Genomic DNA, 1,153,433 nt, shown 5'->3' with positions numbered 1-1,153,433 from the left:
GTAAACTTTGCAATTTCAAAAGTACATGTCAGGCCCAGTCTTTTGCTGTTATCTATGAATTAGGATGTAAAAAACTCAGCTACAGGTTTATGCCTTGCCTGTGTGCCACCATGATGATGATTGTCTTAATTAGGATTTTTATTGCTGTGAAGAAACACCATGACCCTGGCAACTCACATAAGGGAAAATATTTAATTGAGGTACTAGTGTGCACTTTCACTAGTTTGATCCATTATCATCATGGCAACAAGTATAGCCACATGAAGGCAGACATGGTGAAAGCTACATCATTATCAGAAGGCAAGATGAAGCGGACTGTCACAAAGAGTGAAGCTCAAGCAAAAGAGACCTCAAAGCCAGCACTCATAATGATGCATTTCTTTAAACAAGGCCATACCTACTTCAACAAATCTACACTCCAAATAATGCCATTCCTTAACATATGAGCTTATGGGGGCCAATTAAATCCAAACTACCACAGTGATGATGGACTAACACTCCTTATTCCTATTTATTCTTCTTTTATTTTTTATTTTATTTTTTAAAAAAGAAAACAAAGTATCTTTTTTCATTTTACATAACAATCCCAGTTCCCACTCCCTCCTTCACTCTCCCCCATTTTTTCCACCTCCCCCTCCAAGCCCCCATCCACTCCCTAAACAGAGCAACATTGCTATGAGGAAGAGCCAAGGCTCTCCCCACTATATTCTGGTTGAACAAGGTATCCATCCAAAGAGAATGGGTTCTAAAAAGCCAGTACAAGCAGCAGGGACAAATCCTCGTGCTACTGCCAGTGGTCCCACAGTCTGCCCCAGTCATATAGCTGTCACCTACATTCAGACAGTCTAGCTTGATCTTATGCTGGTTCTTTTCCTGTCTGGCTGGAGTCACTGAGCTCCCATTAGCTGAGGAAAGCTGTTTCAGTGGATGTACCCAACATGGCCTTGACCTCTTTGCTCGTATTCTCACTCCTCCTACTCTTCAACTGGATTTTGAGAAATTAGACCAGTGCTCCAATGCAAGTCTCTTCCCTTCTCTCCATCAGTTGCCAGATGAAGGTTCTATGGTGACATTTAAGATAGTCATCAATCTGACTACAGGGAAAGGCCAGTTCAGGCACCCTTTCCATTATTGCTTAAGATCTTACCTGGGGTAATCCTTGTGGATTCCTTGTTATTCCCCTATTTCTTCTGATTTCCTTCATTGGACTATAAAATAGTAAACTAAAACTGTAAATAATCCTCCAACTAAATTCTTTTATAACATTTTCTCTGGTTATAGTGTCTCTTCACAGCAATGGAACATTGACTAAAATAGCTGTATCAATGGGTCCCTTATAAAATGTATGAGTTTCACCTCTTCTAGCTTAGCTCTTTTCCCCTCACTTCTCAGTTCCACCATGGGATGTCACAGCAAAAGAAAACTCACCCAGTGTGAATTATTTTGAATCTTGTGAAGTGACTACATTGTATTATATATAGAACTGAACTGAAAGTCCTAGATAATGCTGTGATAATTTTCTTTTCGGATAATAGTGGTGTAGAAAGAAATTTTACATGGAAACATTCCACCCTATCATATTACAAATGATCACCTGGGCAGTATCCATTTGATATTGACACATTAAGGAATAGAAAAGTCTCATGAAAGATGCCCATAGCTAAAATTAATGTCCAGAGTTTGTGGCAATAAAATGTTGTACATAATGGACAAACAAAAACAGTTGATAACAGACATAAAAATGAAATTTCATCATAGTAGAATAATGTTCCATATGAACATCAGTATACAACTTTCCTCTCAAAGACTTATGGCCAATGATATCTGCTTGCTCTCTCTTTCTCTCTGTGTAAGTAGAATGGGAATATTGCTTAATAAGTGGCTTGCTTTTGTGATAATATGAATAAAATGAAAGCATCCCTGCTTGGACACTTATTTCATACAACTATTCCTGCAGTCCACTGACAGCATCTTTGATTTATTTTTTTCTAGTAAAAAATGGCCATGTGAGGCCAAGTATTTTATTGAAGGGAATATTATTTAAAGAACATTGTTCTTAACAACTTTACCATAAGAGAGAGTATCAAATAAGAGCACTAAAATGTCAGTGACAACTAGTTAGAAAGATACACATAATGTGAAACAAATCAAGTAGTTGACAAGTAAATACATAAAACTTTTATGGAAGAAAAATGTGATAAATGTTTAAGAGAATAAGAAAGTGAATCAGGTTTATTATTATCACTAATCTTTCAAATGATCTGAACAATTTTTTTGGTTTTGGGGTTTTATTGGTTTTTTTTTGTTGTTGTTGTTGTTTTGAGACATGATTTCTTTGTATAGTCCTGGCTGTCCTGAAACTAGCTCTGTAGACCAGGCTAGTCCCAAGCTCACAGAGATCCACCTGTCTCAATCTGAACAATTTTTAAATGTCTATTTTCTTATCAATACTTCTAATATTTGTTCTGTGAATTTGTAAATGCATATTCATTTGCGAAATTTTTATAAATACAGCTAAAAATAGAAATGACAGAATATTGCTTATATTCTATTACTCATACATTTACAAATGTGTGTGTGTCTGTGTGTGTGTGTGTTTGTTTGTGTACATGAATCCTTTAAGTAGATAATCCACCTTCTAAGAAACATAATGCTGGGTCCTGGGAAGATCTATTAATACATCTGTTTAAAGACTGTATTTTGGAATGAAAGTTGACATGTAAATACGGAAAAAATACAGCAATGATTTAAGTCATACTGTCTTAGGAATTGTTCATTCCTACTTATTCTTATTTCCTTCTATAGGCCCATAAACAGAAGAATGCTGAATTATTGATATAGATATAGGTAGCAATTCATAATATAAATATAATATAGATATACATAGCCCCTTCATTAAATATCAGTTTGCCAGTCAATTTTATCTGATATGATATTCCTGTTTCATATTTTCCTTATTTTTCTTTCTAATTATTTAGGTAAGGCCATGTAAGATGAAAGGCCAGGCCGGCTTGTTTGTTGTTGAGGTTTTTGCACACCCAGTACCCCACAATTGTTTAGCCCCCAAGAAAATCACACATAGGTCTCCATAAATTATATAGCTGATTGGCCCATTAGCTCTAGCTTCTCCCTGGCTAACTCTCACATTTTGATTAGCCCATTTTTCTGATCTATGTTAGCCATGTGGCTCAGTACCTTTTCCAGCAGAGCCGGTCACATCCTGCTGCTTTGGTGGTCTGGGCAGGAGTGGGAGAAATCAACTTCCTCCTTCCCAGAATTCTCTCTGTTCTCATGACATCATTTCTACTTCCTGTCTGGTTTTCCCACCTATATTTGCTGCCTGGTCAATCAGCATTTATTTAAAATATGACTGACAATTCTGCACCAATTCCCCCTCTTTAAAAAAAAAAAAAAAAAGGAAAATATCCATAGTCCATTTTCGGGGAATGTGGGTGTAGTATTCCAGGCTACTTCCAGCTGGTTGGGGGCGCTGATAATTCTATGGGGACCTAAAGAAAATTTAGAGTTATGATCAAGTTCTGACTGAAGTATCCTGTGAGTCTTGATTATCTCAGGCAGTAGTCTTGAACCTGTTCTGTATGAAGAACTCAGACATCTGGGCCATCTCTTTCCTACTGGAGATTTTTCAAGAGGTCTTCCTTGATCAAAGCTGATTTTTCTTAACTCTGAATAAATCCACAGCCTCTCATTTTCTGTGGAAACAAAAGCAAAATCTCTTCTCCAAAGTAATATACCTTTTGACTTCAACTGTGAAGTCAAGGTATTTTTAAGATACCTATCTTGGATTAATTCTGCAGCATTTATAAGCAAATATCTTTTAGCAGCTGTTGCTGCTTTCTCAGCATTCAAACAATTCAAAGAGAGCATAATAACATACAGTATCAAGATTCTCTGTGTATTTTCCATCTTTATGTGGCTTTATTTTAACTTCTATTTCTTTTATTTTTACTTTTAACTTTTGGCTTTTTGAGACAGGTTCTCTGTATATCTTTGTCCTGGAATTTCCTCTGTAAACCAGGCTATCTTTGAACTCACAGAGATCAGTAGGCCTCTGCCTCCCAGGCTACTCTCTTTCTTTCTTTTTCTTTTCTTTTTTTTTTTTGAGAACTTTAATCTTTAGCCTGTATATATTTTTAACACACTGTAAACCGTTTAGAGGTATTCTTACTCTTTGAATCTCTCTTTACTGTATATCTCTCTTTTGTTGACCACATGGGTCTTTAATTTGCTAAGGAATATGGAAAGTTTTTTTGTTGTTGTTTTTTTTTTTTTTTTTGCCACAACTCTATGGCGTTTTAAGGTCCCTGCCAGCAAGCATAAACAACACTCAAAAGCTCCTACGGAGTTTAAAGGTCCTTGGCAGGAAGCAAGCTGCAACAGTGTGTAAACAACACTGAAAAAGCTCCTATGGCATTTTCTTGCCAGGAAAAAAGCTGCAACAATGTATCCATAGCTCCATAGTCCAGACCGCCTGCTTGAAAGAGTCAGTTTTCCCTGGCAGGAAGGCCCAGAAAGCCGGCATTTTATAACAGCTCAGCTTTTTTTCCTGCTACGGCTGAAACCAGAAATGCTTTACTCTAGTCTTTCCCAAGCTTTCTCAGGCTTTCTGTGGATGTAGTTATCCATGTTGGGCACCATTCTGTAACATGGAGGGTCAGGCCTGTTCGTTTGGGTTTCTGTTTCTTTCCTCCCACCAGGTCCCCACAACTGTTTAGCCCCAAAGAAAATCACACATAGGTCTTTATAAGTTATAAAGCTGATTGGCCCATTAGCTCTAGCCTCTCATGGCCATACTTTCATTGCCATCCAGTATCCATATCTTCCTACCCATCCATGGTTCCACATCTACTCTCACAGTAATTTTGTTCCACCATGTTTTTATTTCCACAAATATTTTATATGAATATTCATATATACGTTTTAAATTTAGGATAAAATACCAATGGAATGATACTTAGTTCTTATGTTAATTTTCTGCAAATATTTTCAATTGTGTTTTGAATTTCAGTAGGATAAAACTAGCTCAGTTTTTTTTTCCTAACAAGAGTTAGATAATTATTGTGAAGAAAATGTTCACTTCATACAATTATCACTGTTATTTTTGACAGGTTGTTTATGTCATATATATGTGTATATATATATATATATATATATATATATATATATATTAAAGATATATGTATGATATACATATGTTGATGGAGGTTACTCATTTTGTTTCTGACAGCTGAGGCCCGAAATAATTACACCTAATTTTTATTAATTAAATCACTGCTTGGCATAGTAGCTTGTACATATTCCTAGCTAGCTTTTACATCTTAAATTAATCCATCTCTTGATGTGGGAGTGATTTCTTTATAATCTGTTGCTTTCATTGGTTAATTAATAAAAAAAATGCCTAGGCCCATTTGATAGGCCAACCCTTAGGTGGGTGGAGTAAACAGAACAGAATGCTGGGAGAAAGAAGCCCAGTCAGGCAGTCGCCATGATTCGCCCACTCCAGACACAGACACAGGTTAAGATCTTTCCTGGTAAGCCAGCTCGTGGTGCTACATAGAATATTAGAAATGGGTTAGATCAATATGTAAGAGCTAGCCAATAAGAGGCTGGAACTAATGGGCCAGGCAGTGATTAAAAGAATACAGTTTCTATGTAATTATTTTGGGTAAAGCCATGCGGGCGGCTGGGTGCCAGGGACGCAGCCTCGGCACTCCCACTTCAACAGAGTGGCACCCAACGTGCTAATGAACTCCACATAAGACCTGAGAGGGCTTAAAAAGGAGAGAGAGAAATTTTAAGTCAGCTTTTTGCTGTTTGTTGATTGCGTGCTGCAAAGAAATTGTCCTGACTCAGCAGCAGAAAAAAACTGGCTGTTTTAAAATGCCGGCTTTCTGGGCTGTGCCGCCATTGCAATCTCTGTCTGGCTCCTGCGGGAGACAGAGTCTTTGAATGGAGCATTTGGAGTAAAGTGCTATGGCTTGCTTGATGGCAATGTAGACTGCTGTGTGCCTGGAACGGTGTGTGGCTCAGGGGCACCAAATGGCTCTGAGGCAGGAGCGGCGCAGCTCCGCCATGCTGAACTGTGCTGGTCTCAGGCAGGAACTACCGTAATTACTGTAATAACAGGGCAGTTAAGGTTTCGACTGGGCAGGACATAGGCGGTACCGTATTATCTGTACATGATGCAACTTAAGTTTTTAAGAAATGCTTAACATTTTAAGAAATGCTCCTGGATAGTAAAAAAAATTACAGATTCACAATAAAACAGATTCAGACATAAAAGACCACAGTGTTGGTGACTGTATGTAGGCTTGAGAGAGAGTAGAAACAAATATAGAGAATAAAGTTAATGGTTTAAAAAAAAGGGTAAAGTCTTTAAAGAGACAAAGTACAGATAGTTGTAGATTAAAAGAAATAAAGAAAAATAAGCCATGTAAAAATGGAAAATTCACAGAGAGTCTGGATTCTTTGTATTATTGTGTTTTCTTTAAAATTTTTGACTGTGAAGAAGCTAAGTACAGAGAGACATTTCATTACATGGGCTGCCAAGCTAAACCAGAATGGATATAAGGGTATTATGATTTCAGAATTTGGGACTAAGGATATGATGCTTTGGAGAGGGCCTTCTTTTGTTTTCACAGAGGATGCGACCTTGTGGATTTCTTCTATCCCAATATGGTATGATTGACCATGCCCTCCTGAAAGGTTACTGTGAACACCCTCAAAAAATTACTTCACTCAACTGCCAACTGAGATGACCCTGGCACACAGGTTATACCATGAAAGACCTAATTAATGACGCCCCCATTCAGCAGGAAGCAGTTTGGAGAGAAAAAACTGTGCCCATGTTCCCAAATATGGTTTATAAATGTTCTTTTACATTTAAAGGGGGATATGATATAGATATAAATAATTTGCATTGGTGTTGATTTTAAGGTCAATTTTGTTATATGTATATGTATTTCTGATATTAATTAAGGTGTTATGTAGTTCATTTAAAAATGTAACGTATATAGGTTGTTAATGGATAATCATCAATAATAGTCAAGCTTGTAGTCATGTTATTTAGATTTTCTAGATGTGCATAGATATATTTTAAATAGGCATTATTCATATCTTTCAAAGACTGCAGAATATGGCATTTAAAATATTTTAATAACTTAGGGCTTTTCATGACAATGAGACACGTCTGCTTCTGGCAGCACCAATCTACTTCAAGAGGAAGATGGGCATCGAAGAGGCTCCTTATGGAGTTTTATAGCCATTTGGGCAAGAAACTGCTCTTGCCTTGACTGAGGCATAAACTGGACACAAAGAACCCACAGAGAGAACTGCTGAACTTGCCTAAAGGTGAGATGGTCTTTCGGGGTTCCTGACCTATGAAAGAGTCTACGAGACATTCTGCAGGACACAGCAGAAAGTGAATGAACTGCTTTAGAATTTCCTGCTTCATGGAAATGTCTGCTGGATACTATGGGCCTGAAGGCCGAAGATGGATGCCCCAACGGTACAGAGGAACTTTGGGTGATTGTACAGGCAGCAAGATGTCTCTGTCATTTCTAGAGTTTTGGATTTCTTGTTTACTTAGGTAATATTATATCCTTCTGGAGTCTTTGATGGAGTTGAAGAATGGTTAGTTATAGTTATAGTTTTCCATTATTATGATAAAGAAAAGTAGATGTAAATATTGTAACTGTAACTCTCGCTTGATTACTGTTTTGTTATATGTAATTTTACTATGTTAAAGTTAAAGCCTTTCTTTTTTGTTTAAACAGAAAAAGGGGAAATGATGTGGAAGTGATTTCTTTATAATCTGTTGCTTTCATTGGTTAATTAATAAAAAAAAACTGCCTAGGTCCATTTGATAGGCCAACCCTTAGGTGGGTGGAGTAGACAGAACAGAATGCTGGGAGAAAGAAGCCAAGTCAGTGAGTCGCCATGATTCTCCCACTCCAGACAAACGCAGGTTAAGAGCTTTCCTGGTAAGCCAGCTTGTGGTGCTACATAGAATATTAGAAATGGGTTAGATCAATATGTAAGAGCTAGCCAATAAGAGGCTGAAACTAATGGGCCAGGCAGTGATTAAAAGAATACAGTTTCCGTGTAATTATTTTGGGTAAAGCCATGCGGGCAGCCGGGTGCCAGGGACGCAGCCTCGCCACTCCCACTTCAACAATCTCTATCAATCTGTGTATTGCCACTTGGCTGTCCCATAGTAATGTAACGTTCTGGTATTTGTGTTCTCCAGCAGCTATGAGGCTTCTCCCTGATCCTTCCTTCTCTCTGTGTGTGTAAATCTCTGTTCAGATTTTCTGCCTGGGTTACTCTGTTAACCCATTGTCTTAAAGCAGCTTCTTCATTAAACAATGGCATTCACCACATAAAGCACCTCACACATCATCTCTCTTTTTCTTTCCAAATAAAAATGAAGGTTTTAGAGGTGCTGAGAAGTTCCATCTGGACGGGTGAGTGTGTGCTATCCAGGGGCAGACTGTCCCGGAAGAGAGCACAAACCCCCCTCCCCCAGCTCCTGCTGCAGGGCTTTCTTTCCTAAACATGCCCCCCCACACCAAGCCTGCCTTGTCGGCAAGGTCCTTTGCTGAGGAACAGCTTCCTGCTCCTTCACTAAGGCTACCCACCCAGAGCAGTGAGTGCCTGACTAGCTGGCAGGCCTCAGGTCCCCCGCGAGGGAGTGCAGGCCCCTGCTGCTGGAGCTGCAGGGTCTGCTGTGCTCTTCTGGACCCACCCTGCCTGCTTCGTTCTTCCCATTGTCCCTGGCTCATTGGGCTACCAGGTGTCCCTGTGTAGGTGCTGAGAAGTTCCATCTGGACGGGTGAGTGTGTGCTATCCAGGGGTGGACTGTCCTGGAAGAGAGCACAAACTCCCCTCCCCCAGCTCCTAATGCAGGGCTTTCTTTCCTACACACACCCACCTCCAAACCTGCCTTGTCTGCAAGCTCCTTTGCTAAGGAACAGCTTCCTGCTCCTACATTAAGGCTACCCACTCAGAGTAGTGAGTGCCTGCCGACAGAGCAGGCCTCAACAACCCCCGAAGGGAGCACAGGCACCTCCAGCTTGTGCTGCAGGGTCACCTGTGTTCTAGTCGAACCCGACCTACCCCCCACATTCGCCCTTCTGTCCATGGGTCATTGGACTACCAGGCGTCCATGTTTTGGTGTTGAGGAGTCCATCTGAAAGGGAACAGTTCCTGCCCCTACACTGGGGAGATACACCCAGGGAGTTAGTCACAGCAAAGACTGGACCAAGACACCAGGCCTCTCCTGGCTCCATTTGAAGGAAGAGATGGGCAGGCACCAATGCAAGAATACCTCCAACAACCTGAAAGGCAACGTGACATCACCAGAATCTAGGAATCCCAAAATAAGAAGAATTGTATACCCTATTCCAGAAGAATTCGACTCAAAAGTAAATTATATGAAAATAATAGAGGACCTTAAACAGGAGGTGAAAAACTGCCATAATCAATTAGAGATTACAAACAAAAAGGTAGAGGAAATGAATAAATCTCTCAAAGATACCCAAGAAAACCAAGAGAAACAAGAAAAAGCAATCAAACAGGTAAGTGAAATGGTTCAAGACTTGAAGAATGAAATGGAAGTAATGAAGAAAACACAAACTGAGGGAAGGATGGAGATGGAAAATTTGGATAAATGAACAGGAACTACAGAGACAAGTACTACCAGCAGATTACAAGAGATAGAAGAAAGAATCTTAGAAACGGAAGATACCATAGAGAAAATAAACACACTGATCAAAGAAAACAGCAAAACCAACAAATTCTCATCACAAAACATTCAGGATCTGGAACACAATAAAAAGACCAAACCTAAGACTAATAGGGATAGAAGAAGGAAAACAAGTACAGCTCAATGATCCAGAAAATATATTTAATAAAATTATAGAAGAAAACTTTCCCATCCGTAAGAAAGATATTCCTTTGAAGGTCCAAGAAGCATACAAAACACCGAATAGACTGGATCAAAAAAAAAAAAAACTCCTCGTCATATAATAATCAAAACACAAAACATACAGAATAAAGAAAGAATATTAAGAGCTGAAAAGGAAAAAGGTCAAGTAACTTATAAAGGTAAACCTATCAGACTTACACCTGACTTCTCTATGGAAACCATGAAAGCCAAAAGGTCCTGGATAAATGTACTGCAGAAACTAAGAGACTGTGGATGCAAGCCCAGACTACTATACCCAGCCAAATTTTTGTTCACTATAAATGGAGAAAAGAAAATTTTCCAGGATAAAAACAAATTTAAACAATACGTAGTCACAAATCCAGCTTTACAGAAAGTAATAGAAGGAAAATCACAACCCAATGAGTCCAACAATGCCACAATAACTCAGACATCTAATGACCCTTCACCAGCACAGCTTTAAGAAGGGAAATACACAAACTCTACTACCAAAAAAAAGAAAGAAAAAAAGAAGAAATGACCTGAATTAACAACCACTGGTCATTAATATCACTTAATATCAATGGACTCAACTCACCTATAAAGAGGCACAGGCTAAGAGATTGGGTATGAAAACAGGATCCAACATTCTGCTGTTTACAAGAAACACACCACAACCACAAAGACAGACATCTACTCAGAGTAAAGGGCTGGGAAATGGTTTATCAAGCAAATGGACCTAAGAAACAAGAAGGGGTGGCCATACTAATTTCTAACAAAGTTGACTTCAAACTAAAATCAATCAGAAGAGATGGAGAGGGACATTTTTTACTCATAACAGGAACAATTCATCAGGATAAAATCTCAGTCCTGAATATCTATGCTCCTAATATAAAGGCACCCAAATATGTAAAAGAAACATTACTAAAACTCAAGGCAGTCATCAAACCACACACACTAATAGTAGGAGATTTCAACACTCCTCTCTAACCAATGGACAGGCAATCAGACCGAAACCTAACAGAGAAATGAGAGGATTAATGGAGGTAATGCATCAAATGGACTTATCAGACATCTATAAAACACTCCACCCAAGTAGGAAAGAATATACCTTCTTCTTTGCAGCTCATGGAACCTCCTCAGAAATTGACCACATACTCGGTAACAAAGCAAACTTATACAGTTACAAAAAAATATTGGTAACCACCTGTGTCTTATCAGATCACCAAGGACTAAAGTTAGAATTCAACAACAATGCTACCCCCAGAAAGCCTACAAACTCATGGAAACTGGACAGTCAACTACTGAACCACACCTGGATCAAGGAAGAAATAAAGAAAGAAATTAAAGTCTTTCTTGAATTCAATGAAAACAAAGACTCAACATACTCAAACCTATGGGACACTATGAAAACAGTGCTAAGAGGAAAGTTCATAGCACTAAGTGCCCACTTAAAGAAAACGGAGAAAGCACACATTGGAGACTTAACAGCCCACCTGAAAGTGCTAGAAAAAAAAGAAGCAGACTCACCTAGGATGAGTAGAAGACTGAAAATAATCAAACTGAGGGCTGAAATCAACAAAATAGAAACACAGAAATCAATCCAAAGAATCAATGAAACAAAAGCTGGTTCTTGGAGAAAATCAACAAGATTGATAAACCCCTATCCAAACTAATCAAACGGCAGAGAGAGAATACGCAAATTAACAAGATCAGAAACGAAAAGGGAGGCATAACCACAGACACAGAGGAAATTCAGAGAATCATTAGATCTTACTACAAAAGCCTGTATGCGACAAAACTGGAAAATGTTAAAGAAATGGACACTTTTTTAGATAAGTACCAGATAACAAAGTTAAACCAGGACCAGGTAAACAACCTAAATAGACCTGATAGTCGTGAAGAATTAGAGGCTGTTATCAAAAACCTCCCTTCCAAAAAAAGTCCAGGACCAGATGGTCTTAATGCAGAATTCTACCAGAACTTCCAAGAAGACCTAATACCTATACTTCTTAATGTATTTCACAATATAGAAACAGAGAAGTCATTGCCAAATTCCTTTTATGAAGCTGCAGTCACTCTGATACCAAAACCACACAAAGACCCAACCAAGAAAGAGAACTACAGGCCAATCTTACTCATGAACACCAATGCGAAAATCCTCAATAAAATACTGGCAAACCGAATCCAAGAACAGAAAGAAAAATTATCCATTATGATCAAGTAGGCTTCATCCCAGAGATGCAGGGCTGGTTCAACATACAAAAATCTATCAATGTAATCCATCATATAAATAAACTGAAAGAAAAAAACCATATGATCATTTCATTAGATGCTGAAAAAGCATTTGACAAAATTCAACATCCCTTCATGATAAAGGTCTTAGAGATTTAGGGATACAAGGCTCATACCTAAATATAATAAAAGCTATTTATAGCATGCCGACAGCTAACATCAAATTAAATCGAGAGAAACTCAAAGCTATTCCACTAAAATCAGGAACACAACAAGGTTGTCCACTCTCTCCATACCTCTTCAATATAGTGCTTGAAATTCTAGCGATAGCAAAAAGACAACCTAAGGGGATCAAAGGGATTCAAATTGGAAAGGAAGAAGTTAAACTTTCATTATTTGCAGATGATATGATAGTGTAAACAAGGGACCCCAAAAACTCCAGCAAAGCACTCCTACAGTTGATAAACACCTTTGGTAGTGTTGCAGGATACAAGATTAATTCCAAAAAATCAGTTGCCCTCCTATACACAAAGGATAAGGAAGCAAAGAGGGAAATCAGAGAACCATCACCCTTCACGATAGCCACAAATAGCATATTAATATCTTGTGGTAACTCTAAACAAGGAAGTGAAAGATCTATTTGACAAGAACTTTAAGTCTATGAAGAAAGAAATTGAGGAGGATACCAGAAAATGGAAGGATCTCCCTTGCTCTTGGATTGGGAAGATCAACATAGTAAAAATGGCAATTCTACCAAGGGCAATTTATAGATTCAATGCAATCCCCATTAAAATCCCATCACAATTCTTCACAGATCTTGAGAGGATATTAATCAACTTTATATGGAAAAATAAAAAACCCAGGATAGCCAAAACAATCTTATACAATAAAGGAACTTCTGGAGGGATTACCATCCCTGACTTCAAACTCTATTACAGAGCTTCAGTATTGAAAACAGCTTGGTATTGGCATAAAAACAAAGAAGTCGATCAATGGAATCGAGTAGAAGACCCTGTTTTTAAGCCACAAACATATGAATCCCTTATTTTTGATAAAGGAGATAAAAGTATTCAATGGAAGAAAGAAAGCATCTTCAACAAATGGTGTTGGAAGAACTGGTTGTCAACCTGTAGAAGAATGAAAATAGATCCATACCTATCGCGATGCACAAAACTCAAGTCCAAATGGATTAAAGACCTCAATATCCGTCTGAATACACTGAACCTGATAGAAAAAAAGTGGAAAGTACTCTACAACACATGGGTACAGGAAATCACTTCCTACGTATATCCCCAGCAGCACAGACATTAAGGACAACATTGAATAAATGGGACCTCCTGAAACTGAGAAGCTTCTGTAAAGCAAAGGACACTGTCACAAAGACAAAAAGGCAACCCACTGACTGGGAAAAGATCTTCACCAACCCTGCAACAGACAAAGGTCTGATCTCCAAAATATATAAAGAACTCAAGCAACTAGACTTTAAAATGCTAATTAACCCAATTAAAAAATGGAGCACTGAATTGAACAGAGAATTCTCAACAGAAGAAATTCAAATGGCCAAATGACACTTAAGGTCATGCTCAACCTCCTTAGAGATAAGGGAAATGCAAATTAAAACAACTTTGAGATACCATCTTACACCTATCAGAATGGCTAAAATCAAAAACAACAATGATAGCCTTTGTTGGAGAGGTTGTGGAGTAAGGGGCACACTCATCCATTGCTGGTGGGAATGCAAACTTGTGCAACTACTTTGGAAATCAGTGTGGCAATTTCTCAGGAAATTTGGGATCAACCTACCCCAAGATCTAGTAATACCACTCTTGGGAATATACCCAAGAGTTGCCCTATCATATGACAAAAGTATCTGTTCAACTATGTTCATAGCAGCATTGTTTGTAATAGCCAGAACCTGGAAACAACCTAGATGCCCCTCAATGGAAGAATGGATGAAGAAAGTGTGGTATACATATTAGAGTACTACTCAGCGGTAAAAACCAATGACTTCTCGAATTTTGCATGCAAATGGATGGAAATAGAAAACACTATCCTGAGTGAGGTATCCCAGACCCAAAAAGAGGAACATGGGATGTACTCACTCATAATTGCTTTCTAGCCATAAATAAAGGGCATTGAACATATAATTTGTGATCCTAGAGAAGCTAAATAAGAAAGTGAACCCAAAGAAAAATGTATAGTCATCTGCCTGGATAGGGGAAGTAGACAAGATTGCCGGGCAAAAACTGGGAACTTGGGGGTGATGTGTAATGGGGCTAAGGGGAAATGGGGTGAGAAACGTGAGAAGGGGAAGATGGGAGGAGCTTGTGGGAACGGGATGTTTGGGATATAGGAAGGGTGGATACGGGAGCAGTGAAATATATATCCTAACTAAGGGAGCCATCTTAGAGTTGGCAAGAGACTTGACTCTAGAGGGGCTCGCAGGTGTCCAAGGAGATGTCCCCAGCTGGTACCTTGGGCAACTGTGGAGAGGGAACCTGAAATGATCTTATCCTATACTGATTAATATCTTGCATATCACCTTAGAACCCTCATGTGGCGATGGATCGAGATAGAGACAGAGACCCAATTTGGAGCAACGGACTGAGCTCTTAAGGTCCAAATGAGGAGCAGGAGGTGGGAGAACATGAGCAAGGAAGTCAGAACCACGAGGCACACCCTCCCAATGTGGCAGTGGAACTGATCTATTGGGAGCCCACGAAGACCAGCTGGACTGGGACTGAATAAGCATGGGTTGAAACTGGACTCTCTGAACATGGCAGACAATGAAGGCTGATGAGAAGCCAAGGGCAATGGTACTAGGTTTTGATCCTAATACATGAACTGGCTTTGTGGGAGCTTAGCCTGTTTGGATGCTCACTTTCCTGGACCTAGATAGGAGTGGGAGGAACTTTGTCTTCCTGCAGGGCAGGGAATTTGGACTGCTCTTCAGTATGGAGAGGGAGGGGGAGTGGAGTTGGGGGAGGTGAAGAAGAGTGGGGATAGGGGGAGGGGAGTGGGGGGAGGGGGCAATATGTGGGGAGAGGGGAAGGGAAATGGGAAACGGGGAGGAGGCGAAAATTTTAATTAAAAAAGAATAAAATAAAAAAATGAAAGTTTTAACTTTAACATAGCAAGATTGTATACAACAAAACAGTTATCAAGCAAGAATTATAGTTATATTTATAATATTTATAACTATTTTACATTTAATCATAACTAAGGAAAACTATAGCTATCTAATCTTCAACTCCTTCAACAACTCCAGAAGAATATAATGTTACTTAAGTAAACAGGAAGTGCATTGTGAGCAACTTCCAAAACTCTAGAATTGACAGACATATCTCAATACAAAGAACTCAAAGTTCTTTTGCAAGACTGGGGCACCCATATTTAGCCTGCAGGCCCACAGTATCTGGCAGACTTTTCCATGAAGCAGATTTCAAAGACTGTTCCACCTATATTGGCAGTTCTTCAGTCACTTTCTTTCATACCCTGCAGAATATCTGGCAGACTCTTTTATGAAGGAGAAACCCCAAATGACTGTTTCACCTTTATGTGAGTTCAGCATTCTGTTTTATGCTGCTTGTCCATTTCAAACAGCATCACATCAAGCATTCTAGGCAAGAGCAATTTCTTGCCCAAATGGCTAACAATCTCCACAAGGAGCCTCCTCAATTCCCATCATTCTCTCTAAGTATATTGGTACTGCCAGAAGAAGATGTTCTCACTGACCAGAAAAGTCTAAATTCTTAAATCATTTTAAATGCTATATTTCATAGGTCTTTGAAAGGTTTGAAGATTATCTATCTAACTGAAATATATCTCTATATATCTAGGAAAACTAACATGACTACAGTCTTGACTATTGTAGATTACGATTTATTATCCTATATTTCTTAATTATACATTACATTTTAATAATGCGCTGCATAATAGCTTAATCAAGAGCAAAAATATACATACAACAAAATTTATCTAAAATTTGTATTAATAAACCAAGATCCATACCAATACAAAGTATTTATCTCTATAGTATATCCTCCTTTAAATGTAAACAAATATTTATAAACAATATTTTGGAATTTTGGCATAGTTCTCTCCAAACTGCTTTCTGCTTTGTGTTGGAAGAAGTAACTTTAGGGGTTTACAGAGACTTTTCAAGGGGTCTTGGTCCAAAAAACTACATTAGTCTGGAGGGAATCCAAAGGTTTTCATCCTCTGTGAAAACAAAAGCAGAATCTCTTTTCCAAAGCAACATATCATTAGACCCAAATTTTGAAGTCAATATACCTTTAAAATATATATGTTAGTTTAGCTTATCAGCTTGTCCAATGAGGTGTCTGTGTATTTAGCTCGCTCACATTCAAAAACTTCAAGGAAAACACAATAATAGATATAATTCAAACTCTCTGTGTATATTCCTACTTTATGTGGCTTATTTTTCTTTTTACTCCTTTAATCTATGACTGTCTGTACTCTGTCTGTTTAAAGGATTTACATTTTTAAGCAATTTACTTCTTTTTAAAAAACTATTTCTTACCTTTCCCAAGCCTATGTACATTTATTCCACAGAATGACCCATTTAGAGGTCTTTTACACTGAATATGCCTTTATATTGCATATCTGTAATAATTTTCTGACCAGGAGTGCTTTACAAATGGTAAACAGCTTGTTCTCAGAAGCCGTGGATGCTGGCCCACTTCTCTCAGCCTTTCAATATAGTGGAGGTAGTTCACTGCCTGCCCTTATGGGAGCCATTCTCATCACCTCAGCTTTGGGTGTGCAGCCCAAAAACACGTTTTATCTGAGTAAAAGCTAAATTTGCATACATTACAATACATTACACTGTGCAGCCTAGAAATCTCTGCTTATGCTAGTGGGAATCTGCCATGCGCTCCTGCCTGTGCATGCTCTCAGCTATTTTTCTCCTAACCCCCAATGGGCATACAAGCATGCGAGCCCACAAACACCATTCAAGTGTGCAGTCACTTGAAACAGCCAGAGCTGTTTGTGCAACTAGCAGGAACCAGTAAGTCACCATTTCAAAACCATGCATTTTTTTCCTGCTAATGCAGAATCAGATGGCCTCTCTTAAAGGAGCCACATCTCTGCTTAAAGACAGCAAACAGAGCAAAAAGCGGTGTTAGACTCTTTCTTTGTGTTTAGAATTCCTTATCAAACTCTTTCAGGTTTTAAGTGGATTTAGTTAGCACACCAATCTGTTGATGGAGGCTGCTCATTCATTTCTGGCCACTCAGACCTGAAATAACTATGTAGAATTTGTATTATTTTAATCACTGCTTTGCCTATTAGCTTGTCCATATTTCTAGCTAGATCTTACATCTTAAATTAACCCATTTCTATTATTCTGTGTATTGCCACATGGCTGTGGCTTACTGGGTAAATTCTGGCATTTGATTCCTCCGTCATGTATATGGCTTCTCCCTGACACTGCCTTCTCTCTCTCTACATATCTGTTCAGATTTTCCACCTGGCTTTACTCTGCTATGTCATTGGTCAAAAGCAGCTTCCTCATTAAACAATGGTATTCACAGCATACATCACCTCCCACACCATACTTATATGATACATCCCTCATAATATGATTTTAAGTAATGATGGAGGAAGGTCATTGGCTAATAAAGAAACTGCCTTGGCCCATTTGATTGGCCAGCCTTTAGGTGGGTGGAGTAAACAGAATAGAATGCTGGGAGGAAGAGGAAGTGAGCTCAGATGCAGGGCAGCTCCTCTGAGAAACAGACGCCATGCTCCCCTCTCCCGGGCAGATGCGATGAAGCCTAACCCAGGATGGACGTAGGCTAGAATCTTCCCGGTAAGCGCTCCTTGGGGTGCTACACACATGAATAGAAATGGGTCAAGCAGTGTTTAAAAGAATACAGTTTGAGTGTTGTTATTTCGGGTATAAAGCTAACCATGCGGGAACTGGGCTACGGGAAGAGGCCCGCAGCTCCCACTACAAAATGGCGCCCAACATGGGGCTCGAACCCATGACCCTGAGATTGAGTCTCATGCTCTACCGACTGAGTAATGTCTTTTCTAGTATTTTTCATGGGAATACAGCTTATAACTTCTTTTATCTTATTTAAGCTACCAAGAGGCTAATCAATTTTATTTATTTAATTTAGTTTTTTCTTTATTTTATTTTATATGTGAACCAGAGTTTCTTCTTCTACTCCCATTCCTTCTCCCACCTTCTGCCTTTCATCCATTCCTCCTCTATCTTGATTCAAGGAAGACCTTGTGACTAAACATAACATGATATATTAAGTTGAGGGAGGACCAAGCTCCTCCTCCACTGCATCAAGACTGAACAAGGTATCCTACTATAGGGAATAGGTTCCAAAGAGTCAGATTACACATCAGGGACCAGTCCTGGATACACTGATAAGGGACCCACAAGAGACCAGGCTACATAACTGTCACCATAAGAGAATGAAGACTCTATCATGACAATCAGGATAGTCATCAGTCTGATTGCAGTGGAAGGCCACTTCAGGAACCCTCTCTACTATTGCTTCGAGTCTTAGCTGGAGTCACCCTTGTGGGTTCCTAGGATGTTCCCTGGCACCAGATTTTCCCTAACCCCCTAATGGTCCCCTCTGTCAAGATATCTTACATTACTCTCCCCTTCCATCTCATCCGCAACTGGACCAAACCAATTCCTCATGTTCCAACCCCCCTTCTCTTTCCCTTTACCCCTGCACCCAGATTATCCAGAAGATCTCATCTATTCCTCCTTCCCAGGAAAACCCATGTTTTCTACTTAGTGTCCTCCTTGCTACCTAGATTCTCTGGGGCTATGGATTGTTGCCTGACTATCCTTTGCTTTACATCTAACATCCATTTATGAGGAATTCTCAATAGAAGAATCTAAAATGGCCAAAAGGAAGTTAAGGTACTGGTCAATATCCTTAGTCATCAGATAAATGCCAATCAAAACCACTGTAAGATATCATTTCACACCTTCTAGAGTAGCTAAGATTAAAAACACTTATGACAGCCTATGATTGAGAGGATGTAGAAGAAGGGAAATACTTCTCCACTGTTGGTGGAAGTACAAACTTGAACAGCCACTTTGGAAATCAGTATGGTGGTATGCTCCCTCTGTGCCCCACTGATGACCCCGCCTTTCTTCTTTTCCAAGACCTCTCTGTACCTAGAAGTCCTGACTAACCTCTTCTTGCCTAGTTGTTGGCCATTCAGCTCTTTGTTAAACCAATCACAGTGAAACATCTTCACATAGTATAAAGAATATTGTGCAACAGAGTTTTGCTCACCCATCAATGTACTTATGACTATCCTATTATTTCACTTGATAAAGTTTCTTAGAACAAGCTTATATTTGCCCCCTCTATATTTATTTTTCCATAATTCACTTTAACTTTATGTTGTATTAAGAGCGGCAGGGCGCCACTCTGTTGTAATATCTGCAGCGGGGCTGCGTCCCCAGCACCTGGCTGCCCGCATGGCTAGCTTATGCCCCAAAATAATTACACGGAAACTGTATTTTTTTAATCACTGCCTGGCCTATTAGTTCCAGCCTCTTATTGGCTAGCTCTTACATATTGATCTAACCCATTTTTAATATTCTGTTTAGCACCACGAGCTGGCTTACCAGGAAAAATCTTAACCTGCATCTGTCTGGAGTGGGAAAATCATGGCAACTCACTGACTCAGCTTCTTTCTCTCAGCATTCTATTCTGTTTACTCCACCTACCTAAGGGTTGGCCTATCAAATGGGCCTAGGCAGTTTCTTTATTAATTAACCAATGAAAGCAACAGATTAATACAAGACCCACCTCCATCAACTTTATACATTTCATCCTAAATTCTTTCAGAAAGAGCTGCCTCATTCTCATTATTTAATACTTCTAACAATAATCTAGATATCATTCATAGTTCTTTTTCTTTTATTGTCTGCATACTCACATTTAGAAACATTTTTAAATAGATTTTTTCATATAATATATTCTGATTATGGCTTCTCCTCCCCCAAATATCATTTCTGTCTTTCCAACCCCTGAACTCCACAACTGTCCTTTATCTCTCTCATTAGAAAATATTCATCTAAAATTAATAATGATGATAAGGTAAAATAAATAGAAACAAAACCGAATAGGGCAAAATAAACAGAGAAGTAGCCAAAGACAAAACACAAAATCACATAAAGACATATACATTTGAACAAGCAGAAATCCCATAAAGCACAAAATTACAAGCCCTAGCCGGGCTGTGGTAGCACATACCTTTAATCCCAGCACTTGGGAGGCAGAGGCAGGCAGATCTCTGTGAGTTTGAGACCAGCCTGGTCTACAAGAGCTAGTTCCAGGACAGGCTCCAAAACCACAGAGAAACCCTGTCTCGAAAAACCAAAAAAAAAAAAAAAAAAAAATTACAAGTCCTAATCTATGAACAAAAACTTGTAAGGTAAATATATACCATTTACCTTAAATCATTATGAGACAAATTAACATTTAAATTACTATTGAATTTATTTTGGTGGTCCATCTACTTCTGGGTATGGGCTAACCCTTCAGTTTGGTTTGTACACTCAATAGGAGGAAACTAATTTTCCCTTTGTGAACAGTTATCAATTGGATATAATTTAGGAATGGGGACTGGTAATCATTTCCTCCTCAGCACTGGGATCTTAGCTGGCTTAGACCTATGAAGATTTTGCATATCCACCACAGTTCGTGTGATTTCATATGTGTGTCAATCATCTTGTGTCTAGGTGGCCTTGTTTCCTTGGGGTCTTCAATCCCCATTTGCTCTTGTAGTCTTTCTCTCTCCACTTGCACAGATTTTCCTGAGCCATAAGTGGAGGGATTTGATAGAGACATCTCATTTAGCACAAAGTGCTTTAAAGTCTCCCATTTTCGGCATATTATCCAGTTATGAGTTTCTGTATTTGTTCCAACCTACTGAAGATGAATGACCAAGATACTAATCTATGGGTATAGAATGCCATTGGAGCCAATTTTGTGCATATCTTCCTTTAGGAGAACAGTAGCATTCATTTATCCCTATGTCTATGGCCTATCTAGTCTCTGATTCTTGGCCATGCAAGCAGAGTCAGATGTCAGTTAAATCTCATGGATTGGACCTTAAGACTAATCAGACAGTGGTTTGTTACACACACAAATTTTGTGCCATTATTGAACTATCATACTTCTGAGGCATGTCATCAATGTAATTGACAGGTTTGCAGCTGGATTAGTGATTACCTTTTTTTCTCTGGTACATTTCTAATACTATGAACACCAGTCAGTAGGAATGAAGGATATAAGTAGGCACCATCTCAATCTCCAAGTTCAATAAGTTAAGTAGGCTTTGTTTTTAGCATCTAGGGTCTTAACATTTTGCATATAATAACTAATACCCTTAGCAGTAGTCTTCCTTGTTTTAGGATGTCCTTAGGAAACTTTTAGCTAATACCATGATTAGATGTCACTGAATCCCAGAACTGAAAGTTTTATTTGGTGATCAGAGATATCCAGTTAGGGTTTTGTCTTTGTTATTAATGATTCCCCTTGTATTTCTTCCATACATCTGTATATTTTAAGATTCTTCCATTGTGTTAGATTTTTATATGACACTACGAATGGCCCTTAGTTGTCACTGTTCCTCCCTATCCTCCCTCCCTTATCCTTCTCATCCCCACTTCCCATTTAACACTCCCATTCTTTTCCCTATGCTCTCATCCATCCTTTACTCTATTATATTTCCTTTTCCTAAGGAAATATTTTCTTCCTTCATTGTCCTTTACTGTATGACCAAACTCTATGGTTACATGGATTGTAGGTTGTGTATTGAAGACTTAACAGATAACAAGTATACATAATAAAATACATAATATATTTGTCTTTTTTAGGTCTATGTTACCTCACACAGGATAATTTTTTCTTGTTCTTTAAATTTAAATGTGAAATTGAATTTCAACATCTATTTTTGCATTTTTTAGCAGCTGAGCAATATTTTATTGTGTAGATCTAACATTTTATTTCCTTTTTCTGTACCAATTCATCTATCGGTGTATATCTAGGCTATTTCCAATTTCTGGATATTATGAATGAAGAAGTAATAAATACTGTGGAATCATTGTTTCTGTAGCAGAGTGTAGAGTCCTTTGGGGTTATGCTCATGAAAAGTGTAGCTGATTCCTGGGTTAGATCTATTCCAAACTTCCTAAAAAACCACCATACTGGTTTTACAGTGACTGCTCAAATTTGCATTTCAACCAGCAAAGGATGAATGTTTCCATTACTCCCAAATTATTGACAGCATGTTTTGAAACTTGTTTCATTGATCATGAAAATTCTGGCTGGTACAACGTGAAATAGTTTTGCATTCAACTTTCCTGTATTAAGGATATTGAATATTATTTGGTTCTCAGCCATTTTGTTTCCTTTTTTAATCATTTTCTGTTTAGATCTGTACCACATTTTAAACTAGCTTTGTTTTAATGATGCACAGTTTTTGAGATTTTTATGCAACACACACACACACACACACACACACACACATATATATATATACACACAATATATATACACATTAGATCTTAATCTTCTGTTAGATGTAATGTTGTTAAAAATCTTTTCCCATTCTGTAGTGTGATGCTTTGTCTCAATGATGGTGTGTTCTTTGCCATACATAAACATTTCAATTTCATGTGGTCCAATTTATTAATTGTTCTTGGGGTCTGTTCATGTGTCAATGAGTTCAAGACTAGTTCCTACTTTATCTTCTATCAGGCTCAGTGTGACTGACCCTATATAGATATCATTGATCCCTTTAGTGTTGAATTTTGTGAAAGGTATAATTATGGATATTTTTGGATTCTTCTACATGCAGACATCAAATTTGAGCAGTACTGTGTGTGGAAGATGTTGTCCTTTTACAGTGTGTATTTCTGAGTACTTTATTAAAAATCATGTGGCCCTAAATGTGTTGACTTATGTCTGGTTCTTCAAATGGTTCTATTAGGGTATTTGTTTTTAGCTAATATCATACTGTTTTATTTACTATAGTTCTGTAGTACAATTTCAGATTACTGAGGTGATACCTCCATAAGTTATTTTATTATTCAGGACTATTTTTGTTATTCTTGGATTATAGCATTTCCATATGAACCTGAATATTATCCTTTCTGAATCCATGAAGAATTGTGTTGAATGTCTGATGGGGATTACATTGAATCTGTAGAATGTTTTTAGTAAGATGGTCACTTTTACTATACTAATTTTAGTGATCTTTTTGCACTGGAAATCTTTCCATCCTTTGATATCCTCTTTTAGTTTCTTTATTTAATGTCTTTAAGCTGTTTTATTATAGAAATGTTTCATTTGCTTAGATAGAGTTACTAAAATTATTTTTGAGTCTATTGTGAAAGGTATTGTTTCCATTTCTTTTCATTCCATTTGTCACAAGACTAATGATTTTTGGTGTCCTGCTACTTTGCTGAAAGTGTTTATCTGATATAGGAGTCTCATGGTGGAGTTTTGGTGTTATTCATGTATATAATCATTTCATCTGCAAATAAAGATACTTTGGCTTCTTCCTCTTCTGTTTGTATCACATTTATTTCCAACAGTTGTCTTCTCTTATTGCTGTAGTCAAGAATTAAAATCTTATATTGATTAGGTACAGAGAGTGAAAATCTTTGAGTTGTTCCTTGTTGTTGTGAAAATAGCTTGACTTTCTCTCCATTTAGGTTGATATTGGATGTAAGCTTGTCAGAAATCACACTTATTATCTCAAAATGTGTCTCATTTACCTGTAGACTATCCATAGCTGATCACCATGTCTAGTTTTCACTCTGAAGGCTCATATTTACCAATGCATTGAATCATTTGAGAATGTGTATACTATGATGATCTCTGTATGTTCATATGTAAATCAGTCTTGTGTCTAGAAAATACCTTTTCCTTGGAATCATTCATTCCTCAAACTCCTTCAATCTATTGTTTTCCTCTTCTCCATAGATCTCTAATTCCTATGGTCAAGAGATTGATAAAAATATTCTACTTAAGATTGTGTGCTCCAAAGGCACAGACTGTAAAAGCACAAAGCAGTTCAAGAGGTGAGTGACCAGCTTCCCAATTGGACACCCAGTCCCTAGGCCCTAAGCCCTAGGACAAACCCCAGGACTGGTGAGGGAAATCCTTCTATATATGTGTTGCTTTTATTGGTTAATGAATAAAGAAGCTTCCTGGCCTGTGATAGGGCAGAGTAGAACTAGGCGGTTGTGGGGGGGGGGTACTAAACTGAATGTTGGGAGAAAGTAGGCAGAGTAATGAGAAGCCATGTAGCCACCACCAGGGACAGACATAACAGAAACTTGCCTGTAAGTCACAACCACGTGGTAATACACAGATTAATAGAAATGGGTTAAAGTAAGATATAAGAGTTAGCCAGGAATATGCTTAAGCTATTGGCCAAACAGTATAGCAAATAATATAGTTTCTGAGTGATTATTTCAGATCTGGGCAGCGGGGAATGAACAAGAAGCCTCCTACAACACAGGACTTTTCCCTATATACCTCAGATTCACTAGCCGTCCAGCAGGCAAGCATCCACCAGGTAGGCTGCTCCACCCCTCCATCTATAGAACCTTGTAATATACAAGTCCCATTCCACCCCCAAACCCATCTATCCTCTGTGACCTCAGAGGATCTCTGAAACACAGATGGCAACGTCAAAGAGAAGACCAAGAAGTGAGTGATCAGCTCCCCAGCTGGACAGCAGAGTCTCTAGGCCCTAGACCCCAGGATAAAACCCTGGGACCCTGCTCACATGCCTCAGCTTCACTAGCCAGGCAGCAGGAATGCCTCCTGCAGGTAGGGTACTCCAAGCCCACCCCCCCCATAGATTGAACTATGTGATTTAGCAGTCACACTCCACCCCCAAATCCACCCATTCCCCATGAACTAAGAGGACTCCTGAAGCACTAACTGTGACCCCACAGAGCAGAACAAGAGGAGATTTGACCAGCTCCCCAACTGGAAAGCCCAGTCTATAGGCCCAAGGCCCCATTGCAAAACCCTGGGTACCTGCCTCGTCTTCAGTATCTGGCCAGTAGGCAAGTCACCTACACGCAGGCTGCTTCAACACACCCATATTGATTTTAACCTGCAATCTATAAGTCCCACTAAACCCCCAAGGCCACCCATTTTTTCCAACCTCAGTGGCTGTCTGAGGCACAAACAGTGACTACACAGAGCAGACCAAGTTCAGCTCCCTAAGACACAGACAGAAACTGCAATGATCTGTCCAAAAGACAATTACTGAGACACAGACAAAAACTACAAGGATTGGACAAAGAGGCAAAGACACTGTCAGACCAAATTGGAGGAAGAGAAGGGTCAGCACTAATGCAAGAATATATTCAACAACCTAAAATGCAGGATGGAAGCACTAAAATCAAGTAGTCATACAGCAGAAAAACCTGAACATCCTAACCCAAAAAAAACAGAGGAAAATGACCTTAAATATAGCTTTGTGAAGATTATAAAGACCTTTAAAGTATAAATGAAAAACTTCTTTAGAGAAATGGAAGGAAAGAGAAAAATAGAAGAAGTCAATAACTCTTTTAAAGAAAGCCAACAAAACCAAGAAAAAGCAAATGGGTGAAGCAAACAATTCAAACAGTTCAAGACTTGAAAGCTGAAATAGAGACAATAATGAAAACATAAACCATTATGGAAATGGAAAATCTGGGTAAATGAATAGGAACTACAGATGCAAGAATAACCAATAGAGTACAAGAGATGGAAGAGACATTCTCAGGCACTGAAGATATGATAGAGAAAATAGATTCATCAGTCAAAAAATGTTAAAATCACCAAATTCTTAGCACAAAACATTCAGGAAATCTGGGACACCATGAAAAGACCAAACCTAAGAGTAATAGGGATAGAAAACAGAGAATTCATGCTCAAAGGGACTAAAAATATATTCAACTTTCCCAGCCTAAAGAAAGTTAGACCTATGAAGGCACAAGAAGCTTACAGAACACCAAACTGGACCAGAAAAAAAAAAAACAAAAACAAACCCTTCACCATATAATAATCAAAACACTAAACGTACAGAATTAAGAAAGAATACTAAAAGCTGCGAAAGAAAAAGGTCAAGTAACATATAAAGCCAGACCTTTCAAATTACACACAACTTCGAAATGGAAACCATGAAAGCCTAAAAGTCCTGGACAGATGTGCTGCAGATACTAGAAGAACACAGATGCACACCCAGACTACTATATTCTACAAAGCTTTCAATCATCATTGAAGGAGAAAACAAGATATTCTATGGCAAAACCAGATTTAAGCAATATCTATCTACAAATCAAGCCATACAGAAGAAACTAGATGGAAAATAGAAGGAAAACTCCAACCCAAGGAAGCTAGCTGCACCCACAAATACATAGGCAACAGATAACCTCATAACAAGAAAACCCCAAAGAAGGGAGGCACAAATACTACCACCAAAAAAAAAAAAACAGAAATTAACAATCATTGGTCGTTAATATTTTGTTGGGAGCTGTGAACTCCCCAGATCCTGAATTTCTTGTAAACACTTGTTTTCCCCTGATCTGAGTGCCCTAAACATGAGACCCTCAGGAGTTCATGATGGCAGGAGAATGTTTTCTGGTGCATTTGGCTAGGGCATGGCTATCCCTATATAAGCTGCCCTGAACACAATAAAGGAGCATTCTTGGAGCATTCCTGTCTCAAGGATGACCCGTGTCTCTCTCTGTCTCTGTGTGTCTGTGTGTTTCAGTCTCCAGCCCCTTGTCCAGCTTGCGAGACTACATGTCACAATATTACTTAATATCAATGAACTCAATTCACCTATAAAAAGATACAAGCTAACAGAATGGACATAAAAACAGGATCCATCCTGCTGCATACAAGAAACACACATCAAGACAAGTTCTCCTGAGTAAACTGGAAGCATGGGGACCTTGGGGGAGGGTTGAAGCAGAGGGGAGAGGCAGGGAGGGGAGCAGAGAAAAATGTAGAGCTCAATAAAAAATCAATAAAAACAAAAAAGAAATACACCTCAATATCAAGGACAGACATAATCTCAGAGTAAAGGGTTGGGAAAAGATTTTCCTATCAAATGGACCTAAGAAAAAAGTGAGTGTAGATATCCTAATATCTAACAAAAACAGACTTCAAACTGAGAACGATCAAAGGTGCTGTAGAAGGACACTTAATACTCATCAAAGGAAAAATTCATCAAGATGAAGTATCAATCCTGAACATCTATGTCCCAAATACAGGAACACCCACATATGTAAAAGAAACATTACTAAACCACAAATTGCAAATCAAACCCCACACACTAATAGTGGGAGGTTTCAACATCCCACTCTCACCAATGAACAGGTCAGCCAGATAGAATCTTAACAGAGAAATAAGATGGCTAACAGATATCATGAATCAAATGGACTTAACAGACATCTATAGAACATTCCACCCAAACACAAAAGAATATTATTCTCAGTACATCATATAACCTTCTCTAAAATTGAAGACATACATACTCAGTAACAAAGCACACCTTAAGAGATACAAAGAAATTAGAATAATTCCCTGTATTTTATCGGATCACCATGACTTAAAGTTAGAATTTAACAACAACACCAATTGCCAAAACCCTACAAATTCATGGAAATTGAACAGTGTTTAATTAAATCAGCCCTGGGTCAAGGAAGAAATAAAGAATGGCATTAAAGGCTTCCTAGAATTCAATGAAAATGCATGCACAACATACCCAAACATATGGGACACATGAAAGCAGTGCTAAGAAGAAATTTCATAGCACTCAGTGCCTACATAAAAAACGTGTAGAAATCTTACACTAGTGACATTACAGCACATCTGAAAGCTCTTTGAAAGTGAGAAGCAGACTCACCCAGGAGGAATGGAAGACAGGAAATAATCAAATTGAGGACCAAAATCAATAAAATAGAAACAAAGAAAACAATACAGAGAATCAAAGAAATAAAGAGCTGGTACTTTGGAGACATCAACAAGATAGACAAACCCTTATCCAAACTAATCAAAACATAGAAAAAAATCCAAATTAACAGAATCAGAAATAAAAATGGGGACATAACAACAGACACTGAGAAAATCCAGATATTAGGTCATGCTTCAAAAACTTATATTCCACAAAATTGAAAAATCTAAATGATATGGACAATTTTCTGGATCGGCAACACATACTAAAGTTAAATCAACACCAGATGAGCATTTTAAATAGATCTTTAACCACAAAGGAAGTAGAAGTATTCCAACAAAAAAAAATGCCCAGGGCTAGATGGTTTTAGTGAATAATTCTATCAGAACTTCAAAGAAGAGATAATACCTTTATTCCTGAAAATGTGACACACAATAGAAACACAAGGAAAATTGCCAGACTCTTTTTATGAGGCTTCAGTTACCCTGATACCCAAACCACACAAAGACTCAAACAAGAAAGAGAATTATAGACCCTCATGAATATTGATGCAAAAATACTCAGTAAAAAAACTGTCCAACTGAACCCAAAAACACATCAAAAAAAGTCATCCACCATGATCAAGTTGGTTTCATCCCAAAGATGCAGGGATAGTTTCACATACAAAAATCTATCAATGTAATCTACCATATAAATAAACCGAAAGAAAAGACCATATGATCATCTCATTAGATCCTGAAAAACCATTTCACAAAATCCAACACCCCCTTCATTATGAAGGATTTGGAGAGGTCAAGGAAACAAGGAATGTGTCTAAATATAATAAAAGCAATATACAGCAAGCTGAAAGCCAACATCAAATTAAATGGAGAGAAACTCAAAGAGATTCCACTAAAATCAGGAGCAAGACAAGGTTGTCCACTCTCTCCATATCTTCTCAACATAGTACTCGAAGTTTTAGTTACAGCAATAAGAAAACAAAAGATCAAAGGTATACAAATTGGATAGGAAAAATAAAAACATTTGCTATTTTCAGATAATAGGATAGTATATATAAATGAGAAAAAACTCTGCCAGAAAACTTCTACACCAAAAATACAACTTCAGTAATGTGACAGGATACAAGATTAACTAAAAACAACACTCACCCTCCTATATACAAATGATAAATGGGCTGAGAAAGAAATCAGAGAAACATCATCATTTCAATAGCCACAAATAACATAAAATGTCTTTGAGTAACACTAATCAAAGAAGTGAAAGAACTTTATGACAAAAAATATAAGTCTTTGACTAAAGAAACTGTAGAATATATCAGACAATAAAAAGATCTCTCATGTTCTTAGATAGGTGGGGTCAACATAATAAAAATGGCAATGCTACCAAAGGCAATCTATACATTCAAAATCCCAACCCAATTCTTCACAGACCTTAGAAAAACAATACTCAAGTTCATATGGAAACACACACAAAAAAATTCAGGATAGCTAAAACATTCCTGTACAATAAAGGAACTTTCAGAAGCATCACCATTCCTGACATAAAGTTCTATTATAAAGCCACAGTAATAAAAGCATCTTGGTTTTGGCATAAAAACAGATAGGTGGACCAATGGAATCAATTCAAAGACCCTGATATTAATCCATACACCTATTAACACCTGATTTTTGACAAAGAAGCTAAAATTTTACACCTGAAAAAAAAAGCATCTTCAACAAATGGTACTGGCATGACTGGATATCAACATGTCAAAGAATGCAAATAGATCCATATCTATCCTCATCCACATAACTCAAGTCCAAATGGATCAAAGACCTCAATATAAATTCAACCACACCAAAAATCATAGAAGGTAAATTGAGACATAACCTTGAACATGTTGGCACAGGAGACAAATTTCTAAATCTAAAACTAGTAGCATAGACATTGAGAGCCAAAATCAATAAATAGAACCTCCAGAAACTGAGAAGCTTTTATAAGGCAAAGGACACTGTCAGTAAGACAAAACACCAACTCACTGAATGGAAAATATATTCACCAACCCCACATCAGACAAAGGACTGATCTCCAAAAATATATAAAGAACTCAAGAAACTAGACATCAAAATACCAAATAATCTAATTATAAATGGGGTACAGATCTAAACAGAGAATTCTCAACAGAAAAATCTCAAATATCTGCAAGACACTTAAGGAACATCCTTAGCCATCAGAGGAATGCAAATCAAAATGACTTTGAAATACCATCTTACACCAATCAGAATGGTTAAGATAAAAAACACTGATGATAGCTTATGCTGGACAGGATGCAGGGAAAGGTGAACATTCCTCTATTGTTGGTGGGAATGCAAACTTGTAAAGTTGCTTTAGAAATCAGTATGTTGTTTTCTCAGAAAATTAGGAATCAGCCTACTTCAAGACCCAGCAATACCACTCTTGGTCATATACCCAAAGGATTCTCAATCATACTAAAAGAACATTTGCTCATCTATGTTCATGCCAGTATCATTTGTAAAAGCCAGAATGTGGAAACAACTTAGAAGCCTCTCAGTTAAAGAATGGATAAGAAAATGTCATACATTCGCACAATAGAGTACTAATCAGAAAAAAAAGAAAAAAAAAACAGTGATGTCTTGAAATTTTCATGCAAAGAGATGAAACTAGAAAAAAAACATAATCCTCAGTGAAGTAACCCAGACTTAGAAAGACAAACAGTATGTACTCACTCATAAGTGGATATATTAGACTTAAAGCAAAGGATAACCAGCCTACAGTGCATAAACCCAGGGAAACTAGGTATCAAGGAGAACCCTAAGAGAAACATACTTGGATCCCCCTGGGAGTGGGTAATAGACAAGATCTATGAGGAATATTGGGAGCATGGGTGTGGAAGAAGGAGAGAGAACAAAAGGAGAGAAGAAGAGAAGAGAAGGGGAAGCAAGAGGAGAACATGAGAGAATGTTATGGTTGAGATGGTGGAAGGACAGAGAGGGGGAACAAAGAAAGCGGTATCTTGATTTATGGAGCCAACATGGGGTTAGCAAGTAAACTGGCACCAAGGAAATTTCCAGGATTCCCAAAGATGACCTCAGCTAAGATCCTAAGCAGTAGCGTAGAAGGTACCTGAACTGGCCTTCCCCTGTAATCAGATTGATAACTACCTTAATTGTCATCATAGTACATTCATTCAGCAACTGGCAAAAGCAGATGCAGAGATCCACAGGGAAACATGGGGCTGAGCACCAAAAGTTCAGTCAGAGAGAGGGAGGAGTGATAATATGAGCAAAGGAGTCAAATCCGTGATGGGGATACCCACTGAAGCAGCTCTTCTAGGTGAGGGAGCCTCACTGACTCTTGACTGACAGCTGGAGGAACCAGCATAGGACCAAACTGGGCCCTCTGAATATGAGTGACAGTTGAATGACTGGGGCAGTCTGGGGTACAACTGGCAGTGGGATCAGTGTTTATCCCTACAGGTTGAATTAACTTCTTGGAGCCCATTCTCTTTGAAGGGATACATTGCTCGTCCTAGATATAGTGGGGAGGGCCTTGGTCCTGCCTCAAAGCATTATGCTGACGTTGTTGACTTCCTATGGAAGCCTTATCCTCTTTGAGCAGAAGATGGGGGTCAGTGGGGTGGGGTGGGGCAGAAGGTAAAGAGAGTGGGATGAGGGGCAGGAGTGGGAACTGTGATTAGTATATAAAATGAGAAAAGATTGGTTATTTTAAATATTAAATTACAAAGATTGAGTCCTCCAAAGTCTATTACTGCCTGCACATTGTCTGGTTGTAGGTGTGTACATGCGGTATTTGGATCTCTAGAATTTTTAAAATTTGTCAAATACTTGTCTATATGCCAAAGAACTTTTCTCTGTGGGACTAAGAGAAAGTTCTATAAGCAATAAATCAAGGAAATTATGAAGAACAACCATAAATTAGACTTGGTTGTGTCAGATTTGTTCAGCGGGGTGAGAAATGATATGGTTTGGAGTATTCAGGAAGCTGTGCTAAAATTCTCATTCTGTAGCTTTGTTTTCTAAAATAATAAATCTCATGTTGCTGGATTTCCTGTTTCTGATTAATAATAATTACAAGAAAACATAAGATAAGACCATTTTCCAATGTAAATTTCTGGGAATCCTTATTTATCAGGGAAAGAATTCTTGAGATAAACATACACACCGGTGACAAAACAATAGAGCTTAACAAATAAATACATATAAATAAATGAATCAAATGACCATTTTTCCCTAAAAAGAATCTGTACATGGACCTAGCCAAAATTTTTGCTATTCACTTTTCATTCCATTGTACAATAAAAAGAGAAATCAATGAAAACTCCTTCATTAAAATACAATATTATGTGAGTAGTAAACGTTGAATATGGAAATAGACAAATTAAGATTTTTCTAGTAATATGAAAGGAATTTGACTTCAGGAAACAGTTTTCATAAAAAGGTATGGATAGTGAAAGCACATACAAAAATCTTTTTTAAACAAATATGCTGTGGGATACCTCTTCTCTACATGCGAATATATGCTGTTCTCATTGGTTGATAATAAAAAACATGTTTTGAACTACAGTGAGGCAGAATATAGCTAGGCAGGAAAACCAAACTAAATACAGGGAGAAAGACAGGCAGAGCCGGGAGAGATATCAGCCAGTTTCCAGAGGAGCAAGATGTATTATAGCACATGTAAAATCATGAGACATGTGGCAAAACATAATTAATAGAAATGGGATAATTTAGAAGTAAAGAGATAGTAATAAGCCTTAGCTGTTTGGCCAAGCAGCTTGCAATTACTATTAAGCCTCAGAGTGTTTGTTTAGAAGAAGCAGGGATGGGATGGGATGGGACAGAGAAACTACCATTTACACAAATAATTTACTAGTAACACCTAAAATATATTTCTAGAGTCTAGAGATATGGCTTAACAATTAATAGTACTAGCTGATCTTGCAGAAGACACAAGTTTGATTTCAAGAACCCACATTAGGATCTGATACCTACTTGTGCCTCTGTAAAATCTGAATGAATGTGCATACACACAGAGACACATAAATAGAATAAATCATTTTGATTCATCTTCATCATTGGATAAAAATACATTTATTCTGTTACTCTTCTCTTTAATTGATATAATTAGTGTTCACCCCATTATAGTAACCATTTTATGAATGTCAGGTTTTCTTTATACCATGTTCAAAGTTTTTTTTTAATCTCTTTGTAACTATGCAACTGTAATCATTAACAGTTCCATGATGATATTTCCAACTCTATAGAATTATAATTCCTCATCTTACAGTATTTTAGAAAGTATTACATTTTTATTATTTTTAATGCATATTGAACAGTGATTATTATATAGTTCAGTGTCTACATAATTTCACCTATTAGTTTCAATTTTATTTATTGCATTTTAGTGGGGATAAATTACTTTGCCTTTCCAGATGTGAAATATATTTCACATAGACTAGGTTCATTCAATAAATATATTCAATATTTATGTACAGTGACTGTACCAATAATGAGTACATTATTGAGGATCTGCTACTCAGAACCAAAATTGCAATGTCTACTGAAATTACTAGAATGTGAAAGTTCTATTTCCATTGTGTCTCCTGAACCACAGTAATACAACTGTGAAGTTACTGATTACTGTGTTGTCCTTTTGTGAAAAAAGTCCACCTGAAAGAAGAAGCAGCACAGATGCCAGGAAAGTCCTGCCATGGTCAGAAAAATTCTCATAGTTTTTTTCTAGAACTTAGTTCTAGTAATTCCTGAACACATATTTTCCTGGGATGGACTATTACAGAATTGGATTTATCACATAAAAATGAAAAGATTTAGATCACTATGATCAATTTTATTCTTCCCTTATTCTGTGTTTTCAAGTTGTTTGTGACAACCAAGAAAGTTAGCTGCAAAAATACAATAGGTTAAAAATGTATTTATTTACCTGTTTGGGGAGGGCAGGGTCATAGTCACACTGATAAATATCTTGAATATCACCATAGAACCTTCATCCAGTGATGGATGGAGATAGAGACAGAGACCCACTTTGGAGCACTGGACTGAGCTCCCAAGGTCCAGTTGAAGAGCAGAAGGAGGGAGAAGATGAGCAAGGAAGTCAGAATTCTGTTCTGTCTTCCCGGCCTACCTGAGTTCCGCCCTATTAACTAGGCCAAGGTAGTTTCCTTAATAACCAATGAAATCAACACAAATTCAGAAGGACTTCCTGCACTAGTTGATGAAATGATGTATTACTCTTCAATATCCTGAAAATAAGTGGTTGTAAATGCTTAGTCATAGATGAGACACCAATATTGCTGCTCTAAAGGTTTAGGGAACATTTAATAAGAGAGCACAAAGAAGTTGTAAGACATAGAGAACGGGAAGGAGGGATAAAAAGTCTGCCCTCTAGACATGATATAGCTAGTTAACATATAAACTCACAGCAACCTTAGATACTAGCATAAGATCTGAACAAGATCAAGCCAGCTAAATCTTTCAGCATGAATTATACACATGTCCCTGAGATCCCAACATGTTTCTGGGAGCTATTGGTTGTTGGAGGCTGCTGGGGGAGAGATAATCATTGTTCTTTAGGGGGCATGGTTACTAGTAGTAGACTCTATATACCCCTATGAATGACCCTATCCCCATGTGCATACAGTAAGCACAAATTAAACCTAATAGGTTAAAAATGTATAAAAATTATAAAAGGAAGACATGAACTTGGAAGAAAGATATGATGGCAGATTGCTTATGGTAAAAAGAAAGATAGGAATGAGAGTAGATATGATCTCAATACATTTAACGCATGTATGAAAATTTGCAAGAATAAATTAAATGTTAATTGTGGTAATTGTCAAATTAATGAACAATCCTTTATCTAGCTTTTGGGTTTTTTCATATGATTGAATTCTTTTACTGAAGGATTTCAGGATCAAGTGAAGTGTTTTAACTAAGTTATAAGAGGGGAAGTTCTCATTAAATTTTCTTGATTAGTGAAAGAGACAGATGAAATTATGGAGTTTGATTCATCACAAGAATATATCTGTTCTTCATTTTTTTACGGTATGTGTTCCTTCAGATCTATTGTCAATTTAGTCAGAACTTGCAATTACAACAAATCCTCTGTTAAAGTAATATTTATAGGAAATTTAATAAGTGACAAACAGCTTTCTAATTTGAAGATAGAACAGAAAAAAGGACAAATTTCTTTGGTATTATAGCTTCTCTTCTAGGAAGAGTATGTAAACAATAAAGATACATAATTAAAACTCAAAATGATAAAGAGCTAAAAAATAAACATGCTCATAAATTTGAAGAAGGTAAAATTTCATGTAAAATATGAAAAAGAATATCATCTCCCTTCTCATTGACCTGTTTTTAGCATTTCACTGAACTCTAGCTTGATTTCCAATAATCAGCATCAGCATTTTATTTTTAACAGAATTTATCCTCACAGATAAACCGAAGATAGCCTACTGTTCTCTTAAATGAGATCTCTTGAAGTCCATATTGAATATTATCTCTGAGATTTCCAAAAAGATAAATTCCAAATACCTTTATTGTAAATTATTTGATTAACAACACTATTTTCTTCCTGGGTCCCTTTTCTTCCTTATTAAAAGGATTCTGAAAACAATTCCTAAGTGAAGTGCTAGCTTTCAGAATCTTGTCTACAAACTTTCTCTCTTGGTGAGTTGAAATGAAGAAAATCTCACATGAAAAGACATGGAATTCCTACAGAAAATATTCTATGAACCATATATAGTGTTTAATACTAGTATTTCAAATTTTTAAATTATATATTTCAATATTTCTGTCTTTATATAATACAGTAAAAATAGTATAAGCATATGTCATCAGAAGTATTATTATTGTAGAAGTATTCATTAAACTCTCAACAATCACAAATAGCATTAAAGTATTAGAAATAATTCTTTTGAGTAGTGAAAAGTTCAGAAATGTATTTCCAGATTATCATCTCTCTTTAGTTAATAAAATTTTGAAATTAATCATCCTGGAAAACAATTTAATTTATGTTGACATTTTGTGTTTTCTATCATTCTCATGTTTTTTAAAGAGTAATTTAAATATTCAGTACATTTTTATCACATCTTATAAAATTAGACTATTCTTTTTGTCTATTTTATTAATATCATAAATACTTGAATAAAACAATAACAATGGATTAGAATTTTTTAAAAAATGCATTACTTACACTCCTTTTGCTGTGATAACAGACCGCAGTCAAGGTAATATACAGAAGAAAGCAATTAATTGGGTTCAAAGTTCCAAAGGCATGTGGGAAACTTGGCAGCAGGAAGTAGACAAGACAAGGTGGCAGGAACAGATGAAAGCTCATTTCTTGAACCATAATGGAGAAACAGAGAGAGAATTCATAAGAATGAGAGACTGGAAACGTCAAAACCTATACCCAGTGACATACCTCCTCCAGTGAGGTCATACTTCCTAAACCTTCCCAGATAGTCGCCAACTTGGGACTAAATATTCAAGTGCCTTAAGCTATGAGGAACATCTCATTCAAATAGATACAAACATTATACATTTTTGGTGTTTGTGTGTGTGTGTGTGTTTAAAGGTATGTGGGGTATAGTGTGTGTGTGTGTGTGTGTGTATGTGTGTGTGTAATCCCCGTGTTGATATCAGATGCCTTCCTTAACTGATAATCATTTCAGTTACTGAGGCAAGGGGCCTTGCCAAACCTAAAATACTTCAATTCTCACTATTCTAGTTTGCCGGTTGTCAGCACATCCACATCACCCCTGTGATTCCATGTTTCTGCTTTCCTATTGCTGAGATTACAGGTAGTCATCATGTATGCATAGCTTTTAAACTTGTTCTGGAAATTTCAACTACACTCCTTATGCTTCCACTATAAGTGTTTTTTTCTCCTGGGACATGTCTCTAGACCTTGAATGATTTACAAGTATCATTTTAAAAGTTATTAAGAAAAATATGTAGTTTTGAATATTCTATCTATTAATATTTGAGCATTAGTAGTAATATCAAAAGGAATGTAGTGAGACAGAAAATAATCTCTCTGTCTTAGCAGTGTGTTTTACTAACTAGTTTAAAAATCAGCTGCATAATTTGAATTGCAAAGTATATAATGAGACTGGAAAAAATATCTCAACAGTTAAAGATGGGTGCTTCTCTCACAGAGGACCACAGTTCTTTTCCAAACACTCATATCAAGTAGCTCACAACCATCCTTACCTCTAGCTCCTGGGAGAACCCACACTGTGTTCTGACTTCTACAGACATGTAGCATTCACTCTGATTTACATACACATATACTTTTTAAAAGATAATAAACAAAAGTATTTATAAACATAAGCATATTTTAAGAATATACTTTGAAATTACAGTGCATCTAGACTAAAATGAGAGTCATTATCTGGCTTTCCAGTTTCAAATATGCTATTTTTGGAATTAATTCAAATTGTCCTTCAATTATTGACAATGGAGTGTATACAAACCCTTAAATAATTCTAAGTAGTAAAAAGAGAAACACCAAGAAACAAAACAGATAAAAAGATAGACTAAATTTGAAAACAGCGTTTTTAATGAAATTTAATAATAATTCAAAAAGCCATGCCTCCAGTTATTTGTCTATCATTACAGCTAAAATGGGTAGGGCAGACTTAAACCACTAAATACAAAGTCTGATTTCACCCAGTATTCAGTTAGCTGCCAAATATTGGACAGAAAACAAAGTGAGGAAACAGATGTTCTTCCGAACAACTCTTAAAAAAATAATTGCTGACTTCCCAAGCTATTAATATCTTATTGCCGTTATGTTATTTTAAAATGTTTCTAATAAAAGGTGCATTATTTAAATGAAAATTTCATGCCAAGTTTCCTAAATTTTTTGTATTATTTTCCCCAAAATTATTTGTACTCTACAAATTCAACATGTCTATACTTGTTGAAATTTCTATGGAGAAAGAAAATCTATCATTTTTCATTAAAAATTTTAAAAGGTATAATCTAGACTGATATATATTCAACATATTAATGAAATCATGCTTTAATTACAGAAGATTGAGAATGGATAATAACCTTTGTGTCATAAGTCAATGATCTAATATTTGTGCAAAGTGGTTCAAAATTTCTGACAAACACTACAAAAATAAGTACTATAGAAGTTCAGAGAAAAGTAAATTAAGATAAAGTTATCATTAAAAAACTTATCAACCAATTAAGGCTCAAGGTGGACCTTTAAGTCAGATACAGGAAGAGAAAAATAAATAGTGTAATTGGAAAGAAAGTAGTATAAGGTCAGTGAACTGGGTAAGATTTAGGAAAGTAATACATACCAATCCCTCCAAAATATCATTATAGGTTACAATAGCAGCTTATGAAATTAAATACCAACATATAAATGCATCATTGCATTTTGTGCATATAAAACCATATCATGAACTTGGAAGTAATAATCCTATTTTGGAACTGGTAGAACTAAGGCTCAAAAGTAATGTATTATTAAAGAGAAAATAGGGATTTGAGTTCATGTGGTGGTTTGAATTGGAATGGCCCCTATAGGCTCATAGATTTGAATACTTGGTTATCAGGGAATGGTGCTATTAGATGGTGTGGCCTTGTTGGAGTAGGCTTGGCCTTTTGGACAAAGTATGTCACTGAGGGTGGAATGTCAGGTTTCTAATGTTCAGATCAGGCCCAGTGTCTCTTCCTGCTACCTGCTTATCCATCCTCATGTAGAACTCTCAGCTACTTTTTCAGTACCATGTTTGCCTGTGTGTTGTTATGCTTCCTGACATGAAGATAATAGACTAAATTTCTGAACCTGTTTGCTAGACCCAATTAAATATTTTCCTTTATAAGAGTTGTCATGCTATGTTCATGGTGGCTTTTCACAATAGAATACTGACTAAGACAGTCCATACCTATTCAGAATTCAAATTCCTTGTTCACAATACTACCAACTCCTATGGCAATATGTAGTCTTAAAAAATGTTTTGAATAATGAATATAAATTTCTTACCTAAAAAAATTTCTTACCTGATGAAATAATAAAAGGTTTTTCTAGTAGTCTAAATTCAGCAATTTTTTCTTATATTACCTTCCAAAAGCTTTAAGAAATATTTCCTTAAAATTTTCAAATTATTAATACATATTATGTTCTTTTCCTTATAAAACAAAATATTTAATTGGGTGCTTACTTGGAGATTTAGTGGTTTAATACATGATCATTAAGGTGGGAAACAGACAAGAATGGCACTGGAACAGTTGCCAAGAACTTTACATTCTGATGTGAAGGTGGGAGTCTCTCTCTCTGTCTCTCTGTCTCTGTCTCTCTCTCACGCACACACACACAGCTCTCTCTTTCTCTCTTTCTCACACACACACACACACACACACACAGAGAGAGAGAGAGAGAGAGAGAGAGAGAGAGAGAGAGAGAGAGAGAGAGAGGAGAGAAGGGCCTTGCATGTGCTTTTGTACTCATAGGCCATCTCTCAGTAACCTATTTGTTTCAACAGGGTCACCCCTACTCTAATATACCAAGCTTTCTAACCTTAGTTCCACTCACTGGGGAGCAAGCATTCAAACAGATGAAATTATTGTAGCCATTCACATCCAAATCACTACATTCCACTCCCTTTCCTGCTCCAGCAGGATGGTAGTCTTACCATAATACAAAATGCATTCAGCCCCAAACAAAAAGTTACCATACTCTTTAACAGTCTTAAGACAGCTGAAAAGTACAAATTCTGAAATCTCTTCTGAGACTCAAGGCAATCTCATATTTTTTGTTGTTATGGTTTACTTATTTATTTTTCTTTTTATTGAAAACTTTATTTTTTTCTCAGAAATGCATACTGATTATGGTTACTACTACCTCTACTCTTCTCAGTTCCTCCCCATCTCCACACTTCCAGATCAACCACCTTTCTATTTCTCATTCAAAAACAGACATCTAAGAGATAATAATATAATATAATATGGATTGAAAGCAAAACTTAGCACATTTGAAATGGACAAAATAAACAAACAGAAGGAAAAGACACCAAGAGAAGTCACATGAAACAAATTTACTCATTCCCTCAATCAGGAAACTTATAAAAAAAAAAAACACTAAACTTGAGGCAATGATATATATGCAGAGGACCGGGTGTAGACCCAGGCAGACATAAGCATGCTGCTTAAGTCTCTGTGAGATCATATGTGCCTTAATCATGTTGATTTAGTGAACCTTTTTTTCTTGATGTCCTTTGTTAATGGCTCTTATACTTTTTCTGCCTCCTCTTCCTAGGTCTTCCCAGAGCCTCAAGGAGAGGGATTTGATGGAGAAATCCCCTTAGAGTTCAGTGTTCCAAAATCTCTTCCTCTTTTAGTAATATATGAGTCACTGTATTTGTTCCCATATGCTGCAGGAAATACCTTCTCTGATGATGGCTGAGCAAGGCACTGACCTATGAGTATAGCAGAATTCTAAGAAGTGTCTTTTATTACTACCTTTTTTTTAGAACAGTGGTATTTGGTTTCACCATAAATCACTGGGCTATCTACCCTGGGGCTCTTAGTCACCAAAGCAGTGTCCTTTTATAGTTTCCAACTGTTAGAATCAGTCTGAAGTCAAATTAGATATTGGTTAGTCACAAGCTTTGTGCCACTCTTGCATTAACATATATTGCAGGCAGGACAACATATTAGATTAAAGGGTTTGTGGCTGGGTTAGTGTTTATATTTCTATTTTGGCAGTATGTAGAATGCCTTCATGTCCCAAACCAGCTAGAATGTAGGGGTGAATGCTCTATGCAGGCACCAGTTTGACTTCTCTGGTCAATCGGTTGTGCGGAAATGGGTAGTATTAGCTCTCTCCCTACATTTCACTTCCTTGTCATCCATTTTCTGCCTTTCCACTCATAATCCTCCTATTCATGTCATCCCATCTATCCATAAATAATCATCTGCACTTCCTATTTTATGTGCACATAAATTCACATAGGTGTGAATTCTATGTTCACACCTATACCTTATTTTATTTTATTTTAGCTGGAATAAACTTTATTATTTTATTAAAAAAGACAATAGAAAAGTACCTTTACATAGTTTATAAAAGCACAGTCAGTGGTGAAACGGCTCTCCTTACAGCAATCAGTCTCAGGGGCGGGGGGGCTTGAGCAGTCCCTCAACACCAGTGTGACTGTCTGAAGGCACACTGCTGCCCGCCCCCCTCCCCCCGCCCCCTTCCTCTAGTGAAAAGCCCTTACTCCAGGCCTTAGTGTTTCTTTTTCCTTTTTCTCTTTTTAATAACCTGTAAAAACTTGACATTCTTATTTCTAATGAAAAATAATAAACCCCCCACCAATGATATAACTATTAAAACATGACGTTTTCAACACAACAAGTAGATCGATAACAAAGATACAAAGACCGTGATTATGTTAGCTATACCAGCAGCTGGAAATTCTCTGAGGTCACAGTATTACACATGGCTCTTTTCTGAGGAGCAGGAGAAGCTGCCCGTCACCACCTCTGGAAATGTGTCGGAATACAACACAAGGCTAACTTTGGGCTCAGAAGAAGTCTTGAAGCAACGGTAACTGCATTCATTGCAAATGGCTGTGGTCACATGTCCCACCCAGTGCAATGCAGTAGGTAGTCTCGGGATGAGCAAACAGTATTCTGGAGAACATGATGGACGACTGCCAGACGTTAGAACCACCAGCTCAGGTAGGTCATACTTTGCAGAATCACTTAGGATGTGATGTCCATTGTTCCCAAAGTATCTGGGTGGGAGGCCTGCTTCTCCTGAGGCCTTGTTGGCTTCACAGGTCCAAATCAAGGTCCCTCCACTTAGTGGGGTGGACTTTATCTTTCCACTGGGAAAGAGAACAGTTTATGGAAGGTGAGTGATACATTAGGTCCCACGCTCTGAGGGTGATATCATAAATGGTAACAATATAATAAATACAAGTATAAAATGGCAATACCTCACTTGGCACAGTTTGTATTGTTGCAGCCATAACTGCCCATGGGTTTCAGATGGCACACTGTGCTCAGGAGACATTACCTAAGTAGTAATTACTGCCCAGCTGTGAACACTGTGGTGGGAGATGCTCCTGGGGCTTTGATTGTCTTGCATAGCTCACTTCTACACCTGACTCGGGTCCAGGCAGATGGAGTCCACACATTCACAACACAATCATGGAAATTTCAATGCTATTCAGAGACATGCCTCAAACATGCAGCTTATTTTAGAAGAAAAACAAGATAAATGTCATTAAAAAATATTCAAAATTGTCCTCTCAAGATCTGTGAAGAATTTTGATGGGATTTTAATGGGGATTGCATTGAATCTATAAATTGCCCTTGGTAGAATTGCCATTTTTACTATGTTGATCCTCCCAATCCAAGAGCAAGGGAGATCCTTCCATTTTCTGGTATCCTCCTCAATTTCTTTCTTCATAGACTTAAAGTTCTTGTCAAATAGATCCTTTACTTCCTTGGTTAGAGTTACCCCAAGATATTTTATGCTATTTGTGGCTATCGTGAAGGGGGATGCTTCTCTGATTTCCCTCTCTGCTTCCTTATCCTTTGTGTATAGGAGGGCAACTGATTTTTTGGAATTGATCTTGTATCCTGCAACGCTACTAAAGGTGTTTATCAGCTGAAGGAGTTCTTTGCTGGAGTTTTTGGGGTCACTTATGTACACTATCATATCATCTGCAAATAATGAAAGTTTAACTTCTTCCTTTCCAATTTGAATCCCTTTGATCCCTTTATGTTGTCTTTATTGCTATTGCTAGAATTTCAAGCACTATATTAAAGAAGTATGGAGAGAGTGGACAACCTTGTCGTGTTCCTGTTTTTAGTGGAATAGCTTTGAGTTTCTCTCCATTCAATTTGATGTTAGCTGACGGCTTGCTATAAATAGCTTTTATTATACTTAGGTACGACCCTTGTATTCCTAATCTCTCTAAGACCTTTATCATAAAGTGATGTTGAATTTTGTCAAATGCTTTTTCAGCATCTAATGAAATGATCATATGGTTTTTTTCTTTCAGTTTATTTATATGATGGATTACCATTGATAGATTTTCGTATGTTGAATCAGCCCTGCATCTCTGGGATGAAGCCTACATGATCATAATGGATAATTTTTCTAATGTGAAACGGGGAGCAGGTGGAAATATTAATTAAAAAAGAATAAAAAAAATAAAAATAAAAAAATAAAGTATTCAAAAATCAAGTGCAAAAGTGATCTAACCTAGTGAAGAACTTCTCCCTCCATTCATAAATGCCTGCTAGAAAATACTAGTCGTCTTGGCTTTACTGTTGTCTGTGTTCCACCTGAGTATGTCTCCAAACTGTACAGAAACGTCAGACCATGCATTCACAAATAACACGTATCTCTTAAAATTATACAGTGTAAAAGAGTAAAACACATTTTATTATATATTTTTTTTCTTTGAGGAAAACCGATGTGTGATAAAGGCTGTAGCAAAGTCTTGAAGAGATCAAAACTGGGCAAGGCGTTTTCAAACCAGCAAAGCTCCAGTTCTGCAGAACAGCTGGATGACAGTCGCCACCAGTGAAGATCGCATTAATACCCACAAGACAGATTGCAGCCGCCATCACACACCCGAGACACAGCCTTCAGCAGAACTGTCGGGACTTCCAACCCTGAGAAGTAGCCTCGGAGGGAGGGAGCCAGAGCATCTGGGCATGCAGTGAGGCGGGATAGGTGAAAGCAGCAGGAGGAGGCAGAGCAGGCGCTAACTCTGCTGGGTACAGAGGGTATGGGGCCCACACTTCAGGGCTACTGGGGTAAAGTGCAGGCACTGTGAGCTCATATGGCTCTCTGGCAATGAACTGAGGTACAGTGTTGGGCAATGGAGTACTGGGGTTCAGAGTCCCTACGAGCTTGTTCTTGGCCATCTTCGTGTTTGCCTTAGCAAACTCTAGTCGTAGTGTTTGCGGGATTTCAGAATCGAAGCGGATGCTGTTCAAAGCATTCTTTGCAGCCTCTGCTTCTGAGCGACTGTCAAAACTGACAAAACCTACAGGCTCAGCTTCTTCATCTTTTAAAATGCAAAGAGAGGGATGGCTCAGCCGTTAAAGGCTAGGCTCACAACCAAAAATATAAAATGCAAAGAGAAACCAAATCACCCTTTGGTTCACTGTTTAGATGTGAATTTGATAAGAGAACCCTCATAGCCCTTGAATGGTCTGAAGAGCAGGTAGAGCTCCCGGGGTTTGATGTCCAAGGGCAGACCACTGACAAATAGGGTCCGGTCAAAAGTCTCTCGGGAAAGTCCTTAAAAAGTTATGCAATGGGAGGCACGAGGACACGTGTGGACACAGCCCCGCGCCCGCGGGACGCCGCGTCCCTTCCTATACTTTATTTTAAATGGGTTATTTATGTTTCTGTTTTTTGTTTTTATTTTTGGAAGGGAAGTTCTTTACATATTTTGGCTACTAACACTATTTTGAATGTGGAGTTGGTAAAAAATCTTTTCCCATTATGTAGACTGCCATTTTGTCCTATTGAATGTGTCTTTTGCCTTACAGAAGTTTTTCAGTTTCATGACTTCCTATTTGCTAATTTTTGACCTTAGTGCCTTTGCTGCTGCTGTTCTGTTCAGCAAGTCGTCTCCTGTGCCAATGAGTTCAAGGATATTCTCCAATTTTTCTCTAGTCTTTGTTGCACTTTTAGTTCAGTTATGTGCAGGGTGACACATACGAATTTATTTTGAGTCATCTACATGCAATCATCCAGTTTGACTAACACCATTTGTTGAAGATGCTGATTTTTTTCTGGTGTGTACTAATGGATTATTTAAGAAAATTCAGGTGCCCATATATATCTGAATTTATGTCTGTGTTTTCGATTATATTTCATTGATTGATGGTCTGTTTTTGTGTCCAAACAATTCTGCTTTTATTACTATATCTCCATACAATTTGAACTTGGGAATGGAGGTACCTCCAATAGGTTTTTTTTTTTTTCATTATTATTCAGGATTGTTTTAGCCATCCTGGGTTTTTATTTTATTTATTTATTTATTTATTTATTTATTTATTTATTTATTGGTGTGTGTGTGTGTGTTCCTTTAAGAAGCTAAAATTATCTTTTCAAGATCTGAGAACTGTGTTGAAATTCTAAGGGGGATTGCATTGAATCTGTTGCTTTTGGTAGGATGGCCATTTTTATTATGTTAATCTTGCCAATTCGTGAACATGGGAAATATTTTTATTTCCTGGTACATTTGTCAGTGTGTCCATCTATTTTAATGAATGTGTCTATCAGCTGTAGGTATTTCCAGGCAGAATTTGTAATGTCACTTATATATACTATCATATCATCTGTAAATAAAGATACTTTGATTTCTTCCTTTCTAATTTGTATCCCCTTGATCTCTTTGAGTTTTCTTATTACTCTAGTAAGACTTCAGATACTATCTTGAATAAATATGTTTAGAGTAGACAACCTTGTCTTTTTCCTGATTTTATTGGAATTACTTTGTGTTTCTCTCCATCTACCTTCATGTCAAATATGTGCTTGGTGTAAACTGCCTTTATTATGTTGAGTTGTGACCCATGTATCCCTAATCTCTTCAAAGCATTTTTTATTCTCTCATACAATAATCCCTAAGGCAGTTTCCCCTCCTTTCCCTCCTCTCAGTCTCTCCCCAACTCCATTCTCCCCAGATCCTACTCCTCTTCCCTTTCCCTTCAGAAAAGAACAAACATCCCAGGGATATCAAAACCAAATATGGCATATAATAAGAATAGGTACAAACTCTCATATTAAGGTTAGATGAGACAGCCCAGTAAGAGAAAAAATATCTGAAGAGAAAGCAAAAGAGTCAGAGAGATACCCACACCCACACTTTTATGACTTCAACTAAAACACAAATATAACAACATAGCATAAAAGCCAAGGGAAGACCCATTCAAGCTCCATGGTTGCCCCTTCCATCTTTGTATGCCCCAGTCAGTCCTGTTTATTTGACTCTATAAAGGTGTGTTTAATCTGGTGTCCTTAACCCCTGTGGTTCCTATAACTCTTCCTTTCTTATGCAGTGTTCCTGGATCTCCAAGGGGAGAGTCCTGATGAAGATCCCTGATATGGGCTCCCTCTGATTAATGTTTAACTGTGGGTCTCTGCATCTGCTCCCATCAGATTCTGAAGGAAGCCTCTCTGGTGACGATTGGGCTAGGCACTGAACTATGACTATATATAGAAGAACAGTATTAAGAATCATTTTGTTGATTTTTTCTATCTTAGGTCTCTGAGCTAAGCAGCCTCCAGATCCTGGTCATCCAGAAAGTGTTGGGTCAGAGCTTATTCTCATAGTTTGGGTCTCAAATTAGATTAGTTGTTGACTGACCAATCCACCAAGTTCTGCACCTCCATTGCCCTAGCACATTTAGCAGATAGGATAGATTGTAGGTCGAAAGTTTTGTGGCTAGATTGTTATCCTAGTCCCAGCAGTGAAAGCTTTGTGTGCCTACAGAAGATTGCTCCTTCAAGCTCCATACCCGCCTTTACTAGATGTCTTCCCTAAGGTACCCCTTGTAGAATCCTGGAAAATTTTACTGTATTAGGTTTCCACATAACCCAATAAATGCCCTCCAATTCTAATCATCTCTCCCCATATTCTATCCCACCATCTTCCCCTACCCTATATCCCCTGTTCCTATTCCCACCTACCCACAGTCCACCTGAAAATATCTATTCTATTTTCCCTATCCAGGGGATATCCTTGTATCCCACTTAGAGCCCTCCTTGACTTTTAGCCTCTGTGAGGTAGTGGAGTGTATCATGATTATCCTTTACTCACAGCTAATATTAACTTATAAGTGAGTACACATAATTTTGTCTTTCTGGGCCTGGGTTGCCTTGTTCAAGATGATTTTATTCAATTACAACCATTTGCCTACAAATTTCATAGTGTCATTTTTTAACAGTTAATCAATACTCTATTGTGTAAATGTATTACATTGTCTTTATTCATTCTTCAATTTACAGATATCTAGGTTGTTTTACATTTCTGGCTATTAAGAATAGAGTCCCTATGAACACAGTTGAGCAAATATCCTTATGGTAGGGAGGAGCATCGTTTGGTTATATATCCAAGACTTGTATAGCTAGGTTTTTGAAGTAGATCAATTCCCAATTTTCTGAGAAACATAATATTGATTTCCATAGAGGATGTACAAATTTGTACTCCCACCATGAAGGAGTGTTTCCCTTGTTCCACATCCTCATTAGCATAGGCTGTCATTTGTGTCATTGATCTTGATCATTCTAAGAGATGTAAGATTTTCAGAATGTCAGAGTCATTTTGATTTGCATTTCCCTGATGGCTAAGGATGCTGAATATTTCTTTAAGGGTTTCTCAATCATTTGAGATTCTGTACTGACAATTCCTTGTTTAAATCAGTACCCTGATTTTAATTGGATTGTTTAGTCTTTTGATGTCTAGTTTCTTGAGTTCTATAAATATTTTGGCATTTAAACCCTTATTGGATATAGAATTGGTGAAAATAATTTTCCATTCTGTACGTTGTCATTTTGTCCTATTGACAGTGTCCTTAACCTTACAGAAGCTTTTCACTTTTCATGAGGTCTGTTTATTAATTGTTTATTTTAGTACATGCACTATTATTCTGTTCGGAAAGTTGTTTCCTGGGCCAATGTATTCAAGAATATTTCGCACTTTTCCTTCTATCAGGTTCAGTGTATCTGGTATTATGTTTATGTCTTTGATCTACTTTGACATGCGTTTTATGCAGGATGGAAAATATTTTCATTTTCAGTCTCATACATGCAGACATCCAGTTAGATCAACACCATTTGTTTAAGATGCTTTCTTTTTCCCTTGTGTCTTTCTGGCTTCTTTATCAAAAGTCAGGTGTTCATAGATGTGTGGGTTTATATCTGGGTCTTCAGTTCAATACCATTCATCAACTTGTCTGGTTTTATGCCAATATATTATAGTATTCATTAGTATAGTACTTTAGTGCAGCTTGTCACCAGGGATAATGAGACCTCTGGAAGTTCTTTTATTTTACAGGATTGTTTTTGCTACTCTGGGATTCTTTTTCATATGAAGCTGAGTATTGTTCTTTCAGGGTCTATAAAGAATTGTGTTGTAATTTTGATGGGGATTACAATGAATCTGTAGGTTGCTTTTAGTAGGATGGTCATTTTTATTATGTTGATCTTACCAATCCAAGAGCATGGGAATTTATCCCATATCCTGATGTCTTCTTGAATTTCCTTCTTCAAAAATTTTCATTTTTTTTCTTAAATAAATCATTGATTTTCTTTTTTACAGTTGTCCCAAGATATTTTATATTATTTGTGGCTATTGTGAAAGTTGTTGTTTCCCTGATTTCTTTCTCAGTCCATTTGCCATCTGTCTATAATGAGGTCACTAATATTTTTGAGTTAATCTTGTATCCAACCACTTTGTTGAAGGTGTTTATCAGCTGTAGAGGTTTACTGATAGAATTTTTGGGGTTGCTTATTATACTACTGCACCATATGAAAATAATGATACTTTAACTTCTTCCTTTCCAATTTGTATCACCTTAGTCTCCTTCAGTTGTCATATTTATCTAGCTAGAACGTCAAGGACTATATTGAGTATATATGGAGAGAATATAGAGCCAAAACTTGGTCTGTAAGTTTAATGAAATTGCTTTGAGTTTCTCTCAATTTAATTTGGTGTAGGCTATAGGTTTCCTTTTAAATTGCATTTATTATATTGAAGTATATTTCTTGTATCCCTACTGTCTCCAAGACTTTTAATAATGAAGAGATGCTGAAATTTGTCAAGAGCTTTTTCAACATCTAAAGAGATGATCATGTGGGTTATTTTGTCTATTGTGGACGACATTTCTTGATTTTTGTATATTGAGTCATCGCTGAATGTCTGAGAGGAAGCCTACTTGTACATGTTGAATTATCTTTTTGGTATTTTCTTGGATTCAGTGTGGAAGTATGTAATTAGGAATTTTTGATTCTAGTTCATAAAGGAAATTTTTTTGCAAATCTCCTTATTTGTTGTATTTATATATGGTTTAGGTATCAGGGTCAGTTTGTCCTAATAAAATGAAATGAAAAATGGTCCTTATATATCTATTTTTGAAATAAATTTAGGAATATTGAGTATATAGTAGGAGAACATTAACTCTTCCTTGAAGACATGGTAGAATTCTTCACTAAAACATGTTTTTGGCCCTAATAGGTTCTGCTTTGTGGAGTGAGACTTAAATCCATTGGAAAGTATTTTGTTACTTCCATGACATTCATGCCACCATTGTACCAGTGGTTATATCTTGCCAGGCCAACTCTATTAGTAGTTTGCTGTGTTCACAATTGGGTAAGACTGATGATTACTTTTCTCTTCTGGTAGTATATATAGCACTTTCCAGCACTAAGAAAGCTAGATAGGATGAAGATTACAGTTCACTACCAACTTAATTTCACCATGGTCTATAACTCATCCATATTGTGACTTCTTCAGAAAAATAACATTACAGGAAGAAACTACATACCACACCAATATTTATGGGCTTCATATAGAACACTCTACTTAAATTTGTAACTTTAACTTCATACATTAAAAAAATAAAGAATATTTGAGGAAGACATTAAGCTATCAAGCTCTAATCCTTCATTAGTCCACAGAAACACTGAATTAACAGGAATATATTAGAAAATTCCAGTAAATATATAAGTAGCTATATAACCCAAAGCAATATAAAATTATATAATGATGAAATACTGAGAAAATATATTTTACATTCTAAGCAACTGGAATTTTGGCTATACTCACCACTAAATTTAATAACACAACTTCAGGTCACTTAAGAATTCTAACCTACTGCTTACTCAAACTGTTCATATAACCTGCTTTTAGGAAAACTCTGTAGTAATAAAGCTAACTTTCCTTGACTTTCCTATGAAATCAGCTTTTAAAACCTAAGCTAATCATAGGTTTACAGCTAATGCATGGCTGTAATCTTAAATCATGTATTTTTCCATGCCCATGACTCAGATAATACATGCATATCATTTGCTGAAAGCAGCAAACACAGAAGTTGAAAGTAGCTTACTGAAATCTACCATAAATATTGAAAACAGACATTTATGGGTATTGGTTGAGAAACAATGATGTTTCTTTTCTGGGTCAGTGGGGATCTGTAAGAGTCAGTGACGTAATTTCTTGTTGAACTCTATTAAATATTTCTGTAAAGTATCTCCATGTGATGATTTCTATGATTTTCAATAAAATCAGAGTCTAGCCTCTTTTTAGGGACAGATACACACAGTTACATGTTAAACACACAGGAAGAAGACACAAACATTGAAACAGATTCAGAATCACACAACGGATATAGGACATAAGACAAATCTGGACTTTTCTTGGTTAAATAACTTCAAGGAGAAGTGCTTTTATTTCTTTTCTTAGTGACACTATTATTGTCAATTCTGAGTTAAACATTATTGTATAAAATCCATGCAAAATTTAAAAAGATGTCATAGGAAAAGAACTAGAGGAAGCTGTCTCTGATGTATGCTTGTCCATACATTTCTTAATATCCAACCCTGCACTGTAACATCAGAACAAAACTTTTCACAGCTGTGACACTCTCCCAGGATATAGACAAAGAAGTGAAGAGTTTAAGGTCTTGATATTTTTTATGCATCCTTTAGAACACTTATTCAAATGTCATTCTTATTTGGAGACTACTTGAAAGCATTTAGGAGGCTCATAAGAGTATAATAGAACATTATTTACTCAAAAGATACTGGTATGGGGAACTATGCTTCTATAGAAAAATGAGAAACAGAATACTTAGGAAATTTGAGAGAACTAAAATCAAACATATAATCACATACATACGTAAAGCATAAGTAAGCTTAAGAATTGATATGAGACACTTAGAACATCTAGTAGAACTGATTGGTAAAAGGATATCCCTTTTTAAAATCAGTTTATATAGGCTGAAGGAGAATATTGGTGTTTTCAGAAGCTTCACCAGAATAAAACTATGATAAAACATTCAAAACATGAAAACAGAGAAACGCACCCTACTGGAAGGATAAAATTGAAATTCTAGAAACAAATGATGAATAAATTCAAATCTATGGACTTTAAAACATATTGATATGCAATAACACAAAATTTGTAAAATGATACACAAATAAAAGTTCAACCATAGTAAAACTTTAAAATGAGATGACATAAATATTCATAGTTGTGATATGTAATTTAAATGACAGACTCTCTGCGTGCATTGAAGAAGAAAATTAAACAGCCTGACTTCAAACTCTATTACAGAGCTACAGTATTGAAAACAGCTTGGTATTGGCATAAAAACAGAGGAGTCGAACAATGGAATTGAATAGAAGACCCGGATTTTAACCCACAATCCTATGAACACCTGATTTTCGATAAAGGAACCAAAAGTATACATGGGAGAAAGAGAGCATCTTCAACAAATGGTGCTGTCAGAACTGGTTGTCAACATGTAGAAGAATGAAAATAGATCCATATCAATCACCATGCACAAAACTCAAATCCAAATGGATTAAAGACCTCAATATCTGTCTGAACACACTGAACCTGATAGAAGAGAAAGTGGGAAGTACTCTACAACATATGGGCACAGGAGACCACTTCATATAACTACATATAAGCCCAACAGCACAGACATTAAGAGCAACATTGAGTAAATGGGACCTCCTGAAACTGAGAAGTTTCTGTAAAGCAAAGGACACTGTCACTAAGACAAAAAGGCAACCCACTGACTGGGAAAAGATCTTCACCAACCCCGCAACTGACAAAGGTCTGATCTCCAAAATATATAAAGACTGTAAAAAACTAATCAACCAAATTATAAAATGGGGCACTGAGCTGAACAGAGAATTCTCAACAGAAGAAGTTCAAATGGCCAAAAGACACTTAAGATCATGCTCAACTTCCTTAGCAATCAGGGAAATGCAAATCAAGACAACATTAAGATACCATCTTACACCTGTCAAATGGCTAAAATTAAAAACACCAAGGATAGCCTTTGATGGAGAGGTTGTGGAGTAAGGGGTACAATCATCCATTGCTGGTGGGAATGCAAACTTGGGCAACCACTTTGGAAAGCAGTGTGGGGGTTTCTCAGGAAATTCGGGATCAACCTTCCCCTGGACCCAGCAATACCACTCTTGGAAATATACCCAAGAGATGCCCTATCATACAACAAAAGTATATGCTCAACTATGTTCATAGCAGCATTGTTTGTAATAGCCAGAACCTGGAAACAACCTAGATGCACTTCAATGGAAGAATGGATGAAGAAATTATGGAATATATACATATTAGAGTACTACTCAGCAGTAAAAAACAATGATTTCTTGAATTTTGCATGCAAATGGATGGAAATAGAAAACACTATCCTGAATGAGGTAAGCGAGACCCAAAATGAGGAACATGGGATGTACTCACTCATATTTGGTTTTTAGCCATAAATAAAGGACATTGAGCCTATAATTCGTGATCCTAGAGAAGCTAAATAAGAAGGTGAACCCAAAGAAAAACATATAGTCATCCTCCTGGATATTAACCTTCATCAGGCAATGAAAGGAGACAGAGACAGAGACCCACATTGGAGCAACGGACTGAAATCCCAAGGTCCTATGAGGAGCAGAAGGAGAGAGAGCAGGAGCAAGGAACTCAGGACCGCGAGGGGTGCACCCACATACTGAGACAATGGGGATGATCTATCGGGAACTCAGCAAGGCCAGCTGGACTGGGTCTGAAAAAGCATGGGATAAAACCAGACTCGCAGAACATAACAGACAATGAGGACTGCTGAGAAGTCAAGAACAATGGCACTGGGTTTTGATCCTACTGCACATACTGGCTTTGTGGAAGCCTAGGCAGTTTGGATGCTCACCTTACTAGACCTGGAAGGATGTGGGAGGTTCTTGGATTTCCCACAGGGCAGGGAACCCTGACTGCTTCGGGCTGATGAGGGAGGGGGACTTGATTGGGAGAGGGGGGAAATGGGAGGCAGTGGCGGGGAGGAGGCAGAAATCTTTAATAATTAAATAAATAAATAAAGCATAATGCAGAGAACACACATAAAAAAGAAACTAGACTTTAAAAGGTTAATTAACCCAATTAAAAATGGGGCACTGAACTGAACAGAGAATTCTCAACAGAAGAAGTTCAAATGGCCAAAAGACACTTAAGGTCATGCTCAACTTCCTTAGCGATCAGGGAAATGCAAATGAAAACAATTTGAGATATCATCTTACACCTGTCAGAATGGCTAAAATCAAAAACACCAATGATAGCCTTTGCTGGAGAGGATGTGGAATAAGGGGTACACTCATCCATTGCTGGTGGGAATGCAAACTTGGGCAACCACTTTGGAAATCAGTGTGACACTTTCTCAGGAAATTTGTGATCAACCTACCTCAGGACCCAGCAATACCACTCTTGGGAATATACCCAAGAGATGCCCTATCATACTACAAAAGTATTTGTTCAACTATGTTCATAGCAATATTATTTGTAATAGCCAGAACCTGGAAACAACCTAGATGCACTTCAATGGAAGAATGGATGAAGAAAGTGTGGAATATATACATATTAGTGTACTACTCAGTGGTAAAAAACAATGACATCTTGAATTTTGCATACAAGTGGATGGAAATAGAAAACACTATCCTGAGTGAGGTAACCCAGACCCAAAAAGATGAACATAGGATGTACTCACTCATAATTGGATTTTTTGCCATAAATAAAGGACATTGAGCCTATAATTCGTGATCCTAGAGAAGCTAAATAAGAAGGTGAAACCAAAGAAAACCATATAGTTATCCTCCTGGATATTGGAAGTAGACAAGTTTGCTGGGCAAAAAAATCAGGAACTGGGGTTGGGGTGGGATGGGGGAAAGGGGAGATGGGGAGATAAAAGTGAGAAGGGGAGGATGGGGAGAGCTTGGGGTAATGGGATGGTTGGGATAAAGGAAGGATGGATATGGGAGCAGTGAAGTATATATCTTAATTAAGGGAGCCATTTTAGTGTTGGCAAGAGCCTTGACTCTAGAGGGGTTCCCAGGCGTCCAGAGAGATATCCCCAACTAGGTCGTTGGGCAGCTGAGGAGAGAGAGCCTGAAATGGCCCGATCCTATAGCCATACTAATGAATATCTTGCATATCACCATAGAACCTTCATCTGGCGATGGATGGAGATAGAGACAAAGACCCACATTGGAGCACTGGACTGAGCTCCCAAGGTCCAAATTAGGAGCAGAAGGAGGGAGAACATGAGCAAGGAATTCAATACCGTGAGGGGGGCACCCACCCTCTGAGACAGTGGGCCTGATCTAATGGGAGCTCACCAAGGCCAGCTGGACTGGGACTGAAAAAGCGTGGGATAAAACCGGACTCTCTGAACATGGTGGACAATGAGGGCTGCTGAGAAGCCAAGGACAATGGCAATGGGTTTTGATCCTTCTGCATGTACTGGCTTTGTGGGAGCCTAGCCTGTTTGGATGCTCACCTTCCTAGACCTGGATGGAAGCGGGACGACCTCGGACTGCCCACAGGGCAGGGAACCCTGACTGCTCTTTGGATGGAGAGGGAGGGGGAGGGAAGTGGGGCGTGGGCAGTGGGAGGAGGGGGAGGAAAAAGGGAGGCGGGGAAGAGGCAGAAATTTTTAATTAAAAAAATGAAAAATTTAAAAAAATTTTTAAAAATTTAATAAAACGAATTGAAAACAATCATTCAAATGAAACTTGAAAACAGCCATTTAAAATTATTAGTCAGAAAAGCTATATAAAACTTGTTTAAAGCCGGGCGGTGGTGGCGCCCGCCTTTAATCCCAGCACTTGGGAGGCAGAGGCAGGTGGATCTCTATGAGTTCGAGACCAGCCTGGTCTACAAGAGCTAGTTCCAGGACAGGCTCCAAAACCACAGAGAAACCCTGTCTTGAAAAACCAAAAACCAAAACCAAAACAAAACAAACAAACAAACAAAAAAAAACTTGTTTAAAGCATAGCAACTTAACTAATATTAATGGGTAGACAAATATTCTCATTTCAGTATTCAGAGAACAAGGGGGAAAGGTCATGAGAGCGTCTTTCAGGAAATAGTAACTCAAGTCTTCTCAAAGAGGGTAGAAAGGATGTACATATTCAAAGACCTCATGTAATTCTGTTACCATTGAAACGGGTCTACAAAGAATGATCAGTAAAATTCTGAATGATCATAGTTGCATATCCCAATCCCACTCCCAACATGTATTAAAAAACAAGCCAGGTGTGGCAGCATATGATTGCAATCCTAGCACCATGAAGACATGAAAATCCCTTTATTAGTGATGGCCAGCATCTCTAGTGGAATCAATAAGCTTCAGGTTCAGTGAGAGATCTTAAAAATTATGGTGGAAAGTGATTGAGGAAGACATTCAACAGCAACCTCTGACCTTGAAAAGTACAAGCACATACAAATATTATTACATCAAATGCAATTGTACACTCTACGTGCACGTGCATATCCAAACGAATATGTACGTACTCACACACACATGCACACACATACACACTAAAGAACTGAAAGTATGTATGAACAGGCATGTGATATATAATATGTATATTTATAATACTGTGCCAGCTAGTTTTATGAAAAATACTTAATTTATTTTTTTTTTTGTAGGATGTCACAGTTGAGAGACTTTAAATATTTAAGAAAGAGACTTTGAACATTAAAGGAGCCTAGATTTTGTTTTGTATTGTTTTGGTTTTCTGTTTTTTACGACAGGGTTTCTTTGTGTATTCCTGGCTATCCTGGAAGTTGCTCTGTAGACCAGGTTGGCCTAGAATTCAAAAGCGTTCTGCTTATCTCTGTCTCCCAAGTGTTGGGATTAAAGGCATTTAAAGAGACAACTTTTAAAGATTTAGATTTGTAGGACTGTGTGCCATTTTAAGTTTGTAAAATGTTTTATACTCTGATGTCTATAATAATGTGTGGTCTTTGGGATGAACAAGAACTGAAACATTGCGGAATAATTGTGATGGTTTTAAGTGTCAAGTTGACAAGTCATCAGTTCTGCTGGCTCTTTTTTGGCAACTTGATACAAGCTAGAATCATCAGAAAGGAAGGAGTCTCAACTGAGAAAGTGCCTCCATAGTAATGGGCTGTAGGCAGGTTTTGAAGGCATTTTCTTAATTAGTAACTGATGTGGAAGGACTCAGCCCATTGTGGATGGGGCAACCCTTGGGCAAGTGGTCCTGCAAGCTAGAAATCAGGTTAAGCAATACCTGAGGAATAAGCCCATAAGCCATACTCTTCTATGTCCTCTACATCAGCTCCTGCCTCCAGGTCCCCCCCTGTTTGAGTTCCTGCCCTAGTTTACTACAAAGATGAATATGATATGGAAGTATAAGCTAAAGAAATCTTATTTTCCCGAAGTTGCTTTGGTCATGGTGATTCATCACAATAGTAGCCTTAACTAAAAAAAAAAAAAAAAAAAAAAAAAGAAGAAGAAGAAGTAGGACTAGAGCTATAAAGAAGTATGTTTCTACTTAATTCTTTTAAAATAAACTACCAAGTCTTTAAGATAATTTATATTCTTGGAGTTGGATACCCAAATAATATATCTACTATGTATACAGAAATAGAAATATAATTTAGTTTAATATTAAAACATATTAACCATGAACACAGAGTTTAGCAGAGAATAAACTGGTATATAAACTGGTAAAATATACAAAAAAAAGAATAAAAATGGTAGTAGAAAACTATCTCCAGTTTGATGATTTTAAATATAAATGAACAAAACTCCGGAATTGAAAGAAATAGACAACATAATACCCAAATAATCAACACAAAACTAAGTAACAACAATGAAAATATATTGTAAAGCTATATAACAAAAACTGCATGGTACCAGCACAAAAAACCATGCATATTGATGGTAAAAAAGAAAAGACTCAAATTTGAGTTTATGTAACTACAGCCATCTGATTCTTGACAAAGAAGCTAAAACTATACATCCTCAAGAAATAGTTGGAAAACTAGATGTCCATGTGTAGAAGAATAAAATTATAGAGAAATCTACCACCTGCAAAAATCAACTCCCAATGGATCAAAGGCCATAGTATAAACCTTGAGACAGCTAGAAGAAACCATAGGAAGTATCTCACAAATGATGGATATAGAAATGCACTTTCTATATAGACCTTGACTTGGCATTAAATAAAGGCTAATAATTAACAAATGGAATTCCATGAAATTAAAAAGCTACTATATAACAAAACATTCCAGTGAAAGGTGAGTCCATGTAGTAGAGAATCTTGGCTCATTATATATCTGACAGGGGATTAATATTGATATTTAATATAAAAGAGCATGAGGAAATATTCTGTGTCCTTTCACAATAAAATACTCTGCAAACTAAGACAAGAATTGAGTTCAGTAGACCAAAGGCCAAATATGCTAAGTCTACATTTAGTATAATCAGTTTTGAAAGATTTATTACTATTTCTTCTAGGAACAAACTCAGGATGCATACTTTGTCTATTAGAACACTTACATTCTTAGCCAGAATACATAGGCTAATAAAAACAACAAAAGATATTGAAATGGGCAAAAGAATTAAAAGTATGTATCTTGTTAGGTGGCATCAAAACTTTTAAAACAATCCCTATTTAACACCCCAAAATTATACTTAATAAATTAATGTTGCTAGATAGAAGAAACATGAAAAACAAGACAAAATTCTAAACACTGACAAGGAATAATTAGAAAATTATATTAACAAAACAACTTTGTTTATAAAGCATGAAAAACAATAATATCTTAACAATAAGCTTAACCATGAAGGCTAGAAGCTTTTATACTGTAATGTTGCTAAAAGTAATTAAATCACATTTCTCAGCAACTCATTCCTTTTACAAAAAATTAGATAATATCAATTTGATGCTTTCCACATAAATGATAATGTCTATGAGATTGAAATCCAATTATCCTGCTTTATTACTCATTTTACACATCTATCAAATTCTCATATAACTGTAATTTTTATATCATGCATTTTTTTAAAAGTAATCCACCAATAAATGGCCATCTCCTGTTCATTGACTGAAGGCTGAATATTAAGATATCAGAAATCTCCAGATTAAATACAAAAAATCATGATATTCTTTCTTTGTAAAAGAAAAATTAAATACAAAATTCATATCAAATATAGTTATGTCATAAGTAGCTCATGTAATGTTGAAGAAAAAAGAAATTAGAAGACTTCTGTCTTTGAGTTTCAAAACTTACCTGTGGTTATGGGTGGTGATTCATATCTTTAATCCCAGGACTTGGGAGGCCAAGGCAGAAAGATCTCTTAGTATTTAAAGTTGGTATACACAGTAATTTCCACAGTCTATGATGCTGTATCAAAATCAAAACAGAAGAGTACAAAGAAACTTTTCTATGACAGTTTATAGTAGTTATTAAAATGTGATCCTGATCTATTGACAAACAAATAAATGAAGTGAAATCATGACCATCCAAATAAAATCTTACTTATAAAAACCAATAATTTTCAACAAAGATACAAATCTTATTTGTTATAGAACAGATAGTCCCTTCAACAAATAATGTTGAGAAAGCAAGTAAACACAAGATAATAAAATCAAGCCATTGCTTTATAACCTTTTAAGTATGAACTAAAAATAGTAAATGAAGAGCTAAATGTATTGTGTAAATCTAAAGAATTGTCAGAACAAATCAAGAAATGTTTCATTATATTTTTAGAAAAGGGATTTTTTGTACGTATTAAAAGGGTCGAAAGCAAGAGAAAATGCAGATTAACTGGATTCATCAAAATTATAAGGAGGAAGGTCTCTAACAGTTGAAAAACTGTCAGTTGGGCATAGAGAACTCAAGTGACCAATTTGATTGGCAAATGCCTCTATCTTTGCTTTTCTACTTTTCTCTCAGATTCAGAGATTTGGGAGATAACTCTCTAAATGTGGCTCCAAGGTCTTTGTTTAAGAGTTTAGGAATCACCTATAGTTTTTCCATCTGCATACTAGAAAACCAGTGCCCATTACAAAGCATATTTTATAAATCTGTAGTAAGTGTTTTTATACAAAATCTCATGCCTTTTACCTTTTTAAATGTATATGGATTAAAAGCTCCTTAGTATAAGAAAAGGGAAGTTATTTTTATGAAAATTTAAAGAGAAGTTTTTGCAAATGAGCTGTTCAGGATCAAAAGAATCCATACACCACCAAACTCCTCAGTGTTTTTATCCATCATTGACATTTGATGCCAGGCTTCGAAACCTGAATGTCCTGCCTATCTGCATTTTTTTCTCTCTTTCTTCTTTCTGCAAACACATCCACAGTTTCCCAGAAGGTTCAAATACAGATGGCTGCCTTATTGTGACAGAAGCAAAAATGCTACATTAATGTTTAACGGGATTAAAAACCCTCTTGGCAGCAGTGCCATATGTTACCAGTTAATTGTTATACTGGAAGGTTCCCTGCTGTTTGAAAACATGGGCTCATTTTACATGCTTTCTGAGGAGCAGTATGAAATGTCATATTTGTTGGAGAAAGTTTTAGATTGAGTTTGACAAAAAAATTAGTCATAAAGAAGACTACACTTACTAAGTCTTTGAGGACTTAATTAAAAATGGATTTTAGTATCATTTCTGCTTAACAAAACATCCTGGCTTTCTATTTAGAAAAGCTTATGTAAAAGTCAGATACTTTGGGGATGTTCATTGATTGTTTTGTATTAGTTGTACACAAATTTAGATACCTTGACTACAATAGCTGGATATATGACAGAAGTAACTCAGAATGCAGAATGATTTGCACATAAACTATAGAAATAAATGTTGACAAAGGAATTATCATAATTTGTGTTTGTATTTTTGCAGTAAAACACATTTACCAAAAGCAATTTGAGGAGGAAAGACCATATTTTAGCTTATTGTGCCCAATCACAGTTCATCATTAAAGGAAGTCAGAACAGGAACTAAACAGAGCAGGAACCTAAAGACAGGAATTCAGAGGCCATAGAAGAATGATGCCTAATGACTTGTTCCTCTTGGCTTGTTTGGCCTGCTTTTCTATATGCCCCAGGAATCACCACCAGCCCAGAGGAAGCACCATACACCACAGACTGGGTCCTCCCACAACAATTACTAAATGAGAAAATACCTTCAAATCTTTATACTTTCTTAGCTGAAAGTCTCTCTTCCAAATTACTTGAACTTGTGCCACATTGGTAATAAACTAACAAGTATAAATATCTTTAATATATTGACAACATTCATTATTTGAGATATTGACCTAGAAATTCAAAAATCCATGTGATCAGGTAATGAATACCATATAAAATACCACCCATTGCTAATCACTGTTCTTTTACTAACTTCTAACAATGATTAGTTGATATGGACCACATGGCAACCAATGGTACTTGACAAAGTTCTAGCATTTTGACTTTACAGATCATAATTCTCCAGAACCCTTTTACTTTCATTTTTTAGTGATTTTCCCTACATGTTATGGGATTTTCTTTATGCCTTTTCCTTTGGGAATTTTTGAAGAATGAAAATGTGTAAAATGTTAACCTCTATAAACAAAATAATTCTTTGGAAAAATCCCCTCCTATGTGGAACCATATTGGTAATAACTCTGCCTACTCACATACACCAAGTTGCTAGAAAATTTATATAAGTAATATATGCTTGTTAAATAAGGTATATTTGATAATCAAGATTTATAAATTTCTAAAATCTACTCAGGTTCACAATAATATTTGTCTAGCTTTATCCTTGCTTTTTTTAAGCTTCATATATTTAGATAAACTAAACCACACAAAAACCCTTCAATATTCTGTAATGGAGTGTATGATCCTTTAAGAAAGTCCTTTTCCAGGCAGGAGAGATGGCTCAGAGGTTAAGAGCATTGCCAGCTCTTCCAAAGGTCCTGAGTTCAATTCCCAGCAACCACATGGTGGCTCACAACCATCTGTAATGGGGTCTGGTGCCCTTTTCTGGCCTGCAGGCATACAAACAGAGAGAATATTGTATACATAATAAATAAATAAATAAATATTAAAAAAAAAGAAAGTCCTTTTCCCAACATCGAGCATTTAGACAAATATCCCCACCTGGCAGAGACTTGAGAAAGTTCCCACTTGCTAAGAAAGGAGACAGTCTTGTCTCTGACAAGAGGAACTTGTGATCCTTTCATTAACATGTGAACGGTGCTTATCAACTTATCAAGATCAACCCCTGACTACAAGTTGTATCCAAGGTCACGTGCTTCCTTTCTCTCATTTAATCCTTTGTGCAATTACAGAATGTAATATATTGTTTTTTCAATAAAAGAGCAGCCATCCTGATCACCCTTGGATCATGTCAGTCTCCTCCTTCCCTCAATGACTACACACTTCTTTGGGACGTGAACTCTGCTGGAGCAGGTTTCCAGAAATTAGTTGTAACACATGAAGCAATTCTACCTCAGTTACATGTTTCACATAGGCAAAATCATACGGAGAAGAATGGAAGTATAGAAAGTTGAAAGTTACTTTTCATCATTTTCACTTCAGTTGTCTAGATTTTAAATTCTCTAATTGTTTCATGAACTTTGTGCATATTTTTAGTTACTATGATCTTTACCTTAGGACTAGCTATCTTTTTAGTCATTCACTAATGTAAGAAAGCATATAGCACTTTACTAAATATTTTTCTACTCATAAGCAAACTGGAGTAAAAGGATAATATGCAAAACCCACTACAAAACAACATAAAATTATAAATCTACTACATTAAAAGACAGAAAAATTTCCAGTATATTAAAATTAGCCAATACTGTCTATATTTCTTAAATGAGAATATAGAGAGAGCTGGGAGTCCATATGAGCCAAAAATGGTTAGAATTCAGAATGCAGTCCTGCTTCCACCATGCTCAAATGGTTCTTTGAGACAAGATAGTTTTGTAACATATATGCACTGGCTACTACTCCACTAAATGCCAGTCAGGGTATCTCAGAGTTCCGGAATTCTTTTCCCATGAAATACACCAATTTTTGGGTGCTACTGATGCAAAAAATGTTGAGTATTTAATAAAAAGAAAGTATCTTTTGAGTAAAAAGATAGTATCCACTCTACAAAGTCTATGTAACAAAATGATATTAAATGATATGAAGCAAAATAATAGACATAAGCAAACGCTCAAGTACAGAGATTTAAAATAACCTCTCTTCATAGCTCCTAGAATAAATATTTCAGAAAATATTTATGAATTATAATATTTGATTGATAACATTAAGAAATGTGGCCAAATAACAACTTGTAGAAGATTATACTCAATCATAGTTAAAGATTGTGAATGACTCCAAGGAAAAATTGTGTCTCCGGATACAACAGAACTAATATATATAAACTTTCAGAGATTATGACAGCATGTACAAGCCCTACACTGGTTCAAAACAGGTAAAAATCCAAACACTGAGAAGGGCAAGTAGATACAAAGCCCACCCAAAGCAAGAAGCAATTTGTAATTGGTATCTGCTGGGAAAGGGAAAAGTGTTTTTCTCCAATAAGTGGTACTTGGCATAACAATCACAATCTGGGGCAGGACCTATGTCCAGGAGTAGTTTATCAGTACAAAACAGACACAATGTATTTTTGTGGTATTTTTTTCTTATTTATTTTTTATTCTAAGAAAACATGTTTATTTTAATTGTAGTTTTTTGTTGTGTTTTCTTTAAGCAAGAGAGAGGGGAAAAATGAAGAACATAAAGCTTGCTGGGTAGGGAGAAGGGGAGCTTCTCTAAGGAGTTGAGTCAGGAGAAAGAATATGATGAAAACGTTGTACGAAAAATTAAATAGACATAAAATGAAATATAAAAATGAAATGAAACAAAGGTAAGAAAAAATCTCTAAATGTATATGAACGAAATAATACTTTTTCATTTTTTAATTGAAAATATATTCTTCTATTATATAATACATCCCAATTATTTTCTTCTCTATGTTTCTCCCAGCTTTTTCCAATCTCCCCTCTGTTCCCTTTCAAAAAAAGAGCAGGCTTCCAAGAGAAAACCACAAAACATGGCACAACAAAATCCATATGACAAAGCAGAAGCACTCCATCACATACAGGACAAGGTAATTTGACAAGAGAAAGAGTCCTAAGAGTGGACAAGAGTCAGAGAAACACTGGCTCCCTAAGATAGAAGTCCCACAAAAACACTAAGCTAACAGCAATATCATATACACAAAGGACCTAGTGCAGACCCTTACAGGCCATATGTATCCCCACTTAGTTGACTCAGTGTGCTGTGTTCTCCTGGTTTTCTCCATTCTTTCTGACTCCTACAATCTTCTACCCTCCTTTCCTGGGATTCCTCAAACTCTAAGGGGAATGACCCAAAGAAGACAGAGAGAATAAATAATACTTTTAAAGGCACATGAGGAAAAAAAATCAAGCATGGAGTTTTATGCATTTTTAAAGAAGAAAACTGAAAACACATTTAGAATATATTAGAGGATGATATAAAATATTTAGAGGAAAATAGAGCAAAGAGGAAAATCACAACATCACTGCAATTGAGAAGAAGGCATAATTGAAATGAATTGTATCAACCTCTGCTATGAGAACTCAAAGAATATTGATGCACATCTAAAAAGAAATATATATATATATGTGTGTGTGTGTGTGTATGTATACATATGTATATATGCAGTAATTTTATATGAAATTCTCAAATAAAGGAAATGTAAAAAGAGAAAATAAAATTTCAACAATAAAAAGGACTAATAAAACTATTGCTGTTGACATATTAAGATCCTATTGAGAGAGAGAGAGAGAGAGAGAGAGAGAGAGAGAGAGAGAGAGAGAGAGAATATATATATTTGTCTCCTTGATTATTTGGTATTGTGAATTCTTAGGACATAATACTATCAATAACTATAGTTGTATAATAATTTAAGAATTTAAATTGTGAAGAAAATGATTCTTAATAAAAGTATTTTGTCTAAAATTCCTACCACAAAATACTCAGAAGTGCTGGTCTCTTTACTTACAAGTGTTACCCTTTATTTGAGGAAGAAAAATACAAATGTGTGTTCCAGTTATTGAATATGACTAAAAATTAAAGAATATATTAAAACTCATTCTAAGCAACTAGCATTCCATAGGTAATGTAGGCTGATATCAGACAAAGATTTATAAACTGAAGAATATCCCTCAAAAAATTCATGCCAAATTAAAATCAAAGGACTACATATTCAATTGTAAGAGTAAAACAAGAAAAAGTAAATTTAAACCTGTGGAAGAAAGGGAGGAAAGACTGTAGGGGTAAGAGGGAATGGAGAACACCAGGAGAGCTTGGACCACTGAATCAAATAAGTAGGACTCATATGGACTCACAGAGATTGAAGAAGCAAGCACAGAGCCTGTATGGGTCAGCACCATGTCCTCTACATATATGTTATGACTGTTAGCTTAGTACTGTTATGGACCTCCTAACAGTAGGAGCAGGGCAAAGCTGTCACTATTTTGCCTGTTCTTAGGATTCTTCTTCATGTTGGGTTGCCTTGTCCAGCCTCAATGTGAAGGTTTTTGCCTTTTCTTATTGTAACTTGCTTTGTCATGTTTGGTTGTTGTATCTTGGAGACCTGTTCCTTTCTAAATGGATACAGAAGAGGAGTTTAATTAGTGGATAAGGGAGGCAAGTTGGGGATACTGGAAGGGGTAGAGCAAGGGAAAACTGTTGGTGAGATGAATTGTATGAGAGAAGAATCTATTTTCAATAAAAAACAAAAAGGAGTACTAGACAGTAGAGGCTAACAAAAAGCCCAGTACTGGGAAATGGGCTGCTTCTTTTGGAGTTCTTGGCCAGTAATGTCCTACAGGCACCCAAAAAGTATAGGCTACATTCCATAATTAATTGTTAAAATCCTATTCCTGTAGAAACTACATACCTGAGAAATCAAGCAGGTAATACCAAATTTACACAACCTTGTACCCTGTGAGCTACAATATTTACTGGACTGGAGGACATGACCATTTGAGTAATAGTATCATAAATATCATGGAAGTAACCAAGCACTTTCTGATTTGATTTTAGTCCCATTTCATAAAATTATATATTTATGTTTTGTTGTGGGAACTCCTTTAGCCAATAGCCTTTAAGATACCAGTACACTTTGGGCATAGTCTCATGTACTATAACTGCAGACAAAGAGTGTGTGGCCCTCTTTTCTGTTGTATTCGGTTCCAGGTCCCAGCATACGCAGAACACTGCTGCTGGCAACACTTACTGTGAGTTTATCCCCACATAAATAAACCTTTGCTATACTCCATTCCACGCTATTGTGAAACTCTTTGGTACAGCTAAAAAATGGAGTCCAACGTTGCCTGAGTCCATGTCATTGCTGGGCCCTGACATGACTCCCTTCATTTACAACCTTTTACTATTATCAGACCTGGGAAAGAACATACTACTTCTACTTTGGCAAATGGATAATCTGCTTTCATTTCATCCAATTTGTTGGATGAAAATATCCTCTGAATGTTTTGTTTGAATTTTTTAATTTTTCAGGTCAAATTTCAGAGATTCTTTGCTAAATTATTTTTCACATCTTGATTTGTTTCCATCATTTTATTTACCTCTGTATTTCTGTTTTTGTGGTCTTCATTCTAGCATTTATTCATATCCTCTGCATTTTTTTTTGAGACAGGGTTTCTATGTAGCTTTGGAGACTGTTCTGGAACTAGCCCTTGTAGACCAGGTTGGCCTTGAACTCACAGAGATCCACCTACCTCTGCCTCCCGAGTGCTGGGATTAAAGGCATGTGCCACGACCGTCCGGCTCCATATCCTCTGCATTTTTAAAATTATGTTTGTTTCTTTGTATGTTTGTTTGTTTTTACAAATTGTTGTCTTGTATATCATTGTAATAACTTCATAGGTAACATTACTAGGGAAGTACCAATTTTGGTGGAGATCTGTGATTTTGGTTAGTCATATTTGTGTATTTTTGACAAGACCTAGTCATCTAAAGTCACTGGTATTGTTTTGTGACCCGGAAATCTTGTATTTTTGTTTTTGTTAAGTAGATGCTTGAAGGTATGTTTTCTGTTATCCCAACTTGCTGTGTAGACAGAATTTACTTGTACTGACCATCTGTTCCCAAATAACTGACACAGAGGCTTAATGTTGTTTATAAATTCTTGGCCAATAGTTCAAGCTTTTTACTAGCTAACTCTTACACGTAACCCACATTTCTTACCTATTCTTCACCACATGGCTCTAGACTTGTTACCTCATTTTCTATATGTCCTGCTTCCTTAATGGCTGGCTAGTTTCTCTCCTGACTTCACTCTTCCTCCTCCTAGAGTCTTCTGTGTCTGATTGTCTCATATATACTTCCTGCTCAACTACTGGAATGTCAGTTTTTTATTAAAAATGAGAGCAATATTCACAGTGTATAGAAGAATTAATTCACAGCATGTTGGGTAGTTGATCAACTGTATGTGGAATAATTGATGAGGTTGAAGCTGAGTTTTAAATATAGTCCCAGCTCATGGTGAACTAAGTGAAGTACAGGAGCAGACGTTCTGTAAGGTTAGAGGATTCTTATAACCAATACTGAGGAATCTGAGGGAGGTGCTCAGACAATACAGGATACAGATTGGGGTAATATTGGTACTTCCAGGATGAAGTTGGTAATAAAATACAGGGATTTTCTGTCTAAAGAGAAGGACTAGGAGAGTGGGGGTGGAAGACAGGCACAGGAAATGAGAGCCTCATATGTTGCAGATGTGGGGGGGATTTGCTAGTATGGGTCTCTCTCATGAGCGGTGTGATCATTATGTCCAGGTGATGGTTGCAGTTAGTGTTGGGCATCTGGTGTCTTCTGTGAGAAGGGATCTACTGTGTGTAGCAAGAATAAATGGACTTGCCAGTGTTGCTGGAATTGAGTAGAGGGGCTTCTAGGATCTCTTAGAGCTCTCCAGCAGGTGTTCATGGGTTTAGCAATGTGGCTTGGTCCTTTCTGCCCGATGAGCATAAATGGAAAGGGGTGGAGAAAAATGTACACATTGCATACACAGTCCTTAGGCAGGTCAAAGGTTGTGAGGGATTAGTTTACTTAGCTTTGATAATTAAAATTTGTAGCATTGAGAGTATATATTATGATGTTTGATATATAAAATATTGTGAAGTGATTATTGTAAAGTTATTCAATACATTTGTGAATATATGTAGTCATTATTTTCTCTCTGTAGTTAAAGCAATTAAAGTGTATTTTCTTGTTGTAATTTCTATAGTCATCAAGCTGTATAATAAATCTACAAAAGTAATTCATCTTATACATGGAAGTTCACAAATTTTGGAACATACTTTTTCGTTGCTCCAAACTCTCATCCTTTGGTAATCCTCATTCTATAGTATGATATTATGAGTTTTACTTTTTTTAAGATTTTACATAACAATGAGCTTAATTGCAGTGTTATTTAAAATGATACCATCAATTTTTATCTATATTGTTACAAATGATAATATTGCCTCTTCTTAATGGAGAAGCCACTTGTTGGTTTCCTGATGCCCCATTATCTTTGACCCAAAATAATCACACTGAAACCATATTAATTAAATCATTCCTTGGCCCATTAGCTTTAGCTTCGTATTAGCTAATTCTTACATTAATATAACCTATTTCTATTCATCTGTGTGTCAACACATGGCTGTGGCTTACTGGGCAAAGTTTCAAGGTGTCTATCTATGGCAGCTCCATGGCTTTTCTCTGATTCCACCTTCCTTCATCCCATGATAGAGGCCAAGTCAGTTCTTTATTCATTAACCAAAAAAGGCAACACATAGACAGAAGGACCTCCCACACCATTTTCTATAATGTTGAGTATACACAGAGATATGCAACCACCATTTATATATATACTCTATTAATTGATATTTAGGTTTTTATACATTCTTTGAGAGTTTCATACGATGTGTTTTTTTTATCATATTTATCCTCTCCCCCAAATCTTCCTGAGGTCACCACTGTTGTGTACCTACTAAATTTTACATAATTTAAAAATATTTTTCTAGACAAATTTGTGTTTCCCAAATATTCTTAGATATGTGATCTCCTCCTGGAACATAGCTGACTTATCAGAGGATACACTCTTAGAGAAAACTATATTTCCCTCTCCTCACACCTAATAATTCCTAGTAGCTCCATGGTTTTGGTGGAATTATGTTCCCAACTCTTTCCACCTTGCTAGCATTTGGTATGGCTTAGGCTTGCAAAGGTTTTAGTCATGCTGTTTCAATAACTTTGAGTGCATATGTACAGCTTCCCTGCTGTACAGGAGATATTATTTCCTTCTAGTCATCTACTGTCTCAGTCTCTTACACTGCTTCCTCTCCTGAAATGACCCCTGAGTCTTGGGAGCAGTTTTCAGGACATATGTTCCCTTTAGGGCTGAACATTCTGCAGTGTCTTATTCTCGGAAGCTTGAGCAGTTGTGGGTCGCTGTGTTTGTCATCACCTATTTTAAATAGAAGGTTCTCAGAAGAGTAATATATAATAATCTACGGATACAACAATAAGTTATTAAGAATCAGTTTAATACTGAACCCATTTAGCAGCATAATAGTTATAGGTTCTACCATAGTGTCTATGAACTTTCTAACTTTATGTTCTTAGCCTCATAATGCTTTCTGGTATGGGATCCATCATGTGTTTCAGTCCTTATATACAATCAGAAAATTGTTGATCACTTCAGTGATGTTCATAGCACTATTGCTCAAGTGATCATATCTAGCCTTGCCAGTTATTATCACAAGGTTCGTAGTTCAGTATGATTTAGATTCCTTTCTCCTCCATTAGCTTGCATAACAACTTCCTACAGAAAGAAAGTTAGCCATTAGGGATTAATCTTCTAGGCCCATACCAGCTTGATCCAGCCATGTTTATTTGTTCATTTGGTGTTTTCAGCAATAGGGTATTACCACAAAGTTCTGGAGAGTAAGCCAAAGCAATGGCATTAACCTATTACTGTGTGGGGGACTATGGTACTTCACTGCTCCAAAACTACAAAAGATGCAACTCATGCCTAAAATTGGGCAGTGAACTAAGGATTCTCTTTTCTCTCCATGATGTTCAATAAGGAATTTCTATTGGACATGTTTTTTTTTTTTTGAGAGACATTTAAGCAGGTTCGATTAATAACTGAATCAAATATTTCAACTAGTGCCCTAAATGTCTGGTAATATTGTTAGTCATAGACTTTCCTTTTCCTTCTAAATGAACCTCAAGTTTCAGTGATAATGGAAACAAAAAGTGATTTTCTTATGGTTCATGTGTAGTTATACTTGAGTTTTTATTTCCTTTTGTACTGATTGACGTTTCATAATTTTTCATCATATATATTTTGATACTTCCTCACTTGCCTAGTTCCTCACAGATGATTCTCCAACTACCAATCTAATTATTTGTTTTTTTCTCTCTTTATCGAAAAAAAACCAAACAAACAAACCAAAAAGACAAAACTCCCAAACTAAACCAACCAAGCAATCAAACAAAAAGCACATTTTTTTGAGCTTAATGTTGTTCTAGAAAATTGTAAGAGCCCTTATATCTGATTTCTAAACTGAAAGCTGTTGCTAGGGTGAAGCACTTCAACTAGGATTCAGAAAATTTGTTGTAATATCAGTTTTTTGTCATTCATATGAGATTTATCCAATGATGTAATCTCTAGGGACAAATGATTCTTTCTCTGAAAAAAAATAGGAAAACATGAAAAATTATAAAAAATAAAGAAAACCATGTAGTCCATGTTTACAATATGTTTTCATAACTTAACATACCATTAGTTACACATCTATTTACATAAATTTTGAGGTTAATATTTCATGTTCTATATAAAAAGGAAGGCAAATTAATTTGTATGTAAATTGTCTAGGAAATAAAAATTTGTAAAAATTATTACTACCTCAATATTTCAAGAGCTATAACTCTACAGAATTACATATGAGATGTTTCTATAAATTGTTCCTGAAGATGAATGTATTAAATTATTTTATGATGTGTTCACTGTCATTTTATTTCCAATATATAACATTTTATATAACATATGTAGAAGCATTTCATTCACATTTGCTAGTAAAATATGGATATGAATTTCTACCTCAGCAAGTATGTTTTGGCAGCAGATGTATTTCAGAAAAGAAGAAACATTTTACAATAGAAAAAGCATAAATTATATTTTCAGGAATATGTAATATTTTGGTTTGAAGAAATTAAGTCTACATACTTAAATATCAGAAACACAGGTACTCAATTGATACAACCCTTTTTTATATTTTTAAATCCTTGAAATTTCAGAATTTCATAAGAACTCCCCCCATTTTGTTTTCATCCAAAGAATGTTCCAATCATTTAAATCTAGCAACTAGTTAATATTGAAAATGATGATTCACTGTCAGATTATTTTATAGTAGTCATCAATTTACTTATTTGACTGGATCATGACAGTAAAATTAGTGTACACTTATAAAGAGCAACAGTGTACTGAAACAGGCATAAGTAACCATGGATTTGGTGATGGAGGTGGGTCATCTTTCTATCTGTTGTTTCATTGGATAAGTAATAAAGAAACTGCCTTGGCCCCTTTAATAGGACAGAAAATTAGGTAGGCGGAGTAGACAGAACAGAATGCTGGGAGAAAGAAGCTGAGTCAGGAGTCGCCATGATTCTCCCACTCCAGACAGACGCAGGTTAAGATCTTTCCTGGTAAGCCAGCTCGTGGTACTACACAGAATATTAGAAATGGGTTAGATCAATATGTAAAAGCTAGCCAATAAGAGGCTGGAGCTAATGGGCCAGGCAGTGATTAAAAGAATACAGCTTCCGTGTAATTATTTCGGGGCATAAGGTAGCCATGCGGGCGGCTGGGTGCCAGGGACGCAGCCCTGCCGCTCATATTACAACAGAATGGCGCCCAGCGTGATAATGAACTCCACGTAAAACCTGAGAGGGCTTAAAAAGGACACAGAGAGAATTTAAGACAGCTTTTTGCTGTTTGTGGTTTGCGTGCGGCAAAGAAATTGTCCTGACTCAGCAACAGGAAAAAACTGGCTGTTTTAAAATGCCGGCTTTCTGGGCTGTGCCGCCATTGTAATCTCGGTCTGGCTCCTGTGGGAGACAGAGCTTTTGAATGGAGCATTTGGAGTAAAGTGCTACGATTTGTTTAATGGCAACTCGACTCACTGTGTGCCTAAAAGGAAGTCATTTTGTGCTGCGGCTCAGAGGCACAAACAGCTCCACCATGCTACTGGTGCAATGTACAAGGATTAGAGGCACGAGCGGCTCCGCCATGTTGGACTGGGTGGGGCAAGCAGGCAGTACCTGTTTTTGACCTAGGAATGTCACAGCTTAGATTCTTAAGTGCTTAGCGATTTAAAAGCACAAAACAAAGTGCTCCTGGATAGTAAAAAAATTAGATTCACAATAAAACAGATTCAGACATAAAAGACCACAGTGTTGGTGCCTGTAGGTAGGCTTGAGAGAGAGAAAAAACAAATATAGAGAATAAAGTTAATGGTTTAAAAAAAAAGGTAAAGTCTTTAAAGAGACAGAGTACAGATAGTTGTAGATTAAAAGAAATAAAGAAAAATAAGCCACGTAAAAATGGAAAATTCACAGAGAGTCTGGATTCTTTCTATTATTGTGTTTTCTTTAAAATTATTGACTGTAAAGGAGCTAAGTGCAGAGAGACATTTCATTATATGGGCTGCCAAGCTAAACCAGAATGGATACAAGGGTATTATGATTTCAGAATATGGGTCTAAGGATATGATGCTTTGGAGAGGGTCTTCTTTTGTTTTCACAGAGGATGTGACCCTGTGGATTTCTTCTATCCCAATATGGTATGATAGACCACGCCCTCCTGAAAGGTTGCTATGAACACCTTCAGAAAATTACTTCACTCAACTGCCAACTGAGATGACCCTGGCACACAGGTTACACCATAAAAGATCTGAATAACAGCGCCCCCATTCAGCAGGAAGCAGTTTGGAGAGAAAAACTGCGCCCATGTTCCCAAATATGGTTTATAAATGTTCTTTTACATTTAAAGGGGGATATGATATAGATATGAATAATTTGCATTGGTATGGATTTTAAGGTCAATTTTGTTATATGTATATGTATTTCTGATCTTGATTAAGGTATTGTGATTGTGTAGTTCATTTTTAAAATGTAATGTATAATTAGGAAATATAGGTTGATGGATAATCATGAATAATAGTCAAGCTTGTAGTCATGTTAGTTAGATTTTCTGGATATATATATTTCAGTTGGATAGACATTCTTCATATCTTTCAAAGACAACAGAATATGGCATTTAAAATATTTTAATAACTTAGGGCTTTTCATGACAATGAGACACGTCTGCTTCTGGCAGCACCAGCTACTTCAAGAGGAAGATGGGCATTGAAGAGGCTCCTTATGGAGTTTGATAGCCATTTGGGCAAGAAACTGTTCTTGCCTGGACTGTTGCATAAACTGGACACAAAGAACCTACAGAGAGAGGACTACTGAACTTGCCTAAAGGTGAGATTGTCTTTCGGGGTTCCTGATTTATAAAAGAGTCTACGAGACATTCTGCAGGACACAGCAGATAGTGACTGAACTGTCTTTGGAATTTCCTGCTTGATGAAAATGTCTGCTGGATACTATGGGCCTGAAGGCTGAAGATGGATGCCCCAATGGTACAAAAGAACTTTGGGTGACTGTCCAGGCAGTGAGATGTCTCTGTCATTTCTAGAGTTTTGGATCTCTTGTTTGCTTAGGTAATATTATATCCTTCTGGAGTCTTTGATGGAGTTGAAGAATGGTTAGTTATAGTTACAGTTTTCCATAGTTATGATAAAAGATAAAATAGATATAAATATTGTAACTGTAATTCTTGCTTGATAACTGTTATATGTAATTTTACTATGTCAAAGTGAACGCCTTTCTTTTTTGTTTAAACAGAAAAAGGGGAAATGATGGAGGTGGGTCATCTTTCTATCTGTTGTTTCATTGGTTAAGTAATAAAGAAACTGCCTTGGCCCCTTTAATAGGACAGAAAATTAGGTAGGCGGAGTAGACAGAACAGAATGCTGGGAGAAAGAAGCTGAGTCAGGAGTCGCCATGATTCTCCCACTCCAGACAGACGCAGGTTAAGATCTTTCCTGGTAAGCCAGCTCGTGGTACTACACAGAATATTAGAAATGGGTTAGATCAATATGTAAGAGCTAGCCAATAAGAAGCTGGAGCTAATGGGCCAGGCAGTGATTAAAAGAATACAGTTTCCGTGTAATTATTTCAGGGCATAAGGTAGCCATGCGGACGGCCGGGTGCCGGGGACGCAGCCCCGCCGCTCCTATTACAACAGATTTGGCACTTTCAAAAATAGCCAAACAAGAAAAAGTAGATGAAATCTATGGAAAAGTTGTTGTACTGGAAACTATCATCTGGATTTTATTCTGTATAAGAAAACTCTTTCTTAATACTTATATAAGATTAAGAAAATAGAGTACAGAGATTATCATGAGAATTTATGAAAGCTACATTGTGTAAATTCCATGCTTTTTAAAAGAAAGCTATTTCTTAGAAATAAATATATAAAATTAAAAAGAGAGTCCTAGGATAATTGTGAGAAAATTAAAATAGAGATTTTCATTTGAAACTGCCAAAACTGTAATTCCCTACAATCTGCTATAGTTATTATAAGAAGAAAATATGATTGTGCATATGCACACATATGTTTGCTTTCTGATGTGTGGTGTCAATTGAATGTTTTGCTGCCATAGTTAATATGTTCAAGTTCTAATATCATTATAACTATATTCAGAAGCATAAGTTTGTAATAATAAGTAACTTTAAATTGATGCATAACAATACGAGTATTAATCAGATGTGATGGGTATCCTGATATGGATTTCTACCTGCATGAACTGAGAAAATGCCATGAAAGGAGGATAATGAAGATGCAGCCATTGGATAACCAATATAAATGCCCTCCCCCAAATTTGGTAATTTGAGCCTTATCTCAGACCTCTATCCTTCAGAATGTTGAAAAAAAACAAATATATGTACTGTAGCAATTAATGTTATTTTTATTGCAGTGGGAACTGCAAAAATATTGTGTGATTTTAGAATGTTTATATTAGTAAAGGAATAGGTATCATTGTACATAGCAGACATGCATGACAATAGTCGATTTATGCTTTTGTTTCATTATTTCTGAATATATATATTTACAAATATATTCCACCTAAAAACATATTCTCATTCATGATAAATACAGTTGGTGGACTACAGTTTTAAAATACATGGTAAAAAGAAGCATCAGTACACTTTCAGATGATAATAAGCAAGCATAAAATTTGTGCTAAAACAATTCAGTGATGGCTAAAGATATTGAAAGTATTTGAGAATGTTTATTGCACTTTTATCTGTTATTTGAAAATCTCTATTCAGAACCGTGGTCAATTTTGATTGAGTTGCTCAGTTTCTGTTTTTGTATTTAGTTGATGGAGGTGGGTCTTGTATTAATCTGTTGCTTTCATTGGTTAATTAATAAAGAAACTGCCTAGGCCCATTTGATAGGCTAACCCTTAGGTGGGTGGAGTAAACAGAACCGAATGCTGGGAGAAAGAAACCAAGTCAGTGAGTCGCCATGATTCTCCCACTCCAGACAGATGCAGGTTAAGATCTTTCCTGGTAAGCCAGCTCGTGGTACTACACAGAATATAAGAAATGGGTTAGATCAATATGTAAGAGCTAGCCAATAAGAGGCTGGAACTAATGGGCCAGGCAGTGATTAAAAGAATACAGTTTCCGTGTAATTATTTTGGGGAAATCCATGCGGGCAGCCGGGTGCCGGGGATGCAGCCCCACCGCTCTTATTACAACATTTAGTTTTTGTGTATTATACATATTAACATTCTGTTAGACCTGGAAAATATTTTCTTCAATTATTTAGACTGCTTCTCTACTTAATTGACAATTTATTTTATTGTACAAAAGCTTTTTTTATTTTGTAAGGTCCCATTTGTAATTTGTCTTATTTCCTGAGTAGTCTGGATTCTATTCACAAAGTCTTGTTTTATCTTTATTGACATAATTGAGCTATACATTTTTCTATGCTCCTCTCCCTACCTCTCCCTTATCCTTTAATCCTCTTTCATGGTCCCTATGCTCCCAATTTACTCAGGAGATCTTGTCTTTTTCTACTTCCCATGTTGATTAGATCCACATATGTCTCTCTTAGAGTCCTCATTGTGATCTAGGTTCTCTGGGATTGTGAATTGCAGGTTGGTTTTCTTTGTTTTATGTATAAAAGAAACTTAAGAGTGAGAACATATGATACTTGTCTTTCTGCATCTGGGTTACCTCACTCAATATGATATTTTCTAGATCTATCCATTTGTCTGAAAATTTTAAGGTGTCATTTTTTTCTGCTGTGAAGTACTCCATTGTGTAAATGTAACACATTTTCCTTATCCATTCTTTGGTCAAGGGTCATTTAGGTTGTTTCCAGGTTCTGGCTATAACAAACAATGCTTCTATGAACATAGTTGAGCACATGTCCTTGTAGTATGACTGTGTATCCTTTAGATATATACCCAAATGTGGTATTACTGGGTCTTGTGGAAGGTTGTTCCCTAATTTTCTGAGAAATTGTCATATTGATATCCAAAAGGGACTCTACCAGTTTGTACTTATACCAGCAATACAGGAGTGTTCCCTTTACCCCATATCCTCTGCAGCATAGGTTGGCATCAGTGTTTTTGATATTTGCCATTCTTATAGGTATAAGATGGAAGCTCAGAGATGTTTTGATTTGCATTTCTCTGATGGCTAAGAATATTAAACATTACCTTAAGTGTCTTTCAGCCATTTTACATTCCTCTGTTGAGAGTTCTCTGTTTAGGTCTGTACTCCATTTTTTGATTATTTGTTCTTTGATGACCAATTTCTTGAGTTTTTTTTGTGTATTTTTGAGGTCAGCCCTCTATCCCATGTGGGGTTGGTAAAGACCTTTTCCCATTCTGTAGACTGCTGTCTTGTCTTGCTGACTGTGTCCTTTGCTTTACAGAAACTTCTCAGTTTCAGGAGGTCCCATTTAATAATTGTTTCTCTCTGTGCTCCTGGAGTTATATTTAGGAAGTGGTCTCCTGTGCCAATTTGTTCAAGTTCACTTCCCACTTTCTCCTCTTTGAGGTTCAGTGTGATTGGCTTTATGTTGAGGTCATTGATCCATTTGAACTTGAGTTTTGTGCATGGTGATAGATATGGATCTATTTTTATTCTTCTACATGTTGATATCCATTTGTTGAATATGCTTTCTTTTTTCCATTTTATGGGGATTTTCTTTGGCTTCTTTTTAAAAAAAATCGGGTGTTCATAGTTGTGTGGAGTAATATCTGGGTCTTCGATTCAGTTCCATTGGTCCTACTGTCTGTTTTTATGCAAATACTAGGCCATTTTCAGTATTGTAGCTCTGTAATAGAGTTTGAACTCAGGGATTGTGATGCTTTTAGAAGTGCCTTTATTGTACAGGATTGTTTTGTCTTTATTTTTTCTTTCTTTTCTTTTTTTATTATTAAAAATTTCCGCCTCCTACCCATCTCCATTTCCCTCTCCCTCCCCCCCTCCCCTCCCCCTCCCTCTCCAGTCCAAAGAGCAGTCAGGCTTCCCTGCCCTGTGGGAAGTCCAAGGTCCTCCCCACTCCATCCAGGTCCAGGAAGGTGTGCATCTAAACAGACTAGGGTCCCTCAAAGCCAGTACATGCAATAGGATCAAAACACAGTGCCCTTGTCCTTGGCTTCTCAGTCAGCCCTCAGTGTCTGCCATGTTCAGAGTGATGGAGGAGTTACTTTTATTTAATAAAGAAACTGCCTTGGCCCATTTATAGCCCTGTCACTCTTATTACTACACAGAGAGTCAGAGAGTCCAGTTTGATGGCATGCTTTTACAGTTCCAGTCGAGCTGGCCTTGGTGAGCTCCCATTAGATCAGCCCCACCGTCTCAGTGGGAGGGCGCATTACTCGCAGTCCTGACTTCCTTGCTCATGTTCTCCCTCCTTCAGGTCCTCATTTGGGCCTTGGGAGCTCAGTCCAGTGCTCCAATGTGGGTCTCTGTCTCTATCTCCATCCATCGCCAGATGAAGCTTCTACAGTGATATGCAAGATATTCATCATTATGGCTATAGGAAAGGGCCATTTCAGACACCCTCTCCTCAGCTTCCCAAGAAACTAGCTGAAGACATCTTCATGGATACCTGGGAATCCCTCTACAGTCAAGTCTCTTGCCAACCCTAAAATGGCTCCCTTAATTAAAATATCTTCTTCCCTGTTCCCATATTTATCCTTCGTCCATCCCAACCATCCCATTCCCCCAGAGTCTCCCCATCCTCCCCTCCTTACTTTTCTCTCCCCATCTTCCCATCTCACCTTATCCCCACCCCACCCCCACCCCCAAGATCCCAATTTTTGCCTGGCAATCTAGTCTACTTCCAATATCCAGGAGGTTAATTATATGTTTTTCTTTGGGTTCACCTTCTTATTTATCGTCTCTAGGATCATGATGTATAGGCTCACTGACCTTTATTTATGTCTAGAATCCACTTATGAGTGAGTACATACCAAATTCATCTTTTTGGGTCTGGGTTACCTCACTCAGATTAGTGTTTTCTATTTCCATCCATTTGCATGCAAAGTTCAAAACAACTTTGAGATACCATCTTACACCTGTCAGAATGACTAAAATCATAAACACTAATGATAGTCTTTACTAGAGAGGATGTGGAGTAAGGGGTACACTCATACACTGCTGGTGGGAATGCAAACTTGGGCAACCACTTTGGAAAGCAGTGTGGCGGTTTCTCAGGAAATTCGGGATCAACCTACCCCAGGATCCAGCAATATCACTCTTGGGAATATACCCAAGAGATGCCCTATCATACTACAAAAGCATTTGTTCAACTATGTTCATAGCAGCATTATTTGTAATAGCCAGAACATGGAAACAACCTAGATGCCCTTCAATGGAAGAATGGATAAAGAAAGTGTGGAATATATACACATTAGAGTACTACTCAGCGGTAAAAAACAATGACATCTTGAACTTTGCAGGATTGTTTTTTCTATCTTGGGTTTTCTGCTTTTCTATATGAAGTTTGAGTACTTTTCATTCAAGGTCTGTAAAGAATTTTGATGGGCATTGCATTGAATCTGTAGATTGGTTTTGGTAAGCTTGCCTTTCTTACTATGTTAATTATACCTACCCAATATCATGAAAGACCTTTTTTTTTTATTTTCTGATGTCTTCAATGTCTTTATTCAAAGATTGAAAGTTCTTGTCATACAGGTGTTGTAGAAGCCTGCTTGTTGGTTCCCAGCTGCTCTGCCCCAAAATAACTACGTGGAAACTGTATTAATTAAATCAATGCTTGGCCCATTAGCCCTAGTTTCTTATTGGCTAACTCTTACATCATAATTTAACCAAGCTCCATTATTTTGTATTTTACTATGAGGCTCATGGCCTACCAGCAAGGTTTCCACATATCTGTCTCTGGCAGCAACTTCATGGCTTCTCACTGACTCTGCCTTCTTACCCCCCAGGATTCAGCTTAGTTTTCCCTACCTAGCTAAGTTCTGCCCTGAGATAGGTCCAAAGAAGTTTCTTTATTCATTAATGGTAATCACAGCATACAAAGGGGAATCCCACATCATACAGGTCTTCCACTTGTTTGGTTAGAGTTACCCTGAGATATTTTATGCTATTTGTAGCTATGGTGAAGGGTGATGTTTCTCTGATTTCTTTCTTAACCCTTTTATCATCTGTGTAAAGGAGGGCTAAAGATGTTTTTGAGTTAATCTTGTATCCTGATACATTACTGAAAGTGTTTATGAGTTGTAGACGTTCATTGGTAGAATTTTTGGGTCACTTATATAAATTATCATATCATCCACAAATAGTGAGTATTTGACTTCTTTTCCAATTTGTATCCCCTTGATCTCCTATTATTGTCTTATTGCTCTAGCTAGAACCTCAAGAACTGCATTGAATAAATATGGAGCGAATGGACATCATTGTCTTGTTTTTTTTTATTTCAATGGAATTGTTTTGAGTTTCTCTCCATTTAGTTTGATGTTAGCTTTTGGCTTGCTATATATTGCATTTATTGTGTTTAGTTAAGTTCTTTCTATCCCCCTTTCTCCACGACCTTTATTATGAAGACATGTTATATTTTGTCAAAGACTTTTTCAACATCTAATGAGATATGTTCTGTTTTTTTTTCCAGTTGGTTTATATGGTGCATTACATTGACAGATTTCCCTATGTTGAACCATGCCTGTACCTTTGACATGAAGCCAACATGGTAATGTTTGATAATTTTTCTGATGTGTTCTTGGTTGTGATTTGCCAGTATCTTACAGAATATGTCTGCATCAATGTTCATGAGAGATTGGTATGTAATTCTCTTTCTTAGTAATGTCTTTATGTGGTTTGCATATCAGGGCAATTTTAGCCTTATAAAAAGAGTTTGGTAATGTTCCTTCTGTTTCTATTATGTGTAACAATTTGAAGAGTATTGGTATTAGTTCTTCTTTGAAAGTCTTGTGTAACTCTGAGCTGAAACCATCTAAGTCTGGGCTTTTAGTGGTTGGGAAACTTTTGATGACTATTTCTATTTTTTTTTTTTTAGCATTGATAGGTCTATGTAATTTACTTATCTGGTCTTCAGTTAACTTTGGTAGGTAATATTTATTTTCCATGTACTTTCAGTTTTCTAATTTTGTGGAGTAGAGGTTTTTTTAAAAAATGTTTATTTATTATGTATACAATGTTCTGTCTGTGTGTATGCCTGCAGACCAGAAGAGTGTACCTCATTACAGATGGTGGTGAGCAACCATGTGGTTGCTGGGAATTGAACTCAGGACCTTTGGAAGAGCAGGCAATGCTCTTAACCACTGAGCCATCTCTCTAGCCAGGAGTAGAGGTTTTTGAAATATGACCTAATGATTCTCTGGATTTCCTTTGTGTTGTTATACCTCCCTTTTCATTTCTGATTTTGTTAATTTAGATATTCTCTCTTTGCCTTTTGGTTAGTTTGGATAAAGTTTTGTCAATTGTGTTGATTTTCTCAAAGAACCAACCCTTTGACTCATTGATTCTTTGTATTGTTTTCTTTGTTTCTATTTTGTTAATTCCAGCTGTCAATTTGATTAATTCCTGCTGTCTAGTTCTCCTGGGTGAGTTTGCTTGGTTTTGTTCTAGAGTTTTCAACTCTTCTGGTAATTCACTAGTGTGGGGTTTTTCCAGCTTCTTTTTGTAGACATTTATTGCTATGAACTTTCCTCTTAACAGTGCTTTCATTGTGTCCCATAAATTTGTGTATGTTGTATGGTCATTTTCACTGAATTTTAGGAAGCCTTTAATTTCTCCCTTTATTTCTTCCTTGATGCATTGATGCTTCAGGTGAGCATTGTTTAACTTCCATGTGTTTGTGGGCTTTCTGAAATTAGTGTTGCTGTTGACTTCTAGTTTTGAGACATGGTTATCTGATAAGATACATGGGGTTATTCCAATTTTTTGTACCTGTTGAGGTTTGCTTTGTTACCTGGTGCTAGCTTCTTTGAGCCTCCAGTTGCCAGGCTTCTTGATCCTCCATATTCCCCTAGTCATTGCTAGGTTTCCTTATTCCCCTGGGAAAGGTGAGTGCACTATCTACCCATTCCGAAGCCCCATGACTTAGGATGCCCTTCTACAGCCTTGCAATGCAGGACAATCAGACATGATAGGGAGTTGAGTCAAGCAGGAACTCAGTTTATTATTGTGAGCATCAGCTTATATAGCTTAAGTGATATGGTACGATGTGGTGGTACCTCCATCCAATGAGAGGCATCCAAACCCTCCCTCTGATTGGAGGGGCTTCTACCTAATTTCTGCTGTCTCATCTTCACTCAAACTTGAACTAGGCTTTTCTCTGTCCTACAGACCTCGAATTACTCAAGCTAGGCTTTTCTATGTCCTATAGGCCTTGAGTTACAGGCTCTGAGACAATTTTGGCCCAACAACCTAGTGTGTGGTCAATTTTTGAGAAGGTTCCATGAGGTTCTGAGAAGAACGTATATTTTTTTTTATGTTTGGACAGAATGTTCTATAGATGTCTGTTAAGTCCATTTGAGTCATAACATCTGTGATATCCCTTATTTCTCTGTTAATTTTGTCTGACTGCCCTGTCCCGTTGATGTGGGAGTCTCCTCTGTGTGCTGTGATTACCACTAATAAATAAAGAAACTTCTTCAGACCTATAGCAAGGCAGAACTTAGGTATGCAGGGAAAGCTAAGCAAAATGCTAGGAGAAATAAGGGAGGAGTCAGAGAGAAGTCATCGAGCACCACAGGAGACATATGTGCTGAAATTTTGCTGGTAGGCCACAGCTTCATGATGATGCACAGATTAATGGAAATGGGTTAAATTAAATTAAGAGTTAGACAATAAGAAGCTAGAGCTAATGGGCCAAGCAGTGATTTAATTAATACAGTTTCTGTATGATTATTTTGGGTATAAGATAGCCAGGCAGCCAGTGAGAGTAGGGTATTGAAATCTCCCACTATTAGTGTCTGGGGTTTAATGTGTTATTTAAGCTTTAGAAATGTCTCTTTTACATATGAGGGTGCCCTTGTATTTGAGGCATAGATGTGCAGTATTGAGATTTCCTCTTGATGGATTTTTTCCTGTGACTAATATGAAATGTCCTTCTTTTTCTCTTTTGATTGACTTTGGTTTGAAGCCAATTTTGTTAGATATTAGAATAGCTACATCAGCTTGTTCTTAGGTCTATTTGCTTGGAAAAATTTCCCTCAACCGTTTACTCTGAAGTGATGTCTGTCTTTGAGGTTTGTTGTAATAGGAGCTGCGGGCTAAGTTCCTGGCACCCAGTCACCCGCACGGCTAGCTTTATACCCGAAATAATTACATGGAAACTGTATTCTTTTAAACACTTCCTGGCCCATTAGTTCCAGCCTCTTATTGGCTAGCTCTTACATATTGATCTAACCCATTTCTAATATTCTGTGTGGCACCACAAGCTGGGAGAATCACGGCGACTGACTGACTCGGCTTCTTTCTCCCAGCATTCTGTTCTGTTTACTCCACCCACCTAAGGGTTGGCCTATCAAATGGGCCTAGGCAGTTTCTTTATTAAATAACCAATGAAAGCAACAGATTAGAAAGAAATCACTCCCACATCATTATCATTTCCCCTTTTTCTGTTTAAACAAAAAAGAAGGCTTTCATTTTAACATAGTAAAATTACATATAGCAAAACAGTTATCAAGCAAGAATTATAGTTACAATATTTATATCTATTTTATCTTTTATCATAACTAAGGAAAACTACAACTATGTATCCATTCTTCAACTCCATCAAAGACTCCAAAAGGATATAATATTACCTAAGCAAACAAGAAATCCCAAACTCTAGAAATGACAGAGACATCTCGCTGCCTGTACAGTCACCCAAAGTTCTTTTGTACCGTTGGGGCATCCGTCTTCGGTCTTCAGGCCCATAGTGTTCAGCAGACATTTCCATGAAGCAGGAAATTTCAAAGACAGTTCAGTCACTATCTGCTGTGTCCTGCAGAATGTCTCATAGACTCTTTCATAAATCAGGAACCCCAAAGAATCATCTCACCTTTAGGCAAGTTCAACAGTCATCTCTCTGCTGGTTCTTTCTGTCCAGTTTATGCATCAGTCCAGGCAAGAGCAGTTTCTTGCCCAAATGGCTATCAAACTCCATAAGGAGCCTCTTCGATGCACATCTTCCTCTTGAAGTAGATTGGTGCTGCCAGGAGCAGACGTGTCTCATTGTCATGAAAAACCCTAAGTTATTAAAACGTTAAATGCCATATTCTGTAGTCTTTGAAAGATCTGAAGAATGCCTATCTTACTGAACTATATCTCTATATATCTATAAAATCTAACTAACATGACTACAAGCTTGATTATTATTGATGATTATCCATTAACAACCTATATTTCCTAATTATACATTACATTTTAAAAATGAACTTCACAATCACAATACGTTAATCAATATCAGAAACATATATATACATATAATAAAATTGACCTTAAAATCCATACCAATGCAAATTATTCATACCTATATCATATCCCCCTTTAAATGTAAAAGAACATTTATAAACCATATTTGGGAACATGGGCACAGTTTTTTCTCTCCAAACTGCTTATTGCTGAATGGGGGCATTGTTAATCAGATTGTCTAGGGTGTAACCTGTGTGCCAGGTTTCATCTCAGTTGGCAGTTGAGCAAAGTAATTTTTTGAAGGTGTTCACGGCAATCTTTCAGGAGAGCGTGGTCTATCATACCATATTGGGATAGAAGTAATCCACAGGGTCTCATCCTCTGTGAAAACAAAAGAAGATCCTCTCTAAAGCATCATATCCTTAGACCCAAATTCTGAAATCATAATACCCTTATATCCATTCTGGTTTAGCTTGGCAGCCCATGTAATAAAATGTCTCTCTGTACTTAGTTCCTTTACAGTCAAAAACTTTAAAGAAAACACAATATTACAAAGAATCCAGACTCTCTGTGAATTTTCCATTTTTACGTGGCTTATTTTTCTTTATTTCTCTTAATCTATAACTATCTGTACTCTGTCTCTTTAAAGACTTTACCCTTTTTTAAGACATTAACTTTATTCTTTATATTCTTTTTCTTCTCTCTCCCAAGCCTATGTGCATTCATCCAACAGTGTCTGAATCTGTTCTATTGTGAATCTGTAATTTTTTTACTATCCAGGAGCACTTTGTTTTGCGCTTTTAAATCGCTAAGCGCTTAAGAATCTAAGCTGTGACATTCCTAGGTCAGAAACAGGTACTGCCAGCTTGCCCCGCCCAGTCCAACATGGCGGAGCCGTTCGTGCCTCTGATCCTTGCACATTGCACCATTAGCATGGCAGAGCTGCTTGTGCCTCTGAGCCACAGCACGCAATGACTTCCTTTTAGGCACACAGCGTCTAGTTGCCATCAAACAAATCATAGCAGTTTAATCCAAATGCTCCATTTAAAAAGATTCTGTCTCCCACAGGAGCCAGACAGAGATAGTAATGGCGGCACAGCCCAGAAAGCCGGCATTTTAAAACAGCCAGTTTTTTCCTGCTGCTGAGTCAGGACAATTTCTTTGTGGTATGCAACCCACAAACTGCAAAAAGCTGTCTTAAATTCTCTCTCTGTCCTTTTTAAGCCCTCTCAGGTTTTACGTGGAGTTCATTAGCACTTTGGGTGCCACTCTGTTGTAATAGGAGCGGTGGGCTAAGTTCCTGGCACCCAGCCACCCGCACGGCTAGCTTTATACCCGAAATAATTACATGGAAACTGTATTCTTTTAAACACTGCCTGGCCCATTAGTTCCAGCCTCTTATTAGCTAGCTCTTACATATTGATTTAACCCATTGAGGTTGAAGTGTGTTTCTCGTATGTTACAGAAGGATGGATTTTGTTTTCATGTCCAATTGGTTAGCCTGTGTCTTTTTACAGATGAATTGAGTCCATTTGTATTAAGAGATATTAATGACCAGTGATTGTTATCTCCTGTTATTTTAGTTTTCATTGTTCTGATGCTATTGTGTGTGTTTTTCACTTTTTTGGGATTTGCTGCTGTGAGAACATCTATTGCTTGTGTTTTTGTTGATGTAGCCAACTTCCTTGGCTTGGAGCTTTCCTTCTAGTACTTTGTGTAGGGCTGGGTTTGTGGCTAGGTACTGGTTAAATCTGGCTCTCCCATAGCCAATTCACAAAGACTTACCTATACCTATGGATATATTTTATGATTTAGTCTTTACATTTTTCTCTAATAGTTTAAGAGCCTTAGATTTTAATTTAATGCCCTTGATACAATTTGGAGTTGTTGTTGTGTGTAATCTGAGATGTATACTTTCATTATTTTACATGTAGTTATGAAGTTCTACCATCACAATTTGTGGATGAATGTATCTTTTCTCCAGCCCATCATCAAGAAAACAAATGACAATGAGTGCTGACAAGGATATGGGGAAAAGGAATACTTATATAACATCAGAAGGAGTGACATCTTGTATATTACATTTGGTATATCTGGTATAGGTACATTAGAAATCAATGTAGAGGCTTTACAACAGAAATTGAGGTACCATGAGATCCAGCTTTAATGATTCTGGTTATATACCTAGAGGACGTTATTCCTCATGACAGATATAACTACACATCAAAGTTCATTGTTATTCTACTTACAATACCAAAGAGATGGGTCAGTTAGATCTCCATCAGCTTATAAATATAAACAAAAATCTAAACATTTACACATTAGTAGTCTATTCAACACCAAAGAGAAATAAAATTTTAAAAGTTGTTGTGAGAAGCTGCGGGCTGTGTTCCTGCCGCCCCAGCTCCTGGTTGCCTGACTAGCTTATGCCCCGAAATAAAAACACACAAGCTGTATTCTTTTAAACACTGCTTGGCCCCTTAGCTCTAGCCCTTACTGGCTAATTCTCATATCCCGATCAACCCATCTCTAATAATCTGTGTAGCACCAGTCTTACTGGGAAAGATTCAGCATGTCTAACCTGGCGGCTTGCTTCATCGTGTCTGCCCTGGCAATGAGTTGCTTTGTGTCTCTCTCTGAGAGGAGCTGCCCTGCATCTGAGCTCACTTCCTCTTCCTCCCAGCATTCTGTTCTGTTTACTCCACCCACCTATGTTCTAATCTATGAGGGCCAAGCAGTTTCTTTATTTTTTAACCAATGACCTTCCTCCATCAAAAAGTTCCAGGAAAATTGATGTAACTTGAAAATATAATACTTAATGAAACAATTTTGAATCAGGATGACAAATACCATATCTTTCCTCACATATATAATCACTAGATTAAAATTTTTAGATTTCTTTATTCAAGTCTGAAGGAATATTTAAAAAACAACAAATAAGAAATGATTCATGTGGTAAAGGTAGTAGTAGTAGTAAGAATGATAGGGGTTGCATAAGAAAATATGTGTAATATCAGAGTAAAGAAAAAATGTTAATGATAAAAAGAGTATAGAGATAGAGTTATATAAAAAGATGGGCATTGGTAAGAGTGCCATCCAAAGAAGGATGTATGAAGAGGCCATATAGGAAAATCTTTACAAACCAACTTAAAATATGATTTAAAAAAACAAATGAAATTTGAACAGATTTACTCTGTATGGGTGAATAATGTTGACCAGAGAAGTTCTAAGTTTTCAAATCAAAAACCCAGTGCTAGAGTTATAAGTTTTAAAACCAAAATCCCAGGCAAGATATGAGATATCTTCCCCTCATAAGTTGCTGGCCATGAAGGTCCCATAAACTCCCAAAACATAGAATATATTCTGTCTGTCCTTAATTGTTTACCAGACCTATAGAGTGTGTGCTGGAAAAAAGCACAACCATTTTAGAGACCAAACACAGAAAAATCCACCTGGAACTGAGCTACAAGTTTCTCCCTTACGGTATATTACTCACGGTAATCTGAGAAGGTGCTATGAAAGTTGCTGAAGGATAAAAGTCATCAGCATTCTTACTGGGGTATAGACTATGTATAATATAATACTGACATTCCAGGAAAGATAGGTCCACTGCTACAATGGTGGCATGGTTGTTTTAGTGAAAACCAATGACTTAAAATTTTTATTTGAGCTGGCTGGTAGTGGCACATGCCTTTAATCTCAGCACTTGGGGGAAGCAGAGGCAGGCAGATCTCTATGAGTTCAAGGCCATTCTGATCTACAAGAGCTAGTTCCAGGACAGACTCCAAAACTACAGTAAAACCTTGTCTCAAAAAACCAATTTTTTTTTCATTTGATATATTCCAGAATGTGTTGGAGTGCATTCCTGATACTGTAAACCTAATCAAAAATATTTAACTAAGAAGCAGTTATATATGTAGTGATACTTCATTTATATTTCAATAAATAAAGCTTGCTTGAAGATCAGAGAGTAAAACAACCTCTCTGGTTAGCCTTACAGACCAGGTAGTGGTAACACACACCTTTATTGCCTGTAGCCACAGTAATTTTCCATAAAAACAGGATGGTAGTAGTGCATGTCTTTAATCCTTGCACTAGAGAGAAATATAAAATGTTAGGAGACAGCTCTCACACATAGTCTCATTCTGAGATTCCTGGAAACAGGATTGCCATTTCAAACTGAGGTAGAGGTAACGGCTGAAGGTTAGCTGTTTTGTTTTTCTGATCTTTAGGTTGAAGCCCAGTATCTATCTTCGGGTTTTTATTAATCATGCTACAGAAATGTAACAAATGAGTGTTCAATACTAAGTGGATCCTCTGTTTTTCCTCCTCTAATACACAGAACACACCTCAGACATTAGCACAAAACTGTGGGCCAATGATAGGAGCCCATGTCAAATTCCCCTTTAAACACCAGAACCCTGTCTGGTTTCCACCTGTACATTTTCTGTGAGTGTTATCAAAGTTTCTGTGAATTCGTATGTGTAGCAGTTTTCTTGTGTCTTGAGAACTCTGAAGGACTATGTTCTGAGATTTTAAAGATAGATGCCACTCAAAATCCTTTCTCACTCTGTTTACTGCTTGTGGTTCAAGATGTAATGCTCTCAACTTAACACACTAAATTAAATCTTGCCAGAGAGAAAGCACAGGTCAGGTGAAGCAAATTTTATTTCATGTATATGAAGGTATGTACAATCATTATGATAGAAATGTTTATATAATTAAGTGAAATAGCATGCCCTTAAATATCAGCCATTGTTGCCTTTGACATGAAAAACTGAAGTTACAAAGAAATGATAGAAAGTTATCATATTTTTTCCATACGTGTTTACCAAACTTTTGTAACTAAAATTATCATACCAAATCCAACCATTATTTGCATAAAATAGTTTAACATAATACAAGTTTAGAAATTTACTTATAAGCCGTCATTTTCCACCTTACATATTAAGCTCTCAATTGACTGTCATTGTCTTATTTTACTTAATTGAAAGGTAAAATGTGCTACATGCATGGCCAGAGGTTAAGTCTGCTTACCTGTAAAGTAATAAATATCTTAGGTTTTGAGTGTCTGGAAAGCTTCTGTAGAAGCATTACATTCAGTATCAAAAGTACCCTTATAATTGGGTATAATAAATGGTTATATGTGAACAAAGTCAGTAGGCATGTGTCACAATTACATTATACATAGACAGCTATTTTGTCTTTTTACTTCTATCTCTGGTCCAAGTCCTATTCCCCTTCCCAAACAGTTGGTCTCCTATTTTCTAGTGAACAATTTTTTAATTTGTTTATTTTATTCTACATGTGAGAGAAAACATCTGATACTAATTTGTTTATGTATGGTAAAATTTTGGTTTTGTTTTTCAAGAGAGGGGTTCTCTGTGTAATCCTAGCTGTCCTAGAACCCACTCTGTAGACCAGGCTGGCCTCGAACTCAGAAAGGTTTTTCCATCTCTGCTTCCCAAGTGTTGGGTATAAAGACATGCACTACCATGTCCTGCAAACATTTTAAATGGTGACTTTGAGGTGTTCCCATTTTTTCTCCCAGTGACAGATAATATTTCATACTTTTATTGTTGAATAACACACACACACACACACACACATATATATATATATATACATTTTATTCATTAATCTTTTCACCATCACCTCGAGTGATTACTATGGGTATTGAAGAAATAATCGTGAGTAGTATGGTAGGACAATTGTACATTGACTTCATTTTATTTTATTTTTTATTTTATTTTTATTTTTTATTTTTTTATTAATTAATTTATTTAATTATTAAAGATTTCTGCCTCTTCCCCGCCACCACCTCCCATTCCCTCCCCCTCCCCCAATCAAGTCTTCCTTCCTCCTCAGCCCAAAGAGCAAGCAGGTTTCTCTGCCCTGTGGGAGGTCCAAGGACCACCCACCTCCATCCAGGTCTATTAAGGTGAGCATCCAAACTACCTGGGCTCCCACAAAGCCATTACGTGCAATAGGGTCAAGAACCCATTGCCATTGTTCTTCAGTTCTCAGTAGTCCTCATTGTCCATTATGTTCAGCGAGACCGGTTTTGTCCCATGCTTTTTCAGTCCCCGGCCAGCTGGCCTTGGTGAGTTCCCGACAGAACATCCCCATTGCCTCAGTGTGTGGGTGCACCCCTCGCAGTCCTGAGTTCCTTGCTCGTGCTCACTCTCCTTCTGTTCCTCCTTTGGATTGTGAGACTTCAGTCCAGTGCTCCAATGTTGGTCTCTGTCTCTGTCTTCTTTCATCGCCTGATGAAGGTTAATATTCAGGGGGATGCTTATATGTTTGAACATCTTCTGAAGTGTTATATCTGGATGTGATGGTAGAACCATTTTTACTATTAAGGAGTCTCCATATTTTTAAAATATTAGAAAGACTAATTACAGTCTTGATAACAATCAACCTTTTCCCTCACAACCACACCAACATTTGTGACTTTTCATTTGCTTTATTTTGTTTATAGCTGTACAGACAAGTGTGAGATGGTATCTTGGCAAAGGATTGATTTTTTCATCAGTGTCAAAGGATGTTGAACATTTGTCTACATATTTATTGACCACCTGAGTTTACTCTATCAAAAGGAGGTTTTTCGGCTTATCATACCATATGCCAATTAGAATATATTTAAATTTATTTGAATTCTTCATATTCTGTAGTTATTAATCTATTTTAAGTTGAATAGATGTCAAAGATTTTCTCCTAATGAATAGGTTGTCTATCCATTCTGTAATTTATGTCCTTTGGTATGTAGAAATATTTATTTTGATGAATTTCACTATTTAAATTTTTATCTATGTGAACTGGTGTATTCATACTCAGGCAATCATTGCCTATGCCAATATCGTGAGGTGCTTGCTTTATGTTCCCTCTTAGAAGTTTAATCCTTTTCTTACAGTAAAATCTGTGTCCATTTTGACTGAATATTAAGCAGTGTAAGAGATACAGATACAGTTCAAATTTTCTACAAGTGCTTTTTCAGGTTTTCCAGGATCAGTCGGGGAAATGAGGTGAAGGTGTCAACAAATACATTTTTACATGTTTTTGTTTTAGAGATAATTATCCCACTGATACAAAAATTATTTTGCAGGCCAAATAAAAAATTTACGTGTTTCTTTTATCATTTTACTACTGAGACTTTTGAGTAGAGGACTATTGCTCGACTTTATATTTATTATTTTCCTTCAAAATGTATATATTATACATTATATAAAACTACTTTTAGTCACTGTGCTATGATGTTCATTTGTAAGGTCCTTTCCATGAGGACATACCTTTGGTTTTATAAATTGAACACTTGTATAAATACTTTTCACTTTGACATTAGTTATGTTTGCAGAGTACTACATTCCTGTATTCTATAACATAAGAAATATCTGTGATTTACCAAAGGATCTACTTATTGAACATCCTAACCTAATTAAGTTTTATAAGGCTGCCACTAAGTGGCAGTGCAACAACATGCTAATGCATGGTATTGGCGCCTATCTTTCCAGTTCAGATATCATCTTTCCTTTAGAAGTTTCAAAGTTTTCTTTAACTATTAGTGCTAATAGGAAGCAAATGATATTTTTATTCTTAACTCATGTTAACTTTTGGTTTTAACTGCATTGAACAGCATGAAAATCATGCAATTAAAGTTCTATGCCAACCTTACAGAAAAAGAACTAATATATATAGTTTGCCAACCTTATCAACATGAGCAAGAAAATGAAATATTTAATTTAAAACTGGCCTTTTCTTTGATTTAAAATCAGATAAACATATTATTTCAGCTTTTAAAGCACATATGTGTCGCAGTCAAAAGGATGGTATGTTCTGTATTTTATCACATGGCAGAGCTTGGGGGCATATGTTACTAAATGGAGTTTCTTTGCTAATGAATGACAAATCTGCTAGACAATATTCTCTTAATATCAGAACTAACTTCAAAAATTGCATAATATGCTGACTCTTCATTTTACATAGGAGGATATATCTTCTCAAAAAATAGATTCTCAAAATATTTATGAGATTTACTGTTTCCTTAGCTTGTTTTCCACAAAACTAAGACTAGAACTTAGCTGCTTTCATTCTCAATCCAGATGTTTTTATAATTTTAATATTTGAAACTTAATCTATGAGGGAAAATAACTTCATATTAAGAAAATACAATCAACTATCTGAGTTTGTACAGATAGCCACATATTTGGCAGACATGGTGAGCCTTAAATTTGTTTCTCCATTAGAATAATCAATGTTATGTAATAATAGGTAGAAAGATGCAATTTACCTGCCAAATTAAGCTTAATTTACTCTTAAGTAGTTCATAATGAAATAGGTCATCACCGAGTTTCAAAAAGGAATATTTGAAATGTGCTTAAATATTCCAATTAGTATTAATGAAACTATAATTACTGTAAATTTAAATGTTGCTGGCCATGTTTCTATTAAAATAGGAATGACTCCTCCTTCTCAAAGCACACTGGATGTATATTCACACTAATATACATATACATATACATATAATAGTATTTACATTTCGTCACATTATGGCTGCTGTCAACTTGTGCCAATTTTGTCTCAGGAAAAAATGTATAGGGTGAGTTTTCAATTTTACTTTCTTAAAACCAGAGTAATTGCAATAGACGTTTTTAATAGTAAATCATATTGTAATCTAGATGGTTTCAGACCTCCTTATGTAAATATTAGAGATAGATATGCCTTTACAAGATTGCTAAGGAAAAATACTAAAGAAGAACTTGTTGCTTATTAGATGAAAGACAGAAATTTCAGTGAAGTGAAGCATGTGGTTGCTCTTACAGTATACAGTTGTAATAACCATGTATCAATAGAAAAAATCACTTAAAAATCATAGTTTTGGTTTCCAATGTAATAAATACATAGATAACTTAATCTATGAAAATGTAATGTATAATTATTTTAATGGTGGTAGTGTGCTATATATTACTCTGTAACAGGAGCGAGAGGGCTGCTTGTAATCACAGCCGTCCGACTAGCTTACACCCAAAATAATCACATAGGAACTGTATTCATTTAAACACTGTCTGGCCCATTAGCTCTAACTTCTTATTGGCTAACTCTTATGTCTTGCTTTAACCCATTTCTATTAAACCTGTGTATTGCCACATGACTGTGGCTTACGGGCAAGATTCTAACTCCATGGCGTCTCCATGGTGGCTCTATCACTCTGCTTTCTTTTTCCTAGAATTCAGTTCTGTCTCCCCACCTACCTAAGTTTTGCCTTATCACCAGGCCCAAAGCAGTTTCTTTATTAACCAATGAAAGAAAAAGCAAAACAAAACAAAACAAAACAGAAAGACCTCCTGCACCATTACTTAAAAATTTGAAAGTTCAAAAATTTTAAAGTGTAAATAATGTTCTTTATCCCACCAATGTTTATTTACCTAAAATCTGATTTATGTACTACATTAAGATCACCTTTCTTTACTTGAGTAGTAAACTGTGAATAGATAAAGCTATATAGCTTGCAAAAAAGTGATTGCCAGCATATCATTATCAAAACAATTAATCTTGTATTGATGCTTTTTACATTATGGAGAATGTATTATATGCTAAATAGAGTTTCTTTTTAAAACCAATATCATACATTAGATTTACTAACAATAATGTAATGAAATAGAATGACAATTATCACATGTACTCACTCATAAGTGAATTTTAAACATAAAGCAAAGAAAACCATCCCACAAATCACAATCCCAGAGAGCCTAGACAACAATGAAGGCCCTAAGAGAAAGATACATAGATTTAATCTACATGGGAAGTAGAAATAGACAAGATCTCCTGAGTAAATTGGGAGCATGGGGACCTTGGGAGAGGGTTGAATGAGAGGGGAGAGGCAGGGAGGGGAGCAGTGAAAATGTAGAGCTCAATAAAAATTAGAGTTTCATGTACACATGAAAATAATATGTGCTTAGCTATATCCAAGAATTAATGAAGCTATTATAAGATAAAATTTGCATGGCAGAAAAGTTCACCATCGTTTTTTAGGTTGAAACTCTATTCTTATTCCTATCTATCCTTTAAATTCAACCTGGGTACTCATTCTTTTCTGTACTGCCTGAAATAACAGTTACTAACCAAAATATCTACTTAAAATTAGTTTTCATTAATTAAAAAGAAGTTATATTACATATATAATCCTTTGATTTATAATGCTGATATTTCAATTTGTTTACAGATATATTTAATTAACAGCTTTTGTGTATGAAATATTCAAAGATATAAAAAATCTTTATCACAGAAATTACAAATAGATGATGATATTAATTGATCCACTTAGCTTAAAAATTTTTATCTACCTCATTATCGTCCTAAAATGGATCAAAACTCTCAAATAGCTACCTCTGTACATGAATTTTAACACATATTAATGAAGAATGATAAAATTACCTACAAATATAATCATTGGGAGGATTATAGTTAGCAATACACATAACTACTGTAAAAGCACAACAGATTAGGCCATCAATTTGTTTTAATAAAGAAAAATGTCTTCAGCACTAAGGTAGGAGTGCTACTCTTGTATATATGGCCACTATACCTTTAAGAGGTCTTGAAATGATGATTATTTTTGTAGTTTATGGGTTTCGCAAATTGGTATTAGGACTATGAATTGTTTCCTTCTGTTGGCAGCTCCTCTAGCACATTCTGGTATTATAATAGCTATACCTCAGGAAGGAGACTTTTAGTCCATATCCATCTCAGTTCCTTCAAGTCCTGTTGTCTGCTGCTGGTGGTGTCTTCAGCAATGGAGACTTACTTTTTACCTCTGAAAGGGAACAAAAGGTAACAAACAGTAATATCTAAATATTACTTGGATAATATCTTAGACAGCCCTGACCCAAAACTCAAAAGGTGCTTTCAAATACGTGGTACTGTGGTTCTTTTTGTTAGTTTATGGCTCTTATGAGATGCATTTTCAGCCTAAGTGACATAACCTCATCTCTAATTGGACAACAGCTTACTTAACAGGTAAAATATAAGCATATCTAGTACTGAAAAACTAACCAACTAACCATGCTCATGAGTCATGGGTCTTAGAGGAGAACTTAACTACCACAAATTTATCAGGACAGCATAATTTCTGATTGCATCCTAAAGTTTATTTTTATTCTCGCAGATAACTGTAGTACTCGCTCCTCATCAAAGAAGCTTCTCTTTGCAACAGAGATGTTACAGAAAATCTCAACTGGTCAAAATGCAGAGAACAAATAATCATGGGTGTCCACACCTAAATGGTATATTTACAGCACAAATCCTGAATCCAAGGTTTAGGGAATATCACAAAAGAGGAGACAAAAATTGGTAAGATCCAGAGAACCAGAAAATTTGATATGACATTATGTTTCCTAGAAATTAGTGAAGCAATAACCATGATTCCCAACCCATATTGATGTCTAACAAGTCCTAAAAATGACAATCTCAATATTTAAGCTAATATGGAAACTGGAAATATTGCTGAGTCCCACATCTAGACAAAGAACTTTAAGCGACTAAAGAATTTTGAAAGTGGAAGACAGTATTTTCGTCAAGAACTCCCTAGTTAGTTATCCAATACCAAGTGCTATATGCAAGCAACAATTAACTGGCATATCAGGGTTAATTTATATATTTCTGTGTACCAGACACTGAGCTTCAGAATTTGAATTTCACTACTGGATTGTTTTGCTTTGCTTTTATTGTCTTTGATATTTGAGTTTTTCTCTTTCTGAATAAGAAATTATATCATCTTTTTCCTTAAATTAGCCTACAGTTAAGGGACTAAACATTTGAATACATTTGGCTTCTAAAATATCAAAATTAGCCTGGGCAGTAGCGGTGCACACCTTTAATTCCAGCACTTGGGAGGCAGAGGCAGGCAATCTCTGTGAGTTTGAGGCCGGTCTCATATACAAAAGCTAGTTCCAGGACAAGCCCCAAAAGCTACAGAGAAACCCTGTCTTGAAAAAAAATGTCAAAATTATTTAAAGACTGCAAGACTTTTAAAGTTGTAGGTGTCTTTATACTATAAAACTAACATGAAATTATGGAAATGCGGAATTGAAATTGTATTTTTCAATAGTGGCATATTTCTGATATGAAGTGGTGAAGGAGTGGAGTGTTCAAGCGAGTATTAATTGTCAACATCTCACAGCCTGGAGTCATCAGAATAGGAAAGCTCAACTGAAGATTTTCTAGATTAGATTGGCCTGTGAGCATGTGGATTGCATTTCTTCAATGAAAGAGAGTCCATTCTATTCCTACTCAGCTGTTATGCTGAGCATATTCTAGTTATTCATGAACCAGAGAGAAAGCCACAAAGCAGTTTTCTATGATTTCTACTTCAAGCTCCCCTTTGAGTTCCTGATCTCGCCTCCCTCAATGGCAGAATATAACCTGTAAAATAAATGAACTTTTTCCTCCCCTAAGTTCATTTTAGTCATCTTTTTAAATCACAGAAATGTTTTTAAAAATGTTAGAATATAAAGCTTACTTTTTCAAAGAAATATAATTTTACAGAAATACAGATCCACTAAATGGTGATTTTGTGCACAAATTCTCTAAATTAATACCATAACAAATGTTTCTTTGGATGGCAATCAGTATTCAAGAAAGAAATAACTTCTAGGTCAGATATATTTGGAAATAATAGGATAATAAAAAATAAAAAATAGGATTTTTTTTATTTTGCTATGCTTTGGGTTTTTTTATTAATTAATTTATTTAATTATTAAAGATTTCTGCCTCTTCCCCGCCACCACCTCCCATTCCCTCCCCCTCCCCCAATCAAGTCTTCCTCACTCCTCAGCCTAAAGAGCAAGCAGGTTTCTCTGCCCTGTGGGAGGTCCAAGGACCACCCACCTCCATCCAGGTCTATTAAGGTGAGCATCCAAACTACCTGGGCTCCCACAAAGCCATTACGTGCAATAGGATCAAGAACCCATTGCCATTGTTCTTCAGTTCTCAGTAGTCCTCATTGTCCGTTATGTTCAGCGAGACCAGTTTTGTCCCATGCTTTTTCAGACCCCCACAAAGCCTTTATGTGTTAATGTTAACTGAAAGTTCTCAAGATGAAATAGCTTATAAAATGTATATTTCTGAATTATCCTGAAGGATAATTTCTTTTTCTTTTAGTTACTTTAGGTGCTTATGATGTGAGCACATAAAATTTACTGATTGCTCTTTGATTTATCACCCCAATTGTTTGCTTTTTACAGACATTGAAATGATTTTATAACTATACATTGTATAAATATGTCAAGTTAGCATACCTCTTTATGTCCTAAGGATGCATGAATATATCTCATTAAAAATGGTTCCATCTTTGTTTTCCAAATTACTTGTTCTCATTTTTTTGTAACTTTTATTGAAATCTTCATAGAATGTATGCTTTATCTATATTCTCCTTTTTCAACTCCTCAATGATCCATTCTGCCTTCCTCCAGACACCCAAACTTGTGCTTCTCATATTCTCCTGGATGTGTGGACTTCTGTTGGAGCATGGTTGACATACCAGGGGCTTTTCTCTTAACCTTGATTATCCCTGTCCTAGAAAATTGTCAATAGTTCCTCAGTTAGAGAGTGGAACTTCATGCCAACATTCCATCTCCTCGATGGGACTGTTTATCTGGCTTAAACTTAAACAGGTAATGTTTTATGATGCTACAATCACTTTGAGTTCATATATTCAGCTAGCCTGCTATGTCAGGCATATAATTTTTCATTGGAATTGTCCACCATCTCTTCCTTGCTCTTGCAATCCTGTTGTCCTCTCTTCTGCAATGATCATTGAACTTATGGAGGAGATGGTTTGATGAAGATATACCAGTTAAAGCAAAGCATTTTATAGCATCTTATTCTCTGAAATTGACCAGTTGTAGGTTTCTATGTTAATTGTGATCTACTAAAATCAGAAATTTCTCTGAAGAGATTGAAAAGCAGATTAATATACAAGTATAATGAGGTTGAGCTGGTTTTATTTCACGTCATTTTGGCAAAATAACAGAGGTAGCTTCTATCCTAGGGCCTGTCTAGACATAGGTTCTTTGCCCAGTAGTTGTGAGAGGCTGGAGTTTCATCTTGTGCAGCTGGCTTAGACCTAGCCTGGGTGTGGTTGGTGTCTCCTATGATATTTATTCCACTATTACACCAGTGGTCATGCCTTGCAAATCTGGTCTTCTAGAGTTCACAGCTGGTTAAGACTAATGATTACATTTCTTCTCTGGTAGTGTGCCTAGCACTATGAAAGCTGGTCTACACAGATAAAGCTTTCACGTGAGTAGCTTGATTTCTTCACATTTCAGGACTCAATTTGTTAGTATCTTCAGCAATAAGATCTTACTATCAGTTTTTGGAAGGTAACCAAGATCAAGGGCAATAGCATATATTCTAGGTATCTATGGGATCTCGCCAACAAATAACAATAAAAGAAGTAACCCATTTCTGGAATTAAGCTTTTTCTTACCCTGCAGTATCTAGTAGAGACAGTCTCTCCACAAATAAAATAACTTCAATTTGACAAAACATATATATTTCATGTGGAAATCTACTATTGTTTATTACAATGACATTTTTGAAAAGTATTTAGTGATTCTACAATAATAAATTTCCACATGAGATTTTTGAAAAATACTTAGTGTTCTTTATACCTTTCCATATCAGTATTTGCAACCCCTCCTCCCATGACAATTTAACCATCCTTATTCCATTATGCCCAGTTAACTTCCCCTTTTTAAAATCACCACTTTCTATCTCTCCTCCAGAGAAAGCTCACTTTCTCTCATGTAACTTTACAAATTTTCAGACTTCCAGTGGCATTCCAAATGAAACACATATATCTGAACACTTAAATCTGAAACATCCACAAATGGTAAAAAAATGTATAATATTTGCCTTCCTGACTTTTGTTTGCTCACTCAAAGTGAATGTTTCAAGTTCCATCTATTTGTGTACAAAATCTTATAGTTTTCTTTTCCTGCATAATATACTACTTATAAATGTACCCAGAAATGAAGGGGTGGTTAAACAAAGACAAATAAATTATGATAATCTACCACACAAAAAGACTCAAGGACAGAAAACACATAATTTTCTCATTAGATGCAGGAAAGATTTCTGAAAAGGAAAGCCAATATCACCTCACCATAAAAAGACCCAGAAAATCAATAGCAACAGGAAACATACTTCCATTTAGTATAGATAATATCCAAAAAGTTCATAGCCAACAACTTGTTAAACATATTTTCACTAAAGTCAGAAACAAAACAAAGATGTCCATTCTTGGTTCCTCTCCTTTTCTGTTCAATATAGTACTTGAATCCTTATAGTAGTAAGACAAATGAAAAACAGACAAATAGAAAAGAAAGGAGTCCAAGTATCCTTACTTACAAGAGATATAAATCTATACATAAAATAGTCTAATGACTCCATCAGAAAACCCCTACAGATAATAAATACACTTAATACAATAGCAAGATAAAAAATTAATACACAGAATTTGGTAGCCTTCCAATATTAAATGACAATAATATTGAAAAATAAATCAGGGAACCAGTACCATTCTCAACAGTTTCAACTGTGCCTATGTCTTGGAGTAAACCTAGCCCAGGAAGCAAAAGACTTGAGCACTAAAAATGTTAAATCTATGGAAAAGTAAACTGGAGAAAATATAAGAAGAAAGACCTCACATGTTTATGGATTGGTAAGATCAATATTGTTAAAATGTCCATGCTACCAAAATCTGTCTATAGATATGACATAATATCCATTTGAAATGATTTGTAGAAGCATACATTTCACTTAATTTATACATAAGAGTATTGATTTGAAATGTCTACTATTTATATTTCCTTTTCTAGATATTCAGGGACTGAGAATGCCTAAAGAAAAATTACATGCATTAAAATTTTTATTTTTCTTCCATTGATTGTTCATAAGGTTACAGAATAATAATTAGGAAATCTCCCAGATATGAAAATTATTTAAGCACACTAAAGAAACAAGTCAACTGAACTATTTCTGTTCATAGGTTAACTGTTCTGATTAGGTTTCAGAAACTCTTTTCCAAAAACAAAATGTAAATTATAGAAAAAAGTCATCCCAATTAACTCTGATGGTTTGAAATCACTATATTTTTCTCCAAGTTCACATTTTTGTAACCTGTTAAAAATCTTTGTTATAGGCAAAGTCTATGAGTGAATAGCAGCTGTTATTGCAAGTAAAATAATACTGATTCTAAAACTTAGTTGCTATGTGAAGATTAAAAATTATACTCACTCAAAAAAGGATTTATTTCAGGAGTTATTATGGTTCTTTTCTTTGTGAATTTTTTTATTGAATATTAGGTCAGTGGACAGAGCTGGAAAGCATACTTAGTGAGAATACACAGACTGAGAAAGACAAATATGACATGTTCTTACTCATATATGAATCTTAGCATTGAAATTTGAGGTTTGCATACTTAATTTGGAGTACCCATAGAATCCAGAAAACTAGGAAAGGATTACTGATGCAGGGGATAATAGAACACAGCACCCTGCTAGCTGCTTTTGGGAGGTGATGAAAAGCAAATGTCTAGTGACAAATGTTCTATTAATTAGGGTAACTTCCTCCCTTCTTTCTAACTTTCACTTGTTAGTGGAGAAGAAAACAGCTTTGACTGATAAATCCCTCAAATCACTATTGCTGTCTCTTTCTAGATTGGAGGTGATAGGCCAAAATCAGCATCCTAAAAACACTGTAATAAGTCCAAATTGTCTCAAAGGAAGAGGAAACAACGTCTCTCATCATAATTTTCTTTTCATTCAGAAACAGACTACACTATTTTGCTTTAATTATTTAAGTATGCAAAAGAATATACTTTCTCATTTTAAATTTTATCCTTGTGTCATTTATCATTTATTTGCCACCCAACATCTGAAGTCAACAAATATTTACTGATTAGCCATAATTTTCCAAATTTCATTCAAATGACACTGTATATTAACAAAGCCTTCGAGAACTGGCTTATTGTGTTCAGTATAATATCTAGAACATAATTCCTATTGATTTTTATAAGAGCTTCTTAATTAAATATCAAATATCATTTCTCAAAACAGATTAAATGAAATACCTCAATATATTTATTAATTTAATTATAAATTTTTTACAGCTGCATACATGAGCATCACTCCCAAGTCCTCTGCCCCCAAATTCATACTCTACAATTATTATTATTGTATGTATATACAATTGTTTACAGTTGGTGAGGATTTATATCACAAACAAGTTAATTATGAACAATGGTGTTTTAAAAATATTCTATGAGGATTTTGGATGCGACATATATCCATACACTTTACTTTCCTTTTTTATTGGAAATAGTTTTTATCCATAAAATATATTTTTATTATGGTGTTTTAAAAGGCTGCTTGTTTGTTCCCAACTGCTCATTCCCAAAATAACCACTCAGAAACTGTACTATTAAATCACTGCTTGGCCCATTAGCTCTAGATTCTTAATGGCTAACTTTTATGTCTTGATTTAACCCATTTCTATTAATCTGTGTATCGCCATACAGCTGTGGCTTACCAACAAGATTCCATCCTGCATCTGTCTCTGGTGGGGCTACATAGCTTCTCCCTGGCTCTGCCTTCTGTTTCCCAGCATTCCATTTAGTTTTCCCTGCCTAGATCTTTCTGCCCTGCTCCGCTATAGACTCAAAGCAGTTTCTTTATTAATCAATGGTATTCACAGCATGCAGAGGGGAATCCCACATCATTGTGGTTTTGCCTTCATCAATTTCTTCAAGATCTTCCCACTTTCCCTCCCAAATAAATCCACACCCTTTTGTGTCTCCTTAGAAAAATATCAAGTATCCAACAAATAAAAACGAATAAAACAAGAAAATAACAACACAAATAAATAAACCCTAATAGGTCAAAACAAACAAACAAATAGAAGAAAAATATTTTCTTTACACCAAAGAAGAAACACAAGCAGCATACAGTGATTGCTTCCGGGTTAGGGATGGGGAAATATGTCTACTTCTCTACTCAGCACTACCCTCCTATCTCTTTTAGACCCATGCACACATTTTGCATTCTGCCATAGTTTATGAGTTCATATGTATATCAGTTCTGTTCTATTTAAAGAGCCTTGTTTTCTTGGATTTCTTCTATCCTACTTGTTTTTAAAATCTTTTCTCTTCCTCTTCTGCTGTGTTAAGTGATCCCCAATGGGAGGGATTTGTTCTGGATATCTCATTTAGGACTGTGTGTTGCAAGGACTCTCATTCTCTGTGCATTGTTCAGTTGTGGGTCTCTGTATTTGTTCCATCTGCCACAGAAGGAAGATTTTCTGATGATTTATGAGTATAGCAGAATGCTGCTAGGAGTAATTGTATGACTATTTCTTTAGCAAAATAATAGTGTGTGGTTTTCTCTTAGGTCTCTGACATATTAGGTCTCAAGTTCTTGGTGACCCAAGCAGTGCAGGGTATAAATTTCATCTCATGGAGTGAGATTTAACTACCATTAGATATGTTGGTTACTTACACAAGCTTTTAGCCCCCAGTGCACTAGGGTATCTTGTGGGCATCTCTTCATTGTGGATCAAAGAGTTTGATGTTCATTTCTACTTTGGTACCATACAAAATACCTTCCAATACAATAAACACTAATTGAAAGTGCTGAAGGCTCTAGATAAACACCAAACTTGAATCCTACACGTTCAATGAGTTGTGTAGGTGTTATCTTCAGTAGTAGGACCTTTCTATCAGTATGTGGAGAATAGACAAGATCCTTGGAAATATTCTGTGCTGTTTGGGAGTTTCAGTGGGAGTCCCTTTGTCACTGGAAGCTTCATTTGGTGATGAGAGATGTCCTGCTGTAGCTCCATCCTCCCACTACTTGGCAATTTCATTTGTATTACCTTTATATATGTTTACATTTAAGGAGCTTCTACTGTAATGGGATTCCATACAAACCCTCAAATGGCTCTTAATATTAGCTGTGCCTCCCTATATTTCCTCACTTTCCCCCTCTTTACTTCCCTTCCCTCTTTGCTTCTCCTGTTCCTGTTTTTTCTTTGTCCATCTGCAGCTGTCTATTCTATTTACCCTTCATTAAAAGAACAATACTTCCCCTAACATTACTTTTTTCTGTACCTGAACTCTTCTGTTATACAGATTTTTAGGTTGCTAATTGAGGACTTAACAGCTAACATCCACATACAAGCAAATATATGCTATATTTGTCTTTTTTGGTATAGGTTATCTCACTCAGAATGATATTTTTATTTCTACCTCTATTGATTTACTTATGAATTTCATATGTTTAATGGTTGAGCAATATTTCATTTTGAAATGCATCACATATTTTAAAGGTATTTTTTAGATTGAATAATAATATACCAATATTTTAGAAATAACAGAGCATTTAGAAAAGCATAAGGGTGCTTTCTAGTGGAAAAGCAAATAAAATCATGTAAATTTCATATGCTAATTTGGATATTTGGAGGGTCTTGTGCTTTCAGCAAACTGCTAACTTTGTACAATTTGATATAATTTTAAAGATCTTAGGAATGACATTGATTACTATCTCTTGGATGTGTATTTTTCCAATTACCAACACACCCAGAGAGTATGGAAGTCATCTAGATATTTCTTTGTCAACTCAAACACATTTCCTTTTTTCCTATTCCTTTTTTTAAAATTTATTTTTTAACATGATCTTTTCTCATGTTATATACCTATTCCAGTCCTACTCCCTCTCATCCTTCTGCTCTACCATTTTCACCCCCCCTACCCTACCATCCGTTCAATCTCAGAAAGGATAAGGCTTGCCACAGGGAGTCAAAAGTCTGACACATAACTTTGAGGCAAGATCAAGGCCCTCTCCTTTATATTTAGGGTGAGCAAAGTATCCCTCCAAAAACAATGGACTCCAAAAAGCCAGTTCAAGCACTGGGGATAAATCCTGGTCCCTCTGTCAGTGGCCACGAAGACTATCCCAGCCACACAAGTGTCACCCACATTCAGAGGGCCTAGTTTGATCCTATGCATGTTTCCTGACTATCAGTCCAGAGTGAGTGAGTTCCCACTAGCTCAGGTCAGTTGTTTCTACAAGTATCCCCATCATGGTCTTGAACTCTCTGTTCATATTCTTACTCCTCCCTCTCTTGGACTGGTCTCCGGAAGGTCAGCCCAGTACTTAGTTCTGATCTCTGCATCTGCTTCCATCAGTTGTTGGATGAAGGTTCTATGATGACAGTTAAAATAATCATTAATCTGATAACAGGGGAAGGCCAGTTCAGGCACCTTCTCCACTCTTGTTTTGAGTCTTAGCTGGGATCATCTTGTATATTCCTTAGCATTTCCCTGTTGCCAGTTTCCACACTAGCTTCATAATTACTCCCTCAATCAAGATATCTATTTCCTTGTTCTCCCTCATTGTCGTTACTGCAACTCGACCATCCTGTTCCCTCGTGTTCTTCTCCTCCCTCTCCCTTTCCACCCTCCCTTCTTTCTCACTGCACTCTCAGTTTTTTAAGGATATCTTGTGTATTTCCCATTCTCCAGGGGATCCCGTATTACATCTTCTTTACCCACTCATCCACTGATGGCTGTGTCCAATTTCTCATTGTTATGAATAGAACAGTAATGAATATGGTTGAGTAAATGTCTTTGCAGTAGGATAGTGTCCTTTTGGGAAATGCTCAAGAGCAGTATAGATGGATTTTGAGGTAGATCTATCCTCATATTTCTGAGGAAATGTCACACTGATTTTCATAGTATCTGAACAAGTTTGCACTCCCATCACCAATAGATGAGCATACTCCTTATTCCACACCCTGACCTTCATCATTTGTCATTTGTTTATCTTCTTAGTGTAAGATAAAATCTCAGAGTAATTTTTATTTGCATTTCCCTGATGACTAAGTTGTTGAGCATTTCTTTAGGTGCTTCTTGGCCATCTCAATCCTCCCTCCTTCTCTCTCTCTCTCTCTCTCTCTCTCTCTCTCTTTCTCTCTCTCTCTTTGTGTGTGTGTGTTTCTCTTTACAATTTGTGTTTGCATCTGTCCTCAATATATTCTATTAACTGGGTTGTTTGTTTTCCTGATGCCCAACTTTTTAGGCTCGGTATATATTTTAGATACTAGTCCACTATCAGATATTCAGTTAGTAAAAGTATTTTTCCATTCTCTAGCCTGCTGATTTACCTGAATTATGACATTCTTTGACATATAGAAGCTTTGCAGTTTCATAAGGTCCCATTTATCAAATGTTGTTCTTGGTATTTGTGGTACTGGTGTTCTTTTCAGAAAGACTTTCCCTGTGACAATGAGTTTAAGACTATTCACCACTTTCTTTTTCTATCACACTCAGTATATCTGCTCTGAAATTTGGGTCATTGATCAGCTTGATGTTTTTATGCTGGCTGACAAGTGAATGTATTTGTACTCTTTTTTTAAAAAAAAATATTTAAAATTTCAACCTCCTCCGCTCCTTCCATTTCCCTCCCCTTCCCCCATCCTCTTACCCCTCCCTCTCCAGTCCAAAGAGCAGTCAGGGTTCCCTGCCCTGTGGGAAGTCCAAGGTCCTCCCCCCTACATTCAGGTCAGGGAAGGTGAGCATCCAAACAGACTAGGCTCTCACAAAGCCATTACATGGTATAGGATCAAAATCCAATGCCATTGTCCTTGGCTTTTCAGTCAGACCTCATTGACCGCCATGTTAAGAGAGTCCAATTTGATCACACGTTCCATCAGTCCCAGTCCAGCTGGCCTTAGTGAGCTCCCATTAGATCAGTCCCACCGTCTCTGTGGGCGTACTCCTCATGGTCCTGATTTCCCTGCTCATGTTCTCCCTCCTTCTGTTCCTCATTTGGACCTTGGGAGCTCAGTCCAGTGCTCCAATGTGGGTCTCTGTCTCTATCCCCATCCATTGCCAGATGAAGGTTCTATGGTGATATGCAAGATATTCATCAGTTTGGCTATAGGATAAGGCCATTTCATGCGCCCTCTCCTCTGCTGTCCAAGGAACTAGCTGAAGACATCTCCTTGGACACCTGGGAACCCCTCTAGTGCCAAGTCTCTTGGCAACTCTAAAATGGCTCCCTTAGTTAAGATATATACTTCCCTGATCCCATATCCATCCTTCCTCAATTCCAACCATCCCATTCCCCAAGCTCTCCCCATCCTCCCCTTCTTACTTTCTCTCCCCATCTCTGCTTACACCCACCCCAACCCCACCCCCACCCCCGAGCTCCCAATATGTGCCTGGCAATCATATCTACTGCCATTATAAAGGAGGATAACTATTTGTTTTTCTTCAGTTTCACCTTCTTATTTAGCTTCTCTAAGATCATGAATTATAGGCTCAATGTCCATTATTTATGTCTAGAATCCACTTATGAGTGAGTATATAGAGTATTTACCTTTTTGGGTCTGGGTTACCTCACTCAGGAAAGTGTTTTCTATTTCTATCCATTCACATGCAAAATTCAAGATGTCATTATTTTTTGCCGCTGAGTAGTACTCTAGTGTATATATGTTCCACACTTTCTTTATCCATTCTTTGATTGAGGGGTATCTAGGCTGTTTCCAGATTCTGGCTATTACAAATAATGCTGCTATGTACATAGTTGAACAAATGCTTTTGTAGAATGATAGGGCATCTCTTGGGTATATTCCCAAGACTAGAATTGCTGGATCCTGGGGTAGGTTGATCCTGAATTTCCTGAGGAACCGCCACACAAGTTTGCATTCCCACCAGCAATGGATGAGTGTTCCCCTTACACCACACCCTCTCCAGCAAAGGCTATCATTGGTGTTTTTGATTTTAGCCATTCTGACAGGTGTAAGATGGTATCTCAAAGTTGTTTTGATTTACATTTCCCTGATTGTTAAGGAGGTTGAGCATGACCTTAAGTATCTTTTGGCCATTTGAACTTCTTCTATTGAGATTTCTCTGTTCAGTTCAGTGCCCCCCTTTTTAATTGGGTAAATTAGGATTTTAAAGTCTAGTTTCTTGAGTTCTTTACATATTTTGGAGATCAGACCTTTGTCTGTTGCGGGGTTGGTGAAGAACTTCTCCCAGTCAGTAGGTTGCCTTTTTGTCTTAATGACAGTGTCCTTTGCTCTACAGAAGCTTCTCAGTTTTAGGATGTTCCATTTATTCAATGTTGCCCTTATTGTCTGTGCTACTGGGGTTATACATAGGAAGTGGTCTGCTGTGCCCATTTGTTGTAGACTACATCCGACTTTCTCTTCTATCAGGTTCTGTGTGTTCCAGTTAATATTGAGGTCTTTAATCCATTTGGACTTAAGTTTGGTGCATGCTGAAAGATATGGATCTATTTTCATTCTTCTACAGTTTAACATCCACTTATGCCAGCACAATTTGTTGAAGATGCTTTCTTTCTTCCATTGTATACTTTTATCTCCTTTGTCAAAAATCAGGTGTTCATGGGTTTATGGGTTAATATCCGGGTCTTCTATTCAATTCCATTGGTCGACTTCTCTGTTTTTATGCCAATACCAAGCTGTTTTCAATACTGTAGCTCTGTAAGGAAGTTTGAAGTCAGGGATGGTAATGCCTCCATAAGATCCTTTATTGTATACGATTGTTTTGGCTATCCTGGGTTTTTTATTTTTCCATATAAAGTTGATTATTGTTCTCTCAATATCTGTGAAAAATTTTGATACGACCTTGATGGGGATTGTATTGAATCTCTAAATTGCCTTTGGTAGAATTGACATTTTTACTTTGTTGATCTTCCCAATCCAAGAGCAAGGGAGATCCTTCCATTTTCTGGTATCCTCTTAAATTTCTTTCTCAGAGACTTAAAGTTCTTGTCAAATTGATCTTTCGCTTCCTTGGTTAGAGTTACCACAAGATATTTTATGCTATTTGTGGCTATTGTGAAGGGTGATGCTTCTCTGATTTCCCTCTTTGCTTCCTTAGCCTTTGTGTATAGGAGGGCAACTGATTTTTTGGAGTTGAACTTGTATCCTGCCACATTACTAAAGGTGTTTATCACCTGTAGGAGTTTTTGGTGGAGTTTTTGGGGTCTCTAATGTACACTATAATATCATCTGCAAATAACGCAAGTTTAACTTCTTCATTTCCAATTTGAATCCCATTGATCCCCTTATGTTGTCTTATTGCTATTGCTAGAACTTCAAGCACTATAATGAAGAGGTATGGAGAGAGTGGACAGCCTTGTTGCATTCCTGATTTTAGTGTGATGGCTCTGAGTTTCTCTCCATTTAATTTGATGTTAGCTGCCGGCTTGCTTTAATAGCTTTTATTATATTTAGGTATGACCCTTGTATCCCTAATCTCTCCAAGACCTTTATCATAAAAGGATGTTGAATTTTGTCAAATGCATTTCCGCATCTAGTGAAATGATCATATTTTTTCCTTCAGTTTATTTATATGATGGACTATATTGATAGATTTTTGTATGTTGAATCAGCCCTGCATCTCTGGGATGAAGCTTACTTGATCATAATGGATAATTTTTCTAATGCATTCTTGGATTTGGTTTGCCAGTATTTTATTGAGGATTTTAGCATCGATGATCATGAGTGAGACTGGCCTGTAATTCTCTTTCTTGGTTGAGTCTTTGTGTGGTTTATGTATCAGGGTAGCTGTAGTTTCATAATAGGAATTTGGTAATGACTCTTCTGTTTCTATATTGTAAAAACCATTAAGGAGTATAGGTAATTGGTCTTCTTGGAAGTTCTGGTAGAATTCTGCATTGAAACCATCTGGTCCTGGGCTTTTTTTTTTTTTTTTTTTTTTTTTTTTTTTTTTTTGGTAGGGAGGTCTTTGATAACAGCTTTTAATTCTTCGCGACTAACAGGTCTACTTAGATTGTTCGCCTGGTCCTGGTTTAACTTTGGTATATAGTACTTATCTAAAAAAAAAAGTCTATCGCTTTTACATTTTCCAATTTTGTGGCATACAGGCTTTTGTAGTAAGATCTAATGATTCCCTGAATTTCCTTTGTGTCTTTGGTTATGTCCCCCTTTGCACTTATGATCTTGTTAATATGTGTGTTCTCTCTCTGCGTTTGATTAGTTTGGATAGGGGTTTATCAATCTTGTTGATTTTCTCCAAGAACCAGCTTTTGGTTTCATTGATTCTTTGGATTGTTTTCTGTGTTTTTATTTTTTTGATTTCAGCCCTCAGTTTGATTATTTCCAGTCTTCTACTCCTCCTAGGTGAGTCTGCTTCTTTTTTTTTCTAGAGCTTTCAGGTGGGCTGTTAAGTCTCCAATGTGTGCTTTCTCCATTTTCTTTAAGTAGGCACTTAGTGCTATGAACTTTCCTCTTAGCACTGCTTTCATAGTGTCTCATAGGTTTGAGTATGTTGTGTTTTTATTTTCATTGAATTCGAGGAAGACTTTAATTTCTTTCTTTATTTCTTCCCTGACCCCGGTGTAGTTCAGTACTTGCCTGTTCAGTTTCCATGCTTTTGAAGGCTTTCTGGGCATAGAATTGTTGTTGAATTCTAACTTTAATCCATGGTGATCTGATAAGACACAGGTGGTTACTAATATTTTATTGTGTCTGTGGAAGTTTGCTTTGTTACTGAGTATATGGTCAATTTTCAAGAAGGTTCCATGAGCTGCAGAGAAGAAGGTAAATTCTTTCCTATTTGGGTGGAATAGTCTATAGATGTCTGTTGAGTCCATTTGATTTATTTTTTTAAAGTTCTTTTATATTTTATTTTTTTTATTAAAAAAAAATTTCCGCCTCCTCCCCAACTTCCATTTCCCTCCCCCTCCTCCCGCCCCTCTCCCCCTCCCCCATTCCTCTTCTCCTCCCTCTCCAGTCCCAGGAGCAGTCAGGGTTCCCTGCCCTGTGGAAAGTCCAAGGTCCTCCCCGCTCCATCCAGGTCTAGGAAGGTGAACATCCAAACTGTCTAGGCTCCCACAAAGCCAGAACATGAAGTAGGATCAAAACCTCGTGACATTGTCCTTGGCCTCTCGTCAGCTCTCATTGTCCACCATGTTCAGAGAATCCGATTTTATCCCATGCTTTTTCAGTCAAAGTCCAGCTGGCCTTGGTGAGCTCCCAATAGATCGGCCCCACTGTCTCAGTGGGTGGATGCACCCCTCGTGGTCCTGACTTCCTTGTTCATGTTCTCCCTCCTTCTGCTCCTCATTAGGACCTTGGGAGCTCAGTCCGGTGCTCCAGTGTGGGTCTCTGTCTCGATCCCCATCCATCGCTAGATGAAGGTTCTATGGTGATATTCATCAGTATGGATATAGGATAGGTTCATTTCAGGTTCCCTATCCTCAGGTGCCCAAGGAACTAACTGGGGACATTGCCCTGGGCATCTGGTAGCCACTCCAAGTTCAAGTCTCTTGCCAACCCTTAGGTGGCTCCCTTAACTAAGATATGAGTTTCCCTGTGCCCCTATCCAACCTTCCTTTATCCCCAATCATCCCGTTTCCCCAAGTTCCCCCCATCCTCTACTTCACACTTTTCTCTCTCCATCTCCTCTTACCCACATCCCACCCCACACCCAAGATTCCAATTTTTTTTGCCCTGCAATCTTGTCTATTTCCCATAGCCGGGAGGATAACGATATTTTTTCCTTGGGTTTACCCTCTTGTTTAGCTTCTTTAGGACCCCAAATTATAGACTCAGTGGCTCCCTATCCATGGCTAGAAACAAATTATGAGTGAGTACATCCCATGATCTTCTTTTTGGGTCTGGGTTACCTCACTCAGGGTAGTATTTTCTATTTCCATCATTTGCATGCAAAATTCGAGAAGTCATTGTTTTTTACCGCTGAGTAGTACTCTAATGAGTATATATTCCACACATTCTTCATCCATTCTTCCATTGAAAGACACCTAGGATGCTTCCAGGTTCTGGCTATTACAAATAATGCTGCTATGAACATAGTTGAACAAATGCTTTTGTCATATGATAGGGCATTTATTGGGTATATTCCCAAGAGTAGTGTTGCTGGGTCGAGGGGTAGGTTGATCCCAATTTTTCTGAGAAATCGCCACACTGATTTCCAAAATGGTTGCACCAGTTTGCATTCCCACCAGGAATGGATGAGTGTACCCCTTTCTACACAACCTCTCCAGCAAAGGCTATCCTTGGTGTTTTTGATTTTAGCCATTCTGACAGGTATAAGATGATATCTCAAAGTTGTTTTGATTTGCATGTCTCTGATTGCTAAAGAGGTTGAGCATGACCTTAAGTATCTTTTGGCCATTTGAACTTCTTCTGTTGAGAATTCTCTGTTCAGTTCAGTACCCCATTTTTTAATTGGGATAATTATCATTTTAAAGTCTAGTTTCTTGTGTTCTTTATATATTTTGGAGATCAGACTTTTGTCTGTTGCGGGGTTGGTGAAGATCTTCTCCCAGTCAGTAGGCTGCCTTTTTGTCTTAGTGACAGTGTCCTTTGCTTTACAGAAGCTTCTCAGTTTCAGGAGGTCCCATTTATTCAATGTTGCCCGTATTGTCTGTGCTGTGGTTATGGGGTTATACATAGGAAGCGATCTCCTGTGCCCATATGTTGTAGGGTACTTCCCGTTTTTTCTTCTATCAGGTTCAGTGTGTTCAGATTGATATAGAGGTCTTTGATCCATTTGGACTTGAGTTTTTTGCATGGTGATAGATAAGGGTCTATTTTCATTCTTCTACTGGTTGACATCCAGTTCTGCCAGCACCATTTGTTGAATATGCTTTCTTTCTTCCATTGTATACTTTTAGCTTCTTTATCGAAAATGAGGTGTTCATAAGTTTGTGGGTTAAAATACGGGTCTTCTATACGATTCCATTGGTCGACTTCTCTGTTTTTATGCCAGTACCACGCTGTTTTCATTACTGTAGCTCTGTAATAGAGTTTGAAGTCAGGGATGGTAATGCCTCCAGAAGTTCCTTTATTGTATAAGATTGTTTTGGCTATCCTGGTTTTTTTGTTTTTCCATATAAAGATGATTTTGTCCTCTCAAGATCTGTGAAGAATTTTGATGGGACCTTGATGGGGATTGCATTGAATCTATAAATTGCCTTTGGTAGAATTGCCATTTTTACTATGTTGATGCTCCCAATCCAAGAGCAAGGGAGATCCTTCCATTTTCTGGTATCCTCTTCAATTTCTTTCTTCAATGCCTTAAAGTTCTTGTCAAATAGATCTTTCACTTCCTTGGTTAGAGTTACCCCAAGATATTTTATGTTGTTTATGGCTATCGTGAAAGGTGATGATTCTCTTATTTCCCTCTCTGCTTCCATATCCTTTGTGTATAAGAGGGCGACTGATTTTTTGGAGTTGATCTTGTATCCTGCCACATTACTAAAGGTGTTTATCAGCTGTAGAAGTTCTTTGGTGTAGTTTTTGGGGTCTCTTATATACACTATCATATCATCTGCAAATAACGAAATTTTAACTTCTTCCTTTCCAATTTGAATCCCCTTGATCCCTTTATGTTGTCTTATTGCTATTGCTAAAACTTCAAGAACTATATTGAAGAGGTATGGAGAGACTGGACAGCCTTGGCGTGTTCCTGATTTTAGTGGAATGGCTTTAAGTTTCTCTCCATTTAATTTGATGTTAGCTGTTGACTTGCTGTAAATAGCTTTAATTATATTTAGGTATGACCCTTGTATCCCTAATCTCTCCAAGACTTTTATCATAAAGGATGTTGAATTTTGTCAAATGCTTTTTCAGCATCTAATGAAATGATCATATGGTTATTTTCTTTCAGTTTATTTATATGATGGATTACATTGATAGATTTGTGTATGTCAAACCAGCCCTGCATCTCTGGGATGAAGCCTACTTGATCATAATGGATAATTTTTCTAATGTGTTCTTGGATTCGGATTGCCAGTATTTTGTTGAGGATTTTTGTGTCGATGTTCATGAGTGAGACTGGCCTGTAATTTTCTTTCTTGGTTGAGTCTTTGTGTGGTTTTGGTATCAGAGTTATTGTAGCTTCATAAAAGGAATTTGGCAATGACTCTTCTGTTTCTATATTGTGAAATACATTAAGGAGTATAGGTATTAGGTCTTCTTGGAAGTTCTGGTAGAATTCCGCATTGAAACCATCTGGTCCTGGACTTTTTTTGGCAGGGAGGTTTTTGATAACAGCTTCTAATTCTTCGCCACTAACAGGTCTATTTAGGTTGTTTACCTGGTCCTGGTTTAACTTTGTTATCTGGTACTTATATAAAACAGTGTCCATTTCTTTTACATTATCCAATTTTGTGGCATACAGTCTTTTGTAGTAAGATCTAATGATTCTATAACTTTTCTCTGTGTCTGTGGTTATGTCCCCCTTTTCATTTCTGATTTTATTAATTTGCAAATTCTCTCTCTGCCATTTGATTAGTTTGGATAGGGGTTTATTAATCTTGTTGATTTTCTCCAGGAACCAGCTTTTTGTTTCATTGTTTTTTTCAATTGTTTTCTGTGTTTCTATTTTGTTGATTTCAGCCCTCAGTTTGATTATTTCCAGTCTTCTACTCCTCCTAGGTGAGTCTGCTTCTTTTTTTTCTAGAGCTTTCAGGTGGGCTGTTAAGTCTCCAATGTGTGCTTTCTCTGTTTTCTTTAAGTGGGCACTTAGTGCTATGAAATTTCCTCTCAGGACTGCTTTCGTAGTGTCCCATAGGTTTGAATATGTTGTTTCTTTATTTTCATTGAATTCAAGGAAGACTTTAATTTCTTTCTTTATTTCTTCCTTAATCCAGGTATGGTTCAGTAGTTGACTGTTCAGTTTCCATGAGTTTGTAGGCTTTCTGGGCATAGCATTGTTGTTGAATTCTAGCTTTAATCCATGGTGATCTGATAAGATAGAGGTGGTTAATAATTTTTTTTGTAACTGTGGATGTCTGCTTTGTTACCAAGTATGTGGTCAATTTTCGAGAAGGTTCCATGAGCTGCAGAGAAGAAGGTATATTCTTTCCTATTTGGGTGGAATAGTCTATAGATGTCTGTTAAGTCCATTTGATTCATTACCTCCATTAATTCTCTTATTTCTCTGTTAGGTTTCTGTCTAATTGACCTGTCCATTGGTGAGAGAGGAGTATTAAAGTCTCCTACTATTAATGTGTGTAGTTTGATGGCTGCCTTGAGTTTTAGCAATGTTTCTTTCCGTACGTGGGTGCTTTTATATTAGGGGCATAGATATTCAAGATTGAGACTTCATCCTGATGAATTGTTAATGTCATGTGTAGAAAATTTCCCTCTCTATCTCTTCTGATTTATTTAAGTTTAAAATCAACTTTGTTAGAAATTAGTATGGCGAAACCTGCTTGTTTCTTAGGTCCATTTACTTGATAAGCCTTATCCCAACCCTTTACTCTGAGTAGGTGCCTGTCTGTGTGGTTGAGGTGTGTTTCTTGTAAACAGCAGAATGTTGGATCCTGTTTTTGTATCCAATCTCTTAGCCTGTGCCTATTTATAGGTGAGTTGAGTCCATTGACATTAAGTGATATTAATGACCAGTGGTTGTTAACTCCGGTCACTTTTTTGGTAGTCGATTTTGTGTGTTTCCCTTCTTTGAGTTGCACTTGTGAAGGGTCTCTAGATGTCTGAGTTATTGGGGTCATTGTTGGACTCCTTGGTTAGTGATTTTCCTTCTATTACTTTCTGTAAGGCTGGATTTGTGGCTACGTATTGTTTAAATTTGTTTTTATCCTGGAAAATTTTGTTTTCTCCATTTCTAGTGAATGAAAGCTTTGCTGGGTATAGTAGTCTGGGCTTGCATTCACAGTCTCTTAGTTTCTGCAGTACATCTATCCAGGACCTTCTGTCTTTCATGGTTTCCATAGAGAAGTCATGTGTAAGGTAAGTCTGATAGGTTTACCTTCATAAATAACTTGGACTTTTTCCTTTGCACCTCTTAATATTCTTTCTTTGTTCTGTATGCTTTGTGTTTTGATTATTATATGGTGAGGGGATTTTTTTTTGATCCAGCCTATTCGGTGTTCTGTATGCTACTTGAACCTTCATAGGTATATCTTTCTTTAGGTTGGGAAGGTTTTCTTCTATAATTTTATTAAATATATTTTCTGGACCATTGAGCTGTACTTCCTCTCCTTTTTCTACTCCTATTATTCTTAGGTTTGGTCTTTTTATTGTGTCCTATATTTCCTGAATGTTTTGTGATGAGAATTTGTTGGCCTTGCTGTTTTCTTTGATCAGCGTGTTTATTTTCTCTATGTTATCTTCAGAATATGAGATTCTTTCTTCTATCTCTTGTATTCTGTTGGTTATGCTTGTTTCTGTAGTCTCTATTCATTTACCTAGATTTTCCATGTCCAGCCAGACTTCTGTTTGTGTTTTCTTCTTTGCCTCCATTTCAGTTTTCAAGTCTTGAACTGTTTCCATTATCTTTTTGATTGTTTTTCCTTGGTTTCCTAGGGTATCATTCACTGATTTACTCAATTCTTCAAACTTTCTGTTATACTTCTCATCCATTTCTATTAGGGCATTTTTTACATGCTGTTTTAGGGCATCAATCACTTTCATAAAGTCAACTTTTTCTACTTCTTCATGATTAAGGTGTTCATGTCCTCCTGTTGTGAGGTCGCTGGGTTCTGGTGGTTTCTTATTATTTTTCAGATTGTTGGGTGAATTCTTGCATTGGCGCCTGCCCATCTCTTCCTCCGAATGCTCTCCTATGGATCTTCTTTTACAGGATCAGGTCTCCTTGCCTGCTGATGTACCTTCCCAGTGATGGTATTCCTCAGTGATGGTTCTCCTGGTGCTCCAGTGATGTCTCTCCTGGTGCCAATATCAGATCTCTGTGCCCAATGATGGCTCTCCTGGTGCCGAGATTAGCTCTCGGTGCTGGTTGGGTAGTTCATAAACAAAGCACCTACCTTGCTTGGTGTAGGCAGGCCAGAGTAACAAAGGAACTACTGCCTGCCTGCTTGCCCTGAGGATTTGCCCCCAGCGCCCAGACAGGCTGAGCTGAATGGTGTTATGTGCCCAAAAAGGGAAGGGGGCAGAAGGGAGGAGGGTTCTGGATGCAAGCTGGGTGGGATAGGTAGAGAGAGGCAGTATGCGGGGAGTAGAGTCCCTGCAAGGAGCCCAGGAAGGATGGGGGGGGGATGAGGAACTTCTGAGTTCCCTGTCCCGGGCTGCTGCTGCTGGTCACAAACTCACCACAATGTTGGCTCTCCTGGTGCCGAGATCAGATCTCCGTGCTGGTTGGTTAGTACGTAAACCTCCATTTGATTTATTAATTCTCTTATTTCTCTGTTAGGTTTCTGTCTGATTGACATGTTCATTGGTGAGAGAGGCATGTTGAAGTCTCCTACTATTAGTGTGTGTGATTTGATGACTGCCTTGAGTTCTAGTAATGTCCCTTTCACATAAGTCGGTGCTTTTATATTAGGGGCATAGATATTCAGGATTGAGACTTCATCCTGATGGATTGTTCCTGTTATGATTATAAAATGTCCCTCTCCATCTCTTTTGATTGATTTTAGTTTGAAGTCAATTTTTTTTAGAAATTAGTATTGTCACACCTGCTTGTATCTTAGGTCCATTTGCTTGATAAACCTTTTCCCAGCCCTTTACTCTGAGTAGATGTCTGTCTTTGTGGTTGAGGTGTGTTTCTTGTAAACAGCAGAATGTTGGATCCTGTTTTAGTATCCAATCTATTAGTATGTGCCTTTTTATAGGTGAGTTGAGTCCATTGATATTAAGTGATATTAATGACCAATGGTTGTTAACTCTGGTCAATTTTTTTTGGTAGTAGAGTTTGTGTGTTTCCCTTCTTAAAGTTATGCAGGTGAAGGGTCACTAGATGTCTGAGTTATTGTGGAAATTGTTGGAGTCCTTGGTTTGTGATTTTCCTTCTATTACTTTCAGTAAGGCTGGATTTGTGGCTACATATTGTTTAAATTTGATTTTATCCTGGAAAATTTTGTTTTCTCTATTTATAGTGAATGAAAGCTTGGCTGGGTATAATAGTCTGGGCTTGCATCCATGGTCTCTTAGTTTCTGCAGTACATCTATCCAGGACCTTCTGGCTTTCATGGATTCGATAGAGAAGTCAGGTGTAAGTCTGATAGGTTTACTTTTCTAAGTTACTTGTCCCTTTTCCTTTGAAGCTCTTAATATTCTTTCTTTATTCTGTATGTTTTGTGTTTTGATTGTTATATGGTGAGGGGATTTTTTTTTTTTTTTGGATCCAGTCTATTCGGTGTTCTGTATGCTTCTTGAACCTTCATAGGAATATCCTTCTTTAGGTTGTGAAAGTTTTCTTCTATAATTTTATTAAATATATTTTCTGGACCGTTGAGCTGTACTTCTCCTCCTTCTACCCCTATTATTCTTAGGTTTGGTCTTTTTATTGTGTCCCAGATTTCTTAGATGTTTTGAGATGAGAATTTGTTGGATTTGCTTTTTTCTTTGATCAGTGTGTTTATTTTCTTTATGGTATCTTCAGAATCTAGGATTCTTTCTTCTATCTCTTGTATTCTATTAGTTTTGCTTGTTTCTGTAGTCTCTATTCGTTTACCTAGATTTCCCATATCCAACCTTCCCTCAGTTTGTGTTTTCTTCCTTGCCTCCATTTCAGTTTCAAGTCTTGAACTGTTTCAATTATATATTTGATTATTTTTCCTTGGTTTCCTAGGATATCATTTATGGATTTACTCATATTTTCAAACTTTTTGTTATTCTTCTCATCTATTTCTTTTTTTTTATTGAAAAAATAATTTTCTGCCTCCTCCCTGCCTCTCATTTCCCTCCCCCTCCTCCCGCCCCTCTCCTCCTCCCCCACTCCTCTTCTCCTCCCTCTCCAGTCCCAGGAGCAGTCAGGGTTCCCTGCCCTGTGGAAAGTCCAAGGTCCTCCCCCCTCCATCCAGGTCTAGGAGGTGAACATCCAAACTGTCTAGGCTCCCACAAAGCCAGAACATGAAGTAGGATCAAAACCCCGTGCCATTGTCCTTGGCCTCTCGTCAGTTCTCATTGTCTGCCATGTTCAGGGAGTCCGGTTTTATCCCATGCTTTTTCAGTCACAGTCCAGCTGGCCTTGGTGAGCTCCCAATAGATCAGCCCCACTGTCTCAGTGGGTGGGTGCACCCCTCATGGTCCTGACTTACTTGTTCATGTTCTCCCTCCTTCTGCTCCTCATTAGGACCTTGGGAGCTCAGTCTGGTGCTCCAGTGTGGGTCTCTGTCTCTATCTCCATCCACAGCTAGATGAAGGTTCAGCTTTTGTTGAGATGAACAAACTGATTCTGTCATTCGTGTGTAAATGTCAGATCACAGTGATGCTTGACAGGGCTTACACAGCAGTGCCATGTAGAATCAACAGCTCATTTACCTGGAGACATTGAGGTATCTGTGACATCTAGAGATAGGAATTTGTTTTCTCCCTCTACTATGTGGGTCCTGAGATTGAACTTAGGTCATCAGATTTGATGGTAAGTATTTTACCTATGGAGCCATTTCTGGCCTAGTGCCATTGTCCTTGGCTTCTCATCAGCCTTCATTGTCCGCTATGCTCAGAGAGTCCAGTTTCAACCCATGCATATTCAGACCCAGACGAGCTGGCCTTGGTGGGCTCCCAATAAATCAGATCCACTGTCACAGTGGGTGGGTGCATTCCTCGTGGTCTTGATTTCCTTGCTCATGTTCTCCCTCCTTCTGCTCCTCATTTGGACCTTAAGAGCTCAGACCGTTGCTCCAAATTGAGTCTCTGTCTCTACCTCGATCCATCGCCAGATGAAGGTTCTAAGGTGATATGTAAGACATTCATCAGTATAGGATACGGTCATTTCAGGTTCACTCTCCTCAGTTGCCCAAGGTACCAGCTGGGGACATCTCCCTGGACACCTGCGAACCCCTCTAGAGTCAAGTCTCTTGCCAACCCTAATATGGCTCCCTTAGTTAAAATATATACTTCGCTGCTCACGTATCCACCCTTTCTATATCCCAACCATCCCAATCCCCCGAACTCCTCCCATCCTCCCCTTCTCATGTTTCTCATCCCATTTCCCCTTTCCCCCATGCCACCTCCCCCGCAAGTTACCAGTTTTTGCCCTGCAATCTTGTTTACTTCCCCTCTCCAGGCAGATGACTATACGATTTTCTTTGGGTTCACTTTCTTATTTAGCTTCTCTAGGATCACAAATTATATGCTCAATGTCCTTTATTTATGGCTAGAAACCGATTATGAGTGAGTACATCCCATGTTCCTATTTTTGGGTCTGGGATACCTCACTCAGGATAGCGTTTTCTATTTCCATCCATTTGCACGCAAAATTCGAGAAGTCATTGTTTTTTACCGCTGAGTAGTACTCTAATATATATATATTCCACACTTTCTTCATCCATTCCTCCATCGAAGGGCATCTAGGTTGTTTCCAGGTTTTGGCTATTACAAACAATGCTGCTATGAACATAGTTGAACAGATACTTTTGTCATTTGATGGGGCATCTCTTGGGTATATTCCCAATAGTGGTATTACTGGATCTTGGGGTAGGTTGATCACAAATTTCCTGAGAAATCGCCACACTAATTTCCAAAGTGGTTGCACAAGTTTGCATTCCCACCAGCAATGAATGAGTGTGACCCTTTCTCCACAACCACTCCAGCAAAGGCTATCATTGGTGTTTTTGATTTTAGCCATTCTGACAGGTGTAAGATGGTATCTCAAAGTTGTTTTAATTTGCACTTCCCTTATCGCCAAGGAGGTTGAGCATGACCTTAAGTGTCTTTTGGCCATTTGAATTTCTTCTGTTGAGAATTCTCTGTTCAGTTCAGTGCCCCATTTTTTTTATTGGGTTAATTAGCATTTTAAAGTCTAGTTTCTTGAGTTCTTTATATATTTTGGAGATCAGACCTTTGTCTGTTGAGGGGTTGGTGAAGATCTTCTCCCAGTCAGTGGGTTGCCTTTTTGTCTTAGTGACAGTGTCCTTTGCTTTACAGAAGCTACTCAGTTTCAGGAGGTCCCATTTATTCAATGTTGTCCTTAATGTCTGTGCTGCTGGGGATAAACGTAGGAAGTGATCTCCTGTGCCCATATGTTGTAGAGTACTTCCCACTTTTTCTTCTATCAGGTTCAGTTTGTTCAGACTAATATTGAGGTCTTTAATCCATTTGGACTTGAGTTTTGTGCATGGTGATAGATATGGATCTATTTTCATTCTTCTACAGGTTGACAACCAGTTCTGCCAGCACCATTTGTTGAAGATGCTCTCTTTTTTCCATTGAATACTTTTAGCTCCTTTATCAAAAATTAGGTGTTCATATGTTTGTGGGTTAAAATCCGGGTCTTCTACTCGGTTCCATTGAACGACTTCTCTGTTTTTATGCCAATACCAAGCTGTTTTCAATACTGAGGCTCTGTAATAGAGTTTGAGGTCAGGGATGGTAATGCCTCTAGACGATCCTTTATTATATAAGAATGTTTTGGCTATCCTGGGTTTTTTGTTTCTCCATATAAAGTTGATTATTATCCTCTCAAGATCTGTGAAGAATTTTGATGGGATTTTAATGGGGATTGTATTGAATCTATAAATTGCCCTTGGTAGAATTGCCATTTTTACTATGTTGATCCTCCCAATCCAAGAGCAAGGGAGATCCTTCCATTTTCTGGTATCCTCCTCAATTTCTTTCTTGATAGACTTAAAGTTCTTGTCAAATAGATCCTTCACTTCCTTGGTTAGAGTTACCCCAAGATATTTTATGCTATTTGTGGCTATCGTGAAGGGTGATGCTTCTCTTATTTCCATCTCTGCTTCCTTATCCGTTGTGTATAGGAGGGCAACTGATTTTTTGAAATTGATCTTGTATCCTGCAACACTACTAAAGGTGTTTATCAGCTGAAAGAGTTCTTTGCTGGAGTTTTTGGGGTCACTTATGTACACTATCATATCATCTGCAAATAATGAAAGTTTAACTTCTTCCTTTCCAATTTGAATCACTTTGATCCCTTTATGTTGTCTTATTGCTATTGCTAGAATTTCAAGCACTATATTAAAGAGGTATGGAGAGAGTGGACAACCTTGTCGTGTTCCTGATTTTAGTGGAATAGCTTTGAGTTTCTCTCCATTTAATTTGATGTTAGCTGACGGCTTGCTATAAATAGCTTTTATTATACTTAGGTACGACCCTTGTATTCCTAATATCTCTAAGACCTTTATTATAAAGGGATGTTGAATTTTGTCAAATGCTTTTTCAGCATCTAATGAAATGATCATATGGTTTTTTTCTTTCAGTTTATTTATATGATGGATTACATTGATAGATTTTCGTATGTTGAACCAGCCCTGCATCTCTGGGATGAAGCCTACTTGATCATAATGGATAATTTTTCTAATGTGTTCTTGGATACGGTTTGCCAGTATTTTATTGAGTATTTTTGCATCGATGTTCATGAGTGAGATTGGCCTGTAGTTCTCGTTTTTGGTTGTGTCTTTGTGTGGTTATGGTATCAGAGTAACTGCAGCTTCATAAAAGGAATTTGGCAATCACTTCTCTGTTTCTATATTGTGAAATACATTAAGAAGTATAGGTATTAGGTCTTCTTGTAAGTTCTGGTAGAATTCTGCATTGAAGCCATCTGGACCTGGGCTTTTTTTGGTGGGGAGGCTTTTTATAACAACTTCTAATTCTTTGAGACTAACAGGTCTATTTAGATTGTTCACGTGGTCCTGGTTTAACTTTGGTATATGGTACTTATCTAAAAATGTGTCCATTTCTTTTACATTTTCCAATTTTGTGTATTACAGGTTTTTGTAGTAAGATCTAATGATTCTCTGAATTTCCTCTGTGTCTGTGGTTATGTCTCCCTTTTCATTTCTGATTTTGTTAATTTGTGTATTCTTTCTCCGCCGTTTGATTAGTTTGGATAGGGGTTTATCAATCTTATTGATTTTCTCCAAGAACCAGCTTTTTGTTTCATTGATTCTTTGGATTTTTTTTGTGTTTCTATTTTTTGATTTCAGCCCTCAATTTGATTATTTCCAGTCTTCTACTTCTCCTAGGTGAGTCTGCTTCTCTTTTTTCTAAAGCTTTCAGGTGGGCTATTAAGTCTCCAATGTGTGCTTTCTCCGTTTTCTTTAAGTGGGCACTTAATGCTATGAACTTTCCTCTTAGCACTGCTTTCATAGTGTCCCATAGGTTTGAGTATGTTGAGTCTTCGTTTTCATTGAATTCAAGAAAGACTTTAATTTCTTTCTTTATTTCTTCCTTGATCCAGGTGTGGTTCAGTAGTTGACTGTCCACTTTCCATAAGTTCATAGGCTTTCTGGGGATAGCATTGTTGTTGAATTCTAACTTTAATCCATGGTGATCTGATAAGACACAGGTGGTTACCGATATTTTTTTGTAGCTGTGTAAGTTTGCTTTGTTACCGAGTATGTGGTCTATTTTGGAGAAGGTTCCATGAGTTGCAGAGAAGAAGGTATATTCTTTCTTATTTGAGTGGAATGTTCTATAGATGTCTGTTAAGTCCATTTGATTCATTATCTCCCTTAATCCTCTTATTTCTCTGTTAGGTTTCTGTCTGATTGACCTGTCCATTGGTGAGAGAGGAGTGTTGAAATCTCTTACTATTAGTGTGTGTGGTTTGATGACTGCCTTGAGTTTTAGTAACGTTTCTTTTACATAAGTGGGTGCTTTTATATTAGGGGCATAGATATTCAGGATTGAGATTTCATCCTGGTGAATTGTTCCTGTTATGAGTAAAAAATGTCCCTCTCCATCTCTTTTGATTGATTTTAGTTTGAAGTCAACTTTCTTAGAAATTAGTATGGCCACACCTGCTTGTTTCTTAGGTCCGTTTGCTTGATAAACCTTTTCCCAGCCCTTTACTCTGAGTAGATGTCTGTCTTTGTGGTTGAGGTGTGTTTCTTGTAAGCAGCAGAATGTTGGATCCTGTTTTTGTATCCAATCTCTTAGCCTGTGCCTCTTTATAGGTGAGTTGAGTCCATTGATATTAAGTGATATTAATGACCAATGGTTGTTAACTCCGGTCATTTTTCCTTTCTTTCTTTCTTTCTTTCTTTTGGTAGTAGAGTTTGTGTGCTTCCCTTCTTCAAGTTGTGCTGGTGAAGTGTCATTAGATGTCTGAGTTATTGTGGGCATTGTTGGACTCCTTGGTTTGTGATTTTCCTTCTATTACTTTCTGTAAGGCTGGATTTGTGGCTACGTATTGTTTAAATTTGTTTTTATCCTGGAAAATTTTATTTTCTCCATTTATAGTGAACGAAAGCTTGGCTGGGTATAGTATTCTGGGCTTGCATCCATGGTCTCTTAGTTTCTGCAGTACATCTATCCAGGACCTTCTGGCTTTCATGGTTTCCATAGAGAAATCAGGTGTAAGTCTGATAGGTTTACCTTTATAGGTAACTTGACCTTTTTCCTTTGCAGCTCTTAATATTGTTTCTTTATTCTGTATGTTTTGTGTTTTGATTATTATATGACGAGGAGATGTTTTTTTCTTGATCCAGTCGAATCAGTGTTCTCTATGCTTCTTGGACCTTCAAAGGAATATCTTTCTTAAGGTTGGGAAAGTTTTCTTCTATAATTTTATTAAATATATTTTCTGGACCATTTAGCTGTACTTCTTCTCCTTCTTCTATCCCTATTATTCTTAGGTTTGGTCTTTTTATTGTGTCCTATATTTCCTGAATGTTTTGTGATGAGAATTTGTTGGCCTTGCTGTTTTCTTTGATCAGAGTGTTTATTTTCTCTATGGTATCTTCAGTGTCTGAGATTCTTTCTTCTATCTCTTGTAATCTGTTGGTGGTACTTGTCTCTGTAGTTCCTGTTCGTTTATCCAAATTTTCCATCTCCATCCTTCCCTCGGTTTGTGTTTTCTTTATTACTTCCACTTCATTCTTCAAGTCTTGAACCGTTTCCCTTACCTGTTTGATTACTTTTTCTTGTTTCTCTCGGTTTTCTTGGGTATCTTTGAGAGATTTATTCATTTCCTCTACCTTTTTGTTTGTAATCTCTAATTGATTATGGCTGTTTTTCACCTCCTGTTTAAGGTCCTCTATTATTTTAATATAATTCACTTTTGAGTCGAATTCTTCTAATTCTTCTGGATTAGGGTGTACACTTCTTATTTCGGGATTCCTGGATTCTGGTGATGTCACGTTGCCTTTCAAGTTGTTGGGGGAATTCTTGCATTGGTGCCTGCCCATCTCTTCCTTCAAATGGAGCCAGGAGAGGCCTGGTGTCTTGGACCAGTCTTTGCTGTGACTAACTCTCTGGGTGTATCTCCTCAGTGTAGGGGCAGGAACCGTTCCCTACCAGATGAACTCCTCAACACCAAAACAGGGATGACTGGTATTCCAATGACCCGCGGAAAGAAGGGCAAATGCAGGGGATGGGGCGGGGTAGAGTAGAACACAGGCAACACTTCAGTACAAGCTGGAGGTGCCTGCGCTCCCTTTCGGGGGTTGCTGAGGCCTGCCCGGTAGGCAGGCACTCACTGCTCTGGTTGGGTAGCCTTAGTGTAGGGGGGTTTGTGCTCTCTACTGTGACAGTCCCCCCCAGGATAGCACACAATCACCCGTCCAGATGGAGCTTCTCAGCACCTACACAGGGACTCCTGGTAGCCCCAATGAGCCAGGGACCAAGGGAAGTAGGGCTCAGGCAGAGCTGCAGCAGGAGCTGGGGGAGGGGCGTTTGTGGTCTCTACCGGGACAGTCCGCCCCAGGATAGCACACACTCACCCGTCCAGGTGGAACTTCTCAGCACCTACACAGGGACTCCTGGTAGCCCCAATGAGCCAGGGACCAAGGGAGGTAGGGCGCAGGCAGAGCTGCAGCAGGAGCTGGGGGAGGGGCGTTTGTGCTCCTCATCTATTTCTTTAAGGGAGTTTTTCACCTCCTGTTTAAGGGCCTCTATAACTTTTATGAAGTCAATTTTTTCTACTTCTTCTTGATTAAGGTGTTCAAGTCCTCCTGTTTTAAATTCGCTTGGTTCTGGTGATTTCATGTTGTTTTTCAGATTGTTGGAGGAATTCTTGCATGGGCTCCTGCCCAACTCTTCATCCTAATGCTCCCCTATGGGTCTTCTTTTATAGGATCAGGTCTCCCTGCTGGCCAGGGAGCTCGCAAACAAAAGGCCTACCTTGCTGCAAGCAGGCTATTGAAACACTGGTACTCACAGGTGCCCGGTTGCACTCAGGACTCGGTCCCAGTCCCCAAACAGGCTGAGCTGGGGAATGGTATGGGCCCGAAGAGGGGAGGCAGAAGCTAGGGGATTTCTGGATGCAAGCTGGATGGGGAAGAAGAGAGAGGCAGTATCCAGGGATAATAGCCCCTACAGGAAGACTGGGAAGTATAGGGGGATGAGGAATGTCTGTGCTTTGTCTCCAGCTGCTGCCTCGGGTTGGCAACTCACTCACCCCACTGATATATCTTCTGTTAGTGAGATCAGATCTCCTTGCTGGCCAGGTAGCTCACAAACAAAAGCTCCAAAATATTTTTCTAGATTTATTCTTCTCTCATTTATTTTAACCTGACACATTTTCCCTTCATTCCACTCCTCCCAATTCCCCTGCCTATCCCTTTCTTCCCCAGGTCCACTTCTCCATCTCCCTTTAGAAAGGTGCAGGCATCCCAAGGATACCAACCAAACACAGCATATCATGTTACAATACGACTAGGCACAAACCATCTTTTTTTTAATCAATTCTATTGAGCTATACATTTTACTCTGCTCCCCTCCCTCCTTCTCCCCTCCCATTAAACTCACTCCCATGGTCCCCATGCTCCCAATTTACTCAGGAGATATTGTCTTTTACTACTGCCCATGTAGATTTGGTCCATATATGTCTCTCTTAGGGTCTTCATTGTAGTCTAGATTCTCTGAGAAAGTAATTTGTAGGCTGGGTTTCTTTGTTTTATGTTTAAAAACCACTTATGAGTGAGAACATATGATAATTGTCTTTCTGGATCTGGGTGACCTCACTCAATATGAAGTTTTCTAGTTCCATCCATTTGCCGGCAAATTTCAGGATGTCATTATTTTTCTCTGCTGTGTCCTACAGAATGTTAAAAGATTTTGACCAACCCCACATCAGACAGAGGTCTGTTCTCCAAAACATAAAAAGAACTCAAGAAACTGGTCATCAAAATAACAAATAACACAATTTAAAAAAATGGTGTACAGACCTAAACAGAGAACTCTCAACAGAGGAATCTAAAATGGCTGAAAGACACTTAAGGAAGTGCTCAACATGCTTAATCATCAGCAAAATTGAAAAAAAAAATAGAGATTCCATCTTATACCTTTCAGAATGGCTAAGATAAGAAATACAACTGACAGTTTATACTGGAGATGATGTAGAACAAGGAGAACATTCCTCCATTGCTGGAGGCAGTGTAAACATGTCTCTTCACTTCGGAAATCAATATGGTGTTTTTCAGAAAATTGTGAATCAATCTACCTCAAAACCCATCAGTACCATTTTTGGGTATATATCCAAAGGATGCTCATCATACCACAAAGACATGGGCTCAACTATGTTCACAGCAACATTGTTTGTCCTAGCCAGAACCTGGAAACAACCAAAGAATGGTTAAGAAAAATGTGGTACATTTACACAATGGAGCACAAACCATCTTATCAAGACTAAACAAGACAACTCAGTAGGTGGAAAATGGTCCCAGAGCAGGAAAATTTTCAATTATAAACAAAATATGAAAAGCATTGTCATATGTTATTTTATAAATTCAAATTTATGTTTATTAATTTTATAGCATTTTATTATGCTTAAATATTTCATTTTCATATTGATGGTTGACACCATTTGCTTATTTTATAGTACTCACTTGTCTGCTTATCTATTAATTTGTGAGGTTATTTAATCTTTTAGTACATTGTTCAATTTCTTTCATCAGTGTTTTATAGTTTCAATTCTAGGATGTTTCACCTACTTGGTTATGTTTATTCCTATGTATTTTATTTGCTAAGGGTATGATAAATTTGATTGATTTCCTCATTTACTTCTCAGCATGTTTTTTATTGGCATTCATAAAAGTGATTCATATTTATTCTTAATTACATATGCTCATATTTTGTTGAAAATACTAATCAGATTTGTAATATTTCTAATGCAGTCCTTAATATTTCTTCCAATACTGAATCATGCCATCAAAAATGGGGATAATTTTATTTTTTTCCTTTCCTATTGTATTCCATTTTCTTGTCTTAGTAATCTGGTTAAGACTGTAACAATTGACAAACCCAGAGAACTTTGACAACAATGAGAATACTAAGAGAGACATACATAGATCTAATCTACATGGGAAGTAGAAAGAGACAAGATCTCCTGAGTAAACTGGGAGCATGGGGACCTTCGGACAAGGTTGAAGGGAAAGGGAGAGGCAGGGAGGGGAGCAGAGAAAAATGTAGAGCTCAATAAAAATCAATTTAAAAGACTGCAACAATTATATTAAATAATACTGAGAGTTGACACTTGTACATTATTCTTGATTTTAAAGAAAAATAATAATTTTTCTCCTTTAGTGTAATGTATTTACAATATTGTTATATGTGTATTTCTATAATGATTTGTACCCCATCATTCTATTTTATTTAATGATATTATCATTAATTGATGTCTAATTCTGACAAAATGTTTTCTACATCTATTAAGATGTTTATGTGAATTTCTGTTCTTGAATCTCTTTATGTGATGGAATTACATGCACTGATTTGTAGTGAAGAATTGCGGGCAGGCCTGCTTTTCATCCTGCCCAGCTGTTGCATGGCTAGCTTTACACCTGAAATAATTACACGGAAACTGTATTCTTTTAAACAGTGCCTGGCCCATTATCTCCAGTCTCTTACTGGCTAACTCTCATATCTTGATTAACACATTTCTATTAATGTGTGTAGCACCACGGGGTGGTGATTTACCAGTAAGATTCTAGCCTACGTCCATTTTGGGTCAGAGCTTCATCACATCTGTCTCACTTCCCTTCTTCCAAGCATTCTGTTCTGTCTACTCCATCTATCTAAATCCTGCTCTACCAAAAAGCCATGACAGTTTCTTTATTAACCAATGAAAGTAACAAATAGACAGATGACCCTCCACCATCACTGATTATCATATATTGAGTTATCTTTTTATTCCATTAATGGAATCATCTTCAATGTCAATTATGTTATTTTTTTCTCTTTTTTTATTCTTTTTTAATTAAAATTTCCAACTGCTCCCCGTTTCCCATTTCCCTCCCCCTCCTCCCACATATTGCCCCTCCCCCCGCTCCCCTCCCCCATCCCCACTCCTCTTCTCCTCCCCCAGTCCATTCCCCCTCCCTCTCGATACTGAAGAGCAGTCCAAATTCCCTGCCCTACAGGAAGACCAAGGTCCTCCCACTTCTATCTAGGTCCAGGAAGGTGAGCATCCAAACAGGCTAAGCTTTTAAATATGCTGTTGAATCTCGTTTCCATTTGTTTTGTTTTCTGTGTCTTGATTTATGAAGCCTAGTATATAACTTTCTTTCAGTTGCTGTTGTGACCTTACATAGTATTGTTATTAAGATAATAGTTATCATCATATAATAGAATTTTTTAGCATTCCTTCATTTCTATCTTATGGAAAAATTTTAGTACATTGATATTAGTATTTCTATAAATTTCTTGTAGAACTCAGCAGTAACTATATCTGTTATTTGGCTTTCCTTTTCAATCTCTTCTTGCATTTCAGATCCAGTTATATTGATTTTATTAGTGTCATAATTTCTATTGCTGCAATGAAAGACCATTATCAAAAGGCAAGTTGAGGAAAAAGGGGGCTTATTTGGTTTAGACTCCACATTGCTGTTTAATATTGAAGGAAGTCAGGACAGAAACTCAAACAGGGCAGGAACCTAAAAGAAGGATCTGATGTCAAGGGCATGCAAAGGTCCTAATTACTGACTTGATCCTCATGACTTGCTCTGCCTGCTTTCTTATAGAGCCCAGGGCCACCAGTCCAGGGATGGAATCACCCACAATGGACAGGGCACTCACATCAATCTCTAGTTAAGAAAATGACTTACAACTATATTATGTGGAGACATTTTCTCTTATGCCTCTTTTCAAATAACTTCAGCTTTTGTCAAATTGACATAAGACTATTCAGTACAGTTACACTGGTTCAATTTAAGTATGTCATGTTTTTAGATACTGCTTTATTAATATATATTTCCACCTTCTATCAATATAATTTTTATAATATTCCATAAGGAACCCTTGGGGTATATTAATATTTGTAGTAATATTTTGCTTTCCACCTCTAATTTTTTACATGGGTATCTTATTTCTTTCCTTTTGTTAATGTGGTTACATGCATATCTGTTTGCGTTTTATTTTTATTTTATTTTTGAAATCATAATTTAATTAGATCATATCTTCCTTCCCTTTCCTCCATCCACACCCTCCTATGTAATCCTCTGTAGAATATTATTTTAAGTGTGTTACTTTTGTTTATGTTGTGCAACATTTGTGCGATGATGTAAAGATGTGCTGTTTCTGTTTATGGTGTATTTCTTTAACTCTGCGAAGCTGTGATGATTTCTTGCCTGTCTAAAACATCTGCTTGTCTAATAAAGAGATGAAAGGCTAATAGTGAAGCAATGGAAAGGATAAGTGTGGCAGGCAGGCAGAGAGTATAAATTGAGGGAGAAATGAGGAGGAAAGAGAGGAGCAAGATCAAGGGAAGGAGGAGTAAGAGAAAAAGGAGAAGGAAGGGTAAGAGTACAAGGAGAGGAGGATGTCAGGGGCCAGTCACCAGACATGCAGCTAGCTATGAAGAAAAAGGGAAAGTAAGATATTCTGAAGTAAGAAAAGGAAAAAGGCTGGAGGCAAAATGAAGATGGGATAGTTTAAGATAAGAAAAGCTGGCTAGAAATAATCCAAGCTAAGCCTGGGCATTTATAAGTAAGAATAAACCTCAGTGTGTGATTGATTTGGGAGCTGGGTGGTAGGCCCCCCCAAAAGAGGCAAAAAGTAAGAGCAAAGAGTCCAAGAATTCACAACATTTTGGCATACAAATGTGGGGCTAGAGTAAAAAAATATTCAACAGCACTCCTCCTTGCTCTTTTCTCTCCTTCAAATTCATGGAATCTTTTTTTTTTCATTAATTGTCATATATACATATTCATACACAAAACTGTTCAATCTGTATGTGTATTTCCTGGGTTGACAGTTTGCTATTGAATAATCAACAAGTATGCTCTTCCTGGGGAGAAGACTATTTCTACTCTCAGCATTCCTTAGTTGCCTGTGTTTCTTTGTGTAGGAGAGTGGCATCACAGTACTGTCTGCCTACTTTAACATGTCTATTGTTGTATTTGTTCAGCTCTTGTACAGGCAGTCATGTTGGTGAAACTTTGTGGGTGTAGCTTATACAATTACTAGAGAGAAAGTCTTACAAATGACTCTGATACCCTGGAACTTAAGTTTCTTTATCCACTCTGCTACAATAGTCCTAGATTCTTAACTCTTCTACAATAGTCCTAGATTCTTAGATATGGAAGCTGCTTTTTAGAAGTATGCTTTGATATTTGTAGTAATATTTAGTTTTTTACCTCTAAATTTCTAAATATGTCTCAACTGTCCTTATTTTGGTTGCTGGAACTAGGTGTTCATCAATTTTACTGTGTTTTCTTTGTTTTTATTTTTGTTTTGATTTTTAAATAATCAAGTTGTGACAAGTGTGGTTATGAACACATATAATCTCACATAGGAGGTAGAAACAAGAGGATAAGAAGATCAATGCCAGCTTTGAGTATAGCTTTGAGTGCATAGTGTATTTGAGGCCACCTTGGGCTACATAGAACCTTGTTCTAAATGTACCAACACACAAATAAAACTAGCCAATTGGACTTCCAAGTAAGAAGATTGCTTAGGAGCTGAATCTACATAACTCAATGAAGAAGAAGAATCAGGACTAAAACATAGACATTATTCTTAAAAGAGAAAAATCCAAGGGAACAATAAAATAAATAATCCAAGGTGAGACCTATGAAAGCTACCAAAGGAGAGCCACAAAAATGGCTACCATCTGATAACTACCCAAATTAATAAAGTTAACCCACTATTTAAGTTGCGCTTGGGTCAGCAGCAGCAGCTGGGAACGGTTTGCCATCTTTTGAGCAATGTGACCATATGAATAAATAAAAAACTGATCAAGTTGTAATTCCATCTCATAATGCTATATGCATAGTAGGTGGAAAGACACCCAGAGTGGAGAGCTGGATGTGAAAACTGCAAAACAGCCCATTGCAGGAGCATTAACTTAGGTAACCAGAAGAATCCTAATGTGAATACTTAATAAATGCTCTACCTTAATGGATAGAAAATATAAATCTGAGGGCTAGTCATGAAAAATAAGCCTAGCAATTGAAGAAATCAAGAGCCTGTGAAAGGCTTCTCCAAGAGCTCAGTGATTTAGAGACAGATATCTCCAAGTAGAAGATATCCTTATCAGCATCCAGAGACACAGTTGGAACTGGCCGGCAGGAGAGCTGAGACCTGAGAATTTATGCAGAAACTGGCACTGCACACCATATTTCCTTCAAAAAGGAAGAAAATGCCTAACTAACATGTGAACCACTAAGACTAGCAGCTGACCCTACCTCCCACTATCACAAGTCTTCAGAGTTTACTTCACAAAATATCCAAGAGTATGAGAAAAACCACAGTAATCCAAGGACAAGGAACTCTTGAACAATGTTATAAGGCCTTCCAGTTCATTTTTTCCAAAATTGTTATTTATATTTTTTGTACAACACTTGTGGTTTTATCTAGATATGTAAAACAAGCTCATCAAACTTTCAAAGACTATTCACAAAACAAAACAAATATAATACTCCCTGGGACATCCTTTCTAATATTCTCTTAACTTTTTACTTTTTGAGTTGCATAATCAAACATTGGCTAGTCAGTGGCACTGGCAGCCCTATGGCTCTACTCATTCAATGATATGGTGGAAGGATGTGCTGATTGGAGCATAAAAGGGACCTGATCCAGTCCTCATACAGGGACATGGAAACATATGTATGTTTCCGCAAGATGCTGAAAACCTCATTTGGATTTCTAAGTGACTTGTATGTCCTGTGGATGGTTCTCCTGACCATCAGCCACGACAAACAGGTACAATGGGGCCTGGTCAAGAATTCATCGGTGCTCATGCCGGTGGGTCTGTATAGTCCTATGTAGCCATATTTTCTTTCCACTGATTGGGCTACTGGACAGGCAGCCATTCCCATTAATTGGGAATGCAGTAATGTTACTGGTATGTGGAACCTATCTGACAGTCTGTGTTTTCAGAAAACAAGTAATTTATCTCTGCTAAATTTTCCTTCTCTTTGTGTTGTTATTAGCAATGCCTCTATAAACAATTTTGCCCCCAGTTCTACCAATGCTTCTGCTATTGGGTTTCATAATATATGGATGCCATTATATGATATGCACAATGCCACCTCTCATGAGGCTCCAGCCACTAAATGTTGACCCAGTCCTACAGATTATAAGTTTGTAGTACTAGCATTATGGCCAGAATGCATTACCAATACTCCCTATATTTTATATAATTCATTATGGTGGTAGGGATTACAACCACTTTACAAGAATACTAACAACAATTTCTCAAGAGTTTCATTTCTAAAATCCAGCCCAATATGGGATAGTGCCTACCTTCACAGGGTGGTACCTCTGTGGAAGTCATGTGGAAGTCTAAATTTTGGGTCCTTGGCTGTGCAAGATTCTACCTTGTTTAATGACACAGCAAAATAAAATGCACAAGTATCTTTAAAGGTACCTTGCAGATAAAATAAAACCAAAGAAAAACTTTTCATACAGCTGTCTATATGTCAGGGCCATTTTGACTTCTTTTAACTAACCATACCTTAAATGATTCTGCCCATAACTGCTCTCAAGTTTCATGTTATTTAAACAGCTGTTGGGTCAATGACACAGCCACTGTTATAGTCTATGTGCCAGGCCTGGTGTCCATGCCAGTAAACATCACCCACAATGATCAGCTGGTGCTGAGTCGCCTTCACCAAGACTTTGAAATCACTGCAGTTGTAGTGATCACTACTGTCACCTCTGCGGCCTCTGCTGCAGCAGCCAAAATTGCCATCAGTCAGGGTGCTGCTGTGGCTAGCACTGTTGATTCCCTAGACAGACAGGTTGCCATTGCTTTAGAGACCCAAAATTCACTTAATGATTACCAGGGCATTCTACAACTTAACTTACAGACTGCCCTTTTACAGTAACAGACTTTTTATGGGATTTACAAATGGTTAGTTGTTTCCCTTTTTTCCATCACATTTGTGTCACAACTGGGCCAGTTAAGAATCTTAGTACTACTGTCCTCCAGTTAAATTCCTGTCTTAAGGGGCTGTAAAACATGCAGTTTCTTAATTTTACTACATCCCTAGCTAGAGATATTCTCAAGATTAATATGAATTGTATTCCTCCCACTACCATTGATTCTCTCACTAAGGGCATTCTTTATGGCCTAGGCTTGCTAAAGATCTGGTCTGGGACTGTTGCCTTAGGAACTCTTGTCCCGAGGGTTTCTATTTCTCTGCCTTTACAACAGGTGTCAGTGACAGCAACAACAACAATTTAATATCATTACTAAAAACTAATGCTTGCCTAATTAAGTGGGCTTCCTCTGAGAGCAGTATGGGTCAACATGCTATGGAAAGGCCAGTGATGCAAAGACACACATGACAGGAGCCTGTTACAATCAACCTAAGACAGAGAACTTGTGTGTAAAGGCAAGTGTTCTGGTTGATAGGTAAGATGTAAATTTACCCTTCTACAACCGTAGACAAGCTTGGTCTAATTATATAGAAAAGTGGGAGCTATTGGGAGCTGCAGACCATCAGACCCTGAACTTTCTATGACCTTTTGCCTGCTGGAGTAAAAACTTGTTTATCTGTGCTTGCAGTTGTTCTGAGCACTGAATGGTTTGACCCTCATGAGTTCCTGAAAACAAGGAAGAGGTTTAGTAATCTGATACCTTGTGGGCATGCAGTGGAAATTTCTCAGAGCTAGGGCAAGGCTACTAGTCAAGGAGAGTGCTATATAACCTGACTGTGAACAAATAAAATTGAAATTCTTGCTTTAAGAGTGACCCACATCTCTTGTGTGCTCTTTAATTCCCAGACCCTTGCTCGATTGCAGTTCCTGGTGGTGCAGGCACCACAGATGTATAGCTATATCTGTTTGTGGGACTCCTAACAGTGGAAACAGTAATTATCCCAAACAATTTGGCTGGCGTTTGGGAACCTATTCTTTTTTATTTTTTTTTTTGTACAAGATTTTTTTTTAAACACTTGATACTAGGTGAAGATTTTGAATCCAACTCTCAATCCCTTTGATAAGCTTTATATAATTATTTAGTCTGCCTTTAGCTTGTCTTTTTTGTTTTATTTTTTTTAATTTTCTTTTTTTTTTATTGAAAAAAAAATTTTCCCGCTTCCTCCCCGCCTCCCATTTCCCTCCCCCTCCTCCCGCCCCTCTCCCCATCCCCCACTCCTCTTCTCCTCCCTCTCCAGTCCCAAGAGCAGTCAGGGTTCCCTGCCCTGTGGAAAGTCCAAGGTCCTCCCCCCTCCATCCAGGTCAAGGAAGGTGAACATCCAAACTATCTAGGCTCCCACAAAGCCAGAACATGAAGTAGGATCAAAACCCGTGCCATTAGCCGGGCGGTGGTGGCGCACGCCTTTAATCCTGTCTCGAAAAACCAAAAAAAAAAAAAAAAAAAAAAAAAAAAAAAAAAAAAAAAAAAAAAACCCGTGCCATTCTCCTTGGCCTCTTGTCAGCTCTCATTGTCCGCCATGTTCAGAGAGTCCGGTTTTATCCAATGCTTTTTCAGTCACAGTCCAGCTGGCCTTGGTGAGCTCCCAATAGATCGGCCCCACTGTCTCAGTGGGTGGGTGCACCCCTCATGGTCCTAACTTTCTTGTTCATGTTCTCCCTCCTTCTGCTCCTCATTAGGACCTTGGGAGCTCAGTCCGGTGCTCCAGTGTGGGTCTCTGTCTCTATCTCCTTCCATCGGTAGATGAAGGTTCTATGGTGATACGCAAGATATTCATCAGTATGGTTATAGGATAGGTTCATTTCAGGTTCCCTATCCTCAGGTGCCCCAAGGAACTAACTGGGGACATTGCCCTGGGCACCTGGTCTCCGTTCGAAGTTCAAGTCTCTTGCCAACCCTTAGGCAGCTCCCTTAACTAAGATATGAGTTTCCCTGCTCCCCTATCCAACCTTCCTTTATCCCCAATCACCCCGATTCCCCCAGTTCCCCTCATCCTCTCCTTCACACTTTTCTCTCCCCATCTCCCCTCACCCCCATCCCACCCCACCCCCAAGATTCCAATTTTTTGCCCAGCAATCTTGTCTATTTCCTATAGCCGGGAGGATAACGATATTTTTTCCTTGGGTTTACCCTCTTGTTTAGCTTCTTTAGGATCACAAATTATAGACTCAATAACCCCTATCCATGGCTAGAAACCAATTATGAGTGAGTACATCCCATGATCTTCTTTTTGGGTCTGGGTTACCACACTGAGGATAGTATTTTCTATTTCCATCCATTTGCATGCAAAATTTGAGAAGTCATTCTTTTTTACCGCAGAGTAGTACTCTAATGTGTATATATTCACACTTTCTTCATCCATTCTTCCATTGAAGGACATCTAGGTTGCTTCCAGGTTCTGGCTATTACAAATAATGCTGCTATGAACATAGCTGAACAAATGCTTTTGTCATATGATAGGGCATCTCTTGGGTATATTCCCAAGAGTGGTATTGCTGGGTCCAGGGGTAGGTTGATCCCAATTTTTCTGAGAAACCGCCACACTGATTTCCAAAGTGGTTGCACAAGTTTGCAGTCCCACCAGCAATGGATGAGGGTACCCCTTTCTCCACAACCTCTCCAGCAAAGGCTATCCTTGGTGTTTTTGATTTTAGCCATTCTGACAGGTATAAGATGATATCTCAAAGTTGTTTTGATTTGCATTTCTCTGATCGCTAAGGAGGTTGAGCATGACCTTAAGTGTCTTTTGGCCATTTGAACTTCTTCTGTTGAGAATTCTCTGTTCAGTTCAGTGCCCCATTTTTTAATTGGGTTAATTATCATTTTAAAGTCTAGTTTCTTGAGTTCTTTATAAATTTTGGAGATCAGACCTTTGTCTGTAGCGAGGTTGGTGAAGATCTTCTCCCAGTCAGTAGGCTGCCTTTTTGTCTTAGTGACAGTGTCCTTTGCTTTACAGAAGCTTCTTAGTTTCAGGAGGTCCCATTTATTCATGTTGCCCTTAATGTCTGTGCTGCTGGGGTTATACATAGGAAGCGATCTCCTGTGCCCGTATCTTGTAGGCACTTCCCCTTTTTTCTTCTATCAGGTTCAGTGTGTTTAGATTGATATTGAGATCTTTGATCCATTTGGACTTGATTTTTGTGCATGGTGATAGATATGGGTCTGTTTTCATTCTTCTACAGGTTGACATCCAATTGTGCCGGCACCATTTGTTGAAGATGCTTTCTTTCTTCCATTGTATACTTTTAGCTCCTTTATCGAAAATGAGGTGTTCATAGGTTTGTGGGTTAAAATCCAGGTCTTCTATACGATTCCATTGATCGACTTCTCTGTTTTTATGCCAGTACCACGCTGTTTTCATTACTGTAGCTCTGTAATAGAGTTTGAAGTCAGGGATGGTAATGCCTCCAGAAGTTCCTTTATTGTATAAGATTGTTTTGGCTATCCTGGTTTTTTTGTTTTTCCATATAAAGATGATTTTGTCCTCTCAAGATCTGTGAAGAATTTTGATGGGACCTTGATGGGGATTGCATTGAATCTATAAATTGCCTTTGGTAGAATTGCCATTTTTACTATGTTGATCCTCCCAATCCAAGAGCAAGGGAGATCCTTCCATTTTCTGGTATCCTCTTCAATTTCTTTTTTCAATGCCTTAAAGTTCTTGTCAAATAGATCTTTCACTTCCTTGGTTAGAGTTACCCCAAGATATTTTATGCTGTTTGTGGCTATCGTGAAAGGTGATGATTCTCTTATTTCCCTCTCTGCTTCCATATCCTTTGTGTATAAGAGGGCGACTGATTTTTTGGAGTTGATCTTGTATCCTGCCACATTACTAAAGGTGTTGATCAGCTGTAGGAGTTCTTTGGTGTAGTTTTTGGGGTCTCTTATGTACACTATCATATCATCTGCAAATAACGAAATTTTAACTTCTTCCTTTCCAATTTGAATCCCCTTTATCCCCTTATGTTGTCTTATTGCTATTGCTAAAACTTCAAGAACTATATTGAAGAGGTATGGAGAGAGTGGACAGCCTTGGCGTGTGGGAACCTATTCTTTATATTGAGTTGATTTGTCCAGGCTTAATACAAGGGGAGGTGCTTAGTCTTACTGCAACTTGATATGCCATGTTTTTTTTATATACATGAAAGGCCAGCCCTTTTCTGAAAAAAATGGAGAAGCACTGGATAGGGTCGGCAGAAAAGAATAGGGGAGGGAATGGGAGGAGGGGAGGACGGGTAAATGCAGTGGTGATTTGAAAGGAAGAAAGGAAGAAGGGAGGGATGAAGGAAAGAAAGGAAGAACGGAAGGAAGGAAAGAATATTCATATGCAAGCAGGGAACTAGAGATGATAATCCAAATATGATGTATTTTTATTAGATCTGAGTTTAATAGTTTATTTTGAAAGTTTATTATACAGTCAGGCATATTAGCACATATATAACAAACCAGAATTTATAAAGTTGAGGTAAAAATATTAGGATTTTTAAACCAGCCAGAACTACATAACAAGGCCCTGTCCCACTGAAATAAATCAAACTTTATGGAAGGTTGTCAGAATAATTAGTTCTTATTCATCATCAAAAGAGACATGTTTCAAACACATAAACAGGTAAAATCAGTTTTCACTTTTTTTACTAGTGAAAACCTATGCTGAATAGAGAGGTGCACATGATATGGAAGCAAAAGGTTCTTAATCATCTAGTATTCTGAAAGATTTGGAATGGCCCTCCTTCAAAACACTTGGGTAATGTTAATAGCATAAAAGATGCAAGGGACCAAATTGCACTTTAAATCTTTTTTTGTCAAAAGAAAACATTGACTTCTTCTACTTACAAGTCAGTTTTTAGAGTGATTACACATATATTTACACTTCATGTTAGAACTTCTGTGTAAATTATAATCATTTTAAAAATTCCTAATGTGAATTTCTATCACTATCCCAGTCTTTTTCATCTATACAAGACTAGAATTGCTTATTTTATCTTAAAAATATTCTGTAATGTCCATAAGCAATTCTCCAAAATGAAATACTATAATTCAATTTAGCACTTTCTCTAGCGACTTTTAAGAGATGTTTTACAAGTGGCTCTAATTTTATCAAGGAATAAGATCCTATTCTGCACTTTTTTTTTTACTATAGTTGCTTTTTACTTACAGGATTAACAGATTTTTTATGTCACTTATTAAATATCATCAAGAAGAAAAAAGATTTTGTTGCATTTGAACTCAAGGGTAAGATAAAAAGTGATAAAGAGTTTTGCAATTATATCTGCATCTTGCAGGTTTTGCAGTTTGAAACAATACTAGAGAATTTCACAAACTAAATTGTGTGGCTTAATATGTATGTATATTACAAATAGAAGAACACCTGCTATAGCATACCAATGTCCATTTGATATGTAAGAAGATAATAAAGTATTGCATGCATTACATGCTATATATTACTAATATATTACTATATATTACTAATATATTAAAACCCATACGATCATTAGCAAAAGAGATTATTGGAAATTCTCCTGTTTGCTTTACTGTTCTTTCCAGCAAAAATGGGTACATATAAACTAAAAAACTAAGTTTAACATAGTTGTGGTTCAAAGACACAAAACTTAGTAAGAGGAAAAGCATATAATATAAGTAAATGGTAAAGAAAATGTTGACTATAGCTTTAAATCAAATTTCTCAAAATATGTTTTTACTCATGAAAGAAACAAGAGCTTAAGCATCTCCTGCTGTCTTGTTGTTTGACATCCACTATTGCCCATCTGCCTATTGATTGGTAGGAAACTCCAAATGGGAATTTTATCTCATTAATCATGTCATATCGCAGGGATTAGGACAAAAAAATCCCTTTATGCTTCACAGCAGACGTCTACTGCCCAGTACGACAAGTGAACAAATGATATATGGATAGAATATCTTCACACTAATTAAAGGTCATCTGCTATAAAATTGTGAACAGAATTGTTTAAATTAGGCTACAGTCATTATGTATATGATGAATCATATGAGAAACTCTAGATTTTAAAGTTCCTGTTATCTTACTATTACTATGACAATTTAAAAATTCAAGTTGAAATATCTAGTCCATATATACTTTTACATGCCACATCATTGCCTTCAACATAAATAATAAAATTTTGCAAATACAACATAATGGGTAAAGTAAAAGCTGAACTGATATTGTACTTTTTTTTGTATTTTCAATGCCTTAATTTCCACTTAAACACACACCATTTATTAGGGGATTAAAACCAAACCAAAATTATGATGATATATGTGTTTATTGATCAATGGCAATTAACAAGCTTTTGTATGAATTTTTCAATGATCTATATTACTCTATCCAAACTCAAATCTTTGGAAGAGTGCTTTACAACAGGCTATTAATCATCATAACCACCAAAGGCATCAAGAGGGTGACATGTGTTCATATGTTGATCATTTTACAACTGCTTTTCATATTTCTTTATCCAATACATTCAATGTCCTAGTCATGCAGAGTTTTGCCAGTAACAACTGAGCTTTCGTCCCTTAATATACAGATAGCTTTTTCTAATAGGAATGTAAAGGAATCATTATGTAAAAATGTAACTGTAGGCAAAGCTTTCCTGATTAATACTTTCAGAGCATTAATGTATCAAACATGCTGCACAAATTTTATGCTATGCAATATTAAGTTAACATGTGCCAATGTGAAAACAGTATGTGGGGAAAATTGGTGACTGGATTGAAAAATTAATTAGTGCCAATAAAGCTCAAACAAGCTGGCAAAAACTTATAATATATGCAAAGAATAATGTAAACATAATCTATTCTTTGACTATTCCCCAAACATCAGTTCCTGAAAACCCACACATGTGCACATGCACAGACACCCACACCCACACATAAACAAATAACAAATACTTTCTTTGATGCAGAATTTTAAGATAAACCTCCAGATGCCTGCCTCTAACCTTGTGGTAAAATATGAATAAGGAATGTTATTCTAATAATTTAGCTACTTTATACTGAATACAATGCGCTATAATGATCTCCAATGAGTCGATTGTGAATAAATAAAATGAAAAATCATTGTGAATAGGCCTGGCCTAGTCAGGTGAGCCCATAAAAGACAGAAGGAACAGCAGATGTTTTCTGTATGCTTTGAAGACCAATGTCAAATTTGAGAAAGTCATAAGGGAGAGCACAATAGGTGTCCCTAAGTGCTAATATTCTCAACAACTATAAGACTTTAATACTACCATTAACCAGGAAGCTTGGAATTGGGCTCCAATAACTTGGTAAAACAACATTTTTTTCCAAAAACTCAAAGATTACTAATCAGATCAAATAAAATGGCCCCAAATAGTTCATGCATAGACATCTGATTCACATAAGATATTAATGTGCTTTACTAAGCAGTTAAAATTGTAGTAATTAGTTATGCACAAATGCAAAATCAATTTATATGTACACTCATGTGTATGTGTTTTTAATCATGAAGAATCTCTCATATACTTATATGTGGATATAATCTCAATATTTGGGAGGCTGGCTCAGGAAATTCATTATAACTTTATGGGCAATCTGTAAAATAGTAAATTCAAAGAATATAATATCATATAAACAAGAGACTAAAAGGAGGGTCAGAAATTTGAAACATATATAATCACAATCTATAAAAATGAGAGTTTCTAGTCAGCAAAAGATGGGGTAGTAACAGTAGTTGTGTGAATATGAGAAGACAAATGTTTCATGAGTTAAGGATGTCTTGTCATTCTACTAGGATAGGTATCCAGTGGTTTATCTTGACTAGAATAATGGTAGCAGCCTCTCTGGCAGATAGATCAGCCTCTAATTTCTCATCTATGATTTCAGTTAATCTTCCCAAATTGATGAGATTTTCTGGGAAGAGATCCATAACAAATGTGTTACTCTTTGCTTGTTATAATTGGGTATATGAGAACTAAGGAAAAGACTCTTCCTTGTACTACCATTTCCAACACAATTTCAATTCATAGCAATCAATGTTTAGGAATTTGTTTCTTAAAATTTGGTTTCCAAATTTCAATGATTTTTCTAATAGATGCAGGACTCAGAGAATGTTTTCTTACATAGGTCAGCTTATTATATTATAAAATATATGATATAGATATAATAAACTATTAGCTTTTCTTTTTATGGATTTTGTCTTCAGTATAATTTTCCAACCAGATGCAGGAAAAAAAAATAATGCAATCCTTTTCAAACTATCCACACAAATCGTAGAGATAATAACAGTTCTGAAAATCCAAACAGAAAATTAGGGACCAATATCATTGATAAGCATAGCTGAAAAAGTCTCAATAAATTACAGTCAAATCAACTTTAACAAATCACTTGTAATATCAACAATTTTCAGCTGAGATTTAAGAATTCTAAGATAACTCAATATAGATAATGCAAATTCTAAAATACAAATGTATAGTACATCACATAAGCAGAATCAGGGACAAAAAAAGACCAAATTAGGTATATGCAAAATGTATTTCAAAATAATAAACTCCGTAAATAGAAAATACTATTGCTAATATCCTAAAATGTAATCAAAACCTTAAAATATTTCCTCTAAATTCTGGAAGAAGAAAACTGTCCTCTCACATGACAATAGTTCATCTCACTGTACTAACAGGCTTAGACAGGACATTTGTTAAAGTGAAAGACATTAAAGGAATAAATATATGAAAGAAATGGAAAGCATCATGGCTTATTGATAAGATAACCTATATAAAAAGAAAATGTCTATAATGAGGACTGGTTAAATAAAAAATCATTTAGTTAATGAATGAACATATAATATGTGCTTAAAATATGATGGTGATTACTAGAACCAGTAAGGCTTGAGGAGGTATAGAGGCAATTTATAAAGGGTACTAGACACTATCACTTAAGAAAAAATATTTGTTATGTCCTATAATATGGTAGGAAGAGTGAGGGTTCACAAATACTTTTACTTTTATTACAAACTCAAAGTATTTGAAGGCTCCAAAGGTAAAGAACTTAAAAAGTGACATACTTCTTCAAAAAAGAAAAATGGCCTGACTTAGCAAAATTGCTCTTAGTCTATATATGCTTTATATATTTATTAATATATCACCATGTATACAACCATACATGATTATTACATTTCAATATTAAACAAAAGTTGGATTTTAAATTTACAACTATCTCTAGGCCAGAAAAAATTATCTAAGTAGGTGAGGGTCTTTGCTGCATATTTCAAACATCCCTTAAACAGAAAGAGAAGGCTAACTTCAGGAATTATTTCTTAGACCTTCAAATGCTCACTACATCCCTCCACATACACACACAGGAAATAGATAAAAATTATAAAAAGAAAAACAAGTTTTTTAGCCAGAATTGGACAACACCTACTGGTCCACTTGTAACTTGCAACAAAAATGGGATAGTTACTGATGAATTGGTAATGAATATGCAGTATACATATACACAATGAAATTTTATTCCAAGGTAATGAAAAATGAAATCCTGAAATTTGACTTAAATAGATGTGCCTGGAAAAGTGTGAAAACTCAAACTCAGACAAACACAGAATATTCTCTCTCTTATGTGGATTTATGTGTTTAATTTTAGAGTAAGAAAACTAGAAAGAGGCAATTAGAGGGGTTAAATGTATCGGGAGAGCAGAATAGAGATTATACGTAGGCAAAGAGAAATAATGTTGAGACTTTTAAGTGGAACATGTTGGGAGGCTTAGATAGAAAGGGTTGGTAGGAGGGTTGATAATATTAAGAGTGTTGAAAAAGGCATAAAATCGTGTGGAAACTGACTACTTTATAAACCTCCTAAAATATGTATTCACTTCAAAGGGAAGGTTCACTGATGAGGTTGTAAACTGTACCCATCTATAGTTGTAAAGATGTATTTAGGGACTCTTTGGTCCTATGTTTATTGAGCAGAATAATAAATTAAGTCATAGGTTCTTGTTCCAGTTAACAGTAGCAGAATGGGTTTCCATCTTGAATAGCAGGCCTAAAATTCAGTCAGAAAGTGTTTGGTTAAATCTATTAGCATTTGTGCTATTGAACCAGTGGTTATATATCACTAGGCTGCTTATCATTGTGGCTGGAGAGGCATCATCCTTTGTTCCACATAGGGGAATCATAATGAAACTTTTTTTTTTTTTTTAGAATTCAATTAAATATTTATTGAACAAATGCAGAATAAATGAACCAGGGCTGTTTTAATCTGAAGATACATTAACCACCTCAAATCTTCAAGGGCTGTCATACAGGAACAAAAATGGATGCACTCAGCATTTCTACACAGGATGGGGAGAGGCAGGAAGTCTGCATGGGCCACCCCAGCTCTGGAACTTCCTTCAGCACACAGCGCACTCCATGCCTTTCCCTTCTTCTGAAAGGAGACATCAGAACTTAAGAGTTTACGCGAACACATCAGCTGCATTCTAACTGTGCACCGTCCACCTCATGCAATGGATGCTTGCGCATACGGAAAAACTGTAGCGCTTACAAGCCCCTCATCAGGAGACGGTCTTTGCAATCCTCAGCGATTTCTGATCCTACAGCAGTGATTCCTTGTTCTGGGGTGGGAAGAAAGCACATTCTCCAGAGTGTGAGAGATAATGAGGGTTGGTCACTGCCTAGGGACAGTCCTCTGCAAACCCCCAGCGCATCACTCCAGCTGGAGGCCAATGGTACGCAAGAGTGTGGTGTGTGCCACAGCACCCTCTCTGCTCCCTGCAGCAGGACAGCTTGTGTTCAGAGTCCAGTCGCTGACAGAAACTAGCTGCATAATACTGATGGCTCCAACCTAAGTGATCAATACAGATGAGAACTGTTTCAAGGACATTCAGCAGTGTCTGAGGAGGAAACTGTTCAATCCGTTTCATCTTCTATGTGCATTTTATCACACCCAAAGGACACCGAGGTGCTCGCCCTGTTCAGTAAACTCGGAATAAAACTCCAGGTCTGTTTGCCAGTGACAGGGGCTGAAGGTGAATCTTGAACTCACATCTATCAGTTTTCCAGAAAAGCCACGTAGTCGGTCAGCCTGGCGAGCTGCTGCTCGTTGGGGATTGGTGGGACTGGGGCAGGCTCTGATAAGGGAATAAACCTGTTAAAGGAAACATCCAGGGCTCCTGAGGCTGGCTTCCTGGGAAGAACCATTCTTGTGGCAGAGTCGGCTTGCCATCCTTGTTCCAATACACCTTTCACAGCTTCCTCCACAGGGAGGCCGACAAAGGCAGCGAAGTCATCTGCGACTATGGAGGTGTACGCCTGAGAGACCAGGGCGAAAGCACGTCTCCTCGTTGCATCTCTAAGGGCTTCCATGATTGGTTGCACAGTCTCCGACCACTGGTGGGCGTTGATGGTAGTATAGATCCCGGGGAAATCTCTCTGCCAGATTCACTGTCCTACTGACCAAATTCCCCCAAGTTCAGAATTTGCAGACTTTATAGCAGGTGGAATCCTCTTCCAAAGATATCTTGCATTATTCATGTCATTCTGAAGCAAATACAAAGCCAGAAGCTGGCCGTACACTGGTGGTGTGGCAATTCCTCCAGGAGCCTCAAGCTCCTGGTTCTCGCACTGATCCAGCAGCTTTCTGAAACTGAAGGCGCTGTCCTCCATCACCGCCACTGGCATCTTCCCAGACGCTCTCGCCGCCACCGCCCCGCCAGACCAAAGCCCAAGTTGGCCCTCCATAATGAAACTTTTTATGTATATCTTTTAGAAAGCTTATAAAATAGTAGGTTTTTATGTGGCTTTTTTCAAATGTTGTGGAAGAAGATTGGAAAGATGATAAACATGGGAGGTAGTTTATGGCTATGGTTTTCCCATCATCTAACAAAAAACAACAGAATAGCACACAGTTTTCTTGGCATTATACTGTTTTTGAACATATAAATTCACAGAGGCTATGACTTCATGCAGAAAACCTTCACTAGACTAAGCCAACCAAACTTTCAGTGTGGATGGGGGAAGAGCTTAGGATATTCTAACTGTAACTGAAGAACAATTGGCAAGTGGTAACAGTAGGATATAAAAAAAGAGTTTCAGTTTGCTCCAGGAATGGCACCCCATAAAATCTGTCCATGATCTAGAGGATGACCCTACATACATACTAGCATCACTAAGTAGACTCACTAGCTTTAAAACTATGCATGGTGTTGAGAGAGAAAAGTGATAGTGGTAATATGCGAGGAGTTTTAAGAGAGGGAAAGGAAGGAGGATTTGACCAAAACACATTATATGCATGTGTAAAAAAGATAATTGAATACACATTACCTAGCAAAGGCGTAAATGTTCTTCCTAAAATACAGGTTATCAAACAAAAAGTTCACTTCTAGGTGTGAAATAACACCCCCCTTCAAGTTGTCAGTCAAGGGAATATTAAAGGTTATACAAACAATAAAGGCTATTTTCATTCCTATTGCTTACAAACCAGACCTTGATAATGATTCTTTTGCTAAAGACACCACACACGCTGGTCAAAGGACACGAAGAAATCAAACTGGTACTGATCTAGAATTCTCTCCCATGATAGCTAGCTCCTGAAAGTTCTATGTAGATTATTGTGGGAAAAAGTCATTAAATGTCTTAGCAGATGTGAATCCTCCAAGTTATATTGACTCACCTGGCGTGATCAATCCAATGAGGCAAGAGTATCATGATAGAAGGTCACTAACCAGTGGTTGGTTTTAAGTCCTCTTATACAAGAAGGAATTCATAGCTGTTACTGCAAATCCTGTAGATAACCCAAAGCTGAGGTAACTGGGAGGTAATTTGCCCCAGAAATGAAACTACTATCATTTTACTAAATGCTCATTATAAAATGATCAATAAATTTATACTTTCATCCCCATATATTATTACAGCTCCCAAATAAGCTAGTCTCCTGAGAATCAATCAGACACCTAGATTTTAGGAAAACTAAAACAAAAATTATGCAGGTCAGGCATATTACAAATTATCATGATTAATATTCAGGAGCCTAATGGAACTAGGGTTTCAGCTTATCAACACTTTCTTAATAGAGACCACTAAGTTTGGAGGATAACATAGAAAAAGGCACTCACTAATAGAATTTTTGCTAGTACAAAATAAGTATAGGATATAGGATTGATTTTATTTAAATTTTATATATCACTGTGTAAAAAATTTTGGTAAGTTACTCAACATAAAGTACACTGACTACTTAGGAGTCATGTATTACATAGAAATAATATAAATGACACCAAATTAATTATTGTTTATTAATTTTTGTAAAGAATGTAGAATGTGTTTCCTTCTTTATCAGTCATATTTGTGATTAATATTTTTCTGTCCAAAATATTTTTATCTTAAATATTTTCATAATAAAATGAAAACAAAATGTTCTGCTATGCTTGACCAGGTGAGGTGAGGCTTTCTTACAGTGATGATACTGTGGCAGATGAGAGGGACAAATATATTCTTGGAAGTAGGCCAAGTTCTTAATAGAATTTGACTATGCAAAACTTGTTAAAATCCCAGTAGAACATCAAATGCCACATTATAATATCCTTACAGAAGTGTCTAGCATCCTACTATCCAGATAGTATTTTCTTCTATCCTTCCATGTCTTATTCACATTAAAAGTTTTAATACTTGTGTTGAATCATTCCACATAGCATTCTAGTGTGGTGTGTTACATGTATAGCTCTAAGACTGTCTTTGCTGTCAGTGAAGGAACCCATCAACTCATGTATAAATAACAAGATGATTTTTCAAAGAGTTGGTTAAAACATAGTTTCACAATTAAATAATGAACATCAAAATTGAAAGCAATACGTGCATGGTTGGAGTAAGTTCTAGGAGCATCAAAGAAGAATAAATCTAAGCAATGGACAGGGTGAACTAATAAACCTGGAAAGAACAATGATATAAACAGTGTGTGCCAAAGGTGCTAGAGAAGATTTGGTGAAAAACAAATGTGAGCATGGATAAACATTTAGATAACTAATGGGCTAAGATTTATATAATGCATTATGTTTGAGTCATATTCTCTATCATCTTCTCCTGCAGCTTTTTTAGTCATCCATCTCTCCCATATTTATTTTCATCTTTGCCAAGTAGCTTCCCATTACTTAACCATCTTCTGCATCTGATAATGTAAGTCACAAAACAATCCCACACCAGTTTAGAATTATGAATAATAAAGGGTTATTTATTTAAAAGGAAAACTTAAAGATCACTGTTCTAGACAACAGTCCTCTGAGTGAACAGGAATAGGGTCTTGCAGCTGGAAACAGGAGCCGGAAGCATGAGAGTGGGAACACTGTTACTGCTGCTTTTTACAGTATAAGAGACCATGCCCAAGTGGGCTGGGAGGGAGCAAAATGTGCTCCCACAGCACCTCCCCATTTTATTTAAGTAAGAGAGTTCCAAACCCAATGTAAAACTATATACACTACAAACAGGTATCAAGTATAATTAGAATTACAACCAGCATAAACAGTATTATTAAGCAAGGAACATATGCTAAATGTTTTAATAAGCATTCTATCCTATGGAGTATAATTCTTGTATAAGAAATGGCTTGGCTAGATCATAAGAGTACAGTAACTATGACTAGCTAATCTTCAACCCCATCAATTCATCAAAGGCCTGAGAAGGGAGATAATATTACTTGAGCAGACAGGAAGTACAATCAAGTAGCTTCAAAAGTGAGAAATATATGGCAGAGACAATTAGCTACCTGATCAATCAACCTAAGTCTCATTTTTCAACATCAAAGCAACCAACTTTAGATAAGTCCTTACAGATCATTTTCAGACTGAGGAAAATTTTCAGAACTGTCTTACCTTGTCTTGGCAAGATTTGACAGTCCTTCTTATCCATTTCCAGATATCATGTAACTTGTCAGTGGTTGAGGCATTGTCAGTTCCTTCCCCAAAGACCAGTTTTGCCAAGAAGAAAACAACGTCCAAGTGGAGTGTCTTCGGTGCTCAACATTCTCTTGGGAATAGATTGGTGCTTTCAGAAGCAATCATGTCCCATGTCAACACAACCCTAAGTTATTTTAAATACCATGTTCCACAGATCATTGAAGTGGTTGAAGATTACCTATCTAGACAGAATACAATCTCTATGTATCTAAAGAACCTAAATGATCTGAGGGTATGTACAACAAACATGAACAACTATTAACCTATAATAATTAATACCTGTATAACTTAGACTAAAACTTCATGTCAGAATATTAAATAATCTGTAAACAAATGTGCAACAAAAGAGGACAATGACCTCAAAATGTAAACAATCTCTAAGTATCTTGATCAGAAGTAGGAGTAATATATAATGCAATATGAAAATATATATTAAAAGTTGTATCAATATACAAAATGTCCTAAAACAAGGTAAAAACATGCATATATACAATGTGACAAAATAACTTGTAAGTGTACAAATGTAAACAAAACTAACAAATATAATTTGAACTTATATTAATATATGAAAAATATAGCAATGTAAATTATCCATAAAAAATAGCTCACTAGTATTCACTCTATTACCCACTATTACTATCCTCTCTTTTTTTGAACAAACATAGTTTTCACCCCAACCCTCTATCTAGTACAAATATTCAGCAACCCCTAAACAGTGTTCCCAACCCTATGGACAAACTTTTTTGGGGATAGGAGGCATCGTCTTCTAGAATTGCTTCCTGCTGTCATGGGGGTGATGGTCTCTTAATGGGATCCTGCAAAAATAAATAATGGTTATGTTTCAAAATTACTGTCTAGTATAGTTGCAAATAATTTCCGAGCAGTCGATAGGTGGGGGTTGTTGTTGTTGTCCTTATTTGGAGTTCTGGCCAGAAGGTCATGAGAAGGTGCACCGTTTCAGCATCTGTGGTCGCCAAAACAGTGATCTTATAGTAGTGATGTCTATATCACGATGTAATCTCAACTAGGTGGAGTTGTTGCTGTGGGGCTCCATCTTCTTCCTGGAGACATCAAAGACCACTGCAGGAAAAGGATCTGTAGGAAAATCTACTGTTCATTGTGGAAAACTTAAACATCATTCATATAAACATACATTCAATGAAGAATATGATATAGACAAAGTAAGCATGGAGAAAATAAAATTTTTCCCAAAGTCTTCCTTCTGTCCCATACCATATGGTTCCTGATATGAGACAGCAACTCTGAATGTTCCTTTTAACAATATGCTTGGATTTAGAGAAGTACAGAGCCACTGTCCAACTCCAAAACCAGCTGAATATATGTGTGTGTATGTATGTATAAATGTGTAAATGTAAGCATAGCTAGTACCTTTATACATAATCCATATTCCTTTTTCTAGATGATCTTTAGTGGATAGTTATTTTACCTTCTGTCAGCATTCAAATATCCAAGGTCTCTTAAATTTTTGATGACGTGTAATCTTCCTGCAAAGATAAGAGCAGAACCCTGCCCCAATCCCATATGTCTTTCCTTACCACCTGTATGGTTGTCACCATTGTGGATGAGCTGTCATTTCTTTGTTTCAATAGGTTTCTCCTTTTCAAAGCAAATCTTTATTAATTTTGATGGTATCCATAATTTTTCTTCTGTGGAAACAAGAGCGAAACCTCTTCCCCAACATAGCACATTTCCTGGTTTTTATTATGAGGTCAACACATCCTTGAAATATATTGGTTGACTCAATTTAGAAGTTTTTTTCCATTATCCAATGCCTCTCTGCTGCTGTTGTTCCTTTCTCATTAGCATTAAGAAAATTCAAGGTTAATAAAGCATTACGCAATCTATTCTGGGTGTATTTTCCATCCCTTTCTGTTTGTTTAGCATATCCTTTAAAGTACAATTTGACCTTTCTATAACTGCCTGACCTGTAGGATTATTTGGTATACCTGTAATTTGCTTTATATTATAAGCAAAAAACCATTTCATTTTCTTAGATACATATGTTGGATCATTGTCTGTCTTTACTAAGTGCAGGTATACCCATGATGGCCATAACTTCCAATAAATGTGTGATTACTGAATCAGTTTTTTGTGAGCTCAAGGCAGTTGCCCATTGAAAACCTGAATACATATCTATGGTGTGGTGTACATATATTAATTTACCAAATTCATAAAGTGGAACACATCCATCTGCCAGATTTCATTCCTTTAAGTACCCTTAAGGTTACTTCCTGCAGGCTATGGTGTTTGATTATAGAGAGAGCAAGTACAACACCTCTTTATAATCTCCCTAGCTTGTTGCCATGTAATAGAAAACTCGTTAAACCTTCTCTATTCACATGATTTTTTTATGAAATTCAGAGGCCTGCAACACAATACCAATCAATATTTAATCAATTTCTGTGTTACCTTGTGCTAGAGGATCTGGCAGACCCATATGGGATCGGATGTGTGTTATGTATATAGGACAAAGCCTATTCCTGATTATGTCTTACACCGGGATGAACAATGAAGTCAATTTCTTATAATCTGGTATAAATTCAGCAGTTTCAATATATAAGACAACTCTTTCTGCATATTGTGAATTGGTAACTGTATTGAGAGGTTCTTTAAAATCCCTTAGTGCCATAAGAATAGCATATAATTCTGCCTTCTGGACAGAATTATAAGGGATTTGTTCCAACTTACATAATTCTTCTGATTTGTAACCGGCCTTACCTGATTTATTTGCATCAGTATAAAATGTACGGGATCCAGTTATTGATGCATCACATACAATCCAGGAAGATGCGCCATTTAGGTTTAATTCACATGTGAATATGTTATGTTGTGATATGTTATTCATGTAGTAGTGAGAAGACAACCTGCAGGAGTTATTTCACTCTTTCCAACTTGTGAATCCCAGGAATTAAATTCTGGCTATTAAGATTGGCCATAAACAGTATTATCTTCCAAACCATATCACTAAACCCAAATCAGCTCTTGATTTCTCATTTTAAATTAAACTTTAAATAAATGTAAATACTAAAATTGATTTAAAAATGTGAAAATAAGTGATTTTTTTCTAAGTAAAGAGAAAATAATTATATTTGAACTGATACTATAAGTACAGGTATTTTCCCCCAAATTTTCCTAATAGTAAAATTATTTAAATGTAGATTTAGGGTATTACTATGAATATCTACAATGGAATGCTTGCCAAAGGGATAACTTTTGTCTCAGAACGAATGATTGGGGACATGCCTTCCCCTTATTTTTTGTGTTGTAACACTTTATATATTTTTGGTAACACATTAACTATTTAAAATAGAAGGATTTGTTGTGATATTTTGTATATACAACATAAAATGTACTCACCTCATCAGTTATGCTCCCCTTTAAATTCCACTGATACTTCTTCTTCCCAATCATTGCAGTATCCTTTCTATATTCATGTCTGTTTACTTTTCATTCTCTCTCTCTCTCTCTCTCTCTCTCTCTCTCTTGTTGTTTTTTTCCTATTGGTAACCCAATGAATTTCACTGGGGTTACTTACAGGCCCAAGGGCGTGAAGCAACTATGAAAAGCAAAGTCACCTTACAAGTTAAAAATGTCTCTCTCTCCCCTAGCAACTGTTACCTACCTACAGTGATTCAGGGAGGGATGGAACCTATTGAGCCCCAACTTCATCTATGATGTAATAATTATGGCTCCTGTCTGGCCTTGTAAAAAATCACAGATGGTTTGCACACCAGATGTTCAAGCACAACAAGGCCATATCAAAGCCAGAATGCAATGATCCCCAGTAATCTATCATATCTCCTAGCTCTTACATTCTTTATTCACTTTCTTTACTTTCTTGTTTATTAAATCTGATCTGAGTGGGTTTTAACCACATGCATGTTGCCACACTTAAATATGTAATATTTCTGTATGATCAAAATTATGCATAATGTAAAGGCTGAGTATTGTAGTATGTGCCTGTAATTCCAGCAGCTAGGAAGCAGAGTTCAAGAGGCCAGTCTGTACTACAGACTATATATATATTCATAGTCTTTGGTTTTTGACAATATATTTTCCCAGTTTGGATTCATTGAATTTTTTGTAAATTTTAAGCACATATAGACAAGAAATAAAATATGCCATAGTTTTTGAAGGCAAATTTCTGACATTAGTTTCATTCTCAATTTTTCTCCTATTTACTTATTTGTGTACGTTTATATATGTCTTTGTGTGTATATGCACTTTCATGGTCATGCCACTGTACACGTGTAGAAGTCATATCACTTGTACGGGTTGACTTTACCTTTCCAAAATGTTGATCTTAATATTAAACTCACATTATTAGGCTTATCAGCAAGAATCTCTACCCAATGAAACATCTGGTCCTTTTAAAGTTTGAATATTATGATTGTATATGTTTTTATATAGCATTTTATAACTGAGTTCCTGTTTATGTTACATTTTTGTTCTCAAGTACTTTTCTCTATTTCTTTGGGCTTGTTCTTGCTTTAGTTTGCTTTCTGTTGCTGGGATAAATGCAATGAACAAGAATAGCTTGAGAGAGAAGAAACTAAAGAGAATAGCAGAGAATATTATTTCACTGGTTTGCTGGCTTTCTTGGCTACCTGTCTTATACAGCCCAGTCTCACCTAACCAGGGACAATACTATCCACTATGTGCAGGGATCTCCTATATCAATTAGCAATTTTAAAAATTCCTCAGTATTGTTGGTTTTTAAAATCTTTTTACTCTTTTACTCTTTCAGGGGCCCTCCACACAACTCCCCCCTCCCCAAAAGAATCACACACTAAGAATTGTCATTACTTATAAATGCCCAGTCTTAGCTTTGCTTAATTCTTGTTAGCTTTTCTTAACCAAATTATTTCATGTGTCTTTTGTCTCTAGGCTTTTATCTTTCTCTATTCTCTATACCTTTCTTTAATTCTTACACTGTGCCTTACTGTGTAGTTGAGATGCTGGCCCCTCGAGTCCTCCTCCTTTTCTCACTTCTAGATCTTTTTCTCTCAGGTTTCTCTTTCTATTTATTCTCTCTACCTGCCAGACCCACGTTCCATTTCTCCTGCCTTGTTATTGGCCATTCAGTTCTTTATTAGACCAATCAGGTGTTTTAGATAGCAAAGTAGCACAGATTCAGAGTTCAGCTAATGGAATATTTAAAAAAATTAAGCACATCTTTGCCTCAGTAAAATAAATATTCCACAGCATAAATAAATGCAATACATTTAAAAATAATACTTCACAACACACCACCGACATTATCACAGACAATCTCAATTTCCTCAGTTGAGATTGTTCTTCTTCTCAAGTATGCCAAGTTAACAACTGTAACTATGAAATTCCATCACTTGTCAAATTAGATACACAAATTAATTTAAATTATAGCCTTCTCTTTCCTGTTTACCTCAGATATCTTATGCTAAATATTACACAGTCTAAACAATTTCAACATTTTTAAAATTTGGTGTCTCATTTAAACTCCAAAGTTTCTTAGCCATGACATCCTCTAAAATTTAAAATAAATTATGTACATTCTTGCTCCAAGAGGGAATAACCGGAGTACAACTACCATCAAATAAGCAAAAACCAAAATCAAACAGTAAGTAAGTAGTTCATTGCCAAGTGTCTGGTGCTCTCTACCAATCTTTTGTGCTCCAAATGACTACAACAATTACATAGCATACCCAGCTTGTCTCCTAGGGTCAGACAGCTTCCTTTGATACATGAAACTCCCCTTCATAATCATTAGATGATGTACTAGTTAGGGTTACTATGGCTATAATGAAACACCACAAAAGCAAGTTGGAGAGAAAAGAATTTATTTGGCTTACAGTTCAACAACACAGACTATCAATGAAGGAAATCATAATAGAATCTGGAGGCAGGAGCTAGTGCAGAGACCATAGAGAGGTGGTGTTTACTGGATTGTTCCCAAGGCTTGCTCAACCTGCTTTCTTATAGAACCCAGGACTACTGACCCAAAAGTGGCACCATCCACAAAGGTCTGGACCCTATTCCACCAATTACTAACCAGGAAAATGCCTGGCAGGCTTACTTACAGTCGTATCTTATAGATAATATTTTCTCAAGTGAGATGTTCTCCTCTTTGATAACTCTAGCTTGTGTCAAGTTGACATAAAACTTGCAAGTGTACCTGGCATTCTTATTTCCAGGATCTTGGATTAGCCACAGCAAACTGCATATGAATATGATCCTTCAGCAATGTCATTCTTGCCTATCTTCACAGACTGCAATCCTGACATATTGTGCCAAATGTCAGCTATTCTCCATGACCCCTTTATTCCTGCGATCTTTACTGCAACTGGGGCTACACTTCATTAATATTCTCCCCAATCATCTCAGAGTATCAAGAAACTTGAAAAAAGAAAGGTTTATTTAGCTTACATGTTTTAGACTATAAGTTATAGAAACCAAGGTAGGAGCATAAACTGAAGAAGTGGTCATGGATAAATGCTGCTTACTGGCTTGCACTGCATGATTGTTCAGCTATCTTTCACATATATCTCAAACCCATGTGACCAGTAATGGTACTTCCCATGTTGGAGGCTACTCCCAAAGCAATTACCAATTAAGGAAATGCCTCACTAACCAATGTTACGGAAGTAATTCCTCATTTGTCATCCTCTTTTTCCACTTACATTAATTTCCCAACTGTTGTGAACTATCACAGTTCCTTTCAAAGATACTTCGTAAGTAAGCCTTAAATTAACACAACTTGTATATACCACGAGCAACTTAAAGATTTATCAGTTCTATTCAGAGCTTAAAAGTGGACATAACCAATTATTGACTGCCTAAATTGTTGTGAAATATTAGATTAAGATGTATTACATTCATTTATATTGTGGAATATTTGTTTAATGATTCAAAGATGTTGCATTATTTTATTTTGCATTTGTTTAACTCTGTAAAGCTATGTTCTTTGCCTGTCTAAAATACAAATTAGTCTAATAAACAGCTAAATGGTCAATAGAGAGGTAGGAGACAGAAATATGTGGGACTGCGCTGGCTTCGAAGAGAATAAGCAGGAGGATAAATCTAAAGAAGAAGGATAGGGAGTGAGAAAAGGAAGAGGAGAGGAGGATTCTAGGTGCCAGCCACCCAGTCACACAACCAGCTATGAAGTAAGAAGGAAAGAATAATATATAGAATAGAAAAGGTAAAACCCCAGAGGCAAATGTAAGCAGAATAATTTAAATTAAGAAAAGCTGGCTAGAAATAAGGCAAGCTGAGGCTAAGCATTTATAAATAACTCTCCATATATTTATTCGGGATCTGGAAGGCAGGTCTACAAAGAGAAAAAAAAAAAAACTATTACAATTCGGCATTTCAACAAGAGGCTCAGATTTTCTTAGGGCCTGAGAATGCTGGGAAAAAAATGAATGTGGCTCCTTTTAAGAAGTCCTGTTGTATAGCAGAGCACGTAAACATCATTTTTTCACACTAAGCAGAAACAAACAAACAAAAAAAAAAAACAAAAGTAAAAATGCCTGCCACAGTGCAGGTCAAAGCTGGTATTCCAGAACTTTAAGCTTAGTTTTCAAGGACTCAAGAAATGGTTACAGCCAGCTCCTAAAGCCACAACAGAGGTCTTAGCCATGCTGCATAGCTCATGTCACTGAGGATTATAGCCCAGTTATTCTTTGCTTTACATCTAATATCTATTTCTGAGCAAGTACATGGCTTAGGTAACAATGAAGATACTAAGAGGGATGCATGAATCTTCATGGGAAGAGGAAATAGATTGGATATCTGGGTAAACTGGAGGAAGCAGGTACGGGGCAAGGAGTGGGGGGATAGTAACTTTAGGGATCAGGATGGTCGAGTTGGAGTGAGACAAAGGGGAAGAATAATGAAAGAAAGAGATATCATCATAGAGAGAGCCATTATGGGGTTAGACAGAAACCTGGTACCAAGTAAACTCCCAGGAACAAGTCATTTCATAAGGATGACTCCAGCTAAGACTCCTAGAAATATTGGAGAGGCTGTAGGAACTTTCCTTCCCTTGTAATCACATTGGTGACTATCCTAATTGTCATCAGAGAGTTTACATCCAGGAACTGATGGAAAAAGGTGCAGAGATCCACACCCAAGCACTCGGCCAACCTCCAGAAGTCCAGTTGAATAGAGGGAGGAGGGATTATAAGAGTAAGCGGGGTCAAGGTCATGATGGGGAAACCCACAGAGACAGCTGACCAGAGCTTGTGGGAGCTTGCAGATTCTGGACCTAAAACACCAGAGTCAGCATGGGATCAAAGTAGGCCCTCTGCACGTGGGAGACAGTTGTGTACTTGGTCTTTTGTGGGGTCCCTATCAGTGGGACCAGAACCTTTATGTGTGAACTAGCTCTTTGGAACCTATTCCCTATAGTGGGATTCCTTATCCAGCCTTGAGGCAAGGGGGGCAGTTTGGTCCTGCCTCAAGTTCATACACCATACTTGTTGACTCATATGGGAGACTTTACTGCTTCTGAATGGAGAAAGAGGAGGAGTAGATGGGAGATAGAGAAGGGGGAGAGGGAGGGAACAGGACGGAAGAAGGGAGGGGAAACTGTGGTTGGTATATACTGTAAGTAGAGCTTAATGGGTCATTCAAGGGGAGCTTGAATTACTGTTAACAGTAATGTAAATGGTGGAAACCCAATTAAAGAGGTTTCAGAGAGGAACAAGACTATGTCAGGAATTAGGCTAGGGCCTATTTATGTGATATTTAGGTGAAGAATGTGGTTTCATTTTTCTCAAGCCTTGAGTATCCGGAAAAAGTTGAATTTAGAGAAAGGCTAGTTTGCTTGACAGAGCAAATTTAAGGATAGAAGTTCATACAAGCTGGTTCTGAGAAAGCAATTGTTATTGTTAATTGGATCGGCACCTTGGAAGTGAATCCTATGCTGTACTGGAACAAAATGGAGACTGTTGGGATGGAAAAACTTCAACTCCTGTTTTTTCACTCATGTGCAGATTTGAATTCATTTAAAGGCAGATAGCCCCAAGTTGATGGAAATCTCTGTTACTCAAAAGTAATGGACTAAGAAAATATTTTTCCAGGATCAGCACACAAAAGCTTATATTACTGTGGTCTCTGGAGGCTAGCTATACCTCAAGTTGACACCATAATTTGACAGTACTATGTTTTCTATGTGTTAATTTTTTTGTTGTTGTTTGTTTCTCCAAGGTGAAATGATTGACACTGTATTGAGAACTCTGTAAGTATCGTCTGATTAGTAATATCTTTTTTCTTTCTTTTATTTTCTTTGGTGATCCCCCTCCTTGTTAAATTGTGCTTTGATGTGATTATTTTTAGCCCCAGTTCTTCTTTTGGAATAAGAATATTTATATTGCACAATTATATCTTGAATGAATATAACTTGTTTGGATTTTGTAAGTGCTCACAATTAAGAGTATTGGAATTTTTAAAGGCTTTGGAGATTTTTTCAGTTGCATTGTACTTTGTATTATGGAACACATGAATCTTGGGTAGACTGTCATTTTAAAATGTTTTTGCAAGCCAAGTTGACAAGGGGTAGAGTTTTAATAATTTTAATTATCAAATTGACCTAATAAAAATTACCTGGCAAGAAAGTATCATTGAAGGATTATGTAGAACAGGCCAGTCTGTGGGCATAACTTTGTGGGATTATATTGATTATATTTGTTGATGTGCAAATATTCATCCATTAAGGGTAGTACTAATTACTAGTCAGGGCATCCTTAACTGAATAAGCATAGAGAAAGTGAACTGAACACAAACATTTATGCATTTGTTCCTCTTTCTTCCTGACTATGGAGTTCCCTCAAGGACAACTCCCTCAAGGCTCTGATGCTTTGAGTTCTCAACCATGACTTGTTACAACATGAAATTATTGTAAATTATTGCCTAAAATAGTTTCTCCCCTAAGTTGCTTTATCACAACAGAAAACAGAAATTAATATAGATACGTAACAACTTTTAGAGCCAGCTTGAAGCCTGGAGGAGTTGATCTTGACCTAACACTTAAGCAGATCTTAAGCCTGGTGCCTTTAAAACTTACCTCATGCTGGAAAGGCATGAATCTGATGGCTAACTTAGTAGTGTGAGAGTTCCGATGCCCAGTCACTGGAAGAAGCTCACTGATGAGGCATTTTATCAGCTAGAGGCCACTGAATTCACCCCAGTAGTGATAAAGAATAAAAGTTTCATGTACTAAACACAATTGAAGTTTGGAGCTATGGAGTCTATCTGGCACCAGAATATTACTGGAAGCATAGTCTGCAGGCCCTGATCTGAAGACTGGAATCCTGAAGGCCTGCCTGGTGCTATATATATATATTTTTTTTTATCAAAGTTGATGATGCATGGTCTTATGACTACTTTCCTTTCTTTCCTCAAGCAAAAGACAACTTTCCTGACTGTGATAATGGATTGAGGAAAAGTAATATAGCTACGATAAGTCGTCCTTTATGTTGCCAATAATGTGCCATTTTATTACTACTATGCAAGAACTAGGTGACCCAATACCTGATTTTCTTAACTCTTATAAAGATCCTCTTGCATGGATTGTTACTTAAAATGATGTTTCTAGGGGAAGAGAATTGATAGACAGTCCTAATACAACATATAGTCTACTCATTCACCTGATAATTATTTTTTTCTTTCTCCTTTATTTTCTTCTTTCCCAAGCAACATTTATTTATTCACTCATTCATTGGCTTATGAGTTTTGTTTCCCATTTTTCAGCAGATTATTTTTTATTACTTTATAAATAATACCAATCAAAATTTCCACTTCCTCCCCGCTTCCACTTTCCTCCTGCACTCCCCCATGCACTCTCCCTCATCCCCCTCCAATCCTAAGAAAGGGAAGGGTACACTGCCCTGTGGGAAGTCCAAGGCCCTCCCCCCTCCATCCAGGCTTAGGAAGGTATGCATCCAAATAGAATAGGATCCCCAAAAGCCAGTACATGCAATAGAGACAAATCCCAGTGCCATTATCATTGGCTTCTCAGTCCGACCTAATGGTCAGTCAGCCACATTCAGAGGGTCCAGTTTGATCCCATACTCATTCAGTCCCAACCCAACTGGATTTAATGAGCTCCCATTAGCTCAGGCACACTGTCTCAGTTGGTGAACCAACCCCTTGTGGTCCTGACTTCCTTCCTCACATTCTCCCTCCTTCTGCTCTTCAACTGGACCTTGTGAGCTCAGTCCAGTGCTCCCTTGTGGGTCTCTGTCTTTATCTCCATCTGTCGTGGGACAAAAGTTCATGGTGATACTTAAGATAGTCATCACTCTGACTATGGGACAAGAGCAGTTCAGGCACCCTCTTCTCCACTGCCCATGGTCCTAGCTTGGGACAACACCATGGGCTCCTGGGAACCCATCTAGAGACAACTCTCTTGCCAACTCCAAAATGGCACTCTTAATTAAGATATCTCCTTCCCTGCTCCCATATCCTTCCTTCTTCCATCCCAACAATCCCACTTCCCCAAGCTCTCCCCAACAAGTAATACTGTTATGAACATAGTTGAACAAATGCTTTTGTAGTATGATTGCACATCTCTTGGGTATATTCCCAAGAGTGGTATTGCTGGATCTTGAGTTAAGTTGACTCCTAGTATTCTAAGTAACTGCCACACTGATTTCCAACATGGTTGGACAAGTTTGCATTCCCACCAGCAATGGATGAGTGTTCCCATTACTCCATATCCTCTCCAGCATATGACAGGTATAAGATGATATCTCAGCAGGGCGATGGTGGCGCACGCCTTTAATCCCAGCACTCGGGAGGCAGAGGCAGGGGGATCTCTGTGAGTTCGAGACCAGCCTGGTCTACAAGAAGAGCTAGTTCCAGGACAGGCTCCAAAACCACAGAGAAACCCTGTCTAGAAAAACCAAAAAAAAAAAAAAGATTATATCTCAAAGTAGTTTGATTTGCATTTCCCTGATAGCTAAAGCCAGGCAGTGGTGGCGCACACCTTTAATCCCAGCACTCGGGAGGCAGAGGTAGGTGGATCTCTGTGAGTTTGAAGCCAGCCTAGTCTACCAGAGCAAGTTCTAGGACAGGCTCCAAAGCCACAGAGAAACCCTGTCTCGAAAAAAAAAGCAAAAAAAAAAAAAAAAAAAAAAAAAGAAAAGAAAAGAAAATGTCCTTAAGTATCTTATAGCCATTTGAAATTCTTTTGTTGAGAATTCTTTGTTCGGTTTAGTACTCCATTTTTTAATTGGGTTATTTAGAATTTTAATTTCTAGTTTCTTGAGTTCTTTATATTATTTTGGAGATCAGACCTTTGTCAGATGCGGGGTTGGTGAAGATCTTCTCCCATTCAGGAGGTCGCCTATTTGTCTTAATGACTTTGTCCTTTGCTTTACAGAAGCTTCTCAGTTTCAGGAGGTCACATTTTTTCATTGTTGCTCTTATTGTCTGTGCTACTGGTGTTATAAGTAGGAAGAGGTCTCCTGTGCCCATGTATTGCATGCTACTTCCCACTTTCTCATCTAGAAAGTTCAGTGTGGTCAGCTTTATATTGAGGTCTTTAATTCATTTGGACTTCAGTTTTGTGCATGATAATAGATATGGACCTATTTTCATTCTTCTACAGGTTCACATCGAATTATGCTAGTACCATTTGTTAAAGATGCTTTTTTTCTTCCATTGTGTAATTTTAGCTTCTTTCCCAAAATTAAGGTGTTCATAGGTTTATTGATTAAATCCAGGTCTTCAATTCGATTCTCTTGGTCAACATGTCTGTTTTTTATGACAATACCAAGCTATTTTCATTACTATAGCTCTGTAATAGTGTTTGATGTCTGTGATGGTAATGCCTCTGGTAGTTCCTTTATTGTATAGGATTGTTTTGGCTATCCTGGGTTTTTTGTTTTTCCATATAAAGTTGATTATTGTTTTCTCAAGGTCTCTGAAGAATTTTGTTGGGATTTTGATGGGGATTGTATTGAATCTATAGATTGCCTTTGGTAGAATTGCCATTTTTACTATGTTGATCCTACCCATTCAAGAGCATGGGAGATCCTTCCATTTTCTGGTGTCCTTTTCAATTTCTTTCTTCAAAGCCTTAAGTTCTTTCAAACAGATCTTTCACTTCTTTGGTTAGTGTTACCCAAAGATACTTTATGTTAATTGTGGCTATAGTGAAAGGTGATGTTTCTCTGATTTCCCTCTCTGCTTCTTTGTCCTTTGTGTATAGGAAGGCTACTGATTTTTTGGAGTTGATCTTGTATCCTGCCACATCACTGAAGGTATTTATTAGCTGTAGGAGTTCTTTGGTAGAGTTTTTGGGGTCACTGATGTACACTATCATATCATCTGCAAATAATAAAAGTTTGACTTCTTCCTTACCAATTTGAATCCCCTTGATCTTCTTATGCTGTTATATTGCAAATACTAGAATGTCAAGAACTATGTTGAAGAGATATGGTGAGAGTGGACAGCCTTGTCTTGTTCCTGATTTTAGGGGAATGACTTTGAGTTTCTCTCCATTTAATTTGGTGTTAGCTGTTGGCTTACTGTATATTGCTTTTATTATATTTAGATATTATCCTTGTATCCCTAATCTCTCCAAGACCTTTATCATAAATGGGTGTTTAATTTTGTCAAATGTTTTTTCAGCATCTAATGAAGTAATCATAAGATTTTTTTTCTTTCAGTTTATTTATGTGATGGATCATATTGATAGATTTTTATATGTTGAACTAGCCCTGCATCTCTGGGATGAAGCTTACTTGATCATAGTGGACGATTTTTTTTGATGTGTTCTTGGATTCGGTTTGCCAGTACTTTATTGAGAATTTTTGCATCGATGTTCATGAGTGAGATTTGTCTGTAATTCTCTTTCTTGCTTGTGTCTTTGTGTGATTTTGGTATCAGGGTAACTGTAGCTTCATATAAAGACTTTGGCAATGACTCTTCTGTTTCTATTATGTGAAACACATTAAGGAGTATAGGTATTAGCTCTTCTTGGTAGAATTCTGCACTAAAACCATCTGGCCCTGGGCTTTTTTGGGGGGGAGGAGGTGGGAGATTTTTGATGATAGCCTCTATTTCCTCGTGACTTATAGGTCTATTTAAATTGCTGAGCTGGTCTTAATTTAATTTTGGTATATTGTATGTATCTAAAAACAATTCCATTTCTTTTAAATTTTGAAATTTTGTGGCATACAGGCTTTTGTTGTAAGACCTAATGATTCTCTGAATTTCCTCAGTGTCTGTTGTTATGCCCCCCTTTTAATTTCTGGTCTTGTTAATTTGAGTGTTCTCTCTCTGCCTTTTGATTAGTTTGGATAGGGGTTGGTCAATCAAGTTGATTTTCTCAAAGAACCAGCTCTTTGTTTCATTGATTCTTTGGATTGTTTTCTGAGTTTCTATTTTGTTGATTTCATCCCTCAGTTTGATTATTTCCAGTCTTCTACTCCTCCTGGGTGAGTCTGCTTCTTCTTATTCTAGAGTTTTCAGGTGTGCTGTTAAGTCTCTAATGTGAGATTTCTCTATTTTCTTTTTTTGTGTATTTATTTATTTATTTAAATTTATTTATTTATTAAAGATTTCTGCCTTCTCCCTGCCACCACCTCCCATTTCCCTCCCCCTCCTCCATCAAGTCCCCCTCCCTCATCATCCCTAAGAGTAATCCAGGTTCCCTGCCCTGTGGGAAGTCCAAGGACCACCCACCTCCATCCAGGTTTAGTAAGGTGAGCATCCTTTCTGTGGGCACTTATTGCTATGAACTTTCCTCTTAACACTACTTTCATAGTGTCCCATAGGTTTGGGTATGTTGTGTCTTCATTTTCATTGAATTCAAGGAAGACTTTAATTTCTTTATTTCTTCGTTGACCCAGGGGTGGTTCAGTAGTTGACTTTTCAGTTTCCATGAGTTTTTAGGCTTTCTGGAGGTGGAATTTTTGGTAAATTCTAACTTTACTCCTTGGTGATCCGATAAGATACAGGTGGTTACTCCAATATTTTTTGTATCTGTGGATGTTTGCTTTGTTACCAAATATGTGATCAATTTTCAAGAAGGTTCCATGAGGTACTGAGAAGAAGGTATATTCTTCCTATTTGGGATGAATGTTCTATAGATGTCTGTTAAGTCCATTTGATTCATTACATATGTTAGTTCAATTACACCATTTTGCTCCTGTTTTCTCTTTTCAAAATCTCCCACTCCTCCCTTTATTACCTCTCAAATTCCTGGCCTCTTTTTTCTAATTATTATAGTAACACACATACACATATAAATACAAATATATTTGCACAAGTATATAAAACAACATGATGGGGCTGCTCAGTGTTGCTTGCATATACATGATTTCATTTGGGACTACTTGATATTGGATAACCAAATAGGATGCTCCTCCCATGGGGAAGACTTTTTCCCATTCTCAGCATCTCTTAGTTTCCTATATTTCTTTCTACATCTGTGGGGCCATGTGAGATTTCCTCTTTCACCATTACCATGTCTATTGGTACTATCGTTTGGATCTTGTTAGGCAATCATACTGTCGAGATATTGTGGCTTGAATAAGAATGACCCTCATAGACTCATGCATTTGAATGCTTGGTTGTAAGGAGTGACACTATTAGGAGGTGTGATCTTACTGGAATAGGTCTGACTTTGTTGGAGGAATTCAGTTCCAGGCCCTGGTTTGATTTCTCATTAGCTCAAGTCAGGCCTAGTGACTCACAGATTCTCTTCTTGCTGCCTGTGGATCCAGGTGTAGAATCTCCTTTACCAGTTCCATGTCTGCATGCATGTTGCCATGCTTCTTGCCATGATGATAATGAATTAAGGAGTGTCTACTGCTAACTGCACCTTAAGCTCAGTTTGACAGGTATTGGTGACCAACATGAAAAGAGTATCACTATTGTAGTGACAGGGATAACTTTCTGGTAAGTCATTGTTGTGGCTCACAATTATGGGTAAGGTTAATGAGACTTTTTCATCCCCAGCAGCTTGCATAACATCTGCGAAAGTGAGGGTTAATCATTATGGATAAGAATCACAGTTTAATTCCATTTTTATTTCTGTATGTCCTGCAAATGAAGTATATGAGATGTCTTCAGCAATAAGGTGTTATCACCTGGTTCTCGTTGGCAGCCAATAACTGCAATAGACTGTATTGTTTGGGTTTCTTTAGGGGCTAGCCCAACCAATAATTCCTATGGAGTCACCACTGCTAGCACTGGTATTTTCATTTAATAATCTATGGCTTCTGGTATCAACATTATCCACCTAAGCACAATATATATGACTATCTGATATGGTCAAGTTTATATTCTAGCAGGAGGCAGCAATCTGACACATGTTAGAGCAAAGTGGAGATAATTGTATAGGAGAAAATCGAATAATCAAGAAAGGTAGTTCTATCAGCAGTGATGCATAATAAAGCTTAAAGTGGGGTGGTAAGAAGAGATCTACTTAAGAATATGAAATTTGTCAGTTGGCCAGATAATTCAGTCAATAAAAGTACTGTATTCCATGTTTGAAAACCTGAGTACTAAACACAGGACTCACAATAAAGAAGGAAAGAAATTAACCCCTGTAAATTTTCTGCTAACTTCTATGTATACACTATGACAGGCATGTACATGCACACACATGTAAACAATAAACAATTAAATAAAGAAACAAACAAACAAATAAAAATGTAATGATTACCATTTTTAGAAAGAATGTGGCATTTGTATAAAAATATAACAGAAACAACAGAACGAGTCAAGCATATAAACAAGAAATAGTAAATTGAAAATGAGGTGGTAGCAAACAAATGTTTCTAATGTTTCTGAGAAACAAGAAGAAAATTTGTATACTGTTGAGAGGGTGGCAAAAAAATAAAGTAGGAGGCAGAATGTGATAGAGTAGACCATTTGAAGTCTCGAAGAATTGTTTAGGCTTTGAGCTTTACTATAGAGTTCTGCAGTAAAAAAGGCCTGAAACAAGTTTTACATCACCAGCATCAGTAACTATTGTTTTATTAAACATTTGAACAAAGACAAGATTGGAAAGCAAAATTAGTTAATTTATTATTATTATTATGTAGGAAAACACATGACAATGATTAAAAAATTATTGAAAGGGTTTGCATTAATTTTTGACTTAATTTATGTAAAGATAAATGTGCAAACTGACTTTTTAAGAATGAGGTATAATATTTAATCTTAAGATATAGAATATACAGCATATAATATTTTCACATTCAAACTTTTATATTCTTTAGTAAAATTATTCAATATCTTTATATGTGTTCTGAGTACTTATCATTGCTTTTTGATATAGATATTTTATAGTTAGAAGCTTGGATTAATCAAATATGTTACACTAAAAGTTTTGGACTGGTAATTTTAAGGATATAGGAAAACACTACTGACATATTCTTGATGTGCTGTAAGTTAATAAGGGCTTCTAACGACTTTATATAATCTTTTATTTTGAAGAACTCAATTATAATATCTATAAAACATGCCTTGCTCTTATCTTTGGCACTATTCCTAATTTTTCTCTTCAATAGCACATTGGAATTGTAGGTAGTAAAGGCTTCAAAAACAGAGACTTGCTCTAATCAGTATCCCTCACAGTTTGATGGAAGAAGGTCATTGGTTAACTAATAAAGGAACTGCCTTGGCCCATTTATAGGCCAGCCCTTAGGTGGGTGGAGTAAACAGACAGGATGCTGGGAGAAAGAAGCTGATTAGGGAGTCGCCATGATTGTCTCACTCCAGACAGACGCAGGTTAAGATCTTTCCTGGTAAGCCAGCTCATGGTACTACACAGAATATTAGAAATGGGTTAGATCAATATGTAAGAGCTAGCCAATAAGAGGCTGGAACTAATGGGCCAGGCAGTGATTAAAAGAATACAGTTTCCGTGTAATTATTTCGGGGCATAAGCTAAGCCATGTGGGCGGCCGGGTGCCGGGGACGCAGCCCCACCGCTCTTATTACAACAACAGTTTCTTGGACTTCTGCCTTGAGTCGCACCATTAGCTACGTTGCTTCATGGGGCTTTAAACTCAGAAAATATTAATGGATTAAGGCATTATCTTTCTCATTTAATTATTTGAGAACTTTATATGATATATTTAAATCATATTTGCTTCCTTCCCTAACTCCTCCCAGATCCACCCACACCTCACTGTACACATAAATTTATGTTCCCTCTCTCTTTTCTGTTAGCCCAAATATTTGTGTATATGCTCTATTCACAATTCTGGGACCACAAACCAAGGAACTTTCCACTCTTTTCTTCATTTCTTCATTTTGGTTTTACTCCCATTGTGTCTCATCTGAATGATGTAATGTTGTAATCTCAGTCTAAGATTTCCTCAATGTTTACCCTCCTGGAAAGAATATATACGTACATATATATATATATATATATATATATATATATATATATATATATATATTTATGAATGATCATATATATATAACCATTCATACAAAGAAGACATCAAGAAAATTGAAAACAAGCCATAGCAATAAAATACCTATTATGCAAACACATATACATAGGAGCACCTCCAAATTAATTCAATAGGTTGTGGATCTGTGTACATATATGCATAGCTCCATGTTCCACTAACAATCAAAAAAGAAGAGATCATGAACTTGAGATTAGTTTGCAAATAAGGAGTTGAAGGTGGGAGAAGTAGTTGTGGAAATAATGTAAATGTAATACTCACATATGAAATTCTCAATGTATAGTAATGTCGGGGTCTAAATGTCTCTTCCAAAATTTGCATTGAAGTTTATTTGATACTAAGGAATATGACATAGGGTACATAGGAATAGAAAGTGATTAGCACAAATATCATAAATAATGTGATTCTTGTAGCAGTGGGTTATATAAAAAAGGAGAGAGCGCGATCTCAATTTTTCTCCTTTGTGTGATATAGCCAAATTATAGCTTCCATTATGCTACAATGCAAAAGTCCTTCTCCAAATGTGGCCTCTGAAAATTGATCTTCCTAACCCTTGACATTCTGTTAGGATAGCAGGGAATGAAGGAAAGAAAAAGAACATTCACCATGGTTAAGTTTATCTAAGGACATTTCCATAGTCTCCAAATATTTGATTTTTTTAAAAATAATTTTACCAATATAAACACAAGTTAACATTCTAGAAAACATCCACTTACTGAATCTTTATTATTCTATCATTGGCTACAACTTCCAGATGAATAGTAAATATTAGTTATAAAAATATTTATTTTTTAATGACATATTACTTAAATTTATATTGCTGTGATAGCACACCATGACCAAGGCCTTATAGAAATAAGATTTGATTTGGGCTTACATTTCCAGAGATTATAGTCCATGATGGTGAAGAGAAAGTGGCAGCAGGAGCAGGAAGCTGAGTGCTCTCTCACTTCTTGAACCACAAGCAGGAAGCAGACAGATTGACACTGGTTCATGGCTTTTGAAACTTGCCTGTCCCAGTGACATGCTTCATCCTGCAAGACCTAACCCTAACCAAACTGAAACTTCAACTAGGGACCAAGGCATCAAGCATGTGTATCAATGGAGGACATTTTCATTCAAATCTCCACAAATATGACAGAGATCATGATGTTTTGTCTTCAAGCATAACAATTACTAAAGAAACAATGTATCAGAAAATAATTGTGCTCCTGTTTATAATTTAACAAAACCTCACTTAAAACAATAAAACCAGGGCTAGAGAGAGTGTTTAGGTGTTAAGATTATTTGATTCTGTGTTTGTTTTTCACCACCCACATGGTGGCTCACAATAATCCATAACTTCAATTACAGAGACTCCAATACAATCACTCTTCTGACCTCTGTAGATACCAAACACACATGTGTTACACATATACACATGCACACAAAACTCTCATACAAATGAAGTAAAAATAAATGAATCATAAAAAATAAAACCAATTAAAAAAAAACCTTTATAGAATAATATATCCTTCTGCATAATCATAATTCTTCATTTAAGACACTGGCTTGATGAATGATTTTATTATATTTTACATTGTATTTCTCCAAAACTATTTCAACTTTTCTGAATTACATTTACTTATTATGCAGCTATAATATTTCTTAATGTGTGGTTGAGAAAGTTGCACCTATATCTTCAGAAGATATTATACAATTTATGTGTGTTTGGGAAATTTTTTAATATTTCTGGGATTTTACCAAGCAAACAAACTTGGTGTTTATATTTATGCTCCTTAATACTCTTCTTAATTCATCAGTTAGTATTCCTTTCTTTGATGTCTATGCATGTAAATCATAGCTAAAATATTTAATTTGTTAATATTATTTTCTTTCTTCCATTCACTTTTTGGAAGCTTTTGTTTTTTATTATCATGAAGCCTTCAGAATGAAATATATAGCTCTATTAACAAAACATATTTCAAGTTTTATTAATTTTTCCTCTAAGTTTTAAATTTACTCTTTTTATACTTTATAATAGACGATATCTATTTAAATTTTATTATTGATTCTATTATTTAAATATGCATTTTTCGTTTATATATGGAAAAAGAAATGCCTATTTCAAAATTGCATCATACTTATGGAACCCCCTTACATATATACTTAATTATTTTTAATATATACATATATTAACCATTTAATTTCAGATTATCAGGAATGCTATTTGTAATTAATTTTAAAAATTTACAAACTAAAGTGCTTTGACTTATTACAACTTGATATACCTTGTTTTGTCGAGATCAATGGGAGACCTGCTCCTTTTTTTTAAGAAACTGAGGAGTAGATGGGGGTGCAGGGAGGAGGCAGAGGGGAATTGGATGAGAAGAAGGAAAACAGTCATGATTAAAATAATTAAATATTTTAAAAATTTCAGATTTTTTTCTTTTTAGTTCATATAATTAGTCAATACTGCATGGAATGCATTGATTATGATTATATAGTTTTCATCACTGTAATATCTTATTTTTCATGTTTTGAGTGAAATAACTATTTAAGACTCTAATAGCCTAACTAAGAATGAGAAAAAACTATTTTTGAAGTTTGTCACTCAAAGTATTGTCAAAAGTGGACTCTTTATGGTAAGCCTCTATCCCCAGAGAGGTCATGGCCTAGGACAAGTAAGAATCCTAACATTTTGTGAGGAAAAAATATAAATTTTCATGACCTTTTCTTCAGTTTTATAATACAACTATATATAGCTGTTGCTAATGGCTTGTGTTTATGGAAGCACAGAATTGTTTATATTTATCAATATAAATATAAATAGTTTGACATACTCAATCTATTCTTACAAAATCCACTTGGTTAACTTTAATAAAATCTAGAGAACACCTGATAACATCAGCTAAGTCTCAATTATGGCTGAACATTCTATAAACAGATTGGATATATTTTAAATTCATGATCATATGCTTCAAGTAACCTTTTAATGAAGCAAACAAATTTGTCTCATGACTCTATTAAACACTTTTTTCTCACTGAGCTAGCTATTTTAAAACATGTTATTTTAAAATAATTAGCATTTTCATTAGTTCCCTGCCTCTCAGATGAGAGATTTTATTGATGTTATATTCATTTTTGTCAAATCAAATTCAGAACCTTATCCTCAAACAAATATTCGACTACTTCATAGCATCTATGTCATTTTCTTCAACAATAGACTGAAATTATAGATATTTCATGAATAGAATTATGTAGATTGAAGAAACTAAATGTTTATTAAGCTCAGGTTGTTTTTACACAAAATATGTTCATATTGTTTTATATATTAGCCATCATTAACATTACCATAATAATTTCATGTATTTTAGAAAAATATCTAATTGAAAACAAAAATTTTTAATTTTTTATTGCACAATAATCTATCCTTTCTTTACAATGTCTTTACCATTTTTCTAAAACTAGGAAATATATACTGTAAGTTTGCATTAAAAAATACTTTCCTGTAAATACATTTTCCCATCAGCTCTGACTTTGTTTCTTTGTTCCTCTTTACAACCATTTCAAAAAATTTATCTGAAATTACAATTCCAACACCTTTGTTAGAAATAAATTTGGTGGCTAGGTTTTATTTTATGTTATCACTTGCCAAATGTCCAGTCTTTTCCCCTCTTGCATGATTACAATATACTTTTTCTTTAATATTAGACTGTCATACTGTATGTATGTTCCTTAATAGTGGAAATTTCTATGTGACTTTATTATCTCAGTAAGTTATCATCAGATATGACACAAGAACCAACTTAAAATATTTTATAGTTGCACTTGTTTTCTTAAATTTATGCCAAAACTATAAAAAAGAACATATCATGAATTTCATAGGACTGATTCTTGAACAAGAGATGAGAGGTAGGTAGCAGATCTGAAACCAGTATTAGCCATGGAGTGAAGACTAGTAAAACATTACATGTTGATTGCTAGTCCATGTACCTACAATTGACTGACTCTATATAATTAATTTCAGTGACTGATTTGTCTGTGAAGACAGTTGTGCGGTATTATCATAGGAAATATTAATAAACACAAATTATATATAGGGTTGAGATATTCTGTAACAATATTGTTTATTGGGTCTTAGAATAATGTGATGAATTAGTATAGACTGGTGCAAATAACAGCACAATACATTTTCCAAAGTGCTGGAAATGCTTAACTTTTTGTGAAATAGTGACGGATTTGATAAAAATTGTAATATTCATATATATGTGAAATATATATTATATATACACACACATATATATTTGTGTGTATATATATATATGGAGAGAGAGAGAGAGAGAGCAGAGAGAGTGAGAATGAGTCAGAGATGAAGTATAATTAATAAAGTGAGAAACTGGGTTTCCAAAAAACAAAATTAGAAAATAGCATAATTGGATTGGAAAGAATGTTAATAAAGTAAAAGTGTGACTTAATCAGTTAATCCAATGAAAACTTTGGTTTAGGGCAAATACCAATTTTTGGATTTTATAAAATTATCTCATATCCTGTGAATATTATATAACCAGATCTTGAGACTGTCTATGAGCTTATTTCAGCATATTACTGGTAAGAGCAGATAGATTTTTTTGTTTTGTTTTGTTTTTTCGAGACAGGGTTTCTCTGTGGTTTTGGAGCCTGTCCTGGAACTAGCTCTTGTAGACCCGGCTGGTCTCGAACTCACAGAGATCTGCCTGCCTCTGCCTCCCGAGTGCTGGGATTAAAGGTGTGCGCCACCACCGCCTGGCCAAGAGCAGATAGATTAAAACAAGATTATGTACCCAAAACATATTCAGTGATATTAACAAAAGGAATATTTAAAGAACTGACATGAGTGCAAAAAGTAACCATTTAAAATATTTAAGCTCATTGACAGTAAATATATGCACATTTTTGTATAACCATTAGTACCACTATTCACTCCAGAATATTTTAATTTTTCAAAACTAAAGCTCCATGTTCAATGGAACATAATTCTTCATCATTTTCTGCACCCTGTGGATACCACTATTCTACTTTCTGTCTCAATGGATTTTAGTATTTTAAGTCTTCATATGTGAGGAGAATTATATTACATTTATAAATTTGTAATTAGCATAGCAGTCTGTCTTAAATGTTCATTGACATTAAATTTCAAAGGATCTTCTTTTTAAATGTTTATATTTAGTGATGAGTATCAGATTTTTATTAATTACTTTTACTTTACAGGTTTTCAGATTTGGAAGATCAAGATAGAAATCACTATTATTTGGCCATTTGGGGAAATCTTGCTACATAAACACTCACTTGCAAGAAGGTAGAATGATAAGTTAGCTGTGTACCATGAAAACACCTTTTCTTCTTGCTGGCATGCAAAAAAAGTCATACATTCATTAATTTTTAATTAAAACAGTCAGTTTTTTTATGACATACCCACCAGTGAATTTTGGTAGTTAGATATTTTAGGAATAAAAAAGACAAAAAACAATAGTGTTTACCAAATGCTGGAAGATTGAAGAAAAGGGGAGATATTCAGTGAATGTAAAAATATGTTTGTAATATGTAAATGAGGATAACATTTGAAAGTTTTTTAATATACTTTTTCTCTATTATTTGTTTGTTTATTTAGTTAGTTAGGCAGTTCTGTGTTTACTTGCATGTATATTTGTGTGCCTGGTATTACCAGATGTCAGAATTGGGTGCTGGATCTTTAGAAATTGGTATTACAAACAGTTGGGAGATGTCATTTGAATGTCTGGAGTTAAATCCTGATCCTTGGAAGAACACTCACACAAGTGCTCTGAAGTACAGAAACAGTCCCTCACCACTCTCTTTCTAATATCTATTCCTTGATATTTCATGAACCTTAAAGGATATGGTATAAGTGTTCCCCTTAATCCTATTCTCAATTTATTCTCATACCTAGAGCAAGCAAGGATCTCTAAATTTACTAATGTACACTGTGGAAAGAAGTTTCTCTGAGTAAGGTTGAGACTATCACTTTCTGATGGGTATAAATTTAAGTATTTAGAATGCATTTTGGTTACATATAATTTAGTAAAACAATAATAGTGTTCTCCAACCTAAAAGAAATGACCTCCACAGCCACAAGTATTTGATTAAGATTAAAGTACTAGTCATGTATTTCCTCCTATAGAAATGTCCTCAAATTGAAACTCAGACTTATTTGTTACCCCTTTACCTGCCATGCCACTATTGACAGATCAGCATATCTTACATGACAGATTGGCCTTGAAGTTGTAGATTTCATAACTAGATAAAATCACAAATTCTTTCATCATCCCTGCAGATTGTATACATTTCATGTCATGATGAAAGCTATTTATCTGTGAAGAAGATTCCAACATAATGCTTGATTTCTCTGTATTTTGCAACCACAATATGTAATATTGCAGGAGGAAAGAGCTGCTTGTTGGTTCCCGGCCATTTAGACCAGAAATAAATACACAAAAACTGTATTAATTAAATAACTGCTTGACCAATTAGCTCTATCTTCTTTTTTTTTATTTTTTTTTGATTTTTTTATTCAAATATTTACACTTCCACCCCTCCTCCCAATCCACTCCAGCTCCCCGACACACCCTCCTTCTTCCCCCTCCCTGCTTGAGAGAGGGCAGGTAACCCTGCCCTATGGGAAGTCCAAGGCCCTCCCCCCTACATACAGGCCTAAGAAGCTGTGTATCCATATAGACTAGTGTCCCAAAAAGCTGGAACATGCCATAAAAACAAGTCTCAGTGCTTTTATCAATGGCTTCTCAGTCAGCCCCCATTGTCAGCCACAATCAGAGAGTCCAGTTTAACCACATGGTCTTTAAGACCCAGTCCAGCTGGATTTGGTGAGTTCCCATTAGAACAGGCCCTCTGCCTCAGTTGGTGAACCAACTCCTTGCGGTCCAGACTTCCTTGCTCATCTTCTCCCTCTGTCTGCCCTTCAACTGGACCTTGGGAGCTCAGTCCCTTGCTCTGACGAGGGTCTCTGTCTCTATCTACGTCAGTTGCCTGACAGATTCTATGGTGATATTTGAAATAATCATCAGTGTGTGTGATAGTGGGGCAAAGACAGTTCAGGCATGTCTCCCCTGTTGCCCAAGGACCTAGCTGGGAACATCCCCGTGGACACCTGGGATCCCCTCTAGAGCCAAGTCTCTTGCAAACCCAAAAATGGCTCCCTTAATGTATATATCTTCTTCCCTGCTCCTATATCCACCCTTCCTCCATCTCTGTAGTAAGAAGCGGTTGGCTGTGTTCCTGCTGCCCCAGCTCCCGGCCACCTGGCTAGCTTATGCCCCAAAATAACAACACACAAATTGTATTCTTTTAAACACTGCTTGGCCCATTAGTTCCAGACTCTTATTGGCTAGCTCTTACATATTGCTCTAACTCATTTTTAATATTTTGTGTAGCACCACGTGCTGGCTTACCAGGAAAGATCTAAACCTGCATCTGTCTGGAGTGGGAGAATCATGGCGACTGCCTGACTAGGCTTTATTCTCCCAGCATTTTGTTCTGTCTACTCCACCCACCTAAGGGCTGGCCTATCAAAGGCCAAGCAGTTTCTTTATTAATTAACCAATGAAAGTGATAGATGACACTCCCACATCATTTTCCCTTTTTCTGTTTAAACAAAAAGAAGGCTTTAACTTTAACATAGTAAAATTACATATAACAAAACAGTTATCAAGTAAGAATTACAGTTACAATATTTATATCTACTTTATCTTTTATCATAACTAAGGAAAACTATAACTATCCATTCTTCAACTCCATCAAAGACTCCAGAAGGATATAATACTACCTAAGTAAACAAGAAATAAGAAAACTCTAGAAATGACAGAGACATCTCGATGCCTGGACAGTCACCCAAAATTCCTCTGGCATCCATCTTTGGCCTACAGGCCCATAGTATTCAGCAGACTTTTTCATGAAGCAGGAAATTTTAAAGACAGTTCAGTCACTATCTGCTGTCCTGTAGAATGTCTCGCAGACTCTTTCAAGAATCAGGAACCCTAAAAGACCATCTCACCTTTAGGCAAGTTTAGCAGTCCTCTCTCTGAGGGTTCTTTTTTTTTTCTTATAATGGAAAACATTTAATGAAGGTGGCAGATTACAGTTGCAGAGGTTCAGTCCATTATCATCAGGGTGCAGAGCAGGGCAGTGTGCAGGCAGACGTGGTGCTGGAGAAGGAACTCAGAGTCCCACATCTTGTAGGCAACAGGAAGTCAGCTGTGACACTGGAAGTAGCTTGAGCTTAAGAGAACTCAAAGCTCACCCCCCACCCCAGTGACACACTTCTTCCAACAAGGCCACACCTCCTAAAAGTGCCACTTCCTTTGGGGGCCATTTTCTTTCAAACCAACACAGCATAAAAAACAATGCATCTAATTATGACATTTTCATACATATTCATACATATGTGTCCATGCATTTCATTCTAATTCACCTACCATCTCCATACTCCTGCCCATTCCAGTGGCTTCCTTCTCTTCTCACAAACAGGCCTTCAGCTTCCACATTCAGTCAGTAATAGTTTCTTCCTATCCCCTTAAGATATTTCTCCCCTTTCACAATCCTTTTTTTAGTTTCATCTCTCTGTCTCTCTCTCTCTCTGTCTCTCTCTCTCTCTCTCCCTCTCCCTCTCTGTCTCTCTCCCTCTCTCCCTCTCTGTCTCTCTCCCTCTCTCCCTCTCTGTCTCTCTCCCAGCAATAGCACTCTTGGGAATATACCCAAGAGATGCCCTATCATATGACAAAAGCATTTGTCCAACTATGTTCATAGAAGCATTATTTGTAATAGCCAGAACCTGGAAGCAACCTAGATGTCCTTCAATGAAAGAATGGATGAAGAAAGTGTGGAATATATACACATTAGAGTACTTCTCTGCGGTAAAAAACAATGACTTCTCGAATTTTGCATGCAAATGGATGGAAATAGAAAATACGATCCTGAGTGAGGTAACCCAGACCCAAAAAGAAGATCATGGGATGTACTCACTCATAATTGGTTTCTAGCCATGGATAGGGGCCACTGAGTCTATAATTTGTGATTCTAAAGAAGCTAAACAAGAGGGTAAACCCAAGGAAAAACATATAGATATCCTCCCAGCTATGGGAAATAGACAAGATTGATGGGCAAAAAACTGGAATCTTGGGGGTGGGGTGGCATGGGGATGAGGGGAGATGGGGAGAGAAAAGTGTGAAGGAGAGGATGAGGGGAACTGGGGGAATCGGGGTGATTGGGGGTAAAGGAAGGTTGGATAGGGGAGCAGGGAAACTCATACCTTAGTTAAGGGAGCCACCTAAGGGTTGGCAAGAGACTTTAACTTGGAATGGCTACCAGATGCCCAGGGCAATGTCCCCAGTTAGTTCATTGGGGCACCTGAGGATAGGGAACCTGAAATGAACCTATCCTATAATCATACTGATGAATATCTTGCATATCGCCATAGAACCTTCATCTAGCGATGGATGGAGATAGAGACAGAGATCCACACTGGAGCACCGGACTGAGCTCCCAAGGTTATAATGAGGAGCAGAAGGAGAGAGAACATGAACAAGGAAGTCAGGACCATGAGGGGTGCACCCAACCACTGAGACAGTGGGGCCGATCTATTGGGAGCTCACCAAGGCCAGCTGGACTGCTACTGAAAAAACATGGGATAAAACCGGACTCTCTGAATGTGGCGGACAATGAGAGCTGACGAGAGGCCAAGGAGAATGGCACGGGAACTTTCATCTGGCGATGGATCGAGGGAAAGACAGAGACCCAATTTGGAGCAACGGTCTGAGCTCTTAAGGTCCAAATGAGGAGCAGAAGGAGGGAGAACATGAGCAAGGAAATCAGGACCACGAGGCGTGCACCCACCCACTGTGACAGTGGAACTGATCTATTGGGAGCTCTCCAAGGCCAGCTGGACTGGGACTGAATAAGCATGGGTTGAAACTGGACTCTCTGAACATTTCGGACAATGAAGGCTGATGAGAAGCCAAGGACAATGGTACTAGGTTTCGATCCTAATACATGAACTGGCTTTGTGGGAGCTTAGCCTGTTTGGAGGCTCACCTTCCTGGACCTAGATAGAAGTGGGAGGACCTTGGTCTTCCTGTAGGGCAGGGAATTTGGACTGCTCTTCAGTATCGAGAGGGAGGGGGAATGGACTGGGGGGAGGAGAAGAGGAGTGGGGATAGGGGGAGGGGAGCGAAGGGAGGGGGCAATATATGGGAGGAGGGGGAGGGAAATGGGAAACGGGGAGCAGTTGGAAATTTTAATTAAAAAAGAATTAAAAAAATGAAAAAAAAATATTTCTCCCCTTTCACAATCCTTTTTTTAGTTTCCTCTCTCTCTCTCTCTCTCTCTCTCTCTCTCTCTCTCTCTCTCTCTCTCTCTCTCTCCCTGTCCCTCTCTGTCTCTCTCCCTCTCTCCCTCTCTCCCTCTCTGTCTCTCTCCCTGTCTCTCTCCCTGTCTCTCTCTCTCTCTCTCTCATACACACACATACACACACACTTCCACACATGAGGGAAAACATGAGTTATTTCTCTTCCTGAGTCTGACTTACTTTGCTTAACACAATGGTTTCCAGCCCCTGAGAAGTCTCGGCTTCATTGTTCTTTATGGACACACAAAACTCTTGTGTGCACTTTCTTTTTATTTATTTATTTATTTATTTAAGATTTCTGCCTTCTCCCCGCCACCACCTCCCATTTCCCTTCTCCTCCCCCATTAAGTCCCCCTCCCGCATCATCCCTAAGAGTAATCCCGGTTCCCTGCCCTGTGGGAAGTCCAAGGACCACCCACCTACATCCAGGTCTAGTAAGGTGAGCATCCAAACTACCTAGGCTCCCACAAAGCCAGTATGTGCAGTAGGATCAAAAACCCATTGTCATTGTTCTTGAGTTCTCAGTAGTCCTCATTGTCCATTATGTTCAGCAAGTCCGGCTTTTTCCCATGCTTTTTCAGACCCATCCCCATTGACTCAGTGTGTGGGTGCACCCCTCGCGGTCCTGAGTTCCTAGCTCGTGCTCTGTCTCCTGCTCTTGATTTGGACCTTGAGATTTCAGTCCGGTGCTCCAATGTGGGTCTTTGTCTCTGTCTCCTTTCATCGCCTAAATGTTTTTCTTTGGGTTCACCTTCTTAATTAGCTTCACTAGGATCACGCATAATAGGCTCAATGTCCCCTATTCATGGCTAGAAACCAAATATCACATCATCTGCAAATAACAAAAGTTTGACTTCTTCTTTTCCTATTCAAATCCCCTTGATCTCCCTATGTTGTCTTATTGCTATTGGTAGAACTTCAAGCACTATGTTGAAGAGATATGGTGAGAGTGGACAGCCTTGTCTTGTTTCTGATTTTAGTGGAATGGCTTTGAGTTTCTCTCCATTTAATTTGATATTAGCTGTTGGCTTGTGGTATATTGCTTTTATTGTATTTCGGTATGATCCTTGTATCCCTCACCTGGGAAGACCATTATCATAAAGGAGTGTTGAATTTTGCCAAATGCTTTTTCAGCATCTAATTAAATGATCATATGTCTTTTTTCTTTCAGTTTATTTATATGATGGATTGCATTGATGGATTTTTATATGTTGAACCAGCCCTGCATCTCTGGGATGAAGCCTACTTGATCATAATGGATAATTTTTTTATGTGTTCTTGGATTTGGTTTGCCAGTATTTTTTTGAGAATTTTTGCATCAATGTTCATGAGTGAGGTTGGTCTGTAATTCTTTTTCTTGCTTTTGTCTTTGTGTGGTTTTTGAATCAGGGTAACTGTAGCTTCATAAAAATAGTTTGGCAATGACTCTTCTGTTTCTATTATTTGAAATACTTTAAGGAGTATAGGTATTAGCTCTTCTTGAAAGTTCTGTTAAAATTCTTCATTAAAACCATCTGGTCCTGTGGTTTTCTTGGTTGGGAGTTTCTTTTATGACAGCTTCTATTTTCTCACAACTTATAGGTGTATTTAAATTGTTCACCTGGTCTTGATTTAATTTTGGTTTGTGGTATTTATCTAAAAAAAAATTTCATTTCTTTTACATTTTCCAATGTTGTGGCATATAGGCTTTTGTAGTAAGACCTAATGATTCTTTGAATTTCCTCAGTGTCTGTTGTTATGCCCCCCTTTTTATTTCTGATCTTGTTAATTTGTGTGTTCTCTTTCTGCCTTCTGATTAGTTTGGATAAAGGTTTGTCAATCTTGTTGACTTTCTCAAAGAACCAGCTCTTTGTTTCATTGATTCTTTGGATTATTTTCTATTTTCTATTTTGTTGATTTCAGCCCTCTGTTTGATTATTTCCAGTCTTTTACTCCTCCTGGGTGAGTCTGCTTTTTTATTTTTTTCTTGAGCTTTCAGGTGTGCTGTTAAGTCTCTAATGTGAGCTTCCTCTATTTTTTTAATGTGGGCATTTAGTGCTATGAAATTTCCTCTTAACACTGCTTTCATAGTGTCCCATAGGTTTGGGTATGTTGAGTCTTTATTTTCATTGAATTCAAGGAAGACTTTAATTTCTTTATTTCTTCCTTGACCCAGGGGTGATTCAGTAGTTGACTATTCAGTTTCCATGAGTTTGTAGGCTTTCTGGGGGTAGAATTATTGTTAAACTCTAACCTTATTCCATGGTGATGCCATAAGACACAGGTGGTTACTAATTTTTTTTGTATCTATATATGTTTGCTTTGTTATGTGATCAATTTTCAAGAAGGTTCCATGAGATGCTGAGAAGAAGGTAATTCCTTTCCTATTTCTGTGGAATGTTCTATAGATGTCTGTTAAGTCCATTTGATTTATTACCTCCGTTAGTTCTCTTGTTTCTCTGTTAGATATCTGTCTGATTGACTTGTCTATTGGTGAGAGAGGAGTGTTGAAGTCTCCTACTATTAGTGTGTGGGGTTTGATGTGTGCCTTCAGATCTAGTAATTTTTTTTTACATATGTGGGTGCTTTCATATTAGTAACATATTTATTCAGGATTGAGACTTATCCTGTTACTGTTATGAGTATAAAGTGTCCATCTCAATCTCTTCTGATTGATTTTAGTTTGAAGTCAATTTTGTTAGATATTAGTATAGCCACACCTGCTTGCATCTTAGGTCTGTTTGATTGAAAAACTTTTTCTCAACACTTTACTCTGAATAGATGACTGTCTTCATGGTTGAGGTGTGTTTCTTATAAACAGCAGAATGTTGGACCCTGTTTTCACATGCAGTCTCTTAACCTGTGCGTTTTTATAGGTGAATTGAGTCCATTGATATTAAGTGATATTAATGACCAGTGGTTGTTAACTCTGTTTTTCTTTTTTTTTGGTGGTAGAGTTTGTGTGTTTCCCTTCTTTGAGTTGTGCTGGTGGAGGGTTGTTAGATGTCTGAGTTATTGTGGGTATTGTTGGGTTTCTTGGGTTGTGGTTTTTCTTCTATTATTTCTGTAAGGCTGGATTTGTGGCTATGTATTGTTTATATTTGTTTTTATCCTGGAATATCTTGTTTTCTCCATTGATGATGAACAAAAGCTTGGCTGGGTCTAGTAGTCTGGGCTTGCATTCATGGTCTCTTAGTTTCTGCAGCACATGTATCCAAAACCTTCTGGCTTTCATGGTTTCCATAGAGAAGTCAGGTGTAATTTTGATAGGTTTACCTTTATTAATTACTTGACCTTTTTTCTTTGCAGCTCTTAATATTCTTTCTTTATTCTGTATGTTTTTGTTTTGATTATTATATGGTGAGCGGATTTTTTTTATCCAGTCTATTTGGGGTTCTTTATGCTTCTTGTACCTTCCTAGGAATATCATTTTTTAGGTTGGGAAAGTTTGCTTCTATAATTTTGTTCAATATATTTTCTGGGCCTTTGAGCTGTAATTCTTCTCCTTCTTCTACCACTATTATTCTTAGGTTTGGTCCTTTTTTTATTAATTAATTAATTTATTTAATTATTAAAGATTTCTGCCTCTTCCCCGCCACCACCTCCCATTTCCCCCCCTCCCCCAATCAAGTCTTCCTCCCTCGTCAGCCCAAAGACCAATCAGGTTTCCCTGCCCTGTGGGAGGTCCAAGGACCACCCACCTCCATCCAGGTCTATTAAGGTAAGGATCCTAACTACCTAGGCTCCCACAAAGCCATTACGTGCAATAGGATCAAAAACCCATTGCCATTGTTCTTCAGTTCTCAGTAGTCCTCATTGTCCCCTATGTTCAGCGAGTCCGATTTTGTCCCATGCTTTTTCAGACCCCAGCCAGCTGGCCTTGCTGAGTTCCTGATAGAACATCCCCATTGCCTCAGTGTGTGGGTGCACCCCTCGCGGTCATGAGTTCCTTGCTCATGCTCTCTCTCCTTCTGCTCCTCCTTTGGATCGTGAGACTTCAGTCCAGTGCTCCAATGTTGGTCGCTGTCTCTGTCTTCTTTCATTGCCTGATGAAGATTAATATTCAGGAGGATGCTTATATGTTTTTCTTTGGGTTCACCTTCTTATTTAGCTTCTCTAGAATCACGAATTATAGTCTCAATGTCCTTTATTTATGGCTAGAAACCAAATATGAGTGAGTACATCCCATGTTCCTCTTTTTGGGTCTGGCTTAACTCACTCAGGATGGTGTTTTCAATTTCCGTCCATTTGCCTACAAAATTCAGGAAGTCATTGTTTTTTACTGCTGAGTAGTACTCTAATATGTATATATTCCATACTTTCTTCATCCATTCTTCCATTGAAGGGCATCTAGGTTGTTTCCAGGTTCTGGCTATTACAAACAATGCTGCTATGAACATAGTTGAGCACATACTTTTGTTGTATGTTAGGGCATCTCTTGGGTATATTCCCAATAGTGGTATTGCTGGGTCGAGAGGTAGGTTGAACCCGACTTTCCTGAGAAACCGCCACACTGCTTTCCAAAGTGGTTGCACAAGTTTGCATTCCCACCAGCAATGGATGAGTGTGCCCCTTTCTCCACAACCTCTCCAGCAGAGGCTATCATTGGTGTTTTTGATTTTAGCCATTCTGACAGGTGTAAGATGGTATCTTAATGTTGTCTTGATTTGCATTTCTCTGATTGCTAAGGAAGTTGAGCACGATCGTAAGTGTCTTTTGTCCATTTCAACTTCTGTTGAAAAGTCTTTGTTCATCTCAGTGCCCCATTTTATAATTGGATTGATTAACCTTTTACAGTCTAATTTCTTGAGTTCTTTATATATTTTGGAGATCAGACCATTCTCAGTTGCGGGGTTGGTGAAGACCTTCTCCCAGTCAGTGGGTTGCCTTTCTGTCTTAGTGACAGTGTCCTTTGCTTTACAGAAGCTTCTCAGTCTCAGGAGGTCCCATTTATTCAATGATGTCCTTAGTGTTTGTGCTGCTGGGGTTATACGTAGGAAGTGGTCTCCTGTGCCCCTGTGTTGAAGAGTACTTCCCACTTTCTCTTCTATCAGGTTCAGTGTGTTCAGACTGATATTGAGGTCTTTAATCCATTTGGACTTGAGTTTTGAGCATGGTGATAGATATGGATCTATTTTCATTCTTCTACAGATTGACACCCAGTTTTGCCAGCACAATTTGTTGAAGATGCTCTCTTTTTTCCATTGTATACTTTTAGCTCCTTTATTGAAAATCAGGTGTTCATAGGTTTGTGGGCTAAATTCAGGGTCTTCTATTCGATTCCATTGGTCGACTTCTCTGTTTTTATGCCAGTACCAAGCTGTTTTCAATACTGTAGCTCTGTAATAGAGTTTGAAGTCAGGGATGGTAATGCCTCAAGACGATCCTTTATTGTATAAGATTGTTTGGGCTATCCTGGGTTTTTTGTTTTTCCATATAAAGTTGATTATTGTCTTCTCCAGGTCTGTGAAGAATTTTGATGGGATTTTGATGGGGATTGCATTGAATCTATAGATTGCTTTTGGTAGAATTGCCATTTTTACTATGTTGATCCTCCCAATCCAAGAGCAAGGGAGATCCTTCCATTTTCTGGTGTCCTCTTCAATTTCTTTTTCAATGCCTTAAAGTTCTTGCCAAATATATCTTTCACTTCCTTGGTCAGAGTTACCCCAAGATATTTTATGCTATTTGTGGCTATCGTAAAAGGTGATGCTTCTCTGATTTCCCTCTCTGCTTCCTTATCCTTAGTGTATAGGAAGGCAACTGATTTTTTGGAGTTGATTTTGTAACCTGCCACATTCCCAATGGTGTTTATCAGCTGTAGGAGTTCTTTGGTAGAGTTTTTGGGGTCGCTTATGTATACTATCATATCATCTGCAAATAATGAAAGCTTAACTTCTTCCTTTCCAATATGGATCCCCTTGATCCCCTTATGTTGTCTTATTGCTATTGCTAGAACTTTAAGCACTATATTGAAGAGGTATGGAGAGAGTGGACATCCTTGTCGTGTTCCTGAATTTAGTGGGATGGCTTTGAGTTTTTCTCCGTTTAATTTAATATTAGCTGTCGGCTTGCTGTAAATAGATTTTATTATATTTAGGTATGACCCTTGTATCCCTAATCTCTCCAAGACCTTTATCATAAAGGGGTGTTGAATTTTGTCGAATGCTTTTTCAGCATCTAATGAAATGATCATATGTTTTTTTTCTTTCAATTTATTTATATGGTGGATTACATTGATAGATTTGCATATGTTGAACCAGCCCTGCATCTCTGGAATGAAGCCTACTTGATCATAATGGATAACTTTTCTAGTGTGTTCTTGGATTCGGTTTGCCAGTATTTTATTGGGGATTTTTGCGACGATGTTCATGAGTGAGATAGACCTGTAATTCTCTTTCTTGGTTGGGTCTTTGTGTGGTTTTGGTATCAGGGTAACTGTAGCTTCATAAAAGGAATTTGGCAATGACTCTTCTGTTTCTATATTGTGAAATACATTAAGGAGTATAGGTATTAGCTCTTCTTGGAAGGTCTGGTAGAATTCTGCATTGAAACCATCTGGTCCTGGGCTTTTTTTGGAAGGGAGATTTTTGATAACTGTTTCTAATTCTTCACGACTAACAGGTCTATTTAGATCGTTCACCTGGTCTTGGTTTAGGTTTGGTATATGGTACTTATCTAAAAAACTGTCCATTTCTTTTGCATTTTCCAGTTTTGTGGCATACTGGCTTTTGTAGTAAGATCTAATGATTCTCTGAATTTCCTCTGTGTCTGTGGTTATGTCCCCCTTTTCATTTCTGATCTTATTTATTTGCGTGTTCTCTCTCTGTCGTTTAATTAGTTTGGATAGGGGTTTGTCAATCTTGTTGATTTTCTCCAAGAACCAACTTTTTGTTTCATTGATTCTTTGGACTGTTTTCTGTGTTTCTATTTTGTTGATTTCTGCCCTCAGTTTGATTATTTCCAGTCTTCTACTCCTCCTGGGCGCTTCTGCTTCTTTTTTTTCTAGAGCTTTCAGGTATGTTGTTAAGTCCCCAATGTATGCTTTCTCCATTTTCTTTAAGTGGGCAGTTAGTGCTATGAACTTTCCTCTTAGCACTGTTTTCATCGTGTCCCATAGGTTTGAGTATGTTGTCTCTTTGTGTAGTAATAAGAGCGGCAGGGCTGCGTCTCCGGCACCCAGCAGCCCACATGGCTATTTATGCCCCGAAATAATTACACGGAAACTGTATTCTTTTAATCACTGCCTGGCCCATTAGCTCCAGCCTCTTATTGACTAGCTCTTACATATTGATCTAACCCATTTCTAATATTCTGTGTAGCACCACGAGCTGGCTTACCAGGAAAGATCTTAACCTGCGTCTGTCTGGAGTGAGAGAATCATGGCGACTCTCTGACTCAGCTTCTTTCTCCCAGCATTCTCTTCTGTTTACTCCACCCACCTAAGGGCTGGCCTATAAACGGGCCAAGGCAGTTTCTTTATTAAATAAAAGTAACTCCTCCATCATCTTTGTTTTCATTAAATTCAAGGAAGACTTTAATTTCTTTCTTAATTTCTTCCTTGACCCAGGTGAGGTTCAGTAGTTGACTGTTCAGTTTCCATGAATTTGTCAGCTTTCTGGGGGTAGCATTGTTGGTGCCTTCTAACTTTAATCCGTGGTGATCTGATAAGACACAGGTGGACACTGATATTTTTTTGTATCTGTGGAGGTTTCCTTTGTTTCCAAGTATGTGGTCAATTTTCGAGAAGGTTCCATGAGCTGCAGAGAAGAAGGTGTATTCTTTCCTATTTGGGTGGAGTGTTCTATTGATGTCTGTTAAGTCCATTTGATTCATTACCTCCAACAATTCTCTTAATTCTCTATTAGTTTTCTGTCTGATTGACCTTTCCATTGGTGAGAGAGGTGTGTTGAAGTCTCCTACTACTAGTGTGTGTGATTTGATGTCTGCCTTGAGTTTTAGCAATATTTCTTTTACATAAGTGGGTGCTTTTATATTAGGGGCATAGATATTCAGGACTGAGACTTCATCCTGCTGAATTGTTCCTGTTATGAGTATACAGTGTCCCTCTCAATCTCTTCTGATTGATTTTAGTTTGAAGTCAGTTTTGTTAGAAATTAGTATGGCCACACCTGCTTTTTTCTTAGGACCATTTGCTTGAAAAACCTTTTCCCAACCCTTTACTCCGAGTAAATGCATGTCTTTGTGGTTGAGATGAGTTTCTTGCAAACAGCAGACTGTTGGATCCTGTTTTCGTATCCAATCTCTTAGCCTGTGCCTTTTTATTGGTGAATTGAGACCATTAATATTAAGTGATATTAATGACCAGTGGTTGTTTACTCTGGTTATTCTTATTGCTTTTGGTAGAAGAGTTTGTGTGTCTCCCTTCTTTGAGTTGTGCTGTTGAAGGGTCGCTAGATGCCTGGGTTATTGTAGGCAGTGTTGGCAATGTTGGTTTCCTTGGGTTGTGATTTTCCTTCTATTACTTTCTGTAGGGCTGGATTTGTGGCAACGTATTGTTTAAATTTGTTCTTATCCTGGAATGTCTTGTTTTCTCCATTGATAGTGAACGATAGCTTGGCTGGTTATAGTAGTTTGGGTTTGCATCCATGGTCTCTTAGTTTCTGCAGTACCTCTATCCAGGACCTTCTGGCTTTCATGGTTTCCATAGAGAAGTCAGGTGTAAGTCTGATCGGTTTACCTTTATAAGTTACTTGGCCTTTTTCCTTTACAGCTCTTAATATTCTTTCTTTAATCTGTATATTTTGTGTTTTGATTATTATATGGTGAGGGGACTTTTTTTTTTTTGATCCAGTCTGTTTGGTGTTCTGTATGCTTCTTGAATATTCAAAGGAATATCTTTCTTTATGTTGGGAAAGTTTTCTTCCATAATTTTGTTAAAAATATTTTCTGGACCTTTGAGCTGTGCCTCTTCTCCTTCTTCTATCCCTATTATTCTTAGGTTTGGTCTTTTTATTGTGTCCCATATTTCCTGAATGTTTTGTGATGAGAATCTGTTGGTTTTGGTGTTTTCTTTGATCAGTCCGTTTATTTTCTCTATGTTGTCTTCAGAATCTGAGATTCTTTCTTCTATCTCTTGTATTCTATTGATTATGCTTGTTTCTGTAGTCTCTGCTCGTTGACCTATATTTGCCATATCCAACTGGTCCTCAGTTTGTGTTTTCTTCCTTGCTTCCATTTCAGCTTTCAATTCTTGGACTGTTTCCATTACCTGTTTGATCGTTTTTTCTTGGCTTCCCAGGGTATCATTTACGTATTTACTCATTTCTTCAAACTTTTTGTTATACTTCTCATCCATTTCTATGAGGGCGTTTTTTACATGTTTTTTAAGGGACTCTATTGCTTTCAAAAAGTCAGTTTTTTCCTCTTCTCCTGTGTTAGGGTGTTCAAGTCCTTGTGTTGTTATATCATTGGGTTCTGGTGTTTTCATGTTGTTTTTCAGATTGTTGGGTGAATTCTTGCCTTGGCATCTGCCTATCTCCTCTTATCAATGCTATCTAATGGGTTTGATTTAATTGTAGCGGGGCAATCTGCTTTCAGTGCGGGCTTCTATATTTCTTGCCCGCACAATCCCGCATCCAGTGCCTCTGCCGCCTGGGCCCGCCTGCCCGCCAGTGCCTCTGCTGCCCGGACTTGCCTGCCTGCCGGTGCCTCTGCCACCTAGGCCTGCCTGCTTGTGCCTCCACGGCCTGGGCCTGCCTGCGCGCAGGTGCCTCCGCCGCCCGGACTTGCCTGCCTGCCAGTGCCTCCGCCGCCTGGGCCTGCCTCGGTTTGGTCTTTTTATGGTGTCCCAGATTTCTTGGATGTTTTGTGATGAGAATTTGTTGGATTTGCTCTTTTCTTTGATCAGTGTGTTTATTTTCTCTATAGTGTCTTCAGCATCTGAGATTCTTTCTTCTATCTCTTGTATTCTGTTGGTTATACTTATCTCTGTAGTTTTTGTTCATTTATCCAGATTTTCCATATCCTGCCATCTCTTTGTTTGTATTTTCTTTATTTCCTCCCTTTCAGTTTTCAAGTCTTGGACTGTTTCCCTTACCTGTTTGATTGCTTTTTCTTGATTTTCTTGGGGATCTTTGAGAAATTTATTCATTTCTTCTAACTTTTTGTTAGTCTTCTCATCCATTTCTTTAAAGGGGTTTTTATATCCTGTTTAATTTTCATCATTTTATGTCTAAAGTCAATTTCTTCTGCTTTTTCTCGGTTAGGTTGGTCAAGTCTTCCTGTTTTATGTTCACTGGATTCTGGTGTTTTTGTGTTGCTTTTGAGATTGTTGGAGGAATTATTTCATTGGCGCCTGCGCAGCTCTTCCTTCAAATGCTGTTAGGAGAGTCTTGGTGGCTTTGTCCCATCTTTGCTGTGGCTACCTGTGTACTTCAGGGTTTTTCTTGATCTGCCTTCTCTTAGGTCCCCTTAGCACTGGAGTTGTCTCTCAGATCCTCTCCACCCTGAAGTAGTCCCTCCAAATCGATCATCTTGTACAGGATCAGGGCAACTTTCTGGGCAGGGACCTTGCAGACAAAAGGGCTGGCTTGCTGTGTGCAGGCTCAGTGAAACAAAGAAACTCCTGCAGCAGTTGTAATCACCACTTTGTCCCCAGACCCTCAGCCCCGAATCAGGCTGAGTTGGGGGATCCTATGACCCTGCAGATGGGAAGGGGTGCCTGGGGGCAAGCTGGGACAGGATATGAAGAGAAAGGCAGTAGCCTGGGATAGAAACCCCCCACTGAATGAACTTGCAGGGCTACATGGCTTTTGTCTAACTCCTCCTCATTTCTCCTAGTATTCAGTTTAGTTTGCGCTGCCTAATTATGTTCCCCTATAACTCTGCTATAGGCAGAAAGAAAGAAAAGATGTGTTAAATTTGGTTGTGTTGCAGAATGATTTTTTTAACTATTGCCATGGGAACTCCTTCAGTGGGCCTTTAAGACGCTGGCCCACTTTGGGCATGGCCACACGTACTATATAGAGAGATATAAAAATGTGCACAGCCCCATAGCTGGGATTCAGTTCCTGTTCCCTGCTAGTGCAGAGGACTGCTGATCTGTGAGTCTACCCCTAAATAAAAAAAAAACCCTTTATTATACTCCGTTATGAGCTAGTGTGAGACTATTTTATTATAAATAAAAACAAACTACAATAAATGTGTTGCATTTGTTCATACTGCATTACTGTAAGTATAAAAAGGTGTGTTGCTTTGGTTTACATTGCATTTGATTATGTAAAGATGTGTTGTTGTTTTACCTTGTCTAATGTACTTTTTTATCTAATTAAAAGCTGAACTGCCAAATATCTAGGAGAGAATGGATGGGCAGGGTTGGCAGGCAGAAATAAAAATGGGGACAAATAATAAGGGCTAGGCCTCCAGGATTCAGAAAGATGGTGGGAAGACATGGAGGAAGTACAGAAGTAGGATGGACGATACATAGATGGACTGACTATGTGCCTGGAAGTGGGGTGATGTGCATGACTCTCAGAAATGGAAATCAGCTCTGCCATGCTGGTCTGGGCAAGGCAAGCAGGCAGCAGCATATTTCCCCTATCAATGGCACCACTTAAGTTTTTAAAAAGTGTTTAGCATTTTAAGAAGTGCTCCTGGACAGTAAAGATTTTCAGATATACAATAGGACAGATTCAGACACAAAAGGCCTTTAAATGAGTCACAGTGTTGGATAAATGTACTTAGGCTTGGGAGAGAGAATAAAAAGAGTACAAGGAGTTATGAAAAGAAGTAAATGTTTTTTTTTTTTTTTAAATACTTCTGTTCTCATCTGCCTCTACTTCCTGTCTGGTTGACCCACCTATACTTCTTACCTGGTCAAACAGTGTTTATTTAAAACATGATTGACAGAATACAGACAATTATCCCACACCATGGCTCCTTTAAGAGACAGATTCCTAGCTCAGTGTTAGTGGCAAAAACAGCACAGCTTTTCTGAAGAGCCCCTGCTGCCAAACACTTAAATTAAGTCTATGAACAGTTGGAGGCATGCTACTCTGTGGTGGTGTGGATCCAGAAACTTTCAGATTTGGGGCAGTAAACATTTCTGCCAGAGCTGGTGGTAAATGTACTTCCACCATGAGACTAGGCTCTTAGGGAACCAAGGGGGAGGAGACAGCCACCAGCATGCCATGATTGAAGTTACCCAATAGTTTTAGTTTTGCTCATGCAGATCAAAAAGGTTAAAGATGCTCAGCAAAGGACATATTCAGATGAAAAATAACTCTTAATAGGTTACAGTGTGATTAAAAACTGATAATAGATACTGTGTTTAAGAGGTTCTATATTAAACCAACCTATATTTTTAAAATATTTTGTGTTCAAAATTTAAGTCAAAAGATACATTACTTTGGGGAAGAGATTAAACCTTTATTTTCAAGGAAAATAAGAGGTTATAGATTCATTAAATATCAAAGATGATCAGGTTTGATTGAGGAAGACCTCCTGAAATCCCTGGCTGCAGGCATAGAAAAATCTTTAAAACTACAAAACATGTAATGTATATTTTACCTCCTCAAACAAAAAACAAAATTTTAACTGACTTGTTCACACCGTATATTCCATACCTGCAATGTATGTTACCTTGAAAATTTTATGTATTTTCAGAACAAGGGGATAAGACACCAATAAAATGGATGGCCCAGGTGATCCAGTATCCAGAACAACTTCAAGGCTGTTGACTGAGATGATCCAGCTTCACAGAATATTCCAGCCAAGATTAAACAACATTCTGATTTTCTCAATGTTACTTCAAAGGCGTCAAGACCTCCAAACAACAGAAAGTAGTCTAGAGGACAATGCATACATTCTCAAAAAATGGGTTATATGCATTTATTATCAGCTAATGGGGGTAGGGTGGCTACAAGTTGATATTTGTAATTATCAGGAAATAAGCCAAAAAAGAGAAATTAGATATCAATATTTCATTCTGAAAAGAATAAGGGGAGATAAAGAAATTATAGGATAAAAGGGTATATTATTGAATCTACTTTTAAACCAAAAAAATAAAAATAAAACTACTAGTCTTAGATATTTTACATTGGTATGGATTTTGGTATATTGATACAAATTTAAAGTTATACTGTTTGTATATTTCTCCTCTTGTTTATGATATTGTGTTTATGTAGCTTATTTAAAAGTGTAACATGCAATTAAGAAATAGATTAATAATCATCAGTAATAGTCAAGCTTATAGTCATGTTAGCTATGTTTTCAAGGTCATATACAAATATATTGAGATAGATGATCTTCAACCACATCAAAATTGACAGAATATTGTATTAATATATTTAATAACCTAAGGCTTTTCATAACAAAGAGATATGTCTGCTCCTGACAAAACTGATCTACTTCAATGAAGGTGAAAGACATAAAAAAACATGTATGAAATAGGTTTTCTTTATGATAAAAGCTGGTCATACGGGCAAAATAACTGCCTTGCCTCAATTGCTTACAGTTACTGTCCAAACTGGACCATCAGGATGTAAAAAATAGCAACTTGAAAACTTTACCAAGGTTAGGAAGGACAGTTTATCAAACCTTACTACTTTATAGTTAAATATCCTAGGCCTATAGGCCAGGGATTCATGACCTAATTTTAAAGTAGAAACTTAGGTGACTGTCTAGATAGCTACCTGTATAGATTGTTTTGGTAGAATTGTCTTTTTCAATTCATTTTATCCATTCATGAAAACATAACAGGTCTTTCAATCTTCTAATATTTCCAATATTTTTCTCCTAATGTTTTTCCTAGATATATCTTTTATATCTTTATTTAAATGTACTTCAAGGTACACCTTTAGAAGTTACTGTGAATGAGACATCTTTCTCAATATATTGTCATTAAAACAAAGGAAGGTTACTGACTTATGTATTGTCATTTTTTTTAATCTGTTAATTTTTGAAAAAATGTTCAGAAACTATAAGAGTTTTCTGATTTGAGTCTTTAGAGTTTTTTGTATAGATTTGTAATAACTTCAAGGGATATTTCATCTTCTTCCCTTTCCTACTTATATTCCTTTTATGTACTTCATATATCATATTGTTCTACCTCAAATTTAAATTACTATACTGAAAAATAATTGAGAGAGTGGAAACACTTGCCTGATTCTTGACTTTGGTATAAATGTTTTTGGCTCTTTTCTCCATTTAGCATGATTGGGGATATAGCCTTGCATATTGCTTTTATCACTTTTAGAAATGTTTCCTCTAGATTTAAGTTTTACAGGGATTTTAATCATTAATGATTGTTAATTTTCTCAGGTGTGATGGTACATGCTTTTAATCTCAGAACCCAGGAATGTGGAGGTTTTAATGACAATGGACCTAAATGTCTATATATTTGAATTCTTGGTACCCAGTTGATGGAATAGTTTGGGAAGATTAAGAGTATTGTAATGTTGTTGGAGGAGGTGCATCACTGAGGACAGTCTTTGAGATTTTAAAACCCCATGCCACTCCCCATTAGATCTCCCTGTTTTATGTTTATAGATTAAAATGTAAGCTTCTAGTTCCTGATCTAGATCCACCTCTGAATGCCTGTTACTATGTTCATCACCATGAAGGACATGGACTTTAACACTTTGAAATTGTACACTCCACATAAACTTTTTCTTTAATAAGTTGTCTTGGTCATGGTATCCTATAACTTCAACAGGCAAGTAACTAAGACAACTTGAAAGATAGGTTCACTTAAGAGGAGATAAATAATGATATATGAAAGCTAGTCATCTTTTCATAGTTTTTGAGGTCATGTGTTATAGAATATTTAACTATGCAAAGATGTGTTGCATTTATTTGTGATGCATTTGTTTAACCATATAAGGATGTCTTACATTTGTTTTTGATGCATTTGTTTAATTATGCAAAGGTGTGTTGCTGTTTCACCTTGCCTGCCTAAGGCAAGTGCTTGGTCTAATAAAAAGCTAAATGACCAATAGCTAGGCAGTAAAAGGATAGGTAAGGCTGGCAGACAAAGAGAGTAAATAGGAGAAGAAATCTAGGCTCAAGAATATTGAGAAGAAGAGATAAGAGAATGAGGAATATGCCTCATTCTCTCATGAAAATTTAAACAACCTCAAGGCAAAACATAGATAAAGAGAAACAGGTTAAGATAAAGAGGATAGCTAGAAATAAGCCTAAGTTAGATCAAGAAGTCATAGCTAACATGAAGTCTCCATGTCTATTTGAGAGCTGCTTGGTGGCCAAAAGAAAAAGCCTGGTATAGTCATGGGCCTTAGGAAAGAATCTACCATTGCCATTTTGCTAGACCAGAATAATTCCTCACTGCATACTAAATATATTATCCTTATGCCCATAGATAAATGTAGCTGCCACCCTTATTAAAGAAGCCTTTCTTTATAGCAAATCAAGACCACCTCTGAAAAGTCACAACTGAAAACAATGAAGAGATGAAGAGATTTAGGCTCTTCAAGCCCCAATGAATCTCCTTCATCTATAGTTCAAGAAACTATGATAGACAAGAGTGTGGGAAGGTTTTTAAGAGGTAAAATATCAGGAAGTGCTTGTTGAAATTCGCTCTCATAGAAATAGCTGTATAAACAAGACTGAAACATTAGTAATAAGAATGGACATGATAACATGAATGGGAGAATTTTCACAGGATCACACACGTTCTCACAGGGATGAGCACTGTGCTGGTTGTCGAATAGAGTCATCAGCCCTCAAACCATATACATACAAACAACAAAAATAAACTCAGCAGGACATATATTGCATATACATATTGGCTGTGAAATAGACAGTGGTCATCTGTATAATCATATATGTATAAGTAACATTATACTGACTGAACAGATTTTATTTACATAAGAACAATTAAAGAAAAAGAGGTCATGAACTTGAAATATATCAAGGGGTATACATCGTAGAGTTTGGAGTGATGAAAGAGAAAGGCTAAATACTGTAATTATATTTTAATTTCAAAAAAAGAGAAGTCACAGAAAAATTATAACATAAATTGATACCCTTTATGAATATACATGAAAATGTCTTTGCTATCCCACTAAAGAACTGTATATAGCATATCTAGAAAAAAAATTTAAATTGTGATCAATTGATAATGTTTTTCAGGAATATATATTCTGGTTCAACACTAAAATTGTAGTAAACATAATTTTGAAAAGCAGAATTGAGTTCAAGGACTATATGGTCATCTTGGAAAAATAATTTGACAAAATCTATTATTTTTCTGTGATTCAAAAAAAACAGTGAACTTTTTTACCCTGATAAAGAAAATATATTTTATTAAACATGGAAAACCTAGAATTTCTTTGTTTTTTGACTTCATGATTAGGACTAATAAAATATTTTCTCTCACCCTTTGCATTAAGTATTGTTCCCATATGAAAAGCGAAAAGATTATAAATTTTTTTTCATGAACTTATTTCAAAATTTGTATGTAGGAATCATTTTTTACAACACATACAGACAAGTAGATATTTCTGTTTTTGTTTTAACTCCCAACTCTATCATTCAAAAAAAACCTTCCTTTTGTTCAAACTTGACATAGAAATTGAAAACTGCTTTGGAGGCCCTTGGGCCAAGCCCTTTTCCTAAGCAGACTCCCAATTGTTGTCAATAATTTCTGATGGGAGAAAAGAGCTTTGTTGAAAATCCACCTTCTTTCATCTTGCAACTTGAGGTTATACTATGATAATTGCTAACAAGAAAATAATTACTGTATTTTTGTTTCTTTTCCAGTAAACATCCCTTCAAAAATTCTGCTACATCAGTTATTATTAGCCCCCCTTACTATCAGACTAATTAACTACCTGTCACGAGGTTAATAACTATTTCAGAGAAGGCTTGTTAATTCATTTCATGAAGTTGGAAAAGTGCATTCCCTTTCCATTTAAGCCAAATGGCTGATTTCAGTAAAGAACTGTGGTTTTATTGTCCAGGATTTTCCTATCTCTTTTGTGCCCTAGAACCAATGCTAAAAATTTTTAATCAAATCTGGCTACCAAAATAGTCTTTCAGTACAATACTATTTTAGTGCAATAAATTGTGCAATTGTTTCTCAGTGAGATTCCCGATAAAGTAACAGCATTATACTTAAAAAATACTTTGTTTATAATTACTCGGTTAAATATGATAAATTTCTATAAATGCTTTTGCTCTAAGTACTGTATAAATAGTTAATCAATATCAAATTGAGATTAATAGACAACTATCCAATTTGTTCATAGAAAATTTTAAGAGGTTGATTCATAAGATCTCTGGAATATTGCAGTTGAAATCCATCATAGAGTCTATGGTTTATTTCAAAAGCATAGGAACACAAATATCATGCCTACAATATATAATGACTTATACCTTGAATTTTATGTACTTAATATCTTCAGTTTTCATGGATTTTTTACCTCTAAAATTTTCCTCATCTAGGAAAATATTTGAAATAAAAATTGATAGATAATAAAGTTATTAGCTAGTTGCAAACACTGATAATAAAATTATTAGCTAGTTGCAAACACTATTTTAATATCAGACAGCTACTTAGTATTTATAATTTATTATTACTTGATAAACATATTATTTCATATTGATGCTATAAGCTGTTTATCAATGTTCACAAGTAGCATTAAAAGTGTACAGGTACATATGAAACAAGTTTTGAATCACCATAGTAATCTTTCAATCAGAATAACTGGGTCAAGCAAAGTCAAAAGAACCTGAAATAGTGAGAGTGTTTGTTTGATTTGGATTTGGGTTTTATTAAAGCAATTCATTCAGTTATCTGATAAAATGACATTAAGTGAGACTCTATATTCTAAAATACACTGTGTTCAATATGGCTGTCAGCATGATAGGCAAGAATTTAGACATCTCTCTATTTTCATGGCATGTCAGATGTAGTAGATCATTGCCATTATAAAAAATGGAAGGAAAGTGGGAAACAACTACAAATTATAAAGGAATTCTGGAATTATAGTGACATAATAAGATTTTTATTGCTTTTAAGGAACAAAAGAAGGCATACATCTTCTTTATAAATACATAGATAAAGTGATTATATATAAATTTATACACATAAATATAAAAATTAAAAATTATACTAATTTGTTATACATTAAAATAACATTATTGTTTAAGCAACACATAATGACAATAACTAATTTTTATTTAGTACAAATGTTTAAAGGATATGAAAGTGAGCATTTCCAGTATAATTCTAAGCCAAGAAGAAAGGACTTGAAAGTGACATTCAAGATTAGGCAGCTGTGGTACATGCCTTTGATTCAAACATTCAGGAGGCAGTGGCAGGTAGATCTCTATGAGTTTGAGTCCAGCCTAGTCTACAGAGTGAGTTACGGGAAAAGCAATGCTAAACAGAGTAAACCCTGTCTCAATAAACACCCCACAAAAACAAAAACAAAACAAAGAAAAAAGTGTGGAATATTCCTTTATACAGTGTAAATATATGTCTCTGTGAATGGCTCAATAAAGAAGCTGAAAGGGCAATAAGTGGGCAAGATAAGATTAGATGGGAAAGCTTGTCTAAGAACACTGGGAAGAAGGGTAAAGTTAGAAAAGATACCTGCCAGACACATAGAGAAAGCAGTAGGTGCAAGATTAAAAAAAGAGGTAATTCCATGTTGTAGAATATAGATTAATATTAATGGATTAATTTAAAATATAAGAGGTAGAAATAAGCCTGAGCTATTGGCCAAGTATTTACAAAGAATACTGTCTCTTTGAGCTCTATACTAGCCTGTTATCAATATTCTAGCCTGGCAGTGGTGGAATATGCCTATAATCCCAGAATTTAGGAAACAGAGACAGGCAGATCTCTGTGAGTTTGTGGCCAACATTGTCTACAAGTGCTGATTCCAGGACAGGATCCAAAACTACAGAGAAATCTTTTCTCAAAAAACCGGAATATAAAACAAAACACAAAAGGCTCTGGACAAGCCTCTTATCAATATTATTAATCAAAATAGTATCACAATTGTATACCAGAACAATTAGGAATTAGAGAGAAATAAATGGAATCAAATTCTTCATAGATATAAGTAACATGAACTTCTGAATCCAAGATTCCAAAAAAAAAATATTTTTAAAGCATAAGAATAATTCAACAACGCTGCAAGCTACAAAAATTAACAGGGAAACCTCCATGATATTTCTATATTCCCATGGAAAATAATAAAAAGAAACTATAGTTATAACAGCTATGAAAAGAATATATAGTAAAAATCTAAAGAAGGATGATATTTTTTTCTGAAAAAATTATTAAACACTGGTGAGATAAAAAGCAAACAAGACAAAAAGTTGTATATTATTCATATATTAAAAAATAATATTCTGAAACTTTTTATACCATCTATATATTCAGCAATATCCATATCAAAAGATCAAAACAATTCTATAAGAAACAAATTTCTAAGCTTCACAAAATCAGATGACCCCATTGACAATGAGCTAAGGAAGGGAGAGTTGTTAACAGAGTCTTAGTCTTTGCCTCTTAATTAGTATCTATTGCTATTGTGAGGGATGACAAATACATTTTTAGCTATATAGGTAATAATGAGCTCAGCAGGCTCCAAACTGATCGTCATACAGGGGCCCTTCTTAATTTCAGTACGTCACAAGGGAAAGCATAGGCATTAACATTAAAGGGAGTCTTGCAGGGAGGTTAGAGGGTGAAGGAATAAGATAGAGAAGAAGGATGTGAGAGTGTTTAGTATGCATGAAACACACTGGCAGAATTGTTTAAAATTGAATACAAATAATTAAATGCATGAGTAATGTCATAAGCAATTTTTAATAACTAAAATAATCCTACACAAAAGGAGCAACACATAAGTTTTATAATTTTACTTCAAAATTTGTTACACTGATATAGAAAGAAAAATATCATGATACTGATTAAAAGAAGTAAATAGAAAAAATGGAGAAATATATATATATATAGATATATACAGAAAGCTCATTACCAACAAAAATCACAAAGAATAGTAAATCATGAACAATATGCTTAATAAATACTGCTGGGGAAACTGCATTCATATGCCAAAGAAAGAAATTGAGCACCGACCTCTCCTATTTATGAAAATCTACTGCACATGTCAGCCCCAACAGAAAATGAGCAGGTAGGAGTCATGATACCAGGCTGCTCCACCACTGTCTCCACATATTGGCACTGTAATCTACAAGACCCACTCTGCTGCTCAAACCTACTGAACCTTTCATTCTTTCCCTGGACAAACACGCCCTGCAAGACCAGCAAATCTTAGAGACAGAAGCACCGCTTGCACCAATTTGAAGAAGAGGTGAGTGACTTGCCTCCCAGCTAAACTGGCCCAAGCTCTAGGCCTCAAGTGCCAGGGAATATTCCATGCCCTTACCCTCCTGTCACAGTCCCAGGAGCCAACTAGGAGATAGAAGTCCTGATGACAGGCTACTCCACCACCTTCCCTACCCACTGTATACTGTAAACTGTAAGAGCCACTCAGCAACCCAAACTCACTCTCCCCCTGGTCAAACATCCCCTGTAAGATCTAGAGACCATAGAGATACAAGCATGGTTTGTTTCTATTAGAAGAAGAAATGTGTACATGGCAGTGGTTCTGGAGACCCTAGAGATACCAATTAGAAGAAGAAATGTGTATATTGCAGTGGGAAAACTCCAAGAGCAATAGGACACCACCAAAACCTAGTGGTTCTACAGCAGCAAGACATGAACATTCCAACACAAATGAAGCAGAGGAAAACAACCTTAAAAACAGCTTCATGTGGATGATAGAGTCCCTTAAAGAAGGAATGAGAAATTCCCTTCAAAAATGAAGAAAAAGACAAACAAAAATGGAAGAAATAAATAAATTCCTTAAAGAAAGCTAACAAAAACAACGAAACAGATGAAGAAAACAGTTCAGGAATTGATAATTGAAATAGAGGCAATAATGAATTCTGGAAATAGGAAATCTGGGTACACCAACAGAAAATGCAGATGCAAGCATAAACAACAGAATACAAGAGATGGAAGAGAGAATCTCCAGAATTAAAGATAAAATCGAAGAAATAGAATCATTAGTCAAAGAAAATGTTAAATCCAAAAAATTCTTCACACAAAATATCCAGAAAATCTAGGACACTTGGAAAGACGAAACATAAGCATAATAGGAATAAATGGAGAATTAATCTTAAAGAACAGAAAATGTATTCAACAAAATAATAGAAGAAAACTTTCACAACCTAAACAAGGACATGCCTATGATGATACATGAAGCTTACAGTACACCAAATAGACTGAACCCAAAAAAGTCCCTTTCCAACATAATAATTTGGCTGAAGGAGCAGAAGAGCTTAAAAGGAAAACAGCCAAGAAACATATAAAGGCAGACTTACCAGAATTACACCTGACTTCTCAATGGAGATTATAAAAGCCAGAAGGTCCTAGATAGACATTTTGCATACATGTTATGGATCGCAGCCTAGACTATTATACCCACCAAAACTTTCATTCACTATAGATGGAAGAAACAAGATATTCCATGACAAAAACAGATTTAATAATACCAATCCACAAATTTAGCACTACAGAAAGTACTAGAAAAAAAATGCCAATGAAAGGAAGTTAGCTGCACCCACAAAAACATGGGCAATAGACAATCCCACACCAAAAAATCTCAAAGAAAGAAAACACACACACACACACACATACCTACTACCACCAATAAAAAAACCAAAAAAATAATGGTAATTAACAATCCCTATGGCCCTATGGCCAGAGCAGGACAGCAGACCTCATTACAGTTGGTTGTGTGCCATTACATGTTTGCTAGGAGTTGAACTCAGGACCTTTGGAAGAATAGGCAGTCCTCTTAACCACTGAACTATCTCTCCAGCTTCTTCTTTCTCTTGCCAGAAGAGAGCCCCAGACCTCGTTGTGAGCCAATTTGTGGTTGCTGGTAATTGAACTCAGGATGTTTGAAAGAGCAGGCAATGCTCTTAACCACTAGCCATTTTTCCAGCTCCTTTTCCCACCTTTTTAACTAAACCAGGTTTCCTCGATGTGGTGCGTGGGTCACATCTGCATTCCCCTAACACGTGGAGCACAGGGGTCTCCATGGGCCTATTGGCCGTTAGTGTACCTCATAGAGGAGGTCTAGATAGTTTCTCTGGCTTTAAATTGGATTAACCTTTTGCTGGTGTTTGTAGTTCCTTGTATGTCTTGAATGTGTGTTTTTCATCAGGCATGTGAACGGACCAGTATTTTATTCTTCTAGCCATCTAGCCTTGCTCTCCTTGGTGGTGTCGCTGAAGCACACTGGGGCATGGTAATGGAGCTGTTAGGCTTTAATGTCCTAACACAGTTTTGCCTGATGAAGCTCATTAATATCTCTTAATATCAATGGACTTAATTTCACCTATAAAAAAGCGTAGCCTGACAGAATAGATACAAAAAGGAGCCATCATTCTGCTACCTACAAGAAACATACCTCAACTTCAAAGACAGATATTACCTCAGAATCAAGGGCTGGGAAAAGACCTAAGAAGCAAGCAAATATCTAATAAAATAGACTTATTACATCTAATTAAACAGACTACAAACTGAAATTAATCACAAGAGATGGAGAAAGACATTTTGTATTCATCACGAGAAATATCCATCAATTTGAAGTCTCAATTGTGAATATGTATGATTCAAATAAAAGGGCACCCACATTTGTAAAAGCAAAACTATTAAAGCTTAAATCATACACCAAACCACTCACAATAATATTGGGAAAACTATACATCCCATTCTTACCAATGCATGGGTCTACTAGACGGAAAATTAAAAGGGAAATAAGGGAACTAAAAGATATTATGACTCAAATGGACTAAGTAGACATCTTTAGAACATTTCACCAAAATACAAAAGAATATACATTCTTCTCAACACCTCATGGGACCTTCTCTAAAACTGACCACATACATGTTCACAAAGCAAATCCCAATAAATACATAATGGGATAAACCTCTGTATGTTATGGAATCACTGTGTGTTAAAGATAGAATTCAACAACAACACAAACTACAGCAAACTCATGGAAACTGAACAATTCTCAACTCAATTACCACTAAATCAAGGAAGAATAAAAGAAAGAAATTAAAGACTTCTTAGATTTCAATGAAAATCAATACACAACATACACAAACTTATGCAATACTATAAAAACAGTGTTAAGGGGAAAAATTCATATCACTAAGAGCCCACAGAAACTATTTGGAGGACTCTCACTTTAGCGACCTAACAGCATACCTGAAAGCTCTAGAACAAAAAGAAGCAGACTCACCGAGGAGGTGAAGATGGCAAGAAATAATCAAACTCAAGACTTAAATCAATAAAATAGAAAGAGCCCTCTCTCCTCCAGCCCGGCAAGATGCCCAAGGGAAAGAAAGCCAAGGGGAAGAAGGTGGCCCCGGCCCCCGCCGTCGTGAAGAAGCAGGAGGCGAAGAAGGTGGTGAATCCTTTGTTTGAGAAGAGGCCTAAGAACTTCGGCATTGGGCAGGACATCCAGCCCAAGAGAGATCTCACACGCTTCGTCAAATGGCCCCGCTACATCAGGCTGCAGCGGCAGAGGGCCATCCTCTATAAGCGCCTCAAAGTTCCTCCTGCCATTAACCAGTTCACCCAGGCCCTGGACCGGCAAACAGCTACCCAGTTGCTTAAACTTGCCCACAAGTACAGGCCAGAGACCAAGCAGGAAAAGAAGCAGAGGCTGCTGGCCCGTGCTGAGAAGAAAGCTGCCGGCAAAGGGGATGTCCCAACTAAGAGACCACCTGTCCTTCGAGCGGGCGTCAATACAGTCACCACTTTGGTAGAGAACAAGAAGGCTCAGCTGGTGGTGATTGCCCATGACGTAGACCCCATTGAGCTGGTGGTCTTCCTGCCTGCCCTGTGTCGCAAGATGGGGGTCCCCTACTGCATCATCAAGGGAAAGGCCAGGCTGGGACGGCTGGTCCACAGGAAGACGTGCACCACTGTTGCCTTCACACAGGTTAACTCGGAAGACAAGGGTGCTCTGGCCAAGCTGGTGGAAGCTATTAGGACCAATTACAACGACAGATATGATGAGATCCGCCGCCACTGGGGAGGCAACGTCCTGGGTCCTAAATCTGTGGCTCGAATTGCCAAGCTGGAAAAGGCAAAGGCCAAAGAACTCGCCACTAAACTGGGTTAAATGTACTGCTGAGTTTTCTGTACATAAATATAATTATAAAACTTCAAAAATAAATAAATAAATAAATAAATAAATAAAATAGAAAGAAAGGAAATGTGTATTGTTTTAATGAAACAGAGTTGGTTCTTTGAGAAAATCAACAAGATTGTTTAACACTTATTGAAACTAACCAAAAGGTAGAAATAGAATATCAAAATTAAGAAAATTTGAAATGAAAGGGGGGACATAATCACAGATACTGTAGAAATCCAGAGAGTCATCAAAAACCTGAAAAATATAAAAGAAATGGACAAATTTTGGGATAGGTACCACATTCCAAAATTAAATAAAGACCAGATAAACAATTTAAATAGACCTATTATCTCTAAGGAAATTGAATCAGTCATCAAAAGTCTCCTAACCAATAAAAGCGAAGAGCCAGATAGTTTCACTGTAGAATTCTACGAGAATTTCAAAGAAGAGATAATACCAATACTCCTCAAATTGTTCCACACAATAGTAGAATGATATTATATATGTGTTTTAATAAATAAAGCTTGACTGATTATCAGAGTGCAAATCTAGCCACACTAGTCATTAATATAGGCCAGGCAGTGGGGGCAAACACTTTTAATCCCAGTAGCCACACTACTCAGCCATACAGGCCAGGCAGTGGTCCTCACTAGCCACACTAGTAACCATAGACACTGGACAGTAGTGGTGAACATGTTTAAGCCCATCACTAGAAAGGAATATAAGATAGGAGGAGACAGGAACTCAGGGTATCAGTCTCATTCTAATGATTTGTGGAGACAGAATCACCCATTTTGGTCTGAGGTAAAGGTAAGAGCTAGTGACTGGGAACTTTGTTTTCTGATATTCAGCTTGAACCCAAATATTTCTTTGGATTTTAATAATTCATGCTATACAATAGAAAAAGAAGGAATATTACCACACTCTCTTTGTGAGGCTGCAGTTACTCTGATACCACACTAAGAAACAACATAACAAGAGAATTATAAACAAATCTGCATCATAAACATTGATCCAAAAATACTCAATAAAATACTCACAAACTGAATCTAAGAACACACACACACATACAAAATCACTCCCTACAACTATGTAGGCTTTGTCTTAGAAATGCAGGGTTGATTCAACGTATGAAAACTTATCAAGGTAATCCACCATATAAGCAAACTGAAAGAAAAATCCGTGTGATCATCTCCTTATATGGTGAAAAAGCCTTTGACAAAATACAACATTCTTTTATGATAAAGGTCATGGTGAGATCATGGATACAAGGAACATATCTAAACATAATAAAAATCAATATAGAGCAAACCAACACCCACTATCAAAGTCAAAGTGATGCCATTAAAATCAGGGACAAGACTGTGCTACTCTCTCTATAGCTTTTCAATATAGTCCTGTAAGTTCTAGCTAGAGAAATAAAAAAATAAATGGATATCAAGGGGATACAAATTGGAAAGGAAGAAGTCAAATTTTTGTTATTTGCAGATGATATGATAGAATACTTAAGTGACCCCAAAATCTCTACCAAGGAACTCAAACAACTGATAAACACCTTCAAGTTTGTGGCAGGATACAAGATTAATTCAAAAAATCAGTAGTCATCCTATATACAAGTGATAACTGGGATGAGACAGAAATCAGAGAAACAACATGCTTTTCAAAAGTCACAAATAAAATAATATATCTTGGGCTAACTTTAAACAAACAAGTGAAAGACCTGTATGACAAGAACTTTAAGTCTTTAAAGAAAGAAATTAAAGAACATATCATGATGTAGGAGGTCCTTCTGTCTTTGTATTGCTTTCATTGGCTAATAAGGAAACTGCTTTGGGCCTGTTGATAGGGCAGAACTTAGGTAGGCAGGGGAGACAGAACTGAATGCTGGGAGAAAGAAAGCAGAGTCAAAGAGATGTCATGGATCCACTGGAGACAGACACTGGGAATTTTACCCAGTAAGCCACTGCCATATGGTGATTGGCAGATTAATAGAAATGGATTAAAGTAATATAAAAATTATTGAATAACAACATAGAGCTAATGGGCCAAGCAGTGTTTTAAACAATACAGTTTCTGTGTAGTTATTTCAGGGCTAAGCTAGATAGGCAGCCAGGAGAAACAAGCAGATCCTTCCTATAAAAATATCAGAAAATTGAAAGATCTCCCATGCTCATTGATAGGTAGGATTAACAAGTAAAAATGGCAATCTTACCAAAAGCAATCTAGATTCAATGTCATCTGCATCGAAATCCCAACAAATTCTTCATACACCTCTAAAGAACAATATTCAATTTCATATAGAAAAGCAACTTCTAGAGGAATCACCATCCCTGACTTCACACTCTACTACAGAATTATAGTAATAAAACAGCTTGGTATTGACATAAAAAGAGACATATGGATCGATGAAATAACATAGAAGACCCTGACACAAAACCACACCTATGAACGCCTAATTTTTGACAAAGAGCCAAAATTATACAATAGATAAAAGAAACCACCTTCAACAAATGATGCTGGCATAACTAGATATTGGCATGTAGAATATGAATAGATACATATCCATCACCATACAGAAAACTCAAGTCCAAGCAGATCAAAGTATAAATCCAGTTACACTGATATTGATAGAAGAGAAAGTGGGAACTAGACTTAAATGCATTGGCACAGGAGGCTAATTTGTAAATATTCTAGTAGCACAGACACTGAGATCGACAATTAATAATAAGGAACAGGAAAGATAAGATTATGGAGAGGGATGGAGAAGGAAAGTACCTAAAGAGAAAATTGGAAAGGGGTGGCATTCCTGAGTCAGGCAGAAAGCTGGGACAAGGGAAACTCCCAGGAATCTACAACCACACTGTAGGTCAGGGTATGTAGCCACACTTGACAACAACTTTGAACAAGCTGAAATTCTGACCTTCAGACAAGGTGAAAAAGACTAGCATTTTTGGGCCTCCACATATTTTTCCATTTTTATTAATTTTAATAAAGTCTGTGCTTCTGCAACAGGACAGATGATTGCATCTGTCTTAAGTGAATATTTTTCCACATTCCAGACATAACCATCTTTGGTCATGCATTCCAATCATGTCAGGGACCTCCATGGGAGTGGACCCAGGCCAGGAACATCTACAGAAACAGGTCTGAACCAGTGACCTCCACTGGAGCAGGCCTGAGGAAGAGAACTCCACAGGAAGCAGGTACGAGGGGACAACTACCTTGTAGTTGGACCAGGTAAAAGTGAGCCTCTGATAATAGAGCAGGCCCAAACCAGAGAATTCTGTGGGACTGAGTGTGAATCAGGGACCTCTGAGGTAGCATGCCTGAGCCAGTGACCCTCACTGGAGCAGGCCTGAACCAGCCAGCGACCTCCACTGGAACAGGTTTAAGTCAGAGACCTCTGCCAGAGCAAACCCAATGCAGCAACCACAGCAGAAAATACCCCAAGCAAGCAACCTTTAAGGGAGCAGGCCTAAATGACCCCTGTATTGCAAATCAACTCACAGGAGCACAGAGCAACCTCCAGGAACATGGAGTGACTGGAACCATGGCCATGACTGCACCAAGAGGAGCAAACATTTGAGCCTTAAATACATTGGCATATGAAGATTGATAACCAAAGACACAGCCCCACCTATGGCAATCAGTGGGAAAGATGGGTAGACAAGCTAAGAACACACACAATACCACAAAGAACAACACAACACCAATAAAAACTAGTGACACTACAATAGTTAGACTTGAACACCCAAATATAGATGAAGCAGAAGCAAATGACTTAAAAATAACTTTAGTAGAATGTTTGAGGCCCTGAAAGAGGACATGAAAAATTCCCTCAAATAAATGAAAGAAAAGACAAATAAAAATTGGAAGAAATCAACAAATCCCTTAAAGAAAACTAAGAAAAGGCAATCAAACATATGAAAGAAACTATAGAAGACTTGAAAACTGAAATAGAGACAATTAAGAAAACACAAACCAAGGGAATTATAGAAATGGAATTTATGAGAAAATGATCTGGAACCACAAATGCCAGCATAAACAGCAGAATACAAGAGATAAAAGAGATAATCTCATTGCTAAAGATGCAGGAGAGGAAATAGACTCATCAGTCAAAGAAAATATTAAATCTAACAAAAGCTTAACACAAATTTCCAGGAAATATAGAACACCATGAAAAGACCAAACCTAAGAAAAATAGGTATAGAAGAAGTCCAAATCAAAAACACAGAAAATATATTTAACAAAATTATAGAAGAAAACTTTTTCAACCTAAGGAAAGATATGCCTATGAAAATACAAAAAGCTTACAGAGCACCAATAGACTGGATCCAAAAAAAAGAGTGCCCTTGCCACATAATAAAACACTAAACATACAGAATATATATAAAAAATTAAGAGCTGCGAAGGAAAAAGGCCAAGTAACATACAAAGGCAGACATATCAGAATTACACTTGACATCTTAGTGGAAACAACGAAAGCCAGAAGGTCATGATCAAGCGTTATGTAGACATAAGGAGACCATGGATGCCAACCCAGACTACTACATGCAGATAAATTTTCAATCACCATAGATGGGAAAAACAAGATATTCCATGACAGAACCAAATTCAACCAATACCAAGCCACAAACCCAGCCCTATACAATGTACTGGAAAGAAAACTCCAACCTAAGGAAGTGGGTTACATCAACAAAAACACAGACAATAGATTATGCAGCAAATCCCAAAGAAGGAAAAAAAAACACCCAATAATATCACCACCAACAAAATCTAAATAATAGGAGCTGTCATCACTGGTCATTAATATCCCTTAATATAATTGGACTCAGCTCACCTATAAAAGGACACAGGCTAACAAATCAGATATGAAAACAGAATCCATCCTTTTGCTCCATAAAAGAAAATCATTTCAACCTCAAAGTAAAGGATTGGGAAAAATTTTCTAATCAATGGACTTAAGAAATAAGCTGGTGTAGTTATCCTAATATCTAGCAAAATAGGCTTCAAACTAAAATCAATCAAAAGAGACAAATAAGGACATTTCATATTAGTCACAGGAAAAAATCCATCAATAGGAAATCTTAATAATGAACATCTTTGCCCCAAATACAAGGTACCCTCATATGTAAAAGAAACATTTCTAAAGCTTAAATCACACATTAAAACTTACACACTAATAGTGGGAGACTTCAACACCCCACTCTCACCTCTGGACAGGCCTATCATACAGAAAATTAACAGAGAAATAAGGGAACTAACAGATGTTATGACTCATATGGACTTAACAGACATCTATAGAACATTCAATCCAAACAAAAGAACATACGTTCTTTTCAGCATCATGTGGAACCTCCTCAAAAATTGACCACATACAGGTAACAAAGAAAACCTCAAAAGACACAAAAATAATTGGAATAATGCCATGTATCTTATCAGATCACTATGACTTAAAATTAGAATTCAACAGCAACACGAATTCCAGAAAGCCTACAAACACATGGAAATTAAACAATGCTCAACTTAAGTATCAATGGATCAAGGGAGAAATATAGGAAAAAAATAAAGACTTCTTATAATTCAATGAAAATGACCATACAACATACCCAAATTAATGGAACACATTGAAAACAGTGTTAAGAGCAAAGTTCATAGCACTAAATGCCTACATAAAGAAGCTGGAAAGATCCCACATTAGTGAGTTACCAGAACATTTGAAAACTCTAGAATAAAAAGAAGCAAACTCACCCAGGAGAACTAGATAGCAGGAAATAATCAAATTGAGAGCTGAAATCAACAAAATAGAAACAAAGAAAACAATACAAAGAGTCAATGAGACAAAGAGTTGGTTCTTAAAAAAATCAACAAAATAAACAAACTTTATCCAAACTAACCAAAAGGCAAGGAGAGAATCTCCAAATTAACAAAATCAGAAATGAAAAAGGAGACATAACAACAGACATGGAAGAAATACAGAGAATCATTAGGTCATATTTTGAAAAACTGAACTACACAAAATTGTAAAAATTAAAGGAAATGGATAATTTTCTGGATAAATATCACTTCACAAAATTAAATCAAGACCAGATAAGCAAATTAATAGATGTATAACTGCTAAAGAAATAGAAACAGTAATCAAAAGTCTTCCAAACAAAAAATTTCCTGGACCAGACGGTTTCAGTTAAGAATTCTATAAGATTTTCAAAGAACTAATACCAATACTCCTCAAATCGTTTCACACAATAGAAACAGAAGAAACATTGCCAAACTCTTTTTATGAGGCTACAATTACCCTGATACTGAAACCACATAAAGACATTACTAAGAAAGATAATTACTTTCTTTATTTTGAATTTTCATTTGCTTTTTCTATTTTTTTATTTTTCCATTCAAAAATTTACACTTCCTCCCCTCCTCACATTCCCCTCCAGCTCCCCTACACACTCTCTCCCCTCCCCCTCCCTCCTTAAGAGAAGGCAGGGAACTCTGCACTGTGGGAAGTCCAAGGCCCCTCCCCCTACATCCAGGCCTAGGAAGCTGTGCAGTCAAATAAACTAGGGTCCCAAAAAGCCAGTACATTCAGTAGAAACAAGTTCCAGTGCCTCTATCAATGGCTTCTCGGTCAGCCCCCATTGTCAGCCACATTCAGAGAGTCCGGTTTGATCACATGCTTGTTCAGTCCCAGTCCAGCTGGATTTGGTGAGCTCCCACTAGAACAGGCACACTGCCTCAATGGGTAGATCAACCCCTCCTGGTCCTGACTTCCTTTGTCTTCTCCCTCCTTTTGCTCTTCAACTGGACCTTGGGAGCTCAGTCCGTTGCTCTGATAAGAGTCTCTGTCTCTATCTCCATACATCAGCGGACCAAGATTCATATTCATCTTTTGGGGTGTGGGTTATCTCACTCACGATAGCGTTTTCTATTTCCATCCATTTGCATGCAAAATTCAAGATGTCATTGATTTTTTACCTCTGACTAGTACTCTAATGTGTATATATTCCACACTTTCTTTATCCATTCTTCCATTGAAGGGCATCTAGGTTGTTTCCAGGTTCTGGCTATTACAAATAATGCTGCTATGAACATGGTTGAACAAATAATGCTTTTGTAGTATGACTGGGCATCTCTTGGGGATATTCCCAAGAGTAGTATTGCTGGATCCTGAGGTGGGTTAAAAAAATAAGAAAGAATTACAGACCAATCTCACTCATAAACATAGATGCAAAAATACTCAATAAAATACTGACAAATCAAATCCAAGAACACATCAGAAAAATGATCCACCATGATCAAGGCGGCTTCATCTCAGAGATGCAGGCATGATTCAACATATGAAAATCTGTCAATGTAATCTGCCATATAAACAAACTGAAAAATAAAAACCACATGATCATCTCATTAGATGCCAAAAAAGCTTTCGCCAAAATACAACATCCCTTCATGATAAAGGTCTTGGAGAGAGCAGGGACAAGGAACCTACTTAAACACAATGAAGTTAATTTGCAGCAAGGCAACAGCAAACATCAAACTAAATGGAGATAAACTCACAGAAATCCCACTAAAATCAGGCACAAGATAAGGTTGTTCACTCTCTCCATTTATAATGAATATAGTTCTTGAGGTTCTAGCTAGAGCAAGAAGACAACAAAAGGAGATCAAGGGGATACAAATCAGAAAAGAAGAAGGCAAACTCTCAGTATTTGCTGATAATATGATAGTTTACCTAAGAGTCCCCAAAAATTCTACCAAGGAACTTCTACAACTCATAAACACCTTTCGTAATTTAGGCAGGATATAAGATTAACTCAAAAACATCTGTAGCCCTCCTTTACACAGACGATAAATGTGATGAGAAAGAAATAAAAGTAACATCACCCTTCACGATAGCCACAAATAACATAAAATATCTTGGAGTAACTCTAACCAAATAAGTGGAAGACCTGTATGACAAGAACTTTAAATGTTTGAAGAAAGAAATTGAAGAAGACACCAGAAAAAGAATAGATGTCCCATGCTGTTGGGTGGGTAGAATTAACATAGTAAAGATGGCACTTACAAAAAAACAATCTTGCAAAAAGCAATCTACAGATTCAATGCAATACCCATCAAAATTCCAGCAAAATTATTCACAGACCTTGAAAGAATAGTCCTCAGTTTCTTGTGGAAGGGCAAAAAGCTAGGATAGCCAACACAATTCTGAAGAGTAAAGGAATATATGGAGGCATCACAATCCCGGACTTCAGACTCTATTACAGAGCTACAGTACTAAAAACAGCCTGCTAATGGCATAAAAATAGAAAGGAGGACCAATGGAACTGAATTGAAGACCCAGATATTAATCCACACATCTACAAACACCTGATTTTTGACAAAAAAAGCAAAAAATATAAAATGAAAAAAGGAAACCATCTTCAACATTTGGTGCTAGCATAACTGGATATCAACATGTAGAAGAATGAAAGTAGATCCATATCTATCACCATGCACAAAACTCAAGTCCAAATGGATCAAAGACCTCAATATAAAGCCAACCACACTGAACTTCATAGAAGAGAAAGTGGGAAGTACACTTTGAATGTATTGGCACAGGAGACCACTGCTTAAATATAATCCCCGTAGCACAGACATTGAGAGAAACAATTAATAAATGGACATGGTCAACAAGAGGAAACAGCAGCCTACAGAATGGGAAAAGATCTTCACCAACCCCTCATGGGACAGAAGGCTGATCTCCAAAATATGCAAAGAATTCAAGAAATTGGTCATCAAAAGAACAAATAATCCAATAATAATAGGGTACGGATCTCTTGCCACAAATATTCAACTCATCCTACTATCAACTTTAAGTTCTAAATCAATCATTAACTAAAACAGATAAAGGTATATTCAAGGTATGATTCATTTTGAAATATATTTCTCTTGTATCATGACCCTGTAAAATCAAACAAGGTAAATTTCTTTAAAATGTAATAGTTAGGTATAAGCTAGATAGTGCTTTTTTTTAAAAAAAAAAAAAAAAAAAGAAGAAAATAGCTTCCATGTGAGACTTAAACACAACAAGACCGAAAGTACTGAGTCTCAAGGATTAAAAATAAACTTATTTAATATTAAGTCCCACCTCTGAATACACAGAACTGTAGCTGGATCCAAAATTCCTCATTGAACCTTACTCTAATGTCTTTGATTTGTTCAAGCCTTATGCATTGTAGTCATATATCTACAACTCTTTCAGCCTAACATTGCATGCTTGTGGCTTTGTAGTGCTGGAGTGTCAAGATTAGTACTGCTCTCATGCCTCCTTCAAACAGATCTTAACTAGATTTTCTCTACAGTGACTCTGATACCAAAGCCCATAGCCCTATTGGTGGCACTCTGCGGTAGCCTTGTTTCCCATAACTCTACTAGGAGTTGTCATTTAAAGACTTTGTGATAATCTCAGCCTGTGGGCCTTTTCTCTTTAGGCCCTGGGGATCATTCATTCATCTTATGAAATCTAAATAAATATATATTTACTTCACACCTCTTAACATTCTATTCATCTGTCGAGTTCATACTATATATACATTACAAGTTGTTTGTTTTAACTTTTTATAGTGGTACTTATTCACAAATAGGTACATTTTAAGCATAGCTGAGGTACTACCCTAACTCTCAATATGTTGTTATTTTCACAACTTTGAGACATAAAGCATTGGTGTCCTACTCTGTTAGTAGATTTTCCTCAAGCTTATAATCGCATTAATTTTTCCAGTTTCATCACCAAGCAGTTTGGAAATGTTCAAAATATATTTTGTATATATTCTATTTTTAAGACAATTTTTCCTTCATGATTCTATATTTTTGTTAATTCTTGTGTCACACACACACACACACACACACACACACACACACACACACATATATATATATATATATATATATATATATATATATATATATATTGGGATTATTCACTTGGGATATGTCTTAATTCAATATAACTTTTACCCCAAATCTTTATCATTTCATAGTGGAACATTGATGTAGTGTATTGTATATAAAAATGTTTTACCACTTGTATAGAGACATGAGTTATTCTGATGGAAGATAACCTTTTCTTTCTGTAGTGATTTTTTAAATTAATTGGCCTTTTATATATTGATTCCCTTAGTTATTCCTATTTTTTGTTTCATATTTTCACATTACTAACATTATATTTTTATCTATGTGTGTTTTGATTCTTGTTCTTCTAGTTTAATTATTAATTTAATGGCATTGTACTGGCCCTTAATTGTTAACACAAGTAAATCTCATTTCTGTCTCTCATCAACTAGGTTTGTAAAAAAAAAAAATTATTTACCCTTTGCCATTTTAGCCTACATAGCAATTATGTACATTGTCCTTCTTGGATTATGCTTTAATTCTAGTATTTTTTTCTTTCTTGGCACTTTATATTGGTAGTTATTTGTGCTTTGATTGCCACAGAACATAGTTTTCTATAGCATATCTCTTTTAGCTTGGTTACACTTTTGAGGCCATAAACCACAACCCAGGCCAGATCTGTCTTCTCTTCTACATGTCCCCCATAGGTAACTTTAACTCCCTTACCAATCGTTCATAAATTGAAACACACTGCTTCTAAACTATTCTGTCCTGGGGCTACGAAGCTGTCTGCATGGTTAAGAGCACTTGCTGCTCTTGCAGAGGACTTTGGCTTGATTCCTAACAACCACATGGCAGTTTACAACCATCTATAAATTTCCATGGGGCCCAGTGCCTTCTTCTAACATTTTCTGGCACTGCACACATAGTGCATATGCATACATGTAGGCAAACAGTCATACTCAGAAAATAAAATAATTTTGCTAAGTTTTATCTTTTTACTGTTCTTGATATCACTTGCTAAATATCCATGCTGTATTTTCTTATCAATTTTGCCTTTTAAAATTTAATTTTCTTTTTTATTAGGAATGACAAGTTAAAAAAAAATAGAGTTTAGCTGTCTTTCCCTTCCACTAAAAACTGAAAATGTAATCATTTATGTGCTTTTATGTGGTCCAAATGCTGTGTTATTAGACAATAAGAGACAACTTTGTTTCTGAGAAAAGTGTTGTTAAGAAAGCATCAATGTAAATAGTATCTTCTGAACTGTTTTAAAGATGTATAAAGTATCATTACTGGAGAATTTCACTATCATAGAAATGATGCAAATCTTGATCAAACAAAATTATATAAAAAGGATTTTTCTCAGAGTATATTTCATATGTATAAATAATGTTAGAAAACTTATTTAAAGCTAGAGACTAAAGGAAGTATAGTATCTTCTTTGGAAACATTTATATTTATTTTTCATTATTATTTAATTTTGTTCCTTGTTCTGTATTGCTATCATAGTATTAAAATTTCATATTATATAATGCTTCATTTTTGTATAACCTAATATGACAATGTGAACAGATGAAAAAGATCTAGGATGTGATAATATAAATTAGACTTGAAAAAGAAATACTGATCATCTCACTCAGCTTCTGTTATTTCTAAGTATATATCTTGTTTTAATAAGAGACATGGTTTTGCTGTGAAACTGAACACACATTGATTTGGTTTTGTGCTGAAGGTTTAGTAAAATTCACCCCTACTGAAACAATACAAAATCCCATTTTAAGCTATGATCTTTAGCTGATTTCATGAGTTATTACATTTTTTTTTCCTAAAAGTCGTGTATGTATCTTACATTTTTCAATGAGAAAGTGCTATGGATGAGTTATAAGTGACCCTAATGCCAAGTAAATCTGAACAAAGTAAAAGTGATAACAGGAAGAGAATGGTCCGTGCATTAATTTGTTGCAACTCTTATGTCTAGTTACCATTTTTTCATTTAATTGCTTTCTGAGATATACATTTTAAAACAGTATATTAAATGAAAAGACAGTACAATTATTTTTGTTTAACTTCATTTCCCTTTCATTTATTTTAGTTATTTAACCTTTTGTTTCCCTATATACAGAAAACTAAATATCAGCAAACACTGAATTTTCATTGAGAAAATTATTAAACTATGAAATTTTAAGTATAGTTTATAAATATAAAGCCAAAAATAAGAATCTAATTTTTCAAATGTACATTAATATAAGAGGTACAAGTCATCCAAGTAAAACTGATGATGCATAATATCAGTTAGTCATGGACAGCTATCCCTGACAGCTGCAATGCCTGGGAGAGCAGGCCCTGTACCTCTCCAGGGCAACAGAATAGAGCCACCTCTGTTAGTGCAGGTGTTGGTTAGAAGGTCCCACAATTATTAGCATGGAAGAACTGTCCAAATTACTCATCTGTCTTGTTGTGGCATGGGCAGGGGAGAATTGCCCTCCTTTCCTGGTTCCCTGTCTATCAATGACTGAGGCAGCTGTAAAAACTGACCCTGAGTTACAAGAGCCTGAGAGCTGTCCCTGCCCCTCATCAGATGCAACATTTGGAAAAACAGGCCCTGCACCTCACCTGAGCAACAAATTAATACCAACCTTGTTGCAAAGGTGTGGGTGAACCAGCCCCAAAGTTGTAAGTATGGAAAAGCTGTCCCCAATATGTGTCTATCATTTGGCAAGGTGGAGTATGGGAGGTGAGAAAGTCCCACATTTACCCCTCATACATTACTGCCTACAACAGACAAGAGAGTTGACCCTCCCCCTTATCAGCTTCAGCACTAAGAAAATAGGCCCTGTCCCTCACATAGGCAGCACAGAAGAGCTACCTGGTGTTTGAAAGTGAGGAAGACCCAGCTCTGATGTAATGAGCAAAAGAGAGCTGATCCCATTGTCTGACACGTGGTAGCGTGGAGAGATGCTCTCCCCTCTCCTATCAACCATCAATGTCTGAGACTGGTGGAGAAGCAGATCTTGTGCTTACAAGTGTGGGAGGGTTGTCACTACCTCTGACTCACTTTAGTAATCATGAGAGCGGCCACTGTACCTCACCTGGGCAACAGCTGGCCCTAATGGTACAGGTATGGTCTGACCTTGAAGTCATGAAAGCAGGAGAACTGGGTCCACCCCTTGCTCATTGCTGCAAGAAGTGAATTAGCCACAGCAATACTGAAGGGCTCAACTTGGTGGTGAGGACAGAAGAGAAGTGGCTGGTAGAACAACTCTACAGATGCCCAGGCCCAAATCCAGGGTTATGTCTTGTCCTGCCCCTATATTCACCCCATCTATAATCTGGTAGAGCATGTGAAGTAACCTGACCCACAGGTCCACAGCTACGAGATCTCCACAACATAGGGAAAAAACTGGATATCCAAGAAGAGTCCTAGTGAGGGCCCAAAATTGATAGTATCATAGAAATCAGAGACCTGGAACCAGACAAATAACACTTTGTAATGAACATTTGCAACTAAAGATGTATGGATGAAGGGGTTTATAGTGTGACTTCTTAAGTCACACTGGAGCTTCCATTATGAGATTTACTTTTTTCCTTTTTCTTAACTTTTTTCCTTTTATCTCTATTTTTTTGGGGGGGTGTAGTACAGGTGCTTAGGAAAGATTCAAAGGGGTGGGAAAATGAATGGAATTAAGACACATAAATCAAAAGACACATAGGATAAATAAAAAGATAACATGTCAATTAAGTACTTAAAGTCAACAAAAAAGTTAAAGAAAAGTGGATGGGGAATTAGAAGACATGACATCAAAGGAGAATTGGAAATTATTTCTGGAGGGAAAAGGTGAGGTTGTGATAGTAGTTTACAGAACTAAACACAAACTTGTAAAAAAACTGGTATTATTCTCTAAATTTTATATTAGAATTGTGCATATTCTAGTATAGTAGAAATAATACTATATGCCAGGTGGTGGTGGCACATACCTTTAAACCCAGCACTCAGGAGGCAGAGGCAGGCGGATCTCTGTGAGTTCGAGGCCAGCCTGGTCTACATGAGTTAGTTCTAGGACAGGCTCCAAAGCTATAGAGAAACCGTGTCTTGAAAAACCAAAAAAAAAAAAAAAAAGAAAGAAAGAATACTATACATTTTGGTTATGTTAATTTACTGTGCAAATATTTGTTTTCAAGCATGAAAGACATATCAAAAAGATAAAATTTATGAATTGAGATCTTAAATGATAAAGAAATTGTTTCTTTACTTTTTAGATGAGTCTTGATGCATCCAAATGTTGTCCATTAGATATGAATGCAAATACATGATGGAAAAATACAAAATTTTCTTTGAAAAATTGACAACATTGTAAGTTTAAAATATGTGTCTATTTCTAAATGTTTTGCATTTTAATATGGCTAAAGTTAAGGCAGTAAGTAATTTCAGACATTTTCCCTTGAGCCACGTAGTTCTTTTCATATGTAATTATTTCCTGAGTGCATTAGATGTTATTTCCCACAGCTGTATACACATCTATAAATCATTAATGAGGCAGTTAACTGAAACAAAACTATAAAAGATTAGCATTACTTGGCAGAATTCAGCTTTAATTGACTTCTAGTTATTTACAATTAATTTTTCCTTTTGGAATAATAATTGTGTGATTTAAGTTTTTTTGTTTGTGTATGTGTCTGTCTCGAAGAAACTAAATGTTTTCTATTCTTCAAGTTTTGTTTTGTTTGTTTGTTTGTTTTTATAGCAAATCCTCTGTTAGTGACCATTATAAAGCCTAGGGTAGCATTTATATTTTCTTTTATTGAAAAAAGTTTCTTTTCTCACATAATATATCATGAGTACAGTTTCCCTTATATCTCCTCCTCCCAGGGACACCCCATACCAACTTAATCCCTTTTCTGTCTTTCATTGAAAAGAACAGGCTTCTACGAGGTAATAATATAATAGAACGAAATAAATAAAATAAGATAAAACAAAAACTATTACATCACATTTAAAGAAGACAAACTAACACAAAGAATAGAGCCCAAGAGAGCGCACAAAATTCAGAGAAGCACACATTTGTACACTCAGGAATTACATATAAGCACTAAATTTAAAGTCATAATATAGGCAGAGAAGGTCTGGAGCAGATCCCAGCAGGCCCTGTGCTTTCTGCTTAAATCTCTGTTAATTTCGAAGAGCTTTGCACACATGTTGATTTAGAGAGTCTTGGGTTTTTTGCAGGGTTGGGGGTTGTTGGTTTTCTTTTCTTTTCTTTTCTTTTCTTTTCTTTTTTTTTTTTTTTTTTTTGGTATTAGGCATACCCTCCAGCTTTTGAACTCTTTCTGCCTCATCTTCCAAGGTGTTCTCTGAACTCTGACATGAATGCTTTATTGGAGATATTTCATTCAGGACTGAGTGTTCCAAGGTCAATCACTCTCTGTGCAGTGTCTGTCTGTGGGTCTCTGTATTTGTGAGGCTTATGCAAGAGGAAGCTTCTCCGATGGTAGATAGCAAGAAACTGATCTATATGTATACCTAAATAACATTAGGAGTCAATTCATCATTACATTTTTAGACCAGTATTAATTAGGTTTATCCTAAATCCCTAGGCTGTTAAGTCTCAGGTTCCAGGCTGTCCCAGGTATGGGTTACATCTCGTGGAGTCGAATCAATTGTTGGTTGGTTACTTCCACAAGCTTTGTACCACCATTGCTTTAGCATACTTGCAGGAATCATTGTAGACCAAAGTGTTTCTGTCTGGCTTGGAGATAGCATTTCTCTTATGGTAATTTGGAGAGTAGCAAAGACACTAGAAGCTATGGGTAACGACTCTATGTAGGCACCATCTCTCCTAATTGAATGAGTTGTAGATGTATTGCTTCAGCAATGAGACATTGCTATCAGTTTGTAGAGATCATCTTATAGTCTTATCAATAGCATGTGCTATTTGGGGATTAGTGTGGGACTCCTTAAGCCAATAGCTGAATTAGATGCAATCAAATCCTAGCATTGGATGCTTTGTTTGGTTACAAGAGATGGCCAAATAGGATTTTGCCATTATTTGGTGATTTCATTTGATCATTTTCATATATGAATATATTTTAAAAGTTTTTATTGTATTAGGTTTCCATAATACCCTTTAAGTGCCCCCCTTTTTTAGTGGTCCCTCTCTGTATTTCCACTTCCTCCCCCTTCCCACTTGATTCTCCCATTTCAGTCCCCAGTCTGACCATAAATATATATTCTATTTCCTTTTCCTGGCAAGATCTATCTGTGCCCTCTAGACTCTTACTCTATACCTACCCTCTGCATTTCTATGGATTGCAGCTGGTTTATTACTGATTTAACAGCTAATATCCACATATAAACTAATACAACTATATTTGTCATTTAGGGTCTAGGACACTTCACTCATTATGATTTTTTTCTAGCTCCATCATTTTTAAATAACTGAAATGTTCTTTCATCAGTATGTCTATTTGTCTCCCTCCACCTAAATGGACAGGAAGGAGAAGAATTCAGAAAGAAAGGAAAATAAAACTGTACCCAAATGGCATTAGGAAAACAGATGAGCAAAGTACATACTTTGGTCTACATTTCTTGTTTCATTTATAATTTTAAAGTAATGTACATTCCATTGTTTGTCAATTTATGAAAATAATTCTATGTGAAACACAAAGTTGTTTGAATATATATATCAGTTTAAGGAGTTATTATACTATGCAATGAATGTTTTCTAATAAGAATTTGTTTTCAAATACAGTGAGCCTTCTTTACTGTATATCAATTCATTTACCCTATTTTCTATTAGTGTGTGTATATAATACTGGAAGGTTATTATATGTTTTATATATTTTATATTGTAATTTTTATATTGTAATTGATCTGCAAGACTACTGATACGAAACAGTGGTATTTTGATGCTAAAGGGATGGTTCTTCCTCGTTGTAACAACAATAATAAAGGAAATACAATGAACAATAAAGGAAACAGGTAGAAAAACAAATAACTTTTGCTTACGGATTCATTTAAATTTTGCTGCCTGGGTAATCAGCCTCCAGGAGTGCAAGGCTCAAAGGGAAGTAACAGAGAGGGAATATACTAACACTTTTCTGAGGGGGGTAAGGGAAAAAGACAGTCATATACTCTCTTGATAGCTTTCTTTAGACATTTTCTTTATTCTTCTTTTCTAGTCTCTATTCTTTATATTTTCTTATGATTCCCTTCTCTCACTCTTGATGTTTTCCTTAACACTATCTTTATTCTTGATGTTTCTCTTTGAGTTCTTTCTATTTCATTCTTGGTGTTTTCCTTTTTTTCTTTTTCTTTTTTTTATGATTTATTTTTTCACCACTATACTAACGAAGACATTTTATTTTTTAAAAAAGAAAACAGACTATTGATGTGGGAGTGTCAGCTCCTATTACAAACTATCTTTTTTATTTTACATGCCAATCCCAGTTCCTACTCCCATTCCCTCCACCTAGTCCCTCATCCCACCTCGCATCAACTCCTCAGATAGGGTAAGATGCATTGCTTTGGGGAAGGTCCAAGGCCCTCCCTACTATATTTAGGCTGAGCAAGGTATCTATCCAAAGGAAACGGGTTTGCAAAAAGCCAGTACAAGCAATAGGGACAAATCCTGGTGCCACAGCTTGTGGCCCCGCAGTTTGCCCCAGTGACACAATTGACACCCACATTCGCCTAACTAACATCCAGAGGGTCTAGTTTGGTCCTATGCTGCTTCCTTTTTTGTCTGGCTGGAGTTGATCACCTCCCATTAGCTCAGATAAACTCTTTCAGTAGGTGTCCCAATCATAGTTCTGACCTCTTTGCTCATATTCTCACTCCTCCCACTGTTCAACTAGACTTTGAGAGCTCAGCTCGGTGCTCTGCTGCACGTCTTTGCCTGTTTCCTTCAGTTGTTGTATGAAGGTTCTATGGTGACATTTAAGATATTCATCGGTCTGAGTATAGGGCAAGGCCAGTTCTGGCACTCTCTCCTCTATTGCTTAAGGTCTTAGTTGGAGTCATCCTTGTGAATTCCTGGGATATTCTCTAGTGCCAGGTTTCTTGCTAGTCCCATAATGGCTCCTTCAATCAAAAATAAAAATAAATCAATAAAAAAGAAATAAAGAAAGTGGAGAAATCTCACACTAGTGACTTAAGAGCAATCCTGAAAGCTGTAGAACAAAAAGAAGCAGCCTCACTCAAGAGGAGTAGATGACAGGAAATAATTAAATTGAGTGCTGAAACCAATAAAACAGAAACAAAGAAAAAAGCAAAAAGAATCAATGAAACAAGAGCTCTCATCTTTGTACTTCCCCCATTTTGAGTATCCCATTCCCTCAAGTTTTCCTCCTTGCTCCCAAACTTCCCTCTTCTTCCCCTTCTTCCCTCCCTTCTCCCCACACTCTCATACTCCAAATTTTGTCAGTCATTCTTGTCTATTTCTCCTTTCCAGGTGGATCTATATATGTTTTCTTAGGGTTCACCTCGTTACTTAACTTCTCTAGCGTCATGGACTATACACGCAATATTCTTTGCTTTACAGCTAGTTTACACTTATGAGTGAGTACATACCATGTTCATCTTTCTGGGTCTGCGCTACCTCACTCAATATTCAGCTTCTTTCATCAAAGACTTAAAGTTCTTCTCTAATAGGTCTTTACTTCTTTGGTTGGTGTTATCCCAAGATATTTTATGTTATTTGTGGCTATTATGAAGGGTGATGTTTCTCTGATTTCTTAGTCAGCTTGTAATTTGAATATAGGAGGGCTGCTAAGTTTTTGAGTTGATCTTATATCCTGCCACATTACTAAAGGTATTTATCAGCTGTAGGATTTTCATGGAAGAGTTTTTGGGGTCATTTAAGTATACGGTCATATCATCTGCAAATAGTGAAATTTTGACTTCTTCCTTTCCAATTTGAATTCCCTTGGTCTCCTTTTGTTGTCTTATTGTTTAGTGACAATTTCAAGAACTATGTTGGATAGATATGAAGAGAGTGGCCAACCTGATTTGTTCCTGATTTCAGTGGAATCTCTGGGAGTTTCTCTTCATTTAATTTGATATTGGCTGTTGGCTTGCTGTATATTGCTTTCATTATGTTTAGATATGTTCCTTGTATTTCTGAAACCTTCAAGACCTTTTTCATGAAGGGATGTTGGTTTTCTCATATGCTTTTTAGCATCTAATGAGATGATCATATGTTGTTGTTGTTATTGTTTTTTATTTCAGCTTACTTATATGGTAGATTACATTGATAGATTTTTGTTTGTTGAACCATCCCTGCATCTCTGGAATAACTCAACTTGATCATGGTGGATGATACTTTTTGGTATTCTTGGATTTGGTTTGCCAGTATTTTATTGAGTATTTTTGCATCTATGTTCATGAGGGGGATTGGTCTGTAATTTTCCTTCTTGGTTGAGTCTTTTTGCAGTTTCGGTATCAAGATAACTCTAGCCTCATAAAAAGAATTTGGAAATGTTCATTATGTTTCTATTATGTGGAACACTTTAAAGAGTATAGGTATTAGCTCTTCTTTGAAGTTCTGGTAGAATTCTACACTGAAACCATCTAGTTCTAGGTGCTTTTTTTTCTGTTTGGGAGGCCTTTAATGACTGCTTCTAATTCCTTGCATGTTATAGGTCTATTTAATTTGCTACTTGGTCTTGATTTAATTTTGGTATGCGGCACCTATCCATAAAATTGTCCATTTCTTTCAAATTTTCCAACTTTGTGGACTACAGGTTTTTGTAGTATGTCTGTTGTAATGTGCCCCTTTTCATTTCTTAATTTGGATGTTCTCTCTTTGCCTTTTGCTTAGTTTGGATAAAGGATTGTCTATCTTGTTGATTTTCTCAAAAAAAAAGGCTCTTGTTTCATTGATTCTTTTTGCTTTTTTCTTTGTTTCTGTTTTATTGGTTTCAGCAATCAATTTAATTATTTCCTGTCATCTACTCCTCCGCAATGAGGCTGTTTCTTTTTGTTCTACAGCTTTCAGGATTGCTCTTAAGTCACTAGTATGAGATTTCTCCACTTTCTTTATTTCTTTTTTATTGATTTATTTTTATTTTTTATTGATTTTTATTGAGCTCTACATTTTTCTCTGTTCCCCTCTATGCCTTTTCCCTCCCCTTCAAACCTCTCCCAAGGTCCCCATGCTCCCAATTTACTCAGGAGATCTTGTCTTTTTCTACTTCCGATGTAGATTAGATCTATATAAGTCTCTCCCTTAGGATCCTCATTGTTGTCTAGGTTCTCTAGGATCATGATTTGTGGGCTGGTTTTCTTTGCTTTATGTTTTAAAAACACTTATGAGTGAGTACATGTGATAATTGTCTCTCTGTGTCTGGGTTACCTCACTCAAAATGATGGTTTCTAGCTCCATTTGTTTTCCTGCAAAATTCAATATGTCATTTTTTCTGCTGTGTAGTACTCCATTGTGTAAATGTACCACATTTTCCTTATTCATTCTTTGGTTGAGGGGCATTTAGGTTTTTTCTAGGTTCTGACCATGACAAAGAATGCTGCTATAAACATAGTTGAGCACATGTCCTTGTTGAATGATTGAGCACCCTTCGGATATATACCCCAAAGTAGTATTACTGGGTCTTGAAGAAGGCTGTTTCCTAATTTTTTGAGAAATCACCACACTGACATCCAAAGGGGCTGTTCTATCTTGCATTCCCACTAGCAATGCAGAAGTATTCCCTTTACCCCACAACCTCTCCTGCATAAGTTGTCATTAGTGATTTTGATCTTAGCCATTATTACAGGTATAATATGGAATCTCATAGTTGTTTTGATTTGCATTTCTCTGATTACTAAGGATATTGAGCATTTCCTTAAGTGTCTTTTAACCATTTTAGATTCCTCTGTTGATGGAGGAAGGTCATTGGTTAAGTAATAAAGAAACTACTTGGCCCTCATAGGTTAAAACATAGGTGGGTGGAGTAAACAGAACAGAATGCTGGGAGGAAGAGGAATTGAGCTCAGACTCGACAGCTCTGCTCTCTGGAGCAGAGGCCATGCTCCCCTCTCCCAGCCAGATGCAATGAAGCAAGCCGCCAGGTCAGACATGCTGAATCTTTCCTGGCAAGACTGGTGCTACACAGATTATTAGAGATGGGTTGATCAGGATATGAGAATTAGCCAGTAAGGGCTAGAGCTAATGGGCCAAGCAGTGTTTAAAAGAATACAGTTTGTGTGTTGTTATTTTGGGGCATAAGCTAGCCAGTCAAGAAAGTGGTCATCAAAAGAACAAATATCCAATAAAAAATGGAGTACAGATGTAAACAGAAAACTCTCAACAGAGGAATCTAAAATGGCTGAAAGAAAGAAATGTTCAACATTCATAATCATCAGAAAAATGTAAATCAAAACAACTAAGAGATTCCATATTGCACCTGTAAAAATGGCCAAGTTCAAAAACACCGATGACAACTTCTGCTGGAGATGTTGTGGGGTAAAGGGAACACTTCTGCATTGCTGGTAGGAATGGAAGCTGGTGCAGTCCCTTTGGATGTCAGTGTGGTGATTTCTCAGAAAATTAAGAAACAACCTCCTCAAGACCCAGTAATACCACTTTTGGGTATATATCCAAAGGATGCTCAATCATGTCACAAGGACATGTGTTCAACTATGTTCATAGCAGCATTGTTTGTCATGGCCAGAAGCTGGAAAAAACCTAAATGCCTTTCGATCAAAGAATGGATAAAAAAAAATGTGGTACATTTAAACAATGGAATACTACACAGCAGAGAAAATAACGACATCTTGAATTTTGCAGGAAAATGGATGGAGCTAGAAAACATCATTTTGAGTGAGGTAACCCAGACCCAGTAAGACAATTATCAAATGTACTCACTCATGAGTGTTTTTTAAACATAAAGCAAAGAAAACCAGCCCACAAATCACTATCCCAGGGAATCTAGACAACAATGAGGATGCTAAGGGAGACATACATAGATCTAATCTACATGGGTAGTAGAAAAAGACAAGATCTCCTGAGTAAATTGGGAGCATGTGGACCATGGAAGAGGTTTAAGGGGATGGGAGAGCTATGGAGGGGAGCAGAGAAAAATATAGAGCTCAATAAAAATTTTAAAAAAGTTACAAAAAATAATGTTATATAATGTTATGAAGATGATAGAGACACTTAAGGAGGAAACTATCACCAAAAAAGAAAACAAAACAAAAAGGAGGAATTAACAATCACTGGTCATTGATATCCTCTAATATCAATAGACTCAACTCCCCTATAAAAAGACACAGGCTAACAGAATGGATTAAATCCATCCTTATGCTTTATAAAAAAACACACCTCAGAGATCTGATCTAGGCACCAGAAGAGACAGCAGCCCGGTGAGTTTGTGACCAGCGGCAGGGGAAGCAGCCCTGGACGGGGAACTCTGAAGTTCCTCATCCCCCACCCTATACTCCCTGGGCTCCCTGCAGGGGCTCTACACCCTGCATACTGCCTCTCTCTTCTTGTCCCACCCAGCTTGCACCCAGAACCCTTCTTCCTTCTGCCCCCTTTCCTCTTTGGGCACATAACACCATCCAGCTCAGTCTGTCTGGCGCTGGGGGCAAATCCTCAGGGCAAGAAGGTAGGCGAGACTTCCTTTGTCTCACTGGCCTGCCTGCAACAAGAAGGTAAGGGCTTTGTTTACAAACTACCCAACCTGCAGGGAGATCTGATCTAGGCACCAGGAGAGACAGCAGCCTGGTGAGTTTGTGACCAGCGGCGGCGGAAGCAGCCCTGGACAGGGAACTCTGAAGTTCCTCATCCCCCACCCTATACTCCCTGGGCTCCCTGCAGGGGCTCTACACCCTGCATACTGCCTCTCTCTTCTTGTCCCACCCAGCTTGCATCCAGAACTCTTCTTCCTTCTGCCCCCTTTCCTCTTTGGGCACATAATACCATCCAGCTCAGTCTGTCTGGTGCTGGGGGCAAATCCTCAGGGCAAGTAGGCAGGCGAGACTTCCTTTGTCTCACTGGCCTGCCTGCACCAAGCAAGGTAAGGGCTTTGTTTACAAACTACCCAACCTGCAGGGAGATCTGATCAAGGCACCAGGAGAGACAGCAGCGGGGTGAGTTTGTGACCAGCGGCAGCAGAAGCAACCCAGGACAGGGAACTCTGAAGTTCCTCATCCCCCACCCTATACTCCCTGGGCTCCCTGCAGGGGCTCTACACCCTGCATACTGCCTCTCTCTTCTTGTCCCACCCAGCTTGCATCCAGAACCCTTCTTCCTTCTGCCCCCTTTCCTCTTTGGGCACATAACACCATCCAGCTCAGTCTGTCTGGTGCTGGAGGCAAATCCTCAGGGCAAGTAGGCAGGCGAGACTTCCTTTGGTTCACTGGCCTGCTTGCACCAAGCAAGGTAGGAGCTTTGTTTATGAACTACCCAACCTGCACAGAGATCTGATCTTGGCACCAGGAGAGCCATCAGTGGAAGAGCTAATCTGGGTACCAGGAGAGCCGTCTTTGGGCACGGAGATCTGATATTGGTACCAGGAGAGACATCACTGGAGCACCAGGAGAGCTATCACTGCAGGGTGCCATCACTGGGAAGGTACATCAGTAGGCAAGGAGACCTGATCCGGTAATAGAAGATCCATAGGGGAGCATTCGGAGAAAGAGATGGGCAGGCGCCAATGCAAGAATTCACCCAACAATCTGAAAAACTATATGAAACCAACAGAACCCAGCGACCTCACAACAGGAGGACATGAACACCTTAATCATGAAGAAGTAGATAAAATTGACTTTATGAAAGTGATTGACGCCCTTAAACAGCATGTAAAAAATGCCCTTATAGAAATGGATGAGAAGTATAACAGAAAGTTTGAAGAACTGAGTAAATCAGTGAATGATACCCTAGGAAACCAAGGAAAAACAATCAAACAAATAATGGAAACAGTTCAAGACTTAAAAACTGAAATGGAGGCAAAGAAGAAAACACAAACAGAAGGCCAGCTGGACAGGGAAAATCTAGGTAAACGAATAGAGACTACAGAAGCAAGCATAACCAACAGAATACAAGAGATAGAAGAAAGAATCTCAGATTCTGAAGATACCATAGAGAAAATAAACACGCTGATCAAAGAAAACAGCAAGGCCAACAAATTCTCATCACAAAACATTCAGGAAATATGGGACACAATAAAAAGACCAAACCTAAGAATAATAGGAATAGAAGAAGGAGAAGAAGCGCAGCTCAACGGTCCAGAAAATATATTTAATAAAATTATAGAAGAAAACTTTCCCAACCTAAAGAAAGATATACCTATGAAGGTTCAAGAAGCATACAGAAGACCGAATAGGCTGGATCAAAAAAAAACATCCTCTCGTCATATAATAATCAAAACACAAAGCATACAGAATAAAGAAAGAATACTAAGAGCAGCAAAGGAAAAAGGCCAAGTTACTTATAAAGGTAAACCTATCAGACTTACACCTGACTTCTCTATGGAAACCATGAAAGCCAGAAGGTCCTGGATAGATGTACTACAGAAACTAAGAGACCATGGATGCAAGCCCAGACTACTATACCCAGCCAAGCTTTCGTTCACTATAAATGGAGAAAACAAAATTTTCCAGGATAAAAACAAATTTAAACAATACATAGCCACAAATCCAGCCTTACAGAAAGTAATAGAAGGAAAATCACTAATCAAGGAGTCCAACAATGACCACAGTAACTCAGACATCTAGAGACCCTTTACCAGCACATCTCAAAGAAGGGAAACACACAAAATACTAAAAAAAATGACCGGAGTTAACAACCACTGGTCATTAGTATCACTTAATGTCAATGGACTCAATTCACCTATAAAAAGGCACAGACTAAGAGATTGGATACGAAAACAGGATCCAACATTCTGCTGTTTACAAGAAACACACCTCAACCACAAAGACAGGCACCTACTCAGAGTAAAGGGCTGGGATAAGGCTTATCAAGTAAATGGACCTAGGAAACAAGCAGGTGTGGCCATACTAATTTCTAACAAAGTTGACTTCAAACTTAAATCAATCAGAAGAGATGGAGAGGGACATTTTCTACTCATAACAGGAACAATTCATCAGGATGAAATCTCAATCCTGAATATCTATGCCCCTAATATAAAAGCACCCACGTACGTAAAAGAAACATTGTTAAAACTCAAGGCAGCCATCAAACCGCACACATTAATAGTAGGAGACTTTAATACTCCTCTCTCACCAATGGACAGGTCAATTAGACAGAAACCTAACAGAGAAATAAGAGAATTAATGGAGGTAATGAATCAAATGGACTTAACAGACATCTATAGAATATTCCACCCAAATAGGAAAGAATATACCTTCTTCTCTGCAGCTCATGGAACCTTGTCAAAAATCGACCACATACTCGGTAACAAAGCAAACATTCACAGTTACAAAAAAATATTAATAACCACCTGTATCTTTTCAGATCTCCATGGATTAAAGCTAGAATTCAGCAACAATGCTAGCCCCAGAAAGCCTACAAACTCATGGAAAATGAATAGTCAACTACTGAACCATACCTGGATTAAGGAAGAAATAAAGAAAGAAATTAAAGTCTTCCTTGAAGACAATGAAAATAAAGAAACAACATACTCAAACCTATGGGACACTATGAAAGCAGTCCTGAGAGGAAAGTTCATAGCACTAACTGCCCACTTAAAGAAAACAGAGAAAGCACACATTGGAGACTTAACAGCCCACCTGAAAGCTCTAGGAAAAAAAAGAAGCAGACTCACCTAGAAGGGGTAGAAGACTGGAAATAATCAAACTGAGGGCTGAAATCAACAAAATAGAAACACAGAAAACAATTGAAAGAATCAATAAATCAAAAAGCTGGTTCCTGGAGAAAATCAACAAGATTGATAAACCCCTATCCAAACTAATCAAACGGCAGAGAGAGAATTTGCAAATTAATAAGATCAGAAATGAAAAGGGGGACATAACCACAGACACAGAGGAAATTCAGAGAATCATTAGATCTTACTACAAAAGCCTGTATGCCACAAAACTGGAAAATGTACAAGAAATGGACACTTTTTTAGATAAATACCACATACCAACGTTAAACCAGGACCAGGTGAACAACCTAAATAGACCTGTTAGTTGTGAAGAATTAGAAGCGGTTATCAAAAACCTCCCTTCCAAAAAAAGGCCAGGACCAGATGGTTTCAATGCGGAATTCTAGCAGAACTTCCAAGAAGACCTAATACCTATACTCCTTAAGGTATTTCACAATATAGAAACAGAAGAGTCATTGCCAAATTCCTTTTATGAAGCTACAGTAACTCTGATACCAAAACCACACAAAGACCCAACCAAGAAAGAAAATTACAGGCCAATCTCACTCATGAACATCGATGCAAAAATCCTCAACAAAATTCTGGCAAACCGAATCCAAGAACACATTAGAAAAATTATCCATTATGATCAAGTAGGCTTCATACCAGAGATGCAGGGCTGGTTTAACATACGCAAATCTATCAATGTAATCCATCATATAAATAAACTGAAAGAAAAAAACCATATGATCGTTTCATTAGACGCTGAAAAAGCATTTGACAAAATTCAACATCCCTTTATGATAAAAGTCTTGGAGAGATTAGGGATACAAGGGTCATACCTAAATTTAATTAAAGCTATATACAGCAAGCCGACAGCTAATATCAAATTAAATGGAGAGAAACTTAAAGCCATCCCACTAAAATCAGGAACACGCCAAGGCTGTCCACTCTCTCCATACCTCTTCAATATAGTTCTCGAAGTTTTAGCAATAGCAATAAGACAACATAAGGGGATAAAGGGGATTCAAATTGGAAAGGAAGAAGTTAAACTTGCATTATTTGCAGATGATATGATAGTGTACATGAGCGACCCCAAAAACTCCATCAAAGAACTCCTACAGCTGATAAACGCCTTTAGTAATGTGGCAGGATACAAGATCAACTCCAAAAAATCAGTCGCCCTCTTATACACAAAGGATATGGAAGCAGAGGGGGAAATAAGAGAATCATCACCTTTCACGATAGCCACAAAAAGCATAAAATATCTTGGGGTAACGCTAACCAAGGAAGTGAAAGATCTATTTGACAAGAACTTTAAGGCATTGAAGAAAGAAATTGAAGAGGATACCAGAAAATGGAAGGATCTCCCTTGCTCCTGGATTGGGAGGATCAACATAGTAAAAATGGGAATTCTACCAAAGGCAATTTATAGATTCAATGCAATACCCATTAAAATCCCATCAAAATTTTTCATAGATCTTGAAAGGACAATAATCAACTTTATATGGAGAAACAAAAAACCCAGGATAACCAAAACAATCTTATACAATAAAGGAACTTCTGGAGGCATTACCATCCCTGACTTCAAACTCTATTACAAAGCTACAGTAATGAAAACAGCGTGGTACTGGCATAAAAACAGAGCAGTCGACCAATGGAATCGTATAGAAGACCCGAATTTTAACCCACAAACCTATGAACAACTAATTTTTGATAAAGGAGCTAAAAGTATACAATGGAAGAAAGAAAGCATCTTCAACAAATGGTGCTGGCACAATTGGATGTCAACCTGTAGAAGAATGAAAATAGACCCATATCTATCACCATGCACAAAACTCAAGTCCAAATGGATCAAAGACCTCAATATCAGTCTGAACACACTGAACCTGATAGAAGAGAAAATGGGAAGTACCCTACAAGATATGGGCACAGGAGATCGCTTCCTATGTATAACCCAGCAGCACAGACATTAAGGGCAACATTGAATAAATGGGACCCCCTGAAACTGAGAAGCTTCTGTAAAGCAAAGGACACTGTCATTAAGACAAAAAGGCAGCCTACTGACTGGGAGAAGATCTTCACCAACCCCGCTACAGACAAAGGTCTGATCTCCAAAATATATAAAGAACTCAAGAAACTAGACTTTAAAAGGATAATTAACCCAATTAAAAAATGGGGCACTGAACTGAACAGAGAATTCTCATCAGAAGAAGTTAAAATGGCCAAAAGATACTTAAGGTCATGCTCAACCTCCTTAGCGATCAGAGAAATGCAAATCAAAACAACTTTGAGATATCATCTTACACCTGTCAGAATAGCTAAAATCAAAAACACCAAGGATAGCCTTTGCTGGAGAGGTTGTGGAGAAAGGGGTACCCTCATCCATTGCTGGTGGGACTGCAAACTTGTGCAACCACTTTGGAAATCAGTGTGGCGGTTTCTCAGAAAAATTGGGATCAACCTACCCCTGGACCCAGCAATAGCACTCTTGGGAATATACCCAAGAGATGCCCTATCATATGACAAAAGCATTTGTCCAACTATGTTCATAGAAGCATTATTTGTAATAGCCAGAACCTGGAAGCAACCTAGATGCCCTTCAATAGAAGAATGGATGAAGAAAGTGTGGAATATATATACATTAGAGTACTACTCTGCGGTAGAAAACAATGACTTCTCGAATTTTGCATGCAAATGGATGGAAATAGAAAATACGATCCTGAGTGAGGTAACCCAGACCCAAAAAGAAGATCATGGGATGTACTCACTCATAATTGGTTTCTAGCCATGGATAGGGGCCACTGAGTCTATAATTTGTGATCCTAAAGAAGCTAAACAAGAGGGTAAACCCAAGGAAAAACATATAGATATCCTCCCAGCTATGGGAAATAGACAAGATTGATGGGCAAAAAATGGGAATCTTGGGGGGTGGGGTGGGATGGGGATGAGGGGAGATGGGGAGAGAAAAGTGTGAAGGAGAGGATGAGGGGAACTGTGGGAATCGGGGTGATGGGGGGTAAAGGAAGGTTGGATGGGGGAGCAGGGAAACTCATACCTTAGTTAAGGGAGCCACCTAAGGGTTGGCAAGAGACTTGAACCTGGAATGGCTACCAGAAGCCCAGGGCAATGTCCCCAGTTAGTTCATTGGGGCACCTGAGGATAGGGAACCTGAAATGAACCTATCCTATAATCATACTGATGAATATCTTGCATATCGCCATAGAACCTTCATCTAGCGATGGATGGAGATAGAGACAGAGACCCACACTGGAGCACCGGACTGAGCTCCCAAGGTTATAATGAGGAGCCGAAGGAGAGAGAACATGAACAAGGAAGTCAGGACCAAGAGGGGTGCACCCAACCACTGAGACAGGGGGGGCCGATCTATTGGGAGCTCACCAAGGCCAGCTGGACTGCTACTGAAAAAAACATGGGATAAAACCGGACTCTCTGAATGTGGCGGACAATGAGAGCTGACGAGAGGCCAAGGAGAATGGCACAGGAACTTTCATCTGGCGATGGATCGAGAGAGAGACAGAGACCCAATTTGGATCAACTGTCTGAGCTCTTAAGGTCCAAATGAGGAGCAGAAGGAGGGAGAACATGAGCAAGGAAATCAGGACCACGAGGCGTGCACCCACCCACTGTGACAGTGGAACTGATCTATTGGGAGCTCTCCAAGGCCAGCTGGACTGGGACTGAATAAGCATGGGTTGAAACTGGACTCTCTGAACAAGGCGGACAATGAAGGCTGATGAGAAGCCAAGGACAATGGCACTAGGTTTCGATCCTAATACATGAACTGGCTTTGTGGGAGCGTAGCCTGTTTGGATGCTCACCTTCCTAGACCTAGATAGAAGTGGGAGCACCTTGGTCTTCCTGTAGAGCAGGGAATTTGGACTGCTCTTCAGTATCGAGAGGGAGGGGGAGTGGACTAGGGGGAGGAGAAGTGGAGTGGGGATAGGGGGAGGGGAGCGGGGGGAGGGAGCAATATGTGGGAGGAGGGGGAGGGAAATGGGAAACGGGGAGCAGTTGGAAATTTTAAGTAAAAAAGAAAAAAAAAGATTATGTTCATGGCTGCAAAAAATATTAAATGCTTGAAAAATTAAAAAAAATTATTACTAACAGTTAATAATGTAAATAAAATGCTATTAGAGATTTCAGGTACAGTTTCTAAGAAGATATCTTAAGCCAATACACAGTGAGACGCAGGAAAGGTTTTTTTGGTTATTTTTAATTTAGGTGAGACACAAATATGGAAAATTCCAGAAAAAAACAACAAAATGAAGTATAAACCTTAATTGAACTAAAGTATTATTAAAATGTAATGCCAAATCACTGAATAATGGCACTGTGCAGGAAATTCCTCTTAATTGAGATAGTCCATTCTTGAGGGATATTCCTAAGACACAGGAAGTAAGTAAAAAACAAGTTTCAGGAGGTTTCTGAAACTTATTAGCCTCTAAAAGTGTTTCTCCAGGCTTATACAAGCAGTAACGTCTTCTAGAGCGGTGTCAATCCAACTTTCAGCCAGTTTTATAGATGAAGTTTGGTGATTCAACACTCTTGCTGGGATGGACCTTTTGATGTATGACCATGTTTAAGTTACTCATGCTCCTATATGTAACCCCTTCCTCAAACTCCTGTAATGAAATTCCAATAAACTCTTGGCTTCACCAAGTTTATTTGATTGGAATCAATACTTTGTTCCATTATTGGTACCCTACTAGGAGTGAGTAGACATTTGTTCATATTTATCCAGGAAAATAAAAATGGCTAGTCTTATTTGGTACCCTCTTTCCTAACTAACTATGCCTATTTTAACTTAGCATCATTTTTTTAAAAGGACATATTTTCATCATTGGTAAGTTTTGTAGGGCTAGTGATATGGTTGAGTAGGCAAATCATGATAATCAGATTCTGAGTCCCTAGCAACTGAGTGAAAAGATTGCCATGGTAACCTCAACTCTGGGTATGTGGAATGCAAAGACAAGCAGATTCTTAGAGCATCCTGTCTAGCCAATTTAGTTAAATTAGTGAATTCCAGATCTATAAAGAGACCCTGTCTCAAAAGTTAAGGTAAATCTACTAATTTTTAATCAAGAAGAAATAACAATGTAAACAGACACTAGAAATAAGATGATTGGAACAGTAATAAAAGTCTTCTGGTTGAAAAAAATCTCAGATTCATATGAATTCATGGAAGAAGTCTACCAGACTTTCAAAGAAGAACTGCAAGAAATACTTCTTAAGTTACCAAACACATAACTCATCATCTATCTTGAAGATAACATGGCTACAACTTGCTACAGCATAGTTCTACTTTGACATGGGTCACTTTGATGGTATTTTATGTTTAGGGTAGGGATCTTATTCTTTGGCAGTATATCTTTCTAACAGAAGTTTAGCTAGGAGGAAAACACATTTTCAAAGGATTGCCATCCTTTGTAGGACAAAAATGCTATTTTAAGACTTTCAGTTAAACTAATATGAATTTCAAGAAGTGTCGCTCAAAATATTGTCTTTCATCATCATCATCATCATCATCATCATCATCCATATCATAATCATATCCTTAGAGTTCACATCTCCCAAACAAAGAAAACCTGATTGCTAACAAGGCATTACCTTAATCCTATGCTCATTCTAATATAAAAGAATACTATTGGCCTTAGAGTTCAGTAAAGTTCATGCCTGGGTGGGGCACAGTAAAGCTAATGGGAGAATTACACTCAACAGTATAAAATCTATCAATGACACACAATTATTTACATTTGGAGGATCTGTCTATTCCCATTCTTTTCTTCCTACCCTCAACTCCTACTTTTTTCTAACTTATTAATAAATATAATTCTGCTAAAAAAGTTAAGGTAAAGAGCACTTGATAAAGACATCAATGTCAACTTCTGGTCTACACACATTCTCTCTCTCTGTGTCTCTGTCTCTCTCTGTCTCTCTTTCTGTGTATGTGTGTGTGTGTGTGTATTGATGTCTTGTTTCACTTATAAATATTGGGAACTTCTCTAGAAGAAGGAGTTCTGTTTCAATATGAATTTTGGAACTAAGACTACAAAGGAAATTCTTGCTGGTATTGTTAGCTTGACAGCATGATCAGAAGCTCTGGGCCTTGATTAATTCCACATATGTGCTCACAATGCATTGGTTTCCTGTTTTGATTCTTTGGAAGCTCATGACTAATACAAATATAAATTTTAGTACTGAGAATGATTGTAGAGGAAGTGAAGCCAGAAGCTCTTCTCCTTTCTTAGCTTCCTGAGTAACTGAGACTGTAAACAAGTGCTATTGCAGTAGCAAGGGAGTTAATTTTAAACATAACTTCTTAGATCTTAGATTGGATTTTCAGAAATTGATTCACTATGGTTGCTTTGTAAGTTTGAAGTGAAAATGGGAATTGCTGCTGCTAAATTAGAAAGCATAAATATAATGAGTAATTGGATAGTAAGGAGGTAGGAGTCTGCCTAAGTTTGCCTATCTGTTTTTCTGGTTTGCTTGACCTGCACGAGTTTTCCAAACTGTTGTGCTCTGCACCTGTTCTTTTGACTGGCATGACATAATCGTGGGCAGCAGAAGTCTACCCACATTGGGGAAAGAGGCACAGTAGCCAGGAGGTGGTGGGGCATGGTGGGAGGGTAGTGAAATGGGTCTTTGAGAGCTGAATCTAGGGAGTAGGGAACTGTTTTCTGACTGGTGTGGCCTGCCCATAGGTAGCAGAAGTCTGCCAAAAAATATTTTTAAATATAAGCCAGATCATATCATGTATCTGTCTCAAATCAAGAAACCTTTTCCATCTTACTCTGAATGAAATTTAAATTTGTTCTGCAACTTACAACACTCAGACCTCAACCAGACCAGTCTTTGTAATATTACCACCTAGCACAAATCACTTCACAGTAAGACTAACAGCATCCCATTAATTCTTTTGTTACCTTTGTGAAAACACACATACATACTTTTCACTGTTAACTTTTTTTGTGTCAGTACTCAAATATCTCAAAGAACTTTATGTTCCTGAACTATGCAGATGTCACACTTTACATCTCAATTTCATTACTCTGTTTCTTAGCTTAGGTTAATGAATTTCATATGTATCTAATATTGTCTTTCTTAGTTACTGTTCTATTGCTTTGAAAAAAAACATCACGACTAATACAACTTATAAAACAAAGCCTTTAATCAGAAACTTGCTTTCAGTTTCAGAGAATGAGTCCCTGGTCATCATGGTGAGAAGCATGGTGGCAGATAGGCAGTCAAAGTGCTGGAGCAGTTGCTGAGCACATCTGATTTGCAAGTTGTAGGCTGAGAGAGAGACTAGGCTTTTGTAACCACAAAGTCAACCTCCAATGACACACCCTTACCAAAAAGGACGCACTTCCTCCAACAAGACCATACATCCTGATTCCTCTTAAATAGTTCTGCCAACTGGGCACAAAAGATTCTAACATAGAAAGGACAGGGACCATTCTCATTCAAACCACATGTATCTTTTTCTTGCATTTTCTATATACTATATAAACAGTTAGATTTTCTTAAGATACAAATCTTGCCAGATGGTTGCAGCACATGCTTTTAATCCCATTATCACAGCAGAGGCAGGCAGATTTCTGAGTTCAAGGCCAGTCTGGTCTACAGAGGGAATTGGGCATTTCAGGACAGAGGGTTATACAGATAAGCCTTTTGTTTTTTGTTTAATTTATTTTACATTCCAACCACAATTCTTCCTCCCACCACTCCTCCTACCTGCCTCGTTTCCACCACAGCACACCCCCAATTTTCTCCTTCCAATGGGTAAGCGCTCCCACTGGGAGTCATCAAAGTCTGACTCATTAAGTTAGGGCAGGACCAAGCCACTTCCCCCTCCCCTGCATTAAGGCTGGACATGGCATCTCACTGAAAGGAATGGGCTCCAACAAATTAGCTCATGCACCAGGGATAGATCCTTGTCCTACTACCAGGGACCCTTCAGATAGTCCAAGCTTCAACACTGTCTCCCACATATAGAGTGCATAGTTAAGTACCATGGAGTATCTACAGCTGTTGACTTATTGTTCATGAGTTTCCATGAGCTTAGTTGAGCTGTCTCTTTCGATGTCTCCATCTTGAACATGACCTCCCTTGCTCATATATTCCTTCTTCCCCCTCTTTGGATTTCTGGGGTTTGGCTTGGTGCTTGGTTATGGATCTCTGTGCCTGGTTCCATCAGTTACTGAATGAAAGTTCTATGATGATAGTTGGAATAGTCACCAATTTGATTATAGAGGAAGAACAGTTCAGGCACCCTCACCACTAGTGCGAGGGGCCTTATCTGGGGTCATCCTTCTGGTTTCTTGGGAATTTCCCTAGCACCAGATTTCTCCCTACACTTATAGTGACACTTTCTATCAAGATCTCTCTTTCATTGCTCTCTCTCTCTGTCTCTTTGTCCCCCTATTAGCATCTCATTTCCTCATATTGTCATTCCCCATCTCCTTTACTGCCCCCTTGATCCCAGCTTACCAAGGAGATCTCATCTAATACCCCTTCACAGTGTGATCCATGTGTCCCTCTTAGGGTAATTCTATTCCCTATCTTTCCTGGATCTGTGAATTGTGTTCTTCTTATCCTTTGCTTTACATCTAAAATCCAGTTATGAGTGAGTGCATACCATATTTGTCTTTCTGAGTCTGGGTAACTTACTCAGGATGTTTTTTTCTAGTTCCATCTATTTGTTGCAAATTTCATGTTGTAATTGTTTTGTTTTTACAGCTCAGTACTATTCCATTGTGTAAATGTATCACATTTTCTTTATCAATTCTTCAGTTGAGAGGCATCTAGGTTGATTCCAGGTTCTGGATATTGTGAAAAATGCTGCTATGAACATGGTTGAGCAAATGTGCTTGTGGTATGGAATATCATTTGGGTATAAACCAAAAAGTAGTATTGCTGGGTCTTTAGGAAGATTTATTCCCACATGTCTGAGAAGTTGCCATACTGATTTCCAAAGTGGCTGGCCATGTTTGTACTCCCATTAGCAGTGGAGATGGGTTCCCCTGACTCCACATCCTCCCTAACATAAGCTGTTTTCAGTATTTTTTATCTTAGCCGTTCTGATAAGTATAAGATGGTATCTCAGAATCATTTTGATTTACATTTTTCTGATTATTAAGGGTGTTGACCAATTCCTTAAATGTCTTTCAACCATTTGAGATTCTTCTGCTAGGAATTCTCTGTTGAGCTCCGTACCCCATTTTTTAATTGGATTATTTTGTATTTTGATGTCTACTTTCTCGAGTTCTTTATTATTTTGAAGATCAGCACTCTGTCAGAGGTGAGTTGATAAAGATCTTTTCCCATTCTGTAGGCAGTCATTTTGTCTATGTCCTTTGCCTTACAGAAGCTTCTCAGTTTCAGGTGATCCCATTTATTGATTGTTGCTACTGTGCTACTGGTGTTATATTTAGGAAGAGGTCTCCTCTGCCAATGTGTTCAGGTTACTTGCTACTTTCTCTTCTATTATGTTCAATGTAACTGGAATTATGTCTAGGTTCTTTATCCACTTGGACTTGGGTTTTGTGCATGGCGATAGATATGTATTTATTTGCAGTCTTCTATATGTTGACATCCAGTTATGTCAGCATCATTTGTTAAAGATGTTTTCCTTTTTCCATTGTATAATTTTGGCTTATTTGTCCAAAATCAGGTGTTCATAGGTGTGTGGATTACTGTCAGGGCCTTGATTCAATTACATTGGTTTGCATGTCTGTTTTCATGCTGACACTAAACTGTTTTTATTACTATAGCTCTGTAATAGAGTTTGAAGTCAGGGATGGTGATACCTCTGGCAGTTCCTTCATTGTCCAGGATTGTTTTAGCTATTCATGATTTTTATTTTTCCATATGATGTTGAGTATTGTTCCTTCACGGTCTGTGAAGAATTGTGTTGGGATTTTGATAGGAAATGCATTGAATCAGTAGACTGCTTTTGGTAAGATCACCATTTTTATTATGCTAATTTTATGGATCCAAGAGCATAGGAGATCTTTTCATTTTCTGATATCTTCCTCAATTTCTTTCTTTAGAGACTAAAATTTCTTGTCAGATAGGTCTTTCATTTGTTTGGTTAGAGTTACCCCCAAGATATTTTATATTTGTGGTATTATAAAGGGTGATTTCTTTCACAGTCCATTTATCACTTGTATATAGGAGGGCTACAGATTTTTTTTTCCTTTGAGTTCATCTTGTATCCCACCACATTACTGAAGGTGTTTATCAGCTGTAGGGATTCCTGGGTAGAGTTTTTGGTGTCACACATGTATGCTATCATATCATCTCTGGATAACAAAAGTTTGCCTTTTTCCTTTCTAATTTGTATCCCCCTGATCTCCTTTTGTTGTCTTAATGCTCCAGGAAGAAGTTCCAGTACTATATTAAGTAGACAAGGAGGGAGTGGACAGCCTTGTCTTTTTCCTGATTTAGGAAATCACTTTGAGTTTCTCACCATTTAATTTGATATTGGCTGTTGACTTCATTTAAATTGCTCGTTTTATGTTTAGTTATGTTCCTTGCATTCCTGGTCTCTCCAAGACCTTTATCACAAAGGGGTGTTGGATTTTTTCAAAGGATTTTTTCAGAATCTAATGAGATGTTCATGCATTTTTTCCTTTCAGTTTCTTTATATGTTAGATTACATTGTCAGATTTTGGTATGTTGAACAAACCATCTCTCAGATAAAGTCTACTTGAACACGGTGAATGATTTTAGTGTTGTGTTCTTGAATTTGCTTTGATAATATTTTATTGAGTATTTTTTTTGTCTCTATTCTGTTTGCCAGGATTTTATTGGACAGTTTTTTTTATTAATTAATTTATTTAATTATTAAAGATTTCTGCCTCTTCCCCGCCACCACCTCCCATTCCCTCCCCCTCCCCCAATCAAGTCTTCCTTCCTCCTCAGCCCAAAGAGCAAGCAGGTTTCTCTGCCCTGTGGGAGGTCCAAGGACCACCCACCTCCATCCAGGTCTATTAAGGTAAGCATCCAAACTACCTGGGCTCCCACAAAGCCATTACGTGCAATAGGATCAAGAACCCATTGCCATTGTTCTTCAGTTCTCAGTAGTCCTCATTGTCCATTATGTTCAGCGAGACCGGTTTTGTCCCATGCTTTTTCAGTCCCCGGCCAGCTGGCCTTGGTGAGTTCCCGATAGAACATCCCCATTGCCTCAGTGTGTGGGTGCACCCCTCGCAGTCCTGAGTTCCTTGCTCGTGCTCACTCTCCTTCTGCTCCTCCTTTGGATCGTGAGACTTCAGTCCAGTGCTCCAATGTTGGTCTCTGTCTCTGTCTTCTTTCATCGCCTGATGAAGGTTAATATTCAGGGGGATGCTTATATGTTTTTCTTTGGGTTCACCTTCTTATTTAGCTTCTCTAGAATCACGAATTATAGTCTCAATGTCCTTTATTTATGGCTAGAAACCAAATATGAGTGAGTACATCCCATGTTCCTCTTTTTGGGTCTGGCTTACCTCACTCAGGATAGTGTTTTCAATTTCCGTCCATTTGTATGCAAAATTCAAGAAGTCATTGTTTTTTACTACTGAGTAGTACTCTAATATGTATATATTCCATACTTTCTTCATCCATTCTTCCATTGAAGGACATCTAGGTTGTTTCCAGGTTCTGGCTATTACAAACAATGCTGCTATGAACATAGTTGAGCATATACTTTTGTTGTATGTTTGGGCATCTCTTGGGTATATTCCCAATAGTGGTATTGCTGGGTCGAGAGGTAGGTTGAACCCGACTTTCCTGAGAAACCGCCACACTGCTTTCCAAAGTGGTTGCACAAGTTTGCATTCCCACCAGCAATGGATGAGGGTACCCCTTTCTCCACAACCTCTCCAGCAGAGGCTATCATTGGTGTTTTTGATTTTAGCCATTCTGACCGGTGTAAGATGGTATCTTAATGTTGTCTTGATTTGCATTTCCCTGATTGCTAAGGAAGTTGAGCACGATCTTAAGTGTCTTTTGGCCATTTGAATTTCTGGATAGAATAGAAGACCCTGACTTTAGCCCACAAACCTATGAACACCTGATTTTCGATAAAGGAGCTAAATGTATACAATGGAAAAAAGAGAGCATCTTCAACAAATTGTGCTGGCAAAACTGGAAGTCAATCTGTAGAAGAATGAAAATAGATCCATATCTATCACCATGCACAAAACTCAAGTCCAAATTGATTAAAGACCTCAATATCAGTCCAAACACACTGAACCTGATAGAAGAGAAAGTGGGAAGTACTCTACAACACATGGGCACAGGAGAACACTTCCTACGTATAACCCCAGCAGCACAAACACTAAGGACATCATTGAATAAATGGGACCTCCTGAGACTGAGAAGCTTCTGTAAAGCAAAGGACACTGTCACTAAGACAGAAAGGCAACCCACTGACTGGGAGAAGGTCTTCACCAACCCCGCAACTGACAAAGGTCTGATATCCAAAATATACAAAGAACTCAAGAAATTAGACCGTAAAAGGTTAATCAATCCAATTATAAAATGGGGCACTGAGCTGAACAGAGACTTTTCAACAGAAGAAGTTCAAATGGCCAAAAGACACTTAAGATATTGAGTATTTTTATGTCAATATTTATGAGGGAGATTGCTCTGTGGTTCTCTTTTTTGTTGCATCTTCGTATGTTTGGGGTATCGTGGTAACTATAGTCTGGTAAAAGGACTTTGGTGATGTTCCTTCTGTTTCTATTGTGTGAAACAATTTGAGGAGTATTTGAAGTAGCTTTTCCTTGAAATTCTGGTAGACTTCTGTGCTAAAATCATCTGGTCCTGGACATTTTTTTGGTTTGGAGACTTTTAATGACTGCTTCTATTTCCTTAAGGGTTATGGTTTATTTAAATTTTTTTATCTGGTTTTGATTTAGTTTTGGTATGTGGAACCTATCCAGAAAATTGATTTTTTTATAATTTTCCAATATTATGAAGTACAGATTTTTGATATATGTTCTGATGATTCCCTGAATTTCCTGAATGTCTTTTGTTATGTCCTCCTTTTCACTTATGATTTTGTTAATTTGAAAATTCTGTCTGTCTTTTAGCTAATTTGGATAGGGGTTTGTATATCATGTTGATTTTCTTAAAGATCCAATTCTTTGCATTATTTACTTTGTTTCTATTTTATTGACTTCAGCCCTCAATTTGATTATTTCCTGGCATCTACTCCTCCTGGGTGAGTTTGATTCTTTTCGTGCTAGAGCTTTCAGGTGTTCTGTTAATTCACTATTGGGGTATTTCTCCAACTTTTTTTTTTTTTTGATTTTTCAAGATAGGGTTTCTCCATAGCTTTTGGTTCCTGTCCTGGAACTAGCTCTTGTAGACCAGGCTGGCCTCGAACTCACAGAGATTCGCCTACCTCTGCCTCCAGAGTGCTGGGATTAAAGGCGTGTGCCACCACCGCCCGGCTTCCAATGTTTTTTATGTAGGCATTTAGTGCTATGCACTGTTCTCTTAGTACTGCTTTCCATAGTGTCCCATAAGCTTGGATATGTTGTATCTTCATTTTCCTTGAATTATAGGAATTCTTTAATTTCTTTATTTTTTCCTTGAACGACGGATGATGCAGTTGAGCATTATTCAGTTTCCACGGGTTGGTAACCTTTCTGTAATCTGTGTTGTAGTTGAATTCTAACTTTAAGTCATGGTGATCCGATAAGATACAGTTTTTTTTTAACCAAATATTTTGTATTTGTTAAGATTTGCTTTGTGAGGGAGTATGTGATTATTTATACAGAATGTTTCATGAAGTGCTGAGTAGAAGGTATATTCTTTTGTTTTTGGGTGCAATTTCCTGAAGCACATTTGAGTCATAACATCTGTTAGTTAGTTTCCATGTATCTCTGTTAATTTTCTGTCTGGCAGACATGTCCATTGGTAAGAGTGGGGTAGTGAAGTCTCCCACTATTAGTATGTGGGCTTGATGTGTGATTTAAGCTTTAGTAATGTTTCTTTTACAAATGTGTGCCTTTTGTGGGGGCATATATGTTCAGATTTGAGACTTCATCTTGATAGATTTCTCCTGTGATGAGTGTGAAATAACATTTTTCATCTCTCTAGATTACCTTTAGTTTGAAGTTATTTTGTTAGATGTTTGGATAACTACACAAGCTTGCTTCTTATGCCCAATTGATTGGAAGCACTTTCCCCAACCCTTCACCCTGAAGAAATGTCTGTCTTTGAAGCTGAGGTGTGTTTTTTTTTTTAATGTACAAACAAATTTATTTATTTATTTATTTTTATTTTTTTTATTCTTTTTTAATTAAAATTTCCAACTGCTCCCCGTTTCCCATTTCCCTCCCCCTCCTCCCACATATTGCCCCCACCCCCCGCTCCCCTCCCCCTATCCCCACTCCTCTTCTCCTCCCCCTAGTCCACTCCCCCTCCCTCTTGATACTGAAGAGCAGTCCAAATTCCCTGCTCTAAAGGAAGACCAAGGTGCTCCCACTTCTATCTAGGTTTGGAAGGTGAGCATCCAAACAGGCTACGCTCCCACAAAGCCAGTTCATGTATTAGGATCGAAACCTAGTGCCATTGTCCTTGGCTTCTCATCAGCCTTCATTGTCCACCTTGTTCAGAGAGTCCAGTTTCAACCCATGCTTATTCAGTCCCAGTCCAGCTGGCCTTGGAGAGCTCCCAATAGATCAGTTCCACTGTCACTGTGGGTGGGTACACGCCTCGTGGTCCTGATTTCCTTGCTCATGTTCTCCCTCCTTCTGCTCCTCATTTGGACCTTAAGAGCTCAGACCGTTGCTCCAATTTGGGTCTCTGTCTCTCTCTCGATCCATCGCCAGATGAAAGTTCCTGTGCCATTCTCCTTGGCCTCTCGTCAGCTCTCATTGTCCACCACATTCAGAGAGTCCGGTTTTGTCCCATGTTTTTTTCAGTAGCAGTCCAGCTGGCCTTGGTGAGCTCCCAATAGATCGGCCCCCCTGTCTCAGTGGTTGGGTGCACCCCTCATGGTCCTGACTTCCTTGTTCATGTTCTCTCTCCTTCGGCTCCTCATTATAACCTTGGGAGCTCAGTCCGGTGCTCCAGTGTGGGTCTCTGTCTCTATCTCCATCCATCGCTAGATGAAGGTTCTATGGCAATATGCAAGATATTCATCAGTATGATTATAGGATAGGTTCATTTCAGGTTCCCTATCCTCAGGTGCCCCAATGAACTAACTGGGGACATTGCCCTGGGCATCTGGTAGCCATTCCAGGTTCAAGTCTCTTGCCAACCCTTAGGTGGCTCCCTTAACCAAGGTATGAGTTTCCCTGCTCCCCAATCCAACCTTCCTTTAACCCCAATCACCCCGATTCCCTCAGTTCCCCTCATCCTCTCCTTCTCACTTTTCTCTCCCCATCACCCCTCATCCCCATCCCACCCCACCCCCCAAGATTCCAATTTTTTGCCCATCAATCTTGTCTATTTCCCATAGCTGGGAGGATATCTATATGTTTTTCCTTGGGTTTACCCTCTTGTTTAGCTTCTTTAGGATCACAAAATATAGACTCAGTGGCCCCTATCCATGGCTAGAAACCAATTATGAGTGAGTACATCCCATGATCTTCTTTTTGGGTCTGGGTTACCTCACTCAGGATCGTATTTTCTATTTCCATCCATTTGCATGCAAAATTCGAGAAGTCATTGTTTTCTACCGCAGAGTAGTACTCTAATGTATATATATTCCACACTTTCTTCATCCATTCTTCTATTGAAGGGCATCTAGGTTGCTTCCAGGTTCTGGCTATTACAAATAATGCTGCTATGAACATAGTTGGACAAATGCTTTTGTCATATGATAGGGCATCTCTTGGGTATATTCCCAAGAGTGCTATTGCTGGGTCGAGGGGTAGGTTGATCCCAATTTTTCTGAGAAACCGCCACACTGATTTCCAAAGTGGTTGCACAAGTTTGCAGTCCCACCAGCAATGGATGAGGGTACCCCTTTCTCCACAACCTCTCCAGCAAAGGCTATCCTTGGTGTTTTTGATTTTAGCCATTCTGACAGGTGTAAGATGATATCTCAAAGTTGTTTTGATTTGCATTTCTCTGATCGCTAAGGAGGTTGAGCATGACCTTAAGTATCTTTTGGCCATTTTAACTTCTTCTGGTGAGAATTCTCTGTTCAGTTCAGTGCCCCATTTTTTAATTGGGTTAATTATCCTTTTAAAGTCTAGTTTCTTGAGTTCTTTATAAATTTTGGAGATCAGACCTTTGTCTGTAGCGGGGTTGGTGAAGATCTTCTCCCAGTCAGTAGGCTGCCTTTTTGTCTTAATGACAGTGTCCTTTGCTTTACAGAAGCTTCTCAGTTTCAGGAGGTCCCATTTATTCAATGTTGCCCTTAATGTCTGTGCTGCTGGGTTATACATAGGAAGCGATCTCCTGTGCCCATATCTTGTAGGGTACTTCCCATTTTCTCTTCTATCAGGTTCAGTGTGTTCAGACTGATATTGAGGTCTTTGATCCATTTGGACTTGAGTTTTGTGCATGGTGATAGATATGGGTCTATTTTCATTCTTCTACAGGTTGACATCCAATTGTGCCAGCACCATTTGTTGAAGATGCTTTCTTTCTTGCATTGTATACTTTTAGCTCCTTTATCAAAAATTAGTTGTTCATAGGTTTGTGGGTTAAAATCCGGGTCTTCTATACGATTCCATTGGTCGACTGCTCTGTTTTTATGCCAGTACCACGCTGTTTTCATTACTGTAGCTATGTAATAGAGTTTGAAGTCAGGGATGGTAATGCCTCCAGAAGTTCCTTTATTGTATAAGATTGTTTTGGTTATCTTGGGTTTTTTGTTTCTCCATATAAAGTTGATTATTGTCCTTTCAAGATCTATGAAAAATTTTGATGGGATTTTAATGGGTATTGCATTGAATCTATAAATTGCCTTTGGTAGAATTCCCATTTTTACTATGTTGATCCTCCCAATCCAGGAGCAAGGGAGATCCTTCCATTTTCTGGTATCCTCTTCAATTTCTTTCTTCAATGCCTTAAAGTTCTTGTCAAATAGATCTTTCACTTCCTTGGTTAGCGTTACCCCAAGATATTTTATGCTTTTTGTGGCTATCGTGAAAGGTGATGATTCTCTTATTTCCCCCTCTGCTTCCATATCCTTTGTGTATAAGAGGGCGACTGATTTTTTGGAGTTGATCTTGTATCCTGCCACATTACTAAAGGCGTTTATCAGCTGTAGGAGTTCTTTGATGGAGTTTTTGGGGTCGCTCATGTACACTATCATATCATCTGCAAATAATGCAAGTTTAACTTCTTCCTTTCCAATTTGAATCCCCTTTATCCCCTTATGTTGTCTTATTGCTATTGCTAAAACTTCGAGAACTATATTGAAGAGGTATGGAGAGAGTGGACAGCCTTGGCGTGTTCCTGATTTTAGTGGGATGGCTTTAAGTTTCTCTCCATTTAATTTGATATTAGCTGTCGGCTTGCTGTATATAGCTTTAAATTTAGGTATGACCCTTGTATCCCTAATCTCTCCAAGACTTTTATCATAAAGGGATGTTGAATTTTGTCAAATGCTTTTTCAGCGTCTAATGAAACGATCATATGGTTTTTTTCTTTCAGTTTATTTATATGATGGATTACATTGATAGATTTGCGTATGTTAAACCAGCCCTGCATCTCTGGTATGAAGCCTACTTGATCATAATGGATAATTTTTCTAATGTGTTCTTGGATTCGGTTTGCCAGAATTTTGTTGAGGATTTTTGCATCGATGTTCATGAGTGAGATTGGCCTGTAATTTTCTTTCTTGGTTGGGTCTTTGTGTGGTTTTGGTATCAGAGTTACTGTAGCTTCATAAAAGGAATTTGGCAATGACTCTTCTGTTTCTATATTGTGAAATACCTTAAGGAGTATAGGTATTAGGTCTTCTTGGAAGTTCTGCTAGAATTCCGCATTGAAACCATCTGGTCCTGGCCTTTTTTTGGAAGGGAGGTTTTTGATAACCGCTTCTAATTCTTCACAACTAACAGGTCTATTTAGGTTGTTCACCTGGTCCTGGTTTAACGTTGGTATGTGGTATTTATCTAAAAAAGTGTCCATTTCTTGTACATTTTCCAGTTTTGTGGCATACAGGCTTTTGTAGTAAGATCTAATGATTCTCTGAATTTCCTCTGTGTCTGTGGTTATGTCCCCCTTTTCATTTCTGATCTTATTAATTTGCAAATTCTCTCTCTGTCGTTTGATTAGTTTGGATAGGGGTTTATCAATCTTGTTGATTTTCTCCAGGAACCAGCTTTTTGATTTATTGATTCTTTCAATTGTTTTCTGTGTTTCTATTTTGTTGATTTCAGCCCTCAGTTTGATTATTTCCAGTCTTCTACCACTTCTAGGTGAGTCTGCTTCTTTTTTTTCCTAGAGCTTTCAGGTGGGCTGTTAAGTCTCCAATGTGTGCTTTCTCTGTTTTCTTTAAGTGGGCAGTTAGTGCTATGAACTTTCCTCTCAGGACTGCTTTCATAGTGTCCCATAGGTTTGAGTATGTTGTTTCTTTATTTTCATTGTCTTCAAGGAAGACTTTAATTTCTTTCTTTATTTCTTCCTTAATCCAGGTATGGTTCAGTAGTTGACTATTCATTTTCCATGAGTTTGTAGGCTTTCTGGGGCTAGCATTGTTGCTGAATTCTAGCTTTAATCCATGGAGATCTGAAAAGATACAGGTGGTTATTAATATTTTTTTGTAACTGTGAATGTTTGCTTTGTTACCGAGTATGTGGTCGATTTTTGACAAGGTTCCATGAGCTGCAGAGAAGAAGGTATATTCTTTCCTATTTGGGTGGAATATTCTATAGATGTCTGTTAAGTCCATTTGATTCATTACCTCCATTAATTCTCTTATTTCTCTGTTAGGTTTCTGTCTAATTGACCTGTCCATTGGTGAGAGAGGAGTATTAAAGTCTCCTACTATTAATGTGTGCGGTTTGATGGCTGCCTTGAGTTTTAACAATGTTTCTTTTACGTACGTGGGTGCTTTTATATTAGGGGCATAGATATTCAGGATTGAGATTTCATCCTGATGAATTGTTCCTGTTATGAGTAGAAAATGTCCCTCTCCATCTCTTCTGATTGATTTAAGTTTGAAGTCAACTTTGTTAGAAATTAGTATGGCCACACCTGCTTGTTTCCTAGGTCCATTTACTTGATAAGCCTTATCCCAGCCCTTTACTCTGAGTAGGTGCCTGTCTTTGTGGTTGAGGTGTGTTTCTTGTAAACAGCAGAATGTTGGATCCTGTTTTCGTATCCAATCTCTTAGTCTGTGCCTTTTTATAGGTGAGTTGAGTCCATTGACATTAAGTGATATTAATGACCAGTGGTTGTTAACTCCAGTCATTTTTTTAGTAGTAGATTTTGTGTGTTTCCCTTCTTTGAGATGTGCTGGTAAAGGGTCTCTAGATGTCTGAGTTACTGTGGTCATTGTTGGACTCCTTGATTAGTGATTTTCCTTCTATTACTTTCTGTAAGGCTGGATTTGTGGCTATGTATTGTTTAAATTTGTTTTTATCCTGGAAAATTTTGTTTTCTCCATTTATAGTGAACGAAAGCTTGGCTGGGTATAGTAGTCTGGGCTTGCATCCATGGTCTCTTAGTTTCTGCAGTACATCTATCCAGGACCTTCTGGCTTTCATGGTTTCCATAGAGAAGTCAGGTGTAAGTCTGATAGGTTTACCTTTATAAGTAACTTGGCCTTTTTCCTTTGCTGCTCTTAGTATTCTTTCTTTATTCTGTATGCTTTGTGTTTTGATTATTATATGGCGAGAGGATTTTTTTTTTGATCTAGCCTATTCGGTGTTCTGTATGCTTCTTGAACCTTCATAGGTATATCTTTCTTTAGGTTGGGAAAGTTTTCTTCTATAATTTTATTAAATATATTTTCTGGACCGTTGAGCTGTGCTTCTTCTCCTTCTTCTATTCCTATTATTCTTAGGTTTGGTCTTTTTATTGTGTCCCATATTTCCTGAATGTTTTGTGATGAGAATTTGTTGGCCTTGCTGTTTTCTTTGATCAGCGTGTTTATTTTCTCTATGGTATCTTCAGAATCTGAGATTCTTTCTTCTATCTCTTGTATTCTGTTGGTTATGCTTGCTTCTGTAGTCTCTATTCGTTTACCTAGATTTTCCCTGTCCAGCTGGCCTTCTGTTTGTGTTTTCTTCTTTGCCTCCATTTCAGTTTTTAAGTCTTGAACTGTTTCCATTATTTGTTTGATTGTTTTTCCTTGGTTTCCTAGGGTATCATTCACTGATTTACTCAATTCTTCAAACTTTCTGTTATACTTCTCATCCATTTCTATAAGGGCATTTTTTACATGCTGTTTAAGGGCGTCAATCACTTTCATAAAGTCAGTTTTATCTACTTCTTCATGATTAAGGTGTTCATGTCCTCCCGTTGTGAGGTCGCTGGGTTCTGTTGGTTTCATATAGTTTTTCAGATTGTTGGGTGAATTCTTGCATTGGCGCCTGCCCATCTCTTTCTCCGAATGCTCCCCTATGGATCTTCTTTTAACGGATCAGGTCTCCTTGCCTACTGATGTGTTGTAATATGAGCTGCGGGGCTGTGTCCCCGGCACCCGGCCGCCCACATGGCTAGCTTATGCCTCGAAATAATTACACGGAAACTGTATTCTTTTAAACACTGCCTGGCCCATTAGTTCCAGCCTCTTATTGGCTAGCTCTTACATATTGATCTAACCCATTTCTAATATTCTGTGTAGTACCACGAGCTGGCTTACCAGGAAAGATCTTAACCTGCGTCTGTCTTGAGTGGGAGAATCATGGCGACTCCTTACTCGGCTTCTTTCTCCCAGCATTCTGTTCTGTCTATTCCGCCTACCTAATTTTCTGTCCTATTAAAGGGGCCAAGGCAGTTTCTTTATTACTTAACCAATGAAACAACAGGTAGAAAGATGACCCACCTCCATCACTGATGTACTTTCCCAGTGATGGCACCCTGCAGTGATAGCTCTCCTGGTGCTCCAGTGATGTCTCTCCTGGTACCAATATCAGATCTCCGTGCCCAAAGACGGCTCTCCTGGTACCCAGATTAGCTCTCCGACTGATGGCTCTCCTGGTGCCAAGATCAGATCTCCATGCAGGTTGGGTAGTTCGTAAACAAAGCTCCTACCTTGCTTGGTGCAGGCAGGCCAGTGAACCAAAGGAAGTCTCGCCTGCCTACTTGCCCTGAGGATTTGCCCCCAGAGCTAGACAGACTGAGCTGGATGGTGTTATGTGCCCAAAGAGGAAAGGGGGCAGAAGGAAGAAGGGTTCTGGATGCAAGCTGGGTGGGACAAGAAGAGAGAGGCAGTATGTAGGGTGTAGAGCCCCTGCAGGGAGCCCAGGGAGTATAGGGTGGGGGATGAGGAACTTCAGAGTTCCCTGTCCAGGGCTGCTTCCGCTGCTGCCAGTCAGGTCACAAACTCACCAGGCTGCTGTCTCTCCTGGTGCCTAGATCAGATCTCCCTGCATGTTGGGTAGTTTGTAAACAAAGCCCTTACCTTCTTGTTGCAGGCAGGCCAGTGAGACAAAGGAAGTCTCGCCTGCCTACTTGCCCTGAGGATTTGCCCCCAGCGCCAGACATACTGAGCTGGATGGTGTTATGTGCCCAAAGAGGAAAGGGGGCAGAAGGAAGAAGGGTTCTGGATGCAAGCTGGGTGGGAGAAGAAGAGAGAGGCAGTATGCAGGGTGTAGAGCCCCTGCAGGGAGCCCAGGGAGTATAGGGTGGGGGATGAGGAACTTCAGAGTTCCCTGTCCTGTTAGTAATAATTTAAAGTTCAATATACATAATACATATCAGCACCTTTATAAAGCATTCTCTTACACTATTCTGTCACATGTGATGTCCACATCCTTGTTTGTTTGTTCATATGTTGGTGTTTTGAGACAGTTTCTCTATGTAGCCCTAGCTGTCCTGGAACTTACCCTGTAGAACAGGCTGGCCTCAAACTTATAGAGATGCACCTGGCTTTGCCTTCCAATCCCCTGCTGGGGTTAAAGGTGTATACCACCACCACTTAGCATTAACTATTCATTTGCATTTTCTCTTTTAAACTATGTTTACTAAAACTCTGAGACAAAATAATGCTCCTTATTATCATGGTATAGAGTAAATTATGATACATTGTGATTACTCAAATTATTTTAAATAAAAATTGATACTTATTACAAATCTACTTCAATATCAATTATTTTCTGGTAAACTAAAAGAAGAGACAGAAAAATACTCACCTTTAATAAATTTACATGAAAGTTACTAATTCAACATACAGGACCAAATAAAAGTACATGAGTATAATGAATTAGTTATATTTTAATAAAAGGTAAGTTTTGGACAGTCTAGACAAGAAAAATCTATTGACATATCTACTAATCAGAAGTTAGATATATTAATATATACTTATATATGTATGTTTATATGTATACATTATTTATTTACTAGAGTCTATATATTATATCATCTGGACTGGCATTCTACATTATCGTAATGAACAAATAAACAAGATAGTGCAGTTCTTTTGATGAAGTCTGATTAGTAACTGGAACATTTCAAAGCACAAAATACAGTTTCATGATTGTAGGTATGAGTGGAGCATTAGTATCTTGAGTACCTGACTGTAGCCTAAGGAAATGGAGCCTTGAGGGCATAGCATTTATAAGAGTTAGTAGAAGAGGCCTTCTAAGGCAAAAAACAAAACTGTGACATATGTAAATATTTTATTTACCATGTATACATCTTTTTTTACCTTTTTTTCTTATTCTATGTCCTCCTTCCTCCTTTCAACGCATTAACATACTCAAAATTTTCCCATTTCTACCTCTGTAAGTGACCTATTACCATTACTCAAAGTGTAAATTGCACTTAGATAATAAATCCCTATAATAAGAAAAGATTCTTTTTCTTGGGCTGTATTTTGCTCCTAACTTGCCCATGTGCAAACATTGAATTCTAAATAATAATCCCATAACCTGAAATCACCCATAAAAGATACTGTGAATGCTTAAAATGCATACAATTAGAAACTAAAGGATACATTATCTTGTCAGCTTTCTTCTCATTTCATTTAGTAAATTGCTTATTTGTCAACATATGGAAACACTGAAAACATACTTCACCTATACCATGTATTTAACTCAGGTTAAATCTGGTGTGAATAATTATGGATGTAATTTTTGTCTTAGATTTTACATATTTTAATTCAGATATCTAAAAAAATTATAACATCATATTTACTTTAGAAAGTGTTAAATACTTCCTCTATTGCATATACAGGAATGTCTTGTTTAACATGTCTAGATTTTTTTGTCTGGGTGCAAAATTGAACTGGGTTGTTGGCAATAATTCTTCTCCAGCAATCTGCAAATCATCTTCTGGTACTATGAATGTCCGTCACTGTGGGATGGATGGGGGTTTCCAGAATATTCCAGCTCAAATTCTTCCTGATTCATGTTCATAGCATGCAATGTCTTAAGTAATAGGGTTTTACCATCTAGTTCTGACATGCAAACAAAATTAGCTGTGGGATCCTCTGGGATCTCCATGGCCAGCATCTCATGAGAGACCATCTCAGCCATGGCACTAGGGTTCTCATTTTGAAATCATATCATTTCATGGAGGAATTTCTTCCACCTATGTATTCTTGTTTTAACAATCCATTTTTTTTTCTCCCAATTAGCCCTGCCATTTTATGATTTTAGGGGAGGTGTAAGTACCGTTATACATTAGTGTCTCCAGTCTAGGTTTGCATATTAATGTTCCTGAAATGTGTGCCTCTGTCACTATCAATTGTACATAGGTATCCATACATAACACTGAGTTGGGTAAGATCCTTCATGGTAGCTTTATTTCTCTTTTGCAGGGAAAGGCCTGTTTAAGTCCTTTGACAAAATCTACACAGGAGCAAACATACTTAAAATCTTTCTAGATAGCAGGAACTATATATAATCCATGTGTGAATTCCTTGTAGTGTATGCGTCTTTTGTACATGTCACATTTTAGCATCCATCTAACCATTCTGTTAATGGGCCAGGCCTCAAAGGACTAGACAGAATTGTGCATGAATAGAGTATTTTACTGGAATACTAGCAACTTTTTCTATTTTCTATCCATGCTAGTCCCCAGACTTTATGTGAATCCAGTGATCTGCTTGAAGTGTCACCTCGGGGCATCTGGCTTTCTCCTTTGTAAGGTTGTCAGTTTCATGATTTCCCACAGGACTCAAACAATTGTGAGCTGACACCTGAAAATTCACCTGTGGCTCGGGCTCCTGTTGAAATTTATGGTACATTTCTTTCTACAACTGTTACCCTGATGAGGTCTTCGCCCAACTTCCCAATTTTTACTCTTTCATTGGACCATCAACATGGTCAGACATTTACATACCACACAATTATCAGTACAGATCATCATGGTCTTATGCTAATACTAGCCATACAGCTTTTATTTGAACCCACTTTCAACTTCCTCCTTCCCTTTCTAGACACATAATGTCTGTGTTTATTTATGTCTTCACCACCACTCATCCCTATTTTAAGCCCTTGCTGGTACCATCCTTATACCTGACATCAGTAAGAACTGGGTTTGTTCCTTCTAGAACTTGATAGGATGGCCAGTTACAGGAGGAATGTGGGGCTACTTGATGACTTGAAACAATACTGTCTCAGAACTGCTCGAATGTCATTGGTGATTGGGGTTTTTGACATTGCCTTTAGCTGCTGTAAGTATACATGCCACCTTTGTAGTATATGGCTTTTCAGCAACCTCCTAAGGCCTCTAATTCACCCTTTATGGAATATGCAGTTTTAATGTAAATTGGAGTATGTAATGGACTTCTCTTGTTTTGTTGTCATATGTAGTACAATTGCCACTCTAAAGCTGTATGAGTGACTGCACCTTCCCATTAGCAGGGCGAAAACCCTTTTGGGATATTTGCCAAAATCCCAGAGTCACAAACACAACCCACTGGGTTACTAGTGACTTCTAGTAGGATGGGAAACTAGTAGATTTGGGGTCATGGGTGATTAGCTTGTTCTATAAATATCTCATATTTCTGGAAGGCTTCTTGAACCTTCACACCCCAATACCATTTATAGCACCTCTTTTAATCAGATTATACTGAAGCTTAATGACCTAGGTGAGGTGGACTATGAAAACTAACCAATATCCTAAAAGACTCAAAAACACCTGAAATTGTTTTGCACTGATAGGTACAGGATGCTTCAAAATCTTTTCAATAGCCTTGTCATGTATATCCTTCCTGACTACAGGACTCCCCAAAATTTGCTTTAGTACTGGGGCCTTCTACATAATGGGGACTGATTTCTTTTTTTTTTCCTTTTTATTTATTTTTTTATTCTTTTTTAATTAAAATTTCCACCTGCTCCCCGTTTCCCATTTCCCTCCCCTCCTCCCAAATATTGCCCCCTCCCCCCACTCCCCTCCCCCTATCCCCACTCCTCTTCTCCTCCCCCCACACCATTCCCCCTCCCTCTCGATACTGAAGAGCAGTCCAAATTCTCTGCCCTGCGGGAAGACGAAGGTCTTCTATCTACGTGGGGACTGATTTCTTAACAATGTTCCATCAGATTCATTTGTAAGACTCCCAAATGGCTTTCAAAATCTGCAGAGCACTCCGACATTAGCATTACATCATCTATATATTGAAATCCCATTACAGAGCATACATAGGGTAACAAGGTCAAATCCTAGGGCACAATTTCATGATAAATGGTGGATCCATGGAGATTAATCTTCTTGAAGTACTCTGAAAATTTGTTGTCATTTTGTAACATGTGAATACAGATTAGTCTTGGGTAGTTAAGGGATATTGAAAACCATTGTCTATAAAAATCCATAGCCACATGGAACAACTCCATTACCTGCACCAACTGCTCAGTTAAAAGAGTAATATTGGACACAGCTGCATGAATAGAAGAAACTAACTTCCACAGCTACGTGTATGAACCCTTATTCTCCAGGTGCCATCTGGGTTCCTTATTTGCCCCACCATGTTTTTGTGAAAGGGTTGCAGGTTGAATAGATGACAGTGATCATTTCTAGCTTTTAGGTAGTTTCTGTAATTTCGTCTTGATTCCAGGAAGCCTACACTATTTGATATTTACTGTTCTTTGGGGGTAGGAAACTTTATGGCCTGCCAACTTACCCTCCCTCTACAGTTTCTTTTACCTTTCACACCCTAAGTTGACTTTTCTCCAAAAGTAATCAGGGTATGTTTTAGTAAGACATGTAACACCAGAACATTTTCTTATAAAAACAAGGTACACACAGTATATTTCTGGGGACCATAATTACCAACCCACATAATTAATTCAGTTTGAGTAACCCAAATGTTTTTATCCATACCCAACTGCTACCACTCATTGGCCACAATGGTTACCTTAACTGTGGACCAAGTATTCTTCATAGTTGTGAGAAACCAGTATGCAAGGCCCTATTCCCCCTAAATGGACCCCATTTGTTGGCAACCTTTCCCACTCCATCAAAAAAGGAACTGGAGAGGTCTTCCTCTACAGCAAGTCTAGGTAGTAGGAATCACCTATAACTCTTATTCCTCTTACATTGGTGGTGAGTTGCAGGCCTGGCCTTAAGGCTTCCAAAAGACTAACCAAAACAGTATTGCATTGCCCATCAATTTTGTCCCTAGAGACTTGTAATAAAAAAAATCAAGCCACATGCATGTGTTTTGGTGACATGGAAAGGACTTTTTGCTTGGTCACTTTCCCTCTGCCTCATTCAATCTTGGTTTCACATATTACACACCCAGTTTACATGCTGGTCTAGATGAGTAAAAGCCTCTCCTAACTTATACAGGTTTTGTCATTGCCTCCAATGCTCCATAATAGTCTTTTGGTCCTTACTGAATCAACTTCTTTCTTAGTTCTCCCATAAGCACAGTCTACTCTGGGCCTGAGAACTGAGCATTAGATATTGCTTGCCATATGCCCAGGTAACCTAGGAGTGTCTGCCCTTCTATTGTTTTCCAGTCCCCAATAGTCATAGATACTTCCCCTGAAGATAACCAGGTATTCCCCCTAATGATTCACATGAGCCAATCCATCAGTGACTAAGTCTCCATGTACTGGCTTAGATGTTAAAGCCTTTGTCTCAAGGAGGGATGGTTATATTGCTTCAGCTGATTCCATCTGTCCCACAAACTCACAAGTCAGGTTGCAAGGATCTCCTTTATTGTTTGTTTGAAAGTCTTCCCTAGCTCTAACAGTTCTGATTCTGAACACTCTCTAATTAACAAGGTATTCTGCACCAGCTCATAGTTAAAATTTTGAATTCTCTAATTACCATAGTTTCTGCACCAGACTATTATTAAGGCCTCCATCAGCATGCTAGCATACTTTCTCTTTATTAAAGGTCAGTTATAAGGGACATTTACTGTCAGTTCTAGGTTACACCTTTCTCATCCTCCCCAACTCCCACCAGCAGGTGTCAGGTTTTCAGATCCCAGGAGGGTCTCTGTGTTACTTGTCAAATCTGGGACTTCTTTTCCTTTTAACCCCTAGATTTAATGAAAACATGACAGACCAACATCTCCATTCTCCACCTCTTTTATGCAGTTTACCTGGAAAATCAAAGGCCAGTGTTGAAGCTCTTACCTCCATATCCCTTTCTCACTGCAGTTTTTCCCTTGTACGTACAATATCCCTCTGAGTTCTTCTTTCGGTCTCAGAGAGATTTGTTATTACATATGGCAGCAACCAAGTTGCCTCTGCAGCTGCTTGCTGACACTCCCATCTCTGATGTGTTACTCACATGGTGTATAATATCTGTTGTAGGCCTTTTGCAGTTCTCAAAGCATTTATGTACTCTGGAGGCAAAACAAGAATGGTACTCCATACCCCCTGGAATTTCCCCAACTTGTAGCTTCTGCCTCAGTGACCACAGCTGAGTTACGTGTCTCACTACTCTCTGCTCTTTCCATGCCCTCGCTATTACCCCCACAAACCACATGAGCACAAACTACCGGCCCAAGATTTCTTCTGTAAACACCACTCCACCTCAACCAATTTGTCTGTGTCTATGTATCTCATTCTCTATATCACACATACCATTGCTCTTCCTCAACTCATCATCAGATTTTTTAACATATTCTGCCAAATATGCCAAATACTGCTAAAATACTCCCTTGTAAGAAGAGAGATATCCAATGTTTACCCCTTTCTCTAAGGTACTGATGACAAACTGAGGCAAGATTCTAATAAGGTTCACCGTAGAAAACCATGGGCTGTTTGTAGAGCACAAGTGAGGGGTGAATTACAGGGGTATAGGTATTCCTCCTCCAATGGACTAGACCTAAAATACCTAGAATGGATAATGGCTTCCCTGTAGCCACCTAGATAGAATATTGCTCCCCTAGTATTCACTTAACTCAATACTCTATTTATTTCCTGAGGCTACATACAGTTAATGCAGAATTGTGTACAATAGGTGATCAGAAACAGCAGGATACTCAGGCTAGGGTCTTCTGATCATCCCTATCCCACCACAAGGAAATATAAACAGTTAACAAGCCAAACTAGAATGATCTTTTACAAGAGGGAGCAGATGAATGCCCAAAGATGTATGTTTTGCTATAAGACAGTCACTCATGACATACAGAGAAAACGTGTTGGTGGAGACTGCTCATTCATTTCCTGCACACCCAAACCCGAAATAATCACAAAGAAACTATATTAATTGCAACACTGCTTAGCCTTATTAGCTCACACTTCTTATTGGTTATCTCTTATATCTTAAATTAACCCATTTCTATTAATTTGTGTATTGTCACTTGGTTGTGGTCCAGCATCTGGTGTCTGTCTCCTGTGGTGGCTACATGGCTTCTCTTTGACTCCACCTACTCTCTCCTCCTCTATCTGCTTGAAATCCCTGTCTATTATGAGTTGCAATGGGCCAAAGCAGCTTCTTTATTAACAAATTAAATTCACAGCATAAGAGGGGATTCTCACATCAAAAATGAGTAAATAGATATCTAAATTTCCTATTAACTAATCATAAAGAAAACTAACAAAACATAAAAAGTAACTGTAACAACCTGACCCCTTTAAAAGCTATAAGTCATGTACCTCTTGAAAATATCTACAAATAAAGGAAATATGGTCACCATATTCCCTCTTGTAATGTGACAACAATGTGTAATCAGAAAACATACTGGCCATTTCTCAAAAATGGAAGCTTGTCTTTTATGAAAAGAAAGAAGGAAGAGTGAATTTGAAGAAAGAGGAGATGTGGAAGCATGGGAAGAGAGGGAAGAGGGAAAACTGTTGTTGGGATGTAATATATGAAAGGAAAATAAATTAATTTTAAAAAGAAAATTAAATCGCCTCCATAAGACCAGGTTGTAGGCAGGGAGAGGACCCAAACCTTGTGGGAGGTCCCATCCCTGGGCTGGTGGTCCCAGGTTCTATAAGAAAACAGGATGAGGAAACCAGGGTAAGTAAGCCAGTAAACACCACTCCTCCATGCCCTCTGCATCTGCTCCTGCCTCCAGGTTTCTACCAGGTTTGAGTTCCTGTCCTGACTTCCTCTGCTGATGAGCTGTGATATGAAGTGTAAGCCAAATAAACCTGTTGCAGAATACAATATTTGTTTAACAAAGTAAAGTTGTATTATATTTGTTTATGTTGTAGAATAATTATTTAACTATGTAAAGGTATGTTATTTTTATTTATACTCATTTGTTTAACTATGTAAAGTTGTGTTGCTTTTGTTAGTGCTACATTTGTTTAACTATACATAGATGTGTTGCTTTTGAACCTTGTCTACCTAAGAAACCCAATTGGTTTAATAATATCTGAACAGCTAATAGCTAGGTAGAGGATGTATAAGTATGGTTGGCAGGCAAAGAGAAAAGGAGCAGCCAGTCTTGGGCCAGACAGACAGACAGACAGGGGAAGAAGGAAAGCAGGATGGACAGTACAAACATGAGGTAAATGAGCCTCATGGCAGCATATGTTTTAATAGAAATAGGTTAATTTAGGATACAAAAAGCTAGTTAGCAGAAAGCCTAAGCTAAGGTCAGGCATTTATAATTAATAAAAAGTTTCTGTGTCATGATTTGGGGACTTGTATTCCAAGAAAGCCTGAAATATTTGGTGGCCAACATGGGGCCCAAATTTTCATATCGTGACATAGAAAGCTAAAAAAAAAAATGATTATGGCTCCTTTAGGAAATACTGCCATGTAGCAAAACATATGAACAGACAGCAGTTTTAGGAGAAACAATATGCTAAGTAAAATGTCTGCCATAGTATAGGTACCAATGTCCTAGAGGTAGGTTCATTAAATGCAGATTATGGGTGAATGCAACTCCCAGCTAACTGCAGTTCGTGGGCTGTCCAAAGATACATAAATCTTGGCTTGGAGCCAGTCATCAGCACAAATTCACACAAAGAGTTTAAGGTTTGGCTCACAAGGTCAGAGAATGCTAGAGGTGAACAATAAAGCATGACCAGACCAATATAATCTCTAAACAGTTTATAGTGTGTTTTAAAATGTATGTAGGTGCTTAAGAAAGAAAAGAAAATGGGTATAGACCAACATAAAAAAATAGCTCAAAACATAATTAATTATTGAAAGAGAAAGTTGTAACTGGTGGTTTCTCTCCCTTTTGACAGTTCCCAAATAACCACTCTACAGTTTAACATTGGTTACACACTGTTTGATCTATTTGCTCAAGCTTATTATTAACTTGCTCTTACAACTTAAATTAACCCATTTATTTTATTTTGTATTTTACCATGAGGCTCGTGGCTTGTTAGATTTTATCTTGTCTCTCCAGTAGTTTCAGAGGTCTCTCAGACTTTTTGCTTGAATTTCCTGTCTGGCTCTATTCTGCCTGGCTATTGGCCAAATTAGCTTCATTATTAACCAATGGTAATAAAGTACATTTACTGCATACAAGGCATATCCCACATCAGACAGTAAAGATATATAAATGAAAAAGTGGTGTGATGATAAATATATATATATATATATATATATATATATATATATATATATACAGAGAGTCTGGATAATGCATGTTGTTGTGGTGACCTTGAATTCTTTGAATGCTGATGAGTGAATGACAGATGTTGACAGATATTGAATTAAACCAGATTAGAACTTTAGGGATGTCTTAACTTTAAAATGTAATTCAGAAAATGCATTGCATTGGGAAAGACGTTTTGATTTTGTTTTCACGAGAAATGAAGGGTTGTAAATTCCTGCAAGGTTAATAGACATTTTATTTAATCGGGGAGACCTGCTCAACATTTTGACTACAAGCATAAGGAAATAAATAATGAAAAACAACAAGACAGGTGATATATAACAACAAATGTTACTAGTTTTCCTGCCCATATACACAAAAGGTAGGATGGGTGGATTTTGGACATTTTGTCAGTTATGAACACTTGTTGATGTTTAGGATGGTTTGTTCCAAATTCCTACAGTTCATGGTAATGTTGGAAACTAAGCAGGGAAGTAGGACTCAAGAATCTCTTTATGAGAAAGAAGGATAATATGGAATGAGTAGGATAAAAGAGTAGATTATTGAATCTAAACTAAAAGCAACTATTAATCTCGAATATTTTACATTGGTATGAATTTTTGTATATTGATACAAATTCAATAATATTTTTGATAGATTATTGAGCCTACTTTCAATCTAAAAAAGCAACTACTAGTCTCAAATAATTCACAATGGTATGGATTTTTGCATATTAATACAAGTTTAAGGTTATTTTTGTTATACTGTGTATATATTTCCATTCTTGTTTAAGGTATTTTACCTATGCAGTTCATTTAAAGATGCAATGTATAATTAAGTAATACAGACTAGTAGTTAGTCATCTATAATGATCAAACTTATAGTTATATTAAGTATGTTTTCAAGGTGAAGTACAGATATATTAAGATAGATAAGTGGTCTTCACACATTTTAGAGACCTATGGAACATATTTAAGATGTTTAATAACCTAAGGCTTTTCATGAAAGTAAGACTCATATGCTACTAGCAGCCCCAATCTACTTTATAAAAGGACATTGGGCATTAAAGATCCTTCATATGGAGTTTGTTTTCATTTTGACAAAGCTAGCCATTTTGGAAAGAAACTGCCATTGCCTCAACTGTTGAAAGTATAGCATCCAATCTAGACAAGCAAGACACAATCTAAAAAGACTGCTAAATGTTGCCAGGAGAAGGTAGGAGGGTCGTTCAATATTCCTGCATCCTAAAAATGTCTACCAGATATGCTTGGCCTGTAAGCCAAAGATGGATGCCCCAATGTTGCAGAGGAAACTTGGGTGACTGTCCAAGCAGTCAGATGTCTCTGTCATTTCTATAGTTTTGGAACTGTCTTTCACTACACTTCCTATTTAATCAGATAATATATCCTTTGGGATGTTTGATGGGGTTGAAGACTGGATAATTATAGTTAATGTTTTCCTTAGATATGATAGGAGATAAATTAGGAACAAAACTTTAGACTCACCAAGATAGAGTAAATATGAAGGATTTTCTCTGAGTTTACCAAATACAAATGTATTGAATATTGTAAATGTAATTCTTTTTTTATGTTAATATACCAATTTATTTGTCCACTGTGCTGTGACAGAGAGGGATTCTAGGCAAATGCACAATAAAGTGGTAATTCCTTAAAACAAAACCTGATCTTTAACCTTTCTTATTCACTAATATGAATAAGATTGTTTGGAAGATAACTGAAAATGAAGCTAATGATGTTTGTATTAAAATAAAATAAAATGCTATAAATATAACTGTTAAATGTGTAATGTAAATGAAATTCTTACTTGATAATTGTATTGTATATAGTTTTACTATGTTAAAGTTAAAACTTTTCCTTTTTATTTAGACATAAAGGGAGAGATGTTGTGGAATATAATATTTGTTTAACTAAGTAAAGATTTGTTACACTTTTTTTAATTAATTAATTTATTTATTTCTTAAAGATTTCTGCCTCTTCCCTGCCACCGCCTCCCATTCCCTCCTCCTCCCCCAATCAAGTCTTCCTCCCTCGTCAGCCCTAAGAGAAATCAGGGATCCCTGCCCTGTGGGAAGTCCAAGGACCACCCACCTCCATCCAGGTCTAGTAAGGTGAGCATCCAAACTACCTAGGCTCCCACAAAGCCAGTACGTGCAATAGGATCAAAATCCCATTGCTATTGTTCATGAGTTCTCAGTAGTCCTCATTGTCCGCTATATTCAGCAAGTCCGGTTTTGTCCCACGCTTTTTCGGACCCCGGACAGCTGGCCTTGGTGAGTTCCTGATAGAACATCCCCATTGTCTCAGTGTGTGGGTGCACTCCTCGAGTTCCTGAGTTCCTTGCTCGTGCTCTCTCTCCTTCTGCTCCTCCTTTGGATCGTGAGACTTCAGTCCGGTGCTCCAATGTGGGTCTCTGTCTCCGTCTTCTTTCATCGCCTGATGAAGATTAATATTCAGGAGGATGCTTATATGTTTTTCTTTGGGTTCACCTTCTTATTTAGCTTCTCTAGGATCACGAATTATAGTCTCAAGTCCTTTATTTATGGCTAGAAACCAAATATGAGTGAGTATATCCCATGTTCCTCTTTTTGGGTCTGACTTAACTCACTCAGGATAGTGTTTTCAATTTCCGTCCATTTGTATGCAAAATTCAAGAAGTCATTGGTTTTTACTGTTGAGTAGTACTCTAATATTTATATATTCCATACTTTCTTCATCCATTCTTCCATTAAAGGGCATCGAGGTTGTTTCCAGGTTCTGGCTATTACAAACAATGCTGCTATGTACATAGTTGAGCATATACTTTTGTTGTATGATAGGGCATCTCTTGGGTATATTCCCAAGAGTGGTTTTGCTGGGGCCTGAGGTAGGTTGATCCCGACTTTCCTGAGAAACCGCCACACTGCTTTCCAAAGTGGTTGCACAAGTTTGCATTCCCACCAGCAATGGATGAGTGTGCCCCTTTCTCCACAACCTCTCCAGCAAAGGCTATCATTGGTGTTTTTGATTTTAGCCATTCTGACAGATGTAAGATGGTATCTTAATGTTGTCTTGATTTGCATTTCCCTGATCGCTAAGGAAGTTGAGCATGATCTTAAGTGTCTTTTGGCCATTTGAACTTCTTCTGTTGAGAATTCTCTGTTCAGCTCAGTGCCCCATTTTATAGTTGGATTGATTAACCTTTTACGGTCTAGTTTCTTGAGTTCTTTATATATTTTGGAGATCAGACCTTTGTCAGTTGCAGGGTTGGTGAAGATCTTCTCCCAGTCAGTGGGTTGCCTTTTTGTCTTAGTGACAGTGTCCTTTGCTTTACAGAAGCTTCTCAGTCTCAAGAGGTCCCATTTATTCAATGATGTCCTTAGTGTTTGTGCTGCTGGGGTTATACATAGGAAGTGGTCTCCTGTGCCCATGTGTTGTAGAGTACTTCCCACTTTCTCTTCTATCAGGTTCAGTGTGTTCGGACTGATATTGAGGTCTTTAATCCATTTGGACTTGAGTTTTGTGCATGGTGATAGATATGGATCTATTTTCATTCTTCTATAGATTGACATCCAGTTTTGCCAGCACAATTTGTTGAAGATGCTCTCTTTTTTCCATTGTATACTTTTAGCTCCTTTATCGAAAATCAGGTGTTCATAGGTTTGTGGGCTAAAGTCGGGGTCTTCTATTCGATTCCAGATTTGTTACACTTTTGTGTTGCAGAATAATTGTTTAGATATGTAAAGGTTTATGCTGAATTTGTTTAACTATGTAAAGGGGTGTTGCTCTTTTGTCTGCTTAAGACATCTGATTAATTTTTTAAAAAGCTGAATAATCAATACCTAGGCAGAGGAAGGATATGAGAGCCTGTTGGGAAGAGAGAAAGGACCAGAAGTTTGAGATCCAGTCAACTAAGGGTCATACAGACAGACAAAAAAGAAGGAGAATAGCAAGATGGGCAGTATTTAGATGAGGTAAATGAATCTTGGCACAGTACATATATTAACAGAAATGGGTTAAGTTTAAAAAGGCTAGTTAGAATCAAGCCTAAGCTAAGGCCAAGCAATCATAAATAATAAATGTCTGTGTCATGATTTGTTAGCTGGCAGTCCAAGAAAGCATGCTATATAAATACTTTCCTCCTGAACTTTTTTTTGGCCATGGTGTTTCACTGAAACAATAAAAACCCTAAGACACTTAAACTTCCATGATCAACCATTCCAAATGAATTTTCATGTGTCTAGTACTAGTAGAGTTGTGCAGATAGAATAAGGGTAATTCCTAGTATTTTCACTTTAAATTGTCACCCTGAGAAGAAGTTATTTTCTTCTAGAAAACTAAATTTAATTTCAGTCAGTAGCACTCTATTGTTACAGTGTGTCATTAGCCATGAAAAGACAGGTCACATTACAAAGTAATATATTGAACATTAAACTTTATAATGCGTAATAACTGAGGATGGCAGTAGGTAGATTCATATCTTCTATGACATTCTATGACATGAAAATTGCTATAGTGCCGTAGGCCTCTACAAATGACAGTTTTAGACTGCAATCACTTTGTTTTCTACATTCATCACTGTGGGCTACTTCAAATAGGGAAGTATTTACCCTGTTTGAAAATTTCACCAAAAAGCATTCCTACTTCAATACTCCTTGGCATCCTTGAAATTGAATTGTTATTTATTGTTCAGAAATATTTCAGCAACATGTTTCACATGGGAGCTATACAATGTTTTGGTGCTTATTAATTAATTTTAATGTCACAATTTGGAATTAGTGCCTGTTCTCATATACTCTTAACTTACTAAAGTTGGCAGTATGTAGCAATTTAGCAATCAAAGCATTAGTTACACATTTCATTTGGTAAAACAAAGATAATTTAATTTCTTGGATTGTCAATACTTCTCAGGGGGAAGTTAATGCAAATTTATAAGCATATTTGTTCTGCAAATCTTATCAGTTCTTTAAACTTTATTTTCCAGTAGGTTGACATCTAAAATCCGTCTTTGAAAGGCCGATTAGAAATAAATGACATACATATCATACTTATTACAATTTTTGAAATGTGAAGCAGATTTGAGGAAAAAATAGGATGATAACAGTTATTAAATGCAAACAAAATTTAAAATACTTGACTCAAAGTTCTTTGTGAATGTTTGTTATCACAAGTGGCTAACCTTTAGTATTTTCATAAGACAAGATCTGCAAAGGAGCAAATAAGGAGAGTTCACACATCAAGAGATTCTAATGGGCTTTGATTTGGACATTTGAAAATATTCTCTGTTCTGATTCCTCCTGGTTCTCTGCCTAGATCAAGTAATTCCAATAACACTTACCTTTATATCTCCTTCACATCATTTCCTCCCTAAATCTAACAGTCATGAAAGTAAAATTACTGATATACTGGTATACTTTGACTTATTTTTGATAGCTCTCTTGAGGGGTACTGCAACTACCACATCTGATGTACCCACTCATCATAAGACTCCAGATCATACACTGACTGAATTCTGTAATGGCCACAAGGTTCACTTCTTTACTGGAAAGAATGATGAAAAAGAAAAGGTAGAAATTAAGTAGGTAGTTTAATCGCCCCAAAGAAAAGTGAACAGTTTCTATCTTGGCTAAAGGCCACAAGTATCCTTTTGGCAACATCTTTGACAGAGGTCAGAGAAATCAGAGGTACTTGAAAGTTCTCATTCCTGATATTATTCTTAAATGATTTACAGTTTTTCCCTTAAGTGGGGGGGGAGGCATTAGAATAGTAGTTTTGGTGATATTTTGTTTGTACTCTAACAAATAAAGATTATACAGAGATCGGAGTGTGGAGCTAGCCACTAGTTAACCATAGAGGCCAGGCAGTCATGGCACACACCTTTCATCCCAGCACATGGATGAAGGAAATGAAATGATAAGGTTGAGTAGAAAGAGGAAGTTATAAGGCAGGGTGGAGACAGGAGTTTGGCCCCTTTTCAGCTGAAAAGTTGGCAAGGTAAGAAGTAATGTGGCTTGTTCCTTTGTACCTTTGAACTTTCAGCATTTACCCCAATATCTGACTCAGTTTTTTATTATTAAAACTTGTCGGGGACCAGCTTTGACAAAAATACCTTTCTTCCAGAGTGGAGGCTTGGGAATTTAGAAATATAGTAAAGAATATAAAGACTCCAATGAAAATAATAAAACGTAGAAACACATAGGATAGTATCGGGATGTAGTTTCAGTGAGTACTGAAAATTCGTCTGTGTTTTATTTTCCAACAGCTTAATGTACCCCCAATTTCAAAAGGTAGAGTAGAACAAAAGTACTGCATTAACATACAAATTGAAAGTCATGGGGTATGTTCATTGCTCATGCCCTGTACTTATGCCCTAGACCAAACATTCTATAGGCAAACCACTCCCTGGGTGGAATCCCAAGTTATTTCCATAAAGGGAATTAGAACTTAGTTGGATCCTTAGACTTTTGTTTTAGGTAGGAACCAACCTCTTCCCCATTTCAGGAGCAAGCGGTCTGTTGATAATGGCCTTGAGAGAGCAGAACTCTGCTTTACAACTAAGTGGGACCTTTGTTTGAGTTAGGAGTGCAATATTCTTGAATGAACTAAAAACAAGTCCCAAACTATCTGACCTTTGGCCTCTTTGGGCCTCCACAATTCCTCCCCTTTTATTAATTTTAATAAAGCCTGTGCTTCTGCAACAGAACAGATGATTGCAGCTGTCTTGGGATGAACACTTCTCCATTTCCTAGTCTTACCCATCTTTGGAATGTGAATTCTAACTGATGTAAGTTGGCGTCTTAGGTGGCTGGGGGAAGGGAAAGGATCAAATCCCATCCTTGACTGTGACCTCTGTAAACCAAGGGTTAAAGGGGAAAGTACTGGACTGTGTCTTTGAGCCATATTTCTGTCAAGAGAATTCATTAGCATTGAGCTAATTAATGGTAAACAAGCAATTAATACTTTGTGCTATGCATACTTCAATGGCTAATATATCTCCTTATTAAAGTAATAGAGGATCACCAGGATTGGAAATGCACACTTGTGAATTGTTCTAGAGGATTCACCTCTATCAAACTCTAAATTTGTCTTATCAAACATAAGATTCAAGAATTCATTGCTAGTGTCAACCTTTTGTCAGACAAGTTCTATACATTATCTAATCATTAACATATTTTTAATTGATTTTTATTGAGCTCTACATTTTTCTCTGCTCTCCTCCCTGCCTCTGCCCTCACCTTGAACCCTTTCCCAAAGTCCCCATGCTCCCAATTCACTCAGGAGATCTTGTCTTTTTCTACTTTCCATGTAGATTAGATTTATGTAAGTCTCTTTTAGGGTCCTATTGTTGTCTAGATTTTTGGCTGGGTTTTTTTTTTTGTTTCATGTTTAAAAACCACATATGAGTGAGTACATGTGATAATTGTCTTTCTGGGTCTGGGTTACCTCACTCAAAATGATGTTTTCTAGCTCCATCCATTTTCCTGCAAAATTCAAGATGTTACTATTTTTTTTTCTGCTGTGAAGTACTCCATTGTGTAAATATTCCACATTTTCCTTATCCATTCTTCAGTTGAGGGGCATTTAGGTTGTTTCCAGGTTCTGACTATGACAAACAAAGCTTTTATAAACATAGGTGAGCACATGTTCTTGTGGCATTATTGAGCATCCTTTGGATATATACCCAAATGTGGTATTACTGGGTCTTGAGGAAGGTTGTTTCCTAATTTTCTGAGAAATCACTACACTGACTTCCAAAGGGACTGTACCAGCTGGCATTCCCACCAGCAATGCAGATGTGTTCCGTTTACCCCACAACCTCTCCAGCATAAGTTGTCATAAGTGTTTTTTTTTTTTTTTTTTTTTTTTTTTTTTTTTTTTTTTTTTTTTTTTTTTTATCTTGGCCATTCTTATGTAGAACTCTAAGACAACTCTGAAGCCATTTCTGACAACTCTGAGGCCATTTCTGAGGCCTCTCAGAGTTAGTGCTTCCCCCCTCCCCTGGGAAGCTAACAACTACACATGCATGTACTAGAAAGTTGTAGACTCTCCATCTCCCTGTGTCCTTGTGGATGTTCTCCAAATAGAGCTCCATTCCTAGAATTGGAACAAGATAACCCACAGATGTCCACAGATGTTTTGACTCAGTCCAGGGAAAGGGGTCAATGTAACCCTCAGATGTTCCCTTTTACCTCACCTGATCTGTCAACTGCTTTCCAGCCCTGGCTCAGACCAATTATTGTTAGCAGCCTTTTGAATAAGCCAATCCTAATAGTTGAAAAACAACCCCTGAGTTTCTCCTCCCTTGTTTCTTATGTCTTTTTACTTTAAAAGTAGCTGTGACACTCATTCAGGGTCTTTTGGCTTCTGGAATGCTGAAGGACCCTGTCACGACAGAATTAAATCCTCTTGCTTTTGTATCAACTGTGATGTGAGAATGGTCTCTTGGGGCAACTCCTCCTCAGTAACTGGACTTTAGGGTCCGTCACTTACAGGTGTAATATGGAATCTCAGAGTTGTTTTGATTTGCATTTCTCTGATGACTAAGGATGTTGAACACTTCCTTAAGTGTCTTTCACCCATTTTAAATTCCACTGTTGAGAGTTCTCTGTTTAGGTCTGTACTCCTTTTTTTTATTGGATTATTTGTTTTTTTGATGACCAATTTCTTGAGATCTTTGTATATTTTGGAGATCAGACCTCTGTCTGATGTGGGGTTAGTGAAGATATTTACCCATTCTGTAGGCTGTTGTTTTGTTTTGTTGACCATGCCTTTGCTTTACAGAAGATTTTCAGTTTCAGGAGGTCTCAATTATTATTTGTTTCTCTCAGTGTCTGTGATGCTGGGCTTATATTTAGGAAATGGTCTCATGTGCCAATGTGTTCAAGTGTACTTTTCACTTTTTCTTTTATAAGGATCAGTATGGCTGGCTAAATGTTGAGGTCTTTGATCCATTTGGACGTGAGTTTTGTGCATGGTGGTAGATATCGGTCTATTTTCATTCTTCTACATGTTGATATCCAGTTATGACAGCACCATTTTTAAATATGCTTTCTTTTTTCCATTTCATATTTTTTTGTTTCTTTGTTAAAAATCAGTAGTTCAAAGGTGTGTGGCTTAATATCTGAGCCTTTGATTTGGTTCCATTGGTCTTCCAGTCTGTTCTTATGACAATACCATGATGTTTTCAGTACTGTAGTTCTGTAGCAGAGTTTGATGTCAGAGATTTTAATGCCTCCAGAATTTCTTTTATTGTACAGGATTGTTTTGGCTATCCTGGGTTTTTTTGCTTTTCCATATAAAGTTGAGTACTGTCCTTTCAAGGTCTATGAAAAATTTTGCTGAGATTTTGATGGGCATTGCATTGACTTTGTAGATTGCTTTTGGTAAGATTGACATTTTTACTATGTTAATTCTACCTACCTACGAACATGGGAGATCTTTCCATTTTCTGGTGTCTTCTTCAATTTCTTTCTTTAAAGTTCTTGTCATACAAGTCTTCCACTTGTTTGGTTAGAGTTACTCTGAGATATTTTATGCTATTTGTGGCTATTGTGAAGGGTGATGTTTCTCTGACTTCTTCCCCAGCCTTTTTATCATCTGTGTACAGGAGGGCTACTGATTTTTTTTGAGTCAATCTTGTATCCTGCTACATTACTAAAAGTGTTTGTGAGTTCTAGAAGGTCCTTGGTAGAATTTTTGGGATCACTTATGTAAACTATCATATCATTAGCAAACAGTGGGAGTTAGACTCTCTGAATTATATCCCCTGATCTCCTTTTGGTGTCTTATTGTTCTAGCTAGTACCTCAAGAAATATATTGAATAGATATAGAAAGATTGGACAACCATTTCTTGTTCCTGATTTCAGTGGAATCACTGGAAATTTCTCTTCATTGCTGGTAGGCTGTGACTTCATGGTGATACACAGATTAATAGAGATAGGTTAAATTAAGATGTAAGAGTTTGTCAGAAATATGCTTACACTATTGCCCAAACAGTGTTTCAAAGAATATAGTTTCTATGTGATTATTTCAGATCTGAGATACCAGGCAGAGGGAAATGAACTAGCAACCTACTACAACAAATTGGCACACAATGTGGGGTGACTAACTCCAGTTAAAATCTGAGAGAGCTTGGAAAGTAGTTCTAGATAAAACAACGAATATGATTTAGCATGGCTTCTTTTTTTATCAGTGGTGGGTTCTGTTTGCTAGAAGCAAATGTGTCTCATTTAAGAGAGACTTCCTGACTCAGATTTAGCTGCAAAAATCTTGCAGCTCTTTTAAGAGCCCCTACCACCAAACATTTAGGTGGTGTTGATGAATAGCCAATAGCATGCTTCTTGGTGTTGGCAGGGACCTTGAAACCCCATAGCATTGTGGTGATAAACATGGCTCCAGCCAGTACCTCCACCATGAGTCTAGACTCTCAGAAGGCTAAGAAATGGGGTGGATCCAACCATCAAAGTCACAGCTTTAATCCTAGCCATATCACTTAGCAAATTAAAGACTCATGTGATCAGAAAAAGAGAGATATACAGTAATGATAGAGTCAGATGAACAAACTCTTTACATGGTTTACAGTGTGTTTAAAAATATACGTAGGATTGGGAGAAAAAAGGATAAAGTCTTTAAAATAAAAAAGAAACAAAGAGAGTAGTTGGGTGTGGTGGCACACACCTTTAACCCCAACACTTGGGAGGCAGAGGCAGACATATCTCTGTGAGTTCAAAGACAACATGGTCTACAGAGTGAGTACAAGGACATCCAAAGACACACAGAGAATCCTGGTCTCCAAAAAACCAAAAATTAAAAAAAGAAAAAAATGTAGAGTTTAAAATAAAGCTGCATAAAGATGGAAAATACATCAGAGTCTGGATACTGTATGTTACTGTTTAGTCTTTGAATTGTTTGAATGCTGAGGAAGGAGCAACAGATGCTAAAACATATTTGATTATAAATGCTGCTGGATTAATCCAACATATGTATTTTGAAAATGCCTTGATTTCAATATTTAAGTCAAAAGATATGTTATTTTGAAGAAGAGTGTTTTTTGTTTCCAGAGGAGATGAAAAGTTGTCAATTCATTCTGGGTTAAGAAAAAATCAGGTTTAATCAAAGACTACCCCCTGAGATATCTCTTATAAGAGCAGATGGCCCAGATGTCTGAATTCTACACCCAGAACAGCCTCAAGACTTCTGTCTGAGCTGATCCAGCCCTCACAGGATATTCCAGTCAGGACTTGACCATAATTCAAAATTTTCTTTAGTTCCCCATAAGATTATCAGCAATCCCAATCAGCAGGAAGTAGCCTAGAAAACTATGCCCACATTACCAAAAATGGATTATGGATGTTTTTCTTTGTTTAGAATGTTGATTACAAGTTGTTATAGATAATGGTCAGGAAAAAAAGCTAAACAAAGGATATTAGATGCAGAGTTCTTGTTTTGAAAAAAATTGGGGGGTGGTGCTGTAGGACAATGATCTTGTACCCTTTAAGGATTTGTCAGTTGTATTTTAATAAAACTCTGATTGGCCAATAGCCAGGCATAAAATATAGGTGGGACAACCAGGCAGGAAGTATATGGGGCAACAAGAATATAAGTATTCTGGAAAGTGAAAAGGTTCAGGATACAGTCATGATCCACACACAGAGGAAGCAAGATGAGACTGCCTCGCTGATAAAAGGTACCAAGCTATGTGGCTAAAACAGACAAGAATTATGGGCTAATATGAGTTATAATTGTTAATAAGAAGCCTGAGCTAATATGTCAATCAGTTTCTAATTTATATAGACCTCTTTGGTAATGGATGGGACAGAAACCTTTCTCAACAAAATAGTCAGGCTTGTAGTCATGTTAGATTTTCTACATATACAGAAATGTATTTCAGATGGATAGGCATTCTTCAAGCCTTTCGATGAATACAGAATATGGCCTTTAAAATGTTTAAGAATTTAGGACTTTTCATGGCAGTGAGACACATCTGTTCCTAGCAGCACCAATTACTTCAAGAGGAAGATGGACAACGAAGAGGCTCCATATGCAGTTTGTTAGCCATTTTCACAAACAACTGCTCTTGTCTAGACTGTTTGATGCTATGCTATATGAACTGGGCATGCACAATGCTTTGCTAACTTTCAATTTTGTAAATTCTAATAAAAACAGAACAACAGCTGTAAAGAGTTATTGGGTAATAGAAAAATCTATGGAACTAAATTAACCTGTATATTTTAATGTGTAGACTTCAGAATGCAAACCAGGAGATGTGTTGTATTGGTTAAGGGTTTTGCTTTTGTTTCCACAGAAGAGAAAAGGCTATGAATAACATCAACATTGATAAAGTTTTGATTTGAACACGAGAGACCTCTTGATTATAGGAGGTGATAGTTCCTCAACCAATTTCAACTAACTTATATGAATAACAACTGCTTCTCATTTGATCAGACAAAATTTGCCAAAAAGGACCTCCCAAAAGTTAGGGTTGGGGCAGGGTTTTCTTTTTGTCTTTTCAGGAAAGTACGAGAAGGAGTCTGAAGACCACTGGACAAGTGAGACATCTGAAGAAATAGGACAAACTATCCAGAAAAAAAATGTTCAAGGAAAAGGAGTAAATTGGCCTATTGGTATATCACATTTCAAAATCTTCCAAAATGTTCATTTCTGCTATTGTCTACAAACATATAATTCAAATGGTCTTTTTGTAGTCCAGTGTAATTAAAGATTAAAGCTAGATTTGGAGTTGGAGTGTGACTCTCCTCTTCTCTAAACCCAAGTTTGCTTGTTAAAGCAAAATCTAAATCTCTGTGTCATCTCAGAAGAGCCTCCTGATCTGGGACAGAAGAAAAACCAAATTTAAGAGACTATTTTATTTCCACTAATACTGATTATTTTGACTCTTTAACAGCATTTTAAGGTAGAAATATTATCTCAAAATTTATCAGATATTATATATATATATATAATGTATTTAAATTTTGTCATATTAGTGGTCATATAGAGTGCTAACTAATTCTAGAAAAATGCTTCATTTAGCTTCCTATACATGATTTCAGGTTTGAGTCTCTATCAGGTATTAGAAATTACGTTTTTGTACTTGATGTACATAACAAAGTATAGTCCTTTGACCTCTTTGAGATCTGCTGTATATGACATTTTAAATGTTACAGTTTTTTGCAGTGAACTAAGACCATGCCTAACAGTGGCTTTTGAAGTCTTCAAAAGGAGGATGAGGACCCACAATATTGATTCCACCAAGACTTTGCTAAGACCACTAAGCTGACACTACATCACCTAAAGATCTGCTTTGGACTACAAACTTCTCACAATAATTTTGAGGTGGCTAGCTGAGATGACACAGCATCACAGATTACTCTAGGCAGGACTTGAGGTAAGTCCTGAACATTACATAAAGACTAGACAACAATTGATACAGCTACCTCTCTCAGGACTTGACAACCCAAATTTTTCTTTTCATGATTCCCTGAAGCTGCCATCACCTCAAACAGCAGCAAGTAAATTTAAAAACATGATGCCCACATTCCCAAGAGATGGGGTGGCTAGTTTTTATCTTTAATTGGGTTATGGATATTTGTCATTGTTTAGAGGGGTCAGTTACAAGTTGTTATTGATAATGGTCAGGCAAAAAGTTAAACAAAAGAGAATAGATTCAGAGTTCTAAAAATGTTCAGAAAATCAGAACTTTAACCATGGTAATCTGTAAGGATAATATTACAATTATCATCTTCAATTTTAAAATAAATATAAATTAGATAAAACACCATGGAGGTAGAGAAAATATGGTATATACATACATACATACATATATATACATACATATATATATATATATATATTTAGTTGACTTCTTAAATTCAAAGAGTACTTCTCCCAATATTTTAGCACTCCAAGGTATAGTTTTAACCATTTGAAAAATTTAGTTTTATGTCTCATCTTATTCCCTGTCAAAGATTAATTCAAATTGGAAAGTGTTAAACAACTTCAATGTAAATTTCATTGATTAGAATAAAGTATATTTTTATAATGTAAAATCTTTTATTTAAAGTGTTTACTTACACAAACAAGCAGAACTACCATTATACTCATAAAAATGTGTGCCTATACAAATATATGTGGTTTCAAATTCCAACTATCAAACACAGAAATCTTGTCAATTAGAAAAATAACATCATTTTGAGTTCTCTATCTGACCCAAAGATGTGATAACCAATCAATCTTTGTGAATATGGGGTGTAATAATTTCTTCTTGATTTCAGTCTTCTAAGTTGTGGGAATAACTAATGTGTTGTTGTGATGACTATTTCAGGAACACTGATTTTCATGTTAGTAGGTGCAGAGAACAGGAGTGAGGCTGTAAAGATTTGTTCAATTGTTCTGAGACTGAGGACAAACTTACATATCATAGGAAAGTTTATTTGGAGGAGAAAAGTTTAAGGTAGTATGCCATTCAACTTGTAGTATGGTTTTATTGATGTTGGTTAGTGAAATTCACAGTGAAAATCAAAGTCACTGCAAGATATCACTATAGTTTGGAATATTTTCATTTTTTTCAGATAAAGAACTAATAAATCATATATATATATGTGTGTGTGTGTGTGTGTGTGCGTATTTTTAATGTATATATACCACACATATATATATATATATATTGCTTTATTTCAGATAGTCTTCAACTGAAAGTGAGTCTAAAAGAAACTTTTGGAAATAGATATACAGAGATTTCCTGGTTCCTAGTTCTTCATTTATGGCATTTCTCGACTTCTGATTATAATCCTCTGTCCTAGAAGTAGAATCATTAAACATACACATGCAGGAAGAGTAAATCTAGTGTAAGTCACTAACACAATTTAAAACAAGTATATTGGCAATTTTAAACAAGTGAAATGGAAAAAAGTGCTATAGTGTTATATTTTTGAACATAACACTAAAGAAAGGCATACTAGCATCTTCATCCTTTCTAGATGTTGATTTTAATGTTTCTGCTATATTCTTCAATGATTGTAGTTGGCAATATGAAAATAAAAACTCAGTGATAACTGACAAAGTCAAAATGCTTTTATTTATACTGAAGTTTAGCAAGTACATTTTAAACAAAATTGTACTTTAACTTAACATACGGTAGAACAGAGAAACAATACATGTAAGTTTCTATTCTCTAAGACACTACTGTATTTTTTTCTTTGAAGGACAAAAAGCCAAGCAGAAATTAGCATAAAAATGCATCAAATATAGTCAAGTTAACATTAGTCAGGGTTTAGTTCATGTTCTTAAATTGGTCAATCTAATGCACAAAGTTTACATCACTGCTTTTAAAATATGCACATGTTCCTTCTTCCTTAATATAACACAGAAATGATAATTCAGTAAACAAAACTTTCCTGATAAACACAAGTGAAATAACTCGATGATGAATATTTTCAGATATATACTGGAATCACAAGCATCTTCATTAATGTAAAGCCAGGAAGTTCAGGCTGAACACAACTGCTGTGCCATTGCTAAACAGTCATAGTTACCTCCTTTAAAGAAAAGAAAAAGTGTTAGTTCTTCTGTGGAACATTACTGAAACATAGGTATGAAAGTTCTAAAACATCTATCTTCAGGAATGTAAAATGCTTTGATGTAACAGGATTGATTTAATATTGGTAAAATTTAACTTAACATCTCTTTATGTTAACACATCAGATTTCAAAGATCCTTCAAGTAAACTTCATGCTACAGCTTCTTTTCTTTACATAGCATTGAAGACATGGAAAACTGATAAAGACTCTTTTCATAAACTAATTTATAATGTCTATAGGTATCTATATTAGCTTTTCCTTTTGCACATAAAGTTATACTTGAAGCTCCTGTGCTTTACAAAAACAGAAGGAAAGATATTACCTGGTTTGGCCCTAAAATAATTATAGCTTTGTACATTTAGAATTTTCATTCCCCATCTTAACTGTAAGACTATGTGTACCATATAGAGACAAGTACTTGATATCATTTGAACCTTAAGTGGTAAAATCAATATTCATTTAAATATTTGTAATATAGAGTCCATATCATCTGGTAGTTAGATATCATTTGATTGATATAGGTAAAGTTTATTATTGACAATGAAAACAAAATTCTATTCTGCCTCTTTGGGCTTAAAATTGCTCTTTTGCATTGTAATGACTTATGACCTGCATGTTTAGCAACCTAAATAAATAGCCTTTGGTTACAAAAGAATGCATCTATAAATTAGCACAAATCCATTCCCTGTGCTCAAGAAACACTTAAAATTACATCTTTTTAAAATCACATGTACTCTCTGTAGAAGGAAGCAAGCATGACCACACTTGGCTGATACTGCCTTTTTAAAATCATCTCAGATTGGAAAAGATTTTAATTGTAAGGGGTAAAATATGGAAATCTCTAAAATATTTTTTCTGTGTATAGGTTTTCATGTTATTCTGTGGGAAACATTTTACAACCAAAAATCAAGAAGATATAAGATAGCAAAATAAAATAATTGGATTTTATGTTAATCAGAAAATCTAGAGTGTTAGACTTCATTAGAAGGTAAATAGAAATTTGCCCAAAAAAGAAATGGAACTGACTTGAATGTTGCAGGGACTAGAAAATAAAACACCTATTCATAAAAATTGTTCTTTAATCTTTAATCTTAGAAAAGTGTTTAGGCTAGTCTTTTGGAGATAGATTCTGAGCACAGTAGTGAAATTCTTGTCTCTAGACTGTTCAAGCTGTGACAAAATTAGTTGCTCAGTTCTACAATCCACCTCATCCTCTGTACACACAGTCTCAATATTAATGGAAAGCTCATAAACATCCATTCATTTTTACCAGGATTGAAATTTATACAATAATAATAAGACTTGAATCATGCAGTGCAAATTGTGAACATTACAAATTTTAAAGCAAGAGTAAAACAAACCATGTCATCTAAAGAGTTATATAAACACAGAAATGAATGGAAAAAAACAATCACCATTTGTCTTTTGGAAAAATGCAGTTTTTGAAAAATCTTTCACCTTATTATGTTTAATTCTTATCTTCATTACAAGTGACAAACATATCTGTCATCATCTTTCATTAAACGTGCCACTTACAAAGAAAAGCCTATATGGAATAGTTTTCACATCAGCTTGCAAATCAGAAACACTAGGCTACCAAGAAGACAATATTATTATGTAAATCAATTTTGGTTTACCCAGAATGAAATAATTTGAGAGTCCAATAGTAAAACTTCTCCAAATTTGGATAGTAGGGCTTAAACAGTGTGACATATTCTATAATATTGAGACATCATCTACTACTTTTTTGAATATTCCAATACAGACTGACGATAAGAAAGGAACAAGTATTGACCTGGTAATCAGCACTGCTCCTTGGAACAGTCTCAAAGTTTGCCACGTTTCAATTCAAAATGCATGTCAGCTATAATATGAGTGATTTATCATTTAGTAGTAGCTGTCAAAGTAAACTCCTAGATAAAATAAAAACATCTGGAAGCATAAACAGAAGAGACCTGCTGCTGAATTTTAATCCAAATTTGCCATGCTCACTTCATTAGGAATAGGCAACAGCTAATTAGTAGTTGACTGCTTCATGTTTTTAAGAGAGTTTACACTTGAACCTCAAACAGAGATGATCTTAGATTCATTCTATGTGTAAACATAATTATAGATTAAGAAAAGCAATCAAAATCCCTCCCCAGAGTAATGTTGGGTGCTTTGAAACTTGTAAGAAGGACACATACATTGGTACTTGGGGATAGCTGGCAGTTAGTTTACTGCTTTAATATATATTCAATGGATAAAATGAGGAATTACATGTGTGTATATATATATATATATATATATATATATATATATATATATATAGCAGTGCTTTAAGTAAAAATACAAGTTTGTGAAATCCTTCCCTTATTGTAGAAATGTGTCACTTGGATGGCACAGGAGGTTGGTATGGTCTTCTCCATATAGGACCCTCTCTAATGATAGGTTGACTACTTCAAAAGCCACATTTAGCTGTCCTAAATACAGTAAGTTTGAAACTTCCCTCCCTCCTGTGTTATACATTTAAAGTTTATAGATAGGAATAACTAACATAAGGCATCATAAAGAGGGAAAACACGTGGGAAATGCAAACAAAAAAGAAAAAGATTCGTACCATTCACCTAAAATAGTTAAGAAGACACACTACTATATGTTTAACTGATATAATTTGAAAATACTATTCTAATTTTCAGTACCATTTGGTACATGTTCTTTGTCTATATGATGAAGAGATGATTCTCAATATTATACTTTTAGTCATTAATCATGGCTATTCAGATTATATATTTGATATTGCCAAAATATTTTACTTCAACCTTCATAAATAATTTTTAACTTGGCATGACTTTTGATGCAGTTGGCGGAAACATTATAGATTGTATACAATTAGATCCTGGGTACATCACCAAAATCAAAATCTTTATAGCTTAGAAAATATTCTTCAGGATGTGAAATAACAACTACATCATATTGATATGGATTAATGTATTATTTTAAAAGTTATTTCAGTTTGCTGGTCATTCCAAAGGAAACTACATGTATAGCCACAAGAACTGAGAAACATAAAATGAACAAAATCTCAGCTGGCAATTTACATGAGTAGAACTTTCATCATGACAGGATTTAGTTCTAGGGCAGATACTACACAATGAATAAGATTTTGCCTGTCTAGTAAGAATATTTGGTACTTGAGAAGTGTCATTAAATGTTTTTGATCACTTAAGTACTGATTATTAGATTCTTAGGAGGTGTAAAAATGGTAATAATTACAAATCACCAATTTGTGGCCTGGTCTTTAATAAGTAAACTTTTAAAAATATTTCAGGATATTTCCTGAGCAATTCAGGTCAAATGAACTATTTCTAAATCTCTTGAAAATGCTAGTTACCTGATTATGCTTAGAACAGAGTATAAAGTGTGTAAATATTCTTTATGTTAATGAGCTCATCATATTTGCCTTACTCCTTGGTTTTGTCTGTCATTTTTATTCTGAAAATTATTTCTGTTTTCTGTTGCTAGTATAATAAGGAATAATCAGTGTTTTGAATGAAAAGGGAAAAGAAAAGAATAAAGGAGGCATATTTGGTATGCTGGGAATCATCTTTTATCATTGTCTTCCTTAAAGACAAGGGATGTGCTAGTAGCAAGGGAGTAAATAACTTGCTCCACCATCATCAGTTCAAAGGAAAATGTAGGCATGTCATGATCTAGAAATTAAAGCTCTCTGTTTTCTTAGAGAACAAATCAGGCACAATTTTACTACAAAGTGAGCTCACAGGGCATAACAACAAATATTAATCATTTGTACCAATAAATTGTCTGCTAACATAGGTTCTATTAAATACCATATTGGAGAAATAGAAATCTATTTCATAATAAGCACAGCTCAAAGTAAGTATTTCTACATTTTATTTTCTCAATACATCTAGAAATAACATTTTATCCATCTTCAAAATTGTTCCACCTACTTAGCCCACTATAAACCTGCAGTGTGGATAAATGTGATAATGTTTGTGAAGTACTATGAGCTCATTTAAAGAAACTGGGCAAAGAAACTATGAAGTAATATGTTCGGTAATTTGATTGCTCCCTAAAAAGTTGGTTCAATCTTTAGTGAATTTTTCCTATACCTTCAAGGTTCTATTCATCAATTATGAGCAAATAGTAATTGAATGTTCCATATTTTAAAAGAATCTGAGTACGAATTCTAAAGAATCACAACACTAGATAGCAGGTAACTGCTACAGCACCTATCCATGTCTTTGATCACTTGGAGTTCCGGCATCAGTGTTCAGGCTGCACAGAAAAACAATAAGACCTGGTAAAAATGTCATTCCAACAAAGAATGCAAAATTTACTACAAAATCAATTTATAGTATTTCATGTGATAGATATACATATAAATTATTCAGCATTTGAATAATTATGTGTACAATCCATATTCTATTTTGTTATCTTTATCTTTTAGTAGAAGCTTAATTTAAAAATAAAATTTATAAAAATAATCAAAACTGTAATTTACAATAATTTTTAAAACTTAATTTTATTCTCTGTGGGTGATATTAATAATATAAAAATGTTCTATTCTAAATGATAGTCCACAACTAAAACATGCTCTACTACTTTATAACCTGTAGTGAAAGGCATGGTTAGCTTACTAAATAAGCATTTAGGAGGTTTTCTGTTTTCCTTCACTATTTAAAACATCTGTAAATATCCATACCATTTTCTTCTGTGGCAAAAAAATCTCTGAGAAAGGTTGCAGTATTCCTTTTAGATGACATTTCCTTCCCTGGCAGGATGCTTTCTTAAATGTAACTGCTCATGTTGAACGTTACAAAAGTGAGTGTCTGCAATGTCTTTAGAAGTTTATGTTTTGAGCAAAATGCATTTCTCATTTGTCCTACACAGCTTTGATGTTTGCTTTACAGTGTTTGCTTAGCACTTTCTAACTTATATAATGAAAAGACTCTCTAAGTACTAATAAGCTTCACCAGAGGAAAACTAGGTTACCAGATTTTCTTTTCTAGTGGATACCTTATTTTGAAACTTTTCAGATTATTTTTTAAATGAGTTCAAGTCCTAAGCCTAGTGTTTCTTTAAGTTGACGTATTATTGGTATATTTCTAAGTTTCAGATGAGAACTAAATTACTTGATATCAGAATTACCCTGATGGGTCATGGTTCCCTAACCTAAATAAAAAGAAAGAAAAAAAATGTGGGGTTACTATCAACATAATTCTATTTTAAGGTCATTTAATCCAAATGAATTGTAAAATTAATTTGTATGAACTTCATTTCATTTGTAGAAAAAATCTTAATATGTGTTATTGTCACTAAACAACAGTAGCCAAGTTATCTTGAATTGTAGTTAGTTTGTATAAATATAGCCCAACTTATTTGAGAGTATGAAAGTAGACCAAAGCAAGTCAATTCAAATAAAAAATGCCATAGGATCTGATTCATTCCATGTGTTTGGAATAAAAGCACTTGACACCATATTTCCATATATATATATAGATGGTGTTTTAGGAACTTAACTTTTAAAACCAATTTTCTTAAAAATATTAACTGGGAGAAGATCTTCACCAATCCTGCAACAGACAAAGGTCTGATCACCAAAATATATAAAGAACTCAAGAAACTAAACTTTAAAATGCTAATGAACCCAATAAAAAAATGGGGCACTGATCTGAACAGAGAATTCTCAACAGAAGAAATTCAAATGGCCAAAAGACACTTAAGGTCATGCTCAACCTCCTTAGCGATAAGGGAAATGCAAATTAAAACAACTTTGAGATACCATCTTACACCTGTCAGAATGGCTAAAATCAAAAACACCAATGATAGCCTTTGCTGGCGAGGTTGTGGAGAAAGAGGTACACTCATTCATTGCTGGTGGGAATGCAAACTTGTGCAACCACTTTGGAAATCAGTGTGGCGATTTCTCAGGAAATTTGGGATCAACCTACCCCAAGATCCAGTAATACCACTATTGGGAATATACCCAAGAGATGCCCCATCAAATGACAAAAGTATCTGTTCAACTATGTTCATAGCAGCATTGTTTGTAATAGCCAAAACCTGGAAACAACCTAGATGCCCTTCAATGGAGGAATGGATGAAGAAAGTGTGGAATATATACATATTAGAGTACTACTCAGCAGTAAAAAACAATGACTTCTCGAATTTTGCGTGCAAATGGATGGAAATAGAAAACACTATCCTGAGTGAGGTATCCCAGACCCAAAAAGAGGAACATGGGATGTACTCACTCATAATCGGTTTCTAGCCATAAATAAAAGACATTAAGCATATAATTTGTGATCCTATAGAAGTTAAATAAGAAAGTGAACCCAAAGAAAATCATATAGTCATCCGCATGGAGAGGGGGAAGTAGACAAGATTGCAGGGCAAAAACTGGGAACTTGCAGGTGAGGTGGCATGGGGCAAAGGGGAAATGGGATGAGAAACATGAGAAGGGGAGGATGGGAGGAGCTCGGGGGATTGGGATGGTTGGGATATAGGAAGGATTGATACGGGAGCAGCGAAGTATATATCCTATCTAAGGGAGCCATCTTAGGGTTGGCAAGAGACTTGACTCTTGAGGGGTTCGCAGGTGTCCAGGAATATGTCCCCAGCTGGTACCTTGGGCAACTAAGGAGAGGGAACCTGAAATGACCCTATCCTATACTGATGAATATCTTGCATATCACCTTAGAACCTTCATCTGGCGATGGATCGAGGTAGAGACAGTCTCAATTTGGAGCAACGGTCTGAGCTCTTAAGGTCCAAATGAGGAGCAGAAGGAGGGAGAACATGAGCAAAAATTCAGGACCACGAGGGATGCACCCACCCACTGTGACAGTGGATCTGATTTATTGGGAGCCCACCAAGGCCAGCTGGTCTGGGACTGAATAAGCATGGGTTGATTCCGGACTCTCTGAGCATGGCGGACAATGAAGGCAGATGAGAAGCCAAGGACAATGGCACTAGGTTTCGATCCTAATACATGAACCAGCTTTGTGAGAGCTTAGCCTGTTTAGACGCTCACCTTCCTGGAAGTAGATAGAAGACCTTCGTCTTCCCGCAGGGCAGAGAATTTGGACTGCTCTTCAGTATTGAGAGGGAGGGGGAATGGTGTGGGGGGAGGAGAAGAGGAGTGGGGATAGGGGGAGGGAAGTGGGGGGAGGGGGCAATATTTGGGAGGAGGGGAGGGAAATGGGAAACGGGGAGCAGGTGGAAATTTTAATTAAAAAAGAATAAAAATAAAAAAAAATATTAACCACTTCACATTCTCATTTGTGAAAAAAATGTTTTACTCAAACTTGAGATAAGATACAGTTCACCTCTTTCTCTGGAAATGATATGATACAGAATTTAAATATTTTTCTCACTTTTAAAATAATTTCTCTTAAATTTTAAGCTTTTAATATAATTATGTCTTTCCCTATTTTATTTCTTTCTTCTAAACAATCCCTCATAGGTATACCTTCTTGTGCTCATTCAAATTCATGGTCTCCTTTTTCAGTATTTGTTGCATTAATCATCTATTTATATACATATATATTTTTAAATATATAAATACTAATTGTTCAGTCCTGATAGTGTGTTTTATATGTATGTTTTCAAGTGTTCCTCTGACTTTGTGAAGTAATAATATACTATATACTTTCTCCATTTTAAAACTATAGTCCTTGCATGATTTATCTTACAAACAGGATATGAAAATTTTTCTGTCCTCACCGAGGGCAATGTACAGGGATCTGTGTGCTATAGCTACATAATAAAGAGCCCAATTTGACAGAATATTTTAAATGCTACTTATATGTCAAATATTTCTTCTCTACTCAAAGCTACATATGTAAGCCCAAATGCTTACTTCATGTATATTTAATAGAACATAGCAGTAATGACAATGTCTACTTGTCATTTGGTGTCAGACTTTGGATCAGACATATTGAAAGTAAAATGCAGAGAGGTAGAAAGACTTAGTATTTGTATTAGTATTGGGTTGGGTAGATATCAACTGAGAAAACCTGGCTACTTTACCAGTGCTCTTTAAGCAACTTTATTTTACTTCCTACATGCCTGTTATAAAATGGCAATAAAAACATATATGATTAGGAAAGACTGGTAATTCTTGAATCTTATCAAGAAGTTTAAAAACACTTTAGTTCTGCTTTCCAGCAGAGAAAGGGGAGGCTACTAAACTAGGTCAGGAGCCACTTGAAACATGCATGTCACTTGCTAAATGTCATACTCTTTTACAGTTTTCCTGTAGAGAGTAATTTTGAAATCTGATGCTCATTTTTTTTCTAGGACATTAATCTAAATAATCTATTATTTCACTTTCTATGACTATGTAAATCATAAAGGGTATAATGATTAAGTTTAATTTTAAATAGAAGACATAAGGAAGCATTTTAATATATTTAAAACTATAATTAATTTCACTACTACTTTATTTGCCAAACTAATAGAAAAACATTAAGGAATTTTATTTGAAATAAATCAGAATACGGGGAAGAATGAAAAATTAAAGTAATGTAAAAAGATTAAACTATAACTTGTACAACTTTTCAAGTGACATCAGATATCCCTCATTGGAAAACTAAAATGCAATTAATAATGGGGTAGTTGATTTTATCACTGTTTTAGGTTTTGCTTCACTCACTAAACAACTGTTCATAGCGTCTAAGATTCAAATCAAATCTAATTATTTTGACAATTTAAGAAAAATGAAAGTAGTCAAACATTTACTGAAAATTAAGTTAAGGAAAAAATACTTGTCAGGGAATTTATGTTCTGGAAAGTTATTTGAGGCACTGGAAAAATATTGTCTTGATAATTATTTACATTGGTGACAAAAAGATTACAGCATTATTATAAAGTTGAGTGTAAATGTTAATTTTCATATATTGAAAATATAAAATATAAGCTTAATGAAACGATGAGATGTGTATAAATTCTAAACTATATTTTTATATCAGTTTTATTTCCAAAATATAATGTCAAACTAATGAGAAACAAGCTTGCTAGATCAAACAGATACAAATTTTATACTAAAACCCTGCAGTAAGGAAATCTCTGTACATAATTACATAACTAATGTTCTGTTGACAGTGTGGAGTGACTTTGATAATAAAACAATCCTATTATTATTTCTGCTACTCTTCACAGATTTAAATAAAAATGTATAACATTTATATTTTTCTGCAACTAGTATCCTAGCATTTACGCATTGAATTTGCAAGTGTTTATTATTAAATTATTGTTAGTTTTAGGTAATCTTAACTATAGACTGAATAAAGCCAACAATGTGTTTCTATGAATAACTTAGTACTGGGGTACTACTAAATCTCTTAGCTAACTAGAAGACTACAGACATTGATTAATAGTGATGTAAAATGAGAGCAATTAATTAGTCACAGGACCAGTGTTCATTCCCATTGTCTATAGCAATTTAAGTTCTTTTGGGTTAGTTCCATACTTTTAAAATTAGCTAATCACAGATTTTTAAGCAACCACATAAGCATAATATTACTAGGGCAATTTAATGTCAGAATCTGATACAAAAGATCATATTGCTACACATATACTATAATTTTATTTGTTCCACGACTCGAATTTTAAGGTATAAATTCCTTATTCAGAAATAAAAAAAAATGTTGGCACAGAAGCACTGTATAACCACAAGGCAGTTTTTTATCAATTCTAAAATTTGAAATTAATAAGAGGATGGTGGTATGACTAGAATTGTCTATGAAAACCTTATATATTTTGCTTATTAAGTTTCAAAAATGAAAACAGAAGTGAAACTTTTGTTCGAAGACTCTAACAGCTCTTCAGGTGTGTATAGATTAAACACAAGGCAGGGTAAATTCCAGTTTTTAAAAAAATAGGGGCTGGAGACATTAGTAAGTGATTAAGAGCACTGCATGTTCTTCCAGTGAACCCAAGTACAGTCCCCAGAATTGGATTTTAGTAGTTCACAACTGTAGGTAACTCAGTCTCTGGAATATCTAAACCTTCTGGACTCTGTTGTGACCTACACTCATGTGTATATACACACACAGATATACAAATATACACACAATTACAAAAGAATAAAAATAAATCTTTAAAAACATGTGTTTGTAAAGATGAGGCCTAAAATAGTAGTTACTAGAGAGAAGCTGAACAACTTTCCCTCTCTGGTAGTGAAAAAAGACCTGTTTATTAACGAACTATTTATGTAACTTGTGTAGACTCCAAATGCCAAGGACCAGAACAATATGTCTTGGTTTAAAAGTCTCATTATCTTGCTATCACTGTAATTTCCTCTGTTGTATAAGAGAAATGTAGCTGGAATTAAAAGTGTGGAAGTCTTATATCTGTACAAAAGATTTAATGATATCAACATGATAAGCATTGAAGTTGTTGGATCAGAACAAGTGATTTTGTTAACTCTGCAATGACATGGTGTAAGCTACCTATGACAAGGCCATAAATGAAGTAGTTCCGCATCCTTCTAAAGAAAGATCTAGAAACATGACGTGTGTCATAGTAGAAGAGTTTTTCACAGTAGAGTGGCATGATATAATATGGGAGGCATGGCTTACCAAGGTGAAAATCCTGAATGCTTAAAATAATTAAAATGTATTCCTCCTGACGGTAAAAGCAGCAACAGTAACAAAAGACTCAAGGCACTTAATGAAACTAAATTAACATTCTTATTTGCTACTTTAGAGAAAGACACTCAGACTTTCCAGGACTTTTGGTATAACCTTTCTTGATCTATGATGGCAGTTGCAGTGGTATTTCTGCAGGTAGTTGTGGTGATTTGAAGAAGAATTGCCATCATAATATCTTATATTTGAGTATTTAGTCACCAGGCACTGGAACTACTTGAAAGGATTAGGACGATTAGGAGGTGTGGCCTTATTGGGGTATGTGTTGTCTTTTTGCAGGAAGTATGTTCACTTGGGCTGGGCTTTGAAGTTTCAAAACCACCAAACCAAGCCCAGGTTCGTTCTCTCTCTGTCTCTCTGTCTCTGTCTCTGTCTCTCTCTCTGTCTCTGTCTCTCTGTCTCTGTCTCTCTCTCTCTCTCTCTCCATCTCTCTCTCTCTGTAGCTCTTAGCTACTACTTTTTCATCATCTTCCTGTCGGCTACCCTACATTCCCTGAATTATGATAATGGACTAGGCTTCTGAAACTGTAATCAAATCCTCAATTAAATGCTTTATTTTTAGAAGGGTTGCTTTGGTCATGGTATCTGTTCAGAGCATTGGAACACTGACTGAGATAGTAATACAACACTTCTAATTTCAAAGAAAATATTTGATAGGAGTTCTTTAAGGTGACTCATATTTCTATAATCTCTTAGTAGCTAGAGCGTTAAACGCCTCTATAAGAGAGTATATGTCCACTGTTTATAGACAGCATTAGAGAGATTGTGCATACCAACGCAGTAGAAGACATCACATGAAGAGAATTAATTGATGGGATTAAAACAAGAAACAGTAAAATTTCTAAAGAGATACTGAGAAGACACTGTGTTTGGGACTTATTAAAGACCTTTATTAGATAAATTCTTTGCTATTTTAAAAATCATACATGCATGATAAGAATTCATAAGAAATCTTTCTTATCTTATCATGTTTTATAGTCATACCATCAATTTTCTTACCATTACACTAAATTGTGCAACCACAGTTCTACAATGAGGGAAATTTTTCTGGTAATTATCAGCATGTACCTTTAACCATTTGTAGGAATGGTTATATTTACTTATACTCTAAGTATATAAATAACAAAGAGAAAATATAATAAGTTTCAGGAAAGATAAATACTGTTTAAGTTGAATTTGTGATTGGGTAAGAATATATATGATGCATATTTAGAAAAAAATATACATTTCTAAAAAGTTCATATTGAAGATATATTTTGATATATAATGTACAAGGTCTAAATATGTTGTAAGCAATGTTCTTTCAAGATGTAAAAGTTAAAATTGTACATTCTGTCAAATGTACTTTGCTTTTTAAGTTTTCATTGTCATCATAGAGTACACTATTTAGAAGAAATCACAAATTTTGTATCATTCAGTGGTGAGTGCCTGTTCTGAAGAAACTTCTAGGTTTCATGTTTTTGAGCTAAAACTACTTTGAAAAAACATAATAAGCTTATTTTTAACATAAAATTTTTAATTTTGGTAAAAATTCTGAATTTAATATCTGCTAGCGGTGTAGGTCACAACTGAAAGGAAATTATTGAGAATTCCTTTGCATTAGAGACAAATATCAGAATAAAAACATTTTGCTGTTCAAACATCTTATACAAACCAATATGAAGTGAGCAAATGCAAAAATTATTCATAGGGGCATCTCACTTAACAAATATCAGCCCTTAGCATATTCTGCTGTTTTCTTTTTATGCAAACTAATGAAATGTCCAGCACAGACAAAGTGGCTCACTATGCCCTTGCACATTCTGATGATCTCTTTTCTGAATTAATTTTTATTGCTTTATTTTATTACTCAAAAGTTCATATATACTACCTGCTTTTAACTAAAATTTAGTAGTTTCATATTATGTGTGTGTTTTACTTATTATTATTAAGATGATAATGATATCATTGTTTTAAAATTTAAGAAACTTGCACCATCAACTCTACCAGTCACTCTTAACAATGAAATACGGTCATACAAAAGTTAACTAAAGTATAAACATGCAAAAGGAGAAGTCTCTCTGCGATCATAAAATGATGTTGTTTTCTGTTCAGCAGTTCATGTTACTGCTGTTCATGCTAATTAATTACAGGAACGGTTGCAGAAATGTGCAAACAGGGAATCTGAGAAACTGAGAGGGCTTTTAGGTCTCCAAGTGAAGTTAAGTCAATCTGGGCATGGGCAATCAAATATAATGAAATCACTTGTCAGTGCTAAGCTTGCAAAAACTGTGAAGTTTGACTGGGGAGTAAAAGGATTATAATTAGATTTCCAATAGGATAATAACTAAATGGCAAAATGCAGTAAAGAAAAAATATTACTTTGTTAGCTAATGGTACTGCTGTTCAGTTTTAGTTTTTATCAGCTCACTTGTACTTGTGCTAATTTAGTTTGCCTTTATCAGCAAAAAATGCACCACACAAATGCCACTTAAAGATCATTTGCAAAAATCATTGATCTGAAGGTACACTTAATGACACCTGGTATGTTTATTTTATGTGAAGTAGAGATTGACTGATAAGATTGTTGATATGCTGTCTTACAGGTCCCCAGCTGAGTTAGAAGATCTTGAATTGGACCACATTTGGTCATATGCTCCTCTCAAAAATTCAGGTCCTGAGACTGCGGACATAATCATCAGAGTGAGTACTTTACACATTGTTGACCACCTTGAAACCTTTAGGTGGGGGTATAATCATAGACTGCAGAAATACAAAATTCTGAATTCTGTTAACTGAGATTGTCTATGTGTGCTATCCTTTTTGTCAAACAAAATTCAAAGTGTTTTAGAAATAAGCTGATGAGACTTACAAAAAGTATAATTATCCTGAGTAGTTTGTCTTCATTCAAATTTATGTGGACACTATGGTAAAACTAGATATGATTTCTTTGCTTCTAACAATGGCCATGCAATCTTTTTATCAAGTTCCCTTTATATCTTCTTAAGAAGATGTCATGGCGAAACTAATTGAATTTCAAAGACAGAGCACTAGGTTAACGATAGATTTCTAACCAGCAGAGCTATCAACAATAGGAAGAGAAAGAACATCAATGAAGCCTGAGCTGTTTCCTATGATGGAGATATATTTTTGGCAATGTCATTGCATTGGCAAAAATGAACTGATTCTCACAAAGAGAGAAAGTGATCTTCCAACCTACAAAAGTGAGTAGGGCAGGAAGGTGAAAAATATGTAAGCAGTTCAAGGCAAATAAAAAAGAAACTATAGCATACAAAAACCAAAACTATTAGCAAGAATAGGACATAATGGCTAAATTTACACTTCATGTTTTTTTATGTAAAATATATGATGTATATTTAGAAAAAATACATATTTACAAAAGTTCATATTGAACATATATTTAGATATTATATAATATACAAGTACCTAATATATTGTAAAAACTGTAAACAGGCATTAAAGAGTTTCTAAAGATTATTAATGAAGATAAAGTTAATCTTTCAATTGTGAATACTTAAAATGATAAGCTAAATGATTAAGGATCTTATGCAATTATTAGAGTTTACTTTGCTAACTATATTTTTGATTGATTCTGTTCATAATTTCAAATATATATTCCTCTAACAAATTTTTTTTTCTAACAAAATCTTTTGTTTTTGAAGATAGGATCTATCTATGTAGTGCTGGCTGCCCTGGGACTTAAAATGGAGAGCAGCCTGGCCTGAAAGTCATAGATATTCACCTGCCTCTAATTCATGTATGCTAGAATTAAAGGTGTGTTCCACCACACATGGTCTAAAATTCTGTTTGATATGTTGAGATTCTACTATAATTTTAACATAAGTTATTCACTTTAGTTTTTCCTAAAGTAATAATGGGAATTTTGTCATGTATAGTGCTTAAATGTGGGACAAAAAGATAGGAGAACGGATACTTTTCAAGATTTTCACATATTTATTGTGAATGATATTTGATGTAGTTTAAAAGTCTATATTATATCTAATGAGTAATTATTAAATTACTATATTTTCTTATATGTGTACAATGTTGATCACAGATACTAAGAAATTTTATTTTTTTTATTTTTGAAATGATCAGTTTTCTTGTTTTAAAATAAACTACCACAATACTTACAATATTGCATCTGATTCTGCTATTTTTAATGAACTTAATAAAAATTTGTTTGGAAAAAAGTCAATATAAAATGTATGCTTCTTTAGACATAAATTAATATGAAAAAGCTATTTAATGAATATGGAATGAATTCATTTTTACTTATGTGACTATGTTGATCACACTTGAATAAGATAACTGTTGTTTGTTATGTGAAAATAAAATAAATTGATGACAATTCAAAATCTACTTATCTCAGAGTAGGAAAAATGTTATTCCTGTCATCTAAAGGCATCATAAAAATAAAGAAACTATAATAAACAAGTCCATTTGTAGTGTTTACAAACACAAAAGCAGTGAAATATATGTCACATTTACATTATGCTTATGAAATGTTTCTTTTAGATGTAAATAACATCTAAATATGTATCCTGTCAGTAGTAAACCTGGATGAACTTTGCTCACATTATATCTATGAAATTCCTAAGTAATTTCACTGTTAGGAGTTTTAAAGTCATATCATATGTTTTTCTCAAATGAAGATCATTGTAGATTGCTAATTAGGTCAGAGTATAAAGGATTATCTTTATTTTATCTGAATGAACTCTATCAACATAGAAATTTTTGCCACCCTGCTTCCATGGAGCACACATTGCACACTTATAGTAAGGACAATGTTATTTACTGTACCTTGCATGGCAGCACTGTCATGAGGAGTCCCATTGTTTTCTATTTCAATATCTGGAATTCCCGTATCTGAAAGAATTGGCAATCAAAATTAAGGTACAATTCATTGTTTTCTGTCTAAAAAGAAATTTCAGCAAAACAATATTTTGATACTATACATAACTATACATAACACAAGATTCTGAGCAGTATTATTTATTTCTGCAAACATTGTCTCTCTTATTTTTGTTTTTTACATTATATATATATATATATATATATATATATATATATATACATTCTGCCTTCACATTCTGTCCTCCACATATACCCTTTCTTTGTTTCCTTCAAATTCAGCCTCTTTTTTCATTAATTATGATATTGTTGTTGTGTGTGAGTATATACATAGTTTTTGCTTTGTTTAGTTTTCCCCTTCCATTTCCTTTCTTTCTTTTGGCATTTCTATTGCTAACGCTAGGAAGGAAGTTTACATACTATAATTCAATTATGTAGTTAAGAATGTATTTCCAAGTACATGGAAAATATTTTTTTTATCACTTGACAATCTAAAGATGTATTCTAGGAAAATAAATGTCTATATAAAAGGAGAAGCAAAACCTCTAAAACTATTCAGTTAGCATACTCTGATGACAGGACAACAAAAATTATAGTAGATACAATTGACTAAATCAAAGCAATCCATCATTATAGTGTATTTCCCCTATGTAAGTTATAATAGTGAATGATACTGGCTTATGTTAAGTGCAAGTGAAACCAATATTCACATAGTGACTTGTAATTTTATTTGAGTGGATGAATAAATGTGTTATGATTGTGCTCAAATAATTTACAGAATCTAGTGATTATATTGTAAAACGTTTATGTGGATGGGGTTACTTGAAAATTTAATTCATATTGTGTCTGAATCAACTAAAGAAATCTTATGTGATTAACAAGAATCTTAACTTAAAACTGGAAAATTTTTGAATTACCATCCCTTGATTCATGCACCACTTTACATCCCTTTAAGTAGAATCTTCAAGGATTCATTTAGAATTTCATTTCACACTGATTATCCTTGTGGACCTCATTATTGATACATTTGGCATTAAATATCCACCTACATTTTTTTCTTCTACCTCCCAGAGAAAGGGTTATTTTGGTTTGTTTCATGACGTATAACACGTGACCTAAAATTATATTTCTTGACAAAGCCACTTTCTTCGTTTCTCTCTTAGTTCAGGTTTTCATTTGTGTGCCTTTTAAGTGAAAATCAGACATTACCTTTCAACATCCTCAGACCATTGTCACTAGCTGTAGCTTGTTTCAGTGCTTGCTCCACTTGCTCTCGGCGTTTTGATTCGAACTCCAAGGCTTCCTGAAGTTTCCTCTTAGCTTTTTTCTCCTTTTTCAGACGTTTTTGCATTGTATCTAAAATGTGGAAAAGTAGTTTACAAATGCGTGCTTAATGCAGTATTATTGCTGAGTTTAATAATACAAGTATACATTGTATATAGTTACAAGTATAAAATCAGAGAGACATGAATATAGCAGCTAACAAATGATTAGCTTCTTTCGGTCCCAGTCCTCACCCATTTGGTGTTTGTTGACTGTAGTTGAATAACACCACTTACTTATTGTTACTTTCACATTTTTAATATGTGTGCTATCTCGTGCACATCCATCTATACAGTGCTGGCAATTTCCCTGGAGAATTATTGTTTAACGCCATACTACATCATTTAATACTATAACACATTTTATAATTCTCTGAAGAAATAAGATACTATTGTTAGTCATATTTCAAAATTCAAAAAAGTAAATATTTATAAAGTATTGTTTTATTCTTTAAAACTGAAATGTTACCAATTAAAGAGGCAAACAAATGGCTATTCACTTAAATAATTATGTATCTCTCCCTTGTTCCTTCCCTTCCTATACACAGACACACAAACTCATATACATATTAGTGAGAATAACTTTCAGGAGTGACTATATGAGCAAGCTATAAAACTGCATATGAGCCGGGCGGTGGTGGCGCACGCCTTTAATCCCAGCACTTGGGAGGCAGAGGCAGGCGGATCTCTGTGAGTTCGAGACCAGCCTGGTCTACAAGAGCTAGTTCCAGGACAGGCTCCAAAACCACAGAGAAACCCTGTCTCGAAAAACCAAAAAAAAAAAAAAAAAAAAAAAAAACTGCATATGAAGCCTCTGGTAAGCAAGAAGGATAAAGAAGAGCGAACTAAGTTCCAGCTTAGTTCTCAGCTTTCTATCTCAAAGAGAAACTTTATAGCCATAATATAAACATTAATTCTAATCTCTGAAAACTTACTATGATAGATCCTCAAACTGGATCATTGGTTTCCAAGAAAGTGTTGGTTCATAATGAGATTCTAAGCAAATCAACCATCATCTTATGCCATTTTAAAAGTACATTATATTCCACAGTTTCAAGTACTACTCTGCGGTGAAAACAATGACTTCTAGAATTTTGCATGCAAATGGATGGAAATAGAAAATACTATCCTGAGTGAGGTAACCCAGACCCAAAAAGAAGATCATGGAATGTACTCACTCATAATTGGTTTCTAGCCATGGATAAGGGCCACTGAGTCTATAATTTGTGATCCTAAAGAAGCTAAACAAGAGGGTAAACCCAAGGAAAAACATATAGTTATCCTCCTGGCTATGGGAAATAGACAAGATTGCCGGGCAAAAAATTGGAATCTTGGGGGTGGGGTGGGATGGGGGTGAGGGGAGATGGGGAAAGAAAAGTGTGAAGGAGAGGATGAGGGGAACTTGGGGAAACGGGATGACTGGGGATAAAGGAAGGGCGGATAGGGGAGCAGGGAAACTCATATCTTAGTTAAGGGAGCCACCTAAGGGTTGGCAAGAGACTTGAACTTGGAGTGGCTACCAGGTGCCCAGGGCAATGTCCCCAGTTAGTTCCTTGGGCACCTGAGGATAGGGAACCTGAAATGACCCTATCCTATAGCCATACTGATGAATATCTTGCATATCACCATAGAACCTTCATCTAGCGATGGATGGAGATAGAGACAGAGACCCACACTGGAGCACCGGACTGAGCTCCCAAGGTCCTAATGAGGAGCAGAAGGAGGGAGAACATGAACAAGGAAGTCAGGACCACGAGGGGTGCACCCACCCACTGAGACAGTGGGTCTGATCTATTGGGAGCTCACCAAGGGCAGCTGGACTGGGACTGAAAAAGCATGGGATAAAACCGGACTCTCTGAACATGGTGGAAAATGAGAGCTGACGAGAGGCCAAGGACAATGGCACGGGGTTTTGATCCTACTTCATGTTCTGGCTTTGTGGGAGCCTAGACAGTTTGGATGTTCACCTTCCTAGACCTGGATGGAGGGGGGAGGACCTTGGACTTTCCACAGGGCAGGGAACCCTGACTACTCTTGGAACTGGAGAGGGAGGAGAAGAGGAGTGGGGGGAGGGGGAGAGGGGCGGAAGGAAGGGAGGGAAATGGGAGGCGGGGAGGAGGCAGAAAATTTTTTTTTTCAAAAAAAAAGTGCTTTATGGCCATCATACATAAAAAATTTTAGTGATAAGTTATTTTTTTATTTCCATGGCAAAAATGTATCTCAAATATTGTAGATCTAGTATAGTAGTGATTTTCATTAAATGCAGGAAAGGAAATGAGAAATTACCTAAGCCAAGCCCTCTCAAGAGAAAATTAAGAATCTGAATGCATATATAAAAGCTGAAATGAAGAGTTAAATGCTTTAAAATATTCTTCATACCCTGTACAAGAGCATCCTCGCAGCAGTTGAAGGCTTCAGGAATCATGTGCACGTTTATTAATATTGAAGTTAAATTATCTGAAAGGACTATAACTACCAACAATCCTCATTAGACTTATTGTATGTTAATGTATGTATAATCCATTTATTTTTCATAAATATTTTTACATTAAAAAAGTGCATTATAAAAGTAATGAATCTTACAACATTTAAAATGCTAAAAGAGTTTATATGTATACTATATTTTCAAATGAACCAAATATTAGAATAAGTTAGTATTTAGTTTTACTCATTTTACATATTAATGTGTTTTCAATAACTTGAAGAGAGTCAATTACTCAAATAATTTTTGTACACTTGAATTGAAAATTCAGCAATCTAACATGAAAAGTAAAATTTTTGAGGCAATGACAGAAAATATTGTGTCTTTTGAATTTTATTAAAGATATCTAAGTATGTTTGAATATGAAATTATTTTGCTACACTAATTGCATTCACATGATTATTAAAATGCAGCATTAACAAATTATTTCAATCAGAAAGAGTAGTCTATTGAAATCAGTGCTGAACTTATATTCCATTGTCAAAATAATTTTTCAGAAGATCCTATCTTTTGTTTCAGTGTAAAATTATTATTTCTTATGTAGTGAGTAATAATATATAGTTTCTTGTGTTTTCAAGAGGCTACATTTTAAACTACATAAATGAAAATGATTTATTTAAACCTTTTATGTTAGCAATATTTTGTAATGATCAATCTACCAATATCTGTGAAAAGATAACACCTCTGCTGAGAAAATACTACAATCTCCACTGTATAGAAGGAAGCTATTTTTGAGATATGTAGGAATTTAAACCTACTAGCTGTTTTAAAAAGTAGGACCACCACTTCAAAAGATGACTGACTTCTCATGTCTGGTAGTATATATATATATATATATATATATATATATATATATATATATATAATTTGTTAAATGGTCTTTGGCTCTTCAGAGAACATATAAACCTAGATAAGCAAAATTCATTTCTATTTTTATACATAGAATTATGAGTATTATAGACTTTCTTGGTAAATAATTAGAATGTGAAATGTCTACATGATGGAGTCTTTCTCCCACTTGTGCCTCTGTTTCCACAGTTCAACTCTACCAGTCACTTTAGTGTTCTCAGGGAATGGTAAGAAACTGAAATTGGTGTTATATATTTTGCTGCTCTTTTGTGTTTTATGATAAATGTAAAGATTTGGGAATTATTTATAAAAGCTAATTTGAAAGTTTGTGTGGCATTCAAATAAACTACCCTAGTTTATGCACTTTGTTGTATACAACTTATACTTATAAAATTGATTCTATGTTGAATAATTAAGTATTCCTCTTATTTCCTCTTTTTGTCTCCATATACTTCTGTTATGTTAGTTTAATCTTAATTAATACTGTTTACATGAGATAAAGCTATCTGGAATATTTTTCTTGCTTTCAGTCTCACATAAATCCTAATCAGAGGATCAGAGAGTTTTCTGTGAGATTGTATCTCATAGTAACATCAAAAGCTACACCCTTAACATCTCATCAACTGACTGCCCAAAAGTGAGCTGAACAAGGACATTGGGCATGCCCAAAGTGAATGAAGAAAAACTCAGGAAGCTTCAAATAAATATGTAGCTAAGAAAAGTCGGAAGTGTGAGAGGAAGTCTTACCCACGGAAGAGCACATAAATTGGTTGTTCAGTGCCAACGAGTAATATGCAGACAGAACAGGGTATATTTAGGAATATATATGTATACACCTATACTTATATGTACACAATAACAATTATGGAAAAATAAAGTCATGAATTAGAATGAAACTGTGGAGGGGTGGTTATAGGGGAGGCTTTAGAGAAATGTTGTAATTATATTAAATTCTCAATAATAAAATTGAAAAAGAATTACCCCATCTTTAGAGTGAACTATACAATAGAAATTAAACCAGATTTTTCCTTTGCTTAACTTTTGATACGTTCCATTGTTTTCAAGGTAAAATTAAAGTTCATCATTTACACAGTTAAAACTCTTCATAATTTCACTTGTACTCCTATCTCTCTGCATCATTTCTCACCATGTAATTCATTAGAATCAACGGCACTCAAAAATCAAAGTGTATACTTTCGCTTGTGGTTTTTCTTTGTTTCCATGCCTATACTAATGAATACACAATGCTTCAAACTGAATGTTTGCATGCCCTTTTTATTTTTGAGTACTGATTCTTTAAGGCTCAGATTAAGGCATCAACTTCAAAAAATATTCTTTTAACAGTATACAATTTCAACAAGCTAAATTAATCTCTTTGATACCAAACAGATTTTGGATGATCACTCTTGTCACTTTGTTTTAGAATTGTCTGGCTGTGTTAGGCTTATACAATGTAAATTCTTCCAAATGAGAGACTGAGTTTCATTTACTTTATAATTACGGAATATAGGAATATAGCACCCTGACTATGGAAGAGTAAATATTTTATACATAAGACCAGGTGGCAATATCTGTGCCTAGATATAATTTATCAGATTATGAGAAGATCATAGCAATGTATGTTTTCAAATCTGTAAATAGTCTCAAATACAAATGTCACTTATTTTCTATTAGAGAAAATCTTATTACTATGTGACTTAGTTACCGCTGTTTGTTAAGTATGTTATTCATTTTTAGCAATTATAAGCTATCCTAGGATATGTTTTTATAAGTAAGAAAATTATTTTCAATATAATATTCACCAATTATTTGAACTTGTTCGACTTACTTCTGCTTTGAAGCTCAACTGCAAGTTGTCTCTCCAGGTTTTCTCTAATTTCTCTTTCTCTGTAGAGTTCTATTCGAAGTTCCTTCTTTTCTTGCTGAATCTGCTTCTCCTGGATACGAGCATTATCCAAAGCCACTTTCAGTAGACCCTGTCAAAGTACAGAAAATGGCATGCAGTTCATCTTATCTGTTTTAAAATCTCAAATAGGAAATTATTTATGTAGGTGCTAATTTCTTCTATTACATTTATTTTGTTTATAGAAATATTGTTGACCTGAATGTTGGTCAACAGTGTCTCCACAGAGGATAGATTATCAGCAAAAATGAATGGTCCAGGGAATCCAGGGGACAATGCCGGTCCAGGAGCCAACTGGATCTTGTCCAAGGGTGATTTCATCAGTGGAATTTGAGGTGGTACTTCTTCTGTAAGGATAAAATTAATGTCAGATGGTTCACAAACTGGCAATCCAAATATTTCACCAAGTTATTTCTAATAGACATACATAAAGATTTTCTTTTTAAAAACTAATTATGAGTACTCAAATTATGTCATATCCATCAACTAGAGAACCAGATTGCTACCAACAGATGTATAAGTTGGTATCTATTTCTTTCAACACTGTCTAAGAATCTATGTATACATTATCATTATTTTAAAGCCTTCATTGATGTGTAATTTGCAAACAATAAAATTACTATATTTTAAGTATAATTTTAATTTTTAGTAATTTTGTACAATGTTTTAAGCATGACAACAAATCCATTTTAAAATATCTCAAATTTTCCACAATATTCTTCACAAGTATTTGCAGACAGTCTCTATTTGCAATCTGTTCCTTGGTAATGATTGTTCTACTCTGTCATTAAAGATTTCTCTTTTCTTGACATTTCACACAAATAGAATTATACAATATTTAGTATTTTTTCTTAAGGTAATTTTACTTTAGCATCACATTTTTTATATCTATATATGTGTAATGATTTTTCCTTTTTAATACTAGGTAAAATTTTGTTTATGTAAATATATCAACTTTTAAGAAGATATTATCTACTTGCTTGAAATTGGGCATTTTTCAGTGTTAATTCTATTTTTGAATATTATTTCCTGTAAGAAAACTTCAAATCCTATCTATTCTCACTTTTTATTTTTAAAGAATCTTCTTTTACATGTCCTGGACACTTAAATGACATTATCTCTTAGTTTCAGATACTAAGACATCAATAGAATATTAAATAAGGAGTCAGGCCCAGGCGGCGGAGGCACTGGCAGGCAGGCCTAGGCGGCGGAAGCACCGGCGCGCAGGCAGGCCCGGGTGGCAGAGGCACCGGCAGGCAGGCCCAGGTGGCGGAGGCACCGGCAGGCAGGCCTAGGCGGCGGAAGCACCGGTGCACAGACAGTTCCAGGCGGCGGAGGCACCGGCAGGCAGGCCCTGGTGGCGGAGGCACCAGCAGGCACGCCTAGGCAGCGGAAGCACCGGCGCGCAGGCAGGCCCTGGTGGCGGAGGCATCAGCAGGCAGGCCTAGGCGGCAGAAGCACCGGCGCGCAGGCAGGCCCGGGAGGCGGAGGCACCGGCAGGCAGGCCTAGGCGGCGGAAGCACCGGCAGGCAGGCCCGGGCGGCGGAGGCACCAGCACGCAGGCAAGTCCGGGCGGCAGAGGCACCGGCGTGCAGGCAGGCCCGGGCGGCGGAGGCACTGGATGAAGGATAGTGCGGGCAAGAAACAGTGAAGCCTGCACTGAGAGCAGATTGCCCCGCTACAATTAAATCAAACCCAATAGATAGCATCGGTAAGAGGAGATGGGCAGACGCCAAGGCAAGAATTCACCCAACAATCTGAAAAACAACATGAAAACACCAGAACCCAATGATCTTACAACACAAGGACTTGAACACCCTAACACAGGAGAAGAGGAAAAAACTGACTTTTTGAAAGCAATAGAGTCCCTTAAACAACATGTAAAAAACGCCCTCATAGAAATGGATGAGAAGTATAACAAAAAGTTTGAAGAAATGAGTAAATACGTAAATGATACCCTGGGAAGCTAAGAAAATACGATCAAACAGGTAATGGAAACAGTCCAAGAATTGAAAACTGAAATGGAAGCAAGGAAGAAAACACAAACTGAGGACCAGCTGGATATGGCAAATATAGGTCAACGAGCAGAGACTACAGAAACAAGCATAATCAATAGAATACAAGAGATAGAAGAAAGAATCTCAGATTCTGAAGACAACATAGAGAAAATAAACGGACTGATCAAAGAAAACACCAAAACCAACAAATTCTCATCACAAAACATTCAGGAAATATGGGACACAATAAAAAGACCAAACCTAAGAATAATAGGGATAGAAGAAGGAGAAGAGGCACAGCTCAAAGGTCCAGAAAACATTTTTAACAAAATTATGGAAGAAAACTTCCCCAACATAAAGAAAGATATTCCTTTGAATATTCAAGAAGCATACAGAACACCAAACAGACTGGATCAAAAAAAAATGTCCCCTCGCCATATAATAATCAAAACACAAAATATACAGATTAAAGAAAGAATATTAAGAGCTTCAAAGGAAAAAGGCCAAGTAACTTATAAAGGTAAACCGATCAGACTTACACCTGACTTCTCTATGGAAACCATGAAAGCCAGAAGGTCCTGGATAGAGGTACTACAGAAACTAAGAGACCATGGATGCAAACCCAAACTACTATACCCAGCCAAGCTATCGTTCACTATCAATGGAGAAAACAAGACATTCCAGAATAAGAACAAATTTAAACAATACGTTGCCACAAATCCAGCCCTACAGAAAGTAATAGAAGGAAAATCACAACCCAAGGAATCCAACATTGCCAACACTGCCTACAATAACCCAGGCATCTAGCAACCCTTCAACAGCACAACTCAAAGAAGGGAGACACACAAACTCTTCTACCAAAAGCAGTAAGAATAACTGGAGTTAACAACCACTGGTCATTAATATCACTTAATATTAATGGTCTCAATTCACCAATAAAAAGGCACAGGCTAAGAGATTGTATACGAAAACAGGATCCAACAGTCTGCTGTTTGCAAGAAACTCATCTCAACCACAAAGACAGGAATCTACTCAGAGTAAAGGGTTGGGAAAAGGTTTTTCAAGCAAATGGTCCTAAGAAAAAAGCAGGTGTGGCCATACTAATTTCTAACAAAACTGACTTCAAACTAAAATCAATCAGAAGAGATCGACAGAGACACTTTATACTCATAACAGGAACGATTCAGCAGGATGATGTCTCAATCCTGAATATCTATGCCCCTAATATAAAAGCACCCACCTATGTAAAAGAAATATTGCTAAAACTCAAGGCAGACATCAAATCACACACACTAGTAGTAGGAGACTTCAACACACCTCTCTCACCAATGGACAGATCAATCAGACAGAAAACTAATAGAGAATTAAGAGAATTGTTGGAGGTAATGAATCAAATGGACTTAACAGACATCTATAGAACACTCCACCCAAATAGGAAAGAATACACCTTCTTCTCTGCAGCTCATGGAACCTTCTCGAAAATTGACCACATACTTGGAAACAAAGGAAAACTCCACAGATACAAAAAAATATCAGTGTCCACCTGTGTCTTATCAGATCACCAAGGATTAAAGTTAGAAGCCACCAACAAAGCTACCCCCAGAAAGCTGACAAACTCATGGAAACTGAACAGTCAACTACTGAACCACACCTGGGTCAAGGAAGAAATTAAGAAAGAAATTAAAGTCTTCCTTGAAGACAATGAAAACAAAGAGACAACATACTCAAACCTATGGGACACGATGAAAGCAGTGCTAAGAGGAAAGTTCATAGCACTAAGTGCCCACTTAAAGAAAACGGAGAAAGCATATATTGGGGACTTAACAGCACACCTGAAAGCTCTAGAAAAAAAAGAAGCAGAAGCGCCCAGGAGGAGTAGAAGACTGGAAATAATCAAACTGAGGGCAGAAATCAACAAAATAGAAACACAGAAAACAGTCCAAAGAATCAATGAAACAAAAAGTTGGTTCTTGGAGAAAATCAACAAGATTGACAAACCCCTATCCAAACTAATTAAACGACAGAGAGAGAACACGCAAATAAATAAGATCAGAAATGAAAAGGGGGACATAACCACAGACACAGAGGAAATTCAGAGAATCATTAGATCTTACTACAAAAGCCTGTATGCCACAAAACTGGAAAATGGAAAAGAAATGGACACTTTTTTAGATAAGTACCATATACCAAACCTAAACCAAGACCAGGTGAACGATCTAAATAGACCTGTTAGTCGCGAAGAATTAGAAACAGTTATCAAAAATCTCCCTTCCAAAAAAAGCCCAGGGCCAGATGGTTTCAATGCAGATTTCTACCAGAACTTCCAAGAAGAGCTAATACCTATACTTCTTAATGTATTTCACAATATAGAAACAGAAGAGTCATTGCCAAATTCCTTTTATGAAGCTACAGTTACCCTGATACCAAAACCACACAAAGACCCAACCAAGAAAGAGAATTACAGGCCTATCTCACTCATGAACATCGACGCAAAAATTCTCAATAAAATACTGGCAAACCGAATCCAAGAACACATTAGAAAAGTTATCCATTATGATCAAGTAGGCTTCATTCCAGAGATGCAGGGCTGGTTCAACATATGCAAATCTATCAATGTAATCAACCATGTAAATAAACTGAAAGAAAAAAACCATATGATCATTTCATTAGATGCTGAAAAAGCATTCGACAAAATTCAACACTCCTTTATGATAAAGGTCTTGGAGAGATTAGGGATACAAGGGTCATACCTAAATATAATAAAAGCTATATACAGCAAGCCGACAGCTAACATTAAATTAAATGGAGAAAAACTCAGAGCCATCCCACTAAAATCAGGAACACGACAAGGTTGTCCACTCTCTCCATACCTCTTCAATATAGTGCTTGAAGTTCTAGCAATAGCAATAAGACAACATAAGGGGATCAAGGGGATCCATATTGGAAAGGAAGAAGTTAAGCTTTCATTATTTGCAGATGATATGATAGTATACATAAGCGACCCCAAAAACTCTACCAAAGAACTCCTACAGCTGATAAACACCTTTGGTAATGTGGCAGGATACAAAATCAACTCCAAAAAATCAGTTGCCTTCCTATACACTAAGGATAAGGAAGCAGAGAGGGAAATAAGAGAATCATCACCTTTCACGATAGCCACAAATAGCATAAAATACCTTGGGGTAACTCTGACCAAGGAAGTGAAAGATCTATTTGGCAAGAACTTTAAGTCTTTGAAGAAAGAAATTGAAGAGGACACCAGAAAATGGAAGGACCTCCCTTGCTCTTGGATTGGGAGGATCAACATAGTAAAAATGGCAATTCTACCAAAAGCAATCTATAGATTCAACGCAATCCCCATCAAAATCCCATCAAAATTCTTCACAGATCTGGAGAAGACAATAATCAACTTTATATGGAAAAACAAAAAACCCAGGATAGCCAAAACAATCTTATACAATAAAGGATCGTCTGGAGGCATTACCATCCCTGACTTCAAACTCTATTACAGAGCTACAGTACTGAAAACGGCTTGGTACTGGCATAAAAACAGAGAAGTCGACCAATGGAATAGCATAGAAGACCCTGACTTTAGCCCACAAACCTATGAACACCTGATTTTCGATAAAGGAGCTAAAAGTATACAATGGAAAAAAGAGAGCATCTTCAACAAATTGTGCTGGCAAAACTGGAAGTCAATCTGTAGAAGAATGAAAATAGATCCATATCTATCACCATGCACAAAACTCAAGTCCAAATGGATTAAAGACCTCAATATCAGTCCAAACACACTGAACCTGATAGAAGAGAAAGTGGGAAGTACTCTCCAACACATGGGCACAGGAGACCACTTCCTACGTATAACCCCAGCAGCACAAACACTAAGGACATCATTGAATAAATGGGACCTCCTGAGACTGAGAAGCTTCTGTAAAGCAAAGGACACTGTCACTAAGACAGAAAGGCAACCCACTGACTGGGAGAAGATCTTCACCAACCCCGCAACTGACAAAGGTCTGATATCCAAAATATACAAAGAACTCAAGAAATTAGACCGTAAAAGGTTAATCAATCCAATTATAAAATGGGGCACTGAGCTGAACAGAGACTTTTCAACAGAAGAAGTTCAAATGGCCAAAAGACACTTAAGATCGTGCTCAACTTCCTTAGCAATCAGGGAAATGCAAATCAAGACAACATTAAGATACCATCTTACACCGGTCAGAATGGCTAAAATCAAAAACACCAATGATAGCCTCTGCTGGAGAGGTTGTGGAGAAAGGGGCACTCTCATCCATTGCTGGTGGGAATGCAAACTTGTGCAACCACTTTGGAAAGCAGTGTGGCGGTTTCTCAGGAAAGTCGGGTTCAACCTACCTCTCGACCCAGCAATACCACTATTGGGAATATACCCAAGAGATGCCCAAACATACAACAAAAGTATATGCACAACTATGTTCATAGCAGCATTGTTTGTAATAGCCAGAACCTGGAAACAACCTAGATGTCCTTCAATGGAAGAATGGATGAAGAAAGTATGGAATATATACATATTAGAGTACTACTCAGCAGTAAAAAACAATGACTTCTTGAATTTTGCATACAAATGGACGGAAATTGAAAACACTATCCTGAGTGAGGTAAGCCAGACCCAAAAAGAGGAACATGGGATGTACTCACTCATATTTGGTTTCTAGCCATAAATAAAGGACATTGAGACTATAATTTGTGATTCTAGAGAAGCTAAATAAGAAGGTGAACCCAAAGAAAAACATATAAGCATCCCCCTGAATATTAACCTTCATCAGGCGATGAAAGAAGACAGAGACAGAGACCAACATTGGAGCACTGGACTGAAGTCTCACGATCCAAAGGAGGAGCAGAAGGAGAGTGAGCACGAGCAAGGAACTCAGGACTGCGAGGGGTGCACCCACACACTGAGGCAATGGGGATGTTCTATCGGGAACTCACCAAGGCCAGCTGGCCGGGGACTGAAAAAGCATGGGACAAAACCGGTCTCGCTGAACATAACGGACAATGAGGACTACTGAGAACTGAAGAACAATGGCAATGGGTTCTTGATCCTATTGCACATAATGGCTTTGTGGGAGCCCAGGTAGTTTGGATGCTCACCTTAATAGACCTGGATGGAGGTGGGTGGTCCTTGGACCTCCCACAGGGCAGAGAAACCTGCTTGCTCTTTGGGCTGAGGAGGAAGGAAGACTTGATTGGGGGAGGGGGAGGGAATGGGAGGTTGTGGCGGGGAAGAGGCAGAAATCTTTAATAATTAAATAAATTAATAAAAAAATGTGAGAGAAAAAAAAGAATATTAAATAAGGTATTTCAGAATTGTTTAAGACAGATATCTAGCAATAACAGGATATTTTTTTCCATGAGAGCCTAACAATTTGGCTATCAATATTAATTATGGTTAACAATTTCTTATATGACTTGCATGAACTATGTAGTGGTTTCTTCTATATTTGGGAATGGCAACTTTTTTATTTCAAGTAAATGTTCCTAGGGATATAATCTTGGGATTCAACAAAACTCAGTTACTAGTATTTTGGCATTAAAGTTTAGAAGAAGAATCATAAGAGTTCGGTTAATCTATGCATTCAGATTTCTGTATTTCAGTAATGAAATAAAGAAACTTTGTAAAATATGAATATCTTTGATTGTAAAAAAGTCTGCTAGTAAATATATTTGAAATAGATTCACTAAACAATAAAACAAACTAGTTATGAATTGAATTTATACCTAACCAGTTTCATACGGCATAGAAATAGTTGCACTATAAAAACAGTCTATCTTGGGGGCTGGAGAGAAGGCTCAAAGGTTAAGAGCATTGCCTGCTCTTCCAAAGGTCCTGAGTTCAATTCCCAGCAACCACATGGTGGCTCACAACCATCTGTAATGGGGTCTGGTGCCCTCTTCTGGCCTGCACCCATACACACAGACAGAATGTTGTACACATAATAAATAAATAAATAAATATTTTTAAAAGTCTATCTTTCGATCTGTTTCCTGTAGATACTAACTTATCATAAAGATTTCACTTTTGAATTGGTAGTATATTTGTGTATATGCATATAGTCTCTCTGTGTGTCTGCCTGTCTGTCTGTCTGTCTCTCTCTCTCTCAATCTCTCTCTCTCTCTCTCTCTCTCTCTCTCTCTCTCTCTGTGTGTGTGTGTGTGTGAAGCTTGAATTCCATTGATTTGTGAGTCATCCTGTTTTGTTGTGGAATTACTTGTGTGGGAAGAATTTTGCATATAATGCTAGGAATCTTCATCAGAGTCTACTTAACAGGGACAGCATTATCTCTTAACAAATGTTCTTAAGTCACCTTTATGTTTGCTCATTCTCTAAGACCAATAAGGTTTACAATGTTAAGTGATGATATTAAATAATAAAGTTTTCTATATTCAATATGTGGTTGTTATCTTCGCTAATCAAGCTTCTCTGTCAGTTTTTGAAGAGTGACCCTCTGTCCTACCATCAGCCTAGGTTGTTTAGGGATCTTTAAGAGACTTACTCAGCCAACAACTCCACCATGCAACTTGGCCAACCATGGGAAGTCTTGCCTGGCTGTAAAATACTGCCAGTTAAGACTCCATATCCTCCATTTCGAAGCATCATTACTCTAGGGTCACCCTAATAGATTCCAGGAAATTTCCACTTCATGGTGTTTCTACACTGTCCCCAATTCCACCTGTCTTTCCTTGCACTCTCTCTGTCTATCTCTCCCCACCACACCTGATACCTCCCATCCTATCCCCATCTACCCCCAGTCCACCTGAAAAATCTCCATAGGTCGAGCAGGTGCCTGCATGAAGCCTTCAGCCCTATGTTCTAGTCTCTTTGGCACGGGAAGGTACTTTGCAGGATACAGAAGGAGAATCTTGGATACTAGCCCAGCCACAAATTATCGATCTACAATCTGTCTTGCCTACAGGATGAGCTGGGGCAATGGCAGTGCAGAATGTATGGAAGTTAAACCATTTTTTGCTTTAATTAGAGGCTCATTGCATGAGAGGGAATCCATGCCTTATGCTGCCTGGATTGTTAAGAACTGGAGATTGCATAGACCATAGACTTGGGGTACAACCAAACAGAACTGGCAAATAAATAAATAAATAAATAAATAATACATTAAAAGTCAATAATTCCCAATGATATCCTGCTATACTCATAGATCTGTAGATCTGTGCATTTTCCAGTTGTCATCAGAGAGGCTTTATTCAGCAGCAGAAGGGATCAGGTGCAGAGACAAACAGGCAGACATTATGGAGGGAGAGAGAGAGCGAGAGCGAGAGCGAGAGCGAGAGCGAGAGCGAGAGAGAGAGAGAGAGAGAGAGAGAAAGAGAGAGAGAGAGAGAGAATCTTATGGGTACCTTCTGTTGGAGCTCAAGAAACCTCACAGAAGGGGAGACCAGATTGTAGGAGTCAAAGGTGATGGAGGACACTAGGAGACCATAATCCACAAAATCACTAAGCAGGGCTCACATAGGCTCACAGAGTTTGAAGAGGCAAGCACAGGTGTGCATAGGTCTTCAACAGGTCCTCTGGATATATGTTATGACAGTTAGCTTTGTGTTTTGTGGAACTCATAAGAATGGAAGCAGGTGTGTCTAACTCCTTTGTCTGTTCTTCAGACTCTCCTGTCTGGTTACCTTGTCCAGTCTTGGTGTGAGGGATTTTGCTTTGTTTTATTATATTTTCTTTTATGGTATTTAGTTGTCTCTTAGAGTCCTACTCTTTTCTCAAACGAACTGGAAGTTAAGTAGATCTGGGGAGAGGGGAGATGGGGAGGAGCTGGGAAGAATAGGCAGGGGAAACTGTGGTTGGGATGTATCGTATGAGAAAATAATCTATTAAAAAATCGACAACTAGATATGTTAAAAGTTACAAAAATGTTTCTCAAAATAAAGTAATGAAAGAATAACATTAATAAATTATACAGTTTTCACTTACTTGAATTCTAATATAATATCAAAGGTTTTGATAAAATCCAAAGTATCCTATTAATATTTTTACCAGAAGTTATAACACTTATCTTCCCAGAGAGTGTTATTTTTTTAAAAAAATACTTTAAAAGGATCATTTTAATTATAGTTACTTGATGCATGTTTTCTACAGTACCTTTTGGTTGTATTTCCATATGAATCATTAAAATTTCTGGGAGGTGGTAGCATATGCCTTTCATCCCAGCAGTTTGGAGTCAGAGGCAAGCAGATCTCTGTGAGGCTATTTTGGTCTACAAAGTGAGTTTCAGGCCAGCCAGAACTGTTACACAGAGAAATCCTCGCTCTCTCTCAAAAAAATAAATAAGTAAATAAAAACAAAGAAATAAATGGATAAAATTAACCGTAATGTCTTTGTAGATTTTTAAGACAGGGCTTGCCTATGTAGTTCCAGAGGTTCTCCAGAGTCCCATCTTCCTGATTAAGATTCATGAGTCCTGAAGAGCTGTGACTGCAGGCATACACTACCAAGTCCAAATAATCTAAACATCACATTGAATCTCAATCCCTCCCTCCTCTCTCTCTGTATTACTTTTCTCCTTTTCTCTCTTCTACCCCCTTCTTGTCTCCCGAATCCTTTGATGGTAGTTATGGAACTTGTAAACAATTATTCTTATTCAGGCAGTGGTGAGCAAATTATTATGAATTATGTAATCTCCACTCACAAACATGTTACATTTGAAATAATTTCTGACAAAAATAAAATGCCTAAATCTTAAAACTCATCTCAGCAAGCATCATTAATGCATTTAAATAAACTGCAAAACTAGGTAAGAAATGTTCTTCATTTGTCTGTTTATCCATATATTTGTCTTCTTCACATGGGTACAGGAAGTGAGTGAAAGGAAGACTTCATAAATTTTCTCAATATGTACAATAACTAGAGAATTTCTACATCTCTACATTGAAGATTATAAATCAAAGTCAAATTTATATACACCAGTTATTCTTTAAGAAGCAACTGCTGCACCCAGAGCTGATTCAGAGACAATATAATATTTCCTGAATAAATATTTTGTTAGTGACAGAGTTTACAATTAATGGATTTCTTGTCATACATCACTCAATGCAAACTGATAACTTCAGTAGTGAGAATCTGAGAGGCATTCTTTTTGAAAAGGAAAGCTATATATTCAACATGCATAAAACAAAATCATAAATATGTTAAAAACTCACTAGACATCTTCTATTTGAAGATGAAAGAAATACCATTAAATTGGCTGAAAGGAAAATTGCTATTGATTATGAAGACAGGTTGCATGGTCTATAGTTTGTAATGTTACTGTGCAGTAGATTGAAGTTTCAAAATAGTATTACTCTTCTTTAAAGATATAGACACAGCTGAATTAGGTTCTGCTTGCTGCAGTGAAGATCAAATGCAAAAAGAATCATATTTCATCAGACCTAGTCAACTCCAGGAAAATAAATAGAAATATAAGAGGTATGCAGGCAATGATTCATTTTGATAATCTGGCCCAAGAGAGACACATAGAGACAGCACACAGATCTAAGCTTCTACCAAAAGCCAAATAGGACACAGAGGGTGGGAACTGGGTTGACAGTGTAGCAGAGGTCACATCGATTTTCAGCAGCAGTTTCTCCACAGATGAGATAACCCTGGACTCTATTTGGACCATTGTTCATATCCTACCTGTCCCACAAGCAATAAATTTTCTGGTCCAAGAAAAAGGGCAGTAAAGAAGAAGGATTCTACTTATGACTTCTTATGATTAAGTTTCTGGGCTAACCAAACATGCTTTTCAGATCAAGGTTACATTGCATGTTAAGGTCTGTAATAGCCCAAATCTAGTAGAAGTATATTATGTTTTAGTGTACATGAGTGGAAACTGTCAAACTATTCTTTAGGATTTTTTCCCTGACTTCAATCGTGTGCTATGAAAAATGACTAAGAGACGCATTGGAAGTTGATTTCAGTCATGCAATAGGCCTTGATATCTGAATGTCATCTATTTTTCTCTGTCTGAATAAATACACTGCTGTGTAGAAATGTACTAGATAAGCTTGTGTCAACCTAATTGACAATGAAATTAAAAACAGATAAGTGCTACAAACATAGATTGGAACTTAAGATCATCTCTCTGTAAGTCCTAGAAGGGGTTTTGTCGAATATTTTCATTTAAAAAGATTGCAGGCAAAATGTTTAGATTAAAAAAAAAAACTTCATCATCGCTTATAAAAAGTGGTATAAACTGAAAGTTTAAAGACAGAACAACAGCTTCTACCCAAGGACGTGGGCAAACTTACCATTTATTGAAGCAAAGTGGGGGCAGCTTTTATTGAGCCTGTTTGTTGAACCTGCAATACTTTATAATAGCACTTTGGAATCAACTTAGAGAACAAGCTGTTTATTTTATTTTTTTTCTTTCGAGCCAAGAAGAATAGAAGTAAAAGTTGAAAAGAAAGTTATGTATAGAATTAAAAGGATATATATGGCAAATGGTCCTAATAGAAATGTCCCTTTGAAATTTAAGTCAAGGCTGCTACAGCTGTTTTATATGACTGCTATGTTTATTCTCTGAATTTCATGGACTTAAGTGTTTCCTCTGGAAATTGACAATTGTGACACAGGAAAAAAAACTGAACACAGCAGACTCACTGAACACTAGAAAAATGCAGGCACCAATAAATGCAGTTTTATTCTTTAACAAATAAATTATACTCTATTATTTGATTTGAGAGCTTTTCCCTAAATACAGCTGGCCCATGGGACTCTCTTTTTTGATATCATTAGTGGTACAATCAGCACAAACAAGACACCTGTTTCCCTTTTCCAAACTGAAGAACAATAACAGCAGCAAAATGCTGAACTGCTTTGTAATGATGTGACCTTCATGAACATAAAGAAGCATTCATAGTCTCAGCTAAACAATAACTTCAAGTGCTGCCATTATGTAATGTGAAAAAGAAAAAAAATGATCTACATATTGTTACATTTATTTAGGTACAGTAAATAAAATGTTACAGAGAAATGGAAACAGAAATCCAGAAACAAAGGAAGGAAGGGCCAACAATCTGTGCAACAGAGATGTAACAAAATACAAACTAAGTATAATCACTGTATGGTTTGGATCCTTAGTTTAGAAAATTGGCTTTCCAAACAAAGAATTATAATTAAATCCTTTTGCAAATAAAGCATCTTGTCAAGAACAGATACTATGCCTAATAAAGGTCTTGAAAAAAAATTATATTTAGTCCTTGTCATTAAGAAGCTAACATATATTTTGGAACAAATAGAAACTATGTTACAGAATGAACAACTGAGCAGGAACAGTGCAGGATACATTATTAACTGCCAATAGGAATGTTTAAAAAAAGAGATCAGTAGCATTGAACAAATAAGAGAAACGCCTATGTTTATTCTAATTGAAAAATGTTCACACTGTCTCTCCTCAGAATTATATTCTACTGGAGATTAGGTGTGTGAAAAAAATTCCTGATGCATTTTGGTAAAACACTGGACTAAAGGATGGAAATGAATTTCCTTAACATAAGGGCTGTGAGATGCACTGCAAGGTTTCTTTTGAAATAAGATTTTCAGATAACAAATTTTAATGTGGATATGTCCAAAAATGTTCCATGAAACCTTTTACTAAAACTATGATTAGTCTTTTATGAATTCCTTCTTCACTTATTAAATGGTTTTAAACAGAACCATTCAGAGTCTTTAAAATAATAATAATTATTCTAATTTAATTGTTTCAATTGCAATTGCAAAAACATTAAAATTTCAAATTGTACTCTATGGATATGTACAGTAACTATGTGTTAGTTAATTTTTTAAAATGTAGTACTAAATATTAACATATATTGCATGTTGATATAGGAAAGAGAGTACATACTGAAGAGGCAAAGACTGGGGGAAAATACTCCAGTATTGAAAACTGTATGGCTTGAACCTTGCCTGTATCATTTGAAAGATTCTGGGAAACTTATGTGTATGCCCCTGTTTCCTCAAAGGTAATGTTAGGTAAATAGTGCAGACTGCCTATTATAATTGTTCTATGGGTAAATGAAGTTATGCTTGTAAAGTTTTTGGCCAATGCTAGATTCTACGTAAATAAAATCTGAATGCTTTTAAAAATAGATGATAGAACGATTGAATATTTCCAAAAGTGTTACAGGAGACGATAATAATGTATTTGATCACCTACAGATTCACAATTTCTCACATAGCCTGTCTAGAAATAAATTTTCTAGACTGTAATTATGTGAGATTGGCTTTGCTTCATCTTCTTTCATGAAAGGTTGAGGGTACATAGTTGAGTTGTTCTGATCCAGGGCCATTTTACATCTTAGATGACATTTGGCAACAAGTGTGTAGACACATTTACTTGGAGACAAGGGATTCAACATTAAGGAGATTGCTACTGTCATCTAGTGGTAGAGACCAAGAATACTGCAAAATGACCCATAAAGCACTGTGGATCACCCTTTTCCCTCTTCACACACACTATCACAAACATGGTGTTACAAACAGGGTGGGGGAGTTGAATAGAACTCAAAGTGATAAAGAGGCTGTAATGGAATCCATTTCTTTACATGAAAATCAAAAAATAATAAATAAGAATAACAACACCAACCATCAATACTGTTTGAGAATATGTTCTAGATTTATACAGGGAAAACTCAATGAATGGGAATTAACTCCATCTTCTTTTCTTTCTCAAATATATACTAGCATTTAATAAGCTTAATAGAAAAAATTTCAAATTGATGACTTAACACTAACAAAGTCCTTTACAAAGTATGTTAACCTTTATTCTTTGATCAACATCAATTCAAAATATACTCTATCCACTGTCCATTTAATATACTTCTCTTCCTGTACAGTTTGTTGTCACTTACTATACAATAAAATTCATCTCACCAAAATAATCTCTATGAGATCAGACCTATTGCCAGTTTACTGCCAATGTTATTATTATTACTGTTATTATATTTTGATGACCATTGCCTCCCTTAGTTTGTAGATTAAAAACTATGCTGTATCCTTACAGTGACTAACTATGTTGAATGGTTATCTTAAAGCCATCGACAGTTCAAGTCCACTTTAAAAGACAAGTTTGTACAAGAATATATAATTTTATAAATGTTATGCAGGTATGCGGTAAGAGGAAGGAAGAATGGATGGACATGGAATAATTCTGGTCTAGCCTCATCTTTTTCAAAAAAAAACAATTATTTTATAACTAAAGTGATAATTGGAGTTTTGAAAAAAGCTTTCAAGGGTATCAGAATGTTTAGCATAAAGTTATTGAACTTGTGCTACATATTGCACTCTTTGAACAACAACCAAACAGAAAAAGAAGTAAAACATGTTTTTCTGACCCACAAATGTATTTTCTCATTGTCTCTTATATTATCTAGTATATTTCATAAACAAAAAACCTGACTAACTTCTTTTCAAATAGGTAATTTACAAAATGTAAAGTAGTCTCAAATAAAGACTACTATTTGGTCTGCAGTTTCAGAAAAGGCACACATTTTTTATATAACCAAATAAACAGAATGTTAAACATACATAAGGTCCTTTTCCAGAAAAAAAAAACAGACTATCATGTGTAAAAGATTGCAAATAGGAGACTATTTCATAAGCAAGGAAAAATAATACAAGCACCTACATCATAAACTGGAAAACTTGAAGAAGAATTAGAGTAAAGGTAAGATGTAAAAAGTCATTTTAAGAAATATATTTAGCCTAGGTGATGTGGATGATAAGTATTTTTATTATATATTATATACTATAGGTATATTATATTGTATTAGAATATTATTTTGTCATTTTGGCATATCTATAAAATGAACTGAGGGCTGCAATATAGACTTGCTTTTAGCTTTACTGAGGGTTCAATAATCTGTCTGCCTATAGAGGATGTAAAGCAGGTTTCCAATACTGCATCTCTACCAGGAGCTGTTTAGTCATTTCTTTAACTAGGGAAAATTTCCATTTTAATCTGTCACAAATTAAGAGGACCTTGTTTCCCCAACTCAGCATACAGATGTTGAGTTAAAAATCTTTGGGTTTTGTCATTTCAGTGACTGTATGTGTAGAGTGGCTCAGTGGAAGACACAAAAAAGTAGTAAGTTATATCAAACATCTTACAGTAGTGGTTCTCGATCTTTACAATGCATAAAAATACCATTGAGGTTTTTCAAAAGTTTATTCTTTAGTCTATGTGTATCTGATTTAATAAGTCTGGGGTTATTCCTGGAAAGATACATTTCTTATAAACATCAACTTGATATTAAAGTGGCTGGTATGAAAATCACAGTTTTACAAAATACTGAGCTGTAAAATGGACATATATTTTCCTGAATATAACTCTACTACAGAGCTACAGTACTGAAAACAGCCTGGTATATGCATAAAAAACAGACAGGAGGATCAATGAAACCTAATCGAAGACACAAATATCAATACACACACCTACAAACACCTGATTTTTGACAAAGAAGCAAAAAAAATACAAAGTGGAAAATAGAAAGCATACTCAACAAATGGTGCTGGCATACCTGGATATCAATATATAGACTGAAAATAGCTTCATATCTATCGCCATGCACAAAACTCAAGTCCAAATGAATCAAACACCTCAATATAAAGCCAATCACACTGAACCTCATAGAACAGAAAGTGGGAAGTTCACTTGAATGCATTAGCACAGGAGACCACTTCCTAAATCTAACCTCAGTAGCACAGACACTGAGAAAAAAAATAACAAATGGGACTTCCTGAAAGTGAAAAACTTCTGTAAAGCAAAGGACATGGTAAACAAGACAAAACGACAGTCTATAGAATGGGAAAAGATCTTCACCAACCCCACATTAGACAGAGGGCTGATCTCCAGAATATACAAAGAACTCAAGAAAACGGCCATCAAGGGAACAAATCATCCAATTAAAAAATGGGGTGCAGAGAAAATGGAAGGATCTCCCATGCTCTTGGATTGGGAGGATCAACATAGTAAAAATGGCAATTCTACCAAAAGCAATCTATAGATTCAATGCAATCACCATCAAAATTCCAACAAAATTCTTCACAGACCTTGAGAGAACAATAATCAACTTTAAATGGAAAAACAAAAAACCCAGGATGGCCAAAACAATCCTATACAATAAAAGTACTTACGGAGGCATTACCACCCTGTCTTCAATCTCTATTATAGAGCTACAGTAATGAAAACAGCTTGGTATTGGCACAAAAACAGAGATGTTGACCAATGGAATCTAATCGAAGACTCGGATATTAATCCAGAAACCTATGAACACCTGATTTTCGATAAAGGAGCCAAAATTATACAATGGAAGAAAGAAAGCATCTTTAACAAATGGTGCTGGCATCACTGGATGTCAAACCTGTAGAAGACTGAAAATAGATCCATATCTATCACCGTGCACAAAACTCAAGTCCAAATGGATTAAAGACTTCAATATAAATCTGACCACACTGAACCTGACAGAAGAGAAAGTGGGAAGTAGTCTGCAACACATGGGCACAGGAGACCACTTCCTATGTAGAACCCCAATAGCACAGACAATAAGAGCAACAATGAATAAATGGGACCTCCTGAGACTGAGAAGCTTCTGTAATGCAAAGGACGCTGTCATTAAGATAAAAAGGCAACCTAGTGAATGGGAGAAGATCTTCACCAACCCCGCATCAGACAAAGGTCTGATCTCCAAAATATATAAAGAACTCAAGAAACTAGACATTAAAACTCTAATCAACCCTACTAAAAATGGGGTAGTGAACTGAACAGAGAATTCTCAACAGAAGTTCAAATGGCCAAAAGACACTTAAGGTCATGCTCAACCTCCTTAGCCATCAAGGAAATGCAAATCAAAACAACTTTGAGATACCATCTTACACCTGTCAGAATAGCTAAAATCAAAAACACCATTGATAGCCTATGCTGGAGAGGATGTGGAGTAAGGGGAATGAATACTCATCGATTGCTGGCAGGAATGCAAACTTGTGCAACCACTTTGGAAATCAGTGTGGCGGTTTCACAGGTTTAAGAAGAATTTAGAAACAACTCATATTGTAAAACATTACTTATTATTGTTTTTGTGACAGCATGTTTTAAGACAAACTGTTGGCAAATCGAAGGCCGCACAAGATGCTATTTTTGTCTGGATACTGATATTTGCTGTTCTACAGAATTAGTTCCAAATTCTGAGGAAGATACCTCCTTATCGAAACACATGCATGTTTATAACCTTGTTCCATTTTCCTAGAAGTTATAGCCAATGAAAAAAATTTATTATTGCCATTTTACAGCTGCTGAAAACCTTCCAAAATTTGGAATATATACAGACCATGAGTTTGGAACACAGTAGATTATTTAGTTTTTTTTTTTCGCTTTTCATAAAAAATATGACATAAAGAAAAATATTAATGTTATTTCTTCCCACACTTTGATGGGTAGTTCTTTTTTTGAGGAATAAAATTTATTTATTTCAAGTGGCAGGTAAACTAATTATAAATACTAAAGATATGTGAAATAGTTCCTAGTTGATTCACTTAATTATAAAATTAACCAAAAGAATAAATTTTATATAAAAAAGTGAAACTGAGTATAATCAAACTCTCTACAGAAATATATTTCATTTCCTGAACTAGTTTATAGTCATTTAGAAAATCAGCTAATTGCATTATGTTTAAAGATATGTCATTTTGAGGATCATACTATACCTACATTTTATGTCAACTGTTAATGGTGATGTAAGTGAATCATTCTATGTTATTAATATTATTTTAAAGACTATCATAATTTCCATTAAAGACACACAATTTATTTTGATATCCTCTGGATGAAAATGCCCATTATAAATAAGAGATATAAAATAGGAATAATTCTTTGTATCTATTCTAATAAAAAAGTGGTATTTAGACTCAATTACATTTATAGTAATGACATCCTTTTGCTGGTTTGTGCATATGCATTGAAAATTGTATACCCTGTTCAGATGAGTAGTATCTTTTGTCAATATTGTTTGTATCCAAGTCTCTCCAAGGTGCATCTAAGGAGCCATAAAACTGGTAGAAAACATATTTCCTTATAGTAGTTTAGTACTCTAGGACATTCAGCTGCAGAACAAAATGTTTCACCATAAACACCTTAAAATCTTTCTAAAAGCAATAACTTTCCACAGTAGCAGTTTAAGCAATTTTTAGAATGAGAACAGTTTTTATATACCATTACTCATTTAAAAAAAATCTTGAACTTTTGCAGGCTCTTAAAATTTTCTGTAAAGATTTAAGTACAATACAATCTATGTGCAATGACTATAATAATAAAAATTGTGAGGCAGGGTTTCATGTAGCCCAGGCTGGCCACAAATTCACTGTGAAGTACACAATCACCTTGAACCTGTTCTTCCTTCTTCCACCTCCTAAAAACTGGAATAACAAGGGATGTATCACAATGTTCAGTTTAGACAGTGATAAAGATAGAACTCAGAGCACCTTGTATGCTAGGCAAGATCTCTTCCAATTATGTTATGGCCTTAGGCCTGAACAACAAATAATCTTGCTACTACTGAATCATAAATATATGTACAAGAGGTATTGTGATGGTGTCTTGTATAAATTATAAGTATTTGTGTTCACTCCTTTACCATTTAAGGTAGTATAAAATGGTCATTTGTATATATTTCCTTATTCTAAAAAGTCATTTTATATTTATATTACCAAACAATTTTACTCAGTAGACAGTGTCCAAAAACTTAATAATATTTTCCAATTACTGTTTAAAATAACAGTTACAACAATTAAGTAAAACTTCTAGCAGCTGCTTATGAAAAGACTTAAAAATTAGGTTACAAGTCTCTCAAAATATTTAAGTCTCTTTACCATCTGATAAACAGTAATTCTTAAATATATCTCTACTTAAGAAGGAATCCAAGGTATAGCACATTCTTTTCATTTGGATATGTAAGACACATTACTTTGTAAAGTATAACTACACCACATTGTTATTTTGAGCACTGGCATTAAACAAAGTACCTGATCTCAATGTCATCACATTTAAACAAATCAATAAATTCCAAAGAGCCTCTAATTTTACCCATTTGAGAACTTTACCTACTACAAAATTTTCAACTATTAAGTTTGACTCTCTCTCACAAAACTTCTTCATTTCTGCAATCTTTGAAACAAATGTCTAAAACATAACTCAATTGTTTTGAAGATCTTAAATTAATGCTTCAGAGTTTTAAACTAATTCTTAATCCTTCTATATCAAATTATGTTCTAGATTAAACATTTTCACTACTTCTACACACAGGAACATACCATTCCCCCCTAAAATCCTGTACAGAATACAATATATACAGCATTTTGTATTATCTACTAACATATGTTTTATACATTATTACTTACCTCTTTTGTCAATAATTTTTTTCAAATGTTAATTACATGTCTCTCTAGACATTACACTGTATGAAGATAGAGACCATAATTTTTGCTTTTTTTATGAACTACTATTCTGCCCTCCACAGAAGATATTAAACAAATATTTGTAGTTTGCTTTCTAGATTACATAGAGTGGGAAGCCATACTAACATTTTAAAAGGCTACATCTGCCTACATATCATATATAAAGGTTTAGAATGCAAAACAATGGTAAGTAGGTCTTAGACTTCAAAATCTCCAAATGAGGCTATGACCAAATCCATGGCCAATGACCTTGCAGCTGGCACTATTTACCAAGTCATGTGTACCTAATCTCTCCTTGAGAAAAGTGTGTGTGTGTGTGTGACTCACTTGAAAACATGTTCTTAAACAACCCTTTACTTTGGAGTGAGCTAAAATATTATTCTTTAAGAGTCCATTTTCTGATGCAAGGGAAACTCCCACAAATCTACAAGGGTGACTCCAGCTAAGACTCCAAGGAATAGTGAATACATAGCCTCAACTGGCTATCCTCAGTGATCACATTGGTGAATAACCCAATTGTCATCAGAGAGCCTTCATCCAGTAACTGATAAAAACAGATGCAAAGACCCACAGTCAAACATTAGGCTGAGCTCAGGCAATCCTGCTGAAGAGAGGAAGAATCGTAGAAGCCAAAGGAGTCAAGGATATCACAAGAAAAACCATAAAATAATTAACCTGGTATTGTAGGTCTTTTGTTTGTTACTACAAATTGGCACTTCCACATGTGCTAGCTAAATCCACATGAAACCTGAGAAGGCTTGGAAAGGCATATTAGGCACTGAAAAACAAAGTTTAGATGGATTGTTTTTTTTGGGGAGGGGGGAGGTGGGCTCTGTTTACTGGTGGCATGCTGCAGATCCTTTAAGAAAGGTCTTCCTGATTCAGCGGTAGCAGAAAAAAAACATGTGGTTTTAAAATGGCTTTCTGGGCACTGCTGCCAGCATGAACTCTGATTTTCTTTTGGGAAATCTGGGTATGGAGCATTTAAATGGGTTCTGTGAGCAGTGGTACAACTTGCTTAATGGCAACATAGACCTATTTTGTGCATAAAATTGAGGCAATGTACATGGCTCTCAGAGGCAGTGAACATACCCTACCATTCTGGACTTGGCATAGCAAGCATGCAGGGCCCTATTGGCCCTAGTCACAGCCACTCAGATAAAAAAAAAGGCACTTCTGGTCAGAAAATAATTACAGATACACAATAAAGACAGATTCAGACAAAAAAAAGACCTTTAAATGGCTCACAGTGTTGTATAAATGTATGTAGGCTTGGGAGAGAAGAAAAAAAGTATAGAGAGTAATAAAAAGAAATAATGTATTTTTAAAAAAAATTTTAAAAAGTTTTTAAAGAGACAGAGCACAAGCAGTCATAGACTAAAGAAATAAAGAAAAATAAGCCACATAAAGATGGAAAATACACATAGAGTTTGTATTATGTATATCATTGTGTTTTCTTTAAATTTTTTGACTGTGAAGGAGCTAATTACAGAGAGACATTTCATTGTCCAGGCTGCTAAGCTAAACCAACATATATATCTTAAAGGTTTTATTGACTTCAAAATATGGGTCTAAGGATATGTTGCTTTGGAATAGAGGTTCCACTTTTGTTTCTGTAAAGGATGAGAACCTGTGGAATCCTTCCAGACTAATGTGATTTGATGGACCAAGAGCCCCCAAAAGGTTGCTGTGAATACCCCCCAAAATTACTTTTCCCAACAAAAAACAAGAAGCAGTTTGGAAAGAACTACACTCATATTCCTAAATATTTTCTATAAATGTTTGTTTATATTTAAAGGGGGATGTGCTATAGAGATGGATACTTTGCATTGGTATGGATGGTGGTCTATTGATACAAATTTAAGGTCAAATTTGTTCTATATACATACACATATATATCTCTGCTTTTGATTAAGGTATTGTGTTTGTGCAGCTCATTCAAAAATGTAATGTATAATTAATAAATGTAGGTTAAAAGATAATGATCTATAATAGTCAAATGTATAGAATGTATAGTCATGTTAGTTAGGTTTTTCTAGATACATAGAGATATATTTCGGTTAGATCGGTATTTTTCAACTCTTTCAGAGACCTTCAGAATATGGCCTTTAAAATATTTTAAGAACTTAGGACTTTTCATTACTGTGAGACACATTTGCTCCTGGAAGCACTAATTACTTCAAGAGAAAGATGGCATCAAAGAGGCTCCTTATGGAATTTGTTAGCCATTTGGGCAAGCAACTGCTCTTGCTTGGACTGCTTGATGAACTGAACATGCCAGACCCATGAAGAAATGACTGTATACTTGTGAGATAGTCTTTCAGGGTTCCTGCTGCATGAATGAGTCTTCCAGACATTCTGCAGGACATAGAAGAAAGTGACTGACAAACTGTCAATATAGGCAGAACTGTCTTTGAAATTTCGTGCTTCATGGAAAAGTCCGCTGGATACTATGGGCCTGTAAGACTGAAGATGGATGCCCAAAGATGCAGAAGAACTTTGGGTGACTGTCCAGGCAGTAAGATGTCTCTGTCAATTTTAAAGTTTTGAAAGTTGCTTACAATGTACTTCCTGATTACTTAGGTAATATTATATCTTTCTGAAGTCGTTGACGGAGTTGAAGAATAGATAATTATAGTTATAGTTTCCCTTAGTTATGATAAAAGATAAAGCAGATATAAATATTGCAACTGTAATTCTTGCTTGATAACTGTTTTATTATATGTAATTACTATGTTAAAGTTAAAACCTTTCTTTTTATTTAAACAGAAAAGGGGAAGTGATGTGGGATTCCCCTCTGTATACTGTGATTATCATTCATTAATAAAGAACTGCTTTGAGCCTATGGAAGGATATAGCAGAACTAGGTGGGGAAAGCTATGCTGAATGCTGGGAGAAATAGGGTGGAGTCAAGAGATGTAGCCACCACCAGAAACAGATGAGCCAGAAACTTGCTGGGAAGCCACAGCCATGTGGCCATACACAGATTAATAGAAATGGGTTATATTAAGATGTAAGAGTTAGCAACTTAGAAGCTAGTGCTAATGGGCCAAGCAGTGATTTAATTAATACAGTTTCTGTGTGGTTATTTGGGGCTGAGCAGCCAGGAACAAACAAAAGGTCACCTACATCAACCTGGCTTATAGGAACTCACAGAGTCTGAACCAACAACCAGGGAGCCTGCCTGCGACTGGCCTAGGCCCTCTACATGTATGGGACATTTGTGCTTAGTGCTTTAGTCTACTTGTAGGACTCCTAACAGTGGGAGCAAGAACTATTCCTAAGACTCTGGCTAGTTCTTGACATTCTCTTCCCGTAATACAAGGGGATGTGTTTAGTCTTACTGCAACTTGATATGACATGCTTTGTTGATACCTATGGGAGGCCTGCCCCTTTCTGATCAGAAACAGAGGATAGTGAATTGGTAGGGGGACAGAGAGGAGGTGGGGAGAAGAAATGGGAGGAGAATAGAGAGGGCAAACTCTGGTCAGGATGTGAAATAAATAATTGAAAAATGTTCATTTCCTATGTATCTGCCCTTAGCAACCACATACTAGATATGTCAAACTGAAGTATAAACTTATAGATTCTATTTATGTATGTTTTCCTATTATGAACAATGTATACAATATAATCTTGAATAATCCACTTAAAGAAAAGACAACTCTTTTTTGAGCATGGTTTCATTTACTTGTTTTCACAGTACTGGGTAATTGAATGCTGGAGGATCATCAGTTTTAAGCAAGCCTGCATGACATGAGTTTGAAGGCTGGCCTCTGAAAACCTGTTTCAATAACACAAAATAAGGATGAATCACAGTAGTATCACACTGTGGATTGTACATACAAATGCATCTATGTATGAATTTAGTTACAAGGAAAACAAATCAGCACTCTTACAAAGCTTACAGTTTAAGATTGAATTAATTGTGCAATTCAGTTTTAATGTCAAAATGTTGTGAGTTTGACTTCATGTTTTAAGCTCAAGCACATATAAAATCTAAAAACACTTAATTTTTTTACCAAGCATTAGAGTAAATATGGATTTTTTTCTTTGAAATACATTAAAGAATTTATATAAGACAGAAGTGTTAAATAAGAATTAGCAGATTCAAGCATTTAGTTTTTGCTTTTCATTACTCACACCCTTTTATTATTGTCATTTTTTTATGATTTAGAAAATTTATGACAGTTATTTCCTCTACCTTATGAAAAACATAATTTGACTTCTTCAACATTGTATATTACATGGATTAAAAATATCTTCTGGTCGCTACATAAAACAATGCATTTGCACATGAATGGATAGTAGCTTTCAGAATTTTATATTCGATCAGTGTTGTTCATGTAGAAACATCTTGTATCTTACAGAAAATTCACATAGAAGAAGGAGGATGAATCTGAATGTGGTTAAGTATGATTAAATAGACATGATACAGAATTTTCACTTTTGGGAAATACAGTAATTTAAGCATTTAATTGAAAATAATTAAATCCAAGAATATGTTTTTAAATTGTATGTAGCATGGTTGAAAAGACTGCACAGTCAGTAAAATGTCTACTTCCTAAATGTGAAGATACAAGTTCAAGTCCCTAGCAGACATATAAATGTCAGGCACAGCAATACCTGTCTGTAACCACAGTTCTGGGGAGGTAATGAGAAGAGATTCCTTGACTGGCTTACCAGTCAAGCCAACCTGGTGATTTCAAGGTTTGGTGAAATACCCCATCTCAAAAAAAAAAGAAAGATTGAAAAAGTTATCTAATGCCAAACATTAGTTTCCAAGCTCACATTCACAAATGCACACAAGTACTGACATGCACACACCACCCACATAAGTACATACATATACCATACACATGCATACACACACATACACACACACACACACATACACATTATTTTTAAATCAGTTCTATCGCTCTGATTTGGGTATACAGTGAATTATAAAATGCTCAAAGAATATAAAACACTTTTAAAAACTATTGATAACAAATGCAGTCTTCTGAGCTTCCACAGTTTTCAAGAGGTTGTTATAGCTTAAAATTAGAATTATATACCTTGATTAGCCATGCAAATAGAATACCATCTGAAGAGTCAATCATCTTTTAAAAACAACCTGTCATGAAATGCCCAAAGTTGTTAAACCTTCATGCCAGAGACAAAGTCAGTTCTCCCCTTTCATAAGAGAGATGAATAACAGCCAAAAATCTCACAGGAGTTATCATGATTTTACATAATTAAAACTACAGGGAAGTGCTAAAATTTTACCACTTGAAATTTATGAATTATTAATCATGGTTATAACATATTTAGATTTATATGGTAAAATGATCTAAACTAAAATAACTTAAGGATGAAGATTTAGCATTTTTGGAAAAACAAAGTTAAAAAACAGATATGTCTGATTATTTCCCAAAAGATCAATAAATCTTGAAATACAAGCTACAAATGGAAAGGCAAATCAAAAGGGAAAAGTGAAATTATGAATTCATCCTAGAGCTGACCTGTGTTCTAAATCAAGTAAGAGCCACATTAAAATTTAAGCAAAAAAAGATAACAAAGTATGTTCCTCATGTACTTATACATGCCTTCTCTGGAATATGAACACACATGCTTTTCTTACTAGGTAGTTAGATGTTTACATTCTAGAGCTATAGGTTTTTCCTCAGTTCTATAATTCAACCACAGGTAGGTGAGGGGGCTTTACAGCAATTACAGAGCAAAGGAAAGTTTACTACCATTAGAAATGTGTCCATCACCAACAAGAGAATGTAATTTGCCATGGACAAATGTCATGATTACAACTAATAATTTACATGTCATTGTAGCTGAATATTTAAGATATACCACAATGTAAAAGCACATTAAATTCTAGAGTCAAGTCTCTTACCAACTCTAAAATGGCTCCCTTAATTAAGATATCTTCTTCCCTGCTCCCATATCCACCCTTCCTCCATCCCAACCATCCCATTACCCCAGGATCTCCCCATCCTATTCTCACTTTTCTCTCCCCATCTCCCCATTTCCCCTTACCCCCACCCCACCCCCACCACCAAGATCCCAATTTTTGCCTGGCAATCTAGTCTACTTCCAATATCCAGGAGGATAACTATATGTTTTTCTTTGGGTTCACCTTCTTATTTAGTTTCTCTAGGATCACACATTATAGGCTCAATGTCCTTCATTTATGTCTAGAATCCACTCATGAGTGAGTACATATCAAATTCATCTTTTTGGGTCTGGGTTACCTCACTCAGAATAGTGTTTTCTATTTCCATCCATTTGCATGCAAAGTTCAAGATATCATTGTTTTTTATCGCTGAGTAGTACTCTAATGTGTATATATTCCACATTTTCTTTATTCATTCTTCCATTGAAGGGCATCTAGGTTGTTTCCAGGTTCTGGTTATTACAAATAATGCTGCATTTTCAAATGTTTTAGTCTATGACAGAGATACAGTTTGGATCAACGGCAGCAACAACAAAAACCCCACACCCTTGTTATGTTATCACATTGTATCATATGGAGATTTCATGTGTTTTTACTTTACTCTATAAACATTACATTTTTTCTAGCCTTGATAAGAGTGAACTGAATCTTTTAGATTTTACTCAAAAGTTTTATAATACAAACTTATATTTTCTGTTTAAGCCCTGAAGACTTTTGTCTCCCAGCACTAGATTTTAGTGGCATTGTTAGATTTAGTTTTCAACTCCTCATTAAACGCAATGATGAAAGAAAATTGGTTTTGGAAGAAAATATTGTTTACTTAATTAGTCTTAAATTTGTTCACAGCTCCTGTTCATTAAATTTAAAACACCCACTCCAATAATCACCATGTCATATTAGGACAGGGCATATGAAATAGTAACATGAAAGTGTTTCTTTAAAGTGATTTATAAACCTTTGGTAGGCAGTACTGTGAATATTTGAGATCTCATGATTTCCTTTTCCTTTCATTAGAGAATCGGTAACAGTTTTCATCAGATCAATTTGGACATGGTGTTTCTATTTAGATCCTCATCCATCACTTAGAGTAATTAGTTTGGCTGCCTCCTTATTATGATGATAACCATGACACTAGCTCTGACTGCTCATGGCTTGGTCCTTGCAGGTTGCAGATGCGTTAGCTGTGATATAATCATTATCAAGCACTCAAGGCTTAATGGGCAGCAGTTTACTCTTTAGGTCATCTGTGCATGTGCATCTCCATTCTCTTAACAATTTTAGGAACTTCTGGTACTGCTTTAGGTTAAATGTGCATATTGTGTTATTTCAATACTGCCATCATACTTTAAAATGCTTATGTGCCATTTTTTCAAGTTTGCTTTATTTCTCCAACCATTCCTCAGGAACATTTGGTAAGGGGAATGTTATGGAGCAGAAATGGCCTTGGTTTGGTATTATGGATGAAAAGAGCAATATTTAAATTTCTTTTTTCTATAGATTCTTCTGTATATTCTGAGATACCCTCCATATTACTATTAATATTTGTATCTCTGATATGATTACTAAATTCTGATGTAGAACCCAGTGTAATGCTTAAAAATTCATTATCTTAGTTATTTACATAATTTTAGTTCATTCTCTAAATAATAATTTAGAGAAGTATCTATAAAGTAAATATAGTATATAAATGGTTTGTATGAACAATGCTTTTGCCATTATTAGTATTTGCATTTCTATCATCACCATTCTGTTGTTCTCCAATTGTTTCTTTATGATTAAAATTTGTGAAATATTTGCATATTAAAAATACATTCTTCTTGACCAAAACTTTCCATCTACTATGTCATTCTCTTTGCTACTTTTGTAGCATAACATCTTGAAAAAGCTGTCTATAGCTGCTTAAATCTCTAGTGAACACTGCTCAGCAAACCTTTTGGCCCTTTCTTTCCAAATTACTCTTGTAAAAGTGGCTAAAGATAAACGATATAGTCATATTTTAGTCCCAATATTACTTACCTCTCAACATCCTCAAGTAGATTATGACTTCCTTCTTAAAATACGTGCTTCGTTTGAATTCTAGGACATCCCATTTTCTTAATTTTCTTTCTTCTTTATTTATTGTCCTTTTTGAACTTTTTTTTTTTACAACTGTCCTTTCAGCTTTTAGAATGCATATAGGTTTAGTAATTGGGATTCCCCTTTCTCTTTAACGATATTTGCTGTGGGACAATGGTTTTACCCTGTAACCATTTGTTTCTTGTACTTGTTTAATAAAATGCTGATTGGCTGGTAACCAGGCAGGAAGTATAGGTGGGGTGAACATGCAGGAAGTAGAGGCAGGGCAATGATAACAGGAGAATTCTAGAAAAAGAGAGTCAGTCTGCATTCCTTACTCAGACAGAGAGGAAGCCAGACACAGAGCAAGCAAGATGTGACTGCCTCGGCGAAAAAGATACTAAGCCAAGTGGCTAACACAGACAAAATTTATGGGCTAATATAAATTATAAGAGTTAATAAGAAGCCTGAGCTACTAGGCCAATTAGCTTATGATTAATGTAGGCCTCTGTGTATTTCTTTGGGACTGAATGGCTGCAGTGACCAGGTGGGACAGAAAACTCAGTTAACACATATCATTGATGCTTTTGTTCTTTCAAATCTTCAAGTACCAACAATTCGTAATATTTTTCTGAAGTCTGTATGTTCAATCAACACATTTCTACTAATTTCCAGAAAGTTTACCTAATAGCTTCCTCAGTATTTTCAGTAGGATGTAGAACATGCCTCAGTATTTACATGGTCATCCCTTTTACCTGAACTTTCAGTACATACACATTTACAACATTCATTTAATAACTCAAATGCTTGCATAATTTTTTCTATAATCATAAACAGTAGTTAAATTTTTTGTTATTACTAAGTAATATTGCATTTTATTTATTTGAAAAAGATATATATTAGATGGGGAAACACATTATACTTTTCTACATTATACATTCAGTTCATTTGCATCACAGTGACTTGAATTCATGTGTTTTGTTCTTATTCCTCTCATACCAAGTTTGAATTTTGAGTGGCATTTCTATATTCTTCTGTGGCATCCTTATAGATATTGTCCATCTATATTCATGGTAAAATAGGCATTATTGTCATTAATGCTACTGAGCATAATCTGGCTACTCAATGAAATGTGGCAAGCAATGACAGCAGGAAGTAGTTTTGACAAGCTATTTATTACATAAATGAAAACTGGAGATTTCCTAAGTAAACCATTTAAATATGCCATTTCTGTTTTAGAAACAGGGCCCCAAAATATTATAAAGGATTTTTTTTAAGTTACACATAATATACAAACATTACTATTAAGAATATAAATGTACATAAGTATCTATATTTATAATTTTTGTATGTCATTAAAACAATAATTAAGATATACTATGAAACAAACCACAGTTTGTTAATATCAAAAAATGATTTTCCCATATTTGTTGAAATGATTATCACCTAAGACAAGTATCAACATGCATTTCTGTAATTTTTATTTAAGGTGAAATGACTGCTATAAACTCATTTTAAAGATCTTTTACCACAGATTTTCTCCTTTACTATGCTTGTTCCTAGTAAAGCAGCCATGCAACATTCTCAGTTATCCTAAATTATATGTTGCATTACAGACTTAGTAGTTTCTTTCTACCAAATTCATAGGTTGAAGTCTTAATCATCAATTAAAAATTTAAAATGAATTTTCTAGAAAGTAAATAGGATAAGATGTAGAATCCCCATAATTGCACTTTACTTTTCTCTCTGTCTGTCTCTCCGTTTTCCTCCAAGCCCCTTATATTAGTGAAACAGAGAAAGTCAGATGTCTAGGTTCCAAAATGTGAAGTGAATTTAGGAAGTTTTATTTTATTTTACATGTATAGGAGGTTGGTCTGCACATATGTCTCTGAACCACTTGCATGGTTATTGCCCATGGTGACCAGAAGAGGGCACCGGATATTCTAGAAATGACATTACAGGTGGTTGTGACCTGCTGTGTGGGAAGTGCATCCAGTGCTCCTAACTGTTGAAACATCTCTTCAGCACTATCTTAAGAAAGAATTTAATTGTGTGCCTCAATTATATAATCTGTAAAGTGAACATAAAATATAACTAGCTTATCAAGGTTACTTTGAAATATAAAATAGTTAATATTTACAAAGCAAATAGAGACATACTTGTTATGAGGTAAGATCTTACTAAATTATGATTGCTATGAATAATTTTAAAAATATTTTGGATGTAATAATATATAAATGATAAAATCTAAACACAAAATGAGTATTTCTTGAGTAGAGGATCAATTTCATATGCAATTACATTTCATCTTTTCCACTGTGTTTTATAGCAATATAAATAATACATAAATTAGTTTTTATATTTATTAATATTATATGGCATACCTCAGTCATTACTTCTCATTAATGAAAGGATACTTATTTTTAATAATCAATGCAAGTCTGTATAGCATTTGAAGACTGTACAACCCATTCCAGATACACCAACACACTCACTGCCTATATAATTTATCATATACTTTACCATTTTCTGATTCTCTTTTAAGACTTTATTGTTTATAAATGAATTTTGTGTTTCCCAAAAAAAGAGCCTATTTACATCTTAATACGACCTAAAAAATGCTTTGTAAGATGGTAGACTCACTATGATCATTTGTTCATTTTATTTTATTTCACTGACTTAATAATAAGTAATAAGATGGATTTTAGGAGACTCATATGTATAAAGAAAAAAGACGACTGTCTCATGAGCTTATATTTATCATAGACAAAAATGCTCATGATTATGTGTGTGCATATAAACATAAAAATGCACACACTTCAATATACCTGCTTCTTTCAATGAATTTGTATGAGATTGAAAGCCTCCCACCTAACATTTTTGCTGGAAAATGTATTTTGTAACTCATTAGTGGGAAAGCACCATTTAAAAGATTCAAGTCACTATGCAGAAATTCCATTGATTGCCTTTATTGCTGGAATAACAATCCCCCCAAATATAATAACAAGTAATATGATCATTGCCTTTGGCAGCACCATTAAACTGGGCATTGAGCTACTTCAAATAGCTGTGAATGTTAAACATTAGTTCAGCCTTAAGCAGGCTGATTTTAACAGCCAAATGTGCACTGCAGTCTATCTGAACATTAAAAGCACCTTTCAAACTTAATTTTACAGAAATGTTAATGACCAGAACAAACTATTGAAGGCAAAAAGAAAAGTAATTATTTCAACAGATGAAAGGAAGCAATAAATGAGGCTCACATTTTAAAAGGGCACTGTAAAGTATCTCTTTTGAAGGGAATGTTCTGAGCTTACAACACACAAAGACATTTAAGCTGTTGTTTGTATAGGAATTATATTCATTCTCAAACACATACTCTTAGGAAGAAAATTAACATCTTCATAAACTTAAGGTTTAAGTAAATCTTCATGGGACTACTTGCTTTCAAAATGGATTTTATTTAATTTCAAAGTGCCTAGTGTAGTTAACCACTGTCGATTATGATGAGAAATAATGACAAATAATAGACATAAATGTGTATGACCACAAAGGGAAAAACCAATTACAAAAGCTTACACATCTAAAGTGTGTTGACTTGTGATGACCTGCTCATAAAGTTGCTATTTGTGAATTGTAGTCCCAATTACATTCGCTGTTGATTTCCAATATGAACCAAGTACTGAAATATATATATATATATACTGAAAATTACAGTTTTAGAATTATTATTGTTATTTTGATATTACAGAATCAAGTTACAAATTCAAATGATAAATGTGCCAAATAATCAATAATGAGAGTCTAAAGCAGGAGGATGACACATTCCTAGTTAGCTCTGGCAGTGAGATCTTTCTTCGCACCCCCGATCCCATAATAAAATCATGACATTGAAAATACTTTGAGAAAAAGTTTCAGTATAATAAAATGTCCCAAATTAGATTGGAAGTTACCCAAGCCTAAAGGAGATGCTCTATACATAAATGAAACAAGTCAGCATTTTGTCTTATTAAAACTTTTTTCCTCCAGTCTCTAAATTTTACTTTTAAAATTCGATAAAGTATGAAAAGCAATGGAAAATTGGCAAACAAATGGGAAGTTTCCATCTTTAGGGCATTTATATCACTAAATAAATTTTGAATTCCTTTTTAAACAGGATGAGAAATTCTTTTGTGTCCTGCTAAGTTAACACTAAACGAAAAAACCTTATTGTTAATGTACTATATTGTCTCCAGTAGTATTAAAATGAAAATGAATTGAACTAACCCCAGCAGCAGTAGGTATCTGTATTTGAAAGAATCATTATAATAGTTAAAAAATAATTAAAAGATAAATTTCTGGAAGAAGTTTAACTTTTCTCAGATTTTAATTTAGTGGATAGAATGATATGAATTTGAGTTGACCATGTATTTTCACACAGGCATATGACAAAATGCTAAATATGTAAGGACTTACTATATACGTTATCTAAAACAATAGCACAAATATGACCACCATCCTGAATAAGGAAGATAATCTGTCTTAAATGGTTTAGAAATCCTACAAATGTTTTTTGCTAATAATGTTGTGATTCCATGAAGGCAATCATCCCAGGATTTCATTTCATACTGTATGTTTAGTGGAGCTATTTCAAAACCAAATTATATGCAATAGTAGAAGACATATACACTGTCAAACTGTCATGTATCTGCCAATTAAAATGGTACAATAATAACACTGACAATGTCTTTTTTTTCTATCACTCCCATTCTTGAGTATAATATTGTATTGGTGTTACTCCCAGATGGATAAGAAATCAGCCATGACATATTTTAAGGAGTTAACAATTGCCATGTTTTAAGAAATTATTAGTTATGTGTAATGATGATTAATAAATATTTTGTAGTATGTATTCATTACATGAATATGTCTATAGGGCTAAATTCAGGGAAAAGAAAAAACTAGGTCTATAAGCTCAGCCAAAGGTACTGATTTCTAACTTTTTGTTAGAAGGGGAATTGAAATGGCTTAAGACAGTTATTTGTTATGTTAATTAAGTCTTGAAGTGACTGTGTTTGTTTTGCTGTTATGACTGATACTTCAGTGGTCAGTGTCATAATAGCAATAGTTATCCAGTTACTAAATCAGTCTCCTGCAAGCACATTTCATTCATTATCTTATTTAGTTTTCATAGCAATCACAAAATAAATGTAAGATAGGTATTATGAATATACCCTGCTCTCTGCACTCACTTTAGGAGGGGGAAATGGCCAAAACATCTTTGATCTCTTGATTCTTCTGTTTCTAGCTATAAAATATGCTTTAAAGAAGTTAAATACATTTGCCCAAACCAAACAATAAAACTCAGAAACAAACCCAGTTTTGTTTGACTTCAGATCCTGAGTTCTTAACAACAGTCTCCTAATAAATCATTTTCAGTCATATTCTGGTAGATAATAAAGCTTCTAATTTTATGATTTGATACAAGAATTTTTAATGTGGTTTTCTAATAAGAATATATGTAAATTATGTGCATAAGGACATGAATAAATTTCAATAAGCCAGGAAAGAAGTCAGGAATAAAAGAAAAAAACCCAACGAACTTCATGTTTAGTTGAATTTATCAGTGTATACGCTTATTTCAAAACAATATAAAATGCAGTCTTCCACAAAAGAAGCAGTGTCATGAGAAAACTTAAGCTTTTGGTTTTTGTAGACGCTGCATTTTCAATATCAGAGTGTCAGTCTTCATTCACTCTTTGACAAGGTTGTCAATCAAATAGCAATCTAGTTTTGTTAGACTTTAAACAAAGATCAAAGTGATGATACTGCTGAGTTAACATTATTGTCCCACTTAGACACTTTCATACTTTAACATCAATATTAACTTCAAGCTATTTTTTTTACAAAGTCAACAAAATAGTAGAAAATTTAGTATCTCTGTGCTCATATAAACTGTAATATCTACATCTATTTCAAACATTTTTAAAACACTAGTTTAAATTTATATTTTCAAGTAATAATAGGGTAAAACATTTTGAGAGTCTATCATTAAATATTTTATAAATTTGTTTAACAAGAAGGCGTATTGTAGTTAAATGTGGGATACTATTATTGTCATTATTACTGTTAGAACCATGGCTAATAAAATAAATAAATAATATATTTTAGTCAAGACATTAAGCAAATAAAATCAGCGTAAATACAACATTCATGGCTTTCTTATCAAGCTAACTTGTAAGCAAAATGACGTGCAATTCATTGGTTCTATGTCATCACAAACCTCATGTGACATTTCTTTGATATTCACCTAAAAACACTATGAAATTTTTTGTTCTGATTCCCCAAGTGTGATCTCCCAAATGTCATGAAAACACCAAATTTATGAGAAAAATATGTAAAATATGGTAAATGAGGAGGTAGTGATGCAATCTAATAGGTTTTGCAGGAAATCATACACTGAGTGTTTTTGAAAAAGTTTCTCTACATACTAGCTAGATTTACATGAATACTATAACTGAATGTGATATTATACTAAGAGTAACTACATTGACTAAAAAGGACACATGTGCCATTAAACTCGCTGCATTTTAACAGTTTCTTAAAAGGATATAAAAACATTTAAGAACTGAAAAGACAATGTTGGATTGGATTTTTTCTAGTACAGTCAAAACATTCACAGAATGTAACCTTTCTATGGAAATAAAGGTATGTTCCAGAATTTGTTCTTTTTGTCTAGTCAAGTGTTAGTAAAATCTGGATATCTTAAAGTGAAATTATTGATAAATTTGTAGTGTATTATTTATATTTTGAGAATTTTATTTTTATATATTATTGAAAAGTGTAAATTCAACATGGAGAAAAATCAGAAATAAATTTTATATTTTTAATTTACATGAGGGAAACAAAGGAAATACAAGTAAATCGTATAAAAATACTTTAGTCCTAATCACCCAAGAGTTCTCCATGATTCTTCAGAAGATGTTCAGGAGCTCAGGGGCTCAAATTGAATATGGTTTAGCAGCTTGATTTTACAACTCTTCTCTGAGTACCACAGTTCCTTAGCAAAGAAGAGCTAAATACAATATTTTTGTTGTGAAATATACACCTGCTTCTAAGAACATATAGGAACATCTGTGCATGAATGAAAATACAAGAAAGAAAAGTGGCTCAAATTTAGTCACTGAACATATGTGTTTCAGGGCTTTAAAATTCCTGATGACTTAACCAGGCTTTCTCTATATAAATGAGGGCAGACTAAAGGGTCATTGCAATTATAATTTTCAGACATCAGAATAGCAGAGGAATCTCCAGGAGCTTCTAGTATCATTTTGCATGTCAAAGTCAATAAAAGCATCCTGTCATTAAAATAATAAATATGACCTTTCAGGTGAAATGATTTCACCTCACACATTCTGATACCCTAACAATATGAGAATGCTTATGTCTTTGATTCCCAAATAATTATTAGACTAAACCCATGCTCCTAGAATGTAAAATATGATAGGGCAACAGTATAATATTCTAATTTATTTCAAGAAGCTAATAACAAAGCTCCCTCTTTTTAAAAACAGTTTGAAATATCCAAAATAATATGATACCTTATCTCCCAATTCCATTTAATCATAAAGCTACTCAATCTTCAGCTGCAACAATTCCTTAAGTTGCAGTGAAAGGGTTCTATATCCAATGTTTGCAACTTCACAAAGGAAATATAGCTACAATTTTTTTTGTAAAGTTGACATTAGTAGCCATGAAATTCTGCTGCATACAAGATATTGTGTTGATAAAGTTGAGTTTCTTTAAAATAGTCATTATTTCCTTTTGAATTATTCAATGTGTTGAAAGAATTCATCCTTACCTTTCTCTGGAAACCATGAATTATCTCTTACTTAGGAATGTTATGCCATATGCTAATTTATAAAGAAGCTGTTTTTTTATGATACAAAGCCAATTTTTAATTATCTGTATAAAGAAAATTTGCAAAGTCAACATAAGTAGAAAGTAAAGCGGTAAATTCTTTTGTTTGTGGTATATACTATATGATTTTAAGGGAATCTTTTTTGACATTTCATTTTTTAAAATAGAACATGCTTCCAAAACTTGACGTTTTGAGCAAACACAGACTTATCTTTACCCTTTCTTTTTCTGTCCCATAACCATCCAATGGATTCATACCACAAAAAGCCTGCTTGGCATATATTTCTCTTAAGATTTACAATGTAAAATAGTAACCTTGAATATTAACTTTATAGTTGAAACTTAAACTTTTCTGTCATTTTATTCATAAGACAATAAAGGATGGATTCTTTCAAATAATAAAAACAAAAAAAATACCACATTTTGCTGGGTGGTGCTGGAGCATGCATTTAATCTCAGCTCTCAGGAAGCAGAGGCAGGTGAATCTCTGAGTTCAAGGCCAGCCTGTTCTACAGAGTGAGTTCTGGGACATCCAGGGCTATACAGAGAGACCCTGTCTTGAGGGAAAAAAAGGACAGGCCTCCTAAGGATGTTACCAAACATGGCATATCAAGTTATAATAAGACTATGGACAAACCCTCATATCATAGAATGGCTGGACGTGGCAACCCATTGGATATAAAGGGTCCCAAGTAGAGGCAAAAGAGTCAGAGACAGCCCTGCCCTCACTGTTAGGAATCCCACAATAACACCAACCTCCACAACCTTGTAACATATGCAAAGGACCTAATTTAGATCCATACAGGGTCTGTGATTGTCACTTCAGTGTTTGTGAGCCTCTATGAATCCTGCTTACTTAATTCTGTGGTCTGTGTTCTTATGGTGTCCTCTCTTTAAAGAGGACCCACTATTTAATATTCTATAGGCATTTTGATTGCTTAATTCATTTGATGAAGAGAAAGACAACTTGGACCACCAAAACTGCCTGATAATTAAAATTTAAAAATAGCATTCATGGAGAGAAAAATAGCAAAAAAGGTCAAATTAAGAATTAGGATTGAGGACTGTAATTGGGGATAGAGGAAAGACATCAATATAGAAGAAGAGAGAGGGAATGTGGACAAATAATACTAAGAATGTTTAATAACTTCAAGGAATCATAGTATTATATATTTTACTAAAATTACATATAATAAATATAAGTGTATGTATGTATATATACACATATGCATCTTAAATGAAGTTATGACACTTGAGTTTACATTGTTCCCCACAAAAGCCATAGACTATCTAACAAAACTCAGATACCAAGTGTGAAAAGCCTTGTTCAAACTGATGATCAAGGTAATTCAAATGACTCTCAAAACAGTACAGAATACTACTGCTGTCCTTGATTGTCTCACAGAGAATGAGGTTAACTCCCTATTTAAGATACTGAATGCTTAGGACACATAATTTTAAAGATATTGGCTGCATCTAATTCTAACATCTAACCTGCATCCTCTTTCCTAACAATCAGAATACTTTCGGGTTATAGTACTCTTGTTTAGGGGTGGGCGAGGATATAAAATATACAGATGAGCTGCATCTGAATAAAGTGTAATTAGAAAGGTATTCATAGATGAGGAGGAGTAAATAATTGGCTTAAATCCTATCAACATAAGACCAACTCTTGAAAGAATGATCTCTATGAGAACAGGAAAAAAAAAGTTGTAACCAATTCTCCTCATCCTTAGAACTTGCCCTCTTTTTCTCTTTTTGCATGATTTCTTTATGTATCAGTCATGGGAGCCATAACACCACAATTCTTGACTTTAGAATCATATAGGTCTGGATGTTCTACCTACCACCTGACTTTGGGCAACCATTCAATCTTCCCAAGACTAATTCTTATCCACAAGAAAAAAATAGTAACAGTCTTTTATGAACTGAGTTGGTGATCAAATTCAGTCTACATATATAAATCTCAACAAGGTGCTCAATGTCTAGCAAATAAAGTACTCTGTTTCTACTATGAATGCTACAGGAGAAGAAAACAATAACACTATCCATCTTTGATGCCTATGAGTTTCAACAATGATCAGCATGGCAAGATTTTTATAAAGATGCAATATTAGACAATGGTAGTTTTCATATGTTTGCAGTAATGAAAAGCTGTCTCATTGGAAATAAGGTCCACTCAATATGAGAGGAAAAACAAACAAAAAAAAAAACAAAAAAAAAAAACAAAAAAAAAACATGCCTGGTACTGTAAATCTAAGTCAAGTTCTTGGAGGCAGTGAAAGCATGTATCTTGAAAGAGAACCTGGTACTTTCTCTTTGCTAGATCAGCATCCCTCATGAAAGAGTCACTTTACAGCAAACAGAAACCATCACAGAAAACCACAGCCAGTCATCATTCAGATATCAACTGACAATGGAATGTCAAGTTCCAACAGATATATCTACAGCTCTACTCCTGTACCTACAACTCAAGGAACATCAAAGGAAATGGGTGGAAAGATTATAAAAGTTAGAATATGAGAATATCTATTATGAGACTGTACCTCTTCGAAGTGACAGGGAAGCTCCACCCTTGATGCCTCAACAGTAATGCTATCTAAACAGAACACAAACAATAATACAAATAGACATGCTATCCTGGAATGAGGAAATTTTCTGGGGTCCCACCTTTAGACAAAGAATTATAGGCAATTAATGAATGCTGAGAGAGAAAGAATTAGCCCTTTACAGGGATGGATCCAGTAATAGACTATTCAATATAAAATAATTAACACCAAAGTCATATAGCACACAAGCCACACTAAATGGACTCAAAAGGAGGTACTAATAGTAAAGCATCAATAATCAAGAAATATATATTATTTCTTAACTCTGTGTGTGTCTGAGCACGCATCAGTAATAAAGAGGTCATCAATCTGAAAGGAAATGAAGGAGTCACATGGGAAGGGTTCGAGGGAGGGGTTATGGGAGAGGTTGTGGGGAGAAATGGGCGAGGAGCAAAGTAGTGTGGTTACATTTTAATTAAAAATTAAAACATAGTTAAAATAAGTGCATTACAGTATAATTCAGTTCACAGTACCTTGAAGAAACGTCCCTTAAAACACTTTCACACTATTTAGATAAATAGATTTTTTTTAGTTTTATAATTTTATGTGTAGAGGTGTTTTGCATGCATGTATGTCTGTGCACCAAGTGTGTGCTTGGTGACAATGGAGGATAGTAGAAAGCAGCAGATCCTCTGGAACCGGAGTTAGAAGTGGTTGTGAGCAGTTTTTTTTTGGTGCTGGGGATCAAACCCAGGTCATCCTGAAAAGTAGCCAGCACTGGAGCCATCTTTCCAATCACAACAAATAGATTCTAACAGTACCTTCACACCCATATTTCTACCAAGTACCCATCGCTGTCATCTTCTCCACTTTTCTTAAAATTCCCCTTTCCTTCTCATTGAATCCTACTTTTCTGAGTCCTTTTCTCACTCACCCCAAGATATAAAAAATTAAAGGCGTAGGATAGAAGGATCAACAAAGCCACATGTGTATAAAATCAAAAAAAAAAAAAAATTTCCTAATGAAATCTATCACCTCATATCCCAATTTAAAAAGAGAAATAATGGACTTGGAAATAAACATAAATAAATATATATATATATATATATATAAAAACTTATACATATATAAGTTTATTGCAGGTAAAAATAGAGAGGTTTGGAATTATAAAATAAACTCATAAAATATTATTTTGCCCAGTATTTTAGTATGAATACTGTGAAAACATAATCAAGTATGTGAATTTCAAAAACTGACATGATATCAAAAATAAACATGGATGTTTTTCAAATTAAAGACTGTCAAGAACAAAATAGCATTGTATAAAACATGATTAGTGCGAAATTTTCTATCTAGATTGATGTAGAAAGAAAACATGACTTTGGAAGCACAGTAGTAAAGGTATCAGAATTGTCTTGAACCAGCTTCCAAGGGGTGACTCTTAGTATATTCCCATATGTATATTAAGTGACAGTTTTAAATTGGCAATGGAAAGAGTAATTAAAATAAAAAATTAAGCAAATGCTTCATAGAGATTTATGATTGTTTGGGGGGAGAAAACCAGTTGATAAATATAAGGACACTACTGTTCTTAAAAAATAAAGTGCAAGGTAAAAAAAAAAAAACTCAGATTGAGGAACTATACTAGCAAATTATATGATTGAGGAGACATCCAGCTAGAGCAAAAAGTTAAAAGGATAGAGTCTGAATAGGATTTTCAAGAGAAAAGGTACTTAAAGACAGAAGAATTTTTAGGAAACAAATTTCAGAATAAGCAGACTTGGAGAGGGAAGTGAAGAAACCAATCAATTAAATTAAAATTAAAATAATTATGAAGAAAGATAGAAGTAAAGGGGATGCAAGTCTATTCTAGTTTCTTTCTGTTTTGATGAAACATGAACAAAGCAGTTTGAGGAGAAAATGGTTATTTGGCTGACACTCCTAGCTCACAATCCATCACTGAGAACAGTCGGGGCATGAACTCAAGCAGGAACTGAAGCAGAAATCACAGAGAAAAGCTGCTTACTGGCTCACTCTCTGGTCTATTCTTCATTTGTTTTCTTATACAAGACCAGGCCACCTGCCTAGTGAGGGTACCACCCACAGTGGGTTTAGGCATCCTACCTCAATTATCAATCAAAACAATGCTTCAGAGACTAGACTGATCAAAGTAATTCTTCAATTGAGGTTGCTTCTTCTAAGGTGATTCTGAGTTGTGTCAAGCTGACAATAAGAACTAAGGAAGACAAAGCTATAGATCAATGAAAAGTTTAAACAATAAAGTGCTAGTGATAAAACATTCGTTTTCAGGAAGCACTAATTGGGGAAGTTATAAACAAATGCTATGCTATGATCACAAAGCCTGCTTGGTTTCTTTGCTGATTTTGCTTTTTATATTTTTAGTACTGGAGTTTGAATCTAGAGTCTCTCATATGCTAGTAGGTAAGTAAGTGCTTTGCCACTGAGCCATATTCCAAGACTTCTTTTGACATTTTATTTTGACACATGATCTCACTACACTACTACCCCAGCTGACATCTAATCCATTATATAGCATAGGCAGATCTTGTTCTTATTGTCCATCTACTTTAGCATCCCTAGTAGCTGAGATTTTAGGTCTGTGTCACTGGGCCCAGCAAGCTCACATTCTTTTATATTCCTTTATATCCAGCTAGTATATAACATGTAATTGTTTATATACTGGAAAAAACTAATATGAATCAAGTGAAGTTTATAAAATGGATTATTCCAAACTGTGATTAATTTTATTTTAAGAAATTACTTATAAAATATAAAATAATGAAAAACGTTATCTTAATGCTATATTCCATGCAATAGGTATGGATGTCACCATAAATTGTTAGGAAACTTAAAGAAAATGATGTACCTGACAGTGCTTACACCACATATTCAATATCATTTGTGCTCATGACCACTTGAATCTGTCCTTCTAATTTGTATATATTAAAATGTTATTTTTCCCTTAAATTGCACATGTAATGTTTGAATCAAAACAGCATGCATCTCAAAACATGAATCTCAGTTTAATATATTCTATTTTGAGATAGCATATCACCATGTAACCCAGACTGGATTCAAAATCACTATCTTGCAGTCTGTGCTTTCTCAGTACATGGATTATAGGTGTGTCTTACTATGTTTCATTTGTTTTTTCCATATATTTGTATTCATTTCTTTTGTACGGAAGACAACTATTAGATACATTGATAAAGACAGAAGGATATCAGATTTAATGAAGATTTATTTATACTATGTATCTAAAATGCATACATATAATGTTTTCCTATAAACATCCTATATGTTCAAATGTAGAATTTTTTGAAAGTTGTGTTTTAAACTAGTTGACGCCTTCAGGAAGCATTCATTTATTAGGCTGCTAAGTGTTTTTCATTAAAAGAAGTGCACTCTGTCAAACAGAATATTGATGCTTAAATCCTGTCCAGACTAAAATAGCAAAGGAAGAAAACAAATTGATAGTGTTTCCAAAAGAGCCTGCCTGCTGTGTACAGATTGGATCAAAGAGCATGCTAGAGAAGTAGGACTTTCAACTGGCACTTTAGCTTCTCTCTTCAGGAGATTTCTATTTCTACATCTTTCTCAGAAAGGTATTTTATTTTGGCCTTTCTCTCTGTATTGATCCTCTTCTGATGATTTCAAGAAACATATTCAACTTAATAGAAGTCTAATAATATGTTTTCACAGAGGTACACCATTTGTTAAGTTAAAAAAAAATCCATCCATGGTAAGAGTTCTAAATTTATACTACAGTCAAACAACTTATAAGAAAGTATAGTATTTATACTTTATAAAAACCAATCAAGTTACATTAAAGAAAACTGTGGAACTTTTTTTTCTATGTACCATCTGAGTACAGCATGCACTTACTGGGAACAAGTGCATTCACTAAATGCTGAAGTATTTCTGTACAATCATTTGTAACTCACAACATAAAAAGTTAGTTATATTGTCCCAATCAAAAATAAATAAAAAGCATTTTTGAGATGTAATAGTGCCTCATGTCATTTCTCATCTCTTCCCATAAACATCAAACATTCTGCTTCCACTTGCAAGCAATACCTTAGTTCAGACATGAGAGAAACAAAAATCTGAAAACATCAGCCTTTTTCTCTGTAAATACTACTTTTCTTCATTATTCTTTATTTCCTTTTTATATCCCACTTACAGATATGTTGGAACGTCTTGACCCATTCTCATTTATGCTTTTTTTGGTTCTAATTCTTGTTGATCTTGCACTATCAATTGTAAACATACTTTGAGCTTAGATAATTTATTTTGTATTCTAAATCCTAATTCACTACACCTTTTTATTTCTGTTCAATTGGGTATTTTATGTGCCCCTGAAGCATTAAGTCACAAAGCTTAGTTTGATTCTTGGAATTATATTTGGTACTTAAGAGACCAGTCTGAAAATTTTGATAACTCCCTCCATTATTCTTGCTTTTTCTTTCTTTTTTTGATTTTTTCATTCATCCTTCTATCTATCTGCTTGTTTTACTGGTTGTTTGAGACAAAGTCACACATATTCTACACTTGCTTTGAAATCCACATGTACCATATGAAATTTATATCAAACTCTTGATCTACATGTTCCTACCTTCTTAATTCTATGTTTTCTCTTATAGAATTTCTGGAATTTGCCACCATGTGAATCTAATCCTTGTTAGGTGTTCAGAAGTTTGAATTCTCTAAACAATCCATATACTGTATAAAATAGTTCTGTATGTAAGGTACATAAAAGACTAAATATGCAGTTTGCTGGTGTCTTGAATATGTTGTGGTTGTTGTTCAAAGATTCTTTTTTTTCTTGTGAAATGAAATCAATATAGGTAATATTTAATTTAACTGTGATCATGGTCAGTCCAAGATTTTAACATGGGCATACTTTTCTTTTGAAAAATGGAAAGACTGCACAACATTCCTGGGTTGGTAGAATTAATGTTGTGAAGAAGACCATGCTACAGAAAGCTATTTAAAGATTCAATGCATTACCAATCAAAATACCCAGAACATTCTTTAAAGAAGTAAAAAAAAAAAAAAACCATAAATTTCATATGGAGCCAGAAATGGCCCTGGATTCCCAAGGCCATCATGACCAGAAAGAACAATTCTGGAAGGATTACCATCCCACCATTCAAGATATACTATACAGCAATATTAATTAAAAAGTATCATACTATTACAGAAATGAACCTATTGATCACTGGAACAACGTTTAAGGCCTAAGATGAGTACAAATAACTATAGCCATCTGATATTTGGCAAATATGCCAAAAACATACACTGGACAAAGGACAGCATCTCCAACAAATGGTGAAAGGAAAACTGGATAGCCTCATGCAGAAGAAGAAAATTAGAACATCTCTATCACCATACACAAAACTTAACCCCAAGTGGAATGAAGACCTAAAGCTGAAACTTGAAATGCCGAAACTAGTAAAAATATTAAAAAATATCAAAAACAACAATAAAAAGCCAGTATCCTTCAAAAAAGATGTCAGATGACTTTCAAAGTGAGATTCCATTTGCCCTGGAATTAAGGCCAACAAACCTGACAAGTGGAAACACTTGAATAAAGAGGAAGGTCACAGTAGGAGGTGATCTTTGCCAGCTATATATATCTGACTGAGGATTCGTATTTAAAATACAAAAAGTTTAGCTAAAAACCAGTTATAGGAACAAATGATCTCAAATTAAAATGGCCTATGGATATGAACAGAGAGTTCTCAAGAGACATAAGAGCTAAGAAACACAAATTTTTTAAAAAAAAAAAACTTGAGATTTCATCTTGCATCGAGGAGGAGTTTCTAAAATCAACAAAACAACCACCATCAAATGCTGGTGAGAATGTGTGGAAACAGGAATTTCCATTCATTGTCAGAAGGATAGGATACTGGGGCAACCACTATGGAAGTCAGTATGGAGAATCTTCCAAAAAGAAAAAGAAATCTACCATATGATCCTGCCATACTACTCCTTGATATATGTCCTAATTCATCAACCTATTCCACAGAAACTTGCTAAGTATTTTTAATTCTACTTTTTCCATAAAACCAGACAAACACCACATGGTCTCTCTCATCTATGGTTTATAGTTCTAAATCTTCAGATGTAGATATACAAATTAGAGCCAAAACAGAAATTGGAAAGTAAAAAGGGAAGATGAGGGGGTGTTCCAGAGAGTGGAGTAACCGGATTCAAAAAAATATGAGGGGATAAGTGGAAAAAATTGAAGGGGGTCTTTTACTGAGTAGGGAGGAAGTAGGTAAATACAAAAGGAAAAGGACACAGAACACTAAGGATCTTTGATAAAGCCATAAGTAAGTGTGATATTTTACATTTACCTAAAATTATATGTACATACATATAATAAAGATATATAATTATGTATACTATATATAAATTATATACATATGCACACATACATATATTTTAATCTTAGAAGAAATTATGCCACTTTTATGCTACTTGGTTTGACAATGCTCCTTCTATATATCTTCTAGCAAAACCTCAATTACTAGGCATGAGAAATTTTTTTCAATTTATTCATCATGGAAGTCCAAGAGACTCCCAAAACAATATATTATATTAGTATTTCTTTTCATAGCAATGCAGAAGCTGAAGGTAAGTAATGCAGAGAATACTATGCACTTTGGACATAGAACTTAGAAGATTTGAGCTGGATCTAACCTGAAAACTTCCTCTCTTGAGATCTAGTTTTCATAGTATCTGATGTTGCTATGCAATGTGCCAAGGGAGGGTATCACTTAATATTTCTGTCCTTCTGTGATGCCTACAAAAGACAACAATGCAAGATATAGTAAAGGTGCAATAGTGGCACTCAAAGCTTAGTAGTAACCAGAAACTATCTAATTGGATTTGAGGCCCAATCAACAAACAGAAAATCATTACCTGTACTAGAAACCTAGTCACATACTTGGGACAAGTGAGAGCATATATCTTAGAAGGTAACATGTCACTGCCACTTTACTAGATCTGCATAATCCCTTACTGCATTCATTCTAAATAATAATCCTTATATCCACAGGCAAGTGTCGCTCTCAGATCTAATGTACTCTAAAGAGTCCATTTTCTTTACAAGAGAGACCATTACAGAAAACAAAGCTGGCAAAACTGTTGAGAATAAATGATCATTAGGTGTCCAGCCCTAGTGGAAACATTTATAACACAACTCCTGTTCTTAAGGCTCAGAAAGAGTCAAGGAAGAGAGACTTGAAAAATTATAAAAGTCACGGAACCACGAAGTTTGATGTGAGGTCGTATTGCCTAGAAAAGACAGAAAAAGTACACACATTTCCCAACAATATAGTTGCTTAAACAAGACCTGAATTATGACAACAGCATTAAGTATGCTAGAGTGGTAAGGGAAAATCACATCAGGCCAATCCCCAAACAAAAAACTCTAAGCAAATAGTAACTGCTGAGAGAAGGAGAATAAGTACCTCCAACTGGTTATCCTATGCTAAATGCTCAGCTCTGCAAATCATATATAAACAAAGCACTAAGTGGACCAAGCATAAGGTTTTTTTATGCATATGTACATACAAGAGTAATCAACTAAAATACATATGAGAGTGAGTAAATATTTCCATAAATATGAGCGTGAGTAAAGGGGGAAATATAAGAGGTTAAAGGGAGGAGACATGGTGTAGGTTGGAAGAAAAAATGGGAAGGGAAAAAAGGATGTAATTATATTTTAGTTTTCAAAAAATGTGTTGGTTTAGTCTGGGAGCCACATGTACTAATTTATGCAAAGTACATGGATTTAGTATTCTTGCTTTTGGGTCAAGGCTTTATCTCTTAATCTTCCTGCCACCAGGGGTGTATTTCCATTATTTCCATTCCATCATACCTTTCCTCCTATATTACTGAACATTTGACATCTTTGTTGACTCACAGAAAACAGATCCCTATTTGAAAAATATAATGATTTACTTTGGAATATTCTAAAATTGTCTGTGAGCATCCTGAGGAAAGGCAAAATATCTTACATCATTATGCTCTCAGAACCTGAATATACAAGTCAAATAAGCACAATTTATTAAAATATTTATTATAATTCATAATAATAATCCAAGTTATTACCTTTTAAAAATCATGTGAAAACTGTACATTTATTTTAATTCTTATTTCATGATTCCCATATGAATTATTGATTTGTAGATTAAGCATTACTATATTATATTAGTTATATCATCTCTGATCTACTATCACATAGATTCTCTACTGATGGTAATCTAAACAATGAATACATCAGTATTTTCATGCATAAAAATAATTTTAAATAGGCTCCATTAATTTTCTTCTGGAACTTATATAATATAGTTATCATAATAAATGAATTTATATTAAGTTCAAAATTAAAACTTAGAAACTTTTTCTTACAAGAACAAACATAAAATAAAATTTTAAGTTTAACATATACATGATTTGTATATCATATCATATTTGTGATTCTAATAGCTTTTATATGATGCTATAATCTTAACAAAAACATGAGAATAGAATGAAATTATAGAACTTGTCTAATACATATAATTATATTAATTATTTATTGGAGGAAAAATGACCTTGAATAAATTTGCTAAACATTAACTATGGATCATTCTATGATGTCTATATTTCCAGATAGCAAAAGAAATGATATTACAAGAAACATATGAACCTAGAGACCCATTATGAATATGTAAGAAAAGTGTCCAGTAAATAAGAATAATTAAACACAGTCAAAATAATCAAAATTGATAAATATGTGAAATGATTATATATCATGACTGAAAGGTATTTTATCTAAGTAATGTAAAGTCAGTTCAAGGTATAAAGTAGTAAAAATGAATTGGGTGCATATAACTTAATTTTTATAGAGGAAACTCTCAAAAATCCCACAATAATATTGGCAGAATTAATTGTAACTATAATTTTTGGCTGATACCTGTTTTGTTATATGTAATTTTATTATTCAAAATTAAAACCTTCCTTTTTATTTAGACAGAAAAGAAGAGATGATGTAGGATTCCCCTTTTATGTTACGAATATGTTTAATTATCCTTGATTAATAAAAAAATTACTTTGGCCTATGGCAGGGTAGAAGACAGCCAGGTTGGAAGACATATATAGAGGGAGTAGGCAGAGTCAAGGAGATGCCAAGTAGCTGCTGAAGGAGAATGATGCCAGAACAGAACCTTAGCCAACCCTTTGAATGAAGGTTTCTCATTCCAAGGATTTGGCTGGTCTATAGTTTCTATGGGGGAGCATTGTGAGCCCAAGTAGCTTAACTTATTTTAACACACACACACACACACAGACATGAATATGTATTGTGTAAAAGTTAGGCAAATATAAAATAACTCCTTAAAACTTTATTAAACAACCTTGATGTTATTTGTTCCCTGTCATATTTTCTCTGCTTCCTACTTCATATCACCTGTATCCTGCTATTCACAACCCAAGACCCGCTTCTTTGGTCCCAACACTAGGCAAAGAAATATAGGCAAAAATTGACTGCTGGCCTCATCCAGGGATGATACTACTTATAAGTTTTTCTGAAGCCATATACACATAAACAACAAAAATGGTCCCAACAGGTCATATTTATATATTTGTGCATATACAGCCATATTTTTATATATATATATTTATATATATGTATATATACATATATAATAATCAAAATAATATATATAATAAAAAATCTATGAACTTGAAACCATATACACATAAGCAATAAAAATGGTCCCAACAGGTCATATTTATATATTTGTGCATACATAGCCATATATATATATGTATATATACATATATAATAATCAAAATAATATATATAATAAAAAATCTATGAACTTAAGTGTTGAGAAACATGTTAGGTTCAAGAGAACGTCACTAGAAGGATCTTCAGGAATGAAACGAAGGGAGAAAGCAATGTAAATCTATTTCAATTCAAAAATATCATTAAAATTAAATATGAGAAAGCCATGACCCAAAGATTCCAAACGGAAAGTTCCATAAACAAATAGATTAAATTTAAAACCTATAAGCATAAAGGGTTTCAGTAAATAATTCTATCAATATGTTAAGAAAAAAATACAGTTATATGTTTCCATACTGAAGTAGAAAATGGTACACATAAAGTTTATTTTTGAAATGTGTCCCTTTATCTCCAAAATTTACTAAGAACTCAAGAAACTTGACATAAAAAGAACAAATAATCCAATAAAAATGGGGTACAGACCTAAACAGAGAACTCTCAATAGATGAATCTCAAATGGTTGAAAGACACCTAAGGAAATGCTCAAGATCCTTAGCCATCAGAGAAATGAAAGTGAAAACAATTATGAGATTCCATCTTATACCTGTCAGAAGGCAAAGATCAAAACACTGATGACACTTTATGTGGGGGTAAGGAAAACACTCTTCCATTGCTGTTGGGAGTGCAAACTTGTTCTTTGGAAATCAGTATTGCAATTTCTTAGAAAATTAGAAAATAATCTGACTCAAGACCCAGAAATACCACTTTTGGGTATATACCCAAAGGAAGCTCAATTATACCACAAGAACATGTGCTAAACTATGTTTATAGCACCATTATTTGTTATAGCCAGAACCTGGAAACAATCTAGATGTCCCTCAACCAAAGACTAGACAGAGAAAATGTGGTACATTTACATAATGGAGTATTACACGTGGTAAAAATAATGACATCTTAAAATTTTCAGACATGCTATAGCAAGAGATATACAGTCAGATCTCAGTGGCTTGCACTGCTACCCGATGCCATGGTAACATCCAGGCCAGAGTTGCAGCAGAAAGCCATGACCCTACTGCAGGTGGGATCTGGGTTGATATCCAAGGTTCCTCTTACCACTGAAGGTTGTGCGGATGCCCAAGATCTGGGGCAATGTTAGTGTCTGAGGACCATCCTCTCACTTGGGCCTTGTCAGTCCGAGTGGCCTGCACCGCTACCCGGGACAATGGTGTTACATGTCATTAATACAAGCAAAAACAAACTAACGCACAAAACCCAGGTTATGTCAAATTTTTCAGTTTTGTCATTTTAAGATTATGACTATGTTCTAAGTAAGAGAAGCTTATGTATTGAGTCAAGGAAAATTTAATTTTGTAAAAAACTTTGTAAAAAAACATTAGTTAATAAAGAACAGCAAGTTGGGAGAGGAGAAATCGTGATCAGAATATCAACAAGAATATATAATAAAAACTAAAGACCAAGATGAGATATAATTTTCCTATTTTTTCAAAAATTTTTGTACATTTTTTCAGCAGATTATTTTTTATTACTTTATAAATAATACCAATCAAAATTTTCACTTCCTCTCCTCCTCCCACTTCCTTTCCGCTCCCCAGCTCACTCTCACCCTCCAGTCCTAAGAGAGGGCAGGTTACCCTGCGCTGTGGGAAGTCCAAGGCCCTCCCCACTCTATCCAGGCCTAGGAAGGTATGCATCCAAATAGAATAGGATCCCAAAAAGCCAGTACATGCAGGAAAGACAAATCCCAGTGCCATTATCATTGGCTTCTCAGTCTGCCCCAATTGTCAGCCACATTCAGAGGATCCAGTTTGATCCCATTCTATTTATTCTAATAGTTCTAAACTAAAATAAACATAATATCCTGGACCTTGATTGTATACCTCCCTTCTAAATATTTTTATATATAAACAATATACATTCACAATAAACCAATATTTCTGTAAAATATTCTCAATCTCAATAACCTCTATTACTGTGCCGATTCAATTAGAAAATGGGCAAAGTAAGAAACATTTGAAGAAAGTTAATAGATAGATAAGAGGTTTCATATTACTAATCTTCAGGGAAATGAGACTAGGTCTACAATCAGATATCAATGTATATCCCTTGAGTATGGTTTCAAGTAAAAATAAACTAAAGGCAACACAAAACACTGGCAAGGATGTGGAGGAACTGCAATATTCATATATTGGTGGTGAGAATATAATATTATCCAGACACTACAGAAAGTAGTTCTTAAGTTTGACTCAGCAATCACAATCTTAAGTATTGGTTCCAGATAAATGAATATATAACCCACAAAACTGTCTATCAATGATTACACAATCTGTATTTATAATTGTCCAAAATCTAGAAAGAATTTGTTGTCCTACAATGGATATGTGGATAAGTGGCAACACACTATTGCATTTGCGGCATCAGAAAAATATACAGGTAAAAGGAATGCATAGGACATATTGGGCACATATAAGGGGAATCAGATGGAGAGAATAATTATTAAACTCTTAAAATCACATATTTTATGGTTGAACTTGCCAGTGAAATTCAAAATGATAAAATTATAAAAAATGATATCAGAGTAGTGGTGTATAAAGATTATAGATCATGAAAGGAAAATGATGTATGACATAAGAAATAACAGTAGAAATACCCATGAAGTTATTAAACAACATTGTATTTAATCATGACAGTGCTACCCAAACCTACATGTAATAATTCCATAAAATAATAAAAGAATAAAAGTAAAGCTGCAAGATTCTGAGAAAGACCTGTGAAAGAAAGCTTACTAAGTTTCCTGAATTTAATATTGTGGTCCTAGTTTTCTTTACTGAGGGGTCTTAGAGGTAAAAAGATGATGAAGTCACCATCAAAGGGACTATGTGACACAAAGTCATAATAAATAGTTAACTTGGTTACTTTATTTGGCAAAGTCTACAGAAAGATAAAATCAAACACTCAATTTCAATGATTAGTCAGTTTAATTAGACCATTTAATTCAAATAAAATTGTCAGTTTGGTAAGTCATTTTGGATGCAGTCTGTATGGACTTTACTGTCAGGAAATCCTAGAATGCATAAACTTTTACACACTCACTTATTAAAATCCCATGCAAAAATTTATCATTTGAGACATGTATTATAATAGTAACAATAGTTTTGCCATGTGCAAAAAAGCAGTAGGTTATATGAAAAAAATAGCATTTCTTCATTTTTGGAATTTTGGTAATAATGGTAGTATTTGCATTTTATAATTTCCAGAGCTATAAATCATCTTTAAAATCATTATGATATTATTCAAAGCAGATGTGAAAGCATATGTTTGCTACAGTTGTATAAACTGCTTACTTATCATACTTAATAAATGTTAAGAGTAACTTGTTCCCTTTCAATAACTGAAGCCTATTTGAGTAAAAGATATTTTGCCTTACTATCTCAAGTACAATGGGTAGAAGTGGATAGGAAAAATCATTTTTTAAGGAAAACATTCCATTATAACTTGAATGTAATTTAACATGTTAGCTACTGTCTACTAATGTCCTCATCAATATATGACCAAACTATTTGTGCCATTTGAAAGCAATTGAAAAGAAAATACATTCAACTATGTGTTTTATGGGAAAAAAAATGTAATGTGTGTATATCCTGATGTTCCAGCAGTGTTTAAAGTGTTCTGCCTTGCAAAAAGAAAGTGGTCTCAGGAACAAATTGTTGGATTATGAGTGAAGTTTCATTCTTAACTAGAATTTCATTACCTGCATAAGAGTTTAAGCTCTAATATACCGAACCTGACTTGCTCCATTCTGACAACTGTTCCGCAATCAATCATATGCACAGTGCAGTCCCAAAGGGTATAGTCTTTCCGTGTCTGGCTAAGAAAATACTAAACATGTGGCAAGGAAACCAACCATGCATCAGTGAAATTACAATCATACACTTTACTAAATTACAGCTAAAACGCTCATCTAGGTAATAATGAAGCAAGTTAAGCTTCCAGAAGAAAGACGCAATTTTTCATTAATTATGCATCAAAGTGAATCTTGTGTCCTGAATAATATGGAAATTTTATTAGAGAAAGAAAATATAGCCTTCTATAAAGTAAAAGTAGATCATTTAGTGAACTGATGCAAAAGTATAAGTTACTATCCAACTCAGTGTAGCAGCAATAATGCATAGCTTATAACATAGCTTATAACAAATGATTATATATCCTCCTGTATTTTCATGTCTTTAGCTTTCAGTTCAAGGGAGAATCACTTGAAAATGTTCTACTCCCTGTTCTTTACAAAGACATACTTTAAGTTATATGCTTCAGCAGATCATAAACCAGGTTGAGGGCATAACCATCTATAACCCAAAATAAGTAAAGTTTAATTTGAAATGTCCAAAGATAAAATGTGAACTGTTAGCTTCCTGCTCCTGTCCTGGGTTGCCTGTTGCTATGCCTCCCTCACCATCATGATGGACTCCTATCTTTCCGGAACTGTCTGCCAACATAGACTGTTTCTTTCATAAACAAAAAAAAAATCATATTTTTTAGAAAATGACAGTATTAATCTACTCTGACTTGCATACACAACAATGTGGCATTTAGTGTATGATACTCATACATATATCAAATAAACCAAAATCATTTTACCTTTATTATCCCTTTGGAATTTTTTTATGGTTTGTCCATTATCTTGGTCAACAATAAGTTCTTCTCTATTGTTGGGTATCATAACTAAAAATGAAAAAGGGAACTGGGTATATTTTCATGCAAAATAGGCATAGAAATTCTCAGAAGCACATAAATGGCTAACATAATCCAACAATTTATATGTATTTTAAATAGTCTTGTAAAAGGAATATTTGGGTGATAGCCAGGTATCTTGCAAGTAAGATGATTAATCATGTTGTTTTTAAAGTATCATTTACATTTAGTATTAGCACTGTTGGTAATACATACTATTTAAATCATGTATGTATTTTTTCTTTTAAAATGAATACACAAATTAGTATTTAGCTCCATAAATAATGGTTTTCTCAAAATATTTCAGGATATCTATAATTTTTATATTTACGTTTTTATGTTTATTTATGAATTTATAAAAGAATTAATATACTATGAGATTAAATAATTTTGCCTTTAACTTACTGTGAAAAATTTTCCAAATATATTTTAAATTGACAGCAGAATATAATTTTCTGGCACTTATTGTGAGTCTTTGCAAAACACTTATACTCAAGGAAGCAGAACACACTAATTTGCAATTTATCATTTCTTTCTATGTAGTCATATGTCATTGAAACATAGCTCTATAAATAAGATACAGTCACTTTACAGCTAAAATCTATTAAACGTTTCCATTCAATTGTAGATAACATTTCTATCACGCTTGGGCAGATGTGAAATGTGCTTACAGTGACCAATCACTGTCATTTGAATTACATATACACTATTTTCCAATAATTTTTCTAAGATATTAAATTGCTTACAAAATATTTTATTTTACTTTGGAGTGTATGTTATACTTTCTCTTGGGCCATATGATTTAGTAAATATATTTACCTATATGTTCAACTTTTATCCAGCACTCAATAATTGATTTTCTTTCTCCTTCAGAGATATAAATTATATAGATAGATACCTTTCCCATTTTCTTTCAGTATCCTAGTACCAAATTATCTCAACAGCATAATATATGCTTTAGTTTCTTGATTTATTAAAATTATTCAGTTATAGCTTCTTCTCTTGCTTAGATTTCCTGTAACAATATTCCTCAAGTTAGTAACAACTAGGTAGTCTGTGTCCATAAACTAGAGGAAAGATTAAATACCTCTTTTTGTAATAAAAATTAGTTAACTATAGACCAGAAACCTCAAGCATACTGGTCATTAGAATCTCCAAGGGAGATACTGAAAATCAAAACATGTTTCTTCTCAAGCTATGTTCAAGATCAAGTGAATTAAATTCATAGTGTACTGAAAAAAGTCCATAAGTGCTTATAATTAGATCTTTCTTTAAGAATCACTGAGCTAACTATAGAACTAGAAAGAAAGACAATATATAATACTGAAACACATAGATTTGGATGAAGTTCCATCAAGGAGAAATGATCTTTATCCTTTCATAGCACAAATCTAGAATGGAACACATATCCTAATCTCTGAAATTCCTTTCCTCCTTCAAATTTTAGTGTTTTGGGAAATCCTAAAACAAGTACTACTATGAGCTGTAGTAATCTATAGGACATAAAACATTACCAAAGACAGGCTGTTGACAAAAAAGCAGAAATCATTTTCCTTCAAGGAAATATATACATTGGATACTGAATTGTGTAGACATTCAAGAGTTATGTCCATTTTATCAAGCAAAAACAATCCATAATTATTTAAACTGAGAATTTATTATAGATGATTGCTTCTGACAATAAAAATTTGTATAGATAAGTAAAATCATAGAGAATAAAATATTAAGCAAAGTAAAAAAGCAAAAACATATGTATCACCTTATATATTTCTCAGTCCTTTTACTTTATAAAGTGATGTTTTCCCCACAGAGTCAATGTTATATGATCTCACAATAATTCGGTGCAACAGGCAAGGAATTAAATATTTCCATATTATAGGCAAAGGAACAAATAATGTTTAAATGGTCTACCAAAACAAATTTAAAGATAGCTACTATAAAAATTCTGTGGACAAATTCAGGTGTCACATAGTCACTATCCCAATTAATCTATAAGATCTAAAACTTAAGAATCAAAAATGTAGAGGAAAACTATTTTACAACATTATGGCATAGTGTATATTGATTTTCTTTTTAGTTATTTTTAAATGACTGTCTGAAGGATATCTTATCTCAAATATCACAGAGAAGCTGTGCATGTTATAACTGTAGAAGATGGTACATATCAACATATTCATCTGAGACTTATATTGTATCAAAAAATCTCATGGTATTTTTCAGTCCCATGAAATTGAGGGTCACAATATAGGAAGGCCTTTCAGGGAAAACATATTCTGATATGTTCCACTATTTCCTGTATTACTTCAAAAGCCATTTATATGAAAGAAGTGCCAGTTCCTCCAGGATCTTCCTCTTGTCAAAGTTGTGGTGTATGAAATTGCCTGAAACACTGTCTCCCAATTGCTTGTTTCAGGCCAAACACTCACCCATTCTCTCTGAATGATGATCCATCTGGGATGGAGAGCTGGACACACTGCTGCTTGGGTGGGAGGAAGTCTGACTCCCGGGGCAATGATTCTCTTCCAGAGAGGGAGCAGGAGAAGGACTTTCTGGGATCCGCTCCTGATACAAAATGAAACACAAAATAATTCAGTTCACATATGCACTGATATTAGCCAGATACTTTTGGCAATAGCACTGGAAATACTCATCTCTCACTTATCCTGCAAGTGTACACAGAACAAGGAATGGACTTAAATGCTTAAAACATATTTTTTTAAAAAATTAATGCCATGTAATTAGAATTAAATAATAGAAGGTGGTGAGTGGATCAAAGGAATTTAGGTTCAGTTTTCATTCTTAAAATTGCATAAATAGGAACAGAGAGAAATACCTCAGTGGGTCAAATTATGATTAAGGACCTGATATCAAATACAAAACTCCATATAAAAGAATCTGGCATGTCAACATGAATCAATAATGCCAAGAATACCAAGGACAGAGACCGGAGGTCACTAATCAGTGAATTCTAATTTCAATGAGAGATTCTGACTAAGAAAAATAAGAAAAGAAAAAAGCAGTTGAGAAACACATGCAATGCAATGTAAACATCTGGTATCAAAAGGAGTACATGTACAGGTGGGGAGAGAGAGAGAAGTCATAAATAATTGTAAATATAGGTGTGGTGTGATAAATATCTATACTGATAAAGATTCATGCCAAGGTCTGAAGAGTAACATTATTTCCAATTAAGTAGCAAGTACAAATATATATCCCTAAGAACTCTGGAAAAAGTACTACATGGTGCACCTGATACAACATGTATAGCTGGTCTGAATGTGGGAATATTTGGAAACTATAGGCTTCAAGGTATCAGAATTTAGAGCTGACGTATGTTGATTTCTATCAACAAAATATTTTAAAAATCACAAACTGCAATATTGTGTTTTATAAACTGACAAAACTGTCTACCAATGTCAGTTCTTTAGTATTGCTTAGCTTTTCATCGGTATCTGGTATGATGTGTAGGATTTATTATTATAAAATTTTATAAAACATTGAGGCTATTCAATGTTTATGAATTTTATATTTTCAGTTCAATCTGAACACTAAGTTAATATGAATAATATAAAAACTAAATTATACTGTTTATGCACATACAGAATAAATATGATTCACTAATATACATGTAGATACATTAAATGTTCTATAAAGTACTTACTTCATCCATAATAAATTCCTTACACTACATACTCTAATTTTATATAATTACATCACCAAGATTCAAATCTTCATAATGTTAAGAAATAGATTATCAAGTTTGTGCTTGTTTATTTTCATATTGATTTTGCATGACAGCCCCAAAATTTATAAACCCCTGAAGAAAAACTTTTTTTAAATTAAGATAATGAAATGGCCATTAGAAGTTATTACTATACTCATGTTCTCCCTCCTTCTGCTCCTCATTTGGACCTTAAGAGCTCAGACCGTTGCTCCAATTTGGGTCTCTGTCTCTCTCTCGATCTATCGCCAGATGAAAGTTCCTGTGCCATTCTCCTTGGCCTCTCGTCAGCTCTCATTGTCCGCCACATTCTGAGAGTCCGGTTTTATCCCATGTTTTTTCAGTAGCAGTCCAGCTGGCCTTGGTGAGCTCCCAATAGATCGGCCCCACTGTCTCAGTGGTTGGGTGCACCCCTCATGGTCCTGACTTCCAAATCAGGACCACGAGGCGTGCATCCACCCACTGTGACAGTGGAACTGATCTATTGGGAGCTCTCCAAGGCCAGCTGGACTGGGACTGAATAAGCATGGGTTGAAACTGGACTCTTTGAACATGGCGGACAATGAAGGCTGATGAGAAGCCAAGGGCAATGGCACTAGGTTTCGATCCTAATACATGAACTGGCTTTGTGGGAGCTTAGCCTGTTTGGATGCTCACCTTCCTGGGCCTGGATGGAAGTGGGAGGACCTTGGTCTTCCTGTAGGGCAGGGAATTTGGACTGCTCTTCAGTATTGAGAGGGAGGGGGAATGGACTGGGGGGAGGAGAAGAGGAGTGGGGATGGGGGAGGGGAGTGGGGGGAGGGGGCAATGTGTGGGAGGAGGGGGAGGGAAATGGGAAACGGGGAGCAGTTGGAAATTTTAATTAAAAAAGAATAAAAAAAAGAAGTTATTACTATATTAGTAGTAGTTAATATTTTACAGTATATGTCATTTCAGCAGGCAGAATAATGCCACTTTCCTTTCAAAGATGTCTATGTTATTTCTCTATTGCCAGGAACCTGATTAAATATTATATATTATATTACATAGTCAAAGGGAGAGTGCAGATATGATTGAGACTATTATGTTAGGCTTATCATGGCTGAAATGGGAGGGCTGATTGAGAAGCCATTGATAAAGAACCTTCATCTGGCGATGGATGGAGATAGAGACAGAGACAAACATTAGAGCATTGGACTGAGCTCCCAAGGCCCAGATGAAGAGCAGAAGAAGGGAGAAAATGAGCAAGAAAGTCAAGACTGCAAGGGGTGCGCCCACTCACAGAGACGGTGGGACTGATCTAATGGGAGCTCACCAAGGCCAGCTGGAATGGGACTGAACGAGCATGTGATCAAATCGGACTCTCTGAATGTGGCTGACAATGAGAGCAAACTGAGAAGCCAATGATAATGATACCGGATTTTGATTCTACTGCATGTACTGGCTTTTTAGGAGCCTAGTCTGTTTGGATGCGTAACTTGCTAAACCTGGATGGGGGTGGGGGGCTTGGGTTTTCCACAGGGCAGGGCACCCTGACTTCTCTGAGGACTGGAGAGCAAGGAGGAGGGGGAGTAGGGGGAGTGGGAGGGAAATGGGAGGATGGGAGGAGGTGGAAATTTTTAATAAATAAATAAAAATTAAAAAGAAATAAAGTTGCATTTTAATTATTACTTAGCATTTAGGTAAAATTAAATAATTTTACTGAAATGAGTTGTAGATACTTAGTATACCACCTAAATTATTTGCACTAAAAATATTGTAAATAGTACATTTTCAATACATTTCTCTAGTTTGTAAGTCTTAAAACAAGATTCTAAAATGTGTGATATACAGCTAAATCTATAGCTTTACCAGTAAAACTTAGGCACAATCCAAAGAAATGTATAGAGCAAAACAGATAGAAACATTTACAAAAGAAAAACATTTCCATAGTTTAGAGGGATATATGGGGAAACTCAGAAGATCTATAGAGCTTTTAAACCACAAATTCTTACGGCATTGGAGAGACTGGAAGTTCATAAGACAAAAATTCAATCTTGCTTGTCATATTGGGTAATACATGTTTTCCACATAGTAGTTATATATGAACACACACTTGTGCACACATCCATTAATGAAAACAATTTTGTATGTGAGGATTGAGAGACGTCATAGTAATTAAGAGTACAGGCTATACCTCCAGAGGATGTGGAATGAATCCAGCACCCACATTATGGGTCACAACTGTTTATAACTTCAGTCACAGGGAGTCCAACAATCTCTTTGGGCCTCCATTGACACCAGTCATAGACATTATATACAGACATTTATACAGGAAAAACATCAATACACAAAAATAAAAATAAATAAAATATTAAAATAATAGTAACTCAATACGTGAGACCAAAATTTTGACTTTATTGTATTATACTATTAATAGTCTTAGGACAGAATATGCACCGAAAATACAAAGAATTTATTGATTGTCTTTTATCTCTAATATTGAAAATTTGCATAAATGTATATAATTTAATTATATCTATTTTCAATGGACTTCAAAGTGAATAGATAAAAATAGAATATAGCAGCTGCTGTGAAAATTATAACTAAAGAAGCAACATCAGTGTGTTGTTATGTAAGGAAAACACATAAACATACCATTATTATCCTACTATAATAGAAGTGGAATGATTTTAATGGTTAATATTGTTGATTGCTTGGAAAAACAGAATAATCCAACTGACAATGAATGATATTAAACTTCTTCAATGCTTTGTAAAAAATTACAATTCATCACAAATAAAAGAACACTGGAGAAGCATCCACACAAATACTGTAGTGAGAAAATAGATAATGCTATATGAGGGATAATAATGCTCAATATTGATGTGAGAGTCCCCTCTGTATGCTATGAATACATTTTATTACCATGGGTTATTAAAGAAGCCGTTTCATCTAATCACTTAGTAGAGTAAACCAGGCAGAAAATTTGAACAGAGATATAGAAAGTAGGCAGAATTAGAGCTATGCCATGGAGCTGCCCAAGAAGACAGTCACTGGAACTTTACCCAGTAATCCACAGCCTTGTGGTGATACACAGAATAATAGAAATGGGTTATTTTAAGATATGAGAGACAATAAGAATCCTGAGTTTATATGCCAAGCAGTGTTACAATTTATATAGCTTCTGTTTGATTATTTGTGTACAGGTGGCCAGGGAAATGAACAAGCAGTCTCCACCTATAAAATGGCATGCCAATGAGGGGAAACTACATCCACATAAAAACTGAGAGAGCTTGGGAAGGAATTCTAGACATGAAAGAGCAGAGTTAAGTACAGCTTCTTGGTAGTCACAATTTTTCAGATAGACTCTGTTTGCTGGCAGCAAGTAGAAGCATGTCTCCTTTAAGAGAAGTCTTCATGACTCAGTGGTAACGGTAAAAAATTGCATGACTTCTTTTAAGATCTGACATCCTGGTTCATGCTGGAAAAACAAACTGTCTCTTTCAGGAGGTCCTGCATTTAAATGGGGTCTGTGAGCAGTATGCTACAAATTGCTTAATGCATGACATAGGCCTGCTGAGTCCCTGGAGCTGGGGCAATGTGCACAGCTCACAGAGGTGGTAAACATGCCTCTACATTGTTGGTCAGGGCAGAACAAACATTGGTCCTAACCATGCCCACTTAGCACTTAAAAAAAATAGTGTTCCTGGTCAGAAAATGATTACAGATATACAATAAAGACAGATTCAGATTTTAAAAAAGATCTCTGAATGGGTCACAGTGTTTGATAAGTGTACATAGGCTTGGGAAAGAGAAGAAAAAAGTATAGACAGTTAAAAAATAAAATGAAGTCTTTCACGAGACAGTAAAAGTAATATAAAATATACAAACAGACATAGATTAAAGGAGAAACAGTAATAATATAAAAGCCACATAAAGATGAAAAATACACATAGAGTCTGGATTATGTACACTATTATGTTTTCTTTAAAGTTTTTGACTGTAGAGAGACATTTGATTGTGGGGACTGCTAAGTTAAACCAACATATATTTTAAAGGTATCTTGACTTCAAAATTTAGGTCTAAGGATATAATGCTTTGTAAATAAGAATCTGCTTTTGTTTCCACAGAAGATGAGAATATGGAGATTCCTTGAGGCTAATGTGGCTTGATGGACCGAGACACCCTAAAAGGTTTCCACAACCCCCCAAAATACTTCACCCAATGATGGACGAGTTACTTTCATTTAATAAAGAAACTGCCTTGGCCCATTTATAGGCCAGCCCTTAGGTGGGTGGAGTAAACAGACAGAATGCTGGGAGAAAGAAGCCGAGTCAAGGAGTCGCCATGATTCTCCCACTCCAGACAGACGCAGGTTAAGATCTTTCCTGGTAAGCCAGCTCGTGGAACTACACAGAATATTAGAAATGGGTTAGATCAATATGTAAGAGCTAGCCAATAGGAGGCTAGAGCTAATGGGCCAGGCAGTGATTAAAAGAATACAGTTTCCATGTAATTATTTCGGGGCATAAGCTAGCCAGAGGGCTGCCGGGTGCCGGGGACGCAGCCCCGCCGCTCTTATTACAACAACCCAATAAAAATTAGGAAGCAGCTATACCCAAATTCCCAAATACTGTTTATAAAAGTTTGTTTTCACTTGAAGGGTAATATTATAGAGATGAATACTATGCATTGGTATAGATCTTGGTCTATTGATACAAATTTATGGTTGATTTTGTTACACTGTGTATATGTATTTCTGCTCTTGTTTAAGGTATTATGATTGTGCAACTCATTTAAAAATGTAATAAATAATTAAAATTACAGATTAATAGTCATCTATAATGTAGTCAAATTAGTTAGGTTTTCTAGATGTACAGAGATATATTTCAGTTAGACAGTCTTCAGCACTCCAAAGACCTACAGAATATGGCATTTAAAATGTTTTAAGAAGTTAGACTTTTCTCAACAATGAGACCTGTCTGTTTCTGGCCATAGAAATTATTTCAGAGAGGTTGATGGGCACTGAAGAAACTTATTATTGAATTTGCCTTCAATGTTATAAGGCTAGTTATTTGAGCAAGAAACTGTTATTGCCTGGACTGCTTAATGGTATGCCGTATGACCTGGACATCCAGGATTCACAGAATAAATGACCGCTGAACTTGCCTAAAGGTGAGACAGTCTTTCAGGGTTCCTGTTTCATGAAAAAGTCTGCCAGACATTCTGCAGGATACAGATAAAAGTGACTGACAAACTGCCAATATAAATGGACCTGTCTTTGAAAGTTCCTATTCCATGAGAAAGTCTGCTGGATATTATGGGCCTTTAGGCTGAAGATGGATGCCCCAATGTTGTAGAAGAACTTTGGGTGACTGTCCAGATAGCAAGATGTCTCTATCATTCTATAGATTTGGAAGTTGCATACAATGTACTTTCTGTTAACTTAGGTAATATATCCTTCTGGTGTCTTTGATGGAGTTGAAGAATAGTTATTTATAATTATCTTTTTCTTAGTTATGATAAAAGATAAAGTAGATAGAAATATTGTAACTAATTCTTACATGATACCTGTCTTGTTATATTTAATTTTACTATGTTAAAATTAAAACCTTCCTTTTTATTTAGACAGAAAAGGGGAAATGATGTGGGATTCCCCTCTGTATGCTATGAATATGTTTTATTACCATTGGTTATTAAAGAAGCTGTCTTGGCCAATGACTTAGTAGAGTAAAGCCAGGCAGAAAACCCAAACAAAGATATAGAGAAAATGTAGGCAGAGTCAGAGCTATGTCATGCAGCTGCCAAAGGAGACAGTCATCAGAACTTTACCTGGTAAACCACAGTCTCATGGTGATACACAGAATAATAGACATAGGTTATTTTAGGATATAAAAGCTAGGCAGTAAGAAGCCTGAGCTAATATGCCTAGCAGTGTTGTAATTAATATATTTTTGTGTGATTATTCAGGTCTTGGTGGCTGGGAATGAAAGACCAGGCTCCGCTTATACAATATATTTAAAATTAGCATTTGATAAGAAGTCTTCCACTTGATTTATGAAGAGTTGGCAAAGTTTCTTTTCCATTTTAGGTGCTTTCTCTTTAATTGTTTGAAAGTTTTCTTTTCTGTACAGATTTTCAGATCTGTGAAATGCCATTTATTGACTGTTTATCTTATGTCCTGGCAGAGTCCAATTCACAGAGTTCTTTTCTAGGCCTCTATTTTGAAGTATTCTCCCTAATTATTCTCTAGGAGGTACATAGTATCAATTATTATGTTAAAGTTCTTTATATATTTGAAGTTGAGTGTTGTGCAAGATAAAAAACAAGGATCTAGTTTCATTGATCTGTATGTATACAAACCTCACAGTCTCAGAGATCAACAACGAACAGGGGGTAGAGAGAACATAAGAATCAGAACACAAGAAGATCTGTGAAATGTCATCTTTGTGTATGTTTCATCCATTGCCAACACAAATTCACAGAAGCTGCAGCTGCCTCCACTGGTTCAGCAGAAGACTGGTGCTGTAAACAATCAGTCATGAATCTGGCAGAAGGATTGGTACAATATCCTGCCCTGATAACTATCGTTTACTGGGCAATCATGAAAGAGGAGTCATTATCTTTAACTGTATACTCTTTGGTGAACCACTGTGCCCAGCTCTGATAGAAAGTTCCAAACCCAAAGTCATACAGAGTACTTTGTATAAATTTAGTGAAGCCACAAAACAAATAAAAGAGAAATGAATTTGGTAAAGTGACTGGTAAGGAGTGAGGAGAGGGATAGTGGATGAGAGTGATTAGGGTTTTTTTTACATATGTATGAAGATGTCAAACAAAAAATTCAATTAGTAAAATACAGAGGGAAGTATTAGTCATCCCACTAACTAGATTTGAATATTGATAATAATATCTAAAATGTTAGGATACAACAATAACAAGAGAAATAAAACTTGCCAAAAACAGTTTATGTTTTGTTCCAAAAATGACTATTAAAAGGATATAATTTTGTCAAGGTTTTTTGTTTTGGCATTATGAACTTTTATTGATAGGTCTTACTTAAAGAAAGTATCTCATGAGCAACTACAAATATCCTTGCATGGTTATAACTGCAAACATTTGTTAACATATAAAGAAAACAAATTTTAGACTTTCACTATGTTTGTTGTGGAACAATTCTGTATTCTGTCTATTATGTTTTAAATAAATGCTGATTGGTCAGTACCCAGGCAGGAAGTATAGGCAGGACAACCAGACAGGGAGTAGAGGTGGGGCAATGGGAAAAGGAGAATTATGGGAAGGAGGAAACCCATTCCTCCCCAGTCCGGTCCAGATACCAAAGAAGCAGGGTGTGACCTGCCCTGTTGAAAAATGTACTTAGCCATGTGGCTAACATAGATAAGAATAATGGGTTAACATAAATTATATGAGTTCATAAAAAGCTTGAGATAATGGGACAATCAGTTTATAACTTATGTAGACTCTCTGTGTGTGTGATTTCTTTGGGACAAACAGCTGTGGGAACTGGGCAGGACAGAAACCCCAACAAGCAGCCCCTCATGTTACAAATGTCGCCAACGTGTGGATAACTGCATCCACATAAAACCCGAGAGAGCTTTGGAAGTAATTCTAAACAAAAAAGAATAGAGCCTGGATGTCTGAGTTCTACATCCAGAACAGATTCAAGACTGCTGCCTGAGATGATCAAGACTCACAGTATATTCCAGTCAGGACTTGATCATAATTCTAAATTTTCTTTAGGTCCCCATAAGATTATCAGCACTTCCAACCAGCAGAAAGTAGCCTGGAATACTATGCCCACATTCCCAACAAATGGACTATGGATATTTTCCTTTGTTTAAAAAAAGGTGTATGTGGGGAAAAGTGGTGTGGGACAATTCTGTTTTCTGTCTATTATGTTTTAAATAAATGTTGATTGGTAGGACAACCAGACAGGAAGTAGAGGTGGGGCAATGGGAATAGGAGACTTTTGGGAAGGAGGAAGCCCATTCTTCCCCAGTCCTGTCCAGACACCAAAGAAGCAAGATATGACCTGCCCCATTGTGAGCCATGTGGCTAACATAGATAAGAATAATGGGTTAATATAAGTTATAAGAGTTCATAAGAAGCCTGAGCTAATGGGCCAATCAGTTTATAACTTATGTAGACTTTCTGTGTGATTTCTTTGGGTCAGCTGTGAGAACTGGGCAGGACAGAAACCCAAACAAGCAGATCCTCATGTAACATATGTTTGCTATGTTAACTTTTCATTATGAGATGTATATAAATATGGTTTTGTGGAGTGCCTTTCATCACACAGGATATATTTTTAAAATTGTTTGTTTTTATAATTTTTAGGTGATTTCCAAAATCTGTAAAATATTCAAAGCTTAAGAATAAATTTCTCACAGAAGAAAAAATTTAACGGAGACTGGGCAGAATCTCTAATGGCTCATCATCATGTATTCCAAGTATCAGTTCATGTTAGGTGTAAACAACTAAGGGAATTCTAAAAGAAAATGCTAGGAAGAAATGATACAGCACAAAAGTATTTCAGCTATCACTTGTATCAATTGTATCTCCTATCTGTGCATTATCAAGGCATCTCCCCGTATCCTGAGCCAACTCTGTCCTTTGTATCAAAGGTCTCACTTGGAGTCTTTCTTCTCTTTTAATTTCTTTTCACTCTCTGACTCTTCAAATACTGTCCATGTTTAGGGAGCTAGCTCAGCAGGGCCTCATTATCACAGAGCTAATTTGAACTCCCTTTCTCTTTAGAATCACCAGGTGTAAGAAATGGCAAGCCACATCCTCCATCTTATTCTCTCTGTTATTCAATTAACTGTCCAAATCAGAGAATAAGTGGAGGATGTCAGTTTCATCACGCACCCCCTGCTACTTTGTAATACTTCTGCAATAAATGACTCAATATTGGAAGGCATGATATGTATAACAGTAACCTTGCAACTTCTGTAAAGACTTGCAAACAATCTCTTCTCATTTGAACTATTCTCAAGGATTTCGATGATTCATTTTCTAATTCTTCAAGTATTTTGAGAATATCCTCACATTGATATTATAGAGGCCATTCATCAAATAGACATACCACCTCATACCACATGGAAGAAGATGGTTTCACTGGGATACTCCATCTCATGATGGTACAACCTTAGTTGTCTCCGTGCCCAGAGCAAAACTCCCACTGTAGCAAGAAGGTGCATTACCATATATCATAAGAGGATGATTGCCCGAATGAATTACATCACCCCCACATAATACAGCCTCCAGGAAAGGGACACAAACCACACCTTCCAAGTTCATACTTGCTTACGTAATAACCTACATTGGGTGCCAATTTATTATTTTAACTTTTCCCAGTATTATACAAACATCTATTCTCTGCAGATACTGAACAGGTGACAAAACAAAGGGAAATTCCTCCAAAGTTCAGTGTAGTGAACCAATGAGATTACTGGGTTTTCTTACAGATAGTTGGAAAGGGGTTATTTACAGAAGTATGGGTGACCCTCAAACAGTTGCATCACTGCAATGTACCACTCCATGATGGATACTGACATCACAGAAGCTGTATCAAACTATGAAACTTTCATTTAACCTTTTGCCTTGTATGTACTCTAATATCTCTCATGATCATTTGTATCTGTGCTAAGCAGAAAGGTTTAACAGGCCAAGGTTTGTGACATGTCCTTGTATTTTCTTTTACTAAAGAATGTCACTATCTCCATTATCATCATGATAGACCCTGGTACAAAAGTATTGACTTGCTAATTAGTGCCCATGTACTCACTAGTTCAACATGTCCTACCAGGCTTTACTCTATAGTTGTAAACTCATATTTACATATGGATATTGGGTAAATTCAATGACTCATATACAGCAAAAATATACAAATATGTGAAAGGGATGATAAGGGAGGAAGGAAGTAGTCAACATTAGGGGTAAATAAAAAGGGATAGTCTGAGAGTAATCAAAATTCAATATTCAAATATATGAATTTGTTTAAAAAATTTAATAAAAGTTACAAAGGAATAGTAAGAACTTTTCTAAGGCATTCTGAAAGTCAGAATTTTTTTTTATTGCAAATCACTTTAGAGAAGTCCAGTTCATATATCATTTTACAGTTAGGAGTGTTTCAAAAAATCTTTATGGAACTAGAAGGTTAATTTCCCCCACATAATGATAGCTCTATGAACAATTTCTTCTTTGCAAATAAACACAACCATTTTTCAGCCCTATAATCAGTATGCATCTATTTAGATACTTAACTGCAATGTGCTCTGGTTCATTAGGTGGCTACTGTTGTGTCTCAGTCTAGTTAAAATTTCACAGCAAGTTAATCTGTTTTATTACAAATGAGAATGCAAGTGATAATGCCCTTACCATTTGCCAAATACAGGGTTAACAGTACTTGCAACAAATCAATAAGGACATTTAAAAAGAAATTGTAATTCTAAAACCCAATCATTTTTACTCATTGATGACTTCATTTTATGTGTCATTTATGACTTTTACAACCCTGTTCCTCTTTGTGTGTTTCATTCACATTCCATCAAAACCAGCTGTAGCTGCTGAAAAGCACTGTAGAATTGTCCAGATTCAAAAGAGCAAAGGAGAATTTCTGAAATCAGCATACTAACACATAATTAAATCCTTATTTTTCCTAAAATTAGTAAAATTATCTTTAAATATAACTCCAATTCTAACAAGTATTTATATAGTCCAATGGTTAGAAATAAAAAAAGGAAGCACCACTATGAGAAATAACTTACCATTTCCTTATCTAGAGGTAGATCACAAATGGTTAAAGAAGACATACATCATCTTAAATAATTTTCAATTATTTTGATTATTCAGACAGATAGTAGAAATTCTTAGAAGATTTAGTTTTTACAGGGTTTAACAAAGGAAGAATTTGTAAAATTTACTTGGTTAGCATTAAAGTACCAATAATTTTATGAAGATCATGTACTTCACCTCCATATACTTTTACTTCTTTGAGTGTGGCAGTATACCCAGAATATTTCTGTCATTTGATTACATGCAAGTCCACATGTGATTCATTGCCTTTTAATTATGACTACCACATTTTGACATTCATATTTTGATACTTTATTATATGGATTCTTTAAAGCATACAATGGAATAATGTAATGTATAACTTGCCTTTTTACTTTGATTTTGTTTGAGTTAATGTTAATCTACGAATGATTTTCTAAAGGATTAAATGGCATTTCACTATTTAGAAATAGTGTTTGGAAGTTTATCTGAATGCTAGTCATTCTATTCATGTATTTGTCCTGATATTTTATATGTGGTTGATATGATCTTTCTATATTTTCAACGTTCTACAGAAACAGAACAGCTTGAAACTTGACACGTTAAATAAAATAAAGAAGGGGAGATAAAAGGTTTGTTCATTGTTTCTGCTCACTTAGATTACCACTAATTCTAGGGTATAAATTGATATCTAGACAATTGTTAGTTAATGTAATAAAATCAGTATATTTTATGGATGTTTATAAATCCATGTTAACATTCACTATGTGTCTCACAATCATAAATTATCTCCTTTAAGTTTAATAAATGAGCATATCATTTTTCACAAACTTAGAAGAAAATAGGATAGGAGTCTATTGGGTAAAAATAGAAAAAAAAGGGTCAATTGGTAATTGTGAATATCCCTATTCTAGGATTGGACTTATGAATATGTATATATGTATTTAATAATTTATGAAACAATAACTCTTATCTTTTACCTCTGCAGGTAATCTACAACTAAGGAAGCATACTTTAGATATTAGAGGTTTTCATTTGTTAGTTTTGAAGTGATAATATCAATTCTAAATTGGAAAAGACAACATAATATTGTGCATCAGAAATAATGCCAGAATTGGAGTGTATCTGGACCATACCATCATGAAAAATCTAAAATGTTCTGCATGCTCTAAATGTGTAACTTATGTGAGGCTTGGATAAAGGGCCCTCTCACCTCTCTTGTGTGATCAACTTATCCCGGAAGAGGATGACAGATTAAGGGAATCAACTGCAATATCTGTTCACAGCATATAAATGGGCTCAAGTGGCAGAATGCATATTCAGTGGAAAATGCATGCCTTCTAAATTATGTTGTGGACTTGGAACTCTGCCACCCACCCAAACAAATAAACAAAGACAAACAACTCTCCTCTTGGATACAGTGTATCTTCATCTCATGTCCTAAAAGATAGTAATAGCTTTGTTTTTCTATAGAAGATTTAGAATAAGATTTAAGTAGTGATTTTCAGTTAAAAAAAATCACAAAAACCCTGTGTTGACTAATTTTAATGCCAGATGTTCACATGCTAATGCCACTGCCTTATGACCATTTCCTATCAATTCATTAATTGCCAGCTGCTCAGCCAAACTAGAAACACAGCTAAGCAGATGATATTGGTAAACAGCCAAATAACTGCTTCCTACTTAAATTCCTTAGATTTATCAGAGAAAACTATGGCACAAAGACATTGCAAAGCTTCTGACAACTGCAGAAAATAATATAGAAGACACCAGGGTCTCAAACTGGTATATACCTACATAGGGGTTGTGATTTTTGCCTTCAGAATTTTGCCACATATAGTAATATATAACACCTGCCAAGTTAATGATCATAATACAATTTCCAATTCATGTTATGGTTACATTACTTATTAGCTACAAATGCTAATAGCTGAGCTGACACTAAAAGGATCTGAGCCAGAACTAAAATGTACTATGTGTTTGGCATAGCAACATTTCCAAACTAGTTTCTGACAAAATAACAAGAACAGCTAAAGCAATCATTTGTTTGAAACTATTATCTTTTCCACTTGTGGAATTGAAGCATTTATTGCCGATTATTTACACTGAAAACAATTGCCCAAGCTTAAGAAACATTAAATTCTTAACCTTAATACAAATGCTTTTTGAGTTCCTCACAACTCGTATTTCTGAGAGCTGGAAGGCCAGTGGTTGTTATATGGCACACAGATACCTAACCTCAAAACGAAAGACTAAATAGCACAAATGAAAATATTTAATGATTATTTAAGGTAAATTAGCACTGATGTCAAATTTTATTTATTTTTTCATTGACCTTTTCAAACATCTATATAATGAATTTTAGTAGTTTTTAACCCATGTTCTCTGGGAAAGGTGCAGATCTACTTTCATATTGGTATGTGCACCTTTGGACTGGGGAAATGACTCAACAGTTAAAAGCATATACTTCTTTTTTAGAAGATCCAAATTTTGGTCCAAGTTCCTAGATCAGATAGAATACAACTGCCTGTAACTCCTGTTTCTGCTCTTTTTAGGCAGCTGCATGCATATACCTACACAGACACACACACACACACAAAAAAAAAACTATAATGAAATCTTAAAAAGTATTGTATGCATCCTTTTCTAGTTCCCAACTACATAGAACCCACTTATTTTTTAATCAAAGCACAAGCAACCACCAAGGTAAGAGAGAAGGACCCATCAGTGAAAATAAGCCTAATTGTTGAGCAATTTGTAACCACATACTTACTAATAAGGGATCTTTCATAAGAACCTCTTCAAAGAGAAGTTATTCTCTTGTAGTCTAGTTAGAGATCCTATTAGTCATAGCTATTTGATGTGGGAAGTCCTTCTGTCTATGTGTTGCTTTTATTGGTTAATGAATAAAGAAACTGCCTTGGCCTGTTGGTAGAGCAGAACATAGGTAGTCAGGGAAAACTAATTGGCATGCTGGGAGAAAGGAGGGAGAGTCAGAGAGAAACACTATGGAGCCGCCAGAGACAGATGCTGGGAATTTTACCTCGTAAGCCACTGCCATGTGGCAATACACAGATTAATAGAAATGGGTTAAATTAAAGTAAGAGTTAGCCAATGAAAAGCTATAGCTAATGGGCTAAGCAGTGATTTAATTAATACAGTTTCTGTGTGGTTATTTTGGGGCTAAGCTAGCTGCGTAGCCAGGATCAACAAGCGAACTCCTTACAACAGCTATTACCATATGGCTTATAAAACATAATAAATTAACATTACCTAATACACACTAAGCACTATATACCAAGCATTGTTTCAAGCATGTTTACAAATTTTGTATCGTTTAACATTATGTTAATGCTCCAAAGTAGGTATAGTTACCATCTTCATTTTATTGCAAACTAAGACACAGGAGATTGACTAATTTGACAAGAGTCACATGATAAAGATTGACAATAGCAGTGTTCATATTCACACAAATAGCTATTATATTTTACAGTCTTGTAAAAAACCTATTTATGATTAAGTCTTATTTAACAAGCAAAGTACAATGACTAAACTCCTAAATGGTATTAAAATATTCAAGTCAGGTTTTGGTCCTATATCTATTTTATTTACATGTTTTTTCAAGTTTTATGTAGCTATTATCCCTGAGGTGAAACAGTCCATCCTGGAGTATTAAAGCTTTAAAGACTCATGAAAGAAAGAAAACTGATGAAGTTCCTAATGTAAGATTAGAAAAGCTCCTTCCAAAGGATACATAAGTAGTAATGACACTGTTGAGAACAGATTCTTTGATGAACTTGTCTGTTTAATAAATTGTGAAGGGGGCTTCATAGTTAGAGCTTTCATGAATTGTCACTAATGCTGTGGTATATATGTAACAACATTGACTATGCTCCTAATAAGTAACTCCTCAAGTGCACTTCTATAAATCAACCCAATAAATGTAACGGTTCCTTAAGCAAGATTTTGCAGAAAATTTGATAATTTATTTGGTTCTTTGTGGGTGACCATCCTATCTGAGATAAATAAACATTTTTTTAACATCTCCTGAGGAGGAACATCACACAACACAGATAGTGCCCAAAGACAACCTAACAGAACCAAAAATTAAATTTGCTAAGAATGGCTACATGCCACCCCCCAAAAAAAATAGGTGTTGGTATATCCAACTGGTGGTGATCATTCTTACGGGGTAGTGTCTCCCTGGACCATCTCAACATGTTTACCTTTCCCCACATGGTATAGGATGATGTGCTTCCTTGTTGCAATGGTTGTTGTATTCTCTGACTTGATTAACCACATTAGAGGGTCATGTGGTCTTCAACAGAACCCCTAGATAACACCTTCTTCTTTATGATTGGAGTTATACACCTCCTTGTAGTATAGTTTAACACATTAGTATCAGGAAGCCTTGAAAATGAACAGACTGGTAATTAGAGAATGTTGTATAAACTGGACACAGAGAACAAAATAGATGTAAATATTGTAATTTTTACTTAATAACTGTTTTGTTATATGTAATTTTGCTATGTTAAAGTTAAAGCCTTCCCTTTTTTGTTTAAACAGAAAAAGGGGAAATGATGGAGGACTGTGATTGGTTAGTTAATAAAGAAACTGCTTGGCCCTGATAGGTTAGAACATAGGTGGTGGAGTAAACAGAACAGAATGCTGGGAGGAAGAGGAAGTGAGGTAAGACGCCTCAGACAGACTCCATAGCTCTGCTCTCTGAGCCAGATGCGATGAAGCTCCAACCCAGGATGGACATAGGCTAGAATCTTCCCGGTAAGTGCACCTTGGGGTGCTACACACATTATTAAAAATGGGCTAGTCCAGGTGCGAGAGTTAGCTGAGAAGAGGCTAGATATAATGGGCCAAGCAGTGTTTAAAAGAATACAGTTTGTGTGTTGTTATTTCGGGGCATAAGCTAGCCAGGCGACCAGGAGCTGGGGCGGCAGGAACACAGCCCGCAGCTCCTTCAACACAATTCTCCTCACATATGACCTATGTAATAGAAGGAAGGGCAACCTATGTTTGAACATACAGAGGGGTGCCTTAATAATGGCACAGTAATACTAGGAGTGTTCCACATGTGGAGTGTTTAAATTGAGAAGAACTTTTAAATAGAAAATGAAAGAGTCTCTCATGACCTTGGATATAGAGACAGACAAAATCAATCTGAGAAAAGAAAATAAATAATGAAAATACTCATTCCTCATTAAAGACAAAGGCTTCATAATCTAAGGCAATGCAAGGGAAAAAAAGGTCTCTGAATGACTGGCTAATATGAGTCATTAGGAACATTTGATTTTCATTTTCTGAAAATTAGGGACTAGAAGACAAAGGAGATAGATGGAAATTACGAAAAGACCTGAATGTGAGGTCCCTGAGCCTCATGGGTATGTGTAAATAAGAGTTAAGAAATAAGTTAATTCAATAGGATACTTGGAACTATGAGTTTTAGTGGCTTTCTTGATCCCAATGATGGAACAATATTATTATTATTATTATTATTATTATTATTATTATTATTATTATATAGGTGAAGCTTTGGTAAATATGAGTGATTTAGTCTTTTGCGAAATTTGGTACAATCAGGAAAAAGATAAAAAAATAGAAAGCCAAGCAACAAGGTTTGACTGGATCTCTTAAAAGCAAATATGGCATGACCTGCACTGAGCTGGCGTTAGAGGAAATATTACAGAAAGAAAAATCTGTTCTTTTTAACTTAAGACTTTATATGTAAATAACAGTTCATAAATGGTATAAATGATAAAACAGTACAAATTTAAAGGATTAACCTTGTCCCAGTAAGCTTTGATCATCTTCCTACTTCAGAAAGATATATTGAAATTGTTCATTTAGTAGACAAAACTCTCAGAAATTTTGTCTAAGGAAGAGGTTCCAGTGAAAGTCACTGCAGAATTCCGTACTCTGTCAGACCCAAGATTCCACCAGAGTGACAGTCACAGCAGACAAGAGAATTAGCTCATTGTGTCTAGGCTCTGTGCCAAGTCAAGCAGCTTGAACAGGGCCCACTGAGCCCATCAGGATTGGACATAGGCATCTAAAAGAGGCCCAAAGCAGCACCCCAGGATAAGGAAGCTGGATGGCTCACAAAAAATGATTAGAGATTATAAAAAGCTTAATATGATAAGAGCTGCCATTCACACTGCTATACCTTCTATTGTTCTTTTAATGAACAATTCATACAAGTCATGGAATCTTTTTCATGCTGTTTCATGCTGTATTAAACTATGTTGATGTGTTTAATATCTCCTTAGTTGCTGACCCCTGGTATCAACTGAAATCTACTTGAATTGGATGGTGGTCACCCTTCCTAGGCTTGCCAATACCTCCTGTGAAAATTTTTATTTCATGGAAAGTAAAATTTTACCTTAAAGGTGTTACAGATTTAAAAAAGCATCTGGCCTAATAGTAGAAGCAGAAACAGGAGCTTGAAGAGTTTGAGATAATATATTCATGAGGGTGAGAAAAGGAACATGGAGAAGCCACCGTGCTTTGAAATTAAACTAGGGATGAATCACATCCTTAATAATAACTCTTATTTTGCTTGATGGATATAATACTAGAATGTGTTCTCAACATATACCTTTGCATCCATAAATCAGTACAGCTCCCAGTCCTTACCAGAGACATGTCTTCTTGAAGCAGATAGTGGGTAATACTGAGACTCAACACAACTGGTTAATGAACAGAAAATATGTCTATTTGGGATGCTTGGCCAAAATTTGACATATTTTACAAACATAGCCACCAAAGACTCATGAAACATCATTGAATATGGGGCAGAAAGACTGAAAGTGCCAGAAGTTGGAGAAGACTGCTGAATAACAGTTGTCTTCTGGATATTGCAAGACTGTTGCCTCATGAATTCACAGCAGTGGTAGGTGCCTTCATAAGATAGAGAATATCAAAATTTCATCAAGGAGAGGAGAGTCTTTTGAAGGCCCAAAGCCTAGGTACAAAGATATTGGGAACTAATGGCTACTGGGGGAAGGAGAGCCAGTTTTCTTTATGTACGTCATCTGTGGTAGGTTATCCATGCTTTAATAGCTAGTCCTACTCCCATGCAAATACAAAGAACTAATGAGACTCAGTATATTAAAAAAAAAAAAAAAGAGGACATGAAGTTGGAATAGAATATGGTTGAGGTAGTCTTGGAGGAACTGGAGAAATAGAAGGTAGATATGATCAATTCACACTATATATGCATGAAATTCTAAAACACTTAAATATTTAAAAACACTACTGGCCAAGGAAAGTTAAGGATATTATCGCTGCTACGTTTTGAATTCATAACAGTTGGTATGTGACTCTTGCTCAAGATGAAATATTCTTTGGATATAGAACATGGGGACATCAAGCTTCCTCCCTGCTGGCTAACTTTCAAAGTACTGAGAGATTTCTTCAATGTTGTTCTTCTAGAATTATTGTCAATAGTTCTAATGCAAACTCTGTGTGATACACTGTTAAAATGTCAAATAAGATGTGCCTGTTGGTATAACAATGGCTGGAATTTCATGAATTTTAGGAAACTTTAAGAAAATCTTTCTAAATAGATTCATAGTCCATTTCACAGTACATAACTCTAGTCTTTCACTATAAGTTAGAACAAAAGCTTGTGAGTAGGGTAGTCAGTCATAGGTCCCTATGAAGAAAGAGCTACCATTAAATTAAGTTACATATCTGTCAAATTTCCTTCTAGGCATTTGAATTTGTGTCCAAAAATTACTATTTCTATCAGCTCCAATCAGTTTTGGGAACCAAGTACTTTTTCAGTGAGTGGTATACTGCAGAACCCCTAAGAACATATGAATGTTGCTGTGACATGGCGGTTAATAGTGAGGAAGAAGGTATAGGCAGGATGCCCATGCGGAGAGTAAGAAGGTGGAGGAATTTGGGGCCAGGAAGTAAAAGAGATGTCAGAGAGACACCAGGGCCCAGTCAGCCATACACAAAAGAAGAAGGAAAGTAGGGGATACAAAATGAAAGAAAGGTAAAAATCCTCATAGCAAAACGTAGCTGACTAGAAACGGGTTCATTTACAAGAGCTAGCAGGACAAGATGAAGCTAAGGTCGGCCAAAATAATTAATAATAAGTTACTGTGTCTTTATTTTGGAGGTGGTTGGTGGCCCAAAGCAAATTCCAACTACAATTCAAAGGTCCTAAAGAAGAATAATACAACAAGGCAGAGATATGCAATCATTTGCACACATTAATAAATTACTAAATTATGTTTACTCTCTGTTCAAATTGACAATAACAAAGGCAATAATAATGAGCAAACTCTCCTTTCTGAACATTCACAAGGCTAACTGAAGTACACAGGTTGATATGTGCTTCTTTTTTAACCATTTATTTGTTCATTAATATGTTGAATGGTGCTTGTGTGTCTGTCTATGTGTATGTGGGTGTGTGTGTGTGCGCACGTGTGTGCCACACAACATGTATAGAGGTCAGGAGAGAACTAAAGAGAGTTGGTTCTCTCCTTCCAACATGCAGGTCTTAGTCACTGAATTTAGGTAATCTGGTTTGGCATAAAAAAATCCAACTCACTTAGCCACCTTATTAGGCTACCAGTTTTGTTCTTAAATAGACTTATTGTTCATTTTTGACAGATAGCTGATGATTTTGGACTTTTTATCTACACTGGTTAATGCAGTTCAAGCTAATAAACATTTCTGTAATGATTGAAATCTTGTTTGTCTTTACTTCCTAATATATTAGCCACAAATAAAATGTAGTTGCTGACTAATTAAACTGAGACTAATTGCAACTGAGGAATTTTGGAATTCATCATGATTAATTGAAATAGCAACATGTAGCAAGTGTCCGCTATGTCAGTTATCTGAGATATAGTTGGAATATTCTGTAAAGCTAAAATTTATTAAAAAATAATAAGCCCATAGAACTCAAGAAATCGATTAAGAGCAATAAAAAAATCTTTTCCCATGCCCAAGACTTCAAAACATATCTATAGTTTCTTTTCCCTTTTGGGAGGAAGGAAACTTTTTCACACTGTGGTGGACATATTTATATAAATTGAAGAAAATGGTTCAAATCCTATTGTATCCAATCATCTACAAAATTGAGGTCATTCTTTGTTAAAGGACTAGGTATAAATTAAATTCATAATCAAACTGCTTATTCCTTTTTGAAGATTTTGCAAAATTTTAATATTATGCTTTCCTACAAATGGATAGCCAAACAGGTTGGAAATGTTTGTTTCTGTTTAGCTTAAGGAACATTCAGGAATTAACCTAGAAGTGCTAGTTTGCAAAAGATTTCATATTCTTAAAGCTTTAAGAAAAATGTGTTCTGTTGAAGCCTATTCCTCCAAAATCAATGTTAAATATTTTGTAATTTAATTGCTTTATGTTTAGAGAGCATGGAATCAATCATAGAATATTTGTGTTATGAAAATTGACTTAAGTTAAGTTGTGTGTTTGTGTGTGTGTGTGTGTGGTCAGTAGAACAGGTTTTGCTTTTAAGAGATGATTTCCATGTGCGCCATTGAATAATAGCTCAAATATTAGAGCTAGAAACCTGAACTTGTAAATCAATGATAAGAATCAAGGCTCTCTTATTTGTATAAAATATTCAATGTAATTTGACTAAGCACATAGGACATTCATAATTAAGTACAATAAATGTCATGGTCAATTCAATTTGTGAGCATTCAAAAAGCCAAACATGCATTGTAACAAGATGAAAATAATGTATATTTGTGTGTGTGCGTGTATATATATATATATATATATATATATGTATGTATGTATGTATGTATACACACAAATGTATATATACATTCTGGAAATCACACTTGTCTCTACCCCATAACATTCAATGCTCTATTTTTGAGATTATAAAATATTACAATATTTCTCCTTTCCCTTCATCTTTCCCAAAACTCTCATACACACTCATTGCTATCAAATTCATGGTTTCTCTTTTTATAAATTGTCACTACATTCATATGTGTATTCATTTTAAGAAACTTGAAAATTGGAGACAATTACAGCATATTAACTTATTGTCAGTTTGTAAACATAGAGATAAAAATAAACTGGAAATATATATAGTTTGGCAAATATTTTGTGAATTTTCCTGAATTGAGTAAAATTAAGTTCACTGGCTTTTTGAAACTTATTCCCTCATTTTACATATCAAATGTTGATATTTATCTGTATTTTAAATTGATTTTATTAATTAATAAATCAAAAGGTTTTTATGAAGGAAGCCACTGATACATTACTGAAAATAAAGTAAATTTGTCATAAAGAAGCCAAATTTCATACTTAAGACATTTATTTCCATATATTAAATGTTAATATATATGATTATATATAATTTGGACAAATGATGAATTTAATTTAGACATTTTGTAAAACAATAAGGAACATTTATTTAAGTATATTTGGTTAAACTTCTAGCAGAAATTATTCTATGAATATAAATGAAGAAATGTGGCTTTATTCTAATAGTTTCTACATCCTCAAGTATTACTATAATAAAACTTCTCAATATGTATGCTTGCCCAATGCCCCCACAATATAACATATTGAATTTTAAGTGTGTGCTTCACAAAAACAAGTTCTTTCCAAGGAATTTCTTTTAAAATAAAGATGAATGTTCAAAATGTACCTTCTTGCATTTTGGTATCATTTTACTAACTTTCTATATTTTAATAGCATTTCCTAACTTTTTGTGATGTTGTTTCTTATTAGTAGCTACACAGTTTCAAAATAATAGAAATTTATTCAATTTTTTAAGTAATGTATTTGGGCATTTTGTTTACAAAAGCAACTGTAATTCTCAGATAAAACTATGTGAAAAAATTCAAACAAATAAGACAATCAACACATTCAGAGCTACATACAGTAAACAGACTTTCATTTGACTGAAATATATAAGACCTTATAAAAATGATCACTTTACAAGTTGAAGTCCATCAATTGTTATAATTTCCTAACATTATATCACCTCTTCTCCAAGTTTGATCTCATATATGTCTCCTCTGAATTCCTCTATTATTTGGTTATTTTCATATATTATCCATTAGTTTGTCTTAATAAAAGTTAATTTGAGAACTCGTTTAACTCATATTTAGGCTGTGAATTCTTGTATGTCTGAAAGTATATCTTATCCCTTTCCTTTACTGATCAATATATATATATATATATATATATATTTGGGGTACAATATTTGTTAAATAAATGAAGAGAAGGAACTAACTAATGGGATTCACTGATTGACTCTTCTCTGAACATCCTGTAAACTCTTATATCATCTCCTCATCAAAAGAAAATATATATTGGAAGGTATAGTTTACTTGCTATTTGAAATAGAAGATCAAAAGATGAGTCAAAATAATAGGAAACAGTAGTAATTATAACATATGATTTGTTTCTCATTACCTAGTTGCCTCAAACTTTTGAAAAATTATGACATGTGATTTTGACTGTTTAACAAAGTATTATAACTTCTTAATATTTGCTGGGCTTTTCATTTTATGTATGCATGTATACATAGACATATACATATATAGTCTGCTTGCACAATTGTGTATGCATTTGTACATGTGCATGCACAAGTGTGCATTTGCCTGTGTTGCTCAGGGCATGTGATCAATTGTCTTACACCGTTTCTTTCCTCTTATACTCTATAACAATGTCTCACAGAATAAGGTGCTCACTTATAATCTAGAATGATTGGACACCACGCTCCTTAGATATGGCTATCTTTACCCCGTCAGAGTTTGGTTGACAAAGCTACATGACAATGGCTGGCTATTTTATGTGGTGTTGGTTATCTGAACTAAGGTCTTCATGCTCGGGGAGCATGAGCTCAACTGAGCCATTTACCCAGCCATACTGTATTGATTTTAACAAATATTTTTTTTCATATTATCTCTAGCTATCCAATGGATAGATACAAAATTACTGTGATTTTCAGTTTACAATTGAAGAAATACATTTAGGAGTGTGAAGTATTGTAATTCAGGTCATTCAATCAATCAGTGGCAAACTAGAATTGGGACCAAAGCCTGTCTGAATATAACTAAAGTACAGTGAAGAATACCTTACATTTTTTCTCAGACTTAAAAAAAATGTACAGTGCTTTTGCATGGCCTCATCCCACAAATGAGAATGTGTATTACATAATCCTCCACCCTGTGTTTACTTTGGCTGCACATCTTACACGCTGTGCATTTGATTTCAAAACACAAGACTTGAATAAAAGAGAGATCTGTGGCAGTAGAAAGAAAACAACCCAAACAATAGCAAAACATGACAGGCCTATTAAGAAACCAAATTAAAAATCACTGCACAGTAGTGGAGTCAATAATCTATGTGTTATAGCTGACGGTTTAGTGGTACTGCTGATACTTATCAAAGCTTGTATATAATCAATACCTTTGTTTTCTTCAGAATAATGATTCCTACCTTTATAACAGAGGCACCAGCTCTGGAGAGTGGACTGTGAATCTGAGCTGCAGCAGCCATGTTGGCAATAGTATTGAGATGATTCATCTGATTCATTGCCATGGCAACTGATGCAGGAGGTAAGCTGACTGGAAGTAGGGGATGAGGCATCATCATAAATGGCAGATCCAGACCTAAAAGAGACAGTGTTCATTAAAGTTGTTACATTATGACACTAAGAAGGTTTTCTAAAGCATCTTTATTCACTATTATTAGCATTTTATAGTTGTTTTAATATATGGTAGTAACATTTTGTGCCATCAATTGTGTCAGTAGGATTTTACAATGCTTAAAATATCTCAAAAATCTCTCTATGTTCACATATTTCCTATTATTTCACTTTCTTTAACAGATTTATTAGGTGAGTTAATAAGGCAAGATACAATTACCCAAGGTTCATATTATTAAAGAAAATAATGCTTTAATAAAAGGAATGCTTATATTTGCAATTTGAAATCTTTGTTAATAAAGAATAAATATCATGCTAAAATAAAAAAACTCCTTTCCATTTTAATAGTAAATGTCAATGTTTTTTTAATATTAGCAGGATTTCAATGCTTTCTACTGTAAATTGAAATAATGTTCATATGTTTTAGATATCTTAAATAATAACTCAATATTATGCATTCTACTTTTGATAGTCATACATGTCATTAGGTAAAATGTTACAAACTAAAATAGTTGTTTATGGACTACTTCTCATGTTGGCAGAGTTTAAAACCATCATTGAACAGATGCAAGATATAGTTAGACTAGCTATGTGGATGTTAGCATTTTACTTACAAAAAAATGTATTTACAAATTGTTTTGCTACAGTACTCTTCCTATTTTGGATAAAGCTCAGATAACAATATTGTTAACATATGTTCTAATATATCATTACCCTTTTAAACAACTTTTTATGAGCTATGGAAAGATTATTATGGACAGGACTCATACTGATCCTACTTAACAAAATACTAACATCTAGTTTTTCCTCTCTGACACCCTTTCATTTTTTTTCGTCTCATTTCATAACAAAAAGGGAGCAAGAAAAAGTATTTCCAGAGGACCCTGATATCTAATTTATCAAAATACTACTAATGATAAAGCCATTTCATCCCACTCTGTGTATACGTACATTTCACCTAAAATTTTAAAATGAAATTCAACTTAATTACAGGCTATGAGTAAGAAGTGGTGAGTTATTTGAGGTCTATCTTCTGAATCTGAGTCTAATGGTTGATTTAAACCTATTAGAAAGTACACTGAAAGCATACAACAGCAAAACAACCAAATTTAGGCTCTTGCAATACTTAAGTGAATATTGTAATTTTAAAAACTTCCTAAATAATAAATACACCTGGCACCCAGTATTTCTGTTGAAGACAGCCATAAAATGCAGTTACTAGAGCTTCTTAAGAGCTAAAAGAAGCCTAGAAATCTAAATTATACTTGAAAGTCAAAAGAAAAGAAAAAAAAACAGATTGTTGTGACTATATACCAGATAAGATACATTAAAAGTTCCTAGCAGTTTTGACTTACAACATTCAACATTTAAATATATGTTAGAAAGAATTTAGTAGATGAATGTATCAGGTATAGAAGATTTTTCATAGGATTATTATATTATCAGAGAAGTCTCAGCATTAAACTAACAACATTTACTTCAAAAGGGCATTTCCTAGTATAAGTAATTATATTTTTTGTCAAATTAATGGTAAGATTAAGTCTTTATTTCAATTCATAATTTCTTTCTAATACATTTCTAGTAATCTACAACAATATTTGGAAGTTACTGTTTCTGCAATTCCTTTTTAAGCATTTTAATATAGATTTATATATAAACATTTATATAATTACGGGTACAAAGTCAAATTACAATGATGTATTTAATGTGGACAACAAACAATGTATCCATCTCCTCGAATACTTATAATTCTGGAGAGTATTATGTTCAGTGAAATAAACTAAATATATAAAGATCACATGATCTCCCTTATATGTGAAAATTCTTAAGGTAGAATTTTCCAGTCAGTCACACAAAATTACTTGCCTATTTCCCCTTCCCAGGGGAAATATATATATGTTTCTCTTAGGGTTCACCTTGTTACTTAGCTTATTTAGGGTTGTGGATATAGGGTCCTTATCCTTTCCTTTACAGCTAGTATCCACTTATGAGTGAGTATATACCGTATTTACCTTTCTGGGTCTGGGACTAGCTCTTCTGACAAAATTGGGAGCATAGGGGTGGGGGGAAAATGAAGGCAGAATGAGAGGAGGAGGGGATAAGGTGATGGGAGAGAACTTGAGGGAACGAGATAGTCAAGACGGGAAAAGGACAGAGATGGAGAATAAGGAAAGAGATATCTTGGTTGAGGAAGTCATTATGGGGCTAGTAAGAAACCTGGCATTAGAGAAATGCGCAGGAATCCACAAGGATGACCACAGATAAGATCCTAAGCAATAGTGGATAGGGTGCCTGAACTGGCCTTGCCGTGTCATCAGATTGATAACTATCTTAAATGTCATTGTAGAGCCTTCATCCAGCAACTGAGGAAACAGAGGAAGAGACCCACAGTGGAGCGCTGGACTGAGCTCTTAAAGTCTAGTCGAAGAGAGGGATGAATGAGAATATGAGCAAAGAAGCAAAGAGGTCAATACCATGATGGGGACATCTACTGAAACAGCTTACCTGAGCTGATGAGAGATCACCAACTCTGGCCAGACAGGGAAGGAACCAGCATATGACTAAACTAGACCCTCTGAATGTGGGTGACAGTTATCTGGCTGGTACAGACTTCTGGGTCACTGGCAATGGAACCAGGATTTATTCCTACTGCTTGTACTGGCTTTTTGGAACCCATTCTCTCTGGAGGGATACATTGCTCAGTCTAGATATAGTAGGGAGAGCCTTGGTCCTTCCTCAAACAATGTGCCTTACCCTCTCTGAGGAGTGGATGAGGAGTAGGGTAGGGGGTAAATTCGAGGGAATGGGAGGAGGGAAGAAAGTGGGAACTGGGATTGGTATGTAACATGAAAAAAGATAGTTTCTTTTCTTTTCAAAAAGAAAAAGAAAAGGAAAGCACACACAGGAAAAAAGAAAACCTTTTTACTCAAAAAATATCTGAAGGGAAGTTAACATGATTGTCTCATTTTAAATCTTATCTAAAGAATTATAAGGTGGCTTCTTCTTCTTCTGGAAACACCAAATGGCGGATGACGCCGGTGCAGCGGGAGGGCCCGGAGGACCCGGGGGCCCAGGATTAGGAGGGCGTGGCGGCTTCCACGGAGGGTTCGGCAGCAGGGGCCGCGGCCGTGGTCGAGGCCATGGCCGAGGACGAGGCGGCGGGGCTCGCAGAGGTAAAGCTGAAGACAAGGAGTGGATTCCCGTCACCAAGCTGGGCCGCCTGGTTAAGGACATGAAAATCAAGTCCCTAGAGGAGATCTACCTGTCCTCCCTGCCCATTAAGGAGTCTGAGATTATTGACTTTTTCCTGGGAGCTTCCCTAAAGGATGAGGTTCTGAAGATCATGCCCGTGCAGAAGCAGACTAGGGCAGGCCAGCGGACCAGGTTCAAGGCTTTTGTCGCTGTTGGGGACTACAATGGTCACGTAGGTCTCGGTGTCAAGTGCTCCAAGGAGGTAGCCACTGCCATCCGAGGGGCCATCATGTTGGCCAAGCTTTCCATTGTCCCTGTGTGGAGAGGCTACTGGGGGAACAAGATTGGCAAGCCCCACACTGTTCCTTGCAAAGTGACAGGCCGCTGTGGTTCTGTGCTGGTGCGCCTTCTCATCCCTGCCCCCAGAGGCACTGGCATAGTCTCCGCTCCTGTGCCCAAGAAGCTGCTGATGATGGCTGGCATTGATGACTGCTACACATCAGCCAGGGGCTGCACTGCCACCCTGGGCAACTTTGCCAAGGCCACCTTTGATGCCATCTCTAAGACCTATAGCTATCTGACCCCCGACCTCTGGAAAGAGACTGTGTTCACCAAGTCTCCTTATCAGGAATTCACTGACCATCTTGTGAAAACCCACACCAGAGTCTCTGTTCAGAGGACCCAGGCTCCAGCTGTGGCCACCACATAAGGGTTTTTATACAAGGAAAATAAAAGTGAATTAAGTCTGTTAAAAAAAAAAAAAGAATTATAAGGTGAAGGGACAAATGACTTCATTAACAAGAAATATTTGCATATACGTGTGTTTATATACTCTATTAATCATATATTTCAAGCTATCAATACAAAGTATTTAATAACATGATAATTAGGATTCACCTTTATCCTAAAAACCTTTACCTAATATTCCATATAACAATCATCAATAACCTTAAAAGACATTCTCCACAAATCCAAAATCACTTTAGAATTTGATTCCTGTTTATGTGCACAGTGCTTTAGTCACAAATTAAACTGTAGATTAAAAGCTGCTCTCAATGTCTTCTTTTATTATTGAAAAGCTTTAATATGCTTAAATTTATACTTCCCTTAAGAGTATAATAATCTTTTCTCATTTTCAAATACTATTCCAGCATCACCCAGACACCATCTGGACACATTAAGAAATATGCTTACTTAAAGTTCAATCGACATGCAAACTAAATGCAAACTGCAAACAGAATTTAACAGTCAATTGACAGTTTTAAAATACCATTCAACAAATATTTCAAATAACCACGAAGGATTTACAAGACACACTTTTAGATCCTGATCTGCAATAATTAATTATCAACTGACTGTAGTTCCTTGAACTCTAAGCTAATATTTACATTACAGGCCAGTTACAAATGCAAAGAATATTTAAATATTGAATGATTTAAGGTAATCCTTTGCTAAAGCTAGAAACATTAAATTAAAATCCAATAGTATACAACACTATAGCAATGTGGGTTATTAAATTCATGGGCAAGATATGCATATATGGTAATAAAAATAAATCTGATTTAAAAATCATGAAAATGAATTTTCTCATTCCTGTTAACAAGGACATAATACAAGCTATAATTAGCATCATTTCTATTTTACCTCAGTATTCTAGCAACTACCTGCTCCTAGCCATGAAGGGTGTACATTTCAGTAAAACTTCAATGTCCTTCTAAATATGACATCAATTTGTCCCAAGTCATGTTTGTTTATTTCTGTAGAATCTATTTCTATAATGATATCAGACAGCAGTCCCTTCAATAACAATCACAATGTTCCTGGTTATTATTCCTACGTCATTTCAGTTATCCCTCCACTCTAATTTCTAGACTTCCAAAGACTCCTTACTGCCACTAAAATAAAGCACACCTTCCACAAACTTGATTATTGCATTTCTTGTTTTGCAATTTCATTATGTTTTTGCATGTATTCTTCACTTTAGCCTCACAGTACAATTTGTATTTCTCTGAAGAAATGACTAGCCATAATATTGCCCCACATAACTGAATTTCTCTGGAATTGTATCTCTAACACAACCCAACACAACACAAAATAATGGCTTTTTACAACAAGATTTTTGGTAGGTTTTATTATCCGGATTTTATACGAGGAACACATGACAATTTTTTTAAATGAAATTAATTCATTAAAAGATAATTTGCTTCTCTTAATGGTGAACACATGTTTGTTTTTTCAATGTAGAGCAGTCATACACACCACCAACCAGAAACAGACTAAACATATTATATTTATGTTTTTATAAACATATATAGAGAAGGGGAAAAGTGATGAATTCTATCTCAATTCAAACCATTAAAAGGCTACTTTAGAACACTTTTAGGTTTATAGAAAAGATTAGCAAAAAATTTGCTATACAGTACCCCTTTTATGCTTGCACAAACAGCTAACCTTATCAGTACCTTACATTACTATATTATATTGTTACTATCAGCTTGTCATTACTTATAAAATATTATTCATCAAATTCCGCAGTTTATACTAGAATTCACTTTTTGAACTATATCTCACCAGATATTCAAAATGCATAATATCTTGTATCTATGGTTATAATATCATACAAAATGATTCCAATACATCAAGAAGTGTACTGTGCCTTCTCTTAAGCTTTCTATTGTACACAACCTCTGGTAACTACTGATCTTTGTTCTGTCTCTCTAGTTTTGTTTTTTTCCTAATGTAATATAGTCATGTTCATGTATTATTTAGTCTTTTTAGATGCTTCGTTTTTCACTTACAATTGTGCACATAAAGCTCAATCAAGTCTTTTAAGGAAAGCTAGGTCATGTAATTTTACTTATACTATTCCAGAACATTTATCATCATAGTTGTTTGACACATTTACTTATTTCAGTATATCTTGGTTGATTTCAATATTTAGTAATTATAAATAAATTTATCATAAGCTTTAAATATGTTGGTTTTTGTGTTGGTAAATGTTTCATATTGACTGGTACAAATATGAAAAATTTTATTTGGTTTGTAAGATGTTCCAAAATGACTTCTAAAGTTATTGTGCTGATTTCCATACTCCAGTAATGAACTCTTTTTGTTGTTTCATAATTCTGTAAGCAGGTTATATTTTGGATTTTGCATATTCTAATGGTAGCATAAGGACATCACTTTTTACTTCGAAGTCTCTAATGACATATAACAAAAAATTACTTTCATAAGTTAATTTTCCACCTGTATAGTTTCTTAGACAAAGTTTCTTTTCAGGTCTCTGTCTATGTTTTAACTGTTTTTAAATGTAGAGTTATGGAGTTTTGTATATATTCTATCAGTTTTTAGCATATATATATATATATATATATATATATATATATGGGAAGAAAATATCTCAACTCTATGGTTTTTCTTCATAATTCTCTTAATTGTGTTCAAGAGCAGTTATGTGTTTTATAAACCCCGATTTATCAATTATTTTTATTTTAGTGATCATATATTTGTTATTGCATCCAAAATATATTGCTCTATCCAAAGACTCCTAATTTTTTTTGTTCTTTTAAAACAGGTTTTTGGTTTTTTTTTTTTTTTTTTTGTAGCTTTGGAGCCTGTCCTGAAACTAGCTTTTGTAGACCAGGCTGGTCGCGAACTCACTCTGCCTCCTGAGTGCTGGGATTAAAGGTGTGTGCCACTGCTGCCTGGCGAATCCTAAAAATTTGTGATTTTATAATCTTTTATTTTCATGGTTTTAGCATTTATGTTTATAACTGTGATCCATCCTGAGTTAGCTTTTGTAAAGATTGGATGGTCGTATCTTAGAGAGAATGATTTATTTTTATATGGGGATTTCCAGTTGTTCAGTGTCATTTGCTAAAAGAATTACTCTTTGCATTACTTTGTTTCTTCCTTCAATAAATAATAACTGATAAAACTTAAGTACATTTCTGAGTACCCTTCTATATTTCTGATCTATTTGTCAAATAAACCACAAGGAATGACAATCTCAGTTCACTGATATTTTAGTCTTTTTATTTCACTGGCTAATTTTGAAAACTGATTTCCATATAAATAATTAAAATCAGTTTGTGAATATGCACAAAATAATTTACTTATATTTCATGGTTATATTGAATCTGCACTTAATTTAGGAAGAATTGACATTAAAATGCAATGTTTTGCTAACTGGTATTTCTACTTTTGTTTTTATATTTTCCTTTTGTCTTAGTCATTTGATAATATTCTATCAGAAGTCATTTTCTGCTATTGTTTGTACTTTAATTTCATTATGAATGATGAATTTTATAACATTTTATTTATTTAAATTTGTTAATGTGGTTTTTCTGGCCCATAATGTGTTAATTTTGATAATGTACCAAGTGAATTAAAGAGTATGTATTATTCTGTTATTGGATAAAGTAATTTAAAATGTCTATTACATTCACTTCTTTAATTGCTCTACTTAGTTCAATTATGTCCTTCTTCTAGATGTGTCAATTACAGCTATGTAGGTGATAAAATCTCCAAGAGTAGATTCATCCATTTTCTTAACATTTATAATAGTTTTTTCCCTCACATAATTTAATGCTGTTATTTAGGCAAGTACTTGATAAGTTATGTCATTGTGAAGGAAACTGATGATTTTATATTTTGTTCATTCGAAGTTGGCTTTTGGAAATTAATATACTTACTCCACCTCCTTTGTATTACCACAGAACTATAGTCATTATTCCTTCCCGTGTTATTACTAAATATATCTATATTAGTATTTTTAATGAAGTTCTTTAAGGAAACATTTATTATTTCTCTTTTTTTTAAGACATGGTCTCTCTGTGCAGCCTTGGTTGTTCTGGAACTCTCTCTAAAGAACAGGCTGGCCTGGAACTCAAATAGATCCACCTGCCTCTGACTTGCAAGTGATGGGTTAAAGGTTTGAGTCACCACCACTCAGCTAGATGGTGATTTCCCTAGTAATAGATTGGTTGGCATAGTATGGGGCCTGAAATGTAATATTAATTATTTCTCTTATGACTCTTTATTATTTTCTTTGCTTTTTATAATCTTCTCTTGTGACTGCCATTAGTTTTGTTGTATTTTGTTCACTCAGTAGATGATTTCAAAGGAAGCAAATTCTCAATAAATGAAAGCAAAAAGCACTCATGTCTGATACCATTAAAACAGATGAAGTAGTTCCTATCATTTAATTGGCCAATTTAAAACATTTCCATGAAAGTGGTTATTAACCCAATTTAAGTACCTTCTACATCTATTTTAATTTGTTATTTTAATGTATTCTTAATTTCCTTTAACCCATCCTCCATTTTTGTTCCATTCTCTTGTTTTAATGGAACAATTTAGTCTCTCCTCTCCCTCTCATGTCAATTATAGTTAATTTTAGTATTTGGCTTAAGCTATTTTAAATTGAATGAATTTTTGGACATTTTGATATATAAGTTCCATATTTATAACATTTCTACTCCTGTTTCTTCCTTTTAAACTCTCCCATATCCCCCCATTTGTGCTCTCAAATCCATTATCTCTACCTCTTTAATTACACAATATACACACAAGCACACATCTATAAATATAGTCTGCTGAGTACATTTACTGTTACTCACATGTGGATGTGTTTATGGCTAATGGCTTGGGTTGGAATAAACTGTCAGGGGGCCCATTTATGGAGAGGTTTCCATGTAGAGTTAGAACTCATTTAAATGTAGTTGAAAAAACTTTACTACATAAATATATGGATAGTACAAGTACCATATAAAAAGAATATTTTCAAATCTTCTCTCCTAGTGTAATTGATTTCACTTATCTACAAGGAATAATCACAAAATGGGTTATTTTTTTATGACCAGACTATTATGTTAAATTAAGAATAAGAAAAAATATTTATGTTATTTTATTGATTTCAGAATGTTCCAGTTGTATCAATTTCCTTCTTTCTGAATTAGTCTACCCCAAATATCTTGAATGTCAGATTTGTGGCCATAGCTTTACATTCTTTCAGTTTCATTAGTGTTAGAGAACTATAATTTGTCCTTTCCTGAATTTTACATTATAGCTTTCTTCTTGAAATACTTGACTAGATCATGGAATTTTATGTTTACTTAGTTTCTAGACAGTACTACATTGTATTTCTTAGTTTCTTTTCTATGCAAGGAAATATTTCCATTTCTTCCACTATTACCTTCTGGTGTTTCCTATGTCTTGATTTTCTGCAGCTTAAATTTTAAGCAGACTTGGAGACTTCTTTGATATTTTACATATTAGTACACTTTTATGTACTTTGACATTTTTCCTTATCGTTCATTGATTTTAGGAAAAAAATCCTTTGTCAGAGCATGGTTTATGAAGAAACTGTGTGAGGAGAATTTTGAGAGCTTGTGTGATAACTCCAATTAAACAAGGAAACAAGAGGTCTTATAAACTCTGTTCCTCTATAACATGGATTATTCTTTAAATGTGCGTTTGTGCCCATCCCAATAGTAATAAATAGGAATGGGTTTACTCTAGATTACCCATTATCTTATCCATTATTATTAAGAAAGAGATGGAAAGTCTGAACCACATGCTGCAACTGCATAAGCAAACCTAGAGGTGAGTGATCAGCCAGCCTGCTGGGTACCCCACTCTCTAGGTCCGCAGTACCAGGTCAGTTTCCTTGCCCCTCCCCCAGCTGCCTCAGCTTGAGTAGCCAGCCAGCAGGCAAGCTTCTTCCTAGTAGGCTGCTCCAACACCCCACACCCATCAATCAGACCATGTAAGCTACAAGGCCCACTCTGTCCCCAAATTCACCCATCCCCAGCGACCTCAGAGGAACTCTGAATCACAGGCTGCAACTGCACACAGCAGACTAAGAGAGGAGTGATCATCAAGCCAGCTGGGCATCCCATTCTCTTGAGACTCAGTACCTGGGCAAAACCCCGGAGGTCCCTCTATCATCTGCCTCAGCTTCAATAGCTTTCTGCAGGTAGGCTGCCCCAACACCTACCCCACAATCCATTGGACCCTGTAAGCTACAAGGCCCAATCCATACCCAAACCTACACACCCCCTGAGACCTTGGAGAAACTCTGAAGCACAGGCTTCAACTGCTGACCAAGAGAGGAACTCTGAACCACAGGCTACAACTGCACAGAGAGGGAGTGGGCCAGGCAGACCTCAGTGGCTCCCTGAGACTCAGATAGCAACTGCACATAGTAGACTAAGAGTAACTCTCTAAGACATGGATAGCAACTGCAAAGATTGGGCCAAGAGTCAAAGACATTGCCAGCCTCATATGAAGGAAGAGATAGGTAGGTGTCAATTCAAGAATTCCTCCAACAACCTAAAAAGCAACATGGTAACACCAGAACCCAGTGGTTATACAACAGGAAGACCTGATCATCCTAAACAAGAAGAAGCAGAGGAAAACTATCTTAAATATAGCTTTATGAAGATCATAGAGACTCTTAAAGAGGAAATGAGAAATTTCCTTAAAGAAATGGAGGAAAAGACAAACAAAAAATAGAAGAAATCAATAAATCTCTTAAAGAAAATCAAGAAAACCAAGAAAAAACAATCAAACAGGTGAAGGAAATAGTTCAAGTCTTGAAAACTGAAATAAAGCCAATAAAGAAAACAGAAACCAAGGGAATTCTGGAAATGGAAAATCTGGGTAAAGAAACAGGAACTACCAATGCAAGCCTAATGAACAGAATATAAGAGATAAAAGAGAGAAACTCAAATGTTGAAGATACTATAGACGAAACTGATTCGTCAGTCAAAGAAAATGATAAATCCAACAAATTCTTAACACAAAGTATCCAGGAACCCTGGGACATCATGGAAAGACAAATCTAAGAATAATAGGGTAGAAGAAAGTGAACTCCAACTCAAGGGCACAGAAAATGCATTCAACAAAATCATAGAAGAAAACTTTCCAAACCTAAAGAAGGATATGCCTATGAAGGCACAAGCAGCTTACAGAATACCAAATAGATTGAACCAAAAAAGTTTCCTCCCATATAATAATCAAAACATAAAACATACAGAATAAAGAAAGACTCCCAGGAAAAAAGAGAGGAGAAAGGCACCAGTCCTCTGGACTACTGACACTACCTTCGATTATAGGCTAAGGAGAAAGAGGCCCAGAAGGAAACCATTAAGGACCTTCCCAAGATGAACCAGGAGCAATTCATAGAGCTGTGTAAGACACTTTACAACATGTTTAGCGAAGAACCCATGGAGCAGGACTTGTATCACGCCATTGCCACCGTGGCCAGCCTTTTCATTCACACTGGCGAGGTGGGGAAGAAATTTTCTGCCCGAACAGTCAAGAAGCCCAGGGACGGAGCCCACAGCGGGGACCACAACAGTGCCACAGAGGAGGAGGAGCCACCCATAGCCAAACGTCATCAGGACCCAACACGGGAATGCCATCCACCAGCGGCAGGGGACACTCATCTGGGGAAAGCTCTGCAAGACAGTCACGTGACAGCGGAGGGCAGCAGCGGCGAGGGGCAGGGCTCTCCTTCCCTACTTTTGTCTGGATGACGAAACCAAAGACGACATGTCCATGCCCTCCTACTCCGTCGTCAGCACAGGCTCCCTGCAGTGTGAGGACCTCATAGATTACACAGTGCTGGTGGGAGGGGAAGTCTGCAGCCCCACCACCACCTCACGTATCGGGGGCACTGTGGACACGGACTGGTGCATTTCCTTCGAGCAGATCCTGGCCTCCATCCTAACAGAGTCCATGCTGGTGAACTTCTTTGAGAAGAGGGTGGACATCAGGCTCAAGATCAAGGACCAAAAGAAGGTGGAGAGGCAGTTCAGCACCTCCAGTGACCATGAGTCCCCTGGAGTCTCAGGCTGAGCTGTGGAATGGAAGCTGGTCTCTGTCTCCCCCCTTTATCCCTGTCTGTTTCCTCCTTGAAGACACACCTCCTCTTGAAGCAGGGTGTCAAAGAAGCAAAGGTCAGGTCAGTGCAGACTCAGTTGCCTTACAAGGATCCCCTGGGCCAGGGTACCTTCTTCCTCCCTGTGGCTGGGAGCCTAGAGAACCTGCCTTGAGCCTGCCGTTCCCATAGCATTAGAGGCCTTTGGATCTGCCCCCGCCTGTTTCTTTCCCCTGCAAACCCATGCTATGCACACACTACATCAGTTGTTCCATTTATGGAAAGACCTATAGCCATGTGGCCTGGCTACCAGCTGTCACTTGGTCATGTGCTTGGGTTCCAAAAGATGGAACTTCTAGACACCCTCTGAAGTTGGTCAGCCTGAGCCGTGGTCTTGAGACTGAGGAACTCAGTGCCAAGGAACTGGCAGAAGCCTTGCACTGCACTCCTAATTTATGTGGTTTCCATTCTTCCACGACATCGCTCAGGTCCTCCTCTATTCCCTCGCCCTCATCTTAGTTGGCTAAAACTCACACTGTGCTCAATGTCTTAATAAATCCCTAAAAGAAAGAGGAAAAAAAAAGAATTGCAAAGGAAAAAGGTCAAGTAACATATAAAGGTAGACCTATCAGAATTACACCTGACTTCTCAATGGAAATGATGAAAGCCAGAAGGTCCTGGACAGATGTGCTGCAGATATTAAAAGGCCATGGATGCAAGTCCACACTATCGTACCCGGCAAAGCTTTAAATCACCACCTATAGAGAAAACAAGCTATTCCATGACAAAAACAAATTCAAACAATACCTATTCACAAACCCAGTCTTACAGAAAGTGCTAGAAGGAAAATCTCCAACCGAAGAAAACTAACTGCACCCATAGAAACACAAGTAACAGAAAACCTCACACCAGAAAACCCGAAGAAAGAAATCACACAAACACTACCACCAAAAAATAATAGGAATTAATAATCACTGGTCATTAATATTTCTTAATATCAATGGACTCAATTCACCTATAAAGAGACACTGGCTAATAGAACTGATATGAAAGTAGATGCATCCTTCTGCTTTATACAAGAAATGCAACTCAACTTTGAAGACAGATATTACCTCAGAGTAAAGGGATGGGAAAAGATTTTCCAATCAAAAGGACCCAATTTTTAAAAAAAGCCTGCGTAGCTATCCTAATATCTAACAAAATAGTCTTCAAACTAAAATCAAACAGAAGAGATGAAGAAGAACACTTCATACGCATCACAGGAAAAATCCATCAAGATGAAGTCTCAATCCTGAACATTTATGCCCCAAATACAAGAGCACACTCATAAGTAAAAGACACATTACTAAAGCTTAAATCACACATCACCCCCCACACACACACACACACTCATAGTAAGAGACTTCAACACCCGACTATCCACAATGGACAGGTCAACCAGACAGAAATTTAGCAGAGAAATAAGAGAACTAAAAGATGTCATAATTCAAATTGACTTAGCAGACATCGTTAGAAAATTTCACCCAAACACAAAAGAATATACCTTCTTCTCAGTACCTTATGGAACCTTCTCTAAAACTGACCATACACTCAGTAACAAAAAAAATCTCAACAGATATGATAAAATTGTAATGACATCCTGTTTATTATCAGATCACCATGGTTTAAAGATAGAATTCAACAATAACACTAAGTGCAGAAAACCTGCAAACTCATGGAAATTGAACAGTACTAAATTAAATCACCCCTGGGTCAAGGAAGAAATAAAAAAAGAAATAAAAGGCTTCCTAGAATACAAGAAAAATGAAGACACAACATGCCTAAACCTATGGGATACAATGAAAGCAGTGCTAAGAGGAAAGTTCATAGCACTGAGAGACCATATTAAAAAAAAAAAACTGGGGAAAGCTCACACTAGCAATTTAACAGCATACTGGAAGCTCTAGAACAAAAAGAAGCAGGATAAATTGATGATAGGGAATAATCAAATTGAGGGCTGAAATCAGGAAAATAGAAACAAAGAATACAAAGAATCAAAACAAAGAGGCGATTTTTTGAGAAAAAAATCAACAAGATAGACAAACCCTTATCCAAACTAATCAAAAGTCAGACAAAGAACATGCAAATTAACAAAATCAGAAATGAAAAGGAGGACATAACAATAGACAAAGAGGAGATCCAGAGAATCATCAGGTTATACTACAAAAACTTCTACTCCACAAAATTGGAAAATGTAAAATAAATGGAAAATTTTCTGGATAGGTACCATATACCAAAATTAAACCAAGACCAGGTGAACAATTTAAATAGACCTATAAGTGCAAGGAAATAGAAGCTGTCATCAAAAGCCTCCCAACCAAAAAAAGCCCAAGGCCTGATGGTGTTAGTGCAGAATTCTACCAAAACAGCAAAGAAGAGCTAGTACGTATACTCCTCAAATTGTTCCACTGCTGTGGGACAATGGCCTGTACCCTGTCACTGGTATTGTAATAAAACGCTGATTGGCCAGTAGCCAGGAAGGAAGTATAGGCCGGACAACCAGACAGGAAGTAGAGGTGGGTTGACAAGAACAGGAGAATTCTGGGATGAGGAAAGATTCAGTCTGTGGCTCTCACCCAAATGCAGAGGAAACATAATGAACTGCCTCACTGGAAAAGGTACCAAGCCACGTGGCTAACACAGACAAGAATTATGAGCTAATATCAGTTATGAGTTAATAAGAAGCCTGAGCTAATTGGCAAGCCAGTTTATTATTAATGTAGATCCCTGTATGTTTCTTTGGGGTTGAATGGCTGTGGGATCAGGCAGGACGAGGCAGGACCTGTTGGGACAGAAATATTGGTCAACATTCCACATAATAGAAACAGAAGGAACATTGCCAAAATCTTTCTATGAGGCAATAATTACCCTGATTCTGAAACCACATAAAGATTCAATCAAGAAAGATAATTGCAGACCAATCTTCCTCATGAACATTGATGCAAAATACTTAATAAAATACTGACACATAGAATCTAAGAACACATCAAAAAATCATCCAAAATGATCAAATCAGCTTCATTACAGAGATGCAAACAAAAATATATCAATGTAATCCACTATATAAATAAACTGAATAAAACCATATGATCATCTCATTAGATGCTTAAAACACATTTGACAATTTCAACACCCTTTCATTTTAGTAGGAGGCCACTTGTTTGTTCCTGGCTGCCCAGACCACAAAATAATCACTCAGAAACTATTATTTAAATCATTGCTTGACCAATCACCTGAGCATATTGCTAGCTCATTCTCACATCTAGAATTAACCCATTTCCATTATTTTATATTTGACCACGAGGCTTGTGGACTACCAGCAAAGTTCCACCTGGCAGCTCATTTCTTTTTCCTCTGGTGACTCCAGGGCATATCATTGAGTCTGTGCTCTCTCTCTCTCTCTCTCTCTCTCTCTCTCTCTCTCTCTCTCTCTCTGTATATATATAAAATCTTCCAGCCTGGCTATATTCTCTTAAGCCATTGGCTGAAAACAGCTTCTTTATTAACCAATGGAAATAAAACATATGTACACATTTAGAGCATACTGAGAGAAATCTCATATCACCTTCCCTTTACTGTCCAAACAAAAAGGAAGGTTTTTAACTTTAACATAGCAAGATTACAGATAACAAAACAGGTATCAAGCAGGAATTATAGTTATAATATTTATATGTACTTTATCTTTTATCATAACTAAAGAAAACTATAACTATCTATTCTAACTCTAGATTTGACAGAGACATCTTGCTGCCTGGACAGTCACCCAAAGTTCTTCTATAATGTTCCGGGCACCCATCTTCAGCTTACTGGCCCATAGCATCAGTCACTTTCTTCTGTTTCCTGCAGAATGTCTAGCAGACTCTTTTTGTTGTTTCATGAAGCAGGACCCCCGAAGGATGGTTTTACCTTTAGGCAAGTTTGGCAGTCATGTTTTGTGTGTGCCAGGAGCAGATGTGCTTCATTGTCATAAAATGTCTTAAGCTCTTAAATTATTTTAAATGCCATATTCTAAAAGTCTCTAAAAGATTTTTAAAAATACATATCTAATTAAAATATATTTCTATATATCTAAAAAGCAGAATATAACTTAAAGTTTGACTATAATAAATAATTATCTATTGGCTTATATTTGCTAATTATACATTACATTTTTCAATAAGCTGCACAAACACAATACCTTAATCAAGAACAAAAAATATATGTAACAAAACTGACCTTAAATTTGTATCGATAGACCAAGATCCATACCAATGCAAATCTCTATAACACTTCATGATAAAGGTCTTGGAGAGATCAGGGATACAAGAAACATATCTGAACATAATAAAAGCAATACACAGCAAGCCAACAACCAACATTAAATAAAATGGAAAGAAACTCAAATGATTCTACTAAAATCAGGGACTAAATAAGGCTATCTAGTCTCTTCATATCTATTTAACATAGTTTTTGAAGTTCTAGCTAGAGAAATAAGACAACAAAAGGAGATCTGGACGGGTGAGTGTGTGCTATCCTGGGGCAGACTGTCCTGGTAGAGAGCACAAACGCCCCTCCCCCAGCTCCTGCTGCAGCTCTGCCTGCCCCCTACTTCCCTTGGTCCCTGGCTCATTGGGGCTACCAGGAGTCCCTGTGTAGGTGCTGAGAAGTTCCATCTGGACTGGTGAGTGTGTGCTATGCTGGGGCGGACTGTCCTGGTAGAGAGCACAAACGCCCCTCCCCCAGCTCCTGCTGCAGCTCTGCCTGCGCCCTACTTCCCTTGGTCCCTGGCTCATTGGGGCTACCAGGAGTCCCTGTGTAGGTGCTGAGAAGCTCCATCTGGATGGGTGAGTGTGTGCTATCCTGGGGCGGACTGTCCCAGTAGAGAGCACAAATGCCCCTCCCCCAGCTCCTGCTGCAGCTCTGCCTGCGCCCTACTTCCCTTGGTCCCTGGCTCAATGGGGCTACCAGGAGTCCCTGTGTAGGTGCTGAGAAGTTCCATCTGGATGGGTGAGTGTGTGCTATCCTGGGGCTGACTGTCCCTGTAGAGAGCACAAATGCCCCTCCCCCAGCTCCTGCTGCAGGGCTTTCTTACCTACACACGCGCCCCCACCCCCACCCCCAAGCCTGCCTTGTCTGCAAGGTCCTTAGCTGTGGAACAGCTTCCTGCCCTTTCACTAAGGCTACCAACCCAGAGCAGTGAGTGCCTGACTAGAGGGCAGGCCTCAAGGTCCCCGCCAGGGAACCCAGGCCCATGCTGTTGGGGCTGCAGTGTCTGCTGCACTCTCCTGGACCCGCTCTGCCTGCCCCCTACTTCCCTTGGTCCCTGGCTCATTGGGGCTACCAGGAGTCCCTGTGTAGGTGCTGAGAAGCTCCATCTGGATGGGTGAGTGTGTGCTATCCTGGGGCGGACTGTCCCAGTAGAGAGCACAAATGCCCCTCCCCCAGCTCCTGCTGCAGCTCTGCCTGCGCCCTACTTCCCTTGGTCCTTGGCTCAATGGGGCTACCAGGAGTCCCTGTGTAGGTGCTGAGAAGTTCCATCTGGATGGGTGAGTGTGTGCTATCCTGGGGCTGACTGTCCCTGTAGAGAGCACAAATGCCCCTCCCCCAGCTCCTGCTGCAGGGCTTTCTTACCTACACACGCGCCCCCACCCCCACCCCCAAGCCTGCCTTGTCTGCAAGGTCCTTAGCTGTGGAACAGCTTCCTGCCCTTTCACTAAGGCTACCAACCCAGAGCAGTGAGTGCCTGACTAGAGGGCAGGCCTCAAGGTCCCCGCCAGGGAACCCAGGCCCATGCTGTTGGGGCTGCAGTGTCTGCTGCACTCTCCTGGACCCGCTCTGCCTGCCCCCTACTTCCCTTGGTCCCTGGCTCATTGGGGCTACCAGGAGTCCCTGTGTAGGTGCTGAGAAATTCCATCTGGAAGGGTGAGTGTGTGCTATCCTGGGGCGGACTGTCCCGGTAGAAAGCACAAACCCCCCTACACTGAGGCTACCCAACCAGAGCAGTGAGTGCCTGCCTAGCAGGCAGGCCTCAGCAACCCCCGAAAGGGAGCACAGGCACCTCTAGCTTGTACTGCAGTGTCTCCTGTGTTCTATTCGACCCCACCCTACCCCCTGCATTTGCCCTTCTTTCCGCGGGTCATTGGAATACCAGGCATCCCTGTTTCGGTGTTGAGGAGATCATCTGGTAGGGAACGGTTCCTGCCCCTACACTGAGGAGATACACCCAGAGAGTTAGTCACAGCAAAGACTGGTCCAAGACACCAGGTCTCTCCTGGCTCCATTTGAAGGAAGAGATGGGCAGGCGCCAATGCAAGAATTCCCCCAACAACTTGAAAGGCAACGTGACATCACCAGTATCCAGGAATCCCGAAATAAGAAGTGTACACCCTAATCCAGAAGAGTTAGAAGAATTCGACTCAAAAGTGAATTATATGAAAATAATAGAGGACCTTAAACAGGAGGTGAAAACTGCCATAATCAATTAGAGATTACAAACAAAAAGGTAGAGGAAATGAATAAATCTCTCAAAGATACCCAAGAAAACCAAGAGAAACAAGAAAAAGTAATCAAACAGGTAAGGGAAACGGTTTAAGACTTGAAGAATGAAGTGGAAGTAATAAAGAAAACACAAACCGAGGGAAGGATGGAGATGGAAAATTTGGATAAACGAACAGGAACTACAGAGACAAGTACCACCAACAGATTACAAGAGATAGAAGAAAGAATCTCAGACACTGAAGATACCATAGAGAAAATAAACACTCTGATCAAAGAAAACAGCATAACCAACAAATTCTCAACACAAAACATTCAGGAAATCTGGGACACAATAAAAAGACCAAACCTAAGAATAATAGGGATAGAAGAAGGAGAAGAAGTACAGCTCAATGGTCCAGAAAATATATTTAATAAAATTATAGAAGAAAACTTTCCCAACATTAAGAAAGATATTCCTTTGAAGGTCCAAGAAGCATACAGAACACTGAATTGACTGGATCAAAAAAAAAAAAAAAAAAAAACAAAAAACAAAAAACATCTCCTCGTCATATAATAATCAAAACACAAAACATACAGAATAAAGAAAGAATATTAAGAGCTGCAAAGGAAAAAGATCAAGTTACCTATAAAGTTAAACCTATCAGACATACACCTGATTACTCTATGGAAACCATGAAAGCCAGAAGGTCCTGGATAGATGTACTGCAGAAACTAAGAGACCATGGATGCAAGCCCAGACTACTATACCCAGCCAAGCTTTCATTCACTATAAATGGAGAAAACAAAATTTTCCAGGATAAAAACAAATTTAAATAATACCTTGCCACAAATCCAGCCTTACAGAAAGTAATAGAAGGAAAATCACAAACCAAGGAGTCCAACAATGCCCACAATAACTCAGACATCTAATGACCCTTCACCAGCACAACTTGAAGAAGGGAAACACACAAACTCTACTACCGAAAGAAAGGAAGAAAGAAAGAAAGAAAGAAAGAAAGAAAGAAAGAAAGAAAGAAAGAAAGAAAGGAAAAATGACTGGAGTTAACAACCACTGGTCATTAATATCACTTAATATCAATGGACTCAACTCACCTATAAAGAGGCACAGGCTAAGAGATTGGATACGAAAACAGGATCCAACATTCTGCTGCTTACAAGAAACACACCTCAACCACAAAGACAGACATCTGCTCAGAGTAAAAGGCTGGGAAAAGGTTTATGAAGCAAACGGACCTAAGAAACAAGCAGGTGTGGCCATACTAATTTCTAAGAAAGTTGACTTCAAACTAAAATCAATCAAAAGAGATGGAGAGGGACATTTTTTACTCATAACAGGAACAGTTCACCAGGATGAAGTCTCAATCCTGAATATATATGCCCCTAATATAAAAGCACCCACTTATGTAAAAGAAACGTTACTAAAACTCAAGGCAGTCATCAAACCACACACACTAATAGTAGGAGATTTCAACACTCCTCTCTCACCAATGGACAGGTCAATCAGACATAAACCTAACAGAGAAATAAGAGGATTAAGGGAGGTAATGAATCAAATGGACTTAACAGACATCTATAGAACATTCCACTCAAATAGGAAAGAATATACCTTCTTCTCTGCAGCTCATGAAACCTTCTCGAAAATAGACCACATACTCGGTAACAAAGCAAACTTACACAGCTACAAAAAAATATCGGTAACCACCTGTGTCTTATCAGATCACCATAGATTAAAGTTAGAATTCAACAACAATGCTATTCCCAGAAAGCCTACAAACTCATGGAAACTGGACAGTCAACTACTGAACCACACCTGGATCAAGGAAGAAATAAAGAAAGAAATTAAAGTCTTTCTTGAATTCAATGAAAACGAAGACTCAACATACTCAAACCTATGGGACACTATGAAAGCAGTGCTAAGAGGCAAGTTCATAGCATTAAGTGCCCACTTAAAGAAAACGGAGAAAGCACACATTGGAGACTTAATAGCCCACCTGAAAGCTTTAGAAAAAAAAGAAGCAGACTCACCAAGGAGAAGTAGAAGACTGGAAATAATCAAACTGAGGGCTGAAATCAACAAAATAGAAACACAGAAAACAATCCAAAGAATCAATGAAACAAAAAGCTAGTTCTTGGAGAAAATCAATAAGATTGATAAACCCCTATCCAAACTAATCAAACGGCGGAGAGAGAATACGCCAATTAACAAAATCAGAAACGAAAAGGGAGACATAACCACAGACACAGAGGAAATTCAGAGAATCATTAGATCTTACTACAAAAACCTGTATGCCACAAAATTGGAAAATGTAAAAGAAATGGACACCATTTTAGATAAGTACCATATACCAAAGTTAAACCAGGACCAGGTGAACAATCTAAATAGACCTGTTAGTTGCGAAGAATTAAAAGTTGTTATAAAAAGCCTCTCCACCAAAAAAAGCCCAGGTCCAGACGGCTTCAATGCAGAATTCTACCAGAACTTCCAAGAAGACCTAATACCTATACTCCTTAATGTATTTCACAATATAGAAACAGAGAAGTCATTGCCAAATTCCTTTTATGAAGCTGCAGTTACTCTGATACCAAAACCACACAAAGACACAACCAAGAAAGAGAACTACAGGCCAATCTCACTCATGAACATCGACGCAAAAATACTCAATAAAATACTGGCAAACTGTATCCAAGAACACATTAGAAAAAGTATCCATTATGATCAAGTAGGCTTCATCCCAGAGATGCAAGGCTGGTTCAACATACGAAAATCTATCAATGTAATCCATCATATAAATAAACTGAAAGAAAAAAAACCATATGATCATTTCATTAGATGCTGAAAAAGCATTTGACAAAATTCAACATCCCTTTATGATAAAGGTCTTAGAGAGATTAGGAATACAAGGGTCGTACCTAAGTATAATAAAAGCTATTTATAGCAAGCTGTCAGCTAACATCAAATTAAATGGAGAGAAACTCAAAGCTATTCCACTAAAATCAGGAACACGACAAGGTTGTCCACTCTCTCCATACCTCTTTAACATAGTGCTTGAAATTCTAGCAATAGCAATAAGACAACATAAAGGGATCAAAGGGATGCAAATTGAAAAGGAAGAAGTTAAACTTTCATTATTTGCAGATGATATGATAGTGTACATAAGCGACCCCAAAAACTCCAGCAAAGAACTCCTTCAGCTGATAAACACCTTTAGTAGCATTGCAGGATACAAGATCAATGCCAAAAAATCAGTTGCCCTCCTATACACAAAGGATAAGGAAGCAGAGATCGAAATCAGAGAAGCATCACCCTTCACAATAGCCACAAATAGCATAAAATATCTTGGGTAACTCTAACCAAGGAAGTGAAGGATCTATTTGACAAGAACTTTAAGTCTATGAAGAAAGAAAGTGAGGAGGATACCAGAAAATGTAAGGATCTCCCTTGCTCTTGGATTGGGAGGATCAACATAGTAAAAATGGCAATTCTACCAAGGGCAATTTATAGATTCAATGCAATCTCCATTAAAATCCCATCAAAATTCTTCACAGATCTTGAGAGGACAATAATCAACTTTATATGGAGAAACAAAAAACCCAGGATAGCCAAAACATTCTTATACAATAAAGGATCGTCTGGAGGCATTACCATCCCTGACTTCAAACTCTATTACAGAGCCTCAGTATTGGAAACAGCTTGGTATTGGCATAAAAACAGAGAAGTCGATCAATGGAACCGAGTAGAAGACCGTGGTTTTAACCCACAAACATATGAACACCTAATTTTTGATAAAGGAGCGTAAAGTATTCAATGGAAAAAAGAGACCATCTTCAACAAATGGTGCTGGCAGAACTGGTTGTCAACCTGTAGAAGAATGAAAATAGATCCATATCTATCACCATGCACAAAACTCACGTCCAAATGGATTAAAGACCTCAATATTAGTCTGAACACACTGAACCTGATAGAAGAAAAAGTGGGAAGTACTCTACAACATATGGGTACAGGAGATCACTTCCTACGTTTATCCCCAGCAGCAGAGACTTTAAGGACAACATTGAATAAATGGGACCTCCTGAAACTGAGTAGCTTCTGTAAAGCAAAGGACACTGTCACTAAGAAAAAATGGCAACCCACTGACTGGGAGAAGATCTTCACCAACCCTGCAACAGACAAAGGTCTGATCTCCAAAATATATAAATAACTCAAGAAACTAGACTTTAAATGCTAATTAACCCAATAAAAAAATGGGGTACTGAACTGAACAGAGAATTCTCAACAGAAGAAATTCATATGGCCAAAAGACACTTAAGGTCATGCTCAACCTCCTTAGCGATAAGGGAAATGCAAATTAAAACAACTTTAAGATACCATCTTACACCTGTCAGAATGGCTAAAATCAAAAACACCAATGATAGCCTTTGCTGGAGAGGGTGTGGAGAAAGGGGTACACTCATTCATTGCTGGTGGGAATGCAAACTTCTGCAACCACTTTGGAAATCAGTGTGGCGATTTTTTAGGAAATTTGGGATCAACCTACCCCAAGATCCAGTAATACCACTATTGGGAATATACCCAAGAGATGCCCCATCAAATGACAAAAGTATCTGTTCCACTATGTTCATAGCAGCATTGTTTGTAATAGCCAGAACTTGGAAACAACCTAGATGCCCTTCTATGGAGGAATGGATGAAGAAAGTGTGGAATATATACATATTAGAGTACTACTCAGCGGTAAAAAACAATGACTTCTCGAATTTTGCGTGCAAATGGATGGAAATAGAAAACACTATCCTGAGTGAGGTATCCCAGACCCAAAAAGAGGAACCTGGGATGTACTCACTCATAATTGCTTTCTAGCCATAAATAAAGGACATTGAGCATATAATTTGTGATCCTAGAGAAGCTAAATAAGAAAGTGAACCCAAAGAAAAACATATAGTCATCCGCCTGGAGAAGGGAAGTAGACAAGATTGCAGGGCAAAAACTGGGAACTTGTGGGTGAGGTGGCATTGGGCAAAGGGGAAATGGGATGAGAAACATGAGAAGGGGAGGATGGGAGGAGCTCGGGGGATTGGGATGGTTGGGATATAGGAAGGGTGGATACGGGAGCAGCGAAGTATATATCCTAACTAAGGGAGCCATCTTAGGGTTGGCAAGAGACTTGACTCTAGAGGGGTTCGCAGGTCAAGTCCTGGAAAGGGAGATGTCCCCAGCTGGTACCTTGGGCAACTGAGGAGAGGGAACCTGAAATGACCCTATCCTATACTGATGAATGTCTTACATATCACCTTAGAACCTTCATCTGGCGATGGATCGAGGTAGAGACAGAGACTCAATTTGGAGCAACGGTCTGAGCTCTTAAGGTCCAAATGAGGAGCAGAAGGAGGGAGAACATGAGCAAGGAAATCAGGACCACGAGGGATGCACCCACCCACTGTGACCGTAGATCTGATTTATTGGGAGCCCACCAAGGCCAGCTCGTCTGGGACTGAATAAGCATGGGTTGAAACTGGACTCTCTGAGCATGGCGGACAATGAAGGCTGATGAGAAGCCAAGGACAATGGCACTAGGTTTCGATCCTAATACATGAACTGGCTTTGTGGGAGCTTAGCCTGTTTAGAAGCTCACCTTCCTGGATGTAGATAGAAGACCTTCGTCTTCCTGCAGGGCAGAGAATTTGGACTGCTCTTCAGTATCGAAAGGGAGGGGGAATGGTGTGGGGGGTGGAGAAGAGGAATGGGGATAGAGGGAGGGGAGTGGGGGGAGGGGGCAATATTTTGGAGGAGGGGATGGAAATGGGAAATGGGGAGCAGGTGGAAATATTAATAATAAAAAAAAGACAACAAAAGGAGATCAAAGGGATACAAATTGGAAAGGAAGGAGTCCAACTTTCTCTATGCAAAGATGATATGATAGTATACATAAGTGACCCCAAGAAATTTACCATGGAACTTCTACAGCTGATAAACACCTTCAGTAATGTGGCAGCATATAAGGTCAACTCAAAAACATCAGTAGCCCTCCTACATACAAATGATAAAGAAGTTGAGAAAGAAATTGGAAAAACATCACCATTCACAATAGTCACAAATAACATAAAATATCTTGGGTTAATACTAACAAAACAAGTGAAAGGCCTGTTTAACAAGAACTTTAAGTCATTGAAGAAAGAAATTGAAGAAGATACCAGAAAATGGAAAGATCTCCTATGCTCTTGGATAGGTAGGATCAACATAATAAAGATAGCAATCCTACCAAAAGCAATCCACAGATCAATGCAATCCCCATCAAAATCACAAACAATTTTTCACAGACCACAAGAGGAAAATACTCAACCCAGGATAGCAAAATACAATCCTGTACATTAAAGAAACTTCCAGAGGCATTGCCATCCCTGAAATCAAGCTCTATTATAGAGCTACAGTAATGAAAAGAGCTTGGTATTGGCATAAAAACAGACAGATTGACCAATGAAATCAAATCAAAGACCCATATATTAATCCACATACTTATCAAAACTGATTTTTGACAAAGAAGCTATAATTATACAATGGAAAAAAGAAAACATCTTCAACAAATGATGCTGGCATAATTGGTTGTCAGAATATAGAAGAATTCAAATTGATCCACACCTATTCCCATGCACAAAACTCAATTCCAAATGGAATAATGACCTCAACATAAAACAACCACACTGAACCTGATAGAAGAGAAAATTGGAAGTAACCTTCAATGCAGGGGCACAGAAGACCACTTCCTAAATATAACCCCAGTAGCATGAACACTGAAAGAAACAATAAATAAATCAGACCTTCTGAAACTGAGAAGCATCTGTAAAGCAAGGGACAAAGTCAAAAAGATAAAAGGCAGCCTACCTAATGGGAAAAGATCTTCACAAATCCCACATCAGACAGAGGACTCATCTTAAAAATATAAAGAACTCAAGAAATTAAGCATCAAAATATCAAATAATCCACTTTAAGAACAGATTTAAACAGAGAATTCTCAACAGAAGAATCTTAAATGACTGAAAGACACTTAAAGAAATGTTCAACATTCGTAGCAATCAGGAAAATTCAAATCAAAATGACTCTGAGATATTACTATTATATATATAATATTATTATATTATACCTGTCGTAATGGCTAAGATCAAAAATACCAAGAATAGTTTATGCTGTAGAGAATGTGGGGTAAGAGGATGACTACTCCATTTCTGGTGGGAATCCAAACTTGTACAAATATTCTGGAAATCAGTATGGCGGTTTCTCAGAAAATTGGGAATCAACCTACTGCAATACCTAGCAATACCCATCTTGGGCATTTACCCAAAAGGTGCTCAACAATACTACAACAGCATTTGTTCATCTCTATTCACAGCAACATTATTTGTAATAGCCAGAACCTGGAAAAAAACCTAGATGACCCTCAACTGAAGAATGGATAAAGAAAAGGTGACACATTTACACAATGGAGTACTATACAGTGGTAAAAAACCAATGACATCATGAAATTTGCATGCAAATGGATGGAACTAGAAGAAACCATCCTGAGTGAGGTAATTCAGACCCAAAAAGATAAGCATGGTAAGTACCCACTCATAGATGGATACTAGCTGTAAAGCAAAGAATAAGGAGCCTACAGTCCATGACCCCAGAGAAGATAAGTAACAAGGAGACCCCTAAGAGAAGCATCCATAGATCCCCCTAGGAAGGGAAAAATAGACAAGATCTCTTGAGAAAATTGGGAGTGTAGGGGGAGAATGGAAGGCAGAAGGAGATTAGGAGGGGAGAAGAGGAGGGGGAGGAAAACTAGAGGGACTGGGATGGTCAAGATGGGGGAAGAAGAGAGATGGAGAACAAAAAAGAGATATCTTGATTGAGGGAGCCATTATGGGGCTAGCAAAAAACCTAGCACTAGAGAAATTCCCAGGAATCTACAAGGATGACACCATCTATGACCCTAAGCAATAGGAGAGAGGGTGTCTGAACTGGCCTTGCCCTGTAGTCTGATGGATGACTGTCTTAAATGTCATCATAGAACCTTCATCTAGCAACTGGTGGAAGCAGATGCAGAGAACTACAGTCGCACATTGGGCTGAGCTCCCCATGTCTAGTCGAAGAGACGGAGGAGTGAGAATATGAGCAGAGGTCAAGACCATGATGGGGATACTCACTGAAACAGCCTACTTGATCTAAAGGAAAACTTCCAGTTCCAGCCTGACAGTGAGGATACCAGCATAGGAACAAACTTGCCCTTGTGAATGTACGTGAAAGTTGTATGGCTGGGGCAGACTGTGGGACCACTGGCAGTGAGACCAAGATTTATCCCTATTGCTTGTTCTGGCTTTTTTGAATCCATTATCCCTGGAGGGATACCTTGCTCAGCCTAGCTATATGTGGTAGACTTGGTTGACTCCCCAATGAAAGTCATATTCTCTCTGAGGAGTGCAATGTGGGGTTGGGGGGGAAGTGAAGGAAGCAGATGGAGGAGAGGGAGTGGGAAATGAATTTGGCATGTAAAATGAGAAAAGATAGTTTTTAGAATAAATTTAAAAAAGAGTAATACATAAAAAAATAATGTGTCTAAGCACAATTTGTACTAGTGACTGTATACAGTCTTGACTCAAACTGCCTTGCCTTTGACAGTGACTGTAGATAGCTGGAACTCAAGTGAACTTTTCTCATAATGAATTTTCCTAACCCTCTAAATATTGTCAGAGTATAAATTTTCTGGTGCCCTGAATAAAGGTGGTTATTTCATGGACCTTATTCCACCTTATTTTTGGGCTGCATTCTCCCAGGTTCATGCTTCCAATTAGAGTAATAATAATTACAGACAATTCAAATAGTATTCCATTTTTGTTTCTGCTTACTTGTTTCTGTATATTCCCAAATCTAGAATACCACATATTTTGGAACTAGCCCATGACTTTTGTTTTTTTCATTTGGGAATTTTTTAAAATAATAAAATAAAATTAAAAATTTAAGATAGATCAAAACTAATGCATCACAATAGGATGAAACAAACAAACAGAAGGAAAGGATTCCTAGAAAATGCACTAGAAATAGTTAAAGATGCAGAGTTCCATTTTTTAATACTCTCTGGAAACTCATAAAAGCACTAAACTGGAAACCAGAATAAATGTGCAAAGGACACTCTTTCTGCCTGCACATGGTTCCCTGAGCCCTGAAGGGAAGAGATTTGATGGAGATACCAGCTAGGTATTCCAAGGTTTCTCATTTTCTGTATCATGTCGCAGGTGGGTCTGTGTTTGCTCCTACCTGCTACAGAAGGAAACTTCTCTGATAATGGCTAAACAAAGCACTGATCTTTGAGTACAACAGATTGTCATTAGGAGTCATTTTATTTTTATGTATTTTGCTTGTTTGTTTAGACCAGTAGTATTTGTTTAACCCTAGGTTTCCAGGCTAGCTAATTTCAGATTTTTGGTTATTCAAGTAGTGTCAGGTATTGCTTCCATCTCATGGACTAGATCATAAGTAAAATCAGATATGGGGTGATGGTTAGTTACTTCCACAAGTTTTGTGTCACAATTGTCCTAGCATATGTTTCAGGCTATTCACCATTTTAAATTAAAAAAAAATTGTGGACAGGTTGGTATTTATATTTCTCCTTTGGTAGATTTGGTAGAGTTCAGAGTACTTTCTCTTTTTTTTATTTATTCTTTTTATTCTTTTTTAATTAAAATTTCCACCTGCTCCCCGTTTCCCATTTCCCTCCCCTCCTCCCAAATATTGCCCCCTCCCCCCAGTCCCCTCCCCCTATCCCCACTCCTCTTCTCCTCCCCCCACACCATTCCCCCTCCCTCTCGATACTGAAGAGCAGTCCAAATTCTCTGCCCTGCGGGAAGACGAAGGTCTTCTATCTATGTCCAGGAAGGTGAGCATCTAAACAGGCTAAGCACCCACAAAGCCAGTTCATGTATTAGGATCGAAACCTAGTGCCATTGTCCTTGGCTTCTCATCAGAGTACTTTCTTGTACCAAAGATGCTAGCACATAGGATGAAGGCTTTCTGTAGGCACCAGCTCAATTTCATCATGTTCAATGAGTAGTATGAGTGCTGTGTTCAGTAATAAGGATCTGCCATCAGTTTTTGGTGAGCAATTTATAGTCTTGGCAACAAACTGGATTGTTTTGGGTTTCTCATGAAAACATTTGGCCTACAACTCAATTAGATGCAACTCACACCCGGTCCTGGAAGTATTATTTGATGACAAGAGCTATCCACAGCTGTTTTCCCTGTGATTTGGCAATTTGGTTTAGATCACTTTCATATATGTATGCATTTTAGGGAATATCTACTATATTAGGTTTTCATAGCTCCTTTTAAATGGCCCTTAACTTGAGCTGTCTCTCCACAATTCCCTCCCTCATATCTTCTTCCCTTTTCATCCCCAGTTCATCCTCCTATTCCATCCCCCTCCCCACATTCCACTTGTAACTATTTATTTCATTTCCCTTTCCTAAGGAGATCTATCTGTGCCTTCTTCTATCCCACCTCTGCCCAAGTCCATTACTCTATATTTAACCTTTATTACTACATGTACTGTAGATCAATTATCATTGACTTAACAACTAATATCCACATATAATCAAATATACATCATGACTGTCTTTCTGGGTTTGAGTTACCTCACAAGCAAAGATTTTTCTATTTCTATTTATTTAATGATTTCACTGTTAAAAATGGATAAGTATATTTCCACTGTGTAGTATATCACATATTCTTTGTTCATTTATCTATTTTTCTGACAAGCAATTTGGTCAGGATAGTACACTTACGATTGCTTAGCAGGTGATTCTGCTGAAGTGGATTGAGGGTAGGAGCACTCCCAAGGCTGGGCTGGCCAGTCAGTGCTGCATGAGCAATTCCATGTTGAGGTCCAGGAGCAGCAAGTGGAGACTGTATCTTATCTTTATCCCAGGAGGATTCGCTTCCACCTAAAAAGAATATTGAAATAAAAAATTTCAGTTGAAAGATTTTTCCTTGAAAACCTTTAAATTTTTTCATTGTAGACCTGCAATCAATTGTACTTCTTAGAAATTCTTTATTGATCGGCAAACTCACAATCCTAGTTCCAGACCCATGAAGGCCCACAAACAATTTTTGTAAGGGGCTACCTCTCTTGGATAAGTTGCAATCCACGTTTCTCTTCTTTCCTCTCTGCCATTTGCAAACACACAAGCCTAATTCCAAACCTATGGCCTACAAACCTCCTTTGGTGTGTGGCCACCTTCCCTGGGCAAGTAGCTTCTTTGTGTTGCCTTTGCTTTATCTAACCCACTGAAATGTGCAAACATACCAGCTTAGATCCAGACATATAGCCCTTAAATCTATTCATTTGTGCACCCTCTTTGAGTGACTCAGCTCATGCATCAGCTTAGCCTAAATCAGCTCAGGTTTTTTCACATTTCTTGCACTGGCCCAGTCTAAGGAAAAGTAGATTACCATATCAGACACAAAAAAAAGAAAGAAGGCCACATGACTGTCCAAATCAGAAGAAAACAAGAAAACAACAACAACAAAAACCATAGCTTCAGCAACAAAAAGCAATAGCAGCAACAACAATAAAAGCACAAATGACCAAAACAGCATGTCTCTCACAAAACCCACCAGTATTATGTAAGTGTTCTCTAATGGAAGCTACTTAAACAAATGTAGGAACACACAATATTTAAAGCATAATCATAAACTTTATAAATGAATTCAAGTAATTTAACGAAGACATGAAGAAACACTTCACTGAACTTCTGTAGCATAATAGTAAATGCTATAGTGATGCTGAAGAAAACAAAATTTCACACCTGAATGAGATAATGAAGATAAATCATAATTTAAACTTGAATTCAATAAAGAGACCAAAACATCCAATGGAACACAACGCTGAATAGGAGATTGAATTGAAAAGCTTTATACACTATTAGAAAATTCAGGAGAAATTTACAAATAGAATGAAGGGAGTAAGTTTTCAGAGTGAGAGGCAGACAGGATCTTCCATCACAAATCAAGAAGCTTTCTGAGTTGACAATCACATGCAAAAAAAAAAAGTTTCTTCAAAGAGAGTCTCACTAGGTATTTTAACCATACTTTTTATAGGTCCTAATCCTAGGAGTAGCTGACCAACACAAAAGGAGCACAATGGTATTTTTGTAGAGATTTTGTTTCATATTGCTTTGTTTGAGCATTTTTTCTTAGGCTTGAATAATCTGATTTCTGTTTTTAGTATTTTTGTGGGAATATTATTGTGTATGAGTTTTTTTTGTATATTTGTTTAAGAGAGATAAAGGTAAGTCATGGGAGGGTAAATGGGTGGAGAGTTTCTGGGAGGCAATGGGGGAGGGGAAAAGCATTATCACAATTTATTTAGAAGAAGGAAAATAGACCCATATCTATCACAATGCACACATGTACAAATAGTAGATCCAAGTAGATTAAAGACCACAATTTGAATCCTAAAAAATAAAATTGCTAGAAGAAAAACAAAGGCAGAACAGTAGGTGTAGGAAAGTACTTACTAAAAGGAATTCTTTTGCCAAGGAATTAAGGCCGACAACTAAAAATTAAAAATCTGTATAGCTAAGGAAATAATCCAGTCAAAAAGAACTCTATAGAATGGGAGAAAGACTGTCGGGTACAATCTTTTCCAGCCATATCTGACAGAGGAATAATATCTGAAATATATAAAGAATTCAAAATGGAGAGTCAAAGAAACAAACCAACCAGTTAAAAAATGGGCTAGTAATCTTTTTTAAAAAAAGTTTTCTCATTAGAAGAAATAAAAACCGATGTAAAGTACCTCAAAAAGTACTCATCATCCTTAAAATGGAGAACAATAGACAGACAAAAACCACAGTGTCACGAAAAAAAAATAGCGTGTCAGTTTAATCCACGTGATTCCCAGACCAAAGTAGTCCATTGAATTAGCTTTTGTTTGTATCTCATTGTTTAGGTCTGAGTATGCCATAAACCACACAACATTCAGTTGATTCAAGCCGGATCTGAAGAGAAATATTCTTTCCTGTGGTCTATCTTTCAAGGTTTTAGAAAATTCTATGTGAACTTACAAAAGAGAGATGAAATTAACCAGTTTTTCTAAAAACACTTCACCAAAACCATTCTTTATTACAAAGGAAGACCATCACAGAAAGCCACAGTGGGACACAATGCAGAGATCAAAAGATCTTGGGTAACAAGATACATTTGCATCACAAGTCCCACATCTTTAGCTCAGAAAACCTCAAAAAAGAGGAAGTCTAAAATATTTTAAGAGCCAGGAAGTCTGCTATGAAAGAGTCTGTCATAGAAAAGGTTGTTTGTGAGTTTTCAATATGTTCCATGGTTTTGGTTATTTAAACACTTAAGGGAAGACTAAACAATTCTCCCTAATACTGGAGATCTGCTAACCATAGTGACGATCTCAAACATACCTTACATAATAATCAATAGATTTTGAAAGTACTTATATATTAAAAGCTTTAAAATAAATGCTACAGACTTAGATTTCAATCTTGGCATATCATTTGCTTATTTAAAAGCATGGATGTTATTTACACAAAAACATAATTAAAGGAACAATAGAATATAAAATACTTAAGAATCAACAGTATCACCCATTATTCCATTGAAGGGCATCTAGGTTATTTCCAGGTTCTGGCTATTACAAATAATGCTGCTATGAACATAGTTGAACAAATGCTTTTGTAATATGATAGGGCATCTCTTGGGTATATTCCCAAGAGTGGTATAGCTGGGTCCTGGGGTATGTTGATCCCGAATTTTCTGAGAAACCGCCACACTGATTTCCAAAGTAGTTGCACAAGTTTGCATTCCCACCAACAATGGATGAGTGTACCCCTTACTCCACAACCTCTCCAGCAAAGGCTATCATTGGTGTTTTTGATTTTAGCCATTCTGACAGGTGTAAGATGGTATCTCAAAGTTGTTTTGATTTGCATTTCCCTGATTGCTAAGGAGGTTGAGCATGACCTTAAGTGTCTTTTGGCCATTTGAACTTCTTCTATTGAGAATTCTTTGTTCAGTTCAGTGCCCCATGTTTTTATTGGGTTAATTAGCATTTTAAAATCTAGATTCTTGAGTTCTTTATATATTTTGGAGATCAGACCTTTGTCTGTTGTGGGGTTGGTGAAGATCTTCTCCCAGTCAGTAGATTGCATTTTTGAAGAAAGTATGGAATATATACATATTAGAGTACTATTCAGCAGTAAAAAACAATGACATTTTGAATTTTGCAAGCAAATGGATGGAAATAGAAAACACTATCCTGAGTGAGGTAACCCAGACACAAAAAGATGATCATGGGATGTACTCACTCATAATTGGTTTCTAGCCATAAATAAAGGACATTGAGGCTATAATTTGTGATCCTAGAGAAGCTAAATAAGAAGGTGAACCCAAAGAAAAAGATATAGTTATCCTCCTGGATATTGGAAGTAGACAAGATTGCCAGGCAAAAATTGGGAACTTTGGGGTGGAGTGGGATGGTGGTAAGGGGAAATGGGGAGAGAAAAGTGAGAAGTGGAGGATGGGGGAGGAACTTGGGAGAATGGGATGGTTGGGATAAAGGAAGGGTGGATATGGGAGCAGGGAAGTATATATCCTAATTAAGGGAGCCATCTTAGGGTTGGCAAGAGACTTGACTCTAGAGGGGCTCCCAGGTGTCCAGGGAGATGTCCCCAGTTATTTCCTTGGACAGCTGAGGAGAGGGAACCTGAAATGGCCCTATCCTATAGCCATACTGATGAATATATTGCATATCACCATAGAACCTTCATCTGGCAATGGATGGAGATAGAGACAGAGACCCACATTGGCGCACCAGACTGAGCTCCCAAGGTCCAAATGAGGAGCAAAAGGAGGGAGAACATGAGTAAGGAAGTCAGGACCGCGAGGGGTGCATCCACCCACAGAGACAGTGGGGCTGATCTATTGGGAGCTCACCAAGGCCAGCTGGACTGGGACTGAATAAGCATGGGATAAAACCGAACTCTCTGAATATGGGGGACAATGAGGGCTGCCGAGAAGACATGGACAATTGCACTGGGTTTTGATCCTACTGCATGTTCTGGCTTTGTGGGAGCCTAGCCTGTTTGGATGCTCACCTTCCTAGACCTGGATGGAGGGGGGAGGTCCTAGGACTTCCCACAGGGCAGGGAACCCTGACTGCTCTTGGGACTGAGAGGGAGGGGGAAAAGAGTGGGGGGAGGGGGAGAGGAGTAGGGGGAGGGGGGGAAATGGGAGGTGGGGAGGAGGCAGAAATTTTTTCAATAATAAAAAACGTTAAAGAACATTCAGAATTCAAAGAAAAAAAAAGAATCAACAGTATCGATATTTTTAGGTTTATTTGTCCGGGAAGCAAATATTTTCATAGATAACAGGTATGTTTACACATAAAACATGCTGAGTAATATATGAAAATATAGATTACAACTGGAATCTCTAGATTCTACTTTGATCACCCATACTAAAGAATGTATCAAGATGTATATTTACTGTACATCTCTAAATTGTAGGAGTTCATAGTGCTCTAGCTATTTTGCCTGGCATTTAATATATTTTGAGAACAGAACCATTAGAAAAAAATCTCAGAATACTTTTCAAAACATTTTAAGGATTCATGGGTATTTCTTCTTTAAAACCCAAACTTGTTTTCTTTTTTTCTTTCCTTCTTTCCTTCCTTCTTTCTTTCTTTCTTTCTTTCTTTTTTTATTCATTCTTTCCTTCCTTCCTTTCTATTTTATCTTTGTAAGTAAATTGCCTATTTCTATTTCTGAGACAAGACTATCAGTAGTTTAACTTCTGATCCACACTTAACACATATCTAGAAATTTTTTCTTTTGAGGGATCCTTTCAAACCCTTTTTTGGCCAAAATAAATATCTGATCCAATTGCAACAGTTTGATTTCACCTCTGACATAATGATCTAAGACAAGAAAACATATTTCCATAATATGCATAAGCACAGAGGATTTTCTGGGTATGCATATATTAACAAAATTTTTTAATCAAATGAGAAGCAAAAAAGTATCTGATGTTCACAACCAAGTATAAATATTCAGTTAACCTATTTTGAGGTTGTATATGATAGGGACTTTGGTTTAATTTATTGGACTTGATTAATAAGCCATAAATAATTCCTTTAATCATGTTGAGGTGTGGTCTGCTCACTTAGGAGATTCAAAACTTCTGTGACTTCACCAATTTTTCTCTTTTTATCTAGATGTTTGATGCAGCACAGTTACTATCTAAGAGCAGGGGAATAATTTATGGTTTGGTGAAATCACTTAATTTAGCATTCACAAATTTAAAATTCCAATTAAATCAATAGGAAATTGTTATGTGGTAATTTAGAGGGGTGGTATGGGAGGGTAATTCTTAATAAATGATGAAAATAATCAAACCACAACACTGAAGATTCTTTATAGTAACATTGGGCCTATAAATTTGATTAATGCAAGAAAATGTCAACATTAGAAAGATCAATTATTAAGCAAAAACGGAACCATTCCATCTTATTAGCACTGCGTGCAAGATATGAATTATAATTACAGAATTCCAATTTGTAAAATTATGAACTAAACAGTGTCAAAGAAAGATAACTTTAGAAGGCACTAAATTATAGCACTTGATATTAATATGGTATTGCTGTATGACAGCAGCAAAACCACACAGCAATCGTATGCCCAAGAAATGTCAATATTTATTTTGTGAATTAACAATAGTTTAGCACACATCAAACATTAATTAATGCATCAGATATTCAGCTTGGACCAGGCTGGCCTTGAACTCACAGAGATCCACCTACCTCTGCCTCCAGAGTGCTGGAATTAAAGGCATGCACCAACATGCCCAGCTCCTTATGATATTCTAAATTTTATTAATATAATCTCTGCTGAGCCACTATATAGTCATTTCTTCATCCACATACCCATTTAATATTCATACCTATTTACTTAACCACTCAAATAACATGGGCAGGATTTCTTACATACCAAAACATTATTTTCTCACAGTTCTGAAAGTTTTGTCATGTTTGGTTTATCCAGCTATCTCTTTGCAGATGGCTGAACTTTTTCCTTTATAATGGAAATTTCATGCTTCTGTATCATCTCACCCATGATACCATGCCAATCTGTGTTTTAATTTTTTTATGGAAGGGCTGCAGTGAGAATGTAAATATTTTAAAACTCATCCTGGGCTTTCTTTTAACTTAATTTAGTTACACTTTTAAAGGAACTATTTACAAACAAAATGCCATTTGATATTTAGAACTTTAATATTTATTAATATGAAATTTATTATGATAAGCCATAGAGGACTAAATGATTAATGCACAAATACTTCAGTTGATTGAGTAATTCAGTCATAACCTTACCAGTCACACAGCTACCATAAACTGAAATTTTAGTAAGTTCTACTTAGAAGAAATACACATCTTTAGAGTCGGGCTAAATGATAAAGCAATGAACTGTAGGAACATAATTCGTAAAAGGAACTCACAAATTCTTTTTGGATTAGATTAAACTTAAGTTTACAACTTTTAAATTTTTTTTTAAAATGTTACGGTTCCCAGAAGGTCATAAATTGTGAAATAAATGAGCATAAGGCTTTCAAAGCACAGAAACTTTTTAAATAGGTGCATAACATTTTAGAAATGCATAGGATGTTTAACACTTATTTACAGTAATACTGTTAATCACAATTCCATATATGAATAACATGTAGATTCATCAAATTCAATCAAGTGTTGTACCTTCTCTGCTCCTGATATTTCCCAATACCTTGTAATTCCATTTAAAGATTTCAAGTTGACTTTTATATTTTATTTAATCATTCTGGGGAAGAGGGGCCATACCACGGACAATTTTAGATGTCAAATAATGAGCAGAAGGGGTAAGTGTTCTCAATGTAGCATGTGGTGATAAGTACTGAATTCAAGTTTGGCAGTAAGTTGCTTTACGTGGTAAACAATCTTACTGGACCCAAAGTATATCCTTAAAAAATCTTAATAGTGTGTTTATCCACACATGTAAAGGTCAATAGACATCTTTAAAAGGGTTTTAGTGGCCACCCTTCCCTACCATGTTTATTTTACAATAATCTTTACATGCCAAGACATATCAATGGCTAAGTTGATTTTAACAACACCAAAAGTAGTATGTGAGAAATAGCATGCAATTGCATTCTGACTTGACTTATTTTACTTCAATTACAAACATTTTGCCACAAACTTCTTTCATTAATTTCTGTGGATTCATAAAATTCACATACATAATTATATGTATGTACATATATTATATATGTATATATATTCATATATATTTATTTGTTCATAGTCACCTTGACTAACTCTATTTTGCCAGTATTGTGAATAGTGTGAAAATAAACAGGGCTATGCAGGTATTCATTTGGTGTACTGGTTTCATTTAACATGTATATGTACCCAAAATATATCATATAGTAGATCTAATTTGAGGATATTTGTATTCCATATGACGGTTGTAACTTACATTACTTAAATAAGTAGTTCTCCTCCTACTCCTGAACAATCTAATGCTAGAATGCTTTTGTAATCAACATGTGACAAGTAAATGGGAGTAATTATGTATTTTGAACAAATTTTTATAATTCTTTATCTGAATTTGCTTTCTATTTCTGTGACAAAAGATTCTAAATCAAAGAAATGTAGGAGAAAAGTGATTAATTTGGCTTTACATATCCCAATTGCAGTCCATCATGAAGAAAACTGAAGGAAAGAAATCATGACAGGAAAGTGGAGCTCAAAATTGAAGCTGAACCCATGAAAGAACATTGATTTACTGGCATGTTTGCTTCCCAAGGTTCACTCAACTTGCTTTTTGTACCATAGACGATGACCTGCCTGGGGAGACATTGCCCACATCAAGCAATAACCAAGAAAATGGCTCATATACTTATAGGCCAGTGTGAGGTAGGCATTTTCTCAATTGAGATTTCCTCTTTCTGTATGACTCTAGTTTGCATCAAGTCAACAAAAAGCCTAACCAAAATCCTGCACGGAAAAAATCTTGACACAATCCAATTAAAATTAGAAATGTGAGAAGGATGTTCATGAACTGATTCATTTTCAATATAGAGCTTGAAGTGCTAGCTAGAACAGTAAGACAAGAGAATTAAATAATTAAAGGTATACAAAAAGAAGAAAAAGTCAAATTATCCCTATTTATACATAATATGATATTATGCATGAGACCCAAAAATTCTACCACACAATTTCTAGAAATAATAAACAACCTCAGCAAAACAAAAAGATAAAATATCAATTTACATAAAATCACTAATTATAATCTCAAAAAATTAAAGCATTTTTAAAACCTCAGGGTCCCTTTTTTTTCTGTTTTACCATTTTATTCTTGATATTTTTTCCTTTTTTATTAATTTTTCCATTCAAAAAATTTACACTTCCTCCCCTCCTCCCATTCCCCTCCTGCTCCTCAACTCCCCCTCCTCCCTCCCCCTCCCTTCTTAAGAGAGGGCAGGGAACCCTGCCCCATGGGAAGTCCACCCCCTGCCACATCCAGTCCTAGGAAGCTTTGCATCCAAATAGACAAATAGACTAGGGTCCCAAAAAGCCAGTACATGCAGTAGAAGCAAGTCCCAGTGCCTTTATCAATGGCTTCTCAGTCAGCCCCCATTTATAGCCACATTCAGAGAGTCAGAGAGTCCAGTTTGATAGCATGCTCCATTCAGGGTCTTTCTATATACCAACACTGACACAGCCCTATTAATAATAGCCTCAAAAAGTAAAATAGCCAGGATTTAATCTAAACAAGGTAGTATTAAGTTCTCTACAATGAAAGTTTTAGTAATCTAAACAATGAGACTGACAAACACTACAAGAGGGATAGATCTACCATTTTACAGATTGCTAGAAGTAATATTGGGAAAATAAAAATTCTACCAAAAAATGAACAGATTCAATACAATAGTGGTCAAATTTTCCACAACATTCTCACAAAGATAGAAAATAAGTTTGTAAAATGATCTTATGGATCTATAAAAAAAGAAACCACAGGTAGCCAAATACAATCATGAGGAAATGAATATTCTTGGAAGGAATACCATTTCATATATAAATTATTGCTGAGCTCTCATATTAAAATATTAAATTAAACTAACTAGTATAAAAAAGACCCAAATCTGAACACACAAAATTATAGTCATCTGATGTTTGATAAAGATGCCAAAATATACACTGGAAAAAAGTAACATCTTCAGCAAATGATAGTTGGAAAACTGAATGCTCAAATGTGAAAGAATGAACTAGACACACATCTATCATAGCAAAATAAACTCTAAATGGATCAAAAGTTGAAAGTAAAACCAGAAACTCTGAAACATCTGGAAGAAAACAAAAGCAATACCCTACAAGATATAAGTGTTGGAAAGGAGTTTCTAAATAGAACATCATTTTCCCAGGAATTAATGTTGATAGTTGACAAACGGGGCTTAAAAACTTAATGGCTTTTGTACAGCAAAGAAACAATGAGTCACATGAAAGCTAAAGGTGTAGGGCAAAAACCTTTGTGAGCTATGTGTCTGATAGAGGATTGGTATTCCAGTTATATAAATAGACTTAAGGACAGAAACTATATGATCACATTATTATGTACAGAAAAGGCCTTTGATTAAGCATATTTTCATGACAAAAGACCTAGAGAGCCTAGGGATATGAGGGACATATTCAACATAATAAAAGCATTATGTAGAAAGCCCACAATTAGTATAAACCCAAACAGAGAAAAATAAAATTATTTGACTAAGGTCTTAGTTAAAATAAACAAGATAAGTGAAAATGTTAAGGAGGATACAATAGGAAAGAAGTCTAAGTATCAAAGACTCTACCAGAAAACCATAGATGATAAACATGTTGAGCAAAGTAGCAGAATTCAAAGCTAACATAAAACATTCAGTAGCCTTCCTACAATCAACAACAAAGATACAAAGGAAGAAACCAGAAATCAGGGAAATGACCCCTTTCAAAATAAGCTCAAAAGCAAAAAAAAAAACTTTAAATTTTTAAATTTTCAGGCAACTGGATGGAGCTAGAAAACATCATATTGAGTGAGGTAACCCAGACCCAGAAAGACAATTATCACATGTACTCACTCATAAGACATAAATCAAGGAAGACCGGCCTACAGCCTACAACTCATAATCCCAGAGAACCTAGACAACAATGAGAACACTAAGAGAGACATACATGGATCTAATCTACATGGGAAGTAGAAAAAGACAAGATCTGAGTAAATTGGGAGCGCGGGGACCATGGGAAAGGGTTGAAGGGGAGGGGAGAGGAAGAAGGGGAGGGAAACAGAGAAAAAAATCAATCAAAAATATACATTGAAACAACCCGACTGAGAGAGTGAGAGAGTTTACAAAAAAAAAAAAATCTTTAAGATATCCAAGAACAAAATTGATGGAGATATCAGAAAATGGAAGGGAATCTCATGTTTGTAGCATCCTGGGGTTAATTTTTGTGAAAATGATCATCCTATCAAGAGCATTCCACATAGTCAATACAATCTCCCTTAAAATTCCAACAAAATTCGCCGGGCAGAGGTGGTACAAATCTTTAATCCCAGCACTCAGAAGTCAGAGGCAGGTAGATCTCTGTAAATTCGAGGCCAAGCTGATCTACAAGAGCTAGGACAGGCTCCAAAGCTACAGAGAAATGCTGTCTTGAAAAACCAAAAAATTAAATTAAATTCCTACAAAATTCTTCACCGAAATAAAAAATCCTATATTTTATATAGACACACATACAAATAGGACAATAGAAAACTTCTGATCTATGAAAGGACTACTGGCAGTATTAGCATTCATGACTTTAAGTTATAATACAGAGTTAGACTAATAAGATCAACATAGCACTGGCATAAAGACAGACAGCTTCATCAATGGAATAGAACTGAGGACATGGATATAAGTCCACATGCCTACAGGCACCTAAGTTTTGAGAAAGGCCAAAAGTATACACTAGAGAGAAGTCATTCTTGTTAACCAGCAGTCTTGGTCAAAATGGGAGACTACATGAAGAAAAATGAAATTAGAGCCTTGCCTCTCATCCTGCAGAAAATGCAACTTCAAATGGATCAAGTACCATGACATAAGACCTTATACTTCAAATCACACAGTAGAAAGTAGAGGATATAACTGAACTCAATGGCACAGGAAAGAATTTTCTGAACAGTATCCTTACTAGGATATACTTACACAGTCATTAAGAACAACAGTTGAAAATTAAGACAAACAGTTCTCTAATTTGACTTTAGAACCCCTCAAAAACAAGTGATATTATATAGAGTGGTCAGGTTGTATATATGTAAATATTTAGAAGTATATAGTAAGTAATTATATATAATTATAGAAAAAGAGGCCATGGATTTGAAAGAGAGCAAGGAGGTATATATATATGGGAGGATTTAGAGGGAGGAAAGGGAAATAAAAATGATGTACTTGCATTACAATCTTCAAAAATAAATTTAAAAAACAGCAAGATGTCCAAAGGAAAATTTTATTTGAATCATACTGATTAAGTAACAACAGAAACTTAAACAAAAAGTGGTAAACTTAGATAACAAAAAAAACCCTTCTGCCACAGTGTTACAGGTATACCATCATTCAAGTGAAGAAGTAGCTTCTTGAATGGTAAAAATGTTTCTCAGTTCCTTCTCTGACAGAGTAGCAACTTAATTATACAAAGAAGATAAAAATAAGAATCCTAAGTGTCAAAATTGTAAAAATGGGGAAGGAAATAATAGAGAGTTCACAAAATATAAAAAGCAAATTGCTGAGGAATACATTTTAAAATGTTAAGCATCTTTAGCAATTGGGGAAATGCAAGTCAAAACTGTTTTGAAACTTTATTTTACCTTAATCAGAATTGGTAAGTTTTTTTAATAATAAATATTATCATGGGTGTGGACAAAAATGCTTATTCACTGTTGGTGGGAGCATACACAGGTTCAATTATTAAATCAATGTGGAGAATTCATGAAAAAGCTAGAAATTGATCTCCTTTATGATTCAATTATACAAGTCTAGGGCAAATATCCAAAGGATTCTATATTCACCAAGTAGATTGCTGCTCTATTCACATGCTTACACAATCCAGTAAATAGGAATATTCTAGATTTCCAAGAGCTGATGAACGGACAATTAAAAATATGGTACATATATACAATAGAATAGGATGCATATTTTTAGAAAGACAACAACTAACGTTTGAAAGTCACAGGCAAATAGATGGACCTAGAAAAATTAATCCTGAGTAAATGTAAGCCAGCCCTAGAAGGACAAATACCACATGTTTTCACTCATATGTAGACAATTGCTTTTACTCTTTAGACACGAGTGTTTCATTTAGAATAGCCATAAAGACATTGAAACTAGTAAGTGTTCACTAGATTGAAACTTCAAAGGATAAGTGAAATATAGAGATAAATGGGGGAAGCAAAATCAAGCCAAAGGGGGTATGGGATGAGAAGGCAAGGTAGAATAAATCATAATAAGGAAGGTAATTAACACTAAAGACCCATTAAAAATCCGTGTGGAAACCTACTAGTGTAAAACCTTCCTAAAATGTAGAGGTATACATACATAAGAAGGGTTATACACTCTGTAATTGGGCAGTAGAGGGTGAATGTGCCACTATTAGATATCACAGGCTATCAAGTAAAAAGACAAATGCCAGGAGGGATTACCTCTTTGGTAGTTGTTGGCTAGCAAGATCTTATAGAAGCCCAAAACATTACAAGCTGTTGCCATTTCTCTCAGTTGTACTCCAGAACTAGAATTTTTGCAAAGGATACGACCCACATATCTGAGCCACAAAACATGGAAAAATGAAGTTGGTACTAATCTGAAAGCTTCATACAAACTTAATAGCTACCATAGTGCTGGAAAGTGCTATGTACAATAAATACCTAAGGAGTAAAACTAAGTACTGATTTTGCAAACTATGCTCCCCAGTGCAATAAAAATGATATTATGGTAGGGAACACATAATTTATGGGATTCATGGTCCACACATGTTGTAATCTATATGGGATAGAACATTTGACTAGGTATGTCAGAATCCATAGGGGAGAATCTACTATTGTTATTTTGCTAAATGGACATCAGCTTAAACCAACTTATCAGGACTTATCTTTATATACATAGATTAGTTTATTTCTTAAGAAAAACTAGAGAAGCTTTTTTTTTCTAATAGGTTATAATTAACACAGACACATTACTGGACAATCAAAAAATTAAGAAATTTTAGAGTGCTCAGCACTAAAAGGAATACCTAAAACAATCCCCCCTTTTCTCAATTCTAGGTGATGGTTGCAGAAGGAAAGGAAATATTTTAGGAGTCAGATGTGACACATGACTATAATAAAATAGTGTTTTTCAAATACAAATGGATATTTTCACAGATGAACTTACAGCAGCAAGTACAATACCTGTGCAAATTGAACCATGATAAAATGAAAGCATGGAGAGTTGATGTAGGCACTGAATTCTGCAAATATAAGAGGAGTCGATGGGAAGTCATAGCTTCATGGAGAGGAAGAGTCAATTTTCCTTAAGGGTGTGATTTCTGGCAGTTCTGCCACGTTCCAGGGGTTAGCACTGTACCCAGTAGTATTTTGGTAGTATAAACTGGACTTGATGTGTTAAAAATGTTGGTAAGGTGTGAAGGTAAGATCTGTGAGGAGTTAAGGGACTTGATATGGTCAAATATATGTTGTAAGAAATTATTAATGAGGTAATAAAATATTATTTATGAATTAATTAAGCAAAAATACTGCCCAAAAGAAGTTTTTTAGAATCAAGTCAAAAAATTAAAAAATCTATTGGATGAATAAGTTTGATCAAGGAACCAATAAGACCTCCTTGCCTACAAGTATACTTATGATTAAAAATATGTATTCAGCCCAGGCTTCCTACAAAATATGTAATTGTCTCAGACATCTAAGACTTATGCTGATATACATTACTAAATAAATACAGAATACAAAGTCCCAGTGCATTTGTTTCTAAATTAAAGTGATATAAAATTTAAATATACCCTGTGCACCATTTGAGGAACAATGACTAAAACTTTAACATTCAATTATTGAGTTTCAAAGATATAACATATAGAGGGTATGAAATCACATATAATAGAGACACAGTAATACAGTGACCTTCTAAATGACCAACTGAATGTTGTGACAGGGTTGGAAAGACTCTTCCTGGCAACTTGAATAATGTGATGATTATATTTAAAATGATTTCCGTACTAGCAACTGAAGAAAAATATGGTTTTTTTTTTGCTATTTTGAAAATGCAAATGACAAACTTATTTTAATATTCTCATTTGACCCTCGCAGACTTTACTTATTTACATATGTCCTCTAAAGGGTTTCCTGGAGCAGAATTACTTTTCAAATGCCATTTAATTCTATATAAACTATGCTATGAGACTAATAATGAACATTTCTATAATAGAACATACTTTTAAAAATTGAATCCTTTTCTTGATATTCTAAACATTGCAGGCTGAAAGATGCTTGAGAAGTAATAAAAGTTCAAAACAGTGGCAGTATATTCTTATTTGAATTCAAGTTCCTTCCGTCACCTTTAAAAGCATGTAATCTGTCTAAATAACAAGCATATTATAGTCATTTTACAGTAAATAATCATATAATACCACATCTGTCTTTTTTCCCTTTGTTATAGTTCTGAAATACTGGACATCAACTGCATAGAATACAAGCTGAAGATTTATTCTAAAGAGATATTTCCTAGAATTTATAAGTGGGGCCATATGTGTTTGTGAGGTATATATTAAAACTCAGATATATGAAATTTGGTATGTATATCTAAAATATAAAAGTTGACCCATAAAGACAAAACAAAGTATTATAGCACCTTTTTTTTTTTTCATTTTAAGTAATAGAGTGACTGGTTGCCATTCAGTTCTACTGACAGTAATACCCAGCAGTCACAGAGTTCTCTCCGGCCATCAGTAGCATTGCCTTTCATTTAGACTTTGTAACTGTAATAATTTTTAGTGCATAACTGACTAGTACAGTATTTCATTATTTTTCTATTAAATTTTCTCTTGAGAATAATATAGCACAGCCTCAAATAGAAGATATTAATCCATGCTAAGAAGTTGAGGAAAAGAATATTTAAATGATATATTTGAGGTTTCACAAGTTACCTTGAATTTTAAAATGTAAAATTAGATACTTCTATCTCCAAATTTTTATTTTACTAGACTTATTATAGAGAAATATATCAATAACATAATTTAATAATTTATTACCTTGTTAATTTAATTAATTAGGCTATGATATTAAGCTAATGAGTTAGACTAGCAAAAAACAAGAATGTCCATATAATTCACCTTTTCGTCTTTCTGTCTCCTAAGGAGACCAATGCATGTATATCAATGTCATGCCTAAAAGCATGATATGTTTGTATTACTAACCTTTTAAATTAGGGGAAATTATTTCATGGAAAAACAAAGTGTTTTCTCAACAGCAAAATGAATTTTATCCAATGAACCAAATAAAGCCATTTGAATTTTTATATTCACTATCAAGAATTAATTATTGTCCAGAATTAATTACTCTACAACTTTTCTTGAGTTCCCCATCTATATACTTGTCTTTGAGTAGTGGTGTTAGAGTAGTATTTTTGACTGGTAGTTGATAAAAGGCTATAGTCTACAAAACAAAGTAGCACATAAAGTTTGATTAAAAAAATAGAGCACATATATTTCAACAATTAAAACAGTAAAATCAAAAGTAAATAGAAGTACAGTAACAGGTCCAAAGCTAGATGGTGGCATATATATATGGGTCTTGGAAAGAGTATGAAATTTCTCTGAAGCTTATCGTACACATATGAGGGCAAAAATGTTTGACTATCCTGCTATTATTGGAATAATGAAATAAGAGAGCATATAAAATACATATTCCCACAACTAGAGAGGATAAGAGCCAAATACATTCAAATATAAAATACAAACCAATATTTTCCAATTAATTCTAATGGTATATGAACAGGATTAATATTTTTAAAAAGTACTAAGAACATAAGTTGATTGAGGTTACTAGAGAGCCAGGAATTAAATAAATTCACATAAGACATTTTTTTTATTTGGTACTTTTATGTACATGGCTATATGTATGTTAACATAGTGCACTTAAAGAAAATTATGTGAAGTTAAGAACTTCAGATATGACTTTACTGGGCTACTGCCAACAATTTTTCAATTGATTCAACAGATGTAATTATAGCTAAGCCTTGCCAAAGATTCAATATATGGTCATTAAATCAGCAGTTCCCAATCTGTCCATCAGTTGTCATACTTTAAAAAGTAGACCTGTCACAATGGAGGTGAAAGAGTCTACTGATAGTTACACAATAAAATGTTTGAGATGATGAAAATATGTACAGTAAACATTTTTTTCAAAAATTCTATAAACTATACTAAAATGTCTCAGAAACAAATGTTTAAAAAGTCATTAAATTAAAATAAAGGATAGACTCTTGATAGTTAGGTTTGAGAACAGTTCATACTTACACATTGACCCAAATTACCTACATTCTGCTAACCTAGGCATGAACAGTTTACACATTTCAATTAAGAAGTGTTAAAAGCAAGTTTGGAACAAAAGATAAAAAGTATTTTCCTGTACTGACTATGGATTTAATTCATACATATTCTCTTCATTAAATCAAGATAAGTTTATGATTGTTTCATAAAAAGAATCAATTTTTTAAATTATTCTAAAAAGTTAGCTAGGAAAGAACATTCTAAGTGTAACTTAGGTATGATTGTAGAAGATGAATAATGATATGAGATAAAGTTGCCCAGAAGCCCAAGAAGAAGAAGAGACTGGACCCTCGGATGCCAAGAGAACAGACAAATCCATGTTGTATCATTGAGCAGAAGCATCTAATAATGCAACTGAATTCAGCACTTAGAACATACACACAACCCACAAAGCAGAATTCTCTCTCCTAGACAAATGGCAATAGAAACCCACTAGCTTGCCCAAAGTCACTATTTTTTTCCTTTTTTTATTTTTAAAATCTAACTTTTCTCACTTTACATACCAATCCCAGTTCCCACACCCTCCCCTCTTCCCTTTTCCTCCAACTTTTCCCCCACCCCACCCTAACCCCATCCACTCCCCAGGGAGAGTAAGACTTCTCATGTGGAGTCAAAAAGTCTAGCACATTGCTTTGAGGCAGGATAAAGACCCTCTCACTGTATCTAGGCTGAGCGAGGTATCCCTTCAAAGAGAATGGATTCCAAAAAGCCAGTAGAAGCACTAGGGATAAATCCTGGTCTCACTGCCCCAGTCTGCCCCAGCCATACAACTGTCACCCACATTCAGAGAACCTAGGTTGGTCCTATGTTGGAATGTTCCCCTGCTGTCAGGCTGGAGCTGATGGACTCTCATTAGCTCAATTAAGTTGTTTCAGTGGGTAGCCTCATCATCATGGTCTTGACCTCTTTGCTCATGTTCTCACTCATCCCACTCTTCGACTGGATTTTTGGAGCTCAGCCCAGTTGCTCTACTGTGGATCTCTGCTCCTGCATCTATCATTTGCTGGATGAAGGTTCTATGGTGATATTTAAGATAGTCATCAATTTGATGACAGGGCAAGGTCAGTTCAGGCATCCTATCCACTAATGCTTAGGGTCTTAGCTGGGGTCATTCTTGTAGATTCCTAGGAATTTCACTAGTGCCAGATTTCTTGCTATCCCCACAATAGCTCCCTCAATCAAGATAGTTCTTTCCTTGCTCTGCATCTCTGTCCTTCTCACATCCTAATCTATTCCACTCCTTCAAGTTCTCCTCCTCCCTACCCTTATTCCCACCTCCCTCCCCACCATGCTCCCAATCTTCTCATGAGATCTTTTCTATTTCCCCTTCCCAGGATGATCTATATATGTTTCTCTTAGGGTTCTCCTTGCTACTTAGCTTCTCTAAAGTCATGGACTATAGGTCCTTTATCCTTTGCATTACAGCTAGTGTCCAATATGTGTGAGTACATACCATGCTCATTTTTCTGGGTCTGGAGTACCTCACACAGGATAATATTTTCTAGTTCCATCCATTTGCATGCAAATTTCAAGATGTCATTATTTTTACAGATGAATAGTACTCCATTGTGTAAATGTACCACATTTTCATTATTCATTCTTTGGTTGAGGGATATCTAGGTTGTTTCCAGGTTCTGGCTATTACAAATAAAGGCAATCCTACCAAAAACAATCTAGTGATTCAATGCAATCCCCATCAAAATCCCAACACAATTCTTCACTGACCTTGAAAGAACAATACTCAATATCATATAGAAAAACAAAAACTCAGGATAGCCCAAACAATCCTGTATAATAAATGAACTTGCAGAGGCATAACCATCCCTGACATCAAGCTCTATTATAGAGTTACAGTAATGAAAACAGCTTGGTACTGACATAAAACCAGACAGGGTGACCAATGGAATTGAATCAAAGACACAGATATTAATCCACACACCTATGAACACCTGATGTTTGACAAAGAAACTAAAATTATACAATGGTAAATGTGAAGCATCTTCAACAAATGTGCTGGTATAACTGGATGTCAACATGTAGGAGAAAGAAAATAGATCCTTACATATCCCCATGCACAAAACTCAAGTCCATGTGGATTAAAGATATCACTATAAATCCTACCACACTGATCTTGATAGAAGAGAAAGTGGGAAGTAGTCTTCAATGATGGGCACAGGAGACCATTTCCTAAATATAACTTCAATATCACAGACACTGAGAACATCAATAAATAAATTGGTACTGAGAAGCTTCTGTAAAGCAAAGGACACAGTCAGTAAGACAAAATGGCAGTCTACTGAATGGGAAAAGATCTTCACAAACCCCCATCAGACAGAGGACTGATCTCCAAAATATATAAAGAACTCAAGAAATTAGACATACAAAATGCCAAATAATCTAATTAAGAAACGGGGTACAGATCTAAACAGAAAATTCTCAACAGAAGAATCTCAAAGGGCCAAAAGACAATTAAGGAAATGTTCAACATTCTTATTAGCCTTCAGGGAAATGCAAATCAAAATGACTCTGAGATACACCATGTCAGAGATACACCAATCAGAATGGCTAAGATCACCAGTGTCAGCTTATGCTGGAGAGGATGCAGAGTAAGAGAATCACTTCTCAATTGCTGAAGGGAATGAAAACTTATAAAACCACTTTGGAAATCAGTATGGTGGCTTTTTCAGAAAACTAGGAATCAAGACCCAGCAATACCACTATTGAGCATATACCCAAAGGATGCTCAACCATACTACAAGAACATTTGTTCAACTATGTTCATACCAAAATCATCCTTAACTTGATAATAAAATATACTAATGCGCTTTCCTTTTTATTTTTGAGTCTTTTTAAAGGTTGTTGTTGTTTATTTCACATATTGTTCTTAAGTAAACACAGCTGTTGACCATATTCTTCTGAAATTCAAATTAATATTAAACTTAAGTTATTTCTGCAAAATTATCAAATATTTTAATCACCTAACATTTTATCATTGATATCTTATGAAATGATTTTAAACAAATAATTGTTCTGTCTTGTTCTCACAAAGAAAAGACCTATTTTTATAATGCTTTCAAGTTATGTTTTCTCAAAATATGTTTTCTTTTTCTATTTGGTTTGTTTTGTAATTTTGACATATTTCCAATTTGGCCATAGAAATAACAAATATTGCACAACTTGGCATTTTATTGAAGAGAAAAAAATTGATATATTTTCTTTAAGCACAGAAAATGTGTACCTTGCTCCAAATCAAATCATAAAACACCATGATCTGAAAGATTCCATGCTATGGTACTCATTGAGAATATATTATCTAAAAATGTATTAATCTTTGCACTGATAAGAACAGCTGCAACTTTGCATATTTTCTTTAAAGTATGAGCTACCCTTTTACCATGTACCGCCTTATCTTTAAAAAAAATATTAACAGCTTGCCTTCTCATACCAATGCCCAGTTACAAATTCCAAGTGTTTTGTCACATTTCTTGTGAGCAACGCCATCTGCCAGAGGTGGCATTTCATGGCTGTTTACCCTGACTCCCTCCAAGAATTCATCTGCCACTATCTAATGCTGCCTGAATAAAGGGGATTAAGACTCTGATGCAACAGAGACTATTGATAATTTGGTATAATTGGGAAGAAATGAAGATAAATGAGGTTGAGGATGGAGAAGCAATTAGTTGAGCTGCCTGTACAGCTGTGTTCTCCGCCTAGCTCCCCTGGCCTTTTCTTCAGTGAGGTATGTGCAAATTAACCATAATGACAAATACACACTTCCTAAAGCTCTAGTACTTTGTAAAACTTGAGAATTTACTTTTCATTTCTGATAACTGACTTCCTTGTTTGGTAAAGTGATTCCTTCCCCATACTTTCCTAATAGTCCTTATGGCACAGGGCTGAAGCACCTGCTCTAATTCAGGAATAATTTTACGCTCCTCCTCACTCCACAGTCCACTGGTATACTTTCAGTTAATGGCAGGATACTGTTTGCAATATTAGTATTCTGAGGAGCCAAAATCTCTTTTTACCCTTAATTGTGGCTCAATGTCCAAGAAAGATGGGCAATGTTTTCATTCTTACATGATTAAAAGCAAAGAACCATTTCATTTAACTTTGCAAAGTGCAATCTTTTATAGAATTTGCAAAATCGATAGCGTCAGTTTTATAAACAAACTCACTTTTCTTTAAGATTGGTAAAATCAGAATTTTCAAGGAAAATGTACAAATTCATATTAAAGTTATGATTATTATTATACTTCCTTAAAGAAAATGACAAATCAATGACTGTTCACTCATTACTATTTTTTCCTAGAGGCAAACTTAGACTAAGATTACTTTTCTAACCATATGGATATCATATTAGCACTTAAGATATTTTTAGTTTTAATAACTCTATGGGCAGCTTTTCCTCTACTTAGCCATCTGCAAACTGTTCAGACTATTCTTGTGTATAACAACAACAATTTCATTGTGTGCCTCACTTAATGCTTGTGAGTAAAGATAACAATATATTGATTAATTTAGAATATTTAACTGTTCTGTTGACTGAAAAAGGTCTTTGGTCACTCAATGAACATTGACATGCCAATAGACAAATTATTTTTCCAAATATAAAATTAAAGTTTGAAACAAACAGTAAGCTAATTACAAATGCATATCAACTTAGTCAGACATGCCCACTAGGATGACGTTATGGTTACACTTTTATTTCTTGAAAATTAGTAAATTAACATTTTAATAGTATTTTATCTGAACTCTGCAATACGGTAGCCATGAGACATGTGTGGGTATTTAAATTTCAATTAAATCAAATTATGAATTCACTTTTCCAATTATACTAGCCACATTGAAATTGGTGTATAGACATATGTGGCCAGTGACTACTTTTTTGGATGGCATAGAGAAACATTCCTGTCATCTTAGAATTTTCTCTTAGCATAATAAATCTGTATTTTAAAGCTTATTTCTCTATTAATACAAATTAGTAAACTTGAACTATGAGTAAACTATGAAATTAAGAATAGACAATGAAAAACTGAATTTTTCATTAGCAAATAATTTAAAATTATTTTGATTTTCTGAATAGGAAGGTAACAAGTTTCAATTTTAAAGACTTCACATAGTAAATAACTGAAAACAAACATGCATATGTTTAAGAAGGACAAAATATTATTCAGCAAAATTCCTGTCATTTTACCCATGATTACACTTAAATAAATCAGCAGCCAATGTATGAGACATAGGAATATCAAGCTATAAGTAGTATGTCCTAGGTTATTGTTTGTATAAGAACATGACATAACTGTCAATTCAAAGGAATAATATACTACATTTTAAGGTATGATTTTAGAAATTATATAGTGAAAATATTGCGTATACACAGATATAAATGCACACTATTGAACTTAACAAATTAATTCTGTAGCTTAAAATACTATTTTATTATATGAAGCAAAATTTCTACAGAAAACAATTTTTCATTGAGATGGTACTTTAAAAACATTAATGTATGTTTTTAAGTTTTATATTTTTCAGTGACATGTCTCAGGATTTCTATAACAATACAAAGCATAATATATATCACACACAAATTTAGTAACTGGATATTTTGTAAATATATTCTTATACAAATTTATATTTACTTCATTCATATATATTTAAATTTTTAAATTATAAATATTTATAATTCAAAACTTATAACCAAGTTTTATTTTAAACATGTCAATATCAAAAGTATGTAGTAGTATCAGACAATGAGTAGTACAACCATGAGATACTGGTAACTTGCCAATCCTCAAATGATGATTAACTTCCTCATTTTGTCTTCTGTTTCTTTTCATGTGTCTTGATGGAGTTGGACTGATTAACTAAATAATGTCTTCTACTTCTGGCATTCCAGGGTTCTGCAGGTCAAATCTACACATAGTTTCTTAAAACAAGCAGTATAAACTCCTAATAAGATGATAAATGCAAAATTGTGTAGTCTATTTACCTCTGACAGAGAGACAGACAGATAGGAAATGAAATACAAATGTAAGAAATTATGAGCTTTGAACAATTTTTTTGTTTTTTAATTTTGTGCTGAATTATTAATGTTTATACTATGCTCTACAGCTTGTATATGATGCATATTGTTTTCTTTTAAATATGTTGAATGTCAGATAAGAGAATTTATACACAATAGCCTCTGGCTGTCTCCTTTAGATCTACAAATTAGATCATTCCATGTTTGTAAGTATTATAGCAAAATGTAAGAAAAGAATTATTATAAGTAAAGACTGATCTAAGAAAATAATTAATGTATCCAAATGTGTTTCTCTGAGAGTAAAAAACTACCTTGAAATATCTTGTATTTCCTTTTAAAGTAGAAATTCTGATTTTATCAGTTCTCAAATATAACAAACAAAAGTGCAGAGTTGCAACTGATTTTTAATTAGTGCAATAAATCATTTTGTAAGCCAGAACATATAAAGACAGATACTTAAGAAATTTCAACAGCTTAGCGAGCCACAGTTTACAGTTCTATTCTTCTCTTCTGGCTATTGAGCATAGCCAATTAGAGAATCGAAATCAGCTGTATGTACACAGTGGCAAAAATAAACTCAAGCTAGATTAAACTTGGCAGTGGAGCCTTAAGAGACTTCTTCGCTGGTAGAACATTTGAACATTAATGTATCTCAACTTCTAATCACTGTATGCTACCTAGACAAAGTGGCAAGTCAAGTCCAACTAACTGTGACTTTCAAAACTTTTAAATTAAAGACTATGGTGATGTAGGGGCTAGACATTTCCTTTAGGAGAAAACTAAACTAACTTAAACTAATAAAATTTAATTTAAAAGTAACTCCTGGTAGAAATTAATAAATGATGTCCTTTTTGAATATAGGCAAAAATACACCAATAATGCATTTTGGAATTTGAAAAAAGTTATGAAATAGAAAGAAAAACTGAGAGTTTTAAAAAGTCTTTAGAGCTCTGGTGAGCTATGTAGGAAAAAATCATTCATAGGTTCTGTTTCTATACTACTTTAGTGTGAAGGTTGATGAACTAGGATTACCTACATTGGTAGCAACTGACTATATTTTGGCTTATTATATACTATTTTATACTCATACAGAAGTTATGAAATGCATAATTTTGTAACTATTCCAAATATGATTCATCTGTTAAACCACCAAGATAAACAATTCAAATAAAAGCTAATATACATGAAGAACTTGGTTGTTAGCCTAGTCTTTAATGGCTGAGACATCTGAACGCCTAGGAATCCACAAAAATGACCGCAGCTAAGACTCTAAGCAATAGTGGAGAAGGTGCCTAAACTGGCCTTTCCATGTAATCAGATTAGTGACTACTTTAATTGTTATCATAGATCCTTTATCCAGTAACGGATTGAAGCATGTACAGAAATTCACAGTTAAGTACCAGGCCAAGCTCCAGGAATCCAGTTGAAGAGAGGGAGGAGCGATAATATGAACAAAGAGGTCAAGACAAGGATGGGAAAACCCACAGAAACAGCTGACCTCAGACAGTGGGAGCTCACTGACTCTGGAATGACAGCTGGGGAACTTGCATAGGACTGAATGTGGGTGACAGTTGTGTGTCTTGGGCAGTGTGTGCAACCACTGGCAGTGGGATCATGATTTATCCATAGTGCATGAAGTGGTGTTTTGGAGCTCATTCCCTATGGAGGAATGCCTTGCTCAACCCAGATATGGAGGTAGAACCTTGGTCCTGCCTCAAGTGATGAGACAGACTTTGTTAACTCCCCAGGGAAGGCCTTACCCTTTCTGAGGAGTGGATGGGGGTGGGGTAGGTAGAAAATTGGGGAGCTGGAGGACGGGAGAGAGGAGGAACTGGGATAGGTATAAAAAAAAAAGATTGTTTAAAAAATATAAAGCATTCTAGGACAGCCAGGGCTGTTACACAGAGAAAGCCTGTCTCAAAAGGCCAATAAAATAAAATAAAATAAAAAAGCAACCCCTCCAAAAAAGAATTTGGATAGTGAAATCTTATTAAAATATCTTGCCCCATAATGAATGTCAACAACTTTTCTAAGTATCGCAAATTGATACACTGCACTAATTCTAATAAATAAATAAAATCAAAAACAAAGATAGTGATGAATCAGAATACAAGAGGCATTAAATTATTAGTCAGTTTGATAGCTATAATATCATCTATATCTTATTTCTTCATGTTATACATAAACAAGTTTTCATAAGTTACACACTTAGAGTATCAAAATATATTTCAGCTAGAAAGAATTTGGCACTGCCATTCTAAAAATAAAGAAAACTGAATTGAACGTCACACGGTTGAAAGTCAAAATCATACTATGCACTAATAGATAAGTAATTTCTGATGAAAATTTTTCCTGGTCATCACTCAAAATGATAGGGAATTTTTACGCCTTCCCTGGGATGGACAAGAGGCTTGGAGGAAAATATAAACAATGAATCTGGATCAAATTCCTCAGGGATTATGAAGTTTTCCTCTATGAATAAAAACCCAATTTTAGACCCTAAAATATCAATATGAATATGAAATAAAATATGAATTATAATATCAAATATTCAACTTTAAAATTATAATACAAATAACTTTGGGTAGAAATACACATACATGGTATTAATGAACATTTTTCATATGAGCTGATGGTGCTTCCTTCAAGAGTCAAAAACAACCTAACAAAACTCTAACACCAGGCATGAATAGCATTCTTTTAAGTTGTTCATCAGGAATGTCCAAAAGACTCCCAAAACTTGTGGATTCCTGGGAATTCACAAGGATGACCCCAGCTAAGACGTAAACAATAGAAAAGATGTTGCCCAAACTGGCCTTGCTCTGTAGTCAAATTGATGAATATCTTAAATGTCACCATAGAACCTTCAACCAGCTACTATGGAAACAGAGGCAGAGACCAGCAGCGGAACACTGGGCTGAGCTTCCAAATTCCAGTAGAAGAGTGGGAAGTGTGAAACTATGAGCAAAGGTTCAAGACCATGATGGGGACACCCACACTGAAACAGTTGACCTATGCTAATGGGAGCTCGCCAACTCCCCAGCTGGACAAGGAAGGAACTATCATGGGACCAACCTGGACCATCTGATTGTGGGTGGCAATTGTATGGCTGGGGCAGACTGCAGGGTCACTGGCAGTGGCACCAAGATTTATCCCTACGGCTTGTACTGGCTTTGTGGGAACTCATCCTCTTTGGATGGAACCTTACTCATCCTAGATATAGAGGGAAGGACCTTGGATCTTCCCCAAAGCAATGTACCTTACCCTCTCTGTGGAGTGGATAGGGGTGTGCTTGGGGGAAGGTGGAGGGAATGGGGGAGTGGAGGGAGTGGGAACTGGGTTTGGTATGTAAAATGAAAAAAGATAGTTTGTTTTCTTAAAAAAAAATAAAATATAAACACTAAAGGGGGGAACGACTCCCAAAACTGAATGTTGTTAGTCCCTCATCAAGGAAACTTATCTTTGCAGCAGATGGAGACCACTACAGAAAATTCACACTCAATTAAAATGTAGAGTTGTGGATTCCAGTTCAAAGGATATATCTGTTCCAGCACTTAAGGCTTAGGGAATATTGTAGAGGAGGAGGTAGAATGGTCGTAAAATGCATCAGATTATCAAGTTTGCTGTGAGATTATGTCTCTTAGCAATGTCAGCAGCTACACTCATAACGTCTCAACCAGATGACTTCGTGAACATGAGCTGAACATGGTCAACACCAATAGTCATGCTAAAATGGATTGGAATAAGAGAAAAAGACCTCGGTTCCACACAGACAACAGACAACTAAAGAATACTGAGACCCAGAAATATAGTTTCCCCAAGGTTGTACAATACCAAATTGTCAGGCCTGACAACATACATAAAAGTAACATTATGGAGACTAAGAAGATTTTATATATATATATATATACATATATATATACACACACACACACACATATATATAAATATGATTGTGTATGTATAGAGAAGGCATGCAACAACAATTAATAGAAAAGAGGTCATGAATTTAAAAAATAGCAAGCAAGGATATATGAGAGAATTTGGAGTGAGGAAGAAAGAAAGGATGTAATTACAATATCAAAAAAGAAAAAAATGTCAAAATGTCACAGCACTGTTGTAATAAGGTTGCTTATTTGTTCCCAGCTTCTCTGCCTTGAAAGAACCATGCAGAAACTATATTATTTGCAATACTGTTTAGCCAATAGCTTAAGCGTATTTCAGGCTAACTCTTATATCTTAATTTAACCCATTTCCATTAATCTGTGTATCACCATGAGGCTGTGACTTACTGGCAAAGTTTCAGCATGCCTGTCTCTGGCAGTGGCTTATATTATTCCAATTTCTTCCGGCTTTGTATCTCTTGTCCCTGGCTTCTCCCTGACTCTGCCTCCTTTCTCTCAGCATTCAATTTAGTTTTCCCAACTTAGCTCTATTCTAGCCTAACAGGACAAAGCCAGTTTCTTTATTAACCAACGGTATTCACAGCATTCAGAGGGGAATCCCACATCACAGCATAGTTTTCAAATTCATGGATTCTTTTTATATTAATTACTACTGCTTTCATGTATTTATTTATATATACATTTCTAAATACAGCCCACAATTGACCAAGATATAGAAATAAGGCATATAAAATAAAAGACTTCATAATTCTAAACCTTAAAGAGAATATATATTATATAAGGAATATATATTATATAACACATATGTGCATGCATGTATGGGTGTGTACACATGCATACACACACATATCACACACACACACTCACACACATATATATATATGTATGTATCTCCACTCTCTTCCCAATGCTCAAGGGATCATTGTACAAGAGGGAGTGGAAAGAGTGTAAGAGATATAGGTGGTGGATGACTATAAGAAAACTCTTTTATTTGAAGCATTTTTTCATTAGTAGGAACTTTCCTATGTAGTATGGAATATACAGCAAGAAAGAATGAATGTCATGCAGAATATCAATGAATCATTTCTTCTCCACTCACCCATCCAACTGGTAAAAAATCTCCTATATACCATGCTGATTTGTTTTGAATAATAATATTTTTCAGCACCAGTGGGAGCAACAAAGAAAAGAAAAATGCTTTTTAAAATCCCTTTCTTACATTATAATAACTAAAAATCTCCTGACAAAAATCCCCCAATTAAAAAGCAGCAAAAAACTGTTTAAAAGAGGAGGTGCTTAGTCCTACTACAACTTGATATCACATGTTTTATTGATATCCACGGGAGACCTACCACTTCCTGAATAGAAACAGAGGAGGAATGGCTTAGGTGGATGCAGAGGAGAGGTGGGGGGAGAGAATAGCAGGAGAGGAAGGAGAAAACTATGGTCAAGATGGGAAATACATAAATATTGTAAATAATACAATGGAAAAATATTTAATGTAAGAATAATTCATTTAACTAAATACAACACCAACTGTCATATGAACATGGATGGGAGAAATCTCATAAAATCCTAACCTTAGATGAACTGTTGCAGGCACTTATGCATGAATTTCTAAAATAAGTAATTTTTAAAAAGGACAACTAATTAAATTCATAAAAACTAAAAGGAAATACATATGTTAGATTTTGTAATTGGTCATGCAATAACTTTAAAAAATCTATTTTTGATGTTTTAAAAGTCATGCTCTTCATTTTAATACGGGCATGGGTGACCTATTTTAACTCCTTTACTGCTGTTTTTAAATCCTTACTATCTAATAGTATGTATTTTGGATATGTCCTAAAATGGCAATTTTACCTTTGGAAATGAGAACAGAGAAGAGAGAGTCTTTTATATTTTGTGTCAATATCAGATTTATTTTATTTTTACCAGTTTCTACAATAGCTCTTCAGTTTCTATGTGAAGCCTCCTACCCATGAGATGACCATGATAATTTTGATGTCATTTTGCTAGAAAAATTGATCTTCATGAATATGAATTTAGTTTTGTTAGACAAAAGATATGTAGCGTATGATTAACATATTTAAAAGAAGACTCTTTTCAGGATGCAGCAGGGTGGCTGCACAAATGAACCCTCAGCAATTGGTACTACATGCAAAAGACTCATAAAAGATCAAACAAGACCAAACTCGGGCATGGACAATGGAAGTGCACACAAAGTACCACTCATAAACAAGAAGTTATTGGTGATTTATAGCTGCTGAAATTCAGTCCTTCTGGGAAAGGGAAAGTCAGTTTTGTCATTTATTTTAATATATGGCCTCTGGTCAGTGGAACATTCTCCAGTGGAAGACCACATGCTCTAGAAAATAGAAGGAGCAAATACATGACCTTATGAGTGGAAAAAAGGAGGACAAGGGGTTAGGAAATATGAGATGTATCTGGGAACAGTGAGAAAGAAGATAACTATGATGAAATACATTGCAAAAAATTCTCAAAGATTTAACAAACAATAAAAAACAAAAACAAGATAAAAACTAGACATCTTAATATACATTTAATCAAACAGCCAGGTGCTACATATTTCTTTGGGTAATTTGAGCAATATAAGCGAAAATGGCATGTCAATGAAGATCTTTATTTGTAATGTTATTTTAAATCACTAGGTTGAAAACAGCCCATATTCTTCTTTGTTACTATAAATTTAGGTCTAATTCCTTTTTAACCTACATTTCATTGTCATTAATTTATAGTAATTTAGGATTTTCATGTGATTGAATTCTACTAAGAAATAATATTTTCTGAGTGCTTAAACAAATGGATGGAGAACACAATTGTGTCCAATTGCTCATTGTTTTACTTTGCCCAATATGTTTGCTATTATTACTGAATGTTTCCTAATTTTAACTAAGTCACTTTCATATACAATGCCAGGACTTTAGACAGATTTCAAATAACATTGCATCAACCATAACTTGAGTTTTGAACTTGTAGTTTCTTGATTTGGCTTATGTTATTCCAGCTTCTTCTGACTTTGTATCTCTTGTACATGTATGATGGAGGTGGGTCATCTTTCTATCTGTTGCTTTCATCGGTTAATTAATAAAGAAACTGCTTGGCCTCTGATAGGGTAGAATTAAGATAGGTGGAGTAAACAGAACAGAGTGCTGGGAGAAAGAAGCTGAATCAGGCAGTCGCCATGATTCTCTCACCTGACACAGATGCAAGTTAAGATCTCCCTGGTAAGCCACCTCGTGGGGCTACACAGAATATCAGAAATGGGTTAGATCAATATGTAAGAGCTAGCCAATAAGAGGTTAAAACTAATGGGCCAAGTAGTGTTTAAAAGAATACAGTTTCCGTGTAATTATTTTGGGGCATAAGCTAGCCATGCGGGCAGCTGGGTGCCGGGGACGCAGCCCCACTCCTCCTATTACAACACATGTACCTATAATTACCTTCTTTTTTATTCCCTGATATTTGTTACCAAAACTAGCAGTGATATATCAAAATATCATACTATTTCATGGTGTCAAGTGTTTAGAATATCTCCAAATAATGTATGATCCCCTAAACTTTTTGTGACTACCTAATTTCTCTACTAATAGTCCCTTCATGGACAGAGTTTACCATTCAAGTTCAAAGTAATCAGATTTATAAAAACTGTTGTGACTTACTTTACAGTATAATCATAGTAACGTACAGAATACTTTTCCTAATTTCTAAAGTAAAACTTTAGTTATATATTTGATTATCATAAATCTTTACCACTATGTATAATCTCCTATGAGATATTTAGAAAACAACATATTTTGAGATTAAATTTTTTTCTTTTAATATTTGTGCATTATCAAGACGGTAAAAATTGCAGTATGTTATGTAACACAGTAAATGAAATTACTGTCTCCATAGTACACAAAATGCAATGGCACACAACACAAATTTCATTCAACAAAATTCTAATGGTAAGTATTCTGTGCCAGTGCCAGATGCATCTGTGGACAATGACATACATCTGTATCATCTACATATTTATCATGATGATTTGATGAAAAACATTCTTCTAAACCAATTATTATATGCAGGAATTTTTTAAAACTACCTTATGATTTTTAAACTATTAATGTCCTTCTAGCATTTCATAATGAATGAGCACTTAACTTAGTTCATTTTGTTAGTCCTTAATGCTAGGAAACTGGGAATACAAATATGAAAGATGTTTATTAGAAAAAATATAAAGGAAAATGTAATGAAATACTCCACAATAAACATTTTGATATTTGAAATACACTGTAACAGGGAAGATAAATTACTACATGTGCCTTGTTTGAACTTTATGAAACAAAATATTAAAAAACTATTTTATCAGAAATAAGATTTTATTAATTTTACAAGGAAAAAATAGAGAAATTACAGGGCCTTATTTTTCATTAAAAAGAATGCTGGTTATCACTGCAAATAAAGAACCTATTCACTACCATCTAATTGAAATCCACCCTATGGACATTTCAAAGTAAACAGTCTCACAAACCCACAGTTGGACACATTTATAAGTAAAATCTACTAACCTATGTATTGAAAAAACCATGTGGTCTCAATTTAATTCCTTCTCAATGAGTCATTTTTAAATGTAAGAATGTAGGCTTTGTAGTTAAAAGCATTGCATTTGACTGTGTACTCATTTTCTTCTATAACCCCACCAATTACTGAAAACTTTTCTGGTCTTATCTTTTTTCCTAGCTCCCAAAAGACATCACATTAGCACTTTCTCTGTTAATTTTACTGGATATTAATCAGATGAAATAAGCATATTGAAACTTATTGGAAATCAAAGTAAAAACCAAATCTGAGATCCCAAGAAAATAAGCAAGAAATTTGGCCAAGTCTTCTGTCTACTAAGACCAGCCAAGTATGTTGCTTAGAAAATAAAGGAATGCATTAAATACTAAATACTTGGCTGGAAAGTTGCTCCACATACTGTTCTTCCAGAGTATCCAAGTTCAACACCCAGCACCTACATTGACTCTCACAGCTGTGTGTAACTCTATTTTCAAGGGCGTGGTGCCCTCTTCTAGCTTCTAATCAGTACCAGCGTACATGATGCCTAAGCATATAGGCAGACAAAACATCTAGACACATAAAGTTAAAAAATAACCTTAAAATGAATACTGTTAAGTACATATTATCATAATATCCTCACAGGGACTGTCCAAACGTGCAAACATCAGTTCTACGATTAAAGGTATCAACACATATGTTTGAAAAGAAGAGTAATACTTATCCATGAGATACATATATTCTTTAAATTCTAATTTTTGTTTGGCCCCTGGAGTCCATCAGTAGCCAAAGGAAAAATATTTGGGGCCTACAACCACTGCAAATCTTTATTCAGAAGAATGATTTGTGACAGTATCATTTATTAACAATGAAGAACATAGAACACGATGTACTGAGCAGTTGTTGCATTTGGCTAGTCCACTCCTTAAACTCTGTGCTTGAACATAAACTATTTCTTTAAAAGACAATATTAATTATTTTGTATAACCATACTAAGATGTTTTAATGATATGATCTCTGTCACATAATTAAATGTCTCTACCTAGTCTTTGCAATAATATTCAAAGATCATTATCAAAAAAGCAACAAAATTAAAATCCTTGTTTCCTAAAATTAAAAACAAGGCTCATGCTCTTTCTCTTACCACTGCAATATATTTGAAGTAATACTAAAATATTTGGATTGGAAGTTCTTTTTATTAAATCTTATTTTCCTTCTTTTAAAAATCAATTTCTTTGTTCTTTCCACACATCTCCTGTCAATAAAATGAAAAATGATATAGATTTAGGAGGATAGTGGTCTCAGTGTAGCATCTCTCATATTATTATTCCAGTATCATCTGTTACAAAGTAAGACCAATTCCCACATCTAATTACAAACAGGATTTCAGAGTCATTAAACAAAATACATTTCCATTAGTGCTGCTGTAAGAAGAGAGGGGGGAAATGAAGATTAGTTCATGCTGCACCTATATCTTTTAAGCTTTGAAGATTTATACCTCTGTACTCAGAGACTATAATTTTCAAAAGATCAGCAAAGTGATAGACATGTAAAAGTGTTAATTCTACATGGTTCAGATTCTGTTACTTGTGCTTTGTCATTCTTTCTGTTATGTTGCATTTAGTTCTTATATAAACATAAATGAAAGCTTCAAAGTTCCTTTCTATTATTTGGTTGTGCTATACAAAATCATGCTTTTTATACTTCAAATTAAATTGGCACAACAAAACTTACATACAAAATATAGATAATTTGCAAATTGGTAGTTCTGACTCAGTGAGACAATGCTATATTTTTGTCATTCAAATGCACTGGTAGCTTTAGAATGCAAGGAAGGTTGAAAACTAGATAAATCAGGTAAACTGGCTCATGTGGTATGTCTAAATGACTGAAAAAGAAACATGTAGCCGGGCGGTGGTGGCGCACGCCTTTAATCCCAGCACTTGGGAGGCAGAGGCAGGCGGATCTCTGGGAGTTCGAGACCAGCCTGGTCTACAAAGGGAGTTCCAGGACAGGCTCCAAAGCTACAGAGAAACCCTGTCTAAAAAAAACATGTATAGCCTTCAATGAACATGTGCACTCCTTTTTAACATTAATGCATTTTGTCAACAGCATATCCTGAAGTGTTGCTGAATGACCGAACTACAAAAACTCTTTTAAGCTATAGTTTCTTTATTACTTATTATTCATATTTCGCTTATATAAAGTAAGATTCATATAATCCAAAGAAAGTTTTAAAATTTCTACTCACAGTACCTTAATCCATGTAACTCAAAGAAGAAATCACTTGTCAACTGAAGAAAGGTAAATCGTGAATATAAATAAATATAATTCATCCTATATGCAAAAGAGTGAGGTGGCTACTAAGTTAAGTTTTAACTACTTCATAAATTTTGTCAGATTCAATATATTATATTAATGTAAGGAAATAGATCCATTTCTTTAATGTTTACTCTTCAGAAGCAAAAAAAAAAAAATCAATTCAGTGTTTCCCATTATAAATGTATTCAAATTTCAATAAACTTTGAGAATAAAATGAATAATTGACAATAAAATCATATAAAAATTATTACTTCTTATTTATTTATAGGCAATGTTTTTTTCTTTTTATTTTGCAGGTTTAATGTCTATATATCTATAACATGATGCTATGAAAATATTACATATATTAATATTAATATAATATATAGAGATAGATGACATCTTTTTTTTAAAGCAAATGCTGAACTTTATCTTTATATTTACATATACCCCATTATGAATTAGAGTAATAGGGATGACCACTGACCCTACACACAAAAGAACACTTCCTATACTATTAATTGTTCTTAAATGTGTTCTACTAAAGTGATATTTTACACATGGAAATATTTAAGTTAGGATATAGTACTACCATTGGAAAAAGTCTCATAGCTATGTTTTCTTGAGGTGGTTCTTGAACTCAGATCTCCTAACACCCATATCCTGTTTCCTGCTTCAACAACTTCCTGATTTAATCTGAGAGGTTCACCCTTGATATTTTTCATCAATTGATCCTAGAAACTCTTGCTTCTTGAGGGAAGTACTTCTACCTAGCCCGTTATCTATAATCAGCCATCTGTAATCAGCATAAATACTACATAAAGTTAAATGTATAATACCAGCTAAAAGAAGAACTAATTAGGAAGGCTTTATCAAAGGAAAAGAGAAATATTTGCATGATTATGACTGTAAAGATATTTATGAGGGTAAAATGCATTTGAACTCAAAGATATATGTGAGCTCTCTTTCGCCCTCTCTCACTCTGTGATTGTGTCCCCCTCTTTCCCTACCTCCATAAATATTATACATACTACTTAAGTATATGAAATTGAATATTTATTAATTTATCATTTTTAATTGAATTGATAAGTCTAATAAAAGGCATATCCCATGAAGAAATGAAAGGAGGCTGATAGAAAGGAAAAGAAGAATACATATTTGGAAAACCTCACATAACTATAAAAATACATCTTTAATAATTAATTTTATTAGTAAACATGTATAATCAGATTTCAACTCCCAGGTGAGTATAATCTGTGATATACCATACACAAGAACTTAACAAAGAAAAGTTCAAACCTTTACATGTCAATTGACATTTGTTCTATAATTTTCTCTTTTTCATTATTTACGGTGGGTATCACAGAAGAATATTTTAAGTTTTCCTTCAAAGTTAGTCTTAACTGGATCCAGTTCTTCAGCAATTAAACTTCTGTAACCCGTTTCTGTAATAGAGATGATACCTGAAATCTAAATTTTTCATACTTATTCTACTTTCTATTGATTTGTTGATTGCCTTGCTATATGACTTTGTGCTCATTGTCCATAATATGAATTAAAATTCAGCAAAAGACTTTTTGCTAAGTTTTCTGGAAATTCATAAATGTAGTAATACTCAAAACATTTGGAGAAACATTTGGAAACATAAGTAGAGCATGGAGCACACTAGACTCAGACTCGGTAGTCTTAAAAAAAAACCTTTGCCACATTTTGGTTTAAAATTTTATTGTCAAAATATGTTAAGAATGATATTGAATGTTTGTATCCCTTTGTTTCTTGTTTGATACTGTCTCACAGTGGCAACATAAAGATATGAGGCAGTCATTTGACATGATGTAATAGAGATATGTTTCCCTCATGGATCCAATAGAATGTTTTAAAATATTTACATATTAGTCTCTTGATTTTATGTCATATTAGTTTCAAAAACCTTTCTAAGTTCAGAAATAATAGTATGCCTAACATAATAGTGCCAAAAGATTCATTATGTTTGTTAAAGGCAGGATGGTTAAGAAAATACTTTGATGGTAGTTTAAATGTTTAAAGATAATATATTTTCTAATGACTCCAAAACACTTCTGAAAAACATGTATAGCACTAGAAAGAATGAAAATCAATTCTTTCTCATCTTATTATCATTACACTAACACTAAAATAACACCTTAGACTTTTTTTTTAGAGTAAAAGATCTCCTGTGCTTGCCTTTCCGTACACTTGAAATTTAAAAGAAAAAAACTGACGAATGTTGACCACATAATACCTAACTATTCATGGTGGGCATAGAGCATGAGAGGTCACAATAGGAATTAGTGCCTACACATGTCTTTTCAAATAGAGCAGCATCCTCCTGCTTCTGCTAATTTTAGAAAACAATGAATAATCTTAAAAAAAAGCAAAACTTTTGTATGGTTCTCTTTTTCACTGCTCTGTTCTCTTGTCTTAGGTTTTCCCCAGGGAACTCTATTCTCACCAGCATTATTACTCATACATTCTTTCACACTAAGATATAAACATATGATAAGCTTGAAATTTATAATACCCTGAGGATGGTCTAAATTATCTTTATATTTTCACTAAACTCATTAAAAGAAAGTTGGGAAAAACATAAAAAGTGAAAATTCCTAACGTCCATGAAATTATCTTATAGATAACACAGCTCTGAGGAAATGCCTTATAGTACTGGATTATTATATCCAATTCTGGTAAGAAACATGATATTTGAGAATCTGTATCTAATCACATTCCCTTAGAATCTTAAGAGCCAAAACTCCAATACACTAATGGAATACATGTTCCCCACATCAAGTGCCATATTATATCTTTATAATTAATTTTCACACCAAGAGACAGTGGACTTAATAGTGTCTCCTACAAAGATTATTCAATGGTTTTCTAAGAAAGCTAGTGATTTTTTTTACTAGTATACTAGGCTTATTTTTCTTCTTTAATGTACATCTTAGTGCATAATTAGTCAACTAATATAGTTGAGGCAGAATTCACTAAGAGTACAATGAATTAATACTCAGATTGAGTTATGGCAAATAGATGTGTAATAACTATTCTTTTATTGTTATATAACATGTCATTCACATAAAATATATAGTTAAAATTCATACATATTATAAATATACGAAAATATCTAGTGAAACTGAATATAATTGAATCTTATTTTAGTAAAGATTAATAGTCAAACCTCATTCTTCTTGGTAGGCCAAGAGACAATTATCCTAAAAAGATACAGTAACTCCTTTGAAGACTTTTTCTGAATTAATGCTTTAGTAAAAATATCTTCCTCTAATTCACTTCTCCACGTGTTTCTATTCATACTATTTCTTCAGGAAAAGAAAACTAACATAAGTTCTACCTCTCAACCCTTGTGGTCAAATACACATAACTTTGCTTGAGCCTTTCTACCCTTCTGTTCTTCCCTGTAAACAATGTTACTCCTTCCACCCCTTTTCATTATCAGTAAGGGGTTAAAAAGTCAGACTCACTTTAAAAGGGTTTTATCTATATTTTACTGATTTGGATGCCAATATTTTTTTGGATTTAACACTTTTGTGGTTTATTTGATAAGTTTATGAATATACTGTAAGTTTTATAAAAGTCAGAGGTCACATGTCTTCTCCCTACATCAATTCAGTTATCAATTTTTTTTAAAGTTACAGCCTTTATGATTCTTATTACTAGGGACATTGGTTTTGTTGCATATCAAGATTAGTTTATACTTATACTAACCAACTATAATGTTAAAGTATCACAAAATTTGCACAGCCAAATTCATAGAGTTTAGAATATCTAGGAAATGCATGATAAATCTAAATCTTGAAATAATTCGATGAATACATAATCCACAAAAATCAATCAACAAACATTAGAATGGCATATCATTTCATAGAAGCTACTTGGTATTTTCTCTATGTAAGACAGAAACTTATTGTGTGGCCTAGAGATTCTGGGTGTCTATCTAAAAGAAATAAATACATGTGTTCTACATAAAATCATATATATGCACATAGATGTTAGTAGCAGCATTACCGACAATAGTCATGTTAAATGTGGTACTTTTATACGGCAGATTATTGCTTAAGAGAGGAACAGGTGAGAATTAAGATTTGATACATATTATAATAAGAATGAACTATTAAAAAACGTTATTCCAGTAAAAGAAAACACGCACTAGAGATTTCATGTTAAAAGATTTCAGATACACAAAATATATAGAATAAACAAATTTACCGATATACATACGCCCCCCCCCCCAAGCCTGCCTTGTCTACAAGGTCCCTTGCTGAGGATCAGCTTCCTGCTCCTACACTAAGGCTACCCACCCAGAGCAGTGAGGGCCTGACTAGCTGGCAGGCCTCAAGGTCCCGTCAAGGGAGCTCACATGGGCCCCTGCTGCTGGGGCTGCAGGGTCTGCTGTGCTGTCCTGGACCCGCCCTGCCTGCCTCCTTCTTCCCTTGGTCCCTGGCTCATCGGGGCTACCAGGTGTCCCTGTGTAGGTGCTGAGAAGTTCAATCTGGACAGGTGAGTGTGTGCTATCCAGGGGCGGACTGTCCTGGAAGAGAGCACAAACCCCCCTCCCCCAGCCCCTGCTGCAGGGCTTTCTTTCCAACACACGTCCCCCCCCACCAGCCTGCCTTGTCTGCAAGGTCTTTGCTGAGGAACAGCTTCCTGCTCCTACACTAAGGCTCCCCACTCAGAGTGGTGAGAGCCTGCCTACGGGGCAGGCCTCAAGAACCCCTGAAAGGGAGCACAGGCACCTCCAGCTTGTGCTGCAGCATCGCCTGTGTTCTACTCGACCCTCCCCCCCTCACCACCCCCCCCCCCCCCGCATTCGCCCTTTTGTCCACGGGTCATTGGACTACCAGGCATTCATGTTTTGGTGTTGAGGAGTACATCTGGAAGGGAGGGTTCCTGCCCCTACACTGAGGATATACACCCAGAGAGTTAGTCATAGCAAAGACTGGACCAAGACACCAGGCCTCTCCTGGCTCCATTTGAAGGAAGAGATGGGCAGGCGCCAATGCAAGATTTCCTCCAACAACCTGAAAGGCAACGTGACATCACCAGAATCCAGGAATCCCGAAATAAGAAGAATTGTACACTCTATTCCAGAAGAATTAGAAGAATTCGACTCAAAAGTGAATTATATGAAAATAATAGAGGACCTTAAACAAGAGGTGAAAAACTGCCATAATCAATTAGAGAATACAAACAAAAAGGTAGAGGAAATGAATAAATCTCTCAAAGGTACCCAAGAAAATCAAGAGAAACAAGAAAAAGCAATCAAACAGGTAAGGGAAACCGTTCAAGACTTGAAGAATGAAATGGAAGTAATGAAGAAAACACAAACCAAGGGAAGGATGGAGATGGAAAACTTGGATAAATAAACAGGAACTACAGAGACAAGTACCACCAACAGATTACAAGAGATAGAAGAAAGAATCTCAGACACTGAAGATACCATAGAGAAAATAAACACACTGATCAAAGAAAACAGCAAAACCAACAAATTCTCGTCACAAAACATTCAGGAAATCTGGGACACAATAGAAAGACCAAACCTAAGAATAATAGGGATAGAAGAAGGAAAATAAGTACAGCTCAATGGTCCAGAAAATATATTTAATAAAATTATAGAAGAAAACTTTCCCAACCTTAAGAAAGATATTCCTTTGAAGGTCCAAGATGCATACAGAACACTGAATAGACTAGATCAAAAAAAAAAAAAATCTCCGTGTCACATATTAATCAAAACACAAAATATGCAGAATAAAGAAAGAATATTAAGAGCTGCAAAGGAAAAAGATCAAGTTACCTATAAAGGTAACCCTATCAGACTTACACCTGACTTCTCTATGGAAACCATGAAAGCCAGAAGGTCATGGATAGAAGTACTGCAGAAACTTAGAGACCATGGATGCAAGCGCAGACTACTATACCCAGCCAAGCTTTCTTTCACTATAAATGGAGAAAACAAAATTTTCCAGGATAAAACAAATTTAAACGATACGTAGCCACAAACCCAGCCTTACAGAAAGTAATTGAAAGAAAATCACAACCCAAGGAGTACAAAAATGCCCACAATAACTCAGACATCTAATGACGCTTCACCAGCACAACTTGAAGAAGGGAAACACACAAACTCTACTACCAAAAGAAAGAAAGAAAGAAAGAAAAAATGACCAGAGTTAACAACCACTGGTCATTAATATCCTTAATATCAATGGACTCAACTCACCTATAAAGAGGCACAGGCTAAGAGATTGGATACGAAACCAGGATCCAACATTCTGCTGTTTACAAGAAACAAACCTCAACCACAAAGACAGACATCTACTCAGAGTAAAGGGCTGGAAAAAGGTTTATCAAGCAAATGGACCTAAGAAACAAGCAGGTGTGGCCATACTAATTTCTAACAAAGTTGACTTCAAACTAAAATCAATCAGAAGAAATGGACAGGGACATTTTCTACTCATAACAGGAACAATTCACCAGGATGAAGTCTCAATCCTGAATATCTATGCCCCTAATATAAAAGCACCCACTTATGTAAAAGAAACATTACTAAAACTCAAGGCAGTCATAAAACCACACACACTAATAGTAGGAGACTTCAACACTCTTTTCTCACCAATGGACAGGTCAATCAGACAGAAACCTAACAGAGAAATAAGAGGATTAAGGGAGGTAATGAATCAAATGGACTTAACAGACATCTATAGAACATTCCACTCAAATAAGAAGGAATATACCTTCTTCTCTGCAGCTCATGGAACCTTCTCGAAAATAGACCACATTCTCGGTAACAAAGCAAACTTACACAGTTACAAAAAATATTAGTAACCACCTGTGTCTTTTCAGATCACCATGGATTAAATTTAGAATTCAACAACAATGCTATCCCCAGAAAGCCTATGAACTCATGGAAACTGGACAGTCAACTACTGAACCACACCTGGATCAAGGAAGAAATAAAGAAAGAAATTAAAGTCTTTCTTGAATTCAATGAAAACGAAGACTCAACATACTCAAACCTATGGGACACTATGAAAGCAGTGCTAAGAGGAAAGTTCATAGCATTAAGTGCCCACTTAAAGAAAACGGAGAAAGCACACATTGGAGACTTAGTAGCCCACCTGAAAGCTTTTTTTTGTTTGTTTGTTTGTTTTTGTTTGTTTTTGTTTTTTTTTTATTCTTTTTTAATTAAAATTTCCACCTTCTCCCCGTTTCCCATTTGCCTCCCCTCCTCCCAAATATTGCCCCCTCCCCCCAGTCCCCTCCCCCTAACCCCACTCCTCTTCTCCTCCCCCCACACCATTCCCCCTCCCTCTCGATACTGAAGAGCAGTCCAAATTCTCTGCCCTGCAGGAAGACGAAGGTCTTCTATCTATGTCCAGGAAAATGAGCGTCTAAACAGGCTAAGCACCCACAAAGCCAGTTCATGTATTAGGATCGAAACCTAGTGCCATTGTCCTTGGCTTCTCATCAGCCTTCATTGTCCGCCATGCTCAGAGAGTCCAGTTTCAACCCATGCTTATTCAGACCCAGACCAGCTGGCCTTGGTGGGCTCACAATAAATCAGTTCCACTGTCATAGTGGGTGGGTGCATCCCTCGTGGTCCTGGTTTCCTTGCTCATGTTCTCCCTCCTTCTGCTCCTCATTTGGACCTTAAGAGCTCAGACCGTTGCTCCAAACTGAGACTCTGTCTCTACCTCGATCCATCGCCAGATGAAGGTTCTAAGGTGATATGCAAGATATTCATCAGTATAGGATAGGGTCATTTCAGGTTCCCTCTCCTTAGTTGCCCAAGGTACCAGCTGGGGACATCTCCCTGGACACCTGCTAACCCCTCTAGAGTCAAGTTTCTTGTGGGACACTATGAAAGCAGTGCTAAGAGGAAAGTTCATAGCACTAAGTGCCCACTTAAAGAAAACGGAGAAAGCACACATTGGAGAATTAATAGCCCACCTTAAAGCTTTACAAAAAAAAAAAAGAAGCAGACTCACCTAGGAGAAGTAGAAGACTGGAAATAATCAAACTGAGGGCTGAAATCAACAAAATAGAAACACAGCAAACAATCCAAAGAATCAATGAAACAAAAAGCTGGTTCGTGGAGAAAATCAACAAGATTGATAAACCCCTATCCAAACTAATCAAACGGCGGAGAGAGAATACGCAAATTAACAAAATCAGAAACGAAAAGGGAGACATAACCACAGACACAGAGGAAATTCAGAGAATCATTAGATCTTACTACAAAAGCCTGTATACCACAAAATTGGAAAATATAAAAAAATTTGGACACTTTTTTAGATAAGTACCATATACCATAGTTAAACCAGGACCAGGTGAACAATCTAAATAGACCTGTTAGTCATGAAGAATTAGAAGTTGTTATAAAAAACCTTCCTACCAAGAAAAGCCCAGGTCCAGACGGCTTCAATGCAGATTCTACCAGAACTTCCAAGAAGACCTAATTCCTATAGTCCTTAATGTATTTCACAATATAGAAACAGAGAAGTCATTGCCAAATTCCTTTTATGAAGGTGCAGTTACTATGATACCAAAACCACACAAAGACACAACCAAGAAAGAAAACTACAGGCCAATCTCACTCATGAACATCGATGCGAAAATCCTCAATAAAATACTGGCAAACAGAATCCAAGAACACATTAGAAAAATTATCCATTATGATCAAGTAGGCTTCATCCCAGAGATGAAGGGCTGGTTCGACATACGAAAATCTATCAATGTAATCCATCATATAAATAAACTGAAAGAAAAAAACCATATGATCATTTCATTAGATGCTGAAAAAGCATTTGACAAATTCAACATCCCTTTATGATAAAGGTCTTAGAGAGATTAGGGACACAAGGGTCGTACCTAACTATAATCAAAGCTATTTATAGCAAGCCAACAGCTAACATCAAATTAAATGGAGAGAAAATCAAAGCTATTCCACTAAAATCAAGAACACAACAAGGCTGTCAACTCTCTCCATACCTCTTTAACATAGTGCTTGAAATTCTAGCGATAGCAATAAGAAAACATAAGGGGATCAAAGGGATGCAAATTGGAAAGGAAGAAGTTAAACTTTCATTATTTGCAGACGATATGATAGTGTACATAAGCGACCCCAAAAACTCCAGCAAAGAACTCCTACAGCTGATAAACACCTTTAGTAGCGTGGCAGGATACAAAATCATTTCCAAAAAAACAGTTGCCTTCCTATACACAAAGGATAAGGAAGCAGAGAGGGAAATCAGAGAAGCATCACCCTTCACGATAGCCACAAATAGCATAAAATATCTTGGGCTAACTCTAACCAAGAAAGTGAAGGATCTATTTGACAAGAACTTTAAGTCTTTGAAGAAAGAAATTGAGGAGGATACCAGAAAATATAAGGATCTCCCTTGCTCTTGGATTGGGAGGATCAACATAGTAAAAAAGGCAATTCTACCAAGGGCAATTTATAGATTCAATGCAATCTCCATTAAAATCCCATCAAAATTCTTCACAGATCTTGAGAGGACATTAATCAACTTTATATGGAAAAACAAAAAACACAGGATAACCAAAACAATCTTATATAATAAAGGATCATCTGGAGGCATTACCATCCCTGACTTCAAACTCTATTACAGAGCTTCAGTATTGAAAACAGCGTGGTATTGGCATATAAACAGAGAAGTCGATCAATGGAACCGAGTAGAGGACCCTGATTTTAACTCACAAACATATGAACACCTGATTTTTGATAAAGGAGCTAAAAGTATTCAATGGAAAAAAGAGACCATCTTCAACAAATGGTGCTGGCAGAACTGGTTGTCAGCGTGTAGAAGAATGAAAATAGATCCATATCTATCGCCATGCACAAAACTCAAGTCCAAATGGATTAAAGACCTCAATATCAGTCTGAACACACTGAACCTGATAGAAGTAAAAGTGGGAAGTACTGTACAACATATGGGTACAGGAGATCACTTCCTACGTATATCCCCAGCAGCAAAGACATTAAGGACAACATTGAATAAATGAAACTGAGAAGCTTCTGTAAAGCAAAGGACACTGTCACTAAGACAAAAAGGCAACCCACTGACTGGGAGAAGATCTTCATCAAGCCTGCAACAGACAAAGGTCTGATCTCCAAAATATATAAAAAACTCAAGAAACTAGACTTTAAATGCTAATTAACACAATAAAAAAATGGGGCACTGAACTGAACAGAGAATTCTCAACAGAAGAAATTCAAATGGCCAAAAGACACTTAAGGTCATGCTCAACCTCCTTAGCGATAAGGGAAATGCAAATTAAAACAACTTTAAGATACCATCTTACACCTGTCAGAATGGCTAAAATCAAAAACACCAATGATAGCCTTTGCTGGAGAGGTTGTGAAGTAAAGGGTACACTCATCCATTGCTGGTGGGAATGCAAACTTGTGCAACCACTTTGGAAATCAGTGTGGCGATTTCTCAGGAAATTTGGGATCAACCTACCCCAAGATCCAGTAATAGCACTCTTGGGAATATACCCAAGAGATGCCCTATCATATGACAAAAGTATTTGTTCAACTATGTTCATAGCAGCATTGTTTGTAATAGCCAGAACCTGGAAACAACCTAGATGCCCTTCTATGGAGGAATGGATGAAGAAAGTGTGGAATATATACATATTAGAGTACTACTCAGCGGTAAAAAACAATGACTTCTCGAATTTTGCATGCAAATGGATGGAAATAGAAAACACTATCCTGAGTGAGATATCCCAGACGCAAAAAGAAGAACATGGGATGTACTCACTCATAATTGGTTTCTAGCCATAAATAAAGGACATTGAGCATATAATTTGTGATCCTAGAGAAGCTAAATAAGAAAGTGAACCCAAAGAAAAACGTATAGTCATCCGCCTGGATAGGGGAAGTAGACAAGATTGCCGGGCAAAAACTGGGAACTTGCGGGTGATGTGGCATGGGGCTAAGGGGAAATGGGGTGAGAAACGTGAGAAGGGGAGGATGGGAGGAGCTTGGGGGATTGGGATGTTTGGGATATAGGAAGGGTGGATACGGGTACAGCGAAATATATATCATAACTAAGGGAGCCATCTTAGGGTTGGCAAGAGACTTGACTCTAGTGGGGCTCGCAGGTGTCCAGGGAGATGTCCCCAGCTGGTACCTTGGGCAACTGAGGAGAGGGAACCTGAAATGACCCTATCCTATACTGATGAATATCTTGCATATCACCTTAGAACCTTCATCTGGCGTTGGATCGAGACAGAGACAGAGATCCAATTTGGAGCAATGGTCTGAGCTCTTAAGGTCCAAATGAGGAGCAGAAGGAGGGAGAACATGAGCAAGGAAATCAGGACCACGAGGGGTGCACCCACCCACTGTGACAGTGGAACTGATCTATTGGGAGCCTACCAAAGCCAGCTGGACTGGGTCTGAATAAGCATGGGTTGAAACTGGACTCTCTGAACAATGAAGGCTGATGAGAAGCCAAGGACAATGGCACTAGGTTTCAATCCTAATACATGAACTGGCTTTGTGGGAGCTTAGCCTGTTTGGATGTTCACCTTCCTAGACCTAGATAGAAGTGGGAGAACCTTGGTCTTCCTGCAGGGCAGGGAATTTGAACTGCTCTTCAGTATTGAGAGGGTGGGGGAATGGTGTGGGGGGAGGAGAAGAGGAGTGGGGATAGGGGGAGGGGAGTGGGGGGAGGAGGCATTGTGTGGGAGGAGGGGGAGGGAAATGCGAAACAGGGAGCAGGTAGAAATTTTAATTAAAAAAGAATAAAAATAAATAAATAAATAAATAAGTAAGTAAGTAAATAAATAATCAAGGGAAAACAAAACAAATTTACCAGTAAATGCAATGCAATGTAATGCTTAGGGAGAATATATCTGTAATTAAATCATAACAGATGTCTAATTCTGTAAACATTTTAAAGACACTGACTCTAATTATCAAGGAATTGTAATTTATTCTATATGAATCATACCTTAGTAAAATTCATAAAATTCTCTAGATGTCTGATACCTTTCACATATATTTTGAAATACTCCTATTTATTAACTGCCATTCCAAGTCAATTCATATATAACACATTCCTAACAATAGTGCTGATGATACCCAACTATGAATGATACTAACAGAATAAGAATTTATAAAATATAAACTATTTGTAAATCCCTTATATGTATGTTTGCCATAAAGAAGCCACTCAATAGGGAAGAATGATGTTCACATATTCACCTAAAAGGCTTTTCCAAAGTAAATAGAAATAATCATGAATTATCAATATATCACAGCTATTATTTTAATTTGTTGACATATGCACACTCTTAGGGAACAAATACTAAAAAAAATTATGCTGCAGATCCTAGGTTGTTAAACTGTGGATTATAACTCAATACGAGGTCAAGTAAGTGAATGCAGTGTTCACAAATTATTTGCTTACACTTAAGAGGTTTCTGCATGTACAACTTCCAAGAAATTAATTAAAATAAAATGTGTAGTTCAGGTAAGTTGTTTGTGGTAGCAGTAACTTATGCTATATCACCTAACTTCACTGCAGCCTTTTTGTCATGTGGAATATATGAATGTTCCACTATGTATGTTAGCATGCCAAGAAATGTCAAAGAACAATGTCTAAAATATCTCAGCTAATATGATTCCAGTATATCATACACAGCTTAATTATAGTGTTTAACTGAAAATAAAGACAAATACAAACACAACTATTTAGTTACTTAAAAGAAAGAGTCACTGTGCAACAATCACAAATAGTATAACTTTTACAAGACTAGTTCACAAAAGAAAACAAAAGAAAAATGAACATGAAAACATATTTTTACAGAAGAGGGGAAGCTAAAAGGAATGAAAGGTAATAGAAGTTCATGGGTATAAGACTAATCAGAGTGCATAATACACATCTAAGAAACCGACCACCACACATGGGCAAAATAAATCAGTCTTAGTGAATTATAAAAGTGAAAACAAAGTAGGAAGGAAAATGGAAGATATATTGTCAGGTGTGGCAGGTGCTAGATAGAGGGAGTATGTGTGGATATGACCAAGATATACTGCACATACATAGATATGTACACACGTATGTATACATATATGTGTACGCATATATGTGTATATATGTATGCATGTGTATTTATAATATATGTGTATACAAACACATTGTACATATGTATATAGACATGTGTGTATGTATACACATACTGTATATAGGTACACTGTGCATGCATATAATGTTTATAATAGATACATAAATAAATAAAAATTAAATAAAATATACTTAATAAAATCTCATTAATTGTATTTTTGTTTGATACTACATCAAAACTTCCAACAAATTTAGAAATGGCTCTATACATATTATTATTATGTGCTATAATATTTTATGTAAAGCAAAATTCTTAGCATTGCAAAATATAAAAGCAAAACTGTAGCTCTAAAAACACTAAAAGTGCCCTGTCTTCTTCACTAATAAATGTTCACCCAAAATGAATTTATTCATGTGGAAACAAATGAGCACATCCATCTCAGTAAAATATAAATTTGATTTTGCAATTAAGTTATAAAATTAAATATATAATAGCAATTCTTCTTTAAATACATTTAAAAAATATTAATGTTAAACATTTGATTTGCATACCTTTTATATACTTCTATACTTAGGGTTGCAAAAAATTTCTCAGTCAAAAGAAGTTGTCATAAATACTGCATTTACATCATTTATACCTCTCTTTCCCCACTTTATCTCCTCCCATGCCCACTCCTCCATCTCAAATGTGTGAATTTCTCAAAAAAAATTACAAAAAATTATGAACTTCTTTATATAAAAACAAAAGGGGGTTCCAATGAGAAAAGCTACTCTGCAATTTGAACTTTCTAATAAAAAAATTGCTCTGCAATTTGAAATTTCTAATAAAAAATCATTTTCAACATTTTGTCAAGTGACAATTCATGAATGTTTTGAAATGATCAAACAGCCTGGTATAGATGTGGGAAGTTCTTCTGTATGTTTGTTGTTTTTATTGGTTAATGAATAAAGAAGCTGCTTTGGCCTATGATAGGGCAGAGTAGAGCTAGACAGGAAAACTAAACTGAATGCTGGGCAAAAAAAGGCTTAGTAGTGGGAAGCCATGTATCTACCACAGGAAACAGATGCCTCTGCCTGGGGCTCTGAAACTTTGCCGGTAGGCCACAAACTTGTGATGATGCACAGATTAATAGAGATGGTTTAGTTTAGGATATAAGAGCTAGCTAGAAATATGCTTAAGCTATTGGCCAAACAGTATTGCAAATAATATAATTTCTGTGTGATTATTTCGGGTCGGAGCGGCCATGAATGAACGAGCAGTCTCCGACAACACTGGTATTTACTATAAACTCTATTTATGAAGACAATCTACAATTATCATCAATATGATAACTGGATTGCAATAATCTCCTCGGGATTTATAGAAAAAAATTAAAATTGTCTACTATTTGTCTCAGTTTTAAGAACTTTTGCTTTAACTTGAGGTTATTACACTCATCAAATTAAGTACATTTCAGAAGGACTAATATCATGTTATCTCTTATTGATGATCCCTATCTATATTTCATATAAAAACATTAACACACACATACAACACAAACAAAAACACACACACACATCATGAAAGTAATAGTGACTGTCTAAGGAAATAAACAGAACTAATGGGAAGAAAGAAAGGCAGAAGGGGATTCAGAGAATATCTTTAAAGGACAATGATATGCTTGAATTAAAATGTCCCTAGGAAACATAGTTCCATGTAAAAGAGATATGCACTCTTTTGAAAAAAGAACTATTACTTACATTTTTTTCTCATCTGGCATTTTTCATCTTTTGAAAATTTAGTTTAAAAGGATAGCACAGGCATCCTGGACGACACTAAAAACTCAATTTCCAAATGCCTTGAGGAGAATAGTATACTAGGTAAAATTCAGCCTGGCTTACTAAAGATCAAGTCCTGTCTGGCCAATCTAATCTCCCTTCTGTGACAGAATGACAGCTTGAAAAATAGAAGAGCAACATTAGATGCAATTTATGTTGACTTTATCAAGGATTTTAGAACAGTCTAAACAATTGACTCATCAATAAAGTGAAAATCAAGGCAAGTCACATGTCTATAGAGAGTTCACAAAAATAAAAAATGGTGCATTCAAAGATGATCACAATAGATCAATGTCTATTTTGGCTGTGATGATAAAAATGAAGACTTTCTGAAATATCCAGAACAGGATAAATATTTCTGTCAGTGTCCTGAACATTTACAGAGGCAAATTTTATAAAACAACCTAAATATAAAACTTGTGAGAATGAGTTCAGAATTGGGTGGCAGCACTATACATAATATCTTGTAAGAAATTAATAGTATGGACTACCAGAACATCAGATTCAAAATAGTGTTCAATTATTAAGGAAAACCAAGAGAACTGAGAAAGGATCATTGATGTTAAAAAACAAAAGTAAAAAATAAAATTTATACTTAAAATGTAATCTATAAAACGTTACAGTTTAAATAAAGCAAAGAGAGGGTAACATGTTCAAAATAATAAAATAAAACTTTATTGGAACAACATACATACATGTTAAACATGCAGGGACACTTAAGACATAAATCGTAAGAATGCAGATTCTTACAATGATTCTTTCTTCCCTGGACTGGGTCTAAAAAAGCATGGGATAAAACCGGACTCTCTGAACATGGCAGACAATGAGGGCTGCTGAGAAGCCAAGAACAATGGCACTGGGTTTTGATCCTATTGCATGTACTGGTTTTGTGGAGTCTAGGCTGTTTGGATGCTCATCTTCCTAGACCTGGATGAAGGGGGGAGGACCTTGGACTTCCCACAGGGCAGGGAACCCTGACTGCTCTTAGGGCTGGAGAGGGAGGCGGAGGGGAGCGGGGGAGAGGGAGGCAAATGGGAGGTGGAGGTGGGGAGGAGGCATAAATTTTTAATAAAAAAATTAAAAAAGGAAAAAAAAAGTGGAGTTTTGTATTTTATAATAATATCCAGTAGGTGACAAAAGAAAAGTAAACATTTGGGAAGAAATGGTGGAAAGTCTCCAGATTGGAAAAAAAAAATGTAAAGAAAGATGACATTAATGTCAGTTAATCAGACTGATAAAAAGATGGTGCTTAGAATTTGCAAATCAATACTACTTTGAGATTCCATTTTACATCTCTCAGAATGACTAAGATTAATAACACAAGTGACAGCTCATTCTGGAGAAGATATGGTGCAAGGAGAGCACTTCTCCATTGTTGGTGGGAGTGCAAACTTGTACAAGCCCCTATGGAAATCAATATGGTGGTTGTTCAGAAAATTGGGAATTGATCTACCTAAAAACACAGCTATACCAGTCTTGGGCATATACCCTAATGACCCTCCATCCTACAACAAGGATATTTTCTCAACTATGTATATAGCAGCTTTATTCAAAACAGCTAAAAAACTGGAAACAACATAGGTGCCCCAAACCAAAGAATAGATAAAGAAAATGTGGTACTTTTACATAATAAAATATTACTCAGCTGTTAAAAATATTAACATCATGAAATTTGCAAGTGAATGGATGTAACTTGAAAAAAAACATCATTCTCGAGGCTCAGAAAGACAAATATTACATGTACTCACTTATAAGTGCATATTAGCTGTTAAGTAAAAGATAATCATGCTACAATTCACAGACCCAGAGAGGTTAGGTAACAAGGAGGGTTCTAGGTGGGGACTCATGAATCTCCCTGGGAAAGGGAAAAAGAATAGATTATGCAGGTCTATTGGGGAAGCTGGAGATGGGAACAGGAATAATCTGGTGAGGGTTGAGAGAGAGAGAGAGAGAGAGAGAGAGAGAGAGAGAGAGAGAGAGAGAGAGAGAGAGAGAGAGAGAGTTCTGGGAAAGACAACTAGAATTAGGTGATATTGGGGGTGGGGACAAAAAAAATTAGTGTAAAAAAATTTCCTAGAACCTGTGAGAGTGAATGACCCTAGTGAGGATTCCTAGTAATGCAGGATATACAGCCTGAACTGGCCATTTTCTGTAATTAGGAAACGCATTCAGTTTTAGATTAGGATGCCAACTCAGCCACAAAAACTTTGACTTACAACCTGTCTTGACTGCAAGATGCTTTGGGGGAATGACGGGTCAGTGCTTGTGGAGTGCATCAATGACTGTTCTAAATTGAGGCCCATACCACTAAAGCAAGCCCACATCAGACACTGCCTGGATGGCTAGGATCTGGAAGCTGGATGCTCTGAGACCTAGGGTAAAACCAAACATGACTGACAAAAAAAGTCATGAAATGATTCTGCTATGCTCATAGATACATGCCTCGCCCAATTGTTATCAGAACTGCTTCCTTTAGCAAATGTTGTGGGCAGATTCAGTGACCTACAGTCAAGCATTAGGTGGAACTACAGGTACCCAACAGAAGAGCTGTAGAAAGGAGTGTAGGTCCTCTGCATATATGTCATGATTGTTTAGAGTCCGGAGTTTTTTTGTTTGTTTGTTTTTGTTTTTTGGAATCCTAACAGTAGAAGTAATGTTATTCTTTTGCCTTCTCTTGGGTCCCTTTTGCTTCTACTTCATTCAGTCTTGATATGTAGGTTTGAACCTCGTATCATTGCACCTTATTTTGCCCTGTTCAGTAGATAGTAGAGGGAGGCCTGGACTTTTCTGAAGCTAAACAGAGGGGCAATGGATCTCAGAGAGAGCGGAGTTGTGTGGGCAACTGTGAAAAGTAGAGCATGGGGAGCTTATAGTCGGGATGTATTTCATGAGAGAATAAATAAAAAGAAAGAATTAACTTTTATAAAAAATGAAACTTAAAACTACTTACACAGAAGAGAAGCCCCAATTCCGTTCCTATTGAGGTATTAAGAATAGGCATAATATTATACTAGTATAGAGATGTATAAATAGTATGCTATTCTTTATATTCATAATTTGACCTGCCCTGGGTGGTTGCCTAGGCTTGCAGTACCAGGCAAGAATTTCCTCTAATTGTGTAATCCTAGAGGAGTACAATTACAAAGAAGATAAATGTAGCTCTTAGCGCTCTTAAAAATGCTTCTTTTTATTAAAGATTGAAATTATTACAGAGATCCATCACTAGTCAAAATGAAGAGAACAATTCACCCCCAATTGATACATAACCTATTGAATCATCTATAACATGACCCCTACATTTAATGTTTAAGGAACTTGAGGGTATTGGGCTCAGAAAATTGAAAGCTAGACTAGGACACCTGCAGATAACAAAACATCTTCTAAACAACATAGAGGATTTATATCTTGAAAATATTAACAATACGATTGCCAAAAAGCACTTCATAATAAGATCAATTTACCTGTCAATGCGGGTGGAGGAAATTTGACTAGGCCAAAGCATTCCTATAGAGATAGCTATAGTTAAATCATTACTACTAAAACAGGTAAAATCAATTTTTTGAGAATATGATTCCTGATAAGTTAGACAATCAAGTGATCAGCCTTAAATATAGAGGCAGACACACAGACACGCCACAGACACACAGACACACACACACACACTTGCACACTGGCACAAATGCACTCATGCACTCATGCACACATGCACACTCAGGAGGGCACATGGGCAAAACACTAAATGTGCCCAGTAGGGTGTATAAGCATAACAATAATTAAAGAAAAACAGTCATGAAATTGAGAAGGAATGTAGGAGACTTGAGATGAGAAGGGTATTGGAGATGGAGAGAGAGAAATTCTCGAAACTTAAAAACATTAAATTAAAAAAAGAATAAACACGGTAACTTTCTCCAGCAGCAAGCTATGCCAACTTACATCACTTTTAAAGTAATATCAACTTACAAGAAATGTTTATAGAGGAGGAAAAGATAATAATTCCATAAAAAATTCTTCCATAATTAGTCATTTGGAATCATGGTCAAGTAAAAACAACTAGAATTCACGTGACTCTCTAGAAACCTCTTTTCCATATCTAATAAAATGTTTGAAAAACATAAAGAAAGAACACACTCATGGGATGTTCTAGTTAAACACTGCAAGCTAATCATTTTTACATGATTCAACTTTTCTCCTAAAAACCTATATTTTATAAGATGTAAAATCTTCAACATCTGCTCCATGAAATTTAAACCTGTACAAAAATCAGAACAAGCGGGGACTTAGAGTATAAAGTTTTCTGTGCTCTTCATCTTAGATCCTCCAGAGGAAATCATGGTGTACAGACCTTCCCTCCAAAAGCAGGAGAGTTAAAAATAACTAGTAAATAGAAATAGATGAAAGATTTTTATAGTCATTAAAAAGACCCACTGCTGTATAACTAGACTTCTTATTTGATAGCTATAATTATGATCACTCAGGCATCTCTTTCCCACAAACACTCCACAGCCACAACCTTTAATGATTAATTGCAAAGCTCCAGGCGCAATAATACACAGACTAATTTCCTAAAACAATAAAAGATGGGATTTCTCATTTGAAACCAATGAAACACAAACATTGTTATTTATGCTGAAACCTTAATGCAGAGTCATGGTGCTGCTATTACAGAATCTATTAAACGCCATGAAACTACCTGTTTGTCTCCACAAGATAAAATACTACATATTAAAAACCATCAAGCATTATAGTTGCTGTTCCTTTTAAAGACTAATTTTATCAATTTTAACTCCCCTTCTTGCCTCTATCTTTACAGAATTATTCAAAAGTGTTAACTAAACTAAGAAGGTATGTTACACCTTCTAGAATGAGAATGTGATTATTCTTTTTCCCACAGTCATTAAAGTCTTTCAACTAACTGTAGACTGTCTATATTTAATGTTTCTGTTCTTTACATTTTTGAATGAGTCAAAAGATTTAGAAATTTCTTAAAGTCATGAAATGTGAACTCTGATATTGCCAAGGTGATTTGTATGAAAAGAAAAATTCAGAGTGTATGACCAAATTCAGAATGAGTAACCTCATACTATCTAGGAATATACTAATTTTCCATATACTATTCTGTGTTTAAATGTAGAAAAGATGATATTCCAAATCATATTTTGTTAAAAAATTATTATAATTAAATATAGTCCAGAAGTTATGCAATTAAATGACAAGGGTCAATGAAATGTGAAGGTTACAAAGTCAAAAGTATAAACACTGGATGCTTTTCAGTCTGGATCGCTGAATATAAAAGCATGCAAATAGATTCATACTTATCAAGCTCCACAAAAATGAACTCCAAATGGTGGATCAAAGGCCTCAAAATAAAATTAAGTATACTGAGCCTGAGAGATGAGAAAGTGGAGAATACTCTAAACACATTGGTGTGGGAGACAACTTCTTGAACAGAAAAAACACCAAGAGCACAGGCACTAAGATCAACAATTAATAAACTGAGCAGTTTCTATAAATCAAAGGACACCATCATTTGGACAAAGTAAGAGGATACAGAATAGAAAAGATTTTTTTTTTACCAACTATACATCTGATAGAGGACTAATTTCTAAAATATAAAAAGAAATCAAGTAATTGAATATCAAGAAAACAAAGAATCCAATCCCCTTTTTAGGGGATGCAGGTCTAAACAGAGAAATCTCAGAAGAGAAAAAACACGAACATTTCAGAAGCACTCATCTTTAGTCATCAGGGAAGTACAAGTAAAAACTTTGAGATTTCATTTTTCTCCTGCCAGAATAGATAATATCAATTAAACAAGTGCCAGCTCATGGTGACTAAGACATGGGGTAAGGAGAAGACTCATTTATTGCTAGTAGGAGTGCAAAGCTGTACACCACTATGGAAATTAGTGTTGTTCCTCAGGTGAAATGGAATAGATCATCAAGATCCAACTATAATACTCTTGGGCATATACCCAGTGGATATTTCAAACTACCATAGAGACACTTGCTCAAGAATATTCAATGTTCCTTTATTCATAATAGTTGAAACCTGTAATCTACCGAGATGTATGTCAACAGGTGAATCTATAATGAAAACATGATAATTTATGCAATAGGATATTACTCAGCTGTTTAAAAAATGCTGTTCACAGGTAAACGGATGGACGTAAAGAAAAAAATCACCCTGTGTTATGGAACCCAAACCCAAAAGGACGAGTATCGTTTATATTTTCTTATTTGTGGATGATGAAAGTTAATTCTTAAATATAAGTAAGTTACAACCTGTATAAAATAAACAGTTTAGGTAAGGGACTAGTGGGGAAGGTGGGATCACCTTAGGAAGGGGAAATAGAATGAATAATTTGGACAGGGTGGGGAGGGGACTTGCAACAGGAACATAAATAAGGAAGGGTGGAAAGAGGAGATTGAGGGACAGAATACAGGAAAGGACAGCAAAACCTAGGGTTATTTAGAGTGTCATATGGAAACCTAATACACTAGAAGCTTTATAAAATATATACTTATATAAAGCTGATCTAAATAAAATCATTGAAAAATAGAAGGGATATAGCACCCACTGGATACCTCTTATCACCAAATAAAACTTCCAGTACCAGGAATGAGGTACATCTAATCCAGTTGTTGACCAAAGTGGCCTCATGGGAATACCTAAATAATGCATATTGTTTCCTAGACTATTGGATCTTCTAAACAAACTGATAGCATGGTCCTATTTCTGAAGACACTACCTACAGGACTCATTGAACATATAAATATCAATCCAGGTTCTACCAAGGGCCTTAAGCACTAAAGAGGAGTGTTCATGGTGCTGGAATGTACAACACATGCTACCAAAAAACAAAACAAGAAAACAAAAAAAATGTGAACATCCACCAATCTACAAAGTGTTCAATCTACATCATCATGCAAGATATGCCAGTACAACAGTGGTACATTGCTTGTGCGAATAAACAACCAATATATGCGTAGACATAAGAATCACTTCATGATATAGAACTTATCTCTGACACTTCTTAGTTGGCAAACAACTCGAGACTAGATAGAACAAGGACTGAAGGGAAAACCAAGTACTACAGTTCTGCTAAGAGAACCTAGCAATAAATGACTTCTAACAACATTCTAATATGTTCATAGAACAGTATCTTGCTCAGCTACCATCATAGGAGCTTCCTCCTACAGTCAATTGGAATAAATACAGAAACCCATAGCCAATATGGATAGAGAGACCCTGAATGAGTTAACCTCTAAAGGAAATGACTCCATAAGATATCCCCCATCAGAGATCTGTGTACAAAAGGAGGCATGAAGATTGTAAGAGCCAGAAAGGTAGGAGAATACCCAAAAGAGGTTCTCTAAATGCCGCATAATGGAAACATGAATGAACTCACAGAGACCATGGTAGCATGTTCAGGGGCTGATGTGGGAATGATTTCTTTCTAATCTGTTGCTTTCATTGGTTAATTAATAAAGAAACTGCCTAGGCCCATTTGATAGGCCAACCCTTAGGTGGGTAGAGTAAACAGAACAGAATGCTGGGAGGAAGAAGCCGAGTCAGTGAGTTGCCATGATTCTCCCGCCGGACACAGATGCAGGTTAAGATCTTCCCTGGTAAGCCACCAGCTCTTGGTGCTACACAGATTATTAAAAATGGGTTAATCAAAGATGTAAAAATTAGCCAATAAGAGGCTATAATTAATGCGCCAGGCAGTGTCTAAAAGAATACAGTTTCCATGTAATTATTTCGGGTAAAGCTAGCCGGGTGGCGGGACGCAGCCCACCGTTCCTATCACTACACAGGGCCAGCATGGGTCAGTACCAGGATGAACTTGAAATTATAGCAGGAGTAGAAACAAATTTCATTCATAAACTGAAAGCTATCTCTAACTGATAACCACTCACAAATGTAATAATTAGTTATCTCCAAAGGAGTCTCATCAAGTATACAAACCATCCATAAAGACAGTCCCCAAGAACAGCACTAGATAACCAACACAAAACAGACTCAATGGCATAGTTAGAGGTTGTTTGTTTCATAATGTTTTGTCATGGCTTTCTTAATCATTACAGGACATTTGAGTATATATTATGGCTTCCAGTATTGTGTTTCTATGGTCTTCCTATTTGTACAAACATGTGAGTTTCTGTTTCTATATGTGTTTCTTGTGCCTTTTCTTTAGATTTTTTTCTGTTTGCTTTTATTTTATTTTAATTAAGTATTATTATTCAAATGCCTGTTTTCTAAAAAGAGACAGAAAGTATGTGGTGGTGTGGGAGGTCCTTCTGTCTGTGTGTTGCTTTTCGTTGTTAATAAAGAAAGGAACTGCCTTCATCTGTTGATATGGCAGAACTTAGGTAGACAGGGAAGACAGAACTGAATTCTGGGAGAAGGAAGGTGGAAAGAGAGATGCCATGTCTGCCACCAGAGGTAGACATGCTGGAACCTTGCTGGTAGGCCAGGACCTCATGGTGATAAAAATATTAATAGAAATGTGTTAAATGAAGATGTACGAATTAGTCAATAAGAATCTAGAGCTAATGGGCAAAGGCAGTGTTTTAAATAGTATAGTTTCTGTGTGATTATTTTGGGTGTAAGCTAGCTGGGTGGCCGGGAAGAATAAGCGGCCTCTCCCCCTACAATGTGGATTTGGATGGGAGGGGAGGTGGGAGGATCTTGGAGAAGTTGGTAGATATTGTATGAAAAAGGGATATTTTCTTCTTTAAACTTTATATTTATTTTAAATAGCAACCACATGTCCCTCCCACCCCTCCTCCCTCTTTCTCACCTACTTCCCCACTTCCTATTCCCCATCTACTCCTGCAAAAGGACAAGGCTTCCTATAGGGAATCAAGAAAGCCTGGCAAACTAAGTTTAGGCAGGACCAAGCTCCTCTCCTCTGCATCAAGGTTTACCAAGGCATCTTACCCTATGGAATGGGCTTCAAAAAGCCAGCTAAAGCACTAGGAATAGATCCTGGCTCTACTATCAGGGACCCCTCAAATAGACCAAAGCTTCACAACTGTTGCCCACATGCAAAGGGCCTAGTTCTGTCCAATATAGGCTCCACAGTTATCAGTCCAGAGTCATTGAGACCCCACTAGCTTCAGAAAGCTGTCTCTGTGGGTTTCTCCATCATGATTTTGACCTCCCTTGCTCATATAGTTCATTCTCCTTCTCTTCAATTGGATGCCCAGAGCTCAGCCCAGTGCTTGGATATGGCTCTCTGTATGTGCTTCCATCAGTTGCTAGATGAAGGCTTTATGATAACAATTAGGATTATAAGGGAATAATAGGGCAAGTAGAGTTAAACTGTGCTGGGGAATATAGAGGAGGATAAAAGAGGGAATATGGGGGGAATAAATAACATTAAAAACCTTTCAAAACAGACATATGGAAATCTATGACATTAAAGGCTTCCAAATATATAGATCAAGATAAAGAAAAATATACACATATACATAAAAAGTTAGTGGAGTTATTCTATCATAGGGGAGCAATGACTATTAGACAATCATAAAACATGATGAAAACAGGCTGGTTCAAACCTAGATGCTTCATTTTCTTTTATAATGCTGGAAGATATCATATAGCTACTAAAGGAGAAAATAATCATCAATTATACCTAGTTCTGAAACCTGTGAGTTACAATAATTACTGGCCTGGCACGACACACCTACTGGTGCAATAGTAGCATTAACATCATAAGAGTTATCAATCGCAAAATCAGTGGATTTAATTATCACTCAAAAAGACGAAACCTATAACTGGCACCATTATTAGTCTAATAACTTAAAGCTAGGCAAGTAATAGGCTGGAAGAAATAACTACTATTATTCTGATAAATGAACAAAATATTTTATATAGACTCCAATGATTTATTATAATACTTATAGACCAATGCATTTTAACACCAATCAAGGAGCTTTAATTTGTAGTAGATCCTGAGTGTGGTTGTTGGAACAGGTACAGTCCCCATAGACTTATATATTAGAATACTTTATCAAGACTTGGTGGAACTATTTGAGAAGGATTAGGAGGTGTGGCATTGTTGGAGGAGGTATGTCACTGGGGGCTTGTTTTGAAATTAAAATAAGTCACCCAATTCTCAGTTTGCTCTCTTGGCCTGCTATTTGTAAAATAAGATGTGAGTCCTCAAATGTTCCTACTGTCATGTCTTCAATCAGCTAACATAAACTCTAACCCTCTGTAAGTATAAACATGATTAAATGGTTCATTTTTATTAGTTGTGTTGGCCATGGTGTTTTTGTACAGTAATAGAAAAGCAACTAAGACAGTGATAAACACAGAGACACATAGTTGGTCAAATTGAGAGATTAAGATACTAGAGAAACCTCACGCCTAAAGTAACATGTATACCTCACCACTCCTCACAAGGCTAGAGATCAGTACACAATACAGGGGGGAAAATGAGAGCCAGAGACAGTGGATGACTACAAGAAAACATCTAGACATAGCAGGACATCTGCACAAATGAACTCACAGTGGTTGCAATAGCATGCAGAAAACCTTTACAAGCTGAATACACGAAATCACAGCACAGAGGGGGAAATTTAGCATACAGTCCCACCTCCCAACAATGAAGCTATTGGCAATTGGTAGTTGATTGGAAAGGGAGAATCAATCTCTGGTAATTGGACCACAATTCAATGAAAGAAGACATATCCAAGAATATGTGGGCATCACAAATTGGTCTTACTGAGTCAAAAATATATATATATATATATAAGACACAAACCTAGGTGGGTAGGAAAAGAGGACTAGCACAGGAAAGAGTTGGGTCAGAGAGGTGAATACGATCAAAAGCTGTTATTTGGCATCCTTAAAAAACAAAAATGAAAATAATTTTATAGTTAAAATATGGTATTTTGTCCATCTTTTAAGTACAACTCTCACCCAACATATGAACATGACCTGAAGGCTCTGGGAACCAGTATTTTTGTAAACAACTACTCATGGAGATAGTGCATTTACCCTAACAAATTTGAAACACCAATTTAAATGTTACATCTTCACTGGAATCTTTCTATGGGTGTATTAATCAAATAAATTTCTTCTTCTTTCTATATTTTTCATAGAACTTTATTTTCCTGCTTCCTTACTGCCATATACTTCAGATTAGAGTCTCTTGTATACTGATTTGCCTTTTCTATACCTTCTATTTTAAACCATAATGAAATTCAGGGTTTTTTAATTTCTCTTTTTAGAGACAAAAACATTGACCTTTCATTGCTAAAATATCATGCATTGTTAAGTCAATATGAAAAATATAGTCTCAAAGAATTAATTAAATAAAAAGTATACTTAGTGATACTTCTTTATGAAAAGCCTGTTATTTGTTAGGTAGTTCAAGTCATTAGAAATCTATGTATCAAAACACCAAATGACTATTAGCTTAATTTTTTTATTACTAATTCTGACTTTATGCTCTCATGTAAAAGAGAATTTAGTGTATATTCCTCACTGATAATTTATAACCCACATAATGAATATTATTATTGAACTAAGTATATTTTGTTTGTCTGATAGTATCCAGTACCTACCATGTAAATAAAAGCTAAATTATTATCTAAGACCAAACTTTCCTTTGGCTTATATATTCCATTCCCAGTTCTATTTAAACTATGAACATTCCGGAAGATCATGACCATAACTAGTAATTAAGCCATAAATTTTGCTGAGTCTGATCTCCCTTGTCAAGACCATGTACTTATTTTTCTTCTTGGAAGGCACTAAAAGAAACTAAAGTAGAAAAATGAGAAATCTGGCCTAGTCTTTGATCTCATTTCAAATCCTGAGATAGCAAACCTAAAGACATAAAAAACATATTGGTCACTCAGAATAGAACAATATGTCACATAAAATTCTTAAAATAAATTTATATTTGTAATGTAAACTTTTAAAACTGTAATTTATTAATTTGTAGTTTATCAAGCATTTTAGTTATGCAGGTTATAAAAACTTATTACTTGATATTTATTGTTTCAAATTCTTCCTTTATAACAACATTAAATTTCAAAAGTATTTTTTCTTAAACTGATCACATTTAAGATAGTTTATGTCTGAATTTCAGCATGAACTTTTAGGCCCTGAAACACAGAAGCTCATAGCTCGTTCTTTATGTCCTCATTTTAATATAATTTAGTCTAATGACAAGATCAAGACAAAGTCTTTTTATAACACGGTGTTGATGAGAAAACAGAATCCTAAAAAGATGAACTCTTTGAAGTCAAATATAAGAGCAAACTTTAAGGCAGATATTCAATAGTATCATGATTTGTGAAAATAAACCTTTCTATACTCCTGTTTCTTTATTTTTAAATATTAGAACAACTTTCCCACTGTATTTTGATAAGAATTGTAAGACCCAGCATTCTAGATAATCTGAATGAATAAAATATGAATTTCCAAATTATTTCCTGTTAAACTGCAACAATGTTAAATAGAAGGAAAATACCACTTGCTGAAAGAAGTCCATAATTCACCAAGAAATTGAAAGTTTATGAGAGAAAACTCAGACTCATTTTACATACTTTCCCACCTTGAGACAATTTTCCATTTCTGTTGAAAATTAAATCATAACATCTGTTTATACCTGCTTCATTATTTTGAGTTTAATTGTAGAGTTAGCTTTGGAGCCATAGTTCCTGGAACCAACATTGGTTGCCTCAATTGTTATTTTTCTCTAAACTAAATCTTAGTCATTAATTTTTTCATCTATTTATCAACATATGCTGATAGTTACCATCATATACTTTGAAGCTGTCAGAGTACTATCATATGAAAATGGCTAAGATACAGTTATCATAGGATAAATGATAAAAAAACAAACATTATGAGATGAGAAGACATGTGACTATACAAGCATATCTCTCTCTCTCTCTCTCTCTCTCTCTCTCTCTCTCTCTCTCTCTCTCCTGTCTTTCCTTCTTTTCCAGCTCTCTGCTGTGCTTCTTTTCAACTTGGCATGGTCAAAAATTCTTTGAGTTCATCAGAACCACCATTCAGCTAAGCAAGTAGTTTTACAATTCTTGAAAAGACTGGTTCAAGAAACCTGGAGTATGGACTGTGCCTTTAGTTTTTAGAATGAAAGAGCAAGAAGTGCGGTTTGCATCAGGAATAGGGCACAGATTTTAAGACAGGGAGTGCAACAACTAATACAAGAATTAGAACTTTGTTTCAAAGTATGTGGTCAATTTTCGAGAAGGTTCCATGAGCTGCAGAGAAGAAGGTGTATTCTTTCCTATTTGGGTGGAGTGTTCTATAGATGTCTGTTAAGTCCATTTGATTCATTACCTCCAACAATTCTCTTAATTCTCTATTAGTTTTCTGTCTGATTGACCTGTCCATGGGTGAGAGAGGTGTGTTGAAGTCTCCTACTACTAGTGTGTGTGATTTGATGTCTGCCTTGAGTTTTAGCAATATTTCTTTTACATAAGTGGGTGCTTTTATATTAGGGGCATAGATATTCAGGATTGAGACTTCATCCTGCTGAATTGTTCCTGTTATGAGTATAAAGTGTCCCTCTCGATCTCTTCTGATTGATTTTAGTTTGAAGTCAGTTTTGTTAGAAATTAGTATGGCCACACCTGCTATTTTCTTAGGACCATTTGCTTGAAAAACCTTTTCCCAACCCTTTACTCTGAGTAGATGCCTGTCTTTGTGGTTGAGATGAGTTTCTTGCAAACAGCAGACTGTTGGATCCTGTTTTCGTATCCAATCTCTTAGCCTGTGCCTTTTTATTGGTGAATTGAGACCATTAATATTAAGTGATATTAATGACCAGTGGTTGTTAACTCCGGTTATTCTTATTGCTTTTGGTAGAAGAGTTTGTGTGTCTCCCTTCTTTGAGTTGTGCTGTTGAAGGGTCGCTAGATGCCTGGGTTATTGTAGGCAGTGTTGGCAATATTGGATTCCTTGGGTTGTGATTTTCCTTCTATTACTTTCTGTAGGGCTGGATTTGTAGCAACGTATTGTTTAAATTTGTTCTTATCCTGGAATGTCTTGTTTTCTCCATTGATAGTGAACGATAGCTTGGCTGGGTATAGTAGTTTGGGTTTGCATCCATGGTCTCTTAGTTTCTGTAGTACCTCTATCCAGGACCTTCTGGCTTTCATGGTTTCCATAGAGAAGTCAGGTGTAAGTCTGATCGGTTTACCTTTATAAGTTACTTGGCCTTTTTCCTTTGCAGCTCTTAATATTCTTTCTTTAATCTGTATATTTTGTGTTTTGATTATTATATGGTGAGGGGACTTTTTTTTTTTGATCCAGTCTGTTTGGTGTTCTGTATGCATCTTGAATATTCAAAGGAATATCTTTCTTTCAAATGGCCAAAAGACACTTAAGATCATGCTCAACTTCCTTAGCAATCAGGGAAATGCAAATCAAGACAACATTAAGATACCATCTTACACCTCTCAGAATGGCTAAAATCAAAAACACCAATGATAGCCTCTGCTGGAGAGGTTGTGGAGAAAGGGGTACACTCATCCATTGCTGGTGGGAATGCAAACTTGTGCAACCACTTTGGAAAGCAGTGCGGCGGTTTCTCAGGAAAGTCGGGTTCAACCTACCTCTCGACCCAGCAATACCACTATTGGGAATATACCCAAGAGATGCCCTAACATACAACAAAAGTATATGCTCAACTATGTACATAGCAGCATTGTTTGTAATAGCCAGAACCTGGAAACAACCTAGATGCCCTTCAATGGAAGAATGGATGAAGAAAGTATGGAATATATACATATTAGAGTACTACTCAGCAGTAAAAAACAATGACTTCTTGAATTTTGCATACAAATGGACGGAAATAGAAAACACTATCCTGAGTGAGTTAAGCCAGACCCAAAAAGAGGAACATGGGATGTACTCACTCATATTTGGTTTCTAGCCATAAATAAAGGGCATTGAGACTATAATTCGTGATTCTAGAGAAGCTAAATAAGAAGGTGAACCCAAAGAAAAACATATAAGCATCCTCCTGAATATTAACCTTCATCAGGCAATGAAAGAAGACAGAGACAGAGACCAACATTGGAGCACTGGACTGAAGTCTCACGATCCAAAGGAGGAGCAGAAGGAGAGAGAGCACGAGCAAGGAACTCAGGAACGCGAGGGGTGCACCCACACACTGAGGCAATGGGGATGTTCTATCGGGAACTCACCAAGGCCAGCTGGCCGTGGTCTGAAAAAGCATGGGACAAAACCGGTCTCGCTGAACATAACGGACAATGAGGACTACTGAGAACTGAAGAACAATGGCAATGGGTTCTTGATCCTATTGCACATAATGGCTTTGTGGGAGCCCAGGTAGTTTGGATGCTCACCATAATAGACCTGGATGGAGGTGGGTGGTCCTTGGACCTCCCACAGGGCAGGGAAACCTGCTTGCTCTTTGGGCTGAGGAGGGAGGAAGACTTGATTGGGGGAGGGGGGAATGGGAGGTGGTGGCGGGGAAGAGGCAGAAATCTTTAATAATTAAATAAATTAATTAATTAATAATAAAAAAGTCAATAAATAAATAAATAAATAAACAATGCTTGCTTAAAAAAAAAAAAAAGAATTAGAACTAAAGCCGGGCGATGGTGGCGCATACCTTTAATCCCAGCACTCGGGAGGCAGAGGCAGGTGGAGTTCGAGACCAGCCTGGTCTACAGAGCTAGTTCCAGGACAGGCTCCAAAGCCACAGAGAAACCCTGTCTCGAAACCCCCTCCCCCCCAAAAAAAAGAATTAGAACTAAATAGCATCACAGAAAAACAGTAGAAAGATGGCAGGCAGGATGAATAAAGGAGAAGAATGGAGTGGATTTAAGGTCAACCTGGGCTGTGTAGGGAAAGCTTGTCTCACAAACAAAAACAGAAATTTCTAAATGTTTATGAAATGTGATTCTGAGGTTATAATCTGCAATAGTTTTCTAGCTTGAGTATACACATTACACTTAAGCTAAAGGTTCTTTCCAAACTATTTATAATCAAAGCACAGATAATATTCTTGGTTCACTGTTTCTCCTCTGTTAGATTCTATAATAAAACAGTAAGTGTTGCCTTTTGGTAACTGCTGAAAGATCTCACCTGTGTTAGAATTAAGGTCATCTGGCTCTGACTCAGTCCCATTTTGGCTTCCATTTCCCTGAAGAGTATTCATTGCCATAAGCTTCATCTTCTGGAGCTTCATTGCCTCAGCCATTGCTGCAGCTGTTATACCTAAAAAGAACCATCAATTTAAAAATCGGAATTATTTCTTAATGACAGAAAAATATGTGCATAGTTATTTAACAAGAATATGCTGCATGATGCAAGCACAAAAGTAAATCACAAGTAAGCAATAAAAAATGAATATTCAAAAATGCATTTTCAACTCATAATGACTTATAACAAAAAGCATGAAAATATAATTTAAAGAGAATAAAATATAGGTCTGATTTGTAATTTAAAAAATAACTAAATAGGTCAAATATTGCAATTGTTTACTTGATTTTAAGTAAATAATTATTAACTACAAGAAGGGAAAGCAATCCAAGACTTAATATATGTGTGTGCAAAAATGAAATTAAGAATATTTATGAACAAGACTCTTCACATATTTTTAATTTGTTGACACAATGAAAAGTTTCAATATTTATGTGCCTTTCTAATCAAATACCATCTGTATGCTGTGCAAAGAAATATCAGGGAGCAGACTCTAAATGTACTATTAACCTGGTGAAGAATCAATCATGTCATAGTAGTGCTAGAATGGAATTGAGAAGATATCTGTTGGATAAGGCCACTTTTTGGTTCCCGGCTGCCCAGCTAGCTTAGACCTGAAACAATCACAAAGAAACTGTTTGGTCTACTAGCTCTAGATTTTTAATGACTAACTCTTACATATTAACCCATCTCCATTAATCTGTGTATCACCACGTGGCTGTGGCTTACCGACAAAGTTTTGTCATGTCTGACTCTGGTGGTGGCTCCACGACTTCTCTCTGACTCTGCCCGTCTTTCTCCCAGCATTCAGCTTAGCTTTCCATGCCTACCAAAGTTCTGCCTTGCTATAGGTCCAAAGCAGTTTCTTCATTAATGGTAATCACAGCACACAGAGGGGATATCATGTTCAATTTCTTCATTTAACAAAAAGAAAAGAATAAACCTTTATAGTTCAGTTACATACGTAAATATAGGTGACAGAGGACCACATTTATTAGTGGAATGTACAGATATTAAAGTTCTAAAACAGCTCTAATGTAAATGAATGAAAACCATTAAGGGTAAGTTCCTTTTGCCACATTCACTCATGTATTGCTGGTTCCCATTTTAGAGCTTCTTTCATTTGACTCAAAGTTTAGAGACATAACCTATATCTCCTATGCTCGTGCTTAGCTTATGATCTTCATTACAATAACATTATACTCATAAATCATGAAATCTTGTTGAGTCTCTAGAAAAGGTGGAGTCCTCAAGTCTCAACTTAGTTTTTTTCAACAAGTTGTTTATAACAGGGTACATATAAGAAAAGAGAACACCTTTACATAGATTTCCCCCAGTGTAGCCTTGAAGACAAAATTCAGATGAAGTAGTAACAAAGTTAATTTGAGAATAATAAATTTTACTTAGATATAAGAATTTCAACATATATCAGATAACTAGAAAAGAGAGTAATGAAAGAAAGATCATTTTAAAGGTGAAAGCGCTATAATTACAGTTAACTACACAGACATATTTCTTTGACAAACATTGTTGTTTTAGACATGGATTCTCAGATCACCTCTGTTATGGGGTTTCATATATGTATATGTAAAATTATATATAGTAAGTGGACTATTGATCTGAAGAGAAAGTTCACAAAAGAAAATATAAAAATGGCTAAGAAATTTCTCAGAATATGTTCATCATCTTTAGCAATTAGGGAAATGCAAGCTCAAGCAACTTTGAGATTCATTTTACTCTTGTAAAACAGAAGTTCTTGGGTTTGTGGTAGCTACAAACTCACTCTTCATAAAATGTTGAAATTCTACTTACTTCCAAACTGAAAGCTCCCTTTTGCTTTTCCTTCCTTCCTTTCTTCCTTCCTTCCTTCCTTCCTTCCTTCCTTCCTTCCTTCCTTCCTTCCTTCCTTCCTTCTTTCCACTCTTTCTTCCTCCCACCCTTCCTTTAATTAATTTATTCATTTATATCCCAACTTTGTTTTCCCCTCCCTCCTCTTTTCACTAACCCCCAAACTCCCTTCTTCCCCCCTCCATCTTTTTCTCCTCCATTATTATTGATAAATCATTAAGCTTACCAAGTATTAAAAGAGACTACTGGAAAGTGTGGGGGGGGATTTCAGGGGAAAGGTAGAAACCTGGAACAAGGGAAACTCCCAGGAATTTACAAGGATGACCCCAGTGATGACTCCAAGCAATAGGAATACAAGCCTTAAGGGGACATCTGTGAGCAGGCAAGACTTCCTGTGAAGAGACTGGGACACTAGCCCAACCATATAACATTCAACATACAGTCTGTCTTGCCTCTGGGATGTGCTGGGATAAGGGTGGTACATAGATGTGAGAGTGACCAACCAATGACTATTCCACTATCAGATCTATGCTGAGATTTCTTAGACTGCCTAGAGGACCAAGACCCAGAGTTTGGATGACCCAGAGACCTAGGAGAGAACCAAAGTTGACTGGAGAGAAAAAAAGTCAAGGTGATGGCAACTAATGATATTCTGCTGTAAACCTGCATTGGTTCCTAAACCAGTTGTCATCAGAGAGACTTCAGCAACTGATGGAAACAGATACAGAGACTCACAGCAAAACATTAGGCCAAGTTTAGGTAATCCTGCTGAAGAGAGATAGGATGGATGGTAGGAGACTGAGGGGTCAATAATATTATAAGAAAACACATAGTATCAACTAGCCTGGGCTCACAGAGATTGAACCAAAAACCTCAAAGCCTACCTACCTAGGCCCTATGAATACCTGTGACAGATGTATTTCTTGGTCTTCTTGTGAGACTCCTAACAGTGGGAGCAGGGACTGTCTTTGACTACTTTTTTTGATTTTGAGATTTAGCTTTGATAATAAAAATAATACCAGAAGACACTGACCATATTGCTACCAAGGGAGTCCTATCCAGTTGTAGGGCCTATTAACCACAACATTGTCCTACTTGGCAATATATTTCTAAAACCATAATGGTTGTCATACATGAGCAATCTATCTAATTCGGCTTAAAGCCTGTTCAATGCATTGGAAATTTTAACTGGTACTGGAATACACCAAAGTATCCAGGACTAGTGAGATCTTGGATATTAGAAGAGATCCTTCTACCACTTTACTCAACAATAATTTGTAACTGCACTTTATCATTATACTCATAAATAAGTATAGCTCTAATCCTTCATCAAGCATACCTTTATATGAAGAAGATAGAGACCTTTACAGAAAAGCACAACTGGTCAATAGACCAACTCATCTCATACCCATTCCCCAGACTCAGTAAATACATCTACAATAAAACATCTGTACCTAATGCTCACGAACACAGTGCAAGAGAACGTAGAATGATTCCAGAGGCCAGGAAGTCAGTTCTGTGACATATATATCAAAAAAATATTGCTTTGCCTGATGACACATGGACTTCTGGTACATACAATCTTTCTGTATCTTCTAGTAAAAAAGCCAGGTGCTAGGAATGTGTTATGTCTCAAGACTGCTAGCCTTGAAGTCTTAGAGACATCCTAAAAGTAGTGGTTGGTGTCATTGTTCTTGGTTGCTCAACAGAATTTATAGCAAGATCCTACTGCTGAAGGCATTACACATTTGAGACCTAGGAAGGTAAATCAAGCTCTTTCTGATCTAGAAGCTATGACTTTTGGCAAGCTTACATAGTTCCAGAAGTTGCATTATATTCTGCTGAGGGAAAACAGTAATCAATAGTCTTGCCCAGTTGTGAACCCTGGGGACTACAATATCGACAAGCCTGGCAAGACAATGGCCACAAAAGTGACATGACTACGATGAGGGTAAAATAATGAATTCTGAGTGAATTTATGACACTCCTCACAAGAGGAAACTGCTTTCTGTTGATGTAAAACTAACCAGGAAGCCCTGGTAAGGAAGATCATACATCTTAGAGGAAAATCTATTATTCTGATTTTGCTAAATGCATATATGTCCAAAGTGTTTCTAAATACATATCACTACAACTATATATTACCTTGGCTCTCATTCCTCATCAAAAAGGCTTATTTATGTAGTGGATAACAGAGAATATTGAAAATTACAGTTAAAGTGAAAAGAATAATTTTTGTTAAGTTCTCAGTTATAAATGGCATATATATATATATGGAGAGATAGATAGATAGATAGATAGATAGATAGATAGATAGATAGATAGATAGATAGATAGATAGATAGATAGATGCATATATCACACCCTATCCCCAAGTTTCAGGAACAGCAGACAGAAAAGAAAGACTAGTCACTCCAATTACTGACACAATGATAATATGTGCCACGTACAATAGTCTATATCTTTATCTTCTGTAATTACAAACATTTATTGATTTTTTTTTCATTCTGAACATAAAAATTATTTTATAAAAGTTCAGGAAAGTCCTTGGGATGTTGTTACTAAAATAACTAGGATCTCAAAAACTATATTGAATATATATGGAGAAAGTGGACAACCTTGTCTTTTTCCTGATTTCAGTGGGATTGCTGGGAGTTTCTATCTATTTAGTTTGATATTGGCTGTTGGCTTGCTGTATATTGCCATTATTATGTTTAGGTATGTTCCTTCTGTCCCTGCTCTCTCCAAGACTATTTTTTTTGACTGTTTGCTTTCTAAAGAGATATAAAGAAGGTTTGGAGGTAAATAAATGCGGAGAATGAGTAAGGGGAAATTATGATCAGAATATGTTGGATGAAAAATATCTTCAATATACAAAATGAAAAAAATCTGTTCTTTCAAGAAAAGCTTAAATATGCAAATTATGTATTTTTCAAACAATTTTGTTCCTTTGACTGTGTCCCTTTATCTTGCACTGATGACCCTATATGCAATTTTACTCTGCTACTAGAACTGTAAGAAATTTTATATCCATCATGGAATATATACCATGTAATATTTTCCTGTGTCTAGATTTTTTACCTTAGAATAACAACCTTGATATTTATCCACTGTCATAATAATATAACAAGTAATAATATAACAAAATCATATTTTAAGTTGAGAAATATTCCAAAATATATACTACTGATACAGAAAAATGTCTTTATGTGTTCATATTTTTATAAAAACATAAGTTGTATGTTTTGGATATGACAAGTAGTGAAATTTAAAAAATAAGATATTTGTGATACTGATTTTGAATTTCATACACGTATCAACTAATATATATATGATGTTGATTGTGTTTTTCTCAGTGTAATTGAGCTTTAAAACTTCTGCACACATTTATATCATTTGGATATTAACTTTTTTCTTGGATAATAGGTCTGAAAATATTTTCTTCCACTTCATCAGTTGTCCTCTTTTTGTTTTGACTGTTTTCTTTGTTGGTCAGAAGCTTTTCAGTTATGATGTAGTCACACTTTTCCATTTTGCTTTTGTTTCCTGTGTTTCTGTTGTCATTTTCAAAAAATCATTATCAAGGCAAATGTCAAAAAGATTTTTCCTGTGCTTTCTTCTAGAAGCTGTGTAGTATCACATTATATGTTTTAAGTTTTCAATTCATTTAGCGAACAGCTCATTTTCTCATTTCTGCTTGTGGACATCCAATTTTGCAAAGTTATTGAAGTGGGTTTCACTGCCATATTTTATATTTTTCACACTTTATTCTTAACTAAAATTCAACATCCGAATGTGATAAAGTCTATATTCCCCTGAACTATATGTGATCATAATTTAGGCTTAAAATGCCTGGGAATATTCTTCATGAGAAGTCCAATAGACACCCTAAAATGGTCTATTAATCCTCCAATTTTATAAATAAAAATCTCTGAAACCTTGAGAGAAAGTTTGAAGTGGAGACTTAAGTTAGTAACCTGTCATTCGTCCAGGAAGTATTCCAATCTCCTGCTTTTTCAATTAATGCTTCCAGTACTGATACTGTATTCATGATCCTTATTTCAACTCAGAAAATTCTACAATTGATTTGTGTCATCAGAGTCACTGAACAGACAATGGGAATAAGTGTATCATATAATTTTCTCTGCTTTAATTTATTCATATTCATAAAGAATACATTAGACTGGATTTTCTCAGGATGACTTTTTAAAACAAATATCCCCTTGACATTTTCTTTCTACTGTATGCATGTGGTTTCTTTGATTATTTTTATCCAAGTGCTTACCTAAATAAAAATTTCCTTGAAATATTTTCACTAGAAAAAGAATATTCGATTTACAAATATACTAGATATATAGTCATTGAACTACAAGTTTAATGTAGGGTATTTGTCACTTGTAGTAAAATGTAAAAACACAAAAATGCATTTGTTTTTGTTGTTGTTTTGGGAGAGAGAAATCTTAAACCTGGTTAGTTAGCATGATTTGAGTGATCTAGGAAGAGTTGGATAAGGAAAGAACATGATCAAAATATATTTAAAAAATGAAAAATTTAGAAAGGTAAAACATGAAGAAAACACAAAATAAACAAAACAACAAAACCATATATATGAGTGCACAAAAGTGTTTTCTTCTTTTTTCTGTTTTTTCCCTTTTTTTGACAGTCATGGTTGGTTCTATTCCTGTGTCTCTGGGCTGTCCACCTTCTTGTTCCTGGCCAACCAGCCAGTGTCAGGCATGGGCTCCCTCTTATGGAATGGGGCTAAAGTTGGACTAGTCATTGGTTGACCACTCCCACAAGTTCTGTGCCACCATCACATCAGCACATCTTACAAGCAGGAGAAATTATAGGTTGAAGTTTTTGTGGTTGTGCTGATGTCCCAGTCCCACTGTTGTGAGCCTTGCTGGTTAAACAAGATAACAAGTTCAGACTCTGTATCCTCTATTACTGGGAGATTTCTCTAGGGTTACTCATAAATTTCAGGAAGTTTCCACTGCACTATCGTTCCCCAAATGTCCCCCAGTTCTAACTGTCTTTCCCAGTAATCTCTTTCTCCATTACACAGTTGATTCCTCCTGTTCCCATCCCAACCAGCCCACAGTTCACTCACAAAATCTATTCTATTTCTCCTTCCCAGCGAGATCTACTCCCTACCCTCCCAGAGCCCTGCATGTTGCTCAGCCTCTCTAAGTCTGTGAATTGTAAAATTAGCCTTTAATGGCTAATATCCACATATAAGTTAGTACCATGTTTTTTTCTTTCTGGATATGGGTTAAGATGATTTTTTTCTAGTTCCATCCATTTGCCTGCAAATTTCATTGATGTCAATGTTTTTTACAGCTGCGTAATACTCTATTGTGAAATTTACCACGTTTTCTTTATCCATTTTTCAGTTGAGGGACATTTAGACTATTTGCAGTTTCTGGATATTATAAATAAAGCTTCTCTGAACATATTGGTGTAAATGTCCTTGTGGTAGGATGAATGATCTTTAGAGTATATGCCTAAGAGTGGTATAGTTAGTTAGATATTGAGAGTTTTAAATTTCTGAGGAACTACCATATTGATTTCCATAGTGACTGCACAAGTTTGTATTCACACCAGCAATGAAGGTATGTTCCTCTTCCTCCACATCCTCTCCAGCATGAGATGCCATTTGTGTTATTGAACTTGGCCATTTTGACTGGTATATGATGGAATCTCAGAGTCATTTTGATTCATATTTCTCTGATGGTTAATCATGATGAACATTTCTTTAAGTGTATTTTGGCCATTTGAGATTCCTCTGTTGAGAATTCTCTGTTCAAATTGGAACTCCATTTTTTTTCGTATAATGGAATCATTTAATTAAGAGAGCTTGATTACTGTTTCATATGTTCAGGCCATCGCCATCATGGTGGAGAACATGACAACAAGCAGGAAGACACGGTGCTGGAGGAGTAGCCAAGCCATATCTTGCAGGCAACAGGAAGTTGACGGAGTGTCACACTGAGCGAAGCTTAAACAAAAGAGACCTCAAAGTCCATCTCCATAGTGACACCCTTCCAAAAATAAGGATATACCTACTCCAACAAAGCCACAACTCCTAACAGTGTCACTCCCAATGGGAGCCAATTACATTCAAACTACCACCGTAATATAAATCGTTTCTATATGTTCCTTTCACATGGCTTTAGTTTTGTCATAGTATTTTTTATTTCTTTTTATATTACTTTATAAATAATACCAATCAAAATTTCACTACCTCCCCTCCTCCCATTTCCTTCCTGCTCCTCCATACACCCTCCCCCTCCAGTCCTGAGAGAGGGCAAGGTACCCTGCCCTGTGGGAAGTCCAAGGCCCTCCCTGCTCCATCCAGGCTTAGGAAGGTATGAATCCAATTAAAATAGGATCCCAAAAAGCCAGTACATGCAGTAGAGACAAATCCCAGTGCCATTATTATTGGTTGCTCAGTCTGCCCCAATTGTCAGCCACATTCAGAGGGTCCAGTTTGATCCCATGCTCGTTCAGTCCCAGTCCAGCTGGATTTGGTGAGCTCCCATTAGCTCAGGCACATTGTCTCAATGGGTGAACCAACCCCTCCAGGTCCTGACTCTTCCTTGCTCATATTCCCCGTCTCCCTCCTTCCGCTTTTCAACCGGACCTTGGGAGCTCAGTCCAGTGCTCTGAAGTGGGTCTCTGTCTCTATCTCCATCTGTCGGATGAAGGTTCTATAGTGATATTCAAGATAGTCATAAGTCTGACTACTGGACAAGGCCAGTTCAGACACCCTCTCCTCCACTGCCCAGGGTCCTAGCTGGGGTCATCCCCATGGACTCCTAGGAACCCCTCCGGATCCAAGCCTTTTGCTAAAATGGCTCCCTCAATTAAGAAATCTCCTTCCCTGCTCCCATATCCATCCTTCCTCCATCTCAACCATTCCACTCCCCCAAGCTCTCCCCAACCCTCCCCTTCTCCCCTCTCTCTTTCCCTTTCTCCTTCCCTCCATCCCACCCTCACTCCTATGCACCAAATTTTTGCCTGGCCATCTTGTCTGCTTCCAATTTTCAGGAGGATCTATATATGTTTTTCTCTGGGTCGGAACCTTATTTTAAATTGAATTGTTTGGTTTTTTGATGTCTAGTTTCTTGAATTCTTTATATATTTTGGATATTAGCACTCTGCCAGATATGGAGTTAATGAAAATATTTTCCTACCCTACAGGATGCCATTTGAAATGATTCTTAATGATATCATACTCATATATCTGTGTCTAGTATAATCATCATCAGAGAGGCAACTGATGGTATCAGATGCAGATACCAACAGAGAAACACTAGGCTGAGCCAGGGGAACCCAAAAGAAGAGAGGGATGAAGGATTGTAGGGGCCAGAGGGGTGGAGAACACCAGGAGTACAACAGGAGAGCATGGCTCACAAATTCAACTAAGCAGGGCCCCTCGCAGGGCTCACAGGGACTGAAGTGACAATCGGGGACCCTGTATGGGTCTGAGATAGGTTTGCTGCATATACATTATGGCTGTGTAGCTTGATGCTCATGTGGGACTCCTAAGAGTTGGAGTGGAGGAGGGCTAACTTTTATCCTTTTGCTTGTGCTTAGAACACTTTTACTCCTACTCTTGTCTCTTCCTGCCTCAATATGAGGGTTTGTGCTAGCTTTATTTTAATTTGTTATGCCATATTTGGTTGATATCCCTAAGAGGATTGACTACTGTTTTAATTTTTTTATTTGTTTGTTTGTTTGTAAAAGGGAAATGGAGAACTAGATCTCGGGGAGGGGTGGAGAGTGAACAAAGGAGGAAAGTATGGTCAGCATATAATGTATGAGAGAAAAATAAAAAAATCATAGTGATTTGAAAAGAACCAAGGAAATATAAACTTCCTAATCAGTTATACTTTGACCATCAGTTAAGATTAGTTTACAAGCTTTCACACCTAATCTATGAACAAGTAAATTATCTGAAGTCGATCCATGAATAATGAAATCTTCAGATTTACACTTAATTAAATGAAATGGTGAATCAGTTCCTAGAAATATGTTTTATATTTGAAAACAATATTTAATTATATTAACAGTCAAGGTATTCTAATTAATAATGTATCTGTCAAAAGAAAAACAGTTTAGATCATCACATGATTTCAATCTACTTTTCAAGTTCTGTGTGATGACTTGTGTGTTATTTGCAAACAAGGTTGCTTTGAGTAAACTATGGTGTACTAAAACACCTATGAAATTCTCTTTTAATAAATGATGAAGATATAAATCTTCTAGGAATATATTTTATTTAAGTTTATTGTTATGAGATGCTCCAAACTCTGTGTAGAAAAACAAAACAAAACAAAAACCCCACACCACTTGAACCTTAAAACATCAGAATACAGTAAATGGAAACCTGTAAGTATCAAAAAGTATAAACCATTACAGAAACACAAACTTTAAAAAATGTAAAAAAAAAAAAACCAAGTAATCTAAAAGCATTTGACTATGAGTTATCCAAACCAATTTGATATATGAACAATATAATCCCTGCACTTAATGTTCAGGAAATATCATAGAATAGGAGATGGAAAGATTATAAGAGTCAGAGGATTGGTGCTGATGCTGCAAAATAGTATATTTCTGTGTGCCAGGGAAACTGCACCTATGAAATTTTAACAATATAATTGCGTAAAGAAAACCTGTATCCCCTGTATCGTGATAGCAATACTTGACATGCAAGTGTATATGGACAAAATCTCACAAAATCTCATCCTTAGATGAAGATGGACAGAAAAGAACAGTCTTCTCCAGTTAAGTGCCTTCTGCCATGTTACAAAATGGCAAGTTGTTGGTCATCCTAAACATATATACATATAAATAAAACTAAAGAATGTCAGCAGGATAGATATATGGATGCATAGACAGACAGACTGGTATAGTTTCTGTGTGTGGATGGATAGATAGAGATAGATTTATCTATGTAACAGTAGTAAAGAAAAGGTTGCCGTGAAATTCAGAGTGTGGGTGTAGGAAAGGAATTAGAATGGGGGAGGGAAGAGAGAAAATAATGTAAATATAGTACTCATGTATGAAACTGTCAAAAATCAAGAGTAAAAATATACATAAGCAAGTAACTAAATAAATAAAATGGTCACTAAAAATAAACTAAGTGAAAAGAATGAAAGTGAAGAGAAGGCATTTGCAAGGGATTACAGATCAACATTGCAGTAAGTCTTCTGGACATCATTCAGTTATAAACACAATACTGACTTTCAATAACGAGAAAAAGCTTGACAAACTATAACTAGAGGTAGACTAAATAGTAGATATAACCAGATAAAACTTACGTTTAACCTTGAAATGGCATTGGCAATAGATATCATATATGTATACATATATGTATAAATACATAAAAATTTTGCAGACTTAGTTGATATGCAGATAGATATTAAGAAAGGATACAGTCAGTATGTATTCACATTCAACTTACCCTTCAAAGACGACAGATTAGACGATGTATAATAAGACAGTGAATTTTAATTTCAGAATGGAGCCAGAGAGGAAAATGATAATTAAGAAAGGTTGGCAAAGCATTGTAGAATGCAACCAAAACATAGCTTAGAAGGCTGGCTGCAATTTTGAACAAATTACTGTGGCCTTAAATGCCTAACAAAATTCCCAGTTGCCAAGCAACTATGTATTTACTTTGCACAGCTTTGTCCAAGCACAATAATAAGGATGAAACAATATGAAAGTCTAAAATCTTCTCAAATACTCCTATTACATCTGCTCTTAAACACTTATAAGAAGCAATGTTTCAATCCTATTTTTATAAGCATTTTAAATCTGTGTTATATTGAATACTCATTCTACAAAATGTGCAAAAGACTGTTTCTTTTTAAATAAACAATGTTTAGATTGAAAATAAAGGTGTCCAAAGGCCAATCTAATCTGTACTAGGTTCATAAAGAGAAAACTGTATCCGGCATTACCTAAACAAATACTTGCTCAAGTTCTTTATACTTCATCACTCTATATGCATCATAGCCTCAGAAGTGACATTGGTCAAGGCACAGACACTGAGTTGTGGAATTTTAAAAAGCAACTATTATTGCAATTTGGGTTTTCATCCAGGTGCACTAGATTTCATATATCTTCTTTGCATTATTTAGTTTTTGGGGGTCTTTTTGTTATCATTATTGATTTTTCTTTTGACACTGGGTCTTATCCTGCAGTTTAGGCTAAACTGGAATCCCTATGAATTCAAAACAGTCTTCCTGTCTCAGCCTTTCAAGTGATGTGAGAACTGCTAGCCATTATTCCTGGCTTCTATGTTTCTTAGTGTAGAATATTTCAAAGCACCTTAAATGCAATATTTATCATCTTAGAATAGAATTGTTCTAAATCCGGTAGCATTATAGGGAATCACAATTTAAAACATATTACACTAATTAGACTTCTTATATTGATACAAAGTCAGTCAAATTCAACTTCTTGGGTACTTTTGTTCCTTGCATTTGAATATTTTCTGAGTAACAAGCATTTACACTTGTTACTTCCATTACCATGTTAAAATAAAAATGTTCCAGATTTCTACACTTAATCCTTAAAAAATTATCAATTAATTTGTTGATAGCAATTAAATGCTATTGTATTTTAAGAAAAATTGAACTATATTAACTTTTGAACAGCAGAATGAATACTTTTTATGGTATTATATACCTTCCAAGGCAATCCATTAGACATTCTTCTACAGTTTTACAAGTTGAAATAATTTTTTCTTTAAAAAGCAAACATAGAAAGAACGCTATTTATTTCCTGCTAGAAATAGAATAAATTGAAAAATTAGCCTCAAATTTAAAATATGTCTTTAGTCTAAAATGAAAGTGCAGTTTTAGCTTCTATGTAGCAGCTAAAAAGAATTCAAATGTTCTTTGTGTTTGTCAAAAAGTATCAGACCACCACTATGAAAATATTAAAAATCAGTAATGATCCACATTCTAGAAAGGCAATTGGCTTCCTGAAGATTACTACCTCTTGTGGATTTTAGGAAGCAGTCTTTCCTTAGACATATCCAAAATGTACCAGAGAATCAAACATGTAGTCAGTTCTCCATTTGTCAGAATACTTGCTCTCTAGCATGTTGGCTGCCCTAAAAAAACAAAACCCACTACTTAAATATTTTGCTATTTTAATTCAACACTGTAACACTTTAAGTATTTATATTATAATTAAAACAGAAAATAGGAGATACAGAAAAGTTTAAGTATATGTCATGCACACCACACATACATTACATAGATGAAGTATAAATATGAATAAGTGGTCTATACTCACATCAAATAATATGGTAATGCACAGACAAATATCTGAAATAGCCACATGATTAAATGCACATGAATTCTTTGGAAAAGTAAACAAATATTATAAAAAATATTAATCTGGTCTTGAGTATTTCATGAACATAAGAGCGTTTTTCAAATCCTGTTTTAACCTGACAATTAATTATAATGCCATTTAATTATAATATATTGCAACTTTTAAAACTCCTCGTACTTTAATAGCTATACATAAAAAATTAGACATTGCTACTTTGGTATTAAAGTTTCTATAAGCAGAAAAAAAAGTCTTATAGAATTTGATGACTAAGAAGTATATATCATACCAGTATTTCTTTAAGCACAGTTACCACTATTCTAAGAGTAGTTACATTTCTAGAAGAGTTGGAGTTTGGCATATTAGTAGCTATTGTCTCAAAAAATATGAAATCATAATCACTTTTTACTGCAACTTCTGTGGAAATTATCCACATCAATTAAGGCAAAAATATAACCTGTTTGAACTGTAGGCATCTAGTATTTCATTATTTCATATTAAAATGAATAGGTGCAAAGAGTATACTGATCTCTCCCCTTGATTCTCAAAAATGAGTAATGAAAATTGATTTGCTCTTGAGAATAATAGAAAAATAGGAATAAAAATATAATTAGGCCAGATCACTAATAAACAAAAGAACCAGAATTCCCTCTCACACACTTATATTCATATGCAGTAAGGATACTGCGTAGAACTAGTGAAGACTACGTGATTTATAATGTCACACATTCTTTTGGCTCACCACAATTCTGTCATAGTCTTATTAACAATAAATTCAGAAAGAGATACAAACCATTTTTCTCTTGCAACCAATAGCTTCAGGTTGCTAAGGGGGCACAGTAACTCAAAGAGATCAAATGAAAGAAAGGCCATAAAGAAATTTATCTTTTTCTTCCTAACTCTATTTTTTTAGTCCGAATTCCAAACATTTTAGTGATAATATATTTGACCTCAATACTGCCATAGCAAGAAATGAACAAACAATACACAACTGGGAGATAGATGAGGATAAAATGGCCTAACAAAATGAAAGAAACACTATACATTTTGATGCTGATTAAGGAGTTCATTCTTTTGTGGATTTCCAAATTTCTTTAACTATTTCACATCAATTCATTTATGTTCAGAATGTATTTGTTACAGGAAAACGTTATAATTAAACAAACACTGTTTTATTAGTTTCTTTCATCTGATTTGTGCCCTTTGCCATTTTGTCTTGGATCTTTGATGTTGTGTAAAGGACATGCTTTAAGAAAGATTATAGCAACTTGTTCAAACAGTGGACGTAAATAATGGGCTGTCCAGAGTCAAATGCATATTTTCAAGGTGAGCTATCCCATCACTCCTTCTGTTGAAGGTCCCAGTAATAAAAAGCATTTAGCTCAGTAGAATTATACTAAAAATTTATATTTAATATTTTAAAAATGTTGTATATCACAGATAATGTTAACATTTTCTAAAAGTATGTTTTCATTTTGTCTGGTTCATAGCAAAGTATAGGAATGCTAAAAATGCCACATAAAATAACAGTTACACACAAGGTAAATTTGGCTTTTTTGTTCCAATTGTGGCTACCAATAATTACACTCCAACATTTTATTTCCAAAGCTGATTGTAAGCAGCTTTACTCAACATTGTTCCAATACCAGTGCAAGTAGGATATACAAGAGCAGTTTTATTCCAATGAACTACATCCTTCTCAACAAGGCTATTGGAAAACTCCTTTCTGAATAATCTTCTGTCTAATTTTTCTTCAGTATAGGTTGTGTGCTTTTATTAGCAGTGTTCTCACAAAGAAATGTTTTCACGTTCCTTAAAGCTATCAAGCCCTTCTTGTAATCTATACAATGAAATTCTAAATTAGAATCTGGTATTTAAAAACGCCTCAAATATGACTTTGCCCATTTTTATGCAGAATTTCTACTCTTTTCCTCCACATATTCAGCACTCTAGCTAGTCTTAACCCTTTTGCCCACATGAACTTGGATTTATCTTCATATATCTGTTGATTTGTCATTTTGCCCCAAAATACTTTAATCTCTAGGATGCATTTTAGCCTAACCAGTCTTTAAAATATTACTTTAGATATTAAATTGAAATTTTGCTTTATTCTAACAACTAGAAATAATGTTTCATTATTTGAATTTTTCTAGAGTACTCTATAAAGACATCTGAATATGTATTACTCTTCTGATTTTTATTATGATTATATTTATGTTTCACCTCAAAGAAAACAAAGGCTGCGATAACTACTATTGCATACTTACTAAAAGCTACTCAATTTTATGCTTTCAGGGTGATCTAGAATACTTTTTCAGGGACAAAGAATTGTTGAAATAATAATAAATTACTATTCCATTAAACAAAGTGTCTAAAAAGAAGACATAGAGTCCTACAATATTCAGACAGTAAACATACACATGGATAAAATGTATTTACAAATGTAATTTATTTTTTAATTTAATTATCATTTGTTGTTATATTTCCATTGTTTTTAATCAAACATGACCACTGCTTTATGCTTTATTTATTCAGTTACATAAGGAATAAAATGTATCACCTTTCCAAAGTGTATTACTATTTTAAACAAAATTTCATTTTTAATATATAAGTTTAAAGAAGTATTTGCCCCTCACTAACCACAGAGTGGCTCTAACCGGTGAGAAGAAAATTACATTACAAATGAGCAGCTACCTGTTATCAAATTACAAGGCATTTTCTTCAAAGACCTAAAGAGCTAGCAGACTGACCAGTCAACATGTTTCAACTGACCTGCAGGGAATTTTTTTTCCCAGTTAATAGCATCTGAAGAATGCTTCCTTTGATTCTTGTCTCTGACACAAAAATGATTGTCCCATTTAACCACGCTTCTATCACATATATCAGAGAATCCTATTTACTCACACACTACTGGAACATTAAAACACAATAGAATGATTGTCTCTAGAAGAAAAATTTAAAGATAGAATTTTTTTTAACCCCAAAAGGGGGTTGAGATCAAAAGCTAACTTTAATAGATGTTTGACTAAGGTCATACTCCTAGGAAATGGAACACTGAAGATGAAAGAAAAGAAATAGGTTTGGCTTTTGATCTCAGCCAAATCCATTTGGCATTGTTTAGCTTTTATATAATACTTCAGTTTTAGGTGATATTATGACTGAAATGAATTGGCTTTCTTCTTGAAGCCTTAATAGCTATGTATTACTTTGGCAGTTAGCAGTTTAGTAAAACAGTTCTTACTCTGTGATCTGCGAGTGCAATGTTAGTGGTAAACAGACTTTTTAAAATTTCATTTCAACATCCCAATAAGATATTTTGGTATATTTACAAAAGTGTAAAGTGAAATATAAAATTAATGTAAAAATTAAATTCTATGAAATGATTTTTCACAGAAAACCAGGGCTGGAGTCATTAATATTTATAATGCCAAAGGTCCCACTCTAACAGCCATTATTTGAATGCACATTTTCCATGAGCAAGCAAGGTTGATTGCTATGTTACAGTTTGCATGAGACGGAGCCAATGTATGGGAGAGAAAAAAAATTGCAATTGTATGTCAAGCATTTTTATATAAAAATGTACAAAATTCTGTGAAAATGCAAGTTCAGTTTTAGCACTTTTAAAATTAGAATAGTTAAAGTGGTATAGATTGAACAAATCACCCTTAAACTTCAAAATTCTGTTCCAAGTTCTGTTTTAAATATTAGAATTCTAGAACAAAGAAAAATGGTTAGAAGTTTGCATTCCCACCAGCAATGGATGAGTGTGCCCCTTTCTCCACAACCACTCGAGCAAAGACTATCATTGGTGTTTTTGATTTTAGCCATTCTGACAGGTGTAAGATGGTATCTCAAAGTTGTCTTGATTTGCATTTCCCTGATCGCTAAGGAAGTTGAGCATGACCTTAATTGTCTTTTGGCCATTTGAACTTCTGTTGAGAATTCTCTGTTCAGCTCAGTGCCCCATTTTATAATTGGGTTGATTAGCCTTTTATGGTCTAGTTTCTTGAGTTCTTTATATACTTTGGAGATCAGACCTTTGTCTGTTGCGGGGTTGGTGAAGATCTTCTCCCAGTCACTGGGTTGCCTTTTTGTCTTAGTGACAGTGTCCTTTGCTTTACATAAGCTTCTCAGTCTCAGGAGGTCCCATTTATTCAATGATGCCCTTAATGTCTGTGCTGCTGGGGTTATACGTAGGAAGTGGTCTCCTGTGCCTATGTGTTGTAGAATACTTCCCACTTTCTCTTCTATCAGGTTCAGTGTGTTCAGACTGATATTGAGGTCTTTAATCCATTTGGACTTGAGTTTTGTGCATGTTGTTAAAAATGTAATGTATAATTAAAATTACAGATTAATAGAGAGTCATCTATAATAGTCAAACTGTGATCATGTTAGTTAGATTTTTCTAGATTACAGAGATATATTTCAGATGGATAGGTATTGTTCAAATCTTTCAAAGACCTACAGAATATGGCAATTAAAATGTTTTAAAAATTTAGACTTTTTTCAACTGTGAGACATTTCTGCTTCTGACAACACCAATTACTTTAGAGAGGTTGATGGGCATTGATGAAACTCGTTATGGAATTAGCCTTCAATGTGACAAGGCTCATGCCTGGACTGTTTGATAGTATGCTGTATGAACTGTACATACAACAGGACCCACACAAAAGAGACTGACGAACTTTCCAAAAGATAGAATAGTTCTTTGGGGTTCATGCTTCACAGAAGAAACTGCCAAACATTCTGTAGGACACAGAAGAAAGCAACTGATGAACTTTGCCAGTAAAAGGCAGAACAGATCTTCAAATTTCCTGCTTAGCTGAAAAGTCTGCCAGATACTATGGGTCTGTAAGCTAAATATGGCTGCCCCAACATTACAAAAGAACTTTGAGTGACAAGGTAGCGAGATGTCTCTATCATTTCTAGAGTTCTGGAATTTGCTTACAATGTATTATCTGTTTACTTAGGTAATATATCCTTCTGGGGTCTTTGATGGAGTTAAAGACTAGATAGTTATAATCATAGTTGTCCTTAGTTATGATTAAAGATAAATTAGATATAAAACTTTTCACTTACAAAGATAGGATAGATGATAGTGTTTTCCTTAGTTTGCCAAATGTAAATGGACTAAATATTATAACTATAATTCTTCTGTGTAACACCTTTCACTAGAATGACTATTGCAGAAATCAGAAATCAGAAAACACATGGTTTTATTTTTATCAGCTTTCTTGATTCAATCTTGTCTTTATATCTTTATGTGTGTTTGTAAAATCTTTACATATTTATGTGAATACAGGTTATCTGAGGGCAAACTCTGGGTCTAAATTATTCATTCTTTATCAAACATGTAAATAAATGAATAGAGGATATACACAAAAGAAAAAAGAATGAAAAATGAAAGCTACCCAGAATTAGCAATCCCTTCAAATCTAGTAGTCTTTGAAAACCATAAATTAGGGTATCCTCTTTCTCTTTTTTCTCTTACTCTCTATCCTTGTCAAAAGATTATTTAGCATCATTTGCTAGGGTGTCAAGGTTCCCACTTCTCAGTCCCCAAATCTAACCCTCAATGAAGACCTTTCCAGCTGAAAACAGGAGGCAGGGTTGAGAAACAAAGGAAAAAACGTATTAACTATTCTATGGAATAAATCAAAATTTAAATGTCCTGAGGATAGAAGGCTCAGAACAGAACACTTTTGAGACTCAAAGAATTTACAATATATTTGGCATTCCAGTTTCCAAGAGAAAACAAAACAATATTTCAGGAGACAATTGAGGGTACTTTTCTGTCCTTCAAGATAAAAAGCTCTGTAAGAGGAAACATAAAATATAGAAAGATTAAAGTTATTCTGAATCTTTTACATGGTGGCAAGTAGAAAATAGCTAGAAAAGGCTGCTTATGAACTTGCTTAGAGCTAAAAAAAAAAAAAAAAGAAACAAACAAACAAAGATTGTCAATTTTGGGGAAACGGTCCATTCCAATGCTGCAAGTAACAGAACTAAGTGCAGCTAAGAGTCTCAGAAATTGCCTGGTTGAAGAGAAGACTCCATCATTTTTTTTAATGTCTTTGCCCATTACACTTTAAAGACAACAGCTTTTCCAGTAAGATTTAATGAACTGGAATTATTTTACCTTTGCTACCAAAGTCTGTATGTAGCTTAAGTAAAGTAGTCGGTTGCAGGAAGAGGAAAAGGCACCACACTTCAAGTTTGCTGTAATGTTTCCCAACAGATGTGATTTAAAAGTCCAGGAACTATATATATGAAAGCCAGAGTAAATTTTCATTGGTTTAATATATTTCTTAATTTTAAAATTAAGAAGTAAAATTTGTGATTAAAAATCAATTACTTAAATATACACACTGGATTTAATTTTTTTTTATTTGTACCTCGACAGACTTAAAAAAGAAGACATAGTTTGCTCTCATTTAAATATACCAACTGAATTTTGACTTGTTTAAAATGAATTGTTATTTTCACATTTCAACAAATGTAATTCAAAGCAATTTTAGCTTTATAGTATGTAGATAAATATGAACTAATACATTATATTTGTGTATGAAATTATCTTGCTTATAAAATTGTGAGTTAAGTATACAATTTAATTCACATAGGATATTTTTCAATGACTCATCAAAATTTATATAACTAACAAATTCTATAAGATAGCTTCTTTAATGTGAGTTATCACAGTTCGTTCTCCAATAGGGAAAAAGTAACTGAAAGTCATCTTATCTCATAGATAATAAAAAGTGGGACAGAGAAAAATTAATTTTCTTGTCTCATTTATATCAATAAGTAGAGAAGTAATCGGAATTTAATGTAATGATTTTCACTGTAAATTACAGTATCAATGCATGAGTCAGCTTCAGAATATGTTAGCTTTAATTAAACTACACCGCTTGAAATTTTCATATAGGTGCTGTAGTGTCTATCAGGTGATGGTGTGGGTGAGGGAGATTAGCTCCTAACCACCTATAGTAGGCACAAAAAGCTGGTCCCAGGGTAAGGACATTAGAAGAACTGACCCTGCCCTCATTGGCTGCAGCACTCAGAAGAGCAGGCCTGACCTCTCCCAGGCAGCAAAATAGAGTTGACCCTGTTGGACAGGGGTGCAGATGATCCACCCCCAAGAATGTGTAAGTGAGATCTGGCCACACCCTTCATCTGCCATATTGTGTAGTGGGCAAGAAAGATAAGGTCACCCCCTGGCTGCCTGTGGAAGGTGGGAGGGCTGGCCCTGGGGTCATGACAGTGGGAAAATCTGCACTACACTTTACGTGGGCAACTAAGTAGAGCTGATCCTTTTTTGTCAGGGGTGCAGGAAAGGCTTCACAGAGGGCATGAGAGTAGGAGACCTGACCCCACCCATGTTTGTTAGCCATGTAGCCGCATGGGTTAGGGAAAGATGCCCTCCCCAAATACTCCTTTCCACCTAAGGTGGTCAGGAGAGCTGGACCCAGGATCAAGGAAGCAGTATAGCTGTCTCCCTCCACTGGCTGCAACACAAGGAAGAACAGGCCCTGCACCTCACCTGGAGAACACAATAGAGCTGACCCTATTGGAAAGGGGCACAGGTGAACCAGTCCTGTGGACAAGAAAGCAGGAGAATGGCACCTACCTCGTCCCTTTGTATACCATTTGGTAGGATGTGTGGGGGAAATATGCCCATGCCCCCTTGCCAACTGCAGCAGATGGAAGAATCAGCACCTCAGGAGCATGAGAATAAAACGTTGGTCCTGCCACTCATGAACTGCAGCAATGGGAGAACAGGCCATATACCTTATCTGGCAAAACAGTAGAGTGTATGTGGTGTGAGTACAGGAAAGCCAGACCCAAGGGCATGAGGGAAGGAGAATTGGCCTTGCTCCTTACTGTCTACTGCATTGATTGAGCTAGCTGGGGCAGGTCTGAAGAGTTCACCCTGGTGGTGATAAAGAGGGAAAGCTGGTGGGCTCACCAACCAAACTACCGTTCAGGCCCAGAAGCCGGGCTATGAGTTTGACCACCCCAATAAATAAATTAAGAGCTAGAGAAATTTCCCTAACTAATAAAGGTACTCACCAAAGCCAAGCATTGTGACCTGAGTTCAATGTCTGTGGTGTACATAATAAAGAAGAGGAATAAACTTCTAAAAGTTTTCTTATGACTTCCATAAGTCAGTCATGAGACATACACATGCACATATGACATACACATACCCAAAAACCAAATCAATATAATTTTAAATAAAATTAAAAAGTTGTGCTTTATGTTAAGAAATATGAAAATTAAAATATAATTTTAGTAATTTCAGTCCCAAGAACAATGGGTACAATTGTATTAAACTGTAAAAAGAATGGATAAAATGACTTATACCTTTAAAAATCTGCTTCATCCACAAACTCTTAGATCATGTGAAGGGGGTGGGCCTGCATATCCAAAGCTATGGGAACTCCATGACACAGGACAACAGAATATCCAGGAATAATCCCATGAGGACCCATTATTGATAGGGTAGAAGAAGCCAGAGACCTTGAGCCAGATCAATGAATGGGCCATTACAAAGAACACTTACAATTAAAGATGTATGGATTATGGTTATAAAGTGTGATTTACTGGCCCCACTACATCTTCCATGCCATTGTTTCTTTTCTTTGTTGCTATTTCTTTTTGCTATACTTTTAAATTTGCTTTATTTTAGGACAGAGGGTGGAGGTGAGGGGATGGGGAAATGAGGAGGTTCAGAATGTATGATGTGAAATCCATAAAGAAAACTAAAATAATAGGAACTAGCAATCACTGGCCACACTGTTCTTGAAGGGGACCTGAGTTCTATTCCCAGTAACTATATCCAGTAACTAGCAACTCTCTAGTTCAGGAAATCCATTGTTCCCATCTGACTTCTTTTCAACAAACAGTCATATATTCACACACAGTTCATCATACAAACATAAAATTGAAAAAAAAATAAGTACTTTAAAAAGATTTGCAGAACAGTATCAAGTTCAAACTATGACAATTAACTTTAACATAATTATATCTTAATAGTGATTGATACTTGCTGTTCTTTTGGAGACAAGGCCACACATGCGTAGAAAATACAGCCTCCCAGTGGACTACGAATCCCAGCGGTACAATGGAAAGCCACGCATGCGCAGGACATTTTCTCCCAGACACACCTGAACTCCCCCTTAAAAACGGGGGACAGCTTAACCCGCCCCTCTTTCCCCCTCTTTCCTTTCATCTCTTCACCCCCGTCCCTTACCTGTTGTTCCCCATTAAAGTTCACCCACGTGGGACCCCGCGTGTCTCGTCTCTCCTTCCCGAACCTCTCACAAATAATAACATTTTTGTGCCGTCTGCTCGGGGACCTTCTCGCCCCGGGGCCCTCACCTGAGGCCTTGACTCTGGGTTTTAGTGCCTCCCGGAGCTTGGGGCCTCCCCGGGACAAGGTCAGAACCGGCTACCTACAACCACTCCACGTGCTCCACCCATCTCGACGCGGCCCTCTCCAACCGTCAGCAGCTAATTCGTGAGTTTACCTAGGTTGGCTAACCATCCCCTTTTACCCAGAGGAAGCTGGCCAAGCTCCCAGCTTCCTCTGGCGGGTCCTGGGTGCGGTTGCTAACCCCCCCTCCCCCGGCCTTCCACCCTAGGCTAGACCTGTTTATATCCGCGCCCAAAAGTTTGGTGCTTTTGGTTCTTCCTCCTCTCCTTTCCGTTCTTTCTCTGTCCTCTGTACGTACGGCCTTGCGCCCCCCTCGGCTACAACGGGTGGCCTTCGGGCTTAACTGTCCCCTCCTAGCCGAGACCCCCCGTCTCCCGTCAAAAACTAGGATCAGGTCAGTTAGCCCATAACACGGTCCTCTGGGCACTCGGACGCCAGTGTCCAGAGTAACTGTGTTCGGAGCATCTTCGGGTGCCTTCTGCGGATATTTTCATGGTTCTAGCCATGGGCGCTAAGCCTTCAAAACCAATTCCCCCGTCTTCCCCCCTGGGACAGCTGTTGGAAGCTCTACAGCCCCACGCCTTAATTCCTTCTGTTAAATTACCTGTGCACATGTTCTTAGCAATGCCGCGCCCCCAGGAACCTTCTGCTCCTGCTATGGACCCCGCGGACGAACCTCCACCTCCCCGGCCTCGAGGGGCTACTCCTTCCCGGTCTGGCTGATCAAACGGCAGTTCCTCCATTCCCCTTTCCTCCATAGTTTCTTTTAGGCACAGAAAATCCTCCTCCAGGTCACCTAACCGTTCCCCTTCTAGTTCCCCAACAAGCTCCCGTTCTAGATCTACAGGGATTTCGCCGAGCTCCTCCGAAGCGGCTTCCCCCTGCCCCCGCCCCCACCGCAGGACACACAGACAGCCGGAACGAAACATATCGTTTGGTTCAGGACCTCCGACTCATTAATTCTGCTGTTGTTCCGTTGCACCTAGTTGTCCCTAATCCCCTCACCCTTCTGTCTAACATTCCTTCAGGAACCTCCCACTTCTCAGTTTTAGACCTCAAGGATGCCTTTTTCTCATTCCCCTCAGCCCTCAATCTCAAAACATCTTTGCCTTCACCTGGACAGATCCTGATACTAATTTCTCCACACAACTAACCTGGACTGTCCTCCCTCAGGGATTCCGGGACAGCCCATACCTCTTTGGCCAGGCTCTGGCCTCTGATCTGCTCTCACTGTCCCTCCTTAAATCAAAACTGGTACTCTATGTCGATGACATCCTGCTGTGTAGCCCATCTTTGGAGACTAGCAGGACTGATACTGCCGCCTTATTAAATTTCTTATCCAAAAAGGGCTACAGAGTTTTACCCTCTAAGGCTCAACTGTGCACCACTCAGGTAACTTATTTGGGATTAACCATAACCCCAACCCAAAAGGCCATCACTCTGGACAGAAAAAAACTAATTCAATCTCTTACAGTTCCTTCCACCAAAGAAGAGGTTTTATCATTCCTGGAAGTGGCTGGTTTCCTGCGTCCCTGGATTCCCTCCTTCTCCCTCCTTGCCCGCCCTCTATACGAAGCAGCTCTCAGCTCTCTGCACGAGCCCCTTCTCCACCCCATCACCAAACCCTTCCGAAGACTCCAGCAGGCCCTTACCCAGGCCCCAGATCTCCATCTTCCAGATTTAACCCACCCCTTTTCTCTCTACTAGCAGAAAAGGAAAGTTATGCTCTGGGAGTCCTAGGTCATCAACTGGGACCCTCCTTCGCACCTGTAGCTTACCTGTCAAAGAAAATGGACCTCACCACTCAGGGCTGGGCACCCTGCATACGTGCTCTGATGGCCGCTGAACTTCTTATTCCTGCCAAGCTCGAGGGAATTCCTCACTGGATTCACCTGTCACATCTGAAACCGTTCATCCCCACGGCTCAAGACAATCCTCCGTACACAGTAACTCAGACAGGACCTTGTTCTCTCAAGTTCCAAAGGACAACAGGTTCAACCCCCTCTACTCCAGTCTAAGGAAAACAATGGTCTCATTTTTCATTTAATCCTCCTGTGCTAATACACCCTCCCTTCTCTAAATTCCTAAATAACCATCCAGTTGTCTCTACAGAAATCATCATCAAACACGGAGTCAAGAGGTTCAGGTGATAAGCAAATTCTTAACAAAGTTCCTGACATAACAGGTTCGTTACTGACTGCAGCAGTGACCCCTAAAATGTGAAGGAATATATGATTAAAATCTATTTCTTTTAAGACATTTTCTTTAAGCTCCAAGACACCAGCCTGACCCACCTGGACAAAGCAGACACAAGCGGAACAGAATAAGTATCATTCAATTAACGGAATAAGTATCATTTACTTTTTTATTCTTAACCCCTGGCCTCCTCCCCTGACCTCCTAAAGCCCCCCCTCCACCCCAAATTTCCCCTCTAATTTTTTCTCTCTACTAATGCGACTTTTGTTTTCCAGCATCTTAACGGTGACCCAGCTACTCAAGAGCCAAACAGATGCGATCTCCAGACAGATACGATTTCTTCAATCAGCCACTCGATGCCAGCGGACAAAACATTACCAACAATACATCATCAGGACAATCCCTCGACGCCCACAGTCAGAAGGAAGCAGTAATGAGAGACCGGGCTACCCCCCTATCCCCTACCCGTTAAGACCCTCAACCCCCCTCAATTTTTTTTTTAATAAAACCAAAAGGGTGAAATGCTGTTCTTTTGGAGACAAGGCCACACATGCGTAGAAAATACAGCCTCCCAGTGGACTACGAATCCCAGTGGTACAATGGAAAGCCACGCATGCGCAGGACATTTTCTCCCAGACACACCTGAACTCCCCCTTAAAAACGGGGGACAGCTTAACCCGCCCCTCTTTCCCCCTCTTTCCTTTCATCTCTTCACCCCCGTCCCTTACCTGTTGTTCCCCATTAAAGTTCGCCCACGTGGGACCCCGCGTGTCTCGTCTCTCCTTCCTGAACCCCGCACAAATAATAACAATACTCACTTAACTATTTGAGTCAGTTTAAAATAAACTGTGAAATAAAATAATATTTTTTTTCTTTCTGACAGATCTGGTTTCACACTTGGCAAAATTCAGACATTTCTTGAAATAATTGTTATTTCTGTCCCTCAAACTTTCTCTGAGCAAAATGACAAACTGTGTAATATAGTTAGTTAACTCATCTTTTATATTTGTACATGTGCATAGTAATTTAACAATAATAGCAACATTAATTTATACCAAAAATGTATTCTGAACTTTTACTTTAAGAACTATAGGGGAGCTATATAGAATAACCTCAATAATATCTTGGGAATTAGAACAAAAGTATGATAATGGAAGGATTTTCTCCATCTGCTATAACAGGCCCTGCAACTGATTTATGCCACAGGTCCTGAATTATTGGTACTGATGCATATATATTATATTTTATATGAGGTATCAAGGGATCACACCATCTGTTGAAAAGCCATCAATGATAGTACTTTATTCTTAGTAAAAACCCGAATGCAAATAGCTCAGTGATTAAAATATTTTTATGAAAAAAATATGAAGTTCTGCCAAGATGGTCAAAATAGAAAATTTGATATTATCTTTCTAATACTCTCTGGCCAAATAAGGCAGTCACTGGACAGTTGGTGGTATATTTCTTTGAGATGTCATTGGCCTTTATGACCCCCAACAAGATGCTATATTGTCAATAATTTTATTACAAGAAGATACTCATCTAAGAAGAAATGATATAATAAGAAAGTAAATATTGCATAAACGATGAAACAGAAAAGTGGCAGATGCAGTTGTCAACCTAGAAGAGTGATAGGAAATATGCAGACAGACAAGAAAAAGAAACATGAAAAAATACTCTAGCATTAAGAAAAAACAATGTTTAAAAATACTGGAAAGTCTTTCATCTAAAAGGCAAACATGACTTTGTACCACAAATATATTATAGATTATTTAAAACAAAATAGAGAACCACAGAAAGGAAGAAACTTATCATTTTAAATGACAAATTGTTTAAAATATGTTCTAATAATTGAAGAGGCTGAAAAGTAAAATGCTTTTTATAACAAGCCACTCATTCCACTCCCTAGTCATATGAAAATGCACTTAACTTCAGAAAAACAAATATAGATGTATAACTACAGATAAAACATGATTACAAATTTAGAATATTTTGAAACATGAATTTCCTTCCCTGACTTGGTGCTAAAGGTCTGTAGTTCTAGCATTTCGAAGTCTGAGCCAGAAGGAACAGGAGTCCTAGGCCAGGTTGGTATACATAGAGAATCTATGGCTAGATTGTACTACAGAAGGACATCAAATAAATTAAGAGCTAGAAAATTTCCTTAACTAATAAAGGTACTCGCCAAAGCCAAGCATTGCGACCTGAGTTCAATGCCTGTGGTGTACATAATGAAAAAGAGGACTAAACTTCTAAAAGTTTTCTTATAACTTCCATAAGTCATTCATGAGACTTACACATGCACATATGAACATACACAAAAACCAAATCAATATAATTTTAAATAAAATTTAAAAGTTATGCTTTATGTTAAGAAACATAAAAAATTAAAATATTATAATATTAGTAATTTCAGCCCCAAGAACAATGGGTACAATTGTATTCAATTGTAAAAGCAATGAATAAAATGCCTTGTACCTTTGAAAATAAACTATAAAAGTTCTGACATTCTAATGCACAGATTGACACAGGAGGCTCTCTCCCTGATTTTCTTCTATTTTTCTTAGTTATAGAAAATATAAATAGCGAACTTAAAATAATAAACTAATGCTCTTCTCCTAGGTGTATCTACACCAATTAGTTGTAAATTATTTCTATAAAGACCGGAGAGAATTGGATTGCTTCAAGACATTCTAAAAAACACAGGTAGTGGGAAATTTGGGCATTTCCTGTGATAAAGAAATTCTCTAGCTCACCCTCTGTAACTTGACAATAAGACCTTTTGTGTTGGTCTGAATAAGAAAGGAACTCTCATAGTCTTATGCATTTGCATACTTTGGCCCCAATTGTTGACAATTTGTGAGGGGGATTAGGAGGTATGGTCCTCTAGGCCTAAATACATCACTGGAGGCTGAAACTGAGAGTTTAAATACTCACACCATTCTAGTTTTTTTTTTCTCTTTCCCTGCTTCCTGCTCTAGTCACAAAGCCTTTCTGCTGCCTCAACCCTGCACTTAGGCACTCTCTATCATCCAGCCAAAAATAATTTTAATCTTGTGTAAATTGCCTTCATCATGGTTTATTTAATCACAGCAACAAAAAAGTACCTAATGGAAAAGTTAGTGTTATATACTGCCTTATGGTTGTGAAGAACTGAGAATACTGGGGATTTTTTCAATTGTTTCATTGGTTTTGTTTTTTGGGGGGAGGGGATGGGGAGATAGTTGTAATACTGTGGAACTTCAGAACAGAAAAACAATTGAAAACTGTAAACAGAGCTTATGGAAGAGCAGGGCCTGTAAGACAGTAGTGTTGTGAGCACAACTTTCACAGTTCTGGAAAATTCTATGCATGTTACAGGAAGACAAACTATCAAAAATCTTATCCATCTGTAAACACTGTGAACTACAATAACAACTAGCCTGACAAGACATGCCTACTGGGGCAATAGAAGCTTGAATGTTATGAGAGTAATCAACCAGTTATGGATTCCATTTGAGTTCTGCTCCACAAGATGAAACTTAGAGCTCTCACACTCCTAAGGTTAGACAGGTCATAGCCTCTAGGAGAGAATGTACTATTATTAATTCTGCTAAATGAATATAGTATTACTGTGACTTCTAATGATTTAACATTATTCCCATAGATTAATACTGTTCTCAAACCCCATCAGAGAAGCTTCTTTTTTGCAGTAGACAGTGATTAAAAACTTATCAAAACAGAAAGAATAAGGACTAAAAAAATGCACATCCCTAAGTGGGGCATCTGTATCACATTTCCTCCTTCAGCAAGGCTCAGAAATCACTAGGGAGGAGAGTAGAAAAGATTCTAAGTAAAAGCCAGAAGTGGTAGACGACTACAAAGAAGAAAACAGTGTTTTGTAGACAAAGAAGGTATATGAATTCACAGTGGTTGTGATAGCAGGCACAACCCCTACATAAGCTCAGGTCACACAAAATCCAGTATTGTGAGAGAGGTAGGCACAAAGCCCGCCTGCCTCTGAGGAGCTACTGGGAACTGGCAGCTGCTGAGAGAAAGAGTAATAAGTGTATATCCCTGTTAACTAGTCATGCTCTAGCAGGAGGCCACACATCCAAGAAAACATGGGACTGGATGGATTTTTTTAAAGGCCCAAGGTTGCATAAGTAGGGAAAAGGGATAAAATCTCAGATGAACGGGGAAAGGGAAATGAATATGAGCAAAAAGACAGAATAAGACATTTTCAAACACAACTAAAAAATGAAGTTGCGATGGGGAATGTTGGGGCACATGGACAAAATGGGAATATTAGAGAAAATAAATGGGGGAAAATATAATGATATTTCATAGACGATAATCAACTACACTGCATGAAATTCTCAAATAACTAATAAAATGAGAGAAATTTTAAAAATAAGTCATTTAATAATTATTTCAAGAATAATAATTTTGAATTAAAAAAAAGAAAAAGAAAGATTGTAAGAGTCAGAAGGAATTGAGAACACCAAGGAAAAAAAACCTTCAAAAACACTCAGGAACAACACACATAAGAACTGAAAGAGATTGTGACATTATACAAAGGGCCTGTACAGAACTGCACCAGATGGAGTCCTAGAGTTCAAAGGGGAAGTAGACACGTGCTCCATCCTTAAACCAGAAACTAGCTCCAACTGATAACCACTCACAAAGGAGAAATAACTTTTTCCCAACAGTCATACTTACTATAAAAACTACTCTCAAGGCCGGGCCCCATGCCCAGGATTACATGGCAAACACAAAACAAACTCAGTGTCATTTTTAGGAGATTCTTATTCCCACAAGGTACTTTTTGCTTTTTCTTTATTTTAATTTTACAAGTCCTTTGCATATATATTATGGTTTCTGGTTTTGTGTTTTTGTAGGATTTCTGTGTGTGCAAATGTCTTTGCCTTTGCATCTCTGTTTCCTGAACTTTTTCTTTGACTCTTCCTTCTGTTATTTGGTTTGTTTAATCCCATTCTCGTTTCTTTTTTTTTTTATTTTATCCAATTTTATTTCATGGTTATTAAATTTTTCAGATGCCTGTTTGAGTTCTAATGAGTAAGAGAATGAGGGAGTGTGGATTTGGGTGGGTGGAGAAATAAGAAGGATCTGGGAGGAGTTGGGGGAGAGAAAAACATAATCAAAATATATGGAAAAACTGTTGTGAAAAAATAATAAAGATTTCAAAGAAAACAAGAAAAATAAATGTTTTCCCAACAAGATGGCATAGAGTGCTCTGAGACATAACTTTTATCTGATAATCATAATCCCTGATTGTTAGTCCTTGATTTGCTGCTGTCTAAACTTGGACAAAGCCCAGTTTTTAATATGGCTTTGATGATCTGAAGAAAAATAAAAGCTATTGAAACCAGTTATCTCAATTTTATATCTAGCTCTAACATATTTCATCCATTTGTGAGCATTTAATCACTCAACAACATTTCAAGTCATTTCAAGTCTTCTAAAGTAGCTAGGACTCATTTTCCTGAATATTAACCTTCATCAGGTGATGAAAGGAGACAGAGACAGAGACCCACATTGGAGCACCGGACTGAAATCTCAAGGTCCAAATCTGGAACAGAAGCAGAGAGAGTACGAGCAAGGAACTCAGGACACCCACACACTGAGACAATGGGGATGTTCTATCGGGAACTCACCAAGGCCAGCTGGCCTGGGTCTGAAAAAGCATGGGATAAAACCGGACTTGCTGAACATAGCGGACAATGAGGACTACTGAGAACTCAAGAACAATGGCAGTGGGTTTTTGATCCTACTGCACTTACTGGCTTTGTGGGAGCCTAGGCAGTTTGGATGCTCACCTTACTAGACCTGGATGGTGGTGGGTGGTCCTTGGACTTCCCACAGGTCAGGGAACCCTGACTGCTCTTAGGGTTGACAAGGGAGGGAGACTTGATTGGGGGAGGGAAATGGGAAGCGGTGGCGGGGAGGAGGCAGAAATCTTTAATAAAGAAATAAATTAATTAATTAAAAAAAAAAAGAAGAAGAAGAGACAGAGGCAGCTAGTACTCATGGAATCCCCGGGTGGTGGCTTTTTAAACCATGCTTTGGGGAATCCCACTACTGCATCTTCATTGAACTCTGAAGGTTACACACATACACACACACACACACCATCTGTCTGATGAAATCCTACTAGAACGGTCACATCATGGAGTCAGCCAGAGGAGAAAGAGTTAAGGGTGGAACCATAATTTCTTTTAGCTTTAAAAACAACAAAAATATGAACCCTGGTACCAAAACCTTCCCCAAGAAATCCTCTTAAAACGAGAAAATATAACCAAATATTGATCTTTCTAATGTCTAACAAATGGGTATTTGTATTTCATCAGCTAGTAGAGTCCTATGCAAACATCATTGAAATGCTTAGATACTTTAAAAATACAAAGATTCAAAAAATTAACTTAATTTCTTTTTAAAAAATGTTTTAATTGAAATAGAATTACATCACTTCCCCCTCCCCCCCAAAAAAATAAATAAAATAAATAAAATAGCCAGGACTATCACAGCAATATGCCTGTCCCTGGTACCAACTTCTATCTTAATTACTCTTTTATTGCTGTAAAGAAACAGGACAGTCAAGGTAAATCCCAGAGGATGCATTTAATAGAGGGCTTGCTCACAGATTTAGAGACTTAGTCTATGAACATCTTGGCAGGGAGCAGGAGAGCAGTCAGGCATGACACTGGATCAGTTTCTGAGAGCTCACATTTGATCCACAAGATGTAGACAGACAGGGAGCAGGAGACTGGGCCAGGCACGCCAGTGACACACTTTCTAAAACAAGGCCACACCTCCTAATCTTTCCTTACCAGTGCACCTACTGGGTACCAAACATTCAAGTACATGAATCTATGGAGGCAACTCTCTTTCAAACCATTTTATGAAATGATTGCTTTTGTGTATGTGTGTGTGCATTTCAAAAACTAAGGAATCAAGAAGATTTTCTTATTACAAACTAAAAGTGTGAGGACTAAGCACTAGCACTACAGTAAATATTATGTATGTTTTAAAATAGAGATAAAAATATATAACTTGCATATAACAAAAAACTATAAAATAGAAATAGCTAAAATTAAAGTGCATTGATTTTATATTGTCAATATATCAAGTTGTAACAAATTTAGCAGATTAAATGAACACTAATTCATTATCTCATAGTTTCCTTAGCAGGAAAATCTGGCACAGATTTAGTGTACTACAATAAAGATAGAAGAGCCTTACTCATAGACATAGGGGAGACTAGATTTTGAGATAATTTAGGTTAACATTTGAATTAAGTTTCATGTAACTACAGAAAATTCAGTTTTATATTACAACATTATTTAGGCACTGAAATAAACAACATTCTACTTTAATTTACTGATCTTGAATCGTACATTTAAAACTGGACGAAAATATTCACTTTTAGTTAAGTGTATTTTATGACAATAATAGCTGGATACAGTTAGGGCAATGATTCAGCAAGTCAAGTGCTTGTGCAAGTGTGAGAACAAGAGTTTATATGCACAGATCCCACTTAGAATGTGGACCAGCATGACAGCCCACCTTCAGATTCGCACATGGGAAGCAGAGTCAGTGAATGACTTGAGCAAACTGGCTAGTTAGAGTATCAAAATGGAGAGGGGATTTCCAGGATGCACTCTGCCTCAATATGTAAGGTGGAAAGTGATTGAAGAGGGTATCTGGCGCCAAATTTAGGCCTTCACATATATATGTGTGCACGCGCACACACACACACACATACCTGCACATGGCATTGTGTTCCCACACACATGAAGACACACATACATAAACACAAAAACACATACACACATACACCACAAGATATCCATAGAGGAAAAATGAATATTTCAAAATAATAGCCAAACTACCTATCTGATGAAAGTAGAAAGTAGGAAATACATATAAAACTGAGAGTCTATTATTGTCATCTTTATTCAGCACATATTTAAGCAGTCATGTTGGTGAGACTATGCATATAGCTTCTGATATTACTGTGACTAACAATATCACAGCTAACTTCCTGATCCTCTGGCTCTTACAAAATTTTCCTCCTTTTCTTCTGCAATGATCCCTGAGCATTAGGCATAGAAGTCAATTTATAGATGTATCTTTTGGTACTGGGCCCCTCAAATCAGCATTTTATGATAAATGAAAACATGCCTATTTATATATTCTTCCAAAAAGAAGAATACATTTCAACTCATTTTATGATGCCATTATCCTTTTATCAAAACCATAAATACGGTAGGCACAGAAAAAACATATTTTAGAAATCTAGATAAAAAATTCTAAACACAAAGCCAACTAACTCCAGAAACATAAAAAAAGATAGTAAACCACGACCAAATGAGATTAATCTCATGAATGTAAGAATGGATTAATAACTAAAAGTTAATACAACACACCACTGAAATTAATATAAAAATCTACATTATCATCTCAATAGCAACAGAATATTTCATAGAAAGAAAAATCCTCCATAAATAGTAAGCAAAATTGAGAAAGATAGAGAACGTGTAAAAAAAATCACAGAGTTTTACAGTGGGAAATATTTGAATGCTTTCTCCTTAAAAATGAGGCAAAGAAAAAAGTCTTCACTCATTTTCTATTAAAATATGCAGTAGTTTATAACTATAGAAATTGTTCTAATAAGTAAAGTAAAATGAAATCAAATCAGAAAAGAAAAGGTAAAATGACATGATCTTGTTTTTGATAGATGACTTTAAGATGCTGAGGATGAAGCTTAATACCCAGGTCCAGTTCCTTGTACTATTTAAAAATTACAAAAAATATCCCAAATAATCCAATTAATAAGATGCAGAGAGATATACACTGAAAATGTTAGACAATAAAGATATCAGCACAGAAATAATTTTACTATCTGTATAGCCTCCAAATATAAGAATATAAAATGTACATAGAGAAACTATCCACTTACATTAGCATACAAAAGTCAAACACTTAGAAATACATTCAACAAACTAAGAGATAAACCTAGTGTGATGCTGTAATCATTAAAACAAAATAATTAAAATACTAACAGTTCAATTTAAGAAATAAACAAAGGATCTAAATAAACCTCACTCAAAGGGAACAACACAAATGGTCAGAAAAAAATAAAAACATGTTTTATATTTTTAAATGTAAGCAGAATGCAAATCAAAAACATAATAAAAAATTACTGGAAATTTGAAGTTCATTATTTCGTTTTCAATGACAAGGAAAAACTTAGCAATCAAAAATTAAGATTTTATTTTAGGGTCATCAGCAAATTAAAGTTACAAAGCGAGGTTCCACATTCAATATTGAAAATACAAGTAACTTGAAAATGACAAATCATTGCTTATAAGCCTAAGACTAGAACCAAGTACTAAAAGCTACTATCTGCTTAAAAAGTTTATAACTGACAAGTTGTTGAGTGCTCAATATGTAATTAGTTTGAAAGTTAAATTATTTAGGGTGAAAGAAAATAGTAGAACTCCCAAACTTTCAGAATTTTTGCCTTTAGGGAACCTAAAAGGGTCACAATAATAAAAATAAGAAAAAAATAACTTGATGTCATTGGTAAAGGAAAGGAGAAAGTGCTGGAAAATATATTTTAACAAAGAGTATTAGGGAACACTACCAAGCAAAACAAACTGCTACGTTCTAGTTTTTTTGTTGTTTTTTGTTTGTTTGTTTGTTTGTTTGTTTGTTTGTTTCTGTTGTTGTGATACCGTATCACTGACCAAAATCAACTTGGGGAGGAAAGAATTTATTTCATTTCTTTACACTTCCAGGTACCAGTCCAACACTGAAATCAGGGTAAGAACTCAAGACAGAACCCGGGTGTAAGAACTGAAACTGAGAATATAGAAAAATGGCAGCTTATTGTCTTGTATTTCATGGCTTGCTCAATTTGCCTTCTTTTACTATCCAGTATCAATCGCCCAGAGGTGGGACTGCCCATAGTAAGATAGGCCCTCCCATATTATATATTTATCAGGAAAAAGTCCCCCAGAAATGTCCACAGAAGAATATCATATAGGCTTTGTTTTTCTTTCCATGTGGCTCTAATTTGTCTCAAGTTGAAAAAATTAATTAGCACAGTGAACACCTTGTCAACATGACTTATAATCCCATCACTATTCAAACATCCTTTCCTTTCTTGTTTATCCCTAAGACACCATGTTAATATCAGTATCATAATATAAAACATATTCTAACTTATAAACATCACAAACTCTTTAAAATTTTCAACACTTTAGAAGTCCAAGGTCTCTATAAGTTATTGCAGAAACAAAACCAAATTAAATACTTTCTTTATCTAAGAAGGAAGAACCAGGGCACAGACACAATCATGTCAATTCAAAACTCCAGTCCAGAAGTGAAAATAACTCAATGTCTGATGTCTAGGGCTCACAATCTTTTTGCCATTTGAAGGACTGGCACAGCTCCACTTCTCAAACTCTACCTGCCACAGTATGTACACCTTCTCTGCTCTGAACAGGCAAGCTCTACTCCATATCCGCTACTGTCTTTGGCCGTTATCCCATGGTTCTGGCCTCTCCAATATTCTGTGGCTGTATTATCATGAGAGACCCCAGTGTTATAGTATGGTGACAAAATTCAGCTTTTCTCCATGAGTTCTTTGAATTTGAATTGCTATTTCAACTAAGAATGCACCTTCACATTTTATTTTATTTTAGGGTCATCAGCAAATTAAAGTTACAAAGCAAGGTTCCACATTCAATATTGAAAATACAAGTAACTTGAAAATGACGTGGCACAATGCCAGACCTCAGCTGCCCTCCATGACTCATTTAAATATGTAGTTTTCGTAGTGCCAAAACTAATATCACCTAGGAGATCCTAATATATAACCAAGTTTAGCTACTAGCTAAAGATGTGGTCTTGTAATGCACCTCAGGACCACAAATTCTGTATGCTGAACCAGAGGGAATATTTTCTAGATTTCGGCTCAATGATACTTATCTCATCTTATTCACAGCTGACTTCTTAGCTTCAGCTTACCTACATCAACTGTCATAGTAAAAGAAATGTTTCATGACAGTGGTACCAGTCTCTAAGAATGACAGCTAATTCTTCACCCTCAGATCACCTGAAAACACAGACTCTTAGTTCAAAGTGTCACATGAATGGCCATGATAGAGTCTTCGTTTTCCTCTTAAACTTCACATGCCATTTCTATTAAACTTCACATTGGCTAAGCTCCCACAGAACATTTCATTAAGATCATTGAGGAATCAATGACATTTCCAGCTATAAATTCCAAACATTTCCACAATTTTCCAAAAACAACAGGGGCATATCTGTTGAGAACGACCATGGGAGTTTACAGTAGGTGACAACTAGTGTTCAGAAGGTCAACCCACTAGACAAATGATTCTCTGTTGGGGAGCCTGACTAGGAAAAGCCCATGGGGTCACTGGCTATGAAAACCAGTGACTCCTGTCTACAATTTCTCTCATGTACCACTTCATTTCTTTCCTAAGCACTGCATTTCTTCCCCCAAGAACTGCCATGTGGATTTTCCCACTGCTTATATGTTTATCTCATGTATATATTTCATCTATTGGGCACACATATAGTTGTGAATGGTCAAGAAGATGATTTCTGATTAATCTGTATTTTTTTGCTGACTACAAATAGTACTAAGATATCTTTCATTATTCAGACTGACATAGGAAAGTGAGTTTGGTCAGTCACAAAAATAGCTAATTTTGGACTTCAGAGCAGACTAGTTGCACTAGGAGATGAATATCTGATGGCCCCAGAGACAAATACACAATGTCACTTTCCCAGGTCTTTGTTTGTTGCTGTTTCAAGGTCAGAGCTTGAAACTAGTAGACATGACTTTCTCAGCAATTGACTTTTTGCACATAGTCCGAGCCTCAGTTTATATTACAGGCTCAGAGTTCAGCCAAGTACCTGTTTAATTTCTGTTTAGGAGTCCTAACCAATTTAGACTTAAGAGCATGGCCAAACATTACTCACTGGCTGGTCAAAGTGACTTACTTAGCTTAAGAGAAAAACTGTGTGACTTCTTTTGGGTTATAAGAATGGGTTGGGCTCTGAAAATGTAACATACAATTGTTCAGAGTTTGGCTGTGAGTGGAATGGTATGTAGAGCTATGTAGGAGAAGGCTGTTGTTGGAGAGAGAAATGTGAGAGAGAAAGAAGAAGCATGAAAGAAGTGTGATTTAATGAGAGAGAGAGAGGGAGAGTAAAGAGTGAGTTAATTATGTCGAAGAAGTATGTGTGTGAGAGAGAAAGAATGAGCAGTGTGAAAGAACTGCTGCTACATAGAGAAGCATGTCTAAGTACTGTGCAAAGTGTTGTATCGGGAGATAGGTAAATAAGATGCACAGTTGTAGCTGTGCAGAGTTGCAACTGTGTGGAGGCAAGGAAGATGAAGCTGTATAGAAAAGAGATGTAGAAGACAAATGCTTGTAAAAGAAAGTTGTATAGGCATGGGAAATTAGATGTAACTGTGTATAGAGGTATATTATCATGTAGGATAGAGATGTATGTATGTAAAGAGAGCTAGGTAGCTGTATGTAAAGAATGTTACTGTGTGGACACAGAGATTTTCAGAGAGGATTATTTGAGATGAAGTCAAAGAGAAAAGTTACCATCAGAAAGCATGTGTGTTTCCTTATTTTTCACCTCAGATAGAAAAAGTATAACTCTCAGATAGATAACCACTTTTTTCCTAAGCCTTTGCTATTTGGAGACCTTCTTTTTGCTACCCCGCTGCTGACTTGAGGCTGCCCCAAATTAAGTGATACACATCTGTCACAGTGATAGCCCAATCTGATGGCCCTTTCTGCCATAGTTTTCTTTCTCCTACTTGATATACCACTCAGTCATATACCCAAAAGATTCTACAAAAATAGTTGCTCATCCATGTTCACTGCTGTTTTATTCATGATAGCCAGAAATTAGAAACAGTCTAGATGTACATCAACTGATTACTAAAGAAAATTAATGAGTTGTTAAGAAAAATGAAATTCACAGGTAAGTTGATGGAGCTAGAAATAAATCATTCCAAATGAAGTAACCCAAATGAAAAAGAAAATACCATATATTTTCTTAAACATGTGGATGCTATAAAGTATCTCAGGTAACTCTAACCAAACAAGTGGAAGACTTGTATGACAAGAACTTTAAATTTTTGAAGAAAGAAATTGAGAAGACACCAAAAAGTGGAAAGATCTCTCATGCTCTTGGTACATAGAATTAAAACAGTAAAATGGTAATCTTACCAAAAACAATCTACAGATTCAGCGCAATGCCCATCAAAATCCCAGCAAAATTCTTCACAGAATGGTATGCAACTTCATAAGGAAACACAAAAAACCAAGGATAGCCAAAACAATCCTCTACAATAAAATAAAATAAAAAAAAATAAATAAATAAAAAAAAAACTTCTGGAGGTATCACATTCCCTGACTTCACACTCTACTACAGAGCTACAGTACTGAAAAAGACCTGGTGTTGGCATAAAAACAGACAGGAAGATTAACGGAACTGAATTGAAGACGCGGATATTAACCCACACACCTAAAAACACATGATTTTTGACAAAGAAGCAAAAAATGTAAAATGGAAAAAAGAAAGCATATTAAACAAATGGTGCTGCCACAACTGGATATCAACAGGTAGAAGAATAAAAATAGTTCCATATCTATCACCATGAACAAAACTCAAGTCCAAATGGATAAAAGGCCTCAACATAAAGCCAGTCACACTAAATCTCATAGAAGAGAAAGTGGGAAGTACACAGGAACACACTGGCACAGGAGACCACTTCCTAAATATAACCCCAGTAGTACAGACACTGAGAGAAACAATTTATAAATGGAACCTCCTGAAACTGAAAAGCTTCTGTAAAGCAAAGGATACGGTCAACAAGACAAAATGGCAGACTACAGAGTGGGAAAAAAATCTTCACCAACCCTACATCAGACAGAGGACTGACCCCTCAAATATACAAAGAACTCAAGAAATTGGTCATCAAAAGAACAAATAATCCAATAAAAATGAAGTACAGAACTAAACAGAGATCTCTCAATAGAGGAATCTAAAATGGCTGAAAGACATTTAAAGAAAAGCTCTACATCCTTAGTCATCAAAAAAATGCAAATCAAAACAACTCTGAGATTCCATCTTACACCTGTAAGAATAACCAAGATCAAAAACACTGATGAAAACTTATTCTTAGTCATCAGAGAAATGCAAATCAAAACAACTCTGAGATTCCTTCTTACACCTTTAAGAATGGCCAAGATCAAAAACACTGATAACAACTTTTGCTGGAAAGATTGTGGGGTAAAAGGAACACTCCTGCATTGCTGGTGGCAGTGCAAGCTGGTACATCCCCTTCAGATATTGGTATAGCAATTTCTCAGAAAATTAGGAAACATCCTTCCTCAAGACCCAGTAACACCACTTTTGGGTATATATCCAAAGGTTGCTCAATTGTGCCACAAGGACATGTGCTCAACTATGTTCATAGCAGCATTGTTTATCATAGCCAGAACCTGGAAACAACCTAAATGCCCCTCAACTGAAGAATGGATAGGACAATGTGGTACATTTACACAATGGAGTACTACACGGCAGAGAAAAAAATAAAGACATCTTGAAATTTGCAGACAAATAGATGGAGCTAGAAAACATCATATTGAGTAAGGTAACCCAGATCCAGAAAGACAATTATCATATGTATTCACTCATATGTGGTTTTTAAACATAAAACAATGAAAACCAGCCTACAAATAATAATCCCAGAGAACCTAGACAACAATGAGGACCCTAAGAGAGACTTACATGGATCTATCTACATGGGAAGTAGTAAAAGACAAGATCTCTTGAGGAAATTGTGACCATGGGGACTATGGGAGAGGGTGGATGGGGAGAGGAGAGGCAGGGAAGGGAGCAGAAAAAATGTATAGCTCAATAAAAATCAATGAAAAATATGTGGATGCTAGCCCTTAAGTCTTTTATGTGCATGCTACAATCCATGGAACCACAGAAGTTATGTATCTAGGAAGGGATTAGAGAGGAGAGAATGAAATTCCAAGGAAGAAGAAATAGATTATATTATGCTAGAGCGATGGAAGGGGGTGGACTAGAGTGGGAGGATTAAATGGAGAAGGTTATGAACAGAATGGTGAGAGAGAGGATATGGTGAGGGACAATGAACACTCAGAGACATTTGAGAGGCCATATATAAACATATTATAGGAGGTCCTCAAATATATACATTTATGAAAGGAATCTAAATGAAATCACCAAGTAATGTGGCTGTCAATGCCCCAAATAATCATATTATATCACCATGTAAAACCTTCAGTGACAGAAATGGGTTACATCTTGTTGAGTCATTGGCTAAATGAGCCCCATAGAAATCACCAAACATCACAGACTATTGCCAAAATTAGTGGTTACTGTCCTCAACATGAAGGCAAACCCCTATTTCTGAATACAGCACTAATATATGTCATCAAGCTGATGTATAACTAGAAGCTTCACCCCTACTGACTACCATTCTTGATACTGGAAAGAACTCTGTACACTACTGGTGAATAAATGTAACCATAAGTATCACCCAGCTACAAACCTGTGACCTACTGCAGTGATCTCTCTGCAAGACATACTGGTGCAATAATGGCACTAATGTTCTGGAAGTAACAAACTACTTTCTAATTGGAGTTAAGAGACTACTTCATGAAATGGTACCTATGCTTGACACTCCAGGAGTAGTCAAGAACCTGAGACTAGCTAGTTCATGAACCTACGGAAAAACATAATACTATTATTCTGCTATTGGAGTATAGCAATAAAAAGACTCTTAATGACATACTGCTATACCCATAGATTGGTGCCTTGTTCAGCACTCATGAGAGATTATTCTTTTAGTAGATGGGAATAAAGTCAGAGAACTCCAACTGCAAAATGTGCTGAGAGTAAGAAACTTTGGAATACTCAGTCAGTTCCAAATATGTTGTATTCATCAAAGTCATACCCTGAAGACTCAGGAAGAGGAGATGGAAAGATCATAAGAACCAGAGGTAATGGTTGACTCCATTGAAACACACTGTCTTTCAGACACAATAGTACTGATGCATTTATGAACTCACAGAGACTATGGAAGACCACAAAAAGCCTTCACAGGATCAGAACAGTCAGGGTCCCAGAACTGAAAGGGGTTATGGGCTCCCACCTCTAATCAAAAAGCTATCTGAAATTGATAAACACTGTCAAAGGAAAAATAAATTTTCTCCAATGAATTCAACAGGTATATTAACCACACTTTAGGGCAGGCCTCATGATAACTAGTAGTTTTCCAGCACAAAACAAACTCAACAGAATTTTTTAGACTTTAAGTCTCATTTTGCTTTGTTTGGGCATTTTGTCTTATTGATATCCTGCTTCTTTATTCTGATTTCTGTTTTTTTGTGGGAGTTTGTATGTGTTTCTGTTTTATTTGTTTTGTTTTGGCTTTTTTTAAGGGAGAGAAATATAATGTTAGTACAGTAGAAAGGTGTGAAGAATCTATGAGAGGAAAAACATAATAAAGTACATTGTTTAACATTTCTTTCAAAAAATGTCAAAATATGAAAATATTGAAAGTAAACAGTGTTCTTGTTCACGTGAATGTATATCCAACAGATTTTGGAAACATAAAAGATTTTTTTTTAATTTTTATTTTTCATCTACCTTGTATAGGGAAAACAGAGGTCAATAGCCACAGAAATAAGTACTCTTAAACTCATATAACCTGTTATAAAATGTGATTTTATCTTATTTGCAAATTCTAGCTGAAACAACAAGCTATTCCACAGTGAAATTCCATGCAGATTCTGTTTCACAATATAATGCCTTACTTTAAACGTTTCTATGAATATCCTTATATTCCTATTGTACTGTAATATGATTTTATAACTCCTACTTCTACTCATGACTTCCTATATATAATGTACATTTTTTTACTGAAGTTTGCCCTGATGAACTATCATGTTATAAAGAATTTTTAGAAATTTCTGAAAAGATTAAGAGCACCACACAAATTTCATTTGAAAATTAGGTAGAGAATTTTTCAAGGTTAAATGTTCTACCTTATGCCTCTTCTATTAAATGGCACACACAATCCAACTAAAACTCTGAACTAATCACTTGCCAACTGTTATTGAAATCATAGTCATTGTTTGGAGATGTTTTTAAGCCCTTAAATTGCAGCTGAACATAATTAACAATTTGTTCCAATTCACGGTAACTCAAAAGCAAGCCAGATCAATTTTTTGGTCATTAAAATTTAAGGAAAAAATTACTCTCAAGTGCCAAATCTATTATAGAAAGAGTTTAAAGTTGGCACCTATCTTTATAGGTTATATTTTTAAACTCTCTAAAACGGTGTTTATAATGGAAACAATTTTTTACACCAAAGTGTTCAACATGGCACATCAGTAAACCAATCAAAGGCATCCATCCCTTCCATTAAAATTTTGCTTACCTGACTTGCATGTTGATACACTAATACATATGAAATATTAATCATAATATATCAGTGAACAAATATATCTGTAGTATTTTGTTACATTATTAAAGTTTTATTAATATGGGATTGATTGTACTTCTATTATCTACTAACAAAGACATGATGGTAGAGAAAAAAAATCCATCCTCCTTGATAACCCACAGTAATCAATACTTTACATTCTTTCATATTTCAAAGTAAATTATTCTTTTAAAAATTTGACAACTAATATAATTCTAAGTATTTAGTTGATAGTTACATTAAGAAATGGTAAAAATGTCATATTCTAACTGAGTTAAAAGTAAATACCAGAAAGGAAACAGTGATTTGAATATTTGCTCAAATTTTGTCCTTTAAATATTTTTGCATCCTTTGGGAAGAATGAGCAATATTTTTACACTTACACATAAAATTTTCCTTGTTGTGTTTCCCCCAAATAATAGACTTTCACAAAGTAACTATACTAGAGGAAAATAAACTATGACTTTTCTTTTTTTTGTTGTTTTTTTTAATGTTTCTTATAATCTCTTTTATTAGTCATTTTAACATTTGCATTGTTAAATTCTCTTGAAAACACAGCACATTGGAAGTTCATCATCTACCCTTGGACTTGTACTCAAGAGTAAGACAAATGATCATCACGAGTTCAAATGTATCCCTGAATCATTACTGACATCCAAGGTAAGACGAATAACAAATAACAAAATCTCAAGGGAATTTGTGAAAACATGAAAATCAAAACCAGGAACACAAACCACCACCCTTATGTGTAAAGCATGATCAAACATGGCCTGATATTTCTATAACTAATGGGAAAATTATATGATGGAGGCTCCATTATATACATTACAGTAGAAAAATACTTATCACTAGGTACAGACAGAAGATAAACAAAAGTCATAGAAGAAATACAAGATCTACTTTCAGCTTTGAAAATGAGCAACAGTATAGATAACCATTGGATTTTAGTTTGTCTCTGCTCTGTAAAGCTCCAACATGTACAGTTCACTATATCAGTATTTGATGTCTTTCTAAAAAGAAAGACATGTTTGAGAACTAAATCTAAAATGTGCAAAAATACTTCTACAGAAAAAGAGCATAATAAAACATGTTTCTTTACCTAATAAAAAAGTCACTTAATTAAACATAATTTTTATTTTTCTATCTAAAATAGTGACTGCATTTTAAAAATGTACAGTGTATGTGAATATAGTCCTCAATGCCCACAAAGGGAAAAGAAATATTTTGTACATAAAAAATAAGAGATGCTGCACATCAGAAGCAAATATCAAGTGGGTAGGAGAAATTGCTCAGTGATTAAGGGTGCTTACTATTTCTTCACAGGATCTGGGTTCAGTTCCCTGAACCCAAAAGATGCCTCACAACCACCTGTAATTCTAATGTCAGGGGAACAATACATTCTTCTAATATGCATGAGTCACATGAACAACCAAAGTGTATTAGCTGAAGGAAAAGAATTTCATTTTCTCATGTTGTATTCATTTTTATTTCTATTTCAAAAATGTTTTATTCATTCTTTGATAATTTAGTAACAGAATAAAATACATTCTAGATATTACATTTGGGTTTTTTTGAGATTATAATTTAATTACATCAGTCCCTCCCTCTCTTTCCTCCTTCCACATCCTTCCACGGACCTCTCCTTCATTCCTTGAAACTCATGTGCTTTTAGCATTAACTGTTCTATCACAGAGTGGTTTTTTTTTTGTTGTTTGTTTTTATCACATCTACCTCTTACTACATCCCTGAAACTTCCTCACAGAACCACCAACAATTCTTGCTCTCCCTATTTTATGTTCTCTTTTATACTATTTAAATGTACTCTCCATTCCATCTTGTTTAGGACATGATCAATTGTGTCCTGATTTTTAATTATAAGTATATTTTTTTAATTTTATTTTATTTTATTAACTTTTTCCATTTTTTACACATATCAACCACAATTTCCCCTCCCTCCTTTCCTGCCTTTCTTCCTGACTCCAATCTACCCCTTCCCCATCCACTCCTCCTCCATCTCCATTCAGAAAGAAGCAGGCCACCCTTGGGCTTGAACAGAGCCAGACTCATCTTTAAACACTTGAAAATTTCATAGAGCTGCCTAGTTCCCAAGATGTGTTGAGAGCCACAATGAGTAAAACTCGATACTTACCAACTCTCTGTGTGATATATAGGAATTTGCTATAGCACCATTTTCTTTTGTCACTCTTCAGTCTTCTCCTCCAGCTGAGATCATCAATTCCTAAATGCGAGACACTCCTAACTTTCACCTATGTAATAAAAATACTTCTAGAACTTCCAGAAAGAAAATCTACGTAAAATTCCAACTCCAGCCACTCTTATATCTAAAGGGTCATTGGCTTCATATAATATAGAATCAAGTCTAAATTCAAATTTGGAAAGGACATTCTAGTTGCCAAACTAATTTTACAATTTTACTTTCTTATTCTCTTCAAAGTGTATTATTTTTTTTAGTACACATTCCTCAACATACCATGGCTTAGTAAACCATATATGTTTTTTTTACTGTTATCTACACTATTATTTAGTAACTATACAAATAGTATCCATACTTCATACTCCCTATCACACTTTGGAGTACATAACAAAAAAGATCATTTAAGTATAGCATGGCCAATTAAATAAAAGACGTTAAAATAGTTAAATCACTAACATTTAACTATGATAGGCTATAATTTCATCTTCATTATTTTGGTTATTGTTTCTTCATCTGTAGAATAAGGATAATGCTGGTTTTTACTAATATTAAATTTTAGTGATGAAATTGGAAACAGGAAATTCAATGTGAAATGATTTTAAAACATGTAAGTATTTTACAAATTGAAGACAATGTGTACAATCATACATATATGATAAAAATAAAAAGAGTATCATAAAAAATATAGATAAGTAAAGAAACTTTCTGCAACAGAAAAATGAGTCATCTTAATTTATCTTCAAGTTAATAAATAAGATTTGGATAGGCTATTTTAGCTAAAACATGAAAGAATTTGAATGGTTGTTATGATAAGGAGTCTCAACTTCATACTTTAGAAGATATGCAATAAATAAGTTTTGTATCCATGCAGGTAACATAATGAGACTTGTGTATCCGACTACATATTTGGTCAACTATAGCAAGGAAGGAAAAGCAAAGACATAGATTTGTACAAGGGAAGAGATGATAGCTGTTGGATGCAACATCTATCTTCCCTGAGCTTCTCCATATGAGGCCGATGAAATGCTTACTTGTCACTTGTCACACCTGTTTTCTAGAACTAGATAGGGCAATTAAATGCAGTTTAAATCTAAACTGCATCTCCTGCTTGTGTAGCAATATACATGGTTGCTGCTGCTGGAAGATCTCATATTATATCTTTAAGTGTGGGCATTTAACAGACAGCCTCATATTATTAAGATACTGCTGACTTTTATTGTCAATGTGGCCACAGGACAAAGCTAATAATTACTAACACCAGAAGCAGCTTGTGGTTTTATATTACATTGAGGTAAATTACACTGGAATTAGAGTGGATTACTTTTATCAAATGGGGAATAAGCTGTTAATTAACTCCCCGCTGTAGCAATCTTTTTCTGAGCTTGCAACTGTTATTAGGTCTAGATTAAACTGTTGAATTAATTTCCCACTTACTTACTATTTCAAGAGTTTTTAATTTACCTGGCAGCAGTTTTAATGGGAAATTGTATTAGTGAGCATAAATTGTTTTGGGGAAGGGTAAACAGTTTGTGATAATGTTTATTAAGTCGTTTTGTTTGAGCAAAAATATAATTGCAGTTTTAATTAGTGCATGGTTGTTGAAGTATTAGGTTTGAGATTACATTACAGCTTTCTGAGAAAACAATCACTCAGGTAATCTCAGCATTTATAACTGATAGCAAACAGAAAAGCTATGTCAATACAGCACTGGCTTGGATGTTGTGCCATATTTAAGGAAAGAAAATGGGAAAGCATGTAAGTGTTCCTCCATCAACTTAGGTTTTTTTACTATTTCTAAATATCACTGTCTGCCATGACAGGCAAGTTTTGCATAATACTTATGGAGATTGTTTTACATGATTAAATTTCAAGTGCTACAGATTCATTTAAAGTAATAAGATGAAAATGGGAAGATTTTACTTATATAATTTATTTAGTTACTTGCTAAGAGTCATAATGTCAATGGACTACTCAGATTATGATATCAATAATAAGATATCAATATGATATTATGATATCAATAATAAGATAATATGATATTCATATTATGCTATCAATAATAAGCATATACTACACATAATGAGTCTTTTACAGAAGTGAGCCAAAGGCTACTGGAGAGGTGAGAGATGGCAGCGAGCAATCCAACTTGAAGTTGGATTGAAGTACAAGGACTTAGAACTGAAATAATACAAAACAAGGAACTGTTTATATAACCATATCAAATATGAATGCTGAAATATGCATATATTCACAAATATACATGAAATATATATCTACACTAAAAAAAACCTAATTGATTATTCCAGTATGAATACAGTGGATGTGTGTGCATTATATAACCTTAAATAGACATTTTGTATATGAAATATAATAAATTTTTGTTAATACGTTTAAAAACATTGGTATTGTTATTTTACTGTTCCATTGTACTGTGAAAAGATTTTACCCTTCCAAATTTTCATAATCCTTTTGAGAACCAAGAATTATACATAATAATCACAAAACAGACATACATACAAGGAACACTAAAGGACATTCAAGACAATATTTTCTACACACACATTATAATTATGAAATACATCATGAATTTGATGAGAGCACAGGAAGAATTGGAGAAAGGAATGGTAGGGGAAGAAATTATGTAAATACAATTCTCATTTACAAAATTTTCCAAAAATCCTTTCATAAAAAAAATCATCCGGCACTGTGGAAAGTCCAAGGTCCTCCCCCCTCCATCCAGGTCTAGGAAGGTGAGCATCCAAACTGGCTAGACTCCCACAAAGTCAGAACATGAAGTAGCATCAAAACCCAGTGCCATTGTCCTTGGCTTCTCATCAGTCCTCATTGTCCGCCATGTTCAGAGAGTCCGGTTTTATCCCATGCTTTTTCACTTGGACTGGAGAGGGAAGGGGAAAGGAGTGGGGGGAGGGGGGAGGAGTGGGAGGAGGGGGAGGGAAATGGGAGGCTGGGAGGAGGCGGAAATTTTTTTTAATAAAAAATAAATAAATAAATATTCTTTTAATAAACTCCAACTGTACTTTATTAAAAAAATCATTCGGAATTGCTTCTTACATAGCAACTGTCTATTTAAAGGAAATATGCACACATTGGCACAGAAAAATGTGGAATGGTGGACTAAAAAAAAAGCAGAAAATAAATTTTAAAAATTAAGGGAAATATCTTTGAAAATTCAACCATCCTGTTAGGGAGCAATATAATAAATATGATTACCTGCCCATCATCACGTGAGGAAAATAATAAAATAATATCTTCTTCCCAAATACTGAAACATAAGGAAAATTAAGGAAGTACATATTAAGGGGATGATTTTCATTCAGAATATAAATTTCAGGGTACTTGTACGGTATCTTGAAAATATATTTTCAAACTATACTCATATATTTTAATGGCTAATATTAGCTGTTTGCATGACTACATTCAGGGCCAGCCTGATACATTTGGAAAACATTTCTTCTGGGTATGCCTGCGAAGATACTTACAGAAGTGATTAGCATTATGATTAGTAGATGTGGAGTAAGGGGAACACTCATCCATTGTTGGTGGGAATGAAAACTTGTGCAACCACTTTGGAAATCAGTGTGGTGGTTTCTCAGGAAACTGGGAGTCAACCTACCTCAGGACCCAGCAATTCCACTCTTGGAAATACACCCAAGAGATGTCCAATCATACTACAAAAGCATTTGTTCAACTATGTTCATAGCAGCACTATTTGTAATAGCCAGAACCTGGAAACAACCTAGGTGCCCCTCAATAGAAGAGTGGATAAAGGTGTGGCATATACATATTTTTTTTTACTCAGCGGTAAAAAAAACAATGACATCTTGAATTTTGCATGCAAATGGATGGAAATAGAAAATACTCTACTGAGTGAGATAACCCATACCCAAAAAGATGAATATGGTATGTACTCACTCATTAGTGGATTCTAGCCATAAACAAAGGGCATTGAGCCTATAATTCAGGATCCTAGAGAAGCTAAATAAGAAGGTGAACCCAAAGAAAAACATATTTACCCTCCTGAATATTGGAAGTAGACAAGATAGCCAGGCAAAAGTTGGGAGCAGGGGGTTGGGGGTGGGTTAGAGTGAAGGGGAGATGGGGAGAGAGATGGGCGAAGGGGAGGATTGGGGAGAGCTTAGGGGAATGGGATGGTTGAGATGGAGGAAGATTGGATATGGGAGCAGGGAAGAAGATATCTTAATTAAGGGAGCCATTTTAGGGTTGACAGGAGACTTGGCTCTAGAGTGGTTCCCAGGTGTCCAAGGAGATGTCCCCAGCTAGGCCCTTGGGCAGCAGAAGAGAGGATGCCTGAACTGGCCTTCTCCCATAGCCAATGATGAATATCTTTCATATCACCATAGAAACTTCATCTGACGATGGATGGAGATAGAGACAGAGACCCACATTAGAGCACTGAACTGAGCTCCCAAGGTCCAGATGAAGAGCAGAAGGAGCGAGAACATGAGAAAGTAAGTCAAGATCGCGAGGGGTGCTTCCACCCACTGAGACAGTGCAACTGATTTAATGGGAGCTCACCAAGGCCAGGTGGACTGGGACTGAATGAGCATGTGATCAGACAGGACTCTCTGAATGTGGCTGACAATCAGGGCTGACAGAGAAGCCAATGATAATGGCACTGGGTTTTTATTCTATTGCATGTACTTTTTTGGGGGGGGCTAGTCTGTTTGGATGCTCACCTTCCTAGACCTGGATGGAGGGGGTAGGCCTTGGACTTCCCACAGGGCAGGGCACCCTGACTTCTCTTAGGACTGGAGGGGGAGGGGTAGTGGGGGTAGTGGGAAGGAAATTGGAGGAGGGGAGGAAGTGGAAATTTTGAATAAATAAATTTTTAAAAAAGAGGATCCACCCTTACCAGTGGTGATGGTCATGTAAGCTGATAAGGACTGAGAAGAGAGCAGAAAGTCAGCACACAGGTGAATTTGCTTCTGTGTTAGTTAGAAGATCCATTTTTTTGCCTTCAGACATCCAAGTTATTTTGGATATTTAGGCTTTTGTCCCTATTGTGGTTAGGCTTCATCCACATTCTGAGTTACACTATCAGCTCCTATTCTTCAGATCCTGGGAGTAAAACTGGGTTTCCTGATTGCAGGCAGATTTTGTGCAATTTGTTGATCATCACGCTTCTTTGAGTCAGTTCTCATAATAAATTCCCTATGGTTTTTACCTCTAACAATCGTAATGACTCTGACTCTCTAGGAAAGCTTAACTAATACAAATCTGTTATGTACTCTTATTTTCCCAGAAAATTTTAACTAGAGAATGTCATCTTCAGATAATGGGAAAAGTTTGTCCAATGAAGTTAAGCAACTTACAGCAATTCATGAAGGCAAATAGAATTGGTGGTTTTTCACTGGACATATGACTTCTCTGAAGTTTTGTTTACTATATCACAAAGATCTAATAGTATTGAGTAACACGTCAGGCATAAACGACCTAACATCATTTTTGCCATATTTTAAGTACATGTTTCAGTTTCTATTATTATGATATGGCTAGGATAAAATATTTTAAATTTTAAAATATCTACTCTAACTCCAGGAAAGGTAAAAATTTTCTTTCAAGTCCATAAATGAGAGTTAGTATCCCTTTCAGCATATTCCTGTATTGAGTGATTTTTTTTGTGTGTGTAAAGCAATAGTTATTGGCGTCTATCACTTTGTTCTTCTCCACTGCTAGACTATGGCTTTCTCTTGAAAACTGAAGCCACATGGTACTTGTGAACAACCTACCTTCTAAACTTTTGATAATTCTATTATTCAGACAAATATGGGCTTCCTAAATTTATAGAAAGAAATCCTTCAAATTGGCAAATGCCTATCTTTTTAAAAATTCATTATCACATAAGGTATTTTAGGAGACTGAGACAAAATAGCTACTATACAAATCACAGTTTCTGTATTGGTTGGAAAATAATTCTAGTCGAATCTAATTTAGATATCATAGATACTATCATTAAAGTGTATATTAAATTAGTAAACATATTGAGTTTAAAAACAGAAAATAAATGGTGCTTCATGCAACATCAGCATTATTTTCTCTTGCATTGCATTAAAATAGAAAGATATGGACATGTTAGCCACTGTCACTAGCTCTGAGAAGTTTACAATGCACTTTTCAAAATTCACATAAAATCATAAGAACATTCTATTGAAGTTTATTCAATTAATTTTAGTTTCTAATTTGCAAAGTTTTTTACTATTCAAGCAAAGGGGAATGAGGATTAAAGAGTGTTTGAAGACATAATGTGCTGACACCCAGCACAATTTTACAGCTTTTTTTAATACACAAGTAATTTTAAAAATAATAGGTTTATAATAGTAAAAAAGCAAAATTAACAGTTTTTGCTAAATTGCACTTTTATTACATAGATTCAATTACCATTTTTCTTCTCAGTGATACAAATTATGCTTTAAGTTTTACTACAATAAATTATAGGGTGGTAGAAATAAAAAGACTTTCTTCCAATTGTGGTTGTTTGCCTAACTGGTAGCATTTAGAATGTCACTGTGATTTGTTGTGGTAAATATTAAGAACATTAATTTCTGAAAACAGGTGTGAGCCTTGGAAATTATTTTATATATAGGGAAAGATATATCTTTGTATAAAATTCATTATTTTTACTTTTAATAAATATAAACTCTAAAGTTATAAATAAAATCTTTCAGCATGCACGTGATCTGGGATAGCACTGCAGTTTTTAGAACTATGCTTCAGTGCACATAAGATGTATGCATCAGGTATGTAGATTTATTTCATGTTGTTAACCACTTGAGATAAAAACAGTGAATGGATAATATTTTGAGATAATTAAATATATTTCACTTATTAGGAAAAAACTCTAATGTCCACAAAATCATATTTCCATCATTTTATATGTGTTTCTATTCCATAATGAAACCTACACCACTAAGAAAGTAGTAACTGAGAGAAAAACAAACAAATCCAAATTATTATAAGTGTAATATCAACTACAGTATTTTTCATCATTCAAAGTACATATAATCTACATTTTCACATATAACATAAAATAATGTTAAAACGGGGCAAGTGAGACTAAAACATATTTCTTAGAGAATTTAAAAGGCTTATCAGAAAATCAAAATTGACATTAAATTACATAAAAATCTAATTTAATCCTTTTTATAATGATATCATGATGGCATAACAAAGTGAGAAAATAAAAAATACTGTCAAAAAGTTACAACATAAACTAACTTAATAGCTTTCTCTGGTTCAATTATCTCTCAATTTGTACTTTATAATCACCTGTGACTGATTTTAGAAAATACATGTTATTGCATGCTATATGTATTTCTATATAAATCTGTAGTAGTACTCTTCATTTGACACAGTGTTTCTAATTTCAGTACATTCTAGTATAACAACTTTCTAATAAACTCAATTAAGCATGCAATGCCTAGGAATAAGATAGAAATCCTATTTCTAAAGAAGAAAACCTATAATTAATATAGTGCAGCTTTATGAAGGATGCTTGCTTTTGTTGTATGCAGAGTGATGATGGTGCTGGTGCTGTTGCTACTTCTACTGATTTTGGCTATACACAGATAGCCTATAGGTGAGACCATTATTTTGTTGTACTTCATAAAAAATAATTGTATTAAGTTCTCACTAAAATATCCAAAGTCCCTAAATACTACAAAATACATTCAATTATTTCTAAAGTAGCCTCAGTAGAAATCAGAATACCATACACATATATAGAGAACATTATCTGGCTCAGAGGCTGCATTCTCTCAGCTTGCACAGATTCTGTGTTCAATTCTTTTTTTTTTTTTTATTTTTTTTATTAATTAATTAATTTAATTATTAAAGATTTCTGCCTCTTCCCCGCCACCACCTCCCATTCCCTCCCCCTCCCCCAATCAAGTCTTCCTTCCTCCTCAGCTCAAAGAGCAAGCAGGTTTCTCTGCCCTGTGGGAGGTCCAAGGACCACCCACCTCCATCCAGGTCTATTAAGGTGAGCATCCAAACTACCTGGGCTCCCACAAAGCCATATGCTGCTCAAATTGTTCTCCAGAGTTACTAAGGTGTCTACATTCCAGTACTCACATGTATGTTGTATCTACAACTATATATAAGCAAGAATCATTTTATTTGATAAACAGGATTAGTGGTTTGTAATTGATATTTAGTAAAATATATTATCCAAAGGTAATAATATTTAAGCAAATCAGAAATAGGAATCAGTAATTTACTATATTCGCACTTATATTATTCTGTATAAAATCAATGATATCCAATTCATTTCACTGCTTGACTTACAAATTGATATTTTGAAATTTCCTACTTACTTTAAACCCACTAAACATTTTTAGTACTAAGATTTCCTACCTACTTATATTTACTAAATATCTAAATTGACTTGTTTATCTATTATTATGTGAATTTTATCTTTAAATTGAATTGTTTCAAAATTGCGACTGTTGCTTGATCCTTGATCATATATTACACTGTGTAATAACTGATATATGTATAATGTGTATATATGTGCATATATACATACAATGAAGTATACAACATAAAAAAGCAATAAACATTATTGATTTGGGAACATTTCTCTTTTTCTTTAGACTGAATTGTCACACAACTACCATGTAGTGTCTGTGAGTGTCTATTATAAAAATTGGATAAGGTTAGATTCACAATAGTTTTAGATCCTATATATGGGAAATCTTGATATAATTTCAATCAAAACCTTTCTCAATCAAATTATAGTATATTTTACTCTATATGCAGCTATAGACAAGTATATTATGCCTTTTGAAAATGAATTTCACTCCTATTTACAATTTTTAAATAGCCAAAATTTCTGTTTAAAGCAATTCAAAGTGTTTTGCATTTTAATATTTCCATTGAAAAAAGGCACATCCTTACCTCCCTCATTAGTTGTGCTGCCTAGGGTGTTTTTCAATAATGTCACTGCCTACTACAGTAAAAAGAAATATATCATTAAATATGTTATATTCCTTTATATTATAATGATATGGAGAAAGAAAGGGGTACATGAAGTGTTACTTTACAGCTATTTTAGCTAAGGAAAAGGTGAAGATCAGTGGTTGGTCCAATGCTTTCAATTTCAGATGCAACTTAGCATTACAATTTCCTTAAGATAAGTATGTCTGAAATGAAAAAGACTGCTATGTAGTATACATCTCCATTTCTGAGTCAGAAAAGTATTGAGTTGAAATGTCTGCCATACAGAATAATGGAAAAAGTCATTTTTACATGTGTTAAACAAAAAAAATTCACAGATCACTTTGGGCACATTAAGGTTAGGTTGCTTTAGCAACTAAGGTGATTGTATACCTTAATCTCTCAAACAATATACACTGGAAGTAATAAAACATTAAACTTACAATGTATACTATAAGCATAGATAAAGAATTTCATAAGAAAAATCCTAACACATAAAGTTTCTCCTAAAATTAAATTGATTAGGTTCAGGAAACAATTAGAGCCAGTATTGCTAGTTGGAAGATTCAAGTTTTCACACAACTAGTATAAAACACACACACATCATATTTTCCATTGAGTACTTATTTTAGCCATTCTCACAAGATAAAAAATAAAATAAACAGGCTGCATTTAACTCGTCATCAAAATATTTCAAAATAGAAAAGGAAATGCCAATAGAAACACAATTTACCTATCTGCTAAAACAATAAAATTGTTTTGTTACAGGAAAATGTATTTGTAGCCACCTGCATATAAGACTTGGCATCTCATAGCATCCATCTGTAATGTAACTTAAAGAAGAGAAGCAAAGTTGTTACATGCAACATATCGACTAAAACTCACCCCCAGCTCAATAATTAGCAATGTTAGAAACCCTTAAAGAGACATTGTGACTACTATGTCCTGTGTAAATTCTGTGAATTCAATTGACTGTTTCTACCCACTTTCTGAAGTTAGTCACAAAGAAATAGTCGATACCACAGGGCAAAAGCTGTGACCTATAACTCAGAATCAGCAAGATTCTATAAGTTACATACACTGTAACATTTCAATGATGTCTTAAATTCTAATAGTTTCAAGCTGCCCTAAACTCCTAGAGCAATCAAAAATAATCTGTGATGGGACCAAGGGCTATGAGCATCATGTCATAGCCACTCTGCTATTAGATTTATTGGAGGGTAAAGCATGTCATTTATGCCTCAACTCACAGGAGAAAAAAAGCAATCCCGATGAAGTTAATCTAATAATAGACTGGAAAGCAATGATTACCGTTTCATGTACACTAGCTATTTGTAGCAGTGGTTGGCCTAATTCTGCTGGCCGCGCTTGTCAGAGCTTAGGGATTAACAAGTGTTTAGCTGAAAATCTATTGAGAAACATCAAGAAATGGTTTAATGAGGAACAAATCTTTTATTTATTGCTACTAAGGGGACACTGAAAGCACATTTCCCTACTTCTCCCCTCCCGATTCATTTTGAGAGCTTGTTGTAAGTCATATTTCCCATGTAAAACTTACCTTTAGGCATTGAATTTAGCAACTCCATAATAACTATACTATTTTCTGTATTGTTCTCAGTAGTTTCTATCACAGTGTTCTTAGTGTTAATGCACTAACTGCAGAACCCAAACATTTGATGATGATATTTACCACTGACTATCTTGTCAAACGCTTTATTCTCTTTTTTACTCAGGTAAAGTGCTGGTATACAGCTATATTTACAGCCTGACATTTAATCATGGAAATGTCTGGGAAGAATGATTTTTACCTCCTGTAAGGTCAACAATATTTCACTGGTACAACCTGATATAGATAAATCAAAACATTGGAAAACGTGAAAAAAAAATAAAAGACTCTTCCTGGACTTGTCAATCAATAGAATTTTTATTGTTAACTTAAACTGCAAAAATAGTCAATTATTCTACACATTAGTTAATTGTACCTCCCTGAGTACAATTTGGGAGGGAGTGGTTCTCTTCCTCCCAAAGGCTCAGAGATAATTGTGGAAGAGGGTGTGGAAAGAGAGTAAGAGATAGGCTACTAGAGCACAGTGTCTTCTAGACACAATAGGGCAGTTACACATACAAACACTCAGCAGTTATGACAGCCTGAACAAGAATTGTACAAACCCAAGCCTGACCAAATTCCAGCACAGAGACATGAGATGGGAAAACAAAACAGCCATAATCCACGGAGCTATTAGCAACTGTTAGCTGCTGGGAGAAGGAGATAACCATTTTCTCTAAGAGTGTACCCAATGGTATGTCAACCGAACTTCAGTGGAAGATCACACAGAGTACAGATTTTTCTTGATGGGTCTTAAAAAAGAAATACACAAGCTAGGCATAATAGCACATTGCCTTCAATTCTAGCACCTGATATGGGATTCCCCTCTGTATACTGTGAATATGTTTTATTGCCATTGGTTAATAAAGAAGCTTCTTTGACCTGACAGGGCAAAATATAGCAAGGGGAGAAATCCAAGTAGAGATAGAAGAGGAAAGAAGGTAGAGTCAAACAAATGACATAATGCCAACCAAGAAGCAAGAGGTAACACACCACGAGCCTCGTGGTAAAATATAAAATAATAGAAATACATTGACTTAAGATGTAAGAGCTAGCTGGGAATATGCCTAAGCCATTGGCCAAACAGCATTGTAATTGATATAGTTTTGTGTGATTGTTCAGGTCTGGGTGGCCAGAAAATGAAAAAAATCTCTGTTTACAAATAATGTCCAAATATTTGGCCAGAATTTCTACATAAAGCCTGAGATAGCTTTAAAAAAAAAAGAAAAAGTAAAATTGATTCTAGACAGATGGGAGCAGAGGCAAGCATGGATTCTTAGTAGCAGCATTTTTTTTTCACATAGACTTTATTTGCTGGAGGCAAGCAGAGGTACAATTTCTTTAATAGATGCCTTCTTGCTTCATACTGGCAGCTCCACAGCTCTGGTCCTTTTGGGAGGTCCTGCTACAGAGCACTTGAATGTGGTTTATGAGCAGAGTGCTACAAGTTGCTTAATGGTGACATAGACTTGGTGCATTCCCGGACTGGGATTGTGGACATGACTCACAGAGCTGGCAGTGAACATATATCTGCTATAGGAGGAGGGCCCACTTGTTCATCCTGACCGCCCGGTTAGCTTAGCCCCAAAATAATCACACAAAAACTGTATCAATTAATCACTGCTTGGCTCATTAGCTTTAGCTTCTTATTGGCTAACTCTTACATCTTAATTTAATCCATTTCTCTTAATCTGTATATCATGATGAGGTCTTGACCTACCAGCAAAGTTTCAGCACATCTATCTCCATTGGCAGATCCATGGCATTTCCCTAACTCTGCTTTCTTCCTCCCAAAACTCAGTTCCATCTTCCCTGCCTACCTAAGTTCTGCCTTATCAACAGGCCAAGGCAGTTTCATCATTCATTAATGAAAGCAACATATAGACAGAAGGACTTCCTACAGCAATCTGCCATGATGGCCTATGTGGAGGCAAAAAGCTAAGCCTCAGCCTTAGTCCTAGGCACACTGTTTAGCATTTTAAGAAGCTCTTCTGATCAGAAAGTGATTACAGATACACAATAAAGACAGATTCAGACAAAAATGAACCTCTGAACAGGTCCTAGTGTGCTTAAAAATTTTATGTAGGCTTAAGTAAAAAAAGAAATTGCTATAAGCATTTGTAGAAAGAAAAAAATAAAACAAAGCCTTTAAAGAGACTGCAAAGTAATATTTAAAAAGCCACATAAAGATGGAAAATACACAGAGTCTGGATTATGTATATTAGTGTGTTTTCTCTGAATTTTCTGACTGCAAAGAGATATTTGATTCTGGGGGATGCTAAGCTAAATTAACATATACATTTTAAACATATCTTTCCTTCACAATCTGAGTCAAAGGATATGTTACCTTGGAAAAGATGTTCTGCTTTTGTTTTCACAGAAGATGAGAGCCTGAACATTTCTTCCAAGCTAACATGATTTAATGGAACAAGACCCCCTAAAAGGTATCTTTGAACCCTGAAAATATTTTGCCCAATAAATACCAGGAGGCGGTTTGGAGAAAACTACAACAAAATTCCCAAAATAATTGTTTATAAATGTTTATTTTCATTTTAAAATGGTTGATTATTAGTGGTTAATGGTCAGAGTCTATCTCATATGTGTGTGTGTGTGTGTGTGTGTATGTATGCACATACATATATCTTACAAGCACCTAAGAGGCAAAGACAAGTGGATCTCTGTGAATTTGAGGTCAGCCTACTCAACATAGTGCATTCCAGGACAGGCATACCTACATAGTGAGACCCTAACTTTAAAGCAACAATAAAAGACAGAAAATTGGGTAGAAAGATAAGTGGGTTGGATATGGGAAAAGTGGGGATAAAGGATGAATATGAAGAAAACACACTGTACAACATTCCAAATGAATGTATATGTGTGTGATGTGTGTGTATGTAATTGTGTGTGTGTAGTAAATCTATAGTTTACATTACTGGCATATTTTGTGAATAATTAACTGAAATAAAATTGGTTTGTTCATTAATATGCTCATCTACTTTCAGAGTTTTCTTTTTAAACTTAATTTCTGTAAATAATATTTGTGGTCAAAGAATACATTAAGTACATTAGTTATGAACCCAGTAATACTTGTTCTTTGTAAATTACTAGATTTATGCTGATAATATAAATCACCTTCAACCATCAGTTTACTTAAAAATGAATATGATTTGACAGATATTGCTAAGAATTTTTAATACTTAAAAATATCTTCATAGAGTATAAAATTTTGTATTTAGAGGCAACATTAATTATCATCTGAAGACTGAAACCATCAAAGATGGTTACAATCAAATTTATAAATATAAACATATAAGAACCAGAAAAATGAGTTTCATATTTGTTGATAGATAAACATTTAACATGGATTTTTGTTCTAAGTGTTCTAAAGAAATGCTTACTTATATCTGTTATGTAAGCTACATTATAGCTCATCCACTTCTAAACTATAATTTAATTTTGTTACATTAGTATATGAAAAATATATATATAATTTAATTTCCATTCTATTTTTTAAAATATAAAAGGAAATCTATGTAGTGCAAATTTTACAAATTTTATCATACCACTAATAGTGGTATGATACACACACACATATTCTAAATTTTTGTATTTTTTCTGAAGTTCAAATTGTCAGTTATACTGGAGTATTTGCATACTCAATAAGCAGAATGAGGTATATAATTGAAACTAACACAAATTCTTTGTGAAATATTTTATGATTCTTGGCCTAACAACTTTTTTTATTCAACTGACAGCTAAAAGATGCTACCATGTATATAAAGATTCTGTTGTACTCCTTAAATATCCACAAATATATGCTACAAACATAAACAGAAAATCAGTAGTCCAACTCTGCCGTAAAGCCTATGAATCAGAACAATGATCAGCCTGGAAAGATATCTTCAAGGTTACAATAGTGGCACTTATATCTCAGGGATAACTAACAGCAGTCTAATTAGACTAAAGCACACACAATAGGAGGAAATTCATACCAGGCACTGTAAACAGACCTGTATCTAGATATGTCATAGACTTTAGAGAACATACAATTGCCTCTTTCCTAAACCAGCATCAGTTTTAGTGGCATTCTCAAAATGGGTCCTATATTCAGTGATCAATGTAATGCTTACTACACATCAAAATAGTTATTTTTGCAGCAGAGACAACTATAGAAAGAAACAACTTATCAAAATTTAGAGAATAACTGACCGTGCATTGTCCAACACTATATATATACATACACACACACACAATATAAACCATAAAAATAAGGCTAAGGGGGAAGTAAAAAGATTGTAAAGGATAGAGATTCATGCCATCTGTTGATAGATCATGTTACCTTGAACCCATGAAAACACTAAAATAGAGTCACATAAACATGACCTGAAAAATCACACCAGCTGACATGCCAATGTTGATGTGAGAAACCACACAGAGCCCTACCCATAGATGAAGAGCTACAGACAATTAATGGCTGATGGGAAAGAGAGTGCCAGTTTTCCCCAAGGACAAGACCCATGATAGGCTTCCCAATCTTAAGTAGTCAGCCCTAAACACACACACACACACACACATATATATATGTTTGAAACACTGAATAGACTACGCAACTTTTATTTGTAAGCACACACACAATAATTATTTAAAGAATAGGTCAAAAATTTGAGAGAAACATGAATTTATGGAAAGAATGGGAGGAGGAAAGAGGAGAATAAATTATGTAAATTCAGTATTCAGGTATGATGAAGCTATCAAAAATTAATGATAAACTATTTAAGCACAAGTAGATAATCAGTTTGACTATTTGAAACTATCTAAACACATCACTAATTCATATACTTAAGTGAATTAGCTCAAATAAACATCATGTGAAAGACAATAAAAGAAACTAATTTCACACTAAGTGAAGGTTTGTCTTACAGAAAGTGGCATTTCTGATGGCCAAATGCATAGAATTAGTTTCCCTACTCCGTAATTTTACTGATTCACTTGAATGGCCAGAAGAGGACATTTTCTGCCTGATTTCAGTCTAATCAAGTCACCTGCTCAGCAAATGCTAGAGCCAAGTTAATTGTACTCTACTAAGCACTGTGTGCAGGGAGTAACAACAGCCTCCTGAATGAATGTGCAGAACTACTGAGCGTTGGTGACAACAGGAATTAACAATTCCTAATGTTTGATTGTCTTTTTTTTACCAGGTAAATGTAATGTCAATAGATTTGCATTTCTTATGTCCTCAAGTTACCTCCCAATTCAATTACAACTAATAGTGTGCTCTTCACTTTTTCTAACAGATTTCAAAATTTATATGTAATATATGCACTAATTGTGTATCTTTCAAAATCATATCATATATATGCATATATGCACAGAGAGCTATATATAGAAAGAGAGGGGGCTTCATTCTTAATGTCAGGAGTGGGAGTTCATGCAATACAGCAATTTAAGTATCATTTCTCCTAAAACTTAGTTGAAATACTGTCATTCAAACACATATCGAGCAAAAAACACAGTAACAAAGAGCAAGACTGAATTAAAGTGGCAAGAATAATTATTACTCACAAATTTGTATTTAAATACAAAAAAGAACTTTTGAAAATATATTTCTATGTATTGTCAAGATAGACTTTGTTAATAAAACTACAATTTTTTACCTAAGAAAATGAGCATTGTACGTACTTAGAAATTCATATATGTGTAGCATATGCTGTGTATATGTCATATAAATATACATTATATATGCCATATTGACACATTATATATATATATTTATATATATCTTGTTATATCTATGTATCATATAATGGATATCTAGGAAATATTAATTGGGCAAAAAATAATTGTGTTAGAATATTTGAGGATTTGACATGTTCTAATTTCTTAAGTCAAACAAGTACATATACTCTGTGGCACCAACGCACAATTTTTTTCTGCATTCTTCGGGTCCAGTGGTTCCAGGCAAACAATATTAGAAAGTGATAATCACACAAGTATAAATTCCAGCAGGAATAATCATTAAAGAAAGTGGAATGTGTCTTGCCAACCCTAAAATGATTCCCTTAGTTAAGATATCTTCTTCCCTGCTCCCATATCTGCCCTTCCTCCATCTCAACCATCCCATTCCCCTAAGCTCTACCCAATACTCCCCTTCACCCTTCTCTCTTCCCATCTCCCCTTCTCCCTACCCTACCCCCACTCCTCTGCTCCCAACTTTTGCCCGGCGATCTTATCTACTTCCAATATCCAGGAGGATAAATATATGTTTTTCTTTGGGTTCATCTTCTTATTTAGCTTCTCTAGGATCACGAACTATAGGCTCAATGTCCTTTGTTTATGGCTAGAATCCAATTATGAGTGAGTACATACCATATTCCTCTTTTTGAGTCTGAGTTATCTCACTCAGTAAAGTGTTTTCTATTTCTATCCATCTGCATGCAAAATTCAAGATATCATCGTTTTTTACCACTGAGTAGAACTCTAAAGTGTATATGTGCCACACCTTCTTTATCCATTCTTCTATTGAGGGGCACCTAGGTTGTTTCTAGGATCTGGCTATTACAAATAGTGCTGCTATGAACATAGTTGAACAAATGCTTTTGTAGTATGATTGGGCATCTCTTGGGTATATTGGCTCTAGAGGTGTTCCCAGGTGTCCAAGGGGATTTCCCCAGCTATGTCCTTGAGTAGAGGAGAGGGTGCCTGAATTGGCATTCTCCCATAGCCAATGATGAATATCTTGCATATCACCATAGAACCTTCATCTGGCGATGGATGGAGATAGAGACAGAGACCCACATTGGAGCACTGGACTGAGCTCCCAAGGCCCAGATGAAGAGCAGAAGGAAGGAGAACATGAGCAAGGAAGTCAGGACCACAAGGAAACAGTCCTACTGATCTAATGGGAGCTCACCAAGGCCAACTGGACTGGGACTGAAAGAGCATGTGATGAAACTGGACTCTCTGAATGTGGCTGACAATGAGGGCGGACTGAGAAACCAATGATGACACCGGATTTTGATTCTACTGCATGTACTGGCTTTTTGGGAGTCTAGTCTGTTTGGATGCATACCTTCTTAGACCTGGATGGAGGAGGGGCCTTGGACTTCCCACAGGGCAGGGCACCCTGACTTTCCTTAGAACTGGAGAGAAATGGGGAGGAGGAGGGAGGGAGAGGGAAATGGGAGGATGGGAGGAGGTGGAAATTTTTAATAAATAAATAAATAAAATGAAATAAAGAAAGTGGAATGTGGAAATCTTCTATTAATTTAAACTGCGAAGAGAAGTCCAGAAACATTTCCCCCGATGATCCAGAATTTGTAAAGTAGGCATTAAGGAGAAGTGAGATACAAGAGGATCTACTCACCAGACTAAACATCGAATATTAGCACACTTAGGCTAAATCCCTGGTATAATTTACAGATACTTTGATTAAAATGTATAGCTAGTCAAACTGCTCATAAAGTATTATCATATTAATTGAGCCATTTATGGATAGAGTTTTTATGCAATTAACTAAAAATAACAAATATTATTAATTTCAAACCAATGACCACGATGTCAGCCCATTGAAAATAATTATGTATTCACAGACAGTTTCATACACCTATGCAATGTTTATGTCAATATTTTTCATGCAACTTTTATTCACATTTAAAAAATAATTCACTCATTTTTTAATTGTGATGTTATGTACACAATAAAAAAATGTAAGTTCTCAAAATGTAAAATTTATTTTGCCCAATTTAATAAAATGAAGTAGGAATAGTCTTTTGTTATATGACCTGTTTGATTATATTTCTTTCACAATTTACATTTTAGTCAGCTTTCATTTTTCATTCAAAAGATGCAATATGTACATTTCTTTTTAATAATAAATGTCTCATTTCTAACTTAAATTGTAAATAAGCAATTAAGAAAATTATGGATAAGCTTTTTCAGAATAGATTGAGTGTGGAAAGAAAATTTATTTACAAAAAAGGACTCAAAATCACTTTAAAGCACTTGAATTTAGTTACATTGTAAAGATAAAATGATGATGATATTATACTCTAGATTATTGGTGTTATTGAGTGAAGGGTGATTGAATTGCCAAGGTAAATCTAATCCTTTATTCATGTTTCAGGGACATGCTATTCTTTCTTCTAACTTACATGTGTGATGAAGAAGCAAATAAGCAAAAAAAATAGACAAAGAGTAAGACAGTAAAAGAGTAAGAGCAAAATGTATACATCGGTAAGAGTTTCCAACCTATCTAACTCTGGGTAGAAGCCAAAGTCTCTTCTAAGATTGAAGAAGTTTTTTTTTTTTTTTTTAATTTGCATCTTCTGGAAAATCACAAAAGAAGTGGCACACTTCCAATTTAGAATGGCAAAGAATAAGTATTGTTACTTTAAAGGGGAGGGGCGGGGACTTCAAAGAAGGAGTAGACCAAAGCAAAACCAAAAACTAGGGAAAGAAACAACAAATTCTAAATTTCCATATCTAGAAACATGCAGATAGGTCATGGTGGCATCACTTGGGTGTCAAAAATCTTGGGTAGCCCTGCCCTTTTAATTCTTCTGCCTGCACCACCTATAATGTCTCTTTGGCTCACTCTTAGTGCCCATATTGTTTTTTCAATCTGTTTCCATTATTTCTGGTGTTTACCATCATGTGTTCTGCTTTGAAACTCCAGCTTCATCAGCATAGTATCATGCAATGGCCTCTCTTGGCTTAATTGCAAAGAATCTTATCACCCATGAATTGTTGACCTCACACAGCTTTCTGGAACCATGACTTTGTGAGCATGTAAAACTACACAGAGAATGCTGCCAAGTTCTGCTGCCAGCTTAATGTGACAAAAGTGTTGATAACTTCAGTGTGCCATGGTATCTAAAAATGCATCCTTTTGCAGTTGTTATCCTACTGGGCACACTTTCAGTGACATCCTCAATTCTGGCTCCTTTCTTTCAAATGAATTTGCATTTTAACAAGTTGAATCTCCTGGTGGGTGGAGTCTTATCATAAGACAATTTTCCTATAGGGTAAATGAGGGTTTTCCTTAAACTTTTTAATCTTTTTAACATTTACTTCAGGGTTTCTTCATTTGTCTTCACTTTAAACTTAGTCACGTGCCTTTTCCCATTAAACTGCATATTTCACATATTTCTGCTTTCTTTTGCAGTAGATCTAACTACATGATAACAAGTAATGATCATACCACCATCTGACTACATGTTCTTTGTCTTTTGAGTCAAGATTCATGTAGCTTGGGGTGGCACTGAACTTATTATATGAGCAAGGGCACTAAGCAAACTCTGAAACCAAATTGGCCTATTACTTTTGAACCAGTCTCATTCAAAATTTAAGAACACAGTTCAGCCAGCTTTTTTCATAAACTGTAGCACAAATGACCTCTAGCACAATTCTCAATACAATCATGAGCCTAACATACACAGCTTGCAATTTTCTTGTGGTTCTGGCCTTCTGAGCTACAAAAGTGGTCTGTGCCTATATGGCGTCTCCAGTCCATGTTATAAATTCCTCAATGATTCTTTTACAAAGAAATTTAGAAGGCCTAATCTATATGGTTAAGGTTATCCCAACAATGATCCCACTTCTTGGTATCAAGATTCTGTAACAGTTTCTTTTCATGACAATGTGACAAAGTACTAGACAGAAACAACTTGAGGATGAATTTGCTTTCTTTGTTTTTTATAAGTTTCAAACCCAGGACAAACAACTGAAGTGCCTATTTAACAGCTGTACCTGGATGTAAGATCTCCCAGAATCCCTCAGTTCCTGCCTGTTACAGGATCTGGCTAATATTTCCTGACCTCTACCCTAAACTCTCCAGCCTAGGAATTGGCCACCCCTTCCCCCAGAGGCTCTTCCCTATATAATCTAGACATTTAGGTTGTCTGTTCTCCTTGTACCTTTGGCCTCCTTGCTGTTCTTCCTCTCTTACTTCTCACTTCCACTCCCCCTCTCCCCAAATGGCCCACCTCAGGTTGGTCATGTCTGCTCTGAACTCTCCCAGATGGCCCTGCCTCTGACTATGCTCTCTCATATATCTACAATAAATTTTCTCCTCCAACATACCTAGTTCTTTTCTTCCCTTTGCATTTTTTTCATTCAGTTTTAAAGTTGGAGGGTAGAATACATCTTGCCAGTAGGAATATAAGCCGGCTGGTGATATTGTTTATGCAGTCAGGTATATGAAAATGATGACTGCTAAGGCTTAGCAGTCTCCCTACTTTAATTCAGTCTAGGGTACTAGTTTAGGGGATGGTACCAACCACATTCAAGGTTTGTCTTTTCTCCTTAGTTGCACCTTTCCAAAAACACTCTTACACACAATAAGAGGTATGTCTCTAGAGTTTCTGGGTCCAATTGAGCTGATCATGAAAATTAACTATCATGTTATTTTTTTTATTAAATAAACCTCAAATAATTTAATATTTCCTTTCACAATGACTTTTAAATTAAATCTTCCATTTACCAAATTAGGTGTACAAATATTAGGCCCAGGAACCTTTTATATCTGTCTGTTACAGAAAAAGCTCACAGTTAACTAAGTTCTATTTCCTTTTTATGTTACCTTAGTTGATTACATACTATTTTATGCACATTTCCATTTAGTAATATGTTCAGTACTTTTAAAAGGGAATTATGATATGTTAGAAAATGGGACATAAACCTAGGAGGAGTTCAGGCTTGTACTACCATGAGCACAATACATGGGGAGAAAATAAAAACAACTCTCACTACAGTATAGTGGTAAAGAAATAGCATAGAGATCAAAACTTTGTGAGCAAACAGTCTAAAACTATCAAATAACATGCATCTTCCTCTAACTTCAAATTTCATCATAATAGAAAACCAACAACTTGTTAGGGCTTTAGTGAACACTAATCCGAAAGCAAGAGGAAATTTGCTTTGCACACCAATGTTCCTGATTTATAGGTTTAACCAAACACTGGAATCACTGCATTAGCACCCAGAGTTTTGCAACACACAGCTTTTTCACAGGTAAGCATTTGGTCATGAATATTTCAGTCCCTCAGCTCATAAGGACAAAAGTGAGAAATGATATTCATTATTAGATGGAAACTTTGTTTAGTCTTAACATTCCTGGATGCCAACAAGGCATCCCATCAGCGTTCATAAACATATGGACTATTATTTCTCTAGCACAGTAGTTTCTGCTAATTTATTGCATTTTTATGTAGTGAAGACCCACATCCTTTTAGAGCCTGTCAAAAAAAGCAACAAAATATAACCATCATTACACTGAAAACTACAACATAAAGCAAATATTTATCTAATATGGAGCTTAAAATTTTGAGACAAAGTGAAGCATCTCTACATTAAAAAATAAATAACTCTTGCTGTGTTCCAACTGACAAACAGTTATCAATATAGCAATTTACTTTTCAGATTAGCCACCACAATTTGGAATTTACGAGAAAATATGAGTTTTTAAATGTGATCATATAAGAAACGAAAGATACATGTCATCATTCTCCATAATTGACAATTGGTCTACTTTCTATGCATACAAAAGTTGATAAAAAATGGTTATGAATGTGATAATGCCTCTCATATGAGTTATATGAAAAATATTTTATTACCATCATAGTTGTATTCTCTGTCAACAGGTTCCTTAATATTTGATGTCTTCTTTAGGGATATTCCTGGAATTTTATTAGTGGTCATTTGCCCACTATAGACAGGTAACTATAAGTATTTGCAGGGCCCTCCTGATTTCCTTCAATAATACAAAAAGTCAATGAGGAAATATTTAAAAACTACTTTTTAAAAAAAAAAGTGATAGATAACAACTAATCCATAGCAGAAAAAAAGGTGATTCAGATGAATTCTTAATAATTCTCAGGAAAATATATGAAATGATGGACCACTGAGATGGCTCAGCAGGGAAATGTTGAGGTCAAGCCTGGCTATTGACAATGATCCCAGGATAAGACAGGAGGGAAGGAGGGAGCTGACTCTCTTCAGCAAATACACCTTGGCATGGGCAATACTTCCAGATGTAATTTTTTTTTTCTGGTTTTTCGAGACAGGGTTTCTCTGTAGCTTTGGTGACTGTCTCGGAACTAGCTCTTGTAGACCAGGCTGGCCTCGAACTCCCAGAGATCCGCCTGCCTCTGCCTCCCAAGTGCTGGGATTAAAGGCGTGCGCCACCACCGCCCGGCTCCAGATGTAATTTTTAATGAAATAATACTGTGCTCAAGTATGATATTCAAAGATCTATTCTACTCAGTTTATTTTACCTAACCATAAAATTCATTGAAAACATTTTCAGGTAGAGAAAACTAAATTGTCTTATAACCGTGATTTTATCAGTATTAACAATTTTAATAAATTATTCGTACTTTTTAAAACTTCTGAAATCAAATAAAGACAGATTCATTATGAAATCAGTTAACTATCATAAAATATTTGTACCATGGATATATTACTTTAAGTCAGACTTCATAAGGTTGTAATAATAGCAATAAAACTGGCTGTCTTTTTCTAAGTAATACAACATGATATTTATAGGCATAGTCTCATTTAGGATTTACAACAAATCTAGAAAACAAATTTTTGACATTGTTATTTCACATATGAGGAAAGTTATGAAGAAAAGGAAAAATTAATATGTTCAGTATCATGTACTTGGTTGTAAAACTGTTTACCTGCCTCATATATAAAAGTACTCTCACTTGTTGATGCAAAAGGCTTTCAACATGTTACAATTGAAAGAATATTTAGCATGCAGTCAGAAAAGTCCCATGTCGATTATAATTCCATTTCTTTTTTAATTAATTAATTTATTTATTAAAAATTTCCACCTCCTCATATTTTCCTCCCACTTCCTCCACTCCCCCTCTCCCTCCCTTTCCAGTCCTAAGAGCATTCAGGGTTCCCTGCCCTGTGGGAAGTCCAAGATCCTCCCCCCTCCATCCAGGTCTAGGAAGGTGAGCATCCAAACAGACTAGGCTCCCACAAAGCAAGTCCATACAGTAGAATCAAAGCCCAGTGCCATTGTCCTTGGCTTCTCAGTCAGCCCTCATTGTCAGCCGCATTCAGAGAGTCCGGTTTGATCACATGCTCCATCAGTCCCTGTCCAGCTGGCCTTGATGAGCTCCCATTAGATCAGTCCCACATTCTCCATGGGTGGATGCACCTCTCAGGGTCCCGACTTCCTTGCTCATGTTCTACCTCCTTCTGCTCCTCATTTGGACCTTCCATTTCATCATGAATTCTTGATGAAACTTTCACATTTAACTTTTTTTTCTTGGTCTCTGGTATTTCTTCAGTCAAATGTCAAGCTAAATAATCTTTTATAACTACCTATAAAAATTCCATGTGGTAATATTCATCAAAGTTTCTAAAGACTTTAAAGTGATATGCACATTTAAAGGCATGAGTGTCACAACCAATAGAAAAACAAATAGTCTCAAGCTTTATAATGAAAATGAAATGCTGATTTCCTCAAAGTAAAGTTGTAAAACCCATTGTCACATAGATTGCCCTGGCTAATCTTATTCACAAAACAAAAACATAAAATGTTGGAAAGAAACTTGTAGTGAGCAGGGGGGAACCAGTAGAGGGTAGGGGAAAATTAGAGAGGCTGGGAGAGAGAAAACAGAATAAGTTGTGCATATGTATGAAATTGCCAAATAATAAATTTAATTATGGATGTTTTTAAAATTCAGATAAAGAAAAGATAATGTCAAATGAAACATGATGAGTCAACAGTTACAGCTTCTCGAAGTTATTTCATCAACTTTCCTTACATTGAACATACTCTGATCTGCTAAGTTATACAAAAGAAATAAAGAAAAAGGTATTTGAAAGTAAACATAAGATGACCTTTGTTATGAAATGGCAACCTACTTTAATGAAATATTTGCATATTCAAGGCCTTATGGAAAGCAGAATTTGATAGTGAAGGTCTAAGATTACTGGCAGAAGAACTTTTAAGCGGCAAACCATTCAAGGTTCTATAGAACGTGTTTTCATACATATGGTGAAATGTGAGAAGAAAAATTAATTTATACGTAAAATTTTTAATTGAAAAGGCAAAAGTAAAGGCCATAAGGTATGTGTCTTTGAATATTGTTTCATGTCTTGGGTCCCTTTCTGCATCTCTGCTCCATGTTGAACAAGAAATGTATCCATTGTATTTCTACAACCTTTCAACCATCCACCATGATAGTTTTCCTCAGCATACATTGGCCTACAAACAATGAAGCAAACAATTATGCATTGAAATCTCTAAAATCATAAGCCAAATTATACTCTTTTTCCAATATTTTTTCCTGTCAGGTATTTTTGCCATAGCAACAAAAAAATACACTCTGTCTTTCTCAAGCAATCATATATAGGCAATCATTCACAATTTCAAATTTCCATCTAATTCAAAATGTTATTATGAATCACTTTTTCACATATTATTGAAAATCTATGAAAACCTTCTGCTCCTTTCTTACCTTGACTTAAATTTAATGCTCAGCACTATTCTTTATAGTCCATTTCAATTGCATTTAATATACTTATTTAAGTAACTATATGGAGCTGCACCTAAGGCACTGGGTTTTTTTTTTCATATAAACTCTTCTCTGTTAGTCCTTAACTTGAACTGCAGGTAATGTGCCCAGATTATGACTCACAAAGACCACCAGAGAGGCCCAGACTGTAATACGCAAGGTCTATTTAGCATAATGCAAACTAGTTCAGAACTCAATTCCAACTCACATTACTGTGAGGTAGAGATCAGTTGTAGCTCCTCTGTGGGGTAGGCTTTTAAAGGTGTAACTACAAAGAGGCCTTTTGAAGTTGCTTTGCCATGAGTCCAAGATCTTTTGCTCTCTCCCATCCTGCTAAGTCAGCTTTCTCACAAGGTGGCTGGCTGGGCTGAGCTGAGTGTCCTTTTGCTTGGAATCTCCCAGGTGGGAGAAGGGAAAGGAAAGTGCTGTCTTTCTGGGAATGTGAGGCTAGTCTGTGTTTCTAATTTTAAAATATTCTGCTAGGTAGGAAATTCCTTTTTGTCCCTTTGAGAACCTTTGAGAATTAAGGTGGGGGTCTCATAGTAACACTACTAAACATAAAAACAAACCATCAATGATGGAATGACAATTGCTTTCCCCATTATGCAAAGCTGTTTAGGTATCACATAGTTTACATTTCCCTGTCTTGTCTAGCAGATACTGTCTCACAGCATGTGTCCCATACATATGACAATTATACAGATGGGGGATATCATACCTCTTGTTGAAGAACTATGAGTTTCTAGGGCTACAAAGAGAGACATTAGGCTTTCTCCAGCCATAAATCCCCTGATAGATTATTCTATCCAAATTGATTGGTCCTTAACACACACACAAGAAACACTAGATAGACTTAGTAAATTGTATGTACAGATATACATAAAAATAAAAGCTGAGCTCTCCCTTCTGCCTCCCTCCCCTCTTCGGGCACATAACATCACCCAGCTCAGCCTGCTTGGGCGCTGGGGCCAAATCGTGCAGGTGTTCCTTTCTCTCAAAAGCCTGCTTGCACCAAGCAAAGTAGGTGCTTTGTTTATGAGCTACCCAACCAGCACAGAGATCTGATCTTCACACCAGGAAAGCCAGCACCCAGGTGAGTCAGTTTCAGACCTGCGGCAGCAGTCAGGGACACAGAACTCAGACGTTCCCCATCCTCCCCTATACTTCCTGATCTTCCTGCGGGGGGGCTAGACTCCCCGGATACTCCCTCTCTCTTCCTATCCCACCCAGATTACATCCAGAACCCCCTCTCCCTTCTGCCTCCCTCCCCTCTTCGGACTCATAACATCACCCAACTCAGCCTGCTTGGGCGCTGGGGACAAATCGTACGGGAGTTCCTTTGTCTCAATAGCCTGCTTGCACCAAGCAAAGTAGGTGCTTTGTTTACAAGCTACCCAACCAGTACGGAGATCTGATCTTGGCACCAGGAGAGCCAGCACCCAGGTGAGACAGTTTCGGACCCACGACAGCAGCCCTGGACACGGAACTCAGATGTTTCCCATCCACCCCCCAATACTTCCTGATATTCCTGCAGGGTCTAGACTCCCGGGATACTCCCTCTCTCTTCCTATCCCACCCAGCTTCCATCCAGAACACCCTCCTTCTGCCTCCCTCCCCTCTTCGGGCACATAACATCACCCAGCTCAGCCTGCTTGGGCGCTGGGGCCGAATCCTGTGGGAGGTTCCTTTGTCTCAAAAGCCTGACTCCACCAAGCAAGGTAGGCACTTTGTTTATGAGCTACCCAACCAGCACAGAGATCTGATCTCGGCATCAGGAGAGTCATCACTGGGGAGTGCCACCACTGGGAAGGTACATGAGTGGGCAAGGAGACCTGATCCTGTAAAAGAAGATCCATAGGGGAGCATTTGGAAGAACAGATCGGCAGGCGTCAATGCAAGAATTCACCCAACAATCTAAAAAACAACATGAAACAACCAAAACCCAGCGACCTCACAACAGGAGGACATGAACAGCTTAATTAAGAAGAAGTAGAAAAAAATTGACTTTATGAAACTGATAGACGCCCTTAAACAGCATGTAAAAAATGCCCTTATAGAAATGGATAAGAAATATAACAGAAAGTTTGAAGAATTGAATAAATCAGTGAATAACACCCTAGAAAAACAAGGAAAAACAATCAAACAGATAATGGAAACAGTTCAAGACTTGAAAACTGAAATGGAGGCAAGGAAGAAAACAGAGGGCTGGTTGAACATGGAAAATCTAGGTAAACGAATAGAGACTACAGAAACAAGCATAGCCAACAGAATACAAGAGATAGAAGAAAGAATCTTAGATTCTGAAGATACCATAGAGAAAATAAATGCACTGATCAAACAAAACAGCAAGTCCAACAAACTCTCATCACAAAACATTCAGGAAATCTGGGACACAATAAAAAGACGAAACCAAAAAAAAAAAAAAAAAAAGACGAAACCTAAGAATAATAGGAGTAGAAGAAGGAGAAGAAGTGCAGATCAATGGTCCAGAAAATATATTTAATAAAATTATAGAAGAAAACTTTCCCAAAATAAAGAAAGATATACCTATGAAGGTTCAAGAAGCATATAGAACACCAAATAGGCTAGATCAAAAAAAAAAATCCCCTCACCATATAATAATCAAAACACAAAGCATACAGAATAATGAAAGAATATTAAGAGCTGCAAAGGAAAAAGGCCGAGTTACTCATAAAGGTAAACCGATCAGACTTACACCTGACTTCTCTATGGAAACCATGAAAGCCAGAAGGTCCTGGATAGATGTACTGCAGAAACTAAGAGACCATGAATGCAAGCCCAATACCCAGCCAAGCTTTCATTCACTATAAACGGAGAAAACAAAATTTTCCTGGATAAAAACAAATTTAAACAATACGTAGCCACAAATCCAGCTTTACAGAAAATAATAGAAAAAAATCACAAACCAAGGAATTAAACAAAGACCACAATAACTCAGACATCTAGAGACCCTTCACCAGTGAAACTCAAAGAAGGGAAACACACAAACTCTACTACTAAACAAGTGACTGGAGTTAACAAACACTGGTCATTAATATCACTTGATGTCAATGGACTCAACTCACCTATAAAAAGGCACAGGCTAGAGATTGGATACGAAAACAGGATCCAACATTCTGTTGTTTACAAGAAACACACCTCAACCACAAAGACAGGCACCTACTCAGAGTAAAGGGCTGGTAAAAGGCTTATCAAGCAAATGGACCTAAGAAACAAGCAGGAGTGGCCATACTAATTTCTAACAAAGTTGACTTCAAACTTAAATCAATCAAAAGAGATGAAGAGGGACATTTTCTACTCATAACGGGAACAATTCATCAGGATGAAGTCTCAATCCTGAATATCTATGCCCCTAATATAAAACCACCCACGTACGTAAAAGAAACATTACTAAAACACAAGGCAACCATCAAACCACACACACTAATAGTAGGAGACTTCAACACACCTCTCTCACCAATGGACAGGTCAATCAGACAGAAACCGAACAGAGAAATAAGAGAATTAATGGAGGTAATGCATTAAATGGACTTAACAGACATCTATAAAACATTCCACCCAAATAGGAAAGAATATACCATCTTCTCTGCAGCTCATGGAACCTTCTCGAAAATTGACCAAATACTCGGTAACAAAGCAAACCTCCACAGTTACAAAAAAATATTAGTAACCACCTGTGTCTTATCAGATCACCATGGATTAAAGTTAGAATTTAACAACAATGCTACCTCCAGAAAGCCTACAAACTCATGGAAACTGAACAGTCAACTACTGAACCACACCTAAGTTGAGGAAGAAATAAAGAAAGAAATTAAAGTCTTCCTTGAATTCAATGAAAATAAAGAAACAACATATTCAAACTTATGGGACACTATGAAAGCAGTACTAAGAGGAACGTTTATAGCACTAAGTGCCCACTTAAAGAAAATAGAGAAAGCACACGTTGGAGACTTAACAGTTCACCTGAAAGCTCTAGAAAAAAAAGAAGCAGACTTACCTAGGAGGAGTAGAAGACTGGAAATAATTAAACTGAGGGCTGAAATTAACAAAATAGAAACACAGAAAACAATCCAAAAAATTAATGAAACCAAAAGCTGGTTCCTGGAGAAAATCAACAAGATTGATAAATCCCTAGCCAAACTAATAAAACGGCAGAGAGAATATGGAAATTAGTAAGATCAGAAATGAAAAGGGGGACATAACCACAGTCACAGATGAAATTCAGAGAATCATAAGATCTTACTACAAAGACCTATATGCCACAAAACTGGAAAATGTAAAAGAAATGGACACTTTTTTAGATAAATACCATATACCAAAGTTAAACCAGGGCCAGGTCAACAATCTAAATAAACCTGTTAGTCGCGAAGAATTAGAAGCTGTTATCAAAAACCTCCCTACCAAAAAAAGCCCAGGACCAGATGGTTTCACTGAGGAATTCTACCACAACTTCCAAGAAGACTTAATACCTATACTCTTTAATGTATTTCACAATATAGAATCAGACGAGTCATTGCCAATTTCCTTCTAGGAAGCTACAGTTACTCTGATACCAAAACCACACAGAGACTCAACAAAGAAAGAGAATTACAGGCCAATATCACTCATGAACATCGACGCAAAAATCCTCAATAAAATACTGGCAAACCGAATCCAAGAACACATTAGAAAAATTATCCATTATGGTCAAGTAGGCTTCATCCCAGAGATGCAGGGCTGGTTCATCATACGAAAATCTATCAATGTAATCCATCATATAAATAAACTGAAAGAAATAAAAACATATGATCGTTTCATTAGATGCTGAAAAAGCGTTCGACAAAATTCAACATCCCTTTATGATAAAAGTCTTGGAGAGATTAGGGATACAAGGGTCATACATAAATATAATAAAAGCTATTTACAGCAAGCTGACAGCTAACATCAAATTAAATGGAGAGAAACTCAAAGCCATCCCACTAAAAGCAGGAACACGACAAGGCTGTCCACTCTCTCCATACCTCTTCAATATAGTGCTTAAAGTCTTAGCAATAGCAATAAGACAACATACGGGGATCAAGGAGATTCGAATTGGAAAGGAAGAAGTTAAAATTTCGTTATTTGCAGATGATATGATAGTATACATAAGCAACCCCAAAAACGCCACCAAAGAACTCCTACAGCTGATAAACACCTTTAGTAATGTGGCAGGATACAAGATCAACTCCAAAAAATCAGTCGCCCTCCAATACACAAAGGATATGGAAGCAGAGAGGGAAATCAGAGAAGCTTCACCTTACACGATAGCCACAAACAGCATAAAATATCTTGGGGTAACTCTAACCAAGGAAGTGAAAGATCTATTTGACAAGAACTTTAAGGCATTGAAGAAAGAAATTGAAGAGGATACCAGAAAATGGAAGGATCTCCCTTGCTCTTGGATTGGGAGGATTAACATAGTAAAAATGGCAATTCTACCAAAGGCAATTTATAGATTCAATGCAATCCCCATCAAGGTCCCATCAAAATTCTTCACAGATCTTGAGAGGACATTAATCAACTTTACATGGAAAAGCAAAAATCCCAGGATAGCCAAAACAATCTTATACAATAAAGGAACTTCTGGAGGCATTACCATCCCTGACTTCAAACTCTATTACAGAGCTACAGTAATGAAAACAGCGTGGTATTGGCATAAAAACAGAGAAGTCGACCAATGGAATCATATAGAAGACCCGGATTTTAACCCACAAACCTATGAACACCTCATTTTCGATAAAGGAGCTAAAAATATACAATGGAAGAAAGAAAGCATCTTCAACAAATGGCGATGGCACAACTGGATGTCAACCTGTAGAAGAATGAAAATAGACCCATATCTATCACCATGCACAAAACTCAAGTCCAAATGGATCAAAGACCTCAATATCAATCTGAACACACTGAACCTGATAGAAGAGAAAGTGGGAAGTACCCTACAACATATGGGCACAGGAGATTGCTTCCTATGTTTAACCCAAGCAGCACAGACAGTAAGGGCAACATTGTTTAAATGAGACCTACTGAAACTGAGAAGCTTCTGTAAAGCAAAGGACACTGTCACTAAGACAAAAAGGCATCCTACTGACTGGGAGAAGATCTTCACCAACCACACAACAACAGACAAAGGTCTGATCTCCAAAATATATAAAGAACTCAAGAAACTAGACCGTAAAAGGCTAATCAACCCAGTTATAAAATGGGGCACTGAGCTGAACAGAGAATTCTCAACAGAAGAAGTTCAAATGGCCAAAAGACACTTAAGGTCATGTTCAACCTCCTTAGCGATCAGGGAAATGTAAATAAAAACAACTTACACCTGTCAGAATGGCTAGAATCAAAAACACCAATGATAGTCTTTGCTGGAGAGGTTGTGGAGAAAGGGGTACCCTCATCCATTGCTGATGGGAATGCAAACTTGGGCAACCACTTTGGAAATCAGTGTGGCAGTTTCTCAGGAAATTCGGGATCAACCTACCCCAGGACCCAGCAATACCACTCTTAGGAATATACCCAAGAGATGCCCTATCATATTACAGAACCATTTGTTCAACTATGTTCATAGCAGCATTATTTGTAATAGCCAGAACCTGGAAACAACCTAGATGTCCTTCAATGGAAGAATGGATGAAGAAAGTGTGGAATATATACACATTAGAATACTACTCAGCGGTAAAAAACAATGACTTCTCGAATTTTGCATGCAAATGGATGGTAATAGAAAACACTATCCTGAGTGAGGTAACCCAGAACCAAAAAGATGAACATGGGATGTATTCACTCATAATTGGTTTCTAGCCATAAATAAAGGTCATTGAGTCTATAATTTGCGATCCTAAAGAAGCTAAATGAGAAGATGAATCCAAAGAAAAACATATAGTTATCCTCCTGGATAGGGGAAGTAGACAAGATTGTCGGGCAAAAAATTGGGATCTTGGGGGTGGGGCAGGATGGGGGTAGGGGGAGATGGGGAGAACAAAGTGAGAAGGGGAGGATGGGGGGATAGGGGAGCAGGGAAGCACATATCTTAATTAAGGGAGCCATCTTAAGTTTGGCAAGAGACTCGAACCTAGAGGGACTCCCAGGTTCCCAGGGCGATGTCCGCAGTTAGTTCCTTGGGCAGCTGAGGATAGGGAACCTGAAATGGCCCTATCTTATAGCCATACTGATGAATATGTTGCATATCACCATAGAACCTTCATCTGGCATTGGATGGAGATAGAGACAGAGTCTCACATTGGAGTACCGGAACGAGCTCCTAAGGTCCCAATGAGGGGCAGAAGGAGGGAGAACATGAGCAAGGAAGTCAGGACCCTGAGGGGCGCACCCACCCACTGAGACAGTGGAGCTGATCTATTTGGAGCTCACCAAGACCAGCTGGATTGTGACTGAAAAAGAATGGAATAAAACCGTACTCTCTGAACATGGCAGACAACGAGAGCTGATGAGAAGCCAAGGACAATGTCACTGGGTTTTGCTCCTACTTCATGTTCTGGCCTTCTGGGAGCCTAGCCAGTTCAGATGCTCACCTTCCTAGACCTGGATGGAGGGGGGAGGACCTTGGCCTTCCCACAGGGCAGGGAACCCTGACTGCTCTTTGGACTGGAGATGGAGGGGGAGAGGAGTGGGGGGAGGGAAATAGGAGGGGGAGAAGGGGGAGGGACATGGGAGGCTGGGAGGTGGCAGAATTTTTTTTTCAATAAAAAAGAAAAAAAAAAGCTGAAGAAAAGGTCAAGAAATTGATAGGGAATGAGGGGGAGGATATGGGAGATGTTGGAGTGGGAGAAATGGCCGGAAACGTAATAAATAAATATAATCAATCACTGTTGAGGATCCATAATAAAGAGAAAGACATAAATCAGTGCTTAACTTCCATTTAAGGATTGTTATGTAATAAATCCAGAGGCGTGGGACTGGAAAGTAGCTCCATGGTGTATCTCTTGTTAAAAATGCTATAGGCCCTAAGTTCAAATCTACAACACAAAAATTGACTAAATATAGCTGAACAAGCCATTAATTGTTATTCTAGCCCTTGTTAGGTTGAGATACATAATAAAATGTTTATATACTTAGGGCTAGCCTGGGCTATATAATGAGTAATAAATCAAAGTAAAATGCTCTATCTCAAGGAAAACATCTAGGCTTTTTTTTCTTTTACTTTGTATTACCATGTAAGAAGTAGAATTTACTAGTCTGGATTAATAGAAAAATCATTCATTTGGCACATGAAAATATAAACAGAGAGAACTATGTATATTGAGACAAAAAAGAAGCATGCATTAATGACATTTCTGTGTATATGTGTATACTTAGTCATGTGTATGAACTTGTATGTGTGCACATATGTGGCAGCTATAGTTCAGTGGTAGGTGTCTTGTTCAATAAATGACTCCACCTTATTTTTTGAGGAATGGTCTTTCTCTTAACGTAGGCCTCATGGGTTTGCTGGCTAGCTCACAAAACAAGGGGTCTTCTTCTTTCTTACCAGCCCTTAATACCAGAACAGAACATAGTACTTGGGTTTCCAAAAACCTGTGTTTAGGGATTAAACTGAGATCCTCATGCTTGAATTGTAAGCAATCTGCCAACTGACTCATAAGATTTTTACTATCAGTATTTGATCATCATTTTGACACTTGCATGTGTACAAATTTTTTAATCAACCATCAGTTTCTATACAATAAGTATTTAGCCATAAGAACTCTCAAAAATTTCCCTTATATAAGGTATACATTTAAATGAGCTCAAAACATTATTTAAAATATACACACTGCAAGAAGACATATCAAACACTTTCAAAATTATCACTACAAAAAAATAACATCTATACCCCTATCTTTGATTAATAATAAAGACAGGATATATTACATAAACTGAATTTTCAAAGGTATTTTCTAGGTATCAGAGCTACTTTTTAAATTCATTTTTCCTATATGCAGATGATATTCATAAGTGTTAAATATTATTATCTTTCACCCCTTTAATACAAAATGATAAAATATTTTTTTCTGCAGGAATTATTAGATGGGTAACAATGTATTTTGTTTGACATCTACATAAAATATTGTATAAAAAACCCAATGGTATGTTTTATTATACTGAATTATTTCAGTACATCCATCCACATTGCCCAATAAATCAAAATACTTAACAAGGCAGCTTGTTATGTGTCAAGTATTTCATACAACAGCAAGTTTTATTATGATTTTTAAATGTAAACTTTATTGATTTGAAAAAATAAAAACCTACATTAAAAACAGACACTTAAAGAATAAGAGAAAAAGAATAGAGGAAGAATTGTGTATTTTGTTTCATATAGATGTGTATGGTGGTGGGCAATAGTTAAACTTGGTACTTAGAGATAAAAAAATTATTCTATATTCCCATGGTCTTGGCATACAATTATGATTTCCTTATGTAATATCTCACTTGGGGGTTGCTTCAGGATCAACCAGATGGAAAGCAGAGTGCAGTGGTATTCTCATCTCAATGACTGTTTTAGCATCAGTGATCCTCTCAATACAGAGGGAAACCAATGTGAATGGAGTAGCAGTAGGACAACTGGATTATGGCAATATTTGTAAGTTTCATTACCTTAATTATATTGATTAATTAAACATCTTTACTGAAGTAATGCACCCAAGAAACTGCAACACAGAACAATTTGTTACTGTTAATTTTCTCAGTGTGAAAAGTAAATTTCAGACATTCAGCAAATACATAATTATTACATCTTGAAAGAAAAAATATATCTACACACAATAGTATCAACCATCAACTAGTTTATACAAGCTATCCTGCACTGTCACCTATTACAATAATCATCAAAAATCAAATCAACCTTATTTGAGAATAAAGAACATGATTAGCAGTAATTAATTAGCTATATTGTTTCCAGGATTGCCTAGTCTGAAACAACAGATATTTGTTACTAATTGTAATCTGATTGTAATAAAATAAATTCCAGTATGACCCTGACGTTTCATAATTGAAATTTTCAAAGTCCATTTTTTTTCAAGAGATCATTCAAGGTTTTTGAGCTTTGTAATCTAAATGCATCTAGGCTTTGAAACTGCTACCTCATGTCTTAGGATTTCAGTTATTTAGGGAATGTTACTGAACTTCTTGAAAGGTCATTTTCTTCACTCATTGCTTGCTCATACTAACAGTGTTAACCCCGGAAAGAGGTTAGACTTCATCGGTAGAATCTGTTTGAATCATCTGCAATGACCTGGGTTAGATCTTCAAAAACATAGTAATAATAATTTACAAAGCAAATCTCCTAATATGATTAAGAGTATTAAATAAGAATTTGAAACACTTCTTTTTAAATGTAAACCTAAGGGAAGATACATGCGTGTGTGTGTGTGTGTGTGTGTGTGTGTGTGTGTGTGTGTGTGTGTGTGCGTGTTTTAAAATGAAACACAATGATGTGAGAATATTTATAAAGTATTGCAGAGATTATTGTTAATGTTACCAAATAATGATTATAATTTTCACCATCATCCAAAAAGTGTTTAATTTCCAAATCTTCCCTCACTCTACATCAGAAATCAGATGAGATTTTTATTCTATTTCTATTCTATGAAGAAGTAAAAATATTTTCAAAAGCCTAAAGTTGTTATTTTAGGTTAAAATATTATACTACTCATATAAAATGCACTAAGATATTAACAGAGAAATGAAAAACTGAGAAAAACAACAAATATAAAAAATTTCTTACTATGAATGAGGGATATTTAAGCCTGTCATTGCTCATTCTACTGTCAACATCCTACACTAAAACAAAATTCACAATTAAACGCAGAACATGATACTGTGAAACTACTAGATGGAAAAAGTAGCTAATACTATTGAATTCCTTCATATAGTAGAGAACTTTGATACCTAAGTCATGAATACCAAAAATTAACAAATGGGACCATGTGAAAAAAAATACTTCTGTATGCTCAAGGATACCATCATTCCAGTAAAGAGCCTATAGAATGTGAGGAAAAAACTATCAATTATATACATCTGTTAAAAATTCAACAAAACAATCAACATATTTAAAAATGAAGCAGGGAACTAAAAACAAATAGAGTTTTAAAAGTTGAAATACAAATGGTTTATTTTTTAAAAAAAAATTCTTAGTCATCATGGAAATACAAAGGAAAATTATTTTGAGGATTTCACTTTACCTCAGTCAAAATGGGCAAAAGGAAGAAAATGTGTGTGTGAATGTTTATGTCTTAATGCATTTTTATATCAGTAGCAGAATATTTTAGCCTAAAATACTAATTTTCATGCTTTTGGCTATATTTTTGCCTCTTCATGAGTGACTGACACAAAAACAAATCAGAAGTTATTTCTGATGTAGAGCAAGGGGAGATTTGATGATGTTGTAGATGACGATGAAGATTATAATGCTTATACCATAACATATTAACAATTATCTCTGTAATACTTAATAAACCTTCTCATATAAATATAAGAATATTGTTGGCTTAGATGTGAGGAAAGGGGAACATTTACTGTTTGGGGGCTTGCAAACTGGTTCAGACACAGTGGAAATTGGTATGGCTGTTCCTCATAGACTGAAAATAGGCTTATCATAGGTATTAGCTATATCATCTTTGGGAATAATCCCAAAAGACTCTGTACATTATTATAGAAAAACTTGCTTATCCATGTTCATTGCTTCTTTATTCACAATATCCAAGAAATGAAAATAACCAAAATGCCAATAGACTAATGAATGGACAACAAAGAGATATGGAACATTTATATAGTTGAATATTATTGAGCTATTAAGAAAAACAAAATTACAAAATTTACAAGTAAATTAATTGAACTAGAAATAAACATCCTTAGTGAGAGAACACAAACCTCCAAAGAAAAACATCTCAGGTTTTCCCTAATTTTTGGAAGACATCGTTTATACTTTACATATATTTATTTCATTTGGAATATCAGATGAATCTTTCAAGGAATGGGAAATAGAATACAATATTAAAAATTGGAAGGGGTAAAGTAAAAGAAAGATTAAATGAGTGAGTGATAAAAAGACATTGTAACGAGATAATGTGGGGAGGAATAACTAGCACCAAAGGCCTTTTGAATGTCCATATGGAAATCAACTATTGTTGAAGATTTCTGAAACCCATACATATATAAAGAGTTTAAATGAAATTGTGCTATAATGGGGGCAATGCCCACAACTAGATACCATATGCTACTAAATACAAAACTCAATATCAGCAATAGTTTACCTTATTTTGAGTTGTTAGCCAGTATTTTCTCATAGAATATTACAAATATAACAGGCTAACAACAGTGCTATTATTTACCCTCTAGAATTTGACAGTAGGACACTATTGCTTAAGATTTGATGTGGGATTCTCCTCTGTATGCTGTGAATAATACTGGTTAATAAAGAAACTGTCTTTGGCCTGCACAAGGCAGAACTTAGGTAGGCAAGGAAAACTAAACTGAATGCTGGGAGAAAGAAGGCAAAATCAGAGAAAAGCCATGTAGCCTCGCTAGAGACACATGCTGGAAATTTACCAAGTAAGCTACACCACGTGGTGATACACAGATTAATAGAAATGGGTTAAATTAAGGTGCAAAAGTTAGGCAACAAGAAGCTAGAGTTAATGGGCCAAGCTGTGATTTAATTAATATAGTTTCTGAGTGGTTATTTTCGGGCTGAGCAGACTGAAAAGAACAAGTGGCTTTCTACAAAAAATTGGCGCTCCAACATGTACTAGCTAAATCCACATAAAACCTAAGAGGGCTTAGAAAAGAATTCTAGACATTAAAAAAAGCCAAAGTGTAGCTGAATTTTTTTCAGATGTGCTCAGCCTGCTGGTGGCATGCTGCAGCTCCTTTAAGAAAGGTCTTCCTGATTCATGGAAAAACCACATGGTTTCAAAATGGCAGCTCAAACTGCTCTGGCTCTTTCAGAAGACGGAGTACTTGAATGGTGTTTGTGGGCACGGGTTCTTATATGCCCACTTGGGATCGAAGGAAAGTAGCTGAGACCATGCTCATGGCTCATCGCTCCCCAACTGGGCAGGGAGCAGGATCAGGTCTACTAGTCATGCACAAGTAGGAGAACATTACAGGTTCCTGCTACAGTACACAGAGATATTTCCAGGCCATGAAGTATGCTGCATGGAAGATTTAGCTTTTACTCATATAAAAGGGGTTTATATGCTGCATGGTGCTTCCCAGAGTTGAGGTGGTGAGGATGGCTCCTACTGGGCAGTATCTGAAGCACTAGACATGCTTCCTCCATGTTGACTGGGGAGAGCCAACAGGTAGGGCCATGTTGGCCCTAGCTATGCACAATTATCATTTTAAGAAGCAGTCCTGATCAGAAAATAATTACAGATACACAATAAAGACAGATTCAAATAAAAAAGACCTCTAAATGGGTCATAATGTTGAATAAATGTACAAAGGCTTGGGAGCAAGAAGGAAGACTATAGAGAGCTATATAAAGGAGGAAATTGTTTAAAAAATAAAACAAAATCTTTAAAGAGACAGAGTACAGTCATAGAATAAACAAGTAAAGATAATAAAATAAATATTAAATTTATAGAAAAAGTAGTAGAGTAAGGAAAATAAGTCACGTAAAGATGGAATATACACAAAAGTCTGGATTATGTATATTATTATGTTTTTTTAATGTTTTGATGGTGAAGGAACTAAATATAGAGAGACATTTCATTGTATGGGCTGCTAAGTTACAACATAAAGGTATCTTGACTCCAAAGGATTTGTTGCTTTGGAAAAGAGGTTCTTCTTTTATTTCCACAGAGGATGAGAACCTGTGGAATCCTTCCAGACTAATGTGGTTTGGTGGACCAAGATCACCCAAAAGGTCTCCATCAAAATCCCCCAAAAGAAAATATTTTACCCAACAAAAAGCAGGAAGCAGTTTGGAGAGAAATATGTTCATATTCCAAAATACTGTTTATATATTTCTTTTACATTTAAAGGGCAATATGATATAGAGATGAATACTTTGCATTTGTATGGATCTTGGTTTATTGCTACAAATTTAAGGTCAATTTTGTTATATGTACATTTCTGCTCTTGATTAAGGTATTCTGTTTGTGCAGATTATTTAAAAATGTAATGTATAATTAAGAAATATAGGTTAATATATAGTCATCTATAATAGTCAAGCTTGTAGTCATGTTAGGTTTTCTAGATATACAGAGATATAATTCAGTTAGATAGGTATTATTCAAATCTTTCAAAGACCTTCAGAATATGGCATTTAGGCATTTATGACTTTTCATGACAGGGAGACACATATGCTCCTGGCAGCACCAATTACTTCAAGAGGATGATGGGCAGCAAAAAGGCACCTTATGGTGTTGGTTAGCCATTTGGGCAAGAAGCTGCTCTTTTCTGGTCTGCTTGATGTTATGCTGTTTGAACTGGACATGTGGAACCCACAGATAAATGACTGCTGAAGTTGCCTAAAGAAGGTAAACAGTACTTTAGGGTTTCTGCTTCATGGATCTGATAGACATAGGACACAGAAGAAAGTGACTGAAAAACTGCCAATATAGGTAGAACTGTCTTTGAAATTTCCTGCTTCATGAAAAAGTCTGACAAATACTATGGGCCTATAGGCTGAAGATGGATGCCACAATGGTACAAAAGAACTTTGGGTGGCACTGCAAACATCAAGAGGTCTCTGTCAATTCTAGTTTTGGAAGTTACTTACGACGTACTTCCTCTTTATTTAGGTAATATTGTGTTCTTCTGGAGTCTTTGATGGAGTTGAAGAATAGATAGTTAAAGTTTTCCTTCATTACGATAAAAGATAAAATAGATATAAATATTGTAACTGTAATCTTTGCTTGATAACTGTTTTATGTAATTTTACTATGTTAAAGTTAAAACCTTCCTTTTTATTTAAACAGAAAAGGGGAGGTAATGTAGTATTATCCTATGTATGCTGTGAATACCATTGGTTAATGAAGAAACTGTCTTAGGCCTGCACAAGGCAGAACTTAGGTAGGCAGGGTAAACTAAACTTAATGTTGGGAGAAAAAAGGTAGAGTCAGAGAGAAGCCATGTAGCCCTGCTGGAGACAGACGCTGAAATTTTACCAGGTAAGCCACAGCCACTTGGTGATACACAGACAAATAGAAATGGGTTAAATTAATATGTAAAAGTTAGCCAATAAGAAACTTGAGCTAATGGATCAAGCTTTAATTAATACAGTTTCTGTGTGTTTATTTTGGGGCTAAGCATCTAGAAATGAACAAGCAGCTTTCTACAACAAAGATGTCATACAATTGAATCATAGAACTTTGAGAAATCTACCTGTACTCAACTGGAAGCTTCATCCTTACTGTCTAGATTTCATAGTTATGAAAGGTCTTATACATACTACTAGCAGAGAAAAATAATAGTCAGTCTAATCCCTGAAAGCTACAATAATGTCCTCTCTACAAAATATATTGATGCAATAGTGGTCTACAAAATATACTGATACAATAGTGGCACAAATTTTATGAGAGCAATCATTCATATTTAATTGTATTTAAGGCTCACTTCTCAATTTGGAACCCAAACCTGATACTCTAAATGAGGCCAAAATGCAGGAAAGCTTCTATTTTTATTTTGTTAAATGGACATTGTATTAATTAGTTATTGCTATTCCCAGAGATCAGTGCATAATTCAGTCCTTAGGAAAATATTTTTGTGAGGCAACAATTAAAACAGAGACCCACAACTGGTAATGATACAAATTAGGATATTTCAGAATTTCAGCCCTGAACCAGCTATCTATATCATATCTCTCTCCACAAAGTTCAAGAATCTAAGAGAAAGAAAAGATAAGAAAATGTGAAATATTATAGAAACAGAGATGGTACAAAGAATCTGACCTCAAGAAAGTTGTATTCCTGAAAAATCAAGGCAGATAGACATGTGAACTTCAAATGATTGAGGCAGTATGCATAAGACCACAAGCTTAAACAAGACAAAATCCCAACACAGAGAAAGGGATATAGGTATGAACTTATAGCTGGAAAGTTACTAGCAGTTCATTGCTGATAAGAGACAGAAAGTCTGTTTTCTTCAATGGTGGGGCACTTAGTACACTAACCACATTCTAGGTCACTTCCTATGCCTAGGCCAACACAAATAGATTTGATGAGTTTGAAAAAAAGAAGGTAGCAAGAGCATGAAGTTTGGTAGGTAAGATGATGGGAGGGCATCTGAAGGGGATAGTGGAGGGAATAATTATGAATAAAATATATATTGTATGAAATTGCCAAAAATTAATATAATTACTATCTAAAAATTCAAAATTGGAAAGTCCAGCTTTTTCTAGGCCATAGTTCTTTGCAAACACATAAGATACAAATAAAACTCAGTGAAATATGGGAAATTATTTAGTATTCATGTAACATTTATTATAATTTATAATACTGCTTATTAAAAAGCCCCAAACAAATACATATATTAAATATATCATAACATCACAAATATTGATTTGGTCTGTTTAGATTGTGTTTACCCTTTTCTTCTACTATTGAGAATAGTATGAGATGTATCTTTATGACTGCTTCTTAGTTTTCAAGTTTAATGAGTGTGATATTTTCATACATCATTAAAATTGAAAAATATTCATTCCAATAATGCAATCAGGCTAACTTGAAAATAAAAATGGCACCATACTATCAAAGCTAGTCATAATTATTCTGACTTGAATTGAGTGTTGAATTCACCATTCTAGGCATGGTTCATTGTAGAATTAAAACCATGGAGATTGGGATGACTGCCGATGTTCAAAAGATATTTTATCACAATATACAAACAAAGAAAACAAAACTAAACTAAATATTCAACCACCTTTCAGGAGTGAATACTACAGAAATTCCATCAGAATCATTTTATTACTTCTTTGTAAGCTGTCAGTGTAAAGCTCTCTCAGGTCTGCTTCCACATCTGTCTTTTTTAAAGGCTTCATAATCTGTGGAGAAGGCAGTACTCATCTTTGAGGAAATTGAAAATTACATAGATCAAAAAACGCAAAAGTTAGTTTAAGAAATTGGTGTTCCTTTTCCCTCTTGTACATCACAAATCTTATTTAGAAAAATATGCTATTTGTATGACTGTTCTGTCAAGGGACTAAGATTTTGATGATATATGAATAAGAGAAAAGATATATAATGAGATAATATCAGTAGTTTAATTACATGAAACTAAAATGCAGTTTAATGTTATCATTTGAAGATGACTAGGGAAAATGTCAAGATGGAATTTTAGAAAACAATGACTCACAAAATAAATTGTAGTGTTTCTTATGTTTTGTTATATTATTTTAATAGAGAACACATTGTTCAATAAATACATGTTCAATGAAATAAAATCATATAGAACTGTATCTTTCTATTTATCTACATCTGTTTTGATAGCATATCTATATTTTTATGTTCACATAGGTATATTACTAAAAAGAATATATGCCACTACTTTAAAGAATATAGAACTTTAGTAATAAAATATGCATGTATTTTGCACATAAACAGACATGTTGATGAATGGAATCAAGTTGAAGACCCAGACATGAATCAACATGTTGCAGAATATTATTTTAAGGTGAGTTACATATGTTTATGCTGTGAAATATTTTCTTAATGATGTAACATGTCTTGCTTTTGTTTGTTTCACTTGTTTTACTCTGTGAAGCTCTGATTCTTTGCTTGTCTAAAACACCTGATTGTCTTATAAAGAGCTGAATGGCCAATAGCAAGGCAGGAGAAAGGTTGGAGAGCTGGCAGGCAGAGATTATAAATAGAAGGAGAGCCGGGCGGTGGTGGCGCAGGCCTTTAATCCCAGCACTTGGGAGGCAGAGGCAGGCGGATCTCTGTGAGTTCGAGACCAGCCTGGTCTACAGAGCTAGTTCCAGGACAGGCTCCAAAGCCACAGAGAAACCCTGTCTCGAAAAACCAAAAAAAAAAAAAAAAAAAAAGGAGGAGACACAAGAAGGAAGGTATGGGCAATGAAGGAGCAAGGAGGGAAGGGACAAGATGGAAGAAGGGGGAGGTGATCAGGGGCCAACCACCCATCCACCCAGCCAGCCAGGAACTAAGTGAAAGTGAGATATAAAGAGGTAAGAAAAGAAAAAAGCCCAAAGGCAAAAAGTAGCTAGGGTAATTTAAGATAAACAAAACTGGCAAGAAACAATCCAAACTAAGACTTGGCATTTATAAGAAAGAATAAGACTCTGTCTGATTTATTTGGCAGCAGGGTGGTGGGCCCCCAAAAGAGGTAAAGAGCCAAAAGAGTAAAAAACAACCAACTACATTTCAGCATTCCAACATGGGGAGAGAGTTAAAGAAAATTCCAAAACACTTTGGTATACCAACGCAGGGCCAAATTTCTGTGTAGGGCCAGAGAAAGCTGGATAAAAAAAGATATGGCTCCTTTAATAAACTCAGCTGTACAGCAGAGCACTTAAACTCCATTTTTAATGCTAAATAGAAACAAAAAAACTAAGCACAAATACCTACAATAGTGTAAACATTGGCATTATAGAGTTCTACAAATAATTAATGCAGTTCTTGGTCACCTACCTCCTACAGGGTCACAAGCCTTGGGTATAGTGCATAAGCAGTTATAGAAAGAAAGAAATGGTTTAAAGAAAACAAAGTCCTTAAAGCGACAGTTAAAATTAATATAAAAGAAGAAAGCCATGTGAAGATGGTAAAACACAGTGAGTCTGGATCCTGTATGCTATTGTGTTGATTTTGAATTTTTATTGCTGAAAAGCAAAGGACAGCTGCTAAATCACTTGAAATTCAATGAAATGATGGAGGAAAGTCATTGGTTAAATAATAAAGAAACTGCTTGGCCCTCATAGGTTAGAACATAGGTGGGTGGAGTAAACAGAACAGAATGCTGGGAGGAAGAGGAAGTGAGCTTAGATGCAGGGCAGCTCCTCTCAGAGACAGATGCCATGCAGCTGCTCGCCAGGCCAGAAGTCATACAGTTCCTCTCAGGGCAGACGCAATGAAGCAAGCCGCCAGGTCAGACATGCTGAATCTTTCCCGGTAAGACTGGTGCTACACAGATTATTAGAGATGGGTTGATCAGGATATGAGAATTAGCCAGTAAGGGCTAGAGCTAATGGGCCAAGCAGTGTTTAAAAGAATACAGTTTGTGTGTTGTTATTTCAGAGTATAAGCTAGCCAGGCGACCAGGAGCTGGGGCGGCAGGAACGCAGCCCACAGCTCCCACTACAGAATGGCCCCCAATGTGGGATAACTGGATCCACAGAAAGCCTGAGAAGGCTTGGGAAAGAATAGAGTAAAGCATGTTTTCTTGGTAGCTTGCTTCATTGCGTCTGCCCTGAGAGAAGCTGTATGACTTCTGGCCTGGCGAGCAGCTGCACGGCATCTGTCTCACTTCCTCTTCCTCCCAGCATTCTGTTCTGTTTACTCCACCCACCTATGTTCTAACCTATGAGGGCCAAGCAGTTTCTTTATTATTTAACCAATGACCTTCCTCCATCAATGAGAGACTGCTGAAATTAAGCAGCCTATTTTCTGTAGGTATGCCTTAACTTTTAAAAAATCAAAAAGAGTATTTGTCAAATGGAAATCAAAAATATTTGGAGAAGTGGTTTTGCTTTGTATACCACAGGAAACAAGAAGCTGTGGATTAGTTCCAGTTTGATATGGATCTGGTTTGATCAAGGGAGACCTCCCAAAAGTTGACAGGTGATATCTCTCAACAAAAGTGACAGATAGGGCCGGGCGGTGGTGGCGCATGCCTTTAATCCCAGCACTTGGGAGGCAGAGGCAGGCGGATCTCTGTGAGTTCTAGACCAGCCTGGTCTACAAGAGCTAGTTCCAGGACAGGCTCCAAAACCACAGAGAAACCCTGTCTCGAAAAACCAAAAAAAAAAAAAAGTGACAGCTAGAATTCCCAGGACTTGGCTATTATCTCAAATTTTCTCAGGGACCCTTAAGATACTTTGTCCACAGACACCAGGAAGCAGTCTAGAGAAAACAACATCCACATTACCAAGAGTTGCATTGTGGGAGGTTTTTGTTTATTTGGTGGGTTATGGATGTTTCTAAATATAAAAATATAGAATAAAAACAACTATTAATCTCAGATATTTGCATTGTCATTGATTTTGGTATACAAAATTAAAGTTAAAATTAAAGTTAAAAAATTTTTTAAAAATTTGATATAAATTTAAAGTTACTTTTGTTTTACTGTATGTTTCTACTCTTGTTTGTATTGTGCTTATGCAGATAATTTTAAAATGCAATGTATAAATATGAAATTAGGTTAGTAGTTAATCTATCATAATCAACTTGTAGTCACATTAGGTATATTTTCTAAGATAAATAGAAAGATTTTAGATAGATAAATGGTTTTCAAACACTTCAAAGAGCTACCGAATATGGCATTTAAAATGTTTTGTTAACCTAGTAATTCTCATGACAATGAGACACATCTGCTCCTGGCAGTACTGATTTACTTCAGAGAAAATGATGGGCATTGAAGAAACTCCATAGAAGTTTGCTTTTATTGTGGCAAGGTTAGCCACTGGTCAAAGAAACTGTTTTTGCTTTGACTGCTTGATTTGATGTTATGCAGACTGGACATGTAGGATACACAGTAAAATGACTGCTGAATTCTGCAAAACAATACAGTCCTTCAAATGTCCTGCTTCACTAAAAAGTCTGCCAGATAAACTAGACCTGTAGACTGAAGATGGATGCCCCGACATTGCTTAGAAACTTTGGGTAACTGTCCAGGTAGCCAGATATCTCTGTCATTTCTAGAGACTTGGAAGTTGCTTGCAATGCACTTCTTGTTTACTTAGGTAATATTAATTCCTTCTGGGGTCTTGGATGGAGCTGAAAACTAGATAGTTATAGTTGCGGTTTTCTCTAATTCTGAAATAAAGTAAGTTAGGACTTGGATTCCCTAAAATAAGTATTTTTCCCTGAATTTGTTAAATGCAAATGCACTGAAATAATTCTTACTTGTTAACTGTTTTTATTATGTATAACTTTACTATGTCAAAGTTAAAATCTTACTTTTTATTTGGACAAATGAGGAATGTTATAGAATATTATTTTAAGATGGGTTTCATTTGTTTATGATGTGGAACATTTGTTTAATTGTGTAAAGATGTGTTACTTTTATTTATGTTGCATATGTTTAACTGTGAGGCTGTGATTCTTTTTTATTCAAAGATTTATTTATTTATGTATTTATTATGTATACAACATTCTGCCTCCATGTATGCCTGCAGGCCAGAAGAGGGTACCAGATCTCATTACAGATCGTTGTGAGCCACCATGTGATTGCTGAGAACCGAACTCAGGACCTCTGGAAGAGCAGCCAGCACTCTTAACCACTGAGCCATCATCTCTCCATCCCAAAGCTGTGATACTTTAACTCTCTAAAGCACCTGATGGTCTAAGAAAGAGCTGAACAGGCAATAGCTAAGCAAGAGACAGGAGAGGTGGAGCTGACAGGTAGAGATAATAGATGGGGGTGAAATCTCAGAAGAAGGAGCAAGAGAACAAGGAGAGGAGGACACTAGGGGCCAGTCACCCAACCACATAGCAAGCCGCAGAAAAAGAAGTAAGAATGCTATTCAGAAACAGAAAAATAAAAACCCAGAGGCAAAGATGGATAATTTCAGAAAAGCTGGCTAGAAATAAGCAAAGCTAAGGCCAGGCATTTATAAGTAATAATAAACCTCAGAATATTTATTTGGGAGCTGGGTGAAATGACCTCCCCAAAGGAAAAAAGAATAAAAAAAAACAAACAAGCAAACATAAAAACCACAAAATATATATAAACTGGAAGAAAACTAGTATGTTCAAAATTGGCCCTGAACGGCTGAATGTTGAAAAATACAAATATTTTCATACTCATCACCATCATCCTGCATAGAACTCAAGTCCATGTGGATCAAAAACCTCAACATGAAACCAGACACATTGAAAACAGGAAGTCGTGTTGAACTCATCAGCACAGGAGACAACTCCCTAAGAAGAGAACTGATAGTGCAGGAACTAACAATTAACATATGGGACCCCATCAAACTGAAAAGCTTCTATAAGGCAAAAGACATTTTCAATATGATGAAATGGTAGCCTATAGAACTGGAAAAGATTTTCACAAACTCCACATCTGATAGAGGGTTAATATCCAAATATATATAAAAAACTCAAGAAACTAGACATCAACAAACCATTTAATCCAATTAAAAATGGGGTACAGATCGAAACTGAGAATTCTCAACAGAGAAATCCCAAATGGCTGAGAAACAATCAAACAAATATTCTCCAGCCTTAGGCATCAAGAAAAGTAAAACTAAAATGACTCTGAGATTGCATTTTATACTTGAATGACTAAGTTCAAAAACACAAGTTCATGCAAGAGAAGCACACTCTTCCATAGCTGTTGGGAGTGCAAACTTGTACAGACATGTTGGAAATAAATATGGAAGTTTCTCAGAAAAGTGGGAATCAATCTACCTCAAGACCCAGCTATCCCACTCCATCAGACCACAAGGACACTTGTTCAATTGTGTTCATAGCAGCTTTATTTGTAACACTCATGCAGGAGGAGGCCACCTGTTCTTCCTGGCCGCCCAGCTAGTTTAGACCCAAAATAATCACACAGAAACTGTATTAATTAAATCACTGCTTGGCCCATTAACTCTAACATTTTATCGGCTAACTCTTACATCTTAATTTAACTCATCTCCATTAATCTGTGCATTACCACAAAGTTGTGGCCTACCAGCAAAGTTTCAGCATGTCTATCTTCAGAGGCGTATCCATGGCATCACTTAAATCCACCTTCTTTCTCCCAGCATTCAGTCCAGTGTTCCAAGCCTACCTAAGTTCTGCCCTAACAACAGGCCAAGGCAGTTTCTTTCTTCATTAACCAATAAAAGCAACACATAGACAGAAGGACTTCCCACACTACACTCAGAACGTGGAAATAACCTAGATGTCCCTCAAATGAAGAATGGATAAAGAAAATGGGATACACAATGGAGTATTACTCAGCTGTTAAAAATAACTAAATGAAGTTTGCAGGCAAAGAGAACTAGAGAAAAAAGCCATCCTGAGTGAGGTAACCCACATCCAGAAAGACAAGCATGGTATATCCTCACTTATAAGTGGATATTAGGTATAAAGTAAAGGATAATCATGCTATAATCCACAGGCCCAGGGAATCTAAGTAACCAGAAGGGCTAGGATTGAGAGGTAGACAAATCTCCCTGGGAAGAGAAAATAGAACAGATTTTTACTGGGGACTCGTGGAAATGGGAACCGGAGAAATCAGGAGGTAGGGGATGGAGTAATTAAGGGAGAGTGTGGGGAAGGGGTTAGTGAAACTGGGCGGTGTGTGTGTGGGGGGGTAATTGCACAATAATGTGGAAATCTAGTCCAGTGGAAACTCCCAGAAATCTATGAGGTTGATCCTAGGAAAAACTCCTAGTAATGGAGGATATGGAGTCTGAACTGGCCATATTCTATAACCAACCAAGACTTCTAGTGGGGGGACTGGGACACCAACCTAGCCACAAAACTTTTGACCTACAATCTACCCTTCCTATAAAATTTTCTGGGGCAACAGTGGCTCAGAACTTGTGGAATTAGGCCACCAGTGACTGGTCTTGATTGATGCTCACTCCAGGAGAGGGATTCTATGACTGACACTGCCTGGATGACCAAGAATATGAAGCAGGATGGCTCAGATACCTAGGGTAGAACCAAATACAATTTCTAATAATATTGTGCTATATTCCTTCCTATATCAGTGCCTAGTCCAATCATCATTAGAGAGGCTTTCTCCAGCAGCTGATGGGAACAAATGGAGACACCCACTGTCAAACATTAGGTGGAGCTCAGGGAACCCTGGAGAAGAGGGGTGATAAGAGGGGTCGAGGATATTAGGAAAACATGGCCCACAGAATCAACTAACCAGGTATCATTGGGGATCACAGAGACTGAAGCATAAATAAAGGAGCCTGCTTGAGTTTGTACTAGGTCCTCCGCATACATGTTATGGTTGTTTAGCGTAACATAACATATATATTATGGTTGGAGATTTTGTGGGACTTTTAACAGTTGGAGTTGGGGTGTCCCTTGACTCTTTTGTCTGCTCTTGAGAACCTTTTCCTCCTACTGTGATGCCGCATGTAGCATTGGTATGAGAATTAGTTCCTAGTCTTATTGCATCTTGTTATGATGTGTCTGTTGATATCCCTGCTCTTTTCTGATGTGAAACGGAGGAGTAGTGGATCTGAAGGAGGAGGGGAGGTGGGGGAGGCAACTCAGAAGAGAGAAGGGAAAGGAAGTTGTATTGGGGATGTATTGTATTAGAGAAGAATAACTTAAAAAATAAAAAAGAATATTTTCTGTTAAAAAAGTAATAAAACAAACAATAAAAATAATATAAAAAAGAATAGACCTCAGGTTCTATATTCATGCAAAGACCAATCTTCAGTAATTATATGTTGATAATTTTTAATAAATATTTTGCTAAAATGATTTTAGCTACATAGTATTCTTCATTTCAAGTATATTTTGAAAAAGATCCTCTTTACATAGTGTAAGTCACTTTGTACCTCAAATTTCCCTCAAACTCATGGCAAAGTTTTCCCTCAGACCCTCAAATGTGGAAATTGTAGGTGCATGTAAGAGTACCCAGCTAAACTCCAAGGACTGTAATGTATCTATATATATTTTCTCTCACATGCAAAACTTATTTTTATATATTCAATTTGGTAAATTAAATAGAACATTTTACTAGTAATAGACACCTCAGTAAAGTTAAAGTTTAAATTACTCAACTTTCTTGCTTGTGAAAATACAACCCAGAGGAAATACGGCCTGGCGGTGGTGGCGCACGCCTTTAATCCCAGCACTCGGGAGGCAGAGGCAGGCAGATCTTTGTGAGTTCGAGGCCAGCCTGGTCTACAAGAGCTAGTTCCAGGACAGGCTCCAAAACCACAGAGAAACCCTGTCTCAAAAAAAAAAAAATAGTGGACTAAACATGCCGGGTGGTGGTGGCGCACGCCTTTAATCCCAGCACTTGGGAGGCAGAGGCAGGTGGATCTCTGTGAGTTCGAGACCAGCCTGGAGAGCTAGTTCCAGGACAGGCTCGAAAACCACAGAGAAACCCTGTCTCGAAAAACCAAAAAAAAAAAAAAAAAAAAAAAAAAAAAAAAAAAAATTTAAAAGAAAAGTATAAATCACAAAAGATTCACATATAATAGACAATATTATATCAGATTATGTAAATAAAGAAGTATAACTAATTTAATGGTACACTAAAAATATCAAGAAAACCACAAGCAAATAAGATGATGATTTGTGGAGCACAATCTTAATGGAAACAACTACAAAACATTACTGTACCCTAAGGCACAAGGAACATTGGAGTAGAGGGGACAGAAAGACTGTAAGAGCTAGAGTATCTGGGAGTTTCCTGTGAGACTGTATTTACTAGCAATGTCAGAGGCTACACCTATAAAGTCTTACCAACATGGCTGCCTAGCACATAAGCTAAACAAGGGCGTGAATTTGAAAGCAAACAAGAAGGAGTTTATGGAAGAGTTTGAAGGGAAGAAAAAGAAAGGAGAAATGATGTAAATATAACATAATCTTAAAAATAAAATCAAAAATTAAAAATAAAATGAAAAATAAAGATCATCTGAATTTTTCAAAAATACTTTAAAATCAAATTTATAATATTTAAGCAAGGTAGATATGTTCAGACATGAAATTTTTTTAGTGAAGTTGAAAGCTAATTCTCTAACAGTTACCTTTTCTAATAGAAGCAAAAATGGTTTATATAATTAAAAATAACATATAATCCCCAAATTATTAGCATATGAACTTGTAAAACATTTTTTCTAACATTTGACTATAGAAGAAATATTCTTAGACATATGAAGTAATTCATGCAAAATAAGAAAGAGTATCCCTCTGGAAGTCTGAAGATTCCTTGATCTTCCACTGAACAGTATTTTCCTATTTGCCTGCTCTACAGAAGTTATATTTTGCCTTTCTAGATACAAATCACTGATACTTCTGTCATCCCATTCTAAGCATAAGCCAAGGAAAACAGAATTTTAGGAAGAAAAGACAAATTTCCAGTATAACTTGGAGGCTCTGATATCATACAGAAGGAAATAATACATGCCAAAGAAAATTGGGGCTCTAGATTTTAACCACCTTGGGATTAAACACATCTCTGCCTGAATTTATGGCCTGAATTTAAATTCACTAAGCCACATTTCACTTGAAAAATGAAGGCAATGTCCATAAGAATACTATAAAGATAAAATAAAGTGTATATGAAACATTTAGTGCCATAGGAACTTAATATGCATTAGATATTTACCCCAAATAGGTAAATTACTAATGGTTACTAAACAGTAAATTATCTATAAGGTGCTTTTTAATCATTTGTTCTTTCATTTCCATGTTGTCTAAAAATCTGAACTCACACTAGATTATTTACATAGTATTGCTTTTAGGCATAATATATTTTACTATCTAGATACAGATTATTTGTTAAGCATTAAGATATAGCTCAGAAAGTACTTTTTCATCTGTATGTGGCTATATTTATAAGACAATGTTTATTAATATATGAAATTGTATATATTATACATATTGTATTATGTATTATACATAAAAATTTATATATTATATATTTGTAAATATTTTAAGTCATCAAAGTTATTAATTCCCCAAAGTTATTAATTTTCCATTCCCAAATTCTTTCTTAACCAATGACACCATCACCCAACATACTGCCCAAACAATATTAATCATGTTATTCTACTAGCTCTACATCTACGTCCAATCATTATTAATCAACAAATTATTATTAATAAATCACTTTGGAACATCTTTTCCATTGAACTGAATGTGACTTCATTCAGATGCTCAGTATATCTTTCTGGAAAGGAGATAACTGTTCATCCTTTCTGCCCTTAGTTTCATTTTTATCTACCTTACATAGCAATTGATTTTAATATATTTACTTATTTCTTTTAGTAATGATTCCTTTAGTACATAAAATGTTTTAACGAAAAATGAAATGGTATACATTTAAACACATGAGACACTGAGACATAAGTGCCTGACCTCTTTGCACACTTTCATGTGAGCAACCAAAAAGAAAAGGAATAAAATAAAAAAGAAAAGAAAAAGAGTTCTGAAATATATTTAGAAATGTCTGGTCTATAAGAAAAGAGAAAACAGCTTAATATGGTAAATAAAATGCAAGTTTCACCGTCATTTATTTCCTTCTATTCAAAGCACATCAGTTATAAGCCTCCCACCTCAATTCCTTGCTTTATTCCCCTTCATTTTGTTTTTATTCCCCCTGTGAAAATAATCACTGTCTCATCTCTTCTGTGCTTCTTTATGTCTGGAGTGCCATCCCTTGATTCTCCACATCTAACACTAACCCTCCAAAATACAGATCAAAAATTCAGTCTTTCTGATCATTACCCAATTTATGAGAGGGGTTTACTTGCTTCTATCATTGTGAATTTTTTCCACCTTATATCTAGTTGTGTGTTATTATGTTATTATATCTTTTTTCTTTAATTCTAAGATGACCAAGACCACTACTCATAAATTTGTCCCTTTTCGTAAGGCATTAAAATCCAAAGTAAGTGATTTATAAATTTGTGTTATTGATAGATGACAGATAAGAGACAGATAGATAGACAGGCAGACAGACAGACAGATAATGTCTTTATTAAATGTTTTCCTGCTATAATAATTTTAAACATTTTTGATTCTATTAGAGAATGATTAGGCTAATTTTTCAAGTGTTTTGGATGCTCATGGGCACTTTTAGAATATCAAAAGAGTTCTATAATAATTAATAAAATTAGTTTTATTAGATTACTTCAGTGTTGTAAAATATTATTCAGGGCAATGATCATCCACAGTATTACTACTAATATACTGTTCTTCTTTATGGAATGCATTTTCTTTCCACATTCTTTAGCTGGTATAGTAACTTTAATAATATACATAGACACCCACAACAGACAAAATGAATATTGGTGAGGTATATAAGGTAAGCATCTGACAGGAAATTTCCTGATGATGTACATTTTTCATCCCACATCTTTTCTCCCAGCACACAGTATACATACAGAAAGAGATTTCTTATAAGGAAATGACATTTAGAAAATCATATCAATTTACTTTGTGTCACTGAATTTTTTTTTAAATCATGTTTGCCTGAATACTCAAAATATTCAATAATTCCACCTCTAGTAGAGCGTGAAAAAGCTTTAAAGGACAGGGAAGTTACACCGATAATAGTTTCTTTCAAACTTTGGGCAGTAAGAAGAGACAAGACTGATCATCAGTTGGATCAAATTACCTGTTGGAGTGATAAGTCCTGGAGATAAAAGGCCTGGAACTGCATGGGGCAGAAGGCGGGCATTGTCTTGCAACACTCCCAGAGAACGCTTAGGGGGCCTGCCAGGTCTGGAACTGTTGGAAAACAAAGATAAAACACAAATACCATGACTTGATACATTTGCTTTCTAGATCTTATTTGTCAAGAATAAATAGAATCTTACACTAGAGACTGTGTGCTGTCGGGATTAATAAGAAAAACCAACATTTTACAATAAATTTTACCGTGTACTTACGGCTAATATTAAAGCCACCAAGGATTAATTTTCAGTTTAGCTTTCATTTGTAAGCCAGTACTTTGCAATACAAACCAGCTGTTGTAAAGATTTCCTAAATTACTCCTTGCCCTTCAAGCTATGTGATCCCTGGTATCAATATACAAAACGAAAGCCTGAGACAGTGAGTCCCAGAATTCAGACTGTACAAGATTGTACAGTATAAATCTCGAATCAAGAAACCAGAAGAGAGGGCTGAAGAGTTGTGAGATGTAGACTAAAACATAATGTTTATTAGCATTTCTGCAACTGCTGGAAACCCATGAGGAACAAAGAAAACTCATTCCAAGTACATCATTTTATTTCTGCTTTCTTTGGATTCACTATAACTAAGAAAAATGCTATGTATGTGGCCTTTTTCTCGAATCAAATATTTATTCACACAATTTTGTTGGTCAATTGAAAATTTTGTGCAATGCATCATATTCGGTCCTCTCCCACCTCTTCCCCTTCCATATCCACTCAACTTTGTGTCCTCTTTGTTTTGAACCCATAAAGTCTCATTTTTGTTGCTCATATATTCTAGCTGAATCAAAACTTAAGCATTAACCTAAACTATTGCATTTACACATTCTTAACTCTAGTGCAAAAAGTTCAGATTATTTCAGAAGATGTGGGTGTAGCTGAGTGATAGCAAGCCTGCTTTACATGCACACAGTCCTAAGTTCAATCATGAGTACAAAGGCATAGGGGAGAAAAATAAATTACAATTACTGAAATAAAATTAAAATTTGTGTATCTGTTTTACCATCTCATTCCCTGATACAGTATAAGAAAATCATCATTTGGAGGGTGCCACAATTTGCAGACCTATCAACCATAGAATATTTGAATAAAGTCATTCTGAAGTTACTATACATCTTATTCTATTAAATGTATTAATTTCTGTTGTAGTGTTACATGTCACAGTGTGAATAAGGAGGTCAAAGGACAACTTGTAGGAGTCACTTCTCTCCTTTTACCATGTGGGTCCTGGAGATTGAACTCAGGTCCTTGGGTTTGGCAGCAAGTGGCTTTATTCACTGAATCATATTTAAAGTCCATATTTTACATATTACTTTTAATTGTGTCTAAAACACTGTTGCTGCCTTTTAAAATAAATGCATTTCATAAAGGAGAATACAGGACTTTTGACTAAAGACTACAATATTGTATGTTAAATAGGGTGAGCATAGAAAAGTATGAGGTTCAGACAAACGATATTCCCAAAATGACTTCTGATTCACAAAGAGATATAAGACAAACTACATTCTATCAATTTTGTGGTAGTAAAGTGCTCCATCAATATAATACAAACTCTGCTTTTCAATAAGGACAACTACTAGCAACTTTACTCAGAGGTACTATTACCAAGCTCATTTTTTTATAAATTGTGCTACCATTATTTTCTGCCATTACACATCAATATTTTATATCATTCTAGCAAGAAAAATTGTTTTTCTCATTTAATGTTTCAATTTTATAAACTTTCTCTACTTTACTTTCTATTCAATTCCGGGTCACAATTTATTTTATTTAACTCAGTGTTGATGCCCTCTTCGCCCTTCCCTGTTCTATGCCTTAAAAAGGTGCTAAAAGGGAAACATAAATTTTACTTCAAATATCCTTTAGGGGCCCAGGATCAGAGAAAACATTTATAAAGATATATGTAATATAATGAAGATAAATTACTTTTAAATAATAGTCACCAAATCTAAAATTTCTAAATGCTTTGTATTGTACTGGGCAGAGCTCAAGTCTCCTATTCAAATCCAGCAGCTCACTCTGTACTTCCCCCCATGTGTTTCAGCGCTTCTCCAGCCTCATAATCTCTCCTCATATTGTCAACTGCAGAAGGATGAAGCCTGATACCCCATCAAATTCCATATGAGGAATCATATAACACCCAACCATTAACAAAAGACTTTGAAAGCCATCTAGTTTAACTAGTTTTGTGTAAGTGTGTGTGTGTGTGTGAATCCTCCTTATTAAAAATAATTCCTTTCAAATAAATTGATAGATACTAGAAGCCTTTTGTTTAGTGGTTCCACTTTAATATCTAAAATTTGGATTGGTACTGGAGAATCCGTAATTTATGTCACATCTAAAACACATGGATATAAATTCCATGGGATTATATTCTCCATCTTTGTATACTTCGAATATCTAACTTATATTAGTATAATTAATTGTGAGTCTTCCAAACAGTAGCCTGAGCTCCATGAAGGCATATGAATGTCTAGTAGTATGTATCACTGACTCTTAAGCAATTCTTATGGTTTGTAGCATACAGGATGCCCAGTAAATAGTTAATTAGATCCATTAGTAGACAGGTGGTAAAAATCTATTTCATGGTTTCTATTATTTCCAAATATGCATTAGATTGTTCTACTTAATAACACGAGCAGAGAGCTAGTTCCATCATTTATTCATCAGATCATTATTTTGTTTTAGACCCTGTACTCTAATGCAATTATATAAGCTTCAGAACATGACCTACACAAATATGACTATAACGTTAAAGAAGAATATGTTAGCTATCACTTCACTATGCTCCCAGAGATTTGAGACACTTAACTGATTAATGGCTACATATTTCTGCAGTCACACACACACACACACACACACACACACACACACATCATTTGTTCAGTAAACCAGTAAACAAATATGTACTATGTATCTACTATCTAGCTATCAGTGACACTGAGGTTAAAATATAAGCTTGAAAGGAAAGATTACTCATTATGATTTTTCTATTGGCATATTGTGAGAACAGGGAACAGACTCTGTCTTTGAAAAAAATGTGCATTCTAGTGACATGAATATATGCTTCCATTATTATTCAAAATTTTATTGACTCTTAAATGAGGATGGTGATATGATATTTCTTTGTAAATATGTTCAAATGTGTCTGAAGAAAAATCCCTCACAGATATCATTGGTTTTACTTTTTTAAAGAGTTAAGCACCTGGAATAAATTAATTGGAATTAAGTTAGTGAAAATAATTTATAATTAGTAAATTTCTAAAAAATATAAAATAGAATTAATATTATTGTTAGTTTCAGACTAAAAATTCATATATAAAAAGACACCAATGGTTCTAAAATCCTAAATTTCCTTTACAAGATAATTCGAAGAAAGTGATGAAAGACAATGTAGAAATCTGTAAAAGCTGGAAAAGATCACACATTTTGATAGACGATTCTGTGAAGCTACTTATCTTTAAGAACTTTATTATCATTAGGCAGATATTTACATATTAATCAAGACAAATAAACACGTGGTGATTTAGCTAGTAAACTGTTATTTAGATGACAATTTAATCAGTATAGGTTGAAAGGTCCATCACTGCAGCATCCGGTTTCTACTAAAATATTGATTGCATTACTGATCTCAGTAATGCTTTATGTTACAAGGCGCAAATAACCATGTAATTACTCTTTAATTGAATGATAATTGCTTCTTGGCAATTATTTGTTTCAGTTTAATTACAAGGTTATTTGTACTCTGTAAAATGAAACACCCCCTTTTAAAGTTCCTACACAAATAGCTCTGTCGGTATGTTACCCGCATGCACTATAAACAGAAGCTGCTAAGAAACATGTAAAATAACCACAGAAAATAGCAATATTTTTACAAATTATTTAACTAATCTATTAAGAAATTATGTTCAAGGGGATTAATACTATACATAACAGTTAAAGATTACATAGATTTAAATTACTGCAGTCTCCTGATTTTATCAGAGTCCATATTTTTATGAAATTTAACCAAATGGTTTTCTTCCTCCTCTGATGAAATTGTTTAGCAGAAATGAACTGGCAACCCAATAACCTGAGATTAAAGGGGGGAAATCACAGAAATAGTAATCACACTTCATATTTCTGTAATTGAACAAAATTTACATTCAACTTATAAACTTTGTAAAAATTGACAGCTCTCGAAGAAAGTTTAATAAGTCTTCTAGTAACAATATGCCTTTCTGTGTTATATCTGTTTCCAGTTGCAATGTACATTGTAGCAAATACTTTCCCCATTAAGATCATGAAACTTCCCTGTCAGATTTTTTTTTTATTTCATTCATCCTTCCTTTTATATTTCAATGAGTAAGCAACTGGAAGTAAATTCTTTGGTCTAAATTTTAAAAACTATCTAATAAATTAACGATGCCATAAGCCTTTAATATAAATTGTATAGGAAATAGTTATTTTCATAAAGAATCATCTTTATCAGTAAAAAATTTTGTACTATTCCTTAAAAAGACAAACAGAATTCTGAGACCGACTAAGAAAGCAGTCAATGGAGTGAGAAGGGAAGGATGGGGGGAGCTTGGGGGAATGGGATGGTTGGGATAAAGGAAGGGTGGATATGGAAGCAGGGAAGTATATATCTTAACTAAGGGAGCCATCTTAGGGTTGGCAAGAGACCTGACTATAGAGGGACTCTCAGGTGTTCAGGGAGATGTCCCCAGCTAGTACCTTGGGCAACTGAGGAGAAGGAACCTGAAATGGCCCTATCCTATAGCCATACTGATGAATATGTTGCATATCACCATAGAACCTTCATCTGGCGATGGATCAAGATAGAGACAGAGACCCACATTGGAGCACCGGAATGAGCTCCCAAGGTCCAAATGAGGAGCAAAAGGAGGGAGAACATGAGCAAGGAAGTCAGGACCACGAGGGGTGCACCCACCCACTGAGACAGTGGGGCTGATCTATTGGGAGCTCACCAAGGCCAGCTGGACTGGGACTGAAAAAGCATGGGTTGAAACCGGACTCTCTGAACATGGCAGACAATGAGGACTGCTGAGAAGCGAAGGACAATGGCACTGGGTTTTGATCCTACTGCATGTTCTGGCTTTGTGGGAGCCTAGCCTGTTTGGATGCTCACCTTCCTAGACCTAGATGGAGTGGGGAGGACCTTGGCCTTCCCACAGGGCAGGGAACCCTGACAGCTCTTAGGACTGGAGAAGGAGGGGGAAAGGAGTGGGAAGAGGGGGAGAGGAATGGGGGGGAAATGAGAGGCAGGGAGGAGGCAGAAATTTTTTCAATAAAAAAAAAGAATAAAGGCAAAAAAAAGAGAAAGCAGTCAATGATATACTTACTAATAATTAAGGGTGTTTTGACTAGCAGCATGCAAGCCCACTGCAACTGAATTTCTTAAAGGGAAAGTATCAACAGTGGTGTAAGACTCACATCACTTTTTAGAATCATTAATATCTAAAATCCTTTCAGACAGCACAATTGATGTCTAATATTTTGTCTTATATTAAATGTTTTGAAACAGAAACTCACAATAACCTGAAAGGTGTTGTCTATCTTTTTATGAAAGTACTCTAAATGATTTCCTATGTGTTTATTAAACTAAACCAGAATCTTTTTACTGGATCACAACACAAAGATTTTTAATTGAATACTGGATTAATAATAATAATTTGGGTTTGACATTTATTACAATGCTTCAAAGATGCCAATGGTTATTAAACTCTACATGATGTTTTTGTATTCATAAAGAAAAACAAACTGACTGCTCAGCAACCTGAATGGATCTTTCCTGAGTGATGACAAACGGATCAGTTCTCTAACCATTGTACTCAATTGTATTCCAGCCAATATCAAAAGCAGCAGCAAACAATTCAGCAACTGAGAAAAAGTCATACATGCAAAAGGAGCATTTACTATTTATCATGAATGAAATGGTTCATGTTCTGAACCAAAAAGGTATCACTATGGTAACTCTAATAAAATAGTGCTTATGCTAAAATAGGCATCAAGCAGTTCCTGGTTCATGGTAACTTAACAATATGGTTCGCTGTATCTCTTGGAGTTATTAATACAAGGGGGAAAAACAGCAGTAGAGGAAGGGCAATTCAGATTCTATTACTATTAGAATTTACTACTATACCCTAAAGTTAAGTGTGGATTTTTTTTTAATGGGTGGATATCTTTAATACTGGGAAAATTCTGAACATTATCTTTATCATAAAGATACTGATAAAATCAAGGAATATCTCCATTTTGAATGACTAATGTATCAAGGTTCAGGAAGAAAAATCCACGTTTATGCATTTATTAAGTGTAATGAAGTGCCTTGTTTACAGTCACTATTTAATATGGGGAGGTTTCATCCACTTGCTAATATTAAATATTTATTTTTAGCCTAGCTGATATCACTGATAACTCAAAAATTGGCTACTTCATATAATGTATAACTGTGGAGTTATTTTATACTCCATTTACCAGACTGCTTTCTATGTAAATAAAATATATTCTAGGCATGGTGTTAGCACCTTTCAAGGACATTACTGTCTGACATACATTTACTCAATTTTAATAAAAGTTTTAATATAATTAACAAAGGTTATATAGCAAAAAAATGCTGTTCTCTGGTGTGAATTATTTGCCGATACTTCTGATTCTGCTTAAGCAGCTTCTAATAACATAAGTAGAATCAGTGCAAACTATAGAATGTTTCAAAAAATATAGAAACAATTACCCAAATGTATATTAAACAGTTTCAAAAAACCTAAAGGCATAAAGGCATCATTGAGTATATCACTGTGAAAAACATCTAGCAAGAGTTTGAACATTCACACCATTCTCTACTCTTCTGTTGTGATGTATGCAAAATAAAAATGCTCTCAGTTACCAATACTGTAAACTTTTCCTTTAACTATTAATCTCCAGTATTTGTAGTTTCCTGTTGTATGCATTTTCAGCATTCTAACTCATCTTCATAGTTACATCTGACACTCCAGGTCAAGTCTTCACCTCTCCATGCTCTAGTTATTTGTACGAAGTTGCTTCATTGGTTTTGAATACAGTCTCAAACTGTTTCATGAATTGTCATAAAATATTTCTATCACCATGTTCTCTTCTGCTCTACAACATCTAATGTTTTTATTTTACTTCATATACAGTATAAATATCACCTGGCATTACAAATATGTGTCGGTATGTCAGCTGGAGTACTGGATTCACTCAATGTTAAGTCTAATCCTTGATAAGAACTATTCTACTATGAAAATGCCATAGTATTTGGACTGTTGAAGCCATGGTCTGTAAACGTCTTTGCCTTGGGAAGGGCTCACTATAATCTGCTGTTCTGATTGCTATTTTAAGTTTTGTTTATTTTCATTTTCTCTCTATCTATTAGCCTATATCAACATATAGACCATATTTAATGGATATTCAAAAGAATGCTTTTTAAATGAGCAATAAGGAGTCTATTAAAAATAATTAAATCATAGTCTTTCATATTGATCAAATAAAGTTTCCAATAATTGTAAATCTCTGTATAATTGCCTGATGATCTAGATATTTAACACTTCAAATCTGAAATTTAATCAAAGAAAGCAGTCAGCATAGTGTTAATGTCCAAACTAAGATGATTGCTATACTTTAATCAGTGCATCACTCAGCATTCATCAGAGAAACTTCTTGCAGTAGATAGTAATTGACACAGATATTCATAACTGAACAATGTCAGTGAGAGACATTGGAGCACTCTGTCCTAAATGGAATGCCTTCATACAACTTCTCACTGAAAGGCTCAGGAATCTATGCAGAAGAATAGGCAGAAAGATTTTAAGAGCCAGAGGGAATGGATGAGTCAAAAAAACACAAAGTCTTTCAGAAACAAAAGTGTCACACACAAATGAATCCACACAGACTGTGGCAGCATGCACTGTGCTTGCAAAGTTTCAAGTCAGACAAAGTCCTAGCCCTGAGTGCAAAAAGTCAGCCAGGTTCCTTCCCATAACCATGAAGATATTTAAAATTGCTATCTTAAAAAACAGAAAATAACTTTTCTTCAAGAAGAAGAGATATTAGGCACATCAGCCATACACCAAGGCAGAACCCATGATCAGAAGTAGTCAGTTAACAAAAAATAGACTCTAATTTTGCATGCTTTGTTTTGTTTTATTTTTGCTTACTGTTGATACGTTTCATCTTTTTACATTGTTGTCATCACTGTTTATTTTGATTTGTTTTTCTTTTAGAGAAAGAACATAAAATTAGGTAGGTAAGGATGTGAGGAGAACCAAGGAGGAGTTTTGAGAGAGTAAAGATTATTGTCAAAATATATTATGTATAAAAGTTAAATATTAGCCATTGTCTTTAGTATCTACCAAACAGGACCAATGAAATTCATACAAATAAACAAATTAACATGTTCAATATAGATTGGTAGATCGTATAGTTCATAGAAACAGATACAAGATGACAGAGATCTGTGCTCCCAGAGCTATGAGATTTCTAAGTATTTGAAGCAAGTTTGTTTCTGATTTTTGTATGTACGTATACATATCTATGAAGGATAATTAACAAAGCCTAATTTGAATTGTGAAAACAATTATGTAGTATATTTCAATGAGGAATGTATTGTTTCTTAAAGTTATGTGTTGAAATAGAAGTGAAATGCCATGAGGTTATCTGAATCCATTGCTCATCACTGTGATTTAACCCCCTAAAACAAGTTATTTCTATTTTATTATTTCAGTAAATATGTTCAATACATAAAAATATAAGTAACTCCTGTGGGCCATTGCACGGAACAGCAATTCTACCAGCATCCACAAAGTATCTTCAGAACCCTAAAGATCATGTAGGAGGTTTTAATATCCAAGTGTAACGTATGACCTAGGCAGGTCATTTAAAAAGTACTAAGTTGTTAGACCCACAATTTATGCCCCAGGTTTCCAAACCATAAATAGCCCCTTTCCCCAGGAAAAAATTAACAATAGTCTTATTTAACCTTGACCTCACGAAACATCAAGGAATTATACTATACACTTAGATCTTCGTAGGTACCATGTCTATTTGCTGACACAGGTTTAGAAATGTACCAACAAGTCACCCAGAAACTCAGCTATAGCATCCCTCAGCTGTGGTCTAAGCATAGTGCATCTCATAAAAATCCATAGGTATAGATCCATTCTGAAGAAATGGGAAAGGACTGCTTGCCTCTATTCTACAACACAACACCAACGGAACTTGTCTCAGCTCCATCTTTTCTCAAATAGTGCCATCCTGCTTGTATAGAAAGTTACCAAAAGATGAACTTTGCAAAGTCATGTGGACTGGCTTGGGCTCTATTCCATAGAAGATTTTGATTAGAACCTGTGACATCTCTAACCACTATTTGCTGCAGTTCTGTAGTTGAATCGTCTATTTTGAACAATTTGTAAAGCATGGGAGAGGCATTCTAGACTCTGCATTTTAGACTCTGCTCAACAACAGTTCTGGAAAGGACTTTTGATGTCAGGGTCAGTTTTTCTCAGCTACAGTATACAGAACTTCTCTGAATCTTGTCCACAGTCTTGCCAATACTGATCCTACATAAAATCCTGATACATACCAAAAGTTAAGGTTTCTCTCTTCCAAATACAGTCTGAGAAAAGTTCTAAAGAGGTAAGATCTTTATGAGAGAAACATTCATCTAAGAACCATTGTCAGGCTAACCAGCCATTGCCCCCAGAAGACTATAAACATCCCTTTATTCTGGTTCTGCCTCTATTTCCTGTAAAATGACAGTATGCCTGCCTAATAGGCACCTAGAGTGATGGACTTTCATAAAATACCTATAGAGTCTTGCCCTCAATCATATTGTAGATCTTGAAACATGCCTCAAATAAACTACTACTTCCCTCAAATGCATGTGATACTATGATCTAGTGAACCAGTAAACCACTGTGGCTTTGCTATTTGTAACCAAAGAGATACACCTCAGATTGTCAGCCTCAGTGGTGGTCAAAACCACGACGTGTGTATCAGTTTCTGCTCATCAAGGTCATGATATATAAATAATAGAAACAACCCAGAGAACTATCCAGTGATCCAATGTGAGAACTCCTTGGCGTGTAGGAAAACACAATCACAAGCATACGAAGTAAATAGCCTAGAACTCTGAAACAGCACCTCACTAGAACACAAATCCTTCAAAAGAATCCAACTAGATGAAAGCAGAGACAGAGGACATCATATTTTGGACATTAGATTACTTTAAAGAGAATATAATAATGTCCTTCTTTATTTCCAGTCAGTAGCACTTTTCAGAAATTATGAAACATAGGAGGTAGGTTATACTTGAAAATATGCTATTCTTGGTATGCACTGGAACACTGGGATATGTTTCTCAGCTTTAATCCCTCCTCTCCCCCACTTCTTTTTCCTCTCTCATCTTGAGTATCTTGGGGATAACACCTCGCTGTCATGATGTTCTGCCTTGCTAAAACAAACTATCCTGTACTGTAATGTCTTAAACTATGAAACAACATGTATCTTTTTTTTATTTATTTATTATTTATTTATTTATTTATTAAAGATTTCTGCCTTCTCCCCGCCACCACCTCCCATTTCCCTCCCCCTCCCCCATCAAGTCCCTCTCCCTCATCATCCCTAAGAGTAATCCCGGTTCCCTGCCCTGTGGGAAGTCCAAGGACCACCCACCACCATCCAGGTCTAGTAAGGTGAGCATCCAAACTGCCTAGGTTCCCACAAAGCCAGTACGTGCAGTAGGATCAAAAACCCATTGCCATTGTTCTTGAGTTCTCAGTAGTCCTCATTGTCCATTATGTTCAGCAAGTCCGGTTTTATCCCATGCTTTTTCAGACCCAGGCCAGCTGGCCTTGGTGAGTTCCTGATAGAACATCCCCATTGTCTCGGGAATATACCCAAGAAATGCCCTATCATACAAGAAAAGTATATGCTCAACATGTATCTTTTTAAGGTCTAAATTGTTTTTCTCAAAAAAGATAGGTTCTTTTCAAGTGATTCTTCTTCATCACCTATCAACTCTCAATATCTCCTCTGCTAAAGGTAGGACTTTGGGGGCTACTCCACACTCCATGGTAGGATTTTGACTGACATGATCTTATGCTGGTAACCATAGCTATCATGAAATGACTCTGGGAACATCCATGATAGTATGTTCCTTCTGTTCCATGGATGGCTACATGCCAATAAGCTTTGTTAGATACAGGGACTTACTAATAACAATAAAAATAAAAGAAGACATGCAGATGTGAGAGAGATGAGACAGGTGGCATTAAGGGCAGTTGGATAAAGCAAGCTGGGGAAAGATATGGTAAACATGCATGATTAAATCTATGAAATATGCTAATAATAAAAAATCTTTTAAAAACAGTTTTAACCAGTACTCAGGAGGCAGAGTCAGAAGCAAGGAGGTCTGCAGGCAGATCTCTGCGATTTCAAGGCCAGCCTGATCTACAAAGTGAGTTACAGGACTGCAGCCAGCACCATGACACAGAGAAATCCTATCCCAAGGGAGAAAATGCAAGAAAGAAAGGAATTTAAAAATGTTCACAGTACCCATCATTATCAATGAAATCTCTATCATACTATCAATGATATTATTCATGGAATTAAAGAAAACAAACCGAAAATTCATGTGAAATCACAAAAAAAGCGAAGCAATCTTGAGTCAAAAATATAAAACTGAGAGTGTCACATTAATTGATTTTAAAATGTATTGTGAGGCTATAGTATTCAAAGTAGCATTGGTATTTGCATAAATACAGACAATTTTACCAATGAACTACAATAGAAAGCTAAGAAATAAATACACATATTTATACCAACTGCTTTTCAACAGATATGCCATTGACACACATGAGTATAAAAAAGGATTACTTGAAGAGTTGGAAAAATTACTTTAAAAATATGTATCTGATAAAAAGAATATTATTTATATGGAACTCAAACAATAACAAGAAGACAACTGAAATGGGTACAACTCTATGTAGAAACTTCTTAATAAAAATATGAAATTGCACAATAAGTATATGAAAGCATACTTATAATATTTAATAAATATATTGAATCATCAGAGGAAAAAAGTACAATTAGATATCAGCTCACTACTGCTGGAACCAGTATTATCCGCAAGGGAAGGGATAAAGAGGGCTGGCAAGCATATTACATAAAAGGTCGCCCAAGTATGGAAAAAATAAGTTTATACAATTATAATGAAAAAATGTGTGGAGGTCCTAAGAATTTTAGAAAAATATAGCACTTCTTTGATTCTGCTGTCCCACTATTAAATATAGATTCAAACAAGTTGAGTAATAGGTTATAGTCATCTGCATTATCAGATTTATTTCATTATTATTCAAAATAATTGTCTACTAGCCTAAGTGTTCACCAGCTAATGAATGAATGGAGAATATATAATACACATATACCAGCCAGAATTAAGTTTAAAATTCTCATTTGTGGCAATATGGACAAATTTGGGCAATATCAAGTGAAATAATTCAGAAATATACGAAGAAATCATTGAATGATCTCACTCACATTTGAAATCTAAGAAAGTCAGCTATGGCCGAAGCAGAACGCTGAGTGGTAACTACAGTAAACTGGGATCGTTAGATGAGAGGAGAAGGACAAATATCGGTCACCGGATATATAATCACAGATATGTAGGAGGAATATTTTAAAATATGTTACCTTTTCAGATAACAGTTATACTGTCGGGGAATACAAATAATACTACTGAAAATAGCTAATACGGCAGGTTTCACAATGTATATATTTTAATACAATTTCACTGTAAATGTGAAATGGTGTGTTCTATTCCTTCTTTTTCCCTTTCATTTTAAAGTCATATAAATTTGAACAGACTCAAATATCATAACTAAATTTTAAAACAGAATAGCTTGGGAAAACAAATGCAGAAAAACACACTTGTAAATTGGTTTTTCTTCTTAAATCATAATTTCTAAGAGAATGTACAATGCAACAGGTTACTTTTGAAAATCTACATGAATTTACCTGTTTCAATGAGAAACTGATTGTGGTATGATTGAGTATCATCAATGGTTAAGTAGGACAAAATGTATTAACACAAAGAATTATGATAAACAGCCAAGATTAACAAAATCTTACATAAAAATAAGCTGTATCATCCCATGCTTATTCAGTCCCAGTCCAGCTGGCCTTGGTGAGCTCCCAATAGATCAGTTCCAATGTCACAGTGGGTGGGTGCACCCCTCGTGGTCCTGACTCTCTGAACATGGCTGACAATGAAGGCTGATAAGAAGCCAAGGACAATGGCACTAGGTTTCGATCCTAATGCATGAACTGGCTTTGTGGGAGCCTAGCCTGTTTGGACGCTCACCTTCCCAGACATGGATAGAAGTGGGAGGACCTTGGACTTCCGATAGGGCAGGGAATCTGGACTGCTCTTCAGTCTTGAGAGGGAAGGGGAATGGAGTGGGGGGAGAGGGAGAGGAGTGGGGAGAGGGGGAGGGGAGTGGGGGAAGGAAGAGAGGTGTGGGAGGAGGGGGAGGGAAATGGGAAAAGGGAAGAGGCGGAAATTTTTTTCAACAACTAAAAAAATAAAAAAATAATAAAATAAAATAAATAAATAAATAAAAATAACTTGTACAATGAAATAAAATGGCCAACATGTGAGTATATTTGTGTCAGTTTTCTCAATTTAATGAGCTTGACATTTCCTATTGTACTATGTATGCATTTTCTTTGACAGTGTTTCTGTCACAGAGTCACTTTTACCTGTTTTAGTTTTGCAAAGTCAATGATTGCATCACTTTCAGATAAGCAATTCTAAATCTCATTTTCCACTATTTGTTCCTCTAAATCAAACACATACACACAAAAATAAATAAATAAATTGAACAGCTAACAATTATCTTCCTATTTTCTTTCTAGCTTCCAGTGAACTAATATTAATAAACTATTCTAAAATATTTTTCTAAAAGCACAATATTTTATCTTCATATCTATAATTTGTGTAGGGGGTGACATAAAATTAAATATGTATTTTTCTTATTTAAGATTTTTTAAACACATTTAATGATGTGAATCACCTTTTCAAATGAGAATATTGTGGTTGCTATTGGTGATAATTTGATCCTATTGGTCCAACTAGCACCAAAACAAAGCTGCTAAAAGGGCCATTTAATCTAAATACATAAAATTTGCTTTCAATGCAAAATTAGCTTGAAATAAAATTAACTAATTCATACCTAAATTAACTTCAGTATTAAATCCTGGCACAGGCTCTTACATGGACAGGGATACTTTTCTTGGCCCATTGCTGATTGCTAAACTAACAATTCAGGCTAAGGAAAAAGGAATTCCCTGGCAAGTCGTAAAACCATCTTATGAGGAAATGAATGTGTGTGTGTGTGTGTGCGCACTTGTGTGTGTATGGGGGAACTAAACACACAAAAATACATTGTTTAAAACCAGAAATAATAAAAATTATTTAAACTATAGGGAAAAAGTTAAAAATGAATATTAAAAGCGTCTTCAGAAATGGACATGGGAGAATTATAGTTGTAAATGTGGATTATTTACACCTTATTAAACTTTTTTAGTGTTAATTCACTTAGTTCTTTGCTCCTACACTGATATTATTGTAATTATTGTACTATGATAATTTTTGAAATAGGGAACACAGCATATACTTTCCTTCCCCTAAAAATTTTTCTTGAGATTTTTCAGTCAGGAAAAAATTGCTATTTTGACACAGCAGGTCAGATAATAACAAATATAAATTCAAATAACACTCTGTAATGTGAGAGAATGTAGGAATACATATTTACATCATGAACGAAGTTCAACCCACATGCACATAGTACACAATTGCAAACCCATTCAAAGAATTTAACATATGCTGAATGTGATTTTCTTTAGAAGAGGAAATAAAATTCCCCAACTTCAATACCATGAGAAATTTAAAGTTGTTAAGTGTTTTGACAATTGAACATCATCGATAAGATGGACTGTGCAATGATTCCTCGACATCAGGAAAGGTCTTGCAATGACCTTCACAGTAACATTTTCCATATTCAAAACATTCTGGAACTTTCTGAATTTTTATAACACTTTCATCACTTCAGTCATAATTTTAATATTGTTACTTCATCTCAGCATAACATTGAAGTGAGTAGTTTGCCATACCCTACTTATTACAGCAATATATCAGTAGATTCTATCTACTTATAGAGAGAAGATTTTTATTGTTGATAGTGAAGAGATCTTTCTGTATAAGCATTGTTTATCGTGTAAGCAGTGTTTGGCTTTACCCAAATTATTGTGTAAAGCAAACCTCAACAAGAAAAGGAAAGAAGAGAAGGGAAAAAGGGAGACACTAAGGAATGGAAGAGGAGATAAAAGAGAAAGATTTTTAAAACATTGAGCTTTTTTTCGAGAATATTTAGTACCTACCGTTCTATTTTAAGCAGTTTTGTGAATTCCCTTTTGGAGGTGTTTTTTGTTCCTTTAAAAAGTATTTCATTTTATGTGTATGGGTGTTTTGCCTGCATGCATGCCTGTGTGCCACATGAATGCAGTGACCACAGAGGCCACAAGAAATGATCAGATCTCCTGTGACTGAAGTAACAAATGTTTGTGAGCTGCCATGTGGGTGCTGGGAATCAAACCTGGATCCTCTTTTAACTGTTTAGCCATCTCTCCAGCCCTTGTTTCGGTGTTTTAGAAGTACAAATAAGAGCACAATTTAATGATTGTTAAGTACTTTCACCTAAGTGGCTTAAAAGACAAGAATGAACAAATGGCAATGTTACTAATCAATACAACAGAAGAGAAGCACACTGAATATTTTCACAATCTAAATTTAGGAATGGAACATTTATTTTAAATTGTCAAGATGCAAAACTTTAAAAACGATTTCTTTTGGTTTTCTAGTTAGATGCTAGGGTTCTACTACACATACATCTTTTTTAGAAAAGCCTTAAACAAGTTCAGCTTGAAAAGTGAGGGACTAAAGTCAGTTATCAGCAAGATAATTTCCAATTTAAATTGAGGTATATGAAAATTATTTATTTCAAATATGCTTCAGAGTAAAAGTGAGAAAAGAAAGAGTTTGATTTCTGGTAAATTCTTGCTCACAAGCTACTATACTCTTTAACTTACTGTCTTCCAAAAATTTAGTGGTTGAATTTAATCTAAACCACTCATTTACCCTTTGTATATAACATTTATGAGGTGCTTTTCAATGACTATTTGCGCTAAAGAGTGCAAACTCTCTGACAGCTTCCTTTAAATTCTTGTGGTTAAATGAGCATTTCACAAAAAACCCTCTTCACATCTGCACATATTATAATTTACACATTAAAAACAACAGAGTTTCACCTTAGGCCTCCTGCCAAGAACAATCACTTTAAATCTTTTTTTATCATTTCACAAAATTGTAATTATAAATGTTAAAGTGGCAGGAAAGTTATTGTGGTGAGAAAGCATTCAAAATAGTGTTCCCCAAATGAACTCAGAAATACTAATGGAAGTGTGTATGTACATATATATGTGTGTGTGTGTTATTTTTTATTTTTTATTTATTTTTTTGGTGAGAGGAAACATGTCAAGTAGAAAGACGACATATTCAACTAAAGTTGTCATAGATCTATTTCATTGTCCTAAGCACATCCAGCCTTCTTTTGTGCTAAATGGACAGGAAACCTAACAAACAGTCATCATTGGTGCTTTTTGGTAAAGAGCCAACGATGAATTATATATGCAAAAGGTTACTTAGTGATTTTACTCTCCATAATTGAAGCTATCTAACAATTTAGTAACTATATTTTCCCTGAAGATAAGTATGCTCATTTAATTCGTCTTTTGTTGCGTACTGAATGTGTATAGTCTAATCTTGGAGCCTCTTCCTACACAATACAGGTGCTTCCCTTTTGCTAATTAAACATTAACATTGTGCAATTGTTGGTGCTCTAAAATTGGTGGTTAATTACCTCTGACTAAGTGTACCACAGAAAGTCTAAGTTGTGTTCCAGATAAACTGAAATGAATACAAGATGTTTCCGTCCTCTGTCCTCTGAAACACTATGCTGGAAGACTATGATTTATTTTCCAAAAAGTCCTACCTAAATGGCATTGTATTATATCATTTTATTACTTGAAGGAGGGAGGATTGTGTGTCATGAGTAAACTATGATCATTTAGGAGATATGCTACATTACTTAGTACCTAAGGTCAAAATCAAAGGCATACAGATTTTGTCACAAACTTGCTACATGTATGTTATGAAGTTTCTTCTTTTTTGTTTTGATTGTTTTTCTACTGAAACCTACAGATTAATGTGAAATTATACATGATCCTTTGAGTAAACAACTATAATTCAAATTAGCACTTCTAATATTTAAAAAATCATTATGTGTATTATATATATTCTTTATATTTGAGAAATATATTCATGCATAAAATGAAATATGTTTGTTTCTATACCTTGTTTATCTTAACTTCCTCACTATCCCCCAAAATGCCTCCATTCCAACTTCATAGCTTTGTTATTTTTGTTTGTTTTGTTTTCTGTTTGGATAACTCACTAAGCCCAATTAGTGCTGCCCATATGTGGATGGGTGTGGGGCCATCTGGAAGAGAAGTTGTAAAGAAGGCATCTCAAGACAAGTGTCTCAAACACTTGTAGTTTTGTTATTGTTGTCGTGTCTCTTGCTGATCAAACCTTTCCTAGAGATAGTGCAGCCCTCACTATCTCTACCTCTTGGCATCTGAAATAGTTCCCTCTTTTGAAGTGAGGTTTCCTCCTAGATAGACAAAGTCGACTGCTTGAGGTTCTGATTTTTTAACAATGTTAAAATCCTTGTGTGCCCTTCCCATGTGTTGTATCTCAGTCTTCTCAAATATTTACTTTTATACCAAGATTTTCACTTATTTCCACCACTATATTTACCATGGCCTGTAACTCATTTGGACTTTCAGCAAGTAGTGCTGTATTATTGGTGAAACACAAGTTATTGATTCACACACCACCTATCTGCACACCTATCTCTCCTCATCCTCCAGGGCTGTTGTTATTATAAATTCCAAGAATGTATTAAAGAGTAGTGGTGATAGGATGCATCCCTGCAACACTCCTACCATTGTCTTAAACTGATTACTTAGTTCTCTACAGATTTTGACTGATACAAAGGTATCTTTATAGGCATTATTTAGTATTCTTATGATTTTCTCTGGGTATCTGTAGAACCTCATTGTTTCCCAAAGTCCTTTCCTCCAAATGCTATCAAATGCTTTCCTGGAGAATTTTAACATTGTAATAAAGAATCAGAACCACATGCAAACAGTCAACTTTGTCTATCTGAGAGGAAACATCAGTTCAAAGGAGGGGACTATTTAAGATGTCAAGAGGCAGATAGAGATAGCAAAGGCTGCAATCCAGGCACAAGGAAAGGTTTGATCAGCAAGAGACATAATGACAACAAAATTACGAGTATGTGAGACACTTGTCTTGAGCTGCCTTCTTTACAACTCTGAAACCTAGACAATGAAATGCTCCTCAGTATAGCAGCTGAATGTGTTTGAGATGGCATGTCTTAGGAGGATTCTAGGCTTCATACAAAGAGATAGGCTGTGCAACAATGACATTAAGAGACATCTCCATCTACAGAAGGAAGTAAACTACAGAATACAGCAACAGTGCTTGAGATACTTTGGCCATGTTCTGAGAATGAGTGACGACAGATACCCAAAGATAGCATTGCCTGGAGGAGTGCAGAGTAAAGAGGAAGGCCCAAAAAGTGCTGGATAGACAGCACAAGGAAGACTGTGGAACCTTGGGTATGACAATAACACAAGCATCCAGGACTGCCAGGATAGGAACAACTGGAGAACCTCCATAAACAGGCTGTCCATGCATGCTTAAGCAATGCTGGGGCATGAATGAGTGAGTGAATGAATGAATAAATGTGAGACCATCCATTGGAGCATGGAAAAGCTACCAGTGCCTATATCTTACCAAAAAAGTGATTTTTTTCCCCTTCATTAGCAACTATTCATTGCTAAAAGCTCCTCTGTAAGAGGAGGGGCCTAGAGACTCTCTATTTCACCTAAACTTTGATTTAGGCTATCTTCATTTTGTGGAGGAAATTACAGCTGCTGTGACTTCATGTGCCCATTACTCATGTCATAGCCAGAAGACAACATTTCACACAACTTCTCCCCATCCTCTAGTTCTTTGATTTTTTGAACTCCTTACATGATGTTTCTTAAGATTTGACAAGAGTGGTATGGGATGTACTGCTGAAGGCAGTACATTCAGTCTCATATTCTCTTTACTTTAACTGGTTATGCATCATTTATGCTGTGAAATAGTAACATGCTTGCATCAGCTTTTATCTGCTTGTAACCACTAATTGCATGTATCACTTTCCAATGTAAATATTAAGAATTTCTAACTGGTGTCTTGAAATTAGCCAAGGGTAAACTTGGCAAAATTTAAACTATGAAAACCAGTAGCTTTATATATCAGAGCTACACATCATCTCCATCCACTGTTAAACATTTACAATCATCTGCAAATCATTGGGTCATGTTTTCAAAAACAAATGTTTAGAGCTCACTACTTTCCATTTTTAAATAATTGTAAATATTTTTTTCTTGTTGTGGAGTGTTTGTTTAACTAGGCAAAGATGTGCTACTTTAATTCATGTTGCAGAATAATTGCTTATAAAGATGCGCTGCATTTGTTTAATGATGTAAAGGTATGTTTTGTTTGTTTAACTGTGTAAAAATGTGATGCTGTTTCACATTGCCTGCTTGAGGTACCTGATCGGTCTAATAAAAAGATGAATGGCCAATAGCTAGGCAAAGGACAGGCAGTTGAGGTTGGCAGACAGAGAGAAAAGGGAGCCAGCCAGCCAGCTCATCAGAGGCCAGTCACACAGAGATGAAGGAAGCAGCAAAGTAGGACATACAGAATGAAAGAAAAGTAAAAATCCCTGAAGCAAAATGTAGATGAAGAGAAATGGAATATTGAGTTATAAGGACTAAATGGGAAAAGCATAAGATAAGGCCAAGCATTCATAACTAACAATAAGTTTCTGTGTCATGATTTGGGGGATGGTAGTCTGAGAAAGCCTGGTGCAATTCTTGCAATTAAAAGTTATGGAGACATTATAAAGTATCTTACTTTAGTACAACCTAACTAAGAAAAATATTTATATAGCAAAATGTAGGAAATAATAGTTTCCCTAAACAATTAGGAGTTATAAAATGAACATGCATATATGAGAGTATTATAACAAATTTAGAACTTGTATTATTACCTCTATATTTCAAAATTATCTAACCTCTCTGGACATTCATATTCGTTAGCCTGAAGATGTTAGTCTAAATGATATATTTTTCTTATAGTTTATATTTATGGGATTTTATAAATTTACAGTTATTTATTTATTAGAAAGCATTGCCTGTGCCACATTGTGCAGGTCAGGAGAAAACTTACAGAAGTGGGTTCTAGTTTCATCATATGAGTCCCAAAGATTGAACTCATTTCATAAAGTTTGGTTTCGAGTGCTTTTGATATGGGATTCCCCTCTGTATGTTGTGAATACTACTGGTTAATAAAGAAGCTGTTTTGGGCCTGTGATAGGGCAAAGTAGAGCTAGGCAGGAAAAACTGAACTGAATGCTGAGAGAAAGAAGGTGGAGTCAGAGAGAAGCCATGGAGCCACCGCCAGAGACAGACATGCCAAAACTTTGCTGGTAAACCACAACCATGTGGCAATACACAGATTAATAGAAATGGGTTAAATTAAGATGTAAGAGTAAGAACCTAGAGCTAATTGGCCAAGCAGTGATTTAATTAATACAGTTTCTGTGTTGTTATTTTGGGGCTGAGCAGCAGGGAACACACAAGCAGACGCCAACATGTCTTTACATGCTGATCCATCTGTCAGGCCTATTACAGGATATTTTAGTAATACCACAGTGTTTTTAATTCCCTACATAAGAGTCAATTGTTCCTGTCTTTGGCGTAGTAGGAGAGGTAACCAAATGAAATGGTTTATGAAGCATTCAATTGCACTTTGTCTCTTCGTGGTCTTTCTCTAATTTACGTTCCAAATTATGGTGAATTTCAATTCTCTGAATGTTAAATATCCACAAATGTCAATGAATCCCATGCTAAGCCATTCACATGCTACACAATTTAATTTTCCACCTCCACTGAAAATCGGCTATTTTGGATCCAAATTGTTTTTCAGCATCTAAGTAGAAATTTTGAGAAAAAAAAAAAAAAACTTCCCGTGTACATATTGGAATATTTTCATATGATTAGAACCTTTTAAAAATGTTCCATTTTTATGATTATTTTTGGGTTCATATGTTTATATGGATGTCTGTGTGCGTGGCTGCACATGTGTATGGGTGGCTGCATATACATGTGTGGGGTTGTGTACATGAGTGTGTATCAGAATTTAACCTCAGGTGGCAACCACCATTTTTTTGAGAAAGGGTATCTCACTGACAGAATTTGCTAAGTAAGCTACACTGTCTGGCCTGTAAGACCCAAGAACCCTTCTGCATTAACTTTACTAATGTGATTACAAGCACTACAACCATCCCCAGCTTTTGGATTTAGATTCTGAGGTTCAAAGTCAGGTGCTAGGGTTGTCAAAAGTAAACATGCTTACCAACTGTGCTGATAAATCTTATATCAATATGACACAAGCTAGAATTATCTGAAAGGATGGATCTTCAATGGAGAAAATGCTTCTATGAAATCCAGCTGTAAGTCATTTTCTCAATGAAAGAGTGATTGATGGGGAAGGGATCAGCCAATTGTAGGAGTTTTCATCCTTGGGCTGATAGTCATGGCGTTTATAAGAAAGCACGTTGAGCAAGCCATGGGAAACAAGCCAGTAAGCAGCTGCTCCCCACGGCCTCTGCAACATTTCCTGCCTCCAGATATCTACCCTGCTTGAAATTTTGTCCTGACTTCCTTTGGTGTTAACACCAATATGGAAGTGTAAGTCAAATAAGTCCTTTTATCCCCAACTTGCCTTTTGGCCATGGCATTTTCGACAGAGCAATAGAAATCCTAGGGCACCAACTATGACACCTCCCTAGCCCTTAGAGCTTATCATTCTTAAAAGTTTCTAAGTATAAAGGGTAAAAATAAAACAAAGAAACTAAACTATCAGTTCAATAACCAGACATAAATATATAAAATAAAATATATAAATAAAAATATAAAATACAATAATATAAAAAATGATATTGACTTTACTGGAAATAACAAAGACAGAACTTAATTTGCTTAAATATATCATAATTTAAGATAACACTTTTGTTTGATAGGAATAGTATTCAGCAGGCAGATAAAGATTACGTTCTACAGAGAAAATTGTGGTATATGAATAAAAAACGCTTTAGTTAGTGAGGTGTGATTCCACAAAATATTTACTTAATCAAAAATCAAAAATCCAAACCTAAATTCAAAGGCAACTGCAAATCACTGCAACTTTCCCAACTAGGAATGACTCTGAGGATGGTTCATAGCATGTATGTTCTCCATCAGAAAAAGTAAATGATGTGATATGAAGAAATAGGGCATATATCTAAAACATGAATGTGTTGATGTCAAATATATAAATGGTCTTTTAAATTGCATATGTAGGATGCAAATGTAGTTGTTGTGGTATTACTCAACCATAACTTAAAACTACATTTCTGTCCCTACCCTTTACGCTTACGTGTTTATTTGGGACTAAACGGCTGTGGGACCTAGTGGGACAGAAAACCCTGTCAACATGTATACATCTTAAATACTAGTGCATCATTCTAATGGATGACCATGGCTTTTAAGTCTCATATAATTAACACAAAACACACAAGGAAGCAAAGACAGATGTAGCTATTATTGTGTATTCTGACCTCCAAATGAATGAATCACAGTAGTTCTTAACAGGAAAAATATGAAATCATGTATGCTTTTCAGAAGATGCTGCAATTATAAATCCACTGCCCTATTATGAACTCTCAGAGATTGTGACAATATGCCCAAGGACTGCACAGGTCCAAGACAGGTGGGGTCCTGAGCTGAAAGGGTAATGGACATAGCCCCGACTCCTCACCCAGAAGTTAACACAAATTATTAAGGACTTGCAAAGAAAAAGCTAGTCTTCTCTCACTGGTTATACAAACCACACTTAAGTTCAGGGCTCATGACTCAATGGTCGTTTTTGAATTTTCCTTTCTCTCAAATGTCTTATTTGGATATTTTACTGTTTTTGTTTTATATATTATGCATATTTTAGACAACTAAGGAGAGTTGGGGAAATAGTCTTCCCTAAGGAAGAAAACATTAATTGGTTATTTAATACCAAATAGCTCTGAAAATGCACATACAATAATAATACACAGAACAGCAGGTTATAATTGGGAATATATGTATATACAGATATATTTATGCATGTAACAACAATTAATAAAAAGACTTCAAATTTAAAAGAAAGCAAAAAGAAGTATATGGGACATTTGGAAGGAGGAAAAGGAAGAGAGAAATGTTATTATACTATAGCTCAAAAAGAAAAGAAAAAATAGAAAAAAAAGTAATTCTGGATCTATAAACACTGAGTAACTAGTTGTATCTTATACAATTGATTCAGAAAGAAAATCTTCTAATTAAAATAAATTCAAGAATGGTACTTATAATCAAATTGTCTTGGCTTAAGACATATTTCATGCAAATAAAATATCTTAGATTTATCTTCCTGATGATTTCTTATATGCTCACACACAGCCACAAAAGTTTCATTGTATTCTAAGTAGTCAGGAATCAACAATCACAGCCAAACCAAACAGATCCTGCACTCTCCATTTAGGTCACATTAGTAGGTTGTATGCATCTTTTGGATTTCTAAGTCACGTAGCACCAAATACATCTTTAAGAATTATTATGAGACATTGGCTTTCGGACCTAACTTTAGACATATCATTTATCAAAGCAATTAAGATTACTACTACTATCTGACTTCCCTTCTACAGTCTAAGTGAAGTCTAAGAACTGGATAAATGTTCAGCTCATAATCTTGACCTATCTACTGCATTGCTAACATAAAAGGTGTTACTTTATAGAGATTTTGAAAAAGAAAATACATAGTAGTTGTAAATTCTTATTTTAGTATAAGGCAGACAAAGATGGAACACAATATCATTGCCAAATATATACGATTTTATATTACTGAAGTCATTTAACTTCTAATCAACAAATTGAAAGTACTGATAGCAAAATTATAAAGGAAAAATATGCACATTCACATGCACACAGGTGTGAATGCTCATACACAATTATGAGAGTGAAAGTGAGAAATAAAGAGGGAAACTTTATTACCTGGTATACCATCTTTAATAATGGTGATCAGTAATACTGCAAAAATTATTAGCAATTTAAATAAGAACCATACTAAACTGAAAGTGTTCATTGTTTCAATTTTTTCGTTCACTGTGGTATAGTGCATGATGAGTCACATATTATATTGAAACATCTTATCAACATAATTTTGGTAAATCTTCTTAGATAGCCAAATCCTAACTAAAGATTAGAAAGAGTAAATGGAAGTATAGAAGAAGACTATTACTCATGTTTGGCTTAGTGTTTATCTTTTTATCTTCCTCATCAAATTTAACTCTAAGCATTCTTCATTCTGCAGTATCGAAAACTTAGGTAAGAAAGACTTCTTCAGAAGAGTTTTAGAGGCAATTGTGCTATAGTAGAAAAAGTTTGGATCCATACACAACTTTTAGGAGATACATATTACTGGCAAGACTTGACCCAAGTATTAGAAAGCCATTTGTCTCATTTATTTTTTTCTTTATTTTAAGACAAAGAATGTGAAATAGAATGTGTCATTCAAAAAACTAAAAATTATATGAATTGGTTTTGAACTATAATAAAAACAACTTGGATGAATATTAAGCACATTATGAAATTTAAATCCAATATTTCACTTACATGTGTTATGAAAAGAAATAATAACCAAAGAAATAATCACAAAGTAGAACGTTTTCCAATGACTGTGGACAAGAGGAAATGGAGGGTTTTTGATAGGAATAACGTTTCAATTATACAAACTAAACTCTCAGAGTCTTCTTACAACATTGTGTACATAATTAGCATAATGCCTATTTAAAAATTCATGTCAAGGGGTGGGGACATCAATCCCTTTGTAAACTTGAACATCTCCATTTGAATTCTCATTACCCACATAAAAAGCCCATTGTGTGCCTGCAACTCCAGGTTTGGGAGACAAAGGCAGATGGAAAATGGGACCTAGCCACAAAACCAAAACAGTAAGCTTCAGGTTCAAGGAATTTCATTGCCTTAAGGGACTATGTATTATAAAGAAATCCAACAGACTCTTCAAATACAAGCACAGTGGTGTGCATACAGGCATGCAGCACACATTAAACACATACAACACACACACAAAAATAAAGATTCATGAGATTAAGTATTCTTACCACAATGAAATAAAGAAGTATGTAGAGTAGCTGGGGGCAGGGTATTGCTCAGTCTATAATCCCCATATAAAGGAACATGAAGCAAAATGAGTACAGTGATTTAGAGAATGCTCTGCACTACACATTGAGATCATGTTTCAAAATAAATAAATTTCATCAAAAACTCTGTGTGGGTACACTGTACATCAGTGAGATATATATAAGCTATATTTGCACATTTATACACACATGTGTGCATATATGCATGTGTGCACAGAGAGGAATAAAATGCAAAATAGATATTAGATGGCATTCAATACAACTACATCTAATTCATCAATACAATAAAAGCTAAAAGATATAAAATTACCATTTAAACTATCATCTGTAGTAAAGACTAAAACGTAGTTCTGTTGCTTATAGCTTTCTTCAAATTGCACCATGGAGACTGTCGTTTTTGTTTTCTGTTTCTTTAACATTGAGAGTATCCTTTCAACACTTACAAAGGCAACATTTTAAAAACTTTTTTGCTGTATTCATGGCCAAAATACATTCGCAAAATATTTCCATGTGGTGATAGGTGGAAAGGAGAGAGACTTTCTGTGTAAAAATAAAGGGTGGAAACATTTTTAAAATGCTATGAAAACATTTGACTGCCTTAAGAGCCTAAAAGAAAACATTTATTTTGGCCACAGTGATTAAACATTTGCTTCCTTTGGAAATGCTTGCTGCCAAAATAAAGGTTAATTCTTTTTCATACAGAAGCAAATATTTTGTTGAATCAAATGTTTTATATTTCTTTTTGTTATTTCAATATTGATTATAGTCAGTATTTCTAACATCATTGTGCATGGGTGATGGCACGGAAAAGTATTAAGGACTCTTTGCACCTGAAAACTTCCATATATAGCTAGATTTCCTGAGATAGTAAATGTGCTACATCTACACACAGCTAAGAAATTCAGCTCTTGTGTTAAGAAATGTTGTATACAATATCTTTGTGCAACTAAAGCATCTATATTAAAAGACATTATGTTCAAGAAATAGCAAGAAAAGATATTGACTGAAAAGTTTTCAGTCTATAAATAACCTATTCTATAGTTTATTTTAATATGCAATTAATTAATCTAAAACATTATTTAGTATATGATATAAAAAACTCACTTTGCTTTAACTAGGACCTTATTTCTTACAGTTACATTAATTTTTATGTAGGTGTATCCTCTTTGGGCTAGTGGTCCACAAAATCCTGTCACAGAAAATGATACTGATGAATCCATACATGCATCCATTGAAAGAAGCTGCCTACTTGTATAAGAGCTGAATGATAATCTCCTTTTCAAAATTTTGAAGCTAACAGTTTTGATGTTTGCAACATGCTATCACTCAATTCAGTGGTCACACACTGGGAAGCTAGTTTTAGCCTGAAGAATATGGGAAACTAAGAAAAATTGTTTTATCAGGAAGAGAAACTGGGAAATTATCTACCCCCACAGCAGAATTTCCTGTGAAGCTTTTCTTTAAAAAAGTTACAACTTACCAGGTCTTACTCTAGATCTTCTGAATAAAAGAGGCTAACATTAAGCCACAGTGAACTATATATTATTAGGTAGTAATCTAACCAGAACATAGTATGATGAATTCCAGATAACTCAAATGAGACTAAAATGTCTGTTTGGTCTGACTCTACTTGAATAGAGTTAGTTTCTACTACACAGCACTGCATTTCTGAACACTGTTATCCACATGCAGATTACCTGACTATCTTATTTTTATTTATGAATGTTACCTACTGTACTGTTTCCAGGTTATAAGAGCAAAAATGCTATACAGTTCTAAGATCTAAAACAGACTGCAGTGTAAAGACCAGTAGTAAAAGTTAATCTCTTGGCTTCATTGTAACATTCTATAAAATTATCTTGGGATGATTTTTTTGCAGTGAAATATATCACATTTTCCTTATAATAACTTCAAAACTGTCCCAAAAAGTAAATCAAAGATAACTATAATTGAGATTTTTTTCTAAAATGGAAGAAATAATAAGAAACTGTCTCTACTCTGCAACATTCATTGTCTAAACTTTTCTCAAATGAAAATGTGTAAACATAAAATATATATCAAAATAAAAGAATGTATGTGCATTAACCCCAGAAAACAAGATCAGTGTTCATTCTCAAGTAGACTGTGACTTCCTGAATTTTTCTTAAATGAACATTAATGGCACAATAAATATATTTGCTTTCCATGGAGTCTATTTTATAGAATTTTTTAGTCTATTTTCTTTTAAGGCTTTATGATAAGTAAAAATTTGAAATAATTGTGAAGAAAAGGCTTAGACAATATTACAAGTTTCATCAACAGAAAAATCTTTCCTCTATCCACATGAATGTAGTTTGTTTTCAAACTTCAAAGTATAAACAAGGGTCATTTGACATTTAGAAGATAATAGAAGAAAGTACACTATTTGAAGAAAGCCAAAAACTAAGAGGAAAAGTAGTATAGAATAAAATGTAGTTGGTAAAGTGATATATTCTGTAATCTACATATATTTGTTTATTTCCTGGAATCTGATAAATAGAAATTGTCTATATTTATGGAATACAACATATTGTTACTTTAAATTAGCTAACAGATACCTTATCTCACAAATGAAGAAACTTTCAAATATATAATTCAGTTTTATTAACTATAATAACCTTGATGTTCAAACCATTTTAGGTAGAAATATTTAATATTTATTATCCCATTTAATTAAGTATTGTCATTTGTTAATCAATATTCTTATAAAGAATATCATAAAATACAGTAACCTTACCAATAAGAAGACATTTATCATGTTTAGAATAAAATATCAACAGATATGAATAGGTAACATTAACAAATTTTAAAACTAACTTCTTTTAAAGTTATACTTCATTTATAATTAGAAAGTAAATAACTATATGGGGCACAAAGTGATGTTTGAATAATCTGTATACTGTCATGTGGGATTCTACTCTGTATTCTATCAATATGTCTTATTGTCATAGATTAATAAAGAAGTTGTTTTCAGTCAATGGCTTAACAGAATATAGATGGACTGGAAACGATAAAGAGAGTAGGTGGGGTTGAGAAGATACCATGTAGCCACCAAAGGAGACAGATGTGCCCCAGAAACTTGCCAGTAAACCACAAGCCATGTGGTAATGCATAGAATAACAGATATGGGTTGATTCAAGATACAAGAGTTAGTTCATAAGCTTAAGCTATTGGCCAAACAGTATTGTAATTAATATAATTTCTGTATGATTATTTTGGGTCCGGGTAGCCAAGAACAAAAAAACAGCCACCACCTACAAAATGACACAGCAACATGATGAAACTACATTCACATAAAAACTGAGAGAGTTTAAAAAGAAATTCTAGCCACAAAAGAACAGAGTTAGGCATGACTTCTTGGTAGCTGTATTTTTTTTTTCAGATTTGCTATGTTTGATCATAGCAAACAGAGGCACAATTCCTATAAGAAAAGGCTTCCTGACTCAGCTGTAGAAGGAAAAACTGTTCGGCTCCATCAAAAAGACCTTTTAGTTTGTGATATTTGTGCAAACAGCTCAGGCTTTACCTTGAGACCAAGAATTTTAATGCAGATTATGAGAAGAGTGCTAAAACTCGCTTAATGGCAACAGACTCACTATGTGCCTGAAAATAGGGCTGTGCGCATGCTAGCAGAGCTGACAGTGAATGGGTCTCCATCATGTTGGACTGGGCAGAGCCAAAAGGCAAAACAGCCTTAGTCCTAGCCATACCACTTAGCATTTTAAGAAGCAGTCCTGGTCAAAAAAGGATTACACATACACAGTTAAGACAGATTCAGATGAAAAAGACCTCTAAATGGGTCACAGTGTTGGATAAATGTATATAGGTTTGGGAGAGAGAAGAAAAAGAATATAGACAGTTATTTTAAAAAGTAAACTTTTAAAAAGAATAAAACAAAGTCTTTAAAGAAACAGAGTTCAGATAGTCATAGTTTAAAGAAGTAAAAAAAATAAGCCATGGAATAATAGAAAATACACAGAGAGTCTGGATTATGTATATCATTGTGTTTTCTTTGTAGTTTTTGACTGTGAATGAGCTAAGTACAGAGAGCTATTTCATCATATGGACTACTGAACTAAATCAACATATATATTGAAAAGGTATTTTGAATTCAAAACTTGGATCTAATGATTTGTTGCTTTGGAAAATAGGTTCTTCTTTTGTTTCCACAGAGGATGAAAACCTGTGGATTCCTCCAGACTAATGTCATTTGATGGACCAAGACCACCCAAAAGCTCTCTGTGAACCCCCAAAATTACTTCACCCAACAAAAAGCAGGAAGCAGTTTGGAGAGAACTATGTCCAAATTCCCAAATATTGTTTATGAATATTTATTTACATTTAAAGGGGTATATATGCTATAGGGATTTGCATTGGTATCACCCTGGTTTAATAATAAAATTTAAGGTTAATTTTGTTATATGTATATTTATGCTCTTGATTGAGGTATTGGGTTTGTGAAGCTCATTTTAAAATGTAATGTATAATTAAGAAATACAGGTTAATAGATAATCATCTATAATAGTCAAGCTTGTAGTCATGTTAGCTAGGCTTTCTAGATTTACAGACATATATTTCTGATGGAGAGTTATTCTTCAAAACTTTCAAAGACTAACAGAATATGGCATTTGAAACATTTAGGAACTAAGGACTTTTCATGACAATGAGGCATGTCTGCTTCTGGCAGCACCAATTACTTCACAGAGGTTTATAGGCATTGAAGAACCTCATTATGGAATTTGCCTTCCATGTGACAAGGCTAGCCACTTAGACAAAAAACTGCTCTTGCCTGGACTACATGATAGTATGCTGTATAAATTGGACATGCAGGACCCATAGAAAAATAACTGCTTAAGTTTCCTAAAGAAGGCAAGACAGTCCTTCAAAGTTCCTGCTTCATGAAAGAGTCTGCCAGACATTCTGCAGGACACAGAAGAAAGTGACTGACAAATTGACAATATGGGCTGAACTGTCTTTGAAATTTCCTGCTTCATAGAAAAATCTGCCAGATACTATGGGCCTGTAGGCTGAAGATTGGATGCCCCAATGTTACAGAAGAACTTTGGGTGACTGTCCATGCATGAGATATGTCTGTCAAATCTAGAGGTTTTGAAGTTGCTTACAATGCATTTCCTCTTTACTTAGGTAATATTATATCCTTCTGGGGACTTTAATGGAGTTGAAGAATATAGTTATAGTTATAGTTTTCCTTAATTGTGATAAAATATAAATATCGAAACTGTAATTCTTGGTTGATAACTATTTTGTTGTATGTAATCTTGCTATGTTAAAGTTAAAACTTTCCTTTTTAATTAGACAGAAAAGGGGAGGTGATGTGGGATTCCCCTCTGTATGCTATGAATATGTTTTATTGTCATTGGTTAATAAAGAAGCTGCTTTTGGCCAATGGCTTAATAGAATAAAGTCAGGCTGGAAAGATACAGAGAGATTAGGCAGTGTCAGGCAGATGCCATGTAGATGATGAAGGAGAAAAACGTGCACCAGAACCTTGCCGATAAACCATGAGCCTCATGGTAATACAGAGAATAATAGAAACAAGATAATTAAAGATGTGAGAGTTAGTTCATGAGAAGTTTAAGCTATTGGCCAAACAGTATTGTAATTAATATAGTTTCTTTGTGAGTATTTTGGGTCTGGGTGGCCAGGAATGAACAAGATGCCTCCACCTACAATATCGTAGAATGATGACCAAATGCAGGCTAATTATCAAAACTTTCTTCTCTAAATAAACATTTATTTTTTGGTGAGAATAATAAAATATTACCATTATCCAATTATTGTCATGTTAACTTTAAAGATAAATAAATTGTGTTCAAAGATGTATAAAACCACTTACTCAAGTCAGAAGAAAGAATAAATAGACTATGGAACTAAGGTTAAAGCCCTAGGAATCTAAACCAAGGAGTAACAACCTCCTCACTATTTTATATTATCTCCAGTCACAGATTCAAAAAGCAGATAACACACTTGATAACTAACAAACTTCCAAATGTAGGCACTGCAGTTCTCAATTTGGAAACTAGGCTCACAAAGTTTAAGTAATAATGTTAGTATCACAATGTTAGTAAAATAACTCAAAATCATATCAACTTGATTCTGAATTTATATATTATTTTAATACGTAATGTGGTCCCATTATGAAAATATTTTACATTACTTATTCCATGGAGAAAAGATTTTTTGGTGGAGTATTTTTCCTTTATATATGCAATTGACATGGGTTTTTATAATTATGATAGTATTTATTATGGTTATTAAATTACTTTTGAGAAAGTATTACTAAAATGGTTATAAAAGTTTATGATTTTTAAAATATGTAGAAAATGTTGAAACTAAAATATTTCAAATAGTTTTGAGTATATGAATAGCAACTACAAGAGGGCTATCATTAAAATGAATATAATAACACACATTTATATTAATTTATGCTGCAAAAGAGTTCAATTCTGTAGCATTTAAAGTATATTTTTTGATAAATAGTAAACCAATTAGTCTGCAAGAGCTCCTCTCCATATTGAGCCCTCACATCCAGAGTTCTGTAGGACTTACTGATTTCACCTTTGAGCCTATTAGAGTTTCTCCAATAGCATTTTATACATAAGGAAAGGAAAACTTCATTTACAAAAAGCATTAGGCATGCTTCCCCATATTGACAAGAAAATTGTATTAATAGACTGTTGTTTGAACAAAAATTTTCATAGCCAAAAGATTACATTTAAAGTACCTACTCCAATGTTTCTAGTTAAACGGAATTTGTATTCTGTTATCATAGCTGGAGCAACGCCGGGCGGTGGTGGCGCACGCCTTTAATCCCAGCACTCGGGAGGCAGAGGCAGGCGGATCTCTGTGAGTTCGAGGCCAGCCTGGTCTACAAGAGCTAGTTCCAGGACAGGCACCAAAGCTACAGAGAAACCCTGTCTCGAAAAACCAAAAAAAAAAAAAGAAAAAAAGAAAAGAAAACAAAGCTGGAGCAACCTGAGAGTTTATGTTTAACCACTTTCTATGTTTGCGTTTAAAAAAATCCCAAACAGATGCATCCTGATTTCAGTTTTTTTCATTTCCTTTAAAACTAATATTATATGTTAAAATTAGATGTCTATATATCCTGGCTTCTTCAGAGAAGAAATTAGGAAACTTAGTCCCACACTGCTCCTGGAAAAACCTTTCATTGTTCCTTCCGTTTCAGGTCTCAGTTAAGGAAGGGCTTTGATTCCATTGTATAGCCCATTATTATAGGTTTTATAACTACTGCTGCTGCATGATTAAAGAGAAGGAAATATAGTGGTAGATTAACACCTACTATGGGTCAAACACAATGCTAGATTTACATCATCATCCTATAATTCTCTAAATACTTTTTTAACTGGATATTATTACACAGCTTTATACTGCAAAACTAAGCTTGAGAGAACTTAACTTTTTGAAAATTAGCCATCAGATCCAGGATTGAAGCCCTCATTTGTTTTACTCCATCAACCATTTAATCTTAATTTATTTAATGGGAGATAAATGATCTTATTTCATTTCTAACTAATAGAAAAGAACCTCCTCAGAATGGAGAAAACAATTGCAACCATAACAAAATCAGTATAAACAAAAGTGTTAAGGAAGGGAATTTTGTATAGCCATCTCACTTGGAGAAATGCCCTGTATCTCTGTAATTTAGCAAACCAAAACAAAGCCAAGTCAGACAAGAGAGGAGCTAAGGACTTAACACTAGGTGTGATTTTTAAATAAACATGAAAGAAACATAGTAAGTGAATAACAAAATTCACATTTTTAAGTGTGATACATAAATAAGGGAATAAGTAAACTGCCCGGAGTTTGTCCTATAGAACTACAAAAGTAGAAAAACAACAGTAGATACATTAGAGACAAAACTATAAGGATAGAAATCAAATTGTCCTAAAACACAGTAAATCAGGAGACAGGCCATTAAACAAACTGAGGCTATGACAATAACATGTAGCTATTTTTTTTCCTAAATAGAAATATTCCCTCTTACAGGGTTGAGGGAGGAAAGTCTTTATAGACTCAGGAAGGACATTCAGTGAATACTGAAATCTGGATCCATCCTCATTCTCCACATGCTTATATACTTCACTCTAAAAGGGAAAATGGGAAGCAACAGATTTCATTAACACGATATAGGGAATAGACTTGAATTCTCTGACCTTTGGTCCAAGTGAAGCAGATTAACCTCTATACCCAAAATACTAATTGATACACCCTAGGTCAGAATCTCTTGTTTGTAGGCAGATCTGTTGCCAACAACTTTGAAAGAACAAAACTAAGCTCAAACTCTGTGGTCTCCAGTCAAGGTGGAACAGGCTCACATCTGTGGGCATCCACAGAACTCCTTGCACTGGGAAAGACATTAAAACAATCAAAGAAAGAATCTTAGTCTGACTTGTGAGTCAATGAGGCATGGGAGCAAAAGGGATGAGTCTGAGTACTGTAGTTACATTTAACTACCCATCTGTCCTGGAAATAAAATGCTGCATATCCCGAGATAATATAAGGTGAATTAGTCCTTGATGGACTTTCTCATGGTAACCATCAGAAACACTTTATCTTCATCTATAATCCCCATGAATATTAGGGACTAGAAGACAATATAGGAAGGCTAGGCATCACTGATGGAAACAGACATTGAGGGGTAGTTAATGTTGGATGCCCAGTTCTGAGGGTCATGTAGAGAACTTGGTTCACAGGAGAGTTAAGAAAGAAGTTATTTACCAGGAGCCTAAAGACCAGTATGCGTTTTAATGACTTTGTTGAGCCCCATGATGAGACACAGTATATGTGAGATAATGGAGTATTTGGTGAGTCTGACAAACATATAAATTAGGTTTGTAAGCCCTTGCCTTTTCCCACCTTACCAGCACAAATGCTGTTGACCCCTGATCCCACCCTGACATCCTTCCATGGCTCAGTGTAGGACACACTAGTCAGTAAAAAAAGGTAAATGACCCGCCTGCCCACTGAACTGCCCTAGACCCTAGATTCTGTTCCAAAAGATGCATTCCAGTCCTCAAGCCTTCCCACCTCATCAACCTCCCCTTCATCAGTCCCCCCTACAACTCAAGAATATATCACCTGTTAAGGTCGAGGTCATACAAGGCAGAAGAAGAGGTTCAGGCCATACCATTCAGAAGAATAGAGACCCCTGTTACAAAAGAGACCAAACTAATCTATAGATGGCCAGCTCCCAACTTCAACAAAGATATACTACTAGATTTAGAGGTCATGCTGGCCTCTAGAAATCCAGGCAATAGAAACTAGAAGACCAAAGAAGAAACAGAAATCAAGGAACAAACACCAATCCAACAAAGATAAACTTCGAAATCAGAACCTACACCTAATCATCCCAATCCCAGATGCAAAAATGACAGTGTAAGAATACAATCAAGAAAAAAAAAAGAATACAATCAAAAACAGCCTGAGCAAACTGCCACCACTAAAGTCCAATTACCTTACAGCTGACATGATTATTCCTACAGCAAACGATGACTATTCCAACACAGTCAAAGCAAAAGAAAACAACCTTAAAAACAACTTTCTGAATCTGAAGATCATAGAAGTCCTTAAAGAAGAAATGAAAAACTCCCTTAAAGAAATTGAAGACAAAAACAAAAATTGATAAATCCCTTGAAAAATGCAAGAAAGCCGAGAAAAAAATAAAGAGGTGAAAAAAAACTATTCAAGACCTGAAAATGGAACTAGAAGAAAAAAAAAAACTGACAGAATTCTGGAAAAGAAAAATGTGGAGAAAGGAACAGGAACTACAGATACAAACATCACTTGCCACATCCACGGCTATGTGACAAAATGCCTCTCAGGTGGTGGCCATCTCAAAATGAGGGGCTTCTGCTTCCAGGAGCTTGGCCCCCAGCAGTTCCCTGGCAGTCTGCTTGAGTTGAGGTGCCTGATTAGCCTCAACGACCTCGTTCACTTTGTTCCTGGCGATGGTTTCTTGCATTGACTCTGCTATCTTTTTCTTCTGTTCTATTTTTCTCTTGACAAAAACTTAATCTGTTCAAAAAACCAAAAAATATTTCCAACGGCTCCTTAAATACGGAGGAACTAATGCGTCAGTTCCCTCCCTTGATTCAGGCCATTAATCTTACGATTAAGACTGGCTCGCTCTCTGGGAAAATTTACAGATATCCTAAAACAAAAAGAGCTCATGATAGGAGATTTGATAAAAGATGGGTAAATTATAAAAAAAATGTATAAAATGACATGAGTTACCATTTATGGAGAGGCTAACCAAAATGAAAAACCCCTGGTACATTTTAGATAAAAAAAAAAAAAAGACAGGCTATTCTTAATAACATAAAGCCAGCCATTCAATATTAAAACAAACCCTAAAACTAAAATCCTAAAAAATGGTGTTTGGGTTACCTTGGTTACCTTGAGGGCAGATATGATTTAGGGCCATAAAAAAACACAGTTAATTAATGATATAAGACAAATTTAAAAAAAAAGCTCTGCCCACCTAACCCTGACCACAAGACTTACTAAAATTAATCAATTGTCTATAATCATTTTTCTATAAAAACTTTTATGTCTGCCAACTTCCATCTCTTAAAAATGATACTTAAATTTTAGTAAGGTTACAACAGATTCAAATCTCATTAGAGTTATGTCTGTCTGTCATTCGCCAAATCCTGGGTTCTCCTAAGCCTTCACCCCTGAGAGGCATTTTGTCACACAGGCGAGACAGCCGTGGATGTGGCAATCACTAACATAATACAAGAGATATAAGAGAGAATCTCAGTAATTGAAGATACAACAGAAGAAATAGATTCATCAGTCAAAGAAAATGTTAAATCTAAACACAAAACACCCAGGAATACTGGAACACTGAGTCATAAAGAAAAAACCAAGGAATAATACAAATAGAAGAAGAAAATTCCCATCTGAAAGGCTCAGAAAATGTTTTCAACAAAATCATAGAATAAAATTCTCCTAACCTAAAGGAAGAGATGCCTATGTCTAGGTAGTGATGTCTGTGTTTTCTTTCTTGGATAGGTGTTTTCTCCCTTGGTTTCTCTTTCCTCTCTGGGCGTCTGGCCTAAATGGCCAAGGGTTTTGGTGATGAGTGTATCGTCACATCCAGTAGAGTGTCCCCTCTGAGGTTTGGGTGGCTAGAGTTCTCCAGATCAGCCCTGACCTCTGGTAGAGCTGAAATCTTTGTCCAAGGTTTTAGACCAAGTTTTGGAGCCAAGGTAAGGGGGTGGAGTCTGAGATCCCTATATCTGGTCTGGCCTCTGGGTTCCCTAGAACCAGACGGGCCTCCCCTTCCACCAATGGACAGTTAATCCAGACAGAATCTAAACAGAGAAATAATGGAACAGATGTTATGACTCTAAAGGATCTAATATATATCAACAAAACACTTCATTGAAACATAAAAGAATACACCTTTCTCTCAGCACCTCATGGAATTTCTTAAAAATTGGCCATATACTCAGTCAAAACAACAACAACAAAAAAACAACTTTAAACAGATACAAGAAAATTAAAATAACCCCCAGTATCTTATTAGACTGCAATAAATTAAAACAGGATTTCAACAACAGAAAAGACAGAAAGCCTAAAAATTTATGAAAAATAAACAACACTACTTAATTACCATTGGATCAAGAAAGAAATAAAGGCCGGGCGGTGGTGGCGCACGCCTTTAATCCCAGCACTCGGGAGGCAGAGGCAGGCGGATCTCTGTGAGTTCGAGACCAGCCTGGTCTACAAGAGCTAGTTCCAGGACAGGCTCCAAAACCACAGAGAAACCCTGTCTCGAAAAACAAAAACAAAAAAAAAAAAAAAAAAAAAAAAACAAAAAAAAAAGAAAGAAAGAAATAAAGGCTTTACATAATTCATTTAAAAATAAATGCACACCATAAACAAATATATGGGACACAATGAAAGTGGTGCTAAGAGGAAAGTTAATATCACTAAGTGCCTTCATGAAGAACTTAAAGTGATTTCATATGAGATAAAATATAAAAATCAACAGAACCAAAAATGAAACATAGGATATTGACACCTCAGAAATTCAAAGACTCATTATGACTTAATTCAAAAACCTATACTCCACAAAATAAAAAAATACAAAGAAACAGACAATTTTCTCAATAAATACCACTTATACAAGTTAAATCATATCAAATAAACTCTTTAAATAGACCTATAACTAACCCCTAAGGCCGGGCGGTGGTGGCGCACGCCTTTAATCCTAGCACTCGGGAGGCAGAGGCAGGCGGATCTCTGTGAGTTCGAGGCCAGCCTGGTCTACAAGAGCTAGTTCCAGGACAGGCTCCAAAACCACAGAGAAACCCTGTCTCAAAAAAAAAAAAAAAAAAAAAAAAAAAAAAAAAAAAAAAAAAAAAAAAAAAAACTAACCCCTAAGAAAATAAAAGCAGTTATTAAAATTTTTCCAACGGAAAAAAAAAAAAACACCCTGGGCAAGATGGTTTTAGCACAGAATTCTACCAGACCTTAAAAAAAAAGACATAATACTAGTACTCCTCAGATTATTCCACAAAGTATAAACATAAGGAACATTGCTGAATGCATTTTATAAGGCCATAGTTACATTAATACCCAAACCACATAAAGGCTCAGTTCAAAAGAGAATTACAGCAGTTTCCCTCATGAATATTCATCCAAAAATACCAAAAGTACTTGCAAACTGAATCCAAAAACATATCCCAAAAGGTCATCCACCATGATCATGTAGGCTTTATCCCAGTGATATAGGGATGGTTCAACATAAGAAAAATCTGACAATGTAAGCCTTCATACAAACAAACTGAAAAAAAAAGAAAACACATGGTCACCTCATTATATGTTAAAAAGGTTTTTGACAAAATCTAACATGCTATCATGATAAAAGTCTTGCAAAGGACATACCTAAACATAATAAAGGCAATATACTGCAAACTAATAGACAACATCAAATTAAATGGAGAGAAATATAAAGCAATTCCACTAAAAGCAGTGACAAAATAAGGCTGTCAATTCTCAATATCTATTCAATATAGTACTTGAAGTTTTAATTAGAACAATAAGACAACTAAAGAAACCCAAAGTAATACAAATTAGAAAGAAAGAAGTCAAAGTATTGCTATTTGCAGATGATGCAATAGTATATTAAGCAACCCCAGAAATTCTACCAGGAACTTCTAAAGCTGTTAAATACCTTAAGTGATATGGATAAGTACAAAATTAACTCAAAAAGATCAGTAGATGGCCATCTCCTATAACCAGGCAAGACTTCCAGCAGAGGGACTGGGACACCATCCCAGCCATACAACCTTCAATCTACAATTTGTCTTGCCTACAAGATGTGCTGGGTTAAAGGTGTTGCAGAGAGATGGCTCAGCAGTTGAGAGCACTGATTCTTCTTCCAGAGGTTCTGTGTTCAATTCCCAGCAACCACATGGTGGCTCACAACCATCTATAATGAGATTTGGTGCCCTATTTGGGGGTGCAGGAACACATGCAGGTAGAATACTGTATATGTAACAAATAAATAAATCTTAAAAAAAATAATGTGTTGCAGAAATTGTGGGAATGATCTACCAATGACTGGTCCAGCTTGAGACTCATGCCAAGAGAGATTACACTCCTGACACTGCTTGCAAACACAACTGACAAAAATTTTAAAAAGTTAATGAAATAAATCCTATTAATATTCTGCTATACTCATAGATTGCTGCCTAGTCCAGTTGTCAACAGAGAGGCTTCACCCAGCAACTGATTGAAACAGATGCAGAAATCTACAGCTAAACATTAGGCTGAGCTCTAGGAATCTGGCAGAAGACAGAGAAAGGACTGTAGGAATTGTAGGGGTCAAGGACACTACAAGAAAACCCACAGAAACAACTAACCTGGGCTTATATGCTCTCACAGAGACTGAACTGACAACTGGGGAGCCTGCATTGGATTGACCTAGACCCTCTGAACATATGATACAGTTGGGCAGCTTGGTCGTCTGGTTGGGACTCCTAATAGTGGGTACAGGGGCTGTCCCTGACTCTGTTGCCTGCTTTTGGGACCCTTTTCTCCTACTGGATTGCCTCACCCAGCCTTAATAGCAAGGAAGTATCTAGTTTCTACACAACTTGACATAGCATGGCTGGTTGATATCTATAGGAAGGAGGCTTGCCCTTTTCTGAAGAGAAATTGGAGAAAGCATGGATAGGGAAAGAGGGGAGGTGGGCTGGGGTGGGGTGTGGAGCAATACTGGGAGGAGACCAGGGAAAATCTTAGTCAGGATATACAAACAACAAAAAGTAAATAAATAAAAGTAATGAAAAATAATAAATGAATAAAAACAAATTTCCATGAGGTTAAATTTCTTTTTTTTTCAAAATAAGACAATATTCTTTAATATTTTTATCGCATTACAAAATAATTCAGGGTTTTTAAAAAATTAAATTTCTTTTTTTTTATTCTTTTTTAATTAAAATTTCCAACTGCTCCCCGTTTCCCATTTCCCTCCCCCTCCTCCCACATATTGCCCCCTCCCCCCACTCCCCTCCCCCATCCCCACTCCTCTTCTCCTCCCTCCAGTCCATTCCCCCTCCCTCTCGATACTGAAGAGCAGTCCAAATTCCCTGCCCTACAGGAAGACCAAGGTCCTCCCACTTCCATCCAGGACCAGGAAGGTGAGCATCCAAACAGGCTAAGCTCCCACAAAGCCAGTTCATGTATTAGGATCGAAACCTAGTGCCATTGTCCTTGGCTTCTCATCAGCCTTCATTGTCTGCCATGTTCAGAGAGTCCAGTTTCAACCCATGCTTATTCAGTCCCAATCCAGCTGGCCTTGGAAGAGGTTAAATTTCTTAAGAGGCTTTTGAGTGAGGTGATACTATTAGAAAACCCACTAACCCAGCTTTGTGCCCCCATTCCCTCTGTGTCCCTTCCTATTAGGACTTAGCAGGAACTGAGGGAAAACCCTTCCAATTGAGGTTTGTTCCTAGTCATGGAAAGTAGCTGAAGCTGTGTACATGGCTAACTGTCTATAAAGCATTGAAACAAGAGATATCCAGCACTGTGTCTACCTTAGTAACACTGAAGACAACTTCCTATTGTCTTCACTGTTACAGGAAGATCTTTTGGATGACGCTCTCTGGAGTGGTGCAGAATCAAGCTTTTCAAAGGAGAAATGTATAAGTACAGCACTGAGGTATGGTGTGGAAATCTCCAATGTCATGCAGGCCATAGTCTGACTGGTGTCCTTTCAAACAACTGAACTCCCAGTAACTAAAACAATTTTCAAGCCAAATAAAGTCCTATATGCACACCATCCATCCCTACAGACAGGTAATACATAAGTGTAACAAGGAGGGGATCCAAATAGTAATGAGTAGCTATGGCAATAGGCATGAACACAGACAACATGTGCTTAGAAAAAAAAAACCAGTAACTAGTGGAGTGCGGTTTGAAGTAACTCATGAGTCTGTGACAATATGTACTAACATCTGCTCTGTATTTAGTGGCCTGGTTTTACAAATTCTATGTGAGAAAAGGGGAACTAGAAGGTTCTGAGTTGCCTACTCTGGAGACGACAGATGTGGAATGAAATATATAGCATTATTCCATGGGAATCAGAACCCATAAAAGTTTTCCATAATTCAATAAGTCCTCCTGGAAACTGAGAAGCAGATGTGATTGCGAAAATACAAATCATCTCTTTTCAGGAACCCTTGGCAGCTGCTTCTTGGGGATCATACAGAATCTACCTTTATAGGAACCAACATAGCCTGAAAAATAACTAACATAATCACAAAATACTCTAATCATTTGAACGTTGTCCAAGCACACGAGGCTTGGTTATGATCACAGATAACATAGATGGATTTTATGATGGGACAACCTGTTCCAAGATGAATTTACATGTATTCTCCATAGAACCTATGCCTTTTGATGAGGGATGTAAATATGTCCTCACCTGTGTGGACACTGACACTGGCTCTTACAAGTATTTCCATGCAAATAAGCAACAGTTAAACCACTATCAAGTGTCTCACCCAATTCACTCTTATATATGGCCATTCACAGAAAATCAATTGTGTCAGATACACATATTTTACAATGAGGCTTAAGAGCAACTGATTCCTAGGTAATTTGACCAACCTTATAACCCTGCTTGGGTTGTATTAATTAAAAGAAAGAATGGATTATTGTTAAAATAAGAACAAACTTAAAAACAGAAAGTGCTATGTATAGGAAGAAAGGGAGACTCCCAGAAGTTGAAAGGTTAATGAATAAAAATCTCACTTCCAGGGCTGAGCTACTCCTCTACAAAATATTGATCAGTATCAAAGATAGGTTACTATTGATGTGATAAAAAACCATTACCAAAATCAGCTTACAGAGGAAAAGGTTTACTTTCATTTACAACTTGTAGTACATCACCCAGAGAACTTGGGGAAGGAACTCAAGATAGAAACCTGGAGACAGGAGGCAGAAACTGAATCAGAGGCCATGGAGGAGTTCTCCCAATCAGCATGCTTCCCCCGGCATGATCAGCTTCATTATAGAACTCAGGATCATCTGCTTAATGGTGGAAACATTCAGTGCGCTGAGCCCCTTCACATTAAATATTAATCAAGAAATCACCCCCACAGACTTAACTACAGAGAAATTTTATGAAGATATTTTTTCTCAATCATGAATTCACTCTTCCTAGATTACCCAAGCTGATGCCATGTTGACAAAAAAAAATTAGCTAGCACATCCAAATAGGTCTTCAACCCCAACAAATCATAAAGGTTATTGCCACTGCTGGTGGCCATAAAGCAGAACTGGATAGTAAGTCCCTGTGGAGGTGAATGGTTTGACTGTAAATCAGCTTGAACTGGAAATTCCATCCATGTTGGATTTGCTAGTGTGCTAAGATGTCATGAAAGTTGTCATCAATAGTCCTCTTTGTCTGTGGTACATGAATGCTATAATACTAACATGCAAGGCAATATCTGCACACTTGTACAATAGTAGCTTGAATGTTATAAATGTACCCAATGAATTTCTAGTCAGACCGAAGACCCACTCTATAGAAGAGAACTCACAACTGGTACTGTAAACCAGGGAAAAAGTCCTCTGGTGTTATGTTTTTTCAATAAATGTGATATGCATGTCAAACTACCTTCTAAACATTGTGTTTATTTCCATATATGTCTACTAATGTGAGCCCTAAAGATCATAGAAGGAAACTTCAAATTTTGCAATGCAAAATGTTCTAAAGGTATTTATAAAAAGATTTATTAAAGGTCAAGCTTAGGAGAGCTGAAGCTTAAAATCAATCAGGTCAATCAGGAAATAAAAGATTGTTGCAGTGTCATAGTGTCCAGTGCTAAACCATATATGGAAAAATAATCAGACATTGGCATCACCCCTTTCAAGGATCAAGGACCATCATGGAAGAAAGAGTGAAAGAATGTAAGATCTATACATCGGGGTAGAGTGTTGCGTAGCTATTTCATCTATACTTAAACTTTTCCTTCTGGACGGAGGTGAGTGATTATTACAAGACTCAGAAGGTAAAGTAAATTCTAAATTCATAAAGTTCAAAAAGTTCCTGAAACTTACAAGACTGATAAGTCATCAATGCACACTTATTATATAAGCTAATGATTTCTAAGACAAGAACCTCTCCGAACAGCTGAGAATAGTACAGCAACCTCCAAGGACGAAGCTTCATGAAGGTCACCCATGCTCAAGTGGATATTTCAGTGATTCTACAGTTTTTTAAGTCACCCATGCTTCTGTAAATAATATTAAATATACTAAGCATCAGTAGAACTGTTTCTTTGGCCTGCCATAAGTCTGCTATATTGGTATAGCAGACCGCTATCAATTTCTTCTGAGGAAAGGTCACATAACAGACTGATACAACAGAGATGTATAACAGCAATATGGTGCAAGAGACAGGCACTTAACATGATACTTTTTACTGAATAACTTAGTTCTAATAACCCAGAAATTGTCACATTTCAGTGTTTATCTTAAAGTCACACAGCAAGTAGTGAGAAAATTAGGATGTGGATAGAGTGGATGAAGTATGAATTCTGAGTTCATGCAGTGGACCACTAGAATAATTTATTACAAGAGAAACACATTCAAGAGAAGAAGCATATAGAGTTATTTTGCTGCAGCTAATATTAACATCTTGATAGAAGAGAAAAAATATGGAGGAAAAACACAAATGGTAGACATAACTTATAATGATACAGAACTTTTTATATTTTCACTTATAGGAAATATGATATGTCATATGCTGTAGATAGGTTGAAAGGTAATTTAAAAGCATAAGCCATATTCATAACATACTTCATGTAATCAATTAATATTCATTTACCTTAAAATTATTATAAAATTATAATATATATTATAAAATATATATCAAATTATATGGGATGATTAAGAAAGCGCCTGTAAACTTCAAATATTTTAAGTTGCAACTTTTTATTCTAACCTACACTTTACAAAATGTTTGAGATACTATTGTACACACAAGAAAATCTCCATATATTCACACCACACATCTCAGGGCAAAGCCTGGAGAATAATCTCTATCTCCAGGGACTATTCGAGTTCATAGCAAAGTAATAATTTGATAACTGTATGCAGGATTAACATACTAACAATATGCACTATAAAATAGTTGGGGAATTGCCTTTATTTAATTTAACATACTAAAAGGTGGAGTAATTGCTAAAAAATGAAAAATGATACATGAAATGTAAGTAATCTCTTTTCAAACCACATATTTTTCCTATACCCATCTATCATACATGACAACCTTCAACAATTGTAATTAAAGAGCATTGTTTTCATAATTAAACACTAATGTCTTTTTTTTCTTTAAATGCCTTTATTTTTCTACATAACAATGGCTAGTTTGTAGAAAAATGTGGATAATATGCCTAAAATTATGATTTAAAACTTCCCATGCTACTTTCTAAAGATAGAAGCCAAAAAGCCGAATAAGTCAGGGTGCCTTTGAAGATATTTAATTAAAATTTAATCCCACATTCTTAAAAGCTCACATAAATTAAGTTGTCATTCAGGAGATTTATGCATTTACATTTGCATATTACATACAATTCATCAATTACTCCTGTTTAAAAGCATTGCCTTTCCCAAGGTGCTGAACTTCCAATGGTGCCAGTAAGCACACTGCAGTACATAAAACGATAGTCAATGATACCTTGGAGACAACCATTTCCATATGGTCTTTTCTTAGTACAACTATGAAATTCAAAGAATGCTTACAAAATTATGACTGTACTATGATAGACTCCATTTGGCTCAGTCTGTTTGACAAAGATGACCATTTTACTTAATATTGCAACAAATACATAGAGATGTAGATTTAACAGTTATTCTCTAATTCACGACCTGTTCTGAAGTTATAATAAACACAAGAAGTTACTGATAAGCTACAAATTAACAAAGTCATTAAATTGAAAATGTTATCTCCAATTTTCCAAGTTGATAGAAGGCATGGTATACTTAAATTTAAACACATATACAAATGACAGTTTTCATGTGTAAATAAGCTATGGAAAATAAATGGAACTCAGCTTTATAAAGAAAATTGAGATCTATGTACATATACATATATAAAGTAACATTTCTACAAGCAAGCAGAAGCAGTGGCGCATTTTCCCCACATTACCCCTTTATCAATACTGTAAAGAGAGGTCACTTCAGTTATTACAAAGGAAAAGAAGTATGCTTATAAAAGAACCCATATAGCAAAAACAATGCAGCAATTCAAATGAAGTAATGAACTAAGATATTGCCTGATATCTCAACAATTACTGAAGTGTTTTGCACAGAATTCCAAATCAGACACTGATTGGAAAACAGTCCACTAAGATCAAGGGCACTTATCCTTTAATATCCAGTACCTTTCTCTATTTATAAAAATTTCTATTGTTCCTTTAATATTTTACATCCAGAAACTATACAAAATTTAGGAAAATGGAGACTTTAGACTTTAGTTCTGTGATATTATACTCTTTTTGCACTTTGGGGGAAACCTGCCACCCAGCTCCCAAACAAACCACCATGGAGTCTTATTCTTCCTTATAAATGCCTAACCTTAGCTTGGCTTATTTCTTGTCAGTTTTTAAACTTAAATTATCCCAACTACCTTTTGCCTCTGAGTTTTTCCTTTTCTTACTTCTGTGTATCTTACTTTCACTCAGCTGGCAGGGGGGTTGGGTGTCTAGTCCCTGGCATCCTCCTCTCCTTGTTCTCCTTTGCTCCTTTCTTGTTTCTCCCATCTATATTCGCTGCCTTCCAGCCACACCTATTCTCATTCCTGCCTCACTATTGGCCATTCAGCTCTTTATTAGACCATCAGGTGTTTACGACAGTTTCACAGAGTTAAGCAAATGCAGCATAAACAAAAGTAACACACCTTATAATAATATTATCCAAAATTTAGTCATTTCTTTTGTGTAGGATATATGTATATATGTGTGTATGTATGTATGTGTGTGTATGTATGTATTTGTTCACATATACAAAAACAAGTAGAATAAAATGGGATAATTTCATGAACATATATTCTCCACAGAGGAGTTATGTTCATTTACTCTGTATCATTGTAATTATTTTAACATATATTTCATTATTTTTTGAGAATTTCATATGTTAGTGCTATTTTTACATCATTTCTAAGCATATTCCCCCTAATCTAATTCCTCTCATATTTCCCTACCCCCTTGCAGCTCCAACTCTACATGAAGTGACAAAGGCAATTTAAGGCTCCTAAAAGGAGGCAATACAATCCTCTCTGGACACCAGATTCAAAATAGTTTATCTAATCCAAAGTACTCATTCTTAATTGTAAATACATATGAGAAAAATTAAATTGATACAGTAGGTTATATTCATATAGACATAGATTTATTGATAATAAATAAGAGACCAGGTATCCCTGTAACTTTAGTTAGTGTACTCCTAAATAGATCTATAATCAAAGTAGCTTTGAAAATTGGCTAATATTTAAAATAAGAAAGTGCAAACCATATCTCATACTCTGATGTAAAAATTGAATTTAATAATTACCATTTTCCAATTAAACACATTTGTGTAGTATAAACTATGCATATAATGGACACATACACTCACACATATTGAAATGCCACCAGATATTAAGAGCTAAACATTCGCAAACAATATAGAGATTTTCTCTTCCCTCAGAAAATAAGCATATCTTAGTTTTCCATGTCTATCACCTTCTTTAATTGATAAGATCATGATTTCCTAAAAACAGCCCTAATCTTTGTTATAAAGCTTTATATAATGTGTTACTACCAAAACAGTAAGTATCCCACAATATCTGAACTAGAAAACATTTAAATGTATGCAGTGTTGGGGGATACTGTTTAATCTTCTGTTCTTTGATCAAATATTGAGATGAATATTGAAGTTCGAGTGTGAACAAAAATATCTCTTATGATTTAGAGTCCATTTAACATTGCTGGCAGAGAAACTAGTCCCACTCCATCCAAACCCCCAGCATTCAATTTGCTTTTCAAGCCTTTAAATCCTCTACCTAAACACCTTTTAAGCTTACATGTGTTCTAATTATGACCAAGAGGATATTATAGTTATAAAACTGTTAGAAAATATAAACAGAAAATAATTATTATCAATAATAACTCAACTAACATCTAAAATACTTGAGTTTATATAATGCAGAAGACTGGACAGTAATTAAATGATTACTATATATGAAGCTATGGGTAACTGATTACTATTAATCTTTGACACTGGAGGACATAGCGCTTTTCAGTTTCTAAAGTTATTTTTAGTTTGATTTAGTTGTTCATGACAACATGAACATATTATCTTATATGCCTGAGTTCAAAGCTCTGAAACGGGTACAATAGTAAGATGTGTCAATAGGATTATATTCTTTCTGGAAATCTGAGGAGACTATTTTCATGTCTTCTCCATCTTCTGGAAGCTTCTTATTCCTTGATTCAGTCCAATTCCTCATATTCAATACCAGAAATCGTACCCGCACAACCTTTCCCTCAATTTCCACATCTCCTCCTTTGACTTTTCTTTTTGTCTTCCATAAGGACCCTTCTGATTATATGAGGCCTAAAATATAGCAGTGGAAATAGGTAGAAAAAATATCCCTAAAAATCCTTGATATTTCCAGTGTTGTATGCCTATTGAGGGCAATGAATAATGGAATAGCCCATACTCATACCTGCTTTCACTTTCTTTTTAATTAATAAATTAATTTTAATTGCCAAAAATTGTGACAGTTGAGTTGCTTGATTTCTATCACTGTAATAAACACCAAGACAAAATGCAACTTGGAAAGGAACTATTTATTACATTTTTGCTTCGAGGTAACCATCTATCACTGAGGGATGGCAGGGCAGGACCTCAGGGCAAGATCATGGAAGCAATAACTGTAGTCAAAACCATAAAGGTATGCTACTTTCTGGCTTGTACTGCATGGGTTCCTCAGTTTGCTTTTTTATACCTCCCAGTACCACCTGCCAGGGGTGGCATCATTCACACTGAGTTGGAACTACCCTTTAAATTATTAATCAACAAAATGTACCACAGACTTCCCTACGCCAATCTGATTAAGGCATTTTCTCAATTTAGGTTCTGTCTTCCCAGATAACTCTCTTTCTTTGTGAAGTTGACATAAAAACTAGCCCCCCCACACACATACTGTATACAATGTGATATTGAAAAAATATAACTACAAAATAGTTAGCTTTTATATAACTATAGTTACTACACATCACCTAATTGTCATTTTGTGGTGAAGATATTTAAATTCTAACATCAAAGTGAATTTCAAAAAAACCATACATTTTTATTAAATGTTATAAATACATCTCCTATATTTATTCCTACTAACTAACTAAACATTCAAGTAAATACATCCTTAATAACTTTTATCCCTTCAGAAAGATTCATCTCTAATGTTAAATAACTTGAGAGAAGACTAGAGATCAGATAATAATTTTATGTTTACTATGTTAAAAATCCAAGTTTCTGGTTTTGACATTTTAAGTTTTATTATAAAATACTTGCAAATAAAAAAGCATCATGTGCTAAAACTAACCAATGTCAACATCTATGCATTTCAATGGCTTTTCATACTAATAGAATAGCCATTCAGATGACATGGAGCTTCACCTTGGATTTTTAATTTTCAACATCAAATATAATTTTATGCATTTGTCCACCACCAAACCCCCAAACATTCATGACTGAGGTATAAACTAATTAGACTTGTATCCTCTCTCATAACTGTGTACACTTCTTGCATTCAATTCTTCTTTTCTACATGTTATACTGCACCCATACATAAAATTGTGTGTGTGTGATTATATATCATAGGTGGACTTAGGATAAATACTAAATAAGGTCACACAATCTCCAAAAGAAAAAGAGCAGTACATTGTCCATTATATGAGGAACCCAGCTAGCTAAGCTTTAAAAGGAAGGAAATACTTCCTTGATGAAGCAGCACAGTATAATCAAAATTGTGTTAATAAATGAAAGTAAGAGAAATAAAAATAACATATTTGAAGTTATAACTGAATCTTCAAAGTTATTATTCTTTTAAACCTTAAATAAAGTTAAGAATTAAGATCTATTGTAGGGACTGAAGTGATGACTCAGCAATTAAGAGAGTTACTGCTCTTGAAGACTTAAATTCCTAGCACCCATACTGGGTGGATCACAAACACTTGTAGTTCTAATCCCAGAGAATACAGAGCCCTCTTCTGGGCTCTTCAGGGACCTTCATACATATAGTGCAATAGAGACACAAACATAATTTAAAATAATTAAACTTATTAAAAATTAAAAAAGAACTATTGTTATACAGAAATAGAAGAACACAGGTGCTATGGAGGTAGAAATAGGAAAAATGGAGGGGGGATTTACCGGAAGGGTAAGTATGTTTAAAAATTGATAGAAAAATTATATTTTTACTATTACTTTAAATTACATACAGATTGTGTGTGTATCCGAAGTTATGCCATTTTGCTTACTATGCTCCCTCCAAAAGCCATAGAATATCTAAAAAAAATTTCCAGTGCCAGGCATTGAAAACTTCCTGTTGAGTTGTCAGGTAAGGGATTCCAACAAACCCTCAAACAGTATTTCTGTTGCCCTTGGTTGCCTCCCAGAAAATGAAATCCTTATTAATAAAGACACCACAAGCTTCAGAAAGATGCTCTGGAAGAATAGATCTAGTTCTGAACTAGAAGCATCCTAGCTTTCTCACAGTGTCAGAAGGAACTTTGTAAGCTCTAAGCTACTGAAGGAGAAAAGAAAAACAATCTGTCGTCCTACCATGTTACAAGCGTTTGTGAACAACAACGACCAGAATGCTAAGATACCCCTAAAAGTGTAATAGTGGCACTTAAATCCTGAAATTAACCAATACTCATTTAATTGGACTTATATCCTTCTCAATAGGGGGTAATCCCTATCAGGTACCATAAACTTAAGCCACTAACTATGGATGATGGATTCTAGAAGAGAATCTACTAATGCTACTTCCTTAAACCAGTAAAATTCTCAGTAGCATTCTAAATACATACCACTTTACTCACAAATGAATGTAATTCCCATCCATCCTCAGGAAGATTCTTTTTACTGCAGCAGAGAAATCATTACAGAAATTCACTACTGGTTGAAATTTAGAAAACAAGTAAAATGGGGTTCCAACAAAGTTAATACATTTACAATACAATCCCTAGAGTTAAGGCTCAGGAAATATCATGAAAGAGGGAGTATAAACATTGTAATAAGGTACAGAAGACCAGAAGTCTGCTGTAGGATGTTTACTATATATGACAGAGAAGTTGCACTCAATGAAATGTCAGCAATGTGGTGGTCGAAGCAGGACCCCACAAAACACAATACTAATTGACATGCCAACTTGGATAAAGGAATTCTCACAAGGAACCCTTAAATGAATACGCAGTTGATAACTTCTAAGAGAGGGAAAAATCAGTATCTCTAGGGATGAGTTCCCTGATAAGTTAGCCAACATCAAGAATTCATCCTTAAACACATATAGGCGAAACTAAATGGACTCAGTCAGTTAGGTTCATAAATGGGTATGTTTTCATTCATGTAATAATAAAAAGAATTTGAGTAGTAAGGGGGAGACAGAAGCAGTAGGAGAAGAGAATGATGTAACTATAGTAATAATATATTAAACTCTCAAAAAATAAAATACAATGTTACTGACTATGATAAAATATTAAATTTGAAAATGTTAAACACATTTTAAGAATATTATTTAGAAAATACGATCCTGAGTGAGGTAACCCAGACCCAAAAAGAAGAACATGGGATGTACTCACTCATAATTGGTTTCTAGCCATGGATAGGGGCCACTGAGTCTATAATTTGTGATCCTAAAGAAGCTAAACAAGAGGGTAAACCCAAGGAAAAACATATAGATATCCTCCCAGCTATGGGAAATAGACATGACTGATGGGCAAAAAATTGGAATCTTGGGGGTGGGGTGGGATGGGGATGAGGGGTGATGGGGAGAGAAAAGTGTGAAGGAGAGGATGAGGGGAACTGGGGGAATCGGGGTGATTGGGGATAAAGGAAGGTTGGATAGGGGAGCAAGGAAACTCATACCTTAGGTAAGGGAGCCACCTAAGGGGTGGCAAGAGACTTGAACTTGGAATGGCTACCAGATGCCCAGGGCAATGTCCCCAGTTAGTTCATTGGGGCACCTGAGGATAGGGAACCTGAAATGAACCTATCCTATAATCATACTGATGAATATCTTGCATATCGCCATAGAACCTTCATCTAGCGATGGATGGAGATAGAGACAGAGACCCACACTGGAGCACCGGACTGAGCTCCCAAGGTTATAATGAGGAGCAGAAGGAGAGAGAACATGAACAAGGAAGTCAGGACCATGAGGGGTGCACCCAACCACTGAGACAGTGGGGCCGATCTATTGGGAGCTCACCAAGGCCAGCTGGACTGCTACTGAAAAAACATGGGATAAAACCGGACTCTCAGAATGTGGCGGACAATGAGAGCTGACGAGAGGCCAAGGAGAATGGCACAGGAACTTTCATCTGGCGATAGATCGAGAGAGAGACAGAGACCCAAATTGGAGCAACGGTCTGAGCTCTTAAGGTCCAAATGAGGAGCAGAAGGAGGGAGAACATGAGCAAGGAAATCAGGACCACGAGGCATGCACCCACCCACTGTGACAGTGGAACTGATCTATTGGGAGCTCTCCAAGGCCAGCTGGACTGGGACTGAATAAGCATGGGTTGAAACTGGACTCTCTGAACATGGCGGACAATGAAGGCTGATGAGAAGCCAAGGGCAATGGCACTAGGTTTCGATCCTAATACATGAACTGGCTTTGTGGGAGCTTAGCCTGTTTGGATGCTCACCTTCCTGGGCCTGGATGGAAGTGGGAGGACCTTGGTCTTCCTGTAGGGCAGGGAATTTGGACTGCTCTTCAGTATCGAGAGGGAGGGGGAATGGACTGGGGGGAGGAGAAGAGGAGTGGGGATGGGGGAGGGAAGTGGGGGGAGGGGGCCATGTGTGGGAGGAGGGGGAGGGAAATGGGAAACGGGGAGCAGTTGGAAATTTTAATTAAAAAAGAATAAAAAAAAAAGGATCTGTAATGAAACACAGAATTGCATGGAATATTGTCACGTCTACTTAAGTGACCAAAATGAAATTGCAAACTAAGACATATGCTGTGTAATTCCATTTTACAATAAAAATACAGATGTAGCAGATAAATAAACATCATACTTTAAATTAAAAAAAAATCCTAAGCAATAAATTATTTCGGAAAGAAAAAAAAAAGAAAGAAAAAACGAATATTATATAGCATTACATTAGAAATTATGGACTAAAGAAAAAAATCTGTTAGGATATAAGATATTTTAACATGGTACTTTTTCTAGTCACATAAGTGAAAATATAAGCATTTCTTTATTTTATTTTATATTTTTAGTATTAACTTCATAATTACTTTTTAAAAAAATTAAAATTTTCAATTAGGGAGAAAAGATTACATTAATTTAAAGTATTAGGGCTTGCTGATGGTTTAGTCTATTATTTTATTTATTTGAAATGCTTAGATATAGCCAAGGGCTTTACAAGTGACTAGATAATAGCATTACAAAAATCTAATTTATCTTTGACATTTGTTGTATATTTTCCTAAAATGTAGAATTCTTCCATACCATATTAATTTTTAATTTATTTCAGATTTATAATTCATATCTACCTAACCTGCCCTAAAATTAACATATAATAATAGTTCCCATGTAAATTGTCTTTATAAATATGATGACATCATTACATGTCACAACTGACTTGCTGTTTCTATGATGGAAAAGACCTCACCTAACAAGAAGATAAATGTCCTGTCTTTTGTGAAACTCTATCATATATTACTTACACAGGAAAAGACATTGAAAATGACAAGAGATATGTCGATCAAAACAAAGATTTTTAAAGAGTTTACATAACTAGATTAATATCTACATTGTGCTAAAAGAAGCATGATCTGTTTAATATTTTCTAAATTACAACTTTAAAGAAGGTCATAATTTTTGCCCCAGGCACACCTAAGCCCTTTATCACTTCTCTTTGCAACACTCTCAACATAAATACTCATCAATTTTGCTGTCTAGGACCCTGTTTCAATCAAAATAAGATCAACAGTACCACACAAGAATATCAATGATATCTCTAACTGACTGGGAGCATCTGTCAAGAAAGAGGCACTTTTTTAGGTGTTAAATTTCATTCTCAAGGTTAAAGGAAAATGCAACAACTAATGCTCTCCATTCAATTTAATAGGGCTAATATTACCGAATTACTATGTTTACTGTTTATAGCCACGTATTGTAGATATAGAAGAATTCATAAACATTAGAGACACACTATATATAATATGTGTACATACACATTTCCTCATCAAAATAATCATTTAGAAGGCAAAACACACAGCAAATCTCGAATAACTGTTTTATGATTTACTGATGTGCCATCTTATTTTCTATCTATAAAAATAAATTTTCCCCTCTTCTTTTGTTATATTCAATGGAGAACATTAAAATGTATCTTCTGTAACTAATAATCTTTATCACCCTTTTCCTCTCCAAATTACACAGAATAAATCAAAGAGCAACTCTTAAGTTTCTAATGCATTAGTTAGAATAAAACTATAAGTGGCTTCTAGTTGTTGAACTTTTTTTGTAGTGATAGGCAAAATTGTGTAAAGATACGATATACCATATATTTGATATATTGATATATTTTTACACTATAGAATGTTTAAATAATGTTAGTTAACCTATGTGTTTATCTCACATACACTTTTGTGTTAAGAATACTTAATATCAATTGTGTTTGCAAGTCTTCTATGTATAATTCTTTCTAAGTATAATTCTGGTGTCTTTAAACAAAAATTATCTGTGTTCCTACTACTTACCTGCCACTAGGATCCACCTTTTATCCTCTGTTTCTAAAAGTGTAACTGTGCACATGATATGAAAGGGAAATTATGTGGTATTTGTCTTTCATTCTTGGCTTATTTCTTGTAACATACTACCCTCACAGTTAATAATAGACATTCCTTCTTTGTAAGGCTGAATACTATTTTATTGTTCATATATATTATATATTTTCTACCAATTCATAAATATACAATAGTTGAATTGTATGGTAGTTTCAATTTGAGAAATCTTCATAGTGTTTTCTATAATGTTTGTAAAAATAAACATTCTCACCATTTGAACACAGGATTTAAAAATGCTCAGATCTATTCACTAACTGATAGGTAAATAAACTTTTACCAACAGAGCATTTGGTATCATCAAATAGAATAGTACTCTATAGATGTCTTCATGAAAAATAAAATGTGTTTATATTTTTAGAGAGAAGATACAAAAATTTTTGGGAGTATGTCCCCTGTTTTTCAACTGATGTGAAAATGATAGAGTTCCTAACACCTTTTAAAAAGGGGAACAAGAATGAAATAAAAGAATGACATAATAAAAGTTAAAATAGAATAAAGGCAAATGGCAGCAAGTACATCAAGAAATAATAACAAATGATTATATGAATAAAATAAAAACTAGCTTTCTCCACAGGAAGCATAATCAAAGACAGATTAGAAGTGCCCAAGAGAGAGGTTACAGGGTTTAGAACATTACTGCACTGCTACTATTCAGGCACCACACTAACACCAGTGGCGTTTATGTTTCACAATATTTTACTTAGCTCTATTCTGCTTTTTTATTCAATGTTTCCTAAATTAAAATATTGGCTGAAGTTATATCATTTACTCCTTTGTCTTAATCTGAAATTATAAGATTATTAGGTCCATGTTTCCAATTTTTGCCTGGCAATCTTGTCTCTTTTCAATATCCAGGAGGATAACTATATGTTTTTCTTTGGGTTCACCTTATTTAGCTTCTCTAGGATCATTGATTATAGGCTCAATGTCCTTTATTTATGGCTAGAATTCACTTATGAGTGAGTACCTACCATATTCATCTTTTTGGGTCTGGGTTACCTCACTCAGATACTGCATTTATTATCTATCATATATATTTGTCGTAAGAATTGCTTCAAAATAAAAATTTATACTTAAGTCCCTATAGTTTAATTTCTTTTAAAATTTCATTTTAGTAATTTTCTACTTATGTAACTACACGCTTGTAAATTAGATGGAATCTTTCTTAGATGACTAATAACTGTAATATGGCCAAATTGTGACACACTAGACATGCAATAAATAAAGGAATAAATAGATAAATAAATCAGTAGACAAATAAAAAATAAACAAATAAAAGTGTGTGTCTATGTGAAGATGCCTTTAGAGTTTCTCATGCCATGTACTCCTTCCTCAAAGTTAGTTATAACTCCCCAGACAAACTTATTCAGTTTGGAGTCTTTTCTAAGTAGTTATGATTTTCCTATACAACGAACAAACATTTTCTACCCATAAGGTATCAAGACACTATTTAAAAACATTCCTTGTTAATAAATACATATAACCACTGGGATAGGAAGTAGTACCTGCTAATACTAAGCATTATATACTTTTTTGTAGATGTTTTAAGTTCTTTGCTAATAAAAGTCAAGAGTACCATTTAGATGGATAATGTGTGTATAAGCAACCCTCCTCCAATGAAAATATTTTCTTCTCGGTAGGGAACTCTAGTTATACTCAAGTTTCATTTTGTATCTTTACTATTCATTGTCCGTTCATCAACTGCATTGATTTCACTCTACACATTCTGTTTTAGGGCCAATTAATGCAAACATATGACAAAATATCAGCATCAAGGGGAGAATGTGTTCTATACTAAACATAATATTCATTTTGTGCTAGAGTCAATGAAAGAGAATTTTTTAAATTTCAGGCTTTAGAATATACCAGTATTCTACTTTCCTGATACAGGTTTTGGGTAGGTTATCATATTATTTCCTGCCCTTTTCCTATTATAATTGATTGTACATAATGTTTCCAAATAAATTCATACAGAATAAAGTTTTGCATACATTTGTGCATTATAACAGCTTTATTATGATATTTCTATGTTGATTCCTCCTAGAATATATGGATAAAGGCTCTTTTCAAGGTTTTACTAGTGGTTTCAGAAATAATTACAATGTTTTCAAAGAAAGCCTGAGTCTGTATTATTTTCCCATAGATGATAGACAAAACTTATCCAATGAGTATGAACCCGAGCTTTGAAATGGTAAATGTCAAAAGTAAATTAGACCTATGATGACATGAGCTCCAAGGAAAATCAAATACAATACTTCTTCTATGAATTTGTAATTGCATACCAGAAAGCAAAGAATAAGATAAACATTTTTTTTTCTGTTGGTTTTTCACTTTCACAGAAACTCCTTATATGCTTTTAGATGGTCACATTTTGCTGACATTTACAAACATTTCATGTTGATCTTACATGGGTCACATCAATCATCTATACAGTTTCAATGGCACTTTGTTAAATAAACTGTCATGAAAGATTTATAGAGAATTTGATAAAAGTAAAGAAGATGTAGTTTAGCTTTTAAAGATGCATTACCCTTTTTCTGAAGTGTAATATCACTTCTAAAACACCATTAAGCGTTTCTCGCCATGACTAAAGAAAGAAAAAACATCTTGTATTCTTCATACTTTTATTTACATCTCATTTTTCTTCAAATATTAGAGTGGAGCACAGAAGGAGAATTTCTTCCAAGTTCAATTTGTTTTGGGTTGAATGGTTTCATATTGATCCCCTTTAAAAATAATTACACAAAATGTTACTGCATTCAGAATTCAATCATGAAATACTAAATAATTCTTTAATGTATTTATGCCTAAAAGCACTTCACACATAATTTAGTCCTTGTATTTCTGGTGTGTGTGATTTAAAAAAAAGATCGCAGAAATTTTTCCTCACACATGATTTTGACTCTGTCAAACTAGATCTCTTCTTCAAAGAATACACATTTGATTACACTACACACCGAATAGCATCTTTAGAAGTTTAAAGATGGAGAGAAATACTAAAAGGTAACACTTAATCTTCTCCTTTGATAGCATTTACTAAATCTCTCTCTCTCTCTGTCTCTCTGTCTCTCTCTCTCTCTGTCTCTCTCTCTCTCTCTCTTTCTCTCTCCCTCCCCCGTGTGTATGATGTGTGTATCTGTCTGTACTGTATGTATGTCTATCTGTCTGTATGTTTGACTTCCTCTCCCCCCCTTTCTCTCCCCTCTGTGTGGGGTGTGGAGGCATGGGTGTGGGTGAGTATGTGGTGTTCTGTCTGTCTGTCTGTCTGCTGCTTGCCTCTCTCTCTCTCTCTGTGAGGGTGTGTGTGTATGTGTGTGTGTGTGTGTATTGTTATGTATGTAGAAGTCAGAGGAAAAATTGCAGTAGTTGGTTCTCTCCCACACCATGTGGTTAGTATGGATTCAACTCAGATTTTCAGTCCTGACATGAATGTGGTTTATTTAGGCCTCTGTCTTTAGGAAAATAAAAATTAATTCTATCATGATTTAGTCAGGTAGTTAACCTAAAGTTTTCAGTTTTGAAATGGTTTTAAATTTAAGTAATAAACTCTTCTTTTTCTATAAAACTAAAAAGTTGCTAGAAACAATATTACTAAAGAATGAGGAAGGAAAAAATTGAATATTGAAAATAATTCTTAAGGAACATTTTGGTTAGAGAAACACATTTTGATAATCTCTAGATAAGTTTATATAAATTATACAATAAGTGAAATGAATAAAGGGAATTTCATATTATGATTTTATAAAAATGTAAAAGAACTTAAGCAAAAAATAATTTAATGATAGAAATAGTAAGCACAACACACAAAACTGAATAAATACTAACATATCAGAGTTGTTGACACTATTATTTTCAATTTTTGTCACATTAATCATTATATTTAGTGGAGGATCCTTATTTCCTCAGATTAAATAATATCTCAGTAAAACCAAATAATATCTAAGAAATTGACAATAACAATGAAGCAGATAATACATTTACTTATCTTTAATCTTTACAAGCTAAGTGGATTTTCATCCTCCCTAATTTATCATACAAACTCCGATGTTAGTGAAATAGAATGGAAGCTCCATGAATTCAACCATGCAAGCAGTTAAAGGCATCAAAATGGTTCCCGGTACATAAGTTTTAAATTGTTTTTTTTTAAAAAAATAATTATTCTGATAGAAAATAAAGCATTTGAAACAAGATTGCTTTCAAATATATTCAGTAGCTTGAGATTTGTCTTTGAACTTTCATATAGCTTCTATAAACATCTCTGGCAAGCCACAACTCAAGATTCAAATGGAAGTTTTTAATGTGTAAAGTATATTTTATAAAAAGGAAAAAAGAAAAGATGGTTATTTTCATATCTGGAGTGAAAACAAAATGGTTTTTGTGAATAATTATATACAACTTCAAATTGGCTATTTACTATTTAAAACATTCTTCATGTTGATTTTAAGTATTTTAACCTCTTAAGCTATACCTAGCATATCTTAAAATACTTAAACTCTTCATCTTTAATAAATCTTTATAAATATTTATATTTATACTATGCCTGGCCATTTCTATTATAAATTATACAATCTATTAAGAGTCCTATTTATATAAATGGAGTATTCACTACAACCAAGATTCTATGTTGTTTCATAACCATATCTTCACTAGCAGAAATCTTAAAATGACTCACTATTATCTTCTAATGCACAAGTTTGTATTTTTTTTTAGCTTGCATCAAAAAGAGGCTTCATTTAAGACAAGTGTCTTCGGTTGCTTCATTTCTTCAGTCCATTATCTCCATTAGTACATTCTATCAGGCCCTGACACCAAGGTTGCAGCTTTATTTCCAGATTGTGTACTATCCTTTCTACATTTCTAAGAGGATCTTAATACCGTCTTCTTTAAAACCAAAATTACTATCATGAATTTCAAATTTAGGAATCACTTTTTACTTAGAGCTCTTATGAATATTTGATCTTTCAAATGAAAATTTCTTATGTAAGTAGCAACACAAATATTTTCTGAAAATAACAAAATTTAAAGATTCACTTATATATTTTGATGTGAAAAAGGCAAAAATAGCAAAGGAAGTCCATGAGTAACATATGTCTTTATGCACCTTGCCAATCCCGTTTCTCAGAACAGTTGAGAGTAGACTGAAATACAATCACTAAATAAAGTACTATATTTAAACTATGTCATTTTGGTGTTTCACACTTCATAGACGCATTTATAAATAGTACTATTGACAAGCCCCATGTGAAATCGATCAAATATCAGTATAGAAATATCAATAGAAGCCGGGCAGTGGTGGCGCACACCTTTAATCCCAGCACTCGGGAGGCAGAGGCAGGCGGATCTCTGTGAGTTCGAGGCCAGCCTGGTCTAGAAAAGCTAGTTCCAGGACAGGAACCGAAAGCTACGGAGAAACCCTGTCTCAAAAATCAAAAATAAAATAAAATAAAATAAAATAAAGAAAAAAAAAAGAAATATCAATAGAAAAAATGTTTTTTTGACTTTTCCTCACAAGACTAAACCTTAAGATGCGAACTTCTGAACTTAATTCTTGCTGTTGCTTCTGGATAAAATGCTTATTAAGTTGTTTGCGAACTTATTCAGGTTCAAATACCACCTTATCAGAGAGGCCTTCATTGACAGCCCAATTGAAAAAGTATCCCAAAGGCATTCTTATTTGGTTTAATATGTTTTTTTCATGAGAACACATCACATATACTTGCAATATCACCCGACTGCCTATTAGTCTTAACTACTCATAATTAGTCATATAAGTTCCACAAAATATATTTCATAATTCTTCATGTTTTGTGACATAGATAGATCTACAGAGAGACAGATAGATAGACATATTTACAATCTGTGGAGTCCATTTATCACTAACTGTATGTATATATTTTTAGAGCTGACAACTTAGTATTAGATAATGAATTAGGAGGCTCATCTCTGGGGAAGAGTAATTATCCTTCTCTCAGCAGCAGCTCTTCCTCTGCTCAGTAATTGTTAATATATTTGACATTTTGTCAAGGAGCTAACTTGTATAAGAAATATTTGTACTTTTTATCGGAGACATTGAATTCTTTATACTAAAGTATATACACATGTTCTTGATGCCTCAGCATTCTGAGTCCTATAATTGCTGGTTTGCAGGACAATAACTATAGTTTTTGGATTTGTGAACATATTTTCAGAGTGTTACCTTTAGTTTTTGATTTTATGAATTTTTTTCAAATTATTGGTAGATCTGTTAGTCTTATAAAATGGAGTTTAGCTTTCTTTCATATTTCCTATGGCTGCTCTAGTTAAGGTTGTAATTGTTTTATATACTTTCTAATATACACAGGGTGAATGAGACAAGAATGAAAACAAAAGCCATCCAACAAATATGGAAAAATTTTCACTAGAACATTGAGAAATGTAAACTAGATAGTCTGAATCTCCCTGTGAAGTGTTCAAAGAAATAATAATACTACATGAAATCGTACTTAAACATATATACCAACTCTGGTGAGGATTTTTTTAGAAAATGATTAGGAAACAGAAACTTACAATTTCATGAATTAGAGTTAAAAGTTGTTATTTCTCTAATGGTAGTCATGCATTAAAAGGACATTTACAACATATGATATTTCCATGTAAATAACAGAGCTATTGATAAATCAACCATGCCCTAGTAGAAGGCCACACATCTAAGTATATACAGGCAGCACAAATTCCACTCGATGGGCATTTACAAAATAATTCAAATAAAAAGACACAAATCTGAGTAAATAGAGAAGGGAGTAGTGTGGGAGAAATTTGGGGGATTGGATAAATATGTTTACCACATATTGTATAGAATTCTCAAGAATAAAACAAAATTTAAAATAGATAGATGAATACATACCAGGGAATTTTCCAACCAACCCAGACTGTTGATAGATAATAGGTTGTTCTCCACAAATTGACAGCAAGGTCCCATTGCTGAAGATAACATCCACGCAACTCATTGAACATGGAGAGGTCAAGCTGGTGCCTACATAAAACTTTCACCCCTATGTTCTACTGTCTTTAGTACAGGAGGGTACTCTGAAGGCTACCAAAAGAGAAACATAAACAACAAACCAGCTAGAAACCCTTTGATCTAGAAAGATGGCCTGCCTGCAAATTATGCTACGGTAACTTTGGTATAAAGTTTGCAGGAGTGATCGATTAGATTTAAGCTTCTCTCCACAATATGGAACCCATACCTGAAACTGCTTGAGTGACGAAAATCCAGAGAATCATAGCTCAGAGACATATAGTAATACCAAATACTACTTTTCTTAAAGGAAATAAAAAGTAATGAAATAAATGATTCCTAATTATAGTCTACTGTACTCATAAATCAGTGCCTTAATCAGCTATCATCAGAGAATTTTTCTCCTGCAACAGATGGGAATAAATACAGAGACCTACAGTCAGACATTATGGAGAGAACAAGAGGACTTATAACACTCAGCACTAAATTTGATATCTCTGTCAAATCCTTCCCCCTCAGAGGTCAGAGAACCTCTTGAAAAAGAAAGCAGAAAGAGTGTAAGAGCCAGAGGGATAAAGGACACCAAGAAAACAAAGACCTCTAAATCAACATGGGCAGAGCTCATATGAACTCACAGAGACTGAGGCAGTAAACACAAGGGCCTTCACAGGCCTGCACTAAGTCCTCTAGACTCATATTATGACTTTCAGTTCAGTGTTTTCATGGGACTCCTGGATGTGCAAATTAGTAGGTCTCTGATTCTTCTGCCATCACTTGGGCTATTTTTCTTCTGTTGGTGTGCCTTGTCCAAGTTCAATGTGATGCTTTTATATTTTACTGTTATATGTTTTCTTGTTAGCTCTTATTTTCTAATGAGAAAGAGAAAGAGAGTGGATCTGGATTGAGGGATGGTTGGGAGGAAATGCAATGAGTAGGTGAACAGAAAGAAATGTAATCAGGATATAGTATATGAGAAAATAATCTAGTTTCAATAAAAGAAAAAAATTAAATAAACAAAAAAGAAAACACAGCAAAATTTTGAAACTAAACCAATATTGTTTCAAAAAATCAGTAAATAAATGTCAAACACCAAAAGACAAAACTAAAGCCTGGGAAACAAACTTACTGTGTTGAGATCTAACAGTTTGGTAAAGTCCAGGTCTATCAGAAACAACTGAGTCTAACTGCTCACCACCAGCCAACAACTTCTCTACAGTATAAGGACAAAACCCAGCCCCAGGCAGCACGTTTTATGGAATGGTATGTAGCATACCTCACAACTGGCTTCTTATGATGTTATGTGCAATGGAAAAAAAAGCCTCAGTGCTCATTTTTGTTCTTTCATATTCTGTCCCCAACAACTATACTAGTTCTTCTCATAGCTGTTATCAAACAGCTGAAAGGTGTCTCCTTAAGGATATGAAAGTTTATTTAAACTCAGATTTCCAGGAGCATAAAGCATTCTAATGGGAGTTGGACTTGTGGCATGGATATCAGGAGTGTAATGCAGTTGGTTTCATGGTATTTGCAATCCATTTATCAAGCATCCAAGACTTCTTGCTAGGTCTCATCTCACAGGGCTCCACACTGTCCCCAGTGGCACAACCTGCTGGGAACTAAGTATTCAAACATTTGTGACAGTAGTGATAATCCACATCAAATTCACTTTATAGACCCTTGCCACTTTAAGAATAATAATAAAAGTAACAATAAAACTTACAAAAATCTGACAATGTTGTTCTAGGTTCATTTCTGTTGCAGTGACAAAAATATTCTGATGACAAGCAATATAATCAGTTTATAGACTATCATTTTTAAGAAGTCAAAGCAGGAACTCAAGCAGCTCCATCACATCCAGAGCCAAGAACAGAGAAAAATATACATCAAACTTCTTTCTATTTACACTCGGCTAAGCTTATTTTCATATTTTTATGAGACCCAAAATATGTGAACCATGGGTATCTGATTCCTTTGCTTTTTATCAGAATCTTTTCCTTTTGTTGGTTTGCCTTGTTTAATTTCAATATTTTTTGTTTTTTCTTTTTATATTTTACTTTATTATGTTTTGATGTTATCTCTTAGAAGCCTGTTCTTTTCTACAGAGAGTCAGAAAAGGTATGGATCCAGATGGAAGGAGCAGTGAGCAGTGGGGAGAAACTTGGAGGGAAAACGATCATCAGGATATATTGTATGAGAAAAGACTCCATTTTCAATAATAACAAATAAATAAATAAATAAATTTTTCATATCACAACCCAATGAATATTTGTTGTGCACTGCTGGGGAGTTCTTATAGAATGGATCACATTAAAATACTTGTAGCTAGCAAAAAGGTGCATCAAATTACTTGTAGATGAGTTGATTCCAATAAAGCAAATTTTGGAAAATGGTTTGGAGCTCAACATGATACTTCATAAAACTTTATAACCCTTTCTCTGTCTTTGTAGAATGTGAAATCACCTCATCTGTGAAACAGAAATATTAATACCGGGGCTGGAGATATGGCTCAGAGGTTAAGAGCATTGCCTGCTCTTCCAAAGGTCCTGAGTTCAATTCCCAGCAACCACATGGTGGCTCACAACCATCTGTAATGAGGTCTGGTGCCCTCTTCTGACCAGCAGGCATACACACAGACAGAATATTGTATACATAATAAATAAATATTAAAAAAAGAAATAATAATACCGATGGAGTCAATATGACAACTACAAGTCTGAAATAACTTTTGTGAGGTATTTGTGTATTGGCAGTTAGTAACCACAGCTCGATAGATAGAATTTATACGCTTTTATATCTCAGCTTTTTAATGTTCAACACAATGACTTTCTCTCCCTTCTTTATATCTAATCTATATGGTCTAGATACTTCTATATAATGTAACAGATAGCAACAATTTCTCAAAACTAAACGAGGAAGCACCTTCAAATGGAAGAAATTTCATATATAATAAGTTGGAGAGATGGCTCTGCAATTACGAGCAATCCATGCTTTTACAGATGACCAGGGATTCAGTTCTCAGCACACACATAGAAGCTACGTTTTTAAATTTTAATTTCATAAATAAATTTAAATTTAAATAAAATTCATAAATGAGATTCTTTACAATAATAAAGCTCCAGGCTGGAGATAAGGTCAACCTGCCTTATACAAATTTCATTATGAAGCCCACAAGATGTCTGAACAAGTAAAGGCATTTTGTCACCAAACCTGACAATCAGAATTCAGTCCCCTGGACACAATCGATGGAAGGAAGGACAGAACTAATTCTTACAAGTTGTCCTTTGATCTTCATGAACATGTGAAAAGTAAATGTAATTACTTTTAAAAAGTAACAAAATTCATTCTATAAATTAGACATGACCTTTTAATTTTCTAATATATAGTATAGTATTGCATTTTACCAACACCACAAAACAAAAATGTTTAAGATCAAAATTATCTGTTGTGAATATCAGGAGCATCTGAGTGTTCATCTAAGATTAAGATGAATAGCATTCCTTCAGCACTTAGCATTTCTGAACTTTCCTATTTTTATGAATGTATATTACAGCCTGTAGAAAGAATTCCATAATAGGATTAAGCAATGGTAGTAACCCTCTTTATTCAGAGAAGATTACTGTCACTCTGTGCCAGGGGAAATTGAGAACTCTAAGCTCATTTGATGCTATTAATTTAGTATTTTACTCCTCAATCTATTTTTAAAAGTGTCAGCACAAATTGAAGATGTAAATACACAAGATTTTTTCATGCCCATGAACAAATAAAAAATTTAAAACCTGCTCATTTTATGGTCGCTGAGTGTTCCAAGATTACAAAACACTTGTTTGACATTTCAGCTGAGTTTAGGGAATTTATAGATTTTCTGAACACATGTTTATCTGACAACCAGAAGAAAGTACTAATAAACAGACATATTATTGTTAAAATGAATTTTCTCTGAACCTTAAAATAAATATTTCTTTTTTCACTGAGGCCATAAAATACTAAAAAGAAAAAGGTCATCATTGGCACTTCTTCACCAAAATCTTATATTACAAAATTTAACATAAATAGGCTAATAAGAGCTATATTTACAAATCTAAATTAATGAATTTACAGAAGGGTAAAAAAAAAACAAATAGATGAAAATAAGAAATTATAAAATGAAAATAATCATTCCTATTTATGTTGCAAATTAGGCAACTACTGTTGCCTTGAATAATGTAATATAATAATTCAGGAACCATCAATTTAAGGAGAATAAATAAATAACGGTTTGTGTTCCACCTCCATCAGAGGCCAGGCCAGATCTCTGAAAACCAGTATAATTCCAAATGCCCTTCCTTTTTCTCATTATCATATCCCAGCCCACACCTCTGGTGGAAGACTTATACCACATCAAAGATCAGGCAAGCTCCCTAAAAACATGGTAATAAATACCCCTCAAACACCACCCCGACACTGCCTACACCCACCCAGACTAATCCCAAGTCCCTGTCTTCTCCTTGTCACCTTGTCCTGAACCACACCTCTGGTGGAAGCCTCCTACTCTACCAGAGGCTAGGCCAGGATGCTGATCATCAGAGCATTGGTATGGATGTTGGTTTATAGATAGAAATTTAAGATATATATATAAATATATATATATCAAAATATATAACATATACATACATCAAAATATATAACATATACATACATCAAAATATATAAAGTAATATATATATATTACTGCCCTTGTTTAAGCTATTGTGTTTGTGCAGCTCATTTAAAAATGTAATGTATAATTAAGAAATGGATGTTAATAGATACTCATCTATAATGGTCAAGTTTGTAGTCATGTTAGTTAGGTTTTCTAGATATATAGAGAGATATTTCAGCTAGATAGATAATCAAAAACACTTTCAAAGGCCTACAGAATATGCATTTAAAATGTTTTAGTAACTTAGGACTTTTCATGACAATGAGACAATCTGCTCCTGGCAGCACCGATTACTTCAAGAGGAAGATGGGCATCAAAGAGTCTCCTTATGGAGTTTGTTAGCCATTTGGGCAATAAACTGCTCTTGCCTGGACTGCTTGATGTTATTCTGTATGAACTGGATATGCAAAACCTACAGAAAAATGACTGCTAAAGTTGCCTAAAGAAGGTGAGACAGTTGTTCAGGATTCCTGTTTCGTGAAAGAGTGTGCCAGACATTCTGCAGAACACAGAACAAAGTGATTGACAAACTGCCAATACAGGTGGAACTGTCTTTTATATTTCCTGCTTCATGGAAAAGTCTGCCAGATGCTATGGCCTGTAGGCTGAAGATGGATGCTGAAATGTTACAAAAAAATTTTGGGGTGACTGTCCAGTTTCCAATGTTACAGAAGAATTTTGGGTGACTCTCTGGGCAGTGAGATGTCTCTGTAAATTCTAGAGTGGTAGAAGAGGTCCTTCTGTCTTTGTGTTGTTTTCATTGGTTAATAAAGAAACTTCTTTGAGCCTGTTGATAGGGCAAAACTTAGGTAGGTGGGGAAAACTAAATGGCATGCTGGAAGAAAGGAGGCAGAGACAGAGAGAGATGTCATGGATTCACTAGAGACAGATGCTGGGAATTTTACCTGGTAGGCCACTGCCAGGTAGCAATACACAGATTAATAGAAATGGGTTAAACTAAGATGTAAGAGTTAGCCAATAAGAAGTTAGAGCTACTAGGCCAAGCAGTGTTTTAATTAATACAGTTTTTATGTGGTCATTTTGGGGCTAAGCTATACAGGTGGCCAAAACGAACAAGCCACTCCCTACAGCACTAGAGTTTTGGAAGTTGCTTAATGCAGTTCCTGTTTACTTAGGTAATATTATATCTTTCTGAAGTCTTTGATGGAGATGAAGAATGGATAGTTATAATTTTCCCAAGTGATGATAAAAGATAAAGTAGATATAAATATTGTAACTGTAATTCTTGCTTGATACCTGTTTTCTTATATGTAATTTATGTAAAGTTAAAACCTTCCTTTTTATTTGACCATAAAAAGGGAGATGATGTGGGAAGTCTTTCAGTCTATGTGTTTCTTTTATTGGTTAATGAATAAGAAGCTGCTTTGGCCTGTGATAGGGCAGAATAGAGCTAGGTAAGTAACCTAAAATAAATGCTGGGAAAAAGAAGATGAAATCGGTGGGATGCCATGTAGCCCCTGAAGGAAATAGATGCACAAGAACCTTGCCAGTAGGCCATGACCTTGTGGTGATGCATTAATAAAAATTGGTTATTTAAAATGTAAGAGCTAAGTAGGAATATGCTAGAGTCATTGGCCAAGCAATGTTGCAATTAATATAGTTTTAGTGTGATTATTTTGGTTCTGGGAAGCCAGAAAATGAACAAGCAGCTTCCACCAACAGCCAGACTAGCATTGTAAACTTCAGAGACCAGGCCAACTCCCTCAAATGCAATCAGAATTCTTCTACCCCACTACAGCCAAGCCAGGATCGTGAACCTGGCTAAATCAGAGACCATACACAAAGCTAGAACTCCAGCCCCAAACCTGAGCACCAATCCACTGGTGAATCAGAGGCCATCCAGATGTCCATCCAGGACAAATGGAGATTGTATAATCAATTAAGGCCACAGCAGACAGAAAACTAGAGAGAAAAAGAGAAATCAAGGAAATAAATCCCCGTCAAACAAAGACAAACAGAAATTGGCATAGACCTACAATCATTACAAATTCAGATACTTGAATGTAAATGTAAGAACACAAGCAACAATAGCCAGGGCAAAGCCACCACTAGGACCCAGGCACCCCACTACAAATAGCCCTGAATAGTCAAACACAGCTAAAGGATAAGAGAACAACCTTAAAACCAATTTTATGATGATGGTAAAGGTCCTTAAAAAGGAAACGAATAAATCCCCTAAAGAAATCTAGGAAAAGTAGGTGAAAGTTCTGACTGCAGGATGTATCAGCACCAATTCCAAGCACTGGATTCCATTTCCCCCAACACCCACTCCACTTCCTGTAGTGATGAGGGCCGGCTTGTTGGGATTTCTGTCCCGCCTGGTACTCCACAGCCGGCAAGCCCCAAAGAAAATCACACAGAGATCTCCATAACTTATAAAACTGATTGGCCCATTAGCTCAGGCTACTCATTAGCTCTTGTAGCTTATATTAACCCATTATTCTTATCTATGTTAGCCATGTAGCTCAGTACCTTTTTCAGCTGGCAGGTTACATCTTGCTTTTTGGTGGTCTGGGCAGGAGTGAGAGGAATGGGCTTCTTCCCTCCTAGCATTCTCCTGTTCTCATTGCCTCACCTCTACTTCATGTCTGGTTGACCCACCTATACATCCTGCCTGGTCAATCAGCGTTTATTTAAAACATGATTGACAGAATACAGACAATTCTCCTGCACCACTTCCCTCTGTTTTTAAAACAAAGTAAAATATTCATAGTCCATTTTGAGAATTGTCTGTATTCTGACAATCATGTGTTTTAATAAAATGCTGATTGTCCAGGCAGGAAGTATAGGTGGATCAACCAGGCAGGAAGTAGAGGCAGGGCTTGAGAACAAGAGTATTCAGGGAAGAAGGAAGCTCTTCCCACAGTCCAGCCCAGAACACCAAAGAAGCAACATGTGACCTTCCCCGGCTGAGAAAGGTACTGAGCCATGTGTTTAGCATAGATAAGAATAATGGGTTAATATAAGCTACAAGAGCTAATAAGAAGACTGAGCTAATGGGTCAATCAGTTTTATAACTTATGGAGATCTCTGTGTGATTTTCTTTGGGGCTTGCCGGCTGTGGAGTACTGGGTGGTACAGAAACCCCAATAAGCCAGCCCATAATGTTACAACTTCCCATTCCCATCTGAACTCACCATCCTCCCTATGGCCTTCCCAGAAAACTCTCTAGGCACAGGTACAACCCACACCATTTGAATAAACAGGTGAGTGACTGACCTCCCAGCTGACCTGCCACAACCTCCAGACCCTATGTTCAAGACTTCAAAACTGAAATAGAAACAATAAAAAAAAAAAAACACACAAACCGAGGGAATTATGGAAGTGGAAAATCTGGGTAAACGAACAGGAACTACAGATGCAAGTATCACTAACAGAATACAAAAGATGGGAGAGAATCTTAGGCATTGAAGGCACAATAGAGGAAAATAAATTCATTCGTCAAAGAAAATGTTAAATCTGAACGATTCTTAACACAAAACATCCAGGAAATCTGGGACGCCATGAAGAGGCCAAACCTAAGAATAAAAACAGAATGAGAAAAATCCCAATTCAGAGGCATAGAAAATATATTCACAAAACCATAGAAGAAAACTTTCTCAACCTAAAGAAGGACATGCCTATGAAGGTGCAAGAATCTTACAGAATACCAAATAATCTGGACCAAAAGAAAAAGTACACTCGTCACATAATGATCAAAACACTAAATATATAGAATAAAGAATATTAGAATGATAAAAGCCAAGTATCATATAAAGGCAGGCCTATCAGAATCCTAACTTCTCAATGGAGCCCCTAAAAGCCAGAAAAGCTGGAACAAATGTTTTGTAGATACTAAGAGACCATGGATATCAGATCAGACTACTACAGCCAGCAAAATTTTCAATCACCATCACCATATATGGAGAAAACAAGATATTTTTTTGCCAAAACAACATTTACAGAATACCCACCCACAAAGCCAGCCCTACAGAAAGTACTAGAAGGAAAACTCGAACCCAAGGAATTTATCTGTACTCACAGAGACACAGGTATTAAGCAATTTCACACCAGCAAAACCCAAAGAAGGAAAGCACATGCACACCATACACATACCACATATACACATTACACACAAACACACACACACACGCATGTACACACAAACACTACAAACTCTCACCACCAAAACCAAAAATATAATAGGAATTAACAATCACTTGTCATTACTATATCTTAATGACAATGGATTCAATTCAACAATAAAAAGACATGGGTTAACGTAAAGGATATTAAAACAAGATCCATTCTTCCACTGCATATAAGAAACACACCTCAACTTCAAAGACAGACATTATCTCAGAGGAAAAGGTTAGAAAAAGATTTTTAAATCAAATGGACCTATGAATAAAGCTCGTTTAGCTACTCTAATACTAACAAAATAGACTTCAACTAAAATTAAACAGAATACAAGGATTGGGACATTTCACATTCATCAAAGAAAAAAACCTATCATGATCAAGTCTCAATTCTGAATCTATATGCACACACATTTGTAAATGAAACATTACTGAAGCTTAAATCACATGCCACACGGCACGTATTAATAATGGGAGACTTCAACACCCCACTCTCACCAATAGATAGATCTCCTAGGGAGAAACCAAATAGAGATATATGAGAACTAGCAGATATCATGACTCAAATGGACCAAACTGAAATCTACAGAACATTTCACCAAACACAAGAGAGTGTTCCTTCTTCTCAGCACCCCATGGAACCTTACCACGGGATAATGCTCTTGAACACTGTAAAGATTTGTCATCAGTATTAGTTTAATAAAAAATTGATTGGCCAGTAGCCAGGCAGAAAGAATAAGTGGGGCAACCAGAATAAGAGAATTCTGGGAAAAGGAGAGGCAGAGTCAGTGACCAGTCAGATGCAGAGGAAGATAAGAATGACTCACTAAAAAAGAGACCAATTCATGTGGCTAAACTTAGAAAAGAATTATGGGTTAATTTATGTTGTAATAGCTAGTTAATAATAAACCTGACCTAATAGGCCAAACAGTTTATAATTAGTATGAGTCTCTGTGTGTTTTTTTGGTGACTGAATGGTTGTGGGACTGGGTGGGACAGAAATTTCTGCCTAAAAAGGGCACCCAAACATTTGGCCAGAATTGCCACATAAAGCCTGAGAAAGCTTTAAAAATGATTATAGACAGACAAGAACAGAGTCAAGTGCAGTTCTTGATAACCATCTTTACTGTGGTAGGCTCTGTTTGCTGGTGTCAAGCAGAGGCAAGGCTCAGTTAAGAAAGGTTTCCCAATTCAGCACTAGTGGCAAAATCCTTGCAGGTCGTTTAAGAGGCCCTGCCACCAAACATTTAAATGGTGTTTGGGAACAGTCAGTATCAGGTTTCTTGGTGGTGGCATGGATCTAGAAACTCCACAGAGTCATGGCAATAAATGTGATTCCCACCAGTACTTCCGCCATGAAGCTAGACTCTCAGAAAGCTAAGGAATGGCACATAGCCAGTTGCCAAAGCTTCAGGTTTAATCCTAGCAATATCACTTAGCAGATTAAAGACTCATGTGGTCAGAAAAAAATAAAAACAGTTTTAGATGGAAAAAAAAGTTTGCAGCTCCCACCAGTACCTCTGCCATGAAGCTAGACTATCAAAAAGCTAAAGAACTGGGCAGAGTGAGTTGTCAAAGATGCAACTTTAATCCTAGCCATATCACTTATCAGACACATGTGGTCAGAAAATTAAGGACAGCTTTATACAAAAAAAAACCCTCTAAACAGTTTATATGTGTTTAAAAATATACATAGGATTTGTAGGGGGAAAAGGATAGAGAAAACCCTTTAAAAAAATAGAGTAGTCAGATGTGGTGGCACAGGCCTTTAATTCCAGCACTTGGGATGCAGAGGCAGGCATATCTCTGTGAGTTCATAGCCAGCCTGGTCTACAGAATGAGTTCCAAGACAGACAAAGATACAACACAGAGAAGCCCTGTCTCAAGAAAGCAAAATTAAAAAATAAAAACAAAAGAAATAAAAATTTAAAAAGCCACATAATGTTTAAAAAATACACAGAGTCTGAATACTATATGTTATTGTGTTGTTTTTGAATTGTTTGACTGCTGAGGAAGGAGCAACAGCTGCTAAAAGCTATTCGAGTATAAATGCTATTGAATTAATCTAACCTATATATTTTAAAAATGCCTTGACTTCAAAATTTAAGTAAAAAGATATGTTACTTTGGAGAAGAGGCTTTGTGTTTGTTTCCACAGGAAATAAGAGGCTGTGGATTCAATATAGGTCAATAAAAATAAGGTTTGATCAAGGAAGACCCCCTGATATTCTGATAGGAGTAGATGGCCCAGATGGTCCAATGTTTTAGAACACTCTATTGCACTTTCCTCTTAGTTCTACATCCAGAACAGCCTCAAGACTGTTGACCTAGATGATACAGCCTCACAGAATACTCCAGTCAGGACTTGAACATAATGCTAAATTTTCTTTGAGTTCCCATAAGATTATCAGTATCCCCAATCAGCAGGAAGTAGCCTAGATAACTGCCCACATTCTCAAAATATGGATTATAAATGTTTCTCTTTGTTCAGACTGTTGGTTACAAGTTGTTATGGATAATGGTAAGGAAAAAGCTAAACAAAGTAGATTAGATTCAGAGTTCTTGTTATAAAAAGAAAAAATGTGGAAGTGCTGTGGGATAATGCTCTTGAACACTTTAAATATTTGTCACTCATACTAGTTTAATAACATGCTGATAGGCCAGTAGCCAGGCAGAAACTATAGGCAGGCTATCAGACTAAGAATTCGGGGAAGATGAAAGGCAGAGAGTCAGTCACCAGCAAGACACAGAGAAAGCAAAATGAGAACATAACACTGAGAACAGGTACCAAGCCACATGAGTAAACATAGAAAAAATTATTGAATAATTTATGTGCTAAGTGCTAGTGAATAACAAGCCTGAGTTTGTTATAATTAATATAAGCTTCTGTGTTTATTTGGGACTGAATGGCTGTTAGACTGGCAGGACAGAAACTTCTGTCTACAGGACCTTCTCTAAAATTGACAACAAAGCAAATCTCAACAGACACACAAAAAAATGGAATGACCCCCAGTATCTTATCGGATCACCATGGGTTAAAGTTAGAGTTCAACAGCAACACAAGTTACAGAAATCCTACTGAACTGATGGAAATTGAACTATTCTCAACTGAATTACCAATGGGTCAAGGAATAAATAAATAAATAAATAAATAAATAAATAAATAAATAAATGACTTTCTAAAATTCAATGAAAATGAGTGAACAACATACCAAAATTTATAAGACACTACAAAAGAGGTACTAAGAGGAAAATTGACAGCACTAAGTGTCTTCCTAAAGAATTTGGAAAAATCTCCTTCTAGCTAGTTAACAGCACACCTGAAAGCTCTATAACAAAAGAAAGCAAACACATGCAAGATAGCAGGAAATAATCCAGTTGAAAGCTGAAATCAATAAAATAGAAACAGAGCAGTATACAAAGAATCAATGAAACAAAAATTTTATTCTTTGAGAAAATCACTAAGATACACAAACCCTTAACCAAACTAACTAAAAGTCAGAAAGATAATAATATCCAAGTTAACAAAACCAGAAACAAAAAAAAAAGAGACATATCAACAGACACTGAGGAAATCCAGAAAATCATTAGTTCATATTTCAAAATCCTTTACTCTACAAAATTAGAAAATATAAAAGAAATAGACAAATTTAAATCAAGATCAGATGAACAATTTAAACAGACCTATAACCCCTAAGGAAATAGAAGCAGTCATTTTCCATCCAAAAAGGGGGAGGGGATTGAATGGTTTCAACACAGAATTCAAAGAAGTATTAATACCAATCAATACTCCTCAAACTATCCCAAAAAACAGAACAGAAGGAACATGGCCAAATGTATTTTATGAGTCTACAGTGACCTTAATACCTAAATCACACAAAGACTCAACCAAAAAAGAGAAAATAGACCAATTTCTCTCATACACAAAAATGCAAAAGTACTCAATAAATTACAAGCAAAATGCATTGAAGAACACATCAAAGTGAACATCCATAAAAGATCAAGTAGGATTCACCCCAGAGATACAGGGATGATTCATCATATGAAAATTTCTCAATGTAATCCACCATATAGAGAAAAAAAAGACATGATCATCACATAGATTCTAAAAAAGCCTTTGACAAAATCCAACACCACTTCATAATAAAAGTCTTGGAGAGATCGGGGATACAGGGACATTCCCAAACATAAAAAATAATACAGAGCAAGCCAACAGCAAACATCAAATTAAATGGAAAGGAACTCATTGTAGAATATTACTTTAACTATGTAAAGACATGTGACATTTTTATGATGCATTTGTTTAACTAGTCAAAGATGTATTACATTTGTTGATGTTGCTTTTGTTTAATTATGTAAAGAAGTATTGCTGTTTTACCTTGTCTGCTTAAGGCACCTTATTGTTCTAATAAAAAGTTGAATGGCCCATAGTTGGGCAGATAATATGATAGTGTACATAAGTGACCACGAAAACTGTACCAGGGAACTCTTACAGCTGATAAACATCTTTAGCAAAGGGGCTGGATCCAAGACTAACTAAAAAAAAAAATAGTAGCCCTCCTATATATAAATGCCAAAAGGGCTGAGAAAGAAGCCAGAGAATCAGCACCCTATACAACATCCACAGAATCAACTATCCCATGCTCACAGAGACTGAATTGAAAACCAGGGACCCTGGGTAGGACTGACCTAGGCCCTCTTTATATGTGTTACAGTTGTGTAGCTTGGTCTTCGTGTGAAACTTCTAACAGTAGAAGTCTATCTTTGTGTCTTTTGCTGTCGTTTGGGGCCCTACTCCTCATATTTGATTGCCTTGCCGAGCCTTAATACAAGGGCACAAGAAGGTGTAAGTCTTACTGCAACTCGATATGCCATGTTTTGTTAATATCCTTGGAATACCTGACCTTTTATGAATACAAAATGGAAGAGGAGTAGATGGGGGACAGAAGGGAGGTGGGAGTATGAACTGGGAATAGGAAAGGGGGAAAACTGTAGTCTGGAACTGAAAATAAATAAGTAAATATAAAACTGCTTATATTTTGCTTTTTATACCATTTTTGCATTCAATTATTATTGTTATTAAGCTTTGCTCAGGTATTATAATGGACTAGCTAAAGCACTCTGTATATGGCACTCAAATTCATAAATAATTAAATTTCTGTCACTACATTGCTTACACTAATCATTGTAATAACAATCCATAGTTTATCTTTCATGTTCTCCATTCAATAAACCTCCTAAAAAGTTTAAATCCATTTATTTTAAATTGGTATCTATTTATCATGCAAAACATAAATTTCTTATGTTTTGTATAGTAATTACATCTATGTGAACACTACTTTCAAATGGAGGCACTTTCTTCATTTCCCTATTTGCTTTTCTTTAACTTGCAAATGATAAGAAGATCACAGGGTTTGCAGGCTGACTGTCTAGATCCAGGTTCAGGTAGGAAATTGTGTAGAGAAAATATATATAAAGTTATAGAGCAGGATACTGGCCATGTTCTGACTTCCCTCTATGTATATAAAACATGAATTTAGAACACTCACAAGTGTATGCACACACAAACTCAAGCACATTTGCATATATACATGCTTATGTTTGCATGCGACAACAACCTACCTGGTAAGACTTGTCCACTAGTGCAGTAGTGGGATGAGTATCATGTTCCCACCAATCTTTCTGTCTCTAACTAATTGAAGGCGCACTTTATAAGTTTTGAAATTTTTGAAAATTTTTCTTTTGAAAAATTTTTCATTTATACAATCTATGATGTATGGGGGAAAACAGAAAATCTGAAAATACATTATGTCTTAGGGAGCACCCTTGTTTTCTATCACTTGAGTCAGGTGAAGAATTCAAACATTATGTTGGAAACATTATTCCTTTTCTGAAACAAATATTGAAGGCAGACTGACAAAAGTACAATTTTTTCTTATTCTGCAAGAAATTATCTAGAAATGTGGCTGGTGCATACATCCATTTATATTTACCAACACTATTCAGGCTTGGTACATAGTATTCACAACATAAATTTTTCTAACAAATGTTCTTTTAAAACTTACTTTGACCATTAGATCATTTTCAGAACTTCTCTGTAGAGGCTGGGGAAATGGCTCAGCAAATAAGAGTACATAGTGCTCTTGCTGAGATTCTGAGTTTAGATCCAAGCATCTTTTCCCAGGGATGAGCTATTTTACTGGTTATCCAATACAGAACTTTCAGCCTTGGGTACCATATATACACAGACAAAAAAAAAGACTCCATGGGTTGTATTTATAGCATAGACAAATATTCATATATTTATGTCACAGAAAAACAAAGAAAAAGAAGTAATCAACTTGAGAATAGGGGCGATATGAAGGGTTTAGGGGAGGGAAGCTAAGAGGGGCTGGAGAGAGGAAAGAGAGTGAAGAAAGTGACATAATTCCACTCAACTTAAAATGTTTTTGAAAAACAAAATAGAAACAACAACAACAAAAAAAAAAAGCCTGATGATATGAGCTAGCGAAATGGATCAGCAGGTAAGAGTGCTCGTTGTAGAAGTGTGAATGCTTTACTTCAAATTTCTAGCATCTATGGAAAAATTTGGGTATGGCCAAGCATATGCCTATAATCTCAGAGCTATAGGGGCTCAAGATAAGAGGATCACAGGGTTTTCTGTCTCACAGTCTAGTTCCAGACTCAATAAGAAAACTGTCTTGAAGGAATATGTGGACAGTCACAGAATAGGACATTGGCTATCCTCCGGCTTCTCTGAATAAGATCATGAATTTAAAGCGCACACACACACACACTCATGCTTGAGTTCACACATGCACGCAAACACACAGGCACATGTTTGCAAGCTTTTTTATGATAAAAATCTTGGAATGATGATGTGGAATTCCCCTCTGTATGCTGTGAATACCAATGGTTAATAAAGAAAGTGGTTTGGCCGGATAAGGTAGATAAGCTGGGAAAACTAAACTGAATGGGGAGAGAAAGGAGGTGGAGTCAAAGAGAAGCCATGTAACCCCAATGGACACAGACACCAGAACTTTACCCGGTAAGCCACAGCCTCATGGCAATACACAGATTACTAGAAATGGGATAAATTAAGATATAAGTGTTAGCCAATAAGAAGTTAGAGCTAATGGGCCAAGCAGTGTTTTAAATAATATAGTTTCTGTGTGATTATTTGGGGGCTGAGCAGCCAGGAACCAACAAGTAGGCTCCTTCAACAGAATAACACTAAACAACATAGGCAAATCAACACTCAAAGCTGGTGTACTACTAAGTAGGAGAATCAGTACATCCGAGGTGAATCAAAAAAGTCAGCACAAATGGAGTCCATAAAAACTCTGAAAGGCATTAGTGCTAGCCTTGTTCATATGTAAAGTCACCTCCACCTCCAGCAACAGATAAAATTAGTAATAATTCCAACAACTGTAATGTATAAAGTGCAGATAAGGGATGAAAAAAATAAAGCTATTGGCATCATTAAATTTCATAGCCAAAATCATTGGTAGTTTATATCACAGCTGTAAATAATTTAAACTGAACAGGAAATAAAGGATGAAATAGGTTTTGAAAAATTATTTCAGCTGATTCAAGACAACAACAACAACAAAAAATTAAGCACGAACTTGAATCTGAAGCCTTTGTTTTTGGAGATGTATTTTCCTTATTTCCTAGTATATTCTATATACAATTCTTTTTGGGTTTGTAAGGAACTTCTAAAGCATCGCTTTATTAGAAGAATGAAATATCATTTAGTTCCTCCAAACAGTAAGCTACATTTACATTGTAATATTTTCCTTCAATTTCTATTGACATTCATACAAGCATATTATTGGCATAAGTATAATTCTTGCAGCTATATGATATCTTATTGTCTTTAATCTCCAAGGAGATATTGCTTCATTTGTGTTCTCCATAAAACAGCAATGTTATTTTATGGTTTCTATATCAATGATGAAAATATAATTATTTTGAAATGTATACTATTTAACAAACCAAGTTTTTTTTTTCTAGCATGACCAACTACAGCAAACAAGGAATGAGTACTTATTGCAGACGTTTAAAACTCCTCTTCTTTCAAAGAGTATCCCGAAAATTTTCCAAAGCAGAATTATTTCATAATACTAGATTTATCAAAGGAAGTTGATATTAATAGTGTTATAATATAATTTTAGTTAATTTATAAACTAAGTATTTGAATCAAATAAAACTTTACTATCGAAAACTTGCTTTAGAATGATAACACCCAGCACTGGGAATTCGAATTTAAGAATTCAAAGTAAAGAAAATCCTTCTAAATACTCCACATTCAAAAGCAAACAAACAAACAAAAATAAATTTCATTTCTTTTCCTTTCTTTCTAGTATTTCATTTCTTTTCCTTTCTTTCTAGTATAATCCAACATTACAAAATGTTCAGGCATTTTGTGCTTTATCATAACTTCACTTTTTTATTTATATCATTTTATTTAAATCATTTCCCTCATCTTTAAAATCCTAACCATAGTCAAAAACATCACTTTCAAGAAGCCACTCAAATGTTAAGATTACATTACAAACCCAAATAACCATGATAGTCTTGTTCCATCATTCTTAAGGGACTCTAGTTCCTAAGGCTGCATTAAAAATACAATGAGATAACATGAGTTAAAGCTGGTACTAAATTATGAAGCAGTGTACAACTGTGAGCTATTATTGTAAGCACTTAAAAATTCTTGTTGGGTACATAAATGAAAGCATCTACTTATAGCCATGAAATATTTTCTTTATCTGAAAGCTTCATAAAAAATGTCACAAAGTTTGCCTTCAAATTTTACCATTATTCTAAAAATCTAAGTACAAGTATGTATTGTAAAGTACTGTGTGCTTTTGTGCATAATAAGTAGAAATAAAAAGAACAGCCTAGAACAGAAAGATGTTTTATGCTTGTATAAGTACATTTAAATTAGCCTTATACTATCAGTTTCTAAAGCTCCTACATAATATGTAATTATTTACATTTTCTTTGGGTTTTATTTATTATATAAAAAGTCATTTAAAACTAGTTAAAAGCAGCATTCAATACACTAATCTTTGAAATTTCTCAACATGTTCTGTGAATAAAGAATAAATAGAATATGATCAAAACTATTAAAATGTAAGAGAACTTATATGCACAAAACCTTTATTAATTCATGTCTTAATGAAGCAAATAACTTTAAACGTTTATGATTTCTTGTGTTCTTTCAATCTTACATAAATGTAAATGAGGCATGTTATTATTATTATTAACTTCTGACATTAAGCAATACACTTTAGTTGCGTGTGAATATGATTAAGGGTTACACAGAGGGTAAATTTTCTGTAACACAATTATAGCATAAAAATAAGCTGCTGAGAAATGTGACAGGTTCTGTTTTTTGCTCATGTAAATGTGATCTGTTACAAAAAGAAAAATGCTCAGGCAAAAATACATGTACAATACTTGTGATTTTATCAGACAAAGCATAAACTCCATGGAATATTTAAAGGGAGGCCTCTGTAAAGATGCCAATTTATAACTGTGTAAAGAAAAGAAAGTGTGCACGTCTGTGTCTGTCACAAAAATTTATTAACAGTCTGCCTACTCATTTATGCATCACAAGACAATAAAGTCATCACTAATGTTTATTTCTGGTCAAATGAAAACTATCTTATTCAGGGACCTAGAGTATAATAAAATATAGACACAGAGAAAATTCACTTGCTTATTTACTTGGCATATGGTACTGGCACTGTGCCTTTGCTGGCATGCCTTCCCATCATTGAGGTACATGTGATTGACTAGCCAGTTTCCTTCTCCATAGGAACCTTAAGCCAAAAGGAAAAATCCCTTACTGGGGATATTCACTGCAAGTGAGTCTCCCATTCATTTAGCACTGAAATATCTCAAATCTCTAATTTCTAAAATGGCCTTCCAAGGTAGTTTGATTTTGATTTTGCAACTGAGAATACTGTGCTCATAGAGTATCAGACAGTGACCCCAGGTAAAAATAGCTCAAAGAAATAAAATAATTCCTCTTATGCCAAAAACTGTGACCATTCTCCTAGACATTCTACCTACTGAAGCTAGTAACCATTTGTGCTGTTTATGATAACCTGTCCACGATTCAAGAAACAGGAAATTGCCTATAAAAACAACCTATGTCATCCTACATAATTTCCATCCTACATAATTTCCCTCTACAGTTACCCTTCCAGGAATTTCCATTTTGAGACATGACAGTGAGAAAATAGTCTTCATAATGCTCACTCTTACTTAACAGATGAAAACATGTCTCTCTAAATTTAGTCAATAAATATGATTTGAAGGCATCCAGGCTTAACTTAAATAAAATATTCATTTATAATAGATGTATGCATACATGTACAAAGATAGATTTGATAGATAGATGGATAGATAGATAGATAGATAGATAGATAGATAGATAGATAGATAGATAGATAGATAGATAGATGATAGATAGATAGATACAACAGATAGAAAGTCAGAACCTTTGCATGGTTTTATTTTAAAAAACCATATTGGGTGACTAAGATAGATAAAAACTTAGTTAAATTCCTACAAAAATGTCCTTTACATGCACTTAGTATGCAAAAGGTCCTTTGCACAAACTTACACAGTTACCTCTCTTATCATTCTTTGTTATTTTTTAATTTTATTTTTGAGATTCTAATTACAACTTTTCTTCCTTCCCTTAATTACCTCCAAACCCTTCCATATACCCCTCTTTTTACTCTCTACTCTCTTTCTAATTCACGGTCTCTCTCTCTTCACTAATTGCTATTAAACACACACGCACGCACGCGCACACACCCACCCACATAGATATAGATATAGATATAGATATAGATATAGATATAGATATAGATATAGATATAGATATAGATATAGATATGTATGTACGTATGTATTACTAAATGTAGCATTCCTAACACATCTCTTTGATTAGAGAAGATACTGTAATATCCTTCTGGCCAGAAAATATTAAATATCCACAAAGCACATTTTTTTCATAGGGAGTTCTGTGACAAGTACTCAGGTTACATGTTGCAATTGTTATTTGAACATTTAAGGAAATATGTTTAAAATATTCTAGGAAGATCCAAAATTAAATATCAATACTAGAACAGGGGAAAAAGAGAGAATGAGGAAAGACTGCCAGAAAAACTTCCACCAATCTAGACCTCTATTGAAGATGATAATACGTATTAAAAATTGAAGTCATGATGATGACCTTGCACTGCTTAAAATTGAGATGATATAGAATATAAATGGAAAGCTTATTTATCTTTTCCTTATAGGAAGAATATCAAGAAAAATTAAATGAAGCAAAAGAAAGTAAATTAGAGAGCTTAGCTTCTGTTAGAGATCTGTTTTCCCATGACTGATGCACAGCAAAGGGTACCATAAGGAAAGTAGACAACCATTACCAACTATATCTAATCATTGCTCCAAAAGGGGGTCCTGCACTGATTAAAAGAACGATAATGCCCCAGCTCTGGGAATTCAAGACATCTAATCTGTTTTTAAGTCCCAGGTTTTTTATTTTCCATGACTGTTATTCTAGGTTATAAGACACAGGTGCTCAGGGCACATTGGCAATAAATCTAAACAAGAAAATCATCCTGTTGACTAACACTTGAAACAGTTTTCAAACGCCAGATAGCTCATGAAACCATTCTCACAACTTTGACAATAAACTGCATGATTAATATGGATGGACAGATGCAGAAAGTGTGGCAGAAAGATGGGTCGAACCATTAACTAAAGATCCCCAGAACTGAAAAGAACAAGGATATTGTGGAAGTTAGGAGAGTGGGGGTGTTCTTTAGGGGAAATGGAAAAGAGATTTTCCATTGGGAAAGAAAAGGGAATGGTACAAGTATAATCAGGATTGGCTTACTAGCGCCAAAACATTTAGTTCACGATCTGAGATAAGAACTTCAAATTGTGTCCCATATTTCCTGAATGTTTTGTGATGAGAATTTGTTGGTTTTGGTGTTTTCTTTGATCAGTCCATTTATTTTCTCTATGTTGTCTTCACCTGGATGGAGGTGGGTGGTCCTTGGACCTCCCACAGGGCAGAGAAACCTGCTTGCTCTTTGGGCTGAGGAGGAAGGAAGACTTGATTGGGGGAGGGGGAGGGAATGGGAGGTGGTGGCGGGGAAGAGGCAGAAATCTTTAATAATTAAATTAATTAATTAATAAAAAAATCAGCAAGAAAAAAAAAAGAAAAGAAAAGAACTTCAAATTGACACTGGGAATTAATCTATCATGGGCCACCAAGATCATGGTGATAGAAGGCAGTCTACCAGGTTATAGCCAATTGTTTGAAAAGTTGTCACTAAAATATTAGTTTTTTCTAATTTCCAGACTCACTGAAAAAGGACTGATTTACTTTCCGTGTTTTTGTGGAGGCCTGTGGAATTCCTGCTGCATTCAGAAGGAAAGGGAAACTATTAGAAAAGTAAGTGGTGGGTTCCAAACAATAACAGATGCTATTTTCCAATTACAATGCACAAGATCAAAATATTAATTTATTATGCAACAATGTTTAATTTGAAAAACCTGTGCAACATTATTGAGAAAAGCATTAATTTTTAAAAAGAAGCTGTCATGATTATTTGGCATAAGTACTTTAATGATGTGACAAAACAGTTTATTGTCTGCTGTTGATTTGCAAATTACATCATCCCATCCTCAGAAACAGCTACTGAATATGAACCCATGTGTGAAGGATTATTCCATAGTAAAATCAGAACTTCATCAATATATCCCCAAATCTTTCCTTAGTGACATATTGCTGCATTACATAGTAGAAAGGTTATTTTTTGCTATCAAAGGAGCAAGTGAATAAACTAACAGTAACAAAAAGACGTCTCTGTCAAAATTTATAGATAAGAATGTCAAGCTATAGGTTATCAGCCCACTGAATTGACACTGTTCATACATCATAGCTGTTCAACACATTCTCTCAGCATTGTTTTTCAGTCAGGGGTTAAATAATGACCATGTTCGAAGAATGCCTCTGGAGCAATGCTTTATCTTACATACTGTTCACCTGTTTGCTTTAGAGGTAGTATCAGTTGCATTTGCTTAGGTGCTCTTGTCGTTTGATGCTCTTATTGTTTGGACAGATGGTGGAATCTGTCGTTTGAAAAAAGAACTACGTCAACTTTGAAAAATAGCAGTTTTACTCTGTTCCTACATTTTCTATGTTCCTTTTGTATATCATCGTGTACTGCCACAATACCCATGTTTAATTATTAATAAATAATCCAAATGTTTAATCATTAATAAATAATCTTCAGCAGTTGTCTTATACACTAAATATATGTAACCTGGAAAAGTTGATGGACTGTGTAACAGCTATACAAATAACGTAGGTATTATTAATCTTTGTATGGTTAACTTGACAAAATATCTCTATTCAATAGATAGCTGTCTAAATTTTCTAGTCACATTTTTAGTATCAGAAATTAATCAATATCTCTAGAGTATTCTAGAAGGATACATAAAGTTAAACTTTTGAGGGACCTTAAATAAATATTGAATATGTATCTATTTAATATCAGTTCCTGAAGTACTTTGAAACTTGTTTGACTTTATACCATTTATTCATTATATCATATATTTGTTTTACGTTTATGACTTGAACAACTAATGAAATGAACAGTATTGGACATAGGGAAAATGAATTAATGACACTCTTGATCTAAAAGTTTATACCACAATAAGAGGAGCAAAATATATTAGAGGAGATTAGTGGTGGTTTAGGGACTAAACAATATTATCGAGAAAAGATGAACCCTAAAAAGAACAACTCTCAGATCTTTTTTCTTCTCCATTTCTATTCAAGCCCTCATTCTCAAGTTTTACCATTTTATTTCTACATTACATTATTACATTGATTAAAACTTTCATTTAAAATCAAGTTAGTTTACAGACACAAATTCTCTCATCTTGAATCATCTGCCATATTCCTAGATGATACCATTGTTATTACTTGTGCCAAAGTAAACATTTATGAGATAATAATACCTCTATGAGAATGATCAGTGTTATTTACTAAATTTATATCTGCCTTTTTCCCCCTGGCTTAAGATAGGGAGGAAAACCTGTCACTTCTTCCCATAGTACTTGAAGCAAAGAACCACCATAGTATTTATACATCTAGCTTCCTTATATGCTTTATAAACAAAGTAACCAATATCCTCTCCTATAAACAAAAGTACTAAGGTTCCACTAAGATTATCTAAAAACAGGAATCCAAGTCTATAATGTTAATTCATTTTCATCATGCTGTATTTCAATGTAGGCACAAATTGCTTGCTTCATTGTTACATTATTACCTTACTTACAATCTGGCAGGCTAAAATTTGCTACTTCAAGTTTCTATATTTAAGCAACAATATTGCAGGTGGCTAGTGATTATATTTAAATAAAATGTTTCATCCTAACACAAACTCTAAAGTTTGCTTTATTAATTTTTAGATTGAATTTGCTTCTCCATTTTCCTTCCAGATCTTCAAAATACTTCACATTAAAAAGGAAAATGGAGGAATCTATTTTTATATTTTAAAAATTCATATGTAAAACTGCTTCTCTATTTATTCTGATGATTGGTAGATCCTCACCTACAAAATGAAATAGTTAAACCTTAAATAAAATCAGATAGGATATGCACTTGTTTAAATTCATGAATGTTGCTTACTTAATGTTTTTATATTTCTTTTACATTTTAGGAGATCTGTTAACATGTTTATTCAAATATTTAGCATTAAAAACAAATATTTTTCATAGTTCATAAAAATGATCTTTCACTATCAGTTAGCAGCTGGAAAATATCTACTTTTTTTTAAAAAAATACTTTTTTCATGAGGAAGGACTTCTTATAAAAATAAAACTTTTCTACCTACAATTAAATATATCTTAAATTATTCAAATTACTTAACACTTAATTTTAAATATTGTTCTGTTTTATTTCATAAAGTATAATTTATATTTGTCGTAAATATTAGGAACATTGATACTGAATATAAATGAAAGAGCACATTAAATCTCTGAGTAAACAATCATAACTCTGTCCACTATTCTCCAATAGTAACAATCACAATGATTATCATTTGCTATAAGCTTGTATTACTTAGGCTATACTTTAACAGATAAACATAGCCAGTCACTGTTCTACCTTCAAGGAAGCTGCAATACGATGAAAATTATAAGACAAATTCCTTTGTATTAATAGCACTGTAAATAATCGGGACTATATAAATATTAAACATTGTAGGAGTTCAGGAAAAGTAAGTGATCATCATTACTATGACTCATCAAAAAAGGTTTCATGGAAGACATGGTGCATATACTGAAAGGTATAATTTCCAAAGTTGGGGACCTAAAAAGGAAAGTTACTCCATTGTTCCACAATAGGAATAGTAACTGTTATTATAATAGCAGTAAGCCTTAAGTTAATGATATGCCCAACACCTGGATATGTGTTTGATATTCATTAAATAATTTAATTCTTAAACACCTCAACAGGCAAATAATTATAATTTCTCCGTGTTTCAGTAAGACTGGGCATAAAAGATTTGACCACAGTCACAGAGCTAGCAAGTTCATCCAGACCGAACTCTATTTCTAGCTGATGATAAGCATTAGCAAGTCAATGAAACAAAGTTTCTCATTGAAATAATCAAAATAAAGATTATTTCCCAAATTTCATTTTTTCTGCTACTTCAGTCTACCAAGTATGCAGAAATAATCTTTAACTCTTCTTTCATTATCTATATCAAATCATTGGCCAACCTTACGCTATGAAAATTCCTACTTTGGGGCCTTCTCAAATTACTTCTTCCTCCAATACCATAACTATTAAACAAAATTCCAAAACACTTTTCATCTTTTCTACCATAGCATATGATACTGCCCGACACCAAGCTATGTATTTCCTTAGGTAAGAGTTATTGGTTCTCAAACAACATTTTAAGAAATTTTAAGGGTAGAAATGTTATCTTTAGTTTGTGGATGAAGAAGAGTACATTTCTGAGGATCAGGCGAACAGAAGTATATCCCATACATAGAATACATTTATGAAATCCCGACCATAAAAGAAAAATGGAATTTTACAGATATGACAATGACAGAATAAACAGTAAAATAGAAGGTGTCATTGGGGTGCCTTTGACAACGTGGATGATTTGGGTGGCACAGAATAGCACATCACCTTTCCCAATATTAGCATTACTGACATCTAAAGATGAAAATTCTTTGTTTGGGGTTTGGAGTGCAGTGTTCATAGAATACAGGATGTTCTGCAGGACTCCGGACTGCCATTCATTGTGAGTAGCACCTCCACAACCAAGTATGACAGAGAGAAATGTTTCTAAACATTGCCAAACATACACTGGAAATGAAAATCATCTCCATATGAGAACCACTAGCATAGTACCTGAAATCTTTGTTAAAATATTTGTACTTCATTCTAAGAACAAGAAGGATAACCATGTATAGCAGCGTGAAGGGGGACTAATGCAGTTAGCTAAGAACATAAGTAGAAAAGCAAATCAATTTACAATGCAGTTCTAAATGTTGTTTCTGATGTTCTGCATGGCTACTACTTCAGTGGAAACTGGATTTTTCCTTAATCATATGCCATAATTACTATTTCAGTGTAAACTGGATTTTTCCTTAATCATATGCCATAATTATTTACAACTCTCTCTTTGTTCACATTAAAATCTATAGCAAAATATTTTCTATCAATTATAATTTTACAAGTTCACTTGTGTTCATGATTCCAAAGTTCTATCTTCTGACTCATTATCCACTACAAATCACATTTTAATAATTATCTCCTTACAATAAACTGCATTAACTCTGAGACTTATATTCTCTATAATAAAATATGATTCTTAATTTAAAACACTAAATTTATTTTGGGTTGATTCATGCTTATATTTGGTACCTCTGACAATTAATCATAAACTCCTGATAAATAAAACCACCTTTTCTATAATCTTATATATTTTCTGCATTACCATTTAAAATATTGATTGGGCCAAGAACTGTTGTCATATTGATTGAATTAAAACTTGAGCATTATTCAATAAAATGTATAATGCGTGTAACCTTCAACTAAGCAATTTTTCTAATACAAATCTACAATAGAAAAGGATAGGAAAATGAATACAAGACTGATTTTCAGAAACAATATCTTCTACACCAAAATGAGAAATTTATGTGTATGTCTATGTATGTATGTATGCTTATATGTATATACTAAAGATTATAATATTCAGTAAATGACATAAATAACAAAATCATGTATTCACCCCTCAAGAAATTTGCAGTTTAATGTGGTTTCTCTCCTATGTAGGGAAAAATTCAGAATCTGAATTAACTTATTATTTTCATATTAACTGAAGTAATTTATTATGTTCATGGGTAAACTCCATTTTCTTAAATTTTAATTAGGAACAAAAATTAGAAACTCCATATAGTCAGCTCTCCTAAAGCTGAGAAGGCTTGCCTGACCTCGCAACAATTATATAAGTAAAAATAATAAGAGAAGATCCTGTTTTGTGTCATTGACTTCTATAATTGAAGGATATATGTATTACAGAATTTTCTCCTATAAAACCCTTGACATACAAAAGAAATAAGGTCTGAAAATGTTTTACATATTTTATGAAAAACATGCATAAACATGGATTAATTTTGATGTATATGTTTCCATAATATTCTTGGCTTTAAAATCGACAACCTTGGTGTGTTATATTCATTATCCCCAATTGCTGCTAATTCTACAACTCTATTAATCATTCCCATATTTAACTGGAAAGGGCCTTAAAATCTTAGCTAATATTTTCTTTCAGTCCCATCATTGGCTAAATAATCCAGGGCTCTTCCTAGATATAAGTATATCAAAGATTTCATTTTTATTAACTGTCATCAAACATAAAGAAAGTTGATAATTTTACAATATTATAAGCAATCTGCAACAGACTATTGCAGATTAACACTGATGCATAATCACCTCTAAGAAAAAGAAACATGTTATTCCTTGACCTACCGAACATGCTAAAGTCATTCTAATGTATTCAATTATACATTTAACCCAGATTAATAAAAAAATGTTAAAGTCAAATTTTAAAAAATAGTTTAATTTGAATTGAAAGTAAGTCTCTTCTCCTTCCATCTATTAGGAAAGGTAATTACCAGATAATATAACTTTAAAAGGCTAACAGCTTACACTCCAGATTTAGGAAAAGCAATAAGATTTGCTTCAAAGGTTAAGAAGCAGAGTCAAGTCTATCCATTTTCAGCTATCAGAGAATTTTTAATAAGACAGTTTTTCACTTTGTTGATTCTGAGATTGTCAACACCTCTGCCTTGTTTTCAATTAGATCTAACGGATTCAGATCTGACTAGATCTTCTTGTATGTCATGGTAGAAACATTTCAGAGGCACTCACAAGCAACTGATAAAAAAGTAACCAAGGGGTGCCAATGATGAAAGACTTTGTTGCCATGGCATCATCTCATAAATCATCAATTATTGTCTCTCATTATTAATGTGACAGCCACATACTGTCATAAAGAGATTTGCATTTTCATCTAGTTTTAAGAGTTTTTTGGGAGACATCTTTGCTTTGTAAAAAAAATGTCATGACAACCATTGAACACTTAAGCTTGTTATCAAGTAGCCAAGTGTTCATCTGCACTTTGTCAGTCATTTCAGTAAACTAACCCCTTTTGCATTATTGACTAGTTTATTTTTTACAGTTAATAAAAATATTTCTAAGCATGGATATATAATGTGATAGACTAAACCCAACACAAGCAATGGAACTATTTTGGTTGCTATGGTAACCTAAACTGATCAATTTCCTGTCACTCTTTTTAATAGAGGCTCTCTCCTGTGGCCATAAATACTAATTACAAACGCAAGGCGTTTGCTAACATGTTCAGCTTACAGATTAAAGCAGTTCATGCTTAATTTATCATTTAAAATATCCTCTCACATTTGCAGTTTGGCACAGAATGAGTAATAACTTTATTTGTTTGCAACAGTTTCAACATAATTTCACTAATTATTTTGCAGTGCTAGAATTTATTTGCTAAAGTTCATGAAACTCAGTAGATTTACGCAGAGTCTTAAATGTAATTTGCAGATTAAAGTTGTAAAGTTTGTTTAAAGCTCAATGTATTGCTCATTTAAAAGAAATTGATTATATTCTACATAGAAAAATAGCTACATTTCCCCCAAACTACATGAGTCTTGTTACAGCATCTATCCATATCAATTAAATAATAATCCTGTATATTTGAACAAAACTAGAAGTAATACAGTAAAATCACATATATAATTATAAATCGGCAATCTAGGTTTTGAAAGAAAGTAATTTTTTCAAGGAAAAAATAATAAACCTACCCTTGTAGACTGTCATAATACACATAACCTATTAAGCCTTCCTCCCTTCCCTGCCCACTATGTATTTTTTTACAATTATTAAAGTCTATTATAGTTCACTTTTGAGTGGAACATGGAAAGGGCAAGAGAGTTTCTTACTATTTCTTAGTGTAAATAAGAACACTATTAATGACTAAACTACCATTGGAGAATTTCTGATTAACTCTCATTTGAAATACCAGGGCATCTTTATTCCACACTAAGTTTTGTTTAACTCAGACATTCTCTCTGATTTTTAGTGCTCATGAATTACCAGATGGACAAAATTAGCATCATGATGGTTTTCACGTTGAGAATAAAACCCTGAAACTGATCTTGCCCATTGTCCCACAAACTCAAAAGCTCAGAGCTGTCTTAATTGTTTTTGCAATTTCCAAAGCTGGATGGGTTCCTCCTAGATTCAGATATTCACCTAGCATTGCTAGGAAGGCTGGAAACACATCAAATTCAAATATAGTAAACGTGCTCCAGTTGATTTTCTAAAAAGAGAAGCTTGAACCTAATACCATTTGCTTCTGGCAGTACTTACTAAATACATCACTGAATGGCGATCTAGACAATATGGAAGATGTGAGGTCACACTACTCTTCTCATCAAAATACTTTGTTGATTAACAGGGTCTGCCATGCCACTCCTCTGGAAGATTCAGTTAGTCTTCAGTACTACAAAAGGGACCCCTCTTTAACCACTGTTAATCAATGCAAATTATACATCAAAAGAAAGTAGAGATCCTTTCGTGGGTCTCTTGTGGTTGCAGAAGAAGGAGGGACAAAGTGCATCTGACTGCTTCTCAGCCTAGCAGCTGCAGCCTCAGCACACCAGGACTCTGTGGGCCTTCTGACAGCCTGCGTGCACAGGTGCGCCTCTTCTTCCAGCACTAGCTCAGTGACTCTGCAGCAGGGCTTTTACATCACCACAGTAGCGAGGTGAAAGCTCCAGTGCACTTATTTCAAAGGAAAATCTGGTCAGCTTAAAGCAATTGAAAACTAATCAGAAGGCAGTCAGCCATTGAGTAGGCGCACAAGCCCAGCAAAACAAAAGCTAGAATGAAAAAGTCAGGGTACTTTTTGTATATAATACAGCCGGTTTGGCACTGTGTTTCCTCTTACCTTTTAACAAGTGGATAAACAATTTTAAAAATAAGTTAAAAATTACCATAAACTACTGTACAATACTTGGGGAGAAATATGAAATAACAGAATAATATGTTCAATTTGCCAATAAGCATTTATTAATAATGAATATTAGCACCTCAAATATAGACAAAATTTGCAAATGCACTGACTAGTAAAATAAAGACATGGTCACCCCATTCACGGTGGTTATAAAATTATCACTGAACATTTCCAAAGGATTTTCAAAAACTTTTGCAGTCACTGTTTGGCTCTTCACAAAAACCCCAAAGAGTTAATATTAGGTCCCTATAGTTAATATTAGATCTACGGAGTAGAGACTTAGAGGTGTTGAGTGTCTTGTCTGTGGTTACAGGACCAGTTCATAGCATAGCAAAGGATTGAACACAAGTTTACTAACTAGAAATTCATGACTGTTACCACTATAAAAAGTATTTATAAAAATATTCTTTGAATATTAGCTTCCTACAGTTCCTGTTATTTATTTGAAAGTAACTGAAAGAGTACATAAAATTGTCTCTTATAAATCCATAAAACAAATTATTTATTCACAGAAAACCTTCAGGAGAAACATGTATTTTTTTGTACAAATTTCCTATTTTCCAAATGCATCTGACCCCCAGAATCTTCTCTGGAGGAGAAAAGCAATGAATCTATGATGAGTAGTGAATAATTAGCAATGTAGTTTATTGGAGTCAGTTTAGGGGAGCAAGTTGCAGACAGTTACGTGTGTGGCAGATTACTACACAGTGCAGTTTGAAACTTATGAAGACCACGTGTGTGTCTTTAAAAGTCTATCTGGTTTCTGGATACAATTAGGGATATGGAATTGACATCATTTCAATTACCTTCTTTCTTAACCACCTTCTATATTTACTCGGGATTGAGAAGATCAAAATTTGTCAAACGATATTTTGAAGAAACAGACTATTCTAAACATTCTAGTTTAAGAATTAAACAAGAAACTTCGCCATGAGCATTTATTGAGCCAGGGCATCAAAGTCAATCTCAGAAGTTCTATGACAATACAATAAAAATTGCATTTTATCTCTTTGATTTCCCTTTGTAAAGCATATAATCCCAAATCAATTAAAAGAAAAGTGACTGGGTTTGGTGGCAAACACCTTTAATCTCAGCACTCTAGGAGGCAGAGACAGGTAAATCTCCGTGAGTTCAAGGCCTATCTGGTGTAGAAAAGCAAGTTACAGGGCAGTCAGGGTTACACAGGAGAAATCTTGTCTGAAAAAAAAAAAAAGTAAAGCATCAGAAAGTCCATGATGTGGGATATACAGGAGTAGTTTACCAGAACTGTACAGAACTGTCAAGGTCATCAAAAATAGAGGAAAAATTAATTGCAATCAAAAGACATATAAGGAAACATGTCAACTAAATGTAATATGGTCTCTTACATCTTAGAATATGGGTACTAGGGAAATACTGAGGGAGTTTGAATAAAGTAGAAACGTAACAATAGCATCATAAAGTTGTTTTGATTTGCATTTCCCTGATCGCTAAGGAAGTTGAGCATGACCTTAAGTGTCTTTTGGCCATTTGAACTTTTTCTGTTGAGAATTCTCTGTTCGGTTCAGTGCCCCATTTTTTAATTGGGTTAATTAGCATTTTAAAGTCTAGTTTCTTGAGTTCTTTATATATTTTGGAGATCAGAACTTTGTCTGTTGCAGGATTGGTGAAGATCTTCTCCCAATCAGTAGGTTGCCTTTTGTCTTAATGACAGTGTCCTTTGCTTTACAGAAGCTTCTCGGTTTTAGGAGGTCCCATTTATTCATTTCATTGTTGCTCTTATTGTCTGTGCTACTGGGGAGACAGTGGGGCTGATCTACTGGGAGCTCACCAAGGCCAGCTGGACTGGGACTGATGGAAAATGTGATCAAACCGCACTCTCTGAATGTGGCTGACAATGAGGGCTGACTGAGAAGCCAAGGACAATAGCACTGAATTTTGATTCTACTGCATGTACTGGCTTTATTGGAGCCTAGTCTGTTTGGATGTTCACCTTCCTAGACCTGGATGGAGGGGGGAGGACCTTGGACTTCCCACAGGACAGGGAACCCTGACTGCTTTATGTACTGGAGAGGGAGGGGGAGGGGGGAGGGAGAGGGACATGGGAGGAGGTGGAAATTTTTAATAAAAATAAATAAATAAATACAAAAAAGCATCATGAATTGATAAATTATTTCTAACAAATTAGCAATAAGGGAATGAGGATGGGAAGACTCAGTAAAATCCTTGAAAACTTTCTATAAATTTATGACAAAATTGGATTTCAACGAAACAAGCTGGAATTATAGCTCCATGGTAAAGCTTATGGCTAGCATGCATGAAGCCATGTTTATACAGACACAAAGGCATACACCTACAAACACACACACACACATTATTCTGAGACGCTCACTTGATTAACAAGTATTTTACCCCTATTAATTGTTCTTTAATTTAGCACCCAAAATCACATGAAAAAAAATTTTTGAAGAGATAAAAATTAGACAAGCACAAATTAAGAAACTATTTACTTTTAGTAATAATAAAAGTTTAAAGTTATAAAGAATATCTAAGTGGAATATTTTAATAAAATTTCCTAAATTCCTTCATATACTGCTTTTTCTTTTATGACAGGGTCTTACTATATTGTCCAAGAGGGCCTAATACACACTATGTAAAGCATGCTGGACTAGAACTAGTTGCAATCTTCCTATCTCAGCATCTCGAGTATTGGCTTTATAACTGAGCACCACCATAGCTGCTACAACAATATTTTGCACACACCAGATGTTTTATTGACAAGTGTCTCATGATAAAAAATTCCAAAAATGTAATTTTTTAATACTTAGCATGTTATATAAATCAATATATAACTGAGTGTGAACTTAAAATGAACATTGTAATTTAAGTTAAATTGTTTTTAAAGCAACACGAGAATTCAGACCTATTGGCCAACTGTTTTACAGTAAAATGCTAGTTAGCTAAAGCTAGATAACGAAAATCAAATTGCAAATAAAATGAAGATAAAAAATAATTTTATTTATGTATTTAAATATAACATATAGCCATTTTTATATTAACACTTTCAAAGGCTTAAGCTTCCCCAATTGTAAAACAAGGTTGATATTAGCATGATTCAATATTATCATTGTATTTATAGTTCTGCATTTAAAAAAAACTGAAACATGGTACATATCAGATTATCTAGTATTTTGACTTGTGAATTATCAATAGCAGATCAGTAGCATGACTCTATTGATTGAAATACACATTTTAGCTTTCTAAAGATCTTTAAATCTTTTACATTTTACTGCTGGTTCATTTTATACTTTCCTTCTTCCAAACAATTGAATGACTTAAAAACAATTAATCCCAAGTAACAATCTATAGTAACAGCATTATAGTTCAAAAGCACTGGAAAAGATTCATGGTGAATTCTTTGTGTTGAAAACTCAGTGTTAACAAAGAGAAAAGAAGACATGTCCTTGAGGCACTTCATGTTTATCTTCGGGACTTTAGGCCACGTTGCCATGGAACGTAATTCCTTCAAGGACTACAAACCAATGAACGGCCATTTTGACATAATAGTCCCATTTCTTAACACTATTTCGCACCATTCATCAAGATGTATTACACACCATACCAATTTATGGACAATGTCCTGCCTTTCCAAATGCTTTCATACTTAGTCTTAGAATCAACTCCACTTTAGCAACTAATTAGTTACACTGACAAACTTTTAAGAATAGGGCTATACAATTTTAGAAAATGTCACCACTCTCTTTGTAAATTAATGATATGTTTCCCATTGCACAATAATAGGTGGTTATCAGCCTTTCCTCTTTATCCTGTCTTAGTCATTTAGTTAACGCTACCCTGCACCCTCCAGGAAATTCATGGTCTGTCACCCTACTCACTGGTGTCTAGATTTATGGATATTTTAGCAGTCTTTTCATTTTCACGTCACTAGGCAACTCCGGGGTTTGAACAAAAGAAAAATTTCACCTGAACATTCCGACAAGAATCCTACTTCAAAATTCTATTTTCCTTCTACAATTTCAATTCTCTTCACTTTTAAAGACACATAGTCTGAGACCTAATGTGCCTTTTCCCTTCGCATTGTTAACTGTACCACACAGAACACTACATTATTATGCTACACATGGCAAAGAAATTTTAGTATTCACAGGATTATGGTAATTAAGTCTTCCTTCACTTTAGGTGAGGTGACACTTGCTTGACTATAATGTCACTCCACTTAAAGTCTGTGTAAACAACATTATCTGAGTCACTCTGCATTACATTTCCAACTGTGAGCAAAATTACAAGGTCAAAGTGGACAAGAATGTAGGTAATCCCAAGGAAACAACTTGTAAATGACTTCCTGAAGGTTCAGACTGGGTTTTTAATACTAGTAAAAAAGGTTTTGAATGCTAATATTAAAGTATCATTCTCTCAATGCTATATGTAGCAAAGTAGGTATTTTTTAAGTCACTGTTAGAGACAAAAGTGTCTTTGATTTTGAAGTTTTGTGGTAAAGAAGAGAATAAATGTTTGTCAAAATTTTTTTAGACTTACAAGTGTGAATGCCACGATGACTGCAGTTGGTTTTGTAAATAAAATCATCAATATCTCAAATACAACACAATGAAATCTAGATATTCTGTTTATTATAACAAATATGAGTAACCATTATATTTTTAAATGAATGTTTATTTTTCTTAATAGTCTCTACAACCTAGTTAAAAACTTTTAAATGAATGAAATATTGAATATTGTCTGACATATGGCTTTGAATCTCACTTCACAGTTTTGAAATATGTCATGTTTTAATTGATCTACTGCTTATTTGAAAAGTTGGATAATATGCACAAGTCACCATGAATAGTATAGGGAAGACCTGGGGAAAAAATAGTCTGGATTCATCTGGCAAAAGTTCTTTTTACTAAATTAGTTCAAGTGATATAAAAAACAAAATAGTGCTTTTTAGAAAAGAATTTAACTGAAAACACAGGGTACTGATTAGTAAAAACATTGTGAAAGTTCTTAAATCTGAGTCCTTCAGTCAGATGACAAAGAAGCCAAAGTGAATAAAAACACTCAAGAGGATTCTCTGGGATTCCTGTCACATTTGGACAATGAGGTCATTGAGAATCATATGCACTTTGTCCTACATTTCCAATTCTGGGGTTTAAATAAAATCAATTTCAACTCTTTCTTTTTTGCTAGTTCAGCCTCTTACCATATAAGACAATTTTCAAATGGATGTTGTTTGTTTGTTTGTTTGTTTTCCTAGCACACTGAATTTAGGAAGCCTTGATAGTTCTGTACTAATTCTCAGGGTAAGGATGCAGATTGTTCTAATCAAGTCTTTCCAGAATGCAAAATGCAATTACTAGCTTATCCATGTATACAGAAATAGTGAATTAATTTACTGAGCATTCTACATGTGTTCTCTTAAAATCATTGTCAGATTCAAACATATTTGAGTAATCTTTTCAACAGTTGAAAACATGCAAGAAAGCAGAGTCATACCAAATGATAGTTAGCATGTCATTTTATTTTAGCTTTTATAATATAATGTTTCACAGAAGGAAAACCTGAAGATATACTCAAGATAGTACAATACCACTGCCTTGACCCTTAGAACACTCATATTTTCTCCACCATCCACAGAATATTATATATGCATAAATATCAATATTATTTTAAAATTGAAAGTAGTGACACATATAAACTCTAAAACAGTTTTGACTCTGATGAAGAATAGAAAAAAAGATTTATCATTATATTATTAATGCTTAACAAATATGACTTTTTCAAAAATCTAAGTTCTCAATTAGTATTTCTAATTTTCCTGTCCTATTTGAATGAACTGTGTTAAAATTATGCTTGTTAATTTTACAAAATTAAAGTAATATCACAAAAACTGACTTCTGAATAGAGATACCATATTCTGTAGGTCATAAATGTGATTGTATATGTTAAATACCATTCTCTGTGCTTCAGTATCATCACTGGAAAATAACAATTATAGTATCATGTACTTCCAGAACTGATAGGATGAACTGATGAACTCACATAAGAAGAATGAATTACTTTCCAAACATTTGTTATGAATCGTTTTGTTTATATTAAAGGTGTTAAAACATTAGTTTACACTTTTATTTAGTTAACTAACGGTTTATTTAAATATATTTAATTCTTAACATGCAACATGTTATGTGTAGTCGATTGGTGTGATGCTTGATACAAATTTAGATAATCAATAATTAGTTGTATATTCTCCTATATGTTGACCATAACATCCAATAATTTCTTCTCTTTCATATGTGACTGTATTTTATCTTCACTTATTTAATCAACAAATGAGATTATGCTGTGCATTTATGACTTTAAATTGTCCATTCTACCCTTCCTCTTTCTGCTTTGTAAAATTCTCATGAGAAGTGAAAATGTTAATTTACTATCTTGATTGGGGATGTTTGATGTAGACAATAAGTGCTGGAAAAGTAGATATACCAGTGGGCTAATTTGAAGATTTTGTCCTTCGTTTTCTCTTTTGATTTTTGTTTTGTTTTTTCTAGAGCGATTGGAAGTTAATTGTTTCCTTTTAAAACAAATATGAGTTTGGATGACAAGTAATGAGAGAAGTAGACAGATGTTGAAAGCACCAGCGCACAGTGGGATCATGTGTTGAGGTCTAGGGCAGGACAGACAAACAAGCAAAGCCTCAGAGCAGTCAGTTCCCTTTAAATAAAATCTCAGAGGACTGACTGTTTTTTCTTTTTCAATGCCAAGCAAGAGTTCAAATGAAGAGTTTTGTTGGGTTAATTACATGAATTTCTTTCATTTCTTAATTTTACCATTTGTAAAATAAAGCTACTTTACTAGATGGAATTGGGCATTTATTTAAAGGCAAGCCAATTTTCAATGAAAGAGCATATTTCTACTTTTGCCTGTCTTTCCATTAAAGAAAAACAAATGGGTTTCAAATAAAAGCCTTAATTATGTTAGGTGATGTAACAAAAGCTTAAATATTCTCATGTAGCAATGGTGATACTGAACTACTACATAGTACAAATGATTGACTAACATGAACGTAAGAAAGTTGTAACTTTATTTTAATTTACAAACCACTTGAAGGAAAACTATATTGGCTATTTTCATGTAGTGAAAAATCTCATTGCATAACTACCATTCTGAGTACCAAAATATGACAAACTCTTCACTTACATATTTATTTTACATCAATTTTCTATTATCAAGAGTTTGAGGTATGTATATAACTATGATTTCTTTTGGTAAATGGAGTAATCAAAGACTTATACTTAGAGAACAGTTGGCAAAACCCATGGGGTGACATCCTACCTTGTTTTCTCTTTTTTATTCAACCTGTTAGCAGCTTTGAATAGTAGGAAAATTTCAAATAAAAGTATAGATACCTATCATCTCTTAAGAAGTAAAGCCTTAACAATGAAAGCCTGTATGTAGTACTACCCGGTAGAATGCTGAGGAGAATAGTATCCACCACCATTGGTAGAACTGTATATTTTCTAGTTCACCCTAGACCTCTTTATTCTCCAATGGTTATGGTTTTTCCCTTTTCTAGACCTGCCTCCAAAAGCCTTGTGGTTTATGACCCCCCCCCCCTTGGTTTCTCTGTACTTTATGTGACTGACTCAACACATTACACTTTCAAAAAACATTTCATGGCTTTTCTCATAGTTCAGTAAATGTAAAATTTTATCACAAATATGCAAAAAATTCATTAACCCAGAAATGAGTTGCTATAGGTATAAAATATCATTAATTAAATTAAGAGAGATTGGCATAATTTGCATGCTTTTTTTACTGAGAAAATAAAAATGAAAGTGATTAAGTTAAATCCCAGTCATATACAGTAAGTACCTTCGAGAACCAAATCTAATTGTAAAACTCACTACATTTTGTTCAGTTGAAATTATTCACTTTCAATGTTTACATGACACTAGTCTGTCCTGCAATGATATCATAGTCAAATAGAAAGTTTCGCAATTAGGGAGGTACATTCACTGCTTCAGGTCATTTGGGTATTATTTCGTGTGCATAATATGTAAGGGTAATTTTTACTGTCAAAAAGTTCTAAATACTAGAAACATAAACAAAGTGATTTCCATTTTCCATATTCAAAATGTAGGGTACATCATACAGTGTGGTCTGCATCTCCCTCAATGTTCTATGTTTCTCTTACAGAATACATATTGAAAACATGGAGCCAACATGGAAGGAGGAAAAAAATATCATCAGAAGAAGATGTTTCACTTGAGCAGAGCACATGGAAATAAAGATGGAATATCACTGCCAGGCAATATCAAAACGCACTTTAGGATCACGGGCTGCCTTCCTCTGTCATTATTACTCTCTTCTACATTAAGAATGTAGAACAGATGAGATTTAGGATAGCATGTAAGAGATGATTTCAACTTAGGTGAAATTTTCATAACAATTTTAGGAAATTTCAGATATGTCTTCTTTGAAATTAAATTTATTCTCAGAAGGGAAAGTATTTCAAGTATTTAAGGACTACTAAGCATGCAAACATAGTCCCATGCCTAACAGAACAATTCGGGTTATTTACTACTATTGCTGGAGAACACATAATAACCTGTGCTGCCCTGTAAAAGTGAATGTACCTTCCTAAGAATTCCACAGCCAAAAACTAGGTAGACATTTCAATTATTTTCCAATTATTTTCCACAAGTGACACAAGTTTTTATGTCACTGACTCTCACTCAATCTCCATGAACTTGTAGCTTTTCTCTAATTTCTCATTTTCAGTACCAGGAAGGGAATTGCTTACTTTGTCTGCAAGCTATCACTCTTCTGCGTGATCGCATGATCCAGTCCCAATTAATAAGTACAAATGATCACCATAGAAACCCCAATTAACATGACACTTCATATGAATAGATCAGTTCTAATTAGCCATTCAGATTTCTTTTTTCTCTTATAACTAAAGATTAATCAAAATTGAGGGTTTGATGTTAAATTTTTTAAATAGTTTCCCTTTCCTATATTAGCAAGTATAACATAGAGAACAAGGTTATAGAAATTGGGCTGAATCTGTAAAGACTCCAGGACATTCCCAGGGAGTTGACTTTTTAAAATAAATAAATAAATAAATACCTGTTAACAGCTTGTTTTCTTGTCATTTGCCTCTTCCTTCTAAAAGGAGAGTGTAGCAAAAAAATAAATAAATAAAACTGGTTAATTGAGAGTTTTAGTTAGATAGCTTCCAATTATTCAAAGCTATTATATAACACGAAAAAGAATCTTAAATTGCACATAAAATGTTGATAGGTGACACACAATGAAACACTAGACGGGAAGAGCACAAAGAAGGTAGTAAACCTGAACTGCTAATAGACAATGCTTTACATGTATAGATCATTTTATTGCATTCCTGGTCTAATTCCCATAGAATATAAACATGTGAAATGTCACATGATTTAGGGCTTTCCTCTGTTTGAAAGAAAGGAAATAAAGTTACAAATTTCTACTAAAGAAAATGGCTCCAGGTCATAAAAATTCCCCCCAAAAGATTCAGCAATATGTCTTTTCCTTTTCTCTAAAGAGCTTTCCTTCCCATCCCACTGGGTATTCCAACCTTTGGGGGCGGGCTTATACTTTTTCTTATTTTTATATGGCCAACAAGAAAATGAAAGAAAGCCAAAATCAAGATTTTACTTATTTCCTAAACATGGAGCCATTAATAGTATCACTTTCTATATACTTATTTGTGGAGCAAGACTGAACTCTTTACCTCATACACACAAGGGTGGCATTCATGCACACACAAACACACACATATGTGCATGCGTACATACATATTCATATACACATTCATACATATGAAACTAAACATGCAGAAATCAATAAAACTTATATACTAAGTTTCACTAAGAAAGCAAACCTTGCTTCCAGTTGCATATTAATCCCTACTGTTTCCCAAACCTTTAATATATAAGAAAAACTAAACTGATAGCTAAATAAGTCTATGAGGTACGTTATCATTTTGTTGACGTTCCTTGTCACCTGGGTACTCTGTTCCTTTGACAGACAATCTCTGCCCACCCACAATCCTCCCCCTTCTTCTTCCCACCAAGGCAAGCTGATCTCTCACCTTCTCTCCTCCCTCCCTCCCTCCCTCCCTCTCTCTCTCTCTCTCTCTCTCTCTCTCTCTCTCTCTCTCTCTTTCCAACCCTCTTCTGAAGAGGTAACTACTGCCTCTCACATCCCCCACCCCCCAATTCTCTCTTCTCTCCTCTCTCTCTCTCTCTCTCTCTCTCTCTCTCACACACACACACACACACACACACATACACACTCCCTCTCTCCCTCTTCCTCTCTCCCTATCTGTTCACTCCATTATCCCCTTATCCATTAAATAAACTCTATCCCCAAGTTCTCTCTGCATGGGCTATCTGTCTGTCTCCCACATGCCAGAGGACCTGTCAAGTTAGAGCTGCCATGAACCTTTCAGATGGTATATAAGAACTTTTTAACCTTTGCAAGTATCATCTATATTGCACACTAAAAATCTTTGGTTACACACAAGTAACTGTGGAAAGCTAGGAGTGGAAGACGTGCCCCTCCCCTGGGAATACCATATCAACTTGTTGTCCAGTGCCAAATGGTCAGTCTTGAAAACATACAAGTAGCATTATATGGAATCAATAGGTTTTGAAGGAAGGAGGTAATGGGTATATTGGAGGTTTGGTAAGAGAAAAGAGAAGAGAGAAATACAATCTCAAAAAAAGAAACCGTGTTTATGTTGCCACATTTTTGTTCTGACGACTGTGCTATTTAATATAATTTAATATACATAAGAATCCTCTGGTATATATTAAATCATATCTGGGTAACTTAAAATATATAATACAAAAATACCACTTAAAGAGATGCTGTGTTATTTTATTTAAGAAACAATAATGGAAAAGTTGTACATGATTAATATGGATATAGAAGTTTTCCCAAATATTTTAACCCATTCTTAATTGAATCAATACATATAGAACTCACAAGTGCAAAAGGTTCTTTTTTATTATTTTTATCATTCTAAATAATATTTGATTTATATAATCTGAATTTTGACTTACAAAATATTACTTTTAACTATATATAAAACTTAGTTTCTATGCTTCTGAATTTATTCCCTTTTATTTTTAAGCAGGATTATGCTATGCAGCATAACTTTTGATCTCTATGACTATACTCAAGTGTTATGAAAATACACATGTGCCTTCATGCTTCACATTAATTTTCTCCTATTGTGATATCAAATAATTCATTGCAGATTCCTTTTTTATCATTAACATTTTTCCTTTATTTTACATGCCTCCCAGAGTTTCCTCTCCCTCCTTTAATCCCATTATCTTCCCCAACTTACACCTACCCCCATCCCTATCCACTCATTCTTCCTCTATCTTCATTCAGAAAGGGACAGGCCTTCCATGGGCTTGAACATAGATAGCATGGCACATCAAGTTGAGGTAGAACCGAGCAAGTCCCCCTGAATAAAGTCTGGGCAAAGTAATCCATCATTGGGGAACAGGTTCCCAAAATCAAACGAAGCTCCAAGGCCAGTTCCTGCTCTCACTTTTAGAAGCCTTACAAAGAGAACAAGCTAAACAACTGTTATACACCTGCAAAGGAACTAGGTCAGTCCCATGCAAGCTGACTAACTGTTGGTCCAGAGTCCATGTGCTCCCATGAGTTCAGGCTAGCTGTCTCTGTGGGTTCCTCCATCATGACCTTGACACACATACACACATTCACCCACACACACACAGCTCAAACATCCCCCCCCTTCCTTTCTTCAGGAGTACTCCTGGAGCCTGGCATAGTGGTTGCCTATAGATCTCTGCATCTGCTTCCACTGGTTACTGGATAAAGGCTCTGTGATGGCAATTAGAATAGTCATCAATCTGATTAGAGTAGATGGCTAGGTCAACTGTTCACAGACCTTGAAAGAACAATACTCAACTTCATATGGAAAAACAAAAAAACTCAGGATAACTGAAACAAGACAGTACAATAAAGGAACTTCTGGAGGCATCACCATCCCTGACTTCAAGTTCTGTTGTAGAGCTATAGTAATGAAAACAACTTGGTAATGGTACAAAAACAGACAGGTGAATCAATGGAATCAAATAGAAGACCCAGATATAAATTTGATGCGGGATTCCCCTCTGTATGCTGTGAATATCATTGGTTAATAAAGAAGCTGCTCTGGGCCTATTACAGCACAGAGTAGGACAACACCGGAATTCCAAGCAGATAGAGAAGGAGAAAGTAGATGAAATCAATGAGAAGTCATGTAGCCTCCACAGGAAATAAATACCCTATGCCAAACGGAACCTTACCACTAGGCCACAACCACGTGGCAATACACAGATTAATAGAAATGGGTTAATGTATATATAAGAGCTAGCCAATAAAAAATGTGAGCTAATAGGCCAAGAAGTGTTGCAATAATACAGTTTCTGTGTGATTATTTTGGGTCTGGGCAGTCAGGAAATGAACAAGCGGTCTTCGCCTACATAAATTCACACACCTATGAACACCTGATTTTTGACAAAGAAGCCAAGATTATACAATGGAAAAAGAGCATCTTCAGCAGATGGTGCTGGCATAACTGGAGTTCAGGATGTAGAAGAATGAAAATAGACTCCTATCACCCTGCACCAAACTCAAGCCCAGTTTTGATCAAAGGCCTCAACATAAATCCAGTTACACTGAATGTGATAGAAAAGAAAGTGGGAACTAGCTTTGAATGCCTTGATGCGGGAGAATACTTCCTGAATATAACATCAGTAGCAGAGACACTGAGACTGACAATTAAAAAATGGGACAGCCTGAAACTGAAAAGCTTGTGTAAGGCTAAGGACATTGTCAATAAGGCAAAAAGACAGCCTACTGAATGGAAAAAGTTCTTTCTTCACAAACCCCACATAAGAGAGAGGAATGATCTCCAAAATATATAAAGTACTCAAAATCTAGACATCAAAATACCAAATAATCCAATTCAAAAATGGGGGTACAGACCTAAACAGAGAATTCTCAACAGATGAAACTCAAATGTTCAAAATACACATAAAGAATTGTGTAGTCATCAGGGGAATGTAAATCAAAATGACTTGGAGATACCACCTTACACCTGTCAGAATGGATAAGATAAAAAATTACTGATGAGAGCCTATGTTGGAGAGGATGTAGAGTAAGGAGAACACTCCTACACTGGTGGTGGGAATACAAACTTGTACAGACACTTTGGAAATTAATATGGCGGTTTCTCAGAAAATTGAACCAATCTACTTCAAGACCCAGCTATACCAATCCTGGAATATATCCAAGGGATGTTCCATCATACAACAAGGACACATGCTCAGTTATGTTCATAGCAGCATTATTCATTATAGTAAGAACCTACAAACAACTCAGATGCTCCTCAAACTAAGGATGCATAAGGAAAATGTATATTTACACAATGGAGTATTATTCAGCTGTAAAAAACAATGACCTCATGAAATTTTCAGGCAAATGGAGGAAATTTAAAAATATCATTCTGAGTGAGGTAACCCAGACCCAGAAAGACAAACATGGTACGTACTCACTCATCAGTAAATATTATTAGTAAACTAAAGGATAACCAACCTACAATTCACAGTTCCAGAGAGGCTAGATAACAGAAGGTCCAAAGAGGGATGTATGGATTTCCCTTGGTAGGAGAAATAGAAAAATCTCCTAGATAAATTGGGGGTGGGGTGGGGGTAGGGAAGGTTGGGAACTTGAGGGAGCAGATTGATCAGGATGAGTAGAGGTGGTGGTTTGGGGATATGACAAAGGGCTAGAGAGAAGCCTCATGCCAGGGAAACTCCCAAGAATCCACAAGGATACCCCAGCGAAGACCCCAACCAATCAATAGTGGAGATATTGCTGGAACTGGCCATGTACTATAAACTTTGTAGATTCTTAATATTAAAAATAATCAAAATGTTAAAACAATTGATTAAACATACGATGCTACTAATATTGCCATCTCAGTGTAGAATAATATGTAATAAAAAGAAAATCACCTAGATTACTTGAAGATGTCCTGAAATATTTAATACCCCCTAATTCATCATATTTTACTGAAACTTTTAATTTTTTGTACTCCTACATGTCTGAATTGAGCAATGAAATTAAAGTCATGAATAAAATCCTGAAATCCACAAAAATTTATTTTCATGGTACAAATACGCATTTAATTATATTCTTTGGAAAGCTATACCAGGAAGGATATGATGATCCATGCCTGTGGTCATGGGTGCAGGCAGCAGGATCAGGACTTCAAGAGAGCTTTAGTTACTGTGAGTTCAGTGCTATCCTACATGAAATCCTGACTCCAAAAAAAAACCTTCCCAAACAAAATACTTTATATATACATAATATATACACACAAACACTTTACAAAATAAAGGTCCCCTACCATTTAGTGGAGATAATAATGTACATCTCCAACCATCATCATTGCTACACTTCATTAAGCCAGTAATTATGAAACTCTAGAAGGCCAGCCAGAAAAAAAAGTAATAATAATGAACATGATGCTTTTTGTTGCAATTGAGAACATTTTTACAATGTACCATACTGATAAATATTTTTTCATATGTTTATTCTTCCATGTTTGGGGTTTGGAATTCAAAGCTCAACAAAATTAAAGTCACCCATTGCTGTGAAATGGGTAATTATAATTGGATTGAGTTTCACAGAATTCTCAGAGAACTGAAATTCTCATTCTTGAAGCCTGATACTTAGACCACAGAATTACATTTAATAATGAGGAAAATAGCATATGAGCCATTGCCAAAGATGAAAATGGAAAATATGAGTTTATTTAAAAATGCAACCTTCCCCCTCACTAGAACCTGGGGTAGGAAATTGGAGAGAGGGATTCAGGGTAGAGTATAAGCAGGATGGGGAAAATATAACTAATACTAATATATAGACAGAGATATGTATATAAATATAGATAGATGACGAAAGATTGAATAGATAGACAGACCGACAGACAGAGAGACAAACAGACAGACAGATAGACAGGTGATATGAGGTAGCACACACAGAAGATTTTGCCTTCCCAGAAGTCATAGGATGCCAAATAAAAAGCTTAGAGCTAGGTGTGTAATACCTCCCTTAGTGCTGCTAATCACAGTTGTCCTGGAGACACTCCTTAAACAATAAAGGCTACTGCCATTGCTCTTTGTTGCCCACCACCACTTGATGGTAGTATCCTATCAATGAAGAAACCATACATATTGGTCAGAGCACATGCAGAAACTCAGTTGATACTGAACAAAAAGCTTCCTCTGCGTACTAGCTTTCATGGTACTTAGAGGTATTATGTAGGTAATTGGTGTATAAATACATCAACAATTATACTAGGCAGTAAACCCTATGAAGTACAATGATGGCTGGTATGGTGAGGTATGCTAATAAGCACAATAGTGGCACCGATATTATGGGGATAATTAATCACTTAATGGTTGGAGTAAAAGCCTGTTCCACAGGAAAAACCACTTACCTGATTCTGTAAGTATTTGAGAGAGGAATTCACAAGTCCCAGTAAAAAACCTACTGCTATTTTCTGTTAGAAAAAAAATCACAAACTTCCTTCTAAAAAATTTAAAGCTCTGTATCCATGATTAGTAGAGCTCTCAAGCCTCATCAGAGAAACTTCTTTGATCTGTGAACAGTGGTTAATGACGAAACTTACAAGTCTGATCAAACTATAAAGAGTGTTACTACAGTACTCAGTCACAAATGGGGCATCTATATCACCTCCCTCCAAGGTGCAGGCCATCATTGCAGGGGAAGTGAAAAAATTGTAAAAGTCAGAGGGCAGGAAGTACAGGACCAAATGAGTATCTTCTGAACATAACAGGAATGTGGCCCTCATAAGCTCACAGCTTCTGTGGTTATCTACACAAGACAAAGACAGTCAACATTCTAGCATCGAAGGAGGACACGTTCATTAGTCCGCATCCCTAACTGACGATCTGTGGATGAATAGATGATAGTTTTGGAGGGAGGGAAAGCCAGTATTTTTTTTTAATGCTGTAGTCCCTGGTAAGATGACTATGCTCCAGTGGCTGGCCCCATGTCCATGAATATGTGGGGAATACAAAATGGGGAGGGAGCCCAGGTAGTTTGGATGCTCACCTTAATAGACCTGGACGGAGGTGGGTGGTCCTTGGACCTCCCACAGGGCAGAGAAACCTGCTTGCTCTTTGGGCTGAGGAGGAAGGAAGACTTGATTGGGGGAGGGGGAGGGAATGGGAGGTGGTGGCGGGGAAGAGGCAGAAATCTTTAATAATTAAATTAATTAATTAATAAAAATCAGCAAGAAAAAAAAAAGAGAGAACATGAGAGGAGTAGGTTGGATCTATGAATGAGCAGGCCACTCTGCACAGTGCCATCCATGGACAGCTAGTGCTGGGATGTACAACAAAAACAATAGCTGAGAAAACCAGCTGAGCAAATCAGTAAGAAGTGCCTCTCTGTGCTCCCTGTTTCAGTTCTATATCTACATTTCTGCTCCCAGTTACTGCTTTAATATCCTTCAATGGAAGAATCTAATCTGCAAGTCAAACCAACTATTTCTGCCCATGAGTTGTTTGGGTTGCTTTTATAAAATCACATCAGCAGAGAAGCAAATCAGAACACCATAGAAAAAGAATTTTATGACATTCACAAAAGACATAAAATTAAATTGAAGTAATAATTATACATTGAAATCACAATAAAAATATTCCATATGTTTTGAAAAAGGAGACAGTTATTAACTGACCATAAACAAATTTTGGAGGAACTACTTAAATCAGCAGCGTCTTATGATCTTTCAGTTCTGTAACTTGTGTTTATGATACAATATCTCAATTAGTTATTTAGAAAACAATATAGTAAATAAATAAAGTATAGATGAAGCAATTTCTTCCTGTACCAACCACCATTATTGATAGAAGACACATTTATTAGAAATATATATTAAAAATCTTTTTGGAGATCAGATCATATTAATGTATTTCTATCCTTTGAAGCTTATAGAGGATTTTCTTCATTCTTGATTCATAACTTCATTCTTGCACATCAAACTCTTGCTCTGTAGCAGCTAACTTAAAGCTATTCAGTTTTTTTAAATATTTTTTAAACATTTGTAAAACATTGGGTACAAGTGCTGCTTTACTGACATTTAGTTAACCTTAAGGTTGATGATTTGATACCAAACTGAGACAATAGATAACTGGCCTTCTTTGTAAATGTTACAGTATCTATAGGAAGACTATAGGGCTAAACTTAACTTTGAATTTTATGATTAACATCAGATGTTGCCATGTAATAAGCCTCAGAAACATTTGTCAAATGAAACTAATATTTTTGGCTTAGAGGAACATGTTAAGCCAGTGGTTCTCAACCTTTCTAATGCTGTGACAGCTTTAATATAGTTCTTCAACAGGGCAGTGGTGGCACACACCTTGAATTCCAACACTCAGGGAGGCAGAGGCAGGCAGATTTCTGTGAGTTCGAGGCCAGTCTCATCTACAGAGTGAGTTCCAGGACAGCCAGAGATACACAGAGAAACCCCGTCTCAAAAAAAATACAGTTCTTCATGTTGTGGTGTCACCAAACCATAAAATTATTTAAATGCTACTTTATTACTGTAATTTTGCTATTGTTACAAACCCGATATGCAGGGTATCTGATATGTGACCCAAAGTGGTCATGACCCACAGGTTGAGATCCCTTGCTTTTGACTTATTTAAGATCATCACTGCATAATATTCAAATTTATATTCATAAAACATGCTAAGTATCTATTTTTTCTACGCAGTACTTGCATATCAGTTATTGTGATTCATAATTTGTATATCAGTCATGATGCTTTGCAAGAAGAGTGAATATTATTTGAAATCAAATTTTATCTAATATTTTAGGTCTAAATTCATTTAAAAGAATAATATATACTGATTATTGATGAACAAAAGAGATATTTCATTATAAAATCATTTTCTCACATTTGGCTTATTTGTCTAATGAGGCTTAAGTTAGACATGAAAAGCTGATAGTTGTATAAGCAAAACTTGGCTAAGTAATTTCTAAGAGAATAAGTTCATTTGCCAATTAATCATTCTGGTAATCCTACGTGGGTTAGTCAAGCTTCAGATGAAGACAATCAAGCAGGGTCAGAGCAAAGGAATCTTGAACTGGAGATGTGCTTAATGTATTGCTTGGAGGCAGAGTAGGAATAAAGAGGATTACTGTTTTTGAAAGTCTGTCAAATCCTTTATGCTCATCCCCTGACTTAATCCTTTATAAGGACCACACTACTATTTAAAGGTAAAGTAAAATGTATATTGCTTACTAATTAAAAGAATAGACACCAGTACCTTTTCAGAAACTGGATATAGCTAGTTTATAGTTTACCATTTTCATTTCTAAATAGTGTCATCTTCTTGGTTTATTATTTTACATTAAAAAAAATCCTGATCATTAGATAATGGAATTGTAACATTTTACATGTGTGAGTTTGAATAATCATTGAAATTTTTGTCTAGTCTTTAGAGTCCTTTTTTCATTCTTTCTTTTCTATGTATTTTTTAAAACAATCTTTTCTCATTTTACATATTAATCCCATTTCCCACTCACTCCCTTCCTCCTATCCCCCCCACCTTCCCTGCACCCCACCCCCATGCACTCCTCAGAGAGGGTAATGCTTCCCATGGAAAGACAACATAAAATTTTAGTGTGAAAGGCTTTTAAACTGATCTGGTGGTCTTTTACTTCTAAGTGAATAAGACTGAAATAATATTTATCTTGATTCTCTCTTTAGTAAACTGCAATTTTTAAGTTTTGAGGAGAATAAACTTCCTTAAAATTGAGGAAAAACTCTTCAAATGTACTTATAATTGGTAACCCACAGTTCACATACTGATTCCATAAAGACTTCATGCTTTCACAGCTGTTTCTTGAGTCAGTATTTACTTTAGAAATAGTTACTGTGTTCAAATGTCTACTGCTATGGACTATGAAGAATATAAATATCTTCAAACACAGTGTCTACTCTCAAGAATATTATAATCTAGAATGAGATAGAAACAAAGGTAGTAACTGTTACATGATTTCTTGGCATACAGTATGCCCTCAAAGATATGTCATTAATATTGAATACATGAGGGAAATAAAAGCAATTCTTTAAGAATTTACTGATGAAGGTTATCATCTTTACCTAGAGTGGTCAATGAAACCTTGTTGGATAAGTGAAAGTTTGATTTGAATATTGAAATTTAAACTTTGAAAAACAAAGACTGGAAGAGAATAATGTTTTAGGTAGAAAAACTAACAGGATACAGAGAATGATTTGAAAGACTATATGATGGTGAGGAGATGGTTGATGAAGTTGTCTCAGGCAACTTAAGACAAAAGCAAAAAGAAAGAACAACGTCAGTCAAAATTTGAAGTTAGCATTAAAATAACTGAAAACATACCATGGAAACAAAGTAAAGAATAGAACAAGGATAATTTTATGCATGTGATTTTATTTCCAAGAAATGCCATATTCTAAGTTCATGAAACTATGTTACAAGTCTACTTTAACAATGTCCAACAATATTAAGAAGAAGGATGTTTAACAAGGCATAGAACCTTGAATTAGTATCTCAAAAGGGACAAATACCTAAAGAAGGGACAAAATACAAATTGTTTCCTGTCTGTAGATCCCAGCATGCTTATGTGTAAAGCCAAGCTAGATAAACTGACCTTTTTAACCACAAAATACGTCAATTACCTTATTCATAAATTATCAGCAACTTACCTAAAATTTGTTACATCAACTTAAAATTCCTCTGGGAGGCCATTAACATTTGACAAGAGTTAACACTCCTGAGGCATATTTTTCTCCTTCTAATATATAAACAGTTACTGCAATATCTGCTAGTAATATTCAGCTAAGAGGCATAGCCCTTCTATCTTTCAAAAAACACTAACCAAAACAACTCATATGTTTTTACATGACCAAGTAAATTGAAGAGCTTTATTCTCTTTGCATGCAACAGAAATATGAGCTTGAAAATCTAAGAAACCTGTTTTGGCAGGTTTCTCCTCTTGTGAAATGTGTGTATCTCTTTCACAATATCTATATTGTAAGAAAAAAGATTGATATCCTCTCTCCATATATATATACATATATATATATAGAATTGGGTTCATACTATTATCAATGAGATGTTCTTCAGACTTTACACTTTTTAAAAGTTACAGAAACTCAGATTTCTATCCGGCTTTCATAGTTCATGACATGTAGTGTTGAGCTCAATCTAATCCTCCCTTTCAAATGCTACATTCAAGCTAAATATATATATATATATATATATGCATATATTATGTGAATATGTGTGTGATATATATTCCAATACAATATATTGTGCCATATATAAAGTTAACACTTTGTATATGCATATATATGTTTATATACAATATCTTGACATAATAATTTAAGTGGAATCATTTATATGTTGTAATCTCATCATATGCCCTGTAGAACTCTTAAGTCTTGTTTTTAAAAGCACACATGTAGGTGAAAATAAGGCTAATTTTTTTTCAAACTACTATTGGTTTCACTTCTCTCCAAGGCAATTAGCTTTATTTTGAACTTTCTGGTTCAAATTTTGAAAAATTCTAATAAAGAAATACCAAGAATTAGAATAATTGCCTAGTGACAATTGCTGTCTTTTAACCATTTCAACCTCCTCAGACAAAAGTAAAATGACAGAATAATTCATGCAGTTTCATGTTTTAATATTTTCAATATTACCTTAACATGTGAATGTTTATTGGCTCTTATCATTTAAGTGCAAACAACAGAAAAACATGAGCCATAATTAATAAATATCTCCTCTTAATGTCTAGTACAAAAACATGCACACATAAGTAAATATAGTGTAGTGAAAGATTGGCTAAAATAAACATTTTATGAGATGTGAAAATTTCTGGGAATTACATGAGTAATTGTTGCACCATTTTACAATAATAAAATCAGTTTTAAAATCAATAAAATTTAAAATAATGTATTAATATTAACACTGGTCACTTAAAAAAATAAGTACAAAGCCTTAATTCTATCTGCATACTCTCTGTTAGGTGGGTACTTTTTGTGCGCCTCTAGGGCACCTTTATAGGCTTATTGTAACCCATAGGCTGACATTCATTACGAAGAGCAAAACCTAAATACCAAAACATCCTGTAGATAACAAGATAAGTCCAAATATTATGGGCAGCATAAAAGTCTTTAGAAAATATGTACTGAAAAGTAAGACTTTGAAGTAATTATATTGATTTCAAAAAAAACTTTTAAAATGAAACCTTATTAGTTCCAGGTTCTCTCTTGAGGCTTAAATGAAATAAAATAGTATTTTATAATAATTCATTATTTTTAAGCTATAATGTAAATATGTTATTTATTTCCTTCAATTTTTATACATGTTCTAAATACATAAATACAACTTTGGTTCAATAATTTGACTTGTATGTACATATATTGCTAAAATTTTAAATTTAGTCTTACTTTGTATTATTCCCCACATATTGATACATGTTATTTGGCTATTATCAGATTTAAATTTGCAATATCCTAACTGAATACTAAAATTTCTTTACAGTGTTAAAAATTTGGAATTTGAAAATTTAGTCAAACTAAAATTATCTCTGCTAAAGAATATTGTGTTCCTTTGATTTTTTTCAATTTTTTGTTTTATGATATCTCAAACATGTTCTAAATAACTTTTGCTAGTTTAAAATTTTATGTTTGCTTTTATCACTTGATCCCAATCAAATGAGATGTAATTTCCTATTGGTTAGCATCAATAAATATTGTGTTCTATTTTAGGTATCAACTTTCATGTTTTAGTAAAATCATCATTACATTCACCATCAAGGCTCCAAACAAAATTTCCAGTACTACATGGGTATCCAGAAAGCTTATCCAAAGATTTAGATACAGCTTTTTCGAAGTTATTATTTAGTACTAAATGAGTAGGTCTGAAGACTGATAGTAATTTCCTCTTGTCCTTCTATTTGTTTACACCACTAGAGTTTTTCTCCTTTGTGGAAGTTTTTTATACTGTTTCTTTGCATAGCTACCTCTTTCTCTTTATCAGTTACTTAACTTTATCACTTACTCCTGTAGATGACTTCTCAAATAATGTATAAGTACTTCTTTATTCAAAAAATAGCTCTGTGCATAACTTTACCTCCAACGTACATCATTTTCACTCTAAATACCACAAGCCATGAATCTTTCCTAAAGGTTCCCCAAAGTCACCATGTAATATTTTGGTGAAAATTTCTCCCATCATTTAATCTTTTAATTCAACCAAATTTTGAAAGAATTCCTTTTTAATTGAAAGAACAATAAAAAGTTAAAAAGAACTTCTCTCCCTGTTCATGGTATGAATTTAAATTAGTGTTATTAGAGATAACTGTATTAATCTACAGATTTGTCTTATAGATCCGTCCTACCCATCACATTACGTCTTTCCTCTGTCTCTGTACCCTTACTACTTTCTTCAACTCCTTAGCATTGCATTATTTCTCTTCCACACAGTTTAAATTATAGGACTCTTCACACTGAAAATCAAGGGATTTCAGAGGGCCTCCTCATTTCTCCAAGGCAACTAGGCCTTCTTTTTTTTCTTGCCTATTGTTGCAATCCAATATGAGAGTCTTAGTCTTTTACTCTGCTTACTTGTGAGGCTGTTGGTCTTATAGTGATCACATCTTAAGGAATGTCTTTGTATCTGTGAATACCCTTCCTAAAAAAAAAAAAAAAAATCGCATCAAGTGGCAATGAAAGACCACCCAGTTATTTCTGAAGGTGCATTTGTAGTAGGAAACAATACATTTTGGCTATGTTCACAAATTGCAAGTCCTTATTACCTCACATTCCCCATTTACCCATCACAATCAGAGAAATGAAAATGAAAAAAAAAATCAATAGCCATGACACACAAAATAGAACTTAAATTCTTTAGATACAAATTAGAGAGCATTTAATGAATAGAAAGAAGAAATTCAAAGGTGTTGAAAGCCTTGATTTTATTATTTAAATCATCCTTGCCTTTACAAAACTTTAATAGAAAAGAATTTTTTATCCTGTTCTAACAGCATTTGGTGCTGAAACTAAAACAATTAATAAATAAAATAGAACAGGATAGAATCACAGCAGTAGCACAAGAACAATTACCATACATAAGAAAACCATCCTGTAAATTATATAACACTGCTAATCAAATAACTTTTCTGTTTCCTGAAATTACTATTTGGTGTAGACTTTTCATGTGCCCAACACAATATGCAAATCAACATGTCAGTATCTATATATTCTCTCTAGAGAAACAAAAAACTATAAACAGATGCCGTTATTTTTCTCAACTGTTTTTCAGAGGTAAATATAATTTTATTATTTGTTGTCAACATTACATTTTTAGCTTTAATTTGTTCACACTACATGATAAAAGGAAAATAAGAAACTAATAAAAGAAGTTATGTATACTTACACATAAGTAAACCATTTTGAAAATGTTTTATATACAACTGTTCAAAAATATACAACTGTTCAAAGTCTAGATTCATGGGGATATTGTTCAGTGGAGGATGAACAATGTCCTAAGTTCAGTCATTAATTTAACCAAAAATATTAGGCTTATGAGACCTACCTCACTGCGTTGTTATATAACAAAATCAATATGATCATTTATGTAATCAAATAGCTTAATGTTAATCATGAAATATTTTGTGAGAACAACCAAGATTATCAGTTAGGAAGAAAGGTTTCTTTGCCATACACTTGAAGTATGAAGAAAAAAAAACACCTTTTAAAAATAACATGGCTTAAATTCACTTTCTGCTTCTAAATTATCTTTTTAAAAACTTAGTTTATGACCATCTGATTCCAAATAAAGCAAGTATATTTGAAACCAAAACTCACCAGGAGTATTTGGCTAACAGAAAATTAACTCCATGTCTTTTACACGCCTATTTAACTTGTTTGATATTTTTGTCTTGTTTTTTGCTTGTTTCATTTTTTTGAGTGGTTTCTCCTTTCTGTTTTTAGAGGGAAAGAACATGAAGTTGGGTGGTCAAGGAGGTGGGGGGCATCCAAGAAGAGTTGAGGAAAGAGAAAGGCCATGGTCAAAATATACTGTATGAAAAAAATAAAAACTGCAAAAGTCTAAATACTGCGCTCAATTATGAAACTTATTTTGAAGATAATCAAAGCCACTAGATTTACAGTAACTCTTTTGAAAGATATATCTTATAAAATAACAAGATTACTCTCTTCACTTATGAAACTATAGAAAAATATTGAGAATAATAGCAAAATAAACTGTATGAAAGCAGAGAAATTCCAAAATCATCAAGCATTAATTACATTTTAAACTGAAAATATTAAGTAATAGTCTCGATATTTCTTTCTGTCAACTTTAATCATAATAATCAAAAAGATAAAGATAGCATATTAGCACAATAAAGCTGACCATATTGAGGGGAGCACAAGTGATCTGGCCCTACAAATGTTCAGAAAAGATCTAGCCCCAACCCCTAAGAAGTCCTATGGTATTGTTGAGGGAAAGCTGCCCTCCCATCAACGCCCACCCCTTATCACCTGTGCTAAGGTGGCCCTGAGGTCATGAAAATAGGAGAGCTGGTCCTGACCCTCACCGGCAGCAGCATTCAGAAGAGCAGGCCCTGCACTTTACCCAGGCAACACTTTAGAGCTGAAGGAGGGTGTGAAAACAGGAGAGTTGACAACAGTTCCTCTCACGTAGTTTGTGGTATCATGGTGAGGGAAAGATTCAAGCTACATGAGAGGAACTGTGGTCTACTCTCCTGTTTTCACACCTTAACGACAGGCCCACCTTCAGCTCTAAAGTGTTGCCTGGGTAAAGTGCAGGGCCTGCTCTTCTGAGTGCTGCTGCCGGTGAGGGTCAGGACACACAGATTAATAGAAGTGGGTAAAATTAATATGTAAGAGTTAGCCAGTAAGAAGCTAGAGCTAATGGGCCAAGCAGTCATTTAATTAATATGGTTTCAGTTCCGGGTGGCTGGGACAAACAAGCAGTTTCCTGCTACAATGCTGTAGAGCTTACCCTGTCCCTGGTAGTGTCTATGAGGGAAACTGGCAGGCTGATCAACACAGCTATCTCCCAGGCCCAGAAACAGAGGTATTAATTGGGTCACCCCAACATCCACCCCATCTACGAACAGCTGCTTTATGTGAAGAAGCTGGACCTATAGATACAAAGCTGCAGGATCTCCATGACACAGGACAATAACAGGAAATCCAAGAGGAGTCCCAGTGAGGGAAACTAGAGGCCTTGAACCAGACCAGTGACTCTTTGCAATGAATAATTGCAAGAAAAGATTCATGGACTAAAGTGTATACTGTGTGACTCACTGTTTCACACTACAGCTTCCTTTCTGAGACTTTTTTTTATATTGTCTGTTTACTTGTTTTTATTTTTGGTTTAATTTGAAGAAAACAATCTTAAGTAAGTGACAAATATAAACTAAAAAAACAACTCAAATGAACTTACTTAAATTGGCAGAAAACCCCTTCTGGTGAATTCAATCCATATTTAACATTCCCTAGTCTTCCACTTATTCTTCTATGTGACCATACAAGAATATAGAAAGCATATTTCCCAGGTCTGCACTCGAAATGGCATTACAAAATACTAATTATTAGTATAGAAATACTAAATATTTCAGACTGTGGATTTTTTAAGTTTGTAATACTGAAATGTATCTCCTATCCAGGGAAGCATTTAATGTGAAACAAATATTGTAGTATTTTTCATAAACTTTGCATGTAGCCATAAAGTTTGTTTTAATAAATTTTCAGGTCTTATATTTTAATTATGATACTATCATTCATATTTAGGGAAACATAAAATGATCTCTACTATATAGAAGTAACCCAAGAAGCTAATTGTATCATTTTTAATAAAACACATACAAACACACCACGTAACTATCCTATTCCATCTGTTCTCAAGCCGTCCATTTGACCAACATAAAACAGACATTAACAGATTTCACTTTCCGCTGGACATGCATGTTTAAGTGACACTGGATCATCATTGTAGAATCTGATTTAAATTTTTAATGAAAACCTCAGTAAAATTTTACAGGTTCATCATCTTATCAGAGCCCTTCAAGATCAGTTAATTTCTGTTAATTAGAAAATTATTAGAACATGTTAAATATAAGCAATAAGAAACTACCCTTCTTATACAAATTGGTGTCAATGGGGGAGCAAGCATTTAGTAAGGGGTGAGAAGCCAGGGTATATTTTAGAGGAATTATAAGGAGGTGAAGGGGTAAAAATGATCAAAACATACTGTGTAAAAATTATCAAAGAATTATGAAAAATATAATACTGAAAAGCTAGGCTTCTATAGAAATTCCAAAAAAAAATACTCAGTCTAAGAACAGTTTAACTAATATCCCTGGAAGGCACGCTGCTTTCTGAAGAGAAACAGAGGAGCAGTGAATCTGGAGAGAGGGGAAGTGGGCGAGGTGGGAGGAGTGGAGGGAAAGGAGGCTGCAGTCCAGACTTATTGAAAAGAAGAAAAAAGATGACACACAGGGAAAAAAACCTGAGGGAGGAGAAGAGGAGTGGGGGGAGGGGGAGAGGGGCGGGAGGAGGGGGAGGGAAATGGGAGGCGGGGAGGAGACAGAAAATTTCTTTTTTCAATAAAAAAAAAAACCTCCTACACATGTATGAAATTCTCAAAGAATAAAAAATAGGCAAAAAAAAAAAAAAAGCTCATCCATACCATTCCTTCACTTGCAAAACTGAGACTAGACTTATTTCTTTTACCAATCGAGATTATCAAAGCTGAGTTTGGAGAAAAGTTTTCATCTACTGTTTCACCCTTTCCACTAAACATTCACTATAGATGAGATTTCACTTATGCCTGATTAGTAGCAGTTACAGGTAGCATAATAATATAGTAATAGGGCTGAGAGGAGATAATCAGCTGTCAACAAAGTAAGAATGCCCTCCTAACATTACTGCTGCCAAGATCTGGGGAGTGGAGGGTTAGGGTGGGGTGTATGTGTAAGGATATGGGAAGGCAAAATTCAGAAAACACACTGTATCTCAACTAAATCTTCTTTGAATAATATTACAAAAAAAAGGAGCAACATTTTTTTCTTAACCTAAAAGATGGAAGTATTTCTAAAGAGACTCTTTACACTTAGAAAGGTTTATATTCAAGTATGAAATACACTATAAAGTATAAAGTCAGCTCAAATGTTAACTTACCCCTTGATCTTTCAATTCATAACAGTATAAAATTGTCATTATAAAATTGCTATCAAATTGGAACGCAATTTTCACTCTATACAACTATAATTTTACAGGTTAACACCACTGTACCTTTGAAACAAAGGGCAAATTGTTTTCTTCTTAAAAGTATTTTCTAAAGAACACTATAGTATTGCAAAAGAAAAAACACTGACTTATTTAAGTTCAATCAGAAACATAACCTCTAAGTTTTAGAAACATTCTTGTGTCTTGACGAATTGACTTGATAGATAAGATTATTTACTGAACCCTAGTTTGGTTACCAGCACCTACACTGAGTGGCTCACAATTGCATCTACCAGCTCCAGGGTGTCTGCTAACTTCTTCCTGGTCTTTGCAGGCTCTCAAACACATGTGGTAGACAGATACACAGAGACACATAGATAAAAATATATAAACAAATATTTTTGCTTTAATTTTGAGATTATACTACAATTATATCATTTCTCCATTCCCTTTTCTCCCTACAAATCCTCCATATACCCCTCTTCATTCTCTTTCAAATTAGTGGCTTCTTTTGTTATTAACTGTTATTATATGAATATATATGTATATTCCTTAATACAGTCTTCATAGCCTGTATAATGTTACGTGTGTGTGTGTGTGTGTGTGTGTGTGTGTGTGTGTGTATTTTAGTGTGGCGATTTGGTTTTGGATAACCAATTAGTTTGATCTTCCCTGGGAAGGATTATTTCTCCCACTCTCAGCTTTTCCTAGTTGGCTGTGGTTCATTGTGTAGGGTTGAGGCCTTGTGGGCTTCCCCCATCCATTTTTTGCATGTCTATTAGAACCATATTTGTTCATCTCTTGTGTTAGGCAGACAAGTTGGTAATAGTTTATGGGTGTAGTTTCTGATAATATTAATAATCTTTGTTTTATTTTTAAGGAACATTCTAAGAAGTGAAATGTCTGAGCCAAAGGTTTATCCCATGACTCTGGTATATATGAGGTAGCTTTTGACGAAGAAAAGCCAGATGGTGGGATACCGACTTGTAAACATTTTTACTGCCGTGGATGCATGGGCTGGATTCCCTCTGGAAATGTTTCTGCTTTCATTATAATGGGTGGTCTTGTGCATGCATCCAGCTAAAGTGCCCTGTTCAATATATGTTTAAAAAAACACTTGGGTATTAATAAAATTGAGTTGTCACCAAGCTTATGCATCAACTGTTACTAACTATAGGCAAAATATGAACAGATGAAGTACAAACATATTAAATAGAAATTTTGTAGGGTTCAGGATGTTTTTTCCATTAGTATAGTGTTCAGAGAAATAAAAGCACACAAACATGAGTGTCTCAAAGTGTTTGATGCCTGTGTAGAGAATAAAAACTGTCTTTGTCTTTGAATTCAAATGCTGAACTCAATAGCAACATTTATGTCTCTTTGAAAGGGGATGGTGAGTCTTTAATTATTAAACCAATCGTATTTAGCAGATGGTCAAAGAAAAGTACTTTTAAAAAGTTGCCCAGAGGGTTATATAAATGAACAAGCTAAAACAGCTGGCAGCTGGTGCATGAAATCAATAATGAGAAAATGAGTACTACTGTATCTTTGTTTTCATTGTCTAGTGTAAGATACTGAACACAAGAGAAAAGGTGAGAGAGAATCAGCTTACAAAATTCAGAATCAGGCTGAATAGATTATGTGGTAGCTAATTAGAACGAAAAGCACCTCCTAGAGTAAACCTGTGACTAAAGAAAAGATTGTGTGCGTGTGCGTGTGCGTGTGTGTGTGTGTGTGCATGTATACACATGTGGGTGAGGGCACAATATGGAGGTGATATTGTCTTTGCTGTTCTATTGTAGGTGACTCTATGATTATTTTATAGCCTAAGAAAATTTAAATTGAATTAAATCAGAAAAAAAACCCTTTGCAAAATATTCAACAATATTATCAACCAATGATAATGTGCATATTGATGGTTTCCTTCACCATCAATTCTTATATTTTTAAGCAATTTTAAAAGCTAGAATTTCTTGAACAAGAAAAACATTAACACAGGAATGGCCTGTAAGTCCACCACTAAGGATACAAAAACAGAAGAATTGAAATGAGTCAGAAGACAGCTGGGACTACACTGTTAAGCCAGAAATGCATGGCAAGACTATTTAAAAAAAAAAGTTAAATTATGTAACCATATTAAGTCTCAAATAACTGGGGAATTGATAAAGGAAACGTGGTATAGAAAACCAATGGATTTATTTTCTCCCAGAAAAAAAAAAAGTAGTCATGTCAATTGCACTAAAATTGATGTGACTATAGTGAATTAAGCCAGTCTCAGAAAGGGAAACATCATGCATTATCATGTGTTCTATTATGTGTGCTGTCTAGGTTCTGTAGACACATAAAATAATGAATGCACATATGACATTAAAGTAGAAGTAAAACTTTCTATGGGACAAAGAGAATTTGTTAAAAGGCAATGGAACAAGAAAAGAAAGGCAAGGGAATGAGCTCAGCATACAATACATGTGTGTACAAAACTTTACAAATAAAAAAACAAGGTCAACCAAGCATCGTAAAATCCCTCTGAAAGATAATAGTAATGATTTGACCAAATGAATGAATCCCCCAAATTTTGTAGTGATTTACACAATGATAATTCCTTATAGGAAGCTGTATATTTGAATTTTTAAAACATCCTCCATAAAACATTATAACTGGATAGCAGTAAACTTTTAAGTACTAAAAGCAAAATACAAAATGTAGCATAAGAAAACATTCTCATTTTGCTAAGTTTACATTATGTTTGAAAAATGATACTAACATTTATTTGAAAAGGAATAATAGACAAACTTGATTCTCAAATGAAATAGTCTGTGTTCTGTGTGATTGTATGTGGTCAAATTTTTCCCGCAAGATGCAGGAGCACAAAAACACCAACAAATATGTGTGTTGTACATTATATTACATAAATATTAATTAATCTTTAGCAAAGAAATGTTATTTTAGTGGAGGAGGATAATTTTTTAAACTTCATGAATTAAGCTTTCATTTACATAAACTAAAATAGAAAAAACAGATTTGGAGAAGCACAGACTTCCAGCTTAAATCAGCTACTTCATTTTATTGGACTTTATCTTAAAAAGAAAGAAGTGCGTGTTGTTCCTATTCACATGGACTTATATCTTAAAGCAAATGATATTCTCATTAGTAATTTATGAGAGTGAAATTAGTGAGTCTGGTTTCTATCCTGAGAAATGGAAGTGATTCTTTCTGTGAGTATCAAGAATAGAGAATTCTGCATTGAAACCATCTGGTCACCAACGATAGCCTTTGCTGGAGAGGATGTGGAGAAAGGAATACACTCATCCATTGCTGGTGGGAATGCAAACTTGTGCAACCACTTTGGAAAGCAGTGTGGCGGTTTCTCAGGAAATTCGGGATCGACCTACCCCTGGACCCAGCAATACCACTCTTGGGAATATACCCAAAAGATACCCTATCATACAACAAAAGTATATGCTCAACTATGTTCATAGCAGCATTGTTTGTAATAGCCAGAACCTGGAAACAACCTAGATGCTCTTCAATGGAAGAATGGATGAAGAAAGTATGGAATATATACATATTAAAGTACTACTCAGCAGTAAAAAACGACTTCTTGAATTTTGCATGCAAATGGACGGAAATAGAAAACACTATCCTGAGTGAGGTAAGTCAGACCCAAAAAGAGGAACATGGGGTGTACTCACTCATAATTGGTTTCTAGCTATAAATAAAGGACATTGAGCCTATAATTCGTGATCCTAGAGCAGCTAAATAAGGTGAACCCAAAGAAAAACATATAGTTATCCTCCTGGATATTTAACCTTCATCAGGCAATGAAAGGAGACAGAGACAGAGACCCACATTGGAGCACCAGGCTGAAATCCCAAGGTCCAAATGAGGAGCAGAAGGAAAGAGAGCACGAGCAAGGAACTCAGGACCTCGAGGGGTGCACCCACACACTGAGACAATGGGGATGTTCTATCGGGAACTCACCAAGGCCAGCTGGACTGGGTCTGAAAAAGCATGGGATAAAACAGGACTCGCTGAACATAGAGGACAATGAGGGCTGCTGAGAAGTCAAGAACAATGGCACAGGGTTTTGATCCTACTGCACATACTGGCTTTGTGGGAGCCTAGGCTGTTTGGATGCTCACCTTACTAAACCTGGAAGGAGGTGGGAGGTCCTTGGACTTCCCACAGGGCAGGGAACCCTGACTGCTCTTCTGGCTGCTGAGGGAGGGGGGAGTTGTTTGGGGGAGGGGGAGGGAAATGGGAGGCGGTGGTGGGGAGGAAGCAGAAATCTTTAATAAATAAATAAAAATATTAATAAAAAAAGAATAGAGAAACACAACCAAATTTACATATTTTGCCAATAAATATTTATTGTAACATATAGACTTATGACCTTTATCCTACACAGACACAGTAGTACAAATGGCATAAATTTGAACCCTTTCTATGATTTGGGCAGATTATTATGAAGTGTTCTAGCACTTGAGTGAATATATTTAACCAGTTCACCCACCCTGAGGATAATACGTAGCCCAGTGTACACGGCCTATAGAGCACCTCTCTCTTCTCATTCCCACCAAAATTCCATCCCCTGCAACCTGACAATGACATAGAGTCCCACGAGCCTTCCATGGGTAGCACCATCCACACACATATGGACCCCAGCCCTGCCAACTGAGTTATTCATGCCTTCCATAATTAGCATTGCCTACTTCCTGGCTCCCAAGTATCCCACCATCTGAGAACCTCTTAAGGTTCCCATGTACTACTCATAGTTAACACCACCACCTTCTGCAGAGACTCCCCAACTCCACCAACACGAAATCTTCTGTACCTTCCAGTCTTCTGATGATTTGTAACAATAACTAGTTCTACGAAAGATTTACTCTTGTGCTCAAATGTGGCACATAGCACTGACAAATTAAGGGTTACTTTTATCTCACACATTAACACTGAACACACTCAATACTGAACCAGAAACACCATTTAACTACTTCAAAACATAACAACTGGAGTAACAGCAAACATCAAAACATCCAGAAAAAGTGGGACAGAAAGCCATATTTAAATGAAAACATAGTATTACTAACATGACCTAATTCTGGATGTCTAGCTTCCATAACAAAAACAAATAAAACAGTAACAACCATACAATATGTCTCCACCAAAAATCAATACTCTCAGTCAAATGTTCCTGAGAAAAATAATAACATACAATATAATGATTTCAAAATATCAATAATAAATGTATGAAACTCACAGAGAATACAAATAAATGTTGAATTGAAGACTGAAAAACACAAAGAAAACAGCTGAATGAAGTAAGAAAAGCAAATAGTTCAAGATATGAAAATATAATTGAATAGATAGGACTTCTAAAGCAAACCAAAATAAAACATAAAATAAAAAATTCAGTAACCTAAAGGAAATAAAAACAAACTCAAAGGAAAGCCTGTACAATCTAATGGATTAACTGAAAGAAACAATATCAGGAAGGCTTGAAGAACGGCAGAAAAACTGTATCAATCAGGCAAAAAAAAATGAGAAATCAAAAAAAAAAAAAAAAACCTGCATCTGCATTAAGGGAACAGGCAGAAACTCTGAGAGAATTTAAAGAGACCAAACCTACTAATAATCAAAAAAGAAGGAGGAGGAGGGGGAGGAGGAAGAGGAGGAGGAGGAACAAGAGAAGAAGGAAGAAGAAGAAGAAGAAGAAGAAGAAGAAGAAGAAGAAGAAGAAGAAGAAGAAGAAGAAGAAGAAGAAGAAGAAGAAGAAGGTCAAAACCACAGAAAATATTTTCAACAGTCTCATAGAAGAAAATTCCCCAATCTAAGGGAAGAGATGCCTATTAAAGTTCAAAAGGCATATTCAATAGCAAGGAGAGAGGAATAGAAGAGAAACTCCTCATTTAATATAACAATCAACACACTAAGTGTACAGAACAAAGAAGAAACATGGAAAACTTAAAGAGATAAAGGTCAAAGAACATAGAAATGCAGGACTGTCATATATAAAAGCTGATTTTTCAACTGAGATATTAAGTGACAGAGTGGCTTGAATGACATTGTACAAGTCTTGAATTATTATAGATGTCATCCTAGCAAAATTATCAGTCATAATTTTAAAAGAGAGAGAAATTCCCCCTATAAAGATAGTTTTAGGGGATTTATGACCACCAAGCCAGCCTTATGCATGCTTTGTGCTGAAAAAAAAAGAATAAGTATATCCAAAAAGTGATGATGTTTCTGTTGTTTTAATAAGAATGTTAGGTCAGTGATTAAACAAAGGAATATTAAGAAAACAAACTTCATGCAGTCAGCATATGGCAGAAATCAATTACATCTTTAAATAACTGAACATCAATGGTTTCATCAATCAAAAGACAGAGTGAATGAAAAATTCAGGATTGCTGCCTCTGAGAGACACACCTTATTGTGAAAGAATGGGCTAAGGTTTTCCAATTAAATGGAATCAGGAAACAAGGTGTTGCTAATTTTATAACCAATAAAGTCATTACATCTGGTTTGATTGCAACCTGAAAGCAATTACAAAAGATAAAGAAGGCCATTCCGTAGTGATAAAGGTCATAAACTGTCAAGTAGACTTTGTCATCTTAAATACATGCACTAAATTTGAATATATACAACTTCATAAAGCAAACATGTCTAGACATAAAGCAACAGATTGATCCTATCACACTAATAGTTCACAACTTCTGTACTTCATTTTCACCAATAATAGGTCATTCACACAAAAAGTGAACAAAGAAATAAAGAGCTAAACTGAATTATAAATCCACAGGATGTAATAGATATCTAGAGACTATTCCATTTGAACTGCATCGTTCAAAAAATATAAGAAATTTGAAATAGTTCTTCGTATCTTATCTAATTGAAATGGGATAAAATTAGATAACAACAGAAACAGAAGCTACAAGAAGTTTCACCAACAATGGAATTAAACAATGTGCTATTACATTATGCCTATATTAAATAATTTAATTAAGTGCTATAAGGCATTACAAAAGAACAAATAGTATCCCAGTCCAAGCAAAGGAGAGAAATAATCAATACTTGAGCAGAAAATAATGAAATAAAAATGTAAAACTACAATGAATTAATGAAATGAAGAGATGATTCTTGGCTGAGCAGTGGTGGCACACGCCTTAAATCCCAGCACTCAGGAAGCATATGCTGGTGGATCTGAGTTTGAGGCCAGCCTGGTCTACAGAGTGAGTTCCAGGACAGCATTACTGCTTCACAGAGAAACCCTGTCCCTGCCCAGCTTCCCCCCCACAAAAAAAGATGGATAACCTTACCCATCTTTAAGCTTACTTCAGTAAAAATGGGTAAGCTTAAAAAATAAACAAATAAATGATGGCAAATACTAACATGAATGCAAAGGGGAACATTTACTCACTACTCACTGTTAGTGAAAGAAAAAAAAATGATGATTCAGTCACTTACGAAGAACAGTTTGACATTTCCTCAAAAGCTAGACGTGTCTACTAAATTATCTACCCATACCACTCCTGGGCATATTCCCAAAGATCTCTACATCATACTACAGAGAAAATTGCCCACCCATATTCACTGGTGTATTAACAAATAGCCAGGAAATGGAAAGCACCTGGACATCTATCAACAGAAGAATAGATCATGAAAAAGTAGTGCATTTTCAGAATGGAATATTATTCAACTTTTCAGAAATATGAAATAATTAATTTAAAATAACTATTTTCATATTTCAAATGAAAATTGAAATAATTTTCAAGGAAATGCATTGAGCTGCATTCTTAGTGAAGTAACCTAGACCCAGAACAACAAATGCCACATATTCTTTATCATACGATTAAATTTGAATAACCTTACAAGTCAGGAAAATAGACAGGATCCATAGGGAAAGGCCTTTCAAGAGTGAAGAGGTAGGCTACCATTGATATGAAGGAGTAATGTGAATAATGGGGTAAGAAAAGTTAAGTGGGAAATAAGAGGGTAGATAGAGGAAGGGGGATGGGAAGAGCTGAAGAGCTGCAAAAATTTCATATAGAAATCTACTATTACAGAAGCTTCCTAAAAAATAAACACACATAAAAAAGAGATTAAATGAATTCACCCTAGAACAGATGGACAGTGCCTCTCAAAGACAGTACAGATTATCAAATGGAAAGCACAATGCCAAGGAATGGGTTACTTCTTTTCGAGTTGTTGGTCACTCATGTCCCCTCAACCCCAAACACTATGAAGTATTGCAATGACTCTATTGCTAAACATACCACATAGATGAATAAGGCAATCATCTTATGACTTAGCTTACTAAAGTGAAAATAGAAATACTACTACTAATAATAATGCATATTTTATAGAATCTATAGGTCTACATTTTTAAAAGTTCAAAATATATTAAAAGCGCTTAAGCTAGGGCCTATAAGATAATAAGAGATAAGTATTTTCATTAAGAATTTGATAAATCGAGTATCGTTACAATAATATAAAAATGAATTCGTTTCATTTGCCACATAGACATATGATAAACACTCTCTTAAGTAAAATTTCAAAAAACTGTTAAATCTTAAATGGCAAGTTTCTTCATTCTGATTTCTTATAAAACTCAATATTCTATACAATAATTTTCTGATTGCTAAGTATCGTAACTGATATTGAGAAAGACCAGATTTAAAGATATTCCTTGTTTTATGTTGTCATCTAATACAAGTTGAATACCATTCTTTTCAATTTAATCTTGAACTAATTATCAAAGAGGTAACATTTTGATGAAGATTAATTCTATGGAATCTCACATGTCAATGCTTTCTCCCAATTATCTACTGCTCTTTGATCAGTATTGCAAAAGAGTGCTATATAAAGAACTGTCAAGCTTGTTTGATGTAAGTGATCAAGAGCACTTTTTCTCTATGTTTAGACTTGTCCAGTAGTTACTAATTCTCATTGTTAGCTTTCAGTCTCTCATTATGACTCTCTTGCTTCCAATTCACACTAAACGACCACACTTGCTACTGTCAGGAGTGTGAAAAGGTCAACAAGGTCATTCCTTCCCAAAGACTCACTGGAGAATTCAGACAATGATTGGGTATAAGCTTCTATTGCATCTTCCATGCCGTATAATGGAGGTGGTCAATGACACAGGCTTTAGAAATTAACCAGCAGGACCATCCATTCTAAGAGTTCATGAGTTTTGAAATATGTACTCACCGTATCTTTTTAAGCTTTGTTATATTTGGGAATTCAGGAAATAACATAAAAGGTCATCCTGAGCACAAATGCTTCAAAAATGATAAAATAAGTCTATAAAACAATAAAATTTAAAACAGAAGTCTGCATCTAGAAGCATTAAATAATAGTACTTTATGCCTGAATTTTTATAATAAATAAACCTTTATTATTTAAGTTTCGTACAAAATAATCTAACATGAACTATAAATAGTACCATAGCATTAATGTACCTATATATGAAATACTCCACCATCAGGAACGAGAGAGCAATAAATTTCCCTCACACACTCCAAGATTAATTTATGTCTAAATTTTTAATAATCCAAATTATAATAACTTTTCTTTGCAAAGGAATTATTTTGTTAATCAATTTATTATATTATCAATTTAGACACAAAATTATCAATAGAAAATAATAAACATAAATTTCTTAAAACTAGATTAAAGTTGTAGTAAGATAAAATATTGCATAGCACATATGCTTTTACTACAAAATATTTTCTTGTAATATTATTATAAGAAAATATTATAAATTTGATAGCACAAAACTTATTTATTATATAATATTACATTGGTGGAAGTCTCTAACCCATCAAATGGAATTTTTGTCCTTTCCTAAAGAAACACCAAATATGAAGAAATACTCTGAATTTAAATCTTTCTTGATAAAAATATTCAGTTCAGTATAATTGGTACTATCTTAGTTCCATATTTATTACAAAACACCATTTTTATTCCCAGTGATTCAAGGAAGTTACTAGGAAGCTTATGGTAAATTTTCTCTAACAAAGTTTCAAGATATTGGGGAGTAAATCTATACAAAAACAGTACTTTAAGAAATTCTATAGTAATTGTTCAGATTGGCTGACTCACATTATGAAGATAACTTCAATGGGAAAGATGGAACTGCAATTAAATCCATATTGTTTATTCTTAATGGATTAAAGTGAATCTTTATATACACATGTAAACAACTGATCTAATAATACATAACTTAAAGCAATAGCTAATAGAGGTCAGAACAGCAATGATATTTACTCATAATTTTGTATTCTGGTATGTAGTATTTATCAACTATACACTGACAATTTTGGGAAAGCAAGGTATTTTGGGGCCAGGGAGACAGTTCAGCCATTCAAAGTACTTGGTATGCAGGCACAATGACATGGATTTAGATCCTCAGAAACCATGCAAAAGACAGACCTAGTTGTGTGTTCCTATGGCAAAAGGGGAGGCAGATCAGAAGAAATGCCCAGAAACTTATGAGCCAGCTAGCATGAAGTAAGTAATATAGCATAAATGACAAGAGATTCTCGGCTTCAAAGAAGATGGAAGATGAGGAGCAACACCCAAGGTTGTTGGGTCTAACCTGCACATGGGCATACTGTGATATGTGTATATCTTCACACACACACACACACACACACACACACACACCGAGAGAGAGAGAGAGAGAGAGAACATATACACAAAAATAGATACGTAAATATACTTTAAGTGAAGAATTGTCAAAATGAAGCATTGCACTTTCCTCTGCCTCCTCTCCTCCTGGTCTGCCCCCTCACCTCCCTCTGTTCCCATTCCCAATCCACCCATCCTCTATTTCTACTAAGTAAAATGAAATTCAATAGGTCAGAGTAACAAGGTACTATACAACATGCGATAAACCATCACTAAACATCTACATTGTTTTCTAGGTACCAGATTTAGTGACTGCAATACCATAAGTACAAAACTCTATCAACAAATTAAAATGGAAACTTATTCCTTTTATTCCCTCTACCACACAGCACCCTTATGAGCTTGCCAAACTGCAAGCAAGAGACCTACTTCTGCCTGCTCCTCCTCAGATTCAGAATTCAGTTTCACTCTTTATACTACTCAAGAAAACGTGATCCTTAACTTACATTGACTTTTAGGTTGCACAGTCATTACACAAGAACTTCTATATTGCTAAAATTCTTTTCAGGCTGAGAATTGTAATCTCAGATAAAAACAATTCAATTCTTGCTTTTGTTTAGTGTTGCTTTGGTTGTTTGCATATGTATCACTGTTAATGAAAGTAGCTTCCACTTATAAAAAGTAAGGCTATGGAATTGTAACATGTCTCCTCTCTTCTACAATTACACCTATCAAACACACACTGCAATTCAAGAGTTCATTTCACTAACAGTACATTCTTAATAATCTATGATTTTTTTAAATTGTGAATGAAATTAGATATTTGACAGCATAACACCATATTCAGGCAAGAGAAGTATTGACAGTTCCATAATAATGATATGTATGCACATTTTCCTGCTACTTATCCATGAATAAAAGTAGAATTAAGATAACAATCCTTCTGTAATAGTAATGTCAGAGTGGAAAGAGGCACTTGTCTGTGATTAGACAGGCAAACTTTCGGTTATGTCTTCATGGATTTACATTGCAATTTATTTATAGAATTTGATATTCTAAGGCAAGATGTAGCATAGAAGTGTCAGAATCAAGAACCTCTTGTCATATGTTCTTGAAGTAACTTACTCTTTTAAGTTTGCTTATTTATTTATTTATTTGTGTGTGTGCGCACAAATGTGTTGGACGTGTGTCACAGCACACCTGAAGTGGTCAGAGTACAACTCGCTGAAGTCCATTCACTACTTCTACCATGTAAGTGCCAAAGATCTAAGTTGGCTGGTCAGACTTGACAGCAATCCCTTTCGCATGCAGAGCTATTGCTCTGGTACACTTATAAAGTCAAGTTGACATCAAACAGTATTCCTTTTTTTGGTTCATTGTTGCTGATGACTGCTGGTGTTTACTGACACAGATATCGACACTTCCTATAACTGTCTCAATTGTAGACACTTGTTAAACCTCTCATCCAGTGAAACATGACACCAAAACCTGCTTGTTTTGACATATGCAAACTCAATAGTGCAGTGTGCAGACTTTGAATATAGTTTCCAAATTCACATTCAACGCCAATGTTTTATTATTTATAGTATAATTGGGTAGATTCATAATTCTTCAGGAAAAATATATTTTGTTAGATATTCTCAGTGCATCATTAAATTTTGATTATGAAAGCTATTTGGAAATTTTAAGTGTAAACATTACATACAATTGAAATAAACTTTTTGGACAGAAGTCATGTTCTCTGTAAATACTAAAATGTTGTATGAGACCTAAACCCACTTGGGGTAGATGAATTTAAATGATCTTCCTCCATTCACAACACTTCCACCTCAAGGGAAAGTGCTTTTCAGATCAGTATTTCTTCAATTCCTTTAAGTTCTCATCTAAGAGGACTACATGTAGCTTTCTCCATTTTCCTGAAAAATAACTTGAAAACAGTTTTGGAACACTAGCCCCAAATAAAACTATTTTAAGAGAATTTCTAAAATATAGGACTCTCCTACCATCTGCAATACACAAAACATCTGAACACCCAGACTGGTGTCAGCTGTGGTTTGTAGGAAATGAGTCATCATGAAATCTAACGGAACTCCACATCCCGCTGGCTGCTGAAAAGCTATCACCAAATCAAAGTCCCATAACGTAATCTAAAAAAAAGGTTAGAAGCACTATTGTGCTAGAAGACTGTCTCCTCTACCTCTTCCTTTTCTGTAAATGAAATGCTCACAAACCTAGACAGCGTCCTATTCAACCACAACCAAATTCAATGTTCACTAACATTCACAGAGAACAAGGTCAGAATATTTTTCAAGTAAGAAAAAAAACTTTGATTAATGCTGAGAGCTGCACCATGTTTAGACAGGGTCATGACCCCAGGCATCCATTTAATCAAATTTCTCTGCTGCCTGTCCCAGTGGAGCCATCACAACAAGAAACTCTCTCAATGAAAAGTGGGGGAGGGGTAAGCATACTTCACATCTCACATTGTTTACACGCTGTTAAGTAATTATTTCACTCTTCCACCCCCACTGGCCATCAACAGACAAGTCACCTCCTTGGAGATTCTGAAAAGCCTATTCAGCTGTATATAGCTTATTTCGACCCCCCCCCCCCGCTCCTCATAGTGAAGCTAACTGCTTAGCTTAAACACTTCTTTGTGATTACTAAAGAATACTCTGTCCATGCTAATGATCTTGCTAATTATAAGCGTGTTTATAATATAGATGCTCAGCTTCTCTTTATGTTTATCAACTATGCTATTGCAAAAATTTCTCCATAATTCTTTCACCCCATCACAGCACTTTAATGCTCCAAGATGAATACCCCTCCCCATACAGACATACACATAAAAACCTGTTTTGTGAAGGAATTACATCATTGTGGAGTAGTCAAACCAATTATCATTTTTCAGTAATTTGAAACAACACTCTGATCTTCAATGCAGCTCTTCTCAGGGGCAAAGAGCACCAATGAGGCATACAGATAAAAAGAATTATAGTTTGCCTTTATTAAATAACTCTATCAGCCAGAGTAATAGAGACGGATAAAATGGTAACCTACTCACCCAACCCTTCCTAATTGCTGTCCTAAGATGCAAGAAGGAAAACGGGAGCAAGAAAGAAAGATTTATTTCTAATTGCAGTTCAGAAATTAAAGGCAACTTGACAGGCAAATGTAGGCAGAATCTTTCCAAGTCCAATGGACAAAGCCTACCAAATGTTTAGTGCCTGAAAACAAAGCACAAGGGTCTGGTTTCAAAATCAAAGGCATTTTTCGCTCTGATTTTCTTTTCTCGATTTCTGCTGAAGTAAACATATTTAGATGATTTTGCTCATCATTGGAAATAGAAAGTCTAAAATCGTTATTGTAGAAATTAAAACAACAACAAAACATAACACAAAAGAAACTCCACAAAGCTGCAAGAAGAGTATTTAAATGTATCTCATAATTCTTATTTGAAAAACTGATTTTTAAGTGAACAGTTTCACATATTTTGCCTTCAATTTTGATTTTTTGGCTAATGGTTATCTCCATGAATTAAATTCTTCAAATCAAAGTCTTCCCCCATGGAATGCAATTACAAAAGGCTTACTATCCGGTTACTAATAAGCTCATGAGAGTATCGTGCATGTTTTTATCCTAAGTATAATGTGCATCATACAACCTGAGTAGTGGTTTTACCCTGTTAGACCTTATACAACATCCATTACTGAAAGGAAAGGTATACCCTAGCTTGATGGACACATAAATATTAAAACAAAAATTGACATGCTGAGTGTGAATGAATTATTTTGTTTTCTCATATATCGTTATAATAAGTGATATTTCCAGTGAGGAAGACAAAAGTAAAGAGCACGTGCTGAGAACTAAACTCACAGGGAAAAAAAAACCCACAAGATAAACTTTATTAGGATGGCAAATGGAAGTCAAATATCAGAGTAGGAAATACACACATGCAAAATGGAAGACAAAAACGTTAAATGATAGTGATTTGTGATTTCAGCCAAAAAAGTTGTGTTCCAAATATCCATTATGATCATGAAAAGTTTAACATCAGAAAAATGAGAAATGTGATACATGAGATAAGTAATGGGCTGAGTCACAAAATGAAGATTTCAAAGATGAGTTATATCAGTTTTCAAGATTTTCTCTTTTCATCAAGAAAGAAGTTAAAAATGAATTATAATTTATGACTATTATACATACTGATAATTCTGAGAAAAATGAGACTACTGGAAAAGTTCCTGCACTTTTCCTGCATTTTTATTTCTCTGAATACTGTCATTCTATGGAAAGAATTTATGTTTAAAACTTTTTTTCTACTGTTTGATGTCATTACCTGGTAGAGAGCATTGATTTACCTGCAATTTGCCTTCAAAAGGAAATACACATGAATCTTAATCTAATATGTCTTTTCCTTTGTCAGTTTTTCAGACTGCAGTGAAAGGCTGCATTGATATATAATGTGTCTGTTTGCAAAAACAAAAACCAGGGATGGGAATAGACTAGAATCTATAATTAATTAGGAGTGTATTCCTATTTAAATTTCCCTGTCTATTCAATTTAACCAACATTTAGACACAATTTTATTGTATTGATATATCATTGGAGATGGAAAATATGTCTGAGCACCAATGCACATGACTGTGTCGGTCAGGAGAGAGTGCACAGCAGTCGGTTCTCTCCTCCCACCACATGGCTCCTGGGAATCAAATATGGGTCTCCAAGCTTGGCAGCAGTCACGTTGACCTGCTGAGACATATTTTTAAATGCTCATTGTTTCATCCTGACTATTGAAAGGGTACTGCGTAACATCCCGAGTAAAGAGAAAGTTACAAAAATCTCCAGGTCTCTTACCTGATTTGGAAATACTACAGGAAACTTTTATTAAAAAAAAAAAAATCATCCCAGGACCTTGTGGGATGGCTTCATGGTTAAGAGAATTTGTTGCTCTTGCAGAGGACCTGGTTTCAATTCTCATCACTTATATAACCCTCTGTTCCAGGGGATCCAATGTCTTCTGGCCTCTGTGGACACTGGCATAAACATGGTGCACAGACACACATGAAGGCTAAATACTCAGGCAAATAAAACAAATAATAACTTTTAAAAATTAATTATTCTAAGGGTTCAATAGTAGCACTTATATCTTGGGTTTAATCAACAGCCATGTAACATTCCTTATGGCCCACTTGAAGGGCAAGAGTTCATTTCTGGTCCTAGAAATGTGGTCAACTACCAATGTCTGGCGAATCCATGGAACGTAGAGGAGAAACTACTACTACTTCCTAAACCAGTAAAATGCCCAACTGCATTCTGAATAATAATACTTGTACCCACAGTGAAATGTAACTCTTACCCGTCATTAATGAATCTGCTTTTTGCAGCAAACAGATTAGATAAAGCCAAGAATAACTGAAGAGAACAACTGATGTGGGGGGAAGGGAACTTCAATTAATAAATGTACACCAAAACACCTACACCTAAGGCTCAGAGGACATGAGACAAAAATTCATAGCCTGGCATTGGAGGCACAAACCTTTAATCACATCACAGTGAAGGCAGAAGGGGATCTCTAAATTCGAGGCCAGCCTGATCTATAGAGTGAGTTCCAAGACAACCAAAGCTACACAGAGAAACCTTGTCATTAAAAACAAAACAAAACCAAACCAAACCAAACAGAAAGAACCAGCAAAAAACATGGGACAATGTAGAAGGGAGAATTGTAAGATGTCCATAGGAACAGGACATCTGTTTCAAGAGAGTATATTCTATATATGACAGCAACTGCACCCATGAAATTTTAATGATATAGTTGCCTAAACAAGACCTAAATAATGATAGTACCAGTTGATGTGGTGTGGATGGGAGAAATTTCACATGGTCACACCACTAGATGAAGAGCTACAGGAAATAATAGACTATGGAGAGAGGGAGAATCAACTTTACCTGGGGTAAGTCCTCTGATAGGTTATCCAGGCCTAGGTAGTCATTCCTAAACAAATATGCATGCAAATATTAAATGAATCAGCAACTATATTTATATATACACGTACTGTGTGTATGTAACAAGATAATTAAAGAAGAAGACATCATGAATTTGAAAGAGAGTGGTAAGACATGAGAGGAGTTGGACAGAGGAACAGGTAAGGTAGAGCAATGAAGTGAGCTCCCAAGGTCCAGCTGAAGGGCAGAAGGAGGGAGAAGACTAGCAAGAAAATCAGGAACACGAGGGGTTGGTCCACCCACTGAGATAGTGTGCCTGTTTTAATGGGAGCTCACCAAATCTAGCGGGACCTGGACTGAATGAGCATGCAATCAAACCGGACTCTGCTTGTGGCTGACAATGGGGGCTGACTGAGAAGTCATTGATAAAGGCACTGGGACTTGTTTTTACTGCATGTACTGGCTTTTTGGGACCCTAGTCAATTTGGATGCGCAGCTTCCTAGGCCTGGATGTAGAGGGGAGGGCCTTGGACTTCCCACAGGGCAGGGTTCCCTGTCCTCTCTCAAGCAGGGAGGGGGAGGGAAGAGGGGGAATGGGGAAGCAGGAGGGGATTGGGAGGAGGGGAGGAAGTGTAAATATTTAATGGAAAAATATAAATAAATAAATAAATAAAATAAGAAGTCAATATACTACTCACATGTAGAATTCTCAAAAAAGAATAAAGTATAAAAGAAAATTTTGCAATTTCTTCTCTCCATATTGTAGTGGCATTTCATTTGTATTTTAATAAATAAAGTTTGCCTGAAGATCAGAAAAGTAAAACAGCCACACTGGCCAGCCTTACAGGCCAGGCAGCAATAACCTTTAATCCCAGTAGCCACAGTGACACACACCTTTAATCCCAGTAGCAACATTAGCTTGCCATAAAAAACAGGTGGGAGTGGTGCACACCTTTAATCTCAGAACTAAAGGGGATTATAAAATGAGAAAAGCCAGCTCTCAGTCTCAGTCTCATTCTGAGATTCCTGGACACAGGATCACCATTTCGGACTGATGTTGAGGTAAGAGCCAGTGGCTAACTCCTTTGCTTTTCTGGTCTTCACGTTGAACCCCAATATCTCTCTGTGAGTTTTTATTAATCATGCTACACCATGTATTTATTTATGCTTATTTATTTAAACATATGTTCTATTTGCAGCCACTTATCACAGAGTTTATTGCCTATGATGGCACGCACAGTTTTTGAAAGATATTTGGTAAATGAATGAATGAGTGGATGACAAATTGGTGGTTGTTTTCTTCTCGCTACTCACAGAAAATAATAGCATTTGAAATTGTTCTGTACACATTCAATCTGAAATATACCAATTTTCTAAAATGTTAAGAAGGGCAGAGACTTCGTATCTGTAGGAAATGCCATTCATATTGTATAGTGTGTAAATGAGTCTCAGAAACTTTTCAGAGGAACATCCTGACACACAAAAAAAGTTGAAAGTCTTCACAAATAGACATTTTTACACAAATACTTTGAAGATATTTAATATGAAGTATTCAAATAACTTAGATAGAAAATGTCAATCCAGCTGAAGAATAAAAAAGACAAGAAACATACAACTCAGAAAAACAAAATAATTTACCTTAAACTGTATGTAGTGAGTATCCAGTCAAGGATTAGGTCTATATTTCCATATCCAAGGTTCTACAAATTAATAGCCTATAATACCCAAACTGCACATCTTTTTATAATGATACAACTTATCTAAATGCTATCTATGTCTTTATAACTCAATCGTTCCCCAGATCATATCACCGTAGTATTATTACTTCCAAAGTTTGAAATGTAAAATTTTAATTTTAATTTTAAATGATAAAAATCTGAATATAAGTAGCAATTAACTTTCTTACAAGGTAATAATTTGCTTCTATAATGTTCTCATAATATAAAATGATAAAGATGTAAATTGAATAATAATATAATAAAATTAAAATTATAAAATTAATTAGAAAGAAAAATTGATTAAAATGGATTCAAATTTATTGTTCATGTGACTAAAACGAACCCACATTTCAATAAACCTGACTTCCCAAACTTCAATCACAATTCTACAGTAGAATATGCAAAGACAATCAGATACTGCATTAACAGTAGCTTTGAGTTACTTAATGTGATATTATAATGATATTGAAAGATAATTAATATGTCCCATTTTCTGCCATTTCACTTATTTTTAACTTTTCTAGAAATGGCAGAATGTTCAGATATGAATGAGCTCGCTGACATGAGCTTAGAATATAGATAGCTAATGTCCATGGACACAGGAACCATGTGCTTTACATAACAGTCATAAAGCATTACTGATATTATAAGCATTAAGTAACCAATCTTTTCTTACAATTCCAGAGAAATGCTTAAATTTCCTTCAAATTTTCACATATAATAAAACCAGCACTATTTTTCCATTCTCCTAATCTATATTTGTTTGCACTCAGGTGTTTGAGGAACACAGCTCATCTCCACTACCATTCTTCATGTAATTTCATCTAGTAGAATTTACTACATTCCAAAACATCCGTCTAGTAGTAATTTGAACCCTCTTGTACAGCAACACAAGAAGTTATAAACCAGTGTTCTTGCTAAAAAGAAACAATGCATCTTTTATAGCAGAAAGCTTTTTAATAAATAAAATGTGTGGAAGATTCATCCTAAAGAGTGTGTGACTGTGTGTGTGTGTGTTTACATATATTTGAAGGTACACTATATTTACTAAATAAAGGGATGCTACTGAGATTTGTAGAAGCATAAAATCTCAAGGTTATATTGGAATATAAAAGATTGTCTAGCCCTCTCATTGCCCAGGTGACATTATGTCCTTTTGTCTTACGTACTTCACACATTAGATCATTAGACGCTTGACCTGTACTTAAAATATTTTGACTTGATCCTCAGTCAGTGTAACCCTATGCATAAGTCAGTCTGTTGAGACTACGAAGTCTCAAATTAAGAAGTTCTACTTGATCAATATATATTTTCCTTTGTCAATTAAAAAAAATGCTATACACTCATGCAGAAAACTATATGGTAAAAAAGTAGAAGTCAAGAGAATTAGTCTGCTTTATAAGCATCCACAAATCTAGATTACAAATATGTCTGCTCTTCAAATGAAGAAGCATGAAACCAGAAATTAACATTGTGCACTGTAGCAGGACAATTTGAGTGACAATAAAACAGGATTAAGGCCAAGTTTTTACCCAATGATATAGTACATGCCAGCATGGCTTAGGCCATAGGTTATCTCCATTCCCTGTGTACCCCAAAATGGAAAATCCTAAATTAGGATTCACATATTCTATTTTCTAATACAGAACTTCTTATTGTAAGCTGTCATAAAATATACTTGACATGAAATATACATGGAAAAAAAAAAACAAAAAACCTCTAAGAGCAGATTACCTAAATTTTAATTACATCTCTACAATTTAAGGAACACTATTTGCCTATTTCTTCATTTCAAAGTATCTCTCTCATGTAATTATGAAGGTTGGATTGCTAGCATATAAAATGCCCCCGCAAAAAGATAAAAACATCACATAAAAACATAACAAAACAAAACATAGAAACAGTGTGAAAAACATAGGAAACTCTACCAAGGAAAATACTGTTACTATTATTAATATTATTGATTTCAAATTTGCAACTACACAATGAAGAAATAAAACAATGCAATCCTCGTAGTTGGTATATGTAATATATATTAAACAGGATTTGTAGTCTTTTACATCCTACTTCCATGTTTTTCCTTCTAAACACTTTATTATTGCTGTTTTAACTCTAAAGAGGCTTGAGCCATTTTTGTATCTTTGGCTATAAAAGAGAAAACATTTATAATTCTGTCAAAACCCAGGAGTTTTTATGTTCATTAAGGAGACGATATATGGAGTTGCAATCACATATTAAAAGAAGAGCGTCTCACCATGTATGCTTTCTTCTGAGGATGAAATTTGCAAATGCATTAAATTAATTTCCTGTAAAGAAGCAGCAGCCATCTAAGCATTTTCTTCATAGGTTCTCTAAATAATATCAGTCCACCAAGTAAAAACCCATTGCTAGATCACTCCACACACAAATCTGTTATTAAACAATTCCTAAAGGATCCTGTTCATTCTTTAGGTTACTTGGAGAATTTCACATCAGAATAGGGCATATAAATAAGAGAACTATTTTATAGTTTTATACTGTCAAGAAATCAAAGACCATATCATCTATTTATATTGTTCTTGATATTAAAATCATATCAATGTCTATTTAGAAGCATTTACTAACATCTCTTTCAAAATAAGTGCATCCATTCTATTAAACTATATGTGCAAAATATCTGACTATGTTCAATGTGTGTCTCATCTCCCTCAAAAGTAATGGTGAAAGAAAAGCAAAATAACATATAAAACTCTGGCATATACTTTTATTATTTTCTGTATACATTAAGAAAAGGTATCTACTAAAAGACAAATTTTCTTAATTATAAAAAAAGTGTTATGAAGTAAAGATGTTAACTACACATTAACACTAGGTCAGGTAGTAACTAATAATTCTTATTTAAGACCTTGTAAAGCAGCAGAAGGGAAACTAGAAGAAAGAAAAGTGAGATCAAAAATTTGGATACCCTAGCATCCCAAATATATAGAGAAATCTTTGGAAAAATTGTAAAAGCCCTTCTGTCTGTGCATTAACATAATGCAGATATACTGATAAGATAAAAATTCCAACCATGTAACAAAACTGCAGTTGACAACTTGTATATTATGCAATTATGACTGTCATTTTATTACTGTTATTAATTTATTAGTATAATTGCAATTTTTTTCAATGTCATAACGTGATAATAAAGGACTTGTCATTACTAAGTTAACCTCAGAACATCTCTGACCTCAAGGGAGGTAGTAGCACACTTTCAGACCAAAATGAGCTGTCAGTTACCACAACGACATTTTGATGACTACATTATCTTGTAATTAAATGTCTCAACAAACTTCTGCTTTTGATTGACAAGTAGTTAAGACTATCATTGACCACAAGGTAGTTTCTTTATATTTCCAGTCTAATTTTCTTTATATTTCAAGAACAATTTTTTGCACTGAAGCATAAAGACAAGGTTTACAACAATTAAAATGCTTTCAATGACATTTATTAACCTATATTTGACACATCTGTGACAAAGAAAATTCTGCTAATTTAATTGCATCTATTTCACAGACCATTGTGTTACAGTAAAAATATTACCAAATTTTATAATGTTCTTTATTAACCTTCTAGAATGTATAGAATAATCCCATCTATACTCTATGCCATGTCTAATTTCCCATGCCTGAAATAATTGGAAGCTACAAATAATGGATGCTTACACATGTTTTATGATCATTATTCCACTTGCCATCATTGAACCCAACATGTTAGTTCAATATTGTAAGGGCAATATAGGTCACATATGACACATATATTGTATTTCTAATTTCCTATTCCTGTCTATAATAAAAGGGACACTAAAAGAACCCACTTCATACTACATCATGAATTTTGGCATTGATACTTTCATTGTTTCAGTTTGAAAAAAAATTGCTATCTGAGTCTAATATCTACTCAATTTTAATAAATGTTATATCACAAGAAACTAAATGAACAGAAAACTAGCAAAATATAATTTTTATGTGCCATATTTTAAGATTCCTATAAGCTGTATTGTCAAGTTTAAATATAAAGCCACTAAAAAGTTAAATTGAAATTACCCTGCTCTCTTTTAATTTGTTTATGATTATTGATGCTGGCAGAAGCTTTTTTAAATCAAAGATATTAATCTTGTAAAAGATATTTTTAAAACTATAGACTTCTCAGGATCAAAATAAAACTGACAAAAGGTGAAAAATTCTATCAGAAAATTTAAAACTTAAACTATCACACTAAATTAAAGACACACTGTTTTACAGAAACAAAACAACTATTTTTTTGTTGTTTCACAATTTTTAAGAATTTTCAGTTTAAGGTATATTATATTTACAAATATACAAAATTACACACCTTAAAAAACACATTATGTTGTTGTTAAGAAAACTGAATTCTGGGGTCATTAATATTACTCAGCAAGTTCAGGAGTTTGCTGTTGATCATGGGAACCTGAAATATTCCCAAAATCCTCATGGTTGAATGAAAGAATTGACCCCCTTCCAAAGCTGTCCTCTGACCTTCACCACACACACACACACACACACACACACACACACCCCACAATAAACAAAGATTTTCTAAATACCTGATTTTTCAAAAAGAAAAATGAATATTACAGAAAGAATCCTTTCAGGCAAACAAATGCATGCATCTCCAAAAGCTGATAGGTTCAGAACGGGAGACATAGAACAAAGGGCCGTGATCATAAGCTGAGCTCTTTGTGATGCATACGACTTGGGAAATATTTGCTTCCTTATTTAAATTAGCACTTCCATTTTCTTTTTGGTTTGTGAAATAGCCTGACTTCTTAAAATATGAAACAAATTTCTGGGAGGTAGCTTCCCTTTTTTTTTGACTTCAAGTAACAAATCCTGGCCTAAAGCAACCATCAAAATTTAGTCTTCCTGAATATTTCCTAACTAATTATATCTCAGATCACATATTATTTTCATATAACTTATACCTATAAAACAAGTACCAAGTTTCTACTTAGTGCTGATCACTTTTACATCACTTCAGCTCAAATCTCAAATGACCATTGCACACACGTCAATAGATATATGAAAGCAGAAATAGAAACATACTCATGTTAGGTCATAAGAAATATATGGAAAAGCTTCATCACATCAGGACATAACTTGATTCAATTCTTGCTTATTTTTTAATCACATTAAGGTTGATCCACAGTAACCTAATTACAAAAGGTAACCAACATTTCTTAATTTATTTCAAAACATAAGATCCACAAATAATTACTCAGTGATTTACTCAAAGTCACTAAAATATGTTTGAATCAAGTAGAATGATATTTTAAGAAAAAAAAAGTCAAAGATGGTGACAGAGTAAAGAGTAACTCAAAACTCAGCATATCTCAGAATCTAAAGATACAACAAAAAAAAGTGCAACTTGACACTGAACTGAACAAAGAGAATATATTGATTACATTTCCTCTTAATCATTTGACATAGTGGAACATCCTCTTGTTTTAAATGTGGTTGCACAGTCACAAAAATGAGAGGGGGGGACAAAGAGAGTGAGAAATTCAATGTAAATGTCAGAAACATGAATTAGCCAAGCCAATCAGAACTTAAATCATTTTGTTATTGTTTTACAATTTGTAGCTAAACCTTGAGAATTCGGATATCTAGAACGCTTGAGTAAATGAGGCTTGTTTCTAAATGTGAAGTCTTCTTTACACCAGCATTTTGAATAGTTTGAATAATAAACTAAAGGATAATAAACTCCGTCAGCTCCACCTTAAAATCACCAAGGTCTACTTCTACAGAAAGACAAATTCTGCAACTCTGGTGGTGATTACTAACACTAACATTACTACTGCACGGCTATATTATCTACCTGAGCAACATCTAAGCAAACTGCATAAAATGCACACCACCAAGTTTATTTTATTATATATTTCTTAACAGTATCAGTCAAATCACTGTATGGCTATATTATCTTTCCGCAAAAATCTAAGAAAATTTCTTAAAATACACACAAAGTTTATTTTATTATAGATTTCGTAACACTATCAGCCAAATTAAGAACTGAGAACAACAAAGAGGAGAGTCACAGGTATCTCTCAAGCCTGACATTAATCAGCAATATTTGCATTGCTTAGGTATACAAAATAATCTAGGCTTCAAGAAGTAAAGTAAAACAGGATGTGTTTTATTTAGATTAGAAATTATCTTGCACAAGTTGCAAAACTTGGACAATGAGCAAGATGGTCAAAATACAAGTACAAATTATGAATATTTCATTATATCATTTTGATTAACAACCCTTGTAATAGGGACTTCCATCAGTCAAATTGGGACCACACTAATATCTTCAACCTTTGGGAAAACAAATGGAAAAGCCACACAAATAATATTCAAAGAGTGATACTATATAATTCTGTTATGAAAGGGGCATTATAGCAAAATCAATTCACTTATGCAAATGTTATTTCATACCTGTGAGAAGATTATAAGAAGCTTCATTGTCAGCTAGGCCAATGTTACCTGTGAAACTATGTTTTATTTTTTATAGCTACACAACCTAGTTGGGTGAAATCGTGCTTCCTAGCATAAGTCTCTAGCTCCAATGTAGTGATTAGTAGAGTCCTTGACTACTGAAATTTCACACAGTGTGTGATTATCAGATTCCTTCCTATCCACAATTATTCAAGTTTGACAGATAAATTATACTTCCATTAATATAATTATGATAATATATTAATTGAATATAAATTATATCTATCCCATTGACCATATATAAATATTTGCAATTATCTATTAGTAGAACAGCTTCATTTCCTCCTTCATCCAGTAATTATGCTTCTGACAAGTATTAGTAAAGCATGAAGCAACTTCAGAGCCAACCAAATATGGAATAACCACTGCACATTATCACCCACAATCCAACTAACATCATTTAATACATTTAGCCCCTAATTTACAAATAATGAGAATTAATTCCAATAAATTTGTCAATAATCTTGTCATAAATAGATATTTTAAATTATCTGGAATGTTCTATATTAATATTAAAATCACACAACACAGGCATATCTATCCTAATATAATTAATGTACTTTAATAGAGTTGCTATATGCTTTGACATTTAGGCTGTTGTTCACAGAACAATACACATAACAAAGTAATATTTCTACAATAGAAAGTAGAAAGACATTTGCTATAGGCACTGTCAAAGAGGTTATATTAAAGCATATTGGGAAACAGATATGACCCATGAACATCTTTTTCTTACCTTTAGCCTCATAGTATTCTGAAAATTGAACTACCAATCACCATACTACATAATTGCTTATTCAATAGGTGATGTAGAACTACCTTACTACTTACATAATGTTTTTTGTATGAGAGTGAATGTTTCTGTCTTCAAATCTGAAGTCAGAAAAAAGTATGTTTTTATTAATGTGATTTCATATATGTAATATTAAATCTGTGTATGTATTGCTGTTTTCCTGCTTACAGTTACATTCCAAGAAGATTTTGTAAATCATATTTATTATTTTATCTTCTATAGGCACCCTATAAAAATCTCCGCACACACTGAATTATCAGTAATAACCAACTGTCACACAATAAATAATAGTAGAATATTTTCATTACTTTATTGTATATAGAATTACTTTCTCCAGATAGCTTTAAAAATGACTTATAAACAAAATGATATGTATTTGCAAATGGCCAAATCCCTCTGAAATCAAGAGCTCCCTCTTACATCTACTATTTATTTCATTTTATTATTTTTTTTTTAAATACCAATCCAAATCCCCACTTTCTCTCCTCCTCCCACTCCCTCCACACACCCTCCTAATCCCACCCCCTCCAATTCTAAGAGAGGGCAAGACACCCTGCCCTATGGAAGGTCCAAGGCCCTCACCCACATCCAGGCTGAGCAAGGTATGCATCCAAGTAGAATAGGATCCCAAAAAGCCAGTACATGCAGCAGAAACAAATCGCAGTGCCACTGCCAGAGGCCACTCAGTCTGCCCCAGCCATACAACTGTCAACCACATTCAGTTTCTAAACAAACCTAAAAGCCCAATAATAAGAAGGGTCTAATTAAAAATTTTAGACTATAAGCAGGAGACATTGTTCAGCAGTTATACATACATATTGTTAGTGCAGAGGTCCCAAGTTCAGGTCCCAATATCAATGCCAGACACGACCACAATAGCCTGTCATTCTAGCTACAGAAGGATCTATTGCCTCTGATCTCCACTGTTACCTGCACTCACACATACATATGTTTTTAAAGTAAAATATTGGGGGCTGGAGACTAGGCTCATCATATAAGAGCACTGGCTGCTGTTGTAGAAAATCTGGATTCGATACCCAGCATCTATATGACAGTTAGCAATAATCTGTAACTCCAGTTCAAGAGCTTCTGAAGTCTTTTTCTGAATTCCACAAGCACTGCACACACATGGCATACATGGCGCGCATATATGTGCAGGCAGGCAAGACATACATATAAAATAAAAAATAAATGATGTATAAAAATTTAAGTGATACATTTTACATAAATTTATTTAAGACCCTGGAATTATTTCTTACCATTTATAGATAAATTCAGACATGCAATCTAATAAAAAAGATTAAACTTGACACTTAGCTAAAGTCATATGCTTGTCACAAATTATACATGTTTTATAAATAATTTCATGTTCTTCATTTGTAACTTTTACAAATAACTTGAACAGAGAGGGTAGCTCAGTGGTAGAGTACTGTTTTCAAACTCTAGCACCAAAAAGCTTAGCTTAAACCATTATTCTATATAAATGTTAATTATTATAAATTAATATCAAACTGCTATCAGAATTTAAGTTCACAAGCATGAAATCATTTACAAAAGGCCAATATAAGAACATAGTTATTGAGGATGGAGAGATGACTTGGTGATTAAGAGCACTGGCTGCTCTTCCAGAGGACCAGGGCTCAATTCCCAGCACCCATATGGCAGCTCACACTTGTCTGTAACTCCAAATCCAGGGGATATAACACCTAACACAGACATATATTCAGGAAAAATACAAATGCACATAAAATAAAAATGATATATATTAACACTGTGTTTCAGATTATAAATCCACAAAGAAGTTTGAAACCCTTGGTGATAGAGTTCTTTATTAATTATAAATCAGAATGGAAAGAAATTAAGTAGCTTCTACAATGCAATCTTTTCTGCTGTTTTTTAGTTTATTCATTTCTGACTTGCTTTAGTCACATTCTCTAAAATGCGCTAGTAGAACTATAGAGTCAAGTGTCTCATTCAGTTTTCTTGCTACATTCTTCTATGATGCCTTCAGTGCTGTTTGTCTCTAAGGCTTCAAACACTTTGTATTCATTGAATATGGGTTCTTCTGTTTTTATTTATTTCATCAATTGTCACAACCATATCTACACTATATTCCTTCAGTACCTACATAGTTGAAATGTTAACATGATTTATAATGTAAAGTGTTAGCTCATTCTAAAACGATCCTTAGACAATGTTACAATTCAGGTTGAGGTAGGGGAGAATGGTGCCCTTAAATCTTTATGGCAAGTACATTCAGCCCAAGTAGTCAGTTTTATTGTCATTTCCATAAAGTTTTGGAATGGAGCCTGGATTGAAATTGCTTCTCATTTCGTTCAAAATTATGTCAGTCAGAAGGCAAAATACACTGGGATGCTTCCCAGCACAGTGTATGTTCATTCCATTTTGAAAAGTGCAGTGATTTACCAGTAATTTAACCTATAGACATCTGAAGGTTAGAAAGTACCTCTAAGGAGCTGTTGACCTTCAGCAACAGAAAGAACTGGAAAAACAGCCTCAGTCAATACATAAATATCTTTCTGTTGGGAGCATTACAACTCTGCAAGTAATGCCAACGTTGAAACTTCTATCCCTGGATATATACAAATAATGTTCCCTAAAGGAAAATATGAATATATATTTATATATATATATGGACACTAATATCTAAATTACACATTCTGGTGATGTGGGATTCCCCTTTGTACGCTGTGAATACCATTGGTTAATAAAGGAACTGTCTTGGCCTGATAGGACAGAACTTAGGTAGGTGGTGAAAACTAAATTGAATGCTGGGAAAAAGAAAAGTGGAGTCAGAGAGAAGCCATGTAGCTCTGCTGGAGACAGATGCCAGAACTTCAGCCAGTAAGTCACAGCCATGTGGCACTTTACAGATTGATAACAAATGGGCTAAATTAATATGTAAGAGTTAGCCAATAAGAAGCTAGTGATTTGGTTAATACAGTTTCCGTGTGATTATTTCAGGGATCTGGGTGGCCAAAAAACAAACAAGTGGCCAAGTAGCTTCCTTTAACACTCTGGAAAGATCAAAAGAATACATTCTTAACATTAAAACTGATTTAAAAGGAACATGCATATTATTTTCTGGGATCTGGATTGCTTTAAACATTTGCCTCAATATAACCTCAATAGATCAGAATCCTAAAATTTAGGAGTGCTATATTTTCCTCATTTTCTAGAAGTTGTTGATATAAAATGCTAGGCTTGCTTTCTTGTGAGCTAACCCACTTTATTCTGTACAGCCTTGACACAATAGACGCTCTAAAAGTCATCTTGCCTTATATTGATTGAAATGATCTCACATCACACTTTGCTTATAAAAATCTAACTAGTAGCCTAACTTTTAAAAACTGCCTTTATGCACAGAAGTGGTGACACATTCCTTTAATCCCAGCACTTGGGAGGCAGAGACAAGAGGACCTCTGAGTTTGAGGCCACCCTGATCTACACAATGAGTTCTAGGACAGCCAGGCCTACAGAGAGAAGACTGGTCTCAAACCCTTCCCCAGCAAGAGAGAGAGAGAGAGAGAGAGAGAGAAGGAAAACTGCTTCAAGTGGGACACATTTCTATTTACTGTCTATGAACTATACTTGTTAATAGCCAATAGGAAAAATGTCCAATTTCAGGGTGTTGAGAAGGATATCATTAAATACATACCAAATCAGGTGTCCTGAATAGACACTTGAAAGAGGTATTAAAACTGTAAGAATCAGTAAGGTATGGATAACCTAGAATTAGCTGAGCAGCCCACTAAATTAAAGTGGGAGATTTCAGCCAAGAATATCTTATTTTTATATAAACAATTAGGAAATCAATTAATTAAAAGGTAAAGAAAAATAAAATCTTCTAGAAGCAGATATGACCTACATTATTACTGGTAAAACGGAACACTTTTCTTCCTATAATTTGTCCTTCTGAAATATACATATGGATAACTAGGGTGCTACAGGAAGTTCTATGAATGTTAACAGAAAGATGAATGCATAGTTGGTTTGGGGATTTTTTTTAAATAAGGAAAACCTTCTTATTGTCAAATAATTGGTTTGTTGAGTGGCATGGGGTCATTTGCATGTCTCACACTTGAATGTCATCTTTGTTACAAAGAGAGACAACCAAGTGGGAAGGAGGGGAAGTTCTTTTGTGGGCCTGTCAGCATTAAAAATCTTTAGACTTCCCTCCCCCTGGAAAAATGGTTACACTGCAGTCAACAGATACAACAGAAACCAAGAGAGCTTCAAACTAGCTGATATATTGATTGAAAACAAAAGAAGCCATTATTCCATTGTAAAATCTGGCAGTATTTACAATGTTAGAGAAAGATTTACTTTATTCAAATAAGGTTTTCAAATTTGTGGTGTAGAATCAAGTACATCTTTACAGAGACTCCTTCTTTCGATGTATGTCACTCTTTTTAGCTTGGATGCTATGCTGGTTTATACAATTTAACAGAAGTCTAAACTTAGTTGCTTTTTTGTTTTTCAGTGACACTGTTGTATGCCCTTTTCCCTGCGTGAGAGAAAACTAGGTGTTTCTGTATTCCTTTTACTATCTAACCTATCTGATCTACAATTCTTTTGGTAGCACACACAGTAATCTGGTTTGTCATAGTTATTTTGTCTTGTTATTGCGGTGACTGTCGTTCACTTTAGATTCCTGTTCACAGAAGCTTTATGTGCTTCCATCAGTCCCAATACACTTTATCTGATCGAAATATTAGAACCCTGACTTTTTTCTTAGTTTTTTTTTTAAACTTTTGTCTTCTGAATAAACAGCATATTTAGCATATTGGGCATTATTTTAAGAGAAAAAATGTAAAATGTCAATCTTTTTAAAAAATTATTTTAACAAGATCACGAAAAATAGAAGGTAGCACATTTCACTTAATGAATTAAAATCTGTTGCTTCTTGGGCTAGAGATTTGAAACTACATGATTAAATCAAATGAAATGTAGATTTCATTGCTGTATTATTATTTTTTTCACTTTCCCTCAAGGTTATGCTTCTCATTTCTCTAGTACATGAATAAAGCCTATTCACCTTCCATGAATATTTTCTTAATTTCTCATTTTTAATAACAATATCTGCATTAAATAATTGTTGAGGTTTTGCCCTAAAGACAGCAAATGGATAGAATTAGAAAAAAAAAAAAAAACCGTGTGAGGTAACCCAGACACAGAAAAACAAAAACAGTATGTACTTACTCATAAATGGATATTAGACATAAAACAAAGGATAACCAGCCTACAGTCCACATCCCCAAATAAGACAGGAAACAAGGAGAACCCTAAGAGAGACATACATGGATCCCCTGGGTATGAGCAAACAGACAAGATCTACTTAGTAAATTTGCAGCATGGGGGTAGGGGAGAAGGTTGGATATGGGAGGGGAAAAGGGAAGTGGGGAGAACATGAGGGATAAGGAAGATTGCATTGGGTAAAGTAGGGAGATACCTTGAAATAGTGAGTCATTGTGGGACTAGCGAGAATCCAGGCATTAGGGAAACTCCCAGGAAACCACAAAGATGACCCCAGCTAAGAATCTAAGCAATAGTGAAGGGGGTACCTAAGCTGCTCTTCCCCTGTAGTCAGATTGATGACTACCTTAATTGTTATCATAGAACTTTTATCCAGTAACTAATGGAAGCAGATGCAAAGATCCACAGTGAAGTACTGGGCTGAATTTCTGGAGTCCACTCATAGACAGGGAAGAGCAATATTGTGAGAAAAGGTGCCAAGACCATGATGGGGCTACCCATGGAAACATCTAACTTGAGCTAGTAGGAGCTGACTGACAGTGGACTGACAGCTGGGGAACCAGCATAAGACCAAACTAGGCCTTCTGAATGTGGGTGACATTTTGTGGGGTCATTAGCAGTGGAACCAATATTTATCCCTAGTGCATGATTTCTGGTTCTTCGGAGCCCATTCCCTGTGGAGGGATGCGTAGATACAGGGAGGAAGACATTGGTCCTCCCTCAAGTGATGTGACTTTGTTGACTCCACATGGGAGGTTTCACCCTCTCTGAGCAGTGGGTGGGAGTGGGTTAGAAAGTGAGAGGAGCCGGGCGGTGGTGGCGCACGCCTTTAATCCCAGCACTCGGGAGGCAGAGGCAGGCGGATCTCTGTGAGTTCGAGACCAGCCTGGTCTACAAGAGCTAGTTCCAGGACAGGCTCCAAAACCACAGAGAAACCCTGTCTCGAAAAACCAAAAAAAAAAAAAAAAAAAAAAAAAAAAAAAAAAAAAAAAAGAGAGAGGAGTGGGAGGACAGGACAGAGAAGGAATGGGGATTGTTATGTAAAATAAGATTGTTTTAAAAAGAAAAGAAAACCTAAATGTAAATTTTCAAAGGAGTAGAAATATTTAGATAATATAACAAGCAATGGTGTGAATACTTCAAATAATCTAAGTTACTTTAAATACATGGAAGATATTTACAGTCAAATATGAGTAATAAAGTCAATATTCTGTATTTTATTCAAAAGAGACAAATTATACAATGTCAATAATTTTAGTAACTAGCAATCATATTTTATATACTGTGGGTCAACAACATGCTTTATGTGCTTTTAATGTAAAATGAACTTTTTCATTACCATATAATATAAGAACCATATAACAGTTGGTAATATTGCAATATTGTAAATTTAAGTAACACAGCTAATGACATGCAGGTAATGAGAAACAAACCAGCCACCCAAGCAGGGAAGTCTTTAAGAGTCTACACTATTTACTACTATAGTAATATGTGTTCAAATTTTCAGACCAAATATTGCAGAAAAACACTATGAAGATGTATTACAGACAAAACCACACACTCTAATACTATCAACTGTCATTTTCTTTTACTTTTTTAAAATATTAGTTTGTAATGACCTTCAAATTCGTATATCTAATGTCTTCATCTCTAGATAAAGAAACTAAGATTCAATATGTTAATATCTAAAATAACGTTGTTGTTGATAAGAAAGTAAAATCACATTGACTAGAGACTGAAGGAGAGTAAGAAAATGTTTGGAGAAAACAGTAAATGCTATATGTGTGAATGGAAATAGCCCAATGAGCTCCATTATGTGTGGTGATCTTTTGTTTGTGCTCTAACAAATAAAGTTTGCCTGAAGATCAGAGTATGGAGCTAGCCACACTAGTTAGCCATAGAGGCCCCACACTGGTGGCACACACCTTTAATCCTAGCACTCTGGAGAAAGAGTCGAGTTGGATATCTGTGAGTTCAAGGCCACCCTCAGCTACAGGAGAATGAATCAGTCTAAAAAAGGGACAGTACCAGGTGGTGGTGGCTCACACCTTTAATTCCAGCACTTGGGAGGTGGAGACAGGAAGGGATATAGCTGTGTAGAGAGAATATAAAGCAGGTAAAACAGGAGCTCAGCATTCAGTCTGAGGGCTTGTAGAGGCAGGATACCAAATTCAGTCTGAGAATTTCATATAGGGAAGAACTAGTGGCTGGCTGTTCTGCTTCTCTGATCTTTCAGCTTTTACCCCCTAATATCTGACTCTGAATTTTTATTATAAAGACCAATTAGAATTCTCTCTAAAATTATGTGCATCATAACTTCTTGTAAAATAATTTATTAATAGTACAGTTTCAAGGATTTATAGTATTATAAAGCACCCTTATTTCTACACAGTAAAGAAAGATTGAATGTGAAAGTAAAATGTAGTAAACCAATTATAGGTGTGATTCAGTCACCACCAACATCAGTACCATATGGAAACTTGGGTTAGAAGCACAAATTCTCAGCCCTATCCTGAATCAGAAAGCTAATGGGTAGTATTCAGGAATCTGCATCTTAAGAATCTCTACAAAAATTCTGAAGCACAGTAAAGCTTGAAATCCAGTAGTCTAAGATCTCTTTTTATCTAAACTCAAGTAACAATTTTTGACTACTTTATTTTTTAGCACAAATCTCTTTTCTTTGACATACAGGAAACATAGCCCTCGTGTCCATTCCCAAACACATAAATCATATATTTAGATATGTATAATATCATACCTATGTCACAACAATAAATATTATCACACTTATAAACGCAACTAAAACTAATAAGTGATGATAGCTACATAGCACTTATACATATTAGCAATAGAGCTACCATTCTCCAGTGATGTATCCATTCTAACCTACATCCTTGCTGCACTTTAAAAAGAAATCTTTCTACTACAACAGTTGCTCTTTCAGAGAGTGAAATGCCTTTCTTTTTCATCTCAGCATTTTAAAAATATACTTTAATAGGAACAATTTTGTTTATGAGATAAAAAATTAGAAAAAGATCGAGGACTCTAAGAGTGCTAAATAAAGAAATAGAATCACAATTTTTAATCAAAATTTAGTTTTTGTTATCTGCTTTCACAGTACATAAACGACTACTGAGTCAGTATTCAAATTTTCCTCCAAAATAGTATTTCTATCTTATTACTCTCTTTCATTTTTAATTTTTAACATTGACTTGTTTTCTGTTCATGTGCATTCCACATGTATGCACGCACATCTCATAGCACAGTACATACAGAGAAGTCAGAAAACCACCTGTGGGAGTTTCTTCTCTCTTTCCATGTGCCTAGCTGAGATAGATAGAACTAAAGCTTAGTGACAAGTCAATCTACCTGATGAGCCATCTTGCAGGCCCTAGCTAATGAAAATAAAATGTCTATGAACTAGAAATAATAAATAAGGTTTTCTGATTTTGATTATATTCACCTTTCAGCTGTACTCTGTGAGAACTGATCAGTAAATGATGAGAAAAGGGCACAAATCTTTTAAAATACAAACTGTGGCAATAATCTTCTTGAAGGTTAATATAATATGTGTTTAAAGTAAATAAAACTGTTTCTTTAAGAACAGCCCTCCCTGGTCCTAGGAAAACCGGAAGAATCTGGTTTTACATTTCACTTGTCCCATAACAGTGTCACCTGTGTGCATGTATTAATCAAAGAAAGCACTTCTACTGAAAACTTGAGAATACAGGGGCAGGTGACGTTTCAGTGGTAGATTGCTTAACCCACATTTGGTTCAATATGGAACCTAGTTTTGTTAACTCATCCGAGAGAACTTTCCTAAAATAAATGAATGTAAACATGTCAACAAAAATGAGAAATTTAAGAAAATGAATGTAGATAATTTTAAAAATACCCTGAAACTCAACATTTTTTACATTAAATACATTTTTTGCATTTATTAATTGTACATATATAGAATTCAATGTGGTATTTCCATACAGCATGTAATAATCAAATCCAACTTCCCCTTTGCACTAAATCAATCTTACAAATTATAAATCTGATTTCTGCATTGTTTGTTTTTTCTACAAATTTGATAGCCTTGCTCAAACATAAATACATCTTTCTAGATGTATGTATTGTTTTCAAGATTATAATATTTAAGCAAATATTTTAAACACATATCATATACTTAAATCACATTCACAAAACAAATTCTGCCTTGGTAACTAAAATGCAAGAAAGAAGATTAGTTCTATTTTTACTCAACCATCTATGATGTCTTTATAAAATAACACTAAGTTGAATAGTCAGTTGCCTCCTGCATTTTATGTCCCAAAGATCTAAAAGAAATGGAAGACTGGGGAGCAATGAAGGAAGAAAATAAAGCTTCTTTGATTCCAACCAAAAAAGCTATACTTAATTGTTCTGTTTTTCCCATGTTTTAAAAAGATCCCAGCTTACAATTCTACCTGTTACAAACTCATTTGATTGGAACTCAGTGAGTTGTCATGGGTGAGAGTAGCAGGCTTTCAGATTCACACAGAGAATGAACAGCAAAGACAATGGCGTCCTGCTGGCAACCTGAAAGAACCTAAAATTCTTATTCAACCACATGTGAATTTATATAGCATTTTAGCAGCCTGAAATATCGAAAGAAAAGTTTACCTTTTACTTATTAATTTTCACTTTTTTCCTTTTAAAATAACTTAATATTGAATTCAATAAAATTGAAGAAAACACAACCAACTGCCTGTAAAATTCTTTTTATTGTTATCTTTTCAACCCGATTTGGTGACTACAATGTGAATATACACCCATACTGAATTGAACCCAAAGCATCTTCAAATTAGGATAATTAGGATAAAACACCCCTGCAATCCCATATTACTCCACTATCTTTCTTTTATACTGTTTTAGACAAGTAAGATAAAGTCCACTTGAAAAGCACTGGCTACTTAAGTGTTAAACATAAACAGCAAATTCACCTTTCTAAATTGCCCCATTTATTATCTTACTTTTCTTTCTGTAGTCAGGAGCACTGAAGTACACATTCATAGCTGCCTTCCTTTGGCAGGGTTCTTTTATTCCTGTCTCTTTTCCTTACATAATGTCCTGCAGCAGCTGCTCTATTATTATGATGCTTTTCTCCAGCTTTTTTTTTTTTCAGTGGTTTTGCTAGCTCAAATAATTAAAATGTACTTACTTTCCACTGCTTTGGCTGAAACCAAGAATGCTCTGTGTGCACATGTATGGGGGTGTGATGTGGGACAGGCTGCTGTGGAGGGGAGCTGAGTTGTTTGCTTCTTTTTGTTTTATTTCTGAACAGTGACATATTGATGTTTCAGATAATAAATCATTCCAATTTGTTCATGCCCACAAGCAATGGTTTTAATCTTCATTTACGACTTGCAAAGTCCGTTTTGTTAGAAGCATTTGATAAAATACTCAATTACCATTTTTTACACTGTAGTTCAACTGCTGTGCTGATAAAAGGCTCCAGCTCAGAAGATAAACTGCAAATAATTCCTGAAGAACAAATGTCACAGGCGGTATTCAATGAAGGGGATTTTTTGAGCAGATTATTCTATCACCAATGTGACAGAGTGGTTCAATATTTATTTTGTTGAGAATTCCATTTAAATATTGCTTGACACCTGCTCCCTGTAGTCACATACTCATCACATTGCAATTTCAAGGAGTTTAAAAGTGAGATGTGACTCTATGTCCAGCAACAAAAGAAACTCATATACAACCCCAGAAGAGACTATGTGGCTGATATATGCAAATTATTTAAATAAGTGATTCTGTTCTATGGGTTTTCATGGCAGAAAAAATACATAAACTTCAGCATCGCCTCTTGCCCCCATCACTCATGTATTTCGTTTTGATACCTTTGCTTATATCTGACAAACAAATAGATGCCTCTTAATTCATTAAAATGTCCGTTTCTAGGTAATCTACTGTTGAGTTTTCACTTGTCTTATGTACTTTAATTTCCCTCTGTTTGCGGATAACATTATTCATTGACTGAGAAGATACTTCACATTGTAGAAAGCTAGAATGAGTTAAATTTTCTTAATGCTAATGGTCTTATTAGGTCTACCCTCATTTGCTCAAGTTGGAAGTTCCTATTAAGTGCTCAGCAAGAGAAAATAGCTACCATTTCTTTTATGTGCTCCACAATACAAAGTACTCCATGAAACATTTTTCTCCCAGGAATTTCTCTCCATCCCCCACTCCCTAGTCAATCACTCTCAGCAATTTTAAATCCAAGGCCTTCTTGCCATTCGTTTTAAAGTAAGATCATGTCTCTAGTTAGATCAAGATATAATCCCTAATTTCCTTTTTGGAAAGCAGCAAAGTAGTGGGAAATGTAATGAAGAAACAAAGAGCTGATAACCATTAGCAGAAGATGAACTAAAGGATTCATCCACAGAATTTTGTTTGCATTTACAATGTTTTAATGCTATGGCTTTATTTTCCACTAAATCCCCTTAGGATGTGGTATTATCTTGTCTCAGGGATTTAATACATGTCATATATTTTCATATTACCTTAACTGGACAAAGGATTTTATATCCTCAGAAATCCTAAGGAAGTGTGGGATTTGAAAAAAAATGTAAAAATGTCTGAATATTTACTTACTAGTTCTTAATTCCTGATCTAGAAGAACTTTATTGAAGTGCATGATAGCTCCGATATAAAGAACAGCAGGATTTGAACCCTTGACAAAGGGTAATGCAGACAACGGATCTAATCTAACCTGTCAGCAAAGTAAAGCAAGTAATAACAATAGAATTATAGATGATGCCAAACAGACTGTCATTAAATAAGAGTTGAACTAATGTTGTCAACAGAAAAGCTTGATTGTCCTGTAGCAGAAGCTTCTCCATTCTTTTCTTCATGGAATATGCATTAATTCATTTTACCTTTCAATTACATTACCTCAATTCCTAAACAGGATAGGACATGAAATTAAGAGTAAGTCTTTAAAGTCACAATTCTTTGAATTCAAATACTCACAAATTGACTCTGAGGCTAATTCATAATTTGAATTCCCAAAATGTATATAACAATACTTTATTGAGGAAGAAAGCATGATTTAAATGAGCGTTTTGGAACATCTAAAAGGCTTTTAGCTAGGGACATGATTCAATGGGTAAAGGTTCTAGATGCATAAGCAGAATAACCAGAACTCTAGCCCCACATCACATATAAAGACACTGGGAGTTGGCAAACATAAAAAATGAATCTAATGGTATTCTTTAAGACTTTCTTCTCCTGTCAATTTCCTTTGTTAGGGTTGTTATTTTACTTTATTTTATTTTTGTCATAATGGTAGTTTACTTCTTTATTCTGACTTTTGTTTTGTGGGGATTTTTAAATATGTGTGTTTCCTAGTTCTGTTTTTGTTGCCCTTACTGTTTTGTTTGTATCTGCCTATTTATTTGTTTTAAAGAGAGAAAATGTGCATAAAGTTGGGTGGATATTGAGGTACGAGGAGGCTGGAAGAAATTCAGGGAATGGGAAACACGAAGAAAATTTTAAGAAAACATTTTTCAATTAAAGCAAATTACTGTCATATGTCAGTAATCCCAGTACTCCTACTGTGAGATAGGAGAAGGAGACACACAGAAACACAAACACAGAGTCCGGCTGCTCCCTGGATTATGTAGCACAACAAGAGAAGCACCAAGAGATCCTACCTCTACAAACTGGAAAGCGGAATGGATCCTGAAAGCTGACATTGGACCTCGAACATGCATATGTTTACAAACACCACACAGACACACACATGCACATTTTCATAGACAAGCACATATACATTCAAACACACACCGGAAAACACACACAGAGAGAGAATAAGTTTTAAAAAAAATAAATATTAAAAGATATGATAGGGTTGAAGAGATGGCTCAGTAGGCAAAACTTTTGCTTTGCAAATTGAGGGCATGAGCTCCATCCTTAGAATTCACATTTCAAAAGGCCATGTGTGTCTCCCATTGCCAGAAGTCTTAGCTAGGGTCACCATCATATATTTGAGGGAGTTTCCACTGCACAAGGCTTCTAGCTCATCCTAGAGATGTGCACAGATTCCAGTTGTCTTTTGACGTACTCTCTCCATCCATCCTCCCTGCACCAAACCCTTCCTGTTCCCATGAGCACTCCTCACCAAGTGCCTCACACCATCCACCTGTGATATCTATTCTATTTCCCTTTCCCAGGGAGATTCATATTCCCCCCCCCCCCCCCGCCCAGTCTTCCTTTTACTTAGATTCTTTGGATATCTAGGTTGTAGCTTGTTTATCCTTTACTTTACCTTATAGCTAAAAATTCACCTATAAATGAGTACATACCACTGTTTTCTTTCAAGGTTTGGGTTAGCTCACTCAGGATGATCTTTTCTAGACCCATCTGTTTGTGGGAAATTTCATGATGTCATTGTTATTAACAAATGAGTAATATTCAATTGTGTAAACGGACCACATTTTCTTTATCCATTCTTCAAGTGATGGGCATCAAGGTTGTTTCCAATTTCTAGCTATTATAAACAAAGCTGTTATGAACATAGATAATTGAGCAACTGTCCTGTGGTATGGTAGAGCATTCTTCAGATATATATCCAGGCGTGGTACAGCTGAGTCTTGAGGTAGGTTGATTCTCAAATTTCTGAGAAACTGCCATATTGATTTTCAAAGTAGCTATACAAGTTTGCACTCCCACCAGTGGTGTTTCCCTTGATCCACATCCTTCTATCATGAGCTGTCACAAATATTTTTGATCTTAGACATTCTGAGAAATGTAAGGTAGAATCTCAGTCATTTTGATTTGCATTTTCCTGATGGCTAAGGATGATGAACCTTTCAAGTATTTCTCAGACATCTGAGAATACTCAGTTGAGAATTCTTTGTTTAAATTTGTACTTCGTTTTCTAAATTGGATTATTTGATTTGTTGATGTTTAGTTTCTTGAGTTCTTTATATATTTTGGAAATCTGCCCACTGTGAGATGTGGGGTTGATGAAAAGTTTTCCCATACAGTAGGCTACCATTTTGTCCTTTTGATGGTGCCCTTTGCCTTATGCCTGAACTGGCCATCTCCCATAACCTGGTAAGACTTCCAATGGAGAAACTTGGACCCCAACCCAGTCACATAACCTTTGACCTACAATTTTTCCCTGCCTAAAAGATATGCCAGGTGGAGCAGAAATTACACAAGTAGGTAACCAATGACAGGTCCAGCTTGAGAACTGAGAGTGAGCCCAACCTCAATACCACCTGGAGGGACAGGATCCAGAGTTTGAAAAGCCCAGATGCCTAGGATAGAACCAAATATGACTGGCAAAAAGACAATGATATTATTCCTAATGATATTCTGCTATACTCATAAATTATCACCTAGCCCAATTGTCATCAGAGAGGCTTCACCCAGCAACTGATGGAAACAGATGCAGAGACCCACAGCTGAACATTAGAAGAGCCTAGCAGAATCCTGTGAAAGAATGGAAAAAGGATTATGGGAGTCAGAGAGACAAAGAGCATCAAAGGAAAACCCACAGAACCAACTAACCTTGTCTGAAAGGGACTCACAAAAAGAGAACCACCAAACAGAACTTGCATGAGACTGACCTAGGATCTCTGCACATATGTTACAGTTGTGTAACTTGGTCTTCTTGTGGAACTCCTAACAGTAGGAGCAGGGGCTGACTCTAACACTTTTAGGACCCTATTTCTCCAACTGGGATTCCTTGTCCAGCATTAATAGGAGAGGAGGTGCCTAGTCTTATTGAAACGTGATATGCTATGGCTAGAGAAGAAGTGGATGAGTAGGTGAAAAATTTGGGGGGGAAGAGGAGAGGAAGGGAGGGGAAACTGGGATTGGGCTGGGGGAAATTATTTAATTAACGAATATTTTTTTAAAATGGGTGGGTGTAATGCACTCGCAATCTCAGAACTTGGCAGGAAAAGACCAATGTCAGGGGCTCACTGACCAGGAGAATTAGATTATCTTGTTAATCAAACTGCATATATGAAATTCTTAATTCAAAAAGATTGTCTAAAAGTTTTTTGAGCTGATAGAAATGTAGTAGCAGTTAGTTGATGGAATTTGCTTTCGTCTCAAATATTACCTAAAGTTTTATGTTCTCTTAGAAATTTATTAGGAAATAACCTTCAGTGCATGGGCACAGAGGAACACTTCCTAAATACAACTCCAATAGCACAGACACTGAGAGCAACAATAAATAAATGGGACCTTCTGAAATTGAGAAGCTTCTGTAAGGCAAAGGCAGAATAAGACAAATGGCAGCATACTGAATGGGAAAAGATCTTCACAAACACCATATCAGACAGAGGACTTATCTCCAAATATATGTAAAGAACTCAAGAAATTAAAGATAAAATATAAAATAATCCAATTTAAAAATGGGGTAGATATCTAAACAGAGAATTCTCAACAGAAGAATTTCAAATGGCTGAAAGACACTTAAGGAAATGTTCAACATCCTTAGCCATCAGGGAAATGCAAATCAAAATGAATCTGAGATACCATCTTACACCTATAGGAATGGCTAAGATCAAAACCACAAATAATAGCTTATGCTGGAGACGATGTAGAGTAAGGGGTACACTCCTCCATTGCTGGTAGGAATGCAAACTTGTACAACCACTCTGGAAATCAGTATGGCGGTTTCTCAGAAAATTGGTGAGCTCCCATTAGATCAGTCCCACCATCTCCGTGGGTGGACGCACCCCTCGCGGTCCTGACTCATGTTCTCCCTCCTGCTCTTCATCTGGGCCTTGGGAGTTCAGTCCAGTGCTCCAATGTGGGTCTCTGTCTCTATCTCTATCCATCGCCATAGAAGGTTCTTTGGTGATATGCAAGATATTCATCAATGTGGCTATGGGAGAAGGCCAGTTCAGGCACCCTCTCCTCTGCTGCCCAAGGACCTAACTGGGGAAATCCCCTTGGACACCTGGGAACCCCTCTAGAGCCACGTCTCTTGCCAACCCTAAAATGGCTCCCTTAGTTAAGATATCTTCTTCCTTGCTCCCGTATCCACCCTTCCTCCATCTCAACCATCCCATTTTTCTGGACTGGGACTGAACGAGCATATGATCAAACCAGACTCTCTGAATGTGGCTGACAATGAGGGCAAACTGAGAAGCCAGTGATAATGACACCGGGTTTTGATTCTACTGCATGTACTGGCTTTTTGGGAGCCTAGTCTGTTTGGATGAACACTTTCCTAGACCTGAATGGAGGGGGGAGGGCCTTGAACTTCCCACAGGGCAGGGCACGCTGACTTCTCTTAGGACTGGAGAGGGAAAAGGAGAGGGGAGGGAGAAGGGAGGATGGGAGGAGGTGCAAATTTTTAATAAATAAATAAAAACAAAAAAATAGATGAATAAAAAAAATAAAACCAAAAGAAAAAGAAAATTGGGAATCAACCTACCACAAGACCCAGCAATACCACTCTTGGGCATATACCCAAAAAATGCTCAACCATACTACAAGAACATTTGTTCAACTATGTTTATAGCAGCATTCATTGTTTGTAATAACCAGAACCTGGAAACAACCTGGATGCCCCTCAACCAAAAAAAATGGATAAACAAAATATGATACATTTACACAATGGAGTACTACTTAGCAGTAAAAAAACAATAACATCTTGAAATTTGCATGGAAATGAATGGAACTAGAAAAAAAAAATTGTGTGGTAACCCAGACACAGATGAGCATGGTATGTACCCACTCATAAGTGAATACCAGCTGTAAAGCAAAGGATAAGGAGACTATAGTCCATGACCACAGAGAAGCTAAGTAACAAGGAGAACCCTAAGAAAAACATACATATATCCCTAGGAAGGGAAAATAGACAAGATATCCTGAGAATATTGAGAGCATGGGGATGGGGGAAGAAGGGAAGGCAGAAGGGGTGGAGAAAGGAAAAAGGAGAGTGGGTAGGAGAACTTGAGGAAATGGAATATTTGAGATGGGGGAAGGACAGACATGGAGAACAAGGAAAGAGATATCTTGATTGAGGGAACCATTATGGGGTTAGCAAGAAATGTGGCACTAGAGAAATTGACAGGAATCTACAAGGATGACTCCAGCTAAGCCTCTAAGCAATAGTGGAGAGGGTGCTCAAACTGGCTTTGCCCTGTAGTCAGATTGATGACTACCTTAAATGTCACCATAGAATCTATCCAAAGTACAGTCGAAGAGTGGGAGGAGTGAGCAAAGAGGTCAAGACCATAAACCGAAACAGCATACCTGAACTAATGGAAGCCTTCCAACTCCAGTCTGAGAGTAGTGGAATCAACATAAGACCAAACTAGGCCCTCTGAATGTAACAGTTGTAAGGCTGGGGTAGACTGTGGGGCCACTGGCAGCAAGACCAGGATTTATCCCTACTGTTTGTTCTGGCTTTTTGGAACCCATTCTCTCTGGAGGGATACCTCCTTCAGCCTTTGTTGACTCCCCATGGGAAGCCTTACCTGCTCTAAAGAGTGGATTGAGGTGGGATGGGGTGGGGAAGATGGAGGGTGTAGGAGGAGGGGAGGGAGTTGGAAATGGATTTGGCATGTAAAATGAGAAAAGGTAGATTTATTTTAAAATAAATTTTAAAAAACTTTCCCTCCCACAGTGTTAAGTCCGATCATACCACTAGTGTTTAAATAAAACATTTTCTTCAATGAAAAAAAAAATTTGGTATGATCCTCAACTTCAAGTCAGTCCAATTGAGCAAATATTTTAGTAGCAGGATACCACATGCAAGGCAATATGCTAGCTAGTTTATTTCTCTCCTCCAATCTCATGTCCAAATGTGATCTTTTTGAAGCTCTGACTATAGTTTTTCCCTTGCTTTTCAGAATATTAAACATCATGAATCATTCTGTTTCCAACTCTTTTTTTTTTTTCATTTCCACCCTCAAGATCCTGTGGCACAATACAGACATCATTACTTCTCTGCTAGCATAGTGATTCCTTTCGTCATGCCTGAAACAGCTACAATACAGAGATTAAATACAATCTATATCCACATAAATCATTGAATAAATGAATCATGAAATTAATATGTAAATTGTGTGTTTAACCTCTATTTATACAGCACTGTCTGTCACCATGTTGTAAATCTAAAACTAATTGCAAATTCACAACTCTGCAAAAAGAACAGCATGGTAAAAGCTTGACATATTTATTAACTAAATGTTGAACTACACTGAATAAGTAATTAACAGCCATGCCAGAACAGGGACAGAAAATTATATTTAAGCACAGATGTCACCTGTATGAAGCAGCTTAAACTACTTTAGATCAGATTCTTGTATTAATCAAAGAACACTGCTATTTAATTTTGACAGACAAATCTGTTTCCATTTATTCATGATTTCATTAAACATTTCCTTTTTAAAGATGTTCATGACATGATGCACAAGCCCATTCAAAGTGTACTCAAAAAGCTTCTCAACTCATTCATTACATTATAGATTGATAAAGAAGATAATGCAAATCTCTGTGTATTTCAATGATATGCAGAATAAAACTAAATGTTTAATGGGTTATCTCATCAAACTATTCATGCCTACTAAAAATTTTCTATATATAATGTTATTCAAAGAACACAAGCATGAACATAAAGATAATATGTAAATATATACAGAGGAAAGTGTGTTAAGCAGAGTAATAATATTCTTTCTTATATACATATGTATGTATAATTGCATCTAAAAGCACCGTCTCTACACTAACTGCTCTGCCTAAACCTGAGTTTCTACTAAAATGTTATGTTTTTAATTTTTTAGTATATAACTTAACAATAGGAAATGATAATGAAATGGTTACCATTGATAACCAAGATTCTGATAGAAATCTTCACTCACCTCAACTGACATTACACATGCAGAAGAGAAATAAATCATAGCTCGTGAATTTTCGAACCACTTCAATCTGGGTGACCAATACTATACAAAGTGCAAAATAAGACATTTTAAATTCATCTAAAGATAACTCTTTCCTGGAGTTTTACACTTCAATAAATGTGTGCTTTCTGTTTCTTTGTATCTGGTCATTTTATAATGGATATATAAACTTTCAAAATTTTTAATCTGAAGAGTTAATTTTAAAAAATCTGAAAGAAATTTTGGTTGTGTTAGTAATTCAAAAATGTGTGACCAATACTCATAATTCCTTATCCTAGAAAATTTTGTACTCAGTATTTATAAATGTCAGTAATAGCCACCCATTCTCATGGATAGCTTATATCAAATTATTCAAAATCTAGTGCATGGTTACCCTAATAACAAATGTCACACATTCTTAAGGAAGCTAGCCAAATTAGCATATTGCATGTCTGTGAATGTTTCATAAATTTAAAAGCATCTGGACCCTCTCAGAACTGCATCCATATCAGCAGAATTTCTAAACAAACTATCTATAGTAAATTCCAAGATTCCAAGAATCCTAAATAGAAATCATGGGGACAAAGGAAAAGAAGAAGAACAGAAATCATGAATTAAAATCAGAACCTTAATAATTTATAAAGATATTGTACATTGCATTGTGTTATAGTATAGGATTAAGAATGGTTGTTTTGCCTTTTATTTCTTACATACCAAGAGTAAGAGAAGGACCAATATAAGTTGTCCCCCTTCACATGTGATAAGTCCATGAGAGCCAAAGGCGGGGGGGGGGGCGGAAGATGTGGAAAAAAAGAGGAAGATGCTAAAGCAGGAAATACCTAGAAGCTCCAAATGTGGATAAATGTAATAAAACAAAGAATTTAGAACAGTGACTATGGAATAATCATAGTCTTAAGAAAACTTTTCACTGTGATAAGAGAGATAATGATTAAAATGAAAACAATGATGCTAAATTTACATTATATATGCACATCACTACTATGGTTAAACCTTTTATAAACATATATGAAGAAGCACTCATGATCTGAATATTGTTTATAGCATTACCAAAAATTAATAATGTATAGTTAAACAAAAGAAAAAACTAATAGAAATAAAACCTTCTAAAATAAATAAATTATTTATAAAAAATAAAAATATTATATTTTCTTTTGATATTAATATATTAATGTTCATATTTGAGATCTGAAGGAATGGAAGGGAATACCTCTGGGTTTTTTGAGTGACAATAATATGAATTTAGACTTAAGTTTAGATAATTTCTAAAAGGTTTCTTAACGTGTTTTACTTTTATAAGCCGAGTACTCTTTCCCCAACTCACCCTCCCCTCGCTCACAGACACACACGCAGACACACGCGCGCACACACACACAATGAGATGAAACTACAGCTCAATTTGTAAGAATAAAATCTTTACCTTTCATTACCATTCTCAAAGATTTGTCTTGGGATAATTTTACACCTTATTTATTATCCCATTAAAATCAGAAAACTAAAATGACTACACATTAATTTAACACAGTTATAAAACGATCACAACTTGAAAAAGAACAACAAAATGACTTAGCAAGATAAATGGCAATATTCATATTTGGGAGGTTTTTTTGTTGTGTTTAGAATCTAGCATTTAATAATGACTGTAACACCTCTGCAGTCTTGGATTATGCATAATCCATAGGACAAATAAATTTTTGAATTTGCTTTTTGCATTCAATCTGATGTATTATGTTGTTCTGTTTGTTGAAAGCCAGCTTTATACATACATGTACTTCAAAAAGAAGTGTCCTCAATACCCACTGGAAGCATTTTAGGGGCCACTCAGGGTACCTTAAATGATATTTTGAGAATACTACCTTAAATCAATGCATTCTTTTGTGAGGTTTTTCCCTGTAATTGTATTATGGTGGAGAGTAGTAGCATCTCTCTCTTCAGGAAATAAGCTATGCTCTGCCTTCCTGTCAAAATAGAATTGGCAAAGAAACACCATGCTGCTCTTGGGGAAGTTAAAATTTGGCATTTAATTGCTGACAAGTATTTTGATAAATTAGATCAATTAGTATTTTCACTGATGTTCTAAAGATTCCCTACAAATGTATCTCTGTTAATATTGCATGCTTTTCAAAACAAATTGCACATTCTGTTATATGCTATACTCTTTTCTCCAGGAAGTAAATTTCTATGTGAACGCTATCTTCCAGCAACAAATAATATAAAATAAAGGCTGGGATACTTAATAGTAAGAAAGATTTTACTGTTCATTCCACCTCTGCTAATAATCTCCCCTGGGCCTTTATGCAGGTCATTTAATTGATCTGTGACTTAAGTGATGATGATACACTTGGAACCCTCCCAATATCATTAATTTAACATGGGTTCTTAGCTGGAATTTTTGCTTTTGAAATTAGGTATGCTTTCTTTTGTTATTTAGTATGCGATTCATTTGGTTATCTTCGTGCCTCAAAAGGAAGTTTGCTAATATAATAATGTAGTTCAATCAACTTTTCTTCATATTCTCATTTCACTGCTTTTAAGTTAAGTATTGAATACATAGATTAACTCAGGATGATTTGGACAGAGGTTAACATTTTTTAAAATATCTGGTATACACAAAACATTGTGCTAGGTTCTCCTTACATGTCAGCTCACCTTGGAGATAAGAATCATTTTTCTGAGCTTATTCATCATACCTATCTTCAAAGACTGAGTTCTGTCCCAAATCATAGCTTTATTTATATGGAATATACGGTTCTTCAGATACGGAAACCTGGTCTCTCCATGGGTTGCTACATACTCTAGTTCCCATAAACAAACATTAAGACAGCGCAATTTGTCTTTCATTGGAAATTCAAAATGTGAATCTGGTAAAAAATAAAAATAAAAAGCTTTATGACACTAATTTAGAAAAAAATAGGAACCAAGTTAAATCAAAAGAAGCAAAGAAATATCATAATCTGCCTGTCCTATATTCTACGATAGGAAGAAGTTGTTAAAAGAGAGCATTTCTTTCACCTGATGGTTAAGCCAGAGATTGGCACTATCCTATCTGTCTGTTCCTGGCAAAGATTTATATTGAGGAGATAAAACTTTCTCCTACTTTTTTGTTTTCATCCATTCCTTGTCTCAGCCGACATTTCATTCTGGAAAGGAGAAAGAGCTGCTCATCTCAGTGGCAGGAAAGAACAATCTTCGATTTATAACATGCAGAAACCCATCACTGTGATAGAGCAATCTTTCCCCTAGACAACTCCCCATTACTGAAGCTGATGCCTCCTTGCCCTGATGTTGCTTCAGCACTGATCTGTCAGTCCCAACAGCATGGCAAATGGCAACACCTGCCCCTATGTATATTTTTCATTTTTATCTCCAAAAAAACTTGTTTTGTGGGTTCTTTAAGCAAACTGCAAAACATAGATCTAACAGTTTTTTACAGGCTTCCTCCCTTATTACATAAACATATATACATACCACATACATGTGTGCTCATATATTACTATACCTTTCAATGACATTTTATATACATGACAGACTATCTTAGATTGCATTCTCTTGCCTTCCTTCCCTTTCTTAAAACTGTTTCTTTGGTACTGATGAAGCTACTAGAAAAGCATCATTTTTCAAATACTTCAGGAATTCCAAAGCAGAGATGGCTTAATTACTGTTGGAAAGTCACCAAAATAAATGTGAAGCTGATTTGTTACACAAGCCTTATTTGGCAGATCTGAATTCACTTGTAATGTTTGATTTTGAAATACAACATAAATTTATGGATATAAACTTTTTTATTTCAAATGTAGTGGTAAGCGGGTGAAGAGAGACAGAGAGGGAGAGAGAGAGAGAGAGAATGAACAAGAGATGAAATTTTTCAAGTTGCTAGAAAATTAATAAATAAAGGAAAGGGTGATTGATAAGTAATAATCTATAGGGAGTCAACAACAATTGTGGAGACTGTGTTTACCTTCTTTGAAAAAAAAAAGCATATTAAGAATATTAAATTCACATTGTTGCATTTCTTTGTAGGATGATCTATAACACATGCCCAAATTCATTGAAACATAAGATTGATATAGCCAATTTCCTCTTGTTCTGAAATGTAGATACTGCGGTGAAAGTAAAACATATTCTAGTGAATGCTGGTTGCCTTAAAAAGGACTGACACCCCCAGCCCCATAGCAAGATTGTCTTAGGATCTTTTAATGCTGTAGCCGCTGCATTGTAATAGTCATAAAACCCAGTTAAAATACAATAACTCTTATGAAAAGTTTCTAGGAAACATAGTAAGCATAGTGTCAAAAGAACAAATAGGATGATATGCAGATAGATTTGTGAATTCCTTTCTACCATCACTCAACTAACATGAAGTAAACATGTAGACTCCAATCAGATCTCTGGGTAACTTATACAGTACTTATGGACTTAGCTTATCTTTATCTTTCCCCTCTATCCCACAGCTATCAGGTTTTCAAAGATCCATCTGGTTCTTAAGTAAGACAAATGCAAATAAGAGTGTAAGTCAGAATAATTGCAGCAAGTAGCACACCCTTCAGTGAGTAGCATGTTTATACTAAGCTCCCTCAAGAAATTCTAAACTTGAGCCTTGAAAGTCTATTATTTACCTCTTCTGTCAAAATTGGTTTAGAATTCTGTATGCCAGAGCTAGTTAGATGTTACATTAAAATCTCACCTAATTTGGATAATAATTTTAAGAAATGATTGGATCCACACATTAACATGTAGAAATTCAAGATAGATAGATAGATAGATAGATAGATAGATAGATAGATAGATAGATAGATAGATAGGCAGATAATGACTTAAGCCATAGCACTGATAGATGAGAATTTAAAATTATACCTGGGAAAAAATGAGAAGCAAATGTAATGAAGGTACATTGTATGAATTCCCCCCCCCCAAAACAAAAAAACAAAAAAAATAAGTTGGGGGAAAGAAAGAGAAATCATTCTCCTAAGAGGTAAAAACAATTGTCAATGAACGACAGAGAAAACTCTGAAGAGGCTGAAACATTTCCTAATGTAATGAACTAAGGAGATTTACTATTTTTGTACCTTTGGCTTTTCCGTGAGATAGGCCATTACAAAGGTCTTGTTTAAATTATTGGCACAGTTTACACACAACTATGCTTTATGCAAAATTTAAATACTCAAGGGAGATCTCGGCATACTGCGGCGCCCAGAAGTAAAGCAAATCAGCCTGTCAGGCCTGCGACATCTACAAAGTTAGGAGTCATTATTCCTACAGGGAAATGTTCTTTGTCCAAACTAAAACCTAACTTTAGCTCCAGTAAGGTAATCAACTGATTTCAAAGTAGACCAAACTTTTTTTTTAATCTTAGAAGTAAACCGAAAGCAGTACAACTTTTACAATAAATGTTATGATCAATTCTGTGGTCTCAGGTGTTACTGCTTTATTTACCTTTAAGAGCAGCTGTAATAAGCCAGAAGGATCAATATTATAAGATCTTTATGCATTCGCTGTAAAATTATTATGGATTCACTGCATTATTGTATTGCAGAGTTTTATCAATGGTATTAACTTAGAAGCCAAATAAATGTTATTTGGAATAATATATCCTACTATCTCTACCCTTCGAATTTCATGACGACCTACAAAGACAATTTGTAATAGAATTTAGAGAACTCAGACAGCATTCAAGAATTTATAATCCATTTAATGCAAAGAATAAGAAGATACATAAAAAGAACTGTGAAGTACTATTAAATATCATAAAATATGCAATATATGTGCTTGATTTTATAATTCAAATTAGTTTTATGTACATCCATATAATAATAAGGACAAATTATGCAAAAGTAAAGTATTATTCTGATTGAGAAAGAAATCTTCATGTGGTTGGTACATATTGATAATTGCCTTATTATACCACAATAATTGACTGAGTTTCTGTATTTTTGGTTGTGAGCCTAGCCTTTAATGGCTGAGCTATCTCTCCAGCCCAACTGAGTTCTCAAGTATACACAGCTACTATATATAAAATGGCTCCACAAGTGACAATTTTAATTAGTTTTCCTTTGAAAACATTCTACCTTCACAAGGACTTTAATTCTCTTGTCATAAATGGGAAGATCTGGTGGCAGAGAATTAATTTTTTTTCAGTTTTCTCTCAGAATAAGACAGCTGTTAACAGTGTCTTGAGCTTGCTGGTATTGACACATATTTGTAACCCCAGAAGTCAAGGGGCTGAAGTTGGAGGATCATGAGTTTGAGGCAATGATTGGATCCATAGTGAGAGTCTGCCTCAAAAATATCCATAGAACATATTTATTACAAAAGCAATCAAACAAAGGTTTTACATTTATCATATTATATTCTTTTATTCTCTATGAGAATCTGAATTTTATTTTAAAGTCTCGTCTATATCAAAGTATATATTAGGGAAAGCACAAAACCTTGTTAAATACAACTGTATTATCCATATATATTACAAGTTGATGAATGAATATTTCTATTTTATTTAATGATTTTACCAGAAATTATATATGGCATGTATTCATTGGGGGCTATGTTTTCTTTCTTCCTCTTATAAGCTTTTGTGGCAATCCCTCTGTCTTGGATAGGTAAAATCCTCATCATATATAAGCTATTATACATTTCCAAACATTTTAATGCTTGTTTTTGGACAGAGAAAATAATATGGTTAATGTGAATTGATTTTAAAGAGACAAGACCATAATCACACAGGGAAATCTGAAACCCACCAAGCTAGTCTCGAATTCACAGGCACCATCTTGCCCCAGCTTCCCAAATTGTTGGGATCACAAGTATGTAGTACTTTCATTCCTTTATAAAGCACATATGTGCTGTTTTTCTTTTCACCACCTATTTTATTAATTTGAGTTTTCTTTCTCTTTCTTTTGGTAAATTAGACTAAAGGTTTATCAGTCTCTTAAATTTTTCAAAGAAGCAACTCATTCCTTGTAATCTCTGTATTTTTTGTTGTTTGAGTCTAATTTGTTATTGTTGGCCCTTATCTTTTAATTTATATTTTTGAAAATTTCATACAATATTTTAACTATATTCTTTAACTACCCCCGACTCTGCCTATATCCTCCCCCTTCCCTAACCACATCACTACGTATTACTCCTTTCTTTTAAACAGAATAGGAAAAACAACAAAATCCCCCCCAAAAAAAATCAAAACAGGCAACCTGAAGATATAAATAATACAAAACAACAAAAACCAAAAAGCATCCACATATGCTCACACACACAAAAGAATTGAGTATGTATGTGCTAATCAACTATTCCTGGGCATGAGACCTTCCCTGGAAAGTGGTTGATATACTAAGTGACAGTCAATTGGAGAAAACAGATTTTCCCTTTCCCAGCAAGTATCCATTTTAGCCCTAATTTTGATTATTCTTTCCCACTTAATCTTTTTGAGTGTTATTTATTCTTGTTTTGGCAAGGCTTTCTGGTGCATCATTAATTTATTAATACATATTTCCTGGATATAATAGGACAGTTGGAAATTTGAACTCACAGCATTTGTGACTGCATGCACAAGACACTAATTAGCTCAAACAATAAAATATCCCTGCATGGATTGGAGTAGGAGGATACAAAGTCCTAACCTTAGCTGAGGAGCTATTGGCAATTCATAGCTACTGGGAAAGAGACTCAGTTTTCTTTACAGGTGTGGTCCCTGATAGGTCCACCACTCTCCTGGACAGAATATCCAGGAATATCACAAGAATATTCAGATAAAACAAATTGAGATCTAGAGAAATGGCTGAGCAGTTAAGAGCATTTTGAGTGCTCTTCCAGAGGTCGTGAGTTCAATTCCCAGCAACAACATGGTGGCTCACAACTAACTATAATTGGATCTGATTGCCTCTTCTGATGTACATAGAAACAGAGCACCCATAAACTTAAAATACATAAGTAAATACATATTACATAAAACATAATAAAAACTGAACTCTTCATTTTAAAAAAAAAGAAAGAACAATAGCACAAAGATTAGTGAATAGGAAGGTTTGTGTGAAACTGGGAGGAGTAGTAGGATGGAGGCGGAATATGACCAAAACACAGTATAAAATTCTCGAACAATTAAAAGATTATTTAAAAATACCAGTGTAGCTGTGTAGTTTTATTCTCTCATAATTTTGTTGTATGCCTTGACTAAAGTAAAATGATGGATAAAACCAAATGTCAATAATTATATGGAGAAGTAGAACTTTGGTATTCTGTTTTATGGGAAAAAATATATTGAGGTATTTGGAAGAATCTTCTGAGGTGTGGAATATGAATACATACAGCAGTGCTATATTACACAATAATTACTGCATTTACACCAATAGTCGTGAAAACATTCACACAAACACTCATAGATGCAGCTTTTATAATAGTCCCAAAATTCATCACCAATAGAATGAAGCAATAATCTGTGATTTACGATAGAAATCTATGTAGCAATAAATAGAATGAACTATTTTTATATGTAAAAACATTGATGAATCTCAAAAGCATAACTAAATGAAAAAGCCAGAGACAAAAGTAGGTATACTCTATCACTCTACTTGTATTAAATAAACAAAGATATAGTGGCAAATGTCAGAATACAATTTTACTTCTGATGATATGCACAATGCTCTAATTCTTGACCTGGATAACAAGACAGGCACAGATGTGCTACCATTGTGAAAATTAATAAGGTTAGATACTTATAATTTATGCACTCCTCTGTGTGTATATTTTTCAAAAAACAAACTGAAAAGAAAATAAATGGTCTAGCTGGGCGGTGGTGGCGCATGCCTTTAATCCCAGCACTTGGGAGGCAGAAGCAGGTGAATCTCTGTGAGTTCGAGACCAGCCTGGTCTACAAGAGCTAGTTTCAGGACAGGCTCCAAAGCCACAGAGAAACCACGTCTCGAAAAACCAAAAAAAAAAAAAAAAAAAAGAAAGAAAGAAAGAAAGAAAGAAAGAAAGAAAGAAAGAAAGAAAAAATAAATGGTCTAATAAAGAAAATGAGTGAGTTACCTCAAAGCTAACACTAGAGATTATGATTGCTTTAGCTTGTCATTATCATCCATAGCCATACATCAAGGATGGTGTAAACCACAGTGAATAAGATTTAGCACTGTGAACTTACTGCTTCCTCTGTTAGGAGAGAAGTGGTTCACCAGAAACAATATAATGCAAATCCCTCTTTCTTACTTTGACCTTTAGTGTGCCTCATTTTTAGCAGTCACTCCATTAATCCTCATAAATATACACACACTTAAGCCACCTTGTCAGTCTTACAATGATTTCCATTTTCGTCCTTCCAAAAAATGTGGATATTTTTACCTGAAAACACTTTTTTTGAATTGTGATATAATATTTAGTGATCCCACTCATCAACTAAACCCAAAACAGAAACTGTACAACCAATATTGGAAAGAAAGGAACACATAAGAAAAATATCTTATTTTTAAAAGTAATTCCACATTCTTATGTTGCACTAGTAGAGACACATTTATTCACTATGTCTGGCAAATTATTATTATGTCTGAATTCCTCTTGAATCCAAGTACAGACATAATCTAAAAGAAGCAGTAGCAATTTCATTACAGTAAATTTTATACAAATATCAAATTTTCATCATATGAAGTTGGAACCATACTAGGAGTTTAATAAACAAGCAATGACTTTTGCTTGAACATTATAAATATTTCTTACTATCATATGTCATTTTCAAAGTATAAGTTTGATAACCAGACAAAACCTGCTAATTTAGAATTTGCTTCTTTGTTATGAAACACTTGATTACTTCTTTGTGTGTCATGTATATAATACTATAAAAATATTTGCAGAAATTCAAAAGGACAAACAAAGCTAAATTTAAAAGTTAACCAAGCCAGAAACGACAGTCTTAAATCAAGGACGTCATCTTTTTACTCTGGATTATTAGAAACATACTGTGAATGTTTCTCATGCAAAGAGAAACCTGATGACATTTAAGAAAGAAATCCTGCCAAATTGCAATAACAAAATACAAAAATAAGGTCAATGAGACTAAAAAAACTTATTAGGAATAAGTACTTAAGAGTGAAAAATGATCCTTATTGTGTGAGCTCACTAAAACATTTGTTATATAATATGGACTAAAAATTTGTAAACAGAATGATTATAACCAGAACGACCACAAGATGAGTTATTGTGATTAAGCAAAATATGTATAACTCAGAATTAAGGTGTAAACTGCTTAAGTTTCACATTTTTATCCAAATTAGTTTAAATTAATTCAGGACCACACAGAATCACAAGGTCACATCTCTGAGTATTAGTGACAATTAGAGAAAAATGAAAGAACGTGCTCCCTAAGGAAATGCCATCAAAGTTACTTTCTCCAGTTTTCACTAAATATCTACATATATCTCTTTAATAGACATTATCATTTTTAGAGGTGGTAGGAATGGACCCAAGAACATCAGACAGGCTAGACAAATGTTTTACCACTGAATTACTCATCAAGTTTCATTCATAGTTGTGAATTATTGAGGAAAAACTAAATGAAATTGTACTTTATTTGTTCAAGGATTGTTTTATTATTTTATTGAAAATAGATTCTTATCACAGATAATACATCCCAACTATGGTTTCCCCCTCCCTCCTCTCCTCCTAGCTCCCACACATCTGCTCTCCTCTATATCCACTCCCAATCTATTTCCTCTTCAGAAAAGAGCAGGCCTCCAAAAGATGACAGCCAAACAGAAGAAAACAAGACACAATGAGATGGAGATACAATGAGACTGCAGAAGGCAATGCTATAGAAGAAAAAGGGTCCCAAGTGCAAGCCAAAGAGTCAGGGACACACCTGTTAGGAGTCCCACAAAACACAAGGCAATCAGTCATAACATAGGCAAGGGATCTAGTAAAGATCCATGAAAGCTCTTTATTTTCTACTTCATAGTTCATTTACGTACTCATTTGTTTTTCTTTTTTAAGAAATAAATGATTTTATGTTACAAATAGCACCAAGGATGTTTGATTAATCCTCAAGGGATCCTATTATTTTATATTAACCTAAAATTATATACATGTAAGTATATATGTGTGTGTATTTATAAATGAAACTATGTCACTTAAGCTAACAATGCTCCCCATAATATCCAATGTTCCTTAAAGCATCTAACAAATTCCCCAGTCCCAGACATGAAAAACCTTTGTTCAAATTGTTGGATAGGGTAGTCCAAGTGATTTCCAAAACAATATAGACAATTGTTATTGCCCTTGGCTCCTTTCAGAGATTAAAGATAAGGCATTGCACACTTAGGACACAGGACTGAGAAGATCTGAGCTAGATTTAACATTAAAGCATCCTTCATAGCCGGGCGGTGGTGGCGCACGCCTTTAATCCCAGCACTTGGGAGGCAGAGGCAGGCAGATCTCTGTGAGTTCAAGACCAGCCTGGTCTACAAGAGCTAGTTCCAGGACAGGCTCCAAAACCACAGAGAGGAACATGGGATGTACTCACTCATATTTGGTTTCTAGCCATAAATAAAGGACATTGAGACTATAATTCGTGACTCTAGAGAAGCTAAATAAGAAGGTGAACCCAAAGAAAAACATATAAGCATCCCCCTGAATATTAACCTTCATCAGGCGATGAAAGAAGACAGAGACAGAGACCAACATTGGAGCACTGGACTGAAGTCTCACGATCCAAAGGAGGAGCAGAAGGAGAGTGAGCACGAGCAAGGAACTCAGGACGGCGAGGGGTGCACCCACACACTGAGGCAATGGGGATGATCTATCTGGAACTCACCAAGGCCAGCTGGCCGGGGACTGAAAAAGCATGGGACAAAACCGGTCTCGCTGAACATAATGGACAATGAGGACTACTGAGAACTGAAGAACAATGGCAATGGGTTCTTGATCCTATTGCATGTAATGGCTTTGTGGGAGCCCAGGTAGTTTGGATGCTCACCTTAATAGACCTGGACGGAGGTGGGTGGTCCTTGGACCTCCCACAGGGCAGAGAAACCTGCTTGCTCTTTGGGCTGAGGAGGAAGGAAGACTTGATTGGGGGAGGGGGAGGGAATGGGAGGTGGTGGCGGGGAAGAGGCAGAAATCTTTAATAATTAAATTAATTAATTAATAAAAAAAATCAGCAAGAAAAAAAAAAACAAAACCACAGAGAAACCCTGTCTCGAAAAACCAAAAAATAAATAAATAAATAAATAAATAAATAAAGCATCCTTCATGTCATCTAGATTTCTTTTTTTTTATATTTAATGGGCATTTATACGTTTATTACTCACATTAAAATATTCAGTCTTAAAAGTGGCCATTTCTGTGTCATTGTTGTTGTGAAAGTCCTGTTAGGCTGGCTGTCATAGTAGGTGGTTCCATAGAATTCCTCCTACCTCCACAGGTTCCCTCACTTGCTTCCTGAGTACCCTTTTTGCTTCTAGGTACCAGGCCCTAGATCTAGATTTCATAGTACCAGAAAGAATTATATAATTTGACAAGGGAGAAAAGTAATCAATAGCTATATGTAGCTGTGATATTAGTGTACTATAGAATGACCAATATGGCAATATAAATACAATGGTGCAACAGTAACATGCTCATAATTGGGCAGTAGTCCACAGATGTTTAATTGAACATAGTGTCCACTCAATGGAAGGGAAATCATGCCTGGTACTAGAAACTTAGCATACTCCCCAAGGATAGTAGGTCATGGATCTTAAAAGAGAGGCTACTACCATGACTTTACTAAACCAGCATAATTCATTACTACAATCTAAAGCTTACCCTTGTACACACAGATAAGGATAACTGTCAGACGACATAAAAGAAAATTTTCTTTACAGCAAACAGCATTATAGAAAACTACAGCAGATCAAAATGAAAAAAAAATCAATGGGTTAGATGTAGCACAGTCCCAACAGAGAGACATCTACAATACAACTCCTCCCCCTAAGACTCAGAGAACATCATTAAAGAGGGAAGATTTTTAAGAGGCAGAGGTCCAGAAAGTCATCTGGGAGATCATTTTTCCTAGAAATGGCAGAGAAGTTTTGTTCATATACTATATCATGACTAGCTAAATAAAATTTAAACAATGATAATATCAATAAACATGGTAGCATGGAAAGGGGAAATTCTATAGGGTCCCACTCCTAGACAAAGAACTACAGGAACCTAAAGAATCACAACAATGGGGATAGGAGGTGACTCCTCTGACTCTTTTGCCTACATTTGGAGCCTTTTTCCTCCTATTGGGGTGCCATATCCAGCTGTGATATAAGGGTTTGTGCCCAGTCTTAGTTGATCTTGTTTCTTGTAATATGTCCAGTGGAAATCCCTGGAAGGGCTGCTCTTTTTCTTTTCTTTCTTTTTTTTTAAAGGAAATGAGAAGAATTGATCTGGGGGAGAGAGGAGATTGGGAAAGGAATGGGGAAGAGTGGAAGAAGGGCAAACTGTGTTTGGAATGTAATGTATGAGAAAAGAATGGGGTAGGAGAAGGGGAGGGAGAAAACTGGGGTGGATGTGTAAAATGAAAAAGAAATATTTTAATAAAAAAAAGTTTAAAAATTATGTTGGATGCTTGACTCCAAAACTAGAGGAATAAATAACTACAATAAAAATTAACAACAATTTCTCAAAAGTTCATAAAAGCATTTTTACATAGTTAACATTAAAAATACTTTCCTACAAACAATATAATGCATACAGACATATTAGAAGCACTTATTATACATATGCACAATTTTTGACTATTTGGCTCTTCTTTCTTATGTGTCTACTTCTATGAAAAAAAATAAAGAATTATGAAAGTACCTGTGATTCTGTAATAAAATTTAGGATTCCTTTTGCTGGCATTTTTCTCTTTCAAAAATTGCTATACCTGAGAAATGTACAAAGGTAATGTGACTCCAGACTAAAGCTTTAATCTCAAATCACTTCCATGAGAGAAGGTTAGATCAGAGAGTATAATTTGTCCTTATCATACATCTCATCTTCTCTGTTGACAAAAGAAATCCTCATGTTAGTTTTTCTTGGACAAATGTGACCCCATACTGATATGATACTTTATTTTTTCAGCTGTGTAACACCACCATAAAACCAGGGGATTGCTTAAGCTACATATCAGTCCATGAAATTTTTGCAATGATGGATACAAGCCTTCAGTAATTTAACAGTCAAATTTTTGTTCATTGCAAAATACATATAGGAATACATTTTATTGAATTACAAGGCCTATCTTTTATATGTTTCATGCATTCAGAATTCCCTTCATCTTTGTAGCATTCTCATCAAAATTTTTGAACAGTTTTAAAAGAAAAATTAGTTATGACTTCTATAGTCCTTTGTCTTATATCCATCATTAATAACTGTTTTTAGTAAGATTATTTCTTTCACTTCCACATGATATTTTCTCCAGATTGAGAAAAAAATGTATTTTCTTTCATCAATTAGAATATTCAACAGATAAAAATAATACGAGAATCAGAATGGTTGGCATACTTGTTTAGTACCTGCTAGCTGTATAATTTTGTACCATCACTTTGGATTTACACCCTTCATTTAGCTATCATGGTATTCAGCATACTGGCTTTAAATATCCTCTACACAAAAAGAGACAGTATAGCTATTGTGCCTTCAAATGAAAGCAATAAAACACTTTACTTAATCTCCTTCATGTTCTTTAAATCATCCATCTTCTTATTTCATTTCAACTACCCAGAACAATTTCACCAGCTATCACCCCAGAATGACAGCCTAAGAGCACTGTTTGTTTTTGTTGTTGCTGTTGTTACCCAGAGTTCTAACACCCTTTATCTCCTTCTCATAAGTTTTCGCAAAAACTGCCTAGTTTATAGTTAGATACTTATTTTTTATCTAACAAGAAACCTTGTAAACTAAAGGATAAATTCAGCAGATAAAATTCAAGGGATTCAAAGTAGTCCACTTAGAAAATTTTGCAGCATAATTTGTAAACTGAAATCAGTATATGTAAAAATAAAGTAAGGGAAAAAATCTCTTTGGTAAATTCTAAAGTAAGCAATTTCTAGGCTGGAGTTGAAATAAAAGCACTAATCCGATATTTTTCCAAAATTCCCAATTTCTAGTGGTGCCACCAAGTCTTTTACCATTTTGAATTTTAAAAAACACAGTAATAAATAAAAATGAATAAGTTGTCATCAGTGTTTTTTATCTTGGCCGTTCTTAGAGGTGTAAGATGGAATCTCAGAGTTGTTTTGATTTGCATTTTCTCTGATGACTAAGGATGTTGAACATTTCCATAAGTGTCTTTCAGCCATTTTAGATTCCTCTGTTGAGAGATCTCTGATTAGGTCTGAACTTCATTTTCATTGGATTATTTGTTCTTTTGATGAAAAATTTCTTGAGTTCTCAACCAAAGAATGGATAAGGAAAATGTGGTACTTTTACACAATGGAGTACTACCCAGCTGAAAAAAATAACAACAACTTGAATTTTGCAGGCAAATGGATAGAGCCAGAAAACATCATTTTGAGTGAGGTAACCCAGACCCATAAAGACAATTATCACATGTACTAACTCATAGGTGGTTTTTAAACATAAAGCAAAGAAAACCAGCCCACAAATCACAATCCCAGAGAACTTAAACAACGAGGACCCTAAGAGAGACATACATAGATCTAATCTACATGGGAAGTAGAAAAAGACAAGAACTCCTGAGTCAATTGGAGCATGGGAACCTTGGGAGAGGGTTGAAGGGGAGGGTAGAGACAGTGAGGGGAGCAGAGAAAAATGTAGAGCTCAATAATAAATAAATAAATGAAATTGTGATGGAACTGGAACCCAGAATATAATTTCACTAAACTTCTCAAGGCATGTGATTAGTGTATCTGGATGTAAAATAATTCTCATTTTAAAACTGTGGTTGGTATGTAAATTAAATTAAAAAATTAATAAAAAGATGCTCATGAATTTTAAGAGTGTGCATAAAAATATTTTGAATCAAGAATGCTCAAACTAAAGAAATAGGAAACAAATTATTTGGATTGAATACAAAGAACAACTCTACCTCTGTCAGAATTACTGCCCTAAGACGGTAAGCCTCTTGAAGATTACTGCTGTAGGTAGAAACAGTGTCTAAGTAGTTTATGTGGTAATGGACCAAAAATATTTTGGAAATAACATAGCATCATTGTTGAATAAGAACATTATTTGCAATGCCAATATGAAAAGAACTTTGTAGGCATCTTTGAAAGAACACACATTTCTTATTAATATATATGGAGTGGTTTTATATTAAACTCATCACTGCAGGTGTATGAGTAACAGAAAGATGAACCAGTTGAAAATCTTGCCTTCTCCACATGGAATGTCTCTATTTTGTAGACATTTTATAAATTTTATTTCCTAATATTGCTTTCAGTAAAATATTACAAAGTTCTAAATTTTAAAAGCCATGTATAACCTCAGTTTTAAAGTGAAAACTGCCATTAAAAAGAGGGAGAACACGAGCAAGGAAGTCAGGACCACGAGGGGTGCACCCACCCACTGAGATAATGCGGCTGATCTAATGGGGGCTCACAAAGGTCAGCTGGACTGAGACTGAAAAAGCATGGGATAAAACCGAACTCTCTGAACATGGCGGACAATGAGGGCTGATGAGAAGCCAAGGACAATGGCACTGGGTTTTGATCCTACTGCATGTACTGGCTTTGTGGGAGCCTAGCCTGTTTGGATGCTCACCTTCCTAGACCTGGATGGAGGGGGTGAAGACCTTGGACTTCCCTCAGGGCAGGGAACCCTGACTGCTCTTTGGACTGGAGAGGGAGGGGGAGGGGAGTGGGGGTGGAGAGTGGTGGGAGGGGGAGGGAAAAGGGAGGCAGGGAGGAGGCGGAAATTTTTTTAAAAAAAGGGGGGATTAGAATGGTTATTTTAGTCTGAAATTTCTATGTAAACTGGAATATATATTAGCATTGTTAAAATTCAGTGTGGAAGGTGATCAAGATACAGAAAATATGCATCATAAACTATATATGTGCATATATATATGCATCAAAATTCTCAGTCAGTAATCTAGTAATACAGTCACAATAGATAAATAAATTCCCAGGATACTGATCAGTAATTTTGGTTTTTAGAACAGTTAAATAAAGCTTTTCAAATGTATAGGTTCTTGACCAAATTCTTAAAATTCCTTCACTTCTATATAAATGTGAACATCTATGCCATGTCCTTTAAATGAAAAGAAATGAATAACTTAGAAACATTTCTGAATGACAGCTTTCCTTCCTCCAGGAAAGGGCAAAGATCAGATCAATAGCCCAAACACAAAACAGAAACAGCATTCCAAACCCTGAAAAGAGCCCAGCAGAGAAAACTGCTACTAAAATTTCAAAGAGAACTCTTTTGATAAATGAAGATCCACTATTCCGTGTCATTAAGACATACAAGCTACATGGCAATATACTGCTTTCAAGGCCTTACTTCTCAAAATGTGAAAATGTGAACATCAGTCTGGCATTCAATACTTTAGAATGTGTACACAAAAGACAAAAAAATAACTACAACTCCAGCAGTCAAATGATCATGAAAGGGCTATTCCTCCAAGGTCTATATGTCCCTTTGGCAGAGAGAGAAACTGTGATATCCCTTATGGTTTGCACCTTCCTTGAAAACCAAAGTTGTCAGGAAAATCTATGAGCTGATGGCAAACTCCTCATTATAAAGACATCTCCCAATTCTATTTTCTATTATAAGAAAAAAATGAATTTACTTTATCTAACATCAAATAGTTGAGAGAAAATAAAAAAGGATGCTATCTATTATATATACATACAAAAGAAACATACATTTATTTAATACACATAATTATGTAAGGTTAATGTTAAGCCTGAATTTTAAAGTTTTCTTGAGCTAAAAGATTGAAATTCATTCATTACTAGGATATCAAATTCTTACAGGAGAAAAAGTTTTCCTAAAAATACAGAAAGAGACAGAAATTAAAAATCTATAGGTTAAAAGAACTTTTCCTTTGATATTTGACATAATAAAGAACAAAAAATATTTGATGTTCATGGTGTGCTCATGCTTCAATCCTATGTGTTCCGGTAGAAAATTTCACAATGCAGTATCTTGTGATTGAGTGGTATTTAAGTATTACTGAATTTTTAGTTTTATTACTATCTTGCCCATGAGCTACATTTCAAACAATAATGTGCACTTGAGGCCACACCCACCACTTCATAAGGAGAAGCGGTAGGGACGTGGCCTATATTTTTTTTTTCTGGCAAGTTTATATTGCATCATAACTCAACATTTGTACCATCTTCTCTGTGCATTGCCCCAAATGTTACCTTTTCTACTTTTCATCATTCATTTGGGAGAATTTTCTCTTCCTGTTTGTCATTTTCAACTCTAATCCTTCTAATTGGCCTCCTTTCAGACAGGATTGTTACAATTTCCCTTTTATTCATTGATGTCAGCTTCCATACATTTCCCCCTTCTCCAATACTCTCCTGGTTGGTAGATGGTATTTCCCTTGAGTCAGCTCTACTGGTTAGACAATCAGATTTTGTCTGATTGACTAGCAATGTGTTCGCTTTAACTTTATAACACCATTCAAATTAAATCTTCCTTTTAAGTATCTTTAGCCACCACAGTGCTGCCAGCAGAACACTACCTATGCTACTGTCACTATACTTCTAGATGCCTAATTATATAAACAATGCCATCTAGGAACAAGTCCATGACCTAGAAAGCTCGATATCTATGCTCAGCATGGTTATTTTGCACCCAGTTTCTAAAAGGATCTACTCATAGCCTATCTTGACCATCTCCTTATACTGGTCACTCAGGTCAATTAGTCCATGTAGTACTGTCTAGTTAGATCTTGCTAATTCTGGACTTTAAAAATGCTCTGTTAATATTTCTGAAAATTCATAACTTTATGAATCATACTTTTGTTTAGAATTTTTCCATTACATCGGGCTATCAAAATATAAATCAATAGTTTCCAGAGTTTCAAATCTTGAAAATACTTCAGAAAACACATTTTGACATGGTTTAATCAAAATCAATCTGTGGGGGTTTGAAATAAAATGGCGCACAAAGGGAGTGGCACTATTAAGAAGTGAGGCCTTGTTGGAAGAAGTATGTCAGTATGGGGGTGAACTTTGAGGACTTATATAGGTTCAAGCCACATTCAGTGAGACAGGTCACTTCCTGTTGCCTGCGGATTAAGATGTAGAACTCTCAGCTCCTTCTCCAGCACCATGTCTCCCTGTATGCTGCCATGTCCCACCATGATGATAGTGGACTAAAACCTCTGAAACTGTAAACCACCCCAATTAAATGTTTTCCTTTATAAGAGTTGCTGTGGTCATGGTCTCTTCACAGCAATAAAAACCCTAGGATACTAACATACAAAAATTGATATCATTAAAGGTTTATTGAACTGAATTGTGGACATCCAAAATTAATGTCAATCCCTTAGCTTTCCTGTGAGAATATATTTGGAAATATCACAATTAAAGAGGTAATTAAATATGGTCATAAGGATAATGCTCTAATAAATGGGGTCAATGCCTGTATAAGCAAGGGAGACTACAGATCTCCCCTCTCTTTCAGGAGTACAGGAAGTGGATAAAGGAAGAGTTAAAAAAGAAAAGAGGGACATAGAAATGATGTAAGGATAATACTAATATAAGAAATTTTCAAAAAATGAAAAAATGAGTGAAAAGTATAAATAAAAATGAAACTGTCATATGATACAGTTGTCTCAGTTAGGGTTTTCATTGCTATGAAGACACCATGATCACAACAACTCTTACAAAGGAAAATATTTTTTTTTTAATTGAGGTGGCAGCTTACAATTTCATAGGTTAAGTTTATCATCATGGTGGGGGGTGCGGCAGCGTGCAGGCAGACATGCTGCTGGAGCTGAGTGTCCCACATCTTTCAGGCAACAGGAAGTTGACTAAGACACTGGGTGGGAGCATATGAAACATCAAAGGCCACCCCAACACTGTCACACTTCTCCAACAAAGCCATATCCACTCCAACACAGTAGCCTCACTTCCTAATAATACCACTCCCTATGAGGTTATAGGGGACAACTACATTCAAACTACCACAGTAGCTCTTATCTCTCTGTTTATAGTGAGAAGTGCTGAATAATCATTTTGAAGAGTTATATGTATATAGAAGAATTATTTACATTCACCTAACCATGGAAATAATCAATGGATTAACCAATAAGTAAAACGTGGAACACACAGTACATACAATAGAATAACATTCAGACAAAAGTTCTGTCATATATCAAAAAAATAGAGAAAATTTGAAGACATCATGTTAAGTAAAATAAGTCAACCACAGAAGAAGAACATGGTACATTTCCATTTCTGTGATGGCCTAGTGCAACTCATACAAGTAGTGAAGGAAATGTTAGCTGAGAAGATGTGAGGAGAAAGGGAAATAAAAAGTTTGTCAATGGGCTGTGCTTGGTTGCACAAGATGAGTAAGAAATTTACTGTACAACACAGTGCCTATAGTATCAACCAAATGCATGTTAGACTTAAATATTTCTTAAGGGTGATTTCTAGTTAATTTTTCAAATATACACAAAAGAAAAGGAAGAAAATGTGGACGTTATTGATATCTTTATGATTGTGATGATGGTTTCATGTGTGGATGCACATTTTCAGATATTTCTAATTTTATGCAAATACGTGTACAGATTATTTAGGAATAAATATACTTAACTCAAACTGTTACTTATGCACATCCATAAATATATGCACTTCATCACTTTAAGTGTTTTAATTGTAATTTACATGAATTTATGATACATTCACACATATATTTTGTAAGAAAAACTTAAAAAGCAAAACTAAAATTCAGTACAATACTGAACTCTCATTAATTTTTTTATTTTATTATAACATCATTCTAAGGTACACAAATTCTACATGTTTTAATTTTGTGATAAAATATAGTGTTTTCATAATTTATGATACAATTTCATAAATATTTGTATTTAAGAACAGTTTATTATCAAGTTCTATGACCTTAAAGTGACATAATCCAAAAAGAAAAAGGAAAAATAAACACTACTTATATAGAAATACCTTATGGACTTAGGAATTGTTACCCCTCCTCTCCCTTTCCTACAAAATGTTCCATTTAAAAACAAAACATGAAGACAGGCTTAGCATTTTAAATGCATCAACTTAAATTTTTGTATACTTCATTTGTTAAAAAAAATAAATGTGATATTTAGTAGTTTTGTTATAGTTCTGATTATTGATAAAATCACATGTTGAAAACAAAAGAAATAAAAGCCAGGCATTATAATTCTATTACTATTCATTTGATGGATATTCAAATTAACTTGTAAAATATATCACAATATTAAAGAAGAGCTGAGAACAGTTTAATTCTATCTGTATTTTGTTAAATACACTTTTATCACATTACTATATATGAAAAAGTCCCAGAGTAGTAGAACTGCAGAACTGTTTCCCCTTAAACACAAATATTGGCTACAATTAATAAGTAGAATTTTAGCCACAGTGTATAAAATTAAAATAATATAAAATATAAACCTCAATTGTCCTCATTCACTTATTTTATAAACTGTGCATATTAGGAAAACCAAAACTGAGAGAGCAGTAGAAGACCTTAAGAACTTGTAGTTTGTAACCTACTAAATTGTGATTTATTAGCTATTTATGCTCTATTCAGCTGTATACACCACTTGAATCATCAACCCACAAACAATAACTGGAAAGTCTAAACAATGCAATAAACATGATACTGCTGATAAGTTACTTAAGAATGAACTAATACAATATAATTATCCTGTCACCAATGACAGGAAAAGTCTCTCGGGTGATCAATCTAAGATGAATATTTTCAAAATTAGTGAGGAAATTCTTACATAATTTTACTTATTTTAAGGATAGCATTTGAATAGAAATTGGCAAAGACAATTTAAAATATTAATAGAAAATGGGAAGTACTTATTGATAAGCTCCATTTTAATAAATTATCAAAGAGTTACACACAAGTGAGTTGATATAGAAATGATTTTAAAGTATCATAACTTGACACATATTTCTTGGCTTTTTTATTTTACACATTATCATAGCTGTAACACATAGCATCACGTTCATTACTTTTCTTATGATACCTGAGGCAATCACTAACTTTTATTTTGTTTTTGTTTTGTTTTTTAATTTTACCCATCTATAAAGTGAGGGGAAATATAAAGATATCCAAATAGATTATGAAAACAGGAAACAGAGGGGTAACATGTAACAGCCATACCTGGGAATGTAGAATGTAAGGAACTATCATACATGAGGAGCCAACATAACCGCAACACCTAACAAGACATATGCAATAGGAATGCTTTCACGAACTTATAATTGTTCTCTGTAGTCACTCTGCTAGCAATTTATAATTGTTTATTATGCTTTCTTGATGACCTTTTCTTCATCTATGTCATTTTATCTAGAATTGTATAAATTTTTGACATGCTTCTTTTTCTAAAGGACTAGTATTTTTAAGACATTTTATCTCCCAAGGATTTCTATATAATAATTGGCAGTTTTCTTATGCTTTCTCTGTCCTTCTTGAATTCAGGCTCATCTAATTCGCAGCCATATTTGATTACTGACTTAAAAATTAGCCATTTTGCATGTGTCCTGATATGAAACATTTGCATACTCTTCAAATAATTTCACCTCTCATTCTCTAAATATTTATTACTGGTTACAGTTACCACTGTAAATATTTATACTGATACATGGCAGTTTCTGTAGTTTTCTTTTTCAAAACTTTTTTCCCCTTATTCCTTTTTTTTAGGTTAGTACACAAATGAGTGAATTTCATCATGGACTTTTCACACCTATGTGTCACTGTACTTTGCTCTCTCATTCGTCTCCCCACTGCCCTCTGGGCCTCGAAATCCTCTCCAGCAGATTCCCTTTCTTCCACCAGTTGGTCTTCCACTTCTGCTATCTTATCCCATGTATTAACTAGTGCTCCCTACTACCCATCTACCTTAAAATACCTGCCTTCTCTCTTCTGACTCTCTTTCTTGTTTTGTAACCTACATACACACAGAAACACACACACACACTTAAGTTTTTAAAACTGAGTTCCACATACAATAGAAAATATAATATTCTTCTTATTAGTAATGAATTTAAAACTTAATTATTATTCCTCTAGTAAATAGCCATTTAGTTTAAATCTTCTGATACTAATATTTGATTAAAAGTAGAAGAGTAATAATTTATAAATTATCATTGTTTCAAACAAGATATTTATAATAAATGATATGACAGTTTAGTTGTTATCTTTATTTAATTATTATCACTTTGCTCATTCTACTCATTTTTTTGTTTCTTTCACTGTTGAATTATTCAAAGCCAAAATTTTACATTTAAAACTACGATGAGTTTAATACTTCCTATATGTTTATTTTCCTATTGTTACTTTACACTCTATATCTATTGCTACTCATTTTACTAAGCCTGTCTCTTTTCAGTCATTTCAATTTTTCCAAATAATTTTTGAAAAGCCCTTGAAGCAGTATATGTTTAATGCAGCATTAATTCCAATCAATAGTATCAATACTATAAATAAAGCCACCAACCAATAATCAGAAAACCATTTACCTTTCTCCAAAAGTTAGAATTATTGTCTATGTTTATCATACCATGCTCTCTCCACACAAAATTAAGTGGTCATAATCTTTCCTTTTATGCTATTATAGATAGGAATCAAATTTCTGATGAACAATACATTTAAATGTGTTTTACCTAGTAAAAGATTTTTTTCTATTACTTACAAATATTGTCTACTGCTAAACTAGCATACTTAATTTATAGTTTTCATAAATATATAATCATACATAGTCATTTAGAAAACAGAAAAAAAATGTGTGCATTAGTTACAAAGACTTTTATCTTTTTATGCAATGCATATTAATCATGTTCTTTCCCCTCACTCAACTCCTCTCCTCCTCCCTATACATCTACTTCATGTTATTTCACTCTTGAAAAAAAAAAGAAAAAACACACCCAAAACAAAACAAACACAATAAAAACACAGAGTCAGGGGCTGGAGAGATAGCTCAGCAGTTAAGAGCACTGGCTGCACTTCCAGAGAACCAGGTTTCAATCCCCAGTGGTGTGGGAAGTCCTTCTCTCTATGTGTTGTTTTTATTGATTAATGAATAAATAATTAAAGAATAATAAATAAATAAATAAAATCTGTTTTGGCCAGTGGCTTAACAAAATAGAGCTAGGCGGGAAAACTAAACTGACTGCTGGGAAAAAAGAAGGCAGAGTCAGGGAGAAGCAATGGAGCAGCCAGAGGAGAAAGACACAAGCCGCCAGCCAGAAACGCAGGTAGGCCATGAGCCTTGTGAAAAAATAAAAATTAATAGAAATGGATTATATTAAGATGTAAGAGCTAGTCAATAAGAAGCTAGAGCTAATAGACCAAGCAGTGATTTAATTAATACAGTTTCTGTGTGGTTATTTCGAGTCTGGGCAGTGAGGAACAAACAGTATCCTACAACACCCCAACACCCACATAGCAGCTCACAAATGTCTGGAACTCCACTGGCAGGGTATCTGGCATCCTCACATAGACATATATGGAGGTAAAACACCAATGCGTACAAAAATAAAAATAAATTCTTAAAACTGGAGTCATTTTGTATTGGCTCACTACTCCTGGGCATGTGACCTGCCATGCAATGTGATTGATACACAAAATGAGAATTCATAGGAGAAAACTGAACTTCCTTTTTCAAGGAGCTATCTATTGAAAATAATTGTAGAATGCATGTGCATATATAGTGATATCATAAAACTGTTAATAAAATTTCCAAACAGAAGTATTATTTTTTAATTAGTAATGGGATATTTATAATAAGCATTTTGGAATCTAACATATGGAAATGGTCTTCTTGTAAGAACTAGGAGCAGAGAATTTGTGGTAATATTTTATTTGTGTTATAACAAATGAAGCTTGCCTAAGGATCAGAGTGTGGAGTGAGCCACTAGTTAGCCATAGAGGCCAGGTAGTAGTGGCACATACCTTTAATCCCAGCACCTGGGAGGCAGAGACAGATGGATCTCTGTGAGTTCAAGGCCACCCTGGGCTATACGATCTAGTCTAAAAGAGTAACTGACCCAAGTGTGGTGGCTTAATTCCAGTAGTTGAAAGTCGCATACCTTTAATCCCAGCACTAGGGAGGTGGAGGCAGGAGGAGACATGGGCTCAGAGCATTCTTCTGAGGACTTAGGGAGACAGGATCTTGCCCCCTTCGTTCTAAGGATTTCATAGGGGTAAAAAGTCTCTCTAGTGGCTGACTCTTTTCCTTTTCTGATCTTTCAGCATTTACCCTGATATCTGACTTCAGGATTTAATTATTAAGACCAATTAGAATTCATGTTACAAGAATTCTCAACAGAAGAATCTCAAATGGCCAAAAGACATTTAAGGAATTGTTCAACATCACTCGCTAGTCATCATGGAAATGCAGGAATTGCTCAACATCCCTAGTCATCATGGAAATGCAAATCAAAGCAACTCTGAGATTCCATTTTACACCTGTTACAATGGTTAAGATGAAAACACTGATGATGGCCTATGTTGGAGAGGATGTGGAGTAAAGGGAACACTCCTCCACTGCTGGTAGGAGTACAAACTTGTACAGCCACTTTGGAAATCAGTATGGTGGTTTCTCAGTTAACTGATAATCCACCTCAAGACCAAGCATTACAACTCCTGGGTATACATCCAAAGGACACACCAACCTACCACTAGGCCACTTTCTCACCTATGTTCAAAGCAGCATTATTTGAAACAGCCAGAAGCTGGAAACAAACTAGATGCCCCTCAAGCGAAGAATGGATAAAGAAAATACAGTCCACTTACACAGTGACAACATGAAATTTGCAGGCAAATGGATGGAACTAGAAAAAAAAAAACATTCTGTGTGAAGTAACCCAGAACCAGAAAGGCAAACACAGTGTGTACTCTATGCACTCATATGTGGATACTAGACGTAATGCAAAGGATAACCAGACTACAATCCAGAGCTCCAAAGAAACTAGGTAACAAGGAGGACCCTCAGAATGACAAGCATGGATAGCCCTGGGAAGTAGAAATAAATATCCTGGGTAAATGGGGGGCAGTAGAGGAGAGAGAATGAGGGAATGAGAACATGAAGGAATAGGATGATCAAATTGGGGGGTGGGATGGAGTAGGAGAGCAATGGAAAAGATATCTTGATAGAGGAAGCCATTATGGGGTTAGGGAGAAAGCTGGTGCTAGGGAAATTCCCAGGAATCTATAAGAATGATCCCAGCTAAGAAAGAACCCTAGCAATAGTGGAGAGGGTGCCTGAACTGGTCTTCCTCTGTAATATGATTGGTGACTACCCTGTCATCATAGAACATTCATCCAGTAACTGATTGAAGCAGATGCAGAGATCCACAGCCAAACACCAGGCCAAACTCCAGGAGTCCCGCTGAAGAGCAGGAAGAGGGATTATATAGGCAAGGGGTGATCAAGATCGTGACAGGGAAACTCACAGAAACAGCTGACTTGAGCTCGTGGGAGCTCACAAACTCTAAACTGAAAGCTGTGGAGCCTGCATAGGACGGAACTAGGCACCCTACATGTGAGCGACTATTGCATAGCAAGATCTTTTCTGGGGAACTCTGGCAGTGGAAATAGGATCTACCGCGGGCTGGTGCATGAGAGCTGGCTTTTTGGAGTCCATTCCTTATGGTCAGATACCATGCTCAGCCGTGATGTGGGGAATTTGGGCTTGGTCCTGCCTCAATTTGATGTGCCAAACTTTTTTGCCTCCCCATGGGAGTCATTACCCTTTGGGAAGAGTGAATGGGGGTGGATTGGATGGAGGTGGGAGGAAAGCAGGAGGAGGAGAGGGAGAGGGAACTGTGGTTGGCATACAAAATGTAAGAAAATAATAAAAATAATGAGGATTCTACATTTCCCTTTGCCATTATCGCAAATAGAACTTTCTTCGCCAGTTCTTACAGACATAAGAATATAAACTCTTATGACTGCACCCTCGGCAACCACTTACCATGTTATTCAGTTAATTAGTATAAAGTACAAGTGTTTATATCATCAATAATCAATGTAATTATAATCAAAGTAGGATGAGTGACTGACAGGCAAAAGTCAATGGAAAGATTTCATTTTTGCATCATGGCCTGTTTACAGTTTTTTTCCTTAGTATCTGCACACATTATTTATTCAAAAAGAATATCAATCTTACAAAAATACTAGTATATTTTGCAATCTAATGTAGTATACTTATTAATTTTATATGTCTAGCTCTGGCTAGAATACCTGAAAATGAATTATCTCTTGCACTGTCTTTTAAAAATGATACCCATTTCAATCTTACTCTTTTTACTTTTTAAAGAAATCTTTCCCAGGGATACTATTTATGAAATTAGTTAATTCTAGATTAAATATTATAAATAACTGATGAATGATAGATTTAATTACAGTCTTCATCAGACCCAGGTATTGTAGAGATATACATCAGACTCCTCTTATTTTCTCCCAAGCATGGAGAGGAAAAATGTCTTAAATAAGAGCAATGTGATTCTGTCTGCTCTATAAAGTGATGTTATGAAAGTATGAATAAGAGAAGGGGAAAGAGAAAGTATTTCAATTTCTCTAAGATGCTTATATACTTCCATCACCAGCAAGTCTTGGTTATCAGAGTGCTAATGATTAAAAAAAAAAAAAAAAACAACTACATGTTGAATAAAATAGGCAAGAGATAAAATATGTAAAAATGTTAAGACTTTCCTCTACTCTAATTAGATAAAGTGTGTAATCATTATCTGTTGAACCAATATGTCCTTCGATGTGAATCCTGTGAATGTGGCTGTAAAAAAAAATATTTCAGCAATGTTTAATCTCATGCACACAGTAAGAACCTATACAAATGTTTAATTCAATGAAATGTACTCACTCACTGTAAAAATAATTACTCTCAATGAAAAGTATAATAGTGTCCTTCCAAATATACCCCATTTACACCACAATATTTTGACAAAGCTCTCTCAAAAGAGACTAAAGCAACCCAGGTTACAATAGTGTAGTGTGTTTCAATTTTAATAAAATAATATAATTCTCCATTCTTACGACAAAAATAATTTAATAAAGTTATAGCCTTATTGAAGCTTCAATATACACACAATGTAAGTCATAAATATATGCAATTATAATTTGTATATCAAATGAAAGAGAAAATAAAAATCCAGAACTTGATTTTAGAGAAGAGAAGATAATGTCTTAAATTAAGTAAGCCATCAACTATACTGAACAGCTAAGAAAAGTAATGAATATTTTGAGTTTTATAAGTCTAATGCTTGGTCTTAATAACTTTGTATAAAAAAAATAAAAACAACATGACAGCATAATCAACTGAATACGAATGAATATGTTTGTGGTTAAATATTAAATTGTCTGAACTTCACTATATTTCTTATGCCATGGAAATAAAAAGTTACTTCTGAATAGTTTTATAGAGAGTTTTATAGAAAGTATTTCTATGCTAGTATTTATCTTTTAAATATACCATAGAAAGCTTTCATTTATCCACCTTTATTTGACCAATAAACTTGTTTTATTCTCCTTCTACTATATAAAATAAAAATATTAATTAGTGTGAATCATGTCAATATGTTATCACCAAAATTGAATGAATCAATATTCTGAAGGTCAAATAATGATTCATAGGTAAAAAGTAATCAACTAAAAATACTGAATGTTCGACAATTCAAACTTCATATAAAGATCAATCTGAGATTAATAAAAGGGTTCACTAGAGATGGCTAATAATAAGTATGGTATGCAAATTTTCGGAATGTTTATCTAGAAGCAATGAGATTAACAAGCCAGAATACCACATAGAGAACAGCCAGATCACCATTGAAACATGTTAAAAGTGTGTTGGGTGCTGGCAGAAAACAGAAACTAAGCAAAGAGAAGAAAAGGGGGAAAGTATGTTTTAAAAAGGTTGAAAGAAAAATCTGAGTAAAATATTTCAAATTAAATCAAATGAAAGCATACGGTTTTAAAATATGAATCACAGAGATATTATACACAAATTTGAAAGTATACATGTTTATTCTGTGTGCAGCTAAAATATGTAACTATAAACTCTGAATTAAAGAAGAAAATTCAAAGTTCAGTGTGGAAAATATGAAGTAACTGCTAGTGAAGGAAATGAGAATACTAAAAAAAATAGGCATTGTTTTAGGGGTTTGTAGTTCATGTTTGACAAGGTGATGGTTTAATAATGAACTCCTCAAGACAGTGAATTGAAAAAGGAAAATAAAAAAGGACAGATTTTTGTTTTGACTTATGTATGGAACACAATGGACCCCAGCAGATGATCAAGAAAGTAAAAGAAAAACAGAAAATTGCATTGTCCCAGAAAGTAAAGAGTCTCAATTTTTCAAAGGAAATTCACGGGAGAGCAGAAATAAAATCAGCTCTTCTTTACTAATTTCTTGATATTATAATGAAAAATAATCCAAATTGGAGGAGACGGAATGCTGCCACCATTGAATATATTAGAAAACTGAATCAAACAAAGCTAGCAATGGTAACACCTGTCTTCAATCACAACACAAGTGGTATGGGTGGGGATATAGAGGAAATGGATTCAAAAGTTCCAGTTCAAAGAGAATATATAATGACATCATAGGAAAACAATGAAAGAAGACAAAAGAGGAAGGGACAGAGAGATGGGCTAAGAAAATGGAAAGAAGGCCGGGCGGTGGTGGCACACGCCTTTAATCCCAGCACTTGGGAGGCGGAGGCAGGTGAATCTCTGTGAGTTCGAGACCAGCCTGGTCTACAAGAGCTAGTTCCAGGACAGGCTCCAAAGCCACAGAGAAACCCTGTCTCGAAAAACAAAACAAAACAAAAAAAAAAAAAAAGAAAATGGAAAGAAAAAAAAAGGGAAAAGGGAGAAGTAGAGAGGAATGGGAAAGGAAAGATAAGGGAAGGAAGCAGGAAAGAAAATAAAAAAACCAAATAATTAAAAAATTATCCAATGATGAAGAAAGTGTGGAATATATACATATTAGAGTACTACTCAGCGGTAAAAAACAATGACTTCTTGAATTTTGCATGCAAATGGATGGAAATAGAAAACACTATCCTGAGTGAGGTAACCCAGACCCAAAAAGATGAACATGGGATATACTCACTCATAATTGGTTTCTAGCCATAAATAAAGGACATTGAGGCTATAATTTGTGATCCTAGAGAAACTAAGTAAGAAGGTGAAACCAAAGAAAATCATATAGTTATCCTCCTGGATAATAACCTTCATCTGGCGATGGATGGAGATAGAGACAGAGACCCACATTGGAGCAACAGACTGAGTTACCAAGGTCCAAATGAGGAGCAGGAGGGAGAACATGAGCAAGGAAGTCAGGACCACAAGGGGTGCACCCACCCACTGAGACAGTGGGGCTGATCTATTGGGAGCTCACCAAGGCCAGCTGGACTGGGACTGAATAAGCATGGGATAAAACCGGACTCTCTGAACATGGCGGACACTGAGGGCTGATGAGAAGCCAAGGACAATGGCACTCGGTTTTGATCCTACTGTATGTACTGGCTTTGTGGGAGCCTAGCCAGTTTGGATGCTCACCTTCCTAGACCTAGATTGGGGGGAGAGGACCTTGGACTTCCCACAGGGCAGGGAACCCTGACTGCTCTTCTACTGGAGAGGGAGGGGGAAAGGAGTGGGGGCAGGGGGAGAGGAGTGGGGGCAGGGGGAGGGAAATGGGAGGGGGGAGGAGGTGGAAATTTTTTCAATAATAAAAAAATTTTTTAGTTAAATGAACATTTTCTTTCATATTTAATTTTAATTTTCTAAATAAAATATATTTGGATCATAAAAAATTTATCCAATGGGACCTCATGAAACTGCAAAGCTTCTGCATGGCAAAGGACACCTTCATTTAGACAAATCAAGACTCTACAGAATGGGAAAAATTTATTTACCATCTACACATTTGATAGAGGACTAATATCCAAAATATATAAAGAACTCAAGACACTGCCAAGAAAACAAATAACTCAGATAAAATTGGGGTACAGATATAAACAGAGAATTCTCAACAGAAGAAATTCAAGTAGATGAGAAACACTTTTAAAATGGTCAATATCCTTAGCCATCAGGGAAATGCAAATTAAAATAACTGAGAGCCTGATAACTGTTTTGTTATATGTAATCTTACTATGTTAAAGTGAAAGCCTTTCTTTTTTGTTTAAACAGAAAAAGGGTAAATGATGTGGGAGTCTTCTGTTTTGCGTTGATTTCATTGGTTAAATAAAGAAACTGCCTTGGCCCTTTAATAGGACAGAAAATTAGGTAGGCGGAGTAGACAGAATAGAATGCTGGGAGAACAAAGTCAGTCAGTCGCCATGATTCTCCAACCCCAGATAGATGTAGGCTAGAATCCTTCCTGGTAAGACACCATCTCGTGGTGCTACACAGATTATTAGAAATGGGTTAGATCAATATGTAAGAGCTAGCCAATAAGAGGTTATAACTAATGGAGCAGACAGTGTTTAAAATAATTTCCATGTAATTATTTCTGGGCATAAGCTAGCCAGGCGGCTGGGCGGCAGGAACGCAGCCCGCAGCTCCTACAACAAGAGCCCACCTTACACCTGTCACAATGGATAAAATCAATAAAACAAATGACAGCTCCAGTATGTGGAGTAAAAGAAACACTCACCAAGACCAGCTGAACTGGGACTGAAAAAGTATGGGATAAAATCGGACTCTCTGAATATGGTGGACAATGAGGGCTGATGAGAAGCCAAGGACAATGCCACTGGGTTTTGATCCTACTGTATGTACTGGCTTTGTGGGAGCCTAGCCTGTTTGGATGCTCACCTTCCTAGACCTGGATGGAGGGGGGAGGACCTTGGACTTCCCACAGGGCAGGGAACCCTGACTGCTCTTCAGACTGGAGAGGGAGAGGGAGGGGAGTGGGGATGGGGAGGAGGGGGAGGGAAAAGGGAGGTGGGGAAGAGGTGGAAATTTTTAATAAAAAAAAAAGAAACCACTCGTAGTGCTGGTAGGAGTGGAAACTCTTACAACCACAATGGAAATCAGTATGGTGGTTCATCAGGAAGATGGGAATCAATCTAAGTCATTTACATGTATGATATCAAGCTACAATCTGCAGATAGAGCCACAGACGTATATATCAAGTAAGGGACTAGAGGGAACAAATAGAACTCATTAGGAATGGGAAATGGAATAGACAAGATATTGTTCAGGGGAGTTTGAAGGAGAAGCTTGAAGGAGGGAAGTGAGGTTCATAGGAGAGAATATGGGGAAGGAAAGCTAACACTAAGTGGCATTTGAGGAAGAAAAGTATAAAAGCCTGAGGGATAGAGGACACCAAGAAAACAAAGTCCACTATATCAACATGAACAAAGCTCATATGAACTCACAGAAGCTGAAACAGCATGCACAGGGCCTGCATGACTCTGCACCAAGCCTCTGTGTATATTATGGCGTACAGTTTAATGTTTTTTATGGCATTCCAGAGTGTGTAAACAACTGGGTCTTTCATTCTTGTGCCTTCTCTTGGAATCTTTCATTTCAGTTCATTTGTGTGGCCCAACTTTGATGTGATAGTTTTATTTAATTTTATTATATTTTATTTTGTTATATTTTTGAATGAATGAACAAATACCTCTAGGGTAAAGATTAACAACTGAACTGTCATTTATACCTGCTCAAAGAGGAAATTTCAACTCTCTCCAATGGAGTGATACTGAGTATATCAATCACTGTAGGGAAGGCCTCATGTTCAGCAGTAGTTGACCAACATATAATGGATTCCACAGAGTTTTTGTATGCTTTTATTTGGATATAGTTAATTGCTTTGTTTTGTTTTTCTTTTTTATGTGTTATTTTATTTTTATATTTTGGAGAATTTTGTTGTTGTATTGTGCTTTTTAAAGTAGGGAAGAGGAGGGAAAAAGGATCTGGAAGAACATGGGGTCAGGAATAAGATGGTAAAAATAATTATTAAAATACTTTAAAAGAAAATCATTCAGAATGTGATTGTTAAATGTATGCTGTAACAAACACTACAATGCAAGTGTCTCTTCAACCTACAGATTTCCTTTCATTTCAATAAATATCCATCATTGGTATTACTGGAGTACACACTAGATCCAGTTCTAATGCTTTGAGAAACCTCCATACTATTCTCTATAATGGCTCTGCTAATTTAAATTCCCACTCATAGTGTTCAAGGTTTCTCTTCTATTCACACACCAAAACCTATCATTAGTCTTTATTTATACTAGCCATTCTTAGTAGGAGGAGATATTTGGTTTGAATTGAAGTAATCATATTGAGATTGTTTCAACATACCTGTTGGACATTTGTATATCTTCTTCTGAGAAACATTGACTAAGGCTTATTGTCCAGGTTTTTTTTAACTTGGTTGATAACTATTGTTATTATTTGCTGTTGAATTTTGTAGTTCCTTATGCATTTGGAATACCAACCACATTTTAGATGTATACATTGCAAATATTTTCTCCCATTATATGGGAATATTCTTTAATTCAGTAACTATTCATTACCATGTAACTGTTCATGTGTTTATGTATTAATAAATAACTAAATGTATTTTAAAACACTAAAATTCATATGAGCAAATGTGTTATTGTAAAATGCTTTTATCTATATAAGTAGTTTCTATAAATAAATCTTATTATTTATCAAACATAATATTGTAGACATATTTTTAAAGCAAATGTTATCATCTTTATTCATTTTTAAAAATTGTATTTACTTATTCGATGTGTGATGTACATATATGTACTTTTTCACATTTGTGCATGTTGTTTGTGTGATTGTGTGTGTGTATACACGTGTATTGTGGGTCATTTGTACACTATTGATTGTTGTGATTGGTGTAATAGAAAGCTGACAGTCTATTAGCTAAGCAAGAAGTAGGTGGGGGACTTCCAGGAACAGAGAGGACTAGGGGAAGAAGTAAGGTGGACTCACTAGCCAGATCCAGAAGAAGCAGGATGGGCAGTACAGAGAAAATACAGCCAAGCCATGTAAAAGAACATAGACTAAAAGATATTGGTTAATTTAAGTTATAAGAACTAATTAGGAGCAAGCCTAAGCTAAGGCCAAGTTTTCATAATAAGTCTCAGTGATGTTATTTGAGAGCTAGCTGACAGGACAGAGAAAGACTAACTGTGTTGTGTATGTCTGTGTGTCGGTGCATAAGTGCATGCACACATGTGTGTGCATATGGGCACGGGTGTGCATAGGAAAGCCAGATATCTACACCAGATAACTCCCTTTATCACTTTCCACCTCTGTTTTTGAGACACGGTTTCTCTCTGCATCTGGAGCTCACCAATTTGGCAAGAACACTTTGTCAGTGAATTTCAGGGATCTTCTCATCTCTCCCTACCCCATTATTTGAAGCACACTGCACTATCATTCTTCCTGGATTTTATTTATTTATTTTTATTTTTTTATTGAAAAAATTTCTGCCTCCTCCCTGCCTCCCATTTCCCTCCCCCTCCCTCCACTCCTCTCCCCCTCCCCCCCACTCCTTTCCCCCTCCCTCTCCAGTCCAAAGAGCAGTCTGGATTCCCTGCCCTGTGGGAAGTCCAAGGTCCTCCCCGTCCATCCAGGTCCAGGAAGGTGAGCATCCAAACAGGCTAGGCTCCCACAAAGCCAGTTCATGCAGTAGGATCAAAACCCAGTGGCATTGTCCTTGGCTTCTCATCAGCCCTCATTGTCCGCCATGTTCAGAGAGTCCGGTTTTATCCCATGCTTATTCAGTCCCAGTCTAGCTGGCCTTGGTGAGCTCCCAATAGATCAGCCCCGCTGTCACAGTGGGTGGGTGCACCCCTTGCGGTCCTGACTCTTCCTGGATTTTACATGCTATGGTTCAAACACAGGTTTTCAGGCATGTGTGGCAAGTGCAAAAAATACTTCATTTCGGTTCCTTCATCCCACTACAGAAAAGAGAATTTCTATGTATAAGACTATTACTATTTTTTTTTAAAAGTCAGGCATCAAGTCAGTTGGGAGCATTAGACTATATCTTTTTATACTAAGTTTTCCTTTTTAATTTCTATAGGAATCAGTGATGGAAGCAAATAAAACACTTTTAGGAGATTGGACGGTGAGTTTATTTGTACAGTAAATAGGCCAAATTCCTTAACAGAGGTACTGGTTGGGGGTCTGCTATGTGAAAATTAATTTTACCGTAATCTATCAAGGAATGTGACTGAGATTAGCAAAATACAAATATTACAACTGCGATGGATTGCTGCTTTCTACTGTATTAAAAATATATTTGACAGTTTTTTATTGGAACGTAAGCTATCCAAGGTTATTAAGATGAGAAGTAAAACTTCTAGTTAACAGGAGTATATAAGAATCTACATATAGCTTATATTTGTAAAACAACAGGGGAAAATGCGAGAAAGGAAAAGATGTTTCCCCATTCAAATTATAAAACCATAAAAGCAAATAATTGTTATCTGTTGAGTATAAGCTCCAAATTAAAACTCCAATTAAAAAACATAAATCAACTGGTTTAATGCATCAAAAATGTCACAGTTTATAAAATATATATCAGGTACATCTTGCAATACTATGATTTAAGATAATTAAATTTTCAATTTACTATAAAAATACATTTATTAAATTATTTTGTCGTCTAAACTCATGATACCAGGTAATAAAATAAAGCTACAAATACAATAATCACCTATTATATGCATACAATGCAAAAAATCTCATTTTTTATGTTTTTTAGAATTCTGGATTGTATAATTTTGCAGAAAACATTACGGTCCTCACAAAGAAAGCAAAGAGTCATTGCCTATTAGCTCTTTTAAAACAAAAACAAAAATAAAAAAAGAATTGCAAGAAGGCATAAGAATTGCAAAAGGAAATCCATTAACCATCTCAAAACTGACTGGACCGCTGACTTTGGCCAAACAAACAAACAGCAGGTCAGTGCAGGTTAATGTCATCCAATGCAGTCACACCTTTTTTTCAAAACTTTTGAAGTCCAGATGTTTTCTTACTTTAGTGTCTTTTTAATAGCTTGTAAACATAAACTGTATCTATAAACTGAACAGGGTCAATGTTTTCTGCCATCAGCTCTTAACAGGGCGCACACACAGACGATAGAGTGGTTCCCACAGAAGTCTAAATCACTTGTGTCAACAGCCAACTGAAATAAAATAGGCAAGTGCTAATTCAAAATTCTCTTTTGAATATATGTTGCAATTAAAGTCTAATTTTATTTTTAAAAAATCCAAGGACTTGCCTTACCAACTCTACTCAGCCAAGATAAAAGCTATAGTAATGGAATTGCAAATATCCAAAATTACCATTTTGTTAACTTGAGGCAAATTCCTGAACTTAAGAAAAAGGAGTTACACAATAAAGATAAATGAATGCAAATGAATGCTGTTCTTTTGACACTGTGTTCTTTTATTTAAATGTTCTATATCATTCATAAAAAACGAGAAAGGCTAGTCATCATCAGAACTGTGTCTGAGCCATAAAGTCCCCTATGACTCCCAATTCATATTACCCAAATTGGCTACAACTTAATGAAGCAGCTATGTTAAACAGCCCAAGTTTCCATCCAGTTCTGCCCCAACACTTCATACTGCTCATGAAAGGAAACTAATAAAAGACACATCTAGTCAGAGAATTAAAACTTGCTTAAGAGGAAAAATATAACCTATACTTAGGAGTACAAATCAGCATTAATTTGTAGGCAGAAAACAACCAGAGCAGCACACTTTTTACTGTGTACAAGAATGTAGCTTCAACTTCAACAATGTCTCTCAAATGACTTCATTGTATTCTAAGGAAAGATAAAATACTTTTTGTTTGAGTATTTCTTTTAAAAGCTCCTTTTTAGGGATTCATCAGAAGAGGAAAGCTCCAAGGTCACCTGTCAATAACAGAACAGACCCTCAGTAAATCACAGTGCTTCACAAATAAATTCCTCATCAGTAATTAAAACCAGGCCTCTCTGGCCCTGGGTTATCAGCTCATCAAATTCATTGCTCATCTAGAATAACAGATCCACATCTGTAGTCATTACAGCACGCCAGATAAATCAATCCTCTCAATGATGCTTTGAGCCATCTCTGCTCCCTTTTAACCAGCCCGATATTTATTTCCCCCTGACACTTCTGACATTCTATTTACTGTAGGCAAATGGAACTCATACGGCACCTTGTAATGGCTTTACCAAATCCCATTGTGGGGCATATCTTAGAAGACTGATAGTTGCAATAAACAAGGTTTTATGGTGTAAGTGTGAGCTTCCAACTTTTTCCCCTAGAATTTGACTTCTGCAGTGAAGGTTTATTACACTTGATTGCAGGTTGAATACTAGTAGCCACTTAAAGCTTTCTTAATTAAGTCAGGGAAAATAAAATCTTTTGAGCTGATGTCAAGATTTCTTGTCTTTCTTTTATTTACTTTAAAATCATTTCTCTACCAGTGAATTGTTATATGTTTATAGAACCCAAATCTTTAGAAGAACAAAAATAATACATTCTTTTGATTTTTGAGATGTTTTATTTCATGTTAAAATATTGCAAATTATACTTAATGGTAACATGTGTATGTTAATAGAAAAGTCTATGCATTCAAAATTTGGAATGGTTTTGTCAGTAAGGTTCCTGCCTTGCAAGCACAAGAACCTGATTCAAGCACAGAACCCATGTAGAAATGCCAGGCAAAGTGAGCGAGCAAGAGAGACAGAGACAAAGACGATGATCTCTATGGCTCACTGGTCAATCACTCTAACTTAATTGTTGAGCTCAGGGCAATAACAAACCCTATCTTAAAGAATGTAAACAGCATTCCTAAGGTTAATGCCTTCAGTTGTCCTTCAGCTTTTACATGCGTGTACAGGTACATGAACACACACTCTGGCACATGGGAGGTTGTTAAAGTTCATGTATTTGAATACAAAATAGCTGTTGTTACTATTTCAGAAAATATGATTGAAGAAAAATGCTAATGGAGGGCTGGAGAGATGGTTCACTGGAGAAACATCTGCCACCCAAGCCCAAGGACCAGCTTTCAAACCCTCAGGACCTACATAAACATGGGCACAATAGCATGCATCTGTAATCCCAGCATTCCTATGGCAAAACAGGAGACAGAAATGGAAGATTCCCTGGAAGAGACAGAAATGGAAGATTCCCTGGAAGCTCAGAAGCCAAACTGTCTGGTGCACAGAGATGCAAACAACAAAGATATACTCTCTCATACTAGGTAGAAGCAAGGACTAGCCCCAGAGGTTATCTTCCAAGCTCCATACATGTACCACTACATGCACACACCAGTACTTAACACTCGATTGTGCATACACACACCTACAAGCACAAACTCAGATATCATACATATATATTATACAATGATTTTAAAATATAAACAGCAATCATGAAGTTTAACAAAATTGGCATGACTAGAGCTTTCATGTTCATGATGAAGTGATACTGTGAAGAAAAATGAAACTAGCAGCTTTAAAGACTGTATTACTCAACTCAGTCAGTAATATTTTGGATGGTTCTGTGCAGTGTTCTCCACCAAGCTGTACTACCTATCATGGGAACAATTGTGTGGGTTCAAGGGGAATTTGTTGTAGAATATTATTTTATGATGTGTTACATTTATTTGTTTATGATATGGAACATTTGTTTTAATGATGCAAATATGTGCTGCACCTTTTATGCTGCATTTGTTTAACTCTGTGAAGCTGTGTTACTTTGCCTGTCTAAAACACCTGATTGGTCTAATAAGGAGCTGAAGAAATGGGCAGAAGAGAAAGATGGGCAGGGCTGGCAGGCAGAGAAAATAAATAGGAGGAGAAAAAGAGCAATTGGAGCAAGAAAAGAATGGGCCAACAACTCAGCTACATAACCAAAAATGTAGTAAGTAAGAAAGAAAAGTTATACAGAAATAGAAGAAGGTAAAAGCCCAGAGCTAAAAGACAGATGAGATGATTTAAGTCAACAGGAGCTGGCTAGAAACAATCCAAGCTAAGGCTGGGCATTTATAAGACAGAATAAGACTCCATGTTGATTTATTTGGGAGTTTGGTGGCAGATCCCCAAAACAGCCAAAAGGGTAAAACAACTATCAACATTTTGGTGTTCCAACATGGGGCCAGAGTAAAAGAAAATCCAATAACAGGGATTTATTAAATTCATGTCAAAATTTTAGTGGAGCTTACTTACTTCTGGCATATATTAAGTTTATCATCTTATGGCACAATAACATTTGGATCAAACACTCTAAACTTCCTTTGTTTTCCTTTTCTTCTTCATAAGCACAAAGTTAAGTCACACAATACATTGTGAATGCTGAAATCATCTCAGCATCCCTTTAAAAATGGCAACAGTCTTTTCCTTAATGAAAATTTATTATCACTCTATCATTCTTGTATACTGTATCATTCCTATATTCTTGTATCATTCTCTCAGAGGCCAAAGTTTTAATGAATTGGATTTGGAAATAATAGCCTAAAGTACTGAGTTGGTGCTCCATGATACCCAAGGAGTAGAGTTCCTGCTCCTTTCTCCAAGCCTCCTGCCACACAGTCAGGAAAAGAGAGAGAAAAAACCCCACACATTCCGTGTTGAAAGTTTAGGATGCTTTTGTAGTCATTATAGGTATGGAAATTATTCATGGGTTTTCTGAGAACTCCGTGGTGGAGTAAAAACAGTAAGAACATTCTGAACAAGATAGATCCCCTATGAGAGATATACTAGATCAGAGAAAGTCTGATGTTTGATAATCAGCTTTACTTTCGCCTTCACTTAGCACTCCAGATGATTGCGTAGTAAAATCCACTTTTGTTGACCCCTTTCATTTAAAAAGAGTGCAATCCAAGAAGAAAACACACTTGATATATTGAGTGAGGTAACACAGACACAGAAAGACAATTATCACATGTACTCACTCATAGGTGGTTTTTAAATATAAAGCAAAGAAAGCCAGCCTACAAACCCCAATCCCAGAGAACTTAGACAACAATGCGGACACTAAGAGAGACTTACATAGATCTAACCTACATGGGAAGTAGAAAGTAGAAACAGACAAGATCTCCTGAATAAATTGGCAGCATGGGGACCTTGGGGGAGGTTTGAAGGGGGGAGGGGAGAAGCAGGGAGGGGAGCAGAGGAAAATGTAGAGCTCAATAAATATCAATAAAAAAACACACTGAAAAAAAGTTTCTTCCTGGTAGACTAGGTGAGATCACCAAGTTCACTATCTGTATTTGTACATGCTGTGAAAGTTGTCCTTTATCGGTGTATCAGAGAATCTTTCATCCAAAACATATTTCCCAGTCCAAAATAAACGAATCTCCTCATCTTTATACAGCTGTCGCACACCTACTTATAAGAGTAAGCACCCTGAGCTTCTCTCCCGGGAAGTAGGATAACAAGGCATATAAATGATATAACTGCACACTACAGAAAAGAAGAAACTGGCCACAAATACGTCAATCATAATAGAGTAATGCTAATAATCATTATGGTCCTGTATATTTGAGACTCTCAAAAATGGAAAGTTAAGCTTCATAACACACTGTATGAGGTAGTTAAATATTATTACATTTTACAGAAGGTAAATTCAAGAACAATAGGTATGAAGTTGGATGTTAACAGTCAAATAGGAAGTTTATGATGAAATTGACAATATAATTCATGAACCCTGATCTTCAATTCTTAACACAAGCAATTTTGCCAGTTTTAATGATCATGCTATGATAATAAACAGGCATTTTATAATATATTTCCTGGTAGCTGTTCAAATATCTATACAAATACACTGCTTGACCAGGAATTTTATAAATACCAACCCACATGTAGATTCAAATAAAAAAACCATACTATCACAACCCAACAAAAGTACTCTAAACTTTTTAAAGTACCTATTTATAAGCAAAAAAGCATGATGAAATACTCATATGTAGTATAAGAGAATATGATCTTTTTATCATAAAAGGAAGTGTCCTGGCTAGGAGGATTATCTTTTTATCATAAATGTCTTTACCACATTTAAAAGAGACTAAGAAAGTCCTCTGGCTTTTCTCATGACAACTTGACACTGGAAGAATTCTGGGAGTGGGAACCTCAAATGAAAAAAATGGCCACAGTGGATTATCCTGAAGATAGGCCTGTGGTGCATTTTCTCAGTTGTTGACTGTTGTGGGAGGCCCAGGATCACTGTGAATACTGTCACCACTGGGTTGGGAGTCCTCGGTGCTATAAGAAAACAGACTGAGAAAGCCATGAGCCGCAAGCCAGAAAACAGCACTCCTCCATGGCCTGTGTTTCTATTCCCATCTTCAGGTACCTGCCTTTCTTCAGTTCCTGCCATGGGATCATTTAATGATGAAATATAACTCCGGAGTTGTACAGTAAAATAACCCCACTCCTCTCCTAGTTGTTTTTGGTCCCAGTATTTATCACAATAATAAAATAAACCTTAACTAAGGCAAATTTTTGTACCAAGTCATATTTCTCTGACAGACCTAACTATGCTTTGGGAAAGCTTGTATAAGGATTCTGGAAATTTGGGATAGCAAAACCACTGTGAATCTCCCAAGATCCAGCTGAAGAGTGGAAGGAGTGAGAGTATGAGCAAGGAATTCAAGACCACGAGGGGGTCACCCACTGAGACAGTTTGCTTGAGCTAATGGGAGCTCACCAACTCCAACTGGACTGGGAGTGAACGAGCATGGGAACAACCATGCCCCTCTGAAGGGGGTTGACAGCTGGGGCAGACTAAGGGGCCACTGACAGTGACACTGGGATGTGTCTCTACTTGCATATACCAGTTTCATGGGATCCTATTCTCTTTGGATGTAAACCTTGCTCAACCTAGATGTAGTAGGAAGGGCCTTGGACTTTCCACAGGGTAGGGTGTATGGCACTCCCTTAGGGTTGGAGGGGTGGGGGGAGGGTCTGTGGAGGGAGAGGGAGGGGAGTGGGAAGAGGAGAGGGAGTGGGAATTTGGATTGGTATTTTTCTTAAGTAATAATAAAAAAGAAAGAAGGAATAAATAAATAAATAAATAAGAAAAAAATAAATAAGAAATAAATCACTGTGTTCAGAGCTTAATGAGTTGTTGTGGGAACTTAAGAGGATAACAATGAAAACTGTCCAGACGATGGAGGTCTGGCTTGTAAGATTTCAGAGGGATGGAAGGACACTAGCAGACAGTCTAAGAGGTAATTTATGAATCTGATTCTGGTCAGCTGGGACTGAATTATCAACTGGGATTAAGAAGAGACTAGCACCACTGAGGTGAAGCCTTTGCTTTCCTGGGACATTGAAGCTGCTTAGTTAGAGCTGAGAAATTAGAAGTGATTACGAAGAGACTATAATTATTGAGGATAATTGAGGATCTTATATCTGGGAGCATTTTCTCAGGCGCAGGACACAAAAGCTGCAGTCTAGGGAGGCCAAAGCTCCATCTCATGCTGGCAGCCAGACTTGGTAATTTATAAAAGTCACCTAGGTGGTACTGGTTTTGGAGATATGAATTGGTTATAGACAGCAACTGAGGTTCGGCACTGTGTGGCAGGGCTTCCATCCATAGAGGCCACTGGTAAATGTATACCCGCACATGGAACAGAAGGCCAGAGAGTTGAGGCGTGGCACAGGTGATAGAGTCAGAGTCTCTGAACAGAGCTCAGGAGAGGCTATGGGTGAAAGCATGGCATAGAAGCAGAAGGAGTTGCCAGCATTTTGGAGATAACATTATCAGGCAGTAGGTGGGAAATAGATCTATCCTGAGCCTATGAGACAAGCTGTGTGTGCTGAGGAAGATTTAACTGGAGAAATGGAGCCCTTTGAAGCCCAGAGGGTTATGAGTGGATCCCAGATGCCAATCACTGGACATTTTACAATTTTTAACTTTTGTTTTATTTTGATTTGATTATAATTGTATTCTGCTTTTTCCTTAAGAATGAGAAGGTGTGTAATTTAAATTTTATTTTACAGGAACATTGAGAGATTTTGAACTTTAAAGTGACGTGGAAGTTTCCAAGAGACTCTGGATATCTTAGAGATTTTTAGATAGTTTAGAGAATGGAAATTTTAAAGAGAATGAATATGCAAAGTGTTTGAATTTTTAAATGTTGGACATTTTAAATTTTTAAAGGTATTTTATATTGTGTTATTAGTATTAAAATGAAATTTTAGGGTTAGCAAAAAAGAAAAGCTATGATTTAACAGTGATTTTTCTATGTGTCAAGACAACAAGGAGTAAATTGTGCTGGCTAGTTTTATGTCAACTGGATACAAAATAAATAAGGAAGAGGGAACATCAATTGAGAAAATGCCCCAACTAGATTGGTCTGTGTGCTAGATTGTGGTGTATTTCCCCAGCTCACTGTGAGAAATTCCATCGCTGGTGCTATCAGAAAGTAGACCAAGAAAACCACAAGAAACAAGCAACTAGGCAGAACTTATGTCTTCTGCATCATTTCCTGCCTTCAGGTTCCTGCCTCAGTTTCTGGCCCTGACTTTTTTCATAGTGTGACCTGAGAATTGTAGGTGAAATAAATCCTTTCCTCCTCAAGTTGCTTTTGGCTGAGGCATTTTGTCACAGCAATAGAAACCCTAAGTAAGACAAGAAGACATACTGAAATGTTTCACCTTGGTTGTGGGTTTGTGTGTGTGTGTGTATTTCTTTAGCCTGAAGCAAACACAATAAGTTATAGGGTTTCTACAAAACAATGAAGAGAAAAATTACTTTGTATGAAAAGAGAAAAATCTTAAACAGGTATTATGTCAGAGAAAATAGGTAGGTCAAAATTTTTATCTAAAAACTACATGTCTTGCAACATAATTTTTTTTCCTTTCAAAGTCTGTACGAAAATCATTAAGGGAACAATTTGGTTATCTTAGGTCACATATTTACCTTCTATATACTCCTTGTTTTACTTAACAAAAAAACAAACATCCTTTTTCATTATATTTACAGAGTCACACAATAGTTTTACTTGCAAATACTAAATTTTGATATTGACTTGAAGTTTCAAGATTCATTACAGTCACCTGTCATGATCGCATGGGTAACAAAACCCTAAGAATCCATTTTTCAGTATTCACATATTATAGAATATGCCTAGCCAATGCTGCAGCAAAACCAAATTCGTTAATATAAAACTTATAGATGGAATACATCCACTAGAAAGATTCTGGCATGAGTACTAAAGTAGTATGACACAAAGAATTACACAAAGGATAAGTGCATTATAAAATCCAAGCAACCAGATTATAATGGATCTGTGTTTTAAACCATGTGAAAATACTATGTTCTTGGCAAAGAAACAGAAGTATAGATAAGAAACAATGTGAAGTTAAGCATGTAGGTGCATACTTCAAGTCCCAGCTATTGGCTCTCATTCTCATCTGCACAGAGGCCTAAGTGCTGGGCTCCAAGAGCACAACCTGATCAACAAGGGGAAACCCAGCACAAAAAGAATAATAAACTGAAAGGGAGATTCCCAAGGGCTAGATTAACAAATAAATCTACTGAATTCAGTATTCTAGACTGAACATAAAATTTCTCTCATTTTTAAATAAAAGGAGAAATCTTGTAAAATTCTCAAAATCATTTTCTATGGGGAATGCTTGAAGACATATACTTTATAGAAATAGGACACAATTTTACCCACTATGTAGCTCTGGATAACTCAATTTATTTTCTTCAGTCTCAACTTTCTTACCTACAAAATAGGTATCATTTTAAGAATCCAATAAAATCAAGCATGTGGAGATATTTTCTAAGTCTATTTAATAATTTTACTGTAATATCTTATTGTTTTCTGGTGTGCTAGGCAGACAACCACTCCACATTAATAGTATTGTGCCTTGCTTTAACTTGAAAATGTTTGGGGGTTTTATTTGCTTTTAAACTTAAATACATAGGAATAAAATATAGGACAGAAGTTAGACAGTCTCAAGGCCCCCGATTCAACATCCAACCCTAGCAAACAGCAACAAAAATATGAAATTTTCTATAAGTTAAACAATATAATAAGCCTCTGGATGTCACTTTGCCATTTTTCAATATTTCAAGCAATTTAAGCAACTCATTCTAAAGGCATTATTCTTGGGCTCCTCTAGAGAAGTATATTTAGTATAAAATGTACTCAAAGCAATTATTTGTTTTCAAAAAGAGACCCTTCAAAAGGAATTAAGGAGAACAAAAACAGGATTGAGCACTTGATTTTACTCATGAAATTTGAAAAAAAAATTCACTTCTACAAGTTGACAGTTAAATAGTATTTCTCAGATGCTGAGGACAGAGGAGGGAGGAAAATGTACGGAAATGCTTGCGGACTGAGGCCCAGTGCTGTGTACACTCTTTTTGTACACTATGAATATGTTCTACTCTCATTGGCTAATAAAGAGCTGATTTGCCTATAGCTGGAGGTTAAGTGGGAAATTCAGACTAAGAGGATGCTGAGAGGAAAGAAGAGCAGAGTCAGAGGAGTCACCAGCCAGATGGAGAATGAGTCAGACACATAAAATGGGAACGAGATTAAAACCCACAAAGCTTGGGAAAGCACGTAGATTAACAGAAACGTGTTGTTATAAGAACTAGTTAGTCACAAGCCTGAGCTGTTTGCTGAGCATTTATACGTAATTTTAAATCTCCGTGTTGGTTATTTGGGAACAGGAGATCGGGACAGGAAAACTCTGCCTACAGTCCTGTACTCTGTTTCTGCTAAAAGAAAGAAGTTTTGCTACACTATTGCATGATAGAATCAACATACATAATAATACATTGCCAATTTCAGAAAGCTACAACAAAGGTTTATATTTAGAAAGTGTTGTTGCAGAAAAAAATGAATTTAACAGAGACATTTGCAGTATCTGTTGCAGACATGCTTCTAGGTCTCTAGGTTCTTAAAATGAAACAATGAACACAGCAAGTGTCAACCCTATCTTTTTGGATTTTGTGTTTGCTGAAATGTATACATTTGACTTTACGCATGTACTTCATGCTTGACTAAACTTACAGTTAAATAAAATTACAAAGCCCAGCATCTGCAATGATAATCACCACAATGAAACCGCTGCTTGATATTTGTGAGCCTGGGAACTGGGGTCAGCCTTTGGAACCTGGACCGTCCTCTTCCACAATCCCATTACAACATTTTAGACACTTAAGTATATTTTAAATTAACCCTCTCCCTGACTTTCTTCCTCTCTGACACTCCAAACTGGCTTAAAAAACATGTAATGACTTTAAGTTGTTATCTGCTGAAGAAATAATTTGAATAGATTGTTTAAAAAAAAAGTGCCCACTTCCAGATCTGAGGAATCAAAATCAGAAGATTAAGGCAATTCCTGACAAAAAAGACTTACCATCTGTCATCCTTAAAAGAGTTAGGTCACTTTTTCAAACACCAGTGTCTTCCACTAAAATATGGGTGTACTATTTTCTGTCAATTTCAGAGAGCTTTAGAAAATAATTACCCAAGGTAATTAAACTGTTGTGCAAATAGAATTTACTAATTAAGACTCTAAATCTGTTTCCCCATCTCTATGTTAAAAGAATAACTTCATTTATTCAAATGATAACAAGTCTTCTTAAATAGCGCAACCTATTCTCTACTGTCCTCAATAACAAAAAAAAAAAAAGCTGTACCAAAATTGTTTTCTTCCCCTTGAGAAGGTAAAATCATCTCACAGTGAATTTGTCACTCTTTTTTTCCTCATTTTTTTTATTCTTTTTTAATTAAAATTTCCAACTACTCCCCGTTTCCCATTTCCCTCCCCCTCCTCCCACATATTGCCCCCTCCCCCCGCTCCCCTCCCCCAATCCCCACTCCTCTTCTCCTCCCCCCAGTTGAATTTGTCACTCTTAAAACATACTGAAGTATCAAACTGGAGAACCAAAATAAAGTCTTTTTAATGATAATAATATGAATATATTTCACTAGTGAAGAGCTTTAATCAATCCAATTAGACAAACCTTAATGACTTCCTACTATGCACAAGGTACTGGGAACACTAAAAAGTTCATTTCTTTACCTCTCCCTCTTAGATTATTCATCCAATCACTAAATTATGTCAATACAACTTCAAAACAAACTTGTCTTCATTTTATCGACATTGCCGAGTCCAAACATTTTTCTCAGAGCATCATGGTAGCCTTCTAGATGTTTCCACAGTCTCTAGCCTTCTTTTTCTTCCAATATTTCTCCTGAGAATATTTTCTGAAGGGGCTTTTCTAAATAGTCACCATCCCACATCTAACTTATATCACAATAATGGCAACTTAATAGTCTCTTTAGAACATGAAACATACATACATGCATGTGTGCTTTCTCTAGGCTCCTTATTCCTGTACAGAATTCCCTGCCATCCTAACTTTAGTTCAAAAACAGATTCTAAAGTTATCACATCTGGGAAATGATCAAGATCATTATCTTCCTCCTCTGCTTTCCCATGACACTTTCTGTATTGTTTCTATGCCTCTAGATCTTGATTAAATATTCCTGTATTGACTACTTGTCATGTTGCTGTGACAAAACACCCTGAGAAAAGCAACTTAAGAAAGAAAAGGTTAATTTAGGGTGCTTGTTTAAATGTATAATCCTTCATGGTGGAGCAGTCATTGTGGAAGCAGTAGCCTGAGGCAGCTGGTCACATAGTATCAGTAGTCAGAAAGCAGAGAGCTGTGAAAGCTGCTACTCAGTTAAGCTTTTTTTTTTTTTTTTTTTTTTTTTTTGGTTTTTTGAGACAGGGTTTCTCTGTAGCTTTGGAGCCTGTCCTGGAACTCCTTTTGTAGACCAGGCTGGCCTCGAACTCACAGAGATCCGCCTGCCTCTGCCTCCCAAGTGCTGGGATTAAAGGCATGCGCCACCACCGCCTGGCTCAGTTAAGCTTTTTTAATGCAGTCCAAGATCCTAGCTCAGTGAATGTCAGTTTCCACAATTAGGGTGGATCTTCCCACCTCAATTAACATAATGGACATAATCATCCTCATAGGCGTGCCCAAACTAGCTTAATCTAAATAATCCCTCATAGGCATGGGCATGCCTGGAAGCTTGTCTCCTAGGTGATTATAGAGCCTGTCAAGGTGACAGTCAGGATTAATCATCATAGAATTTAATCGTTGTACCATTCAATTCCCTACTGCCATACCAGAAAGTATACACTCTTGCAAGTATTGAGACAATTTGGTTTCTGATACTGGGTTTGCCTAACCAGGAATTTACTAGACAAAATGGTCTTGAACTATTGGCATATTCCTACTTCTGTCCCCAAAGAGTTGGTCCTAATCGTTTTCTTTTCATGTAGCTGTCTCAGGATCTACCATCTCATTATACTTAGTAAGTAAAAAATAGGATAATACAGTAAGATACAGTTTTTTAAACAAGCTTATTTTCCACACCAATCCCAGTTCCCTCTCCCTCCTGTCCTCCCACTTCTCCCAGCTTCTCTTCATCCCACCCCCAATTTACACCTCAGAGAGGGCGATGCCTCCCATGGGGAGTCAACAAAGACTGACACATCATTTGTGGTGGGACCAAGTCCCTCACCCCTGTATCTAGACTGAGTGAGGTATCCCTCCATAGGGAATATGCTCCAAAGTATCAGTTCAGGCAATAAGGATAAATACTGGTTCCACTGCTAGTGGCCCCACAAACTGTCCAAGTCACAAAACTGTCATCCATATTCAGAGGGCCTAGTTTGGTCTTATGCTGGTTCCCCAGCTGTCAGTCTCAGGTCAGTGAGGTCCCAAAAGCTCGAGTCAACTGTTTATTTGGGTATGCCCATCATGGTCTTGGCCCCTTTGCTCATAATATCACTCCTCCCTCTCTATGACTGAACTCAAGGAGTTTGGCCCAGTGTTTAGCTGTGAATCTCTCTATCTGCTTCCATCAGTTACTGCATGAAGGTTCTTTGATGACAATTAAGGTAGTTATCAATCTGATTACTGGGGAAGGGCAATTTAGGTACCCTTTCCACTATTGCTTAGATTCTTAGCTGGGGTCATCCTTGTGGTTTCCTGGGGAATTTCCCTAGTGCTTTGTTTCTGGCTAATCCTGCAATGGCTTTCTCTTTCAATGGCCTCCTCTTTTCCTTGCTCTCCATCTCTGTTCTATACCCAACTGGATCTTCCTGATCTGTCATGTTCTCCTCTCTGTTCCCCTTCTCCAATCCCCAGTTTTCTATCAAATAGCATATAGCCTAGTAAAAAGAGAAATAAAATATTATACTAATGTTTTGAAAACATTGTCACATTTTAATTTGATTTTTCAACTAATCAGGAAAACAGGCAAAGTGGTAGTAACATTTTATAGATAAAAAGAGATGAAAAATAACAATGACTTGTCCTACATCACACAGAAAATTTGATGGAAAAGAACAAAATAATAATTTTAAGTTAACTGGGTTTCAAAGAGACCACAAACAAAATAAAATAAATAATACACAACATACACAAATAAAATAAAAGATAATCTAGTAAAGTAAAATATTACTGTTAGATATATGTATATATCATTTATTACTATATAGTTTCTTATTTTCAGTCAATAAATTCTTCTTGTTGAAAAATAGTTTAACATTAAAATATTCAAAGTATATAGGAATGAACACCAAAGTTATGTAACTGATTTTAGCTGAATCAATAAAATGGCATTTGTTACACTTTTCTACTTACTTAATCCTGTGAATTTCCTCACAAAGGATTTACAAATGTTTTTTGAAAGATGCATGATATGCCTACATATGAGTATTAGTGTGGAACAAATTCTATATGGCTTTGTTAACTCTGTAAGAAAAAGCTCAGTAATAATTTGTTTCCTTCAGTCCAAATAGCTCGGTTGGAGTAGCCTTCTATGTTTTTTACATCATACAGAATTTTAAATATTTCTTTTCAACATGACAATTTAGAAATGATTTTCAAATGATATGCATGACATAGAGATGTCATCACAATGACGTACACAGAGGCTTACAAAAATTTGCAAAATTTACAATATATTTTCTTAAACACATTTTTACTTTAGAAAAAAGATACAGACATCTTTGTAAGTGATATAACCACATCTCTTTTAAAAAGTTTCATTCCAAAAGTGAATGGAGCCTGCAATTATCTACACATATAAACTGTTTGACAGATGCTCTTGTTCCTAGAACTTGAAGGGGATAATGGCAAAAGCCTATGAGATTCTCTGTGCCTGTATCTAAGGTACTAAAGAGGGTGAAGCAGTAGGATCTTTTGAGCCCAGGAGTTTCAGGCAAATCTGAACAATATAATGAGACCTGACATTTCAAAATATTGAGAATAATTACTATTCAATTGAGACATCCATATTTTTGCTCAAACTAATTATGGTTTTACTCCTTGAGAAAGGTCAAGAATTAAGCCAAAGCTGTAACAGTCTATATTCAGAATTGATAAAAATATATTTGACTAACACATATATTTAATCCTGACTTGCTAAACTATTACTGGAACATTCTAAGCACAAACTAGCTGCCAGTCATATTCAGAAAAGTATGAACTAAATGTCCTCTAGCAAGCAAGTTTTTAAGAAAGGTTTAACATAATTGATGATTTAAAAGGAGGTGAATATTGCAACCCAATTAGAGTCATAATGTCTGAGCCTATAGAGCAAATGTTTTCTCATGTAGAATACTGTCCTTTACAGGGTTGTATTTCACAGATGTATCACCATTCAAACAACTTTTTTATCTTTAAAAAGGCAAATAGCATCTCACAAATTTTGATATAAATATAGAGAGTTTAATCCAATTCTCACCTAAGAGAATAATTGAAGGCAGATGAACTTTTGTGTATAGTGATTAAGAGAAATCTACATAGACTTAAATTACAATCATCGAGGGGTGCATTCACCCACTGAGACAGTGGGGCTGATCTATTGGGAGCTCACCAAGGCCAGCTGGACTGGGACTGAATAAGCATGGGATAAAACCGGACTCTCTGAAAATGGCGGACAATGAGGGCTGATGAGAAGCCAAGGACAATGGCACTCGGTTTTGATCCTACTGCATGAACTGGCTTTGTGGGAACCTAGCCTGTTTGGATGCTCACCTTCCTGGAACTGGATGGAGTGGGGAGGACCTTGGACTTCCCACAGGGCAGGGAACCCTGACTGCTCTTCAAACTGGAGAGGGAGGGGGAATGGAGTGGGGGGAGGGGGAGAGGAGGGGGAGAGGGAGAGAAGTGGGGGGAGGGGGGGAAATGGGAGGCAGGGAGGAGGCAGAAATTTTTTCAATAAAAAATAAATAAATAGATTTATTTATCTTATGTATATGGGTATTTTCCCCATATGCATAGATATATGCACCACATGCATGCCTACTACGATAGACCCCTAGGAACTAAAATTACAGATAGTTGTGAGCTGCCATGTGGATGCTGTAAATTGAACCTAGATCCTCTGGAGGATCAGCTAGTATTCTTAAATGAAGAGCCATCTCTCCAGATACTCACTTTAAATTTTTAAATAAAAAGAAGAATATTGGTTGTTGAATATACCATTATTTTTAGAAATTATTGGTAAGTAGACTTCCCGGTAAGCCACTACCTCATGGTGCTACACAGGTTACTAAATATGGGTTAAAGCAAGATGTGAGAATTAGCCAATAAGAGGCTGAAACTAATGGGCCAGGCAGTGTTTAAATGAATACAATTTGTGTATTGTTATTTCAGGTGTAAAGTTAGCCATGCAGGAGCCGAGTGGGATGAGAAGCAGGCCTGCCCGCAGCTCCTCACTACAGATTTTTAAAAAATTAGAACAAAATTCCTAAGCTAGAATACACAATCACCAGAGGGTACCATACTGCAAAAAAAAAAAAAAAAAAAAAAAAAAAAGAAAAAGAAAAAGAAAGGAAGGAATGAAGGAAGGAAGGAAGGAAGGAAGGAAGGAAGGAAGGAAGGAAGGAAGGAAGGAAGGAAGGAAGGAAAAGAAAGAAAGAAAGAAAGAAAGAAAGAAAGAAAGAAAGAAAGAAAGAAAGAAAGAAAGAAATCAAAATTGTTATGGACAATATACACACACCCAAATACACACACATATATTTATACTGACATGAAAGGCAAGGAAGCTGTGAATCCTCACACTGTCTCAAGTTCAATGAAAATATAGAGATGCCTTCCTTCTTTAAACTTCTGTAGCATATATTAAATTTTTGTCCTTTTAGAATTACATGCTTCTGTTTTCTCACATGTAAAATTGTTAGGTTTTCTTGAAGGTAGAAAACAGGAAGACACATTTATTTCTTGAGAGTCCTATTCAGCTAACAGGACATATATTGAAAAGGTAGAAATGGTTGTTAACACTGTATCTGATCATCCCAGTGATAAAATCACTCTAAATACTCAATGCCCATGAAATTGAAACACCATGAAAGAAGAGCTCTTTAACTTATAAATAGTATCATGGTTAAGAATGGGGCTATTCAAGACCCAGAAAGATGGCTCAGCAGGTAGGGCACTTGCTTGCAGACCTAAAGACCAAATTTTGATCCCTGGGTCTCACAAAATGGAAGGAAAAAAAAACCAATTCCCAAGCACTGTCCTCTGACTCCAAAAGTGTGCCATGGTACACATGCACCTACACTCACTCACAGATACGCATGTGTGTGTGCATTTACACATACACACACTCAATTTAAAAACAATATAATAATTATGAGCATAGCAAGATATGTCCATTGGAGCAATAGTGGCACAAATTTCATGGAATAAAGCAATGGCTCTCAGATGAGATTTGCAATGACTCTCGGATGAGAATTGAGGCTTACTACAATAGGTGGGAACTCATGCCTGGTCCTGGAAATGTGGATAAAAGTGAGAGTTGGGAAGTTTACTGCTTTAATCTTACTAAATTATATATAGTTAAAGTGCCTTCTAGGTAATAGGTGGGAACTCATGCCTGGTCCTGGAAATGTGGATAAAAGTGAGAGTTGGGAAGTTTACTGCTTTAATCTTTTAAATTATATATAGTTAAAGTGCCTTCTAGGTACTCATATATATGTTAGTGCTACTCTTGGCATCATCAGAGATGCTTCTTTCTGAGTTTAGTAGTAGATAATGTAAAAGTTCATAAACAGTCAAAGTGCAGCAAATAAAGGACAGTAGAGTGCTTGTCCCTAAAGAGGTCCTCTATAATCCCTCCAAGGCTCAGGACCCCTGCAGATGAGTGAAGAGGAAAAATGGAAGAGTCAGAAGATATGAAAGTTGGTTACAGAAAGATGTCTTCTGGACATGACATGGCTGTTATACTCACAAACCCACTGAAGCTGTGACTATGCATACAAGACCCTCACAAAATTGGGCTTGCCAGCATTCCATTAATAGAATGGGAAAGGACACAAGAGGCCCTTTCATTTTATCAACTATATAGATGAAATACCTAAAAGAAACCATGCGACATAAAATTTTGCAAACTCATGTTCTTTGTATTAGGTAGGCTACCTAATAAGTAGAATAACTACCTTCATTACTTGTATACTACATCGTGATTAGTTATCCCTGGAATATAGGCCACTAGTTCTCTGTAAACTGTGATAATAACTCAAATATAAGGTTCTGTTATGTTTTTAATCTCCTGTTCTTAGTATATCTTTTCCCTCACAATTATCACTGCGCTTGATATTATACATCTTAAAACTTTCTCTTTCTCATAGGGGAATTTGTAACCTAGATACATCCTAATACTTTCATAGTCTTACATTGGAAGAAAAATTTTATAAATGTGTCTTTCATAATCCATCCAAATTAGATAACAAGTTATATTTTTAATTTAATTTTATTTAATTAAAAATTTTCAATTATTTTACATATCAACCACAGTTTCCCCTCCCTGCTCTCCTCCCATTCCCTCACCTCTACTCCCATCTACTCCCCTCCCTATCCACTCCTTCTCAGTCTCCATTCAGAAAGGGAAGGCCTCCCGTGGGCTTGAGCAAAGCAAGGCACATCAAATTGAGGTAAGACTGAGATCCTCCCCCTGCAAAAAGGCTGGGTGAGGTAATGCAGCATGGTGAACAGGTTCCTGAAAGCCAGATAGGAGCTAGGGACAGGTCTTGATCTCACTGCTAGGAGCCTTACAAACAGATAAAGCTACACAACTGTCATGCACATTCACGTCAGTCCCATGTAGGCTCCCTATCTGTTAGCTCCCATGAGCTCAGGTCAGCTGTCTCCATGGGTTCCCCCCCCACACATTATGACCTTGACCCCCCTGCCTCAAACAATCCCTCCTCCATTATTTTCACAGGACACCTGTAGCTCAGCCCAGAGCTTGGCTGTGGATCTCTGCATCTGCTTCCATCAGTTACTGGACAAAGGCTCTTTGGTGACAATTGGGATAGTCACCAATCTGATTACAGTAGATGGCCAGTTCAGGCACACTATCCACTACTGCTAGGAGTCTTAGCTGGGGCCATCTTTGTGGATTACTGGGAGTTTTTCTGGCACCATGTTTCTCCCTAACCCCAAATGTACCCCCTCAAGACATCTCTGTCATTATTCTCCCCCTTCTTACTGCTCCCAACCTGCCTCCCATGCCCAGCCAACCCAACCCGCTCATGCAAGTTACCATCCTCACATCACTTAACCCCTGCCTGCCAGTTTACCCTGGAGAGCTCCTCTATTTCCCCTTCACAGGGAAATCATGCATTCATTTTTGGGACTTCTTTGTTATCTAGCCTCTCTGGGGCTGTGGATGGTAGGTTGGTTATCCTGTACTTTACTCCTAATATCCACTAATGAGTGAATCCATAACATATTTGTCTTTCTGGGTCTGGGATACCTCACTCAGGATTATTTTTTTCCTGGTTCCACCCATTTGTCTGCAAATTTCATGAGATCATTTTATTTTACAGTTGAGTAATACTCCATTGTGTAAACATACCACATTTTCTTTATCTATTCTTTGGTTGAGGGGCATCTAGATTGTTTCCACATTTTTGGCTATTATGATGCTGCTATAAACCATAGTTGAGCAAGTGTCCTTGTGGTATGATTGAAAATCCTTCGGGTATATTCCCAAGATTGATATCTGGGTACAAGCTGTGTTGTTAGCTACTAATAAAAACTGATTCTTCTGGGCAGTGATGGCTCATGCCTTTAATTCCAGCACTCAGGAGGCAAAGTCAAGAAGATCTTTATGAATTCTGGGCCAGCCTGATCTAGAGAGCAAGTTCCAAGACAACCAGTGCTACATAGTGAAACTCCTCTCAAAAAAAAAAAAAAAAAAAAGAAAGAAAGAAAAAGAAAAAGAAAGGAGGGGTTCTCAATCAACTAAAACATCCACATTACATGATAACATCTGCAAGTAGGGATTGCATATGAACCCTTTCTGTGCATTTTAATAGTGGTGCATGTCATGCCAAGTATTGTGGAAGAATTTTCTTCTAATTTCATCAATTATTAGATGCAGGTAGCTGAGATCTCTGACCATGTTTTACAATATACATTTAAACATCTCACTCTGCTCATGCAATTTTATTGTTAACCTGTATAACTGTAACACTTCATTAACTCCTAGTAATCCACAAGGATGACTCCAGCTAAGACTTCTAGCAGTAGTGGATAGTGTGCCTGTTAATAAGCTAATTCAGGGCCACCAGATGGATTACATGACAATAAAGTGATGTAAAAAAAAAAACACAGTATCCAATGCATAGCAGGCTCAATGTAAAATTTATAGTAAATAAATCCCTTTTCTTTTCCACTATTGCAGTTTATTTTAGATAAGTCATAATTCTTCCGAAATGAGGTTCTGTTGGTGGTAGTGGTTGTGGTGTTGATGTGATCTGTGTGTGTGTGTGTGTCTGTAGTGTGTATGTGGTGTATGTGTGTGTGTAAAGGAGAAAAGTGATAAAAATCTATATGTATTATTAGAAGAAATGGCAATTGGCTTAGATATTCTATGCCTTTGTAGCTTCACCTGGTGTATATACCAGAATTTGTGTTGAGTCTCATTACTGCTTTCCTTGATATGCTTCTCTTGCTATATTATGAGAAACCTGGTCTCTCATTGTCCTTAGAGTCACAGCAAATTGCATAATTCAATCCTATGCAGAAGAGATGTACGACTTTTTCCAGTTTATAGCCCACTATAAACATCATAGTTAGCATTCAACAGCCTGAATTATTTTTTAACATGATTTTATCATTTAAAAGTCAATAGGCAAGAGAACGGGAACAATGGAAGGTTCAATGATTTGATTCTGTTTTCCCCATGAAGTGCATTCTCTCTTTTTTTGGAGATTTTATACATAATTTTAGTAGATACATGACTTGCCAAAACAAACTTTAGTGGATACATGGATTGCCAAGGTCACAATTGTTGTCCCGACATATAATCAAAGTTTTGACAGGCATTTGCCACCTCTCTGAAAATATGCTCATATTATACAATGCTCAAAATGTGATTTCTATTCTTACCAACACAAAATATAATAGTTGATTGAAATTTTATGGTAATAATTCAAATATCCTTTCCTGGAGCCTGAATCCATGATGTTTTAATTTACAGATTTTTGGTTAATACATTGGTTAGCAAAGAATAAGAATTCCTGTTTTCACTGACAAGCTATTATTATTGGTAATTTAATTAATTTCTTTGAGCTTTGAGTCTATCCACTATAATAAGGGACTGGCAATACTTTACTTATTTTGGCGGGGGGTGGCGATTAAGACAGGGTTTCTCTGTGTATCTCTGGCTGTCCGGGAACTCATTCTGTAGACCATGCTGGCCTCGAACTTGCACATATTTGCTTGCCTCTGTCTCCCTGAGTGTTGGAATGAAAGGCATGCACCACTATTGTCTGGCAATACTTAACTTTTAATGTAGTTATAGGGATCAAAAGAAATAAAGAAAATTGCAATCATACTATCTGGATCACATATGATGAACAACATACACTTTATAGATTTTAATTTCATTATAATAGTAACTTGAATGCATACAGTTACACAGTATGGATGCATTTGATACATTGTGTTTTGACAATAATTGCTGGTATGATTAGAAGGTTACTGAACATTTATTTAGTGACCATACATAGAACATCTATAAAAGAAGCCTAGATATGCTCTAGAGTTAATAAATGTCACTCTAGATACTTTAATGGAGTTGGAGAAGTGAATAAACTTCTAAGGTCCTTATAGAAAAGACAGAAATTAATTGCTCAGTGAACTGGTATCAACTAAGGGAAAGATTCTAGAGAACACAGCATGTCCAAAGGCAAAGCATGTATAAGGAGAAGAATCAAACCCTTTAGCAAACTAAAAACCATGTTCTTCTTATGCTTCTGCCTCTTGACTAATTACCTAGAAATTACAGCCCTAGGTTAGACACTGTCCCGTCTCGTTAGGATTTTCTACCACCACACTGAATAAATAAATGGAAAAAAGGAAAGAAAAATCACAGAGCTGATAGGAGCACTAAAGAAAGGTATTGATTTTGCTTCCATACAGTCTGAAGAAACTGGAGTTGCCAACACAGGTAGGGTTTGCTAGAGGCATATAGCCCTTTTAGCCATAAGTCATTTATCCCGGTTGAACATATATCAAGTTTCAATATATGTACAGCAATTTGAAGTTTTTCAGAAGATCACACACTATTCCCAATCGGTAGATATGGAGAAAAAATAGGACAGTGAAACCTTGATCTTGTATATTTCATTTTCTTCTGAGTCATAAAAACCCCAGCATTGTAGCTTAGAATTGTAAGAAAGTAAGATCATAATTCTGGCTGTGATGAGACAACAAATACTAAACATTTCTGGGTTGTCTTCAATTCTCAGAGAATATATGCTTGCTGTGTAGAGGATGCCTCAAGCCCATTTGATAGGTAAACAGCTTAGTTTCTACAACTCTCATTCTATCCTTTGAATGAAGAAAAATACTGGTACTTTAGGTTCGAGTTTTTCCTCAATGTTTGTGATGATAGGCATAAAGTACTTAATTGTTCCATACGGTGGTTTAAAATCTGTTCTCATAATTATAGCATTCTATAAACATTCTCTAAGAACAGGACAGATGTGGAAAGCACTTGAGAGTGTGACTCCAACACAGGAGATTTGGGAACTCCCACAGCCAAGTAAAGCAGATATTCTTAAATTATTTATATAACTAGTAAAAAGCATTAATTTTACTATAAAAAGATAAACAGAAATTTGTTCCATTCCATGTACAAATGTCATGTGAAAAACTCATTAAAAGCCAGGGATTATAAAATCAAATACTCCTATTTGCAAATACTGAAATTATTCTTTGTTGACTCCTTCAATAACAAAGGAATGTATGTTTAACTTAGACTAAAAAAAATACAGCAATTTCCGTGAGCATAAACTCAGTTCCCCAAAATTGAAAGTATTAACAGGGGTTTAGTCATTTTCAGTATGTTTTGGTCATATAATACAGTAATGTTATGTTTTCGTTGGGAAAAATTTGACAGTTTCCAAAAGAAAAGGAGAGAGCAGTACAGTAAAATATCAGAACCCAAGGTTTAGATCCACAAATTAACTTAGACCTACTGAATGATGTACAATATTAAGACTATGTTCTACTAATTTAAAAATAAACAAATATGCAGGAATGCCAAATCATCGGGAAAACATTCAAAAACAGTCCAACTTAAAGTTTCAATAAATTAAAATTACTGGCTTCAATTGTCCAAACAAACAACTTAATCATTTTTTTCATCAAAAGCAGCTAAACTGCAGTTTTATGCCTTCTCTTAACAAGCAAAGACGGTTAATGAATGTGGAAATCCAGTAAGACCTGGTACACTACAATAGAAAGCAGGGGCTAGGAGTGATAAGTGATGAGGACAATGAATGCAGGGAAATAACCTAAACATTAAGTAGCACCAGAAGTCTGGGTTTGCGTCGGGGGGGGGGGGTATTATATTTGGGATAGATTACTTGAGCATTTGTCTTCAAATGGTTGAGAAAAATCTCTGCATTATATAGAGCAAATACTCTGAAGATGACTGAAAAACATTTAAAGCTCAGCATTGCAATTAATAAAAGACAAATATTATGATCTCTGTCTTATAAATCTAAATATAAGAAGGGTTTTTAGGATATTCTATATTACCTATGAAAAGTGTAATTATATAGCCATTATTTTTATATTGTTATAATAACCATATTCAATCACAAATTTTGGCATAGGTTATAAGAAATAATATTGCTTATTGTTATATCCACTTATAATTACTATTTAAAATAAATAATGTATATATTACATGGACTGATGTGTTAACAAATACATATGACTATCATGCAGAAAGTTCTTAGGTTTCATTTGTTTTGCTTGGATTTTGTTTGTTTGCAGCAGTGTCCTGCTATGTTATCCAGGCTGGCCTAGAACTCACTATATTGCCCAAATAAGCACCAAATTCATGGCAATCCTTCTGTCTCAGGCTTTCCAATGCTGAGATTGCAAGCATGCTTCATCATAACTAATGCTAGGAAGGCTTTACAATTATTTCCAGAGACGGACATAAAGAATCATAGTTAGATTTTTCTAAACTGAGGTTTATAAATAAATATTTAGTTGTCAAAGGAGAAGTATGCTCATTGTAGACTTGTATCCAGACTTTTGTCAAGATTTCAGGGGTAAAAAATTGTTGCTTTCATGTAAAGAAGAATCTGAAAACCTTAGTTTACATTATAATGGTGCTTTTCAATTCTTTGATGTTTGTAGATTATCCTACATGGATAGAAATCACAAGACAGCATCTTACTAGGTATGTTGTTAAAAATCCCTACTGATGATTTAAAGTTAATCTCAAAAAAGATGTCATCAAAAATTGAGAATTATTTTCTTTACTGCCGATAGAGCCAACAACATGTCAGGTATACAGAATGAATGTATTGTTTTCCCTTTTCTTTTACAGGAAATACACAGGTTCCTCCACTGCTTATTACTCTACATTCAGTGGTTGCACTGCCAGTTCCCATTCTCTGTTTTCTCTGTTTCCTGCATTTGTCCCTCTCTTGATTCAAAACCATCCCTTTAACACATCATTCCTAATTAGATGATTAGTGCTTGGAAGGGCAGGAGATAAGTCATTTGCATAATTTAATCATAAAAAGAAGTTAAAGATACAGATTTTGCTGTTCGTTTGTACAATTATCTTCTTCAGCCTGGGGGGCTGAGATATTAATGTGATTAAACAGTATTTCTGCAAACAGGCAACTGTGTGTCCTCTATTAAAGCAAGGCTGGAGGCAAATGAAAAATTAATTTTAGAAGACAATCAATTTTATTCTACATGACTGTAATAAATAACAGCCCATCTGCAGACAACTCATTAAGCCCTGGGAGGGTACATGTGTCACAAACTCTAAATGACACACAAGGCTGAATTTTCCACCAAAATAGAACTAGTAATAAATGGCCTACCAACTGCCATATCAGCCTAAGAAGTCAGCACAGAGGAATTTCTTAGAAACTGAAGTGTGTACAATGTCAGTCACAGTAACCCAGTTAATTGAGACCTCATTACAAAAGTTGCTAGAAACTGCTTCATCTTATCCTGAAATTTTCCCTCATTTGTTCTCAGAAAGTGTGTGTGTGTGCACATTTATTAATATGAACACCACTTCAGTAATGGCAAGGACTCACATTTGCAAAGCTATTTTATGTGCTAAGAACTTGATATACACTATCTCAATTAATGTTAGAAATCCTGGGAGTTCTCTGAATAACATTTTCCATATTCTTCAATGAAAACTAAAAGAGGATGAGAGTGTCCACATGACCTGAAAAATAATTACCTGGGCTTCCATTATTCAAGAGGAACTGTCAGTCAGAATCAGAATAACATACTCTTAAAGTAAAGCAATAAATCTTTCTAAAATAGAAGATTTCCCAAAGTAAATATATGCAATTATAAGAACTCACAGTTACACTGAGAAAACAAAATACAGAAAACATTTCTATTACTTACAATCACATACTATGTTTGGCACTGTGAGTGATTAAAAACACCACATCAGAATGTTTTCAAGAGGAGGAATTTACAAGATACTGCTACTTTGGGGAGCAAGAAACATAAACACCTACCTTAAAACTTAAACATTTGTGCGCGCACACACACACACACACACACGTGTATATGACAAACATCCTGCATTTCAGAGTTTAGAGAGATCACTGAATATGAGAGAATTACTCCTGCAGAGGTAATCTTTAGATAGCTATTTAAACATTGCTCTTTCAACAAGACCCTGAATGGGGTAATTATTCTTGGGAAGGAATCTCAACCTCATTGTTTTCTGATATCAATTTCCTTGAAAAGTTTATATTATATCATTGCACTTCCATTCAGTTTCTTTAATTTTATTTTTGAGATTATAATATAATCACATCATTTCCTCCTTCCCTTTCCTCTTTTCAAACCCTTTCATATGCCCCTTGCTCTTTGTCAAATTCATGGCTTTTTTTTATTAATAGCTGTTACATGCATACACACATACAAAACACAAACACACATGTCCCTAAATACATCCTACTCAGTCTGTGTAATTGTACTCATATGTATGTTTGAAGGGATGATCTTTTGTACTGGACAACCAGTTTGTGTGCTCTAAGAGTGTCCCTCACATTCTCAGCATCCCTTCGTTACCTGTAGTGCTTTGTGTAGAATCAAGCCTCCTAGGGTTTTCTGTATCCACTTTGGCATGTCTATTGGTGCCACCCTACCAATGATTCATGTTGAGGAAAATCTTCCCATCAGATTTGAAATATTAGAGATGTGTAAGTACGTGTTTCTCTACTTTACTTTTGTACAACAGATATTAGGGTTCAAGTATCTAAAATAGTCTATGATGTTTTAACTGCTCTTCCTGACTGAGATAGCCCGGCTTTTAGTGTGTACATATGTCCCTTTTCAGTGCTAAATAAAGAGGGGAAACGATTGTTTTAAATCAATCCAACAGAGCTAAAATAAAATTCTAACAATAGAACTGCATTTTTGCCTTTAAACAAGAGTCTTAATAGCAGATGTTACTACATCTGGCTTCCCTTGTTATTCTCCAGCTGCAGAAATTAAAACTCACTCAGAATCCGTTACAGAATCTAATGGGAGTTTGCAAATGCTGACCAAACCCTTCTTCCCAACTACTCTATTAGGATACCAGGTGATGGCTGGGTAAGCCACACCAGAGCAAATTTGTTTCCTAGGTAATTAGCAAGGAATTAAGATTGAGGTCACAAACTTCTTAGCTTTTTTCAGCAATGACTTCACATGAGAACCTGATTGAAAGCTTAACTGTTTCCTCATCATCAAACCTCCAAGGTCGCCGAACCCCTGAAAGTACACTACGAGTGCTTTTGAGAAGTAGTAACTAGAGCAAGGGCTTCTTAAGTAACTTCCATGCGAGGTTAATAATGCATCAGTCAGAAAACAGCAGGTGTTAAATATATATATTGATTTGGCTTCTGCCACTTTGAATGCATTATGAACTATCCATAGGTAAGGAATGGTGGCTACTTCATAGGTATGCACTGTGCTAGATTTGTATAGTATTTTGCTTAAAAAATAATGATATAATAAATGAAAGTATTAATTTACTCTTCATGAAGAGATGGCACACTAATAGATTCAATAAATACACACCACGGAACCAATAATATTCCTGATATAGAAACAATTTATAATAAAATTTGTTGTAGCTTCCATTGTCAGATAATATTAACATTACATAATGGAAGCCAAACACTATGTCAGTGACATAGAAAATGCTACATTTCAGAATATTCTACAAATACAGCTTATCTAAAGCATGGCACATTTGTGGCAAATTGTAGATTATTTGTTTCAATATCCAAACCTTTACGATGTAGTGAATATGGCTTGCTTTTAAAACTTTTCAATAAAGTTGAATTGCCAGACTTTTGAATTCCAAGAACTTGAAGAACTCAGCAAATAGGAGTAATGTTAACAAAACAATCCCTGATAGCACAACTATACATAGTAGAAATCTATAACAATAGATATTGACTCCTTTCTTAATTCTTAGCTATTCTAGAAAAATGTAAATGTAGACAATACTGAGCATCACACCTTTATTTGCACTTCTTGGCATCCTCTCCTCCAGGAATCCTGCCATCTTACTTCAGCCACTCAAGCCATGGGCATACCCTCAACACTAAAACTATCATGACTGCACCTGGTGTCTCTAGTTCTGTGGTCATTGCTGTCTGTATTTCACTCCTTTCCATATTCCAAGGCTGAAAACACTTTGAACTTTTCAATTTGCACTTCCATTCTTTCATTGTCTCTCATCTTGCTATCCAACAACTTACAATACATTCTCATTTGTTGTAATTATCTATTACAAAAATACTCAATTCTCTTGCCTCTTTTACTTTGTTATGAAACTGCCTTGATGACAAAATGACAGTTCTTATAAAATCTGATTAGCTAATGACTGCATCAGTATTCAGGCAGTTCTACGTGGTGAAATAAAAACACAAAACCTCATTGATCTTTTAAATTTATGACCACAAAGATCAATGGACATGTAATGATGCCTGCCTTTTTCAGTACTGTATTTACCCCGAAGGCTATTTCAAATTTTCCCTGTAAATCCTTCTTTTTATTACCTTCTTTCCACACCTCTTTTTTAATCCTTATTTTCAAATAATGAACTATTTCCACTTCACTAAAACAAACACAGTAATTTCCTTGAAGCCACAATAACTTACTAACTTAAATCTCTATCCACATTCCTAGCTTCCCCACGTATGAACATATACTTACTGATCTGGGTTCCACCTAGTGATAAAGTCTCTATTTGTTCCCACGTCCTACCCAATCTCTGACTATAGAATATCACCAGCAATACTCCCCACTTGCCTACCATATTATTTTGCGTTGGTTTATTTCTACTGGGTTATTATTATTAATAACAGCAAACGCTGTTATGTCTTCCAATGGAATAAAAAAGTCTTAAAAAGTTCTTGACCCGTTCGCTTCTATGCTTATCATCATGCACTTTCAGTCTGATTTTTTAAAATCACTCCTTCACTCCTGCCTTAAATGTATTGTCACTTGCTGAGATCTCTCTCTCTCTCTCTCTCTCTCTCTCTCTCTCTCTCTCTCTCTCTCACACACACACACACACACAAAACCACATCCCACTTGAACTCTATTCTCAACCTAGCCACCAGAGTGACAATTTAAAAACTTAAAATAAATAAATAAATAGATAGATAAAATAAAATAAAAACTTAAGTCTTATATCCTTTCTTAAAACCTGGCAACGTAATCCTCCCCCCATTATGTAAATTCCTGGTAAACGTTAAAGACCTCCAAATGCCTCAAAGGAACACGTGTAAGCAAACTCCATCATTACCATCACGTTCTCTTTCCCAGTTCTATTCCCTCACTCCACCTATAGCCATACTAGCATTCTCATGTTCTTCAAATACACTGGAAATGCTGCTGTTTTAGGTCTTCACATTTAGGGTCAAAATGTTTCCTCAGCCTTTGGCATTCATTCCCTGAAATTCTTTCATGCTAATACCCTTCCCCTTCAAGCCTGTAAACAAGTCTCACATTCCCAATATGAGCTACAAATCCATGTTACTTAAAATTTCAACTGACTCCAACCCCCTTTTCTGGTTCTGATTTTATCCATAGTACTTATTACCTTCTAACATGCAATGTAATCTGCTATCATGTGGTGCACTCCATTTGTTTATTTTTAAAACATGTACAAAAGGAAGAACGCCTAACAGAAGGGAGACCTCATACCTATTTGGTAAGGAAGGATGGGAAGAAAAGAGGAAGGGAGTGAAGGAGGGGAGAAAGAGGAAAGGGGTTCTGCTTTCATCTCTTTTTCTATGCAAAACACTAACCAAAAGCAACTTAGGCTTATATATCCAGGTTACAGTCTATCATTGATGAAATTCAGAGCAAGAACTGAAGCAGGAAATTGAATTCAAAACAATGGAAGTGTTCTGACGACTTGCTTAATACCTTTCTTATACAGCCCAGGTCTACCCGCCTAGGAATAGTACCACCTGCAGCAGAATGGGCCCTCCTACATCAATCTTCAGTCAAGACAGCTCCCCAAAGACAGGGACTTATCTAGGCAATACCTCAATCTAAGCTCCATCTAATATGACTCTATACCATGTCAAATTGAAAGACAGAGGTTACTAGGACAGAGAATAATCTTTGTATATTTGCATGTATTATATTTTCAGTAGGATTGAAACTTCTCTGAAGGCACTTACACATCACAGAATGACATTTAAACAGAAGAGATAATTGTTGTGACTCATAAATCCTTTTAATATTATGTTTTGATGAATTATTGAAAGTTCTGCACACTTTCTTGGCTATTGTTCCTTCCTATTTTAAATTTAGAATACTTTTTGTTGATTCTCCAAACTTTCTATGCATGCATAAGAAAATAAGTCTTGCCAGACATGGTGATGCATGGTTTTAATTCCAATACTTAGGAGACAGAGACAGGCTGATCTCTATGTATTCGAGACCACCACAATTTATATGGCAAATCCCAGGTCTACCCAGGCTACATAATGAGATTCTGTCTCAAGAAAGAGAGAGAGAAAGAAGGACAGAAGAGGGAGAAGGAGGAGGAGGAAAGGAAGAAGGAAGGAAGGAAGGAAGGAAGGAAGGAAGGAAGGAAGGAAGGAAGGAAGGAAGGAAGGAAGGCTCTCTATCCAAATGAGTTTTGTTACTCTATTTATAAAAACATAATTAAATGGTGTTGTTTCTGTAAGGGCAAGCACCTTAAAGATATTCTATTGAAGTTTTTGAGTAGTATTTCTCTTAGTTTATCTCCACTTGTCAGCACTACATATTTCATAAGTGCCTAACTACCTAGAATAATTCACAACTACCTAATCTTATTTGCTCAAGTCCATCATTGCAGGCAGCATAGAGAGTACACTGTACCATAGCAGGCACAGAAGAAGGTTTGGGTTCTCAAATTACCTCTCTTTACTAGACTGTGTGCCCTTAAGCAATTCATTTTACTTACTTACATTTCCATCTTCTAACCTAAATTTGAGATCAAATGATCTATTTCATAGAGTTATAGTGATGATAAGTGCAAATATGGAGCAGTTTTGTAGCCTATGAACTTCTGTATGGATATATTATTATTCCGTAGTAGCATTGAAAGCTTTATTACTGTCATGGATAATGCCGATTAGCATAGAGTGGGAGAAGTCTAAATGACTCAAAATGTTAACCAAACACACCATTTGTAAAGTGACCAGACATCTTGTTAGCTAAATTTTGCTAGTAATACCTCTCTAGTAATTTTAAACTGTCAGATATATTTCCAGACTAAAAGTGTGTTTTATATTAAAACTTTACTATTAAGGAAAGAAATGATTTAAAAAAGCAACCTTGATATTTTTACTTCAAGTTTTAATGCTATATAATCTTGAATGCAGTAATTCAAATTACTTTCTAAAATACAAACCTATTCACCATTAGATTCAATATAAATTTCACACATATACCGAAAACCAAATTTTAACCCTTTGTAGAAACTTCATACTAAACATTTGTTTCAAAAATGTACTATTGCTGGACTCCAGGAGTTCGACCCAGTGCTTAGCTGTGGATCTTTGTATCTGCTTTCATCAGTTGCTGGATGAAGGTTCTGTGATAACAATTAAGGTAGTCATCAATCTTATTTCTGGGGAAAGGGCAGTTAAGGTACCCTTTCCACTATTGCTTAGATTCTTATTTGGAGTCATCCTTGTGGGATTCCTGGGAATTTCTCTATTGCCTGGTTTCTCACTAATCCCCATCAGTCCTAGAGAGGAAGGAGCAATATTATGAGCAAAGGGGCCAAGACCATGATGGGGAAACCCACAGAAACAGCTGACCCGAGCAAGTGGGAGTTTACTGACCTCGAACTGACAGCTGGGAAACCAGCATAAGACTGAAGCGTCTAAATGTGGGTGACAGTTGTGTGGCTTGGGAAGTTTGTTGGGCCACTAGCAGTGCAACCAGTATTTATCCCTAGTGCATAAACTGGCTCTTTGGAGCCCATTCACTATGGAGGGATACCTTGCTCAGCCTTGATACAGGGGGAGGGCCTTGGTCCTGTCTCAAGACATGTGACAGACTTTGTTGACTCCCCATGGGAGGCTTCACTATCTCTATGGAGTGGATGGGGTGTGTGGTAAGGAAAAGGTGGACAAGCCAGAGGACAGGAGGGAAAGGGAACTGGGATTGGTATGTAAAATTAAATTGTTTTTAAAAATGTACTATTGCAAGCTATACTCAAGCTAATAGTAGCAAGATAACTTCTCAAAGATGCATTCATCAATATTATATAATTTCATTAAAGTAACATTTTCGACCATGTTAAGATGTCCTGCTATTGTCTTTTGTTTTTTGTTTGTTTGTTTGTGCTGTTTGCTTCTTTATGACAGGATCTCATTATGTAGACCTGGTTGGCCAGGAATTCTCCTTTGTAGCCCAAGTTGGTTTTGAACTCACAGAGATCTGTTTGCCTCTGCCTCCCTAACTCAGGATGAAAGGTGTGAGATAGCCACCACACATAGCACAAGTATAGGAGGCTTTAGTAACTGCGTTCATATCAATGTTCTATTCAGTCCTTTGCCACCATTTGGCTTCAGGTTTGATAATAATATTTAAATAATTTGCCACTAGCATTTTTAGATTCATTCACAGTTGATATTTTTATGCCTACACTTCTAGTACATTAACTTGCTTCAGCTCACCACTAGAATAAAATTACCACTTAAAAAGATATCCAGAGGCAGTATATAGTTAGGTATTAAAGCACATATTCAGTATGTGTAAGACCCTGGGACTGATCCCTAGCATGGGAGAGTCATTCAAAAATTCTGTGAAAAAGCCTCCACCAATACATTCTACACTGCCTACATCCTAGTTTATCCTATTTTTGCATGAGAGATATTGAATCAAGTTTTCTATGCACTTATTTTTTAATAGCTTAATTCCTTGCCCCATGCCCAAATAAAGCTATGACAGTAATAGCATGAAACAAAACAAATACAGTATGCCTCTCTTTAAGATCGTGAAACCAATTGGAATAAGAATGTTGCACTCTACTGCTTCTTTTTTGATATGTTTATATCAAATACTTATATATTTTTCTCACTAATATAAAAAAGACCTAAACAGAGGAGTTTCTTTATTATATTTACATTTTCAAACCAACAATATTCTTAGAAATTTTAGAAAAAAATCCAAAGAATGAAACAAAACGAAACCACCAAACTGAATGCACAGCAGAGCAGTCATTTGTTCAAAAGAACTGAAAAAAAAAATAGAACTGCAGACCATGACAGAGTGGTATTACAGAAACAAACAAACTTACAAAAAGAAGAATGCTCCTAAAATAATAATAAAAAAAAGTAAGTCCTTAATGTTGCAAGAGCAAATCCAAAACAACTACAAATGTGAGAGTGTAGCTATATCAAACAAACTTACAGTAATTAAACTCTGAAAGAGTTATTATTCTCTTCAGAGGTCACAATGTCAAAATAATTGCTCTTGCTGAGACGTGATCAACATCATGATCGTTTTGTTTCTTTCCTGAACTACAATTTGAGAATGAATTATTCCTTCCATAAAGTGGGAATACTTCCTAATACTCTGATTTGGAACTATAAGCATGAATTGTCCTTTAATCTGTAAGTCATAATTCCTCTGGTGGCTTCAAGTGTTTGTTTTATAAATAGAAGATTGTCATTTAGGGTCTGTAAGATCAAGGCATCATGTTAAAATTAACAACTGGCTCCATGAAATCTGTCAAATTTATGACATGCTACTAGCATATTATGAGTACTAACATAGCTCTTTCCACAGCCAAAATAAGAGTAATTTCAGAAAAAATATACTAAGTTAGTGATCCAATCCATATTTGTTAGCTGCGATACACATGCTGTAGTTGTTTAAGTAATTGTTTCTGGTCGACCATTGTCACACTACAGGACTTGTGGGGTTTTGTTATTTTAGCTGTGATACATATTCTGTATGTGTGTGTATATGTATATGTATATGTATATGTATATGTATATGTATATGTATATGTATATATATATATATAGAGAGAGAGAGAGAGAGATTAATACTTTGCATTGGTATGGTTCTTGGTTTATTGATACAAATTTAAGGTCAATTTTGTTATGTGTATATTTCTGCTCTTGATTAAGGCATTGTGTTTGTGCAGCTCATTTAAAAAATATAATGTATAATTTAAAACTACAGATAGTTAACAGATAGTCATCTATAGTGGTCAAGCTCGTAGTCATGTTACTTGGGTTTTCTAGATTACAAAGATATATTTCAGACGGATAGTTATTAAGACTAACAGAATATTGCATTTAAAATGTTTAAGAACTTGGGACTTTTCATAACAATGAGACTTATCTGCTCCTGGCAGCACCAATTACTTCAAAAGGAAAATGGGCATTGAAGAGGCTGCTTATGAAGTTTGTTAAACAATCCATTTGGACACAAAACTGCTATTGCCTGGACTGCTTGATGTCATGCTGTATAAACAGGACATGCAGGACCCACAGAAAAATGACTGCTGAACTTGCCTACAGGTGAGACAGTCCGTCAGGGTTCCTGCTTCATGAAAGAACTGTCACACATTTTGCAGGACACAGAAGAAAGCAACTGATGACCTTGCCAGTACAAGGCATAAGAGATGTTTAAATTTCCTGCTTCATGGAAATATCTGACAGATACTATGGGCCAGAAGGCTGAAGATGAGAGCCTACAATGTTACAGAAGAACTTCAGGTAACTGTCCAGGCAGCGAGATGTCTCTGTCAATTCTCAAGTTTTGGAAGTTGCTCATAATGCACTTCCTGTTAACTTAGGTAATATTATATCCTTCAAGAGTCTTTAATGGAGTTGAAGAATAGATAGTTATAGTTTTTCTTAGTTGTGATAAAAGATAAAGTAGATATAAATATTGTAACTATAATTTTTGCTTGATAACTGTTTTGCATATTTAATTTTACTATGTTAAATTTAAAATCTTTCTTTTTATTTAGACAGAAAAGGAAAGGTGATGTGAGGTTTCCCTCTAGATGCTATGAATACCATTGGTTAATAAAGAATCTTCTTTGGGCCTATTGAAGCACAGAATAGGGTAAAGTGGCAATTACAAGTAGATGGAAGAGAAGAGAGTAGGCAGAGTCAAGGATAAGACATGCAGCTGTTGCAGTAAACAGATGGCAGACATGGGATTGAACCTTATAGGTAGGCCACAACCATGTAGCAGTACACAGATTAATAGAAATGGGTTAATTTAAGATATAAGAGCTAGCCAATAAGAAGTGAAACTAATAGACCAAGCAGTGTTATAACAATATAGTTTCTCTGTGATTACTTTGAGTCTGGTCGGTCGGGAAATGAATGAGCAGTCTCTGCCTACATATACTTATGCCGTGTTTGAAATAGATATTTTTATACAAATAATGTAATTTTATTTTATTTTTTTTATTTTATTTATTTATTTATTTTTTGGTTTTTCGAGACAGGGTTTCTCTGTAGCTTTGGAGCCTGTCCTGGAACTCCCTTTGTAGACCAGGAAATATTTATTTATTATTTATTATATATACAATAGTCTATCTGTGTGTATGCCGAAGGCCAGAAGAGGGCACCAGACGTTATTGCAGATGGTTGTGAGTCACCATGTGGTTGCTGGGATTTGAACTCAGGACCTTTGGAAGAGCAGGCAATGCTCTTAACCACTGAGCCATCTCTCCAGCCCCAAATAATGTAATTTTAAACTGAATTCCACTTCCACACATTTCTGTACTATCACTGTACTTCATTAGTAAATATGCATAAAGTAAAAATAAAATTTAATAATATAATATGCATACTACATTGAAACAATTATATATTCTTGAAAATATTTTAAAATGGATAAATAATTATTGTTATTTTTCCACTTTTTGAGGTGTATTTATCATCATCCATTCTTTCCTATGTTAAAAGTTAGCTGAAAGTTAATTATTTAATAAGAAAATTCAACTTAGTTTATCTGTAAATAAAAAAAACAAGACTATCCATTTCATAAATAGCATTGCACCTGACTGAGAAGCCATTGATAAAGACACTGGGACTTGTTTTTACAGCATGTTCTGGCTTTTGGGACCCTAGTCTATATGGATGCACAGCTCCCTAGGCCTGGATGTAGGGGAGAGGGCCTTGGACTTCCCACAGGGCAGGGTTCCCTGCCCTCTCTCAAGCAGGGTGGGAGAGGGAGGAGGGGGTGTGGGGGAACGGGAAGGGATTGGGAGGAAGGAAGGAAGTGTAAATAATTGAATGGAAAAATAAAAAATAAATAAATAAACAGCCTTGCACATAATAGGTACTTACTAAATATATACTGAAATGAATAACCAAATTAACTTAATAGGAAAACATCATGTGCTATAGATGTTATGTGTTCAAACTTTGTGCTCTAATTAGCTTATAAACTGAAACCAAAAACTAGTGTACTATGCATAAACTGTACTATGCAGTAAACTTTTTCTATGAATGAACTTCCTTTATGTCTTCCTCAAATAAAAACCTAGCAAGTACTCATAAATTTTTCCACAAAATAAATTTAGAAGTTTAGTAGATTACAGGCTATTTTCAAAATGGCAAGCTTCCCATTAACATCAATGTGTGTAGTGTGTGTGTGTGTGTGTGTGTGTGTGTGTGTGTGTGTATACTGGGAATAAATGTGTTATCCAAAATTACTTATGTTTAAGGGTGAATGTCTTCTTAATAAACACAAAAACCTTTTATCACTTCAGATTAATTTTTGAAATGAATTCTTGCACAGGACAACATGCCAAAAAATAAAACTCTGAGCTAGAATATTGGACTGATTTAAAACTAATAACAGAAATAAAATGAAGCTTCTTCACATGGAAGCAAAACTTTCATCTATAATTACATATTTAATATCTCCCACTATTTTAGCTTGATCTCCTAGTATTATTCTAAAGAGTGCAAAACATCCTAGTGTTTACTAATATATACATGACTCAGATATGGCTATGAAAATTTGGGATTACTTGACAAGTGTTAGTACAAAACATTTATAATCTCAAATATTGTTTAAGTTAGTAACTACGATGAGAGATGATGTGATTATATACATGTGATAAATATAAAAGTGAGTACCTAATACATCCACAAAAATAGTAGCTCTTATATGCCTTGATATCATATGGTATATAATTCATAATTACTAAACACACAGCATAGTAAATCTGATCAATAACGCAGGATCAAAATGAATGAGAAAGCATTTCTGTCTCATTTATTTAAAACACAAAACTTAAATAATTAATTTTACAAATGCCTTCAATAAGTCAAAAAAGAGAGTCCTTGAAGTCTGACATATATCTTCAAATGAACTTTTAGATGACAACAACTGGGTAGAACTAAATTTCTTAATACTGAACTTAATGGAAATTGTATCAAAATCAAGTTTCCCTAATATTGATACTGTTATATAGAAGAAAGTTTCAGTGTTTGTATGTATATACTTTCATAAGGATAGTTGTCTAACATACATACAAAATAACAACTTATGGGTAGCCATGTTAAGCTTTCTTTTTTTTTTTTTTTTTATATTTTTGGTTGTGAGCCTAGCCTTTAACGGCTGAGCCATCTCTCCAGCCCCATGTTAAGCTTTCTTATGAATAATCTAATAGGGCATTAAACTCCACTATCTTTGACCCACAGTATAGCTCAGGGTAGAGTACTTGCCTAACAAGTATAAGGCTCTAGGGTCACTCTCCAGTAACACTGGGAAAAAAGAAAACAAACTGACTTATAATTCTTAGAATAGGGATTGTGTTGGCTTCATTTATATACCGTACTACTGAAGGCCAAAAAAAGATGATGATACAGTTTTACCTAATGACTGTGGAGTTGTTTTAATGATTTTATTTTATTACAACAGAGTATCACACAACTGATAGATAATATAAATAATGCATTAGTGGTATAATAATTTAAATTTCTCCAAATACTGTTTGTTATGACAATACTATGCTATTTAGACAAATGTGGGAAACAGAATTCTACCAAAATATCTGAAAGCTCTGAATCTGACATATTGCTGTAAGCTATAATGGTTATAACTGTTAATCCAATACACCTTTTATACAAACCCATAAACACATGAGTGGAAAAATAGCACAGATGTTCATCTCTAATGCAATTTCCATTCAATTTCCTAAGTGCGGTCCCTGTGTGCAAACTAGCTTAACGTTATGTTTAGCTTGCAAATTCTTTTAATAAATAATGAATGCAATAAAACTAGAAGATCAATGGCAAGCTGAGAAATCATATAAAAAAAGCCTTTTGTGTTCAGGCTGTTGCCCACTTCAAACTTTAATCCAGAGACAGATCAATATTACTTCTTTTTTTTTTCTTTTTAACCCACCACATAAATAGCACATAGACCAAATGTAACTTAAATGCTGTTACTAGCTAACAGTTGCCAGAAACCTGATAAGATCATTGGACACAGATGCAATTGAATGTTCAATACCTTAACATACACACTGCACTATATAGTAAGCAATAAACTGGTATAGAAATGGAAAAGGTCATATAGAAATAAAACCACTGTATGTCATTATTTTTGAAACTTTCCAGTGCTATATATTTTCCAGTAGTGCAATTAAAAACTTTTCAATAGAGTTTTCACTAATATATTAAATAATCATAATGGCCAAAAGAGTGCATAGATAGAAATAATTTCAAACTCAAGGTTCCTATGTAAAAAGAATTTTTAATTTTCAAAACTAATTGTAATTGATAGAATACATTATTCCTTTAATTAGGTAATGGGGAAGATACTTCATGTAAATTTGAGTTAGAATATTACTGAGACTTCAAATTAATTGGGGAAAATGAATCATGTTTCTTAGTATACTTGTGTTTCCATTAGAGAAGGAAAGATGGGATCTTGTCTTATCAAATCCTTTTAGACAAGCATTTGCTGTTTGAAAAGAGTCAAGTACCACATGCGCTGCACTAATGTACCAATCTAAAGAACTAAATAATTTTATGGCATTAGTCTTCTTCCATTTATTAATTCTTGCCTATTTAGAACATTAGAACACTTCCCCTGGGCTTTCAGTAAAAGAAAACATTAAGAAGTCATAATTTATATCAGAACATAATTCATGTCAAAGAATCTAATTCAGCGTATTAGGCTGATACCTTTGTATGTGTATTTATGAGAGTTTTACGGCATGATTACAAATGATTTTACACTGGACTTAAAATTTCAGGGTTATGTCTTACAACTGCACACGTCATGTAACTATATGTAGCAGTTATGTTAAGAGCAGAAATCAATTTAAATAATTTTGTATAAACAATAAATATGTATATGATTATATTTATTCCGCCAATGTGGATGTGATGTCTAATATATACAAAGTATTAGGATTAGTGATGTTTTATGATTAATATTACTGAAGTAAAAAAAATGATTCCTTAGGTTTTATTGTATGTAAAAAATTCAGTTACTCTTTAAATATGCTATATTCAATTTTATATAAAATAACTTATGTTGAACCTTGTATCCTCCGTCTTGGTATAATAATTTCACCAATTATAATATATAAGTTTAGCATTAAAAAAGAAAGAGATGAGACATCACGGTAAAGACATGCACAGGTTTTAAACAAAGTTTTAAGAACTGAGATAACTATTCTTAGTTCGGTTAAGTTCATAACTTTCTTTTCATACTTGACTATAGCACATAAGCCACATTTGAACCTCTGAAATCACTACCTGAAGATAAAGTTTTGGAAAGATTGATTATCTGAACCTTATCATTTCACATTGTTTCTTGATGTCCTAGTCAAATTAACAATACACTGGTGCTTAGAGAATGTTATAAATTTCTATAAAGAGAATCTCCTTCTAAAAACCTATTCATTATATATGCTGATGATGAAGTTCCAGGCATTGCACATGCTAGTCAGGTGACAGACCATCAAGCCACACCCCCAGCCTTAAATGTTGCTGTCTTAAAATATATATTCTTTGCAAAATTAAACAAATCAAAGATGGAATTTCCTTTGAAATTTTTTTCATTTTCAAATATCTGATACTAATTTAAAACTTGATCTCCTACAATATTGTCTCATCCGTGTTTCATGTCAGTTGACACTGTTATTTTTCTCTGAAAATCAATATAATGAGACAAGAGGTTAAATGTAAAAGGAAGGAAGTTATGATGTTTAATGAAGGGAAGTAACTTCAACATAATTATATGAAGGTCCTCTAGGTGTATGCATATGTTCTTCTCTAGTCTAAGATATTAAACTACAGAGGTCACACTTATGGTTAAAAATGTTTTATGGTTCACAAAAATCATAATATAAGTACATTATATATGCTAAGATGTAATAAAATTTTCTAAGGTTTTTTTCAGGCTCACAAAGTGAGGAAATGATTAATACACAATAAATAGACTGAAGGGGTTCCAAATCCCTTGGTAAAACTATATTGCAGCTGCATTAAGCCAACAAAAAGCTTATTAGTAAGGCTTTAAAAACTAACACCCTTCTATAATCAATTTGTATAGAGTATTATTCTAGTTACAATGAAATTTTCAATGTGTTCCAATAATGTATTACTAATTCTCGTTTTTTGTTTCATGATTAACTATTAATGGACCAGCATTATGAAGCATCTACCCTCTATTTAGGCTTCTAATATATTGTTTTGCCATTTTAAAAACGGTTAAAAAATAGTATAAAAATTAAAAATCCTTTTCAGAAAAATCTTATGACTGCTTTGATATTTTACTCTGATTTCTAAATAAAATAATATAAATGTAGTTGTTCTAGCAGAAAATGAAAAAAAGGGATGCCGCCACTTTAAAAGCTTCAATCTCTTTGACATTGCTGGCAGTGTATGGGAACATTAATGCATCTGTCATGATAACAAGCTAAGAATAACATCTAGACATCAAACCGAGCAGAGAATCCATCTGAAGTGATTCATTCAGATCTGTCTCATTGATTTATTAAACACAGGGCAACATCTGCAGCCTCACAGAGCCGCTTGGTGAAATTAATGCAAGATCAATTCAAATGGAAAAAAGTGTAAAAGAGATAAATCAAAACACAATTTGCATGCAGTCCCACAATCAGGCTTATTGGGTGCAAATGTTCAATTTCCCTTCCAAAGCAAATGTGTTTAAATGTTGTTTTATCTTTGTAGAATTGTGTGATCTGAAGTGACAGTGAAGAGTTTCGCAGGTTGAGCTGGTGAAACGGGAAAAAAAGAGGAAGAAAAAAAATGCTACTAGAGACCTTTTGAATATGCAACAAGAATATCATTAATACCTAATTGTTTTGCTTTTGGGATGACTTTTAGCCATAAACACAATATAGTCAATTTTAGATCAACTAGGTTGGTTTAAGCACATTTGAAATGCATAAAAGGGAAAATTCCAAATAGCATTTATCTTTGGAAACACTGGAGATATATTGCCAACTGAAAAGTATTGTGATTAGGGATCATCACAATTATACTCATCTACAAGAAGCATTTTTAAGGCATCCAAACAAAATAAGATTACTTAAAATAGCATTAAATAATTCAAACTTCATGACTTCTTCAAATAGCAGAAATTTTTTACATAAAAAGATATAAAAGACAATCACATTCTAATTACCTATTGACATTCATGTACTGTGTGTGCATTGAGAATGATATGACATATAAAACTCCAAATATGTACTACTCTATAACGTGCCTCACCTAAGATGTACATATGTGAGATAAACATGAACAGTCAGTCAGTAACTGGAGTACCTAGCTATTTTTTTTAAAAAAGTAGGAAGAAATGTACATTTAAAATGAAGATAAACATTAAAGTTTTATACATTGACATATGACTGCAATGCTATAATTGTAGTATTAACAGCATTCTCTTAATACAAGACTAAAGATTGCTGTTATGTGGCTGATTTTAAGAGACAATGACTACCTCATCTCCACTCTATGAAATAAGAGACATGCATTCATTACCCAGATTCATTTCTATGGCAAAATCTATGAAAATAGCTATAATACTAAGTACCAGCCCAGAAAAGTTACACAAGCTCTTTAAAAACTTGATGAAGCTGAATTTTATTGTCAATGCAAAACAGCAGTCAACTATGTTACTCTGTATGGATTGTGAACTCTAACAGATGCATCGAGATTTAATGCAAAGTCAAATTCGTTGAGTGCTTACAATAACCATCTTTCTAGTATTTGAAAATAGTTTAAATATCATAATTGCCATTAAATTCACACTAAGTTACTCCAACATCAAAAAACCCACGTGTTCTGTTTATATACTGTCAAGTAAAATCTAAGTGAACCATTGGGAATTTCAATTGTAAAGACAAATTTGTTTGAATAATGTCAAATAATGTCTCCAAATAATTAAGGTTTTCTTAATCATACACTCTTGTTTTTCACAATCATCTATTTAGCTATACTTGTGACTGAATAACAGTTAATTAATTGTTCCCCCAAATGAAACAAAATGCTCATACTGAAATCTGACAATGTTACTTTTATGTAGGCAAGTAGGGTAAAAGGAGATATCACTAGAATATATTGGTCTATTTGCATATTTAGTAAGAGCAATTTGTCATTCAGTATATGACTGCTTGTATACTAGGAAGAATGCAGTAAGAAAGATCCAGTACACAAAGAGTAGAGATTTTACACATAGGCTATCTGAATTTGCCATCTCTGCCATAAAAATTTCCAAGTTTTCTTGTAAAGCAATGAAACAAAAAATGTCTTCAACATCTTAAAAGAAGATATTTTTCCATAATTGGGGATCTTTGAATCATCATTTTCTCAATAATCGTCAAAATAATTTCTTCATTACTAAGTTTCAAGTAAAAGAACAGAAAGAGAAATGTTGTACAGCCCTTTTCAAAGGCATCATTGCAATGATAAAAAGCTCACCTTACCTAATAGAAAAATAAATGATCACGAGTTTTGTTGCACTATTCTCTAGCAGTTGAAGTGCACATAATTTCACAACTTCTTTTCTGAGAAGACAACTTTGAATGTTTCAACAACTGACTAAAACAAATGATACTAATAGAGTTCTTATCATGAGTACTATTAAAATGGTTATATATACATATAGATATTGATCACTCATGTTTCTTCAGTGTGGATTGCACTGAACCATATCAAAAAGCAACTTCAAGGCAATATATTAGAGTTTCTTTGAATAAGAAATTTGAAATGATCAATTTTATATGAGATAACATAGAGAAGAGTACAAATTAAAACATTCTAGTCAGGACACATACTCATCACCACATATTTGACAAAGAAGAAGTATGCTTATTATTTGGAAAAAAAACTGCCAAAAGTATCATTACAATAACAGGCCTTCGACAGTATCTTATGAAATTATATCCATCAGAATGAGTTTACACTCAACTGAATGCATACTTTTTCTCCTGTACTCTCCTCCCCCTCACCTTTAACTAGAAGAGGTAAGTCGTGGATCCTGAGGAAGAATCCTCTTTAGGCAAGTCTACATTGGGAACATCACTCATCTTCTTGGGTATGTTTATTTGATCTTCCCCTCCTTATGACAGAATTCTGCTCTTTTACTGCATTTCTTTTCTCTTAATGACCTTGTGTCTCACCCCCTTTATGCTATTATTCTGAACCTAGTACCTATTTATACCCCTTAGTTTTCTTTTTACTGAATTAAAGTCACAGAAATATTATAGACCTGAACACTAACTTCAGATTGCATTTACAGTCATGAAGCCTTTTTCATAAGCATCAAATTTTGCAAATTTATTAACACATTTATTAGGGTATTTGCATCAGTAAAATTTGCTCATGTTATTTTATCATTAATTAGATTCATTTCAGTAATTGTACTTTTTCTCTATCAAAAATTATAATATATGTGTTATATGTATTTCTGTCTGGTTGTTTTCCTCACCTTCTTTGTGTATTGTATACATAAAATATTTTTCATAATTTTCACAATTGTAGATTCTAATGCTTGCAAGACAATTATTCAAAACATATTATAAAATGTAATAGAATGAACAAAGCATTGTCACAAATTATTTCCTCATATTTAATACTTTCCTATAATTGTTTTATATAAAATCAAGTAAAACTGTTAGATATGAAAATTATAAGGAATAAATAAAGCTTAATAAGATGAAAACAGTAACCTAAAACATATTATAGCAGAGTCCCAAAACAGTATTAAATTACCTGTCTCAGAATACTAAGTAATTTATCATTTTTCTCTTTGGTATCTCTCAATTTAAGAAAAGTTATTATTCATGAAAACAATCAAAATCACAATAAAATGATAACCTGTTTACTTTTAGAGTGAAACCCATAAATATTTCTCAAAAATGAATGAAAGAATCAACTATTCACAAAGGAAAATAATAGCTGTATAAAGTTTTGCACTTTAGGAATGAACATTTGGGAGAGGGGAAGGGAGTCTAAGAAAAGGAAAAGAGGAAGCAGAGAGATGGTGAAGGAGAAAGATGAAAATGGCTTTTCCTGTCTGCAGTTATTTGTCATGAGTGTGTCTGAATATCCGTAAAGGAATCACATGGCTTCTACCAGAACTTCTAGTAGCTCACTGAGTTTGTATATTAGTAATATTCTTTGCAGTCAAAATAAAATTTTTCGATTTGCTATAAAATACTTCTATTTTTTAAACCATGAAGGTTTCACCCTTTGAGTTTTAAAGCCATTAAGAAAATGTTCATCTTTGGAGTGCTTCACCCTATACCTTATGGAAAGTTCACCTATAAGCCAGGTTTGTAAGCCTTACATGCGAATCAGGTAGGAGCTTCCATATGAACTGGTTTCTGTTAGGTTGCTTGCACATAGAAGAACGTTGCTCAAAAGAAAAAGAAAGGGTTCTCTTATAAGTTCTGTAGGACTGTTATTTATTGTACTAGTAAGCAACAGTTTGCCTATACATTGCCAGTACATTTCCGCTAAAGATAGCAATTTAGATTTTACAACTGACATGACAATGTAGTTGCAGTTTCAGTCCACAGACCCAGAAATGTAATCATTTAAAGTCATATTGAGACTAGACCTCAGCAGAAGTTCTTTATAAAATGATAAACTATGTTACTGCTTTACAGCAAACCTCTTTGCCCCCCTTTCCATCCATGAATTGTGATTTCTCCATTTGTATATTAATATCATATGTCAAATTACTACTGTCTTGAGAAATTGCTAGAGAAGAAATGGAATAAACATTGAGAAGCCTAAATTATATTTTTGAATGTCAAATTTCTCAAAGTAGTTTCCCCTAAGTGGCTTCGGAGTGCAAATGAACATTTAGTCTCCAATGTACTTCTAAACTGTGATATGGAGGGGATATACTTATGACCTGAGAAACTAGCTATTACTGGTTAAACAGTCCTCTCTTAGGAGAAATAGGATTCTTCCAACTGGTTTGTCTGCGGTGGAGGAGCTGGTAGATACTCTCAAAAAAAAAAAAAGCCTACTAACTTCAGCACCAAGCTTCTGCCTAGTCTTAGCCCCAGCTTTTCATGCCCCACATTAACCTCGGCAGGTGGCCCAAAAGGGAGGATTCCAGGAAAATGGCATCTGTCCTAGCCATTTTGTAAAAAATAAGACTCATCTACTTTTCCGAGCACCAGGGAGCTTTGCACAGCCGGCATGAGCATATGTCCTTACTAGAGGCACTTCTACAAGACAGCGCGTGGCACAGGCACACACACACACACACACACACACATGCGCGCTCACACACACACACCTCCACCATCACAGCACACGCATCCCATACACTTTCACAACAAACATACAGGATGGGGATCGAATCACCCTCTGGGATGGATTCTCGACTTCCGTTCCCCTGCAACCCCTAAACGCTGTTTTCTCAGTTGCCAGCTTAGGAGCCCAGGTTACAGCTCAGCTAGCCCCCAATCACAACCAGAACCACAACCCCAAGAAAGCCCTTAGTGTTCGTGTTCAGCAGAAAAACTGTCCGACCCGTATGGCCACAAAAGAGCAGGAAAAAACATCAAATAAAGAAAATAACTACCACAAGCAGTCAAAAAAGCCATGCAAGACATAAGCGAAAGGCTGTAAAGTTTCAGTGAAGGATTGCAGCTGAAGTTTGTGCGGGACTCTTTCAGACTGGAGTCCTACCACTGAGCGCAGTCTAGAAAGGACTGCCAACTAATGAGCCCTTCTAATCCTCTCTACCCCGCCGACAACAGTGCAAAGAAGCAGGACTTAGACTCTATAGACAAAGTTGGATGAGAGTGATAAGACATGCAGAAGAGAGTAAGAAGCGAGAGAGTCAAGAAATGATTGTCTCACCTGGCATTTGTGCAATCGGTGAACAAAGTTTCGAAGTCTTTTCTGGTGATGAGTTTGCAGCGGTTCACCCCTGGTTGAATGGCCCCCAGCCCACGAAGGATTCGAACTTGCTCCACGGTACACACCACAGGGGATATGTCCAGTCTCTTCAGTTTAGTGTACACCGTGTGCAACCCTCCCACCAGGTGCTTGAGGAAAAGATCAAAGACTTGCGGCAGGCAGATCAGTTCCTGGCCGTCCATCAGGAATGAAGCCACCTTCACTCCGTGCATGTCGACCATCCGGCACTCGTTACTGTTGGTGTTGCTGCTGCCACTGCTGCCACCACCAATCCCGCCACCCCCGACACTGCCACTGTGGTTATTGGCCATGAAACTGTTGATCAGATTAGGGGCTAGACGCGGGGGCTCCCCTGGAGACGAATACAGAGGTTCAGCGCGGAATAAACCCCCCGGGACGCCAGCGCTACTGGAAGTTGCAGAGATCACCGGAGGTGCAGAGACAGCCATGGTCACTCTGTCTGGAGCCTAGCTCTTAGGGCCCTGGCTTACTCGCCCTGACTCCTCTAGGTTCCCTCGCACTCACTCACTGACTCTCTATGTCTTTCTCAGGCACGTTCCCACTCTCAGAACAGTTTGTAAGTCAGAAGCAGACTAGCTGCGGCTCCAGCTCATCCACCACCCTACACACACAGTGAGCTGCCTCGACCCGCGGCGGCCCTAGAGCCCACCCCCACCACACCCCCTCCCGAGACTGGCAGCGACCCCCAGCCAATGGGCCCCACCCCCTCAGCGCCCGCGTGCGCCGAATGGCTGCCGCCAGCGAGGGGTGGAGACTCCCCAGCCAGCCCCTGCCTACCTGAGGCGGTGCGGGGCTTTCAGTAAATGGAAGTGGAGCACGAAAAGGGGGCGGTGTAGGACCTTCGCCAACCGCCTGGCCTTCTGAGCAGAGTCCGATTGTCATGCACAGGTCTCGGAGGAAACTAGGTTTCCAAGCTGTCTTCTCCGAAGTAGAGGATTAGTGGGGGGGGGGGGGTCACAAACGGGACTAGAGCGTGTCTCCTTCACCCCACACCTCCAGCCATCCCGCACCGAGTTTGGTGGAGGAAAGTGACTTAGCTCTAATTTCATGAGCACATTTCTCCCTAACTCAGCGGGGCGCAGAGGTGCCTCCACTGAACATCCAGGAGAAAGAGTTCAGTGAGTTCACAAGTGAACAACTCAGCCTTTCTCCTAGGCACCTCGCTCACTTGCTGTGATTTCGTCCTCCTCCGCCGCCCACAGGTCCGCTTCCCAGACTTCTCGAACTCCTTTCCTTTAAGAGTTGCTGGGCGCGACTTTGCTGCTACTCAGGGGCATTCAGGAAGCGCGGTGGGGGGCCTCAGCGGCAGATGGGAAGATTGTTTTACAGCTTCCGCCACTGTCCTGAAACAGACAAGGGTTTTGTTTTGTTTTGTTTTGTTTTGTGTGTCCGTGAGGGGGCGGGGGGGGGTGGGAGCGCTTATGTGAGTGTGTGTGTGTGTGTGTGTGTGTGTGTGTGTGTGTGTGTGTGTGCCCATACAGGCATACGCTCTTGTACCTTAGTCTTGAAAGCATCTTTCTCTAAAGTTACCTAATGACTCAAAACCTTGCATAGTTTATAGGGACAGTTGTTAACAGTCTGGAACATGGCTTTTTTTTTTTTTTTTTCTCCCTCACAAACAGGGTCAGAAGACAATTGAGTGGCCCAGGCACTCCAAAGACTCTATATCTTAAATGGTAGCTCAGGATTCTTCCTCTACCTATCAAATGCTCTGCACTTAACAACAAGAACACACAGGAAATAAAATGCCTGAGTAGGGTACGTGCCTGAAGAAAAGCGTTATCATTTCCACACAACATATCACAGTTAAGACACCTTATCCTAGTTGTTTAAATTCCTTGTCAAGGTTTGATTGAACTGCCAAGTATTCATTTCATTTCATTATCCTTTCCTGGAAAAGCTGGTAGATACTGTGTTGAATTCAGGCTTCATTTGTTTTCAAAAGTTACCACCAACATAGCTACATAACTTTTTTGATTCTCTTTCAGAACATAAATACTTTTAGAAACTTGCTGAGTTTTATTAGTGCTGGTTGTACTTACCAGTATCTAAGAGGGGGAGTAGGAGTGTTCCTTTTCCTCACTTCCTAAGTCAAAAATGCCCTAAGTAAGATATTTCGTCTCTATCTACAAGCTTGTATTACAAATGTTCTTTTAAATCTCTTCATAGTGTCTTATTTCAAACTGAATGAGGTCAAAATGTGAAGAAGTAGTGATGATAGTGCCTTTTGGAATACAGGAATAAGCAACTCTGACAACAGATTGGAATATAGTCAATCACAAATCGTTTTTAAAGGCATGAAATTGTTTTGCTCACTTGCTACAGTCTTGGAAGGAAAATGAGAAGATATGAGGCATTGAGAACACAGAGCAGAGGCAAAAAAGGTTTCCACAACAAAAAAAAACAGTATAACACCACTGACATATTTGTTAGTGTTTATTAATTGTTACTTTTTAAAAGAAATGTAAAATCTGTGCAAGAGATGTTTTGACAGAATACCTGTTAACGATGTAGTGAAACAACTTACCTCTGGTTATATTGCAGTAAAAATTTCCAGGAGAATAAATGCGATACAAAGTTTGATTTGAAAAAACTCTAATTATACTGATGATCAGAACAAGCAGCTCCCTGTTATACTGCTGCAACTACATTAGGAAGACTTTTATAGTCACTGGGAATGTTCAGCAACAGGACAGGTCAGTCAAACAGGGATGTTTGACTATTTCATAATTAAGCAGTTATTAAATATAAAATGAAAAACTGGAACAAGTTGTAATAATTGCTTTTGTATTAGAAAACAAATACATTTTGATGTTCAAAGAGAGCTTGGAAGAATTAAAAGTCATATATTTTCATGTAATAGGTTTGTAGCAATGTTTTGTAGCCAGAAATTAATGCTAATTGGCCAGTGATCATTGAAGGATTGGCAGTTCTTGCAAGCCTTAAATGGACAAAATACTCTTGGTTTCATTACTTGTATGTCTTTCCATTTCAGTCCTGTAGAAAATAAACATGGTCGTTTCAAGTGATGATTGTAACTTAAAAAACATCTCGATCCAAACTCCAGATGATGTGCCTCTGAGTTTCTTGATGCTTTGATGGCTTTATTTCTGTTACTACTATCTATGCTTTGAGACTGAGATAATCAGATTCCACATACAGAGTTTCATTTTATTCTCTTTTGATGTTACTACCTTCCAATAGACAACATATTTCTAAATAAGCCTGAGTTTCTACAAGATCTGAAGAAGTCTTACACATCAACACCTTGTAAGTTGGGAACTAAATGAAGAAGTAAAAAATCATAAGGGCTATAGAAAACAGAGTACCTTTGGGAGACGATATGAGCTACATGAACAATAAGGAAATATTCAAGGTTTGTGAAGTCATACCAGATAGAAGCTAGCCACTGAAGTAAATATGAATAAAATTAATTCAGATAGCATTTCTTATAAGTGAGAGTTCTAGATGGCACTAGTTCTAGTACAATGAATTTAATTATTTAATGTCCTAAAACAGAACAACTACTGCTTCTTTACCTTAATTTGAAATTCACATTTTATTATAATTCATATTCAATTAGGAGGGGGTACTTATTGTAAACATTAGCAAAATGTACCACTTTTTGGCATAGCCTATGAAATGAAGATACCTCAATAAATATAAATTTTAAAAGATGTATTTATCTTTACATGTTTGTCTGCCTATATGTGCACCACCATATGCAGACCTGGTACCCATAGAGGCCAGAAGAGGGCATTAAAGTCCCCTAAAACAAGACTTAAAGACAGTTGTAAGCTGCCTTGTGGCTTCTGGAAATCCAGCTTGTGTCCTTTGCAAATCCTCCTAACTGCTGATCCGTTTCTCCAGCTCTATCTTTTTATTTATTATATGTTATTTCTTTAGTGTGTATTCAGAGTCAGTTCTTTCTTTCCACCTTGTCAGTCTGAGATCCAGCTCAAGTCCTCAGGCTCAACAAGTGCCTTAACCTTAACATATGTGCAGTATATTTTGATCTTATGCACCCCCCACTTCACTATCCAACTCCTCTCAGACCACCACCACCACATCCCCCTGCCAACTCATGTCGTCTTTTTTAACTCCACTTACTACTACTCCCATCTACGTGTGGATACAAGGTTGTACACTGGAGAATGAAGACCTGTATTCCATATAAGAATTTTACACACATACACACACACACACACACACACACACACACACGTGCTAGCTTGAATAGAACTGCAAAATATCCGGAACTATTTGAAGGGGCTGGGTTTAAGAACACACATTTAAGCACATCCCAAGGAAATGATACTACTATTTGAAACCCACAGAGAAATCCTGTGGGTGTTCCCCACAGACACAATCTATTCCCAGGACACTGGCTGCAAAATGATCATCTATACTGTGCCCCCTTTCCACTTTCAGTTACAAGGTTATATTGAAGATGAATTCTAAGGAAGGCTAAAGTGGAAGAGATGGGACATTGGGACAAGAAAAGAATTTTTTTTTTTTTAATTTTCGAGACAGGGTTTCTCCGTAGCTTTTTTGGTTCCTGTCCTGGAACTAGCTCTCGTAGACCAGGCTGGCCTCAAACTCACAGAGATCTGCCTGCCTCTGCCTCCCGAGTGCTGGGAGAAAAGAATTTGTTAGGTCTGGAGAGTTCGCTCAACAGTTAAGAGCAGTGGTTGTTCTTGCAGAGGACCTAATTCCCAGCATCCACATGGCAACTCACAGCTGTCTTCTACTCCAGTTCCAGGGGATCTGACATCCTCATGCAGACATACATGCAGGCAAAGAACAAATGCACATAAAAAATAAGTAAATAATTTTTAAAATAAAGAAAAGAATTTGTCAAAATCAAGAGAATTAACAGATAAAAATGAGAGGATTAAAGGAAAAATGATTGTTTTCTAACTGAAATACGAAAACATCTTTTAAAGTACTCACAAAATACAGGTCTTATGTTTTGTGATATTTATGGGAGACCTGCTTTTTCTTAAGCAGAAACAGAGGAGCAGTTTGGGGCATGGGAACAGAGAGGGGTTAGGAGGAGGTACAGGGAGGAGAGGAGGGAGGGGAAATTGCAGTCAGGTTGTAAAATAAATAAATTTATAAAAATACAGATATTCTCTATCCTTTAATATAATATACCTTATACTACACTGTCCAGGCATAATAGACAGTGTAATATAGGGTATCATACGTTAAAGAATTTAATTAAAATTTATTCTTTAAATTGAAATTTCATTTACACTTCATGATGTATTTCCCCCTTAGAACTATTCAGATTAGAGCCATTTGAACTTCATCTGGAATCCTACTAATACTAGATATGGTTCCATTTGCTGACTCCCTGTAGAATTCACAGGAGCATCTGCTCCAAACTTTATAAACCACAGTTCTTTCTGTTCTCATCAGTTTCTGCCTTGCACTGCTGTATGCTTTTACCACAAAGGAAGGCTCCCTTCTCTCTTCTGAAATACTTTTTATTCTTCGTGTCTCTGATCTACTTAGACTCTCTGTGTCCCTCAGAAAATAGAAAACTTCCTCCACTGCCTTCCTTTACATATTTGACCCCTTTGTATCCCTCGGGCCACGAATCAATTTCATTCCCTAGTCCAGTCTCTTTTGCATCAGCAATGTATCCCTCTCTGCTTATTTTTACTCCTTTTATTATTAAAATAAATCATAAGACTTTGAATGAAAGAAAATAAAAACAGTCTCTAAACCTTAAGCAATAATTCTTAGTGTTGTCCCCAAGCCCCTGGCATTAGCATCACCTGGGTACTTGACAGAAATATAGACTGTTTTCCCATAATAAAGACCCGCTAAGATAGAATCTCTAGACGATAAGGTCTAGAAATTTGAGTTTTAACAGAATCTAGAGATGACTCTCTGATGATGGCAAAACACTGAGATCCATTTGTTCTCATGCAGATTCTTCAAACGTTTTGAAAATCTCAGCTCCTTAAAATTGTTTCTCTTTTTACTACACTTTGATCTTATCCTTTTGCAATTTAAATCTTAATAACACACAGCTGAAATTACTATACCAGACATGATCACTGTCCTGCTAAACACTAATCCAAATTTGTTTTTCTAAACCTTCATCTTTTAATATTCTGCATCTTTCTATGCTATATATTTTAATATTATTATTTATTTTATTTTTCTGAGATTATGCCATAATTATATTATTTCTCCCTTCCCTTTCCTCCCTCCATACCATTCCATATACCTAATTTTGCCGTCTTTCAATAGTGATCATTCTTAAAACCCTATCTCTTGGCTTTCGAACCTTGCAATTACCAAATATTTCTCTTTTATACACATTTTCCACTTTCACTGAAAATGTAAAGCTCCTGATGGATAATTACTGATAATAATTTCACCAATTGTCTGTAGCTTCAACACTACCAGCCTAATGAATTTCCCCAAATCTCATCTCTGGCTTTCTCAAAATTCTCCTATAAAATCAAATGTCTCCATGGCTGGAGAGCTCTTACTGCTCTATTAGAGGACTGAAGTTAATTCTCAGCACTCATAAAAGCCTGCAGCGCCACTTACTGCTTATCTGATGCCCTCTTATGACAGCTGTGGGTACCTCCACTTATTTGCATGTGGTAGTTTGAATGTAATTGGTCCCCATAAACTCATAGGAGGTGGCACTTTTAGGAGGTATGGCTTTATTGGAGTGGGTATAGCATTGTTAGATAAAGTGTGTTACAGTGGGGGCAGGCTTTGACGTATCTTTTGCTCAAATTTCACTCAATGTGACATTCAGACAGTTTCCTGTCACCTGCAAGATATAGAATTCTCAGCTACTTCTCCAGCACCATGTCTATTTGCATGCTGCCATTCCTGTCTTACTCCCAGCCATGATAATAATAGACTGAATCTCTTAACTGTAAGCTGCCACCTCAATTAAATGTTTTCCTTTATAAAAGTTAATGTGGTCATGGTGTCTATTGTAGGGATAAGTCCCGGCCCTTAGGGGGCGTTTTCACTTCGGGCTAATGTTTACCTATAAATCTGGCGAGCATGCTCCCAGCACTTGCTTCTGCTTTCCTGGTCTCCGCAGGAACGGTGGTTCTGTAAGTCTATTTCCCCATTAAAGCTGTATATATTTTTACAATCTGTCTGCATTCGTTTACACCGTTACATTTTGGCGTCCAACATCGGGTTATTTTGCCCCCAACTCAAGCACGTAGCCTGCTAGCTAACACAGCACGCTCCCAGGTGCCATTTTTTAGTTCGTGACACAGGCCCCAGTGCCGAGTCCGAGATACACTGGGTCACACAGGCCCATTCTGCCCTGCCTGCTTGCCGGTTGTGGTGGTGCATGCCTTTAATCCCAGCACTTGTGAGGCAGAGGCAGGCGGATCTCTGGGAGTTCGAGACCAACCTGGTCTACAAGAGCTAGTTCCAGGACAGGCTCCAAAACCACAGAGACCACCACTGGCAGGAACCGGTCATTGCAGGTAAAAAAAATTTCTTTTATAAATAAAATGTCTGAACACATTACCATTCAAGAATTTAACAGTTTTTTTAATTGTACCATGTGAGAGATTTTACAAGAGGTGTCTATCACCCCACATCTACCGATTCTTCTGGGATTCATAGTTTTCATTGGCACTAAATGGTTTGATAACAGAAATATGATAAAGTCTTTAAGAGACAAATCCAGGATTCTTAAGGCAGAGATTGAACGCTTAAAAACAATTGAGAATGACAACAATCGTCTCAAGAATCAGTTTGAAGTCCTCCAGGAAGAGAACAGATCTTTGTTTAACATGACTCGATCAACCGAGCAAAATTTTAAAAAGGTATAGGCTGATGTTAAGGAGAAATTCATTACTATGGAAGAGGGAACAGCCGATTTGGATAGTAAGCTTCAGTCCATTTCTGTAGAAACTGAAACATTAACTGAGAGAATCAAAACTGCTGAATGTGACAATCGGATTTTGTCTAAAGCTTATGACAGATTGGTGAAAAGATTGTCAATACAAGAAGGCACGGTTTATGCCATAAAAATTATGTCCAAAGATGAGATGTTATCTCTAATGGACAAACTTCATACTTTAGAATCCTCAATGGAGGCTTTGGAACATAATTTTGGACAGGAGATTCAGACATTGCAGAAGGCAATGGTGAATAGAATTGAAAAGATTGAGGAATTTCTAAATTCTGATGAAGAAGAGCAAAGGGTAAAAAGGCAAATTTTAACTACATCTGTGGGTAAATCTCTCCGGGACAATTTCCACAAAGCTCTACCTACAGTTCTACCTGCCTTTCCAGTAATAACAACAGAGAAGGTGATTGGTTCCAGAAACCCTAGGGTCATCAAGGAAGATACATGGGAGCCTGTCCATATGAATGATCTCAAAGAAATTAAACAGGCTGTCATGACTTTTGGTTTTTGTTTTTTTTTTGTTTTTTTGGTTTTTTTGTTTTTTGTTTTTTTTTTTTTGGTTTTTCGGGACAGGGTTTCTCTGTGGTTTTGGAGCCTGTCCTGGAACTAGCTCTTGTAGACCAGGCTGGTCTCGAACTCACAGAGATCCACCTGCCTCTGCCTCCCGAGTGCTGGGATTAAAGGCGTGCGCCACCACCGCCCGGCTGTCATGACTTTTGGGATGCACGCCTCTTTTGTTAAAGAGATGCTAAAATCTTGGGCCACGACAAGCAGAACAACCCCCTCGGACTGGCTCCAGCTGAACTCTGCGGTACTTGAGAGTGGACCACAATTGAAATGGAAATGCTTATTCAGGCAAGAGGCTAGACTTTTAGAACAGCAGGAAAAAGCGAAGGGAATTGACATTTTCCTAGATAAAATTCTAGGTGAAGAGCTCTTTTCCGACCCTCAGGAACAAGCTAATTTGGATGAAAACACACTCTCCATGTGTACTACAGCAGCCTTAAGGGCTTGGGACAGGGTACAAGGCCCAGGACAGAGAATGGAATCATTTGTCAGAGTTAAACAGGGTCAAAGAGAACCCTTTAGTGATTTTTTACAAAGACTAACTAAGGCTGTACAAATAGGGATATCTGACCCAGAAGCAAGACGTATAATGATTGAGTCTTTGGCTTATGAAAATGCAAATGTGAAATGCAAAAGGATTTGGGGACCTTTAAAGCTCAGATCAGCACCCTTGGAAGAATGGGTCTTGCATACACTGAATGTTGATACATTTGATTATGGCACTGAAGCATGGGTAGAAGAAGCAATTTCCAATGGTAAAAGGAGACACCAGAATACCAAATGTTTTAATTGTGGCAAAATGGGTCATATAAAAAGGAATCATAGACAACGGATTTTCAGAAATAATAATAATGCATCTTCTAGAAATAACAGAAATAGGAGGACTCAGACTTCAGGTTTATGTAGAAGATGTGGAAAAGGCAGACATTGGACGAATGAATGCAGGTCTACAAGAGATAGACAGGGCAACCTGATACAGGCGGGAAACATGAGAGGGGGACCTCACAGGCCCCCATGGCAAACATGGTTCAGTCATTTCCAGTTTCTGCAGAGAACGTGCCTCTTCAGGACAATTAGGAAGCCCCATGTCTACTGTTACAAGCAATAATGATCAGAAAGATAAGTTACGTGTATTTTGGCAAACTTCTATAAATGATCAAAGACCTGATATAAGTATCATTACCCCAGAATCTTGGCATCCGTATTGGCCTCTTCAGAATGTAAATGTTCAGATCCTGGAAATTGGAACCCTATCTTGAGTAAGGCAGAGCATGAGATGGGTTGAATGTATAGGGCCAGAAGGACAAATAGGAAAATTAAGGCCATATGTAGCCAATATTGCAATGAATTTATGGGGTCGTGACCTATTACAACAATGGAATACCAAAATTAACATTCCAGCTACTTCTAGAGCCTATATTTCTGAGAATAATATTAAAATATATTACAAATGGAGAAAACGGGCCATTCGGACATATAGAAGAATCTACCAGCCCTTGGAATTCTCCTGTATTTGTGGTTAAGAAAAAATCAGGTAAATGGAGAATGGTGATAGATCTCAGGGCCATCAACAAGGTTATTCAACCTATGGGCCCTCTGCAATCTGGAATTCCTTTGCCCTCTTTATTACCAAAAAAAATGGCCTCTCATAGTTATTGATTTAAAGGATTGTTTTTTCACTATACCTTTACAAAAAGAAGATAGAGAAAAATTTGCCTTCACAGTGCCTACTTATAACAATTCTCAACCTTCGAGGAGGTACCACTGGGCCGTCCTCCCCCAGGGTATGTTAAATAGCCCCTCCCTGTGCCAATATTTTGTGAATCAACCATTGCAAATAATACGCAAGAAATTTTCCAAATCTATAGTATACCATTATATGGACGACATTTTGTTATCCAATCCAAACATGGATACCTTGAACAGACTGTTTGAAGAAATAAAGATACTTTTAACTAAAAGGGGATTACAAATTGCTCCTGAAAAGATTCAGAAGGGAGATTCTGTTAATTATTTAAGTTATAAAATAGGTTTGCAAAAAATTAAGACACAAAAGGCACAAATTAGGAGAGATCGCCTACGGACTCTCAATGACTTTCAAAGACTGTTAGGAGACATTTCCAGTCTACGACCAGCTATTGGGATAACACCTGATCTAATAATTCATTTGAACAAAACCTTGGATGGTGACAAAGATTTAAACAGTCCCAGAGAATTAACAGCTGAAGCAGAAAAGGAACTGACAATGATTGAGAAAAAATTACAACAGGCACATATGGACAGGGTGAATCCAGAGCTCGATTGTATTCTCATCATACTACCATCAAAAATTTCTCCTACAGGAATTTTAATGCAGAGAGATGATATTATCTTGGAATGGATCTTTTTACCACATAAACCAAGTAAGAAACTGAAAACTTATGCGGAAAAAGTCTCTGAATTAATTATAAAAGGCAAGCTGAGACTTCATCAACTAGCAGGCATAGACCCAGCAGAAATTATAGTGCCTTTCGCTGATGATGAACTAAAGAAGTTATGGGAAGATAATGAACCATGGCAAAGAGCTTGTGCTAATTTTTTTGGGAGACATTAATAACAACTACCCAAAAATAAGAGGCTTAACTTCATAAAGAGAACTTCTTGGATTCTTCCTCGAATCGTCCGTGATGCTCCAATAACTGGAGCCCGTACATTCTATACTGATACCAATAAATCAGGGAAGGCAGGTTACAAATCAGAAGACTTGGGTAAGGTGGAACAAAGTCCTTATGATTCTGTCTAAAAGGTGGAATTATATGCCATTCTTATGGTGCTAAAGGATTTTAAAGAACCTATTAATATAGTTACTGATTCACAATACGCAAAAAGAGTTATTTTACATATTGAAACTGCTGAATTTATACCTGATGATACAGAACTAACCTCATTGTTTCTCCAGGTTCAAGATTTGATCAGGAACAGGCTTTGCCCTATGTACATAACACACATCCGATCCCATACAGGTCTGCCAGGTCCTCTAGCACAAGGGAATGAAGAAATTGATCAATTATTGATTGGTAGTGTGCTACAAGCCTCTGAATTTCATAAAAAACATCATGTTAATAGCAAAGGTTTGAAGAAAGAGTTTTCTATTACATGGCAACAAGCTAAGGAGATTGTAAAGAAATGCCCTACTTGCTCTTTCTATAGCCAAACACCACTGCCTGCAGGGGCTAATCCAAAGGGCACCCAAAGGAATGAAATCTGGCAGATGGATGTGTTACGCTTTGCAGAATTTGGCAAATTAAAATATGTTCATCACACCATTGACACTTATTCAGGCTTTCAGTGGGCAACTGCTTTAAGTTCAGAAAAAGCTGATTCAGTAATCACTCATTTATTAGAAGTCATGGCTATCATGGGTATACCTACACAAATAAAGACGGATAATGGTCCTGCTTATGTCTCTAGGAAAATGAAACGGTTTTTTGATTATTACAATATGAAGCATGTTGCAGGTCAATCCTACAGGTCAAGCAGTCATAGAAAGATCAAATCGAACTATAAAGGATATGTTGAACAAACAGAAACGGGTGGAAAACACCCCCAGAAATAGGTTACATAATGCTTTGTTAACCTTGAATTTTTTCCATGCTAATGAGAAGGGAACAACGGCTGCAGAAAGACATTGGATAATGGAAAAGTCTACTGAACTAAATCAACCAGTTTATTTCAAGGATGTGCTGACCTCACAATGGAAGCCAGGAGATGTGCTGCATTGGGGAAGGGGTTTTGCTCTTATCTCCACAGGTGAGGAAAAATTGTGGATACCGTCAAAATTAATAAAGGTTCAGTTTGAAGAAGAGAAGCCACTTAGAAAAGATAAATAACAATTCATTCACAAGGATGGCGAGCATACTGATGGTAAGAAATACAGATAGGTTGGGGGCAGGGTCTTTTCTTATGTCCACAGGAAAATACTCATCTTCAAAGAAATTAAGGGAGCCTGAATATTTAATTACTGATGGATGGACACATTTTGTAACTATTAATTTATATATATATATATGTCTTATTAAACATTTCTTTATAAATATGTAGAGCTGGTTTTGAAGTTGGACTCTGGCTCAGTCCCTCTCCAATTCCAAGCCTGTTAGTAAGAGAAAAACCCAGAGTTTCTGGAGTTTCTGTCTCATGTCAAGAGCCATGTTATGGGACAGAAAGAAATATGAGTTGAGAAAACATCTTTGCTTTTCTTCATATCTATCATACTTTTCACTGAATATATCTATCATGCCTTTCATTGAATATATATATGTATGTCTATATATGTCTATATGATTAATGTAAGTTTTTCACAATGAACAATGAGTTTTTCCTGAAGTGACATTTGAAGTTTCCAGGAAGAAGATGGGGCCCCACAACAGCAACTCTACCTGGTTGATATGACGTCATGATACTGATAGCGCTACTACAAGACCTGTTTTGGGTACCAGCTGCATAAGACGATCCCAACTTGGTTAGCCGAAATGGTGTACATCTTGTACAACATTCTGGCCAGACCTCCACAAAATACTCAGAGACTATTTGCAATTTTAAAAGACATTGATTTTGAAATTTAACCATCATTTCACTTTCACAGGATCCCCCAGAAAGAACGTCACCCCCATGACAGCTGGAAGTAATTCTAGAGGACAACGTCCCCTCTCCCAGTAAAGTTTGCCCCTGGGTTTAGAGAATCATTTAGGGGTTGGGAGGTTGGGGAGGAATTTTATAAGCTCAGGATCATTTAAAAAAAAAAGAAGAGGGAATGATGGGATAATAGATTTATAATTGTGAGTTACTGTTTTTAGACAAATATATTGGTATCGATTCTTGTATATTGGTACAAAGTTAAATTATATTGACTATTGTATGCACGCATGTTTCTACCTCTGTTTAAAACATTATTTATGTATTGACATATATTGTATTGATATATATATATTGTATATATTTACCATATTGCAGTGTACATTTCTACCTCTGATTAAGATACTTATATAATGTTTGTGTATTGATATATATTTATCATATTGCAATGTAAATTTGTACAGTGTTTATATTTGGAAGTCATTATCCTCATTTGTTACACAGTTGTTTATTGTCTTAGTCTTTAAGTTAGATAGATATTGAGAATTATATAGATTAATAGTCATCTAAGTTTGTCATTTATAATTAGACTAATCAGGTTCTTTAGATATATAGAGATTGATTATATTCAGTATAGATAGATAATCTTCAACCTCTTCAAAGAGCTGTAGAAAATGGCCTTTAATCTAACTCAGAGTTTCATGATAATGAGACACAATTGCTCCTGGCAACACTGCTCTATTCCCTAGAGAATGTTGAACACCAAAGACACTCCACCTGGAGCCTTTCTTTTTGGCAGAACTGGCCTTTGGGCAAAGAAATGCCCATATCTTCAACCACTGACAGAGATACAGAGCGTGCATCAATGGATAAAACAGGACTGTCATATCCTGCCAAGACAGGGTAAGACAGTTTTGAAAAGTTCATTGCCTTTAATAATGGTATGTCAGTTATGTTAGGCCTTAGCCAAAGTTGGTTGACTCAACATTGCAAACGAGACTTTGGGTGATTGCCCAGGTTGTCAGTTGTCTCTGTCAATTGTTGCACATTTTGAATATATCTCGTTTGTTAAGTAATATTTATTCCCTTCTCAGATCTTTGACAGAGTTGAAGATTATATAATTGTAGTTACTTTCTACATTATTTAGACTCCTTGAGATAGAATGTTTAACAAAACTTTTGTTCTCAATATTGCTTGTTATATTTATTATTTGTTATTATTGTATATAGTTGTATTTGGTTTAGTTCTGTCTTATTTAGACAAAAGGGGGAGATGTAGGGATAAGTCCCGCCCCTTAGGGGGCGTGTTCACCTCGGGCTAATGTTTACCTATAAATCTGGCGAGCATGCTCCCAGCACTTGCTTCTGCTTTCCTGGTCTCCGTGGGAACGGTGGTTCTGTAAGTCTATTTCCCCATTAAAGCTGTATATATTTTTACAATCTGTCTGCATTCATTTACACCGTTACAGTCTCTTCACAGAAATCAAGATCCTAACTAAGACAGAAGTTGGTATCAGGGAGTGTGGTATTCTTTGATAGGCCTGACCATGCTTTTGTTTGGAGGAATTTGGACTTTAGTGCTATGGGTTAGGAAAGCAGTGGAATTGTGTAAGTACTGCTTAATGGACCATACTAGTAGGAGCATGAAATACAATGGTGTTGACAGTGATTTGAACTGTGGGAATTAAGAGGTTTCAGAGGGGAGGAACATTGGTATGTTACCTAGAGATCTTTCATGTGACATTTGGTGAAGACTGTGGCTATTTTTTGCCCTAGTCCAAAGAGTCTGCCTAAGCATAAAGTGAAGAGTTTGGGATTAATTCCATTGACAGAGGAAATCTCAAAACAGCCTAGTATATAGACTCTATGCTGTGGTTATTAGTGTTTACTCTAATAAAGACTTATAATGAAAAGGAGCAAGCTGAGCAAATAAAAATACAAATATACAGACTTAGAAAAGGGGCACCAGGAAATGAAATAGAGCAAATCCTATGTATAAGGAGATAAACAGATTAAGAAATGGAATAAAGGGAGTGGTGACCTCAGGAAAAGAGCCCACCTAGCTAAATTTCCAACTTCTTAAAAGTAACTAAAGAAAAGCAGAGGCTGGCAAATCTCTGAGTTTGAAGACAGCCTTGTCTACAGAGCAAGTTTCAGGACAGCCAAGCTTAGGCAGTGAAGGGAAGAAAGCTCATTAAGATGTAATTAAATGAGGAGACCATGTTAGAGCCTCAGAAAGCAGCAGATCTTTGGTAGCTTTGGCCACACAGTTCTGGATTTAAAGTTAAGCATAGAAGGAACAGGTTATAGAATTTGCCTCCAGATCTAAGGAAATCTACTGAAGCCAGGCATGTGTCAGGGGTGTCTCTAAATGAAGGCCTAGAAAGGCCATTGCATAAAGCTGTGAAATTGAAGCCTGGATTGACTTGGCATACCCATGATGTTAGATATGCCAGAGTTGTGGGATACCTGCCAAGGAGAGATGTTAACAGGGAATGGAACAAGCCCAAGAGAAAAAAGTGTGTTGCAGTCAACAAAGCTGAACAGAGCTGGAGATATGAAGAGAGTTTTGACATCGGACTCGGAAATGCAGTTTGGAGTTCACCCAGCTGGTTGTGGTCTTGCTTTGGTCCCATATTTCCTCACTATGCTTCCTTCTTTATGTTTTGAAATGGTAATGTATATCCTGTGCCATAATATATTGGAAGTATGTGATCTGTTTTTTGACTTTGATTTTTACAGGGGATTACAGTTAAGAGATTACATGAATCTCAGAAGAGACTTTGAACTTTGGTCTTTTAAACATTGATAGATTATGGGGATTTTTGAAGTTGGACTAAATGCATTTTGCATTGTGATATTGTTAAAAGCTTATGGGAGCTGGGGAGTGGAATGTGGTAGTTTGAATGTAATTGGCCACCATACGATCATAGAGAGTGACACTATTTGGAGGTGTGGCATTGTTGCAGTGGGTATGGATTCGTTAGGGGAAGTCTGTCACTATGCCTATATACTTTGATGTTTCCTATGCTCAAGATGCTGCCCAGTGTCTCCATTGACTTTCTGTTGCCTACTAGATGTAGAACTCTGTTACCTCTCCAGAACCATGTAGGCCTGCATGCCACCATGTTCCACCATGATGATAATGGACAGAACCTCTGAACTCTAAGCCACCACCCAAATTCAGTATTTTCTTTTATAAGAGTTACCATGGTTATGGTGCCTCTTGACAGCAATAAAAACCCTAACACATAGACAATACAAATATCCACACACCAATGCACATATTTAAAAAAATAAAATAAATTTAAAAAACATATGTGAAAAGAATACAGTGTCTCCAATAGTGTGTGCTATGGTCATCTCAAATTCAACCTACCCAGAATTGAATTAACTATTCTAGCCCCTGTTAATCTTGATGGAGGTGGGTCTTGTATTTATCTGTTGCTTTCATTGGTTAATTAATAAAGAAACTGCCTAGGCCCATTTGATAGGCCAACCCTTAGGTGGGTGGAGTAAACAGAACAGAATGCTTGGAGAAAGAAGCCGAAGTCAGTGAGTCGCCATGATTCTCCCACTCCAGACAGATGCAGGTTAAGATCTTTCCTGGTAAGCCAGCTCATAGTGCTACACAGAATATTAGAAATGGGTTAGATGAATATGTAAGAGCTAGCCAATAAGAGGCTGGAATGAATGGGCCAGGCAGTGTTTAAAAGAATACAGTTTCCGTGTAATTATTTCGGGTAAAGCTAGCTGGGTGGCGGGACACAGCCTGCTTCGCTTCACTATTACAACAGAGTGGCACCCAACGTGCTAATGAACTCCATGTAAAACCTGAGAGGGCTTGAAAAGGAGAGAGAGAGAATTTAAGACAGCTTTTTGCTGTTTGTGGGTTGCGTGCGGCAAAGAAATTGTCCTGACTCGGCAGCAGGAAAAAACTGGCTGTTTTAAAATGCCGGCTTTCTGAGCTGTGCCGCCATTGCAATCTCTGTCTGGTTCCTGCGGGATACAGAGCTTTTGAATGGAGCATTTGGAGTAAAGTGCTACGGCTTGCTTGATGGCAATGTGGACTGCTGTGTGGCTGGAACTGTGTGTGGCTCAGGGGCACCAAATGGTTCTGAGGCAGGAGCGGCTCAGCTCTGCCATGCTGAACTGTGCTGGTCTCAGGCAGGAACTACCGTAATTACCATAACAACAGCGTAGTTAAGGTTTAGACTGGCAGTAAACAGGCAGTGGTGCAACTTAAGTTTTTAAGAAGTGCTTAACATTTTAAGAAATGCTCCTGGAGAGTAAAGAAATTACAGATTCACAATAAAACAGATTCAGACATGAAAGACCACTAAATGAGTCACAGTGTTGGATGAATATACGTAGGCTTGGGAGAGAGAAGAAAAAGAATATAAAGAATAAAGTTAATGTCTTAAAAAAAAGTAAAGTCTTTAAAGAGACAGAGTACAGATAATTATAGATTAAGAGAAATAAAGAAAAATAAGCCACGTAAAAATGGAAAATTCACAGAGAGTCTGGATTCTTTGTATTATTGTGTTTTCTTTAAAATTTTTGATTGTAAAAGAGCTAAGTACAGAGAGACATTTCATTATATGGGCTGCCAAGAATGGATATCATAAGGGTATTATGACTTCAGAATTTGGGTCTAAGGATATGATGCTTTGGAAAGGAGTTTCTTCTTTTGTTTTCACAGAGGATAAGACCCTGTGGATTATTTCTATCCCAATATGGTATGATTGACCACGCCCTCCTGAAAGGTTGCTGTGAACACCCTCAAAAAATTACTTCACTCAACTGCCAACTGAGATGACCCTGGCACACAGTTTATACCAAAAGACCTAATTAACGATGCCCCCATTCAGCAGGAAGCAGTTTGGAGAGAAAAAACTGCGCTCATGTTCCCAAATATGGTTTATAAATGTTCTTTTACATTTAAAGGGGGATATGATATAGATATGAATAATTTGCATTGGTAGGGATGTTAAGGTCAATTTTGTTATATGTATATGCATATTTCTAATCTTGATTAAGGTATTATGATTGTGTAGTTCATTTAAAATGTAATGTATAATTAGGAAATATAGGTTGCTAATGGATAATCATCAATAATAGTCAAATTTGTAGTCATGTTAGATTTTCTAGATATATAGAGATATATTTCAGTTAGATAGGCATTCTTCATATCTTTCAAAGACTGCAGAATATGGCATTTAAATGTTTTAATAACTTAGGACTTTTCATGACAATGAGACACGTCTGCTCCTGGCAGCACCAATCTACTTCAAGAGGAAGATGGGCATCGAAGAGGCTTCTTATGGAGTTTGATAGCCATTTGGGCAAGAAACTACTCTTGCTTGGACTGATGCATAAACTGGACACAGAGAACCTGCAGAGAGAGGACTGCTGAACTTGCCTAAAGGTGAGATGGTCTTTCAGGGTTCCTGACTCATGAAAGAGTCTGCAGGACACAGTAGAAAGTGACTGCACTGTCTTTGAAATTTCCTGCTTCATGGAAATGTCTGCTGGAAACTATGGGCCTGTAGGCTGAAGATGGATGCCCCAACGGTACAAAAGAACTTTGGGTGACTTTCCAGAAATTGAGATGTCTCTGTCATTTCTAGAGTTTGGACTTCTTGTTTGCTTAGGTAATATATCCTTCTGGAGTCTTTGATGGATTTGAAGAATGATTAGTTATAGTTATAGTTTTCCTTAGTTATGATAAAAGATAAAATAGATATAAATATTGTAAGTGTAATTCTTGCTTGATAACTGTTTTGCTATATGTAATCTTACTATGTTAAAGTGAAAGCCTTTCTTTTTTGTTTAAACAGAAAAGGGGAAAATGATGGAGGTGGGTCTTGTATTTATCTGCTGCTTTCATTGGTTAATTAATAAAGAAACTGCCTAGGCCCATTTGATAGGTCAACTTTTAGGTGGGTGGAGTAAACAGAACAGAATGCTGGGAGAAAGAAGCCGAGTCAGGGAGTCACCATGATTCTCCCACTCCAGACAGACGCAGGTTAAGATCTTTCCTGGTAAGCCAGCTCGTCGTGCTACACAGAATATTAGAAATGGATTAGATCAATATGTAAGAGCTAGCCAATAAGAGGCTGGAATGAATGGGCCAGGCAGTGTTTAAAAGAATACAGTTTCCGTGTAATTATTTCGGGTAAAGCTAGCAGGGTGGCGGGACACAGCCCCGTTTCGCTATTACAACAAATCTGGTCTTTGTTTTTCATTTCTGATATCTACCTATCTGTCTAACCATCTGTCTAATCAAGTTTGCCTCAAATTTGTGATTCTCTTGCCTTCACCTCCTTAGCAGTAAGACTGCAGCTGTATGCCACTGTGTTTAACTTCATTTATCCTTTTGTCATATGGATGTGTGTGTGGTGTACATGCATATGTGTTCAAATGTGTAATGGTGCACATGTGTATAGGGGTAAGTGTGAATGGGTGTGCATGTGAAGGCCCAAGGCTAACATAGCATGCCATCCTTAATTGCTGCCCACGCTATATATGGAGAGAGGCTCTCTCAGTTGAAACCAGAGATCTACATTTCAGGCAGTCAATCTAACCAGCTTGCTCTGACGATCCTGGTCTCTATCTCCCAGGCACTAGGATTATAAGAGGGCCACCATACTCACCTATTTAAGTGGATGCTGGAGATCCAAACCCTGATCTTCAATCTTATACAAGTGCTTTGACCTACCCTGCCATCTCCACAATCCCATTAACTTCTTTTCCAATAGTTTAAAAGATTTCTCCATGCAACTAGCTACCACAAACGGGTACTAGAGAGAATTCTTTGATTTCTCTCTACCCATTATATACTTCATTAATCAGTCACTCAAAAGTTTTCCACACCTTCCCATTTTCAATGTTAAAAACTTCACCGATCTGATCTGTCATGCTTTTGTATCATCATAGTAATTATCTCTCTCAATCTTGTTAATTCCAGTGCTTCCTTTTCTACTTTTGCAAAGGATATAAGATTAATTTATTTCTCCATTTTTCTACATTTCTGTAGGTGGAGGCTGCTTGTTCATTCCCAGCTGCCCAAACCACGAAATAATCACTTGGAAATTATATTATTTGCAATACTGTTTGGCCAATAGCTTAGGCATATTTCTGGCTTACTCTTATATCTTAAATTAACCCATCTCCTTTAATCTGTGTATTGCCACATAGATGTGGCTTACTGGCAAGGTTCCATCCAGCATCTCCCTCTGGCGGGGCTACATGCATTCTCACTGATTCTACCTTCTTTCTCCCAGCATTCAGTTTAGTTTTCCCCACATAGCTCTAGTCTGCCCTATCAGAGGCCAAAGTTGTTTCTTTATTCACTAACCAATAAAAGCAACACATAGACAGAAGGACTTCCCACACCACATATTTTTCTTATATTTTTTCTAGACAAGATCTCCCAATATTTGTCAGGTGATTTGAGCTTCTATTTCCCCCTGCCTCAGTCTCCTAGACATTAGGATTATAGACGCAGGACAGATGACACTATTTGTTAATGAAATTTTGCTATGCTCTTTTTTAAAATCTTCATTATTACTCCATTTGAATATCAGTTAAATGTCTAATTCTTTAGGATTATGCTACATCTTTGATTTATCTCTTCATCATTTCCTCAGATAGTGACACGTTGCTTGAACATAAATAAATGGGTATCACATTTCATGATACTTAAATTTCTTACAGTGTTTTCAACCTGGTGCTAGTCTTCAGGTCTACCATTTTTCTATATAGAGTGCATTATTGCACACTTCTTCTCTGTTTACTCAAAGCATAGTCATGCATTAAAACTAAATTCCAATGCAGTGCCATGAAATAGGATCTCATTCTTTTTATTCCTAGCCAGAAATGGGATCTCTTTTTTTCTGAATGTTTATGGTAATTGTGCCTTTCTTAAAACACGTGGAACTTAGAGCCTTAGGTCATGACCTAGAATTAGGCTAAACAAGATTAGGTATCATTTTTATATTAATCAGTATGATATTTCAAGGGCCAACTATTGGGCTTGGGTTATAATAGTTGCTGTTCATACACATTTCTTAAATGAATGAATAGGTTAATATTATACAATAAATCCTAATGTGCTTTATCGTATGGTTTTTTAGAAATTTACAGTTTGTGGGAATGTTACATAAATTACATCTTTTGTTATTTTTTTCCTAATAGCAAATGCTAACATCATATACTTTCAGTAATAAAATAATTTAATTGATGTGTTACTTTTTAAATATAATGCTTCAACACACTTGATGCTGTATACATGTACTTTGGTATAAATATAACTTTCACATATACAAGGAAATAAAAAATACTGTATGGCCCTTTTAATTAGAAAAATTTATTTTATGTGGTGGTCTGGAACCAAGCTTGCATATCTATAAATTTGCATATATGTGCTTGTAGGCTATATAAATGATTGTTACTGCTAATTCTGAAGCAAAGTCTATGAATTTATCATATATTACAGATTTAATTTTTATGAGTAAGAGGATGATTGTTTTTGTTATCAGTATTTGGGGGATTTTTTAGTGGTAACTACACTTTCAGATTATTAAAGAATTATTTCAATTTTCTTTACTCAAACAGCATTTTCTCAAATGGTTATTTTAAGCATGGTGTGATTATATAGCACTCTTCCTGCCATCCAGTTTCACTTCCTGTAGTCTCAGCTATCCAAAGTCAATTGGTATCCAAAAATATTAATGGAAAATTTCAGATATACCCAATTCATGAGTATTAAATTGCTTGTCATTCTCAGTAAGCTGATGACATCTCCTGCCACTCTGCTCCAATCTACATGATCCCACACAGGATCTGAATCATCTCTTTGTTTAGTGCATCTAGGCTGCTTGCTATGCTAGTAGACCATTAGTCACTGAACAGTCATCTTGGTTATCATACTGACTGCCAAAATATTGCAATGCTTCTGTTCAAATAACCCTTACTTTCCTTGATAACAGACCCAAAGTGCAAGCACAATGATATTGGCAAATTAGATATACCAAACATAAAACCTAAAGTGCTTCCCTTAAGAGAAAAGGTGGAAATTCTTAATAAAGAAAAAAGATGTTGGCTGATGTAGTTAATATGTACAGTACAGTATTTTAAGTTAGAGAAACAACACAAATACCACATTCATATGGTTTTTGGTATGGTACTTTGTTCTATTTTATTATTGCAGTCATTCATCTGTTACTGAGCATAACTTATAAATTTACATGTGTATGTGCAAATAATATCATAATGTAGTATTATATTGTGCCATCCATGTTTCAAAACCCAATCAGGATGTTATACTGTATCACTATGAATAAAGGAAGTTTACCAGGTTTCACTGGACTTTTTCCATGAGCCCTATGGAATTTATTTGTTATATCCTTGCAACATATGTGCTGTAAGCTTATAATGATTTTTACTTTTCTCAAAGAAAAATATTTTATTTGTTAACTGATAAATTTTTAATAAAGTATATTTAAATCTGTTTGGATGTTTTTAATTTTCTATTCTACATGTTTTATATAAGGGTATGTATAGCACAATTAATTAAAACCTATATGTATTAAAATACAAACAAAACACCACTACAAGTACCTTAACTGAAGAAGTGTGTCAGTGAGATAATTATTTGAAATCATTGCTGAGATATGTTAAGGTGCACAAACCAATGGGAAATTTATATTTACCTTTTGTAAAATACCACGATCTGATATGAGAGAAGAGAGAAAGATTATAGAACTTCTCTATGATTAGGTGAGACAAAGGTACTTTTATCGAATTGTAAGAATGCATAAATGAAGATGGAAATACTCCCAATAGATCAAAGTAGTCATTGCATTTCTTTTCTTCTGCAATAGGAAACAACAAAGACAAGTTCACACATGAATGGAGAATGAATCAAAAAGAATGACTAAACCATTTTTTTCTAAAGTAATGTAAATAGTTCTGAGATCTACGCTTTTTAGCTGATCTCATTAGCAGGCTAGGTGAATTATATTAAAATGTAAAATCTTGTAGTAACCTTACTTTACTAACTAGCCTTTATTGAGGGTTTGTACCTTTGTGCATGCGTTAAAAATTTTTATATTAAGCCTCTTATTGTGTCTTCATGGCATTGTTTTAAAACTGATTCCATTATTATGCTTTTTTCTCAGATGAATAAATGACAGTTTATAGTGATTACCTTTTACACAATTGCTCAATTTTAAATTAGATGAACTACAGCCAAACTACAAACATATCTTAAGACATCTATGTTAACCATTCCAATACTTCACTTCAAAAAAAGTGTTCTGTAGTACATTCTAAAATATGTTTAAATCCAGATGTGTTAAAAATTAGAAAAAAAAATGTGTTAATAAATGAAGTGCTGAAACCTTAAAGAAATATTCCCTAACTGCAGTCTAGGGTTTATCTTTAATTTTAAGCCATTGTTAACTCATTCTACATATTGTGGCACAAGACATTAATTACAGGCTCAAGCTTTTTTTGAAATATTAACATAACAACTTTAAACACTCTCATTTTAATCTCTAAATTATGAAAAAAATATAGTACAAAACCATATCTGCACATTTAAAACTACTGAGAAACTTTTGAAATTCAAAACCTGCCTTTCATTTACCAGTGAAGAGGAACACTTTATGAAAATGAACACAAACCCAAACTATCTCATTGCTGCATGATCAGTACATTTTGTTTCTTTGCAGTTCATTGCTGAATTTATGGGTCACGGAAATCTCTTCACTACTACAGGATTCCTTCAGGTCAAATTTAGCTATTTTTGCCTTAGAAAGCAGTCTAGCAGAGTGTTTCTAGGGGGCAAATATGCAACCAGACTTCAAGGATCCAAAGCCTGCTTCTCCCATTTACTAAATGAGTCCTCTTGAACAAAATACTTAACTACTTTGTGCCTCAGTTTCCTGATCTGCAATCTTACAAAATTGTGTCTTGTTCACGGGGTTCTGCAAGACTGTGTAAGATGGATATAGAGTAGTGCCTTCCATAGGGTTGCTGTTATTTTTGTTAAATGTTATATACTTGTAGAGATTACTTTTCAAATTTTTATTGTTTATGAATTGTGTCTTTCCCAGATGGAAATATAAGTGACAATGAGAAGAAGAAAAAAATCTGCAAGAAGAGGAATACTGAGAGGTTGTAAAAGAAAAGGAGAATGGACAGGAGACAGAGTGAGAAAGCAGATTTTGGGAAGCAGGATGGGGCAGGCCATTCTAGAGGCAGCCTGCATCCAACAATCACATTCCTACATCTGGGATGAGGTAAAAAACCAGGATCTAAGCAAAAGAATCTGACAGCATAGGTCAGAACACAAATAGGATCATTGCTGAAAGATCAGCACAAAAATCTCGGTGGGATATTTGCCTTAAGGAAACAACTCTTAGAGGTAATATGTAGCACAATTAATAAAAACCCAGAGTCAAAAATTGGGATTCAACCTGAAGATGAGAAAAGCAAAACAGCCAGCCACTGACTTTTTCCTCTATCTAAGTCTGAAATGGTGATCTGCCCTCAGGAATCTCAGAATAAGACTGTGTGAGAGCTGTCTCCTCCCGTTTTATATTCCTCTCTAGTGCTGGGATTAAAGGTGTGTACCACTACTGCCTGGTCTCTATGGCAAGCTAGTGTGGCTACAGGGATTAAAGGTGTGTGTCAGTGCTACCTGGTCTGTAAGACCAGCCTGTGTGGCTGTTTTACTTTTCTGATCTTCAGGCAATCTTTAGTTATTAAAATGCAAATGAAATATCACTATAGTGATACCTGAAGGGCCTTGAGCATTTGAACAGAGCAAGACACAGAGAAGCTTTTATGATTTTTTAAAAATGTTGAGAGGTCCCCGGCGGCAGTAGGCAGGCAGTGGGCTCTGGGAGCAGCCAGTCCCAGACAGAGATGGCTGCTGGTTCCTGAGCAGTGGCTAGTTCCCCAGTGGGCTGGTCCCAGTGAGGCAAGCATATGTTAGCAGGCGGCAGGGTAGAAGGGACATGGGTGGACACATCATACAGAATAGAATTGAATATTTATTACTTAGAGGGGGGGAGAGAGAGAGAGAGAGAGAGAGAGAGAGAGAGAGAGAGAGAGAGAAAGGTGGGGGGAGAAGGAGAAGAGAAAGGAGAGAGACAGAGAAGGGCCTGAGAGAGAAGAGATGCACCCTCGCCAAAAAGGGACAGATAGAATCTAAGATGGCTGGAGGAGGGCAGGGGGTCACCGGGAGTGGTCGTGGCTTGTCTCTTAAAGAAACAAAAACCATAACATTGCCAGCTCTTTTTTATAATAAAAAGCAGGAGATTAGATACCACAGTTTGACAGAATTGGGGCGGCAGATTCTCAAAACTGCTTTGGGTTTATTTGTGGGTGTTGTCTTTGTGGGGGGAACCTGAGAAGGCTGGGTGCTGGTCACATCCTGGCATAGCTGGTCTCTTTGCTCCTGACTGGTGTCTGTGGCATGGAAATGTCTGGTGTCTCTTATCCTGTTTAAGGTATTGTCAGAACAAAGAACAAAGTTAAATTAAGGGAAAAAAAATTTTAGGACCAAGGAATTGAGGGGGATTTATCTGACCTGTTTAAGGTAGATCCTTTCAGCTCCCTGGAACTCACAAGAATTCCTTGGGTTTGTGAAAATAGAAGTTTTAGACACATAATGACTGTGGCATATTTTTGTACAATGAAAAGTAATTTTTAAGACTATGGAAGGCAGCATAAGAGAGAAATTTGATCTGAACCTCTCAGCTATCAACACATAATGACTGTGACATATTTTTGTACAATGAAAAGTATTTTTTGAGACTATGGAAGGCAGCATAAGAGAGAAAGTTGATTTGGAATTTGTTTGGTGAGGTAACCTGACAAAACCTCTCAGCTATCAGACTGTAACAGAGATCTTTGAGAAGGATAAGATTTTATTTGAGTTCCTGATTAAAAAATGACAGAGAACTTACTTGGTTGGCACCCAGAGCTACTCTTTTTTGGGTCCTCCATGGTTGCTGAACGTTGCACTTGACCTTTGCTGTTTAGCACCGGGCCTGCCAGGCTCCAGAAGACCCTGTTGGCTAAATAAATCTGTAGGAAGACAGGCTTACCTTAACCTGAGCAGCAAGGCTGTCAATTCCAGTGATTCTGTCCATATCTGGAGGTCTTTAGTTTAGATGAAAGGAAGTTTTGCCCAATGGTCAGCACTCGGCAATTGAAGCGAACTGCAGATGGATGTTCTGTGTGCCCATTTGTCTTCTGTCTTCTTTGGAGGAAGCAGAGAGCTGCTGTTAGGAGCCAACCTGTCTCTTTTTGTTATGAAAAGTTTTTTAATAATTAAATATTTAAATATCACATTCCCCAGATCTCTGAGCAGTTGAGGGCTGTTTATTAGGTACAGATGCAATATAGAATCTGCCTGGAAGGTTGGTCTGAACTTGACTGAACTGGCTCTTAACAGGTAAGATTTATACTTGTAAAAAGACAGAAAGAAGAAAAAAACTGCTTGGAATATAAGGTTAATGACAGAACTGACAATAGTAGAGAACAGCTTAGTATATTTTAAATGAGGGTTGGATTAAATGTAAGGCATTTTTGTAAGAGACTTAAAAGTACATACCAGTTTAAAACATGAGACTTATGATTTTGTAGTCTGAAATGAGATGTAATGAACAATTATTATACACAGAAAGAGTGGACAGGAATTGGGCAACATGAATGCTTTTGATGGGCCCTATAAAAACGCATGCCTCTGCACAAAACACATGTAACAGAGGTAACAAGAGGATTTTAGTGAAAACCAGGGAACAAGGCAGGGTATACTTAAGTAAAAATGGGAGAGCTTGGTCACCTGACCTGGCTCTCAGCCAAGATGGTGGCGAAGTAACCTATGCAATAATGTTAACACTGGGGAACCCGGCAGTAAAGATGGTGGAATTTGGTCACCTGACTTGGCCCTCACTCAAGATGGTGATAAAGTCAAAATGGCAGCAGCCACATGTTGTATGAAAAAGTTACAATTTTTGAGCTGTAAGGATTTTAAGCTTAATGAGAGGGACCTAAAGGCATGATCTGCCCTGTTGCTGAGCCACCATGCCACAACACAAGTCGCAGAGGGGAGCAAAAGGCTGGAACTGAAAAAAAAACTGCACCATGCCACGGCTAGAATTTTAAAAAAGCTGGGGAGCCAGTTGCCATCCAGAGACAAAATTGTGAAAACCCATGAAACAGTGGCACCCACGGCCTATAACAGAATGTCTTCAGGAAATAGGGGTGGAAATCAGCGCAAACACCCAAGACTCGTGGACAAGGACCGTGAGTGGGGTATTATGGCCTAGCTGGATCTGGTTGGGTGATCCAGAAACCAGAGAGGCCGAGGCCTCTCTGAACAGCAGTTACTACAAAGAAGAAAAAAAAGAAAGAGAAGAAATGAAAAAAAAGACATAAAGAAACGGCGGGACCCCGGGTCCACAGTCAAATGCACTGTACAGGGAGTGTGCAGTGCTAGCGCATGGGAGGATCAACCCAGGAGTCAGTCCAAACACGATTCCAGTAAAGGGGAGCAATAGTAGCAGAATGGGGGGGGGGGCGCGACTCACCCATTGAAGCTGAGAAGCCGGTGGTGAGAGTGGAAAAAGAACCCAGTTCAGGATCCTGACCCTGGCAGAGGAGTTTTGAGCAGGAGCGCCTATCCGAATCTCACGGCACCAATTTTAAAAATGCTGCAAGATCCCTGGTGGGCCTGCAGACCAGCTAGTCCCAGGCAGAGACAGCTGCTGGATCCTGGAGAGATTGCAAGTTCCCCAGCTAGGTGGGCAGGTGTGAGCATGCGCCGGGTAGAAGGGACATGGGCAGGCACATCATATAGAATAGAATTGAATATTTACTACTTAAGGGAGGGGGAGAAAGAAAGGAGAGAGGGGGGAGAGAGAAGAGAAAGGAGAGAGACAGAGAAGGGCCCAAGAGAGAGAGACATGGGCACATGCCAAGAGGGAGAGTCAGAATCTAAGATGGCAGGAGGAGGGCAGGGGTCGCCAGGAGTGGGCATGACTTGTCTCTTAAAGAGACGAAAACCATAACAGAAGCATTGTTAACTACCCCCTTGTGTACAAGCAATCAGCACTAAAGAGAAGCAAAGAGATTACCTCTTCTTAAAAGGACAAGATAGAAGCAGAGAAGGAAATAAATCCTAGCACTTTCTTTCCAACAAAGAATGACCATTGGACAGTTTTCTGTGTGGGCCATTTATCATGGATATAAAAGGCATAGTGTGTTTAAATCAATGTGCCAGAGTAATTTCTTCAGTTTTGTGCATATAAAGTATTTTTAATATTTATTTAGTATATATTTAATTGCTTATTTTAGTTCTTTTTCTTTTTTAAAAAGAAAACAAACTACCTTTTTTATATATACCAATCCAAGTTCCCATTCCCTCCCCTCCTAACATTCCCTCCATATACTCTCCCACCCCAACTCCATCCACTCCTCAGAGATGGTAAGACACATTGCTTTGGGGATGGTCCAAGACCCTCCCTGATATATCTAGGCTGAGCAAAGTATCAACCAAAGAGAATAGGTTCAAAAAAGCCAGTACAAGCAGTAGGGATAAATCCTGGTGCCAGTGCCAGTGACCCCTCAATCTGCCCCAGCAGCCATGAAGCTGTCAACCACATTCAGAGGGACAAGTTTGGTCCTATGCTTGTTCCTTCCCAGTTCAGCTGGAGTTGGTAAACTCCCATTAGCTCAGGTATCCTGTTTCACTAAGTGTATTCATCATGATCTTGACCTCTTTGCTCATATTCTCATTTTTTCCACTCTTCAACCTGACTGTGGGAGCTCAGCCTAGTGTTTTGATGTGGGTCTCTGCCTCTGTTTTCATCAGTTGCTGGATGAAAGTTCTATAGTAATATTTAAGATATTCATCAGTCTGACTACAGGGCAAGTCAAGATCTGACACCCTCTCCTCTATTGCTTAGGGACTTAGCTGGGGTCATCCTTGTGGTTTCCTGAGAAATTATCTAGAGCCAGGTTTCTTGCTAACCTGATAATGGTTCCTTCAATCAAGATATCTCTTTCCTTGCTCTCATCACTGTCCTCCCTCCTTCTCGAACATCCCATTCCCTCAAGTTCTCATCAAACCTCCCCATCTCCACTACTCTTCCTCTTCCACCCTCCCTTTCTCCCCTACCCCTATGCTCCCAATTTTGTCTGTCCATCTTGTCTGTTTTACGTTTATCTTAGGGTTCACCTTATTACCTAGCTTCTCTAGGATCATGAACTATAGGCTCAATATCCTCTGTTTATATCTAGTATCCACTTATGAGTAAATATATACCATATTAATCTTTTTGGGTCTGGGTTAAATCACTCAGGATAGTGTTTTCTAATTCCAACCATTTGCATGTAAAATTCAAGATGTCATTGTATTTTACATGGAGTAGCACTCTAATGTGTAAATGTGCCACATTCTTTTTATCCATTCATTGGTTGAGAGTCATCTAGGTTGTTTCCAGGTTCTGGCTGTTACAAATAATGTTGCTATGAACATAGTTGAACAAATATCTTTGTAGTATGATTGAGCATCTTTCGGATATATACCCAAGAGTGGTATTGCTGGATCCTAAGGTAGGTTGATTCCCAATTTTCTGAAAAAAACAGAAATTCCCTTATTGTACAGGATTGTTTTGGCTATCCTGGGTTTTTTGTTTTTCCATATGAAGTTGATTATTTTTTTCAAGGTCTGTGAAGAATTATGTTGGGATTACATTGAACTATAGATTGCTTTAGGTAGGATGTTTTCTTTGACCAATGAGTCTATTTCCCCTATAGTATCTTCAACACTTGAGAGTCTTTCTTCTATCTCTTGTATTCTGTTGGTTATACTTGTTTATGTAGTTCCTGTTCGTTTACCTAGATTTTCCATATCCAGAATTCCCTCGGTTTGTGTTTTCTTTATTACCTCTATTTTAGTTTTCAAGTCTTCAACTGTTTGCTTTACGTGTTTGATTGTTTTTTCTTGGTTTTCTTGGGTTTCTTTGACGAATTCATTAATTTCTTCCAATTTTTTGTTTGTTTTTTCCTCCATTTCTTTAAGGGAGTTTTTCATTTTCTCTTTAAAGGTCTCCATCATTTTTATAAAGCTATGTTTAAAGTCATTTTCTTCTGCTTCTTCTGTGTTAGGATGATCAAGACTTCCTGTTATGTGACACTGGGTTCTGGTGTTACCATATTGTATTTTAGGTTGTTGGATGAATTCTTGCATTGGCGCCTACTCATGTCTTCTTTCAAATGAGGCTAGCAGTGTCATTGCGCCTTCGTTCAATCCTTGCAGTAGCTGGCTAAGTGTTTGGAATTTTTCTTGGTCTGCTCTGTACTGTCAATGTCTGTGTCTCAGAAAGCCTCTGAGGTCTCTCTAAGGCTGTTCTCTTGATCTTCTCTCCTGGTTAGCTCCTGTGGTCCTCTCTCTTGGTCCCCTCAGTGTTGTAGCAAGCTCTTGATCCCCTCAGTATTGTAGCAAGCTCTTAGACCCCTCAGTATTGTAACAAGCTCTTAATTCGCCTCAGTATTGGAGCAAGCTGTGTTTCATAGTTCCACCGAGATTGCAGGAGGATAGACCAGTTTGGGGGTGGGGTGATGCTAGTAGCTTGGAGGGTCAGGTGGATGGGGTTGGAATTGGAGGATGCCTATCTGCAGGAAGGTCTCCTGCTGGCTAACGAGTAAAGCCTAGTGAGTTGAGACGACTTTTTTTTGTCTTAGCTTCAGAGGTTAATACATTAGCATCATAATAGGAAGAATGACAGCATTCAAGTAGGCATGGTGGTGGAGAAGTGAATGAGCACTCTAGATCCAGATCTGAAGCAGGAGGAGGAGGAGAGAGAGACAGAGAGAGACAGAGACAGAGAAACAGAGACAGAGAGAGACTGGGCTTGTCATGGGACTTTGAAACCTAAAACCACACGTAGTGACACCCTTTCCTCAACTAGGCCACCGATTTATTTCAGTTTTGAGATATAATATGATTATTTCATTTCTTCCTCCACTTCCTCCCTCCAAACCCTCCCATATACTCCTCCTTGCTCTCTTAACTTCATGGCCTCTTTGTTCATTAATTGTTATTACATACAGAAACTTCTTTGTCATAGACAAAAGACCATTACAGAAAATGACAACCAATCAAAACACATAATTGTGAAGCCCAGTCTCAACTGATACATCTACAAAACATCCCCCACATCAAAGGCTCAGGAATGAGTGCAGAAGAGGAGACTGGAAAGATAGTAAGAGCCAGAAGAATGTTGAATTTGCTGTGAGACTGTCTCCTAGAAATGTCAGAAGCTACATCCACAAAGTCTTTAATAGCTTTGTAGGTATACACATGAATTCAGTCCTTCTAACTCTGAATACCTAGGATTCTAAGTTTCTCCAAAATGACTTCCGTTAAAGAAACTGAAGAACTTTGATCTCACAATCAAGAAGAATCCATGCATTTCATTTCTTGCCTACTGTAATTCCATGTTCATGATCTTGAGGAATATCAGAAGACATAATGAGAAGCACTACCAATACACACAGCATAAAATATATATGCTGCTTGAGTTTTGCTTCATAACAAATTGGAAAAATAATTCCCCAGGAAAATATTCCATGAAAAGAAACACTACATAGATCCTGTGTCTGACCACCTGCTTATTAACTCATCCTAATCTAAATCTGAGCATGAATTCTAGTTGGTATAAGACATTAAAACCTAGAGTCAGATATTAGGGGGGAAAGCACAATGATCACAGAAGCAAAGCAGCTAAGAAACTAGAGAGTTCTTACCTCTATCAAGGCTCAGACCAAACGGTGATCCTCTCTCTAGGAATCCTCAGACAGACTGCAGATTGCAGTGCTCTCCACCAACCCTCAGGCCACAAAGAGATCCTACCTCCTCCTGCACACCTCTCTCCACCCAGCCATATCTCTCCTGTCTCTACCGTCCTAGTACTGGGATTATAGGTGTGTGACTCCTGGGTGCTGGGAGCACCTTTATGTGAGTTCCATTTCTCTTTAGATAAATTCAGTCTTATATAGCCCAGGGTGGCCTTGAGTGCTAGGATTAAAGGTATGTGCTACCAATACAAGGCTTCTAGTGGCTTAGCTCTTCACTCTGATCTTCAGGCAAACTTTATTTATTAAAATACAAATAAAATATCATTTATTATTTGACTACTTAGTTTTGTGTTTCAGAGCTAACACTCAAGCTTAGCGTTTTATATAACCAAGCACTCTATCCCTGAACTAAAGCCTTAAGCCATTTGTTCAGGTTTGTTACTGAGTAGGAAGCCTTAAAGTCTGTCTGGGTTCTAGGATAATGCTGACTTAGCAAACATAGCAGAGTAAATTTATTGTATAAATTTACACTTACACAGTAGTTTTCACTGTCCCTGTTCACTAGTTCTCCATTCAGTAGTGTCCATGAGAATGTGACATACACAGACTATATTACATTTTGGGGGGAAGTTCTGTATGTATGTATGCTTCTGTGGATAATGATTTATAACAGGTTATTTATATGTGGTAAAGCCAATAGAAATAAGGTGGCATAAGGTTAATAAAACAATTGAAACTTGATTCTTGTATTTCAAGTGAGTATATAGTTCTCCTCTAACATTTTACTAAGGAAAATGTAGATTTCTTCCTTATTTATACTTAGAGCCAACCCACTGTTCATCATTAAAAGAGACTGTGCAAAGAATCTCCGTCCAGAACTAAAAAGAAAACTACCAATTTTCCTGTACGGTAAAACCAATTTGATAATACTGTTTTACCCAGTTTAATGGAAACCTTCAACATAGGAGAAGTAACTTTTTACATTGTTAGAAAGGAATAAACTCATAGCTATACATAATGACCTACATTGAACAGAGTGATTTGATTTTTAAAATACATGTATATGCAGCAAATCAATCACTATGCAAGAGCCTATTGGATGTTTGAAAGATTATCTAGAATAGTTATGCCAAGGAATAGAATTTGTTTCCTTTAAAACAACCTTCTTCTGAATATTTGACTTATTCCAGCATGCACTTCAATTAGGCTAAATGGGATATCATATCATAATAGAATCACTGTTCTCCTATAATCACATTCATGCCAGTCAAACTGTTATACTCAGATATCCTACAAGCCTACATTCATACTTTTTTTTTTGGAGGTGTTGAAATATTTTTTATTGATTTTTATTTAGCTCTACATTTTTTCCTACTCCCCTCCCTGGCTCTCCCCTCCCCCTTCAACCCTCCCCCAAGGTCCCCATGCTCCCAGTTTACTCAGGAGATCTTGTTTTTTTCTACTTCCCATGTAGATTAGATCTACATGGGAAGTAAGTCTCTCTTAGTGGTCTCTTTGTTGTCTAAATTCTCAGGGATTGTGGTTTGTAGGCTGGTTTTCTTTGCTTTATGTTTAAAGACCACCTATGAGTGAGTGCATGTGCTAAATGTCTTTCTGTGTCTGGGTTACATCACTCAAAATAATGTTTTCTAGCTCCATCTGTTTTCCTGCAGAATTCAAGCTGTCGTTACTTTTTTCTGCTGTGTAGTACTCCATTGTGCAAATATACCACATTTTCCTTATCCATTCTTCAGCTAACGGGCATGTTGATTGTTTCCAGGTTCTGGCTATGACAAATAATGCTGCTATGAACATAGTTGAGCACATGTCGTTGTATCACGATTGAACATCCTTTGGATATATACCACAAAGTGGTATTACTAGGCCTTGAGGAAGGTTGTTTCCTAATTTTCTGAGAAATTGCCATACTGGCATCCAAAGGGGTTGTACCAGCTTGCATTCCCACCAGCAATACAGAAGAGTTCCCTTTTCCCCACAACCTCTCCAGCATAAGTTGTCATCAGTGTTTTTGATCTTGGCCATTCTTACAGGTGTAAGATGGAATCTCAGAGTTGTCTTGATTTGCATTTCTCTGATCACTAAGGAGCCTACATTCATTCTTAAGTCATTGAATATTCTGTTTCTCCTCCTCCAATCATCTTTCTACAGTCCTGTCCCTCTCACTTTGCTTTTATTTCTTTCTCTTTCTCAATTTATAAAACCTTTCTTGCAGAATTTTTAGTATGACATAATTTTTTGGTGGCTGCTATAAGCAAATATATAACTACCTTCCCTAGAAACCTAGACAATACATTTTCATTATTAAAATATTATCTGTTTTCATCTGGATGAGAGTTGAGATTTTCAGCGGCAAATATCTGTTGTATTCCCACTTTGTGTAAGACATTTTATGAGACATTGTTTAGTGTGTCTGATGAGTGCTGCACAGTGTGAATTTCTGGATGACAAGGACCACTGACCATTCGGAAGATTTATAATTCAGAAGCATATTTAAATTAATAAAATCTTTGGGGTATATCTGTGCACAACTGGAAGGCCAGTACTCAGGAGGCTATGGCAGGATATTCCAAGGAGAAGGTCATCTTGGCTTGATCCTGTCTCAAACAAATTAATTAATACAGTTTTTCTCAGGAGCTCATATTTCTTAGGCAGTCTTTTAAAAGGGATTTCAACCTTAGTCATCAGGGAAATGAGAATCAAAAGTCTCTGAGATATGGTTTTACACCTGTCAATAAGGCTAATATCAAAAACAGTGATGACAGCCTATGTTGGAAAGGATGTGAAGCAAGGGGAACACTTTTTAACTGCTGGTGGGAGTGCAAACTTGTAGAGCCACTTTGGAAATCAATGTGGCTGTTTTTCAGAAAATTGGGAATCAATCTACATCAAGATCCAGCACTGGGAGCTCAGAGACACTAGAACAACACCTGGGGAGCCTACATGGTACCCAACTAGGTCTATGCATGTTGGTGTCAGTTTTGTAGCCTGGTTTATTTGTGGAACCTCTGGCAGTGGAAGCAGGATCTATCTCTGGCGCATGAGGGGGCTTTTTGAAACCCATTCCATATGGTGGGGTGCCTTTCTCAGTCTTGATGGGGGTAAGGGACTTGGTCCTGCCACAACTGAATATTCCAGAACTTGTTGACTCCCCATGAGAGGACTTACCCTTTCTGAGGAGTGGATCAGGGTGGGTTGGGGGAAGGTAGAAGGGGTGTAGGAGGAGGACAGGGAGGGAAATTGTGTTTGTTATTTAAAATGAATAAAAATAAATAAACAGCAAAAATATACTTCAAACTATAAATAAATAGTACTCTAAAACTAATATAAATATTGAAAATATATTCTATTTCAGTTTGGATCAATACTTATCAGTTAAACAGTTTTGTTTGTTTTTAAATAAAACTGATAAATTCAAATGTCTGCATATCAACAGAAAAAGCATTCCCCTATTCTGCATAATTAAATGTTTTATTTTAATGTGTGTATAATGTAAAATCAATAAATAATAATTACCACTAATGGTAATTGAATGTTTTTGTAATTTAATTGTCAGCCATGATAAATAATCAGTATACTTATACTGAACTAAATTAATTAGTATGTCATTTCTATTACATACATCAGCAGTGTAGTAATGCTGTGACATCTGTTCTTAATGTTTTAAAGATAAAATATCCCTTATTCAGTGAAAAAAAGGAGTTGCTAGAGATATGTTCAGTGATTGGAAAGCATAGTGCTATCTTCAAAGTAATCCTTATAATAAAAGTATTATATTAATGCTTAATAATAAGAGTATTGATCGGGCATTATTTTTTACAACAAATACATTTAGTTCACAGTCAATTTTCAGTAACAATATTAAGGTAAAAATCCTTTCTTTCTCCACAAATACATTAGAGAAATCTTAGATTGCTTTGTTCCCTCAATAGGCTATTCATTAGATACTGTAGTGACTAAAGAAGAAAAGTATGCTTAGCAAATAAAAATCCAAGGTACTATATTTAGGACATGAATATTGTTCACTGTTGATCTGAAATATATTAAATATGCCTGGTTTACAGAAGGCAGTCCTGAGGAATAGCTGTGAGCCTTTCAACTTACCTTCTCATACATCTCAGTATGTTAAACAAAGAGCTGTGGTTTTACTTAAGTCTCCAACCTTTGTCTCCAAGTTCACAGTGATGTCTGACAAGAATAAAACAGCAGCAATTACCCAAAGCAATTCCTTTTTTTTAAAAAAAAAAAAAAGTAAAGCTCTGCTCTGCACAAAATTCTTTCTCTTTTTCAGAACCTCCATCAGGTGTCTTCTTGCTCTGTAATAGGTAATTGGCCTTTGACTTTCTTTCTTTAAAATTGATTTTTATTGTGCTCCACATTTTTCTCTGCTCCCCTCCCTGCCTTTCCCCTCCCATCCAACCCTCCCCCAAGGTCTCCATGCTCCCAATGTACTCAGGATATCTTGTCTTTTTCTACTTCCCATGTATATTAGATATATGTATGTCTTTCTTAGGGCCCTCATTGTTGTCTAAGTTCTCTGGGATAAGGAAATTGTGGTATATTTACACAATGGAGTACTACACAGCAGAAAAAAATAATGACATTTTGAATTTTGCAGGCAAATGGATGGAACTAGAAAACATCATTTTTGAGTGAGGTAACCCAGACACAGAAAGACAAGTATCACATGTACTCACTCATAAGTGGTTTTTTAAACATAAAGCAAAGAAAACCAGCCCACAAATCACAATCCCAGGTCTGAGCTTTCTAACCTAATGAAACAGGCTCTCTCTCTCTCTCTCTCTCTCTCTCTCTCTCTCTCTCTCTCTCTCTCTCTCTCCCTCCTTCTATGCAACTGTTTACACCTTTCAGATTACTTGGTTTTAATGCAATTTTATGACCATTGAATAGGAAATTTGAATGTGGTAACAGCAAATGCTTCACTAATGACTGATAATCTATGGAGTAAAATGTATTTTAATGTAAGCTGGTGATTATATCTTCCTTCATTATTGACTTCTGAAGTGATTTGTTTTAAACATAAATTATGCTACTTGTTAAAACTTTTTAGTTTATGTCCTTTATTTGGCTAAATTACACTTATCTATGTTGTCTAGAAGATTTTTTTCATATAAAGTATGCCTCAAGGTTCACTCATTTTCAGTTAAGAAAATATTTTTCAATTAACTTATCCAATTTCTTCACTTACAGTATAAAGTCTATTTTGAGCTTCACATATCAGAACAGAAAAAATGTCAAGTTGAAGATGTGACCTGATTTTATACTAAAAATAGGTGTCATTGCTCCCCATTAACTAAAGATGCTATGATCATTATTAATAATGGCTCTTAAACAATTCTGCTTGAAATTCAAATACTGAATTTATAAATTTGGGAAATAAACCAAAACAAAAATGAACAAAAATGTCTCATGTTTCATAAAGTGTCTCACCTTTTCTCAGTTTTTCATTTTTTAATTAAAATATAATTACATTATTTTCTCCCTTTCATTTTCACCTTTCAACCTCTCCCATACATCCCTTTGCTCTCTCTCTCTCTCTTGCTTTAATCACTGTGACACACACACAGAGAGAGAGAGAGAGAAAGAGAGAGAGAGAGAGAGAGAGAGAGAGAGAGAGAGAGAGAGAACTTTCTTATTCCATATAATATTACTTTTATTTGTGTGATTTCAGGGCTTGATCACTTGGTATTGGATAACCAACTAAGACAAACTCCCCTGAGTAAATTGGGAGTGTGGGGGGTCACGAAAGAGGAGGAGGACGAAGGGAGGGGAACAGAGAAAAATGTATAGTCAATTAAAACAATAAAACGAAAGCAAAAAATCCACATGCAAATGCACACTAGATCACATGTTCCATCATAGACACGTGTTTCATTTAGCATAACCAGTTAATTTTAAATCAAGAAGAACCCTCATTTTACTACTTTCTTGAAAGTGACCTATCCTGGAGTTACCACTATCTAGTGACATGTATTTAATCATTCTACTTTTCAAAACCAGTTGCATACAGTTTTGAAAAGTAAAAGAATGTAGAAATCAGAAGATAAAATATTAGAAAGAATCAGTCTGAAATATTTGTGTCAGGCCATCATTGACTATAACTTAAAATTTTCTGATTTCAAAAAATTAGAATTTCTCCAAATTTCTTGCATGTTAAGATTTTATTTATTGATTAAAATACAAACAATGCAGATTATGTATTCCTTTGTATTTTAAACCTACTGAAACTCTATGCTAAAATAATATTTCTTTCTACTGACTTATCAAATTGTTTCCAGTAATAATTTTCTATTTATAAAATGTTCTGCCATTTGCAGCTCTTATCTTGAGAAGTTTTTGCGTATGTAGGTTCCTGAGATGCTGTCACTAATGATTTCCTTGCATTCGTGACTACATAAATATTGTGCTGATGGAATAATGTTAACATTTGCTCCAATATTTTAGAATTCTTTCATCAATAAGATTCTCAACCAGTTACTACTCTCACTTTGTCTGTCTGTCATTTTCTTTCTGTGCTTGTGGGGGGGTGGGGAGGAGTGTGGGGTGTGTGTGTGTTAACCAAACTCTGTAGGAACTATAAGGTGTTTATTATTTTTTAGCTGTCAACTGCCATTATATTTCAGAGTCACACAAATATGAACTTCTGTGTGGAAAGTGACCTTTGTTTAAACTAGGTGACAGAAATTACAAAATTTTAGTATAGTTTTCTTAAAAATCAAATACAGCCCTACTGACAACAAAAGGGAACATCCATAGAAATGTTTGAATTTGGTTTTTTTATTCAAAAAAAACCCTACTATTTGGTAACATACACTATTCATTTGAAATTATCTAAGAGCTAGAGATGTACATCAATAGTAAGATATTTGCCTAGCCTAGCACGTGTGAAGTCCTAGATTCAATCCTAGTACTGTCAAAAATATCAACTGTTTTGTAATTTAGAAATACAATGAGTTCTATATAATGCTTAGATTTAGTTCAGTTCTCCCACAGGGACACTATGAAAATAGTGAGCATGCCAAACAGGCAGTTTAATCGCCCATCTAGTTGAAGAAGGGCTGGAGTGCTTAAGCTAGTTCTTTTGTGTCTGCCAGTAAGTGAAATCTTTAAATAGGAATGGTAGGTTCTGGGTCTCTAGGTTAGCAACCACTTTTCACTCCCAGAGTCACTGGAACCAAAGCTCATTAATCTATGTCTTGTAAAAAGTTATAGAGGTCACATTAAAATGTGGGCCAAACAACAGTTTCTCCATCTGGGCTAGAGAGAAAAACAAATCTAAGAGTAGATTTCTGAGTAGTGTCTTAGTGCTGTTATTTATATTAGACTTAAATCCAGCTGATGACTTGGAATTAGACATCTATTGATTGATTTGACTATATGATCTGTGGTTAGATTATGTTTTAAACAGCTTCATATATATATATATATATATACATATATAATTATAAAATGCTGGATCAGTTATGCAATTATGCCCTTACTCAAGAAGTATAAAGTCAAATTTATTCATGCCATATAAAATATTTAAAGTAATATAAAATACTCTTAGTTTTTGATCATATTCCTCATTCTCTTATTCATTATTTTTATCTGGAAATAGAATCTAAGTTGAAAAATAGTTAAGTACCTGTGACATACCACCAGTGTAGTACTGTGTACAACTACTTAAATTTTAAAATATGAAAATTATGAACTTAATAAATATTTTTAAAATATAAAAATTTTATGATAAAAGTATTTTTTAAAAAACATTAATTTTTAATGTAACCAATATGCCTCAAACTCCAGTACGCTTCCTTAACTTGATTTCTTGTGCCTATTTCTTCATCTGTATTATCACATTGAGGAATGGAGTCAGTAATAGAATCCTTTGTTTAGTAGGTACTGGTCTCTGGGTTAAATTTACACACACACACACACTCTTAGATTTATCAACTTAAATAAATCATTTGTTTGGGGATATTTAAAAGTCATCAATGAGAATTCTATAATAGAAAATTAAAGGAGCATTAATTAAATAAATGATTCTTTTCTCAAAAAACTCAAGTAAAGATGTTCAATGCTGAGACAGATATTTCACTTTCTATTTAAACATACATTTCTGTATTGATCAACATTTCTTATTTAAGATCATTCTGTAGGGAAGAAGTTAGGCTACAGTAATCCATTAGATGTAAACCTCTCAAGTGGGAACCCTGGAGAGGGAAATGATGTGGCCTCTTAGAGAGGCAGTGAAGCCCTACATTATTGTGTCCTATGTCATCACAAGATTGAGAGACAGTAATAAAAATTAAAAATGATTCAAGGCAAAGACAAAAATTTAAAATCTAAGTGATCAGAAGCAATTAAATTCAGGGAAAATGTAATAAACCTATTTGCTGTGATCCTAATAAATCAATACATATTAAAATTGAAAGAAGTTCTCAAAAATGGAATTCCAAATATATAAATAAAAAGAATTTGTAAATTCAGAGGATGGTGGTGCATGCAAGTAATTCCATCATTTAGAGGCTGAAGCAAGAGGGTTGCAAATTCCAACCTAAGATAGTCAATGAAACCCCCATCTGAATGACTGACTGAATGAATAATAAATAAACAAATAAATAATCTGTAAGTAAAAAAAATGGAGAATAAATTTAAACACAATGTGGTCAAATAAGGAATGCATGGATGAGTTTAAATTAAAAAAGGAGTCTCACAAAGGATGAAAAAAATAAACATTATAAAGATATGTTTTTAGTGGCACAGATACACATATCTATACACCAAAAGAAAGAAGAATGCCAAGGAAGTGTTGAGAACTATGAAATTAAAAGAAAAAAACCAAACCACATAAAGTGCCTTTGAAAACTATACACATAGAGCAAGCCTCCCCAGGTTTGTTGAGTACCTGTTGTGCTGGTAATTTCCTGAACTGGCTCCCCTATCCTTTTCATATTTTTTGATGATTTACTCTTTGGTGAGAACATATCCTCCAATCCCTTTCTGAATAATAAATAAAAGATACTTTTAAATGAATGAGAAAACAAATATTTAAGGAAGGTCTCTGATATAAGAAAACCAGAGGCCATTGGCTTTCTGTATATTGCCTTTATTATGATTAGGTTATGTTCTTTGTATCCCCACTCTCTCCAAGACCTTTATCATGAAGGGATGTTGTATTTTGTCAAAAGCTTTTTTGGCATCTAATGAGATGATCATGTGGTTTTTATTTTTCAGCTTGTTTATATGGTGGATTACATATGTTGAATCATCCCTGCATCTCTGGGATGAAGCCAACTTAATTATAGTGACAACAATGCAGACCCTAAGAGAGACATACATAGATCTAATCTACATAGGAAATAGAAAAAGACAAGATCTCCTGAGTAAATTGCAAGTATGGGGACCTTGGGAGAAGGCTGAAGGGGGGGGACAGGAAAAGGAGCAGAGAAAATGTAGAGCTCAATAAAAATCAAGGAAAAAAAGAAAATAGAGGCCAGATTAAACATAACAATTTCAGAGCAAAAAGAAAAATAGTGCTAAGTATTAAACTTTGAAAATTTGCTGAGCAGTGGTAGTGCGCGCCTTTAATCCCAGCACTCGGGTGGCAGAGGCAGGCAGATCTCCGTGAGTTTGAGGCCAGCCTAGTCTATAAGAGGACAGGACAGGCTCCAAAGTTTCAGAGAAACCCTGTCTTGAAAAACCAAAAAAAAAAACCTTTGAAAATTAATATATCATATGCTGAGAAAATAACATGTGTAAAACAATGACATTACATTGAAGATAGCTAGAAGAGCACAAAACAAGTGTCCTGGAAATTTAAACATAATGGAATAGAAAATAAGTTCTACATTCTCTTACTAACTATACCACACTGGAGGACATACACTCATGTTCTCAAGGTTTAATGTAGCCTCAAATAAACCTGCAGATTGCAGAATGTGTAGGATGGATTGTACACAAATGATTAATTTCCCCCCTCGAAACTCCACTAAAATTATAGAAAAGAATGTGAAAAATCTTCCTTGTATCAAATAGCAAAAGTAAAAATTAAAAAGTGGAAAAACAATGACAAATCTATGTTCAGTCAATAACCTTCAAAAAAGACTGCTACTATTAAGGAAGATTGAAAGGAAGCAGCCAACTTATTTTAAGGCAGAGAAAAGTTTCACTTTGCACTGCTTTAGTAAGACACAGTCATTTCATTTTTGCTTAAGCTTCTTGACATTGCTTCTGTGCTCTTTGTGTCCCATGAATATGGCTTATAGAAGGATAAATTTCATTATTCTGTGGGTGGTAAGCTGAACAGATTCCGAAATGTCAGCACTAAGACCTCATTAAAACCAACCACAATTTTAGTGAAGTCTAGTTTATTGATCATTTATTTTCAGCTATAACCTTTTGAGTTTTGCATGAGTACATGAATGTTACTTATCCAAAATTGTCACAAAAATATTTCTTCAAATTATATTCTATCAGATTTGTTGTTTTCACCTTCTCAAACACGTATTTTCATGCACTTAGAACTAAAGATCTTTGGCTTTTGATTTTTTTTTTCATTTTTGATGTCTGAGTGTTTTCCCTGCGTGTACTTTTTGTGCAATATGTGCAAGCCTGGTATCAGAGGAGTTAGAAGAGGGTGTCAGATCTCCTGGGACTGGAGTTACAGACAATTGTGAGATTGCATGTGAATGCTAGAAGCTAAACTCAGGTCCTCAACAAGAACAGCAAATACTCTAACCACTAATGCCTAAACCATTTTTTCTAAGCCTGGAGAACTGGTTTCTTTTGGTAGTATTGTAATAAATGCCTTTGGGGATAGGTATAAAATGGTGCATTTTGGGGTAAAACAGTTTTGCACCTTTCCATTATTCTGCTTTGTAAATTATGTGGACATAATTTACATATGTGGATCTGCTTCCAAATTCTGCATTACTCTACATTAATCTACTTTTCAGTTCCTCTGTCAATACTACTGTATCCTTGTCAATATATGTTATTTTGAAGTCTTGATATATGATACTTTCGTTTCATTATTCTCTACAAAGATTTTTGTGGGGTGTGGGAAGTCCTTCTCTATATGTGTTGCTTTTATTGGTTAATAAATAAAGAATCTTCCTTGGCCTGTGATAGGGTAGAGCTAGGCGGGGAAATCTAAACTGAATGCTTGGAGAAAGAAGGTGGAGTCAGAGAGACACCATGGAGCTGCCAGAGGAGAAAGATGCAAGCTGCCAGCAGAAACCTTGCCAGTAGCCCATGAGCCTCATGGTAAAATATAAAATAATAGAAATGGGCTAATTTAATATGTAAGAGCTTGCTAGGAATATGCTAGGGTCATTGGCTAAGCAGTGTTTTAAATAATATAGTTTCTGTGTGATTATTTCGGGTCTGAGTGGCTGGGAACAAACAAGTGATCTCCAACATACAACAATCCTCTTACAAATAATAAAGTCTTTTATTATTTGTAAAAATAATTTTCAAATTAATTTATCATAATATATAAAATGTGATTGAACTATTGCCAAATAAACCAAAATGTAGCAAATAGCACATAGCTGATATATTTAAAAGATTGTCTCTTTCAGTTTCTGAACATGGCACATCGATTAATCAGAATTCCTTAATTTTTCTCAGTAATATTTTATGGTTTTGTGCAGGATCTTTCATATCTCTTGCTAGATTTTGGTTCTTTTGCTTGTCTGGCAAATCGCATATTTTTATCAAACACAATATGGATGAATTTTTATATGTCAAGCTTTTATTCAGAAAGCATACTAAATACATTTATTGTTTCTAATACACATGTACACATTTTTAGATTGTTTCCACACATAACAACGTCAAATGCTACTATAGTTTGAATACAGTTTCTCACCTATTGATTCATGTGCTAAAACCTTGCTGTCCATTGTAGAACCTTTAATAGGTAGGGCTTAATACAAGATTATGAATACCAATGAAACATTCTTGCTAATAATTAATCAATTTTTCTATTTCATGGGTCAGTTCCTGAGAGAGTACTTTATAAAGAGACTAAGATTGGTCTTTGAGTGTCTTTTGATTCTGACATGCTATGTGATTGCTACTTCTCACTTACACACAGTCATGCATCACCTTTTGATATGGGAAGGAAGATATTTTAAGATACTAAACATAGGAATCTATATGATATTGGACTTTCAACTTTATAAACTGTAAGTAAGCCCCTTTCTTTGTAAGGGATGTAGGTACAGTTTTTTGCAGCAACAGAAAACAAAGTAATATATATGTGTCATAAAAATAAGTTTTCACTTCCAACACTTCTTTCTGTAATTTTCTATTCATTTTTATTAACTCTTCTGAGAATTTTTTATTTTTTATTTTTCCATTCAATTATTTATACTTCCTTCCCTCCTCCCAATCCCTTCCTGCTCCCCCTCTTCTGAGAATTTCATACAATGTATTTTATATGCATTCCATCCCCCAACTCCACTCATGTCCATCCCCCTTTCTCTAGCCACCGAACTTCGAGTTCTCATTATTTTAAAACACCTAGTACAGTTTGGACCAAACATACTCATAGGTGTGTAGCCATCCATTAGAGTGCAGTTAACCTACTATGGATCAAACCTTTAAAAACTTGAATCCCCCATCCCAATAGTTGTCAAATACTAAAACTTGTTTCCTATGACTTTGAGTTTGTGACTACCTCCCCTCTCTATGCTGGTATTTTCTCAGGCTAGAACTTATGCAGGTTGTATACATGCTGTCATGATCTCATGAGTTCCTATGTGTGACAGCCCTGTTGTGTATGCAAAACACCATTTTTATAGTCATCCTTTAATTCTGGCTCTCATAATCATTCCACCCTCTCTTCCACAATGATCCCTGAGGTGTTTCTTAATTATGTGGCTGATCTTTTTATAGCTTTTGGAGGCACCTCCACACAATTTTCCATTGTGAATGCATTAATTTGCACTCCCAGCACTAAGTGTGCCAATTTCTCACATTCATACCAGAATTTATTGTCATGTGTGTGTGGTAGAACATTTCCTGAATGAAATACTATCCATCTGTTAAGGAAAATGAAAATATGATATCTGTAAACAAATGTTTGTAACTGTAAACTTTCATTCTGAATGAGGTAATTAAGAACCAGAAAGACAAATGTTGCATGTTTTCTTTCATTTTTTGGTGTTTTCTTTGAATATTTATGTAAATGCATTCCAACTGAAATATGTATAGAGATCAGGAAATTACTAAGGGGCCATGCAAAAGGGTCTTTCTAGAGAAAGGAAATAGAACACAGTGTTTTAAAGGGATAATGAACAATAATAGTACAGTAAATGTTGAAATGGATAGGGGATGGAGCACAAGGTAGAAGAGGGAATATGGGGAGGAACAGGTAACACTAAATACATTTTCAAAAAGTCATATGGAATTTTAGTGCTGTAGAGACATCCTAAAATATATACACATATAAAATAGTTAGAGGTGTTCCACTATAATTGGGAGAAAATGACCATAGAAGACACTACTCACTAAGAAATTAAAAGACTAGTTTCAAGAATGTGTCACTTGTTTTAAAGTTGTACCACATTTTCATTATCTATTCATTTCCTTTCATATTCTACTCATCATATCTTATTATCTATTCATCAATTTATTAATATCCAAACTGTTTTTATTTCATGCTTGTAGTGAATTGAGCAGCAATAGACACAGATGAACAAGTATCTCCATAGTAAGATATAAAGTCATTTAAGCATTTGCTGAAGAAAGGTGAAACAGAATTATGAGGCTGATCTATTTATAGCTTTTGGCAGCTGAGCTTCTGTTGCTGTGGTAAAACACCATGACGAAGTCTTAAAGAAGAAAATGGTTTACCTTGGCTTATGGTTCCAGAGGAGTTGAATACACAATGGTGTGGATACCATGGCAGTATCAACAGGAAGCTGGGAACTCACCTTTGAAACTGAAAGTACAAAACAGAAAGAGCAGACTGGAAATGGCAAGAGGCTTTTTATATCAAAGTCGGTCTCCAGTGACTTATGTCCTCTAGCAAGGCAGAACTACTTAACCATCCTAAAACACCACGAACAACTAGGTACAAATTATTCAAATGCCTGAACCTAGAGAGTATATTTCTCTTTCAAACCACCACAGTCAGCAAACATCGAATGACTTAACTCCCACCAGGCTTCACCTCTTAATGGCCCCACCATCTCTTAACCACAACACATTGGAGAATAAAATTTCAACAAAGGAATCCTTGGTAAGCAAACTGCATCCAAACAATAGCACTATTGTGCTCATTAGTTTCATATTTTGCAATATAAAGCTGGCGATTGTCATTTTCTCTATAATTACAAAACATGATTTCTTTTTAACTTCAACTTGAATATGCCCTCTTTATTTTCGTTTAGCCTCTATTGGGTTCTAAATGCATATTGTCCCTCAATTCTTTCACAATTAATATATTTTAACATTTGCACAGTAGTTGTACGGGATTACAAGGTACAAGGTGATATTGTAGTCAATCTACAATAGGTAATTATCATATTGGGGTAATTAGTGTAACACTTCAATTGTTCATCATTTCTTTGCATTAGAAATATTCAAAAATTCTTTTTTGCTAGTTATTTTTGAAGTATACAATCAATTGTCACCACTTAAATGTTTGCCTTTTATATCTTCTTGTAAGGATGTAAGGAAATTTGGTGAGTTTCTTTTTATTGCAGGAATTTGAAGACTAACAATATATTTTAGCATATTTAATTAGTTATAACACATTCTTTAAAAGCATAGATAATAGTAAGAATAAGATTAATAACAAAGAGATTTGTTTAACTACAAAAATAATGCCACAGCAAACAATCTTACAAATATTCGCCCATACCTATGTTTTGAAGTTATGGAAAATCATATTGGGGTGAGTAAAATAAGACACAGCCATCTTATTTCAAATCTAATAATTATTGGAATAACCTCATATGTATTCACCACATAGCCCACATACAAACTTGCTAGTTGGCAGTCCTTTCAGATGAACTCTTATCAGTAATAACTGTTTATCAATGCAGACTCTCAGTAGAGGAGAAGCAATAGCCTACTCGCATGAAAGAATTATCTATTGTTCCCTTGTGGTAACATCAAAAGCAATTTAAGCAGCTAACACTTGGAAAAATGGATCTTTGTGTAAGCTTATTTGTCTCAAAGGAGGCTCTACTTGGTATCCTAGAATTATTTTATTTACATGGGACTTTATAGTTATTTCCCTCTTCCATTAGACCATTTAAGGATATTTTTGTAACATACCCTTTCTTGGGTTTTGGTCACTTTTTAAATGTTTTCAATAATGGTGCACAAAAAGAAATAACTGACAAAGTATGCATATTACACTCTGTACCTGTTACAGAGAAGATATAGTCTATCCTTCAGGAAAAGTTAAAGTGTGAAGTAAATGTATAAAACAGAATCAGTCCAGGACAGAAAACTTAATAATTTCTCTTAAATAATGACGCCCCCACCTTTTGGATTGTTGCTTGGGAAGCATTAAATTTTGCTTATTGGTTTGAGCTAATATATTAGGAATATCTAAAATCCAAGGAATTATTTTTAATCTCTGAAAAGTGACAGCAGTGTCAAGCACCAAACTGCAAAGAAGTTCTGTCAGGCCTCAAGCAGTATTTAATGGAGCACTAACATGGATCTTGATCTAATTTGGAGCACCTTTCTATGATGTTATCTATAGGAACAAGTTATATTGCATTTGTTTAGGCAAAGATATTGGACTTGCAAATTAAAATTCCAGGTGAAAAAGTGCTGTGTTGCCTTCTTAGAATATATGTCAAGGATTTTTGTCTCACCACAGTCACTTCAAGTTTTTAATATTGTTGGCAAAATCTAATTAACAATATTTTTAAGCACACTTTTATAACAACACTGATATGTACAAGTCAAATTCCAAAACTGTTTGCAAAGATACTTGCAATTTTATAAATGATTCAGACATTTAATATGCTCTCAAGTTTAACCCTCTATTCATAATTAAAAGCAATTCTTTAAATTATCCCAGAGATAAAATATTACTAGCAGTGATAACTGTACCCGTGTTACCTTGTTCTCAAGTAAAGGGAGTTTCTGTTTGCTTGATATGTTTACTCAGCTCCCATTAATGCGAGCAAGCAATCCCTAAGGATTAAAAAAAAAAAAGAAATCATAGATCTGGCAAAAGAAATACAAGCTCAGGAAATTTCATTCTGCAAAGGGATGTGAAATTCCTCCTGACACAACAAGAGCAGCAAGTAAACTTGGTAGAGAGAGAAAGGACTTGAGATGAGAAGCAATTTCCCTATCAAATCACACCAATAAAAGTCACTGAGATTTTGGTAATCTGATTGGAAGAGTTTGGGTGCCTTTAGTCCATTGCAATTTGACAACAATGCTAAAGAAAACAAAGCATGTTGATTTAATTCACAATTATTATAAAAGTTTGCTAACTGTTCATTGAATCATGTTAAAGAGCCTTTGAGAAAAGAAAATAATTTGCAAGTTTTTGTTTTTCTCTACCAATCCCAAGTTTTCAAAATGAAAGGAGCATTCATAGTATATTTGGAATTCCTTTCTCAAACACCTACCGAAATTGGATTCTCTAAATATACTTAGATGGAAGGGCCTAGAGATAGAGGTTGGGGAGGAATGAACTAATACAGTGTCTTCAGGACATGACAGGATCATTGCACTCCTGATCTCACAACAACTGTGGTTGCTTGCACAGTACCTGTACAAGTGAATCAACATTCCAACATGGGGGGGTAAAAAAAACAAAAATGCCCCCAATTAAAAAAACCAGAGTTTGTTAAGGACATGGCATGTTGACCATGGTAAGTAGATTGATCATTCTTCAGTGGGTGGCTCCACACACATAAGTATCTAAGCAACATAAATAGGGTTATGTGAGTTGTTAATAAAACAACAATGGCCAGATATGTTCAGCTGTACAATATTATCACTTATATCTTAAGGCTAACAGCTGCCAACATGGGAATGTGTGCCTGGTACTGTAAACCTAGCCTAACATTTGTGCCTGGTATTGGACCCTACAGGAGAACATATTACTGCCTGTTTCTTAAATGAGGATGATTCTCAATTACATTCTAAATACCTGTGTTTAAACTCACAGTTGTTTACAAGTTGATGTATTTTATTTTCTTCTCTTGAAAATGTATACTTTTCATGTAATATATTTTGATTATGGTTTTCCCCTCCCTCTGCTCTTCCCAGTTCTTCACCACCTCACCTACCATCCAGATCTACCACCTTTCTGTCTCTCATTAGAAATCAGTTGCCAGACAGTAATGGTACATACCTTTAATCCCAGCACTCAGGAAGACTGAGGCAGGCTGATCTCTGTGAGTTCGAAGCCAGCCTGGTCTACAAGAGCTAGTTCCAGGACAGGGCCCAAAGCTACAAAGAAACTCTGTCTTGAAAAATCAAAATCCTCTCTCTGCCCATCCATATCACTTCCTGTCTTCACATCCGAAGAGCTGGGATTAAAGGAGAGGACCACCACTCCTGACTCGGTTTATCTTTGAGATTGGATCAATCTAGTGTAATCAGGGAGGCCTTGAACTCATAGAAATTTGTCTACCTCTGCCTCCCTAGTCTAGGGATTAAAAGTATGTGCTACCTCTGCCTGTCCTCTATGGCTAACTACTGCAGCTAGCTCTGCACTCTGAATGAGGCAAGGTTTATTTGTTAAAGCACAAACAAAACATCACTGCACCATCACTCTTGATGATGTGGAAATAGACTTGATATACAAAAAATTGAGACAATAATCCAAATAGGGAAAATTGTTCCATTCTATTAAAGAGTTAAAAAGCTCTTCTCCAAACTATAAAAAAGAGAAAAAAGTACTTGTTTTCCTAGCTAAATGGGAATTATTGGGAAAGAATCCAGAATAGTGTGCTTTGTCTTGCCTTTTGTTATAGAAAGCAGAAACACAAATGCCTGGAATAAAAGAAAAACTTTTTCTGTCAACTGCATTCTGTTCAGGAAGAGTACATCCATATGAAAATATGACCTTTATAAAGGTGCCAAGTTTAAGAAAATCTAAGGTGAGCTTTCAAGGAAGTGCTAAAAGCAGCTTTAACTTACACACCCAGTTTTCAAATCATTTGAAAACAGTCTCAAAGAGAATACTTATGACATGTTCTTCTGGTTATTCCCCTCTCTTTCTGATTTCCTCTGTCTCAATTTAGATACTACATAAATACATTGTTTCTGAAAGAACTGAAAACATGAAATTTAACATGTAACTTATGTTTCTCATCATTCTAGGTATTAAAGTTTTATATTTTTTTTTTATCCCTTGTGAATGTGGAGTGTCTTCCTCAACAAATCTGAGACCTCATTTCATGTGATATCTTTATGGTCATTTGTTTATGGATTCCCTTTAAAATGTCCAGGTTAAAATATTTCATATGGGAGGCATCAAACCCTTAAAGTCTTTTAGTATTGTGATGAACTGTATAGTAAAATTCCTAAACTAATTTTTCCAGTTTCAAACTTTTGGACATTGTCAAACTTTTAGTTATGGTTACTTTTATTTTTCAGGGTTATAAGAGGACTATAATTTAACAATTTCATTCAATTTCCCCAATTTTGTTGAAAAGAAAAGGCAAAGTTTCAAATTAGTTCTCTGCTATGCTCTTTCGTACAGATTTCAGAACAGCAAAAGTATATTGTGTGTGGTTTCAGTCAATTTGAGGGGACTACTCAGAGTTAGTTTAACAGTAGTAATCAGAAATTTGGTATATCTGTTTATAAAGAGCTATAAAACAATATTTAAATGTATGTACATTTTCAGGGCTGGTCATTTGGTAATTATGTATATAGGAATACATATGAATGTATATGTACATATACGAATTACATCTATATATGTGTAATATGTATGTAACAACAAATTAATGAAAAAAGAAGGTATGAATTGAAAGACAGCCAGGAAGGATATATGGAAGGGATCGGAATGAGGTAAGAGAGGAGGAAAATTATGCAATTATACTATATCTCAAAAATAATATTTTTTAAAAATCCCCTTTACAGGGGCATAGTGAGTAATATAAATGAGTGAAACTATTTTATGTAAGAAAATATGTCTTGAAACAAGATGCAATTCTGATCTCCCATTTTTCTACTTTTGATTTATAACAATACATTTCTCCCCATTCACTTACTAAAAGAAATCTAACTGTGTGAGTAAACAAGAAACAGAAACTAACAGGTTCAAATGTGCCTATGTGCAAGATCTGGTCATATTTTCTCAGGGTATGACTTTTGACTTAAAGGGAATATCAAAATTGTTAGGTTATCTAGACACTGGCATCAGAGTAAACTTTTATTCATATAAATATGAAGGAAAGGAAGACAAGGACATTGGTACCTCTAGGGAGAAAACAATAATAAATTTAACATAGTCCATGGGAACAATTAATGCAGTACCTCAAAAAAAGATAATGGCAGAGAAAACATTTCTAATAATATTTTACTCTAGTTTCACAGAGACCAAGGAACATATCCATTGAATTCTATTTATGGATCTTGTTTAAGTGTCTATCTAAATATACATTTTTTATTTTTATTCATTTATTTATTTTATTTATTTATTAAAAATTTCCACCTCCTCCCCTCCTCCCCATTTCCCTCCCATTATTCCCCCCCACCCCCGCTCCAGTCCTAAGAGCAGTCAGAGTTTCCTGCCCTGTGGGAAGTCCAAGGTCCTCCCCCTCCATCCAGGTCTAGGAAGGTGAGCATCCAAACAGACTAGGCTTCCACAAAGTCAATATATGCAGTAGGATCAAAACCCAGTGCCATTGTCTTTGGCTTCTCAGTCAGCCCTCCTTGTCCGCCACATTCAGAGAGTCCAGTTTGATCACATGCTCTGTCAGTCCCAGTCCAGCTGGCCTTGGTGAGCTCCCATTAGATCAGCCCCACTGTCTCAGTGGGTGGGTGCACCCCTCACGGTCCTGACTTCCTTGCTCATGTTCCTCCTCCTACTGCTCTTCATTTGGACCTTGGGAGCTCAGTCCAGTACTCCAATGTGGGTCTCTGTATCTATCTCCATCCATCACCAAATGAAGGTTCTATGGTAATATGCAAGATATTCATCAGTGTGGTTATAGGATAAGGCCAGTTCAGGCACCCTCTCCTCTGCTGCCCATGGGACTAGTTGGGGAAATCCCCTTGGACACCTGGGAACCCCTCTAGAGCCAAGACTCTAGCTATCCCTAAAATGGTTCCCTTGGTTAGGATAACTTCTTCCCTGCTCCCATATCCACCCTTCCTCCCTCTCAATTATCCCATTCCCCCAAGCTCTCCCCATTCCTCACTTTCTCCCTTCTCTCTCCCCATCTTCCAATCTCCCCTTCCCCCCAATTCACCCCCACCTCCCTGCTCTCAACTTTTGCCCGGTGATCTTGTCAACTTTCAATATCCAGGAGGATAACTATATGTTTTTCTTTGGGTTCACCTTCTTATTTAGCTTTTTTAGGATCACGAACTATAGGCTCAATGTCCTGTTTATGGCTAGAATCAGCTTATGAGTGAGTACATACCATATTCTTTTTTTGGGGTCTTGGTTATCTCACTCAGTAAAGTGTTTTTTTTTTTTTTTTTTGGTTTTTTTTTTTTTGGTTTTTTTCGAGACAGGGTTTCTCTGTGGCTTTGGAGCCTGTCCTGGAACTAGCTCTGTAGACCAGGCTGGTCTCGAACTCACAGAGATCCGCCTGCCTCTGCCTCCCGAGTGCTGGGATTAAAGGCGTGCGCCACCACCGCCCGGCCTCAGTAAAGTGTTTTTATTTCCATCTATTTGCATCCAAAGTTCAAGATGTCATTGTTTTTTACCGCTGAGTAGAACTCTAAAGTATATATGTGCCACACCTTCTTTATCCATTCTTCTATTGAGGGGCAACTAGGTTGTTTCCAGTTTCTGGCTATTACAAATAGTGCTGCTATGAACATGGTTGAACAAATGCTTTTGTAGTATAATTGGGCATCTCTTGGGTATATTCCCAAGAGTGGAATTGTTGGATCCTGAGCTAAGTTGACTCCCAGTTTCCTGAGAAACTGCCACACTGATTTCCAAAGTGGTTGCACAAGTTTGCATTCCCACCAGCAATGGCTGAGTGTTCCCCTTACTCCACAACCTCTCCAGCATAGGATATCATTGGTGTTTTTGATTTTAGCCATTCTGACAGGTGTAAGATGGTATCTCAAAGTTGTTTTGATTTGCATTTCCCTGATAGCTAAGGAGGTTGAGCATGACCTTAAATGTCTTTTGGCCATTTGTACTTCTGCTGTTGAGAATTATCTGCTCAGTTCAGTACCCCATGTTTTAATTGGGTTAATTAAGTTTTAATGTCTAGTTTCTTGAGTTCTTTATATATTTTGGAGATCAGACCTTTGTCTGATGCGGTGTTGGTGAAGATCTTCTCTCATTCACTAGGTTGCCTTTTTGTCTTAATGACAGTTTCCTTTGCATTACAGAAGCTTCTCAGTTTCAGGAGGTCCCATTTATTCATTGTTGCTCTTATTGTCTGTGCTCCTGGGGTTATATGTAAGAATTCGTCTCCTGTGCCCATGTGTTGCAGACTAATTCCCACTTTCTCTTCTCTCAGGTTCAGTGTGTTCAGATTTATATTGAGGTCTTTAATCCATTTGGATTTGAGTTTGTGCACGGTGGTAGATATGGATCTATTTTTATTCTTCTACACGTTGAAATCTAGTTATGCCAGCACCATTTGTTAAAGATGCTTTTTTTTCCATTGTATAATTTTAGCTTCTTTGTAGAAAATCAGGTGTTCATAGGTTTGTGGGTTAATATCCAGGTCTTCTATTAGATTCCATTGGTCAACATCTCTGTTTTTATGCCAACATCAAGCTGTTTTCATTACTGTAGTTCTGTAATAAAGTTTGAAGTCAGGCATTTTTTATAAAGAAAATGTTTAATTAGGGTGTCTTGCTTATAGTTTCAGATGTTCAGTCCATTATCATCATGATGGGGATCATGGTGTCTAGCAGGCAGACCTGGTGCTGGAGCTGAGGAGTGTTGCATCTTACAGGCAACAGAAAACAACTGAGGCACTGGATGGTATCCTGGTCAGAGGAGACCTCAGATCCCACTGGCACAGTGACACCCTTTCTCCAAATAAGGTTATACCTACTCTATCAAAGTCACATCTCCTGTAGTGTTCCTCCATATGAGATTATGGAGGTCAATTACACTCAAACTTCTACATTCCACCCTCTGGTCCACATAAGCTTGTAAAAATTATCATTATGCAAACTTCATTTAGTCTAATTTCAAAAGTCACCATAGTTTTTCACAGACTCAACAATGTTTTAAAGTCCAAAGTTCAAAGTCTTTTCTGCTATCCATGCAATATCTTTCTCTTTTGATTGTGTATTTTAATTTCATTTTACATTTCAACCATAGTTTTCCCACCCACACCTCCCCTGCCCTATCTTGGGTCCCTCCCAGACCACTCCCATCCACTCTCCTAACTGGTGGGCTACTATGGGGAGTCAACAAAGTCTAGTACAGTAAGTTTGGGCAGGACCAAGCCCTTTCCTCGCATTAAGGTTGAGTATGGCATCCCACCACAGGGAATAGGCCCACAAGCTGGGTCATCCACCAGGGATAGATCCTGGTCCTACTGTCAGGATCTCTCAGGCAGTCTAGGCTTTTCCACTGTCTTCCACATATGGTGGGCCCAGTTCTGCCCCATCCTGGTGGGAGTACAAACTTGTACAGCCACTTGGTAACCAGTATGGTAGTTTCTCAAAAATTTGGGAATCCATCTACCTCAAGCCCCAGCTATACCACTCCTGGGCATATACCGAAAGGATACTCAATCATACCACAAGGATACTTACTCAATAATGTTCATAGCAGCATTATTCATAATATCCAGAACCTGGAAACAACATAGATGCCCTCAACCAAAGAATGGATAAACAAAACTCAGCTGTAAAAAAAACATGACAAGATGAAATTTGCATGCAAATAGATGGAACTAGAAAAAAATCATCCTGGGTGAGATAACTCTGACTCAGAAAGATAAACATGGTATGAATTCACTCATAAATGGACACAAAATATACTTTTTTAAGAATAAGGAATTTTATGAGTTATTAGATACTACCTCATTTGTATAGATATAATACCTTTACTTTGCTAATGTAGATAAATACATATGATTTTTAGAGAAGAATGTAGAGGTATAAAGACATGAAAAACACATGGTGTCTAGATGACTTGTCCTTAGGGCTTTAGGACAATGAGATATCATAGTTGCACAAATGTTATGAGAGTAGCTAACCACTTTTTGGTTGGGAATAAGACCTAGTCCATGAAATGGAATCCGTACCTGACACTGGTAAGGTGAACAAGAACTTGAAACTATATAATTCTGGGCCCAGGAAAAAATCAAATACTACTATTCTGTTAAAATAACATATCTATGAAATAACTCCTAATGACATACTGCTATAGCCATAAATTAGGCCATCATTCAACACCCATTGGAGAAGCTTCTTCTTGCAGTAGATTGTAATTAACACAGAGACCCACACTGGACAATGTGCAGAGAGTGAAAGACTTTGGAGCACTTGGTTGTAAATGGGACATCGCTATCAAACTCCTATTCCCAAGTCTCAGAGATTTATGTGGAAGAGAAAGCCAAAAGGATTTTAAGACCCAGAAGTTATGGATGACTCCAAAGAAACAGTATTTCCAGAAACAACAGGCCAGTTGTGCACACAGATTCACAGAGGCTATGACATCATGCCTAAGACCTGCATGGTCAATCCAGATGGGGATCCCTTCACTGAGGGGTGTAGTGCACATGGAGTTCCCACTCATAACTAAAAAGTCATTTGCAAGTGATACTATATGGCAAAGGGAAAGTTAGTTTTTGCTAATGAAGTGTCACAATCCAGGGCAGACCCCATGACCAGGAATACTGGGCCAATACAAAACAATCTATTCTCTCTCTCTCTCTCTCTCTCTCTCTCTCTCTCTCTCTCTCTCTCCCCCCTCTCCCTCCCTCCCTCTTGACCTCATGTTACATTTTGATTTATTTTGACTAGTTTTCTTATTAGTCTGTTCGGTTTTTTGTTTTGTTTGGTTTTAATTGTTTTTCCTTAAAAGGTGGATAGGGAGGTGGGATAATGTGGAAGGAGGTTAGTGAGGGGAAAAATATACTTAAATATTTATTTTATAAAAAATGCAATAGAAAGAAATAAAAAAATGTATTGGAAATCCACAATGGATGACCCCATTAAGACTTCTAGTAATAGTGGAGAGGGTGCCTGAACTGGCCATCTCCAGTAATGAGATTGGTGACTACCTCAATTGTCATCAGAGAGCATTTATCCTGTAACTGATGGAAGAAAATGCAGAGATCCACAGCCAGTACTGGGCCGAGCTCTTGGAGTCCTGTTGAAGAGAGTAAGAGCCAGGGGTGTCAAGGTCACAAAGGAGAAACCCACAGAGACAGCTGACTTGAGCTCCTTGGAGCTCACAGACTCTGGACTAACAGCTAGTGAGCCTGCATGGGACGGACCTAGGCCCTCTCGCTGTAGGAGACAGTTGTGTAGCTTGGTCTGCTTGTGGAGTTCCCAACAGTGGGATTAGGATTTGTCCCTGCTGCTTAATCTGGCTTTTGAGAACTTAGTCCCCATGCTGGGTTACCCTGTCCATCCTTGATGCAGGAGGAAGAACTTGATGTACCATGCTTGTTGACTCGCATAGGAAACATGTCCCTTTCTGAATGGAGACAGAGGAGGATGGACGTGGGAATAGACAGGAGGTGAATGTGGAGGGGGAGGAGAGGAGAGAGGGGTAACTGCAGTGGAAATGTAAAATAAATTAAAAAATTAATTGATAAAAAAGTCCTGGAACCAAATGAAAATGAAAACATGATGTGTAAACCATTTTCCCCTGGGTATGTGTAGCAATCACTCTTCATCAAAAAAAGCCTCTCTTTACAACAAATGGAGGCCATCCCAGAAAACAAGTGGACAATGCAGAAATTAACAGATTGGGGTGGGCAGACCCAATGGATACATCTCCATCACACTTCCTGCATCTGTGGCTTGGAGAACATAACAGAAGAGGGAGCATAAAGATTGTAAGAGCCATAACATCAGGAAGCCTGCTGTGAAACAGTCTCAGAATTGCTGTAAACAAGACTGGGATAATGGCAATATCAATAGACATGCAAACACAGAAGGGGGGAACCTCGAGGAATTACAACCTTGAAGAAAGCATGGCAGTCAATTGATGACTACCAAAGAGGGATAGTAACTCCCAGAGATGAACCTTCAATTGGGTGAACAATACAAAGTAGTCAGCCTGGAAACCATATACACACAAAGTAAAAGTCTTTAAAGTACATAAAACTAATTACTAGAAAAATAAAAATAAAACATCATATTTTTGTTTTATTGAGGTATATAAAGCAAAGTTATATATATTGTGTATATGTATCAAAACATTATGTTTTGCCAATTAAATACATAGAATCTTTTTTGAGTCTTAAGAATGAGCCTATAGCCAAACACATGTTGGCAAGTTTACTTTTAGTCTACCTTTGAGCAATATTTCCTGTTAACAATTATGGATAAACATTGAAGGTGCTATGTTACCTGGTGTAAGCACAGCAGAAAATGAAACACTCTGCATGATTTCATTTTTGTGTGCAATGTAAAAAAAACTCAGTTTATCCTGCCGAGTATATCAGAAGAATATAGCATATATGTAAGCAGAAATTATGAATATTGAGTCCCGAAAAAATTAATGTTAAATTATAAAGCTTTAAAGATCCCCAAATTAATGTTAAATTTGCACATTATATTAATTCTTAAATGCGAGGTTATCAGTACTTTAAAGAAAATAAATTACATGTAACTTTAAAATGTCAACAAAATAGAAAATATAACCCAATAAATACTGAGGTGGCCATCTATTTTGTTGATGAAGCATCATTCATCACTAGTTTTATGGCCAAATATACTGTAATATTTTTGTTATGACTTCTGTTCTTAATTTACAAGCTCCAGAAGACATACATGATCACTTGATTCTTACTATCAAGAACTTCACCTTTCCACAATGAATATAGAACCAGAAGAAGATGGGTACCTGGCTTATACTGAACTACTGAGACTTTTCTGAGATAAATTTTAAAAGGCAAGTGTTTTAGTGTTTAGATTTCTATTGCTGTGATAATAATCATGACCAAAAACAAGGTAGGGAAGAAGGCATTTCTCTCATTTACCCCTCTGAATCACAGTCCATCATGATGGAAAATCAGGGCAAGAACCCAAGGTAGGAAACTGGAGGCAAAAACTGAAGCAGAAGCTATGGAGGAATACTTCTTACTGGTTTGTTCCTTGTGCCTTGATCACCTTGATTTTTCATACTGTCAGGATATCCTGCCCAGGAGGAGCACTGCCCCTCATGAGCTCAGCCAGCTCGGCCTACACACATTAATCATTAGTCTAGAAAGTACCCTACAGACTTGCCTTCAGATTTCAGATTTGATGAAGGCATTTTCTCAGTTGAGGTACCTCTTCCTAAATAACTCTGGTTTGTGTCAAGTTGACAAAATACACACACACACACACACACACACACGACACCAAGTGATCTTTACTGGAAAGTAATTTGCCTGAGTCAAGAGAGTTATGCCTCTGCATTTAACTTCCCAGTAGAAAGAAAAATTCTAGAGTTACTGAGGTCTGCCCCATTCTGAAAAAAAAAAATGAGTGACATAATAAAGGCAGAGCTAAATACATAAAAATATATAATGTAAACTCTACAAACATTGTTTGGGTCACAGTTCTTAACATTTATTTACAGAAGGCAATAAATTCTCCTTTAAGGAGTTTGATTTTCTTATATTTTTGGTTGTTAGCCTAGCTTTTCATGGCTGAATCATCTCTCCAGCCCAAGAGTTTGATTTTCTCCCTGAGAAGATGAATTATCATTAAGTTTGTGAAGATTAATAAATTGCAAGCTTTGTGTGCTTGTATCTTACCCTAGTCACCGTAGTGTTCTGAAAGAAGGAACCTGGAAAATTTTAAAGGCATCTAAATATTTAGAACAAAGTAGAATGCTTGCACAGAACAAGCTGAACATCTCAGCTGACAGAATTAAGAGATAAACGACACTAGAGGCAAGTAAAAACTACTTCTCTATGTTGGGGGAATGTGGGAAACAATGTACATCATGTTCTCCTCTTTGAAAGACAAATCATCTGAAACAATTTAAACTGGCTAAGAAATCCTCTTATAAATAATGGGGAATATTTTCGTGAACTTAAAAAATTATCTAAGAAACTTATGTTTACTTTTTGGAATCCATCATTATACTTAGAAATATTTTGTGTTTTATTTTTATTTGCATGTGTGCATGTGCATATATGTGCATATTGTTGTATGAGTGTGTGCACTTGGGTATGAGAGTGCAGAGGATTGTAAGTACCTGTGTACACGTGAAGATCAGATTACAGCTTCACTTGTCATTCTCCAGGTATCTTCTACCTTTTGTTTGAGACAGGATCTCTTCTTAGCCTAGAACTTAACCACAAAGTTAAGCAAGATTAGCAAGGTTCTGGCCATTCACCCTATTCAGCTTCCCATCTTACCACCGCTGTAATTATAGGTGCTTACTACCACACATGTCCTTTGTCTGGGCTCTTGGCATCTGTATTCAGGTTTTCATGTTTTAAAGGCAGGTGCTTTGAGGGGATACAAATTAGAAAAGATGAAAGCCAAATATCTTTATTTATAGATAATGTAATAGTGTACAAAAGTGACCCCCCAAATTCTACCATGACTTCTACAGCTTATAAACACTTGCAGTGAAGTGGCTGGAAGCGAGATTAGTTAGGAAGGGAGAGGAGCAGAGAAAAATGTATAGCTCAATAAAATTGATAAAAAAATATTAAGTTAGTAGCCTTCATACATACAAATGATAAATGGACTTAGAAAGAAATTGGGGAAGCATCATTCACAATAGTCTCAAATAATATAAAATATCTTGGGGGTAACTCTAATGGAGTAAGTGAAAGACTTGTATAATAAAACTTTAAGTCTTTGAAGAAAGAAATTGAAGAAAATATCAGAAGATGGAATGATATTCCATGCTCATGGTTTGGTAGAATTGACATAATAAAAATGGCAATCCTACCAAAAGCAACATACAGAGTCGAGTCAATCCCCATTAAAATTCCAATGAAATTCTTTGAAGACCTTGAAACGACAATTCTCAACTTCATGTCAACAAACTTCAGCAAAAAAATCCGTGATAGCTAAAACAACCCAGAAAACAAACAAACAAGCAAAAATAAAACTCTTCAACTTTTGGAAGTAGCACCGTCCCTGATTTCAAGTTGTACTAGATAGCTGTACCAATAAAACCCACTTGGTATTGGCATAAAAACAAACAGAATAATTAATGGAATTAAATCAAAGACCTAGGAGTAATTCCATACACCTATGTGATGTGGGATTCCCTCTGTATACTGTAAATATGATTTATTCATATTAATTAATAAAGAAGCTGTTTTGGCCTATAGCAGGGCAGAATATAGCTAGGTTGGAAAGCCAAACCGAATACAAGGAGAAAGAGGGTGGAATCTGAGAGATGTCAGAAGTCACTGAAGAAGCAAGAGGTGAGGTAACAAGCCACAAGCCTCATAGTAAAATACAGAATAATAGAAATGGGGTAGAAATACTTTAAAAGTCGAGTATTCTCCTATAGTCATTTTCCTCTCTCCTGAATATGCACACATGCTGATGGTACAACTAGGGAAACAGGGAAAGTGAGACATATATGTGTATATATATATATATATATATATATATATATATATATACACTGAAATTTTTTGTCATTAAATTCTGTGAAATAAGTAATGTTCTTATTCTTATGTTTTTATAAATGTTTAATAAAATGGAAAACTAACAGGGAAAACAAATCAAAATGATATGCTTTATAAGGTTGAGATTGAAGTCTAATACAGAAAATTTTGCACCAACCATTTCACTTACTTTCATAAACAATTATCTGTTAAAACTAGACACTATTGTACCATTTGAAAATACTACCTATAGCCTCTATGTTAGAAGAGAGCTACTTTATATTTTCTTCCCATGGTGTCACCTCATTCTTAGTGTAAACATTTAACTAAACAGAAAACCAATGTTTTAAGTATATCAAGAAAAGCGCTAGATATTCAGAATACATAGAATTCATATTTTATATTATAAAAACGTTCATGTAAAGAAATAAGTTTAGATTTGTCCTCATTAAGTCACAGCCACATAGGCCTTTTCTTCTACTCTTCAAATATATCTCTATCTTCACGACTTACTGTTTTTGAAGATTTATCCCAGTTCTTTAAGCAAAAGAATGAACCTCATCCTTTGTATGTTCATGACATCTTGTCTATCCTTTTATTATAGGTATTTATTGTGTTTGATATTATGAATTATTTGCCAGCTTAATGGGACATAATTTGCCAGCATTCAGAAGGCAGAAGCAAGGGAATTACAAATTTAAGACCAACCTGGGTTAAAGAGTGTGATGATTAGTTTTCTTGGTTGTCAATTGAACTAGATATGGAATCAATTAAATGCAAACTTCTAAAAAACCCTATAAGGTATTTTCTTGATTACTTTATTTAAAATGAGATTACCCATCCTAAATGTGGGTAGCACTTTCTGGTATTTGCTCAGATAGAATGAAGTACAAAGAAAAAGTTTTTGATTTTTGCCTACTTGCCTTTGTGTCTCACTGATATTTCATCTACCCCGTTGCTGCTACCATGGCTATGATTCATTGTTGTCATTGGATCACAGCTTCTTTCACCCTTTAGTGTGAAATGAAGATGAGCACCTTTCCAGGCATCCTCCAAGTCTTCAGTGACAGTCTGGGATTGCTGAGGCATCCAGACACGTGATTAAATGCTCATATGTTCTTAACCTCTACAGTCTGAAGACAGCTATCACTGGACTAATCAGATTGTAGCATGCAAGGCAATCTAATAAATCCTCTTTAAATAAATATTCATTCTTTTAATTCTACTCTCTAGAGAACTTTGACTAATGCACATAGAAAAGCATAGGTGGAAAGCAAATGACAAGCCAACTTAACAAAATAAACAAAATAAAATATATTTCTTTCTTTTAGAAAAATACATTAATTTCTTATTCATCATTGTACAGTGTGCTGGTATCTTATGAATAGTAATTCTTACTCCGTGTAGGCTTTATGCTTTTCAACTTTCCATTCATATTTCATGTATATAACCAAAAAAGCAAGGTAGACACAACTTTTAAAGGATAACCTCAGGGATAAAACACTGCAGAAGCAACAAAGAAAAACTCAAAACTTTCTTTGACCTAAACCTTAGAATATTAGTTTAAATACTTGTTTCAAAAACTAGTCTTTAAGAGAATGAAAATCAATATTACAATGAGATGTTGTTTCACACCACGAGGATGGCCAGAATTAAAACATCAGGTATGAGAAATTGGAACCCTTACACAATTCTTGTGAGACAGATAAATGGTAAAAATCACTTAATAGAAAATTCTGGAAATTTCTTGCCAACCCTAAAATGGCTCCCTTAATGAAGATATCTTCTTCCCTGCTCTTATATCAGCCCTTCCCCCATCTCCACCCTCCCACTCCCCAAAGCTTTTTCCAGTTTTTCCTTTCTCCCTTCTCTCTCCCCCTCTCCCCTTCCCCCAACCCTATCCTTACCCCTACCCCACCCCCATGCTCCCAACTTTTGCCCGGCAATCTTGTTTGCTTCCAATTTCCAGGAGGATCTATATATGTTTTTCTTTGGGTTCACCTTGATATTTGGCTTCTCTAGGCTTATGAACTATAGGCTTAATGTCCTTTGTTTATGGCTAGAGTCCACTTATGAGTGAGTACATACCATATTCATCTTTTGGGGTCTGGGTTATCTCACTCAGGATAGTGTTTTCTATTTCCATCTATTTGCATACAAAATTCAAGATGTCATTATTTTTTACTGCTGAGTAGTACTCTAATGTGTATATGTTCCACACTTTCTTTATCCTTTCTTCCATTGAGGGCCATCTAGGATGTTTCCAGGTTCTGGCTATTACAAATAGTGCTGCTATGAACATAGTTGAACAAATGGTTTTGTAGTATGACTGGGCTCTCTTGGGTATATTCCCAAGAGTGGTATTGCTGGGTCCAGGGGTAGGTTGACTCCCAGTCTCCTGAGAAACTGCAACACTGATTTCCAAAGTGGTTGCACAAGTTTGCATTCCCTCCAGCAATGGATGAGTGTTCCCCTTACTCCACAACCTTTCCAGCATAGGCTATCATTGGTGTTTTTGATTTTAGCCATTCTGACAGGTGTAAGATGGTATCTCAAAGTTGTTTTGATTTGCATTCCCGATTGCTAAGGAGGTTGGCAATAGACTTGACTCTAAGAGGGGATCCCAGGTGTCCATAGGGATGTCCCCAGCTAGGTCCTTGGGCAGCAGAGCAGAGGGTGCCTGAACTGGCCTTGCCCCACTATCACTCTGATGATTATCTTGAATATCAGCATAGAATCTTCGTCCTGGACAGAGACCCTCATAAGAGCAATGGACTGAGCTCCCAAGGTCCAGTTGAAGAGTAGAAGGAGGGAGAAGATGAGCAAGGAAGTCTGGACTGCGAGGGGTTGGTCCACCCACTGAGACAGTGTGCCTGTTCTAATGGGAGCTCACCAAATCCAGCTGGACCAGGACTGAATGAGCGTGCACTCAAACCGGACTCTCTGAATGTGGTTGACAATGGAGGCTGACTGAGAAGCCATTGATAAAGGCACTGGAACTTGTTTCTACTGCATGTAATGGCTTTTTGAGACCCTAGTCTATTTGGATGCAAAGCTTCCTAGGCCTGGATGTAGGGGGGGAGGGCGTTGGACTTCCCACAGGGCAGGGTTCCCTGCCCTCTCTTTAGGAGGGAGGGGGAGGGAGGAGTGGGGGAGCTGGAGGGGATGGGAGGAGGGGAGGAATTGTAAATTTTTGAATGGAAAAATAAATTAAATGAAATAAAGTTTTTCAAGCCATTAAACACATTCAACACATAACTATTCACTTTATACAACAATAATGAAAATAGGCCCATTGAAAAGACTTTTTCACAAATTTTATAGTTGTATTATTCTTAATAGCCACAGATGAAACACTTCAAAGTCCACTAACTGATGGGTGACTAAACAAGCTGTGGCGTGTCGCACAATGGCATAATGGCTGAACATTAAATTCATTATGCTAACATAAAAGAAGCCAATAGAAAATGACCAGGATAGAAAGTCTATACAGATAAAAAGTAATCTAGTAATTATCTGAGGCTGAGGGACACTGACAGAAGAAAGGGTTATAGATAAAGAATACAATTTCTAAAAATAGTGTCAGTGGTGTCACTAATATATTAAAAACCATTGAGTTATTTATTTAAATGAGTAATCTGTATGTTTTCTTTGAACTTCCAATGTAAAAATAGAATATTTGGAGCTGGAGTATATTTCCAGTTCTAATTCAGTCAGTGCTCCCCAGAAGAATCTAGTGTAGCATTATAATTGCATTAGACATATTCATGTATATAGTGTCACTCCTTCAGTTGTGCTACCTCTGTGTCAACTTCCACTCACAATGGCTCTATTATTGTTGGACAATGCTTCTATTTTAACTCCACTCCTTCAGTGATGAGATGGCCTAAGCTATCCTATCATGCCTGGGCAACAGAGATTGGTCTATATTTGGACTTGGCCTAAGTTAATGTCCTGAATATTTTTTCATTTGTATGATTAGGTCCATTATCTATCCTTTTGATTCTATAATGCATTTGTCTTTTTGCTAAATTCCAAAATTATGGAAACACGGATAAAAAATAAAGGAGAGGAAGAAAAAGAAGCAAGCTTATTTATTCCCATAGTTCTTTCCGTGCATAATCGCTATGAATTGGCTATTCCATAATTCTGGAGTCAGGTGGCCATCTCCATATTCTCCATATGGCTTCCCTGTCTGGGAGCAAATAATTTTTCATACATTTTACTCTGTCTTTCATCAGGATGATAATGTTGCCCCCTCTTTCCTTCATTATGACTGTACAGTTCTTCATTGTTTTCCTTCAATCTTGCCAACAAATTGCAGAGATTGAAAAAAAGAAAGCATGTGATTTTAAACTGTGTGTGTGTGGTGGGGGGGTACGTGTGTGTGTTTGCATCCTGGAGTGGATGTGGAAGTCAAGAACAACTTTTGGAGCTGGGGTCTGAAAATCAAACCGAGATTTTCAGGCTTGTGTAACAAATGTTTTGACTTTTGCTTTTTGCTTTTTTCCTTTTGAGCCATTTCTCTGATCTTACACATGTGATTTTCTACAGCAAGGTTAGGGTAAAAAAAATGAAAAAAAAAAAGAATGCTTTTTGTCAGAGAAAACAATTTGAACAAAGACCTGGATACATGGAGACATACAAGCATTCAGCAATTAGTGAACAGACCACCTTTGCTGGACCATACTGTAAAGGTAGAAAAGTAGCAAAACTAGATAAAGCTGGAAATTTTAAAGTAAAATTTACTAAAATACTTTAGAGGGATTGAGGGGCCTAATTTCTTTTGCATAAAAATAATTCTCTCAATGAGGTAGCATGATTCAAATACCATTTTAAAATGGGTTCTAGTGCTTTGTTTTTGGAATTTATGTGCTGCTAAATAGAAATCATCTAAAAACTTAGTGCTATAAAATGATGCACATTTATTATATGAACATTTCTATGAGAAACTGTATAGTAATTTAGTTGTGTTGCTAACAATTCCACTAGAGGCAGCTCTATTGGCAAGAGGTCTTAGGTCTATGCTTCCCCTGGATAGACAATCTGGTCCCACGGAGATCTTCATAAAGTTGTTTTTGCATTCTCATGTAACTGAGAATTGACTTTTCTAAGAGTAAGTGATCCTGAGAGGAATCAGGTGGTGAAAACTGTAATACCATGGATGACCTGTTTTCTACAGTCACATTCTGCCATTTCCACCAAGTCCTGTTTGAAGAATAGTCATTCCAGGTTGATGTATTATAGTGGACTATGTAAGAGCATCAATCCCATGATATGCAGACCAGGGAATCATCTTGGAAGCTGGCTGGCATTGTTTCTACATGTTTATTTGATAAAAATTTGTAATTCAAATATTGTGAAAGGGTAGTAAGGATCGTGACTGAAATTTCCATTAATGTATTTTCATGGCTTTATAATGCTGTATGCACTGGATACTTCTATAGTATTTTTTACAGTAGCATTTTCGTTCTTTTTCTGAAAAACCAAGGAAACTGCTTATTTGTCTTTATACTCTAATATTATTTTGATACCATTGTTTGTAGAGTTTTGAATGGTAGATTAAATTATATTTAGTTGTTATAGTTGCACCATTATATAATGTGATATTAGCATGATGCAAATATATCACTTTAAAATCCAAACCGAATATTAATAATTAGAGAGACTGGAGTAAATTTAATTGTAAAGTAAATGTTTAGTAAGCATGAGGTCCCAGGTTTGATTTCCAGTATCACGGAATATCACAAAATTATGGAGTACTTCCATATGATTGAGATTTTTTACTTTGTGAAACCAAATACAGAAAACTTACACGTTTTATACTTTGAGGATAACACGTAAGGAAATTATTTATTGAACAATGAAATGAAAATTAATAATGTTTATATTTAATCTTTGCAGTGTTTGTTAACTATATTTAGGGAATTCTGATTAATTGGAAGTTAATTTGATAAAATATCAAGAACTTTGCATTTGGACCACTGAATATTCAGATTAATTATGTTGGTATGCATTTCTCTTTGCTTCTAATGCCCAGGATCTATTGGCAAAATGAATGCCTATTTTGTGGTCTGTTATGCAGAAAACATTTAATCTAGTGTTTGATTTACTCTGTTAAACATTCCTTATTGAATGTGCTTATTCATCCATGCAGAACCGGGTATGCTGCTTTCTGTTAATATGACATTATAATTAAATAGCTAAAATAAGAACAGCAAGCTTTTTAGCAAAAGTTCATGAAATTCCCACAAAATTATTCATAGTTTTCTGTTTTGTTTGCTTTGTGAGGACCATGAAAATGCAAATGTGTTCCAAATACTTCTGTATTGAACAAGCTGACAAATACAATAGTACGAGTTATCATTTTGCTACTAAAACTGGCACTTAAAACATATTTTTTGTATGGTGTAATGATTGCTTCTGTGACATTGATTACCTTATAAAAACAGGAACGTACATGCATTTGAAGAATGATGTTCATAAACAGAAAATAGGTAATTGTTAAGTATTTTTATATATTTGAAATGAAAAGATTGAAGCTGATTCAAACTACACAAACTTTATAAATTTTGAAATCATTCTTTGGTAGACTGTATTTTCTCTAGTTTTAACTATGTTCTGTTATTTAGCACATTTGTGTTTGAAGATTTTTATCACCACCACAAACAGTAGCTTCACAGAACAAAGATTTCTATTCAAGGAAGCCAGGACATTAGTTCTGCATTAACTATAATTTCCTTTTTAAATATGTAACTTGCAATACTGTGTTGTGTAAGCTTCTTTTTGTAACACTAGTGATTACTGTTTATAGTATTATGAGATTCACATTACTACATACCACTATTTTTGAGCGAGTTTTCCTTTTTATTTATTTATTTTTATTCTTTTTAATTAAAATTTCCACCTGCTCCCCGTTTCCCATTTCCCTCCCCCTCCTCCCACATATTGCCCCACTCCCCTTCCCCTATCCCCACTCCTCTTCTCCTCCCCCCACTCCATTCCCCCTCCCTCTTGATACTGAAGAGCAGTCCAAATTCCCTGCCCTGCAGGAAGACCAAGGTCCTCCCACTTCGATCTAGGTCTAGGAAGGTGAGGATCCAAACAGGCTAAGCTCCCACAAAGCCAGTTCATGTATTAGAATCGAAACCTAGTGCCATTGTCCTTGGCTTCTCATCAGCCTTCATCGTCTGCCATGTTCAGAGAGTCCAGTTTCAACCCGTGCTTATTCAGTCCCCGTCCAGCTGGCTTTGGTGGGCTCCCAATAGATCAGTTCCACTGTCACAGTGGGTGGGTGCACCCCTCGTGGTCCTGATTTGCTTGCTCATGTTCTCGCTCCTTCTGCTCCTCATTTGGACCTTAAGAGCTCAGTCCGTTACTCCAAATTGGGTCTCTGTCTCTGTCTCGATCCATCGCCAGATGAAGGTTCTAAGGTGATATGAAAGATATTCATCAGGGCGGAGGGGGCAATATGTGGGAGGAGGGGGAGGGAAATGGGAAACGGGGAGCAGTTGGAAATTTTAATTAAAAAAAGAATAAAAAAAATGAGAAAAAAAAAAAGAAAAAAAAAGAAAGATATTCATCAGTATAGGATAGGGTCATTTCAGGTTCCCTCTCCTCAGTTGCCCAAGGTACCAGCTGGGGACATCTCCCTGGACACCTGCGAGCCCCTCTAGAGTCAAGTCTCTTGCCAACCCTAAGATGGCTTCCTTAGTTAGGATATATACTTCGCTGCTCCCGTATCCACCCTTCCTATATCCCAACCATCCCATTCCCCCAAGCTCCTCCCATCCTCCCCTTCTCACTTTTCTCACCCCATTTCCCCTTAGCCCCATGCCACCTCACCCGCAAGTTCCCAGTTTTTGCCCGCCAATCTTGTCTACTTCCCCTACCCAGGCGAATGACTATATGTTTTTCTTTGGGTTCACTTTCTTATTTAGCTTCTCTAGGATCACAAATTATATGCTCAATGTCTTTTATTTGTGGCTAGAAACCAATTATGAGTGAGTATATCCCATGTTCCTCTTTTTGGGTCTGGGATACCTCACTCAGGATAGTGTTTTCTATTTCCATCCATTTGCATGCAAAATTCGAGAAGTCACTGTTTTTTACCGCTGAGTAGTACTCTAATATGTATATATTCCACACTTTCTTCATCCATTCCTCCATTGAAGGGCATCTAGGTTGTTTCCAGGTTCTGGCTATTACAAACAATGCTGCTATGAACATAGTTGAACAGATACTTTTGTCATATGATAGGGCATCTCTTGGGTATATTCCCAATAGTGGTATTACTGGATCTTGGGGTAGGTTGATCCCAAATTTCCTGAGAAATCGCCACACTGATTTCCAAAGTGGTTGCACAAGTTTGCATTCCCACCAGCAATGGATGAGTGTACCCTTTACTCCACAACCTCTCCAGCAAAGGCTATCATTGGTGTTTTTGATTTTAGCCATTCTGACAGGTGTAAGATGGTATCTCAAAGTTGTTTTAATTTGCATTTCCCTTATCGCTAAGGAGGTTGAGCATGTCCTTAAGTGTCTTTTGGCCATCTGAATTTCTTCTGTTAAGAATTCTCTATTTCCATCCATTTGCACGCAAAATTCGAGAAGTCATTGTTTTTTACTGCTGAGTAGTACTCTAATATGTATATATTCCACACTTTCTTCATCCATTCCTCCATTGAAGGGCATCTAGGTTGTTTCCAGGTTTTGGCTATTACAAACAATGCTGCTATGAACATAGTTGAACAGATACTTTTGTCATTTGATGTGGCATCTCTTGGGTATATTCCCAATAGTGGTATTACTGGATCTTGGGGTAGGTTGATCCCAAATTTCCTGAGAAATCGCCACACTGATTTCCAAAGTGGTTGCACAAGTTTGCATTCCCACCAGCAATGAATGAGTGTGCCTCTTTCTCCACAACCTCTCCAGCAAAGGCTATCATTGGTGTTCTTGATTTTAGCCATTCTGACAGGTGTAAGATGGTATCTCAAAGTTGTTTTAATTTGCATTTCCCTTATCGCTAAGGAGGTTGAGCATGACCTTAGGTGTCTTTTGGCCATTTGAATTTCTTCTGTTGAGAATTCTCTGTTCAGATCAGTGCCCCATTTTTTTATTGGGTTCATTAGCATTTTAAAGTTTAGTTTCTTGAGTTCTTTATATATTTTGGTGATCAGACCTTTGTCTGTTGCAGGGTTGGTGAAGATCTTCTCCCAGTCAGTGGGTTGCCTTTTTGTCTTAGTGACAGTGTCCTTTGCTTTACAGAAGCTACTCAGTTTCAGGAGGTCCCATTTATTCAATGTTGCCCTTAATGTCTGTGCTGCTGGGGATAAACGTAGGAAGTGATCTCCTGTACCCATATGTTGTAGAGTACTTCCAACTTTTTCTTCTATCAGGTTCAGTGTGTTCAGACTGATATTGAGGTCTTTAATCTATTTGGACTTGGGTTTTGTGCATGGCGATAGACATGGATCTATTTTCATTCTTCTACAGGTTGACAACCAGTTCTGCCAGCACCATTTGTTGAAGATGCTCTCTTTTTTCCATTGAATACTTTTAGCTCCTTTATCAAAAATCAGGTGTTCATATGTTTGTGGGTTAAAATCAGGGTCTTCTACTGGGTTCCATTGATCGACTTCTCTGTTTTTATGCCAATACCAAGCTGTTTTCAATACTGAAGCTCTGTAATAGAGTTTGAAGTCAGGGATGGTAATGCCCTCCAGACGATCCTTTATTATATAAAATTGTCTTGGCTATCCTGGGTTTTTTGTTTCTCCATATAAAGTTGATTAATGTCCTCTCAAGATCTGTGAAGTTTTTTGATGGGATTTTAATGGGGATTGCATTGAATCTATAAATTGCCCTTGGTAGAATTGCCATTTTTACTATGTTGATCCTCCCAATCCAAGAGCAAGGGAGATCCTTCCATTTTCTGGTATCCTCTTCAATTTCTTTCTTCAAAGATGTAAAGTTCTTGTCAAATAGATCCTTCACTTCCTTGATTAGAGTTACCCCAAAATATTTTATGCTATTTGTGGCTATCGTGAAGGGTGATGCTTCTCTGATTTCCCTCTCTACTTCCTTATCCTTTTTGTATAGGAGGGCAACTGATTTTTTGGAATTGATCTTGTATCCTGCCACATTATTAAAGGTGTTTATCAGCTGTACGAGTTCTTTGCTGGAGTTTTTGGGGTCGCTTATGTACACTATCATATTGTCTGCAAATAATGAAAGTTTAACTTCTTCCTTTCCAGTTTGAATCCCTTTGATCCCCATATGTTGTCTTATTGCTATCGCTAGAATTTCAAGCACTATATTAAAGAGGTATGGAGAGAGTGGACAGCCTTGTCGTGTTCCTAATTTTAGTGGAATAGCTTTGCGTTTCTCTCCATTTAACTTGATGTTAGTTGTCAGGTTGCTATAAATAGCCTTTATTATAGTTAGGTAGGACCCTTGTATCCCTAATCTCTCTAAGACCTTTATCATAAAGGGATGTTGAATTTTGTCAAATGCTTTTTCAGCATCTAATGAAATGATCATATGTTTTTTTTTTCTTTCAGTTTATTTATATGATGGATTACATTGATAGATTTTCGTATGTTGAACCAGCCCTGCATCTCTGGAATGAAGCCTACTTGATCATAATGGATAATTTTTCTAATGTGTTCTTGGATTCGGTTTGCCAGTATTTTATTGATGATTTTCGCATCGATGTTCATGAGTGAGATTGGTCTGTAGTTCTCTTTCTTGGTTGTGTCTTTGTGTGGTTTTGGTATCAGAGTAACTGCAGATTCTTAAAAGGAATTTGGCAATGACTTCTCTGTTTCTATATTGTGAACTACATTAAGGAGTATAGGTATTAGGTCTTCTTGGAAGTTCTGGTAGAATTCTGCATTGATGCCGTCTGGACCTGGGCTTTTTTTGGTAAAGAGGTTTTTTATAACAACTTCTAATTCTTCGAGACTAACAGGTCTATTTAGGTTGTTCACCTGGTCCTGGTTTAACTTTGGTATATGGTACTTATCTAAAAAAGTGTCCATTGTTTTTACATTTTCCAATTCTGTGGCATACAGGCTTTTGTAGTAAGATCTAATGAATCTCTGAATTTCCTCTGTGTCTGTTGTTATGTCTCCCTTTTCGTTTCTGATCTTGTTAATTTGCGTATTCTCTCTCCGCCGTTTGATTAGTTTGGATAGGGTTTTATCAATCTTGTTGATTTTCTCCAAGAACCAGCTTTTTGTTTCATTGATTCTTTGGATTGTTTTCTGTGTTTCTATTTTGTTGATTTCAGCCCTCAGTTTGATTATTTCCAGTCTTCTACTTCTCCTTGGTGAGTCTGCTTCTCTTTTTTGTAAAGCTTTCAGGTGGGCTATTAAGTCTCCTATGTGTGCTTTCTCTGTTTTCTTTAAGTGGGCACTTAATGCTATGAACTGTCCTCTTAGCACTGCTTTCATAGTGTCCCATAGGTTTGAGTATGTTGATTCTTCGTTTTCATTGAATTCAAGAAAGACTTTAATTTCTTTCTTTATTTCTTCCTTGATCCAGGTATGGTTCAGTAGTTGACTGTCCAGTTTCCATGAGTTCGTAGGCTTTCTGGGGGTATTATTGTTGTTGAATTCTAACTTTAATCCATGGTGATCTGATAAGGCACAGGTGGTTACTGATATTTTTTTGTAACTGTGTAAGTTTGCTTTGTTACCGAGTATGTGGTCTATTTTCGAGAAGGTTCCATGAGCTGCAGAGAAGAAGGTATATTCTTTCCTATTTGGGTGGAATGTTTTATAGATGTCTGTTAAGTCCATTTGATTCATTACCTCCCTTAATCCTCTTATTTCTCTGTTAAGTTTCTGTCTGATTGACCTGTCCATTGGTGAGAGAGGAGTGTTGAAATCTCCTACTATTAGTGTGTGTGGTTTGATGACTGCCTTGAGTTTTAGTAATGTTTCTTTTACATAAGTGTGTGCTTTTATATTAGGGGCATAGATATTCAGGATTGAGACTTCATCCTGATGAATTGTTCCTGTTATGAGTAAAAAATGTCCCTCTCCATGTCTTCTGATTGATTTTAGTTTGAAGTCAACTTTGTTAGAAATTAGTATGGCCACACCTGCTTGTTTGAGAATATGGAACACTTCACGAATTTGCATTTCATCTTTGCGCAGGGGCCATGCTAATCTTCTCTGTATCGTTCCAATTTTAGTATATGTGCTGCTGAAGCGAGCACTGAGCGAGTGACCTCAAAGTGACAGTGATTCATCTGACACTGATGATTTTGTTTATATGGAAAGAAGTGTTTTGTTAGTTTCACAGTCTTAATATGGTGACAATGGGCTTCTGTGGTGGTGGGTTTAATAGATGTGTGCATATGTTAGGAAAACTATGCGATTGTTTGATCATAAACTCTACTAATGTTGTCATCTGTGAAAAGTATGCTGCTGTGGGAGCACATTCTGCTCCTTCAGCCAATAGCCTTTAAGACACCAGTCCACTGAGGCATGGTCTCTTAAACTTTAAAAAGTAGCCGGAACTGTGTGCTTTCTCTCGTGCTTCCAGCTCCCATTCCAGCTGCTAGACTCTCTGTTTCCTGTTTGCAATGAGAGGACTGTTGTTTGGGATGGTGATCTGAAAGTTTTTCCCATCAAAATAAATAATCTTTTTTATTATCCATAACCCTTAACTGGTGTGGGATTGTTCTGCGGTTTTATCTGGTGCCCAGCATTTGATTTTAGAACCCCTGGCTCTATTGCTGGCTCCCGGGAGTGTGCCTAGCTCGGCGCAAGCCCTTCCTTAGCAGCCCTACGATGCACTTCCTGCTTACTTAGGTAATATCATACCCTTTTGGAGTCTTTGATGGAGTTGAAGAATAAGTAGCTATAATTATAGTTTTTCTTATTTAAGATAAAAGATAAAGTAGACATAAATATTGTAACTATAATTCTTTCTTGATACCTATTTTGTATATATAATGTTACTATGTTAAAGTTAAAGCCTTCCTTTTTATTTAAACAGAAAAGGGAAGATGATATAGGAAGTCCTTCTGTCTATGTGTTCCTTTTATTGGTTAATGAATAAAGAAACTTGCTTGGCCAGATAGGACAGACTAGAACTAGGTGGGGAAAACTAATCTGAATGCTGAGACAAAGAAGGCAAAGTATGAGAGAAGCCCTGTAGCCCCACCGGAGGCAGACATCGGAATTTTACCCAGCAAGCCACAGCCTCGTGGCGATACACAGATTAATGGAAATGGGTTAAATTATGATGTAAGAGTCAGCCAAGATAGCCACAAAAAGCATAAAATATCTTGGGGTAACTCTAACCAAGGAAGTGAAAGATCTAGTTGACAAGAACTTTAAGGCATTGAAGAAAGAAATTGAAGAGGATACCAGAAAATGGAAGGATCGCCCTTGCTCCTGGATTGGGAGGATCAACATAGTAAAAATGGCAATTCTACCAAGGGCAATTTATAGATTCAATGCAATCCCCATTAAAATCCCTTCAAAATTCTTCACAGATCTTGAAAGGACAATAATCAACTTTATATTGAGAAACAAAAAACCCAGGATAGCCAAAACAATCTTATACAATAAAGGAACTTCTGGAGGGCATTACCATCCCTGACTTCAAACTCTATTACAGAGCTACAGTAATGAAAACAGCGTGGTACTTGCATAAAAACAGAGCAGTCGACCAATGGAATCGTATAGAAGACCCAGATTTTAACCCACAAACCTATGAACAACTAATTTTCGATAAAGGAGCTAAAAGTATACAATGGAAGAAAGAAAGCATCTTCAACAAATGGTGCTGGCACAATTGGATGTCAACCTGTAGAAGAATGAAAATAGACCCATATCTATCACCATGCACAAGACTCAAGTCCAAATGGATCAAAGACCTCAATATCAATCTGAACACACTGAACCTGATAGAAGAGAAAATGGGAAGTACCCTACAACATATGGGCACAGGAGATCGCTTCCTATGTATAACCCCAGCAGCACAGACATTAAGGGCAACATTGAATAAATGGGACCTCCTGAAACTGAGAAGCTTCTGTAAAGCAAAGGACACTGTCATTAAGACAAAAAGGCAGCCTACTGACTGGGAGAAGATCTTCACCAACCCCGCTACAGACTAAGGTCTGATCTCCAAAATATATAAAGAACTTAAGAAACTAGACTTTAAAAGGATAATTAACCCAATTAAAAAATGGGGCACTGAACTGAACAGAGAATTCTCATCAGAAGAAGTTAAAATGGCCAAAAGACACTTAAGGACATGCTCAACCTCCTTAGCGATCAGAGAAATGCAAATCAAAACAACTTTGAGATATCATCTTACACCTGTCAGAATGGCTAAAATCAAAAACACCAAGGATAGCCTTTGCTGGAGAGGTTGTGGAGAAAGGGGTACCCTCATCCATTGCTGGTGGGAATGCAAACTTGTGCAATCACTTTGGAAATCAGTGTGGCGGTTTCTCAGAAAAATTGGGATCAACCTACGCCTGGACCCAGCAATACCACTCTTGGGAATATACCCAAGAGATGCCCTATCATATGACAAAAGCATTTGTCCAACTATGTTCATAGCAGCATTATTTGTAATAGCCAGAACCTGGAAGCAACCTAGATGCCCTTCAATAGAAGAATGGATGAAGAAAGTGTGGAATATATATACATTAGAGTACTACTCAGCGGTAAAAAACAATGACTTCTCGAATTTTGCATGCAAATGGATGGAAATAGAAAATACGATCCTGAGTGAGGTAACCCAGACCCAAAAAGAAGATCATGGGATGTACTCACTCATAATTTGTTTCTAGCCATGGATAGGGGCCACTGAGTCTATAATTTGAGATCCTAAAGAAGCTAAACAAGAGGGTAAACCCAAGCAAAAACATATAGATATCCTCCCAGCTATGGGAAATAGACAAGATTGATGGGCAAAATATTGGAATCTTGGGGGGTGGGGTGGGATGGGGATGAGGGGAGATGGGGAGAGAAAAGTGTGAAGGAGAGGATGAGGGGAACTGGGGATTCGCGGTGATTGGGGTTAAAGGAAGGTTGGATTGGGGAGCAGGGAAACACATACCTTAGTTAAGGGAGCCACCTAAGGGTTGGCAAGAGACTTGAACCTGGAATGGCTACCAGATGCCCAGGGCAATGTCCCCAGTTAGTTCATTGGGGCACCTGAGGATAGGGAACCTGAAATGAACCTATCCTATAATCATACTGATGAATATCTTGCATATCGCCATAGAACCTTCATCTAGCGATGGATGGAGATAGAGACAGAGACCCACACTGGAGCACCGGACAGAGCTCCCAAGGTTATAATGAGGAGCAGAAGGAGAGAGAACATGAACAAGGAAGTCAAGACCATGAGGGGTGCACCCAACCACTGAGACAGGGGGGCCGATCTATTGGGAGCTCACCAAGGCCAGCTGGACTGCTACTGAAAAAAACATGGGATAAAACCGGACTCTCTGAATGTGGTGGACAATGAGAGCTGACGAGAGGCCAAGGAGAATGGCACAGGAACTTTCACCTGGCGATGGATCGAGAGAGAGACAGAGACCCAATTTGGATCAACCGTCTGAGCTTGTAAGATCCAAATGAGGAGCAGAAGGAGGGAGAACATGAGCAAGGAAATCAGGACCACGAGGCGTGCACCCACCCACTGTGACAGTGGAACTGATCTATTGGGAGCTCTCCAAGGCCAGCTGGACTGGGACTGAATAAGCATGGGTTGAAACTGGACTCTCTGAACAAGGCGGACAATGAAGGCTGATGAGAAGCCAAGGACAATGGCACTAGGTTTCGATCCTAATACATGAACTGGCTTTGTGGGAGCGTAGCCTGTTTGCTGCTCACCTTCCTGGACCTAGATAGAAGTGGGAGGACCTTGGTCTTCCTGTAGAGCAGGGAATTTGGACTGTTCTTCAGTATCGAGAGGGAGGGGGAGTGGACTAGGGGGAGGAGAAGTGGAGTGGGGATGGGGGAGGGGAGCGGGGAGAGGGGGCAATATGTGGGAGGAGGGGGAGGGAAAGAAATGGGAAACGGGGAGCAGTTGGAAATTTTAATTAAAAAAGAATAAAAAAAAAAAGAGTCAGCCAATAAGAAGCTAGAGCTAATGGGACAAGCAGTGATTTAATTAATACAGTTACTGTGTGGTGGTTATTTCATGACTGAGCAGCCAGGAACAACCAAGTAGCCTCTTTCAACATTCTTGCAGTATATATGTATTTGTATTGACTTTCATTTTTTCTTAATTCAGAATTTTATATTGCATACACTGTGTTTCAATCGAATCCACTCCCAATTCTTTACTTCCAATTCTCCCCTATCCTCATATTCTCAACTGTCTGTTCTCTATTTCTTTCTCTCCTTCTCTCTCCCTCTCTCTCTAAATCTTTCATAAACCTACTGAATGCTCTTCATTCTACCGTCATGTGCATGGGAGTTGTACTTTCCACTGGAGCATGGGTAACCTTGTAGTGGGCACATATCTAAAGAAAACTGATTCCCCTTCCTCAGAAACCATCAGTTGTCAACAGATTCTCAACCAGGAGTAGTACTTTATGAGTACTTCTTTGTCCATGCTTGTGTTTTGGCTTGTTTGATCTAGTACATGTATTCATATGAGTGCATGCAGTGCCTATCATATCAAGCAAATAATGTTTAACTGTTGATGTCTACTACTTATGCCCCTAGCCATCATTCTTCCCTTTCTTCTGAAATGATTGAACTTTGGGCACAGGACTGTTGCACAAACTTTTCTTTAGAGTTTAAGGTTCCATAGACTTATGTTCTGTACACTGATCTGTTGGCAGAGGTTGCTCATTCATTTCAGGCTACCTAGACCTGAAAAAAAACACAGAGAAACTCTATTATTTGCAACACAGTTTGACCAATAGCTTAAGTGTATTCATGCTAGCTTTTACATCTTAAATTAACCCATTTCTATTATTTTGTGCATCACCATGAGGTTGTGGCCTATGGCAAGATTCCAGCATCTGTCTCCTCCAGCAGCTACATGGCATCTCTCTGATTCCACCTCTTTTCTGCCAGCATTCAGTTTAGTTTTCCCACCTAGATCTATTCTTCCCCCACAAAGGCAAAAGCAGCTTCTTTATTCATTAACCATAAAAAGCAACACACATACAGAATTGAACCCCACATCCCCTCCCCTTTTCTGTCTAAATAAAAACGAAGGTTTTAACTTTAATACAGTAAAGTTACATATAACAAAACAAGTATCAAACAAAAATTAGTTACAATATTGATATATATTTTATCTTTACATAACAAAAATTAAAATTATAGCTATTTGATTTTAACTCCATCAAAGACCACAGAAGTATATAATATTACCTAAGTTAACAGGAAGTACATTATAAACAACTTTCAATACTCTAGAATTGACAGAGACATCTCTCTACCTGGACAGTCACCCAAAGTTCTTCTGTACTGTTTCAGTAGTCATCTTTAGCTTACAGGCCCATAGTATCTGACAGACTTTCCCATGCAGTAGGGAATTTGAAGATCTTTTATGCTTTGTACTGGCAAAGTTTATCAGTTGCTTTTTTTCTGTGTCCTGGAAAATATCTGGCAGTTCTCCCATAAAGCAGGAACCTTGAAGTACTGTCTCACTTTTTTTTGGTAACTACTGTAGCAGTCATTTTTCTGTGAGTCCCACATATCCCATACATAGATCATAACATGAAGCAATTCAGGCAAGAGCTATTTCTTGCCCAAATGACTAACTAACTCCATATGGAGCCTCTTCAATGCCCATCATCCTCTTGAAGTAGATTGGTGCTGCCAGGCACAGATGTGTCTCATTGTCATGAAAAGTCCTAAGTTTTTTAAAACATTTTAAATACCATATTCTGTAAGTCTTTGAAATGTTTGAAGTATATCTATCCATGTGAAATATATCTCTATACATCTAGAAAACCTAGCTAACATGACTACAATTAGACTATTATGGATGACTATCTTTTAACCTGTATTTCTTAATTATACATTACATTTTTAAATGAGTTGCACAAACACAATACCTTAAACAAGAGCAGAAATACATATAATAAAATTGACCTTCAAGTTGTATCAATACACCAAGAATGCAAAGTTTTTCATTTCTATAGCATATCCCCCTTTAAATGTAAACAAACATTTATAAACCATATTTAGAAATTTTGTCTGTGAATTAATCACTATGTACTACAAAAAGAAGTTTCTTTGATGACGGTTGAGAAATGCGCCAATTTAGAATTTCAGGGGCAGTTTAATACTATGACATTTAGAAGAATAATGATATTGGGTTCTCCCCTAAGGCCTATGCCACATACTTCATTTGAAGAAATGAAGCTTATACTGATTTGATAGCTTTATTTCTAGTGAGTAAATTTCACAGTGCAAAAGGGTTCTATTTATGCTACCAGAGGAGAAACATTGTGTAAAACAAATAAACAACAACAACAACAACAAAAAAAAAACCAGAAAAACCCTGCTGTGAACCTCTTAGCTACAATAATGTCTGTCTTGGCAAGATATGGCCACTGGTGCAATGGTAGCATGAATGTTATGGGAGTAACCAACCTCTTTCTGATTGTATTTAGGTGCTGGTTCACAAGATGGAACTCATGCCTGGTATAGCCAACTATGCCTCTAACCCTTGCGGTATTTTTAAAATAGAAATCTGGTATGAGTGTTTAATATGGTTTAGGAGTAGAAGAAAAATATGTGCTCAGGATGATTCTTGATGTTTTGATTTAAGTGAGTAGGAATTTTAGGATGACGAGACAGTTTGCAAATGCAGTTTGAATATTTTGGAGCTCAGTACTGGATATACTTAGAAGAGATACTAAGTAAGGAGTTAAATGTAGTAATAGAGTTGAGAAGAAAGATCCTATGGAAACGCCTATTCAATTACTGATTTGTAGATAGTCTATTCATAGTGGAATATACTTTTAAACACACAAAAAATGTAAGGAATTATTGTTTTTCAACTCAGAAAAACGTTATATATAAAATTTGAATCATGGTGATTTAATAGGCACTCATTTCTTAGATAGTAATTCATTGTGCTGTGATTTATCAAAATATTTGAGCTCTCAAAAATAGATGTCCTTGAAACAATAGCCAGTTACTTATTTGTTTTGTTCTATGCCATTTCCTGACATTGTCAAATTCAGTAATATTTATCTGAATAAAATGTAAACAATGTTTTAAGAATAAAAGATACTTTAGCATTTATTTCTTAATAAGATTTATATTTTTAATATAGTGATTTTTTTCATGTATGCTATCTTTATAGCATATATACATGAAAACATGATATGATTAGGAAAATGCAACTAAACTGGTTGGTAATATTATCTTCATGAATACCATACTTTCTATCTTCAGGGTAATAAACAACTAAATATGGGGCAAGACAGAATGGAAAGTCAGCAGACCTTCTGAAGACAAGAGTTTTTTTGCTTATTATTTGTTCTTATCTCAGCATTTAGACTATAATACATTAACTCATTAGAAGATTCAGTTTTAAGTAATAAATTTGTAAATGACATCTATAGCTACACTGTGATTGTTAGAAAATTTTCTGAAATAATGGAAAGTTACTCATATTTAGAGGAATTCTATATAATGTACAAATACTATGTGCATACATGAATGTATACACATATATCTCCGAAGGAAAATTCAATGGTGTTATTTGTATTCTATCTTTCAGTGGTTTTGGAAAGTTTCCTGTATTTTCTTTGACTGTTTTAATTTTTATTTCCATTGACATATCAGGCACCTCACTTATAACATTTATTTTAGTTCTGATAGTAATCAAAACTTTCTTGTCATAGCAAGGCAAATGATGTAGTGATTCACTGAATAATACATTATATTTAAGGAATCTATTTTTCAAGAGACACATATTCCTCAGTGGATTATACCACAAGAGAACACTATACTATAATGATATAATCCATGCATAAAACTTAGAAAAGTATAATATTGATAATGATTGTACCAAATGTAACAAAATGTAGAAAATATCTATCAAAATTCATTTTAAACCAGTTCTCATGGAACTTTTAAAATTAAGAAATGAATGGCATGTCTTAAAAAGTAAAGGTACTTAACTGTGGCAGGGAGATATAAATGTGAAAATGACTCAGTCTTTGTCTTTAGAGTACTCAGTATCTGCTAAACAAGTCAGGATTAAATTCAGGAAATAGTTGTTGAATTCCTACTGTTAAAACAAGTTTTGGTTCAGTGTCCTGAGGAACATGACTTAATCCCTGTCATACAAGGCCTTTTATATATATTTTATAGTACTGTATATCTGGGTGTGCATTTTGTTTGTATGTGTGGGGATATGAGTAGCTTATAGGAGGCCACATTCATGAAATTTTAGTGCAATGTAACAGGATATGATAAATTGGTGATACCTTGTAAAGAAGTAGCACAACATTGAGAAGAAATAAAAGCAAGATAAAATAGAAGCTGACCTAAAAGTTTTTTTTTAAAGGTATTTGTAAAAATAGCTTGCTGGTTGTAAACTTGTAATATCACTACTTGAATAGCTGAGCATGCTAGTCTGAACTATCCTGCATTAATGGGACCTTGTCTCAAAAATATCACTTAAGGTTCTAATTGCTTTGCCTCCAAAGTTGTCTTTGCTTTTATTTTATTATGATTATTTTTAAAAGTTTGTTCATGTATTGTGTACATTACCTATCTACATGTCTGTGCATCGTGTGTAAGCAGTGCCTGGGTAGGCCGGAAGAAGGCATCAGAATTCCTTGGACCTGGAGTTACAGGTGTTTTGTGAGCTGCCATGTTGATGACAGGACTAGAACTGGGTCCTTCAGCAGAGTACTAAGCCAGTGCTCTTAACTATCAAGCCTATATCTCTAGCTTCCCTTTTATTTTATTATTTTTTAACAGTACACAAACTTATGCATATTCATGTGGAATCAGGTGGTGTTTTGAAGCATTAGTTAATGTTTGAATAAGGTTAAGTATATTTCCTCCTAGATAATAAATGTAAGTGTAACCTGGAGATTGAAAAGTTCTTTCCTTGTGGAGGGAAAAGCTAATGTGAGCAGGTCATAGAGACTATGAAAACAAACTCTAGAGGACTGTACACACCTGAGACAGTACACAGTATAAAGGATTGTCACACGACTGCATCTTGCATTCCTGAGATTAAAACGTACTTTCCTTAATCCAATGCATCCCTCCCTTCTCTTTTAGTATTTTCAGACAGGCAAGCATTTTAAATTAGGTAGAGTGAGAGGAGACAGACCTTGAAAATACTCAGGAGAGCTCTGCTAACTACTTAGTATAGACAACCTTAATCTTGTTTATCAAATATGACCACTTCTATACAAAGTTTATTTTACTTTAATCATTTCTCAAGCAGCTTCTTAGAAGAAAGTTATATGGGTTCTTCTTATTTTGGTTGGGAATCAGATTCTGAAACAAAAGATTTATTCAGTATCGACTATTCTTTATTATTTTTTCCCACCTTTTCCCTGCCTCATTTTGAAATTACTGTTGGTTGCTAGGTGGCTGTTTGGACTGACTAGAGAGTACAGGAGGAATTCCATTCTGCGGAAACTAGGCAACAGGACTTTTGTTTGGTTGGTTCTTTATTCACTGGAAAGACACAGAGACGAAAAGGGCACAGAATATAGTTGGACACTGTTGTTATAAAGTGAAAGTTGATGCCTCAGGTTTCAAAAATACAAATATAGACACGCCAGAGGAACGAGTTTTCCTGGCGTAAATGAAAATCTCCTGTGTTTAGAATGAGCCCCTTTGAATTTCACTCTTTCCTGAGAGTCTCTGAACAATTTTTGCTTGGCAATTGTTAAGGGGTATACAAGACTTTCCTCATTCATTCTTGTTTGAGGACTCGAATATTTACATTTCTTTTCCATATTAAACCTCCATGATAAATAAGGTATTTCGCTGAAGCCTGTAAAATGAATAGTGCTCTTATCATTCTCATTAACATTTCAAATACTAAGCCTTTGTCGCCTACCTGGACTCGTCACTAAAGAACTACACTACCCAGAAGGCACTGTTTTTCCTTCCGCCTTCTACAGAGAGACTGCTTAAGGATATTGAGCCACAAACTACAGTCACATGACGTTTCCTGTCAAGATGGCGGATAATCTCCCTTCGGATTTTGATGTGATCGTAATAGGGACGGGTATGTGTGGCCCTGGTTTTTCCTAGACAAAATTTAGGAAATAATTCTTGCCTTTTAGTTTCTCTGTCAGCGGCGAGGGTTGGCGAGAAACAGCGGGGGTCGAGCCTGGGAGGGAGGTCGGAAAGGAAGTGAGGTAGTCTGGAGTCAGCGCGGGACTTGGCAGCTCTAGGGAGGGGCTTGGACCCGCGGTGTTTTGTGCCATTTGAGTAGGGGTCGATCTGGTCGATGGCGATTGTTGAGGTTGGTTGCTGCGGTGATTCCTGTTAATTTCCTTAGAGGAGGGTGGGTTTGCAGTGTCATGAGAATGGAGGGTCGGGATTTGATCAATGGAGATGCCATTGGCATAACATATTTGCTTCCTACCCTCCGTGTTGATTTGAAGGTTATATTCCCCATCGTTTTCTGTCGCCATTTCATAAGACTTTTCCCATATACTTACATGAGTCTAAGATACGTTGTAGCTCAGATGCAGCTTAATTTGCAGTTTTGTGAGAAGGATGCTCAGTTGTTACCCCTGTGCATTTTTACCTAGGGAAAGGAAATGGACTCTTTTTGTTGTGTTGAGTAGCCTAAGGGCTCCCCACCGCAGGTAGCCATTATTTTTGTATTATGGGGTTTAAAGCATCCTTGTTTATGATGCAGAAAGGAAGCATATTGTTTTCTTTCACCCATCTATACATCACAACTAGGTGTGCTCAGAATAAGCGCCAGTGCTCCAGATCCCCAAAGTGCCTGACCTTTGCTTCTCCTTGTTTTTCCATCATTAGTTTTCCAGGTTTTGGGTGGAGCCAGAAATACTCTTCAGCTTCTAGTTGACTAGTTAATCCTACAACTCCTGGTAGCAATTAACATTTCTTAACTGTAAGGGATATACTTTGCATGGGATAAAAGATAGTTGAGTGGATTTTCCTACCGTCTGTAGAATGCGGTAGTCAGCAGAAGCTTTGGAGAATGGGATTCTGTCCATTGTGTTAATGAATTCAGTTTGCTCTGTTCCCGAAAAGTAAAAATAGCCATATTTCCAGGTTTACAGTAAAAACAAAAGCAACTCATTTTCAAATGCTTATCGTTTTCTAATCAATGGGCAAAGCACTTCAAAAATTCCAACAATAACTTTGCTAGAATGTTATTTTCTTCAGTACACAGGAGAAGCAGCCTTTAAGTCTAACTTGCCAAAGTCACAAAGCCAGTACTATTCAAGAAATGGAATCCCTTGATTTTTACTCTCAAAATTGTACTGTGTTAGCAGAAATAACTGGGAAAACAATCTAGAGCATGCAATGGGAGAGGCAGACACTCAGCATTTCAGTTTCCACAATGTTGAATATAAGGAGAGTAAATCAAATAGCCTTTAAAGGCCTTATCTGAGCACAGATTCTCAGAACAGCGGGGGCGTGTTTATTCCCAGACTGAAGATAACTAATGCTGTAGCTAACTTGGTGGTAGCTGCAATGAACAGATGTTGGATGCGAGCTTGAAAGACCCAGTAGACCATTCATTCAAGTTTGCAGTCTGCTCTAAAACATCCATTTTGGAGGAAGGTGTGTTTTAAAATTATACTTGAATGAATTCTATTTGATTTGGGTGATGTGTGTTAACTTTTATTAAATGTTTTAATTCTTTTACATACATGAAAAGTGGAAACGTTTGGCGAAGGTCATTTTTCAAATAAAAGGATTCCAACACTTTCAATCATTACTTTTCATTGAACTGATTTTTAAAGCGTTTTGATTTCTCTCTCTAATATTTTGCTGAAGTAGGCTTCAAATGTGTTGGCTTTATTAAATTAATGTGTAGATAAATTATAGGAAAGGCAGTGTTTAATAACTCAGTTCTCTTAACAAAAGCAGAATGAAGCATGTCATTATCAGAAACAAGTTGTAGTTCCTTTTAGAAGTTTCTAGGTAAAATGGCACCAAGAAGACAATTGCTTCATCAAAAAGAATCATCCAAAATCCATCCACCTTAAGTAATTTGTATTTTTACTTTTTGCGTGATGTGGTTTAAAGCTTTCCTTTAAGGTCATATTTTCAAGATATGAGAAAATAATACCAGAATACCCCAAAAAAGAAAATTAAGATGAGGAGAAAGATAAAATAGACCCAAGAAGGAAAACCAATTGGAATCTCAATGGGGAGGGAAAAAAGGACAGAACTAGATGATTAGAATGTGATCTTTGGCTTGGGGTGCACTATTGTCATTTCAGAATAGTTTGGCATTTAATAGTAATTTTAGCAGTAAGTTTTTGGGGTATGGAAAAGTTATCATTGGGTGCAGGTTAAACATTATCCCAGTAACAAATTGTCACTGGAAGTGACTTTTCTGGTAACTTGTATGATCTCCAGCAAAGCCAAAAAGTTACAAGTATGGAAGGAATCTAAGATATAAAGGTTACATGATAATGTTGACATATGCCATCCATAGGAGCATACTTCAGCTTCTCACTTGGAAAATATCCTTATTTTGGAAGGAATTCTAGCATGCTTAGAATGTAGTATAACCACATCATTTGGAAGTAGAGACTGTTATCGCCCTTAAGAAATATGTTTGGCTGGTGCTATTAGGTAGCTGACTGAAAATTCGTAGCTCTATAAGAAAGGGGTGGCATAATGGCTTGACTTTTTTTATTGTAAATACACAATCAACCACTCAATTTTCACGAGACTTAACTCCTATCAAGAACCTACTCCCTTGGTGCTTGTATTTTTTACTGCGTTGCCATTTCTTAGAAACTTTTTGGACATCCTCAGAGTTATAGTTCTACAGTTTTTCCTATAATCATGGAAATTTTTCATACCGTGGATTCTTTATGCTTTCAGAACACCATGTAGGAATTCAGTCTTCATGCTATTCCTTCTTAAGTACACTGCCTTATCTTTGCCAACAGTACCTCTTCTAAGAGACTCCGTAGTAAGCTAGCTTATTTAATTTCTTAGTTTTTTTGAAGATCTTTTCTCTTTTCCTCCCTCCTTCCCTCTCTCCTTCCCTGCAGTTTTGTGCTGCCCTTTTAGCCGGGGCTTTTGCACTGGAAGTACTCTACTGAGCCCCAGCCCCACTCAGGTCATTTTTAAGGCCTTTTTTTTTTTAATTAAAATTTCCACGTGCTCCCCGTTTCCCATTTCCCTCCCCCTCCTCCCACATATTGCCCCCTCCCCCTACTCCCCTCCTCCTATCCCCACTCCTCTTCTCCTCCCCCCACTCTATTCCCCCTCCCTCTCGATACTGATGAGCAGTCCAAATTCCCTGCCCTGTGGGAAGACCAAAGTCCTCCCACTTCTATCTAGGTCTAGGAAGGTGATCGTCCAAACAGGCTAAGCTCCCACAAAGCCAGTTCATGTATTAGGATCGAAACCTAGTGCCATTGTCCTTGGCTTCTCATCAGCCTTCATTGTCTGCCATGTTCAGAGAGTCCAGTTTCAACCCATGCTTATTCAGTCCCAGTCCAGCTGGCCTTGGTGGGCTCCCAATAGATCAGTTCCACTGTCACAGTGGGTGGGTGCAGCCCTCGTGGTCCTGATTTCCTAGAGCTTCTCTAAGGTAAAGATTTACCATTGTGTGTATGTACATGACCCTGTGTTCTCTGTAGCCTTTTAAAGAAGTTGAATTTGTGTTCTATATATTGTACTGCTGAAAACATTTTTTTAAAGGTAAGTTGCTTTTTTTTTTCAGGAATTTTAGCTGCTTTTTTATGAATGTTCATGTAGACAGCACAGTCCTATTCTTAATGTTTCAGAACGCATCATTGAGGTAGTTAACTTTGACTGGCAGCTCATTCAAGTATTTTAATGTTTCTGATAGCAGTAGTGTACTATTTCTAAACCTTGGTGAATAATAATGCTTCAGGAAGTGGTGTAAAAATTGATATTTGTCAAACAGTACTTATGCTCAGCACAAGTGATTTCTCACATTTACATACCGTTTAATATTCTTCTTAGGATGTCTGTGTGTGCTTCTGTTATCATAGTGTGCATATATTCCTTCCCTAATTCTCCAAACACTTTATCCCTACTGTTGAGAATGTTTTTGTATGTGTCTGTGTGATTTATTTTACATCCCAATTACAGTTTTTCCTCCCTCATCTCCCCCCAGTCTCTTCCCCTGCCTCCCCCCCTACACCCCCTAATCCACCCCTCTTCTGTTTCTGTTCAGGAAAAGGCCATGGTTATCAGCCAAATATAGCATATCAAATTGCAGTAAGACTAAGGACCTTCCCATGTATTAAGGTTGGGCAAGGCAACCCAGTATGAGGAATACAGTCCCAAATGCCAGCAAAGGAGTGAAAGCCTCTGCTCCTGCTGTTAGGAGCTCCACAAGAAGACCAAGCTACGGCTGTAACATATATGCAGAGGTCTAGGTGAGTCCTATGCAGGCTCACTGGTTGTTGTTTTTTTCCTCTGTGAGCCCAGGTTAGTTGATTCTGTGGTTTTTCTTTTGGTATCCTTGACCCCTGTAACTCCTACAATCCCCACCCCTGTTTTCCTTAGGATTCCCTGAACTCTGGCTGATGTTTGGCTGTGAATCTCTCTGTATCTGTTTCTATCAGTTTCCTCTTCGATGACAATTGAGCTAGGCACCAAAAGTAACTTTGCTTTTTTAATTGCAAGTTTTTGCCACTTTCCTGTAGTTCATGAAATGATGCTAGCCCTTAAATGAGAAGAGTATATAATATAATAAAAGATAAATGTATTCTCTTTATACACACAATTTTTTTTTATTGATTTTATTGAGCTCTACATTTTTCTCTGCTCCCCTCCCTGCTTCTCCCCTCCCCTTCAACCCTCTCCCATGGTCCACATGCTCCCAATTTACTCAGGAGATCTTGTCTTTTTCTACTTCCCATATAGGCTAAATCCATGTATGTCTCTCTTAGTGTCCTCATTGTTGTCTAGGTTTTCTGGAATTGTGATTTGTGGCCTGGTTTTCTTTGCTTTATGTTTAAAAACCATCTATGAGTGAGTACATATGATAACCTCACTCAATATGATGTTTTCTAGCTCCATCCATTTGCCTGCAAATTTCAAGATATCGTCATTCTTTTTTGCTGTGTAGTACTCCATTGTGTAAATGTACCACATTTTTCTTATCCATTCCTTGGTCGAGGGGCATTTAGGTTGTTTCCAGGTTCTGGCTACGATAAACAATGCTGCTATGAACATAGTTGAGCATATGTCCTTGTGACACAATTGAGCATCTTTTGGGTATATACCCAAAAGTGGTATTGCTGGGTCTTGATTTTCTGAGAAATTGCCATACTGATATCCGAAGGGGCTGTACCAGCTTGCACTCCCAGCAATGCAGGAGTGTTCCCTTTACCCCACAACCTCTCCAGCATAAGTTGTCATCAGTGTTTTTGATCTTGGCCATTCTTATAGGTGTAAGATGGAATCTCAGAGTTGTTTTGATTTGCATTTCTCTGGTGACTAAGGATGTTGAACATTTTCTTAAGTGTCTTTCAGCCATTTTAGATTCCTCTGTTGAGAGTTCTCTGTTTAGGTCTGTACTCCATTTTTTTAAATTGGATTATTTGTTCTTTTGATGAACAATTTCTTGAGTTCTTTGTGTATTCGGAGATCAGACCTCTATTTGATATGAGGTTGGTGAAGATCTTTTCCTGTTCTGTAGGCTATCGTTTTGTCTTGTTGACAGTGTCCTTTGCTTTACAGAAGAAGCTTTTCAGTTTCAGGAGGTCCCATTTATTAATTGTTTCTCTCAGTGTCTGTGCTGCTGGGGTTATATTTAGGAAGTGATCTTCTGTGCCAATGTGTTCAAGATACAAAATTTTATAATATCTAGAAAACATTAAGCAACTTAATAGTAAATAAAATTGAAAGTAGTCTTAGAAAGACCCTTTAGACCGTCTATATATTTTGCTCACTTTTACATGCATATGTCTCATTTGTGCAGTATAATGAGGGGATTGGTAATGGCTCTAATGGCTGTGGAATTAGCCAAATTTAATTGGAATCCCAAGTGTGCTTCTTGTGTCACCTTAGGCACATTCCTTAATCCTTCTTAAGTTTCACCATATTTCTAAATAGCGTGAGTTCCACCAAGCCGTGTTAAGTATTGAAGAAATAGTTCTGATAAAATGTTTACAAAATGTATCTGATTTTTATGGTCCAAAAAGCTGTACTGTGGTGTTTTTATTATAATTACTGTTTGGCCTTGAATGAGTTCAAGGAAGAGCTCATGAATTTCACAGTGTCCTGGATGGATGCTATTGTAAGGTTTATTAGCTTCCTCTTCCCATTGGCTACTTGGTTGGAAAGATAATTATTTATATATTGCTGCTTTTAAAAAAATCATATTTCTTATCTGGTAATTTACAGATATTCCTTCTTTTCTTGAATTTGGTTCACCAGTTTGCATTGTTTTGACGAGATCTATCAATTCATTTTAGTTGGGAGCATAATGTGAAGTGCTTTCCCACTGCTTAGAAATGCTGTAGGAGGTAAAGAAAGCCTATAGATCTAGCAGTTTTGTGAACTATTTTGTACTTCTCTGTGCTTTATCCTTTCTAAAGAAAACCGTGTCTTAGTACCTAACAAAGTACGGGGGAGTTATTTAATTCTGAGGCCTCTCTGAGCTGCCTCACTTCTCTGTGCATCATAACGTTGAACCAGTTCCTCAGAGAGAGCCGCATCTGTTACCAGAGTTCCCTGGGCAGCTCCATTGTCATCTCCCAGGCCGCTTGTCATTCTCTCATTTTCTCCAGTGTTCTCATGATGTTTGCAATAACTCAGGCTACAGCAATTAAAATCAAATGTGGTTGCTCAACCTCGCATTCTCATGTTTAACATAAAATCCCAATGCACAGAAACAATTATAATTCCATATAATTGACCTGTTACTCATACTAAATCATCTACCATTCAATTTCAGTGTGAACTGAAAAGTTAGGCCGTGCCTGTTATGTGTGTAAATCCTAAAAGTTGCTGTCTGTTCCCACTGTATAATCCATAGTATAGAATGATTTGGAGTTTGGGATTTAGTTGTCACTAGTAAAATTGGGATACTTTTCTAAAGATTTGCTTTTTGTTTTTCTAATAATTTAAAGGGCAGTATATAAAGAAAATAATTTGCCATAGATAGTGATTTACTGGAGCATGATTATATGAGTTAGCATGTTTTTATATTGAGGCAGATTGGGAAAACAAACAAACAAAAGAAAACAAAACTCCCCAAACAAACAAAAAACCAAACCCCTCAAACAGGTTACAGATAGTTGAGGAGACAGGCAACTTGTCTAGCACAGTGCCTAATTGATTTCATCTCATACTGGATGGTACCAAGAGCTTAGGCTGGTTTGATTTTCTAGTATCTACTTTTGCATCTCATGAGTGATTTTTATTACTATCTTATCTACACCAATTTAATACAATGTTTGCTTTCTTACTGTTACTCTCTCTGGGGTAAATATTATCTCACTTCAAGTAAGTGTAAAACCATAGATTTAGCCAACTTTGACCCAGATTGGATAAGTTACACAAGTCTTTGTCAACTGAAATTAAGATCCTGAATTGAGCTTGTTGAATTTTTCCAAGTGAAAAAGAGCATCATATACTCCGAAGATTAGATCGCTGTGCTCTAGGTGTGTGGGTGGCAGGTTTTTTTTTTTTTTTTTTTTTTTTTTTTTTTCTGACGCCAACAATAGCTTCATTTCTGGTCCTTAATTATTGACAACACTATGACATTGGGTCAGCTTGCAAACCTTTACATGAAGGCAAACAGGATGACCTAGTTAGGTTTGTCCCTAAAATCAAAACAAAGCAAGACAAATGAAAGAATTACAGACACTAAATCAGTGGGATCAGACTCTTTAGTCATGTTTTAAGTATCAATTTGTTTCAGTTAAATTTCATTCATTCCAAGATATGTAATTGCATAATTATGATGTGAGTACGAGAATGATTCAGTATTCATCTTCTTTCAGCATTGGCATTTATGTCTATGTCTTATTTTTCATTACTGTCAAATGGTTTTGCGACCATTGCAGCAAAAGGTAAAACCTGGTGTTCTTGGAAGAGAAGAGCAATGAATGATGCATGCAGGGAAACACTGGCTCTCTGGGCTTCTTTTACTAAGAAAAAAAGAACAAATTTATTTTACAGTTTGGTATATTTAAAGGGCAGAACTCGGTTACTAGGAGTGTCAGGGCTTATCTAGAGCTTTAGAGGTCATAAGGGCTGAGAGTTAGTGAATAGATTTCTCCAAAAAGGCCCACCTGGAGGCATTTTTCTTCTGGATATCCGATTGTCCTATAGTTTTTTTGCAGAGACTTGTGGATACCCATAGGGAGGATTGTGTGGTTGCCCTTGAATTTAGGTTTGCCCTTGATGAAAGCTTTGCAGGCCATCTGTATAATTACAAACTTGATGCACAAATAATATTACTTGTTAGAATTTGCATTTTATGATAAATAAGGTTGATTATTTATGTAATTTGGCCACCTACATTTCCTTTGTGAATTACCATAACATATTAATGAGGTCATTACTTTTCTTATAAATATGTACTAATTCATTCATTAACATTTTAACTTTTATCATATGTATTAAATTACTATTGTCATTTTGATCAGCATATCCTTGTATAACTCATGTTTGTTAGCATGCCTATCACTTTAAACTTTTACTATCTCTTTATTATTCATATATTTGAAATCATTTTGAATTATTACTAAATACTTAATGTGGTATATTCATTATGAAGTACCATAGAGCTTACTCTTCTTAATGACCAAACTCTTTCTATTCTTTTTAACTTCTTTCCCCAGTTTCTGTTATATCATAGTTCTTTTAACTTCTGTAATATTAAGTTTTGTGGATTCCTTAAAGATCAGATGGTATTTGTGTTTCAGTGTTGTTTCAATTCACATACCATGTTATTGCAAATGACAATATTTTATTCTTGTAAATTTATTTTATGTGTATTTTGCTTATCTGTATGTATGTGCACCATATGCTCAAGGAGATCAGGGAGGGCACTGAATCCTCTAGAACTGGAGTAATGGACGGCTGTGAATTACCATGTAATTGCTGGGAATTAATATGGGTTCTGTGGAAGAACAAGTGATATTAACCATTGAGCCATCTCTCCAGCCCCCGATTTCATTCTTCACAAGTCAGACATTCTAGTTTCCATCTCTTGGTTGTTGTGAATAGTATTGCAGTTGAATGTTCTTGTCAGGTGGATGGTAGCAATAGTACTGCAATTGAATGTACTTTGTGAGGTGAATGGTGGTGCAAACTTTAATCCCAGCACTTGGGAGGCAGAGGCAGGTGGATGAGGTCTCTATAGTGAATTCCAGGACACCCAGGGCTACACAGAGAAACCCTGTTCAGATAAACCTAAATAAATAAATAAATAAATAAATAAATAAATAAATAAATAAACTTGTCTCTTTGACATGATGATTGATTTCCTTTTGGTATATACCTAGTAATGGGAAGGCTAGAAATATAGTCGTTCTAATTTTAGTGTCTTGAGAAACCTTTATACTTTTTTTTGCCATGACTATACAGATTTAAATTCTTACTAACAGTGTATAGTATTTTTATCTATACTCTCCTTGTCAGTTTTTTTGTCTTATTGGTGATTGGAATAAAGTTATAACTCATTCTTTTTAATTTGCATTTCCTCATTGAGAAGATTCTCGTGTATGAGTTGCCTGTTTGTCTTAAGAAATATCTAACCTGTTTTTTAGCCACTTTTTAAATTGGTTTATTTATTTTTGCTCTTAAGTTCAGTTCCTTGTGTATGCTGTACATTAACATAACTGTTAAGTTTATAGTTTGCGAATATTTTCTCCTGTCCTGTTAGTTGTGTTGTATGCCTTTAGTAATTTTTTTCCCCAGTGATGACCATTGATCCCATGCCTTCATATATGCTATGCAAACACTCTCAAAGTTTGATTGTGTCTTTTGTTGTGTAGAAGTTGATAGGATCCCGTTTTTCAGTTTCTGGTTTTGTTGTTAGCACAGTTGGGGTCATTTCCGAAACATTTTTTACCCAACCAATCAACGCTTGTGAGTGTTTTCAATGCTTGCTTTTGCAAGACTCACAGATTTGAGTCTTTCAGGTGTCTTTAACTCGCCTTGGGTTGATAGCAGTAAGTAGTGAGAGATGAAGGGTTTGATTTTACTCTTTTGCACACTGATCCTGTTTTCCCAGCAGAACGTACTGAGAAGACGCCCTTTCCCTGCTCTGTGCTCTTGCTGCACTTGTCACACGAATCAGTTAGCTCTAAATATAGAAGGCTGTTTCACTTTTGTTCCATTTGCTTCTCTTGTTTTTGCTAACATCATGCTGATTTTAGCAAATTATTGTTAGTTATTGAATGGTTTGTAATTTTAAAGTCAGGTAGAACTTTGTTTTATTTTTTTTTTTTGCTTTATTAGGTTTTGGATATTTGACGTCTTTCATGATTGTGTTTCAAATCCTGTGAAAAATATTGATATTTTGATAGTGATTGCAGTGAATCTGTAAATAGCTTTGTGTAGTATTTTAATAAGGTTATATTTCTTCTAATCTATAAACATAAACATGTGATATCTATCTTTTCTGCTGGCTTTCTCTCTCCCCCCTCTGTAACTCTGACTGTACTAAAACTCACTTTGTAGATCAGGCTGGGCCTTCAACACAGGGAGGTCTGCCTGTCTCTGTTCCTGCCTCCCAAGTGTGAGAATTAAAGTTGTTTGCCAAGGCCCATCATCTTTCCGTGCCCTCTTTTTGATAACATCAGTAGTTTCTTTTGCTGTTTATTTTATGATTTTCATAGCGCTCTTTCACCTCCTTTTCATTTGCTCTTTAGGGAGATTGGCATTTTGTTTGTGTGTGTTCTTATTGTCTATTCATTTCTAAGTGGGCCTTCTAGTTTTATGGTGATGTTTTATGTGGAAATGTATAAATTTTACATTTCTTTATTCCTTGGTGTGTTATTTTTGTAGGTATTGCAACTAGAATTGTTCCAAGTTCTTTTTCAGATAATTCACTATTAGTCTAGAAATACCAAGTGATACTTGTTTGCTGTTTCTGTGTCTCAAGTTTTGTTGAGTTGTTCCTTGGTGAGTGACGATGACTTTATGATTTTCTATGTAAAGGAAATTGTCTGTCATCAAGGATAGTTTGATTTTCTTTCATTTTGAACTTAGATGCCTTTTGTCTTTTTCTTGCTCCTTTGCCTGGTTACCACTTACAGTACAGTACTTTGTTGAACAAAACTGGTGAAAGTAAGAATCCTGGTCTCGTTCTAAGTCTTGGGAGAGCTTATAATGTGCTAAGTTATGTTCCTTCTGTATGTACTAATTTACTTGGTAATTTTCTTCATGAAGGGTTTTTGAATTCTCTCCAGTGTGCCTTCTGTATTTGTTTAAATAATTGCCCTTTTGTTGTTTGTCATATTAATGTGGTTAATCATGTTTAGTGATTTACATATGTTTAGCTGTCGTTGCTTGTAGAGTTCAGTCTTACTGTGTCCCTGAATTTGGCTTCATAGTAATTTTGTGTCTGTTCTTTAGGGATATTGGCATTTTATTGTGTTTTTATTGTCATATTCGATTTCTAAGTTTGCCTTTCATTTTTATGATGATGTCCTATGTGGAGATACATAAATCTTACATTTCTTGTTTACCAAATCTTCTTATGTGGTTTCTGGCCTTTTCCAATATGCAAAGAAAACCTTTCCTTTTTTCCAACAGTAGGTAAATAATGTTTTGATTTATTATTCTTAAAAATGTAGTATAAAAATTGTTAATGCAGAAATGCTAATTTTAATTACACAAAATTTTATCATTTCTTTTTTTATGTTTTAAATAATTAGTTATTTGCAATGATAGCAATAAAAACTGGAATTTGCATTTTCTAGACAAGCATAGGCGGGTAGTTAGGTGGGTGTGGTGGTTTAAACTTCTAATCCTGGTGCTTGGTTAGCTGAGGCAAGAGGATTACCATGAGTTCAATGCCATGATAGGTTCTAAGGTGAGACCTTTTCTTAAAAAAAAAAATGAAATTGCCTTTAGGTTACGTATATGTGGTATATGTAAAACATGGGTTTTTTGTTTAGATTTGACCTTTGAATTGAGATATATATATATATATATATATATATATATATATATATATATCATATATATATATGCCTATGTTCCCAAATCTGGAAAAAAAGTCATCCCAGAACTTAAACACTGCTTTACTCTAAGCACTTTGGATAAGGGGTGCTCAACCTGAACTTTCATTTCTTTAAAAAAATTATTGTGTGTATGTGTATGGGCATGCATGTGCTATAGTACATACAGAAGCAAACTTTCAGAAGTTCATTTTCTGATTCTACCAATGGATTTCAGGAATCAAACTCAGACTGTCAAGTCTGCACCTTTGCCCACTGAGCCAATTTGCACTTTAAAAAGTTTATAAGGTTATTTATTTATTTATGGCCCTCTGCTATATATCTGTGTTTTAACCTGTCCCCTAGGAAGAGCGCATGAATTGATTGTCCAGGGCCAAACAGTCAAACAGTCAGCCTTGAAAACATACATACAGATAACATTATATGGTCTGAACAGATTATATTTAAGAATAGACATGTATCTGCATATGCATATACATACATGCAATGACATTTAGTAAAAAAAAGAAGTCATGTACTTTGAAGGAGAGCAGGAAGGGATATATGGGGGGGTTGGAGGGAGGAAAGGGAAGGAAGAAGTTTTGTAATTATAATCTCAAAAAAATGGATTTCGTGGTAAAATTTCAGATAAAAGGGAATGTGATTTTATAACAATCTTTGAATGGGCACTCAAATGCATTTTATCATCTATCATAGACTCAGTTTTATTATGGAAAATTATAAAAATGATGTAGTATAAAATGCATCCCCAGGTATCAAATTCCCACTCTTACCATTACTCATAGCCACTTCTGTATTCTCTACTTTCTCTTATTTCACCATCCAACTCCAGATTACTTAGAAAGAAACCCGAGGTATAACATCATTTTCTCTATAAGTACAGTTTCAAAGTGTATCTGAAACATGAAGGCTCTCCTTACAAGCACAGTACTGTCGTCCCATACGCTTTCATCATCAGGTTTTTTTTCATTCATTTTCTTTGCTTGTGTACTATTTCTAGCTTAGTTTTCATTTCTGAAATGAGTTGTGAAAAACTTCCTTCTTAAGTGCTTTCAGTCTGTTTTAGGATTTCTGTTGTGGTAAAACAGCAGGACCAAAGCAACTTGGTGGGGAAAGGACTGCTTTTTACTTATAACAACTCACAGATCACAGTCCGTCACTGAGGCAAGTCGGGACCAGAACTCAAGGCAGGAACTGATACAGAGACCCTCGAAGAGTGCTGCTTACTGACTTACTCATCCTGTGTAGTAGGAGCTGTGGGCCTCTTCCCACAGCCCGGCTCATGGCGCCTAGCTAGCTTATGCCCCGAAATAACAACACACAAACTGTATTCTTTTAAACACTGTTTGACCCATTTCTGTTCATGTGTGTAGCACCCCAAGGAGCGCTTACCGGGAAGATTCTAGCCTACGTCCATCCTGGGTTGGAGCTTCATCGCGTCTGCCAGGGAGAGGGGAGCATGGCATCTGTCTCTCAGAGGAGCTGCCCTGCATCTGAGCTCACTTCCTCTTCCTCCCAGCATTCTGTTCTGTTTACTCCACCCACCTATGTTCTAACCTATGAGGGCCAAGCAGTTTCTTTATTTTTAACCAGTGACCTTCCTCCATCAATCCTGGCTTGTTCAGCCTAAATTCTTAAACAACACCGGGCCAGCTGCCTAAGTATCACCCATACTGTGCTGAGTAGGCCTTTCCACATCAGTCATTTGTCAAGAAAATGCCCCACAGACTTGCCTATAGGGCGCTCTATGGAAGCATTTTCTCATTTGAGTTCCTTCTACCCAGGTGAGTCTAGTTTGTGTAAAGTTGATAAAAACAAAAAACACCCAGGAGACAAGCCTTCAAATATTCCTACTCTCTATTCACCTGCATTTGAGCTTCTCTTATTTTGATTTTTATGGCAGATTTGTGATGATTTTCTTAAATTCTCTTAGCTTATTTTAGCACATCTAGGTTAAAATTTCCATTGAACTTGTGAGGTTGCTTTTGACATGTTTTTGACTGTTTGGAGTGCTATTTTGCTGTGATTTATTTTTCTTAATGTGCCTTAAGTAGAATTCATCCAAAGTTTTTTATTTTTTTTTTAAATTTTTTTAGGTGAAATGACCGTTTTTTGTGTTTTTAATAAGGAGAATAGGCCAGTGTAGCTTTTTGAACATTACTGTTCCAGATCTTTCTCTTCTGTTTTTATTAAGTGAACAAGCATATACTGGGATCTGAGATCTAGTGACTGTTCCTCAGCCAGTTTTTCTCTCCTGTTCATTGTCCCATATGTTTATCAGTTTTGATGAATTTGGAAGATGTTCACACTAGCCACTTCTTTCTTTTAATCTAGTGTTTTTTATTCATTGGGAAATTCCTACATGCATATGGTGTATTTTATCATACTCCCTACGTCCCTCTACAATTCCTCTCTGGTTACCCTCACCTCATACACACACACACACACACACACACACACGGTGTATTTTTTATCATTCTCTCCATGTCTCTCTACAATTCCTCTCTTGTTACCCCCACCCCATACACACACACACACACACACACACACACACGGTGTATTTTTTATCATACTCCCCACGTCTCTCTACAATTCCTCTCTGGTTACCCTCACCCCATACACACACACACACACACACACACACACACACACACGATGTATTTTTTATCATACTTCCCACATTTCTCTACAGTTCCTCTCTGGTTACCCTCACCCCATACACACCCTCACCCCATACACACACGAGAGGAGAGAGAGAGAGAGAGAGAGAGAGAGAGAGAGAGAGAGAGAGAGAATTTAGTGCTATGTCCATTTATTAAAATGAAAGCTGGTTCACTCCTAAAACCTGAGTTCCCCAGGCACGGTTTCTAGGCCAAATTTACAATGCCCAGGCATAAGTTTTCTTCTATGGGGTGGGCCTTTTAAAGTAAATCAGGTAGTGGTTGTCTAAATCCAATAACATTCATACCACTGTTGGCACCTGTTGCAAACCTTCCCATACCTGTTATTATTGTAGCTCACAGAGTTCATAGCTTTGTAAGAGTGTTGGCATCTTTTCTCTCCCAACAGACTGCATAGCACCTTCTGGTACTATGAAAAATAGCCATCAAGGAACAGTGTCAGTGTGATTTCTCTGAGTCCTGTATGAAAATGTGTTGTATCTTCAGCAATAAGGTCTTAACACCAAATCCTATTAGCAAATCAAGAGCAGTGACAATAGCTTGCATGGCTTTGAGGGGTGGTCTCTAGGATTCTCCCCTGACCAACAACTTGAAGGAGGTATTCTATGCCTAGTATTGGACTCTTAATTTGACAACGTATGGCTTCTGGGAGTAATATTTTCCACATGGCTTTTCAAACTTCTTAGTGTTTGTTTTACTTTCCCTTACCCCCTCTCATCTCACTCCCCACTTATACCTTGCCCCCTAGCATACAGTGCAGAAGAATTTGATTTGCCAGTTTCTCAGGATTCTAACCCCCTCCTGTACACCCATTTCTTTTGACTCATCCACATTAAGACCTAGTATCTTCTGCTTTTTTCCCACATTCTCAGAATATTCTGCCAACCTTCCAGCCAGTAATAAGACAATTGGGGGTGTTCTAGCTCTCAAGGTAATGATACATTTGCTTTACCCTCATTTTCGGCTTAGACGCCATTTCTTCTCCTCTCTGGGGCAGACGCCATGCTGCTGTGCTCCAGGGCAGACGTGATGAAGCTCCAACCCAGGATGGACGTAGGCTAGAATCTTCCCGGTAAGCGCTTATTGGGGTGCTACACAGATTATTAGAAATGGGCTAAATTAATACGTGAGAATTAGCCAAGAAGAGTCTGGATATAATGGGCCAAGCAGTGTTTAAAAGAATACAGTTTGTTGTTATTTCGGGGCATAAGCTAGCCAGGCGACCAGGAGCTGGGGCGGCAGGAACACAGCCCACAGCTCCCACAACATACCAATCATGTTCTTTTAATACTGAAATTAACCTTTGCATATTTATATGCTAAGCCTTTCATTTTATCTAATAAGAATAGTTAATGGGTAAGGAAGCTGGATTGCAGAGAGGAAATGGCAGTGACTTACCCAATGTCAAAGCTGTTAAATAGAAACCTAAAAAGAACAAGATAGTTCTGATGCTTGGTTCAGCACTCTGAGTCCTGGAGATGTTCTCCTAGGACCTTACATTATATGAAACTTGCATTGCTATTTTAATAGGTGGCAGATTTTTTTCAAAAATTTATACATATAAATACAAAATTTTACAAAGAAGATACCCACTAGATTTTAAACATCATTTCAAAAAATATTGCTCGATATTATGTAAGTAATTAATGTGAGTCGTATTTTCTCTGTTTTTGTGATTCTCTAGGTTGTTTCCCTGGCACTCTACTGTTTTAATTTAAAGTATCCACTAAAAATAGTCTGAATCTGAAACTTAAATTAGGACTAAACAAAATGACTTGAGCCTTGGTTGAAACTGAGTTTCTGCTTAATTTCATGTCTTCTCTTTTGAGTGTCTATAACCTCTGCAGTATGTAGTCTTACCTTTGCATTGCCTTCTAATCATTGCTGTACCTAATGTTGCTTCTGTTTTGTTTATGACCGTGCAGGTGTCTACATAGTGTTGTTTAAGTGGGAAAGTAAAAGCCATGGCTCACTAAAAGCTTGTTGTAGTCACAAGTTTCTTCTTGCCAATCATTCTGTTTCTTTTCTTAAAAAAAAAAAGAACTTGTTCTTCATAAAAGCAGTCACAGTAAATTTTCTAGTTCAATGTAATTTTCTTTCCATTCTTGTCTTCACTAGTTATAAATAACACATGAAATGACTTTCAAGGTAGAAAGCAGGAATCCATTTTGAAATGTTCCATAAAATAAAGAGTGATTTATGGTTTCATATGATTTGGGCTGAAAGCACTCGGGCTTTGCCGAGTCATCAAAGTCCTGTCAGGGGAATCTATTATTTATTGTTTGATTCACTAGGAGTGGTGTAAGTCCTTTATTTATGCTTATCTTATATAAGTGTAGTGTTAGGAAAAATCAGTCACACACAAAATACACCTTAAAGAATATATCATGAAGAACTAACTTAAATATTATAGTTATAAATGATGAAGTTCAGCATCGATGATATGGATTACAGGTGATTGTTAACAGCAAACGATTAATTTTCTCTTTCTTTTAAGATATTTAAGATAATATTCTTTAAAATAGTCATTTCATCATTTTGTGGTCCTGACGTTAATATTATGTCTTCATCTGATTATTAAACATATTTATCTTAACAGGTCTTAAAAATTGCAGAAAGATAGGACTGTTAATGATAGTGTGTGATCATATTATAATCCATAATCTCCTTCTATATATTTTTAGCTGACAATTTTGTAGTGGAATCTCAACTGAGAATGTCTGATGGCCAATACTTCAAATTCTCCATTATAACTTAAGAAAAGTCATTTTCTTACCTTATATTTATCTGTGTTTAGTAATTGTTCTTATATGAGAATTATGCATATTTCCTATAACTGAATGCATGGCAGATTCTTTGGGACATCCTTACTAATCATATTTAATGCTAAATATTTAAATTATATCAGATGTTTTAGAAGCTTCTGTAGAATACATAAAATGACTTACTTTTCTGAATAAAACTAACTTACACAATAACTAAAAACCAATCTACAAGTGCCATATATTATACATATTTAAATTTTTAAAATTTTATATATGTACTATATTTATATAATTCTGTTTTCTTTCATTCTTTCTAAAACTCATAACTTTTTTACTTTAGTTATTCTTGTTACATATGGTATGTGTTTATGTGTGTGTGTATAAGCAAATTAAGATAAAAATGCAACTTGCTGAAACCATTTAGTGTTGCTCTAATGTATATATTTTTTAGGACTGACCTTTTGGTATCATATAATCTGTCAGGGACTCATTCCTAGGGAAGACTGATTTTCTCCTTCTTAGTGGTCATTCACTAATTGTAGCTTTTATCTAGGAGTGGCCCTTGACAGATTCCTCAAATCCACTTCAGGATGTCAACTTGTCAATTAGTGTTTCATTGTACAAGTATTCTGTAAGGGACCATATTGTTGAAATTTTGGGGGTACAATTTTCATATCCTATATAGTTTTCTTACAGCACACATCTTACCCCAGCCCCAGTCCTCTGACTCTAAGAATTGTCCTGACCACTCTTCAGTATTTCCTGAGTTTTAGATGTAAGTGATTGTTGCAGAAGCATCAGTTGAGGGTTCAAATCCCAGTAATTTGTTTTCTGCATTTTGGACAGTTGTAATTTTCTGTAATTGTCTCTATCTGCTGCTAAAAGAATCTTCTTTGTGTGGGATGGCTGGGTGAGAGTTACACTTATCTGTGACTATAAAGATAAGTATTTAGAATGTTGTTGTAAAGTATACTGGCTTAGGAAGTGACAGTAGTAGGTTCTCCTCTAAGTTTCATGGCTTCCCTAGTCATAGGTAGTTGGCTAGGTTACAGTACTGGGTATCAAGTCCCTCCTGTTCAGTATGACTTAAATCTAATTAGACAGCCATTGGTTATGCACAAAATAGAAGTACCAATATTGCATCTTTAGGGATAACTTGCTATGCTGATCTTTGTTCTGGTTCATAAGTATCACAGCTGACAGAGAATACTGATTGGTTTTCATGTTTGGCAGGTTGCATAGTACTTTACAGTACTATGAAAGATGATCCTTAGGGAGAAGGCTTTCAAGTAAAATCTAGCTTGATTCTTCCAAGCCCTGTGACCAAAGTGTGTGCTGTCTACAGTAGTAGGGACTTTGAGGAGGCAACCAGTGGTAACGACAATTACATATATTGTTTTTTGGGGAGTCTCTTATATGCCTCTGACTTACAGCTTGAAAGGAGGTTTATTGTGTTTGGTACTGTTATCCTTTCCCCTTCCCCTCTCCCAGCTAAAGTCTACCCTACTTTCTCCATTTCCCACCCTATAGTACTTGTGTGCTATTCTTTCCCTCTCTAGAGCTCCTTTTCTTCCGCATCCCCACGTCCCCTTTTATTTTCATGGTTTTAGTATTACTCCAAGCCTCATATACACACATTAAGATTCTGAACTAGGAACCACAAATGAGAGAATATGTCATCATATGTCTTTTTGGGTGCAGGTTATTTCACTCAGTATAGCTTTTCTTCATTCATTCATTCATCTGCAAATTTCATGATTTTATTTTTCTTTGTACCATTGTGTGTTTGTACCACATTTTCATTATTCACTCATCAGTTTGAAGACATTTAAGTTGCTCACATTTCTACATAGAGGATTCATGATATAAATTCCTTTTTAGATAAAAAGCTTTCTTTAGTGTATATGAATATACTGAAGGCCCAGAAAAGTATGAGTATCACTACCATTTTGGAAAATATTTACCTGAAATAGTTTCAGATGTATATCATTAACTCAGGTATTATGAATTTTCTTTATCATTGCAGGGACAAGGTTGTACTAGTGTAAGTAGAAATAAGACACAGAAGACACATGAGCATTAGTCCCTAAAGTTCTAGGAAGTAGACTGATAAAAAATATATTTTTAAGTACTCATACTGTGTACTAGTTAGTGTTCTCTAGAGGAATAGAATTATTGGAATGAGATTTGTTAGAATGATTTGCAGGTAGGTAGTCTAACCATAGCTGTCTCACAACTGATGATGGGAAGGCCAAAAATTCAGTAGCTGTTCAGTTCGTGAGACTGGATGTCTCAGTAGTCCCAGTATGGTGGTAGAGTCCTGCAGGGCTTCTGGAGAGAACCCGATCTTCTGTCCATCTACTGAGAATCCTGTAACAATAGGTCTAATACCACTGAAGGAATGCCTCAGTACAGTATGGATGAACTTGCCAGCCAGAGTGAGGGCAAGCAGACAAAAAGCAAAAGCTTCCTTGTTCTGTGCCATTTTATATGGACTGCCACCAGAAGGTGTGCTCTAGGTTAAGGGTGGTCTTCCCATCTCGAGTGAACCAGCTGGGGGAAAAATACCTCACAGGCATGACCCGCTGCACAGTTTTACTTGATTCTATATGTATGTTGTCAAGTTGGCAATTGAGATTGCCAATCACTTATGGCAAAGATCATGTTATACAACTTTCCACATCACTCCTCCTCTCTTCCTTTCTGTTTCCTTAAGTTCAGATATGTCAAGCAGAAGTGTTAACTTTCAAACCACTTAAAGCAAGTTCTAAATCTATATAGAAAAAACTAAGAATCCCTTGTCTTGTTTGAGTAATTTTTGTTTTATTGATTATTCATTGTTTATTTGTTTAGTTTGTTTGGGTTTTCTTTTTTCAGTTCCGAGAGAGAAAAAACATGAAGTTGGGTGGATTGGAAGATTGGGAAAAATCTTGGAGGAGGTGTGGAAAGTGTATGAATATCATCATAATATTTTTATGAAAAATTTTAAATAAAAATAAATTAATGAATACCACGCCCACTTACCATTGATTTATCTTTAAAGAGGTAACAACTCATAAAAATCTTTAAAATTCATTTTCCAAGCAGTCTGTGTAGTAAGAGACTACTTGTTTGTTCCCAGCCACTCAGCCTGGAAATAATCACACAGAAACTATATTAATTAAATCACTTCTTGACCTATTAGCTCTAGCTTCTTATTGACTAGCTATTACATCTTAAATTAACCCATTTCTATTATTTTATACTTTACCACGAGGGTCATGGTTTACCAGCAAGGTTCTGGCATGTCTGTCTCTGGCAGGGCTACATGATGTCTTGCTACTCTGCCTTCTTTCTTCTAGCATTCAGTTTAGTTTCCTCGCCTAGCTCTACTCTACCCTATCACAGGGCAATACAGCTTCTTTATTCATTAACCAGTAAAAGCAACACATATACAGAATAACTTCCCACACTATTTCCCTTTTTCTGTTTAAATAAAAAGGAAAGTTTTAATGTTAACATAATAAAATTACATATAACAAAACAGGTACCAAGCAAGAATTACAGTTATAATATTTATATCTACTATATCTTTTGTCATAACTAAGGAAAACTATAATTATAACTATCTATTCTTTAATTCTATCAAAGACCCCAGAAGAATATAGTATTACCTAAGTTAACAGGAAGTACATCATAGGCAACTTCCAGAACTCTAGAATTGACAGAGATATCTCGCTGCCTGGACAGTCACCCAAAGTTCTTCTGTATCATTGGAGCATCCATCTTTAGCCTACAGGCCCATAGTGTTCAGCAGACTTTTCCATGAAACAGGAAGTTTCAAAGATAGTTCCACCTATATTTGCAGTTTGTCAGTCACTTTCTTCTGTGTCCCGCAGAATGTCTGGCAGACTCTTTCATGAATCAGGAACCTCAAAAGACTTTAGGCAAGTTCAGCAGTCATTTCTCTGTGGGTCCTGCATAACATCACGCAGTCCACGCAAGAACAGTTTCTTGCCTGAACGCCTAGCAAACTCCATAAGAAGCTTCTTCGATACCCATCTTCCTCTTGAAGTAATTGGTGCTGCCAGGTGAAGATGTGTCTCATTGTCATGAGTCCTAAGTTATTAAAACATTTTAAATGCCATATTCTGAAGGTCTCTGAAAGATTTGAAGAATACCTATCTAAATGAAATAAATCTTTCTATATCTAGAAAATCTAACTAACATGACTACAAATTTGACTATTATTGATGATTATCTATTAACATGTACTTAATTATACATTACATTTTAAAATGAGCTTCACCAACACAATACTTTAATCAAGAGCAAAAATATAAATATGACAAAATTGACCTTCAGTTTGTATCAATACACCAAGATCCATACCAATGCAAAGTATTTATATCTATAGCATATCCCCCTTTAAATGTAAACAAACATTTATAAACAATCATTTAGGGAATTTGGGTGTAGTTCTCTTCAAACTGCTTCTTGCTTTTTGTTAGGCAAAGTAATTTTTTGAGGGGGGGTTTCACGGAGACCTTTCAGAGAATCTTGGTGTCCATCAATCCACATTAGTCTGGAAAAATTCTACAGGTTCTCACTCTCCATGGAAACAAAAGAAGAACCTCTTTTCTAAAGCAACAAATCCTTAGACACAAATTCTGAAGACATGATACCTTTAAAATATCTATACTGGTTTAGTTTAGCAGCCCATACAGTGAAATGTATCTCTGTACTTAGCTTCATCACAGTCAAAAAATTTAACAAAAACAGATTAATATACATAATCCACTCTGTATATTGCATCTTTACGTGGCTTATTTGTCTTACTCTATTACTTTTTCTAGAAGTTTAATATTTATAATCTATGAGTGTCTGTACTCTTTTATATTATATTTACTATCTCTTTACTCTTTTTCTCCTCTCTCCCAAGCCTGTGTATGTCTTTTAAACACACTATGTCTCGTTTTGAGGTCTTTTATGTCTGAATCTGTTTTATTGTGTATCTGAAATACTTTTCTGTCCAGGAGCAATTATAGATGGTGTTACTAGGACTAAGGCTCCTTTGCCCTTTGACTCCAGCCAGTTCACATGGCAGAGCTCTGTTCACTGCCTCTACAAGCCTTGAACACTACCCCAGTTAAGGTATACAGAGTATCTATGTTGTACCATTAAGCAGTTTGTAATACACTGCTCACAAGCCCCATTTAAATGCTTGACCTCCTGAAAAAAGTTTGTGCTGTCAGCATGAACCAGGAAGCTGCCATTTTGAAACCGTGCTTTTTTTTTTTTTTTTTTTTTTTGCTAATGCTGAATCAGAAAATTGTCTCTTAAAGGAGCCACGACATTAAGCCATGTTTAACTCTGTTTTTCATGTCTAGAATTCCTTTCCAAGCTTTCTCAGGTTGTATGTGGATTTAGCTAACACACATTTGGAGTCCCAGTTTGTTGTAGGAGGTCACTTGTTTGTTCCCAGCTGCCAGGAACTATATTATTTGTAATACTGTTTGGCCAGTAGCTCAAACGTATTGCTAGCTAGCCCTTACATCTAGAATTAACCCATTTCCATTATTTTACATTTTACCATGAGACTTGTGGCCTACTGGCAAGGTTCCAGCGGCTTGGGTCTTTCTCACCTGGTGTCTTCCTACTCTGTCGCCTTTCTCCCAGCACTTAATTTAGTTTCCTCACCCAGCTCTACTGTGCCCTATCACAGGCCAAAACAGCTTCTTTATTCATTAACTAATAAAAGCAACACATAAAGAAGGACTTCTCACACCAAGTCTGCATCCTGACATTATAGTGCCAGTATATATTGTCTTCACATTTGGAAGAATGGAGTGAAGAAGGATCGACAGAATGTTTTTGTCCTTTTTGTTTGAACTCTCCTGTGCGTTTGAAATAACCATGAAAAGAATGTTGAACACATCTTTGTTCTTTTTTTAAAAAAATTTAAATAGAATATTGTCTTTAGATGAATGTATGGTTCAATGATAGAACACTTGCCTGGCATGGAAAAGGGCCTCCTTTATATCTAGTCAGTAAAAGAAAAAAATGATTCTCCTAATCTTTGAATATTTTTAAGTATTACAGTGACAAAAAGTTTACATTTTGAGATAATTTAATGTGTCTGAGGACAGAATTAATTACATTTATTTATAGTCTCTGTTCAAAAGTTTATTTTTTTCTTACTGACATGTAAACACGCTCTTGGAAAACAAACCATTCTGGGTCATAAATGCCACCCAGCAGCTCCAGGCGTAGCTGGCATTCTTTGAATGGGCGAAACTCCTTCACATAGAGGAAGGTTCACTTCTCATTCTTGAGTCTTGGGTATAGGGCTCTGTAAGCAGTATCATGGCCCTGAAGGCTGAAAAATCCATATCTGTAATCTCAACCAGCACCTTAACCACATCAGTGTGCCAGACTGCCTGCTGTCCAGATAGTTAAACTACTTTTCTAAGAATGTAGGTGTGTGTAGCTTTAACTCAAAGGTCTTATAGTAAACTAACAAAGTGATACTGGTAGATGCTGAATCCTGCATAGAATACAATAGACTTTTCCGAAAAACTGTGTGAATTTTTTTTTCTTATGGCACAAAACAATAGTACCTGGCTTCTTATAAGAGCTACAGTCACTGTCTAAATCTTCATTTTGGAATAAGCCTAATGAACAAAAAAGTAGACACAACTATTCCATATACTTCCAATGCTGATGAAGTGTTCATCCCCTTTGCCATGGTATTAGGTCCTGTTCAGCTGCAAAGGCAATATGTTCTGGAACTATATTCTCAGGCTGCAGACTGTTTCAAAATGAACCCTAAAAATGCTTTTGAAGATAAATAGTGGTAAGCAAGTGATAGCTATTTTAAACCCTCAGAGAGCTAATCTTAACTCAAGAAATAGAGGAGGAGAATATTTTCCACATAGCAGGATTGCTGTATAAGGTGTGTCATCTCATTTTGTTCCCGTTCTTCCACAGACCCTGTAAGGTACATTATTGGGCCATTTTAACAGTGAGCACGCTGAACTTGTGTATTTGTACTCACACATTTCTTGGAGCTTCCAGTAGAACATTGTGTGATTTGTCCTTGGTCCAACATTAGACGTTAGCCAGGTCTTTGAGGATATACAGCAAACCTAAACTTACTCCTTAAAAAGTAAAGGAGAGGAGAGCAACAAAGGTGGCTCCTGAGTAGTTGAGGTGACCTCTTTCACTTAGCATAATGTTTTTGAGAGTCATCTGGTTTGTAGCATAGGTCTCCTTCTAAGGCATTTTTTCCTAGGGAGATCTATTTATTTATTTATTTGTTTTTATTCTTTTTTAATTAAAATTTCCACCCGCTCCCCGTTTCCCATTTCCCTCCCCCTCCTCCCACATATTGCCTCTCCCCCCACTCCCCTCCCCCTATTCCCACTCCTCTTCTCCTCCCCCCCACTCCATTCCCCCTCCCTCTCCATACTGAAGAGCAGGAATTTGGACTGCCCTAGGGAGATCTTACAAATGATTAAAACCTATATGTGTTCTAGATAAAAACTCATAAGGATGTGTGAATTTCTGTAATGATTCAGTATCATTTTTCTAAGTGTTAGAAGAGATTTTATTATAAAATTAAAGTTTTTAAGTGCTATTAGGGTTGAACACAGACATATACACATAGTTCAATATTCTAAAAAACAAGAGAGAGAGAAATACCAAAAGGGCTGGTGAGGTAGCTGCATGGGTAAGGATGCTTGCTGTTAAGCCTGGCAAACTGAGTTTGATTTTCAGGATCCACAAAGTTGGAAGGAGAGAACTGCCTCCTGCAAGTTGTTCTCTGACCTTCACATATGCACCATGACACGTTTCCCCCCACTCCCTATTTTAAAGCAAGTAGGCATTTTATTAAATGATTGAGAACAAAGGTTTAATTTGTTACTTTTCCTGTATAAGTTTTTTTTTTTTTTAACGTAAAACCCCCATTTAATGAAAATTTATTCTCTGATGTTACTAGGGGCATCTTATTTATTTATTTGCTTATCTATTTATTTACTTTTATTCATATGAACATTTTACCTGTATGCATGCTGTCTACCACCTGTATGCCCTGTGCCTGAGAAGGTCGGAAGAGAGCATCAGATCACTTGGAACTGGAGTTAGGTGGTGGTGAGCTGCCATGTGCCTGCCGGGAACTGAACCTGAGTCCTCTGCAAGAGCCAGTGCCCTTAACCACTGAGCTATTTCTTCAGCCCTGGAGTCTTTTTAAAAACTAATTCTCACTGAAACACTGAAATCCTTTTCAAATTCCCTGCTCCCTCAAAGAATGACATTCAGACTTCTTAACTGGCTCCAACTACTCATTTTTCAAAAACTTGTTGTATTGTAGTAAAAATATTTAAAATAATAACTACCCTCTTAACTTTTTTCTTTGCTGTGTCCTTTCCTCAAAAACTATTTATTGACTGGGTAGGACAAAACAATTTAACCTTAGCCACAAAGACATTACTAACTATATTCGTAGCTTGTTATTTTAATAATTCTAGGCATGAAGATAATGGACCTTTGGCATTTACCATTGGAACAGCTTGCCTATTGATTTCACAAACTTGTGGTGATATCTGGATGGAAGTATTATAGAAAATTGCAAATAATAGTTATTTGGGTTTTATGTAGTTTGGATTCAGATCATATTTTACATTGAAAACCATTTTTAGCTTTGTGTTGTCAGCAGAGACTTGACTTCTGACTGTTGATTTCAGGCATAGAAATTACCACATACATATCTTCCTACCCGAAGGAATAGCTAATTTGAGTAAAATAGAGGAGAGTGATACTGTCTGCAATTGCTGTTGGCATTTGGTACAAAGACATATATAGTTGTGGTATTTAATGAAAGTTTGGCGCTTCTAAACTCTGCTTCTCAGGAATGCTAAGAAATTTCTCTTCTATGTTGTATCTTTGTGTTTAGGAACATTTATGAACATATATGTAGATGCATATCCATATAAAATATCAACTACTTTAAAAAAAAGGCCACTAATTTTAAAGAGTGCAATGAAGGGATATATGGAAGGCTTTGGAGGACGGAAAGGGAAGGGGGAATGATTCAATTTTTAATATCTGAAAAATAAATAATTAGGAAAGTGTTCACAGCACAGTCTTCTAATAACTAAATTCTATGAAGTAGGTGATGAATATTGCCATCGATAGGGGAAAAGGAGGCACAGAATGTCTGACTAGTCTCAACTCCAGTTCTCAACGATTAAGACGTACTCATTGAGTTACCTATATTGTCCTTAAATCCTATCCTGCAAATTATGTCAAGTTCGAGCTAATGAATTACTGGTGTTACAACATTCCTTTATATTTGGCTTGTTTCCTCACTTAGACGGCTTTGCCCATGATGATAACATATATGTGTTAACATGGTACAAAGCATAAAACTCTATGTACGTAAGCAGGGCGGTGGTGGCGCACGCCTTTAATCCCAGCACTCAGGAGGCAGAGGTAGGTGGATCTCTGTGAGTTCGAGGCCAGCCTGGTCTATAAGAGCTAGTTCCAGGACAGGCTCCAAAGCTACAGAGAAACCCTGTCTCGAAAAATCCAAAAATGAAAAAAAAAAAAAAAACTCTATGTACGTGCCATTTTAATGCCATTATTTTATAGAAAACTTTTAAACATAATCCTATTTTTAATGTTTCTTTGCTTATCAGCTTTTTAGAGTACATTGATTAGATTTCTTTAGCAAGGAAAGTTACTTAGGTATAGCAAAAAGTTCAGATCTTCTTGAGGCACATTAGAATAATAGTTTGAACTGAAGAACATAGTAGTAAAGCTATTTGAGACTCCCATTTCTCTCTTGTCTTTCTTCTACAGTTATATCCAAAACTTTATGATGGCCTGGGTCCAATAATTGATATTTGATGGTTACATTCTGTATATTTGGACACAACTTCTTTTTTTTTTTTAAAAAAAAAAAACAAAAAACCAGACATTATATACCCACAAAGTGCTCAAAACTGGAAAATAGTTCTTCATGAAGACTGGCTTTTGTGTTTAATGTGGTTTTTAGCTGAAGACTGACTATGTCAATTGCTTCTGTGTGGATTACTTTAGAACAACTTTTTAATTTTATTTTATTTGTGTGTGTGTGTGGTCAGAGGATAGCCTTGTGGAATTGGTTTTCTTTTTCCACAGTGTGTACTCTGGAGGTCAAACTCAGGTTGCCAGGCTTGGCAGCAGGCACATTTACCCACTGAGCCATCTCCCTAGCATCATATTACATTTTTTATCCAGGAAAGTTAACCTTTCCCTTTTTTGGGTAACCCTTGATTCTTAGTGAGTACTTTAAATAAATGTTCATCAAAGAATGCAAAACAACCAGGTTTTTTCATGGTGATGGTGGTGCTTGTTCTATAGGTTTGTACTAAATTTTCAAAATATGCTTTGTCTGTATGACTGATAATATAGGACACAATGGCCTCTATTGAAATGGTAGCTCTTACGATAAAAATTTTGGAAGAGTCTTGAACTTATAACATAAGACATTTTAGTAATGTAGTAGAAAATCTGGTCTTTATTGTAACATAATTGAGCTTGGTAGTTGAAATTTTTATTCATATTGTTAGTAGTAATTTATATTTCCTTTTATGATAATAAGCTTTGCTGAGACATTTGATTTCAAAGCACTAATATTTTGTTTCCAATCTGTTACAGTGACCAGTAAGCAGGATATTTAGCTTACATAATTTTTAAACATAAAATAATGTATTCCATTCTCACTTAGAGGTTTTGTGGCTTTGGAATTAGATCTGATCTGAAATTTCAACTCTGGAGCTTTTTATTAGCAGTAAATTTCCATCCTTGAGCAGCAGTTTCTTTGTTGTCTGCAGGTGCAGATTCTTATCTCTCAGTGCCTTTGTGAGGATCAGATAAGCTTGTGTGCTAACCTGCTTCCTAAGGAACAAAGACCCATTTTTTAAAAACAGTTGACTACTTATGATAATTTACATATGAAAAGCTGAGGACTTATTAAAATGTATATCTTCTACCTAAAACAACCCAGTATTAGTTTTGTATGTTCAAGAAACATCTATCATATAAGCTTCACAATTTTGAAAATTATAAATTTTCTTTAGTGAAAATATTTTTAGTTAAAATATTTTATGCAGCAATAGTATGAATTGAAGTTTCTATGAAATACATATATACCTACATTCTAAATGATATAGGTGTGTGTTTTTATAGGTTTGCCTGAATCCATCATTGCGGCTGCATGTTCAAGAAGTGGCCAGAGGGTTCTGCATGTTGATTCGTAAGTTTTAACCCTGGTAGCATTTAACACACATATATGTCTATATATTTATGTATGTGCTTGTATATATGTATCATGTGAAATTTCATAACATAGAAAAGCACTGAAATTTTAATTTTTAACCAGTAATTTGTCAAACACTAAATACTATATTTTAATTTTCTTTATATATTTTATTATATAAGATTTCTGATTATATTCTTTGAAATAAGGATTGTTGTTCTTAAAGAGTAAACAAAATGCATCTTTTTAAAAATTATTTTTCTTATGCATGAGCTTGATCTTAAGTAATTGTTTTACAGGCTTGAAAATCCCTTGTGTGCTTTTTCTTGTATAAATATTTGTGTGTGTCTCTTGTCTGTAAGAATATGCCACATTTATTTGGGATTGTATTTTAGTCTTCATGTTTTATTCTAAAATTTAGCCAGTAGATTTGAATTTATGTTTTTATTAAAGGATATGGAAAATCAAACTTAAAATTCTTAGGAAAAATGTCTAGAATAATTTTCTCTTAAATGCATTAATAGAAAAGAAATACAAGGAAATCTACTTGGTGGCTACCTTAAATCTCAGTTCCCATGTTTCTTGAAAGCAGATCTTGAGTGTGCCTGCCACCTATATGATTATTCATTTTCACTCAGAAGAGAAAGAATAAGTAGACTTTCTGTCTTCTTGTAGATAATAATTGTGCCAGAGTGCTATTAAACAAAGTAGCACTAGGTCTGTAAGTAGTGTACGGCCTTTTTCCCTTTGTTCATAGTGTAAAATGTAGCGCTCATTAATTTATACTTAACACTTCATAAGCTGAGTTATTTTTAGGTAATCTCACATGAAGTACTATGGTTCATCTTTGCATTTTCATATACGCATGTATGTCATATCATAATTCATTTACTGCTTCCTTGCCTTGCCCCCCCCAGTGCTCGTCTTACTTCCCATCAGTGACCCCTTTCTGTGTTCATGTCACATGTCACAGCTATTTTCTTTATTTTCTCTGAGGCTCCTTGCTAGAGCATTTCCTTTCCTCTTAGGATTTCCTTTTTAGTTTTGTGACGTTCTGTCTTCTCTGTATTTCTTTCTCCACAACCATCTTTTTTCTAAAATTGTGTGCTGGTTAGTTTGTGTTAACTTGACCCCCACAGAGGACAGTTATTGAGAAAGAAGGAGCATCAATTGAGAAAATGCCCTTATCAGATTGTCCTGTGTAGGCAAGTTTGCTAGGCATTTTCTTGATTAATAATTGAAGGGATAGCTCATGGTGGGTGGGGACACACCTGAGCAGGTGGTCCTGAGTTGTACAATAAAGGAGGCTGAGCAAGCCAGTAAACAGCTCTCCTCCATTGTCTCTGCTTCAGCTCCTGCTGCTGGGTTCCTGCCCTGACTGACTTCCTTCATCATGGCCAGTACACTGTAAGATTATAGAAAGTAAACTAAATCAAATTGCTTTGTCTATTTTGGATTGTTTCTGCTTTCATGTGAAATTTTGTATTTTTTAAATACATTCTTCAGAATGTAATTGAGACTTCCATGTGAAATGTATTGAATTTTTGTTTCATTTTTAGTGATATAGCTAATTTTACAATATGAAATTTTGCCATTCCACGTGCGTGGGAGGTCTTTTCATCTTCCTCAATTTTGTTTTTCTTTTAAAAATGTATATTTGTCAAGGTAACAATAGGATATCAAAGATGAATCCTAGAGAGGGCTCAGTGTCAATACTGTAGCAGAAGCCGGAGACCGCAGGCCAGAACAATGACATTGTAGTGAAGACTTAACAAGGAAAGGTGTATGGACCAAAGGGTATTTATACTGTGGGACTCACTGGGCCACACTACAGCTTCCATGCTGAGATTTTTTTTAATTAGTTTTTTGTTGTTGTTGTTGTTGTTGTTGTCTTTGGTAGTTTTGGTTTTACTTTTAAATCTTTTTTTTTTTTTTTGTGGGAAGGTTGCATGGGCAGAGGGCGGAAGTGAGGGACCAGGGAGATGAGTAGGATCAGGATGCATAATGTGAAATCTGCAAAGACTCAGTAAGAAGTGAAAAATGTGTATTTATTTTAATTCTTTGAGAAAAGGTCTCATAGCAAAAGTTGACCCAGGATGATCTTGAACTTCTGATTCTCCTCACTCTACTTCCTGAGAGCCTGGATTAACAGACATAAGCCATCTGGCACCCAGTTTTAAATTTTAGTTTTCAGTGTTTACCATTTTGGTAATCCTTTTCCTCTGTTTAAAAGTCATATTTCTAAGGATTTTGTTCTTTTGTGAAGCTATTGCGAGTGAAGTGTTTTTTGCTACAAGTCTGTTACTGTGATATAATAAGGGTGATGGCTTTCCTATGTTGATTTTATATCCTATTTTACTATAAGCATTCATTGGTTCTGAGAGTTTTTGCTGAAATTTTTGGGTCTTTTAAATATTGGGTCATATTGTATGAAGTAGGGGGTAATTTGGCATTTTCCTATTTTGCATCCATTTCATTTCATTCTCTTGTTGAAATCTACACTGATAAGAGTAGAGAGGAGGTGCACCATTTTCTCCTTCCAGGTTTTAGAGTAAATGCCATGTTTCCACTTAGCATAATGTTGATTTTAGGTTTCTTTATGTTGAGATATGTTCCCTGTAGTTATAGTTTTCTAAAGGCTTTCATCATGAAGGGATGTTTACATTTGCCAAAGCTCTATTCTCAGTTCACTGATAGCTCTTTTGTGGTTTCTGGCCTTCAGTCTGCTTTATATGTGCATTTATTGATTTGTCTATGTTGATTCAATTTTGCATCCCTCAGATGAAACAGCTTGGTCATAGCATAATAAATTCTAATTTGTTGGCTTTAATTTTGCTTTACATGTATTTTATTGAGATTTCTAAACATCTTAGTTTATTAGTGGAATTGGGCTGTAGTTTTCTTTCTTTATAATACAAATTTGATACTATTCCCTCTTTCTTCTATTTTATTCAACTTTGTTGAGCATTAATATAACTTCTTTGTATTAGTCCATGTTCCCTAAATCAGCAGAATGGATAAGATGAATATATGTATATTGAAAGGGGATTTACTAGATTGGCTTATGGGATATAGTCCATGTAATTTAGCAGTGGTTGCCTCGCTCTAAAGGTCCAGAATCTGCTAGTTGTTTAGTCCATGAGTCTGGATGTCTCAGCAGTTTCCTTCTGGAACTGGAGCCCTAGAGGATTTCTGGAGAGTTCACATATTCCACATTGGAATCCCAAAGAATATTATTGGGTGTAAAATTAGTCGAGAAATGTCACATCAACAGAGTGAATCAAGCTGCCAGCTAGAGTGATGACAAATGGGCAAAAAGCAAAGTTTCCTTTTTCTATGTCTTGTTATTTGGGCCGACATCAGACGGTTTCACCCAGATTTAGGATGGGTTCCCCGCTTCAAATAATCTCCCACAGGAATACCCAGCACCTAGTGGTTTAGGTAATTCCAGATGCAGTCAAACTGACAATCAAGATTATTGTTCACATTCTTCCTTAAAGAACCCATCTAGTCTTGGCTTTTTCTTTATGGGGAGGTTGTTTTCATGCTTCTTTCCCTTTCTTATTGCTTATTACAGGTTTCTTCAAGTCATTGTGCTTTTGGCAGGTCCTACGCATTGGATTTCATTTCTTCTTAATTTTCCACTGTTTTTTGGGGAGAGAATATACGTTTTCAAAGTATTTGCCAGTGATGTGGATTTCTTTGGAATCTATCTCCTCATTTGTAATCTTTTTTGTTTTAGTTTGGCTAGAGGTTTGTCAATGTTGTTTATCTTTTCAGGGAAATGCTTCATTAAATTATTTTTTGTTCATTAATTTCTGCCATATTTTTAATTCAATTTTAAGATATATAAATTCCTCCCTGATTTTTACTTTTAATAACCTATTGTTAATTCAAGAGTGTTTTGGCTTAGTCTATATGAAATTGTGTAGCTTTTATGGTTTCTTTTTGTGGAGACATCTAGTCTTACTCTGTTAACTAATGAGATAGAAGAAATTCTTTCAGTGCTGTTGTAATTCTTTAAGCTGTCTTTGTATCCTAAAACTTGTTCACTTTTAGAGAAGGAACCATCGGACTCTGAAAAAGATGAGACTTGTATATTTATTGGATGGAATATTCTGTAGGCATCTGTAAAGTATGTTTGAACCATTTTGTTTATTTATCTTTAAATTTTTTGTTGATGTCTACTTTGGATATTTTTGTAACGATGAGAGTGGGCTTATAAAGTTACCCATTGCTAACATTTCAGGACCTATCTGACCATTTATTCTCCTTAATGTTTGTTGTATGAAATCAAGAATTCCGATGTTCTTTGCATATATATTTAAAAATATTATGTCTTCTTAATGAATTGTGTTTTCTTAAATACAATTTTAAATTAAAAAAAATTTTAAATATTTAACGTTATCAATTATTTTAAAAATACAATTTTTTAAAAAAATTACAATATTTAAAAAAAATTAATTTCTTTAATGACTCTCGAAGTTTTACATCCTGCACCCAAATCTGCTCACCTCGTGCGGTTTCCCCATATGACCCCTTCATATGTCCTGCAGTGCCCCCTATAATAGAAAACAAAACAAGGTAAGCAAACAAAAGCAAGAACAACCCCCCCCCCATGAAACCAAACCAAAACGACAGAAAAATATCTTTGCTTCTTCCTTTCTGCCTCTCCAATACCTCTTCATTTATTCTGATGATATTGGGGGCTTCAGTGTGTCATATATTATACCCCTTTGTCCCATCAGCTTTACTGGCAAACGTTCATTACAATGAGTCACTGGTCTGGATCAAGGTCCCTGGTTTTTGCTACACCATCAGTACTGGATCCTCACAGGAACTCCTCTGGGTTATCTTATGGCTTGGAGACCTTGGAGATCTTATAGTTCCATAGGAGCAGTTCCACAGGAGCAGTCCCTTTACTAGCTCCAGCATGTCCTAGATGTGGTAGACAGAAGGCCTGGCTGTGGGTCTGGGTGGTAGCTAAGCTGGCTTCTGACAAGGGGGTGGAGCAGTCCCCCATGTACATGCCCTCAAGGTTGGTTCAGCCTTCATGTGGTGAGGAATGGAGGACATCTCTTTAGAGTACAGGGGCCAGCTCTGTCCAGTGAGAGGCAAGTCCAGCTTCCCCAGGCCAGCTCAGCATGGCCCTCTGATTTCTTCTTGCATGATTCTTAAAAGATACAATTTTTAAAGAAAGGCTACATTTAAAAATACATTGTAGTAGCCTTCCTTTCATCTGACTAATGTGGGTTTAAAGACTACTTTGTCTGATAGCAGTATAGTTACACCAGCTTGTTTTTAGCTTCCATTTGCTTTATTCATGGAATTTTTTAGCCTTTAAGTTTATGTATCTTTATAAATATGTTACATATTGGAGAAAACAAATAATTGGATCTTGTATTTTAATTTGTTCTGTTGGTGAATTGAGAATATTTCTATTTGAGGTTATTTTTAATTTTTAAATAAGTAAATGTTTAAAATTATTTTAGATATTGGGAAAATGGGTGTCCTCCTTACAGCTTTTACATTTGTTTATTTGTGTGTATGTGCCATAATTTACGCATAAAGGTTAGATGGTTACTGTGGAAGTTGCTTTTTCTCCTTCCTCCATAGGGGCCTCTGGGATTGAATTCAAGTCATAAAGCTTGGCAACAAGTACTTTTGTCAACCAATCTGGTCTTGGACTCCCGCTTTCAATTATTATTGATCAGTATTTGCTTGGCTGTGTTATTTGTTCTCCTTTGAGTACTAGGGCTTTTATGGTTTATTATGTTAAACATAATAGATTCCTTACTAATTCTCATTTGTGCATGTATTCCTCAAACTGTTTCTTTGTCCTTGTGCATACTATTCCTTTGAGTATTTTTTATGAGGCTGACTTAGTTGTCATACTTTAGCTGTACTTGTCTTGAAATGTCCTTATTTTCGCTAATTTTAAAAGTTAGCTTTGGGAACTATAAAGATGGCTTAGTATTTAAGAGCATGTCCTGACTATGCTTGCAGAGGATCAGAGTTCAGTTCATAGCACCTTCATCATGTAATTCACAGGCACCTGTAACTCCATCTTTAGGGGGTCAGAAGGCCCTCTTCTGTCATCTGCAAGTACCTGTTTTCATGTGCACACCCCCATCTCCAAGCACATATAATTAAAAAAGTAAAATAGTATTTAAAAGATAACTTGAGTGTTTATAATCTTTGTTGGTGTTTTTGTTTTCAAGGCTTGAAAAATAGTTTCATTCTTTATGTCCATTTAGAATTGCTAGTGAGAGGTCTATATGTTTGCTTCTGTAGGCAGTTTGACATTTTTCTGTTCTGACTTTTAATATTAGATATTTGTTTTGTACTTTTGACAATTTGATTGCCGTTTATTTTGGAGAAGTTATTCTCTAGGCACATCTATTTGATAGTCTAAATACGCTCTGTGTTTGTATGTCTCATTTCTTTTCTAGAGTGAGGGAATTTTCTGCTATGGTTTCACTGAATCCATTATACATTTAGTGTTTAGTGTTTATGTCATCTCCTTCTATTCTATGGAGTCTTAGTTTCTTGAATGTATCCTGGAGATCAAGGCCTTTTGGTCATAATAATTTACTTTTTTTCTTCTAGGCTTCTGAGTAGTAGTTTCTTGACTTTGTTTTCCATCTTTAATTGTATTTGTGGATGGTGATTTCTACTGTGTTTTTTTTTAGTTGATTGATTGTCTGATTTCTAACAAATATGGGTTTTGTTGTTAGAATCTCAGTTGCCATGCTGAAAATTTTCTTGCTTGTTTTTAAATTTCTTTACTATGTTACTTATCTTTTTGTCCCATTATTTTCTTATTTAGGGCTTGAATTTATTTGCTTAGTTTGTCTTAAAATTTTATATAAAATTTAAAAACTAAAACAAATAGAAATGATAAAATGAATTAAAAGTATAACAGTATCTGACAGTATTGGGATAAATGGGGTTTTCTTGTTCCCTTTACTTGTCAATTAGCCATTTCTGCAGGTTGCTGGAGGACTTTTAGTCTAATTCATTCAAACAGAGTAGATCAGAATATTCTCTCTTACTGAAAGAACTTTCAGTAAGACTTTTTTTTCTTTTTAGAGTTTCCTAGTAAATGTTTGATGATTCCTTTAATATCTTATTTGTTTGCCTGTAACTATCTCCTTCGTTCTGATAGTAGTTGGTACCAAAGAAGTAAATCTCACCCAAAATGGAAGAAAATACAAAACAATCAAGAATAGAATTTTTTGAGTGCATGAGTGTTGGGAGAGAATCCATCAAAGTAGATTAAGAAGAAGCAGCTAGAAGTTTAGCAGAAAAGCATGATGGTGTGGATGTTTATCAGTCTGATAAATTGATTCCATATCTCTTCATTACACAAAAGAAAGCTTGAAGCAAAGGGACATTTGTGGATTGTTTTGCTGATATGGCCCAGTGATAATTTTGTCCTCATTTAATACTCGTTTTAGTATTTAAGACTTTATAGTTATATTTAGTTTACTTTACCAGCCTTATCTTTTTCTCTGCCTCTGCCTTCCTCTCTTTTTCTGTATGTTGATCTTTGTTTATGTCTGACATTTGTCTCTATATCTCTGTTTTTCTTAGTGCTTTCAGTCAAAGCCAGGGCCTTCAGTATAGCAGGGAAATGCTTTACCAGTTGAGCTGTATTACCAGACTCCTTTAATTTCTAGACTTCATGTAAAAATAGTGTAACCTCAGATCAATACTCATGCCTTCCCATGCGCTCTCTCTCTCTCTCTCTCTCTCTCTCTCTCTCTCTCTGTCTTAGTCTTTATCTCTCTGACTCTTTGTGTGTCCGTGTGCACACGTAAATGCCTGCATGTGTGTGTGTTTGTGTTTGTCCTTGCGTGCATGTTAGTGGACAACCTCAAGTGTTGTTCCTTAGAATCCATCATCCCCTCCCCCGCTTACTTAAGATAGGGCCTCTCACTGGCCTGTGCTTACTAAATAGCCTAGACTGGCTAACCAGCCAGCCCCAGGGATTCACCTGTCAACTACCTTTCTAACCCTACGATTACAAGATGGCAATGCCATGCCTGGCTATTTTCTATGGGTTCTGTGGATCAAATTCAGATCCTTATGCTTTCAAGGCAAGCATTTTACTGGCTGATGTGTCCTCCCAGGCTTTCCCATGCTTTCAATATTTTTTTTTTAAATTATGCTTAAAGTGAAACAAAATTTACTGTCTTAACCACTCTTAGATATACAGTTCAGTTGTATTATGTATATTCACATGGCATTACCATAAGTATCTACAACTCTTGATCTTTTAAAACTGGAATTTGTACTTACTTAATAATAACCGTGTTCTTCACAATCAAACTTTTAGTAGCCAAAATTCTAATTTTTCTTACCATGAATTTGGGTATTTAGACATCCAATAGAAGCAAATCATAGTATTTATCTCTTTATGATTATTTTATTTCATTTAGCTCAATATCTTCATGTTTTATCTGTGTCATCATATGTTACAGGATATCTTCCCTTTATAACTGAATAATAGCCCATGCTGTATTCTTTGATAGACATCTGGGCTGCTTAAAGTTGTTGGCTATTGCAAGAAATGCTTCTAGAAATATGAGTTAGCAAATATTTATTTTTAATTCTCACTTTAATTCTTTTGAATAAATACCCAGAATTGGGATTGGTATATGACATGGTACTTTAACATTTGTATATATATTTTTTTACAAATATTATGTGAGAAAAAAAATCTGCTTTCAGTAAAAGGGGGGGAAGGCATTAGTATTAGTAACCTGCCTGTTTAACTATCATTGGAGGATTCTTTTTTTATTGCATAATGATTTATTTAATGTCTGTCAGATAGTGTCTGGATGTTGATGATAAAAGGAGAAGCTAAAAGTTCAAGACATCCATATGTAAAATACAAAATGTCAAATCAACTTTATTATTTTTTTTTTTTTTTGCTGACAACTTCTTCTTAACTTCTTCACAAATCAGAACTACTCCCAAGCACTTGGATGCTAGTGTGACCCATCATACTCAAAACTGGTACCTGTCCAGCCTCAACTTTCACATCAGAGTCTGCATTCATCCATTTCAGACTGTCAGGCCAAGGGGAACAAGGGGCATACATGGGGAAGAAGCATGCTGTTCTCTCTCTTGTAAATAAGTTGACGTGATGGGCTGGCTCTCTTGGATGTTGGTTTGAAGATGGATTTCTTCAGTTATTCCTTTGATTTTTCAACATAACTTCAGAACCTCATTTTTCACCTGCTTTTATGTTGTTACTTGTTACTATAATTTTTTTAAAGAAATAGATTTTCTGTTTCACAAAAGCAATGTAATCACTAATGTTTACTTTAAACTTAAGTTGCTAATGCGAGATTCAGCTGTGAGAACAGAAGTCCATATTTGAATATAATATACTTGTTCCATAGCTGTCTATGTGGTCTGGTCAATCTTCTTCCTTATTTAGTTTTATTTTGCTTCTGTTCATGTTTCTCATGTAATACTGCTTCATATGAAAGTGAGGAATTAAACTGTCCACTGAAAATGATGGTGTTACCTCACTGAATTACTTTAAATTCAGTTTTTCTCAGACTCTATTAAAAGGAATAGGTTCAACATTAATTTTAAACATTAAAATATTTAATGTTTAAATATTTATGTCATTAAACATTTTTGTATAAGTGGATTTATAGCATATATCTAAATATTATCATAAATAATTTGTTTGGCTTTACATAACGACTTTATCTTCAATCCTATGCTTTTAAATATTTCTAGGCTTTAATTTTACTAAGGAAGCGTATTTACCTAAATAATGTTATTTTAAGGATAAGAACTGATAATACCACTATTGCATATTTGTCGGTTTCTAGATTTCTTTGTCTCACTAATAGGATTTAGTTTTATTGACTTCAAAGGAATTGTTTATAATTATGATAATGCTAAAGAATTAATGTGTTTATTATATTTTCTGTGCATGAGTATATGTGTGCCCAGTATACATTTCACCATATCCATATGCTAGTTTTTGTAATATGATACATTGTTTAGTGTGTTCTATCCAGTGACTTTGCAGCATTATGTTTTATGATAGGAGAACAAATGCATGAGTGAACAACACATAAGTAAAGTGAGTTGATGTGGGGTCAACGTCATAACACTGTGGTACTGTCCCTATGATGTATTGACTGTGAGTTGTTTTTTACATTTCTATGTAATGACTGCTGGATGTTGGTGGTGCATGTCTTTAATTCCAGCACTTGGGACACAGAGACAAGTAGATCTCTGAATTTGAGGCCAACTTGGTCTACACAGTGAATTCCAGGGCTACATAGAGAAATCCTGTCTCAAAAAACAAAACAAAACAAAAAAGAATATATAGTGATATTATGTTATTATGGAACACTGATAGTGACAGAACAATGAAAAAGGCAGCTTTTTAAATAGGTAAATAAATATTTGACCCAAACTACACAACTGAATGAGATCATTTGGGAACATATAAGGAAAGTTGATTCTGGTTGATGTCTTGGAAGTAATACAAGTCTATTTGCCATTTCAGAGTTGAGCTTCAATCTCCATTGTATGATGGATATTATCAGGATTTCTGACAAATTTTCCACCTTTAAGAAAGAGTTAATGTTTTCTTCCAGAGCTTTCTAAGGCCAGTAGAGATTGTTAATAATCATAGTGCGGAGCTATTTACATTCATTCTTCCTCTGCTATTGAATGAGCATCCTTTCTTCTCAATGTAGTTATTAATATGTGTTGTACCACTATGAGAAAGCATCTCTGCTTTGTCAAGGATTGTAACTTTTGAAGAAATGAATGCATGTAAGTAACTAGCTATAAGACCAATGAATCCATGTAATTTTTCTAGTCCTTGAAAACCGCGAGGTGGCCGGGCGGTGGTGGTGCACGCCTTTAATCCCAGCACTTGGGAGGCAGAGGCAGGCGGATCTCTGTGAGTTCGAGACCAGCCTGGTCTACAAGAGCTAGTTCCAGCACAGGCTCCAAAACCACAGAGAAACTCTGTCTAGAAAATCCAAAAAAAAAAAAGAAAACCACGAGGTGAACCCTTCATTATTGTCATTGAACATTGAATAAGGGATATGGATTTTAAACATCTTAAAATTTATGATTACACCATGAACGAGAAAGCAAAGTTACTACAAAATAAAATGGAGTATCAGTTAGATTTTGTGGTTGGAGTTGAATGGAGGTTGTTGTGGTAATTCCTATTGACTTTCATCTTGGATATAAGACACTGTAGATAGCTTTGAGAGCTAGCTTCATTTTCTGCCTTAATCCTTTTATGGAAAGCTATGGATTTATTAGTAGAGGCAGGTTTTGCTGCTTAAAAAGTTTCACTTCATTGAATCACCTCAGAAATTGCATCTATAATTGTCTGTCAAATCAATTTTGTATATATTTTTCTTCCCTGGAAATAAATTGTCCATAAGCAGAGTTAAGTGAAATGATGCCTTCTCTAATGAAAGCTTAAAAATACTCTAGGTGTTCAGTCATTATTCACTTATAAAAGGAAACCAATATTGATTCAGCCACTACTCCTACTGTGAAGTTCCTTTTTAGTATCTTTTTAGTGGAAATTAAGCTTAGGTTGTCTGTTTTTGTGCTCCTACCTCTAACGTGGAAACTATCTCCTGTTGATTACCGCACACAAAGGAAAAATTAGTTTCTTCAACAGAGTCTCACTGGGTATACAAACACACTAAGGACAGATCCCATGCCCAGCTGTTGATGGTCAACACAATTGAACTCAATGGTACTTTTAGAATCGTTTTCCCCCCTCCTTACAAGTCATTCATAGACATATACATTATGTTTTCTGATTTTTGTGTCTGTGGGATTTGTGTGTATATAAATATGTGTGTATGTGTGTGTATGTTTTTCCTGTGCTCATTCCTTGACTTTTTTCTCTGTTCATTTGTTTGTTTTCTCCTATGTGCGTTTGTTTGTTTTCATTTTATTTTTGTTTTTGTTGATTTGCTTTTACTTTGAAGTGACTACTGTTCTTGCCAGTTGCTTAGGAGTTTAAAGAATATCAATCAGCTTCTCAACCGAAAGGTGACTGACCCACAGTGTAAACAGCAAATCTTTTAAATCATTCCTGTTGCAGCATGCTGTGATTAAAGAGAAATCACCCCCAATAGGCTCAGGTCTCCAGTTGGTGGCGCTGTTTGGGAAGGTTATAGACCCTTAATGAGGTGGAACCTTGTTGGAGGCGGTAAGTCTCAGGAGTAGGCTTTGAGGACTTATAGATTCACTCTACTGCCTCCTCTTCTGCTCTATTCTCTGCTTCCTGTATGCAAATGAAGCATTGTCTTTTTCCTTCTGTTCTTGTTGCCATGCCTCCCCTGCCATTACAGATTTTATCCCTCTGCAACTTCTGGAACTGTAATCCAAAATGAATCCTTTCTCTTTTGAGTGGCTTTTGCTCATAGTCTTTTATTACAGCAACAAAAAGGTACTTAATATAGTCCAGTTTCTTCCATTAATGAAAAAGATTTGATTTGCCTTACTCTGATAAGGAGGGGCAAGAAGGGGCTCAAGGTAAGAAGTGGAAGGCATCATCTAGTAGAGGATAGGAAAACTAGGAGAGGAAGAAAACACATAATTTGGGTTTTTTTGTTGTTGTTGTTTGTTTTGGTTTTTGAAGACAGGGCTTCTCTGTGTAACCGTGGCTGGCCTTGAACTCAGAGATTTGCCTGCTTCTGCCCCCGAAGTACTGGGATCAAAGGCAGGCACCACTGCCACTTGTCAGCACACAATCTTTTGAAGTGCAATTTCTGTCCTCAGCTGTGGCCATTTTAAGTTTTCTGGTTTTTATTCTTCATGTCATCTGTAAATCCACCAATGTTTGACTGACACTGAACTGTGTTAGTTGATAGCAAAGAGCTCTTGAGATTGTTATGTATTATTCTGTGTTCATCTTTTGTAAGTGGGAAAATGTAGTGATCATGATAACTATGTGGCAGACAGTGTATATTCTTAAGTTTCTCTTGGTCTTATTGGAGTAAGCATTCATGCAATCTATTTATAGGACATTATGACACTGTGACACACAGTTCTTTGGATGATTTTATGGTGGAGAACTAGAGGCTGCACAGAAAAGGTGATGATGGATTTGAGAATTCTGAATGATTTGGCCAGTACCATTATTAGTTTTGTGATGGACTACAATTTTGGCATTGTATAGGCAATCAATATCACAAGTAAAAGAGACAGGGAGGCATTTGGTTCAGTCAGGCATATGAAGTCATGGCTGGTACATATGGAGAAGAGATAAGATTATAGGGTTAACACAGATTGGTACCTACCCCACTTGTCCTTAGAGGCTCCACCCAGGCAAACACTAGGCCAAGCTCAGAGCATCCTGCTGAAGAGAGGGAGGAAGGATTGTAGAAGCCAGAGGAATCTAGGACATCATAAGGAAACCCACAAAATCAACTAACCTGGGCTCATAGGGGCTGACAGAGTCTGAATCAACAGTCAGGGAGCCTGCATGAAGTCGACCTTGGCACTTTACATATATGTAATAGTTGTGTAACTTGGTCTACTTGCAGGACTCCTCACAGTGGGGCCAGGGGCTGTCCTTAACAGTTTGACTGGCTTTTTGGACCCTTTTGCTCATACTGGGTTGTCTGCCCAGTCTGAATACAATGTGAGGTGCTTAATCTTACTGCAGTTTAATGTGCTATGCTTTGTTAATACTCATTGGAAGCCTGCCCCTTTCTGAATAGAAGAGGAAGAGTGGATTGAAGGGGAATACAGAGGGGAGGTTGGGAAGAGAATGGGAGGAGAGAAGGTGGTCAGGATATAAAATAAACCAAATTTAATTAACAAAAAGTTTATAAAGTTGATGTGGTATTATGATTTTGTACTTAGTTCTGGAAGTATTAATAAGTCATCAGACAGCTTTAAGCCTGAGAAAGATATACTGTGGTTTCTCAACCAGATCACAGTGCTATTAATGTTGAGGTTGTATTGAAAATGGAAGAAGCTAGAGATAGGAAAACCTTCGGTGAGACTAATGCAATAAGACAGACTAATGGGTAGTGAATACCCGAAGTAAGACAACAGAGGGAGGTTGGACAGAACAGAAGAGGTCTGACAAACTAATTACAGTTGACACTTGAAATATTTGGGAAGTTCAAGATTTTTTTTTAGCAAAGATAACTATAATAGTATCATTGGTTTTGCTGGGTTTTTTTTTTTTTTGGTTTTGTTTGGTTGTTTCTTTTTGAGATGAGGAAAGAAAGACTTGGTTGGGACTAAATGACTAATAATAGTTTTTGTCCTTTGGTTATATAGAACTGAAGTTCATCATTACTGTTTGATGATGGGAGATGTCCAAGAAGCTGATAGGTGTCTAATAAACTGATGACACATGGTTCGCATTTTCATATCTGAGTTTTGAGATTCCCACATTGTAATACCAGTTGATGAGTCATCAGTAGAGGAATGATAAATGACTTAATCTGTGGGGACAGATGAGCTCACGTGGGAAAATAAAAGTTGAAAATAAGTTTGTTATGGATTCATAGGTCTGCCTTGTTACCTTGGACTCACATAGAATAACTAATGACTGCAAACATAGGAAAATCTCTAAGTCTAATGACTGGAAAAATCACCTGGTTATTTCTTTCTACAAGATTTATCCCATAGTTAAAGGACCCCCCTGTAACATAACAGGACTCATTTAGTAACATTATAACATGTCATACATGATAAATGCTTACAATTTTTGTTACTTAAAAAGCTACAATGAAGGAAGGGTCTGGTTATCTTTTCTAGTATTAGAATTATATCTTCAGATTCTGCCATAGAAGCCCAATCGAATTGTCTAAGATTGTAGGGGATAATGGAAGGACTACAGCTTTCTTGTGTGGCAAATTTAACTTTTGCTAAACAAAACTTTTGTAGGGATTAGTCAAATATATTTTCTATGTCCTAGAATTATGGCCTATTGTTTGTTCACAAGATGATAGCGGCGTGTCATGACTGTAGTAGTCCAAGAGAATGAAGTGGAACTGACTGTTTTTTCATGAGCTTGAAAACTGCCTGCTGCACTAAGGAAGCAGGTTTGATCCATTGTTTAATTTAAATGGCATATTGTACTCATTTCTAAGTGGTAAAACCAATACTAGTAGATATGACAAGAATTATTTTCCTTTTCTACATATTCATTCTGAATTTGAGAGATCCAGTGAGATCCAGTCTTAGAAATGAACAATCCCTCCAGTTCTGACATTGGAATAGACAAAATGTTGAGGTTATTATACTGTTTTTATTAAGCAAAGTGAAACAAAAATAGACTATACCATCTGGAGATTTTAAAATGATGCCATTGCTTTTACTTATAAGTCACTCTAGGGTTTACTTATGCTTGTAATTTTAAACTTGAGAAACCCATCATAGTAGGTAATATTTAGGAAGCAGGGGTTAGGCTTTGGGTTTGTTATGCCCTGGGCTCATGTTCCAACTTTACTATTTCTTAGCTGAATAAATTAGACAAGGTACATAAAGCTTAAATGAAAAAGTGATTATAAAATGCCAAGTTCAATGCAGATTGTTTTCCTTTCCCTTAATGTGAATTCAGCTAATATTTCTCAAAATGTGTTCTGTTAAACCTCTTTCCTTCAAGATCCCCATTCAGAAATGTGCTCATTGGTCAGCTGAAGTTGTGAAAATGCCATATAGTACTGTATTCTCTGTTGAAAAGCTCCAGCAGTCATTGTAATAGTTATGGTTTGAGAAGCCATGACACTAGAAAACCATTTCTTCTTAACTCTTTGAAGCCTGAAGCCTAATGTTTCCCATTTTTATTTTGTCATTATGCTTTCTCCCCTTGGGATAACTATTAACCATCAATCCATGTTTTCATTTTGGAGAATGAGAATTTAGACTTAGAGGAAGGGTCCATCACAGTATGCAGGTGTCTTTATTGAACCACAGCTACCATTAGGACTAGTTAATGCTTTCTAGTCTAAAAATTGCAAATTTGTGTATTGGTATGAACAGGATTAACATTTTGGAGAACCGAATTTGAACATTGTTTCTGTCATTTGGAACTGGGCTGCCTTGACTAGTACCAAGTCTCATTGGGCTCACCTATAACATGACACACTTCGTGTCTTTCTCATGAAAATGCTGGAAATCAAAGAGAAAATACTTCTGAGAACAAACTTGGAAAGATAAAATGCCGGCAAAGGAAAATGCTATTAGTCTTGCCCTAGGAAAAGGAACTGTAAGATATTGGGACATAGAGAAGTATTATTAAAGTTTAGCTGGGTCGGTTCTCTTTTTCACTGAGCAGTTTTTTTGACCTTATTGCCTATCTTTCTGAATGCATTTTCAGCCGTGGGTTTCATAAGTAAAACGATTCCCAGATGAATGTGCTTGCATGTCAGTAGCTCTGTCTTTTGTCAGTGTTTGGGGACTTAAATAAGCTATTTCACAATATTGTATATAATATATAGCATCTTGTATCTGTCCCTGCTGCTGAATAGTCAGTAAAGAATTATAAATATGATACCAAGTAGAAAAGAAAGCGGGCTTATTATAGACTCTAACGTATTTAATGCTCTTCCTCTCTACTTGTTCTATATTTTCTGTTTGATAAAATTAAGGAAAGTGATATAAACACTATGGAAAATCTAAGAAATTTAGAATCAATGTGTCAATAGTATGTTATTTATTGATTTGTGCTAATTGATAGAATTGTTGACGTCATTTCCTTATTGTATCTGGAAAAACTTATGTGGCATTTGGAGTAGGTTATATAAAACTATAGAAAACTTAAAGTCATATTTTGTGAAGTTTTAAGATCAACATTTTACATAGTATAATAAGTGGGGATCATCTTAAAATGAAAGAAAAATGCCTCATTGGAATCTTTTTTGTCTATTTTTGGCTAAAGACTTTAAGACACTTAATTATCATGGGACATTAGAGGGCTTTAGATTCTAGTTTTATATTTCCTGCTTTCTATCGTAGCTATTTATTTTATGATTTCCCAGAGACTCTAGTTTCAAGGAAGTCTTTTTCATCACTGGGAACTGTTCCTGACAGCAGAAATGTACTTCATTTTCCATCATAAAATCATAAAATCATAAAATGCTTCTTCCTCAACTTGCTGTAGAGAGGCAGTGATGACACAAAACTGGCAGGCAACATGCTATGCCATCTCCCCCTTGCTTTTCTCACAGTCTCACTTTGTCTTTAAATCATGGTTCCAAGGTTTAAAAATCAAAACTAGTAACCTAGTTTTCTTTCCCCCTGTAGAATCAGTTTTAAACATAATAGAAAACATTTTATAAATTAGATTTAAATGTCACAGTTCTAAAGCAATACCTTTAAAGGCAAACCAAAATGTTCTGTGGCTTTAATTTCTGTCATATCTATTGTAGTTTATTCCACGGATTATTCTGGAAAATCATATTGATTTTTTTCTATTTATCTTGATATTGATACCTAATATCTTTATTTACGGGATGCCATAAACCATATTTAAGCCATAAAGTTATCAGAATGAGTTTATTTAGAATCTTCTAGTTTCATAGTGAGTTTGCTAATAGTTGTCTTGCCATCTTTTGTCAGAAAGACCACAGTAATGAAAACCATGTTTCACCTTTTACATACATAATTGGATGAGATCACCAGATGCTGATGTTAGGAACAAATCAACAGGAAAAGTAGAAAATGGGAGTTGCATGGAAAAATACTAGGACCAATTAGCTCTGTCAAAAACCATATGACCAAGTGCAGGGGAGAAAAATAGGTTTTGACCAGGAACTGACCTCAAGGCACTTAATAATGGAAAGAAACACCAGAATGTCCTTCTTACGGTTTTCTTAGGCTTTTCATAATTAGGTGAAAATACCTCGGAACTTGACATATTATGGTCAGTATGCAAAAACCTTAGATTACTTCTGTTTTTCCTGCATTTTATGGTTATAGTTTTCAAATGTACACAAAACCTGAAAAAAAAAGTGAACACCCATGATTTAAACTGCCTGGTTCCTATAGTTGTCATTTGGATGTAGCTGCTATATATCATGTAACCATCCATGTACTCATTCTGTGGATCTATGAATCTTTCCGCCTTACTGGTTTGTACACCTCAGTAATTTCTGTCACTCAGGCTTTTAGCATAAACTTTATTAGTGAGCACTTAATATTTGCTTTTTTCAAAGACAAATATATATTGTGAAATGTACAGATTTTAAGTATATCATTTAAATATGTTCTTAAAATTGCATATACTTATATAATTAAGAACTTACCACTCCCACTCTGAGGCAACCACTCTTATGATTTTTTTTAAGTCATTGATTAGTTTGTTCTTGAATGTCACATTAATAGAATTATACAATGTATACTCTTTGTGGCTAAGGCTTTCATTCAGAATAAAAATTTTGAGATTGATCTATGTTGTTGTTTGTGGCAGTATTTTATCCTTTTACATTACTAAAAAGTATATAATCCTGTGGGTATAGCATAGCTTGTTTACACATTTTCATGTTAATGATATTATCGCTTTGGGCCATTTAATGTGATGAAAGATTTTTTTTTTTTTGGAAAACACCTTTTTTTCTTCTGTGATCACTTAGAAATATAATTGCTGGATCATTGCGTAATTGTATCTTTTTTGTTTGTTTTTTTAGGAAGCTACCATGTATTTTTAAAAGTTTATTAACTTTTGCACACCATTCCATCAGTGCTTAGTGTGGTGACTCTTTACTATTCTGATGGATCCATACTAGAACTCATCCTGGTGATTTGAGACTGAGTTTCCCTATGATCACTGAAGAAAAACTCTTGTATCAGAGAAAGTTGCCTTTGAGATCTGAGAATAGCCATTTGCTTATATTTACTATTTTCTCTTATGTCGCAAACCATGCTTTGCGCTTTGGAACACTTGGGACTCGTATATTGGAAAATGATATGAGTTTAAAGGTCAAGGATAGTGTAGGTTATAAGTGACTTGATTTTTATGTTCTTTGTATTTCATTGTTACAGACGAAGCTACTATGGAGGAAACTGGGCCAGTTTCAGCTTTTCAGGACTGTTGTCCTGGCTAAAGGAATATCAGGTAAAGTTCTTAGCTGATATTGCAAGTCACTAGGTGGTGTCTCCTGTCATATGGTGTCCATACATTGAAGAGATGGTTTTCTCTGTCATATGAGATAGATAGCTTGACAAAAATACACACAATTGCATTTTTAGCTAATGTTTTATATATTTAAGGGAACATTTTTCTGAGAAACATTCACAGACACTTTACGAGACATGGTAAATTCTCACCTATATTGGTTGGTCTTTGTATTACTATATAAAATCTAAAGCAATGTTATTCACTTATTTGAAGAAAAAAACTTAATTTGGAATATTTTCTGGCTTGTGTGTTTACTTCTGTCACGTGACAGAAGCACTTAAAGGAAAAAGAAAGAGAAAAAATTTGAGGTTCAGAAAGTTTTTTCTGTGGTAGCTTTGTGTTACTACAACTGTTGAGTACCCATCATCATAAAGAAGAGTTTCAGAGGTAACTGGTAGTGTGGTGTGGAGATTTAGTCATGCTATGTAGGTTGACATTTTTTTGTAAGACACATTTAATATAGATGGGTATATGTGGCTTGAGATGTAACTTATACCAAGTATATCTTACATGAACTCAGACCCTGCTGTCTCTCAAATTAGCTGAGACGGTTAGGAATAGAGTGTGATAATATTCCAGAAATCTATTCAGTTAGCTAAAAATTATTTCATACTTAAAACATTCCATTACTTTATTAAGCATGGTACTTACTTTCATTTATTTAATGGACTGTTGTAGCAGTATTAGCTCTGCTCATTATAAAAACATGGGTGATAAAACTGCAGTGATACTATAGTTTAAATACCACTGCACAAAATTGAGTGTGGCCCACTGGACAACATACAGAGAGTGAGAGATTTTGAAATGCTCAGCCCTAAAAGGAATGCTTATACCATATCATAGCCCATCCCTCAAAACTCAGGGATCTATCTATGCAGAAGATGGAACAGAAGCCTTTTAAGAGCCAGAGGAGGTAGATGACTTCAAGGAAACAGCATTTTCCAAGCACAACATGGCCTCATAGACACATGTATACCAAAGCTAGCTCTTACTAGATTTTATGTAATAGTTTTCCTTTGTCTCCTTTGAAGTTGGCACACTGAGTCAATTCAGTTACTCTAAAGCATTGAATTTTGTTATGATAAAAATAAAAGCATGAATTTAAGACAAGATACTTACTTTTTTTTTGGAAATTTTAAGTTCAGATCTTTCAACTTAGTTAAAACCCCTTTTCTGTGTTTTGTTTAGGAAAACAGTGATGCTGTGACTGAAAATTCCAGCTGGCAAGCACAGATTCTTGAGAATGAGGAAGCTATCCTTCTTAGCAGCAAGGACAAAACAATTCAACATGTAGAAGTATTTTGTTATGCCAGGTATGAAAATTATTTATGTAGCAATTCGTAAGATAATAGCCTTTCCCCCTTTTTATACTTCTTCAGGAAGATTGAGTACCAAAGAGATTGCTATAGTAAAATCGATACACTGGCTTATCCTCTTTTTTAGCTGTGACTTTCAGTGTTCTCTGTTTTTGAAATAATAATAATAACTCCTAACAATGCCATACATTTCATTTTATCTTTGTAAAAATCCTATGTTATAGTAGGACTGTGCTGGTAAGTTTGTCAACTTCACACAAGCGATGGTCATCTGGGGAAGGGTAATGTCATTGAGAAAATGGCACTAGATTTGTAGGCCAGTCTGTAGGGGCATATTGGTAATTGATTGATATAGGAGGGCCCACCTCACTGTGAAGAGTACCACCCTTTATCATTTGGTCCTGGGTAGTATACAAAAGCAGGGTGACAGCTCAAGAGATGCCTCAGAGTACTTGCTACTCTTGCAGAAGACTCAGGTTGTATTCCTAGCAGCCACATGGCGGCATGCAACGACCCAGAACTCCAGTTCTAGGAGCTCAGATGCCTTCTTCTTACCTCCTTGGACACCAGGCACACATGTGGTGTACATGCATACATGCAGGCAAAATACTCAAACACATAAAATAAATAGTTTTTAAGGAAAAGCAAAGATTGAAGACAAAAGGCATTCTTTGTACACTACTATATAAGTGTGATCTAGCCACTATGGAAGTCAGTATGGATACTTTTCAAATAAACCAGCAATAAATTTTTCATTGTAAATTTAGGTTGTTTTCTTGATGTACAAAATTGTTTGAGTTTGTTGTGTATACTAGTCACTAACCCTCTGTCAGAAATAGAGCTGGCAAAAGCTATCTTCTATTCTGTGGACCGATTCTTCATTTGATTGACAGTTTCCTCTGATGAACACAGTCTTTTTAGCTTTGTACATTCCCATTACCCTTCTGAGGGTCTGCTGTCTCTTACCCTATTGGTCTATGAGGTAGAACAGTTGGAATAGGCCTTTTATTTTTACTTGTTTTGAATGTTTGGCACTGGATCTTTTTATGTTGCTTAAGCTAGCCTCTAGCTCCTGTCTTTGCTCATGTGTCATCCTCCCAGAGTGATGAGCTTACAGCTGTGTACCCTTCCCTGTGTTTATGCAATGCTGGGGATCAAACTCACTGCCTTGTTCAAGCTATGCATTCTACCAATTGAGCAACATCCCCATTCCTGTTTTTTCATTTTAGTGTGAATTTCACTGATGGCTGATTTTGTATATCATTTCCTGTACTTCTTTGTCATTCATATGTCTTTTGGGTGAACTGTCTGGTGATTGATGTCTTTTACAAGTTTTTAAATAGAATTCCTTTTTTTCATTTTGGTTGCAGAATTCTTTTTCAAGTATTTGTTCTTTGTTAACTGTTAAGTTTAAAAATACTTTCCCCTGAACTGTAACTTGTATTCTCATTCTTTTTAAACAGGATATTTTGTAGAGCAGGTTTTGCAAATTTTAACGAGCTGCCATGTATTCATTTTTCTCTCTGTATATTGTGTTTTTGGCATTGAGTCTGAGATCTCTTTACTTGGATGTACTTCCAGAAGCTTTCATCTCATCGAAAAGTGTTTCTTATAGATAAATATTGTACATTTTAGTTCATGACCCACTTTGAGTATTTTTTGGTATGTGGTATGAGGATTAGGTATATATTCTCTCCCCACTCCCCAACCACAAAACATCATTTGCTTCAACATCAGACTCTAGGGATTATGAAGATTATTTTGTCAGAGTTTTATCCCGAGTTCTGCCTCTTTGAACCTACTAATGCTTTTGCTGTTCAAAGGTTGTTTTACCTTTAAGTTATCTTCTGCAGTTAAACAACTGATTAATGAAAGGGAAGAAAAAAGTACCTGCAGTTGTTGGTAATTATTTTAGTAGCCGTTGCTATAGCTCTCCTTAATATATCATATTACATTTGAGTTTTTATTCTGTGCTGAAGCCATGCACATGATTTGTTAGAAGTGGATAAACTGAAGTTCAGTGAGAGGCAGTTAAGACAGGAAATGGTATCGCTGGGCATAGAGAGGAAGTGATAAGGCAGAAGGAGATAGGAACTCAGTCTATCTTGGGCTGGGAAGTTGAGTAGGTAAGGTGACTGTGGTTTTGCTCCTTTGTCTCTGATTTCTCAGCATTTTCCCTAATGTCTGACTCTGGGCTTTTATTATTAAGATCAACTAGAACTCATGCAACATACCTTTTTTTTTTTCAATTTTGTTTTTGTTTTTGTGAGAGAGGACCTTGCTATACTGCCCAGCCTTGAGCTTTGAATTCATGATGACATACGGTATTCCAGTATCCTTAATTTGTTGTGATTGTAGTCTATATACTCAGGAATATTTCTTAGTTTATATGGGGGAAGTAAAGTAACCATTTTTTCTAGCTTTAAATTTTATACAGATTATGAGACAGCAGATAGCATTATTTATTTCCACTTGGGTCACACAAATGCAAATAGTTCTTAGATGAAAATTTATTGCATGTTAATTTCATACTCACATTTTTTTCTTTAGTAAGAAAATAATGTTTTAAATTAATTTTGTCTCTGGGTTTGTATGTTTATATAAGTGTATGCTCACATGCATGTGTTTGAAAGTCAGAAACACTTGCTGGATTCAATTCTCTCCTTTATACCATGTGTTTATTACCTTGGGATCAAACTCAAGTTGTCAGAATTGTTTGGGGGCAAATATCTTTGCTCACTGAGCCTAGGAAGAAGAAATCTTATTGGTCTAAACGTAAGTCAACTACTTATGTTCCTTTTCTCTATTTTTGAATATTAATGACTAATAGTTCCCCAGTTTTGATATAAAGTTAAACCAAAAGGATAATGTGCTTCTTAAATTCAAATGAAGCAACTTTTTAGTGGATTGATATATCAAAAAAGAAGATTTTATTGTGACAGGAATCTGAAATTGTATTTCTTCATTTTGAACTCCACAAACATAAAACAGTATACTTCTTGAACAATATTAGCGATGGCATTAGTCCACAAAAAAGAATGAAATAGAAAAACCAATGTAGTATATGCTGCATTTTTCAGTTTAGAGGAAGTTGTTTACTATTGTCTATAATAAGTGTGTTTTAGGCTGTGAAGGCATGCCAGGTAAAAGTTATTGAAACAAGTAGGCAGATAGGAGTGTATCAGGTAGTTGTCAGAGGATTTGTAGCCTGTTTAGCTTATGCATGTTGGAGTACTAAGAAATGCTAAAGGTGAACTTCTAGCTTTACATCCAGGGTTTCTAGATGGTTGCCAGCTAGATGGTTGTCATGATTCCAGACAAGTTCTCACAAATAACTAAAATGTCTATACAGGAAAGGAAATGGGAGAATATAGATTTTAGATCGATAATTATATTTTATTTATATATATTTATATTTTAGGTTTTATTTGTATAAATAAGATATACTAATATCATAACTTATAGTCAAAATTATAGAGAATATTTACCAAGATGTTTCAAAGGAGTCTACTTTAACTTTTTGTATAAAAATTGAAGTGCATGCACACTTTTAAGTCCATCACACCAAAAAGGAAATAAAGTTAAAATTAAAAATGTGATTGGTCACGATTCAATCCTAGGGCTGGGTACCTTCTGCCCAATAAATTGTCATGAGCTCAGTTTATCTCATAGTAAGGAAAAAGGCTGCTATGGTTGAGTAGTGAACCAGTGTTACTTGCTACTGCTAACATCATGAAGTTTTGTTCCTGGACAAATGTAAGGGAAACTTGATATTTCAGATGTATTTTATAATGCATAAAAGCATTTAAGTTGGTAGCAACTAGAGAAATTTCTACAATATGTTATATTGCAGAAAGTCAAGATTAATACAGTTTTATGTAATTTTTTGAGTAATCATTGAATATTTATTTTAGGAATAAACATCTGAAAAGCAGCATAATATACTATGCAAACATAATATACTATGCAAATCAAAAGTGAATGGCCTTAGAGCAAAGTGCATAGCAAATAAAAGAACACAATTTCTACCGCATGCTATATTGAGCAAGAAAATGTGCAAAAGGAGAAATACAGTGAACTGTAGTCATCATTTTATTAAGATGTGAACAAGCTTCCTAAATAAAGATACAGAGACTTATTATTAATTATGAATTTTCAGCCTTAGCTTGTTTGACTTGTTTGACTAGCTCTTTTAACTTAATTTATCCTTTTCCTATTCATCTTTATTTTGCCTTGGGGCATTTTATCTTTCTTTCATTTTGTATGTCCTACATTCCTTCTTCCACCTTGTCTGTCTGTCTGGCCCCTGGCACTTCCCTGTCATCTCCTTTTCTTTCTCTAAAGGCTAAAAACTCTTCCTAATGTTTACTCTCCCTGCTTGGAAGTTCTACCTTGCTATTGGCTATTCAGCTTTTTATTAGACCAATCAAGTACTCTATGAAGGCAAGTTAAACAGCAACACATCTTTATATAATAAGCAAATGCAACACATCTATTCAGAATTAAATATTCACAACATAAAACATATGCAATACATATTTACATGCTTAAATATTCTGCAACATGTACAAGTATACCACATCTTTACATAGTTAAATGTGACTTATTTTTACATAGTTAAATAATCTGCAGCAGTTCCCTGTTTTAGAATAATATTTTAAGGTATGTTACTTTAGATTATGCTGTGGAACACTTGTTTTAATGATGTAAAATGTGTTGTTTTTATTTATGTTACATTTGTTTTACTCTGTGAAGCTGTGATTCTTGTCTGTCTAAAACATCTGATGGTCTGCTAAAGAGCTGAACAGCCAATAGCAAAGCAGGAGAAAGCATAGGCGGGGCTGGCAGGTAGAGAGGATAAATTGTAGATGAGAGCTGCGGTCAGGCCTGTTTTTCGTCCTGCCCGGCTCCCGCATGGTTAGCTTTACACCTGAAATAACAACACACAAACTGTATTCATATAAACACTGCCTGGCCCATTATATCTAGCCTCTTCTTGGCTAACTCTCATATCTTGCTTAACCCATTTCTAATAATCTGTGTAGCACCACAAGATGGTGTTTTACCAGGAAAGATTCAGCATGTCTGACCTGGTGGCTGGCTCCATGATGTCTGACCTCACTTCCCTTCTTCCCAGCATTCTATTCTGTCTACTCCACCCACCTATGTTCTGAGCTATCAGGCCAAGTAGTTTCTTTATTAATTAACTAATGAAAGCAACAGATAGACATATGACCCTCCCACATCAATAAATAGAATCAGAAATCTGGGAGAAGAAGAAGCAAGAGAACAAGGAGAGAGGGTTCTAGGGCCCAGCCACCCAGCCAGAAATAAAATAAGGGTGAAAGTAAGGCATACTGAAGTAAGAAAAGGAAAAAAAGCCCTAAGGAAAAGGGTAGATAGGATAATTTAAGTTAAGAAAAGCTGGCTGGCTTTGAACTCGTGATCCTCCTGTCTTTCCCTCCTTCAGCAAATCATGCACATTCATACTACAAGGACGTTTACTCAACTGTGTTCATAGCAACATTATTCGTAATAGCCAGAACCTGGAAAGAATCTAGGTGCCCCTCAACTGAAGAATAGGTAAAGAAAATGCAGTACGTTTACACAATGGAGAGCTACTCAGCGTTAAAAAGCAATGACATCTTGAAATTTGCATATAAATGAATGGTACTGGAAAAAAACTATTCTGAGTGAGGTAACCCAGACCCAGATAGACAAACATGATATGTACTCACTCATAAGTGGGTATTAGACATAAAGCAAAGTATAACCAGCCTATAATCCATGATCCCAGAGAAACTAGGTAATAAAAGAGAACTCTAAGAGAGATATACATGGATACCCCTGGGAAGGGGAAACAAACAAGATTCCCTGAGAAAATTGGGAGGGGGGGAGGGAAAGTTGGAGGGGAGAGAGAGGGAGAAGGGACAGGAGGGGGAGTACATGAGGGAACAGGATGCTAGAGAAGAGGGAAAGACAGAGAGGGAGAGAAAGGAAAGAGATTTTGATTGAGGGAACCATTAAGTAGCTAGTAAGAATCATGGCACTAGGGAAATTACCAGGAATTCATAAGGATGATCTCAGATAAGACTCTAAGCAACAGTGGAGAGGATGCCTAAATTGGCCTTCCTCTGTAATCAGATTGATGACTACCTTAATTGTCATCATAGAACCTTCATCCAGGAACTGATGGAAGCAGATGCAAAGATCCGCAGTGGAGCACTGGACCAGTACAGGAGAGGGAGGAACCATGATATGAGCAGGGGGTGGTCAGGACCATGATAGTGATACCCACAGAAATGGCTGATTTGAGCTAGTCAGAGCTCACTGACTCTGGACTGATAGTGGGAGAAACTGCAAGGGACCAAGCTAGGGCCATTGAATATGGGGGGTAATTGTGAGGCTTGTATGGTCTGTGGGGCCACTGGCATTGGGACCAGGATTTATCCCTAGTGCTTGACCTGGCATGTTTTGGAGCAAGTACTCTTTGGATGGATACCTTGCTCAGCCTAGATAATGGGGGGAGGTCTGTGGGCCCACATTGAAGTGATGTGTCAGTCTTTATTTACTCCCCATGGGGTCCTTGCCCTTTCTGGGGACTGGATGGGGGGTGAGGTGGGGGAAAGATTGGGGCAGGAGGAGAGGAGGGAGTGGGAACAAGAATGACTGTGGAATGGGAAAGGATTGTATTAAAAATGGAAAAAAGAAAAGCTGACTAGAAAGAAGTCAAGCTAAGGCTGGGCATTTATAAGTAATAGTAAGCCTGCATGTATTTGGAACCTGGGTTGCAGCCATTCCCCCCACCAAAAAAAATTCAAAAGACTAAAGAACCAGAAGAAAAAAAAAATCAAAATTTTCTCCTTTTTCTAAATAAAAAGAAAGGTTTTAGCTTCAGCATAGTAAGACAAGAGCAATTATTAAGTACGAATTACATTTACAATATCTAGTCCATATGCATTTGGCAAATTCAGAGAAAATACTCCATTTATCCATCCTATTTTTGTGAGTCCAAAGTTGTGTGCCTATTTTACTTTCTATCCTAACTTATATTACCAACCCAAAATAGTCTTAGACCTCAAAAGCATTTTCTTATATAAACAGTTTAAACTTTTATGTTTCTCAGCCTCATAAACTATACATCTCTTATGTAAATTTCTTTTCTTAATTTGATAACAAGGAAAACTATAACTTTCTCTTCTTCAACTCCCATCAGAGAACTGAGAATGAGTTAACATTACCTGAGTAAACAGGAATTATAGAGTAAGTATCTTTCAAAACTAATAGAAATGACAGAAAGAGCTGGCTGCCTGGACAGTCACTTAAGGTTCCTCTGCAAGGTTGGGGCATCCATCTTTGGTCTACAGGCCTAGAATATCTGACAGTCTTTTCTGTGAAACATATTTTGATGGACTGTCCCACCTTGTCTTGGCCAATTCAGCAGGCAAAGTTAGACAGTCTTTTTGTTTTGTATCTTGTTGGTCCAGTTTGGACAACATACTGTCAGCAGTTGAGGCATGGGTAGTTTTTTGCTAAAATTGCTAGCTTCGCCACAAAGAAGTATATGCCTTATGGAGGTTCTTTAATGCCCATCAGCCAGGAGCAGACATGTCTCACTATCATAAATAGCCTTGGTGGTTAAACATCTTAAATGCCATATTATGTAGGTCTCTGAAGCATTGGAATATTACTTATCTAAAATGTATCTGTTTAACCTTAGAAACATAACATGACTACAAGTTTGATTGTTATAGATAACTACTAACCTGCATTTGTAATTATCCTAAACAGTTGTAATAATAGCTTTCAAGGAATATACCTTTCTGTTACATTTTTAAATGAGCTGCATTAAGTACAGTACCTTACGTAGGAGTAGAAACATATATATAGCATATTACAAAAATAACCTTAAATTTATTTCAAAGTACAGAAATCCAGACCAATGTAAAACATTTGCGATAAAGCTGTTTCTTTAATCATGTATTCCTACATCCCCATTAAATGATGACAAACATCCATAACCCACAAAATAAACAAAAACCACCCACTCCACCTTTTAGGAATGTGGATGTTTTGCTCTATAGACTGCTTCCTGTTGTTTGTGGACGACTGCATCTCCAGGGTACCCTAAGAAAATTGAGATTATAGTCAAGTCCTAAAAACACTAGCTATAACATTTGTTGTTCCGTCTCTGTATAATGAGAAAGTACAGTGCTTATCTGAAGTCCTGGATAGAATAGACTGTGAGGGTAGACCATCTCAACTAATAGCCTTGAAGTTGTTCTGAACACAGAATTGTAAAGAAACTGTAGCAGAGGCACACAGAAAGGCTGTGATCTCCTGAGCCACCCATTTTCATTGGTATATGGTCCCCTTGCTCTGAAAACACTCAGATTTTCAAAGGTAATATTTTTATCTGTATTAATACAAGTATGGATTGTGCATTGTACACAAACTAGTCAACGATATTTTTGTTTTATATTTGAGCAGGTTAAAGATATCTGTCAACTTTATAAGTTTGACTGTATAACCAAACCTCTGTCCATGCCATATGAAAGTATGGCATGTAGTAATAAGTCATGAGGACTCTGTATCCAACAAGATTTATCACCAGTCTCAGAGGTGTCCCCTTGTCAAGGGATCAGCATATGTGTCACTTGTCTTGTGGTTTTTCTAGGTTTAATTTTTTATGTCTGTAGCCAGGATTTTCAGGGAGTCTCCCATAATCAAATCTGATCTGTACTAATTTTGAAGGAATCCACAGCCTTTCATTTCCTATGAAAACAAAAGCATAAATTCTCCCCCAGCCCAACACATATTCTGAATTCTTTTTTAAACTTAAGACATGACTAAAGTATCTAGGCTGGTTTAATTCAGAAATTCCTTTTACAAACTCATATCTTTGTGCAGCTGTCTTTCCCTCATCAGCGTTCAAAAATTCAAAGTCAACAAAGCACCATACAGAATCTAGACTCCCTGTGTATTTCCCTGTATATCATTACATGACTAACTTTTTAAATATTACTTTACTCTTTTTTAAAAAAAAAAACTATTTATTTTTCAACTATTTTCCCTATGACTGTCTATTCCTTTTTTTTAAGCACCTATGTACACTGTTACCTGTTTGAAGGTATTCCCTTCTTGATCTGTTTTACTGTCCATATATAGCTGTCTCTGACAGTGAGCTAAATCTTAAGCTGTTAAGTAGCATCTAGGCCCTCTGAGTGCAGCTCTGGCATTTGGCTCCACTCCCTCCCCAATGAGTAGATTCTGTGAGAACTGAGCCTTAAACCTGGTCTAGAGCTGCATTTAATATTCCCAGCTCTAGGAAGTTGATACCTGTAGGTGTAGACTGCTCTTTCGTTCCTGGCTACCCAGACCCAAATAATCACACAGAAACTATATCAATTACAGCACCACTTGGCCAATTAGCTTAGGCTTCTTATAAACTAACTCTTACCTCTTAAATTAACTCATTTATATTAATATAAGCATATTAATATAAACATTCAATACAGAGGAGCATTCCACATCAGAGAACCACACTGTTTCAGGCATTTTACTTAGCTTGCTGTTTCCACTTAATGTGTTGACTTCTCAAGTACTCTGCATAGCAATGTCCCTTAAATGAGCCATTTCATTTTTTTCAGCTTTTTGGGCCCTAGGTGGAAATTTTTTCCCCATGTTGGATGCTATTTATAGTTGGAATTTTCTTTGGGCCACCAACCAGTTTCCCAAATATAAACACAAAGACTTATTATTAATTATGAATGCTTGTCCTTAGTTTAGGCTTGTCTCTCTAGCTCTTTTAACTTAATTTAAGCTGTTTCTAATTCTCAATGTTTTGCTTTGGGGGCTTTTTACCTTTCTTTCATTCTGTATGTCCTACTTTCTTGCTTCCTCCTTGTCTGTCTGTCTGTGACCTGTCATCTCCCTTTCCTCTGTTTTTTTCTCTAGAGCCTAAATTTCTACTACTACTTGTTCTTCCTGCCAAGAAGTTCTTCCTATACCTCCTCCCTTGCTATTGACCATTTTGCTTCTTATTAGATCAATCACATGCCTTAGGCAGACAAGGTAAAACAACAACACATCTTTACAAAATTAAAGAATTGAAACATGTCTTTACATAGTCAAATATACGATAAACAAATACAAAATATCTTTAAACAATTAAATATTCTTCAACACAAACAAAAATAAACACATTCTTGCATAGTCATTCAAATATTCTGCTACTGTGAATACCTGTGCTGAATAAAATAGCCAGCTGATTGACAGGTTTTATTTTATCCATATAAAGTAGTACAAATTATTAATATGGCAAATTCATTTGGAAGTGCTCTTTGGTTATTACCAGTAATTGATAAGTGATATCCAAGTTCTTTAAGTTACAGATAAATTTTGACAATTAGTTTTTTTAAAAAGGTGCATTTATACAAAGCAGTAAACATTTTTGGTTTGGATAAATTATTTTAAAAGTACAATCCATGTATAATTGCCTTTGAATTATTTTAAAAGTACAATCCATGTATAATTGCCTTTGAGATTCAGATTTTAAATGATAATTGACTTAATTTGTGAAATCTATTTTGATAGTAAATATTTTTACAGTTAAGAGCTTCTTTTGAGGGCTTATAATTCACCAACATCTTATATCTTGCAGATGCATTTTCATGGTTTTCAAATACATTTGAGTTACTAAAATTGAACTGTTATTCTTAATTTTCTTTGGCAGAGGAATAACTTTTATGAAAAGGCTGTTTATATACAAACCATAATGTAAGGTTTTAAATTCATGAAAATATCACCCTTTTGGTTAAAAGAATTTGCTTACAGAATAATTATGTGGAGATTTAGGAGTTTCTAGCGTCTTCATCACTTTTTTAGATATGAGCCACCTAACACTTGGCAGAACTCCAAAAATACTTTGGGTTTTTTTTTTTTAATGAAAAATGGGAATAGTAATATGCTCATATGCTTCTATTTCTTGGAGAGCTAGGAACTTCACCAACTTGTGATGCTGAAAACATTGAAATTTAGTAGTTTGTCAAAGTAGGACAAATTTCTAAAAATATAATCTCTTACACATTCCTCACTGCCTCAGATTTACTTAACCTTTGATTAGACTTATAATGAAATGTTTTGACTTTCAGCTTCCAGCTTTTCAGCTGTCCAGCATTGTCTAATGAATTTCATTACTACGTAAAACCTCATTTTACTTAATATACAAGATAGGTGCTGAAAAAATCAGTTGCTATGCTCAATTTTCATGCTATTCTCATCACAGTCTGTAATAAAAGAAGTTGCCATATTCAATCTTATCTGTGTAGTGTAATTAATTATCCTGTCACTACTTAGTTTAATCTTTACGCATAGAACTTCTGCTCAAAGTTGTCATCTTATGTTTTATCAATTTTCAAAATAAAAGAAAATACATATGAACATTACTGTGGAAAAAACAAATCACATTTCATATCATAGCTTTTAATTTATAAAAGACTTAATTTTAAGCCTTATTCATGTATATGGATATGTGTGTGTATGCCACATGCATGTAGGTTCTTCTGGAAGAGGGTCCTCTGGAACTAAAATTATGGCAGTTAAAGTTCCTCAATATGGCATTGAAGCCCTGGTTTTTCTGCAATAGAAGTGTGCTGGTTAGTTTTCACCAGCTATGCAAAAACCAGTGTCACCTAGTGAAAGGTAGCAACATTGGGGAATTGACTGTAGGTTGGCTTATGGTTATGCCTGTTGAACATTTTCTTAATTGTAAATTGATGTAGAACGAAGGACCCAGCTCACCGTAGGCAGTACAGTCTTTATTCAGGTGGTCCAGAACTAGTTAAGAAAGGTAGCTGAGGTAGCCAGAGGAAAAAAGCCTGTAATAACTTATAGTAACAAAATTCAGTTCCTTCAAGGTCTCTGCTTCAGTTCCTATCTCCAGATTCCTGTTTTGATTTCTTGTATTGGCTTCCAGCCATGATAGACTGTAATGTCTAAGGCAAATAGATACTTTCCAGATTATCATTGATCAATGTTTTATCATAAAAACAGAAGTTAAAATAGGAAACTTTTGGGTATATACTCAAAGGATGCTCAATCATACCATAAAGTCATGTGCTCAACTGTGTTCCTAACAGCATTATTTGTCATAGCCAGAACCTGGAAACAACCTAAATCCCACCCACTGAGATGGTGGGGCTGATCTAATGGGAGCTCACCAGGGCCAGCTGGACTGGGACTGATGGAGCATATGATCAAACCAGACTCTCTGAACATGGCGGTCAGTGAGGGCTGAATGAGAAGCCAAGGACAATGGCACTGGGCTTTGATCCTACTGCATGTACTGGCTTTGTGGGAGCCTAGTCTGTTTGGATGTTCACCTTCCTAGACCTGGATGGAGTGGGGAGGACCTTGGACTTCCCACAGGGCAGGGAACCCTAACTGCTCTTTGGACTGTAGGGGGAGGGGGAGTGGGGAGAGGGAAAGGGACATGGGAGGAGGGGAGGAGGTGGAAATTTTTAATAATAATAAAAAAAGAATGGATTGAAATCTACTAAGCATTTTTATCTAAACAGAAAATAATGAACAATGAAACCCTAATGGGGAATTAGACTTAATCATTGACTTACTATGGGTGTCTGTTTCCAGAGAAGCATAATCATATATTTACTTCTTTTTGTAAATTTTGTTCTTTTTGTGAAAAACTATTAAATGTGATTATTAAGAGCTAACAAGTTAGATCCATCAGGAATAAAATTTTCTTATTGTATAGTCAAACATAGTAAAAAATTAAATTATATAGTACTATTTTTTTAAAAGAATGGAATAAAAGAAAATGTGGTACATTTACAGAAGGGAGTACTACTTAGTGGTAAAAAAAATCCTGACATTTTGAAATTTGTGGGCAAATGGATAGATCTAGAAAACATCATATTGAGTGAGGTAACCCAGACCCAGAAAGACAAATATGTACTATCTCATAAGTGGCTTTCAGACATAAAGCAAAGAAAAAAATTCACAACCCCAGAGAACCTAGACAACAAAGAGGACCCTAAGAGAGACATACATGGATTTAATCTACATGGGAAATAGAAAAAGACAAGATCTCTTGAGTAAATTGGGAGCATGGAGATCATGGGAGGGTGTAGAAGATCAGGGGCAAGAAGGGAGGGGAATGAAGAAAATTATATGGCTCAATAAAAACAATTTTAAAAAATCAGAAAAAACATTTTAAATGCCACATTCTGTAGGTCTTTGAAATGTAGGAGAATATCTATCTGAAATGTATCTTTGTATATTTCAAAAACTAACATGACTATAAGCTTGACTATTATAGATGACTTATTTTTGTAAATCTGTATTTCTTAATTATATATTACATATTTAATTGGGATGTATAAATACAATACCTTAAAAAGAAGTATACATAAAGTATAACAAAGTTAATCTTAAATTTACATAAATAAACTAAAATTCATGCCATTGTAAAATGTTGAGATTAACAGTTTTGGGGGGTTAAATTAGACTCAATAATTTATCTTTTTCTCCATCATTTCTATTCCATATCCCCCTTTGTTCTTTGGAAAGAGATTGACTATGACCAATAACAATTTATAACCAGCCCTTTATATAAAAACAAACATTTATAAACAGTATTTTGGGAATTTGGGCTTAGATCTCTAGACTACTTTCTGCTGATTGTGGGTTCTAGTAATCTTTGAGGAACCCTGAAAAAATTTGGAATTATGGTTAAGTCCTGACTGGAGTATTTTTTTTTTATTTTTTTTCTGACTGGAGTATTTTGTGGCAGCATCCTTGACACTGTTCTGAATGTAGAAGTCAGAGGAAACTGCAACAGAGGCACTCTGAAACATTGGATCATCCGGACTATCAATTTCCTTTGGAGATCTAACATGGGAGGGAGGATCTTCTTTAATCAAGCCATATTAACCTGGAAGGAATCCATAGCTTCTCATCTTCTGTAGAAACAAAAACAGAACCTCTTTTCCAAAGCCACATATCCTTAGACCCAAATTTTGCAGTCAAGATACCTTTACAATATATAGGTTGTTTTAACTTGTAGCCCCCACAATCAAATATCTCTCAACAGTTAGCTCATTAACAGTCAAAAATTCCAAAGATGTCCATTAAGTTCTGTTTATAGCATTGAACTGTTTTACTAGTTCAAAGTTCCACAGTCTACCATATTCCTCCAAAAGTGACATGGTCAGGCTTGTTCACAGCAATAGTCCACTCCCTGGTTCTGGTACCAACTTCTTGATTCCTTGCTTTTTTTTTTTTTTTCTATTGTGATAAAATACCATGACCAAGGCAATTTCCAGAAGAAAGAGTTTACCTGAGCTTATGGTTCCAGAGACATAAGAATCTCTTATGGCAAGGAAGAATGGTAGCAAACAGTGACATGGTGGTTGGTGCAGAGTGCTGAGAGCTCCATCTTGTAAACTACACACATGGAGCAGAGCAAACAAACTGGAAGTGGACTCTTGAAGCTCACCCTCAGTGAAATGCTTCTTCCAGTAAGGCCGCTCCTCCCAAACTTCCCAGACTCTGCCACCAACTGTAGACCAAGTGTTTAAACACCTGAGTCTGTGAGGAATATTTCTCATTCAGATCACTACACTTGGAAATAGATGTGCTTCAGGATTGTTCTTTTGTTAATTGTAGAATATTGACATAGACTTTATTAAGTGAACATCCCTTGTCCAAATTGTTCCAAAGTTTAAAAACTTTTGATTACTAACATGATTCTCAAAAGGTTTTGCATTTAGTAGCATTTACTATTTGAGGATGTAGCCTAGGCATGATCATGTACTGAAAAGTCCAAGGGCATTTAGAAAGATATTGATAAATACATGCATGATAAACTGCATCCATGCGTTATAGTACATGGAGAAACTGATAAATATAGTTGTTTTTGGAATTTAAAATTTTGTAGACTACATAGATTATTAATATGTGATTATATTTGGGACTGGTGCAATTTTGATATTATGAGGATGGGACAAATAGCCCATAGGACAAAACATGATAAGGGGCAAAATATAGAGACTCAAGTTGATTAATGAGTGGTAGAGATGCCATGTATGAAAGCAGTTAAATTAGTATAGAGGGAAGGTATTTATTTTAGAAAGAGAAAGACTTTGAGGGGGGTAGGATTTAGGCTTGATAGTGGAAGGGCTACTGTTATGTCTTAAACATTCAGTTAGCAGTTACTTACTTAACAGACATTAAGTACAAGGAGTTGGGATCAGGTATTGAACAGTAAGGCAGCTCAGAGAGAATGATTTTTCTGGAATAGGAATTGACAATGTAGGCTAGCTGAATGTAAGTCTGTACTATCAAGGTATCAGTAGACTAAAAATTCTTATTCTAATAATAATTTTGGAAATGAAGCTTTCAGTGAAATAATAAATATTAATAATAAATAGGAAACAATGTCGAGAGTTTGTTGTAGATACCACAAAATAATAGGAAAACTGATGTGGCATACTTCTCACCACTTGACTGAGGTACCTCTGTCACACTACCAAGTCCATAGAGAACTTAAATGTTAATCTTCTGACAGATGCCATTAGTGAGCATTTGCTCTGCTCCAGGTACAATGTTGGATTCTTTGCATTCAATATGTCAGTTTAGTTTCAGACCAAATTTGATAGTGGGTCCTGTTATTCCTGTATAGTGTAGGACTAGAGAAGAGAAATACATACATTCAGAATATTAATCAGTTGGGTTTATAGCTCTATCTGCTGTTGATGATTTTACTGAGTTTGTTTGCTTTTAAAATATGATTCTTTTGTCTGCCTTAAATTCTCAAAAATGCTCATGTTCATGATCTCTAATATCTTAAATTTCAAGCTTCATATTGAAACTTTAACAGTATGTACCAGAACTTAAGACAAAAAGATAGAGGTGTAAAACTTGCTATGAAAAGTTGAAAGCAATAAGAAAAATGTAGCAGGTTAGAAATGTCAGAAGCATGATATTGATTATTATTATAATTTCTTATCAGTCAGGATTTGCATAAAGATGTTGAGGAAGCTGGTGCACTGCAGAAAAATCACGCTTTTGTGACATCCGCGGACTCCGTAGAGGCTGCAGAGGCTGCAGAGGCTGCTTGCCTGCCTACTGCAGATGCATCATTAAACACTAGGAGCTGTGAAACACTAGCAGAACAAACTCAGAGCAGTGAGCCAGAGAGTTCACTAGCAGCAAATGATGCTGAAGCAGCAGGAGAAAAAGAAAATCATAGTGATGATAAAGCTACAGAAGAAGAGCCAAGTGAAAATGTGCCTAAAGTACAAGACACCACAGAGCCACCAAAGAAAAATAAAATTACTTACTCACAGATTATTAAAGAAGGCAGAAGATTTAATATTGATTTAGTATCAAAAGTAAGTACCTATTTTATACATCTTAACGTAGAACAATAATAACTTTCAATTGATTGAAAATAACATCTATAACTCTTAAGTGTACTTTTCTTCATTTTAGTTTCTGAATTATAAAGAGTTTGCTTTATATAAAGATAGTAAACAAAATTTTATAATTTAGTAACAATAGGTTAAAATACATTAAATGATAGTATTAATATACTTAACTGTACTTTTAAACTATACTAAATATTTTTGTACATGAAGAATGCTTTGTATAGGGGCAGGTAGTTCATCCTAATATTCTAATTCATGGGCACTATGAATTCCATCAGAAGAAAAATTCTATTCAGTTTGTGTTAAAATCTCATGTTCTTTGCAATAAATTTTATATAAATGCCCCTAGCCCCTATAAAATTTAGCCTCAATATATTCAGAATAAACAAATGCATTTTTGAAAACCATATGGTCAGGTTTGAAGACACTGGGGCATACCTCTCTGCTGGTGGCAAAGGATGTGAAAAATGCTATTGTCTTTGCTGGTGTTTCCATAATTAGCTCTAACGTTAGCTCCTTGTAATTTCTGATGAGGTTTCTGGATCATGGGAGGCTTTAATACTGCATTGGGTTTATAAGAAGCAAGGCTGATTTTGTTCAAATTAATAATTAAATATCCAGTCAAGCTTTCCATAAAGGGTGTGATAAGAGAAAAGGAAGGAGCAATTCATGCATCTCACATTTTGCTAATGAAATCTGGTATGCCTCTTTGCTTTGAACTTAGTGTGTGGAAATATGAATATTTCCCTAGGTAAAATACTATACTATTCAGAATAGTAGATAAATAAATTTTCATTACATAAATTTTTTTCCAATTAAAAACTATTCTAAGTAAGCTTATTTATCTCAGTTATGAGGCCAATGTGCCAAATAGAGAAAAAGTGTTTAATAGTGATTCTGATTATTTGAGTGTAATTACAACTTTGTTTCATATCTCATCAATGTGAAATTGCCATGGTAGATTACTTAGGGGGCATTGAAAAAGAGACTTATGATTAAATATGATACATATATTTTTTCCATGTTTCAAAAACTTATGTTTAAGATAATTTTAGTTGAAATTTGTTTTTATTCTTCAGTGGAAACTGAAATTCACTTATTTCAAGTTTTATTTGACTTAATAAGAATGCATTTTTGGTCTATATAAATATTAATTTATATAATTTGTATCTCACGATGGAGTGTTGCAATAGAAATAATTATTTTTTAAAGAACTGAAATACCACTTTATTTTATAGGTAAGACTTGTTATTTTAAAAATAATGTAAAGTGTATCAGTTTTGTAGTGTGTTAGGAATGAGTTAATCAAATAACATGGCATATTTTTTTAGTCAGAGTATTTGGATTAATGCTTAAAAATGCCACTAACTTCGGTTGGCATAATGCTTACCTAATATTTATAGTTTACAAAATTGCACATAATTTATATTGATTTTCAGATTATCTTTCTAGGTGCTCAAATTATTGAAATTAAAATTTTGAACTGTCACATTTCTTTGTATAGTCAAACATTTTATTTAATTTTTCTCTAGTTATTATGGATGTATCCTTTATCTTTTTAATTTTTTGAGTTATAGAATATAAATATAATGATCATAGGAAGTAGCCAAATATATATTTATACATGATTGAATTTCAAACATGACTGATAATACTGTATAAAGTTTTATTGTTTTCCTCCCTGGTATTAATTATGAGGTATGGCACAAGATTAGGTCAATGCTTCACACACATATCAATATTAAAATTGTTCACTTCTTGAAATGGTCATATTATATACTTAGATTTTGAGGGGCCTAGAATTTGACTCTGTTATGGAAATTTATCACAAATCCATGTGATGCCATCTTGTTTGTTTTTATTGGCTTGTCTATATTATTAGCATGGGGTGCTCCACTGTACTCATCTTATTATAACCAACTGACTCTATTTCCTGAAGTATCATATCATTCAGATGACAAAGATATTTCAGAAGGAAATACAGTGTTCTGTTGGTGTATTGTGTGCAGTGTGACTTTCTTAGCAGACCCGAGATTTCATAACTAAACGCATTAACATTTCTGTAATGAAATTCATGGATGTTCATATCCAGACAAGACTAGAAGAACCATTTAAGAGTTCAGGCTTTACTGCCAGAACAAGTTATAGAGAAACCTTTATATTATAGAATTTTTTGGTTTCAATTTCAATAATGAACTGGGATCATTTAATGAATTATTTATATAATACTTTTACATTTAAAAAACATGTAACTTGAATTCTAGCAGGGGTGTGTGTTTGTGTATGGTAGTTGCCAGTTGCCGTTTTCCATTATTTTGCCTTTGATGGTATCCTCTCAAACACTTTCTACCTGCAGCTTCTCTATTCTCGGGGATTACTAATTGATCTTCTGATCAAATCAAATGTTAGTCGATATGCAGAGTTTAAAAACATTACGAGGATTCTTGCATTTCGAGACGGAATTGTGGAACAGGTACTGTACCGCTCAACTGTGTCAGCCAAGTTACTATTACTCATTTAGAAAAAGAACAAAGGACTCTATCTGTTTTCCTAGTAAGGTAGTTATTTCCATCTTTGCATGGTTGTTTATAAATGTAAATACAAAATTTGCTTCATTAAGTTTCCTGTGATATTTTTGAACATTTGTTCCCCAGGTTGATTGAATGTTGAGGAATGCTAGTTTCAGGCAGCAGTACTATATTTGAATTGTCATTTGTTCCCTATTATGGGTGACATGTCATTGGCCTTTTAATTGCATGAAGAACAACTTGGCAGAATTAAGTAACAGAGCTCTCAAGTTAATTAGCTCTGTAGTTAACAGAGATGCTATTAGAGCTGATGAAAAGTGACAGGAAGCAGCCAGAATGGAATGGAAATGATAACCTTGTAATGTGGAAAGGAATACAAAGTATAATGTGGAATATTTGTGTGATTAGCAGGCATTTTCAAATCATCTTTACTTTCAAATCTTTTCAGGTTCCCTGTTCTAGAGCAGATGTCTTCAATAGCAAACAACTTACTATGGTAGAAAAACGAATGCTAATGAAATTTCTAACATTTTGTATGGAATATGAAGAACATCCTGATGAATACAAAGGTATTGCTTTTCATTAACTTGGGTTTTCTAATTATTTGTGATTTTAACTTTAATATGATTCCTCAATTTGGTAAACAATTGATTATTCTAAAATGTACTCTAACTCTACTATATCCAGTAAGTTAGCCATAGCAACATGGTACTGTTTAAATTCAATCAAAAAAAAAATGCTGAAAAGTTCATTCCTTCAGTCATGCTAGCCATATTTCAATTTTTCAATTTGTGTCTAATGAGTATAATGCAGATATTTTCAACATTGCCAGAATGTCATGCCAGACTCCCATTTCTGTTCTTTGTAAATTAAATACCCTGGTTAGCTGATTACTTAATCTGTGTGTGTATGACACTAGGAATTGAGCATAGGACATTGCTTATGTGATAAGACCTATTAATTGATTGTTGATATATCACATTCTTTTTTGTTATTTTATCGTTATTATTATCAATAATAAATTTGTGTGGATGTCATTTTTTAGGACTACGTCCACTTGAAATATTGAACCATTCATTTTGATTTACATAAATGATATGTATTGTATAGTGGAAACCTCTAGATTTAGAGAAGCTATGGTTTCCAATTAGTATTGTATTATTGCAAACTTAAGGACAGTTATTTTAGTTCGTTGAAAATTCATTTCATTGTTTTAGTGTCAGCTGCTTTTCAAGTACATGTGAGCTGGAAAATTGTGCAAAATTAAAATATTTTGTTGATAATTTATGGATAAAATTACACTGAGATTTGCATCATTGATTTGTTTTGACACAATTGTGAAGACCTAATTCTTGGTAGTAAAGCCTCAATAAATGCCAGGTAGTTCTTTCCGGTGCTTAAACTAAGAGTCTCTCAGTCAGTTAATTTCTGTTATTTTTATTGACTTATATTATTTCCCTAAAGTAATGGCCTTTGTTGCATGATTATTTCCTCCCAGTATTAAAGCATTTACTTGTTTTCTATTATGTAATGAAACGATTAGGTTTATAGGGGTTCCTTATTATTTGAAGTGTGATTGTCAGCATTTTGGGTTCCAGGAGCCAGAAAGAAATTAGTTTCATTATTTTTTAGTAAAAGTTTTTATTCTAGGTTTGAATGCAAAATATATATTTAAGAAAAGTAAAATGCAAAATGTAGCAGAAGTGACATTTTATTAATGTATTTTATCAGTTCATTATATTTTATCTTGCTTAATATTTTCACATGTGTTGACATTACTCTATAGTTTAAATGCTAATGAATTGAGGATATTGCCACCCACCATAATTCATTGAGTTATTTATTGTCTTCCTAGATTTTTATATCAATAAAATACTAAATAAAGATTTATCATTTAAATTTTAAGAACTGTGCCATCAAATCATTTAGGATAATGAGGTTGTTTCCATATTTTGTTCATAAGACCAATAGTCCAAAATGTAGTGATAATGACCACTTGTATGCTGTTTGAAGTCTCTAACAGATTTGGCTATATTAATGTGTGATGTTTTTAAATAGAAATTAAATTTGGTTTTAATTTATAAAATTTCATCTTTCTTTTCATAGCATATGAGGAAACAACATTTTCTGAATATTTAAAAACTCAAAAATTAACCCCCAACCTTCAGTATTTTATCCTGCATTCAATTGCTATGACATCAGAAACAACAAGCCATACAGTAGATGGTCTCAAAGCTACCAAAAACTTTCTTCACTGTCTTGGGCGGTACGGCAATACTCCATTTCTGTTTCCTTTATATGGCCAAGGAGAACTCCCTCAGTGTTTTTGCAGGTAAGTTAAGATTTCTGTCTTTTAAAAGAATTGTATGAATAACATGAAAATTTACCAAAGCTGAGCTTGGTGGTGCATCCCTGTGTGCTTAGCATGTGGGGTGTAACGGCAGGACTGTTAGGAATTTAAGGCCACTCTTTTTTTTAATTTTTTTAGAAAGAATATAAACTATCTTTTTTCATTTTCCATACCAATCCAGTTCCTACTCCCTCCCCTCCTCCCATTCTCTTCTACCTACCCCCTCACTCCATCCCCCATCCCCTTCTCAGAGCAGGTAAGGCACATTGCTTTGAGGAAGGTCCAAGGCCCACCCTACTATATCTAAGAGAATAGGATCCCAGAAAGCCAGTACAAGCAGTAGGGATAAATCCTGGTGCCACTAGCCCCTCAATTTGCCCCAGCCATGCAACTGTCAACTACATTCAGAGCAACTAGTTTGGTCCTATGCTTGTTCCTTCACAGTCCAGCTAGAGTTGGTGAGCTCCCATTAGCTCAGGTAAACTGTTTCGGTGGGTGTCCCCATCATGGTCTTGGCCTCTTTGTTTCTCATATTGTCAGTCCTCCCACTCTTCGGCTGGACTTTGGGAGCTCAGTTGCTGGATGAAGGTTCTATGGCGATATTTAAGATATTCATCAATCTGACAACAGGGCAAGGCCAGTTTGGGCACCTTCTCTATTGCTTAGGTTCTTAGCTGGGGTTATCCTTGTGGATTCTTGGGAATTTCTCTAGTGCCAGGTTTCTTGCTAGCCCCATAATGGCTCCCTTATTCAAAATACCTCTTTCCTTGATCTCATCTCTGGCCTTCCTCCATTTCCACTATCCTGTTACCTCAAGTTCTACCCCCTCCCTTTTCTCCTAGTCTTCCCCTTCTGCCCTCCCTATTCTACCCACCCCTATCCTCCCAATTTTGTCAGGTGATCTTGTCTATTTCCCCTTTCCAGGTAGCTCTATGTATGCTTTTCTTAGGGTTCACCTTTTACTTAACTTCTCTATGATCATGAACTATAGGCTCAATATCCTTTGCTTTACAGCTAGTATCCACTTATGAGTGAGTACATACCATGTTCATCTTTCTGGGTCTGGGTTACCTCACTCAGGATGTTTTTTCTAATCCCATTCATTTGCATGCAAATTTCAAGATGTCATTTTTTTTTTTTTTTTTTTTTTTTTTTTTTACTGCTGAGTAGTACTCTAATGTGTAACTGTACCACACTTTCTTTATCCATTCTTCCATTGAGGGGTATATATGTTGTTTTCAGCTTCTGTATATAACAAATAATGCTGCAATGAACATACCTAAACAAATGGGTTTGTAGTGTGATTGAGCATCTTTGCGTATATGCTCAAGAGTGGTATTGCTGGGTCCTGAGGTAGGTTGATTCCCAATTTTCTGAGAAGCTGCCATACTGATTTCCAAAGTGCTTGTACAAGTTTGTATTCCCACAAGCAATGGATGAGTGTTCCCTTTACTCCACATCCCCTCCAGCATAAGATATCATTGGTGTTTTTGATCTTAGCCATTCTGTCAGGTATAAGATGATATCTCAGAGGCATTTTGATTTGCATTTCCCTGATGACTAAGGATGTTGAACATTTCCTTAAGTGTCTTTTGGCCATTTGAGATTCTTCTGTTGAAAATTCTCTGTTTAGTTATGTACCACATTTTTTTAATGGGTTATTTGGAATTTTGATGTCTAATTTCTTGATTTCTTTATATATTTTGGAGATCAGACTTCTGTCTGATGTGGGGTTGGTGAAAATCTTTTCTCCTGCAGTAGACTGCCTTTTTGTCTTATTGACTGTGTCCTTTGCTTTATAGAAGCTTCTCAGTTTCAGGAGGTCCCATTTATTTATTGTTGCTCTCAGTGTTTGTGCTACTGGTGTTATATTTAGGAAGTGGTCCCCTGTGCCCATGCATTGAAGGCTACTTCTCACTTTCTCTTCTGTCAGGTTCAGTGTGGTCAGATTTATATTGAAATCCTTAATCTATTTGGACTTGAGTTTTATGCATAGGGATAGATATGAATCTATTTTCATTCTTCTACCAGCACCATTTGTTGAAGATGCTTTTTTTTTACATTGTATATTTTTAGCTTCTTTGTCAAAAATCAGGTGTTCATAGGTGTGTGGATTAATATTAGGGTCTTTGATTCAATTCCATTGATCAATCTCTCTGTTTTTATGCCAATGCCAAGCTGTTTTCATTACTGTAGCTCTATAACACAGCTTGGTGTCAGGAATTGTGATGCCTCTGGAAGTTTTTACAGTATTGTTTTGGCTATGGTAGTTCTTTTTTCCATATGAAGTTGAATATTGTTCTTTTCAAGGTCTGTGAAGAATTGTGTTGGGATTTTGACGGGGATTGCATTGAATCTATAGATTGCTTTAGCAGGATTTCCATTTTTCCTATGTTGATCCTACCTATCCAAGAGCATGGGAGATCCTTCCATTTTCTGGTATCTTCTTCAGTTTCTCTCTTCAAAGACTTAAAGTTCTTGTCAAAGAGGACTTTCACTTCTTTGTTTAGTGTTACCCCAATTTATTTTGTTATTTGTGGCTATTGTGAAATGTGTTGTTTCTCTATTCTTTCTCAACTTCTTTATCATTTGTATATTAGAGGGCTACTGATTTTTTTTTTTTTGAGTTGATCTTGTATCCTGCCACATTACTGAAGGTATTTATCAGTTGTAGAAGTTTTCTAGTAAGAGTTTTTGGGGTCACTTATGTATATTGTCTTATCATCTGCAAATAATGAAAGTTTGACTGATTCCTTTCCAGTTTGAATCCCCTTTATCTCCTTTTGTTGTCTTATTGCTTATAGTCAGAACTTCAAGAGCTATGTTGAATAGACATGGACAGAGTGGACAGCTTTGTCCTACTCCTGATTTTTAGTGGGATCGCTTTCAGTTTCTTTTAGTTTAATTTGATGTTGACTGACGGCTTGCTGTATTGTTGTATATTGCTTTTATTATGTTTAGATATGTTCCTAGTACCCCTGTTCTCTCTAAGACCTTTATCATGAAGGGGTGTTGGATTTTGTCAAATGCTTTTTCAGCATCTAATGAAATGATCATATGTTTTTTTTTTCTTTCAGTTTATTTATAATAGTAGATTACCTTGATAGGTTTTCATATGTTGAACTATCCTTGCATCTCTGGGATGAAGCTGACTTGATACTAGTGGATGATTTTTTTTTGATGTGTTCTTGGATTCGGTTTGCCAGTATTTTATTGAGTATTTTTGCATCTATGTTCATGAGTGAGATTGGTCTGTAATTCTCTTTCTTGGTTGAGTCTTTGTGTGGTTTTAGTATCAGTGTAACTGAAGCCTCATGAAAAGAATTTGGCATTGTTTCTTCCGTTTCTATTATGTGGAACAATTTGAGGAGTTTAAGTATTAGCTTTTCTTTGAAGTTTTGGTAGAATTCTGAGCTGAAACCATCTGACCCTGGGCCTTTTTTGCTTGGGAAGCTTTTGATGAGTGCTTCTGTTTCCTTGCAGGTTATAGGTATGTTTAAATTTTCCACCTGGTCTTGATTTAATTTTGGTATGTGTTACCTATCCAGAAAATTGTTCATTTTTTTTTACATTTTCCAATTTTTTTGGAGTACAGGTTTTTGTAGTATGAGCTAATGATTCTCTGGATATCCTCAGTGTCTGTTATTATGTCTCCCTTTCATTTCTGATTTTATTAATTTGGTTTTTTTCTTTCTGCCTTTTGATTAGTTTGGGTAAGGCTTTGTCTATCTTGTTAATTTTCTCAAGAACCATCTCTTTGTCTTGTTGATTCTTTGTATTGTTTTCTTTGTTTCTATTTTATTGATTTCAGCCCTCAATTTGATTATTTCCTGTCATCTACTCCTTCTGGGTGAGTCTGCTTCTTTTTGTTCTAGAGCTCTCAGGCATGCTGTTAGGTCACCAATGTGAGCTTTCTCCATTTTGCTACGAACTTCCCTCTCAGCACTGCTTTCATAGTGTCCCACAGGTTTGGGTACGTTGTGCATTCATTTTTGTTGAATTCTAGGATGTCTTTAATTTCTTTCTTCCTTGACCCAGAGTGGTTCAATCGAGCATGGTTTAATTTCCACGTGTTTGTGGGCTTTGTGAAATTAGTGTTTTTGTTGAGTCCTAATTTTAAAACATGGTGATCCAATACGATACAAGGGGTTACTCCAATTTTTTGTATCTGTGGAGGTTTGCTTTGTTACCGAGTATGGGGTCAGTTTTAGAGAAGGTTCCATGAGGTGCTGAAAAGAAGGTATATTCTTTTGTGTTTGGGTGGAATGTTTTGTGGGTATCTGTTAAGTCAATTTGAGTCATGACATCTGTTAGTTCTCTTATTGATCTGTTAGTTCTCTTATTGATCTGTTAAATTTCTCTCTTGTTGACCTGTCCATTGTGGAGTGTGGGGTGTTATAGTTTCCTACTATTAGTGTGTGGGCTTTTATATGCAATTTAAGCTTTAGTAATGTTTCTTTTACATATGTCAGTGATCTTTTATTTGGCACATAGATGTTCATGACTGAGACTTCATCTTGATGGATTGTTCCTGTTATGATTATAAAGTGTCCTTCTCCACATCTTTTGATTGATTTTAGTTTGGAGTTAATTTTGTTAGATATTAGGAGAGCTACATCCACTTGTTTCTTAGATCATTTGATTGGAAATTTTTTTCCTAACCCTTTACTCTTAGGTAATATCTGTCTTTGAGGTTGAGGTGTGTTTCTTGTATACAGCAGACAGATGAATCCTGCTTTTGTATCCATTCTCATAGCCTGTGTCTTGTTATAGGTGAAATGAGTCCTTTACAGGTGAAATGAGTCTTTTGATATTAAGAGATATTAATGACCAGTGATTGTTAATTCCTTGTTCTTTTTTAGAAGGGGTTGAGTGATACTGTGTGTGTTTCCCTTCTTTTGGTTTTCTTGGTGTGAGTTATCTTTTACCTGTATTTTTGTGGGTGTAGTTAGCTTCCTTGGGTTGGGGTTTTCCTTCTAGTACTTTATGTAGGGCTGGATTAATGGATAGGTATTATTTAAATCTGGTTTTGTCATGGAATATCTTGCTTTTTCCATCAATAGTGATTGAAAGCTTTGCTGGGTATAGTAATCTGGGCCTGCATCTGTGGTCTCTTACTGTCCGCAGCACATCTGTCCAAGACCTTCTGGCTTTCATGGTTTCCATTGAAAAGTTGGGTGTAATTCTAATAGGTCTACCTTTGTATATTACTTGACCTTTTTCCTTTGCCCCTGTTAGTATTTTTCTTAGTTCTGTATGTTTTGCATTTTGATTATTATATGGCAAGCAGATCCAGTCTATTTTGTGTTCTGTACGCTCCTTGTACCTTCATAGGGATAACCTTCTTTAGTTTGGGAAACTTTTCTTCTATGATTTTGTTGAATATATTTTCTGTGCTTAAGGCCACTCTTGACTGTATAGCACATTGAGGCCAGGCATAGTTATAGAAGTTCCTATGTCAAAATAAATTCATTTTATTTTTATAGGAAGTTTCATGTTTATTGGTTGCATCTAAATGATATATTCAGTTTGGCGTGTTTTTGAACCTTATAAAATATTATAAATTGCTATTGTCATCCAACATTATGTTTCAACAGTATTACGATGTATATATGAAATGAATTTGCTGCAAGCTGCCCGGGTCCCGAAAGCAGCCAGTCCTAAGCAGGGACGGTGCACGGAGACCACTCGACAGGAAGGTGGCTGGCTGGTCCCCAGTGAGCCATGCTGCAGATCTCCCAGTACTTGCTGCGGGATCCCCGGCAAGCGGGGGCAGCAGGTCCCTAGAGCAGCGAGTCCCAGGCAGGGCTGGAGCAGGAGACCACGCGGCAGGTCTCCAAAGGTCACCAGCCATGCAAGTGGCGGGCAGGCGAGGGGCACACCATGCAGAGTGAAGTTAGACATTTATTAGGTGGGTTATGGAGGGCAGGGGAAAAGGGGAGAAGTGGAAAGAGAGAGAGGAGAGAGAGAGAAGAGAGACAGAGAAGGGGGGAAAGGGAGAAGTGGGGAGAGAGGCAGAAGCTGCCTCTTTGAGAGAGGAACTGGAAGAGAGAGGACCAAGGCAGGAAGCTGAACATCAGCCTGCCTCAGAGGATGGGGGAAGGAGTGGGCATGGCTTGTCTCTTAAAGAAACAGAACAATCATTACACTATATACATTTTTATTTTTTATATTTATATTTTATTCATATTTATTTATTCTATTATATTTTATATAATTTTCATTATTAGATAGGTCAGTTGTGAATGTACCATAAACTACTTTTTCCATGTTGATGTTTTTCTATTAACATCCTATGTATGTGTCTTCGTTAGGGTTTCTGTTGGTATGATTAAACGCCATGACCAAAACAACTTGGGGAGGGAAGGGTTATATTTGACTTACACTTCCATAGCATTGTTCATCATCAAAGGAAGTCAGGATAGGAGCTCAAACCAAGCAGGAACCTGTAAGTAGGAGCTGATGGAGGGGTGATGCTTACAAGCTTGCCCTCAGTGGCTTACTCAGCCTGCTTCCTGTAGAACCCAGGACCACCAACCCAGGAATGGCACCACCTACAAAGTGATGGGCCCTCCCCTATTGCTCACTAATTAAATGGTTACAGCTGAATATTATAGCAGCTTTTTCTCAATTGAGGCTCCTTTCTTTCAGATAAACTCCGTAATTTTTGTGTCAAATTGGCAAAACACTAGCCAGCACGGTATGTCTTTTATGTGGTCAAGACTTTCTTTAGGAGTTAGAAAGATGGAGCTGTAGATAAAGAATGCTTGCTATGCAAGCATGAGCTCAGATCTGAGGTCGCATCCTCATGACCCATATGAAAAGCCTGTAACTCTAGGGCTCTGTGGAAGAAGTCTGAGACTAGAGGATCGCTGCCACAATCCTAGCTTCAAGTTTAGTGAGAAAACCTGGCTTAATTTTTCTAAAACAGCATGACTAAGATACTTTATGGTAGGAAGCATTTATTTGAGCTTACATTTCCAGAGGGGTGGGAGTCCCATCATGGTGGGGAACCATAGCAGCAAGTATGGTGGCTGGAGCAGGAAGCTCATCTCACACCTTCATTTGCAAGCAGGAAGCAAAGTGAACTTAATGTGTGAGGAGACTAAACACTCAGATCCCACTTGTAGTACTATACTGACCCCCGCAAGGCTGTACCAGCTAAACCTCCCCAAACAACTCCAGCAGATATTGAGGGATGTTCTCATTCAAACCAGTATGTCCTGTTGCAAGGGAATAAGGTGAAATGTGATGGAGCAGAACACTCAAGCATGCACAGGCACACACATATACTCATGAAAGCATGTATAAGGACTGCCATTAGGATACATACCTAAGAATGAATTTTTTAATAATTTATTATGTACGAATATATATATATCATATGTGCATCACATGTGTGCCTGGTGTCCACAGAGGCCAGAAGAGAATGTAGGATCCACTGTAACTAAAGTTACAGATGCTTGTGTGCTGATATGTGGTAGCTGAGAATCAAACATGGGTCCTCTGCAAGAGTAGCCAGTGCTCTTAACCAGTGAGTCATCTCCAGCCACAAATGGGTTATTTTTTAGGCATAGCATATGTGTTTTATATTTTACTATCATAATATTATTTCATTAGTTGCTGTCCTTTCCTTCATGATTTATAGGATTTTAAGTGTATTCTGATTATTGATTATAGATAAAATTTTGTTTTTTCTGTTCGTCACAAGTAAATTGTTAAGATAATATAGTTAGATTCAGGAAGCTATGTTATATTACCAATCATAATATAACATAGTAGTTAAGAATATGAGCTTTGTAGATATACTGCTTCTGTTTAAGTCAAAGTGTCTCTGTATACTGCCATTGTAACCTTGGAGAAGTTTTATAACTTTATTAGATTTCTGCGAATTAAGTTTGCTGTTTGAGTTGTCTCAGTTAAATCTTTGTTTATTAATTTTTGTTCTTTACTGTCTCTATGGCTTTGCTTGTAGGCGACTTAATTTAGTTCTTTTGTATTCTTCCTTTCGTTTCCCAGTTATTAGGCTGAAACTTGAAACTTGTTTGATGTAATAGTTAGTGGAACTGATCCCTCCTTGAAATCAGATCTCTAACCCCCAAAGTCTAAATCTTGGTAACCTGTGTGTGTGTGTGGTTAACTTGAAACCATACCAATACCATTATTGATGAACACATATTTTATGGATAGTTCTTGTAACATTACTGCAACACACAATTTCTTGGAGAGACAAACTGCTTTTGTGATGTTTTATACCATAGAATTTTAAGTGGACATGTATAACATCTGAGTTTGCTGACTGTAAAATGCAATAGCAATGAAATGATTGCAGTAAGACAGTATGGACCACATTTATTTTTGTGTTGTTTACTTTTCTCTCCACAGTGAATGGTACCATATATAGTTTCTGTGTCTGAGTGTATAAAACTTTGATTAATATTAACTTTTCATGATACTGTAGTTTTTAAAGCTCCACAATGTACATCTATTATTTTATCTTGGTAAATGATAAAATATAATATTATTTGTGTGTTTTATGTTTTGAGAAGTCAACTATATTAGTTTTCTTGTTTGTGTGTGTGAAAAATATGTAGCTCAGGCTAACCTCAAACTCACCATTCTCCTGCTTTAGCTTCTGATGCACTCAAATTACATAAGTATGTCGCACCACACTCAGCTTATCTTTTTATCTAGTAAAAACTTTTAAATTATGTACATATGCAGGAGTTATTTTATATCTTACTAGTTTTATGTATTTTGTTATCAATTCTAAATTTTCATTTCTATTAAGGTTTATTCATTGAATTTACAGTTATTAAGGTATTTAAGAATAACTAACTTAGACATTTTTGCTCTAGTATTAAATTTAATTGTGTTATGAAGACAGAAATATTTTGGGGATACTGATGTTTTAAGCTTTGTGATTTAGTATAATCATCATATTTTGTAATTTCTCTCTATTTTCTCAAAAACATTTATACAATTGAAAGGTACATAATTATCTGAGAATTGTTTTCAGAGTTCAGTAAATCAAACTTAAGTTGTAATTTTCAAATTAATTGTAATTTAATTTTCAAATAAAATTTTCTTTTATTGAATTTTTTCCTGTTGGTTTACCAATATTTGAGATTTTTTTAAATCTCCATTTTGATATTGGATTTGTCATTTTTTCCCTATAATTTCATCAAAGCTTACTTTATATTTGTTGTGTCATTTATTAAAACCATAGAAATTTGTCAACATTCCGTAATAACTTTAATATTTTAATTATCTGCTGATTTTTGTTATCCTTATTTTTTTCTTCAAACGTCTGTTTCGCCTGATAGTTGAATAAGTTTTGAGTACTTATTTACGTGCCACATCTTTGTGTCCTTTTCTTTTCAGTGTTCTGGAGTCTGTGATTGGCTTCTATTAGCATAGTCTTGCTTGTGTTTAGTACTTGTGCTGAGCTCAGCTGAGTCCTACTAGCTGCAGTATGCTTTTTTCCTCTCCTTTGCAACCTTTCCCTGTAGAATTTCTGTTTCAGAAAATAACTATATCTGTTGGCTTGCTTTAACCTTTTGATTGAATGGAACTCACAAATGAATTTAGGTTGACAGTTCCTTTCACTATTTTTATTGTTTATTCTGTTACTTATATCTCATTTTTTGCTCTTGAAAAGTTTGAAGTCAGTTAAGTTGCATCTTTTTTCTTTGAAAATTTTTTTTTTTTTTAGATAGTGTCTTCAATGTTCTACATTTTTACTACACTGTCTTCTTATAAAATATTTGTTGGTTTTTTTTCATGTTATGAGTGCCTGTGTATGTTTTAGTATAAGTATATCCTCCAATTTGTGTGCAGACTCTCAGAGGTTAGAATTTTACATTCTCATTCTGTTTAATAGGTACTTCCATATGGTCTATTAGTGTCATGTGTTAATTCTGCTGATTCACATCAGTATCTTATTTCCTCTTGCATTGCTTTCCTTGGATCTGGTCACTCAGAATTTTAGGTAGTTTATATTTATGGAGTTATTTGCTTTTATCAACATGTCACTACAAACTTGAGGTCTTATAGTTACTTTCCAGGACCTTCACTTAGTTATGGAACTCAGTATACAGCTCCACTGTAGTGATACTGGCACAAAGCGTTTGAACACATAATTGTTTGAAGTGTTTATTGCTCAAATCTGTAATTTCAGCCCTAGTTTTTTATTGTGTTCAAGTGGGTGTTTCAGGGGATGAGATATTTATCATGGGCACTTGCTTTCCTTCAGTCTTAGGAGTGCAGTAAGAATTGTTCTGTGTAAAATTAGATTTTTTTTTTCAGTGTGAACTGATATTCTATTATTATAGTATACATTACAAAGGGATGATGAGGGAGGGGGACTTGATGGGGGAGGAGGAGGGAAATGGGAGGTGGTGGCGGGGAGAAGACAGAAATCTTTAATAAATAAATAAAAAAAAAGTATCAATGGAAACGTGTATTTTCACATTTTTATTTCCTAAATATTTGATTATAAGAATGTAAGTGACCAATTTTTGAATGTTATAGATCTCTTTCTTCCTCCTAAATAGGGAACAAAGTAAAGATAATGGAGGACTTTTGGGTCCTTAGAGCCATAGCTCATCCTATTAATTGAAATTAAGTAGGGACTTTTGATCCTCCTGCATCTGCTTCTGCATCATATCCTACTGGTGTGTACCACCCAGATTATATTTAGGTATACATGTGTATGTGTACCTAAGTATAAATATAATCTGTAAATAATACATAAATATGTATGTATACACACATATTCATGTACATCTATGCATGCTCTAACAGTTAGTAAAAAATGAGGCCATGAATTTGATGGAGATCAGGGAGGGGTGTATAAGAGTTTTGGAGGGAGGAAAGGGAAGGGAGAAATATAATTAAACTATAATCTCAAAAACACAGAAAAATTGTTTTAAAGAACCTAAGTAGGGTGCTTTATCTTATTTTTCTTAGTTACTCCTTCATGTATAATTGCTGTTTCTTGTGGGGGTTTTTTCAGAAACTATGGTGTATTTTTCTCTATTGCCACATTCATACCTATCAAACTAGGTAAAGAACAGGGAAAGAATAAAAAATTCTTTGTGAAGTAATCTGCAGCACACTGACATTTATTAATACGTTATACAGACGGAATGCAGCAACCAAGCATCATGTTGCACAGTTGCAATCCTGTCACCATGAGTTTGAGGCCAACATGTGCTGTACAGTGAGGCCCTGTCTAAAACTAATCATATAAAAAGCAGTAGTCTTTTTCTAAAAAAACATTAAAATTCTTAATATACCCAAGTCTGAAATTTGTGAGTGTAGACATGATGCCACAAGTGGAGAAGAGCACATGGTACCTGGTACTTCATAGCCTAAACACCCATGTATCAAACATATTGTATTAACTTACCTTCATGTTTTGTTTATTAGTTATATATTAAATACAAATTAATTACTATTTGAATTTGGGTCTCATCACTATGATATGTTGTCACCTTTTGTATATTAAAGTATTCCAAAATATGAAAATATTTCAGAATGAGACTTTTGTGTATTATTTCTTAAACAAGAACAATTTCTCCTAAGTTGGGGGTTAATCACTTTGTTTGTTATTTCTTGTTTTCTCTTCTTTTTAATCATTCTTCTCTCATACAGTACATCGTAACTGCAGCATCCTCTCTCTCCACTCTATTCCTCCCAGTCCTGCTCTACCTCCCCTCTCCCCCAGATCCACTCCTCCTTTGTTTGCCTTCAGAAAAGAGCAAGCTTCCCAGTTATATCAACCAAATATGGCATAACAAGATACTAGGCACATCTCCTCATAGTAAGGCTGGATGAGGCAACCCAGGAGGAAGAAAAGGGTCTCAAGTGCAGGCAAAAGAGTCAGAGACAATACCACTCCCACTGTTAGTGTCCCACAAATACCTGGAGTTAAACAGTCATAGCATATGTGCAGAGAAACTAGTGCAGATCCATGCAGGCTCCCTGATTGCTGCTTCAGTCTCTTTGAGCCCCTGTGAACCCTGTTTAGTTGATTCTGTGGGCTGTGTTCTCCTGGTGTCCTTGATCCTCAGGCTCCTACAATACTTACTGTAGTTTCCCAAACTCCATTTAATGTTTAGCTGTGGGTGTCTGCTTCTGATCCAATCAGCTGCTGGAGGAAGCTTCTCTGATGACAGTTGGGCTAGGCACAGATCTATGATTTTTGTTAGGAATCATTTCATTGACATTTTAAGGCTAAACTACTATCAAACTTCCTTTTTATTCTTTTACTGAGCTTGCATCAGTATTGTGCCTGTGGTTCAAATTTGATGTTACAAAAATTGTGCTTGATCTTCAACTTCGAATATTTTCAAGGAATGGTACAATGAATGTATGTATACTAAAAACAACAAACAAATCATTCCCTGTAATACTTGAAATATTATATTATACATTTAACTAGTTCTTTAGTAATTAACACTACTCTGAGTTCTTGGTGTATTTTATATACTGTTACTGAATTACAGTAAAAAATGCTTTACTTTGCTTAGGGATATGATTTTTTTTAAGTTTTAAATGAATTTACTGCATAATTCACTGTAATTTCATGTAAATATTGATCTGTTTATATCCTAAACTACTAACACTACCACTGTCTATACATCATAGCCTACACTTTTTATCACCAGGTTATCAGACTAAGGTGTCACCTGTTCTGTGATTTCTAACCACCATTCTGTATTCTGTTTTAATATAAGCCTCTTAAGCATTTCTCACAGCCAGTTACAGCGTGTTCTCATCAAGGCTACTGTTATAAATGGTGTGCATGCATATTTATGTGAAGGATTCAAAGACATTTGTAAGTCATATCCTTGCATCCTAAATGAATTCTGTGTAAGCAGTATAACATTTTAACTACTAGAGATAACTTCCATGAATAATGCCTTTTGAGGCTTTTATCATTTTAAATAGGTAGATTTTTTTTAGCAAAGAAAATGAAGCTTATTTATTTTGCTACCTAGTAGACATTAATATGTCAGGGCATATAATTGGGACCATATTGGAAGGAAAGTCATTGAAACCTATGTATTTTCTAGTCTAGCAAGTCTTACAATTTTCTTTACTATGTTTCAGTTGGTTAGTATATTTTTTTCTGGCACACTGTACAGACTATGTGTCCAGTATATAGATTTTTTAAAACAGTTTATTTTTCAAACAAGTTATTTTCTGACCCTTTAGGAATTTATTGCTGCTATCTGTGTAGTTGATGACATAATAAATTGTAGAACTACTTTCTAGTTCAGAATGGATTTTATATAGTGGCATGTTTTTATAATCTGAGAAATGGAGCAGCACAGTGCGAGCAAACCAAATTTAATTTCTTTATTCATTTACTGTGCACATGTGTGTGTATGTGCGCTCAAGCATGTGCACACCATACAAATCGCACAGTGTGTATGTAGATGGTAAAAACCAATTTGCAAGTATTGTGTCTTTCCTTCTATTGTGCAGTTCGGGGGTTCAATCAAATGCTTGGCAGCAGGTGGCTTTACCTGTTGAGCCCTCTCACAAAAATGAGCGAACAGATTTTGCATATTTTTATAAGTAGAAAGGGACGGCCCAGAGAGTTTTGTGTGTTATAATAAGAGCGGCAGGGCTGCGTCCCCGGCACCCAGCCGCCCGCATGGCTAGCTTATGCCCCGAAATAATTACACGGAAACTGTATTCTTTTAAACACTGCTTGGCCCATTAGTTCCAGCCTCTTATTGGCTAGCTCTTACATATTGATCTAACCCATTTCTAATATTCTGTGTAGCACCAAGAGCTGGCTTACCAGGAAAGATCTTAACCTGCGTCTGTCTGGAGTGGGAGAATCATGGCGACTCACTGACTCGGCTTCTTTCTCCCAGCATTCTGTTCTGTTTACTCCACCCACCTAAGGGTTGGCCTATCAAATGGGCCTAGGCAGTTTCTTTATTAGTTAACCAATGAAAGCAACAGATTAATACAAGACCCACCTCCATCATTTGTGTAAGGGAAAAATGGAAGTAAGGGAGTATTTCACACTTTGCTCAGTAATTTAGTCTTTTGTGATTTAATGGCCTCTATTTGATCTCATTTTATCCTTCCAATGTGGAAAACTATTTAAAATAAACAATGGGAATATTTCAGTTCTAGCATACATGTATAAACATATATATGTGTATATGTGTTTTTATAACCATGAATACTCAAATAATCACCATCAAACTTTTTTTAACTGAGTGTTCAGACTCAATGTCTCCCTGCATGTTATTTGTGAAAAATCAAATAATTGCAATATAATATGTGAGGAAAGACCTCTGTTATTGTAGATCTCAAGCTTATCTCTAAATTATTAAATTTTAAAACAGAGCTTGGCCAGACCCAAATGTACAAAATATGTGAAGGTATGTATACATCTTTAACAACATTTATTCAAGATTATTGGAGCAACAGGAATGGAAAGGAAAGAAAGTATCCTCCTTTGGATGCATTCAATTAGTGATTTCAGAATTCTATCCCAAATGGGGCATGCAGATGCTGCTTTGATTTGATGGTAACCATTGGTTTAGATTTTTAATATAGACTGAAATATTTGGTATTGCTGTGCCATTTGGTTTTGAAAGCCTTTAGTTAAGAATTCAGCATTAGGCGATCAGGAGATCAATATGTTTTCTTTAATGTTTTGTGGGTTCTTTTTGGACATATCATAGTAGAAAATTCCTTTCAGGCTAAAGAAATCCACTTATTTCATTATTTAATGATCAGGACTTTTTTTTTCTACAGGGAGTTTTTAGAATCATAAAAGGCATTTGTTAATTTGGATAAATATATCTGAAAATGGGGGGCAGTCTTAAATGAACAGATATTAAAATTTTTTGAAACATACACATATATATACACACACACATACATACACATATACACAAATACACATAATTGCATAAGAAGTCAGAAAGAATGAAATATGGGTTTTTGATGTCTGCCTCACAAGTAAGCTTTTTATTTTTGCCCTTTAACAGAAATCCCCTTAATTTCTTTTCATACAAAGACCAGACTATAATTCTGGGAAAACTGACCTGGGGGAATGTTCATAGAAGTTGTTTTGACTGGCTGTCTGATATTACAAATGAGGATAATCAAAATAAAAGGATACTGAGGCGAGAATACAGATTTCCTAATATTCATTTTTTTTGTGGCTCTTGAAGTATGCAATAGGCCAAATAACTTTTCCTGAAAAAAAGGAGATATGACAAAGCTTCTTAATCTACAGTATATTAATCATTGGAATTTGTACATATGAAATATTGTACTGTGGGTTTTTTTATATAACAGAGCCATAGTTTCTTCACATTTTCACAGGCAGCTAAGATTTAAAGGAATTTAGCCATTGCTGTGAATTTTCATTATTTAATATTTGTTAAGAGATCATGAAAGCAAGGAGTCCCAAGGAGTGAATTGTAAGGGTGCTTCAGGGATCTATAAGATATATGCTGTGTGTCAGAACACTAATGTACTTCTTCCAGTTGGATACAGATGGCTACTTATGCCCTAGTCATGTGGTCAAGAAGTAACTATAGGGAACAAGGTTGACAGAGACTCATGAGATCAAAAGATGGTCCTGCTATTTTCTTGGTCTGTATATTTGAGCAAGTACCTAGTATCTTGCTGTTTCTCTTCTTTGTGAAAATAATAATGCCATCTGTTTTACAGCTTGTATTATAATGGTTAATTTCTAGAAAGTTCTTACAGTACTGTATACTCATAGAAATATTAGCTGCTCTTACTATTGTTGTTATTGTGATTATTAATGGTCACTGTCGCTGTATTTATAGAATGCCACAGTGAATATGAGGCAGAGTTAGAAAGTCAGATTTAGCTATAAAAATCAGTAGTAGAGATTTTTTTCGCCAAAGGTTAAATATTAGTAAGTAGTTTGGGGTTTGTAGGCTGTATGGTCTCCTTCAGAAACTATACTAGAAAATAGTACAGGCATGCCTCTCAATCCAGATTATGCCTAGTAGTTATCAACCATTCACTAATTATAAACAAGTGGAAGCTAGGCTGATTTTTATATATAACCTTGGAAACTGTGTGCAAATGGAATATTATGGTAGTGTTCCTCAAGTATTCAGAAATTAACATACAAACTACTGACCTCATCTCCAGAGTTTTAGATTTGTAGAACTGGTGTTGGTCATGACAGTTTCCATTTCTATCCAATTCCTGGGTGTTACTGTTCTTGTTGATCCAGGAAACACTGCCATCAGTGGAATTGCTGTCTGATTATAATTATATAATTATTAATTATAATGAACAAAAATTATTAGATTAAGGTAAATAAAAATGAAGAAAAAATGAAGAAACATTTGGCTTCATATCTATCTATTTAATTCAATAATTGATTTTTAGAGCATTCTATATGTAGTTAAAAATTATGTAGCATAGACCTTTATATCAGTACAAGAAGTATATGATTTAATTAAATAAACATACCTATGAGCCAATTAGAGATTAACTACGCTTACCGAGGTTCTAAAATGTTCAGTGTAGATGTGAAAGTCATCAGTACTAGGCAATGGTTTGGAGAAACTTGAGATCTGGCATGTACTTCATGTAGATTGGTGGCACCTTGATGAAGTTATAAGCGTTCAGACTGTTGCTCATTATCCATTTTTAAGAAAAGAAACCAAAAAAATAAAATAAAAAACAAAAAATTAAAACAGGTACAAATACCTAAAAAAAAAAGAAAGAAAGAAAGAAAGAAACCAAAATATTAGACTTCTCTGAGACCTCTCATTGGTCTGAACCTGCTTGCAATGTGCATTTAAGTCAGATCTGTATTTTTAACGTGTCTCATAGAGCAGTTTTTCAGTTTCACAGTTGATGCCAGTATGATCTTTTCTGTTTGGAGAAGGGTTGTCCTTTGTATTGCAGAGGAATTAACGAATCCTTGAGCTCTACCCACTGAATACCACTATGTTTCCCCACTAACTTGTAGCAGACAAAATCCATTAATAAACTCTTGACATTGTTGGATGTTGCACTTCAGCAAGTCCATCCAGTTTAGGGTGCATGAAATTTTGTGAGTATCACAATAGTACAACAAAGTGAGCACTCTGCTTAACAAATGCTACACTAGTCACATATTGAAAGCATGAGACTAAACGTTTCTATCCATTCTTAAAATCTTTTGTACTGTCTTGATTTTATAATCTGTAGCAATGTAAGGTTTCTTTCAGGAATAGAACAATCTCACATACTTTAGCATTTCAATCAATAGAACAATTCAAGTGTTCTTTTTGACATGTAGGGGATTCTAAATACCTATTAAACCATGAATTATTCAGCGATACCAGATCTTCATATTTAGGGGGAAATCCTGGAGGTCCAAAGTAACACACACCCATAATTTCATAAAGAAATACAAGCTCCATTCTCTGTCCTTGAATTCCACTTATATTGTAAACTATTAAGTTGAATGAATATTTTCTCACCTATTCTATGATTTTATAGACAACCATGTATAAATGGGTGCACACACATAAATATTATTTTATACATATATACTTTAAATTTTTAAATAACAAAATAACCTAGTATATGGATGTACATACCACAGTTTAATCTTCTCTCTATGTTGGTACTAAACCTTTATGTAAGAGACATAATTTCATTTGTAAAACCTTTAAAAAAACAAGAGCAAAAACTTTATTATAAGAATTTGAAGGCTTTGGTTGTAGCTACATGGTAGTTCTTATACATGATTTGGGGTTCTATTACCAGCACTACAAAAAATAAATAAGCAAGAAAGGAAAGAATCAGATCCATTCCATTTTTGGTTTTTATGACATGAGTTTTTGCTATGTAGCTCAGACTTGACTTGAACTTACTATGTAGCCAAAGTTGACCTCAAACTCTTAGTGCTTCTTCTACTGGAGTCTGTCAAGGGCTGGGATCGTAATCATGCACTATAATGCCTGAATTTTGTAACTAATTATCAATATCACTTTGAATACTTTTGTGTAATTTCTCCTGTATCTGTTCAGTCTATAAATCTAAAAAATATGTATATGATTGTAATTCTATTACTCTTTTGTATATGACTTACAGTTATACTACAAACTTAAATCTATCATTTAAAAAGCAAGTCTCAGTTTAAAATAAAAATAGTGATGGGATGAAACCGGACTCTCTGAACATGGCGGACAATGAAGGCTGATGAGAAGCCAAGGACAGTGGCACTAGGTTTCGATCCTAATACATGAACTGGCTTTGTGGGAGCCTAGCCTGTTTGGATGCTCACCTTCCTGGACCTAGATAGAAATGGGAGGACCTTGGACTTCCAGCAGGGCAGGGAATTTGGACTGCTCTTCAGTATCGAGAGGGAGGGGGAATGGAGTGGGGGAAGGAGAAGAGGAGTGGGGATGGGGGGGGAGTGGGGGGGAGGGGCAATATTTGGGAGGAGGGGGAGTGAAATGGGAAATGGGGAGGAGGCGGAAATTTTAATTAAAAAAGAATAAAATAAAGAAAAAAAGTTAAAAAAAGAAAAAAAAGAAAATAAAAATAGTGAAAACTTGGATAGAAGAGGGATTTACCAAATTCCTTAACAATGACTTCAAATCCAGTCTTTCATCATTCACTAAGATTTCAGAAATTTGGGATACTTTGGAATTGCATACCTAATTTTATCCAAATAATATATGTAACTGCATTTGTTCCCCAAAAGAAGTTAACCAATTCTCCATGTACCTAAAAAGTCTCTATGATAGCCAGTCTGCACCACGTGCCAATGATATACACTGCTGAGATACACTTAGTTGAGAATTATTCTCATTAAATTACAAGAGTGATGTGGAATAGATAAATAAAAAAATTGTCTGGAAAGTTGAGGAGCTGTATTTCAAGAATTAGTATAGACTCTAGAATTCTGGTATATAAAATAAATACAGGGATACACCTAATTTTCAGAATCAGTTCTGTATTATTTAAAGGAGCTTTCTAGTTGTTTGTATTTTCATAGAAGTTGTGTAGGTTAAGCATGGTCATGTTTGTATAATTGTTTGTGTGTTTCTCCTCTTGAGGAGAGAATGTTGTGTGGGATAAACAGCAGGGTGGTGAGGTGATCCATCATTTTGAAACCTGTTCTGTAGTGATGGATGGATAGATTGGTAAAGTAACTCAATAATCTTCATTCTTTTTCCAGGTTATTCACAGATCAGTGAGCATTGTCGTTAATAAAGCAATGGAATGCTTTGTATTCTTGCCTACATTACTCCTCAGGTTTTGACAGGGAAAGAATTAATGTGAATAACATCTTGCTAATATTTAAGTGTATAGTGTGGAGGATTCGTTGTAACTGTTTAGAGTTTATTAGAACTTTATTGACTAAATAAGTAACACAGTTTGAGTTTCTATTTAGAAATAGCCTACTTCAGTCTTCAGTTCTCATTCCGGTAATAGGATATCCTAATAGGTAGGTATGAAAACTTGTCCAAGACCATTTTTTCCTTATGTTACATAATGCATTACAAATCTTAAAGTACTTTCAGTAATGTGTATTAGGATGAAATATAACTGGGTCCTTAATTAGATAAGGCTGATATTTTAAAGAAGGTCGGTGTTTGAGCCTGAGATTTTAGTGTTATTGAACTAGACTGTAATATATTAATTTTGGAAATTTTTTAAAGAAATATTCAAAGCCAACTTATTCCATCTCTTTTTTTTTTCCGAGTATCACAAAAGTTTATTTATCAAAAAAGTTTTGTTTTTGTTTTTTAATGAAAATGTACATGACCCAATTCTACACCCAAGTCAAACAGTCCTTTGGGGAAGTATGTGGACTCTTCTGCTGAACAGTCATTGTTTAGACTCTTTCCAAGGCTTCTAACATGATGATGCTGTTTCCTCGTATGACCACCATGCCGATGTTATTCTGTTGTCCACTAGTTGCCATCTCCACACACTCATCAATGACAAGATTCATAAAGGGATCAAAGCCCCGAAGTATTCCTTGTACATGTCTGCCACCATTTAACTTCAATGATAACTTCTTGTCCATAAATTTCTTCAGTTCGGGAGGGTGGGCCTTGCTCATGGTGGCTCTTCAGCGGCTCGGCACGACGGAAAGGAGCGGGCGGCCTTACAGACGCACGCGCGGCAGGCCGGGCGCGGATGTCTCATTTGAAATAACTGTTTCTCTTCCTAAGGTGATGGAAATAGTATGTAAAGTATGATTAATTTTTAATATAAATTTAATGTTGTCATTCTGAATTAAACAAAATACAAGTAAAACAAGAAGCCAAAGGCAGCCTCTAAATTGAGTTCTCTCTTTTTCATGTTATTTGTAATTAGTTATTGCTGAACGTTTCTTTTAAATTCCCAGTACCTTAGTTGTCCTAATTATATTATGGAAAATGTAATAATATTATTTTATCTCCAACTCTTGGATATTTTTACAACATTATAGGCAAGTAAAAATGTATATGGTTGTTTTACCTGCATGTATGTCTGCACTATGTGTTTGCCTGTTGCCCATGGAGTCCATGGAGAGGTCATTGAATCTGCTAGAACTGGAGTTACAGACAGTTGTGGACTGTCATGTGAATATTGGGAATTACTCTAGTCCTTTTGAAGGGCAGGCAGCCAGTGTTCTTAATGAATGGACTATCTCCTCAGCCCCACCCTTGGATACTTTAAGACTCAAATGTAATGACATAAGAGAACATATATTCTCTATTATCTAAAGTGATAGAGAATATTATTATACCAAAGTTGTATGACTTTATAGTCTTGGTACTTAAGTGAATGTTTTGGTGACTAGTAAACAATTAGTTTGTATATTGTACACTTTTTTCAGTTTTTATAAATTGGATCTAGCATTAGAGTTCAATAATTTAATAACCCAATTTTTTTTTATTTTTTTTATTTTTTATTTATTTTTTTTTTAAATAATTTTCCGCCTCCTCCCCGCCTCCCATTTCCCTCCCCCTCCTCCTGCCCCTCTCCCCCTACCCCCACTCCTCTTCTCCTCCCTCTCCAGTCCGAAGAGCAGTCAGGGTTCCCTGCCCTGTGGAAAGTCCGAGGTCCTCCCCTCTCCATCCAGGTCTAGGAAGGTGAACATCCAAACTGGCTAGGCTCCCACAAAGCTAGAACATGAAGTAGGATCAAAACCCTGTGCCATTGTCCTTGGCCTCTCGTCAGCTCTCATTGTCCGCCATGTTCAGAGAGTCCGGTTTTATCCCATGCTTTTTCAGTCACAGTCCAGCTGGCCTTGGTGAGCTCCCAATAGATCAGCCCCACTGTCTCAGTGGGTGGGTGCACCCCTCGTGGTCCTGACTTCCTTGCTCGTGTTCTCCCTCCTTCTGCTCCTCAATGGGACCTTGGGAGCTCATTCCGGTGCTCCAGTGTGGGTCTCTGTCTCTATCTCCATCCATCGCTAGATGAAGGTTCTATGAATTAACCCAATTTTTGTATCTGTTGCTTTCTATGTAAAACTCAGTCATCTTTGTCTCTCTGTACTTCATACCACAAATTTATGCCCTATAGTTTTTATTGTTATTAAATTTTAAAATTTTGCTCATATGTCATTACAGAGAACTTTGTTTGATACTGTTGTTAGACAAAACTTTTCCTGAGGGACACAACACACGTTTCCTTACCCCAGATTATGATCCCACAGTAAAACAAAGTACAGACACCACCTAAGTCCAGTTTGATGAACCAATGAGTTTTATTGAGGTCACTTATAGGAGTATGAATGTGGGATTATAGGAGCAGAAATGACTCCAAAACAGCTGCATCACAAAGGTAAACCCCAGCATGTGTGAGAGCTGGGAACTTGGAGCACACTGCACAGCCTGCATGAAGCTCAACAGGTTGGAGAGAGTGTATTCTAAGTTACTCCAGCATAAACCTCTCCCAGGCATCTCAGCTGGTTTCTGATTTATTCTAGGCAGTTGTTTTGGTCTCAGAGTTGTCTTTGTAGATTTTTTTCATTTGAGAGTCTTCTTTGTAGCTTGACTTCTCTGAGAGCGAGTCTCGCTGTTGTGGTTGTTTTACTCTTACTTATGAATGCCTATCCTTAACTAGGCTTGTTTCTAGCCAGCTTTTCTAACTTAAATTATCCCATCTATCTTTTGCATCTGGACTTTTATCCTTCTCTATTACTATATACCTATCTTTACTATATACCTATCGTTACTTCTTTCTCCATGTCTTGCTGTGTAGCTGAGTGGCTGGCCCCTGAGTCCTCCTTCCCTTGTTCTCTCATTGTTCCTCCTTTCTCCTCCTATTTATACTCTGCCCAACAAAACACACCTTAAAATATTACCCAACATTTTCCCATTTTTCCTTTCTAAACAAGACTGAAAAGTTTTAACTTTAACATAGTAAGACTGTATACAGTTAAAACAATTATCAAGATTACATTCACAATGTACTGAATTCCATTTCATCTGTGTCTGGCAAATTCAAAGAAAATACTCCGTAATCTATCCTGTCTTAATGAATCTAAAGTTTTATACCTAATTTTCTCTCTGTCATAACTAAGGAAAACTGCAACTATAACTATCTAGCCTTCAACTCCATCCAAGACCCCAGAAAGATAGAATATTATTTAAGTAAACAAAAATGTACATTTCAAACATCTTCCAAAAACTCTAGAAATGACTGAGACATCTGACTGCCTGGACATCTCAGGTTTTGTTTACTCTAGCAGAGAGGGACCTAGTAAGTCTTGTTCATTTCAGGGACTTGCTGAAGCTATTTTGAATTGTTTACCTACTTAAGGAACTTCTGCTTCTAATGGAATGTTTTCATCTCTGAGGAAACTGTTACACAATGTGTATATAGTATAGACATAGTAAATTAAATATTTTAATTAATTTTGAAGTTGTAAAAAACAATAAGCAGTGTACTACAGAAACTATTTTCATTTTTTTTGACTAGATAGATAAATGACACCTGGCTTGAGACTGAGATAGTTGATGTAAAATTTGGGCCCATCTTTATTTTTTAAAACCATCTCCCTTACCACAAATTAGGCAGAAGGTTCACACTAGTCTGGTAATGATGAAATAGAGTAAAAACTTGTTCTGATCTAGGAAGATAGTTCAGTAGTAGACTGATTTCCATGCAGCCACTAGTCTCTGTGTTTTATTCACAGAACCCACATGAAAAAGCTATTTGTAGGGTTAAAGAGAGCTTAGTTTATAACTACCTGTCAGGCAGACATGAGGACCCAAGTTCAGTTCCTTTCAGTTCAGTGCCTCTGTGAATGTAACTCTAATATAGAGGGGCAGAGATAGGTGGATCACCAGAGTTCCTTGGCAGTTCATTCTAGCCAGTGGGAGTCAGTGGGAGGCTCTACCTCAAGAACTGAGGAACAACACCCAAGGTTGACCTCTGGCCTCCAATTATAGGCAAGTGTAAGTGGTCCCACACATGCACAAAATCCCAAAATACTTTTATATCACAAAATCTGTCTGATTTGAATTTTGCCAATTTATCATTTGTTCACAAGTGTTTAAATATTTTTGCTTTGTACTCTGTATGTAAACAGTTTGCTAAACAAATGAATGACACGTATAGGGAAGCATATACTATTTTACTTCCTTAAGGAATCAGACTAGTTTGAACTACTTCTAAGTGACTGCTGTATCTTGAGTTATGTTCTGTGGGGTAACACAAGACACACGAGGATTTTGTAATGTTCACCTACACTGATATTTAATGGAAATTAGAATTCATCTACTGATGCACATTCAGCTGTAAACACCCATACCTTTCAAGCCTCTGCACTGCCATTTGTAGGGTAGTTTTGCTGTTATTTTAAACAATAGTGTGACTGTTTTAAACTAAGTTTACAGAATTATAAAGTATTCCTTCTTTAACCTACAGTAATAGTAATCTTATATGCGTATACCCATAAACTTAAGGTACATTTAGAGGAAATTAACTCGAAAATAGCCTCATTTGTCTAGTGAATGACTGACTTTGATTTTATGTTTTAAACTATATACTTCACAGAACTGTTAAAAGGATTAAGGAAACAGATATTTGCAAAGATATTAGTACCTAACATATAAATTAACAACATTCAAGCCACTGTTACTTCAAATACTCTCCAAGTTATGTTATGGTGATAATGTGTGCCTAAATGTCTACAAGGCCAACATTCTAACTACAGTATTTCTGTCCTTCATGATATTTCAAAATGGACATTTAAAGTCATACTTCAGTAGCTCTAAAACATGCTCAGATCAGAGCTGCTGTTGTCTTCTATATTCTTATAGTACTTCTCTCTCTCTGTAGAAGGAACTCTTTGCTTGCCACGTTTGTGAACTTGGACTTCATTCTTTCCTGTACTGTGGTAGTGTATGTGTCATGGTGTACTTATTTTTCTAGTAAATATATGTAAAAATAAAGTTTTATTTGCCAAAAGCAGAAGTAAAGAAATATTGACTGTATTTTTGGATATAACTGTCATGGTGTATAAAACCAGCAAACCATGGCAAAGCCTATATAATACAGACCAATCAAGTGTAACCTCTTTTTTTATTTTTTACTTCAAATGATAATATGCTGACTATCTCTGATATGGTTTTTATTTTATAGTAAGTCTAATAACAACAAAAATAGATAGAAATCTTGTTTTATTTTTGAAATGTTTACTAGAGTAGAAAGTTATTTTTCTTGGGCACGTAAATTTGGAACTATTGTTTTCTTTTTTGGCATCAATGAATTCACTGAAACCGGCTGATATTCAGAGCCAGTGGAAGTAAAGCAAATGCTTGTGCTTTTCAGTTGCAGCTCTCTCATGCAAATGCTCTTACTCACAAACAAATGTGCTAAGAAAATCGTTATGACCATTGCATTTGAAAAGTTCTCTTAGATGGTAAGATTAAAAGGTAATAATCCACCAGCCTCAACAGGTTAAATTTCAGCTTCTAAGGAATACCCACTCTGTGAAACTTATGAAAGAATTTTAATCTATGGATATGAGCCTAAGTTTGCAGCATGTGAACCTAATTGCATAATGCCATTTTGGTGTGTCAAAAGACGCCTTACTTATCTCTCAGAAATCAGGCAAACAAAAGACAGTCAGAAGCTGAATGAAAGCTGGTTGAGTAGCTGTGAAGTTATCTTTCTGGCACAATTCCTTCTTGACAGGGTTGTACAGTGAGTAGCTCTCAACCCATCTCTATCCCAACACACATTTCTGTCATTCATGCATTCATTCCCAGACATATACCCGGAGAGCTTTTATGGCTTTTAGCACAGATAAGAAAATCTGGGGGCTCTGCATAGGTCCCACTGTTATTCCACTTTATTTTGCCTTCAGGAAACATGGTTCTCACTACTTCTTGGAGTACCGAGCCTGAAGTTTTTAAACCATTAGTCAGGTAGAGGTGATAATTTACTATTGATCTTGTTAGATACAAATTGTATTGTTTAACAACTGAAATGTATGTTTCCTTCTACTTCAATGAAAAATAAAAACATAATTTTAGATCTTATGTTAGGAAATAAAGGGGGAAGCTGATAGTTCTACAAATAACTTGATAAAATCGATGTGAGGATAATCTAGTTGCGACATCAATCACCAGGATTGATTTTGCTGATCTGGTTGGCTGGTTAGGTGTCTTCACTTTCTGGCTTACCACTACATCCCCATCCTTCTCTGAGCTGCACATTCAGTGGAACAGGACCACCCTTCTTCCATTATAGAGGAGGACTAGTCTTCAATCAAGTGTGTAGGAGTAGCTTCATTTCCTTTTTACAACTTCTAAACAGGCTCTCAAGTTACTTGATAAAGATTTGAGTGTCCTATTAGGGAAAATGTTAAAATAGATAATTAATTTGTGCTGCAACAAAACATTTGACTAAAAGCAACTTGGGGGTGAAGGGGTTTATTTGGCTTACATTTCCATGTCACAGTCCATCATTGAAGGGAGTCAGGGCAGGAATTCAAGGGAGGAACCCAGAATCAGGAATTGAAGCAGAGACTGTGGAACACTTCATACTGTAGCTTGCTTTCCATGGCTTACTCAGCCTGCTTTGTTATATACAACCTTGGACCACCAGCCCAGCAGTGGCATCGCCCACAGTAGGCTAGGCCCTGCCTTATCAGTCTTTAATCAAGGAAATTTCCTACAGACTTGCATTCAATCTGATGGAGGCATTTTCTAAATTGAGACTCCTTCTTACTAGATAACTCTAGTTGGTGTCAAATTGTCAGAAAAATTCCTAGCATAGAACTTGCCTTAAAGAAATGGTGAATGTATTCTCTCCCTCTCTGCTTCCCATCATCTTTCTCTTTCTTTCTGACTTTTCTTTGACCACAAACTGAACTCTAAATCTGTTGAAAATATGGATTTTATTAGTAAGAGTGTGGTTAGTTAGTTCATTGTTTTCCACCACCACTACATTTGCAATAGTCTTAGATGTTTTCTGTGGCCTGTGAATCCCCTCCCCACCACCACCACCAAATCAATTAGGAGCAACTGACTATAAATACAGGATCCTTGCTTTATCACATGCAAGTTTAGAATAAAATTTTTAACTTGCCAAATACATTCTCCAGTGTTTTGGTAGATGTTCATGTTCATGATAAACTAACTGATGAAAAGAGATTTTGGAAGTGGCGAAGAATGTTGGGAGACATGTGAAATAATTGGAGTGAATGTTCTGTGAGAAAAATGAGGGATTTTTTTTTCATGCAGTGATTATTGGAAAGGACATATGGTAGGTGGTAGAGGGAAATGGGTATGTAAGCCTACTCAGGAAGGTAGGTAACATTTGAGTGTGGTGCCAGAGTATGATGGAACAACATGAGTTTTAAAGGTTATGGGAAGAGCGCTCTAAATGCCAAGTACCATTAGGTATATAGCTGGAATGTAGAATCTTTTCGTATATATAAAAGGGAAGGCGATCATAGTGGGGCAAAGCAGTTAAACACAAATATAGTATGTGGTAGAAGCCTAATTGAGGATGCATGAAAGTTGTTGCTGCCTACGTCTTTGTGGTATTATTGTACCTCTATAATTTATTATAATCAAACTTTCAGTCTTTTGAAATGTTATTTCCTGAGTTTGAGGATTGCTTTTTACTTCTGTGGGAAAATATGCATCATTTAATTTGCTTTATTGGTTTGATGCGGTTATATGATTCATCAGCTTTGATGATAGGACCTCAAGCTAAAGGGCTGAGGAACTTTAAAAAATAATAAAATGAAGCATTAAATCTAGGACACAGAATGTTCTGTGTGTAAAAATAGATTAAATAAGAATAATGTATTAATATGAGCTCTGACCATTTTTCCTCTGATCTCTCTCCAACCTCTCGGGGCCCTGTGCCCATTATTTATCTTATGGAGCATAGAGAGTTTCTTTCTGCATCTAGGAAAGATCTGGTTAAGGCAATGATCGTCTACTGTTCTTTTTTCATGGACATAACCCCACATATATAATTTTAGAAGTGAAAACATTGTTTTACATTTTATAATGTGTGTTTAGGGACTTTTAAAATATCCTTTTATAAATTAAAATATTCTTTTTAATTTTTAAAACGTTAGTAGAGTTGGGTTTTGTTATTTTAGTATTAGTATAAATAAATGTAATATTTCCAGTTTTGAAATTAAAGTATTAGATGAAGGAACACTTTGTATTGCATTGGATTTGCCTTCTGTATGTTATATCCACACAGTACAACAGATGAGTAACCCTGAAGCCTATCTTCTTTCTTGTTACATTAGTTTTTAATTAAAGAAAACAACTAGTTGGAGGCAGTTACTTTCTGTGAAATGTAATGAAGATTTATTTTGGAAGTGACCTTCACTTTATTAGCTGAAGCAGTAATCAGCAGAATTAATAGAATAATCAAATTATATACAAACTCATAAATCATCTTGAATAGTGCTGTCAAAAGTTCAGCTATTAATGGGTCCTATTGTTTTGCAGCTGTATTAAAAAATTACAACTCCTGATTCTTACCTTGATAGGAACTAAAATTGCTTTTTTAAAGGCTATGTATGATGAGGGCTACCAGCCAATTTTTTTTTCATGACTCTTAATTGATCTATAATACTATTTGATGTCACCAGGGCAAAGTTGAAATTCAGTCCATGGTTGGTATGCAGTTTCAGTAATATCGGAATCACTGTTGGAACTGTACTCGACTAATTAGAGTTATATTTTCTTAACTGTCTGCTCTTTGGGGTTAATAGCATCAAAGAGTTCGGGTATACTCCAAATATACACAATTATCTGAAAAATGTATTTTATGGATATTGTGTTGGTTTGTGGATTTTCTTTGAGCTTGTAATTATAAAGGCAATTTAATAACTGGAACAAACAATCTCTGTCAATAGTTTCAGTTTTTCATCTTTTTCAGAGACAATTTCCATGTTCTTAACTTTCATAAAAATGGAGGACGTGAGAAACTCTTGAGCCTAAGCTGTGTGTTTTTCCTATATAGTAACAGTAGGTGTTGGTTACCCTTGTCATACAGTTGATTATACTGAAAAATTAGCCCTAGCAATATTTTTGTGCAGTCAAGCATTACATTCTATCAGAGTCTATTAAAATAAAGTGAATTTACTTTTGAAAAAATTCCAAGATTTGTGAAATCAGAAGACAAATTGTCATTTCTAAGTTAATAGGTGATGTGATTATTGTAAATGCTTGAAAATGGCGTTTTGTCTTTTCAATGCAAAGTTTTACAAAAGAAAACCATACCCACAAATGAGGAAATTTGTGCTCTGATGTCATTAGTCAGATCCATATATTCATGTCAAAGAAGTGATCATTGCTTTGCTTCCAGTATTTTAATTTCTCTGTGCTGATTTGAGAACTATAAAACTTCCATGAAATGTAAGGATTATTTTTATATTACCTGGTAAATAACTAAAAAAAAATCACTTTAAAATATTTTTGAAATATGTGAGCATTCTAAATAAGATGGATTCATAATGAAGTTTAAACTTTGATTAATCACTATCTTATACATTGATATTTTAAAAAAATATAAATGAATGATATAACCCTGAATCATAGACATTCCCTAAAGCCTTTTATTGCTAGAACAGAATGGAAATGGAAAAAAAAAACTATTGATGCATTTTTAAATTTTTTGGCATTTCAGAGCATAAAATTTATTTTTATCTTTCCATATCTTTTATGTTTTTTTTAATCTATCACGTGTGTGTCGGGGGCTGTGTGGGGGAAGAAGTCCACATCTGGTGTCTTCCTAAATCACTGTTCACCTTATTTGCTGAGACAAATCTCTTCCTAAACATGAAGCTAGTAGGTTTCCTACCCAGAAAATTATCAGGACCTGTATACTGCACAGCTCTGAAGTTTCAGCTGCATGCCACTATGCCTGGCTTTTATGCAGTTGCTGGGAATCTAGACTTTGGTCCTTATGCTTATACAGAAAATATGTTACCCACTGGACCATCTTCCCAGCCCCTAAGTCTTCTAAAGGTAGTTAAGTGGATATACACTCAGAATTTTACCAGTTCTGCGTGTGTGTGTGTGTGTGTGTGTTTCTGGTGGCTGAAGCCTTCTGTTAGCACTCATATTTCAGATTTTAATGAACACCCTCCTGAATATCATCTAGTATGGAACATTCATGACACCATGAATGAAATATCAAAATGAAAACTTAGCAGATAGCAGAAACAAAGGAGATGCAATCTGGTAGATCATAGAAAGAAATTAAATGGGCTAGAAGAAGACATCGAGGAATGGAAAAGTTTGTGGTGAACTGTAGAGCATGTGTTCATAACTCAGCAGCTACTGTGTGTGTGATCATAGGTCTTGATTGCAGTTTCATCACTCCCAGATCAGCTTGATGTTCCTCTTGTTTAAAGGAGCCACAGATCCATTTTTTTAACTGTTATAACAAGTAATGTAGAACTACAGGCAGGGTAGTTCTTCCGGTCTGCCACTTGGCAACTCCTCACTCTAGGAAAGCAACAGTTTTTGCGTATGTATTTAAGAAGATGGTATCTTTCAATAGAATAAGTTTTAAATACTTATTTCTTTACACGTACATGAGTGCCTGAATATATCTTTGTACTCCTCATGTGTGCCCAGTGCCTGTGTAGGTCAGAAGAGGGACTGGAGTTACAGACTGTTGAGAAGTACTGTGTTGATGCTTAGAGTAAAACCAGGATCCTTGGTGAGAGCAGCTAATACTCTTAACCACTGAACCATCTTCTTAGGTCTTCAACCATCTCTGATTATTAGAAACCATCTGCATTTTTCTAGTTCCATCCATTTGCCTGAAAATTTCATGATGCCACTGTCCCCCCCCAACTGAATAGTACTCTATTGTGTAAATGTATCATATTTTCTTTATCCATTCTTCTGTTGAGTGGCATCTAGTTTGTTTGCAAGTTCTGGCTATTATGAATAATGCTGCTATGAACATAGTTGAACAAGTGTCCTTGTAGCATGATTGAGCATCCTTTGGGTATATGCTCAAGAGTGGTAATGCTGGGATGGGGGTTGAATTGGGGAGAGGTGAGGAGGAGAGCCAGAGGAGGAGAGGGAGGGGAAACTGTGGTTGGTATGTAAAATGAATAAAAACAAGCAAACAAAAAACATCAGCTTGTTAGGTAAGCAAATTAACCTTTTGTGTTTGAAAGGTTTGCTTATACTTAAACCCTGTAACTTCTCAAGGCCAGCCTGATCTACAAAGCAAGGACAGCCAGGACTGTTACAAAGAGAAACCCTATCTCAGAAAACCAAAAACCAAAACAACAACAACAACAAAAAATAAACCTCTGTAACTTCTCTAATGAATGCATGATTACTTCCTTGTTGTGTCTGGACTGGATAGTTTCATCTTTAATATTCCTCTAATTGTTACATGCACAGCATTTTTCTCACGCTTATCAGAAGGCTAAATCTATGAATTACTCTTTCATACTCATTCTTAAGCTAACACAGTTCAAAAACGGTGACCAGTTAGTATCTGATTGACTTGATATCAGCCATATGTCCAACTCTAGGTGAACAGCAGCTGAATTGTGCTTTCAGTCCCTGGCTAGGACCATTCTAGACTGTACTAAGAAGGCCTGAAGGTTGTAGCCAGGAGTTGCCTATCACAGCTGGGCACCCTTTGTTTTTATTTGACTACACAACTTCATATATGCTAACACAGGATACAAAGTGAAAGCCCTGTATCTCAGATCACAGACAACTGGGTCCTGATGTGTTTTTTCAGCCATTACAGTTTAATATGGTAACACTATCCTGAACTCCTGTTTGGAGTGGGGGCAGTTAAAAGGAAATGAGTTGACATGTGGAGTGGAAAAGGTGTACAGGGTATATAGTTTCAAGAAATTGCCCAGGAGTGACAAAGCAGTAAGGCAAACTATTAATTGAGCATGAGAGTTAATTTTGTAATAAATAGCAGAAAGTTGAAGTTCTTGAATATAGAATCCACAGGAGGAAAGAACGTGGGTTTTGTGAGAGAATTATACCTTAACATTCTAAAAGTTCTTTGACAAGGGTAAATATGGTGTGAACAAGGGGAAGCCGGTGAACATTCGAGTTTTCAAAAAGCCTTTGATAACATTTTATATCAAAGACTGCTTTAAAAAAATAAATGTTCTCTCACCATGGGGTTGGGGATAATGTTTAGTCATGCATACAGATCTGGTTTAAACACAGGAAGGAAGGAAGAGGGTGGTTTAAATGAGCTCTTACTTGCATGGTGAGATTTTTATAGTAGGCTTACCAAGAAACAGTGTTTAGTTTTTTTGTTTTGTTTTTAAATCATGAAATATTTTTCTAAATGATAGGGGAGTCAGCATAGTAAGTTCCCCCTTCACTAGCTATCTGCTTTTCAGTTTACAGTTGACATTTAGGAATTTATAAGACAGTGATCTTGCTGCACAATATTTGGAATAGTGAAAGAGACCTAGGAGTCAGTGTATAGGTCAGAAGATGGTGGTTGTAGTCATTCACTTTAATTTTTTATTGAATTTGTTTTTATGGGGAATTTAAAGTTTGCATACAAAGTAATGGCTTGTTATGGCATTTTAAGAAAAATATAACATTGTATGTTGTATACTTATTTACCTCTCTCTCCCACTGCCTTCCTTCCTGCTCTCTGTTGCTGCTCCACTTCCTCTCCCCTATAGTTCCCCTTCTGCTTTCATGTAACATAGATTCCCTGACCCTGTCTTTTCCTTCCCAACATTGATAGCTCTTCCTCTGCTCTCAGAGCCCCCCTTTATTTTTATGTTCTGCACATGCATGCACAATGTTAAGTTTATGTTCTTTGCCCAAGAAAAAATATGTGATATTTGTCTTTCTGCATCTGGCTAACTTCACTTAACAAAATGATCTCAAGCACCACCCATTTTCCTGCCGTCATTAAGAAAACAAATAACAAACAATGCCTGGGAGGATGTAGGAAAGAAGTATCAATATGCATTGCTGGTGGGAATGTAAACATTCAGGGACTGTGGAAGTCAATATGGAGGTTCCTTAGAAACTGAAAATAAGAGAGACCATATAGTAATTACTGTCTTCTGAGAAAGAGACGACCAGTTTGCCATAGGATAAGCCCCCTAATTGGCTAACCAATACAAAGTAGTCATCTGTGAACTCCTATGCATACAAGTAACACTAAATAGTCTCAGTAGGCAGTGTGTGTGCATGCATGCATGTAACAATAGAGAAAAAATCGTAAATTAGAATACACACATCACAGTAATAAAGAAGAGATAATAAATTTGGGAGGGGCTTGGAGGGTGGGAGATAAGGGAGGAGTCAGAGGCGGGAGTTGATGTTAATACAGTGTTCATGTATGAAATTCTCAACAAAATTTAAAAGACAATTTACAACCTGATAATAGAACTATCACACAACTCTACCATTCTTGGGCATTACTTGAAAGACTCTTGAGCTAAAATATCACAGAAATAACTATATATTCATGCTTTTGTTGCACTACCCACAATAGGCAATAAATAAGATAGACTTAGATAACAACAGATAAGCAGATAATAAATGTGGTGCTTATCTACAAGGGAATTTGATTTTCGTATAGTTCAGATTATTCTTGTTTCTGCATTCACAAATACCCATATAATACTACTGGACATCACCAATTAAAGAGACAAGCATATTCTTGTCATTGTTTAGACTAGATTTCTTTTTGTCTATGTATTATGAAATTTGGATCTTCAGTCTGAGGTAGAAAAATGGAAGAAAAAAAAGATTCACACAAGGGTTACTCAAACCAGAAATCAGAAATGGGTTTGTCATCTACATTGCTGAGCAAGAGGCAGAGAGAGAAGATGAATCAGAGAAAATTGGATAGTCAATGGAGTTTTTTCTATATAATTGATTTTAAAAGATCATTAAAATAATTTTATTAATTAGATCTGGCACCATAGTCATAGTGTTTTGACTATTTAGAGCGTTCTTGAAATTAGATTTTAAGACTAGTTCAGAAACCAGGATGCTTTCCATTCCTAGTACTCTTGGTATCACTGTGATAAGATGAATTTATGAGCTTGGTTGGGCCTGATGGTTAGAGCCCTTGTGCAAACATGTGAACTGTAGATCTGTAGTCTAGCTTGTGATGGAAGCATACAAATTGACCCCCAATGTTTTGAAAGGCTTTATTTTTTAAGGCTTAAATGATGACTAGTGTTCTATAATTTATGCTAAGTTATTCTGAACCCCTGGTGCAGTTATTAATACAGATCTGTTTCTGTCATCCAGTACATAGTTGTATTGTGACTTTCCTAGAGAAGGTTAAATTTAAGGACAGCTGGAAAAGCTTGGAAAAAAGTGAATATATCATCTACAGTGTGGCACCAAGAACAGAAGAGGCAAGATATATGGCTAAGATGTATAAAATAAAGTCAGTTTCTGGGAGTGAGCTTTCTGAAGGCTATGCATTCTTTTTGGGCAACTTTTTCCTAAGTTAAGCATGATGATTATGCCTTCTAAGAGTGACAGCCGTGCTGAGGTCAGTGCCCAGTCCTGGAGTTTAGTTGATTATTTGTCAAATGGCCAAAGCTCTTGTCCCTACTCAAACTGTTGATCTGGCCACCCCCATCCTAAAACTATCTGATTCACCCCGCCTTTACCCTAAATTGATTTCTTAAAGCTGTATGTTGAACCAGTGTCTCTGGGCAAACAACAACACTCCTTTCAGGCATGACATTTAGAGAACATAGAGATCACCTCCCAGAAGCTCAGGACAATGGCTAGATCTTAGATCTTCTTTGGTTAAATGAAACTTCTTTGTTGTGTATATAAATGCCCATTTATTTTTTAATTCTGCTCTAGATATTTTTGATTGCATGTTGGTATATAAAAAGACTATTTTAAAATGAACATATGATATATTTGTAATTCTGTATATTGTATATTTTATAACTTTTTTACAATATTATTTTGTTTTTTCTTCAAAAGAACCCTATGTGAATAAAGCTGCTGAGGGAAATTAGATAGAGTGGAGCTGATTATCCTGTTTCCATGGTCACACAGCTAGTATGTGGCATAGTTGGCATATGAACTCAGGCAGTCAAAATTCTTCCTTAACCGCAATGCCTAAAATGTGTACAGGAAGAAAGAAAAAGTTGCCTACATCTTCTTCCATACATAAAACAGGGATTACCTAAAATATCTACATGGCAATAGGTATTGCTGCTCTAAAAAATGTATGCATTTTGAGATTACTGTAACAAAGTGTTATCCAAGACTTAGTAACTACTAATGTATTTGTACATCTCTTTTTGTATCTGTGGCTTGCCTTTTAAAAAAAAAAAAAAAAAAAACAACTTTGTCAACATGTTTAAATGTTTAAATTTATTCTATTTTCTCAGTTTAATGATGAGTTTTGTGTTTTGTTGAGAAATATCTTTCCTGACTCCATATCTTCCTGTGTTCTCTTTTAGCTTTCTTTTCCAACTTATGCCTGTTCTCTTCCTGAAAATTATTTTGAATACAGTACGAATCAGAGATCGTTCTTCTGATAAATGTAACTTGCTGTCCTCAAATCTCTTGGTCATGACCCATTCTTTACCTTGGTTCATATTGCTGCTTCTTTTTATAAACATTTCTATGTATACATATATCTTTCTCTTAATTTCCTATTTCTGCACTAACTGACTCAGTAGGATAAAACAACACAATTTTATTATCTTGCATTCCTGGAGGTCAGCAGTCTGAAAGCGACCAGCAGGACTGCATTCCTTCTTAGGGCACGAAGGAAGGCTCTGTTCCTTTCCTTTTCTAGTTTAAAAAGGCCACCTGCATTCTTTGGCATGGGGCCACCTCATACAAACAGCTTCCCTCTGACCCCCGTGCTCATCTGCAGATCTTTATATCTGACTTTAACCTTCCTGCTTCTTTGAAGAACACTCTAATTGTGTTGTGCTCACCAGGATAATCTGATGGCAGGAACCTTAATGCATTGTACTTGTAAAGTCCTTCACGACGGCAGTGTACCATGTCTATATATCTCTGAGATTAGGGTGTGGACATCTGCTGGTAGACAGATCAGCCTACCGTAGTCACCTTTCTGATATTCCATTGTTCTCTTTCACAGTTTTGTTTAATCCTTTTTATGCATACCTATAACCTCTACGTAATATTTCTATGTGAATAAGGAAGGTGTTATGGGTTTAAGCCTGCTGTTAATTTGTGCCTGCTAATTCTCACTTGCGGCTTGATGTGTTTCTTTTTGTACTGGATAATTTCAAGTTTTAAAATCATCATTGTGAGATTCTAACCTATGGAAGTCTCATACGGCCCTAGTTGAAGTCCAGGGTTATCATTTACCTAGAGCCACTTTTCTTGATATTTCCTTGGTAAGAGGTGTTTTGCATCATTTAATGGTGTAATCTTTTCAAATTTCCAATGTTAGAGAGGGGGAAACCTTGGTTATGAGTAGAGAAGTCTGTTTCGTCTACTCAAGCTTCAAGACAAATCAGCATTCTGCTTACCTACACACCCATCCACTCACCCCTGCAACTCTACTAATGAGTGTGTTTCTTTTCTACATCATTTTATTTCATTCCCTTAAATAATGAAATATCATGAAAGATGATTTCCTTTTCTGTTTAGGTCTTCAGGCTTGTTCTCCGTATGTGGGTGTTGAATCACTAGTGCCTAGCTGGATGGCACAGCAAACTCCTTCCAGCTTCTGCTGCATGTTAACTCATGCCATGGTCTATGTTTTCAGTGCCTAGTTATTGTCTTGGCTTCTGGAGATTTTGCTTACCTCTATGGTAAGTGATTTCTTCAGAAGTTCCCTGAAGTCACTTTGTTCCATCTTTCATTACCCTTCTCTGTTGTTGTTTTTGTTGTAGTTGTGGTTCATCTTACATCACCTCTGGAGGGTATTTATGCTTATATGTACCTTAAAAACTGCAGGAGCTGACTTTAGGGGGAAATTTAACTCTTGCTTAGCGACACTTTTGGCCAGATCATAATTTTAGATCAATATTATATTATTAATCATGATCACTTTGTTGCATACAGAAATTGTTAATATTATGTCTGAGAAATTTTTAAATGAGTAGTGAAAAATGTATATTATTGGATTTCTTTTTTATAATCCCAGTTGCTATGTATAAGATAACTAAATGTTGTTCCCTTAATTTTCAATTCAGTTATCTTAATTCTCATTTTTCTATTCTTTTTCTAGAATGTGTGCTGTGTTTGGTGGAATCTATTGTCTTCGCCATTCTGTACAGTGCCTTGTAGTGGACAAAGAATCCAGAAAGTAAGAATACCATACATAACCTTCCTATATGTGTACACCAGACATGGGTGAAAAACAGAAGTTGCGTTTTAAAAAGTGATCCTTGAATGATCCTCCTTGGTATTAATAACATATCAACCTTGATTAAAAGTAATTTGTGTTTAGGTCTTCCAGAACAAGGAAAGTGAGTTCAGAATATAGAAACTAAATTAATTTCCCTGCAATATGACTGTAGCTCCTGATCATTCAAGCTTGGAAGACAAATCATTTCAGCTGCCTGGGGTAGGTGATGAGTGATGTTAGTTTTCCTTGTGGCCTTACCTCCTCTAATTGATTTTCATCAGATGACAACAAAGCCCTCTGTTATTGCATTTTTAAAAATGGAGCTCACCTAAAGACTCATCAGATTAATCTCTGCTGATAATGCATGTCACTTCAAGAGAAAAGACTTTAATGAGTTTTTAGGTAGATTGTTGTCATAAACTATGCCCTGTTATCTGAAGATAAATTCTTTTACAACAGAATCAGGCCTACAAGCTGGTAAAGGATTAAAGGACGAATTTACCCGCTTTCTTACACTAGCTGAGTAACATCTATTTACCTCTATTTTGTATTTTAATTATTTTCTCTAGGGTTTATTATTGATTACTAGTATACACTTTTGTCTGAATTAAGTTCAGTAAAACACAATCATACAATTTATAAGTCTTACCTTGAAACAAAAATAGGTCAACTGGATAAAGTTTTAAGAGCTATTTTAAACTGCTGTTTCTCTTCTTTTTTAGATGTTCCCAAGTATCTATTGACTGTGTTTCATAGATGACTATTTTAGGAGTGTATTAAAAATAGTGTTGTTGAAATTATCAAGTGCCATAATATTTGTAACTAGATTCTTAAACAATTTGTTTCTCTGTGCAGTAATTGGGTATAGTCCAAATAGAATAAATTTTGGCCATTAATTTCTCATAGGTGAGTTACAGTGTTATAAGTAGTTATTTTAGTTAAGATTTAGTGCTAGAAATAAATAATACCTAGTAAATTTGCGGTTCTATAGTGTAAAAATTGACATGTGATTTAAGATTCTTATAAAGTATCTTTAGCAACAGAACAGAATCATATTATGTAAGTGAAAGTGAAAGAAGTGATAATATATAAAAGACTATTTCTTTTTTCTTTTTTCTTTTTTTTTTTTTTTTTTTTTTTTTTTTGGTTTTTCGAGACAGGGTTTCTCTGTGGTTTTGGAGCCTGTCCTGGAACTAGCTCTTGTAGACCAGGCTGGTCTCGAACTCACAGAGATCCGCCTGCCTCTGCCTCCCGAGTGCTGGGATTAAAGGCGTGCGCCACCACCGCCCGGCCTAAAAGACTATTTCTAAAGGATTAGGATACTCAGATTTTGGCTTATGAAGTTCATATGAGTGATTGTCCTGTAAGTTCGTAAAGGAGGGGTTGTCTGTATGTCTCCCAGTTTGTTTTTCCTTTTACAGTCATTTTGAAACATGAATGCTTTCCTGTGACAGAAAGCAGATAATGAATTACTTGTTTGGTGTTTATTTGCTTCGATCATTTTTATACGCTTTGGGTACCATTCCAGTACCACATGTTGGTCTCAGTCACATAAAAAATTTACATGGCTCATATTTCTTGGTGACTTTTCTCTCTCTCTCTCTCTCTCTCTCTCTCTCTCTCTCTCTCTCTCTCTCCCTCTCTCTCCCTCTCTCTCCCTCTCTCTCCCTCCCTCCCTCCCTCCCTCCCTCCCTCCCTCCCTCCCTCCCTCCCTTCCTTTCCTTGTTTCTCTCTTTCTTTCTTGAAAAGGGTATGCTAGTACAGTAATAGCATTTGTTGAAATAAAGGCTACATTTACCTTACATCTGATTTACATTTTTTATGAAATATTCTGAATAAAGAATCTATTTTTATGAACTTATCCAGCTTCTAATTGGAACAGATAGGTGAAGAATAAAGGTCTTAGAAACCATAAGAACCTCTGTACTAGTAATTTTAAAAGTATAAAGTGACAAAGAAAATTGAATTGAGTAAATATTCTTGTAGAGTCCTGTCAAAATAGAGTTTCTGTTGTGTTGGTTTCTTTGATGTTTTGAGACAGGTTCTTACTGTGTACCTCAGGATGACGGGTGTTTGTCACCTAATATAATTAATTATAAATTGTTCTTAGATGACACCAAGAAACAGTGATCATCTCTGTAAGCTAAATTTAAAGATTTAGGCAAGAGTACTGTGTTCTGTGCTGAGTTTGTTGATCCTAGATCTTAATTTATTATAAGGCTGTGATAGATGAATTTGGCCAGATAAACTGACACTATGAACTTAAGGTAGTAGGCAGCTTACTTCTAGTTTAAAATCTTTTGTATTATCATACTGTCCTGGAGCTCCATATTGATTAGCAACACCTAAGATATGCAAAGGTCTGTTAATTCTGCTTTTGAATCGTGTTAATGATGTGAATGGCAGCTGGTTCTGTTTTGGGCCAATTCTTTTATCTGTAAGATAGTTTAGAAGGATTCAGCAATAACCATTGAGTCTTCTGCCAGATTTGACCCGATGCTTTGATTATGTTGAATGATATTGGAATGTACTTAGCTGGCTCTTCCTTAACATTTAAAAATAAATGATCTTAAAATATTCCATGTGCTTAAATGTGGGCCAGTAGTCACATTATAAACAATTTGCACATTTTATATCTAATTTATAAACCAATGGTACAGTGTCTGTTTTGGGCTGTGTTAATATTGCTAAGGTCCAGTTTAACAATGAACATAGTTTTCTTATCTATTATGGGTGTTGGTTGCTTGGTTGCTTTGTTGATTTTGGTTTTTTGAGACGTGGTTTCTTTGTGTAGCCCTGGCTGTCCTTGAATTTGCTCTGTAGACCAGGTTGGCCTTGAACTCAAAGAGATCTGCCTGCCTCTGCCTTCCAAGTGTTGGGATTAAAGACTTGCCATCACTGCCCTGCTCTATCTTGTTTTGTTTTCTTTTCTAACTTTTGTAAAGATACGGCCTGTAATTCTCTTACTGAACCGTTTGTTTCTTCCAAGCTTTAACAGTTTATCCCATAATAATAGTATAGTTTTTAATCTTGGCTTGAAGTGCTGTGACTCCTGTTACCTTACCATATGAGTCATTTAAGTGATCTTTAAAGTTCTTTCTTAAAAAACATATAAAAATAAAAGCATGTAGTATTTTAAAATTGGAAATTTATACATCTGATAACAGTGACGAGGTTTATGTAATTATCAAAAGCTAATTTAAGTTCAAGTTGGTTTTAGGCTAATGTATCTTTCCCAACCACTGTTCTCATTTAAGCTGTACTATTTTAGAGAAATGTCAGTAGTAGGAGATACATTGTGAAGATCTAAAAGTACAGGATAATTTTGTTTCAAATCCTAATCTTATATATTCAATCATCATTTCTTTTTAAGGACTCTATGGTGACTTAGAAAATTATTTGCATTTGTATTCTTTTAGTTTGCCTCTCTTACTAGGTGGCACACTTGACATTGCTTCTCCCACTTAGTGTAATTACAACTTGCCTAGGCTCAGAGTCCTGAAATCTCAGCACTAAGTCAGACCTCTATGCTATTCCGCGAGTCTGGTCGCCTTTTACAGTTACTTGATAAATTCTCTGTAGGAAATGCAAGATCTCACTATAATATCTTTATAAATAAGGCATGTCTATCACTCATTATCTTCAGTAACCATCTAATAAGTTAGTGAGGCTTAGACTGACTTTAGCTTTGTGTGTGTGCTTTGTTTCTCACCTTCTGTTTAAAAAAGTTGACAGAAACATGAATATAAATGACCACAGCATTGAGGCTGATATCATGTTTACACATTAATGTAGGAAATAAACTTTGAGAGGCACATGATATTATAATATATGAAATATGTAACCAACTTCATTCCTATTTTTTCCTAGAGCTTGATTTTTTTTTCATATTTGTTTCATTTGTTGTGCCTGTGTTGTGCATTTTTTGATTTTTTGAGACAGGGTTTCTCCGTAGCTTTTTGGTTCCTGTCCTGGAACTAGCTCTTGTAGACCAGGCTGGCCTTGAACTCACAGAAATCGCCTGTCTCTGCTGGGATTTAAAGGCGTGAGCCACCACTGCCAGGCCCTGAATGCTTTTCTTGAGCAGCTTTCTTTTCCTTTCTAGTTCTGCTGACTGGGTACAATTCAGATAAATTGAGTTTGGCTCCTTAGCGGTACAGTATTAAACATTTGAGTTTGGTAGCTATGACTTTGGACTAGTGGTCTATAAAATAGTCTATGTGTTCATCTTCTATGTATACTTCAGCTGTTTGGCTTACTAAGTTTACTGTTAGGATATTAGACATATTTTTTTCTGTTTAACTTCCCTGATTTGGATGTTAATAATAGTTTGTTAGGCTGAACATAAGATTCCATCATTTGTGCCATTACTGAAGTTCTGATTGTTGGGTGTCCCTTCTGTAAAATAGTAACAATTATATTCTAGATGCTTGCTCTTTACTAACTCTCTTGCTAGTTGCTATGTTGTGATGTGATAAAAAAGGAAATAAAATATAGACCCTGTGTCTGTGTATTGGGACTTAAGGGAACAGTGCAGCCTTCAATGTCACATAAACTGTATTTGAGTTCTGACATTGCTATTTCCAAGCTGTGTGAAATTAAGCAGGATGTTTAACTCCTCTATGCCCTAGTGTTATTATAAAAAAAAAATAGAGTGGCCGACAAACCATATCTTGTAGGGTTCTTGTAATATTGGCAGAGCAGATAAACCTCATAAAACCATTGATTACACATTCAAGTAGTTCATTATATATTAGTAACATACATAATTGGAAACCTCTTCATGCCCTAAAGAAAGAAGGCCTGTTGTATTCTACCCTTTGCCAAAAAACTGTGGCTTATTAGCTATATTTTTCAATAGGGTAAATAATTTTTGGCAGTGATTAGGAAGAAGGGATGTAATGAAAAGATACTTTGTCTCCAGAATCACAGTTGCTTACTTTTAGTGTTCATAAGCACAGAATACTTCCATCATCTAGCCATTCCTCCATTCATGAAAATATTAGTTGTTTTTGATGTACTGGCCACTGGGAATACAGACAAGAACAATGCAGTCAGGATTTTTGTTTCTACACAGTTTAAAGTCCACTGGAAGACATTATAAAACAATTAATGTAGCCAGGTATCTTAAGCATTTTTGGTGTACAGATCTTGCTCTCTGCTCTGTGAAGAGGAAATGTAAAGAGCCTCTGAGTTTTGGTCATCTCTGGATAAACATAAAGCCTTATAGGAGATATCTGACCAATGCCTAACGCTCATTTCTTTTTTCTTCTTTGTTTCCCACCTTCTTGACAGGTAACACTGACATGATTATAAGTTTCTTGCCTGAGACCTTCTTGTACTTGTCAGCTTAACTCTGTTCCTGTATAAACATTGTAAATCAGTTTCCCTAAACTACATTCCCTGATACTCTGCCCTTCCATTCAAAGCTGAGTAGATACCTCCCTTAGTACTCTGTAATGCCCTTTCCTCACCTTTTTTTTTGGGGGGGGGTTGTTTTGTTTTGTTTTCAGACAGCACTTTTCTGTATACTCTTGGCTGTCCTGGAATTCACTTTGTAGACCAGGCTGGCTCAAACATACAGAAATTTGCCTGCCTCTGCTTCCGCAGTACTGGGATTAAAGGCATGTACCACCACTTCCTGGCTTCATTCCTTACCTTTTATGGCTGAGCAGAACTATTATTTTAAAATTGCCTGTGTCTGCATCTTCACTATTACCTTCTGGAACAGTACGGGCACAGCCAATTGCCATATTTTTATGTTGAATAAGTGAGGTATCAGCTTCATAGCAGTCCACTGCCTTCTTAAATGCTACAGGAGCCCAAGGCAGTGTCAGTGATGTGGGAGAGAAGAGGCTAATTATAAGAAATATTTTAAGGTGGAATCTAATATAGTAGTAGATTAGATATGAAGAGATTTGGGTGGGAAAGTTATAAGTGTAGGTCATAGCCTTGTTTGATAGAGAGATTACAAGGAAGGAAAGTAGATGTGGATCTATGTTAAAGCCAATTTGGAGCATGCCATGCTGGATGTAAAAGGGAAGTTGGTAATAATAACTTCATTGTGTACTTGAAATTTGATAAGAGCAGATTTTAAGCATCTTTACTCCCCAATGGCAATTGTGGGTGGTAATTGGATGTGTTAATTTGATTCTTTTATTCATTACACAGTGTATGCATATGTCAAATTGTCACGTTGCATTCCTTAGATATATTTAGTTTTTATTTGCCAATTACATATTCTTAAGAGAATAAGTAGCCTCTGTCAAGAAAAGAAATTAGTACATAATTAGAAAGATCGATACACATCTTATGAAAAGGTCAGAGCAACAACTAAAATCCCAATCCTGTTAATGAGTTGAAATGACTGTAGTAGATGTTTACCCCGGAAATATCATTGTGAAACATTTTGGAACAGTTCTCTGAAGGATGTAAAATTGGAATTGGCCTTTAAGAGAACTCAAAAGATCTGTCCAATAGGAAGATTTGTTTCCTTCAATGATTAGGAATCTTATCATTTCCTTAACTAATATTTTCCTTTTTTATTATTTCATTTCTGATTTCTATACTGTGTTATTGCCTGGGCTTTTTATTCTGAAGATCAAAGGGGTTGCCTATTTATTAGTACTATTATTTTCTCTTCTTCATTGAGTTCCAGATGTTTCATTTTAAACGTGCTGTGTTTTTTTCTCCCTTATTGTCATTTTGCTACTTTTCTTCTTGTATCATTGAACCAAGAACTGAATAAGAGTTGTGGTTTGTTGATTTAGAAAGCCTTGCCCAAGAAATGTTCTGTCTAGCTTCAGTGATTCTTATGATCGGCTTGGTCATTGTGTCCCTGTAACTAGGAACTCCTATCATGTTCCTTCTCAATTTACTATTTATGAGGCTCAGCAAGGCCCTCTGCTAAGTCCGAAATGCTGTTAATCTTTAATGGCTTCCTTAGGTTTATGTGGGAGGAGTAGGCAGGAGGGTATTTTAATGTGTCTGGCAGCACTGTTTCATTTTGCTGTTTTCCATTAAGCGAATGTCATCTAATTTTTATATTAATCTTTATAATATAAAGATTAAGAATAGGTCCCAAATCAATATCCACTCTTGATTGTTTTCCCAATTAGGCTGCATATATGGCAATAAGTCAAGTATCTGAGGGAAAGCAAATCTTAGCACTTGCTTAACTCGTCTTGGTTTGCACAGCTTTGCATAGGGCTATTGACTCAATACTTCAGAGTAAGAATGAGACTAACAAGTGAGTCATGTTGTTACCATCTACCAGACTAAGACTGGGCATATTTACTAGTCTCCTCACTCTGTACAGATGTGGGTAATTTCTCTCTTATCTGTAGCGCTTGACATTTCTCACTTAAGTGCAACATAAAGATGCAGCAGTAGCAGAGGCTTCGCTTTGATTCTTTCTTGGGACTTGGAAGCTTATCAGAATCTCCAGGGGTACTTATTATTTGAAAAAGTCCCCCAGGTGTGATTCTGATTTGTTTCCTTCTCCTGCTCCTCCTCCTCCTTTGGAAATCACTGTTTCATCAGAAGCTTCTGCATAAACAGGCACATTAATTGGCATCTTATCCTTCCTGCAGAGTTGAGCTTACTTGTTTCCATATCACGTTATTTCCTCTCTGGGTTATTTGCATTAATTCTTTCTAACATTGTAACGCCTGAAAAGAGTGTCTGCCAGTCACCAAAGGATCCCTTATTAGTCTTTGGAGGCCAACAAAAGAGGAAAGACTTCGTAATCTTGAGGGCTAGGCTTATTTTTGGGATTGCTCATTTGTTTGTTTGTTCATTTGTTTGATAATAGGGGTCCTTTGAAAAGGCACTGAGGTTGCAGATTTATATGGAAAGCACTTTTTTTCTCAGTTTCGTTCCAACATTTTATGATAAAGGGTTTCAAATCCTTTAACAACATTGAATTTGAAGTGACCACCTCTTCTGTCTTGCTTTCAGTTTCTGCGGTGAACATTGCAGTATACTTGTTTATTCACTCATCTTCAGTTAGTCACCTCTTGGGCCATCTATTGATTCGTCTTTTCTGCATTCCACAGTAAATTGCAGATGTCAGTAAAATTCATCCTAGCCATTTCAGTATGGACATCATGTTCCCCATCGCCCTTTTAAATATAATTACAGTTATGTCCCATTCTTAAGCACTCCTTAGTTGAGTTTACATAGCACTTTATACTCCCTTTTATTTGGCTGCCTGTATTATTCCTTCTTCAATTTCTGTAGCTTCTTAGTTAAAAGTGAAGCATGTTTGCCAGTGGTTATAGGACAATTATAATCATTATATCATGACAATTCAGCAGATGTCTCTTCTCCATTCCTTCAAGTACTTTGATCTTTAAATTTTTTATGAATGCTTCAAAGCAGGAGGTTAAAAAACAAACTTATCTTCCTACTTTTTAAAAGTTACCTTGGCCAGTATTTGGTGTAAGTAAGTCTTTTGTACTAATTTAATGAAATATTTTACACATAATGTGAGCTCTTAGTTTAAGGAAATGAAAGAGAATTGAAGTATAGGCAAGATTTGGAAGTCATTTAAATATTCATACAACAGATTTATGTTAAAATATGCTTAATTATTTATAAGTATTACGTAACATCACTATACATAATATAATATGTATATTATCATATCAGCAGAATATCAGCAGAATACAAACTTATTTCCTTTTTGCATTGGTCTTGGATGCTGGTCACCTTATTTTTATATATACCTGTAAGCAATCCTTTATTTGACTTGTTTAGAGCAATGGAGGATACTTTAATTTATAGCAGAATGTTTTAAATATAAGTGTGAAATCATTTGCTTATTGTGAGTACCAGCATATAAGTATATTTCTAATAAAAAAATTCTTGTACCAAAAGAAGCTGTGACAAAAGCAAATTGATATTTCCATAATAAAAAGATATAGCAAACATATAGTCATTTGCATATAGTTCCTGAAATATTGCATAGTGGCTTTGTCAGTGCTGGTAAGTCCGTTTCAAGGATGTCGCTCTTAGTCCATTAGTTTGGATAATGAGCCCTATAAAGTACATTTATAACTTGTGGCACTGCAAGGAGATGGATTCCAATTTTCATCCTTTTATCTAGACACATTGAAAGAAGGTCAATGGAGGGTTCTATATGATTCATTGTCCCAACACATATCAGATGACAGAGACCTGATAATGTCCGTGCATAAGTGTTTTCCTTATTTGGAAACAGCACTTGAAAGAAATCTTTCCATGATTATCCTTTGAAGTAAAGTGGAAACAGATATTAAAAGAGACTCTATCCTTTTTTTCTGTTTAAAACATTATCAAACACGTGACCAGATAGCTATTCTTGAACAAAAGAGAAAGCAACACTTAACAGAAAAATAAAAAAGCCTTCAGTGGCCTTTGCAGGCTGTGAATGATACAAGATATTTAATCAGCTTTCCTTTCCCTCTTAGAACTGTTAAAGATGGAAAAAAAAAGAAAGCTGATTTTTTTTTTCTAAACAAAGGAATGACTTCTATGTTTCTAAATGTGAGGAAAGCTTGAAATTTTGCAATAATGCTTTGCTGGCCTCACACTTACAGACTAATGACAATCAAAATAAATATTTAAGAAACAGTTTACGTGCATTTGTAGCTTAAGAGATGTGAGAATAACAGCCAGAATATATCTCTAGTTCATTGTCAGAAAATGCAGAGTAGTTGGCAATTTTTTAAAGGTTCACAAGGTTTCAAATTCAAAATCATCAGTTCATGATTTCATTTTGTCAGTTGCTTAATCATTAATATAATCTTTTCTTCTATGCTTATCTTCTTTATAGATGTAAAGCAATGATAGATCAATTTGGTCAAAGAATAATTTCTAAACATTTCGTTATTGAAGACAGTTACCTTTCTGAGAACACATGTTCCCGTGTACAGTACAGGTAAGGTGCCCTCCACCCACTGCACGAAAGAAGGAAGCATTTCTGGCTGTGTAGTTATGTTGACTCTTCTCGTTATTCTGTTTTCAAGTAGCATGCAGAGGTATAGCGAACCAAAGGTATAACTTGATTTCTTACCCTTCTTCCCTACTTGGTTCTGTTTTGAGGGGAGCCTAGCTAAGTTGCTTCTCCTTTGCGTCAGCTGCAGTTTGTCTGTAGGTCATGCATCCTTCTTTCTTGAGCCAAGAAAAGATTAAAGCAGAACTTGACTGGGTTTTGACACTTTTATTCTTACTTAAATCTTTGAAGCATGCCTTCTGCTGGTTACATAACAATAAATGAAACTTACCCATAGAATCCGAATCACAGCTTTCCTCTTTTGTGCATTGCAGGCAGATATCCAGGGCAGTCCTGATAACAGATGGATCTGTACTAAAAACGGAGTCAGATCAACAGGTGATTCAGTCCTTTTTTTTTTTTTTTTAGAATAAAAGGTATGTTTGTTAAAAAGAAATATATGTACATGGTGATCTTATTACTACAATCAAACTAATTAACACGTCTATCTTTACAGAAAATTTTTACAGGAAGAATAGTGAAAATCCATTCTTAGTTGGTTTTCAGTTCATAATATAGTATTAGTAACCTTAGCCCCTATACTGTATATTAAAATCTCTAAAACTGAACTTTCATTTAATAGTTGCCAAACAAGTGCCTTTTCCTCAGCAGTCAGAGTGTACTGGCCTCCTAGAAGAGATTGATAACTGTGATAGCATGTCTGCTTTCAAATACCACATAGCCTAGGGGCACAGAAACAGACAAATAGGAAGTGCAGTTCAGTGCAACAAGGATTGGCATGGTATAGTTTAAGGAAATTATATAGCAATTAATGTTTCACTCATCACATTGGTCTGGCATTGTTGACTGATGTGTCTGGATTTCCCATTAAACCAACTGTAAGCTTAGTGAATTCATTGGAGAGTGGCAGAGAGGCAGAACCATGAAGAGAGCAGATAGAGGCAGTTCTTTGAAGAAGCTGAACTGGAAAGTATAAAATGGGAATTGGCCCCTGAAGAGGGATATGGAAGAGGAGGGCTCTTTTCAAAGGTTCTTAAGGATTTTAGCTATTTGAATGGAGTCAGCAGAGGAGTTGAGATACCCAGGCAAGAAAGAATGTAACTGATAAGTTGAAGTCCATCCAAAAGTCAGAGAGAACCAGACTAAGCATTGCCCTTAGAAATGTGAGGCATATTAAAATCAGAAGGTGAAAATGGAACTATTTTTTTGTAAGTTTGGGAGTTGATGTTCCATTCTTTAAATTACAAAGCGAAGTCTTCTCCCGAGTATGAGACTTACAAACAAGTCAGACCTGAAAGAAAGATGTATGATAATCACTTTATGGCATTCCCTGTTCTGTATGCATTTTCTTGAGCAGTGTCAATGGTCCAGTCAAATCTGAAGATTATAGACTTACATGATCATGAATATGCCCCAGTCGGTCCTTCTATCTGTTTTAATCATTTCTTCTCGTTCTGTCAGTTCATAGAATTACCCTTCTATTTCTTCAGACCTTTATCATTTCTCTTCTGCCCTCTTCCTTCAGGGCTTTCCACAGGACCATAAAGGAAAATCTCTTTCCTGTTTCTGGCTATTAATTGTATCTATTTCTCTCTCTTTTTTTAATGTAAATTTTTTAATGCAGTCTTTTCTCATTCTACATAGCTGTCCCTATTCCCACTTTCTCCCCTCCTCCCATCCTACCACATCCCCCACCCCCCATCCACTCCTCAGAAAGGATAAGGCTTCCCATGGGGAGTCAACAAAGTCTGGCATATCACTTTGAGGCAGGACCAAGGCCCTCCCCCGCAATATCTAGGCTGAGCAAGGCATCCCCCAGAGAATGTTCTAGATGCCAGTTTAACGCACTAGGGATAAATCCTGGTCCCACTGCCGTTGGTGCCACAAACTGCCCAAGCCTCACAACTGTCCCCCACATTCAGTGGGCCTAGTTTGGTCCTATGTAGGTTTCCCCCCTAATCAGTCTTGAGTCAGTGAGCTCCCACTAACTCAGGTCAGCTATTTCTGTGGGTATCCCCATCATGGTCTTGAACCCTTTGCTCATACTGTCACCTCTCCCTCTATTGGACTGGTCTCAGGTAGCTCGGCCCAGTGCTTCGCTGCAGATCTTTGTATCTGCTTCCATCAGTTGCTGGATGAAGGTTCTATGATAACAATTAAGGTAGTGATCAATCTGATAACAGGGGAAAACCAGTTTAGGCATCCTCTCCAATGTTGCTTCCAGTCTTAGCTCAGGTCATCCTTATGGATTCCTAGGAATTTCCCTAGTGCCATGTTTCTCTCTAGCCCGTTAATGGCTCCCTCAATCAAGACAACTCTTTGCTTTCTCTCCTTCTCTGTCCTTTCCCTTTCTTGAACATCCTGTTCCCTCATGTTCTCCCCCACTCCTCTGATCCCCTCCACTTTGTTTCCCCCACCCACTCCCAATCTTCTCAGGATATACTGCCTGTTTCCCCTTCCACAGGGAATCCATGTATGTCTCTCTTAGGGTTCTCCTCACCAAGTGCTACTTGAGAAAGTTACACAACCAAGCAGATTGGCCTTCCCACATGGTTGTGGTATCAGCCTCATGCAGCTGGATGCTGTTCATGTACAAATCCCTCCACTTGCTTTTGATTGCTTCTTCATTCACCCCAATGAATAGTAACAGTCTTCACTTTCTAACTCACTCTGTTCATCTTCTTGTTTCTCTGGGTAAAATAAAATACCTGCCTTGCACAAAAGAATTCGAATTTCTACTCAACCACTCACAATATATGTACACCATCTCAAGGGTGATTAAGGGGTCTATGTCTTCCTTGTTCATGGGCAACCTCCTTCACACGTACCTTTGATCTATGCATGAATAATTACCTAAAATCACTCTTGCATGCACACATACAGACACAGTAACTGAAAGTTTAACATTAAAAACAAATAAAACAGCCCAGTCTCTTGACTCTGTCTCTATCTCTCCTGAGTACCTAGCCTCTCCCTTCTTTTTAATAGTGTTTTCTATACACTATACTTGCTGCTTCCAGTTCCTGAACTCCTAATCATTTCTAAACCGCAACCTTGCTCCTGTCCATACACATCTACCACAATTACTGTTACTGAATGCAGTAAAAACCATGATATTTAGGGTCAGAGGACATTTTTCTATTATTTTCCACTAGGCCTTTCCTGGTAGCTTTTGACAAGTTTTTTCCTCTCTTTCTCTTGAACACCGTTGACTTCCAAGCCCTGTGCCCTCCTCATAACACTGACTGTTGTTCTCTGCCTCCTTGAAGTCCATTTTTCTTTTTCTCCTGTTCTTAAATATCAAACTTTTCCCCTTCATCCAACTGTATTATCCTTCTCCCTGCATATTCAAACCACCATGGCATGTATGTGAGTCCATAGTCTCAACTCCACGTAAATGCTGGAGGCGCCTCTTGAAGGCATGGGGTTCCAGGTCCCCATGCCGAAGTTCGACTGTGACTACCAAGAGATAGGCACTTAAAGCTGAAGTCACTAGCTTCTGCCCTCACTCTGCTTTTCTTCTAATGCTCACTGCCTCTGAGAACAGAACTGACATTTCTCTAGCTACACAGATGTCCTTCTCTCTGATGTTTCTCAACCTTTTGGTCCTGTCCTGTTCTTCATAAAAGTTGTCTCCATTCCTTCCTTTTCTGCAGTCTCTGCCTTCTAACTTGTCACCCTGTTTCACACCTGTCTTCTCAGATCCCTCCTTCACATGGCAGACAAAGTTATAGTCCTTTATTTTTCCGTCAGCCTCTTCTTCCCTTGTTCTTTCCCTGCCTCTCTTCTCACCTCTCTTTAGATCTTCATTTTGAATTGCAAGTAGAACTAAGAAGATTAGAGGGTAGGGAAAGAAACAAGTGGACAGTTCACGCATATTCCCTGGTGATGTTAGAGAGTTAGGAACTTCTTGTTAAAGAGGAAATTTAAAATCTCCGAAATACTTGAAGAGTCAGCGTCTCAGAGTTCAGGTGATGGAGGTGCTCCAGTAGGACAATACTGATTGTATCTCAGTAATAAATTATGAGAATTACAAGAACCAAAAGAAATTCTTCCATGTTAGTAGAGTCATTAAAGGAACATTTTCAATTATGGTCATATTTTTAGTCCTCATCATTTCATTATTTCACAGTGTTCAGTATCTTGGTTTCTTGCTCTCTTTGATGCTAAAATATATTTTCTATCCTTAATAGCAGCAAAGGGAGTTAAGAGGAACATGGAGAACTGTTTTTGAAACATCAGAAGCCCCCAAATAGATGGCAAATAGGGTAGTCATTGCTATCAAGACAATTCCTAATTTTTTTTTTTTAAAAATGTGTTCTAGTTGCTTCCTTTTTGCATTTCTTGTCAGAATGCAAGCACAGCACATGCAGGGAAAAGGGAAAATGGAGCTTTCTCTTTCATTAGCATTTCCTTTAAGAGGATATAGTTTCCTCAGATTGTAGATTTGGCTAAAGAATAATACTGAAACTTCAGCTCTATAGAGAAACGTTGATCTGATAGTCATGAAAAGCTTTTAAAATATGACCCATATAACATATCAATACTAGACCACTTATTATTATAATCTGATTTCAAGGAAGAGAGTGCTTATATTTTAACAGTAATATTATAATTGCATTCCTTTGACTAGTATGTGATGTTTGATGGATGGAATCGGTATTAAAGATTTGAAATATTCAGTTGATGAGAATAATATAAACATGAATAATAATGAGGAAATTGGATAGTGAGACCTGTGTTGCATGATTTACATTTTACTCCTAAATGAAATTATTATAAGCAAAATGTTTTCAAATCTCAAAGAATATTTGGGAATTGTACAGTTAGCACTCTACAGATAGAAAAATAAAAAGACCTAACAGTTTTTTCTGCTACTTGTTCTGGTCTTCAGGTCTCCATTATGACAGTGCCAGCAGAAGAACCAGGAAGTTTTGCTGTTCGGGTCATTGAGTTATGCTCTTCAACGATGACATGCATGAAAGGCACATGTAAGCACAGGACTATTTCTCTCTCTAAATTCTCCTGTTAATACTTTTTACTGATATGTACGACAGAAATGCATATTAGATAATATACTGTTTTGGTAATTTATACATTGTATTATTTAATACAATGTATTATTTAATGTAGGTAAAGGTCTTTACAGAAAGTTCTGTCATCTGCAAACAGTCACTTTTTTCTAATGTGGACACCTTTTATTACCTTGTCTAGATTGTTCTAGCTGGTACTTCTTACAATAGAATGAGTAGAAGCAATGAATATGGATATACCTATCTCTTTAAAAATTTGCCTCTCCCCTTTTTATCATACTAGGAAACGAACATACAGCCTCATGTATTTCAGGTGATCTAGAACTAAGCCACAACTTCAGCCTTTAAGTGTTCATTGTTGAATTTAACACAGACAATTTCTTTGCCTATTTGCAGAAAATGAACATCAAGAGTGATAACAGCATGAAATAATAGAACCTGCTATTAATCCTAATAGTGATATTTTTTCGGTGCTAACATTTACCCAGTGCCCTAGGGTGAAGTGGGTTTCCCTTCTCTGTTTCACTTCCTTTAGGTAGGTGCAAGTTCAAGTTTCTAGAACATAGAAAAGCAGCACCACTGCCTAGGAAGCAAGTGTTCAATACACAGAACTTTGGCAAACACTTTACATCCAAACTAAAACAATACATAATTCAATTAACCTATGGGATATTTATTTCTAGATCACTGAGATGTAGAAACATTTTACATAATCATCACATTTGACTCTTTTTTCCTTTGTTATATTTCATGAAATACACAGAGGGAAAATGTGACATTTGTCTTTCTGTGTTACCTCACTCAATATAATCTTTCCTAGTTCCATTCATTTATATGCAAATTCATGCTTTCATTTTTCTTTTCGGTTGAATAGTATTTCATAGTGTATATGTACCACACTTTTATTGTCAGTTGAAGGACATTTAGGGTTTTTTTGCATTTTCTAAGTAATGTGAATAGATCAGCAGTAGACTTGGTTAAGCAAATATCTCCAGCGTAGCATGTAACATCCTGTGGATATATGTAAAGAAGTGTTATTGGTGGATCATGTGATTTATTTATAGCCTTTTGGGGCATCTACATATTGATTTGCACAGCAGCTGCACCGCTTTCCAATCCCACCAGCAGTGAACAAGAGTTCCTTTTTCCTCCATCCCTTCTTCATATGTTTTCAGTTGTTCCCTTGATCTTTGCTATTCATACCATAGTGAGACAAAATCTCAAAGCTGTTTTGATTTGCATTTCTCTAATTGCTATGGACAGTGAACATTTTCTGAGATATTTCTTAGTCATTTTTTTCTTCTTTTGAAAACACTGTCTAGGTGCAAAGCCCAACTCTGGGGTTTGAGTTCTTTATATTCTGGATATTAATTGTCCGCCAGATAAAGAGTTGGCAAAGATTCTCTCCCAGTTTGTGAGCTCCTGAATGTTTATAAAGCATGTAATATTATGTCTGTGAACAACAAAGTATTGTTGTATATAGTAAGTGTCAAATGCTGTTGATACGTTACAAATACATTGGATTATGGAGTCTATGTGTAACGAAACATTATACATTTTAATTTTAAAAAATCATATGTTTTTTCTCTTCCCTGGCTCCTTACAAATAAACCCCACATCCCTGCCCATCCAACTTCATATTCTTTCTCTCCTTTTAACAACAACAACAACAGCACAAAAAAAAAAAAACACGGTTAGTCAAAAAATAATAATAATAAAAACTGACCAATAAGACAAAAAAAAATCTCAAATAATATAAAAAGAAAAAGTCCATTTTGTATTGACCAGCTACTCTTGGGCATAGTGCCTGCCTTTGAGTAAGGTTGCTCAACCCAGTTAGACTCTATTGGAGAAAACTTATTCCCCTTTCCTAGAAGGTATTAATTGCAGATAGCTTCTTAGTTAGGGGTGGGACTTAGAATTCACTTCCCCTTCTTAGTGCTGGAATTTTTGTCTAGCTTGAATATATGCAGGTCTCTGTGTGCTCCCAAAGACTATGTGAGTTCATATGTACATCATTCCTGTTGTGTCTGAAAGACACTGTTTCCTAGGAGTCATCCATCACTTCTGATGTCTACCCTGTCTTCTCTTGTAAATAGATTCCTTAGCCTTACAGAGAAGGATTTGATGAAGACCTCCCATTTAGGACTGAGTGTTCCAAAACCCTCACTTTCTGTGCATTTTCTAGTTGTGGATCTCTTATTAACCATCTACTTCAATAAGAAGATTCTGAGATAAGGGTTGAAGGATATGCTGATATATGGGTATATCAGGATGCTACTACAAGTTATTTTATTGTTATGTTTCTTTCAGAGAATAATGGTAATAGGTTTTCCCCTAGCACCATAACCAGTTTAGTTTTAGATTCTTGGTCTCTTTGTTTCCATTTCATGAAGTGGATCTCAAATCCAATCAAAAAGTTGTTGCTCTTTCTCCTAACATTTGGGCCACTATGCATTAGTACATCTTGTAGTCAGCTCTCTTTTGTAGAGAACAGGTTTTGTAGATGGGTGATTACTTCTCTCTTCTGGTACTTTACGGAGTACCTTCTAGCATGAAGAAAGGAGACATCAACAAAATTCAATTCAAAAATTAGGTACAGATCTAAACAGAGAATTTTCAATGGAAGAATCGTAAATGGTCAAGAAACACCTAAAGAAATTTTCAACATACTTAGCCATCAGGGAAATGCAAATCAAAACAACTCTAAGATTCCATCTTACATATGTCGGAATGACTAAGATCAAAAACAAAACTGACGGCTCATGCTGGAGAGGATATGGAGCAAGAGGAATACAATTGCTGTTGGGAGTGCAAACGTTTAAAGCCATTTTGGAAATCAATATGGTGGCTTCTCAGAAAATTGAGAGTCTGTCTACCTCAAGTCCCAGCTATACCATTCCTGAGCATATACCCAAAGAATGTTCTACCATACCACATGGACACATGCTCGGCTATGTTCATAGCAGCTTTATTCATAATAAACAGAACCTAGAAACAAACTAAATGTCCATCAACTGAAGAATGGATAAAGAAAATGTGGTACATTTACTCAGCTATTAAAAACAATAACATGATGGAATTTGCAGGCAAATGGGTGGAACTAGAAAAGGTCATCCTGAATGAGGTAACCCAGATCCAGAAAGACAACCATCCACTCATAGGTGGATGGATATTGGCCAAAAACGATAACCATGCAGTCCACCGACCCAAAGAAGCCATGTAACATGAATGGCTCAAGAGGGGACATACTAATCTCAGTGCAAAGGGGTATAGAGTAGACATTGGTTTAGATTTTTAATCTGTTGTGTCTTGTCTCTTCACTAGAAGTTTCTGCTGTTTAAAGTTTTATTTATTTAAAGTGTTTAATTTATCTATAGATATGTGTGTGTGTGTGTGTGTGTGTGTATATGTATGCTAGGAATGCATATGGTAAACAGTTGATCTAACCTTGTAGACCTTGGGAATTTCTAAGTCTTCCTTAGAAATTATCTTAAATGATTTTGAAAGAAACCAAGTGGCAGGAGCCTCCAGGATTTGCATGTAGAGAAGAAGCAACTAGTCACATAGACATTTTCAATAATGTATGACAACATTTTAAATAAACTGGCCAAGATCTTTTTGATTCAGAAGCCCTTCCTTTCTTACTTGTTTCTACCTTGATAAAATTCTCTGGTCTTTACTGTAACTTAATCATTTCATATCTATATAATAGCAGCAGTGTGTACAAATACACTAGCTGGTTTTCCCTTGTTTCTAGCCTGAAAGAGGTACTCTTGAGTTCATTAATGATACTTTGCCTTATCACAGAGAAAAAGAAGCTCTTGATGATTTTTCAATCTGTTTTTCATTCATTATGCAGTATGTGTTATTTTATAAGTTAATAGTGAGACTTAAAGTTTGGTATAATACGTAACATAATTTAAGAAAGATACCATATTTGTCATTTCCTTGCTTTGTGACTTAATTAGAATTTTGCTTCTGCCTTTCCTTATGCTTTGGGCCTCTTCACAGACTTTCAGGAGCCATTTTAACTCAAACATTGAAAGTCTTTAATAGCACATTTTCCTGTTGCTCCCTAATTTAAAAAAAAAAAAGAGTCATTGATGTCATATTTAGTTTCAAATTGTTCTGTTCTTCATCTGTCTTCTAAAATAGAATTGCTGATAATATCACAGAAGACTTCCATGTCCTATTCCTGTTGCCTTCATTTTCATTTTGTCTTTTTCTATTTCAAGTCAGGAAAAAAACAGGCAAATATACCATGCTTTTATTTTGTGTGTCCAAACCTGCTCCTACTTCATTTATTTTTCTCATTTGATGTTCCCTGATGATAAACATAATACTTTATTCAGAATGTTACACTAGCTGCTAAGCTACTGCTCTGTCTCTTTTGAGGACTTTATTTTTTCCTGAAGCTTTGAATAAAGCACATTGTGGACACAATAGAACATCTTCTTAAAATCTGCATAATTATCTCCTCACAGTCTTATTCAGAAACAATTTAATCCTTTCTCTCGTCAAGCAGAGAGAAATGGTAAATGACTATGTGATACGGTAAGATCCCACATTTTGGATTCTCCTCTGGATTTCTCATATTTGTTCTAATTATGATGAACTGCAAATGATAATTCATGTTGTTTTTGATGTATAGATATCAACAAGTAAAATAACATTCAAGAATAATTCTCCATCTGCAGATTTATGTTTTCAGGCACTTAACTATAAATGAATTTTGAAGTGACTTGTTTTCCCTGATTACAATTACTTAAGAGTAATAGAAAAATCCTAGCTGATCACATTGTATATATTATATAATATAATCACCTTGCCAAATATATGGAGCTGAGCACATGTACTTGTCCTAAAATCAGGCTGTAATGCTGGAATCCTAAGTGAAATTCATCATTCTTTCTATTGGAGGAATCACTTGACAAATGTTGGCAAGCACTGTAACTAATGCAGTTATACCTGAGTAAATCAAATGTAGTCCAAATATATTCCAGTGAGGCTGACTGTATCCATTCCTCAGAGGAAACGAAATGAAATTTATAGAAAGTAAATTATGTGAACTTTGGTGATTTAAGGTGAGGTTATTAAAGAAATACATTTTAAATATTTCAGATATTACCCACGAAAAAATTAACTTTTTTCCGAGATGTACTTTATAAATAATTATGATTTTATTGTAAAGAGAGGCAAAGAATTAAGGGTTGAAAGATACTGAGGTGTTAAAAATGTTTAAAGTTAGCTTGTTCTTGTAGCATATGCTTGATAAAAGCTTACACTTTTCAGAAAGAAGCTGAGAATTATTTACTAAAGGTATCTTTTTGTACTTTCATGGTAGTCTTTACTGTTTTAAAATTTTGTCAACTAATAATTATATATGTTAATAAAATGTGACATTATGATCTATATACATTGTCAAATGGTACAGCTGAAATGATTGACATGTCTATCCCTGCCCTGATATGTTCCCCCTGTGGTAAGAATATTGAAAAATCTGTTGTTCAGGCAGTTAACTGTGGTGACCCTAATGTAATCTGATCACTAAACTTACCATTTCTGTACAGCCAAAACTTCACACACTTTGATCATTGTCTTTTTTCCTCTCTTCCTACCCTTGGTGATGAGTTTTCTAGTTTTTATAGTATTGACTTTTAAAAGTGTGTGTGTGTGTGTGTGTGTGTGTGTGTGTGTAATTGGGGAGAGAATACACACACACACACACATATATACACAGACATATATGTTATTGACCATAATTTATTCTTGTTTTACATGTATGGGAATACCATTGTATCCCATAAGTGTATAATATTATGTATTAATCACATATGCAAAGCCATGCTGAAGGAGATGGAAATGCCAACTATCTTCTTATGATCATTGCATATTACACACGTTTTATTGTGTTATTACACTATTCCATATAATACATAAAATTAAACTAACTTTTATAGAACAAGCCTATAGAGACTTGTCACCTAAGGAAACTAGAGATCCTGTCCTTCAAAATAAAAGTGTTTTCAATATCTTCTTAAATTAATTTTCAGTACATTAGAAGCAACTCCCATAGGAAAAGGTTGACTACTACTTAGAAATGTCATTTGTGGATACACACTCTTCCAATCCTTCATCATTTGTTCAATACACCCTACTATGCAGTGATCTCCTCGGGTAGAGCCAAAACTCTTTTACCAATCTTCAGTTACCTTTTTAACACATATCTCACATTTACTTACTATGCTGTTATAATTTACAGATATCAGAATCATTCATTATTATTATCCATTGTAATTCAGCAGTGCCCTTGAAGGCTACTGAGGTGTTGAGGCCTATTTGCTCCTCTGCTAAATGACCCTGTGTCATGCTTTTGTCACTTCTTGTGTCTACATTTTATATGTCTTCCTTTGTTCTCCTTGTCAGGCTGCTTTCCTGCACCTGGCAGGATGCGTTCTCTGGCAGCACAGGTACTGAAAGAAAAAGAAAACAAAAACAAAACCTAACATTTAGAAGTCAAAATTCTCTCAACACAGAGTCAGAAATAACTGTTCACCAAACTTGTTTTGTATTACTGATTTATCTCCCAAGATACCTTATTTGCCAGACTTAATCTACAGACGGTCAGAAACCAAGATAAGTAAGCTTGCCTATAATACCTGTAATATTAGCATAAATAAGTCCTTAGTGATGGATTTGGTAGTAAGTATTTTGTTTAAAAAATTAGGAAAATAAAACAGGTACACTCCCAATTTTTTGACTACGGAGAAACATCCCTTTGGATAAAAGCAACATTACTGTACTTGCAATTAAGATGGAGACCAGTACTTCTTAAGATGCTCATTTCTTCTAGTATTACAGTTCTTTTCTTGGCAACCCTGGATTAGGTAAATTATTATAGAATTTGTTACAGATTTAAAAATCTTTACATCAACTCAAAGTCATGTTCTCTTGGTTAATTTGGTTTTGTGCCACTAGGATTGTTAAGAATTTGACATTATTGTGTTTTGTAAAGCCAAACAAATCGTATTATTTCCTAAATGAAGTTTTTTTTCTAAAATCATTTATGAATGAGCAAGCATCATCTCTGCAACCTTTCCATTTGACATTCAAGTTCATGTTTTTTTATAGTTATTCATATGCTATGCAATTTGAAATCTTTTTCTATACATAATAATCAGGTAGTAACAGCTGTTTTATTCTGGGATTTTATGTTACAGGAAGTTATTTATCTGTGAGATGACTATAGATTTGTGAATATCATATATAATAATGAATAATCCAAAGTTTCATGGAGGTTCTTGTTTATATATTTCTTTCTGGTTTTACAACCCTACTAGGAAAAAGGTTATATACCTTTAATGAAACAAGTTTAGATAATTTTAAACAATTTTCAGTATCTTCTTCCATTTTGTTGCTTGAAAATGTGATATTTCCAATTGTCCTTATTAGTATTGTTACAAAGCACAGATTTTATTTTCTAAGTATGCTGAAATTTTTTTCCTCTTGATCTCAGGTTAACATTCTGGAGTGGTGTTTTTTAACCTTAAATTTTTCCGTGAAAATGCAAGTTGAGTCAAGTTTTTCAAAGTTGGTTTATGAAACCAAATTGTGTGACATGTGACAAACTCATTTCCCCATTTGGCACTATAAAGAAAACATTTTTTCTGACCCTTTCACTTTTTTTTTTTTTTTTTTTTTTTTTTGGTTTTTCGAGACAGGGTTTCTCTGTTGCTTTGACCCTTTCACTTTTATGGACACATTCAGGCATTCTTATTTGTGCTATTTTGCATAAATTACAGTTGGCTTTTATGAATCTATATGAAGGATAAGTTATGAGCCACATCAACCCCTATACATATACATTACATTTTCTTTGGTGGTACAAAAAAGCATACTTTGTTGACTAGGCTGTATTTCAAAATTCCTTTAAAACCTTTGGAACAGATTTGTGTGTTTGTATTCAGTGAATAATTTTAGTGTATCTGACTTCAGAACATTGAGGAACAGACTTCTTACCTCTTTTAACAGCCATTTGCTTATTCTTATTTTATATTCAGATTTTAATGCTATAAATTTTTGGTTTAAACATTTATTATCACTAAAATTTTATAGTTTAGAGAATTGGCTTCATAAGACTTTAGCAGTGATAGTGCAGATGACCTAATACCACACCTGCTTAATCATGAGGACACCAAGGCCTGAGAGAAAAACTGTATTAGCATTACAGATAGAGAAAGCAAAAGAAACATGAAAAAACAGGACTATATAATCGTGCTGTACTGTCTCACCCAGCTACCAGATATTAGACTTGTCATTTCTGTATGTCCTCCTTATGTATTTCTATGTATTTCTGAGTGGAAATCTTCTGTGTTTCTAAACAGTATCTTGTGAGAGATATCAGTGTTCCAAAGCAAGTTTTCTAAACAGTTATTTCTGACTTTGTGCTGAGAGAATTTAGACTTCTAAATGCTAGGTTTCTTTTTTTCCTTTCTATTTTCAATGATAATGACTGTGATTAGTAACTGGTTTTGCAAGGGTTATCATTACATTCTAGGAATTAAATGTTACTTTTATATATGATTTCTTAATGCCAATATAAGTCTGTTGATATCATAGGAATGGTAATCAACAATATATTGAGTTATCGTTTTAGCCCAGTAAGCCTTTAAGCAGTTGCTAAATAAAGTAAAGGGAATGTAGTTTGTAAATTTTACAGTTAGGATTTGCATTTTATTTTAATCAGTTATCAAACACAGTATGTACTTACTCATAAGTGAATGTTAGATGTAAAGCAAAGGATAACCAGGCTACAATCCATAGCCCCAGAGAAGCTAGGTAACAAAGAAGACCGTAAGAGTGACAAGCACAGATTACCCTAGGGAGGGGAAATAGATGAGTTCCCCTGGGTAAACTGAATATTAGCAGGAGAGGAGAGGGGAAGAGGGATAAGAACATGAGAGAACAGGATGATAGAGTTGGAGGAGGGACAGAGAGGGAAAGCAATTAAAGAGGTAACTTGATAGAGGTAGCCATTATGGGGTAGGGAGAAACCAGGGGCTAGGGAAACACGGAGGAATCCACAAGGATGACTCCAGCTAAGATTCCTAGCAATAGTGGAGAAGGTGCCTGAATGGGCCTTCTCTGTAATCAGATTGGTGACTAACTCCTAGTTGTCCTTATAGAATCTATATCCAGTAACTGATGGAAGCAAATACAGAGATTCACAGCCAAGCATGGGCCCAGCTCCTAGAGTCGAGTTGAAGAGAGGGAGGAAGGATTATACTAGCAAGGAAGGGTCAAGATCATGATAGAGAAACCTAGAGACAGCTGATCTGAACTAGTAGGAGCTCATGGACTCTGGACTGGGGAGCCTGCATGGGACTGAACTAGGCCCTCTGAATGTGGTTGACAATTGTGTGTGTGACTTGGTCTTTTGGGGAACCCTGGCATTGGGACCAGGATTTATCCCTGGTGCATTAGCTGGGTGTCTGGAAACCATTTCCTAGGTGGGTTACCATGCTCAACCTTGACATGGGGAGTAGGGTAAGAGGCTTGGTCCTGCCTCAACTTGATATTCTAGGCTTTGTTGATTGACCATGGGAGGCCTTACCTTTTCTGAGGAGTGCATGTGAGGGAGGGGGAACTATGTTAGTTATGTATGTATACTGGTTAGTATGTAAAATGAATTTAAAAAAAGAAAAAATCTCATAATGCCTGTGGGAAATGTTGCAACTTGTGTTGCATATTTCATAATAAAAGTTGTCAGTAGATGCTAATTAAATATAATACTTTTAGGAAAATATTTTCTCTGCCTGATCTAATTTGTAGAACGTGTTCACATTTATTGATTGAGATAATTCCATGAAGAAAAAATAAACTTGTGGAATGAAAGTACATGTTTTATAGTGAATAGGAGAAATATGACAATATGCTGTACAGGTTGGCCTCGAATTTGTATTATACTTTTAAGGAAGTCACATATTTTTGATCATGTATCTTTTGAACACAGCTGTGTTAACAACCACAGTTTTTCCTAAGAAGGCTCAAATAAATGCATATACTATTATTTCTAACATTACAAATATTTATTTGTAGTAGGAAAACTACAATATCTCTTGTAACTATATTCAGTGGAATCTAGTAATCATATATTGTAATAGGAAAGCCTGTAGAATAGAACTCTTTTTTTGACATAAACTCTCAATTATTTATATATATATATGTGTGTATATATATGTATATGTATACATACATACATACATACATATATGTGTATTTATATTCAGGTATGTATGTACAAAATATAGTGATTCAAACCCAACATTCCACTTGTCACCCAAATAACAAAATTTATATTTGCATGATGTTGAAAACATATTTTTCTTTTTTTAGAATTAGTTTTTTTTATTTATTAAAAATTTTCACCTCCTCCCATTTCCCTCCCCTTCCCCTCACCGCCCTCCCCATCCCTCTCCAGTCCAAAGAGCAGTCAGGGTTCCCTGCCCTGTGGGAAGTTCAAGGTCCTCCCCCCTCCATCCAGGTCTAGGAAGGTGAGCATCCAAACAGACTAGGCTCCCACAAAGCCAGTACATGCAGTAGGATCAAAGCCCAGTGCCATTGTCCTTGGCTTCTCATTCAGCCCTCATTGACCACCATGTTCAGAGAGTCTGGTTTGATCACATGTTCCGTCAGTCCCAGTCCAGCTGGCCTTGGTGAGCTCCCATTAGATCAGCCCCACTGTCTCAGTGGGTGGGCATACCCCTCACGGTCCTGATTTCCCTATTCATGTTCTCCCTCCTTCTGCTCCTCATTTGGACCTTGGGAGCTCAGTCTAGTGCTCCAATGTGGGTCTCTGTCTCTATCTCCATCCATCGCCAGATGAAGGCTCTATGGTGATATGTAAGATATTCATCAGTGTGGCTATAGGATAGGGACATTTTATGCTCCCTCTCCTCAGCTGTCCAAGAAACTAGCTGGGGACATCTCCTTGGACCCCTGGGGACCTCTCTAGAGCCAAGTCTCTTGCCAACCCTAAAATGGCTCCCTTAATTAAGATATATACTTCCCTGCACCCATATCCTCCCTTCCTCCACCCCAACCATCCCATTCCCCCAAGATCTCCCCTTCTCACTTTTCTCTCCCCATCTCCCCTTACCCCCACCACACCCCCGAACTCCCAATATTTGCCTGGCAATCTTGTCTACTTCCAATATCCAGGAGGATAACTACATGTTTTTCTTCAGGTTCACCTTCTAATTTAGCTTCTCTACGATCACGAATTATAGGCTCAATGTCCTTTATTTATGGCTAGAATCCAGTTATGAGTGAGTATATACCATATTCATCTTTTTGGGTCTGGGTTACCTCACTCAGGATAGTGTTTTCTATTTTCATCCATTTGCATGCAAAATTCAAGATGTCATTGTTTTTTACCGCCGAGTAGTACTCTAATGCGTATATATTCCCACTTTCTTTATCCATTTTTCCATTGAGGGGCATCTAGGTTGTTTCCAGGTTCTGGCTATTACAAATAATGCTGCTATGAACATAGTTGAACAGATGCTTTTGTAGTATGATTGGGTATCTCTTGAGTATATTCCCAAGAGTGGTATTGCTGGATCCTAGGGTAGGTTGATCCTGAATTTCCTGAGAAACCACCACACTGATTTCCAACGTGGTTGCACAAGTTTGCATTCCCACCAGCAATGGATGAGTGTTCCCCTTACAACGTATCCTCTCCAGCAAAGGCTATCATTGGTGTTTTTGATTTTAGCCATTCTGACAGGTGTAAGATGATATCTCAAAGTTGTTTTGATTTGCATTTCCCTGATCACTAAGGAGGTTGAGCAGGACCTTAAGTGTCTTTTGGCCATTTGAACTTCTTCAGTTGAGAATTCTCTGTTCAGTTCAGTGGCCCATTTCTTAATTGGGTTAATTAGCATTTAAAAGTCTAGTTTCTTGAGTTCTTTATATATTTTGGAGATCAGACCTTTGTCAGTTGCGGGGTTGGTGAAGATCTTCTCCCAATCAGTAGGTTGCCTTTTTGTCTTAATGACAATGTCCTTTGCATTACAGAATCTTCTCAGTTTTAGGAGGTCCCATTTATTCAATGTTGCCCTTATTGACTGTGCTACTGGGATTATATGTAGGAAGTGGTCTCCTGTGCCCATGTGTTTTAGACTAGTTCCCACTTTCTCTTCTATCAGGTTCAGTGTGTTCCAGTTAATATTGAGGTCTTTAATCCATTTGGACTTGAGTTTTGTGCATGGTGACAGATATGGATCTATTTTCATTCTTCTACAGGTTGACGTCCAGTTCTGCCAGCACCATTTGTTGAAGATGCTTTCTTTCTTCCATTGTATACTTTTAGCTCCTTTGTCGAAAATCAGGTGTTCATAGGTTTGTGGGTTAATATCTGGGTCTTCTATTCGATTCCATTGGTTGACTTCTCTGTTTTTATGCCGATACCAAGCTGTTTTCATTACTGTAGCTCTGTAATAGAGTTTGAAGTCAGGGATGGTAATGTCTCCGGAAGTACCTTTTTTATATAGGATTGTTTTAGCTATCTTGGTTTTTTTGTTTTTCCATATAAAGTTGATTATTGTTCTCTCAAGGTCTGTGACGAATTTATTGGGATTTTGGTGGCGATTGCATTGAATTTATAGATTGCCTTTGATAGAATTGCCATTTTTACTATGTTGATCCTACCCATCCAAAAGCATGGGAAATCCTTCCATTTTCTGGTGTCCTCCTCAATTTCTTTCTCCAATGCCTTAAATTTCTTGTCAAATAGATCTTCCACTTCCTTGGTTAGAGTTACCCCAAGATACTTTATGCTATTTGTGGCTATCGTAAAAGGTAAATTTTCTCTGGATTTCCTCTCTGCTTCTCTATCCTTTGTATATAGGAGGGCTACTGATTTTTTTGAGTTGATCTTGTAATCTGCCACATCACTGAAGTTATTTATCAGCTGTAGGAGTTCTTTGGTGTAGGTTTGGGGGTCACTAATGTACACTATCATATCATCTGCAAATAACAAAAGTTTGACTTCTTTCCATTTCGAATCCCCTTGATCCCCTGATGTTGTCTTATTGCTATTGATAGAACTTCAAGAACTATGTTGAAGAGATACGGTGAGAGTGGACAGCCTTGTCTTGTTCCTGATTTTAGTGGAATGGCTTTGAGTTTCTCTCCATTTCATTTGATATTAGCTGTTGGCTTGCTATATATTGCTTTTATTGTATTTAGGTATGATTCGTGTATCCCTAACCTCTCCAAAACCTTTATCATAAAGGGGTGTTGAATTTTGTCACATGTTTTTTTCCGCATCTAATGAAATGTTCATATGGTTTTTTCTTTCAGTTTATTTATGTGATGGATTACATTGATAGATTTTCGTATGTTGTACCAGCACTGCATCTCAGGGATGAAGCCTACTTGAACGTAATGGATAATTTTCTTAATGTGTTCTTGGATCCTGTTTGCCAGAATTTTATTTAGAATTTTTGCATTGATGTTCATGAGTGAGATTGGTCTGTAATTCTCTTTCTTGGTTGGGTCTTTGTGTGGTTTTGGAATCAGCGTAACTGTAGCTTCCTAAAAAGAGTTTGGCAATGACTCTTCTGATTCTTGTGACGGCGTAAATGAATGCAGACAGATTATAAAAATATATACAGCTTTAATAAGGAAAAAGACTTACAGGACCACAGGTTCCCGCAGAGAACAGGAAAAGCAGAGCAAAAGGGCTGCTGGAATCATGCCCGGCAGATTTATCAGTAAACATTATTCCGAGGCGAACACGCCCCCAATGGGTGGGGCTATATCCCTACATCTCCCCCTTTTGTCTAAATAAGATAGAACTAAACCAAATATAACTATATACAATAATAACAAATAATAAATATAACAAACAATATTGAGAACAAAAGTTTTGTTAAACATTTTATCTCAAGGAGTTTAAATAACATAGAGAGTAACTATAATTATATAATCTTTAACTCCGTCAAAGATCTGAGAAGGGAATAAATATTACTTAACAAACGAGAGATATCCAAAATGTGTAACAATTGACAGAGACAACTGACTACCTGGGCAATCACCCAAAGTCTCGTTTGTAATGTTGAGTTAACCAACTTTGGCTAAGGCCTAATATAACTGACATACCATTCTTAGAACTATCCTACCCTGTCTTGGCAGGATAAGACAATCCTGTTTTATCCACTTAGGGATATTTTGTGTCTTTGTCAGAAGTTGAGGTATGGGCTTTTTTTAACCCAAAGGCCAGTTTTGCCAAGAAGACAAGCTCCCAGTGGAGTGTCTTTGGTGCTCAACGTTCTCTCTCGGGAGTAGAGCGGCGCTGTCAGGAGTAATTGTGTCTCGTTGGCAGAGAAATTTTAGGTTAGATTAAAGGCCATTTTTTACAGCTCTTTGAAGAGGCTGAAGATCATACTATCTATACTAAATATAATCTCTATGTAACTAAAAGACCTGATTAACTTAAAAATAAATATGACAAACATATAATTCTCAATACCTATCTAACTTGAAGACTAAAAGAATAAACAACTGTGCAATATATGAAGACAATGATCTTTAACTGTAAACAATGTCATAGTATCAGAGGTAGAAATGTACATTGTAATATGGTAGATGTATCAATACAATATAGACAAAGTTATAAGTATACTCATACAAAAATAGAGGTAGGAACACTCACATTTAATATTCAATATATCAATATACAAGAAACAGTACCAGTACAATTTTCTATAAACAGTAATTCACAAATACCAATCATCCCATAAAACCAGTTAATCCCCCTTCTTCTTCCTCTTCTTCTTCTTTTTTTTTTTATAAATATATACAGCTTTAATAAGGAAATAGACTTACAGGACCACAGGTTTCCGCGAAGAACAGGAAAAGCAGAGAAAAGGGCTGCTGGGATCAAGCCCTGCAGATTTATCAGTAAACATTAGCCCGAGGCAAACACGCCCTCAATGGGTGGGGCTATATCCCTACAGATTCTATTGTGTGAAACACATTAAGGAGTATAGGTATCAGGTCTTCTTGGAAGTTCTGATAAAATTTTGCCTTAAAACCATCAGGTCCTGTCCTTTTTTTGGTTGGGAGGTTTTTTTTATAACAGCTTCTATTTTCTCACGACTATTTAAATTGTTCACCTGGTCTTGATTTAATTTTGGTAAATGGTACTTATCTAAAAACAAGTCCATTTCTTTTACATTTTCCAACTTTGTGGCATATAAGCTTTTGTAGTAAGATCTAATGATTCTCTGAATTTCCTCAGTGTCTGTTGTTGTATCCCCCTTTTCATTTCTGATCTTGTTAATTTGAATGTTCTCTCTCTGCCTTTTGATTAGTTTGAATAAAGGTTTGTCAATCTTGTTGACTTTCTTAAAGAACCAGCTCTTTGTTTCATTGATTCTTTGGATTGTTTTCTGTGTTTCTATTTTGTTGATTTCAGCCCTCAGTTTGATTATTTCCAGTTTTCTACTCCTCCTGGGTGAGTCTGCTTTTTTTTTCTAGAGCTTTCAGCTGTGCTGTTAAGTCTCCAATGTGAGCTTTCTCCGTTTTTTTTTTTTTTTAATGTGGGCATTTAGAGCTATGAACTTTCCTCTTAGCACTGCTTTCATAGTGTCCCATAGGTTTGGGTATGTTGTGTCTTTATTTTCATTGAATTAAAGGAAGACTTTAATTTCTTACTTTATTTCTTCCCTGACCCAGAGGTGGTTCAGTAGTTGACTGTTCAGCTTCCAAGAATTTGTAGGCTTTCTGTGGGTTGAATTATTGTTAAATTCTAACTTTATTCATTGGTGATCCGATAAGACACAGGTAGTTACTAATATTTTTTTGTATCTGTGGAAGTTTGCTTAGTTACCAAGTGTATGGTCTATTTTCGAGAAGGTTCCATGAGCTGCAGAGAAGAAGGTATATTCTTTCCTAATTGGGTGGAAAGTTCTATAGATGTCTGTTAAGTCCATTTGATTCATTACCTCCATTAATTCTCTTATTTTTCTGTTAGTTTTCTGTCTGATTGACCTGTCCATTGGTGACAGAGGAGTGTTGAAGTCTCCTACTATTAGTGTGTGTGGTTTGATGTCTGCCTTGGGTTGTAGTAATGTCTCTTTCACATAAGTGGGTGCTTTTATATTAGGGGCATAAATATTCAGGATTGAGACTTCATCCTGATGGATTGTTCCTGTTATGAGTATAAAGAGTCCCTCTCCATCTCTTCTGATTGATTTTAGTTTGAAGTCAACTTTGTTAGAAATTAGAATGGCCACACCCTCTTCTTAGGTCCATTTGCTTGAAAAACCTTCCCAACCCTTTACTCTGAGTAGATGTCTGTCTTTGTGGTTGAGGTGTGTTTCTTGTAAACAGCAGAATGTTGGATTCTGTCTGTTTTCATATCCAATCTCTTAGCCTGTGCCTTTTTATAGGTGAATTGAGTCTATTGATACTAAGTGATATTAATGACCAGTGGTTGTTAACTCCGGTCATTTTTTCTTTCTTTCTTTCTTTTTTTTTTGGTGGTAGAGTTTATGTTTTTCCCTTCTTTGAGTTGTGCTGGTGAAGGGTCGCTAGATGTCTGAGTTATTGTGGGCAGTGTTGGATTCCTTGGTTTGTGATTTTCCTTCTATTAATTTCTGTAAGGCTGGATTTGTGGCTATGTATTGTTTAAATTCGTTTTTATCCTGGAATATTTTGTTTTCTCCATTGATGGTGAATGAAAGCTTAGCTGGGTATAGCAGTCTGGGCTTACATCCATGGTCTCTTAGTTTCTGCAGCACATCTATCCAGGACCTTCTGCCTTTCATGGTTTCCATAGTGAAGTCAGGTGTAAGTCTGATCGGTTTACCATTATAAGTTACTTGACCTTTTTCCTTTGCAGCTCTTAATATTCTTTCTTTATTCTGTATGTTTTGTGTTTTGATTATTATATGGCGAGGGGATTTTTTTTTTGATCCAGTCTATTCAGTGTTCTGTATGCTTCTTGAACCTTCAGAGGAATATCCTTCTTTAGGTTGGGAAAGTTTTCTATAATTTTCTTGAATATATTTTCTGGGCCTTTGAGCTGTAATTCTTCTCCTTCTACCCCTATTATTCTTAAGTTTGGTCTTTTTATTGTGTCCCAGATTTCCTGGATGTTTTGTGATGAGAATTTGTTGGATTTGCTGTTTTCTTTGATCAGTGCATTTATTTTCTCTGTGGTGTCTTCAACAGCTGAGATGCTTTCTTCTATCTCTTATATTCTGTTGGTTATGCTTGTTTCTGTAGTCTCTGATCGTTTACCTAGATTTTCCATATCCAGCTGGCCCTCGGTTTGTGTTTTCTTCATTACCTCCATTTCAATTTTCAAGTCTTGAACTGTTTCCATTATCTCTTTGATTGTTTTTTCTTGGTTTCCTAGCGTATCTTTTACGGATTTACTCATATCTTCAAACTTTTTGTTATTCTTATCCATTTCTTTAAGGAAGTTTTTCATATCCTGTTTAAGGGAGTCTATCACTTTCATAATGTCAGTTTTTTCTACTTCTTCTGGATTAGGGTGTTCAGGTATTCCTGTTGTATGTTCACTAGGTTCTAGTGTTACCATGTTGTTTTTTAAATTGTTGGAGGAATTCTTTCATTGGCACCTGCCCATCTCTTCCTTCAAATGCTCTCAGATGGATTTTCTGGTACAGGATCAGGGCCCCTTGCTGTCCAGGGACCTTTCAGACAAAAGGCCTATCTTGGTGCCTGCAAGCTTAGTGAAACAAAGGAACTACTGCCTGATTGCACTCACCACCAGGTCCTAGCCCAAATACAGGCATAGCTGGGAGATCTTATGTCCCCGGAGAAGGGACGGGGTAACTGTGCAGAAGCTGGAATGGGATAGGAAAAGAGAGGAAGTAGCCGAGGAGAGAAGCCCTAGCAGAATGACCAGAAATATTAGGGGGTTGAGGAATGTCTGCACTCCGTTTCTGGGGCAGAATGGGGCTTCTGCTGCCAATCCAGAACACACTCACCCCTCCATTGGATCAGGGTCCCTTGCTGGCCAGGGACCTAGCAGACAAAAGCTAGGATAGAACTTTTGAAAATCTCACAGAACTGTAAACTTTGAACATTGGGATACCATCAATGCATGATGATTTTGAGAGATAAACAGAAAAGTAAAAGTGATTGAAAAGCATCACATGGTGAAGTGGAGGAAAGTAGGATCGAACTTCTATGTAGTGACTTTCATATACTTAGCATAACTTAGAAAATGTTTTGTATTATAATGTGCACTACTGACTGTAATGACTATCTGTGTTTTCTACAGAGGTCCACAGTCACACTCTATCTTCTCATGACAGTAGAGAGCACAGATGTTCCACAAGCACATACGCGGTACTCATCAAGCAGAGTTCCAGTTTTTCCTTTTACCGGCTTTGAGATATCTGCTCCACTCTTAACCTTCCACCTCTTTTCTCAATTTGAATGATAATGTTGTATGTGCGAAATAAAATAATGTTTATAACATGCATCACAGACAATTCTAGGATTTTTTAAATTTATTTAAGAATTTTTTAACTGCATCTTATAATTTTGTGAGCAATTCTTGGGCAGATTTAATTTGAGGGTGGTGAGATCTCTTGGAACTTTCTGTGCTTTTGTCATGGTATATGAATTATCTGCATTTCACATAAGAAGTCAGATTGTACTCATACTCATATGTGTGTATGAGGGGGATTGCTTTGTACATGTCTCTTCAACGATGGCAGTAATTAATACCAGCTCATGACAAGGACATTTCATTAGCAACAGGTGTGTTTATTAAACACTGACTAAGTAAAAGTTTTGTTTGAGAAATAGAGAAAAGTGATTTTTAAAGTTTGTTCCCGCAAAGGATCCGTGAGGTATAAAGAGTGATAGTTCAGTTTCAAAAATAATCCTAATTTAAAATAACACTTAATAATCTCTAATACAAAGAACTCCAAAGTAGAATCAGAGAAATTTAAAATTATTAAAGTAAACTGTAATATGACTTTCTTTGGTAGACCAGGAGGGCTACAAAGTTTGATTTTTTGATCACATGTATAAAAGTTCCTCAGGGCTTGGGATAAGGTTCTTTGCATAAAGTGCTTGTGTAAGCATGAGAACTTGAATTAGAATCCCCAGTACCCATTGAAAACACCTCACTCCTGCAGTCTCAATGCTAAGAAGCCTAGACAGATGGACCCCTGGGGTCTACTAGCAAGCCATTCTAGCTGAAAATGAGAGCCCCCAGGTCCAGTGAAAGACACTGTCTCAGAAAATAAGGTCCTACTGAGGAGTACATCACAATGTCAGCCTCTGACCTCAACACATCACCCTCACAGGAGAGCTCACCTGCTCCTGACATACATATACATCACACATTCTCTCTCTCACACACACATACACACAATTCCCCATTTCATTCACCAATATTTTCCATCATCTGAATAGGAGATTGATTTTTATTATGTATTAATTATACAAAGGAACAGATTTTATTATAACGTTTGCATACATTCATGAAATGTGCTCTGATCATAGTCACATACACCTGGTAACCTTTCTAGGTTTCCTCTCTCCCTTTCATTTTTACATCCTAAGTACTCCCACTTTTGTGTTCATGCACCTTCTCCCAAAATTATACACTTACAAAAAAAGGGGGGATACTTGTCTTTTGGGTCTGACTTATTTTGTTTGGCACAATAATATCAAATTCCATCCAGTTTCATATAGACCACATGATTTGGTTCTTCTTTATGGCTAGTTAAAGCCCTAGTGTGGATATAAGCTACACTTTCTATATCTATGGAATGAATTTAAATGTAAGAGTCCTATTTTGATTTGGGCTTTCATAAAATTTGAAATATCTTTACAGGGTTGTTCAAAATTCTACTATTGTAAAACTCTTAGAAGAGAGATGTATATGCCTTTTTAGTGGTATATTTGGAAAAGAATTTCTTGGTACTTTATCTTCTCTGTTATATTGTTATATTGTTTTTTGCTGATATTTTATCCCATTGTAGAGACAGTCTATCTTTCAGTACATAAGACTTTCTCGTTGTGGAAAATTTGTTTAACTATGCAAAGATGTGTTGCTGTTTTTTACCTAATTGGTAAAAGGCACCTGATTGGTCTAATAAAAGCTAAACAGCCAATAGCAAGGGAAGAGCTATAGGTTGAACTTCTAGGCAGGAAGAATAAGTAGGAGGAAGAATTTAGGATGAGGTGGTGTCAAGGGGAAAAGAGAAAAGACAAGGAGACAGTGAGTAGATGGGCCAGATAGACAAACATGAAAGAAGCAGGAAAGTCTGACTTACAGAATAAAGAAAGGTAAAAAGCCCTGAGACAAACCATAGATGAACAAAAACAGTTTAACTTTAAAAAGCTAGTGGGGCAAAGCCTAAGCTAAGGCCAAGCATTCATAATTAATAATAAGTCCCCATGAGAAGCTGACTGGCAACCCAAAGAAAATGGCAACTACACTTTCTCTTTGGACATATACCTTAGGAAGTTCTATCAGTCCTTGCACATGATAGTATATTCTCAAACCTAAACATTATCCAGGTCTAGGTGGTATGAGTAATTTAGAATTCCTCAAAATATTATATAGACTCTTGACTCCCATTTTATGGACTTTGGAGTATTTTATGATTCAAACTAAGTCAGCAGTGTTCCTCAAAAAGGTTTTATAAAATATCTTAAATGGTAGATGATTTGTTGTTAACTTATCAACCAAGTGTGAATAATGGATTCTTCTTTTTGCTAATAAATATACTTTACTCGCTCTCACCACCCTTGTGTATGTGTGTGGGGGGGGGGGGGTACAGGGTACATGTGCGTGCATATACAAATGATTTCGTAAGCTTCACTACTTTATGTTTTGCAGAATTAACTTTAGCTGTTACCTTTGGATATTAGTGTGATTTTTTTCTTTTAACTATCATTCATACACATTTAATTTTTTGTATGACATGATATATTGGTTTTACTTGTACCCTCATTATTAGATTGTAAATTCATTGAACAGAGGATCCCTGATTTGTTCAATCACTACTACCCATGATACTTAGTACTTTGAATATGAATAAAACAGTTACGATAAGCAGGTAGTCAAGATGGTTTTGTTTTTGTTTTTCAGATTTGGTGCATTTGACTTGTGTGTCTTCTAAAACAGCAAGAGAAGATTTAGAACCAGTAGTACAGAAATTGTTTACTCCATATACAGAAATGGAAGCAGGTAAGAAAATAGGTCAGTTGTAGTGGAAAGTTAACGTAACATGATATTCCCCTTAGATATCTCAGGAACTGAACTGAGCCTGAATTAAAGTTCAGTATTTTAATTTTTTTATTCAGCAGTTACTCCCACATATTTACTAAGGATTTTGAACATAGTCATTGCACAAAGAAGAGATGTGCAGTCTTTATTGTTAGGGGAAAGTACTCACATGTACAGACAGAAACCCCATAATTATCAAATGCACATTTATATGCATACATACTCACATGCCTGAGAAAGGGGAAGTACTGTTGGGAAATTTATTAATTAATTTTGGTAGTATTACAGGTACTTTTTCATAGCTATATTTCTTTTACAGGATTTTTATGAAAAACATATAGTTCTTTATAAAATGTTTATTTAACTTTCAAAAGATTAAAATATTAATTGACAAGTATGTAAGTCCTGACTATAATTATCTTTAAAGTGCTACTTATATGCCAAATACTTATCTCTACAAATTGTATCTGTTTCTGACTCATAGTTAAAGAATACATTTCCACTTTGAACTTTTAAAATCACCCCACCCATAGTACGGTACAGCTAGTAGTTCTGAGTGGAAAAAGTATTGCATATATAATATGTGAGTGATCAAAAATATAGCGTGATAACTCTTCTTCATGTGTGTGAAGTAAAGGTCATTTTCATTAAAGCATTTTTGTGTTCTTTAGATCCCTTTCACTGTCTTCCCTTCTTACATTGTGGTTTTCTTTAAATGATACATTTATTCAGCCAGCCATTTGTTTTTATTCCCAGTGTTTATGTATTTCGGTCTCCTGTGTGTTGACTACTTTTTTAATGCAGAGATGATACAGAGTGAGATATAAACATTTACATATAAGACACAGTGTTCTATTTATACCTGCTAATGTCATTTCTTTTTGAAACCCCCAGTAGTATAAATTCTTTCAATCTGAAAAACTTCATTTGAGTTTAAATTTAGTCTATTTATGTATATTTTTCATTTGAATGTATTGTATGAATGTTTGCGTTACTATTAAAATTTTGATTTCTAATTTATAATATATACAACGATATCCCTCAACCTAATGTAGAGTCTTCAGACTTTAATTGCATCTGTATCTTGCTCATAACCAAGATCATCATTTTCATAGTGTCTTCATTATAATTGCAGTTTATCACTGTGCCACATAATACACTTAACATATCATTATTCCTCACTTTTTAACTACATTTAATTTTCTGGTTTACAAAATCAAGCTGGCGGAAATTGCATGTTGGCTAACTAGCATCCACTAACCATTTTAGATTTTTAAGATTAACCTTAATGGTTCAAGTGATCCCGGTTTGAAATGATGTATTGTTTGGAACCCGAGGGAAATTCTTTAGCAAGAACTATGCCAGAGGGGTCCTCAGGTGCACCGAGGCACTGCAGAGCTAGTTTGCACTGACACATAGGCCTTTTTATCATCAGGATGAGGTAGTGGTCATATTTTAATTAAAATGTCAGAACAAATACTGTTGGAGTTATTGAAAATGAATCACCAGATAAAGTGAGCACTGGGCCATGGCAGGTCAAAGAGGCAAAGTCACCTGCAGAAGAGAACTCAATTCATTTTCCTGCCTAAATGAGGGAGAAGCAACTTTGCGAGCAATATGAACTTTTAATACATTAAAACACATTCTTCTCTTGCAGAAGCTTGTATGTCTACAGGCTTTTGTTGTCTTTTGGTTATTTGGCAATCATCTGAAACTTTGTGGTTTAGAGCACTGTCAGTAGTTTTGCTGAAACATGTAGCAGCAGAAGAATGCTGTGTGGCCTTGTTTGTTTCTCCAGGGAGTTCAACATTTTCCATGGTGTTGTGCATTCTGAACCTCTATGAAAATTAGCCTCGTCACCTTACAGGAAAGTTCGTTTCCTACAAAGGATGGTGTTCTCTTTACCACTATAAGACTGATTGACAGTGTGTGTTTGGGGGCGGATTGTGGTAAGGTTCTGAAGACAGTACCTTATCTTTCTTACCTTTCAGGTTCATGGATAGCAGCCAGAAGTCTTCAGACTGTCTTCTCCAAAGAAATCATTGTACTTTTACCCACCCACCAGGCTCCTTTAAGCACATCAAATATCTCTAAATCTTTGACTATGTTTTAGGCTAAAGAAATATCAGATGATTTATGCTTAATGAGCCTCATTCTATAGATTAAAAAATCAGGTCATTTCTTACAATTCATTTTCTTGTGTAGGGTCTAGGTTATCCTTGTAAACATTGAGAGGTGATAAACTGAGTGCTATGCGGGTCTCACTGACAGAACTGTACTATTTCTTATTTTACCCAGAAATAGAAGATTTTTCAATACAAGGTAAAGCTGGAATTTTGTTAGTACAGTATGTATAAATGTCTAGAATCTAGTATTATCATAGCATCATCTTCTTTTTAATTTTTTTGCCCTCCAATCTGCCTGGTTTGTCGAGTTGCCTCATTTATTGTAATCATTTCCATCTCTAAGAGCAATGCTTCTTAAAAACAAATTTTCTTCACAGATGAGTGTGAATTTGGTGGCTTGTAAGGATATTAACTGTACCTGGAAAGCAAAGGCCATATCTTAATTTCTGGTTTTTATTTCACTTTTATATTCCAGGGCTTATGCAGCTTAGCTAAATGAGTTTACTTGTTCCCTGCCCATGGCATGTACCTAGAGATATATCTTGCTTTTATTTGGTTTGCCTTCACTGCTTTTCTTTTCCCTCTTTATTCAGTAATTCACTTGTTTAAATACCACAAAATCTTATTCTCTGTCATCTATTACTTCCTTAGTCTAGTATGTCATCTAACTGATTGAAATGAGCTATTATTTAGCAGCTTTAGTAGTTTTAACTATTATTTGCTTCAGAGTGCACATTGTTTTTCCAGCTCTCTCTCTCTGTGTGTCTGTCTCTCTCTCTCTGTCTCTCTCTCTCTCTCTACCTCTAGCTGACCTCCAAGAAAGATAAAGCAATTACATGTCTCTTTGAAGGTTCTAAGGTCAAAGCTTGATGGCTCCCTTGTATCCAGACCATTGATCTTCAGACTATGTCAATTTTCACTTTCAACAAAGTTGCTTGTTAAAGCCTTAACCTTTGTGAAATCTCTTTCCTAAAATCTGTTGAACTATTCATTTCAGCTGTCTTGTATTGAATGAAAGCTGTCCTCAAAGGCGGAGAACACTTATGAACTACAAGATAGGCTCACCTAATATTTACCTAGATATGACCTGGGTCCTACTAAAGACCTTCCACACCTTAGCTCATTTTCCTGCTGTGGTGTTTGATGCTATTACACATAGATGGCATTTCCCCACAGTATTTGATGCATGATGCAGAGGTTGTGTTTTTAAATAAATTCTCACAGTTTAGTGAAGCTAAACTCACTAGTCAATTTAATAAAAGTCACATGAAATTAACTATGAAATATCAGTTTCTTACAGCTTTTGTTAATAAGTAGTTTTTGCTGTGAAATGTGTCCCTGCATGAATTAGTGGTACCTCAGACTCAGATCTTAGCATCAGTACGAGATTCATTTCCTTGGAGCTGGAGAGAAGAATCAGTGGTTAAGAATTTCTGCTCTTCCTAAGAACCTGGCTTCAATTTCTAGTACCCGCATGGCAGCTCACAACTGTCTCCAGTTCCTGAGGGATTTTTATGCCCTATTCTAGCTTCTGCATGCAAGTGGTGCGCAGCCAAAATCCATTCAAAACACCTACCTACCCACATAAAATAGATAATTATGAAAAATTGAAGACTCCTTATAAGAACACTTCTTTCATTTAGTTCCTTATCTTTTCACCCTAATAATTATGAATTATTCAGGACAAATGAGAAAAAATGGCATATTTGCTCTTCCTACAGAAGACGTATTTAAAATTATATAAAATTTATTTATTCTGGGGCATAGGGCATTCTTATTAATTGAATGATATATTTAGTTAAAATTCTTCTACATTGTTTACTAATTCAATAAGAACAGTAATTGAATAATTACAACTTTAACATTTTCTTGATGATTCACACTGTGTCTCACAGAGTTTCACTACTGTCATAAACATTCCTTATTACCATTATGCAGGCTTTTGACTTTTTGGCAGTTTTGGGCTAGAGAAAACTATAATCGATACATGTATTAACTGCAATATTTTCTATCTTCAACCAAAGAAATTTTAATTATAACATTTTAAAAGAAAAGAGGCAGAGGGATGATCATTACTATAATAAGAAATGAGCTGTAGGAATTGAGATTAACAAGATTGAACCTTTCTATAAACACTTTATATTTTGATTACGGAGAATATTACCAAAATGCATTCATAAATTATTTAGTGAATGTCTTTTGTGTGCCAGGCCCGGTATTAGAAGAAAACGTTAAATACAGGAGAATCAGAACTAAGTCTACTCCATCTGTATGTCCCCAGATCTTATGTCATTGCCTAACATGCATAATGGATGCCTGCTGCTCAGAGAGAACTTGTACTCACAATGACATTTGACCTAGTGGCCTCATTTTTTGCAAATTCCTTTTGTTGTTTGCCATTAATTTTGTGATCCAGTAACATAAAGCATTAGAGTGAGAGTTAGTATATATCATTTTAAATTCTGTATGTGTTATTTTAAGTAGTATTTTTAAAGCTATTATTCATATGCCATAAAATTTTCACATTTCAGGTGAAGCTTCAAGTCTTAAAAGCTATAGTCATAGAACTGTCTAAACAGCTCTAGAAACAACTATAAAACACTTCTGATTCTGCCCTCTGCCAAAAAAATTTCCATATCCATAAATAGTCACCTAACCTCTGTCCCCAACCCCCCTTCCTGACCTCTAAGTACCCATTAATTCCTATCTCTATTTGCTATGCTTTTGTTTATTCTGAATAATATCAGTTTATATGATTGTCATCTTATATGTATATACTATTAAGTTACTATATAGCATTAAGTTGTTTTTCTATCTGAAACATGATTTATGTTATCTTTTCACTTAGGGGAGATAATTTAAGGGTGGCTATGATTGTAAAAACTTTAATATTTTGTTGCATCCATCCATCATTTTTGTGTGATGCGTAGGCATTGGTCAGAGAACAATTCAGGAATTGTTTCTCTCCTTCCATCATGTGAGTCCTGGCGATGGCACACCAGTCTTCAGGCATGATAACCAGGGTCTTAACCTGCTGAGCCATCTTGCTAACCTTTGAGAATAATTTCTAAAATCTACCTTGTTCTGGACTGAAAAGCTTTCATTGTGTGAAATGCCATATTCTTACCTTAGAGTTTGTGTTTTCACATTCAATAATTGCTTGTTTATAAAAATATCTTATTTACTATAAAGTCTAATCATGGCTTTCTTGGTATTTGGCCATATAGTATAATAAATTATGATTTTCAATTTGATAAAATTTATTTTTACTTCCAGAAAGTGAACATATTGAAAAGCCAAGGATTCTATGGGCACTGTATTTCAATATGAGAGATTCATCAGATATCGGCAGAGATTGTTATAATGATTTACCATCCAATGTTTATGTGTGCTCTGGCCCAGACTGTGATCTAGGAAATGATAATGCAGTCAAACAGGTACGGCATGGCGTTGCTTAGTTTTGTATTAAGAAATTGATATACTGGGATAAGTGAGTGGTTTTTATCCTCCTGGGTAGAGGGGAAAGAAAGTAGTAAAACATCTTTCTTTCTCATTTAATAATCATTGGCTTTTTGTCTGTGAACTACATTGCTACCTTAAATACTCTGTCAACTGTTTTACCTCCTTAAATTGTATAAGGAATTATAAAGGCTTATTTAGGAGAACTACTTTGAGAAAAAAATAATGAAATTTTTAGAAATATATATTATTAAAATGAATTTGAAATGCCACTATTCTTAATTATTGCTTCTAATAATCATTGGATTATTGGTGCATATTTTGAAAAAAAAATAAATGTTCTCCAGCAGCCTAAACCATTTCCAGGAAGGTTAGAACAAGCAAAGTATGTAAGATTTTCTTTTTCTTTTTGTTTTTTTTTTTCTTTTTCATGACAGGGTTTCTCTATGTAGCTTTGCAACCTGTCCTGGAACTCATTCTGTAGAATAGCGTGGCCTCAAACTCACAGAGATCCGTCTGCCTCTGCCTCCTGAGTTTTGGGATTAAAGGTGTGCGCCACCAACGCCCGACATATGTAAGACATATGTAAGATAATTTTACAATGGTCTTAATCTTGGAAAGAATGAGTAAGAATGTAAGATAATTTTACAATGGTCTTAATCTTGGAAAGAATGAGTAACAATGTAAGATAATTTTACAATGGTCTTAATCTTGGAAAGAATGAGTAATGTAATTTTATGTAATGAACATAACACCATTAATATTTTGACTCAAGCCAGTGCCCCCAAAGCTGCTGTTATAGTTGCCAAAAAAGTATGTTAAATCCACGTGGACTATTCTAGGTAGAACGGTGAAGAAGTGCACACTTATTTTAGATGCCAAAGGTACAATCTGATTCCAGTAAGCAGAAGATTCTTAGGACATATTTTTTAAAACCCCTTTTTAGCTTGATAGGAAGAAAAGAAGAGAAGGTATGCTTTGAGACAAATGTGGAAACTTTTGTCAAGTCCTTTTGAAACTTCCATCTTTGAATCAACAAGTCAATAATTTAATGATTTTTTAGTAAATTTTGTTCTTCGCAGTTCCATGTTTGTACATTATGTGTTCTAAATACTCTTCATCTACCCATTCCTATTTCCTTGCCAACCATATCAGTAATCTCCTCCTCCTACACACACACACACACACACACACAGAGAGAGAGAGAGAGAGAGAGAGAGAGAGAGAGACAGACAGACAGACAGACAGACAGACAGAAACCCTACAAATCTCTTTCCCCTGTTTACCAGCTTTGGTTTTATTTAATGCCTCCATACAGTTTAATTAAGGCCAGGTATGTAACCGTAATTTCAAAACTAACCTTGAGGACCTGAACTAATTAGTATGCAACGGGTTACTCTACCTCCCCAGTCCTAGAATCTATTGGTTACCAAAATATATGCAGTAAATGTAGATCACATTCAGTCCCATCTCCTTTTGTACCTGGCAGTTATGAGGGTCCAGTTTCTGTGAACACAGCTGTTATGAATTCATGGTTGCCATAGCTATATCTTTCTTACTTAAAAGATGGTATTTCATGTCTTCTTTCCACCCCCTTGTCGGCAGTTTCCTGAGTTTTATGGAATGTGTATATGTGGGTGGGGGTGACTATAAGACCACAGAAGACATGAATTAGATTATATTCTCACCAGTAGCTGTGATCTTTTAGTACCAAGTAGTTTTATTGAATCCTTAAAATACCCTTTCTTCACAGCAGTAATGCTATAAACAGTGATGCAGCCTTTTGCTATAATTTTATAATTCATCATTAGAGCCTAATATTGGTCTTAGAAAATTATGCTAGACCCTGAGCAATGTCACACAAACAGGGAATTACATTTCCTACCCATAGTTTAAGATTTGCATTTATGTCTTGAGCTAATAATGTTGTTTTTACTTAGTGACCCATTTTTCTTGGAAGAAGAAAACTTTCAAAAACCCTTTATCTAATTAACTTAGGTTAGGTTGGTATTTTTTCTGAGTAAACAAAACATTGTTTAAACCAAAAGAGGAGAATTTTAAAGTAAAGATTTATAATACAAGTGCATATATATATATATATATATATATATATATATATATACTGTATACTAGAAGATTACAATTTTTCAACGCAGTAATTTGCTTCACAGAAAGATAACTTTCATGGGTTATATGAAATATAATGAAGAAAACAGCATTAATGTTTAAATACTCACTAACATGTTATATCTTATATCCACTTGAGGAAAAGTATGCTTTCTTTAAAGAGCATCAGTAATATTTATAAATTGCCAATTTATTTGGATAAATTAAGCTCTAATTCCAGTATATCATCATGTGATTATCTGAGTTACCTATTGCCAACTTCTGTTTTCTAAATAAGGAAAGTATTCATGAAAGCTTTCCGAATATTATCTTGGTTTTGCCTGTATAAATTACACAGGCTCCTGCAGCGTTGTAATATATTTCTTTTTCAACTAAAATTCTACATTTTAGCTTTTGGAAATTTTGTTCCTTTCTTTACTTCATATTGAAAAGAGATTGAATATGTGGATCTGACTCTCTTGTTTGCATATGTGACAGCTTATGATTCTAAGATGCACTGATGACTTACTAGTAATACTTCTGGATCTGACTTTAGAAGCCTCCAGTTCAGTATGCATAGATCTTAAGTGTTCTAACTACAAATATCCAAAATGATATCTGTGGTTGGTTTTATTTTTACGTAACATAAAAAGTATTTGGAATCATTATGGCATTTTCAAACAAAACTTGATTGTTGTCACTCTGAGTTTGAGCCTTTTTCCTTAATATACTTTCCAAATTCAAGTGAAGGCAATTTTTATTTCATTTGATTTTGGTAACCATTGTACTATGTATGCCAAGATTTCACTATATATACATATACATATATATCCAACTAAATGTTTAAATTTTTTAAGTATATACATAGGAAATGTTCTGTTTCAAAATATGTGTAACTTGAAGCCTACCTAAAAATCAAATTACTTTCAAATTCATATTAAATTAAAGAAAATGGCTATGTGGGGTAAAGGTGCTTGCCATAAAAGCCTGACAACCAGAGCTCGAATCCCATAACCCAAGGTAGATGGAGAAAACCAATTCTGGGAAGTTGTTTTCTGGCCTCTACATATGTACAGTGGCACATGTATACACACACATGTGCGCACACACACACATGCAATAAAAATAAATAGTTCAAATCAACTTTAAAGTTTCAATGTTTCTATGATTCTGTCCTTACCCTTCCACCAAACTCCCAGGATAGTGAAGGTCAATATTTAGGTTGTTCAGCCTGTGTCCTCCTCATTGCAACTTTTCAGCTCTGCCATTAAAGAGAAAACACAGATATAGATAGTAGGTAAACTAATGAGAATTGTGTTCCAATAAATCTTTATTTAAAAAAAATTAGAGGTAGTCTGGGTTGGACCCTTAGGCCATAGATGGTCAAGTTTTGACCAAATAGATAAAGCAAGAGATGATCTGGGTTGGACCTTAGGGCCATAGATGATCAAGTTCTGGCCAAATAGATGACCTTGCATATGTGTTACAAAAAGAGAGAAGCAGTATAGGAAATCAGTATGTTCTTTAACACTTTAAAATGACTCTTCTTCACCAGTTGCCAAGAATAAAAGCCCCCTACCATGATACAAAGCTTTAACTAACAGTAAGGTGGATTATTGCAACTTGCCACATCTATTATATTTATTATTAGTATCATGTTTGCTTTTTTATTCTCTTACCTTGTCCTACTAAACTCAGCCACATGTACTGCTTAAAACATAATTACATAAACTTTTAAAATGTGATTTTTTTGTATAATGCCACAAATGCACATACATTTGAAGCTGATGTTCAAAAATTAATTTGTCCTTTCATCCTTGTCCAGGCAGAAACACTTTTCCAGCAAATCTGCCCAAATGAGGACTTCTGTCCAGCCCCACCAAATCCTGAAGATATTGTCTTTGATGGAGACAGTTCACAACAAGAAGCTTCAGAATCCACTGTTATATCAGAGACCAATTCAGAGACTCCCAAGGGAAATAAAGACCTGGGATACCCAGAGAAGCCCTCTAAGTAGTGGATATGCATTAGACTTACTATCCTAATTTGAAAATTCCTCTTGGCTTCATAGTCCTGATGGATGGAATATATGAAAACTTAGAAAGCAACAACCAATAGGCAAAATTACAAGACGAAATGAGTACTAGAAATCTAAAGGGCAATTTTCTTCAAAGAAGGCATTTCTGGGAAAATAAAATACTTATAAAGCACATTGACTTGCCTATTTTAAGATAACAAGCCTGTGAGATTAGCATTCCTGGGAATGTAGCTATGATGTTAAAGGGATCCTAAGCATTGTAAGTAATTATGTGGTGTTCACATAAATTTGCCACATCTGGAGAGTCAGCTCTCATACTTATTTTGATTATTTGAATTATATTTTCATTCTGGGTATGATATAACAGATACAAGCATATGTAAATACAATAGAGTAAAGCTAAACTATCATAATCTGGCCAGAAGCCAATATTTGGAGTAAAAGTTGGTTTTATTTTATATGTTAAAAACTGAAAATGTTAATACTAAGGTGTTTAGATGATTTGCTAATCATGATTTGTTAGTAAGTAGTGACTTTGGTGTAATACACACTGGCTAAAGTTTAAAGATGAAACGTAAGAATGGAAGCATACATTTGGATAAGATCAGTGATCCTTCATGATTCTACTAAGTCAGAGTAACGGAAGCACTAACCTTGTTCACAGAACTAATTTGGTCATGGCTATGCTACTTAAAATATTGGGCAGCTTGTTTAACTTCTTCAGTTTCTGCAGATCTAAAGTGGACTACTGTGCCTACTGTGTCAGAATAGTTATGAAGAGAAATATAGCACCATCCTTAGAGTGGCTCCTCTGGAAACACACTGTTTGGAACTTTCCCATTGGTTGACCTGTGGGTAAATATCAAACCACCCTCACGATCACAGTGTTACATGTATTGCGCTAAATTTTTAAAATGCAGCCGGGTGGTGGTGGCACACACCTTTAATCCCAGGACTCGTGAGGCAGAGTGATCGTGAGGATCTCTATGAGTTCGAGGCAAGCCTGGTCTACAAAAGCTAGTTCCAGGACAGCTAGGACTCTTACACAGAGAAATCCTGTCTCAAAAAAACAAAAAGGAAAAGAAAAAAAAAAATTAAAATGCAAATCTGTTTCCTAAACTCATTAGTAACAAGTGGATTGGTAATTTTTAAAGTCTTAGAAATATTTTATAAATTCATATTCCTCTTCTGGCAACTAAATATAAGATCATGGAAAACTAAACAGAGTCTGACAGTTAATATACTGTAATACACTCTTTACATGAAAACATGAGGGCTATACAGTGGCAGCAAACTTATTTGCAGTGCCCGTATTTAACTTTCTCTGAGCTCTGATGGTCTACTTTCTTTGAGCAATAGTTTGGACCTAGAACTGCCTGTAAATAAATAAACAATAAATAAACCCAGTTTCCTGTCAGGGAGCCATGGCTCCAGTGAAAAGCACAGAGTTCTTCATGTGCAGCTGGTTCCTGGTTTCAGAGAAGATCTCAAAGGAGGCTCCCAGCAGAGTCTTGATAAATGGAAAAATCCAAAGACTGTTGCTATTGCTGACCCCTTCAGATTGAATTGGATTGAGAAAAACAGGGAAAGCATCCCAGACTCCCAGACTGCTCTTCTCAGGCTGCCTGCACTCCCGCTGTACAGCCCTCTCCTCTGTAGTACCCCTTCGCTTTTGTAATGCCACACAAATCAGGGACAAATTCACATTATGACCTACTTTGTCACAAAGCTTCAGCTCTTCAGTCAGCTGTTGTTTCCTGAAGCCCAACCAGGGCGTGCACTAAATGCCAACTACATACCTGTACTGCACCAGGTATTGGTCCTGCCTCTCCATGCCAGCAATAGAAAAGTTTCTCTTAGACAAGAGTATTAAGTTGGAATACAATCACAGTAAAGTTGCACCAATAAAAATGTTATACTTTGTTATAATATCTAGAGTTAAGGACTCCTAAATGCAGCATGCACATTTATCTAAGGAGACAGTTAGGCTCTTAGATAGGCTTAGAGTAAATAGAAACTTCTGGACATTGCAGCTATGTAAATTGTTGAGCAACTGTGTTATGCTTTCATGGCCTAGCTCATACTGTATCTTTTTCCATTCCTTTGATGACATCAAAACCAATTGCTCTTCCTGGTCATTTACTAAATATATTGTTGAAATGCTTAAAGCTCCTTAAATACCATGAAACTTTTTTAAAATTGTGGACAATTCTGCCTATTTCCTGTCACCTCAGAATGCAATACGAAACATTTTAAGAGCTTTTTCTTGTTTTCTTAATTACTGCAAGGAAATACTTGATTTTACTGTTTGAAGTTCCAAACAATACCAACAGCATTAAGATAGTGTTGTAAAACCGTAGATCTAAAATCATATGAAGAAAATTGTTGTTTTACATAATGCAGATGTTTCAGTAATTTCAAATTTGAAAGTTGCCATAATCAAAGAATTTATACTTGTATGTTCAAAATATTTAAATATGCATGCCTGTTTCTTAGTAACCAAAAATCCTATCATTAATTTAAGTGATTGATGTCAGATCCAATAACTAATCCTATGTTGCTTTTGTATATTTTTTCTAATTGGTGTGCCTGCCCAAGAAAACATAAATAATAGATGTCACTTTCTATTTTTCTATAGTAAAATGGCCACTACATCATGGGTAACTTATAGAATAGTGAAAATTTCTAAAATAATATCAATTATAAAGTTGATTGTTGACAATTTTTAATTTCTGACAAGATTGTTTCTAGATTGTTTCTGTCTTCAATTTTGTTTTCTAGTTCCTAAATAGTAACAATCATTTAAAGAAATTTAAACCATTTTCTTGCAAATTACTTATACACTATTATTGGTATTAAATAATTTGTCTTTTGCTCAGTAAACTTTCTTATATGTATTTGAAAAAGCATGAATATATAATTGCATAATGTAACAGGGAGTTTTCAGAGGAAATAAAGACTTTCATTGCCTTTCCACTGTAATGGCCTATTTTTTCATGCTTGAATTTTGTATATAAAGCTAGAGATGCACCTCAGTGGTAGAGACTTTGTTTAGAAAAGTGTACCTGCTAGAACTTTTAGGAGTAGATAGCCTGTTCTATCGCACTTCCACTCCGCCTTAGCTTATAGTCAACTCTGGATGTGTTTGATTATAACTTAATAAGGATTTTTTAATAGGAGACTGACTTAATGTATATTGATTGGTATAAAATACTAATCCAAAACACAACTTTTAAAAATATATGTGTTGGGTGGTGGTTGCACACCTCTTTAATTCCAGCACTCAGGAGGCAGAGGGAGGTGGATCTTTGAGTTTGAGGACAGCCTGGTCCACAGAGTGAGTTCCAGGACAGCTGGGACTACACAGAGAAACACTGTCTCGAAAAACATGTGTGCATGTGTATGCCAATAACTGAAAGGTTGTCTTGGATCTGGGTTACTTTTCTGCTCTTACACTGCTATTAAATAATTGTCAGCTATGTGTTTTGTTTAATTTGCAGGCATCTACCTACCCACAGTGGTAAATTAGTATGACAGACTACCAAACTGAATGGCTTTAGTTTACTTAGCAAAATGTTCTAGATACCAATATTAATGTCACTATCAAGCAAAAGTCGATGGTAGTTTATCCTGAGATCAGTGTTACGGAGGCTGTGAGGCATACATAAGCTATGGCTTTACAGTACGTTGATCACCTACAGGTTATTGCTTGTTTATTTTTGTTGTTTTAGGCAGTATCTCACAACATATCTGTAGATGGTCTAGAACTCACTATTTACACAAGATTGGCCTCAAACTGACAGATCACCTGCCTCTGCCTCTTCAGTGCTGGGATTAAAGGTATGCATTGCCACATCTGGCAAGAGTAAATGCTCAAATTAATTTTTTGAGAAGTTCATACATGAGTACTGTATGTCACTTCTGCTTCCTCCTAATCCTATGTCTCTGTCTACTCTCAAAATCAGAACATCTTTAATTATTGTTACATATACACACCCCACAACCTACTGAACCCATTTAGTGTTGCTTATATGTGCTAGCTTGGACCACTTGGGACTGCCTAACCTATCAGGAAGCTCATACCTGCAGAAAACAAATAAATGCCTTCTTATCACTCATTGATACCCTGTAGCTCTCTATGTAGGAGTGGAACCTTGTGAAAGTTACTCATTCAGTGTTGGTATGTCAACATAAAGATTGGCACAAGAGTGAGTGCGGACACATGGGGAAGTTGGAGGGAAGGGTCACTGCTCTCTAGAAGTGGTGGGACCTGGAGAGAATGGAGTTGATAAATGGGGTGGGCCAAAGTCTTCTGCACCGATTTTATTCAGAGCATCAGACAATTTATACACTGAGCATAAAGAGAAAACACGTGAATAATGTTCTCGTGGGTTTAAGTTGTGTACAGTTGCAAGGACAAGCCACACATGGCAAAAACATGTTTTTCTATAGAGGCATATAAAGGGTAGTTTAAACATTAAATAGAACAGCAAGCAATAATCAGTAATCCGAAGTATAACACACTCCTGGTCGCTTAACCTGGAAGGAGCACAAAAACAGTCTAAGAACAATTCCATGTTTTGAAGACCTTAGTGTTCTCACAAGACTCTATTCCTGAACCATGTTCCAACAGGGACCAAGTGGTAGACAGATATGGTCAAAATGTACTGTTTAAATCTATGGAATTTTCAAAGAATTAAAAATTGTTCTGGAAATGTTGAACAATTTAAACTCATATATAGTAGTACTACTATCTCTCGGTGGTCAAGGCAAGCTATACTAGCAGGGAGGATGGGGGGGTTGGAGACTTAGATGTTTTAAGACAAGAATGGTGAGTATGTAGAGGAAAGCCACTCACTCATCAGTATATAAAATGGTTATACCTTTTAATATGAGGAATAGTTCATCAGTACCTGTGAGAACATATAAGTCCAGCATTTCCAATTCTCATAGATGGTTTCCCTAACTTACAGAAAGTTCTATATGTGTATGTTGTAAAGCCACAGAATTGAAGATGTAGTATGGGTCTTAGAGACTATGGAATATATATATATATATATATATATATATATATATATATATAGTAATGTCTAGAAAAGTTGCCTGAGTAAGCCTGTATCAGAAATGAAGAAAGGAATATCCTCTGGAAATGTAAACTATATGAATGTTAAATATGTAGTTACAGTTATAATTGAGGGTGATAAATAAAGTAATGAGTGAAGAGTTGCCTTTGTTGCCTTCAGTAGTAGTATTAAGCCCTAGTAGTAAGAGCAAGGAGATACATATACAAATAAAATGTTGAAAGAAAAAAAATGACCAAACCTTTGTTTAAAACCCTATCTCAAATAGCCTGTAATAGAAGGCCAAAGATAATGAAGTCTGAATTTCTATTCTAAAACATGCACTCATTAACTCATAGCAACTGTGGATTCCTGCACACGATCAAGCCAGTCTAGTGTGCACAGGGAATGAGCTAATTAGTATAGGAGGACTAACTGAGGAGCTGTTGAAAGCTGATGGCTTCTGGGGAGGGAAAGACATTGTTTTAAGGGTATGGGTCTTAGTAGGCCAACCAGATGCAAGTAGATGGCTCCATTCCCATGAGTATATGGACAACACACATCAGAACTGGTAGATTATTGAGAAAAAAAGTAGGACATGAAGTTAGGAGAGAGTAAGGGCAAAGTGGGTGGAATTTAAAATTAAAATTTAATGTTTTGAGGCAGGGTTTCTCTATATAGCCCTATCTGTTTTGGAACTCTCACTATAGAACAGTCTGGCCTCAGACTCAGAGATCTGCCACCCTCTGCCTCCAAAATTCTATAATTACAGGCATATGCCATCACCACCCCTGGGAGTGCTCACTCTTCTGTAGATAAGAGTGAAAAGAAACAAGCAGAACAAAAGGAAATACAATGTATACAGTTTGAGGGAAAAAAATAACTCCAGGAAATTTAATGTTGGAGCCCTGGTTTAAACTCTAAGATATAGGGGAAATGATAAGGAGGGAATGGTTCCCTCAGGGCAATGTGCTAGAAACTAAGCTTCCAACTTGTCAAAACCAACCAAACAAACAAAGGCCTAAGGGATTATCTGTTCAGAAAAACAAAAACAAACAAGTCATATGCAAATATAATTCAAGGAGGGGGACCAGGCTCCCTAATAAGCAGAAAGCTGACCTTAGCAGCCTCAGTAGCTTGCTGGTTCTGGCCTTAGACTCTGAAGAACACAGGAGTGAAGGGCTTTTGGATCTTTCTCTGAGGTGAAAGAAATCTGCAAAGGCCAAGCATGTGAGAGGGGAGTCCCTGCTTGGTGGCCCAGAGAGGTCATTGTGTGAAACTGGAAGTGAAGCCTGGATTGTGTTGGAGACCAAAAGATGTTGGAGATGCCAGAGCTATTAATGTGGGAGTGTCATATATCAATCTGTTGATTTCATTGGTTAATTAATAAAGAAACTGCTTGGCCTAATAGGTTAGAACATAGGTGGGTGGAGTAAATAGAACAGAATGCTGGGAGGAAGAGGAAGTGAGGCAGACGCCATGCAGCTCCTCTCAGAGGCAGACACGATGAAGCAAGCCTCCAGGTCAGACATGGTGAATCTTTCCCAGTAAGACTGGTGCTACACAGATTACTAAATATGGGTTAAGCAAGATAAAAGAGGTAGCCAAGAAGAGGCTAGATATAATGGGCCAGGCAGTGTTTAAAAGAATACAATTTGTGTGTTGTTATTTTGGGGCATAAGCTAGCCAGGCGGCCAGGAGCCGGGTGGCAGGAATGCAGCCCACAGCTCCCCACTACAAGATATCTCCCACTGAGAGAGAGCGGCACAAAGGGAGTGGAAGGAGTCAAGATAGATAAGTGTGTCCACGAAGCTCGAAGGTAAAAGCCACCTAAATCCTTTGACATTGGGCACAAAACTATAAGATTTGGAGTTTGCCCTTTGGATTTCCATTTTGATTTGGTCCAATATTTCTTCACTATGTCCCCATTCTTCTCTTTTGGAATGGTAATATATATTCTGTGCCATGTTGGAATTTTTTTTTTATGGGGAGTTACACTTAAGAGATTGTCTTGAGTCTCAGAAGAGACCTTAGACTTTTAAATAGTCTTGAGACTGTGAAAGACTATAGGGATATTTGAAGGTGGACTGAATGCATTTTACATTGTGACATGGCTACAGCCCTGTGGAGCTCAAGGAGTGACATGTGGTAGTTTGAATGAGAATGGACTCATTTGTTTTAATACTTAACAGTTGGTGGAACTGTTTAGGAAGGAACTGTTTAGAAGGTGTGGCCTTGTTGAATAAAATGTGTCACTGGGAGTGAGATTTGGGGTTTCAAAAGCCCAGGCCATTCCCAACCAGTACTCTCTTTGCTTTGTGGTTGTGGATCAGGACTCTCAGCTACTGCTCTGGCACCATGCCTGCTTGACTGCTGCCATGATCCCTGCCATGTAGCCATGAACTTTCCATCTGAAGGTATAAATCCCCAAAACTTTTTCTTTATAATTTACTTTGATCATGGTGTCTCTTCACAGGAACAGGAAAGTAACTAAGACAGACATAGAGAGTAATTTCCTAACATACTGTCTGTCAGTTGGTAGGAATCCAGTATATATTGACTTTAATTGACTAAGATAGACTTATTAAACTTTTAAATTCCACATAGCAAATTTGCCATTGGGAAATTTGATGCCACTCGGTATCCCCAAATAATTATCAAAATAAATCAATGAACTAAAATCACCACTGAAATGAGGCTGTTACTGAAGGTAAGAGAAGTTTTAATTGAAAATGTTCCCAAATCATAACACCAAACACTTTTAAAAATCAGAAATGGTAGGATAAAATAAGAAACAACCTTTGTCTTCAAAGAGCTAGGCAATCTGTTGGACACAGAGACCTGTAAAAGTAAGCAATGATACCACTAACTTTGTGGTCTATATATAAAGACAATAATGCTGTGACCTGGCATTTTACAGGCATATTGGTTACCCTATACTTTCTGACATGTGTTTTCTTAAACATTGAGTTTGGGTGTTGTTTAGAATAAAATATCTGTTCTTGTCAGGATAGCTTCAATTTCATATTTACTCTGCATCTTGTAGTTTGTTCCTCTATGTTAACAGAAAATCAGTAAACTTTTATCCTCTGAAAAATACTACTATGAAAAAAGAATATAAAACTTTGTTTACTTTCTTGGAATAAGAAAGACAAATATGTACAAGCTATGAAATCAAGTCCAATTAAAATTTCAATAAATTTTAAAAAATGAAACAGGATGCTGCTTGAAGAAAATAAAGGACTGCTGGAAAAGTCCTTGAATATTCTCATATGCTCAGTACTCTATCATTGCCTAAAGTAGAAAAAAACTTGTTTTCTCTAAGTTACAAGGCACATTTGGTAGTGTTTCAAAATATTGGGCATTTTGAAGTCTGTTTGTTTATTAAGTAATTATAATAAAGAATGTTTTGTTAAATAAAATAATAGTATGAATAAACTAGTAAACACAGTTCATTCAATGTATGCTCTAACTTGACAACTTATTAGATAATCATATGGCTAACAAAATGATATTTTCAGATAAGGAATCAAGCTAGCAATAGTACAGTTGCAATTGTTATGGATAATTATAATGTGCAAAGAATAAATCCAGGATAGTATATATTTCCAGCTAGGAAACTTCTACTTGTTCTCTTTCCTGTATCTATCATGGACTTTGGACTGGTAGGCTTTTAGCAGATGACAGCCTCTTAAAATTGATCTTTGGCAAAAGTGCTTCCGAATTCCAACCGAGGTTTTCAGCATGAACCTAAGTTAAATTGGGTTAAGGGGTTAAGAGCAGTGCATTACAAATGGGCCTCGTTCTGCTTTAACATGCTGAGAAGTAGATAAGATATGCCTGCTGAAATGGGAGTTTTGATTTCTGGACATTCTCAATCTGAGAACAGGGGAGAGGTCAAAGGAAATAGCTAACAAAAATAAATGAGGCCAATAAGAAATGCCCCACAAGCAAAGCAATGTCTTCAGAGTAGAAAGTCTGTGTATTGTTTTAAAAATCTGGGTTTAACTTTTTACAAGCAGTTTTATGACGTATTAAGGCTAATATTTAATAGCAAACAAGCTAACACACTGCACACAGTAGAGGCACTTTCTATTTTTATATAGTCAAGGATGTAGGAAATTATAGTCCTGTTTTCAGCGATAAGGAAACTGAGGCACAATTTTCTACATTACATGGTAAAACAAACTTTAAACTGAGGTAATCTTGCTTCAAATTCAGGGAAGTTAGAAACAATCTAAAAAAAAATCTAAAGGCACATTGATGAGAACCTTTTCATTCTTTCTCCTGTCACCTTGCATTGTCTCCATCATTTGTCAGTAGTTAAGTGGTTTAAACTAAAAGGGAGAACAGCATAGAAATGCTTAGTTTTGATGTAAATCTGCCTCACTTCTTTGAAGCACCGCATACCGGACAGTTTTCATGAGATCAATTTCCATAGAATGTTTTGCTCAACAACTCTAAAGTAGAAATGCCACGATAAATCATCTATAATTTTTCCATGGCAGAGTTTTCTTATTTGACTTCCATTAAATGAAAGTAACATATTTCAGATTTAGAAACTTCCATTTAATAATGTAGGCTTTTGGAAGAGCAGTTGATAGGCCAAAATTTCACTAGTACAGAAAAATGAATAGGCGACACCATCAGATAAATGAATGCTTTCTCTAATATTTCAGCAAACTCAAATGAGTCCCATCCTGGCACACAGTCTTACCCAAGAAAACCGAGCCTTAACAGGAAAACTGGATTTATCAGGCCCAAGTTGTTAGCTAAGGAGGCTGCATTATATCCAGGAAGGGAGAGGCCTCACATTCTTTTTCGCTTAATGCAAGAGTTATAGCCGTATTCATTTCTTGAAAGATACAAGAAAGTAAGCAAAATAATGAAATCTGAGCTAAGTGGCTTTACTTCAATCTAATTGCTGGTATCAAAACAAGCGCATGAAGACCATATTTTCCAAATGGCTCTATAAACTGTAATCCTATACGGCATGACAATAGGATAAAATCAATGGCTATCCTTGAAAGTATATAACCTCTATATGCAATCCAAATTATTTATCCTGCTTGATTTAATTATATAAGCTGTTTGATAACACTCAGTACAAACAGCCCCTTCTGACATCTTCTGAGAATACCTCAGATCAGGTACCTAAATGCCAGAACGGTGATAAATGTTTGCCTTTTTCTGACATATATAACAGCACTGATTCAGCATTGCAAAAAAACATGTTGTATAACAGAGGAAAGAGTGAGTGTTAATATGCTATAAATATGTGCTGGAAAAATGATGAGGACAGATGCAAACAATGTTATGTATGGAAATCAAATATAACTGTAATGATATGTAATGGAACAGCAGATGTTTTCCAGACCAAGTACCACCTCCATCACTAAGGTTTTTCTGATTTTGTAAATGCCACTTTCATTGACCCACAGAAGCATTGCTTTGTTTGACTTTTAATAAAAGCAGAGGTAATTAAAGTATAACAGAAAATGACATTTTATTGAAATATGTTTTACTTCTGTGTAAGATTTGCAACAGAATGGAAACTACTACCTTATTTAATTAGGTCCAAATGATAATGCCATTGTATTCTTACTTGGCACTGTAAGATTTTTTTTTATTACTAAGTGATGAAAAATACCATCTTGTTTTAGCAATAAAATTATTCTATGAAATTCAGGTTTAACTTTGTCAAAAATTATTTTGTGCGCTTATGAATGGGACAGAAATGCTTACAATAAATTCTAGTTAATCTTACAATTTTCTATGAATGGAAACATGCAAAAATGATCTTATCCCAGTCATAAATAAATGTCCTTCTAGACAGTTGTGACTATAAGGTGGGGAGTGAAGGGAAGTAAAGAGAAGCATGCAAACATAAACGAGTAAGTGTTGAGAACTAAGTACACTGGTGCAATCACCATTAACTTACCACCAAAAAAGGTCCTTTCTGGATCACTAGCTGAAGAAGACCTTTCCAGGTTATTGGAGTAGGGAAACGAAGTCTTGCCTTTTAGAAAAGGAAACAATACAATGAGAAAAATAGGCAGTTTCTGATCCTGGGATATTCTAAGCAGGGTATTTGGAATAATCTGAGGAACTAGGAATATAGATGAAGCTGTAGCAAGATACAGGAAGATATCCTGAAGCTCTGCAATAGCCAGAGGAGATTACATAAACCAGCAAAGCTTTAAGAACCGTAAGAGAAATGGAGCTCCAGTAGTGGTGCACAATGATGGGGAAGCTAAAGCAAACATGCTCCTTAACATAAAGTACGATTTTAAAAAGAGTAGGGTTTTGATTAAAATGGAGAATTTTAACTTTGATATATCATCATCTATAAACATTACTTGTTATAGTTTAAATTTTATTATGTTCTTCATAAATTTGTATTACGGTCTAGGAAAATGAGATTCAGTATGGTTGTTGATATGGAAGCTATTCTGAGAACTGCATATAGGGTCATGTCATTCAGGAGCAAGGTGTTGGTATTGATACAGCAGAGAGTGCTTCCTCAGTGGCACAATGTGTTACTATTATGTTGGTTTTAGATGAGGAATAATAATCATGACTTCAGTGAAATCAGAGAAATGCAAAGTGAATGTGATGGTGCCTGCGTCTCATTCTAGAACTCAGCAGGCTGAGGGTGGTGAAATCAGTACTACCCTGGTTTCATAGGTAGACCATTTTCTGTGTGTGTGTGTTTGTGTGTGTGTGTGTGTGTATGTGTAAGAAAGTCTGAAGTACCTTCAAACTTCTATTTTTTTCTCTTGTTGACACTAAGTCTAAGCTTATATTATTTTTATATCTATCAATAGAAGAACTTTTCACTCAAGTTCCAGTAAAACTCCTAGAAATTTCTTTAATGACTTTTTTGAGCTATTTGTTTATTCCCAAACACACATTTCGGGAAGGGGTAAAAATGTAAATCATCTTACTCTGCCTGTGGTCAAACATAGAAATAAGCTTGTCGGTAGAGCTTCAAATACCAGAGACAGAACTATGTTTGACAGACAGGTCTATGGCAGAAACAATAGAGTAACAACGTTTCCCAATTTGTAACATCATAAAGAAATGTATGACAAAACCCTCCAAAAATGATTTCACTCAATTATGTAAATATCCTTGATACAACATGGCTAGGGTTTTTAGTCATTTTCATTATATACATATATAGTATGTGTGCATATGTGTGTATAAAATATACATGTGTATGTACTCAATGTGTAAGAGCATGTGCCTGCTATATCATGCACGTGGAAGTCAAAGTACTACCTCTGGTGTTATGCTTGCCTTATACCATATTGGAGTAGGGGAATCTTCCTTCTGATTTGTTTCTATGGTGCATACTCCAAACTACCTGACTTATAAGCTTCAAGGCCATTCTGCTGTTCCCATCTCTTATTTCACTGAACGAATTTTGAGACTACAGACATGTATCACCCTGTCAGGCACTTACATGGGTGGATTCTAGGGATCCAAACTTAAGTCATCAGGCTTGATTAACAAGGAATTTATCACCTGATCCAGCTCCTTAACCCCAAATAGTGTGTTTAATTCTTTTTTAAGTTTTTTTTTAATTTTTATATTATTATTACAAATTTTCACCTTCTTCCATTTCCCTCCCACTTCCTCCCATTCCCTCTCCTCCTCTCTCTCCAATCCAAAAATCAGTCAGGGTTCCCTGCCCTGCGGGAAGTCCAAGGTCCTTCCCCTTCCATCCAGGTCTAGGAAGGTGAGGATCCAAACAGACTAGGTTCCCACCAAGCCAGTACATGCAGTAGGATTAAAACCCAGTGCCATTGTCCTTGGCTTCTCAGTCAGCCCTCCTTGTCAGCCATGTTCAGAGAGTCCAGTTTGATCACATGTTCCATCAGTCCCAGTCCAGCTGGCCTTGGTGAGTTTCCATTAGATCAGCCCGACTGACACAGTGGGTGGGCGCACCCCATGTGGTCCTTACTTCCTTGCTCATGTTCTCTCTCCTTCTTCTCCTCATTTGGGCCTTGGGAGCTTAGTCCAGTGCTCCAGTGTGGGTCTCTGTCTCTATCTCCATCCATCGCCAGATGAAGGCTCTATGGTGATATGTAAGATATTCATCAGTGTGGCTATAGGATAAGGTCAGTTCAGACGCCCTCTCCTCAGCTGCTCCAGGAACAAGCTGGGGACATATCCTTGGACACCTGGGAACCCCTCTAGAGTCCAGTCTCTTGCCAACCCTAAAATGGCTCCCTTTTTAAGATATATACTTCCCTGCTCCCATATCCACTCTTCCTCCATCCCAACCGTCCCATTACCCCAAGCTCTCTCCCCATCTTCCCCTTCTCATTTTTCTCTCCCCATCTCCCCTTACCACCACCCCAACCCTACCCCCAAGCTCTCAATTTTTGCCTGGCAATCTTGTCTACTTCCAATATCCAGGAGGATAACTACATGTTTTTCTTTGGGTTCACCTTCCTATTTAGCTTCTCTAGGATCATGAATTATAGGCTCAATGTCCTTTATTTATGGCTCGAATCCACTAATGAGTGAGTAAATACCATATCCATCGTTTTGGGTCTGGGTTACCTCACTCAGGATAGTGTTTTCTATTTTCATCCATTTGCATGCAAAATTCAAGATGTCATTGTTTTTTACCGCCGAGTAGTGCTCTAATGCGTATATATTCCCACTTTCTTTATCCATTTTTCCATTGAGGGGCATCTAGGTTGTTTCCAGGTTCTGGCTATTACAAATAATGCTGCTATGAACATAGTTGAACAGATGCTTTTGTAGTATGATTGGGTATCTCTTGAGTATATTCCTAAGAGTGGTATTGCTAGATCCTGGGGTAGGTTGATCCTGAATTTCCTGAGAAACCACCACACTGATTTCCAACGTGGTTGCACAAGTTTGCATTCCCACCAGCAATGGATGAGTGTTCCCCTTACAACATATCCTCTCCAGCAAAGGCTATCATTGGTGTTTTTGATTTTAGCCATTCTGACAGGTGTAAGATGATATCTCAAAGTTTTGATTTGCATTTCCCTGATCACTAAGGAGGTTGAGCAGGACCTTAAGTGTCTTTTGGCCATTTGAACTTCTTCAGTTGAGAATTCTCTGTTCAGTTCAGTGGCCCATTTCTTAATTGGGTTAATTAGCATTTAAAAGTCTAGTTTCTTGAGTTCTTTATATATTTTGGAGATCAGACCTTTGTCAGTTGCGGGGTTGGTGAAGATCTTCTCCCAATCAGTAGGTTGCCTTTTTGTCTTAATGACAATGTCCTTTGCATTACAGAATCTTCTCAGTTTTAGGAGGTCCCATTTATTCAATGTTGCCCTTATTGACTGTGCTACTGGGATTATATGTAGGAAGTGGTCTCCTGTGCCCATGTGTTTTAGACTAGTTCCCACTTTCTCTTCTATCAGGTTCAGTGTGTTCCAGTTAATATTGAGGTCTTTAGTCCATTTGGACTTGAGTTTTGTGCATGGTGACTGATATGGATCTATTTTCATTCTTCTACAGGTTGACATCCAGTTCTGCCAGCACCATTTGTTGAAGATGCTTTCTTTCTTCCATTGTATACTTTTAGCTCCTTTATCGAAAATCAGGTGTTCATAGGTTTGTGGGTTAATATCCAGGTCTTCAATTCGATTCCATTGGTCGACTTCTCTGTTTTTATGCCAGTACCAAGCTGTTTTCATTACTGTAGCTCTGTAATAGAGTTTGAAGTCAGGGATGGTAATGCCTCCGGAAGTACCTTTATTGTATAAGATTGATTTGGCTATCTTGGGTTTTTTGTTTTTCCATATAAAGTTGATTATTGTTCTCTCAAGGTCTGTGAAGAATTTTGTTGGGATTTTGATGGCGATTGCATTGAATTTATAGATTGCCTTTGGTAGAATTGCCATTTTTACTATGTTGATCCTCCCAAACCAAGAGCATGGGAGGTCTTTCCATTTTCTGATGTCCTCTTCAATTTCTTTCTTCAATGCCTTAAATTTCTTGTCAAATAGATCTTTCACTTCCTTGGTTAGAGTTACCCCAAGATACTTTATGCTATTTGTGGCTATCGTAAAAGGTGAAATTTCTCTGGATTCCCTCTCTGCTTCTCTATCCTTTGTATATAGGAAGGCTACTGACTTTTTTGAGTTGATCTTGTATCCTGCCACTTTACTGAAGTTATTTATCAGCAGTAGAAGTTCTTTGGTAGAGGTTTGGGTGTCAATAATGTACACTATCATATCATCTGCAAATAACGAAAGTTTGATTTCTTCCTTTCTGATTCAAATCCTCTTGATCTCTTTATGTTGTCTTATTGCTATTGCTAGAACTTCAAGAACTATGTTGAGGAGATATGGTGAGAGTGGACAGCCTTGTCTTGTTCCTGATTTTAGTGGAATGGCTTTGAGTTTCTCTCCATTTAATTTGATATTAGCTGTTGGCTTGCTATATATTGCTTTTATTGTATTTAAGTATGATCTTTATATTCCTAACCTCTCCAAAACCTTTATCATAAAGGGGTGTTGAATTTTGTCAAATGCTTTTTCTGCATCTAATGAAATGATCATATGTTTTTTTTTCTTTCAGTTTATTTATATGATGGATTACATTGATAGATTTTCGTATGTTGAGCCAGCCCTGTATCTCTGGGATGAAGCCTACTTGATCGTAATGGATTTTTTTTTATTTATTTCTATGGATAATTTTTTTTAATGTTTTCTTAGATTCTGTTTACCAGAATTTTATTGAGAATTTTTGCATCGATGTTCATGAATGAGATTGGTCTGTAATTCTCTTTCTTGGGTGGGTCTTTGTGTGGTTTTGGGATCAGGGTGACTGTAGCTTTGTAAAAAGAGTTTGGCAATGACTCTTCTGATTCTTCTGTTTTTTTTTTTTCCAATTCTCTCTTGGATTACTTGCATCAGAATTATTTGATGATGCTTGTTTAAAATGTAGTTTCCTGTATTCCAAATGTATTGAATCAGAATCTGAGGTGCTGGTCAGGAGTCTGTGCTTTGTTAAGGACTCTAATTGATTCTTTAATACACTAATAGAACTGATCCCTGGCCATTTGTTATTTAGATACCCTCAGTGATAATGCTGGGAGAACTTGCTGTGTTTGAATTTGTAATTAGGTATTTACATCCAGTCAAATCTGCTATTGGTGCTAAAATAATCTGTGCTATTTACCACTCTGTTAGTTCAGAATAGTAAAGTGAGAACCCTAAAAAGAAAATGGACAAATCCCAAATTCAAGTTATTTTTATTTTTAAAATGTAGTAACCAATTTATACTGTAATCAAAAGGATAGCAGACATTCTCTGTCTTACTCTACAACTATAAAAATGGCACAGCATTGGGAATTTAGGGGATTCTACTGTTTTTGTTTTTAAGACCGGGTCTCACTATGTCAAACTGGCTGGCATGGAACTTGTACAACTATCCAATTGTTTTTCATAAGTTCAATCATCATTTCAGAGATCTGACAGTGAGGAAAGGTAAAGCAAAACTATAAAACTATTTATGCATGAGAAGGTGATTCTCAGGGAAGAGCAATAAATAGCATAATGTTCTGGCTTCTCAAAGATTAACACTGTATTAGTAGTTAGCTAGTTATGCCAGCATGGGAGTAAAATCATACAATGACTACTACCACAGGCAGGAAAATCATACCATGACTGGCAGAGAAAGATTACTAGATGTGATGTTGAAGATGGATAAAATAGAAAATATGGTAGGATATGAACAGGACTACAGTTAACAGAAAAGCAAAACAGCAGTTGACATTTCACAGGCACACCCGGTATAACAGAGAACTATAGCAAAAATATTCACGGTTGACCAGAAGACTATGTAAATGTAGTTAGATTCCTTAAAGGGACTAGTGTCTGGAGGGAAAGAATGGCCTAAATTTGTATAAATACACAAAACTACACACAAATACCTCACGGACTAAATTTGTTTGAGCACAACCTTTGATCATTCACTGATTTTTAAACTGTAGAAACACAGAGTGACTCCGATGAAGCTAGTCTAGAAAGCAAAACTAAGAATTGAATGAAATGAGCCAAGCCAGCAGAGGCCACCCAGTTTGGGGAATACAATCTACAGATTAATTCCAGGAAAGTCACTAAGAGATGAAACAAGCAAAAATAATCACCAGCCACCTTCAGGAGAAAGACTTTAAAAATCTACAATATATTTCATAAAATATGCAATTTTTAAAAGCTTCAAGATATGAAAAGAACGAGTGATACAAACTCTGTTAAGAAAAAAGAAAAAAACAAAGCAAGGCAAACTGCCTCTGAGTGATCCTAGCTCTTGATTTTACCAAACTAAGAATGTGGAAGTAGATATTAAAATAGACAATAGTGTTGTTTAAGAAATTAAAGAAAAATATAAAAACATTGATCTGTAAGTATTGAATTTTAATGAAGAAAATAATTTACTATGGTCCAGTAGATGTCCCCACACCTTTGTATATGTAGACAGCATTAGTTGAATTTAATTATTTTTTAATAATTAAATAAAAATGGGTTATTTTTTTAAAAGAGGACATGAAGTTGGGAGGTGAACATGGAACTGATCTAGGAAAATTTAGAGGGTAGAGATAGGGAGTAAATATTATCAAAATACTTTGTGTGAATGTATGAATTTCTCAAAGAATGACTATTAAATGTACTTTAAATGATACTTTACAATTGAAGATACAATAACTACAATGAAGACTTCATTATATTTATCCAATACTATATTTGAAAATGTGTAATGGTCAGTGTACTTGAAGATTGTTTGAAATCATCTAATCTAAAGAAGAAAAGATTGTACATCAATTATCAGAGCATCAGTGACCTATAGGACAGGATCAAACATACCAAGATTTCTCTAACAAATACTCAAGAAGTAGAAGAAAGAAAATACAGGACTGAACAAATAATTTGTAAAGTAATGGATAAAATATTTCTAATTTGGGGGAAAACAATCTATAGATCAATATATACAAAAGGATCCAAATCTAGCCACATCACACTCAAACTTTAGGCAGGAAAAACTGGAATTCTTGAAATTAGCAAGATATAAATATACTTTGAGTATAGAAGAACTTCAATATGATTCTCTTATTGATGATATCCTACTTACTTGTTAAATAATTTATACTTACTCTTTAATATCAAGACAAAAGACACTGATAGAAGGTATCACCCCTTCTATTTATTATCTCCTGACAGTGCTAATTAGCACAATAAGGCTGGCAAAAGAAGCAAGGAGCATCCAAATTTGGCACTAAGCAATTTTAACTGTAGATTTGTTCTGTAAGTAGTCTACAAGAAAAAGCTTATTAAACTAAAGCAAATACAGAAAAGTCTTGGAATACAAGATTAAGATCCAGCTATACTTCCATATATGACCAACTAATGATAATCATCAAAAAGTGAAATTAATATTATTCATTCTACATCCAAAAAATAAAGTACATAGTACTATTATGTAAAGTATTAAATTTATCCATGGAAAAACAAAAACACTTTACCAAAAAGTTTAAGATTTATTTATTATTTTTTATCTTTTTAATTTTTTTTATTGAAAACAGATTCTTCTCTCATACGGTATATCCCAACCATAGTTTCCCCTCCCTCTACATGTTGTCCCAGTGTCCTCGATCCCCTCTGACTCCTACAATCTTTCCCCATCTCTTCCTGAGAGTTCCCCAATCTTTGAGAGGAAGGACCAGATGGAGATTTCCAATTTGTAGTCTCTCACCATATAGTGTCTAGTTGTGGGTTACTGCACCTTCTCCAATTTACTACTGAGGAAGCCTTTCTGATGACAAATAGACACAGCACCATTTATGAGTATAGCAGAATATTGTTAGGAAACATTTTATTAATTTTTTTTTTTTGCCAGACATGTTTGGTTCTACCCTAGGTCTCTGACCTACTCAGTCTCTGGTTCCTAGCCATCCAGGCAGTGTAGATCATGGTCACTCTTTTATGGCATGGGTCTCAAGGTAAACCAAACATTGGTTGGCCACTCCCACAAGTTCTGTGCCACCATTGCCCCAGCGCATCTTGTAGGTAGGACAGATTGTAGGTGCAGGGAAACTGAAGATTTAAATAAGCAAACAATCAATGTTCATGACTTAGAAAACTCAATATGTAGCTCAAATTCTTATTGGCCTTAATAAAAAGCCAGTGTCAGATATTAGGGTGTGAAAACTGAGAGATTAGAGAAGCAGAGAAGTCAGCCACTAGAAAGATCTTTTACCTATACCGAATCCTCAGACCAAAAGGGCAATCCTGTCTCTACCAATCTTCAGACTGCATGTTCAGACTGCACCTCAGGCTTCATCTGAGCTCCTGTCTCCTCTTGCCTTACATTCCTCTCTCTTTCAAGCCATATCACTTCCTGGTTCCAGCTCCCTACTACTGGGATTAAAGGCCTGGGACTTCCAAGTACTGGGATTAAAAGGTGTGAGCCACTACCGCCTGGCTTCTAGTGCTTAGTTTTGCACTCTGATCTTCAGGAAAACTTTATTTGTTAAAACACAAGCAAAATATCACTACATGAATATTGTAAAGATCTTACAATATTATTAAGCACAATTCCCATTAAGATCTCAGTAGGTTTTTAAAAAGAAATTATACTGACTTAGGAAAGATTCTGCTCTAAGACCCATGATCCACTAGCTATTGATAGACGACTAGGTAAGTCCAATTAAATAGCTGTTGGTTACCTCCAAAATAACAATAGAACTACTTCACCATTGCAGCTATCTTTCTGAGCCTATGTACTACAATGGCCATGATGAAAAGATACCCTAAAGAAGAAACACTGGCACTCATATCTGAGCAGTAACCAATAGTTGTCTATTTTGACTTATAGCCCATTCAACAAGAGGGCTCCCTAGGGTTAATGAGAGCATGGATTTAGAGAAAAAAATACTATCGCCATTTTACTAAACCAGCATAATTCATAATTACATTATAAATCTTTATCCTTATACCAACAGATAAATGTAGCTTTCACCCCTCACCAAGGAAGCTTCTTTTGTAGCAGATGGAGACCATTTCAAAAATCTTCAACTTATCAAAATGCAGAGAATTGACTGTAGGGTGCCCAGCTTCAATTGATACTTCCAATAGACAACCCCTACTTCTCAGAGTCAAGAAACATTGAATAAAAAGGGGTAGAAAGATTCTAAGACCCAGAGGACCAGGAAGTCTACAACAAAGATTGTGTCTTCTATATATGGTGTGAAAGCCGCACCCAGAAAATCTCGACAATATAACTGCCTGAACAAGACAACAGTGACAATGCCAATTTACATGCCAAGAAATCTCATGGGGCCCCACCTGTAGATGAAGAGCTCCAGGCAATGACTGCTGACAAACGGAGGATTAGTTTTCCCCAGTGGAATTCCCACAATTGACTATCTAATACTAAAGTGGCCAGCTGTAAAATATATACACAAGAAATGGTCTCGGCAGATTGTATTAATACATTAAAGTGTATGTGTGTGTGCGTGTGTGTGTGTGTTAAAGAGGGCATGGATTTGAGAGGGGCTTTGTATGGCTCTGGAGGAGATTAGAGGGAATGGTATAATAGAGTGCACATATACAAACTTTTAAAAATTAATTAAACATTGAACAAATATTAAACAGAACTGATGATTTGACCCTAAAATTTATGTGGAAATTCAAAGGGTCAAGGCCCAAAATACCAGATTTGTTTCATTTGTACACTCAACTTCAAAATGTACATAGACCTGTAGTAGTGAGGACAGTGTATAGAAGGCCTAGTGATGGGGCTCTAGATCAGCTGGACAAAATTCAGTATAGATATAAACCCTTAAAACAAGGAAAAGATGTTTTTTATCAGCTATCACTGATTATATACAAAATAAACACATATAATCTTGACTTATATGTATCATATTTAAAATTAATGTAGTACGTTACCTAAACTAACAACCAAAATTATAAAACTTTTTTCATATTGATATTGAAATTAGATTTTAGAGAGGGTGACTAAAGGCATTCAGTGCCATTTTTAAAAATCAAAAATATATGCGATCAATTTGACTTACCATCAGTATGTCAGTCAAATTCCATTGTCCACTTGCAATTCATTTGTCATACTTCCTTACTGTGAAGTCATTTTTTCCTTTCCCCTTTCATACTCTATGCCTTGGAAGGAAGTTATTTAGCATAATCTAACAGAGTTATGGAATGAAGATGTATATTTCATCTCTTTCATAATCAGTATGTAAATTATTTCAAATTCTTATTCAAGAATTATTTGTCTAATTCCCATTTACTTTTATTCAGTGATTTACTACATCAATAGAATTTATATATAATTATTTTAAACTTTGGTTAAAATCCAATAATACTTTAATGTTTCAATTGTTCTTGCTTTAGTCATTACTAATTCAAATTTGGATTCTGTATCCCTCTAATGTGCCTTCTCATTTGGGTTATTTATTTATTGTGTGTGTGAGAGAGAGAGATGGGAGAGTTTAATGTCTTCACTTTCTGAATTAATTATCTTGTATATTCTCTATTCCAGTTCAGGAATCAGCTATCTCTTCAAGAAGAGTTGATTATTTGATTATTTTTATAAGAAACCTACTTCTGGGTACTAGATATGCTCATTGATACAGAGATCTCATTGTTCGTGGCTCTTTTTAGATGGCAGAGAATGGAAATAGATTATCAAATAATAATCCCTGTATACCTATACATCTCTAAATGCTTATGTATGTATTCATTTGTGTATTTATTTACTAAGCCTAGTATGGGTTGGTAATGAGTCAAATTCAGTAGCATATGATGCATGCAATTCTTTCATCATTGCCTAATTGTAACTTCTTAAATGGTGTTAAATCTGACTTGATTCCCACTTCAACATCCATTTATTTATTTAGTTCAATCCATGTAGGGATGTATGGCACTTTTAGAATTGTTACCTGTTTTTATTTTTACCATTTACTTCCACTTTTAATTTTCAGTTCAGCAATGGGACAACATCAACAAATTCCTAGGTACCATGACATAAATTCACTTGGTAATAAGCATTAACACTATGTTCTTATGTCCTTCACATACTGTTAAGACACCTAAGAGAAAAGAAGACACATAATTGTTTTAAATATTTTCCCTTTTGTATATTTTCTGTATATTATTTAAATTATTTTAAACATGCACAGTATAAAATTTACCTTTTAAATAATTTTAGGTACTTAAGTCAGTGGCATTAAATTGTATTCATAATATTGTGAAAATATCATCAAAAACCATGCCCTGGACTTTTCTCCACTCCTAACTTGTAGCCATAAGCAATTGCTAGCTGCTAGAAGAGGGGTAGACAGTATTCTCTGAGAATGTAGCCCTGGTAATTTCATTATTCTCCAGTGGAAAATCACACATCTGAGAATATTTGGGCAACACAAACAAGTCTTGATTAGTCCAAAAAAAAAAAAAAAAAAGAATGCTGGGCGGTGGTGGTACATGCCTTTAATCCCAGCACTTGGGAGGCAGAGGCAGGCGGATCTCTGTGAGTTCAAGACTGCCTTGGTCTGCAAGAGCTAGTTGTCAGGACAGGATCTAAAGCTATAGAGAAAGCCTGTCTCAAAAAACCAAAAAAAAAAAAAAATTTAAAAAAAGAATAAAAGGATATAAAGATGTATGGATTGAGAAGGGGCTATGGAGCTAGGAAAAATTGGGGGAGGAGAGGGAATATGGCCAAACAAATAGAAAACTCTCAAATAATACAAATTAAAAATATAACTTGAATTAGGTCTAATTTATCCATAAAATCTTCTGGTGTAATATCCAAGAAAGAATTCAAAAATTCTATTTAATGAAGATCTTCCCCTGTGGTGTTTTAATGACTTTTAAAGCTTATGTCTTGTATTTAAGTCATTTCACATTTTATAAGTAAAAGAAAATGTCGTGTTATTACATATACAGCATATTGCTTAAACATAATCTTTAGTAATTACTTAACAGTGCCATATTTACTTATATATTCATTTGCTTATACACTTCTGATTTTACTGAATTTTGCATTTATTTATGCAACATCTTGCTTATTTCTACAATATTTTCCTTATCTATCAGTTACCAAATACTATTCAAATGGTTCCATAAAAGATTATTTCCTAGCCGGGCGGTGGTGGCTCACGCCTTTAATACCAGCACTCGGGAGGCAGAGGCAGGCGGATCTCTGTGAGTTGGAGACTAGCCTGGTCTACAAGAGCTAGTTCCAGGACAGGCTCCAAAACCACAGAGAAACCCTGTCTCGAAAAACCAAAAAAAAAAAAAAAAAAAAAAAAAAAAAAAAAAAAAAAACAAAAAAACAAAAAAAAAAAAAAACAAAAACGATTATTTAGTTAACAGGGAATTATATTTATAGAATATTGCCTTCTTGGTGTATTCATTTATCCCAGATATTATTATTACTAATTATCCAAATATATAAGATATCGATCATTTCCACAAGGAAAATTTATGATTATGAATATATTTATAATAATCATTTTCAGTAAAATAAATATTAAAGCTCATGTTTTCCTTGCCACATTCCCCACAAGAACCATAGACTGATAATAACCCAGTACAGGCTTGAAAAACCTTTCATATGTTTGGTCAGAACTTCCAAAACGCTGTAGATGATCGACCAGTGTAGCCCTTGGTTACCCCTATCGTTGGCCACCATGCAGTTAATATAAAGGATTCAGGGGAGTGAAGCTAGACCTAAACTGAAATCTCCATTCTGCAGTATAGCTTCCATGATGCCAGAAAGTGCTGTGCAAGCTCTCAGGGCTGGGGAACAATTAATTGTCCTACTCAGCTGCAGCACTTTTGTACCACAATAAGTGCTACTCATGTTGGTAGTAACAAACAGATGCCTAATTGGATGCCAACACCACTCAACAGTAGGAAAATGACACCTAGTATTGGAAGCCTAGACAACTTTCAAGAGCGAGTGAGTTTATGGATTTACTACTTAGAAAAGAATGTACTACTGCTACTTTGCTAGACCAGCACAATCCCTAACTACATTCTAAATCTTTTGCTGATAACCACAGATTAGTGTAACTGCCAACCCTCATCAAAGAAACTTCTCTTTACAGCTAATGGAGACCATTGCAGAAAGCCATAACTGGACATAGTACAGAGGTCATGTCCAACCCCAGTGGATACATCTGCATTAGAGTTCCTGCATCTATGACTTAGGGAATATCATGGAAGAGAAGGTAGAAAGAGCCAGAATATCAGGATGTATCCTGTGAAATTTTGTCCAAGAAATGGTTGCATAAATAAGACCAGAGAAATGGCAATATTAATGGACATGTTTAGGTGACAAGTGGGGAAATTTTACAGGGTCTTTCCCTTAGACAAAGAACTATAAGTAACTATTGACTGCTGGGAAAATGATAATTAGCCTCTCCCAGGGATGAGCCCCTTTATGAGTAGGCCAATGCAGAATGAATAGCCTTGACATCATCTACACACAAACAGCAGAAATGAACTCAGTAGTTTGTATCTATTGTATTTGTCAAGTATATATAATACAATACAATATAGTATAATATAATATGTAAAATATGTAATGAATATATATATTCAAAGCAAAAGAAATTATCAGTTTGAGAGTGGGGAGGGTACAGGAAGGATTGAGGGAGGGTACCTGTGAAGGACTGGAAAGAGGAGAGGGACTGCAGAAAGCAAAATAATTCTATTTTAACTAAAAATATATAAAGATGAATTTATTAAAATTAATAATGACTGGAGAAATATCTCTGAACAAAAAAACTTGTTTCAAAAACCTTATGAACTGAGTTTGATTCCTATAAACCATGGTGGAAGGAGAGACTCAACTCCTGAAAACTTTGCCTCTGCCCCCAGACATATCTCATGCATTAACAAATACAATAACACAATAATATACAAATGAATACAAATAATATATATAATAAAGAAATAAGTATATAAATAAAAATTTAAACAGTTTAAAACCATAGTTAAATAACCAAATAATAGTATGAGAGATGCTATAATGAAAACTAGAGTTTCCAGAAAAAGTTCCTATAACCAGGAAACACTGTTGCTATTATCTCTTTACCAATTCTCTCTATATATCTAAATTATATTTATATATGTCTATGACACATCTTTACTGGCTTATGTTTATTTTAGATGAGACCACAGTTTTCATGGGTACTGTCCTAATGATTAACTGCCAAAACAGATATGTGATTGCATAGTAATATGAAAATGATAGTGTGTAATTTATATTTACCACAATACTGCCATTTGGATAGTGATAATGCTCTTCCACTTATTTGGGTGGAAAAAGATTAGTTACTTAATCATCAAAATATAGGTGATTCAAAATGCCAGTTAAGGCCAACAAGATGGGTAAGGGCATTCTCTGCCTAGCCAGGCAACCTGAGTTCATTTCCCAGGACCCACATGGTGAAAGGAGACAACCAGTTCCCACAATTGTCATCTTACTTCTGCATGTGTGTTGTGTCTTTTGTAACACACACACACACACACACACAGACACACATGAATAAATGCAATAAAGTATTTTTAAAGTCAAATATAATAGTCACAGAAGAGAGAAAGAATATGAACAATATGTGACTCTCTTAATCAGAGGTCACATATCTTGGAGATACTAAGTAGATGGCAATAAAAAATATCTTGTGTATACTAATAATGAAAAGCACAGGTTCTATCTAGCTAAACAGTTCCTTTTCAACAGTTAACGCTTGAAGGAAGGTGGGGTTTTTGGTGTTCCTCATTTAGGAATGAAGTTCTGTAGTTGATAGGATCCCTAGCTTTGCAAGCGTTAATAATTACCCAGATTCCATTATGAAATCACCTGAGTTTAAATAATCATTATATAATTCAATATTTTAAAATGCAAAACGCTGTGTGAGAGACAAAATACACCTGTGGGATGGGGACAGTTTATGAGATTCCATTTTGCCACATCTAGAAAAGAACAAATCTCTAAATATTCAGAATGCAATAATGCAATTAACTTTGGTTTCATAGACTTTTTGAAAACATAAATCTTCAACCAATTGACTATAACAGAAGAAATCAGCTTCATATTTCAGCTAAAAATGTATAACACATTTGGTTTTCCACCTTAAATATAGATTGCTTATTACTTAAGTTTTTACCTATTTTGGTTTTCCAAACCATCTTGATTGGATTTTACCAGCTATATTTTAAAGTATAAGTTTTGTATTATACTTGCAATTTTCATCATTTGTCAATTGTAGTGGTAATTTTATAGTGCAATATTATATAATCCTACAATGTATTGGAAATCCCAATAAACAGTTTTTTTTTTTTACTAGAACTGTGGAATGTCTAACCTGTCATTTTTTAAAATTTCAGGTTAGCAAATGGTAAATATAATAGTTTTAGTATAGATTTTTAAAAAATAATTTTATTGTATCTTATGTGTGTAGGTATTTTGTCTACAAGTATCTCTGTGTTCCACTTGTGTGCTTGGTGCCTACTGCTGCCAGAAGAGGGTGCTGAATCCTTGGAACTGGAGTTACGGACAATTGTAAACCACCATGTGGGTGTTGAGAATTGAATCCAGGTCTTCTGAAAAAGGAGCTAGTGCTCTTTACAGCCCCCAGTACACATTTTCAAATAATTAGAAACATTGCTTTGAAAATATTTTATATTGTTTAGATATATATTTAATTAAAATTTCTTAAAAAAAGCAAAAAAAAAAATCTTTTCTTTCTATAAAGTGACTTAGAATGCCATGTCAGAATATTATCAAACCCAGGAACATGGAGATTCATTAAATACATCTTTGCAATTTATTTGTATGTTTTATATACTACTATATAGATGTCTTAACTCCTGTTGTATAATTTACTATGCTGTCTTAAAATAAGTTTCTTTTTTAATAATTTATTTAAATTTGTTTTATGTGCATTGGTGTGAAGGTATCAGATACCCTGGAACTGGAGTTACAGACAGTTGTGAGCTACTCTGTGTGTAACGGGAATTGAACCCTGGTCCTCTAGAAGAGCAGTCAATGCTCTCAACGGCTGAGCCATCTCTCCAGCCCAATCCAAGTTTTCTTAATGGGTAGTTTGTCCCACTAATTCTTCAAAGTAACCAGACATTCATTATATTGAACTGAAAAGATATGCACTTCATAGTCTTAATATAATTTACAGTTGATATTTTCTTCTTTGCATATGTTAAAGCATATTAGCATCTAATGACCGATTGTGGGAGCAGCCCACAGTACATAAAATTCAGGGAAGCAGGGAGATGGTCATAAGTCTAAGTAAATGCTACTAACAATTTTGTGACTTGATGTAAGGCTTACGGTGCAGAAAGATCACTGAGATATTTGTTATATTTATTTTAATTAATCTGTATATAGTCTTAGTTATATAATTGTCGATTCTATTTTCATGGGACAAGCTTTGTGTCTTTGTTCTTTGTAAGCAGGTTTGGTGCTTTATGAAAGCATACAAGAGTATCTTCAACTCACTTCACTTTATAGGACAGCCGTTTTGGAAAAGTCATTCCAGTGCATGTGTCAAGATCTTATAGAGTTTGTCATTGAACTTCAACCTGCAATATCTGAAATTGCTTCATGTCTATTAGGTTGATGGATATTTTTAGGATTTATAAGTAATTTAAGGTTTCTTGGCACTCTCTTCACCACCAGATTTAGAAGCTCAAGGCTACGCACCTAGCCAGGGATCAGCATCAATTTCTCACTTTCTTCTCTTGTGATTTCTCACCTGATAACATTGACTTTGCAAACTGAACTCTTTTACCTTTTCTTTCAGGGTTGTCTTTTCAATAAAAACATTTTGTGTTTTTCATCAACCATGATTTATCTTTTTAGACGGTATATTTCTTGAATATTCAGGAAAGAATTTCATGACGTTTCCTACTGCTGAACAATTCTCTTTTCTTTTTGACATTTGTAATGGGGTTTTAAAACAAAGGACAATTTTCATTCCTAGTACTGCTGTGGGATTATATGACATACAGACAACAGATACACATCTGCCTTAATGAATCGAGATGTGACTGTGGAAATTTACATCTTTCTTTGTTTGCTCCAAATAAATAAGCCAATATAAAGGTTGCTTTCTCATTCTTAACCAACCAACAGCTGTTCCAGCAGTAGTTGGCACGAACTGGTATCCTTGCTGACATTTTTAGAGGCATAGCCAAAGGGTAAATGAACCTACAGTTTAGCATAGACTATTTCCATCACAGGTGTGCCTACAAAAGAAGTTCAGGATCATTTGAGAGGATTTGTATAGGAAACACAACACAGCTGCTGAGACTTGCTAGTCCTGGGAAAAGGCTCTTCTCTATCCAAAACAGTCAATTTGATCATTTTTTAAGAGTCATAATCTATACTGAATGAACAGCAGCTCCTTTTAGAAAGAATAAAATAATAATAAAATTAATAGAATATAGTGTAATATAAAATGAGCTTGTGTTGCTACTACAAACCAGAAAAGCTATTTAACTGCAATGAGGTGAATTACCATGCAATACCTGTACCGGGAATATGAATGGAGCAATTCATGTGTAAAGATACCTTTAAAACATGAAGCTCTCTTGTAAAAGGAATATCATTTTTAAAGCATAACCAGGAAGGATTTTTCAATGATGAGTCTTTTTCTCAGAGTAATGTTGCATACAAACCGAAGATTGCCTCTTCTATTGAATTGTATAATGAAAAATCAATCAGTTTAATGGTTGACAAACTTTGACATTCCAATAAAAATGTTGCTGGTATTTTCATAAAGACCTGTAGGCAAAATGAGATTCCATGACTTTAATTTATGCAACAACAAATGTCTGCCAAAACATTTTACAAATGACTGTATAATGAGGCAATAATAACCAAAAGAATCAAGAGAAAGAAACAGAGGCCAAAATTCATCAGAATTTGCAGATTATAGAATGTAACATCAAAACTGATCAGGGTTTAAAAAAACAAAAACAAAACAAACAAACAAACAAACAAACAAATACTTCTCTTACTCTCGTGTCAGTTGGTTTTGTTTTGGAACAGATTTTTAGAAATAATTTGCTATATTGCCTGGCTGTTTACACCTCACCCCCAAAATAATTTATGACTTATGTGCTTTCTTCATTTATTCTTGGTTATCCTGCATCTTAGATGAGTTCATGTAGGACTCATCTCATATAAAACCGATTGCTTTGATACTGAAAGTATGACCAACCATGGTATATAGTTTATGGGTAGTCTGAATTAGACTTTTTAAATTTTATTCCAGGGCTTCATGAAGCCTAAGAATATTTACAAGGGAGAAACTGTACAGGTCTCAATGGATCTAAGTTGGGGAAATATACAAGGAGAGTGGTGGAAAAGAAACACTTGGCTGATTGTTTTTATTATGCAATTCGGTAAAAGAGTTGATATTTACCTTGTAGGAAATGTACAAACTGACTAGGGACCAGAATTAGTTTGAATAATTGATGATATAACATTTAAATAATGGAAGTGAAATTAAAGTAAATGAAAGTAGTAGTATGATTTAATTCAAGCTCTGGGAGGTCATTTATTGAATGTTAATGTGTGAGTGGAGAAGGTAAAAGAGAGAAAGACATATTTAAGGGAGGCATAAGGCCCTGTTGCTGAAGACATCATATACTCTAGTCACAAGACTTGGAATAATTCAGCTGAAACTAACTTGGAAGCCTCCTCCCTGAGGACAGATCTTGCAATACATGAAGGTGCTATATAAGCTTCCAATGGGTAAAAATAAGTGATAGTCCTCCCCAACTGTAAAACCTGAGAACAACAATAGTCAACCTGGAAACATATCCCAAATGGTACAATACACTTTTATATTGGGAATAATCACAGATCTAATTGCACATACATCTCACTCATGAGGAGGGAATTCATGTCTGGTACCGTAAACCTAGCCAGCCAGCCATAGTTGAAAAGGCCACAGACTCTGGAGGAGAATCTAGTACTACCATTTTCCTAATACAGTCTCTAACTGTACTCTAAATACTTAGCCTTATCCCCACAGGTAAGTATATGTCTCACCTATCTTCAAAGAAACAACTTTTGCAACAATTACAGACTATTATAGAAATTCACAAATTGCCAAAATGCAGGAAAGAGGTGACCATGGGCTGCCCAAACCCAACTGATACTTGTACAATCCAATACCTTCACCCAAAGACTCATGTAATACAGTGGTAGAGGGCGTGGAAAGATTTTAATAACCATGCCTGAAAAAGATACTATTATATGATTCCAGTTCTATGATAGGCCTATGAAAAGTAAATTCTCAGAGGCAAAAATACAATTACGACTTTCCAGGCCTTAGTGAGGTGGAGTCTATTTGTTACAAAACAAGCTTCTTTGAGGAAGGATGAGATAAGTACTTACCTGTGGGGATAAGCTCAGTATTTAGAGTACAGTTGGATATTATATTTATTATATTAGATTAGGAAAGTGGTAATAGTAGATCCTCCTCCAGGGTCTTTGAAATATTTAGCTTTGGGTGGTTGCATAGGTTTATGGTACCATGCATGAATTCTCCCTATTGAGAGAGATGAAAGTACAATCATAGTTTTAGTTACTAATGAAAACCTTCTGAATGTATTCATTTTTACTCCCACCAGCAATGAATAAAGTTTCCTTTATCTCAACAACCACTCCAGATTCATTGCCAGATTTATGGATAATAGCCATTCTGACAAGGGTGAGGTAGTATGTAAAGTCAGTTTGAATTTGCATGTCCCTGACAATGGAAGTTGAGCATTTAAAAAATACAATCCATTTGTATTTCTTTAGGAAGATGTCTGTTCATTTATTACTCCCACTTGTTGATTGGTAGAGATTTTATTGGTGATTATTTTTAAGTTCTTAATAAATTTTGCATATTAGTGGTCAGAGATATGGCTGGCAAATATTTTCTTAGGCATATGACCACAGAGCTTCGTAGCCCATATAGAGACACTTGGACATTCATGTTTATTGTTGTTCTAGCTAATAGGAAATGTAATTAATTCAAATGCCTAACTGAAAAGTGGCTAAAGAAAATGTGATACATACATACAATGGAATTGTAGTTAGCTGTAAATAAAATGATTTTTTTAAAGAAAAAAATGGATAGAACTGGAAAATATAATAATAGATGACCCCAATTTAGAAAGACAAAAAGCCATTTTCTATTTCATATGTGAATCCTAGACTGTAGAGAGAAAGTGTGTGTGTGTGTGTGTGTGTGTATGCATGCGTGTGTGTAAATGGGCATAGATGTGGGTAAACTGTGTGTGTGTGTAAATGGGTATAGATGTGGGAAAACTCTCTCTCTTTGTGTGTGTGTGTATGTGTGTGCGCGCACATGAATGAGCATGAATGTGGGTAAACCGTAAAGGAAACCAGGAGAGGGTAAAAATTAGATGCTAAGAAAAGGTAGATGGGGAACTAAAAAACATGAGCCATGACAGAGGAGAAGAGACACAAGAGAGGTCACAAGGGTGGGGACAGGAGGCATGTAAGTGAGAGAGATGAGAGGGGTGAAAAGAATCTACTGAAACACTATTTGTTAAAAATAAATTTAAACAAAAAATAAACAAACAAAAAATGAAAGTAAATAGATTCTTACTTTCATGATATCAGGAAAAATTATTCTCAGATAAACAGAAATATAAATTGTTGAAAAGGTAAATTTTGTGTTATGTAAATTTTGCCACAATAATTTCAAAGGAAAATTTATTTCAATTAAAAAATAAATATATAATGATCATAGATGATAAGTTGCCAGAGATAATGAGGTTAGCAAGATTTAGCCATGAGATAACTGGTTAAGAGATGGCACCTGGGAATCTACATTTCATGTTTCTTTAATGAAGTATAGGAAGATGCAGGCAACTCTAAGTGGTTAGGTGTTCTAGGGCAGCATGACTTTCTGGAGGAAACACTAGAAGTTCTTTTGATTTTTTTTAATTTTTTAAGTTTTTTTTTTTTTAGATTTATTTATTTATTATGTATACAACATTCCTTCCATGTATGCTTGCATGCCAGAAGAGGGCACCAGATCTCATTCTAGATGGCTGTGAGCCACCATGTGGTTGCTGGGAATTGAACTCAGGACCTCTGGAAGAGCACGCAGTGCTCTTAACCTCTGAGCCATCTCTCCAGCCCTAGAAGTTCTTTTGATATTTGCTTTTACTAGATCATGATTGTCAAATAAGGACAATAGGAAAAATTATGTCCTTTATGGGGATTTTATTTTCACCAAAATAAATTTTAATAATATCTCTTCTACTTAACATCTGTTTAGTGCCATGGGTATACTCTTTTCCTTTCTTGACTTTAAAAATATTAACAAATATTAATTCACACACTACTGAATACATTCAGACATTTACATACATGCCTACATTGTACACAAATCATAGGCATACACCTATGATCTAACCTCCTCACCCCTTCTAATCTGCTAAAACATAGCTTCTGAATTGCAATATTGCAGCAGTAAGATCTATCTGAAGACACTGTGTGAATCAGTGACTACATAGTGAACTGCTATGGCCTCAACTGCTGCAAGTATTCTTGTGTCAGGCCTTCTTATTATCATTTCCTTTTACACAAGAATTTCAATAGTGTGAAAGAACTGGAGATTATGAAATAAAAAGCACAGGGCATTGGAAATAATTTTCTCAAAATTTTGATTTGTCCCATTTTGATCGTTTCACATAATTAATGGATAAAGAATTCTCTAGAGAAAGTTTAGAAGATACTAAGTAATGTAAAGTTAAAGGCCTGTGATTTAATTTAATTGAAGATTCTATTATGGGAAATAGTGTTTATTAATATTAACTACATTACATCTGAGTAGGCATTAAAATATTTCTTTATTAAGACCTGAGATTTCATGTGTGAAAAGTATAAATTTTAAATAAACACATTATAATTGACACATGATCTTAAATCCTTGTAATAACAATAGCTATTGTTTTGGTGAGTTTTAGCTTTATAAAAACCTACATGAATACATTTAAATAAAAATTAGGCCCAATTCCCTATACTGCTTGTGGTGATTTCAAAGAGAAATGTCCCTTATATGTGTATGTATTTGCACACTTGACTCCAGTTGGAAAGGTAATTAAACCTTCAGGAGGTGGAGCTCTGCTAGAGGATGTATGTCACAGTGATGTACTTTGGATTAGGTTTTGATGGAAATGTGACAAGCCAGTTTCCTGTTCATAGAAGAAAACATTCCCAACTTTGATATGGGATGTCCTTCTGTATATGTGTTGCTTTAATTGGTTGATGAATAAAGCTGTTTGGGCCAATTGCTTAGCAGAGTAAATCCAGACTGGAAGAGATATATACACAGAGTAGGCAGAGTCAGGGAGATGCCGTGCATGTAGCTGCTGAAGGAGACAGATGCTAGATCCTTACCAGTAAGCCACAGCCTGGTGCCGATACATAGATTAATAGAAATGGATTAATTTAAGGCATAAGAGTTACTTAATAAGAATCCTGAGCTAATAGTCTGAGCAGTGTTGTAATTGAAATAGTTTCTGTGTGATTATTCGGGTCTGAGCAGTTGGGAAACGAATGAGCAGTCTCCTTACGTCACAACCTAAAGAAGAAAATGCCTATAAAGGTACGAGAAGCTTACAGAAGAACAAATAAATTGGACCAGAAAAGAAAGGCCCCTTACCACATAATAAAGTACTTAAATATACAGAATGAAGAAAGAATATTAAGAACACAAAGGAAAAAAAAACCAAGAAACATATAAAAGCAGACCTATCAGCATTACACCTGACTTCTCACTGGAGATTTTAAAAGTCAGAGAAGGCCCTGGACAGATGTTTTGCAAATACTAAGAAACCATAGGTTTTAGCCCAGACTGCTATATCCAACAAAGCTTTCAATCACTGTAGGTAGAGAAAACGTGATATTCCCTGACAAAATGAGATTTAAGCAATACCTATCAACAAATCCAACCTTATAGAATGTACTAGAAGCAAAACTCCAACCCAAAGATATTAGCTACACCCATGAAAACATAGGGAATCGATAATCACACACTAGAAGAACCCAAAGAAGGGACACAAACACACACACACACACACACACACACACACACACACACACCACCACTACCAAAGCCAAAAAATTACAGTTATTGAAATCACTTGTCAATCTACTGAGTGAATTGGGAGTGTGGAGGGATGGGAGATGGGGGAAGAGATATGGCGGGGGGGGGTAGAAGAGAAAGGGGAGGAGAACATGAGGGACAGGGAAAGGTGAGTTGAGGAAAGGACAGAGAGGAAGAGGAAGAAAAGAGATACTTTGATAGAGGGAGCCATTATGGGATTAGCAAGAAATTTAGCACTAGGGAAATTCCCAGGAACCCACAAGGATGACCTCAGCTGAAAATCTAAACAATAGTAGAGAGGGTGCCTTATCTTTCCTTCCCCTGTAATCAGATTAATAACTACCTTAATTGTCATTATAGAACCTACATCCAGTAACTGATGGAAACAGATGTAGAAAGCCATAGTTAAGCACTGGGCGAAGCTTCTGAAATCCAGTTGTAAAGAGGAAAGAGCAATAATATGAACAAAGTGACCAAGATCATGATGGGGATGCCCACAGAAACAGCTGACCCACTCAAGTAGGAGCTTGCTGACTCTGGACTAACAGCCAGGGAACCTACATATGACCAAACTAGGACCTCTGAATGTGGGTGACAGTTGTGTGGTTTGGGCAGTTTGTGGGGCCACTAGCATTGGAACCAGCATTTATCCCTAGTGCATGAACTGGTTTTTTGGAGCCCATTCCCTATGGAGGGATATATTTCTCAGCCTAGATACAGTGGGGAAGGCCTTGGTCCTGCCTCAACTGATGTGACAGACTTTGTTGAGTTCCCATGTGAGGCCTTACCTTTTTTGAGAAGTGGATGGGGGTAGGGTGGGGGGAGGTTGGGGAGCAGGAAGAAAGGAGGGACTAGAAACTAAGATTGGTATGTAAAATAGATTGTATTTAAAAATTTAAAAAGAGGAAAAAATAAAAAAGAGAAAAGAAAATCACTAGCTACTAATATCTTATGATCAATGTACTCAATTCACCAATAAAAGAGACACAAGCTAATAGAATGGGTAGGAAAATAGTATTCATCCTTCTGCTGCATACAAGAAACACACATCAACTTCAAAGACAGACATTACCTCAGAATAAAGGGTAGGGAAAAGATTTTCCAATAAAAATGGACCTAAGAAGCAAGTCAGTGTAGCTATACTAATATATAAAAATATACTATACTTCAAGCTAAAATTAATCAAAAGAGATGGAGAAGGACATTTCATACTGATAAAAGGAAAAATCCATCAAGATGAAGTCTCAATTTTAAACATCTATGCCCCAAATACAAGGGCACTCATATTTTTAAAATAAATATTACTAAAGGTTAAATAACATACTGACCATCACACGCTGATAGTGGAAGACTTCAATAACCAACTATTACAAATATACATGTAATACAGACAAAATATAAACAGAGAACTGCTGGAGCTAGCAGATGTTATGACTTAAATGGACTTAAGAGACATCTACAGAACATTTCACCCAAACACAAAAGAATATACCTTCTCAGCACTGCATAGAACCTTCTCTGAAATGGACTATATACTTTGTGACAAAGAAAATATCAACAGATATAAAAAATAAGATAACACCCTGTATTTTATCACATCACTATGGCTTAAAGTTGGAGTTCAACAACAACACAAACTACAGAAAGCCTACAAACTCATGGAAACAATAACTCTCAACTGAATTACCACTGGGTCAAGGAAGAAATAAAGAAATTAAAGACTTTTTAGAATTCAATGAAAATAAATGCATACCCAAACATATAGAACACTGTGAAAGCAGTGCTAAGAGGAAAGTTAATAGAACTAAGTGTCAATATAAAAAATTGGAGAAATCTCACACTAGTGACTTAACAGTACACCTGAAAGGTCTAGGATGAAAGGAAGTAAACAAACTCACCCAGGAGAAGTAGATGGCAGGAAATAATCAAACTCAGGGCTGAAATCAATAAAATAGAAACTAAGAGAATAAAACAAAGAGTCAATGGGAAAAAGAGTTGGTTCTTTGAAAAATCAACAAAATAGACAAACCCTTTTCCAAACTAACTAAAAGACACAGAGAGAATATCCCAACTATCAAAATCAGAAACAAAAAGGGGGACATAACAACAGACATTGAGGAAATACAGAATACCATTAGGTCAAACTTCAAAACATGTATTCCAGCCGGGCGGTGGTGGCGCACGCCTTTAATCCCAGCACTTGGGAGGCAGAGGCAGGCAGATCTCTGTGAGTTTGGGGCCAGCCTGGTCTATAAGAGCTAGTTCCAGGACAGCCTCCAAAACCACAGAGAAACCCTGTCTCGAAAAACCAAAAATAAATAAATAAATAAACAAATAAATAAATAAAAATAAAAATAAAAACAAAACATGTATTCCACAAAATTTGAAAAATCTAAAAGAAATGGAAAATTTTCTTGATAGATACCATATGCCAAAATTAAATCAAGAACAGATAATCAATTAAAATAGACCTATATTCCTTAAGGAAATAGAAGCAAACATTAAAATTCTCTCAATCAAAAGAAAAAAAGTCTAGTTCCAGATGGTTTCAGCACAGTATTCTACCAGAATTTCAAAGAGCTAGTACCAATACTCCTCAAATTGTTCCACACAATAGAAACAGAAGGAACATTGCCAAACTCCTTTTTTTTCCTTTTTATTTATTTTTTATTCTTTTTTAATTAAAATTTCCACCTGCTCCCCGTTTCCCATTTCCCTCCCCTCCTCCCAAATATTGCCCCCTCCCCCACTCCCCTCCCCCTATCCCCACTCCTCTTCTCCTCCCCCCACACCATTCCCCCTCCCTCTCGATACTGAAGAGCAGTCCAAATTCTCTGCCCTGCAGGAAGACGAAGGTCTTCTATCTACGTCCCGGAAGGTGAGCGTCTAAACAGGCTAAGCTCCCACAAAGCCAGTTCATGTATTAGGATCGAAACCTAGTGCCATTGTCCTTGGCTTCTCATCAGCCTTCATTGTCCGCCATGCTCAGAGAGTCCAGAATCAACCCATGCTTATTCAGTCCCAGACCAGCTGGCCTTGGTGGGCTCCCAATAAATCAGTTCCACTGTCACAGTGGGTGGGTGCATCCCTCATGGTCCTGATTTCCTTGCTCATGTTCTCCCTCCTTCTGCTCCTCATTTGGACCTTAAGAGCTCAGACCGTTGCTCCAAATTGAGTCTCTGTCTCTACCTCGATCCATCGCCAGATGAAGGTTCTAAGGTGATAGGTAAGACATTCATCATTATAGGACAGGGTCATTTCAGGTTCCCTCTCCTCAGTTGCCCAAGGTACCAGCTGGGGACATCTCCCTGGACACCTGTGAACCCCTCTAGAGTCAAGTCTCTTGCCAACCCTAAGATGGCTCCCTTAGATAGGATATATACTTCGCTGCTCCCGTATCCTCCCTTCCTATATCCCAACCATCCCAATCCCCCGAGCTCCTCCCATCCTCCCCTTCTCATGTTTCTCATCCCATTTCCCCTTTGCCCCATGCCACCTCACCCGCAAGTTCCCAGTTTTTGCCCTGCAATCTTGTCTACTTCCCCTCTCCATGCGGATGACTATATGATTTTCTTTGGGTTCACTTTCTTATTTAACTTCTCTAGGATCACAAATTATATGCTTAATGTCTTTTATTTATGGCTAGAAACCGATTATGAGTGAGTACATCCCATGTTCCTCTTTTTGGGTCTGGGATACCTCACTCAGGATAGTGTTTTCTATTTCCATCCATTTGCACGCAAAATTCGAGAAGTCATTGTTTTTTACTGCTGAGTAGTAAACTCCTTTTTTTAAATTTATTTTTTCCATTCAAAAATTTCCACTTCCTCCCCTCCTCCAATTCCCCTCCCACTCCCCCACCTACCTTCCTCCCTCCCCCTCTAGTCTTAAGAGAGGGCAGGGTACCCTGCCCTGTGGGAAGTCCAAGGCTCTCCCCCCTCCATCCAGGCCTAGGAAGGTGTGCATCCAAACAGACTAGGGTCCCCCCAAAAAAACAATATATGCAGTAGAAACAAGTCCCAGTGCCATTATCAATGGCTTCTCAGTCAGCCGCCATTGTCAGCCACATTCAGAGTCCAGTTTGATCACATGCTCATTCAGTCCCAGTCCAGGTGGATTTGGTGAGCTCCCATTAGATCAGGCACACTGTCTCAGTGGGTGGACCAACCTCTCACAGTCCTGACTTCCTTTCTCATGTTCTCCCTCCTTCTGCTCTTCAACTGGACATTGGGAGCTCAGTCCAGTGTTCTGATATGGGTCTCTGTATCTATCTCCATCCATTGCTGGACAAAGGTTCTATGGTGCTTTTTGAGATATTCATCAACGTGACTATGGGACAAGGCCAGTTCAGGCACCCTCTCCTCTGCTGTCTCCTAGCTGGGGACATCCTCGTGGACACCTAAGATCCCCTCTAGTACCAAGTCTCTTGCTAACCCTAAAATGGCTCCCTTAATTAAGATATCTTCTTCCCTGCTCCTATATCCGCCCTTCCTACATCTCAACCCTCCAACTCCCACAAGCTCTCCCCAAGCCTTCCCTTCTCCCTTCTCTCTTTCCTTTCCCCTTTCCCCCACCTCACCCCCACTACCATCCCCATGCTCCCAACTATTTTGCCTGGTGAACTTGTCTGCTTCCAATTTCCAGGAGGATCTATGTATGTTTTTCTTTGGGTTCACCTTATTGTTTGGCTTCTCTAGGCTTGTGAATTATAGGCTCAATGTCTTTGTTTATGGTTAAAGTCCACTAATTAGTGAGTACATAGCATATTCATCTTTTTGGGTCAGGGTTATCTCACTCGGGATAGTGTTTTCTATTTCCATACATTTGCATGCAAAATTCAAGAAGTCATTGTATTTTACTGCTGAGTAGTACTCTAATATGTATATGTTCCACACTTTCTTTATCAATTCTTCCATTGAGGGGCATCTAGGTTGTTTCCAGGTTCTGGCTATTACAAATAATGCTGTTATGAACATAGTTGAACAAATGCTTTTGTAGTATGATTGGGTATCTCTTGGGTATATTCCCAAGAGTGGTATTGCTGGATCTTGAGGGAGGTTGACTCCCAATTTCCTGAGAAACTGCCACACTGATTTCCAAAGTGGTTGCACACATTTGCATTCCCACCAGCAATGGATGGGTGTTCCCCTTACTCCCCATCCTCTCCAGCATAGGTTATCATTGGTGTTTTTGATTTTAGCCATTCTGACAGGTGTAAGATGATATCTCAAAGTTGTTTTGATTTGCATTTCCCTAATCACCGAGGAAGTTGAACATGACCTTACGAATCTTTTGGCCATTTGAACTTCTGTTGAGAATTCTCTGTTCAGTTCAGTACCCCATTTTTTAACTGGGTTATTTAGAATTTTAATGTCTAGTTTCTTGAGTTCTTTATATATTTTGGAGATCAGTCCTCTGTCTAATGTGGGGTTGGTGAAGATCTCCCATTCAGTAGGTTGCCTTTTTGTCTTAATGACAGTGTCCTTTGCTTTACAGAAGCTTCTCAGTTTCAGGATGTCCCATTTATTCATTGTTGCTCTCATTGTCTGTGCTATTGGGGTTATACATAGGAAGTGGTCTCCTGTACCCATGTGTTGTAGAGTACTTCCCACTTTCTCTTCTATCAGGTTCAGTGTGGTTGGATTTATATGGAGGTCTTTAATCCATTTGGATTCAAGTTTTGGGCATTGTGATAGATACAGATCTATTTTCATTCTTTTACAGGTTGACATCCAGTTATGCCAGCACCATTTGTTGAAGATGCTTTCTTTCTTCCATTGTATATGTTTAGCTCCTTTGTTGAAAATCAGGTGTTCATAGGTTTGTGGGTTAATATCCTGGTCTTCGATTCAATTCCATTGGTTGACGTCTCTGTTTTTATACCAATATCAAGCTGTTTTCATTACTGTAGCTCTGTAATAGAGTTTAAAGTCAGGGATGGTAATGCCTCTGGAAGTACCTTTATTGTATAGGATTGTTGTGGCTATCTTGAGTTTTTTGTTTTTCCATATAAAGTTGATTACTGTTCTCTCAAGGTCTGTGAAGAATTTTGTTGGGATTTTGATGGGGATTGCATTGAATTTATAGATTGCCTTTGGTAGAATTGCCATTTTTACTATGTTGATCCTACCAATCCAAGAGCATGGGAGATCCTACCATTTTCTGGTGTCCTCTTCAATTTCTTTCTTTAATGCCTTAAATTTCTTGTCAAATAGATCTTTCACTTCCTTGGTTAGTGTTACTCCAAGACACTTTATGCTATTTGTGGCTATCGTGAAAGGTGAAGTTTTTCTAATTTCCCTCTTCACTTCTTTATCCTTTGTATATAGGAGGGCTACTGATTTTTTGGAGTTGACCTTGTATCCTGCCACATCACTGAAGGTATTTGTCAGCTGTAGGAGTTCTTTGGTAGAGTTTTGGGGGTCACTTATGTACACTATCATATCATCTGCAAATAACAAAAGTTTGACTTTTTCCTTTCTGATTCGAATCCCCCTGATCTACTCATGTTGTCTTATTGCTATTGCTAGAACTTCAAGTACTATATTGAAGATATATGGAGAGAGTGGACAGCCTTGTCTTGTTCCTGATTTTAGTAGAATGGCTTTGAGTTTCTCTCCATTTAATTTGATGTTAGCTTTTGCCAGACACCTTTCACGAGCCTACAATTACCATGATGTCCAAACCACACAAAAATGCAACAAAGAAAAATAATTAGAGACCAATCTTTCTCATAAACATTGATCCAAAAATACTCATAAAATAGTGGCAAATTGAATCCAAGAACACATCAGAAAATCATCCACTATGAACAAGTCAGCTTCAACCCAGAGAGAAAGGGATGTTACAGTGTATGAAAATCTGTCAATGTAATCTACCATATAAACAAACCAAAAGAAAAATCCCACATGACCATCTCATTATATGCTAAAAAGTCTATGGCAAAATCCAACATTCCTTTATGATAAAGGTCTTAGAGAGATCAGGGATACAAGAAACATGCCTAAACATAATAAAAAGCAATATGCAACAAGCTGACAATCAACATCAAATTAAGTGGAGAGAAACTCAAAGTGATTCCACTAAAATCAGGAACAAGACAAGGCTGTCCATTCTCTCCATATCTATTCAACATAGTACTCAATGTTTTAGCTATAGTAGTAAGTGAACAAAAGGGAATAAAAGGGAAAAAATTGGAAAGGAAGAAGTCAAAGTTTTCCTATTTGAAGATGAGATAATAGTATATATAAGTGACCCAAAAAATTCTACCATAGAACTCCTATAGCCAATAAAAAACCTTCTGCAATTTGTCTGGAAACAAGATAAACTAAAAAAAAAATACAGTAGCCTTCCCATATACAAAAGATAATGGGCTGAGAAAGTAATCAGGAATGTAACACCCTTTACAATAGCCAAAAATAATATAAAATATCTTGTGGTGACTTTAACCAAACAAGTGAAAGTCTTGTATGCCAAGAATTTTAAGACTTTAAAGAAAGAAACTGGCAAAAATATCAGAAAATAGAAAGTTCTTCCATGCACATGGATTGGTTGGATTAATATAGTAATGAGATGCTTGGATTTAATGAGGAATGATTTAGAATTCACCACCTAGAGTTTTTTTTTTTTTTAAGTTTTTTTGACTTGTGCCTCATCTGTCCTCATAGGAATAAATAACATCTCTCTATATAAATTAGTGTATAAAATATATGTGAACTACTCAGAAGAGCGTGAAGGACATATTTAAATTCTTATTGACATACTTTAATATTTAAATTGTTCTCAGGTAAAAGTTTTAGAAACTACTGTATCAAAGTAATCTTAGAAATTGGAATGAGGTTCCTTCCTAACTCCGAGTTATGGTAACAAAAGTGATGTCTAATGGATTAGTTTAGATAAGTACAAATTAACAAAAAGAGAATTTTATGGGACAGCTGTGGAAGAGAGAATTAGACTAAACTTTATCCATGGTACTTATAAACTTAAAGGTTGTGATTTATCAGTTCTTAAATGATGCAGAAAAAATACCAGTGAAGTGATACAAATGGTTTTTCAGTAGTTCTGCCCCCTAGTTGAGATAGGTGCTCTATTATCCTAGTTGAATGGAAATAGAAATGGAAACCAGGGGCTTGGTTACAATTTTAGAGGCTTAGTCTGTTGTCATCATACTAGAGACCATCATGGCACACAGACAGTCATGGTGCTGAAGAAGTTCTGAAACATCAGAGCCCATCCCCGGTGATACACTTCCTCCAACAAGGTCACACCTACTCCAACAAGAGCATATTTCCTAATCCTTCAAATTGCATAAAACAGTTTTACTCCCTGGTGATTAAGCATTCAAATATATGAACCAATGGAGGTCATTCTTATTCAAGCCATCATACCATGTAAACTTTCCTATGTTAGCCATACTCCAATGAATAACCCTCTATCCACAAACATCCCCCCCCACTAAACTCAGTGAACCACACCCAAAAAGCATCATGAAAGTAGTTGAGGAAACAAAGAGGTCAGCAGGAATGAGAGAGAGATAAGACAGGGGAATGGGGATGTTTCTGAAAAAAAGTATATACAGATATAAAATCAAAGAATAAAAAAGAATATACTGATTAAGAGATTTAATTATGCTAGCACACATTAAAGATGATTTTAGTTGAAAATTTGTAATTTGTATTTTGTTTTGTATGCCATCATTTTTGTGATTTTTGATGAGCATTTCAAGATCTTTGAAGCACTGTCAATACTGAGTTTCTAAACTTGAAAAGCAAATTCAACTTAGCAAAGATATTGCCCATTACCCTCGCCTCTTACAAAGCTACATTTAGTCTAAAGAAATGATGTTTCCAGATTTTAGCATTATCAAAGAATCAAAATAACCATTTTTTGGTTTATTGTCTATCATTTCTCTGCTCTGAATTACTAAGCTTCCAAAATCTAAATGTATGTTTACGTCAAATAATTTTAATCTGCCTTACATTTTAAAAGCACATATTCAAACATAAAACAAAATTGTCCTTTCTCTCTCAAATTTTATTTCAGTGGTACTCTCTTACTAGACCTGTAATTCCAGAAAAGTACTGAAGTCCCTTGTGTCCTGGGAAGTGACATTGCATAGCATTTGAGATTCTGCATGTAGTTTGGACAAGAAAAAAGAGAAATGCTTTTCACTGAACTCCAATATTGCTTCAGATCACTGGAGGAATGCCTGTTTTTCATATAATGCATATTGACTTTGCTGACATTTCTATGACACTCTTATAATTCATTTATCTTATGTCATATTTTTGGTATTTTCCAGTATCTTATTTGACCTCTCATTGATTAAATACTCTCTATCTCCCCTCCTATTAAGAAAAAGAAATGCTAACTTCATAAAGACCATGTAGGCTTGTTTGAAAGTTATGGCATGAAAAGTGCAGTTATATTGATACCTTTAGTGGTTATTTCTGGGAAAAGCATCTTCTTTGACTGAAAATGGCTTTAGGAAGAGAAAGGTCATAAATAGGAGCGTTTGCTAAATTGATCCTACTGATCAATGTGATAAAAAATGTGATAAAAAACTGATCCTCTATTTCAAATGCAACTTTACTAGTGAAAAAATATTTGATATGACAACCTCAGTAACAATCAATGACCTTTTATTCCTAATCAAAATGACAAGGAACTCAGGACGGCGAGGGGTGCACCCACACACTGAGGCAATGGGGATGATCTATCGGGAACTCACCAAGGCCAGCTGGCCGGGGACTGAAAAAGCATGGGACAAAACCGGTCTCGCTGAACATAATGGACAATGAGGACTACTGAGAACTGAAGAACAATGGCAATGGGTTCTTGATCCTATTGCATGTAATGGCTTTGTGGGAGCCCAGGTAGTTTGGATGCTCACCTTAATAGACCTGGATGGAGGTGGGTGGTCCTTGGACCTCCCACAGGGCAGAGAAACCTGCTTACTCTTTGGGCTGAGGAGGAAGGAAGACTTGATTGGGGGAGGGGGAGGGAATGGGAGGTGGTGGCGGGGAAGAGGCAGAAATCTTTAATAATTAAATTAATTAATTAAAAAAAATCAGCAAGAAAAAAAAAACAAAATGACACATACGCAGGTTAACATACATGAACACACACACACATACACACATGCATATAGCTCACACAGACACAAACACACACACACATACATGATGAGCTGGGGATGTTTCTCAGGTAATAAGAATCCTTGTCTAAGGATTCAGTGAACTTGTTGGCCGCCATTGTAACTGAAATAGTGAACTACAGGTTCAGTGAGAGACTCTATCCCAAAAAATACCATCAGTAGATGGACTAGAGAGTTGACCCACTGGCTTCAGGCACTTGTAAAAAAGCCTAATGACCTGAGTATGAGCCACAGACCTACAAAGTAGAATGAGAGAACCAAGTTCCACAAGTTATTCTTTGACTTCTGCATGTTCATTGTGAACTGTGGTGCACATGCCCTCCCACCACAAACTGAGTGTAGAGGCACATGCCTGTAATCACACTTGAGAGGTAAAAGCAGGATAATCAGAGCTTCAAAGTTATCCTGCACTATATAGTAAGTTCAAGACTAGCCTTGGCTAATATGACTGTCTCTCAACAAACAAACAAAGACATAGTTAATTTTGGAACATATTTCTAAATAGGTTATGTATACATGTTATATATTATTCAAAATGAAGTGTCTCTTTCACATGGATCTTTCATCCAGATTCTTTCTTCAGTGGCAACTGTGATATAGTCTTCATGTATTTCCTAAGATATTCCATATATAATTCTTTCATTCAAACTATGAGAATATATAGTGAATTACTTCTTAAACTAACATGGGGGGTCATTGAGTATTAGTAGGGATCTATACAAGTTTTTGGCTGCATGGGAATCCATTAAATGTATAGATCAGATCATGAACCAGTCCTACTAAAGCTGGATAGCTTAGCCTTATTTAAATCAGTCTTACTAGTCCCTGAGGATTTTTTTCTATTATTTTCCACATAACTTTAAAAGTATTCAGGGCTTTCTTGCAATTCTGTGTGTGCTCAAAATTCTATACATCTTGTCACAAATTGCCCATCATCGGAAGGAATATCCTCACTATCCTCATTTTACAATTACCATTCATAGCACAGCATCTGCCACAAAGTTATCTATAAATATTGGATTTAATACCTCTGACTGGTTATATTAGTTTGTTATACCAGAAGGAAAACAGTATGGTTAATGAAATCATATCAAGTAGCAACACATACATAATATTTCTTATTGTAATCTTGCTAGATTAAAAATCAGAAATGAATCTCCAAAAATTTAAATCATGTTAACCACATTTGTAAACAAGATTCTTGAAAATAATGAGTTTTTTCTTGATTTTGGCCAGATCTGTTTCACTTTATCATATACACTTTAAAAAGATTGCTTAAATCTATATCACATTAATCTATTATTATTTCATTAATTGAAATAATTAATTGAAACAAATGATCTCATGTTGCTACCTTAGACAGTGTTATCTTTTCATTTATAAAATAGCAGTACCAGAGTACTTCAGCACCTCTGAAAGGAGGTATTTTAATTTTATACGTTAGCAATCACACTGACCTCATCCTAGTCTCAGTCCTGGTTTTATACATGAACTGAACTTAGGACTAACAAAAAGCTTTGATCTTCTCTAAGATCTGGGGAAATGACTCTCAACCTGTGTGTATATCAGAACCACTGGGGGGCTTGTTAACACTCATATCCTTGCACTCTGACTGTAGTTGCTTTTTTCTTTTTAAGTTTTCAAAATGTTCAACACTTTATTATCAAAGGTTTTTTTCAGTCGTAATATAGTATGCTTCTATTTTTCAGTCGTTCGAAGTATATCTGTCATTTTTCACATTACTATAGGCAGGATCAAACTTGCTAAAGTTAGCTAAACAAACTTCAAGACAAAGTTGACTGGACAATAGTTGTGTATTTGTTTGGGACCTTTTTTCACGTTATGCAGAACTTCCTGAAGGTGGAGGGTGAGTATCTTAGTTAGAATTTTGACTGCTGCAACAAAACACTATGACCAAAAGGTAAGTTGGGGAGGAAAGGATTTTTGGCTTACATTTCAGCATTGTTATTCTTCACTGAGAGAAGTCAGGATAGGAACTCAAGGCATGATCCTGGAGGCAGGAGCAGATCTAGAAGCCATAGAGGGGAGCTACTTACTGGCTTGCTTCCCACAGCTTGCTCAGTCAGCTTTCTCATATAACCTATGACTACCAGCCCAGGGGTGGCACCACCCATCATGGGCTGGGGCCCTCTGTTACTGATCACTGATTGAGAAAATGCCTCACAGCTGGATCTCGTGGAGGCCTTCCCTTAACTGAAGTTCCTTCCTCTGATGATTCTACATTGTGTCAAGTTGACACACAAAACCAGCCAGTACGGTGAGTATTGGCAAGGTGCTCCTTTCCACAGAGGAACATTTGCCGTGTAAACAGGAAGCATTTGTAAACATATGGATCAGAATCCAGTAACTGTTATAGGCCATACTTACTGAGGAGAAGTTTACAAGAGTGTATGGTGACTTGGTTTGTTAATTGCATCCTCAGTAAGAAGCAAGCATTCAGTTCCTGTCTTTTGGGGGCTTGGGGCAGAAATTTGGACCTCGTGAAGAATGCACTAATGCAACTAGTAGGTACACAACTTGGGTTATCAGCTAACTATGCTTTCCACAACAAATTATCTAAGTGAAATATTTGTAATCAGTGTACCTTCCTACTAATATTTCAAACTGCATTACTATAAGATGTTTTAAACAATGCATTATCATTAAACACTTTATTGAGTTCTGTCACTTACTATCTGATCTTAAAAAAAAATGAAAGTTCCTGGTACTCAGCTTCACTCTTGAGTGAGAATAACTACCATACCTGTTTTAGTTAGGATCTCATTGCTGTGGACAGACACCATGACCACAGCATCTCATATAAAGGAAAACATGTAATTGGGGCTAGCTTACAGTTCATAGTGTTAGGTCCCATCATCATGATGGGAAGCATGGGGACATTCAGGCAGATATGGCACTGGAGAGGTAGCTGAGTGTTCTTCATCTGGATCCACAGGTAGCAGAAAGAGACAGTGAGCCACTAGACTTGGCTTGAACTTCTGTAACCTTAAAGCCAACCCTCCAGTGACATACTTCCTCCAACAAGGTCACACCTCTTCCAACAAGGTCATGCCTCCAAAAATGCTCCTCCCTATGAGTCTATCAAGCCCATTTTCTTTTCTTTTTTGTCTTTCTTTTTTATAAATTTTTCTTGACCTCTACATTTCTCTCTGCTCCCCTCCCTGCCTCTCCCCCTCCCCTCTCCCATTTAACACTCCTCCAAGGTCCCTATGCTCCCAATTTACTCAGGAAATCCTGTCTTTCTCTATGTCCCATGTAGATTAGATCTATGTAAGTCTCTCATTGTTGTTTAGTTCTCTGGGATTGTGGTTTGTAGGCTTGTTTTCTTTGCTTTATGTTTAAAAACCACCTATGAGTGAGTACATGTGATAATTGTCTTTCTGGGTCTGGGTTACCTCATTCAAAATAATGTTTTCTAGCTCCATCCATTTTCCTGCAAAATCAAGATGTCGTTATTGTTTTTTGCTGTGTAGTTCTCCATTGTGTAGATGTACCACATTTTCCTTACCCATTCTTCAGTTGAGGGGCATTTAGGTTGTTTCCAGGTTCTGGCTATGACAAACAATGATGCTATGAACATAGTTGAGCACATGTCCTTGTGGCACGATTGAGCATCCTTTGGATATGTACTGGGTCTTGAGGAAGGTTGTTTCCTAATTGTTAAGTTGGGAGCATAGGCTCCAGCCCCTCGCATCTATCCCACTCCCCAGGCCTGAGAGTTATATTGATCTGGACTCTAAATGCCAGCAGGCCAGGTCCCACAGAGTATTTAAATGAACTCCCAAGAGAGGAACACGTGGTCTCTTTTCGTTCCTCCCAGTGGTCGAGTTTGTGGCCTTTAGTTTCCTCTCGGGGCCACCCAATAGCGCAGAACTCCCATTAAACCTGGATATTTCTTAATTTGGCTTGTTTTGATTTGGCTTAATTGAGATTTTGTGTCAACAGAGAGCTCGCATTAGGAAAATATTCCTAACATCTTGGAGGTTCCCACTGAGCTAGGGCAGGCTCTTTCCATGAGGCAGGCCATGTGTTGAGAACTCCCTAGTCTACAATCTCAGTTCTCTATGCCACACTTAAACCAGCTTCTGGGCTACAGTGGCTGTGTCTTGATGAGCCCCTTTTCTTGTCTATGCTATAGGGTTTTTGGGCGACCCATTCATACTTATTTTTTGTTGTTTTTCAGATTCCTGTTGAAGCCATGGTCTGTGCCAGACATTTGATTCCCAGCAGCCATCAAACCGGTGTGCCGGCCTTGGCTGAGGTAGAGATTTGTTTGTTTTGGGACATCAGGCATTCAATTTCTAAGGCCCTATTTGGACTTAAGAGCTATTTTGGCAGATGCGCTGGAGGGGACTTAGGTCACGTGATTGGGCACAGACTTTAAAATGGGCACTTACAGTTCAAAGCCAGATCCACTGTTGCCACTGTAATGCCTCTTACAAAATCTTTTAAATTGAGCCTGTCCTAAATACAATCTGTCTTGAATGTCTAATTTCCCTATATACTAAGTCTTGAGCTCACTGTCCTCTGGGACCTAAAAAAATTTTGTCACCATAAGGACAAATTGGACAGAGCTTACATATGTCCATGGTTTTTGGGTTCTGTGCTCTTACCCCCATCCCCCTTAATAGCCAGTGTCTCACAGCACCATGCTGCCAGAGGCACTGCCCCCCCCAACTCCCTCAAGCCCACACAACCCAACCCCCTCCTATGGGTTGCTCTTTCCCAATTTGGAGGTTGAATGTCAACTTCTACCTTCCCCTCCCTTCCTACCTCAACTCCCTACCCTCGGACCCCCTCTGCACTCTGGGCTAGTCCATCCCAATCCTCTCCAAGTTCCCTTTTCTCTTCCAAATCTCTCTCAAATAGAAAAGTGGCTAGGTTCCTTTTCTACTAATGCTTCTGCTTACCCATTTTATTTCTTAGTCAGCACCAGATATTAGGAAAGAGTTAAAAAGGCTTGAAGAGGTCCCCAAACCCCTATATGGAAATTGGTGAAAATGGCCTTTAAAGTTTTAATGCCCGAGAAGCTGAGTCTTCCTGACAGACAAAGCTACAACAATCTACAGGCCCAGGCCTTAGCAGCTGCCCCAACATCACAGGAATGGGGACAAGGGGAGCCAACTACAGGGCTCTACCCTGATAGAGCCCAGCTTAAGTCAACCTCACAGGCAAACTATTTCAAGTGTGGCCTAAATGGTCACGTAGCATGATATTGCACTACGCCTTCTCTGCCAGCAACCTGGACACTGCAAATCACAATGCCCCTGTGTGGGCTTGTCCTCTATGCCAAGCCATGGATATCCAGCCTCATTTTTATGACTTTATAAAAATTAACCCCGGGGGTGTGAGCAGGCCATGGGTAGAAGGCACATGGGCAGACACATCGTACAGAATAGAATTTGATATTTATTACTTAGAGGAGGGAGGAAGAAAGAGAAGAAGAGGAGAGAGACAGAGAAGGGAATGGAAGAGAGGGAACGTGAACGTGCCAAGAGGGGACAGTGAGAATCTAAGATGGCGGGAGGAAGGCAGAGGTTGCTGGGAGTGGGCATGGCTTGTCTCTTAAAGAGACAAAAACCATAACATTCCCAGCTCTTTCTTATAATAAAAAGCAGGAGACTAGACACCACAGTTTGATGGAATTGGGGTGGCCGATTCTCAAGGCTGCTTCCAGCTTATTTGTGGGCATCGTCTTTGGGGGTGGGGACCTGAAAAGGCTGGGTGCTGGCCACATCCTGGCATAGCTCTTTGCTCCCAACTGGTGTCTGTGGCATGGAAATGTCTGGTGTCTTTTATCCTGTTGAAGGTATTGGCAGAACAAAGAACAAAGTTAAAGTAAAGAAAAAAAATTTTTTTAGGACCAGGGATTGAGGGCGTATCTGACCTGTTTAAGGTGGATCCTTTAATTCAGCTTCCTGGAACTCACAAGAATTCCTTGGGTTTGTGAAAAGAGAAGTTTTAGACACATAATGACTGTGGCATATTTTTGTACAATGAAAAGTATTTTTTTAAGACTATGGAAGGCAGTATAAGAGAGAAAGTTGATTTGAAATTTGTTTGGTGAGGTAACCTGGCAAAACATCTCAGCTACCAGACTGTATCAGAGATCTTTGAGAAGGATAAGATTTTATTTGAGTTACTGATTAAAAAATGACAGATAACTTACTTGATTGGCAACCAGAGCTACTCTTTTTTGGGTCTTCCATGGTTGCTGAAGGTTGCACTTAACCTTTGCTGTTAAGCACAGGGCCTGTCAGGCTCCAGAATATCCTGTGGGCTAAGAAATCTGTAAGAAGACAGGCCGACCTTGACCTGAGCAGCTAGGTTGTTGATTCCAGTGATTTTGTCCACGTCTGAAAATCTTTAGTTTAGATGAAAGGCAGTTTTTCCCAATGGTCAGTGCTTGGCAGTTGAAGCGAACTGCAGATGGACATTGTTCTGTGCCCATTTGTTTTCTGTCTTCTTTGGAGGAAGCAGAGAGCTGCTGCTAGGAGCCAACCTGTCTCTTTTTGTTACGAAAAGTTTTTTAATAATTAAATATTTAAATAATTAAATATCACATTCCCCAGATCTCTGAGAAGTTGAGAGCTGTTTATTAGGTATAGCTGCAGTATAGAATTTGCCTGGAAGGCTGGGTCTGAGCCTGACTGTACTGGCTCTTAACAGGTAAGATATATACTCATAATAAGACAGAAAGAAGAAACTGCTTGCAATAGAAGGTTAATGGCAGAATTGACAATAGTAGAGAACAGCTTAATATATTTTAAATGAGGGTTGGATTAAATATAAGGCATTTTTGTAAGAGACTTAAAAGTACATACCAGTTTAAAACATGAGACTTACGATTTTATAACCTAAAATGAGATGTAATGAACAATTATTATACACAGAAAGAGTGGACAGGAATTGGGCAACATGGATGCTTTTGATGGGCCCTATCAAAGGCATGCCACTGCGCAAAACACATGTAACAGAGATAACAAGAGGATTTTAGTGAAAACCAGGGGAAAAGGCAGGGTATACTTAAGTAAAAATAGGAGAGCTTGGTCATGTGACCTGGCTCTCAGCCAAGATGGTGGCGAAGTCACCTATGTAATAAAGTTAACACTGGGGAACCCGGCATGTAATACCTCAGTAAAGATGGAGGAATTTGGTCACCTGACCTGGCCCTCAGTCAAGATAGTGATAAAGTCATCTCACCCCAGTCAAAATGACAGCAGCCACGTGTTGTATGAAAAAGTTACAATTTTTGAGCTGTAAGGATTTTAAGCTTAATGAGAGGGACCCAAAGGCATGATCTGCCTTGTTGCTGAACCGCCATGCCACAACACAAGTTGCAGAGGGGAGCAAAAGGCTGGAACTGAAAAAAAACTGCACCATGCCACAGCTAGAATTTTAAAAAAGCTTGGGAGCCAGTTGCTATCCAAAGCTAAAATCATGAAAACCGGCCAAACAGCGGCACCCAAGGCCTATAAGGGAACATCTTCCGGCAATATAGGTGGGGTGGAAATCAGCATGAACACCCAGAACTTGTGGACGAGGACTGCAAGTGGGGTATTATGGCCTAGCTGGATCTGGTCAGGTGACCCATAAACCAGAGAGGCTGGGGCCGCTCTGAGCGGCGGTTACAACAAGAGAAGAAAAAAAGGAAAGAGAAGAAATGAAAAAAAAAGAGATAGAGAAACTAGGGGACCCTGGGTCCCAAGTCGAATGCACTGTACGGGGAGTGTGCAGTGCTAACGTGTGGGCAGACTGACCCGGGGGTCAGTACAAACACAATTCTGGTAAAGGGGAGCAACCGTAGCAGAACGGGGGGAGACTCACTGATTGAAGTTGGGAAGATGGTGGTGGGAGTGGAAAAAAAAAACCTGGTTCAGGATCCTGACCCTGGGAAAGGCAGGAGAGCCTATCTGAGTCACGGCACCAATTTTATGATTTTATAAAAATGAGCCCAGGGGTGTGAGCAGGCCATGGGTAGGCGGCACATGGGCAGACACATCGTACAGAATGAATTGGATATTTATTACTTAGAGGAGAGTGGAAGAAAGAGAAGAAGAGGAGAGAGACGGAGAAGTGAATGGGAGAGAGGGAACATGCATGTGGCAAGAGAAGACAGTGACAATCTAAGATGGTGGAAGGAGGGCAGGGGTTGCCAGGAGTGGGCGTGGCTTGTCTCTTAAAGAGATGAAAACCATAACACTCATCACCATCAGCAAGTGAAACTGTGCCAGCCTTCAAACATCTCACCCTTGCAGAGGACTGACGCTGCCCAGACTTGGCCTATCCCATAACACTATCCAAGCCATAGATAAAGCTGCAGATAGTGGGTAAGTCCATTACTTTTATTCTCACTTGGGCCTTAAATTTCCCTCACCAATATCAGCTATGGGGGTAGATGGGACCTGTTCCTCCACACTAAAACTTTGCCATTGCCCTACATTCTTGCAGGACAACTTTTCTCTCATTCTTTCTTAGTGATACCTGCTTTCCCAGCACCTTTACTGGGTCAAGATATCCTTAGCTGCTTTCCCAAAGCTTTTTCCACTTCTTGGAGCCCCTTTTTGACCCCACCCATTTCTGAGATTCTATTTTACAGGTTCACTCCTCCTGCCAGACATGTGCCCAGGCCAACCCACAAAGGGCTCTCTACATATGTCAGTCTCTACACCATCTTCGTGGACACCAACTGGGCAAAGATTGGCAGGTTAATTTCACCCATATGCCTACTCATAAAAAAACTCTGTTATCTCTTAACACTTGTGGACACTTTTACAGAATAAATAGAAGTGTTTCCAGTCTCCAGGGAAACTGCAGATGTGATGGCTCAGGTACTCCTGGATCACATCATTCCTCGGTTTGGTGTCCCACGAACCATCCAGATGAACAATGGACTCATCCAACAACAACTAACCAAGCTCTCCATTGAACTCAGGTTATCTTGGTCCTTCCTTCTCCCCCATTGCCCTGATTCGCCTCAGGGCCACCCTACATTTCCCCACAGGCCTGAGCCCTTTTGAGCTGCTTTATGGTAGGCCATTTCTCCTTAACCATAATGTCCCAGTCCAAACTCCTCCAGTGGCATGGTACCTACCCTACCTCTCCCTTTTAAGGTCGCTTCTCCATTCACATGCTAACAGCTGTCACCCTGCCCCCATAGCAGTGGACCCTAATGCCCCTAAACCTACCCTGCTCTCCCCAGGGGACAGAGTACTCCTCAAACTGTTAACTCCTAGGTCTCTCAAACCTTGATGGACAGGACCTCACACGGTAATCCTCACCACACCCTCGGTTGCCAGACTCATGGGACACCTGTGCTCGTACCATCTCTCCAGGCTCAAGAGGGCACCTACTTAAGACACTTGGTCTATCCAGCAGACAGGACCTTCCACCCTCCAATTTTCCAGGATGCCACAATGAAGGGCCTACCTGCTCCTCATTCTGGCACACTCATCTTTGGTGATAATAATTTTTCCTTGACACCTTCCTTCTTACCTTCCCCAAGGAACAGATGCCTGCCATCTCTGGGATGATAGTACATGGGATACATCTCTAGCCACACCTCTTGCTGAATGAGGACACCTAGCGCTCCCCTTCCCCATGTTACTTCGTGCCCACAGGAAGTAGCCAAATTTGAGTCTATACTCTTTTTGGCAAAAGAGAGCCTAAAAGTTTGTCATAATTATCACTTCAATTTTCTGTCACCCCTATATCCAAAGAGTCTAGAAGGTTAAGTTGGGAGCGTAGGCCCCAGCCTCTCACATCTATTATAGCCCCCAGGCCTGAGAGTTATATTGGTCTGGACTCCAAATCCCAACAGGACCACTCCCACAGAGTATTTAAATGAACTCCCAAGAGAGGAACAAGTGGTCTCTTTTCCTTCCTCCTGGTGGTCCGTTTGTGGCCTCTGGTTTCCCCTTGGGGCATCCCGAGAATGCAGAACTCCCCTTAAACCTGAATATTTCTTAATTTGGCTTGCTTTGACTTAGCTTGATTGAGATTTTGCATTGGCAGAGAGCTTGTGTTAGGAAAATATTCCTAACACTAATTTTCTGAGAAATCGTCACACTGACATCCAAAGGGGCTGTACCAGTCAAGTCCATTTTCATTCAGACCACGACACTACCTATTTAAACAAATTTATGAGGATCAAATGATAGTATCAAAGATAAGTAATCACAGCATTCTGTACTTATATAGTATAGTGTGGTCTCTACTAGCTACTTGCAGCCATCTAATCTGTGTTATGAGGCGAGGAAAGCAGGAAGGCTAACTGCAGAATCTCAACTCTCCCTCAGCTCCTCCAAACCCACCCCCAGCTCATGCCCAACTGTGTAGCAGACCACCTGCTGTGGCCTCACCTTCCTATCTAGCCCATCTCCAGTGGATCACACAAATCTTTCTCTTCAAGATTCCCTCCCCTAGCTTATTGCTTTATCCCACATCCCCTAACCAAAACAGAATTCCCTGACAATCTACAGGCAACTCCAGCCAGGAAAGCAGGTGGGGTAACTGCAGACCTTCACCTCTCTCTTCCAAATTCAAGTCCCCACTCTCATTCCAAGCAAAGTAGCAGACTCCTTGTGGCAGCCTCCCCCCATCATTTCCAGTGAAACACACAGATCTCCCCCTCCTAACTTCCCTTTCCCCACTCATTTCTTTATCCCAGCTCCCACCTCCAGCAGGCAGTCCTTAAGAACCTGCAGTGAACTCTGCTAAGGGAAGCAGGAAGCAGGTAGACTAATTGCTAATCTTAACTTCTCCTTCAGCTCCTCTGAATCCAATCCCAGACACACCTCCTGTTCTGTAGCACACCACCTGCTGTGGACTCCCCTTCCTTTCTGACCCCATCTCCAGTGAATCCCACAGATCTTCCCCTTCAACACCCCCCCACACACACACACTGATTGCTTTATTCAAGCTCCAAAGTTTGAGAGACACTGTGTGGGAAACCTTAGGCCACTCTTGCCAACTAAGCAGACAAGCTAACTACAAATCTTCACTACTCCCTCTACTTCTCCAAGTCCAATCCCCAGTCTCATCTCCAGCTCTGCTGTGACCTCTCCTCCCTCTCCTTCCTAAAAGCTCCAGAACAAAAAGAAGAAAACACACTCAAATGGAAAAAGCAGAAAACAATAAGGAAACTCAGTGCTGAAATCAATAAAAAAGAAACAAACAAAAATCTGGATGACTCAATAAAGCAGAGCTGTTTTTTGAGAAAGTCAATAGGATTTACAAACCATTCTCCAAATTAACTAAAAAAGTAGAGAATGTCCAAATTAACAAAATTGGTAACAAAACGGGGCCTATAACAGCAGACACCAAGGAAATCCGGAGAGTAACAAGGATATACTTTAAAAACACATACTCCACTAAATTGGAAAGTCTAAAAGAAATGGATAATTTTCTTGATACAGGTCAACTATGAAAGTTAAATAAAGATCAAATTATCAATTTAAACAGACCTATAACCTATAATGAAATAAAAACAGTTATTAAATGTAACGAGATTTCTTGTTCTGCCTGGTCCAATAGCTGCTTTTAAAATAACCACTCAGAAGCTTAATATTAATTATATACTGTTTGAGCTCTTAGTTCAAGCTTATTATTAACTAGCTCTTACAACTTAAATTAATCCATTTCTATTAGTTTATATTTTACCACGAGGTTTTACCTTGTTACCTCACATTTTGCTGCTCTGGCAGTTGCTTTCATCTCCCTTGACTCCACATTCTTTCTCCCTGTCTTCAGTTTGGATTTTCCACCTAACATATTTTGCCCTGTCATGGGCCAAAGCAGCTTCTTTATTTACCAATGGTAATAAAATATATTCACAGCATACAGAGGGACATCTCACATCAATTAAAAATCTCTGAACCAAAAAAAAGAAAGAAAGAAAGAAAAACAGGGCCAGATGATCTTAGCATGCAATTCTACCAGAGACTTTGAAAGAAGAATTAATGACAATACCCCTCAAATTATTTCACACAAATAGCAACAGAAGGAACATTGCTCAATTTGTTTTATGAGGCTACAATTACTCGATACCAAAATCACATAAAGACACAAATAGAGAATTACAGATCAGTTTCCCTCAAAAATACTCAATAAAATACTGGCAAACTGAATCCAAGAATACATCAAAAATAATCTACCATGACCAGGTAGACTTCATCTCAGAAATTCAAAGACGGTCTAACATACACAATTATATCAATGTAAGCCACCATATAACAATAAGAAAACTGAAGGAGATCAAGGGGATACAAGTCGAAAAGGAAGAAGTCAAAATATGGTTATTTGCAGATGATATGATTGTATACACAAAAATTCCACAGAGAAATTCCTACAGCAGATAAAACACATTAAGCAGAGCAGGTGGATGCAAAATTAACTCACAAAAATTGAGTTTCCCTGTCTGAGAAAGAAACCAGGGAAGCAAAATAGTTCACAATAGCTTTGAAAAATATGAAACATCTTAGGGTATCTCTAACCAAGCAAATGAAAGACTCATATGATAAACAACTTTAAGACAATGAAGAAAGAAACTGAAGAATATATCAGAAGATGAAAAGATCTTTCATTCTCATGGATCATTAGAATTAATAGTAAAAATGGCCAAAAGCAATCTACAGATTCAAGGCAATCCCCATCAAAATTCCAACACAATTTTTCACAGACATAGGCAGAAAAATTTTCAGTTTCACATGGAAACACACACACACACAACATTAGCTAAAAACAATCCTGAATAATAAAAGAACTACTGGGAGGATCATGATCTGTAATATCAAATTGTGCTGCAGAGCTATCTTAATAAAAACAGTATGGTATTGGCACAAAAAACAGACATAGTTTTCAATGGAATGGAATTAAAACCTCAGACACACATTTATGGATATCTGCTTTTTTTTTTTTTAAATAAGGAAGCCAAAACATACACAATGGGCAAAAGACAGCATCTTCAATAAATGATTCTTGTCAAACTGTATGTCTGCAAATAGAAGAATCCAGACAGATCCATGCTTATCATTTTGCATAAAACTCAACTTCAAATGAATCAAAAACTTCAACATAAAACTAGTTCGCAAGACCTGATTGAAATGAAAGTGGGTATTTTTTAACATACTGGCACAGGAATTCTGAACAGAATACTCAGATCCCAGGCACTAAGATCAACAATTAATGAATGGAACCTCATGAAATGGAAATGATTCTGGAAGTCAAAGGAAGGGGAAAATATTTTTACCATATACAGTGGTGTACTTCCTGAAATATATACTAGGGCAATGCTTGTGTAAATAACATAAAGCTTGTGGAAGTAACCAACCAATAACTTGTTTGATTTAAGTCAAGAGATGGAACCCATACCAACATTTCTTAGGTGACCAATAACTTGAGATGAGATACCCTGGTGACCTAGGGTAAAACCAAATAATATTGGTCTTAAAAAGTGATAAAAATGATTCCTAACAATATTCTGCAGTACTCATAAATCCATGTGTTGTTCAGCTATCATCAGAGAAGCTTTCTTCAGTAGCAAATGGGAGCAAATACAGAGACCCACAACCAGACATTATGCAAAGAAAGACCTTGGAACACAGGTCTAACTGGAATGCTTACATCAAATCCTTTCCCTAAGAACTTAGGGAATCCCTTGGGAAAGACCCAGAGGAGATGGAGCATACCAAGAGAGCAAGGCCCTCTAACTCAATTGAGGAAAACTCACATGAATTCAGAGACTGAGGCAGCAATCACAGGGCAGACAGGCATCTGCTGATGTGGGAGTGATTTCTTTCTAATCTATTGCTTTCATTGGTTAATTAACAAAGAAACTGCCTTGGCCCATTTGATAGGCCAACCCTTAGGTGGGTGGAGTAGACAGAACAGAATGCTGGGAGAAAGAATCCCAGTCAGGCAGTTGCCATGATTCTTTCACTCCAAACAGATGCAGGTTAAGATCTTTCCTGGTAAGCCAGCTCATGGTGCTACACAGAATATTAGAAATGGGTTAATCAAAGATGTGAGAATTAGCCAATAAGAGGCTAGAACTAATGGGCTAGGCAGTGTTTAAAAGAATACAATTTCCATGCAATTATTTTGGGTATAAAGCTAGCTGTGCAGGCAGCTGGGTGCCAGGAACTTAGCCTGCCGCTCCTAATTCAACAATCTACATTGGGTCCTTGGTGTATATATTATAGTTTTCAGCTTAGAGTTTGTGAACAAGTATGTCTGTGGTTCTTGTGCATGTTCTTGGGGTTTTTTTCCTTCTGTTGGTTTGCCTTGTCCAACTTTGATGTCATAGATTTTCCTTTATCTTACTATGCTTTATTATGCTATATTAAAAAAGATACTGAGAGCAACAATACATAAATGGGACCTCCTGACCAAGAAGCTTCTGTAAAGCAAAGAACACAGTCTATAAGACAAAAAGGCACCCTACTGAATGGGAAAAGATCTTTACTCACTCCAGATCATACAGAAGACTGATCTCCAAAATATATAAAGAACTAAGATTTTAGACATCAAAATTCTAAATAACCCAATTAAAAACTGGGGTACTGAGCTAAACAGAATTCTTAACAGAAGAATCTCAAATGGCCAAAAGACACTTAAGGAAATGTTCAACATCTTTAGCCATCAGGGAAATGCAAATCAAAACACCTCTGAGATACAATCTTACACCTGTCAGAATGACTAAGATCAAAAACATCAATGATAGGTTATGCTGGAGAGGATGTGGAGTAAGGGGAACACTCATCCATTGCTGGTGGGAATGCAAACTTGTACAACCACTTTAGAAATCAGTATGGTGATTACTTGGAAAATTGGGAATCAACCTACTGCAGCATCCAGCAATACCACTCTTGGGCATATATCCAAAAGATACTCAATCATACTAAAAAGACATTTGTTCAACTATGCTCATAGCAGCATTATTTATAATAGCCAGAACCTGGAAACAACCTAGATGCCCCTCAACCAAAGAATGAATTAAGAAAATGTGGCACATTTACACATTAGAGTACTACTCAGTAGTAAACTAAAAATCAATGACATCTTGAATTTTGCATGCAAATCGATGGAACTAGAAAACACCATCCTGAGTGAGGTAACTCAGACCCCAAAAGAAGAATATGGTATATGGTATGTACTCACTCATAAGTGGATACTAGCCATAAACAAAGGATATGGAGCCTATAGCTCATGATCCTAGAAAAGCTAAGTAACAAGGTGAACCATAAGAAAAACATATATAGATCCACCTGGAAAGTCAAAATAGACAAGATCACATGACAAAATTTGGAATGTAGGGCTGGGTGTAGAAGGGATGGTGGAAGGGAAAGAGGAGGGAAAAAGGGAGGGGCAAGGATTACTTGAAGGAACAGGATAGTCAAGATGGAGGAAGGACAGAGATTAGAGCAAGGAAAGAGCTATCATGATTGAGGGAACCATTATGGGGTTAGCAAGAAACCTGGCACGAGAGAAATTCCCAGGAATCTACAAGGATGACCCCAGATAAGCCCCTAAGCAACAGAGGCTTACCCTGTAGTCAGACTGAAGAATCTCTTAAATATCACCACAGAACCTTCATTCAACAACAGATGGACACAGAGTCAGAGACCCACGTTGGAGTACTGAACTGAGCTCCCAAAGTCCAGTTGAAGAGTGGGAGGAATGAGAATATGAGCAAAAAGGTCAAGACCATGAAGGGAACACCAACAGAAACAGTCTACCTGAGCTAATGGGAGCTCACCAACACCATATGGACTGGGAAGGAACAAGTATAGGACCAAGCTAGTCCCTCTGGATGTAACAGAAAGTTACATGGCTGGGGTAGACTGAGGGGCCACTGGTATTGGCACCAGGATTTATCCCTACTGCTTGCACTGGCTTTTTGGGAATCTATTCTATTTGGAGAGATACCTTGCTTGATCTATCTATAGTAGGAAAGGCCTTGGACCTTCCCCAAGGTCCTCTTACCCTCTCTGAAGAAAGGATGGGGTGGGGGGTATGTAGAGGGAATGGGAGGAGGGAAGAGTGGAAACTTAGAATGGTATATATAATGAAAAAACATTGTTTTCTTTTTAAAAAATAAAAAATGAATGAATGAACAAATGAATGAATGAATGAATGAATGAAAACTTAGCTACTAGGGTAAAGGTTAACAAATGAACTTTCATTTTTACCTGCTGGGAAAGAGAAAACCAGTTTCAACCAATTGAGCGATAATGGGCATATTTAGGACACTCCCATACAAACCCAATTGTCAGGAGTAGTTGACCAACATATAATTGGACTCCAGAAGTGTTTTTCTTTTGTGTGAGTCTATTTATTTGGTTATAGTTTGGTTTTTTTGATTTGTTTCTTTATTTGCTTTTGTATGTGGTTTTATTTTGTTTCCTTGGTTTGTGTGAGTTTTTTTTCTGTATTGGGATTTTGTTTGTTTTTTGAAAAAGAATTTAAAGTTGCGTAGGTATGGAGGGGAAGAGGAAATATGATCAAAATATATTTAAATTTAAAATGGTTTTAAATAGTATGAATAAAATAATAATAACAAAAGAAAATATGACATATATAACTGTCATTTACCTGCAAATAATAAAATCTTTTCACTTGAAGCAAAATGTATGGAATTAGTGTTATTTTTTTCTCTAGTTCTTTTTTTATTTATTTTTATTCTTTTTTAATTAAGATTTCCACCTGCTCCCTGTTTCCCATTTCCCTCCCCCTCCTCCCACATATTGCCCATTCCCCTATCCCTTCTCCTCTTCTCCTCCCTCCACTCCATTCCCCCTCCCTCTCCATACTGAAGAGCAGTCCAAATTCCCTGCCCTGTGGGAAGACCAAGGTCCTCCCACTTCTATCTAAGTCCAGGAAGGTGAGGGTCCAAACAGGCTAAGCTCCCACAAAGCCAGTTCATGTATTAGGATCGAAACCTAGTGCCATTTTCCTTGGCTTCTCATCAGCCTTCATTGTCCTCCATGTTCAGAGAGTCTGGTTTCAACCCATGCTTATTCAGTCCCAGACCAGCTGGCTTTGGTGGGCTCCCAATAGATCAGTTCCACTGTCAGAGTGGGTGGGTGCATCCCTCGTGGTCCTGACTTTCTTGCTCATGTTCTCCCTCCTTCTGCTCCTCATTTGGACCTTAAGAGCTCACACCATTGCTCCAAACTGGGTCTCTGTCTCTATCTCGATCCATCGCCAGATGAAGGTTCTAAGGTGATATGTAAGATATTCATCAGTATAGGATAGGGTCATTTCAGGTTCCCTCTCCTCAGTTGCCCAAGGTACCAGCTGGGGACATCTCCCTGGACACCCGCGAGCCCCTCTAGAGTCAAGTCTCTTGCCAACCCTAAGATGGCTCCCTTAGTTAGGCTACATACTTCGCTGCTCCCGTATCCACCCTTCCTATAACCCAAAACTCCCATTCCCCCAAGCTCCTTCCATTCTCCCCTTCTCACTTTTCTCACCCCATTTCTCCTTAGCCCCATGCCACCTCACCTGAAAGTTCCCAGTTTTTGCCCGGCAGTCTTGTCTACTTCCCCTATCCAGGCAGATGACTATACATTTTTCTTTAGGTTCACTTTCTTATTTAGCTTCTCTAGGATCACAAATTATATGCTCAATGTCCTTTATTTATGGCTAGAAACCAATTATGAGTGAGTACATCCCATGTTCCACTTTTTGGGTCTGGGATACCTCACTCAGGATAGTGTTTTCTATTTCCATCCATTTGCATGGAAAATTAGAGAAGTCATTGTTTTTTACCGCTGAGTAGTACTCTAATATGTATATATTCCACACTTTCTTCATCCATTCCTCCATTGAAGGGCATCTAGGTTGTTTCCAGGTTCTGGCTATTACAAAAAATGCTGCTATGAAACATAGTTGAACAGATACTTTTGTCATATGATAGGGCATCTCTTGGGTATACTCCCAAGAGTGGTATTGCTGGATCTTGGGGTAGGTTGATCCCAAATTTCCTGAGAAATCACCACACTGATTTCCAAAGTGGTTGCACAAGTTTGCATTCCCACCAGCAATGGATGAGTGTGCCCCTTACTCCACAACCTCTCCAGCAAAGGCTATCATTGGTGTTTTTGATTTTAGCCATTCTGACAGGTGTAAGATGGTATCTCAAAGTTGTTTTAATTTGCATTTCCCTTATCGCTAAGGAGGTTGAGCATGACCTTAAGTGTCCTTTGGCCATTTGAATTTCTTCTGTTGAGAATTCTCTGTTCAGTTCAGTGCCCCATTTTTTAATTGGGTTAATTATCATTTTAAAGTCTATTTTCTTGTGTTCTTTATATATTTTGGAGATCAGACCTTTGTCAGTTGCGGGGTTGGTGAAGATCTTCTCCCAGTCAGTGGGTTGCCTTTTTGTCTTAGTGACAGTGTCCTTTGCTTTACAGAAGCTTCTCAGCTTCAGGAGGTCCCATTTATTCAATGTTGTCCTTAATGTCTGTGCGGCTGGGGATATACGTAGGAAGTGATCTCCTGTACCCATATGTTGTAGAGTACTTCCCACTTTTTCTTCTATCAGGTTCAGTGTGTTCAGACTGATATTGAGGTCTTTAATCCATTTGGACTTGACTTTTGTGCATGGCGATAGACATGGATCTATTTTCATTCTTCTACCGGTTGACAACCAGTTCTGCCAGCACCATTTGTTGAAGATGCTCTCTTTTTTCCATTGAATACTTTTAGCTCCTTTATCAAAAAATCAGGTGTTCATATGTTTGTGGGTTAAAATCAGGGTCTTCTACTCGGTTCCATTGATCGACTTCACTGTTTTCATGACAATACCAAGCTGTTTTCAATACTGAAGCTCTGTAATAGAGTTTGAAGTCAGGGATGGTAATGCCTCCAGATGATCCTTTATTATATATGATTGTTTTGACCATCCTGGGTTTTTTGTTTTTCCATATAACATTGATTAATATCCTCTAAAGATCTGTGAAGAATTTTGGTGTAATTTTAATGGGGATTGCATTGAATCTATAAATTGCCCTTGGTAGAATTGCCATTTTTACTATATTGATCCTCCCAATCCAAGAGCAAGGGAGAGCCTTCCATTTTCTGGTATCCTCCTCAGTTTCTTTCTTCGAAGACTTAAAGTTCTTGTCAAATAGATCCTTCACTTCCTTGGTTAGAGTTACCCCAAGATATTTTATGCTATTTGTGGCTATCGTGAAGGGTGATGCTTCTCTAATTTCCCTCTCTGCTTCCTTATCCTTTGTGTATAGGAGGGCAACTGATTTTTTGGAATTCATCTTGTATTCTGCCAAGCTACTAACGGTGTTTATCAGCTGTACGAGTTCTTTGCTGCAGTTTTTGGGGTCGCTTATGTACACTATCATATCGTCTGCAAATAATGAAAGTTTAACTTCTTCCTTTCCAGTTTGAATCCCTTTGATCCCCTTATGTTGTCTTATTGCTGTCGTTAGAATTTCAAGCACTATATTAAAGAGGTATGGAGAGAGTGGACAGCCTTGTTGTGTTCCTGATTTTAGTGGAATAGCTTTGAGTTTCTCTCCATTTAATTTGATGTTAGCTGTCGGCTTGGTATAAATAGCTTTTATTATAGTTAGGTACGACCCTTGTATCCCTAATCTCTCTAAGACCTTCATCATAAAGGGATGTTGAATTTTGTCAAATGCTTTTTCAGCATCTAATGAAATGATCATATGGTTTTTCTCTTTCAGTTTATTTATATGATGGATTACATTGATAGATTTTTGTATGTTGAACCAGCCCTGCATCTCTGGGATGAAGCCTACTTGATCATAATGGATAATTTTTCTAATGTGTTCTTGGATTCGGTTTGCCAGTATTTTATTGAGGATTTTCGCATGGATGTTCATGAGTGAGACTGGCTGTAGTTCTCTTTCTTGGTTGTGTCTTTGTGTGGTTTTGGTATCAGAGTAACTGCAGCTTCATAAAAGGAATTTGGCAATGACTTCTCTGTTTCTATATTGTGAAATACATTAAGGAGTATAGGAATTAGGTCTTCTTGGAAGTTCTGGTAGAATTCTGCATTGAAGCCCTCTGGACCTGGGCTTTTTTTGGTAGGGAGGTTTTTTATAACAACTTCTAATTCTTCGCAACTAACAGGTCTATTTAGATTGTTCACCTGGTCCTGGTTTAACTCTGGTATATGGTACTAATCTAAAAAGGTGTCCATTTTTTTTACATTTTCCAATTTTGTGGCATACAGGCTTTTGTAGTAAGATCTAATGATTCTCTGAATTTCCTCTGTGTCTGTGGTTATGTCTCCCTTTTCGTTTCCAATCTTGTTAATTTGCATATTCTCTCGCCATCGTTTGATTAGTTTGGATAGGAGTTTATCAATCTTGTTGATTTTCTCCAAGAACCAGCTTTTTGTTTCATTGATTCTTTGGATTGTTTTCTGTGTTTCTATTTTGTTGATTTCAGCCCTCAGTTTGATTATTTCCAGTCTTCTACTTCTCCTAGGTGAGTCTGCTCCTCTTTTTTCTAGAGCTTTCAGGTGTGCTGTTAAGTCTCCAATGTGTGCTTTCTCTGTTTTCTTTAAGTGGGCACTTAATGCTATGAACTTTCCTCTTAGCACTGCTTTCATAGTGTCCCATAGGTTTGAGTATGTTGATTCTTCGTTTTCATTGAATTCAAGAAAGACTTTAATTTCTTTCTTTATTTCTTCCTTGATCCAGCTATGTTTCAGTAGTTGACTGTCCAGTTTCCATGAGTTTGTACACTTTCTGGGGGTAGCATTGTTGTTGAATTCTAACTTTAGTCCATGGTGATCTGATAAGACCCAGGTGGTTACCAATATTTTTTTGTATCTATGTAAGTTTGTTTTGTTACCGAGTATGTGGTCAATTTTCGAGAAGGTTCCATGAGCTGCAGAGAAGAAGGTATATTCTTTCCTATTTGGGTAGAATGTTCTATAGATGTCTGTTAAGTCCATTTGATTCATTACCTCCCTTAATCCTCTTATTTCTCTGTTAGGTTTCTGTCTGATAGACCTGTCCATTGGTGAGAGAGGAGTGTTGAAATCTCCTACTATTAGTGTGTGTGGTTTGATGACTGCCTTGAGTTTTAGTAATGTTTCTTTTACATAAGTGGGTGCTTTTATATTAGGGGCATAGATATTCAGGATTGAGACTTCATCCTGATGAATTGTTCCTGTTATGAGTAAAAAATATCCCTCTCCATCTCTTCTGATTGATTTTAGTTTGAAGTCAACTTTGTTAGAAATTAGTATGGCCATACCGGCTTGTTTCTTAGGTCCGTTTGCTTGATAAACCTTTTCCCAGCCCTTTACTCTGAGTAGATGTCTGTCTTTGTGGTTGAGGTATGTTTCTTGTAAACAGCAGAATGTTGGATCCTGTTTTTGTATCCAATCTCTTAATCTGTGCCTCTTTATAGGTGAGTTGAGTCCATTGATATTAAGTGATATTAATGACCAGTGGTTGTTAACTCCGGTCATTTTTTCTTTCTTTCTTTCTTTTTTTTGGTACTAGAGTTTGTGTGTTTCCCTTCTTCAAGTTGTGCTGGTGAAGGGTCATTAGATGTCTGAGTTATTGTGGGCATTGTTGGACTCCTTGGGTTTTGATTTTCCTTCAATTACTTTCTGTAAGGCTGGATTTGTGGCTACGTATTGTTTAAATTTGTTTTTATCCTGGAAAATTTTGTTTTCTCCATTTGTAATGAACGAAATCTTGGCTGGGTACAGTAGTCTGGGCTTGCATCCATGGTCTCTTAGTTTCTGCAGTACATCTATTCAGGACCTTCTGGCTTTCATGGTTTCCATAGAGAAGTCAGGTGTAAGTCTGATAGGTTTACTTTTATAGGTAACTTGACCTTTTTCCTTTGCAGCTCTTAATATTCTTTCTTTATTCTGTATGTTTTGTGTTTTGATTATTATATGATGAGGAGATGTTTTATTTTCGATCCAGTCTATTTGGTGTTCTGTATGATTCTTGGACCTTCAAAGGAATATCTTCCCTTTTTTTAATTTTTTTATTTTATTTTTATTCTTTTTTAATTAAATTTTCCACCTGTTCCCCGTTTCCCATTTCCCTCCCCTCCTCCTAAATATTGCCCCCTCCCCCCACTCCCCTCCCCCTATCCCCACTTCTCTTCTCCTCCCCGCACACCATTCCCCCTCCCTCTCGATCCTGAAGAGCAGTCCAAACTCCCTGCCCTGCGGGAAGACGAAGGTCTTCTATCTACATCCAGGAAGGTGAGCGTTTAAACAGGCTAAGCTCCCACAAAGCCAGTTCATGTATTAGAATAGAAACCTAGTGCCATTGTCCTTGGCTTCTCATCAGCCTTCACTGTCCGCCATGCTCAGATTGCAGGGCAAAAACTGGGATCTTGCAGGTGAGGTGGCATGGGGCAAAGGGGAAATGGGATGAGAAACATGAGAAGGGGAGGATGGGAAGAGCTTGGGGGATTGGGATGGTTGGGATATAGGAAGGGTGGATACGGGGGCAGCGAAGTATATATCCTAACTAAGGGAGCCACCTTAGGGTTGGCAAGAGACCTGACTCTAGAGGGGTTCGCAGGTGTCCAGGGAGATGTCTCCAGCTGGTACCTTGGGCAACTGAGGAGAGGGAACCTGAAATGACCCTATCCTATACTGATGAATATCTTACATATCACCTTAGAACCTTCATCTGGCGATGGATCGAGGTAGAGACAGAGACTCAGTTTGGAGCAACGGTCTGAGCTCTTAAGGTCCAAATGAGGAGCAGAAGGAGGGAGAACATGAGCAAGGAAATCAGGACCACGAGGGGTGCACCCACCCACTGTGACAGTGGAACTGATTTATTGGGAGCCCACCAAGGCCAGCTGGTCTGGGACTGAATAAGCATGGGTTGAAACAGGATTATCTTTCTTAAGATTAGGAAAGTTTTCTTCTATAATTTTATTAAATATATTTTCTGGACCGTTGAGCTGTACTTCTTCTCCTTCTTCTATCCCTATTATTCTTAGGTTTGGTCTTTTTATTGTGTCCCAGATTTCCTGAATGTTTTGTGATAAGAATTTGTTGGTTTTGATGTTTTCTTTGATCAGTGTGTTTATTTTCTCTATGGTATCTTCAGTGTCTGAGATTCTTACTTCTATCTCTTGTAATCTGTTGGTTGTACTTGTCTCTGTAGTTCCTGTTTGTTTATCCAAATTTTCCGTCTCCATCCTTCCTTCGGTTTGTGTTTTCTTTATTACTTCCACTTCATTCTTCAAGTCTTGAACCATTTCCCTTACCTGTTTGATTGCTTTTTCTTGTTTCTCTTCGTTTTCTTGGGCATCTTTGAGAGATTTATTCATTTCCTCTACCTTTTGGTTTGTAATCTCTTATTGATTATGGCAGTTTTTCACCTCCTGCTTAAGGTCCTCTATTGTTTTCATATAATTCACTTTTGAGTCGAATTCTTCTAATTCTTCTGGAATAGGGTGTACAATTCTTATTTCGGGATTCCTGGATTCTGGTGATGTCACGTTGCCTTTCAGGTTGTTGGAGGAATTCTTGCATTGGCGCCTGCCCATCTCTTCCTTCAAATGGAGCCAGGAGAGGCCTGATGTCTTGGTCCAGTCTTTGCTGTGACTAACTCTCTGGGTGTATCTCCTCAGTGTAGGGGCAGGAACCGTTCCCTTCCAGATGGACTCCTCAACACCAAAACATGGACGCCTGGTAGTCCAATGACCCATGGACAAAAGGGCGAATGCAGGGCGGTAGGGCGGGGTCGAGTAGAACACAGGCGACCCTGCAGCACAAGCTGGAGGTGCCTGCGCTCCCTTTCGGGGGTTCTTGAGGCCTGCCCGGTAGGCAGGCACTCACCACTCTGAGTGGGTTGCCTTAGAGTAGGAGCAGGAAGCTGTTCCTCAGCAAAGGACCTTGCAGACAAGGCAGGCTTGGGGGGGGGCATGTGTAGGAAAGAAAGCCCTGGAGCAGGAGCTGGGGCAGGGGAGTTTGTGCTCTCTTCCGAGACCGTCTGCCCCTGGATAGCACACACTTACCAGTCCAGATGGAACTTCTCAGAACCTACACAGGGACACCTGGTAGCCCAATGAGCCAGGGACCAAGGGAAGAAAGAGGCAGGCAGGGCAGGTCCAGAAGAGCACAGCAGACCCTGCAGCCCCAGCAGCAGGGGCCTGCGCTCCCTCTCAGGGACCTTGAGGCCTGTCCACTAGTCAGGCACTCACTGCTCTGGGTGGGTAGCCTTAGTGTAGGAGCAGGAAGCTGTTCCTCAGCAAAGGACCTTGCAGACTAGGCAGGCTTGGGGGGGCGCGTGTGTAGGAAAGAAAGCCCTGCAGCACTAGCTGGGGGAGGGGGGTTTGTGCTCTCTTCCGGGACAGTCCGCCCCTGGATAGCACACACTCACCCGTCCAGATGGAACTTTTCAGCACCTACACAGGGACACCTGGTCAGAATTAGTGTTATTATAATAAAATATGCTCAACACTGGAATGAAGGTACTGTATACATTATCTCACATGTGGAGACTAAAGCTGTTTAACTGAAAGTAGAAGAGTAGAGAGACAGACAGCATGGGGAAGAGTAAGAAATGCATGCTTAAATATGACCAGTGACCCTTGCCAACTTTTTGTGTATCACTGCTCCTCTATGTGTTGCAAGCCTTTTCAATGAATGAGCTTTTAAACTTGTTTAAGAAATGAATTTTGAGCAGATACATTTCTTCTCTATCTTGTGATGATTCCTTTTCTTGGTGTTTTTGTTACCAAAAAATGAGCATCTATTGGGTATAGTGTGACGATTTTTCTATGTACATTTGTAATATGATTCAACTAAGGATTCCAACATCTCCAGATCCCATCAACTTTTTTTGTATAGTGTGATGATTTTTTTATATATACATTGTAATATGATTCAGAAAAGGTTTCTAACATCTCCACATTCCATCAACTTTTTTTTGGCACAATATATGTGAAAAATGGTCAACATTGCTGATCCTTGGAAAACATAAGTAAAAACAAAGAGGTATCACCTCACTCTAGTAAAATTGATTGTGATATTTAATGTTAATTGTCACCTTCTAAGACTCTGGAATCACTAAACAAACAGTCACCTCCATACACACCAGAGAGAGATTACTTAGCTACTCAGCTTTTGCTCATGTCTTTGGATGATTACATTGATTAAGTTACTTGATGTGTGAAGTGCCACCAAATTAGGCAGCAGCATTCTTTAGGTGTGGGTCCTGGACTATATATATAGCAAAAGCAGAAACCTAGGTGAGCATAAACATTCTTCTTTCTCTATTTCTTGATTGTGGAGACTATGTGAGCACATGATTCAAATTCGTTGCAGTGATGTATGGTAGTTTTGAATTGTGAGCTAAAATAAGCCCTTTCTGCCTTGACATGCTTTTATTAGGGTATTTCATACAGCAACAGGAAAAGACTCTAAAACAATGGGTATTATCAGAATGATAAAAAGATAGCAAAGTCCTGGGGATGACATGGATACTAAGGATCCACTACTCATATCATTTTTTCTTAAAGACTTATAGGTATACATGCACACAAATGCACACAAATGCACACACACACACACACACACACGGTATACACTCATTCCATTCTACTCCCATCCTGATTTCTTACCCTTCCCCTCTCATTGGTCCTGTTTGTTCATCCTAGACAATTTCACTCCCACTGTCATTTAATATATGCATACATGATTTTAGTGACTACATAAAATCAAGGAACCACAAATGAAAGCAAACACACAATATTTACCTTCCTGGTATGACGTTAACATACTTAAATGATTGTCCAATAAGGCTTTTACATGTGCTTAGTTTTGTCCAAGTCATCACACCAACCTGTCCCTGCCCTTGCTTAATTCTTCAGCCTCAATAACCATCTCTTACACATGTGCATATAATTCTAAAGAATAAACAAAATTATAGTTAAAATTTTGTCTTGACATCCCATCTCTGCATGTACTTTTGTAAATGTCACAAATTATGGGAGACACTAATTGGCTAATTTGTCACTATAGGAGGTGTTCCTAGTAAGCTACATTATTATTGAATATATATGAAGGTGGACATAATCTGTCTTTAAGGAAGAAGATATGCTTATTATTTTCCTACTTCAATATTTGAAAAGAAGTCCACATCATTCATTATATAAATAACATTTCAGCTGCATGTCCCTAAACTGCCCCATATTTCTACATCTAGAAATACTAGATCAGGATACTTATGTTGTCCATTATTTCTAATATTTACAATTTGTGATGAGAACATGAAGGTTCTCTCTTCTGATCATTTTGACTAAAAATAATACCATATTTTAAGTATAATACCCATATATTTAGTATACCAGAAATTATTCTTTCTATTTGATAGAAACTATTTATCCATTAACCAATCTCTTTTCACTCCACTAAAGTCTGCCAGCTGTAGTTTCAGCCTCTAGCAACCACTGTTCTGCCATCTACCACAAATTTGTTTTAATAGTCACAAATCTATGGCTTCATATGTCTGTTTAAAGTTTCTTTGTTGATAACCACATCTTCACTAAGATGCCACTCACCCATGTGGGGGAGTGTGGGCCATATTTTAGTTCCTAAGTAAAACCAGGCTGTGGTGTTAAGTCAGCATTAGTAGAAATATACAGTTAACATGAGGGTACATACAGGAACACAAGAAGCTAGATATAAAATATCAGTATCTCTTTCATAGGATACTGATTCTCTCTTTTAGCCCTCTTTTATCTGCCATGTACACCCCCTCTCACAAACAGTAGTGTCTTTTTAAGAATCACCCCTTCTAGGTCTCCAAGCTTAATTTTCCCTGGCTCTATCAAAGGGAGAAGGTGCATGCTCACTCTATGTTCTTAGGTTCTTTCCCAAGTTGATTGACAGTGGTAATATTGACTTTGTTCAATTGACCTATCCCCTTGGTCCAAGCAAAGCAATAAAAATAGTCACCTTAAATAATATTATGTGCAAGACATAGACAGGCAAGATCTGGATATGCAACACTAAACAATCCAATTCTTTTCTGGCATTTTCTTTGTTATTAGATCAAGAAAATATCAGGGCTGAACAGCCTTCACTTGGGGGGAGGGGGGCGTCACATCATGTTTTCCTGTATTTTATTAGCAAATAACTGTTTAAGAAAAGAGACCCCACTCCCTAAGGAAAAAGAATTCTCATATACAGTTGTGGCTAAATCTATATTTAGAAAAGAAACTAAACCTTTACAAGATAGCAATCTCCTTAAAAAATTCACTGTATAAAGCACAATAGTCACCTGAAGGGTCTACTTTTGATTTTATTTTATAGTCCATAGCTTCCTTGAAAAAAATAAAAAAAATTTACATGCTGTGACTGAAATCATTTAACAAAGGGATCTCCATCCCAGAACAAAGAACAATTCCAATTTTCTGAATGAGCTCCACCTTCCTCAAGAATATGAAAAATATTTAGGTTCAGTCAAATTAGTTGGACCTCAACCAAAAGTTCATCAAAAGCCAATAATACAATTCATGCTGTATGATTACTAGGAATGCAGTAAATGTGATTGAAACTGAAATTAGAAATAAAGAATGCTCCATGCATCATTGAAATGTAATCTGGGCAAAGGGTTAATAATGTAGTACACTTGTCTGATCCCCAATATTTTAGGCAGTGCCTTTAATAGAAATCTAGAAAAATTTGTTATGCCAGTTGTCTAGTTTAGAGACCATAGTCAGAAGCTTCCAGGCTAAGAGGATGTACAAGAATGTCATTATGACTTATGAATCCCTCTGTGTGAATGTACAGAGGGTTTTTAAAGATTTAATATGTACATTGGTCTGAAGAAATGTGTTATGTGAAATACTACATAATAGACCTCAATTTTAGATGATTTGGACTGTTTAGGATGAGGTGACTGAGGTTCACCCTAAATTTCAGGATACTTTACTATTAAATACACATAGTTGAGAAGATGTGGTAAAATTTAAGATTTTTCTTCCAGTTCAAGAGCACATCTTCAAATGGCTTCAAAGTTTCAGTAATCTTCAGGGACTAAAAACAAAAGTGATTATGGAAGTGACTTAGATGTCTTTTTCATATAATAGAATTTGTAAGATCATTGAAAGAGGAATAAAAATAAATGCTTGAGGTTAATTTTTGACTTTGAAAAATGAAATTAATTTTTTTATAAATGCTGAAATTAGATTGTTGAATTGTTAACTGATTGACTCAAGGCCATTAGATGAAAGTCACAATTTCATTAGTGAGCTGGGAGACCTGCATATTCATAAACATTCACAAAAGTCTGATGCCTGCTTTTTAGATCCCATATTGACATTTACTGATTAGCAGTATTATTTAATTTCATCCTGATTTCATTGGGAAAGTGAATGATACCAGAAAAATAAACTTTCCTTTTATGCATCTACTTATTCTTGTATATTCTTATTATAACTTATTTAAGCAATGGAACTGTACCATTAAAAGCTAAAAGCTAAATTTCAGCACTAAGGTGGTTATGACGAATGCATTTCAGGGTAGGTGTATGACATACAAATCAATACTATCATATTACTCCTACCCATTAATTATCACATACTTATGGAATGATGCTTTCTGTGGTTTAAGTCCACAATATTTTTTAATGCTTGATACTCAGATTGTGGTGTTATTTTGAGGTATATAGGCTGGGACAAGACTAATGGAGGTAGTTTACTAGGGGTATGTCCTTGACAAGTGCCCCTTTTTCTAGTATTCTGCCATGTAAATAAACTATCACCGTACTCCCTCACTCTCATAGTACAAAATACTCCAATGTTTCCTCCCATGCCGTGAGAGACTATGGCTCGCTGAAACCCTAAGCCAAAAAAAGTTATCTCCTCCTTTTTAAGCCTTTGGAGAATGATTAGGTTTAGGTAGTGTCAGAAGACTTGAAACCCAGTGATTGAATCCTGCTTTTTCCTATTCATGCTTCTGGAGAATGATTAGGATTAGGTAGAGTCAGAAGACTTGAAACCCAGTGATTAAATCCTGGTTCTTTTATCGCTTCTTTCAGGTATTTTGTGAAAAGAATAAAGAAAAAGTTATTGACTACATAATTGGGTGTAGCATTGATTACATTCTTTGAACAATGCCTCCAGAAACTTTGGATTTTGTAAGGTCAAAATATCCTCGGGCAGATATTGTCTGAGGTTTTCTGTCCTGCCTGGTTCCCACAACTGTTAAGTCACAAAAAATGACACAGAAGTCTACATTAGTGTTGTGGGAGCTGAGGGCTGTGTTCCTGCCGCCCCAGCTCCTGATCGCCTGGCTAGCTTATGCCCCAAAATAACAACACACAAACTGTATTCTTTTAACACTGCTTGGCCCATTAGCTCTAGCCCTTACTGGCTAATTCTCATATCCCGATCAACCCATCTCTAATAATCTGTGTAGCACCAGTCTTACTGGGAAGGATTCAGCATGTCTGACCTGGCAGCTGGCTGCATCGTGTCTGGCTCTGAGAGGAGCTGCCCTGCATCTGCCTGGGAGAGGGGAGCATGGCGTCTGAGCTAACTTCCTCTTCCTCCCAGAATTTTGTTCTGTTTACTCCACCCACCTAAAGGCTGGCCAATCAAATGGGCCAAAGCAGTTTCTTTATTAGCCAATGACCTTCCTCCATCATTTCCCCTTTTTCTGTTTAAACAAAATAAAAAGGAAGGCTTTAACTTTAACATATCAAAATTACATATAACAAAACAGTTATCAAGTAAAAATTACAATATTTACATCTATTTTATCTTTATCATAACTAAGGAAAACTATAACTATTCTTCAAGTCCATCAAAGACTCCAGAAAGATACAATATTACCTAAGCAAACAATATTACCTAAGCAAACAAGAAATAAGCAACTTTCAAACTCTAGAATTGACAGAGACATCTGGCTGCCTGGACAGTCACCCAAAGTTCTTTTGTACCATTGGGGCATCCATCTTCAGCCTATGGGCCCATAGTTTCCAGCAGACATTTCCATGAAGAAGGAAATTTCAAAGGCAGTTCAGTCACTATCTGCTGTGTCCTGCAGAATGTCTCCCAGACTCTTTCATGAATCAGTAACCCCGAAAGATCATCTCACCTTTAGGCAAGTTCAGCAGTCCTCTCCCTGTGGGTTCTTTGTGTCCAGTTTATGCAACAGTCCAGGCAAGAGCAGTTTCTTGCCCAAATGGCTATCAAACTCCATAAGGATCCTCTTCGATGCCCATCTTCTTCTTGAAGTAGATTGGTGCTGCCAGGAGCAGAGTGTCTCATTGTCATGAAAAGTCCTAAGTTATTAAAACATTAAAGAGCATATTCCGTAGTCTTTGAAAGATATGAAGAATGTCTATCTAAAATACATCTATGTACATCTAGAAAATCTAACATGACTACAAACTTGACTATTATAGATAACTATTCATTAACAACTTATATACATAACATTTTTACATGAGCTACACAATCACAATACCTTAATCAATATCAGAATAACAAAATTGACCTTAAATTTAAATCACTAAAGCAAAATCCATATCAATGCAAATTATTCATACCTATATCATATCCCCCTATAAATGTAAAAGAACATTTATAAAGAACATTTGGGAACATGGGCACAGTTTTTTCTCTCCAAACTGCTTCCTGGTGAATGGGGGCGCTGTTAATCAAATCTTTCAAGGTAGAACCTGTCTGCTAGGTTCATCTCAGTCGGCAGTTGAGCAAAGTAATTTTTTGAGGGTGTTCACAGCAACCTTTCAGGAGGGCGTGGTCTATCATACCATATTGGAATAGAAACAATCGACAGGGTCTCATCCTCTGTGAAAACAAAAGAAGAAACTCTTTTCCAAAGTATCATATCCTTAGATCCAAATTCTGAAGTCAAGGTATTTTGAAAATATCTATCTTGGATTAGTTCAGCAGCATTTATAAACAAATATCTTTTAGCATCTGTTGCTCCATCCTCAGCATTCAAACAATTCAAAGAGAGCATAACAGCTTACAGTATCAAGATTCTCTGTGTATTTTCCATCTTTGTGCAGCTTTATTTTAACTCTATTTGTTTATTTTTACTTTTTGAGATAGATTTTCTGTATATCTTTGTTCTGGAATAACTCTGTAGACCAGGCTGTCCTTGAACTCTCAGAGATCCTTCTGTCTCTGCCTCTCAGGCATTGGGATTAAAGGCGTGTGCTATCACACCTTGAAGTCACAGAGGTCAATCTCCCTCTGCCTCCCAAGTGTTGGGATTAAAGGTGTGTACTACCACACCCAAGTACTTCCTTTCTTCCCCTAATACTTTTAAGAACTTTAACATTTAGCCTGTATATATTTTTAAGCACACTGTAAATCATTTAAAGGTTTTCTTTGTCTTTGAATCTCTCTTTTCTGTATCTCTCTCTTTTTCTGACCACATGAGTCTTTAATTTACCAAGCAATCTCAGTAGGACTAAAGCCGTGGCTTTGGCGGCTGGATCCAGTCCATTCCTTAGCTTTCCAGCCTCATGGCAGAGATACCGGCTGTAACCATTTTTATTGCTACAACTCTGTGGCGTTTCAAGGTCCTTGCCAGCAAACAAGCTGCAACAGACAACACTCAAGTCCTCTCTCTGTAGTCGGCCCTCCTGCCTCAGTCAGAGTTTGCCCTGGCAGGATGGCCCAGAAAGCCAGCATTTTAAATAAAACAGCACAACTTTTTTCCTGCTACAGCTGAAAACAAACAAGCATGCAGTCAGCTTTTCACCAACACCATTTTAAGTGTTTCATGGCAGGACCTCTTATTGAGCTGCAGGATTTTGCAGCTAAAGCTGAGTCAGGAAGCCTCTCTTAGATGAGAGCGCTTGCTTGCCTCTAGCAAGCAGAGCAGACCCGAGAAATTGTTCCTACCAAGAAAACATGCTTTACTTTATTCTTTCCCAAGCTTTCTCAGGCTTTCTGTGGATTCAGTTGTCCACACGTTGGGGGCCATTCTGTTGTGGGAGCTGCGGGCTGTGTTCCTGCCACCCCAGCTCCTGATCGCCTGGCTAGCTTATGCCCCAAAATAACAACACACAAACTGTATTCTTTTAAGCACTGCTTGGCCCATTAGCTCAAGCCCTTACTGGCTAATTCTCATATCCCTATCAACCCATCTCTAATAATCTGTGTAGCACCAGTCTTACTGGGAAAGATTCAGCATGTCTGACCTGGCAGCTGGCTGCATCGTGTCTGGCTCTGAGAGGAGCTGCCCTGCATCTGCCCAGGAGAGGGGAGCATGGTGTTTGAGCTCACTTCCTCTTCCTCCCAGCATTCTGTTCTGTTTACTCCACCTACCTAAAGGCTGGCCAATCAAATGGGCCAAGGCAGTTTCTTTATTAGACAATGACCTTCCTCCATCACATTAGTTATAAACTGATTGGCCTAGTAGTTCAGACTTCTTTTTTTATTAAATATTTATTTATTTATTTAGTATACAATATTCTGTCTGTGTGCATGCCTGCAGGCCAGAAGAGGGCACCAGACCTCATTCCGGATGGTTGTGAGCCACCATGTGGTTGCCGGGAATTGAACTCAGGACCTTTGGAAGAGCAGGCAATGCTCTTAACCACTGAGCCACCTCTCCAGCCCCTAGCTCAGACTTCTTATTAACTCATAACTTATATTAGCCCATTATGTTTGTCTATGTTAGCCACATGGCTTGGTACCTTATTTGGTGAGGCAGTCACATCTTGCTTCTTCTGTGGCTGGGTCATGACTGTAGAATGAGACTTCTTCCCAGAATTCTCCTGTTTTCATTGTACTGCCTATACTTCATGCCTGGCTACTGGTCAATCAGAGTTTTATTAAAATACAATTGACAGGATACAAACCATTGTCCCACAGCAGGCAGAAGGTAAGTATGGAGGAATTTCCATTGGAAATGCCATAGTAGCAAAAACTAACAGAAGGGAAGAAGTATGATTCACTGGCCAATGACTGGCAGATAGGTGTTTTTTCTTTAACTTTACTAGTGTTTGTCATAGAAATAGCAGAAATGGTTGCTACTTTATAAGGCAATCTATAATGTAGTTAGTACCTTGCACATGTGGATAAACAATTTGTGAAATCAACTCTTTTTTAATTACTTATTAATTATTTTCTCTATTTAGGCTCTTTATTTGAGAACAAGGAGGAAGAGAGAAATCTGTAGCTCCTTACAACTATGAATGCGCCATTTTGAAACAGAGGTCAGTATTTTTACAGTATGACATTACTCAATATTTGTATCATTATTTCCTTTTTTTGGTTTTTTGTCTTTTTAAATGATTTTTATTGAGCTCTACATTTTCTCTGCTCCCCTCCCTGCTTCTCCCCTCCCCTCCTCCCCTCCCCCAAGGCACCCATGTTCCCAATTTACTCAGGAGATCTTGTCTTTTTCTACTTCCCACGTAGATTAGATCTATGTATGTCTCTCTTGGGGTCCTCATTGTTGTCTAAGTTCTCTGGGATTGTGATTTGTGGGCTGGTTTTCTTTGCTTTATGTTTAAACACCACTTATGAGTGAGAACATGTGATAACAGTTTTCCTGGGTCTGGGTTACCTCACTCAAAATGATGTTTTATAGCTCCATCCATTTTCCTGAAGAGTTCAAGATGTCATTATTTTTTCTGCTGTGTAGTACTCCATTGTATAAATGTACCACATTTTTCTTATCCATTCTTTGGTCGAGAAACATTTAGGTTGTTTCCAGGTTCTGGTTATGACAAACAATGCAGTTATGAACATAGTTGAGCACACGTCCTTGTGGCACAATTGAGCATCCTTTGGATATATACACAAAAGTGGTATTACTGGGTCTTGAGGAAGATTGTTTCCTATTTTTTTGAGAAATCACCACACTGACATCAAAAGGGGGCTGTACCAGCTTGCATTCCCACCAGCAATGCAGGAGTGTTCCCTTTTCTCCACAACTTCTCCAGCATAGGTTGTCATCAGTGTTTTTGATCTTGGCCATTCTTACAGGTGTAAGATGGTATCTAACAGTTGTTTTGATTTGCATTTCTCTGATGACTAAGGATGTTGAACATTTCCTTAAGTGTCTTTCAGCCATTTTAGATTCTTCTGTTGAGAGTTCTCTGTTCAGGTCTTTACTCCATTTTTTTTTATTGGATTATTTGTTCTTTTGATGACCAATTTCTTAATTTCTTTGTATATTTTGGAGATCAAATCTCTGTCTAATGTGTGGTTAGTGAAGATCTTTTCCCATTCTGTAGACTGTTGTTTTGTCTTGTTGACCATGTCCTTTGCTTTACAGAAACTTTTCAGTTTCAGTAGGTCCCATTTGTTAATTGTTTCTCTCAGTGTCTGTGCTGCTTGTGTTATATTTAGGAAGTGGTCTCCTGTGCCAATGTGTTCAAGTGTACTTCCCACTTTCTCTTCTGTAAGGTTCAGTGTGGCTGGCTTTATGTTGAGGTCTTTGATTCATTTGGACTTGAGTTCTGTGCATAGTGATAGATATGGATCTATTTTCATTTTTGTACATGTTGATATCCAGTAATGCCAGCACCATTTATTAAATATGATTTATTTTTTCCATTTGATATTTTTTGCTTCTTTGTAAAAAATCAGGTGTTCGAAGGTGTGTGGATTAATATTAGGGTCTTCAAATTGGTTCCAATGATCCTCCTGTCTGTTCTTATGCCAATACCAGGCTGTTTTCAGTACTGTAGCTCTGTAGTAGAGTTTGAAGTCAGGGATTGTGTTGCCTCCAGACATTCTTTTATTTGTAGTTTTGGCTATCTTGGATTTTTTTCTTTTCCATATGAAGTTGAGTACCATTTTTTTGAGGTCTGTGAAGAATTTTGCTGGAATTTTGCTGGGCATTGCATTGAATATGTAGATAGCTTTTGGTAAGATTGCCAATTTTACTATGTTAATTCTACTGACCCAAGAGCATGGGAGATCTTTCCGCTTTCTGGTGTCTTCTTCAATTCTTTCTTTAAAGATTCAAAGTTCTTGTGGTACAAGTTTTCCACTTGTTTGGTTAGAGTTACTCTGAGATATTTTATGCTATTTGTGGCTATTGTGAAGGGTGATGTTTCTATGATTTTTATCATCTGTGTACAGGAGGACTACTGATTCTTTTGAGTTAATCTTGTATCCTGCTACATTACTGAAAGTGTTTATGGGTTGTAGAAGTTTGTTGGAAGAATTTTTGGGCTCGCTTATGTAGACTATCATGTCATCAGCAAATAGTGAGAGTTTGACTTCTTTTCTGGTTTGTATCCTCTTGATCTCCTTTTGGTGTCTAATTTCTTTGGCTAGGACATCAAGAACTATATTGAATAGATAGGGAGAGAGTGGACAACAATGTCTTGTTCCTGATTTCAGTGGGATCACTCTGAGTGTCACTTCATTTAGTTTGATGTTGGCTGTTCGCTTGCTGTATATTGCCTTTATTATATTTAGGTATTTCCCTTGTATCCCTCCTCTCTCTAAGAAGGGATGTTATATTTTGTCAAAAGCGTTTTCAGCATCTAATGAGATGATCATGTGGTTTTGATTTTTCAGTTTGTTTATATGGTAGATTATGTTGACAGATTTTCCTATGTTGAACCATCCCTACATCTCTGGGATGAAGCTGACTTGATCATGGTGGATGATGGTTCTTATGTGTTCTTGGATTCAATTTGCCAGTATTTTATTTAGTATTTCTGCATCAATGTTCATGAGTGAGATTGGTCTGTAATTCTCTTTTGTAGTAATGTTTTCTGTGGTTTGGTATCAGGGTAATTGTAGCCTCATAAAAAGAGTTTGTCAGTGTTCTTTCTGTTTCTATTGTGTGGAATAATTTGAGGAGTATTGGTATTAGTTCTTTGAAAGTCTTGTAGAATGCTGAGCTGAAACCATCTGGTCCTGGGATTTTTTTGGTTGGGAGACTTTGAGGACTGTTTCTATTTCTTCAGCAGTTATAGGTCTATTTAATTTGCTTATCTGGTCTTGATTTAATTTTGACATTGATATTTGTCCAGAAGGTTGTCCATTTCCTTTAATTTTCCAATTTTGTGGAATACATGTTTTTGAAATATGAACTGATGATTTTCAATATTTCATCCATGTCTGTTTTTATGACCCCTTTTCATTTCTGATTTTGTTAGTTTGGATATTCTCTCTCTGCCTTTTGGTTAGTTTGGATAAAGTCTTGCCTATTTTGTTGATATTCTCAAAGAAGCAACTATTTTGATTCTTTGTATTGTTTTCTTTCTATTTTGTTGATTTCAGCTCTCAATTTGATTATTTCCTGCTGTCTAGTTCTCTTGGGTGTGTTTGCTTCTTTTTTTCCTAAAGCTTTCAAATGTTCTGTTAATTCACTAGTGTGGGATTTTCCCAGTTTCCTTATGTAGGTATTTAGTGCTATGAACTTTCCTCTTAGCATTGCTTTCATTGTGTCTCATAAATTTGGGTATGTTGTGTGGTCATCTTCATTGAATTTTAGGAAGTCTTTAATTTCTTCCTTTATTTCTTTCTTGACCCATTGATGATTCAGGTGAGCACTGTTTAATTTCCATGTATTTGTGGGCTTTCTGGAATTAGTATTGTTGTTGATTTCTAGTCTTAAACCATGGTGATCTGATAAGATACATGGGGTTATTCGATTTTTTTTTGTATTTGTTGAAGCTTTTTTGTTACCAAGTATGTGGTCAATTTTTGAGAAGGTTCCCTGAGGTGCTGAGAAGAAGGTATATTCTTTTCTGTTTGGATGGAATATTCTATAAATGTCTATTAAGTCCATTTGAGTCATAACATCTGTTAGTTCTCTTATTTCTCTGTTCATTTTTTGTCTGACTGACCTGTCCAGTGGTGAGAGTGGAGTGTTGAAGTCTCCCACTATTAGTGAAAGCGACTCTTAGTAAGAACTGGTGATATTAGATTGGATATATGTAGTAGGGAGCTGCGGGCCTCTTCCCACAGCCTGGCTCCCGCATGGTTAGCTTTATACCCGAAATAACAACACATGCATTGTATTCTTTTAAACACTGCTTGGCCCATTTCTATTCATGTGTGTAGCACCCCAAGGTCCGCTTACCGGGAAGATTCTAGCCTACGTCCATCCTTGGTCGGAGCTTCATTGCATCTGCCAGGGAGAGGGGAGCATGGCGTCTGTCTCTCAGAGGAGCTGCCCTGCATCTGAGCTCACTTCCTCTTCCTCCCAGCATTCTATTCTGTGTACTCCACCCACCTATGTTTTAACCTATGAGGGCCAATCAGTTTCTTTATTACTTAACCAATGAAATAAACAGATTGATATGACACACCCACATCACTTCCCCTTTTTCTGTTTAAATAAAAAAAGGAAGGCTTTAACTTTAACATAGCAAAATTACATATGACAAAACAGTTATATCTATTTTATCTTTTATCATAACAATGGAAAACAGGTCTCCTATTTTTGTCATTTCCAGAAGGGATATTATTCCTAGAAATCCTTTGCCTGCAATCCCTTTTCAGATGTCCTAATTTACCACAATTAAAACACCTGGCAGTTTGATGTCTCCTCATTGCTTTGGAAATCGCTTCTCCTACCCAAGATTCATCATTATAGCTAAATGTCTCAACATTCATTGTATGCTGAATCCATTCATCCATAGGTGCTGATCTAAACTTTAAAGGCCCAATTATCTTTTTGCATTCTATGTTTGCATTCTCAAAAGCTAGAGATTCAAGAAGTAGTCGTCTAGCTTCTGGGTCTGTTACCCCTATGTCCAGAGCCTTAATTAATCTTTGCAAAAAGTCAATAAAGGGTTCTCTCTGTCCCTGCCTAATTCTGGTATATGATTCAACCCTTTTTGCTGGATCTTGTAGCCTATTCCAAGCATTTAAAGCTGCTTGGTGACATAAACACAGTACTTCATCATCATAAAGAGCTTGGACCTGTGGATCAGCATATTCTCCTACACCAAGAATTTGATCTTGGGAAATCTCCACACCTTTTGCTCTTCCTTTCTGTTCCATATGTTTGGATTCTTCTCTGAAATGGATTCCAAACATCAAGGAAGGTCCATTGTCTAAAACTGCAGACACTAACTGATGGAAATCGTGGGGGGTAGCTCTAGCATTAGAAGCCCAAGTCCTTATCATTTCCTTAACATATGCAGAGTGCAAGCCAAAGGTAACAATAGCTTGCTTAATTTCTTTTAGATCATTCATTGCTATTGGTATCCATCTAGCTTCTCTGACTCCCTTTGAGCCTTTAGAAGTTGACACTTTGTCAGAATGAATTACAGGGTATGTCGCTAAAACCCTGGGTAAGCCAGATCTAATAGCTGGTGGTGGCATTGTATCCTGTCCTTGTGCCTTCTTACTCTGTTCACCAGCTTCAATAATTTCTTCAATCATTTCAAGTCTTTTTATCATTGTCTCTCTTAAATCCTGAATCTCCTGAGCTACATGTGTTTCTAGTGATTTAACTGAGGTATCAATTTTTTGGTACCCATTCTGCACCTGTGATTCCAAAGCTTTTGAATCCTGAATCTCCTGACCTGTATTAGTTTCTGGTAAAGACTGTATGGTTCTTAGGAGTGCCATATTTTTCCTAAATAATAGAATATTCAAAAGAATACTGAAACCTAGTAACCAGTAAATTAAGTTATCTCCATAGTCATATAAACCTTGCATGAAAAAACCCATTGTTTTGGTAGTCAAAACAGTAAAATTCATGTTGGATACGAAAACTGCCATATTACCTATTATCCAGCAGGTGGCGCTGTTGCCAAGTCGCGACGAAAAACGGGGTCCTGTTTCAATGTCCGCCTAGTATTTGTTAAAAACTGGGAAATGCAAGTTGCTCAACAAAGTAAATGTAATTAAATCAATTCCGTACACGGAACCATAAACCCAGAATCCAGGGGTAGAGAAGAGTAACCCGGAAGCCTTGTATGCCTCCACGTGACAGAGTTGTCCCAAGGGGTTGCAGCTTTCTGCAACCGGTAATCGCGTGCTCTGGTTCGCTCTGCTTAAGAGCTGCGCTTGCAAGGGAGATTTGAAAACCATTCAGAAAAGAGCAAACCACGTGGGCAGAGACTACGCAGGCCTGTGGAATTTAAATCCACGTAGTGAGGCAAACGATAGGCTGCGTGGGGACTTGAAGTCAATCTGAGGTGTCTAAAGGGAAAATATAAAGAAGTGCAGCAAGAAAAGCCACTGCGTGATGATTTATGTTAAACTGCTGGCTCCATGCACAAGGCACAGGCCGCAAGGCACAGGCCGCGGCCGAACTGGCGGCCGGCAGCCGAGTGGGGGGGGGAAAGGAGGGGTCCTAAAACCAAACGTTGGGTGCCAGATGAAGGCGCAAGTCATAAACAATCCCACACCAGTTTGGAATTGTGATTAATAGGGTGGTATTTATTTAAAGGGGAATAAACTTACAGATCACCGTCCCAGACAACAGCCCTCTGCGCACGCAATTAGGAAGAAGTCTAGTCGCCGAACCGGAGCAGGAAGTAAAGAGAGAGAGGAGGGAAGTAGCCGCTTTTTTTAAAGGGAAAGAGACCACGCCCCAATGGGCTGGTATCTCGGCGGCTATTGGTTGGAGTAGCGGAAGGACCTCCCGCAACAGATATACATGTTCATCTATATGTTCCAAAACATCTATGAAATTTCTTTGATTTGTAGTGGATAGTTGAAATTTACTCTATTTTAGGAGATTGGAACATGTATTACAAACTTCCCTACTTAAAAAAAAGTCAACCTAAAAACATGTATAAATAACATTACATCAGTCAATGAAAAAAAGAGATCATAAATTTGCAAGAGAGCAAGGAGGAGTATATTTCAGCATTTGAAAGGAAAAAAGGAGAATATATAATTGTACTGTAATCTTAAAAATTAAAAAATGTTTTTTAAAAATTTAAAGGTCAAAATACTTGTGAACCCTAATGAACATTAAATGAAAATTAATACTAATATTATTTGAATATACAAGTTGTTTCCTTGATAACACAGATACCACAAGAAATTATAATTAAAGCCCATATTCATGACGAGCACAGATACAATGACCCTTCAAATATACTAGAAAACTGTATTTGACAGCATATTAGCTGGATTTAGCACTATGATTAAATGGAATTTATACCTAAAATACAAGGATGTTTGACATATGCAAATAAATAAATGCAATGCAATATATTAACAGAATAAAGATTGCCTGATCATACCAAAAAATCCATAGAAGTGTTAAACCCAAGTTAGCAGTCTTTTATGATAGAAAATGTAAACAAATTTGATATGAGAAGAATTGTAATTTGAAAAAATATTACTTTCATTGGCTTAGATAATGATTTAAATTATATAATTTTCCCCTTCTATAAGCATTTACAAATACAAAAATATAACCTGCTCTGTATGTATAATGCCGCGTGTACATTTGTTTTCAGGGCTGGGTCAGTTGACCAAATTATTATTATACAGACACAAAGTAGGTCATTGTCCAAAGCTCTGGAAATGTTTCCCAAAGAAATCATGTTCAATAATAGATATTACTGGATGCACATCTGGAAATGTTTTATGACTTGGTAGTACTTTATAATCCATAAAACTTAAGGCTTGGTTTAATCTCTTGTGACATTAAAAAATCTTATTCATGTATCATATGTTCTTATATATTAAATATTTTAATTGAAAAATATTTATGGCCAAGTGTTGTGAATCTATGTATGTCTTGTGGTAGCAATCTGATGAATTGTAGAACAGTTGTGTGTATATACATACACACACATTCACTCTTTTTCTCTTTGTGTCTCTCTGTCTTTGTTTCTTCCTCCTTCTCTATTTTTTATCTTTCTCTTTACATATAGACACACACATACACACACATATACATATGCAAACCACATTGTAGTGTCTTCTCCAAAACATTAGAAAACTTTACTATGTATTAACTCTTAAGTAAGTCATGCATTTTGATTGCTAGAGTTATGGCTCTTTTATAACAATGTCCATGCTTTAATGAGTTTGCATAGCTGAAAGGAATTTTACCATTAAGATTTCTGAGGTATATTTTATTATCCAATTTTTCTCTCACATCATTTCCAGATAGTATTGATTTATTAATACTAATCATAATCCTTGTTTCACAGATAAGAAAACTGAAGCATAATAAGGTTAAGAGACTTGGCAAATGATATTCGACACCAGATGTGAGTCAATGGATGTATATGCTTTAAAATATCTACTGGATGCAAACAAGTTTACATGGAACTTAATTTGTTAGACATTTTATATTTTATGAAGAGTGTTTGACAATGCTCTCAGTAAATCATCTATAGCACTGACATTGTTTTATCTTTGCTAGTTTTTACATTTCCAATGACCAACATTCCTTCCAAGCGCCTGGTGAAGCTCAGTGCAGGCTGCATAATCACTCAAAATAGGAAGGTATATAATATATGCAAAACAACAACAAAATCAAATGGTACTCCCAGAAACCATAGCAAATGTGATAGTATTTTGCCCTAGAATATTTTTAATATCATAAAAATTAGCTTGCACTTTATCTGAAGACTGTGTGTTTGGGAGAGCAGCTGTTTACAATTTTAAGTTTTATATTAATCTTTTTACATTTTGAAATTATAATTTAATTCCATCATTTCCCCATACTCTTTACATTCCATGTATTCCCATTGTTCTCTAAGATTCATGACCTCTTTTTAATTAACTCTTGTGACATATATACTATAATTAATAAATGCATAAAATACAACCTGTTTAATTTATATATTGTTTGAATAAAATAAACATATGATTTAACAATCCCTCTATTTCATTTACATTCAGAAAACATGAAATCGGTATTCACAATGACCAAAAACACCCGCTAACTTCCAAGGTGCTTGTAGCATAACCAGAAAAAAAAAATCTATGTTTGCAGGTCCTTAGATTCCGTGACTGTTTCTTAGAGTATGGTCAAAACCCTCTGAACTTATTTGTTTCCCTAAATTTCACTGCCCACAATACAGAAATTAATATATTTTGAACTGAGCAATTTGAAAGCAGAGTGAACCATATAGCAAATTTTCTGAGCCAATATGAACAAAAGAATTCAGAAAAAATGTTATTTGTAATTGTCACATATTCAGTAGAAGATATTGCTCAAGAGAACAGCCTTTGCTTGATGACACTTTTGATTTGCTTTAGACACCTTTGTGAAAAACGAAATTTGGATGTCTCACACTCTGGAGATTTGGTGCCTGTGTGTGTGTGTGTGTGTGTGTGTGTGCATGTACATGCATGTGTGTATGTGCTGGGGGTGACTCACTGTCTGAATATGATGCCTGGTTTTTGTATATGTGACCCCAAGAAGGAGTTAGTCTGTAACTGTATATGTATTTAATACTGGCATGTTTATCCACATATTCTTCTATCTGTATTTTTTCTTCACATCTCCAATTCTAAGAATTAAGACAAGTAATTATCTTCCTCATCATAATTGTATTTTAATATCACTTTCCTCTCTTATAGGAGATTTCATAGTCCAATGTTTTGTGCACAGAAATAGCTTAATAGAGTTTCTATTTGCTGTTGAATCAACTGTCAAGCTTTTCAAAAGATACTGCATTCAAAGAACACTTATATATATATATATCACTTGTGTAGGCTGAATAGGCTAAAGGAGATAGTGTGGGAGGAAAGAAATGATGAATATTAAGAGGTCTAGTAGCAGTATGGCAGAGCAGACAGCACCTCTCTCTTGAAGTTCAAATCTTGGTTCTGCCAATTAATAAAAATAAAACTTGAAGAAATTCCATTTTTAATGTGATAAATGAAAAATATGTTTTCCATGATAGCTCTCAATATTGTAACAGCAAATATGGAGGTATTACAACAACATTTGAGAAGCAACAGATTGATAGATAATGACCTTTGCTACTAACTACTATGTAACCCTGGACAACATACTCCTGACTGTTTTCTTAAACACTGAAATTGCTAACTAGTACCATGTTCACTAAAACCAGAGGTTCTGAAATCAGACTATGTTCTTGAATCCTACTTTCATCCAAGTGCTTAGGGGAGTTCCTCAATATCTCTGAGCCTATATCTTCACCTGGAAAAGTAGAGATTATAACGATCTCTATTTCACAGTAGTTTGAAAGACAAGAGAACACAATATTTGGTATGTGGCAACCATTCAATATATAAACTATTGTACATGTTAATGAACATTAGTAAGCATTCAATTTCAAGAATTTTCTTTTTCCACTCTTACATTCAACCTAGAGATCAAAATTAATGTAAAGGAGAGGAAAGCCACGAAAAAAGTTGCCAAAAATAAACTTGACTCCATTTGCATTCACTTACTGTAATTTCATCTGGCTGTTTTCCTGATCACCTTACTGTCATTTGAACAAAAAAAAAAGACTGTATGTAAGAAGGCTAATACCACTGTATGCTGCCTCTTCACTGGAAGACAGGTTGCTTACTCAGCAGCAAATTGGAAACTGCTTCTTGTGCCTCAGTATTTGTGTCAGCAGCAAAATTGAATATATTCCTTGTCAGCCAGACTGCTGTCAGCTGGGGAGGGGGGAAAGTAGGGGACATAATTTCACCACTAACACAAGGATCAGAATGATTTACCTATCTGTTCTGCTTCACTTTCATCTCAGCTCTCCGAGATTCATTCATCAAGATTTTATTTACACACACATATCTCATTTTTACACCGTTGCTCTCCCCACTGCCAGATGGCTCTGTTGTGTGCATCCTGTTCATCAAGGAGAATGAGAAAGAGACACAGGCACAGAATATTGGCACTTAGGTAGGGCTCCAACAAACAATGGGTCAGATTAAAGGAAATGTTTGCTTTCCTTTGAAGAAATACTAGGCAGTGATTAAACAAATGAGTAAATGATTAAAATTAGAAACTGTAAGAAAGATGAATCTAATTCTTTTGTTCCTATCATGCCACAAAGTTCAGTACAGTATACTGTGTACTTAAAATATCTTGGGCTTGGATCTGCTATCACTTACAAAGATAAGTAATTTTGCAGTCTAATCTACCCCTAAATTAGATCATTCTTCTTAACATTCAGTTTTGCAAAAGAAAACAGTATACTTAGTCTGACTATATCTAGATATTTTATTGTTTAATCATAATGAATTTACTTTAGAAATACAATTCTATTAGAAAGGTCATTTGGAAGAGGTTAAGATCTCAGAATTCTGAATTAGAATTTCAAGTCTTTTACTTGCCAGTTGGGATGACATCAATAAATATCTTAACTTTTAATGCTTCATTTTGTTCATTTGTAACTGTTAAACAACTATAAGAAAAGAAATATAACATATATTGAAGTAATTTATTGTTCAACTTTAAGGCTAATTTAGAAATAGTTCCCAGCAGCACAGTGCTGAACATAAGTTCTAAACGAAGGTTAGTTATTATTATGCTAAAGTCAGAATTTGAGATGGCTAAGGAAGGGTTTTCTTTCTTACATTTTTCAGTTTCTGTGAGATCTTCTACTTTATTACTTAAGGTTCTCTAAAGAAAAGTATCCAATAGGGTGAATATATATTTCACATAGGGGGTTATTTGATTGACTTACATGATATGGGCTTGGTAGTCTAATGATGGCTGTCTGCATGTATGCTGGAGAGAAGGAGGACCGTATAACTGTTCACTTCATGAGGCAAGATGTCACAGAATTCCCAACCTGGAACCAGACACATGGAGGATTCATGCAGATCCTCTGATGTTTAGTCTTCATCAGAAGGCTAAATATGCTGGGTTCTGATGTTAACAAAGGATTTCAGCAGCAGCAAAAACATCAGTGGGATAGATGTACTCTCCAACAAAATGCAAAGTCGGGTGCTTTGTGACCTTTTTCTGAGGAGATGATAACAAACATCTATTAATCCCAGTATGATATCAGCAAAGAGAAAAATAAAACTACTCCAAATAAGTTTAGCCAGGTGGAACTATGGGTTTAACTAGGACTGCTTACAGGAATATAGGTGAGAGGTTAATTACAAGAACATGGACAACTTAACAGGCAGCTGCACAACTGAGGGGAAAATGTCTGTCCCCAAGCAACTGGTAACTCTCTATATCTATCTTTGGTGGTGATGAGGGTTTGTGAGATCCTTCCCCTGCAATTGCTAACTGTCTATAAATCTTGGAAGAGTGTAAGGACTCATGAGCCCTTTCTCCTGATAATCTTTAACTGTCCACAAATCTTTGGGAGAGTAGAAGGAGCCTTGTGACTCTAATAATGAAAAGTTAACAGAACCATTCTTGTGTAGGTTTCCTTCAGGTAACCACAGTTGTTGACAACTAAAGAGGACAATGACCCTGTCTGATCCACAAGACAGTGTTCCACAACAGCAGGCAAGCAAATAGGACTGCTTCTTTCTAAAACCTCTTCCACCTGAATCACACCTGGAAGCCATGATTCACTCTGGGGGTTGTCTTTGCCCACTAGTTAATCCTTCCTGAACATGTCCTTAAGGATCAATTTAGAAGTGTTTCTCTTAGTTGAATCCAAATCCAATCGAGTTGACAAGTTTAAACATCACATATAATCTATGGGGTCATTAGCTTTCAAAGTACACACAGACATTTTTGCCCAGAGGAGAGAAGAATACACAAAGGAGCACCATGACAACAAAATCATTTGGAGTTTTAAATATATGTTTCATTCTCTTTGAATAGACGGTATTATAAAATATTTTTAATTATGTGTATGCTTGTGTGTATGTCTTTGTGTATATATGTTTTGTGACACCATTTCTGAGGAAATGTGAACAAATGTTGGTTTTCCCTACCCCAGATAGGAACCAATGACAGATCAAAGTAAGGGGACAATGAAAGTCCAGTGTGGTGAACTATTTGTATTGTGGTTACTTATAGGAATATGGGTGAGAGATTACTTATAACAGCAGAAATGACTCAATGACAGCTGCATCACCATAAGGCCACATCAACATATATAACAACTCATGAAAGTTGGAAGCCTGGAGCTCACTGTAAAATCTAGTGGCAACTCAAGTTGGAGAGAGTGTCCTCAAGTAGATGAGTTAATCTGGACTTCTTCCAGACAGTGTGGCTGATTTTTCCTTCTCCTAGGCAAGTCTATTGATCTGCCTCTTCCAGGCAAACTCAATTTATCTAGAGTAGCTCTCATTTACTGCTTGGCTCTCACTTACTACTTATACAAGCTTGAGGAGCAAGGGGCCTAGTGAATCTGGTCTGCTTCAGGGGTTTCTTGAAGCTTTAAGTTGTTTATTTCCTTTCCTTTTTTAATTTTTATTGTTTTAAAAATAATACCATTCAAAATTTCCACCTCTTTCCCTCTTCTCCCTCCCTCCTTCCCCTTCCCCTCTCCCTCCAGTCCTAAGAGAGGGCAGGGTAACCTGTAGAAGGAGTTGTGGGCCAGCCTTGGAGCTGCGGGCTGCGTTCCTGCCACGTGGCACCAAAATAACAATACACAAACTATATTCATTTAAACACTGTTTGACCCATTTCTATTCATGTGTGTAGCACCCCAAGATGTGCTTACCAGGAAGATTCTAGTCTACGTCCATCCTGGGTCGGAGTTTCATCGCATCTGCTCTGGAGAGGAGAGCATGGCGTCTGTCTCCCAGAGGAGCTACCCTGCATCTGCTCACTTCCTCTTCTCCCAGCATTCTGTTCTGTTTACTCCACCCACCTATGTTCTAACCTATGAGGGCCAAGCAGTTTCTTTATTATTTAACCAATGACCTTCCTCCATCATTTCCTCTTTTTCTGTTTAAACAGAAAAAAAGGAAGGCTTTAACTTTAACATAGCAAAATTACATACAACAAAACAGTTAGAAAGCAAGAATTACAATTACAATATTTACATCTACTTTATCTTTTATCATAACAAAGGAAAACTATAACTATAACTAACTATTCTTCAACTCCATCAAAGACTCCAGAAAGATACAATATTACCTAAGCAAACAAGAAATAAGCAACTTCCAAACTCTAGAAATGACAGAGACATCTCGCTGCCTGGACAGTCACCCAAAGTTTCTCTGTTCCATTGGGGCATCCATCTTCGGTCTACAGGCCCATGGTATCCAGCAGACATTTCCATGAAGCAGAAAAATTCAAAGGCAGTTCAGTCATTATCTGCGGTGTCCTGCAGAATGTCTCGCAGACTCATTCATGAATCAGGAACCCCGAAAGATCATCTCACCTTTAGGCAAGTTCAGCAGTCCTCTTTCTGCAGGTTCTCTGTGTCCAGTTTATACAATAGTCCAGGCAAGAGAGTTTCTTGCCCAAATGGCTATCAAACTCCATAAGGTGCCTCTTCGATGCCCATCTTCTTTCTTCTTGAAGTAGATTGGTGCTGCCAGGAGCAGACGTGTCTCATTGTCATGAAAAACCCTAAGTTATTAAAACATTTAAAATGCCATATTCTATAATCTTTGAAAGAAATGAAGAATGCCTATCTAAAATATATCTATGTACATCTAGACAATCTAACTAACATGACTACAAGCTTGACTATTATTGATAATTATCCATTAACAACCTATATACATTACATTTTTAAGTGAACTACATAATCACAATACCTAATCAATATCAGAAATACATATACATATAATAAAATTGACCTTAAATTAATATCAGTAAACCAAGATTCATATCAATGCAAATTATTCACATCTATATCATCTCCCCCTTTAAATGTAAAAGAACATTTATAAACAATATATGGGAACATGGGCGCAGTTTTTTTCTCTCCAAACTGCTTCCTGCTGAATGGGGGCACTGTTATTCGGGTCTTTTATGGGATAACCTGTCTGCTAGGTTCATCTCAGTTGGCAGTTGAGTGAAGCAATTTTTTAAGGGTGTTCACAGCAACCCTTCAGGAGGGCGTGGTCTATCATACCATATTGGGATCGAAGAAGCAATCCATAGAGTGTCATTCTCTGTGAAAACAAAAGAAGAATCTCTTTTCCAAAGTATCATATCCTTAGATCCAAATTCTGAAGTCAAGGTATTTTGAAAATATCTATCTTGGATTAGTTCAGCAGCATTTATAAACAAGTATCTTTTAGCATTTGTTGGTCCTTCCTCAGCAATCAAACAATTCAAAGAGAGCATAATAGCATACAGTATCAAGATTTTCTGTGTATTTTCCATCTTTGTGTGGCTTTATTTTAACCTTTATTTCGTTTATATTTACTTTTAACTTTTTGCTTTTTGAGAAAGGTTCTCTGTATATATTTGTCCTGGAATAACTCTGTCGACCAGACCGGGAAGATCATCTCAACTTTAGGCAAGTTCAGTAGTCCTCTCTCTGCGGGTTCTCTGTGTCCAGTTTATGCAATAGTCCAGGCAAGAGCAGTTTCTTGCCCAAATGGCTATCAAACTCTATAAGGAGCCTCTTCGATGCCCATCTTCCTCTTGAAGTAGATTGGTACTGCCAGGAGCAGATGTGTCTCATTGTCATGAAAAACCCTAAGTTATTAAAACACTTAAAATGCCATATTCTATACTCTTTGAAAGATATTAAGAATACCTATCTAAAATATATCTATGTACATCTAGAAAATCTTAACTAACATGACTACAAACTTGACTATTATGATTATCTATTAACAACCTATATACATTACATTTTTAAATGAACTACACGATCACAATGCCTTAATCAATATCAGAAATACATATACATATAACAAAATTGACCTTAAAATCTATAGCAATGCAAATTATTCATACCTATATCATCTCCCCCTTTAAATGTAAAAGAACATTTATAAACAATATTTGGGAATATGGGCGCAGTTATTTCTCTCCAAACTGCTTCCTGCTGAATGGGGGCGCTGTTAATCAGGCTTTTCATGGTATAACCTGTATACTAGGTTCCTCTCAGTCGGCAGGTGAGCAAAGTAATTTTTTGAAGGTGTTCACAGCAGCCCTTCAGGAGGACGTGGTCCATCATACCATATTGGGATAAAAGCAATCCACAGTGTCTCATCCTCTGTGAAAACAAAAGAAGAAACTCTTTTCCAAAGTATCATATCCTTAGATCCAAATTCTGAAGTCAAGGTATTTTGAAAATATCTATCTTGGATTAGTTCAGCAGCATTTATAAACAAATATCTTTTAGCATCTGTTGCTCCTTCCTCAGCATTCAAACAATTCAAAGAGAGCATAACAGCATACAGTATCAAGATTCTCTGTGTATTTTCCATCTTTGTGCAGCTTTATTTTAACCTCTATTTTGTTTATTTTACTTTTATTTTATATTCTCTGTATATCTTTGTTCTGGAATAACTCTGTAGACCAGGCTGTCCTTGAACTCTCAGAGATCCCTCTGTCTCTGCCTCACAGGCATTGGGATTAAAGGTGTATACTGCCACACCTTGAAGTCACAGAGGTCAATTTCCCTCTGCCTCCCAAGTGTTGGGATTAAAGGTGTGTACTACCATACCCAACTACTCTCTTTCTTCCTTTTTTCTTTTTTGTTTAAACAGAAAAAGGGGAAATGATGGAGGAAGGTCATTGATTAAATAATAAAGAAACTGCTTGGCCCTCATAGGTTAGAACATAGGTGGGTGGAGTAAACAGAGCAGAATGTGGGGAGGAAGAGGAAGTGAGCTCAGATGCCATTTCCTCTCCTCTCTGGGGCAGACGCCATGCAGCTCATCACCAGGGCAGACGTGATGAAGCAAGCTGCCAGGTCAGACATGCTGAATCTTTCCCGGTAAGACTAATGCTACACAGATTATTAGAGATGGGTTGATCGGGATATGAGAATTAGCCAGTAAGGGCTAGAGCTAATGGGCCAAGTAGTGTTTAAAAGAATACAGTTTGTGTGTTGTTATTTTGGGGCATAAGCTAGCCAGGCGACCAGGAGCTGGGGCTGCAGGAACACAGCCTGCAGCTCCTACTACAGTAACCTGCCCTGTGGGAAGTCCAAGGCCCTCCCCCCTCCATCCAGGCCTAGGATGGTGTGCATCCAAACAGACTAGGCTCCCACAAAGCCAGTACATGCAGTAGAGACAAATCCCAGTGCCATTATCATTAGCTTCTCAGTCAGCCCCCACTGTCAGTCACATTCAGAGAGTCCGGTTTCATCACATTTGCATTTGCTCATTCAGTCCCAGTCCAGCTGGCTTTGGTGAGGTCCCATTAGACCAGGCACACTGTCTTCAGTGGGTGGACCAACCCCTCGCGGTCCTAACTTCCTTACTCATCTTCTCCCTCATTCTGCTCTTCAACTGGACCTTGGGAGCTCAGTCCAGTGCTCTGATGTGGGTCTCTGTCTCTATCTCCATCCATCGCCAGACAAAGGTTCTATGGTGATATTCAAGATATTCATCAGTGTGACTATGGGACAAGGCCAGTTCAGGTACCCTCTCCTCTACTGCCCAAGGACCTAGCTGGGATCATCCCGCTGGACACCTGGGAACCCCTCTAGAGCCTCATCTGAAATACTTTCCCTGTAGGATAGAACTTCCTCTGACAAGATCCTGTTGTTTTCACCTTACTTGCAACATCTTATGCCTTAACACCTGCCCTTCAAGATGGAAGGTTTTAAACTTAGGTAAATTGTTATAAAAATTTGAATGCACGCGCTTTTGGAGGTAAAAGATATCAGATCCCCCAGAGATGGGATTGCAGGCGGTTGTAAGCCAACTAATGGTGTGGGTGCTGGTTCCTCTTAACCACGGAGCTACTTCTCTAGTCTCTAGATAGTATTTTTAAAGTAAAGGCACTTTTAAATTGCAAAAGCAAAGCCGCATTAGAATAAAATTGTTTGGTTTGTTTATATATTCATTTCAGAATTTAATTTTGAAGTTTACTCTGATCTCTAAATATTTTTAATAGTTAAAGAATATGGCTTCACATCAAAAAAGATCTACCATGATGAAGTAAGCTTCATCCCAAAGATGCAGGTATGATTCAACATATGAAAATCTGTTAATGTAATCCACCAAATAAACAAACTTAAAGAAAAAAAATACATGATCATTTCATTAGATGTTGAAAACACCTTTCACAAAATTTAACACTCCTTCATGATAAAGCTCTTGGGGATATTGGGGATACAATTGATATATCTATATATAATAAAGGCAATAGACAGCATGCCGATACCCAACATCAAATTAAATGGAGATAAAATTAAAGCAATTCCAGTAAAATCAAGAACAAGACAAGGCTGTTCATTCTCTCCATATCTATTCCATATAGTACTTGAAGTACTAGCTGAACAACTAAAGGAGATCAAAAGGAGACAAACTTGAAAGGAAGAAGTCAAAACAATTATTCACAAATGATTTGATAGTAAACATTAGTGGCCACTAAAATTTACTAGGGAACTATTACAGCTGATAAACACGTTTAATGAAATGGCTGGATACAAGATTAACTAAAGAAAAAATCAGTAGCTCTATATATACAAATAATAAAGTGTAGCATGATTAATAAAAACTGAGCCGAGAAAGAAATCAGGGAAACAAAAGCCTTCACAACAGCCACAAATAATATAAAATATCTTGAGGTAACTCTAACAAAGCAAGTGAAAGGCTCATATGATAAAAAGTTAAGTTCTCTGAAGAAAGAAATTAGAGAAGATATTAGAAAATGGAAAGATTTACCATGCTCATGTAGGTAGGACTCATGTAGGTAGGTTCATGTTCGGTAGGACTAACAAACTAACATGGCCATCTTACCAAAGTAATCATCAGATTTAATACAATCCCAATTAAAAATCTAACGCAATTCTCTGAAGATCTTGAAAGAACAGTACTCAACTTCATATGGAAAAGCCAAAAAAAAAAATCCAGAATAGCTAAAACAATCCTGTACAATAAAAGAACTCCCAGGGTATCACCATCCCTGATTTCAAGCTTTACTACAGAGTTACAGTAATAAAAAACTGCATAGTAATTGGTATAAAAAAGCTGGATCAATGGAGTTGAAACAAAGACCCAGACATAACTCCACACACCTATGGACACCTGATTTTTGACAAAAAACCAAACTTATACAACAGAACAAAGAAAGCATCTTCCACAAATAGTGATGTTATAACTGGATAACAGTATGTAGAATGAAATAGATCCATATTTATCACCATATCTATCTATCTGCACAAGACTCATGGTCAAGTGAATCAAAGACCTCAATGTAAATTCAAATACAGTGAACCTGATAAAAGAGAAAAATGGGAAACAGCCTTGAATGCACTGGTACAGTAGACAACTTCCTGAATACAATATCAGTAGTGAAGGCACTAAGATTGACAGTTAATAAATGGGACTTAATGAAACTGAAAAGCTTCTGTAAGATAAAGGACACCATTATTAGGATAAATGGAAGCCTACAGAATGGGAAAAGATCTTAACAACCCCACATCAAATAGAGGGCTGGTTTCCAAAATGTATAATGATCTCAATAAACTAGACACCAACAAACCAAATAATCCAATTTAAAAATGGGTTATAGATATAAACAGAGAATTTGCAAGAGATGAATCTCAATTTCCCAGGAAGAACTTGAAGAAATGTTCAGTATCCTTAGCTACCACAGAGATGCAAATCAAAATGATACTGAGGCTGGCAGAACTGGTTGTCAACGTGTAGAAGAATGAAAATAGATCCATATCTATCACCATGCACAAAACTCAAGTGCAAATGGATTAAAGACCTCAATATTAGTCTGAACACACTGAACCTGATAGAAGAAAAAGTGGGAAGTACTCTACAACATATGGGTACAGGAGATCACTTCCTACGTTTATCCCCAGCAGCACAGACATTAAGGACAACATTGAATAAATGGGACCTCCTGAAACTGAGTAGCTTCTGTAAAGCAAAGGACACTGTCACTAAGACAAAAAGGCAACCCACTGACTGGGAGAAGATCTTCACCAACCCTGCAACAGACAAAGGTCTGATCTCCAAAATATATAAAGAACTCAAGAAACTAGACTTTAAAATGCTAATGAACCCAATAAAAAAATGGGGCGCTGATCTGAACAGAGAATTCTCAACAGAAGAAATTCGAATGGCCAAAGGACACTTAAGGTCATGCTCAACCTCCTTAGCGATAAGGGAAATGCAAATTAAAACAACTTTGAGATACCATCTTACACCTGTCAGAATGGCTAAAATCAAAAACACCAATGATAGCCTTTGCTGGAGAGGTTGTGGAGAAAGGGGCACACTCATTCATTGCTGGTGGGAATGCAAACTTGTGCAACCACTTTGGAAATCAGTGTGGCGATTTCTCAGGAAATTTGGGATCAACCTACCCCAAGATCCAGTAATACCACTATTGGGAATATACCCAAGAGATGCCCCATCAAATGACAAAAGTATCTGTTCAACTATGTTCATAGCAGCATTCTTTGTAATAGCCAAAACCTGGAAACAACCTAGATGCCCTTCAATGGAGGAATGGATGAAGAAAGTGTGGAATATATACATATTAGAGTACTACTCAGCGGTAAAAAACAATGACTTCTCGAATTTTGCGTGCAAATGGATGGAAATAGAAAACACTATCCTGAGTGAGGTATCCCAGACCCAAAAAGAGGAACATGGGATGTACTCACTCATAATCGGTTTCTAGCCATAAATAAAGGACATTGAGCATATAATTTGTGATCCTAGAGAAGCTAAATAAGAAAGTGAACCCAAAGAAAATCATATAGTCATCTGCCTGGAGAGGGGAAGTAGACAAGATTGCAGGGCAAAAACAGAACTTGCGGGTGAGATGGCAAGGGGCAAAGGGGAAATGGGATGAGAAACATGAGAAGGGGAGGATGAGAGGAGCTCAGGGGATTGGGATGGTTGGGATATAGGAAGGGAGGATACGGGAGCAGCGAAGTATATATCCTAACTAAGAGAGCCATCTTAGGGTTGGCAAGAAACTTGACGCTAGAGGGGTTAGCAGGTGTCCAGGGAGATGTCCCCAGCTGGTACCTTGGGCAACTAAGGAGAGGGAACCTGAAATGACCCTATCCTATACTGATGAATATCTTGCATATCACCTTAGAACCTTCATCTGGCAATGGATCGAGGTAGAGACAGAGACTCAATTTGGAGCAACGGTCTGAGCTCTTAAGGTCCAAATGAGGAGCAGAAGGAGGGAGAACATGAGCAAGGAAACCAGGACCACGAGGGATGCACCCACCCAGTGTGACAGTGGAACTGATTTATTGTGAGCCCACCAAGGCCAGCTGGTCTGGAACTGAATAAGCATGGGTTGAAACTGGACTCTCTGAGCATGGCGGACAATGAAGGCTGATGAGAAGCCAAGGACAATGGCACTAGGTTTCGATCCTAATACATGAACTGGCTTTGTGGGAGCTTAGCCTGTTTAGACGCTCACCTTCCGGGACGTAGATAGAAGACCTTCGTCTTCCCGCAGGGCAGAGAATTTGGACTGCTCTTCAGTATCGAGAGGGAGGGGGAATGGTGTGGGGGGAGGAGAAGAGGAGTGGGGATAGGGGGAGGGGAGTGGGGGGAGGGGGCAATATTTGGGAGGAGGGAGGGAAATGGGAAACGGGGAGCAGTTGGAAATTTTAAATAAAAAAGAATAAAAATAATAAAAAAATAAAAAAATAAAAAACAAACAAACAAACAAACAAAAAAAATGATACTGAGATTTCATTTTACACCTGTCAGGATGGATAAGAGAAAAAAAGACAAGTGACTGCTCATGTTGGTGAGGATGTGGAACAAGGGAATCACTCTTCCATTGTTGGTGGAAGTGCAAATTTGTACAGCCACTTTGAAAAACAGTATGGCAGGTTATTTTTTTTTTAAACATTGGGAATCAATTTACCCCATGACCCAGCTATACCACTCTTGGGCATATACCTAAAGGATGCTCAATCATACCACAAGGACACATTCTCAACCATGTTTATAGCAACTTTATTTGTAATTGGCAGAAATTGGAAACAATCTAGATGTTCATCAACTGAAGAATGGCTAAAGAAAATGCTGTACATTTACACAATATACTTTACTTGACTGTTAAAAACAATGACATCATAAAGTTTACAGGCAAATGTATGGAACTAGAAAAAAAATCACCTTGAGTGTGGCAATCCAGACCTACAAAGACAAACATGATATGTACTCACTTATAAGTGAATATCAACTTTAAAGTCATGGATAACTATGCTACAAATCTACAAACCCAGAGAGGCTAAGTAACACGGAGGACTGAAGGAGAGTTCTCGGATCTCTCTGGGAAGGGTAAATAGAAGAGATTTTGTGGGCCTACTGGGGGTCTGTGGGGATGGGAATATGAGGGATCATGGCAGGTTGGGGCCATGAAGGGAGCAAGTAATGAATGAGAGGACTGGACATGGGATATTTTAGGTTCAGGTAGAAACCTGGTGCAAGGAAAACTCCCAAGAATCTATGAGGATGACCCCAGGTAAACTCCTAGCAATAGCAGATATGTAGCTTAAACTGGACATTTCCTATGACCAAACAACATTCCCAGTTGTTGTATCGGGACGCCAACCCAGCCACATAACCTTCGACCTATAGTCTGTCCTGACTGTGGGATATGTTGGGGCAAGGGTGTGAAGAGACTGAGAGAGTGGCCAATCAATGACTGGTCCAGCCTGAGACCCATGCTATGAAAAAGAGCCACACCTGATACTTCTGGAGGGCCAGGAACCAGAGTCTAGATAGCTCAGAGACCTAGGATAGAACCAAACATGACTGGAGAAAAAAGTCAATGTAATGATGCCTAATGATATTCTGCTATACTCATAGAGTGGTGCAAAGACCAATTTTCATTAGAGAGGTTTCATTTAGTAACTGATGAAAACAGATGCAAATACCCACAGCCAAACACTAAGCCAAGTTCAGGGAACACTGGTAAAGAGAGGAAGGAAGGATTGTAGGAGCCAGAGGGATCAAGGACACTCCAAGAGAATTCACAGAATCAACTAATCTGGGCTTATAGGGGTTCACAGAATCTGAACCAGGGAGTGTCCATGGAACTAAAGTAGTCACTATCCATATATAAGACAGTTGAATAGCTTGATCTTCTTGTGGGACTCCTAGTAGTAAAAGCAGGACTGTCTCTGACTCTATTGCTGGCTTTTGGAACACCATTCCTTATACTGGGTTGCCTTGTCTAGCTGTAATTCAAGGGAAGTGATTAGTCTTACTGCAACTTCACATGCTATGCTTTATTGATATCCAACAAAGTCATTCCCATTTCTCAATAGAAACAGAGGAGAGGTAGATGGGGGCAGAGTGGAGTTGGGGGAGGGAGGGACTACTGGAGAAAGAGGAGGGATAAGAAACTCCAGACAAGATGTAAAGCAAATAAATAAATTTAGAAGAGAAACTTAAAAAATTGTGGTTCCTAGACCAGCAGCGGCAACATCTGCTGGGAAGTTGTTAGAAATACAAGCCTTAACAATAATTACTGACCAGAACTGTCAGTTCAAAATTCTTTTTAAACCAGTCCTCCAGGTTATATAGCTTCATCTTCAAATAAGAAATATAGCATCATATAATACTAATATAGAATAATATAAATTTAGGATACCTGCATAATGAACCCAATTTCCACACTTAAAATGAACCCAAACTTGGCCAATGACATTGCTTAATGGATAAAGGTGCTTGTTGTCAAGACTGATGACCTAATTTTAAATCATATGAATTAAGGAGAAGATGGACTCACACAATTTACCCTCTTACCTCCACATGTGGATATTATGGCATGCACAAATGTACACACACACACACACACACACATACACACACACACACACACACACCAAATGTTTTAAGAAATGGACCAAAACTGATCAATGAGGAGGAAACAATCGAGAGAGCAGATAAATTGGATCTTCTGATCCTCGGGATACTGAAACAAAGTGCCAAAGACCAAATGGTTTAAGAGAAATCTCTTTTCTCAGATATGGAGACTGGAAATGTCTAAGATCAACTTTCTACTAAGGTTTAATGTCTCTTGAGATCTGGCATCTTGGCTCAAACAGAACTGTTTTGTTATCATGTGTCCTTTCATTAGAGAGAAAAGACGAATTCTCCCACACTTCTTTGTAGGACACTGGTCAGATTGAGGCCGCACTTAATTTATTTGGCTAATTATTCCACAAAGCCTATCTTCAGATATAGTAACCTTGGAAGTTTAGATTTTTTTATAAAAATTTTGGGCTGAGGGGATTACAATTTTTCAGTCCACAATGATTTATTAACCAATCATTTGCTCAGCCTCTGTTTGTGTCTCACTCTGTTGAATTTTTTACATCAGTGGGGACTGAATGTAAGGCCTTTCAAATACTATGCAAGCAAGCACTCTCTAAGTGATTTAAAATCCCAGCTTTATTTTCACTTTCATTTTTTTCCTTTTTTTATTAATTAATTTATTTAATTATTAAAGATTTCTGCCTCTTCCCCGCCACCACCTTCCATTCCCCCCTCCCCCAATCAAGTCTTCCTCCTTCCTCAGCCCAAAGAGCAAGCAGGTTTCCCTGCCCTGTGGGAGGTCCAAGGACTACCTACCTCCATCCAGGTCTATTAAGGTAAGCATCCAAACTACCTGGGCTCCCACAAAGCCATTACGTGCAATAGGATCAAGAACCCATTGCCATTGTTCTTCAGTTCTCAGTAGTCCTCATTGTTCGTTATGTTCAGCGAGTCCGGTTTTGTCCCATGCTTTTTCAGACCCCGGGCAGCTGGCCTTGGTGAGTTCCCGATAGAACATCCCCATTGCCTCAGTGTGTGGGTGCACATCTCCTCTTGTAGCCCTGGCTGTCCTGGAACTCTCTGTGTAGACCAGGCTGGTCTTGAACTCACAGAGACCCTCCTTCATTTACCTCCCATTATGTTGAGATCTATTTCTACTTTGAAAATTTTATGACAGGATCTCACTAAACTGTCTGGATTGACCATGAACTTCTCCTGCAGCCTAGGCAAACCTCAAACGTAAAATTTTTCTGACTAAGCCTCCAAAAGTAGCTGGGATTATAGATATAGGCCTATATATATTTGTATTGACTGAGTCTGGTTAAGAGGTTTCTATATACATCTGGATTGACTTAGTCTGTTGTAAGAGATTCCTATATACATCTGGATTCACTGAGTCTGTTGCAAGATGAAATGAAAATTAGATCAGTGGGTACCCAAATGAAGCTCCACAGACTATATACTAGAAAAGCTGAAAGTCTATGAAGAACTCAGGTCCAAAATGGCAGAAGAGTAGTAGAATTATAACTTGGTGAAGTACCTTAAAAGATTGGTCTAAAGACATTTAAATGTTTTATTAGTCTTTTGCCAATTATATATAGTAATGTATTTCATTATTTTTCATATATGTATGCTATGTTTCTATGCCATATTGCCTTCTGTTACCCTCTCTTGTTCCTTCCCCACTCTTGAATATTTCCTTCTTTCCTACATGATTTTACTTTTATGTCTATGTAGTGTGTGTGTGTGTGTGTGTGTGCACGTGCGCACGCGCATGTGCACGTGCAGGCAAGTTTCATTAGGGATGACTACAGAATCATGAGTGAGGACCTGTTTACCAAAGCAATGGTACCTTAACTAGTGGCTACAACACAAAATAAGATGTCTCTCCCTCCCCCATCAATCACTATGTGCATATAAATCTTCATAGAGGAATGGATCCTCAGGTCCCCCCACCCCCACCCACACATTCCATGAGAAGATGTTGACAGTTGCAATCTTGTACAGACACTGTGCAGATGTGATGTGAACTTAGGAGTGCAGCAACCACATTATGCCCAGAACTCAGACTCAGGTTTCCATTCCTTTCCTTTCTCCAGCTATTGCATTTATTCTACCACTGTTTCCATGATGTTCCTTGAAGCGTGAAGGGGCTGATTTAGATGTCCCGTTTATGTTTGTACATTAGTCACTTATTCTCAGCACTTTTTCCACTTATGAGCCCCTGCAATTACTGCTGGCCACTGCAAAAACAACTTCTCTGACCAAAGTTGACAGCAGCATTAATCTGTGAGCATAACTGTAGAGATTTCAAAGGCGATTTGATGGGCACATCATGTCCACTTAGCAAAACAGCAGAAGTAGCTTCATCTTCAGGCCCTATGACCTCACTAGCCATGGAGTTTTGACCAGGGTTAGAGCAGCAGATGCAAATTCTTCCTGTGTAAGGGGAAGTAAGATACATTTGTTACTAGATTTTCCTTCTAGAGTCACTTTGAAACAAATATTTTTGAAAATAAATTCATTCTTAAAAATAAATGGAAAAAAGTGTACAAAGAACTCCTATATACTCCTTATTGTAATGTGTCTTATTTTTCATTTGTTCTTTCTCACATACAGGCACAGAAATAGACAGCGTTTTAGACAATTTAGTGAAAAGTCATATAAATTGCAGTCCTAAGAATATGACACAATGCTTTTATAATAATGTATCTTTCACATTCAGCTCCTTTCATTTGACCCAATGTGTTCTTTATAGAATGTCACACTCCAACTGAGAATTGAGAATCTAGTTGAGACTTGGTGCAATGTATGTTGGCATATCTCATTAAGTTCCTTTATGCTAAAGCAA

The 1,153,433-nt window shown here is 36.0% G+C and overlaps 6 protein-coding genes, 1 non-coding gene and 1 pseudogene across 8 annotated transcripts; 3 read left to right on the top strand and 5 right to left on the bottom strand.

Moving 5' to 3' along the window:
- Nucleotides 1-43,677: 43,677 nt before the first annotated feature.
- Nucleotides 43,678-49,094, bottom strand: LOC130868507 (RNA-binding protein with multiple splicing-like). Its single transcript, XM_057760702.1, has 2 exons — nucleotides 48,989-49,094; nucleotides 43,678-44,264 (listed from the first exon to the last, which is right to left on the bottom strand). Exons 1-2 carry the CDS (start codon nucleotides 49,092-49,094, stop codon nucleotides 43,840-43,842), a joined length of 531 nt encoding a protein of 176 aa, XP_057616685.1. The 3' UTR covers nucleotides 43,678-43,839.
- Nucleotides 49,095-143,199: 94,105 nt separating this feature from the next.
- LOC130867899 (COP9 signalosome complex subunit 8-like) lies at nucleotides 143,200-144,350 on the bottom strand (annotated as a pseudogene).
- A 55,431-nt stretch (nucleotides 144,351-199,781) lies between these two features.
- On the top strand, nucleotides 199,782-200,633 carry LOC130867883 (60S ribosomal protein L7a). The gene has a single exon (XM_057760103.1). It carries the CDS (start codon nucleotides 199,792-199,794, stop codon nucleotides 200,590-200,592), a length of 801 nt encoding a protein of 266 aa, XP_057616086.1. The 5' UTR covers nucleotides 199,782-199,791; the 3' UTR covers nucleotides 200,593-200,633.
- An 86,772-nt stretch (nucleotides 200,634-287,405) lies between these two features.
- On the bottom strand, nucleotides 287,406-813,194 carry Dach2 (dachshund family transcription factor 2). The gene is made up of 13 exons (XM_057760701.1): nucleotides 812,686-813,194; nucleotides 667,998-668,036; nucleotides 568,107-568,219; nucleotides 469,758-469,889; nucleotides 405,029-405,187; nucleotides 375,420-375,592; nucleotides 350,899-351,034; nucleotides 348,380-348,463; nucleotides 295,180-295,328; nucleotides 294,907-295,054; nucleotides 289,635-289,781; nucleotides 288,375-288,440; nucleotides 287,406-287,434 (listed from the first exon to the last, which is right to left on the bottom strand). Exons 1-13 carry the CDS (start codon nucleotides 813,192-813,194, stop codon nucleotides 287,406-287,408), a joined length of 1,884 nt encoding a protein of 627 aa, XP_057616684.1.
- Nucleotides 378,638-379,528, top strand: LOC130867389 (40S ribosomal protein S2-like). Its single transcript, XM_057759336.1, has one exon. The coding sequence runs from the start codon at nucleotides 378,650-378,652 to the stop codon at nucleotides 379,526-379,528; it is 879 nt and encodes a 292-aa protein (XP_057615319.1). The 5' UTR covers nucleotides 378,638-378,649.
- A 72,612-nt stretch (nucleotides 813,195-885,806) lies between the features above and the next one.
- Nucleotides 885,807-885,913, bottom strand: LOC130868775 (U6 spliceosomal RNA). The gene has a single exon (XR_009056577.1). It is a non-coding gene; the product is annotated as a U6 spliceosomal RNA (small nuclear RNA).
- Nucleotides 885,914-895,861: 9,948 nt separating this feature from the next.
- Chm (CHM Rab escort protein) lies at nucleotides 895,862-1,050,581 on the top strand. 2 transcript variants are annotated; one of them, XM_057759801.1, is made up of 15 exons: nucleotides 895,862-895,914; nucleotides 924,702-924,768; nucleotides 943,801-943,873; nucleotides 945,125-945,249; nucleotides 961,286-961,667; nucleotides 964,060-964,176; nucleotides 964,680-964,800; nucleotides 966,338-966,563; nucleotides 1,003,278-1,003,355; nucleotides 1,013,215-1,013,319; nucleotides 1,013,709-1,013,772; nucleotides 1,018,289-1,018,385; nucleotides 1,039,591-1,039,689; nucleotides 1,045,131-1,045,291; nucleotides 1,049,245-1,050,581. In XM_057759801.1, exons 1-15 carry the CDS (start codon nucleotides 895,866-895,868, stop codon nucleotides 1,049,434-1,049,436), a joined length of 1,956 nt encoding a protein of 651 aa, XP_057615784.1. In that variant the 5' UTR covers nucleotides 895,862-895,865; the 3' UTR covers nucleotides 1,049,437-1,050,581. The 2 variants fall into 2 exon arrangements, with proteins under 2 accessions (XP_057615784.1, XP_057615785.1); XM_057759802.1 differs by lacking the exons at nucleotides 943,801-943,873; nucleotides 945,125-945,249 and having other exon boundaries at nucleotides 895,865-895,914.
- LOC130867686 (small nuclear ribonucleoprotein G) lies at nucleotides 986,324-986,754 on the bottom strand. Its single transcript, XM_057759803.1, has one exon. It carries the CDS (start codon nucleotides 986,683-986,685, stop codon nucleotides 986,455-986,457), a length of 231 nt encoding a protein of 76 aa, XP_057615786.1. The 5' UTR covers nucleotides 986,686-986,754; the 3' UTR covers nucleotides 986,324-986,454.
- Nucleotides 1,050,582-1,153,433: the final 102,852 nt, after the last annotated feature.

The sequence above is a fragment of the Chionomys nivalis genome, chromosome X (genome assembly GCF_950005125.1).
Source record: "Chionomys nivalis chromosome X, mChiNiv1.1, whole genome shotgun sequence".
Taxonomy (NCBI): Eukaryota; Metazoa; Chordata; class Mammalia; order Rodentia; family Cricetidae; genus Chionomys; species Chionomys nivalis.
This window is presented reverse-complemented; position numbering and strand designations above follow the sequence as displayed.

Coding starts and splice junctions, on each gene's coding strand:
- LOC130868507 (XM_057760702.1), bottom strand. CDS start 49,094: ATGTCGTCCACAATAGACAAAATAACCCACATGATCATCTCTTTAGAT. Junction 44,265..48,988: donor TATTAAAAGTCTTGGAGACA/GTAGGGATACAA, acceptor GCATTTTAAAAG/ATGAAGAAGCTGAGCCTGTA.
- LOC130867883 (XM_057760103.1), top strand. CDS start 199,792: ATGCCCAAGGGAAAGAAAGCCAAGGGGAAGAAGGTGGCCCCGGCCCCC.
- LOC130867389 (XM_057759336.1), top strand. CDS start 378,650: ATGGCGGATGACGCCGGTGCAGCGGGAGGGCCCGGAGGACCCGGGGGC.
- Dach2 (XM_057760701.1), bottom strand. CDS start 813,194: ATGGCTGTCTCTGCACCTCCGGTGATCTCTGCAACTTCCAGTAGCGCT. Junction 375,593..405,028: donor GAATCACCTGCTAAGCAATC/GTAAGTGTACTA, acceptor TGTCTCTTTTAG/GTCTGGATCTGCCATTTATG. Junction 288,441..289,634: donor TGGTCTGAGGATGTTGAAAG/GTAATGTCTGAT, acceptor CAATTCTTTCAG/ATACGGGAATTCCAGATATT.
- Chm (XM_057759801.1), top strand. CDS start 895,866: ATGGCGGATAATCTCCCTTCGGATTTTGATGTGATCGTAATAGGGACG. Junction 964,801..966,337: donor ACATCCTGATGAATACAAAG/GTATTGCTTTTC, acceptor TTCTTTTCATAG/CATATGAGGAAACAACATTT. Junction 966,564..1,003,277: donor CTCCCTCAGTGTTTTTGCAG/GTAAGTTAAGAT, acceptor TTCTTTTTCTAG/AATGTGTGCTGTGTTTGGTG.
- LOC130867686 (XM_057759803.1), bottom strand. CDS start 986,685: ATGAGCAAGGCCCACCCTCCCGAACTGAAGAAATTTATGGACAAGAAG.